This window comes from Leopardus geoffroyi, chromosome A2 (assembly GCF_018350155.1).
Source record: "Leopardus geoffroyi isolate Oge1 chromosome A2, O.geoffroyi_Oge1_pat1.0, whole genome shotgun sequence".
NCBI lineage: Eukaryota > Metazoa > Chordata > Mammalia > Carnivora > Felidae > Leopardus > Leopardus geoffroyi.
In genome coordinates, this window is record NC_059331.1 from 81,415,904 (window position 1) to 82,393,763 (window position 977,860).

The 977,860-nt window shown below is 39.2% G+C and overlaps 13 protein-coding genes and 2 long non-coding RNA genes across 35 annotated transcripts in view; 6 read left to right on the forward strand and 9 right to left on the reverse strand.

Annotated features, from left to right (window-relative positions):
* The window catches only part of RELN (reelin), a 531,804-nt gene extending 420,893 nt beyond the window's left edge, over window positions 1-110,911 (forward strand). Inside the window, exons 28-66 of one of the 3 annotated variants that reach the window (XM_045494541.1) lie at window positions 33-265; window positions 9,631-9,788; window positions 11,047-11,254; window positions 12,590-12,666; window positions 19,006-19,164; window positions 19,351-19,539; window positions 20,048-20,321; window positions 22,809-22,949; window positions 23,055-23,232; window positions 26,849-26,933; window positions 27,776-27,958; window positions 30,915-31,086; window positions 31,185-31,287; window positions 33,920-34,149; window positions 40,005-40,225; window positions 42,582-42,729; window positions 45,000-45,258; window positions 46,124-46,373; window positions 50,327-50,495; window positions 63,343-63,483; window positions 64,995-65,172; window positions 68,361-68,554; window positions 72,801-73,057; window positions 76,600-76,754; window positions 77,842-78,056; window positions 80,190-80,367; window positions 83,471-83,646; window positions 83,795-83,901; window positions 84,990-85,232; window positions 85,809-85,984; window positions 92,165-92,238; window positions 93,527-93,688; window positions 94,440-94,597; window positions 96,817-97,036; window positions 98,871-99,068; window positions 99,699-99,797; window positions 100,504-100,593; window positions 104,706-104,711; window positions 109,800-110,911. In XM_045494541.1, the coding sequence (XP_045350497.1) occupies window positions 33-265; window positions 9,631-9,788; window positions 11,047-11,254; window positions 12,590-12,666; window positions 19,006-19,164; window positions 19,351-19,539; window positions 20,048-20,321; window positions 22,809-22,949; window positions 23,055-23,232; window positions 26,849-26,933; window positions 27,776-27,958; window positions 30,915-31,086; window positions 31,185-31,287; window positions 33,920-34,149; window positions 40,005-40,225; window positions 42,582-42,729; window positions 45,000-45,258; window positions 46,124-46,373; window positions 50,327-50,495; window positions 63,343-63,483; window positions 64,995-65,172; window positions 68,361-68,554; window positions 72,801-73,057; window positions 76,600-76,754; window positions 77,842-78,056; window positions 80,190-80,367; window positions 83,471-83,646; window positions 83,795-83,901; window positions 84,990-85,232; window positions 85,809-85,984; window positions 92,165-92,238; window positions 93,527-93,688; window positions 94,440-94,597; window positions 96,817-97,036; window positions 98,871-99,068; window positions 99,699-99,797; window positions 100,504-100,593; window positions 104,706-104,711; window positions 109,800-109,896 (6,561 nt within the window). In that variant the 3' untranslated portion in view covers window positions 109,897-110,911. The remainder of the gene's footprint in view (window positions 1-32; window positions 266-9,630; window positions 9,789-11,046; window positions 11,255-12,589; window positions 12,667-19,005; window positions 19,165-19,350; window positions 19,540-20,047; window positions 20,322-22,808; window positions 22,950-23,054; window positions 23,233-26,848; window positions 26,934-27,775; window positions 27,959-30,914; window positions 31,087-31,184; window positions 31,288-33,919; window positions 34,150-40,004; window positions 40,226-42,581; window positions 42,730-44,999; window positions 45,259-46,123; window positions 46,374-50,326; window positions 50,496-63,342; window positions 63,484-64,994; window positions 65,173-68,360; window positions 68,555-72,800; window positions 73,058-76,599; window positions 76,755-77,841; window positions 78,057-80,189; window positions 80,368-83,470; window positions 83,647-83,794; window positions 83,902-84,989; window positions 85,233-85,808; window positions 85,985-92,164; window positions 92,239-93,526; window positions 93,689-94,439; window positions 94,598-96,816; window positions 97,037-98,870; window positions 99,069-99,698; window positions 99,798-100,503; window positions 100,594-104,705; window positions 104,712-109,799) is intronic. The other 2 variants (XM_045494542.1, XM_045494543.1) reach the window with 2 other exon arrangements.
* Window positions 110,912-125,035: 14,124 nt separating this feature from the next.
* Window positions 125,036-178,393, forward strand: SLC26A5 (solute carrier family 26 member 5). Of its 2 annotated transcripts, XM_045494545.1 has the most exons (21): window positions 125,036-125,085; window positions 128,982-129,104; window positions 147,314-147,381; window positions 147,794-147,998; window positions 150,015-150,154; window positions 156,803-156,913; window positions 157,996-158,162; window positions 158,711-158,875; window positions 160,804-160,956; window positions 162,284-162,366; window positions 166,751-166,898; window positions 167,929-168,042; window positions 169,302-169,379; window positions 170,071-170,166; window positions 170,375-170,481; window positions 171,568-171,637; window positions 172,158-172,250; window positions 173,173-173,280; window positions 173,943-174,143; window positions 174,753-174,807; window positions 176,113-178,393. In XM_045494545.1, exons 4-21 carry the CDS (start codon window positions 147,847-147,849, stop codon window positions 176,295-176,297), a joined length of 2,226 nt encoding a protein of 741 aa, XP_045350501.1. In that variant the 5' UTR covers window positions 125,036-125,085; window positions 128,982-129,104; window positions 147,314-147,381; window positions 147,794-147,846; the 3' UTR covers window positions 176,298-178,393. The 2 variants fall into 2 exon arrangements, with proteins under 2 accessions (XP_045350501.1, XP_045350502.1); XM_045494546.1 differs by lacking the exon at window positions 174,753-174,807 and having other exon boundaries at window positions 176,113-176,244.
* Window positions 178,394-181,801: 3,408 nt separating this feature from the next.
* On the reverse strand, window positions 181,802-194,972 carry PSMC2 (proteasome 26S subunit, ATPase 2). The gene is made up of 12 exons (XM_045494551.1): window positions 194,814-194,972; window positions 192,961-192,998; window positions 192,307-192,388; window positions 191,489-191,588; window positions 187,739-187,870; window positions 187,264-187,336; window positions 186,785-186,880; window positions 185,788-185,952; window positions 184,130-184,217; window positions 182,340-182,542; window positions 182,154-182,250; window positions 181,802-182,065 (listed from the first exon to the last, which is right to left on the reverse strand). The coding sequence occupies exons 1-12, from the start codon at window positions 194,881-194,883 to the stop codon at window positions 181,908-181,910; spliced, it is 1,302 nt and encodes a 433-aa protein (XP_045350507.1). The 5' UTR covers window positions 194,884-194,972; the 3' UTR covers window positions 181,802-181,907.
* A 3,138-nt stretch (window positions 194,973-198,110) lies between these two features.
* On the forward strand, window positions 198,111-236,089 carry DNAJC2 (DnaJ heat shock protein family (Hsp40) member C2). Of its 2 annotated transcripts, XM_045494548.1 has the most exons (17): window positions 198,111-198,427; window positions 200,642-200,832; window positions 205,136-205,211; window positions 222,019-222,117; window positions 223,343-223,484; window positions 225,469-225,549; window positions 226,665-226,730; window positions 227,174-227,265; window positions 227,551-227,672; window positions 228,091-228,240; window positions 230,744-230,832; window positions 230,906-230,975; window positions 232,402-232,586; window positions 233,359-233,459; window positions 233,574-233,681; window positions 235,552-235,706; window positions 235,956-236,089. In XM_045494548.1, the coding sequence occupies exons 1-17, from the start codon at window positions 198,364-198,366 to the stop codon at window positions 236,028-236,030; spliced, it is 1,866 nt and encodes a 621-aa protein (XP_045350504.1). In that variant the 5' UTR covers window positions 198,111-198,363; the 3' UTR covers window positions 236,031-236,089. The 2 variants fall into 2 exon arrangements, with proteins under 2 accessions (XP_045350504.1, XP_045350505.1); XM_045494549.1 differs by lacking the exon at window positions 200,642-200,832 and having other exon boundaries at window positions 198,382-198,427.
* Window positions 236,043-251,126, reverse strand: PMPCB (peptidase, mitochondrial processing subunit beta). Its single transcript, XM_045494550.1, has 13 exons — window positions 250,996-251,126; window positions 249,896-250,036; window positions 248,911-248,997; window positions 248,448-248,577; window positions 243,796-243,994; window positions 243,344-243,423; window positions 240,712-240,824; window positions 239,311-239,454; window positions 238,340-238,500; window positions 236,866-236,951; window positions 236,696-236,784; window positions 236,460-236,535; window positions 236,043-236,365 (listed from the first exon to the last, which is right to left on the reverse strand). Exons 1-13 carry the CDS (start codon window positions 251,092-251,094, stop codon window positions 236,301-236,303), a joined length of 1,470 nt encoding a protein of 489 aa, XP_045350506.1. The 5' UTR covers window positions 251,095-251,126; the 3' UTR covers window positions 236,043-236,300.
* Window positions 251,127-298,527: 47,401 nt separating this feature from the next.
* On the forward strand, window positions 298,528-345,149 carry NAPEPLD (N-acyl phosphatidylethanolamine phospholipase D). Of its 5 annotated transcripts, XM_045494553.1 has the most exons (6): window positions 298,528-298,890; window positions 320,470-320,776; window positions 335,155-335,801; window positions 338,570-338,684; window positions 341,867-342,025; window positions 343,481-345,149. In XM_045494553.1, the coding sequence occupies exons 1-5, from the start codon at window positions 298,679-298,681 to the stop codon at window positions 341,993-341,995; spliced, it is 1,410 nt and encodes a 469-aa protein (XP_045350509.1). In that variant the 5' UTR covers window positions 298,528-298,678; the 3' UTR covers window positions 341,996-342,025; window positions 343,481-345,149. The 5 variants fall into 5 exon arrangements, with proteins under 5 accessions (XP_045350509.1, XP_045350508.1, XP_045350513.1 ...); XM_045494552.1 differs by having other exon boundaries at window positions 341,867-345,149; XM_045494557.1 differs by lacking the exon at window positions 298,528-298,890 and adding an exon at window positions 298,935-299,188 and having other exon boundaries at window positions 341,867-345,149.
* On the reverse strand, window positions 345,150-364,322 carry ARMC10 (armadillo repeat containing 10). The gene is made up of 6 exons (XM_045494559.1): window positions 364,043-364,322; window positions 358,393-358,541; window positions 355,001-355,135; window positions 351,794-351,970; window positions 347,097-347,168; window positions 345,150-346,206 (listed from the first exon to the last, which is right to left on the reverse strand). The coding sequence occupies exons 1-6, from the start codon at window positions 364,179-364,181 to the stop codon at window positions 345,955-345,957; spliced, it is 924 nt and encodes a 307-aa protein (XP_045350515.1). The 5' UTR covers window positions 364,182-364,322; the 3' UTR covers window positions 345,150-345,954.
* Window positions 364,323-364,443: 121 nt separating this feature from the next.
* FBXL13 (F-box and leucine rich repeat protein 13) lies at window positions 364,444-575,730 on the forward strand. Its single transcript, XM_045494560.1, has 21 exons — window positions 364,444-364,772; window positions 380,396-380,499; window positions 381,188-381,278; window positions 400,838-400,905; window positions 401,947-402,101; window positions 403,403-403,512; window positions 406,197-406,364; window positions 450,930-451,025; window positions 453,427-453,559; window positions 482,836-482,888; window positions 486,785-486,885; window positions 496,220-496,349; window positions 514,794-514,892; window positions 515,431-515,548; window positions 515,648-515,810; window positions 521,495-521,614; window positions 522,630-522,756; window positions 545,811-545,894; window positions 560,202-560,336; window positions 565,508-565,671; window positions 575,379-575,730. Exons 1-21 carry the CDS (start codon window positions 364,698-364,700, stop codon window positions 575,563-575,565), a joined length of 2,481 nt encoding a protein of 826 aa, XP_045350516.1. The 5' UTR covers window positions 364,444-364,697; the 3' UTR covers window positions 575,566-575,730.
* Window positions 382,002-499,002, reverse strand: LRRC17 (leucine rich repeat containing 17). 2 transcript variants are annotated; one of them, XR_006716240.1, is made up of 6 exons: window positions 496,290-499,002; window positions 479,148-480,054; window positions 469,712-469,867; window positions 453,115-453,240; window positions 428,705-428,872; window positions 382,002-382,111 (listed from the first exon to the last, which is right to left on the reverse strand). XR_006716240.1 is itself a non-coding variant. In XM_045494558.1 (4 exons), exons 2-4 carry the CDS (start codon window positions 479,917-479,919, stop codon window positions 464,814-464,816), a joined length of 1,326 nt encoding a protein of 441 aa, XP_045350514.1. In that variant the 5' UTR covers window positions 479,920-480,054; window positions 496,290-498,996; the 3' UTR covers window positions 464,482-464,813. The 2 variants fall into 2 exon arrangements, 1 of the variants encoding a protein (XP_045350514.1); XM_045494558.1 differs by lacking the exons at window positions 382,002-382,111; window positions 428,705-428,872; window positions 453,115-453,240 and adding an exon at window positions 464,482-465,211 and having other exon boundaries at window positions 496,290-498,996.
* Window positions 547,798-574,999, reverse strand: LOC123606352. Its single transcript, XR_006716241.1, has 6 exons — window positions 574,745-574,999; window positions 566,627-566,702; window positions 565,553-565,683; window positions 559,136-559,191; window positions 551,009-551,109; window positions 547,798-548,011 (listed from the first exon to the last, which is right to left on the reverse strand). It is a non-coding gene; the product is annotated as an uncharacterized LOC123606352 (long non-coding RNA).
* Window positions 575,731-580,278: 4,548 nt separating the features above from the next.
* Window positions 580,279-656,910, reverse strand: FAM185A (family with sequence similarity 185 member A). Of its 2 annotated transcripts, XR_006716242.1 has the most exons (9): window positions 656,200-656,910; window positions 653,631-653,740; window positions 640,528-640,620; window positions 635,769-635,907; window positions 617,307-617,348; window positions 603,732-603,827; window positions 598,484-598,618; window positions 585,112-585,245; window positions 581,105-581,207 (listed from the first exon to the last, which is right to left on the reverse strand). XR_006716242.1 is itself a non-coding variant. In XM_045494568.1 (8 exons), exons 1-8 carry the CDS (start codon window positions 656,648-656,650, stop codon window positions 581,095-581,097), a joined length of 1,179 nt encoding a protein of 392 aa, XP_045350524.1. In that variant the 5' UTR covers window positions 656,651-656,906; the 3' UTR covers window positions 580,279-581,094. The 2 variants fall into 2 exon arrangements, 1 of the variants encoding a protein (XP_045350524.1); XM_045494568.1 differs by lacking the exon at window positions 585,112-585,245 and having other exon boundaries at window positions 580,279-581,207; window positions 656,200-656,906.
* Window positions 656,911-657,012: 102 nt separating this feature from the next.
* CCDC146 (coiled-coil domain containing 146) lies at window positions 657,013-772,365 on the forward strand. 5 transcript variants are annotated; one of them, XM_045494561.1, is made up of 19 exons: window positions 657,019-657,291; window positions 673,271-673,440; window positions 732,168-732,250; window positions 735,414-735,623; window positions 741,515-741,572; window positions 743,721-743,897; window positions 745,712-745,785; window positions 746,721-746,948; window positions 747,799-747,985; window positions 754,149-754,244; window positions 754,856-755,026; window positions 756,242-756,330; window positions 756,420-756,584; window positions 758,695-758,919; window positions 760,711-760,939; window positions 766,176-766,304; window positions 767,084-767,221; window positions 770,208-770,456; window positions 771,812-772,365. In XM_045494561.1, the coding sequence occupies exons 2-19, from the start codon at window positions 673,282-673,284 to the stop codon at window positions 772,013-772,015; spliced, it is 2,871 nt and encodes a 956-aa protein (XP_045350517.1). In that variant the 5' UTR covers window positions 657,019-657,291; window positions 673,271-673,281; the 3' UTR covers window positions 772,016-772,365. The 5 variants fall into 5 exon arrangements, with proteins under 5 accessions (XP_045350522.1, XP_045350517.1, XP_045350521.1 ...); XM_045494565.1 differs by lacking the exon at window positions 657,019-657,291 and adding an exon at window positions 666,814-666,931; XM_045494564.1 differs by lacking the exon at window positions 657,019-657,291 and adding an exon at window positions 667,012-667,241.
* On the reverse strand, window positions 691,912-698,835 carry FGL2 (fibrinogen like 2). The gene is made up of 2 exons (XM_045494567.1): window positions 698,089-698,835; window positions 691,912-695,597 (listed from the first exon to the last, which is right to left on the reverse strand). Exons 1-2 carry the CDS (start codon window positions 698,702-698,704, stop codon window positions 694,891-694,893), a joined length of 1,323 nt encoding a protein of 440 aa, XP_045350523.1. The 5' UTR covers window positions 698,705-698,835; the 3' UTR covers window positions 691,912-694,890.
* A 2,139-nt stretch (window positions 772,366-774,504) lies between the features above and the next one.
* On the reverse strand, window positions 774,505-864,983 carry LOC123606357 (gamma-secretase activating protein). 7 transcript variants are annotated; one of them, XM_045494569.1, is made up of 31 exons: window positions 864,744-864,966; window positions 854,366-854,442; window positions 853,220-853,276; window positions 850,973-851,042; window positions 850,597-850,650; window positions 843,998-844,086; window positions 839,882-839,951; window positions 838,643-838,692; window positions 828,756-828,860; window positions 828,450-828,509; window positions 827,450-827,493; window positions 824,921-825,006; window positions 817,118-817,222; window positions 816,366-816,443; window positions 812,798-812,890; window positions 812,447-812,664; window positions 810,200-810,269; window positions 809,561-809,643; window positions 806,288-806,341; window positions 795,301-795,429; window positions 794,407-794,465; window positions 793,704-793,735; window positions 791,340-791,401; window positions 787,779-787,874; window positions 785,191-785,261; window positions 784,402-784,496; window positions 779,022-779,141; window positions 778,110-778,171; window positions 775,950-776,051; window positions 775,690-775,789; window positions 774,505-775,261 (listed from the first exon to the last, which is right to left on the reverse strand). In XM_045494569.1, the coding sequence occupies exons 1-31, from the start codon at window positions 864,850-864,852 to the stop codon at window positions 775,170-775,172; spliced, it is 2,592 nt and encodes an 863-aa protein (XP_045350525.1). In that variant the 5' UTR covers window positions 864,853-864,966; the 3' UTR covers window positions 774,505-775,169. The 7 variants fall into 7 exon arrangements, 5 of the variants coding, with proteins under 5 accessions (XP_045350525.1, XP_045350526.1, XP_045350528.1 ...); XM_045494570.1 differs by having other exon boundaries at window positions 817,118-817,195; window positions 864,744-864,965; XM_045494572.1 differs by lacking the exon at window positions 779,022-779,141 and having other exon boundaries at window positions 864,744-864,969.
* Window positions 864,984-887,630: 22,647 nt separating this feature from the next.
* LOC123606358 lies at window positions 887,631-916,639 on the reverse strand. Its single transcript, XR_006716246.1, has 3 exons — window positions 910,322-916,639; window positions 906,646-906,840; window positions 887,631-887,674 (listed from the first exon to the last, which is right to left on the reverse strand). It is a non-coding gene; the product is annotated as an uncharacterized LOC123606358 (long non-coding RNA).
* Between the last annotated feature and the right edge of the window lie 61,221 nt (window positions 916,640-977,860).

The window sequence follows — 977,860 nt, forward strand, 5'->3', positions numbered from 1 at the left end:
ACCTTTTATAATTCTGTCTTTCCTTTGGACAGCTAAACATAGGATGTGCCAATCAATTCAGCAGTGCTGCTCCAGTTCTTCTTCAGTATTCTCATGATGCTGGAATGTCCTGGTTTCTGGTGAAAGAAGGCTGTTACCCAGCATCTGTGGGCAAAGGATGTGAAGGAAACTCCCGAGAACTAAGTGAGCCCACCGTGTATCACACAGGGGACTTTGAGGAATGGACGAGAATCACCATTGTTATTCCCAGGTCTCTTGCATCCAGGTACAGTGACCATTCTTATTATGTGCCCTAGGTGTTATTTCTTGGAAGCATATATTTATCTCAATATCATCATTTCAATAACCTACAAGAATTCATATAGTCTAGCCATATCTGTTCACAAAATAAGGAAAAGAGCCCTGGGGCAAAGTTCCCAAAGCCCAGGTGTGTGTTGAGGTGCACATGTACCCATGCATGCTTGTGAAACAGATTTACTCACTCATTCATTCATTCATTCATTCATTCATTCATTTATCCAACAAATATTTATTGAGCACCATTCTGGGCACTGGGACAGCAGTGAACAAAAGATGTTTAAAGTCCAAGGGAGTCATAAGGCATTATTATATCAGACTTTGACTTTATATAGATTTTTGGTAATTTAATACCTACCTGTGTGGGCAATTTGAGATATCTTGTAATATAAAAGATCCCTTTAGGGGCTCCTGGGTGGCTCAGTCAGTTAAGCATCCTACTTCAGCTCAGGTCATGATCTCATGGTCCGTGAGTTCGAGCCCTGTGTCAGGCTCTGTGCTGACAGCTCAGAGCCTGGAGCCTGCTTCGGATTCTGTGTGTCTCTCTCTCTTCCCTTCCCCTGATCACACACTGTCTCTCTGTCTCTCTCAAAAATAAATACATATTAAAAAAGATTTTTAAAAATTCCTTTAAATAACTATAAAAATAATATGAAGATTAAATATCAATTGACAGAGAAATGAGATAAATGGATTAAAAGAACTTGAAGGAATTAGTTTCATTAATAGGGCAATAAATTTAACTCTTAGTTTGCTGGCAGCTAGGACAAAGGGGAAAAATATATAGTCATTTAGTTCTCATGTTTGGATAAAAAGAAAAAATTCATTCTGATTTTTAAGAAAAGGATAACATTTTTTCCATGCTTAGTATTCTAAAATAGATTTATAGCATGTATATGTATCCTTATGCCAGGTAAAGTAGATATCAGTATTTTTAACTCTATCATTTTATGAAAGATAAACATTCTTCAAGCAGACACGTCTTAATTGAATCCCAGGATGTAGCATTAAATCGTGACTAAGTCAAGGCATTTCTGCAGAGCTGAGATGATATACATCTATCTACTCGTATAGCTTTCTGGTTGTGACTTCATATACACTTGGAATATTCATTAGTGCCATTCAGCAATATTTCCAGCTTGCTTGCTTCCTTCCTAGAATATGGTAGGATTATATTTTCCCCGCATCTTTAAAAGTTTGATGCGGTCTAATAAAATGTGAATGGAAATCAAATGTGTGGTTTTTAAGAGCCCATGTGGATTTTGTAATGTTCTATGCTTTATGAAAGCATGTTTTGAGATGTAGTTTTCATCAGGCTGGGTCCCTTAATGTCTACAACAAGCAGACTTCCTTGCCAGCCTACACTGGGCATACAGCAGAAGCAAGAAATAACTTTTGTTGAGTTAAGCCACTGAGATTGGGGATTGTTGGTCACCACAACATAGCTTACCTGCTCCAGACTGATAACAGTGGTAAAAGCATAACAGTCGATAGGAGTGGTCTATTCATAAAGTTCTTGGAGACCATTCTGTCTGTGACAACTTGCACCTAATTGATCACCAAACTTATTGTTCCTCATCTAGCTAGAGAAGCTGGTTATGTTCTTCTGCCTCCGTCAGTACTTAGGTATGCATCTTAAAAAATTATACCACAGACTTTGGTAGACAATCTTCCTAGGTAGGGAAACAATTTTAGTCAAGGATGTACAAGTTTCTGGGTTAATCTCTTAAACTTTGAAGCATAATCTTTAAACCAACTTTCCCAAGAAAGTTTGTCAGTCAGTGTATCTAAGTCAACTAATAATTTTTTTGCCTTTATGCCAGTGTTCTTTGTAGTATATTAAAGAGAGAAGATTTGATGTATAGGTAACAAAGTTGATGAGTTGGCCTTCTTCAGCAAAATTTAAGAATTTGACTTACATTCTGTTTTAGTTAGGCTACAGGCCCAGCTACTGTAACAGAAGAACAAATACAAATGCTTTACAAGGCTTAAACAAGGTAGAAGTCCATTCTTTCTCATATAGCAGTCCAAAGGTGATCAGTTCAAAGCTGACAGGGTGGTTCTGCCATTCTGAGCACAAGACTTTCATCTCCAGATCCAAGGCAGCTGTTCCAGATCTTGTCATCTCTTAACCAGTAGAAGGAAAAAGGAGTCAAGGATGCATGGATACATTACTTTCTTATTTTTTTTTAATGTTTATTTTTGAGACAGAGAGAGACAGAGCATGAGCAGAGGAGAAGTAGAGAGAGGGGGGCACAGAATCCAAAGCAGCCTCCAGGCTCTGAGATGTCAGCATGGGGCTCGAACTCACAAGCTGTCAGATCATGACCTGAGCCGAAGTCGGGAGCTTAACCTACTGAGCCACCCAGGTGCCCCATACATTACTTTCTTAAAAAAACCATCCTACTCCTTGTTTATATTCTTGAGTATAGCCTAAGATAATATATGTACAGTTATCTGTCACAATGCAACCTGTCTCTCCAAAACTTAGTAGCTTAAAGCAACAATGATTTACTTCCTCATGGTTTTGTAGGATTATCTGGATAGTTCTACTGCTCTCTCTGGGCTCCATCATGTAGCTGCATTTGATTGGTGAGTTGGTTAGTGTTTGGGCTCAGCAAGACCTTTCTCTCTATGTCGTCTTCATCCCAGTGTTTTTTACAGTTAGGTGGTTCCAGAGTTCCAAGAGAACGAAAGTAAAAACTGCAGGACTATCTTATTTGCCACATCCAATTGATCAGCGCAAGTTACAAGGCCAGTCTAGATTCAGAATGTGGGAAAACAGACTCCTCTTTCTGATAGCAAGTGCAGAAAAGTCACTTTATAGTGGAACATGTACACAAGGAAGTGTGATTCATTGGGGGTGTTATTGTAACAATCTACCATAGTGTGTTACTAGTCCCAGTGACTCACATCTCTTCCAACAGCCAAATGTATTCACTCTCCTCCCAAGACCCCCCAAATATCATTCCATCACAGTATCAGTCACTAGTTGCTGATCTTGTGATCTCTATCAGGTCAGGGTATGGCCATGGATCCCCGTAAATGGCTCCTCTCGATCTAGAGACCTGTGAACTAAAAAGACAGTTATCAGCATCCAACATACAATGGCGAGACACTGACAGGATAACTACAATAGACACTTCCACTCAAAAAAATAATAATAATCATAAGGAAGGAATGGGAATCACATAGCAGCCACTGGCCAATAGGAATTCTGAAATCCAGCAAGATACTTGTTATTAGGACTCCCTCCTCCATAAGCAAGGTCTAGGACAAGAAAGTGGCCTTGATTAAGTTCTGTTCCTTAGGAGTCATTCCTTAACCTATTGTTCTTCTCAGCTGTTGGTTCTACTCTGTAGGCTTCAACCTCTGAGGTATCTTTCCTTTGACATGAAAATTTATCTGTGTTTGTATCTTAATAGCCATCTCATCCTGCTTTCTGCCCATCAGAAGTTGGGCATGTAACAGTGTAGCCCTGTAGTGCTCACTACCAGCTGCCTGCCTCCCCCCCCTCCCCAGCTATCCTTTTCTGAAACATTGGCTCAACCACAGCTCTTCCAAATATATAGTGTAGCATGCTGTGAAGCTGGGGAACATCGAGTGGTGTATATTTGCTGCAGGGACTAGCAAGCGTATCCAGGTGTTGTAAGACATCACTATGAAAGCGGTGGTAAAGCCACATATGAGAAATAAAAGGAGGTTTTCCTCAATATCACAAAGTGAGCCAATATTTTGAAGCTCCCAACATACCAATATTTTTTTTGGACCTCAGCTGTTGGAAGAAGAAATATTCTTCATTAGAGTCCAGCTTCCTGGCTAATTTGAATACCATCCAGCTTGCTGGTTGATGGCATGTTGGTGACAAAGAGCTCTCTACTGAAGAATAGTAAATATATTTCCACTTTAAGAGCTGTTGTTTCTTCTGCAATATGTTAAACTCTGCTATCTCCAAATGCAATGTTGGAAAGCTGAGAATTTGAAGTGTGAAAATTGTTAAAATTGGGAGCTATTTTGCCACGAGGCAACATGCTTATAATAGTTACTAGAACATTGCTCTTTCACAAATAATCGTAACCTGATTTTCTCAAAGGAGCATTTTGTCTTCATATTCACTCTCTTGGTTCTTGCCTACAAAGGAGACATGTTGGTGACAGTAGCTACATGCCGGTATATCCCTGACCCACGGCAGTGTCCCCAACCATACAGTCTGTCATGTCACGCAGCCTTCTGTAGGTTCCCTATGCAGAATGCAAAATGTTAATATTTCGGGGGCGGGAAGAGGTGCCAGAAACACAATTGCCTACTATTCTGCAGAATGTCTCCTCCACTGCCACCATCACCTGTGAACCTCTGCACATGACCAGCAGATGCACAGGAAGCTTCTTGGTTTGAAAGGCTGATGTACATCTGAAATGTGGTGGCAGAAGAGGGTGGTATAGAAATTGATTCTCCTGTTCACCCAGGTATCCTCTGAACAAAAGTAATTGGGAAAGGAGACAGAGATAGAGTCTTCTGTTTCCTTATCTGCAAAAGCAAAACCTCTGGAAGGTTTTGTTCAAGATTTGAATGGTCAAGCCACACTATGGTTTATTTCTAGTAAAGTGACATAAAACTGAACTGTGTCAGGGGCGCCTGGGTGGTTCAGTCAGTTGAGCATCCGACTTCAGCTCAGGTTATGATCTCACAGTTTGTGGGTTCGAGCTCCGCATCAGGCTCTGTGCTGACAGCTTGCTGAGAGCCTGCAGCCTGCTTCAGATTCTGTGTCTCCTTCTCTCTCTCTCTGCCCCTCCACCACTCATGCTCTGTCTCTCTCTGTCTCTCAAAAATAAATAAATGTTAAAAAAAAATTAAAAAAAAAACTGAACTCTGTCATTTCCTCAATCATCATGTCCTCCAATTCTTCCCAGACCTTCCTGACTATCAGATCAAAGATGCTCTTCTAGCTCTATGTCCTTCTCAATAGTAGTAGTAATCAGCATTGCACATTTACATTACTTTATTTAGGGTTCCATTGAGGTATTTCCTCATTTGACTATGGGCTGCATGATGGCAGGAACCTTGTTGGGTTTTTGTTTCCCATTGTATACATAACCCTAGCACTATGTCTGGCATATTGGAGGCCCTTGGTAAATCCCGGTTGAATGAATGGATATTGAATGAGGAATAAGGACCAACAGTAGGTGATTAGCTACAATGAAGATGCCTCCCTTTTTAAAATATATTTTCCAGGGGCGCCTAGGTGGCTCAGTCAGTTAAGGGTCTGACTTCAGCTCAGGTCATGATATCACGGTTCATTGAGTTCGAGCCCCGCATCGGGCTCTGTGCTGACAGCTTGGAGCCTGGAGCTGCTTCGGATTCTGTGTCTCCCTCTCTCTCTACCTCTCCCCCGCTCTCACTCTGTCTCTCAAAAATAAATAAACATTAAAAACAACTTTAAAAAAATAAAATGTTTTCCAAAATAAATTCCATGCTGTTCAGAAAAATCATTATTCTGCCTTCTGCTGTGTCTCCCTGAAAAGGCACAGATAGCTCATTCCCACATGTGCACACACACATTAAGAGCATGAATAATTTCAAGACTATATCTCCACTACTTTAAAAAAGATAAACTATGTGGAATCTAGACATGCTTATTAGCTTAACTTTGGCCTACTTCTTTTTGTTGTTGTTGTTGTAGCTATAGCTTTAAAACTATAATTTATTTCATATTTAAGAAGCTTAAATAAAAGTAAGATATACTTGTGGTCTGGTTCTGCATACAAGAATGGGTAACAGTCTCGTTCTGGTTCCTGCAATAAATTCAATTGGAAATTTATTCTGTAGGTGGACAGCATAATACTTTGTCTTTGACTAACCTTCTCCATTGTTCCACCATAATATTCATATGAGTAGTATCAGTACCCAGAGAAGAACTAGTCCAAGGATGAAAGTTATCCAGTCTTCAGTTGACAAAGCCATTCCAATAGTGAGCAGTGAATATCCTAACGTAGAGAGAGGGATGAATTCATGGTGCCACATCAAGAAATTCCTGGGACACCTGAGTGGGTCAGTCGGTTAAGCAGCTGACTCTTGATTTCAGCTTAGATCATGATCTCATGGGTCATGAGTTTGAGCCCCACATTGGCCTCCGTGCTGATTGCGCAAAGCCAGCTTGGGATTCTCTCTCTCTCCCTCTCGCTGCCTCTCTCTGGCTCTGTCTGAATGAATGAATGAATGAATGAATGAATGAATGAATAAATAAATAAATAAGTAAATAAATTAACTAACTTAAAAAATTCTCTGCATACCAAATCTCTTATAACATGGTAGAAGCATGTGGGATCCCAGGTATGGTAGGTTTTTGCTGGTATAAAAAGAGGTTTTCAAGTAAAGATTCAGAAACAGTTTGATGAACAAGTATCCTATTATAAGAAAACCGCTCTTAGGCAAAGAATTAGAAGGCATTTCAAGAAACAGACAAGATAACTTTTAACTGTCAGAAACCACCTATTTCTTCAGAGAAGAAATGAAACAGCCACCTCACTTTGGCCTATTTCTTTCTTTCCTTCTTCTGATGGTCTCTCCATGACGACAGTTTTTTTGTTTTTAAAACGTTTATTCTGGCTTGAGAGACAGACAGCAACAGAGAATGAGCAGGGGAAGAGCAGAGAGAGAAGGAGACACAGGATCTGAAGGAGGCTTCAGGCTCTGAGCTGTCAGCACAGAGCCTGATGCAGGGCTGGAACCCACAAGCCATGAGATCGTGGCCCGAGCCAAAGTCGGACGCTTAACTGACTGAGCCACCCAGGCGCCCCCATGACGACAGTTTTTTAGTTAATTTCTTAGTAGTCCTTCTTTTTATTCCAGCAACCCTGAGGTTGCTAATTTCTTGTGCTCAGTTCCCAGACTGTGCAGTGGAGAGTAGGACAGAGCAGCAGTAGGCATCGGGAACCAGGCACAACTTGGAAAAATTTAAATGAAGCAAAACTTGGCTGATGTCATGAATGGTGAAAACTTTCTTGCTTTGGTTTACACCTGCCAACTAAAAGCCATCCAGCAAAGATAAAGAGAAGGAAAAGAGGTACAATGTCTTGCCCTATTTCTTTGAAATATGGGCTCCCAGCTAGGACTCTTAGCTATGATTCATCATGTCCTGGACTCACCCTATTAACCAAATAATTCATCATTTTTTTTTGTTTTGTTTTCTCTTTATTTAAATATGGATTCCTTAATTCTGAGCTCCTGAGGTCTTGTACCTTCTCAAATATCTAACAGTGCACTCTGCTTCTTGGGTCAATAGGAGTCTTAGACCTAGGGGTGCCTCCTCTCTCTGGCCAGACCAGACCCTCGTTCTCTTATTGTTATGAAAATAATAGGGACTCCCAGGAAACAGATGGGTGAAAGTGTTTCACTTGCCCTTCATTCATTATCAAATTACCCAAGCATCTAGATCTACCCAACAGTGGGAATCTTCAACCTTCTAAATGCTTCTGGGCCTCAACCTGAGCCTGCTTCTTCCATGAAGTAGGGCAGTCAATAGAGATGCCCTGATCTTGCCCAAATAGGAGGACTTAGAGTAGAGGAAACTTATTCTTACCTCTTTCTTACTTTCCATGGGATAGAAGTTGTGCATCTATTGTTTCTCTGTATTATAGAAATAGAAAAGGAAGAGATAAGAATGACTTTTAATCAAAGAGGACTTGTATCAGAGAATTGGCATGTTTTCCTTTTTATCAAAAGATACACCTGTCTTTTGAGAGGAGCACAGGAGCCTTGCCATTTTCCTTAAAGGCAGCAATTGGCAAAAGCTGCTGATCATTAATTCCATTTACTTCCTTTGAGAGGAAAAACATCTGCACAACCTAAATAACATTACAACCCCAAACAGAGGAATTTTCCCCAGGTCCATGACACACCACTGTTTTTTCTTTTTTCTCTTTCTTTCTTTTTCTTTCTTTTTTTTTTTTTTTTTTGCTTTGTCTTTTGTCTTAAAAAATAAAACCAACATATTTTGAATTAGCTTCAAAGGAAATAAAAGATGTTTACCTACCTCTTAACACACTGAAGAATGTGTGCTAAGACTTGCAGTAATAGGTGATTAATCTCTGAACACTTACCTAGTAAACAACATTTTTGGTTACATACTGCAGATTTGCCAAGAGTACGTAACTTAAAATAATGAAGAAAAAAATCCAGGTTGATGGTTCTGTGTTGCCAAATAATCAAAGCTATGAAGAGCTAGAAAGAAATGAATTCTGACACTACTGTATTATTTCCACAATAGTGGAGAGGACAAGGAACCAACTTTGTCTATAGTTATCCTTGACAATCTTCATTAATCTTTAAGATTCTTTACCCTTATTTACTAAGAAACTGGATTCACTCACAAGTCTATAAATATTGGCAGCAAAATTAATTGGACTCCGGGTAACCTAATCCATCTTCCTTCTCTGATGTCAGTAGAACTGAGAAGGAAGAGGTGTTTTCCTGGTGTGATATTATAGATGTGGATGGGTTTCCATATATTTGAAAAGAGAGATGTCCTGAAGGGATTGCAAAGGCTGGGAAGCAACTGGGACAAGTGTTCATTTGGCAGTGTCCAGAATGTTGTGGAGGAGGAAGCACTGGGCAACAGCCCAGCCCACTGGTGTTCCAGGATTTTGAAGCACTGGAACCAGGTCTCTCTTTTGTTCATTGGCAGAAACCAGTGGCCACTGGCAGCCCAGCTGGTTGCTAAGAGTCCACAGAATGAGTGTCTTAGAGATTTGAAGTTGAGAGATGAAGAGGGAGCCAACAGGTAGGAGTAGCATTGTTAGTATGAACTTAACTCTTTCCTGTCAGAATCACATCAGTGGCAAATAGCTAGAGTCCCCCTTATATGTCTTAACAAAGAGCATTCTATTTGATTGTCTCAAAAATTCCTAAATGGCCTCTTCTGAAAATACCCATAAAATTAGTGCAATGGAAGGGAGAAATACTAATTAAGTGAAAGGAATACCTTTCTGGTTTCTGTTACTAAAAGAGTATGAGATGGAAAATATACAAGTAAAAACCTATATTACATTTCTGGCCATCAAAAATCTTCTGTACTTGATAATCCTCCTGGTATTGAAACATTTAGGCTGAAGAAGAAATAAACAGGCTGAGAAAGAAAACAGGCTGAAGAAGAAAAATAGGCTGAGAAAGCTGTGAGAGAGACACCTTATTATGGAGGTCAAGTGTCCAATCAAGAAGACATGACTTTCAAATAAACATTAATCTTTTGTTAATTTTTCTGAACTGCTCTGTATTTCAGTGCTTTTGTATGCAATGTTGGTACAAGAAACACATGTGTTTGTTTTTTCCTGACAGTAAAACCAGATTCCGATGGATTCAGGAGAGCAGCTCACAGAAGAACGTGCCTCCCTTTGGTTTGGATGGAGTGTACATATCCGAGCCTTGTCCCAGCTACTGCAGTGGCCATGGGGACTGTGTTTCAGGGGTGTGTTTCTGTGACCTGGGCTACACCGGTAAGGCCACAGACATGCATCTGGTGGTTTGTTTGTAAAATATTAATCTCTGGTTACTGTATGCCATGTTACTTCTTCCAAGGAAACAGATTCTGAGATGATTCTTCTTTAAGTCCTAATTGTAGGAATTTGCCACCCAGGCCCTTGAAGTGCTAAGATATTCTGTAGTTTTGAGCTGCCTAAGGAAAAAAACCATGGTAATGCCAATTTCACTCCCTAAAGGAGATTTATTTATTAGTAAACTGATAGTAGTTAACATTGCTTTAGGCTCTGCTTTATGAGGCACTATAGTAAGTGCTTTTCATTTCATCTCACTGAATTCTAACAAAAACCCTATGCCATTGTACATACTATTATTGTCCTTGTTTATATTTGAGGAAACCAAGACAGAGAGGCTTAGTATCTCTCCCGAGGTCACCCAGCTAGGAATTGCTGTAGCTAGGCTTCAAACTTTAGCAAGTCATTCTCTAGAACTCAAACCTAAGCTCTTCCTTGACCACTTGGCTGCAAGGGGCTCTCTGTGTTCTTTACATTGCTTTTTATATGGCATGTAATTTTATACACGCAAACTAAAAATCAGTGTAAGAAATGATAAATCCAGGGCTGCCAAAAGAGGACTTTACAAGAGAAATATTTCTGACCATGGTCACCGTTGGCTGTTGCTACAAGGAAAAATAAAAAGGGAGCTGAGATTAAAGAGTAAAATTGGAGAAAATGTGACAAGCTTCAAAAATCTTTTTGTAGAGTTTTTCCTGGATGCAACTTCAAAAGGATTCCTCCCAGATTTTCAGTGCTCTGCCCTTCTTCTGGCGCATGACCAAAGATGAACATATGTTGTTGCAGGCCTTCTGTGGAGTGCCCAGCCACTCCTGGTTTCAAGGGTGTGTTTTTTTTAATCTGAGATTAACTCTCCTTATTGATCCTCTGATAGAAGGACAGCAAAGGAACACATTTTATTGTGGACAAAATCTATTTGTCAGTTTGCACAAATCCTCTGAGTAGCAAGAACCATGGAAATGTGTGGTTCCCAGTGTCTCTCTACTAAGGAATAAAAAATGATAGAGGTGGAATAGTGTTTTGTAACGATAGTAGTGATGGCTGTACTTCAGACAGACAATTGTGAGATACAGATTTTCCATGTGGCTTCTTTCCCCTAACACCTGTGGAAATGCTTCTTTAGCCCGGGCTCTGAATGTACCTTCTAATGTTTCATGATTTCAACAAAGCCTCTCTCCATCTGTATTTCTTTTCTTGGAAGCCGCACAAGGAACCTGTGTGTCTAATGTCCCTAATCACAGTGAGATGTTCGATAGGTTTGAGGGGAAGCTCAGCCCTCTGTGGTATAAGATAACTGGAGGCCAGGTTGGAACTGGCTGTGGAACACTGAATGATGGCAAATCTCTCTACTTCAATGGCCCCGGGAAAAGGGAAGCAAGGACTGTCCCTCTGGACACCAGGAGTATCAGGTGAATAGTTTATTGGTACACTTCTCCATGAAGATTCACCATACCTTGTGGTCAAACCTAAAACACTCTGTTATCCTATTGAGGACTTACATAATAAGGTTTCTCTCTATATATTTTGATATTTAAAAATGAAGTATAACTTCAACTCCATAATAAAATAGTTTCTGCAAAATGTATACCACAACTCATTAACCAGCCTACAGACATCACCAAAGTCTGTGTGTCTAATGAATGTCAGCTTGGTTGTCTAAAGTTAATTGTTACTATGAAGACTATTTGATATTATTTTCATATATGCCAGGTGAAACAAGGATTTTTTTTCAACTTTAAATTCTGTGTCTGAAAATGATACATTCTATTTATCGAAGTGTATTTGTATTCACTTATTAAAAACTGTCCCAGGGGCACCTGACCGGCTTAGTCGGTAGAGCATCCGACTCTTGATCTCAGGTTGTGAGGTCAAGCCCCATATTGGGTGTGGAGCCCTCTAAAAATAATAATAATAATAAAATAAAAATAAAAACTGCTCCTGAAATTTAAAATACCTACACTGACACCTACTGGTCAAATAAAGAACTGCTTAGTTTTAAGGTCAAATGAAATAGTAGCACACCTAAAATAAAACTGTGCTTTTTGTATTATTATCAATTAAATTATTTGAGAATCGTAAGAAGGGAAGCAGAAGAAATATTTTAAGCTTATAGGCCTTGTCCTCACTAAAATCTGGGGTTCTGTGTCACGTTTTTTCTGCCTTCAGTCTCATTCCCTTTCTTTCTAAGTTGTCACAGTGGGCTCCTGTCATGTATGTAGGCCCTCTCTGTTGGTTTACTATGGATGGAGGGCTAATTTACATCACACTGAGTGAGTGTCAACTGTGAAAAATTAAACCATCCAAGTCTAAGTCAGCAATATAAGTAATTATGTGGCCCTAAACTAATGCAGCATTTGGCTTCTTAATGTTAGTTTTTTCTTCATCCTGAATTTCCAAGAATAGTATGATCTCAATCTAAGGAATGACCATTTCAGTGATTTCACTAAATTATGCCAGACTGTCACAATGAAGTGAAGTTCAACTGTTTCCTTTTGTTTAAATCATTGTTGCAGAATAAAATTAATGGTTGTTAGGAAACTTTTTAAAATGCTTATAGAATTAACTTGCTACATAATCTATGCAGCTTCTGATTTTCATATGCCCTTTGTGTTTAAAAGTAACATTTCAGAATTACAGAATTTTTTTTTAATTTTCTGTGTCAAAACACAGAAGGTTAAATCTCTTCTGAACTTACCTATTTATGAATAAACTGAAGTTTGGGTTTTTGGGGTTTTTTTCACCAGACTCGTTCAGTTTTATATACAAATTGGAAGCAAAACTTCAGGGATTACCTGCATCAAACCAAGAGCTAGAAATGAAGGTAAGCTGCTATATTTCTATAGAAATTATAGTTACTATTGGCACATTAGTGTTTTTTCTTCCCAAAGTTTGGCCAGGATTTTGCAAACTGAGACACTTTCTTTCTCTTCTGTTTTGCATCATTAAATGGCTAGCTGCATGGAGCCATGATGTCTTAGGTTCCTCATCTAGATCCTTAAGCCTGAAAAGCTCATGGATCCTATCAGAGTCTATTTGTTTTAAGGAATGCAATTCCTTTATAACTGTCAATAGGAAGAAAAAGAGACTTTTACATTTAGTGCGGGGCTAGAAGTTTTTGCATAGGGTGTTATTTACTGAATGCAGATCAGACCCTGGCCATAAACGTTCTGGGGGTACTAGCATCCTTTGGTAGAAGGAGCAGTTCTTGGTAAGGATAAACATTAACTTTTCCTGAGCACCTGATATATGCAAGGCACTATTCCAAGTGTTTTATCTGTTAATTCATTTAATCTCCATCATACCTCTTTGCCATAGGTACTATTAGTCCAATTTTACAGATAGAGAAACTGAGACACAAGCAGGTCAAGCAACTTACCCAAGATCATGCAGTCAGTAAGTGAATGAGCAGGGATTCAAACCACTGATACACATTCCAGAATGGATGTCTTAACCTCCTGCATACTGCTTCTCTCCTTGCCCAGAACTCCACTTCTCTAGGCATCCATACCATCTCCTGCCTCAGTGGTTCAGTTCTGAAAAAAATGCAAAAGGCCTGTAACATATATAAGTGGCCTCCAGGAGCTCTGCGAGTAGGATGGGATCCTTAAGGAACCCAAATATGAGTTTCCCTAATACAAAATCTGTGGGCTTCTCAGAAGGGTCCTCCTACAAACTTTGATCTCATAAAAGGCACATAAAGAGTTTTGTAGTATGTAAGTTTATTATCTCAGGCATGACTGTATAAAACATATTGGCTTAGGGGCACCTGGGTGGCTCAGTCGGTTGAGCATCTGACTTCGGCTCAGGTCATGATCTCATGGTTTGTGAGTTCAAGCCCTGCATTGGGCTCTGTGCTGACAGCATGGAGCCTGGAGCCTGCTTCGGGTTCTGTGTCTCCTTCTGTCTCTGCCCCTTTCCCACTCATGCTCTGTCTCTCTCTGTCTCTCAAAAATGAATAAATGTTAAAAAAAAAACATAAAATAAAAAACATGTTGGCTTAAACTGTACTGTGAGTCCATGGAGCTAGTGATAGCTCTAATGGTCAATCCTAAATGTCCTTGGCCATGTCATCACTAACTGAAACGTTTCATGACTTTTTCTGAATATCTCAGTACTTTTAGTCTAGTAATTATCCAGATTGTATATTTACTGAAACATCTGTAGATGTTTCTGTAAAAGTTTCTGTAGAGGTAAAAGTTTCTTTAAAAGTTTATAACGTTATACAGACCATTTTGCATTCCCTAATCTCTTCAACAAAGATTTATTCAAGAATCTGCTCTAAGCCACGCCCATTCTAGGCTGTGGATACAGTGTCTCCAATCATGTGACACGTTATTCAAGATGTGCTAGGTTATGGTGCAATAAGGAACAACCCTTTAAATCTCAGTGGGTTAAAACAGTAAGATTTCTCCTTAGTGCTACATTTTCATTGAGGCTCATCTGAGGTCCTCATTCCAGCATGCAGGACAAGCTGCTGCTGGATAGATTCTAGGTGTTGCCAACCATGTGGCAGAGAGAAAGAGACAGTGTGGTGAAGGGGACCCCAAGTCCAAACCACCAAGTGCCAGAAGCGGAAGAAGCCCTGACCAGAGCAGACAAAAGCCCCATCCATAGGGGCACTTCCATTTTAGTGAGAAGAATCAGAAAATAGACAATAAAGAAAAGAAATAAGTAAGATGTTAAATTGACAGGCTGGACAGAAATAAATCACCTGAAGAAATGGCCAGTTGTTGATGGGGAGATTTGATTTAGATAGAGTGATCTGGGAGGGGGCTCACTGAGGAAGTGACATTTAAACTGAAATCTAAAGGATGAAAAGGAGGCAGCACAGGATGAGCTCAGGGCAAGTTTTCCAAGTCAGAAGAAACAACAAAGGCCAGTAGAAAAGAATTCTGATGTTGGAGAACAGAAAGAAGGCTAGTGTGGGGGTGACTGGGTGTCTCAGTTGAACATCCGATTTCGGCTCAGGTCATAATCTCATGGTTCATGAATTCGAGCCCACGTTGGGCTCCCTGCTGTCAGCACAGAGCTCGCTTCAGATCCTCTGTCCCCCCATCTCTCTACCCCTCCCCCACTTGTGCACGGTCTGTCAAAAATAAATAAAACATTAAAAAAATAGTTTAAGAGGAAGAAAGAAAGGGAGGGAGGGAGGGAGAAAGAGATGAAGGAAGGAAGGAAGGAAGGAAGGAAGGAAGGAAGGGAGGAAGGGAGGAAGGGAGGAAGGGAGGAAGGAAGGAAGGAAGGAAGGAAGGAAGAAGGAAGGAAGGAGGGAGGCTAGTGTGGCTTGGAACTCCTGGAGATGAGGGGCAGAAGTCCCGTTATGCAGAGAGCCTTGCTAGCCACGGTAAGGAGATGGGATCTGAATCCATGCATCTTGGACACCAGCTGAGGGCTCTTAGCCCAGGCAACGACATAATCTTATGTAAATTTTTACAAGATCGCCCTACAGAAATAACAAGTAGTTCAAAACACGTGACTATTTATGGAACACGTTCTCTGCCCCCAGGGCACAGGCAGGAGCTTTGAGGGCTACAGAGGAAGACAGGGTCCTGTCCTCAAGACCTTATTTCCTGATTGGAGAGATAGAGCTTTTTAACATTTTCTTTAATCTTGGTAATAAAATGACTGCAAAATACTTGGTGGTTGGAACAGTGTAGCAATTGTGTGTATGACTCTTCTGAAAATCACAGATCCGTATCCCTATGTGCATATGAACTTTAAAGAAGAGAACTGACCAGAGTATTCTGGGAAGCATCCGCTTGTCATAGACATGAAAGTTCTGCTCTACACTTAGCCTCTGACCACGAGTGCTGTTGCCTCAGGGCAGATTCCCTTAAGATCCTTTTAGCAACAAGCAACTTTTCTCAACTTGCTCTTGAGCCATTTTCTTAAACTCATTGCTAGCCTTGTAATTGACACCCCACAGGCGTTTCTAGGCCTTGTCTGGAAAACGGGTTGTTAAAATGTAAATCTGCCTAAATCCTTGAACAAATCTCTTCCAGTTGATGAAAGTAAAGATTTTTTACTTACTCAAGCTGAAGCATTAATTTACATATTTGGAATTAAAATCAAAATTAGGCTATTTTCAAAAAGACTGGGCAGAACGCAGATGGAGTTGTAATTTAAAAAGAGAAATGTTGTACATGCCGAAAACACTCAGTAGATGAGCTAAAATGGCTTGGGTTTTTTTTCAGATGTGCCATGTGTCAGATGACACAGCCAATGGGGCTCAACAATTTACATAAAGTATAGATACTGCTATTTCCCTTTCTTGCATTCCTTCATTCTTTCATACTTCTCTGGAAGGTACTCCTTTATTGTCCTTTGGGATTGGGCCCTAATCCTAGACTTTCTTGTGACCCTCCTAAAAAAGCAAATGAGGAGAAGGATTGTAAGCAGAAACCAAATGGAATATGGACCCCTTGAGTCATGCTTCTCATTGGTACCTGAATCCTCTAGGAAGCTTCAAAATGTAGGTTCTGATTCAGCAGAACTGGGTTGATATAAATTTCTCCAAGACTGAGTGGCTTAGAGCAACAAACATTAGTTATCTTCTCATTTCTGTGAGTTGGGAATTCAGGAACAGCTTCGCTGGGTGGCTCTGGCTCAGGATCTCCCATAAAGTTGCATACAAGATAAAAGCCAGGAGGGGGGCAGTCATCTAAAGACCCAACCAGGGTTGGAGGATCTATTTCCAAGATGCTCATTTACATGGCTGTTTGGCAAGCGGCCTCAGTTTCTCACTGTGTGAACCTGTCCCTTGGCTGTTTGAGTGTCCCCTATTACCCGTCAGCTAGCTTTCCTCAGAGCAAGAGATCCATGAGAGAGAGCAAGGAAGAAAGCACAATGCTTTTTATGGCCTAGTATCAAAAGTCAGGCACTGTCATTCCTACGATATTCTGCTTATTACATGTAAGTTACTAAGTCCAATGGCACACACACAAAAAAAGGAGAATTAAGCTCCACTCTTTGAAGGGAAGAGTGTCAAAGAATTTGTGGACATGTTTTAAACCACCACAGGTAAAGCCTGTTCCCAGCTGATACAGGTGCTGGTCCTGAGACCATACTTTGAGTAGAGGGTATTAGAAAGGACCAGCCAGTGAGATTTTATTCTCATGACGCTTCCTTTCTGGTACTGTAATCTACCTTCTGAATAGGTAACCCCCCCAGACAGATGACTGTCTAAATTATTCTCTCTCTCCCTCTCTCTCTCATCTAATTAAATGTAAACCCTGTCAACACAAATTAATAACCACAAGAAAAACTAAATTTTGAAGTGTCCGCTCTTTCACCCAAAATCACATTAAAAGCCAATAGGACGTATTTTGAGCAAACATCAAGGGTTAGGGGCGAGAGTTTTGTCAGCCATTCCTCAACTTAACTAGAATAAAGACCAGAAACAGACTACCTGCCATTTTCTTCATGAACTTTAGTTGACTCTCTTCCTCCAATACATGCATCTACAGCCACCCACTGAAGCTCTAACTGCCAATCTAACTACACCCGTATACATCACGCTCTCTCCCCAAAGATTTCCTCTTCTTTGTGCTATTTTTATGCTCTCATTAAAAATGATGATATCTATTTTAAATATGGTAAGATTAATTTTCCCGAGATTTCTCATTTTTTGCATGTTAGTCATTGTTGTTCCTGGCATCATTCCCTTGTCAGATGTGGTGACAATAAATCCATGTGCAATCAATTAGCCTTAAAAGGCTTTCTTCTGGTTCTATATTTTATCCTAATAGTTCCTGAAACTTAGTTTTAGTAAACTCTTAGTTGTTCAGCATGATAAAAGGATTAAGAAATTCCTATCAGTCAATAATGTAGAAATTAAAAAGTTATTGTATGTACCATTAATGATTTAAAATTTTCTAGGGCTCCTGGGTGGCTCAGTCTGTTAAGTGTCCGACTCTTGGTTTTGTCTCAGTTCACACAATTCGTGGGTTCAATCCCCACATCGGGCTCTGCATTGACGATGCAGAGCCTACTCGGATTCTCTCTCTCCCTCTCTCTCTCTGCCCCTCCCCCACTCATGCACATGTGTGTGTGCATTCTCTCTCAAAATAAGTAAACTTTAAAACTTTCCAAAAAGGTTAAGGTATTACAAAATTAGTATAACAAATACAACTTTACCAAACATAATTTCTATGAATACCCAGAAAGTACTTTGGTATCCCCCATCATAATTATAAATATGCAGTCTTAGGAACAGTTATGGGATAGACAATTAGATAGATGCAGGGAAGCCATCTGCCCTTTCCATCAATAACAATGGATGGATAGACCGATGGATGGATAGATAGATAGATACCCTGTTGATTCCTGCCATTTCATCATTAGCAATTTTTTTTTTTTTTGCATCCAACCTTACCCTTTCCCCATGTCCTCTTTTAAAATAGAAAAGTTTCCAGAAGAGGTGGCAGGGGCAGCACATGTCGTCCGTAACTTTAATGAGCAGGTCCATAGATCATGTCACTTTGGCAACAGGTGAAGGGGTGTTGGGTAGATGGAGTGGATGAAGAGGGGAAGGGTGACTCAGAAAGGAAGACAGAACTAACATTGGAGGGGAGTGAATTTTCTGCTTTGCTATTTAGTAAATGACTTCATTTCAGCTTCAGCAACTAAAGTCTGACAAAGTATGAAGTGCCAGTAAAAGGATCTTTCTGTTGAATAGAATTTCAGATTGGGCCATGCTTACTTACTGTCTGTGCTTCGGCAGAAAAAAACACTACTTGATTTTGTGCCGAGGAGATTGAGATGTTTCTTCTGAGTGTATAATAATGATATGAGACTTGGTAATGTTCAGGACAGAATCTAAAATTCAAATGCATGATCTGGAGTGGATTTTTACAACCCCCTTACCAACCTACTCATCACTCATACAGAGCTGAGTAGTCTTTTAAAAAGCTTATGGTTTTGTTTTTTGGGTTTTTTTCTCTCTATTTCCTGGGAGTTGGTGCATTAGAAACTGTCAAGGAATTGATGAGCCTTCAGGTCTACTAATTCATTCCTTGGAAGTTAGATGAATGTGCGCTCATTCTATGAGATGCAATTTGAAGTTTCTGCTGCAGTCTTGCCATTTAAAAAATACTGTTCCTTGCCTTTTTTGCCTCTGGGAAAGCTGTCCAAGTAACTGGATTTATGTCTTTTAACTCAGGGCTTGTTGTTCAGTATTCAAATGACAACGGCATACTCTGGCATTTGCTTCGAGAGTTGGACTTCATGTCATTTCTGGAACCACAGATCATTTCCATTGACCTGCCACGGGAGGCGAAGACCTCCGCTACAGCTTTTCGATGGTGGCAACCCCAACATGGCAAGTTACTACTCACCCCACCCTCCCTGGTAGCATTGAGAGCTCACAGTTAAAGCTGCATTGTGCTATATGCTTCTTAATTTGCTTTCAGTTTCTAGACAATATGATTTAAAATCACAATCATAAAGGTATTCATATTGCTCTGTAATAAACCTTCTCTAACTGCCTTTATTCATCTGATTGCAGGCAAGCATTCAGCCCAGTGGGCCTTGGATGATGTCCTTATAGGAATGAATGACAGCTCTCAAACTGGGTTTCAGGACAAATTTGATGGCTCCATAGATTTGCAAGCCAGCTGGTACCGAATACAAGGAGGTCAAGTCGGCATTGACTGTCTCTCTATGGATACTGCTCTGATATTCACTGAAAACATAGGTATATATTTTCACCAGATAAGGGGAGAATATTTAATTAACTAGAGGACTAAATGAGCTAAAACCCAAGAGGAGCCTGTCTAATGCAAAACTGTGTACATAACTGCCTGTGCTGGGGGAGACCCTTGAGGACAAAAGGAGTTGGATTGACCTCTACTACAACTCAGTGCATTCAATGGCAGCCTGCGTTAGAACCGTCCTTCATGTGTGATCTAAGGTTTCTTGAAAGCAGAGCAAAACATCTCTTCTGAAGACATTCCCATGTTTCATAATTTGCAGAATTGCAGATGTAAGACTCTTCAAGGTGGTAACGCTTTTCAAATTAGCAGCCTGCCATATGTCCAAGTCTAGGCTAACCCAAATAACAACAGTTAATTGGGAGATAAGAAGTCACTTCAGATAAGACATGGTTTTCATTTGCTATTGAAAGTGTTCATTACAAGCACAGATGCCAAATAAGCAAAGAGAGAACAATTATGTGCTACCATTAAACTCTTCCTTTTTTGTAGGAAAACCTCGTTATGCTGAGACCTGGGACTTCCACGTGTCAGCATCGACCTTCTTGCAGTTTGAAATGAGCATGGGGTGTAGCAAGCCCTTCAGCGACGCCCACAGTGTGCAGCTCCAGTATTCTCTAAACAATGGCAGGGACTGGCATCTCGTCACTGAAGAGTGTGTTCCTCCAACCATTGGCTGTCTGCACTACACAGAAAGTTCCGTTTACACCTCAGAAAGATTCCAGAACTGGAAGCGAATCACTGTCTACCTTCCCCTCGCCACCATGTGAGAATTGTTGTTTGGCTTCATGTCAGAACTTTAGATTCCTGTCACCTAATTTGAAAATAATTGCAATTCTACTTGGCAATTCTATTACTCTCTCATGATAATTATGCGTGGGGTATGCCAGGGGAGGAAAAACAAGTAAAGGTACAAGGTGCTATGGGTTGAGATTTTTTTTTTTTTAAATGTAGTGAATGAGTTCCAAAAGTTTTACAGGTCTCAACTTTTCCTTGGGAACATGAAGTCTGCCCACCAGATTGACTTGTAAAAATGGGTTCTGTGCTGCTGTAAAAATAAGTATCTACCCAATAGCCCCAGAGTGATACTTGTTCACGTCAAGCAGTATGTAAAGTCACATACATATGGAAGAGTACCCTTAGTTTCTTTCTTTTCATTCTCAATACCACAGTAGGAATAAAAAATTGGTTCCTTTGGAACACTCTTATGTTTTTTATCTTTCTTCCCCTCCCTGGCATATTTCAGATCACTGTCAGGAGTTGTATGAGGGCTTACAGCAGGCTTCCACTTTGGGGGTTTAGGCATTTGGGTGATTTGGGGATCTTTCTAGGAACCAGTGTGCACTGTGGTGGCTGGTTAGAGATTGTGCCATCCTGGGACTGCTTCCCTTGGATTCCTGCCTCTCCCCGCCACTACTACATTCTGAATGACAGGCAAGTTGGCCTCTGCAGGCTGCATTTGCCAGCTTCCTGCATCGGCTGGCTTCCTGATAGATGTAATGGCAGACACTGGCAGGATAATCAGAGCAGAAAGAGAGATAAACCAGGACATTCCTCCCCCTTCCCTTTCCGTGTCAAGTGCATCTTGGCCAACTTCAGTGGCTCCAGCTCCCTGGAGATAGCCCTCCATGTAACCCTGGCCTCTGGGCACCAGCAACCATGTCTGCTCCCTCTGCCCCTCCAGCTTGGACTGGTAGTGGCCTCCTGACTTTGCTCAACTCTGGTTTCCTCACCCACCCCTGTTGGCTTCTCAGCTCTGGCACTAACTATGCCTCCAGTTCCCTGTGTTAAATTCTGTCTATATCAAATACTTATAGTGGTTCCCATTTAGCTGATTCAATTTTGATTCAGAGATGCACAACCAAGTGGAGGAAAAAAATGCAGGAAACCAAAGGATTTCATTGTTTAACCTAAAATTGTTTCCTCTGGATCCTCAGAGCTTTAACAAGTGCTTACCTGTAACTCATTTATTCACTTTATTTTTATTCCACAAACATATATTGAATATCTGTTATGTTTTAGAACACTGATACAGAATGAATAAGCCGACGCCAGGATCCAAATATATTATTTAGGATAACATACATCTAAGCAGTTGTTTATGATATAAAATGGTGACCATGATAATAGGGATTTTATTGAAACACAGTGGGGTACTACCTAAGTGAGTTTTGGGGGAGTTGAGAGAGATTCCTGGAGGAGCCAGTGTGTGAACTGAATAAGCGAGTAGAGCTTGTGCAGGTGAAAAGGGTTCATGGAAAGGCATTTATGCTTTGTAAGCCAAAACAAAATCCCAAAGACCAGAAAAAGCTTGAGCTGATGGGGAAATTCAAGGATTCGGTATTGCTGGAGTATAATTATGAGGCAAGAAACAGGGAAAGATAAGACAAGGGAAGAGGTCAGATGATGAAGGGGCCACGTATATGGGCCTAAGCCAGTTGGCTTTAACATTGTTCAAGCCACCATGCTGGCAGCCATGTTGCATTGAGGGAGTACTTGTGTAGGGGAAACAATAGCCCTTAAAACGTTACTATTGAAATTGTTCTTCAAGTAGACTGTGTTCCACATTCCAAATAACTAACAAAATTCTGTGCGATCTGTTCCTAAATAAGGGTCTGTGACTGCTGTTTGTTAAAGCTGCATATCTTTCTAGATAAGGTGATCTTCTGACAGTCTATTCCAAGTTGCATATTGCAAATATAAAAGAAAATACGGGAACACCTCACATCATTCTCACCCTCAACTTTAGGGAGCTAGAACCCCAGGCACCAAAATGGAGGCAAAATATCCATGGGGCTTCCATTTTAGTGTCTCAGAAACCGTTTAGGGACAGTAGAACAGGGACCTCAAGGCAAGAACTTTATGAGATTCCAACTTTTCTCATGTGTATCATCTTTCATCTCTTTTCCCATCCTGAACGACAGTAAATGCCTGAAAGCAAAAATCAAAATCGGACACGCTGTTCGAACACAGAATAAATCGATAGTTTGAAATAACTTTCCCGTCCCAGGTGCATTCAGAGACACTTGCATGGAAGAAAGGGTGAAATATTTAAAAAACACGTTTTCTTCTACTCTCTTGCTGGTGGGTTCAGCAGGCAAGGGCACCCAGTACTTGGTATGAGAAGGGAGTATTTTGAAGTAAAGGAAATTGGAATGGGGAGGAGGGCTCTTCGAAGTGAAAGGAGAGTTAAAATAAATGTTCTCCTACTGTCAGGGTTGCTTGTCGAACCAAGTGTGTTTTCTTTGGTTAGATCTCCCAGGACCCGGTTCAGGTGGATTCAGTCCAACTACACCATGGGGGCAGACTCCTGGGCTATTGACAATGTTGTGCTGGCTTCAGGGTGCCCCTGGATGTGCTCAGGAAGAGGGATTTGCGATGCTGGACGCTGTGTGTAAGTCAATAAAACTGGCAGTTTCTTTCTTTACCCTGCAAAAATAAAAATGGCTTTTGAACTCATGACAAAGAATGCCTTTCCACCACTCCTTTTTTTTCTTAGGTGTGACCGGGGCTTTGGGGGAGCCTACTGTGTGCCCATGGTCCCCCTGCCCTCGATTCTTAAGGATGATTTCAACGGAAACCTACATCCCGACCTTTGGCCTGAAGTGTATGGTGCGGAGAGGGGGAATCTGAATGGCGAAACCATCAAATCTGGAACATCACTCATCTTTAAAGGGGTTAGATAAGATTCTGCTCCTCTACACTGCTACCAGAATTCCTTCCTCACACACTGCTCCACACAAATGCATTCCTGAATCTTCTCAGATGATGCATAATTTTATACCTAGCTGTTGTCTGCTAGCCCGGACCATGTTTCCTCCTCTGTTCAGCACAGTCATTCTTTAGGATTAATTAGGCATAAAATCTTTCCTCTACTTTGATAATCAGACCTCCGTTACTTTCTGCTGGAATTATACACACACACACACACACACACACACACACACACACACACACACAAATTATGCATATGCAGTTTCTAGAGTCTTGACTTGTAGAATGTAGCGGTTTATGTGGTGTTAAATATATAACTTGTAGAATTGTAGAAACTGATTTTACAAAAGGTCTTTGCCATTTCCTTTCTTTTTCCCCCCTTTTCCTCCTGTTAATGGAGCCCTTTCATGACTTCAAGAAAGCCAAACTTGTGAGTCAAGTGACCTAGCATTCTCGGACATTGTTAGTATGTGTTTGTATTTCAACCTAGATGTCTGGTGAGAGAGACGTTAAGCAATTATGTGAAGCACTGTACCGGTTGGCACATCTTCCTGTGTGAATATATGCTTTATTGCATCTCCCAGCATGGGGAAATCAGCTGATCTAGATGTGCAAATGAAATCTTTAACAATAATCTGCATGGGTTTCTGTACAACCCTAATGATGAACACCTAATACTTAGAAAATTGGACACTCTGGAACTTTTTCAATTATAGCTGATAGATACTGCTTATCACCCTTGTTTGAATCCTGAACTCTTTTCAAGCTTGGATGAGAGAGAAAAAACCCTTAGGGGTTTGAGAGATTTATAAGTCCCTAAGAGCTATGAGAGGCCAAAGAAATGGAGGTGGGACCCTTCAGGATGGAAACTACTAGTTTTTCTGTGTGTGTGTGTGTGTGTGTGTGTGTGTGTGTGTGTGTGCGTGCATGTTTGTGTGTTTTCAGTCTTGTCTGAGGCATTAGCTCTCATGACCACTGGCTCACTTCCCATCTGTTTGCAACAGGGACAAGACCAAAAAAGTGGAAGCCCTGAGACTTTCCATGATTTAAATATCTTTACCTGATAAATTTTTAAGTAATGGAATTAACCTGGTCCCTAGATCCTATAAAGGAGGAAGACACACGGTGTTTTCTATTTTCCCTTTAGCCATCCAAATGCAAAAGCAGCCAAGCATTATACGTGTTAGACATATTATCTATCAGCCCTGCAAGATGGAGAGAGGGCTCAGCATGTGCCATTCAGTAGCCTGCAGTTTGACCTAGAAAGGCATTCTTTTGTAAAAAAGGAAATGATAGTACCTCTTTAATGTTTATAGATTCAGTAGCACTATCAGCTATTCAAATAGCTTGTTGGATAGCAAAGAACTCCCACACTTAGCCCAAATGGATTAATGAATCCAGAAAAAGGATGAGAAAAGAAACCTATCTATGGGAGCTAGAATATACACAGGAGCAGGGCCTACAAGTTCCATCATGTAATTAATATCAAGGGCCGAACTATAAGCCGATACTGCAAACGTGAAACATACTTTCATGTAGGTCATGCCCACTTTCTACACAGTCTTTCCTACAAGATGCAACATGAAATGGTCGTTTTATGGCTAATCTGTATTTGCCCACGGGAACCACTTTATCCTTAAATTCCATAATCAAGGGGGCAGAGTCATCATATTCTTCTAACTTACTGTTAGTAAGGGATCTTTATTAGCTGGATCTATTAACTACCCACCTCAGAGCTTTTTCATGGCAAGTTGAAGAAGTCACCATTCCTCATAACCTCCACCTCTACATGGCACCAAGCTGTGAGACCCTTCAAGGCTTTGTGCTTATCAGAGTATGAGGGAGGGAGGAGAGACAGTAAGACATGAAGAATAGGTATTGATTAGATGCCACAGACTGATCAGGGCAGTGAGTTATTAGGATAAAAGAAAAACGAAGATTGGGAATAGAAGGATTTTCAAATGCAACCTTCAATCCTAGAAGCTTGAATCTATGCGTTATAAAGTTCAGGGATACGTATGCATGCGGTTACTTTTTCATTACAGTATTAAGTCATTCTCAAATTCTAAATTTAGCATTATCTGGCTTTCTTCTCCCCACAGCCAAAGATGATTTAATAAACCAAACACTGGTGTCCCGTAAAGGGTGGAAGATAAGTTTCACAGTCTGACATATCTGGGTTTGAATTCTATCACTACTGCTTTTAAACTGTACAATCTTGAGCAAGTTACTTTCTCCGAGTACCAGTTTCCTTCTGTGCATCAGAAAGATAATAATTTCTTGCCCTTACAAGTTTATGTGTTTTAAAGAAGTGTCTATTTTAGAACCCAGCATGTTATAGACATTCAGTAATATGGTTGCCATGACAAAATTAGTTCTATTTAAAATTTTTCAGTTGTTGAGCATTGTGCTTTCTAGTAAATATTAAGAAAAAGAGGAAGAGTTTACTTTCTCTAGCTAAAATTACATTGGGTGTTTGTTAGTTGAAAATTAAGAAATCCAGTGTCCATTCAGTATCACATAGCCCTATGTCGCCAGAGTCACTTCATTCAGAAGTCGTAGCTAAGTAAGAAACTAAATAGTAATGCCTATTTGTACCTTAGGACATGTGCATAGAGAAATTCTATTTTCCTGGCTGTCACTGCAGTGCTTTAAACACACGGAGAAAACAAGCTACGGAGCTGTCAATCCCAGGCAACCAGAAATAGTTAATTAGCAGAAAAAATTACCAAAGCTAATGTGATCGCTTTCTTTCTTCTTTGGCTTCTCTGCATGAACAGTTACAGCCGAAGCATGGGGACTTGCTTAGTTATGCCTTATTTAACTTGACCAACTGGAGGGTGTTGTGTCAGCCTGAATGAGAGCCTCCCAGGGCTGTCAGCATGCACAAAGGAGTAGTAAGTTCCTGAGACTCCTTGGAACACTGTAAAAGTTACCTATTAATTCCCAACTTCCAGCAGGCTCACTTGGCAGAGAATTTCCGTCTGATTCCTCATTACTCCTCTCATGGCATGCTGTGGTCAAAGGAGGCAACTTTTTTAAAAAGGCCTGTAGATATGTAATGCTATCATTTTTGCACTGCTTTTCATAAAAGTCACAGCATAGCGTGGATATAGAGTTGAGACAATGAAATTGTGTTATGCAATCATAGGACATGAGAGCCTCAAGAAAGGGAAAATCATCAATTTTTCCTTTTGAACTGGACCAAACATTGCTTCTTGATCATTACTTATATGTATCTATTACTTCGTTAATACAAGTTAAGTGTTTAAAAGTCAAAGGTAGGGGCGCCTGGGTGGCGCAGTCGGTTAAGCGTCCGACTTCAGCCAGGTCACGATCTCGTGGTCCGTGAGTTCGAGCCCCGCGTCAGGCTCTGGGCTGATGGCTCAGAGCCTGGAGCCTGTTTCCGATTCTGTGTCTCCCTCTCTCTCTGCCCCTCCCCCGTTCATGCTCTGTCTCTCTCTGTCCCAAAAATAAATAAACGTTGAAAAAAAAAATTTAAAAAAAAAAAAAAAAGTCAAAGGGAAATAATTTTGCAGATAAAATAAAGTTGCTTAACGGATATGTTGTTGTTTTCAGGAAGGACTGAGGATGTTTATTTCAAGAGATCTCGACTGTACCAATACTATGTATGTCCAGTTTTCACTTAGATTTATAGCAAAAGGTAAGCTATTTCAATGGGTAGAATTCATTATTTCCCTTCAGAAGAACTCCCTCTTACCTTGCACAATTACTCCCCCACAAAGAAAAAATGGATTTGAGGCCCATAGATTCTCTTACATGGAAGAACTAACATAAACTTGAGTAAATAAACATTCACAAATGTGCTTCTATAATCTAAGTTCGTCTTAATGTAAGGGTAAGGTAACTACTGATTTTGCAATAATTTCGTATAGGTGTAGTAAGTAATCATGCTAGTTCTATGGTAAATTTATCATCATGTCCCTGAGTCTTTTTTCCACCACCACTTCCTAGGTGTAAGGATTTTGTGTTTTAAAATTTTAACTTATGGAAATTTTGGATTTTCTTTGACAGATGTGAACCCAAAAGAGACAGCTCTTTGCCACTATGACCTTTCATATTAATACTAAACCATTTTCTCGACAAATAATGCCATTTGGATATAATAAACTTTCAAGTTGATTTTTGCTTGTATCCTAAGATTTAAACATTTGACCTTTTGTAAAATTGCGATGCCTGTAGAATCAAAATTTTCTGATGTAATATTTCCTAACTGAAATATAGAAAGATATGTGTTCATATCTGAGAAAGAGAGAGATACTGTCATGTGAAAATCTAAGATCTGGTGTGCATTTTGAGATACATTCATACAGAAAGCCCCACCTGTCATAGCTTTAAGCTGCCTCCCAAGCATTTGGACTATAAAGCCTCTATGCAAATACAGGTCAGCTTATGCATCAATGCCCGAAGAATAGTCTCTTAGAACATACCACTTCCCCATTTTTATCACAATATGTTTTATGCCTGTGGTTATCTTCTTTTTAGGTACCCCAGAGAGGTCTCACTCTATTCTATTACAATTCTCCATCAATGGGGGAATCACTTGGCTCCTAATGGATGAATTTTACTTCCCTCAAACAACAAACATACTTTTCATTAATGTCCCCTTGCCATATACTGCCCAAACCAACGCTACAAGATTCAGACTCTGGCAGCCTTATAATAATGGTAAGAATGCCCGTGTTCTCCTATGATCAAAACTGACTGTGACCTTTTAACGTGTGTTTCTAAGATGTGGAGGGAGTGTTTGTCAACGAGTGGTTTAGTTGTCTGTAACACACATTTTGCATGCTTCCCTTTTGAGGAGTCTCAATGAATATTTAACTTTATATATCTTTATCACCTGTTTGTACTTGACTCATAAGTTCTCTTGCTAATGTAAATATAGCAAAAGCCTCTTACAGAGCTAAGGTTTTTAAAAAATAATTCAGCATTATCATTAGCCACTCATCAACTATAACTACATTCTTGCTAAATTCATTTAGGAATACATAGTTCTTCTGAATGTGGCATTTCAGTAGTGAGATAGAACAACATTGTAGCAAAATACCATGACAAAAACAGAGGGACTTACACCAAGCAGATAGTGGCTTAGATAAAATATTCTTATCACATACACTCGCTTCAGTGATAAGTTAAAGCGAATGTATAATTTAATAGCATTTTCAAATGGTTACAGAAAATGATTTTACAAATTTGTAATGTTTTATTGCTTCCAATATTTCTATTAACTGCTGATTATAAAGGACCAGACTCTACCAAATCATGCATTTAATGGCCTGAGTAAGCATGGAGATATCACATTAAGCAGATTCTTTGCAGAGGTAACACAGAAATGGATAAGAAAACTGTACTGCTGTCTCTAAAATTTAACCTGAATATTTACTTTATAACTCATAAACCAAAGAAAAATGTAACTTATTATGAACAGTAAAAATAATCTTTTAAAATCACCAAATAAAAGTGGAAAGAAAGAAAGAAAGAAAGGAAGGAAGGAAGGAAGGAAGGAAGGAAGGAAGGAAGAAAGAAAGAAAGAAAGAAAGAAAGAAAGAAAGAAAGAAAGAAAGAAAGAAAGAAAGAAAAAAAAAAAAAAAGAAAAGAAAAAGAAAAAAATGTGGGAGTTTCACAGTCCAAAGGATCATTGTCTTCACGGTATGATTAGAATGCTTACCTGATTATTATTTTTATTTTTTAAACTTATTTTCAAGTTAGTTAACATACAGTGTAGTCTTGGCTTCAGGAATAGAACCCAGTGATTCATCTCTTAAGTGTGACACCCACTGCTCATCCTGAAAAGTGCCTTCCTTAATGCTTGTCACCCATTTAAGCCACACCCCCCCCAACCTGCCCCTCCAGCAACCTTCAGTTTGTTCTCTGTATTTAAGTCTCTCATTACCTGATTTTTCTTCACTGTTTCACCAAATGCTTCCAAAACAAGAAAAGAGAAGACTACTTGAATTAGAACAGTGATAGATTTAGAGAGACGCATGTGACTTCATTTAAAACTACAGGCTCCTATTTCTAGATTCTTTGTTTTTATGGATTTTTTAAACTTTTTATTTATTTTTGAGAGACAGAGGGAGACAGAGCATGAGCCAGGGAAGGGCAGAGAGAGAGGGGGACACAGAATCTGAAGCAGGCTCCAGGCTCTGAGCTGTCGGCACAGAGCCTGATGCCGGGCTCAAACTCATGAACTGTGAGATCATGACCTGAGCCGAAGTCAGACGCTTAATTGACTGAGCCACCGAGGTGCCCCTCTAGATGCTTTTATTTTATTTTATTTTATTTTATTTTATTTTATTTTTAAGAACTGTAGTAAAAGTAAAAATCAGTGAGGAAGCAACCTTGGGGAATCCTGATGTTTCTGTTTGGCATGGTCTTATCTCCTTGTTTCCTTCAGTCCAAACTGCTTTGCAAAAGCAGCCTGGGTTTGCCCTTCTTATCTACTCAGTAATATCTTTAAACACCCAGCCTATGCTGCTGAATCAAATTCTATGACAGCCTAAGTAGTGATTTTACTGGTTTTCTGTACATTCCCATGTCACTTCAAATAAACATAAAACTTTTGAAAAGTGTTAAGAAAAAAAATGTATATAACACAGGGTATTTTCTTCTTTGTCGTTTTTTTTTGTTTTTTTTTTTTTAATTTTTATTTGAGAGAGAGCGCACGGGAGAGGGTTGGAAGGAGAGAGGGAATCTCAAGCAGGCTCTACGCTCTGCAGTGCAGAGCCCAACATGGGGCTCGATCCCACAACTCTGGGATCGTGACCTGAGCCAAAATCAAGAGGCAGACAATCAACCAGCTGAGCCACATAGGCGCCCCTCTTCTGTGTAGTTTTTAACAATTAAATAAAATTATGCATTAGGCCAATGTTTTAGTGACCACAGTCCTTTGACCTGACCAAAGCATGATGCTAAGTCATGGGTTGACTCTAAAAGCTCATTAGTTGGGGCACTTGAGTGGCTCAGTCAGTTGAGCGACTGACTTTGGCTCAGGTCATGATCTCACAGTTCATGAGTTCGAGCCCCACATCGGGCTCACTGCTGTCAGAGCAGAGCCTACTTGGGATTCTCTCTCTCTCCCTCTCTCTCTGCCCCTCCCCTGTTGGCACTCTCTATCTCAAAAATAAGTAAACATTTAAAAAATAAAATAAATAAATAAATAAAATAAAAGGTCATGAGTTTCTCCTTGGATAGACTAGTGTACCTCAGTTTACAATCCACAGGCTTGATCACCCATCTTCACAGATTTAGATATCTTACAGATTCCACTAAACCGTGAAAACATAACTCAAATCCCATTCTTGGGGGTTGGGTGGGGGGGTCGTTAGCACCACTGTAACTGGAAGGCAGCGCACTTTCACAAACTGTTTGTCTCAGCTTCCTGAAATCAGTGAGGCTGTTCCATGCTATGTCAATTTAATATGACTGAAAACTTAATTTTTTCTCCTACTTGAACCACTGTAGGTACACTGTTATATAGTTTCTGTTTCTTTTTCTGGAAGGCCTATGTCCAACCTGTTGTCACTGATTGCCTTCTATCCTTTACTTTCTTTCCTTGAGCAAAAATATGTCTCTGATTTGTACCATTGGAAAACCTTTTTTTAACCCCAAAATGCCTTAGGTAAAAAAGAAGAAATCTGGATTGTTGACGACTTCATTATTGATGGGAATAATCTAAACAACCCTCTGATGCTTCTGGATACATTTGACTTTGGACCCAGAGAAGACAATTGGTTTTTCTATCCCGGTGGTAACATTGGTCTTTATTGCCCATATTCTTCGAAAGGAGCCCCGTAAGTCTTTAATTGAGATGCTAAAAATAAAACCACTGCTGTACACAAATCATGATGAACTTTTGCCCTAATGGATTTCTGGTTTTCTTACATAACAGTGAGGAAGATTCAGCTATGGTATTTGTTTCAAATGAAGTTGGTGAGCATTCCATTACCACTCGTGACCTGGATGTGAATGAGAACACCATCATCCAATTTGAGGTACTTGACTCTGTTCTATCAGAAATGCTTTCAGTTGTATCTTGAACAAAAGCCAGGAAAGCAAAGGAAAATCTCAGATAATTTCATGCATTATAACTTCCCATTTTTGTGCAAGGACCAAAAAAGATTTTACATCACAATTCATTTTTATTAGCAGAACCAATTGTCCTACTAAGGCTTACTTCTGAATTTTTGTCCTTTATGTATTACGTAGTCTCCCACCTACTACAATGGGAAGTTGTTGAAATAAATTATTTTAAACATTTTAAAAATGAAAAGAGCCATGCTAATCTTGTGTTGTTGTTTTCACGGTTTTTATGCGTTTAAGAACCAGTCAACATAATGACCATTATACCCTGCCAGCACATTTCTGTGATGTGTATCATGGTGCCGTGAATTTTAACACCACACTATTTTTATAATTTTTGTGTATTTCATTAATATTCATGGACCCCTTATAATTTTGAGGAGAGCAAATTAATAATGTATAAAAGAAAACTTTTATGTGTTTTGAAGACTTAGATAAAATCAGCAGAAGCAAGGGTGTGCTGTGCCAGCATTCAATATCATTAACTTTCAGAGGTGCTTGTTTCGTAGCTGAGGTCTATATCAACCTTTGGGAAGGCATAAAATAGTGCCTAATTGCATTAACAAAATTGTGAATATTTGTTTTATTTTTTATTTTTTTTCAGATGGGTCTTTAAATTTTTTTATTTTTTTTATTTTATTTTTTATTTTTTTTAATTTACATCCAAATTAGTTAGCATATAGTGCACCAATGATTTCAGGAGTAGATTCCTTAGTGCCTCTTACCCATTTAGCCCATCCCCCCTCCCACAGCCCCTCCAGTAACCCTCAGTTTGCTCTCCATATGTATGAGTCTCTTCTGTTTTGTCCCCCTCCCTGTTTTTATATTATTTTTGTTTCCCTTCCCTTATGTTCATCTGTTTTTCCTCTTAAAGTCCTCATATGAGTGAAGTCATATGATTTTTGTCCCTCTCTGACTGACTCATTTCACTTAGCATAATACCCTCCAGTTCCATGCACATATTTGCAAATGGCCAGATTCATTCTTTTTGATTGCCGAGTAATACTCCATTGTATATATATACCACATCTTCTTTATCCATTCATCCATCGATGGACATTGGGGCTCTTTCCATACTTTGGCTATTGTTGATAGTGCTACTATAAACATGGGGGTGCATGTGTCCCTTCGAAACAGCACACCTGTATCCCGTGGATAAATGCCTAGTAGTGCTATCGCTGGGTCGTAGGGTAGTTCTATGTTTAGTTTTTTGAGGAACCTCCATACTTTTTCCAGAGTGGCTGCACCAGCTTGCATTCCCGTTGAACATTTGTTTTAGATTAACTATCTGTAGCCTCTAAATTAGACTTCTCTTTTGCCTCTCAAAAGTTCAGAGACCAAATGATGCCTTCGTGGAGAAATTATTCTGTATCTATTTTAAACTTTGTTTTATTTTCTAATTCTATTTTAAGTTACTTAAATAACTATTATATTTTGTAAATTGATGCTTACATGTTAATAAAAAGTAGTGCCTGTGGCCCTGTTCTGTTATCAAAAGGATCTAGGTAGAAACAAATGCCTGTAGTTGAAGTTTATCAAATGTTGATAGTTTACTCATCAAAAGGCACAAGGAGTAAGTTCAACAACAAAAATTATAAATATATCCAGTTGCTACAACAGCAAGAAAATATTAATCTCAATTGCAGAAGGGAAAATTTCATAGAAAGAATTATATGCATTTATTTAATTAAGTTTTAGTTTATTTACTTGAAAGCGTGGAAAAAGGAATGAAGTGGTTATTTACCTAATGATTAAGAGGATCTTTCTGAGAAACACTCTCCCTGTGCCAGGGAAATGGTGACAGTAATTATATTTTCTTTTGTTTTAATATTGAATACATATTAAAGTTTCTTCACATGCAAAACTTGGGGGGTTATTTGTAAGGCATCACAAGAAGGAAAACAGAAGCTCTTCCAGGTCTCCTGGATGGTTCAGTTGGTTGAGCATCCGACTTCGGCTCAGGACATGATCTCGCAGTTTGTGAGCTGAAGCCCTGCATCAGGCTCTGTGCTGACAGCACAGAGCCTGGATCCTGCTTCAGATTCTGTGTCTCCCTCTCTCTCTGCCCGTCCCCTGCTCATGCTCTGTCTCTCTCTGTCAAAAATAAATAAACATTAAAAAAATTTTTTTTAAAAGAAGCTCTTCCTATTTAGCAGACTGAAAAAAAAAATAAACAAACAGCTAGTGGTTAGAAATAAGGAAATGGTCTTTTCATTACGACTTGCTTGGCTTGACTATGAAAGTAGGCCAGAGGTAAAATTTGGACTCTTTGCCAGACTTTGCCTTCCCCACTTCCTAGCTTTTTATAAAATGAGGGAAAATAAAATTTTTATGAGGTCCTTTGAGGTTCTTTATGAAAAAATTATTATTTGAAGGTAATATATGATATTACTCAGTTAGGCAAAACAGAATTTTAGAGTGTTAAATATTTCAGCAAGACAGTTCACAGGAAAATGGACTCTCGAGAAAATAATGAAGTGGTGAATCATTTCAAGGCTTGTTGCTCCGAAGTAATTTGTATGATTTTTTTTCTTCTTCCCCAAGATCAATGTTGGCTGCTCCACTGATAGCTCATCTGCTGATCCGGTCAGACTGGAATTTTCAAGGGACTTTGGGGCCACCTGGCACCTGCTACTCCCCCTGTGCTACCACAGCAGCAGCCATGTCAGCTCCCTGTGCTCCACCGAGCACCACCCGAGCAGCACCTACTACGCGGGGACCACCCAGGGCTGGAGGAGGGAGGTTGTGCACTTCGGGAAGCTGCACCTTTGTGGGTGAGGACACCGCACTTTTCTCACTGGACGGTTTTCTCGCTGATGTCATCCTTGACTTGCCACTTCGTCAGGGGCATCTTCCAGCTTACGTTTCTTCCTCATTCTCCGCTTCAGCAGATCACTGGATGTTCAAAACATAGGACACTGAGCTGACTCTACTCACTTATAGTTTGAGGATAGATTTAAAAGAGCGCTCCATGGACTCCACCCTGTAGTGGTTTGTATCCCCATGGGTCTTTATTAGATCACTTAAGAAGCAACAGAAATACGATTCTCTCCTAATGTAGTTCTCCCCCCTCCTGCCCCACCTCCCAATATAAATGCAGTTAGAATTTTATGACTTTCAGGGCGCCAGGGTGGCTCAGTCGGTTAAGCGTGTGACTTCAACTCAGGTCATCATTTCAGAGTTCACGAGTTCAAGCCCCGCATCAGGCTCTGTGCCAACAGCTGAGCCTGCTTTGGATTCTGTGTCTCCCTCTCTCTGTGCCCATGCCCAGCTTGTGCTCTGTCTCTCTCTGTCTCTCTCTCTCTCAAAAATTAATAAACGTTTGAAAAAAAAGAATTTTATGACTTTCAGACATCTACCTGTGTCCCTTGTGTAGGGAGAGGGCACAGCTGGAGGATGGAACCCCACAGAAAATCTAGATGTCTCATTAAAAAAAAAATTGCTCCACTCTCTCCCCCACCCCCCGCCCCAGGCATTTCTGCTTTTTCAACCTCTCTCAGCATTCTTGTTACATATATTTGACTCTTCTGTTGAAAGCTATTTGGAGATAAAGGACTTCAATTCTAATAGAAATGAAATGAAAAGTATGGTTCAAAATATAAAACTAATAATACAAGTGAACAAAGAGAGGAAGTCAACAAAGCAGGCTGCCTCAGAATTTGTCTTTTCTCTCAGAAGAAAGAACTCATTCTTTCAGGGGATGTCAAGAAAAGAAGAAAGTACTAATATACTTTCAAGATGGAAATAGATTTACATTCCCAATGTGAAACTCAGCGTAATTAGAAGGCTTGGGTCTTCAAGCAAAACTACTAATACCTAGTACTTTTCCAAAAGGGTGAAAGTGAATTTTCATGTCTGCATTCTCTTTGAACATAAATCCATTTGCTTCTCATCATATCATCAGCATAATTTTTATAATTTGACTGCTAAGGACTTGAATATTTTGTGCTTTCAAGTACATCATTTGGTAATTCTTGCTATTACACCAGATATCATCCCAATGGAAAATCCCAACTGTTAAAAAAAAAAAAAAAAAAAGCATTACTAAGCAAAATGTCCTCAAGAAGATAGAGCTAACAGTTCGGCCAGCACAACCAGAAAGCTGCCATTGTGGACGGTGGGAGGATTGTGTGTAGAAGAATAGGGCAGGGAGAAATAGCTCAGGAAAAACTTTTCAGCCAAAACCAGTTGTATTATTTAAGATTATATGTTGCAGGAAATATAAAGAAGCTTACCAAAAAGTAGAAGAGCTTACTGGAAGCATACTGGGGAAGTCGCATGGACCCCACCTAGAAAGTGTGAGGACCTCAGCAAAAGGAGTGTGTGACCCCCATTTTTATCATGCCGACTTTACTCTCACTCAGCAAATCATAGTTCTCATGTGCTGGAACTCTTAATTCCATTTTTCTGGAAAAGAAAATCTGAGTCACTCATCTACAGCCAGAAAGCTAAGCTATGGAACAGAAGCCTAGCTGTCAAAACTCCATGTAGTTAGCATAGGCAGGGAAAAGGCCTACTGGCCAATCACACAGACACCTATGACCAAAACCTTAACCATTATGGTATTGTTGACAGCCCCAAGCTTTCTCTCTCTCTCTCTCTCTCTCTCTCTTTTTTAAGTTCGTTATTTTGAGAGAGAGAGAGCGCGCATGCACACAAGCGGAGAAGGGGCAGAGAGAGAAGGAAGAGAGAAAATGCCATGAGAATCTCCTCACTGACAGCATGGAGCCCTACGTGGGGCTCAAACTTACAAACTGTGAGATCATGACCTGAGCCAAAATCAAGAGTTGGACGCTTAACCAACTGAGCCAATCACGCACCCCACCGGGCTTTCTCATTAATGGACCTCTAATTTCCTCCTGTCCTCAGCTAAGAATTGGATTAACTAGGAAACAATGCTAAAGATAAGTTGTAGGCCGTGAGCTAAATTTTTTTAACAACTGAGACTTGTTTCAGCAAGTTCCCACATGAAAATAATCCTCTTTAAAGAAGTATGCAGTAAAGTCACAGGACAGTGCTCCAGTGTCATGGAAATCACCAAACTTACCATTGGTAATGTCCATTGGGCTGTGTTGATGCATAGGGAAATACAATTTGGAAATCTGAGCAAGAGAAATTACAAGACAATATAATTTGAACAAGAGAAATGTATATACTTTCACCTATTGGTTTGGGGTGTCAGTTTAAAACATACCTCCTCCAATTTTAAAGGTACAGAACTTAGACCATCATGCTATTTGTACTCCGTGTCATTTTTATTTCCATAAAAAAAAAGTATATCTGTTGAAGAGGCCTGCCCACTCTCATAATGGTTTAAACCTACCTTTCAAATTGCCTTCAACCATTTCTTGCAAAGAGAAGATTTTGCCTTCATAGTGTTGTCTAGTCCATGTTTCAGTAAAAGAATTAGCACCCTTCTTAAAACCCACACAGGCATGAATTGCTGGAAGGCAAAAGTTAAATTTTCTCCAACTCAGTGAACCATTCCTTGGTTTGTATTCAACATGGTACATAGGGACAGCACAAGCTAGATGCTAAAATATATATTTATAACCCATATTTAAATGACCCCTTTCTGTGCACCTTACTAGGCACCAGGTACCCAAAAAGTATATGAAATGTTTTCAGGTGCAGAAATGACCATTTTTGCCTCCACATACAGTCCGTTCACATTTGAAGCATGAAGTATTGAGCTTTCATCGAGTTTTATTCACATCACCTTTGTGTCCTTTTTGTCTAGAATCTTTTTGTGGTTAAAACTTCCTAATTGCTTTTGCTGTACACACTTTCATAATGAGTCAACCAAAACCCCCGTTTAATGAAAGCACTGTTGTGTGCTTGCAATTTTAAGTTTACATTTAAAAAACAGGTCCTTTTGAATACCACTGGCTTGGGAGAACAGATGCTGACATTCATCAGGGAGGGTGGCAGTGAGAAATTTTCAAAATAAGATTTCAGCAGAAGGGAACCACAGTGGAACCAGACCCTTCAGCCCATTTATCATAGTGCTTGCAGTTTCCGTGTCAAGGCAGGTGAACAATAATAAATATCCAACCAAGGTGGTTCATTTGTATTCAGAACATTTGAATAAATAAGAAGTTCAAAAAAATCCATGTAGGCTTTTGTTCAAAGGAAAACTCTAGCCATTTCCCTCAGCTCAGCAGTCTGAAAGTTCAAAGGGTAGAAAGTGCTTCTTGCCAAGACTAAACTCTGACAAGTATTTTAAAATAAAATGTAATTATGAACTGGCATTTTGGGAGCAGCTCCATATAGTGGGAGTCTTGATATAAACAATGAAATTAGGGTTAAAATTATATGTGGGAACTTGACTCCATCTGCTTTACTATCTACTAAACTTTAGAAGCCTTATAAATACTTCTAAAATTGACTTCTAATTTCTGTTTCTCCTTATTTAATTCTGAATTTGGTTTCTATGATAACTGGAAATGGGACAAATTCACAGGGTACAAAAATGAGTGTGTATGCCATGTCTATAGCCATGCCCTCAAAAGCAAACCCGTCTTCTTTGAACTGAGTTTTGTGTATAATAAAATACTAAACTACTTCTTGACTGCTACCTAAATATGTAGGTTATTTCCAAGAAGCTAACTTATCATCAACAATGTGATAGCACAATTTACTTACAAATAAAAGAGAAAATTATCTTTGATTTAAAAAGAAATTAAGATGGGGCACCTGGGTGGCTCAGTTGGTTAAGCATCTGACTTCAGCTCAGATCATGATCTCAAGGTTTGTGAGTTCAGGCCCACATTGGGCTTTCTGCGGTCAGCAGAGAGCCTGCTTTGAATCCCTCTGTCCCTCTCTCTCTGCCCCTCCCCTGTTCATTCTCTCTCTCTCTCTGCTCCTCTGCTCACTCTCTCTCTCAAAAATAAATAAAGGGGTGCCTGGGTGGCTTAGTCAGTTGAGCGTCTGACTTCGGCTCAGGTCATGATCTTACAGCTTGTGGGTTCGAGACCCACATTGGGCTCTGTGTTGACAGCTCAGAGCCTGGAGCCTACTTCGGGTTCTGTTTCTCCCTCTCTCTCTCTGCCCCTTCCCCACTCACACTCTGTCTCTCTCTCTCTCAAAAAATTAAAAAAATTAAAAAAAAATTCTTTAATATATAAACATTTTAAAAAATAAAAAAGAAAATCTTTAAAATAATAATAAAAAAAGTAATTAAGAAATAAGAGGCATCTAACCAAACAAATTTGATTTTGTCACTCCTCTCTTTAAAATAATCTTGTGCGGGGCACCTGGGTGGCTCAGTCAGTTAAGCATCCAACTATAGCTCAGGTCATGATCTCACAGTTTGTGAGTTCAAGCCCCACATCAGCTGTGCTGCCAGCTCAGAGCCTGGAGATTGCTTCAGATTCTGTGTCTCCCTCTCTCCCTGCCCCTCCCCTGCTCGCACTCTGTCTCTCTTTCTCAAAAATAAATAAACATTTAAAAAATTAAAAATTAAATAATCTTATGCAGTTCTCTGTTACCAATAGGATAAAATCCAAAAACCTCAGTCTGGCTCTTAAGGCTCTTCACAACAAATGACAAACAACATATAGTGTATATGAAACACTGTACTGGGCACCACAAAAGAGTCAAAGAAGAAAGAGGCATAGGCATTGGCCTCTAGGAGCTCAAAATCAATAGGGGAAATAGGTACACTTTTAAATATCTCCAGCTGGGATAACTATAGTAATGGAAATTCTGTCAAAAATATGGCAGAGAGAGAAAGTAAAGGACTAGTTATTTCCCATATGACCCAGCAATTCTATCATTCTACCCAAAAGAATTGAAAACAGGTATTCGAGCAAATGCTTGTACACAAATGTTCATAGAAGCACAGTTCACAATAGCCAAAAGGTAGAAACAAACAGATGTCCATCAGCTGATGAATGGACAAAGAAAGCTGGTATACCCATACAATGGAATATTATTCGGCCATGAAAAGGAATGAAATCTGATTCTTGCTACAACCTGGGTGAACTTCAGAAACATTATGCTATAAGAACAAAGCCAGACACTAGAGGTCACATATTGTACGATTTCATTTATGTGAGATATCTAGTATAGGTAAATCCATATGGAGAAAAAGGAGATTAATGGTTGTCAGGAGCTGGGAGTAGGGTGGTATGGACAGTGACTACTGAATAGGCATAGGGTTTCCTTTTGGGGTGATGAAAATGTCTTGGAACTCCATAGAGGTGGTGGTTAGCTCACACTGTGCATGTGCTGTTACCAGGTTATACGCTTAAAATGGCTAATGGTTACTTTTATATTATATGAATTTTACCTCAGTTTACTAAAAAAAATTTGTTATGCAGAGTGTAGACAGATAGGGTGGAGACAGCTTCACCAAAGAAGTCAATATTGAAAAAGGTAGAAGGTCAGTTGGAATTTGACCCAGTGATAGGATTGGGAAGGGCTTACAGGAAATAGGAACATAATTGGCAAAATCCTGGAGATTGAGGAATAGAGTTTGTGTTCTTGAAATGTCAACTCGTTTTTTCTACTTCTTGATTGTGGTGCAGAGGTGGTAACTGCCCACTACTCATTGATCAGATGTACTTACTTTGAAAGTGTATTGTTCTGTTCATTCCATTTTAAAAGACTTGTACCTCTTTTCCAGATCTGTGCGTTTCAGATGGTACCAAGGATTTTACCCTGCTGGCTCTCAGCCCGTGACATGGGCCATTGACAATGTCTATATTGGTCCCCAATGTGAAGAGATGTGTAACGGACATGGGAGTTGTATCAATGGAACCAAGTGTATATGTGATCCCGGCTACTCAGGTCCAACTTGTAAAATAAGCACCAAAAATCCTGATTTTCTCAAAGATGATTTTGAAGGTAATCCCTTAAAATAAGTTCTATGTAGCTTTGGAAAAGAACTTACATATTAAATGCAGGTAATTAAAAGAAGTGACCATTGAGGCACCGGGGTGGCTCAGTGGGTTAAGCATCCAACTCTTGATCTCAGCTCAGGTCTTGATCTCATGGTTGTGAGTTCAAGCCCTGCATTGGGCCCCACACTGGGCATGAAGCCTACTTAAAAACAAAAAAAGTAATCATTAAGTTCCACTTTAATATTTCATTATTTATCCTTACAATTGAGACCACCCATGCCTTCAGTTAGTTCTGAATTGTATAAGGTTCTTTTTTTTGAAACAATGGTCAGTGAGAATGAACAAGACCATGATTGAGAAAACTAAAGCTATTTTCACCACTTTTTCTATCACGTGTAATTTATGATTAATGATAATTTTAGAAAATGTTTCCCCACTGGATGTTATATGTAAGCGATGAACCACGAGAATCTACCCCAAAAACCAAGAGCACACTTTACGCACTGTATGTTAACCAATTTGACCATAAATTATATATTTAAAAAAAAAAAGAAAAAGAAAGAAAAAATGTCTCTAGAGGGTTAATCTTGGGTAGAGGGAACAAGTTTCCAGAAATGTAAATTCCTGTCATTGTTTGTCATCAACTCAATAAGCAGCCTCTCATTGCTTTCTGTACCTTGGCTTTATACCTAGAATCTAATGTCATTATGTATGATGGTAATGTTATAACGTAGAAAAAAAGGATATAACATGATGATAATGTTATACTCATATAACGATTGAAATTATTCACAATTAATTATATCCATTGGAGATATACTCTGATAAAACAATGGAAAAATATTCTAAGAGAACGTCTTGAACTAATGTCATGGCTATGTGTTTTAGGGTAGTGAGATTAAAAGCTTTTTTTTTCTTTTCCCCAAGTTGCTTATAAAATTGTTATAATTATGGTTTTAAAGTACATTTTAATATTAGGTATATTAGGTATATCAATACAATGAAGTGTGATGCAGCCATAAAAAGGAATGAAACACTGATGGATGCTACGACATGGATGAACCTTGAAAACATTATGCCAAGTGAAAGAAGTCAGACACAAAAGGCCACAAATCATATGACTTCATTAATGTGAAACCTCCAGGATAGTCAAATCCATAGAGAAAAAAGGCAGATTAGTGATTGGCAAGGGCTGGATGAAGGGGAGGTGGGGAATGACTGCTTAATGGGTATAAGGTTTTCTTTATGGGTGATGAAAAAGTTCTGGAGCTAGGTAGTGGTGATGGTTGCACAATGTGAATGTGAATGTACTAAATGCCACTGAGTTGTTTGCTTTTAAAATGTTGGAGGGAAGCCTGGGTGTCTCAGTGGGTTAAGTATCCAACTTCAAGCTCAGGTCATGATCTCATGATTTGTGGGTTTGAGCCCCGCATCAGGCTCTGTGCTGACAGCTCAGAGCCTGGAGCCTGCTTAGGATTCTGTGTCTCCCTTTCTCTCTGCCCCTCCCCCACTTATGCTCTGTCTTTCTCTCTCTCTCTCTCTCTCAAAAATAAATAAACATTAAAATTAATAATAATAAGGGGGCCTGGGTGTCTCAATCAGTTAAGGTCATGATCTCATGGTCTGTGAGTTTGAGCCCTGCATTGGTCTCTGTGCTGACAGCTCAGAGCCTGGAGCCTATTTCAGATTCTGTGTCTCTGTCTCTCTGTCTCTCTCTCTGCCCCTCCCCACTCATGCTTTGTCTCTCTCTCTCTCTCTTAAAAAAACATTAAAAATTTTTAAATAATAATGAAATATTGGAAGAGATAAATTTTGTGTTGTGTGCATTTTACCACAATCAAAAAATTCTCTAGATCTAAGGTAAGTATCCAAAGAGATTTATAAGGACAGTATTTAGAAAATATTAAGTTACTCTGTAATGTCTCCCATTAAAACTGTGTGTTTTAAAAATATTTTATAACACCTGCCTGATACTGTCCTCAGAGTAGCAAAGATACAATCAAAAAGCCAGTGGAAAAGCTACATTATGCTCTTACTTTTGGCCAGAAACACTCTCTGACCAGCCAGTGTCATTTTCTGCAGCATAGAAGAGCAGAAAGAAAGGACCCATCTGGCTAGACCATAGATACTCAGAAAAAGCCTTCTTCCCCCTTCTATCATGTGGACCCTTAAATTATCCAGCTAAGTTTAAACAATTCACACAAGCTAAACTGTTGAAGAGACCTCTTATCCCAAAATCTATGACTTCGATATTTATGACTTTGTATTTCAAAACTACATAAGGCCCTTGTCCTTTAAAAAAGAATATGCCTATATTTGCGGTCATAGGTAAATCACATTTACTGCTTTTTTTTTTTCAGGTCAGCTAGAATCTGATAGATTCTTATTAATGAGTGGTGGAAAGCCATCTCGGAAGTGTGGAATCCTTTCCAGTGGAAACAACCTCTTTTTCAATGAAGATGGCTTGCGCATGTTGACAACACGAGATCTGGATTTATCACATGCTAGGTAAACATGTTGGGATGCTATTGAGAAACCACATTGTGATAGACAGTAACAGAACATAAGTACATCAGAAAGAAGCAGACATGTGAAGGGCAAGGCTATCCATGGGACATGCTGAGCTGCTGTCTTATCTAAGACTCCATTAAGACATGATGTACATAATTTCTATTCTAAAACAGAGAGCTTTGCAAAATAAACTAGATCAGAAATGAAACATAGCTAAACAATCAAAAGTTAATATCAAGACAGTGATGGTTATAAGACAGTGACTAGGAAATGACAATGTTTAACTTCCTTTCACTTCCAGAAAATAATGTTGCATCTTTTTTATCCACCTTCTAGAGAATACTTTTCATGAGCTCTTGGACTACGTGGAAAATTATCTACACCATGCTTAGTAAAAGCTTAACTGAAATACCATGCATCCTCCAATTATTCACAATTGATTTTATATCCATTAGCAGTTTAAGTAAAAAATATTTGAAGTGTAGCCTTATTCTTTGTAAGCCTTTCTTTCCAATGATTTGCTCCTGCTTTCTAGGTACTCATTTTCTGACTTGAGCACAGCCACTGAGAAACAAACATTTTAAACTGGCTCAGAGGATTATGTCCTGTCAAGATGTATATCCCTTGATCACTTGACGAGCCAAAAACTTAGCCAGGAAAATAAAGAAGACAACTTAACATGTGTAAAATGGAACTCTGACCTATTTTTTGCAAGTGAACAAAGAAGTCGTGTTTTTGTTTTTCAGAACATTTCAGAGAATCTTAAAATGTATCTCAACATATTTATCCTTCTCTTTCACCTAAATCTTTTATTTTATTGAATTATAAATTTGAGCATGCCTCATAAAAATACAATTCTGTGAGATAATCTTACTATTATAGAAAGCAAGATTTTATTTATCTTCATCCTATTTTAATGCATATGGTTTAATTTGATGCTTTTTATTTCAGATTTATCATTAGCAGCCAAGTTCTCTAATTTAGAAATTATTAGATCTTTCCAAAATAATTCTGACATAGATTTGTCCATAACTAAATTAATATAAACATTCCCCAATACAATAGACAATAGGCTAAAAGGCTTCTTTCTGTAAATGGTTATTGTTTTTATAGTTCTAAACGTCACTAGGCACTATGTATTTTTTTTTCATTAATCCAGTGTTAAAAAGCTCCATTATTTATCTCATCTCAGTAGCATGCTGTGTGGGATTTGCATATATTGACCTCAAAATGCTCCATGTAAAATCCCAGTTTTCTTGGGGTTATGAGATAAATGAGTGCCCAGTTAATGGAGATGGGGGAGGGGAGGAACCCATGAAGAATGCATGGTTTTATATATGGAACTGATAACTTTCATTATGAGCCCCAATATGCTGCCTGTGTTTGACATGCATACATAATTGGGTGTATGTGTTGGGTTACACACGAAATTTATTCTGCATTACCAGCTAGCATAGCGGCCAGACCAGGCACCAGCCGCTTGCCTGCCAAAGATAACATGTGAGCTAGTTTTCCTTGGCACCCCAGCTGGTTGCTGCCACTCTGTCCACCTCCCTGCCAGTTGGAAAGGCTGCCACTGGCTGGCCGCCATGATTCTCGATGGCCAGTCTCATCCATCCCAGACCCAGCAATAGTCAGAGGCTGGCACAGCCCACTATTACCACCACCCCACACTCGCTTTCCTGCCCCTGGCACAAAAGACAGAAAAGAGGCCCAGGCTCGACACACCTCTTCCAAAAGATGCCTGGTCTTTCACAAAGAGGTACTACAACTGCTGAATTTAAATGTGTCTCCCCAAAACCAATAACATGAGATCTGAAAAACTGGTAAGACCTGAAAATGGATGATTTCGCCAATTAACGGCATAAACTACATTCATAGCATTCTTCCAGCTTCAGATACTAAGGACAAATTTGTCTTAAATAGATAGCAATACACACTCCCAAACTTGAAGAGGCTTTGGACCCCTCCCATCTTCTTATAGAGTAGCAACAGGATTGGGGAATGCTCAGTTCCCTCAGACTCCCTCTGTGGAAGGGTACAAAATATAAACTTGAGTACAGAATTGCCTTTTTTTCATTTCATTAACTCTCTTGCATTAACAAGGAAAATTGGGATTTGAAATGATTGCTTTAGACACTTGTTAAATCATCATATTCTTTAAAACCGTGCACTTTCCCCGTATTACCCTGTGTGCTTGTCTTATGTTAATAGTGTGCATTTCTCACTGAAGTGAAAAAATCTACAGTAAACTTTACTCATGTCAGATTCGTGCAGTTCTTCATGAGGCTGGGATGTGGTAAAGGTGTTCCTGACCCCAGGAGCCAACCCGTGCTTCTACAGTATTCACTCAATGGCGGCCTCTCATGGAGCCTCCTTCAAGAGTTCCTTTTCAGCAACTCCAGCAACGTGGGCAGGTACATTGCCCTGGAGATACCCTTGAAGGCCCGTTCCACTTCTACTCGCCTCCGCTGGTGGCAACCATCTGAAAATGGGCACTTCTACAGTCCCTGGGTTATCGACCAGGTCAGTCCACTCAGGATTAACTATTGTAATGTTTGGCACTTGAGCTGCATGTGGCCTACAAAGCATCCAGTCCGGGCCCCTCGCTCAGTAGAGGAAGCCCAAGCCCAGGACCAACAATTGAATGACTTGCCCAAGGGCATACAGCTAGATTAGATATGGCAGTTAGCTTCCTTTCCTTCTCTTTTCCTTCAATTGCCTGAGCCTATAAAAACCAGCAACACAACAGAAGGCCCAGGTCCTGCTCATAGAGAATTCTGCCATATGGATAGAGGGACTTTATCAAGTGTGATGTGAGGTTATAATTCTCTGAAAAGGAAAATGTGCAAATTAGCACTGGTACCACATGCAGTAGTTTACAAATCCTCGTTCCTAGCCTTTGAAGAAGAAATAAGTAAATATTCCTAACAGCCTCATGGACACTTCTAAACGATCTTCATACATAATAAAATGCATATCAAATAGATCTCAAAGAACCTGTTAACAAATGATAGAATCCATGCAAAAAATTGGAACTGAAATGCTTTAGGATACAACTGTCCTTAAATAGAAATTTCACATGGAAAATAATCACATGTAAGCCAACTTTTGCTTTCCCAGCTTGGGTGCATGTAGTTTCCAAAGGCACAATTTGGCCCATGAAGGCTGTGAATGGTTTTGTCAATACTTCAATTTGTTTTCTGTAGCTTCTTGCCAGATGGGCAAGCAGACCACATAAACAAAAGCATTCTGAAAGGCCCCAAACAGTATGCTTGCTGTATGATGCCAGTTTTGAGCAATCTGACAGATAAAAACAAACAAAAAGACTGAACTCTTCTCGTCTCTTGAAACCATATTAAAAATTTGTTTTCTTGAAAATACATTTCAGATTCTTATTGGAGGAAATATTTCTGGTAATACAGTCTTGGAGGATGATTTCACAACCCTGGATAGTAGGAAATGGCTGCTTCACCCAGGAGGCACCAAGATGCCTGTGTGTGGCTCTACCGGAGATGCCCTAGTCTTCATTGAAAAGGCCAGCACCCGCTATGTGGTCACCACAGACATTGCTGTGAATGAGGATTCATTCCTGCAGATAGATTTCGCTGCCTCCTGCTCAGTCACAGACTCCTGTTACGGTAAAAATTCCATTTCCGGGTAGAGGAACATTACCCCATTTCCAGGTAGAGATAGATAGATAGATAGATATAATAACCCCTAATTTATCTCTTGTTGGAAAATCCAGAATTTTCTTGTACGATCAGATTTGCAGAATTAGAACTCTCATCACATAGAGAATGCCAGAATAAGCCATAGGATTTACACATAAATTTGCATTTGCATAGGTTTTAATTCATAGGGCTTTAGATTAGTCTGGTTACTGTCTTCTTTCCAACTCCCCAGGAATCATGACATTTTGTTGTTCCCATTTTGCCTTATACTTTTCGCCATTCTAGGTCATAGCATATTCTAGGCCACCCTCATTGTGAGCAGTTTGCATCCTCAAGGTTGTATACACACACACTCCTACTCACACATGACTTGCACACACACACACACACACACACACACACGCACACGCACACACCTATCCTAGGAGATATAAAAACTGACATCATTGCATACTTGGAGCCTTCACTGGAATGCAAACCTGTTGGGATTCTGGTAGTCTTCCAGCCTTTTACCACCCCTTATCATTCTTCCTCCAAGAGATACAAACTAGAATGTTCACAAGGACCTTGTTCTGTTTTAGATTCTGGGGGGCCAACATCTGACAAATTTGGTTACTTCCAAGGTCTTACAAAATCCAGATTTTTCATATTTCTGCTAGTTTGAACTTAGTGGACATATCTTAAGGGGACTCCCAGAAGTGCAGCTTCTACCTCAGGATCGATTAGTCAGCACTAACCTAGTCAGCAGGGGTGGAACTTGGAAAAGTATAAGGTACCCATCTGTCTTCAATAGGTCTAGTTGAGGGGATACTTCCAAAAGTTAGAGTGCAATAAATGACAAAGTCAAGTGATCTGTGGATTGGTACTGATGCCAAATGTGATGAGAGCTCAAAGGAGAGTGAGATGACCAATGGATGGCCAATCCAAGGAGTTTGGGAAGATTTCACAAAGAATCTGTCTCAAGTGGGCATTGATGGTTGCAGTGGATTTGAAGAGTGAATAGAGAAGAAAGGACACCCCAAGCTAGGCTGGCAGCATAAGCAAAGAGACAGAGGTGGGGGTCCTCCTAGTCCATGCCAAAAGCCATGAGCAGACCTGCCTGAACAGGCAATATTTGCATCTAGTGGAGGAGAGGAAAGTGCTGATTTTGAAAATGGAAAAGGGTGGTAAGGTTCTAGATGCCTACTCCCTCAGTAGCATAAGAAATGGATGGGAACCCAAGGAGGTAAGCTATGACACAATAGGCCTGTACTAGCACCAGGACTGACACTCTACCCTCCTGTGTACTTTCTACTATAGGCTGGCACAGCCTCTTGAGAAAGGTTGAACTGAATGACAAAATCAAAGAGGAAAGCAGAGATGGATAAGCAGAGTTGCCAACTAAGAAGAGCCTTACAAGGCACATACAAGAATTTGTAGGGGCACCTGGGTGGCTCAGTTGGTTGGGCATCTGACTTTGGCTCAGGTCATGATCTCACCGTTTGTGGGTTCAAGCCCCACGTCGGGCTCTGTGCTGACAGCTCAGAGCCTGGAGCCTGCTTCCGATTCTGTGTCTCCCTCTCTCTCTCTCTCTGCCCCTCCCCACTCATGTTCTCTCTCAAAAATAAACATTAAAAAAAGATTTGAAAAATGTTTTAAAAAGTTTAAAAAAAAAGAATTTGTACCTGACAAGGATATGAATAAAAGGACTCAAGTGCAGAGAAGCGTCATGGTGTGTTTCTGGGAGATGAGCCCAAAAGCTGATGAAGGTGGGTAGGCAAGAATCCCAATAAGGAAGCCTCAGTGGTAATCTCCAGAGGAGGTGGCATGAAGAGAAATAGGATGGATAATATTGATGTGAGACAATGCAAACAAAAAGGAAAGAAGCAGAAAATCTCACAACCAGCTGACAGTTTGAACACAGAGGGTAAAGAAGAGAGAAGAGTAAAATTTCTAAAATAATTTATAAATTTTGAACCCAGAAAACAAGTGCAAAAGCATTGCCATTGATAGAATTTAGTAGTTAAGAGGGGCACCTGAATAGCTTAGTCAGTTAAGTGTCTGACTCTTAATTTTGTTTCAGATCATGATCTCAGAGTTCATGGGATCAAGCCCTGCATCAGGCTCTGCACTAACAGTGCAGAGCCTGCTTGGGATTCTCTCTCTCTCTCTCTCTCTCTCTCTCTCTATCTGCCCCTCCCCTGCTTGTGCAATCTCTCTCTCTCTCTCTCTCTCTCTCTCTCAAAATAAATAAATAAACATTTAAAAGAAAAGAATTTAGTAGTGAAGAAAAGATGTTTATTTATTAGGGAAAATGGGTAGAAGTCGTTTTATTTATTTATTTTTTTGTTTGCTTCAAGTTACTTACATTCTAGTTAGTTAACATATAGTGTAATATTGGTAGTAGAATTTAAGGATTCATCACATATAACACCCGGTGCTCATCACAACAAGTCCTAGAAGTAATTTTTAGTGGAGATCCCCTGAGTGAAGAGGACTTACAATATGGAAAGCAGGAACTTTTTCTATACTGTGCACCCCCAATAGGTCAGCATCCGGTGCAATGCCAGGCTGAGCAAACATTTATTGAATTAATGAAATTGCTTGGAGACATAAAATTGGCAAATCTGGGCACACAGGTCATAGTTGAAGCCCAAGGAGTATACACATAAAACAGAAGACCAGAAATGGAGTCTGGAAGAATGCCCACAGCTGGGCTAGTTAGCACGGGAGTCACAGGAAAGTAAGAGAGGAGATTCAGAATAATGTCCTCCAAAAGAAAAGAAAGTTTCAAGAATTGGGGAATAATCAATAACATCCAACGCTGTAGGAAGAACAAGAACAATGAAGACTGAGATGAACCACTGTATTTAACTAGAAAAGGTTGCTAGGAACCTCCCTGAAGTGAGTGGTCCCACACTGGCTGTGCATGACAATCACCTGGGGAGCTTTAAATCTCCTGATACCTTGGCTGTGCCCCAGAAGAGTGAAATCACAATCCCTGGGGGTGGGACCCTGGCATTAGTGGTTTCTAATGGTACCCAGGTGATTTCAGTGTGCAGCCAAGATTGAGAATCACGGCCTTAGAGGAAGCAATTTCAATAGGGAGGTTGGGCCTGAAGCAGTTTCTAAAGACTTAAAGAGAAATACAAAACATAGAACATAAGTTGAATTTTTCAGAAGAAGAAAAAGAAAAGTATCTTTTCATAGACCCACAGCCTGACTGCCTTCTTTGGCACAAATTACATGTCCTTCAGGTCCCTCCTGATACTTCTCTTATTTCCCAGTATATTCCACAACACAGCAGAGCAGGATAAGAGCAAAAGAGATTTTGCAACTTGTAAGAAGTTTCACCTGTATCAGGAGCAAAACTGGCATTATTGGTCAGGATCCCTATTGAATGGTCAAATTTAGGGAAAGTTGCTCAGTTTTTTAAAACTTTTTAAAAAGTAATCATTAAAATATATGGTTACTATGTTTGTATTTGTATGTTAACTATTAAATAGATACCATTGAGTTGCAGTACCTCAAATTATATATAGTTTGTATAATTTTATAATATATTGTAACTATGAGATTAAACAATAAATATATATATAACTATCATTACTGTTGCTTTAACTACATATAACTACATATAAATGTTTTGTTATGCTTGTTCTGAAAGTTTCTCACTATAAGGAGTGATTTAGGAAAATTTATGTTTCACTTGATCATACCCCCTTAAAAGAAAATTTATTTTAATCTGGAAAGTGAAAAATAATAACTAGTATTGCATGGAAGGAAAAATCAAACCGGGAAACATTTCAAAATAGGAAACATAAATACGGAGGAAAAATCAAATTGACATCTGAGTGAAATTAAAACATAAGATATAAGTATTTACTGTTCCTGGGTCTACATACATGTATTTCTATTCAGAATGGTGTTTCCTGTTTCAGCTATTGAATTGGAATACTCAGTAGACCTTGGATTATCATGGCACCCATTGGTAAGGGATTGTCTACCTACCAATGTTGAATGCAGTCGCTATCACCTGCAGCGGATCCTGGTATCAGACACTTTCAACAAATGGACCAGAATCACTCTGCCTCTCCCTCCCTATACCAGGTATGGATGCTTCTGCATGTAGTGAACCCAAATCTGATATAATTTGGCATATCAGCTGTTAGGACAACAAGTTTAAATGAGATACATGCAATTTTGCTATTGATTGATGGTATTGCCAGCCATGAATGAACAAGGTGATCTTAGTAAGCAAAATAAGAGCACCTGGCTGGTTCAGTCAGTAGAGCATGTGACTCTTGATCTCAGGGTTGCGAGTTTGAGCTCCACACAAAGCACGGAGTTTACTTTTAAAAATAAGCAAAATAGGGGGCACCTGGCTGGCTCAGTCAGTGAAGCATGCAACTCTTGATCTTGGGCTCTTGTGTTCAAACCCCATGCTGGGTGTAGAGCTTACTTTAAAAAAAGGAGGAATAAAAAAAAAAAGCAAAATAGAAGCCAGTTTTTGTGGTGACATTGTTCTGTTTTTTTTTTGTTTTTTTTTTTCCCAAAAGCCGGACCTATACTGACTTTTATTTCTAACATTTTTAAAGAATGGCATATTCAAGAAAACAGTATATGGATCGGTGAGAGTCTCCGACTTGATTCACTTAAATTTAAAACAGGCACATTGCATACAGAATAGGTTTAAATGGAGTCTGTTGTTAGACTACTGTAGGTATAGCAGTGAGTGGTGTCATATCAATAGATAGAGGAAATAAGTGTGTATTAAAATTATTGTCTGCTTTTGAAATTTTATTTTAAACAGTATCTCGAGAATTACCACCTGGAGCATTCTTTTATATGAAAAACAATTATGAATGTGTCATTCATTGAGTCCATAAGAAATGGTGGTGGCTTAATAAAATTGCCTGGAAAGTGCTTTATTTGAGTTACACAGAGAATTCACCTTGCCTACTGGATGGTGTTCCCTGACCTTCTCTCTTTTCACTATCCAAGGAGGTGCTAATCATAGGAAAGCTTTAAAATCTTGATGGGAAATTCTGTTCCCTCCCCCCCCCCAAAAATGGTAATCAGTTGTTGCCGTTAAGACAGAAGCAAAGCAACCAGTGCAATTATGTGGAACGGGAGTTACAGTTTGGGCTCATTATTGGTCCCTCGCTTCCCCACAAATGAAGAATGAATAAATCTTCCTAGCAAATGATCATAAAATTCAACTATTCATCTAGGACATAACTTTTCTTGGGATTATCATAAATGAGATGGTTTCAGTTACTAACAGCCTAAGGCCCCTCTACAATTGCTGGCTCAGAGCTACGAGACTATATTAACTGTCAGTAGAGTTGCCAAGTTTAAATGAGATACGTGAGATTTTGTTGCTCGTTAAAGGTATTGCCATGCATGAATTATTAAGGTGATCTTAATAAGTAAAATAGAAAAAAAAACTCCATTAAGGCAACAGTCTTTTAAGGCTTTATGAATTCTGTGAATTATTACCCAGCTACTTGGTAGCATTTTGCAAATAAAAGACATTCTAAGATTTACTCCAGCTAGTGATTATACCCTTGACTTTTCTACTCAAGAAAGGTAATTATTCCTCCTCTTTTAATATATCTTTTAATTGTCTTTTGCACCTACCCATAAGAATTTGGCCCTTTCAAATGATAAGTTGAGAAGTCTGATGAGCATCCCTTTCCTCTTGTTACCATATAGAAAATATGCACTGCTTATTGTACTACCCTCAAAGCCCCTGTTATACAGTGGTCTTAAAGGTGGTCCTGCCTTGTAATAAGGCCTTGTAGATAATTCAGAAAGAAATGCACATGGATGGAGCCCAAGCCAGACCTACTTCTTATTGTGCTCTGCCCTATGCCAGAGATGAGGAGAACAGTGTGCCAGACTCAGAACACTTTGTCTCAAACACAACTTAGCATAGCTATACTCTATCTGCTCTTATATCCAGCTACTTTTTAAATGTGGTACTTCCTTGTCTTGAGTTCAACTTACTGCCTCCACATTTGCAAAGTATTGCGACACCTACGTTTACTTTGCTCTCTAGAATTGAGAATTTCAGCTCGAAGCTCTTCACTATAAACAAACATGATGCTGATGACTTAAAGCCATCTGCTCAGTAGGGGTGAGGAGTGACAATGTGCCGGTGGTAGATTTGTCCACCTGTTCGCTTATCATAGGACCACAAGGCTAGGGTTCCAGTATTGTTGGCACAGTGGTAGTTAAGAGTCACCTGAGGTTGGTTATCCACAGATTGACATAAAATCATTACCCAAACTAAAATGGCCGGTAGTTACTAGTAGCAATTATTCATTCACTTATTCATTAAACAAATATTTTTTGAAGTGTTTAATTGGATGCTAGGTCTGTGTGAGGGGGATGAACTTACCCCTGCCTCAACAAATTTTCAGTCCAGTGGGAAAAAGAACTATTAACCAGAAACCAGCAGTAATCACAGAAGTAAATAAAAAATTCAACTGTGGTAACTGATGAAGGACAGTTGCATGATGCTGAGAGAGGATATGTCCCAGGGAGATTTGCCTTTATCAGGAGAGTCAAGGAACACTTTCTGGAGGAAAGCATAATTGAAGTAATAGATAAAGGGTGGATAGGAATTGACTAGGGGAACAGTAGGAGGAGGTGTTTCGGGCAAGGAAAACAACCTGTGACAGGAAGTAGCAGGCATATGTGAGACACTGAAAGAATGTATCAGATCTAGAGAGACAGCGGAGTGAGATGGAGTGAGACCACGAAGAGCATTGGAGGTCTTACTGAAGATCTGGGGATGGTTACATAGGTGCTTAAAAGCCTGCTGAAGTGCCCCAGGAATAGGGGGACATGCTCAGATTTGCATCAGAAAAGCGTATTCTAACTGGAAAACAAATGGGGGAGAGTACGAGTAGCTGAGTAGCTGTAAGGAGACTCTTCTAGAGGCAGTAAGTGCTGGAAGCTTGGAGTAAGGTGCAGGAGACATGAAGACAAGTGGAGAAATTCAAGAGAAATAGAAGTGATAAAATTAAGTTTAATGATGAAATGGACGTGAGAAGGTGAGGGGAGGGGCAATGTTGAAGATGACTGTGGTTTCTGAGTTGAACTGAATGGATGCTGCTACATTTCACTGGGAAGGGGGCCCTGAGAGTAAACACAAGAGACATTACACTCTGCTCCAGACATTTCTATGTTAAAACCTAAATAAGCTGCTATAGATCGAATCATAGTTTCTATTACTCCCATATACACTGCTTAAGTTAGATCTTACTACAGAGAAATAAATGAGTGGAAAGCATTGTGTTTTAGTGGAGAGTTCCAGCTTTTCAGCCCTGTGAGCTTTTAAGGTAGTCATTCCATGTCCCAGAGTTGCAGGGTCTTCATGTGAAAAATGAGACTTTTTGCTGTATAAAAATCTAATAAATGGGGCTGCCAGGGTGGCTCAGTGGTTACGCATTCTGATTCTTGATTTCGACTCAGGTCACGGTTTGTGAAATCGAGCCCCATGTCAGGCTCTGCACTGACAGCACAGAGCCTGCTTAGGGTGCTCTCTGTCCCTCTCTCTCTGCCCCTTCCTTGCTCTCACACTCTCTCAAAATAAATAAACTTTTAAGAAATCTAATCAATGTGCATGGATGAGTTTGGGACATTGTAAGTATTTATAAAATGTAAATCATTTTTACATCTATGAGTTAACAACATAATCATACTTGTTAAGCATAGCACAAGTTTATTATCAGACTTTACCTTCAGTCAGACTAAGAAGTCTTCCTAAGCTCACTTAACAAGAGCAAACCCATGGTAATGGTAGGACACTGTCTTAAGTTCCTGCCCTGGAGGGGGTTACCATCTCATTGGAGAAAAATAGACAACTTAAAAATAAAACACGCTGTATATAATTGAGAGCTTCAATGAGGAATGGGCTAGAAATCGGAGACAATGTTGAATGCGGGAGTTAGAGAGGGTTTCATGGAAGAGATGGGTCGTGGCCTAAAGGATGGCTAGGAATTAGGTGGGTAAGGAGAAGGACATTTCTAAATTAGGGAAACAATGTGAACAGGGCTCATGAGCCTGGCAAGAGCCCAGGAGTTGCTGGTGAAGGCAGCGGGCTCATATCTGGATGCTCTGGAAAGTTGTTAGTGGAGTTGGCTTAACTCTCACAGGCACTGAAGAAAGGTAGAGGAGTTTAGACTTGTTGGAAAAATGAACTATGGTGGATTTCGAGCTGAGAATATTCTTCCAAGAAAAAAACAGTTGGGAGAACAGAGAGGCAAGTAAGAGAAAGTGGCAAAGGCATTGTGATAACGACTTCCATGAAGTCACAAGGGTCTGGGCTACAGCTAACAAGCATGGGATGGGACGGATATCACAGGACATTTCAAAGAAAGAATTGATAAAACTCACTAGATTTTTCTCCCTTGCACCCATCCGGAGACGACTGTAAAGTTTGAAGCCCTTGAGAGTGGTGAGAAGTGGGGAGGAAGCAAAAGTTGATCCCAGGAGGGACGATGTGGCAAATTCAACCCAATGATGCTGAATTAAATGTGGTGACTAGAAATACAAATGGAAACATCCATTTGACAGAAATATGAAGTTCAGAGCCCAGGGAAAGATAATAAACTTTGGAGGCATGAGCATAGAGGTGATAGGCAAAGCTGTAAAACTGGAGCAGTTCAACTTGGGAGAGCATTCAAAAGGAAAAGAAAGGATCCTTAAATTTAGTAGCAGATTGAGTGGAAATAGTTCTTAAAGGGACCATGAGGATATACTCAGGGGAGTTTAAGAAGAATCAGAAGAACATAGTATCCAAGAGCAAGTAAGAATAGAATATCAAGTAGGAAGAGGTGGCCATCAGTGACACACGCTATAGAGTAACGAAAAAAAAGTTTCACAATAAATTTGCTAGATTTTTCCATAAGGAGATAGTCAGTGACCTTCAAAAGAAAAGTTTCAGTAAGATACAGGAAATAAATAAAGCTTGTCTGGCCCCAGAGCCCATGGGCTTAACCAGTATATTAGTTCTACATTAAAAAAAAATTTTTTTAATGTTTATTTATTTGTGAGAGAGAGACACACACAGAGCGTGAGTAGGGGAGGGGCAGAGAGAGAGGGCGACACAGAATCCAAAGCAGGCTCCAGGCTCTGAGCTGTCGGCACAGAGCCTGATGCGGGGCTCAAACCCACAGACTGTGGATCATGACTTGAGCCAAGTCGGCGCTTAACCGACTGAGCCAGCCAGGCGCCCCTATTAGTTCTACATTTTTATTGCTTGCCTAAGAGATACAGCCCTCGAAGAAATAGGGAGAGAGAATGCAGAAGTTCTTGACAGAGGCTGAAAAGGAGAGGAAGATACCAAAATCATTTTCATAGCCCCTAATTTGAATCTGCCTCCTCCTGTTTACTAACCCCAGATCTAAAAATAACAGGTGGCTCAAGTAGCATGGGTTCTTGAAATGTCACCTGAGAAGGAGGGTAGGTCAACAGAAGGGCAGGTAACTCAAATCCACTGAGAAAAGAGCAGGGGGTGGGTGCTGCCACTGGAAGGCTCAGGTGTGACTTGGCTATTTTAAGTCACAGTTTGAAGATGATCCATTCCCTCCTACCAGCCCTAATGACCTAGCAATACCACTGTCTTTAAAGATTAAATGCAACACTTTGGAAGCCTGATGGTTTTAGCCACAGCATGGACACTACTTAATGTTTGTGGGAAGTTTACAGGAAAAGTGATAAGCACGAGAAAGGGCAAAAAGATTGTGGAAGGATTGGGATAATGGAATGGGGTTAGAGGAGTCTCTACCTGTTTGCAGGTAAACAGCTTTAGGGAGGGAGGATATTTTCAATGATAATCCCAACTATAACTTCAGAGAAAAGATATTTTGCTAAGAAAACCAAATAACTAAAGATAGTATTCTGGGGGTTTGTCTTGGAGAAGTATTCAAGGGAATTTACAAGTTCATTTTATTAAAGGAGGGATTTTTTTTTTTTAACTTGCCTTGGTATTATTTATCTCCATTGTTACTTTCAGTTTTCTAGTAAGTTCTGAAAGACTTTTTACAGACATTTGTTTTACTGAACATCATGCTAAAATTTTTCAGTCAGGTCAAGGAAACCTTAGACTTCTCTTATGTCACCATTTTCTCATGCGTCATTTTGATACTTTGAACATCATTGCTGTTGCTTTACCAAATTTCTGTTGGTGTTTCAGGACAACAGAACATAAAATAATTTCTTCTGGGGCACCTGGGTGACTCAGTTGGTTGAGCGTCTGACTTCAGCTCAGGTCATGATCTCACAGTTCATGGGTTCGAGCCCCTTGTCAGCCTCTGTGCTGACAGCTCAGAGCCTGAAGCCTGCTTCAGATTCTCTGTCTCCCTCTCTCTGCCCCTTCCCTGCTTGTGCTCTCTCTCTCTCTCTCTCTCTCTCACAAAAATAAATTAATAAATTTAAAAAAATAATTTTGTTGGATGTAAACTATGGTACTATTGATTTTCACATACTGAATATGTTAATATTTGCACATTAAGACAATAAAATCTATTTCCAATCTATTTCCATTTCCACTACAACAGAGAATAAAACTGTTTACAGAAATTCTGCATTCCAACTAAGGTTTCTCTGTTGTCAATCTTGTTGCCAAAATTTTATTAGAGAATTTGAGACTTGGCTGTACTTCACCCATATTGCTATCTATGGATTCTTAAGATTGCTTTAACAATTAAATAGAAGTCATTCTCCTTTGAGAAGGTGTTTTAAAAATTATAGGAAATTCCTTTTATTTGAAGGATGGTCCAAAGTCTGTAATGCTGTCAGTAGGCCTACTCAGAACACTGTAGTTGTTAGTATCATTACTAATTATGATTCTCAGCAAAAATAATAAATCCTTATTTTACCAAAAAATAGGATAACCATTTTCTTTTCTTTGTAATCCTCAAATCAAAATTTTACTATGAATTTGAAGGGACCACAGATTATTTTTGGTTCACATTTATCTATTTAAAACATAACAAAATTTAAGAAAATAGCAAACTATACTTCAATAGAGTCATCACCCAGCTTCAACTATCATTCAACTATTATTGACTTATGAGCAACCTTATTTTTCAATAGCACCACTCACTCCTGCCCCCTCCCCCAATTTTGAAGGAATTCCCAGACATATCATTTCAACTGTAAATATTTTAGTATTTATCTCTAAAAGAGAACTTTAAAAAATGTAACTATGATATCATTATCACACCTAAAAATTAATGACAGCTTCTTATTCAATATTTACTTAGTACTCAGTATTCAAATGTCCCTGTTTGTCTCATGAAACATATTATCATTTTTTTTTTCAAATTAGGATACAAATCGACATAATTGGCTGGCACCTCTCTTAAGTATTCTTTAACCTTGAGGTCTCCCTGTTTACCTTTTAAGATGAGGACTAAGACACAGAAAAGTTACATGATTTTCCCCACAGACACACTGTGGCTGAACCAGGATTGTACCGAAATTTTCCATTTGTTCTCTGTCAAGGAAGAAATAAAGGCCATGTGGGGTGGCTTGTTGAAATTCTTCTATTACTAACTCTGTAATGTGCTTTCCACCCTAGTTCCAGAGCAGTATCATGAAGGATCTAGGTCACCTTATAAGGATACCTTACCTTTATCACGTTTGTTTGGGGTCAGAACCTGTGGTCTAAACACCTTATCCTCTCGTTCAGACCCCAGTGTATTATAAGAAAATTAGAAGAAAAGAACATTAAATGACAGTATACATTCTTCATGGACACATTAATGTTACCCAAAAATCCCAAAATGTTATAGTCATTTAGCATCCTACAGTTTCCTAGTGTTAATTATTACCACCGAGGGGATTTTCTACTAAAAGATCTGGGATGCCTAAATCAAGTGCCCCCAGCTAGCTGCCAAATCAGTGGTCTTCCGGCCTTTGCCTGCCATTCAAGACAACCAGGGTTCTCAGTAACACCTCAGCTCCAGCAGGAGATGATGGTTCTAGGTCCAGTTCTAAATGCAGTCCTTACACCTATGAAATGCGTCAGTTGTACAAAACAGTTTCTAAGAGTCAACCTCTCATTTCCACCCCCAAAATTCAACTTCCTTCTTTCAGTCATAGTTCAGTGTCTTCTTCATGAGGATCTCCCCCAGAGCAGGGTCTTCATGTCTCCTGGGAGATGGCCCACCCCTTGAGAGCCCCTCACCATACGTAACTCATTCACATTCCTGGTACCAAAGTTCAGACCTCCTTTCTAGAGCCTGCTTTTTCTCTAACTCTTATCTGTAGGTCATGGGCTGTGACCCATGGGTGCTCTCTGTTCAGTTGAGCTGATCTATGCTTCCTCCCAGGTATATACCTACAAGTGGAATTGGTAGGTCATATGCTGACTCCATGTTCAACATTTTGAGAAATGGACATGTTTTCCACAGCATCCACATCATTTTACATTCCCACCAACAGTGTATGAAGGTTCAGATTTCTCCACATCCCTGCCAACACTTGTTATTGCTGTCTTTTTTTTTTTTTTATCATAGCTATCCTCGGGGGTATGAAGTTGTATTTCATTTTGGTTTTGATTTTCACTTCTCTAGTGACTAGTGATGTTGAACATCTTTTCATACACTTATCAGCCATTCATATATCTCCCCTGGAATATTCTCTACTTTTATCTAACACAGAAAAATAGGATAACAGAGGAATTTTTTTTTCCACCATAAAGACAGGGCCTTGGCTACCAAGGGAAATATAGGACACATTTTGAAATGGGCATTGCAAAACTTCTAGCTAAACACAGAAAGCCATGGGCTTCAGCTATGTCATTAACTTGCAGAAGTTAAGATAAATAGACTTGTGTGTACATACAGCAACAATACACACAGCCTTCCATAGCTTGAAACGGCTGTTCATATTTAGGGGTAATGGTAGGGACAGGATTATCTTGTATAGGTTGAGATGGTTTTGAAAGGTTTCCTCACTGAGAATACATTGTAATAGTGAACCAAAAGATTCTTGCCCTCTCTCGGTTTTGTGAGTGCATCAATGTGACCTAGTGCAACTGGGCTTTGACTTCCTGATTGGTAGGATAAGACGGTTGGCTATATTTACTTGTCCTAAATATTTTATGTACCTCTGAGAGTAAAGGAAACATCAACCAGGAGTGAAAAGGTTTTTTTAAAAATCCTGTATAGTTCATATCAAAGGGCTTTTTCTCCCGATGATGACGATGATGATAATGAGAATGTCATCGGTAGAGTAATCTTAAGGAAAAGAGCAGATACAAAGACTCTTGAATGTGTATAGAAAACTATTAAAAGGTGTGGAGACAATGTGGGGAAAGGTTCCTGGGGAGAGAAATGATGGAAACCATACTATTGACAGTAACATTTTTTAACTTCATAGCAGTGGATGTTCAATTATTAAACAACACTTATGGAGCACTTACTATGTGCTGTACATGGAGAGAAAATGCTATAAATTCAGAAAAGAAGCAAGGGGAGACATTTCAAGGGTATGGAAAAGGAGAAATATGCTCTGGGGCCATTTTCCCTCCAACTCCAAGCAGCAGCAGCTGGTAGTGGCCGTCATTATAAGGAAGCTTCAGGAAAATGATGACACTGCCGAGGGATTTCACCAAGACACTCACAGGTCTTGGTAAACACGAGCTAATTAATTTTCACAACACCCTTGTGAGGTGGGAAGTAGCATTTTCCTAGTTTTACAGATGGGGAAGTGTCAGCACATAAACGTAAATGATCTGGCCCCTTTACATAGTGAAGTTGTGACAGGGCTGGGAATAAGAAGTCCTGGAAATTCAACTTCCAGACCTTCATTTTTAACTTCTATTCCAATTCATCCCCTTAGTGAAAGTGTTTCCTTTTCCTGTAAAATAATATTGGATAAAGTATTGACACTAGCCTTTATGGATACATAATTACTTAGTGTAGTTATTCCCAAGAATATAAAATCATCACACTGGAGACTCGTGGTGGCCAACTTCAGTTTTAGTACATTCTACACGTGGGCTCCCACTGTTTCCTTTTCTGTGGAATGCCACAGAGTTGTACAAACTAAACATGTCATGGTTGGAAGTCCCCATAAAAGCTATCAACCCCAACAATGCCTTTGCCTCCTAAATCTTCTGTACAGTCTCTCCATTAAGTGGCTGCCCAGACTGTGATTAAACACAACCAACGTTCAGACAGCCAAAACCTGCTAGGCAGCTCATGCCACCTCTCAGCTGCCCAGAGTTCCTCTCCCCATTTGACAGCCATCAGATCACTGCCCCTTCCGCAGCTGATCCCCAGTCCCTACCTACCCACCCTACAAGATGTCTCTTATTTGATTCTTCCTGGCCATATCAATTGCTATCAACTTACTATTCTTTCAGTAAACATTTATGAAGCCCACCATCTATAGGCGTCACCAACCATAAAAAGATAAATAAGGAGAACAAGCCAACAGAGGAAACTATACATAAATAAACCCTCTTTTAAAAAAATTTTTAATGTTTATTTTTGAGAGAGAGAGAGAGAGAGAGAGAGAGAGAGATACAGAGGGCTGGTAGGGGAGAGACAGAGAGAGAGGGAGACACAGAATCCAAAGCAAGCTTCAGGCTCCGAGATGTCAGCACAGAGCCCGATGTGGAAGTTTAACTCATCATGACCTGAGCTGAAGTCGAACACTTAACTGACTGAGCCACCCAGGCGCCCCCCCATAAATAAACACCCTTAATAAAAAGTGATAAAGGCTTTGATGGAGCGTTATAAAACATTAGCAGAACAAACATTACTTGCCTACCCTCTATGAGCACTAGAGATACGAAACAATATAGAGATTATTTCCTGCCCTTCAGAAGTTTATAGTCTGAAAGAAAGGAGAAGAATGTAAGTGTTGACTCGTTATTAGAATCCAAGTAAGGATGGGGTGCCTGGGTGGCTCAGTCGATTGAGCATCTGACTCTTGATTTCAGCTCAGGTCATAATCTCACGGTTTGTGAGTTTGAGCCTGATGTTAGGCTCTGTGCTGGTGGTGCAGAACCTGCTTGGGATTCTCTCTCTCCCCTTCTCTCTGCCCCTCCCCTGCTTGTGCTCTCTCTCTGCCCCTCTCAAAACTAAATAAACTTAAAAAAAATATTTTTAAAGAATCCAAGTAATGATGTGCTATGGAAATATGATATTCCACTGTACTATTTGTAAGATGCTGCCACATGTGATCTGTTAGTAATTTTCATCATTAAGCATTAACTAAACTAAACGGCACAGCCACTGACTTGCACAACCCTGGGTGGGGCATCTTCCCACTGCTTCCTGTCAAAACAGTAGCCCCTGGATACCAACTCTCTGCACCTACTAAGTGCTAGGCACTGGGCACTGAGGGGATAATGTTGAAAAAAAAGGAATAATGCTGCTCCCTGGTAACTTACACTTTTGAGGAGGAGACAGACATTCAAGAAATACATATGCAAATAAATATATGACTATAATTGTGATAATAAATGCTATAAAAGTAAAAGAACAGCTTGCTGTTCTTGGAATAAACATGATTTTTAAAGGGATCCGAAAGAAAATTTCTCTGTGAGGACCTGACACAGCATCCAAGGCCTAAAGGACACATAAAGGGGAACCAGGCAGAGAGACGAAGAATGTGCAGGCGGAAGGTGGGACAAAGTGTCATGAGCTCTGGGAACTGAGAGAAGGAGCAGCGCTCCAGAGTGGGTAGCCAGGATGCAGGGCTGGAGGATGCCCCCCCCTCCCCGCTCAGACAGCACCTTATGGACCAAGGTGGAGTTTGCGGTGGAAAGTTAAATGTCATAGGAAGCGATAGGAGGATGTTAGGTAGTCTGCTGGGAGCTGAGGAGCAAGAGATGTAATGGAAAAATCAGTTAGTGTGTAGATGCTCGGTAAGCAAATATCAAATATCAAACCCTATGCATTTTCAGAATGGAGATTTTAGTGCTGGTCCGTGTCTTCTCTGTTTTCTCAACTTAATGTATGTGTTTTCAATTAGAAAATACACAGTCCTTGCTGGTGTTTGGTCTTTTGTCCTGCTCAAAACAAATAGCTCTCAGTCATGTGAGTAACGGTCTCTTAATGATAAAAGTGTATGAATTCATAAAACAAAACTTGCTTTGGCAAAGTGTTTCATCTCCCGGTCTCTGAATGTTCAGTCTCTTGAGCCTAGGGCACTGTTTGGATTTACCGCCATCTAGTGTCTCTGAAAACATATGTTTATTTGTGCTTCGGAAGAAGACACTCCCCAAAACCGTGCAACTGAGCAAATGTATTTCTGCTTCTGGATCGGGAGCATCTCTGTTTTGGTTTTATTTATGCTGCATTTGAATGAATATAAAATAAGTCTGGTCTCACTAGCCTCTCTCTTTTCTCTATCCAGTTATCTAGGGTTTCATTGCTCTCCCTGATTTACACTCTGTCTTCTTAAGACTTTTGTTGTTGAGAATTCCTCACAAATGCGGTATGAAGTAGACCAGTAGGCCCACTGCACAAAAGTGTCTGACTGTAGGGCACACATAGGAGTTGAAGTCGAGCCCATATGCTGCTTTCCAAGTCAAATATTGAGGGGTAGGGAGCAAATATAACTTAGCAACAGCCCTGGTATCACTCCACAATGGTTTCCATACAAAATTCAGGGCTTGCTGTCCCTCCTGAGGCTACTGGTTAGGATTAGTTTTAGTTTCTGTTTTAGTCTGTTTTTACAAGACGCAGAAAGATCCTCAGCCCAAAATATACTCTCAAGCTATTACAGTTCATTGCGGTCTGGTGTTGTTAATCAGAGTTTTGCAGAGACTGTTGCAATAATGAACGCTTTTTCTGAGAATACAAGTTAGGGATGTACCTGTATTTTTGTTACACCCTTCCATGCACTTGCTCAAATACACCAGGACACATTTTCTTTTCCACCACAGCCTTCATTATAATTCTCTTTTTCTTCAAAGGTCTCAAGCCACTCGTTTCCGTTGGCATCAACCAGCTCCTTTTGACAAGCAGCAGACATGGGCGATAGATAATGTCTATATCGGGGACGGCTGTGTAGATATGTGCAGTGGCCATGGAAGGTGCATCCAAGGAAACTGTGTGTAAGTAGGCTTTGTTTTTCCTTCCTTGCATAGGAAGTTCCTGATTCACATTCCAGCCAGGAGATTTTGCCAAAACTGGATTTTTAATCACTCCGAAGCTGCCTTGGTTTACACATTTTTCTTGAAATCTGATACTGAGCTAACTATGGAGTCTGTGGACATTGTATCTATATCCTTGCTTAGAGATTAGGAACTGAACAACAGCTATCTTGTCCAGAGAAACATGAATTATAATTGACTATGTTTTATTTCCTTCTGTGTTCCTGTGACACACCTGAGACCTGAAAAGGACAGGAGAGGTTCGGGAACTCAGTGTATTCTGACTGAAAATAATACGCCATAAGTATTTTTCTCACTTAGGTCTAAGCATATGTAATGATGTGCATGACTTGTGGTTGGATTGTATTCTCACATTGTTTGCATAAGAAGATTTTTAAATGCCTGTTTGATGGAGAGGCCTAGTATTTTACTTAGAGAGACTTAGCATCCTTGGAAGGATCTAAATAAAGTGTGTGTGTATGTGTATGTGTGTGTGTGAGAGAGAGAGAGAGAGAGAGAGAGTGTGTGTGTGTGTGTGTGAGAGAGAGAGAGAGAGAGAGTGTGTGTGTATGTGTGAGAGAGTGTGTGTGTGTATGTGTGAGAGAGAGAGTGTGTGTGTGTGTATGTGTGAGAGAGTGTGTGTGTGTGTGTATATGTGTGTGAGAGAGAGAGAGAGAGAGTGTGTGTATGTGTGAGAGAGTGTGTGTGTGTATGTGTGAGAGAGTGTGTGTGTGTGTATGTGTGAGAGTGTGTGTGTGTGTGTGTGTGTGTGTGAGAGAGAGAGAGAAAGTGTGTGTGTGTGTGTGTGTGTGTGTGTGTGTGTGTGTGTTATGTACTGTATGTTTGGTTTTCAAAGATTTTGCTATGTGATGGGGTAGTAGACATGAAGATGTGAGTAGAGAATTTATACCCCCTTCTCCATTAACCCGCATGCCTGGGAGGTCTTTCCATCAATTAATGATTCCCCAGAGCCTCCAGCCCTATATTCATATTCCTTCCCCATTGAACAGGGAGGTCAGTCCTTTGGGCAGAGATGACAGATGCTACCCAAAGTACCCTCTGCTGTTTGGAACATGGCATCTTGGATTCCTAATTGGCCCAAAGCCTCTTTACAAAGACCAATTTCGTAAGTTATTAGGAGGTACCAGTTCAGGTTGGCAGCCACAATTATTTATCAGCTTTTTTAGAGCTGTGTCATGTAGAGACAGGACTTTAGTAAATTCCTTGAAGTTGCTTCTTTCCTTGTAAACCCAAGTCATTACTTTAGGTATGCCTAGAGGCAGTTAATTCACAGATTATTTCTAACCTAATGCACTGTTCAGGAGAGCGGGTAAATTCTGGGCAGTTCTGTGAAGATAAGTAAGCTTTCATCGTCCTGGACTAGGAATAGCAGTTAGCCTCACTAATTTGAGAACACAACTGTGGTGGTTTTGCTTCATGTTGACTTTTCCTTTGTCTTTCTCCACACCCAGCTGTGACGAGCAATGGGGTGGCCTGTACTGTGATGAGCCCGAGACCTCTCTTCCAACCCAGCTCAAAGACAACTTCAATCGAGCTCCTTCCACCCAGAACTGGTTGACTGTGAATGGAGGGAAACTAAGTACCGTGTGTGGTGCCGTGGCTTCGGGAATGGCTCTCCATTTCAGCGGGGTGAGCATTTGGCAACCATTTATTCATTTCTGCATCCTCTGAGTTTTCCCCAAAAGAACTGAGTGTCTTTCTGAAGTTTTATTGGCAAATCACGATCCAGCATTAGACCCTCTCAATGCACAACAACCCTGATGTGAACTTGCAACTTTGCACAAATCAGAAAATACTATTTCCAACATTTTCCTATCACAAATCAACAGAGACCATTTAATTATGCAGGTAGTGTCAGCACAAGGCATATTTAAGTACACATTAGAAAAAGACTTCAATGTGGGAATGCAAGCTGGTGCAGCCACTCTGGAAAACAGTATGGAGGTTCCTCAAAAAACTAAACATAGAACTACCCTACGACCCAGCAATTGCACTACTAGGCAGTTATCCACGGGATACAGGTGTGCTGTTTTGAAGGGATACATGCACCCCCATGTTTATAGTAGCACTATCAACAATAGCCAAAGTATGGAAAGAGCCCCAATGTCCCTCAATGGATGAATGGATAAAGAAGACATATATATATATATACACACACACACACACACACACACATACATACAATGGAGTATTACTTGGCAGTCAAAAAGAATGAAATCTTGCCATTTGCAACTACGTGGATGGAACTGGAGGGTATTATGCTAAGTGAAATTAGTCAGTCAGAGAAAGACAAAAATCATATGACTTCACTCGTATGAGGACTTTAAGAGACAAAACCGATGAACATAAGGGAAGGGAAACAAAAATAATATAAAAACAGGGAGAAGGACAAAACAGAAGAGACTCATAAATATGGAGAACAAACTGAGGGTTACTGGAGGAGTTGTTGGGGGGGGGGGGAATGGGCTAAATGGGTAGGGGGCATTAAGGAATCTACTCCTGAAATCATTGTTGCACTATATGCTACCTAATTTGAATGTGAATTTAAAAAAATTAAAAATAAAATTAAAAAATAAATAAAAATTAAAAGTTAAAAGGGAAAAAATTCAATGAATTTTCATCCTGGGAGAGAATGCTTGTATAAAATGTGAGGGTGGTCCATCTGGGTGATGCTCTAATTGAAAACTCCTCAGCTTGCAACAGATTTGGGATTTAAGGAGCCAAAACTCAGGAAGATGAACCTCAGCATTTCCTGAATTTATTAGCAAAAATTAATTCTTTCTATAAATTAGCCAAGGAAGACTAATTGTCAGTAATGATTAGACATTTTTGTTTACAGCAGATTATATTGTGAATGACAACAGCAATGTTAGAAAATCTCTTTGAGAAATTTTATAGTCATTCTACCTTGCTGCCAGAGATAACTTGTATAAAAATAGAATTTCTTTAATATGATGATTAAAAAACGCTTCATAAGCAATTTAATTTATTTATTTATTTTTTTATTTTTTTTAATTTACACCAAATTAGTTAGCATATAGTGCAACAATGATTTCAGGAGTAGATTCCTTAGTGCCCCTTACCTATTTAGCCCATCCCCCCTCCCGCAACCCCTCCACTAACCCTCAGTTTCTTCTCCATATTTATGAATCTCTTCTGTTTTGTCCCCCTCCCTGTTTTTATATTATTTTTGTTTCCCTTCCCTTATGTTCATTTGTTTTGTCTCTTAAAGTCCTCATATGAGTGAAGTCATGATTTTTGTCTTTCTCTGGCTAATTTCACTTAGCATAATACCCTCCAGTTCCATCCACGTAGTTACAAATGGTAAGATTTCATTCTTTTTGATTGCCAAGTAATACTTCATTGTATATATATATACCACATCTTCTTTATCCATTCATCCATCGAGGGACATTTGGTCTCTTTCCATACTTTGACTATGGTTGATAGTGCTGCTATAAACATGGGGTGCATGTGTCCCTTCGAAACAGCACACCTGTATCCCGTGGATAAATGCCTAGTAGTGCAATTGCTGGGTCGTAGGGCAGTTCTACTTTTAGTTTTTTGAGGAACCTCCATACTATTTTCCAGAGTGGCGGCACCAGCTTGCATTCCCAAGCAATTTAATTTTTAAAAATTACAAATTCACTGTCAGGTCTTTATTTCCCTACAATTTCCTACCTTAGAATTTGCATTTGTGCCAATGAAGTATATCATTTATATTCAGTGTGGTTTTTTTTAACGTTTATTTTTGAGAGCAAGAGTGTGCACTAGCAGAGGAGGGGCAGGGAGAAAGGGAGACACAGAATCCGAAACAGGCTCCAGGCCCTGAGGTGTCAGCACAGAGCCCAACGTGGAGCTTGAATCCACGAACGATGAGATCATGACCTGAGCCAACGTCAGGAGCTTAACCGACTGAGCCCTTATAATCAGTGTTTTAGCCAAGAGCACCAATATAGAGTCTCTGTGATCCTCAACACTGACTAAGAATGCTGTGTTGATAATACTCTTCTTGGCTTAAATACAACTCCAAGAGGCCTAGTTTTCCTCATGTGTTCAACTAAGAGACATCTACCTATCTACATGAATAAATTAATGTAGATGACACTGAAATCAGCCAGAAAAGTTTAAATAAAAATAATTACAACTATTATCTCTAATTATAATTAAATTATATTAAATTCTTCAATGTAGTTATTGTTAAATTTCATATTAAAGTAATCATCTGAACAATGTTATTTTATTGGGGGGCCTGGGTGGTTCAGTTGGTTAAGTGTCCAACTCTTGATTTTGGCTCAGGTCATGATCTCACAGTTCATGGGATCCAGCCCATGTCCAGTTCTGCACTGAGTGCAGAGCCTGCTTGTGCTCTCTCTCTCTCTCTCTCTCTGCCCCTCCCCTGCTCATGTTCTCTCTCTCTCTCTCAAAATAAATAAATAAACATTTTTAAGTGCTAATTTATTAATAGCTGCTACCTTTTGAAAAACCTAAAATTGCCTATGAATACCTGGAAATGGTTTAATAAAGACAGAATAGTTACTTTAATTTCAACTCTTGTATTGCTTACGAGAAAATACCCTTTGTAAGTAAGTTCTGATCCTGAAATTTCAAAGTTTAGCAAGTATTTGCTGAGTACCTACTGTGTGCCACAGGCCATGCTGGGAGCTAGGGTAACAGGAGAAATGACACAAAAATTAGTATTACTATGCCATGCAACTTGTATTACAAAAGAAATATAAAACTGATGCAAGCCAGAGAAAACCTTAAGCTGCAGTTACGATTCTTTATCATTGTTGGATTCTGCTTTTCACCCTTAGGGTTGTAGTCGACTGTTAGTCACCGTGGATCTAAACCTCACTAATGCCGAGTTTATCCAGTTTTACTTCATGTACGGATGCCTGATTACACCAAATAACCGTAACCAAGGTGTTCTCCTGGAATATTCTGTCAATGGAGGCATTACCTGGAACCTGCTAATGGAGATTTTCTATGACCAATACAGTAAACCTGGGTTTGTATTCTATTTTATCTTTAATAACTAGTATATCGAGCAATGATGCTTGTTAAGGCCTGCCAGCAGTCAGTCAGCAGGGGCTTCAGGGGACCTGGACCATACTCACTGGTAGAAGATGCTTCTGTGAGGCACCTGGTGGCTTATTCGGTTAAGTGCCTGACTCTTGGTGTCAGCTCAGGTCATGATCTCACGGTTCATGAGTTGGAGCCCAACATCAGGCTCTGTGCTGACAGTGCGGAGCCTGCCTGGGATTCTCTCTCTCACCCTCTGTCTCTGCATCTTCCCTGCTCACATACTCTCTCTCTCTCAAAATAAATAAATAAACTTAAAAAAACTAAAAAAAAAAAAAAAAAAAAAAGATGCTTTGAAACTGACATGAAGATAAGATTTCTGAGCTGATAAATAGCTGGTTTGGGTTTTTATTTTAAGAATGACTAGTTTTAGGGGCACCTGGGTGGCTCAGTTAGTTAAGTGTCTGACTTTGGCTCAGGTCATGATCTCACAGCTCGTGAGTTCAAGCCCCACGTGGGGCTCTGTGCTAACAGATCAGAGCCTGGAGCCTGCCTCAGATTCTGTGTCTCCCTCTCTCTCTGGCCCTCCCCTACTCACGCTCTGTCTCTCTTACTCTTTCTCTCTCTCTCTCTCTCAAAAATATAAACATTAAAAAAAATAATCATAAAGAAATAAAATAACAGAAGACCATGGGGGAGGGGAAGGGAAAAAAAAGAGGGAGGGGGCCAAACCATAAGAGACTCTTAAAAACTGAGAATAAACTAAGGGTTGATGGGGGGTCGGAGGGAGGGGAGGGTGGGTGATGGGTATTGAGGAGGGCACCTGTTGGGATGAGCACTGGGTGTTGTATGGAAACCAATTTGACAATAAATTTCATATTAAAAAAATAAAAAATAAAATAAAATAAAACCCTCACAATGGGCTTAATAAATGCAATGTAGGAATCATTTAAAAGATATATATTCTGGAAAGGCAAAAAGCAATTGGTGTGACCAATGAGAAAAGTCAAAAGAGTTTTTAAAAGTAAAAGAGCATTATCTATTAAGGTGGAAGGAAGAGAAGAGAGAGAGAAAGAAGGTTGGAGGAGAGGAGAGAGCAGAGTAGAGGTTAGGGGAGGAAAGGGGAAAGGAGAAATATAGAATAATTAAACCCAGAAACGTAGAAGAATTAAAAGCACCAAAAAAGGAAGACAAAACATAGATAATCCCTCAGTGTATGGCAAACCAGGTATAGGCTAAAAATTAGGTAAAATAAAAACAATTAAAGAATCTTATAAATGATCATTTAAATTCAGTGTGTCCATTAACAATAGGTTCAGCTATGAATGACAGAAAACCCCAAGTAACTTATAAGGTTTTTTTTTTTTCTTTCTCTCATATAAATTAGATCTGGAAGAAAATAGCCAAGGGCGGCTACAGTGGTTCCATAAGTACCAGAGACCCAGGTTCTTTCTACCTTATGTTTTTGCCACACTCAACACATGACCTCCATCTAGTGGTCCAAAATGGCAACCCCAGCTCCTCCACCTTCCCACCAGCAGGAGGGAGGATGGGCAAGAAGGGTGTGCTGTCTCTCTTCCTAACAGGTGCCCATACTTCCATTCACATTCCAGTAGCCAGAACTTAGTCACAGAAACACACCCAGATGCAAGGGAGTCTGGACATACTGTCTTTATTCTGGACAACTATTCACCTCACTATAAAGATGGGCTCCTATTATGAAGGAAGAAGGGGAAAATGGCAATTGAGGAAATGTCAGCCACAAACAAAAGTTTTAAATCCTGCACTTACCTTAAAGTTGGACAATAGTAAAGGAATTCAAATAGAAGCTAAGAGGAACACAGTGTAATAGCACACAAAAACGTGCTCATCTGTTAGTTAGAAGATAACAGATAGCCAAGTAAACTATTTCCTTAGTCTTTTTGGAGAAAGGTATAAAGACTCTCAGGTATGAGTTCCTGAACATTTAGCATAATATGCAGGGAGAATGAAGTTAAGATAAAAGCATAACTGTCTGATCTACTTTAGTTCTCTGAAGGAGAAACAAATTGACTGAAGTAGTAACAGTGGTCATAATTTATTTAAACTTTCAACAGCCTTAGATAAATTTCTACTCCAAGGGTTTTTAAAACATGGTCAAGGATTTATCAGAGAAAGGAAACTACATTAGAAATAGGAAAGAAAAAGGGTGCCTGGGTGGCTAAGACGGTTGAGCGTTGGACTTTGGCTCATGATCTCGCGGTCCATGAGTTCAAGCCCCACATCGGTCTCTGTGCTGACAGCTCAGAGCCTGGAGCCTGCTTCAGATTCTGTGTCCCCTCTCTCTCTGCCTCACCCCTGCTTGTGCTCTGTCTTGCTCTGTCTTTCAAAAATGAATAAACAAAAAAAAATTGGAAAGGAAAAAAAAAGGTAAAGATCGTTGCTCTGGGTAAATAAGTATGATTGTATGTCTCTCTAGGAACAGACACATTTCTGATATTATTTAATACACTTTAAAATGTTAAACATGCCAAATCAAAGCAGATAAGCTATAGGAAGATCATACAAGGTGAGGATACAAAAAGAGGGCAAGGAGAGGACAGATGAGCTTTGAAAGTGAGATGCATGAGGAAATAAACTTTGGAAAAGATTGTCTGCCTAAGCATGGATGGTCTCCAAACTGCCAGTAACTATACAAGCAAGGATCTAGGATTCACGGTCTATATTTTCCTTCCCTAAGACCAAGATCCACTAAGCTGTCTTGGCCCAAAGGGTACACAAAATGACGGACATAGTCAAAAAAGTATTTAAAATTCAAGTACTGAAAATCCAACCATGGATCTTAATGCGTCCTCATCTGGAATACTGCCTACTATTCTGGTCCTAATCTCTCAACAAAGACATAAAAGAGAAAGGAGGAAGGAAAATAAAGTCAACAAGGAAATAGTGTATAAATACAAACAAAACGGTGAACCCTCTTCAGTGTGAAAGACAAAAACTAAAGGGGCCACCATGAAAGTCCTTAACTTAAGGGTTCTTCACAGGATGGATTTGGGCTTATTGGCCTATCTTGGAACACTAACACTAAGAGGCAGCCCTTAAATATAAAGGGAGGTAGATTAGTATGGATAGAAAGATGGGAATTTATGCAGAGGAAAGTAAACCTCAGGAAATTATTTTCCCCAACAGACTTTATGGTTGTGAGTATAAGCTCAAAAGTGTTTGATATATTCTTGGACTTTAAATGCGTAATTGTGATCACGTCTAGCTGGTTATGGTTCATATTGGAGCATGTAGTCATATTTGTCCATGTCTGTTCTTGGTGACTGTGTTGGGGAAAGCATGCTGGGCTTGTTACCCTATGGTTCTTACTCAGCATTTCTTAGTATAATGTCTTCAATAAAACATAAAGACAGTATTAAACCACATAAAGTAATTACATACAACCTGGTACCCTCAAGCTGAGAACCCAAATGTCCTGCCACATGTGTCTAAATTCAGTGTCTGAATTCTAAGCAATTTGCTGATACTCACAGGAGTAGAATGAAATCAAGGCACCAGGGGAAGGAAACTGATGAAACCAACCTCTAGGAGACAGAAAACAAAAGTTAGTATTGGCTTATGTCTACCAAAGTGCATATCTCTACGCTTATAGATCCAGAGAGGCCCCTAGGCAAGCAGAAAATTGTAAAGTCCCTTTAAGGCCTGCCCAGGGACAATTAGAATAAGTAGATAGTTCCAGAATCCTTGAATTTGTTCACATTCTGTTTCCCCAATTTAGGGACTCCTGAACCTTCATAAGCTCAAACCAGTTTGTCGTGGTTTATAAAAATTACATTTTAAAAATTATTTTTAAAAATTAAAATAAATTTTGGGGCACCTGGGTGCCTCAGTTGGTTAAGCTCAGGTTGTGATCTCACCACTCATAGGTTGGAGCCCCGCGTTGGGCTCTGGGCTGACAGCTCAGAGCCTGGAGTCTACTTTGGATTCTGTGTCTCCTTCTCTCTCTGGCCCTCCCCTGCACACACTCTCTCTCTTTCTCTGCCTCTCATTCTCTCTCAAAAATAAGTAAACGTTAAAAAAATTAAAATAAACATTTAAATCAACTCTTTAAATTAAGTTTTTAAATTTTATCTCCTGTCCTTCCCTCACCACCGCGTGACGTGTAATATCTTACCTCTTGTTGTGAATCTTTTACTCGCATGAGACATTTGACAAGTTTGTTACCCCCCACTGCCATCATTTTCGTACAGATTCGTGAATATCCTTCTCCCTCCTGATGCTAAAGAGATTGCCACTCGCTTCCGCTGGTGGCAGCCAAGACATGACGGCCTGGATCAGAATGACTGGGCCATCGACAATGTCCTCATCTCGGGCTCTGCGGACCAGAGGACGGTCATGCTGGATACCTTCAGCAGTGCCCCTGTGCCCCAGCACGAGCGCTCCCCCGCAGACGCCGGCCCCGTCGGGAGAATTGCTTTTGACATGTTTATGGAGGATAAAACTGCAGGTACATTTATCACTAATGCTACATACGAATCCAGCAGAAATGTAGCGTGGATTTGGGTCTTTTCAAAAAAAGTAGAATGTGAAGCTCTTACAGATTCTCAAATGGTATAGAAACAGTGAAAATGGTTTCACCCTTTTGTTTCTCTCAAGATTCCTGATCTACACTGGAACTAAATCTTCTTCCATTTAAGCAGCAAGTATGTTTTAATAAATAGCATCCTATAATAATTCCTTTTTTTAAGAGATTATTTGTTTCTTTGTTTCCTTGTTTCTCCTTTGGGTAGAAAGCCAGTATTTCCTAGCCATTTATTTTAATATCCAAAGACAAGTGTCTTGTTTTGCTACATGTTAGTTGCATTTGTGATGACATTTCATGTTTTAGAGAGTGTCTCAGGTCTTGCTTGTCACTGTTTATTCTCAATAGTAGTAGAGCAGTGATCCTGGTGACATAGAAAAAAAGATCTCTCCGTGCTAGGCTCATTTTTAATGTCTTGTTTTCTTTTCATTTCATAAAACTACTCTGGTATTTATTTATTTATTTATTTATTTATTTATTTATTTATTTAGAGGGTACAACTGAGCAAGAGGCAGAGAGAGAGAGAGAGAGAATCTCATGAGGGGCAGAGAGAGAGAGAGGGAGAGAAAGAGAAGCAGGGCTCGCCTAAGCAGGGCTCCTGCTCACCCCAAGCAGGTCTCAAGCTCACCCCATGTGGGACTGGAACTCACAACCTGTCTGATGATGACCTGAACCGAAGTCAGATGCTTAACGGCTGAGCCACCTAGACGCCCTGTTCTGGTCATCTTTTTAAAAAATGGTGACTTATATCAAGTTTGTGGCTTTGTCATGCCACATCCTTGGTAATACTACATAAAACATGGTATCTTCTGGTCAAGTAGTGATGTTTAATTATACGGCTCATACCAACACTGCAAGTGTTATCTGAACAGTGAAAATAATTATCTGAAGAAGGTTATTGAAAAGATTTACTTACACAGATCTGGTTCAGAACCTTGCTAAATTATTCTTTTATTTTTTCCCTGTGAAGTGATTTACATAAGTGAGTTTATGGCCAGAAAATAATTTAAACACTGCTTCTGTATGAACAAAAGCAAATACAGATTATTTTTTCAAGTACCTAAAACACCAATTTGCACTTCAGGCTTGATTGGTGATGTACAATTGAAGAATTGCAAAAATAGTTTTTTAGAAACTATAATATCTAATTACAGAAGTAGCTTCTGATATTTCAAAAGATATTGATGAAGTAGTGGATTAATGTAAAAACCTGCTTTCATCAGGATTGCAGAGTTCTAGCATAAACTATGTGCCCTAGAATAAACTGGAACTCAAATTTCTGTGCTCTTTGGCTCTGGAGTACTAGATACACGATTAAATGTAGCTGCAAAATCCCATGAATTGGGATGGAATTTGGAATGAAAATTCACAGATAATGGCATTGTGGTAGCCATTTGAATCCCAGACATAAAATGCTTGTTCTGTACACATATGTTAATGCTCAGACAAACTCAAAAGGACACAGCATAGATGAAGGCTGAATTCCAATTGTTTGGTCTCTCCTCTGACTCCTCTGAGACCATCCAACTCTGTTACTTGCACAATAGCCCCAAGCCTATGATTGTACCCATTCGTCTCCAATGAAAATGCTGGAGCTAGGGGCGCCTGGGTGGCGCAGTCGGTTAAGTGTCCGACTTCAGCCAGGTCACGATCTCGCGGTCCGTGAGTTCGAGCCCCGCGTCAGGCTCTGGGCTGATGGCTCAGAGCCTGGAGCCTGTTTCCGATTCTGTGTCTCCCTCTCTCTCTGCCCCTCCCCCATTCATGCTCTGTCTCTCTCTGTCCCAAAAATAAATAAAACGTTGAAAAAAAAATATTAAAAAAAAAAAAAAAAGAAAATGCTGGAGCTAAACAGGAAACTTTCAGAGAAACGCTGGGCCTATAAAATCAAAGTGTATCATGAATTAAATGCAATTTATGGATATGTTCCTTCTTAAACTGTCTGGAATAAAATCATAATGTTAAAAATGCCTCTTCCAGGGGCACCTGGGTGGCTCAGTCAGTTGGGCATCCAACTCTTGGTTTTGACTCAGGCCATGATCTCACAGCTGGTGGGTTCGAGCCTCCATCCAGCTCCACCCTGATGGTGCAGAACCTGCTTGGGATTCTCTCTCTCCCTCTCTGTCTACCCCTCCTCTGCTTGTGCTCTCTCTGACTCAAAAATAAATTAATAAACTTTTTTTAAAAATACCCCTTCCTGAGAGCCTGGGTGGCTCAGTTGGTTAAGCGTCCAACTTTGGCTCAGGTCATGATCTCACAGTCTGTGGTTTCGAGCCCCGCTTCGGGCTCTGTGCTGACGGCTCGGAGCCTGGAGCCTGCTTCGGATTCTGTGTCTCCCTCTCTCTCTGCCCCTCCTCTGCTCGTGCTCTGTCTCTTTCTGTCTCAAAAATAAATAAAACATTAAAAAAACAAAAACCCTTCCAGAAAAGAAAGGACATTGTGGACAGTTTGTGTGTGTGTGTGTGTGTGTGTGTGTGTGTGTGATTGAGAAAGAGAGGGAGAGACAACAAGATGTACTCAGCACTAATCAAGTCATAGTCTTGTTGCCTAAGTTTTCCTTAGACATAAGCTTGTTTTTAGTCACTTCATTGAGGTATAATTGACATATAAAAAGCTGTTGATTTTAATGTATACAACTTGATGAGTTTGGAGATAATTATACACCACATCACCACAATCATGGCCATAAATTTATCAATCACCTCCTAACATTTCCTCTCACAGAACCCCCTCCTTTTTGTTTAACCTTCTTAGCAAGTTTTTAAGTGTACCGTATATTATTGGTAACTATAGGCCCTCTGTTGCACAATAGATCTCCGGAACTTATTTGCCTTGTATTCCTGAAACTTCATACCCCTTGACGGACATGTCTCCATTTCTCCTTCTCTTCAGCCCCTACTAACCACTATTCTACCCTCTGGTTCTATGAATTTGACTATCATAATTTTTTAATTACCCAGATGACACTGCCAGAATTTGATTAGAAGTAGCTAGCTCACTTCCCTCTTGTGTTACTAGAAATTCTTTGTCCTTCTTTAGAACCTACCTAAAAGTTAAGTATCTATCAGAAAAGAATCAGTGTAGGGGTACTTGGATGACTCAGTCAGAAAAGCATGTGACTCTTGATCTTGGGGCCATAAGTTCAAGCCCACGTTGGGTGTAGAGATTACTAAAAAATAAATAAACTTTAAAAAAAGAATCAATACACATTTCCCTTTGCTTTTCATTTATAACACATACAATACACTTTTTTTCTAAATGTAGACTTACCAGTATTGGACAGTAGGTATATCTCAACCTCCTGGGATCCATGTTCCTAAAATGATATGCTTACATTAGTGTTTTGCCTGTGGATTGTATGTAAGATAAGAGAGATTTCTACTGAAAAGAGTACAAGATCTTGCTTAATGTGTAAATTTGCTTCAAGTAATTTTGTCATAAATTTGTCATAAAATTTATATTTTTTTAAGTGAATGAGCATTGGCTATTCCATGATGATTGCACAGTAGAAAGATTCTGTGACTCCCCTGATGGTGTCATGATTTGTGGCAGCCATGATGGAAGAGAAGTGTATGCAGTGACCCACGATCTGACTCCCACTGAAGGCTGGATCATGCAATTCAAGGTGAAAATGTTATGGTCTCAATTACATAAATACCTATACACTAGCAATATAAAAATGAAAAAAAATTTTTGAGGCAAAGATCATACAACATTTCATTGATTTAATATACACTTTGAAAAATAAAATGTAATGTTTAGGTAATATACATCTCTACTGTATATAACTTAATGATTAAAAGTGATTTAAATTATTTTATTTCTGAATTATGCCAACGTAAAACTTTCATAAGAGTAAATGCGTTTCTGTCCAGGAATAAACAGAGCAAAATAGCGCAAAATAGTGATAATAAAAATGTAGGACGCTGAGTTAAGTTATCATATTTTAAATCATTATATGACTTAGCCACCTTCTTCCTTTAAGAGAAGATTAAAGCTATTATGGTTATAAATACCTTTTTTGTTTTGTTTTCACAAGACTATTGTAATGTTTCTGGAGAAAGAAAATTCTAGAAAACAAAGGCATGATTAGCATTAATGCCAGCATCGATTTTGGCCAAGATGTTGTGTCAACCAATTTATTTTATGTCATCCAATTTATTGTCTACCTCACTCCCACTGTATTAGCAACAAATGTTCCAGTATGCCTGTCTGGGGCAACAAAAGGTGCTGTGCCTTATTAAAAGTACCTTCTGTTATCACTTCATTGCATCTTACTTGTATTTGAAAGTGATGTATGGAGAGTCATAAATTGTACAACAAAACAGTAAACTTGGAAAAGCTGTTAGCAATCCTTCTTGGTCGAGCACCCTGCCAAATAGAAGTGCCAGACCATTAGCACAACAAACAACAATTTGTAAGAGTGGGCCCAGGCCTTCCAAGGCAATCAGCCAGCCATGGCAGAGCGCAGCTTTCAGCTTCTCTCCAAACTCCCTGCACAATATATTTGGCACTTTCTATAATTTGTCATCTTGGGCAACCACGTCAACTACCCTGTCCATCAGCAGAATAAGTAATGATCCTGAAAATACAGAGTGGATGTGGTGTAACACCTATCAAGTGATCAGCACCTTTCTTGCTGCCAAGTCCTTAGAGCAGAAATATGTAATCTGGTTTTAATATTTTTCCAATCTTTCTTTTCTGTTCATTAGATTTCTGTTGGATGTAAAGTGTCTGAAAAAGTTGCCCAGAATCAAATTCATGTGCAGTATTCTACCGACTTTGGTGTGAGCTGGAATTATCTGGTCCCTCAGTGCTTACCTGCAGACCCAAAATGCTCTGGAAGTGTTTCTCAGCCATCAGTATTCTTTCCAACCAAAGGGTGGAAAAGGATCACCTACCCACTTCCTGAAAGCTTAGTGGGGAAGTAAGTAGAAAATTCAAATAAAGCATGGTTCCAAGCATCCATAAATCTATGAGGGACACTTGTCGAGCCTGAAATTATGTGTAATTGTGGGTAAAATGCTCTTACCCCCTAATTCTAAAAGTTCTCTAATCAATGACCTGCATGATGAACTGACTTGAGGAGACCTCAAGTTTAAATCCTCAGGCTTCTCAAGAAGGGCCTTGGCAAGCCCTTCCACTTTCCATATTAATCTCTGAACATGGAGACACAGCAATAGCAATAGTCCTAGAGCCAGATGAAAAGGTATAGGCTACCTTATGGGTCTTGTAGACTGTGGTCCACCATGCATCACATGCTTTCCATTTTACTGCCTGTCAATCCATTGATGAAGACACGAGCAAGTCCTAAGCGGTGATGCTATTTGTACAAAACCTAATTCTTCATGCTGTCTGTACAAGTGTGGTTTGTAGATCTCATTTTTCTGTTACATTCTGCACCTGCTGTGAAAAGTAATTAGCCTAGAGCAGTAGTGAGCCAAGATGATTAAACTATTCCCTGAAAAGTCTGTAGATAAGTTAATTTAAGCAATTCTCAAAGCTTTTCCTTTGACTGTAAAATTAGGAAAAAAGATATATTGAAGAAAATGACAGGTGTACCTCCACCATATGAATCATAGAGACTGGCTAAATGAAAAACCTTCTTATGAAACAGAATTACGATATATGTCCAGCACATATAGAGCCTTTGAATAAGGTGCTTGCACTCAGCTTTTCCAGTGGCCCATAAATATCATCTACTACATGATCACTCACTGTTTCCTGGAACATATCTAAAGGTTTTAGTCTATTAATGTGCTAGGAGATTAGATCAGGATACTTTCAGCCACAGGTAACAGAAAACCCAATGCAAATGGACTCAATTAAAAGTGAAATGTATTATATCTGTAATGAAACAATCCAAAGTAACTGGATTCTAGGATTGATTCACATGCTCAAAAATGTCTTCAAGGACATTATTACTTACTACTCTTACAATGACTCTTTCTTTGCTCCTCCGTTCACACATTGGTGTAATATTCAGGCCTCATGACCATAGATGGCTTCCAGAAAACTGCAGCAGAATGCATCCTTACCTATGTCCAATGGAAGAGAAACAGAGTTGCTTTTCTTTCAGAGCTGGAGTTACTACCTTCTTGTGTCCCATTGGCACAAATTAGCTCAAGAATGCCCGTTCCTGAGTCAGTGAATAGCTAGGGGAGTTCCATTACTCCTATGACTCACCAAGGGTGAAATGTGTGCTGGGGAGGCCCATGATATCACTGCCTCGTTTTACCCCTCTATTCCTCTCTCTTTTTTAATAATGATGTAAAACTTAAATTCAGTAAGATGCACACATCTTAGTAGTTTGGCACAATGAGTTCTTACCAATGTGTATCCTGTGGAACCACGCCATAAAACAAGATACAGAACATTTACATCACCCCAGAAAGTCTCCTCGTGTACTTTGAACTCTTTACACCAAAATAGTGCAGCACATTCTGATATAAGGTTAATTGTGAGGTTTGTATTTTCCCCCAAAGACAGAGAAGAGCAATGATTAAATCAAAATCTTGGGGAAATTGCCCTTTCACATAACCCTTTCAAAATCGTTTTCTAATTAGCACAGCTGTTCTGAGAATATCGATTGCCTTTGGGGATTCAGAAGTTGCTGTTTCCTGACCACCTGAGGGCTGTGTGTCTGCTGACGAGTCTCTGTGAAAGGCTTCACTCACCTTGTGTACAATTTCAGAAATGCAGTTAATGGGTCTAAATTGCGACACAACCACTGGACTCCAGTTCATAAGCAGCCTCATTTATGATAGTTACAAATTTGTATTTTAAAATGTTCCTATCGCTTGAAATAGAGATTCCACTGCATTTTCATTTTGTTGTACGAGTTTGCTCACATACTATAAAATTTTAATGAAACTGGCTTTAAAGTTCCATTACAGAAATAGATAATGGCGGTCAGAAAACGTTTTTTATTAACCCATTTCATAATGCCAGTGTCTTAAGTGTTTTTTTTTCCTCTTCTGTACTGAACATACACATAGGAAAATGGACTTAAGTAAAGTTAACTTTTGTTCTCACTCCTTTGCTTCTGTGTTATCAATAGTCCAGTAAGATTGAGATTCTATCAGAAGTACTCAGATATGCAGTGGGCAATCGATAATTTCTACCTGGGCCCTGGATGCTTGGACAACTGCAGGGGCCATGGAGATTGCTTAAAGGAACAGTGCATCTGTGATCCGGGATACTCTGGGCCCAACTGCTACTTGACTCACACTCTGAAGGTAATGTTAGTGCCCCAGAAGAAAGCATTTACTCACACCACAGGTCGTACCTGAAGAACCATTGTTAAGTGGGGGTCTAGTAAGTTATAACAGCCGTCTTTGGGTGCCCCAGTAAATAAATCCTTTGGCTGGCAACTGAAAATATCTCTTAGGTTTCTTAGATACAGAATATCAAGACCAAGCTCTACTACAATTTACTCAATTTATGAAATAAACCAGACTGTATTGATTAAAGAGCATAAATACTCTGCTTTTTTTTTTTAAAGACTCTTAATTTGAAACCAGCATTAAGTCTTCTTTACTTCACTTATTCGGTACGGTAGATGTGCCCTTTGAAGGAAGAAGATGTTGATGTTATGAAGCAAATAACATAGACTCATTATCACAAAGAAACAAATTTTCAAAAATGACTAAACAGTAGCTGAATTGTTTTATTGAATTATAATTGACATACAATGTTATTTTAGTTTCAAGCGTGCAACATAGCGACTGGACAATTCTGACATGACTCAGTGCTTACCACAATAAGTGTGCTCATCATTATGTCACCATACAGCATTATTACAGTATTCTCATTACCTGCATTTTTGTTCAGAAAACTCAGTGTTCCAATTTGCTGACTGCTAAAATGTGGTTGTGTATTAAGAATAGAGAGGTCAGGGGCGCCTGGGTGGCGCAGTAGGTTAAGCGTCCGACTTCAGCCAGGTCACGATCTCACGGTCCGTGAGTTTGAGCCCCGCGTCAGGCTCTGGGCTGATGGCTCAGAGCCTGGAGCCTGTTTCCGATTCTGTGTCTCCCTCTCTCTCTGCCCCTCCCCCGTTCATGCTCTGTCTCTCTCTGTCCCAAAAATAAATAAAACGTTGAAAAAAAAAATTTTTAAAAAAAAGAATAGAGAGGTCATTTTGGAAACTTTTGCTGTTACACTATTACTTAATATGCAAAGTAAATACAATTGCCCAACACAGTTCCCATATATGTGTTCTATTTCTGTGAACAAATACAGTACATTCATTGCTGCAATAACAGAAAAATGACTAAACCAAAAAAGCACAAGTGACTGAAATCAAACATGGAAGTGGCAAAAAAAATGTAAACAAAACCTGTTCTGTCATTTTTTTTCTATAATACACCAACTTTGGAATTAATAAATTAATTGGAGCAATGCTCACTTGTATCTGAAACTGTTGGTCAACAAATGAGATTATAACATGAGGAACCCAGCCATAGGTAATGAATGAAGTTTAAAAAAATTAGTTTCTTTCATGAACATTCAAATTTCATTAGTATTCCTCAGTTGGATAAGAAATTAATAAGTTTATATTACAAAATAATAAGTCTATATTATGAACTCTGGTCAAACCTTTCTAATAAGAGTTTACATGGTTAACAGTGCATGTCTTCTGACTCTTGTGTTCTTACCTGTAAACCTCCATTTTTAAAATTGTATTTATTTGCTGACATCAGTGAGGTGAAGTAGGACTGACACGTGATGTACTTGTCTTTAACTATAGAGATGATTATGTTCTGAGTCATTTAAATCGTTTAAACTACGTAGTAAGTACCAACTAGACAACTCCTCTAAAGAAATGAAAAAGTAGTTTTTCTGTATACAGTTACTGCCATTGCAACTGTAACAAATTGTTTCCACGATATATTTCTATCATGTAAAAAACCAAAAAACAAAAGAATTGTGCCTCAACCCAGTGCAAGACTATATTATGGACAAAATTAATAGAAACATCAAGATTTTTCATCATAGTTCACTATGATGTGAGGGCATGAAATAATTTTGCATAAAAAATAGCCATAATGAACCCTAATATTTTATTTATCTACTCTTTTTGAAAAAATAGACTATTCCTACAAATATCATATAGCTTCACTCATATGTGGAATTTAAGATACAAAACATGAACATAAGGGAAGGGAAGCAAAAATAAGATAAAAACAGGGAGGGGAACAAACCATAAGAGACTCTTAAATAGAACAAACTGAGGGTTGCTGGAGGGGTTTTGGATGGGGGGGATGGGCTAAATGGGCAAGGGGCATTAAGGAGGGCACTTCTTGTGATGAGCACTGAATGTTATATGTATACAGGTGATGAATCACTGGATTCTACTCCTGAAAACGTTATTGCACTATATGTTAAATAACGTGGATGTAAACTTTTTAAAATTAATAAATTGAAAAGAAAAAAAGAAAAATAGACTATTCCTGGTTGTTGGTCATCCTTAATTAGGAGGATAAACTGGAGACCAAGGGCAAATATTTTGTTCTGGATTTTGAATACTTCTCGTCATCATCCTGAATCTTGACCCTGCTAAACGTAAAAACTGACTTCCAAGGTTGATTTTCTTTTGACCTCACACAAAAAACGTTGGTTTCAAATGCCCCTCCTTAACCATATAGACATTCCAAGTTCATACCATCATGGAAGCTCAAGGGTTCTGGTTGCTTAAAGCAGTCTCCAGAGTGTGGGACACATACTCCTGGAGGAAAACAAGACAATCCATTGAAAAATGTTAGGAGGGGCACCTGGGTGGCTCAGTCAGTTAACTCTCTGACTGGATCTCAGCTCAGGTCTTGATCTCAGGGTCTTGAGTTCAAGCCCCACATTGGGCTCTGTGCTGGGCATGAAGCCTACTTAAAGAAAAAAAAATGTTAGGGAAAAAAATGCTAGAACGTGTGCTTTGTTTTATATTAGTCCTTTAAATTTTCATTTTTTTGTGCATGTTTCATAATCCATAATACCATAATTGTACTTTTATATGCAATATAAACAAATACACATATTCGGAGAGTATATGCTTAAGTAACTTCTCAAATAGGAGTGTTACTATAGTCAACTTGCGATTATTTTATTTTAAGATTCTTTCTAGACTTTAAGTCCCAATGATCAAACATTATTTAAGCACTTTAAGTGTGCTTAATGTATGATGCAAAAGAACATTGTAGACAGATCTTGTTTTTTGTAAATGCTTCAGAAAAGCATTAGAAATCAGCGCTTTTTTTAAGTCCAAGATGAAATTATATTGTCTAAACCATTCCATAGTTATTGTCTGAAAATGTTATTTGTAACCACATCCCACTTATGTTTTTCCAGACGTTCCTGAAGGAACGCTTTGACAGTGAAGAAATCAAGCCTGATTTATGGATGTCCTTAGAAGGTGGAAGTACTTGCACTGAGTGTGGCATTCTTGCTGAGGACACTGCGCTCTATTTTGGGGGATCCACTGTGAGACAAGCTATTACTCAAGATTTGGATCTCAGAGGGGCAAAGTAAGTCATTTTTTGTTATTTTTATAACAGCATAGCAAATTGGCCCCAAAATAAGGAACACACTTATGGAAGAAGTTATTACCCAGGACTTAAGTAGACTCTTTGTTCTAATTAACCATACTGATGGATAATATGTGCTTGCATTCAGATTCCTGCAATACTGGGGGCGCATCGGTAGTGAGAACAACATGACCTCCTGCCATCGGCCCATCTGCCGGAAGGAAGGCGTGCTGTTGGACTACTCTACCGATGGAGGCACGTTTCAGGGGTGAAAGCCACACCTTGGAGCAGATTCCCAAATTACATCCAATGCCCCTCAGAATAGTTTCTGCAAAGCTTTGCTGACTTTGCAGTGAAAATAGTGAAAGTCACAAAGAGAAAGCTACAGATCTTAGTCACATTACACTTTCATACATGTGACTTGTGTGTTACACAAAACCTACCCATAAGGGTGTAAGAGAGAAGTCACATTAAAAATTTAAAAACAAAAATAGATGAAAATAATAATTTTTTTAAAAAGCTCCAAACTTTATGAATAAAGAAAAACTTCTGTGTGTAACTGAAACTTGATTATAAATGATACAATTAGGAAATAAATTTTGTATGGTTTTCTAAGTAAGATCACTTTTAAAAACATTTTAAAGCATTTTAAAAGCTTTTGTGTGAACAAGCATGTAATAAGTCTACAAAAAACCTACCGTGAAAGATGACAGTCTGAATTCATGAGGCTGTCAGAGGATATTTTAATAAAATTCTGTTTCATTATTTTGAAATAGCTGAAACCAGACCAAAAATAACATGAAGTCCTTAGAAAATCAGTTTTAGCAGAGAGGTATCATTTTTATAACTAGCAGAGAGATAGATGGCCTTAAAGTATTTTAGTGTACTCAAAGGTGTTTCCTTAAGTAATTTAAACATCCCACCTACAATCTTATCAATTGATAAGAGGAAAACTTATTAGTCCACAAAATAAAAATTGCCCAGAATTAAAATAGCTAAGTTAAAATTTTAAATTACCAGGTGTTCCTCTCCAGAAACATGCAAAACATGGATGTAGCTCATTATTTATGAAAAATAACACACATAGCAATGTACAAAAAAATTTTAAGAGCAGAAAATACATAATTTTTACTTCAGCATGTCTCTTTTTGGCCAGATATTTCTAAATACCCTTCCCCTCATACATTTGGAAACAGTGGTAACGCTTATCTTAAAGTCAGTGAAATCAATTCTCATTTCCTGGTTGAAGATTTCTTTGGGAAGCTTATGGTAGCTGCAGTATACTGTCACTTTGTGGAGGTTTTCCCAGATATGTTACTATGTTGGTGTATTTGTTACTATAGGAATAACTTGGACTTTGCTCCACGAGATGGATTACCAGAAATACATTTCTGTTAGACACGACTACATACTTCTTCCCGAGGACGCCCTTACCAACACAACTCGACTTCGCTGGTGGCAGCCTTTTGTGATCAGCAATGGCCTTGTAGTCTCTGGAGTGGAGCGTGCACAGTGGGCACTAGACAACATACTGATTGGCGGAGCAGAAATCAATCCCAGTCAACTGGTCGACACGTTTGATGATGGTAAGAAACCAGACATTTGAAAGTCTTTTTTGTGAGCCCTTTTGTCTGCTGTGTCTTTAGATGAGTTACTCCATAAAAAGCATTCAGAAGAGTACCTAGAACATATTCACTGCTTAACAAATGTTAGCTAGTATTTTACCCAGTGGCTTATGAATCTTCAAGATTATCTGTTTGTTGAAATGTCAACTGACGATTTAAAAAATTCTGTTAAAGACAAAATATCTAGCTCTGAATATAATTTGAAATTTCAATATCCAAAATAATTCTAGTTTCTTTAGGAATTTCTGTACCACAGAGATGCACATTGCCTTGTTTTAAAAGTGTACCAAAAATTTTGTAATGGTGCAAGTCAGGCTAGCAATTACATTTTTTTAAGTTGGGTAATCATTATGCTGGCATTTAATAATATTTTCTCAATTTGATTAAATATCTTGGATTTATACATTATACCAATTAAATAAAAATCAATCTTAAAGGGTAAGCAAAAAGGCAGAGACAGACATTTCAGTAACTTGACAATAAACCGATCCGTGCAAGAGAGTAATATGCCATATTGCTTCCAATTTACCTTAACAGAAGGCACTTCCCATGAAGAAAACTGGAGTTTTTACCCTAATGCAGTAAGGACAGCAGGATTCTGTGGCAACCCATCCTTCCACCTCTACTGGCCGAATAAAAAGAAGGACAAAACTCACAATGCTCTCTCCTCCAGAGAACTCATTATACAGCCAGGATATATGATGCAGTTTAAAGTAAGGGGAAGTGGCTCTTCAGAACAGAATATGGCATTACATATTTGGGGATGGAGGGCGGGAAGAATGCTTAGTTGTACAACTACAAGGAAATGATATTGTATTCATTAAAAGAGCCTTTATCTTATGAGTAAAAGAAGTGATTTTTAGCACAGGCCTTTATCAGATAGGATTATTTGAGCATCAATAAAATCAATTAGTATATTGGGACATAGCAAGAAATGTAACTGTATTATATTTCATATATGGAATCTTGAGTTGTTCCCAAGATCTTGGAAATGAAAAGCTCATATAGGTGCCTCTGCCTATATTTTGGCATATATATGTATGTATGTATATGTATATACATATATCTCCTTCTCCCTCTTCCCACTCTCCCCACAGTTTCTGTCCCTCTTTTCTCTTAATCTACACCGATTTCATATACCAAGCCACTTTGCTTCTTTATCTATCCTTTTCCATCATGTCTTTCTATTTTCTTTTTGTCTCTGACTTCCAAACACAAACATGTACTGTAGCCCAGCTGGAATGCCCCAAATCCTTAGATGTAAAAAGGACTCTCAAATCTTTTACATTGCATATTTTACTCATAAAGAAATGTAGAAGGGAAGTCATAGAAGATAATTAATAGCCAGATAATCAGAGAGAAAGATAAAGCAATATCGATTAATGTCTCTCTCATTACCAAACACATTTAAAAAAATAATAAAAAGGGTATTACAGGGGCACCAAGGTGGTTCTGTTGGTTAAGCATCCGACTTTGGCCCAGGTCATAATCTCATGGTTCACGGGTTCAAGCCCCGCATAAGCTATTTGCTGTCAGCACGGAGCCTGCTTCAGATCCTCTGTCCCCCATCTCTCTGCCCCTGCCCCACTCATGTGCCCTTTCTCCCTCAAAAATAAATAAAATATTTTTAAAAAGGGTATTGCAGAAATACACTTTGTTGCTAGATCATTTTAAAGACAAACATTGGTTGCTTATTTAAAACATTTAAATAAATGTTTTAAAAAGGTATCATTTAAAAAGATGCCCTGCAATGATGGTTAATAGTAAGAGTCCTTTCTAGCAGAAATAAAAATGTATTCAGAGCCAGTAGGAGAGAGAAATGGAGAGTTATTGTTTAATGAGTGTAGAGCTTCAGGTTTACAATATTTAGAAGTTCAGATCTGTTGCAAAAAGAGGGGCATAGAGATATTCACTGTGTTCCTCAGTTTTATGTTGAACTTTCCCTCAGAGACTGAAGGGTGAGGCAGTCTCCCCAAATGCTATCACTCCCTTAGGACTATCCCTACATTAGTGGCATGAAGGATGCTCAAATTTAAGTTGTACAGCACGTTGGTTTGATACATATGTATAGTGCATATAGTACACATACATACAAACATCAAATACATATATACATCAAATCAACATGTTGATATATATACATATATATACTGTATGTATTTTATATATATGTAGTAATATGATTGCCATTATAGTGATAGTTAGCACCTCTGTCATGTCGCCATTTCTTTCTTGTGGTTGGAATAATTCACATCTTCCACTTCTGATGAATTATTTTCTAATCCACTTAATCAAATATAATCTCTCCTTCCTCTGAAGCACCACAGCATTTTAGTTGTATCTTTTATGATTTCTATTTCCATTATTGGAATATGCTTCTTATTTTCTCTCTCAGGCCAGGGCTGTTTTATTCATGAGTGTACGGCCTGAAATTTTTAGCACTAACCTTCCCCAGTATCAGCACTAAAAAAAAGGACATGTTGATTAAGTAGATGATTAGGACTTAAATTTAAATCACCAAGGTTTTATAGCATTTATGCATTATTAATGACTCAAACATTTAATTGCATATAATATGGAAAGCTTTAATTCATATGGAAGTGTAAAAACCACAAGAATGAATATTAAGTAGTCAGAAATTGCTATTTTTAATTATAAATAGAAATTCACTAGTAGCATCAGGAAGTTAGAGTATCAGTGAAAATGTTTTGAACCAGTGATACTTTGAGTTTCTTTCCATTAATTCTCCAAATGTTACTTTACTTTTGGCGAAATTATCTGTCCCAGATTTATGATTAATATGTTATTATATTAAGTAAATAGAAATAGTACTTTTGTTTATTTGTTTGTTTTACTACTTAGCCATGGATATCATTCTGTTTGCAGCCAGCTCTGAATGGTATGGAATGCCTTTTTCTTTTGGAGAGGCGTCTGACTCTCAGTCTTACCAGAACTGCCAACTTGGCAGGTAGAAAACTTGGAAAACAATAGCATAATCCAGAAATATTAAAATTAGATAGATAGATGATTGATAGATAGATGGATAGATAGATAGATAGATAGATAGATAGATAGATAGATAGACAGACAGATAGACAGATAGATAGGAAGAAATGGGCCTGGTCATTTCTTGTACAGAATATTTTATGTCTTTGAGAAAACACTTTTCTCAAAGGTTAAGAGCTTACTCTTTTTGTTATTGAAGTATAATTGACATACAATGTTATATTCGTTTCAGGTGTACAACCTAACTGATATGACATTCTATACGTTACTCCGTGCTCACCACAATTAGAGTACTCATTATCTGTCACCTTAAAATGTTATTACAGTATTTTCACCTATTTCATCCATTCCTTCCACCCCTCTGGCAATCACCAGTTTGTTCTCTGTATTTATGAGTTTATTTCTATTTATTCATTTGTTTTGTTTTTTAGATTACACAAATAAGTGAACTCATATGGTTATTGTCTTTCTGTGTCTGACCTTCACTTAGCATAATACCCAGTAGGTCCACCATGTTTTAACAAATGGCAAGATCTTATTCATTTTTATGGCTGAGTAATATCCCATTGTGTATATACCCCCTGTCTTTATCCATTCATCTATTTATGGATACTTGGGTTGCTTCTATATCTTGGCTATCATAAATAATGCTGCAATAAACATAGGGGTGCATATATCTTTTTGAGTTAATATTTTCATTTTCTTTGGTAAATTCTTAGCAGAGGAATTACTGGATCGTTGGTGTTCCAATTTTTTATTTTTTTCGGGAACCTCCATATTGTTTTCCAGAGTGGCTATACCGATTTACATTCTCACCAACTGTGCATAAGGGTTGCTTTTTCTCTACATCCTCACCAACACTTGCTATTTCTTATCTTTTTGATACTAGCTCTTCTGACTTCTGTGACATGATATCTGTCTCATTATGGTTTTATCTGTATTTCCCTAATGATTAGCAAATTAGAGCATCTTTTCATGTGTCTCTTGGCCATCATGTGTCTGTTCAGGTCCTCTGCCCATTTTTAAACTTTTTTTTTTTTTTGCTTTTGAGTTGCATAAGTTCTTTATATATCTTGGGTGTTAACCCCTTTATCAGATATATCATTTGCAAATATCTTCTCCCATTTAGTAGATTGCCTTTTTGTTATATTGATGATTTCCTTGATTGTAAAAAAGCTTTTTATTTTAGTGTAGTCTCGATAATTTATTTATTTTTACTTTTTCCCTTGCCTGAGGATATATATCCATAAATATGTCCTTAAGGCTGATGTCCAAGAGATTACTGCTTATGTTTTCTTTTAATGGTTCAGTCTCACATTTAGGTCTTTAATCCATTTGAATTTATTTTTTTGTATATGGTATAAGAAAGTGGTCCAGTTTCATTATTTGCATTTAGCTGTCCAGTTTTCCCAGCATCATTTGTTGAAGAGACTGTTTTTCCCCATTGTGTATTCTTGTCTCCTTTGTCATAGATTAATTGACCATATTAAGTGTGGGTTTATTTCTGGGCTCTCTGTACTAGTCCACTGATCTTTGTGTCTATTTCTATGCCAGTACCATACTATTCTGATTACTATAGCTTTGTAGTATATTTTGGAATATGGAATTGTGATACCTCTAGCTTTGTGTTTCTTTCTCAAGAGTGCTTTGGTCTTGGGGTGTTTGGTAATTCCATACAAATTTTAGGATTTTTTTGTTCTAGTTCTGTGAAAAAATGCTATTGGTATTTTGATACAGATTACATTCAATTTATAGATTGCTTTGAGTAGTATGAACATTTTTAACAATGCTAATTCTTCTAGCCCATGAGCATGGTACATCTTTCCATTTGTTTACTTTATCTTCAGTTTCTTCCATCAGCATCTTATAGTTTTAAGAGTATAGGTTTTTCACCTCCTTGATTAAATTTATTCCTGGGTATTGTTTTTTGTTGGTATAATTGTAAAGGGAATTGTCTCCCTCATTTCTCTTTCTGCTACTTTGCTATTAGTGTATAGAAATGCAACATATGGCTGCATATTAAATTTATACGCTGCAACTTTACTGAATTCATTTATCAGTTCTAATAGTTTTTCGGTGGAGTCTAGGGTTTTCTATTCATACTATCATGTCATCTGCAAAGAGTGACAGCTTTACTTTTCTTTCCCAATTTGGATGCCTTTTATTTTTTGTTCTTGTATGATTGCTACAGCTAGAACCTCCAATACTATGTTGAATAAGTGGTGAGAGAGGACATGCTTGTCTTGTTCCCAATCTTAGATGAAAAGCTCTCAGTTTTTCACCATTAAGTATGATGTTAGCTGTGAGTTTTTCACATATGGCCTTCATTATGTTGAGGTATGTTCCCTTTAAACCCACTTTGTTGAGAGTTTTTATCATGAACGGATGTTTAATTTTGTCAGATGCTTTTTCTGCATCTATTGAGATGATCATATGGTTCTATCATTTCTCTTGTTGATACTATGTATCACATTGATTTGCAAATATTGAACTATCCTTGCATTTCTGGAACAAATTCCACTTGATCATGTTGAATGATTCTTTTAATGTATTCCTGAATTCAGTTTGCTAATATTTTGTTGAGGATTTCTGCATCTATGTTCATCCTGGCTGGCTCAGTCAGTGGAGCATACAACTCTTGATCTCAGGGTTTTGAGTTCGAGCGCCACATTGAGTGTAGCTTTCTTTTTCTGAATGGCCTTGTAGAATAAATTTGGAAGTTTTCCTTCCTCTTTTATTTTTTGGAATAGTTTGAGAAGAATAGGTATTAATTCTTTAAATATTTGGTATAATTCACCTATAAAGCCATTTCGGGGGACTTTTGTTTGTTGGGAGTTTTTTGATTACTGATTCAATTTTGTTACTAGTAATCAGTCTGTTCAAATTTCATCTTTCTTCCTGATTCAGTTTTGGAAGACTGTATGTTTCTAGGAATTTATTCATTTCTTCCAGGTTGTCCAATTTGTTGGCATCTAATTTTTCGTAGTATTATAATCTTTGTATTTCTGTGCTGTCGCTTGTTATTTCTCCCTTTTCATTTCTGATTTTATTTATTTGAGTCCTCTGTCTTTTTTCTTGATGACACTAACTGAAGGTTTATAGATTTTATTTATCTTTTCAAGCAACTAGCTCTTGGTTAGAAATAGTACTTTTTGGGCACCTGGGTGGCTCAGTCATTAAGCTTCTGACTTCGGCTCAGGTCATGATCTCACAGTTGGTGACTTTGAGCCCCACTTCGGGTGAGCTTGAGCCCAGCTTTGGCTAAACAAGAGCCCCAGGTGAGCCCCACCTCTGTCTCTCTCTCCCCCCCCCCTTCCTCTCCCTCTCCCTCTTCCTCTCTCTCTTACTCCCCCTCCTGGGATTCTCTCTGCCCCTACTCACTTTCTCCCTCTCTCTCTCTAAAAGAAAGGAAAAAAAAAAAAAAGAAGAAAGAAGCAGTACTTTTTTAAACCTTAATTCCCGGGGCGCCTGGGTGGCTCAGTCGGTTGAGCGTCCGACTTCGGCTCAGGTCATGATCTAGTGGTCCGTGGGTTTGAGCCCCGTGTCGGTCTCTGTGCTGACAGCTCAGAGCCTGGAGCCTGTTTCAGGTTCTGTGTCTCCCTCTTTCTCTGACCCTCCCCTGTTCATGCTCTCTCTCTCTCTGTCTCAAAAATAAATAAAACGTTAAAAAAAATTTAAACCTTAATTCTCATCTTCACACAGAGTTGCATGTTTTTAACAGAACTCAAAAAATTGTATTGCTGGTGTTCAGTCAGGCTGCTCTGTAAAAGCTTCTCTGAATATTTGTTGATTATTTATTAGAGTTACAATTTAGAGAGAGGGAATTTCTAATTAATGATAGGTGCTTAATCTTCCCTGTACATATTTGTTGTTTATGCTTGTTTTAGATTGTGGTGGGTTGTGAAGCTACTTCTTGTGGCGATCTTCATTCTGTGATGTTGGAGTACACTAAGGATGCAAGGTTTGTGAAATACTTTTTTACATTCCTCCAAACTTGAATACCACTTCAAATGGTTGTGTATTTTTAAAGCAACTATCTACAGAGGAGCAACCTTTTATATTAAAAGTATGGTTCATGGGTGCACCCGGGTGGTTCAGTCAGTTAAGCATCCGACTTCGGCTCAGGTCACGGGCTCAAGACTTGTGGGTTCAATTCCTGTGCTACTAGCACAGAGCCTGTTTCTGAACCTCTGTCTCCCTCTCTCTGCTCCTCTCCCACTTGGACTCTCTGTCTCTCTCTCTTTTTCACTCTCAAAAAATAAGTGAACATTTTTTTAAAAGGAAGAAATAATTACATTCCAAAAAAAGTGTACTTTATGTTTATTTCCCATCTATTAATTTCATTTATATAAAATTTACATGTGTGTCTTATTTTCAAATTTTTCCTTCAAACCAAGAAAAACCGTTTTTCATACTAGGTTGGCTGCAAGCCAACAAACTTTTTTTATTTTAAAATAAGTAAGATAATACATTTGTCCTCAAGTAGAATTCTCTTTTATTCGTGTTGCTCATTTTTAACCCACCTTAATGAGAATTTGAGTCAATAAAAGATCTAAATATGCTTCAACCAGAATCATGTGTCTTAAAGCATAGTGAAAGTCTGACACTGTGCAATTACCTTATTAGGGTGTTGATAACCCTGTCTCACACCATCACTCTTGAAAATGAATTATGCAGGGTTAAGTTTGAGTAGACAGAGAATTTTGTCAGTCAACTCCGGGTATATTTCCAGTAATATACCAGAAGCCACTAGAATGCAGCACGATGCACGCTATTATTTTATTCTATTATCTGTGAATATATTCTTGTGCTTGTAAAGAATTAGAATATATATTATATGAAATTATTTTTAATTTGCCTTTTCATTGTCTATATAAATATATACAGGAAGTACAGAACTTACATAAAAAATATCTCAATCTAAAGGCATCTGGTTGGTTCAGTCGGTTAAGTGTCCGACTCTTGATTTTGGCTCAGGTCGTGATCTCACAGTTGGTGGGTTCAAGCCCCTCGTTGGGCTCTGTACTAACAATATGGAGGCTGCTTGAGATTCTCTGTCTCCATCTCTGTTTGCCCCTCCCCACTCACCTGCTCGCGCTCTCGCTTTCTCTCTCTCAAAATAAATGAATAAACTTAAAAAAAAAAAAAAAAACCTAAATTTAACCCAGCCCCAAAGTGTTACATTGACATTAGATAGGTCATACATTTCTCTTCCGAGTTGTCTAACACAGCGTCTGTGGTCTCTTCAGGTCTGATTCCTGGCAGCTCGTGCAGAGCCAGTGCCTTCCTTCCTCTTCCAACAGCATTGGCTGCTCCCCCTTCCAGTTCCATGAAGCCACCATCTACAATGCTGTCAACAGCTCAAGCTGGAAGAGAGTCACCATTCAGCTGCCTGACCATGTCTCCTCCAGGTAAGTTGCATCCTAAGGTAAACTTTGTGGAATTATCTGGCAGTGTAACTATCTATAGAGCTCATGCAGTGACCTGAAAACAACTGAGGCCAGAGATCTCATTACAGCTGTAGTAACCTCTCCCTCCTTTCACCAACCTATGTCCCAAAATGGCAGTTGCATGCCCCAAGAACTAGGAAGAGATAGGATCTTTTTTGTAAATGGTACAGATCTCAAATTTTCTTTTGATGAAATAGCACAGCACATGCCAAACTCAGTCACAGGCCCCAAATCACAGACGCTCACACAAAGATGTGGAGTTGGCACCATATCTTCGCCAGTGTTCTGTGATGCCAAGAGGCTGCACTGTTCATCCCATATACAGATACTGTCTGGGGTGTGCAGGGCTGGTCAAGCTACACAAAGCCACAGGATAAACATAACAGGGTGCCATCTTCCTAGAACAGTATTCATTTTACTCAAAGATCTGGAATGCAATATACCTCTCTAGGAAAAATGGACACAAATTTGTTAGGCAATAGAATAGGAAATTCACATAACACTTTCAGGGAAGGTACAAGCTCCCACAATGGCACTCTGGGGTATATTCACAGAGTCCGAGGATTACAAGTTCATTCACCTCTACTTGGGTGCTTCAAGGAGAAGTCTGGGGAAGTCCTTTTCTCAGAAGTAGTCCCAGGGCTGGAGGCTGCACACTGCTAGGGAGAATAACAGCCGACTGAATCCCTTCTGCTCTCTGTGGGACTTTCAGTGCAACACAGTTCCGCTGGATCCAGAAGGGGGAAGAAGCTGAGAAGCAGAGCTGGGCGATTGACCACGTGTACATCGGAGAGGCTTGCCCCAAGCTCTGCAGTGGGCATGGGTACTGCACCACGGGTGCCGTCTGCATCTGCGATGAAAGCTTCCAAGGTCTGCATCCCAGCCTGTCATTTTTAACACGGGAGATGGTGAGGTTCTCCTCATCTCAGCATGTACCCAGAGGTCACTAGGAAATTGGTGAAAATGCCAGCCTGAGAGATTTGGGATGGGTGATACACTCTTTGATCACAGATATACTGATCTTTGGAACGAAGTATCAAGGATAATTTTCTGCTATGTTCCTTGAAATATTTTATTTTTTTTTACATTTATTTATTTTTGAGAGACAGAGCATGAGTGGGCAGAGAGAGAGGGAGACACAGAATCCAAAGCAGGTTTCAGGCTCTGAGCTGTCAGCACAGAGCCCGATGCAGGGCTCGAACTCATGAACCACGAGATCATGACCTGAGCTGAAGTCGGACGCTTAGCCGACTGAGCCACCCAGGTGCCTCGCTCCTTGAAGTATTTTTTTTAATGCAGAATTCTATAGCACCTCACATTCACCATCCTCCATATAACTCCCTGCCCCAACCACCACCCCCAACACCTTATTTCCACTTCTGAGCCTCTCTCCTTCCTGGCCTAGCTGCCCATCCCTGGATACTTTGCCAATACTCTTTCTTTCTCAGTCTCTCCAACAGCAGCTGTCATAGTCCTCCCAAGATGTAGCTGATGAGTCAAGGTATTCTCTTTTCCAGGTCACTCTGTCACACACACACACACACACACAAAACCCATGACTCAAAAAAATACATTTTTATTGCTCGAGCTTCTAAAACCTGAGTTTACAGTTTGGGACAGAGTATCTACTCAACCCCTAACATCTTAGGAAATTGCCCTCTTGGCCTCATAGAAGGCATACAGCCTTCTTTCCTCTGATGCAATGTTTCCAACAGGTTTCTACTGTTACAAAGTTTACATAATTACCATTATATTCTCAGAGCCTACTGCTTGGCCTATAGCAACACTCAGTAAATCTTTTTTGAATGAATTCTTACATTGCCTTACATTTTACTGTTTACACAATGTCCACCAATTTATTCAGCAAAGTCATTTAGTACTTATAAGATCCCCATAAGTCAGCTATGTTTATATCATTATTCCCACTTTATAGGTAAAGAAACTGAGACTCAGAGAACTTAAGTGACTTGCCTAAGGTAACACAGCTAGTCAGTATCAGAAAGAAGACCATTACTCAGGTTGTTCTTTCCAGTCTCATAACTGAGAGATTTAGCCAACAAGGAGCAGAATTATCCATCTTCCCCAAGGGTACAATGTAAAAATCCATAGATCTGACTTCTGGAGTAGAATATATTTAGATTTCTTGGTTGATTCTATTTCCTTGCCTCCAAATGAAATGAGTATGATTTATGTAGACTGCTGCACATCTCTCACGTTAGAAATTATTTCACGGTCATCTTTTTCCTCTATTCTCATTACCAGCTCATTTCTCTATTCTCTGAGACCAGCTGGATCTGCCCATGCATTAGCTGGGGAATTTGAACTTTAGGCAAATGAACAAATCAGGTGTCTCACAAGCAGTCCTAGATGTCTGGAATTTGCCTGCTCCCCTGATCCAGTAGAGCTATGACCTTTTAATTTGGAACTATTGCAGATGTTTAGGAAAGTTGTGCTGTTCAAATCAAGGGCAAATGCAAGCACACGCACATTTGCTAATGTACTGTCTCGAATGCCGGTATTTCAGCATAGTGGTCTCATACTTGCAGTCTATTCGCTATTCATTTATTTATTTCATCTTGTTATTGCATATCGTATATGGGCTTGTGTGAGCTGCTAGAATCCAACAATGAATAAAATGCAGACTCTGCTCTCAAGAATCAAGTATAGAGCTAGAAGAACAAGAATATGACTTATCCTATTTTCTGCTCCAGAGTTATACTAGGGAGAAAGAAATTAGGTTGGCCTCTCATGCCGGGGTGAGAACTCCCTAGCAAGACCCATCATTGGTAAACACGCAGGCGCGGCCAGATGCTGTTGGTATTTAAACAATAGATTTACGTGAACAATAAGTATATAAGCACCTACATAACTCAGTAAATTGACTCAAAGGTAATGGGATTTTTTTTTCAAGAACACAAGCCAATAATTGATAAAATAAAAGAGAAACATTTATTTCGAGGAGTCTATATCTTCTTGGTATTTTGTCATTCTTACAGGAGCAAGAATGGATGAAACCTGAAACTGAATACTTGATCTTTAATGATTCTGCTTTCCATAGCTGATGTTTGCAATTATTCCCTTCCCTCTAGGTGATGATTGCTCTGTTTTCAGTCATGATCTTCCCAGTTATATTAAAGATAATTTCGAGTCAGCAAGAGTCACTGAGGCAAACTGGGAGACCATTCAAGGTGGAGGGATAGGAAGTGGCTGTGGGCAGCTGGCACCCTATGCCCATGGAGACTCACTGTATTTTAACGGCTGTCAGATAAGGCAAGCTGCCACCAAGCCTCTGGACCTCACTCGAGCAAGGTAACAAAACTCCTGTGTTCTGCTTCAGATATAGAATTGGTCACAAGACTGGCCACTTTCCACTGCCTGTTAGATTGAATCATGAACTTCATGGCACAGGTGTCACAAAATGGTGGAAGCCAAAATGTCATTTGAATTTGGGATGAGGAAGCATTATGTGTTTCTACAACTCAGAATTCTGCTTTGCTTAAATTTATTGCAGAATTACCTTGTCTTTCTTCACATGCACTGGCCGAGTGGTGGTGACATAGGCATTAGCCAGAAGAAATGGCCAAATATAAAAAATTGATAAGTATATCAAATCAACATGTCGTATACCTTAAACCCACACAATATTTGACGTCAATTATGTCTCAATAAAATTGGAAAAATAACTAAAAACTGTTAAATTGGCTGACAATCTACATAGATAATTTAATGTGGACTGTTTGCAAGTATGTAAATATAAATGTGTGTGCAAAGTAGATTTTGTAGTCAGGCAAACACATACCTGTAGTTAGCTTACGTAGGTTACATAAATAGAAGTGGAGGCCCAATGGATGGATTATGGGGACTTTAAACGTTCACATGCTCCAAGAGCTGCTTATTAATGCAAAATAGAGTGCTCAGACACTGTGCAAATCAACCAGGAAAGTGACAGAGAAAAAGAGACCCCAGGAAGGTTGGATCTACTTCTCCACCTGGCCTCCACAGCTGTGCCACTTCCGCCAGTACAAACATGGCTTTTTGTCTGTGTAATTCAAAAAACAAAACAAAAAAGAAGATTCCAAGGCTTTATGAAGATTGCAAAGTATTAGACTAGAGTATTCACAGAATGCTGGAAAGCGTTCAGTAGCTACAAATATATTGGAAAACTGGGTGTTTAGTTATTAACCAAATGTAGATTTTACTTAAGACTTTTCACTTTGGAAAACATTAGTAATGTATTTTCAGAGGCAGAAAGGTAAGTTTAGGTTCTTTTACTATGATAAACAATGAAAATTTAATTATTTTGGTAATCATGGAGATACCAAAATTTTGTTCACCCATCCCATTCTTTCCTACCAAAAAGATGTACTTAATCTGGGGACAACCTGATATTTTCCTTGACCCCATCTACAGCTACAACTAGCTGCTTAATTAACAATTGCACACCATGTTGTACAAGCAAGTTTAATTCATGCCATTTATAAGTTTTGAGCCCACTGCTTTATTTCACCAGCTCCCCTAAGTGGGACTACTGTATTAATTGCTAGGACTCTGATTAGATATAGATTAGATATTAAACATAGATTTCCTCTGTTTAAAAACTGTATCTTCTAAGGGTAGGGATGCCTGTGAACTTGAAACAGAATAGCAGACATGGTCCTGAGCCGTGGACCATGTCTAACTCAGTTTTCCCTCCACTCTGATCTCCAGACATCTGTCCTAAAATAGACATGATGATTTATCCTTGCGCAGATGCTATTCAGCTTGGAGCTATTTGTAAAAAAATAACAAAAGTATAAATATTGTGGTTTTAGTCCTTGTCCTCTCTGTGTCCTCATGCCTACTTGGCCCCTATTACCTTTCAGAGAATAGAAGATATTTTAGGTGACACAGAGCTTTGAAAGTCAAAATTGTTTTCTTTGCGTAGAACACCAGCCTTCTAAGATTATCTCTCATATGTATGATGTAAAAGATAATATAAATACATTTTATTGCTAATATGATTCAGTCATAAGACTGGATGCTTCTCTTTCTACTCTGTGACCTCAGAAATTATGGACTTTAGGATCAAGAAAGGTAAAAGAAAAAAAATAAGAAAGTATAAAACTTTGAATACCACCTGACGCTTGTTTCCCTGTGTTTTCAGCAAAATCATGTTTGTTTTGCAAATTGGGAGCACGTCACAGACAGACAGCTGCAACAGTGACCTGAGTGGCCCCCACGCCGTGGACAAGGCCGTGCTGCTACAGTACAGTGTCAACAATGGGGTCACCTGGCACGTCATCGCACAGCACCAGCCCAAGGACTTCACACAGGCTCAGCGAGTGTCTTACAATGTCCCTCTGTAAGTGGCCTGAATGGAAAGGCATGGTCTCATGCGTGATCCCTGAGAATCACGGGGTCTGAGCTGGAAGTTTGGTGAAGTTACTGGAACAACAGCACAGAAGCAGGTGGTGGCACAGCCAAGACTAACCCAGACCCCCCGAAGTTGTGTCACGGTTTTCTGTTAGGCAAGGAACCAGGTGCAACAGGGAATAGAGAATAACAACTAAATGCAAAGGCGCTTCTTGCGTATTTCCCTTTCTCTAACCAGTATTTCTAGTCCTTTAGAAAGAAACATTGTTAATTTTCTAGGCTCATTTGAAAGTTTTCTGAGGGTAGGCAACCATGTCACTTTTGCTTAGCATTGTACCCCCAGCCTTTAGCACAGTGTCTGTCACACAGAAGCCATGTCACATTTGTTGACCGAAAACAGTGCTTTTCCAGGTACCAGTGGGGCACGGGGAAGCAGGGAGGGAGTTGTAAAAGAATTACAAATCCTTGAGGAGCCAAATCCTAGGACCTAAGTAAATCTGAATTCCATACCCTAAGTTTTGTTGATTTAGGCTAGCCTATTCTGTTTGAAGTCTGCAAGTCACATACTAAGGAAGTTTTGTTTTCTAGCATTTAACCTCTTTGTCCGTCTGTGACCCAGGGAGGCCCGGATGAAAGGAGTTTTATTGCGCTGGTGGCAACCACGCCACAATGGAACAGGTCATGATCAGTGGGCTTTGGACCATGTGGAGGTCGTCCTGTGAGTATCTGATGCATAGCATCCCATGTCCCTTTCAGGAAGGTTTGAAATTCCTTTGATGTGGCATACTCCTTAATTCAGTAACAACCGCTCCTAATGAGAAGCCCCCACAAGACTTTGGCCTACACTCTTCAGCAACTGCAATCTGTAGCTTAGGTCAACCTGAAATAGCCAAGTCCCAAATGCAGTTTAATGTACCTTAGACAACTTCAGTGAGCAAAAGATTTATGTGTGCATTTGACAACATTCGTCAAATGGGATGAAACAAAAGCCTCAAGGTAAATGGGAAACAGTGTCTTTGCCACATCTAGGTTGCCCTATAAAATGGCATGACGTCCCTCAGAAGGGAAGGGATCTGTACTGGTCAGTGTGCAGAGTGTTTCTGGCTGACGTGCCCAGTTACAAACACCTGTCCGAGCCACCGATGCCTGAGGCAGCCTTCAGTTTAGTGACGTGGTTGCGATTAGAACAAGGCATTTGTGGTTTCAGATTCCTCCCGCCCCATCCCAGCCCCTTGCAAGCTGAGGGTGTCCCCCTGTGGCTTCTTCCATAGAATAGCTGAGGGTGTCCCCCTGTGGCTTCTTCCATAGAATAGCTGAGGGTGTCCCCCTGTGGCTTCTCCCATAGAATAAAGCTGGCGCCGCTGTCCCCTTAGCCGGGTTGACTGTTGTGCAGAGAGATGATTGCTTTTTCTCTAACGATCTAGTTCCTGTAGAACTGGAACGGGAAAGCTTATGTCTCGACGTGTTCGGACTGATGGCTCCAAGTGGTTGGCAAGGAGAGGCGAATCTTCTCGGTAGATAGGTTCAAATGTTCATTCTGTTTACCAGATCAAAAATGAAATCAGCCCTTTGGCTGATTTCAGTCATTTTGAAAGCAAACGTAAATGATTAATTGGTAGGAAAACTACCAGATCTGTTTTCTTTCAATCATAGCCATGAGCTGAATTTTTCAGTCTTGACTTAGCCCTCGTCTTAGTTTTCACTGAGGCACCTGCTTGCATGGCATCCATATCAACCCCCAAATCCAAGAGCAACCCAGTCCCTACACAAGTCCCCACTGTGCGCTCTGCTGCTTTGGACAACTTGCTGGGCTCTGCCTCCACAAGACAAAGTCGAAGTTTAAAACCACAGTCCATATTCATCTGGATCTATATATGAGGCTGATGTTTTACTTAGATATTGATTTCCTCAGACTACAGTATTCCAGGAGAATAGAACAAAACCTGGGCTCTAAAATGAACACATGTATATGGTAAGGCCAGAGAGAGATGTCCAAATAGACCAAGAACCAATCCTAGAGCCTTTCTGCCCTAAATACTCTCCTTTCAGAGCAGCGTTTCTCAATCTGATTGAACATCAGAATCACTCAGGAGCTTTTGGAAGAAGCATCCCTCCGGATGGTTTGATTGAAATTGATCTGCAGTGGGACCTGAGCATCAGTCTTTTTAAAAGGCACCCCGAGTGATTCTAATAAACTGGTTGAGAATCCAATTTAGAGTCTTAATAAACACTTTGTATCTTTCAAGTCTCTTGCCAAGACGGTTTACATTAATAGGGCTTGTGTGCCTGACAAAGCATTATCAACTCCGATGGAAACTTAAAAACTTGACAGTCCTCAAAAGAAAGCAGCGAATACTGCCCTTGGGGTAGTCATGACAATCCTTAACATGTCATGTATGTGAGTAGATTAGAGATTTCTTCTCCTGCCACCCAACCAAACAATTTCAGTTATCAGTTTTGGATTTCCGAGACATATCATCACCACAATACCCTCCCTTGAACAAAATTAAAGAGCAGGTGGGGTCAGCTGTGCAAATATACTCCCGTGGTGGGAAACAGCCCCTTTGCAACTTTGAAGCAGACTCTGTCCTTCCTTCCCTGTTGAACTGCTTCCTCAGAGTCTCTCAGAGCATCAGCAGGAAGCCTCACCACATAGCTCCCAAGGGACCCTCTTGAATACCTGGTGTTGGTGTAAATTTTTATAAGCAGCCGCCGGCATCATGCTGTTACTACAAGAATCAAGTTTGGATTATAGGAAATCTATCATATCGATCATTTTTCTGGAGAAAGAATCTGTGTGTAATGACTTCACTTTTATTCCATCTCCAGAATTTTAGTCCTCTGAAGAATTTATCACTTACCAGGCACCTGTCTGCTCTTACTCTGCATTATTCTTGCAGACTTTCCAGACACTAAAACATTTTGAATGAGTAAAGAGCATTTCCACATATGCACAGTGTTGCATGATTTGGACTTCATTCAGTGTCTTCTTTCAGTGAATGATTTAAAAATTATAATTCACACATATCACCAAATAATTTTATTTTTTTTATATCACACAATTTTAAAAGGAAATGCTAGCTCTTTAATGACATTTCAAAATTTTGTTAAAAATAAAGGATATACTTTGCTTTCTTTCCTTTCTTTTTTTTGGAGAAAGAAACAGAAATTATATTTTCAGAACCATCTTTTTGATATTTTGCTCTTGTGTTAGGATTTAACATTTCTATACCACTGTCCCCTTCCATAGCACTTCTTTTCAGAAGAGTCAAAGGTTTTAAGGCATTCACTAACTAATATGCCCTTGATAGCTCTACAAAATAATCACTTTAAGTCATTCATTTGATGAGTTTAAAATAAAAAATAAAGTTCCGGAGAATTCAGAAAAATAAAACACAATAATTCTCCAAAGGGTCTTTCAACCAAATGAAGCACCAAGAAGCTAGCCAAGATTTGCTTCATGATTCACAAATATTACTAATTATAATTTTGCTACAGCAGATATATACTTAGAAATAGAGAGGTAGAGGGGCGCCTGGGTGGCTCAGTCGGTTAAGTGTCCGACTTCAACTCGGGTCATGATCTCACGGTTCGTGGGTTCGAGCCCTGAGTCGGGCACTGTGCTGACAGCCTAGAGCCTGGAGCCTGCTTTGGATTCTGTGTCTCCCTCTCTCTCTGCAACTCCCCCGCTCATGCTCTTTCTCCCTCTCTCTCAAAATTTGGATAATAAAACATTTAAAATTTTTTAAAAAAAAGAAATAGGGAGGTAGAATACTCCCATAAATCACTATTAATTCGAAATATCCTCGAATTCACTATACTTTTATATGATAACATTTAGTGATATAAACTAGCATTGCTAACTCCTCAAATGTGGAAGAGAGAGGAGACTGGGGTGCAAATCTAAAGAGATACAAGCCCTACTTAACTGATGACTCCAAATATGGCTGCTAATATGTTTTTGCAACTAATGGTTGGAAAACCATTACATTTTTAGAACGTATTTTCTTTTCTGAGTGAACACTGGCCTTAATCTAACTTTATTACCATAGTTTTGCTTCTGTGCATGTGCACTAAGGACACATGCTAAAAATCCCTAGAAAGAAAAATTCCAGTCACGCATGGTATCTTGAAAATAACCTCAGCACTGCCCATATTAACTACAAAGGTACATAAATGAGTGTGATGAGAACAAATTCAGCACTTTTGAAAATATTTCAAGGTTTAGGAATGCATCCTAAATTGACAACATACATAACAAATGTTTAACCTAATGGGTTAATTCTAAAATACTCCATGTGGAAGGATTTGCGTTTCATAAATATAGATGTACAGAATGACAAGCCCCACATCATAAAAGAGTAAAAGCACCATTTAGCACTTAACAAGCAAAGTCACTTATGCTTTATGCTTGTTTGAGAGTGAAATCTTTTCATCCTGGTGATGTTTTTCAGTAAAACCTGCCCATGAAAAGCTCTTCATGAGAATTGGCCACTGCTATTCTGGCATAAAACAGATGTACTAAATTGACAGATGACTTTTTCCCAGCCTCACTAGCTTACCAAAAGGCCTTATTCCGTAAAGTCTGAGCAATATAGCAGAACACAGTCACTGGCAACCATGTCAGAAACCTAATGTCTCTGAATTCACTTGCTAATAGAGAACGTTCATTTTGCAGTAAATGTTTGTGAACACCCTTGGGCAGACCCCTCACAAGATCCATGCTGGTGGGGTTCTTCTTAGGATAAAAGAGAAATCTTGGTCTTAATCGTTTTTGTGGGGCACTCATCCTTTTATCCTAAGAATCTCCCTCACCCAACTCCGCATCTCATTCACACATCACATTTTTTTTGTGTACGTGTCTAAGTCACAACCTGTCATGTGTATAATGAAGTGGGCCAATTTTTGCATGTGTACCTTGAAAGCAAATGGCTCGGTAAAGAGCCTTTGTGAATTGACTTACTAAAGAGTGAATAATTACCACATTTACTGGGGATGAAAACCAATATGTTGCTAACTATGGTCTTAAACGCATTTATCAGATTTCAATAATATGAATACCATCATGACCCATCCCCTCATGCTATCCATTATCAAAATACTATCACATTTTTGGCACAAATGATTTTTGGAGATGAGCATAGTACATTTGTTGCAAAGCATATTTATCCTTTACTAATTTGACTGTGTTATCTGATGTAGAGGACTTCTGTATTTTTTAAAGCCCATTCCTTAATATATTCAGGAAATAAGTATTTTCTAAAATGTAAATAACTGAAAAAAACAGACAATAAATTAAGGTTAGTTATTAACTACTACTTTCCTATTTATACTTTATACACAACATTTATGCCAAATGTAGTACTAAGCTACATGTACCTTGACATATGGTTATGAGCAAATATTGCATGTTGCATTACATTAAAAAGTTAAATATATGTATATATCAGGTGTAGGAGAATAAGAAATAACTTCTTTAATTTTTATTTTCAAAAGAGATGAAAAATCCTATATTGCATCTAAACCTGATCAGACTTTTATGACTAATCACAGTGCTGCATGCATTGAAAGGCATTTTTTAACTTGTGTTATATTTCATTATTTGCTGTCATTGGTTTTCCACTAGAGTAAGGTAAGTCCTCTTACTAATTCTGGGTAATTGTTGCCTAATAGTCTCATCAATGTTACCTGCATTAACAAAAGTCTTGTCGAAGACCTTTGCAATTAAAAAAAGATCTGTGAAAACAAAGTTATGTATGATATTGGGATATACTGGGACATTTGGAACCTAGATCATGTAAAGTCAGAGTTCAGCAAAATTGTGGTAATTCTTTAGTGTACGTGCAATATTGGGCACAACAGCATAGACAGAGTGCTAATCAGCATAGCTTTATTGAGTAACAAATTTCACTCTGTGCCTGAGACTGTATTAGAGAAATTAAAAACTAGAGATGAGTGTCAAAGACCTAGGGGCTCTGATTAAATGTAATGTCTCTCAAAAGATCTGTTGTGCTGGAGATGCGTGCGGGTACCTTGACTTTTTAATTCTGTTTTAAATTAATAAGTGAATTGGCAGGGGTGCCTGGGTGGTTCAGTCAATTGAGTGTCTGACTCTTGGTTTGAGCTCAGGTCATGATCTCATAGTTCACAAGTTTGAGCCCCATGATAGGCTCCATGCTAGCAGTGTGAGACTTGCTTGGGATTCTCTCTCTCCCTCTCTCTCTCTGCCCCTCCCCTGCACGCTCTCTCTCTCTCTCTCTCTCTCTCTCTCTCTCTCAAAATAAAACAATAAACATTAAAAAATATTTTTAAAAAATAAGTGAATTGGCAGAAAGTAGTGGACCTATTCTTAATATTTGTGAGTTCTGGATCCTATCCTTAGGTAAGATTTGCCTTCTTTAATATGTAGTTACATTTGTCCTCCAGTGGTGATATTTTAAAACTTAGGAAAGAAGTTAAAATGGTTTTATCATTTATTAATCATCTGCATGTTATGCTAGGGGTTTTCACTTAATCCTTACAACTCCCTGAGGTACACATTATTAGATATTATTCTTCTTCCCTCTTAGCAGAGAAAATAAATACGAGATTTTCCACATTTGTGAGATATCTGAGCCTACACTTATCTATATGTAGCCTTCCTAAAAATGCAGGGTGTTGAAAATAAAATGTCTGGCATCCTCTACTCAGGGGAGTTTCATTGATTAGTTTGAACAGCGGCATCTCATCTTGTACTCACCAGTATTTCTCTAAAAGATGTGACAGTCCCCTGGATTCTTACTTCTGCATTCATATAAGGTGTTAATTATTGTATCATATGTTTTGATAATGAATAAATAAATGACTGATCAGTAAAAAAGCCTACATTTCTAGGATCTCAAATTACTTCTGCCAAGGCTCTATCTTCCCCATTTCTGTTGGAAAATCCATTAAAAATCAATTGAAATTTTTTTCATAATAATTGATGACCTAACATAGCGGCTCCAGTGAAGAGTAACAGTTCAAAATAGCATAGAGTCTTTCTTGAAAGTTCTTACAAGATCCATATTTCCTATGCAGAAACAGAGAAGCGTCTTATATTTCCATCTAAGTCTCTAAAGTCACTCGGTGATAGTGGAAATTTAAGTTAGCGTTTCCAACATGCCACTGACATTCAGTCTCCCTTCTTTCAATGACTTACAAAGGAGAATTTAAAAATGGACCAAGTTCTGTGCACAGCCAAAGCAAATCAATATGCCAAGTAGCCTAGTTGATATACCTTAGGATGAATATTACCTGCTTTCATTGTACTTAAAAATTTTTTAAATTACTTTCCCCTGTAATTGCAGTGGAAAAATAAATCTTTAAAATTCCATCACACCAGTAATTATTTTGGTAATAAGGTTATCTACAGCTATATATCTACATATATCAGAAACAAAAATAGGGGGTGCCTGGGTGGCTCAGTAGGTTAAGCATCCGACTCTTGATTTCACCTCAGGTCATGATCTCAGATTGGTGAAGTCAAGCCCCACGTCAGGCTCTGCACTGAAGCCTGCTTGGGATTCTGTCTCTCCCCCCCACCTCTCTCTGTCCCTCCCTCACTCTGTCTCTCTACCCCTACCCTGTTATATAGAAAAGTTGCTTTAAAGCCATTAAACGTACACCTCAACTTTCATTAAAACTTTAATGTTCCTTTGTTCCCATATATTGAGGTCACTTTCATGTCAATCTAGATTGCATTGAGATAACTAAATATCTTGAGTGTTCTGAGTTTTCTTTTCCTATGTAAAATATCTTAACTATTTTAAATTATCTTTGAGTACCTTGTATCTTTAAACATGTTTACAACAGAATAATTTTCATTGCTTTAACTTTGCAGTTATTCTTTATAGTTAAAGAGTAATGATTTACAACAGGAATCCAATCAGTAAGTCACCAAAAGTTCAACAAACATGCCTTGACCACCCACGGGTGAGGCAGGAGTCTCAGTGCTGTGGTGTGGGGGTGGGAGGGAATGGGGGGCAAGCCACGACACTGACAGAACACAGTTAATCTCCATTCAAAGCAGAAAATGAGCACGATGAGGGTTCAAAGTAGGGGGGACATCCCTTCAGGGAGCAATAAATAAAATGTGATACTTGGAAAAAATGTAGAAACACAAGAAGTGATGTAGGGGATTGGTCAGTGAGGCAGATGGAAGAGGTTCAGGGTGGCTCTGACTAGAGCAGTCTGTATGGGAACGTAGTGGAAGAAAGGACTTAAACAACAGAGTAAGATTAAACCTGCAGAGAACTTGAAGTATCGGGCTAGGTTGGCTTAGATGTGGCTCCATAGACAAGAGGATTGCGAATGGCTTGTTCCAAGGTAGAGTCAGCATTTGAGGGAAAGTTTACAGAGTCTGGTGTGCAAAACACGCTGTATGTATGTGGAAAGATAGGCACAATGTATCAATGATATTTTCTCAGGATCTCGTGGTTTCTTTTCAGTGGTGTTTTTTCCATAAAGGGAGAGAGTGAGAAGACTAGGTTAGGAGGCCACCGTGATACCCAGGGAAAAGGCCACAAGATGACCTACTGTGCTGGGAGGAAGATGACCAGTGTCAGTCCTGGTATTTTTGTGACTAAAGAGGCGACAGTCAGGATTTTTTCTCCTGACACTTGACTAGTTCAAGACATTAACTCATTGTCCTCTTTTTGTAACTGGACTTTACATAGGTAGCAATTAGTACTTATAGCAGATAATAAATAATAAAGTTAATAATATTTAATTATTATAAAATTATTAAAAAACATAATAATATGTAATAATAAATTCACTTCATCCTTCAACCATGACATTGAAACTGGTCAACTTAGTTGATATATGTAACACTGTCACATCAGGGGAGAAAGGAAGGGTGGTAAAGTTACTGAAGATAAACCTCTTTTTGTGTGTGTTTTTCTCTACAGTGGCTTCAGAGTGTATTCTAGCTTCCACTCTATAGTGTCTAGCAGTTTGGTAATACAGAAACCCAGAGTAGAAAGTTATTAGCACCTCAATACAAAATATACATATCAATGTGATGTCTATTTTTTTATCAGGTTTTCAGCACAGGTATTATTGCTTTTTGATTAAACATATCTGATGATACTGACTTTATGTATTTTCCTTTGAGACATTTTATTATAAATATTTTCTAATGATCAAACAACTATAAAATCATCATTTTAAAGGTTTCTGTATGTTACAAATGTTAATATGATATTACTTAATTGTAATATCTAGTATAATATACTAGGTAAAAAAGTATCATTTTACACCCTGCCTGGTATAGTGATCATTAATAACCCAGAACATGCCACTGAGTGCAAAATTGCCCCTTCCCTTCTCTTTACCCTAATTCAAGTTCATGTCATGTTGACCTTCGTGGTGGAATCAGATCACACATGACATTATCCCACTCCAGATACATTTTATGTTTCCCTGAAATTAAGGAGGAAAAAACTTGGTGTCCACACAGTTTTTAAGAGACTCAGTAAATTTGAAAAATATCAATATGCTCGCATTTAAAAACCACATTTTGGGGGGTGCCTGGGTAGCTCAGTCAGTTAAGCGTCAGATTCCGGAGCAGGTCATGATCTCACAGTTCTGGGTTCAAGCCCCGCATCGGACTCTGTGCTGACAGACAGCTCAGAGCCTGGAGCCTGCTTTGGATTCTGTGTCTCCCTCTCTCTCTGCCCCTCCCCTGCTCCCACTCTGTCTGTCTCTCAAAAATAAATAAACATTTAAAAAAAATTTTAAAGCCACCTTTTGATGCCACCTATGGATATGTTGTCACTCAGGTCAGCATGTGAAAGAAGAATGGTTCTTTTTAGTGATGTCGTAGATAACGATCCTTTTGAAAGCATATTTTCCGTTCCAAAACTTTTAACCGCTGTCTCTACCAATATTGCACAATTTCCTACCGACTCCCAAAATCCATTTTCCGTACTTTTAGCAGCTTCACGTATAATATGTATGTACGCATATGTGTACGTACATACGTGGAGGAAATATATGACCCCTACACAATTACACATTTAATTACACCTTCTTGGTATTTATGATCTTTTTTCCAGTCAAGCGTCTTTCTTTTCCATAAGACCATGTTTATAGAGCCCAAATGCTTATTGTTTGCAGAAGACCATGAAATCCAACTTCCTGAGAAAAATTTGCTTTCTTTTGCCCCTGAGTCTAATCAAATAAGAAGTTCAAGCTGTTTCAGCTAAGAACTTTGTTTTTCCTGTTTGTTTTTGCGTTTTAAGCTTTAAATGAGAATGTTCGCTAAAGGAATCAAATTCTGTTTCCTACTTGTTAAAGATGTGTTTAAATAAGGTAGGGGGTACAGCACACACTTCCTCTCTAATGAAATCCACCCAAGTAGACAGTTTCAGAAAAAAGTCCAAGAATAAAATTCAAAAGCCAGAACAGTTTCATTCCACTTTCACTGTGAATCAAGAGAATTTACCATATTTTCCGGTTTGGAGCTCACTAGTGAACAGAAGGGGCTTTCTTCAAGGCCAAAGACAGTGAATACAGGCGTCAACCTTTAGTTATTCTGTCTTGGGGGAGTAATGTCAGCATGACCTATTAACCATGAGCATTTTCAAATAAGTATCAGGCTAACATAGAACATAGACTAGATTGCGCTTTCAGTGATGGGACTTACGTGCTCTTTCTCCTTTCCCTCCCTGCCTCTATCCTTTCTGACGTTAAACAGCACTCGCAAACAAAATTACATGATGAATTTTTCACGACAACACGGGCTCAGGCACTTCTACAACAGAAGACGAAGGTCACTTAGACGATACCCATGAAGAATCAAAAAGTTTATTTTCCTTCCAACATGTGACGTGTTGCTTTCCCATTCTTTTAAAATCTCGCACTGCATCTGATATCAGGAAAATTCTGTGAAGGACTCGGTGATTAACGGAAAGCCCTTCTCAAGACCGAGTGCACACCACCTCCCCACACTGTGAACTAATGACAAGTGACTTATTTTCTCATAAGTAAATGTCTTCATGTTGCTGTGTCCGTGAAAATTGTGATCTGTTGTAATATCAGTTACAGTGGCAGTATTGAAAATAAGAAATAGTTTAACAGAAAAAAAAAGTTTAAGCACAAAAATTTAAGAGATTTTATGTTTAAAATGGCATTTAGTACAGAATTTAACATTCTTGGTCACAAAGCTATTTAAGTGGACTGTATTTCAGCTATGTATCATGTTTTATATGATTAAATTATCATTGTTTGTTTTATGTATTATCTTCTACAGTATAACACATTGACACTGTATTTACTTGTTTTGTTGCAATATTTTGCTGCTGAATTTCAGGCTACTTATACTCTGCAGAAAATTCATTGAAATACCTACTCAAGAAGATAGTTGTAAAGATATTGTATCTCCTTTAATATACTCCTTAAAATGTATGTTGGTTTAGCGTTGTTTTGTGGATAAGAAAAATGCTTGACCTTGAAATATTTTCTACTTAAAAATTGTGGATGAAAACCCTATCTCCCACAAAGTTCCCAGCTCCTTGTCTAAAGATTTTTTTAAAGTGTTCTGTGGCTGATTTACTAACAGTGACTGCCATTTTGTGTCTGTGGTAACAAGAGTGATTTGTAAAACAGTGGATGTTTTCATTGTGTTCTCTTCGTGGATTGTTCTTCCTGCGGGTCATTCTCATACCTTCTGATGAAGTTGTACCAACACCAGCAACATTGTGATGGCCCTGTAGCCCTGAACTCTCGATTAACCTAACTGAAAGGTTGTACTCTAGGGTGAACCAAGCTAAAAGCCCATACTTAAATAAAAATTATGTCCATAAGCCACTTGAGGCTCATTTGTCTTTATTCATTTTTTTAATTAAATTTTGTGTCAGATTTGGAGAGCTGATCGATTTTGGAAAAAACAGTGTCAGATGTATTTACTGGTGTTTGGTTTCATCACTGGTAATAACAATTATGAAGCCACACTTTCAATTCAACCATGTTTCTCTTATTCTATTTCTATTAATCACTCTGTTTCTATTAATCACTCTGTAATTACAGTAAGAAAAGTCAATAGAGAATTCTGAAAATTATTGAATTCCTGAGAAATGTTGTTAGCTGCTACATAAATACCTGGCTCATAATGAGCCCTCATGCATTCATTCAGCAGATATTTGTGGAATGCTTGCTATGTGGTAGGCACTTTGCTAAGTGTTGAGGATAAAAATGGTGATTGGGGCATTTTCCCTGCTTGTAATGTCTACCAAATAAAAAGCATGTTGGTACTGTTGAATTTGTTGATTTCCCAGAGGATTAAAAAATATCTAAGTAATAGAGTAATAAGCGGCAACAGTATTTCTCACTGAACAGGGGAATGATAAAGGATGATCTCTCTGAGAAGCTTAGCTAAACTTTATTTTAAGCCTAATGTCAAATCCATTGTGAATCATTGCCTTGAGATACAGGTCTTCTTTTTTCTGCCAACCTAATTTAATATATGACTTATTTTACACTTTGGTGCACTATTTGACCCATGATTGTCTGTAACTGTTGTATCTTAATTGTTGACTTCTCCTTTCTTGATTCACAAATTGTCTGCTGCTGGTTCCCCATTTGATGGCATTTTTGGTTCGTTTTCTCATTGGTAGAAGGGGTTGAATTTTTCCCAAAGCTTTGTCTTTCCATGCCTTGCGTGTCTGCCATAGACCTACTAGGGGAGCAGGGCTAAGCTATTGTATAGCACTCCCAGTCACCTGTCTTCCTACCGTGAGAACAGGGCTGGCATCCCTTTCAGTCCATCGCCTCAAAGTTTTAATAGTGTACGTGGGGACTTGCATGTAATTGGCTTATTTAATTTGAAAATGTAGTCAGAGTAGGACTTCAAGTATTGTTGGTTCAACTGACTTACCTTCCTAAAAGAAACAAAGTTTAATAATACCAGAGATTTAAAAATATTTGCATGGCCAAGTTTCCATGGTTTCTATACAGTTATCTCTTATTCACCATACGTTCTAATGTAAATTATACTCAATATCTGAATCTTAGGGGCGCCTGGGTGTCTCAGTGGGTTAGGCGGCCGATTTTGGCTCAGGTCATGATCTCACAGTTTGTGAGTTCAAGTCCCGCGTCTGGCTGTCTGCTGTTGGCACTGATCCCACTTCAGATCCTCTTTTCCCCTCTCTCTCTCTCTCTCTACCCCTCCCCCATTCACATTCTATCTCTGTCTCTCAAAAATAAACGTTAAAAAAAATTTTAAATATATCTGATCTTAAATATAGTCAGTATCACAGATATCTTACCCTTTATCTAAGAAAGAACATGATATGTATATTACTTGGGAAATTCCCCAAATTGAGATGGTCACTCTTGTCCTTACATTTCAAGGTTAAAAAAAGTATAGGCAATCACTAAAATGTGTACCCATTCATTTTAATGTTTGCCAATTGAAATTTTTTGACAACAACTTGTAGTGCCTTTTTGAACTTTATCTTTTCAACTTTCCTATACATGGCAATTGCCACTTTTTAAATTTTTTTTAATGTTTTTATTTTATTTTTGAGAGAAAAAGAGCGTGAGTGGGGGAGGGGCAGAGAGCAAGAGAGAGACGCAGAATCCAAAGCAGACTCCAGGCTCTGAGCTGTCAGCACAGAGCCTGATGCAGGGCTCAAACCCACGAACCGTGAGATCATGACCTGAACCGAAGTCGGAGACTTAACTGACTAAGCCACCCAGGCACCCCAGGAGTTGCCACTTTTAACACTAAATAATATGCCTTTTTCCTAGCTTACTTTTATAAAAAGATGTGCACTATTTACTTGAGATGGGCATTTAGGATGTGTTTCAAATAAAATTTGTTTTTCAAATATGTTTATTGGTTGGGGATAGGGTATCTAGATATCTTGGGATCAGGTTTCTATCATCCAGACAGAACACTGAAGCATTCCTCTCTTGAAAAAAAAAAACCTATAAACTGAAATTTGAGGAATTCTATAATGAACCAGCCAGAACACCTTGCTCACACAAGTAGCTTCCAATCAACTTTTTTTTACTCATGGTAGCTTTGTTATTCAGAAGTGGAGAAAGGATGGACTAGCCAACAAGTGGTACTAAGACAATTTGTTATTCAAGTGAAAAAACAGAACTAGATCCCTAGACATATTACACAAAAACAAACCCCAGGTAGATCAAAGACATATATGGCAGAAGTAAAACTTTACAACCTTTAGAAGAAAATATCATTATGGGATCACGGGAAGAAAGGATTTCTTGAACATTACATAAAACACACCATAAGAAAAGGAGTATAGGATTATGGTTTGACTAGATTCAGTTGTAAAACTTCTGCATAACAGAAGAGACCACAAAGTTTAAAAACCAGCCACTGAATGAGAGCAGATAGAGGCACAATTTACAGTCAGTAAAGGATTAGACTCTAGAAAATGTAGAGAACTCATGCAAATAGATAATAGAAGGTAATAATGTGATTTGGGGGGGGGGGGCGCCTGGCCGGCTCAGTCAGTGGAGCGTGTGACTCTTGATCCCAGGGTTCTAAGTTCGAATCCCACATTGGGTGTAGAGAACATGGGATGGAGACCAAACAAATACAGTATTGTACTATTTTTTTAAAAATAAAGTCTTTTAAAAGTAATAACGTAATTTTCTTTAAATTGAACATTTAAATCAAAAATTTACTGAAGGAAAAACTGGAATGACAGAAGATTAAAGCGTTCAACCTCACCAATAATCAGAAAAACATCATTTAAAACAAGAATGATGTCATACCTAATCAGGGAGGCAAAAATCATAATCCGAATATAGGGGTATTGAAAAGAAGAACTCTCATACACCGCTGGTTATGTTGGGACAGCCTTGTTTTAAAATGTAGGCTTTATTATCCAGGTCTGGTGAGACCAGCAGGTCAGGATACAATTGCCATTGAGAAGACAGTTTGTTTTGGACAGCGCCCAGGAAGAAGGAGCATCCATACCACACAAGGGTCACATGGGGAGCATCAGGGTTGATGAAGAGGCAGAAGGAATGAGGGAAAGCATGGCCTGAGCCTTTGCTGTGGTCTCCCTGGGAAAGGCAAGGCAGGGTAAGCAGGCTTAGAACTGGCTAGGTTGAATGACTTCTGCAGGCTCTGTGTTTTAGGGACTGTTTCTAAGGCCCTGGAATGATCAGGGCAGAGTAATATTGCCTCCTGGAGCATAATTGCCAGAAAGAGGAGGCAGTTCAAGGAAGGGTGGTCCCTTTGTTAGTTTGCATGTGAAAGGGGTAATCCTTGGAGAGTTGTTTACTATCTCTAAGAATTGGCTAGCCCTAAGAGAGGAAGTCTCTCCTCTCTGTCAGGAAGGTCCCAGAGGTGAGGGCATCAAGAATACAGAAAATAGGGGTGCCTGGGTGACTCAGTCAAGTTAAGCATCCAACTTTGGCTCACATCATGATATCATGGTTCATGAGTGTGAGCCCCACATCAGGCTGTCTGCTGTCAGCACAGAACCTGCTTCAGATCCTCTGTCCCCCCTCTCTCTTTCTGCCCGCCCCCCCCACCGCCCTTCCCCTGCTCACACTCTCCGTCAAAAATTAAACAAAAGGAATACAGACATTAAGAAAATACAGTTAACACATCTGTTTTGTTTCTTAAATTCTCCATATGACTGAAGTTATATATCTTTCTCTCACTGACTTATTTCACTTAGCATAAAACGCTCTAGTTCCATCCGCGTTGTTGCAAATGGCAAGGTTTCATTCTTTTTGATGGCCGAGTAATATTCCATTGTGTATTTATACCACATCTTCTTTATCCATTCATCAGTCAATGGCCATTTAGGCTCTTTCCATAATTTGGCTATTGTTGATAGCGCTGCTATAAACATTGGGGTGCATGTGGGATTTAAGAAACAAAACAGATGAACATAAGGGAAGGAAAAATAAGATGAAAACAGAGGGAGGCAAACCATAAGAGACTCTTAAATACAGAGAACAATAAGGGTTGCTGGAGGGGAGATGGATGGGGTGGGAGGATGGGCTAAATGGGTGACGGGCATTAAGGAGGGCACTTGTGGGGATGAGCACTGGCTGTTATATGTAAGTAATGAATCACTAAATTGTACTCCTGGAACCATTATTACACTATATGTTAACTAACTTGAATTTAAATAGGTTAAAAAAATTTTTTTAATTTTTAAAAATACAGCTAATACATCCCTGTAGAGAGCAGTGCAATATCAATAACATTGAATATGTTCACAATATCAGTAAGGTTGAATATGTACATACAACAGGACCCAGCTACTTGTAGGTATTTATCATAGAGAAACTCCCACATGTACACACAGAGAGATGTGTGCAAGAATGTTCATAAGTGCATTGCTTGTCATTGCAAATAATCAGAAACAGTCCGAGTGTCCATCCATAAGAAAAATGGATAAATGGTGGTTTATTTATAAATACTCTCTGGTGTTAAAAAGAACATGCCTATTAACAATAACAACAAAATAGTTGCAAGATTATATGCCATGATGCCATTTATCAGGTTTTAAATCTTGCAAACAAATAGAGTTGACTCTTGAACAACATGGGTTTGAACTGCATGGGTCCACTTAAATATAGATTATTTTCGGATAAATACAGTAAGGTACTTTAAGTGTATCTTGCCTTCCTTATGATTTTCTCTCTCTTTTTTTTTTTTTTTTTTAGAGAGAGAGAGAGCGAGCAGGGGAGAGGTGCAGAGGAGAGAGAGAGAATCTCAAGCAGGCTCCATGCTCAGTGCAGAGCCCAACATAGGGTTCAGTCCCATGACCCTGGGATCATAACCTAAGTGGAAACCAAGAGTCAAACACTCAACCGAATGAGCCACCCTGGCACCCCTCCTTATGATTTTCTAAATAACATTTCCCCCCTCTGGCTTACTTTATCGTAAGAATACAGTATATAAGATAAACAACATACAAAATATGTATTAATCAACTGTTAATGTTACAAGTAAGACATCTGGTCCACACGAGGCTATTAGTAGTTTGGTTTGGGGGGAACCAAAAGTTATACTCAGTTTTTCAACTGCACTGAGGTCGGTGCTTCTCACCCCCATGCTGTCCAAGGGTCAGCTGTACTATATGTTGCTTATGTATATGTAGCAAAAATATAAAAATGTATGGGAATAGTAAATAAAAATTCATGACAGTGGTTTCTGCAGGCAGCGGAATAAGATCAGAGAGGAGTGTGTAGAAGATATCAACTCTACCTAAAATGTTTTTTTTTCTATTTTAAAAGTCAAAACAAGGGGCGCCTGGGTGAGTCAGTCGGTTATACATTCAGTCTGACTTCGGCTCAGATCATGATCTCATGGTTCATGGGTTCGAGCCCTGTCTTGGGCTCTGTGCGGACAGCTCAGAGCTTGGAGCCTGCTTTGGATTCTGTGTCTCCCTCTCTCTCTGCCCCTCCCCAGCTCGCTCGTGTGCTCGCTCTCTTTCTCTCTCTCAAAAATAAACATTAAAAAATAGTCAAGTAAGACACAGTAAAGTGTTCAGTTTTGAATGAGTCATGTGTATACAAAAGTGTGTTTTTATTATTTACTATTTTCATGTGAAGATCTAAATGTTATAGCAAGAAAAGAAAAGAATAAACGGGATTTCTCAGGCAGATTCATTGGGGAGACACATTAGGGAATGAGAAATATGTGTAAAGACACAAAGGCAGGAACTAGCCTAGCTCCTTACGGGGGGTGGGGGGTGTCTCAGATCTTTTGAATTTGAGGAAGCGTTCACTGGGAGTAGCCCAGAGAGATGTAGGAGGGCTAGTCAGGAACGAGGGAGAGGAGGCAATTTCTCACACGGACAAAATTCAACTTTAACTAGGAGGCACCACGAAGCAGATGACCTTGGATCGGTCCATTCAACCAAGAGATGGGGAGTGGTTGGAGTCAATTGAGGAAGGAAGCTGGGACACTGGAATTAAGGGGTAAACCCGGGACAACAGCCAAGCTATAATTTTTAATTGTCTGAAAAGAATTTTACTAAGGATTCGTGCTTCCTTCTCCAGAGTACCTACAAACTGCTGCACATACAAAATAAAGTAGTGAATACAAAAAGCAACTATGCATTTATTTATTGTGCAGAAAAAGAAAAAAACAAAACCCAGCCGTTATTAAAAGAATGCCAGTCAGAGGTGAGCAGGTTTTGTCATTCATACTACATCTCCCATTCAGTCCTTCGGGTGCTTATTAGAAATGAATTTCTACAGGTTTTTTGTTTTTAATCCAACATGATGGAAATTGATGCTCTCTTTATAGACATGGGAGACCACACAGTGACGGTGGAAATGTCTGCCACTCTCCAGTGGCCTTATTACCTCATTTCAGTGTCTGGACCCACTGTCTAGAAATCATGCCACTACAGCAGAGAAAGAGAAGTTCAGTCGGAAAACATAACTTTTTACGGACAGAGGACTACTGGCGGAATAATATATGGATATGTATGTGAATAACAAAAAGGCACAGAACTGTGCATAAGAAATATTGCTTCAATAAATCTGGAGACAGTAAACTTACTCCAAAGGTAGTACTGGAATCCTTAATGTTACCATCCATCCACGGAAAGCAGACATATTGTGATAAGTTAGACACTTTTAAACACCTCTACACCTCAATAAAATCTAAACAAATTCTGTTTAAGAATCACTTTAACAGAAACTGGGACGCCTGGGTGGCTCATTCGATTAAGCATCCGACCACAGCTCAGGTCACAATCTGGTGGTTCGTGCGTTGCACTCTGTCTCCATCTATCTCAAAAAAATGAATAAACATTTTAAAAAGTTTTTAAGGGGCGCCTGGGTGGCGCAGTCGGTTAAGCGTCCGACTTCAGCCAGGTCACGATCTCGCGGTCCGTGAGTTCGAGCCTGCATCAGGCTCTGGGCTGATGGCTCAGAGCCTGGAACCTGTTTCCGATTCTGTGTCTCCCTCTCTCTCTGCCCCTCCCCCGTTCATGCTCTGTCTCCCTCTGTCCCCAAAATAAATAAACGTTGAAAAAAAAAAATTTTTTTTTAAATAAAAAGTTTTTAAAAGAATCATTTTATTTTTTTTTTAACGTTTATTTATTTTTGAGACAGAGAAAAACAGAGCATGAACGGGGGAGGGTCAGAAAGAGGGAGACACAGAATCCGAAACAGACTCCAGGCTCTGAGCTGTCAGCACAGAGCCCGACGCGGGGCTCGAACTCACGGATCGTGAGATCGTGACCTGAGCCGAAGTCGGCCACTCAACCGACTGAGCCACCCAGGCTCCCCTAAAAGAATCATTTTAAAAGAAACTAAACAACGGTCTTAAAGGCTAAAGAGGAAAACCAATCACTCCTGATTCTGATGTAGTTTCTCTCACATTCATATTTTAGATGATGTGAAGTTGATTCTTTGGTCCACCCCTAAAATTTCTGACTGCAACATTTATGTTCTAGCACGTTCCATGTTTGGAGTTTGGCAAAACCGCAAAGGAGGTTGCTGTCTTTGGCGTCTCTCCCTAAGACACACCCCACACACCAGAATCTGGCCACACCCCCGCAACATAGAAAACCATCTTGGGTCCTAGTCCTACAGATGTTAACCAATTCTCACAAGGGAGAGCCAGAAAGGGCAACTCAGCTTTACTAAATGTCAGACACTGTGGTAGGCTTTGGTCTATCCGTCTCACAAAAATTGTTACTATAGACTAAACTATAACTTTCCCCAAGGGATTTGTATTTTATTTATTATTTTTTTTAATGTTTATTTACTTTTGAGAGAGGGACAGACAGACCATGAGTAGGAGAGGAGCAGAAAGAGAGGGAGACACAGAATCTGCAGCAGGCTCCAGGCTCTGAGCTGTCCGCACAGAGCCTGACATGGGACTCAAACCCATTAACCATGAGGTCATGACTTGAGCCAAAGTCGGATCACATAACTGACTGAGCCACCCAGGCGCCCTGGGATTTATATTTTAATAAGTAGTGTTAAACATCCAGAAATGCTTCAAGATCCAAAAGAATGAGTGTTTTAATGGTGAAATTTCAGGCCTTTGTTTAGGTTGATTGAGGTAGATATTTTGGCAAAAATGCCATTAAAGTCTTCCACTTTGATAGGTCAGACAGCCTGTAAAACTGGACCTACAGATTAGTCTGCTGGACCTGTTTCAAACCCTGAGTTCATACAGATGCTCAGTCTTTGATATTTTAAGTACCTACAGTGGCATATCTTCCTGGTCTTGCCTTTTACTGCCTTGGTAAGTGAGCCTTTATATTCAAGAAAATAGACCTGATTCTCAGCTGAAAGAGACAGGGACTGTCTAAGCCAGAAATAAGCAATTACATGTATATATTATGCCCATTCTTTGGATGGCACTTTCTTCTCAAGGCCTTATTACCTCCATGCTGCTTGTGACCCGAGCAGGGCAGGTTTTGCAGTCCTAAGGCTCACAATTTGGTGGACTCCTTTAAGAAAAAGAACTCAAAATTTGAAATGCAAAATTAGGTACCAATGTGAATATTTATTTAGAAAAGGAAAATAAATCACAACACGTTACAAACATACAAATTTTTAAAAGCTGAGAAATATCATAAACATGATCTGGAACTGCCAGACTTCATCCAGAAAAGACAGATCAGAAACAGCAAGCTGTCATCTCATACACTAAGGTACAGAAACCGGGCAACTTTACACAGAGATGAACTCTCTATCGATACAAAGAACTAATAACTAAAATTGTTCTAAATTTGATGAAATCTATAAGCCATAGATCCCAAAGGCTCAGCAAACTTGAAGCAGAATAAACACAGAGAAAACCACTCCACTATACATCATAATTAAGTGGATAAAAACTGCTGATGAAGAGAAAAATCTCAACAATTCTTCCATTCTCGATCTAATACAAATTGTCCCACGCTGCTCTGAGTTCAATCTCTTCTGGCCTCGTTCAAAAACTCACTGGCAGGAACAGTGAAGAGCCTGAGGCTTTACCCTGCTCCTCACTAGCTCCCAGGTGAGCCTGCCACTGTTTCACAGATGCTGCTAGAAAACACAAGACTCCAGAGAGGCAATAATCTCTCTAATTCTTATAAAATCTAGCGATGGTCTTGCCCTTTCCGTCTTCTTACTGCTTCCTCTTACTGTTCTGTTGGTGGTGTTCGGGCGTCTTCACATACTCTGCCTCTTCTACTTGAATTGCTACAATAGCCCGCCTCTGGTTCTCCTCTGCATCCACTCTGGTCCTTCGCAATCCATTCTTCAAGCAGCCACTAGATTGATCTTTTCAGCATGCAGATATGTTCACGACACCTCCTGCTCACAACTCCTCAAAGAGCTCACCCGACTCTTGGAACAGAACCAAAATTCATAATACGACCCACGAGGGCTTCTGTGATCTGGCCCTGCCTTTCCCTCCAGCTTCATTTTATGCCTCCCTACTCTGTGCGCCCCACCCACGTGGCCCCCTCCAGCCCCCTTCTGTGCCCCAAGAGCCTTGCTGCTTGCAGGGACAGGGCTGTTGCGCATACAGGCCCCTCTCCACGTCACCTCCGCCTCTTTTTGTTGACGCTCCACTCTATCCCCATCTGAATTGGTTTTTTGTATTTAATTAAATGTGTTTATACATCTGGATTTTGTTGTGTTTGCCTTGAGAGCATTTATCCAAGTTTGCAGTTATACTATTATGAATGTGATTAACCAAACTCTGTCTTCCCCCCTCATTAGCCTATAAATTCCATGAGAGGACTTTACCATTGTATTCTCATTATCTGCCTCAGAGTGTTTAAAAACTGACCATTGTTGGGGCGCCTGGGTGACTCGTCAGTTAAACATCCAACTTCAGGTCATGATCTCACGGCTCATGAGTTCAAGCCCCGCAATGGTCAGCTGTGCTGACAGCTCAGGACCTGGAGCCTGCTTCCGATTCTGTCTCTCCTCCTCCCCTGCTCACACTCTCTCTCTCTCTCTCTCAAATATAAAAAACATTTTAAAAACTATTTTTAGGGGCGCCTGGGTGGCGCAGTCGGTTAAGCGTCCGACTTCAGCCAGGTCACGATCTCGCGGTCCGTGAGTTCGAGCCCCGCGTCGGGCTCTGGGCTGATGGCTCAGAGCCTGGAGCCTGTTTCCGATTCTGTGTCTCCCTCTCTCTCTGCCCCTCCCCCGTTCATGCTCTGTCTCTCTCTGTCCCAAAAATAAATAAACGTTGAAAAAAAAAAAAAAATTAAAAAAAAAAAAAAAAAAAAAAACTATTTTTAAAACACTGACCATTGTTAAAATAAATGAGTGCATAAGTACTTCTAAACATATTAAACTCTTTATTAGCCTTATGTCACTGGGCAAGTCACTTAATATTAGTCTGTTCATCTGTGATATGAGAGAAATAATACCTACTTATGAAACTACTGTGGGAATTAAATACATTTATGACATGTATAGCATATGATATATAGCTTTTAAAGTTATCACAGTTCTTCCTATCAACAAACACAATTCTTTCAAGTCAAAATACAAATGAGAAATTGAGAGAATATATCTGTAACATACATCACAGATAAAGAACTAATATCCCTACTATTAAACATATGAAAAGATGTTCAGCTTCACTCATTACAAGAAAAATTGTAAAGAAATCTCACTGAGATACCATTTCTCACCTACCAAAATGGCAAAATTCGTTAGCTGGACAATGCAAGCTTGGAAAGACTTTGGAACACAAGGTTTCTCATACATTGCTGGTGGGAATGCAAACTGACATAACCTTCAAGGAGAGGACAATGGCAGTAGTTCAGAAAACCACACGTGCATTTACCTACTTGACCCAGGGCACAATGACCCCACTTCTAAGAATTTACTCTGAAGATAGAGCTGCAAAAATATATATGAAAATGTATATGCACAAGGTTCTTCATTACAACATCATTTGTGACTGCAAAATATTAGAAAGTAATAAATGCCCTAACATAGGTGATTGTTTGAACAGCGTGGTGCATACACACAATAGACTACTATGTGTCTGTGAAAAAGGATAGAGAATAGCTCTGTGAAGTGATGTGGAGTGACTTCCATAAGATATTGTGAAGTGAACAAAGCTAAATACAAAAGAGCATATACAACTGCCATTTGTGTAAGAAAGAAGTGAAGGCAGGAACACACACATATATATGGGTCAGTTTTACACGAGAAACACGGAAAGGATAAGCCAGGAAAACATGAAGTTGATTACTCCCAGGAGATTGGAGGGAACGGTGGCACAAAGGAGGGAAGACACTTCTCTGAGTTTACCGATTGTGTGGCTCTCTCCTTAGGGGTCATGTTAATGATCTGCAAGTTCAAAAACTTAAATCGCCACCAAGGATAGAAAAGGGGGGGTGGGGGAGATAAAACTGAAAGTAAACTCATCTCTAAACTAGAAATGAGCAGCATCTAACTGACAAAGTTGTTATGACAGGAGTTAATATCTAGAAAGTGCTTAGAACAGCGCCTAGCCTTTATAAACACTGGACAAGTGTTAATCAGTGTTCTGATACAATTGTTATAGCAGACACCCGGTGCTATTCCCAAAAGTACATCAGCACCACCTAGGGGCTTATGTCAGCCCCTAGTAAGGTGTATCTCACCCCATTCCAGACCTACTGAATTAGAATCTGCATTCTTAAGTCAATCAGAGAAGACGGATATCACGTGATTTCACTCATAGGTGGAATTTGAGAAGCTTAACAGAGGATCATAGGGGAAGGGAAGGAAAAAGAAGATAAAAACAGGGAGGCAAACCCTAAGAGACTCTCCAATACAGAGAACAAACTGAGGGTTGATGGGGGTGGAGGGTGGGGATATGGGGAGGTGAGGTAAATGAGATGAGCACTGCGTGTCACATCAAGAGATGAGTCACTAGGTTCTACTCCTGAAACCAAGACTACACTGTATGTTAACTTGTAACTTGAGAATAAATTTTTTTTTAAAAAAAGCTAATTGGTAAGACTACTATAAATGAAATTTGCCAAAATTCTTAAAGTAGAAAATAAATACTTTTAAAAGTTGAAAAAAACCTGCCTTTTTAACAAGATCCCCAGGTGATTCATATCTGCCTTCTAGTTGAAGTACTGGGCTCGCAGACACGCATGTGACTAGGTAATCTCATACAATGGCAATGGCCAAGTGTCAAATGTGTAATGCCAGAAATGCATGTCACAGGAACCCAGTTCCTCCTTAGTATGTCATTCTGTTAGGATTTATTCAGAGGTATTCAAAGCCTGAAGAAAAGCAAAATTGGTTTTCCACATATGCCCAGATATTAGTGATTCCTCAGCACAGGACTCTTGTGCCCTTGAAGACAGCGCCCTCACGTGGAGTAGAGAGGACATTTCCAGTTCTTCCCCAGATGCCTGAAGAACAGCATCAGTCCTCTAAGGGGGATGCCTGGCCTCTGCTCTGGAGGTGGCTTCTGGCTGTCAGACACCAGTGGTGTCCCCAGGCACACTTTTCATCTTTTAAGACTGGCTGCCAGATAGCTAGCCCATCACTTGTGTCACCACACCATGCACCTGCAGAAATGAGCCTGGTGAACCAACTGTAACCCTTGCTATGACATAAAACCAGAGAAATCTTTTTATATGGAAATCATGTCTATCTCTCCCCTTCTAGGATTAGGCACTCGGGCTGTGGCGCTCTCTGGCATCTCAGTTGTTAGAAACTAAACACTTCCCCTCCTTTCTTCCCCCCTCCCTCTGTTCCTTCCTTCTTCTTTTATTCCTCTTTCACTCCCTTCCTTCTTCGTATCCATTCTACGTTTTCCACCCATGTATATTCCTTTCATCTAAATAGCATGTTTTTGGGGCAGCTGGGTGGCAGTCAGTTAAGTGTCGGACTTCTGCCCAGGTCATGATCTCACGATTAGTGGGTAGTGGGTTTGAGCCCCATATCAGGCTCTGTGCTGCCAGGTTGGAGCCTGGAGCTGCTTCGGATTCTGTGTCCCCCTCTCTCTCTGCCCCTCCCCTGCTGGCACTCTCTCTTTCTCAAAAATAAAACATTAAAAAAAACTAAATAGCATGGTTTTTTTTTTGGGTTTTTTTGGGTTTTTTTTTTTTTTTGCTTTATTTTTTAGACGGTGTTTTGTTGGGGTGCCTGGGTGGCTCAGTCGGTTAAGCTCAGGTCATGATCTCACAGATTGTGAGTTCGAGCCCCGCATCGGGCTCTGTGCTGCCAGCTCGGAGCCTGGAGCCTGCTTCGATTCTGTGTCTCCCTCTCTGTCTGCCCCTACCCTGTTCGTGCTCTCTGTCTCTCATAAATGCATACATGTTTTTAAAAAAATAAAGTAAAAGGTGTTTTGTAAATTCTAACTCGAATTCCTAAGAATCTGTCACGCAGGGCCTTGTTGCACCAGTCAGTATTTGCAAATAAAGTGTTAATCGAAGGCAGCTCACCAAAGCAGTTTTTTTTTTTTTTTTTAAAAAAGACGGTCATTCTGCATTTCAATGTTCCGTGTCAGCCTGAGTCTCCATAATCGTTGTATTTGAGGCTATATGTTAGGATGTTTTCATTTAAAAAATAATAAGCAATGTTTGAATACTATATGGGTGCTTACTTCAGCCTCGACCCTCGGATTTTGTCTCTTATCCTAACTCTAAGCTACATGAATCCCCTCTTGAGGAGCTCGTGGGCAGTGGGACGGGAAAGTGGGGTGTCAGTTCCGGGGGGGGTGTCAGTTCTGTAACTTTTGTGGGCCGGTTGAGCAGGGCATTCATCGCCAAGCGCGCCCCAAAAGTTCTAGACGTTTGAGAGGAGCCCCCGGACTCGCGGGGTGCCCCCGGACTCGCGGGGTCCCCCCGGCGGAGGACCGCACGGGGCGGGGCGGGGCGGGGCGGGCTCGGGTTGCGGGCGGCGCGCCGGGCGCCGCGGCCCCACAGCGGGGCGGCACCTCCCTCCGAGAGCCGCGCGGGGAAGCAGCGGCACGGCGTCCAGGCGGCAGCGGCTCCGGAGCGCGGCGGGGCGGCGGCTCGGCCCTGGGCAGCGCGGGGAAGCGCCGGCCGGTGAGTGCGCGCGAGCGGGCGCGGGGCCGGAAGGAGAGGCGGCGGGCGCGGGGTCCGGGCGCTGCGGTGCGGGGCCAGGAAAGGCGGACGCGGGGGTCCGGGCGCTCCGGTGCGGGACCAGGAAGGGAGGGCGCAGGGTCCGGGCGCTCGGCCGCGGGGCGTGGAGGAGAGGCGCGGGAGCGCACAGAGCGCTGACGGCAGAGCCACAGGCCGACCCCCGCTGGGGCTCTCGGTGTCGCCGCCCCGCTGGCCGTAGTCTCCGCTGTCTCTCCGGCTTGCCTCTCTGTGTCTTTTTGGCTCTCACTGCTTCCTGAAACTAGCAGACATCAAATGAGACTTGCCCACACCTTGGCGGTCTCCAAGCCCTGACAGCATAAAATGTGAAGACGCGCTTTCCTTTGCAAACGTCTCCCTGAATCTTCCCGCGCTGCCTCGGCAGCACAGGCTTCTTCCTAGACATTTGCGTCCCGTTGGTTGTAGCCCAACCCTTGGCTCTTCACACCTTCCCGAGCGCGCTCCCATTGCTCTCCAGACACTCTCAGCCCCGCCGAGGCCAGCGTCAAGACGCCTTCTCGGGTCTAGCCTGTTTGTGTCCCCGTCGATTTTTAAATCTCAGTGTTTCCTTTCGCCTTCTCGCCGGAGACCCGGTGCCGTCTGCGGTGAGGCGCGGTGGGGGCTGCCCCGTTCGGCCGCCCGGGTGCCCTGCGAGCGGAGCTGGGGTTTCGGGGGGGCCGGGCCTCCCTTCAGCACCCGGCAAAGCCTGGCCCCTCTCCGCAGCTCCGTTGAAGGAATGCGCCCTACTGCTCTAAAATTTGGTAGTGGTGGTCTCCTGCCTAAAACTCGCTCCTGAACACCTGCCGTGGTGGGCGCACTGCCTTAATAGCGGGCCTGATATTTCGGTCCCTTCAGACTCCTGCCTTCTATTTAGGAAAGACCGTCGATCAGGAAATCGGTTTACTGCAAGTGACTGCCTCACGGAATGAGCTGTCCGGGCCAGGCGGGCGGGGGAAGCGTGCAGGGCCTTGTCGGTGGAGAGAGCTCGCCAGGGTCTGCCCGCTCTGAACGGAGCTGGCAAAGATTCTTTTCCTCACCGTGACAACTGTGTTATCAGCCTGGGGTCTAGAGTTGTTAAATCACGAATGAAAACTTAACAAAAATGGCAGTTTGGTGTAGGGGGGACACGGGGATTCAGCTTTTTCTTATCTGAGAACTGAATGTATTAGCTATAAAATGCGTAGTCTAAGGTAAACTTGGAAATAAAAGGGCAAGTTGGAGTACGAAATAGGAAGAGCAAGCCTCTTTGAAATGAAATTTGGAATAAGGTTTTGCTAGGCAATCTTTCTAATGACTGTAGTATTTCTTTGTATCTGTAGACTTTCAGGTGGGGGACCAGAGGCTGGAGAGAGACCTTCAAACTAATTTGCATGAGAAAAAAGCTTAGTGTGAGGAATTCGTAGGTAAGGTTGCTATGGCTGATACCTTAAGTGCCCTGCTGGAAAGCATTCTGGTCTGTTAGGTAACACCTGAAGCCCCAGTCTTGTTGCGTAGCATTTCTTTTTTTTTTTTTTTTTTTCTCACTTTAACTACTCTGAAACTATACAGAGTTACAAGTTCCTCATTAATTTATGAGCGATACCAAAGAATTGACTCAATCCAGCAAATGACTTCTTCCCTGTAGGAGGCACTTTGCTAAGAGCTGCTGAAGAATGGAAGATAGAGGAATTTTCCAGTGAAAGCCCCAGCAACAACAGTGGGCTGACTTGGCAGGTGTAGATGCAGGTTTGCGGTGCCTATTCAATTTAAATCAAAACCAGCTGAGTTTTCTAAGGCTGATGTCAGAGAGATGACTGCCTGTGTTTTCTTCTAGGAGTTTTATAGTTTCAGGTCTCACATTGAGGTCTTTGACCGATTTTGAGTGTATTGTGTGTGGTGTCACGCATGCTTCAGTTTCATTCTTTTGCATGTAGTTTTCCCAACACCATTTGTTGAAGAGACTGTCTTTTCCCCTTTGTACATTCTTGCCTTCTCTGTTGTAGGTTGGCCACATAAGCGTAGGTTTATTTCTGGGCTCTCTACTGTGTTCCATTGATCTATATGTCTGTTTTTGTGCCAGTACCACACTGTTTTGATCCCTACAGCTTTATAGTATATCTTGAAACCTAGGAAAATCGGTTGAGTTTTCATCTTATTCTCTTTTTTTGATTTTTTTTTTAATGTTTATTTTTGAGAGAGAGGGAGGGGCAGAGAGAGTCGGAGACACAGAATGCAGAACAGGCTCCAGGCTCTAATCGTGACCTGAGCCAAACTGGGACCCTTAACCGACTGAGCCACCCGGGTGCCCTTCATCTTTTTTTTTTTAATTTTTTTTAATGTGTATTTATTTTTGAGACAGAGAGAGACAGAGCATGAATGGGGGAGGGGCAGAGAGAGAGGGAGACACAGAATCGGAAGCAGGCTCCAGGCTCTGAGCCATCAGCCCAGAGCCCGACGCGGGGCTCGAACTCACGAACCGTGAGATCGTGCGTGACCTGAGCTGAAGTCGGACGCTTAACCGACTGAGCCACCCAGGCGCCCCCCTTTCATCTTATTCTTAATGCCATATTTGTCCCCCGATAGCCCAATGATTTAGTAGTTTTTCTACCAATGCAGGAAGAAAATAAAAATCAATTAATTTATTGAATAAATGCAGGAAGAAAATAAATTAATGTATCAATGTCAAATAAAAGATTTTCCAGGAAATATAACTAAAAAGATATGTCCATTTTCCCCTAGTGTTTGCATTATCATTGAGTTAATAAACTTACAACCAACAACAGAAATGAGGAGATGATGATTTCCCTTTCCTTTGGTTTCAAACTAGTGAAATTGTGTACCAAAGAAGACAAAGTCAGTATGGATAAATATAGTTCTCTGGTGCTTCCCAAACTGTATTTCACTTAAGTTCATACTTTTGGAGAATAGATCCAATTTCATGAAATCCTTCAATTCTTCTTTTTGAAAGACCGTTCCAGAGGCCAGTTTCATAAAATCTTTCATTGTAGAGACCAGAAGTCATCAACTGTATCATCTTTTCTTCATCTTCACCCTTGTAAACAACTGTATTCTCAGGAGGACTTTGAGGGGGTGACAGGTCTTTTTAAAAATCTGGCCAAAACTAAGGACTGTATCCCATAAAAAACACACGCCATTCAAAACGTTGCATGTATTTCAGAGGAATAAGCCCTCATTTTAGAATAGGGGCACTGAATTAGAGGGTAGGCAGAGGGGGATGGAAATGAAGCAAGGATAGGGGTCAGTCCACAAACTGAGTGGGTATAATTTAATTTACTTTGGAATGGAATAAATACCTGGCCTTTTTGAGTAAGTGTTCTGAAAGTAGGAAGTAATAATTGTATTATTTGTAAAAGACTAAAGACAGAGTAGTCCTCTTAATTTTTTAGTTGATCATCATCAGCTTTTATCTTGAACGTTATGAATCTCATTTTTTAAAGTTTTTTTCTCATTCGTCTCAAGGAAAGTACTTCTGAAATTTTTCTCCCGGTACTGATGCCCCCATCCAGGGAAGATTCTCACATACCAACTTTTGTAAACATGAATTGATGAGGATGGGAATGGTTGAGTTCAAAGTTTGAACTTGCTTTCTCACACACACATACTAGTGTTCACCTTTGGGAAGGAGATGTGTGTGTGTGTGTGTGTGTGTGTGTGTGTGTGTGTGTGTGTGTGTGTTTGTGTTTGCATTGCATAATTACCATATTCAGTATAAACCACTGTGATAGCAGGAGTTGTGTCTTGAGAGAGAGTTGGCTGGTATCAGGAATGTAATGGACAGCATTAAGAAACATTTTGGAACAAACCAGCAACTGCTGGATTAACTTTCCTTTCTTCTGTCCTAGGGCCGAGGAGCGAGCTCTCCCTTCTCCAGCTCGCAGCCCTACTAACCAAGGTTTCATTGAACTGCACCAGACCTCTCATCTGGGGACCCTGCCCCTGCCCTTCCCGCTGCACGTTGGATTTGGGTAGGTAGAGGGCCACCTGGAACTAGTAAAATGGGAAAGTGGGTCATAGGTAGTGTTGGACTTTACGTAGAGCACAGGACTTCGTAACATTTCCAGAGGCCTGAATTGTGCACCACTATTTGGAAGAAAGGGTAAGACAGATAATGCCAGGACCAGCACTGCTTACTCTGTCCTTTTAACTTGGATCAGGACTGGCCTAACTGATCCTTAGATAGGAATTCAGCAGCCTTGACCTCCCTTATTCTTGAGTGACAGCTGGGTGGTTGGTCACAACCCTGGAATGCCATCGATAGACCTTAATTGGCTGAGTAAATTGGTGGAGATCATGGTTTTAATCCAGGCTCTGCTCTTAACTAGGTGTGTGATCTTGGGCAAGTTAGCAAGTAAATGAAATTCTTCAGACATTAATTTTTTTCTGTGTCATATAGGATCAGTGATTCTCAACTACTAAGGTGTAATTCTATGCATTTGAATCACAGGGAGAGTTTATACATACACATACACACAAATACTGGATCAGAGATTCAGTTGAGTATGGATAAATGTAGTTCTCCAGTGCTTCCCAAACTGTATTTCACTTAAGTTCACCCTTTTGGAGAATAGTTCCAGTTTCATGAAGTCCTTCAATTCTTCTTTTTGAAAGACAGTTCCAGAGGCCAGTTTGGACTGGGTCAGGCCCAGATACCTCTCTTTCTTAAAAGTCCCCCCAACCCCCTACCAGGGAACACTAATGTCCAGTCAAGATTGAGAATCACTGGATTAAATAATTGCCAAGAATTGATTCTAAGATTGGGTTGCCTTAAGATAGAAAGCAGGCCCTCGAAATCCTTTTTATCCATGGCCTGCCCCGGTATTACATACTCTCAGTGATAACCAAGCCTAAACATGCCTTCCTAAGAAGCAGTCCACATCAGGCGATTTCAGTCTATTCAGGGAAGGTGCTGTGCCTAGGCACTAGGTCAGTGTTCCCACAATGCTTTGCGAGTCCTTAGCACCCGGTACATTTTGATGGACTGAACGAGGTGTAACTCTGCCTATCCAAGATGAGTAGCTGTGCCTACAGGTCCCCAGAGACGATTATCTCTCTTCTCTGGATATCCATGCCAGTGTTCAATAGCCTATTGTAATTTTTTCCTAGAGGTGACTGTGACTGTAGGGGTATGGGAGAAAAGTGTCAGCAAGGGATAAAGATGATGACCTTGATCGTTGCTGAAATGTGAGCTTTCTGTGTCCAAACTGAGATAAAAAAGTGATCCTCACACCTTCTCAGGTAGTTGTAGACTATCAAGTTACCAGAACTGGGGTAGGAAAAAAAGAGCATATTGTTTACCTTAAGCATTTGTGGGACCCAGTCTTGTTGCCATTACATTGGCAGTTCTGTAGGTGTTCACACTTTGCAAATTATTCTTAGAGTTAAAGGAACAACTCATTAAATTGTAATCCATGAAATTTATTTCTATTTATCCTACTCTTTGTTTCCTCCTCCTGCGCTTCACATCCCAAAACACCTAGAAGAAGAAAAATACAGTGTGTACGTGTGACTGTCAGATCAGCGAAAGAGAAATGGACATGAGTTGGCAAAAGATGGAAAGGCATTAAGGAGGAAATATAGAACAGGGTAAGAAGGCCCACAGATTGCAAGGAGCAACACTTAATTTCTTTCTTTTCTCTTTGCTATTGGACTTCTAGTGGCTCCACGTTTATTCTCAAGCTTTCTAAAACTTAGGAAAATCATTGTATTTCAACTGCTATGTGTTGGAAAATATGAGCTTGTGGCACATGATTCCAGAACGATCCCTGCCATCTTCCAAACATAGCAGATAGAAGGGTGCCTCCATAGGTGAATTGGCAGCCTGGACATACTTGGTCTAATCCATCACTGGCCAATCCCAAGGACTGAGTTAATTCAAACTAATGTCTTAGTTGGGGAATATATTTTTTTTTTCTGGAGTGGAAAGCTACCAGCACCAGAGTTCTTTACCTTTGTGTTGTAGAAGAACTGCCCTTACCAGGTGTCAAAAATCGAATGCAGACCTCCAGAACCAGCTCGGCCCCCACCTCTCCATCTACCTACAGCTGGGTGCATCACTGCCATTAAAAAGAAAAAAAAAAAAAAACTTCTAGTATTAGAGTCATTTTTACATGTTTATTGCTGATTGTTATTCTCAAATATTTAATAATGGGCACATGCTATTTCATTATTTCATAACTTATTCTTTACCTACATCTTAAATAACTTAAGATAGGAGTATATGTGGGCCACCTGACTGGCTCAGTTAGTGGAGCATGTGACTTTTTTTTTTTTTAACTTTTTTTTAACCTTTATTTATTTTTGAGACAGAGAGAGAGAGAGCATGAACAGGGGAGGGTCAGAGAAAGAGTGAGACACAGAATCGGAAACAGGCTCCAGGCTCCAAGCTGTCAGCACAGAGCCCGACGCGGGGCTCGAACCCACAGACTGTGAGATCATGACCTGAGCTGAAGTCGGCCGCTTAACCGACTGAACCACCCAGGCGCCCCAGCATGTGACTTCTTGATCTTGAGGTTTATGAATGCACGCCCCATGTTGGGTGTAGAGATTACTTAAAAATAAAATCTTAAGGGGTGCCTGGGTGGCTCAGTCGGTTATGCATCTGACTCTTGATTTTGGCTCAGGCCGTGATCTCAGGGTTTGTGAGATCGAGCCCCATGTGGGGCTCTGAGCTGATGGCACAGGGTCTGCTTGGGATTCTCTCTCTCGCTCTCTCCCTCTCTCTCAAAATAAATAAACATTTAAAAAAAAAATAAAATAAAATCTTTAAAAAGATTGGAGTAAATGTACTAGAAAAAGATGGGTTTTGTCCTCATAACTTAAAACTTTAAGTAAAAAATTATTACTAAACTCAAATGCCCAGTTATATGTTTAAGCATTTTTCCTCCCACAAACCTATATTTTTAAATTTTATTTATTGGTTTTGACAGAGAAAGAGAGTGAACACAAGTGGGGAAGAGGCAGAGAGAGAGGGAGAGAGAGAATCCCAAGCAGGCTCTGCACAGTCAGCTCAGAGCCTGACGCAGGACTCAAACTCATGAACCATGAGATCATGACCTAAGCCGAAATCACAAATTGGATGTTTAACCGACTGAGCCACCCAGGTGCCCTACACAAACCTAATTTTTGAAGTTAGCACTGTTAGGGTTGTTCTGGTCTTTAGGATTATCTTTATCTTGCTCTTTAAATCCGTACTCCCTGAAAACAATTAAATGTCGCAAGATAATTAGAAATGATAAAATTTTCTTAACTAGTCCCTGCTTGAACACTTTTAACAACAATCTCCAAAACTAGAAGGGATTTTTATTTCTTCCTTCCTTCCTTGAGTCATTCATTCAACGAATGTCCAATGAATTCCTGTTACATACCTGTCCTCATGTGACTTTCATTCTCATGAAGGAAAAAGGGAAGACCGACAATGAAGTAAGGTACAGTGTCGGTCAGATGGTGATGAATGCTGTGCGTAAAAATAAAGCTGGGAAGAAGGTAGTGGAGAAGTTGGTGGGGCAGCTTTAAAGATAGGGTAGTTAGGAGAAAAAGCTTCACCTGAGAAAATGATGTTGCTCACAGACCTGAAGGTGGTGAAGGAGAAAGTTCTGAGCTCCCCAGGACAGGACCGTCCTAGCCAGCATCAAGGCCTTGAAGCAGGGATGTGCCTGGCACACAAGATAGCAGGGAGGTCCAAGTGGCCAGAGCAGAGTGACAAGGTGGGGAGTAGAAGGAAATGAAATCACAGAAAGCAGCGGTAGTGGGGCAGGAGCGTGGGAGAATGCTGAAGATCATAGGGGATACTTACGGGGTGATCTGAAGGTGAGGTGTTTTACTCTTTGGTGAAACTCACAGCAGCCCTGTGATCTGTTTCTTCTTTATTACACCCGCTGGGTATTCTCCAGTTTTCCTTTCCTCACCAAATCAGCCCCTGCCCATTCCTTCCTTCATGATCCCTTTCTCCCCAAGGCTGGCTGTGGAGTGGAATTCAGCCTCCCGTTCTCCTTGCTTCTTGCTCGGTACCCTGCAGGTAAGGCTTTGCCTTCCTTGTTAAGGAACGACCTACTAGTTGCTGATGAATAAAAACTGCCAGGTAGTACCAAAACCAACAATCATGAGAGTAATCAATGAATTCATACAAAATATATTGTGGTTTAGACTGTAGACCAGGCAGGAAGTGGTTGCACTGCTGGGAGGCTGAATTTAGCCTGCGTGTTTTGTTGGGCGTGCACATTGTTCTATAAATATTTGTGTTGGCTTTCTAACATTTAAAACTTGATAAAGCTTTGTTAAGATGTAGTTTCAAGTTCTCTTAAAAATTGGATATTCTATTTATATGGAGTTGGAAAATAGGCCAAACTAATCTGTGGTGATTTCACAAGTATCGCAGGGATTGACTAGGTAGGAGTGCGAGGAAAATTTCTGGGTGACGAAAAGGTTGTATTCATGGGGAGTATGGGTGGCTCAGTCAGTTAAGTGTCTGGTGCTTGGTTTCAGCTCAGGTCATGAGTTCAAGCCCTGCATCGGCTCCTCGCTGCGAGTACAGAGCCTGCTTGGGTTTTTTTTTCTCTCTCTCTCTCCTTCTCTCTCTGCCCTTCCTTGCTTATGCACTTTCTGTCTCTCAAAATAAATAAATAAAACTAAAAATGCATATATATTACTGCGGCGCCTGGATGGCTCAATCGGTTGAGCATCTGACTCTTGGTTTTGGCTCAGGTATGATCTCACAGTTCATGGGTTTGGGCCCCACATCGGACTCTCTGCTGATAGTGCGGAGGCTGATTGGGATTCTCTCCCTCTCTCTCTCTCTCTCTCTGCCCCTCCCCTGCTCGTGAGCTTGCTCACTCGCTCGCTCTCTCAAAATAAATAAATTTATATATATATGTTGTCAAATAAAAAGGTTCTATTCATATTAGTCTGAAGTGCATGGTAGAACTCATTAAGCCATACGGCTCAAACTGTATGTGATTTGAACCTAAATATAAAGAAATTTTTTTACTGGAAGCCAGTCTTGAGCAAGAGCTGAGTAAGGGCTGACCACTTTGGGTCGGCACGTGCTCTCTAGATCGGCACAGCCTCACTTGGTTCATTTCAGTCCTTGCCATGACCTACCTGACCCCTCGTGTGTGATTCCCACAGCAGACTCCTGGCAGTTTTGGTTTCAGCTATCAATGGGGAGCACATCTGTAGGGGGCCTGGTATGTTTAATTGACAGTGGAGAAAATGTGAAGCATGTAGTAAAAACAAACCTGATAGCTTATATCAGTCAAGCAACGTATCCACATCCATCTCTCAATTAGTGGTATTTTCAAACCTAGGGTTCTTAGCGGTCTCTGAACATGACTGTCACTTTTCCTTTAAATGCCAAAGGTCTCCTGTGTTTGCAAGATGCCTTCTCTGAGAAGATAACAGAAAGTCCCCTTTACTCCCATTATGAGCACTTAGGACTAGCTTTTATGACATTTGCTACAAAAATAATAGTGTATACTGTGTACATATGTGTGTACCATGTATCTATGCATTTTATGTTAAAATTTAATAGTGTGTGGTATTTTTCCTAGAAGGTACAGATAAAAATAAAATTACCCATAATTTCACCATTTAAACATAATCTCTATTTACAGTTTTGTGGTAAATACTTTTAAATCCTTCTCCATATGTCTGTGCATTTTATATTAAAAAAATGTGTTTGATTGGAGGTGCCTGGGTGGCTCAGTCAGTTACGCATCCAACTCTTGATTTTAGCTTAGGTCATGATCCCAGGATTGTGGGATCGTGCCCTGCAGTGGTCTGAGAATGGAGCCTGCTTAAGATTCTCTCTCCCTCTGTCTCTCCCCCCACCCCCAAAAAAAAAAAAAAAAGTCTGATAAAATTTAACACACATCTGCTCATTTTGCAAAATGAAAAAAAAAGGCTGTAAAATTGTACAAAGAATAGGAAGAACTCTGAAGAGAATGAGATAGATGTTTGGAGGCAGGTGATCGATGAAACAGAACTAAGGATCACTGCCAGAACCACCATGGGAACAAGAGTGACCTTTTGGGAAAGAGCTCAGGGCATGGGGTCAATAAGGACACAGCAGGCAGCAGCAGGGGGCCTTATTGCAGGAGATGAATGGAAATTCTTATGCATTCGTTAAAATGAGCCTGTGCTTCTAATATGAGTTTAGTGTTATAGATAAATCCTTTCTCTTCCTAGCACTTGGAAAGATGGGCCTTAGCCTGCAGGCCAGCTCTTACCTCCTCACCCTAACGTCAGCTGAGCAGTGAGTAAAGCCGACTGTGGTACACAAAGGCTCCTGATCACCATTTTGTTCAGGGGATGGTCCTGTGCTGGAAGCACTGGATATGTGATGGTGGATCAAACCCAGGAAAGTCAATCAAGTCTTTAATTTACAAATATAAACGTAAATGTAAAACTAAGAATAACCTCACATACGAAGGAGCATTAAAAAAAAAAGTTATTAATGCCAGGGGTGAGATCATTCATTTAAAATAGCTTTTTAAGGGGCGCCTGGGTGGCGCAGTCGGTTAAGCGTCCAACTTCAGCCAGGTCACGATCTCGCGGTCCGTGAGTTCGAGCCCCGCGTCGGGCTCTGGGCTGATGGCTCAGAGCCTGGAGCCTGTTTCCGATTCTGTGTCTCCCTCTCTCTCTGCCCCTCCCCCGTTCATGCTCTGTCTCTCTCTGTCCCAAAAATAAATAAACGTTGAAAAAAAAAAAATTAAAAAAAAAAATAGCTTTTTAAAAATCTGAGTACCCTCAGAGTGATTAAAAAGATATTGTTTCCGTATAACAAAAACAGAATTCTTTTAAGAGGGAGCAATCAGAAAACAGACAAAGATCTCAAAAATTTTTTAAATGATTATAAAAAAAAACTTATTAGAAGGACTAATAGATAAAGCTTAAGAAACCTAATAACACTGTATGTTAACTATACTGGAATTAAAAAAAAAAATGTTGGGGCGCCTGGGTGGCGCAGTCGGTTAAGCGTCCGACTTCAGCCAGGTCACGATCTCGCGGTCCGGGAGTTCGAGCCCCGCGTCGGGCTCTGGGCTGATGGCTCAGAGCCTGGAGCCTGTTTCCGATTCTGTGTCTCCCTCTCTCTCTGCCCCTCCCCCATTCATGCTCTGTCTCTCTCTGTCCCAAAAATAAATAAACGTTGAAAAAAAAAAATTAAAAAAAAAAATGTTTAAGAGGCGCCTGGGTGGCTCAGTTGGTTGAGCGTCCGACTTTGGCTCAGATCATGATCTTGTGGTCTGTGGGTTCGAGCTCCGTGTCGGACTCTGTGCGGACAGCTCAGAGCCTGGAACCTGCTTAGGATTCTGTGTCTTTCTCTCTCTCTCTGACCCTCCAGCACTCATGCTCTCTCTCTTTCTCAAAAATAAATAAAAAACATTAAAAATTAAAAAGTTTAAGAAACAATGCACAAAATGCACAACCAAATGTCAAAGAATACAGAATACAAATGCTAGAAAAGATGAAAAAACATAGAGGAACAGTCCAGTAAGTACAATATCAGTCTATTGGAGCTCTAGAAAGAAAAACAAAAAAATGGAGGGAAAGAAATTGACAAATACCAGGAAAAAATTCCTGAGTTGAGGAAAAGTATGAGATAAAAAGGATCCATCAAGTGAATGGAAAAAAATACCTATACAAACATACAATCATAAAATTTCAGAGTCAAGGATATAGAAAGGCTCCTAAAACTTTCTAAAAATAAACATGAAGTCACTTAAGATTGACATAAAGCTTCTCATCAGTGAACAGGATACTAGAATGTAATGAAGCAATGCCTTTAAAATGAGGGAAAATGATTTTGGACTTAAAGTTCTCTTGCCAAGGAAATTATCAGTTAAGTATGAGGATGATATGAAGACATTTTCAGACATTGAAAGACTCAGGCTTTTTACTTCCAAGTACACTATCTGAATCAATTACCTAAGGATGTGCTCCATCAAAATGAGAGTAAAAAGTGAGTAGAAGGAAAATGTGGAATAGGAAAGAGTGTAACTCCCTAAGTGCAATTAAAATAAATACTAGGCTGGCCGATGTGTACCAGGCTTAGAAAGAAATTAATACAGATTAGGTCAAGTAGTAAGCTCCAAGAAGAATAACTTTAAGAAGAACTAGGTAATTCCATTTAATAGATAGAACCAGTAATGAACAATTTTCGCATAGTTATAATGGACTTCTAGCAACATGAAGAACTAAGCTGACTCATACAGACTTCCCTTCAGTACAAACACACAAAAATAAAGGGTAAAACACAATTAAATGTTTAAACAGTAAACTTAAAGACTACCAGAAGAATGCATAAAAATGTTTTAATTTTTAAAAATTGTTATAAGTTTACTTATTTATTTTTGAGAGAGCACAAGAGTGTGAGAGCATGCAGGAGAGGGGCAGAGAGAGAGAATCCCAAGGAGGCTCCACATGGAGCCCGATGCAGGGCTCGAACTCACAAACTGTGAGATCATGACCTGAGCCAAAACCAAGAGTCAGACATTTAACTGACTGAGCCACCAGGTGCTCCAGAGAAAAATGTTTTAAAACAGCAGTAAGTGCAGGCTCATACTCAGCACAACCAATCGGAGAGTCTCTGTGGGATATAGACCCCTGGGTGTAGGCATGGGGTTGTACATTCAAACCTTGAAAGAAGACATGGCCTCAGGCCTAAAGAAGTAGGGAACCACCCCTTCCCCCATTTAATATGAGCTCACTATTTTAAAAACCTCCTAACAACCCTAAGGGAGTATCACCAAACAAATGGAAGAATCTGCCTGGTAAACCAGTAGATTCTTCTTCCATTGTTACTTAAAGTTCAGAACTTCTTTTAAATTAAAATACGTGTGGCTCAAGCCTAAGCACCAGTTGGAATTACTGAGCTTTTTTACTCCAAAGAAGATTCTTGTGAGCATTAAGGATCTTTCAAGTATCTCAGTTGGAAAATAAATCTTACAGTTTATCAATTTATGGAGTCACAGCAGTTTAGTGCTAGAGAGAATTTGGTTGTTTAATGGAATTGAATAATTTTTCCATGGCAGAGTGGTTTTGATCAGTATTTCTACATCGAATAAAGTAGGATGGGAATAGAGTTCAATAACCGGAGGATGTGGACTCCTAATGGAGCCTAGAGCCTGCCCTTTGCGGTTCTATGACACCTGGTTCTTATTAACCTCTCCAGTTTCATCTTCGGTAACCACTCAGAATACAATTTCTGTGAACATTCTGTGTTAAATTTTTACCTTTCACTTCTCTGTGCAGAATCACCTGCCCTTGCTTTTGCCTTCTACCCATTATTCAAGAGCTGCTTCAAATCCAGTCTCCTCTCTGAAGCCTTCCTTGACCCTACTCTTGCTTTTTATGTGGTTAAAACCACCAGGCTTCATATGCAGCAAATCACAAGTGGGAATGCATGCCTATAGTTAGTATATTTTAGGTAAAATTAGATAAACATTTTGACATGATTAATCTAACAGTCAATGAGGCAGCATTGCATAAGTGCATGGTTTCTGAAATCAGGAGACCTGAATGAATCCTATCCTGGCTCTTCTTACCTCATCAGAATCCCAAATACATCATCTGAAAAAGGTGGATAATTCTTACCTCATGTGGATGCTATAATTTTTTAACCTCACAGTCTCAGTGTTAACTGCTGTAGTCATGCCCAGCTATTTTTGTGTATAAATAAGAGGCTGACATAAATATCTACCATTTGTGTTATTTTAAGTCAACTAGTGGTTTTTATATACTCACTTTGTAAGTTACCCAGTACTTAAAATGAGCATTAACGTTGTTTAAAGGTGAACTTTTTTTTATTACCATCACACACAAACTCACACAGATCAAAGACAAAATCTCACTTGTAATAGCCAAAATTTGGGAGTAGCCAAAGCATCTAATAATAAGGAAGACTGTTAGCTAAATCATTGCATGTATTAGAAAATATTATGTAGCCGTTAGAAATTATGCTTCTGGAGTTTATTGACCTGGCAAAACGTTTATGATCATCATGTTAAGTATAAAAATTTTAATGCAAAACTATTAAGACCATATCCAGCCATGTAAATATACATTATACATGTACAAATATATGCATTTATGGTATACATTTAATATGTACTATTCATGAGAAAAATGGAAAATTTCCCAATTTCCACTGTGCTCCTACATTTTATAATGAAAAAAACACAAGATTTCTATTGTTCTCATTTCCTAAATGTTGGTATTTCCTTGCCGACAATCTCTTGCTCCCATTCCCAGAACTTTCTGTGTTCCCCTATATGCTCTATCATTTCATATGCTTCTGCCCACCTGTAGGAAATCCTTAAAAGGATATAAAATGCTGCAGAGACATTAGATGACAAGGTTCCTGAGGGCATGTACCATAGCTTATTGATCTCTAAGAGCAGCCAACTTGGATATGACAGCCAAACATGGAGGTAGACCATAGAATCATAATGAATGAATAGATGGAGACTCAAGGCATTGAGAAATGGAGCCGGTAAAAGGAAATAAGTGTAACATTGATTAAAAAGGTAATAAGTATCTTCTGAATACCTTATTCTAAGTGCTTTATAATTCTTACATTAATCCTTAGTGCATCGCTGTTAGGATTGGCTGGACAAATGATACAATATCCATATAATGGCATATTATGCAGCTGTTCAAATAACAAAATAAAGGGACACCTGGGTGGCTTAGTTGGTTGAGCATCAAACTCTTGATTTCCTTCGTTTCTGCTGAGGTCATGATCCCAGGGTTGTGGGATTGAGTTCTGCATCAGACTCCACCCTCAAGATTCATTCTCTCCCTCCCTCCCTCTCCCTCCCTCCCTCCCTCCCTCTTTCTCTCTCTCTCTCTCCCCCCCCTCTCTTTCTCTCTCTCCCCCCTCTCTCCCTCCCTCCCTCTCCCTCCTCTCTCCCTCCCTCCCTCTCCCTCTGCCCCCTCACCCACACATGCGCTTGTGTTCTCCCTAAAACAAAACAGTGAGGAAGCTATTATATACTAATATAGAAAGATCACTAAGAGATGTTGTTAGTGGAAAAAGCTAGGTATGAAACAGCGTTAAGCATGCTACCGATCATGAGAAGACTGTTTTTCATGTCTGCCTGTGTAAGATATTTCTGGAAAGACACAGGAAACTAGACACTGTGGTTGCTTCTGAGCAATGGAAGTGAGACAGCACTTCAATTTTTTTAATACATGACTTTTTGAGCCATGTGACTAGATTAGTGATTCAATAAGTAAATATAGAGGAAAATCATAATCCCCATTTACAAATAAGTAACCTAAAATTGAAGGAAATTAGGTACCCTGTCCACAGTAGTCATCATAACAGTCGTACTTGGGGCACCTGGGTGGCTCGTTTGGTTGAGCAACTGACTCTTGATTTTGGCTCAGGTCGTGATCCCTGGGGTTGTGGCATTGCGTTGGACGCTATGCTGAGCATGGAGCCTGCTTAAGATTCTGTCTTTGCCCCTCTGATCCTCCCCCATGCATGCGTGCATGCTCTCTCTCAGTGTCTCTCAAATAAGATAAAATAATAGTAGTCATACTTATTGAACACTTACTATATGCCAGGCACCATGATAAGTGCTTTAGAAACATTTTCTAATTTATTCCTCTCAGATCTCTATTGAAGTTTTATTCTTTCAATGTTATAGCTGAAGAATCTGAAGGAAACAGAATTTATTTTCCAACCCAGGACAATTTTGGAAGTAATAATTACTCTGGGACAATAAGCATAAGCCAGGACATATGGTCACTCGACTTAGAGAAGTCAGATAACGTGCCAGATGTTCTATCATAATGGCAGAATCAGAACAGGAACAGTGGTCTGTGTGACTCCACAGCTTGTCCTCCTACCTGCCATTTACAGATAAGCAAATGAAGGCACAGAAAACTTATGTACCTCCCTCCCAAAAAAACACACAGCTAAGTGCCACTTCCAGCCTCCAAACACAGTCCTTCTGAATCCAAAGCCTACCAGATGCTGCGTCTCTGGATAGAAATCTAATAATCTTTTGACAGAGGAATTTAAGAGGAGTGGGTAAAAATAAAAGAAGAGGAAAAGGAGGGGCAGAGCCCCAAGCTAAATACTCTGGCGACTTTGGCCCCCACCACTCAAGTACACCGGAGAGCAGTCAACAAACGTCTGGGAGCCTGCTGCATCCTGGGGTATATGCTACATGTTTCAGAGACAGTGGTCCTGGCCTCACAGAGCTCACAGTCTACATTCAGGACCAGCTTGCATAGATTTTAGGGTCTTTGGCTCTCCTTACATGCTGGCCACTGCAGTGAGTCAATGATTGTTAAGGAGGAAAAACAGATACTATATACTGGTCCCAGAAGTATAGAGAAAAGGAAGCAACTTTTTCAAATTGCTTTCAGGAAAAGTCTGATAAAGTCATAGGTGAACATTTTTCTTCTGGACTGTAAGTCACAAAATATTTTTTATATGCTATGTCCATTATAGAAAAGTTTATGCCCTGGGAAGTATAGAAATTTTTCATAATAAGTAACATTTATTTTTGTTGGTTATTCATGCTGATGCCCATAGAGAAATTATGTTGAAAGATATGGTGAGTTTGGGTATGTGGTTGCATACTTAGAATGAAAAGGGCAACTATAAGCATTAGAACTAATTAGATTATGTCATTAATTATATAGAGTTATGTAAGTTGATTATTTTGAATAGATGGATACCCTGAGACTGTCTCTCTTCTGATGCCTCCAATCCACAGTGAAGAATAGTCATTCACTTTCATACTTAAAGAAAAGCATTATTGAGCTGGTGTGGGGGAGGGGTGGAGTGGGGGGGTTATCTTAGTTTCAGACAACTGAATCCATTCTAGCTAAATCCACAGAGATTTGATTGGCATTTTGAACAAACTTGCCAAATACGGTTCTCAGAATGTTGTCACTGGAAATATTATTTAAGGATGAGGACACTAAGACTCAGAGAGGCAAATTGTTTTTCTATATTCATTTAACAAGCATTTTTGAGCCCTAAGTAGCCATCACTGAACGGAAATCAACAGTGTTGGGTTTCTGCTTACAGTCTAGTTTCCCACCAAGTTCACCAATCTCCCTCCATGAGTTCGAAACAATACACATTCCAGAATTGCTAAAGCACAGTCTCTAAAGGACCTAGAAGTCTGTGGTTTCAAGCTCCCTAGGTGATTCAGACATACTTCCAAGTGTGGAAACTCCTGATCTAGTTGGTCCTGTCATAACAGTATTGAATGGCTCAGACGCTCGAAATGCAGAACTAGGGCTGCATGTTGTTATAGTTTGTATTATAAACATCTGTGCCTTTTAAATTTGGTGATGACTTTGAACAGGGAACAAGGTTTGTGTTTTGAGAGAGGTTTTGGAGAGGTTACCCCAACGTGAGTATGGATGGGTCTGTTTTCTCACCTACAAAAGGAAGGAGTTAAATTGGATCATCTTCAAGACTACTTTCAGATCTGGAAATCTATGATGAAAGATATTCAAAACTATTTTTAAATCCCTTCTTTCACAGTTGTGGAAAATGGGATTTGAACCCCTAGGTCATTTTGCTTTTCTGCAATGAGTATTTTTGTTTGGAGGACCTACCAGAAGGTTTGTCCCTTTAGACCATCTTATTTTTTTTTAATTTTTTTAATGTTTATTTATTTTTGACAGAGAGAGAGAGACAGAGCATTAGCGGGGGAGGGGTAGAGAGAGAGAAGGAGACACAGAATCAGAAGCAGGCCCCAGGCTCTGAGCTGTCAGTACAGAGCCCGACGTGGGTCTCGAACTCACAGACTGAGATCATGACCTGAGCTGAAGTCGGATGCTTAACCGACTGAGCCACCCAGGCACCCTCTTTAGACCATCTTAGAAGTGACTTTTCTCATGTAAGGGTTTGGGTAGTTTTACAGCTTGGTGATTTATATTGCAATCAGCACACTGGAAGCTCATTATCTGTCAGATAAGGGTCTGGTCATTTGATCTGCTCATGCGGGTTCCTTGGTTTCTTTGCCACTCTTCTTCTGATAAGGGGGCTATCGATAGCCTTCATGGCTTTAATTATTTAATCGTTATTGATGAGCATTAAAAGTTCCCCAAAAGGACAGCCTCTCTTTATAATACCCTCTTCTCCTGTCCTTACCCTTCCCGGAACTCCTTTCCTTTCCCAGGTAAGAAAAAACTGCCAAACAGATATCGCTAGGAGACCTGCACTCTAGCCAGGGTCCTAACACCTCAAAAATACTTGAGAAACCCCTCTTGTCACTGTCTCTTCCTAACCTACAGAGTGTTACAGTTGCCACATTTAGCAAAGAAAATAAAAGATACCCAGTCAAAGTTGACATAAAGAATAAAAGTGTAATATAAATATGCTCTATGCAATATTTGGAACATACACTAAAAAAATTTGTTGCTTGCTTGACATTGAAATTTAACTAGGTATCTTATATTTTATTTGGTAAACCTATAGAAAGTCATACCCTAATACTTTCCTAAATCCATCTAATGTTTTGAGATCTAACTTCCTTGGAGATTTGCTCCTAATTTAAACCCTGAATGAAATGCTTATAACAAATAAGACTGCATTTGCATGAAGTTTAGCAGGTGTTTCACGGCCTGCCCACACAAAACTCCCTCTTGTTTTGAGAATAGAAGAATAGAAAAACCTATATAATAGGTTTGTAATTTTTTATTGAATATTTCAAAGACACCCATGAGCAAAGACAGTAAGAGAATGTCTTGCACACAATTTATGTACACCTTGTTCAGTTTTTTCCTTTTTTGTTTGGGTGTGTGTATGTCTATTGCCATGCCATAAGTGGGTAGTTTTGAACTTCAGCTGTGCATTAGAGTCACATGGAGAGCTTTTAAAATCCTCAGTCCCTGCCTGCCTCCCAGACCAAATAAATCAGAATGCCTGGTGGTAGAGTCAGATCAGACATCAATAGCCACCCAGGTGATTCCAGTGAGCAGTCAGGAATTGAGAACCAATTCCCTAACTGAAAATGGCAAATTCAAGGAAGTATTTTTCCTGCTACATCATGTCCTAATATTTCAAACTCAACTCCAAAATTATTTGGTACATTTTTCAGTAAGTATATTATATTATACTATGTTATATTTATTATGTTATGTTGGATATTAAGGCATAGCATACATTGTATTATAAAGATTACTTCTGAAAACATTTCATCTGGCTTTAATTATATCACTGATTCATTATTAATTATTAATGCATAGTCCTTAAAGTGTATAATTGGCTTTTGTGTCCAAATATTTCTTCGTGGTTTTCTTATGTCTTTTTCATATGTATTTCTCTGTCCCTCTCAGATTTTAAACCAGTGGTTCTTTACTCATTAAAATAATGTAAGGATGCTTTTTTTTTTTTTTTTTTTTTTAATGCCTCAGCCCCCTTCCTAGAGGCTCTGCTCTAATTGGTCTTGTATAGAGCCCAGGATTTCTTTTCTGTTTTAAAAGCACCTGAGGAGATTTTGAGTTTAGGCAGAGTTGAAAGCCAATATTTTTTCATATGTCAAATACCCACCTACCCAATCATCTGAGTCTCCTGGGGAGCTTTTAAAACACACCGTAATTGCCCTGATTGATAAAGTAGAAGGAATTTTGAGATTCCAGGACCAGGAGAAATGAGGCATTAACAAATGGCCTTCAGAGTAATGGGTGTAAATGAGGAATCCTGTCAGGGATAGCCAAAGGACTTTGGAGAATAAGGATAAGAAGATCTAATATTTTAGAAATATTTTATTTCATCTTCTGTGTTTCAGTGTAAAGCTATTCTGTTTCTCTGAAGTCTCAGAGAAGGCCATCACACATGGGTACAGCAAGGCATGACCACACTCACACATACTGAATGCCCATCGTCCAGGCCCCACCCCTGGAAATCCTAACTCAGGAGATTCAGAGGGAGGCCCTGACATCAGTACTTTCAGCCTTCCCCAGACCCTTGTGGTGAGTGGGTACATTTGGTCCCACTAAGTGTACATGATGCAACAGCCTTAGACATTATCATCAACAGTTCATCCCATTGACATCTGGGCAAATTGATCTTGGGAACAGTAAAATCAATGGTAAAACTGGGTTTTTGCAATAGGGAGAAAAAGAGAGCCTGATTCTTATTAGACCTCCCTCAGATCTACCTGGTCTTTTTCTCTTTGAGTGGCTCTATGAAGGAAGATATAACCTTTCTGAAATAGGAGAGAAGATGAGCAAGGAGGAGGTGTACAGAAAAATTAATAATAATAATAATACATTTTAAAGCAGGCTTCATCTTCTATAATATGAAATAACAGGAAGCATGACCTATATTATCAACAGTCATGAACACCAATCCAAAGATCTTCCTCATTCATCAAATACTGAGCACCTGCTAAGACAGGGACTGAGCTAGACCCTTGACTTTCAAGGTATGGTCTTGGGAATTACAATTTAGAAGAGACCAATAATTATAATCAGCGGGAGAAAAGTGGAAAATTACACAAAGTAGTGAGTATTGACCCAGTCTTAGGGGAAACTTCAGACAAGCAGAGGACAAAACGAGGCTTTTGAAAGCTACAATGATTAGGGTTTAGGGAAAATGGGAAGAGAGTGAGGGGGAGAAAACAGCATTTTCCAGAGTGAATGGAACTCTGCAGGGGCACAAAGGCTTAACGCAGCGCGGTGCGTTGTGTGAATTCCAGATGGTTCTACAAACTGTCCTGTCATGTTCTGGAGGAGTTGGGGCATGTGGAAGGCAGAATGGTTGCACTGATCTAGAACAGACTCCACTCATACACATCAACCCAGTTGTTCTGGGTGGGATATTATGAGTTCCTAGAGTCGCCATAAAAAATTAGATGGCCAACCAGCCTTGCTAGCCTAAAGCAAAAAACATATGATCTTTATTTGTCAGATTCTGCTGCAAAATGCTCTTTCTCCAGACTAATCTGTTCATGTCATCCTTATTGGTACTTGGTTGCATTTGCTGTTAGATTTCCTTTTTATTCTAGACTCTGGAATTTTTAACCTCCTTGGACACAGGCATTTGTTTTTGGATGATGTTTTGTGGGTGATCACATGAACCTGAGTTCAGTGTGAATTGTAATTTCAGTTTGGTGAAAAACTGCATCACGCAGGAATTGTATTGACCCACGTCAGTAATTGCCCCACTCTCCTGTTATCACATAGACACCTGACTGTTAACTCATGCCAACTCCCGTCTCCTCTGCTGTTAACTTCCTTCAGTTGGGAACATTGGCTTCCGTTGTTTTGTTGTTCACTTGATTTTCCATTATAAGGTGTACAATTGAAATATATAGACAAATACAAAGAATCATGTAACAAACACCCATTTACATATTGCAAGACTTAATCAAATCTAAATGTTTTGCTCTATTTGCACCAATTCTTTTTACAAACTGAAACATTATAGATACAGTTAAAGTTCTGTCTCTTCTGAGTCTGACTCCCCTTCTCTCCAAAGGAAACACCATCCTGATCTTAGTGTTTATCATTGTCATTCATGGTTTTATACATTTTCTACATACATGTGTCTATAAACAGCATATAGTATTGCTTTCTACTTTTTATTTTTTTAATTTTCTTTAACGTTTTTGTTTATTTTTTAGACAGAGAGAGACAGAGCATGAATGGGGGAGGGTAAGAGAGAGAGGGAGACATAGAATCCGAAACAGGCTCCAGGCTCTGAGCTGTCAGCACAGAGCCCGACGCGGGGCTCGAGCCACAGACTGTGAGATCATGACCTGAGCTGAGGTCAGACCCTTAACTGACTGAGCCACCCAGGCGCCTCGCTTTATACTTCTTAAAATTTTGTTTATATTACTGTACCCCTGAGGTATCTATCTGTGCCTTGCATTTTTATTGAAAATTAAGTTTTTGAGATTTATTGATGATGACACAAATAGATTTCACTTTTTAAAACTACTTTATAGCATTCAATATATGACTATACCAAAATTTATTTTTTATTGCATACCGGTAGACATTTGCATTTTTTTCCAATTTTTCAATATCATAAAGCTGCAGTGGACATCCTTGCACATGTTTCCATGCACACAAATATATTGGGTTTTTTATATATATATAAATCAACCATCGTAATTGTCTCACACGTGACAACATAATCATGTGTGAGTATTATACCATTGCACTGATGTTTTCAACTTGTAACTTTTCACAGGAATTTCCCTCATGGAGATGTATAAGCTTCAGTTCTGAACCATAGGATAATTTAAGGAGTAATCAAATGTGAGTACAGAATTGGAGAGGAGGATAATATGCCTTCAAGAAACTTGGGTTCAATTTAAGGACTGATCTTGCCCCTTTTTCTGTTTCCTTGACATGTAAATGGGTCACTCTCCCCCTCATATGGGCTGAGAGCCGACTGAAGTATTTAGCCACTGAATTTAATGCGAGCTTTTGTTAGAAGTACACACATTACCAGTTATTGCCTTGGGAGGAAATAAGTCTCATATGTTTTCATAGTGATTTTAACTTCATTCATTTATTTGCGGTTGCTAGGTACTCATCCATGTGTTAGGTGCTCTGGGTTGTCCAAAGATGAAGTCGTCAAAAGAATTTACAATCCCACGAGGAAGAGATGCTTAGGAACACAATCAGTAGGATTGTGGCATCTGAAATAGACTATTTTCTCCCTTAGTGACACTCAGGAAATGCTTGTCTCCTGCTGTTGATGAATAATTTCGGAGTACTATGGATCATGCTGAAGAAAATGAAATCCTTGCAGCAAGCCAGAGGTACTATGTGGAAAGGCCTATCTTCAGCCATCTGGTCCTCCAGGAAAGACTTCACAAGAAGGACAAGATTTCAGATTCCATCGGGGATAAGCTGAAACAGGCATTCACGTATGTTGTGTTTTAACTTTTTCCTTTATTCTGTCATTATGAGAGAAGCAAGGTCAAATGTATAAAGAAAATCTGGTGCAGTGGAGAAAAAACAAAAAGTGAGCACTCAGGATTTGCAGAACTGTCCACATGGTTCATTCAGGGATAGTATTTGATCGAACCCAGGCTTCATTATGTATTTCACCCTATTTATTAAATTCTGATTATGCTTGCATCTGTTTAATGGTTTATTTAAACACCCGGCTTTCCCATACTCCAGCACCTTCCACACATCCGCCTTTTGCCTTCGTCTCTCAGGAATGTTCCAGACTCTCTTTTTTTCCACTCTGATTTCTCCATGTGGCAACATCCTGAATCTAAGTCCCAACCTAGGCTGTCAAAGACAGCATCCTATGACTCTTTGTTTTGGAGACGCTTTCACAGCCATGTTGCAGGCCTGGGAACAGTAATACATGTGTGCCTGACATGTGTGCCTCTCAATAGCTCCCAAGCTTCAAAACCAAACCATTCTAGACCCTTGGGACCACACCTCTGTGCTCTGTGTTCATGTTAGCTTCACAGAGACGCTCCGCTCTAAGTATGACCATCAGGAGAGGTTTAAAACGTATACCCTGGAGTCAGACTCTCCAAGTTTTAATCCTAGTCCTAACCACCTACCAGCTGTGTGCTTCAGTTTCCTGCTCTGTAAAATGGGGATAATAATAGGACTTACATCATAGAGTTACTAGGGATTAAAATCCATTAAGATATGCAAAGTGCAAGGCACGTGGCAAGCAGTATATAAGCACAGCTATTGTTAATACCTTAATGTTCTAAACAAAGAGTGTGGCATCTAATCTAATTTGTTTCACTCAAACTCATGACTCTTGCCACAGTTGCCCCACATTTGCTTCCAGTATCTTCCTAAGCCTGATAATCGGATGCTTTGACCACTAAAGACATTATTATATAAAGTACCGTGTGTGCTGTAATACCGTGTGTGCTGTAAGAGTACATTGTCCTTTGAATGGAATAAATTGCTTCCTTGTCACCAGGAGGACTTGGGGCTGCCAGAGTGAGGGAACTCATCTGTCCATGCTCTTAATTCAGTGATGTCTTTGATGATGGACATAGAGTGGGAAAAGGACTGACCGTGGCCCAGAGCATATTCATGTATCAAAATTAATTGAACTACGTAGGGACTAAATGCAAAGCCTTGGTTTTATCCACCTAATCAAGACAACCAGACACAGAATCCACTACTATACTCCAGTGACAAATGGTGTTTTGAGTTTTCCTAATCAAAGATACTAAAGCACTTCAAATACATATTCATAAAGCTCATAACACATAAATGTCCTTCGTTTTATAAGGAAGGGGGAAACTAAATGGGTGGGCCTGCTGGTCAATGGCTCCACCTTCAAAAATTGACCGAAGCAGTAAGTAATTCCCCTACTTTGATTTACACCAACACAGAAAGTACATTTAGGATGTCATCTATTAAAATAATAGCTTCCAGGGTATCCCCATTATTTCAAAACTAAGTTTTTCTTATTTCTCATGGTAAGTTGTAGAGCATTATCATGGAGCCAATTCAGATGTTTCCATTAAAAAAAAAAAAAAAAAAAAAAGATGGGGCGCCTGGGTGGCGCAGTCGGTTAAGCGTCCAACTTCAGCCAGGTCACAATCTCGCGGTCCGTGAGTTCGAGCCCCGCGTCGGGCTCTGGGCTGATGGCTCAGAGCCTGGAGCCTGTTTCCGATTCTGTGTCTCCCTCTCTCTCTGCCCCTCCCCCGTTCATGCTCTGTCTCTCTCTGTCCCAAAAATAAATAAACGTTGAAAAAAAAAAATTAAAAAAAAAAAAAAAGAAAGAAAAGGTTGCAAGAAGCTCTTGTTGTTTCTGATCTCCCCCAAGTGGCAAGGTCGTTCTTAGCACCTAATGTGAATTTGTCCTTATTGCGCCAGAATATGAGGAAGGGAAGACACCGTGGTGTGAATTTGGTGGAAATGTTGGTCTTTTTTTTTTTTGGTCCTCCCAGATGTACTCCTAAGAAGATACGAAATATCATTTATATGTTCCTGCCCATAACTAAATGGTTGCCTGCGTACAAATTCAAAGAGTATGTGTTGGGTGACTTGGTCTCAGGCATAAGCACAGGGGTACTTCAGCTTCCTCAAGGTCAGTAGGTATATTTATTTCTTTTTGTTGTTTCCCTTGCTGTTATCTCTTCAAACAATTGTTGACCCGTTTTCTGTTTAATTTCATTATGATTGCAAATTCATACTTTTATCATATCATTCTAAAGGAATTTCTCGGGGGTGCCTGGATGGCTCAGTCAGTTGAGTGTCCAGCTTCACCTCAGGTCATGGTCTCACAGTTTGAGTTAGGCCCTGCGTATCGCTGTCACTGCTATCAGTGCAAAGCCCGCTTTGGATCCTCTGTACTCCTTTCTCGCTGTCCCTCCCCACCGCTCATGGTCTCTCTCTCTCAAAAAGGAATAAACATTAAAAATAATAATAAAATAAAGGATTTTTTCAGAAATAATTAACCCTTTAAAAGCCCAGAGATAGTAGTTGTAGAATGTAGTGATACTACTTTGTAGATCAGGACCGTTCGGAACTGACTGCACATGGCCTACTTCTTGCTAGGTTAATCAGTTATTCATTGAACACGTTGTTGGGGTTTTCTTTTTTAAGGTTCTTGACCTATAAATCCATATTCTAATTACAAGGGACTGGGATAGACTGAGTTCCTCTACGTTTGTGTGATTTTATACGTGATATAAGAATTTCAGAAAATGCTCATTTATTCATCTATTCACATGTTTATCAAGCATCTGCCTGACCCTCCTTTTCCTTATGAACTAACCATTTGATCAGGCAGAAAGACATCAAACAAATAAAAGCACATAAAAATTTGGGAGGTGCCTGAGTGGCTCAGTCATTTGAGTGTCCAACTTTTAATTTCGGCTCAGGTCATGATCCCAGGGTCATGGGATCGAGCCCTGCATCAGCATGGAGCCTGCTTAGGATTTTCTCTCTCTCCCTTTGCCCCTCTCCCTGCTCATGTTCTTTCTGTCTCTAAAATTAAAATAAAAAAAAAATTAAAAGCGCATATAATTTTTTAATTACAAATGATGTTAAACACTCTGAAGGAAAATACAGAGTGCTGGAAGATAATAATAGGGGAACCTAACTTGAGTAGCTAAATCACAAAAAGTTCTTTAAGAGAGAGAGAGTTGAGCTGGGTCCTGAAGGATACTTGGGAGGCAGGTAAAGAATGAGAGGAAGTGCATTTGAGGCAGAAGGGATAGTATGTGTGAAGACACTTAGGAAAAGAATGGAGTATTTGAAGAAGCAACTGAAAAGCAGCTTGCTAGGGGTGTGGTGGGCTAGGGGACGGTGGCCAGCGAGGTGAGCAGCGGCAGGTCTACAGATCCTTGTTGACCACTTTTTGTATTTCACTCTGAGGGCACTGAAAGCTATCACCATGCTTTCACTTGGGGTTTATTTCTAAGAGATCACTAAGACTGCTTTGGGGGGGGTGGATTTGGTTGGTGAGAGGAGCATCAGAAGGAAAGTAGGGAGACCAATAGAGGTGATAGTGACTCATTGTAGACGAAAGGTGATAAAGGCTTGAACAGCTTCTAGGTCAGTTGCCAAGAATCTATTCCCTTCTTCAGTTTCACAAAAATTAATTAGCAAATGATCAATTGGTCAAAAGAAAAAAAATCACGTCCCCTAATGATCATTCAGCTGAATTTTTAATTTTCCAAGTGATTGATTTACCAAATCTTTTAAGCAAAAGCCTTAAACCAGTTTTAGGACATTTTTTCTCATCCATTTTGGCACCAGCACCCCAAAGACAGAGAAGGGGACAGGTTCAAAGGCAGAGGTGGGAGCAGGGAGGGGAACATCCAGGGGCTCAGCAGCATTTGAAACAAGTGAAACTGACCTTTGGTCAATTTGGACAGATAAGGCCACAGGAGGTGATGCAATGAACCCATGTAAACTAACTCTTTGGAGAAATCCTCAGGATTGTGCCAGAAATTTATCTTTGACCTCTTACCCTTCTTCCATTTTGATCTAGGGTGGTGGCTATAAAAATGGAAAGAATTATAAATATATGTGCTATATATTGTGGTAAAATTCAGCCAGATGGGCTGTTGGATTGATTTGGGGGAGAATAGGGAAACAAGGCATGTCAAGAATTACTTTAAGATTTCTGGGCTGACGCTCTGGAGACCAGTGTGGAGGTTCCTCAGAAAATTAAAAATAGACCTACCCTATGACCCAGCAATAGCACTGCTAGGAATTTATCCAAGGGATACAGGAGTACTGATACATAGGGGCACTTGTACCCCAATGTTTATAGCAGCACTCTCAACAATAGCCAAATTATGGAAAGAGCCTAAATGTCCATCAACTGATGAATGGATAAAGAAATTGTGGTTTATATACACAATGGAATACTACGTGGCAATGAGAAAAAATGAAATATGGCCTTTTGTAGCAACGTGGATGGAACTGGAGAGTGTGATGCTAAGTGAAATAAGCCATACAGAGGAAGACAGATACCATATGGTTTCCCTCTTATGTGGATCCTGAGAAACTTAACAGAAACCCATGGGGGAGGGGAAGGAAAAAAAAAAAAGAGGTTAGAGTGGGAGAGAGTCAAAGCCTAAGAGACTGTTAAAAACTGAGAACAAACTGAGGGTTTATGGGGGGTGGGAGGGAGGGGAGGGTGGGTGATGGGTATTGAGGAGGGCACCTTTTGGGATGAGCACTGGGTGTTGTATGGAAACCATTCTGACAATAAATTTCATATATTAAAAAAAAAAAAAGATTTCTGGGCTGAAGAGTTAGATTGGATGTGAGAACAGTGAGGAAGAAGGATGGTCAAGAATGTCTGAGATTTCTGGTTCCAGCATCTGAGGGCTGGAGGTGCCAATTGCAGACATAATAAAGGCTGCAGGAGGAATGGATTTGAAGGATAAGTTTGAACATGTTAAATTTGAAACACTTGGGAGATAGAGACATGGACAGTGCATGTTAATATTTAAAATACGGGCTCAAAAGAGAGGTGTGGGCTCATATGTCAGTCTGGGGATCTTTGACATATGGGGAACATTTAAACCATGGCAGTAGACAAGGCCACCCAAGAAGAGAATGTGGAACAAAAGAGGAGGGAGCCAAGATCAAGCTTTGTCCAATATTGAAAACCAAATAAAGAAGGAGGAACCAGCAAAAGAGACTGAAAAAGCATCTGGAAAGGAGAAAGGAGAACCAGGAGACTGTGGTATTGCAGAAAGGATGAAATAATTTCAAAACAAGGAATTATCCAGTAGGTCAAACACTAAGAGGTGTAAGTCATCCCACAATCAACTTTGTATGGAAAAGATATTTTTCTGCCCATCACTAGTCAATGAAGATGGATAAATATGAAAAACAAAATGTAGCACAGATAGAAATCCAAGAGATACTAAGTTAATTGCTTGTGGTTGATACATTATTAGTAAAAGGATTTTGTTAAGCATTGAATTAATTGATTCATTAATTTATCTCTAATTTATTTAAAGTCCCTCTGGGAGCGCCCAGATGGCTCAGTCAGTTAAGCATCTGACTGTAGAGCTGGGCTCAGGTCATGATTTCGCGGTTCCTGAGATCGAGCCCCATGATGGAGTCTGTGCTGACAGATTGGGATTTTGTCTCTCCCTCTCCCTCCCTCCCTCCCTCCCTCCCTCCCTCTCTCTCTCTCTCTCTCCCCCTCTCCCCCTCCCTCCTTCCCTCCCTCTCTCTCTCCCAAAATGAATAAACATTAAATAAATAAAGTCCCTCTAAAATGATGGTAAAGGAGAGGGAAATGGTGTAAACTAGCAAGGACAAAGAAAATGGGAGAGGAGACACTGTGGAGCAGGAAAAAAAAAGATGGCTAGTGATGGACAAGGGACAACGGAATTATCATTGGAAGAAGCTGGTATTTCGGTGTGTGCCTTGTAGAACATTGGGAAATTGGCAGTGCTGAGTATTGTCTAAGGTGAGAGGCAGATGGCTAGAAGCAAGAGGATGGGTTGAAAGTCTGTATAATAATTAGCACACACATAGAGACCCAGGTGCCCACATCGGCACCATGCTGTGGATGGAAGGGTGAAAACCATGAAAGATGGTCAGGGGGAATTAAGTCTACACACTGAGCTGTGCGCTAGTGAGGGTTCTTCCTTGCCCTGTGCACCTCAGAAGAGCCTCCAAGATCTTGCAGCCCAAAGTAAATGATGAGCTGCCCCCAGAGATAGTGACAATTGGGCGTTCCCCAACCAAGATGCCTACGGTTCATCCAATGGCACAGTGAAGCCCATCAATAAATGAACTGGCCAATGCACATGAGGCTTCAAGGAAGAAAACAAACAGAAAGAAGACCATTGGGTACATAATTAGTGGAGAAGGCAAAATAAAACATTTGTTCTGTAATATCCTCAGCAAGATGTAAAAACAGATCGAATCCATGAGATAAGAACAGGATGTGATTTTAGAAAGGGCCTTCAGAGAACAACAAAGAGCTCATAGAAATTAACAACATAACTAGAATAAAATAGTCAAGAGCTGGAAGATAGAGGAAATCTCCTGGAAATAGAAGTAAACTATGAATACGTGAGCAGTAAGAAAGACAAGAACACCAGGGGATCAGGCCTGGTATTCCATCATCTACTGGCAGTTCCAGAAAGAAGAGGTTAAACATAAGAGACTATCGAAGAGTATTTTCAAAGTTGAAGTACATGAGTTTTCTGACTGAGAGAAACCACCCAGTACCCAGCAGAATAAATAAAAAATAAAATTAGACACACCATAATAAAATATCAGAAGACTGGAATAAATAGAAGATCTCAAAACTTTTTAAAAAGGAAAAAAAGTCACATAATAGTGATATAACAAAGAGGCTGAAAAAACAGAACAGAAAGCCTATAGTTTACATCTGAAACTGATAAATTAAGAATAACATGGGGTGCCTGGGTGGCTCAGTCAGTTGAGCGTCCAACTCTTGGTTTTGGCTCAGGTCATGATCCCAGAGTTGTGGGAGCAAGCCCCACATTGGGCTTCATGCTGAGCGTGGAGCCTGCTTGGGACTCTGTTTCTGTCTCCCTCTGCCCCTCTCCCTCTCTCACTGTTGCTCTTTCTAAAATTAAAACAAACCACAACAATGCCAACACATGATTTACAGTAAGGTTTCTCAACCCCGCACCATACTGGTAGCAGCCCCCCACCCTCAGTCAGTCATGATAATAAAAAAAAAAATGTCTCCTGACATTGCCAGATGTCCCTTGGGGGGAAAAATCCTCTCAGTTAAGACCTGCTGATTTAGAGAGATGAGATAAATGGTAGAAAAACAGCTTGGGGCACCTGGGTGGCTCAGGCAGTTAAGCGTCCGACTTTGGCTCAGGTCATCGTCTCGCGGTTCGTGAGTTCAAGCCCCACGTTGGGCTCTATGCTGACAGCTCAGAGCCTGGAACCTACTTTAGATTCTGTGTGTGTCTCTCTCTGCCCCTCCACCACTCACACTCTGTCTCTCTCTTTCAAAAATAAATGTTTAAAAAAAAAGAAAGGCAAAAAGAAAAACAGCTGAGCAACTTGGAAGCGAGTGCCTCTGGGTAGCAGAACCTGGAGGCAAGGCAGAAGAGACTCGACTTTTCTTCAGAGCCATTTAGTACTGCTTGGGTTTTTAAACTATGGACATGTGTTCTTTTGAAATAAAAATTAGAGCATAGAAATTTGGTTTTTTAAAAAAGACAACATTAAAATGACCATATTGTTACATGTGGAGGAGGGATGCTTCCCCAACTCTTCTCTTGCTAAAATTTTTTCTCCACAACATGACAATGCATGAAGTGAATTTTCTAGTTGTCCAGGATGTTTGGGTAAGGTCCCTGAGCTGAGAACAAAGGGTGTTTATTGTCTCCACATTCTGGATACCAGACTATCTATGCCAAACTGTGAGTGAATGACACCAAACTGTCTCTTTAGTGCATCACTTCAATAGGATATATGAGGGGACCAGGTATTATGATAATCGATTTGGAATGAGAATTTTCTAGGGAGAGGTGAAAGCACTATCTGTTTCTCCTCCACTGAAAGTCGAGGAAGGAGGGACTGCAAGAGAACCACTCAGAGCACGGGACACATGTCCCCTCAAGTTTTGGGGGGTTGTTGCTAATTATTGCAAGAAAACAAAATCTACAGGTAAAAGGGTATAAACCTGCCATGTAGGCAGAATGGAGAGCCGGTGGTCATGGCCTGCACTTCCAAAGTTTCTTGGGGTACAGGTGTCAGGCTTTCCCATTGGATAAGTGGGTGCCCCGGAAGGTCACCTGGCTTGGCTCATTTGGAAGGTACCTGCCCAAGACGACTGCCTACAGAGGAGCATATGGCAGCAGAGACAACCTGGAAAAGGTGTAAGAACTGGAAGCTGGGAGTTCCTTATTGAAAAGGGATTCCCCCCCCCCCCCCCAGAAAACACAAAAATACCCCATTAGAGAAGCAGCCAGCATTTGGCCATCAACACAGATTATAGCTACACCGGTCAAGTAAGACTATCTGCCCTCATCTGGATTGGGAAAGAACAAAACAGAAAAGATCCACCCCCTGCCAAAGAGATGACGAGGAAAATTGTCTCAGCCCAGGAGGAGGATTGGGATGGAATGATGGACAGGTGAAGACACATCTGCTTAAGTTAACATGGCTTTCACCTCTTCATCATACACAACGGAGAGAAAAGTGCCTATAGCCCTCTGATTTCTAATGATCTCCCCATTTCTGTGTGGTTTTAATCCCACAGGGTTAGCCTTTGCAATGCTGGCTGCCGTGCCTCCGGTGTTTGGCCTGTACTCTTCATTTTATCCTGTTATCATGTATTGTTTTTTTGGAACCTCCAGACATGTATCCATAGGTAAGAGCTTAGCGTTGCTATTTTAGTACCGTTCTGTTTGGATCTCCGAGCTCTGCAGTGTGCCAAAGAAATAGTGTGTTTGTTACCAGAACCTCTGCTTAATAATAACTTTTGTTACTGCATACTGCCTTAGAAGAATACACTGCCCCCCCTCCAGATTTCTAGAACTAATAGCTTTCTTACGATCTTGGTGTAAAGGAAAAAGGCAATTTTCTTGTGTAAAAAGAGCAAATTGTTGAAATTTGTGAGATCTTTAGCTCATAATACAATATGCTTGTATCTGATTTTTCTTTTTGTTTATTAGTGGCATTGCATGTTCCCAATTTCTATGCACATATTGCATTTTCATCCTATTTTAGGCTCTGGATTGTACATGATTTTTCCCAGTATATTTAGGATAAGATTTATACAGATTTTGTTAAGTGTTGTTGCTGCATGAGGCTGCCACCAGCAACACATACACGATATTTCCAGTGGCTGGTGCCAGGTAAAAAATAGCCCCCACACCACCCTGAATTTAGCAGCTTAAAATACTTGTTTCATTATCTTGCACAGTTCCCATAGGTCAAGACTTGGGAAGTGCTCATCTGGGCAGTTCTGGCTCAGGGTCTGTGGTGCAGATTCAGAGGGGAAGCTTCTCTCCACGTGGTTTCCTAATTGAGCTCTCGCACACTCAGGGCCCCAGCACGCGCAACTATTACAGCCGTCAGCTGCATCACTGCATCACCGCATGTTCCCTGGCCTCAGAAGCCACACAGTATCACTTGGCCGCATTCTTTTCGCAACTAGCATGTCTCAAGTCCATCCAGATTCAAGGAGAGAGGAATTAGCCTACCTCTTAATGGGCAAATGTCCAGGTTCTAGAAGAGTCCATGGGATGGAAGATATCATCATGGTCATGTTTAGAGAATACGATCTGTACATACACAGCTTACACATAAACCAGGAGCAGAGGCTTAAGGAGAGCAGGGCAGTTTTATGTCAGTGATGAGTTAGTGACCTCACCTGTGTCTCCTTGCGTACCGGCCACAGCCATGTGAGATATGCTCAGCATGATTTCCCTAATGCTTCATCATTTTCAGGTCCGTTCGCTGTTATTAGCCTGATGATTGGTGGTGTGGCTGTTCGATTAGTACCAGATGATATAGTTATTCCAGGAGGGGTAAATGCAACCAATGGTACGGAAGCAAGAGATGCCTTGAGAGTGAAAGTCGCCATGTCTGTGACCTTACTTTCAGGAATCATCCAGGTAGTATTCACTGATAGAGAAATGGGCTGTCATTTGTTCATTTGATACTTTCGAGCCCTTGTGGCTGGTCTACGTGGTGGGCAAGGTCAGCCAGCCAAGGTCCTGAGATCAGGGTTTAAGCGTTCAGGAACACCACTCCCCTGCATGCCTTCCTTAAGGTGGTATGTGTTAGGAACTAGCAAGCTTCAGTTGCATACTTTAAAGATTCCAAAAAGCAAGAAAAGTTTAAAGCAGGACTGATTAGTAATTAATAATCTCTTATATGCTTGAAAGAAGCAGGAGGTGACCTTGACCAAACATGCCCCCAGTTCTGAAGAGCAGGGAAAATATGAGTGTGCCCTCTGCTCTGTGGGGCTGCAAGCCACTGCAAACCTTCCCTTGTTTTCTGCATAACCACTGATTTGCGAACCACTTAACTGCTACAGATGCAAGGTTGCAGTGTTAGAAAATGGTCCAGAAAGAACTTGTGTATGTTTTCTGTTGGTTTTAACTTCCTGATCTATCACATGATTTATTTGTTTCTTTGTCATTAAAAAAAAAAAAAAAAGTTTTGCCTAGGTGTCTGTAGGTTTGGATTTGTGGCCATATATCTTACGGAGCCCCTGGTCCGTGGGTTTACCACCGCGGCTGCTGTGCACGTCTTCACCTCCATGTTAAAATACCTGTTTGGAGTTAAAACAAAGCGGTACAGTGGGATCTTTTCAGTGGTGTATGTAAGTAAGCTACTTCCTGACTTACTGCTACTTCTTTTTCCCCTCTGTATTTGCCCCTTCTCTTTTGTATCTCTTTTCCTTTCAAGGCTCACTTTTCTTTTTTCCAAGAATTAAAATAAAATGGAAAAGATTTCATTATTCTAAGACTTTTCTGAGAACCCTACAAGGGGAATTAAATCTTAAAGTCCCATTTTATTAACATGTGATACCTCACAAGGAGTTTTTTATCAGATCTTTACTTGGTGACTGCCCCTTCACCTTAATTAGCTGAAGAGACCACTTTTTCCTAGAACCAAATTGTGTTCTCTTTGGGAACTAACATGATTTAAAGGCATTATGCAAGAACACATCTCTTTGAAACTGCTTACTCTAGCAGGCAAAAAATAAATAAGTAAATCTATAAAAGATTTAACACAATTACCCATGTAATCTAATAAAATATATGTAGACCCTTGCACCCAACTCAGAGAAAATATGAATTATTTGCAAGCACATAGGGAACAATGGTGAGAACTGATCATGTTGAAACTGATCACAAACTCTAAAAAGTCAATTATTTTTTTCACACAGTGCAATATAATTAGCAACCAATAACTAAATACAGCTTTAAAACCCCCATACATTTGGGAACTAAAAATCCTGCTTCTAAATATTCCCTGAATAAGGAAGAAATTATGAAATATTTAAAACCAAATGACAGTTAAGATACTACATATCAGAAGTTCTGAGATGCTGCTAAAGCTAGTCTTGCCCAGAAGGACCAATGGCCTTTGTGTAGGTATTTCTGTGCCTGTCAACATGCTGAGCATGGCAGTGGGTGAACAGAGATGGCCCTTGCCCTCTTAAAGCCCACAGTCCAAAGAGAAGACGGATAGTAAACCATTAATTGCATCAATATGTAATTAATTACAAATTGTGTTAAGTGTTACGGAAGTTGAATAGGGAGTCCAAGAAAGTCATTTTGAGAAAGTGATGTTTAAATTGATTCCTTGATTGATTAGGAATGGAATCAAGCTTTAAGAACATTCCCTGAATAACTAAAATCTTCGTTTCCCACAGTAGCTGATAACATGCTTCCTACTCTGAGATTTCTCTCAATGCCTCATCACAAAAGAAATAGAGCAGATAAGCACTGAGCGTGCCCTAGACATTGACAGGCAAAGTGTGGAGCCTGGACTCAGTGTAACCTACTCTCCCAGAGTCCGAGCATATTGGGGTGCTGAGGCTGCAACCCTCGGAGAAAATTAAGTGACTTTTCTAAGTCTCTGGGCTTCTTCCAAACTTCAGCACTCTCTTGCCTTCGAAGTGCACCTGATCCCTCTTTCATCTGCTAACGTGACTTCTTTCTCCCTCTTTCACCTCCAAAAGTCCTTTCTATGTATTTACCTTTGCATTATTTTGCTGATATCAACCCCTAATCCCTTCTGAATGCTCAGGACTCAGCTTAAGGGGTACTTTACTAAGTATGATAATACTACATTAAGCCAGAACCAAATCAAAAAAAACACCAACTATAAGATTGTTGGAAGGGCACCTGAGTGGTTCAGGCAGTTGAGCATCCGACTCTTGATTTTGGCCTGGGTTGTGATCCCAAGGTCAGGGGATCGAGCCCTGTGTCAGGCTCCGCACTGAGCATGGAGCCTGCTTAAGATTCTCTCTTTCTCTGCCCCTCTTCCCCACTCGTGCTCTCTCTCTCTCTCTCTAAAAAATAAAAGCTAAATAAGATTGTTGGATAAGAATTACAACCATAAAGCTGTACGACTGGGTAAAAATGCCTCCTAATTGGTGAGAGAGAGACATTTCAGTCTGAGAACTTTTAACTAGAAATGCTCAATAAGGGGATGGCTGGTGTGAATTCGTGCACTAGTGTCTCTGTCTATTCAGGGGCCATTGCCTGATGTAAACATCCAGTGTTCGCTGTGTTACAGAGTACAGTTGCTGTGTTGCAGAATGTTAAAAACCTCAACGTGTGTTCCCTAGGCGTCGGGCTGATGGTTTTTGGTTTGCTGTTGGGTGGCAAGGAGTTTAATGAGAGATTTAAGGAGAAATTACCGGCACCTATTCCTTTAGAGTTCTTTGCGGTAAGTCAACTTTGGCCACAGGTGCCTAGCCATTTGGGTGAGGGATTGGGACAGGGGAGGAGCAAGGAAATTCTACCTTTTTTTTCTCCCGGTTCTGCCAAGAGAAGGTTAGAATTTGTCAAGGGGAACTTTTACAAATATATGGACAACAAAGAAAATCTATTAGAGTATAGACAGGGATGATTTTTAAAATACAGATGAAAGCCATCCCTAAAAATTTTAATATGAATTACCTCGGAGTGATGAGATGATGGGAGATTTTTCTTCCTCAAAATTTTTATTGTCTGCTTATTTTATAATGAACACACATAACTTTAATCACCTGAAAAAATTAAGCTGTTTCTATTTTGAAAAGAGCAAGAGACCAAGCTTCCCATACTTTCTTGGTTCCTGGCACTCCTAGGCCAAAAGAAATACTGAGCAGTTCCATTTATTAAGTGGTTAGGTCCAAACAACTTAATACGTATTTACATCTAACAACTTGGGAACTATTGTAAAAATAATGCACATGTATTGAAATACTATATATTCTATTACATTCTTAAATGACCACAGTTGTTTATTAATAATGTTACCTTACTGTTGGTTCCCTGCAGCAGCCACCACTGTGAGGGATGGCTGCCCGCCCTGGCCAGCCCTAATTCTCAACTGAATGACCCACCCAGAACGTTCTATAGCAACAGTTCTTCAAGATGAAGAAAATTGCTTTCTGTCCTTCTTTTATTTTTCTGTTGCACTTCAGTAAGGGTTGTATTTTACACACCGATTAAATCTATGTCCTGACCATCCAGGAAGGGCTCATGCACAGAGGCTCTGTGACCCTGGCTGTAACTGAGATGGGAGAAGACCACTGCGGGGGGCTGGTGGACACCTCTAACCACAGTCAGTGCTGCCGATGTGGAAACAGGGTCAGCAGAAGGATTGTGGATCCAAACATCCATTTTGTAATGACACCCTGTCAGTATACTACCCTCATATACACTTTTCAGCATCCCTAGTTCATGCCATGTTAGCCAGAAACTCCTTTCAACTACAAAAGGCAAAGCCAGCTCCTGAAACGTTTTATGGCTCTTTCTGTTCACAGTCAACTAGCCGAAGCAAAATAGAAAAGAACTCCAGACCACAAGGAAACTGTAGAGTCCATTTTAATTTTGTGGAGAAGAGCCATTAGGAGAAGTTAGAAATGCTGGAAGCTAACTATAATTCTTTTTAAACTGAAAGCTGAAAGGGGGAATAGATTTTGGCTTGGCTAACAACCTGAAACTCACTTTGGCAGGGGTTGAATTTTCATCTATAAAAGGCGCCTTTGGATTTATGTCTGTTTTAGGTGGTGATGGGAACTGGCATTTCAGCTGGGTTTAACTTGCAAGAATCGTACAATGTGGATGTCGTCGGGACACTTCCTCTGGGGTAGGAGAACAGTTTTAAGTAACAGTGTGGCTTGAGTTATCAACAGATCTGTTATTGTTTCTAACTCTTACTATACTATTCTTACAATCAAAAATATCTCTTTTTTTCTACATACCAAATATCTGAAATTTTGGAGTGTTTTCCTTTGTAGTGTGTATGTGGGGTTTTTTTTTAATCATGGTAAACACACCAGAAAATTTATCATTTTTGTCATTTTGAAGTATATAGTTTAGTATGTTAAGTATATTCACATTGTCGTGAAACAGATATCTCTATCTATATCACATTTTGTTTATTCATTCATCCAACAATGGACATGGGTGTGCAAATATGTCTTCAAGACCCTGCTTGCAGTTCTTTTGTATAAATACCCGGAGATGGGATTGCTGGATCATATGATGGTTCTGTTTTTAACTTTTTGAGGAACTTCCATGCTATTTTCCATAGTGGTTACACCATTTTACAATCCCACGACAATGGGATGCAGTGTTTTCTTTTGTTTCCTATTGTTTAGCACTTCCTGGTTTTTAAAATCTCTCCTTAGGCGGCATAAGAACTAAGAGCAAAAAGACCTAAATCTAGCCTGACACTTACTAGCTGTGTGACCTTGGGCAAGTTGCGTCTCCTCTCATAGCCCCGGTCTCCTCCAGGTTAGCACAGCAATCAATGGCTGTCTTGAGGGTAACTGTGAAGCTACAGGAGCTAGTGCACATAAAACACCTGGAGCGCACCTGGAAAGTATTTAAGACATGTTAACTGGAAGTTCTGTGGCTCTTTATTTCAACAAATTTTCTAGTTTCAAATGATATATGCTTTGCTTCATTAATATTCTTTTGTCTAACTCTATATTTAAAAATGTGTACTATTCTTGGGGCGCCTGGGTGGCTCAGTAGGTTGAGCGTCCAATTCTTTGCTTCGGCTCAGGTCATGATCTCGCGGTTCGTGAGATCGAGTCCCATATCGGGCTCTGTGCTAACTGTGCTAATCCTGCTTGGGACTGTGTCTCCCTCTCTCTATTCCTCTGCTGCTCACTTGTTCTCTCTTTCTGTCCCTCTAAATAAATAAATAAACACTCAACATTTTTTTACTATTCTCTTTATATTTGAAGACACTAGAGTAACTATAAGCTTCTCCTCACCTCACCCGGTTCCTCTCTGACATGCTCTGGCTATCTCTGCATCTCTCTGTGTGTCTCTGTCTGTCTCTTGTACTGTCTCTTTCCCTTGCCACCTCGTTTCCAGATGAGCAGAGTCAGATGCCCAGGTGCTGGGCATTGATGAACCTGGCCTTGCCTCTGGTACCATCTAAGAATCTCCTGGGAGGCACAGGGGTAGAGGCTGCTCTTCAAACCAGAGTTCACCCCCAACACCCAGAGCAAGTGTTGAAGGAGGTAGCACGCATTGCACTTCAGAACAAGGGATTGCGGTCATGAACATGTCACTTACGATTCCCTGTAAAGGTATAACCCAGTAGCAACACTTGGTTTTCCATTTGGACTTATAACTTATAAAATACTTTAATACCCACCACCTCCGCTGGTGCCCACAATAACACTATTGACATATGTCCCCTCCCCATTTTATAAGGTAAGAAAGTTCACTGATTTAGCATCTGTTTATTGAGTGCCTAGTATGTGCCAGGGACACAGCCATTAAAAACAAAAGTAGCCACACAAGCAAAAAAGTGTCTGCCCTCATGGAGCTTATATTATCCAGGGGAACAGGGGAAAGGGATACAGAGAATAAACAGTGAGAAGTGCTGTGAAGACAAGAGAGGCCAGGTAAGGGATGGGAGGGGCTCAGGTGACTGTGTGAGGTAGGCTATCAGAGAAGGCAACATTTGAGAGACACTGGTGAGTCCTAGCCTGGACCCCGAATGCTGTCATCCAGTACTCAGTTGTTGGCCGTTTCTGTTACCTCACACCTGGGTCTCTAACATAATTAGTCATGTGATAAACATTAGTCTTCGACTAGATCCAATACATAATTCTATTCAGTAACTAATCAAATAATTGATTACATGTGAATTCTACCCAAGACATTCCTTTCCCTATTGCATTGTACCCAAATGTGTTGCTTTTCCTCCATGTGTGAGAGCCATATTTTAAAGGAAGAACAGGTTTTACCTTTTCTAAAACTTGGCCACCCTTTCTGGAACTTCGCCCAAAACCAAGCAGAAAACAAAGAATGCTTCTCTAACTATGTATCTACATATCCTAGTACTGTTTCAGTTATCTGTGAGTCTTACTGCTGGATAATACTCTGAAACGAAGTCTTAAAACAACATCCGGTTATTTGCTCACAATTCACAACCTAGGTAGGGCAGCTGGGTGGCTCTGCTCGGGGCCTGTCATGCAGCTGCAGATGTCTGAAGGTGTGCCTGGTGCCAGAGCCTCCACGAGGGCTTCACTCACGTTCTGATACCTCAGGTGGAGGGCTGCCGTGGCGGACAGCTGGCTGCCATCTTCTCCCCACGTGGTGACTCCGGCAGGGTAGCCAGAGCCTTTCACATGGTGGCTCAGGGAAACAAGACAGAAAAGCAGGAGGTGCCAAGTTGCTAAACGCACTCATATAGCGTCACTGGAACCACATCCAGTTGGTCGAAACCAATCACAAATCCAGCCCAGATTGACCAGAAGAGAAACAGATTCCTCCTCTACATGGGGGGACCAGCTCCCACAAGTTTGGGAGGAATGGTTGGTGGCCATATTTGAAAGCAAACTACCACATTTATCTATACACACACAGTACAGTGTCCAGAAAGTGACAGTTCACTCTTTTTGCTTTTTTAATGTTTATTTTTGAGAGAGAGAATGAGCAGGGGAGGGGCAGAAAGAGAAGGGGACAAAGGATCCAAAGCAGGCTCCATGCTGACAACAGAGAACCCGACGTGGGGCTCGAATTCACAAACCATGAGATCATGACCTGAGCTGAAGTTGGACGCTTAACCGACTGAACCACCCAGGCACCCCAACAGTTGACTCTTAAAGATCCCAGCCATGGCAATGTATCCTGTTTCTTGGTTTACTTTCCTTAACTCATTCCAGAATATGTTCTTTTCTCATATTCTTATTCTGCAATCCCAAATCTGCTACAAGGTCTTCCCTCTTGGCTAATGCTTCTATAGCAAAGTATAAGGGAAAGACAGTAAGTTTTATAGTCAGAGCTCCTGGGTTTGACTCCCTCCTCCATCTTGGGCAAATTATTTAACATCTGCAAGGATCCATTTCTTTTCACCTATAAATTAGGATAATAATGGCATCTATCTAACAGGATTGTTGTAAGGACAGATAACATAGGTCAAGTATATGGCACGTAACATAGGCTTAGTATACATTCATTTTTTTTTCCTTCTCTCCCTTCCTTTCCCTCCCAGAACCTGAGACACCACCCCCTTCATCACTAGGATATGACACAATAAGAGAAATAGTTGCAGGGAGGCAGGTTCCCATGGTTTTTGTGGTACTTGGTGGATGAGCCATTTGACCTTGGACAAGTTGCTTAGTTTCACTATGCCTCATTTTCTTCATCTGTAAATGGGGAATATAGTGGTGCCTAGCTCACAGGGCTAGCAGAGATAAATAAGCACAGAACTTGCCAGAGAGGCAGCACCTAAAAAAAATCATGGCTATTGTAAAAAAAAAATAATAATAATAATATAGTACATGAATTAATTGTTATTTAGACCAATGCCTTGAATTGGATCAGGTGCCTCTGAAAACCTCTGTCGCCCCTCCCCCCATTCCATTCTGGGGAATCCCTATTCTGTTCCTTTATGACAAGGGTTCCAAACTGTAAGAATGGACCACAAAAACCGGGTTCTCCACTGGCCCCTCCAATTACCCAGGACTCCCAGGTGAGTCCCAAGGAGTATAATCTTCTGTTGCTCTTTTTTCATGTTAGAGACTCACCTGAAGGGGGCCTAGAAAGCAGAGTCCTTACTTGAAATAACAAGGGGGAACAGTCTGGATAGTCGTTCTCCTCTCAGATGGCCCTTGTTGAGCACCCTCCCTGAGCTCAGACTTGGGTTCAAATGTCTTGTGCCATCTGAGCACTTCGCTGACCCTCTCTTCCTGTTCCATGTCTTACTTACACCTGCCATACAGGGTGTCATGAGGTATGAGGTTACTCCTTTTCTAAATAAAACGGCATCTGATGTCTCCTGATAACCCATTCAGGTAGAAAGCTGGTACTCTAGGGTTGGGGCCTAAAAAGAACCTGTGTGTGTCAAAGAGGGCGCTCCTTTTTGCCAAAGCAGAGCAAACAAATATCCAAGCATTGATCGCCTCATTTGCAGATGATGCCCTTTTGAAATGCTCCCCTCTAGTTGCATGTTTTTTCCCAGTGGTCACAACGCTCAGGTTAAAGTCAGCTTGACCTTTCAGGCTACTACCTCCAGCCAACCCGGACACCAGCCTCTTCCACCTCGTGTACGTGGATGCCATCGCCATAGCCATTGTTGGATTTTCAGTGACCATCTCAATGGCCAAGACCTTGGCAAATAAACATGGCTACCAGGTGGATGGCAATCAGGTAAAGATCATTAATTCCCTGCAGATACTTCATTGTGGTATAATCATCCTGCTATGCTACATAAGGCAAATGAATTGGATTTCTCTCTCTTGATAGAAAAACTTCTAGTTTGATGATGTATTTATTCAACACTACATTTTTTTTTCATTATTTATGTGCATTAGATCATCAGAACACTGAGGTACAGAGTCCTACCTCATGTTACAGCTAGGGGTCTTGTTAGGAAGATGAAATCTCTGATCGGAGGCTCTCAGTTTGCCACACTCTGACAGACGTTGGCCCTGTTTTTAAAGCTCACAGCCTGAGAAGCAAATGTTGTTCTAGAACCATTCTACTCTACAGGAAGACTTCTCTTTGTTCATTAAACTTGGAACATATGATTCATCACTCAAACTCCACATTATATTCTTTGCCACCTCCTTTTATAACTATCTACTGACTCACTATCTACAGATAAGGTATTTAATCTGAATACCATAAGCCATAATTTTGGCATGACAATGACTATTTTAACACACCATACATTTCTAAGAGAAGATTATATGCTCCGCGTTCACACAAGATACAGTGATCCAACTAGGAAGACAGGACGTATCCCTGAGAGCAGGACTCACTCACTGGTCCTAGGAGGACACTGTGGCATGTGTCAAAGAGCAAGAGGTCGAGCATTTAAAAGATGCCAATGGTTCTATACACCAGTAAATTACTCATAACAAAAATATTTTGTCCCTTGCTGCAGTTTTCTTAAAAAAAAAACAAACCATTTTTAGTGTAGGAGAGTGTGTTTGGCAAAGAGGGGACTAGGTAGTGACTGCAGCTTTTATCTCTGACAGAACAAGAACTCTGTTTTTCTCCCACCTTAACTTATTCAATAATCCCTATTTTAAACTCATACCCAACAAACTCTTGTATCTAGAAAAAGAATGAAGAGACAGCTTCTACTATTGAAAATGTGTATTAAATGGGCCATCATGCCTTTTTTCCTGAAGAATGACTGACCTCGTGTGTGCTTTGTTTCCCCCTGGAAAAGGAGCTCATTGCCCTGGGACTGTGCAATTCCATTGGCTCACTCTTCCAGACTTTCTCAATTTCATGCTCCTTATCTCGAAGCCTTGTTCAAGAGGGGACTGGAGGGAAGACACAGGTGTGTATGCAACTGGCCTCTGAGGACTAGTGATTTGGGGTGGTAAACTTTAAAATTTTTTTAAGTTTATTTACTTTGAAAGAAAGTGAGAGAGCTGGGCAAGGGTGGAGGGAGGGAGAGAGAGAGAGAGGGAGAGAATTCCAAGCAGACTCCACACTGCCAGCATGCAGCCCACCACGGGGCCCAATCCCAGGAACCATGAGATCATGACCTTAGCCAAAATCCAGAGTTGGACACTTAACCCACTAAGCCACCTAGGCGCCCCTGGGATGATAAACTTTAATCCCTTGATCCTATTCTGAACCCCAGCAAAGCTTCTCTGTCTGAAGATTGATGCTCCAGTGAGCTGTGTAGTGAATCAGAGAAAGGCATGAATGATTGAAGCAAATCCCAGGAACTGAATCTGTAGGAAAGAGGTATATTCTCCGGTTAAATTGAAAATTCTACAACACTACTAGCTGCTACCAGTAAACCTCAGAGTTCACACATAGGATGTTGTCATGAAAGCCTGGGACTGGGTATGGTCAGGATGCCAGCACCGTCCAATAGAACCTTCTGTAGTGACAGGAGTGTCCACTGTTTTGCACCATCCAATATGACAGCCACGAACCACCTGTGGCCCTTGAGCACTTGATATGTGAGAAATGCAACCAAGACCTGAATTTTTTAATTGTACCTCATTTTTATTTTAAAAACGTAATAGCTGCATGTGGTTGGTGGCTACTACATTGGGCAGGAGAGTCTCATTTGACTGTTGTGGGTCCATGGACCCACATGGTCCAAGGACCATTATCTCCTTTCCCTCGCCCCTGGCAAGGGCATTTTTACCAGAGTATTTAATCATTTCAGCCTCTGTATAGAAGCTCTAAGAGAGGGGCACCTGGGTGGCTCAGTTGGTTGAGTGTTTTGACTCTTTATTTCGGCTCAGGTCATGATTTCACAGTCATGGGACCACTGAGTGTGGAGCTTGGGATTCTCTCTCCCTCCCTCCCTCCCTCCCTCCCTCTGCCCCTCTTTCCTGCTCGTGCTCTCTCTCTTAAAAAAAAAAAAAGTAAATAAAAAATAAAAGCTATAAGAGAAACCGAACTTCAGAAAGGGAATGGGAAGGAATATTGGTGTATGTAATGGTTTTGATGACTTGTTTGAACCCATATTTTCTTGATCTTCCTGCAGTGATTATCAAAACACTAAGATCACCTCTGCCCCACCTCTTACTCATGTCTCCTAAAAGCCCCTTCTGTGTGTCTTCTCTCGTTCAGCTTGCAGGTTGTTTGGCCTCACTAATGATTCTTCTGGTCATATTAGCCACCGGGTTCCTCTTCGAATCATTGCCCCAGGTGTGTAGCTTAGATGTGGGGTGATCTTTTTCCATGTGTAGGGATTTTTCTATTTTATTTGTTTGCATTTCTGTGACTGTCTCGTGGGTTTTTACCGTAACCCTAGCAGGGTGGTGTGAGAAAGGCCAAGGCTGGGGCCAGGATCCTGCTCCACAGTCTACAGTTCTGCCCCACAATCTGGGATCTTGGGAAAGCCATCTCAACATCTCTGGGTGTCCGTTTCCTTATCTGCAAAGTGGGGGTTTGGACTGATTAATCTCCAAGGTCCCTTCTCTCTTTGATCTTCTGTGACCTTATACTTCCATTAAAAATCTGAGATGGCCTTCACTCCTAAGACATTTGTTTGCTGATCTATTTAATCTAGTAGAGATCAGGAATGATACAGAGTGGAGAAAATCATAACCTAGGAAGACCAGGAGTGAACTAATTCCTTGAGTACCAAGTTTAATTCTGAACCTCTTGACCACCATGCAGGTTTGCTACTAGGATATATGCCTGGTTTTCCAAGGCCCATTTTAGCTAACCAAGTCCTGAAAATCCAGGTGTTCCTGGCTCCAAACGTACCATCACTGCTGCATGGGAAGTGAGTGGGGAGAGGATGTGGGGAGGGCAGCAGGAGGACAGTGAGGAGCCAGCAAAGGGGGCTCTGTGGACACAAGAAGAGAGGCACACATCATGTGCTCTGTTTCAGGCTGTGCTGTCGGCCATTGTGATTGTCAACCTGAAAGGAATGTTCATGCAATTCTCAGATCTCCCCTTTTTCTGGAGAACGAGCAAAATAGAACTGGTAAGTAACACAGGTGATTGTTAGGTTAATATGTCATACAACATGTGGATGATGCTGATAAAAATGTGAGAAAGCTACGTTAGTGAAGTTATTGTATGTAGTATCAAGTTAGGCAAGGTTAGGTACTATGTGTGTGTGTGAGGGGAGAGAGAGACACTTAGGAAATTTTTACCATGATTCTACATAAATCTTTCTGTCTTTGGTTTAGACCATTTGGCTGACCACTTTTGTTTCCTCCTTGTTCCTGGGATTGGACTATGGTTTGATCACAGCTGTGATCATCGCTCTGCTGACTGTGATTTACAGAACCCAGAGGTGAGTGTACAAATTGGGATGGATGTGGTTGTCCTGCCTGAAATTGTGGTGTTGACTTTAAATATATCCTGTTTGTCGACAGATGCCATTAGACTGTAAGTATCTTGATTGTGGAGGTGATGTTCCTGGAGTCCAGTATCAGGCGTATAGGGTGTATTCTCTGCAAGCCTGTTGAGGGAATCCACCCAGAAAAACAGCTAACATTTGTGTTATGTATTCTGACTCACACAGTATTTGTGCATACCTGCTAAGAACACCAGAGTATTGTAGCAAGACCATGGAGTGTCAAATCAAAGACCTTGAGCCATATTCTGGCTTTGCCAATCCCTCTGACATTGAACAACTCACTCCACTAGGCCTCAATTTCTCATCCACACGACAGTGGAAATAAGCCTCATACATTGGATATAATAAGGTAATATGAGGTACTCAAATAGTATCTGTCATCATTACAGTACCCAATTTGAGCCACCTTGTCCTATAAAAAGAGGAGGACTCTCCAAAAATAATGTTTAAAATCTATTCAAACCAAACTGAAGAAAAGTTCTAGGCTAATTTGAGATTTTACATTTTCTCCCCGCACCTTCAGCTGACTACCACCCCCATGGGTCAGAGCCTTTTACGGGAGACAAAAAGAAAAACTCCTCCCCTACTTAAGAATAAGAGTAGGAAGATAGTTGTGTCTACTCGGTGGATGAGAATTTGAGTTGCACATTCCCTGGCATAGCTTGAACTTTGCACAGTTCACTTTTGCCCCCATCTTTAAATGCCCAAGTCTTTTGTCCTAACCCGATGGTGGGGTGTGTGTGGGGGGGGGAGGGGGTGTGTGTGTACGGTCTGTGTAGTGTGAGGTATATGTGCTGTGTATGTGTGTGTTGTGTACGTTCAGGGCAGGGTGTGAGGGCCTGGATGGCACTGGGATTGTGATACGTATGAACCCTCTGCAAAGGTAACATACAAGGATCAAGTGCCCCTGAGTTCACTAGCAAGTCCCTACATGACATGTAAACATGCCAAACCTCATGGTTGAACCACATACGGGGGCCTCAACACACTAGTATTTTAATACACTTTCTCTCTCTTCAGTCCCAGCTACAAAGTGCTTGGACAGCTTCCTGACACTGACGTGTATATTGATATAGATGCATATGAGGAGGTAGGACATTTTTCTGTCATTTTAAATGGTTGTAAGTATGTCATGTGATCAGCTGACTATTATTTTTATGTAGGGCGAAAAGTTGGGGGCTGGAAAAGAAGGAAGTGTAGTGGTCAGAGCGAAAAGCTTGCACTGCAGGGCACCTGTTTGACTCAGTCGCTTTGGCATCCGACTCTTGGTTTTGGCTCAGGTGATGATCTCACAGTTCATGGGACCGAGCCTCCGTCAGGTTCTGCACTGACAGCACAGAACCTACTGGCGATTCTCTCTCTCCCTCCCTCTCTCTCTCAAAATAAATAAATATTTTTAATGTGATCAAAGAAATATGACAATGTGTATTTTCAAGGCTTTCTTCTCAGAAAGAGAAGTATTACGTGGGGTAGTGACAGAATTTTATCTGAACACTGTAAGAGGGCCTTTTGTGACTTTTGTGTTGATTTTCAGGTTGGAGGAGGGAGTAGGTGCAGTTTGACTCTGAAATATTTCCATGTGTTAAATTTGCTCACATTTTCTTTCTCAGGTGAAAGAAATTCCTGGAATAAAAATATTCCAAATCAATGCCCCAATTTATTATGCAAATAGCGACTTATATAGCAATGCTTTAAAAAGAAAGGTGAGTCATGAGAAATGGATTATTTTTGAGGGGACCTGTGGATTGACAGGGGTGTGAGCGACACTCAAATGTCTTCATATGCCTTTTATACTATAACATTCTCTCCCTTTCTCTCTTTATTGTGGTAGAATACCCAGAAAATTTACCATTTTTGGTAAATTTACCATTCAGCACATGGAATTGAGTACATTCACACTGTTGTGTACCCAACACCACCAGTCATTCTTGTTTATCATATACATATACTACCTTCTCAAAAAAAATTTAAGAAAAAGAGTGAAAAAATAATTTTAGGTTTCCTACTCTTCAGATCATGTGGGTTCCTCTGGTCATGGTTAGAACTTCACTCCACACTGCCCAATATACAGAATATCTCCCCGTCAACCCACATAGTCTCTTAAATATAAGAATCTGAGAGTAAGTTTGAAAAATGTTACTTTATGGGGCGCCTGGGTGGCGCAGTCAGTTAAGCGTCCGACTTCAGCCAGGTCATGATCTCGCGGTCCGTGAGTTCGAGCCCCGCGTCAGGCTCTGGGCTGATGGCTCAGAGCCTGGAGCCTGTTTCCGATTCTGTGTCTCCCTCTCTCTCTGACCCTCCCCCGTTCATGCTCTATCTCTCTCTGTCCCAAAAATAAATAAACGTTGAAAAAAAAATTTTTTTGAAAAATGTTACTTTAAACATTCTCTTCAATACTTTGGTGTACTCACTGCTGCATCCTGCTAAATATACACAGGAATAAGGAAAGTTACTCATGCTCCTTTAATGAGAGTGACTCAGTTCACAATGTCTGAGGGAAAGGTAGAGGTGAGGGGGATTACTTGGCATAGAAAACAGTCAGATGGGGAGATCTGAAGATTAATTGCATTTGGTGGGTTCCTGGGAGCTGAGACATGATTTCGCATATATTGTTCTTCTGTAAAGACTGGAGTGAACCCAGCGCTCATAATGGGAGCAAGAAGAAAGGCCATGAAGAAGTATGCTAAGGAAGTTGGAAATGCAAATATGGCCAATGCAACTGCTGTCAAAGTGGTGAGTGGTCTCTTTATTGTAATTCTCCCTCCTCTTAATCTGCACCACCCCCCACCTTTATTCACGATGGAAGCCTTAACACAGCAGGAAGCCCCTAAAATAGGAAAGCTTAGAAAGAATCTAAGTATCCTCTATATTATTAAAGATACGTAATAAAGTCAGCCATGAGAACACTTCTGAAAAAAGTAGGGATATGAGCCCTGGAAAACATTTGTTTAAATTAAGATCACACAGTACCTTAATAAATTTTTACCATGGGTGCTTCATATAGATTTATTCAGCTGACAATAAACAAACAAACAAACAAACAAAACCCACACACCTCAAAGGCTGGATTTTGCTGCTCAAGCCTTATGGTAACTCATGGTCATGCTGCTGAAGTTCATGGAACTATTTTAGAAGTGGGGAGAAAATGGCTATGATGACAAAGGAGAGTGGATTTCATTGGACAGAAACAAGAGGAGGAAGAGACGAAAAGAAACTGAACTAACACTGAATGTTATGTACACATCCTTTTTCTGTCACATTGCAAGGCTGGGATGTGGCAGTCATTTTAGACAAGGTTTGGTAGAGTCAGTAGCTTGACAATATAGGGACTCATTTTCCCCTATAAATGAATGTGAGCTGTTCATAGACTTCTGGTTTGGTGTAACTGTTCACAGGATGCAGAAGTAGATGGAGAAGATGCCACAAAGCCTGAAGAAGAGGATGACGAAGTAAAATACCCCCCAATAGTCATCAAGAGCACATTTCCTGAAGAAATGCAAAGATTTATGCCCCCAGTGGATAACATCCACACCATCATTCTGGATTTTACACAAGTCAATTTTATTGACTCTGTTGGTGTAAAAACTCTGGCCGGGGTAAGCATCATCTTAAATGAGTGGTTTTTGTATCTCTGTTGCCATCAGTAAAATGAGAGTTGAACTAGGGTCCCTTTTCAACTCTTAAAATTCTTCTTTGTTGTTGCTTTTTTCCACTTTTGATGGTGGAAAATTTCAGAACTATACAAAAGTAAGGAGCATAGTGTAACGAAGCCCCATGTAACTATCACTCAGCTTCGACAGTTCATCAGTTAATGGTCAGTCGTGTTTCATTCAGCCCACACCCGCTTTCTGCTGCTTTTACATTAAAGCACATCCCAGTCATCAGTCACCTCTTGGTGAATATTTCAGGATACGGCTCTACGGAGGATTCTTCTAAAAATCAGTACCTTTATTCCACCTACATAAAATTTAACAAGAGTTCCTTGAGAGCCCTCATGATCACTGTCCATGTAAAAATTATATACAAAATTAGTTTTAAATGATTAGCTCAAAAATGCATAATTTTTTAAAATGCATAATTACTGAGGCCCAGTAGCTCAAGCGAATGAACTAGTGTCTTGTATCAGGAGATACATATTGGTAGAAAGAGACTTGCATCTGGCACGGAGTCAAGAGAAACTAAACTTTATTTCAACATTATTACAGATTGTAAAAGAATATGGAGATGTCGGTATTTATGTGTATTTAGCAGGATGCAGCGGTGAGTACATTTCTAGAATGGGGAGAAGCTTTAACACTTTAGTTTTGTTTCTCTTTTTTTAATAGCATTTTAAAAGTTTGGAAAGATTGGGGCACCTGGGTGGCTCAGTTGGTTAAGCGACCAACTTCGGCTCAGGTCATGATCTCACGGCTTGTGAGTTCAAGCCCCGTGTCGGGCTCTGTGCTGACAGCTCAGAGCCTGGAGCCTGCTTCAGATTCTGTGTCTCCCTTTCTCTCTTTCTCTCTCTCTCTCTGCCTCCCTTGCTTGCTCTCTGTCTCTCTCTCAAAAATAAACAATAAAAAAAAAAAGTTGGGGAAGGTTTTCCCTTAATTTTTGTTTTTGGCAAAAATGAAAATTATTCTGAAAATCACTCTAAAGCTAGCTTTGAAATTAGCCACTTCCGGGCACCCCTTTCACTGGGCCATTGTGGCAGGCCTCCTGACCTGGATGTGGAAGGAAGGAGCTTATAAACCACTGTTCTGGGCTGGTACATTTAATGATTATTTAAAGGCTGCCTTAAACATAGTTCTATAAAATCATTTAGGTTTTTCCATACAATGCCTGCTATTTTTGCTTTATATTAAATTTTGGTTGAAACCAAAAAGTGCTTGAAAATGAAATCTACATAGACATCGCTTTTCACCTGCCAGATGGGCAAAAAGGAAAAATGTCTGCAAACATGCTCTGTAGGCACCCTGTGGGACAACAAGTGCTCATAGACACTACTGCCAGGAGTGCAAAATGGAACAGCCTCTGTGGAGGGCAGGGCGGCATGATCTTTCCCAACTACAAATGCACTTAACCTTTAACCCAGCACATCCAGCAATGTGCTGCATGTATTCAAAATGACACATGTACGTGATCAACTGTGAGCAGTTGTAGAAACTGGTTACTGTCTATAGAATAAAGGACTGGAAAAACCTTAAGCATCAAAGAAAAGGACCAGTTCAATAAACTAGGGTATATCCACATGATAGAGTATCATGTAGTGGTTAAAAAAAAAAAAAAAGTAAAAAATATCCAGAATAATCTATATATAATGTTAAAAAGATACTGTGGGGTAAGAAAAAGGGGAAAATAAGAATATATATATTTATATTTACTTATATCTGCATAAAGAAATACTGAAAGAAAATGCGAGAAAGTAGTTTCCTGCAACTGGGGTGTGATATCACGGGGACAGGGATTGGAGTGACACTTTTTACTCTATCACTGTAGTATTTAAACTACCTAAGAGTGTTAATGTTTTTAACGTTAGACACCGATACCCAAAGTGTGGGCTAATTTTCCTTTCTTCTTTTATAGCACAAGTTGTGAATGACCTCACTCAAAATCGATTCTTTGAAAATCCTGCCTTGAAGGAGCTGCTGTTCTACAGCATTCATGATGCAGTTTTAGGCAGCCAGCTTCGGGAGGCGCTTGCCGAGCAAGAAGCCACCGCTGCCCCTCCGCAGGAGGACTCAGAACCCAACGCCACTCCAGAAGCTTAGAGGAGGAACCCAGCTGGGATGGGGTACGAGCCTCTGGGAAATTACTCACTTACACATTTTAAGTACTAGACACTAGACGTCCCCCCGCTAAGGGTAAATGCTAGTAGTCAAGGCTTGATTTGGAGGGTGAATAACGCACATAGCAAGATGTATCTTACTTGTGTTTTTTTTTTAATTGAATTATTTCAAAGATAAATTGTCCCTCTTGCCTGCATTTACTGTGCAGTGACATTCCTGTTACCCTTTAGTGTTACCTTTATAAGCCGAGCGTTCCAGAAGTTATTTCCTTTAAGTGCTTTAGGTACCAGTCATATATGCTTTCACCAGATGGGTAGCATCCTTACTTTGGTACTTGCTGGTGTACAGACTTTCTGTAATCAGAGCTAACTAACAGAAGGGGCACACCCTCAGTTTTCTAGAAGTCCTTTAAAAATAACCTTTTATTACTAAAGAAGCATTATGAGTGCAATAAAAAAGAATAGAAAAAATAAACAAAAGAAAATAAAAACATTATATTGCTACCATTCAAAGATTATCACTAACACCTTAAGGCATATCCTTCCAGATCTTTTTCTGTGCATATATACTTACATTTTTTAACCAGAGTAAGATCATATTCTACATAGTGCTCTGTAAGTCATTTTTCAGTCAACAATCCTTGTTTCCTCATCTGGAATACTTTTACCTCAGATCATATTCAGGTTTCCCCAGTTGTCCTCAAATTTATACTTGGTCTGTCCAGACTAGTATCCATTCTGTGACCTACCACTACAACTGGTCATGTCCCTTCAAGTCCCTTAAGTCTATCTTAATCCAGTACAGTCCCTTTTATGACATTGAGTTGTTGAAGAGAGACTGGGGCAGTTGTCCTGTAGAATCCCCATTTTGTTCTTTCAAGGTGTTATATCACTTGTCCCTTTATTTCCTGAATTACCTGTAATCTAAAAGTTTTATCTAAAAGCTTCATGGATTTGAATAAAACATTTTTTTTTTTTTGCTGGAATATATCCTAGATGAGACACATGCTTTAAATCTCATCACATCAGAAAACACATAATATCTAGTTGACCTACCACTAAATGATGCTGATAGCCTCATCCCCCACTTACGTTTTCTCCATTGTGACTTATGAGTTTTCTGTCTGGTTTTCCTTTGGCATTGAATGAATGCCCAGTTCCCTCCCATTAGCCATTCAGCCAGGGGTTTTAACAGTGATAATCCTTGCCTAAATCAATAATTTTATTAAGACTTGAGATTTTTTTTTTCCATTTCTCTCATTTCTTCAGCATTTATTAGTTGGTGTTTCTTTGTAAACTACAGCTATCCCTCCTCAACCTGAGCTATTTGGTCATCCTTAAATACAATCCTTTCTTACTGGAAAGGCAGGTTAAATGCTTTATTTTTTCCATTTAATTATCAACTTCAAAGTAAGGAGTTGGTTTAACGGGCAATGACATAGTAGGCTCTTTTACATTTCTCTTTTTTTCGGTGTAATCATAGGCTCGTGTATTTTTACAGTTTTAATGTTCCTCAGTCCATTATAATAATTCTTTTTGGTGCTCATTTGTCACTACTGTGACCAGTAGGCGCCCCTAGAACTTCTGTTGCTGCTAATAGTAAAGTAACCTTAAAAACCATGTATTTAAGAAAGCTAATTTCTTGGTATAAGTTAGTATCTTCCTTGGAAGTCCATAATAGTTATCAGTTAATTCTTATCAGACCCAGGGGGGGTAAGCCTATGAATGAGTAAAATGCCTATTTCAGGCACTCTTCATAGTTGTTCAAGTGGGGGGAGAACTTTAAGCCAATTCGTCATCAAAAAGGTCTTGCTCTTGTAGTTCTAAGTACTACCTCACTCCAAATCAAAGCACAAGTATTAGCCAACCTTCCTAAAGCCTCCTCTGCTGAGATTTCCTGCTAACAGTCTGTTTTTCAAGTATGTTTTCTTACTGACTTCTTTTTAGTTTTCATAAAGAAAACACTGCCAGGAGAAAAGTGGGCAGATCCCAGGAAAGAGTCGTGTTAGCATGGGTCTAACTCCATCCAAACCCTATGGTTTGTTTGCTTTAACTCTCAGATTTTGCAGTGACTTTACTAATTTAAAGTGGACCCCCTCCTTTCTAATCAGTACTTAATGGAGATCTAGAAGGAAATGAGATTTTCACCCAGCTACTTCCTTTGCAATCATCACACGCAAGATCACATACATCTGCATTCTGATACAGACTGCCTTCTGAAGGAGCATGTAGTTGTAGCACCTCAGCTTTAGTGGAAGCTTTTGTAAGAGGGCCTGCACCATTTCCGCCACTAATGCAGAACTTAAAGATTCTAAACAATGTTATAAAATACTTCATTGCATTGACTTTAGCACCGGTCTTCATCAAATGCTTTACATACAAAAATTCACATCCTAGCTGTTGATAGATTGAAAGTAGGGTACAAAAAATAGTATTTATCTGTATTTACAGATTTGTATTTAACTTTTCTGTTCCTTAATTTTCAACCTATTTTGAATAGATTTTTACCATGTACATAAAAAGCACTGAAGTCTTAAGGAAAGTTTTTTGTTTGTTTCAGTGAGCCTCTGAGGATGTAAGAATGCATTTCAAAATGTTTTATCTATATGTAAATATGTTGGAATGTTTTACTTAAAATTATTTAATATAGTAGAAAATTTCCTGACCTTTTTTACTTTAAGTTTGCCTCTTTGTTCTTCTTTCTGGAGCTCAATAGCCAGTAGCATGTGCTTCCTATGTGTCTCAAACCCTGGTTCAAATTCAGTCTCACTGCCCTATCAAAATGAGCATAATCCACAATGATAGATCTAGGGACTTGGTTGGTCTTATTTTATGGCAATATGGGAGAGCCCTGTCTTCAGGAAGGTCCCATATAGAGAAGTTGTCTTTCTAAAATCCTACATGATAGGATAGTGGTTGATTTCTGCCTCATGGATGGATGGAATATGTAAACAATTGTGAACCAGGGCCCAGAAAATTAATTCATGTCATAGATATGGACTCAATGGCAGCTTATAGTGGGATCCCATTTGCCAGTCCCATCTGCAGTGGGACTCAGAGAAACAAGGATATGAATCCTCTGCAAGCCCTGGGAGTTCACTTTATAGTTTTCAGGTAACCCCTAAAACCCCTATAGTTTTCAGGTAACTCCGTGTGGTTTGATCCTGTATTCTTACCTATTTAACAGAGAAAGGAGGTACCTGCCTCCAAAGGTACATTTTGAGAAAATGAGTCTTCCCTGGTGTGTGCGTGGAGTGGGTAACAAACCCAAAGAATCTGCCCTGGAATGGGTAGGTGTGTTTTTCTGTTTTGGGGGATGTGGGGATGGGGTGGCGTATGCCCTTGCGGAGGCTGAGGGAGAGGGAAGGGAGTATGTAATGTGGTAGGGAAGGCTTGATCTGTTACGTCTGCCCCTTTAAAGATAGTAATCAACTTAAAATTATCAGATCACACAAAACTTCCTTGGTGTGAGCCTGTGCGCTTTGAGTGTAAAAAAATGCTGTTGGTCCTTTTTAGTGTACCTTTCAGGAATGCTTTTAGGAGTCCATATATTTAGATTTGTGATAATATGGTTTGAGTGTAGATAAAAGTTGGGTTGAGAAGTGACAGAAGTACCTACCTTAATTCTCCAAATAGCCAGCCAAAATGCATGGGAGGGTTTTGAAACCGCTCAAATCCCAACAGAATGTTCAAGAGCTTAGCATTGTAGCAGGTAACCTGCCTGCTTATGGACTTGGATTTAATGAAGCCTGAGCATCTCAAAAATTTATCTGCCTTTGAAAAAAAAGGCACACCAGGCTCTTCATTTCACTTTATGTAACAGATGAACCTGAGCTTTGTGGAAATTACATTTTTACAAATCCATCACATTTTTACAGTATTTTTTAAAAGTATTTTCTAAAGAGCACTACAGCATTTTTCTAGAGTCATCAACTCTTTGTGTTTTATCAGCACTGATTTATGTATGACATACACGTGTGCCCATACACACGCATATACACATGTATACGTACACACACGTATTTTAGGTGGAGGGGGTTACCAACGAGTGTGTATTTTATCTTTTAAAATGGGATACAAAGATGCTAATCTAGATACGGTTGGGCAGAAACACCCAAATTTTTCAAATAATTGTCGGTTTGATGTGTGGTCAGATAGAGATTTTCAGCATGTAACTGAGATGTCAAGATTCTCCAGAGTCTAGAATATGTTAGGCCTGAGTGAGTTCAAGACATCCTCCAGTGTGAGTCATCTCAAATTGGTGCAAAGAAGTATGGGGCTACGTGAAAACATGGTAAGACTTCAAACAGCGCGATCTAAATGCTTGTTTCTCAAAATATTACAAAAACATCCATCTTCAGTTATTTACCTGAGTATTTTATTATATGCATAACACCTAGAAAGGGTTCATCCTATTTCATACCTCCCGAGAGACCAGGGCAGGCTTGGAAAAATTTTTCTGATCAATTTCGCAAAAAAGAAAAATGGAAGACAGAAAAGAATGCTGGTTGGATTTTATGAACGAAGAGCTTTCATTTTTCTCTTTGAAATGTTCATATTTTAAATACTTCAACTCAATACTCAAAGCATTATGTTGTCCACCTTTTCTTTGAATTAAAATGTATCCAGCTCTTGCTATTTTGCATAACTCATGAACATTGAACTGCAATAAAAACAGTCTTTATGGTGCCTGGGTCTCAGTATTTGGGCGGGGAGGATAACTGTGGTGCAAGACAAGAGGGGATTTGGTGGCGGCTGAACAAGAAAGAATTTTAAAGGGATGTGCTGAGGATCCTAATTCGATTTTATTTTTAGAAATACCTCACTTCACCAGAAGTCTAATAGGAATTTTACTGACATTTTAAACCATTAATTTACAAGATGAAGTATTTCTCTTTATGAAACCAATGGTGTATATATTTTTCTTTCTGCTTTACTGCTTCACTGGCCATTAAAATCACTAATTCTTGATGAAATTGAAATTGAAATCAACTCAAATGGCAAAGCAAAACCTAAGACATCAGATGCTTCTTCCACTTTAAAAAAAGTTTGGCCAAAGTGTTATTATTTATTCGATGTGGTAGGAAAAAAACAACAACATGTAAACACATGTGGTCCTGTGCCTAGATGGGCTATTGTGATGAGGGGCAGAAGAGCAGGAAGGTGAGGAACACAGGCGACAGAGCCGACGCACCTGGATGTTCAATCCCAGCTCCAAGTCAATCAGGTAGGAAAGCTTTGCAGGCATTACATCAACATGCATGAGACCCGCCTCACCGCGTGGGAGGATACAATCGGCACCCATACGGCCCACAGGCCAGCATATGCCAAGAACATACGTGGTCTAAGCAAGCACTTGAGGAGATGGGACCCTTAAATGGTAGCACTTCAAAAACAGTCAACAGACACTGTAATAAGCATTTCTGCCAAATGACATCAGATATCACCTTTCAGTGTACTACAGAAAAAAGACATCTGAAAAAAGCATACAATTTTGAAATGCTTTATTTTTACGTGTTTAATGGTTATTAACAAGTCTATTTAATAAGGTTAGGATTCCAATGAAAAGTGTTTTCGTGAAAGTCTTCAGGGGTCAGTTGTATGTCATATAGCGGGGAGTAGCACTGAATTTGGCATAAGACTTAATGACCTTATTTACAGCCTCCAGGAAATCCTTCTCAGTAGCAATTTTTCGCCGTGCTCTGATAGCAAACATACCAGCTTCTGTGCATACACTTCTAATCTCAGCACCTTTCGAACAAAAAGAAAACAACAGGCTTATTAAAGCAGCCTGAACACACAGACCGGCAAGTACAGTAAGCAAGACCTTTTCACCTACCAGTGCTATTTGGACACAGTCGTGCTAACAGTTCAAATCTGATATCTCTTTCCACACTCATTGAGCGAGCGTGGATCTTAAAAATATGAGTCCGACCCTAAAAATAGGGGAATTAATAAATATTAAAATGGAAAGACATCACGGAATTTCAAGAATCCCTTCTCTAAAACAAAATGATTTTCTTACCTCTAGATCAGGTAAGCTAAATTCAATCTTTCTGTCCAATCTCCCTGGCCTCATCAGTGCTGGATCCAAAGTGTCAGGTCTGTTAGTGGCCATCAGCACTTTAATGTTACCTCGAGGATCAAAACCGTCCAGTTGATTGATCAGTTCCAGCATCGTTCTCTGCACTTCGTTGTCTCCTCCAGCACCATCATCAAAACGAGCCCCTGGGAAGACGAAAAATAAGCTCTTCGTGTCCACTCAGGACAGCACTATGCGTAACCCAGAAGTAATACAGATCTCAAGTCAGGTACTCCAGCTCAAGTGAACGTCTCACTTTTAAGCATATTCTATAAGAACAGCCTACTTTACAGGAAAACTAAATTAGAAGGTGAATCTTTGAAAAAGACTCCTCATAGATATTTAAAAGGGGCTCCTTTCAAGTATTTTTTAAGTCCTCTTTGAGGAATTTTGTTTTTTAAATCACTCAAGAACACCTCCATTTCTAACACCATATACATCTGGATAAGGCAACAGAATCCATGCAAACTTTAGCACTCCAATGGTGTCTGACTGTATGTAAGAAACTGTCATACTCTAAGTTTCTCCAAACAGTCCTTAAAAATACAGCTACATCCATAATACAGTAGAACTGTACAGCTTACATCACGCTGATTTAGATGTGTTAGAGTACTCTAGATTGTCAATCTCTCATTTCAGCCAACATAGCAAAAAAAAAAAAAAAAAAGGCCTCCAAATATATATTTTCCTTTTTAAGTTGTATAAATACATATTGTTGTATTAAGGTATTATGTACACTATATAAAACAAAAAAATTGGAAAACTTTTAAATGAGATTAAAAGTATGAAGAAAAATTCTAGATTTTCTTCCTGCACACTAATACTATTTGATACACAGTCTACTTTGGACACTACCTCTTCAGAGCATCCTGACATCATCATAAGGCTTATTCCAAAAATACTATAAAGGAAACTTCAGAGTCACAACACTAAATCGATACACTGTGGTCACATTATGGCTGGCCCTTGAAGACATTAACCACAGAAGCATCCAAACTCAACAACACTCATCTGTCTAAAAACAAGACCCGGGGTAACTTAACTGCAGTCCCCAAACAGCATTACAGGGTGTAACTATATTTTCAAGTCATTTTTGTCACTAAGTTCATTAACTGAACATATGCGAAGTCCTCCAGCTATTAAGAATGATTACTCTCAAAGACTATTGTAACAGTTCAGGCCTCCAGAAGAGTAGCTTTCAAGGTCTGTCTCATTTATCACTTACTTCAAACCAAACACCCATAAAATTAACAAGGTATGAATTATCATTCCCTTTATAAAGCAAGTGAACAGAGTCTCAGAATAACCTGTCCAGATCCCACGGCTAATATTTTATTTCATCAAATCGACGAAGCCAACAAGAACATTCTTTTAGGTATACTTCATGAAAAACCACCACCAATTAAATTATGCCCCAAAGCTTTCTGATCACATTAAGTGAAGCTGTATCCTAAGTTAAGAGTTGTTCAAGTGTGAAAACAAGGGTCATGTGAATGAAATTAGGAAAAGTACAAAGATAAAGACTTGGAGAAATAGCAATGCTCTGTTTCTTTTTTCCTACTAATGTATCTCTACTGGTTATCAGATCTGTAGCTCCGACACGCCAGAGCTCATACAAGAGCTGGAATTAAAATTTTGTACAAGATTAACGTATCAAGAGAACTCTACACATATTACTTTAAAACACTCACGAAACCCAATCCTAAAGTAGTACTCTAAAATACTGCTCATACCTCCAATAGCATCAATTTCATCAAAGAAGATAAGGCAGGCTTTTTTTGTTCTGGCCATTTCAAAGAGCTCCCGAACCATTCGAGCCCCCTAATGAGAAAAATAATTTAATTCAGAGTTGGTTTAAAAAAACTTTTAAGTACAGTAAGAAATTATGCTTCAAACCTTTCAATATTCCTAACAGTGTTCTCAACTATTATTACCAAAAGCTTTTTCAAAAAAAAAAAAAAAAAATGAAACTTGTTACCTATTCCATCATATTAATCTCATTAGCTTCAAAACAGTATTAATTTCATGATTCTTTACCTATTAAATAGCCAATAACTTCCAGACTTGAAGAGATCAAATTAACAGTTAAATGCACCATTTCAATCAGTTAAACTTGAGGAAATAAAAAATGGCATCTGATTTATCACCTGGCATTTCTGATCACCAATTTTAATTTGTAAGTTTTGATCAAGGAATAAAATTATACCTTAACTAATACAGCTCCTTTACTAATTCTTATTCTAAGTATATGAGTTGTTAATGCTTCAGATGCAATATATACAGCCCTAGACTTCCTCTCTAATGAGAACATATATACACATGTATACGTATGTGTGTGTCACACATATACAGACAACTGTGTTCTTAGTAGAATATGAAACGTTGCCTCTGAAATAAAAGTACACTTTTAAATGCACAATTCACCACGTTTCTGGGGTCTTACACACCAAATCTGTAGAAAAGGTCCCAGCATACTGATTAAAAATTTTAAGCAGTTGTTTAGTTCCAGTGACCACAAGGAAAGGCTGGTGGCTTCTGAACTACTAATTACAAACCATCAACCAAAAAAATTTCAAGTCTCAGTCCTTCAATGTGGAATTGATGAGGGAGTGCGGGGCAAGCTGAGGGCAGAGTATAGGCTAACAGCAACCCCACCTCCCGGTGGACTATGTGTAATAACCCTAGGACACTCCTCGCTACCCAAGAACAAAGGAAAAGGGTTTAAGTGCTTGCCACTTAACAGCTTTTAAAGGTATTTCTCCTTAACGCTTGCCATGGTAATGTGGGAAACGAAAGCAAATGAAAAATTAAATTCCCTTACTGCCTACAGCCCATAGACAAGTCCTTGAAACCAGAAGAGTGACCTCCCTCTAGGAGCTCAGCTGCCTAGATGTACTTTGCTAGGAGCAAAAGTGAATCTTGGCTTAACAATATCCCAACCTCAAGGATCCTGTAAGTCTACTTCCTTTATCTCAACTGCCCCAAGATATATAATGGCAATCATACTTCAAGCTTATGGCCCCCCGTTATACATTTGAAGGGTCTCATGACTGAGGTATTATTAAACAGTAATAAATGGTGTTTCCCTAACAACAGCTAACCTCTCATGGTCTTGGAAACCTTATTTCCAAAATGCCAGAGACTTACTCTATCCCTGACCCCCCCCCAACCTGAGGGTATATAATGAGTTACCCATCACAACCCCAGTGCAGCTCTTCCTGCCCACGGGTCTTGTCCCCCCCTTTCTGCACCAAAGATGTCTTCAAGAATTCTTTCTTGGTCGTCGGCTCTGGACCCCACGAACCCCATCACCCCAAAACTTCATCAGAACGGCTATTCCATATTATAAATCTTTCATGGGGCTACATATTTTTTGATCAATTTACTTTACCTCACCAACGTACTTCTGTACAAGTTCAGATCCAATAACTCGAATGAAGCAAGCATCTGTCCTGTTAGCAACTGCCCGAGCACAGAGTGTCTTGCCTGTACCCGGTGGGCCAAAGAGCAGCACACCCTTGGGAGGCTCAATGCCAAGGTTAACAAACCTCTCCGGCTGTGAGGGAGACAGGATTTTTACATTTATTACTTAGGTATGATAAAAACAAAACTACTTCTATATCATATTTAAATCAAAATTATTGACTCGACTCCATAATCAATATACTTAATGAGAATTTTACTTATTCTAAGACATAAGATCTAAACTAGACTCATATCAATACATAATGCTGAACAGCTTTTAAAGGTATTTCTCCTTAACAATATATTTTTCCCTCTAATTTAAAAAAAAGTACTGTTTTAAAAAACAAAAGAATTGGGGTGCCTGGGTGGCGCAGTCAGTTAAGCGTCCGACTTCAGCCAGGTCACGATCTTGCGGTCCGTGAGTTCGAGCCCCGCGTCAGGCTCTGGGCTGCTGGCTCAGAGCCTGGAGCCTGTTTCCAATTCTGTGTCTCCCTCTCTCTCTGCCCCTCCCCCGTTCATGCTCTGTCTCTCTCTGTCCCAAAAATAAATAAACGTTGAAAAAAATAAATAAATAAATAAATAAATAAATAAATAACAAAAGAATTATGGTATTTAATATTTTAGTTTTCCATTATCCTCCTCAGCTTAATTTGATTCAATTTCCTCTTGGTATCATTAAAACACATGGTTCCTTCTACAATAACTTATATTTAACATCTTGCTAAAGGTTACACCTCAAACTCCTGTCACTCAAAATAGCAGATCTTTCTGCTTAGAGTAGGCCTGACCACTTGATTTGCTTTCTCTCCTGGGACATACTAACTCACCACACCTCTATCTTCTACCCCATCACTAAGGAAAATATAAAATTTTTAAAGCTATCTAATGACAGGCAATTTAAGTGCACAGACTCAGCCACTTACATGAAGTAATGGGGTTTCAACTACTTCTCGAAGTTTCTCAATCTGTTCCTTACAGCCACCCACGTCACTGTATGTGACATCAGGTTTTTCCTCCACCTAAGGATGAAAATGTAGAACAAAGCCACAGGCTTTTGAATACTAGTTCAAATGTTCTATCCAGTAGAGCAGACCCAATACCCTAAAAGGAAAATCAGACTCCTAACAAGTAAGAATTTTAATAAAAATGGAATACATTGTCCAGTGTCCTAGAACCACTTGCTGTTATTACTTGCTATGATAACCAGTAAAAGAGACAAACCAGAAAAAGAAAGACTAATAAAGACTTTCTCATCTGAAAAACTGCTTAAAACATTTTCACAGCTTTTCAGTATATGCCCACATATTGACAGGTTTCTAGTCAATATTTCTAGTCAACCTTTGAGATGGATGCAACTGTATTCAAAGTCATGTCATTCCTTTTCCCTCCCGCATTTTCTTACCTGCATCATGGTAACTGTTGGGTCAATCTTGGGAGGCAGTGGAATGTGAATTTGATACTTATTTCTGTCCACACTAAAGAGATAAAAAATATCCTCACTCAATACATTCAAAAAATTTACTAAGTTAATTACATGTATCGTATATAACTTCCTTAATCCTAACTATCCTAGAGCAAGTTCTTCCTCTCCTTACACCATGTTACCTTCAACAGACTGGTAAACTCAACTCTAAAATCCTGCACTTCTTTGAGTATGACATTTAAAGCCATTCACAAAAAGCCCCAGTGGGGGTGGGAGAAAGGAGGTGGGTGGGAGGTCAGGAAGCTGATGCAGAAGAAAGGATGTCCAACTGTAGTACTCTACTGCACAGTATCCCTGTATTCCGTGGCACCCAGCCCATTCATTCAAAAGAAAGCCAAGGATGTGAATGTGACGTGGTATCTTTAACGAAAGCAGAGTATAAGTAGAATCTTACCCAACCCTCATCCCTTCTTCAATGTCAGTAGGTGCCACCTGATCACTAAGGTCCACCACAAACTTGGCAAACTGCTTCACGTTGATAATGTACTTTGGGTCCTCCGAATCAGCATTGATGATCTTTGTACACCTAACAGAGCAAAAGGCTTGATTAAAGAACCTAAACCACTAATAATGAATTCAAGTAACTAGATTCTGTCCTGGGCAAGCAGTAAACTGATGAGCAGGTGTAAATGAGAACTGCAGAAATTAGGCCACTTTTAAGATCTTTTTCTATGGAGTATGCGCAACCCCAAGGGTCCACTCCACTTTAGCTAAACTGGAAAATTTTCAAAAGATAAACTGCCCTAGAAAAGTAAACCCAAATATTTCAACATTAAGAAGTTCTCTATGGGCGCCTAGGTGGATCAGTCGATTAAGCATCCAACTTCGGCTCAGGTCATGATCTCAGTTTGTGAGTTCGGGCCCTGCATCGGGCTCTGTGCTGACAGCTCGGAGCCTAGAGCCTGCTTCAGATTCTGTGTCTTCCTTTCTCTCTCTGCCCCTCCCCTGCTCACGCTCTTTCTCTCTCTCTCAAAAATAAAGTTTAATTAAAACAGTTTTTTTTTTAAAGTTCTCTAGTTTTTTTTAAAGTTTATTTATTTATTTTGTGAAAGAGAGAGAGAGCAAGTGGGGAAGGAATAGAAAGAAAGAGAGAATCTCAAGCAGGCTCCACACCACCAGTGCAGAGCCCACTGCGGGCCCGAACTCACAAATCACCTGATCATGACCTGAGCCAAAGTCGGACGCTTAACTGACTGAGCCACCCAGGTGCCCCAATAAGTTCACTAATTTCGTTTTCTTAACTATGTTTGTTTATTTGTAATACTCTTCTATATCTTAAGTTACTCTCCATTTTATTTTCCCATTGGAAAGACAGTCATTTTAAATCAAGTTAAGTAATGTGTTTTCATTCTTTCCTGAGTTTATACTTCAAATCCATTTTTATCATTGTTGCTATCTTTAACTTAAATGTATTTTAATTTCTTTTTCTGTGTGACATGGTGAAGGCAAATCTGTAATACCATGTACATAATAATAGCAAGTAGTCTAGGGCGCCTGGGTGGCTCAGTTGGTTAAGAGTCTGACTCTTGATTTCAGCTCAGGTCATGATCTCAGAGTTGTGAGATCGAGACCGGTATCAGGCTCTGCACTGTACATGGAGCCTGCTTGAGATTCTCTCTCCCTTTTCCCTTACACATGCAGGTGCTCTCTCTCTCCCTCTTTCTCAAAAAAAAAAAAAAAAAAAAAAAAAAGACTCAAAGATAAAGTTAAGAAAATCTCACAAAAGTAAAGCAAAAAGACCAAAAACAAACAAACAAATAAACAAAACAAAAAACCAAAAAAAAGCAGGAGAGAAAGATTAGCATATTAGTGGAGATATCCAGGAGGCCCAATTTCCAAAGAATAGAAGTCTGAAGTCTGGAACAGAGGACCAAGAACATGGGAAATCAGTAAGCAATAATTTCAAGAAAAACCACCACCGTGAAGGCCAGGAGAGCCCAGCACCGTGGATGAAATGGACCAGTACTGAGGCACGTAGTCATGAAAGTTCAGAACCACGAGAACAAGGAGACCCTATGACTTTCAGATGAAAAACAGGTCACATGTACGGGACTGGGAATCAGAGCAGCTTCAGACCAACAATACCAGGAGCTGGAGGACAATGGAATGCTGCCTTCAAAATTCTGAAGAAGGAACTTTATATCAGCCAAGACCTTTTCAGACATACGTAGTCTCCAAATATGACATCCCAACTGACCTCTTTCAGGAAGCTACCAGAGAACAGAGCCCACCTAATGCGGGTCTAAGTAAACCAAAAAGACAAACTCATGGTACATAAACAACAGGAGAGAGGCAAAGGGAACCTGCAGGGAAAGAGGTCACAGGATGGTTGTGATTTCATAGGTGGAAAGGGCCACCAGTAGTGCACTAAAGCAGGTTGGCAAGTGCTGGGAAAGACTTCTTCAGGAAAATGGACCAGAGAGAATCCTGGTGCAGAGGACACACCCGAGGCATATGTGAGAAAAAAACTGATGGACTTAACACCTCTGAAGATCAATTTAGTTGAGTATTTATATACATAGAAAACCAGGCAAATAAGAAAATGAGATGGTTATGACAAGAAAAATAAAAACTGGTACAGGAAAGAAAAAGCAATCAGTTTATTTACTACTTGCCTCTTTATAAATAGCACTACTTAGCCACAGTTGTGAAATCAATGTATACTGATCTAACCAAATTTTTAATGTAATTAAGGATGTAGGATAGGAAAAGTATCCTATCCTATTGGGATGATGACAGAGGAAACAAAATGAAATCCTCAGGCCAAGAGATGATATCTAAAGCTAAAAAAAATAATCAAGATGTAATCTACAATACATAAGATTTTGCATTGTCCATAAGAATCATGAAGGTACAAATCAAAATAACCAGCTAAAATTTTTGAAAATAGGTGTCTCTAAGGAAGAGGAATTGGGAAAGACAACTATTGTTATAGAACTATTTAACTCCTTAAAACCATGATAAAACTGAAAAATAAACCAAAATAAATGGGAAAGACAGAAAAAGGGAGTAAGGGATAAAGGAAAAGAGGAAAGGAAAAATAACCTTTACCATAGTAAAGAGATAAAATGAAAATAAAATTTCCAGTGATTAGAATAAAACACAGAAGAATACAATCTTGAATTGGGCTAAGGCTTCTTGAGCAACATTCAAACCCAAAAGGTGTAATGAAAATGTTTACATATTTTATTTGCCTCCTAAAAACTTTAAACATTAGTACAACAAAAGGTAGCAACAAGTTAAAAGTCAAGCGACAGAATGGGAAAAAAATATTTGTAGCGTATTAAAGAAAAGATAAATACGTACAATATGTAAAGTGCTCCTAAAAATTCACAAGAAACAAACCAATAGAACACAATATGAATGGACAGAGAAATACAAATGTTTAATAAGTATAAGAAGCAGCTATCACACCAGTAATCAGCACAATGCAAATTAAGATATTTTCCCCCACATGGCAAAAGTGTAAAAATTGATGATCATGTATCTTATATTGATCAGGCAAACAGGCATTTGCCTCAAAACCTCATGTTAAGGAGTATGAACTGGTCAAATCACCTTTTTCCAGACTTTCAAAACTGTAAATGCCTTTGACCTCTAATTCCACTAATAAGCTATACTAAGAAATAAATGCACACACATAGAGAAATATTTAACATGAACATTCAATGTAGCACCATGAAGAATAACAGAAATTGTAAACAGACCAACATCTACAGAATATTACATAATTTTTAGAAACCAAGAGAAACCAGAAATAGAGGTACTAAAAAAAAAAAAAAATCAGGATATGTTTCTTTGCATGGAAATATATACATGAAGACATAGGACGACTAAGAGGACCAAACTATTTTCAGTTGTAGCTGAAGAAGGGGCAGTGGGACAGTGAAGATGGGAAGGGAGGTTCTCATGTCTTCATCTGATCTTTCTGTATCATTTGAATCTTTTATATGATTATGTCTTTACCTACTTCTTGAATAATTACTGAAGGCATAAAATTTAATCCCACATACTTCTGGAGAAAGCTTTATTTATGCAGAATGTGGAATAAAAAACTTTTATGAACTATTGCATTATACCCCGGATTCTAAAAAGTGCTTGAGCGTACAGATAAGAATAAATTTCTAAGGAGTGCTATGCATACCTCGCAACCTGCAAAGGCTGTTCACTCTGCAGTGTTTGCTTATCTGCAGCCAAATCCCAGAGTGCTGGTGGGGCCAGGCCAGTATCAGATTCTTTGATACCTACATAAAGAAGGATAACAAGGTTCACTGAAATGTAATGCATCACCTTGAAGCAAGCTTCCGCAGCCTCAGCACCAATGACATTTTGGACTGAATACGTGGCAGTGGGAGTATCCTGTGTGTTACAGTTGGCAGCATCCCTGGCCTCTAGCCACTGGATGCCACCAGCACCACCTCCCCTTCAAGTCACGAGAATCAAGAGTATCTCCAGTCACTGCCAAATGTCCTGGGGGAAGGGGATGCTGGGGCAAAATCACCCCAGTTGAAAACCACTGCCCTAAAGTAGTCACAAGCCAAAATCCAACACCATATTTGACAAATACTATGAAACTTCACCACTCAAGTTTCCAACTCATGAGCAGAAAAGTTTCCAACTACTGGGCAATAGCCCACTCACTTAAGCAATACCATGTGAGACCACATTTTTATTCGCTAAGAAATTTTTACTTGTTTATTAGAGTTTACTGAACTTGTCTCTGACCAATAGAAACATTACTTGCTTAAAGGATGATGTTGTTGCTTAACTGCTTAAGCATTATATTTGGTTGTAAAAGGTAGTGAAAGATTACTAAAGGAGATCCAATTTCTTAACAGACAGGAAGGATAGTAATTTTTTTTGTCTATAATTCACGAAGGAATAACATCTGTATTTAAACTCCTTAGATGTAATTAACACATTACATTTAAAGATAAGAGACAAGAATAATGAAATACACACCAGTAAGCTCATTGATCTTCTTGAGAAGTTGTTGAATGTCATCTTCAACCTGCTTTATCTGCCTAGAGTAAGTGCTCTGACCCTAGGAGATAAAAATCACTGTAATTAGAATATCAAGACATCAACAATTTACTACGAAACTGCAGACAGAAGCTTTTAACAGTTACAGTCTCAATAGCTATTATTGTCCCAATGCTTGTGATGTGGAAGTAGAGAGAGTATATCATTTTCAGAAGTATTCCCAAACTAATATTTTTGCCCAAAGACACAATGCACTATTATGCAAGGTAACAAATGAAAATCATGCCTGAAATTAACCCAACTACAAGCCCTAAACATTGAAACTTTCCATTTCAGATCTAATTCAGGTACATACATTTTAAATATAGTAAACATTTGTCTAAGTTATTTCAAGTATCTTTCAATATAGCACCACACTTAATTACAAATAGTTTTAAAAATGTATGCGCTTTGACATGCTAAATATTTGCTCTCTGATCTAATCTGGAGAGAAACTGTGGTATGTAACTTTTTTCAGTGAGGATTACTATAAACTGCCAGACATTCTCTTCTAATTATTTTGGGAGGCTAGTACCAACAATAGTTCTTTCAACATAAAACATCTATACTTGGTAGACATTGAAAACGACTTACGTAAGTTTTCAGCAAGGCAATATCCCCCTCATCCAGAGCTAAAATAAGAGAGAATACATGAGATTCAAAAAGAGGAAAGTAGAGCTAACAATTCTCTTCTGTTCAATTTACATTCAATAACTGAGTGAGAAAAACTATGCAAAGTTGTAATGATATAAATACAACCAACAACTAGTTCTTGGCCTCCAGGAACTTTTAAATAATTGGGTGAAGGCAGAATTTTACAAAGTATATAACACAGCTGCTGAAGAGTCTCAAAGGGATGTGACACAAAAACAGGAAGCCCAAAGAACAGAGTTTGAGAATCAAAACGAACTGGGTGCTAGCAAAGTCCCAGCAACGTCATGCAATTGCCAGGTAATGTTGGAAAACCCACCTTAAGCATCAGTTTTGTCATCTTTGAGAAACAGAGATAATAATTTTACCCTCACAATGTTGCTTTAAAGGTCAGATAAGATATGGATGAAGAAGCACCTAAAACTCTATACACGTTAATCATAATTATATGCAAGGAATAAATCTAGTAATACATTTACAGAATGATGGCATACCCAGAGAAATGCACAGATGAGATATTAAACCTCTGTGACTCAGTTTTCCACCAGGTGCCTGAGTAGCTCTGAGGTCTGCAGTATCCTAAAACACTTTCAAGGCAAACAGTAGAGTGTGGGATGAAAGTAAAGAGAAAATCTCTTTGGTGGGGGAGAGGTGGAAAAGAAGAAAAAAAAGTGCTAGGAGAGGTTGAAGTTGTTTAGGAAGGGAAGAGAGAAAAAGGGAAAAACAACAACAACAACAAAAACACTGCAAGAATATTTTTTAAATAGCCTGTCAGGAACAAAAGAAGAAAAGAGCATGAAGATGGAACTAAAAGGGGAAGAAATCCTGTGAGCTCCGTGTGCGTTATCACCTGCACTGTGAGGAGAAGTGTCAAGTGGCGGTGTTCTCTACAGAGAGTAATTTCACGTTTTCAAAATTACAATTCCACTTGCAACATTCACCCTCCCGCTTGTGTTTGTGCCTGTGTCTGTGGTAAGGTACACGAACAAGGTTATTCACTGCTCTAGAATGGCCACCAGATTGAAAGACACCTATATGTGCATCACTAAGGATTAATTATATGTATTACTACTCACCCAAAAAAGTGGGATACTATGCAGATGCAGACAGGCAGACAGCACTGACGCCTTACATATAACGATATGAACTTATCCCTAAGACACATTAAAATCCGAAAATGTATATATACAATGAGCTACATTTTATGTAAAGAACAAACCCTTGATATGCACAGAAAATGTCTAGAAAGATAACGCAAAATGGCAACACTAGTTGCCTCGGCGGATCATGCATGCACGCCTGGGGCCAAGGACCACTTTTTCAATGTGTCTTTTTTTATGCATTTAGTGTTTTGAACCATATTAATAAATTACGTAGTCAAAGGAATGTTTTTTTTTTTTTTTAAAGAAAATTACTTCTCAGGATCCTGACTACACAGTGACAGCACCAAGCCATCCCACTTGAGGGGGAGGAGGGGCAGAAAGGATACAGGTGACCAAGCACCACCAGGCAGGGAAACTTTTCAAGGCCTGCAAGACCAAGCAGGGTGAGTAACTTCATCGGTACCTGAGCTGAATATGAATAAAAATGTCGATCAGCGAGAGATGAATACAGAACTTGGAGTAGCATGAGGGACACAGAAGAGGCAGCCAGGGTAAGCCGGCTACCGCCCCCGACGAAATCATCGGGGGGCACAAAAGGGACACAGGGCCGAGTGGCGAGCGGGAATCCAGCCTCTCCTCCCGGGCCAAGCCTGGCCCTGCTCCGGCCCGGAGCTCCTGCCTATGTCAACTGACCTCGGATGGGCTTGTCGTCCTTCTCATCCTCTTTGGTTTTCCGCTGATCGGCACCGAGGTAATCCGGCATTTTAGGAGCTCCAAAGGCCTCAGCTCTTAGGTGATTACACAGCACCTCTCTCGCTTCCGGTGGTGCCGCTCTTTCCTTTCCTCACCGGAAGTAGGCTGAGCTCTACGGATCCTTTTACTCTGCGCACGAGAACCGGAAGGGAGCCCTGGGGGAGGCGGGCTCGTGTCCTGCTCCCGGTTGTGTGGTCTAGGAAGAATTCCCTGTGGGAGGGGAACGCGGATGGTCCCTGGCCCCTCACCATGGGGAGATTCCCTGAGCGACGGCCTTTTAAGACCAACCGTGGCTCAGTCCTGACTTTAAATCCCGATTTAGTCATTCATTTACTGTTCACTCTTGGGTAACTTCGTTACTCTCTCTGCTTTAATTTTTCCTTTGCCTCGCAGCATTGTGGAGGCTTTAAACAACTAGTGTTTTCAAAGTATCTGGCATATTAGATACGCATTAAGTAGTGGCTAGATCTACGAATACAGTGAAGAGATATGGAAGTTGTTCCTTAATTTGATGTTAGCATGGGATGAGGAGGTGAAGAGTTTCAATTTTTGAGCCTCCTGCCAAAGAAGAGTGGTGCCTCAGATACAGGGAAGTCCGGGAAAAGAGCAGGTTTTGAAATAAATTCGTTTAGGAGGTAAACAGGAATTGATAAATAACTGTAGAATTTGGAAATGAAAAGTCTGACCCTTCTTTGCGTTAAAGGACTCAGTGCATAGTGGAGAGACAACCTACTGGATGGGGAAAGTATTTGCACGTCATATATCTGGTAAGGGATTAATATCCTGAGTATATGAAGAACTATCAATCAACAAGAAAGCAACCCCATTTTATTTTTTCAACGTTTATTTTTAAGAGAGAGAGAGTGTGAGCAGGTGAGGGGCAGAGAGAGAGAGAGAGAGAGAGAGAGAGAGAGAGAATCTGAAGCAGGCTCCAGGCTCTGTGCTGTCAACGCAGAGTCTGATAAGTGGCTCAAGCTCACAAACCATGAAATCATTACCTGAGCTCGAAGTGGGAGGCTTAACCGGTTGAGCCACCCAGGCGCCCCAGAAAACAGCCCCATTTTAAAAATAGGGAATGGACTTGAGTAGAAATCTCTCCAAAGAAGATATTCAAATGGCCAGCAAGCGTATAAAAAAAGATGCTCAACACCACTAGCCATTTGCATTTCAAAACCATGAAATACTGCCTTAGACCCATTAGAATGGCTATTATCAAAAAGCGGGGGTGAGGAGAAAGAAACTGTTGGTGAGGATGTGAAGAAAAGGAAACCTATACTGTTGGTGGGAATATAAAATCGTGTAACCTCTATGAAAAATAGTATGGCTGTTCCTCAAAAAATTAAAGGTAGAATTACCATATGATCCAGCAAATTCAGTTCTGGATATACTCAGAAGAATGGAAAGCCAGGTCTCAAAAAAATTTATATCCCCGTGGTCATAGCAGCATTAGCCACAATAGCCAAAAGATGGAAGCAACCCCATTGGCAGACGAATGGATAAATAAAATGTGCATACAATGGAGTATTATTCAGCCTTAAAAAGGAAAGAAATTCTGACACATTAGAATTGTGAAGACACTATGCTAAGTAATTAGCCTGTCCCCAAAAGGCAAATAGTGTATGATTCCACTTATATGAGGTACCTAAAGTAGTCAAATTTATAAAGACAGAAATTAGAATGGTGATTTCCAGAGACTGAGGAGAGGTAGAAATGGAGGCTTGTTACTTAATGGGTATAGGGTTTCAATTTTGCAAGATTAAGAGTTTTGAAAATGGTATTTCAACAAAACAAACGTATTTAACACTACTGAACTGCACACTAAAAAATGGTTAGTATGTGAATTTCATGTTAAGTGTATTTTATTACAATCAAAAAAAAAAAAAAAAAAAACAAACCTATGACCTAACAGGTCATTATAAGACCAGATGGGGTAGGTGAGGGGGAGGGGTGCGGAGAATGGATGAGGCAGGTGTGAGAATAAAATTAAGAAAGTGGAGTCAGGTTACTTTGAGCCTTAGAGCCTGTTTTAACAAGTGGTTGCATTAATAAAGAAAGGGGTTGGGAAACCTGGGTGGCTTAGTTGGTGAAGCAACCCACCTGGGCTGAAGTCATGATCTCACAGTTTGTGATTTTGAGCCCTGTATCAGGTGGGCTCTCTCCTGTCAGGGCTCTAGCCCAGAGTCTGCTTTGGATCCTTTGCGTCCCTCTCTCTCTCTACCCCTCCCCTGCTCTCTCTCAAATATATATATATACATATAAATATATATATTTATACATATAAATTTATATATATATATTTATAAATATATATAAATATGTGTATTTATTTATTATTTATATATATATATTTTTTAAGCAAGGGGTCAGGGATAGCTTTAGAGGGAGTTGATTATCTTAGTTTTTGAAATGTCAATTGTGAAGTGACAATTTTGTCATGGGGTAGATAACGGGACAAATCAATGGATTTAACTGAAAATGTAATTCATAGAGAATAATTCTCTAACTTCCGGTGCTCTTTCCCAAACGGTAGCACATCAAGTCTTTTATTTTGTGCAGCCTATTCCAGATACTGGGGACGGGGTGGGGGGGGGGGGGGGAAGCTTAGTGTGGAGGGGATGTATGTGAATCTTCATCGACTGGTTTTCTTTTGCTAGTTCTTGCTTTTGACCGTAAGAAGGAATCATAATAAGCGTACAGTGGATTTTATTATACATTAAAAAATTAAGTTCCAGAGTTCTGTAATTGGTAATATCTTAGAAAAAAAAAAACAAAACAAAAAAAACTTCATGCTTTTAGAACAGGGTAAAAAGATTGCCGGCCTTCCAGTAGAAGCTAACACTGAGGATGTGTTCTTTGCCAAACGTTACAAGGATTAAACGAGACAACGCAGGTAAATTACTGAGTAATATCGCAACAAATACAGGCTGCCATTATTATTTATATAAGTGCAAATATATTGTAGGTATATGTACAAAATTCTCTATAGATGTATATAGACTACAATAATTGTTCCCAATATTAATGCATAGATATCTTTTCATTTTTTATTTATATAAGTAGAGCTACTTGAGAAGTTAGTGGTTAGTCTCGGGCAAATAGTGATTTAAAAATAAAAATAGCATAGTAGGAACTGCTTCAGAAAATTATGCTCCACGTATCGCACCTAGGGGAATAAAGTAATCCTTTTCGCCGCGGAACTGAGGAGTCTAGGAACCTTTCTTTTGTGAGTCTTGGTCCCCAGCCGGATCCGAGTCATTAGAGTAACTAGGCTGCCGCACACGTTGGCGCGGTGTGTGCGGGTGGAATTGGCCTCCGCACCGCGAAAGATCCATCCCGGAAGTAGTTGTTGGTCGTCTCCATGCGCCGGTTCCTGGGCGTCGTAGAGCCAAGGCGCGAGGCTCGGACCCAGAGGTAGAGCCGGAGGGGACGCTAAGCGCCCCCGGCCCAGGACGCTAACCGCTGCGCCTGCGGGGCCGGCCCCGGCGCCATCATGCTGCTCCTGCCGAGCGCTGCGGACGGCCAGGGCACCGCCATCACCCACGCTCTGACCTCTGGTACGTGCCCACTCAACCCCGGCTCGTCCCCTCCTAGCCGCCCCTGCCTCCGCCCTTCACCTGCGCGACCCCGAAATCTCTCCCTTCTTGTCCCCGATGCCTGGCACCCGGACGCGTGGGCCATGACGAGTGACTTTTTGCTCCAGGCAAAAGAAATCCTTCTCCAGACTGGAAGAAGGGAGGGGGCGTCTTCTTTCTGCCCCGACAGTTCTTCCTCCTTTCGCCGCTGCTGACTCATGGATCGGGCGGAGCAGTTCGGGGCCGAACCGTCTAGTAGCCTAAAAAGGTTCTTGTAAGCATCTCCTTGCCTAGGTCAAGAGATTGCCCGCAGCGAGCTCCCACGTGCCTCGCGTCGTACAAAGCCTTGCTGCTGGTGCTCTGTTAAACATCTTTCTCCCTCTCTGTGTTAGTACCTTCTTTGATTTTTAAATGTCAAAGCTTAGAGACTGCTCCTCATACTCAAAACCTCAGTATGAAAAGACCTTTGCCGGTGATGCTAAGATTTGTGTAGACAGACTTTGAAAGAGTCATTGAGAGTTGACTGCTTCTGTAGTTTCTTAAATTTATAGCCCAGGACAGTCGTGGGTATGGTAAACTTAGTCTCTAGTTTCAGCCATCCACGTTAATTACCATAGCCACTTATACAGACAGTTGTTGGATTTTGATCCTATCTCATGGCACGTGTTGTGTTCTGCTTGCGGAAGTCTCTGTGATCTTAAACTAAAAGGAAAGGCTTGAAAGGTGATGTTCTTAAAAGCCACACCCATACCACACAGCTAGTACTTCTTGAACATAGTGTTTGAATCCTCTCCTGTGTATGGTACAGGAAATCTTAATTTCCCAAACCAACTAAAGCATGAAAAATAAGTTATTTTTAGAAAATTGTGGCCGTTAGGTACAATGGGAAACAACATTTGAGTTACTTATTGCTGGACAGGGCAAAGTCTTTTGCTTTTGCGTGGACTATGAAGTTAAAGTGTTCAGGGTTTTTTTCCCCTGACTCAGATGACCTTTTTTGAGTCGTTAATGTACAAATGTGCAGTGATTTATCTTCGTAAAACCTTAGTTTGATTCAAGAGGTTGTAATTTTCAAAGTGGTTTCAAATACGGTTTTTCATTCAGTCTTCCAAGGAGCCATAGAAGATAAATATTGTTCCCATATTACGGTTGAAGACATCTCTGACTCATCGCACGTAGTTGCTAATTGTCAGACTTAGACTAAATCCAGAGCTTTTGATATCAGATCCAGAGCTTTTACCCTATAGCATAGCTGTGTTAGTTAAACCTCTTTAGCTGCTTGGAGAATTGTCTTCCAGAATCATTGCTAGTGAGTTCTTAAAATTTTTAAAAGCTGAATTCAAGGTTTTAGTTAAAATATTTTGAGTTGTTTTTAGAAAAATTTTTTGATGAGGTTAGTATTTTGGAGACAGTTTATCATTTATTGTTTTATTACAGTTATTGGTCTAACAGTAAAGCAGTTGGCAGCAGTTCTCCCTGTTCCTCACCTTCCTCTCATACCTTCAGAAAAGTATTGATTTATTGTTGACGTTGCTGAATGCTTTGTCAGATAACTGAAAGAGGTGGATTGAATACTCTGAATACTAGGAAATGATTATTGCTAACCCTCATGTTAACTGGATTGCAGGCATACCTTGTTTTATGGCATTTTACTTTATTGTGCTTCAGTGATACTGCATTTTTTACAAATTGAAGGTTTATGGTAACCCTGTGTTGAGCAAATCCATCAGCACAATTTCTCCAGCAGTATTTGCTTACTTTGGGTCTCTGTCACATTTTGGTAATACAGTATTTCAGACTTTTTCATTGTTGTTTGTCATAGTGATCTGTGATCCATGATTATGACTAGCTGACAGCCTGGATGATGGTTACCATTTTTGGGCAATAAAGTATTTTTCAATTAAGGTATGTCCATTGTTTCTTAGACGTTAGCATAGCGTAAACAGAACTTTTATATGCATTGAGGAACCAAAAAACATATTTGATTCACTTTTTTGCAGTATTTTTGCTTTATTGTGGTGGTCTGGAACCAAACCTGCCCTATCTCCCAAGTATCCCTGTACTGCAATTATTTCCTTAGTTGATGGTTTTAAAATTACATTCTGATGCTATCGCTGTTTTGATCTTATTTATTGCCTTGAAATAGATTTATTCCATGCAATACATTGAAGCCTCTCTTAACGCTTTCAATCACAGCCTCAACACTCTGTCAAGTTGAACCTGTGGGAAGATGGTTTGAAGCTTTTGTTAAGAGGAGAAACAGGAATGCTTCTGCCTCTTTTCAGGAACTGGAGGATAAGAAAGAGTTATCAGAGGAATCGGAAGATGAAGAATTGCAGTTAGAAGAGTTTCCCATGTTGAAAACACTTGATCCCAAAGACTGGAAGGTACTTAATATCTGAATCTTTTGTTCAGTCAGATGCTTTGTTAGGCACAGGCAGTTTTCCCACAAGTTTTCTGTCAGTAAACCGTTTTAAGATGCTTCTGCAAGAGAACAATAATTGAGCACCTGTCTGTTGTTAAGCTCTGAGTGAGATGGCCATAGGATACTGTCTCTGCTGGAAAAATCCAGGAAGTTTTCACAGAAAACATAATGTTTGAACTGGCCTTAAAAGAATGAGTAGCAGTTTGTGAAGCAGAGAAGGGAACAAAAGGTGATCTGGGCAGAAGGAATAGATCTGCAAAGACACAAAGGAGTAAAGAAGTACACTGCCTCTTCATGGATTAGTGAAGAGTAGAGTAGGATGCTTGAAGGTTTGGTGGTGAGAATTTAGTCCTGAAACAGTCTAGACCAGATTCTTTTGTAGCGTCCTTTTTATGCCATGCTAAGGAAGGAACTCAGATTTTATTTTCAGGGCAGTAGGAAATCATCAAAAGTTTCTGAGCTAATTTTAGCAAAGTAATTCTCTTGGCAGTACAGAAAATTATTTGAAGAGGGAGGACAGGGCTGGAGGGGAAGTGAATGGTTTGCTATTGTAGGGCAAGTGCAATAATCCAAGCCTGCAGATGCATACTTGAGCTAAATTTGTGGCCAAGCTTTGAGGAAGAGGGGCCACTGGCTTTTTTTTTTTGGAGGTAGACTTGGTAGAGCTTGGTGACCTTGGCTGTGCTGTATAAGAGACGGAGATGTACTCAGAAGACCTCTGAGCATTCCAGGTTGAATGACCTGCCAGTGTCTGATATCAGTCACTAACACTGGGATGCAGGAAAAAGGAAGTTTGTGAGGGAATGTGGTGTTTGTGTTCAAGTTTGGCTATGTCATAATTGAGGTTCTACTAATATACTGGTGAAGTCTTCTAGTAGATGGTTAGAAATTGGTCTGTGACTCTGAAAGAGAATAGAGCCAACAACTTTTGCAAGTTGTTGGCAAGTCTTAGGTGGTAGTTGAAGCTGTGGGGAATTGAATGACATCAGTCAAAGAGAAGAATATAGACAAATAGGTATCATAAAGCCCTATTAAGTAGAGAACTAGTATAATATTTAAATATATATATATATACTATGGAATTAGAGTGCCAGAATTCAAATCTGGCTCTGCCCATTTAGTGTGGTGGGACCTTGGGAAAGTTACTTGAGAAGTCTGTTTCCTATGGTGAGATTGCTAACACCTCAAAGGAGTTTAGTGAGGATTAACGCAATGATGCGTGTAAAACACTTAACTTATCGCTTGACATAGGATAAATAATAGTGGATAATTTCTCTCTCCTCGCTTGTAGGATTAAATAAGATAAAGAGTATGTGTAAAGCACTTAGAAAAGTAAGTGCTGAGAATGTTAGCTGATTCACATATTGTCATTATTGATTAAAAAAAAAAAAAAGGACTGAACATTGTTCATATTGTTAAATATTCTCCTGAATATTTAAGGTGTGGGCAGAGGAGGAGAAGCAGCAAAGGATACTAAGAAGGGTGAAAGACGTAGAAAGAAAACAAAAAGACATTTGTTCCACAAAGGTTTATTAAACATCAGGCACTAGTCTTCCAGAAACTAAGAGAGGAAGAAGTCTCAAGAAGAAAACCACAGTCACCAGTGTCACTGCTTTGGAGGTCATCCCATAACATGAATAATGATAAAAACCTACTGGGTTTGGCAAATGAAGCTTAGGAGACCACACTGAAAGCCATTCCAATAAAAAGGTTGGGATGGCGAGCAGTTATAGTTGGGTTGTAGGAGACCACAGTGCAAAATACTCTTTTTCATAGCTGAGTTGTAAAGAAAATAAGAGAAAATAGTAACTTGAGGGAAAAGCAGGGTCAGGAGAAGATAGAACTGGGGACCGTTGAGGTCTACAAGAGAGAAAAGAAAGAATGAAGAAAGTCTTTGGTATAGAAAAGAATAGATGATATGACAACAGGTAGCAGGGTTCATACATTTTGTTCAGTTGGTTGTTTCTTTTCAACAAACAGGATCAGGCATCTTCTATGTGTCAGACCCTGTTCTGGGTGCTGAGAAGTCAACTGAACAAGACAGTATCACTGCTCCCACATAGCTTGTATTCTAATGAGACAGGCAATAAGTAAACAACCAAAGATGTGGCCACCAAATGCTGGGCAAAGAAGTAGAACAGGATGATGTGATAGAGTGTCCATATGACTGCTTTAGAGTGAGTAGGTGGGGAAGGCCTGTGCAGTTGACATTTAAGATAAAACCTGAATGACACATAAAGATCCGCAAGAATGCCATTCCAGGCAGAGATCTTGTGTGGGGGCAGAAAGAAGTTCGAAGTGCCAGGAACTAAAGGAGGCAAATAGGTGGTACAGAATGGATAGGGGGTGTGAGGAGGTAAGGAGCAATAGTCACTGGAAAGCCAGTAGAGAGTTTGAAGCAATGACAATTTTTAAATACTTCAGAGGGAACAAGAAGGAGCAGAGATGGGCAGAGAAGGTTGTCTGTTTTAAATAAGGTGATAACATTTAAACTGAGGCTGAAGGATGAGAAGACAGCAGCCACATGAAGAAGGGGGAATGTGCCAGGCTGGGGGGAGGAAGAGCTCGGTATCTGCAGTGAACTGCAGCACCAGTCTTGTATTTGGAAGTGAGTGATCGAGGTAGAGAGAGAGACAAGCCAGGAATAGTGAGAAATGGAGGTGCTCAGTGCATCTGGAGCTCAGAAGAGATGTCTGTGCTCCAGTGAACTGGGGAGTCATAAGTGTATTCTAGCCCTGGCACTGAATCGAATCACTTTGAACTGAAATGTAGAGAGAGACAAAAGAAACCCCAGAACTGAGCTTTGCAGGTCATAGAGAAGCCAGTAAAAGTGGCTGAAAAAAGTTACTGGAAGGTGGGAAGAAAACAGAGTGAATGCACGGAAACACTAAAGAAAGATAATATTTTAAGGAATGAGTCAGCTGTGCTGCCACTGGGAGCTGAAGTCAAGTGAGGGCAGATGAGTGGTCTTGGATTTTGTACCTGGAAATTGATACTGAAGAGAGCAGCCTCGTTGTGCCGGGGGTGGGAGTGGGTGGAACAGAACCAAACTGGAGTGGTTTGAAAATGAATGCGAAAGGAGGTAAAACGTGTGGACACCTTTTTCAAGAAGTTTAATGTTGACGGACAGCAGAGAGATGGAGAGAGTGGTAACTGGAAAGGGGGTCATGGATGTGTTTTTAAGGATGAGAACTAACAGCATCTTTTTATACAGATGAAGATAATCCACTTGAAGCTTGGGAGATCCCTGAAAGATACTAGTATTTGAGGAGACGTAGAGAAGACAGTGCTCAGAACCAAGAGGAGGGGTGGAGTAGTTTGTCTCAGAAGGACAGACTTCTTCAGTTGTGAATGGAGGAAAAGGGGAAAGATGTATGGTTGCAGGTAGGGTAGTACAAAGATTGAGTAGGAATTTGAGTAGGATAATTTACATCTTATAGTTAACTGGGAGGCAGGGCTGTTGATAAGAGGGTGGAGAAGGATCTGTGAGGGTTGAGGAGAGACTAGAGAAATAGTAACCTTAGGGAGTGGAAAGGTAAACCAGTTGGAATGATGGCCAGGCGTAATGAAAAAGCCCATCCACATGAACTTTGTAATCCTGAATTTGAAGGGAAACCAGTCAGCTCTATTTAACTTTTTTCTCCTGTGTTTCATGCCCCCAACTCCCTTTTCCCCCCATTCAGTTCTCCAGTACTAGACTCACCCTTTGAGTTCTGTAGGGAACCTTCACTCCAGTTGCTGCTTCAACTTGTCAGTTTGCAAGGATGTTAACGACAGCAGGTACTTCCTCTCCAGAGAAGCCTCATCTCTCAGTTTCTCAAAATTTCCATCCAGCCTACCTTTGCTCTGCACAACTCCTGGTCCTATCCTTTCATTGCCCTGGCCCAACCCTGTGGGGCTGTGATAGTGCTTCCCTCAGTTCTGAAATCTCTTGATATAAGGATGGCCATAGGATATTACTAGGTGTTAGGAGAAAAATGGGCTCAGTGGTCATGTAAGTTAAGAAAATGCTGGGTTTTGCAGGTTTCTGTTTGGTTGGTTTTTTTTAATTGCAAGACTTCTCAGAGCCTTTGATTTATATGCATACCAATCATCAAGAAGGCTGTATCACAATCCACATTTCCCAGACTTACGTACCACAGAATCCATTATATATAGAATGTCTCCTATTATGGGATTCTCACTTTGGGAAGCACTAAAATGGGTGCCAGCACAAGGGATATCAGCTCCATTTCACACTTGACTTCCTTTTGTGTCTTTATCAGAACCAAGATCATTATGCAGTACTTGGACTTGGCCATGTAAGATACAAAGCTACACAGAGACAGATCAAAGCAGCTCGTAAGTACCTAGTTCTTTTGAAATAATCCCATATCTGGTATAGGAAATGTTAATCCTTTTGAAAAGATCTGCGTGATCATATTTTGTAGCCATAAATCTAGATTCAACAGCATTTGTCATATGGTCATAACAATGTATAACCCATAGTCTTCCTTTACCTTCAGAACCAGAAAGCAATCAATCGCATGCATGGACAGAGGGTGGGTGGGTGTGTTTGTGACCAAGATAAAGAACATTCTTCTAAAAGCAACCTTTTAAAAATTAATATTTCACTTCCTTTCAGTAATACAGCCAGCTGTATTTAGTGGAAACTGCCTTGTTAGTTAGGTTTTCTGATATTATTTTGTGGTTTTGGGTTACATTTTTGTTGATCCCACCTGTCTTTTCTGTCCAAAAAAGAATTATCTGATGTTTCACTGTTTTTTTTCATTGACAAGATGAAAAATTTCAGGGAATTGTAGGAGCCTAGTCTTCATGTGCCTTATAAAACACCATCCCGGGGCGCCTGAGTGGCTCAGTTGGTTAGGCGACCGACTTGGGCGCAGGTCATGATCTCATGGTTTGTGGGTTCGAGCCCCGTGTTGTGCTCTGTGCTGACCACTCAGAGCCTGGAGCCTGATTCAGATTCTGTGTCTCCCCCTCTCCCTGCCCCTCCCCTGCTCACGCTCTCTCTGTCTCTCAATAATAACGTTAAAAAAAAAAATTTAAAAACACCATCCCATAGTGCCCTACACACCATTCGGTTCTCTTGGTTAGTAAAGTTTGATGAAAGAGGTGAAGGTGATTAGTTTTCTGTGTTCTATCTTAGGAGAATGTTCTGCCCTCCACTCTAGAGAATGGATATTAAGGTCAGAGGAGGTAAGATGCGGCCATATGGGAAAGGAGTTAGGGAGTCAAGGCCAGTCAAGAGGAGAAAGTATTACACTTGGAGGAAGGTCGCTGAATGAGACCCATCTCAATTTGAAAAATACTAGTTGAGACTAGGTATAGTTGATAAACTTAAAATTTTCCCCATTGTTACGGTTAGGAAAATCACAAGAAACATTTTTAACAAGGTGAAGGAATTTATGAGATTATTTCAGATCTGTTATTCGGTTTCTTAAAGAACTGGCATGGTTTTAGACTAAGCATATGTTAATGCATATGAATAGTCATTGCAGTATACATAAATGCCAGGGAAGTTCATTTGCCATGGAAAAATATTTGCAGAGTCTTGGTATATGAAAGAACAGCCTACAAATACCAAATGAGTCTTGATACATATAAATATGTGAAAGAATTAGAAGTGATTTAGAACTGTGAAAATAATTGATATTGTAAGGTGAAGGAATTGGTTTTTTTTTTCAACGTTTTATTTATTTTTGGGACAGAGAGAGACAGAGCATGAACGGGGGAGGGGCAGAGAGAGAGGGAGACACAGAATCGGAAACAGGCTCCAGGCTCCGAGCCATCAGCCCAGAGCCCGACGCGGGGCTCGAACTCACGGACCGCGAGATCGTGACCTGGCTGAAGTCGGACGCTCAACCGACTGCACCACCCAGGCGCCCCAAAGGAATTGTTTTTTTTCTGTAAAGATAAAAAATGTACAACTAACTATGGGCTGTGTGGGTGGCTCAGTTGGTTAAGCGTCCAACTTTGGCTCATGTCATGATCTCATGGTTCATGATTTCGAGCCCCACGTTGGGCTCTGTGCTGAAAGCTCAGAGCCTGTAGCCTGCTTTGGATTCTGTGTTTCCCTCTCTGTCCCACCCCTGCTCACACTCTATCCCAAAAATAAATAAACATTAAAAAAAAGTTTTTTAATGTACAATAAACTGTAAAAAAAACATTCCTTTGTTTCTAAGCCCATTCTTTTTATTGGCATAATAGAAATGAATTTTTGAATACTCTGTAGCCTGAAATTTTGCAACCCCAGTGAACAGATTGTTAACATTAAGTATAATTATAATTCACTCTCTGCCACTGTGTTGAATATTCTCAGTATTTATTCAAAAGGAAACTCGTTCTCTTACCTCTGTCATTATAAAATAGACAGCGACTGCTTTACTGCTTTCTGAAATCTAGTCCAAAGGTAAAAATGCAGAGTTAGTGGTTACAAATATATAATTATTAGGACAGACAAACCTCATAAAAATATAAGTTTTAATGCATTTGGGATCCTTAGAGTTCTTACATCCTATTACACACACATAAAAGTTTTATTTTTGTTTAATGTATTTTGAATTGCTAAAATGAAAATTAAGTCAGTTAAGGGTCAATAAAGTGAGTCTTTTTTTCTTTCTGTGCATTATCTGAAAAGAATAAATCACTTCAAAAGTTGAACGATGGGTTAAGAGGAAGTATTTGAATACTAAAAGTGGTGTTTCAATTGCTTGCATAATTTTGTTTTGAAGTAAAATTGCCATACTGGCCTGTAGGTTTGATATTCTTTGCATGGAAATGGTCTTTGGTGATTTGTATTTTTCAACTCTAATACTTCTGGTTCAAAATATTTCTGATATTTTAAACTGAAGCTGTTCTATCTTATGCTTCTTAAAGATTAAAAATCCTATTCGGAGATATTTATAATGATAGCAGTATGAGTGTATAATGAAAAACCTTTTTGCAGTGTACCCTCAAAACATCCTAGAAACTGTCTTCTTCAGTGGGAGAAGGGGGGTGTATCTTTGAAATTTCAGTAAACAACTGCTGCTTCCAAATTACCCTTGTTTGTATTTTAGACCATGTTATTTGGCCTCCTAGTTTTAAAATTGAGTAACATCTTTTGCTCCCTCCACAAGACAGTATAGGACAATCTTGGGACTCCCTACTGCACATGGATTATTAGGCAGAAAGCTCCATGAAGAAAAAAACTACCGCAACATAAGAGGAGACTGTCCAACAGAAAATTGAGATATCACCTCTCTTAGACTGTATCATAAGATTCAAAAGGAAACAAGTATCTACTACATGTTGTCAGTAAGATATGAAGACACTGCTTTTGTGTGTGTGTGTGTGTGGGGGGGTGTAGGCATTGAAGAAAGAGACTAGGGGAAGATAAGCAGAATTGCCTGGAAACTGAAAACATGAGAGCAGAATTCAGAATTAGAAAGACTGACATACAATTAGACAAACAGTAAAGCAGAGGACAACCTTGAGGAATGTTCCCAAGATTCAGAGGGGAAGAATAAAGAGATGCCTGATTTCTAAAGTCAGAATAAATGTAACAGAAACCATAATTGCAAATAGAGAAGGAAACTTACCCTTTTTATAAAAAGATACATCTTGGGGTTGAGAGTGTTTGCAGGCATGTGACTTAGGTTTCACTGCTCAGCACATTTCCTTTGAAATTCAAGTATGAGTTAGGCTGTGCTGCACAGAATCCATTTTGCCAGCAAACGTGGAAGAGCACTGCAAAGCTTGGGGCTTTCGCCCTACACCCCGGCTGTGGAAGTAGCCTGTGCTGTTTTCCTAGTGCCCCACAGTTGTGGATCATCACACCTCTGAACTGTCCGTTATGATTTGATCATAATTCCTAGCTACATAACTTCCAAGCCCGAGTCTGACTCTTAACAGATTTTGTGAGCTGTCTAATAACTTTTAATAACTTTTCTGCTTAAACCGGCTAGAAGACAAAAATGCCTCTTCTGGAGTATTAGTGGAGAAATTGATAATATACTTGACTATAAAAAAAATCTTGGAGTTCAAAAAAACAAAAATGTATTTGTCAGTTTTTGAAGCCCTGCTGTATATGTAGAAATCACTAAGTGTATTATGCCCAAAGAAAGATTTGTTTTAAAGTGTTTATAGCAACCTTACTCACAATATCCAAAAACTGGAAACCACTCAAATGTTCACCAAGCAGGATCATGGATAAGCAAACTGCTGTATATTCATAGAGTAAATTAGTACTCAGTAGTTAAAAAAAAAAAAAAAAAAGAACAGATTACTAGGATATGCAAGAATGGTGATGAATCTCAAAACATTGGTTGAGCGGAAGTCAGATACAAAGATCTATTCTGTGATTCCACTTACATGAAGTTCAAGAACATGCAAAAGTAGTCTATGGTGAAGGAAATTAAGTAGCAGGGCATGAGAGTTAGCTGGAAAAGGGTACAGGGAACTCTGGGTGATAGAAATGGTCTGTATTTTCTTTGGTGGTAGTTACAGGGTAGATACAATCGTCAAAACTCATTGAATACTTAAAATCTGAGCATTTTATTCTATGTAAATTTTATTTTAATTCCATAAAAGATGTGATTTAACAAAACAAAAAAGGTCAGTCACTTGGGAAATCAGATATACTCTTTGGGGCCTAAAGAGGGAAAAATAAAATAGGCATTCAGTTCAAGGGTTTAAAAGACTAGCACTGGGGCGCCTGGGTGGCGCAGTCGGTTAAGCGTCCGACTTCAGCCAGGTCACGATCTCCCGGTCCGGGAGTTCGAGCCCCGCGTCAGGCTCTGGGCTGATGGCTCAGAGCCTGGAGCCTGTTTCCGATTCTGTGTCTCCCTCTCTCTCTGCCCCTCCCCCGTTCATGCTCTGTCTCTCTCTGTCCCAAAAATAAATAAACGTTGGAAAAAAAAAAAAAAAGACTAGCACTAAGGAACATGGAGGAAAAAATGGATTTATAAGAAGAAAAAAGGAAAATAAAGAAAACCATTACAGAAGATATTTTTAATTGAGACCACTATTAAATAGATTCAAAATTTTTTGATAAAATGAACTTTTCTGAAATTGAAGGAAAAAATTTTAAAAAGTATGAAAGAAATACCTCCTGGACACTAGGGTGGCTCAGTCAGTTGAGCCTCCAACTCTTTCTTGATTTCAGCTTAGGTGATGATCGCAGGGTCGTGGGATCAAGCCTTGCATCAGGCTCCATGCTGAGTGTGGAGCCTGCTTAAGATTCTCTCTCTCCTTCTGCCTTTATCCCCTGCTTGCTCTTTCTCTCTCTAAAAAAAAAAAAAAAAAAAAAAAAAGAGAGAGAGGAAGGAAGGGAGACTCCTAAAAAATGTTTTTAGGAGTATCTGGCTGGCTCAGTTAGAAGAGCATACAACTCGATCTCAGGGCCGTGAGTTTGAGGCCCCATATTATGTTGTAGAGATTACTGAAAAAATAAAAACACGTTTTAGACCCAGGTAATTTTTCAGATGAATTATTCCAAATGTTTAAGGAATTAAAAACTGTCATGATGAATTAAAAACTGTTTTGGAACAGTTACTTTGTGAAGTTAACGTAATCCTGGTATGAAAACCTGGCATAAAAAGACAATTATGTAGACAGTAAAAAAAATCGTGGTTGCCTGCGGTTGGGAGAGTAGGGAGGGATGAATAGGGCAAGCACAGGATTTTTTTTTTTTTTTTTTAATTTTTTTTTCAACGTTTATTTATTTTTGGGACAGAGAGAGACAAAGCATGAATGGGGGAGGGGCAGAGAGAGAGGGAGACACAGAATCGGAAACAGGCTCCAGGCTCTGAGCCATCAGCCCATAGCCTGACGCGGGGCTCGAACTCACGGACCGCGAGATCGTGACCTGGCTGAAGTCGGACGCTTAACCGACTGCGCCACCCAGGCGCCCCAAGCACAGGATTTTTAGGGCAGTGGAAATTCTATAAAATATTGCAGTGATGGATACATGTTATGGTACATTTGCCCAAACCCATAGAATGTACACCACCAGGAGTGAACAGCAATGTAAACTACGAACTTTGGGTGATTATGATGTATCATTGTAGGTTCATCAGTTGTAACAGTTCGTCACCTCTGATGCCTGATGGTGGTAACAGAGGAGGGGTAGGCTATGCCTGTAGAGAGACAGGGCATGTAAGAAGTCTCTGTGCCATTCTCTCACTTGTACTGTAAAGCTAAAACTGCTCTTAAAAATTGCCTTAAAAATAGTAAATAAAATTTTAATACCTGACAAGGAGAGACTTAATAAAATTACAGACAGATCTCATCCATGAATGTAATATAAAACCAAAAAATGCCAGTTAAAATAATAGCTAATTGAACTCAACAGCGCATTAAAAGAATAATACCCATGTAGAGGTAGGATTTCCCTTAGGAATCCAACTTAGGAAATATATTAATATAGTTAAATCTATTTATGGTTTAGATAATATGTGATTTCCTCTAGGGAAAATGTATAAAACACAATAACCATTCCTTTTTGATAAATAGAACTTCGCAAAGAAATACAGCTAATTTTCTGTTTTGGTAAATATTTCACACCCACAGCTAACAAACTTAACCATGTGGTTTTGGTGATATTACTAGTAAAATCCCTGGGAGAAACTAACCTGCCTATTATTTTTTTATGCTATTAGGAGTACGGTTTAGTGAGTTAAGATTAAATAAGAGGGCTATTTGAAAGAAGAAAAGAAATATTTATAGGTAATACAGGATCTACCTAGAAAACCAAAAGGGGGTTGCGTCAGGTGGCTAGATGTAGGAGAAATATGCAGAAATAATATAATTTTTTGGACGTTACCATCAAATATATAGAAGGGTATAGTCATTTTAAAGATGATCCCAGGGCAAGAATAGGTAACCAGAAACAAACCCTGGTAAAATTTACCATGATAAAGGAGATATCATACATCACTGGAGAAGGGAAGGATTATTCAATGTAATTAGGACTTCAAAAACATGAATGGTTTAGATATTAACTTGAATATATTAAAATTATAATTAAAAAAAGAATTTAAAAATGTTCTAACTGTAGAAAATATTAATGAAACTGGAAAATACATTAAAATTGTTGAGAATGAAGTGCCTTCTAAGTTTATAAGTACTCAGAAAAAATTATAAAAGAAATGATCAGTAAATACAAATGAAAATGACTGATCTGTATATTGTACATACATAAATTATATGTAAGTATACATATATATAACATGTACACATGTTCTTTTTATTTATGTAAAACTTCTATTTTGAGGATTCCACCCCCCCCCCCCTTTTAAGGTTCTCGTTAGGTTAGTTGGCAGTGAAAGTCTCCCATCTCAAGAAGTAGAAGTTGTACATATACATAAATCATGTGTGTGTGTCATAAACATACACATGTATACATAGGTGTGATTTATATGTATTATATATATCACAGAAACAATAAGTTATATTAAAAAATAAATATAGGGGCGCCTGGGTGGCTCAGTTGGTTGGGCGGCCGGCTTCAGCTCAGGTCATGATCTCACGGTCCGTGAGTTCGAGCCCTGCGTCGGGCTCTGTGCTGACAGCTCAGAGCCTGGAGCCTGTTTCAGATTCTGTGTCTCCCTCTCTCTGACCCTCCCCCATTCATGCTCTGTCTCTCTCTGTCTCAAAAATAAATAAACGTTAAAAAAAAAATTAAAAAAAAATAATAAAAAATAAAAAATAAAAATAAATGAATATAAAAAATGTATATCACAGACACAATGACAACAGTATTTATAGAAAAGCATTTTAGAAGCAAATATAGTAGGCAATCACTTTTTAATTTAAAGCTGAGGTATTACATTAAGAAAATTGAGCTTTGGGGCGCCTGGGTGGCGCAGTCGGTTAAGCGTCCGACTTCAGCCAGGTCATGATCTCGCGGTCCGTGAGTTCGAGCCCCGCATCAGGCTCTGGGCTGATGGCTCAGAGCCTGGAGCCTGTTTCCGATTCTGTGTCTCCCTCTCTCTCTGCCCCTCCCCCATTCATGCTTTGTCTCTGTCCCAAAAATAAAATAAAACGTTGAAAAAAAAAAAAATTAAAAAAAAAAAAAAAGAAAATTGAGCTTTGCTGAACAGGAATAGAACAGGAGGGAATTTGGGGGGGTGGGGCTCAGGTTTTTGTTGTAAAATTTAAAATGTAGGAAACACTTCAGACAAAATTATTTTTAAAGAATTTTATTGATCACTCTTAAAGCATTCTTCTCTATTAATAACTGAGCACTTTCCATTATAAACAGAAGTTATGAGTTTAAGGGAAATGAACACTTGTTTTAAAACACTCTTTTGTTTTAAATCCTATATTTTTTTAAACCTTTATCTGATGTAACACTAAGTAATAGGTAGCTTGTGATGCTCATGGGGGATGTACAGAGAGGAAACTTTCCCCCCCAAAAAGACTTTTTAAAACATGAGTGTAGGGGCACCTGGGTGCTCAGTTGGTTAAGTGTCCGACTTTGGCTCAGGGACTTGATCTCACGGTTTGTGAGTTCGAGCCCCGCGTCGGGCTCTATGCTGACAGCACGGAGACTGGAGCCTGCTTTGGATTCTGTGTCTCCCTCTCTCTGCTCCACCCCTGCTCATGCTCGCTTGCTTGCTGTCTCTCAGAAATAAACATTAAAAAAATAAAAAATAAAAAGCAAGTGTAATAACAGCAGTTGGAAAAAGCATTTGCATCAAGCATTGGACAGAAGCCTGATTTGCTGGGGACTTTTGGATGGGTTGAAAGAGTCATGGTTACTTAACCTCTCTTTGCCTCAATTTCCTCTTCCATAAAATGGAGAAAATAACAGCACTTTCTTCATTGGGTTATTAGGAAGATTAACTGATGAATAGTGCTAGTATATATTAAGTGTTCAACAGATGTTAACAGCTAGCCATAACCTAGTAAAGTGAATCAAACAAAGAAGAGAAACTGGAACAACCTCTCCTTCCTCTATAGATGAAGGATGAAAGATAGAACCAAAAATATTGTTGAGCCCAGTAATAATCGTAGGTTTAAATAATTAATACCCATTGCTGGCGAGGCTGTGGTGAAATATATGTTCACATAAGAGTATGAAGTGGCCTAACATTTAGAAAGGAACTTGTTCCTACGTTTTCACTCACTAATGTCATCTCTGTAAATACATCCTCAGAAGAAAGAATCCTGAATATGTACAAATACATCTCTACAAAATGATTAAAATTGGCATTACTTATAATAGTGAAAAATTGGAAGCAATTTAAATATCCAGCAATAGAGAAATAAATTATGATAAATCTATTTGAAATACTTTACTGAGCAGTCATTAAAATTTTTTTGAAGGGGCACCTGGCTGGCTAAGTTGGTAGAACATCTGACTCTTGATCTCAGGGTCGTGAGGTCAAGCCCCACGTTGGGCATGGAGCCCACTTTAAAAAACGAAAATTGGGGCGCCTGGGTGGCTCAGTCAGTCAGGTATCCAACTTCAGCTCAGGTCATGATCTCACAGTTCACAGGTTCGAGCTCCGCATCGGGTTCTGTGCTGACAGCTCGGAGCCTGGAGCCTGCTTTGGATTCTGTGACTCCCTTTCTCTCTCTGCCCCTCCCCTGCTCATGCTCTGTCTCTCTCTGTCTCTCAAAAAATAAATAAACGTTAAAAAGTAAAAAAAAAAAAAATTGTTTTTTTGAAGTTTGTAACAACAGAAAATGCAAATGTGTAATGTTAATTTGAAAAAAATCAGACTGTAAATTGGTATATATGTTACAATTATACCTAGTTTTTTTTAAACATGTTTAAGGAAAAAAGATCTGCGTGAAAATATGTCAAAAATGTTAGCAGTAATTGTCTTTGGGTGTTGGCATTTTGGCCAGTCCTTAAAATAATTCCTTCTTTTTCTATGATTTCCACATGTAACAAGTTTATATTTTACCATAGCATAAAATATTTTAAAATTGATATTATGATTTTACAAATGGCTCTGTGTAGCTCATGTTTTTTTGTTTTTTATTTTTTTATTGAAGTATAGTTGACGTACAGCATTATATTAGTTTCAGGTGTACAGCATGCACCTGACTGGTTCAGCATTTATATACATTACAAAATGCTTACCATAAGTGTACTTACACTGTGTTACCATACAAACTTAATGCAATATTTTGACTCTGTCCCCTGTGCTGTACATTTCATCTCAACGACTTATTTATTTTATAACTGGAAATTTGTACCTCTTAATTCTCTTTTTTAAAATTTTTTTTTCAACGTTCATTTATTTTTGGGACAGAGAGAGACAGAGCATGAACGGGGGAGGGGCAGAGAGAGAGAGGGAGACACAGAATCGGAAACAGGCTCCAGGCTCTGAGCCATCAGCCCAGAGCCCGACGCGGGGCTCGAACTCACGGACCGCAAGATCGTGACCTGGCTGAAGTCGGACGCTTAACCGACTGCGCCACCCAGGCGCCCCTATACCTCTTAATTCTCTTTACCTATTTCACCAATTACCCAACCCTCTGACCCTCCCTTTTAACAATCACCAGTTCACTATACTTATGAGTCTTTGGGTGGGGGAAGGTTTGTTTGTCCCTCTGTTTTGTTTTTTAGAGTCCACATATAAGTGAAACCATATGGTATTTATTTTTGTCTCACTTAGTGTCACTTAGCATGATACCTGGAGGTCTGTCTATGTTGTTGCAAATGGCAAGATCTCATTCTTTGTTACGGCTGAGTGATATTCCATTATATATATGTTCCACATCTTCTTTATTCAATCATCTATAGATGGACACTTAGGTTGCTTCCATATCTTGCTATTATAAATAATGCTGCAGTGAACATAGGGGCACATATATCTTTTTGAATGAATGTGTTTGTTTTGGTTTGGGTTGTTTTGTTTTGTTTTGTTTTTTCAAATAAATATCCAGAAATGGAATTGCTGGGTCATGTGATATTTCTGTTTTAATTTTTTTAAGAACCTCCATACTATTTTTCGTAGTCGCTAACACCCTATTATATTTATAACCCCAATACCCTATTATATTTATAAGCCCAACTTATAACCCTACCAACAGTGCGTGAAGATTCCCTTTTCTCCATATTCTCGCCAAAGCTTAGTTCTTGTCTTTTTGATAGTAGCCATTCTGACTGGTGTGAGCTGGTGTCTCATTGTGGTTTTGATTTGCATTTCCCTGATGATTAGTGATGCTGAGCATCATTTCAAGTGTCTGTTGGCCATCTGTATATCCTTTTTAGAAAGATGTCTGTTCAGGTCCTCTGCCCATTTTTTAATCAAATTATTTGGATTTTTTGCTATTGAGTTGTATGAGTTCTTTGTGTTTTGAATATTAACCCCTTATCAGACATGTCATTTGCAAATATGTTCTGTTCAGCAGGTTGCCTGTTTGTTTTCTTGGTTGTTTCCTTCACTGAGCAGAAGGATTTTATTTTGGTGTAAGTTACAAGTGTTTATTTTTGCTTTTATTATCCTTGCCTAGGGAGGCACATCCAGAAAAATATTGCTAAGGCCAATGTCCAAGACATTACTCTTAGGTATTTTATGGTTTCACATCTCATACTTCAGTTTTTAATCCGTTTTGAGTTTATTTTTGTGTATGGTGTAAGAAAGTGACCCACTTTTATTCTTTAACATGTAGCTGTTCACTTGTCGTAACACCATTTATTGAAGAGGCTGTCTTTTCCAATGTGTATGCTTGCCTCCTTTGTCATATGTTAATTGACCTTATATATGTGGATTTATCTCTGGGCTCTCTGTTCCATTGATCTATGTGTCTGTTTATGTGCCAGTACCATACTGTTTTCAGTACTAAAGCTTTGTAGTATAGTTTGAAATCTGGGATTGTGATACCTCCAGGTATCAAAAGAACCAAAGATTTGCTTTGGTTCTTCAGAATCTTTTTTTGGTTGCGTACAAATTTTAGGATTATTCTAGTTCTGTGAAAAACACTATTGATAGGGATGATAGGGATTGATAGGGATTGCATTGAATCTGCAGATTTCTTTGGGTAGTTATGCACATTTTTTTTTTTTTTAATTTTTTTTTTTTTTCAACATTTATTTATTTTTGGGACAGAGAGAGACAGAGTATGAACGGGGGAGGGGCAGAGAGAGAGGGAGACACAGAATCGGAAACAGGCTCCAGGCTCTGAGCCATCAGCCCAGAGCCCGACGCGGGGCTCGAACTCCCGGACCGCGAGATCGTGACCTGGCTGAAGTCGGACGCTTAACCGACTGCGCCACCCAGGCGCCCTATTTATGCACATTTTTAACAATTGTTCTCCCAATCTTTGAGTATGCTATATTTTTACATTTATTTGTGTCATCTTAAGTTTCTTTCATCAGTGTCTTACATTTTTAAGAGTACAGGTCTTGCAACTCCTTGGTTAAATTTGTTCCTAGGTGTTTCACCTACAGTTGTAAATGAGATTGTTTTATTAATTTTTCTTTCTGCTAGTTATTATATAGACATGCAATTGATTTCTGTGTATTGATTTTTGTATCCTGCAACTTCACTGAATTCATTCATTCTAATTTCTTGGGGGTGGTGTCTTTAGGGTTTTCTATGTATATTATCGTGTCATCTGCAAATAGTGACAGTTTTACTACTTTCTAATTTGAATGGCTTTTATTTCTTTTTCTTGCCCAATTGTGTGACTAGGACTTCCAGTACAATGTTGAGAGTAAAAGAGGCAAGAAATAGGCATCCTCACCTTGTCCTGATCTTAGAGAAAACGCTTTTAGCTTTTCACCATTGAGTATGATGTTAGGTGTGGGTTTGTCATATATGGCCTTTATAAAGTTGAGGTATGTTCTTTCTGTACCTACTTTATTGAGAGTTCTTATCATTAATAGATGTTGAATTTTGTCAAATGTTTTTTCCACATGTATTGAGGTGATCATATGATTTTTATCCTTCATTGTTAATATGGTGTATCATGTTGATTGATTTGCAGTTATTGAACCATTGTTACATTCCTTGACTAAATCTCATTTGATCATGGTGTATGATCCTTTGAATATATTGCTGAATTTGGTTTCTTAATATTTATTGAAGATTTTTGGCGTCTGTATTCATTAGGGATATTGGTTTGTAATTTTGGTTTTTTTGTAGTGTCTTTGGTTTTGGTATTGGGGTAATGCTGGCCTCATAGAATGAATTTGGAACCATTCCTTCCTCTTCTGTTTTTGACAAAGATAGGTATTAACTCTTTTTCAAGTGTTTGATAGAATTCTCCTATGAAGCCATCTGATCCTCAGCTTTTGTTTGTTAGGGGTTTTTTGGTTACTGATTCAGTTTCATTACTAGTAATCAGTCTGTTCAGACTTTTTTCTTTTTTCTGATTGAGTCTTGGAAGATTGTATGTTTCTAGGGATTTATCCATTTCTTCCAGGTTATCCAATTTGTTGGTGTATAATTTTTCATTCCTTTGTATTTTTGTGATGTCAGTTGTAGCTTATCCGTTTTCATTTCAAGTTTTATTCATTGGAATATTCTTTGTCTTAATGACCGTAGTAAAGGTTCATCAATTTTATCAAAGAACCATCTCTTAGTTTCATTGATTTTTTTTTTTTTTTTTTAGTCTCGCTATTTCAGTATTTTCACTCTGATCTTTATTATTTCCTTCCTTCTAGTAACTTCAGGTTTTGTTTGTTCTTTTGCTAGTTCTTTTTCTTTCAGGTATAAGGTTAGATTGTTTGAGTTTTTTTTTTTTCTTTCTTGAGGTACACCTGTATTGCTGTAAACTTCCCTCTTAGAACTGCTTTTGCCATGTCCCAGAGTTTTTAGACCATTGCATTTTCATTTTTATTTGTCTCAAGGTAATGTTTTGACCCGCTGATTTAGTAGCATGTTGTTTAGCTTCCATATGTTTGCTTTTTCCTGTTTTTTTCCCCTGTGATTCTAGTTTCATAATGTTGTGGTTGTAATAGATGCTTGTATGATTACTATGTTCTTAAATTTATTGAGACTTGTTTTATGGCCTAACATGAAATCTATCCTAGAGAATGTTTCATGTGCACTTGAGAAGAATGTGTATTCTGCTGTTGGATGCAGTGTTCTGTTTGTATCTGTTAAGTACATCTGGTCTAATGTGTTGTCAAAGCCACTGTTTCCTTACTAATTTTCTATTGGATATTCTATCCTTTGATGTAAGTGGGGTGTTAAAGGCTACTATGATTATTGTGTATTACAGTCCATTTTTTTATAACCATTAATTTTTCTATATATTTAGGTGCTTCTCTGTTAGATGTATAGATAATTACAATTGGTATAGCCTCTCATGGATTGATCTCTTTATCATTAAGTAATGCTTTGTTTTGTTTCTAGTTACAGCCTATTTTAAAGTCTGTTTCATCTGGTAGAGTATTGCTACTCCAACTTTTTTTTCCTGCTTCCATTTGCATGGACTATCTTTTTCCATCACTTCACTTTTAGTCTGTATATGTCTTTATGTCTGAAGTGAGTCTCTTGTAGACATCATGTTCTTACATAGAGGGGTCTTGTTTTATCCATTCAGTCACTCTGTCTTTTTTGGCATATTTAGACCATTTACATTTTAAGCAATTATTTTTTTTTAATGTTTATTTATTTTGAGAGAGAGAGAGAGAGAGCGAGCGAGCATGAGTGGGTCAGGGCAGAGAGAGAGAGAGAACCCCAAGCAGGCTCTGTGCTATTAGCATGGAACCTGATGCAGGGCTCGATCCCACGAAAAGTGAGATCATGACCTGAGCCAAAATCAGGAGTCAGATGCTTAACTGACTGAGGCACCCCCATTTTAAGCAATTATTAATAGGTATGTACTTATTGCCATTTTGCCAGTTGCTTGCTGGGTTTTGTTTTGTTTGGGGGTTTTTTTGTAGCTTTTGTCCTTTTTTTTATTCTTCTCATGCTCTCTACCCTCATGATGTGATGACTTTCTTTAGAGCTATGCTTGGATTCCTTTTTTTTTTTTGTGCCTATTAAAGTTTTATGGTGTGTGGTTACCATGAAGTTCATATATAACATCAGTCTATATTAAGTTGATAGTTGCTTAAGTTCAAGTACTTTTTACATTTTTTTGTTTTGTGTATCTGTTGACTGATATTTGTAGATAGTTGATTTTACTACTTTTGTCTTTTTACCTCCTTACTAGCATTATAAGTGATTGAACTACTATCTTCACTGTATGTTTGCTTTTACCAGTGAAGTGTTCCTCTCACCATGTTCTTCTCTTATTCTTTTCACTTAAAGAATTCCCTTTAACATTTCTTGTACAGCTGCTTGAGTGGTCAAGTCCTTCAACTTTTGTTTGTCTTGCAAACTCTTTCTCTCTCCTTCCATTCTGAATGATAACCTTGCTGGGTACAGTTCTCTTGGTTATAGGTTTTGTTGTTGTTGTTTTCCCCTCAGCAATGTGAATGTGTCACCACTCGCTTCTGGTCTGCAAAATTTCTGCTGAAAAGTCAGCCTTATAGGGTTCCCCTTGTATGTAGCTGTTTGCTTTTTCTCTTACTGCTTTTAAGATTCTCTGTTCATCTTTAATTTTTACCATTTTAATTACTGTGTGTTGGGATGGACCTCCTGGGTTTCATCTTGTTTGGGGCTCTCCTTATGTCCTAGAGCTGGTCTCTATTTCCTTACAGGTTGGGGAAGTTTGCAGCCATTATTTCTTCAAATAAGTTTTCTGCCCATCTCCCCTTTCCTGTGACCCCTATAATATAGATGTTCTTATACTTGATGTTGTTACAGAAGTCCCTTAACATATCCTCATTTTTTAAGTTCTTTTTTTCTTTTTGCTGTTGAGCTTGGTTGCTTTCCATTACCCTGTCTTCTCGATCACTGATCTGTTCTGCATCCTCTAATCAGGCATTGATTCCCTCGAGCTTGTTTTTCATATTTTCTGTCTCTTTGTTGAAGTACTCACATTATCATTCACTCTTCCCTCCAATCTTTATGGCTATTACTTGGAGCCTTTAATCAGGTTGAATGCTTATTTCCATTTTGTTTAGCTCTTTTTCTTGGATTTTGTCTTGATCTTTCATTTGGATCATATTCCTGTCTCCTGATTTTGTCTAACTCTGTGTTTGTGTCTGTGTGTTAGGTAGGTCAGCTCCTTCTCCTGCTCTTGAGAGTAGTGGCTTTATATAAAAGGTGTCCTGTGGTGCCCAGTAGTGCGATTCCCACCTGGTCACCAGAACCAGTCCCTCCAGGAATGATTTCTGTGGGGGTTGTGTGCACTCTCCCGTTGTGACTGGTCCAGCACTACTGTGGGTGTGGTGCATTGGCAGGCAAGGCTTCCTCCAACATAGCTGGCTTAAGGGTCAGGCTACAAACTGTGGCAGGTGTGTTGATGAATAGGGCTGCCCCCCTCTTCTGTCCATAGTTGCTTTTGAGAGGCACTAGTTCTAACCAGGGCTGCCCACCAAGTATGGTGGGATGGCCGCCACATTGGATGGGTGCCTTTGGGTGGGGTGTTTCTGCAGGGAACATGAGGTGGGACAAGAGTGTTAGCAAGGCAGATGGAGAGTGTCACAACTGGCTCCCACCAGCATCGGGACAGCTAGGCTGAAGGAGGGAAGGAAAATGGCACCTGCCAGCACTTTTCGTTCTGGCACACACTGTATAATTAGTAAATCTGTGTCACATATAAATAACCCAGGCAATTTCAAACTGCTGCCTCTGTGCTGGGTCTTAGGGCAAGTGATATGGCGTGTTTGCCCTTTAAAAGAAGAGTCTCAGGATAGCCTTCCAGCTCCTGGAGTGAAGTAAGCCCTGCTGACTTTCAAAGCCAGATGTTAATGGGGGCTTCTCTTCCCTGTGTAGAGAACCTCAGGGCAAGGGTGCCCAGTGGGGACTTGATCCCTTTACTCCCCAGGGAGGACCTCTGCACCTGTGAATTCCTTCCTGCTTAAGGGTTGCCACCCCAGGGATTTGGTTCCCAGCCGCACCTCTTCCCCCCTTATCAACGTGGCTTTCTCTTTACATCTTTAGCTATGGAAAAGCTGTTCTGTTAGTCTTCAGGTCCTTTTCAGAGTGAGTTGCACTGTGTGCAGTTGCAGCCTTGATGGGTTCGTGGGAGAAGATGAGCTCAGGATCCTCCTACGCCGCCATCTTCCCAAGCTCCTCATCTTTATTTTTAGTTTTGATGCATAAAGTGACAAACTGTCTAAATCTGGCTTGTTTTGTAGATAAAGCAATGGTTTTAAAACATCACCCAGACAAACGGAAAGCAGCTGGTGAACCAATCAAAGAAGGAGATAATGACTACTTCACTTGCATAACTAAAGGTAAGAAAATACCTTAGAGTCAGGAATTTGTAATGGTGGTGATCATTAAGTGCTAGGATTGGATTTCTAGTGTATATACTGTAGTTAATTTAAGTATACCATGACATTTAAAAACACTTTCGGTTATATCTGGTTGTTTCTGATAACCCACCCCAGAGCCTTACTCCCAAAGCAAGGTTCTCTCAACCAGTAGCATCAGCAGCACCTGGCAGCTTATCAGGAATACGGCAACCAGGTCCCCACCCCAGGTCCGCTGGCAGTCCGTGTGTTAACGAGATCTTCTGGGGATTCTTATATGAGAAACTCATCCTGCAGTCATTTCATCCTAAGTGTTCTCTAACAAGAATGCTAAGTTATTTCTCCGTTTCAGATACTTTGTAGGACTAAATTGTCCTCAGATGTTTTGCTAATTTCAATCCAAAAGTTGATTGTATCCTGCTGTGGGACTGAAGATGACGTTTATTGCTGTTTACATAGCCATATCTTCGTTAAGCAAATTAATATAGATTGTTACCATATCTAAGTGTGTGTTGTTAGGTGTGATTTTACATTTTGATGATAGCTTTTTAAAATCGCGTACACCCCTTTCAGACTTATCTTTTGGGCCTACTCTTATGTAGTGCTCAAGATGCTAGATGCTAAAGGTTCTTTGTTGGGTTTTTTTTTGTTTGTTTTTTTTGTTTGTTTTTTTTACAACCTTGGACTCTAACAGTTAATTTTCTAGCTATTTCTATTTCCTTGGAGTCATGCATTCTTAAGGGATGAGTATTTAACCACTGTTTTGTCACTTGCCTTCCAGAAGAGGTACTGAAAGAAGTTATGAAGTCAGATTCTATCCAGTAGCACTAGTGGTATCATTACCTGCATTCAATATTTTCCTTCCCACAAACACACAAAATTTTTAAATATGAAAAATAACCTTTTTAAAAAAATGTTTATTATTGAGAGACACAGAGACACAGAGTGTGAGCAGGGGAGGGGTAGAGAGAGGGGGAGACACAGAATCCAAAGCAGGCTCCAGGCTCTGAGCTGTCAGCACAGAGCCCAAGGCGGGACTCGAACTCACGAACTGTGAGATCGTGACCTGAGCCAAAGTTGGTCAGCTAACCGACTGAGCCACCCAGGCACCCCGAAAAATAACTTTTTTTTTAAAGGAAGGGGATTTTTTTCTCACAGAGAAAAAATGTAGCATCATAGTAATGTGACCTTACCATTTTTTCCTCAGCTTATGAAATGTTATCTGATCCAGTGAAAAGACGGGCATTCAACAGTGTAGATCCTACTTTTGATAACTCAGTTCCTTCTAAAAGTGAAGCAAAGGACAATTTCTTCGAAGTGTTTTCCCCAGTGTTTGAACGGAATTCTAGGTGAGTTAAGGGATCCCCTTGTGATCAGAATGCTATATTGGCCCGCTTCATGTAATCTTCCAGGTTTCTGCATTTTTCCCCTGATAAAAGTTTTGTTCCCTTTGTCCTTCTTCTGTACATTATTGAGCCCCTCTGGTGAATGTACTGCTCTCATTTATTTTGCTCTCTGAACAGAAGTTCTGCCTTTTTTTTTTTTTTTTAATGTTTATTTATTTTTGAGACAGGAGTGACAGAGCATGAGCAGGGGAGGAGGGGCAGAGAGAGAGGGAGACAGAGTTAGAAGCAGGCTCCAGGTTCTGAGCTTTTAGTACAGAGCCTGATGCGGGCCTCGAACTCACAAGCTGTGAGATCATGACCTGGGCTAAAGTCAGACACTCAGCCAACTGAGCCACCCAGGCACCCCAGAAGTTCTGCCTTTTGATGGTGAAATTCCTTTACACCTCATAGGATATTTTTCTTTTTGATTTCCTTTGTGGGAAAGAACAGTAGCTGACTTTATGTAGTGTGATATTTTACCTAGGTGATAGTAATTTCCCATTCTTTTGCTTCCCTTTTACTGATGGGTACATACTCTTTCTGGCCCCTTATCATCTGATAAAGCTTTTGTTCTTTTGGAACTGTATTCTTGGAGCATTTCATTATCATAAAGTTCTCTGACAAAGGATGAGATATCTTTTTTTTTTCTCTCTTTTGGTGTTTTTTTTTTTTTAATGTTTGTTTATTTTTGAGAGAGAGACAGAGCACAAGCAGGGGAGGGGCAGAGAGAGGGGGAGACACAGAATCCGAAACAGGCTCGAAGCTCTGAGCTGTCAGCACAGAGCCCAATGCAGGGCTCGAACTCACGAGCTGTGAGGTCATGACCTGAGCTGAAGTCAGACACTGAGCCACCCAGGTGCCCCAAGGATGAGATATCTTTAATGTTACTGTATATGTAATTTATTTCATCGAGGTCCGTTTTTAAATGGTGTATATCAATATTCTGTGTTTTTTGGTTTCATCTGCACTGGAGGGTTTCCTTAGAGCACAGTGTGGCTGCATGTTGGAATCACCTGGAGAGGCTAAAAAACTCCTGATGGCTGTGTTCCACTTGGAGAAATTTTAATTTAACTGTGATTTCAGTTTAATTAGCTTGGAATGCCTGTAGGGTATTTAAATACTCCCTGGTGATTCTAATGTGCAGCCAGGCTTAAGACCCACTTCATCGGCTTAGTGCAACTTAAATATTTTCTCCATCCACTCTCCTCATTTTTTTATAATAGTGTTGAAGGTGGTAAAAACAAAATGGTGTAATACATTTTGTTGTGGAATGGTTTCATAGAGTAGAAAACATGGGTCAGTAACAGCCACAGAATCCTTTCCGAGATGATGGATGAGCTGCTTTAGAAGTCCTGACTCTGTGGGGATGGTCATGGCAATGAGAAGGTGGGAATCTTCCCTCTATATTAACATTTTTAAAAATCTGGGGGGCGCACAGGTGGCTCATTTGGTTGAGTGCTTGACTCTTGATTTTGGCTCAGGTCATGATGCCACAGTCCTGAGTTGGGCTCCCTATTGAGTGTGGAGCCTGCTTAAGATTCTCTCTCCCTCTGCCCCTCTCCCCCGCTCACACTCTTACTCTCTAAGAAAAAAAAATGTGAGCCTGCAGGTTGCTTCTGTGCTGCCTGTTTAGAGGCAGGAGTATGTGAGCTTGGGAAAGGGGGCACTGCCTGTTTTTCCTAGCTAGTACGGCAGCTGCCACAAGCCTGTAATTTGTAGAACTGAAGACAACCTGATGGTGAGAACATCGTTCCATTGTTTTCCCCAACCCCATCTACCCTTGTCCTCTCTCCCTGCTCCTGTATTGTTCGACACCTCACTGCTGATCTTCCAGCCCCATTTCTTAGTCACAGGGGATGTAGAGGATTTATAAAAAATGTTTTTTAATAGTTTGTCTGTTGACCTTTGTACAGATTTTGAATTGAATTTTTGTCTTTTATTATTTCAGATGGTCAAATAAAAAAAATGTTCCTAAACTTGGTGATATGAATTCATCATTTGAAGATGTAGATGCATTTTATTCTTTCTGGTAAGTGAATACACTGTTCCTATGATGCTGTCATTTTTTAAAAGGGTAAGTATGCAATAAATACTTGATTTTTCATAAATTTATTGAAAAATAGAATCACAGAACAAAAGCACTCTATTCAGAAATAATCATAATAGTTTTCACATACTGCTGTAATCTCCTACGTGATATTTAGGCTTCTATGATTTTTAAAATCTGTTTTCTAATCATCACATTTCTAGATATCAAGCATACTATTAAGGAGCCATTTGATTTCAGTAAAAATGAAAATACTTTCATTTGTCTTGCTATTAAAAATACTTGAATAGGGGCGCCTGGGTGGCGCAGTCGGTTGAGCGTCCGACTTCAGCCAGGTCACGATCTCGCGGTCCGGGAGTTCGAGCCCCGCGTCGGGCTCTGAGCTGATGGCTCAGAGCCTGGAGCCTGTTTCCGATTCTGTGTCTCCCTCTCTCTCTGCCCCTCCCCTGTTCCTGCTCTGTCTCTCTCTGTCCCAAAAATAAATAAACGTTGAAAAAAAAAAAAAAATTATAAAAAAAAAAAAAAAAAAAAATACTTGAATACACAAGGAAGGCAGTGCTTTTTTGTCTCTGATTCACTAATGTTTAATGAACACAATACTCATGGCCAATTTGTATTACATTTGCTATATTTTCTGATTAAGTATCTGGTAAATGAAAACATGAAATTATTGTGAAACAAAAATAACCAAATTTAGCTCTACCAGTTGTAGTTGCTTTTCCCTTCAGAGGATACAAATCAGAGATACAATAGCCACTATGAGGGCTGCCTTAAGGCGTGACAGACTAGGAAAGGAGAAAGTAGGGAGAACTTAAACGTTCCAGGCAAGAGAAAAAGCTAATGGAGAGATGGCAGGGAGGCGTGATTTTAGTTTAGGGGTGAGGAGTATACTTTTAGATTTTCATACCAAATCAGTGTCATTTAACAAAGAGGAAGAAGACGACTTGAGCATAGTGTTAGTTCCACCATATGAGGGGCGCTGTCTGCAAGACAACCTTGCCTTTAATGTTTCTTAGCACTATATGCACCTAACTTAATCTTACAAGGCAGATTTTTTTTATTTGTTAGCTTGACTTTTTTTTTAATTTCTATTTTAGGTATAATTTTGATTCTTGGAGAGAATTTTCTTATTTAGATGAAGAAGAAAAAGAAAAAGCAGAATGGTATGTATGTAAGTCACTAATAAAGGAAGATGGTTATTTGTGATGATGTAAAAATATACTACATATATTTTTTTGTATAAATTTTCTCTTTGTGTATCATTTTTTGAGTTGAGTGTTTTGAGATCCCATCTCACAAGTTAAACTAGATGGGGCCAAATGGTTAGGGTATGTTAACAAATGACCAACGAATATAATTGTCACAAAAGCTCAATTCAGCAAATTAATTTTCTTCTGTTTGCATAACTGGTTTAATTTTAGTTTTCTTTGTGTGTGTAGGGAAATACCTTCGACATGAATATTCTAAAAAAGTCAACAAAAATTAATACTAAGTAGAATCCCCCTTTAATGTTAATATCAGACATTATTTACACATAAATTTATAAAATATTACATTTTCCAGTCATACCATCTATAACCAATACTTTGTTTCCAATATTTTATAGTCGTGATGAGAGGAGATGGATTGAAAAGCAGAACAGAGCAACAAGGGCACAAAGAAAAAAAGAAGAAATGAATAGGATAAGAACATTAGTTGGTAAGTATAATTAGTATTTTTAAAAAGGTTCTTTGGGGGTGCCTGCCTGGGTGGCTCAGTCAGTTGATTCTGGGTCAGGTCATGATCCAGGGTCGTGGACCAAGCCCTGTGTCACACTCCGGGCTGAGCATGAAGCCTGCTTAAGAGTCTCTCTTTCCCTCTGACCCTGTTCCCTGCTCACAGGTGTGCACTCTCCCAAAATCAGTCAGTTAATTTAAAAGGATCTTTAGTTAAATGTTAGAAATTGAATTAGAAATTGAAAAAATTAACTTTTTTTTCTGGTAGACAATGCATATAGCTGTGATCCAAGGATAAAAAAATTTAAGGAAGAAGAAAAAGCCAAGAAAGAAGCAGAAAAGAAAGCAAAAGCAGAAGCAAAACGGAAGGAGCAAGAAGCTAAAGAAAAAGTAAGGTGACATTTGATGAAGCTAGACTTCAAATTGTTCATAAAATCTTTAATCTTCAGATGTCTTTTAAAAACTATAACCTTGAAGTAGAGAATTAGGTGCGACTGTGCGTAAATCTTGGTAAGTTGGTACCATTGATAATTACAGGGATATTCTTTACCAGCAAATTCTTACTAAGCAAAAACATGTCGTATACATTCCTTTAATACTATGCTTATTTCTAATGTTTCTATTTTATATTTTTAATAATGTAGAAAGAACTTTACCAGCTGCTTTTCTCAGTTTAACCTTCCATCTTCAATAAGTTGACATGTCACATTTTTTCCTAATTTATTAAAAGATTGAATTTGTAAAACAAGGTTACAGACATTTAGAAATCCTAATTTTCTTATTAAAATAATTTTATTTTCCATTAAAGCAAAGACAAGCTGAATTGGAAGCTGCTCGGTTAGCTAAAGAGAAAGAAGAGGAGGAAGTTAGACAACAAGCATTATTGGCAAAGAAGGAAAAAGATATCCAGAAAAAAGCCATTAAGAAGGAAAGGCAAAAACTTCGAAACTCATGCAAGGTGCGTCAGACTGTGATTGAACCAACACTAGGTAACAAGTAAATCCAATTGCTAATTAAATTTAAGAATATTTCTTTTTTATATTATGTAAATATAATTAAACTGGTGTACACATTTTATCTCATTTAAACATCTCTTAAATCCTTAAAATGCTTTTAAATTCATGTTGTTTTCTTTTTTTAATTTCACATGCAACTGTGATCAAGGCTTTTTTTTTAACATAGCCATCATGCTATTTTCAGACCCCCAAAAGACTTGTTTAATATTCTAATAGTCCATATTCATATCTTTTTGATTATCCCAACGATGTCTTTGTATAGTTGGTTTATTCAAATTAGGATCCAAATAAGACCATTTCAAAGGCTTTAGTGTATGTCTCCTATTGTGTCTGTAACAGGTCCCCATATATTTTAATATATGCCATTCTGAATCTTCAGTTGATAACATAATTGAAATGACTCTGCCCTGTCAGCAGGCTGTGAAAAAGGTTTAACCAGAATACAAACACAGGTGGTCTTTTCAGGCTTTTGGTTGGTGAGAGGAAAGTCTAAATAGGAAAAAATGAAATGTTTTCCTCGGATTTCACCAAGAAAATTGTTTTGAGAAGGATGCAGTGTATCATGTTGGTAAAGGGTATGGGCTGAGAGCAAGTTGCCTCGCTTTGAAGTCATTCTTCACTTAACACTATGGGCCCTCAGGAGGTTATGTCAGCCCCTTTGTGCCTTAGTTTCCTCATCTACGCATTAGCTGAATTGGTACCTAGTAATAGTGTTATGATGTTTAAATGAGAACATTCCCATCCAGTATGTAGCATATTTGGCATATAATGAGAAATCAGTAAAAAATTTAAAGAGGCCAATTAGAAAATAGAAAGCTTGAATAGTTCTTCGAGATGATGCATAAACGAGGGTTAAAGTTCTGGCATTACATGACTTTGTTTTTATTGCTCCTTTCCAGGAGTTCATGTATTCATTCATCATATATCTGGTGAGCGCTTACTATGTGCAAGCAGTCATAATTGATGTAGATCTAATGATCATACAGTCCTTGCCTTCCAGAAATCTGGTTAATGGTGGAGAATGACAAGGGAACAGGCATTTCAAACATTTTATCTTACTAGGATGAGGAAGGACCAAAAAACAGGTAGTCAGGGGAGGTTTTCTGGATCTAGTAGGATTCATCCAGGTGAAGTAGTATGTGTATGGGGTCAGAGATGAGAGAGGTCAGGGAGCACTGAGAGAAAGCAGAGATCCATGAAGTGCGGTTTAATGAAGCAAAGGCCACCGAAGAGGTAAAGAGCCAGGTCTTGAAGGATGTTCTGTGTCTTGCTAGTTCGTATCTGCTCCTGAGTTGGTTTCGGTCAGGATGCTGAGGGAAGGCTTGAGGCAGAAACAGTTGGGAGTCTTTTGCTATAATCCAGGTGAGAATATTGTGCCTTTCAGAGAGGGTGGGAATAGAATAAGGTGAATGAAACGAGCCAGTATTTGGGAGGCAGGACAGGCTGCTGCCTAGGTGATACTGATTGTGTGCTGGAGGGAGGTAGTGTTAGTACAGGAGTATTTACATGTGTTCCGGTGTCTTGCATGGAACCCTGGGTGGATGCTGGTATAATTCAATGAAACAGAAAATAAAGGAGGAAAAAGCTGAAAGGAAATGAAGAGTTCAGTTTATAGCCCTTTCCACCTCTGCCAGTTGACTTCAGTTTAGGGCATGTTGAGCGCACGGAGATGCTCAAATGGAAATTCTTGAGTGGGTGGTTGGGTGTACAAGTCTGGAGTTCTGGGATCACGGTCTTCTCTATCTCAGTGGCACTAGGAGCCGTGTGAGTAGATCACCCAGAGAGAGGGCTGAGAGGGAGGAGGGTGGGGGATGCAAACACCCAAATTTAGGTACTGAAAGAGGAAGAAGAGCCCGAGGAGTGACGCAGACAGGTAGGGAGAAAATCAGTAGTGCTTTTTGGATGCTAGGGAAGGGTCAGCAGTAAAAGCATTGGGACCTTAGTGAGAGCCAGACTGCGTGCATTAAGGAAGCAAGGAGAAGTAAGGAATGGGAGACATTGGGCATAATCCTTAATCATAATTTTTCTAATATCTCCTGTTCCTTAACACATTACATTATCTTTTTAATTTCACATTTAAAATTTCTAGCAAACGTTACACTTGAGCACACAGAAGATAGAACAGGCAGCCTAACAAAGAGAACATTGAGTACTCATACAGAATTTGATTCGTAGATGGTTCCGAGGAATCTTTCTTTTATAACATCCAGAGATCTTCCACACCATCACCTTTTTTCTGTTTTGCTTCTCCATCGTCTTGGTAAAAGCATTTTTACTGCTAGCTGGTCAGGGGAGAGCCCTGGGAGTGTGGTTGTTAATGTTCAGAAGGCCATACGTTCACTTGAGGTATCTCTTGAGAACTTAATGCTCTGCTTATTGTGTTTATGGACATATCGTTCAGTGTCAGTAGATAAAAGATGAAAATGTTTGTGTTTGTGCTTCTAGACCTGGAATCACTTCTCTGACAATGAGGCAGAGCGGGTTAAAATGATGGAAGAAGTGGAAAAACTTTGTGATCGGCTTGAACTAGCAAGGTATAACCATAGGAGGGCTGTTGCAGTCTTTTCTTGGGCTTTGGATAAAGTTTCATCCCTTTTTTTCCTTTAGCTTACAGTGCTTGAATGAAACACTCACATCATCTACAAAAGAAGTAGGAAAGGCTGCTCTGGAAAAACAGGTAATAGAAGAACGCGTCCCTTCTACCTGTATTTAGCGTTTAGTTCTGCTTACAATATTGCTTTCACCTCAGGATTTCCCCACCTTACATAGAAGTTACTAATAAAGGCAAAGAATCTCATTTCTCTTTGTGTCCCTCAGTATGTGTTACTTCTAGTAAGTGCTTTTGTTATTTTAAATTGGACTTTGTATAGTTGTTACCATGTATAGTGCTTGATTTGTGTATCTAGCACGTTAATAATTGTTTGACTATTCCTTGAGCATTTTTGTAGGACATTAACATTTAGAACCAAAAGAGATGTTTGTTCTGTCTAGTGTATACCTTTTATGGTACAGATGAGGAAACAGGCCCAGAAATCCAATTTAATGCAGTATTAGTACCTACAATATACAGCACTATGCCTAAGTAGTTTGGAGAAATGCTTAATGCTGTTGCTGCCACAAAGGAGTTCAGGAAACTACACTGAGGAAAAAAGGCCTGAGGACCAAAAGATGGAGGATCTGCAGTAGGTGCTGTAGGTTAAATAGGAAGTGCCCAGTACAGGGCAGAGTGGTCAGGGAAGGTTCAGTGAAGGGTTTGAGCCAGCCTTGGAAGATGGACAGGGTGAAGATGAAAGTCAGAGGAACGCATGAAAAACCATATCACATGGGGGAGACATGGGAGATGGTTAGAAAAAGTAGAGCCAAATTAAGCAGGTTTGTAATACCATGATGCCTGGTTTCCATTACTGCAGAGGTCTGAGTAGCAAAGAGTTAACATACTATTAGTCTGGCGTTTGTAGGCAGGATTTGCCACATAAGTGTGACTAGTTACAGGACTGGCGCCAGAAGGACTTGGGACTGTGAGGGATGATGGGAGTCACTGGAATCGCTGGCACTGGGGTGAATGGTTCTAAGGGGTGGAAGGAGGGAAATGAGTTACAGATGACCGACCCCAAAAGAGCCGTTAACAGATCAAGAAGGCCACGTAAAGGTTTTCTTTTTTGTCTGTGCATGTCTAAAGGTAGACTGGAAGGAACGTTGTTAAGGGTGGAACTTGAAGATAACAGGCCACTTTCTATGCCTTTATCTCCTTGTAGAGAATAAAGGATACTCTCTTCTGAAAAGAGTGGGGATGAGCTTGAAGAGAGGTGTGAAATGGCTTGTGGGTGAAATAACCCAGTGTCCTTAGACTCGACAAGTAGTGCCCAAAGCAAACAGAAGTCACACAGTATGAATACAGGGCAGGGCAGGCTGTGCTTTGTTCTTGACTCCTCAAGCAGAGCTCTGCAGCCCAGAAGCCGGAGTGAGGCAGAGCCAGAGTGAAAAGCTGATGGCTGGTTTTGGGGTTGGCTCGGGAGGTGTTGTCGGTCATTGTCAGGATAGTGAGATGTGAGAATTGCAGGGAGAGTAGCTAGATGCTTTAAGTCTTTGACTTATTTGTGTAGATAGAAGAAATAAATGAGCAAATCAGAAAAGAGAAAGAGGAAGCTGAGGCTCGAATGCGACAAGCATCTAAGAATGCAGAGAAATCAACTGGTGGGAGTGGAAATGGCAGTAAAAACTGGTCAGAAGATGATCTGCAATTACTAATTAAAGCTGTGAACCTCTTCCCTGCTGGAACAAATTCAAGGTACTGGTTTTAATGAAACTTGTCTTGAGCATGTATACTGGGGCCTGGGGAGAATGCAGACAAGCACCCAGAGAGCACTGGTTAGAGCAGAAACTTCCAGGGAATGCTGGAGTCTAAATTTTGTGCCACAGTACAAAGTGTGAAAAGCAGGGTGTATTTTGAACCTGCTGGTTTTTTTCAGTTCACACCAACTCACATACATGTATGGATGCCATACAGTGGACGCTTCACCAATTTTTCAAGAACTTAAAGATCGTGAGACATAAACCGTGACTCTCATGTTGGCTTATTCCACTGTGGCTAGTACTAGGGACTAGGTTTTTGCATTCTGAAGTTTTCTCTTACAGCCTTAATCCTTCTTTCTGGCTTCCCACCTCAAACCAGAACTTACTGCAGAGTCTGAGTTTAGAACTCAAAAGAAGACTTATAGATCCAGCCTCCTTCTTTCTATAGTTGAGGAAACTAAAGCTGTTGGCAGAGAATGATTTATTTCTACGCGTCCAAATGGCAGTATACACAAATGTGTGATTTTCTCTTGGTTTGTACACAGAATCTGTAAGGTTTTATACAGACTTGAAGCCAAGATTATATACAGTTGGTTTAAACATATGAAAAGCAAAAGGTATAATCCAGGTAATAGTAAGGAGACTACCAGTTTAGAGTGAATTCTGTAGATATTATAGCTAACTTGTATACATTACAAACATATGGATCATTCTGGCTTTTATTTGGGGGTTTTTCCCTCTTAAATTTATTACATTGGTGTCTCTAGATGGGAGGTTATTGCTAATTACATGAACATCCATTCTTCTTCTGGAGTCAAGAGAACCGCCAAAGATGTTATTGGCAAAGCAAAGAGTCTTCAGAAACTTGGTGAGTTAGTTTTGCAAAATCAATACGTTTGCTACCTCAAATGCATTTTTCAAAAATCTGTGCAATTTAATGACTGAATGAGATGACCTGCAATAAGTTTTTTTCATTTCTCAGACCCTCATCAAAAAGATGACATAAACAAAAAGGCATTTGATAAATTTAAAAAAGAACATGGAGTGGTGCCTCAAGCAGACAACGCAACACCTTCGGAACGGTTTGAAGGTAAATTTCGTTTTTCTCTAAGTAGAAAATGCTAGCCCTGTACCCACACTATGTGAAGATAGACAAAATGTAGGGGTCTGTGTTCAGAATAATTAGAAAATAAAATGGTTAGCAGACTAGAAGATGGACAGCAAGCATTTTCAGGACATTCATATAACTGAAAATTACAGTTCTTCCATTTCAGAGGCCATTAGGGAAGGAGCTGGGTTTCTTTTGTTTACCAGATTTTACAAAGCAGTATTAAAGGATGTGGGGACAGCTGAAATTTGAATAAGCTCTATGGACTAGGTAATAGTATTTTATCAAGGTTAATTTCCTGATTTGGGAAAATACACTATAATTATGAGAGAAAATGTCGTTTGTAAGGAAAAAGCTAAGAAGTAAAGGGGCATCATGTCTGCAACTTACGTGGTTCAGAATAAATTATGTCTGATATGTACAGAGAAAATGCAGGCATGGTGAAAATGTTTACATTTGGGGAATCTCGGTGGCATATACAGGGATTCTTTGTTCTTCTGAAATCATTTCAAAATATTAAAACATATTAGGGTGCTGACATTGTCTTAGGTGTTCTACCTAATTTGATTAACCTGGACCAGTGTTTCAAACTCCAAATTGCGACTCCCTAAGTGGGTCATGAATAGAAAATATCAGAGAGCATTACACCTCTTACATAAGTGTAAACAAAGTTGTGAAACTTTTGTTCATGTATATACATTTGGGATGTGACTTGTTTTCTTATGGTGAGTGGCTGACAAAGTTGGAAAAAGTTCTGTTTCACTTCGTGCATTTTTGAGCCACTAATCTTGAATATGCTTTCCGGATCACAGTTCCAAATGCATGTTTTGGGATTAATAACTCAATGTGATAACCTACCTCTGTCCTCTAACAGTCCCACTTTTACTAATCTGGTATATTATCCCAAAATTTCAGTTTGAAAATACTAGAAGAGGCTTATCACACTGTGTTATAAAAATCAGAGGTGATTTTTTTTGGGGGGTGGTCTAGGCCGGGCATTATTTTTTTTTTTTTTTAAGTAACAAAAGCAAGTTACAAAACACTTGGAAGGCACTTCTAAAGGGGTTTATTCTCCTCCTTTTATGCCCTCCATCTTTTTTCCAAGAGAGAAATCCATGGTGTTAAATGTGGGCCTCAGACCAATGAAAGGAAATTCCACTGAGGGCTTCCCTGGAATTTGAAAGCGGACTACATCCAGGTTTTTAACTATTTAACATTTTCCTACAAATGGGATGTGTAATACTTACAGTCTTAGACCTATATTTGTTTCTGATACATGTTGAGAGGTCTTGTCAAGCATAAAGGGGTTAGTTTAGTAGAGGTTCTTATTAGCATTGGTTCTGCAAGAAATGTGTTGAAAATGCCACACTGGAACACAGAATCTAATGTCACCTTGCCTCTACACTGAAACTTTGGGCACTTGGCTTAATTTTCCTAGGCTCTTTCTTCCAGTGTAAACTGAAAATGTTTTTCAGGGTCTCATCGGCCTAAAAGTTTAACTGTCAGGCAGCTTCCTTATGAGTTATCATTTACACTTGTGTTTTTGAACCAGTCTGGTAAGATTATTATTAGGTTGGAAGAGATCAGCATTATAATAGGTATTTCCGATTTACTTAAAAAAAAAAAAAAAGCCTTGAGAGATTTTTGGGGATGTGAGCTAGATCTCCGAGTTTTTTTCTCTTATTTGAGAGGCTTTTATGTGTGTCATCTCTAAAAATCTGTTCAAAATTACCACAGATCTGAATGGCCACTTACCAAGATACCTGTGCACCAAAAGATTTATCTGGAAAGGTGTTGCAACAGAATTTTCTATCAGGATGAGATTTATCAAATAAAAATTTTTCTTAAACAGGTCCATGCACAGATTTTACCCCTTGGACGACAGAAGAACAGAAACTTCTGGAGCAGGCTTTGAAAACGTACCCAGTAAATACCCCTGAAAGATGGGAGAAAATAGCAGAAGCAGTGCCTGGCAGGACAAAGAAGGACTGCATGAAGCGATATAAGGTAGTATTTAGTGTTTATAAATTCCGTTACCATCTATTTGTGTGTGTGTGATGTCACCACCACAGTAGTTGTGAGGGTCAGTCTTACAAGAAAGCTTTCCAACTCTGGCGGCTAGTAAAATCAGCCTTTTTGGTGGTAATCATAATATACAGATTTACCTAATTTCAATGTTTTACATACTTCTGCCAAACTAAACACCAGAAAAGTATGCAAATTCTGACAATTTCTAACACCTTTCTCCCTTCCTAGGAACTCGTCGAGATGGTAAAAGCAAAGAAAGCTGCCCAAGAGCAAGTGCTGAATGCAAGTAGAGCCAAGAAATGACTTCTGACAATCTTTGTTGTGTGTGCATTTTTATAATAAAACTGAAAATATTGTACAAATTTTCATTCTTAAAATTCTATTTCAAGTGATAATTTCAAAGCGTGCTATCTACCATTCGCTGTGGTGGTCTTATAGCCTTTCAAAGTCTGATGCAGTATTTCATTCAAATTTTCAAGTATATTTTTTTTCTCGAGGGACTGGTAGCTTAAAACTTGCAGATCTGTTAGCTGTATAAATATATATGGTCGAAATATGTTGATTAGGAGCATTTTAATCATGAAGCCAGCACATGTTACTGCGAATCTGGTTAAAGTCTGGCAGTTGCTCAATGGGACCTAAGGATTAAAAGACAAACAGTTAAAACTGAATAAAAGACAAGTACTTAGGCATTAGGCACCCTGTACTTCAAAGAAAAGGAGCCAGGCTTACCAACAGCAGCAAGAGCTGGACTCTTATCATAAATATATTTGGTGCACACTTCTTGGATTATCTCTGCATTTACAGCCTGAAATAGAGAAGATAACTAGCATTCGGAGCTTTTCATAGTAAAGACACATTCTGTACCTGGAACTTTTTAGAACTAAAGCAGGAATTTAGGACACCTATTTTCAGCTTTGTCACAAGGAACTTTTGTACAAGCCTCACAGTGTCTAAACACTACTTACATCAATTCTTGCTTCAAGCTCAGGGATGGGAATTCTTCTGTTATAGCATAACATTTGCCTGCCAATATCTTCACAGATTGGAGTGGAACCTGTTTACAAGAGGAGGAAACACTTAGGTACTGGAATATTGATCAACCATATGAAAATAGAACTTAGGTCTTTATTCTTACCATCAAGTTGCAACAACATGTTTGTTTTCAGAAGATTTTTGGCTCGTGCAACTTCGCTTTCTGTTACACTTGTGCAGAGTCGCATCCTAAAACCAAATCAAAATGTGAAGTAGTTTGAAAATGACTTTTTGAGTTAATGACTTAAAGACACTATACATATTATTCCACACCATACACATAATTATGATTTCAACTTAGTGAAAAGTTATTAATGATCCCAATAGGTACACAAAAGCTAAAATACTGATGCTTTTCACTTTTTTTTTTTAAATGTTTGTTTATTTTTGAGATAGCGTGAGCAGGGGATGGGTAGAGAGAGGGAGACACAGAATCCGAAGCAGGCTCCAGGCTCTGAGCTTTCAGCACAGAGCCCCACGCGGGGCTTGAACTCACGAACTGCGAGATCATGACCAGAGTCAAAATTGGAGGCTTAACTGACTGAGCCACCCAGCACCCCTGAAATAATACTGATTCTTATCCTGGTATTAATTTTTCTTAACCATAGTATGATTGCAGACAGAGGTTCGATACAACACAAAGGTAGGCTGACCACATTTTGAGACATGCTACCATCACTTTGAGACTTCACTAATCCTCATACTAGGATCTGATCTGCTAGAAGAGAGAGGTTAGTGGACCACTAGGTTCTCACAAGAATCCAGCTGACTTATACCTACTGATTAACAATTACACCCCATTGAGGAGCTTTAGAGACATACAAGCCATTTAAGAATGGTGGAGGAGAGGAACTTCCTGCTTCAAGGGCAGTGGTTCTGAGTAAAACAATACATTTTTCTTTAGCAATGGCAACTTCAGATTTGCATAACACCACCATTCAAACCAGGTAACTTGCAAAACTTTAGGAACTTCTTTCTGAAGTAACCTTCTTAAAGATTAAGAATTTTCTCTAAGTCAACTTCACATGAGACTTAAACATCTGTGATCTTTAAAAACATGGCAACCAGCTATTTAGTTAATTTTTTTTTTTAATGTTTTTTGAGACCGAGGCAGAGCATGAATGGGAGAGGGTCAGAGAGAGACGGAGACACAGAATCCGAAACAGGCTCCAGGCTCTGAGCCATCAGCCCAGAGCCCGACGCAGGGCTCGAACTCACAGACTGCGAGATCGTGACCTGAGTTGAAGTCGGATGCTTAACCGACTGAGCCACCCAGGCGCCCCTATTTAGTCTTCTCTTGACTAAATGCTAGTTATCACCATCAAAACTAGTCAACAGTGTAAAAACATGAATTCTAGGGATGCCTGGGTGCCCTAGTTGGTCACGTGTCCAACTCTTGATTTCAGCACAGGTCATGATCTCATGGTTTGTGAGACAGCCCTGTGTTGGGCTCTGTGCTGACATTGTGCCTGCTTGGATTCTTTCCCTCTTTCTGCCTCTCCCCTGCTCGCTCTCTCTCAAAATAAATACGTAAACTTAAAAACAGTGTGAATTCTAAACAAGATTTATTTTCTCACCATTCTTTCTGAACAACATGTAGCATATCTGCAATGGTGGCCGGTTCACAAACCATATAGATGCCCCATAATCCTGTATCTGTGTAGGACGTGTTGAAAGACTGGAAGCTATGACAGAGGTTGCCGTGACAGGTGAGCTGGGCCAGCTTACTAGATAGATTCTGTAACGAAAAAAATTGTCCAGGAGAACCGTAGGTATACGTGCCCAAATTACCAGAAAGCAAAATGAGTTCTGTGGCAAATAGTGAATGCCCTGAGAAACTGTGTCTCCGTTTTATCTAGCGGCATCTCAGTATGAAGTTAAAATTCAATGAGACTAAGAACAATACTTCTCTCACCAGCCCAGCGTACCCCCAGAGAAATTCACAACGTAAAAGCAATGAATCCTTGTAATTAACATAGCAGCTGCACCAATTCTAAAATAATTCATTCCCGTTACCAACCCAATTTGTAGGACTCCTCGCTGTGTATGCTTAAAGATTTCAAATTCTATTGCATGTGAAGCCTACGATGTTTATATGAAGTATATTTTGTTGAAATCCTTGAGTACAAACATCCTTTATATTTTGAAGTAATTTCAGACAGAAAAGGTACAAAAACAGTATGAGGAATTCCTTTATCCAAATTCTCTAACAACTGTTATTTTACCATGTTTGCTTTATCCTCCTCTTTAACATATTTTTTCAACTGTTTAAGAGATGTGATGTTTTGTGTACACTTCTAAAACCCAAGGAGATTAACATCAAAACAATTATTAAAACTAGAATATTAACACTGATAATGGTACTATTAGTGAATTCTATCCTTCTTCAAATTTTGCTAATTATCCAACTTACATACTTAGGACACACACAAAAATCTTTCCCAGCCCAGGATGCACTCCAGGATCAGTCTGTATTTTAAAAGTCCATTCACAAGACAGAGTTCTGCCTTGACATTTATTATGGAAAATTATTCTTAAAATCACTTACCATTCCTCCTCCAAAAGAGCGATCCCAGTTGCCAATCAGTGTGTTTGCAACCATGAGACATATTGTATCTGGATGTGCCCAACCAACAGCCTCAACAGCTATTGCAAGATGTGCCAAAGGCATCTTGTCATCCCTCACTCGAATCTAGTTAAAACAAAGAAAGCACAACTCTAGTGAAGACTGCCTGTGTATAGGGGGTGCCTGGATGCCTCAGTCATTTAAGCGTTCGACTCTTGGTTTCAGCCCAGGTCATGATCTCAGTTTGGGAGATTGAGCCCCGCGTCAGGCTCTGTGCTGACAGTGCGGAGCCTGCTTGGGATTCCCTCCCCCTCTCTGCCCCTGCCCTGCTAATTATAATTACACCCTCTCTTTCTCAAAATAAACGGGGGGGGGGGGGGGGGGGGGGGGGGGGGGAGACTGCCACTGTGTAACAGGCTTAACAGGAAAGAAACACATCATGCCTCATTACATTGAACAGTCTAATCCAGAAAGATTTCTTGAGTTCTGGAAAGAAAACTTCACCAAAAGATCTGCAATTGAAATACTACAGGGGCACCTGGGTGGCTTAGTCAGTTGAGTGTCTGACTCTTGACTTTGACTCAGGTGATCATCTCACAGTTTGTGCATTCTGCATTCTCTCTCTCCTCTCTGCCCACCCCCCCCCCCACCCCACATGTGTATGTTTGCTCTCAAACACTTAAAAACAAAACAAACAAAAAAAAACTACATACATAGCCACCAGATGGTTACCTGGTCAAAAAGGACTGCATTATTTCACTGGCAGAAATCAGGAACATTCTAATTTCTAATCGTGACACAACTGTCTATTTTCTAACAGGGACACAAAGCTTATTTTTGTCCTACCAATGCTACAGTTCTATGCATTTGCCAACATCAGACCACTTTTGATAGATTTCCTTCGAGCACCATCCCTAATGTGGCAAACTAGGCCTCCGAACGAGACTTATGGCTACAGCTGACAAGTAGCAGATTCTCTGCAAGTTCTGGCTCTAACAGCTACTCCCAGAAGTGTACTGTGGGCAGAACTTAATGAAGAATAAACCTGATGTGAAAATCAAAATTTGGGGAGTTTTAAAAATAGAAACACTTTTATAGCTCACAATACATAACTGGGCACAGTGTCAAAGAAAAAGCACAAGAAGACCAAATTATCACATTCCCCTCAAAACCTTGTTTCCTTATCAGAAAAGTTTAAGTGGTTAAATAATATGGACTATAAGCAAATGAATCCATCCTTTTCCCTTTTTCTATGTTTCAATTTAAGCCTCTGGTTTCTTTCATTTTACTCCTGTTAAAAATAAGCACATTTTGTACACTCATTCATAAATACAACCCAAGAAACCCAAAGGGCTAAATACTAGCTAAGGAGGCTTGCCCTACCTCACTTCCTGTGAATTTGCAGGGAGGCAGAGCTGGTATTTCTCCTTTGTGTGTGGACAAAGAGTCACCAAAATGAAACTTGGCTAACTCAAGCAGTTCATCATGGGAAACTCCTAAATTGAAGGAAAATATTTCATACATCTAGTAGCAGTACAATCTACAGCAGACCAATAACTGCCAAACTTTACAATAAGCTCAAGGTGGTATCATGTGATCAAAGTTACACAAGATCTACTCGCACTCACTGAAAGCCACTTCAGAGTGAGCTGACAGCATACTTGCCCTGCTGTTACAGGCTTGGGGTTGCACAGCTCAGTCTGTAGAACAATTAACATACCAACAAATTCACAGCTGAGGATAAGAAAACAGCTGGAAAATACATTCTATATAAAATCCTGTTACATTAAGTTACTCAAGGTCCTAGAATGCAAACTAGCAAAAAGCCCCTTTTCAGTAATTTTTTTAAAGTAAAAAGAATATGAACATGAGCTCTAATTTAAAGAAGGCTGGGTACATAAATATGCTTTGTTCTCTGAGCTCTGCTATCAGAATGCAGCAGTCAAAATTCAAAAGAATTTCATCTAAATTTCTGAATAAATCCAGAGCTATCCAAATATTCACTGCTGGCCATCCAAAACTTAAGGATTACTTAGATTCTAGGGGCACCTGGGTGGCTCAGTTGGTTAAGCATCTGACTTCGGCTCAGATCATAATCTCACAGGTGGTGGGTTTGAGCCCCACCTCAGATGAACGCTGCTTCTCTCTCTCTCTCTCTCTGTCCCCCCTCCCCATCATGGGATTCTCTCTTTCCCTCTTCTCTCTCCGCCCCTCACTCACTTGGATCCTCTACCTCGCTCAAAAAAACAAAAAAACACGTTACTAATCCAAACTCATGACCCAAACAGATTCAGTCAATGAAGGATTCTTAAACACAAGGATAAACTTAGGAAACAAACTTAGACATGTGCAAGTGCTTTTACAAATACTGTCATGTTATTTATATGAAACATTCCTTTAGAATGTAAAAGCACAACTTACACCCATTATTTTCCAAACAAATCTGTGGTATAAAACAAGACCGTGTGTTTTCAGAAGCACTGTCTAGGAGAGCCACCTCGGATACCAATCCAGACAGTAACAAAACAACGGGAAACCCTGGTGGTCCAAGAATGACAACCAGAGAGAGAAAAACCATGAACACGCACACAGTTCTCAGCACCTGGTAACACCAACTTCCACTGCTTTAACAACTTCACCTACTGCCCTCCTGATTAGACATTCCAGATAGCTCCTGCTCCCACACCTTTACTTCTCCTCATGCAGAAGGCAGGGGAGCCAGTAAATTTTTTAATGAAGCTAGGTCTGGTCTTTTTCATTGATTTTAAGATGCCATTGTTTGTAACGCTCATCATAACTTATGTACTAAAAAGACAAAATACTAATTAATACAGGACAAGCCATTAACTGTACTTCAGCAAGGTCGAAATGAACCTATGAATTACAAAAAAAAAAAAAAAAAAAACAACAACCCCGTTGTGTCCATGTGCCAACGACCATGGCGGAGACCTCCCAGTGTGGTCATTGAGGCCTAAGTCTTCCTGTTCTGAGGCAGTTTCAAATGTGGACCCCCAGTCGGCACCATCCATTTTAGAAACACTGTTACACAAGAGAATTTCAGAGTGCACTGACGCTATTACAAAGGTAATATGATTTAGCTTGAGAGCCTAATGAATAAACTGTTAAAGGTATTTAACCCTCATATTCATTTTCTCCATCATTCCCAAGTAATTAGTTCACAAGTCTAACTAGGGCAACTAGAATTTTAATTTATTGTCATTTCTAAAGACAAAAATTAAATTTACACAAAAGAAAACTCCATCTATCGTTGTTTTGCCCTAAAAAGACAAAGTGAAAACAAAACTGGAAACCAATAAAATGTACTGTTTGCCTAAATTCAGACTGCCATGAAATCCAGCAGAATCTAACGTAAATTTTCTTTCACTGGCTTCAAACATCCCCAAGGAAGCCTTGCCCTGAAGCCACTCACATAGTTGGATTCCCTTTAAACACTCTCAGCTCCCTGCACAGTTCCCCTTCTCAGTAATTAGTAGAGCTACTGAATGAACAAATCAAAGAATGAACAATGTAACATATCCAATTCATGCCTGACCGAAGATGAAGTTGGTTCTCAAGAAATAATTTAAAATCTCAAGAGATTCCCATACTCTAGTACACTATCTTTCAAATGTCATTATCTCCCAGTTCGCTCATGTGCCCTTGCAAGTTATGTGTGTACACTCACATCTGTAAGTTTTTCTGTTTTTTTAATGGGTTTTTTTAACCTCCGCTTCTACTGAAGAGGAGAAAGTCTATTTCCAGTGCTCCACATTCCCTTTAAATAGCATACTCAACAATTTGCTCTTTAAATAAAAAACCCCAGGACCTCTCCCAACAGGATCAAACTAGTAAGTGCATCATTCTATGACTGTGTTTAAAACAGTTACAGAAATTTATTTACTTATTTTTTATTTAGATTCAAGTTAGTTAACATATATATATATAGTGTAGTATTGGTTTCAGAAGCAGAATTTTGTGATTCATCATTCAGTTACAGAAATGTAAATCGACTAACCTCCAGCAGCAGCAAGTACTATTCTTGGCCCCTTATAATGTGTGGTTATGTAATCCACCAAGTCCTTACGATTTATAGATCTGTAATGGAGAAAGAAAAGCGATATAAAAGGAAACTAAAAAGCACAGATCTTTATATAATATACCTGAAATTAAATTGGACGTTAAAAATACTCTAAGTTAAATGCAGTCAGAAATAGGATACAGACAACAAGTATCAACAAAAGATGAAGAATTTCACCTATCCTGTATCAAGAACAAAGAGCCGATACCGTCACTTGTTATTTCAGTACTATCCAAGAGCCCAGACACCTGGGAGTTAGATGGGGCCAAAATATAGCTAACTACAATTTCATTCAGATTATCAGGGAGGAAACATTATGTTTTGAAATATTTCTGAATTTTCAAAACTCATCATTTTTTCTCCAAAAAAATCTTGAGAATTATACCTACTTGATGTTTTCAGTTGGACCCAAAATAGTCCGTCCAAGTGCAGTATTTTGATAAGCTGTGGCATGAAGATAATCAAAAACAACTTCCTGTAAATTGGTTTCAACTTCCTGCATCTCCCTAAGGATGACTCCACGTTCACGTTCAATCTCTGCTTCTCCCAATGTACTGTTTTGTATTATATCAGCAAGAATTTCTACAGCTAATTAAAAATAAAACAAGAAACACGAAGAGTCTTAATTTTCAATATTAAGATCTATTAAACTAGCATCAGAAACCATGATACTGACCATCATTCAATTTTGACTAAATGATTAAGCCAGGAAGAAACAAATTTACTCCCATTAAAATTAAAAATATAAAATATAAACCCCTGTGGTAAAGAACTTGGGGAAAATTCCTAAATTTAACCGAGGTCTCCACAACACTTGTAATGACTTTACCACTTCAAACATGACCCAAGTGTATAGTGTTCTGTATGAAAATTTTAAAAAGCAGAAAATTTTCTATATAAAAACATCTAGGTAGGTACAAAGGATCCACAGTGCCCAAATATTTGCTACCCTAGTCCCCACAGCAATGATGCTGCTATACAAACAAGCCAGTACATGCCATAATCTAACAGAGATGGAAAGTTAACATGTGAAGAAAAGGATAGGTATCCCAAAAAAGATACCTATTGCTATCAAAGGATTAAAAGTGTCCCTTGGGAAAAAGTGATTAAGCCCTCAAATTATTTATACAAGAATGACCCTAATTTGCGAAAAGCCCAAAGTGAACTCAAGGATGCTATATGATGCTATAAAATTACATACTTCTCCAAAAAGGATAAACCTAACCTATTTGTACAGGGGCAGGGTGCCTGGGTGGCTCAGTCGGTTAAGTGTCCGACTTCGGCTCAGGTCATGATCTCGCGGTTCATAAGTACGAGCCCCTTGTCGGGTTCTGCGCTGACAGCTCAGAACCTGGAGCCTGCCTCGTATTCTTGTCTCCCTCTCTTTCTGCCCCTCTCCTGCTCACGCTCTTTCAAAAATAAACATTAGGGGCGCCTGGGTGGCGCAGTCGGTTAAGCGTCCGACTTCAGCCAGGTCACGATCTCGCGGTCCGTGAGTTCGAGCCCCGCGTCGGGCTCTGGACTGATGGCTCAGAGCCTGGAGCCTGTTTCCGATTCTGTGTCTCCCTCTCTCTCTGCCCCTCCCCCGTTCATGCTCTGTCTCTCTCTGTCCCAAAAATAAATAAACGTTGAAAAAAAAAAAAAATTTTTAAAAATAAATAAATAAATAAAAATAAAAATAAACATTAAAAAAAATAGCAATAATTAAAAAAAAAAGAATTCATACAGGGGCATCTGGGTGGTTCAGTTGGTCAAGTGTCCAATTCTTGGTTTCAGCTCAGGTCATGATCTTAAAGTTTATAGGTTCAAGCCGCACATCTGGTTCAGTGGTATCAGTGGGGAGCCTACTTGGGAATCTCTCTTTCCCTGTCTCCGACCCTCCCCTTCTCACGTGCTCTCAATAGTAAATAAATTAAAAAAAAAAAAAAAAAAGAACTAGTACATAGTTGCAATCACAATCTAAATTTTAACAAATATAAAACATGAATAATCTTTAGTTTTTTTTTACTCTACTGCAAACTTTTGTTCCTTGTTTAGATTCGCTTTAAGCGGCCTTGTCTCCAAAGCAATTATGTTTGAGTATCAATGACCTCCTATAATTAACTACCTGTAGATTGCCCAACATGCTGAAACAGATTGCTAGACCAAAGCAAGCCGGTTGCAGAGATCATGACCAAAGGGAAAAACTATAAAACCAAATAAAAAACTCTGTCCACATAAGAACCAAAAGCCATGACGGGTGATGAAAAGGCCAAAGACAGATAGAAGGATAAGGAATCCCGTGTGAAGACTCTCTTGTAATACGGGATTGGTAGTCTAGACAGTATTTGCTCAAGTGGAAGTTCGTATTTCCTGGAGTTTATGTTTTAATTAGAATCTTTCTTTTTAATGTATATTTAATATTATGTGTATTAACGGGCGCCTGGGTGGCTCAGTCAGTTAAGCATCCAACTTTGGCTCAGGTCATAATCTCCCGGTTCATTAGTTCAAGACCTGCATTAGCGTCTGTGCTGACAGCTCAGAGCCTAGAGCCTAGAGCCTGGAGCCTGCTTCACATTCTGTGTCTCCCTCTCTCTCTCTGCCCCTCCCCCACTCACACTCATTCGCACTCCCTCTCAAAAATAGACATTTAAAAAAAATCTTGTTAATATATTATGTGTATTAGTATTCCAATACATGTATTCAATTTGTAATACAGTGGGGCACCTGGATGGCTCAGTTCGTAAATCACCTGACTCTTGGTTTTGGCCCAGGTTATGATTTCATGGTTCATGAGTTCAAACTCCGAGTCAGGCTCCATGCTGCTGGTACAGAGACTGCTTGGGATTCTCATTCTCATTCTCTCTCACTCTCTCTCTCTCCCTCTCTCCCCCTCCCCTAGCCATGCTCCAATTCTCTCTCTCAAAATAAATAAACTTAAAAAAATTTGTAATACACCTATATTGATGTATAATCAAGGGGCACCTGGGTGGTTCAGTTGGTTAAATGTCCAACTCTTGATTTCGGCTCAGGTCATGATCCCACGGTTCATGAGTTGAGCCCTGAGCTTGGGATTCTCTCTCTCTGCCCCTCCCCTACTCATAATCACACATTCTTGCTCTCAAAATAAACTTAAAAAAAAAAAAAAAAACAAAAAACACTTAAAACAAAATGGGAAGGTATCAATAAACATTTTTCCAAAGATGACAGATGGCCAAAAAGCACAAGAAAAGATGCTCAACATCATTCATCATCAGGGAAACGCCAATCAAAACCACAATGAGATAACACCTGACACCTATCAGAATCACTATTAACAAAAAAGACAAAGTAACAAGTACTGACAAGGATATGAAGAAAGGGAAACCTTTGTGTACTGTTGGTGGGACTGTAAATTGGTGCAATTACTTTGTAAAAGTACAGAGATTCCTTAAAAAAAACTAAAAATAAAAGATACTAGAAGACCCAGCAATTCCACTTCTAGGTATTTATCCAAAGAAAATGAAAACACTAACTCAGAAAGATCTATGCACCCCCATGTTTACTGCAGCATATTATTTATAATAGCCAAGATATGGAAACAACCTCTGTGTCCATCAGTGGAAGAATGGATAAAGAAACTGTGGAATGCAATATTCTATAATGGACTATTATTCAACCACAAAAAAAGAATGAAATCTTGTCATCTGCTACAACAAGGATGGACTTACAGGGCATCATGCAAAATGAAGTGAGACAGAAAAAGACAAATACCTCAGACAAAAAGACAAATCTTCTGCATGTGGAATCCAAACAAAACAGAACAAGTTCAGATACAGAGAACACATCAGTGGGTGCCAGATGCAACCAGGAGAAATGTGTGAACTGTTTTCTTAGGTGTTTTCTAATTCTAAGTTGAATTTTTAAAAAATTAATAGAAAGGAAAATAACAAAGAAGTGTACTCCAAGATGAAGAACTAAAATGTGCAAATGCAGTAAAGATAAGAGAGTTTTGTTTAAAAAAAAAAAAAAAAGCCCAGTAGGAATGCCTGTGTGGCTCAGTTGGTTAAGCGTCCAGCTTTGGCTCAGGTCATGATCTCAGGGTTCAGGAGTTCAAACCCCATGTTGGACTCTGTGCTGACAGCTCAGAGCCTGGAGCCTGCTTCAGATTCTGTGTCTCCCTCTCTCTCTACCCCTCCCCCACTCGCACTCTCTCTCCCCTTCAAAAATAAACATTTAAAAAAATAAAAATTTTAAAAAGCCCAGTAGTCCACAGTGATAAAGTGAGAGGGAAAAAAGTAGGCAGTAAACTGGATATAACTAAAAATATTTCCCTACACAGGAATGGCTCTGGAGAAAAACTTTTTTTTTTTTTTGAGAGAAAAAGCACAAGAAGAAAGGACAGAGGGGGAGTGGGGAAAAAAGAGGGAAAGATATAGAGTGAGGTAGAGGGAGAGGGATTTTTAGCCCCTTATGTTACTACAGCCAATTAACAACTATAATATACAGAACATCAGAGACTGTCAGAGGGAGGGAGGGAGAAGGAGGGGGAGGGAGGGAGAAGGAGGGGGAGGGAGGGGGGAGAGGGAGGGAGGGGGGAGAAGGAGGGAGGGGGGAGAGGGAGGGAGGGGGAGAGGGGGAGAGGGAGGGAGGGGGAGAGGGGGAGAGGGAAGGAGGGAGAGAGGGGGAGAGGGGGGGAGGGAGGGAGGAGAGGGGGGGGAGGGAGGGAGGAGAGGGAGGGGGGAGGGAGGGAGAGAGAATGAGAATCCTAAGCGGGCTCCATACCAAGCATGAAGCCCAATATGAGATTCAATCCCATAACCCTGAGATCATGACCTGAGCCAAAAACAAAAGTCAGACATTCAACTGACTAAGCCAGGTCGGCACAAGTCTCGCAGCCTACAACTGTTTGATATCATTTGTCATATTTGGAGGAAAAAATAGGTACCCACCTCCCCCACATAGTTTGGTTCATTTTTTTCACATTTCTGGGGGTTTCACAACAGACATAATAAAACCAGTACTAGGTTATTTTTGAACTCTTGTGAAAATTACCTATCTGCAGTGTACATAATAACAATACCTCTTGGCAAATCTTTAGAGAATGCTTTGGCATAATATACAGTCTGCTCTCTGGAGGTATAGGCATTGAGATGAGCACCCATGTTTTCAATCTCAAGTTCCAGATCTAACTGGGATCTCTTTTTGGTGCCCTGAAACAGAAAAGAAAATTATGATACCTTCCTTTATCTCTCATCTATTCTAAGGACTTCAGGCAATGAATATGAGGACAAAAGCCATGTCAGTTTCATGCAAGGACCAAATCTGATTCCTAAAGTGCATCAGTGGTGTATACTTTCAGATGACCCTGACATCAACTCTACAGAACAACTGTCAGTATTTCAGGTAATTATTCTGGAAAGAAGAAAAGATTAAAATAAATAAATTATACTATACTACTGAAGTAGTTCTCCTTCCCTTAGAATGAGATATTGTACTTAATGGCTCTTAAAGAAAATGCTTTTTTATAAAGTCTTACAACTTGCCTTGAAAGCCATATGCTCCAAAAAGTGAGCTGTGCCATTATTCTTCTCATTTTCATACCGACTTCCGGCATCAATCCAGAGCCCAACCTGAATACAATCAAGAAAAAATTAAATAAAACATCACTTTCTTTCTTCTGGGGGGACAGAGGTATACAGGGAGCAGTCTCCTTCCTTTTTTTTTTTTTTTTTTTTAAACAAATGCTTTCCAGTCTTAGCACTAAAGTTTTCTTGACTTGAGTGGATTGACAACACATTCCTAAGAACTAGGAGATTTAAAAATGTTGATGATCAGTCTACCGGTGAGTGCTAAAATACTACTTGCCAGTTTCATGGAGGACCCAGATTTTAAGCCCCTTGTTACTACAGCCAATTAACAACTATAATATACAGAAGAACATCAGAGACTGTCAGAAAAATCTAGGTTCAAATCCTGGCTCTGTCATGTATTAGCTGTGTGACTTGAACAAAACCATTTAACTTCTCTGAACTTGACCCTTAATTGTAAAATGGGTGTGCTGGTGCCTACTACAAAGAACTATTTTAAAAATCAAATAGAGGACACCTGGCTGGCTCAGTCAGTGGAGCATCTGACTACTGATCTTGGGGTTGTAAGTTTGAGCCCCACGTTGGATGTAGCAATTACTTTAAAAAAAAAAAAGTTTAAAAATTAAAGATCACATAAGACAATATATGCAAAAACAGCTGGCACAGAGTAGCCTAGAGAAGGTACTTCTTTCATTATCAACACTACTAACAAACAACACAACTGGCTGCAGGAACCAGATGCAGACCCTTAAACAAAGTACATATAGATCCAGTATGGAAGTATCACTGGAAGAAAGATTCACAAATGAGAGTCACCTGTCAAGGCCAAAGAACTGCCCCTATTTTTCAACCACCATCCAACAAAAAGCTTAGATTAAAATAAACATCTGCCCTTTCCTAAGTGCCTAACAATTAAACAGTGGTTGCTGGAATCACTTACGGTGCATGTTGAGAGCCCAGAGTCTTCAGAGGCCACTCTGAGTCCGTTGTCCAAACGCGTTACTCGCGTTTCAGGAACATTCAGAACAACCTGTGTAGCAGCCTGTGTATTTCTCCATCTGTTCCCTCCAAAATATAATGACTGGTTGGGGGTGAAGGAGTGGGAGAGAGGAAGCAAAACATCACTATTCTGATTTTAACTTTTGTTCCAATGAGACCCACCCCTTTGCTTGGCTTAGGAACTTTCCTTAACCACTCTCCTAAAGCCCGCAACAAGCCTGCAAACATGCCTTCACCTTAGGGAAAACAAGCAGTTATTATCATTACACAGAGAGAAACTGTTTTTACTTCAGTACCTCTCCTAGAAAAGCTTAATATTCATTATAGAGGAAATAGGGGATGGGGGAGACAATGAAGGGAGAGAAAAATGTAAAAATATGTATACACTATAAAGGAATGAGATTTAGGTTTTCACTGTTCAAGAAAAGCAATACGTTTTGGAAAAGGTAGAAAAACAGAAGATAGGAAGAAGGGCAGATGCTCAAGATCTACCCTGGCTGAAAGATTTGTTGACTACGGACCATTCGCCTGTCGGCAATTTTTCTTTTCCTTTAAACACACGTTAAAGTCCCTCCCATATACCTTGGAGAAAGCTAGAGGTTATCATGAGAAAAATATATACACAGACAAAACTTTCCTTTGGCTACTCCGGGGTTCGCAGGAAGCACAGCTGAGGATGAAACTCGGCCTTAGACAAAAAGAACTCTCGTCTCACTTTTTAATTTCTCCCCATTTGCAACCACTGTGCTTTTAGTAATCAACACGCACTCTTTACGACTCCTGGGCAACTGCCGGGAAAGGCGCCAGCAACCAGTGTCATCCCACGCTTCACTAGCAGGTCACGCGCGGCGGGTGACCAAGGCCAGCTCATCCCCAGCGGGCATTCAGCATCCCCTGCCCCCTGGTTCCCCACGCGCCGTGGGAGTGTGGGGCGCCGACTCCGCCGCTGGGCCGGCGGCCCGTGACTCAGCTCCGCCGCGCGGGGTCCGGCGGCAAAGGCCGTGTCTCAAGCGACACCCAGACAAGTGGAAAGAAGCTCACCCTCCTGGCAGCGCCTCCAACCAGAAGCCTCTCCGTGAAACCCCAAAGCCGCCGCCGGGCCGCAGGCAACAGCACCCACCTGGCCGCCGCTGCCGCCATCTCGGTTGGGGACGGGGAGGATATGCTTCCGGGGTCGTGACCTGATGTCCCAAAGTAGGTGGGCTCCACCTTGTGGCCAAGATGGAAATGACACTCTTCGAAGCGGTCACGGAAGAAACAGAGCGGGGCCTTGTGCTGAGCTGTAAGCCCCTGATAACACGAATTAGGGAGTCTGTAGGAGTTCCTGTATTATCAGTTACTTAGATCGCCTACGGAGTGCGAGACACAAATGTGGAGGCGTTAAAGGTAACCTGGTGAGACCTATTATCCCATTGATGGCTGCAATTGATTGGATAAAGTGGAATAGGATCCAGAACTCACTGTCCTTAAGGAAGCATCTATTGGGAGAGACCAGCGTACTGAGAGGAGGGAAGGATGTGCCATTGTTGACCCTTAGTCCCTCTTTTTTTTTTTTTTCCTCTGTCTATGCTTTTTTTTTTTTTTTTTTTTTTTTTAACTTACATCCAAATTACTTAGCATATAGTGCAATACTGATTTCAGGAGTAGATTCCTTAGTGCCCTTACCCATTTAGCCCATCCCCCCTCCCACAACCCCTCCAGTAACCCTCTGTTTGTTCTCCATATTTATGAGTCTCTTCTGTTTTGTCCCCCTCCCTGTTTTTATATTATTTTTGTTTCCCTTCCCTTATGTTCATCTGTTTTGTCTCTTAAAATCCTCATATGAGTGAAGTCATATGATTTTTGTCTTTCTCTGACTGACTCATTTCACTTAGCGTAATACCCTCCAGTTCCATCCACATAGCTGCAAATGGCAAGATTTCATTTTTTTCATGGCCGAGTAATACTCCATTGCATATATATACCACATCTTCTTTGTCCATTCATCCATCGAGGGACATTTGGTCTCTTTCCATACTTTGGCTATTGTTGATAGTGCTGCTATAAACATGGGGGTGCATGTGTCCCTTCGAAACAGCACACCTGTATCCCGTGGATAAATGCCTAGTAGTGCAATTGCTGGGTCATAGGGTAGTTCTATTTTTAGTTTTTTGAGGAACCTCCATATTGTTTTCCAGAGTGGCTGCACCAGCTTGCATTCCCGCCAACAATGCAAAAAAGATCCTCTTTCTCCTCATCCTCGTCAACATCTGTTGTTGCCTGAGTTGTTAATGTTGGCCATTCTGACAGGTGTCAGGTGGTATATCATTGTGGTTTTGATTTGTATTTCCCTGATGATGAGTGATGTTGAGCATTTTTTCATGTGTCTGTTGGCCATCTGGATGTCTTCTTTGGAGAAGTGTCTATTCATGTCTTTTGCCCATTTCTTTACTGGATTATTTGTTTTTTGGGTGTTGAGTTTGATAAGTTCTTTATAGATTTTGGATACTAACCCTTTATCTGATACATCATTTGCAAATATCTTCTCCCATTCTGTCGGTTGCCTTTTAGTTTTGCTAATTGTTTTCTTCTCTGTGCAGAAGCTTTTTATTTTTGATGAGGTACCAGTAGTTCATTTTTGCTTTTGTTTCCCTTGCCTCTGGAGACGTGTTGAGTAAGAAGTTGCTGTGGCCAAGATCACAGAGGTTTTGCCTGCTTTCTCCTCGAGGATTTTGATGGCTTCCCGTCTTACATTTAGGTCTTTCATCCATTTTGAGTTTATTTTTGTGTCTGGTGTAAGAAAGTGGTCCAGGTTCATTCTTCTGCATGTTGCTGTCCAATTTTCCCAGCACCACTTGCTGAAAGACTGTCTTTATTCCATTGGATATTCTTTCCTGCTTTGTCAAAGATTAGTTGGCCATATATTGTGGGTCCATTTCTGGGTTCTCTATTCTGTTCCATTGATCTGAGTGTCTGTTCTTGTGCCAGTACCATACTGTCTTGATGATTTCAGCTTTGTAGTATAGCTTGAAGTCTGGGATTGTGATGCTTCCTGCTTTGGCTTTCTTTTTCAAGATTGCTTTGGCTATTCAGGGTCTTTTCTAGTTCCATACAAATTTTAGGATTATGTGTTCTAGCTCTGTGAAGAATGCTGGTGTTACTTTGATAGGGATTGCATTGAATATGTAGATTGCTTTGGGTAGTATCAACATTTTAACAATATTTGTTCTTCCTATCCAGGAGCATGGAATCTTTTTCCATTTGTTTGTGTCTTCTTCGATTTCTTTCATAAGCTTTCTGTAGTTTTCAGTGTATAGATTTTTCACCTCTTTGGTTAGATTTATTCCTAGGTATTTTATGGGTTTTGGTGCAACTGTAAATGGGATCGATTCCTTGATTTTTCTTTCTGTCACTTCATTGTTCTTAAACACTTCACTGTCTGGTTCATTTCATTCCATAGAGATCGTTCTTGGTGAAGCCACTAATTGCTTAAAGACAGGTGCGTCTCAGACCTTATCTTACAGAATCTTGCAGAATTTGACATGGTAGATCTCTTTGAAATTTTCTTATTGTATCTTAGAGGCCTTCCTCCTTTTCCTACTACTTTCCTCTTTACTTTCTTGGACAACTCTTTATTCACAGATCTCTTAATGAGACTAAAAGTAATAAGCACTGTTCTAACTGTGCTATTCTTATGCTCATTTTACATCTGTAAAATGTAGAAATTGTGGTAAAATAACTTGCCTGAGGTCACCATGCTAACAAGAGGCTGCCTGGCTCCAAAGCCTGTGTTCTTTAGAAAAAAGTTTTAGTGTTTATTTATTCCAGAGAGAGACATAAAGACAGAGCATGAGCGGTGGTGGCAGGGGTGGGTGTACACAGAGAGAGAGAGAGAGAGAGAGAGAGAGAGAGAGAGAGAATCCAAAGCAGGCTCCAGGTTGCTGTCAGTACAGAGCCTGACATGGTTCTCGAACCCATGAACTACGAGATCATGACCTGAGCTGAAGTCGGATACTTAACCAACTGAGCCACCCAAGTGCCCCCGCCCCCCCGCAAAGCTGGTGTTCTTAAATACCACAATATTTTGTCCGAAAAGTTGGTATTCCCCATGGTTGTGGACGTGGACCCTTTCTACTGCACACTCTCCCTAATGGTTTTACTTCTTCATAAGGACTTCCCTGTCTAGCCACCCGCGACTTTCTCTTGAGCTCCAGGCCCTCTTAACCATTCAATGACTAGAAAACTATAATTGAATATTCTATTGACATTTCAATATCAACTTGTCCAAAATACAATTCACTGTCTTGCCCTAAGTCTTTTCCTGTATATCCAATGCAAAACAGCCAAGGAGACCTCCAATCACCTAGACATCCAAACCAGAAACCTGAATTTCATCATCAGCTCCTCTCTTTTTTCCACCCTCTACATCCAACTGATGTACTCCGATCCTGCGTCTTGAATTTGTTCTAGCCCCATTGTCACAGTTTTTCACATTGTTGTCCAATGGATCTTCTTAAAATGCAACTGTTAACATGACTATCCCATTATGAAAAATCCTCCAGTAACTCCATGGTCAGGATAAAGTGAAGGCTCCTTAGCATGGCAGATAGGACCCTTCAGGATCTGACTCCCACTTATCTTTCTAGACTCATTTCTGCCATCTACCCTCTCTGCTAGGATTCACAGCTTCAACCCACAGGCTCTATTACATAATAAGGACAACCAAGGTTATTTCTTCATATTTCCAAAACAAACGTGTGGTAACGTTAATAAAGAAATACAAACATGCATGTATATATACAAAAATATTTAGGCATAATCACAGGAAACACCTGGGAAATGTTAGCACATTTTAACTTAAAATTAATTTGGAATTTCAGGGAAAATGACAGAATAAAGGCCTCCAAAGTTTTCCTCTTTTTCTTATAAAAGAAATGAGAAAACTCATTTAAAAAATTGTCGGAAACAACATTTTCAGAACTCTAGAAAGTAAACAAAGGCTTGACATAATCTGGGGAGCTTTTATTTCATGAAAACAGCTAAACTTCAAGAAGAGTGAGCTTTATAGTATTTTAACTTGTTTTATCCTGAACCGCTTCCCCATATCTTCACGGTAATCTTGGAAAGCCACATCCCACAACCACGATGAAAATCAGCAGCCTGGCATGGCAGAATTGGATTCAAGCTCCTTTGAGGCCCCGAACCCAGAGAATTGGAATTATTTGACCTATCCTGTGGTTCCTTGGAAGATCTCACTTGCAAGTTTGTCTTTGTTTGACTTAGAGCAAAAAGTCTTTTTCTGGGGGTATTGTCAAAAATATCTAGAGGTAGTTGTTTCACTTTGTGGCTGCCTGGAGGTGGTAGATAACAGCAGGGGCAAACAATAGCTAAAACAAAAAGCTTAAAAGGAAAAGCTAAGGCCTGAGATGTCTATAGACGCTTTGAAAAGCTCAGACATATCCCTGGGAACTTTCCAAGGCCATACACATGTGTACAACTGTGTACATACCTGGAGATGTACACCTGCCCAGGAAAGACCTGAAAAGGACTTAAACCCTCCTCTCTGACCTTGAGGCTCTGTATGAGCAGGAAGTGAAGACTAAGGCATAGATGTCAACCGTCTAGCTAAACATTGATGGTATGCCCCACACAGAGCTCCTCAACAAAGTCAGAGGGGATGCCTGGCTCGTGCGTTTGAGCCCACGTTCGATGCAGAGATTACTAAAATAAATAACCTTTAAAAATAAATAAAAATATAAACAAACAAACACAAAACTGGGAAAGTCATTGTTTCTAGGCTTTTAATGAAGTATCTGTCCAATCATTACCTGACCGTTAAGCTAACCAGGCAGACTTCAGCCGTCACACATGACTTTAAGTAATTCATTCAGAAAACAAACAAAAGCAAACAGCAACAACAAAGCCTGGGACGGGAGTAGAATCAGATATTCACAATTGACACTATATTATTTAAAAAGTCCGGTTATCAGGGGTGCCTGGGTGGCTCAGTCGGTTGGGCGTCCAACTTCAGCTCAGGTCATGATCTCCCAGTTGATGTGTTCGAGCCCGCACCAGGCTCTGTGCTGACAGCTCAGAGCCTGGAGCCTGTTTTAAATATTGTGTCTCCTCCTCTCTCTGCCCCTCCCATGCTCATGCTCTGTCTCACTCTGTCTCTCAACAATAAATAAATGTTAAAAAAATTTTTTTAATACAAAAAAAAAAAGTTGAGTTATCAACCAAAAACTATAAGATAAGAAAATAGGGTCATACTCAGAGGGAAAAAATCAATAGACAGTGTCCCCACAGCAGGGGGCAGTGGGGGACCTGGGTGGCTCCATTGGTTGAGCATCAGGTCATGATCTCATGGTTCATGGGTTCAAGCCCCTATCAGTCTCTGTGCTGACAGCTCAGAAGCTGGAGGTTGCTTCAGATTCTGTGTCTCCTTCTCTCTCTGCCCTTCACCCACTTGTGCTCTCTCTCTCTCTCTCTCTGTCTCAAAAATAAAGAAACATTTAAAAAAAGGTAAAAAAGAAAAGAAAAGAAAAGAGAAGGTCCCCATGGAAGGCTAGACATTGGACTTGACAAAGGTTTTTAAAATAAGCCATTTAGGGGCGCCTGGGTGGCTCAGTCGGTTGAGCATCCAACTTTGGCTGAGGTCATGATCTCGCAGTCTGTGAGTTCGAGCCCCGCATCAGGCTCTGTGCTGATGGCTCAGAGCCTGGAGCCTGCTTTGGATTCTGTGTCTCCCTTTCTTTCTGACCCTCCCCCGCTCATGCTCTGTCTCTCTCTCTCTCTGTCAAAAATAAATAAAACATTAAAAAAAAAAAATAAGCCATTTAAAAATGTTCTCAGAACTAAGGGAAACAATGCCAATAAATAAATAAATTAGGATGATGGCTCACCAAATACAGAATATCAATAAAAAGACAGAAATCATTATTTTTTTTTAAAAAAATCACAAATCTGGAATTGAAAAATGCATTAACTGAAATGAAAAAATTCACTAGAGGGGTTCAAAAGCAGACACAAACTGGTAGGAAGAAAGAATCAGAGGACTGAGGATAGGTCAACTGAGATGATCAGTCTGAAGAATTAAAAAAGAATGAAGTAAAATGAACACAGCCTCAAAATCCTGTGGATACCCTCAACCATACCAATGTACACATGTCCGCGAGTCCCAGAGACAGAGGACAGAGAGAAAGGGGCAGAAAGAACCTTTGAAGAAATCAAAGGTTTGATACTGTTTGATGAAAAACAGTGATCTATGTGTCCAAAGAGCTCAACAAATTCCAAGTAAGATAAGCTCAAAGAGACTCATACCTAGAAAGACAAAGGAAACCTCAAAAGCAGCAAAAGAAAAGCAATTTATCACATATACTTGATCTTCAGTAAGATTAGTAGCTGATTTCCCATCAGAAACCACAGAGGCCAGAAGGCAGTGATATAACATACTCCAAGTGCTGAAAGGAAAAGATTGGGCCAAGAATTCTATATCCAGTGAAATGATCTTCCAAAAATAAAGGAAAGTAATCTGAAAATGAAATTAAGAAAATAATTCCTTATTTATTTAAGAGAGAGAGAGAGAGAGAGAGAGAGAGAGAGAGTGACCACACACAAGCTGGGGAGAGGGGCAGGAGGAGAGAGAGAATCCCAAGCAGGGTCCATGCCCAGAATGGAGTCCAATACAGGACTCCATTTGATCCCACGACCCTGCAACCATGACCTGAGCTGAAATCAAGAGTCAGATAGTCCAACTGAGCTACCCAAGTGCCCCAATAATTCCATTTTTTTAAGAGAAACAAGGAATATAATACTTAGGGGAAAAGTTAGCAAAGGAGTATAAACTTATACTCTGAAAACTATAGAACATTATTGAAAGAAACTAAAGAGGATCTATATAAATGAAAAGACATCTTATGTTCATGTATCAGAAGACTTAATATTGTGAAGATGGCAGTATTCCCCCAAGTGGATCTATAGATTCAGTGAGATCCAGATCAGAATCTCAGCTAGATTCTCTGTGTAACTTTACAAGCTGGTCCTCAAATTCATATGAAAATTCAAAGGACCCTGGATAGCCAAAACAATCTTGAAAAAAGAGGAATGAAGTTCAAGGATTCCCACACATCCAAGTTTTAAAACATACTACAAAGCAACAATAATCAAGTAGTGTGGTATTAGCATAAGAACAGACAGTGGAATAGAATTAGGAATCTAGAAATAAACCCTCATGTTTACGGGCAATTTATTTTTGACAAGGGTGCCCAAACAACTCAAAAGAAAAACAATAGTCCTTTCAACAAATAGTGATGAGTCAATTAGAAACCCACATGCAGAATGAAGTTGGACCTCCCATCTCATACCATATATAAAAATTAACTCAAAATGGATCAAAGATGTAAGTCAAAAAGACAAAACTATAAAACTCTTAGAAGAAAACACAGGTATAAATCTTCATGACCTTAGATTTGGCATTGAATTTTTTAAATTTTTTTAATTTATAAAATTTTTTTTATATTTATTTATTTTTGAGAGACAGAGCGCAAGCAGGGGAGGGCCAGAGAGAGAAAGAGACACAGAATCTGAAGCAGCCTCCAGGCTCTGAGCAGTTGGTCAGCACAGAGCCTGATGGGAGCTCGAACCCACGAGTCATGAGATCATGACCTGAGCCGAAGTTGGGCACTCGACCAACTGAGCCATCCAGGTGCCCCGGCATTGAATTTTTTAGATATGACACCTACAGTATAAGCAACCAAGGAATAAACATAAATTGGACTTCATCAAGTTAAAAATTTTTGTGCTTCACAGAATCAATGGAGTGGAGATTCAAGCTCTGAAGCTCTGAAAGTGAGCAGGATCCAAAGAAGGACCAGGATGTCAAGGGCACCTGCCACCACTGGGAGCTTGGTGTTTGCAATACTCTTAAGCTCTCCAATGGCCACTTCTGCTGCATGTGTTTTCTTTACTACCCCTACTCTCCCTCAAAAATCAAAGTCAAAGTCAAAACCCTAAGGACCACTTTACCTCCACTAGGATGCTTAAATAAAAGACAATAAAAAGTGTTGGTGAGGATGTGGAGAAATTAGAACCCTCATGCACTGCTGATGGGAATGTAAAATGGTACAGCCACTTTTGAAAACAATCTGGTAGTTCCTCAAAAAGTTAAACATAGAGCTACCATTTAACCCAGCGATTCTACTCCAAGATATATACCCAAGAGAAATGAAAGCATGTCCACTTGTATACTAATACCCATAGCAGAATGAGTCATCATAGCTGAACAGTGGAAACAACCCACATGTTCTTCCATTAATGAAATATTAAATAAAACTTGGTATATCCATACAACAGAATATTATTCAGCAGTAAAATGAATGAAGGACTGATCCAGGCTACCACATGGATGAACCTTGAAAACACTATGTTAAGTGAAAGCAGCCATTCCATTTACATGAAATGCCTATAGAGAAACAAAGTACATTAATGGCTGTCTAGGCTTGGGGTTAATGGGAGGATTGGAGGTTGGCAACTAATGGGTAGGGGGTTTATTTTATTTTTTTTTAATTTTTTTTTTCAACGTTTATTTATTTTTGGGACAGAGAGAGACAGAGCATGAACGGGGGAGGGGCAGAGAGAGAGGGAGACACAGAATCGGAAACAGGCTCCAGGCTCTGAGCCATCAGCCCAGAGCCTGACGCGGGGCTCGAACTCACGGACCGCGAGATCGTGACCTGGCTGAAGTCGGACGCTTAACCGACTGCGCCACCCAGGCGCCCCGGGGGTTTATTTTTTGAGGTGATTAAAATATTCTGGGACTAGTGGTGACTGTGGCACAACTTTATGAATATACTGAAAACCATTCAACTGTATACTTTAAGTGGATGAATTCTATGGCATATGAAATTCTATCTCAATAAATCCATTACCAAAAATTGGACAACGGATTTGAACAGATATTTTTCCCAAAAGCAGATATACAAACAGCCAATAAGCACATGAAGATGCTCAATATTATGAGCCATCAGGAAAATGTAAGTCAAAGCTATAATAAGGTACTATTTCACACATGCCAAAATGGCTACAATGAAAAAGACAGTAACAAGTGTTGATGAAGTTATGGAAAAATCGCACCCCTCAACATTGCTGATGGGAATGTAAAATGGTACAACCATTGAGGAAAACAGTTGATGAGTTCTTCAAAAGGTAAAACATAGAATTACCACTTGACCCAGCAATTCCACTACTAGGTATATATTAGCTGTATATACCCCAGAAATGAAAAAATAGGTCCACACAAAAAATTATACAGAAATGTTCATAATGGCATTATTCGTAGTAGCCTAAAAGTGAAAATGATCCAAATGTCCACTAACTGATGAATGGATCAACAAAATGCGGCATACCTGTACAATGGAATATTGTTCAGTGACAAAAAGGAATTAAGTATTGGGGTGCCTGGCTGGGTCAGTCAGTAGAGCATGTGACTCTTTATCTCAGGGCTGTGAGTTCAAGCCCCATGTTGAGCACAGAGCTTACTTTAAAAAAATGAAGTGCTGATACATGTTACAATGGGGATGTTTGAAAACTTTACGCTATGAGAGAAGCTAGCCACAAAAGGCCACATATTATATGTTCCATTTATATGAAACATCCAGAACAGGAAATCCAAAGAAACAGAAAGTAGATTAGTGTTTACTAGGGGCTGAGGGCAGGGAGGAATAGGGAATGACTGCTAATAGTTACGGGTTTCATTAGGGATGATAAACATTTTCTGGAAATAGTGGTGATGGTTGTGTGACAGTATACTAAAATCCATTTAATGTTACATTTTAAAAAGATAAATTCTATTGTATATAAATTATATCTCAATTTTCTTAAATACCCCAAATCCCACTATCCAAAAATTATCACCATTAACATTAGGATAACATTTCAGATACCTTTTTAATGTGTATATGTACCTAGAAAGGTAGGATGGATGGATAGATGGAAGAATGGATCCGCACATAGCTATGGTGACCGAATACTCAATCTTTAAGAGAATGGGATAATACAACAAATGCTATATTTATTAACAGTGTCTGGATATCTTCCCTTTGTCCCCACTCCCCATCCTTTCCCACTCTATTCTGTGCTTTAGGGAGCTGCCCTGCAGATAGCTTGATTCCTCCGGTTTTTAGCTGGGTTTAGCCAATGAGAGTCACAGCAGGATACACAAGCCTGGAGAAGCGAGGGAGGTGCCTTCATCTCTCAGCTTCTTCCCTGGGACCTGATGCATCTCTCTGCCAAGGGCATGGCCCCTTATACAGCTATCCTCTGGGTTCTAGTGGCCTCTCCTTCCTCTTCTACCTTCAAGGCTAAGTGGGGACAGATCTCTGCAGTTGCTAGTTCTGGAATGCTGCATTTCCCCTTGTTGATTTCTCTATACCCTGCCCCTACATTTGTAAATAGACCCCTTATTAAATTCTCTTCAAATCACCCCATTTGAATAAGTCAGAAAGTAGACTGATAGCAAGTTTTAAATGTGTGCTAATCAGTATTAGGATAAATGAGCAGTACAATTGGTATTTATTATATTGTATTAGGATGTCAGATGATTTCATAGTATTATTGTCAGTATTTAATTTTACTTTTGAGAGAGTATGTGCCCATGCATACGCATGAACAGGGAAGGGACAGAGAGAGAAGAAGAGAGAATCTCAAGCCCAAGCAGCAATCTCTTCACTGACAGCCCACGGTCCATTGCGGGGCTCAATCTCATGACTCTGGGATCATGATCTGAACTGAAATCAAGAGTTGGAGGCTTAACCACATGAGCCACCCAGGTGCCCCAGTTGTTGCTATTTTGATTGTTTTGAAACTTTCATCGTGGATGTCCTGTTCCTTTCATTCTTTTATGTGTGAAAATGTCCACTTTTGCCTTTACACTTGAATAATTTATCTGGGCCTAATATTCTTGGGTAACATTTTCATTTTCTCAGAATTTATATACATAGCTCCATTATTTTCTTGAGTTGAATATTGCCTCGGAGAAGTCTGAGGCTAACCAGATTTTTTACCACCCTTAAATATGGCTTGCTTTGTCTGTTTGAATACCTAAAAAATTATTTTATTCTTGAAGCTTAACAACTGAACTAGAGTATGTCTTAATGTTGAGTAATTTTTGTGTTGAGTGATTTTTATCAAAATTTCAAGAAACACAATATGTTCTTTCAATCTGTGGATTTAGTTCTTCCCTCATTTTAGGAAAATTCTCTTTCAATATACCTGGCATTCCATTCAGTGGGTTCTTTATTCAGGGATAGAAGTTATCCCTATGCTGAATTACTTCAACCGGCTTCCATATTTGTTGGCATCTCTCTAATTTCCTGAAGCTTTGTCATTTTTTCTTTATCTTTTGTGATTATCTCACACCAGAAACAGACCCACATCCATCTGCCCAACTAATTTTTTGCATAGACACATAAGGAATTCAATGGTCAAAAGATAGCCTTCTCCACAAATGGTTCTGGAGCAACTGGATATTCCTAGGCCTAAGCCTCACACCCTCTGTAAAAATTAATTCAAAATGGGTCATAGACTTAAATGTAAAACTATATATTTTTTTAGAAAAACGCATAGGATAAAATCTTTGGGATGGAAGGCTAGAGAAAGAGATTATAGCCTTGACACCAGAAGCATAATCCATACAAGAAAAAAGGCATAAACTGAACTTCATCAAAATAAAAACTTTTGCTCTGCAAAAGACACTGCTAGAGGATGGAAAGACAAGATTTAGAGCAAACATTTGCAAGCCATACATGCAACAAACAACTGGGGTCTACAATATATAAATGACTCTCAAAATAGTGAAAACAAACAAAAACAATTAAAAATGGGCAAGAGACATGAACAGATACTTCAATGAAGATGAAATACAAATGGCAAAAAAGCACATGAAAAGATCAACATCATTAGCCATGGGAGAAAGGTAAATTAAAATCATGACATATCACTACACATGTAGCAGAAAGGCTGAAGTAAAAACTAGCATAACACTATATGTTGGTGAGGATGCAGAGAAACAAGATTTCTCATACATTGTGGATGGAAATGTAAAATTCAAGAGTGGTACAGTCACTATGGAAAATAGCTCAGCAGGTTGTTTTTTTTTTCAAATAAAATTAAATATATGCTTACCCTACAACCCAGCAATTGCAATCTTGGGCATTTATCTCAGGGAGATGAAAACAACCACATGGTTATTAATAGCAGCTTTATTCGTGATAGCCCCAAACTGGAAACAACCTAGATTTCCTTCAACAGATAAATGGTTAAACAATTAAATGGTTAAACAGAAGTACATCCATACTGTGGAATATTACTCAGTACTAAAAAGAAATGAACTCTTAATAAATGTAATGACATGCACAGATGTCAAAAGAATTATGCCAGTCTTAAAAGTTCCATACTATTTTATTCCATTTATAGATGTTCTTCTTTTTTAATGTTTATTTATTTTGAGAGACAGCAAGCGTGAGATGGGGGAGGGGCAGAGAGAGAGAGAGAGAGGAGAGACTCTCAGTCGGCGGAGAGAGTATCTAAATCAGGCTCAGTGCTGAGGGCGGACTCAGGGTTCGATCTCACAAACCATGAGATCATGACCTGAGCCAAAATCAAGAGTCGGACGCTCAAATGACTGAGCCACCCAGACGCTCCTGATTTCTTACAACTGAATGTGAATCTACAGTCATCTCAAAATAAAAGTGTGAATTAAAAAAAAAAGTGAAATTATATTGCCAAAAGAATTTTTTTTTATTATGAGAGAGGAACAGTGTGGGAAGAGTACTGCTTTCTGTTTATTGATCATCATGTATCACAGTCACACACATGTGTGCGCACACACATGCACACACACCAGTCACAGATTCTTATACAAATTGAAATGGGAAGAGAAATTCAGAATTGTTCATCTGGCCATAACTAATAAAGTAATAAAAGGAACTGCAAATGAATTGGAGCAAAAAAAAAAAAAAAAAAAATCTTGGCATGTTTCACGAAGCTTTCCTGATCTGGCCTTTTCTACAATGGTCCCCTGGTGACGAGGGAGCGATTTGTGTGCTATGAGATGTGTAATGTGACAATTTGAGTGGCTCCCTGCATCTGGCTGTGGGGCTGGCAGCCTTTGTGCCCAGTCTGGACTCATTGAAGTGTTTCAGTTTTATTTCTTTTTGTCTCTTGCCTCTTAATGAGGCTGTAGTGAGTGAGAAGTAGGCCCTGAGTTGAATATATAATCGCCATGGGAATTGAGGCCACAATCAGTCCCTGGGAATGTGGCTCATAGCCCCCACATGTCTATTGTCAAAGTCCTTTTCTATGTTCCGAATGTTTCTGAGTTTGAGTGAGCGTGTGTATGTGTGCCTGTGCATGTAATGCTTATAGGTTAGCTGATTTGTCCTTGAGGGCAGAAGCAGAAGAAAATGTAGGGCACTGTACACAAGCAACTTTACATCCTTCAAACTTCTGGTTAGTGCTTATTAGCTAGGAATCAATGATAATCAAGTAGAGGAGAAGAAAAGTAGTTTCTGAAAAATCTGAACTCCCATTTACCTCCATACAGCCCACCATATCTCTAAGTCCCGCAGTTTTGACACTAGCAAGATCTGATTTTGTCTTCTTCTCCTTAATTTCCTCTTGACCTAGAGGACCCCAAATTGTGAGGATTTTTCCGCACCCATGGGTCTTTCTAGGATCCTTAAAATCATTAATTTGCCTCTGCATTTTGTTCTTCTCTTTGTCCCCCCCTCCTGTGCTCCTTGATTCATACCAGATTGATGTATACTGAACATTTCTGCCCCTGGTTTCTATTCATTCCACAAACCTTCCTGAAGACTCTGTGTTTCCCTTAGTGGAGACCAATGGTAACTTCTAGACAAATGTTTTCTCTAGATGTCTCCAATGGTACCCTTAGGATAGACTTACACTCATTAAATCTTTAAGAGAAGAGTCCAAGGGGTTTGGTAAAGAGGGGAAGAGAAAGGTAGAGTCTAGATTCGAATTTAATGTGGGAAGAGATTCAATAATGATCTCAAAACAAATTTGCAAGAATACCAAATATCAAAATCACCTTTGTCCCAAGATGCTCTTCTTCAGATATTGGTATAAGATTCTTACAAAAGTAGACTGACCCTATTTACATTTACTCGGTTTTCTGGTATCTGAGAAAAGCACAGATTCAGAAGTTTAGGGATGATGATTTCCCAGTTAACTTAGATTTCCAGGAAGAGAATATAGTTTGATGACCTATCTACCTGAATCTCCTGTATGCACCCCTCCCTTCTTACCCCTGGCTGATTTCCCCAAATTTGGGTAGAGATCCTGAAGTAGAAATTTAATGATAAAGGTAGTTTTAAAAATTCCTACAAATCCATAAGCTGCAGTTAAACTTAACTGATCTTCTGTAATTGATCTCTTTTTAGTTTCAGTTTGTGGTAGGTGGAATTCTAAGATGACCCCCTAACGACCCGGGCCCCGGTATAATCCCTTCCCCATGGAATCTCATTCCTGTGATTAGGTTTTCTCAAATGGCCTCAGTGAAGGGATCTTTCATGTGGAATTAAGTACCTGGTCAGTTGAGCTTAAATTCATCAAATAGTCCTGAGAGGACTTTACTTAGTCAGGTGAGCCCTTTAAAAGGGTCTAGAAGTAAGAGATTCTCTGGCAGGCTCTGAAGCAGCAAGCCACCAAAAGGTCTATAGTCTCAAGGAAATGAAGTCTTCCAACAACTGTGGGGTCTTGGAAGAAGCCCCCGAACCTCACGATGAAACCCCAGCCTTGACTGTGGAGACAGCCTTGTGAGACCCTGGAGTAGAGAGCTCAGGTAAGCCAGCTCAGGTTCCTCACCCACGGAAGCCGAGATAACATATGCATGATGTAAGCACTGTGCTTGTGTGTTTTGCAGCAGTATTAAATGAACATGCCATTTAATCTCCAGAGGTTGGGCTGGCTGCTCAGAGTGGCTGTTTTGTTCTCTTCCATCACTGTCAGTTTTTTTTTCGGTATGCCTTGCCAACTAACACAAATAGGAAAAAAAAAAAAAAAGTACCCTTAACACCAGGCCCTAAGTCTATATTTTGCACATTACAAACAAAAAGAGGGGAAATAGCATAACTAAAACTTCTTACCTCTATCTCCAGTCAAGATATAAAACTTTAGGGACACCTGGGTGGATTAAGCATCCAACTTCAGCTCCGGTCATGATCTCACAGTTTGTGGGTTCGATCCCTGCATTGGGGTCTGTGCTGACAACTCAGAGCCTAGAGCCTACTTCAGATTCTGTCTTCCTCTTTCTCTGACCTCCCTCATTCGCACTCTCTCTTTCTCTCTCAAAGATAAACATTCAAACACGTTAAAAACAAAAGATGGGGGCGCCTGGGTGGCTCAGTCGGTTAGGTGGCCGACTTCGGCTCAGGTCATGATCTCGTAGTCATGCGAGTCACTCTCGCAGTGAGTTCAAGCCCCGCGTTGGGCTCTGTGCTGACAGCTCAGAGCCCGGAGCCTGTTTCAGATTCTGTGTCTCCCTCTCTCTGACCCTCCCCCATTCATGCTCTGTCTCTTTCTGTCTCAAAAATAAAATAAACGTTAAAAAAAATCTAAAAACAAAAGATGTAAAACTTTGCCCATCACAGGCCATTCATTACCAAATTCTGTTGATCCTTCCTCCAAAATCTATCCCGAGCCCATCTTTTTCTTTCAGTCCCTATTCCACCCTCCTCTACACCACCATCACTGCAGCCCAGACAGCTACCATCTGGCCTCCATGTGGGTCCCAGCATCTTCCCTTTCCTTCTTCTACACACTCTCTGCCAGGCCCAAGTGATAATAAAATATGGGTGAGGATTGTGTCCCTTCGCTTCTTAAAATGCTTCAGTAGTTTACTGTTGTCTTTAGGACAAATTCCAAAAGCATCTAGACTCTCCCCCAAGTAATATTGATCGACTTTTCCTCACAATTCTCCCAGCCCTGTTGATCTTCTTTTCCTTCATGCACACATGGTCGGTGGAACCTGGAATCCCTTATTTGGCTAACTCGTACGCCTCTATTAATTCTTAGCTTAGAAGGGACTTCAGAGAAGCCTCCCCAGACACTCTATAGCAGAGACTATTGATGCTCTGTTTACATCACCTGCACCCAAGTAGTGCACCCAACCCTTAGCCTCTGCAGGTGTGGCAGCTGCTAACTGCTCACACCTGCCCCCGCTCCAGAGCACTGCATTCGGCCCACGAACACTGCCCTGCTGAAAGATGCCTGGGTGGTTATTCTGTCCCCAGAGAGCAACCTTCACTAACCATCAGCTGATGTGGGGTAAGACCATTCAGCCCCCTTGCCTGTGAGTGGGACAAATTTGGCCCTGCAGTTAATGCTCCAGAGCTCTCGGCGAGACCAGACTGCGGCTAGAGTTCTCCTGAAACCCCAAATTTCCCAGATTTCCCCCTCTCCCTGTTTCAGTCCCTTACAGGTTTGTCCTGAGCACACTCCCTCAATGAAGGATTTGTGCAAGCATCCTTTCTTTAGGCTCTGCTTCCAGAGAACCTGCACTAGGACGCCCACAATAGAAATGACCTTCCCCATTACTGCCGCACATAGACCCTCTTTGCCTTCATTGCACGATAGCAATTTTATATTTGTGGGTTTATTTATTTTGTTTCCCTATTAGCCATGAGCTCTGTGAGGGTGGGGACCATGCCTGTTTCATCCACCCTGTATCCCCAGCAGTAGTACCCTGTACCATGCCCTGTACCATGGTTGGGGGGGGGGGTGCTAATAAGTTGCTGAATGGATGAACGAATGTGTGACTTTGGCGTCCTTCTCTCAAGATAAGCACAGCTGGCAGTGGATGTAATGCTTACATTGTGTCTTGGACTGTGACTTGCAAGTTGTGTGGGGCTCCTTTATATGTTTTTAAGTGGAAGCGTTTGGAAAACCAATCTCCATTAACTTAGATTCTTCCTCATGTGAAGAATGAGTAGAAGGAGGGAAAAAAAGGAGAAAATCGTTTGGTCAAGTGGTGGTGTTTCCTTATTCACCTTGGAGTATTGAGACACTGAGGTTTGGGGCAAGAGCCACTTGCTCGGGGCACAAAACAAGTGAAAGTCTTAATTATGAACTGAATCGAAGGCTCTAACACCTGTGTTTCTTTCCTCCTACTTATTTCCTTTCCCTCTCAAGCTACTGATTAAATCATCTTGCGCTACACAGAAGTAAAAGGTTTGCTCAACTTCTTTGCTTGAGTCAATGTCAAAACTAGGTATAAGCCTTAGAATGTGTTAGTCTTTTGAAATACCATTTTATTGGAATATTTATTTGAAATACTATTTTATTGGAAATCTATGATGTGTTGAGCATTGATCTCACCATGACTAAAAAGGAGATTAACTGGAGATTTTGTTTCATTGTTTTTGATTGTTATTGAATGCCGAGTAAGGCAGGGCTCAGGAGCTCCCTTAAACTGTTTTGTGTCTGGGACAGTCATCAGTGGATTTTTATTAATGACAAACTTATTTCCTGCTTTATTTTTCTTTCTTTTATGTTTTAAGTTTATTTATTTTGAGACAGCAAGAGAACATGAGCTGGGGAGGGGCAGAGAGAGAGGTGAGAGAGAATCCCAAGCAGGTTCCTTGCTGGCATGCAGAGCCCTACGTAGGGCTCCATGTCACGAACTGTGAGATCAGGACCTGAGCAGAGATCAAGAGTTGGATGCTCAACCAACTGAGCCACCCAGATGCCCCTCACTGAAGCACATTCACATACACTATTTCAGTTACTTCTTGCAACATACCTGTGTATTAGTGAGATAGTATAAATACCCCCATTTCATGGATGTGGAATCCAGATTTCTAAGTGTTTGCCCAAGCTCATATAAGTAGTGAGGAAGAGGTCTGTGACAAGAAACTAAAGCTGTAAGCTTATTTTTTTTTCAATGTTTATTTATTTTGAGAGCAAGCATAAGAAGGGGAGGGGCAGAGAGAGAGAGAGAGAGAGAGAGAGAGAATCCCAAGTAGGCTCCATGCTATCAGTGAACCATGAGATCATGACCTGAGCCAAAATCAAGATCAAATAAATGCTTAACTGATCTGCTCAGATGTCCCTACAGCTTTAATCTCAGGGATCCTCTACTTCTACATGGACTGGGTAGAGGGTGGGAGGTTTGCTCTGGGGGCAGATGGTCCTTCCTCCAGCAACTGCTGAGTCAGTCAGGTTTGGTGGCACAGGAGCTGTGGGTTGGATGAGAGCTGTGGTTCTCACCCTGTGCCCCTCAGAAAAGTAGTCTGGTGTTAACAAGGTGCGCTGCCCCTGACATCAATGTGTCTTTGCTGATCCTGATAGTAAGCTATTTGATAGAATGTTCTCCGTTTCCAGTTTTCTCCAGGAACTCTCTTCTGAAACCTGTCAAAATGCATGAACCAACAGCAAGCACAGATGATAGTTTAATAGCAAAAAAAAAAAAAAAAAAAAAAAAATGTTCTTAGGCAATGGTCTCCTGTTGATTTGTATCAAATCCTTGGATCTCCTGCTGGCCCAGATTTACATTCAGCTGATGGGATTAGATGTACGTGTGTTTCAAGGACTACAACTTCATCCTCTCCATCTCCCTCAAACTCCCCCTTGGCCCCAGAGTTTACAGTGACTTTTCACCTTCAGGAGGAAATCCCACCTTGATAGCAGGGGCCACAGGGCTCCCACCACTGTCCCCTCTCCTGTCCCCTCTCCTGTGCCTTCCCACTTCACTTTTTTGGGTCTTCATTTTCTTTAGTCCTGCAGTACATGGATTTGCACAGTCCATGGCACACAGCCCACCTCAGACCTCTGTCTTTGCTTAAACCGTCCCTGCTGCCTCAGTCCTTCCTCTCCAATCTGTGCCCTTCCTTCAAGGTGAAGTTCGGGGCTCAGGCTGGGCTACAGACCCCTCTTGTGGGCTCTGTACACCCTGTGCTGCTACCTACCGTATTATGCTGAGTTAAAAAAAATTTTTTTGATGTCAGCAGTGTTTTTCCTTGCTTTTTATTTTTTTTAAATTTTATTTTAGAGACTGAATACATGAATGCATGGGGGAGAGGGGCAGAGGGAGAGAGAGGATCTTTTTTTTTTTTAATTTTTACTTTTATTTATTCATTTTTAAATTTATATCCAAATTAGTTAGCATATAGTGCAACAATGATTTCAGGAGTAGATTCTTAGTGCCCCTCACCCATTTAGCCCATCCCCCCTCCCACAACCCCTCCAGTAACCCTGTTTGTTCTCCATATTTATGAGTCTCTTCTGTTTTGTCCCCCTCCCTGTTTTTATATTATTTTTGTTTCCCTTCCCTTATGTTCATCTGTTTTGTCTCTTAAAGTCCTCATATGAGTGAAGTCATGATTTTTGTCTTTCTCTAATTTCACTTAGCATAACACCCTCCAGTTCCATCCACGTAGTTGCAAATGGCAAGGTTTCATTCTTTTTGCCGAGTAATAGTCCATTGTATATATACACCACATCTTCTTTATCCATTCATCCATCGAGGGACATTTGGGGTCTTTCCATACTTTGGCTCTTGTTGATAGTGCTGCTATAAACATGGGGGTGCATGTGTCCCTTCGAAACAACATACCTGTATCCCTTGGATAAATACCTAATAGTGTAATTGCTGGGTCGTGGGGTAGTTCTATTTTTAGTGTTCTGAGGAACCTCCATACTGTTTTCCACAGTGCCTGCACCAGCTTGCATTCCCACTAAGTTAAAAATTTTAATTTTCATTTGTTTTATTTTTTAATTTGCAATACATACATGTGGTCCAAAATTCTAAAGAAAGTAAATCCTATGCCTCCTCTTTACCCTGTCCCCTGGCCACACCTCTCCTTTCTACAGAGGCCACCTAAGGCCTTTGAGAACTTGACCAGTATACGAAAACAAACATATATACTGATCTTCTCTCTTTCTTCCTCCCTTCTTTCTTGCACAAATCTCAGCATATTATATACAACTTTGAGATCCTGTGTTGTTTTTCTTTTTTTAATACTTATTTATGGTCTTCTACAGAGGCCACCTATGGCCTTTGAGAATTTGACCAATATATGAAAAAAAACATATATACTGATCTTTCTCTCTTTCTTTCCCCCTCTTTCTTGCACAAATCTCAGCATATTATATACAACTTTGAGCTCCTGTGTTTTTTTTAATACTTAATTATGAATGAACTAATGATTTTACTTTTTAAGTAATCTCTACACCCAATGTTGTGAACTTACAACCCTGAGATAAAGAGTCTCCTGCTTTAACAACTGAGACAGTCAGGTGCCCCTTCAGCTCCCATGTTTTTTAAACAGCTTAGCTCTGTGATTGTCCTATAGCACTATATAAATATATTCCTTTTAAGTGTACAAGTACAGGGGCACCTGAGTGGTTCAGTCCGTTGAGTGTCTGACTTGAGATTTTTGGCCCAGGTCATGATATTGGGGTTTGTGGGATCATGCCCCCTTGTCAGGCTCTGTGCTGACTTAAGTAAGGAGCCTGCTTGGGATTCTCTCTGCCTTTCTCTCTGCCTTTCCACCCCCCTCAAAATAAATAAATTTAGGGGTGCCTAGATGGCTCAGTCAGTTAGGCATCTGATTTCAGCTCAGGTCATGATCTTGGGGTTCTTGAATTCAAGCCCTGTGTTAGGCTCTGTGGTGACAGCTCAGAGCCCGGAGCCTGCTTCAGATTCTGTGTCTCCCTCTCTCTGACCCTCTCTGGCTCACACTCTGTCTCTCGCTGTCTCAAAAATAAACACTAAAATAAATTAATTAAATAATAAACTAAAATAAATCTACAATGACAGAGGATTCCACTGAATTGGTATCCCATTTATTTAACTCCTACCTAACTGATGGAAGATTTATTTCTACTTTCATGCTGTTGCAAACAAGCCTACGGTAGATGACTGCAAGTAAACATCCATTTTTATGTACCATGTTACACAAGCATTATCTCCTTGCCAGTCTGTCCTAGCTTAGGCTCCAGGTTCTTCTGGGACAGGGATTAATGCTCTATGCATTTCTGAATTTACCTGCTTTTAGCAGGGCCTAGCACGTGGTAGGCATGCAGTTACAGTTGGTGGGACTGAAGGTACTGTACCAGGAATAAGCTGGTCTATGTATGCTTTGCCACCTGCACAGGTCTAAGGACCACTAGACATGCAGGCCTTTAAGGGTCTGTTGGGTTAGTCTCTTTGTTCTCGTGCTCCCCTCTTCCATTCTCCATCCCTGTCTACCCTGATCTGTTTACCTGGGAGCTGAGCCTTAGCAACAGCATCCCTGCCACTGGCTTCCCATGGGGTTCATCCAGCAGGAGGTACTGCCAAGGGGGTAGAGAGTGGGAGAAAGAGAAGATGGAGGTCCTTTCCTGCTCAGCAGCTATGTTTCCAGCAGTGGCTGTGTCTTCCTCCAGAGGCGAGGGAGGGGGGATGGTGGTGGGCTACAGCTCCCTCCATGGCTCCATCTCTCCCACCACCCACAACTATCTACTGCTCTCTCCCTTCAAGGCCAGGGTAGTAAGAGCCCTACCATGAGCCCCGGGTGCTTCCTCCTCCCTTTTTGGATCCCTTAACCCTGCCCACATCCCTCTAAATCGCCTTGCCATGACATGATCTTCAGGTACAACCTGGCAGAACGCTGTTTTCTGCCAGTACCTTCACCGAGAAAGGGCCCCTTCTGAACTTGAGATTTAACCATTCTAAGCCTTGATGGAGAATTTTCCAACTGCTTTTTGAAATAAAATAAAATGAGCTGGCTACATAGGCAGTCAAACCATAACTGATCCCCTAAAGCTTCATAACAATTGTAATAAAGAAGGGTTGAAAAGACAAAAGCAGGTGCACACACACACACACACACACACACACACACAAACATACACACCTCCCTTGTTCTGTGATTCCTTGGCCAGCATCAGCATTTGTGATTCAGCCTTGGAATGTTTGATAAAAATATGCACAGGGTTTAAAGAATGTTTCAATGGCTTCTGCCTAGAGGTTCTTTTCACTTATTGAAGCAGCAGATAGGAACTGAAAAAAAATAGAGCAAGCAAATAAGACCAGCAAGATTTTGTGTGAATTTTGTCTTCTGCATTATACATTCCTTATAACGTATATAAATAGTGTTTTCAACGTGTGCATTTCTTGAATAGCTGTTCATTAGTGGCTATGAATTGCGTTTTTTATATCTATGGGTTGGCCTCCAACCAATTAAGTTGAAAATAGGGTTTTTTTCCCCATGATTAATCACTGCCTGAAGAATCTTCAGGGCATTGAGATTGATTCTTTGCACTTGGAGTTGTACGGATATCTGGTTTCAAGCAAAACATAATGGCTGCAGATTGCAGCGTTGCTCGTTAGCAAAGCTCATGCTTTTGAAATTGGTGATTAGGATTTTCCTTCAGGGAGAATCAGGCTGCAAAGTCTTCACACACAGATTTTGCTTGCAGACATTAGCTACCAAGCGTTTGAAGAGACCCACAAAAAGTCGGCCTGTCATTTTGTCTCTGGTCAGCCTGCTTCTAAGCTAGCTGGAACTTTCTCAGGCATAAAAAATTAGTTTATATGATGCATGAAATCCTTTCCTAACCTGAAAAATAAAGGGATGAGAGGAATGACAAAATGACTCATTTATTTGCTTCAAATAAATGAAAATTCCTTTGGGAAAACAGGCTATGCACGTGTGCATTTGCACATACATACATAGGGAGTACAGGTGCTTGGTCATCAACTCTATGTAGAGACTTTTCCTTTAAAGCTAGTAGTCACATGGGATTATATTTAATATGTTTGTTTTTAGACTATTTTCTTGTGCTTATCTCACATCAAATCTTATATGTATATTCTTAGTGTTTTCATTTAGAATAGCATTTACATAGCAACAATATAATGCCTTTAATTTTAATCAGATGGGGACACAATTCATGCATTATACTGATATACTCCTTTCTGGTTGACTAGAGACAGGACATTTTCCTAGAAAAATATGCCAATATTATGGTTTTAAACCTCACCTGGTCACTTGGTCATCTTCTATATTGGTGTTTTGGGGCCCCTAACACTTAAGTATGTTGAGCTTTATCGGGTGTCTATGACCAACTTGCTGCCTATGGTAATATGGGAATATGGTTGTGTTTCTATGGAGAACTAGGCCAGGTTATTGTTATTGTAAAACTGATATTTTTGTATGCACAACTAAGAGTTACTCCGTTCATGTGGGAGTTGGCCGTTTCCCACAAAATGTTAGTCTCTACAATAAGGTGGTGAGCAGCTAATTCGATCACAGCCAGTTTACGGATGTGGAAATTGAGGCTCTGAGAAGTTCACATAGCTTGTAAGAAATCAAGATGAGATGCTAAAAAGAACCCAGAGCTCTGACCAAATTATGTACTTTATGGACCACCCCCATCCTAAGTCTTCACTTTCATGAGCTATCTAAGGAATTTCTCCAAACAAGCTCAGTCTTGACTGTTATGGTGACGAAGGCATCTCTTTATTTAAAATAATGAAGAAAAACTTGTTTAGGGAGATTCTCCATAAGCTATCTTTCTGCTTCTGCATTAGAAGCTCAGTATAGAGGGGTGCCTGGGTGGCTCAGTCAGCTGAGTGTCTGACTTCAGCTTAGGTCATGATCTCATGGTTCATGAGTTTGAGCCCTGCAACAGGCTCACTGCTTTCAGTGCGGAGCCTGCTTCGGATCCTCTGGCCTCCTCTCTTTCTGCCCCTCCCCTGCTTGTTCATATTCTCTCTCTCAAAAATGAATAAACATTCATATATTAAAAAATCAGCATGGAAGTGGGAATAAATAACCTTTAGTAGCATAGCACAAGTTACTTGACATGCTAGTCCTCAAGAAAAACCAACGTTATTTAAATCACGGACATTTTCAACAACCTCTAAGTGGTCTTTACTAAGTATATGCCCCACTATCTCCCTTCCTTGAATTATGTTAATACAAGAATCTTCTGAGGAAGATAACATTGGCCTCGTTTTACAGATGCATGTAAACCGATGTCACTGGGTAAAGGTAAGAAAACCCAGTCTTTGTGACAAGTCCTGTTAGTGAGGACTTGCAGAAGTCTGAGAGCGGTAGAGGGCAAGAGAAATGTCAAGATAGCAGTCAGGACTCCAGAAGGAAGAACTAGAATAGTTTTTCTCAATACTGATTAGAACCAGCAGCAAAGCTCCCTGATGGTGAAATGGTCAGTTTGCAGTCTGTGACTTAACTCTGCTGGCTGAATCCAAGCCATCAGGAAGCCCAATAGCATATGGACTATTTGTGGATATGGCTCTAAAACCCCGTAACACCACCATTCCTTGAGGCTCCATCCCACAGAGCTGAAGCCCTCTCTGTGGAATCGGTTTTCTGTTCTCTGTAGGAATAATAAAAATCAGCTTAGTGCTCACTGTTTACTACTGTTTTTCCCCTTAATGCTGTCGTTAACTTAGCCCGTTAATTACCCAGATTACTTTTTGTAATTTTTTTAGGTTTGTTTTTATTTTTGACAGAGAGAGAGAGAGAGCGAGCGAGAGAGAGCTAGGGAGGGGCAGAGAGAGAGGGAGACACAGAATCCGAAGCAGGCTCCAGGCTCTGAGCTGTCAGCACAGAGCCTGATGCGGGGCTTGAACTCACGAACCACGAGATCATGACCTGGGCCAAAGTAACTGACTGAGCCACCTGGACAACTTACTTTAAAAAACAGCAACTAGTAAACTTTCCAGTCACATTTTTGTTTTTAGTCAATCACTTATTTAAAAAAAAATTTTTTTTACTGTTTATTTTTTGAGAGAGAGAGATGGACAGAGAGAGAGGGAGACAGAAGATTGGAAGTGGGCTCCACACTGACAGCAGAAAGCTCAATGTGGGGCTTGAACTCAAGAACTGTGAGATCATAACCTGGGCCAAAGTGAGATGCTCAACCAACTGAGCCACCCAGGTGCCCCTGTTTTTTTGTTTGTTTTTTTTTTCAACGTTTATTTATTTTTGGGACAGAGAGAGACAGAGCATGAACGGGGGAGGGGCAGAGAGAGAGGGAGACACAGAATCGGAAACAGGCTCCAGGCTCTGAGCCATCAGCCCAGAGCCTGACGCGGGCTCGAACTCACGGACTGCGAGATCGTGACCTGGCTGAAGTCGGACGCTTAACCGACTGCGCCACCCAGGCGCCCCTTGTTTTTTTTTTTTAAGTAATCTCTGTACCCAACGTGGGACTCAAAGTCCCAACCCTGGGATCAAGAGTCTCATGCTCTACCGACTGAACCAGCCAGGCACCCCTCAGTTACTCATTTTTTGGATGTCTACTGTATGCCAGGGGCTTTGCTAGATTCCCTTGGGATCCCTTGTTGATATGGAGCCTGTTTTCATGGAGTTCACACTCCAGTCAGGGAGACACATATTCTCAAGTGGCCAAGCACACAAATGTAAAACTGGAATTGTGTCACATGCTGGGAAGGAGAGGTGGACAGTGCCTTAAGTCCCTGCTGAATGGAAACTTGGCATATTCAGGTGGGTCGGGAAAGTCTCCTCTGAGGAATGGGCCTCTGAGCCCAGGAAGGAGAAGCAGCCTGTGGACTGTGATGTCAGCTAAGGTCATAACATAGGCTGTGTTGGAAGGGAGAAGGACTAGGAGTCCGAGGGGGCCACAGCAGCCAGTATGAGGCTCACAGGGTCTAGTGGGCCAGGTAAGGAGCTTGTCATTGTAAGAGATAGCAGGCCCGAATTTGTGTTTTTACAAAACACAAATGTATGTTTGTGCTCTATGTATAAAGTGGATGGGAGCATGTCAGAGTGGGTGCTGGTAGACCAGCAAGGTGACTATCGCACTAGTCCACGGAAGGGCTAATTGTGTTCAGAAGAGGCTAATTTTAAACTGGGAGCTGGAAAGCTTGTCTCGGGGGTCTCCTACCCCAGCTTGTTCGGGCACTGTTCTCTGTCTTCCTTTATTTCTCTCTTCTCCCAGACTTTTCCCCCAGGTCACTCCCAGCACAATAGATCGAATGCATTAAGGAATAAAGGAATGGACACAAGTTTAGCTATGGTGTTATTCCGCCTATAGCCGAACATGTTAAACTGTGGAGCAGTGCCATATGAACAGAACTAGTACAGGTTACCAGTGTTGATGGCTTTGTATTTGATATTGCTCCTGTTCCATAAACCACCAGATAATACATTTTCTGATGAATTACAAAATTCGTTTCTTGAGATGTACCCTGTTAAAATGGTCCTCTGAGTCCTAGGAATATTAGTAGCCCCTCTTTCTCCTTTGTGTGTATATTGGGTAGGAGACATGGTCCAGACAGGTTGCCTGGTTTGAAACTGCTTTTGTTTACCTCACAAGCATCCCTCACAGGGCTGTTAGGAGAATTAAATAGGCTAATATGCACTAAAGCTCTTAGTATAGAGTCTGGTATGTAAGAAGTGCTCAGTCATTTCTATTTTCTCCTCCAAACATTGTTTCCTATAAACACCTGTGTTCTCTTTAAGCTACAAGTATTAAAGTGTACAAATGTTAGCAGTGCATATCTCTTTTTTTTTTTTAATTTTTTTAAATGTTTATTTATTTTTGACAGAGACAGAGACAGAAGGCAAGTGGGTTAGGGGCAGAGAGAGAGGGAGACACAGAAGCAGAAGCAGGCTCCAGGCTCTGAGCTGTCAGCACAGAGCCCGACTTGGGGCTCAAACTCACGAGCTGTGAGATCATGACCTGAGATGAAGTCGGACGCTCAACCGACTGAGCCACCCAGGTGCCCCTAGCGGTGCGTATTTCTTGATGCTGGGATAGATGATGATTTTATCTGCTTCTTTATGCCTCACTGTATTTTTCTCAGTTTCTAAAGTGAACATGAATTATTTTTATCATAAAATATTTTTTCTTGGGGTGCCTTGATTTTTGGCTCAGGTCGTGATCCCAGGGTCGTGGGATGAAGTCCCACATTGGGCTCTGTACTGAGTGTGGAGCCTGCTTGGGATTCTCCCTCCCTCCCTCCCTCTCTCTTTCTCTCTCTTTCTCTCTCTTTCCCCCTCTGCCCCTCTCCCCTGACTATGCTCTCTTAAAACAACATCAACAACAAAAAACTTTCTTGTCTTCCTTGTAACTTACATTATCGCCAATGGCAGTTAGAAAAGTTAGAGACACCATTCTTTATAACGACACACAGTGCTGGAAGCCTCCCCAGATGCCTTATCAAGAAGAGAGGGTGACCAAATCCAGTGATTTGCTGGGTCAGAACCAGGCACACCTCTGGGGCAGTGTTGACAAAACAGCACCAGCCATGCCCGCTTATTACTTTTCAGCTCCTAATATAGTCAACAACCAACTGACAGCTGTGTGGTGTTTTGTTTTGTTTCTAAAGAATTTGTGCTATTACAACACTAATCTACCATCTAAACTGAAGCTGTCTTCAGTGAACCGATTAATGTGAAGAGTAGCCACTCTCCAGCTCTTTGATACATGAACATTTGAGATGAACTCAGAGCTCCACAGAAGTGGTAACTTGCCAGCATCCTAACATCTGCAGGCTCCATTTGCAAGGACAAAAGGTCGAAGGCTAACTAGATCTGACACACTCCACAGAACCCTTAGTTAAAGGCTTTGATACAATAGTTTCACTGTCCTGGTGTATTTACCACTATGAATAGGCCGGAGGAATGAACCACATTTAGGAGGTGGGCCCGATAACTGGGCTGGGCCATCCATGAGTTGCAAGAACATATGTTGGGTAAAAGGAGGATCTGGAAGGCAGGACACGCTATCCAGGCCAGGTGAAGGAAGGTCGAGCTGCAAGTAAGATGTTGGACTATCCCAAGGCCTGGGAGTCACAACAGGTGGTACTTGCAAATCCAGGCGGTGGGGAGGCTTGTTAGCTGGTGGTAGGACCACATCGTGGGAGCAGCCCAGTGAGCAGTGCTGTTGTCTTTGATCCTCCCTGTGGAGGAGGGGCTGTGGGGGCTGGGAGTCTGACAGGAGGGTTCCCAAGAGACAGACTTGGTACTGGGTGGAGCACCAAAGCTCAGGCCCACAGGAGCAGGGCATAGGTCTACATCGCAAAGTAGAAGGGGTGAGGGGGTGTGCACAGGAAAACTAGCCCCTGGAAAGGGTTGACATCGAGGTCTGGATTGGCATAAACACTGGCCCAGAGTTGAGCCGTTTGGTGGGAAGCAGGGGCTGGAGTAAGTGTGGGGTGGCCTCAGACTTGAGTGAGGGGAGGGATTACATAGTTGGTGACCAGACAGGACCTAATAGTCCTAAAAACAGCAACTGCATGCTGAGTACCTACTGTGTGTCAGATACTGCACTGAGATTTTGCATACATTATTACTAACCTCAAAACACTTCTGGGAGGTAGGTGTAATTATTTCTATTTTATAAATGAGGAAATTGGGGCTCAGAGGACACATAATAGCTCAAGGTCACAGCATTAAGAAGAGGCAAGCTGAGGTCTACCTAAGGCCAAACCCACAATCCTTCTACCCCATGAATAAACTTATTGGAGTTGGCTCCAATTTTTTTGCTCTTAGGGGCAACATTATATAAGCAACCTATGACTAATGTTAAAACAGTGACTTTTTTTAAACTTTATTTATTTTGAGAGACCAAGAAAACGTAAGCAGGGGAGGGGCAGAGAGAGAGAGGGAGAGAAGAAGAATCCCAAGCAGGCTCTGCATGGTCAGTGAGGAGCCTGATGCAGAGCTCGAACTCACAAACCATGAGATCATGACCTGAGCTGAAATCAAGAGTCAGATGCTTAATCAACTGAGACACCCAGGTGCCCCTGTGATTTTTTTTTTTTTTTAATTCCTGGAAAAGTCCAAGCATCAAGCTGGTAGTATCAATAGCCTGTAATTTCATATTGAAGTAACCAGGAATTGTCATTATGCTGAGAAAACATGAACACTTTTTTTTTTAAGTTTGTATATTTATTTTGAGAGTGAGAATCCAAAGTAGGCTCTGCAGAGCCCGACACGGGGCTTGATCCCACCAACTGTGAGATCGTGACCAAAATCAAGAGTCGATGCTCAATCAACTGAGCCACCCAGGTGCCCCAGAAAACATGAACACTTCTAGAATGACAGGACCTTGTAGTAGCTTTGACATTCTTGCTGACCTTTTTGCTAATTCTGTGGAAACCCTGCAAATTAACATCAGGTGGTAGCCATTGGAGCCCTTACACAAAATTAGAGTAGTTCAGAAAGAAAGATTAAACCTCAGATGTTAAAGCAAATTGTCAACAGGAACAGGAATCCTGGTGGGAGGGTTTCTGGTCAAAGGCTGCTGAGCTATTGAGGCCCTGCCCTACTCCTTCCCACCAAAAAACTAGTCATATCATTGCCTACTCTAGTCAAACGCACAAAGATGAGCAATGAGCAGTAAAAGGCTCTCTATCAATTATAATTCCGAATTCCAGTAACTGTTTCAGAATTGTAGCACTACCTCGTCGCAACTTTATTTCCCCAGCACTAGAGGGAATGAAGCAGGGAGAGGACAGTGAGGCCTCATGGCATTTAAATCACCTGGCCCAAACCTGTGGTCTGGCCAAATCAGGTTGATTGACTTCATGTAGGCAGGGGAGACCTCAAAGAAGAGGGGAGAAGGAAGCCTTTTGTAAGGTTTAGCTTCCTTCTGAAGGATTCCAAGGAGTAAGGGAAGCTCACATCCGCTCTGTATTGGGTGCCACTTCTGCGGTGGTTTTAAGAAAAGCAAGAGTATCCTATGTGCCCACTCCTACGTGGAACATGGAAACTTAATGGAGGACCATGCGGGAAGGGAAGGGGAAAAAATAGTTTCAAACAGAGAGGGAGGCAAACCATAAGAGACTCTTGAATGCGGAGAACAAGCTGAGGGTTGATGGGGGAGGGGGGAAATGGGTGATGGGCACTGAGGAGGGCACTTGTTGGGATGACCACTGGGTGTTGTATGTAAGCGATGAATCATGGGAATCTCCTGAAACCAAGAGCATACTGTATATACTGTATGTTGGCTAACTTGATAATAAATTATATATATATGCATATATATATATAATATAAAACCTGTTTAAAGTATTAAAAAATACAAAGTCTGATAAAAAATGAAGAATCAGCGTGTTTGGAAAAAAAATATAAAAGCAGGAGTAAACCAGGTGTTGGGTGCTGCCCTGAGGGGAGGTGGTTTAACAATTGGGAATCCCTACTAAGAGATGGGAATAATCAAATGGGATGGGGCATCATTGGAAAGAAAGCAGTAACCATTCAAAGTTGGTGGGGAAGGGTGGGTTGTGGCATTTTACATCTGCTTCAGTGCTTCCTATTGACTTTGCAGATGTCTTCATCTGTGTTCATCCTCCCAGCCTGATTTACAGCAGAGCCCGGGGCACCTGTGGCTCAGTGGGTTAGACGTCCAATTTCAGCTCAGGTCATGATGTCACGGTTTGTGGGTTCGGGCCCCACATCGGGCTCTGTGCTGACAGCTCAGAGCCTGGCTCAGATTCTGTGTCTCCCTCTTTCTCTGCCCCTCCCCCCACCTCTTTATCTCTCTCAAAAATAAACATTAAAAATAGATATCCATTAATGTTTTTTTTTATTTTTTTTTTATTTTTTTTTTTAATTTTTTTTTTCAACGTTTATTTATTTTTGGGACAGAGAGAGACAGAGCATGAACGGGGGAGGGGCAGAGAGAGAGGGAGACACAGAATCGGAAACAGGCTCCAGGCTCTGAGCCATCAGCCCAGAGCCCGACGCGGGGCTCGAACTCACGGACCGCGAGATCGTGACCTGGCTGAAGTCGGACGCTTAACCGACTGCGCCACCCAGGCGCCCCTCCATTAATGTTTTAAAGAAAACAGGCTGCATTTTTTTTTTTTCAGTTGGAGCCGATTTTTCATCTTTTAATTCTAGACAGGTTCTTAGTCTTTCAATAGGATGGGAGGAGAACATGAGGAACGTTGAGTGGATCCCTTAGCCCTCCAGCTGGCCCTCCTGCATTCTGTGACCTGGTTTTGGATCTTTGATCATCATTGATGCCTGTGACCCTCAGGTGCTCCCTCTGAGCAGCTGGAGTGTTCTATGTATAACTAATAAATTGCCTCTTCAGCATCGTCCTGACAACAGTGTTCGTGGGCAATAGTTAGAATCCCTGCCCAAAAGCTTGCTGAAGCTGCTCCTGCAGCCTGCTGCCTTTGCACAGAGACCTAATGTATGAGTGTGCTGAGAGCGTCCTTTTTCTCCCCCCCCCCCCACTCCCCCTCCTCTTAGTGTGGTTTTTCTTCCTCTGTATCTCAAGGTGCTGGTGTCTCAAGGATTTTAGTTATGTATTTATTTTTATTTTAATGTTTGTTTTTTGAGAGAGAGAGAGAGAGAGAGAGAGCGAGCGAGCATGCGAGTGGAGGAGGATCAGAGAAAGGGAGACACAGAATCCGAAGCAGGCTCCAAGCTCTGAGCTGTCCACACAGAGCCTGACATGGGGCTTGAACTCATGGACTGCGAGATCATGACCTGATTGGATGTTCAACCAACTGAGCCACCCAGGCTCAGTCTCTCCCTTCAAAGGATTTTTTATTTTTTATTTTAATATAATTTTAATATAATTTTTAATTTATTTTTCATTTTAATATAATGTATTGTCAAGTTGGCTAACATACAGTGTATACAGTGTGCTCTGGGTTTTGGGGGTAGATTCCCGTGATTCATTGCTTAATACAACACCCAGTGCTCATCCCAACAAATGCCTTCCTCAATGCCCATCACCCATTTTCCTCTCTCCCCCACCCTCAACCCATCAACCCTCAGTTTGTCCTCTGTATTTAAGAGTCTCTTATGGTTTGCCTCCCTCTCTGTTTGAAACTATTTTTTTCCCCTGCCCTTCCCCCATGGTCTTCTGTTAAATTTCTCAAGTTCCACATATGAGTGAAAACATGATATCTGTCCTTCTCTGACTGACTTATTTTACTTGGCATAATACCTTCCAGTTCCATCCACGTTGCTGCAAATGGCAGGATTTCATTCTCATTGCCAGGTAGTATTCTATTGTATATATAAACCACATCTTCTTTATCCATTCATCAGTTGATGGGCATTTGGGCTCTTTCCATAATTTGTCTATTGTTAAAAGCGCTGCTATAAACATTGGGGTACATGCACCCCTATGAATCAGCACTCCTGTGTCCTTTGGATAAACTTCAAAGGATTTTGTAAATTGAACAGCTGACAAACAATATTATACTAGTTTCAGGTGTGCAACAGTGATTCGCTATTTAGATCTGTTACAAAGCGGGACGGGTCGCAGTAAGTCTGGTTACCATCTGTTGCCGTACAAAGTGTTACAATATTATTGACTCTTCCCAGTGCTGTGCATTACATCCCCATGATAAACTTTGTCACTTGAATTTATCTGCTGATTCAGGCAACCCTTCCCCCTCAAATTCATACCTGATTCCTATAGAAAGGGTATGGGAGTAAAATAGCTAAACAGCAATTTTAGCAAAACACTTCCAGACTTTGGGGTCTAAGCAACATGTCCTTGGTGCAGGAGCAGAAATCCAGCTTGGGAAAGCAGGCATGAGGGGAGGATTCGCTACATATCTTCCCATGTTTGGGAGTGATTGGGAAATGGAAAGGAAAGAATATTGGTAAGGTGACCACTCTTCATCCATCTCTTCAAAACTATGTCCAATACTTCTGCATTTTTTACCTCCTTTGATTTCCACAGCTATTGTTGCTTCCATTTTCACAAATGAGAAAAATGAGGCTTGGAGAGTGTCAAGAATGTGCTGAAGTGATAGGTGGTCGATCTGGGGATCGTGGCGCAAATCCAGTGCTGTGCTGGTGAGAGGTTTAACTACTGGATCTCTGGAGAAATAGAATCCCTGGTTTGTAGCATTTGCTGATTTCTCTGGTGTCAATGCTCCGATCAGGGTGGATTCCAAGCTACCAACATGATGCTCTTAAACACAGAGTTGAGAAGAGGTGTGTATAACTTGCAAGTTATAGGAGCCAATCCAGTATACCACTTTATTACTCCCGATACACACTCTATCTGCATTCCAGGATCAGACTTAGTCTCCACAGAGCAGAGGATGCTAATGACTAGATATTTAAAACCCAGGCTGTCCTCAGGTGGTGGACTCCCAACCCTAGCTCAGAGGCTCTGAGGTAGCAGGTTGTAAGAGAAGGAGATTCCTACACTCATTGAGGGCTTCCAAGGCTTACTGCACATCAGAATCACTAGAAAACTCGTTAATGTACAGATTATTGAGAACATAGCATAGAGGTTAACAGCGCAGACTCTGGAGCCAGGCAGCTTATATTCAGGTCTGGCTCTGTCCCTGACTAGCTGGGTGACCTTGAGCAAATTCCTTAACCTCTCTTTGCCTCAGTTTCTTCACTGATAAATGGTGATGATAACAATATTTACCTCACAGGGTTGTTGAGCAGGTTAAATGAGTATATATTTGTCAAGTGCTTGCAAGAGTGCCCAGAACACAGTAAATGCTACTGTGTAAGGTATTAGTTGTTATTATTACTGACACTTATGCTGGGTGAGGCTCATCTGCCTGTATTTTAAAAATACTTGCCAATGATTTTTATGCAGTCTTGTGGGCTTGTTTATAGACATCAGGGAAACCACTGAAGTCTATTATTCTTGCCCTTGAGGAGTCGAGTAGCTTCTTTTAGGAGCCAAGACTAGGCCAAGAGTGAATCTGACTCTTCTTTCAAATCTTGAACAATCCATAAACCCTAAATTCACTGTGCTTGCCTTCGAAATCCTCTCATAGTCTCTATCCTTCCATAAAAGATCCAGTTTGCAGGATATTATACAGATGGTGTTTACTTAAATAATCCTAATTCACAATGGATTTCATTGTAACAATGGCACAGAACATGACAGAGGCTGTGAGTTAATGTGAATTTCCAGAAAGCATTCTAATTTCTACTAATGTTTCCCTCAATGTACATTTACACGTACATGGTAAACCTAGATTTCATTTTTGGCCTAGATCCATGTGGAGAGTCCTTGGGGCTCTAACTCTGCTCTCTCTAACTTTAAGAATTAAAACAGGGGCTCCAGGGTGGCACAGTTAAGCTTTTGACTCTTGAATTCGGCTCAGGTCCTGATCTTGTGGTTCATGAGATCAAGCCCCACGTCAGGTTCTGTGCTAATGCCATTAGCACAGAGCCTGCTTGGTATTCTCTCTCTCCCTCTCTCTCTGCCCCTCCGCCACTCACGCACACACTCTCTTTCTCTAAATAAAAATTAAACATTTAAAAGCTTAAAAAAAAAACCCAGTAGTATAAGAGGGTTAACCATCAGCCCTTAATGCCAGAAAACTGCACGTAGATAGTACATAGCGCTATGCACCTAGATGATAAATACATATTACATGATGACAGTGCCTCTGCTTTTCTACAATGGAAATTATAGAAATCTTGAATTTTGGAAACAAGAATTACATTTTTTCATTACCCCCAAAGGCTATTGTTAGTTGCTGAGTAGTACTTATTAACCAATATAATGTCACATTAGCATTATAAAAAGCAGGCAAGAAGATAGTCTAATGATTAGATCCCTCCATCTAACAGAAATGGGCCTGATTCTTGCTTCCACATCTTATTAGCCTTGTGCCTTCAGGAAAGTTAGTCTCTCTACCTGTAAACTTTCCTCCTCTCTAAGAAGAGTGTAATAATGCCTAGTGTCTGAGTTTGTTATGAAGATCAAATGAGAAATAGAATGTACTTAGCATAATATCTGGCACATGGAAAATGTACAAAATTGTACCTTAAAACAGCTGAGCCTGAAATGTGAAATTCTAAACAAGCATAGATATACAGTTAACAAAAAATAGCAAAGGAGGGGCGCCTGGGTGGCTCAGTCGGTTGGGCAGCCGACTCCAGCTCAGGTCATGATCTCGCGGTCTGTGAGTTTGAGCCCCACATCGGGCTCTGTGCTGAGAGCTCTCTGCTTCTGATTCTGTGTCTCCCTCTCTCTGCCCCTTCCCTGCTTGCTCTCTGTGTCTCTCTCAAAAATAATAAACACTAAAAAAAATAGCAAAGGAATACACAGAGATGATTACATAGTAAAGAGTGCTGCATGATCAAAGACACATTGTAAATTAACAGCAGTCTCTATGAGAAGTCTAATTCCATGGTTTTTCGAGGTGTGTGGAAATGACAACCTCATTTCCATTTCAAGGAGGTTTTCGGAGTGGGTTTGGCTTTTGTGCTTTGTGCATCAGGAAAATGCACGATCTACCTGGAGCATTCAAGGGGTTGGGGAGGGTATTTTTTAATGTCTAAGAAGGAAAAATGAGTGTGGACAGTTTTGAGTTGTTATCCAGAATGGTCTGTGAGGACAGGGTTGTTAACTAGCTACCATGAAATTCTAAAGTTGGAGCCTCTGCCGAGAGGCACGCAAGGACGAAGAGCTGACAAATCGTGTGTGGCTGCCTGCCATCCGCCCCAGTTAAGAGCTTCTAATCAGCAGACTGCTGTGCAAGGTAGCTCGTACTGTTAACTCCACTCAGAAACTGACTTTGAAGCAAGGTCGAGAGAGATGCCAAATTGCATGTACAATGAGCATCTGAGGATAGCCTTGAATTAAATCATCACACAAATCAGCCTCCTCTTTTTCTCCAGGGCTCTGGATGTCTTGCTGAAACATGAGTTCCCTGTCCTCTTGTACTTTACCTCCATCCCTCTCCACTTCCCACCCCACGCCCAGCCCCAAGAAGGCTCTTCAGAATTCAGGGAATAATCAATTTCTATTTTATCTAGTCTACAGATATAATAGGAGTGTGGGCTGTATGCCAACCACAGAAATAGGTGCTAGAGGTATAAATATGGATCGGAGTATGTGTAAAGGAGTAGCCCACATTCTGGTTTCTAGGAGACAGAAATGGAAACAAACAGTCGCACTATAATAATGGCTTTCATGGTTCTCCGAAAGCACTAAGGTCAGAGACAACCATTCTGCTTTGGGAAGGTGGGAGATTTTCTCAAAGGTGGTGATTCTTGATTTGAGTGTTGAGGGATAAGCCTGAGGGCTCAGAGTGTGAGGCTGGGAAGACCATTCCCAGCAGAAGTAGTAACGCGTGTGCAAGCTCGTGTGTGTGTGCATGTGTGTGCACTTGCCTTGGAGAACATGTGGACCAGAAGCCTGGAGTGAGATTGTGATAGCAGGAATGTGTGAATGTGAAGTTCAAAGGTAAGACATGTTTGGCTCCAGCTCCGATTTTTAGATCTGAAGGGATCTTTGTGATCATGGTGGCTCAGGGTGGTCAGTGACTTGATCGTGGCAGGACCAGAAGCAATCTCTCCCAACACTAGGTCTCTGCTCCTTTCTCCAACCATGTCCCTAGCTCCAGCCAGGCAAATTATTCCTATAAAGCTCAGAAATTGGGTCTCTCGGGCACCTGGGTGGCTCAGTCAGTTGGGTGTCCGACTTCGGCTCAGGTCATGACCTCACAGTTAGTGAGTTTGAGCCCCGCGTCGGGCTCTGTGCTGACAGCTCAGAACCTGCTTCAGATTCTGTGTCTCCCTCTTGCTCTGCCCATTCCCTGCTCGTGCTCTGTCTCTCAAAAATAAATATTAAAAAAAAATTAATTGGGTCTCAGAGTTCAATCTGGAAGTCACAATATAGGGTTTAGATATATGTGTCTACTCATTTGTCAGGTTAGTAGATCATCAATATTGTATAGACATTGTTATCAGACTTTCAGAGACTGTTTAAAGAAGACTGTGTTAGTTTTCCATGGCTGCTGTAACAAATGACCATAAACTTGGTGGTGTGTACAAATTTATTTTCTTCTAGTTCTGGGGGCCAAAAGCCAAAATCCGTTTCACTGGGCTAAGGTGAAGGTTTCACAGGACTGGTTCCTTCTAGAGTCTGCCTGCATTCCTTGGCTCTGGCTATGTCACTCCTATCTCTGCTGCTGTTGTCACGTTGCTGCCTTCTTTCTTTGAGCTTCTTGCTTCCCTCTTATAAGGGAAGGGCCCTTACAATTATGTTTAGGGCCCACCTAGATAATCTGGCTAACCTCCCAATCTTAGATCCTTAATTGAATCACCTCTATAAAGTCTCTTTTGCCACATAAGGTAGCACTCACAGATTCTGGGGATTTGGAGGCAGATTTTTTAGGGAGAAGAGAGGATTGTTCACTTTACTACAGATAGTATTCTTCATCCCTGAATTGGAAGCATGCAGACAATACATACCTGTCTGCAGCTGGGGACTTGGGAATTGAGGGGTAGGTGGGAAGGGCTGGGACAAGGAACCCTTATTGGGTTACTGAGTCCATGGAGAATCAGATACCAGAGGGATTGGTCTAATCTTTGTGGGGAAGAAGGCAATAGTTTTTCTCCCTCTGTCCATAATAAATGCCATCCAAGTTGGATGACCCTTGTACTGGAAATATGTTGGGCAATTTAAAAAGGATTAGAAAACTGAAATTCTTGTTTGCTGAGTCACTGATGGCAGAGCCACATGACTGGCTGAGCACTGGGAATAAACTGTGGAAATACTGAAGGATCAGTTTCTTCTTCTTTTTTTTTTTTTTATGCTTGCTTTTGAGAGAGAGAGAGAGAGCATGTGCATGGGGAAGGGGCAGAGAGAGGCAGTCAGAAGACCTGAAGTGGGGTCCCCACTGACAGCAGATAGCCCGATGTGGGGCTTGAAATAACAAACCACGAGATCATGACCCAAGCTGAAGTTGGATGCTTAACCAACTGAGCCACCCAGACACCCCTGAAGGTTCATTGTTTCTGATGCTGGATTGGCACATGCTGTAGTCTGAGAGCATAACTATCCGTAGACGCCGGTCAGGGGTGGAGGGACCCTGCATGTGAGAGCCCACGCTGGCTCCTTTTGCTGCATTTCTCTCCAAGTGTTCCATGGAGACATGTGCTCTTGGAGCCCAATCTCCATCCTTGACCACTCTCCAGGCACCCAGGAATTGGAGTCCTGCCAAAATGGTCTCAAGCCTGCCTTCAGGGCCAGCACCAACCTCTCCCCCATGTCTGTCCTCATGAGGTCAGGCAGCACACTATTGTGTGCACCCCAAAGCCTGGGGGTGGCTCTCTGTTGGTCATGGATGGGACTCAGACATGGGGAAGGGTCCACATGGATAAGCTGCAGGCCATCACAGTACAGGACAAAAGCTTGAAGCCAATGTCTTGAACCAGTTGCCAACTCTCCCCGAGTGTGCTCCCGGGTCTAGCAGAGAGTTCTGAAGAAGCAAAGAACTCTAAAGAACCCGGGCTTCCTCATCCTTATGAAGGTGTATTTTGTTAAGGTAGGAGGATTGAATATCTTTTACTTAACAGTTTGTCAGTCTGATGTATAACCTTTTTTTTTTTTTAACGTTTATTTATTTATTTTGAGAGCCAATGTGAGTGAGCTGGGGAGGGGCAGAGACAGAGGGACAGGGAGAGAGAGAATCCCAAGCAGGCTCTGCACTGTCCTTGCAGAGTCCAACGCAGGGAATGAACCCATGCACAACAAGATCGTGACCTGTGCCAAAATCAAGAGTTGTATTCTTAATCCACTGAGCCACCCAGGCACCTCTGATGTATAACTTTTCAATAATAAGATATGTAGGATGTGTGCCTTGTTAATACTCTTGCCTTGGGCTCTGCACATATTAGGGGCAGGGCTGGCCAGACCTATGCTCACTGCTACCAGTAGCAATGTGGAAGTGAGAGGTGTGCCCACATAGCACAAAGCAGCACAAGGAAAGCACCATGATAGGAAGTAATCATGTCAAGTTCTCTGGGCACTCAAGGGAATGTAAAAAGTTCAATGAATCCCTCAAGTCATTAGGAAAGTATCTATTTCAGGGCCTCAACCTTCAAAAGATAGGGTGTTTAGTTAGCTGGGGTGAGGGAGATAAATAAGATTTAATGCCTCCTGTGTTAACTGTCAGGTTTTGGTGTTTAGATTTTGGAATATGTTTGATTCTTTATTCTGAGTTATAATCTTTTGTTGTAACTGTGTAATTCAGCTCCATGGGAACTAAAAATAATGTTAACAAAAAACCTAAACCAAAAAAATAAGTGATTTTTTCATAACCAGTGTGCCCCCATGAAGACTTCACTCAGGGGATCTGGGTGGCTCAGTCGGTTAACTGTCTGACTCTTGATTTTGGCTGGAGTCCTAGTCTCAAGGGTCATGAGTTCGAGTCCTGAATCAGGCTCCATGCTGAGAGGTTGGAGTTTGCTTGGGACTCTCTCTCTTCCTCTTTCTTTGCCCCTCCCCTACTCATGTTTCTCTCTCTCTCTCTCTCTCTCTCATTCTCAAAATAAATAAACTTAAAAAATTAAAAAGACTTCAGTCAAATAATATTCTATGAACCACTTAGGTATGAAGGGATTCTTTTTCACTGAAGAAAACCATAGTGGGTTTCCCAATTTCTTGTTATCAGGGATTTCTCCCAACCTAATTAACGTGAGGATTAAAAACTGTTAAAATCAGTTATTCAACACTGATACCATTTTAAAAGTTAAAACTAGTGTTTTAAATGAAGAACAAATTCAAGTATAAAAGCTCAAAAAACCCTCTGAAATCAAATTCTTCTTAAGCACAAAATACATAATGATTGCATAATGATTGCTTTGGTTCCTTTTTTTTTTTTTTTTTTTTTTTTTTAAAGTAATCTCTATGCTCAACATGAGGTTTGAATTCATGGCCCTGAGATTGGGTCACATGCTGTGCCTACTGATTCAGTCAGGCCCACCTCACCTGTTGCTGTTTTTTTTTAATCTCTAGTTTCATGATTTTTTTATTAAAAAAAAATTTTTTTTAATGTTTATTTACTTGAGAGAGAGAGAGAGAGAGAGAGAGAGAGAGAGAGACAGCGGTGTGAGTGGGGGAGGGGCAGAGAGAGGGAGGCACAGAATCCAAAGCAGGCTCCAGGCTCTGAGCTGTCAGCACACAGCCCAACGCAGGGCCAAGCTCACGGACTGTGAGATCATGACCTGAGCTGAAGCCAGACGCTTAACCGACTGAGTCACCCAAGTGCCCCTCATGATTTTTTTTTAAATGTTTGTTTATTTTTGAGAGAGAGAGAGAAAGAACAAGTGGGAGAGGGGCAGAGAGAAAGGGAGACACAGAATCTGAAACAGGCTCCAGGCTCCAAGCTGTCAAGGCAGAGCCCAATGTGGGGCTCAAACTCACAAATCATGACCTGAGCTGAAGTTGGACACTTAACCTACTGAGCCACCCAGGTGCCCCAAATTTCATGATTAAAAGTAGCATGCTAACTTGTACTATCTTAGCGCTATTCTTGGAGGCACAGAATTTTCCAGGTGGAATAGATCGTAATAATGGTGGCAGACTAACCCCTCTGCTCTTGGAGTTCTCCCCTGTATTTTTTTGTGGTGCTAATCCACAGAAAATGCTATTTCTCAGAAGAATTTAGTTTACTTGGGGCTTAGATTTTACATTTTGACGATCATACTCTGAATCTTTCAGATAAAAAATAAATAAATAAACTGGCCAGCTACCAGTAAGAGGGATGTTACTTTGCACACAACTAAAATACCATAATATCTGGGTAGTCTCTTTTCTAGTGGGATAAATGCTAAATCAAATCCAAAGTATGATCTCATAACTATAGTGTGTGAACTTACTTGTAAGAAGGCAAAGAAGCTAAATTTTTAGTGATTGCTTTGGATCAGCTGCCTTCTCCAGTTGCCACTATCACCCTCTAATTGAGAGACCTGCAGTGGTCTCCAATTTTTATTGTGAATGCCAAACAAAAATCTCATGTGTATTTTATAATGTGCTTCTGTACGGATACATATTCATTATGAAACTCAAGATCAGAAAGCAGAAAAGATGAGATTTAAAAACCTAAGAAGTTCTTTTTTCTTGCATACTCACTGGGCTGGGGCAACCCACTTTGGAAGCTGTTGCTGTAAGTTGACATCATTTGACTCAAAGAATTTCCTCTAGGCTGCTATTTCTGCTTTTAAAAAGAAGAAATGTTTGGAGAATTTTTACTTAACTGTCCCTTCCCTTTAGGTAGAACATAGCCTTGACTCTACCTTGTTTGTTTGTTTATTTTGACACAGAGCATGAGCAAGGGAGGGTCAGAGAGAGAGAATCCCAAGCAGGCTCCATGCTGCCAGTGTGCAGTCCAACGTGGGAATCAATCCCACCAACTGCCAGATCATGACCTGAGCCAAAATCCAAGAGTCAGACGCCTAACCCACTGAGCCACCCAGGTTCCCCTTGCCTTTTTTTCTTCTAGACCATCTCAGGTACTAAGAGACTAGGGGCAGAAAAGAAAAGTAACATAGAGGTCAGCAAACTTTTTGGGTGAAGGATCAGATAATAACTATTTTAGGCTTAGTGGGTCCAATGTCTCTGGCACAAGTACTCAGCTCTGCCCTTGTAGTGCAAAAGCAGTTAGACAATATGTAAATGAATGAATGTTGTTGTGGAAAAATAAAACTTTATGGGCACTGCAATTCAAATTTTACATAATTTTCAGATGTCACAAAGTATTTTTCTTTAAAAAAATTTTTTTTATGTTTGCCCCTCCCTCCCCCCCCCCCCCCCCCCCAAACAGGGAGAGAGGGACTCACAGAATCTGAAACAGGCTCCAGGCTCCTAGCTGTCAGCACGAAGCCCGATGTGGGGCTTGAACCCATGCACCATGAAATCATGACCTGAGCCAAAGTCAGACGCTTAACTGACTGAGCCACCCAGGCGCCCCAAATATTTTTCTTTTGATTCCCAACTCCCTCTGCCCACCATGTAACCATTCTTAGCTCACAGGCCATATGAAAATAGGTGCAACCTCAAACTGTAAAACTGCAGGAAGAAAACAGGACCTTGGACTTGGCAGTAGTTTCTTAGATAGGACACCAAAAGCACAGGCAACAAAAGCAAAAAGACAAATGAGACTATCTCAAACTTGTGCATCAATGACAGAGAGTGAAAGGGCAATCTATAGAATGGAAGAAAGTATTTGCAAGTCATACGTCTGATAAGGGGTTAATAATCAAGACTACATGACGAATCCTATCTCTCAACAATGAAAAATAAAATAATTAAAATTGGGCAAAGGAATTGAATAGATATTTCCCCAAAGAGGGTATACAAATGGCCAAGTATACAAACAAGATGTTTGGCATTCCTAATCATCAGAAAACTGTTAATAAAAACCACAATGAGCTATCACATCAAACCCATTAGGATGGCTACTACCCACCAGAAAATCACAAATGTTGGTGAGGACGTGGAGATATTGGAACCCTCGTGCGGCATTGGTGCGGTTGTAAAATGACGCAGCCACTACAGGAACAGTATGGAGGATCCTCAAAATATTAAAAATAGGACTGCCAGATCATATGGCATTACTGCTTCTGGGTACATATCTAAAAGAATGATAGCAGGGTTTGAAGAGACATTTGAGCATCCATGTTTACAGCATCACTATTCACAATTACCAAGAGGGCAACCCAAGTGTCCATGAGTGGATGAATGGATAAATAAGATGTGGTAAATAAATACAATGGGATATTATTCAGTCTTAAAAAGGAAGAAAATCCCATCACACACTACAACATGGATAAACCTTGAGGACATTATGCCAAGTGAAATAAGCCAGTCACAAAAAAGATCATTACTGGATGATTCCACTTATGTGAGTTATTTAAATAGTCAAATACACATAAACAGAAAGGAGAATACTAGTTTTCAGGGCCTAGGGATAGGGGGAAAGGGGAGCATTGTTTAATGGGTTTCAGAGTTTCAGAGTTTCAGAGTTTAATGGGTTTACAGAGTTTCAGATATGCAAGATGAAAAAGTTCCGGAGATCTCTTTGCCCAATAATGTGAATACACTTAACACTACTGAACTATGCCCTTAACATAAAAATGGTTAAGACACTAAATGTTAAGGGTATTTTTTTTTAAATTTTTTTTTTTTTTAACATTTATTTATTTGTGAGACAGAGAGAGGCAGAGCATGAACGGGGAAGGGGCAGAGAGAGAGGGAGACACAGAATCGGAAGCAGGCTCCAGGCTCTGAGCCATCAGCCCAGAGCCTGACGCGGGGCTCGAACTCACAGACCGTGAGATCGTGACCTGAGCCGAAGTCGGACGCTCAACCGACTGAGCCACCCAGGCGCCCCGGTATTTTTTTACTGTAATAGAAAAAGAGAAAACCAAGGGCGTCTGGGTGGCTCAGTTGGTTGGACGTCCAACTTCAGCTCAGGTCACGATCTTATGAGTTCCAGCCCCACACCCAGCTCGCTGCTGTCAGTGCAGAGCCCACTTCAGATCTTCTGTCCGCCCCCCCTCTCTAAAATGTTTTTAAAAAATATCTTGATACTGTGATTCCTTCTTCATTAAAAAAAAAAAAAAAAAAGCAAGAGAAAACCTAATGCTATAATATAATGAATGTTGAGAATTTTGCATTCTGAAAAACAGTTTGAATCGAAAATAAAACATCTGGCCTTCAGGCCAAATTTTGCTGACCCTTGGCCTAAACACATTTCAACTCCCCCTATAGGCACCCTGTCCTGTCTTCATGCATTTTTCCTTGAAGCTATGTATGTACGTATGTATATATGCTTATTTTTGAGAGAGAGAAAGAGAGCATGAGAGGGAAGGGACAGAGAAAGAGGGAGACACAGAATCCAAAGCAGGCTCCAGGTCTGAGCTGTCAGCACAGAGCTCGTGGCAGGGCTCGAACCCACGAACCGTGAGATCATGACCTGAGCTCAAGCAGGACGCTTAAGTGACTGAGCCACCCAGGTGCCCCTCAAAGCTTTTTTAAATAAAATCTTCAAATATTATAATGCAAGTGGCCGTACAGCCTCAGAGTAGGGAGTCTGGGGAGGTAAGATGGGTAGTTTCCAAGAACAAAGAGTTCATGGCAGAGTGTCCGTTAGAATTTAGTTACCCAACGTCTTTCTTGCTATTTGGAGTTATCTATGGATTTTTTTTTTTTTAATGTTTTGAGAGAGAGTGCAAGTAGGGGAGGGGCAGAGGGAGGAGGATAGAGGACCCATAGCAGGCTCTGCGTTGACAGCCTGATGTGGAGCTTGAACTCACGAACTGTGAGATCATGGCCTGAGCCAAAGTCAGAGGCTCAAGCAATTGAGCCCCCAGGTGCCCTGAGTATCTATAGGTTCTTAATGATCATGAAAACAGTCTTTAGTTTGACTGGAGGTGAACACAGGTGTTAAATGGATTCCACAGATGCTGCTATAAATATGTACTGAATTAAAGTCTTTTAGTAACTAGTTCTTTAGTGCTCCGAGCATTTAGGCCTGGAGCAAGGAGGCCCCACTTAAAAAAAAAAAATTTTTTTTTTAATGTTTATTTTTGAGAGCGAGAAAGACAAAGTGTAAGCAGGGGAAGGGCAGAGAGAGAAGGAGACACAGAATCCGAAGCAGGCTCCAGACTCTGAGCTGTCAGCACAGAGCCTGACATGCAGCTCAAACTCACAAACCAAGATATCATGACCTGCGCCGAAGTCATGCTCAACCAGCTGAGCCACCCAGGAGCCCTAAGGAGGCCTCACTTTAAAGATGAAAGAGCTATTATGCTGAAATTGTTTTATATGTGACTTTTTCAAAGTAAGTAGCACCTAACGTTTTGTAAAGTATTAAAATAATTAGTAGCAGTCTCCAGAAAAGTTATATTGGCCATTAGCCATGCATAGAGAACTGTTTCCTAATTTTTTTTTTACAGCTTTAATTAACCTTCAAAAATTAAGTAATTTTTTTAAAGACTTTATTTTCAAGTAATCTCTACAACCAATGAAGGGCTAGAAACTACAACACAGAAATCAAGAGTCGCATGCTCTACTGGCTGAGCCAGCCAGGTGCCCCTAAAAATTAAGTAATGTTTAAAATCAAAATTCAACTGAGTAGATTTTAAAGATCTTATTGGCTTTATTCAGTGAATCATGAATTGGGCAGCATCACATCTAGCTGATAGAAAGGACTTCTGAGGGGCTGTACAAAATGAAAGACTTTTAAGGGCAGGAGGTGTTGTTAAAATCCGACTTCTGTGCTCTGGAGCTGAAATATAACTCGAAGACAGAGTTTGGGGATAAGGAGCACCAATGGTTTTATTACTTTGCCAGGCAAAGGAGGCTGCTGTAGGCTAACGCCTTCAACACTGCAGACCCGCCTGGGGTAAAAGACTGAGGGGTTTCAAAGTGAAATATAGCATCTAGATGGTTTCCATAGGTATCTGGTATGAGCCTCCAGCCATGCTCATTGTATTCTAGCTAGCATCAAACCAGCACTGGCCACCGGAGCCACTCCTTACTAAGTATACCTCGAGGTTAGCAAGATGTCAACACCTTTACTGAGTTCCTGGAACAAAGGATTCTACAGAAAAACAAGTGAAGGGGAGGGAGAGGGTTCAAGAATAAGGAAGAGAGAAACACGTACAGTTTAAAGTCAAGCCTTGCTGAAGCATTAGTGTGACCGTCTTAATTTCCATTCGTCTTTATGTGTCTGTAGGGGTTTCAAAGAAGTTACACAAGGAAAAAGTGGATCGGTGTGTCAAGGTCCCTTTCCTTTAGGTGATGGCAGGTTCTATTAAGGTGGATGATCTTAATAGTGCTGACCAGGTGATTCCTGGTTGGTTTAAGATCCCATTTCTGAGAGGCAATGTGAAGCTTAGCATGAGTGACTCCATCTGGGGCCTGATGTCTTGTTGTTAACAGTAACAATTTAGAAGACAAATAGTTATCATTATGTGCAAAGTGCCTGACTTCCTAGGGGCGGCATAAGAGGGAAGGACAAATAAAACTCGTTCAGCAAGTCAAGATCTAAAATTAAGCCATGAGTTAAAATGCAGAGGGTGCAGTGTTCATTTTGCCCTATCCCGGGAAGCAGGGCTAACGAGAAATTTTGCCTGGAGTAATATAAATTGTTACACTAATCAGCTTCTTTTCATGGTCTAGAAAAAAATCCAACCATTAAGCTTTAGAAGTTGAGCTGACAGAGACTGCAACACAATCCATAAAGTTTATGTAGTATTCCAGGAGTTAAGCAAGCATTAACACTACTCCTTAATTAATACAGCTTCAATTACTATTTCAATGTTGTGGTAAAAGACTGTTCGTTCCTCTTAGATTCCACTGATTTACAGAGAGGTGCTTACCTGTCCTCAAGGAAAAACACCTTGTGAACATTTGTCTCTTCATAGTATCTCTAAGTATATGTAGAGAAGAGTTAGCAAGTGAACGTTTCCAATTGCTTCTTAAGCATAGTAAGCAAATGCAGCACATGAGCCTAGACAGTATCCTAGTTGGGGGGGGGGGGGGAAGGGGTTTATAAAGACATTCTTGGGACAATCCTAGAAACTTGAATATGGACTGAATATTGAATGGCATCAAGGAATTGTTTTCTCAGGTGTGCTAATTGTATTCTAATTCTGGAGCAAATGTCCTTACCCTTAGCAGAGGCAGGCTGAAGTATTTAGGGGTGACAAGTTTTGATGTCTGCAACTTATTCAAATGGGTATAACAAAAAGGCATATCTATTTTCTGTATATTTGGACATCTTCATAAAAAAATGTGAGGGGAACAACGAGCTTCTTTTTACGTTCCTTAGCCAGAAGCACTGTGAAGAACCTCGGAGCATAACTTTAATTCACAATTTTGGTTTGTAGCTCTGTTCCTTTCCTTTCGCACCTCAGGTACCAGCTTCTGAGTGCAGTCTGAGCTCCACCCAGGCACAACCAGCTCTAAATCACACTTCAGGCAGTAACATTTGGGAAATGTGCAAGCTCGGTTGAGGGGATAAAAGTCCACACTGACATTATCCGTGTATTCCTACAGCATTACAGGTGCACTTTCACTTGCAAATAGTAAAGTAATTTGGTTTGCATTTTCCAGCAGTCCTATCTGCATTTGGGCCCTGTGTGGTGTTTCTTCCCCAACATGACATGCCACCCCACCCCACCCGTCAAGTCCCGGAGGACCATGGACACAAACAGAAGACTCTGAATGAAGCAATCTTTTTGCCCAACCACCTGCTGTTGAATTGTTTCAACCTGATTTCAACCTGCTTATAAATTACTTCTTGAAACAGCTAATATCATCCTGCAGTTTAAATAGAAAATCCTGGGAGAAACTCAGAATCACAGTTTCATGCTCTTTAGTCATCATCTTGAGGGTGTAAAAAAAAAAAAAAAAAAAAAAAAGACAAGAACTGTGTGTACCAGTAGGCTGTGACATCGCTTTAAAAAGTAATGAGCACACCGTGACCAGGCAGTACTGCCATTAATATTCAACACCTCTTGTACACACTTCAAATTAGTTTCTTCGCTTCCAGGCTCATGGCACCATCGGTTGTAAGTATGCTGCTACCAAGTGCTTGTCTACTACAATTGCAACGGCTGTGAGATGCCACCTAAATCCCATTTAGTCTCAGCAATTAGGGCCGGTGTCTAGGAACGTGTTCATGCATCTGAAAGTTAGCTATTGATTTAGGCCAGGGTAACCAATCCTGTATAAAAAAAGGCTTCTGCAGAGTGCTCGAGAGGTGCGGGCCGGCCGAGGGGGTGCTAAGCCCGGGCCCCGCGGCGCCTCCTTTACCAAGATGGCCTCGGCACTGGGGTCCACGGGCGCGGCCATCTTGTAAAGGCCAGAGCGGCGGCCCGTAGGGGGCTACCGCTGGCAGAGCTGCCAGATTCGAAGGTCACAACCAGTGAGTGAGCAGCCCACGTGGAGCGAACTTCGCCTCGGCCTGTGGGTACAGCTCGCCCCCGGGATGGCGAGGCGACGAGCGCTGAGGCGCTGCCTGCAGCTGTTGGCGCCCTCGGCGGAGCCGGCGCGCCGGGGCCGGGGGCGGCGGAACCCGGGCGCCGGCCGCCGCGGCCCCTCCCTCCGCGCGGGGGTGCTGTGCCCGGGGGCGCTGTGGCCCGCAGTCCTGGAGCAGCGGCAGCGGCGGCGGCGCGCGCGCCCAGCCGCCCCCCGCGCCAGGTGAGCCCGCCCCCCTGCCGCCTCGAGCTGTAGCTCCCGGAGCTCCGCGCTCTCGCTCGCTCTCCCGCCCGCGTATCTTTTTCGCGGCTCGCTTCCCCCTCGGCCTCTGGGTGGGGCAGCCAGCACACCCCGGCCTGGGGCCGTTTGGACTGCTCGGCGAAGTGGAGCGCGCAGTGGGTGGGATTACCGGGGCCGAGCCCTGCCTCGTCCTGGAGATGCTGTACTTGTGAGCGGCAGGCATTCGTTTGAATTTCTGCACCTCTAGAGTTGCGGAGCCCGAGTCTCTCAAGCTGCCTGGGTGAAGAGCCACATTATTATTATTTTTTTTCTCTTGGGAAAGTAGCCGTCTCTGGGACTTGTTTTAGATCCCATCTTCTCTTCAAATCACCAGGTCACATCTTCGCTGATCGAAATACATGTGGGTGTATTTTCTGTGGCTGTATGTAAATGAATGGGTCGACAGCATTCTTAGAGCAACTTATTTCTGCCTCATATAGGGTATTTATCTTTGAAAACTTCATTCCAGCAGGTTTCTTTGCTTTTGTCTTGAAAATGAACCACGAATGGAATAGCAGAAGAAAGGAGCAAGGTGGGGTGGGGTGGTGGAAGCTGGTGCTTTCTGAGTTTTGTGTTCTGTGGTTGTTTCTTAAGTTGGGTATTATTGCGGACGGTCCTCCCCCCCCCCCCCCCCCCCCGCCCCGGGATAGAACTCGCTGGGGCGCTGATAGTTGAGATAAATATGCTTCCTCGGGCTACGATCTGATATCAACACGGCAACCGAACCTGGAGAATATTAAGAGAATGAGAAAAGTTAACCTTTAAAAAGTCATTTAGTTCTTGTCCTTGCCTTTCCTGTTATAATATGACTCACCTCCTTTACTTGGGCTGAGCATGAAGTGTTTGCTATTTGATAATTCTGAGTAATTTATTGAGAGAGTCAGTCACTCCTGAGATACAACTCTCTGAAAATTAAACAGTTTCAATCTCTTTAAAAGTGGATATCTAGCATTTCTATTTCTATTTTAGTGTTTTTGATTTAGCCTCGGACATCAATACCATTTAGGAAGAAATTATGTAATCTTTAAAAGGAAAAGATTACCCATATCCCACAATAGTTTGATGTTGCAAGAAAACATCAGGTCTGTGAGAGAAATTAGGGCAAGTGTATTTAAGAGAGATTGACTTCACTTAAGATTGTTTTGGGTTACCTGAAAATATAGTCCCAATTTTCAGAAATTTTTTGTTAGATTCTGCAGGCTTTCCTGCTGCAAGAATTTCGGTAAGTCTCCAAAAGAGGAAAAATACTTAATGTATTTCTCATACCTTGTTTTCACTCACAATTCCAAGTTAAGTTGTACCGATTTCATATTGCAAAACTTAATTTTTAAAGTAGTCCGAGGATAATTGTATGAAGGACCTTTTAATGTAAGCATTCCATCGTAGGGTTTTGGTTATGTTTTAGTTGATAGAGTCATCCTCATGTTTGAAAACGGTATTATTTATGTTCCTTTGGTGTTTGTGAGTTTGGGAAGCTGAGGGGGAACATTTTGTCTCTGTTGGGAAAAATACTATTTGCCTTTGATTTTGGTGTTTCATTCTGCTTTTTCTTTGTAGTGGTAGATGGCTGTGGATGTGGTGGGTTTTTCCATGCCATTCTACTCTTTATGTAAATAAGATATGGCTATAGCTGGGAGGCTGTGTTGATCTGGCATTTTAGATTGAAAAGCACACAAGTAAAAAGTGTTAGCATTGAAGAAGTATTTGGGAGCCATATTCGCACATAAGTAATGGTTAATGAGCGAGCATCTTTATGCTGAAGGCCTGTGAGAGCATGTATAAAATTGGCATTAAAGAAAAATCCCTCGTGATTTCTAGCATAAGGCCCAAGTAATAAACCATTCTAACTGCTATAATACTGAAGAATTCTACCTATCTCTGCCTGCCTATCTCTTTATAGTTAGTGCTTTGCTGGACTTGTCTTTTGAATTTACAACTATTTGTTGTGTATTTAAATATTTTATTAACAGACTTTTGTGATAGATTATGTATGAACTCCTATGACCCCAGGGTTGGTTTGGTTATGTCAGAAATAGTCTTTTGCCAACTCAGGTGGTTAAATAATGTATTATAAGTATTATAACTATGACTTACAAAGTCCTTTCATGTATTTATGTATTTTTAGTTTAACTTAATAGACCTACAGTGTGTGAAATTATTAACGTCGTTCTACGGATGATGCAAACAGGAAACTGAGAGCTGGGAAGTTTTAGTGGTTTCCCAAGGTCCCTTAGCACAGCAGCTCTGGCCTTCTGTAGTAGTATCCACTGCTGCCTCTTGTCAGAAAGGTGTGCTAATGAAGCCAAGGTAGAGTGGTGTTGCTCAGCAAGCTCTGGTCAGCGTCACAGCCACAGATTGTACCCCTAAACCTATTGTTTGTGAATGGTCAGTATCACTGGTTAAAGAGGCCCAGGACTGGCTTATAGATGGATCAGCATAAATTCACAAGTGTGATTGAGAAATAACTCAGTATGTACCTGTTACCTAAAACAATCCATTTTTTTCCTTGAAGGCAGATTTTCATGTTTATCTTATTTGGGGGTCTTCCCGGATTAAGGAATAGTAACACGTTGACCGAAAGGAAGTGCCCGTACACCTCTATGCTCTTCTGAAATCTCTCTTATTTCTGAAAGTAAAGTTGTCAGAATAAAGAAACACCAAACTTCCTGATTGTTCCTGGCACTCCTTACCCTGGTCAGATGCTTGTTTGCTTTGCTTACAAGACTCTGATGCTAGGACATCTGGACAACACGCAGTAATTGGTTTGGAAAGTTTTCTGTAGTTCTTCAAACTACAAAGATGTTTGTTCTCTTTTTAAGTTACTGTGTTCATTCCTTTGGCTTGTTTGGAGAGTTTGTGAAAAGAAGTACTGTGCGTTTATTCAGAATATGGTGCTATTATATGGTTGAAGTAACTAAGGACAGTTAAAAAGTTTCTAGACTCCCTTTTTAAAAAACTTAAGGCCCATTTATCTGTTTATGAGCTAAACTAAGTAAAATATCCTGCATGAGGTGAAATGTGTCCTTTATCTTTTTATTCTGATCATTGCTCTTCTGATCCAAGTGTTGTTAAATATAATTACGATGAGAGCATGGCTCATAAGTGGTCCAGGTTCTATCACCAGGCAGAGCTGGAGCCTCTGAATGTCATGTAACTCTCCAGCCTGACTCGCTTCACCTGTAAAGTAAAGGGGTTCACACAGTGATGAACTTGAGTCATGGAATGTTCAAGTTAGAAAGGACTGAAGTGTGTACCTCGTGTTTAATTTACAGATTTCCTGTTTCTACTCTTGCAAGAGTTTTTAGCCAATCATGATAACCACAAAGTCAAAACTTCAAAATTAGGCTTCACCATTTCACAGAGATGAGGTACTTTAACATTCTTGGATGGAAGTTGATTCCTCTGTCATTCTTTGCCCATATAGTGTCTCAGTTTTATGTGTAGATGAACTGTTCGTTGTATACACATGTGCTGTTCTCAGCTTGTTTTTTTTAACTGGCAAATATGAATGCTGGTAGACATGTTTGAATAAATCACAGTGAAGAGTTTGACAACCTTTTGATGTTGTCAGTAATATTCTCTTGGTTAAGCATGAATATGTAGACCTTTGTAATTCCTTTTTGCTTAGCTGCCTAAATATCTTAAAATCATATTTTATAATGGTCATCTCCAATTTACTATAAACTGGTCACATTTTAGTTTTATTTATTTTTGATAGAGACAGAGCACAAGTGGGAGGGGCAGAGAGAGAAGGAGACACAGAATCCAAAGCAGGCTCCAGGCTCCGAGCTGTCAGCACAGAGCCCGACGCCAGGCTCGAACTCAGAAACCGCGAGATCATGACCTGAGCTGAAGTTGGACGCTTAACCGACTGAGCCACCCAGGCGCCCCAACTGCTCACATTTTAGCAAGTCTTATTGAAGACCTAACTATGCATTTATATGGTACCCCGAGGCCGTAGAGTGACCATTCCTCCAGGTTTTCCTGGGACTGAGGAAGTTCAGGATGTAGGACTCTCCGTGCTGAAACTGGGAAAGCCCTGAGCACACTAGATACATTGATCCCCATGCCTGAAGGTGTCTTCATGGAACTTGATTAACAATTCTTCTTGGTTGGAAGGGTAAGATGCTAGGTGGTTATATGCTGGATGGACTCAAAGACATCTTTTCAAGGCAAGGAAAAGCTCTTCAAGGCCTCATGTGCAGTTTCTGTTTATATGGCTGAAGTATAGAACTATATAAAAAGAATTCATTTGTTGTTGGTTCTTCACAGTGTAACTTTATATATTTAAAAAATATATATATTTTTTTTAATTTTTTTTTTTTCAATGTTTATTTATTTTTGGGACAGAGAGAGACAGAGCATGAACGGGGGAGGGGCAGAGAGAGAGGGAGACACAGAATCGGAAACAGGCTCCAGGCTCTGAGCCATCAGCCCAGAGCCCGACGCGGGGCTCGAACTCACGGACCGCGAGATCGTGACCTGGCTGAAGTCGGACGCTTAACCGACTGCGCCACCCAGGCGCCCCTAAAAAATATTTTTTAATGTTTGTTCATTTTGAGGGGGGGAGGGGCAGAGAGAGAGGGAGACACAGAATCCCAAGCAGGCTCCAGGCTCTGAGCTATCAGCACAGAGCCCGACATGGGGCTCTAACCCAAAAGCTGTGAGATCATGACCTCAGCCGAAGTCAGACGGTTAACTGACTGAGCCACCCAGGTGCCCACACAGTGTAACTTTAAATGAGAACAGTTCAGTAATTAAATGGGTCACATCAATTGAAATCGTCTCCCTGTAAAATTAAAAGGGCAGTTATATTTATAAGGGAACTTATCAGGGAACTACTAAGTGCTTTTGACTTTGAAAGGGACAAAAAAGGACAATGTTGAAAGCAAAAAAAGGCTAGCCTATCTGTGAGCCTTTAACTGTTAGCTATAGGTTGCTAACTTTGAAACTGGTATCTGTTCTAGATAAATTTATTGGATTTTCCTTGCAGATCCAGCATGATGAGTGGAAAGAGCATGGACTTTGGAATCTGATTCAACTTGGGTTGGATCTCCAGGTCTAGCTGTTAACCAGCTTTTTCACTTTATGCAAACTGTTAAACTCTGTAAACCTTTTGTGACATCACCTTTAACATAAGGATAATATCTGCCTCCTGGGAATGTTGTGAGGATCGAACATGATAATGAATACATTTAAAGTGGCACATAATAAGTGCACATAGTAAGTAAGGCGATAAACAGTAGCAGTCATGTCTGCTGCTCGGGGTATCCACATTTGGATTAGGAAGGCTGTATTATGAAGGATTGTGTTTTCATAGCTTCCCTGAACTTTGCAGCTATGGTTATTGTCTCAGTTGGGATTCGTTTGGGGAGGCCTAGAGTTGGAAAGTCCAGACTTGTTATGGGGGGCCCCCGAAGTCGTTTTAGACCTCTGTGCCATTCCCAGGAATCGCCCTCATATTCATGGCTCACAGTGGCTCCAGCCAGCAAGATGCAGGAAGAATCAAAAAAAATGTCTCCCTTTCCCTTAAGGAGACTCCCAGAACATCATGTGAGACTTGTTTTTGCTTGAATCACAAAATGTCGTCAATATGGCTTGATCCCTAGTTGGAAAGGTGGGAAAGGTAGTCATTTAGGTGGCGCAGAGCTAGTAACCATAAGTGAAACCGAGGCTCTGTTACTGAAGAGAAAGGGGGGAAGGGGACTAGATTTTATGGTAGGCATCTTCTAGTCTTTACCACTGGGTCACAACTTTACCAGCATAGAACTCAAGACCTCAGGAATTTCCTGGGATTTTTCAGTTTTTCTTTCTCTAATTAGTAGTGGGAATGCCCTCTATTGGCTTTTTGTCACACTGTCCTTTGGTTACTTTTGCTTCTCCTATAATTTTGATTTTATAATTTTGTTTTCAAAAACAATTAACTCTGTCCTAGTGAAGAGTAATTAGGCAATTAAACTCTGGTTCTTCATTTATTCATTCAATAAATATTGGGCACTCCTTATGTGTAGGCTACTTTGGGTTACAATAGGCAATGTGAATCACCACTGACTGTGTTTCCTTTTCTTTTGGTTTGGCCTCCTGGGAGCACAGAGTCAAATTTGTGACCCAGCTGGACTGAATACAACTCTGTGACCTATCAACCTTTGTCCTTAGCATTGTGGTCTTCCCTGTCCTCGTGCTGTGTGGTCATCTTGGGGATTATGCGCCCCCCCCCCCCCCCCCCGCAACTTGTAGTGTGGGACAGGGAGGAAGAGTAGGCTTTATTGTTGGCAGTTGCTAGGCCAGCATAAATTCAGGGGTGTCAGAAAGTCCCTTTGGTCCTTCTTAGATGCCTGTCCTACCTCTATGCCAATGACTAATTCAAAGCAGCAGTTCTTAACCCTGCCTATATTGGAATCACACACAGAGTTTTTAAAAACTATCTGGGGAACTCCCACCTGACATTTTGATTCAGTAGCTTCAAGTATCGTTTAAATTTTTTTTAAATGTTTATTTATATTTAAGAGAGAGAGCACAAGTGGGGGAGGGGCAGAGAGAGAGGGAGACAGAATCCGAAGCAGGCTCCAGGCTCCAAGCTGTCAGCACAGAGCCCAACGTGGGGCTCAAATTCATGAGCTGTGAGATCATGACCAGAGCCAAAGTCGGATGGCCAGCTGACTGAGCCACCTAGGTGCCCCAACTCAGGTATAGTTTAACAGCCTTCATAGGTAATTCTGATGTGTAGCCAGCCTTAAGAATCCCAGGGTGAAGGCTTTGTACTCAGGTGGCTTGGAAATACTTAGGTAACAACGTGGGACTCCTCTCTATCGTTATACTGGGGATCACATCCTTTCTTAATAACCTGTTTTGACCACCAGAAGGGGACGTGGCAGAGCACTGAGATTAGTCATCACTTGGGTAAGAGATACAAGACGCTGAATTGCTTTGGGGGACATTTAGCCAAAGTTGGCCATGCTTGCTTATTTTACGGGTTCCTATGGTGGGAAGTCCTTTGAGCCAAAGAATTCTTGTAAATGGGGCTCAAGCTCTGGGGAAGGTGCTGATTGTAGATGTGGCCACTGTTAGTATTATGAGTTTGCGCATTTTTCTCCCTGGGGGCAGGAAAGAGAGATAAGGAGGGTGAGGGTGGAGAGGATTATTATTTTCAGAGCTAGGACACTATTCAAGGTTTATGAAAAGTCTGGTAAATCCAGAGAGTTGCTGAGGCCATAAGGGGCTATGGGATTGCATAGGAATCCTTTGGAGAACCATGGTTTCATTTTTGTTCTGAGTTGTATGAATTCCAGGAAGACCGGGACTTATTTTTACTCAAATATAAGAACAAAAACACATTCCAGAGTTTCATTTCAGTTTATTCATGCCATTACTCTCTGCTGTCATATCTTATAAGTGCAGAAATTTAAAAATCGAATACGTATTCCACTAAAGTGCTTAGAATATAATAAGATAGTGGCTTACCGTTATTGAGGGCTTATTGTGTGCCAGACACTAGGCTACGGTTTATGTACATTTTGTCCAGTATCACAGTGGATGGGCACCAGACAAGGAAACTGTAAGACTCAGAGATGACAAACTAGGAAGTATTTATTTTAAAATGTTTTAAATTTTTTATGTTCCTTTTCCTAGTAATGTGGTTTTTCCTGGTTACTGATGCACGTATATTTAATTTAAAACATTTTTTTTAATGTTTATTTTTGAGAGAGCGAGAGAGACAGAGCATGAGCGGAGGAGGGGCAGAGAGAGAGGGAGACACAGAATCCAAAGCAGGCTCCAGGCTCTGAGCTGTCAGCACAGAGCCCGACGCGGGGCTCGAACCCACGAGCTGTGAGATCATGACTGAGCCGAAGTTGGATGCTTAACCGACTGAGCCACCCAGGCACCCCAAGTATATTTTAATTATATCCATTTTTTATGTGCTTTTATAATTTACTACCTACTTACTAGTATTCTGAAAATATACTGGGTTGAACTTACAGAATTTCAAAGTTCCTTTGAACTTGATTCTGTTAGTTGACCTCTTGGGGATGTCATAGGATGCCACTGTGAACCTGATGTTATACTGTCAGGAGATGGGGCTGAACAGGGTCTGACCTCAGTAGTGCCCTGGGCCTTGCCTCCTTGTAAAAACCCCCACTAGTGGTTTGGTTTTTGTCATTAACCTTTTTATCTGCGTCTTTGGCATCCCTGATCCTGGGGTCACAGAACTTCCTGTGTGAACCACGTGGCGTATAGGGAAAAGTATTCCTTACCAGTTGAATTTGGGCCAGTTCTTATGGAAATGCCTTATACTAAAAACTACAGTTTTTGGTATTCATAGCTGACACTTCTGTAAACCTGTTTCTCCAAAATCTATATGGTTGCTTATGATGTTTTTTACCCCCTAAAGGATTCTGAATGCTTGGAGGTCAGAGGATTGTATTGTCCACCATACCTGGAAAGCTAGAATTTAGACATAGTAGACATTCACACCATGTTTGGTAAATGACTCTAAGAATGATTTAAGTATATAGGCCCTTACAAATTATATCTGAAATCTTATTATAAGGTTGGAAATCTAATGGCTGTTTGATTATCAGATTTGTTGTGAAATCTCTCCTGAAAGATTTTAAGCTCTAAATAATTTGGTCTGCTTGATAAACCCATGAAACTACACTTTCTCCAAGGAGCTAACCTTGCTGTTCTCAGATGAAAAATGCTGTGCTTATTCCTTGTTGACCCAGCCTGGGAAGGTGGCTGCATCTGAGCTAACTTTAGAGGGGAACCTCCTACCAGGGAGGAGAACTTGGGAGGGGCACGTGGCTTGGGAGTAGCCACGCTAGAGGGGACAGCTCTTTTGTGGCTTTGAGCAGGCTCTCTGGTGCAGCCACCGGCTGTTAGAATCAGGGAGGTGGAAGGGGCCTTACAGGTGTGGCCCAGGCCTCTCATTTTACAGATGGAGAAAGTGAATCTCAATGATAGTGACTTTTTAAGTGTTAAAGAATTCAGGGGTGCCTGGGTGGCTCGGCCAGTTAAACGTCTGACTGTTGATCTTGGCTCAGGTCATGATCTGGTTCGTGAGTTTGAGCCCTGAGTTGGGGCTCCTCTCTGGTGTCATGGAGCCTGCTTGGGATTTTCTCTCTCCTTCTCTCTGCTCCTCCTCCTCTCTGCTCCTCCTCTGCTCTCTCTCACTTGCTCTCTCAGAATAAATAAACTTTAAAAAAGAAAAAATAAATGTTACGCAATTCAGTGCAGTCTCGACTTACTATGGTTTGACTTTTGGTTTTTCAACTTGATGTGATGCAAAAGCCATACATATTCAGTAGAAACCACACTTTGAATTTTGAACTGTTCCAAGGTAATGTTCATGGTATGATCCTGGCAGTACCCAGGCTCCCAGTCAGGCCTATGATCACAAGGGTGGACAGTCGACACACTTAGAGCCATTCTGTCCCCACACGACCATTCTGTTTTCAGTTTAAGTAGTCAATAAATACATGAGCTGTTCAGCCCTTTATTCCAAAACCGGCTTTGTGTTACATGATGTAGCCCAGCTGTGGACTAAGTGTTCTGAGCACATGCAAGGTAGGCCTGTGATGTTGGGTAGGTTAGGTGTGTTGGATGCATTTTTGATCTGAGTTAGTTCCAGCTTCAGGATGGGTTTATTGGGATTCACCCTGTTGTAAGTCAAGAAAGCTCAGTACCGTAAAAGCTGGAACCAGAACTGAAGTCAGAAGTAAAAGAGAGTGCTTTCCCCCTCAGTCCCCTTCCTTTCTATCCAGGAGCTATGAAGACCAGTTTCTCCATTCCTGTTCTTTATGGGTTATACTTTAAAAAACAAAAAGCTTTCTTTTTGCATAATTGATGGAGAGAGAGACAGGAGAGAGAGAGGCCACATTTGAAAGAATATTTTTGTTCAAATCTTGGCTTAAGGAACAGTAAATGAGCACTTAAGGTCATATAACAGATTTAGGATATACTTCTTAGTTTCTTAACCATCAAGTTAGTCTTTCCTCCCCACCAGCCCCAACCTTTTCAATTAAGTAATTATATCATATAGGTGTTACTGGCTATAACAGATGACTGCACTTATTTGCGTTGTTTTTAAGAAATTGAGGTGAGGAGCGCCTGGGTGGCGCAGTCGGTTAAGCGTCCGACTTCAGCCAGGTCACGATCTCGCGGTCCGTGAGTTCGAGCCCCGCGTTGGGCTCTGGGCTGATGGCTCAGAGCCTGGAGCCTGTTTCTGATTCTGTGTCTCCCTCTCTCTCTGCCCCTCCCCCGTTCATGCTCTGTCTCTCTCTGTCCCAAAAATAAAATAAAACGTTGAAAAAAAAAAAAAAAGAAATTGAGGTGATAACCGTGTCGTTTCATTAAATATACCTCTTTATGCATGCTTTCTCAATTTGCCATAACATGCTGTTTTAGTATGATTATCCTAAGGATTCCAGTTGTATTACTGTAGGTGGTATTTTAATTTTTTTTTAATGTTTATTTATTTTTGAAGGAGAGACAGACAGAGTGTGAGCAGGGGAGGGGGGGAGAGAGAGAAGACAGAATCTGAAGCAGGCTCCAGGCTCTGAGCTGTCTGCACAGAGCCCGACACGGGGCTCTAACTCAACAGCTGTGAGATCATGACCTGAGACGAAGTCAGACTCCCAACTGACTGAGCCACCCAGGCGCCCCTGTAGGTGGTATTTTAAAATGGGCTTATAGTCTTGGGGTGCCCGGGTGGCTCAGTCTGTTAAGCGTCCGACTTCAGCTCAGGTCATGCTCTCATGGCTCGAGCCCTGCATCAGACTCTATGCTGTCAGCGTGGAGCCTGCTTGGGATCCTCTGTCCCCCTTTATCTCTGCCCCTCCCCCCCCCCACACTCTCTGTCTCTCTTGCTCTCTCTCTCTCTCACAAAAATAAACGTTAAAAAAAATAAAATGGGCTTTGGTCTTAAGCTGCCTTGTTTATTGTTTCTAATTCTCACCTTGTTTATTGTTTCTAATTCTAATCAAAGCTTTGCTTTCTAATACATTTTTTTAAGTTTATTTTGAGAGAGAGCATGTGAGCGAGTGTCTTTTTCTCTTTTTAAAATATTTATTTATTAGAGGGGTGCCTGGGTGCTTCTGTTGGTTAAGCGTCCCACTCTTTATTTGGCTCAGGTCATGATCTCACAGTTCATGGGATTGAGCCCTGCGTTGGGCTTCGTGCTGAAATCGTGGAGCCTACTTGGGGTTCTCTCTCTCCCTCACTCTCTCTCAAAATAAATAAACATTAAAAAACCGTTTGCTTTCTTATTTACATATTGGAAAACATTTCTTGTAGAGGAGGCACCTATAGTGTGCATATTTTAGTGACTTAAAATCTTTTAATAGCTTGTGAAATGACTTTTAGTTCAGTATTTTGAATTGTCTCAAATAGCAAAGATTTTCAGAGCCTTTGGTGTTCTGTGATCAAGAACATTTGTTGTCCTTGACTGGTTTTGAAGGGAGAACATGTTCTCTACTTTGTACCCCAGAGAGTCAGGTGTGTTCCACACTCATTCGTCTCAAAATTGTTTGTTCTGAGTCTCGGTGCTTTTGTTAAGGTAGAATTTCTTCGTGAATTACTTGTGTCAAATGACAAAAATAACACAGTTTCATAACAAATTCAATGTCTTTATTTTTGGGAAGAAAAAATCCATGGATCTGGGGAGTACAGTGCTTCAGGAGTCGTGGAGCACTCTTTCTGAGACATTTTTTGCAGTAGTCCATTTTATAGGGCACAGAAGAGGTGATGTGGAAACAGTGAGTGATTGGGAAGGAGGTCGGGATTTTCTTACAAGGCTAGCAGGTCCTGTTTTTAGGGTAAGGTAAGCTAGCTAAGCTGAGTTGGAGGATTGTGGCTGATGTGTGTTAGGATTCCCTGATGGGTTTCCTGTAAGTGCAGGCTGACTTGAGTTTAGATTTGTGGGCCTGGCCACCTGGGCAGCCTCCATTCTGTGGATCCTGATGTGTGAATTAACTTTATCATTTGTTGAAGTATTGAAGTAACTTTTCTGTCTATAATCAGATGAACACTTTATAAGACAGATTTGAAGTTTTTTTTTTTTAAACACAATACTTTGATTATTATAAAGGGTAAGGAAACTTAGACTTTTTATAAAAATACTTTTTTTTTTTTTTTAAGGTAGTTTCCATGCCCAGCATAGAGCCCGTCTGGGGGCTTGAACGCGCAACCCTGAGATCAAGACCTGAGCTGAGATCAAGGGTTGGATGCCTAACTGACTTAACCATCCAGGTGCCCCCCAAATACTTTTTTTTTAACATAAAGTTTTTTTTTTTTTTAATTTTTTTTTTTTTCAACATTTATTTATTTTTGGGACAGAGAGAGAGCATGAACGGGGGAGGGGCAGAGAGAGAGGGAGACACAGAATCGGAAACAGGCTCCAGGCTCCGAGCCATCAGCCCAGAGCCCGACGCGGGGCTCGAACTCACGGACCGCGAGATCGTGACCTGGCTGAAGTCGGACGCCCAACCGACTGCGCCACCCAGGCGCCCCTAACATAAAGTTTTTAAGGAAAGAAAAATTTTAGGACTCTTTTTAAATCTATCTAGAATTCTGAAGTGTTATTTTTCATTTTGAAAAACAACTCAATTGGATCAAAAGTTTCTAGTTATCACATGATTTATTTTTCTACTGAACGTAACAATTTGTATTTGGATAGTGGTTGGAGATACTGCTCCATGACGTCATTGCTTCTCATTACTGTCCTTCAAGGGGATATTTAGGAGTTCTCTTTAATAGGTGCTGAAGCCCACGTTTAGAGAGGTTAGGTTACTTTACCTGTGCTAATATCTCTGTAGTTAGTGGTAAAACTGGAGTCCTTTTACACTCCCAACTAATGTTCTTTTCACTTGTGTGAAGGTAAACTATTTGGTGTGATATATAGATTTATCCTATATATACATCTATCTAAATGGACACATGTATGCACATACATATTCTGTTATTAAAAGTTGTCATAACTTGTTTTAGTGTGCTCCCAGGTATTGTATATTAAGTTATTTGCTTTGCTTTCTTAGCTTTTTAGTGAAACTGGTTAAGTCAACAAAGTGAGTAAAAGAAAGTCCTAGAAAACAAACAATGTGGTAATTTCTTTGTTAATGTATGTGGTGCACATACCTCCCACAGAACATTCTCCCTTTCATTAGCCAGTGTACTCTCACTCTTGGACATATCTATCCTCCCACCAGACTCCGATAGGCATGTGGGGGTTAATACCAGTCTCAAGGGAAGCCTGTATTGCATGTGAAGGATGGAAACAGTTTAATTTAATCTATGGAAGCCCTTTGCAGACATTTCAGTGAATTTAAATAGTTTCATTAGCTATGTTATCTAGCATTGCACTAAAAGGACCCTTTTCTTCACTATAGATAGGACCACAGATAGAAAATTGTGAATTTCCTGTTATTTTTAGATATCTGAAAATACAGTTCTGAATGTTTTCCAGATTTAATGTCAGCATCTTTGTTGGTATGTAATGGATAGTCACTCAATTAGTATTTATTAAATGTCACCTTTAGGAATAATGATTTGCAATGTCATGATTTAGGAGTATGTTGAAATCCCAAACGTACATTGTGCTAATGTAATTTTTTTCTTCAGTTTTTAAAATGATAATGCATTCACTTCTAGGCAGCTGGCAAATCTTAAATGTCAAAGAAAGAAAGGGTAAAACATTTGCTTTTGAAATAGAGAGTTCTTGTTTTTTGAAAGCGTTTTACCCATGTGTGCAGTTATTGAAATAAAATATTTGTACTTGGCACACTTGTCTTCACCAAATGTCACAGTTCAGATCTCTCTTTGGTTAGAGACATTGGGGTAAGTTCCTCTCCTGTTAAGTAGGCACTTAATCTTCAGAGAAATGTGGAGAATGTAGTTGATAATTACTAGATAGAATTTATGTTGTCCTTTTTGTAACACATTATTCTTTACTATGAAGCCGTGGAGGCCTCTTTTTTTTTTTTTTAATATTTATTTTTGAGAGAGAGTAAGGACAGAGTACGAGTGGGGCAGGGACAGAAAGAGGTTGACCCCAGAATCTGAAGTAGGCTCCAGGCTCTGAGCTGTCCACACAGAGCCTGACATGGGGCTTGAACTCATGCACTGCAAGATCGTGACCTTGAAAGATCGTGACCTTGAGCCGAAGTCGGATGCTCAACCGACTAGCCACCCAGGCTCCCCACAAATTGTTCTTTAAAGAAGAGCATTTATATTAAAAAAAATTTTTTTTAACGTTTATTTATTTTCGGGACAGAGAGAGACAGAGCACAAACGGGGGAGGGGCAGAGAGAGAGGGAGACACAGAATCGGAAACAGGCTCCAGGCTCTGAGCCGTCAGCCCAGAGCCCGACGCGGGGCTCGAACTCACGGACTGCGAGATCGTGACCTGAGCTGAAGTCGGACGCTCAACCGACTGAGCCACCCAGGCGCCCCAAAGAGCATTTATATTTTATATTAGTTGTCATAGGGCTTTGTTTAAATTTGCTTCTGGATTCTAGCTTTTTAGTCCAAATTTAGCTATTGGTCACAAAGTTAGCTGTTCACAGAGGAAAGGAGGGTCCACAAATTAATTGTGTTTCTGATTGTATTTAATTACCAAGGTTAATGTTTTTGCTCCTCTTCCAGAATGTATATTTCCATATAAAAACTGGTGTATTTCATCAATGTGAAGACAGACATTTTATGCACATTTGAACACCACTGATAGCAGGTTATATCATGATGTGTGACATTATAATTGATATTGTTACTTTCTTAGTGGCACATAAAATAACAGTGTACCTTACCATTCATTCATGGTGCCTAAAATTGGATGAAAATTAGCATAATGTAAATAATGCTGATGATGTAAACTTCACCCAGTTTTGAACTCATGAGTTCACACATCTCCTTTCACTTACTGTTGGCCAGAGATCAAGGCTGAATTTTTACTTACATTGTTAAATTTGGAGAGAGATCTATAACCAGAAATAATGAGGAGATTTGCTATGTTTAATTAAGGAAACTCCAGCCTGGATATGTTAAGGGGTTTGTCTGAGTTTGCAAAGCTGAGGGCTAGTGACTGGCAGGGCCATACGTAGAACCTGCTCATCTTCAGTCCTAGTTTTCCCATCATTTTGTCTTTGGTGTTTAGAGATGACCGTTGTGAGATTGTCACCATCCACTACATAGTGACCAGAAGACAGATTTGATGAGGAGCCTTCTCACGTGACCCAGCTCTCAGGCAGGCTCCATACATCTCCACTGGCCGAGGCTCACTTTGTCACTGGGGCACCTGTTGATAGACCTTGTCACTTTGCATGTTCACTGAATGGACTGCCAGTACTTTTCCTCCAGATGAACAAGTCCAGATTGTGATGGTTCAGGTTGCCACGTCCTGGTTTTTTCTTATCGTTTCACACTCACAGTGCATAGTGTGAAATGGGACAACATAGCACCAACATTTTGTGTTGCTTGAACACTTTCACGGTAGTACATAATCCTGGGGATATATCTGAGTACTCAGTATTTTAAAAATCATGCTCAAAGGCCCTGTGATAGCAATAGGTGGCCCGAGGTAGGAACATGATGCTTTTGAGAAAGATTGAGGCTTGTGTTTGAAGTAGGGGAGAGTGTGGGCAGGGCTAGAAACACCTTCATAGACCATCTTCCCGACCTTTGCCCTCATTCTGAGAACCAAGGCAATCTTCTGGAGGTTTTTCCTGTTTTGTTCGTTTTATCAGATTTGCTATTAAAAATATCATTTCTGAAGACTGGATTTTGTGTGCGTTGGGGTGAAGGGCGTGTTGAGAGAGGATGGCTTTTTGCTAGAAAACTATTAACAGAATTGATTGGGGTGAGAGCCTGAGTGGATGGGAGGAAAGAAAATGGGGACACATGAAAAGACAACTTTGAGAAAATTTGTTGTTCAGGTTTAAGCAGATCAGTGAACCCATTTTTCACTTTCATTTTACTCCCGGCTCCCTGAAAACCTCTCTGTTCTCTTACCTGCACTTTTATCACCCCCAAAGCAACCTGGGTCCCAGGGTCATCATTTCCATTTGGTGTCCGTGAGCACTTCTGCTTGGATTCTTTCCTGTTGTCTCAAACCCTTTCGCAAGCTCACTGGGTCATAATTCCACCTTCTCTTCTGTACTCCAAACACTAGCTTTCCCCTAATTCCTTTACTCAGTTATTGGTGCTGTCGTTTCTGGATCCTGCCCCCCCCCCTCTTTTTTTTTTTTTTTTTTTTTTTTTTTACCTATCCCCCACCCTGCCTTACAAATGGTCTGAAGTTCAGGACCATTCAGAGACTCAGGTCTTTCTGATTCATCCTCTTATCTCTTGGATTTATTTGGTTCTTTCTCTTCTCACTGTCACTGCCTTCTCATCTTTTGAGTGGGCTGCTCTCTACCTCTTGGTGTTTCAGTTAGAAATGGGGATTATCCTACCTATCTTGAAATTTTGCCAGGAGCATTAATTTAAATGAAATGTGCCAAACATGTAACAGCGTGCTTTGCTACTACTGGTTTTTCTGGGCTGCCCATTCCTACTCACAAGTTTATCTACCTGGCTCCAGTGTTTAGCCACAGCCTTTTGTTTTTATCCTGCTGTGGGTTATCTCCTTTTTAAGCTCCTTCAATTTTCTTTTTCCTTCTTTTTTTTTTTTTTTAATTTTAGTTTATTTATTTTGAGAGAGCAAGCAGGGTAGAGGGAGAGAGAGAGGGGAGAGAGAGAATCCCAAGCAGCCTCCACACTGTTAGCTCAGAGCCTGACGTGGGCTCAGTCCCACAAATCTGAGATCATGATCTGAGCCGAAATCAAGAGTCAGATGCTTAACTGACTGAGCCACCCAGACGCCGCCCCTCCTTCAGTTTTTCTTCATTGCCTACAGTGTAGCCAGACCTCCTTAACGTCTCAGGCCAGGCCCCAGATCTTTTTTTTTTTTTTTCCCAATATATGAAACTTATTGTCAAATTGGTTTCCATACAACACCCAGTGCTCATCCCAAAAGGTGCCCTCCTCAATACCCATCCCCCACCCTCCCCTCCCTCCCACCCCCCATCAACCCTCAATTTGTTCTCAGTTTTGAAGAGTCTCTTATGCTTTGGCTCTCTCCCACTCTAACCTCTTTTTTTTTTTTTTTTTCCCTTCCCCTCCCCCATGGGTTTCTGTTAAGTTTCTCAGGATCCACATAAGAGGGAAACCATATGGTATCTGTCTTTCTCTGTATGGCTTATTTCACTTAGCATCACACTCTCCAGTTCCATCCACGTTGCTACAAAGGGCCATATTTCGTTCTTTCTCATTGCCATGTAGTACTCCATTGTGTATATAAACCACAATTTCTTTATCCATTCATCAGTGGATGGACATTTAGGCTCTTTCCATAATTTGGCTGTTGTTGAGAGTGCTGCTATAAACATTGGGGTACAAGTGCCCCTATGCATCATTACTCCTGTATCCCTTGGGTAAATTCCTAGCAATGCTATTGCTGGGTCATAGGGTAGGTCTATTTTTAATTTTCTGAGGAACCTCCACACTGTTTTCCAGAGCGACTGCACCCAGTTTGCATTCCCACCAACAGTGCAAGAGGGTTCCCATTTCTCCACATCCTCTCCAGCATCTATAGTCTCCTGATTTGTTCATTTTGGCCACTCTGACTGGTGTGAGGTGATATCTGAGTGTGGTTTTGATTTGTATTTCCCTGATGAGGAGCAACGTTGAGCATCTTTTCATGTGCCTGTTGGCCATCTGGATGTCTTCTTTAGAGAAGTGTCTATTCATGTTTTCTGCCCATTTCTTCACTGGGTTATTTGTTTTTCGGGTGTGGAGTTTGGTGAGCTCTTTATAGATTTTGGATACTAGCCCTTTGTCCAATAAGTCATTTGCAAATATCTTTTCCCATTCCGTTGGTTGCCTTTTAGTTTTGTTGGTTGTTTCCTTTGCTGTGCAGAAGCTTTTTATCTTCATAAGGTCCCAGTAGTTCATTTTTGCTTTTAATTCCGTTGCCTTTGGGGATGTGTCGAGTAAGAAATTGCTACGGCTGAGGTCAGAGAGGTCTTTTCCTGCTTTCTCCTCTAGGGTTTTGATGGTTTCCTGTCTCCCATTCAGGTCCTTTATCCATTTTGAGTTTATTTTTGTGAATGGTGTGAGAAAGTGGTCTAGTTTCAACCTTCTGCATGTTGCTGTCCAGTTCTCCCAGCACCATTTGTTAAAGAGACTGTCTTTTTTCCATTGGATGGTCTTTCCTGCTTTGTCAAAGATGAGTTGGCCATACGTTTGTGGGTCTAGTTCTGGGGTTTCTATTCTATTCCATTGATCTATGTGTCTGTTTTTGTGCCAATACCATGCTGTCTTGATGATTACAGCTTTGTAGTAGAGGCTAAAGTCTGGGATTATGATGCCTCCTACTTTGGTCTTCTTCTTCAAAATTACTTTGGCTATTCGGGGGGCCAGGCCCAGATCTAATCCCATCCTTCACACCTTTACTGTTGGCTCTCACAAGCCTCCCTTACTTCTTACATCCACATTGGATGGCTGGATGTTGTCCCAAAACCCCGTTTTGGCTTTGCTTTTGTGGTTTTTGAGTCAGAGGGCCCATTTCTCCTTTCTCCTTATCCTCTAATTGTTTAAAACAATGAGCCAAAATGGGCACTTGGGTGGCTAAGTCAGTTAAGCTTCTGACTTTGGCTCAGGTCATGATCTGAGCTCGTGAGTTTGAGCCCCGTGTCGGGCTCTGTGCTGACAGCTCAGAGCCTGGAGCCTGCTTCAGATTCTGTGTCTCACTCTCTCTCTCTGCCCCTCCCCCACTCATGCTCTGTCGCTGTCTCTCAAAAATAAATAAACATTAAAAATAAAACATTGGGCCAAAAATTTATTACATAGTTGGTAGCAATATTATGTATGTATTTATATGTACATGTATATATACACGTATGTGTAAATGTGTTTATATAAATATGCACATATCTCACAAGCCGATTTTCATCACAAAGGGCAGGTGGCATCAGGTCAGCTCTGCCATCTCTTAGACATACTACTCTGTTGGGGAAATAAAAGTCTCCCAACTTGGTGTGTTTGCGTCTGTTAAATGTACTGGAGTTCAAATGGACTGTATTTGCCCTAGTGCTTTGTAAAGTCCTGGGCCTGAACTTAATTATGACCCAGGTAGAGCACTTCTTTGAGAAGAACTGAGATAACTCACCCAGATTCTTTGCTTTCAGATGGAATTTAAGGAATTTAGGTATATGGCCAGTTAGCAGGATTAGGGAAAAAAGAATTATCATTTGGTGGGTGGCAGTCCCTTTATGTACATTATGTCATTTGATCCTTTGAACCCCCATGAGATAAGTAGGTATTTTACAGGCGAGAATATTGAGGACTAGAGAGAGGTGGGTGGTTGCCCCAGATATAAAGCTTGTTAGGCTCTCCTAGCAGTCGGGCTCTGCAGCAGACAGCGGGTGGCTGAGCAACCAACCGTGTGTGCTTCAGCTTTTGTCAGCCCTGGTTTCTTTTCTTAACACCCATTATTGTCCAGGCCAGAGACTATTTTACTGTAGATGGTTTGGGAAAAAGTTTTAGTTCAGCATACGTGTTCATCCTAGTGTTTATGTTCTTTCCCTTTCTCTCCTGGATGGTATTTCTGTGTAAACATCATTGTGGCCATAAAAATATTTGGCTTTCTGTTGTGCTTATTTTCTCAGGGGTTATGAAGTGTATTATGTGTATGCAGTACATTTAAACTAGACAGAAAGCAAATGTTTGTTTAGTGGAATAGGAAAGAAATGAAATTCATGGCATATATGTGCATATTCTTTTTTTTTTTTTAAGTTTATTTATTTTGAGAGAAAGAGTGTGTGAGTGGGGGAGGAGCAGAGAGGGAGAGAGGGAGGGAGGGAGGGAGAGGGAATCCCAAACAGGCTCCACACTGTCAGTGCAGAGCCCAACATGGGGCTCGAACTCATGAACTGTGAGATCATAACCTGAGCCAAAATCGAGAGTTGGAAGCTTAACTGACTGAGCCACCCAGCTGCCCCAATAAATGCTTATTCTTTAAAAAAAATTTTTTTATGTTTATTTTGAGAGAGAGAACAAGTGAGCAGAGGGAGGGGCAGAGAGAGATGGAGAGAGGGAGGATCACAAGCAGGCTCCACACGTCAATGCCCAGCCTCACGCGGGGCTCAAACTCATGTGAGGTCATGAGCTCAGCTGAAATCAAGAGCCGGATGCTTAACCGACTGAGCCACTCAGGCGCCCCTGAATGCATATTCTTAATATATTATCACTTCTATGTATCTGGAGTCCTATATAGATCAAAATCAAGGATTTCGCTTCCTTGAGTCTGGGGGCAGTGGTGGTGGTAGTGGGAATAAGGTCAGCTGCAACAGCTAGCATTTGTAGAGCTGTTACCATGTATGTATATGTGTTACATTTGTTATATACATGTTACATGCATGTTTCTAAGGGCTTCCCTTGTATTAGCTTTTTAAAACCTCTCCATAAACCTGAGAGGTGGTGGTATTATCTCCATTTTATAAATGAGGAAATCAAAGCACAGAGAGGGTAGGAAACTTACCTAAGGTCACACAGCTAGGATACATACTACACTGTCTTGGCAGTTCTCAATCTGAGTTAATTCAAATTTGTATTGTTAACCACTTAAATACATGACTGAAATGTTTCTCCATTACTATTATTGTTTCCTTTCCTGCGGCTTGAACTCAGTGTGCTTTTTTAGGGGCATTGGTAATTATTTTCAAAGTAAAATTATTTTTTTAAGATTTTTTTTAAGATTATTTTCAAAGTAGGGGCGCCTGGGTGGCGCAGTCGGTTAAGCATCCGACTTCAGCCAGGTCACGATCTCGCGGTCCGTGAGTTCGAGCCCCGCGTTGGGCTCTGGGCTGATGGCTCAGAGCCTGGACCCTGTTTCCGATTCTGTGTCTCCCTCTCTCTCTGCCCCTCCCCCTTCATGCTCTGTCTCTCTCTGTCCCAAAAATAAATAAACGTTGAAAAAAAAAATTAAAAAAAAAAAAAAGATTATTTTCAAAGTAAAAATGACCAGGCCTAGCGGAGTTCTATATAAATCATTGGAATTACTGAGTTATACTCAAGGCACTAAGCAGTCCTTCTCACTATGTATTATTAACAATAGTATTTTTAAAATTCAGGTATGAAAATGTTACACATTCAGGAAGGTGCTTTAATTCTGTAAGATATTGAAATGGAAAAATTTGTGTGTTTAAATGCTGGCTGGTGGAGTACTGCTTTCAGTTACAGTAGATATGGAATATCTAAGTGGTTTGGCAAGAAAAGATAAAGCAAACATTTTTTCCTATTTAGCAAGCAGTAATTCTGGATTCAGAAGTGGTATTTTGCAGGAAGAAAGTTTGCGTTGACAGAGACAGAATGTTCTTGTAAGTTTGAGAAAATTTTTATTAGCTAAGAAATACTGTGGATGCTGTGTAATGAGTCTTAATGCCTTTATGTTAAAGTCAGTATTCCCTCCCCCCCCCCTTTTTTGTTTTTTAGCTCTGAAAAGGACATGGATGAAAATGAAAGCAACCAATCTCTGATGACAAGCAGCCAGTATCCTAAAGAAGCAGTAAGAAAACGCCAAAATTCAGCACGGAGTTCTGTAGGAAGTGATTCTTCTAGGTTTTCCAGGAAAAGTTTCAAATTGGATTACAGACTAGAAGAAGATGTAACTAAATCAAAGAAAGGAAAGGATGGCAGATTTGTCAACCCTTGGCCAACTTGGAAAAATCTCTCTATTCCAAATGTTCTTAGATGGCTGATAATGGAGAAAGATCACAGCAGTGTTCCGTGTTCCAAAGAGGTAGCGTTTGGTTTTTCTGGGGGGCTGCATATTTTGGGGGGCTCTTATTATCACTTGATTTTGCTGTGAATTGTATCATGACACTCAAGTTAGTTAATTGAGCTCCTTTTATATGATAAGGCATAGGGCTAAGTTCTGAGAAGAAAAAGTGAATAAGGTGTCCTCAAGTTCATAACTTAGCAACAAAGTAGGTATATGAATAACCACTCTGCTCTGGTGGCAATTGGGGTAGGAATAGAGTGCTTTAGAAGTACAGGATGAATGGATAAATAAGATGTGATATACATACATAACACATACAGTCAGTGGAATACTACTCAGCAGTGGAAAAGAATGAAATCTTGCCATTTGCAACAACGTGGATGGAACTGGAGGGTATTATGCGAAGTGAAATAAGTCAGTCAGAGAAAGACAGGTATCATATGTGCTCACTCATGTGGAATTTGAGAAACTTAACAGAAGACCATGGGAGAAGGGAAGAAAAAAAATAGTTACAAACTGAGAGGGAGGCAAACCATAAGAGATTCTTAAATACAAAGAACAAACTGAGGGTTGATGGGGGAGGGAAGGGGGGAATGGGCATTGAGGAGGGCACTTGTTGGGATGAGCACTGGGTGTTGTATGTAAGCGATAAGTCAAGGGAATCTACTCCCAAAGCCAAGAGCACACTGTATACTCTGTATGTTAGCCAACTTGACAATTAAAAAAGGACAGGAAAGGAAGCGGTGGATCCGAGCTGGTAGGGCTGGAGATGGCTTCTCAGAGGAGGCAATTTGATATTTGAGCCGGGCCTAAAAAGATAAAAAGTATTTTGGCAGTGGTTTTCAGGTGGATGATGGCATGAACAAGGTCATGGAGGTGAGAATGTGCATGGCATGTCCCATCAAGTAGTAACCTGATGTGTGTTTGCCCAGAGTGCTTGGCTTTTCGTCCTTGGACACGGCTGCTAAAACTGTGAAAGGAATCTTCGGATAACCTTTCCAGACCTTAAACAATTGGCAGTAGGTCACGGACCTTTAAATAAATGATATTTACCTAGGGTGAAACTTTATTTTCTTTTAAGTTTAGTTTCTTATTTTGAGAGAGAGAGCATTCATGTGCAGGGGAGGGGCAGAGAGAGAGAGGGGAGAAAGAGAATCCCAAGTAGACTCCGTGCTGTCAGCACAGAGCCTGATGCGGGGCTTGAACTCACAAACTGTGAGGTCATGACCTGAGCCGAGATCAAGAGTGGGAGGCTTAACCGACTGAGCCACCCAGGAGCCCCTTTAGGATGAAACTAATTAACATTTGGCATACAGTTTATTAGATAAGTGTGATTACATTTGGCAGGGAGTGGGTGGCTCCCAATTGCAGGAGCCGTTTCTTGCCCCCTTTTTTTCTTATTTTCTTGCTTCTCTCTACCACCTGTCTCCTTTGGCTTCTCGTTTCTACCAACCCCTGTCCTATAAGGCTTTGGAGGAAGTAGAGAGAGAGAGAGAACTTGACGTTGGGAGTGGGGGACAAGATGCAAAGAGTGGGGGCATCCTTGAAGGCTTGATCTGCAGTGGGAAAGACAACAGGGGGAGTGGCTGCTTGTGGTAGATCCTTGGGTAAGCGTGTCTTTTTCTTTTTAAGGACATGGGATTTAAAAGCGGGATTAACACTTTGATGCTAAGGAGTGTTCACAGTATTAATCCTAGTTAACAGAGTTGATTAATATGATTAATGCTTTTCTAACACCTTGTTAGAATGAGGCAGGCAGGGCATTAATAGATAAAACTGTATTACGTGTTTCAGCTTTGAGGCCGGGAGGAACAAGAAGCCTCCCCCGCCTTGTTTTTTTCCTTCTGAAGAGCAACATGGAAGGGTGTTGTGAAGAGGAGGGGTAGGGCAGGGGGCTCCCTGTTTGGGGTAAATTTCCTACTGGTTTTGAGCCCCAGCTTCTAAAACTGCAGAGGCAAGCAGTGGTAATTTTAGATTTGTTTCATTTCATACGGGAAGTGAGCGATCACACGAAGGCAGAAATACATCTGTGTGTTCTAAGGATTTGGAGATATTCTAGAAACTGGGTTGAATGAGAACTTGCCAGGCTAGTGGTTCTGAAGCTCTTTTCAATCCTGGCCCCTTTTGAATGTCTGATGAAAGCTGTAGACCTTATGTGGACATAAACACATTGCCTTTTACTGTAATTTCAGTGAGTTCATGGGTTCTCTCAAGCCCTTCCTCATTCATTCACTCATCCATTCATTTAGTTACTACTTATTTTTTTAACATTTTTTTAATGTTTATTTTTGAGAGAGAATGAGAGACTGAGCATAAGTGGGGGAGGGGCAGAGAGAGAGAGAGGGAGATACAGAATCCGAAGCTGTCAGCACAGAGCCTGACACAGGGCTCAAACCCAGGGACTGTGAGATCGTGACCTGAGCCGAAGTTGGACGCTTAACCGACTGGGCCACCTAGGCGCCCCTCATTTAGTTACTATTTATTGAGCACCTGCTGTGTGAGCACACAGTTCTAGGCAGTAGAGGGAGACCCTTGAACAAAGCAGAAAGACACTGTGGCATTCTTGGACCTTGGGTTCAGTGGAAAAGAGAAATAGTAAACAAATGGGTAAAATATGTATTAAAATATGACTAGTGCTTTGAAGAATAACAAAGAGAAAGGAATTAGGGTGGAGGTGGGAACTACATTCTTTAATGAAGTGTAAACTTTTTTTTTTAAAGGCAGAATTGTTTAATTGAAGTATGGTTGACATATAATATTTGAAATGTGTGACACAGTGATCTGACAGTTATATACATTACTTAGCGCTCACCATGATAAGTGTAGTTACCCTCTGTTACAGTACAAAATTATTACAGAGGGCGCCTGGTGGCTCAGTTGGTTAAGCGTCTGACATCAGCTCAGCTCATGATCTCACGGTGCCTGAGTTCGAGCCCCACGTCATGCTCTGTGTGGACAGCTCGGAGCCTGGAGCCTGCTTCAGATTCTGTGTCTCCCTCTCTCTCTGCCCCTCCTCTGCTCATGCTCTCTCTCTCTAAAATAAACATTAAAAAACTTTAAAAAAATTATTATGATATTATTGACAGTATTCCCTATGTTGTACTTTTCATTTCTGTGACTTAGTTTATTTTATAACTGGAAGTTTGTACCTCTCAATCCCCTTCACCCATTTCACCCAGTACCCTACACACACCCCTTCGTCATGACAACTGCCAGTTTGTTCTCTGTGTGTAGGAGTCTTTCTTTTTTAAATTTACTTGTTTGTTACGTTTTTTAGATTCCACATAAGGTGAAATCATACGGTGTTTGTCTTTCTCTGTCTAACTTATTTCACATAACATCGTGCCCTCAAGTTATCATTCTTTTTATGTTATCATTCTTTTTTATGGAGGAGCGATATTCCATGGTGTATATATAACACATCTTCTTTAACCATTCATCCATTTTTTTTAAGCCAGGGTTTATTCTTACTTAAAACTAAGAGTCTTTAAAATACCCAAAGCCAGAAGAATTTCCAGGTTTGAGATGGTATCACAGTCAGGTGATGGCTGCTGCTTCCTCTTTTTCTAAAGCCTCAGAAGGATCCTGGGCAATTTTTCTCGAAAATGTTTCTGGTCTGAAAGCTGATGCCTAGTTTGCTTCATACATCAATCCAGTGAGGAAGAAAAGCACAGTGCCAGTAACAGTCGTCATTGCGAGAGAAACACATCTAGGTTCCCCCTCGTTTCCACATACAGCTAAGAACTAGATCAGATGCATGTTGACTTTTCTTATTTTCATATGTAACTAAAGCTCCATGTTTAATCCCTTTACATTGGCAAAATTACTAACTTTTACCAACTTTTAAATATGATAGTCTTCCACATTTTCCAGAAAACCACCCCCCAAACATGAAGAATACCTGCTTCAGATGATTGGGTCCATTCAGAATGTAATCAGATTCTGGAAATTGTTTTTGTTAGACATTGAGGGGCTAAAGTTTAGTGAAATAAAACTTCAAATTATTGTTTTGGAAGGAGACAGGATAATATACACATAGGGTTATAATTACTATATATTAGGCAGTTTATATCATTATAACATATATCATTATAACATATGTTAATATGTTATAATGATATAACCTGTAATTTACAGGTCTAAGTAAAATGAAAATTGGTCATTAACAAAGCTAAACCATTTAGTTGGCTAGTCAGAAAATCATTTCTTTAACTTGGACCATTTCTGATACTTGCCTTTTCTGGGCAGCATGCCAGTTCACAGGCTTCACGCTGTTGAGATGCTGTCATTGCTTTGGGTTGTTGGAAAGCTCAGTGACTTTGGTTATTGTTGATTATAGTTACCAGAGTCCAGGGTGGGGGAGGGGGAAGAGACAGTTGGAGAATTTCAAAGAAGGAGGGAGGCAGAATGTCCTGAGGTTCACTGGTTGGGGGAGGCTGTCCTTACCAGTCACTACTATAGAAGTGACTAAGGGATGGTCACATTGGAGTATGAGACAGACATGGAACTGAGAAAACGCATCCTGGACTGGTAGGAAAAGTGGGATACCCGGAGTCCAGAAACCAGGCTCAGGTTCAGGATACCTCACTGAGTACTTGACTTTATTTCTATCACAGATCCTCAAGGCACTTTTTTTTTGCCGGGGGGGGGGGGGGCTTGTTTTGTTTTGTTTTGTTGTCCATAAGGTTAGGATAAGACAGTTTAGTCCCTAGGATTTTGAGGTTCACATGACACATGAAAGTACTTTGAAAATATAATACACTCTTTAGATGTAAAATATGGAAGAATAGAGTGGTGCTCTTTGAAAAAAATGAAAAACATCAATTCTATTTCTGCTGTAGTATGCTAACATGTTGCTTTTTTATCTTTATAAAAATTACATGTATACAGAGTTTCTAAGAAGTCATGGTGCTGAAAGGCTTATTAGACAAATACCGTTCCTCCAGCCAGCCCCTGTAACCTGTCCCCCCTCTCTGGAGGCAACAAGCTTACAGACCTTTAAGTTGTTTCCTTGGGAGCTTACCTTCATCTTGTATTTATTTTAACTTTATTGTAGTAAGAACACTTAACACGAGATCTACCCTCTTAATTTTTTTTTGAAAATAGTTATTTTTGAGAGAGAGCGGGGGAGGGGCAGAGAATTTCAAGCAGGCTCTGCACTGTCAGCATAGGGGCCAATGTGGGGCTCAATACTACGAACCGTGAGATCGTGACTTGAGCCAAAATCAAGAGCAGACTCTCAACTGAGTCCTCCCAGACGCCCTACCCTCTTGAATTTTTAAGTGTGCAAAACATTATTGGTGACTGTAGGCACAGTGTTGTAACAAGCAAGTCTCTAGGGGCTTATTCATCGTGCTCAACTGAAACTTTAGGCCTGGCAATAGAAACTGCACATTTCCCTCTCGTCCCAGCCTCTGGTAACCATCATTCCACTTTTTGATTCTGTGAATTTAACTACTTAGATATTAACGTGTGGAACCAAGCAGTGTTTCTGTGTTCCTTCATGTTTAGTGTCAAATTTAACTCCCTCTGTACCCCTCCCCGTCTCTCTCCCACACGCCTGCTTGACCTCTTTATACGCTATGGTGACTGTATCACTGTGATGAACCCAGTCATGGACCGTAGCCATGTCTCCTTTCTTAATACGCTCTTTCCCCCCGAGGTTAGCAATGCCTCATTTTTCACCTGCTTAACTTTGTATGTATTTATGACTGATTATTTCCCTCCTTCTCATTCCTTCTCAACAGCTTTCCTGAGGAGAGACTGTAAGCTGGTTTCTTAGCACTGGGTTCTTTCTGGGCTGACAGCCCTCCCGCTTCTCTGCAAGCTTCCATTCTGGAGTCTCCCTTCACCACCATCCTGGACCCCACTGCCTCTTCAGTGCTGGCTCTGTCTCCTGCACCCCACTTGTTCCTCTTTCTTGAACAGGTTCTCATTTTGGTGGAGCACCTTCTTTTTTTTTTTTTTTTAATGTTTGTTTATTCTGGGGACAGAGAGCTCATGGGTGGGGAAGGGGCAGAGAGGGAGGGAGACAGAGGGTCCAAAGCAGGCTCCATGCTGACACGGAAAGCCCAGTGCCGGCCTCCAACTGACGAACTGTGAGATTGCAACCTGAGCTGAAGTTGGACACTTAACAAACTGAGCCGCCCAGGCACCCTGGTGGAGCATATTCTTAATCAGTTTCCTGAGAAAAGGGTGCATGGAAAGTCAGGTTTTTGAGAACTTGATTGTCTGAAGTATCTTTATTATAATTTTTTTTTTTTTGCCATTTTTAAGTTGTAGTTGACACACAATGTTTATTAGTTCCAGGTGTACAATACAGTGATTTGACAACTCTATATGTTATGCTGTGCTCCCATATCATTGACTGTAATACCTTACATTACACCTTGTGTTCCTGTGATTTATTCCATAACTGGAAGCCTGAATCTCCCTTTCTCCTTTACCCATTTTGCCCATCCTCCCAACCCTCTCCCCTCTGGAAACCACCAGTTTGTTCTCTGTATTTATGGGTCTGTTACTGCTTTTTGTTTGTTTATTCATTTGTTTTTTAGATTCTACATATAAAGAAATCATGTGATAGATGGCTTTCTCTGACTTACTTAGCATAATACCCTCTGGGTTCATCCATGTTGTAAATGGCAAGATCTCTTTCTTTTCTAAGGTTGATTAATAATCCATTATATATATACCTAATATATATATGTATTATATATATGTACATGTATATATATAAATATGTATTCTACATTTTCATTGTCTGTTTATCGACACTTAGGTTGCTTCCATTTCTTGGCTATTGTAAATACTGCAGTAAACATAGGGGTGCATATATCTTTACAAATTCATGTTTTCATTTTCTTTGGGTATATACCCAGTAGTGGTGTTACTGGATTGTATGATATTTCTATTTTTAATTTTTTAAACAACCTCCACACTGTTTTCCACAGTGCATCAATTTACATTGCCACCAACAGTGTATGAGCATTCTCTTTTTTCCAAATCCTTGCCAGTGTTTTTTATTTTTTCTTTCTTTTTCTTTTTCTTTTTTAAGTAATCTCTACAGTATGGGGCTCAAACCTACAACCCGGAGATCAAAAGTCACATGCTCCCCTGACTGAGCCAATCAGGCGCCTCTTGTTATTTCTTGTCTTTTTCACTTTAACCGTTCTCACAGATGTGAGGTGATATCTCATTGTGATTTGATTTGTATTTCCCTGACAATTAGTGATGTTGAGCATCTTTTCATGTGTCTGCTGGTATCTGTATGTCTTTGGAAAAATGTCTATTCAGATTCTCAGCCCATTTTTATTTATTTATTTAAAAAAAAATTTTTTTTTTTTCGACGTTTATTTATTTTTGGGACAGAGAGAGACAGAGCATGAACGGGGGAGGGGCAGAGAGAGAGGGAGACACAGAATCGGAAACAGGCTCCAGGCTCTGAGCCATCAGCCCAGAGCCCGACGCGGGGCTCGAACTCATGGACCGCGAGATCGTGACCTGGCTGAAGTCGGACGCTTAACCGACTGCGCCACCCAGGCGCCCCTCAGCCCATTTTTAAATTGAATTATTTTCTTGGCGTTGAGCTGTATTCTTATATATTTTGGATATTAACCCTTTGTCAGACATATCATTTGCAAATATCTCTTCCCATTCAATAGGTTGCCTTTTCATTTTGTTGATGGTTTTCTTCACTGTGGAAAAGCTTTGTTATTTTGGTTTAGTCCCAGTAGTGTATTTTTACTCTTCTTACCCTTGCCTGAGGAGACACATTTAGAAAAATGTTGCTAAGGCAGATGTCCAAGAGATTACTGCCTATATTTTCTTCTAGGAGTTTTATGATTTCAGGTCTCACATTTAGGTCTTTAATCCATTTTGAATTTATTTTTGTGTCTGGTGGAAGAAAGTGGTCCAGTTTCTTTCTTTTCCATGTAGCTGTCCAGTTTTTCCAACACCATTTGTTGAAGAGACTTTCTTTTCTGCATTGTATATTTTTGTCTCCTTGGTCATACATTAATTGACCATATAAGTGTGGATTTATTTCTTGGCTCTGCTATTCTGTTCTCTTGCTCTGTGTGTCTGTTTAGTGCCAGTGCTATACCGTTGTGATGCTGCAGCTTTGTAGTTTATCTTGAAAGCTGTTCCCATCTGTGCTGTCAAGGTGGAGGGCAAATGTTAACCGGGGGGGCTCACTTGCCTCTCAGACCCAGAACATTCCGGTATTTACCCACTGTTTGGCCAGAGTAGTTAGGGACTGGCTCCTTTAAATTCTAGTTGTCCTTTTCACCCTGTTTCTGTGCCCCATGCTCCCCTCCCTCAGTACCATCCCTCCCTCCCACTGCAGTCCACAGTGAGCAGGGTGGGAGTTCCCTTCATGACTGTGTCTCCCTCTCTCTTGCTGTTCTCTGTGTGGTCCCTCTTTCATTGTGCAGAAGCTGTTGGGTCAGCCCTCAGTTCTTTGGGAGGAATTGCTCTAAAAATAGGTGTAGATTTGGGATGGCCCTGGAGGAGGTAACCATTCTTGGACCAGAACTGTGTTTCTGTTCTCATTCTTATTGGTAGTATGGGTGTAGAATTTTTGTTTGGAAACCGTTTTCTCTCAGAATTTCAAAGTATTACCTCCATGACATTCTTTGTAGTATTGCTGTAGAGAAGTTCAGTGCCAGTCTTGAACCTTTGTATGCCCTGTATTTCCCCTGTAGAAACTTTGAGGATCATCTCTTTTTTGAAACTTCTCCCAAGTTGTGTTTTACTTATTGATCATGCTCGATGCCTCGTGATGTGAACTTTCAGATGTGAAAGTTTGTTTCTTTCAGTTCTAGGAAAAGTTGAGTATTCTTTGAAAATTTCCTTTCCTCATCCTTTTAATTTATGAAACAACTACTAATTAGGTTGTGGATCACCTAGATGAGTCCTCTGTAGTTTTCTTTTTCTTTTTTCTGTATTTCATCATTTTTTTTTTGCATTCTCACAGATTTCCTGACAATAAATTCATTTTTAAATACTTTAGTATGTGTTTCAGAGTTTTAAGAGGTAGTGACAATGTCAAAATTTGAGATTCTTTAAAAAAAAAAAAAAGAAAATACAAATACCTTATGATCTTAACTATGCATAGAAATAGGACTGTGTCTAAAGATAGCATAATGTTAACAGTGGTTATAATCTCTGCAAACGGATGTATGGATGGCTACTCTTCTTTATATTTTACTGGATTTTCCAAACATTTTATGAAAGGCATTTTCTTTTATAATCAAGGAGAAGTTTAAAAATATTAAGCCATTCTGATGGATCTAGTACGCCTGCTACACATAGCATGGCAAAAATATAAAACATTACCATTAATAATTGAGGTATTTTGGTAACATCCATCTCTGTTCCGTGTTAACATAATATCAGCAAAATAAATGTGGAAAAGAAAAATAGTTTTTATTTAAATCAGAGTTGCAAAGCAAAACTGTGAATTTCCTCAGTAAAAAGATACTTTCAGTCGGAAGAAAAGGCTTAACTAAATTCTTTAAACGTAATTATTTTTAAAAACATTTTAGCAGATTTGCATCAGATCTCTCATGCGCACACATATTCTTAAAATAATTATATTATTAAGAATATGGGTTTCATTGTTTGAAAGTTAATGAGTAAAAGTTATGCCATGGAGAAAGCTATGGTTTAATGAAAAGGTAGGGTCTTTAGAGCCAGGAAGACCTCAGTTCCACTCCTGAGTGAGTGTGCATGCGCTTGCTGTGTGCCCTGGGCCACCTTCTTAGTGACCCCTCCCCCTCTGTTTGGGTATCTGTAAAATGGCAGTGACATCTCCTTCATTAGAGTTAGATGACAGAACCCACCTATGGCATCTAGCAAAGAATAGTGCTTGAATGAATGTTAGGATTTTTCCCTTTCCCAAAGAAAAGTAAATATTAACTAGTATCCTGGTTAATTATGGGCCTAGGGATTTTCCCAGTTGCAGCTTTAAAAAGCAAGGCCAGCCAAGAAAGTCCTAACCTAGTAAAGAAAATGCCAAGCGAGTGCTTGGTTTCTTCAAATAAGAATTTTCCTACCCCCATCTACGTGCTTTTTTTTTTAACTTTAATAAAATCTTAAATAATAATAAAGTAATCTCTATACCCAACATGGGGCTCAAACTTAAAACCCTGAAATCAGTATTCACATGCCCTACCAACTGAGCCAACCAAGTGCCCCTCTAACTGCTTTTTCAAACTCTGATTATCAGGGGTGCCTGGCTGGCTCATGCCAGGCGGTAGAACATGTGACTCTTGATCTCAGGGTCATGAGTTCAAGCCCCATGTTGGACATGGAGCCTGCTTAAAAAAAATTATAAAAACACCAACTCTCATTAGGACAAAGTTATTTTTTCTTTTTTTTGAATCTCAGTTGTTGACTGATTATTATGGGACATAGTGTTAGAGATCAGATTCTTTAAGGTGCTCTTTTGTGATGGGCTGAGAAACCATATGGCGTGCAGAAACATGGTGTGATTGCTTAATTCAGATGTCTTGTCAGTACTTTGCTTTTTAAAAAAAAAAAACAGCTTAGGTGAGCTATAATTCACATACTCTACAGCTGACCTGTTTTAAATGTACAGTTCAGTGGTTTTCAGTACACTCCGAGTTGTGCAACCATTCCCACATTTAATACATTTTCATTACCCCAAAAAGAAACCTCATGTCCTTACTCAGCAGCTCCTAGTTCTCTTGCCCTCCTGCATCCCCTGGAAGTCACGCATCTATCTTCTGTCTCTACGGACTTGCCTCTTGTGGACATTTCATATAAATAGGATCATACAGTCTGTGGTCTTTGGTGATTGGCTTCTTTCAGCACTTTACCTGTTAATCTTCTGTTTGGAGAGCAAGGTGAGGCGGCCAGAGGTGCTCTGCTAAAGGTTTAGTCAGAAGATACCGTGGCTTTTAAAACTTAGAGCAAAGGGGCACCTGAGTGGCTCAGTTGGTTAGGCATTTGACTTCGGCTCAGGTCATGATCTTGTGGTTCGGGAGTTTGAGCCCACATATCGGGCTCTGTGCTGACAGCTCAGAGCCTGGAGCCTGCTCTGGATTGTATGTCTCCCTCTCTCTCTGCCCCTCCCCTGCTTGCATGCACGCTCGCTCTCCAAAAATAAGCATAAAAAAAATTTTTTTTAATTAATAAAAAAAAATTTAGAGCAAAAAAGAGGTGCAGCTGTTCTCAGGGAATTTTATTACAGATATTTTGATGCACTATTTAAACATGATGCTGCTTAAGATTTTTTAAATGGTTTTAATAACAATTCAAGTTCCACATATTGAAAAAATGCAATTGAATAAGTTTTGACTTGTTTATATATTCATGAAAAGATCACAGGATGACGTACATCCTGTCATCTCCAATAGTTGCCTTGTATCCCTAGTAATCCATCTCTTATCCCTGGGCTGGTACTTGTGGCTTTTTTTTTTTTTTTTTTTTAATATGTATTAAATGAGAAAATTAGGACTGACTTAGGAGTCCGTGGTGGGAGATAGTATGTGTGGAGGCCAGCGGGCTGACCTTGTGTGACTGTCATCACTATTTGTTTTCTCCTCTGTAAAGTAGCATTAGTTAACAGGAGCTGCCTGCAGTCCTAAATTAAACATTTTTAATTAAGTAGTTAGTATGGTGACTAACACTCCATAAATGGTAGCTCTTGTTAGTGTTATTTTGTGTTATACTAAAGTACTTGACATATTGGATGATTCATCACCATCACTGCTATGTGCCTAGTGTGACGCCTAATACACGGTAGGTACTCAGTTTATATTAATTCTCTCCCTTTTCCCTCATTGTTGATAAGTATACCACATGACATTTGTTATTGTTCAGTAGCCCTAACTCCTACCAACTTTGAGAACAGATCTGAAAAATTTCCACTCATTCATCCAACAGATTTTGTCGAGCACATGATATGTGTTTGTCCCTGCACTGTGCATTGCGCCCCGTGGATGGTTCCAAGTTGAGTAAGACGTGAGATACATCCTGTATACGCCCATCCAGGGTTTGGGCAGAATATCCATGGATGGTGCATGAACAGAGTGGGGTGGAAGTTGAGTGGCTGGAGTGATTGTCCCGGTCTGTGGAGACTTGGTGTTGGCCCCGTGAAGGGTATGTCGTTAAAGGTCTCAAAGGGATCAGAGGGAAGGCATTTTAACCTGAGAAATGGGGTCAGTATTGTGCAGGGCTCCCGAGCTCTGTCTGGGAGCAGGAATCAGTCCCAGTGTTGGTGGGACACAGCCCTGCAGGAGTTGGGTGAGACACAGCTGGAGAGGAAGACTGGGGGACTCCACCGCAGGCTTCCTCCTGGGCCGAGGAGGGGAGTCGTGTTTTGTCAGTCAGTAGAGAGCCTGTAAAGATGTTCCAGAAAGGGAGACAGTTGTATGGTAAGTAGACTATTTTTGAGGTGGCTCTGGTGTATGGATTGAGTTTGACAGTAAAACAGTTTAGTGATCAAGGAAACGGGTAAAAATACAGAGTTGGTGCCTGATTGTTTGTCCGGGTTGTAGTTTCTTTCCCCTTCCGGAATACTTGCAGAGTGTTTACGGTGTGCCAGCTGCTCCTGATGTGGTTGGTCCCCACCACAATGAAGTGTAGGTAAAATTATACTCCTTTTTCAGATGGGGAAACTAAGGGTTAGGGTGGCTTAGAGGGTGTTTGCATTGCCCTCCACCTCTGCTGCTCCTTCTCTTCCCCTGTCGGGACCCTTTTCCCATTCAGACCGTCTCTGTGACCTCAGCTTTCCTTCCCTGGCATCTCCCCCCATTCCCTCTCTTGCCTCCACCTCCCTGCGGTCCCCTTTGTTCAGTCTTCATCTGTCATGGCAGCTGTTGTGACCACACTCCAGGTCGTCATTTGCATTCCAGAATGTTTTCTCTAAACATAAATTGGGACAAATCTTTTTTTTTTTTTTTTTTTAAGATGCTTCCTGTCTCTGGCATTCAAGGCTTTTATTGTGTTCTCATCCTTCATAGATTGTCGCCTGTCCCCAAATGCCACTTTTGTTCCTGTTTGGCTCTTTGCCTTTTTGCTTGGGCATTTTCTCCACCTAAAATGACCTCCTTCCTTTTCTCTGCATCATGAACTTCTTGTCAATTGGTCAGGAAACTCACACAGATTACTGTGTCGCCTTAGGCGACTGGACTCTTTATTCCTTTTTATTGGGCTGTAGTGTGTCTTGTATTTTACGTAATTATCCAATACCAGACTTGTTAAAACTGATTTGCTACAACTTACAAAAATCCACGTAGCGGTAAAAAACAGATGAACAGAGAAGAGCAAAAGGACTCTTAGGGTAGAGAAATAAAGCCAAGTATAAAGTTAGTATAGAAACATGTGCTGTCATCCCCTGCACAATGTTGGAAGTAGCTTTTTCCCAACTTCCTGGTGCAAAGAGGGAAGCATGAACTGTTACGAGTTTTCCCAGTGGCCAGATGAATAAGGCCAGTTGCTCTGGTGAAGAGCTTTTCCTGATATTGAGGATTGAGAGAAATGTTTCTGGGGTGAGTGAGAAGGTGGGGAAGGAGGTTGGAGATATACTGAGTCTTAAATTTAGACCTCTCTCCAGTACATACACGGCCAGGTTCATGAGGCATCTTCCTGTAAATGACCTTGATACAGCAGTAGAGCATAATACTAAAGCACAACTTAGAAAACAGTTTTATAAAAGCCAGGACTGTGACCCTACAACAGAGCTTCTGTAAGGATAAAATGGAGAATAACCAAAGAAGTAATGCTTCTGTTTTGTTCTGGTTACTGTTTTACATCTATTTACCCCCAAAAGCAGTCACCTTCTCATAGGCAGGGACCATGTTCTGCTTTGGTTTGATCCGAAGGAGAAAACCTTACGGGTGAGGAATGAGGAGAGCCGTCCGTGATTGGGGTTTGCTCAGTGCTCTGCTTCGAGTTCTGTGTGCTCAGATTCATATCTGAGATACAAGGTCTACCAATAAATGACTGTAAGTTTTCTTTACTCTGTCCAGGAGACCGCCCACCTGTTTCTGACACCATTTTTAGCAGCAAATGCACCAGCCAAGTAAAGGGGCAGAGTGACTGCAGCTAGGCTACAGTTTTGCTTCCAGTACTTACAGAAGAGAGCTTCTAAAATTTTAAATAAATTCAGCAATGCTTGAAGTTGCACATTTAATTTTCCCTTTGTGTACTGCATCTGGAACTAAGACGACCTGATACTGTCATGATTACTGAGTCAGATTTGGAAAGAGGTATGCATTTTCATGCAAAAGGCAAAAATAGCAAATTTATTGAATGAGGTCATTTCTCCCCAAATAACCCTTCTCTCTATAATCAGAGTCCAAATATGTTGTGATACCTTTTATCCCCCCCACTAACAGCTGCTTTTCTCCCTTTCTTTATGTGCATAGGAACTTGATAAAGAGCTTCCAGTGCTGAGGCCGTATTTTATCGATGACCCCGAAGAAGCTGGGGTGCGGGAAGCTGGCCTCAGAGTCACATGGCTGGGACATGCGACAGTCATGGTGGAAATGGACGAGCTCATATTTCTCACAGACCCCGTCTTTAGCTCCCGTGCGTCACCATCGCAGCACATGGGTCCGAAGCGGTTCCGTCGTCCCCCGTGCACCATAGGTGAACTCCCCCCGATAGATGCTGTCCTTATCAGTCACAACCACTATGACCACCTGGACTACAATTCTGTCATCGCTCTGAATGAACGATTTGGTCAGGAGTTGCGATGGTTTGTGCCTTTGGGTCTCCTCGACTGGATGCAAAAGTGCGGCTGTGAGAATGTGATTGAGCTGGACTGGTGGGAGGAGAATTGTGTCCCCGGACACGATAAGGTCACGTTTGTCTTTACGCCTTCCCAGCACTGGTGCAAAAGGACTCTCGTGGATGACAACAAGGTTCTGTGGGGCAGCTGGTCTGTCTTGGGGCCTTGGAGCCGATTTTTTTTTGCAGGAGACACTGGCTATTGCCCTGCCTTTGAAGAGATAGGAAAAAGGTTTGGACCTTTTGACCTTGCAGCTATTCCCATCGGAGCGTATGAACCAAGGTATGTACACTTCCCAGGATGGCAGCCCTGCTACGTAATAAGTGGCCTCAACTCTGAAGTAGTTGAGTTTGTGGTCATTTGTGATCTCCTTTCTGATTTTGCTGGTGGACTTTTGGTGGTGGTGGCTGTTATTGGGGGGTGGTGGGTCAGATTCAATTAAATTTCTTTTGAAAGCGTTTCAATCATACCATTAAGTAATTACTCAGAATCAGAAATTATATCACCCAGAAAGATGGACCAAGGTTTAAAGAATTGCCATAACCTAGCCAACAAGTTGGCATTCAGTTCTGACTTAAGTTGAACCTACCAGCCAGTAATCAAACCTAGCTCACGTTCTTCACATGGAGGACATGCTACATAACTACCTTTCACTTCACATCTGGTGAGCACCTGTCCCCAGCCTGTAGCCCTCCTGTGTTTGGCAGAGAAAAGGTGAGGAAAGCTAGCAATCAGTCCCTTGCAATGGTGTTACTTCAGTCTGTACTGAAGTTAATGTGGCAGTGACCCCAAGGCATGCCCCTCGCCCACAGTCAGAGCAGTTTAAAGGTCACACTCGCACTGGAGACCGAGGAGACGCAGCCCTGCCTGTGTTGTTTCATCTTGTCTAAGGAAAAGAGAAGCGACTTCAAAGAATTCAGTTAGATTTCAGCTAACTGGGTGACAGGAACAAGTTAAACACTAAAGTACATGCACAGATACAGAATTGTATGTATGATGGCATTTTATTTCAGCAATCCTACAAGCAGTGAAACACTAGTTCAAAAATGAATTGAGCAAATCCGATGATTAGTTTCCATCTGATTTTGTTACATGTATTTAACTTTTAAGGTTCACTAAAAACCATTTCTTCACTATCTTTATGAATGCTTGCTTCTTTCTCCCTCTTTTTTTTCTAGTTTAAGAGGCTGGACACTTTTACCTTATTTTAAAATATTATGAATCTGTAGTAGTGCTTGAACTACATTTTCCCACTATAATTCTAATGAAATCTCTCAAAACATCCTGTTTTCAAACCAATTTCATATAGTATTGATCTTTCCTCAGTATATGTTCCTACTGTATTAGAATATCTCATTTGTAATTATGAAAACTCTTCCTGTGTCACAGTATATAAAGATCATATATATGGGATGGTAGAATGTGTACGGATTAACTACGCAAATTCACTCACAGAATTCCCTCTTCCTGCTGCACTGTAGCTGTCTTAAGATGGGTGAAAACCAGGAGGGCAGGATTTGCTCTAAGAGAATTAAAGTGTGGTAGCCTCTACTGTGTAATCCATTGCTCTGGTCAGTACTGACAGGTTTAGAAATAAGGTTACCAACAACTTCAGAGTACTCTCTAAATGTGAAATGATTACACCAAAACGGCTTTCAGTAGTAGACCTGTAACGTTCATACTTACATTATAGTATGGTCTACGTATTCCATCCAGGTCGGTTAGGAAGTTTTGTGTGTTTTGTTTCGTTTTGCTTTCAAGTAGACTTCACACCCAGAGGAGAGTCCAATGCAGGGCTTGAATTCACGACTCTGAGATCATGACCTGAGCTGATTCAAGAGTCAGATGCCTAATTCACTAAGCCAGCCAGGCACACCACCACCCCGTTTTTTTTTTTTTTTTTTTAAAGTAAGCTCTACACCCAATGTGGGGCTTGAACTCATGACCCTGATGTGAAGAATTGCATGCTGAGCCAGCCAGGTGCCCCGGATGTTTTTATTGTAACTTTCACACCAAAATAAAAACTTTACATTTATTTCAGGTAGACATGAAGGTGGAAAGCAAATCCCTTTGATTTGTTGTAGGAATTAAAAAAAAAAAAAACAACAGAAACACCAAAAACTGTTTTGATCCTGCCCCAAATTCCAAGTGTCAGGAAATAGGGCAGAATAGTACTTCTCTAGTCTGCTGTTGAGGAGAACACAGTGGCTTTGTTCCTAGGCTCCCAGGAGGCCCAGCAGCTCCTAACAGTAAATAACAGCCCTTTAGCTGTTGGAGATGGATAGCTTTTCCATGCTGTGTTGTCTAAAATCCAGAAGCACCTGTGTCAAATCCATGCCCATGAGTCTTAACTGCAGCAGAGCTGGCAGTAGCAGAGCTGAGATCCACATTCCCAGCAGCTGGTCGAGCTGGGAGGGGTCCCCGTGCAGGCCGCTGCCTCCTGAGCCCCACTCTTTCACAGGCATTCGGCAGCCTTACACTGTTTCCACACTCTCTTTGTTCAGTCCCCAGCATGTACCCTGTGCTTGCTCAATCCTACGCCTCACTGTTCAGCTGTAGGATGCTCATATAAAATCCTTGAATGGTAATTGGGTTTTTTTTGCTCCCAGTTTTTCAATTTTATACCCTAATTTTTGCTTTTTGCTTCATGTGTTAAAAACGGTTTCAGCGATTTAGGTTCTTTTGAATTGCACTTTTGGTTTCTAGTCATTTATCCATTATCCAGTTTCTTTGATTCATATCGAGATTGCAAAATACCTTTTTAACGATTAAGACCTACCTTTAGAATAAATCATCAGTAAAATCAAATACACATGAAACAACATCTTACGTTTCAAAGGGGAGTTTTGCTTGAGACTTAGCTGTGGCGTCACTAGGTTTGTGCAAGTAAGATTTTTGCTTTTTTTCCAGCAGGAAAGCGGGCTCAAAACAGATGTTTTTGCCCAATGTCTTACTCCTGTGCATAACCTTAAAGGTTGATTAGATGAAGCAGTAATTATAACTTAGTGCACATTTCAAAGGCCGGAATTAATAAATTGCTGTTTTATCAGGTGGTTTATGAAATACCAGCATATAGACCCAGAAGAAGCTGTAAGGATTCACATCGATGTTCAGACAAAGAAATCTGTGGCAATTCACTGGGGAACTTTTGCCTTAGCAAATGAGGTGAGTTTGTGATAAAAGTAACTTTCGTTATGTGTTTGACCTGAGAGGATCCTGGGATCAGCACACCTTGCAGTGTGTTCAGAGATCAGACAAGAATGAGAACCTGCACAGTCCTCAAATGAATTAAGGGAGTAAACCACATTAGTAAAACCATGTTTATATACAGTGAAAAAAAAAAAAACAACCTCATTACACGCTGTTCTTTTGGAAGCATGGGTTTATATAACTAAAACAGGTATAATCTTGGAAAATAGAAAAATGAATCATGTCTTCCCTCTCAACGGGGCTTTTGTTACAGCAGAAGATGTAAGCTGTGTACATAACTCTAAAATGTGTTGAAAGGACTGACTGCTTCATGGTGAAATAAAGTGCTCTCAAGAGTCACATGTTTGATTTGGAGGGATCAGGCAGGGCTTTATGGGAGAGGTGACATCTGAATGTGGCTGTGAGAAGGCATTTCAAGAGGACTAAGGGGCAGAGCATAGACTTAGAGGCAGCAAGTGAGGGGAACAGTGAGTGTATGGATGTGATGTGGAGGACAACGGGGGAAGTGAGGCTGGACAGCCTGGAATTTTCAGGAATGTTATTCATCCAGTAAACAGTGAGTGCTCTGTGCCAGGCAATGGATAAATGGTGGCTTTATTCCTAGACTGATTTTTTTTCCTCAGCAAAAAACATTTTCTCTTTTCTTGGATCTGTCCTAAGTAAAAATTTAGAAGTGGATGGGCAAGGGGCACCTGGTTAGCTCAGTCGATTAAGCATCCAACTCTTGATTTCGGCTCAGGGCATGATCCCAGGGTTGTGAGATTGAGCCCCACGTTGGGCTCTGTGCTGTGTGGAGGCTGCTTAGGATTCTCTCTCCCATCTTCCCCCCACCCTGCCTTTCTTCCCCGCTCTCCGCTTGCAAACACTTTTTCTCTCTCAAAAGAAAAAAAAAAGTTGAACTTGGCTTCTCCTACTTTGCTTTGTGTGGCCTCTTCCACATCCCAGGGCCTCTCTGCAGGAACCCTGTGATTTCAGGCTGTTCTAGGCACTCCCTCTGCCTGATTTCTGGCCTGCCGTCTCCCTAAGTTGTATCTTTTTCTGTAGGTACACTGCCTGCCCACCCCTACTGCCCCCAGTTAGGATTCCCGTCCCATGATGCAGCAACCCCGAGCCACGCTAGGGGGAGATGGAATGGAGCAAATAAATAAATGACCACAGGGCCAGGGGAGGATGAAGGGGAACAGGAGTATGTGTGTGTATTTGAAAAGGAAATTGGATCCTGCTTCCCAGTGGCATACCATACTATTCGGTGGCAATTTCTTATTCTATGTGTATATAACTGTGTATGTTCATTTCATACCCATAGATATGTATTCCATATATGACATACACAGAGCCTTAGATGAAGTAATAGTATTTTTTCAAACCCATTCAAAAAGAGGAATCATGGATGACTCCCTAGGTTTTTAACTTAACGGGGAAGATGCTCATGCTCTTTACTGAGATAGGGAAGATAAGGAAAAGGTAGAAAACCTCAGACTTCATTAGTTATTCAGCTTTCAAGAATTATTCCTGTTATAAATCTAACCTCCATCTTCATTTCTTAATGAAACCTACAGCTCCGTAAGTCCTAGCAATTTAGAATGTGTTCACATTCTGACATGAGTTGCATAAACCTGACAACTATGAATTTGTTAAATTACAAAGACCACAGAATTTTTGGATGTTTACCTTGTGAGTAAACACTTTAAAATGATTTGCATAAAAGTAGTTATAATAGCTGCTTACTATAAGCTGACCAAGGATGTCCTTAACCTGGCAACACTTAAAAAAAATTGTGTACATATAGCAACATCTAATTATCTAGGGAATTATGAGTCAATTTCCTACATGATGTTATGTAAGTACTAAACGCACTCGTTCTGGTGGAAACATTTCAGGCATTACATAAGATATGCTACCTTTTAACCTATTGGAGATCATAAAACAGTGACCCTTTAAAAGGGAATTAGAGTTGTCTCAGCTGGTTGCCTAGCCCTTAATGGAATCAGAGTGTTGGGTGCTTCTTCCACCACTTAACTCTGACCTCTGATCTGCTGTCTTGCTTGATTCATAGTTGTTGTATGGCTGTGGGGCATTTTTACCTCCCTTGTGGGACTAAAGTGTTAGCATGAGCCACTTAGAAGGGTTTTTTTTTTTGTTTTGTTTTGTTTTTGTTTTATTGAGAGAGTGAGCCAGCATGGAAGGGACAGAGAGGGAGAGAGAGCGTCCTAACCAGACTCAACGCTGTCAGTGCAGAGCCTGACTCGGGGCTCAATCCCACAAACCCTGAGATCATGACCTGAGCTGAAATCAAGTCAGATGCTTAACCGACTGAGCCATCCAAGTGCCCCACAGCTTTTCTAATTGAAATTGAGAAAAAAAGAATCTTTGAATAAAGGAAAAAAATAGGAAACAAGGGGAAATGGGGGAAATGCTACCAGATTTTGTTCTCTGGGTCCCTCTTATACTCTGTAGACTACAGTGTCGATATTTGCCTAGGGATTTGAGGATGACAACCTTCCAGGAGCCAAAAATCTTTCTCCAGCATTTGCTTACACTCTTATAACCTAAGCTTCCATATTCTTTATTAAAAAAACCTTTTTTTAATGTTATTTTTGAGAGCGTGAGCGAGTGTGAGCGGAGGAGGGGCAGAGAGGGAGACACAGAATCTGAAGCAGGCTCCAGGATCTGAGCTGTCAGCACAGACCCTGGCGTGGGGCTCAGAGTCACAGACTGTGAGATTATGACCTCAGCCAGTTGGACGCTTAACCAACTGAGCCACCCAGGTGCTCCCTAAACTTCCATATTCTTAAAAAATGTTGGTAATATCTAATTCTGTAATACTATCTTTGGCATTGATTCCATTTAGACTGGAATTTCATGTAGTGAAAGGGTCATCAGGTTTCATGCAATCTAGTGATGTTCAATCTAAGTTGGCACCAAATTTGACATTCATGGTATTTGGACAGATAATATATTTCTGTTAATGACTATATTAGAAAATGTGATTGGCTCATTTGCTAATGCTTGAATGAAAAGACATTATTTTAAGTAGGCATATGTTGGTTATTTTAGTTTCAACTCTCATTTGAAATAACCCCCCAATATATGCAAGGTTAATCCTTTTCCATTGTATTCTGTGTGCCCTCTGCCAGCATTACTTAGAGCCCCCAGTGAAACTGAATGAGGCTCTAGGAAGATACGGACTTAAGACTGAAGATTTTTTTGTCTTGAAGCATGGAGAATCCAGATACCTCCATACTGACGATGAAAACTCTGAATGAATGTGAGCACGTGAGCTTTTAGTGAAAAAGGTATCCTCTAAGCTTCTAGGAAAGACTAAGAAATTCATGAATATTAGGATGTTTTACATTTGGAAACCACTTCTATAAGTTTGTGTTTTATGTTTTGTGTGACGGCTTGCTTGCTACTCCAAATGCCAGTTCATATAAAGAAGAGTTCAGAGGTGGGTCATTTAAATACTGAATTGGCAGAGGGGAATTTGAATCCTGTCTCAATGGTAGAAGCATTGAAATGGAATTTTTTTTAAAGGATTATGCTTTAGTGGTAGAATTTGGAAGTTAGGAAAACTGATTTTAAAGTCTTCTTTCTGTTCTTCTGGTGAAGGGCCTTCTACAGGTTAAGTCTATCTACCTAGATGGTTTGAGGCTGCACATCTAAACTCCTAATTCACATTAGAGTAAGTGATGGAATGGACACCTACCTGCTTACAGCATTTCTTGTTGTTCTGTCCACATTAGCTTATATGCCAAATGTTGAATGATTTATTTTTTTAAGTATAAAACCACAGGAGATTGGGCTAAGTTACCATTTTTAAAGACATCATTGTTTCAAAGAGGAATAATATATTCTGTTGCACATCCCCAGTCCCCAAATCAGAAGCTGCCTGAGTTGGGCAGAGGAAGGGAGAGTGTGGTTATGAGGACATGATTGATGACATTTTCTATTTTTAATCTACAAGTCAGACCTGCTGAGTACAAAGATCACTGCAAGGAAATAGTATTTTACAAAGATAAATGCAGATCTTAAAATGTTAACAATTCCTTCTATATTCTCTTTTCTCTCCACCTACTCATCCCCCCCCCCCCCCGTTTCTTAGCTCCAACCCTCGATGTATCAATAAGATTTATAAATAATTTATGTTTTACATGATTCAGAGGTCTTATATTTTTATATTAAATGACCCATACGCACAATTCTCCTTTTACTAAGCTAGCACGGAATACTAGCAGTTTAAAAGTAGTTCTGGGAATTAGGTGACCTGAGTTTAGTCCCGTAAGGGCCCTGGGATTGCTTGATTGCTCTGAACATTCCTCAGAGCCAGTGAGGTACATTAGAGGCCCATCCCATCTTCCTGCTCCCCAGTCTCAGTGAAATAAATTTCATTCGCAGAATAATCAAAGTAGGTTTTTTACAGCATATGCTACACGGGCACTATTCTATTTATTTTCACATACACATCTATGCACGCCACCTGTTAGCCACTTAATTGGAATTTTAATCCTGCTTCCACCACGGTTTTCTGTATATCCTGCCACAAGTCACCTACACTCACTGTGCCTCAGTTTCCTCATGTGCAACAAGAGGATAATTTTGACCTACCTCCAAAAAAATGTGAATAGTGGTTTTTTAAAAAGCACTTTGAAAATATAAGGGAGAAAATTATTTCTTAAGACCTCACTGCCTACTAGAGATCTGAAAGCTAAAACTAGGCTCATGCTTTTGGTCGCGTATCGTTCCCATTGCAGATTCAAGCATCTGTACCTAGGACATGAAACACTGAGGATTAACAACTTCAGCTCATTTTGTAAATTTGGGGAGTAATAGCCAAAATAAATGTAAATGATCTTCATCAAAATTTAGCATTTTTTATCTTACAAAGATGCAAATCTGTCAGGGGGAAATGTGTATATAATGTGTGTGAATGTATGTGATTTGGAGGCACTAAAGCACAAAAAATTTCCCCGTAAGATAACCTTCAGGAAAACAAAAACTGAACCACCGTAAACCTTTCACTCCGAAGGAACATTCTAGCAAGCAGATGGGAATGGAGAAGTTAGGTTGATGGTGGATTAGCTTTGGGGCCTGGTGCCCTGACACTGGCTGTGTTCACGCAGTCGCCCTCCTTCTGTTGCACGCTGCATTCAACGCGCATCTCTTGCCTCTGCTCTCTGAAGCAGACCAAGCTCATCTTAATTTGCTCCATGAATGGCCTTAACATCATTTCTGTATTCATGTGCACTGTGTAACCGCGGGGCTCTGAGCACTTTAAATTATGTTCTAGTTCCACTGAATTAGGCCTGCCTCCTCATAAGCTTTAATTTTTATTACCATTCACATTCTTTCTGTGTTGACATTTTGTTAAGTACATCAAGCTTCAGGTCTCCTTGTACAGTCTCGTTCTATTGAGTGATTTCCATTGTCTCACTTAGCTACATTTGTACGTTTATGTACAAAACAAAACCAAATTTTGAAAAGCCAGATGCACTCTTTAGCCTCTATTCATTCTAACCTCTGCGGTAATACCTTTTACTCGATCTTATTTGATCAGTTTTATTTTGCTCTTTGGCACCCATTCGAACATGTGAGATTTGATTGAGGATTCCTTCTCCTGGGGAACCCCTTGATGTTCCTCCCTGCCTGGAGGGTGGGATCACCCAGTGGGAGGCAATCCTGAGAAAAGCCAAGATATGCCATGATCTGCACCAACCTAGGTCCGTTTGTGTATTTTCATATTTCAGACCTAATGCTCTGATCTCCAGGAAATGGGATGATCTATTCAAACTAAAAACAGAGGAAAGAAGATGCGGGGTTTTAGAATCCAGTGCTACCAAAGCACATTAAAGCCAAATCCTAGTTTTTATCATGTGCACACCTTGATTTTCACTAACGAAGGCAGATTTTTAAAAAATTCGTTATAAAGAAATGTGCCTTTCAGGGAATTAGTACTTTTATTCATCAGTGATGCAAACGTAAGTAGTGTTCTTAGCATATACAGCATATACACATTACTGCTATAGCCACCTGGGAACTTCCATGTTTTCACCTTAATACTGAATCCTTTTTCTACTATAAAAGTAATTCTTCCAAGTTTGATTTCTATATTGGGATAAGCCTGAAAATACACATTTTTCTGTTTGAGGATCTGTGACTTCCTATGGAAATCCACATATTTACGAATGAACTTAAAGTACTCGTACGGCTTTGCCTTAACTACCTGGAGTAGGAAAACTTCTGCTTGCATACTGGTTTACTTAATACTAAGCATGGTGATGGTTATGAACTTGAACATTATAAAACCTGGCTGAATGGAAATCTATTAATAAGTTGTTACAATAGCTTATGGAATAAAAATTTACAATATGTGAAAATCTCTAAAATATGGATGAAAATTAATAAAGTACTATCAAGAGAAAATGTGTATGAACTCTTTTCCTTTTTATTTAAAAAATTATAAAACTTATGCTCATAGTAAAATTCAGACAATTGAAGGGTAAACATAGAAAAGACCTTTCCTCAGTCCCATCTTGGTATCATTCTAGAAAATATTCTCTCTGGATGGAAGCATAAATTGTTCATTTAAAAAACACATGCCTATTTCATGGATGCCTTTCCACATGAGCACATTCAGACTTGCTTATTTCTTCTAAGATTAGGTAAGTGACTTAACCAGTTGCCTGTGGATGGACATTTGATTATACACGGCATCTTCACAGGCTGGTGTCCTGAGTGGGAGTGGTAAGGACGGGGAGAGTTTTCACCAACTCAGACTAAACTCTAATGCTGGGAACAGACTTCTGGAAGCATGTGGTATGGCTGGGCTGGGGGGTGGCCTCAAAGGCTCAGGAACTCTACCACGAGAACAAGGTCATTCCTGCGGCAGCCCCGACAAACTAATTAATCACACACTAATGGGGTCTCAGACAAGTAACTGCACATCACTTCTAAGAGCAGGTTAGCTTACACGTAAAAAAGAAAACTGTCATGTCACGTAGAGGAAATAACTGAAGTAAACTCCACAAACGGCAAAATAAAAAGACATGCTTTCAGAACAAGCTCTTCATTTGGTATCAATAAAATGGTTCAAAATAAACCAGAAGACCATGGCAAGTTATGTTGTGTTAATGTTCAAATGTTGTGTTAATGAGGAAATTACCATTTAAATTCAGCAGGTGAAAAGAATTTCCGCTCCCTTGGTAAGGAAGATGAAAAATAGGACCAATTAGAATTTTGGTAATACTGTTACCTTTTCCTTCACGTCTGCATCATGGTGATCAACTAAAGCTCTCATTTTCTGGGCACATTCTTCTCCGTATAACAGGAAAAACAGTGAACCTTTAGGGAAAGTAGGCTGCATAGCCGAACAGCCTTCTTTTTTGCAGCAGTTATTTATATTCTGAAATAGCGTAAGAACCCGAAGAAGGATCTCCTTTGCCACATGGCCGTCATAAAGGGAAAGAAATGATGAATCCACCTGAAATAGGAAACAATGACTATTATTTTTTAAATTTTTGAAAATATTTTTCATGTATATTTTCCCACTTGAAAACTACACTGAATACATTTAAAAAAATCTTGTCATAGAAAATTATCCCTAAAATCATCTAACATAAATGTAAAATCTTAATGCACCCCTATACTGTATACCAATGGAAAAAAAGAGGCTTCATAGTTTTAGCTGAAAAATTCTGTTTTCTTAGAGTCCTAGATTGTAGTCATTTGGAAAAACGCCCATATCCTTTTTAAGGTCCAAGTTTCCTCACGGGAGCTCATCAACTCCCCAGACATTTGCTGCCCACTGCACACTGTGGGCATGGGCATGGGGCACATGGATGAGGTCACTGTCACAGGTTCCCTCCTTTACAGGAGTTGACGCCTGTTTGCTATCAGTACTGCCTTCGCTTTCTTCAGAACACTTATCACAGCTTTTAGTGATCTTGTTTTGCTACATATTTTTGTCTCTTCTCACAAGCTCCACAAGGACAGGCACCATGCCACGTGCGCCCACTGGTGTGTCCTGGCACTCAGCCCGGCATCTGGCACATCCTGGGCACTAGGTGAAGACTAGTGTTTCAGTGGATGTGAAGATACATGCGAACACAAGTAGGTCAAGTATAGGAGACGTGACGACATACTGGTACCCCAAAATGGACAGGCAGAATGATTATAATTTATTATTGTCAGGGAGAACTTTTCCAAAATGATTTTTAAAAGGAAAATATGTTCATTACAGAAAATTTAGGAAATTCATATATAGGCAAAAGGAACCAAAAAAAAAAAAATCTGTTAACATGTTGAGATAAATCTGTCTAGGCCAAATCTATATATTTGTATACTTACAAAACAAATATGTAAACTACTTACTTGGGCACCAAGTAGTCCTTCTGCCATGGCTGGATTTTCAGATAAATTCACAAGCAGCTTCAAAACTTGAACCTGAAATAAGAATAATACTGGTTTGTTTCAGACCAGTGAGCATGGATTTTCCCTTCCCGACAATACTGCCCTCTCACTGCGGTCACATTCTAAAGTCCTGCCCGGGCTTCCGGGTCTGGCTCAAATCCTTTGCCCCACAGAGCCCTCTCTGCGTGCATCTTGTGAGGGCCTCTCTCCTCTTCCATACCTGGCGCACTCCGGGAGCACTTCTCACACAGCAGGCTTATTTAAACCTTACTTTTTCAAGTACATCGTCAGGGAAGAGATCCTGAATGTCTCATTGCCTACCCAACCCCCAACCCATGGTAATAAACTTAACATCTGTTACATAAATGAGCTTTATTATGATTACTGGTAAGTGAAATACGATCTTTGGAACAAAAAAAGAATCTCTCAAAGCTTGGTTTATTTCTATTTAAAGTATGAAAATCTTGGAGCAGTTCAGTTACCAAGACTAGATAAAAATATGGCCCTTTTCTTTTTTAGTAGGTTACTATGAACCTTTGAGCTTATCTTTTTTTTATATGAAAAATATGTTAAAATCTTTCAAATAGGCAGTGATAAAAATAATCAGCAAACAAATGTTAACTTCTAGCAGACTAGCTAGAATATCGGCATTCCCATCACTTATAACTGGTCAGAATAGTAGACCCCCTATCTGCAGGGGATACATTCCAAGACCCCCAGCACATGCCTAAAATCATGGACAGTATCAAACCCTATATATACTACGTTTTTTCCTACACATACATACCTAGGATAGTTTAATTTACAAATTAGGCAAAGTAATAGATTATCAATAGTTAATAATAGAATTCCAGTAAAGTGCTATAACAAGTGAATGTGATCTCTCAACATATTGTTCGAATTTTAGTGTTTGTGAAGTGAGCACTCTGAGTATATTGTTCTGTGCTCATCCTTATTTTTTTAATGTTTATTTTTGAGAGAGAGAGAGAGAGAAAGAGAGCAAGCGCAAGTGGGGAAGGAGCAGAGGGAGAGGGAGAATCCCACTGACAGTGCAGAGCCTGATGTGGGGCTTGAACTCACGAACCATGAGATCATGACCTGAGCCAAAGTCAAGAGTCGGATGCTTAACTGAGCGAGCCACCCAGGTGCCCCTCACCCTTCTTATGAGGTAAGGTGATAAAATGCCTACGTGACAAAATGAAGTGAGGTGAATGACACAGGCATTGTGATTATTTGGCTACTAGTGACGTTCTGATGGTAAATCAGAAGGATCATCCACGTCCCAAATGTGGTTGACAGCAGAGAACGAACTACGGAAAGTGAAACCACAGGTAAGGGGGGACTACTGTAAAAACATCATCAAATACAATTCCTATTTACAAACAACAGTCATATAAAGCTATACTTTGTAAAAGACACTTGAAATTACAGAAAGTGAGGAGTGGGGAGTGGCGAAGGTGCTCCCCACCAGACCTGGGAGGGAACCTATATCTTTATTTGAGAAGACTTTGTTTTTTTTTTTTTTTTTTTTTTTTTTTTGAGAGCACAAGCCAGGGAGGGGCAGAGCGAGGGGGACAGAGGATCTGAAGTGGGCTCTGTGCTGACAACAGCGAGCCAGATGTGGGGCCTAAACTCATGAACCATGAGAGATCAACACCTGAGCTGAAATCGGAAGCTCAACCAACTGAGCCACCCAGGAGCCCAGGAGACTTTTTTTTTTTTTTTTTTTTTTACATAGGCACTCTGTGTTTCTATAGAACATTTTGAAAAAGTGACAGAAAAGCACAAAGGAAAAGGAAATTCACCCATATTTCCGTGACTAGAAACAATCACTATTAAGTTTTGGTATTTTCTTTCTGGTCTTTTTATATACCTATCCTATGTATGCACATATTCCTTTGATCATGTTGTACATACTAATTTGTTAAAGAGGATAAAAGGGTTTGCTTAATTTTATTTATCAACTATTTAAAAAATTTTTAAATGTTTATTTTGAAAGAGAGAGAGAGAATCCCAAGCAGGCTCCATGCTCAGCGTGGAGCCTGATCCCCCAACTGCAGACGACTGAGGCACCCAGGCACCCCCACCACTGTGCTTTTATAAAAGACCTACATAATTAGTACCTGTTTCTCTATCCAAAAGAAATCCAAAGAGGATTTTCGCTTTTCCAAAAAAAAAAGGCAAAAAATGAAAACAGGGTTGGGTGCTTGTTTTGCAGCCAGCATTAGTGGGGGCATCATGCACCCCGGGAGCTCCTCTCGGCATCTCAGCATCAAGCAGCCATAGCTTTGAACTGTGCCTGTGAGCATCTGCGCTTTATCTTGATTTATTTTGTGCATCTGTGAGCAAGATATGTTCCACGCTATCAGAAAAGCCTGAGAGAGGTTTTTTCTTGGGTCTGGGACCACTCAAAACTTTTTCCATATAAATTAATGCTAAGTGCTGCTTCGCGTCATGCCATTTTGGCTTACGAAAAGATTTACAGGAATGCCCTACTTTCAGATAGCAGGGGAGACCTGTGTTTGTATTTTGGTTTGAACCATGTTAAGCTCTTTCTCTTATCACATGTGCCCTCTTGTGGTGACTCCATGACATTTCTTTCAAGCCATTAGTTCTTTGCTCCCACTGGAGATTTAACAAACACAGGGTTTATTTATGTTAATCTCCCATTACTTATATTTGGTTAGGAATCACTGCTGTGCCCAAAAGATTATTATAGGATGGTCAGATCTCTTATTAAAAATAAGATTTCTAGGGGCGCCTGGGTGGCTTAAGTGGAGCAGCACTCTTGATCTTGGCTCAGGTCATGCCCTGCATTAGGCTCCATGCTGAGAGTGTGGAGCCTGCTTAAGATTCTCTCTGTCTCCCCACCCCTCTCCCCCACTCATGTGCTCTCTCTAAAAAATAAATGAGAAAAAAATTAAGTAAAAGATTTCTAAAAATAAGTTTTCATTTTGGTGGTTATTTACTAAGAAAATACCTAAAATGGGTACATTTTCTCACAAGTGGATTATTGTCCATTAGCAGCTCATTTGTAAGTTGGAACTTTGCATTCACTTTTTATGGAAAAATGATGTTATAATTGGGGTCAGGTTCCCAGACAGACCAAAAAAGCAAATTTTCTATCCCAGAAATGCTGTACTAGGCAATGGAATGGAAAAACAAAACAAAAATAGAACATACTATTGTGGTGTGAGTCACCTTCTAAAAAAGTCATAACATATATTAAAACACAGACCATGTCTGAGACAGATCCATACAGCCCCAAGGCCAGACTCGCCTGGCTCAAAACTCAGCGTTTCTCCTGAGGTTTTGGGTAAAGCAGCTGCAGACTGGGGAGAGGAGAGATCTGTCCTATATTTGTGATGCTACTGGGAACAGGGAAGGGTTTCCATGGTGCCTCAGAGGCTGGAAGTTACCTTGCTCCCCTGGGGAAAGAGATGTCTATGGGTGCTTGTGTTTTGGAAACTGCGTATGAATGGAGCATACTGCAAAAATACTGCTAATAAGATTATTACATTTAATGTTCAGTGCCTTTGGGTAAATCTTAGACCAGATCCAAATAAGTCTGGCTACTGGCAAAGTGGAAAGTCTGGAACAGATTTTAAAAGGACTGTAGTGAGGCTCTCCTCATCACATTTGATTACCTCAGACATAAGGGTTATGATGATGTTGAATATTTGAGGTATGGCTTCAGTGATGTTGAATATTTGGGGTATGGCTTCACGTTTAGTCCTTCTAAAATGCTCATGTTTTTCTTTCAACCATGCCAGAGAACACTGACCAATATAGTAAAACGCTGATGAATGACCAACCCAACTAATTGGAACCTTTGATTAGTCTACCTTCTGTTTTTATGCTGTTTCTCAAAGAATGGCACTTGAGAAAAATGCCCACTAATATGAGGGGTTTACCCAAGTTACTTTCATGGGGTGTTTCCTGAGATCCTACTTAATTCAGGTTAGTCTCTGTTACCTCCTACCATCTACACAACTGGTCAAAATCAAGCACCAAGACATCTATTACTAATTTAAAAGTGGTTTTCAAAAGAGTTTTCAGCAAATAATGTCTAAATCAAAAAAATGTTTCTAACCCCAGGCTAAGCAAAAATTCAATTAACCAGCATTAACTCAGAGACTCATTTTACTCAATTATGTATAATTATACCTGGTGGTGGGGGGAGCCACCCATGTCACCTCAGTAAAAGGCAAACTGGTTTTCAGAAAATCAAACAAATGTCAATCTATGGATAAGTGAAATAACAGATTTTCACAAATTAATTTTAAAATTGAATATTTGGGGATAAACATAATTAACTTTCTTGGGTCCATGAAAAGCCTTTTAATAAACTTTCAATTCCAGGGATGCCTGGGTGGCTCAGTCAGTTCAGTGTCTGACTTCATCTCAGGTCATGATCTCACAGCTCATGGGTTCAAGCCCCGCATTGGGCTCTGTGCTGACAGCTCAGAGCCTGGAGCCTGCTTTGGATTCTGTGTCTCCCTCTCTCTCTGCCTCTCCCCCGCTTGCACTCTGTCTCTCTCTCAAAATTAAACAAACATTAAAAAATAAATAAATAAATAAAAAACTTTCAATTCCAGTCTTAATAAACTTGATGCAATAGTTCCTTGCACTTCAAGTCATAACCGTTTCATTCGTACCTTGGTACTTCCGTTTCCTGTAAGCAACACATGGAACAGGTCTGTAATGTAATTGTGAAGCATGTGCTGGTGGTCGTTTGTAACTGTCATGTTTGTTAACAATCTCAGTCCAGCCAGCTGCACAGCAGAGTCCAGGGGACCAGAGAGGACGTCCTTACAAACTTGATTGATGTATACCTAGGGGGAAAGAAGTGAGCATCTTAATTCTCCAAAAGTCTGTCTGTTAAATAGTAACTTTTCTGCCCAGTGGAGCAGGGCAGTTGTTCAGGATGAGACTGGCTCCTCAGAAAAGACATTTCTATCCAGCCTTTGAACTTGGGCAACTTTTTTGATTTTAAAGCTACCTTTGGGTAGCTTTTCTGTTAATGCCAGGCAATGTGCGAGCATTTTACAAATATACCTGACTTAATCCAGAAGAGGATGGCCATTTTACAGATAAGGACAAGTCCTCAAGAAACTTGGATCCCCAGCCCAATATCAAGCCAGCTGGTAGGGGAGCAATGTCCAATTCCAGAGACCATGCTCTCAACACCAGTGGTCTCACAATTATTGGGGGCCTCCCAACTCAGTCTACCTTTCTGTGTTAACTGGTCTAGGCACACTAGGACCAAGGAGGAAGACATGTCTGGCCATTTGGCATCAAGGTAAGTATCTTAACAATAGGACCCTATCCTTACGAAGTAAAGAATAGAGGAAACAGTGAAAGAATTTTTCTCTAGGGTTAGTTCTATCAAAAGGAGAGGGAAAACTCTTTGGCCCAGTTTTCTTATTTACCTAGTTTATGCATACGAATTCCTCCTTCCTGATACTGTTAACTGCCACTGGCAAAACAAAATGCAAACAGTACAGGAGTACTATTTCACACATGACAGAATTGAACCCACTGGTGATGGAAAGTTTTCTGAAACCGTTTTCTATTTCTGGCCAGGATCTTTCCAGCTTGGAAAAACTAGGTCTCACAGATAATTACTATTCACCTAACTAAAAACTCCACCAGAAGTTCTAACTGCTAAAGAAAAAAAAATTCCTAATATGAAACGCTAAGAAATTACCAATTGTCCCATAAGCCAATTCTAAGTTTTTAAAAAAACCGAAGGTATCCATGGTACCATAGAAACTAGAGTAATGGCAGTAAAGTAAAGAGAGACTAGATTTTTAGTCTTGTTTCAGATCTGATATAAGTCACCTGGCTCTCTTTGGCCAGAATTTCATCACATACCTACCCATCCTTAGAAAAAAAAAGGGGGGGGGGCATTTCTTTAGCTCTTTATAAATCATATATCTTCATAAGAGGCTGATGTCTTTCAAAGCATTTCTTAAAATGCATTGAGCATTTTTCTTTTTTTTAATGTTTATTTATTTTTGAGAGAGTGCACAAGCAGGGAAGGGGCAGAGAGAGAGACAAGGAATCTGAAGTAGGCTCCAGGCTCTGAACTATCAGCATAGAGCCTGACCTGGGGCTCAAACTTGTGAACCACAAGACCATGACCTCACCCGAAGTCAGATGCTTAACCAACTGAGCCACCCAGTTACCCCAATATTATTTTCTCCGAGTCTTTTCACCGGTTCAATTTTAGCAACAAGATCACCAGATGGGCCACCTTGGTTATTCCTGGAGCTGCGCCCACCTCCTCTTGCTCCTTTTTCTTGGAATTCCCTCCCTCCCCAACTCTGCTTCTAGAAACCAGACATTCTTCAGAGCCAGGTTGTACTCTACCTTTTACAAAACTTTTGGATGAGATCTCGTCCTTCTATGTACTCAACAATGTTTTACTTACATTTTTCCTTTAAGTACTTCATGTTCTGCCCTGCATCATGCCTGTTTATGGAGTTGCCTTCTCTCTCCTAGCTTTCTTAAAACAAGAGTTAATTGTGTTCATTTCTAAACTCTGTACCACAAAGTAGGAGCTCAATGAATGCTGAAAAAACAGAAGTTCCTAATTTATTTTATCTTTCTGCTGATATTACCAGACTCTGACCAGTTTCCTTTACCACACTTGGATTAAAACGAACCCCAGGAGCACCTGGGTGGCCCAGCTGGTTGAGCGTCTGACTTCAGCTCAGGTCGTGATCTCACGGCTCGTGAGTTCAAGCCCCACGTCGGGCTCTGGTGCTGACAGCTCGGAGCCTGGAGCCTGCTTCAGATTCTGTGTCTCCCTCTCTCTCTGCCCCTAATGCACTAGCATTCTGTCTCTCAAAAATAAACAAACATTAAAAAAAAAAACGAACCCCAAACTCAAAAGCATAAGGCACCTCTTACTGCCTCGTTCAGATTCCTCCTTCCTCTGCCTTATTCTCCGTAAAAAATGGGCAGAGGACCCGAATACATTTTTCCAAAAGATACACATATGGTCAATAGATAAATGAAAAGATGCTCAATATCACTAATCTTCTGGGAAATCACTAATCTTCTGGGAAATACAAATCAAAACCACAGTGAGGTCATATCTCATACCCAGAATGGCTACTGTCAAAAAAAAAAAAAAAAAAAAAAAAGTCTTGGCAAGATGTGGAGAAAAGGGAATCCTGTGCACTGCTGGTGGGAATGCAAATGGTACAGCCACTATGTAACGCAGTATGGAGAGTCCTCCAAATATTAAATATACAACCACCATACGATCTAGCAATTCCAGTTCTGGGCATTTATCTGAAAACGGCAAAAATAATAATTTGAAAAGACATATGTACCCACTATGTTCACTGCAGCATTATTCTTAACAGCCAAGACACAGAAATAACCTGTGGTGACAGGTGTATGAATAAAGCACATGTGGTCTATATACAATCGAATATTATTCAGCCATAAAAAGGAAGGAAATCCTGCCATTAGCAACCAATGGATAGACCTTGAGAACATTATGCTAAGTGACATGACAGAAAAAGACAAATACTGAAGGGATCTTTTATATGTGGAATCTAAAAAAGCTGAACTCACAGAATTAGAGTAGCATGGTGGTTGCCAGGGGCTAAGGGATGAAGGAAATGGGGAGATTTTGGTCAAAAGGCACAAGCTTCTAGATATAAGATGAGTAAGTTCTGGGAGCTGATGGATAACAGGGTGACTATATTATATACTTGAAAGGTGCTGAGAGAGTAGATCTTAAATGTTCTCACCACACACACACACAAAAGGTAATTATGTGAGGTGATGGAGGTCCTAGGTAACACCATAGAAGACTCACACATTTGTGATTTCAGCTAACTTACCTTTATCTTCACTTGATTTTCAACATTCACACTCAGGTTATTCAGTGCATTTAAAGCCTTCTCTTTAATACTGTGGTTGGGATTGTTGATTTTGCTTCCAATGATTGGAATACCACCCAATTCACGAATAATGACCTAAGAGGAAAAAAAACGAGGACCATCACTTCAATATGCACCCCCTTCATCAAACTTTTTGCATCTACAAATACACATAAAAATTAATGACTCTTTGGGAATACCTTTCCTATGTACAATCTGTATTTCTTATTTTACTTATGTATTTATTGTTGAGAGAGAGTGAGACAGTCAGAGGGTCCAAAGCAGGCTCTGTGCTGAGAGCGGAGAGCCCAGTGCAGGGCTCAAACCCACGAACCGCGAGATCACAACCTGAGCTGAAGTCAGAATCTTAACTGACTGAACCACCCAGGTACCCTTGTAATTCTTATTTAAAAAAAAAATTATTAAATTTTATTAAAATTAAATTTCCATAATTTTATAGGTAAGAAAATAGATTGGAAATAAATTACGATACATAGTTATTTAAAAACTAGAGTTGGGGGCGCCTGGGTGGCGCAGTCGGTTAAGCGTCCGACTTCAGCCAGGTCACGATCTCGCGGTCCGTGAGTTCGAGCCCCGCGTCGGGCTCTGGGCTGATGGCTCAGAGCCTGGAGCCTGTTTCCGATTCTGTGTCTCCCTCTCTCTCTGCCCCTCCCCCGTTCATGCTTTGTCTCTCTCTGTCCCAAAAATAAAATAAACGTTAAAAAAAAAACAAACAAAAACTAGAGTTGGAGATATACAATGAAGATTTGCAGAGCTACTTAAATGATCTCAAAGCAATTTACAAATGATTTTCCTCTGAAATAAGTTCTGGGACTTTCCTATTATAGGCAAATTTGGAAAAGTGTTATGCTTTGCTAAACTGTATTCTTTGGAACACAAATCCCTCAAGATATTAATAGATGTTCCATTAAGAAAAAAAAAGGTTTAGGGGCGCCTGGGTGGCTCAGTCGGTTAAACGTCCGACGTCAGCTCAGGTCACGATCTCACGTTCTGTGAGTTCGAGCCCCGCGTCGGGCTCTGGGCTGATGGCTCAGAGCCTGGAGCCTGCTTCCGGTTCTGTGTCTCCCTCTCTCTCTGCCCCTCCCCCGTTCATGCTCTGTCTCTGTCTCAAAATAAATAAATGTTAAAAAAAAATTAAAAAAAAGAAAAAAAAAGGTTTCATGGTTAATTTTGAGAAACTCTGTGTATATTAAGTGCAAACATTTCTTTATTGTGAAGCATTCATATATTCATCATGTGCACCAGGAATCTCCAAGAGGGGACCATTCAATATAGCATTTCCATGAACTGTACACAAAATAGAGGGAAGAGTGGGGTCAGAGGAAACACCTGTCAACACCTGGAAGACTTGGGAGTTCCACACAATTTAGGAAATGATACCCAAATTTCTGAAGAAATAATAATCTGGGGGATTTCTCACCATCAGTTGCAACACTATGCTACTACTATGTGCCTTTGTCCTCAACATTAAAAGATGCATTAACTGCTTCTATTCTTACAAGAAAAGTAAGCTGAACATTACTCCTGTTGGACCAAAACATGCCCTTCTATGAGAAAAAGAACAAAAGAGTACCTTGCCATCATCCATTTTTTACCAACAGCCCCAAGCCCTACTCTACTCTCCAGAGTGGGCTCAGCACTGGGAGAAAAAGAAACCCCCTGTGCAATCCAGGTTCTTCCCAAAGAACTGCGATTACTAGAAAACAGATTTTTGTTTGTTTGTTTTAACTATTCTACTAAAGTAGATGAAGGCACTGTAATTTACGACCAGGGGCACCAACTTCCATTAGCCAAGAAAACACTCGTTCAAGCAGTGGCTACAGACACACTCTTCAAGCTACAGTTTGTTTCAGAGAGATATGAAACAATGGCATCAGAAACAGCACTATATAGGCATGCTAATGGTCACCATCTGTTGTTTTTGTTTGTGTGACGCTCCCCCTGCCCGGGGGGGAAGACAGAGTACCTCTTTTCTCCCATTTATTCTCCGATGGGACAGCTGGGCGAACGTGCTCACACCCACCACATCCATCCCCTGCTGTCTGGCCGTGAGATGCTCACGTGAGTCAAGCCTTGCTACCCATGGCCCGGGGAGCCTTATTAGCACAGCACCTGACCCTGGCTGAGCAATTCCATCTTTCAGGGATGGAGGCTTGGGTGGACAGTGGCTTTCTTTCCATCCTGTGAAGAAAACTTTTTTTGTGGCCAAAGAGGTAAAAAACCAATATACAAAAAGAAGCAGGGATAAGCACAGCCAAAAGATGGAGGGAGGGAGAGCTCTGATAATGCATTCCGGAACCTTAAACGTTTCCACTTGTGCCTGAAGCCAGTGCTATTCTTGGATGTCCAAGTTAACTGAGCTCAGTATTTTCCTTTTTGGTTTAAAATAATTTAAGCTGGGGGCGCCTGGGTGGCTCAGTCATTTGAACGTCCCACTTTGGCTCAGGTCATGATCTCACGGTTTGTGGGCTTGAGCCCTGTGTCAGGCTCTGTGCTAACAACTCAGCCTGGAACCTGCTTCGGATTCTGTGTCTCCCTCTCTCTCTGTCCCTCCCCCACTCATGCTGTCTCAGTCTCTCTCTCTCTCAAAAGTAAATAAATATTAAATTTTTTTTAATAATTTAAGCTGGGTTCTATCACTTGCAACTGAAGGAATATGAGTAATCAACAAATATTTTTTATATCTCCCTATAAATCTCAAAAGTTTTACAGTAAACCTTACCATGCTGGAAAAAACTTGACTGAAATAGAGTGTAAATTCAACATAGTTTTCATGACAAAGTTAATGAAAGGCATTAGTTAAAAACCATTCCAATTTTTTTTTTTTTTTACTTTTTCTCCGTAGGAGTAATAGAAGGTAACATTCAAATTGAGCTAGAGAGACTTAGTGTTACCAAGTCGCTATTGGTAGAAGGTAACAGTGGTTAGTGGTTGTTAGCAATCAAGGGCCCACCTGCATCAGAACCACCCCCACGAGACTTACATATAATAGAAGGCATGTACTTCAATGTTAGATGCTTTCACTTTTCAACTACAACAAGGTTGAGTTTCAAATAATTAAAAAAGCCATGCAATACTAAATGTGGTGTAGATAACATTTACCTACTAACCAACGTGATGCCTGTGATGAACTTCAAGGGGACCTCAAATCCCAGTAACACTATGTCACTATCAGGATGTGCTTTTCAGGAGCAAACATTATGCTGTAGGGATACATCCCCACACCGTATATATGAGGAAAGTGAGGCTCTGGGATTAAGTACCTTATCAGGGTCACAATTACTGCTAGGGTGTAAGAATGGGAGGCACCCATTCTGAGACTAGATACTTACTTGGTTAGCTGAAAAGGCTGCATTGTTACCCAGAGTGACCAAAGCTCTTTCGATAATTATAGGATCATCAGTGGACTCAAGCAGGTAGAGGAGTTTCTGAAGCTGGTCAACATTTAGTATATCATCGTATGAACCATCAGTTAAATCTTCTGCAGAAGAACAAAGTTATTTAAAACTCTTTAAAATCAATAGGAGATTAAAGGATTTTTATTTTTATTGTTTTGAGAAAGAAGAAAGTGAGGGGAGGGACGGAGGGAGAGAATCTTAAGCAGGCTCCACGCCCAGTGTGGAGCCTGACATGGGGCTCAATCCCACAACCCTGGGATCATGATCCGAGACAAAATCAAGAGTCAGATGCCTAACCGACTGAAACTCCCCCACCAAGTGCCCCTAGATAATATTTTTAAACAATATTGAATGCATACTCTGATGCCAGGCACAGATTTAAGCGTGTCATCTACTTTATCTCATTTAATGTTCCAGTAACCTTTGGAAGAAGATACCATTATGATTCTCAATTTACAGATGATAAACTGAGGCTTACAGACATTAAGAAATTAGCCAATGGTCACTTGGTATTTCTTTCTTAGTAAGGCACTGCATGCTGAAACATTTTCTATCTCTTTTAAAAATCAGGTACACCTGTCCAATGGAACACTTGCCTAGAGGCATAAATTATTGAAGGAAAAGGGTTTGCATTAAGCAGATGTTTTCTGATCACAATTTTAAGAATACCTCAGGCTGGAGACAAAGTTATGGGAGTAAGCCAATCATGCTGCTAGTGCGGCATTTTTGTTTGGTTGGGATTCTAGATGCTAGAATAACAGTCTTGCTGGGGGCAAGGACAAAAGCAAAGCTCTTGTTTTAAGTAGAGCTAGAGCAGCTGAATACTGGATCTGGTCAGTGACTTTTAGAATTTATAGCTCTATCTTAAAAAAAAAACCCACAACTATATTTACAGAAATTACCACAGGAAGAATAGAAACCATTTTATAACACCATCATTGTGTGTTCGTTCCTGAAAAATGAAACCATGATTACAGGTTAGACAGTAGACATGTCCACAATTCACTGCCAGGGGAGGGGCAGCCTACAATAGTTGCTATATGATGTCATATCTGTGCCTTTATTTATTTTTTTTTTTTTTTTTTTTTTTTTTTTTTTTTTAATTTTTTTTTTTCAACGTTTATTTATTTTTGGGACAGAGAGAGACAGAGCATGAACGGGGGAGGTGCAGAGAGAGAGGGAGACACAGAATCGGAAACAGGCTCCAGGCTCCGAGCCATCAGCCCAGAGCCCGACGCGGGGCTCGAACTCACGGACCGCGAGATCGCGACCTGGCTGAAGTCGGACGCTCAACCGACTGCGCCACCCAGGCGCCCCCATATCTGTGCCTTTAAAAAAATATATTTATTTTGAAAGAGAAAGAGAGGGAGACAGAGGATCCAAAGCAGCCTCTATGCTGATTGGACAGAGCCTGATGCGGGGCTTGAACTCATGAATTATGAGATCATGACCGGAGCAGAAGTTGGAAGCTTAACTGAGCCACCCAGAAGCCCCTGTGCCTTTTCGTTTTTAAAATATATACCAAATTATTAAAGGTGGTTATCATTGGGTGTTGGATTTTGAATGACTTGTTTTCTATCCTGTGCTTAGGAATACTTTTTTTTCTTTTTCGCAATAAATATGTATCACTCCTGTAATGAAAATTAAGTACAGTAAAACCTTGGATTGCAAGCAACTTGTTCTGAGAGTGTTCTGCAAGATGAGCAAACATTTCTAATACATTCTAACTTGATAAAAGAGCAATGTCTTGCAATGCAAGCAGTATGTGATGCCAAATGTCACATGATCACAACTGAGCCAATGGTGTTCTCCCTCTCTCACTGCAGGATTGTGGGTGATCATCTCCCATGTTCAGATGCTCAGCCTCTGGCTGCGGTGTTTGGCAGAAATCAGTGAATTTTCAGAACACTGGAAGGTGCTCACAACTGGCACTAGTGTATTTTTTGTCGCTTCAAAGCACCTGTGGACAGTCCTTCACTTTTCCGTATTAAGAGTAAGCTTAGGAATGCTTGCTTCATTCTAGGTCAGGCTGCCTGCAGATATAGACCCTGTCCTCTGCTGCCTTACATTGCCGGTTACATTAAATACAGTATATGACCAGAGTTTATTAATACTGTACTATAGTCAACATCCATGCGAGCGTATACAATGGCCCCATGCAGAAAAAGGTCGGAAAAAAGGTGGTAAAGAGATGATTACTTTTGAAGAAGGAAATCTCACACTGAGAAGTATGAATGAGGTGTGCAAGTGGCCAAAATTCAAGAAGTCAAAATTCAAGAGGTGGCCGAGATTTTATAAGAAGTCGATGTCTGCATCTCGTCTGCAGAGGAGGAAGAGGAGAAAGAGGCAGAGGAATCCCTCACTTCAAATGAAATTAGGGAGATATGTCAAATGTGGGAAACTGCAAAATTTTGTAGAAAATCACCAACCCAAATAAGGCTGTAGCAGTGTGAGCAATGAATCTGTTTAACGACAATGCAATGTCACATATCCGCGAAATCCTCAAAAGGAGGCAAAAGCAAGTGTCATTGGCTAGGTTCCTTGTTAAAGTTGCATGAAAAAAAGATTCTACAGAGCCAATAGACAGCAGTGACTCCGTTAGTGATCGTGAAAGTCATTCTCCACAGTAATCCTCCTCTCATCTCCCTCACACCAGCCACGAAGGTTGTCAAAGGTAAGTGCAGGTTAATTAATTTATTTTTCTTTATATTTTGTATTTTATTATTTTGCATTATATTACAGTATTGTAATCATTTTTATATGAATATTTTTCGGTTGTGGAATGAATCATCTGAGTTTCCATTACTCCTTACGGGCAAATTCTCTTTGATATACAAATGCTTTGGATAAAAGCATGTTTCCAGAACGAATTATGCTCTCAAACCAAGGTTTTATATACTGTATAATGTCACATATATAGAATCTAAAAACAAACAAAAAATGAGTTAATCAATAGAGATTGGGGTTGCTGGGGGCAGGCGAAGGGGGAGTGTAAAATGGATGAAGGTGGTCAGAGTACAAACTGAGTTTAAGATAAATCAGTCTTAGGCATGTAATGTACAGCTTGGTGACTACAGTTAGCAATACTGTATCGTATACTTGAAAGTTGCTAAGAGAGTACATCTTAAAAGTTCTCATCTCAACAAAACTGTAACTTTCTGAGGTGAGAGATGTTAACTAAACTTACTGTGATTGTTCGGCAATATGTACAAATACATAAATCAAATACATCAAATTGAATCAAATATATATACCATATATTTGATATCAAATACATACATATCAAATCATTATACTGTATACCTATCACTAGTACAAAGTTACATGTGAATTATATCTCAATTAAAACAAAAAAGGCCATCTTCTGAAATCTAAGGTTGATGCTAAAAAAATGGGTACTTCTCAAGTCTTCTTCAAAAATAAAGGTGAGTAGTTTCAGGAAGAAGGGGCCATGAGCAACTTATTTTGTAAATTGCCTGACCTAAGGTAATGGTGACTTTGGAAACTGGTAAAATTAAGTTTAAAAGTAACACTATCCACGTTACCAGGTAAAGAAGGTATCTGAAGTCCAGGCCACCAGACCAATTACCTATATGGAAATCTCTCAAGGACAACAAATTAGGCTGTAAGTAAAGGTAAATAAAGATCTTTAAAAAAAATTGTTTTCCTTTGTGCCAAAAGGAAATACACTTTCCCTCTACTCTGTTTTCTTTTTTTTTTTTTTAATTTTTTTTTTTTCAACGTTTATTTATTTTTGGGACAGAGAGAGACAGAGCATGAACGGGGGAGGGGCAGAGAGAGAGGGAGACACAGCATTGGAAACAGGCTCCAGGCTCTGAGCCATCAGCCCAGAGCCCGACGCGGGGCTCGAACTCACGGACCGCGAGATCGTGACCTGGCTGAAGTCGGACGCTTAACCGACTGCGCCACCCAGGCGCCCCTCTACTCTGTCTTCTTAAGAGTGTTTCCTTGAGCAAAGTGGTAAAGCTGACCCTGGAACAAGGCAGGCGCTAGAAATGCCAATGCCTGAGAAGTTGAAAATCCATGTATAACTTTGGACTCCCCAAAACCTAACTACTAACAACCTGCCATTAACTGGAAGCCTTACCGAAAACAGTCATTTAACATATATTCTGTATGCTCTAGGTCTTATATGCTGTATTCTCATAATAAAATAAAGAAAATCATAAGAAAAATACATTTTCAGAATTGTACATATATTTACTGAAGAAAATCTGCTTGTAAGTAAACCTGCACAGTTCAAACCCTGGTTGTTCAAGAGTCAGCTATAACTGTAAATCCTCTGTCTCTTTGACATAAATGAACATCTTTTTAAAGGCTAAGTAACCCTCTTGTCAGTTTACAATGCAACAAAGTGTTTCTTAGAGGATTTGGGACTGTTTGAAATGTAAGCATCAAGAAAGATGAAGCCCTGATCTCTGAGTTTAGCCTTGGCACCTGGCTCCCTGTTGTCACCTCCTGTTTATCCTAAAGATACTGAGAAGTCTTATTTTTCCTCTGGATAAAGGCAATTAGCTAACACAAATAGCCACCCCAATTACTAGTGAATATACGATGAACTATGTGTAGCAAATGGTGTTGTCAAGTCCGCTTAAGGACATGTTAATCTTGCGAACAGGCAGGTAATATGAAATAGATTTTTATCTGCCTGGGTACATAAAAGAGTGAGCACTCTTTTTCAATCCCATTAGCAGATGGCCTGTGACGACTCGGCAATCTAGTTCAATGCTTATTCAACAATAAAACTCTTTAGTTCTTTTGTCTATTTGTAGAGAGGAATTTCTTAGTTGGTAGTTTTACTTTTAATTATTTCTGTAACAGCGTCCATGACCTGAAATATTCCTCCAGAACATTCAGCAAATCCTCAGAATCCCGAATGCACCAATCAACTTTTGGATGGCAATTTAACCACACACTTGCTCACCAGGAGGGTACCCTCCCATGCAGACAACTGTTTCAACTGATGTATACACCTGTGTCTGTACTTCCAGGATCTCTCTGCAACTTTGTGTATGAACCAGTGACATCAAGGTACCTCCCCTCTGAGGCTGGGCCGAATGCAGGCAGAGCTAATCCTCAAGGGTTCCTTCTTCCAGGGCAAGTCCAAGCCCAATTTCATCATCTACCGCTCCAAGGCCAGCAAAACCCGGGCCACAGTAGGGACAATCCCTTTGGTAACACAGAGTCCGGGAGCAAGCTTTAACGTGAGGAATAATCGACATGCTTTTGAGAAACCTAATCAACCCTCCGCTGTGACGCCGCACTCAGGCAGGAAAATCGGGGCAACTTTTCATCCCACGATTTTGAACCAAATGGAGGCAAGGGGCGGTTCAGAACCCTACCCGCACCCAGTCAAGCGGACGATCCGCCCTCTGCACCTGTGGTTCTCGACCTTGTACTTCTCACGAATCTCCCTCCCGCTCTCCCTCCTCCAGCTCGGCTCCTTTCTCTGCAAGCACGGGAGAGCCACGAGCGCCAGCAGTCTTCAACCCGCACCCTCGGGATAACACCGAGGCCCCGCCGGCCGTCCCCGTCCACCTGCTGGGCACCCCTGCGGCCTCACCTGCGGAGCGCGAGGGGCGCAGCCTAAGCCCGCGGTCGCCTTGCCGCTGGCCCCGCGTGAGCTTGTAAATGCAGTAGCAGGCGCCGGCCCCGAGGACCAGGCCCGCCGCCACCCAGCCCACGTGCCGGGAGCGGCCCATGCTACAGCTGGGGCTGAGGCGCAGCGCTGGGCCTGGCGCGGGAGGCTCCGAAGCAAGCGGGCCCCGCCGCCACCCCAGCGTCAGCCGAAGGGCGAGAAAGGAAATGGGGCTTGAGCTCCGCCTCCCGGAAACGGCCCTGCTAAAATAGTAAAACCGCCCACTCCGGCCCCCAAGCGTCCAGGCCGCTCGGCAGAGGCGGGGCGGGGGGCAGGGCTATGTGAAGGGCCGCAAGGACTGCGCGTCCCCCAGGGGGCGCACTGGGTTCCACCGCTGTCCGGAGGCGGGCTTGCCCTCGCTTCGGCCCGGGCCCCGCCCCACCAGGGCCGAAGCCCGCCTGCCTCCCGGCTGCCCCGGGCGGTAGGGGCGTGGAACTTCGGGTGCAGCCCCGGCCCCTCCCCCCGACCTCTTACGCGGTTGCCGGGGCAACGCCGGGACGCGCTAGGCCTAAGCTCGGGCTCCGCGCCTGGTACGCGGGGCGCGGAAAGCAGGCGGGGAGTTTCAGTAGGGCCTGTGGTCATGGCCTCGCTACGCACTGCCAACTTCCGGCTGAGGAACTACTTCAAAGAGAACTACATTCCTCAGGTCTGCGAGGTACTGGAGCCACGTGGCGGCGGAGTTACCAGAGGGGAGAAACCGAAGATATCTGGAAGGAGCTGGGGTTTAGCCGGAGAGGGAGCGGAGGGATTCTGGGGCGGAATGGGCCAGGGTGAGGTTAACCTTGAGCAGGCTGGCGATCTGGGCTGAAGATACAGATCAGAAAGGAGAGGACAGAGGGAGGTGATGGTGGCTGAAAGGGGGGAATGGGTGACCTAACTTGGGGAGAAAGAGTACAGGGTCCCGGGGCAGAAACCCCAAACTCCAAACTTTAAGGTTTGGGCGCATGGGGCGCGAGAGGGGCCTGAGGACAAGAGAAGTGCGAAAGCAGTGCCCTAGAAACAGAGGAGGAACATCCGAAGAGTGTGGCTTTATGAAGAGAGAGGGCAATAGTGCCACCTAAGGTGAGGTATAGTGGATTTGGCACACGGTGAGCCTGGGGGGTTTCAATGGAGTGGTGAAGGCAGAAGATAGAGACCTCTCGACGGAAGGCCCTTTGTGAGGGGGAAGACCCCACCACCGGGATTGCCTTAAACAGCAAGACTGTTCCCTACCCCCCACCATTATAACAGGAAGGGAGGAAGGAGGACAGGAGAGGGGTGGATAGGTTTTGTAGTTTTGGGGGTAGGAAGCCAAGAAAGTTCTCTGGTGACTTCCATTTTCTGTACAAATATTTGGTAAGATATTTGCTAAGAATTATATGTTTGGGTGGAGTTGGAGGCTGCAGAAGGGGTTTTGAGCAGAAATAAAGTATGTGGAGAATGATGGGGAGAGAGGTCTAGCTAGGGAAGGAAAGAACCAGGCAGTATTGAGAGCCCCGCTTGGGATAATAACTCCTATACAGTTGGGAGTGCAATTTGGTACAGCCTTTTTGGATGGTAATCTAGACATATTGTTGATCAAACATTTCATTTCTAGGGATCCACTCTAGAGGTATACTTTCACATGTACCCAGAAAGCTGTCCAAGGATATTCATTATAGTGAAAATCATAAAGAACTTATATATGAATGAGAGAATGGGCTAGTATATAAAGTATATGTGTACCTTTTCAAAAGAAAAGCCCTCCAAGACACATTTAAAAAGAAGGGGAAAAAAATGCAAGTTGTCCCAGAAGTGTCTACAATGGACTCTACTCATATATTTATGTGTTCATATCTATCTACAGTTAAAACAATAACGCATGCATAGAACATATTGCAACACTATTGACAGCAAATGTTTGTTTTAGGAGAGAACCCTAATTTTTTGTTCTATATAGATCTGTATTGTTTTAGTTATTTTCTGATGAGTTTGATTCATGTTTTACTTCAATTATATTTAAAAATATCTGGAGAGCATGGTACTCATCTTCCCCACTGTGTGATTTTTCTTAAGCAGCAGTCAGTAAACCACATGTAGATACAGAAATAAGAGTTGATTTCAACCAGGATAGGTGTTTGCCAGGCATATAGTATGGAAGGGCAATGGCAAAGGAACTAAGCTTTTCAGAGTGCCTGATGGGCCAAGGAACTGGGTGGGAAATGAGAGTAGGATGTGAGATTGATCTATGGGCAGAAAGTGAAGGTTCCTAAGGAGTGAAGAGGTGTAAAGGGAGTAATTGAGTGAGGGAACTGGAAAAGTAGGAGGTAGGGATCAGGAAGTGGAATATTTGTATTTAAGATTTAGGGCAGAGTGATGACTCAGTCCAGGTTGGCTGTGGAGTAGGTAGCAGAAGTGGACTTGAGTTGAGGGTCAGGGAACATCAGGGAAGTGATAGCCTCTCCTCATCTTGCTCTCCACTTTCCATAACACTCAGAAGCTGCCAGAGTAATCCCTGGCTCCTCCTTTGGGTGAAAGCATCCTTTGCTCACCAGCCTACCAGGTTGCTTTGCTCCCAGAAGAAAGAGGCCCTCAGAAGTGCCCTTGGCCTAAGGTGACATTCTCATGACTCTCAGGAGTCCTTCACTCACTTCTGCTACCATGTTACCAATAGGTGCAAGAGAGCAGTTTTCTGGGGGCTCACACTCCCACCTTAACCTGGTTAACCCACTAACCCCAGGAGACTATCAGGATAAATCTCATTGTGCCTTATATTCCTGCACAGCTATTCATCTAATCCAATTTGCCAGGACTGGCTATTTTCCAAAACCCATCTTCTACAAGCTTTGGAATGTGTGTGTGTATACACACACACACACACACACACACACACACATACATACACACACATATTATCATGGATTCTCTGTATTTAACCTCTTCTGAACTTCACCTACCTATCCTAAATAAAACCTGGATATCATTTCCCTGAAAACCCTCGCATGGAGGCTGATTTAAAACAAACAAAACAAACAAAACAAAACAAAACAACACCCCTGCTTCACTTACTGGGCTACTGATTCTAATTGATGACGGTTTTCATCAGTTTTAGAAAATTGTGGATCATTTCAAACAATGCTTCTACCCAATTCTCTCTACTCCTTCTGGGACTCCAATCATAAATATGTTAGGTTTGTTTTTTTTGTTCTGTTTTGTTTTTTCCCTATTTTTCTCTTTGTACTTGTTTGGATATTTTTCACTGTGATTTTTCACTTATGCTGTGTCCAGTCTACTGTTAAATATATCAAATGAGTTTTTAATTTCAAACAGTGTGTTTTCCAGTTTTAGAATGTCAGTCTTTTTTTTATACATTCCAATCAAAATTCTGCATCTTTTCATCCATTTTGTCTACCATTTCCTGCTTTCATTAATATGTTGTTATTTTAAAATCATTGTTGGGGCGCCTGGGTGGCGCAGTCGGTTAAGCGTCCGACTTCAGCCAGGTCACGATCTCGCGGTCCGTGAGTTCGAGCCCCGCGTCAGGCTCTGGGCTGATGGCTCAGAGCCTGGAGCCTGTTTCCGATTCTGTGTCTCCCTCTCTCTCTGCCCCTCCCCCGTTCATGCTCTGTCTCTCTCTGTCCCAAAAATAAATAAACGTTGAAAAAAAAAATAAACTTCATTAAAAAAAAAAAATCATTGTTAACATGAACAACTTTGAAGTCTCACGGAATGGGGTGATGGTTGAAACTGGGTTATGGGTACACAGGGGTTCATTATACTCTTGTTTACTTTCTCTGTGTTTGAAGTTTTCTATAATAAGAAGTTACAAGAGAGTAATGGCTGGGTGTTTTTTCTCATAATGTATATAGCTAGGGATGGATGGAATAATAGGTTTCATTTGGCTGTATAGTCATATTCTATTTGCTGTATCAATTATCCATTGCTATGTAATACAACTATAAAACTTAGTGACTTAAAACACCATGAATCATTTTGTTTGCTCAAAAATCTGAATTCTGATAAGGTTTTTCCGTTTTTCTCTGCTCCATGTGGTACCATCTGGGGTGATGGACAGGGGTTAAAGGTCCACTTTTATTTTTTAATTTAATTTAATTTAATTTAATTTAATTTAATTTAGTGTGTGTGTGTGTGTGTGTGTGTGTGTGTGTGTTTGCCACTGTGCAGACTGTCCCCAGCAAGCCCATGGGCATAGAGACTTTCTCTGAGTACCTGCCTCCAAGCCACTATTGCTGTGGGACATGAGACAATGATGGCCCTTGAAGTTATCAAGGCCGTAGATAAGAAGTCATCCCCTGCCAGCAAGGTCCCAAGTCAATGGTATTGAAGCATGTCCTCTAAGATCCACTTTTAAGATGGTTTGCTCACATGCCTGGCCAGCTGGTGCTGGGTGTTGGCTGGGAGTTCAGCCACGTCTGTGAGCCGGGAGGCTTGGTTTCTCCATATGGGCCTCTTCATGAGCTGCTTGGACGCCCACACAGTATGGTGGCTCAGTTCTAAGAGCAAATGTTTCTAAAGAGAACCAGGTATGTTCAATTCAAGTTAGTTAGGTAACTTATTTTTTTTGAGCAACAGATTAGGCTCTTGACACCAGCCAGCCTTTTTTTCTTAGGGGATGGTAAGTGTGGTAAGCTAAGGAGGGTACATTAGACCATTCCATCAGCAAATATTTGCTGGGCATCTACCATGTGTTAGTAGAAAATACCTCAATGGCTTTAGCCACTTGCAGCTGTGAATTTGAAGCTGTTTCTAGCCCAAACTTTTTTTCCTGCATTCTCTGTGCATTTGTCTATTTGGGTGTCCTATAAATACATACATTAAAGACGTAAAAATAAATAGGTGAAGTTAATTTAAAAAATTGTTAATGCTTATTTATTTATTTATTTATTTTTTTAAATTTTTTTTTTCAACGTTTATTCATTTTTGGGACAGAGAGAGACAGAGCGTGAACGGGGGAGGGGCAGAGAGAGAGAGACACAGAATCGGAAACAGGCTCCAGGCTCTGAGCCATCAGCCCAGAGCCTGACGCGGGGCTCAAACTCACAGACGGCGAGATCGTGACCTGGCTGAAGTCGGACGCTTAACCGACTGCGCCACCCAGGCGCCCCAATGCTTATTTATTTTTGAGAGAGATTGTGAGTGGAAGAGGTGCAGAGAGAGCTGGGAAAGAGGATCTGAAGCAAGCTCCGCCCTGACAGCAGAGAGCCTGATGCAGGGCTCGACCCACAAACTGTGGGATCCTGACCTGCACTGAAGTCAGACACTCAGCTGACTGAGCTAGCCCCGGTGAAGTTAATTTTAATATATTTGAGAAAAACAATCTGTCCAGAATATCATCATTTCAACATGGACTCAATGTGAAATCACATTATGTCTTAGAATTGGATGTGTATTTTACACTTACGTCCCATCTCAATTTGGACCACCATGTCTGAAGTACTCAATAGCCATGTGTAAATAGTAGCTACTATATTGGACAATGCAAGTCTAGAATATATTTACATATTTAATAAATCAAGGAAAATTACCCCTGACCCAGAAGTGATCACTGTGTCTCTAAGAAGTTTGTTCTTTTCAAGAGCACAAAGCTTCTGGAACTTCAGGGAGAGTCTGAGTGGCACAGTGAGGGTAGAGGGGCTATAATGGCCAGTCAGCTTGGTGACTTACAACGATCAGTGGGGTCACACATAGGACAGCTATTCTCACATACACCAAAGGAAATTGATGTCTAGGTTCAAATCTTCAAGAATCACCATAATTAGATTTTATTGTGAAAATGAAAGAAGTGATGAGAGCATTCTATCAACTGAATGTTGGGTCTCCCCAAATTCATCTGTTGAAACCTAATGTTCCATGTGATAGTATTTGGAGGTGGGGACTTTGTCGGTGATTAAGTCATGAGGCAGAGCCCTCATGAGTGGGATCAGTTCCCTTATAACAGAGGCCCCACAGAAATCCCTGGCCCACCTATGATGTGAGGGCGCTATGAGAAGATGGCCGTCTATGAACCAGGAATCAGCTCTCACCAGCTCTAATTCTATTACAATTAGAAATAAATTGTAAGTCACCCAATCTATGGTGTTGTATTACAGAAGCCCGAATGGACTAGGAGACTAGGTCATGGACTAACTGTTGAAATGATTTATTTGTTTTAAATCACAAAACGCTCTATACCTGTAGCTGAGAAGATCTCTAGAGGAGACTGGGGGACATGAATGGAGATTCAACAAGTGGCCTTGCTTCTGTCTTTTTGAATTTATCATTCCTCTGGGGTTCTCTCTTTGGACACTGATATATCTGCCTCCCTAATCCTATTTTCAATGAAGTCTGTCCCAATAAAGGACAAGTAAAGTGTATGCAAAATCAGAGATGGCTAGTGTCTTTGTCTGCTTGGGCTGCCATAACAATGTACCATTACACTGGGTGGCTTAAACCACAGAACTTTGTTTTCTCACAGTTTTGGAGGCTGAAAGTCTGAGACCAGTGTGCCAGCATGGTGAGGTTCTGGTGATGGCCTTCATCCTGGCTTGCAGGTGGCTGTCTTCTCACTGTGTCTTCACATGGCAGAGACAGAGAGCAAGTTGTCTGGTGTCTCTTTTTATAACAGTGCTAATCCCATCATGAGGACCCAACTCTCACAACCTTATCTAACCCTAATTACCACCCAAAGGCCCCATCTCCAAATATCATCACAACGAAGACATGAATTTTGAGGGAACACGATTAGCCCATAGTGGCTAGTAAATGTAAGAAAATTAACCCCACTGACAAAAACAAAATGTAGATGAAATGAATTACTGTTTTCCACCTGTCAAATCACAAATTTTATTATTCTCAGTGTTGGCAAGGTAAAATGGACACTCACATTGGCTGTTAATAAGAGTGTAAATTGATAAGACGTTTTTAGAAAGCAGTTTTGAGATATGTATGAAGAGCTTCAAGACGCACCTTCTGATTCTATATTCTTCTAGAAATCTATCCTGAAAAAATAGAGATGAAGATATGTACATTTCATCATTATTAATAAAAATTAATATTATATCCTATAATTTTTAATACTGGGAAAAAGTTAGAAATAACCCAAACGGCCAACCATTTAGAAATTATTAAACATTTATGGTACTACTTTTTTTCTTCTTTTTTAAATTTTTTTTTTTTAACGTTTGTTTTTTATTTTTGAGACAGAGAGAGACAGAGCATGAACGGGGGAGGGGCAGAGAGAGAGGGAGACACAGAATCGGAAACAGGCTCCAGGCTCTGAGCCATCAGCCCAGAGCCTGACGCGGGGCTCGAACTCACGGACCGCGAGATCGTGACCTGGCTGAAGTCGGACGCTTAACCGACTGCGCCACCCAGGCGCCCCTTTTTCTTCTTCTTTTAAAAAAAATTTTTTTTATCTTTATTTTTGAGAGAGAGAGAGAGACATAGAATCTGAACCAGGCTCCAGGCTCTGAGCTGTCAGCACAGAGCCCGATTCAAGGCTCAAACTCACAGATCGTGAGATCATGACCTGAGCCGAAGTCAGACATTTAACCAACAGAGCCACCCAGGCACCCCTGTACTATTTTTTGCAATAGATTATCAACCAACCTCAGTACATGATGGCTTGAGAATTTTGGGGAGACATGGAAAAATGTTCACAACATAATGACCAGCCAAGGAAAAAAAAAAGATATATATATATACATATATATATATATATATATGTATATAAAGAATATACAACAATATATAATCCTGATTTTAATTTGTACAATTATCATTTTAAAATTTAATTTGTTAAAAATATATGCACTGAAGAAAGAAACTAAAATTTTTCTTAGAGGTTATTTTTGGTTGGCAGGATGATGGTTGAGTTTTATTTTATTCTTTGTATTTTCTCTGAATTTTCCAAATTGCATAGATCACATGTTATTTTTATAGTCAGAAAAAAATGTTCATATATTAACTGAAATGCTGGTCTAACTGTAGTAAAAATGCCCCTTTTTTGCTTTCCCATACTATTAGCAAATAAACTAGAAAGCAATAAAGAAAACACAGGGAGCATAAAAGCGTTTATTACTGGGAAGCGCTGGTTTCTCATCCCAGCTACAGCTGGTTGGCCTGTTGCAGACCTGTGTCTGGTCTCCCTGGATTGAGCGCCCTTTTGCCTCTGGCCACGTACATGAGGTCACCTGGACACCCCATTTCCTAGATGGGCCAGTCTCTGTCCCAGCTAGCACTGTCATAAAACCCTCTTCCTCAGGTTCGGTTTCCAGATAGCCCTGTGTGTGCCTAATTGCATACTGACAGATTTCCAAAGGTTTGGTTTTGTTTTCTGTTAGCAGAATCCCAGGGTTCTAACGACTCCTACAAGGAACGCTGTATAGCTGGAGAAAGGGCATCGGGAAGAAGAGAGCTCGTCTTCTTCCCCTTATACACTCCCCCTACAACATCAAAGAGCAGCTCTGCTTTTATCTGGATATATTTTGGGATTCCCATGAGGTTGTTTTTTTTTTTAAGATTTTTTTTTTTCTGACTAAAAAAAAAATGTATTTGAAATCACTGTGACCAATCACCATAATTCTGTCAGGAAAATGATCTCTTCCTTCATGGTTCATGTTCTCATGTTGCAGCAAGCTCGTCTTTTCTTTCCCTCATGGGCAACCAGTATCTAATATGGCTTCCACGCAAACCTACATGTATTGTTTGTGCAAGAGGTACAAACATCGAGATACAGAATGGCTGTGGGTTTTGTTTTTTTAGACCATGGAGTCAAGTACTTTGTAAACTTTAATTTTAGGTTTGAAGTAAATGAACTAATTGATCAAATACTTGGAAATCTGTGCAATAAGAGATTTACTTGCTATATACTATTTTAAATTCAGGAAAAATATGTTTTAGAAATTCCACGTTTTTAGGGGCGCCTGGGTGGCTCAGTGGATTAAGCTGCCGACTTCAGCCAGGTCACGATCTCGCGATCTGTGAGTTCAAGCCCCGCGTCGGGCTCTGTGCTGACCTCTCAGAGCCTGGAGCCTCTTTCAGAGTCTGTGTCTCCCTCTCTCTCTGACCCTCCCCTGTTCATGCTCTGTCTCTCTCTGTCTCAAAAATAAATAAACGTTAAAAAAAAAAATTAAAAAAAAAATTCCACGTTTTTAAAAAACATCTGCATGTGGACACTCAGAGCCTGCACCTAGATAGAATTGTGGGAAAACTGAGTATTGTCTTCTGATTTCTCACTCACTAGATTCTCTCTCTGAGATAGTTCTTAGAATTCTGAAATACTTCATCCTACTACTGTTGGAATCTCCTTCCTTGGAAATATTCCTTATAAAAGACATTTGTATTTTAAAAGGTATTAAGATAGCAATACACAATGAAGCCTTATTATTTTTGAGAGAGCGAGAGAGAGAGCACAAGCGGGGAAGGAAAGAAAGGGAGGGAGACACAGAACCAGAACACAGGTTCTGAGCTGTCAGTACAGAACCCGATGCGGGGCTCGAACCCACAGACTGTGAGGTCATGACGTGAGTCGAAGTCAGATACTCAACTGACTGAGCCACCCAGGGGCCCCAACATTGTCAATAATATTTAGAAATCCATTTCTTCTTCAATTTTCTACTAGGCAGAAGTCAGCATGGTCCCAGGATGGGTGAGATACTATGGGTATAGTGTCTACCAAATTATTAAACAGCTGTACATAGCAATTGTCTCTGAGAGCAGAAAAGTGCTCTTCAAATTGTTAGCTCAGATTTCGGTTTAACATTTAGTTTGCAAAACTAGATATTCCCAGCAGAGGGCGTATTTAAGTTACAAATCATAATTTTTTTTGCAAAGTTTTCTATTTTTAGAAATAAGTGTTTTTTTATTTTTATGATTTTTATTCATCTTTTATGCTTTATATTTCTTTCATGATAGCTTCCAATTTGTATTTTGAAAATATTGCATTTATTTCTAAATTACATAGATTCTGTTACTGGGGATTTTTTTTTTTTTTTTTTTTTTTTTAGTTTATTTTTGAGAGATAGAGACAGAGTGTGAACAGGGGAGGAGCAGAGAGAGAGGGAGACACAGAACTCAAAGCAGTCTCAGGCTCTAAGCTGTCAGCACAGAGCCTGATGCGGGGCTGGAACTCACGAACTGTGAGATCATGACCTGAGCTGAAGTCGGATGCTCAACTGACTGAGCCACCCAGGCGCCCCTGGGGATTTTTTTTTAGGAACTAATTGCTGCAAATATTTACTAGAGATGCAAGAATCAGGAATTATTGAATATGGAGCAAGAGACCGCCAGCCAATGCAGGAGAGAAGGAACTGATATATTAACTCATTTTACTGGACCTTGGGGATAGACGTTGTATCTTCTGAGGACAGTTGTTTGCTGAGTTCCCTTAGCCCAGTCAGCCAACTCACAGATGCAGTTCCAGAGGCAAATTTGTGGAACACTTAAATAACCAAAAAGTATACAATGATTATTTCTCTAGTAACAGTTTACTTATTTAGGGATTAAACAGCTGGTGACCACCTGGCTGTGGGCCAGGCACAATCCAGCAGGTATCAGAATCCATTGTCTTGCTCTCACCTCACGGAGACTGGGTCTCCTCACATGTCCCACCTGCCTTAAAACCCCTCAAGTTCTAGTGTTGAGGGACATCTTCTCTCGCTGATGTTCCTCCTGAATGGCTGAAGCCAGCTGACCCTTTTAAATAATCTTCAGTATACTTTGAGTTATAGAGTTTCTAAAATAAAAAATTGACACCTTCTATTTAAATCTCAAGAAGACACAAAAACTCTTTTGTTCTCAAATTGTTAACTTAGTAACTTCTGTAGAAACCGATTAAGAGTTCCCCTGCAATGACACAATAGCATGCCAACCTCATTTCTACCATAATGGGACGGCAAGCATTTGTGAGATGTCACTTGGAGCTTGTTTGCAAGGGGAGGGAGCTAGAAGCGACTTTGAACAGAGACTTAAACCTTATTCCTAAGAAAAGGGGTTTCTGTAACTGTGTGATTCTGACATTGCATTTTTATTTATTTTTTATTTTTTTATTTTTTAATGTTTATTTTAGAGACAGAGAGAGAGAGAAAATGGGGGATGGGCAGAGAGAGAGGGAGACAGATTTGAAGCAGGCTCTGCGCTGACAGCAGAGAGCCTGATGTGGGGCTCAGACCCACAAACTGCGAGATTGTGACCTGAGCCAAAGTCCGACGCTCAACTGACTGAGTCACCCAGGTGCCCCTGACATTGCATTTTTAAAAGCAATCTCATCTTGGGGTGCCTGAGTGACTCAGTTGGTTGAATGTCAGTCTCTAGATTTTGGCTCAGGTCATGATCCCAGGGTCGTGGGATCAAGCCTCATGTGGGGGTCCCCACTGGACATGGAGTCTGCTTAAGATTCTCCCTCCCAATCTCTCTCTCCCTCTCTCTCTCTCTCTCCCTCTGCCCTTTCCCCACTCATGTACACACATGCTCTCTCTCTCTTTCTCTAAAAATTAAATGAAAAATTAAAAATAAAAAAATAAAAAAAATAAAAGCAATCTCATCTAAAACAAATAAGGTGAAAACTATATGTTGATTTTCTACCATTAATTTAAAAGAAGAATGTCTTTCTAGTTTGCATAAAAATAAAATATTTCAAGGGGAGCATGGATGGCTCAGTCAGTTTAAGGGTCTGACTCTTGATTTCGGCTCAGGTTATGATCCCAGAGTCGTGGGATGGAGCCCCATGTGGGACTATGCGCTGGGTGTAGAGCCTGCTTAAGATTCTCTCTCTCTCTCTCTCTCTCTCTCTCTTTTCTCTCCCCCTCCCTTCCCTGAACATGTTCTCAGCATGCACTCTCTCTTTAAAATAAAAAAAAAAAATGAATAAGGGAACAACCAAATAATAAATGAATGAAGGAATGAATGAATGAATAAATAAATAAATATTTCCAGATAGATAACGTGAAAAAACCCCTCGAGTTCTGGAGGAAGATATACATGCAAACAATTTTGCATGAGTGCAATGCTATGGGCCTGGGAGGAGCCCTGAGTTTGTAGTTTAAAAACCTTCTCACTTTATGTACCACCTGGCCCTACTTTGCCTCATCTGTGAAATCCAGAAATAAGAACATACCCTCTAAAAGTCAAGGTCAACTCCCTCTAAAAGTCAAGTGGGATCTTGGGAAGCAAAATGAACTGTGACTCTCTGGATGTTTGGCTGTCTGCGACATTTGGCCATGTGACTGGTCTTGCTGGGGTTTGCTTCTGAATGGCCTCGAGGAATCTAGAGGAGGGAGGAAGACCCTATCCCAGGTCCCAGTATAAAATTCTGGCTATGTCTGCTTCTCTCTCATCAGAACCCTTTACTCCAGCCAAACTGGTCTCTGCCCCTGAGGTGTTGCTCTTGCCAAGAGAAAGACCCTATTTGCAAACCACCTGCTCAGTACTTGCTACCTGGAAGTTTCTCCCACTGCCCAGGGCCTCACAAGGCTTTTGTAATCACTTTATCTCTGTACTCAGGAAGCAATTGATTTTTGCATTGCTACTTAGGCCCTTAGTATATTTTACTATATTTATCTGCAATATCTGAAAAGCCAAATAAGTCTTGCTCCCTTGAGTATCTAAGTGTCTCATAGATAGTTACTACTTTGCTATTTATTTTTAAACTATTGTTCTATCAAGTTCTCTCTCCTAATCCTTTCCCCCAAATGCATTTGTTCTAATCTCTTCCATCAGGCTTGGTATAAAGTCAATCTCTCTGTCATCGCACTGGCCTCTGAATGGTACAAGGGAATAGTTTTGAATTTCTTTTCTCTTTGTTCAAGTCTTTGGCTCTACAGGAGGTGATGATTATCAGTGAATGGCTTGTTACCATGATCATCTATGGAGTGTTTATTTTATACTAGAAACTATTCAAAATACTTTTCATATATTAGCTCATTTAATTCTCATGATAGACCTATGATATGTGTACCTTTATGATATGTATGGGGAAGGAAATAAGAACAGAGAAGTAATTGTCAGAGCTTCCCCACTGGGAGGTTGCAGATCCAGAGTTTACAGCTAGTGGAACCCAAGCACTGCATTATCTTGCTCCTGAAAAGATGGATGGTAGTTGAAAGGAGTAGAAACAATGGTCCTGGATAAACCCATGTTTGTCGTCAGTCCCCATACATCTTTCAGAATATTTGAGAAAGACTGGGGACTGAGTTAGAGAGACAGAGCCAAAAGCAAGTGGAAGATTGCACAATTATTTTGTGAAAATACAAGCTTCAGAAAGCCAATTTAGATCTTTTTAAGTCATGGTGTTTTTTGTCCTTGATTGTGTAAGTTTTTACTTAGAAACCTAGCAATAATAATTGGTAATTAATAATAATTAATGTGGTTTTTTGACAGCCAAACATTCATCTTGTGGGAATTTTGCATAATTTTGCCTCTGCAAAACTAATGGTTTTGCAATTTTTGTTTTCATTGGGCGGAAAAAAAGCTAGTGATTCACTAATTATGTTTTCTTATTGGCAGATAGCTATACGCTGTTTACACATTAATATATAAAGCCTTGGCCTATTTTACTTTGCCCAGTGGGAAACTGAACAATGAGATATCTTGTGCAAAAAGTGAACATTTGAACTATGCTAGTTCCATATGCCTTTATTATCATTCCAGAGACTTTTCCTCTCAACTTGATTTGACTTCTGCAAGATAACTTTTCAGGAGAAGTAGTTTCCTAATCTGTGGAACTTAGAAATATAAAGAAGTAATTTCTTGTATTCATTAATCAGATCCCAACTTTCTTAAAAATCACCTCAAGGCACCAATCCTCAGACTTCGGTGTGTAGAGGAATCACCTGGGGAGCTCATCAAAATGCAGCTTCCCAGGCCCCATCTTCAGAGACCAATTCACTCCCCAGGTGATTCCGATGCAGATATCCTCAGGGTGCCAGAATGGAATGCAGGATGTGGTAAGTGGGGAATGGAGAAACTCAGCACTCTGGGGACTCAGGCACAGCAGTGCCAGAAAGCAGATGGGCCTTTCATGGGACTATTCAGGGAGCTGTCTGAAGTCTGGCTTCCAGGTAATAGAAGACTTCCGCCCTTGGGTAACAGAATGCTATTCATATCCATCTTGCAACTGTGGTGAGAATCACTGACCTCCTGTGCAATTATATTCTGTAGGTCTAGGGGAGAAAGAAGTCAGTCAGCAGATGGCTAAGTGCTCACTGTGAACATCTGGGATGGGGCTCGGTCAGGAAGCAGAGCTGGAGAAGGAGAGACATGTAGGGCCAACCACTTTGCCGTAGTCTTGAGGGCTGGGTTCTCAGCCTGCAGCCTGCACACTAAAAGGGGGACATGGAGCTAATTGCAAAGGGAGAACTATGTTGTGCAGGGTCCAGTCAGGGGAAATTATCCAATTTCTTCCCCCTGGAAGAACACTATGAGAACTGCTAAGAGACTAAGGCAGGACTTCCAGGCCTGGATCTGCTGACACTTGGTCCATGGAGGTGGGAAGATCCCTGCATGACCCAGTGGGTGAAATTACTTTGTTCACAAGTGAGTGAGCAGGAAAAAAGCCAGTGAGAATAGGCCCTCTGTAAAAGAACGGCCTCTCCACCTCCACCCCCAGTCCTGCCCCATGCACACTAGACCCTGCCTGCAGGCAGTGAACCAAAATGGCAAAGAGAAATGTCTAAGGAGGATTCCAGGTGGTTTCTGTGGGATGTGTGCTGTAAACTGTTTTCTCTGCCTCAAATGGAGAAATATTCTCCATTTTGGGAAAACTCAATGTGGAAAGTAAGATGGCAACAGCTTTCTGAGTTCATATACGTACTTTAATTTTTTTTTTAATGTTTATTTATTTTGGAGAGAGAGAGAGACAGAGTGCGAGTACGGAAGGTGCAGAGAGAAAGGGAGACACAGAATCCGAAGCAGGCTGCAGGCTCTGAGCTGTCAGCACAGAACCCGACGTGGGTTCAAACCCACAAACCCAAGATCATGACCTGAGCCAAAGTCGGACGCTTAACCGACTGAGCCACACAGGCGCCCCTCATATATATACTTTAAATATCCAGAACCAGTAAGCCATTTTTTTCCCACCTTTGTGAACTATGCTACAAGCTTGCTTGCTTTCTTCTTTCTTTCTTTTTCTTTCTTTCTTTCTTTCTTTCTTTCTTTCTTTCTTTCTTTCTTTCTTCTTTCTTTCTTTTCTTTCTTTCTTTCTTTCTTTTTTTTTCTTTCTCTCTCTCTCTCTCTCTCTGTCTCTCTCTCTTTCTTTCTAAGTTTTAATTATTTAAGTAATCTCTACACCCAATGTGGGGCTTGAACTCGGGGCTTGAACTCACAACTCCAAGATCAAGAATCACATGCTCTTCCAAATGAGCCAGCCAGGGGCCCCATAAGCTATAATTTTTCAAATGTATGTTCTGTAGATGTTGTGAATGATAAAATACAATTTTTTTAAAAAGACTCCTTGAATTTGTAATAGATTTTGAGGGTGGATTTTCTCAATAACTTTTGTGGTTGAGTCTGAGGAGATTTTTGACGTTAAAAAGGAGGACTTCATACTAAAAAGGGGTAGACACCACTGATCAAAATATCACAACTGTGTCTTCAATTGGACTCCAAAATACTGCCCATTGAATGTAAAACACTGAGCAGCAACTCCATTGTGTCATTTACAATGGATTTTTTTTTTAAGTAGTAAAGGTGAAACTTCATTTTAGTTAGACTTTAACAAAATATGAACACTGGATAAATAAAGGAATGTCTATAAGGTACGCTTACTTAAAAAACTGTCACATTGGGGTGCCTAGGTGGCTCAGTTGGTTGAGCATTTCACTTCAGCTCAGGTCATGATCTCATGGTTTGTGAGTTTGACCCTCACATCTGGCTCTCTACTGGTAGAAAAGAGTCCGCTTTGGTCCTCTGTCCCCTTCTCTCTCTACCCCTTCCCTCCTCTTGCTCTCTTTCTCAAAAATAAATAAAAATATATTTAAAAAAAAAAACCTATCACGTTATTTGATTCTGTAATTGTAGGAGAGAAACCTATTTGTTGCTTAGTAAGAACACGCACATCCAGGGGCGCCTGGGGGGCTCAGTTGATTAAGTGTCCAACTTTGACTTAGGTCATGGTCTCACAGTTTGTTGGTTCGAGCCCCACATCGAGCTCTGTGCTGATGGCTCAGAGCCTGGAGCTTGGTTTAGATTCTGTGTCTCCCCCACCCCTCTCTGCCCCTCCGCACTAGTGCTCTGTCTCTGTCTTTCAAAATAAATAAATGTTAAAAAAAAAAAAAAAAACAACATGCACATCCAGAAAGAGTGATTCTGTTTCATTTTCCCTAGGCTCTGTTATGTGGCCTACTTACTACATGTCCTGAGGATCCGCTGAAATATTTACAGAAAATGATCATTACTATAATGGAAAATGGTCTCGAAAGTCTTCTCTGGTGAGTATTGTTTTGCTTTATGGTAGGGAGATATTTTATTCTGAATGTAAAACACTCACTATAGAGTACCAAAAGAAGTCTTCTAATCTCAGGATGGTTAAGGAATCCCTCCATAGGCTTTTTTAAAATGTTTATTTCTTTTTGAGAGAGAGAGAGAGACAGAGTGCGAGTGGGGCAGGGGAAGAGAGAGAGAGACACACAGAATCCAAAGCAGCTCCAGGCTCTGAGCTGTCAGCACAGAGCCTGACGTGGGCCTCAAACCCACAGACCATAAGATCATGACCTAAGGCCAAGTCAGACACTTAGCTGACTGAGGCACCCAGATGCCCCCTTTCATAGGCTTTTAAGTCTGAAAGACTTCAATAGGAACAGTTTCCCCACTGGTTCTTAACTTGAGAAATATAGCCCTCTCTCATCAATAATGTGCTCGTAGGGCAGTTATTTCAAGTTGGGGATGAGGAAAAAGAGGCATACTCTCTTGGGGGGCACAGCAAAATCTGGAGGAGGGGGTGGTTGACAAAGTCCTGCAGTAGGTTTTGATATACTTCTCCCAAGGGGAGGTGTCTCCTCCTTCCCCTCCCTTCAACTACACCCATAGATAGAATCATGGATTCAAATCACTGATTTAATTATGGAACTAACTACTATGAAATGAAATGTTTGACTGTGTTTTATGATTTTATCAAAGGGATATGTGCATTGATCCATCAATGAGGCCAAAAATTCGGAGGTTGTCTGAAACTTACATGGAACAACTTTTTGGACTGGATGATCAACTGGTCAGTATTAGTAATCAGACATTCTAAAATATACATCCCAAGTTTTGATGGAAGTTCTCAAATAGATTTTAGATTTTATAAGATGTATGAGGTCAAACTGTTTTTGAATTGGGGACACTCAGAGAAGTGAAGGAATATCACCCCCCCCCAACACCCCGCACACAGCCACATTCATAGTAAACTTCCCAAATTTCCAGAAGCATTTAACAGACATTTATTCTTCCTTTTCTGATAAAATCTTTCTATTATATTTTTCCCATTCCTCTTTCTCCTTCTCCTCTCCTCTTGCATCTTTATAATGATAAAACCAACATTATGGAAAGCTTTAAATGAGGATATTGTCCTTCCTTTCTAATCTACTTCCTTCTGTATTCTATCCCTTCTCCATTCTCTTTGCCATCTGCCCAGGGATTATGCTCATAAAGATATGGCCAAACAACGAGAGCTAACTTAAAAGCCAGACCGATTGTTAAAGAAAGGAACAACCAGCTCTAACAGCTGGTTTTGATCCTGTACAGAAGGCAAGGAAGTAATTCAGGACACGGAGACTTTTAGAACAAAGACTGTGTATCTGAGAGAAGCTAAAATAGCAAAAGGCATGTGGGGAGAGAAATGCCAACACAAATTACATATGTGTGGGGCCTTGTGTGATACCTCCAGATCCCAGGCTGGTGTCTTGGTAAACGCAGGCAGGGCTTGGGAGCTGCTGGTGAACTTGGGCGTTGAAAAGTGAAATCGAAGCCTGGGTCAAGGTGGATGCTGAGAGCCAGGATCAATCTGAAGCATAATTTGGAAGGCTGGGTGGAGGGTCACACTGGATCCTACTCAGTGGTCTGCATCAGAGAGACAGAAATAGAGGGACAGGATATTTCTGTCAAGACTGGGATGATTCTGAGTACCAATACAATGGGAAGAACCCACATGTCCAATCCTAGCTGATCTGTGTTGTGGTGTCTGGGTGTCTTAATGACTTCACTTTATCAGCCATAGAACTTTATCTACTATGAAGTGCAGGTGTCTGCAAACTGTTCTCGGAGATGTTTGGGGGCCACCTCAGGAGCTGAGGGGGAGATCCAGGGGGTGGGGATTCAGGGTCTTTCACCCCCACCTTACACTCTAGAACAATTCCACTTTGAATATAATGTCATATGAAAAAAGCTTAAACATCATTGCTAAAAGATACTAAAATTATTAAAAACCACTGACATAGAGGGGTGAACCTCGTCAATATTTTGAAAGTGATTTTGTAAAATACAATCAGATTATGTTCCATATCTAGCTAGAAGCCTAGAGAGAATCTTTTAAAGAATTGCACAGAATTCTGAGACACCATAGCAACTTTAAGCCTAAAGTTTTATTAGAAAAAGAATTCTCAGAGATATTTCATGATGTTGAAAGTGCAAAGGATAAAATACAGGAAGCTCATGCACATTTAGAAAGGAGGATGATAATTCATATGTATAGAAAAGATGTCTGCTTCATTTTATAAAGTAGGAAAAGTAGAAACTAGATGTGATTTCACAAAAGGTAAATCTCTAGATGCCTATGATTGCTTTGCTAGAGGGCTCAGCCAAGATTGAATATGGATTAATTCATTTCTCCTTCACCCTCAGAGGAAAATGAAAAATTATTATTTTTTTTTACAAAGGATAAGACACTTTAATCCTTAAAGTTTCCAGTATTTTATTTTATTTTATTTATTTATGTTTTTTAACATTTATTTATTTTTGAGACAGAGAGAGACAGAGCATGAACAGGGGAGGGGCAGAGAGAGAGGGAGACACAGAATCTGAAACAGGCTCTAGGCTTTGAGCTGTCAGCACAGAGCCCAACGCGGGGTTCGAACTCACGGACCGTGAGATCATGACCTGAGCCACCCAGGCGCCCCAAGTTTCCAGTATTTTAAATTATAGTATACTAAATAAATATCAGCTTTGCTTTTTTCCCCCATTTTTCTTTCCTATAGTTTCATATACAGCTATAATCACTGATGAGCGTTTTTAATGTTTTGACAAAACATTTAAAATATACATATTTTTTAATGTTTATTTATTTTTGAGAGAAAGAGAAACAGAGTGTGAGTGGGGGAGGGGCAGAGATTGAGGGAGACACACAATCCGAAGCAGCCTCCAGGCTCTGAGCTGTCAGGACAGAGCCTGATGTGGGGTTCGAACCCACAAACTGTGAGATTATAACCTGAGCCCAAATCGGATGCTTAACCGACTGAGCCACCCAGGGGCCCTGACAAAACATTTTAAAGATCACAAACAATTGTAATCTTTCCCATTATTAAGATTGCTTTGTAGGGGGACCTGGGTGGCTCAGTGATTAAAACAGCCGACTTTGGCTCAAATCATGATTTCCCGTTAGTGAGTTGGAGCCTCGCTTGCATCAGACTCTGAGCTGCTCAGAGTCTGGAGCCTGCTTTGGATTCTGTGTCTCCCTCTCTCTCTAACCCTCCCCTACTCATGCTCTGTCTCTCTTTGTCTCAAAAATAAATAATAAACATTAAAAATTTTTTAAAAAAAGATTGCTTTGTATTGTCTCAGCATGCTTCTGTCTCCACACTGTTCTGCCTATTTATAACAAAGTATTTGCTTCTATTTGTGCAAACAGAGAAAATTGAATACAGGAAACTGTGAGCAAGCCACATTGTTAGAGAAAAAGTAGGAACTGCTCTCATAATAGTAAATAGAAAGACAGTTTAACTATGTGTTCCAAGATGAAAGAATCAACCATTGTCAGGAGAAAACTAACTTCACAGACTTGATTCTCATTTCTTAGGAAATGAAATCTCCAGATGGGTACTGATTACAAGAAGAAAAGACTTCTATAATATTAAAAAAAATCTTTTTATCATGGAAAAATTTAAACATAACACACAAGCAGAACACCATAATGATTCCTCATCATCCAGCTTAAATGACAGTCAACATTTTGCCAATCTTGTTAATTATCTCCCCTTGTCCTTTTTTTTGCTGAAGTATTGGAAAGCAAATCCCAGGAGTTATATTATTTTACCAGTAAGTACATCAGTGTGCATCTCTAACAAAAAATGACATTTTTAGGGAACATAGCACAGTGCCATTATCTATGTAATGAAATTAGCAGTAATTTCTGAACATCGCATAGTGCAGATTATATTCAGATATATATATTCCATATTCAGTCCATATTTGAGTTTCCCAAATTGTCTCAAAAATACCTTTTTAAACATGACTCTGTCAAATCAAAATCCATATGGAGTTCACATTGCACTTGGGTATCATATATTTAATACTTCTTGTAATAAACTTTCTTATTTCCCATGCCACTCATTTACTGAGGAAAACATCATTTGTCTTGTAAAATGTCCCACATTCTCATTGTTTCCTCTGGCATCATTTCATTTGTTCTGTTTCTTGTATTTCCTTCAAGTTTGTAGTTAGATCCACAAACTTGATATTCAGGTTCTTTTTTCCCCCCTTTTTTTCTCTTGGGGCCAAGAATAACTACATGGGGAGGGGTGGTTCTTCCTAGTGCATCACATGGGGGTGCACCCAGAAGTGTGGCAGACCCACTTTTTATCAATCTTGATTCTTCTAGACATTAACATAATTGCTTATTAGTTTCATCTTACAATACACGCGTAATGGTTTTGGAATAACAATACTACAAGATCACTAACAATAACACTACTGAATGTAGTTTACGAAAAGTATGCAATTCAAAAGAGTTATGCAATTCTTTTTGCCTTTAAAATGTATATATCCTACCAAATATTTTCAGTAAAAATACTTTTTTTTGTTACCCCAGATACTTATTTTTTTTTTGTGCCGATGGCCATCTTTTTTTCTCTTTGATATAATTATGCTTTTCCAATTATGTATAACATTACTTGGCAATAAAAACAATAAATGATACAACAAAATGAGTGTTCAAAGAATCAAAACAATAAAATGAGTGTTCAGAGAAGTATTGCTTCTATTCCTGCCTTTTTCTCCTCCCTATTCCATCCCTGTTTCTAAGTATCCAATGTTAGTAGGTTTTGGTTTATTTATTTAGTTTTTCCATTGTTTCTTTTTGAAAATTATGAGCACATACATTGTATTCTTCTCCCATCAACTTCTTACATTGAAGTAGCAGACTGTGTGTCCCTTTTTCTCACTTAATGTGTCCTAGAGATCACTCCCTTTTAAAATGATGCTATGGCTTTTAAAATGATGGTATCATAGGGAGCACTGTGTAACAAAATCCTAAAATCTAAATGAAAGATGTGGACTTAAAAATCTTACTGATGTAACAAAGTTTAACTATGAAAAGGAGACTTAACCTTATGACCCCAGTGGCTAGGTTTTAACCTTTTGGGAGAGGCCAGCAGATCCTATGCCTCAAACAAGAATCAACTGGTCGATAACCACACCCTCTACCCTTCCTGGTTTGCAAAAGTATCCTTTTCCTTTTAAAATTTGGTAGATTACTCTTCCCTGAGAAGGCATCAAACTAAGTATTACAGTAACCTGGAAGGAATAGAAATAATGAAGATATGAACTGGATTCATGTTGTTTACTTTAGGATAAATTTAAGTGTAAGGTAAGTAATAATAGTTAATGATAGAGCATTTCTGTATGTTTGTCCACTATGTGTGGCATCTGAGAGTTCTAAAGAACATTTTTATAAGTTTAAATTGTTTCAGGGGCGCCTGGGTGGCTCAGTCGGTTAAGCGTCCGACTTCAGCGTGGGTCATGATCTCACAGTCCATGAGTTCGAACCCCGCATCGGGCTCCACACTGACAGCTTGAAGCCTGGAGTCTGCTTTAGATTCTGTGTCTTTCTCTCTCTCTCTATGCCCCTCCCCTGCCTGCACTCTGTCTCTCTCTCTCAAAAATAAAATAAAAACATAAAAAAATAAAAAATAAAAAAAAATGTTTCAGGGACTTTTTAAAATTTGTAATAAACATTTACATGTTTAAGAAAAACTGATTTTTCAAAGTTGTATTTATTTAAATGTGTTTATTAACACTTAGAGCCCTAAAATACAAGTATCAATCAGTGTCTGTCTCCAGGCACAAGAGCCCAGTGGGCATTAAAGAATCTTTCAATAATTTGCAGAAGATAAAAATAATAAGAAAATTACTCATCATGAAAAATCCAACACTTTACCCACATCATGGTACTGTTATAGACACTACTCACTTTTGCATTAAAGACATGGTTTCATTTTAGTATTTTTGTTATTACTATTAACTTTTCCAGCCCATGAATAATAAAAATATCAGAACTGGGAGGGATTTGAAGTAATGCCTTCAACGCATATTTATAAACCCTGTTCGGGATGTCATAACAAGATTCTACAGGCTGGGTTGTGGTTATCAACAACAGAAGTCTGTTTCTCCCAGTTCTAGAGGCTGGGAGGTCCCAGACGAAGGTGCTGGCAGATTTCATGTCTACTGAGAAACCAGTTCCTAGTTCATAAACTGTCATCTTCTTGCTGTTACTTCATATGGCAGAAGGGGTGAAGGAACTCCCTGGAGTCTCTTTTATAAAGGCACTAATCCAGGGTGCCTGGGTGGCTCAGTTGGTTAAGCGTCCAACTCTTGATTTTGGGTCAGGTCAAGATCTCATGGTTGGTGAGGCTGGCAGTATGGAGCCTGCTTGGGATTCTCTCTCTCTCTCTCTCTCTCCCTCTCTCTGTCCCTCTCCTGCTCATGTTCTGTCTCTCAAAATAAATGAATAAACTTAAAAAGAAAAAGAAAATATAAAGGTACTAACCCCATTCATAAGGGCTCTACCCTCAGGAGCTGGTCTCCAAAAGGCCCTACCTCCAAATATCACACTGCAGATTAGGTTTCAACATATGAATTTTAAGAGACACAAACATTCAATCTATAGCAAATCCCGTACTATTTTGTTAGCATTCTACAATGATGCTATGTGGGATATTAATGAATTCATGAATGAAGTAAAGAAATGTACTTTAAAATATGATGAGGGCACCTGGGTGGCTCAGTTGGTTAAGCATCTAACTTCGGCTCAGGTCATGATCTCACAGTTCGTGAGTTCCAGCCCCACGTCAGGCTCTGTGCTGACAGCTCAGAGCCTGGAGCCTGCTTTGGATTCTGTGTCTCCCTCCCTCTTTCTGCCCTCCCCAACTTGTGCTCTGTCTCTCTCTCTCTCAAAAATAAACATTAAAAAATTTTTAAAAAGTATGATGACATGTTATGATAATTTAATATATAATTCCTTGATTCTTGGATTAACTGAGCAAAAAATGGAATTGTTTACCAGAAGAAAAATTTTGTTATACTAAAAACCAAAAATTATAATATGAAGTTAATGATTTACCTTTATTTTTTGTTTGGTTCTTATCAGAGTCCTAATATTATATTAGGTATTTCAAATATCACAGAAGTAAAACTTTTTTTTTCCTATTGGCATTATTTGAATGCATTAGTTTTCTCATATATCATAAATAGATAGTATCTAACAAAGTTAAAAATTAATGGGGACCAATTACTACTAACACTAAAGAGCCATAAATTGATTGAGTATGTTTGTAAGTTAGCATTCATGGTTTGTAATGGTATTTCTTTTTTTTTTTTTTTTTCATTACAAAGTTTTCCAGGTCTCACCAGCCTGGGGTACAAGTAGAGAAGTGTTGATAGTAACATTCCAAATTTCACTGCCTCTAGTCCCTAGCTCACAATTGCAGGAGGTTGGTTTCCCTCAAAATTCCAACCAGTTCTATCTGGGAATCCCAAAGCTGTCCCGTGTGAATTCAAGAATTCGTCTTAAGGTCTCTGTCTCAAGCCTGTTGGGCTGCCTGAAGGTGAAGCCGTAGTGTGGGTGCTCTTGACCTGAGAGCTCTGAAGTCTAACTGAGGTGGAGCTCTAGTCTTTTTCCTCCACAAATCCTTAAAATGCCAAAACAGTGCTCCTTTCTCTGTTGCTCTACTCAGACCATACCTAGAGGTCACACTGTTTGAAAGAGATGCTTTTATAAAGACCTCGAATAAGTCAAGCTTGCACTTTAAGACTCATTCCACAAGCGTTTTACCTGCCAAAATGGTACCACCATGTGCCAAGAACTTAAAACTTCCATGCTCCCACTAGCTTGAGAATGAAATGCTTCTTGATAAAATTTTAAGTGGAGGGATTGCATTATTTCAAAATGCAATTTTAAATTGGCATCATGTAAGATGTTTGTAACATTTTTATCACATTATTTCAGATTTTCAACACTTAAAGTTACACAAAATCAGATGCCACTGTGCTGTGGGTGCCACACGGAAGTGGAGGAAATGCCTTCTCTCATTTTGTCTTGTACAGAAGTGCCTCAGAGGAGCAGTTTGTTTGGGTTTTGCCTCCAGTCTCTTCTTCCTTAAAGCTCAGACCTCCAATCCATGGGGCTGTGACAGGAGCTATGCAGCGCCCTGTCCCCACTCCCCCCTTCTATCATTCTTCCAGATGATAGAAGAAAACTCCCATCAAAACAAATTCACAACAAAAATATTTGAATTGACTTCTAGAACTTTCTCTGTAAAAATACATTAAAGATACCCAGAAAACTGAATTCATCAGATTTAGCCAGAGACTATGCCTTATTTGCCCTTCATAGTCATTAAATGTTGAAAAATATGTAAAAGGAGAATGAAGAAAAAAGTTTCATATAAAGTTTCATGAAGAGTTTCATATAAACCGAGTCCTCAGTGCTAACACATGACCCTAGTTTAGACCCTAGTTAGACCCTAGTTTGAACAAACTAACTATTTAAGATGTTTGAGGGAATAATTCCAGAGATTTGGATATGGAGTGGGTATTAGATGATATTAAGCAATTATTGTTAATTGTCCAAGGTGGGATAATGGAATTGTGGTTGTGAAGAAAATGTGACTACACTTTAGAAATAGACACTAAAATTTTTGGTTTATATACTTTATATACTACAAAGAGAAAAGGCAAGTATGGCAAAATGTTGACAATGTTAAATGTAGACTAGGGGGTGGTAGGTATTTATTCTAATTCTCTGTACATTTGAATTTTTTTACATAAAATATTTTTAAGACTATTTAAAATTTTTTAAATAAAAAATTAAAAATTTTTTAAATAAAATTTTTAAATAAAAAAACTAACATTTTTTTAAAATGTTTATTTATTTTTGAGAGAGAGAGAGAGAGAGAGAGAGAGCAAGCAGGGGAGGGGTAGAGAGAGGGAGACACAGAATCCAAAGCAGGCTCCAGGTTCTTAGCTGTCAGCATAGAGCCTGATGTGGGGCTTGAACTCGCAAATCACTAGATCATGACCTGAGCTGAAGTATGACATTTAACTGACTGAACCATCGAAGCGCCCCTTTTTAAAACTATTTTTAAGACTTGAGTTGTATTATGCTATATGCAGTATCTTTTTAAAAAGAGATCAGTATTCTATTTTACTTCTTTTATTTTTCTTCCAAGCTATACAAAATGTTTCCTTGAAACTAGTGTGTTAAGTTGAATGTACTTTCATTGAATCATATTGTATTTCATTGGAACTCAGTTTAAAACAGCGAGCCTTAACATGAGGGATAAGACATATTCTCAGTAGTAATAGTGACTCGTCATAGGAATAATTCCTATGGAGGTGGGGAGTGAGCATGAGTATTTTACAAAATTTCATAGGAGATTCTAACATTCCACCCTTTAACTTTCAAAACCATCTCTCATGGCAGAATTTTTTCTTTTATTTCCAGACTCAAAGCTAATCTTATAACTGGACTCTTAGAAATTGTGTGGCGGTCTACCTTTTTTCTCTCCTCCTTCTCTTCTGTTATCACTCGAAAGTCTGTGTGTAGAGGACCTTGTGGGAAATTGGTGGACGTGGTCTGTGAGGGCCTGGAAACAGAGCTCTCACTCTGAGGCCCTCTATACCAATGTCAATTACTTTTTTCCAGCAACTTCCCCACAGTCATTGCTTGAATCCTTTACTCTCCATTTTTAGAAGCCAGATGGCAGGGAATTGGCAGTTTTCCAAGGAAGTAGGTTAGTCCATATAATATTTGTTGAGCTCCTACTCTGTGCAATCCTATCAGCTGGAATTAAAAAAAAAAGTGAGAGAAAGACTATTTTCTAGTCACTAGCAGCTAACCAAGATATGACAGCTATGCAGAATAGAAAGCAGTGGGGAAGATGGTGGAGTAGCAGGGCCCTGAGCTCACTGAGTCAACAGTTACATGAATTGCAACTGACTTTGAAAGTGACCTGAAGACTGGCAGAACAGATCTTCTACAGCTATTTGCAGAGAGAAGTCTGCAAAAAAGGATAGGAGGGGTAGAGATGTGGTTGGGAACCAAACCCCTGGTGTCACTAACTACAAATGGGAGGGACACCACAAGCACAGAGGAGTGATGGGATCAGACCCCACACTAGGGCATCCCTGGCCCTGGGGACCCACATTGGGAAGATGAGTCCTTATAGCATCTGGCTTTGAAAATCAGTGGGACTTCACTCTGAGAGCTTGAAAAATCAGCAGGGCTTGGGCTGCCGAAGTGGCTCAGTCACTTAAGTGTCTGACTCTTGATTTCAACTCAGGCTATGATTCACAGTTCATGAGTTTGAGTCCCGCATCAGGCTATTTGCTGACAACATGGAACCTGTTTGGGATTTTCTCGCTCCTTCTCTCTCTGCCCTTCCACAGCTCGTGCTCGCTCTCTCTTTCTCAAAATAAATAAACTAAAAAAAAAAAAAAAAAAAATCACCAGGGCTTAACTCTCGAAAGCTGGATGGCAATAGCAAGCCAAGCCTCTGCCCTTAAAGAGCCAGGATACTAAGTGACTCTCTGGAGACACAGCCCCGAAGCAGCAATTTGAAAAGTTCCTGGGCAGCACCTGGGTGTCTCAGTCGGTTAAGCCTCTGACTTCAAGCCCTGCATCAGGCTCTGTACTGACAGCTCAGAGCCTGGAGCCTGCTTCAGATTCTGTGTCCCGCTCTCTCTCTGCCCCTCCCTTGTTCATGCTCTGTCTCTCTCTCAAGAATAAATAAAACATGGGGCGCCTGGGTGGCGCAGTCGGTTAAGCGTCCGACTTCAGCCAGGTCACGATCTCGCGGTCCGTGAGTTCGAGCCCCGTGTCGGGCTCTGGGCTGATGGCTCAGAGCCTGGAGCCTGTTTCCGATTCTGTGTCTCCCTCTCTCTCTGCCCCTCCCCCGTTCATGCTCTGTCTCTCTCTGTCCCAAAAATAAATAAACGTTGAAAAAAAATTAAAAAAAAAAGAATAAATAAAACATTAAAAAATAAATAAATTAAAATAAATAAATGAACATTTAAAAAATCTTTCTAATAAAAAATACAAAATAAAAGTGCTTGGGGTATACATGAAGAAGATTTATTGACTAATTTGATGTCATGTGTTGGAAGAGCAGAGATCTGCAGGAGAGTTCTTTGGGAGAAAAAGTTCTTTTTCTTGTCCTTCCTCAGCCTAGATAGTTGCATGCTTGTGGGAGTCAGTCCTAACACTCACCAGCCAGCCCTGGAATTTCTTTCAGCCCTGCCCCATCCAACTCACCTGCCTTGGCAGGTGTCCCACCACACCTGGCAGGAAGCCCTGGCTAGAACCAGCACCTCTCCAAAGTGACTCCTGCCCTGCAGAGGTGGGGAGATGACCCCACACATGACCCCATCTGCAGTTTTTGCACAGGAAACAAGTCTTGCCCATCAGTACACCCACAGCTGTCACAGCAACTAATTGCAGATAGCCAGGCTGAGGGCCAGTCCCACCGACCAGCATGCCCACAGCAATCAAGACTCAGCCACAATAGGAGGACACATGTAGCCCACACAGCAGTCACCCTAGAGCACTTGGTTCTGGTAACCAAGGGGGGACTGAACTACAATGCACCACAGGACCCCATCTACACAACGTCATTACTTTCAAGACCATTAGCCATAGCTGACCTACCTAATACATAGAAACAGACACAGAGAGACAAAATGGGGGGACAGAAGAATAAGTCCTAATTGATAGAATAAGACAGGGATGCCTGGGTGGCTCAGTCGGTTAAGTGTCTGACTCTTGGTTTTGGCTCAGGTCATGATCTCACAGTTCGTGAATTTGAGCCCCACATTGGGCTCCATGCTGTCAGCACGGAGCCTGCCTGAGATTTTCTCTCTCTCTGCTCCTCCTCTGCTCTCTCTGTCTCTCAAAATAAATAAACAAACAAACAAAAAAAAAGAATCAGACAAAACCACAGAAAAAGAGCTAAACAAAATGGAGGTAGACAATATACTTAATAAAGACCAAAGCAATGATCATTAGATACTCATGGATACTCATTAGAGAGAGGAGTGGATAGACTCAATGAGAACTTCAACAGATATAGAAAATATAAAAAACAGCCAGTCAGAGCTGAATTAGACAATAGTTGAGATGAAAAATACACTAGAGGGAATCAACAGCAGGTTAGGTGATGCAGAAGAATGGATCAGCAACCCAATCAGCTAAATAGCAAAAGAGAAAAGAATAATAAAAATGGGAATAGGTTAAGGGACACCTGTGACATCATCAAATATAGTTACATTTGGATTATAGGGATCTCACAAGAAAAAGAAGAGAGAGAGAAGGGGGCAGAAAATTTATTTGAATCATAGCTGAAAACTTACCTAACCTGGGGAAGGAAACAGACATCTAGGTCTGGGAGGCAAAGAAAGCCCCAAATAAGATGAACCCAAGGAAGCCCACACCAAGACAAAAAATATATCTTAAAGCAGCAAGAAAAAGCAAACAGTTACATGCCAGAAAAAAAGCCCCACAAGGCTATCAGGTGATTTTTCAGCAGAAACTTTGCAAACCAGAAGGGAATAGCATGATATATTCAAAATGCTGAAAGGAAAAAAACCCTACAATCAAGAATACTAATGTTATCATTAATTGAAAGAGAGATATAAGGTACCCAGACAAACAAAAGTTAAAGGAGTTCATCACCACTAAACCAGCTTACAAAAAATGTTAAAAGGAATGTTTTACTTGGAAAGAAAAGACCATACCTAGAATTAAGAAAATTAGGAAGGGAAAAAATTTCACTGGTAAAGGCAAACATACAGTAAAGACAGTAGATTAATCACTTATAAAGCCAATATAGAAGTTAAAACACAAAAGTAGTAAAATCAATTATATCTACAACAATTAGGGGATATACAAAATAAAAAGATATAGACTATAATATGACATACATAAAACATGAAGGGCAAGTAAAAATTTAGTGCTTTTAGAATGTGTTCAAACTTAAGTGTCCATCTACTTTACATAGACTGCTATATACATAGGATGTTATATATGAACCCCATGGTGACCACAATCCAAAAACCTGTAGTAGATGCAAAAGAAATAAAGAGAAAAGAATCCAAGCATAACACTAAAGAAAGCCATTGAGCCACAAGGAAAGAGAGCAAGAGAAGAGAGGAATAAAGAATAACTATAAAAACAACCAGAAAACAATGAACAAAATGGCAATAAGTACATATCTACTACTAATTACTTTAAATGTAAATGGACTAAATGATCCAATAAAAAAGCGTAGGGTATGGATGGATGGATAAAAAATGGATAAAATGGATAAAACAGAACGGATGAAAAAAAAAAGCAAAAAACAAAACAAGACCCATCAATATGCTGCCAACAAGAGACTCACTTTAGACCTAAAGATACATATACACTAAAAGTAAAGGGATGGAAAAAGCTATTCCATGCAAATGGAAGTGGAAAAAAAAAAGCCAGGATAGCAATATTTATACAGACAAAATGGACTTTAAAACAAAGCCCGCAACATCAAAAAGAAGGGTATCATATAATGATAAAGGGATCAATCCAACAAGAGAATGCAATTGCAAATATCTATGCACACAACATAGGAGCACCTAAATACATAAAGCAAATATTAACAAACATAAAAGGAGGCTGATAGTAATACAATAACAATAGGGGAATTTAACACCCCATTTTTATCAATTAACAGAGCATCCAGATAGGAAATAGGAAACAGTGGCTTTAAACAATACATTAGGCCAGATGAACTTAAGAGATATACACAGAACATTCCATCCAAAACCAGCAGAATATGCACTCTTTTCAAATATACACAGAATGTTCCCTAGGATAGATAACATGGTGGGCCATAAGACAAGTGTCAATAAGTTTAAGAACACTGAAATCATATTAAGCATGTTTTCCAACCACAATGGCATGAAACTAGAAATCCATTACAAGAAAAAAAAAAACTGGAAAAATACAAACACATGGAGGCTAAACAATAGACCACTAAACAACCAACAGGGCAAAGAAGAAATCAAACTGGAAATCAAAAAAATTGACAGAAACAAATAAAAATGGAAACAGTGGTGCAAAATCTTTGGGACACAGCAAAAGTAGTTTAAGAGAAAAGTTTATATAATGTAGGCCTACCTCAAGAAACAAACAAACAAAATTCAAATAATTTAACCTTATACTGAAAAGAACTAAAAAAAAAAAAAAAAAAAAAAAAAAAAAAAAAAAAAGAACGAACAAACCAAAGTTAGTAGACAGAAGGAAATAATAAAGATTAGAGTGGAAATGAATGAGGTGTGCCCAGATGGCTCAGTCAGTTGAGCATCTGACTCTTGATTTTGGCTTAGCTTATGATCACAGGGTCATGGGATTGAGCTCCACATCAGGGCTCTACACTGAGTGTGAAGTCTGCTTAGGATTCTCTCTCTCCCTCTGCCACCCCCCTCCCCTACTCATGTGTGCTCTCTCTCTTTCTCAAAAAAAAAAAGAGTGGAAATAAATGACAGATACTAAAAAATAATAGGAAAGATCAATGAAGCCAAGAGCTGGTTCTTTGAAATGATAAACAAAATTGATAAATCTTTAGTCAGACTTATCAAGAAAAAGAGGATGTAAATAAATATTTTTTTTTTTAGAAATGAAAGAAGAGAAAGAACAACAAACACAGAAATACAAAAGATTATAAGGGAATACTATAAAAATTATATGCTAACAAATTGGACAGCCTAGAAGAAATGAGTTAATTCCTAGAAACATACAATCTTCCAAAACTGAATCAGGAAAAAAATAGAAATTTTGAACAGACCAATTACTAGTAATAAAATTGAATCAGTAATATAAAACCAAGACCAAAACCAAAACCAAACCAAAACAAAACAAAAAATCTCCCAACAAACAAAAGTCCAGGACTAGATGGCTTTACAGGCAAATTCTACCAAACATTTTAAGAAGAGTTAATACCTATCCTTCTTAAAGTATTCTAAAGAATAGAAAATGAAGGAATGCTTTAAATTCATTCTGTGAGTCCAGCATTACCCTGATACCAAAACCAGACACAGACGCTACAAAAAGAGAAAATTACAGGCCAATATTCCTGGTGAACATACATGCAAAAATCCTTAACAGAATATTAGCAAACCAAATACTACATCAAAGGGATCAGTCACCACAATCAAGTGGGATTTATTCCAGGGATGCAATCTTTGCAAATCAATCAAAATGATACATCACATTAACAAGAAGGATTAAAACCCACATGATTATCTCAATAGACGCAGAAGTATTTGACAAAATACACATCTATGCATGATAAAACTCTCAACAAAGTGAGTATACCGGAAACATACCTCAACATAATAAAGGCCATATATGAAAAACCCCCAGCTAACATCATACTCAATGGTGAAAACTGAAGGCCTTTCCTCTAAGACAAGGCAGAAGACAAGGATGTCCACTTTCACTATTTTTTTTCAACAGAGTATTGGAAGTCCTAGCCATGGCAATCAGACAACAAGAAGAAATAAAAGGCATCCAGATTGGTGAGGAAGGAGTAAAATTGTCATTGTTTGCAGATGACAAGATACTATATACAGAAAACCCCAACATTCCACCAAAAAACTATCAGGACTAATAAATGAATACACCAAAGTTGCAGCATAGAAAATTAATATACAGAAACTTGTTGCATTTTTATACACTAATAACAATGTAGCAGAAAGAAATTTAAAAAAAACACAACTTCACTTACAATTGCATCAAAAGAATACATTACCTAGGAATAAACTTAACCAAGGAGGCGAAAGACCTATACTCTGAAAACTACAAGACATTGATGAAAGAAATTAAAGATGACATACATGGAAGGACATACTACGCTTATGGATTGGAAGACTTAATGTTGTTAAAATATCCATAATACCTAAAGCAATCTACAGATTCAATGCAATCTCTGTTAAAATACAAATAGCATTTTTTACAAAACTAGAATAATACTAAAATTTGTATGGAGCCGCAAAAGACCCTGGATAGCCAAAGCAATCTTGGGAAAGAACGAAGCTAGAGGTATCACAATCTCAAATTGCAAATCAATCAAAAGCAATCTTGGGAAAGAACAAAGCTAGAGGTATCACAATCTCAAATTGCAAATCAATCAAAAGCAATCTTGGGAAAGAACAAAGCTAGAGGTATCACGATCTCAGATTTTAGGATATACTACAAAGCTATTATAACCAAAATAGTATGGTACTTGCACAAAAATAGACACATAGATCAAGGGACTAGGATAGAGATCCCAGAAATAAACCCACACTTACATTGTCAATTAATCTATGACAAAGTAGGCAGGAATATACAATGGGGAAAAGACAGTCTCTTCAACAAATGGCGTTAGGACACCAAATACTTACAGCTAAAAGAATGCTACTGAACAACTTTCCTACACCATTCACAAAAATAAACTCAAAATTGATTAAAATCCTTAATGTGAGACTTCAAATCATAAAATCCTAAGAGAAAACCTAGGCAATGATCTCTCAGACATCAGCCTTAGCAACGTATGTATGGATATGTCTCCTCAAGCAAGAAAAATAAAAGCAAAAATAAATTATTAGGAGTATACCAAAATAAAAAGGTTTTGCACAACAAAGGGAACTAACAACAAGATGAAAAGACCACTACTGAATGGGAGAAGGTATTTGCAAATGATATATCTGATAAGGGCTTAATATCTAAAATATACAAAGAACTTATATAACTCAATACCAAAACCCCACAAATAACCTAATTAAAATGGGCAGAGAACCTGAATAGACATTTTTCTAAACAAGACATATAGATGGCCAGCAGACGTTTGAAAAGATGCTCAACATCACTCATTATCAGGGAAATACAAATCAAAACCACAATGAGATCACCTCATCAATCAGAATGGCCAGCTAGGAAAGCAAGAAAGAAAGAAGAAAAAAGAAAGAGGAAGAAAGAAAGAAAGAAAGAAAGAAAGAAAGAAAGATAACAAGTATTGGTGAGGATGTGAAGAAAAAGGATTCCTTGTGTACTGTTGGTGAGAATGTGAACTGGTACAACTAATATGGAAAACAGTATGAAGTTTCCTCAAAAAATTAAAAATAGAAACCCCATATAACCTATTAATTCCACTTTTGGTATTTGTTTGAAGAAAATGAAAACACAAATTGAAAAAGATATGTGTACCCCTGTGTTTACTGCAGCATTTTTTACAATAGCCAAGATATGGGAGCAACCCAAGTGTCCATCAATAGATAAATGGATAAAGAAAAGGTGGTATACAACGGTATATTATCCAGCCATTAGAAAGAATGAAATCTTACCATTTGCAAAAACATAGATGGTATGATGTTAAGTGAAACAAGTTAGACAGAGAAAGACAGATGCCATATGATTTCACTTACATGTGGACTCTGAAAAACAAATGAACGAACAAAAAAACGGAAACAGACTCATACATACAGAGGACAAACTGATGGTTACCAGAGATGAGGTGGGTGGGAAATACATGAAATGGCAGAGGGGATTAAGAGATACAAAGTTTTAGTTAAAAAATCAATAAGTCATGGAGAGGAGAAGTATAGCATCGGGAATCTAGTCAATAATATTGTAAAAAAAATTGTATGATGACAGATGTTTACTAAACTAGTTGTGGTAACCATTGAGTAATGTACAGAATTTTAAAATCACTTTGTTATATACCTGAAACTAATATAACAGTGTATGCCAACTATATTTCAACAATAATAATAAATAAATAATACATAAAAATATTTCAACCCACTGCCCCCCAGAAAGTAGAAAGCAAGTTGCTAAAGCAACAGTGAAAACGTTGAGCAGTGGAAGCAGAATCATGTGACCAAACATATGGGCACAGGCCAGAGGTGCCGCAGTGGAGTAAAGCCGTGCCCAACCCCGCGTGGGGGATGGGGCATTACTGGGCTTGAGTCTTTGCTGAGGCCAGTACCTCAGAGCGATCTCTTAAAGCTATTTTCCCTGTGGAGAAAACAGGAGGATGCCAACAATGAGGAAAAATCATAGCTATTTTCATTTTATTAGTGTTTTTGTGTGTTTTGTTTTTAGTCAGAACAGTATCTGTGAAATGAAAATAAGAATTCAGGGCAAGAAACTCTTTAAAAAGGAATATGAGGATGACAGACTCTTCCAGCATACTAAGTCATGAATTAATGAGGACTTCAACTTCTTTCAACAATAGAATAGAAAGAACTAGAAAGAACACTTTTATGCTGGTTTAAAGAGTGGATCATTAGAAAGGAAACCCGGGGCACCTGGGTGGCTCAGTCGGTTGGGCGTCTGACTTCAGCTCAGGTTATGATCTCACAGTCCGTGAGTTTGGCCCCGCGTTGGGCTCTGTGCTGACAGATCAGAGCCTGGAGCCTGCTTTGGATTCTGTGTCTCCCTCTCTCTCTATCCCTCTCCTGCTCATGCTCTTTCTCTCTCTGTCTCAAAAATAAATAAAAACATTAAAAAAAATATAAAAAAAAAAAGGAAACTCAAATTCAAGTCTTACTGGCTGAATTATAATTCAGTCATGTAATATACTCATTTTTTAATGAATAATGCCATTTATTGTAGATATTTATATATTACCTCCCAGGTTATATCTTCTAAAGAAAAGTTTAATCTTAGTAAATTTAGGGGCTAACAGCAGAACAGAAAGATTGTATTGTAGATGAAATTTGTCTTTTCTTCTGTCACCTCATTCCTTTCCTGGTTTTATCCACCCTGCTGTGATATCCCCAATACTCTTACTTTACTCATCTGAATTCCTTTCCCTTATGAAAATCAGAATTTAGTAAAGAATGATTCCAATGATTTATGTTCCCCCTCACCACAAGCAAAATTTGCACATAATCTCCATCAGACTGAGGGTTTCCAAATGTTTTTGAACATCAAGCAGAATATTGGCCAGGAGGGGGGCGGGGGCAAGGGGCCTTTGTTGTATGCCTAAAATAAATCCATGATTGAGGAGAAGAACATTTGTCTTTGAAAAGTGGAATTAAGAATTCTGGGCAGTTTGCATAGATTTGAACCAAGCTTATCTCTATACCAAACAGACGTGGCCACATGTTTATTTATATGGCAAACAAGGTGGCGATAACATGAGAAAAAATAACCCCATTTGCACTTCATAGTAGCCATGTACATATAACAAATGTGTTAATATAATATTATCTTTGCTCATTAAAGAAGATACAGAAAGTACAGATAATTTCAGGAATCCTCACATAGGTGTTCAACACACATGTCAGTCAATGTGTGTTATTGTGAATAGTTGCAAGTAATAAATTTGCATCTCTTTTGGTATATTCCGAAATCTTAATTTATATGGTTTTCTTATGCCTGTTTGGTGAGGCATTCTGATAAGCTTTTTATTTTTTTATTTATTTTTTTTTTCCAACGTTTATTTATTTTTGGGACAGAGAGAGACAGAGCATGAACAGGGGAGGGGCAGAGAGAGAGAGGGAGACACAGAATCGGAAACAGGCTCCAGACTCTGAGCCATCAGCCCAGAGCCCGACGCGGGGCTCGAACTCACGGACCGCGAGATCGTGACCTGGCTGAAGTCGGACGCTTAACCGACTGCGCCACCCAGGCGCCCCAAGCTTTTTATTTTTTCTTTCTTTCTTTTTTTTTTTTAAAGAAAATTTCATTTTATATTCTTGAGAAGGCAAAATCATTCAGTTTAATAGTGACCCACAACTCTATACTATTATCAATACAGCTGACAATAATACCTTAGACTTACTTAAAAATGCTTTAATGCTTTAAAAAATGTTTATTTTTGAGACAGAGACAGAGCATGAGGGGGGGGGGAGGGGCTGAGAGAGGGAGACAGAATCTGAAGGAGGCTCCAGGCACTGAGCTGTCAGCACAGAACCCAATGCGGGGCTCGAACTCATGAACCGTGAGACCATGACCTGAGCTGAAGTTGGAAACTTAAACAACTGAGCCACCCAGGCACCCCTTAAAATGCTTTAAAGTAAACACAATATAATGGGAAAATTTTAAGCTGCAATTTTAACTTAAAAAAATAGATAATATGATAACATTCCAAAAAGTGTATATGGTATATAGTTCTTCCAGTCCATTCCTGTCTCCTTACTGCCCAAGGCAACCATTGCTCTCATTTTCTCGTGTAACTTCTGGAGTTAGCCTTTGGATTCCATTCATTTCTAATATTTGTTGTTTCATTCATTCTTTTATTTATTTATTTATTTATTTATTTATTTATTTATTTATTTTAGATGACTCCAGAATTGATGATAAAAGCATGTACTTTTTATACTGGACGTTTAGTAAAGACACACTTTTGGTAAGAATGTGATTTTTACATACTATTTCTTTGTGTTTTTATTTTTTAATACTCTCCATATGAAGAACAACTCATTTTTAGCCAGTTGTTCTGATTTTATCTATTTAATCATGTCTCCACCATTTTGTATTATATATTTAATTTATTTTCACTTGGCTTTTACTTAGTTAAAATATGTTCTTTACTTCTTCATGGTATTACTTTGTTGTGTGTGTGTGTTTTTTAATGTTTTATTTTATATTTGAGAGAGAGAGCATGAGCAGGGGAGGGGCAGAGAGATGGAGACAGAATCTGAAGCAGGCTCCAGGCTCTGAGCTGTTAGCACAAAGCCTGATGTGGGGCTCGAACTCACAGACCGTGAGATCGTGACCTGAGTCAAAGCTGGACGTTCAACTGACTGAGCCATCCAGGTGCCCCTGTGGTGTTTTGTTTTTTTTTTTTAAATAAAAACTTCAAAATTGAAAGTATAAGGTCTATAATCCCTTCATTTGAAACCCTTGGAGATATGTTTTGAAATTTATATTCCTTTCCTTAAAAATTTTTACAAAGGTGATTTCTGCACATTGTATGTATTATATAACATCTTCAGTGGTGTCTGAGACAGCATGCTGGAACCAAACGTATTCAAACATATTAGTATTTCTACTATGTATATATTATATATGTATGTAATAAAATGAAATGTATATACATGAAATGAAATGAAAAAAGACTATGAACAATTATGTGTCAATTCCAGGGAGGTTCTAATGCAAAATTACTTTAGATCAGGTCTAGTTTTGCCTCTAAATAGGTTATGGAAAAACTTCCGGATTCCAGATCTTTCTGGGTTTTAGAAATGTAGCAAAGGGAAGTGCAAGCTCAAAGGAAATGCAAGGACCAGCTAGAAATAAAACAATAACAATAATTGAACAATTTCTTTCTATGCTGTGGTTTTTGAGGAGCTAAAGGAGGTGGCATTACTCCTTCTCCCTCTCCATTTATTTAGTAATGTATTGCCATAACATCAAAATACTATTTCTCTATATTTTCTGCCTCTAGCTCTTGGAGAGACATAGCAATACCTCTTACAAATGAAGATGATGAGCTGGCTGAGAAAATAGAAAGAGCAATGAAATATAATAATTTCAGACTTCAAAAATATGTATTTCATCTCTGGCACTCTTATGTAAAAGGTCAAAAAAACCAACTTACAGGTAAATGCTTACATAGTATTGATTTGTTTTTATATTCAGGTATTCAAAGAATCAACACACTTAATGGCTAAGCAGTTTGTACTAGAGAATTTATTATGTCTAGAGAGCTGTCATGAAATGTAAAGCCCCTAATTTAAAATATTTAATGAGATTTGTGTCAAAGGGTTTCATCGTAACAGAAAACAGTCATGTTTAAAAGAAACTTCTGTATGTATTTGTGTGAAATAGGGATCTCCTATCAGCTTTTTTACTAATAGACCCCTGGTATATCACAGTTGGGTACCAAAATTGATTATTTCTTGGTAGAGAGTTTTCCATTCATGACAGGTATTTCATTTGAAATGGGTACATGAGGAAACAAAGAAAATGAATTTTCTTTTCCTTAAACCTTTGATGAGCAGGCAGTGCAAGTACGTGATCTTAGGAGCAGGGATAGAGGACTCCAGCCTTTTTATTTTTTATTTTTTATTTTTTTAATGTTTTTTTAATCTACTTTTGAGAGACAGAGAGAGACAGAGAAGGGGAGGGGCAGAGAGAGAGGAAGACACAGAATCCAAAGCAGGTTCCAGGCTGAGCTGTCAGCACAGAGCCCAAAGTGTGGCTCAAACCCATGAACCGTGAGATCATGACCTGAGCTGAAATAGGTTGCTTAAAGGGGACTGAGTCACCCAGACACCCCTGGGGACTCCAGCCTTTTGTTCAGATTTTAGCCACTTCACCAAATATTGGTTTATCGTTGCTGCAAATTAGAGAATTATTTCCTCTTGATCCATTCCTGTTGGTCTCTCAGTCACAGTGAACCCTCTGAAGGTTTTGACATAAGACTGATGGACTTCTAATTCTGGGAGGAAACAATTGGTCGCAGTGAGGAAGCCACTGCCTTCTGTCAGTGGTATCAGGGGGCCTGCCTTAGTCATCCTTCTTCCCGGCCCCACCCCTGTATTTGAGCTTTGGACCCTTGGTGAAAACATAAAATGGAGCAAATTCTTTAATCATAATGCATTTAACTAAATTAGAATACTATCACATGATTCTATTTCTATGAATAAGTTTGGAAATTCTGGTTTTATAAAGATGTGCTATCACATCTATTACATCTTAATTTATAAGGGCAAAGGTGATGTTTACAGGTTAATAAAGTCTCGGGAGTAGAAATCTACTGCTATCCGTAATAATTAATTTTAGAAGAAATTAAAATCAAACAAAAACTGTCAGATGCAATATTGGTTCATATTGTAAACACTTTGGGTTTTGGGGAAATATCTTTAAATATATACAATAATCTAATAACTTTTCTTTAGATACACTATCGCAGGTACAAAAGATGTTGCACTGTTACAAGCTGACAGCTATCCTAACTAAATGGAGGGATAAAGCAAGACTTAAGTATAAAAAGAGAGAAGATGAGCTGGTACGGTATCTTGGAAACTTAGTATTTTTAGAAATTTAATTTTGGTGTTACATTGATGTGGCTTCAGATAATGATGCTATGTGTGGAAAGTACTAAAATCCTGAATATTACATACTTTTGGTGGGGTCTTTATTCTTGTAATTTAATAATTTAAATTTCACTTCAGCTACCAAGACTATTTTCTAATAAATTCTGTTGTTTCAACTATGAACACTGAGAAAAATCATTTCAACATTTTGTTTAAAGTTATTGATAAAGACTAAGAATTTTGCTCAAGCAAGTGGTTAGATGGGTATAGATGTCTAAAATGGAAGAGAAACTATTTGTTGTGATAAAGACTGAATAGTTTTTTTCTAGGTAAGATTAAATTGTTATTTATTCTTTTTCAACATTTAATGTAATAAATTATAATTTTAGTATCAAATAATTTTAAAAATTACTAAATTGCTAAAATTAAAGGATCATTCTTAACTGGGACACCTCCTCCCCCCCCCCCCCCAGCAATTAATTAATTTTTAAAAATATTTATTTATTTTTGAGAGAGAGAGAAACAGAGTGCGAATGAAGAAGGAAGGAGGGGCAGAGAGAGAGGGAGACACAGAATCTGAAGCAGGCTCCAGGCTCTGAGCTGTCAGTACAGAGCCTGACGCAGGGTTCAAACCCAGGAAGTGAGATCATAACCTGAGCCAAAGTCAGACGCCCACCTGAATGAGCCACCCAGGTGCCCCCAGGAATTAAAACAATTAAAATAGAAGATCCAAGGAAATTCCTCCAAACCTGAAAATATCTCTAGTTTGCTTAAGCTATTAGTAAATTACTATTTAATATTGTTTTAGTAAGCACAGTAACTATTAGGATCAGACAGAAAAATGCTGAAATTTTTTTAGGTATTTTATTCAGTAGGTAATATTTTATCAATAGTCTTTGAAATACAAAGTTGGAATAAATAGGAAAGAGAAAAATAAGAAGTTAAACTCCCTGTTTTGTCATTGCCTGGTGGAGGGCAGGATCAATGCTTCCCACCGCTAACTAGTTCAGATGTTGAGACTGATGATACTACATACGTCCCGAGAAGGCATGAAAAGATTTATTGCTTACATAATCCTTGAAACAGTGCTAGAGCCTGCAAAGGATACTGACATGCATAAAGCATATTCTTGCTCTCTGGAAGTTTATTATCTGCTGGTATTGAACAGGTGTTCTTATAGGATGTCCTCTAGAATTTTGTGGAGTTCATTTTCCATGTTGCCAGTTAAACAGTTATACTTCAGGTTCCACTGTTTTAATCTGCTTGTTCAGTGTTTTTCAACACTGTGTACTAAGCTAGTACTTTGACCTTGGCTGCCCCCATGCCTGATCAGTGATTGTCCAATGGTGCAATAAATAACTGTACGTGACTAGTCTGCTCCTTTCACATCCCTCTAAAACTGAACATCCTTGAGGCAAAATCGTTCTCTTAATCATACACATACATTGAGTATAATGTTTTGCATGTAGTAGTTGACACAATTAATACATATAATAATGTATATTATACGTAATATATATTATCCTTAATATAGATGTATATTATATAGTTAATTGAGTGTTTAGAGAAAATATTTGCTTCTAGCTATGTGATTTCTTGGCCTAATAATCACTCACTTAGGAGGATGAAGTGATGGAGGCAGGTATATATAATAATATATACATATACTATATATAATATATACTATATCATAATATGTAATAATTATATATTATATATAACTAATAATAATCAAAATTGTGTGTAACATTTGTTTGCCCTTATGGCTTTTTCTTGATTATGCAGTTTTAAGGAATGTATTGAAAGTTAAAATGGGGACTTCTTGTAACAATAAATCAGGCAAGTCCCCAGATGCTTTCTTCCGTCTCTCCTTTTTTTTTTTAAATTTCTGTGCTAACCACCTCCTTTCCATGCCCCAAATATCAGTTCTATCATTACCAGAACCTCGACTCTGTGGGTTTCAGCTTCCTCATCTGAAGGAGGAGCTGGACCACATCTTCAAGGTTGTTGCCTGTGCCAATGTTGTCTTACAACTAATGGAAATGATCTCTAGTGCCTTGGTGGTCCAGAGAATATTAAACATGCTATTGACAAGACAGTTTATATAACAATGATAGTAACAATAAATAGTGCTTAATTGGTGCTATCATGGTGTTGAGCACTGTGCTTTTTTTTTTTTTTTTTTAATTTTTTTTTCAACGTTTATTTATTTTTGGGACAGAGAGAGACAGAGCATGAACGGGGGAGGGGCAGAGAGAGAGGGAGACACAGAATCGGAAACAGGCTCCAGGCTCTGAGCCATCAGCCCAGAGCCCGACGCAGGGCTCGAACTCACGGACCGCGAGATCCTGACCTGGCTGAAGTCGGATGCTTAACCGACTGCGCCACCCAGGCGCCCCAAGCACTGTGCTTTTTTTAAAAAAGTTTATTTTGAAGGAGTGAGAGAGCACATGCGCATATACAAGCCAGGGAAGGGCAGGGTGAGAGGGAGAGAGAATGGGCCCAATCCCATGAACATTTGAAATCATGACCTGAGCTGAAATTGAGTCAGAAGCTTAACCAACTGAGCCAGGTGCCCCACACTATGCTTGATATATATCATCTCATTTAACCTTTACAACAATTCCATGGAATTTATCAATTATTTTCATGGCAGATATTAAAACATGAACTTCAATTGCTAAAATGGAGAAACAACCTAAAACTCAAAGTAGCTGCTAACGAAGAATCCATTTTTCCTGAACCAAGTCTGTCTAAAGTCTCTCTTGAAGGCAATATTCCTGAATGTGACATTTCACTGTTACCCCAAAGAGCGGTCTCACAGGTTTGTATGAATTCATGTACCGTAACTAGTCATTTTCACAATGCTTATTTAAAGAGTGGTTTTATAAACCTTACATGGATGATGGAGATTTTATTTCAAAGATATACGTGTTTTTTTACAAGTACATTTGGGTTAAGCTAATTTTTTTAGAGGCCATCCTTTTGGATGGCTGTAAGAAGAATCTAACAGTCAAAAGTGGGGAAAGTAAAGCTGTAGGAAATGTTTTTCTTTCCTTCCTCCTTCAAGTACATGTTGTCATTTAAGGTGGAACAGATTTTAGATACTCCAGTGCTCACTTTTTAATCTCCAATCCCTCCCTAATCTTTTTAGTCTTAACATTATTCTTCTATTCGGGGATGTAAATGGTCTTGTCTTATTGCAACTTTCAGTTAGTTAAAATATTTATACTATCTTTCTTCCTTAGATTGTGAATTCATAAAAAGAATCATGTAGTTACATCTTACAATTCATTGAATTGATCTCTGAAAAATAAACCATAATTCCAACTACTGGTTATATTCTCTCCTATTTTGATAGAAAAGTAACTTCTACTTTGTGAGGCTACCTGATAAGTGGTAGAAAAAGTGTAAAATATCACCTCATTCTGATTGATGGCAGCTTCACATTATAAAATCCCATGTATTAAATATACCCCTCTAAATGCACAGAATCAAGCTCAAGTTATATTTGGGAACAGGTATCTATGTATCTACACCTAATCTTGCATTTTATATAAAAATTAAAAAAAATTTTTTTTTACATTTATTTATTTTTGATAGACAGAAAGAGACAGCACAAGTGGGGGAGGGGCAGGGAAAGAAGGAGACACAGAATCCAAAGCAGGCTCCAGGCTCCGAGCTGTCAGCACAGAGCCCGAAGCAGGGCTCGAACTCACAAACCGCAAGATCATGACCTGAGCTGAAGTCGGACGCTTAACTGACTGAGCCATACAGGCACCCCATTTTTTATTTTATATTATTATTATTATTAATTTTTTTTGCATTTTATATAGAGCATAGAATTAGGATAAGGATAGTTTTGCCCATAATTTCCTCTTTATAAATTGCCTCTGGTTTGTTTTTAAATTGGAATTCCTATAATTTTTTTTACTGGTTTGTAATAGCCCTTTATATATTGGTAGTATCAACCCTTTGCCTAGAATATATTAGAGATTTCCACCCCTCCATGCTTGATGTTTGCTTTCAATTTTGTCTGTAGAGTCCTTCAATGTGAAAAATTTTAGAGCTTTCTGTAACGAAGTCTGTCATTCTTTCCCTAATTACTTTTCCTTTTGTGCCATATTAATATGTCATTCTTAGCTGTTTTCCTAAGCTATGTCACATTCTTTCTTACAGTTTATACAGCTGTTTTTTGTCTTTGAACTCCTAAGCTGTTCACTGCTAATGTTTCTCTGTTTACTTTATCAGTGGCTGTTCTAGGGTTTATGATATGCCTTTTCAATTTATCACAGATTACACCTTCACAAAATTTTCTACCACTTTATGTATAATGCTAAAACCTAAGAGTAAGCTTTTGTTTTCCTTCTCCTGTGCTTCATGCTAGTATTGCCATACATTATATTCTTAGGTATTTATAAACCGTACAATGCAATTTATTATTTTTACTTTAATAGTCAATTATATTCTCTTTCTCAAATATAAATAATCTCAAAAAATATTTTTAAAAAAGGGGCGCCTGGGTGGTTCAGTCACCCAGTCAGTTGAGCATTTGACTTCAGTTCAGGTCATGATCTCATGGTTTGTGGGTTCAAGAGCCTGGAGCCTGCTTCGATTCTCTATCTCTGTCTCTCTCTCTGCCCCTCCCCCACTTGTGTGTGCTCTCTCTCTCAAAAATAAACTTAAAATTATTTACAAAATAGTCAATTTTATTTTACCCAGCATTTATTTACTTATTTATGTATTTATTTATTATGAGTAAAGGGCAGGGAGACCTGCCCCTAATTTGCTTTATTATTTTTTTTCTAAGTTTTTATTTAAATTCTAGTTAGTTAACATGTAGTGTAATATTGGTTTCAGGAGTAGAATTCAGTGATTCTTCACTTACATATAACACCCAGTGCTCATCCAAACAAGTATCCTCCTCAATGCCCATCACCCATTTAACCTATCCCCCACCCACCTCCCTCCATCCACCCTGTTTGTTTTCTATCATTAAGAGTCTCTTGGGGCACCTGAGTGGCTCAGTTGGTTAAGCATCCAACTTTAGCTCAGGTCATGATCTTACTGCTTGTAAGTTCGAGCCCTGCATTGAGCTCTGTGCTGACAGCTTGGAGCCTGGAGCCTGCTTCAGATTCTGACTCTGTCTCTCTGGCTCTCCCTCACTCATGCTCTCTCTCTCTCTCTCTCAAATATAAATAAGAAACACTAAAAAAAATTTTTTTAAGTGTCTTATGCTTTGCTTCTCTCTTCTTTTTTTCCTCTCTTCTTATATGTTTATCTGTTTGTTTCCTAAATGCCACACATGAGTGAAATCATATGGTGTTTATCTTTCTCTGATTTACTTCACTTAGCATAATACTCTCTAGCTTCATCCACATTGTTGCAAATGGCAACATTTCATTTTCATTTCATATACCACATTTTCTTTACCCATTTGTCACTTGATGGACACTTGAGCTCTTTTCATAGTTTAGCTATTGTTGATATAGAATATATTTATTATTTTGTTGTTTTCTTATTGAAGTATAATTAGTGTACAGTGTTATATTAGTTTCAGGTGTATAATATGATGATTCAATGGTTCTATACATTACTCAGTGCTCATCACAATAAGTGTGCTCTTAACCTGCTTTATTTCACCCACCCCTCCACTCATCTCTCCTCTGGCAGTCATTAGCTTGTTTTTTTTGTTTTGGTTGTCTTTTTTTTCTTTGTTGATTTGCTTTGTTTCTTAAATTCCACATGAGTGAAATCATAATGATATTTGCATTTCTATAACTTATTTCACTTGGCATCATACCCCCTAAGTCTATCCATTTGTTGCAAATATCAAGATCCATTCTTCTTTATGGCTGAGTAATATTCCATTGTGTATATATATGTGTGTGTGTGTGTGTGTGTGTGTGTGTGTGTGTGTGTGTATGTATATATATATATACACACACACACACACACACTACCTCTTCTTTGGGTTTTTTCCCATATCTTGGTTGTTGTAAATAAAGCTAAAATAAACACAGGGATGCATATATCCCTTTGAATTAGTGTTTTAATTTTCTTTGGGTAAATACCCAGTAGTGAAATTACCAGATCATACAGTAATTCTATTTTTAATTTTTTAAGGAACTCCGTACTGTTTTCCACAGTGGGTGTACCAGTTTGCATTCCTACCAACAGTGCATGAGGGTTCCAAGATTTGTTGTTTCTTGTGTTTTTTATTTTAGCCATTTTGACATGTGTGAAGTGATATCTTATTGTGGTTTTGATTTGCATTTTCCTGATGATTAGTGATGCTGAACATCTTTTCATGTGTCTGTTGGCTATCTGGATGTCTTCTTTGGAGAAATGTCTGTTCATGTCTCTGTCCATTTTTAAATCAGATTATTTGTGTTTTTGATGTTGAGTTGTATAAATTCTTATACTTTGGATATTAACCCCTTATTGGATATGCCATTTGTAAATATCTTCTCCCATTGAATAGGTTGCCTTGCCATTTTTTTTTTTTATTTAAAAAAAAATTTTTTTTTCAACGTTTATTTATTTTTGGGACAGAGAGAGACAGAGCATGAACGGGGGAGGGGCAGAGAGAGAGGGAGACACAGAATCGGAAACAGGCTCCAGGCTCTGAGCCATCAGCCCAGAGCCCGACGCGGGGCTCGAACTCACAGACCGCGAGATCGTGACCTGGCCGAAGTCGGAAGCTTAACCGACTGCGTCACCCAGGCGCCCCGCCTTGCCATTTTATTGATGGTTTCCTTCACTGTGGAAAAAGCTTTTTATTTTAGTATATTCCAATAGTTTAATTTTGTTTTTGTTTTCCTTGTCTGAGAAGACATATCTAGAAAAATGCTTCCTTGGCCAATGTCAAAGAAATTAATGCCTATGTTTTCTTCTAGGAGTTTTATAGTTTCAGGTCTCACATTTAGGTCTTTAATCCATTTTGAATTTATTTTTGTCTATGGTGTAAGAAAGTGGTCCAGTTTCATTCTTTGGGTATAGCTGTCAGTTTTCCCAATACCATTTGTAGAAGAGACTGTCTTTTGCCCATTGTATACCCTTCTGTCCTTTATGGTAGATTAATTGACCATATAAGTGTGGATTTATTTCTGGACTCTGTATTCTGTTTCCTTGATCTATGTGTCTATTTTTGTGCCAGTATCATACTGTTTTATTACTATAGCCATACAATATATCTTGAAATTTAGGATTGTGATATCTCTAAGTTTGTTCTTTTTCAAGTCTGCTTTGGCTATTTGGCACCTTTTGTAGTTCCATACAGATTTTAGGGTTACTTGTTCCAGTTCTGTGAAAAATGCTCTTGGTGTTCTGACAGTGATTGCATTAAATCTTTAGATTGTTTTAGGTAGTATGGACATTTTAACAATATTGGTTCTTCCAATCCATGAGCATGGAATATCTTTCTATTTGTTTGTGTAATCATCAACTTCTTTCATCAGTGTTTTATAGTTTTTGGAGTAGAGGTCTTTGACTTTGTTGATTTATTCCTAGGTATTTTATTCTTTTTGATGCAACTGTAAATGGGATTGTTTTTAAAATTTTCTTTCTGCTATTTCATTAATGTATAGGAATGCAGATTTCTGTATATTAATTTTGCATCTTGTGACTTTATTGAATTCGTTTACTAGTACTAGTAGTTTTTAGGTGGAATCTCGGGTTTTCTGTATATAGTATCATGTCATGTAGAAGGAAAGAAATAATAAAGATTAGAGAAGAAATAAATGAAATTGAGACTAAAAAAAAAAAAGCAATAGAAAAGATCAATAAAAATAAGAGCCGATTCTTTGAAGGGATAAACCTTTCACCAGACTTGTCAAGAAAAGACAGAGGACTAAAATAAAATCAGAAATGAAGGAGGAGAGGTAATGACCAACACCACAGAAGTAAGAGAACATTGTGAAAAATTGTATGTCAACAAATTGGACAACCTATAAGAAGAGGATAAATTCCTAGGCATATATAACCTTCCAAAACTGAAACAGGAAAAAAATATAGAAAATTTGAACAGACTGGTTATGAGCAATGAAATAGAACCAGCAATTTAAAACTTCCAATAAACAAAGTCTAGGACCAGATGGCTTCAGAGGTGAGTTCTACCTAACATTTAAAAAAGTATTAATGCCCACACTGAGATACCACCTCATGTGGGTCAGAGTGGCTAAAATGAACAAATAAGAAGAATATAGATGCTGGAGAGGATGTGGAGAAGCAGGAACCCTCTTGCACTGTTGGTGGGAATGCAAACTGGTGCAGCCGCTCTGGAAAACGGTGTGGAGGTTCCTCAAAAAATTAAAAATAGATCTACTCTGTGACCCAGCAATACCACTGGTAGGCATATACCCAAGGGATACAGGGGTGCTGATGCATAGGGGCACTTGTACCCCAATGTTTATAGCAGCACTTTCAACAACAGCCAAATTATGGAAAGAGCCTAAATATCCATCAACTGAAGAATGGATAAAGAAGATGTGGTTTATATGTACAATGGAATACTACTTGGCAACGAGAAAGAATGAAATCTGGCCATTTGTAGCAACATGGATGCAACTGGAGAGTGTTATGCTAAGTGAAATAAGTCAGGCAGAGAAAGACAGATACCATATGTTTTCACTCATATGTGGATCCTGAGAAACTCAACAGAAGACCAGGGGGGAGGGGGAGGCGGGGGAAAAAAAGTTACAGAGAGGGAAGGAGGCAAACCATAGGAGACTCTTAAATACTGAGAACAAACTGAAGGTTGATGGGGGCTGGGGGAAGGGGAAAGTGGGTGATGGGCATTGAGGAGAGCACCTGTTGGGATGAGCACTGGATGTTGTATGGAAACCAATTTGACAATAAATTTCATATAAATAAATAAATAAATAAATAAATAAATAAATAAATAAATAAATGTTAATGCTTGTTCTCAAACTATTTCAAAAAACACAAGAGAGGTGCCTGGGTGGCTCAGGTGGTTAAACATCCAATTCTTGATTTTGGCTCAGGTTATGATCTCACAGTTTGTGAGACTGAGTTCCATGTTGGACTTCACACTGATAACATTGAACCTGCTTGGGATTCTCTCCCTCTCTCTCTGCCCCTCTCCCACTCATGCTCTCTTTCTCTCTCTCTCTCAAAATAAATAAATAAACATTAAAACAAAGTAGTAGAGGAAGGAAAGCTTCCAAATTCATCCTACAAGGCCAGCATTACCCTGATAACAAAACCAGACAAAGACACTACAAAAAAAGAAAACTATAGGCCAATATCTCTGATAAATATAGATACAAAAATCCTCAATAAAATATTAGCAAACCAAATCCAACAATACATTAAAAAACATTCTCCATTATCAACTGGAATTTATTCCAGGATGCATGGGTGGTTCAATATTTACAATCAATCAACATGACACATCACATCAACAAAAGAAAGGATAGGGGGCACCTGGGTGGCTCAGTCAGTTAAGCATCTGACTTTGGCTCAGGTCATGACCTCACAGTTTGTGGGTTTGAGCCCCACATTGGGTTCTCTGTTGTCAGTGCAGGGCCTGCTTCACATCCTCTGTCCCCTCTCTCTCTGCCCTTCCCCTGCTCTCTCTCTCTTTTAAAAATGAAAACACATTTAAAAAAAGGATAAAAACCATATGATCATTGCAATAATTGCAGAAAAAGCATTTGACAACAACATCCATTCATGATAAAAACCCTTAACAAAGTCGATTTAGAAGGAATATACCTCAATCTAATAAAGACCATCTATGAAAAGCCCACAGCAAACATCATATTCGATGGTTAGAAACTACGCACTTTTCTTCTAAGCTCAAGAACAAGACGAGGATGTCAATTCTTACCACCTTTATTCAACGTACTACTGGAAGTCCTAGCTACAGCAATCAGACAAAAGAAATAAAAGGCCTCCAGATTGGTAAGGAAGAAGTCAAGTCTTTTCAATACATTTTTTACTTTAATAATCTGAAGCTTACAGAAAAGTTGCCAGTACTATACAAAGAACTCTTTTTCCTAAACAGTTCGAAAGTAAGTTGCTGACATGATACTTCATCACCCCTGACTACTGTTGGTTTATTTCCTGTAAACAAGATCATTTACTTATAGTCAGTTATCAAAATCCTCAAACCCAATTCAGGTTTCTTCCATTGTCTCATTAATGCAAAAGGATCTACTGTAGCAACTGGTTGCCACATCTCCTTACCCTCCTTACCCTCCGAGGGGTTGCAACTGCCCCTTGGTCTTTCTTTAATTTTCATGACCTTGACATGAAGATTAGGTCGGTTTTATTGTGGAATACCTCTTAATTTGAGCTTGTTTTATGTTTCCTCAAGAATACATTCAGGTTATTCGTTTTCATTAGAAATACCACTGGGGTGCCTGTGTGGCTCAGTTGGTTAAGCGTCTGACTTCAGCTCAGGTCATGATCTCACGGTCCGTGAGTTCGAGCCCCACGTCGGGCTCTGTGCTGATAGCTCAGAGCCTGGAGCCTGCTTCAGATTCTGTGTCTCCCTCTCTCTCTGACCCTCCCCCATTCATGCTCTGTCTCTCTCTGTCTCAAAAATAAATAAACATTAAATAAAATTAGAAATACCACAGACATCGTGCTGTGCTCTTCTCATTGTATCATATCAGTGACAGGATTTGGATTTGTCTATGACATTCACTTTGGTCACTTGGTTAAAAAGTGGTGTCTATCAGGGGCACCTGGGTGGCTTAATTAGTTAAGTGTCTGACTTCCTCTTTGGTCATGATCTCATGGTTTGTGAGTTTGAGCCCCACATCGGGCTCTGCACAGTCAGACATTTATTACCTTCCAAAACTGAATTAGGAAAAAAAAATAGAAAATTTGCTTTGGATTCTCTGCCTCTCCCTCTCTCTCTCCCCCTCCCCCACTTGCTCTCTCTCAAAATAAACAAATAAACTTAAAAAAAAAAGTGGTGTCTATCAGGCTTCTCCACTTCAATCACACCCTTTGTGATTGATATGCATTTTGTGGGTAATTACTTTAAAGTTATATAAATATTCCTGTTTGTTTATTGATAGCAGTATGGACTCATGGTGCTCTGTTTTAGTCACGGGTTATAATCCATTACTATCCCTATTTATTTTGGTGCTCAAATTGTCCTAGATTCAGACGAATTCAAGTTGGCTTCCATGTCCTTTTGACATATAACCAGCTCCTTCGGTATACTTTCTTACTTTATAACACAGCATGATGTCCCAGGCTCATCTCACACTTTCCCTGCCCCACCTCAGATGAGTTATTTCTCCATGAGTCCCTAAATCCTTCTTAATGGAAATTGTACATAGAAACCAAGATTAGAGCACTACGTGTATTCTTTGCCATTGCTGTGTCACTTCTCCCATGTCTTCTCAGTAGACAGAGTGGGAGACTATAATAGGTACATGCAAATACACATTTATTTCCATGCCAACATACTTCTATATACCCAAACTTATTGCACATGGATACTTCCAGTTTTAATTTTGCACCACAGAGCTCATTCTAGTTCTTCTTCCATATTTGCAATGTCCTTCTCCACCAGTGAGAATCCTTGCCTTCATTATTTTTTATTTTTCTTTTTTTTTAAACTACTTATTTATTTTTGAGAGAGAGAGCATGAGCGAGGGAGGGGCAGAAAGAGAGGGGAACAGAGGATCTGAGGTGGGCTCTGCCCTGACCGCACAGAGCCCACCACGGGGCTCGAATTCACAAACCTTGGGATCATGACCTGACGCTCAACCCACTGAGCCACTCAGGCGCCCCCTAGCTTTCATTATTCTTAACATATTTACTTCTTTCATCACTCCCCCTGTGTGTAACCATTCACACAGGTTGCTGCCACCATTACCTCCCTTCTTCATCCTGCTTAGGCTTTGACATCCCTTGCCAGGCCACCCTCTTATGAAGAGGCCCTCCTCACACAGCTTGGGCTCTGACACCATGTGTCAGTTGCCTTTCTCCCTGTGTAGTTTCCTCACTAACTTTGTTTGGGCTGACACACATTATCCTGAGTGCCTTCCTATGTAGATGCCCTCCTTATCCTACTCAGGTTCTGACAATGCACGTGTAGGCTGCCCTTTTTGGGTATGCCCTCCTTACACTGCATAGGTCCTGTCACCCCATGCCATCCCTCCACACATAGGCATGCTCCACATTGCACTTGGCCTCCGGTGTTTTACACTAGGTTTTCCTTCCTTGGTTCGCCTTCCTTGACTTACGCAGGCTCTGACATCCCACCCTAGCTTCTTCTCATTAGGAACACCATCCCCATCCCTCTTAGACTTCAACATTCTGGGATATCCTTCCACATGGATGGAGGCCCTTCTCACCCTGCTTATTCTCTGACTGTCTGCACTGGGCAGATGTCCCCTCATTGAGCTTCATCTCCCTTGGGCTGCAACATCATAGAGTGAGCCATGCTTCCTCACTTTTGCCTTCCCTTTTCCACTTGGGCTCGAACATTCCACTCTGAGCCATTCTTTCTTAAGAACACCCTCCTCACCTCACTTGGGGTCCCTAACCCTGTGCAAGGTTGTCCACTGAGTGGATACTCTCCTTTATGTACCCTAGTTCTGATACCCTGCTTTGGGCCAAAAGAGTTCCTCTGCACCCTCACTCTGGCATGGATGTCTACTTTGCTTAGGCAACTTTAATGTTTTCCTGCAGGTCATTGAATTCCTATTCCTATTTTACTTTATTTTATTTTATTTTATTTTATTTTATTTTTTATTTTTTATTTTTTAAATGAAATTTATTGTCAAATTGGTTTCCATACAACACCCAGTGCTCATCCCAACAGGTGCCCTCCTCAGTACCCATCACCCACTTTCCCCTCCCCCCACCCCCCATCAACCCTCAGTTTATTCTCAGCATTTAAGAGTCTTTTATGGTTTGCCTCCTTCCTTCTCTGGAACATTTTTTTCCCCCTTCTCCTCCCCCCTGGTCTTCTGTTGAGTTTCTCAGGATCCACATATGAGTGAAACCATATGGTATCTGTCTTTCTCTGCCTGACTTATTTCACTTAGCATAACACTCTCCAGTTCCATCCACATTGCAACAAATGGCCAGAGTTCATTCTTTCTTATCGTATTCATTTTTTAAATTTAAGTTTCTGTTGTTTAGGCCACCCAGTGTATAATATTTTGCTATAGCAGTCTGAGCAAACTAATACAATTCTTTCCATTTTTCTTATTATAAATCCCCCACTTCGTTGCCCCTCACCTCACTTTCTGTCCTTCTTCAATGAGAAAAATATATATGCCCTCAGGTAGGATGGCATAATTCCTGACCAAGTTCCTCAGTCCTGTTTTCCTGACCTATTTGCCCTTTTTCAAATATACCATGCACCTTTGTTTCCTTTTCTGTTCTCAGGGGTGTTGCCTATGTCATGTACAGTATTTATTTCAGATGCTTTTCTTTAATTTCTGCCAGAGGTGATGATGCAATCTCATTTTCAAATCATTATCAATATCAGTTTTGAGTCAATGAGGAGTAGTTGACAGAAAGCTGCATAATTAACTTCAAATACAAGACAGTTTCTCAACATAATTTCTGTTGCCTCCTAACCAAGGCACTCAATGGTCCATCCAAACTGAATCTTTCTTGACATCTAGGACTATGTTTATTCATGTTTCCTGATTTATAAGCATCCAGAAATATTTATCAAGTGAATGAATTTATCATTTAAGAAATTATCATATGCTGGGGCACCTGGGTGGCTCAGTTGGCTGAGCCCCCGACTTTGGCTCAGGTCATAATCTCACGGTCTGAGTTCGAGCCCTGCATCAGGCCCTGTGCTGACAGCTCAGAGCTGGAGCCAGCTCAGAGCCTGGAGATTCTGTGTCTCCCTCTCTCTCTGCCCCTTCCCTGCTTGTACTCTCTCTCTCTCAAAAAATAAATAAACATTGAAAAAAATTAAGAAATTATCATATGCTGTCCCAATTCAAGGTTAAGAAAGAAGGTACAGATCTATAACAAAAGCACCAATATTTTCCCCAGGCCATTTCTTTTGTCTGTGAAAGTCAATTCTCCAAACAATTATTGACGAGTAGGCATAAAAGGTAAACTTTTAATAACTACAGAAATATCGTTGATTGAAACAGTACAGAAAGGAGATCAAGTTTTGAAATACCTTTAGGCTCCACATTTTTCAAGAATGCACCATCTTTTTATGGGCCTCCATGTAGACAATTTAAGGCAAGAATAAAAAATGTTAACGCTATAGTTTCGGAAGCTTATTGATTGGTTGCAGAGTCTTCAGGAGACTTCCAAGTAGCTATTTTTTTTTTTTTCAACCTTTATTTATTTTTGGGACAGAGAGAGACAGAGCATGAACGGGGGAGGGGCAGAGAGAGAGGGAGACACAGAATCGGAAACAGGCTCCAGGCTCTGAGCCATCCGCCCAGAGCCTGACGCGGGGCTCGAACTCACGGACCGCGAGATCGTGACCTGGCTGAAGTCGGACGCTTAACCGACTGCGCCACCCAGGCGCCCCCCAAGTAGCTATTTTAAACAAGGTATTCAGGTTTAGTAATTATTTAAACTATGAGCTAGTACTGCCTTCACCTACCAATATAAGAAAGCATGGCAGATGGTGGGGCTTAAAGAAATAAGGTCTTATTTGTTTCCTATAACAGAGAGTCCGGAGGAAGGCAATCCAGGTGTGGTCTTCCACAATGCCAATAAAAATGGAATCTTTCTATCATTTCATTCCACAATCCTTAGCATCTTCTTGCTTACTGTCTCATGGTTGCAATATGGCTACTCCATCTCCAACCATGTCTTTACTTATCAGGTCTGAAGAAGGAGGAAAATCATAGTGCTAGCAGGGGAAAACGTTGGCCTATTTCTTTTTAGTAGGAAAGCAAAGTTTCCCCAAGACCCCACAGTTAAGACCTTCACTGGTGTATTTTAGGCTAGAACTTTGTCACTAGGCCATGTTTAACTGCAAGATTGCTAGTCAGGAGGGGACTTTGAGTGGGGATTGGGTGAGTTACAACAGATAAGAAGCAAGCAAATCTTTAAGAAGTCAGTATATGATTGCTGCAAAGGAATTCTGGTTTAATGCTCTTCCCTCTCCCAACTCAAAGAGGCCCAAAATGCCAACTGATAAAGAACCACAGCACCTGGTGTTAGCAAACCATCTCATAAAGTGATCCAGGGCCTAACAGAGACTTGTACCTGGAAATTTCAACACTTATGATGAGCTATGAACTTGTATGTTTTCTCATAAAAGTGTTTTGGTTTGATAATACAGTGGTTACAAGTTCAGGCTCAGGACTCAGGAGAACTGGGCTCCTATCTTTCCTCATCAATTACTAGCAACACGACCCTAGGCAATATCAGCCCTCTTGGCCCTTGATCTCTAAAACTTCCCTGCTGTCATCTCTCCAACTAAATTCTGAATTTATGGAAAAGAGTTCACGTTGGGTTAATCGAAGTTTTAGGACAATGGGAGCCATTGCCAGTTTTTGCATTTAACAGGTTACTTTCTGGTATCATGTCACAGGTTGTGATCAGGCTTGCTATCCGTTCTTCCACCCTGATTCCCACCCCTACTCCCATGTGGAATGATGGAGAGCCTTTGGGAATCAGAGTTATGAAGTCTGCCAGAGTACTCAAACCATAGCATGATCTAGAAAAAAGAATGTAGAGATTTCTCTGTTGAGCTTTTATGTTTTTCAGGACCCGCGGACCTAAGAAATTAAATGACATCCCCAAAGCCAGACAACTACAAAACTGAGATCAGAATCTGATTTTGCTAATTCTTGTCTAAAATTATAACCTCTATTCTGTTTTTTCTTCTTGGAGAATTCTAAAGAAACGTAATATGTTTATTTTACTTATGAGACAAAAAAAAAAAGGAATGGAATTTACCATTTACCTCTGTTTAGTTACATTCCCCTTAAAAATATATGAGTAATATTTTTCTTTTCCAAATGACTAAATCTTCATACAACACAAAAGTACAGAATTATTCTTGGTTATTCTCAAATTTTTTCCCAATCAAATAAATTGTCAAGAATGTCTATTAAAAGTGCAAAGGCATTAAATGAGTGAATTTATATAATAGTGGAAAACTGGAAATTAATGATTCTAAGACTCATGTTTTGAACAGGTGGGTTTAAGCTTATTAATGCTACAGATTTGCAAAGCTAATGTTTTACATCATAGTTTAAAACGCCATCTAATTTGGTGACTAATTTGGTCAGCCAATTCTCAGGGACTTGAGGAGCAAAGATGTAAAAACATGAAAAGGTAATGTGAGTTGGATCTAACTTTATTTAAAGCCTTTGAAAGTGTTGGTTTTTAAAATAAGTTGACATTTGTACAATTTAGCTTGCCTAATGTTTTGAAGGAATAATTGAAAACAGCAATCTGGAATGACATACAATTTGAACTTACTTGGAAAATACACTTATACTGCAGGCCTGCCTTTTAGGTTCAGTTAAATCAACCCATGAAAACAGGTCAGGTTCTGTTTTATAACAATTTTCCTTAGTATCATTTACCCACTGGGAAAGTCTGCTTACAGATGGTAGGGATCATATACTATCACTCAAATTCAGATCTAGTGGGAGGGTTGGCTCAGACCATTTTCCATGAAAATATAAGGTTTTTCTTTTTCTCCCCCCCCCCCCCCTTTTTGGTATGTGTGTAGTTTGGCAAGCAATACAGAGAAAAGCCTTATACTTGATGAATTTGGAAAGTCTAAATAATATATAGTTAGGCAATGCATTTGTCTTAAAATATAAAATTGCTTGATTAGTTTAACAATATAAATGGTGTCTTGGGGCTACCTTTCATTTTAAATAACTATTTTTGTTTGTTTGTAAAAGATAATAGCATGTGGACTTGCAGAGTTTTAAAATCACCTTCAGTGTTATGACTCATCTTCTCACTTGGAGAAAGAAAACACAAAACGTGGATAACTATTAAAACTTGTACCATGTTGCAGGAGACAAAGCAGATGGTTCAGGGCCATTGGATTCAGTTACTTAGAATTATAAAACAGAATTCTCAATGACTTTTTGAATTCCGTGTTTTCATAACCTCAGGGGTCAGTCTGACCTCAATTCACCAAAGCAGAGAGTGATTCCAGGTTTCATACGCATGTACTGTGGGAACTTCAGATAAGAGAAAGTTCCAGAACCTTGCTCTATCAAGGAACTATGTGTGCATTGGCTCAACTTGTGGAGTGGGTGAAAAAGCAGATGGAACAAAACATCTAAAAATTGTTTTAGCATCAGCTTATTTTTGGTGAAAGCCTGCTCTGCCCATAGACCTCGATTTCATTGCTTCAGTCCTAATCAGTAATACTAAGTTAAGCAGTTTTACAAATGATTTCACTATAAAGCTTTAATGACAAATTGTAGAAGATGTCACATTAATTTTAGCAGGAATGACCTTTGCAAAATGAAACATCATCCCTAGGATGGAAAACTACAGCACAGAAAGAGGCAGCCACTTGGAAACTGAGTGTGTACTCTGGAATGTGGGTGGCCAGTTCTGTCACTAGCTGTGTGACTGTGGGCATGTTGCTTAATCTTTTTATTTCTAAGTTGTCTCTAAGTAATGAGAGGATAATTTAAAAATATCTCCTGCGTTTGCTATTATGAGGATTAAATGAGTTAATACATATGAAGCACTTAGAACAATGCCTAGCGTGTATAATAATTTCTCTGTGGAAGTTACTATTATTATTATTTTACTTTATTTCAGAGAGAGAGACAGAGAGAGCATGAGCAGGGGAGGGGCAAAGGGAGAGGGAGAGGGAAAGAGAATCTTAGTGCGGAGCCAGACATGGGGCTCGATCTCATGACCCTGGAATCATGACCTGAGCCGAAATCAAGAGTGAGACACTCAATTGACTGAGCCACCCAAGTGCCCAGCAGAGTTACTATTATTGATATGTTGAATGTGGATGTCTGAATGACGAATAAACAACTGAATAGGAAGTACAGAAGACCGGATTCTACATGGTTCTACACGTAGTCAGTAGCGCTGTCAGGCTGCTGACCTCCCACAGGGCATCTAACCTATCTCAGCCTCAGTTTAAAGACTTTGAAAATCTCTAGCAGAGTATGTACTTGCAGAGTATGTACTTGCAGTAAAACGAGAGGATGGACTAGATGGCCTCTTGGATCGCTTCTAGCTTTAAACATCTATGAATCATGGATGCAAACAAACATCCCAGTAGAGGAGATATCAGGAGTGAATGCAGAAAATCCTGGAGAGGGCTTTGCCCAGGTTCATGCCTGTGTTCCAAATGCTTCTCCACCCCACTACTAGCCTGATTAGCTCTTTCTCTTACTTTACGTCTCAGCTTAAATGGCGTCCATCAGACAGACCTCTCCTGACAATCCAATCTAAAAAAATTTTTTTTAAACGTTTATGTATTTTTGAGACAGAGAGAGACAAAGCATGAACGGGGGAGGGTCAGAGAGAGAGGGAGACACAGAATCCAAAACAGGCTCCAGGCTCCGAGCTGTCAGCACAGAGCCCGACGCGGGGCTCGAACTCACGGACCGCGAGATCGTGACCTGAGCCGAAGTCGGCCGCTCAACTGACTAAGCCACCCAGGCACCCAATGACAATCCAATCTAAAAGCAATCACTGCTCTAAGGCCTTGTTCTTTTCCCTCAGAGCACTTTTCATTCTAAATAGCTATTAACTTTCAATAGCTTACTATTTTTTTAATGTCTCTCTCACTGAAGTATATGCTTTTTAGGTTCAGATATTATACCTGTTTTGATTATTTCTTTAAAATTTTTTTAATGTTTATTTATTTTTGAGACAGAGAGAGACAGAGCATGAATGGGGGAGGGTCAGAGAGAGGGAGACACAGAATCTGAAACAGGCTCCAGGCTCTGAGCTGTCAGCACAGAGCCTAACGCGGGGCTCGAACTCACGGACTGCAAGATCATGACCTGAGCTGGTCGGACATTTAACTGACTGCGCCACCCAGGCACCCCGTGTTTTGATTATTCCTTTACCCTGAGCATCTAAGAGATTGTCACAAGCAGGCACTCAATGAAGATTTTATTTTGTTTGTTTAACAACTATATTGGATTCTTACAATGTACGAAGGTTTTGGGGCTTATATTTTCATGTGAAGAAACAGTGAAGAAGTAAACAAGTGTGCAAGAACATGTCACACAGAATGAAATGCTATGAAGAAAAAGAAGTCAGGATAAAGGATGAACACCTTTACCAAAAGAAACACCAAAAGCAGAGGTAGCAAAAGCTGATGGAACTCCATCAAACTAAAAAGCTCTGCACAGTAAAGGAAACCATCAACAACACGAAAAGATTACCCACTGAATGGAAGAAAATATTTGCTAACTATATATCTGATAAGAGGTTAATATCCCAAATCAAAATATCCAAGGGCCAAGTCTCTTGAACAACACCGAGTTTAGGAGCACCAACCCCCAAGTACTTGAAAATCCATTAGAACTTTTGATTTCTCTAAAAAACATAACTATTAATAGCCTATTGTTGACCAAAGCCTTACCAATAACAAAAAGTCAATTAACACATATTTTGTATGTATTATGTACCATATTATTATAATAAAGTAATCTAGAGAAAAGAAAATATTAAGAAATCATAAGGACGAGAAAATATATTTATAGCACTGTACTATATTGAAAAAATATCTGCACATAAATGGACCTGCACAGTTCAAACTCATGCTGTTGGAGGGTCAACTGTACATAAGGAACTTATACAACTCAATAGCAAAAATTAAAAAAAAAAACAATTAAAAAATGGGCAGAGGATCTGATAGACATTTTTCCAAAGAAGATATAAAGATGGCCAACACATGTGAGAAGATGCTCAATATCACTAATCATCAAGGAAATGCAAATCAAAACTCTAACACCTCACACACCTGTTAGAATGGTTAGTATCAAAAAGACAAGAAATAACAAGTGTTGGAGAAAATGTGGAGAAAAGGAAATCCTTGTGTACTGTTGGTAGCAATGTAAATTGGCACAACTTCTATAGAAAACAGTGTGGAGCTTTCTCAAAGTATTAAAAGTAGAAAAGCCACCTGACCCAGCAATTTTATGTCTGGGTATTTGTCTGAAAGAAACAAAATCACTAACTTGAAAAGATATAGGTACTCCATGTTCATTGCAGCAATATTCACACTAGGCAAGACATGAAAACAACCCAAAGGTCCATCAACAGATGAATGGAAAGAGAAAATATGGTAATATACATACACTAGAATGTTATTCAGTCATTTAAAAGAAGGAAATCATGTCATGTGCAACAACATGGATGGACCCTGAGGGGATTATGCTACATGAAAAAAGTCAGAGAAAGACAGAAAAATACTATATAATCTCACTTATATGTGAAATCTAAAACAAAAAGAGAGAGAGAGAGAGAGAGAACTGAACTCATGGATACAGAAGACAGATAGGTGGTTTCCAGAGGGTAGGGTCGGGGGTGAGCAAAATGGGTAAAGGTAGTCAAAAGGTAAAAACTTCCAGTTATAAAATAAATGTCATGGGAATATAATGTAGCATAGTGACTATGGTTAATAATGCTGTACTATATATTTGAAAGTTGCTGAGAGAGCAGATCTTAAAAGTTCTCATCACAAGAAAAAAATTGTAACTATATGTGGTGATAGATGTTAACTAGATTTATTGTGGTGATCATTTTGCAATATATACAAAAACTGAATCACTATGCTGTATACCTGAAATGAATATAATGTTGTATGTCAATTATATCTCACTTAAAAATAAGAATGACGGGGGTGTACTGCTCTAGTTGTCGGGGGAGGCTTCTCTCTGCAGCGTATTTGTTGAAAGAATTAAAAGAAAAATAACACTAAGAAAATGGGAGAAACATTTCAGCAGTGGTCGAATAAGGTTGGCTTGGCTGGAATGAAGAATTTATGTTGGGGGCAGCAAGATATACAGTTGGAAGGGCTGGGGCTATATTGTTGAGGTCTTGAGTGTCCACTCAGAAGTTGGGCTTAAATAAGTGGGCAATGACATAATGGTAGACTTAGAAAGTGGTTCTCTTTCCCCTTCATCTGTCTCTCCCTCCTCTTCCTACTGCTCTAGTTAGGTCGTGAGGGTTGGGTGAAGTCTGAAGGCAGGAAGGGGTTTCTCTAAGAATGAGCAGTAGGGGGTAACCTGGATGGCTCATTTGGTTAAGTGTCTGACTTTGGCTCAGGTCATCATCTCATGGCTTGTGAGTTTAAGACCCTTGTGAGTTTGAGCCCCGTGTAAGGGCTCCGCATTGGCAGTGCAGTGCCTGCTTGATATTCTCCCTCTCTCCTCTCTCTCTGTCCCTCCCCTGCTTGCACTTTTTCTTTCTCTCTCTCTCAAAATAAACAACTAACTTAAAAATGAGAAAAAGAAGGAGCACTAGGATAGCATTGGTGGGAGTGATACATAGACTCTAAAAGACAAAATAGGGGCGCCTGGGTGGCTCAGTCAGTTAAGCGTCCGACTTTGGCTCATGTCATGATCTCAGTCTGTGGGTTCAAGCCCCGCATCAGGCTCTGTGCTGACAGCTCAGAGCCTGGAGCCTGCTTCCGATTCTGTGTCTCCCTCTCTCTCTGCCCCTCCCCTGCTCATGCTCTGTCTCTGTCGCAAAAATAAATAAAAACATTAAAAAAATAAATAAAAGACAAATGAATAAACAAAGTAAAACAGAAACAGACACATAGATACAGAGAACAATCTAGTGGCTGCCAGAGGGGAGGAGAGGGTGGAGGGATGGGAGAAATAGAGAGAGGGGATTAAAAGGGACAAACTTCCCTTTATAAAATAAGTAAGGCACAGGGATACAATGTACAGCGTAGGGAATAGAGTTAATACTATGTAACCACATTGTATAGTGACAGTCAGTAGCTAGACATATTGTGATGATCACTTCCTCTGTCATGTATATAAATGTTGAAACACTGTGTTGTACACCTGAAACTAATATAACATTGTATATCAACTACACTTCAATAAAAAAATTTGAAAAAATAAAAACTTGCCAGCGCGCGCGCGCGCGCGCGCGCACACACACACACACACACACACACACACACACACACACGAAAGAGAAGGAGAGAAGGAAAGGACCCATGTGGGAAGCAAAGTCTTAACACAGTTCTGGGACCAGCAGTACATGGAGTGAAAGAATGAGTGAGGAGGCTGATAGGATCATCACTGAGCCTGACTGATTAGAGGGGTGGGAAGCTCAGAAGTAATAAAGTCAGGAGTAGAGCCAGGTTTTCACTGAGTTTAAATGCGTGACTCATAATACCACTCAACACTTTTTCCTGACTCATGCTTCCTGTCTTGCCAAGTGTTTTTCTTTCCATACCATACAATGTTCCATTGAAATGGTGGAGTCTAATTCATTTTAGCAGTTTGCCGTCTGTTTTGGATGGCTTGTGATCTGCACTGAAGCAATTTACTAATTAACTCAAGAGTGTGTGTTTTATGTTCAGAAGACAACTCTCCTCTTATTGCACCACAAGGTAAAATTAAATCGGAGAGAACGGCTCCCCTGCTCCTTCCCTGTGCCTTCCCTGGCCCCATCATCTTCAGTTGGTTTCTCTTTGATGACTTATTCCCTGATGTCTATAAACGTATTCAACTCACTCCTTTAAAAACATGTCTCAATCATCCTTCTCTCTTGAGTTAAAATTCTATTTTCCTCCTTATACGTGTTGTCAAACTTGACTGTACCTCCCACCTGCCCTTTTGAGACACTCAGAAACTGCTTTTAAACAGTCTCCACCTGGGTGTTCCAAAGGCACAAACCAACTTATCATTTCCAAAATAGAACTCATCATTTCTTTCCTCCAACCCTCTCTTTCTTCTGTATTATTTCCAAAGGAATGGCATCATCATCGACTTAATTGGCCTAGGTAGAATTTGGGAATTATCTTCGATTTCTTTCCTTTACACCCAACTGTGTATTCTTTCTGTTTTTTTTTTTAAATGTTTATTTTTTTTGGGAGAGAGAGAGAGAGAGAGAGAGAGAGAGAGATGAGGGGCAGGGTCAGAGAGAGGGAGAGAGAATCCCAAGCAGGCTCCATGCTGTTAGCACAGAGACTGACAGGGGGCTCAATTCCATGGTTCATGAGATCATGACCCAAGCTGAAATTGAGATTCGGATGCTCAACCGACTGAGGCACCCAGGCACCCCTCCCTTAAAAAAAAATTGTTTTTTTAGAGAGTGGGGAGTGGCAGAGGAAGAAACAGAAAGAATACCACACAGGTTCCAAGCCCAGCAGTGTAGAGCCCAAAGCAGGGCTTGATTTCGTGGCCCTAGGATCATGACCTAGGACCCATGAACTCAACAGATTGAGCCACCCAGGCACACCTCGTTCCCTTTTAAATGTGTAATCTCTCTTATTGTTTCCTCTCCATTCTCTCTGCCTCTCATTTTACCTATCAGTGACATTATTGTCAGAGCCACTTAATTGGGTCTTCTTGGCATCTACTTTTGACCTTGACCTCCCACCAGGTCAAATGAAAAAAACTTTTTCACTTGCCCGCCAGAGCTGTATTTCTAAATTCACATTTATCCATGTTGCTTTCTTGCTTAAAATCTCTCCCTGACTTACCATCGGCTTGAACATACCCCACAGGGCCCTTCATGTTCTAGGCCTTCATGCCTGTGAGCTTCATTCTCCACCATCCCCCCACAGGAATCCTTGGCTCTAGCCATGCTCAGTTACTCTCATTACCCAAGAGCAAGGCACTCCCTCCAGCCAACAGGCCCCTTTCTATGTAAGCCCCCTTCTCATCTTCTTTGGTTCATTTCTGCTCGGGCACAACTTAGATGTCATCTTTCTCAGAAAGACCACCTTTGCTTTTCTGTCCTCTCCCTTTATCTTGGTTAGTTGCCCATCATATATGTTCCCAGAGCCCTTGAGGCACTACTTCTTATTGTCTGTTATAATTATTTATTTTCTGTTTTTCTCTTGGACGGCAAGTGCCTTGAGGACAGGGATAGTGTCTCACATGTTCTGAATTCTCAGCCACCAGATGCTCAGTAAATGTTGGCTGAATGATTGAATGAAAAATGACTTTTTGCCCATTCAGCTCTATCACTACAAGCTTGTTCTCCCTCCAGGAATTCCTTAATTTTCACATCTCATCTTCCTTGCTCTTTCTGTAACATTTGACTACCCTTCTTTCTTGAAATACTCTTTTTTTTTTTTTGGCTCCCATGGCATGACATTTCCCAGTTATTGTCTTCTGGGAATTATTTCTTTATCCTCATGATGGGTTTCTTGCTCTCCCCCACCCTCTGGCTCTCTGCCAGCACCTTTGAATGTTGACTTTGGCCCTCTCTCCTTTCTCTACACTTTCACTAAATCTTGGCAATCACAGGTGGGCTTTTGACCACCACTCGCTGATGTTGGTATTGATTTGCAATTATGATAGGGACATTTGCAACTTCCTTACCATTTGGGAACTTTAGTCTTTAAAAATTTTTTTTTTTACATTTTTTATTTATTTTTGATAGAGAGAGAGCACAAGTGGGGGAGGAGCAGAGAGAGAGGGAGACACAGAATCTGAAGCAGGCTCCAGGCTCCGAGCTGTCAGCACAGAGCCCGACGCGGGGCTCGAACTCACAAACCGCAAGATCATGACCTGAGCTGAAGTCAGATGCTTAACCGACTGAGCCACCCAGGCGCCCCGGGAACTTTAATCTTTTAAATCTGAATGAAATGTGAGGCCAGTTGTACCTCTTGATGTGCGGCAGTGTGGGGTGTGTTGGGAGCCTGAGCTGGTTTGGGGGGGAAAGAAATTTAATTTTAGATCCATTGTACTTGGAATGTCAGTGAGGCATTAAGTTAGAAGGTCCAAGAAGTATCTGAAGAGTCATAAAGTCATAGAATCCTACATATAGAACAACTATAGAACATTTAGAGTTATGTGGTCCAAACTTTTTCCTAGGACAATAGTCCTCATAGATAAACTTGAGGTTTCAGGGGCAATATCATAACATCTCTTCCTTGTCTGGATTTGCAACCAATTGAAAAGTTAATAGATGGAGATCAAAACAGTAATCTGATATAGCTGATAAGAAACTTTGGATTAAGATCCTTGACCAAGGTGGCTTACTAGGTACGTTCACCTCCGGATCAGATAAACTCACCATCAGTCACTGCACAGCTGGACAACTGCAGACTTTCCTCAGGTTACTGAGAGCAGCCAGGTACAGGCATTCAGGTCGGGGTAGAGTAGAGCAGGAGCTGAGTTGCAGGCCTGGTTCTTTCTCCCAAACTCCTCAGTCAGTTTGTCTCTCCTCTTCTCCTGAGGAGGCCTGAGGGTTGGAGAGAGAGGCCTGGGGTGTTACCGAAATGCTTCCAGATGGAAACATGGGGCCAAGGGAATGAAACATCTCCATTAACAGTAATGTTTATCTTGCCTCTGGCTTAACGCTTTCTGTGTTAGGGAGGCTGTTGACTTTGAGGTTATTCTGTTCCATTTGGAGAAGGACTGAATGATCAGAAAGTTGTTCCTCCCATCAGAGACAGTAGCTTGACCAGTACCTTCTGTCCCTAGGACAGAAATTTCTGCATCCACAAGGAATAAGACCAAATTTGCCAATTGTTTAAACACCACTATAATTTTATTTTGTAGTCCTTTTATGGTTACAAATTTCCAGTTCAGACAATCACTTATTCTTCTATGACTGTTTCTAGTCTCAGCCCTGCCATCCCCACTTCTGAGACTTTCCTGGTTGCCATCTTTTGAGAACTCTCTTTCAGTCTGTTCCTCATAGAGTGGGCCTGTGTTCTCCCACTTTGAAGGGCAGGGGATCTCCCCAGGTATAGGTTGCCTACATCACTTCATACCCTTATCCTCACCTACCTCCTTATCCCAGTCCTGCGGCTTTCCTTCAAGTAGCAGTGTAAGAGAAACCTACCACAAGACATTGAATATTCACTCACATGATTTATTACTTAACCCTGAGTCAAATAAGAATCAGTAGGAGAAGCAGCAGCCCAAAATGTGTCTTGAGCACCTAGGTTCAAGCTAATCCTTCTACATGGAAAGCTCTCTCTTCCAGATGGAGACACCCAGATCATTCAAGGCTCTGCACCATTTATGTTTTCCTTTGTAGCTTGTGGATAGCCTCATAATGCTGTTTGCTCCTGGGGTCCTTTGGCAAAACAATTGGGAGTGGAGAATACACTGTTCTCAGACCCTTAACCTCATGGGAGCCGATTCCCACTGTGTTCCTGGCTACTGTCACTCTTGTCCTTAAAATAATGTAAATCACCACATTGCTGCCTGTGCCTTTTCGTTTTGCCTTTCTCATTTCCCCACAATATGACTTATCTATTTGGTTTCCCCTGAATTCTCTAATTTATCTTCTATTGCCACTACCTAATCTTGACACCTGCCTGCTTTTCCTGTGCAATGACTTCCTCCTCCAATCACTTAATAGTGCGTAGAGTTGGAAAAAATATTGAAAATGTGACTCAATTTGCACAGCATCCAGTACAAGTATTACCTTCCTTGAAGTGGACGTGTCTGTGGTGCATCTTTGGTCCCACTTTTTCATATCATACTCTCTCATCTTTGGATGAAAATAAACACCATATTTATTTATTCTTCTACATCAGGTCAATTTGCTACCTGTCCTCACTCATTTGGCAGCCAGTAAAATCAATCTCCATCATGAAACTTAACCCTAACCACTCCCCCCCACCCCCCTCCTGGCCCCTGCTCCTTAGTTGCACAAGAATCTTAGAGGTCTCTTACAGCCCACGTGCCCAAGAAGAGTACTAGACTTGAGCCCACACTGGCCACCATACTTGTGCTTCCTGCCTGAACTAACTCAGTCCCTTAAAGGCAGGAGGCTGCAAAGTTTCTGAGCCAAGTCTGGGCACAGTGATCTTTACTGCGGTGCTCAGTGCAGGTTTCTTAGTGGTCAGTTGTGGTGGCCTTCTAGTGGCCCTGTCACCTCTTAAGAGCATCTGCATGAGAATGTAGCACAGGTGTCTGCTATGTGCCCCAATTCTTCCTCTAAGTCTCAGGAACATACTCAACTGGCAATTCTTTTCACTGATTAAATCCAGTTCCTCTGAGGCTAGGTGTCTTGTGGGGCTTCTTTGGCTTCTGGTGGTTGGCAACTTCTGTTTTTGGCCCTGCCGCGTAAATGCCATTAAAGGGCTCAAATATTAGCACACACACCTGCCTTCCCGTTTCTTCTGGCAAAACAAAAATTCATATTTCAATAGATTATCTTCCAAGTGCTATGACACGCTTAATGTATGTTATCTTGTCAGTCCTCTCAATTTAGTGAGTTTGGTATTGCACCTGTTTTACAATGAGGAGAGAGACACTTGGGTTGCAGGAATTCGGTAGTGAAATCAGGAACTGAAAAAAGATTTGTTTGAATCTATGGCTTATTTTTTTTCCCTCTACTACATAATATCCATCCTTGAACTTGGGTTGAACCAAAATGCTGAGGTCTTCTTTATCTGAACTGCTGGCCAGCAATTCAACCTTATGTCACTGCTATTCTCAATCTAGACACAGCAGTTCCTGTTATTCTTGTTCAAGTTGATCTTGTTGATTTTGGTTCTGATTCCAAAAGTCAGCAAGTTAGCTATGTCGTCCAGTCTTGTGGAATTTACTGATTTGATAAACATGATATTTACAGCTTTATCCACATTCAAAAAAATGTTGAACACAAATCCTATCTACACCCCTTTCTTGGGCTCATTCTGCTGCTCTGAGCTGTGACATGCCTCTGTAGGTCTGCTTTTTGTCAGTTAATCTATCTACATTTTCCTCCTTCCCATGAGACCTTGTATTATACGGAAGGTGGGAGTGGTTTGTATGCTGGTGGGAAACTCCATCAGGAGCCAAGGTGGTGTAATTCCTGGGTGGAGTGAGGGGCAAACTGTTTCATAGTTGCTTAGTGTAAGAAATAGTCTTCAGGGGATTTGACCAAAAGGCCACAGTCAGCCCAGGTGGTGAGCATGGAAGGGTTCCAACCTGGTGAGATTCCTGTAGGTGGGCAGAACACAGTGACGAGGGTATAGAAGTTGTCGGCATGTGGTGACACTGGTGATGGGCTGGTGATCAGGGACAAGTGGTCAGGCAGGCACTGAGGGTCTGTATGCAGGGCTAAAGGAGAGGGGGAGCCAGTGCAAGCAATGAAGAACCCCAGTTCAGGTGAGGGTTTCCAGAATTAGCAAATAAAAATACAAGGGGCTTAGTTAAATTTGAATTTCAGATAAAGTTCTCTTTTCTTTTTTTAGTATAAGTTTGTCCTATGTGGTACATACTTACACTAAAAATGTATTCATTGTTTATAGAAAATTCAAATTTAATTGGGCATCTTATAATTAAATCCAGGTAGAACTGAAAAATGGTGTGGAGTTAAGTGCCTCCCTCTTTAAACCAGGATAACACAGGGCATGTAATGGGATTCTTGTAAGACTTAAAATGAAATGCCCAGCACAGGAGAAAGGCACAATAAATAAAAATTCCCTTTCTTCCTCCACACAACCTTCTTTCCCATATTACAGCATTAAAATTTTTGTTTAGATAGTTGTAATCAATAAAATGTCACATAAGCCCCCAGAATGAATGAACTCTTTGAGGAAGATATTTTTTTTTTTAATTTGCTGGTGCCAAAAGGTGAGTCTTGGGGAATACCCATGATGTGAGAAAAGGCAGGGAAGCCAACTGGGGACAGTTATGGCTAATTTTATGTCACCTTGAACAGGCCATAGGGTGCCCTGATACTTGGTAAGACACTATTTCTGGTGTATGTCTGTGAGGATGTTTCTGAATGAGATTAACTTTTGAGATAGTAGACTGAGTAAAGCAGTTATCCCCCACCCCTAGTGGGCTCAGGCATCATCTAATCCACTAGACTAGAATAAAAAACCGAGTAAGAAAGAATTATCTCTATATTTGACTGCCTTTGAGCTGGGGCATCAGTCTTCTCCTGCAATTGACTCAGACTAGCACTGGAATTTATACCATTCATTGCCTTTCCTGGTTCTCAGGTCCTCAGACTCACACAAGATCTACACCACTGGCTCTCTTGGGACTCCAGCTTGCTTACTGCAGACCTTGGATTTCTTAGTCTCCATAATTGTGGGATTCAATTTCTTATAGTAAAATATACCACACAGGGGCACCTGGGTGGCTCAGTCGGTTAAGCGACTAACTTCAGCTCAGGTCATGATCTCGCAGTTCATGAGTTTGAGACCCACGTGGGCTCTGTGCTGACAGCTCGGAGCCTGGAGCCTGGAGCCTGCTTTGGATTTTGTGTCTCTGTCTGTCTCTGTCTGTCTCTGCTCTTCTCCTCCTGTGCTCTGTCTCTCTCTCTCTCTCTCTCTCTCAAAAATAAACATTAAAATTTTTTTTTTAAAAATACACCACACACACACAGATCTTCCTCAGCTTATGATAGGGCTATGTCCCAATAAACCCATCATAAGTTGAAAATATCATAAGTCAAAAATGCATTTAATACACCTAACCTATAGAACAGCACAGCTTAGCCTAGCCTACCTTAAACATCCTCAGAACACTCACATTAGCCCACAGTTGGTCAAAACCATCCAAAACAAAGCCTATTTTAGTTTATTTTAGTTAATTAATTTATTTATTTTGAGAGAGAGAAAGTGAGAACAAGCAGGGGAGGGGCAGAGAGAGAGGGACAGAGAGAATCTCAAGCAGGTTCCGCTTTGTCAGCACAGAGCCAGATGTGGGGCTCAATCTCATGAACTGTGAGACTATGACCTGAGCTGAGATCAAGAGTGAGATGGTTAGCAGACTGAGCCACCCAGGTGCCCCCACAAGGCCCCATTTTGTAATAAAGTTTTAAATATATCATGCAATGTCTTGAATTCTGTATTGAAAGTGAAAAACAGAATGGTTGTATGGGTACAGAATAAGTGTATTAGTTGTTTACCCTTGTGATTATATGGCTGACTAGGAGTTGTTGGCTTGCATCCAGGATCATACCGCATACTGCTGGCCTGGGGAAAAAGCCCAAATTCAAAATTTGAGTATAGTTTCTACTGAATGCATATGGCTTTTGACCATTGTAATGCTGCAAAATCTTAAATTGGACCATCTGTCATAAAAATATATCAATATATCTGAATTGATATATCTCCTATTGGTTCTTTTTCTCTAGACTAATATAGGGACAAATGGAGGGAGCAGAGAACCAGGAGTCAGGGAGAGGGGAGGGACTAGTATGGGTAACTGGCATCCTGGAAGCTGGGAGATAAAGAGTTTTCATTAAAAAAGCCAAAACAAACAAAAAACATAACAAGGTCCACAGTAAATGGTTAATGTCATTGTCTTTCTGAGGATAAAAGAAGGTCCTAAAGAAAAGTTTCTGACTAGTTTCTAAAAGGGTAATACTTGTGAAATTGATTTAATGGATATATGCTTGCTGTAAATTTCTTTCTTTCTTTAGATGCTTAAATGCTTCATAATGTTTTATTTCATTTTGATCAGATTTTCCCACACTTATTTGGCTGTGCAATCATTTTTTCCCTACAAAGTATTTTTTAATAATTTAAGGAACATTTATAGAAAGAATTGGTTTATATGTCCCTGGAATCCAATGCTTGTATGCTGGACTATAACCACCATGGCTCAGACCTAAATGGAACTTATTAATTAATCCAAAATAGTATTCTGACTTGTAATGGCATTTGGGAAACACAGTAGAATTGTTTTTAGAATACCATCTTCTAGAGATCATATATCTTTTTTGACAATAAGTTTAAATTAGGGGAACAAAGAAGAAAAATACAGAATGAAAAACTTAGATATTAATTTAGTATTTTTCTCTTAAGATCTATATACATGAAAAGAATTTTTAGAATATCTACCATTTATGCATCATAAATACTGAATTAAAAAAATAACTTTGTGGGCCACCTGGGTGGCTCAGTTGGTTAGCAGCCGACTCTTGATCTTGATCTCACAGTTTGTGCGTTTGAGTCCCCGTGTCAGGCTCTGTGCTGACAGCATGGAGCCTGCATAGGATTCTCTCTCTCCCTCTCTTTCTGCCCCTTCCTTCCTTTCCCTCTTTCTCTCTCTCAAAATAAATAAATAAACTTTAGAACCCCCCCCCCCCCCCAAAAAAAAAAACCTTTTATAAAATGTCCTGCTTTGGGTAAGCAGAACAAGATAGTTGCTAAGAATAGTTCAGGTGTTGTATTATTATTTAAAAATTTTAAAGAGTAAGTTAAACAGAACATGCAATTTAGCCATGGAAGCAGATTGTTTGATTGTTAAGTGTTTTACTCTTGGGAGTTCTATTTCTAATGGGATGTGGTTAAATTTTCCTCTAAGTATTTAGAAGTGAAAGTGTTGTTATATTTTTTTGACATTAGATGTTGTGCAAAAAGGAATGGTTAGTTTAAACAAGGAACAAAAAACTTGACCTTGTACTGGTCAAAGTTCCAGTTTTATTTTGGGTGAAGTGAATGACTTCATTATACAACTGAGGTTTACTTTTGAGCAAATTTTGTCTTCAAACAGATGGGTGTTTGCAGAATTTTGACATGAGTATCTCTTAGGAAAATTTGTCAGCAAAATTAAGAAAATCATCATTACATACTGTCAAGTAGTTTATGATTGGAAAATGTCCAATAATTATGCGCCTTTGGGAAAATGTTCAAAATACAGTTTATATGGTGAAGATTGAATTTTATGCTGAAAGGTGTTTTACCAATAAATAAATTCATTCTATTCTTGGCCGGATGGCAGTTAGGCAGCAACAATCTGCTATTCTAGAATGGTGTGAATTATAGAAATTGTGTAGGGAAATGAATCCTGTATATAGAAAACCAGAGTATGAATTCCAGCTCTGGATAACTGTGTGTTATGGGCTCAATGTTTGTACCCCTACCAAATTAATATGTTGAAGCACGGGGACACCTGCTTGGCTCAGTCAGTTAAGCATCCGACTCTTGATCTCTGCTCAGGTTATGATCTTGTGGTTTGTGAGTTCGAGCCCCATGTCCGGCTCTGCGCTGGCAGCGAGGGGCCTACTTGGGATTCTGTCTCTCTCCCTCTCTGCCCCTCCCCCACACATGTGCACTTTCTTGCTCTCAAAATAAATAAACTTAAAAATTTTTTAAAAAAATATGTTGATGCATTAGCTCTCAATGAGATAGTTTTAGGAATTGGGGCCTTGGGGAGGTAATTAGGTTTAGATGAAGTCATGAGGGTTGGGTCCCCATAGTGGAATTACTGCCCTTGGAAGAAGAGGAAGAGACACCAGAGCTTCCTGTTATCAGCCATGTGAGGACACAGAAAGAAGGCAGCTGTGGAGAGCCAGGAAGAGAGCCCTTACTAAGAACCTGTCAGTACCTTGATCTTGGACTTCCTTGTTTTCAGAACTGTAACAAATAAATATCTGTTGTTTAAGTCACCCAGTCTATGGTATTTTGTTGTAGCAGCCCAAGCTGACTGAGACACTGTGTAATCTACGGCATGTAATTTAATCTCTCTGATCTTCCTGATTTGTATAATGCGGATAGAGTTGATACAAGCTATAATGTTTGTGAATAGGCCTACCAATACTAAACATGACTAAAGCAGTACCAAACCAATACTAAACCCTCCCATTGGTATACAGTCAATGCTGGAATGGACCCAAGAGGCTTACTCTGACATTTAAAAACACTTATGTCCAAAATGCCTACAGTGACCTAAATTACTAGTGAATGTTTACATACATTTGCATTCTAACAGAACTCTACTTTTTTTTTTAGTGTTTATTTAGTTTTGAGAGAGACAGAGAGAGAGCGAGTGGGGGAAGGACAGAGAGAGGGAGAGACAGAATCCCAAGCAGGCTCTGCACTGCCAGCGTGGAGCCCGATGCTGGGCTCAAACTCACAAACCGAGAGTTCATGACCTGAGCCAATATCAAGAGCTGGACATTTGATCGACTGAGGCACCCAGGTACCCCCAGAATTCTACTTTTAATCTCTGGGAATTGTGAAAACTGGCCCTTTTGATGCAAATGCAGTGTTGCCAAAAAGATCTTTTGGGGGTTTTCATTTTTTGTCTCTAAATGTGGCTCTATTTGTTCAGATGAAATAAGTGTTTTAGGACACAGGGTGCCCTCAGGACAGGGATGACAAGAAGTGAGTAAGGTTAAGAGTTTGGCTTGCCCCAAGGATTCTTGCAGGTGCCATAGATCTAGCTGAATAAGAATCTGGAAAGCCACCAAGCTGGGCCCACCACAGGCATTCTGGGGATGGGTGTGGTCCACAGCAGAGTTGGCAAACTACGGCCTGAGGGGAGGCTGTTTTTGTATTGACCTTGAACTAAGAATAGTTTTTTACATTTTCAAATATAAAATGTAACAAAAAACCCCACAAAAAACCCAAAACAAAAACAAAAAACAAAAAACAAAAAAACCCACCATTAACTTTTGGTGAACAGTTGCTCAAAGAGTTTATAACCTTGCCCTGAGCTCCACAAAGCCTAAAATATTTACTGTTTGGTTCTTTTCAGAAAAAGTTTGCTGACTCTTAGTCTAGAGGGTCACCATAGGTTACTACAGGTTAGTGGGTAACATCCAGGAAGTCAAAGTATTGGTGAAAGCATCCTGGAGCCCAAAGTGTTTTCTCCCTACTCTGATGATCTATTGGGCAGTGGCTGGCAGGATGTTGGCTACTTACTTAAGTCAATCCCTCCCCTCTTTCTTGCAAACAGAACCTTGTTTGGTTCAAGAATTCAATCTCCATGAGCTTCGAGGGAGGGTTTTCCCACTCTTGGCCTCATCTATCTATCCAGTTGTATACATTGAAACCCACAATTTCCTACTGATATCCCAGTTCCAATATAACATTACAAAATTATAGTTTTCTTCCTTTCCCCACTTGTAACATCCTTGTCCTAGAGTGAGAACCTAGCTCCCAGTTTGCTAATATTTTTACTTATTTGATATATTTATCTCCTCCCTGTATATACTAACCTCCCATTAGCATGGCCTCCTTTCCCATGCAAATAACCCCCTTAAGCGCTTTTAATTTTTGACATTCCACACAGGCCACCCCCTTATCTCATGAGCAGATGAGCTTCTTATACTACCAAATTCAACCTCCGCCGCCTAGTGTGACCACCTGCTTTATCTCCCCTGGGGTCACCACTCATTGACTAGACCACTTTCCCATGCACTTGGGTTCCAACCCCAGTGCCAAACTGGTCTTCTCACATTCTACTCTTGGGGTTCCCACATTCCACATCATGCCCCTTCTGCCCTGCCCAGCCCAAACCCCTCTCTCCTGCCTCACTTGGATGCCTGCCTCTTTTAATGGAATATGGATGGACATCAGCACTGGAGAGCCCTCCTAAGTGGAATCCCTCCTCTAGGAGAGGCTATTACCCACGTTCCATGTAGATGCCTACTTTGTTAGCCCTACTTATGGCTTTAGAAAGAGGAAGGGATCCATGTTCTCCTACTCTTCCATCATTCTTTTTTGTTCCTAGCCAGAAGACCAGACCTACCTGAAGGTTGTGATATAAGCTTTGGCACACATTACGTTTAGTGGACCAAAACTGAACTTTTGTTTTTTATTATATCTTATTTTCCACCAAGAAGAAAGGATCTTTTCCATTTCTCCAACTTTAAGGCATGGTCTCTCAGTTACACAACTCACTAACAGAGTCCTTGCAGAATGACGTGGCTAGTATGTGCGTAAAAGCATTTTGTAAACTAAGTGCTATCCAGTTGCTAAGAAGATATTGCTGTCATTTGATGGTGCACACTGTCAAATAATTATGTGATGTACAAACTGTGTCAAATTTAGAAGATTTATACTGTAACTTTTTTTCCTCCTGTGCCAATAGTGTCTGGATTTATTTTTGTTTGGTTTCCACTATTCTTACAGCAAGACTCCCACATGAAATGCATTACCATCCAGGCAATCTAACAAATACGTACTATGTATTGGTCTTACTGGGGAACAGATTTAGTCCTCACAAAGTTTCTTTCTTTCTTTCTTTCTTTCTTTCTTTCTTTCTTTTCTTTTCTTTTTCTTTCTTTCTTCCTTCCTTCCTTTCTTTCTTTTTTTCTTTCTTTCTCTCTTTGAGAGCTGGCTGGCTTGTCTTAGAGGAAATGAATTACAAAATCTTGGGATTTTTGTGCTAGAAGGAAGTTCATCTCTTCCAACAGGCTTCTCCATCCCAAATCTGTGTCCTCTCAGTAATACACCCCATGTTCTATCATAGTCTGTGAATTGGCACCCTTCCTAGTCAGTCCTCTCCATTTTAGCTCTCCCTTAATCCTTCCCCCTGCTCTTGCGTGGAACACATGTGCTGATACCAATCAATCTAACACCAGGGGCTTATAGAATATATTTAGTGCTCACAACAAACACTGTAAATTCTTTTCCTTTGGAACTTGCTTGTTTTGGAGAGCAGAGAATGACAAAATCTTAAAGTCATGGAGTCTTTGTGCAAGCCAGGGACTAGCCTAGAGGTCTTTGCTTACATAAAGCTGAAAACTGTTTGCTGTTGATTTCCTTCCAGGGATCCTAGTTCTATCACTTGAGGTCAAAATGAAAATGTGCTCTTGGTGCTTCAGTGTGTGGTCAACATGTCATGGTCACCCCACCCCAAGAGCCATCCCTGGTCTCTTCCAAGGGGGTCAGCGATTCCCATATGAGTCAGGAGGAGTGAGAAGTGGGCAGGAAGTGTGAAAAGTCTCAGACTCCAGGATGACTCTTCTTTTTTTTTTTTTTTTCAATATATGAAGTTTATTGTCAAGTTGGTTTCCATACAACACCCAGTGCTCACCCCAACAGGTGCCCTCCTCAATACCCATCACCCACCCTCCCCTCCCTCCCACCCCCCATAAACCCTCAGTTTGTTCTCAGTTTTTAACAGTCTCTTATGCTTTGGCTGTCTTCCACTCTAACCTCTTTTTTTTTTTTTTTCCTTCCCCTCCCCCATGGGTTTCTGTTAAGTTTCTCAGGATCCACATAAGAGTGAAACCATATGGTATCTGTCTTTCTCTGTATGGCTTATTTCACTTAGCATCACACTCTCCAGTTCCATCCACGTTGCTACAAAGGGCCATATTTCGTTCTTTCTCATTGCCACGTAGTACTCCATTGTGTATATAAACCACAATTTCTTTATCCATTCATCAGTTGATGGACATTTAGGCTCTTTCCATAATTTGGCTATTGTTGAGAGTGCTGCTATAAACATTGGGGTACAAGTGCCCCTCTGCATCAGTACTCCTGTATCCCTTGGGTAAATTCCTAGCAGTGATAGTGCTGGGTCATAGGGTAGGTCTATTTTTAATTTTTTGAGGAACCTCCACACTGTTTTAGGATGACTCTTCTTGTAGCTGCCTTTATATTCCTTAGCTGGGATCAGATACTATCAGGACCTGTTTCAACCCCTTAGGGGCAGCAGGGGTTCCTTGCATTTGTGAATTCTTTTTGTTTTGTTCTCTCCCTATTAGGGGTGAAAGTTCTTCTCTCCTTTTTTATCCTCTTTACTACATGCCTCCATTTCTCTTGTGATGTGGGCTTTCATTCCTCTTGCTCACTTCACTATTTGTTCCCAGTCTACTAGATGTTCTTTCTTCTCCTAAAGATCCAAATTCCCCCTGGCACAATGGCAACTGTGGAAACAGTGGAAACTGATACATATTGAATAGGGTGATTGAGTAGCCTCATACTTCATAATTATGTGCAGTTTCAGTGGTATACAGTTTTCTTAAAACGTCCCCTTTTCTTTTGTATCACCTATTACCGTGTTTTTTTTTTGTTTTTTTGTTTTTTTGTTTTTGTTTTTTTTGTTTTTTTTTGTTTTGTTTTTTTTTTTTTTTTTTTTTGGTTAGAATGTCTTGCATAGAATAACCATGTAATTATGTATGGAATTGAATTAGGAATCCACACGCACTTGCCCTGATGTTCTTCCCAGGTTTCCATGTTGGCGACAGCCCGTGCTCCCTGTGGAATTAGGTTCTAGTTTTTCCAAGTGCAAATACATATGAAGGTTTTTAAACTCTCAATATATATTATGTAACAATGACATGACTCCTTAGGAGAAAGTATAGGTTCATGGTAATTGCACTTAAATTCTTTGCAAAAGATTATTCCTCACTGAGATGTGGAACACCTGCCTTATAAATATTTCTGGGAAAAGTTCCATGGAATTAGTGAGTACGATTATCATAGAGTAGGTGCTCAAGAACGAGTATTAAATGCACTTGTGAATAAATTAATGACTCCCTACATTTTGGAAAGGAATTATGTGGTCTTCTTCAAATAGCTCCTTTCTTCTCTACAATATAAGAATGTAGGTATGCCTTTCAGATGAAAGTGCGTCTCCACTTATGCAAGGATTTGCAGATAGATGATGGGTACAATCCAATTAGGTGTAGACTTTTTTTGATTATATATAATATACTGTTAAAATTCATAGCTGAAAATAATTTAATCACATGATGGGAAAAAATAAACCTTTTAAATGTGACGTTAAAGATTACACAGTGACAATACAATTAGGAGGCTAGTTTTGACTATCTCGCCACAAATCATAAAAGTAACACAAAATTTTCAATATTGAATAGAACTTGAGAGACTACCTCAACAAAGAACTTCATTTTGCAGATGAAGAAACAGATTCAGAGGAGTTAGGTAACTGTACTGGGTTGAGTAGCATCCCCTCAAAATTCATGTCCAACCAGAAACTCAGAATATAATCTTATCTGGAATTGGATATAATTAGCTATGATAAGGTCACACTGGATTAGAATGGGTCCTAAATCTAATGACTGACATCTTCATAAGAGAAAGGAGAAGGAGGGGCACCTGGGTGGCTCAGTTGGTTAAGCATCCGACTTTGGCTCAGGTCATGATCTCACGGTCCGTGAGTTCGAGCCCCATGTCGGGCTCTGTGCTGACAGCTCAGAGCCTGGAGCCTGTTTCAGATTCTGTGTCTCCCTCTCTCTCTGTCCCTCCCCTGTTCATGCTCTGTCTCTCTCTGTCTCAAAAATAAATAAACGTTAAAAAAAATTTTTTTTTAAAAAAAGAGAAAGGAGAAGGAGATTCAGAAACACAGATTCACATAAGAGGGAAGCCCACGTGATGACAGAGGCAAAGATTGGAGTGATGTAACTATAAGCCAAAGAATGCTGGTAACCACCAGAAGCTAGGGAGAGGCAAGGAAAGATCCTCCCCTTGAGACTCCAAAGGGAGCATGGCTCTGCTGACACTGATTTCACACTTCCAGCCTCCAGAACTATGACAGAATACATTTCTGTTTTTTTAAGCCACCCAGTTTGTGCTAATTTGTTACAGCAGCCTGAGGAAACTAAGACAGTAACCTTCCAAGGAGTGGTGGTGACTCAGGAATAAAGGCCCAGTGAATAAAGTCTCAGTCCACACTCTGAGCAGCTGTGCTCTTGTGTCCACTGCCTGCATCTTGGGGGTACTTAGAGGTGCTCCCTTTATTGACCTCATGTATTCATGAGTTCTATACAGTTTGCTGTCTTTCGGGCTTTACTTCCCATCCTCGTCCCTCTTTGAAGTTGTTCTTATACAACTCTTGCACAAGTCATCTGTTCTCACATCTCTTATACTCTCAGAAATCTGGTCCTCTGCTTCTACTGCCATTCTGTGCTGCTACCTCTCTTTTCTAGGTTGCTTTTACCTCTGGGCATACGCCCTGTCATGATGCTTCTTCTCTCTTAAAAAACAGTACAAGTGTAGTACATGTATAAAATTGTGTAAGTATAGTTTTCAGGCCATCTGATCTACCATAGTACCTTTCCAACACTTCCTGACCATTTCAATAACTGACTTGGCATATTTTTTCCTTTGTGGTACATACAGACAAAAGGTAAAGTTTTTGCTTTCTTGATAAAGTCCTTTGATGCACAAAGGTATTAAATTTTGATGAAATATAATTTATTTTTTCCTACATTGATCACACTTTTGGTGTGGTATCTTTAACAGATTTTTTTTAAGTTTATTTGTTTTGAGAGAGAGAAAACACGAGCAGGGGAGGGGCAGAGAGAGAGGGAGAGAGAGAATCCTAAGCAGGCTCCACACTGTCAGCACGGAGCTCTACGGGGGCTCAAACTCACAAACTGTGAGATGGAACTCTGAGCTGAAACCAAGTGTTGGATGCTTAACCGACTGAGTCACCCAGGCGGCCCAGTTTTTTGTGTCATATCTAAGAATCCTTTGCCAAACCCAAGGTTATAAAGATTTACCCCTATGTTTTCTTCTAAGAGTTTTATAGTTTTTAGCTCTTATATTGAGGTTGTAGATCCATTTTGAGTTTACTTAACATATGGTATGAGATAAGTATCTAAATTCATTGTTTTGTATTTGTATATCCACTTGTCCCAGCATCATTTGTTGAAGAGACTGTCCTTGCCCCATTGAATGATCTTGGCATCCTTGTCAAAAATCAATTGGCCATAGATGTATAGGTTTACTTCTGGATCCTCAATTTGATTACATTTGTCTTTGTGTCTATCCTTATTCCAGTACCATGCTATTTTGATTATTGTAGTTTTGTGGTAAGATTTAAAATTGTGAAGTGTGGGTCCTCCAACGTTATTTTTCTTTTTGAAAACTGTTTAGCTATTTGGGACCCTTAGCAATTCCATATGAATCTGAATATTGGTTTTTCCATTTCTGAAAAAAAGAACGATTGGCATTTTCATAGGGTTGCATTGAATCTACAGATCACTTTGGGTTGTATGATATCTTAATATTCCTTAGTAAGCATTACATATTCCTTGGATATTTGATAGAATACTCTCATAAAATACTTTGGTATTTATTTGTTCATGGGCAGACTTCAAATTCTGATTTAATTCCATTTGTTGTTATATGTTATTTGTATTATGTCTTCTAGTCTATGAATATGGGATGTCTTTCCATTTAGTTAGGTCTTCTTTAATTTCTTTTAGTAATGTTTTGTAGTGTTCAGTGTACTAGTCTTTCACCGTGAAAGAATTTAGTGAAATTATTCCATGTATTTTATTCAAAAATGAGGTTATTAAAATATTTTAGGTATGCAAAGAAATATAATGAGCACTTGTGTAATCACTATACAGTTTAAGAAATAAAGTTTAACAAATACAATTAAAGCCTCACTGCATTGTCTTCCCTTGCTCAGAAGTAACTGCTCTCGTAAATTCAGTGTTTATGTTTCCTTACATAGTGTGGGAGGCAGAATAATAGCCCACAAAGATATCCATGTCCTAATCCTCAGAATCTGTGAATATGTTATCTTTATGGCAAAAAGAGTCTTTGTGGATGTGGTTAAGACTGGAAATGGTGAGTTATCCTTGAGTATCCGGGTGGGTTCAGTATAATCACATAGGTCCTTGTAAGTAAAACAGGGAGACAGGACCTCTTATAAATATGTCTCTCCAAGGGCTAGATAAGCCCCAGTGTCTCTAGCTTTTATGACCTAGAGATATCTTCAAGGTCCTGCCTGGGACACATATCTCCTTTATATGTAAATTACTAGGGATCTTCCTGGCATCTTGGAAGCTTGATCTAAAGGAGGAGGCCAAACTATAATCATATGACCTTCTTGGGGAAACAAGAGAAGAGCTACTACCTTTTGGATCAGAGAAATAAACTAGAAAAGTGGACAAATGGTTATAGATCTAATCCCCATGGTAATGGAAAGAAAAACATAGAGGAAGTGAAGGCAAAACATTACCTTTATATCATACAGATTTCTGTGCCTCCAGAGGTTAAAGGTTTTTGTAGAAGCATTGAGAAATTCAGGGAAGATTTATTTCCTCACATTGATTTATCAGTAATTGAGATCTTTCATATAACTTTTTATCATGACTGTGGATTTGTCAATTTCTCCTTGTATCTTGGTGGCTATGTTATTGGAGGCTTACACATTTAGAATTGTTATAAATCTTTAGTGCATAGTTTGAATTATTTCCTTCATTTATGATATAGTGACTCTCTTTGTCAGACAAGCTTTAAAAATCCTCCTGAAATAAATTAATCCAACAAGAGGATATAACAATTGTAAATATCTATGTACCAAACATTAAAGCACCTAAATACATAAAGTAAATATTAACTGACATAAAGGAGGAAATTGATGGTAACACAATAATAATAGGGGACTTTAACACACCACTTATATCAATGGATAAATCATCCAGGGAGAAAATCAATACTAAAATAGTGCTTTTGAATGACACATTAGACTAGATCAACTTAACAGATATCTGCAGTACATTCTGTCAAAAACAGCAGAATACACATTGTTTTCAAGTGCACATAGAACATTCTCCAGGATAGATCATGTCTTAGGCCACAAAATAAGTCTTAGTAAATTTAAGAAGATTGAAATCATACCATGCATATTTTCCAACACAAAAGTATGAAACTAGAAATCATTTACAAGAAAAAAAATTGGAAAATACATAAATACATGGGAATAAACAACATGCTATTAAACAATCAATAGGTCAATAAAGAAATCAAAGAAGAAATTAAAAAAACACATGGAAACAAATTAAAATGAAAACACAATGGTCCAAAATCTTCTGGATGTGGAGAAGGCAGTTCCAAGAGGGAAATGTATAGATATACAAGAAAAATCTCAAATATACAATCGAACTTTATATCTAAAGAAACTAGAAAAAGAACAAACCACAAAGTTAGTGGAAGGAAGGAAATAATAAAGATCAGAACAGAAATAAATAAAACAGAGACTAAAAAACAATAGAAAAGATGAATGAAACCAAGAGCTCATTCTTTGAAAAGATAAACAAAATGGATAAACTGTTAGCCAGACTCATCAAGAAAAAAAAGAGAGAACTGAAATAAATAAAATCAGAAATGAAAGAGGAAAAGTAGTAGCTGACAACACAGAAATACAAAGGTTTAAGAGATTACTACAAAAAAAAAAATACATGCCAACAAATTAGACAGCTTAGAAGAAATGGGTAAATTTCTGGAAATATACAATCTTCTAAAACTGAATCAGGAAGAAATAGAGAATTTGAACAGACCAATTACTGGTAACAAAATTGAATCTGGTAACAAAGAAACTCCCAACAAACACAAGTCCAGGACCAGATGTCTTCCTATGTGAATCCTACCAAACATTTAAAGAAGAGATAATATCTATTCTCAAACTATTCCAAAAATAGTAGGTGAAGGAAAGCTTTCAATACATTCCACAAGGCCAGCATTACTCTGATATAAAATCAAAGGGAAAAAAAGAGAAAAGAAAACTACAGGCCAATATTCTTGAAGAACATAGATCCAAAAAAAAAAAAAAAAAAGAAAACCCCTCAATATATTAGCAAACCAAATTCAACAACACACTAAAAGGATATTCAACACAATCAAATAGGATTTATTCTGGGGAATAAATAAGGATGGTTTAATATTTGATATCAATGAATGTGTATACCACATCAACGAAATGAAAGAAAAAATCATATGATCATCTGAATAGATGTAGAAAAAGCATTTGACAAAATTCAACACCTGTTCATGATAAAAAGTCAACAAAGTGGGTTTAGAGGGAAACTACCTCAACACAACAAAGTGGGTTTAGAGGGAAACTACCTCAACATAACAAAGGCCATATATAACAAACTCATAGCTAACATCATACTCAATGGTGAAAAACTGAGAGTTTTCCTCTAAAATTAGGAAAAAGACAAAGATATACACTCTTACCACTTTTATTCAACATAGTACTGGAAGTCATAGTCGTAGCAATCAGACAAGAAAAAGAAATAAAAGCCATCTAAATTGGTAAGGAAGAAGTTAAGCTGTCACTATTTGCAGATGACATGATACTATACATAGAAAACCCTAAAGACTTCCACCAAGAAACTGTTAGAAGTAATAAATGAATAAGTTGCAGGGTACAAAATTAATACACAGAAACCTGTTGTATTTCTATATACTGATAACAAAGTAGCAGAAAAAAAATTAAGCAAACAATTCCATTTACCATTGCACCAAAGAGAATGTATTACCTAGGAATAAACTTAACCAAAGAGGTGAAAGACCTGTACTCCAAAAGCTATAAAACACTGATGAAAGAAATTAAAGATGACACAAACAAATGGAAAGACATACCATGCTCATAGAATGAAAAGATTAATATTGTTGAAGTGTCCACACTACTCAAAGCAATCTACAGATTCAATTCAATCTCTATGAAAATATCAATAATACTTTTCACAAAACTAAAACAAATAACCTTAAATTTGTATAGGACTACCAAAGACCCTAAATAGCCAAGGCAATCTTGAGAAAGAAGAATAAAGCTGGAAGTACCACAACTTCAGATTTTAAGATATATGACAGATCTATAATAATCAAAACAGTATGGTACTGTCACTAAAACAGACACCTATATCAATAGAACACAAAAGAAAGCCCAGAAATAAATCCGTGCTTATATAGCCAATTAATCTACAACAAAGGAAGCAGAAAATACTATAGGGAGAACACAGTTTCTTGAATAAATGGCTCTGGGAAAACTGGACAGCCACATGCAAAATAATGAAACTGGATTACTTTCTTAAAGCATACACAAAAATAAATTCAAAATGGATTAAAGGCCTAGATATGATACCTGAAACCATAAATCTTCTAGAAGAAAACATAGCAGTCATTTCTTGGACATCAGTCCTGGCAGCATATTATGGATAGTTCTCCTCAGCCAAGAGAAATAAAAGCAAAAATAAACTACTGGGACTACACTAAAATAAAAAAGCTTTTGCACAGCAAAGGAAACCATCAATAATATGACAAGGCAATTTACTGAATGGGAGAAGATATTTGCAAATGATATATCCAATAATAGGTTAGTATCCAAATACAACGACAAAAAAGAATAACCCAATTTAAAAATGGGCAGAGGACCTGAACAAATATTTTTTCCAAAGGAGACATCCAGATGGCCAAGAGACACATGCAAAGATGCTCCACATCACTAATCATAAGGGAAATACAAAACTGCAATGATATATCATCTATACCAGTCAGAATTGCTAAAATCAAAAAGACAAGAAATAACAAATGTTGGTAAAGATGTGAAGGAAAAGGAACATACTATTGGTAGGAATGTAAATTGATGCAGCCACTGTGGAAAACAGTATGGAGGCTCCTCAAAAATTAAAAATAGAAATACCAAATGATCTAGTAATTTCACTACTGGGTATTTACCAACAAAAAAACTGATTCAAAAATATATATGAACCCCTATGCTTACTGCAGTATTATTTACAATAGCCAAGATATGGAAGCAACCTCCATGTTACTGATAGATGAAGGGATAAAGAAGATGTGGTATATATAAACAATGGAATATTATTTGGCCATAAAAAAGAATGAGATCTTGCCATGTGGGACAACGTAGATTGGCCTAGAGGGTATTATGCTGAGAGAAAGAAGTAATACAGAGAAAGACAAATACCATATAATTTCACTTAAATGTAGAATCTAAACAACAAAACAAACAAAAGGCAGAAACTTGCTCATAAATACAGAACACTGATGGTTGACAGAGGGGAGGGCATGGGAGAATGGGCAAAATGGATGAAGGGGAGTGGGAAGTATTGGCTTCCAGTTTCGGAATGAGTAAGTGACAGGAATGAAAGGTACAGAATAGAAAATATAGTCAATGGTATTGTAATAGCGTACATGGTGACAGATGGTAGCTACACTTGTGGTGAGCACAGCATAATGTATAGAGTTGTCAAATTGCCATTGAACACCTGAAACTAATGTATCATTGTGTGTCAACTATACTTCAATCAAAAAAACAAATTAATTAAAAAAAATGGACCTGAATTCCTGCTCTGTCACATCAGTCTACATGTCATATAGAGGGGTTCTTACAGTCTTTCACCCTCAGTTTTCTCATTACAATGGGAATAAATATTATCTAATATTTAAAAAATCTATCTAAAATACAACTCTGAACAAGATGAACACAAAATGATGAAAGTTTATAGCTCTGGTAGTATCAGAGGGAAAACATTTAAGCAAAAATATCATTAGGAATAATATTTGTTTTCTAACTAATGGATTTTTAAAAATTTATTGTTTCTAGATATAACTGGATTAATATTTCTCTTCTACTACTATACCATTATCCTCTTTTTTATATGCTTCTTTTCTCCTTTCCTGCCTTTTTTTTGAATTTAAAAAATCTATCCCCTTTTTCCCATTTTCATACTTTAAAAGATATGCATTCTATTTCTACTATATCAGTGGTTTCTCTGAAATACTTTTAACATGTGAATTTACCTTAATAAAGCCTAAAGTAAACTATGACCCATACTTTCTTCCTCATAATCACTACAATTTAAAACACTTAAACTCTGGTTACTCTCTCTTCAATCTTAGAATATTAGTACTATCTAGTGTTTTTATTCCACCTTGTTTTTGTATCCCACATTAGTCATGACCATTACATGCTTTTTAAGGTTAATGGTTTTATTTTCATACTTAGTTTCTTTGCCCATCATTACTATTTCCATCTCACTCCTTTCTTCTGATTCCATTGTCCTTTGGAAGTTCTTTTGTGAAGGCTCTATTGTAGGCAAACTCCATTTTTTTCCCTCATACGTTTTGTAATTTTTATTGAAAGCTCATCTTTAGGGGGGATTAATCTGTAGGAATCCTAAAAGGCATGGTTTGAAGATGTCTTCATAGAAATGGTATTTATTTCTGCCAAATATCCCAGAGTTACCACCAAGTTGGCGGCTCTTTGCATGTTAATGTATCAAATCCAATTACAAAGGTAATAAACTTAAACTGGACCCCACAAATAATAAAATTCCAATCCATATGATATCTAGTATTTGGTTTTAAATTCTCTGTTTTTTTTTTTTTTTTTTAATCCCAGGCTAGGTACCTTAGTTTTTTCCTCACCAAATAGGTTGTTGTTGTTGTTGTTGTTTAATCCTGTCTGTTTAATAATGTTAGATTTCTCTCTTTCTTTTTCCTCTTTTCTGACTCTGTTCCTCTTAATCTCTCTGACTCAGTTAGGACTCCCAGCTTTGTACAAGCTTGGTAACTTTTTCTGTCCCTGCATGACCAGTAAAATCTGAATCTATTTATTATGCAAAGCAGCAACCATCTCCACTGTTCCCTTATGTAGAGCAACTATACTGAACACCTTCTTATGAGTCTGGGTTTACAAAGACTTTGGGCCTGGATATTTTCCTTACTTTCTTAAAAACCCAGGTATGTTAAAAAAAAAAAAAAAATGTTTGTTTTAGAGAGTAAAAAAGTGGTTGTCTGAGGCTATAACTTTCAGCTATAGGATGTATAAAGTCTGAGGATCTGACATAAAACATGGTGATTTTAATTGATAACACTGTTGTATAATTGAAATTTGCTAAGAGAGTAAAACTTAAATGTTATCATCAAAAAGAAAAAAGATAAATATATGAGGTGATGGATATGTTAATTAACTGTCTGCGGGAGGGGGATCCTTTCACTATGTATATGTACCTCAAATCACCACAATGTGTACTTAAAATATCTTGAATTTTATATGTCAGTTATAGCTCAATGAAGCTGGCATTTAAAAAAATATTTAAAGAAATATTTTTTAAAAGGTTTGTTTTATCATTTACTTATATTTTGTGTCGGGAGGACTTGCAGATTTTCTAGTCTACTGTTTTTCCAGAAATAGAAGGCAAGATGGGTTTATTGATCTTTCCTAGGATTCTTTTTTTTTTTTAATGTTTTTTAAAATTTATTTTTGAGAGAGAGGGAGAGACAGAGCATGAGCAGGGGAGGGGCAGAGAGAGAGAGAGACACAGAATCTGAAGCAGGCTCCAGGCTCTGAGCTGTCAGCGCAGAGCCCAGCATGGGTCTCAAACTCACTAACCATGAGGTCATGATCTGAGCCAAAGTCTGCCGCTTAACTGACTGAGCCACCCTGGATCCACTTGGGTGCCCTTCCTAGGAATTCTTTAACTTTAAAAAGAATCCAGTTGAGTTCAGCAAGCAATCATTGAATGTCTTCTATGTACCATCTTCTATGTACCATCTATTTAGAAAAATCACTCATTTTGTAGCAGAAAGCCACTGTCATTCAGAAAATAAATCTGCATATCTTCTTCCCTATCCTTCTGTGACTATCAGTTGTAAAGATCACATTATATCAAAGGCATCATCAGATAAGTTCCAGTGCTTTAGATAAAATTCCTATCATCAGATAAAATTCCAGCACTTAAACCCCTGCTACTACAATATGGATTATATTATCATGATTAACAACAGCAACAAAAGGTAAGTGGAAGAGTTATATCCAAATTCACACAGTTTTAAAAATTGTGTATTTCTCTTCTTTGTGTTTAGATTTTCTTCTACCTCAGCTTAAAAGATAAAATAATATGTAGTCATGTTTGTCACTCCTGGATGTCGATGACACAAGCAAGCTCGTTGTGGAGTGGTGTAAGTAGACACTACCTGAACTATGACTTGATCCTAGTTCTTAAAGGAGAACCGATCCCCATAAAAGCCAACTGTACTAGGGACTACTTTTTCCCCTGCTCCCCCCACGGGGCCACAAACAGTAGGTGCATTTGTTTCTCTTTTGCCCAGGCACAAGGCCAAAGGAAAAGACAGAAAGATAATAATGTTATTTTAAGAGATAGACTATAAGTATTTTCTAAGTTGAATGGTAGATATAAATCAAATATTATTTTTAAATTGAAACAAAGCTCCGTTAGATCTGCATTAGACTTAACATTGCCTCACTCAGGATGCTGCAGAGATAAGCTGAGGAAATGCAAGTGAAGTGCTTCCTATAAAGACTGGCATGTGGGCAGCTCTCAATAAATATCAGCCCCTATTATTGGTTTAAAAAACATAACAAAATAGCACAAAATATAAAGGGGAAAAAAAACTAACAAGAAATAGGGCTAAAATATACGACATGTAAACAAAACTTGTTTGATATTCTTAGTGTGTTTGCATGCACACAGACACATATATACTCAGGTGTTTTCTAATATAGACTTCTAGGCAGGTACTTCTATACTATCCTTGTCATTGTACTATTTTTATACTATTCTCGTAACCTAGAACATGCTTGTGTTTCTTATTCCAATGAGACACTGGGGAGGGGTCTCAGCCAACAACAAAAAATAAGCATAAATTGCCCCTGCTGACTTCTTTCTTTCCTTGGATGATACTTTAATCTCTGTAATAATTTATGCTGTCAACTAGTGTTATAGTGGCAACATCTTCCCTGTCATCTAATGTCCAGTTAGTAGATGACTTTACCAGCCCTCCTTAACTGCTAATGATCAGAGGACTTATAACATCATGTGCTCAGACCGACCTATGAATAGGTGGCTGGAACCATTCCACATAAATTCTAAACCTTAAACGAAGAAACTAAGAGGGGCTGACAGGTACCACTCCTAAATCAAGTCAACCTCTTGACATTCCATTCTTGGCTTCACTTGGCTTCCCCTCTCACCTTGTGCAACAATGGCAAGAAGAAAATGTGCTTCTGTCTCGGCTAACTCATCTTAGCTACCAAATTTAATATTCCTGCCTTAGGTTTATTTTTAGTTTAAGGCAGTGATGCTCAAACTTCAGAATGCATCAGAATTATCTGAAGGGATTGTTAAAACAGATTGCTGGTTGTCAACCCAGAGTTTCTAACTCAGTAGGTCTGGGGTGGGGCTTGAGAATTAGTATTTCCAAGTTCAAGGGTGATGCTGATGCTGTTGGTCCCAGGACCATACTTTGAGAATCAATGGTTTAAAGTAATAAATCTCTTTCTTATGTGACAGATTGGGGATGTTACTTTTTTCTTTGGAAAACCTGTAAAGAATTAGGAAAAAAAAAAAAAAGAATCCAAATGATTGGAAAGAGAAAGAATATATATGACATTAAGATCAGGACAAATCCTGCAGAAGCCTGGCAGAAAAAGCTAACATTTCTGCCCTGGCAGAAAAAACTAGCACTTCTCAATAGGTTAAGTCAGAGAAAATCTGAGCACATGTCAGTGAAGAACAAAGCCTGGGTAGGAAGGCTTTATGTTCAGCACATTTCTCTTTCCGCAATTCTACGTTTGCCTTCATCTTCTATTAGTTTTGCCTTCATTTTGGAGTGCTCAAATGTGGCACAGCTAAAACAAACATTTTAGCACAAAGAATAGCTGTGTTCAGAAGGCAGTGAGAAATTGGAAGTTCATAAACTTAATCTTGTAGCTAAAAGACATTATTAATACTATGATATCAATGTTATTGTCAACAAGCCCCTGTCACTCAGCACTCGCATAAACCTCTGTGCTCTTCAATTTTACATGCAATCAGCCAGGTACAGTCAGTCCTCTTTCCTTCTCTCCAGACCTCCCTCCTCCAAATTATGAGTTATGAAAAGGCCACTATAAATCTCTCACTCTGAATTGTCTTTTCCATAGTCAAGAACTTAACACATAGTCTGTGCTCATGAATAAAGAAGCAGGCATACATTAATAATGAACCCAGGATGAGTTCATTGACACTGAAGCAGCCTTGGGGCTCACCTGGGGTGATGGGGGGCTATCCAGGTCACTCCAAGACAATCAACTCTGTTGTGGGGTAGATGTGAGACTCTTGTCCTCCCAGCTGTCGACCTGGACTGGACATTTGGAATCTGTTTGCAATTAAACCTGGGAATGACCATGAACAAAAAAAAATGTGTTTGTAATTAAACTCCAGAATGACCATGAAAACAAAGAAATGAAAAAATGAGAGATGTGGTGAAGAAATGTTGCTTGGTGCTTTAAAAATATTAAAAATTTTTACATGCAAAAGATCTTTCTCACTTCTTAACGTCTTTTGTTTATCCTTTTTAGATTGATTTTTCCACAGTAAAAAACATCATCACAGATAAATATATAGTGTCTACTTTGCAAAGGTGGCGTCTAAACGTGCTGCGTTTGAATTTTCGTGGTTGTATTCTCCGCTTGAAAACCTTGAGATCTGTCAGTGAGTATGTTCATTACAACTCTTTGTCTTGCTTTTATGTTTTTTAATTAAACAAATATAAATAAAAATATAAAATAAAATGGACACTTCAGTTTTGGTCTTAGGCCATAAGGATGCCAATTAAAAACTTTTAAAATGCGTATAATATAGTCAACTCTTAATGGATTGTATGATCTGGGAGTTGGTCCTTTGTCCATTCTTATTTTTTTAAGTTTATTTATTTTGAGAGAGATGGAGGCAATGTGAGCAGGGTAGGAGCAGAGAGAGAGAGAGAGAGGGAGAGAGAGAATCTCAAGCAGGCTCCATGCTGCCAGCACAAGAGCCCAACATGGGGCTCGAACTCACAACATAATGAAATCATGACCTGAACTGAAACCAAGAGTCAGACACTTAACTGACTGAGCCACCCAGGTGCTCTGGTCCTTTGTCCATTCTTACTGACCACTTTCTTTTGGTCTAGCATTTGTCTATCTATGTATCTTCAATCCATCTACTAAAAAAAAAAATACAATATAAGAATATATTATCAATTTAAAAATTCTAACAATAGACAGTAAAAAGCAAAAAACCTTCCTGTATCTCCCTCAAACCCATTAACTTACTCAAAGGTATTCAATGGTATTAGTTTTCTGTTCTTTTTTTAAATTTTTAAAAATGTTTTTATTTTATTTTTGAGAGAGACAGAGCACAAGTGGGGGAGGGGCAGAGAGAGACGGGGCACAGAATCTGAAGCAGGCTCCAGGCTCCCAGCTGCAAGCACAGAGCCCAATGTGGACCCACAAACCACAAGATCATATCCTGAGCTGAAGCTGGGTGCTTAACCAACTGAACCACCCAGGCACCCCTAGTTTTCTGTTTTTCTAAAATACATTTACATATATGTGATTAAAAATACACAATTAAAAATTTTAATATGAAATGGATCATATTGTCTTATATTTTCCTTTATATCCTGAAAATCTTTCCATGTCAGTCTATATAGAACTACTAAATTATTTTTAAATCGTTAAACTCATTTTCCATACCGTGGATGTAGCATAATTTAACTTTCTTTCTCTTGACGGATATTGAGGTTATTTCCAATTTTCTCCCAGCTGCTTTGTACTTTCACTGTGACATGTGTATTTAATTGCCTTAGTCAGTTTGAGCTGTCATAATAAAGTCTCGTAGACACCAGAAACTTATTTCCCACAGTCTGGAAGCTGGATGTCCAAGATCAGGTCTAGAGAGGGCCCTCTTCTAGGTCATAGATGGTTGTCATCTTTTTGTGTCCTCACATGGCAGAGAGAAGGAGAGAGAGATCTCTGGGGTTCCTTGTATAAAGGCACTAATCCTATTCATGAAAGCTCTACCCTAATTATGTCCTGAAGGCCCTACCTCCTAATACCATCACACAGGGGGCTAGGATTTCAACATATGAATTTGGCCAAGGGACACATTCAGTCCATTGCATTAACATATATATTTATTTATTTTGAAAGAGAGAGAGTATGTGAGTGGGGGAGGGGCAGACAGAAAGGGAGAGAGAATACCCAGCAAACTCTGTGCTAACGGCATGAACCCACAAACCATGAGATTATGACCTGAGCTGAAAACAAGAGTCAGACACTCAATGACTAAGCCACTCAGGCACGCCAACCCATTTGTTTTTTAAGGTGCATTTCAGCTTCCTTATATATTTCTGGAAATGAGAGAAAAAACATATTTAGAAAAGTGTACATTCATACTGATTTCAGATAATGAGAAAGAAAGCCATAAACATGTAAATACCAACATGGATGAGTCTAGAGATATATGAGGGAAAGCAAGTTGCAGAATGACATATATAATCTAATACCATTTGCATACAAGTTTTCAATGTGCAAAATAATATATACTTTACCTTTTGAAATAATTTCAATAATACATATTTAAGGAAAATGTAAAAAGCATGCATGGGAAGGAAAACTCCAAATGCAAGATAGTGGTTATCTCTTGAGGTGGACAGAGCTGAATCAAATGGGGAAAAGGTTCACAAAGAGTTTCAAGTGTATCTGTAATTTTTTTTAAATAGAAAAATAAATAAAATATACCAAATGGGATAATTCTGACTGGTTGCTGATACTGAAAAAAGCTATAGTTTTTATGTTATTGTATTTGATTACATATTAAAGTGTCTTCTTGGTTTTAACAGTTTGTCAGTTGATTCTTTTGGGTTTTACAGGCAGATCATTTATTTCCATTCATTCATAGTCTTATATCTTTTATTTCCCCCTTTTTTTTTTTCTCCCAGTAGCAGGGATATGGAGCCATATTGTCTTATTCTTGACTCCTTTTTCATATTTTTAATGAGAATAGTGTTATTATTATTATATCTTTTATTTCTGGGATACACTCTTTATAGAGATATAATGCTGTTCCTTTTTTTTACAGCAGCTATGTTCTGTTTGTTCCTCATTCAGTCTGGTCATGTCTGCCTTTGGAATTTTAGGAACTATTAATTTCTGATCCACCAATACCATTCCTGTTTTGTTTTCCAGAGATATTACAGATTTTTGAAAAAAAAAATCATTTCTCAGAATTTGGGTAGGAGAGGAAAGCTGAAATATGGGCTTAGTCTGCTATCTTGAATGAATTTATTACTTTTATAGTAATAAAGAGTTAACAAAATAATTGTAAGCCTTAATGTGCTAGCCATCCAGTTTATAGCATTATCTACCATAGCCAAATTATGGAAAAACCTAAGTGTCCATCGACTGATGAATGGACAAAGAAGTAGTATGTATACAATGGAATATTATTCAACCATAAAAGAGAATGAAATCTTTCCTTTTGCAACGACATGGTCGGAACCAGAGAGTACTATGCTAAGTGAAAGAAGTCACAGAAAGATAAATACCTTATGATTTCACTCATGTGGAATTCAAGAAACAAAACAAACAAGCAAAGAAAAAAAAAGAAAGAAAGAAAGAGGTACACTAAGAATAGACTCTTAACTATAGAGAACAAACTGGTGGTTACCAGAAGGGAGGTAAGTGGAGGGATTGTGTTAAACAGGTGATGGGAATTAAGGAGTGCACTTGTTGTGATGAGCACTGGGCATTGCGTGGAATTGTTGAATCACTGTATTATACACCTGAATCTAATATCATGCTGTATGTTAACTGGAATTTAAATAAAACTTAAAAAGTGTGCTAGCCACCCAAACTCACTCTCTGTCTCCAGAAAAATGTACTATTAAATAAATCTCTTTTTTGAAGGAAGAAAATGGACTCAAGATGCAACATTTAAGGTTTTGGTTTGACCTAAGATTTTCATGTTGGCAATGGTGGTTGAACACTGGGGTGAATTTCTGACAAATGGCAGGGCACATATCTCTGGAAGCTTTCATTCCAAGTCTTTTTTTTTTTTTTTAATTATAAAAGGGTGTTGAGTTTTGTCAAATGCTTTTTCACCGAGATTTTTTCTTCATTCTATTAATATGTTGCTATCACATTGATTGATTTTTATATGTTGAACCACCTTCACTTTCCTGGGACCAATCTCACTTATTCATGGTGTATAATCCTTTCACAATGCTGCTGTATTTTCTTTCCTAATACTTTGTTGAGGATTTTCACATCTATATTTAAAAGGAATATTGGCCTATAGTTTCCCTTTCTTGTGACGTCTTTGCCTGGCTTTGTTATTGGGGTAATACTGGCTTCGCAGAATGAGTTAGGAGCTATTTTCTCCTTTTCCACATCTTCAAAGAGTATGAGAAGGATTGGTGTTAATTATTCTTTAAATGTTTGGTGGAATTTTCCACTGAAGCCATCTGGCCCTAGGTTTTTCTCCGTTGGAGGTGTTTTGATTGCTGATTTAATATCCTTATTTGTTAGAGATGTATTCAGATTTTATGTTTCTTCCTGAGTCAAATTTGATAGCTTGTGTGTTCCTAGGAATTTGCCAATTCCATGTAGGTAACCCAATCTGTTGAGGCATAATTGTGCATAGAATTCTCTTATAATCCTTTTTATACCTGTGAAGTAAGCAGTAATGCATCATTTTCATTTGCAATTTTAGAAATTTTCGTCTTCCCTCTTGTTTTTCTTGGTCAGTCTAGCTACAGGTTTGTTAATTTTGTTGATCATTTCAAATAACCAACTTTTAGTTCTTTTTTTGTTGTAGCAAAATATACTTAACATAAAAGTTGCCATTTTAACCATTTTAAGTGTACAGTTCTGTGCCTTCATATTGTTGTGGAACCATCATCACCATCCACCTCCCAAACTTTTCCAAGTTTTTTTTTTCAGTTGCAAAACTGAAATTCTGAACCATGAAATATGAACTCCCCATTTCTCCTTACTACCAACCCATGACAAGCACCATTATACTTTATTTCTCTATGGATTTGGCTACCTCATATAAGTAGAATCATACAATATCTGCTCTTTTGAGCCTGGTTTCTTTCACTTAGCATCATGTCTGCAAGTTTCACCCATGTGGAGGCTCACATTTGAATCTCTCTCTTTTTTAAGAGCGAAAAATACTCTATTAGGATAAAGGACCTGAATGTGAGACAGGGAACCATCAAAACCCTAGAGGAGAAAGCAGGAAAAGACCTCTCTGACCTCAGCTGCAGCAATTTCTTACTTGAGACATCTCCAAAGGAAAGGGAATTAAAAGCAAAATGAACTATCAGAACCTCATGAAGGTAAAAAGCTTCTGCATTGCAAAGGAAACAATCAACAAAACTAAAAGGCAACCAACGGAATGGGAAAAGATATTTACAAATGACATATCGGACAAAGGGCTGGTATCCAAAATCTATAAAGAGCTCACCAAACTCCACACCCGAAAAACAAATAATCCAGTGAAGAAATGGGCAGAAAACATGAATAGACACTTCTCTAAAGAAGACATCCGGATGGCCAAAAGGCACATGAAAAGATGCTCAACGTCGCTCCTCATCAGGGAAATACAAATCAAAACCACACTCAGATATCACCTCATGCCAGTCAGAGTGGCCAAAATGAACAAAACAGGAGACTATAGATGCTGGCAAGGATGTGGAGAAACGGGAACCCTCTTGCACTGTTGGCGGGAATGCAAACTGGTGCAGCTGCTCTGGAAAACAGTGTGGAGGTTCCTCAAAAAATTAAAACTAGACCTACCCTATGACCCAGCAGTAGCACTGCTAGGAATTTACCCAAGGGATACAGGAGTACTGATGCAGAGGGGCACTTGTACCCCAATGTTTATAGCAGCACTCTCAACAATAGCCAAATTATGGAAAGAGCCTAAATGTCCATCACTGACGAATGGATAAAGAAATTGTGGTTTATATACACAATGGAATACTACATGGCAATGAGAAAGAATGAAATATGGCCTCTTGTAGCAACGTGGATGGAACTGGAGAGTGTTATGCTAAGTGAAATAAGTCATATAGAGAAGGACAGATTCCATGTTTTCACTCCTATGTGGATCCTGAGAAACTTAACAGAAGACCATGGGGGAGGGGAAGGAAAAAAAAATGGTTAGAGAGGGAGGGAGCCAAAACATAAGAGACTCCTAAAAACTGAGAACGAACTGAGGGTTTATGGGGGGTGGGAGGGAGTGGAGGGTGGGTGATGGGTATTGAGGAAGACACCTGTTGGGATGAGCACTGGGTGTTGTATGGAAACCAATTTCACAATAAATTTCATATTAAAAAAAAAAAGAAAGAAAAATACTCCATTAGATGTTCTTAACCACATTTTGTTTGTCTACTCATCCATCAGTAGACACAGGTTCCTTCCGCTTTTTGGCTATTGTGAAATAATGCTGCTATGAACGTGATTTTTAAACATCAACTTTGATTTTTATTGATTCTATTGGTTTTCTATTTTCTATTTTATCCCCGCTCCAATCTTTATTATCCTGCTTGCATTGGGTTTTGCTTGCTCTTCTTTTTTAGTGTCTTAAGGTGGAAGGTTAAGCTTATTGATTTGAGGTTTATATTCTTTTAAAATGTTGGCATATATGGCTATAATCTTCCCTGGATTTTTTTTTAACATGTTTCCACATAAACACTTTTCCTGATGCCTATGCACAAAGTCCACTGGGAAGTTTGGGATGGTGATGAAATGGGCAACATGAAATTGCAACTTGTGTGGAAAATACAGAGAGGGCCAAAAAATGAAAATTCTGTACTGTACAATGGGCATATGTTCATTACATCAGATAACAATGTCTTCTATATGTCATATGTATTTCATTTATTGTATCATATATATAGATACGTGGACCTTAGTTTATATTTTACCTGAGGTCTAAGAGAGCCAAAAATATTGTCTTAAGGGTTTTTTTTTAAGTTAGTTTATTTGTGAGAGAAAGAGAGAGAGACAAAGAGAGAGAGAGAAAGAGAGAGCGAGAGGGAGAGCAAGTGAGTAGGGGAGGGGCAGAGAGAGAGAATCCCAAGCAGGCTCCGTGCTGTCAGCACAGAGGCAATGTGAAGCTCGATCTCATGAAAAGTGAGATCATGACCTGAGCTGAAATCAAGAGATGCCTAACTGACTGAGCCACCCTGGGCCCCTGTCTCAAGTTTTTTGATATTTTGTTGTCTACTTAAAAATATTTAGTATTAAGGGGTGCCTGGGTGGCTCAGTCAGTTAAGCATCTGACTTCGGCTCAGGTCATGATCTCACAGTTTGTGAGTTTGAGCCCCACAACAGGCTCTGTGCTGACAGCTCGAAACCTGGAGCCTGCTTTGGATTCTCTCTCTCTCTCTCTCTCTCTCTCTCTCTCTGTCCCTCCCCAACTTGTGCTCTGTCTCTCAAAAATAAATAAATGTAAAAAAAAAAATTAGAAAAAAATTTAGTATTAAGGCACCTGAGTGGCTCAGTCAGTTAAGTGGCAGACTCTTGATTTTGGCTCAGGTCATGATCTCACTTTTTGTGAGATAAAGTCCCACATTGGGTTCTGTGCTGGCAGTGCGCAGAGCCTGCTTCTGATTCTCCCTGTCTCTCTGCCCCTCCCAGCTCATGCTTGCTCACTCTCGAAATAAAGAAATAAACTTAAAATTTTTTTTTAATTTAGTATTTATCTGGAAGTGTAATTCTTGCTAAAATGCCTTTATCATGGAAAAAATTAAACATGAAAGCCTGAGTAGACCTTAATTTTCTAAGGGAGTAAATGTAATTCTTATCTCATCTTTGTGATATTTTCAATTTGCTAAGGATTACTTAATAAAATCAGTTTTAATTCCAGCTACCTCGAGTGTATCAAAGATTAAATAAAACCCAATCTCAGAGATGTTTCAGCTTTTCAATTTTTCCCCCCAGCTAAGGTTAGTCTGTTGGTGTGTCTAGAATTACACACATTTTTGGCAAGAAGTTTGACTTTCTGACTGTTACACTGAAGATAAATACTGGCTGATTATTTGAGCTGTTTGGCTGAATGGCCACACGAGTTGTACAAAATCCTGGTCTGCAAAAACTCTATAATAAAATTAGCTTTAAATTGTTATCTTAAAATGTTTAAAAGGCAGATGAAGGCAGGGGAGAAAATGCTTGCTCTAATATTGTGACAATCAAGTGTGCAGAGTATATGCTAAAACACTTTAGCAAATGTTTGGCAAGGGTACACAAGTGATTTTTTTTTAGTGTTTATTTATTTTTGAGACAGAGAGAGACACAACACTAGCAGGGGAGGGGCAGAGAGAGAGGGAGACACAGAATCTGAAGCAGGCTCCAGGCTCTGAGCGGTCAGCACAGAGCCCGATGTGGGGCTTGGACTCGTGAGCCCGCCAGATCATGACCTGAGCCGAAGTCGGACACTTAACCAACTGAGCCACCCAGGCGCCCCCACAAGTGATTTTTAAGTTCAGCAGTTGTGTTGTTGTGCTGGAGTAAAACAGATATATTAGGGATGAGGAGTCATCCCTAATTTTTCTACACTCACTCAATAACCACAAGATTAGAGCAGTCCGGAAGAAGCTTTGACTTGTGGATGCCCTTGGAGTTGCATGTTTATGCTTCTAGAATTTATGAGATACAATATTGACATTTTTTTGAACAGGATTATGAAGTAATTTTCCAGTCTGCCTGCCACATTCGTGTTGTTCTTATTCATTCTAGCATTGATACGGATTTGTTAGTCACATATTACATCTTCTTGTACACACCAATACCCCACACCTCCTGAAGAAAGGAGCCTCGATGTCTCATAGAATTTAGGCAAGTAGATTCTTGGTACTGAATTGCTTCTATTTGCCAGAGCAGGAGAAACAGATTTTTCAGAAACAGATATTAGTTGATATAGGGCATAAAGCTCCAGAGGATGAATGATTAGTAAATGAAAACTCTGAACTGGTTAATGTTAAATATCTTTCCCAAATAACCAGGCAGTAGGCCTGAGCTGACTCAGACTTAGGATTCAAGAGACCTCAGCTTGAAGTGAATCTTACTTACTTCAGAAAAATTAGGGAATTTCAGGATTAGCAGGAAAGTTAAAACAAACAAAACAAAACTTGAGTATTTTATCCAAATACTCAAGTAACATTTGGATAAATAGCCAAGTGACATTTAAACATGTATGTTCAAATATGTAGTTCTCAGGATTATTATATTTTTGACTGCCACAAAATATACTTATTTTTTTAAATCTCCTGACCCTCATCATCTATTGAACAGAAGGCAGTTTCAAAGGCAAGTTATTAAACTATCAAGAAATTGGCAGAAGGGGATGTACCTAATTGTTCATTCCATCATTGATCAACTATACTTCCCTGAGAAGTATAAACTCTGATACAGAGAAAGGGCAAATCCTAAGCTTTCAAAAATGTACTTCAATTTCAGTCCTGGGAGATACTAACAACTCTAACTTACTTTTGGATGGTCTGGATCAATTTCTATGCATTGCTAGCGCTTTATTTCCAATTAGACCTGGAGGGTGACACTGTCGATAAAAATCAACCAATCAAATCACCAACTAGCCTCCAAAAATTGAACCAGAGAGTAACTTGGGCCCTTTGTCTGAATCGGATTTAATCTCTTTTTTTTTTTTTCCTCGCAGAACCCTTGTGTCCCTACCACGTGACTTGGTCTCCTAGTGAGGTCCCACTCAGGCTTTTTCCACCGTCACATCTTGGCTGTTTCAGGTCTTGTGTCCTTACTATTCTGAGTGTTCATGAACGTTCACACTCTGGTAACAGATTGAACAGTAAGGTGAAGATTTGCATTGAGACCCAAGTATGCCTAAGTCTCTCCCCCTAATTCCAACCACTGGTAAAAGGGGCAGAGTGGTTAGAACCTCATCATCTAGGGTCCTTCCCTGAACCACTAGCTCCAGCAATTCTTCCAGCATCCCATTCTCTTGGTTTCAGGTATGTACTAAATGACTTGGGCCAAAGACTCTCTCCTGCCAGCTGCCCTCACGGGTGTTTCTGGACAAAAAGGCTTAACTTTCCTGGTACCTATTCCTCTTCTGGGGTCTGATTCTGCAAGTTCTGATGTGAGGCAGCCGTGGCCAACAGTGACTGTGAGAGTGCTCTGCACACCTGCCCGGCAGCTAGGGCTTAGATGGACCTGAATGCTGGCTCTGTCACCCGCCAGCTCTGTGACGTTATCCAAGTTACCTAAACTCCAAGCTTTGGATTCCTCATCTAGAAAAGACAGATAGTATTACCTCCCTCAGAGGGATCTTGTTGAGAATTAGAAATAGAATATGTGAACCTTTTAGCACAGTGTATGGCATCTAGTAGGTGCTTAAGAAACTATTTGTATATGAAAGAAACTATTTGTCATATACTATCTTCTATGCTTTGTGCAAGGATCAAATGAGACCAGTTGCTAAACTTTGTAGGAATACCTTGGTAGAAGAATGAAAATGTATTCAACTCAGAGTGAAAGGGAAATGTCTATAGAAAGGAAAAAGTTGTTAAAAAAATTTTTTTTAAGTTTACTTATTTTGAGAGAGAGAGAGAGAGAGAGAGAGAGAGAGAGAGAGAGAGAGAAAGAGTGGGTCAGGGTCAGGGACAGAGACCGAATCCCAAGCAGGCTCTGCACTGTCAGTGCAGAGCCCACCGTGGGCTCGAACCCATGAACTGTGAGATCACGACCTGAGCTGAGATTAAGAGTTGCTCAACTGACTGGGCCAGCCAGGTATCCCGAAAAAAGTGGTATTGTAAAGGATATGTATATATTTCTTTTCATTTTATTTTTGTAATAGTACAGCTAACTATCAAAACACAAGCTGATGGGGTTTGTCTCCAGGCATTTCCTCTTTTTGTGCTGATCTGCTTCTCTGGGTGAGTGATTTCTAACCTGCAAACCCATATCATGGGGCTTCTCCTGGACACTGCCTCCTTACTCAGTTGCTATTGATATCACTGCCTCCTGTTTGCTTCTACCTCATCCCAAATCCTGACCCTGATTTCTAATTTCATCCTTTGTTTATGCTTGACACATTAGCTTAGCAGGAAGGGCTCAGGCATTTCCCACTGGCAGGTGGCTCCCCAGTCTGAATTCTTTCAAAAATCAGCACTATTTCCACATTCACTAGTGTTTATACCTCTTCGTTGCTTATGATTCACACCATCTACAACTTCTTCTGAGTCCCATCTTCTGACCAGTCTCCAATATAATCTCAGATTCTCTATTTATTGTTTGTGACAATTCTCCTTCAGGTCTAGCTGGACAGTTTTTTGTTTTGTTTTGTTTTGTTTTGTTTTGTTTTGTTTTTTGCAAGAATCAGTGAAGAGCACTTGAAAATTTGGGTTTGCCAGGATCACATTTTGGAATGCACAGGAATCAGAAATGGAATTTTATTCTATGTATAAGCTGACTTGCTGGAAAAAAAAGTGGAAGGGGGCAGAGGGGAGAGAATGATATTTTACTATTCTTAAGGGCTCATATATTTTCACTTTGATCATCTTTAGGTGTGTACAAGCAGCTCTCACAAGGCATATAAAAATGGACCAAGTTTTTTAAAATTTTATTTTCAAAAGGCAGTAAAAACATATATACAGGATGTTATGAAATTCCAATGCCATCATTAGGACCCAACTCCCGCAGTTTACCAGTGTGGAACCGTCACCAAAGGCTGGTCTGCAAACAGGCAGGCAAGCGGGATGGAAGTATTCCCTAGGTTGCTAGAATTTCTCACAATAAAAATAATAATTAAGGGAACCTTCCTGTAACTGGATAACCCTGCATAAATAGGCAACACAGTTAATCAAAATGTAAACATATGGTTTTCTGACACCGGTATAGCAAATTCAAAACCAGTTGTAACGAAAACAATTCCTAAGTTATCCCACTATAGTGATTCTTACACTTTGCTTCTTGGCTGTGTGATCCCTATGAATCTTCTCCCATTCATCATCTTCCGGATCCTGATCAAATGTCTCAGGGTAGGCTGGTAATTTGTCTTTGGGGCATTCTTCAAAGTAACTGCGAACATATTTTCCCACAAACCACCCTTTGTATTCTTCAGGCATCTTGCATTCCAGGCCGTTATAGTGGACGTTGTAGTGGTGCTTTAACCAGTAGTAGAGGTAGTGGATATTGTAGTCACATCTCCAAGGGTTATCTCTGAGCCACAAGAGTTTCAAAAAATACAAGTCTTCTAATACGCCATAGTCAAAGTTTTGTAGACTGTTGTTTGATAAATCTAACTCTTCTAAATGTGTGAGTCCTAAAAAAGCAGCTAGAAACAGAAAGTAGTTATTAACGCAATGAGTAGCTGTGTTACATGCAACTGTATGGCGTATTATAAGGACATATACACAAAAATGAGAGACCTAATTCTCCTTGTTGAAAAAAAAAAATTCCCTCCTCTCCTTTTTCTCAGAGTTTTACTTTAGAAAACTTGTAATTTTAAGTAGTTTATCCTCTCTTTGAAATGTATACAGGGGCGCCTGGGTGGCGCAGTCGGTTAAGCGTCCGACTTCAGCCAGGTCACGATCTTGCGGTCTGTGAGTTCGAGCCCCGCGTCAGGCTCTGGGCTGATGGCTCAGAGCCTGGAGCCTGTTTCCGATTCTGTGTCTCCCTCTCTCTCTCTGCCCCTCCCCGGTTCATGCTCTGTCTCTCTCTGTCCCAAAAATAAATAAACGTTGAAAAAAAAAATTAAAAAAAAAAAAAAAAAAGAAATGTATAAAATGTATACATATCCTTTAGAAGCCTAACCAGGGATTCTGTCAACTTTATGAGCCAGGAATGTCTTCCTCAAGGACCTGAGAGCCATCTCTTTGAAATGTAAACGTCAGGGGAGCCAGTACCCCTATCTCCCAGTTTCTGAGGGAGGGTAGGGGCCTTGCTCCTTAGTCACGAAGATGGAATTTGTTTTCCTCTGGGTAAAGCCAATTAGCTAACATAACTGGCCACCTCAATTACCAGATAGAGTGAAGATGCCCCATGTATGACAAAGAATGCTGTCAAGCCCTCTCACTTGAGGACGAGTTACTTATCCTGAAAACATGTAAGTATTGCGTTTTCAGCTTTTCAATCGCTTAGAAGATTGCCTGTGATGTGCGTCACATCTTGGTTTAATGCTTATTCAATAATAAATGTTTTCTTTTTTCCTCAACTACCTTTGTGGAGAGAATTTCCGTGTTGGAGGATTTTGGTCTTAATTATATTTTCCTAACGGTAACGTGTCTCAATGCAAAATTCCGGAGTATGTTTTTGCTCACACAAAGCTTTTCCCTTGATTTAATTGACTACAATATTTTATTTCAAAAATCACTTTTATGTTAGCTTTCTAAAAATGGTTTCTGGGCTCATGTGCATTTTTTAAATACTCACTGGAAAGATGCCACAAAAAAAAAAAAAGGCATGAATTAGGAAAATATTTCAAATGTAAGACATAAGTGCATAAAAAATGAAAAAATGTGTATGGTGATGATCTGACAGTTCCCTGGGACAACAGCAAACTCTGAAAATGCCTAGGAAGAAGCTTTTCCCTTTTTAGGGGGAGGGAATGATATTCCTGTAGAGTCTAAAACTAAACAATTTTTATCAACATTTTGAAAACATCTGGTTGTGTTTTGGCAAGCTGTGGTAGCTATCAGTTCTGAATCCATATGTATTTAATTCTGCTGGAGGGTGGGTAATTAGCAAATATCAAATATGTAACACGAAATAAGACAACAAAACTCTTTTTCCCCCTCCAGGAGTAAAAAGGAAATCTAAACATAGATTTTAGTTGATGTGGACTAACCCTAGAATTCACTGGTCAACTTTGATTTCAAACATTTTGCTGCTATTTCAAACATTTTCTCATTACGGTTTTTTGTTTGTCTATTTATTTATTTATTTTTGAGGGAGGGAGGGAAGGAGGAAGAGAGACAGAGAGAGAGAGTCTTAAGTAGGCTCCACACCCAGCACAGAGCCCAACATGGGGCTCCATCTCATAGCCAAGAGATCATGACCTGAGCTGAAATCAAGAGTTGGATGCTTAACCCAACTGAGCCACCCAGAACCCCTTGATACTGTTTTAAAATACTTAGGGTATATAATGTCCGTATTTTGGATTTGGAAAATGTGCTCTAACACCAATATCATGAACCATTTTCATATCATTTGTTCTCAGACAAAATGCATAATTTCCCCTAAAAAGAATTCTTTCTACTTTGGTGCAAAAGCAATGGCCTGGGTGGGAGTGTTGGGAGAGGGCAGGGGCTGGGGAGGAGCAAAATGTCAGCCAGTATAATGACAGCTTTGAAGACACTGCATTTTCCCCCTATTTGCCAACACTCTGTAAGTCAATGATCTCACAATTTACTTTCCTTGAAACAAGTCAGCCCTTTGGACTGAAAGCATGTGAAAACATTCCTAGATTTTATTTTGAAAGTGCTATAGTTTTTACTTAAACCATATGTATTCAGGCATTTGGGAAAGCTGGTTTTCATTTGTTTCTCAAAGGAGATAAATCCTTAATAGGGTGTCTTCTTTCTCTCTTTTGCAATAAAGTCTGGCATTTTATGAGATTGTTGTTTCATGCCTTTTAAAACCAGTAAATCACCAGGTGGCTCAGTTGGTTAAGTACCCAACTCTTGATATCGGCTTTGAGTGTGGAACCTGCTTGGGGTTATCTCTCTCCCTCTCTCTCTTTCTGCCTTTCCCCTGCTTGCTCCCTCTCAAAATAAATAAACATTAAAAGACCCCAGTAAATCTCATTGCATTTGTATACCTGCTAACATAAGTAGTTAACAGAGTTTACTTTGACACTGTTTCATCTCATAGGTCCTGAAATATAGAAGGTCTTTTATTTTAGAAACTTCTTTAGGCTATTTTGACTTATTGAAGTGTGGAGATTTTTTTGTTGTTGTTCCAGAAGACATACCAAGAAAGTGGCTGGCATTTGGCAGGTGCTCAACACATATTTGTTAATGTAGAAAATACCTTCCTGGGACTGAATTGAACAAAGGAGAAAACAAGAAAACTATTGCTGGTAACAAGAGTTCACCTTGCGAGTCAGCAAGGAAAACACATTGGGTAAACAAGTTCAGGAGGCTTCAGGAGATCTCAAGGATGGTAAAGGAATCCTTGCAATTATGGGAACTTCATAGTTGATGAGGGAAAAATATCACTCGAAGTAAAACAAACCCACGTTGCATTATTATCTATCTCTACACTGTTTTTTCATTTTACTCTAGTTTTCTTTATACACTGGTTCCGTTACAATTAAAATATTGTTGTACCATTACTCACTACTTTAATAAATTTAACTTAGGCCATTAGAATAACAAACATTTCAGTCTCTTTTAGAGACAACTCTAAAACTCGATTGCACTGATACTCTGGATACGTGAAAGCCCAGGGACCTGTGACAAGGCATGCTTGTCTTGCAATTCTTTGGTTCTCTTGCAGCAAGAGAGGGTCTCCATCTCCAGATTCTTCACCCTGTGGCCTGGCTTTGTGGAGACTGGCTATCAGTCACTGACCTCCGCACTAACATGATGATCACTTCATTTGGGAGAAGGATATCTCTGTTGTATTCTTATTCACTGTGAAATGAAAATGGCTTTTGACCTCATGATTTAAAGACACCCCCAAGTCTATACAGGCTAAGGTATAAGTGTAGCATAATGCTGTTCCTTTGGGAAATTTTTAAATTATGATTTTTTTTTTTTTGAGAATGCAAGTGTGAGCTGGGAACAGATAGAGAGAGGGAGAGAGAATAATCTCAAGCAGTCTCCAAGCTCAGTGCAGAGCCTGATGCAGGGCTCGATCCCACAACCCTGGAATCATGACCTGAGCCAAAATCAAGTGTTGGATGCTCAACCGAATGAGTCACCCAGACACCCCTTAAATTATGATTTCTCAATATTTTAAAAGATGTTACAAATACTAAAGTATGCCTTTGCAGCTCCAGAACATTCATTCTCAATTTGTACTTCTACAATGTTAAAATTCTACTGCTCTATTAATGGCATTAAATTATCATTAAGCAAAGCAGAAGTAACAACTGAATTGAAAACATTTATAACATTAACATTATATTATTAATAGTATCAATAATCATTTTTATAGACTGGAGTTTTCATATTGAAGCAGCACTATGAAGGCATGTGTGTTATGTATGTTCCAAATCTGATCAATATTGCAGTAATTCTCAGTTCTTTCCAAATCCAGTGTGTTTACTTAACATGCTCATTTTCGCCAGAGACTTTATTATTAGCAAATGGAGAAGAGATTTGAGGGATGGAAAAGAAAATTAATCTGGATCTGGGATTAGATAAAATACATCTGGCTCTGGCTTGAACACATTTTATATGAATTTATGAGCTTGGTACTTAGCAGATTGTTTCAAGTTTACTTTAAACAAATTGGAACTTCATGAATAGTGAAGAAAATGCCAAATCTGAATTTCCCTTTAAAAGTCACTACATGTTTAACATATTATTGACCACATATTCTTATTTTTAAAATCCATTCTACAAAACACTTATTTGGACCAACTGAATAACTGTTGCTTAGTAATATACAGTATTGTATCCTTCATAAAGCAACATTTTGGTAAATATTTCTCTGAGTGCCAAACAAATTCTGATTTAAGCATCATGTTTAATTTAAAATTTTCATTATATAGGTTTTTCAAAACTAAATTGTACTTACCATACATGTTGCCATAAAGGGGAAAAAAAAAAAAAAAAACCCAGAGAATACTCATCACCCATTTAAAGGGCTACTCTGTGGAACTCACCAGGATCTATGAATTCAATGCCATTGCTGCTGAGGTTTAATTTTTTTAGCTCATGAACATCTTCAAACTCCTTGGGTCGAAGCTGGTTGATTTTATTGTATGACAAGTCAAGTTTAACAATGTCTGGAGGGATGTTGTTTGGAACTTTCTTCAGCTCTGGAAAAATTAATAACATTCTGGTTATCGAGGTTTCCTCTCGTGCCATCTTCTTAGTTACAGTTCCACCTGTGGTTGAAGGGTCAACTCTTAAAGATAAAGGGGAAAGGGATCATCTAAAGCTAAAGAACATTGGTATGAATGAGACATAGAATGTGCTAACTCCAACAAAGCCTCCTGGACCAGGTGCGTCAGGCTTAGAGGAATGGATATCACTCCTTGCTGAGCTGTTCAGAGAAATGTCCTAGACGTGGCGGTGGGGCTCACTCCTGGCTGTCCGTTAGAAGCACCTGGGAAGCTTTAGGGGGAAAAAAAGCTAAAAGGAAGTGAAATCAATCAAACCACTCTATGTGTGTCCCTTCCAATCCTTTCCCATCTGCTTAAGGAAAGAATTTTCACTATTAACTGCTGCCCCTGGGTTGTGTTTTCATTTCATTCCTCTCCTTCGATTTTTTCTGCCAACAAAAAGTGCTCAGGTCTCTCTACCCTTAAAAATTTAACGAAAAGCTCTTGACCTCGATCTTATGGCTCCTTTCCCTGGATGCTAAAATTTGAGGAAGCGTAGTCCTGACCTGCTGCCCCCTGCTTCTTGCTCAGCATGTATTCCCTGAATCCTTGGGACTTAGTTTATATTCCAGCACTCCTAGACTCCCAGACATCTCAGGAACAACAACACTATTACTGTTACTACTACTAGAGAAAAAGCCTCTGGAAGAGGAGTCCAGGTTATCTTTCACAGGTTAATAGGAAATCAAGGTTCACCTAATTTGTCTCTATTTACATTTCTCTTTAAATTATGCTTTAAAAAATATAGTGTTATTTTAAAAAATATTTTAATGTTTATTTATTTTGGGGGGATGGGAGAGAGAGAGAGAGAGAGAGAGAGAGAGAGAGAGAGAGAGAGAACGTGAGCAGAAGAGGGGCAGAAGAAGAGGGAGACAGAATCCAAAGCAGGTTCCAGGTTTTGAGCTGTCAGCAGAGTCTGACACAGGGCTCAAACCCATGAACCTGGAGATCATGACCTGAGCCAAAGTTGGACACTTAATCGACTGAGCCACTCAGGAGTTCCTAAAAAATATAGTGGTATTTTATATTTTAGTGTAATATTTGCCCTCTTAATCATTGGCAAAATAGTCTAAGGAGGTTTTATTTAATTTTAAGTAGGGCAAGTGAGAACTGTGAAGAGACACAAGCCTGTTTCCACAAAAGAAAACTAGAAGTAATAAAATGTCCAGATTAACTGATAACTGAGAAATAGCATGACCCAAAGGCTTTGTGAATAAAATTTGTTGAATTGGGTACAGAAAATAAGCTTATAAAAGGTGGTATCCATTTATCCATGATAATATTTTTGGAACAGGATAATTGCTGATAATTTCTTCAAAATACTAAAAAAAAAAAAACCCAAAAACCCAAAACTCTGGTATTTATGACTTCTTAGCCCATAGTATATTTATTTTCATAAAGATTCAGGTTTATTTTTTCCCCTTTAAAACCCCAAATCCATGGTCTTAAATGGAATGGAATTGGTAAATCCTTCTTTAGTATCCCTGTTACTGTTAAATTTGCTTTCTCGTCTCGATGGGTTCTTAGTATCTTGGTATCTATGTGCAGGAAGTGTTCTGTATGTTCTAACAAGTATTAAGTGACAAGAACCCTATGGGCTAAGTATGATTATTCTCATTTTACAGATGAGGAAGCTGAGGCACAATTTGCCTGTAGTTATAGTCCTAGGATTTAAATACACATGCTAGCTTCAGAATATATGCTTCTAACCACTCTGCTCCTGGTACTTTTCTGTTTCTTTCATGCTGTTCCATCTGCCTTTGAATCCTCAAGCCTGGCACAGGGTAAAGTTGGAGTGGGGGAGGAACTGAGGTGGAGTCAATACACTGGGTGGCCATGAGACCTTCCTAGCTCTGTATTTAAAATGATGTCTCCTGTTTTCAGTTTAGCAATAACAAATACTCCCTGCTTTTCCTCAATGGTAAGTTATCACCATCAGATGTAGTATACATTTTACCGATTGTTTTCATTTTTGTTCCCTCCCCACCATAGAAGCTTCATGGTGGAGGCTTAGGATGATGCCTAATATATCCTGAACAAATGATATGTATCAGACAGCTTCTGAAAAGGCACTCCATGTTCTTCTCTACTAATATGTATGCTCTTGTGTAAACACCTCCTTTGAATATGGCCTGAACCCATGACTTGCTTCCAAAAATAGAATGCAGCAAATGTCAGTGGATACCACTTCCACAATCAGGTTACAAGAGATTATGACTTTTATTTTGCCAGCAGGTTCTCTTCTGCTCACTTTGATAAAGTAAGCTGTCATATTGGAGAGGCCCACGTGGCAAGGAATGTAGCCTCTGGCAAATAGCCAGCAAAGAACTCAGGTCCCCAGTCCAACAACCCTTGAGGAACTGAATTCTGCCAATGGCCACATGAGCTTGGAAGAGGAGCCTTTCCCAGTTGAGTCTTCAGATGAGACCACAGACGTGAGTCCTGGTGAACACACTGATTGCAGCCTTGTGAAGGATCTGCAAGCAGAGGACTCAGCTGAGCCGTGTCTGGTTTCCTGACCCACAGAAACTGTGAGATAATGAATGTGTGTTGTATCAAGCCACTAAGTATTGGGGTAGTTTATCACAGATAATACATTGTAAATAAGAGCTCATGAAACATTGAGTTTGATGATTTCAGGATACTGAGCACTTTTGTAATAAAAATCCTTTTAAAATATGGAGCGATCAGGGCACCTGGGTGGATCAGTCGATTAAGTGTCCGACTTCAGCTCAGGTCATGATCTCGTGGTCTGAGTTTGAGCCCTGCATTGGGCTCTGTGCTGACAGCTCAGAGCCTGGAGCCTGCTTCGGATTCTGTGTCTCCCTCTCTCTGCCCCTCTCCTGCTCATGCCTCTGTCTCTCTCTTTCTCCCCAAAGTAAATAAATGTTAAAAGAAATTTTTTTAATAAAAATAAAAAAATATGGAGTGATCTTATTTTTGTATTTTGGTAAGGCACTATTCTGTTTGACTTAGAATTATGTCTGCCAATATAATTGAAAGGTGAAAGATTTTAAGTCTTGAACTTATAATGTTCCAACAGTGAGGTATTCCTCCCTTTAGGATCATCAAGACCCCAAGTGAAGAGCTATATTCTCTCTGGGGTCCTACATTTTTTTTTTTTTTTTTAAATTTTTTTTTTTTAAATTTTTTCAATGTTTATTTATTTTTGGGACAGAGAGAGACAGAGCATGAACGGGGGAGGGGCAGAGAGAGAGGGAGACACAGAATAGGAAACAGGCTCCAGGCTCTGAGCCATCAGCCCAGAGCCCGACGCGGGGCTCAAACTCACGGACCGCGAGATCGTGACCTGGCTGAAGTCGGACGCTCAACCGACTGCGCCACCCAGGCGCCCCTGGGGTCCTACATTTAAACAAGTAAATGGAGATCCCAGCAATAATTAAAAACCATGGAGACAATGGAGGACAAATCAAAGAAATAATTTGTGGACATTATAGCGTTTGGAATTATTGAAAATGGCTGTGGCATCTTCTTAGCAAGATTTTAAAAGCAGAATAGAGTTTTATTTCAAAATACCCAAGATCCTACCTCTTCTCAGTTCCTCCATTGCTACCACATTGGTCTAAGTCAACATCAGCTCTTGTCTGGATTATCCCCAAAGTGTCCTAAGCCCATGTTAAACTGTCAAAACATAAATACGACCATGTCAATTCCCCAGATGGCTTCTAATCCACCAGATGTTCCCATCTTACTATGAATAAAAGCTCAAGTCCTCATTAAGGTCCTATAAGGCCATTAAGAACTGTAGATCTTTATTGCCACCACAGGCAGTATCTCCTAGGTTTTGGAAAGCAGGCTGTTTATCAGGATTTGCTTGCTGAATCCACATCTGTTGGGTTGGACATGGGGTGGATGACAGAGACCTCCCAAGCAACCACTGTGGGACAAGCTGAAGTGGGTAAACCACAAATAAATGGGTAGAAAAAATAGTTTATGAGAACTCCCTGAAACTCAGTGTAAGCAGTATGACAGGGCCTGTGGAACATGCTGGAAAAGGACTATGAATTGCAGAACCAACTTTGGCATTGTCAGCAGTAAAAATAGGGTAAAAATAGGATCCACAAGTAAACCAGGATATACAACCCAAAGCCTTTGCTAGTATGGCTTAGAAAAACCATGGAAAAATCTTATTTGTTGTACTGACGAGTAAAAACAATTCTTTAGTTCTTTTATCTTAAACTTGAATGAAAATTACAAATAGTGATGTAAAATGATGTAAAATGTAAAGTGATAAAGATTATAGCCACAAGTCAAATTTGGTCAATGTCCCTATTTCTAGACCAGGCACCACATTGTTATTTGCTGCTACCTAAAATTCTTGGTAAACACTCAAAACATACCTCATCTACTCTATCGTCACCCTTGACAAACCTTACCATTCCCCAACCAAAATTTGCTGAGTCTGAGGAGTGAACTGGGAAAATTTCTCCATGTAATTTCCCATTTAGTGGGCTATCTTTTCTTAATTAATTAATTAGAGAAAGAGAGAGCACGCACAAGTTGGGGAGGGACAGAGAGAGAGAGGGAGAGATAGAATTCCAAGCAGGCTCCACACTGTCAGTGTGGAGTCTGATTTGGAGTTCAAACCCACGAACTGTGAGATCATGACCTGAGCTGAAATCGAGAGTTGGTCACCCAACTGACTATGCTCCCAGGCGCCCCTTAGTGGGATTGCAATATCTTAGTTGTCAGTAATATCAGAACTACTCTGAAGGCTCGGTGGTAGTAGGCAAAGAGGCATAAATAACCCTGATTTTGCAAATAAAAAATTATTAATCATCGTTAAACTAGCGATGAAATTAACTTCAAAGGCAGCTGAGAGTACTTTACCTGCATAATTCCCCCCAGTCCAAATCTCAGAAGTAAAATGAATCCTTAGAAATTGTAAATGATTCTGGTAAACATAAAGCTAAAAATGCAGTTTTCAATTCTTTCATGTCTTTTTGGCAAATACATTTACCTCAATGTGGCATAAACATGCCTTTCAACTAATTTCACATTTATTCCCTTTGGAAGACTACATTTTGTTGGCAAAGTGCCTGTCCCCCAGTGAATAAAGCTATTATTTCTTTTTTGTGCTGTCCAACGTTTAAAGCAAAATTAGTGATTTTTGAGGTCTGTGTGGTCAAACTGGCACATATTAGGTGCCCTATGCACACCATCTGACTCATCATCTGTCAGCTGGGAAAGGCACAACTTCTGAGTTAGGGTAATCTGTATTTGGGTTTTCTGTGTGTGCTCATGTACACGGTATATCATACAGAGCCTAAGAGGAGAATCAGTAGGGGTGCCTGGGTGGCTCAGTTGCTTGAGTGTCTGACTTCGGCTCAGGTCATGATCTCACGGTGTGTGGGTTTGAGCCCCACGTCGGGCTGTGTGCTGACAGCTCAGAGCCTGAAGCCTGCTTCAGATTCTGTCTCCCTCTCTCTCTGCCCCTCCCCCACTCTCACTCTGTCTCTCTCAAAAATAAACATTTTTTAAAAATTAAAAAAAAAAAAAAAAGGAGAATCAGTACTGGGAGAAAGCACCCAGAAAGTTTTATACATTTTTCTTGGTTGATGTACCTGGAATCATGAAGGAAGAGATGACATTGCATGGTGGTCAATGGCTTGGGACTGCCTGCGGGAACTTAGAAGGGCAACTTACCTTCTCTACACCTCAGGTTCCTCCTTTGTGAGGGTAGTAATAGTGCTCTTTGAAGGCTGAATAGTAAATTACATAATGCATGTAAACCGCTATGTCTTAGGCACACAGAGCCTTTAGCAGACAGCTTTTATTCACTAACACCACTGCTGGTTCCACCTCGGACAGCATGTTTTGGGCTTCTTTAGATTCTACATAGTATCTAACACGTAGAGCATAAGCAAAAGTATTACTACTCTTTGGCAGGGAACTAGAGATGAATTGCTGAACATTCTTAGTATTTGACATTTGTTATCTATTTATAGAATGGAAATAGGAAAATTACAGATTAAATACAGATTGTCATACTTGAATTCTAGCCATGATTTTTAATTCTATGTATTTTTATTTTTAAAGGTTGCTTAAATTACTGCCTTTGCAAGAGCAAAGAAGGCAGCACAGTTATTATCATCAGTCTAAAGCACATAGCCCTGTTCCAGGCAGTACCTGAGAGTACAGGGGGTGTCAGAGACAAGACCATGGCTTTTACAAAAAATAAACTATCAACTGATTCATAAATTTATATCAATAATAGTGAAGGCAATTTATGTGTATGATATTAAAAGACAAAATTGCCCTTCATTTTGTAATATAAATGGCATATGCTCTCCTTTGTGTAGTTATTAACGTTTGGAGGAACTTGAATTGTCCTTTCATGTATGAGTCAGTATCATTATATATATAGTGTGTATTATTTCCAGTAAATAGGTGTATTTTAACACAAGGGGGATGAGTTTACGGGGCATTTCTGGAAGGTCGTGTTTAGACAACAATAAGTTGAGGAAAGAAAACAGAAAATACTTCTGTTTTTATAAGTTGACGTTTGCCAAAAGAAAATGAGACAAAAATATCATGGGAAAAAAGACAAAGGCAGAAATAGGCTCATTGTGGAGGGGTTGAATGGCCCAAGAGCAGTAAAGCAGTAGAAATGGCAGATATTTCCTAACACGTTATCTATTCTTAAATTACAGTGCAGTCTAGCTGTAGAAGTCTTTGATTTTGTGTCGATGGCATTTTTCTCAGATAATCAATGAACTTAACTGTGCAAACGTAACTTTATCACCTGATGCAACAAGTGCAAATTATCTTTAGCTTGAGGGGAGAGCCTCAGCTTTATCAAGTAATTTTTCTAACCCAAGTCTAGGATTAGTAGCTTTGTGTTAGTTTTTTAAATATGTAATTTAAGTTTTTAAAAAAAAATTTAATGCTTTTTTAGTTTTGAGAGAGAGAGAGAGACAGAGCACGAGCAGGGGAGGGGCAGAAAGAGGGAGACACAGAATCCGAAGCAGGCTCCAGGCTCCAAACTCTCAGCACACAGCCTGACACAGGGATCAAACTCATGAATTGTGAGATCATAACCTGAGCTGAAGTCAGAAGCTTAACTGACTGAGCCATCTAGGGGCCCCAGGTCTATTTTTTTTAATGATTATTAAAGAGAGAGAGAGAGAAAGAAAGAGAGAGAGAGAGAGAGAGAGAGAGAGAGAGAGAGAGAGAGAGAGAAACCCAAGCAGGCTCCATGCTGTCAGCACAGAGCCTGACCCGGGGATCGAAGTCACAAACCTTGAGATCATGACCTGAGCCGAAGTCAGACGCTCTACCGACTGAGCCACCCAGGCACCCCTGTAATTTAAGTTTTTAATCTAAGCATCACAAAGGCATTGCTAATAAGACATGTTCTTCAGCATGAAACACTAAGTAGTCACTGTAACAAGGTCAGGGAAGTTTCACTCAATCTGGCTGCAGAGAAACTGCATATACTGACTTTTCTAGAATTCTTTAATCTTTCCATTGGTGAGGCAGCTGTTTGCTTGAATGTGATCAAAGAAGATGGCATGATCAGGCAGACCAACTTTCAAACCTTGGCTTTGCTGCTTACCTGTGAGACCTCAACCAAGTCACTGAACCTCGCTAAGCTTCATTTTTCCCAGCTGTAAATGGGGATAGTGCTACCTTACTGGAAGCTATGCAGAACATGTGTGCGGAGTGCCTGGAGAATAGGTTTTCAATTAATGCACAGTTGCTCTCCAGTTCAGAGGATCCTGGCATGGCATCTCCCTGGTCATGACACTGTAATTGTTCTACTATGGCACCAAATTAGACACGTCTCACAGGGTGTTGTAGTAAGCAAAACTTTCCATGTCACACGGCTGTGCTTTGCTCTCACCAGGTGCCACTTATGGAGTCTGGGACAGAGAGGCAAGGCTTGTGCACTTCTTGGCTGATAAATGAACAAATTTTCTCCTGGTTCAGGTTGCCTGCCTCTTCAGTGTCAACACATTCCTGCTTCTGGTTCCCTGGAAAGGAGTCAGGGTCTCTATGTTGCTTTTAACCGTCTCTTTCTGTTCTTAAAGAAACAAAACAAAGCAAAACCTCCTAAAATAAGTGGAAGGAATGACATCCTGCTTTAATGTGACCCTGATCCTGTGACATCTAGCTTTAATTGAATTTTGCCAATAAGTCATTAATCCATGCCAGAAATGAAACAGACACTGTCCTGTGGCTGGTTATCCTTGGGTAGACTAGCAGTTCCCAGACCACACTTTGAGAATGTCTTCACTAACCTGTCAAGAGCATTACTAAAGTTTCCCACTTTCTTATTTCATGAATTAATCCTGTATGTGCCCTATGCAGCACCACACCAAAACTGTGTGGGATGTAAAACTCAGCAGTGATTTTTCAGGAAGTCGGTAATATTCTGGAAAGCTTTTCTTAGCTTCATACTTCTCGGATTAAATATTTTCAGCTTAGTTCTTTCAATACTTTTAGGTTTTATTTTGGGGAACTTGGGAACAATGAAGATATAGGATGTTAGCAAGCATTTAGCAAGCATTGAGACCAGGGGTGCTTGGGTGGCTCAGTCAGTTGAGTATCTGACTCCTTGATTATGGCTCAGGTTATGATCCCTGGGTCATGGAATTGAGCTCCACATTGGGCTCTGCACTGAGTATGGAACCTGCTTGGGATTCTCTCTTTCTCGCTCTCAAAACAAACAAAAAAACCTTGAGGCCAAATTCTGAGAAGTACAGACGCGCCATTACATCCCACATAGCCTCCCTCTCACAGTGTTCTCACCTGTTCCCTTCCACACATGATTTTCCTGGAGGTAATTTCCCCACAGACGCACACTATGTTTTCGCTTTAAGTCACATTATATAGACAGCATTTGGACTTGTCTTTATACCCACTGGTCTGCCTAAATTATACCACATTGTGATTTAAGATAAAGGGGATTCTTGACAGCCACAGGTTTTATTAGCAAACAAGAGTAGCGCCCAACTGGATGCTCTTCCTGAGCATACCTCCTACCCTCCTCTACTGTCCCCCAAAACCCCAACCGTGTTGAGTCCGAACCCTAGAAAAGCTTGCAGTAAATTCCATTGTCACCGGGAAAAGATTTCTGGTGGAAGTGACACCAGAAATCCCAAGGCACGGTGGAGTGTAGGGAGGGTGATAAGATTCAAAGAGCATTTTTAATCGTCCACGAAAATGAAAAACTAAGAAACTTACAAACCTTTCCGTTTGCAGTCCAGCGTTTGTATGGGAAACACGTAATTGTAGCAAAGAGTCGAGTCCACCTCGGGCTTGATGACTGGGGGTCTCCCTGACACTTGGGGTTTCGGGTCTAATTGTTCCCTTTCTTCTTCATTGCATAACTGTTCAGATTTTATCTGCCGCAGCTTTTTGTTTTTTAGATCTTGTGGCCTTTCGCACTTGGCATAGTTCCCCAAATTCCGGTTTCTTGGAATCTGCAACATTGAAATAAGCGTTTCCATCTCACAAGTACAGTGCCAGGGGTTGTCATAGAGACGCAGGTAGCTCAGGAGAGGCGTATAAATGAACACTTCCTCTGTCAAGACTTTGATTTGGTTGTGCTGCAGGAGGAGAGTAGTAAGTTTATTTAAACCAAAGAAAGCCTCACTCTCAATTTTGGAGATCTCATTCTGCTGCAGATCCAGGCTTTTCAGCCTCTTAAACTTGGAGAACATCTTGTTCTTCAGTATGCGGATCTTGTTCCTTGCTAACAGCATATGCAGCAAATCCTGAGGCCAGTCAGGCAGCACGTAAACTAGTTTTCTTTCTTGACAATCTAAGTACTTCTCGTGAAGATACGTGTACACTTCGCAGGGGAGGCCTGGCGCGTAGCGTTTGACGGGGTTGGAGCCTCTCCTGCTCCCACCCGCCCGGCCATGATTCATTCGGCTTCTCGAGCCCCCAGGGCTGGCCTTGCGGAGCTCCGCGGCTTTACAAAAGAAGAGCAGAATTACCACCGTAACCACGCGCATCCTGACATCCAGCTGGCCCCAATTACTTGGGGTGACAGAGGGATCGATGAAAGTATTCCTTTGAAATGCAAGCTTGGGTAATCTTAACTAATGCAATTCGGAACGATGAGACCCAGCTGAGGTTCGATGCAGTCCCTAGGTTGCAAGAGAAAAACATCTCTGAAGAACCACTGTGAACATTGTGTTATTAACAGATAGTAGCAGCTTTTTAAAAAAAACATTCATTTTCTTTATATATATATTTTTATTGCGGTATAAATGACATATAACATTATATTTGTTTCAGGTGTGTGACATAATGACTCAATATTTGTATATATTGTGAAATGATCACCACAATAAGTTTTTTGTTTTTCTCTTAAGCAAAGACATTGCAGTTAATAAAGGAACATCCTGAACAGTGGTGAGTGCACCCTCCCACTTGTCTGGTTTAGTGGCCAAGGGTTTGGCCCCTGAGTTTCAATGAAGACTCTCCTGCTTGCTTAACTATATGACGTCAGGCTAGTTATTTAACCTCAACTTCAGAATCTGTAAAATGGGGCTGATGTAGGGTGCCTGGGTGGTGCAGTCAGTTACACCTCTGTTGATTTTGGCTCAGGTCATGATCTCATGGTTCGTGAGTTCGAGCCCCACATCGAGCTTTTCACTGCTGACGGTGTGGAGACTGCTTGGGATTCTCTCTCTGCCCCTCCCCTGCTCACACTCTCTATCTCAAAATAAATAAATAAATAAACTTAAAAAAAAAATGGGGCTGAGGATACCTCGTCGTATTGCTAGGAGAATGAAATGGGCTCATGCACGTAAGACACTTCACAGTACCTGGTCCAGGAGAAGTACTCTACTGTTCAGGGCTTAGCATTATGAAAACTGAAGCACATAATGTATCAGCACATCAGATTCAAGAAATGAAAGGGATACTTCCAACAGCCTTGAGATGGGCAAAAAAAAAAAGTAGGTCCCCAACAGCTGTTCTCCTGAGCTTGTTTTTTTCTTTCCTGTACTGTCTCCCAATCACCAACCATATTGAATGTGAGATACAGAAATGCTCAAAGTAAATGGCACTGTCCTTGGCAAGTCTTGCACATCTTGGTTCAAATGTCACCTGAGCAAAGCCTTCTATGACCACTCTGTGTCAAGTGGCATCTCTTCCCACTTGCTGGCCACTCTCTATGTTCTTTTTTTGTTTTATTTTTCTCCACAGCACTAATCACCACCTGTCAAAGTAGATATTTTACTCCTTGTGTTTACTGTCAGTCTCCTCCAGTGAGGATGTGAACTCCCTAAAGGCAGGGACCTTTGTCTGTTTTGTTCACTTGCTGTACTTGTAGCACCTGTAGAGTTTCTGGCATATAACAGGTTCTTTGTTTTTTCTTAATTTTTTAAAATGTTTTATTTTATTTTTGAGAGAGAGGGAGAGACAGAGTGTGAGTGGGGGAGGGGAAGGTGCATGGAGAGAGGGAGACACAGAATCCAAAGTAGGTTCCAGGCTCTGAGTTGTCAGCACAGAGCCCAAGCGGGGCTCGAACCCACAAACCAGGAGATCATGACCTGAGCCCAAGTCGGTCACTTAACTGACTGAGACACCCAGGTGCCCCCACGTAACAGGTTCTTGATAAGTATTTGTTAAATGCATGACTTACTCTCAGGTAAGTATTCTCTAAAAATATTAATATCATAAATTTAGTTATTGCATTGTTTGGGGAATCTATTTTCTTCCTTAACGAGTATTACTGATGACTTCCAAGAGCTGTACATTTTAAAGAATTGTTTTCACTTTTAAATTCTGAAAGTGGTTTTGGTTTGCATTTATTACTTAGGACACAGTCCATTCTTGGCAAAGGAAGAAATGTTCAAAATCGATTTATAATTAATAACATTTCTGTTGTTATTATTGTGGGGCTAAGTGGTTATGAGCAGCAGATGTGTTTTCTATTCATTGTAGCAGTGTGGATGCCAGGATGTTTGGAGTTTTCCTGTTCGATGGGGGTCTCCTCCACCTAGAACGACTTTCCCCTCTTTGCCTCAAGTGTTCCTCTCCTTTACTGTTTTGTGTCCTCTCCCCTAGATGCTTGTTTTCTGTCTCAGATTTGGAGTTGTACTTTCTGTCGGTCTAGCCCCAGAGTGCTGATTGTAGAACACTTTGCTACCCAGCTCTTTGTGGACATGTGTCCTCTTCCCTGTGACACCGTAAGCTGTACAGTTGCCCCTGGTCCTAGAGCAAATCAGACACTTGGCCTTTCTGGTCCTCCATTTCTCTGCAATTCATTATAAATTGTATGTAGATCTAATCTAAACAAATCCTAAACATTTTATTAATTATTATGCATGCTGAATTATTTACAATATGCATACTGAGGTAGGAGGGGGATGTGTCCTTATGCCTATAGCTTCCTTCAAAATGCATAAAAATAAGATGGATTGAAAGATAGAAAGATGGATATGTAGGTGAAGAAGTGATAACGCAAATATCGTGCAATAGAAATAGAATCTTGGTAATGGGTATATTCATTGTACAAATCTTCAAGTCTTTCCACTTTTCTGTGTTTGAAAAATTTTACAATAAAATAATAAAAGAAAACAAAATCCCCAAAATGAGCAAAAAGCCATGCCACAAAATAAGCAGGTTGGTTTTCTTCAAAGCTCTAAGTATATACTGTTTTTCCCAGAGTAGTACTTTTCTTTTTTCCCCTTCCTTCTGTAATCCTCAAGCAATAATAAACATGTGTATATATTTTAATTTTAAAGCCAGAAGGAATCGGTTTTCTGGGAAAAGGAACCATATACTTAGAACAAGTTACATGCCAAGATTTTTGTTTGTTTTCTAATGAATACATCGCATCGAATGTAGGATGGAAAAATTTTAAGTTTAAACATTTGTACTATGTTGTTTAGTAATGTTTAACTTGTTTGATTTAGGCCTCTGTAGAAATTTGCAAGAGCTGAATGTCTCTGACTGCCCAACACTCACAGTGAGTATATGAAGTTTATTTTACTGTTATTTATATAGATTCAGACTTGCTATATTGGAGTGCCAATACACAGAGATTTTGCCAAAATGCATGCCTGTCTGCTCATTTAGGATCAAATGTGTAAAAAAAGCAAACTATGTTAAACATTGGCAAGAAATGTTATCCCATTTGTATAATGCTATTTATTATTCATCCTGTAGCTATATGCCCAAGGTTGGAGTCTCTGGAAAGTGGAAACTATTCCACAAAAATGAACTATATTTATATTTAAGGCCATGTGTGTCTGAGGCAGTAAAAACTGGGTCCCAGTAGAGACAATAGGCTCATTTTAGTGGTCTTCACAGCTATCAGGTGTGTGCCAAAGAAGACAGAAATGAACATGTAACCCAGGGCAGCTCCTTCCTGGCCTTCTTTCCAAGCTTTTCTTTCACTTGCAATCTGTCTTCCACCCTGTGAGCACATACACTTTCTAAAAGGAAGATCTGATTATTTCACTCCCATTTTCCGTAATTTATACACACATTCGTCACCTACACTGTTGATAAAGTCAAAGCTCTTTAACAAGCTCTACCTCAAACACCCTCTGTACTCTTGGCTTTGCCTCCTTTTCCAGCCTCATCTTGCTCCAATCCCTGCATTTACATTAAGCTGCAGCAACCATGCACTGCTATGCTTTCTTTGCTGCATGAGCCAAGCTGCTCTTTGCTGTTTCACTTTTGCTCAGCCTGTGCTCTTGGCATGGAATGCCCTTTCGCTTTGTCCTCAGGTGTTGTTATCCTCTTCGTCAGGCTTGAAGGCTTACTTTTGGTACTGCTTGCTTTATCAAGACATCACTGACTCCCAGGGCTGGGTTTGTTGCAGCTCCTCTGGGTCCCTCTAATAAGTAGCCCTAATCACAGTGTTTCTGCCTCCTCCAGTAGCCTACGGGGCCCAAAGCACAGGAGATGTGTCTTATTTTTTGTGGTAGTCATAGCACATAGCACAGATCTCGGCATGGTAAACACTCTATACATTTGTTTAATGAATGGAGTTGTATGGAGACATCTAGCAGGTAATGGACAACATGGCACAGAACTTGAGATTCCATCTTGGGTTGACATGTTTGTATGCTTAGTTAACATCACAAAAGTGAATATGGTCAGCCTAGAGAGAGAAAGAAGGCATGAGAAGACGATTTAGGAGTGAAACTTGGGGCATTGCTGACTTTTAGAAGTAGACAGAGAAGAAATAGCAAAGAATCTCCAGAAAGAACAGTGGGAGAAGCAGGGTGAAAACAGAGGAGTCTGGCTGTGTCATGCTTCATTAAGCAGCAACTCCAGAGTGACATCCACACCCCTGACTCCTCCTTGCTACCTCCCAGCATCATCATTATTGTCCTTTCTTTCAAATTTCTGTTTCATTCGGTGGATATTTTTAGTACCTACTACATTAAAGATGTATTTATTTTTATATATAAAGATATACAGGGAGTTTATACGCTATAAAATACAGGTGTTAGAGGGAACTTAAAATGAATCAAGTTTCAGTTCCTGTCCTCAGGGAGCTTCAGTTCTGCACTTGAATAACAGATCACAGTCTTGAAATATGGCTTTGTAATAGGAAAGTCAAAACAATGCCATCCGGATTGAATTTGTGAACATCAAAGTCTTTCCCAGTTTTGGAGTCTAATACTATACAGGGCTGATAATTTTATCCAGCTACATTTTACTATTGTTTTTCGCTTTGAGACATAGACTGGGGAGACAGGTTTACATTTAAGGAGCCATGTAACATCCTTTCAGAAAACTTTATTTTTAAGAAACTTGACTTATGAATATATTACACTCAGAAAGATTTGAGTGCATTGTGGACAAATTCAGAAACCATTTTGCAATAAGGATACTCAGTTTTTGAGTTTATGTACTCAAGTGTTTGGGGATTGAAACTTGAGTTCTTTTAAACACTGAGAATAGGATTCATCTGAAATTTTTTGGATATCCAAGCTCTGCCAGACAGGAAAATCCAATAAATGGTTTGCCTCCATATCTTAAAGGAAAAATCAGATTCCTCTATGGTGCAGAAGACATACTTTATCTTGCTCTTCCTGGCCCCACATTTTCATCTTTTCTGTGGTGACCTCTCTAAGGGTGGGTGTAGAAACCAGCTTTCTATCCTCTCCTTGCCCAACTCATTTGCATTTTTGCCAGAGACTTTCAACAGGTGTACAATCACTTTGATATTTGATTGGTACCATGAACATTTTTGAAGATAGATTTTATTTATATTAAAGTACAATGCCGCTCGTTATGGTTATTCTCTCCATACCTCTGGGAAACTTGTACGGCATACTTTTTTTAAAATCAATCCATGTATATCTAAATCATACATTTTAGTTTGGAGTGTCTAGGAAAATCACTGGCAGCTTGAATGCAGTGGCAAGAATACAGTGCCCTTGTAGTCATGCCATGTACTTGTACCTTTCCCTACAGCAGAACTACAGCTTTTACAACTGCATGATTTTGTTATTTTAATATCCTTGACTCTGGGAAATAGCTATGAATACAATGTTAAACACTGATGATCCCACTGAAAATAAGCCTTTGCCATCCTTAGTGGTATTGGAGGTGGCCATACTGAACATGCAGAATTCTTTCCCAAACCACATCCCCTAGTCAAGTGACGATTTACCTCTTCCTGCAATGGCCTATTCTTTCCAGCACTGATGTGCCACAAATATTTAAAATGAGCTGACCTTGTCGGTGTCCCTAGGGAGACTCATCAACCATAATTAAATAAATAAAACCATGCTGCTACTTACTCATACTAAAGCATTTTATAAGTAGTTACCCATATGGGAAGGAGTTCATTGCAATGAAAGCTTGCAAGTGATCTGGTCTTGTAAATGCCAAGATAGGGCTCATGCTTGAAATCACTATTTGTTTTGCTGTCTCATTCATGTCATAGTGGAATTGTACCCTGGTACCCCAGTTTCAGCTCTCTGGGGGAGGGTTTCTTGAATCTTTGAGAGTGTTGCCCACAATACCCTCAACACTGAACTTCACGTTCAACATGGATGTAGCCTATATTTTACTTCAGGCCATCTCAAACTTACCATAAATTTGGTGAGAATCTATTTAGCTGTTTTAATAATTCAGTAATAGAACCACAAAAACTTAATTATACACACACACACACACACACACACACACACACACACATTTCTTTATATGTGTAAATATGGAGTCACTTTTAATGAAGTCCAGTTGAGAACATTTACTATTCCTGTCTTTCAGAATTATTTTAGTGAGCTTAAAAATAGATCAGGTTTTAATCACTTTCATGCATCTGAAGAGTCAGGAGGGTTTGACACTCTGACACTTAAGCTCAAATTTCCTGTCAGAGTTGAACTTGCAAGGGTTCAAATTTTAACAAAGTCACTGTGATCAAATGGGACTTGATTTCCAAAGAAGGGGAAGGGGAGAGAGTAATGAAGCTTCAGACAAAACCATCACCTTCTATTTAATTTGACTTACAACCAATATCAAAGAATTGAAGAGACCAAGCCTTGCATGGTATTTTTGGAGCAGGGAGATAGATAGTAGAGAGATCGTGGGGAAATAACAGAGCCTGTTAGACTTTTTAAAAAAATTTTTTAAAATGTTTATTTATTTTTGAGAGAGAGAGAGAGAGATTGAGAGACAAACAGAGAACTAGTGGGGAAGAGGCAGAGAGAGAGGGAGACACAGAATCTGAAACATGCTCCAGGCTCCAAGCTGTCAGCACAGAGCCCCATGCGGGGCTCGAACCCATGAACCGTGAGATCATGACCTGAGCCAAAGTTGGATGCTTCACCGACTGAGTCATTCAGGCATCCCCTGTTAGACTTTGATAAGATTCTTCCCTCCGTTTTTATGCAGGATGAATCAATGAGATACATCTCTGAAGGCTGTCCTGGAGTCCTGTACCTCAATCTATCTAACACAATTATCACCAACAGGACCATGAGACTGCTGCCAAGGTAATGTTTGTGTTATAGGTGTTAAAATAGTGATGCTCCTCCAGGTTCTGGCTTGTTCCAGCACTCCCCACCATCTAACCATCTAGCACCCCACCATCATGGCACCACTAATCTAGTAACAGGACTGCTGGTTTCAAGTCCCCAACCTGGTGCCTATTCTCCCTCCTGGGCAGGCCCAGATTAAATAACTGGTCCTCTGCTTGGCCAACATTTCTGTGTCACTCTTATAGCAATGTGCCCAGTAGCTTGAGTTAGGCTCTGCCAGTCTCTTTCTGGTCCTCCTTCCTGGGCAATGGAGCCTGGCTTCTAAATTCCAGTCCCATGTCTGGACTTCTTGACAACAGAACACCAGTGCCCTCCTTTCTTTGACCTTGAACACTGTGATCCCATATTCCCTGTTGCCATGCTCTGGTTACCTGTTGGGACCTCCACCACCTCCAGGAAATCTGATACGAGTTGTTTTTTGATCTATGGGCTGAATACAAATGTCGCATCTCCTCAGCTAGTGCTTTGTTGGAAGAGAAGGGACAGAAGACTACAAGACATCACCAAAAGTTGACAGGATATTCAAATTTTATGTCATTCAATTATTTATTTTCACCAAGGAAATACTAATCAGGAAGAGAAGATAATCATATTGGGAGACATTCAAAGCATTTTTTCAAACTATTGCGAAAGAATAAATTATTTTTGAGAATATAACTTTTTGAGATTCTTTGAAAAATAACAGCAAAGCATTTGAAAAAGCTAGAGAAAATTCCAGGTGGTTATTTTCCTTATCTTCTGTCTCCGATCATTTTCTAGAAATGTGTAAGCCTAAAAAAAGTGGTAACATATTTTCTGTTTATCCCATTAATTGAGTTTCCACATTTTTGTCAAGTCTGTTTAGTCAAATCTATCAAATTTTTCCTTTGAAATTTCTTCTGGTACTTTTAAACTTTTAAATAAAGGTTTTCTTCCTTCCAGGCATTTGATGTCATTTATTATTTTTTTCTTGTATGATTTGTTTTTACTTAAATCTATAATCAATCTAGAATTTATTTTGGTAGATAAATGAGGCAACAATGTAATAGGGTTCAGCAAACTATGACTCGTGTGGTCCAAAGCCTGACTTAATGTAGTCCATGAGCTAAGAATATTTTTTACACTTTCAGAGTTGTTAAGGGGTGCCTGGATGGCTCATTTGGTTAAGCTTCTGACTCTTGGTTTTAATTAAATTTTAATTTTAATTTCTCATTATATTTTCCAAATGGTCATTTTTGGACTTGGGTACAAGGTACAAGTGTCCTTTTAATGTTTTCATTTGTAAGATTTAATTGATTTCTTTCATTTGTAAGATTTAATATGAAATTACCTCTGAATAAGAATATAGGCAAAGCTTGTAAGATTTAATAAGTATTGGGGCGCCTGGGTGGCGCAGTCGGTTAAGCATCCGACTTCAGCCAGGTCACGATCTCGCGGTCCGTGAGTTCGAGCCCCGCGTCAGGCTCTGGGCGGATGGCTCAGAGCCTGGAGCCTGTTTCCGATTCTGTGTCTCCCTCTCTCTCTGCCCCTCCCCCGTTCATGCTCTGTCTCTCTCTGTCCCAAAAATAAATAAACGTTGAAAAAAAAAAAAATTAAAAAAAAAAAAAAGATTTAATAAGTATTGTTCTCATTTTGTAAACTGTTGCACATTTGTTTTCATCTTTGACCCAATAATTATTTAGAAGAGAATTTTTGGTCCCAAGTAGTTGAAGTTTCTTTGATTAGGCTTCTGGTTTTAATTTCTAATTTTGTACACTGTGGTCAAGAAATGTGGGCTGAATTATTTCTACCTTTTGGAATTTATTGAGATTTCTTGGTGGACCAGTTTATATAATTAATTTTAGTAAATCATCCATGAATGCTTAAAACAAGAGAGTTTCTTTTAGAGAACAAAATTTCTACGTGTGTGTATATATGTATGAATTCTTGATATTTCATAGTATAATAGTGATACATTGGTTGTCTTTTAGAATCAAGCTTCTTTATTTTGATATTTTTATTTTATATATAAAGATTAATAAGTAGCAGGTTTCAATATAGATTATAGCATTTATTCACATAAAATTACATTCTTTATTCTGGTTGATGTTTCTTTGCCTCAGATTCTTTTTTATCTGTTATTAATATAGTCATCTTTATTTTCTTTTGCTTATGGTTTTTTGGAATAACTTTATGTATCCCTGTATTTTTAATCTTTATGCTGGTGTATTTTAGGTTTGCCTTTTATATGAAGCACATAGCTAACTTCTATTTTAAAATTTTTCATTCTGCCTTTTTAAGAGGATAGTTTATGAGTAATATTTCCTTTCAAAATTGAGTGTATGGTTTTATTTTTATGATCTTGCTTTGTTTTTGATTTTTTATGTTACTGTACTGTATTCATTGTTTCTGCCTTTTGCTATGTAAACTATATTGTTTACTTTTATAATCTTAATGTATTTCAGAGGTATGTGCACATTCTGTTCTGTATTCTAACTAGTGGCTATGTGTATGTTTTTTTTTAAAAACATGCTTTTAATATGCATTTCTTCAGTTATCAAAGTTGTGATGAAACAATGATGTTGGTTAGAGATCTAATACTCTTTCATTCTCTCTTGAACTTGATGCTTCTCTACTTCCACCCCCTTGTCCATAAACACATATTATTTGTGATTTTTGGTAATCATCTAACTTACTTTTAATATTGATTTTTCATGTTTGTGCTCAATATTGTGATGATATTTATGATTATGGAGTCCTACCTCTAAGTTTGCCATTCATTGATGGTCCATTTGTTCCACAATTTCCTTAATCTTTATTTCTGACTTTGATTCATCTCATGATGACTGGACATATAGTTTTAAAATCTCTTTATTGAGAAAGATAAACAAGTGTTAGATTTTTAGCCATTGCTTTCTGAAAATGACTTTCTTTTGTCTTGAAGGGTGAACAACAACCTCTCTTGGTGTATAGCTCTTGAATTATGTCCCTTACTTTATTCTTAAAAACCTACAAATATTGCCATATAATCTTTGGTATTTCAGGTTAAAGAGAAGTGTAAAGCTACCTTGATTTTTTTTTTTTTTGTTTCTTTGTTGGAAACCTATGTTTCTGCCAATATGCTTGCAAGAATTTCCTTTTTACTGAGAAATTAAAAACATTATCCGAGCTTAATTGTATTCTTTCAATTAACTTTTCCTGGAACATAGTAAACCTTTTGAATATTAAAACTTAGATCTTTTCTCAGGCAAGGAAGGCATTTTCCTTTTTAATGCTTCTATTCCATTTGTTCAGGTTTTGTCTTAAGAATCCTGTTTTATTCTCAGATAGAATTTTTATTCCTGTCCTTCAAAGCTGTCATCTTCTCTCTCATCATTTTTATCTCTGTATACATTTCCTCAACATACTGCATTCTCCATATCAGTAGTTCTCAAAGTGTGTTCCAAGGATAGCTGGGTTCCAATAAATGTTTAATAACTAGTTTGGGTAGGGGTTAAGGGGATGTTCTGATTTGTAAGATTTACTGATTTCCGTGGTGTAAATACTACCACCATGATCAATTTTAAGCTACCAACATGATGTCACTAAATGTGGAGTTGGAAAGAAATGCTAATAGTTGGCTCTCATGGGCTGGTGCAAGCCAGCTCCAGTGATGCTACTGTGGAGGATCCTAACCCTTTCAGGAATTCTAAAAGGTGCTCTAGTCCTGCAATATAGAGTATCACTCAATACTTTTCTTTAGGAATTCCATAGGGAGATGTATATGCATATGTATATATGTACATGTATGAGTGTGTGTGTGTGTATATGTATATATATACAGAGAGAGATAACATATATGCTTGTGTGTGTGTGTGTGTGTGTGTACAGAAAGAGAGAGAATATATTACAAAATCCATTAAATCCCTATGTGAAAAACAGAATTTATGAAGTAGATGATTTGGGATATCATACTTTGAGATAATTTTTTCTCTTAGGAAAATTAAGATAATACTACAACCGTGCATAGTTTCTTAGGAACACCTATTTTGCAAATGAAGCTTTACCTTTAGTGGGCAACAGATAAAAAAAAAATAGGTAGGACCCAAAATGAGAATTTTGTTTTGATTTTAACTGTAGTTCTTGTGACTGGGAGAACAATCACGAAAAATATACTTGATATTGATGATTTTTGTCATATAAAAAAATGTACACTGACTTTCTTATCTATGATAAAAATACATTTCATTATGATTCCCTAATTTTGTTCTGTTTTTCCATTGTTTCAAATATATTTGGGAATGCAAAAGTGTTCTTTAAACTATAAATAACCAGAGAAATGTTGTGTGCTGTTGTCATTCTCTCCCCAGTTGTCTTTAGTATTTCTTTCCAAAGAAATCATTTGCCAGAAGAAAAATATAATTTGTTTGCCCTTCTTGACAACATTGATTTGCCAGCTTTTTATTTGAATATTTTTCCTCACTTCTTTGGGGACCTGCTCCATTTTCTGAAGTTGAAAATGAGGGCTGCTCATAGCTCATGCCCATTCCAGGACATTTTTGCTTCTAAGTATTTCCTGAATCGAACCCTTTCCATTTACTCCTATTGCCACCACCTAGGTGGCACTCTCAGCGCCTCATCTGGCCTAGCATCCCTACGGTTCACCCTTGGTCTCTCTTCCCTTCAATCTGTTTTTTTCTTACGCTGTAAGAGGCATCATCCTGAAATGATAGTCTTATCATGTCTTTGACATGCTGAAGGTCTAGACTCTTCCCTTAATGTCCTTTAACATTGATCAAACTTCTCCTGTATAGGTCCTTAACATTATGTGATGAAACCTATCTGCCCTGGTTTTCCAAGGGAAGCCCTTAACTCTGGCCATCTGGATTGCTGCAAGCTTCTCTTTCTCTATAGATGGAATTCCTTTCTCCTCCTCTCTGCTAAGCCATAGCCTTTATACCTCGAGTCATACCATCTACCACAATTCCACAATGATCTCTCCTTTCCCTCAATCCTAACAGCAACATTCATTCACTTTTTTTTTTTTTTTTTTTTTTACCATGCATTGATCAACTACTGTGTGCGGGACATTCTGGGCATATAGTAGTGAGTAAAGCTATTATGATCTTTGCTCTTTAATGGAGTGTCATGTGCTGTAGTGGCATGGTGTTTAATTATTTTTCACATAGTCCCTTCAAATGGCTTGGAAATTTCTTTACACATAGGTGCTCTCAGGTTATATGGTCTTACCCATCTGAGTGGGGAAGAAAGAGTAAGCTGTTTCCTTGACTGTACATCCTCAAGGTCTAGTCTATGAATAAGGTCAAAACACTGCATTTGGATTTCTGCAGGGATCCTATTATGCAAAACTGCCTCTGTGAAACTAAAGAGCCCAGCACTAAATCAAAAGAGACTACCTGCAAATCTTCTCTTTTACAAACTAGACCTTGTCTTGGTGATTTTTTCAGAGAAATAATTGTTTCAATACAGAATTCTACATTCCTTCCAACAGTAATGCCCTCAGGTATTGGTGATCTAATACAGAAGACCTCGATTCTTTAATGGAAAAAAGCCAACAGAAAAATGTGAATCTCTGTAGTTTCTGTAAGAATTGTGATTTTTAAAAATTTTTACAAATATTTTAAATGTTTTATTTATTTTTGAGAGAGAGAGAAGGAGACAGAGGATCCGAAGCAGGCTCCACGCTGTGAGCACAGAACCAGATGTGGGGCTCAAACCCACGAACCATGAGATCATGACCTGAGCTGAAATCAAGAGTCGGCCACTTAGCTGACTGAGCCACCCACGCACCCCAAGAATTGTTATTTCTTAAAGATTATAGTAGCAGTAGAAAAATAAATCACAAAGAGAACCTCAAACTAATTATTTGTTAGTTATCAAATAATTAGGAAAAGATAAACACAGGCTGCAAACACAGCTTCAAAGTGGAATTAGAAATACCAAGTTGTCTCTGGGTTGAGAACATGATGAGCCAGATCTTACTCACGTAAGGGATGTATTTCATTGCCAAAATTCAGAATAAAAAGTTGCAGTATTGCATAAAATTTGCCAAGTGATTTCACTGTCAACTGATTGTTTTCCCATTCCCAGAAGCTCTGAGTCTGCAGCACTGTAAATCCCTGGAAAGGCCACAGGGCCACTCAAGATTCCTCCTATGCTAGGTTTTCAAACTGATGGTTCCCATGAGGTTCCACTTTGAGGACAGCCACCTAGAGACTTTCAGTCTGGGAGTCATTTAGTCCAATGAACAACTTCTTTTGCCAAATCTGAGGTTCTTAACATGGGGTCAGTGGATCCCCCAAGGAACAAGGATGAAATTCAGAGGTTCCATAAGTTTTGATGGGGGGAAAAATCATCCCCGTTTTTGCTAAGCTCTAACTGAAATGTAAGTGAAAAATCAGAATAGCACTACCAGTTCCTGGGACTCTTTTACCCATAAAAATCTGAAATATTTTCTTACTATAGTTGTTATAGTTATCTCAAAGTATCACTGACATTCATCGCCCCCTCAAAACCCTGGGTAGTTATTAGCCCTGCCACTAGATTTGTTATTTAATATTAACATATGATATCATATGTTACATAACAAATATATATATATATATATATATATATATATATATATAATATAAACATGTTAAAAATAAAGAAGCACATATATTATTATTCTACTCATTTGATCCTTAAAAATTTTTGATAATAATATCTTTCAATATAATGAGCTGCTTTTGTAATTTTAAGTATTTTATTCTACGTATTAAAAACATTATGCTGATAAAGGGTCCATAGACCCAGAGGTATCTGTTACACACAAAAAAGTTAAGAACTCCTCAGTCAATTCCTACTTACAGTATTTGTTAACTGCTCACGAGGAGTTAAAAAAAAATCAAACAACAGCTTTCTACTAGATTTGAATATATTTGAATATGCATGATTTTGTCAGTAACAGTTACATTATTATAATTAAAGACAGATGAATTGACATAGGGGTTAAAAATGGGTTAAGAACAGTCTGAAAATGTGCAACACATGAAGGGAATAAAAACTACGTCAAAGGCTATCAATCTCACTGGAGTTCAAATGGATTAAATAGGGCTTTAAACCTTGACCAAACTGAGGGTGTAGATGTCATAGGAAATTCCCCCAAACCCTTGGAATTAGTTGTGTGCACCACCTTGTCAGATGAGTACCCATTCCATTACATGAAAGAAGACCCAACAAACTTCATAAGAACAATTAATATGTAATCATTTGAATTAGTAATAACAATAATACATATTTTTATTTTTGAAATTTATTTTATTTTTTAAGTTTATTTATTTTGAGAGAGAGAGAGAGAGAGAGAGAGAGAGCACAAGTAGGGGCAGAGAGAGGAGATAGAATTCCAAGCAGACTCCACACTGTCAGCACAGAGCCCGACACAGGGCTCGAACTCATGAACCATGAGCTGAGATCAAGAGTCAGATGCTTAATCGACTGAGCCACCCAGGCACCCCATATATTTTAAAGCTTCTACCTCCTGATTTTAATCATCAAAAGTCATCCTTAATATATACTCTTACATCTATGTTCTCATAGAATTGTCATACTTCTAAGAGGAAATAGCAGGTAGAATTACATCCATGTTACAGATGAGAAAACTGAGGTTCAGGAAAGCTGGACACAGTTGGTCAGGGTTTAGAAAGAAAAGACATCATATTATAATCCCCACTTAAGAGATGCAGAAACAATCTCTGAGAGGTTAGGGAAGTTGCAATAAGTGTCAGAGCTGAAATTTGAAACCAGTTTTTTCCGATTCCAAAACTGTGTGTGTTTTCCATTGTGTTGTGCTGTGTGCCACAGGCTCCCTCCTCCAAATTAGAGAGCTTAAGTGTTGTTAGAAATGACAATCCTCCCTGCACCCTCCACACACCCCAAGAAAGCTGTTCTTGAATCACAAGGGTACCCTTCCAGGGAGAGGAAGATCAAGCATTTTCAAAACTTTGGCATACATCTTCGTTAACTCAAGGGCCCCAGGAGAGGGGACGTGTCCTTGGGATGTTAGTACTGCTTTCTGCTCCATGGCCCTGCCCACAGCCACTGGGGAATCCAGATGGCGTCCCTCTTTGTTCTGTTGAATCTCATGGACACAGCCATTGCCAGAGGGGAATGTGTGTTCTGCATCAAATAAATCACTATGCAATGGGAATCCTTATATCATATAGATGAGTTTTTCAAACTTTAGTAATCAATCTGATTAACTGTCAATGCTCACATATCTTATTTCCCAATTTTATGTGAAGGTAAATTTCACTTGTCATTTGTGGGCTTTTGAGGGACAGAGAGGCATCTTCTTCCACTTTTTTGTTCTTGTTTTCCAACTTGGTGTTAAACTGGTGCGGATCACAAACCAAGAGCATGTTGTTAATTCCATTACAAGACTCGGCAACAGTGGGAGTTCTTGCAACTTTTAAAAAATGCCAGGCTTAGGAAGGCTTGGAAAATTGTCCACAGAAGGTCCTCAAACTGTAAGCCCTTGCCGGGTAGTACAGGCTCATCTTAATTACCCTCTTTTTTTTTTTTTTTTTTTTTTTTTCCTGGAAGCGATTATTTTGGTCATGGTGGTAATGCCACATTTAATCTGTTTGAACTCCAGTGAGACAGATAGCCTCTGATGTAGTGTTTATTCCCCTCATGTGTTGCCCAACTCATTTGCAGACTGTTCTTTTTAACCCATTTTTAAGCTCTATCAATTAGTCTTTCTTTAACTATAAATATGAAACTGCTACTTATGAAATCATGCATATTCAAATGTCTATTTCAAATAGTTTGCTAATCATGTCCATTTTAAGAGCCTGTGATGTTTAACTTTGCCTCCTTTCTGCCCCCAGTCCTCACTGTCATGTAACAGTTAATCGCCATTTAAATGTTTACAAAGGGTTTGTCCTTCTAGACATTTTGCACATTGTTTTGGTGCTCCAAAGATAAAACCTAAATGCAACAATAATGCAAACTCTGTAACTTTGGTTTTGAACACAAACTAACGTCCAAAAATATGAATGCACAAATCTCCCCCACCCCCAAAGCTTTATCCCAACTAGCTTTCTTAAAAATCGAGGCAAATCTTTATTTTCATCTAAAATGTAATTATGCATTATCTGACATACTACTACAATCTCCTTTACATAACAGGAAGAGAATTAACAATGAAGTCCAACTGTTGAATAGCTGCAAGGAGAAAAGATTAATTTAGAGTTTTACTTCTCTTTGTCATAGTGGCTTAAGAAAGATGTGGAAAACGACTCAAGTTTAATCCCCTTCCTTCCTCTCTTTTCTCGTCCTGTCTTTTCAGGCACTTCCACAACTTACAGAATCTCAGCTTGGCTTACTGCAAAAAGTTCACAGACAAAGGATTACGGTACCTGAATTTAGGGGATGGATGCCACAAGCTCATCTATTTGGACCTTTCCGGCTGCACCCAGGTTTGTCTTTCAATCTTCTCTTTCCTGCAGCGGGCAAGGAAGTCCTCCGGAGGACGGGCTACATCCAGCCCTCATGTTATACTAATGCTGTGCACGGACTGCAGCACACTTTTCAGAGGTTTTGAATTACACAGCCACAGCTGCTTAAATTTTCCCCAGGATCGCTACTATAGGCTCTTGGCTTCCTTCCACTGGAATGTCACATCCACACACAGGCCGAGCTCAGGGGATGATGAAACAGACCATTTCTGTGTAGATACTTCAAGCACAATTATAATACCAGAGTTCCAAATGTTGAAAACTGTAGAATTGCTACCAGATACAAACACAGGAGAAACCTTTTTGGGGGAGGATTGGCAAAGAACTTCCTGGAAAGTCCATTAGTTCCTACATGGGCTTTCAAAAAATAAATGGGTATTGGGTCAAATGCTGCGAGTTCTAAATGTAAGAAAGGAAATACAACAAAGGTTGTAATTTCTAAAACTGCATTGTATCCTTGGGCTAAATAACATGGAGATTTGAGATGTACATAGGGAAATACTTTAGTTTGAGGGAACAAGGTAAAGGAAAATTGGGTAGAAAATCGGTGGAGTTGAGGAGGGTAGGTCATGGCACTTTGCAAACAGTTACTGCCTCACTGGTAGTTTCTTCTTGATTTTGGCAGATTTAAGTCATTATTCTTTTAACTTCTTTTCTTTCACCTCTCTAGGTATTTTGTTAATGTATGTTCCTCCTTCTACAGAAATAATACAATTACACAGATGAGAACTGGCTGAAACCTTGATAGTTACTGTTTATTGAGTTGTTACTATATGCCAGGCACCATATTGAGTGCCTCACATAGACCAGATTCACTACAAATGCTGTGTAGTTGGTATTTATTGTGCCCATTTAGGAATGCAGAGGCTAGGCTCCCAAGGTTGCCCAGCTGGTGAAAGCACAGGGTACTGGGGCAGTTGTAAGCACCTGTTGGTACCTACATAGGCAGGCAGAGTCCCCTGGAGGGCATTTAGGCATACAATGGGCTTCTCCTCTAAGGGCTTAAATGGATAGAACTTAGTCACCGTCACTGGCATCCCATGGTACCCTGGTACACTAGGCAGTAGGGAGGATGTGGGGGCAAGGAGGGGAGGGCTCTGAGCTAGAGTTGAAACATCTAGAATTTACATTTATTTCTGACCTACTGGTGTGTAGCTTGCTAAACATCAACAAGAGACGGACTTACCATTCTCTCCAGCTTCCCTCGACTTCAGACCGGCTTCTTCCTGACTCTAGGTCCCTGACCTCCCTTTTCTTAGAGCATTTCTTTTAGAAAACTTGAAACTGGTCATTCTTTCTTTGCTCTCCTTGAGATAGATAGAAACTTCTTTAAAAGCTTCTTGCCAGTGTTACAACCCAGGAACGCCTCCCTCAAGGACCTGGGAGCCATCCTTTGATACATAATCATTAACGGTAGTAGCACATGTATCTTCCAGTCTCTCTGGGAGGGTAGGTGTCTACTTTCGATATGGGTGTACGCATCCTATTAATTGCTCTCCCCTCTAAAGATACATCCTCCACTATTTTCCACCAGCTAACCAAGTCCTTAAAAACCCTCCCCACAGTGTGACTTACCTCCTTCTTCTCAGTTTCCACAAGGTAATGGCGACAACATACAGTTCATACACAAACACATGAACACACATGCACATGTCCCTAAGGATAAATATTCTCAGACACAGTAAAGTCAAAATGAGAAGTTTCCAATCAATGTGCCTCTACTCTAGCCAGATATACATGCAGAACTCACAGATACAGTTTATCTACTTTTAAATGTTGAGCCAGAATTTTAAATTCTGGAGTTTTCATAAAGAAATCTAGACTCCAAACTTCTCTTAAAAAACTGGAAAAACTAACGAAATTGGGCCTACATCGCCATATGGCAACAAAGGGCTGGAACTGAGTCAGCCTCGTCCCCTTGAAATGGCGTGTGCTGGCTTCTCCTCCACTCGGTAACGTCTACACATGCACACCTACCAATTAACTGCATGGCCTGCCTGTCCTCGGTGGATATTTAAGTTTGGTCTGAATGTATAAAGAATAGATTTTTTTCCCCGACTGGCCCTTAATTTGTATCCACATCTCAATCCACAGTGAAGTTAGTATCTCATAGTGCTATGCAAAGCAACGTTAATTTCTTTTGTTCATCTGTCTTTCACTTCCATTTGTTTATTTTATAATTCAACGGAGATTTAACTCCATGTGTCAGACACTGTTTCAGTCACTGGAAATTGTGCCATTTGAAACCGAGCCCCTTCAGGTTCACTGAGAGTAAGAAATGGGCTCATTAGTAAGCACAGATCTCCTATGAGCAGATAGAGCTGCTGCTCTAGCTTCAGAAAGAATGAGGAAAGCTTGGATGTTACTGCTTCCGAGGGATGTGTTGAATTCTTTGGGGAGGTTCTGTCTGCCTCCCCAGCTCTGGGTGTGAGGACAGTTTCACTCTCCCAGGCCTACTTGTATTGACTGGGCAGCACAAAAATGGTTTCAAAGCAGGAAAATCGATGATTCACAGATTTCCCAGGTTCTCTGCTTGGAAAATAAAATCTATTTTCTTTTTACAAGAATTTTGCACTATGAAGTCATGTGTTAGTATATCTGCCAAAGAAAAAAGGTCCTAATAAAACAAAAGACTTGAGAATAGAAGCTCACACCTACCTGCTTTTCGCTGGTGTTATCTGTGCCTGCTGCATGCTGGACACGCATGATGAATAAAACAGCATCCCTGTCTTTAAGGAGCTCTGGGTTAACGTAAGTGAAGTCTGTTAAGGGCTAAACTTTAATGCAGTCGTGGCTGCCCCCCAAAAAGGAAAGATGGATTTATACAATACTGTGGAAGTATTTTAACCATAGTTGTTGGAAAAAATACATAAATGGATAATGGAGAACTGCAAAGGAAAGTGAAAATCGATTACACATGTTTTAGAAATACTCTGAATGCTTTTGGGATTGGATAAACACTATAGGTGCGGTAAGTAATGCGACTGATTTCCTAACAAATACCAGCACTTGCATATACACTTGTGTGTGCTCATCTTTAATGTGACTGAGGGGACGCCTCTGTTCAGTTTCTTCTCAAAAAATCTCTGCTCACTTGGCCCTAAATCAGGATAAAGCTGTTCCAGTGAGCTCTTACACGATACATTGCGAACTTCTAACAATATACTTGTCACTTTGAATTTTATTTTTTCACTTTTTAAAAACCTTTGCTTTTTTTTCTTTTTACATGTTAAACACAAAAATATGAGAAATGAGCAAAAATTTAAATTATCTGAAAATTCGCCACCCAGAAATAATAAGGGTAAGGCTTTCTGGTCTTTTTCTATGCACATCTATACTTCTTTTAAACTAAAGTGGATTAGATAGTACACATATCTTTTATTTAATATTCCATAAATATCTTCTTTTATTTAACTATATATTATATTATATTTTATTATACTATATTGTGTTATATTTATAACCTACCATTTTTAAAAAGTTTTTTTAACGTTTATTTATTTTTGAGACGGAGAGAGACAGAGCATGAATGGGGGAGGGTCAGAGAGAGAGGGACACACATTTTCCGAAACAGTCTTCAGGCTCCGAGCTGTCAGCACAGAGCCTGACGCAGGGCTCGAACTCAGGGACCACAAGATCATGACCCGAGCCGAAGTCGGACGCTCAACCAGACACCCAGGCGCCCCTATAACCTACCATTTTTTTCTATCATCAGTAACCTGTGAGGAAAATTCTCATAGCCATATATTTCCATAAGTCTATGCAACATTTTGGTATGAATTTTTAGAAGTGAAACGGTCAGAGCATATAGTTATTTTTAAGGCTATCTATGCTCTACAAAGGTTGCCAATGTATGAATTGCCAAATGTAAAATAATGTTTGATATCTTCATAAGAATATTATCTAAAAAAAACTTTAGCCAATTTGACATCAAATATGATATTTTATATTTTTAATTTGTATTTCTCTGATCACTTGTAAGGTTAAATCATACCCAGGCACTTAATATTTGTTGAATAACAAAGATTCTTTTTTTTTTTTTTAAGTGTTTACTTTTGAGAGAGACAGAGAAAGAATGCATGTGGGTTAGGGGCAGAGAGAGAGGGAGATACAGAATCTGAAGCAGGCTCCAGGTTCCGTGCTGTCAGCACATAGCCCAACGCGGGGCTTGAACTCATGAGCTGTGAGATCATGATCTGAGCTGAAGTCGGTCCGCTCAACCGACTGAGCCACCCAGGTGCTCCTAATAACAAGGATTCTTATTTCAACCAGCTGCAATTGTTAAAATATTTTTCAAATTAATTAAAAGTTTTCTTTCAGAGCCTGAGTACAACATATTCTTTATAGTATTTTCAGAAGAAGAAGAACAAGAAAACCAATCTACATTCATTTAACAAAAAATTCTGGTAGAATCAGTTGAACAAATTTAATACGTCTGCTTCTATATTTACTATTTACTCAGTTATAATATAAAATTTAAGTTTATGCCGTAAAACAATTTTTTAGGGGTACCTGGGTGGTGGCTCAGTCAGTTAGGCGTCTGACCTTGGCTCAGGTCATGATCTCACGGTTTGTGAGTTCAAGCCCCACGCCGGGCTCTCTCCTGTCAGCACAGAGCCTGCTCTAACTTCTGTGTCTCACTCTCTCTCTGCCCCTCCTCCTCTCACACTCTGTCTCTGTGTCTGTCCTGTCTCTCTCTCTATCTCAAAAATAAAACAAACATAGGGGCGCCTAGGTGGCTTAGTAAGCTGAGCGTCCGATTTTGGCTCAGGTCATGATCTCACGGCATGTGGGTTCAAGCCCCGCGTCGGGCTCTGTGCTGACAGCTTAGAGCCTGGAGCCTGCTTCTGATTCTGAGTCTCCCTCTTTCTCTCTCTGCCCTCTCCCACTCATGCTGTCTCTCAAAAATAAACATTAAAAAAAAATTTTTTTTTAATAAAATAAACATTAAAAAACAAAAACAAAACCCCCCAAGTACCACAATATTTTTAAAACTATGCTTAAACACAATTTGGGGAGACTTTTTAGAGACAAAATAGTTTTATTGTGTAAAGAGGAGTACCCTTTTCTATGCTCCTTTATTATCTATGGTCAGGGAGACAACTGGTGGCAACAAATGGGTCCATCTTGTGCTCTGCTCTAAAGAATGGTGTGTGACCTAACTCACAGCAGACATTTATCAGATGTTTATTGAATATTTGGATTGATGTTTAGTTAGATAAATGAAACTGATGAGCTATTGCATGAAACACTGGTAGTTTTCCTCTGCACCTGGTACTTTGCTTCAGGAACCACTCCTCTCGTTTCCCTGTGACTTTGCAGAGCTGTGTCACCCTTGACGCCTTGAGAGCAATACATGGTAGTCATTGGGAGCATGGGTTCCGGAGCACTTGCTTTTTAATCCTGAATTTATCATTTACTAGTTATGGGACTGTGGCAGGTTACCTGAGGGTTCTCAGCTTCAATATCTATGAAATGGGGAAAGTACTAGGATCTACCTCATTAAGTGTGTTGTGTAAGTGAAATGATCTGATACATATAACATGCTTAGAACAGTGGCATCATAGAGTAAATGCTTAGTAATCATTAGAATTTTCCTATGGCCACTGGGTCATTTGACCCTGGCCTGGACAATCCTAAGTTCCATCTGCAGTGGCTGTGATTTTTCCAGGAGAGAGGCATGACCCTACCAGAACCATTCAGAATCCTTCTAAGTATTCAACACTGGGAAAAATAAATTCTGTTTTTCCTGAGGTTGCAGGGCCTGGAGAGTGTAAGTCTAGGCTGATTTGTGATTCTCTTAACGTTCATGTACTTATCCTTTGATGAAGACAGAAGATATTTTTTCTTTATAATTTTTTTTTAACGTTTATTTATTACTGAGAGACAGAGAGACAGAGAGACAGAGAGACAGAGAGACACAGGGGAGGGTCCAAGAGATGGAGAGACACAGAATCTTAAGCAGGCTCTAGGCTCTGAGCTGTCAGCACAGAGCCCGACGCAGGGCTCAAACACACAAACCGCAAGATCATGACCTGAGCCGAAGTCGGACACTCAACCGACTGAGCCACCCAGGCAGATATTTCTGCTCTATACACACGGAAGTTGAATGTCTGGGTTATGAAGTATATGTATGTTTGGTTGTTGTTAATACTGTTAGTTTCCTTAATCGGACGTGTCAATCCTAACGACAGTTTCATGATTTAGAAACCTCACATAGATACGATTTCTCTGAGAAAGCTGATGCCGTGGCTCTCCATACTCACTCCCTGTATTTAGCCACATAATTTATTTTCACAGCAGCACTGTTAGTAAAGTGCACTACAAGAGATATAGGAGAGCAACATTCAAACCAGGAATGGATTTCTATGCTGATAAGTATTCTTCCCCTCTCAGAAATTAGCAATAACTGTTTAAATCATCTTACGTTCACTTCCACATCAAGTAGATGTCATTAAACTTCCCTCTTTTCAAATATATTTAGCAAGCATTTAGAACCTTGGTGACCACTTTCACTAAGAGAAATGAAGAAGAGGGGTTTAAAAATACTGTTTTCTCTGCAGTACTGTGCAGGGGAGAAAAAGTGCTCAGGAAGAAATATACCCAGAGGTTTGATTTTTATTTCATATTAGATTTACTTTATTTTATTTTACCTATTTTGGAACTCGGGCACCAGGAACAGATTTAATCAGACTCCTCAGTTTATGGCACACTTTCATTGTAAGTCCATACAAGGCCACTCTCTCATTTTCTTTATTCCCTTTTATCCATATTTCCCACTCCTGTTCTCCCCACACACACACACACACAAACCCTCTAGCTTGTTTTATGTGGTTTCATGTAAGAATATATTCTTATAAATATACAGGTTTCCTCCATTATATGCATTATCTGAAAGTAGAGCGTTCTTCTGAAACCTTTCATTTTTTTAAGCTTATTTATTTATTTTAAGAGAGAGAGTGTGTGTGTGTGTGGGAGGGGCAGAGAGAGAGAAAGAGAGAGAATCCCAAGCTGGCTCTGCGCTATCAGCAAAGAGCTTGATGTGGGGTTTGAACTCATGAACCGTGAGATCATGACCTGAGCCAAAACCAAGAGTCAGATGCTTAACCAACTGAGCCACCCAGTTGCCTCACTATAAAACCTTTCTTAAGCAGGAATGGGATAAAGCCTTTGAGAAGGGCACCTGTTGGGATGAGCACTGGGTGTTGTATGGAAACCAATTTGACAATAAATTTCATTAAAAAAAAAAAAAAGAAAGAAATGGCATAAAGCAAGGAAGCAGTTACCATTAATTTATATGAAAATATTTTTGAGTGTTTTCAGACCCCCAAAATAATCTCTTAGGCTTTCTGATAACTTAGGGCACATCTTGCTAATGGATGCACAAATTTAATAGAGGTAAAACACAGACACTCTTAGACACAATTGAAACCTATGGCAGCTTGACACGGAGATGCTGACCTTAGTTCACAGGGAAGGTGTCATTCCTACTGTTTAGGGCACCCCCTATCTCTGTAGGAGCCTGATGCAAAATCTTCTTTAGATTTCTTTTGGTTAATGAAAACAGGTACTAATATAGGTCTCTTGTAAAAGTAAAGTGGCCTGATGTGGACTTACGAAAAGCAGGGGATACCTACATAAGAATGTAAGAATTTTGCGGTTTTGCGTGTATTTGAATTTCCCTAAGTGATATTGTGCTATGTATCTTGCTTTTTTTCTTCTGACAATATTTCTGAAGTTGACTCTCTAAGTCACCTCTTCTTATTTCCAAGCCCTTAATCACAGAGGGCCCTAGGGTTCAGTTCTTGGCCCATTTTTCTTCTCAGCCTACAGCTACTCCCTTGGTGATCTCACATAGATCATGGCTGTATATATCACCTACAATAATGAGCATTTATATATATATATATATATATATATATATATATATATATACACACACACACACACATATATATGCTCATTATATATATATGCTCATTATATATATATATATATATAGTTTGTTATATGTATATGTGTGTATGTACATATACATATATAAATGCTCACAAGCATATATACATACATATATATGTAATATATGTATATAAGAGCTTGTTTATACATGTATACAAACTTATACGTGTATATATGTTTATAGGAGCGTACATATGTATATAATATACATTCTACGTAATATAAGTAATATATGTACACAGAATTAATATATGTATATATATGATATATATAGACACATATATATGATATATACCTCCGACACAGACTTCCCTTTCAAATTTTAGGCTCATATATGTTTTTAAATTTTTTAAGTTTATTTAATTTGAGAGAGAGCGAGTGGAGTAGGAGCAGAGAGAGAAGGAGAGACATAGAATCCGAAGCAGGCTCCAGGCTCTGAGCCATCAGCTCAGAGCCTGATGGGGAGCTCAAACTCATGAACCACAAGATCATGACATGAACTGAAACCAAGAGTGGGAAGCTTAACCGACTAAGTCACACAGGTGCCCCTAGACTCATATCATTAAAAATTCTTGCTCTAAAAAATAACTCCTTGCTCCACCTTAAACCTTCCCCATGTCACTTAACAACAATTTCATGTTTACAGTTGCTTAGTCCAGAAGGCTTGGAGTCATCTGTTACATATTGAATTGTATTCTCCTCCCACCCCCAAATTCACATATTGAAGTCCCAATCCCTAGAACCTCCTTATTTGGAAATAGGGTTGTTCCAGATGTAATTAGCTAAGATGAAATCGTGAAGATTGGCCCTAATCCAATATGAATGATGTCCTTGATAAAAAGGGGACATTTAGACACAGACACCTGCATACAAGAGAGTGCCATGTTAACATGAAGATAGCCATCTGCAAGCCACGAGGAGAGACCTGGACCATATCCTTCCCTCATATTAAAGGCAGCGACCTCAGAAGGAACCAACCCTGTGGACACCTTGATCTTGAAATTTTAGTCTCCAGAACTGTAGGACAACACATTTCTGTTGTTTAAGCCCCTGAGTTTGTGGTGCTCTGTTAAAGCAGACCCAGCAAACTAGTGTGTTATCTTGGACTCTTCTCTCTCACCCCCACATGCACTCTGTCAGGAAGTCCAGCGACTGTTACTTCAGAACCACCTAGGATCTGACCACTCCTTGCTCCCTCCACAGCTGCCACCCCAGCCCAGGTCACCATCCTCTCTTGCTTGCATTATTGTGACGACCTCCTAATTGGTGTCTCTGCTTTCACTCCTGCCCCCCTGCAAGTCTTCTTTCACCCAGTATCTGTTTAAATTTTTTTTAACGTTTATTTATTTTTGAGACAGAGAGAGACAGAGCATGAACGGGGGAGGGGCAGAGAGAGAGGGAGACACAGAATTGGAAGCAGGCTCCAGGCTCTGAGCTATCAGCCCAGAGCCCAACACGGGGCTCGAACTCACGGACTGCGAGATCGTGACCTGAGCTGAAGTCGGACACCCAACCGACTGAGCAACCCAGGCGCCCCTCACCCAGTATCTAGAGTGTGGCTTTTCAAACCCAAATCAATGTCCTTCCTCTTCTCAAATACCTGGCGAGGCATCCTATTCATTCAATAAAAGAAACACCTTGGAAGGACTTTTAAGACCCTATGTAATCTGTCTTCTCCCCCAACTGCCCTTCAGGCATTAATTCCTACTGCTCTCCCACTTACCAAGTCTATTCTAGTCACACTGGTTTCCTTGCTGTTCTTTCAACACATGAGCTCTTGCCTTGGGGTGTCTGGCACTGGCCATTTTGGCACTGATTATGACGACCTCCTAATTGGTCTCTCTGCTTTCACTTCTGCCTCCTACAAGTCTACTCTCAACCCAGCATCTAGAGTGATCCTCATATTGTCCCTTTCTCCCATTCACCAGATTAGCTTTTATGCATCCTTTGAGGCTTTGTTCAATCACAACCTTCTTTCTCTAGGAAGCTCTCACTGACCCCCTCCTTTTCCCCCAACTCAAGCTAGGTTATGATCCTTCCTGTTTGTTCTTTTATTATTGTACTTCCACTAAGCATTCTCTACATATTCAGTGGTTTGCTTATTTGTCTGCTGTCCTCCCCATCATGGCCTCCTTGATGGCCAGGATGGTGCCTTATTTATCTGTGTATTTGTTATCCTCAGCACATAATACAGTAAGTACCTTGCATGTAGTAGGAGTAGGACTTTGATCAACATTTAATGAACAAGTGAATGAATGAACAAAATAAGTGGCAGCCAATTTCAGGGTGTGGCCAGCCAGATGCTTCAGGTGGAAGCTCAAGAAGTCTGTTAGGAAGCTGAGAAGTTAGCAACTTGCCAGAGCAAAGTCTGATAGTCTTTTCTTCGTAAGGGGGGAATTTCACATTGCTTTAGATTTAGGGGAAGAAAAGAGCTTAGGGAAATATGAAATACTACAGTGAAAGTATTTTTTCATCAATTATTTTTTAGTCACTACACCCAAGTCAACAAAAATGAAAAGGGACAGCATCCCAGAAATGTTCAAATGACTCAACACAATAATAATGGTTTATCAGTAGTTCTTGTACTGTTAAGTCTCTCTGGGACCCATGGATCTTAAAGGTAGGCTGTGCAAACTGCAAACAGGAAGATTCCAAGGTCATTTCAGTTCTCTCTAGGCTACATAAATTACAGACTCCCCTTCTAGAAAGGCAAAGATCATGGAAGGTTTTACTTGTTCACCTCTGGGGATTGTGGTGGAGGTGGGAGAAAGACACAGAGGCATGTCCAGGAATGAATGTACTGGCCAAATGGAAGGGAGATTGCATAAGCGAAGTAAGAGTGGAAAGGGATTTCTCTTTCTTTCTCTCTCTCTCCTGCAGCAGAAGGCAGTGGGATGGTGAAAGGAGCCCCAAGCTGGACTTGGGACACCTGGGATCTAGTCCTTGCTGTGCCACTACCCTCTTGTGCAACTCGGAATGGTTACTTAGCTTTTCTGCCTCAGTTCCTTCATCTGTAGAATGGCTAGTTTGGGCTGGATGATCTCTGAGATCCTTTTCAGCTTGAGAATTTTGTGTTTCTGTGTAGAAGTCTGGTCCTTGGCACAGAGCTGAGAGTGGAGGTACAGATTTGCTAGGTTACCAATAAGGGGCAATTGGAACAATAAGAGTTGTGTGACCAGCTAAACCAGTTATGAATAAGCAGACTATGTACCAAAATGAATTGTCAACAGTTAATTCAAAATTATGATTCATTTACATTTGTTTGGTTCCATTTTCCCTTATTCTGTATTTTAATGGATGGTGATAATAATTGCTATCATTTGTTTGGGTACCGACTTGGTGCTAGGTGTTGAGGTAAGTGTTTTACATTTATTATCTGATTTAATCTTTATACATAACTGTATGAGGTAGGTATCATTATTCCCATTTTAGAGATGTGAAAACTGAAAAATCATGTGCTGGTAAACATTTAACAACTGGCAGGAAGCAGAGAAAGCCCTGATTTGCAATGGTTGCTGATTTCCATGGTGTAAATACTCTCACCATGACCTATTTCAACTTGCCAATGAGAAGTCACTGAAGAAAGAGTTATGTAATGTTATGTAACTGTTATGTAACGCTTTCGCTGTATACATCCAATACACACAAATATCCTCAAGAGCATACGAAATGGTAACATGTAATAACATAATTAGGAATTGATGAGTTGGAATATTCACTACCTTTGTTAATAAAACTTATTTAATTTTAATTTTAAGTTTATATGACTTAATTTTTAATATGACTGTCTTTAACAATAGGCTTGCAGAGTTCCTACAAATTTAACAACTTGCACTTGCAAACTAGTATAAACTGGCCCCACACACTATTGAAAATGGTGCTAAGATAAAGTAACTTGCCTAAGGTCACACAAAAAGTGTCCGGGCCAAAATGATAACCTTGATCTGACTAATCCTGAATACCAGGCTCTATACAACTAGACTATCATTTGTAAAACTGTGAAGTGCTATATACTGCATACAGTAAAAAAGAGAAAAAAAGTTGCACTTTTTTCTATTTGAAAAAAATATTTTGTGGTCGTAAATGTCATTAATATGAAGGGGTTCTAGTGGAAAATCAGTCATGAATCAGAAAAACCACAGTGCAATTTCTGCTTTTCTCAGTCAGGTCTTGTGCCTCAGTTTCCCTGTTAAAGGAATGCTTTATGACCTTTCTGAATTATACTTTGAACTGTGTTGAACAGGAAAATCATTTTACATATCTTGTAGACAGGGCTCATCTAAATTTAAATGGTTGTTACGAGTTTGAATATAACTTTATGTTAGCCATATTGAAAATAAAAAATAAAGAAATATAACAAACATCTACTGTTAACATCCATAGCTTAATGCAATCTCTTTGTAGGCAAAATGTGTAAGGATGTTTATTACATTAAGCAGTAACAAATGAAACATCTGGCAACAATTTTTAGATCTTGAAGAATCAGATGATAAAATGATGAGTCTTAGGGGACTAAGATCATGTTTCGCACTCCTAAAAAAAGGTTTGGAAAAAACTTTAGGGCTTTCTGAAAAACCATCCTTCTTTCAGTTTCTTCTCTGCTCCCTCTCTTAGGATGTGACTTACATACAGAATTTCATCAACTCTTCACAAAACTCTACTTGGGTCTTTGGGCCCCTAGTGAAGCCTATGGTTACAATGGTAGCTATAAAGCCACCATCTAGCTCAATAAGTCTAGACAAATCAAGTAGCTCTGTGGATCATTGTGTTGTAATAAAAAGTATTATGGTTGTGATTCTCTTGGTTAAAAGGGAGATGAAGCTCCATTTATCGTATAGGAGTTGCTGTGAGCAATTTGGCCATCGGGTGAGGAAAAGAAGAAGATGGTGTACGCTAAACAAGAATGATGAAGTGTAAGAAGGGTCAAGCCTACTTCGGCAGGTCGCAGCTCACAGTCATTGTGCAGTGAGTGCACGGAGTTGGCATGCATGCCTTCCTGGCATCTGGAGGCTTCACTAATCTTGTATTCTAATTCCCCACTCACGTCGGAAAATGAAACTTTCTTTTTTATGTTTGGCATTTCAATGTTTTTAGATAAATACAGCAATCTTTAACAAATGACCATATTGATTATTACCCTTCCACCGCCTTAGAACTATTAATTCTCATTTACATTCTACAACAGTTTATTCAACAACGACTTGGTCTACTAACAAACAGTTGTAGTATCATACTCAGTGCCAAGCACTTGTGTGGTACTGTGAAGGGCATGGTGGAGAAAATTCTGTCTGTGTTCCTGGGCAGGAATGGTAAACATGTGTACACATAATTATTATACAAGAGAGAGGATACAAAATTCAAACTTAAGGCTATACTGTTTGGTGCTCTGAGATCCAAGAGGAAGAAACAGTTCTACCTGAAGTGGTCAGGGAGGGCTACCTAGGAGAAGCACATTAGCAAACGTAGAGGAGGGGATAGCCATGAAGAATATATAGACTGGAAAGTAAAGCATCATCTAAGCAGTTATAACGAGGCCTCTCTTCTTGTCATCACAGAGGACACAATATATGAAAGTCTGTCAAGCCCTTTTAGCACAGACCCTGGGAACTGTTGCTATTTTAGAAGTTTGTGGCACATTTGAATGGAATAAAACAAAGTGTTCCATGTTTTGGGCAAAAATCTTTGTCTTTCTCTCCAACAATTCATTCTACTTGCTAAGCCAGGTTTCTCTGAGGTCACCAGGAGGTCATGAAGGATATATGGATATGACTAAAGTCATTACATTGCCCATTAGTCATGGGATACAGTGTTGTTCAAATGAGAGAAACAGCTGGAAATGGTACAGGAACACAACTTGGGCAATGTCTACCTAAGATGGATATTTCTAGCTGTCATAGAGGCTCTGGCCCTACATACATCTCCTTTCTGTGTTGCTGAGCTAACTGGTTCAGTGTTTTAAAGAAGTGGAAAGTGGAAGCTTAGTAATATGTTATTCTCCCTGAGATAAGTTCCTTCCTTCTTTTTACCACCTTGCAGCAGCAAAGCGGGATGTGAGCTAGTCCTTGGTGCTCAACGCTTTGGTCTTCATTTCGTGTGGCTCACTGACAACTCATTTCCTCCTCAGACAGCTCTGTCCTGTCCTCCTCATGGGTTCAGACCCACCCAGAGGCAGCTGGAGAGGATTTCCTATGATCACCAAAGCTTCTCTGCCCCCATTAGCAGCAGTAGCTGTCTGCTGGGACTTGCGATTATGATGGCATTGGTGTGGCCAGCTCCCCCAATTTCCTAACCAACGGGGGTTTGACAGCAAAGAGCAGGGTAGCAGGGCTCCAGCTGGTATCAAAACTGAAGTCCAAATCACCTCCCAAGGAAACACAGTGAGATTAGATCCCAAGTTTTGTAAGAATATTAAACACACGATACACATGTATCAGCTGTGGCAAAGCCTGGTGTTTTAACATGGTAAAATATTTTTTTTTTTCCCCTTCGAGAGGGATTGTTACTTTCAGGCTTATATTCCCATTATTTCAGTGAAGAGAAAGGACAAGTTAATAGTTGGTTGGCCTAAAAGACTGTGGCGAGAATATTTGAGTCATAAAGTATTAGCCAAGCATCTTTTTGGACATTCTAAAATAAACTGTGTAGAGAACTAAGCATTTCATGCCAGGACAAAACTAAAAAGCTCTTCTTAGAGGTTTCCCCCACCCCTTTTCTGGACACAGTCTTATTGGTTGATAGCACCAAGCGTTTGGCTGTGCTGCAAGGAATCACTCAGCTGTGGCTGATTACTGCTATAATTTTTTCCCTTGTTCAGAAAATCTTGTCATAAATATGTTTCCAAGACAGCAAGAGAGAAAAGGTTTTTTTTAATTTTTTTATTTTTTTTATCTTGTGTTTTAGGGGAAGCCATTATTGGAAATAATAGTGCTAGGGTAATAGACCAGGGCTGAGAGAAAGGGGAGAAATTTAGAAGTGTTGTAAAAAACAACTATTCCCATAAGAGACTCTTAAAAACTGAGAACAAACTGAGAGCTGATGGGGGGTGGGAGGGAGGGGAGGGTGGGTGATGGGCACTGGGGAGGGCACCTGTTGGGATGAGCACTGGGTGTTGTATGGAAACCAATTTGACAATAAATTTCATATTAAAAAAACCCAACTGGGGCGCCTGGGTGGCGCAGTCGGTTAAGCGTCCGACTTCGGCCAGGTCACGATCTCGCGGTCCGTGAGTTCGAGCCCCGCGTCAGGCTCTGGGCGGATGGCTCAGAGCCTGGAGCCTGTTTCCGATTCTGTGTCTCCCTCTCTCTCTGCCCCTCCCCCGTTCATGCTCTGTCTCTCTCTGTCCCAAAAATAAATAAACGTTGAAAAAAAAAAATTAAAAAAAAAAAACCCAACTATTCCCATCCCTGGAATTGTGGGTCAGATGGGGAGAGGTAGCCTCTAGCCTTCGCTCTGCCATAGATGATGTGACTCAAGACCATTCATTCATTCATTCATTCCGCACTTATGGAGCACTCACTCTGTCTGACACTGTCCAGCACTGGGGACATTGGGGACATGAAGAACAGATAAAGAACCTGTTCTCAAATCACACTACTTCTCTGAATATTATTTCTTTATGTTTGCAATGTGAGGGATGCACTAGAATGATCTCTCAAGCTCCTCTATCTCTAGGTCACGAATCTGTACTTCTCTGTGGGAACACAATGCACCCAGAAGAACACTAATAAGAAAACTGGTATCTAGTATTTCATGCCAGACATTGTGCTAACTGACCACTTTTACATACACATTACCCCATTTTGTTTTCCCAAGTATCTCCTAAAACAGATGTTATTAATAATTATAATTAATGAACCATTACATTATCAATTACCATTATTATATCAATATTAATTAGAATTATTAATAATATACCCATATGATAATGCCCACTTTACAGATGGGAAGACTAGGTGTCAGAGAGGTTGAGTTGCCTTGTGTTACAAGTGACAAAGAAACAGAGCCGGATTCCAACCCAGCTCTGCTGATTCTAAGCCCAACATTCTTCCCTCCTCTGATCTCCAGATTTTTAATGTTCATTCATCTCCCCTGGACCTTTCTCTGGGAATACTTATGGAAACTTATTCAAGAATCCATGACAGTACAATACAAAATATCTCACTCTTGCCTTATGGGTCTTCCATTAGCTTTCCCTCCCTCCTTACCTTTTCCTATTCATCCCAGGGGTGACCTTGCCACTTCATCCAAGTCCAGTGCTCCCCCTGCTTTCCTTTCACTTTTGTGCTTTACCTTCGACTTGGAATTGTTTTTGGTTTTGTCTGTAGCCAAATTCTGTACTCTTTCCCAGACGTTATTTGTCTTACTCCTAAATTTAATTCATTTAGCCACAGATAGTTGTCCAACACAGTTAAGAAGTTAAAAAAGAGTGTAAGATCATCTCCTTGGGGGAATTAAGACATGCAGGTTATAGGAAAGAGTTATGGCTAAAATAAAGAGTTTTAGGCTTGTAAGGGAAAGAGAAGGAAAGTAGCTGGAGTCATTGGAACTTGAGACATAGTTAAGGCTTGAATAGATGAAAAGAGAAAGAGGCAAAGGGAGGTACAAGGTCAGACAAAGAACAGAGAGGTCCACTGAGTACTGGAGAAGTAAGATGTCTTTCTGGCTGGAGCAGCTAGGTCTAAAGAACTATGGCATGTGGGGTGGGACAGTTGAAATGGATGTTATTGTTGGAAGAAAGTTCATCAGAAGGAACATTGGATTAAGAGTTTGAACATGTGTTCTTGTTCTGTCAATTTGTAATCTGGAGAAAACTGATCAAGGAACCTGATACTTTGTTTCCTCATCTCCTGGAGGCTACCTCAGTCTATAGGAGAAGTCCAAGATCCTTATGATAGCCTGCCTCTTCTGCTGTTCCCACCTCCAGGCATTTTGTAATATGTCATCACATGTGAGGAGTCACTTATGAGCTGTGACTTCCATAACATGGTACAATCACATTCACTCTATGAGAACTCTAACAGGGCTGAAAACATTTTCTCACACAGCTACACAAGTTAAATAATACTCATTCACATGCATTTAAAAATGGAATGTTTCCCCTCCTAATTTAGTTATTTAACTTTAAGAAACTGAAATTCCTTTATTAAGTATTTTGGATCAGAACTTTAAGGGCTTGAGGGTTTCTGTTTTAACTTAGAAATGTGAAGCAACAATAAAATCTTAAAGCTTTCTTTTTAGTTATGCCTCGTTCAGGCACTTAGTGGTGCCAGATAGGGTGGATAATCTCAAAGATGCTGATATGGATAAAAATGTGGCCATGCATTGTGCCTGCGTGGCCCAGTTGGTTGAGCATCTGACTCTTGATTTTGGCTCAGGTCATGATCTCACGGTTTGTGAGTTCAAGCCCCATGTCGGCTCTGCACTGACAGCCCAGAGTCTGCTTGGGATTGTCTCTCCCTGCCCCTCCCTAACTTGTGCACTCTCTCTCTCAAAATAAATAAATAAAAACTTTAAAAAAAGAAAAACATGGGAAAATGAAAAATAATGTTGGCAAAGATGTGGAGAAGTGGGAACACTATTAGATGGCTGGTTGGAACGTAAAATGGTGCAATCACTGTAAAAAACATTTTGGTGGTTCCTTAAAACAGTTAAACAGAATTACCATAGGGTCCAGCAATTCCACTCCTACATATATACCCAAAAGAACTGAAAACTGGTACTCAAACAAATAGATGCACATATATGTTCATAGCAGCACTGTTCAAAATATCCAAAAGATGGAAACAGCTCAAATATCCATCAATAGATGGATGGATGAACAAAATGCCATATATTCATTCAATAGAATATTATTCAGCCATAAAAATGAATAACGTACTGATACATGCTACACCATGGATGAACCTCAAAAACATTACGCTAAGTGAAAGAGAGAAGACACAAAAGGCCATATACTATATGATTCTACTTCTGTGAAATATTTAGAATAGGTAAATCCACAGAGACAGAACCCAGATTAATGATTGCTGGGGGCTAGGAGAAGGGGAGTATAAGGAGCAACTGCTTAATAGATTCAGTTTCCTTTTAGGGTGATAAAAATATTTTGGAACCATATAGAGGTTGTGGTTGCATAAGATCATGAATGGTTAAGGGCCCATTTAAGTGATTAATTTCACGTTATGTGAATTTTGCTTCAATAAAACAATTAAACAATAAGTTAACTAGACCTATTGTGATGATCATTGCATAATATACATATAAGAAATTAAATAGTAAAGAAATCAAGACTAGATTCTTTACCTCTTATGTCTGTCATATTTTATGGTTCCAATTTTAAAATATAGTAGCAACATCATGACATACCTTTGCTTACGACTTCATTCGGGTTTTATTAGCTGCCATGCTAATGAGTTCTATCATCATTTTCACCTACTTTGTACGATTCAGATTTCAGTCCAAGGCTTCAGGAACATTGCAAACAGCTGCACTGGAATTATGCATCTGACCATCAACGACATGCCAACTCTGACGGACAACTGTATAAAAGTAGGTAGTTGCAAAGTACATTTTCTTCTCAGTCCCAATTAATGCACACATTTTCTAGTGGCCTGAATTGTTGAGAAATATGAATGGGATTTTCAAGTTAGCTGTTTTTAGGCTAAAAAAATCATCTTAAAATTTATACACGCACATACAGTTGAACATTTGAATCCATACATGCCCTAATACACTTTGTTTCACAATTGGGATATTTTTGTTTCAAAGATACTATAGCCTAAGCATAAATGTTGACTTTAGTGCTACATGTCAGACTTCTAAATGTAGTGATTTTTTTGTCAGCATTTCATTTTCTCATGTCTTCCCATACCTTTGTAACATGATTTAATTCTGATTCCTCTACAGTACTCAAATGTGGATGTACTAAAATATATTGAATACAAGTCCCATTGTCTTTGAAATTAGGAAAATGTAATGGTTAATATGTCTGCTTCTGAAAGTATGGAGAAAAACAAATAACCTCATTACTTTGCTAAGCTTGTTCTATACACTGTGGTAAATTTTATCATCTTTTCTTCTTCTAAAGGCTTTAGTTGAAAGGTGCCCTCGTATTACATCAATAGTTTTCATCGGCGCTCCACATATCTCTGATTGTGCTTTTAAAGCTCTTTCTACGTGTAACCTCAGAAAGATCCGATTTGAAGGTCTGTGATATTAAAAATGGGGTTCAGCATTAATGTTTACTTTTACTCTTGCGGCATTACAAATACAATACTTGTCTTCTGTTTTTTTTTTTTAAACAGGAAATAAAAGGATTACTGATGCGTGCTTCAAATTTATAGATAAGAATTATCCAAATATCAGCCACATTTACATGGCAGACTGCAAGAGATTAACAGATAGTAGCCTTAAGTCACTTTCACCTTTGAAGCAACTAACTGTGTTGAATTTGGCAAATTGTATAAGGTAATGAGTCATTCAGTTAAATGTTGTTTAAGAAATACTGATTACTAGAATGTGCGAGACTCTCTCCTCAAGGTGCTCATTGGTTAGTAGAATGAACATGAAAGGCAGGAGTCCAAGTGCAGGGAAGTACAGAGTTCTGTGGTAACACAATTAAGGGGCACCGACCCCAGGCTGGTTATACGGAAAGGCAAGGAGACTGTCAGGATAATTGGAATCATGGTCCCTTATAAGATTAAATGAATTCACGGGAACACTTATGGGCTATTTTTCCTAGTGAGGATTCTCATGGCTAGTTCATTTAACAGGTCTTTTCCCAAATGGAGTTCGTTAGTTGCTTAGGAGGAACCAACCTTACTGAAGGGTTTCTTCTTGAGTACTGGTGAGATTTCTCCTCTGTGTGGATCCCCTAACATATGGACAGAAGAAGACAAGTTCTTAACGAAACCCTTTCTTCAGTTGGGCATTGGGCTTCTCCCTCGGTATTCTCAGGTGGGCAAGGGTCCAATTCTTGTTGGAACCTCTTCCCTAGTGGATCTCAGGCTTTTGTCTGTGTACATTTTTTGTGATCTTATAGGGCCACGGGCTGGCAAAACGGTAGTTGACTAGGAAGTCGGTTAATATTTGGGAGAACATAGGACTACTCAGAGTAATAAGTTAAACTACAAAAATCTTGACCCATGATCCCTATTATTAAAATGGGAAGTCACCATGGGTGAGGGAAGGAACTGGATTTGAAATGGGGAAAAATGTGGATTAGGAAATCCAGGTGTCTAGTGAATAGCCCAGCAAGGAACTGAGGCCTCCTGCCAACAGCCACGTGAGTGAGCTTGGATAGACCTTCCAGCTTTAGTCAAGCCTTCAAATGACTGAATTCCCAGTGGAATCTTTATTGCAAGCTCATGAAAGACCCTAGGATAGAACCATACAGCTAGTCTACTCCCAAATTCCCAAGACCCAGAAACTGGGAGAGAATAAATGTTTAAGGCACAAAGTTTGGGTTTATTAGGTACATAGTGATACAGAACACACACACACACACACAGTATCCTATCTGTATTAATATGTGAAATGAAATTGAGTTTTATCCTCATACTTCACTCAGGCTTCTGCAGGTTAACTACTTTTAAAATAAATGGAGGTTTTCTACTTCTAGCAGTATAGTTAACAAAACATTTCAAAGGACTCTTTGCCACAATTTAGATCCTTGATGAGACATACTTTAAATACACTGCTGAGAGTAAGAGAAAGATCCAATATCCAATATCCTGATTCTGTACCATCCTCTCAATGAACGCTGTCTTGGGATTCATTGCTGCTCTGAGCATAAATGTTTATGTCAATGCCTCACTGAGAGAATCAGCTCTGACCAAGACTCAAGGTAGGGAAGCAGAACCTGAGACTTCCACAGGGGCTAGACCTGGACCTCTTTAAGGCGGACAAAATGGTTTTAGGTAGGTAGCACCCAGGGTCCTGCAAAGAAGTTAGCTCGAAGCTTCTCTGGAGGAAAGTATTTTCTATTTAGGCCTCCAGGACTCCTATAGATTAAGAATAAAATATAGGTGCTCACGATTAAAGATTGTTAGATGTACGAAGATATGAGTCACCAGAAACAGCAAAATAAATTTGACCTTCAAATAATTCAGATTATTGGGGTTATCAGACATAGGATATAAGAAATATGTATAAAATGTTTGAGGAAATTAATGAAATCAGAAATATGATCAGGGAAAATACATAATAATAATAACTAGATTTATTTAAGAAAATAAAACTTTTAGGAATAAAAAGTATAGTGCAGTTATTGAAATAAAGAAACTAAATGGATTGCCAATCAGCAGGTTAGAACTCACAGAGGAGAGAAGTACAGAGACAGAAGATAATCTCTTCCATGACAGCAGAGTGAAAAAAAAAAAGATGAAAAATATGAAAGAGTGTATCATGGGGTGAAGATACCAGAGTTTCACAGTAGATTTTTAAAACTTCATCTATAAGAGATAAGCCTAAAAACAGTCAATTTGAGAGTCAGAGAATATACATTTTCCTCAACCACACAACCCTCCTTTTTAAAATGGACTGTGCATGAAGTTTTAAGACAAATTTCGACGATTTTCAAATTATTGGTATCAACAAATTACATTTTCTCACTACAATGCTATTAAATTAGAAATCACTAATGGAAAGATAAATACATAAAAACATATATAGGATTTAAAAATAAAAATTCCAGGGTATCAGAATCACCTGAGGAGCTGAATAAAACTACACATGCCTAAGCCCTACCACAGAGCTACTAAACCTGAATGTTTAGGAATGGAACCCAGCTTGTGCTGCTTTTGATGCACAGCCAGGTTTGGGACTAAATACATTAACCAATTAACTTGTACCATTACCTGTATAATCCTTTTCTGTTGATTTTTGATGCCTCCTGGATTATAATAGAAAATTATATATACATATATACATACATATACACATACTTACACATATATACGTACATACACACATATATGAGTTGATATAGATAGGTGCGCACAGATTAAAAAAAATCCTTCTCACAAAGATGTACCTCACAAATTTAAGAAAAAAATAAAATGGTGTTTTTAAAACTGAAAAAAAAAGATAGGTGTGTATCTGTATATGTTTTCAGACTACCTTTTCTGTTCCATTCATTTATCCATCCTCTATCTAATCTTGCACGGTATTTTATCTATAAAATAGGGCAAATAACAGTATATACTCAAGATTGTTGTAAGGATCAAATATGTTAACTCACGTAATATGTTTAGAATAGTGTCTGGCATATAATATGCATTCAATAAATGTTATCTGTTATTATTGCTTTATAATATGTTTTAATGTCTAAGGGAATTAGACTTTCCTTATTAAGTTAATTTGATTTAACATATGGATTGTTTTCCTATTTTAAAAGCTTTTATATATCTGTGGTTATTGCTGTTCTAATGTATTTTTCTCTCTTTTTCAAGAATCCTCTTTATTTAAAGATTGAATCCTAGTTCTCTGTTTTCAATCTTATTTATTTCTAATTCTTTATCCTTCTGCATTTCAAAGGAACTTTTCAAATATGCCTTCTACTTATTAATTTCATTTTCTAAAAGGGTCAATTTTGGTTTTGATGACTTAAATTAGGTTATTGAATTTTTAGTTTTTACCAGCTGTTTTTCTTTTGTTTGTTAATTTGAGTATAGTTGACATACAATATTACATTAGTTTCAGGTATACAACTTAATAATTTGACACGTTTATACATTATGCTATGTTCACTATCTGTATGAAACTATCATCTGTCCCAATATATCACTATTACAATATCATTAACTGTATTCCTTATGCTGTACCTTTCATTCCTGTGACTGATTTATTCCATAACTGGAAGCCTGTATCTCCTACACCTCTTTACCTGTTCTGCTTATCCTCCTACCCCTCTACCCTCTGGAGACCATGAGTATATTCTCTGTTTTCATAGGTCTGATTCATCTTTTTGCTTTTTATTCATTTTTTAAAAAGATTTCACTATGATCTGAATCCTATGGTTTTGGAATTTCTCAGTCTGACTTGTTTCACCTAGCATAATACCCTCTAGGTCCATCCATGTTGTCTCAAATGGCATGATCTCATCTTTTTTCATCTAATGATGGACCTTTATATTGCTTCCATATCTTGGCTATTGTCAATAATGCTGCAATAAACATGGGGTAGATATATTTTTTTGAATTAGTGTTTTCATTTTCTTTGGGTAAATATCCAGTAGTGGAATTGATGGATCTTACGGTAGTTCTAGTTTTAATTTTTTGAGGAACCTCCATACTGTTTTCCACAGTAGTTGCACCAATTTACATTCCCACCAACAGTGCACAAATGTCCCCTTTTCTCTACATCCTCACCAATACTCATTATTTCTTGTCTTTTTGATACTAGACATTCTGACTAGTGTGGGGGTGATATCTCATTGTGGTTTTGATTTGCATTTCTCTGATGATTAGTGATTTTGAGCATCTTTTCATGTATCTGTTGGCCAACAGTATGTCTTGTTTGGAAAAGTATCTATTCAGTTCCTCTGCCCATTCTTTAATCAGACTATTTTTTTTGGTGTTGACTTGTATAAGTTCTTTATATATTTTGGATATTAACTCCTTATCAGATATATAATTTGCAAATATCTTCTCCCATTCAGTAAGTTTGCTTTTTTGTTTTGTTGGCTACTTTTGCTGTGCTAAACCTTTTCATTTCAATGTAGTCCCCTAGTAGTTTATTTTTGCTTTTGTTTCACTTGCCTTAGAAGAGATATCTAGAAAAACACTGCTATGTTTGCCATCTGTTCTTATCTCAGGTGGCCACCTTTTCATCTCAGATTGCATTTTAGAATATCTTTATTTTGGCTACAGTCAGGTCACCCTTATTAATTCCTACCGCTTCTTTACACTGCTTAATTTGTTCTAATGTTTTTGTATCTTCTTTTTCAAATCATTTTCAGAGATATGCTTTCTTAAGTCTTACAAATCCCATGATGAATTTGTTTTCTTGTTAGTAAAAATATCTCTCAATGAATACTCCAGCCCTGGTGTTTGCCAACAGATAAGTTGATCAGTTGTGTTTGCACTGATCCCATCCCCTCCCATTCCCCCATCCACCCACTCACTCACCAGGCCCTTTACTGCATTCCCAGGTGCTGCCACAGTCTCCCTTTGATATTATAGATGGAAGGTGAGTTTATGGGCACAGGAAGCACTTAATGTGGCCCATTCAACTCAAACAGGCCCATTCACCTTCTGCCTGTACTGCTCAGTTTTTTTATAAATCTGTTCAAATAGAGGGTATGAAAGATGTCAGCAGTCCACATATATTGCTTCCAAGGCTTTTCCCATCTGTACACCCACCTGTAGGATTGTTGCATGTGAAAGCTACCTCTTAGGATGCAATGTGCAATTTCCTGTTGTATTTATTTACTGGAATGCTTTTTAGAAGAAACCGGTGGTCTCCAAATGGAATCATAAATAAAGCTCCCAATGGAAGACAGGGAACGGATGGGTCAAATAGACTTCCAGCCATTTATAAAGCATGGTTCGGGGAGGGGGCAGGGAATGGCAGGGACACAAAGGCATCTCTGATTAGGGATAGACAATGTAGGAAGACTGAGGTCAAGGTCTTCTTCTAGGTTTTCTGTACTTCAGCAGAAAAAATCCAAAGGTCACTTGTTGGCTTTCCAGTCCAACTAACCTGACATTGTATTTAGTGAAAATTCCTCTAAGATTCTGGCAGTAGCTTGACTGTTAGTCTTGGTTCTACTCTCCTAAGTTTTGGTGTTTTTCTTGTGCAGGAGTTTGCATTGGGACCGCTTAACTCAATCACATTTTAAACCAAGAAAAAGATTTCAAGAACCATCTGTCTTATTCATAATTACAATTATGTCACCTAATTAAATGAAAAATGAGCAGGAAGAGCATTTTTATTTATGCTTCTCCCATTACTATCATTTATACCTTTTCTATTAGACTAAAAGTTGTATTCTCAAATTTGGTTTTAAAACACTGGCACAATCAATACCAATATAAGGATATTACAATGTTATTTTAGAATGCATTGAATGTAGTAACTATTACCTAAGTAGTATTCTATATATTTACATATAAAATCATATGTAAAGCTTTTCTTACTCTTTCCTACAGAATTGGTGATATGGGAGTAAAGCAATTTCTTGATGGTCCTGTGAGCATAAGGATAAGAGAGCTAAATTTAAGTAACTGTATCCACCTGGGTGATGTCTCTATTATGAAACTATCAGAGTGGTATGATAAAACAATAATATTTTACATCATATCATTAGTAATTGTATATTTGCTAATAGGAGAGCTCAGAGATAGACCTTCAGAGCCATTTGGGAAATATCAAGAGGCCAAGAAGCTGGTCCAATACTCAGTGAAATAAAAGAAAAGACACTGGAGTCATAGATTAAACTAGTTTTTTGATCATATATGAGTGGTTTCTTATTAATTTCATATTAGAGAAAGTTTCAGATGGAATCATTAATGAAATTATTACTATCTAGACATGAGTGACTTCTCTGTGCTTTTCAAGGATATTACCTCTGTGTAAACCTTTGCTCCAGGCTTTGGAAATGCTCCAGCATTTTCCAAGAGATGTTCTAGATGGTGGGTTTATTCTTGATTCTCCCTACTTGTCAGAGACCTGTGTACTTGAAAGGGTCGAGCCCAATTCCTGTGGCGAACTTGTAAGGGATAAATGAGAAACTTAACCTTGCATTTTAGGGGTCATTCATCATACTTACATGACAATTTTTTGCATGCAAGTGATATGTTTTTTTCTCACTAGAAATTACAGTATAAAATGAAACCACAGAAAGACTGTCTTATATAATAACCCACCTCCCTCTCATCCTATTTTGTAATGCCAAATTATTTTCCACTTTTAAACCTACTTCTATTTTTTTTTTAATTTTTTAATGTTTATTTATTTTTGAGAAAGAGAGACAGAGTGAGAGCGGGGAAGGGACAGAGAGAAAGGGAGACACAGAATCTGAAGCAGGCTCCAGGCTCTGAGCTGTCAGCACAGAGCCCGATGCAGGGCTCAAACTCACAAACTGTGAGATCATGACCTGAGCCGAAGTCGGACGCTTAACTGAGTGAGCCACCCAGGTGCTTCTTAAGCCTATTTTGATTTTGAGAAAAAGAAAGTCCTTGGTTCAATACCATTTGCTTTCCTTAGACAGTTTTGATATAAAGAAATGGCTACCAATACTGTGATTAAAAGCTAAAATTAATTCTTCATGCTGTTTTCTTCCAGCTGCCCTAATTTAAACTACTTGAGTTTGAGAAATTGTGAACATTTGACTGACCTAGCAATTGAATATGTTGTAAACATCTTTTCCTTGGTATCAGTAGATCTCTCTGGAACAAACATCTCTAATGAGGTAAAGAAAATTTTCAAAATAGTTCAATGGCTTTTATTGTTTTCAGTAGTATAACAATGGAGAGAACATCAATTATTTTTATTTCCTAAGTTATTAGATTATAAAAGGCCAGTTTAGGAATACTGTTTCTGTAATAGTGATAGATGAAGTTATTTATAAACTAAGGGTCTTGTTTCTCTGCTTACAAAATGGAAAATTCAGTATTTTGAGCAAAGTCCTGACAGATCGGAATGTTAAACGACAGATCTGAAATCTGTTTCATTATAGAAATGTGGCAATGTGGATGTAATATATTCCAGTTGGCTTATATATGTTTTTCTGGTGGACTGAACATTCTGTAAAACTATGTGAATGCCTTGAAACCTCACTCTTTACTTCAAAACTGAAATCTAGAAACGGCCTCATCAAATATACAAAAGAATACATTTTAAGGAACTCATTTCCTGCAAGAGGCTGATGCTACTCCTCAGAGTTGAAACTCAGTTCACACTTATATCTTATCTATCACTGCCTCACTTACTAATCAAAAGGAAGATAAACTTGGAGAGATTGCCATGTTTCTGAAAGACTTCAATGGGCTGTAGTTAGATAAGAAATGCATTGGCTTCTCTTGACAATCAGTGCATTGGGAGGGATATAGGAAGACAACAGAGTTGAGTATCTCTACCCCATCTGCTTGCTAAATCCCTGTTCATCCCTCATGCTCATCAAATCACCTAGGAGTCCTTCTCTGAAAAGCCCTACCTTACAGGCAAGTACAGGAACTACTTCTCTATGTGGATCTCTTGCCCCAGTACATCCTTTAACATGACCCATTTCTCTCCATTTCTTACTGCATTAGTGATATCTGTGTTGTGTCCATTCTTCCCCAACATTTAGTGGGCTCTGTTTATTGGTCTATGGTCTTTCCTTTCTTTATCTAAGAGTGAATTTAGATTCAGCCTCCATCCTGCTAGACGGTCTCCTCTCCCCTTCCTTGGTAGTGTCATCTATGTGTGGTACGAGAGGGGTAGGGGCAGTTACATGTAGTCAACTCATTTTGGTGGTGGCAAGCCTGATTTTTACAACGTTGTCTTCTGTCCAAGCTGGAATCCACTGGGATGTCCGTAGGCTCATTTGGTTTTTGGTTTCCTGTTTAGTTAGATCCCTGATGTGTCTTCCTTGGTCAGCTCCAAAGCCCCTTTAGGTCTGCAGGCTCCTTTGTCATGTGTGCCTTCCTCTGGACGCCTCTGGGTCATGCTGGGGCATGGGGACTCTGTGAGGCTGTCTTAGGTCCATAGTCCTAGACATCCCCTGCAGACATTTTCCTGTTCTCACATCTGGGTGTATTTGCCGCAGACCCATGCCTCACCCTTCTCTCACTCTGCTGCAGTGGCTGACTCATGCCCACCAGTTTCCAGTTGGGTTTGGTGCTTGTCAGGCATTTGCGAGCAACTGGAGGGTAAGAAGAGGGAAAAGACCAGAGTTTTCCTCCACCTTTCTTTGCATCATCAGCAGAAGCTGCATTTCCTTCATGATCTTCTCCCTCCAGTGAGATCTTCTGTGGTCCCAGCTTCCCTGGGTGACCTTGGCTCCAGCCTCCAATAACACCGTTTCTTCTCATTGGCCTTCCAGCACAGGGGGAGTAGTGGCTTCCTGCTCCTGCTCACATCTCTAGATTGTGTCATTATCCCATTTCACTTCTCAGTTTCTTTACCACATATCTAGCCAGTTCCCTATCACAATTAAATTTCCTCAGTTTTTCAACGTTTATTTATTTTTGGGACAGAGAGAGACAGAGCATGAACGGGGGAGGGGCAGAGAAAGAGGGAGACACAGAATCGGAAACAGGCTCCAGGCTCTGAGCCATCAGCCCAGAGCCTGACGCGGGGCTCGAACTCACGGACCGCGAGATCGTGACCTGGCTGAAGTCGGACGCTTAACCGACTGCGCCACCCAGGCGCCCCTAAATTTCCTCAGTTTTAAATACAGTTTCTGTTTTCTTCTTTATTTGTTTTTTTTTTTAATTTTTTTTAATGTTTATTTATTTTTGAGACAGAGAGACAGAGCATGAACAGGGGAGGGTCAGAGAGAAAGGGAGACACAGAATCCGAAGCAGGCTCCAGGCTCTGACCTGTCGGCACAGAGCCCGACGCGGGGCTCGAACTCACGGACCGTGAGATCATGACCTGAGCCGAAGTCGGACGCTTAACTGACTGAGCCACCCAGGCGCCCCTCTGTTTTCTTCTTTAGATCGTAGCTGACACAACAAGCAGCCCAGGAAAAACTCGGATGCCTTGTTGCTTTTCACAACCCTTCCAGGGAAAGGTGGGATGGGTTCCCATTTGCTTAGATCCCCAAACCTATCAGGTTGGGGGTTCCAACCTTCTCTCCAACTGAATAGAGTCCAGGGAGGTCTAGAACAGTGCCCTGTGTGGGGCATCCCCCAGCACTCATTCTTTGCTTCCCTCTAGCTCCCCCTTCCCCTGCTCTTCCCCTCCTCCTCTCCTTTCCTCTCCCTTCCTCTGCCTTGTTCTCTCCCTTGTTCTCTTTCTTTTTAGCTCTTCTTCTTTTCTCTTGACATAGACTATCTAATTTGGGGATGGGAAAAAAATGTTCCAACTCCATTACATGGTTTGAAAAATATTATGTCTCAAGTCTTTCATGGTTTATGTAAAGCTTAAAGGCCTGGCATATCTTTTTTCCTCCTGTGTTCTTCTGTGAAAACCTTTCCCTGACACATACAAGTAGAATGCCCAGCTGCTGTTAGAAGGGTCACAAGGTAACAAAAGGTGGAGGATCAAAGCACATTACGAAACACATCACGATATCGTTCCACCACAGCACTCCTTGCAAGCCTGAATGATGAACATTTGTTGAACAAAAGCAGTGAAGCTTGGAAGGTTTATCCTAGTTTTTAGCATTTGGGGAAAACTCAGTTTTTATTTTCAAAGACCATATATTGAAGTTCTATCTGCTGAGGACAAGTTAAAACCTTAAGAATATAGCCTCAAGTCCCATTCACTGTTGTTGTTTTGCTTGTAAGGAAGGTATACAATATGAGAGAGCTGTAAATGGATATCTGTGGGGGAGAATGCTAGTTATATTCTGCTAAAACATTTAAAAAGAAGTCTTCTGAAGGTTGTTGCTTTCTTCCTCCAAATTGGTTAAACTCTGATCTAGAAGGTGAATGATTAAAAAAATAATAAAAATAAAAAATATGATGACTAACTCGAATATAAATTTTAAAAAATAAAAAATAAATAAAAGGCAAATGGTCAACACTGTAGTACTACAACAGCTGTGGTAGCTAATCTCAAATAGTAAAAATAAAATGAGTCAGCCCAGATGTCAGTTTGGGCAGCTAAACACCAGTCTGGATTGTAGGTCTGATGAAGTGCAAATACGACTAGAAACTTAACATTTAGGATTTAAACTCTGGAATGTTACAGATATTCACCAGAGATCAAATGTGACCAATTATACCTTTTGAAAAAAAAAAAGAAAGCTTCTTACATTTTCTAATAATTCTGTTCACTCTCAATTTTTTTTCAATAATGAGTTTTCAGTTAGAATCGCACCACTCATTTAGTTAACAAATCTTTATTCTGAGTACTTTGTAGTCAGTATTGGGATGCTGGAATGAACGAGACAAACATGGCTCCTCAGGCATGGGACAAGTGGTTATAAACTGTGATGGGTATGGGAGACAACCTCCCTCAGAAAGTCAGAGAAGACCTTTTCTAAGAGAGAAAGAAGGGGTATGTGCTGAGCCAAAGAAACAGCCTGAACGAAGACACAGAGGTTTAAAAGTATGGTGGCATCAAGGATATCTGCACATTGGGTATGACTTGACCATGAGGAGAGTGATAAGAGATGATGCCTAGGAGACAGGCAAGGACCAGGTCACGAGGGGCCCAGAAGCCATACTGAGGAATTTGTTCTTTGCCCTTTTGGCAATGGAAAGATATTTAGGACTGTCAATTAGACTGTAACAAGGTCAGACGGACATGGTTTAAAGATGACTGTACCTGCTGGATAGACAAGGGAATAATAGATGAACGAGAGACTAATTATAAAGCAGTAATCCAGTTATGAGTGTCTGCATTAAGGCTAGAGCTAGGGGAGATGACAGTAGGGCTGGAGCAAAATCTGCAGATTTGAGAGACACTGAGGAAAATGAATCATCAGGAAATAGAAACAGACTGAGTATGGGGGTAAAGAAGGAAGGGAGGCAATCAGGGATGATGCCAGATTTTTGGCTTGAGCATCTGTTTAAATGGTGGCATCCCTTACTGAGGTGTGTCCTTTCCACAGTGCAAGGAGCAGGGCTGCTGTTTGGTTTGAGTCACCTGGAAGACAGCTTTAGAGAAATGTAGAGCTCAGGAAATAAGCAGAGAAATCGCTGAAATTCACTCCTTAGAGACAGAAGAGCTTTTTAGGTTTGCAAAGTGTGAAGGCGTGTTGCACTCTGAAAGTCATGGAAACTCGTGAGGAAGTTAATCAGCGAAAGCAAAAGTAGAGATATTTAGAAATTTAGAAATATGCTTAAGTGAGAGAGCTAACTTAAATGGGGGAAGCAAAGAGGAGAACACAGCTATTTAAAGCTGTATACATTTCTTATAATAATTAGAAAATAGTGAAAAATGTATCATCCAGGAATAAAAGCTTGTATAACAAGTTATCTAGTAAGCACATTTTAGAGAATGAGGAAATACGTCAATTTTCTTCTTTTAATATAAAGGGGACAGGGTTCACAAGTGAGGGAAATAGCTCACTAATGTGATGGTATCTTAAAGTATCATTAAAAGTCTTTTAATCTCTTATACAGCTTTTCTTAATGTCTCACTAAATGGGATGTTATTCATTCCCTTCCTACCTCAGAGGATTGTTTGAATATGAGGTTATATCTTCATGTATGTGGGGAAAATGTTTTCCTCTAGTTGGGAGAATTATCACTTACTGAAGACCATAGTACCTACAGTTAGGGAAGTTCAATCCATTGCTTAAGTTGCTTTAGTCACTGCCATATTTGCTGTTTAAAGGAGAAATGAGTCAGAGCAATGGTCCAGACAGTGTGCTTAGACAGTGGTTTAATTAAGGCTCTTTCATTTGCCTGATTTTTGAAATTTTTATTTTTTAAAAATTTTAAAGAAAGTCTTATTTTTTTAAATTTATTTTGAGAGAAAGAGAGCACAGAGGGGGCAGAGAGAGAGGGAAAAAGAAAATCCCAAGCAGGCTCTTCATTGTTAGCATGGAGCCCGACATGGGGCTCAAACTCATGAACTGTGAGATCATGACCTGAGCTGAAATCAAGAGTGAGACCTTAACTGACTGAGTCACCCAGGGGCCCCTGATTTTTGAAATTTTTAATTATGAGTACCATATCTTGAGTGCCTATCATGTACACTATTTCCCAGAGTCCCCTTACTAGGATGTGAGATCCAAGAAGACTGAGACTTTGTTTTGCTCACTGCTGCTTTCCCAGAACCTTGGGGGGTAATAGACACTTGATAAATACTCACTGAATGAAGGAACAAATGCTGAGCTCTAGAGTTACCAAATGGGAATAAGATCTGTTCTCTGCAGTCCAATGTGGAAGGGTAAGTATGAGTAATTTAAACATGGTGTGGCAGGTGTAGTGTTGGAAGAAGAGAGGAAGGGATCTCTTAACTCAGCCTGCTCAACATGCAAGCATGCAAATGCATGCTTGTTCAAGGAACTTTATGCAGCTTCACACTACTAAAATGTACTGTGAAAAGGAGATGTCACTGAGGAATTCCATCCTAGGCCAAGGAGCTTGGACTTGAACCAATGGATGAGGAGACAACACTTAGCAGGGAAGTCAGAGTCATAATAGCCTCCCATTTTAGATACATTATTTGTGTTGTTCTCTGGAGGACAGATTGGAGGGGAGAAAGACTAAAGGCAAGGAGTGGAAATAAGATGAATCCATAAAGGGGACTAAAGAAAGAAGGTGAGAAAGGTTGTAAGAGAACCAGGGGAGTGTAACCATGTGTGGAGCATTAAGGGAATATCCAACAGTGTTTAATAAAACACAGAAGGTAAACCAGGAAAGGACCAAAATTTGAAAGAATATTTACTATTAAACAGATCCCTGCCTGTTCTCCCAATATCACCTCATGCCCCTGCTCCCCTCATTTCCTTTCCTCCAGCTCCACTGCCTTTTTTTTCCACTCCTCAAACAAGTCAAAAATCTTTCCTACCTCAGGACCTTTATACATGCTGTAACGTCTGCCTGGGATGCTCCTCCTATTTTTCATGTGCCTGGATAGGTAGATGCTGAGAAAATTATCAATGAGGATCATAACAATAGCTAATGCATCTTGGCAAATGGTACCTTTCAAGATTTTTTGAAATAATTTTATAATAAACATTGGTCATATTCTCCATAATTAGCAGAAAATCACACTTCCCAGTCCAGATCATTCCAAGGAAATATCAATGGGTTTTATATTACTGATGCATTCTCTCTTTAAGAAAACATAAATCACATGGTGACATTAATGTCTCTAGGTGTTTTTCCTAAATAAGCATTCTCTAGTTCCTAATATCCTGTATCTTATTTCTGTCACATTACAGCATAGTTCTCCAGAGAGGTGTTATCTATTTAGATGGCCTCCCAGTAATAATACCTCTTGAATTATTGGTACCACACAAATTATTTTCATTGAACTTCAAAAAAAAATTGATTGAATAGTGGCATGCACATTCCATGTTAATTTTAATTGTATATGTTATAAAGTTTAAATTGTATTATGATATAAATACTTCTTATGTCTATCCCTTTGCCTCCTCTCCATCTCTGCTGCCACTGCCGTAGTTCAAGCACTATTTCTCCTTACTAACCTCTCTTGTCTTAAATATCACTGTTTTCAAATCTGTTCTCCACTCGACTGCAGTGTGATCCTTCAGCATGCAAATTGGAGCCTAATGCTTCCTGGAGCATATTCTGCAGGAGTTCCATACTGCTTACAGTTTAAAGTCTAAACAATTAGTGTAAAGGTCCAAACTCTTCCTGAGATTGTTGCTGCCCACCTCTACCATTTCACTTCCCCCAGATTCCCACTTTTCATCTTCGGCTCCACAGACACAGAGCTGACTCTCCTATAGCTCCTTGAACGTGTCACGCTCCCCTTGCCTTCCCATCTCTGCAAGTTATTCCTTGTGTCTGAAATACCCTCTCCCCTTGTCCACCTAGTAAATTCCTGCTTATCCCTCAAGTTTCAACTGTGTGAAGCTCTCCTGGAACTCCTAAGCAGACTTAGGATTTCTCTGTCTTGTTTCTACCATATTTCACAATGGCCCCAGTAAAGCCATTAACTCATTATACTTTAACATTTGTTGCACACTTGTCTCCCTACAACACTGTAAACTTCTTGATGGTAAGGCCTGGATCATCCCATCTTTGGGAAGCCTAGCATAATGCCTAGTTCATAAGAGGCACATAAAATATTTGATTTGTGAGTCAGGGAGTGAGCGAATGAATGAATCTCATACCATTTCCTTCCTTTCAACCAAATGCTTACGGCTTCTTCAATTTCCACATTTTCTCAGCTATTCTCTGAGCTGGAGTAGGAGTGCTTACAGCTGAATGTCTTCATCTGACGATACACTTTGAGGAGACCACCCATCTGCATGGAACACACACATAAATAAGGCCTGAGGCTCAGTGAAGCAAAACCTCTAAAGCAGGAAACACATGAAATCGCTTGGGATTCGATAAATAGAAAGAATGGGAGTTAAAAGGAAGCAGGGAAACTCAGAGGCAGATGCGTTTGCCTTGGATTTTCAAAGGCACATAACAAGAATTTTGCCCTGGTTATACTCTTCCATATGGAGCTGGACCTCTTTTAAGTCCTTTCCAGGCCCATCTCCTAGCTACTGGCTTTATAGGAATCTGTTGCTACCACCAGTAGCAATAGTGGCTTTCCTTACAGAGGTTACAGGCATTTGTCTCCTGTATCTGGCAAAATGCCTACTAGAAAAATTGCAAAGAGAAGTGAACAATTTAAGTTTGTCACTTCCCTCAAGGAGAGTCGTTGGTGCCAGAACTCTCCTCTTGACCTCCACCAGGTAGGAGGCAAGGAGTCTCAAGGCCAGTTGCTCTATTTCTAGGTAACATAGATGCTGATTTTCTTTCTCTCCATAAACATATAGAGGACCTATTTCTGTGTGTTGACCAAAGCCTGTTTTCCTTTAGACCTGTAGGTCAGTAAATTAGATCAGAGTGGTTACTACATTAAAAAATATGATAACAAAATTCATACTAACAATCAAGTAAGTAGAAATAAATAAAAATCATTGAAAAAAAGAAAGTTTTAACTGCATAAAAATTTAACTGCTAACTGTAGTATAAAAGGGAAAATCACTTGTGAGGTTAAAATACATTCTGAAGGACTTTGTACAAGATAGTGTTTTCAGTGATTTCAGAAAGAGGATGTGTGCTGACAGCTCAGAGCCTGGAGGCTGCTTGGGATTCTGTGTCTCCCTCTCTCTGCCCCTTCCTGCTTGTGCTCTGTCACTCTCTGTCAAAAATAAACATAGAAAAAGAAAGAAAGAAAGAAAGAAAGAAAGAAAGAAAGAAAGAAAGAAAGAGGATATGGTGGTAATTAAGATAAAACATATTTCCAAGTATAAGTTTTGTCCTTCATTTCTAAAAGAATGTGGTAAGCAATACCAAACACAGCAAATTGTTCAGAAAGGAACATATGAAATATAAACACTAACTCACATAATTACTAAGGGAAATAGATTCTATCCAAGAATCCTGAGAATATGCCACAACATAGGAGAAAATCGGCTCCATAAAAACAGATAATTTTACAGACTACTCATCCATTCACAGATATTTATTCATTGTCAACTGTGTGTTAAATATTATGTGAGGTACTGGGAGTACTAAATTTACAGCCATAGTTCTGGGCTCAAGGTATAGTCTAGTGGCAAAACAATAACAGTAAGAGTAACAACACTACTTGGTTGAAAGTTACCAAAAGCCTAAGTCCAGAGTGTGGGTTCACATCTCGTCTGGTGCCATCACACTAAGAGACCTTGGGTAAGTTACTTAACTTCTCTGTGCCATTTCCCTCTCTTTATTTTATTTTATTGTTTTAAATGTTTGTTTTTGAGAGAGAGCGAGCAGGGGAGGGTCAGAGAGAAAGAGGATCTGAAGTGGGCTCTGTGCTGACAGCAGAGAGCTGAACGTGGGACTTGAACTCACGGACCATGAGATCATGACCTGAGCCAAAGTCAGATACTTAACCAACAGAGCCACCCAGATGCCCCAATTTCCCTCTCTTTAAAACAGTGTTTAAAATATACTTTCCTCATAGTGTTGTGAGGACTAAATAAGATAATAAATGTAAAGTGCTTAACATAGTGCCTGGCATATGGTAAACAGTCAATACATCTTAGCAATGATTTATTCAAATTATGACATATGAGGTATATTTGTTGTGACGAAGATACATACATCTGGGTACATGTGCTGTATCTTGGCAGCATGGATGAGTTGAAAAGTGAGTGCTTATGTTTCTGTTGTCCATTTATAGAGGAGTCGGGGGACACTTCTCAGCTTCTGAGGTGTAGCTGAAAGCTTCAGTAGATGTTTGCAAGGAAAAGATGGACATTCTTGGTGGAGGAAGAAACAGGTGGGAAGGCATGGAGACATGAAAGAGGGTTTGTATTGGGAGATCCACAGGTGACTTTGTATTGTCCAAGCATGGCCCAAGAAGATAGGGGATGAGGCTGGAGAAAGAGGTAGAGGACAGAACGTGACTGGCTTTGGGTGCTCTGCAAAGAGATTCAGACTCATGCTATATGCAGTGGGAGCCACTGAAGAACTCTGAGTAGAACTCATACAGCGAGAAATGAGGTTTAGATAGTGGTGACAGAAGGGACATGTATGAGAGATATTTAGGAAGTATATAGGTAGGGAGGGCCTGGTGATTGGTTGGATATGGAGAGCAGAGGGGATAGGAGGAGACATAAAAAATTCCCAAGTTTTTACTTGGTCAACTGCAGACATGGTGGTACCAGAACCCAGAAAAAGAACCTCAGAGAGAGATTAGGACTTGTAAATAAGATGCCAAATTCCATTTTAGACATGTTTAATTCCAGTACTAGGACACATCTCTCTACACTATGGGCCCCTTCAATCCTGAGTGACGAAAAGAATACATAGCCATTTGACTTTTGGAATCACCATTTTTGTTTTGTTTTGTTCCTCAATATGTCTGGCAAGAAATAATAGTAACTAGGTATATTCCAATTCAACCATTACTGAAAGCAGAAAATTTACACAAAGATTTTCAACAACCTCCAAGTTCTATCCCCTCTATTACAACTAACATCTCATTTTTATCCTTAAAAAAAAAAAAGGCAGTATAAAAGGAAGCTTTTTATGTCTGCTGTCAGGGACCTTTTTTCCTTTCTAGATTTCTCGTGATCTGAATGCCCAATAGTTACATCAGAGTTCTCAGTTATTCTAGACTCCTGGGCACTCACTGCATCTTATTTGATAGAATGTGATTTTTAATATCCTGTATTCAAACATCAAATATGCTAAGTTGCACAGGTTATATTTATAGGTTTCCCAGCCAGGGAAATCTAGGACCTATAAAGAGAATCATAAAAGTTGCAAAGTTCAGAGAAAAGAGCAAGGTACTTAGAGAAGTCCATCATGAGCCATTCACCAGACTCCTTCCTGAAGCTAGCAGAAAGAGTAGGAAAAACTGAAGTACTAGGCCTCTGAAAGTAGCAATTCTGAGTTTGAGGTGCTTATGGCACATTAATGTGTCTAATTATCAATCAGGAAAGATCTGTTGCTCAGGAAGGGGATCTGAGCTAGATGTAGAGATGGTTGACATGATGGAAGTCACAGATGAGAGACAGAAGGTGAAAAGAGGTCAAGTTCAAGACTCCATGAAATGGTGGATTTGGAAGGTGAACCCACAAAGGAAACTGAAAATTAACATCCAGAGAGGCAGGTGAGGAAAGAGTTCAGACTGATATCAAGGGAACCAAGTGAGGTGGTATTTCCAAAAGCAAGAGATTGTCAGCAAGGTCAAATTTCACAGGTGGCTCAAGTACTGTGAAAACAGAAGCATCAATTTTTGTAAAATAAAATTGCTCATCTATGTATATACTTGTACATGGCAACATTCACAGCTTAGTATTTTGCTTGAATGTTGGTGCTGTGTGCTGTTTCAGTTTGTCTGGGATAGACAGTAAACTGCCCAGTACTGTTATGGGTCTGTGTAAAGGAATTAAGCATGGTGTTAATGTTTTGTATAATTTTTTGTTGATGTACAAAAAGACTTAATGATGGGCACAGGTGTTGTTTTTTCCAAATTATTGTAAATTATTTTTCACAAACATTGAGGAATTTCACATATTTATTGATTCATTCTTTTCTTTGTTATTTTCTTCTTTCGTTTGATACAGAATAAGCTAAGTCCTACAATATTTAGAGCAGCAATTCTAGGTTTCAGTGTAAAACCAAGAATAAGACAAGCAGCTTGCCTTAAAGTTGTTATAAACTTTTCCCCCATCAATTTTTCTCTTCTTTTGAACAGGACATTTTGTTGTTTTGGCAATTTGCTTTCCCTATAGGTTGTAGCGATCTTTATTGCCATCTGCAGTAAAACAACTATGGTAGACTTATACTCATTCATCAAGATTACCTGTTATAACTTCGCAAAAATCTCTAGGAATTAGAACTTTATTGTTATTTGAATTTGCATTTTAAAAAATTCTAGGTGTACCTTAGTGGCTCAGTTGATTAAGCATCTTGATATCGACTCAGGTCATGATCTCACAGTTTGTGGGATCGAGCCCCACATTGGGCCCTGTGCTGACAATGTGGAGCCTGCTTGGGATTCTCTCTCACCTGTCTCTCTCTGCCTTCTCCTGCTCGTGCTCTCTTTCTCTCTCTCTCAAATAAACTTAAAAAAATCTAGTAATATCAATAATTTTGTCCTATATCTGCTGCTTTTCATTGCAATTATATTTCACCTTCTATGAATTTTCTGTTGACATTGGGGTATCAATACTTCTGCCAATTTGTATGAACTGTTTATAACAACATAGTTATTAATCATTTGTCATATTTTCTCCATATCCTTACAACAGCTTATCTCACTACTGTGGGAAAGAGATTAGTTTTAGTATTTTAATTGGAAAGCCCACAAGTTACTGCTTGTAAAAAAAAGAAAAGAATCAAAAGTTGAACTATGTAATCTTATGTCATTTTATGTAGATTTTTTCCAAAAAATTATTTCTTTAACCATATGCAAGACAGATTATAAAGTTTATTTATGCTTATTTACTATTCTGGTATGTCTGTATTAAAGTGTTGACAGTTTCCAAACTGAAACATACTATAAATAAGGATGATTTGTAGGTATGTGGCTGTTAGATAAATTACATTATATTTTATTCTAATATTACTATTCCTAGACCATCTTTCCAGACTTTTTCTACAAACACAGTGTCTCAGAAAAAAATCCATGTGCAAGTTTTAAAGAATAAATTTACTTTAGGAACGTTAAGCTTTGTTTAATAAGGTTTCACCCACTTCAATTTCATTTACAAAACATGTTTGTTTTTAAATTGTAACCAAATGTTCAGTCTTACAACAAGGCAAAGTATTGGTGTTTTTGTTTTCCTCAGTGTGTCATCTTTTGCCAACGAGTAACATAATCACACCAACCAAAACAGTAACTTCATTTTGTAAATGTGGTCAACAGGGATTTGGGAAAATTTGAAGATTGTTAAGGTAACACAAAAAATTAACTGCAATAGTTGTTACGTCTAAAATAATCTTATTCAAAACACCTCCTAAAATATTCAGCAAAACTGAAGAGAAAGGGTGACAGAAAAGCTAGAAATGAGCTAAAAAATATACAAGAAAGGATAGAATTAGAAAAATCAGCATTTTGCAACTCCTAATGGAAAAAGTGATTTAGGCAAGGATCACCAATTAATCTGAAGTCTAACTTGGTTAAAAGGTTTCTGAGAAACATAGTATTTTTGTGGTCTCAAAGAATTACCCCACAGATTATTTATTAAATCAAAAGTAAAAATACATGCTATTGAAGAGATCTATAGTTACCACCTACGTCAAGTGAGTAAGCAGCATCACCAACAGTGGGGTGTCTCATATATGTGCCCCTAAAGGGTTGCAACAGCACCTAGGTAGTATTCTTGCAGAAAATTTTTACCTAGAATCTAATCAGTAGGAACAATCTGACAAATCCAGAATGAGAGACATTCTATGTAATGATTGGCCTGAGATCTTTAAAAGTCAAAGGCTTAAAAGACAAAATTTAAAGAAAAAAAAAAAAAAAGAGCTAAAGAGACATGACAACTAAATGCAATGCATGAACTCTGAGTCCTGAATAAAAAACAAATATTGGTTTTCTGTTAAATAGTATGGTATCACTATTAATTTTAAGTATTATAATACTATATATACTATACTATATATATGGGAAAATGTCTTAAAATTTTTTTTTAATGTTTATTTTTGAGTGAGAGAGAGTAAGCAGGGTAGGGGCAGAGAGAGAGGGAGACACAGAATCCGAAGCAGGCTCCAGCATGGGGCTCAAACTTATGAACTGTGAGATCATGACCTGAGCCAAAGTCGGACGCTTAACTGACTGAGCCACCCAGGTGCCCCTAAAATGTCTTTATTCCTAGAGAGATACGTATAGAATATTCAGAGGTAAAGTATCATGATATCTGAAACTTATTTTCAAATGGTTCAGGTAAATTTATAACATATGTAATATGAAATATATAACAATTGCAAATGTCGATGCATTCAACATGGAGCACCCAAATACATAAAGCTAAACAGACATAAAGGAAGGAACTGACAGTAATACAATAATAGTAGGGGACTTTATGTCAGTGGATAGATCATCCAGACAGAAAATCAACAAGGAAACAATGGCTGTGAATAAGACTAGATGGATTTAACAGATAATACAGAACATTCGACCCCAAAACCGCAGAATACACATTCTTTTCAACTGCACATAGAACATTCTTCAGGATAGATCACATGTTAGGCCACAAAAGAAGTCTCAATAAATTTAAGAAGATTTAATTCACATCAAGCATCTTTTCTGAACACAATGGTATGAAACTAGAAATCAATTACAAGAAAAAAAAACTAAAGAGAAAAAAATAACCCGCGAACACACGGAGGCTAAACAACATGCTACTAAACAACCAATAGGTCAATGAGGAGGGGAAAATTTAAAATACATGGAGGCAAATGAAGATGAAAACACAACAGTCCAAAATCATTGGGGTGTAACAAAAGTAGTTCTAAGAGGAAAGTTTGTAGTGATACAGGCCTATCTCAATACAAGAAAAATCTCAAATAAACAATCCACACTTACACCTAAAGGAATTTGGCAAAGAAGAACAACCAAAGCCCAAAGTTAGTAAACAGAAGGAAATAAGAAAGATTAGAGTGGAAATAAACGAAATAGAGACCAAAAAAAAAAAAAAAAAAAAAAAAAAAAAAAAAAGATGAATGAAACCAAGAGCTGGTTCTTTGAAAAGATAAACAAAGTTGGCAAACCTTTAGTCAGGCACATCAAAAAAGAAAGAGAGAGGACTAAAATATTTTCAGAAATGAAAGAGAAGAAATAACAACCAACAACACAGATATAAGAGAATACTATTGAAAATTATATGCCAACATATTGGTCAACTTAGAAGAAATGGATAAATTCCCCCAAAATTACAGTCTTCCAAAAGCAAATGAGGATGAATTAGAAGTTTTTAACAGACTGGTTATGAGTAATAAAATTGAATTTGTAATAAAAAAAACTCCTAACAAATCCATGGTCATGGGTTAGAAGAATTAAAATTTTCAAAATGTCCATATTACCCAAAGCAATGTATAGATTCAGTGCAATCCCTATCAAGATACCAATAGTAGTTTTCAAAGAACTAGAACAAATAATCCTACAATTTGTATGGAACGAACAAAAGACCCCGAATAGCCAAAGCAATCTTGAGAAAGAACAAAGCTGCAGTTATCACACTCCCAGATTTCAAGATATACCACCAAGTTATAGTAAGCAAAAGAGTATGGTTCTGGCACAAAAACAGACACAGTGATTAATAGTAGATAGATAGCCCACAAATAAACTCATGCTTATATGGCCAATTAATTCATGACAAAGAAGGCAAGAATGTACAATGGGGAAAAGACGGTCTTTTCAATAAGTGGTGCTGGGAAAGCTGAACAGCTACAAAAGAAGGCAAAAGAGTGAAATTGGACCCCTTCCTTATACCAGATACAAAAATAAACTCAAAATGGATTAAAGACCTAAGTGTGAGACCTGAAACCATAAAACTTCTGAAAGAAAACATAGGCAGTAATTTCTTGGATATCAGCTTTAGAAACATATTTACGAATAGGTTTCCTCAGGTCAGAGAAGCAAAAGCAAAAATAAACTATCGGAACTACACCAAAATAAAAGTTTTTGCAGAGCAAAGGAAACCATGAACAAAACAAAAAGGACACCTAGTGAATGAAAGAAGATAATTGCAAATGATATATCTTATAAGGGGTTAATATCCAAAATATATAAAGAACTTATACAACCCAACACCTAAAAAAAACAAAAAAATCCGGTGGAAAAATGGGCATATGTGAATAGGCATTTTTCCAAAGAAGACATACAGATGGCTATCAGACACATGAAAAGATACTCAACATTGCTAATCACCAGGGAAGTCCAAATCATCATGTGAACCAGATGATATCACCAGGGAGATATCATCTCACACCTATCAGAAAAGAAAAGAAATAAGAAGTATTGGCAAGAATGTGGAGAAAAGAGAACTCTTCTGTACTGTTTGTGGGAATGTAAATTGATGCAGCCACTATTGAAAAGTGTGGACGTTCCTCAAAAAATTAAAACTAGGAATACCATATTATCCAGCAATTTTGCTACTGGATATTTACGCAAAGAAAATGAAAACACCAATTTGGAAAGATATATGCAGCCCTGTATTTGCTGCAGCATTATTTACAAAAGCCAAGATATGGAAGCAACCCAAGTGTCCATCAGTAGATGAATAGGTAAAGAGGAGGGGTGTGTGTGTGTGTGTGTGTGTGTGTGTGTGTGTGTGTGTGTTTATATACACAAACATTACTCACCTATAAAAAACAATGAGCTATTGCCATTTGTGACAACATGGATGGGCCCAGAAGGTCTTATGCTAAGTGAAATAAGTCAGATAAAGACAGACAAATATCATATGATTTCAATTATATGTGGAATTTAAAAAAAGGAACATACAAAAAACATAGACACGAATATAGAGAACAAATTGGTGATTGTCAGAGGGGAAGGAGGTGGGGGGATGGGCAAATTAGGTGAAGGGGATTTAGAGATACAAACTTCCAGTTTAAAAAACTGCATCAAGAAAACTTGTATATATATGTATGTATAGGCAGACTTAAAAATATATACTATGTATATATGTGTATATATAAAACTATATTCATACAGATATATTAATGAAACTGTATATTTATACACACACACTCATTAATTAAGCAAATACAGCAAAATGTTTACAATTGGTGAATTTAGGTAAGGAGCATACAGGTGTTTGACTTAGCTGTATACTAAGTACACACACACATACCATTCCAACATTTGGTAACTAGTTCATTGCTGATGTCTATATACATCAGCTAACCAATTCCAGATGTTAAATTGGGGGTGGGGAGAATTGTTTTTAAGAATTTGCTCTGAAATGACTTGTGTACATGTAGCTATTCCTGGCAGTGTTCAGCATCCCCTCCCACTTCTTCCAGTGACCCCAGACTGAACTACTTCCCAAACAATTCACACAATCCTTATGAAGTCTTTGTTCATGTCATTTCCTCAGCCTGAAACACTATTCTTATTATTTTGCTTATCAAAATCTTACTTAGCCTTTAAGGCTTAATTCAAATTCCCCTTCCTCCATGAAAATCTTTTCTAGACAGCCACCTCCCATTCTGTGGTCCCTGTACCTTTCTTGAAACACATGCTCGTTCTTTTTTGCATTATGGCTACTTATGTATCAACTCCTATTTTTCAAGAGGGAAAGTTTTGTTTTACTCTGTTGCACACAATGAGGCCCAAATTCCTTAGAATGACGTACAAGACTCTTGGGACTTGGTGCCTGCTTTCGAGTGTTATGTCTTGACGCTTCCTTCATTGGACCTGATACCAGAGCTATAATATAAACCAATTACTAGGAATTCTTAAGTTCCTCAGATCCAGATCCCTCAGTTCCATGGCCTATGAAGGAGGAAACTGCTCCTTAGGATTTGTGTGAATTCCTGGGACCTTGCACTCACATACCACCTATGTATGTATGTATAGGCAGACTTAAAAATATATACTATGTATATGATGTGTGTATATATAAAACTATATTCATACAGATATATTAATGAAACTATGTTTCATTAATAATGAATAATAATCAATAATAATGAATAATAATGAAACTATACCACCTGCAATCTTGGCTACCACACGAGTAACTTTCCTCTGTGCTTCACTTGATTACAATTTATTCCCTTCCTATACTTTGGGAAAATAAGCCAAAACTTTTCCTGCAAAACATTCATGAGTTTGGCTGACTTTTGAAGGACATTAAGGAGGATTTACATTTTCACGGTTACAACTTCCCTGAAAAGTAAGCGTCCACCTGCCCTTTACCCAAGGGAGGCCCAGTCACTCCCTTTTGTTGATTCCTCATTCCTCCTTCTTTTTGTTTTCCCACTCTCCTCTTTCCAACCCCCCTAGAAGTAAAGTCCCTAGGACTTTCATCCCAAGCACTTAACAAGTGTTTCAGAGAACACCTAATTTGGAGCATTTATGAACCTCACGGTGCCAAGCAGAACATTTTACCTAGCTGGCTCTGATGTTCTTTAGGTCATTTATCTGAAAACCTTCTGAGTCAAAAAGCGGTTAAAAATTAATCCTGTTGACTGGAATCATGTATTTCACTTGTACTGAGAAGCTGTCATCCCATACAAGCACAAGGCAGTTTTCAGCGGAGGCCTTATCTCCTCCAGCTGGCTCAGATTTGCTGCTGCTCAGTTGCAAAGTTGTGTTTACAACAGCAAGACCTTTGGTAACTTGTCCAGCACATTAGATGATGGCATCTCTCGCTCCCTGTCTTGCTAAGAGATTGGCCGTCCAGATCTGAGAACTTTCTGTGTTCATCTTGGACTGAAGGGTGCTGTAGGAATATTTCTACTCTGTATTTAGCTATATGGTTATTATGCCAATCAATCTCAGTTTTTACAAACATCTTTATTGAGAAATGATTTAAATACTGTAAAATTCTATGATTCAAAGTGTACGATTTAGTGGTTTTTAACATATTGATGGAGTTATGCAACCATCACCACAGTCTAATTCCAGAACATTTTCATCACCTCAAAAAGTCACCATAAACAGTGACTCCCTAGACTGGACCCACCCTCTACCCCACCCTAGGCAACCACTAATCTACTTTCTGGTTTTATATATTTACCTATTCTGGACTTTTGAAATCAGTGGAATCATATAACATATGGCCTTTAGGGTTTGGTTTCTTCTACTCAGCATAATGTTTTACATGTTTATCTATATGGTCGTATGCATCATACTTTTTTATTGCTAAATAATATTCTGTAATAAGGATATAACACATTTTATTTATCCTTTTACCGGTTGATGGCCATTTGGCTTGTTTCACTGTTTTTCTATTATGAATAATGCTGCTAAGGAACATTCGAGTCCAGTTTTTTGTGTTGACATATATTTTCATTTCTTTTGGGTATATACTAAGGAGTGAATTGCTGGGTCATATAGTAACTTTACGTTTAGTATTTCGAAGAAATGCCAGACTATTTTCCAGAGTGACTGGACCATTTTACATTCCCATCAGCAGTGAATAAGGATTTTAATTTCTTCACATCCTCACAAACATTTTTATTATCTTTTTAAGTATAGCCATCATTGTAGGTATGTAGTGATATCTCATTGTGGTTTTGATGTGAATTTACCTAATGGCTAATTATCCTAATTAAATTTTGAGGCCATATATTTTAATGAACAATTATAGTGATGAAACATAGCATTCTATTTTAATATTACCACATAGTGTTTTTGAATAAAGTGGTAAAGAGAATATAGGCTGTCAAATGTTATACTTTGCAATGTACTTCGTTTCCAGTTCATCTTAAAAAATTCTAACTCAGGGGCGCCTGGGTGGCTTGGTCAGTTAAGCGTCGAACTTCGGCTCAGGTCATGATCTCACGGTCCGTGAGTTCGAGCCCTGCGTCGGGCTCTGTGCTGACAGCTCAGAGCCTGGAGCCTGTTTCAGATTCTGTGTCTCCCTCTCTCTCTGCTCCTCCCGTGTTCATGCTCTGTCTCTCTCTGTCTCAAAAATGAATAAACGTTAAAAAAAAAATTAAAAAAAAATTCTAACTCGGCTACATAAAAGTAAAAACAAAAGTGAAAACTCCAGAGATAGTTTCATAGGACAAATTCCCCATAGGATAATAACACATACTTAGCTATTATCAAGTACAGGGCAATGAGACAAACCTTGTATCTCTTACTTATTACTTTTGTTTGAACAATTTGGTTTCTGCTGGGGGAATATCTAAGCTCCAGTTCTTCTAACATGAATAAAAAAAAATAGCATCCACATCTGGAACCGAGACCACATGTGCTGGCTCCACAGGGTTTAGTAATTTTTTTGTTTTGAAACAAGGAGGCAGAAAACATAATGTGTTCCTACCCAAAGAGTCCACATTTGCAATAAAATTTTAAACATGAATGGAGTGATTTTATTTTTGGATGATATACAAAACTGTTAAATGAAATTAGAAATTGCAGTTTAAACAGTGGCATCAATTAAGAAGATTTTCTGGGAACACAATCTGGTGCAGCCACTCTGGAAAACAGTGTGGAGGTTACTCAAAAAGTTAAAAATAGAACTACCCTACGACCCAGCAATTGCACTACTAGGTTATTTATCCAAGGGATACAGGTATGCTGTTTTGAAGGGACACATGCACCCCCATGTTTATAGCAGCACTATCAACAATAGCCAAAGTATGGAAAGAGCCCAAATATGTCCATCGATGGATGAATGGATAAAGAAGATGTGGTATATATATATATATATATATATATATATATATATATATATACACACACACACACACATACACACACACACACACACACACAATGGAGTATTACTCAGCAATCAAAAAGAATGAAATCTTGTCATTTGCAACTATGTGGATGGAACCCGAGGGTATTATGCTAAGTGAAATTAGTCAGAGAAAGACAAAAATCATATGACTTCACTCATATGAGGACTTTAAGAGACAAAACAGATGAACATAAGGGAGGGGAAACGAAAATAACATAAAAACATGGAGGAGGACAAAACAGAAGAGACTCTTAAATATGGAGAACAAACAGAGGGTTATGGGAGGGGGTGTGGGAGGGGGGATGGGCTAAATGCGTAGGGGGCATTAAGGAATCTACTCCTGAAGTCATTGTTTTACAATCTGCTAACTAATTTGGATGTAAATTAAAAAAAATAAAATTAATAAAAAAAGATTATTAAAAGAAAAAAAAGATTTTCAAGCACTTCTTTCCTTGACCTGGATATCATTTTATTTTTTAAACAAAAGGGCCTAATATGTACATCAGTGAAACAACTGGATATAATATTTGCATAACCCATTTTAAATTATGATCCAAATGCTGTATTTAAGCTCAATAAAATATAAACCAATCCTGTAAATAAAATTTAAAAAGGACAAATCCATATACCATTTCTGGTATTTTCCCTGCCAGTCAGCTCTGGGACCACAGAATGAGAGGAAACTGCTCTTGTCCACCTTTTATAGGAAGCATAATAAACCAGGAAAATGGCATCTAAAAGGCACATTAATCAGTTTCCCCAGTTTAATGGCGAAAGTACTGAGAAATGAAACAGCAGAACCACACATTAAAAAAATTTAAGAACTAAAAAGTGTAATCAATGTTTTTTTTAACTAAAAAGAAACAAAGCTTTTAAATCTTTTTAAAAGTTTATTTATTTATTTATTGAGAGAGAGAGAAACAGAGCACATGAGCGTGGGAGGGGCAGAGAGACAGAGAATCCCAAACAGGTTCCTTGCTGTCAGCACAGAGCATGATGTAGGGCTCAAACTCATGAACTGTGAAATCATCACCTGAGCTTAAGTCAAGAGCCGGACACTTACTCAACCGACTGAGCACCCAGGCACCCCAAGAAACAAAGCTTTTAAACTGAAAGAGAGAGCTATTATTGATGAATGATTGTCTGTCTGTAGGCCTTTATATAAAGATCTGTTCCCTCTCCAAGCAATTAAACATAGTAAAATGAGCTAAAGATTTCACATTTTTAGGCTGGGCACAAGTAAGAATTTACTGACAAATAGATTAAATAGCCACATGAAGTGTCTTCAAAATAATTGACTTAGATAATATTTACCTAAACACAGGTAACAAGGAAATTTCTGGCTTTGGGATTCTGTCACACTTTTTTTCCCTCTTCCTATGCTAGATCCGGGGCAAGAGGAGGAGAAATGAAAGAGTGGCCAATGCCCTCTTTTTATTTTTTAATTTAATGTTAATTTTTATTATTGAAAAAATTTTAATTCCAGTATAGTTAACACGCAGTGTTATATTAGTTTCAGGTGTACAACACAGTGACTCAACGATTTCATTCATTGCTCAGTGTTCATTGTAAGTGCACTCTTCCTCCCCTTCCCCTATTTCACCCATGCCCCACCCACTTCCCCTCTGGTAATCATCAGTTTGTTTTCTATGGTTAAAGAGTCTGTCTCTTTGTCTCTCTCTCTCTCTCTCTCTTTTCCTTTGCTCATTTGTTTTGTTTCTTACATTGTACATGAGTGATATCATATAGTATTTATCTTTCTCTGAATTATTTCACTTAGCATAATACTCTACAGATCCATCAACGTTGTTGTAAATGGCAAGATTTCAATATTTTTATGGCTGAATAATATTCCATTCATATGGGTCACATGGTAACTTTATATATACACAATGGAATACTATATACATATATATATATATATATATATATATATATATATATATATCTCCATTCATCTATCAATGGACACTTGGGCTGCTTCCATTATTTGGCTATAGTAAATAATGCCACTATATACATAGGGGTGCATGTATTCCTTTTAATTAGCATTTTTGTATTCTTTGGGTAAATGCTCAGTAGTACATTTGCTGGATCATAGTAATTTTAATTTTAACTTTTGGAGGAACCTCCATGCTGTTTTCCACAGTGGCTACATCAGTTTGTATTCCCACAAACATAAGAGGGTTCCTTTTTCTCCACATCCTCACCAACACTTATTTCTTATGTTTTTGATTTTAGTCATTTTGACAGGTGTGAGGTGATATCTCATTGTAATTTTGCTTTGCATTTCCTTGATGACGAGTTATGATGAGCATCTTTTCATGTCTGTTGTCCATCTGGGTATCTTCTTTGGAGAAATGTTTATTCATGTCTTCTGCTCATTTTTTAATTGGATTACTCATTTATTAAGTGTTAAGTTCTTTTTATATTTTGGATACGAACCCTTTATCATATATATCATTTGCAAATATCTTTCCCCATTCAGTGAGTTGCCTTTTAGTATTGTTGATTATTTGCTGTGTAGAAGTTTTCTTTATTTTGATGTAGTTCCAATAGCTTATTTTTGCTTTTATTTCCCTTGCCTCAGGAGGACTCTATCATACTTTTTATAAAACATTAGAGACAACCTGAAATTTTTATTTAAAATGTTGCCTAATGAAAGTAATTTTACAAGTGTAAAGAAATATAAGACAGAAGCTAAACTATTTTGCATAAAAGGTTGTTATTTTACTAGACATATACTGTTTGTACTAAATTATAATCACAAAATGATCTTTATATTATTTATATTTTAGGGTTTGATGACACTTTCCAGACATAAAAAATTAAAGGAACTTTCTCTATCTGAGTGTTATAAAATCACCGATGTTGGAATTCAGGTAAGATAATTAAGGTCTTCTCTTAAAGAATTATGGTTAAAATTTAAGCACAAACTGAACAAACTTTATAGGTCAGAGTAGAAAAAATAAGTGGATTATAAATATCCTGATGGAGACAAGGTAAACTGGACTTTAGACAGGTCTCCATAGCCTAAGGTGACTAAGGGAATTTATTTTCTCGTTTTTCCTCTCTACTCTCTCTCTTCCCAGTGTTAGACTCATGGGATAAATAAGGACTAACAACTTCCATATAGGACAAGGTTTTAACAAAAGGGGTTACAAAACATTTAGATGCCTGTAATCTACTAAGAGAAAAAGCCAAAAGGTTTTTCTAAGGTTAAACAATGATTTACCCTACTACAGTTCATTTAAAAGTTAAATGTACATTTACATAAAACTTTATCCATGAATACGATAAAGTCAGGCTCTTGAAAGGTCTTTGACAAGGTGACAGAACAAAGGTTATTAAAATAAAACAGTTAAATATTAACATTTCTAATACTGGGCTATCTATATATATATTTAAATATATGAAATTTATTGTCAAATTGGTTTCCATACAACACCCAGTGCTCATCCCAAAAGATGCCCTCTTCAATACCCATCACCCACCCTCCCCTCCCTGGGCTATTATATTTTTTATATGGTGATCAATTACACTGGAAACCTAGCATGGTGATGACATGGACTCTTAACATACACCAATTACTAACTAATTTTTAAAATATTCCATGGGTCCGACTTCAGCCAGGTCACGATCTCACGGTCCATGAATTCGAGCCCCGCGTCAGGCTCTGGGCTGATGGCTCAGAGCCTGGAGCCTGTTTCCGATTCTGTGTCTCCCTCTCTCTCTGCCCCTCCCCCGTTCATGCTCTGTCTCTCTCTGTCCCAAAAATAAATAAACGTTGAAAAAAAAAAATTAAAAATAAATAAATAAATAAATAAATGAACGTTAAAATATTCCATGGGATGAGAAAGTGCTGATCAAAATATGAGACTAGGGGCACCTGGGTGGCTCAGTCAGTTAAGCATCCAACTCTTGGTTTCAGCTTATGATGAGTGGTTCATGAGATCGAGCCCTGCATCTGACACTTTGCTGACAGTTCAGAGCCTGCTTGAGATTCTGTCTCCCTCTCTCTCTGCCCCTCCCCTGCTTGTGCTCTCTCTCTCAAAAATAAATAAGTAAACATTAAAACAAACAAAACAAAATACGAGGCTAAGTATTAGGAAGCCAGAGCTTTTTGCCATTTCTCTTTGACTCTATGGGTTCCAGGCATTTTTATTTTCGGTCCTTGAAACCTGAAAATTACACTATTTTTAGACACTCTTAGACTTTAAATAAAAGCCTTCTTCCATATGCTAACTACATGATCATTCAGATGAGTGGAAAAAAATGTAATTTTTTAAAACATTGGCGTGTATTTTTTCAGTGATCTAGAAGAGAAAATAAAAAAAGGGAATACAGGAGCACGGAAATACAGAATTATTTAATTATTAGTTACATAAGATCAGCTCTTCTATTCAAGTTCACAAAAACTTTTTTTTCTCTTTCTCCTGCTTTTGGTGTGTATATGTATGTTGTGGCTGTTAATCAGTTTTACCTTTCTAAGGTTCCCAGTATACTCATACTTCTGGGCATATGACAATCTTTCTCCTCTGTGCCTCCTCCAGCCCAAGTATTAAGTCCCCAAAGAGAGGAGACAAAGAAGGTGAGAAGAGAAAATGACACAGAAACCTATTTCACAACTCCTTATTTGGATTTACAAAAGAGAGGGGAAGGGAGTAAAATAAGGTGATTATATTGAGATATTTACATTATCCACAATTTATCAGGAATTTGCTTTCTTGTTACTTATAAAAGGTAACTATGGGAGATTCTCTTTTTAGCACAAGACATTGAAACTTACATTCAACATCATGATTTAATGAAAAAAATGAGATAAACATTTTTACCCTGGTTAGGTTTTGCAAGAGGCATGAACATAGTCAGAATAAAAAATTACCTCATTTTAGTGTTTAACTGGAAACCGCAGCACATGCAGATTAAGTGTCTGGAGTCTCAGATGTACTGACTTAGGATCTGGTTTTAATTACTTCTTCCAGCTTCAGTCTTTTGTCTGAGAACATTAGACATTTAGTGATCATGTTAGACTCAGATTATTTGGTGCTCTTCAAAGGCACACGCATTTTGGAAAAGATGTTTGATGCAGTCATAACTGAGCATTTCTCAGGAAAATTTCTCCTTGAACATTTTATGAATTTAATTAAATAACAAACTGTCAAGTTTGGCAAAATAATTGGTTTAATTGGGATGTTGCAATATAGAGAAAATGGAAGTTGTCTTGTTACTTGGATAGAACCAACGGAACAAATGTAATTATTTACTCTAGTTGCTTTTATTTTTCTCTAGTTGCTTTTTCTACTCCCCTTTATCTCGTTTATATTTCTCATTCCCTGTTTTTGGAATGAAGTATGCTGTAAATGCATTTTTGTAATGGTCATATATACGACCATATGTAGGTCCTTTGCAGCTAGACAAAATTTTTTATTATTTCCGTGTTTGTAAGTTGAGGTAGCTGATTAAGAAAGGGCATTGGAGAGGAAAAAATCAAGGTTAGTTATGACTTACCACAAGGGCTTACACATGTATATGCAGGGAAAAGTGTGCGTACATATGTGCTTACATGTAGATATGTATGTAAATGTATACCTATGTATAGTATATGTGTGCAAATTAAATGTGTATACGTTTTAGCATATGTTAGATTGCATGTTTACATGCAACTATGTGTATATCTGCATGTCTGGTATATGTGTGTAAATTAAATATGTGTACACATTTTAGTGTATGTTAGATTACACACATATAGAGATGCTGTAAGATTATATATTTCTAGGCTAAGACCAGATAGTTAGTGATCAATATTCAAAGCAAATCATAAAAATTAGTCTGTTAAATAATTATCTTTTTGTTTATATTTTAATTTTAAAAATTAAATATCCATGTAAATTAAAAGGATTTTTTCTTACAAAAGTGTATAGACTAGCTCTCTGATAGCAAAGGCAATGGATATAATATTGGCAACGTGGGCCTAGCTATCCAAAATCCTTATTTTTATCCTGATTCTGCCTCTTACATAGCTACATAATCTTATGCACACAATTCACTTAGTTCTAAAACAATTCATTGCTCCCATAGTGGTTATAATTGTGAGGCAGACAGGAACTAGCACCCTAGAACAGGAGTCATCTTTTTGTATAACCTTTCTGTAACATTTTCCTGTAAGGGTCAGATAGTTTACATTTTAGGCTTTGTAGGCCATACAGTTTTTGGTCACAACTGCTCAACTTTGCTACTGTAGAGTAAAAAACAGCCATAGACAACACATAAATAAATGACAGTGACTGTGTTCCAATAAAACTTTACGGACAAACTTGAATTTTATATAATTTTCACATGGCATGAGATATTATTCTTCTTTTGATTTTTTTCAACCACTTAAAAATGTAAAGGCCATTCTCAGAGTGAAGGCCATATAAAAAACAGTGACAGACAAGATTTGTCCTGCAAGTAAAAATTTGGCAGTTTGCCAACGTCTGCTCTAGAGTCAGACAGAAGTTTACAGTTTTAGTCTGTTAAGATGTGTGACTTTGGACAAGTTAGTTTCCTCCTCTGGGCCTTGGATTCTTCACTTGTAAAAATGGGTGTAATAATAAAACAGTCTCCCTGTTGTGAGGATTAAATGATATAAAACATCTGAGTACTTAGCATGGTTTCTGACAGAATGCATGATGAATATTGCCTATTACTATGATTATTATTTTACTTAGTGAAATAGAAACTAATATATACTAGTAAATAAAAAATAAACATATTTGGCATAATAGTTTGATAATTTGTTTACCTTAGTTAACCAGAGTCAGAAAGCAGGTAATCGTGACAGCCAAACTACTCTAATGCTAAGGAGATAGTTTAGAGTATGTTCTTGGAAGAAACAGCTTATTAGTTTTTACTTCTATGAATGAATCATGTATTTTTCAGAGGCACTCAAATATAAATGACTAAATAAATTTACATATGTAAAAGCATTTAAAAAATCTAGAACACTACATAAATACAATTGCTATTTTCTTGAAAATAGAATAAGAGAACAAACCAGTTAAAAAGAAATTGGATTGCTGTTTTTCACTGGGATTATGATATTAAACATATTTTTTCAATATGCATAAATTTTCTCTTGAGACTTCTTTGACCCATGTTTATTTAGAAATGTGTTGCTCAACTTCTGAATATTTTAGGATTTTCTAGCTGTCTGTGTGATTTCTAGTTTATTTACTTTTTTTTAAAAAAATATTTATTTACTTATTTATTTAGTGATTTCTAGTTTAATTCCATCTTACCCTGAGAGCATATTTTGTCTGATTTCTAATCTTTTTTGTTAAGGTGTTATTATGCAGGAACACTATTTGTGTGGTAGTTAGATGTGTTGTGGGAGGTCTCATTCTATATTCATATGATTAAGTTTTGGTCTTCAAATGGGCCTGTGTCCCAGGACAGTGATCTTTACAAGTGCTTCCAACCCCTCTCCCTACCTCTGCTACACTGAGGTAAGACAATAAGGTGAGAGGGGCTGGATTTGGGTATTTCCCTGACCCTTTGCTGGATTGGCTCTCATAAAACCCGTGTTGGGTAGGTTCTGGTAAAACAGTATCCCTTGAGGTCAAGCTTTTGTTAATGAGAACAGATGCTCTGGAGGTATCTTACAATGATTACTTTCCCTCTCCCCATGTAGGAAACATGAGGGCATTTTTCTCTGATCTTCATCCTGAGAACTTGGTGGGTCTCCTGGATAAGCTCATGAAAGCATGGGGGCTCAGCTAAGGCTGGGCCCCAGAAACTTTTCTCTCAAACTAATCTACTCTCAGTTTCTGGCAGTTAGTCAATAGCCCTTTAAATGTTCCAGCTGATACTGGCTTCAGCCACCGGCTTCTGCTCCTAGTAAGCCCTGATTCTCTGTATTCACCTGTCTTTCCAGTTTTCAGAGTGTGGTTTGCTTTGTGACCACAATTATCTGACAGATCTAAGAAGAGTTGTTGATTTTCAGTTCACTCACCTTTTTTCTTCTTTTGAGGATAGAAGTGATAAGTTCCAAACTCTCAGGACAGACTGGAAACTGGAAGTCTGGAACATTGCTTCTGGATTCATGGATGCTGGCTGAATCAATAACAACCAAAAGGGATGATAAATGTAAATTAGGCCTGAAACAGACCTTTAGAGTCCAGGAATGAAGTCAGGAACTGGAGGGCTCAGGAGCCAAGAGCAGAAAGCTATTGGCGAGCTGGGCAGGTAGGCAGCCATCGGTGCTGAGCACTGCCCTTGGCGTCGGGAGCTTGCTCTCTTTGAACTCCCTGCAGTGTGCAGCCTGGTGAGCTAGCTGTGCTCATACAGACAGAGCCTACGGCTGCCCCGAAGTTCAGGTACTTTGGTCGTGTCCATTCATAAAGATTCTTAAGTTTCCTTAGTACAACCCCAGGATTTGCAATCACTGAGTTGGCAAAAACTGAAATGATTAAATTCAACGTAGATGAATAACTCCATGCCTTCATGGAAGAAAATATTCAAATTGTCTCATTCAGATTTATTTTGTGAAAATCTTGCTCAGTGATTGAACTAAGAACATGTGAACTGGATTTTCTATGCAGTGGACACTGAGGTAATCTGTCAGTTTTTTGAAAACAAAAATCATTCTAAAAATTTTTTTAATAAGTCAAGGCCTAGTCAAATAGGTAGGCTTATAAAAAGAAAAATCCAATACCATGTGCTGATTGTTGGCTAATGTTAATTTAGCATGTACTATATGCAAGGCACTGTTCTAAGTATTTCCTGTGTATTAATTAAGTACCTTATGAAGTAGGTAATACTTTTAATTCGATTTTATAGATAAGGAAATCGAGGTTCAAAGAGGCTAAGAATTTTGCCCAAAGTCATGAAACAAATAAACACATGAGCTAGGGTATAATGTCTAATTCCAAAGTGATAATTCTAGCTATTATACTGTAATAAAGAAATCTCCAGAAGGATTCAGTTGTGGTACTTAATTCAGCGTGGGAATGCCAGGGAAAGCTTACCCACTGGAAGATCACTTTAAGAAGAAATGTGGAATTTAGACTGAAGGGTAGAGGGGAGAGAGGACAGCTCTCAAGATTTATAGAAAGAATATAAGGTAAGAGGATTTTATTATAGTCCAGGAGAGAGAGAGTGGCAGGCCTACAAGGACAGTAACAGTGAGACTAGAGAGAAGGGAATGGATTGGAGAACATTTAAGTAGTAAAATCCATGGAACTGTTGAGTTTCAGTAGGCTTGAAAGTGAAGACATGGTTACGGATGACATCCATCCATCTGACTTGGCTGCCTGGGAGATTTATGGTACCCTCGTTTTCAAGCTCTTTCCCATAGCTAAGTCATGTAGCCAGTGCTATGAACTACCAAGTCCTATTCAGTATTTTGACGTTTAGTTTTGCACTTTCTCTTCTTTGTGAGTGATTCTGTCTGTGCTTCCTCTCTAAGCTCTCTTTACCCTTATACTCTTAGGACAGAGTCCCCTTTCCCACTCTCTCAATCCATAGGCTTGTAGTGGCTGCAGGCAGGCTAAGGGAGCTCCGTTGGAATATGTTTTTACTCTACTTACAGGTAATTCGAAGGTTGTAGTTGTTCTCTGTCTTCTAATAGGGAGAATATGGGTACTGTGTAGTTTTGTTTGTTCCCTCTATAGATTTTATGGTTTGGGGAGGAGGAGAAGATTCAGACTTAGATAAATATCACTGTTCTTCAAACCCAAACATGGTCTCCTCTTACCTTTTATTATGTGTATATATATACATATCTCAAAAGACTCTCTAATAGAGATGGATATCTGTGTTTTAAAGCCCTGCAGCCAGAATGCAGTGGGTGTATTTATAACTACATAAGAAAAATAAGAGGCATGTGGTAGTGGTTCAGCCTTATCTACTCTCTAGTGTCTTTTCTGCCTGATTTGTTGCATATATCCTTCTCAAGCAGTTTACTGACATCTCCCAAATGGCACCACTGATGAATTTTAAAAACCTAGTTGTAGCCTAGGATAATGTCATATTCTCTGATGATCACAAAAATATTTGACAACTTTTGTTTATGGGGTATAAGCAGTGGTAGAGATGCTAGAACATCCACTTCTCTCACTGTTCTCTTACAGTCTTTCTTTTTTGAGACCCTTAATCTTGACCTAAGTGCTTGGACACTTGAGATTACGAGTTCCTTTTGTCTTTTAACCTTTAACATCTTTTATCCATTCTCTTGTTACAAACTTTTGATTTTATTTTTTATTTGACCTTTACTTTGTAACTGATTTATCTTGATTTATAAATAGAGATGTAGAGAAGAGGGATCAAGGAATAAGGACTGGGAAGGGTGGCTGCATGGGTGAATCAAGAGCTACTCTATGGCTGGGAGAGCAGCAGACTAAGATCCATTACTATTCAATTGGTTTTCAGCCCAATCCAGGACTGTTCAGCAAGTCAAGGGGTTCTGTAGATGTGAGGCTGCTCCAGGCTGAGTCCAAGTGGGGACCGAGGGGTCAGGGTTCTCTGTCCTGTATCCTGCATTACCTGTGCTAGAGAACTGAAACTCTTATAACTGAGGAGCATACATGGATACTCAAGTCAAAAAGGCCTAGGAGTACCTGCAACATTCAGCAACATTTCTGAGTCCTCCTCTCCAAGAATGGCCCATTGACAGTCTCTTCTGGACATTTCTCTATAAATTGTAAGAAGAACTGGGTTCATGTCTTGACCTAACATCCGCGTCGGGTTCATTCTTACCTAGGAGCAAGTGGATTATGCTCCAGAGACTCTTTTCTGATCTCAAACTCTTACTTTGAATCACTAAACTTTCTGACTAGTTATAAAATGTTGCTCATGCAAGATTTTCATCAATCATTCTCATCAGTTGAAAGACTCCACCCCCTTGGTGGTTTAGAGGTTTTAGTGGCCTTTGACATGTACTGACTTATAATGCCAAAGATGGATTAGATGTGTTGGTTCCACATAGCAACAATTTTTTAAAAAACCAACATTGATTTCTATTTGGTTTCTAAGATTAAATCATTCAAAAACTGTCAAAGTATGAGATTTCAATAACTCCACCTCTTCTCCAGGGATATAGTTATGTTTATGGGTTGTGAGGGAAGCAACAAACAGAGGATCCTTTTCCAAAATGGCTTTACTCTTTGGCCTTTGATACAGTGGAAGCTCTGAAATCTTCTGTGTGGGGAGATAGGACATTCAGACATCTGGACACTGTCTCTTGGCCATACTGCTCATTAAAATTCTTTGCCTCCTCCAATATTCCAGGTTACTATTAGGAAATAAGTGACTAAACTCTCTGTGATGAAGATCCCAGAAGGTCCCAGGTGTAGAATCATTTTACAGGGTTTGGGGAGAGGAAACTATGGAATTCCTGTGGTAGAATTAAGAGGAAGGTATCTGCTACCTTGTGGAAAAAGCAACTCCAACAAAACCTAGAGCAACTAAGATCTTTGTTACAGAAATCTGTGCTTCATAGATATCCATACCAAGAACTGTCTCCTAGAATCTATAATAGAACAACATAACCAACACACCTAAGACACTTGGAATTAACAGAGAGTCACAAGGTCCCAGAAGACACTTAGGCATTATTCTCTCTACCTAAGGCTGTGAGCAAAAGAAATAAGCTCAGTATTCTCTGTTGTTCCTCAACCTAGTGTGTTCCCAATTGTGGAGGCAATTCAATAGAATTAGAAATTTGCAAGACTTCAAAGGATGTGGGATTTGACAGCTTGTTGTTTTCCCACAGTCTGTAAGGTTCCAAGGGATACTGGAGTCATGGGTACCATGTTTCTTTGGCTGATGAATAGCCGAAACTGAGAATACCCAACACCAATCCTGGCTTCTTGCCCTCTCCCACTGGGGAGAACTATTTTTGGACAAGTGAAACAGATAGACTTGCTAAATGAAAGCACACATCTGTTATTTTCATGTTGAGCATCCACAGAGAAGAACTATAAGAGAATATGTCAAAAGGAAGATAATCCTTTGGAGGACTCTCCCAACATGTAAGCTGTCCCTGGAACAAGAGTTTATCCTGTGTAAGATGAAACTTGCCAAAAGTTAAATAAAAACTGTCAGATTGTATGAAGGTAAAAAAAAAAGGGGGGGGGGCACAAAAAATAAACATAAAAATTCCACTTTCCCACAAGAGTATGAGTTTATGCTTCTTTTGCTTCTTAAATATAAGTGGCCAATCTGTGTTTGATCTTTCTGTCATGTAGCGTGCCTAGGCCTTGCTTACTAAGTCTCACCTGACATGAACTGAGTACCTGTGGCATATCTCACACAAGCTATGATTTTTCCATATTATGTCTTCTAATTGTCCTCTCTCTTAGCTTCCAGTTAAATTTAGCACATGACATTTCCTCATCTGAAAGCCTTCAACATATGGAAGATAGTGAGGATGTGCTCTCAGGGGTCTTAAACGGCAGACAATATTGTTCTAAGACCTCTCTGGTTCCACTGCTGAGAGGCAAAAACCAAGATTTGTAAAGGGTGCTATGTCTGTCAAGTACTTTTGGAGTACATTATCTTCCAATAAGCCTGTGAGATAGGTTAACGGTTGTTTCCATTTGCTTATAGATGAGACAACTTGAGGTTAAGTAACTTTCTGAAGATCACAAACCCAACTTCAGGCCCCTTAAGTTTTCTGCTGAACCAGTAACCTCCCTTGATTACATCATCTCTTAGTTCATTACCACCCCCCCCCCCCCCAAATGGGAGATCAAAGCAGCACCAGTGGCTCATGAACTCATTATTTCCTAGAGATCTTTAAATGGAAGAGGTCACAGGAGGACAGTATGACTTAGCCCTCGGAGTGAAAGTTCTGAGTTGCCATTTTCTTGGGAAAGAATGAGAAAGAGAACAAGTGGAGTGGCTGGCTGTGTAAACAGAAACCTATCAATTCTTTCAGGCTGATTAGTATAGCTTAGATAATTTCCCTGCCCTTCTTATCTCAAAGAAACCCCTGGGGAAGTGCCAGGTAACTGGGCCACTGGGCACCCATTTAATTTTACTTATCTTAGAAAAATGGAAAAAGTGTAGGTTATCTTACAGTCCAAAAGAGAAATGCCTGATTGATCTTTGAGTAGCCCAATCCAGGCTTATTTTTATTTTGGAGATACAGTCTAAAACCTGAAACTGTTCTGGAAATTTCTCCCCACAAATTCTAACTCAAGGGTATTTTTTTGTTATGCTTTTCCAGGTCTTCTTTCCGATATACGTTCTCTTTGAGTGCTTACCCTTTCTGTTGTTTAATTTCCCCACATTTGATCTCTTTTTATGACTACTATTTACTGACTGCTTACTATGTGCCAGCTACTGTTCAGTTGCTGTATTCATATTAACTCACTTAATCCTCCCTACAAATCCATGAAGTAGGTGTCATATTAAGGTACCATGTTATTCTCCTGTTGCAGATGAGATCATTGAGAAATTGAGAGGTAGGGTAATTTATCCAGAGACACAGACTTCTAAGTGGCAGGATATGAACTTAGGCTGGTGGACCCCAGACTCTGTGCTCTTAGCCACCTTCAGAACTGCAGTTATTAAACAGGGTGTGAGGAAGGACTGGACTTAGTGTCCTAAGAGCAATCTATGGGAGCTCATTTTCCTTACTCCTGTGCTAAGCAGCATTTTCCATTCCCTTTGGACACTCTCTCATCTTGAACCTCTTTTGCATGCTAGCTGTTGGGGCCGCAAGAGTTAAATTAGACATGGATTCTGCTCTCAAGAAGCTGCAGTCAATGCAGGAGATAAATTATGTAAATAGCTATAATACAAGTAGAAAGTGAGAAAGACAAAAAAGTTAAAAGCTATAGGGATTTGGAAGAGGCATTTCTTCCAGAGGAAGGAACTGGGGAAAAGTTTGTGGAGTTAGCCACATTTGAGCTGGCTTGAATGACAGCTTATCTCCCAAATCACCATATAATTAGGTAACAAATTGCATCATGAAAGCATCTTTGGAAACGCCTCTTTTGGGTTTTGGCCTTTGCCCTTTAAGAAGCCCCTCCATATTTACTAAGCATACTAAGAAGTATGCTGAGCCTTTCTCAGTCTGGTTTCCCTGGCAGGGAGAGTGGGAATACAGGAGAGGCATTTTGCTAGCAATGAGGCGTTGGGCTCTGTAGAGTTTAGTTCTGGTGGCAATGCCCAGATTTCCCAGCTCAGTGTACCCTGGCCACATCTACATCCATCTGCTCTAATGCCTAGTGAAAGCAAGTCTATGTTTGGTAGGATATAGGAGGCCCAAGAAACTGAAGTTTTGAATTCAGTTTATAACTTAAAATTGTAGACGTTGTACTTTAGCTTTTGAAGCAGCCAAAAATAGTCTTCATTACAGAAAATGGCTTTTGACATGACAAGATTCTCCCAAGATTTTTAATTGGGAAAAAGAAAAAATGAAGCAAATAGTCCAAAAATGGGTATGCACCACGAGGGGGAGCTTTTTTGAGACCGAGAGCTGCCACCTGTTGAGGTGGCTTAAATCAGGATTTTGGCAGAAGCACATTATTGTGACAATCAATAAATGTTAGTGGAACTCAGTCTCCTCTACATACCCAGTTTAGGAATGTAGTCAGTAAGCCTTCCCACACTATGACTCAGCTGCGAAGATAGACAGAAGAAATGATTTAAAGACATTTGGAAGTTTTCTTCGAGATTGTTAACCCACAGCAAAACTGGTTGATATGTGGGATGGGAGCCAAACTTGATAACTTTTGTATTTTCTCCCCATTTTCACTGTAAAATATTTCATCTTAGAAGAAGCTTAGTCTGACATTTTCTAAGAAAAGAAAATCAACAGCATTGATAAATATATATGAATCTGTATCACTGGAGCCAGAAAAGCATAAAATAATCTTATCGGTAGGGGAGAAATGGAATTTCATGAGTGGTTATGTTGAAACATGCCTGCAGACTTAATTTACTTATGACTTATATGTGTCTTAAGGAAAATGTGAATTACAAAGAGAGGAGAGGGTCTGACTGACTTCTCAGATCTGCACTGACTTATGCCAAGCATAAAGCCTGAGACCAGTCTTTATGCCTCAGATTTTCCATGGATGAAAATGCTACCATGAGTGTATCATAGACCTTCTAATATGTTTTTATGTTATTCTTTAATTTTAAAACCTCTGAGAAAGTTCAACTTCAAAGACTATTAGAGGTTTGTTTTTTTTTTTAAGACTTAAAGCAGAACTGATTCAAGCAGTGCAAGACATTGACAGATGTTACTGAAAGGGTTTTCAGACACTAAGTGCCTTGAATCTCCCTTCAAATTTTGTTTCATCTTTTAATAAATTATTCTTAGTTTAAATATTCCTTCCCGCCTTAAATTTTCTATGGTTCCCTGAACTCTGTCCATTTTCTAAGTAGAAAACAATGTTACCCTACTCCTTGTGACATAAGAATTCCTGTATCATTAAAACAGAATTCTTTATATTCTCGAAGATGCTTATAAAGGTTGGATCAACCAACTAGTATTTATTGAGAACCTACTGCATCCTAAATATGATGCTTGTGAAAGAGGGTATAAAAAAGCTAGCAGAATTCCACACAATACCTCTGAGAGACTTACTGCATTCTCATTGAAAAAGCTGTTGAATCTCCAAGCTGAGATTTAAGACCAATCATTCCAGTCCTTCAAAGTCAGATTCCCCTTGCACCACTACTGGGCATTCTCTCTATGCTTGATTATCTCCAATGACAGCGACCTCACTATCTCATGACAAGGTGCCCCTTCCAATTTTTGTCATCACTTAGTTGCTAAAGAAGACTGATCTCCATACGAAGTTAGCCACAATACAGGAGTAAATCAAATACTGTAACTGCTGAATCAATTGAAGAAGACAAATTCTGCATGAGGTCAGAGGAAAAAGGAATCACTGTTGGCTATTCTGGTCAGGAAAAGATCATGATTGAGGGTTAAATCACCAATATCTTTTAGTACTATTTTTTACTTCCTATGCTAAACTGCCTCTCATGGAAATTTTGCCTCTTTTATAACTTGCTAAAGAAAATAGTGGGCTGACTAGTTCTTTCCAGTCTTCCTTAGGGCTAAAATGATGGGAAACTGGCATAGTCAAGTGGGAGGGAGGCCCACTGGTTGTCTTACCTCTGGAGTCATCCTGATGGCATCATGATCCAACAGCCCAGGTCCTTCCCTCAGTTCTGAAAGGAAAATGACATGTAGTCCAATGTACATCCATTTTTACATACAAATAAGCAATGCCTTATTAGTAAGTCACTAGTTACTAAAATCTAATATTAATGGTAAATTATCATTTACTGAAGTCTCTAATTTAGTACTTTAAGAATTTGAGCTGTTTTCCAATAAGGAAAAACCTCTAAAGTGACTGAGCACATGTTGATAATTTCTAATTTTTATAATTTGGGGGAGGGACTTTTGTTAAGTACAATATCTGGAATTGGTCATGGTTTCTAATTCCTATTCATCTTAGTATATTTTTACAACTGCAATTTTACTTTTGTGGATCATTTTGTTTTTGTATAACTGCTTGGTTGTAAACTTTTTCCTCATGGATTCTTCTCATCACTCAGTTCTTGTCTTTATTTAACTGAAAAGTGAGAATGAAAATTAATAACTACTAAGGTAAAGGGAAGAATTTCCAATGATTTCCAGGATTTTTCTAGCCCTAGAAATTTTAGATGAACATTTTGGTATCTCAGAACAATGCTAGAGGGTGGATATTATTTTCCCTGATTTAAAAAAGAAGAAACTAAGGCTCAGAAAGATGGAGTTGCTAAGGTCTGCCTGATTCCAAAGACCGTGGTCTCCCCCCTACATTACCCCACAGTGTCTGCCATCTAATTCTCCCCTCTAGATTCTTTTCCTCCACTCATTTGGCTGAATATAACTTTAATAATTACTAACCATATGGGTAAAATCTCAGCGCTAATGTCAGGAATACCAAATTCCGCTAACAGGAATTTGTATACTACTAAGCTGTTAGGCTGGTGTGTGAATATCTTTTGTTTAAAAAAAAATGGATGTAATAGCTTTTTCTTCCTTTTTTTTTTTTCAACAAGATGTAACACATCTATACTTCAGGGACTGACATGCATACTAAGCAAGCTGCTGTGGGTAAGATGGCTCTAGATGAATAAAGACTAAGAGAAAAAAAAGAAAAAAAAATCTTTGACTTTGAAATTTCTTGCAGGCGTTCTGCAAAGGCTCACTGATCTTAGAACACTTGGATGTCTCTTATTGCTCCCAGCTGTCAAATGAGATTATTAAAGCACTGGCCATTTATTGCATTTCCCTCACATCTCTCAGCATTGCTGGCTGTCCAAAGGTAAGTGCAGGAGTCAGAGCTCAGATGTGTCCAGTTGAAACACAGACAAGGAACCCAGGCAGGGTAGCAGTCAGGGGTCAGTGTCATCATAGAATTTGTTTTCTTTGCTATGCCTGAGGTATTCATTACATTTTTTTTTCTCTTTCCTCAACTGGGAAATGGCTTTATGACTTCATTTGTGTTAAAGTAGAATTTTCAAAAAGTTAAAAACAATTCCCACTCAAATATAAAAACGTGTCAAGATTTATGAATTCATTAATGAGAGGACCAGCAAAATGGTAAAACCAGTTCATACAGCATTTGATCAAACTGGATACTTATAGGAACTGAAGAAAAAGAATGTTGGAGTATGATTTTTAGGTTAGATCCAAAGTTGGTTAATGTCCTATAAGGTAATAAATCCATAACCTTGGATTTATAGTTTCTACCAGAAAGAAATAATTTTCATCTCCCCTGGTCAAAAATATAACAAGTTATAACATGTAACTTCATCGACTTGAGGCCCTAACTGGTACTAATTAATATGCCAAACAAAGACATAATTCCTTATAGAATTCCTCTGGTGAGCCTGTTAAAGACGTTCCAGTATGACACTGAAAATACATGTAATCATCTTCATTCTTATTTCTAGTGTTTGATAATTTTTTTGACATCTGTTTATAAAAGAAATATGCACTTATTGTAAAATCTCTGGACTACATATAAAAACAAAAAGGAGAAACTAAAAATCTGTTGTCATACCACCATCCAGACATAACCAGTGTTGGCATTTTATACTTATCTTCTAGAACTGTTTCTATGTACACAGAGATTAGAAATAGTTATAGAAGGTTTGTTTTTGTCTTTTTTTTTTTTTTTAAGAATAGAATCATACTTTCCAAAAGACATTGTAGCCTACTTTCTTTTTCTTTATACACTATGGACATATTTCCATGTCAAAAAATAGAGATCTCTGATTCTGGATTAATACGGCAGATTGAATATACACATATAATTTTGTTCCCTCTTAAAACCTTATAGACCTACAGAAGAACTGTTGGTAGGGAAAACAGAAGAGACAAGATCAAGAAAGTTTTGGAAGCTTGAAACCAGATCGACCAATAGAATTTAGCAGACAGAGGCAGTTTTGAATCCTAAGCCAGCAACAGAGAAAACTGTGGGGGAAAAGATTGATTTATACCATGATCTTCAAACTTGGTGGCACTGTTTACCTTTGGAACTGGGTGGAGAGGGTGGCTAAAATAAGGAAGACTGGGTTAAGAGTTCTTGAGAAGTAGACAGATCCTAGATCTCCTCCTCTACCTCACACCTCTGGGCAACTGCCCTTCTCTACCTTCACCAAAAGACTGGATACTTATTTCCTAAATTTCCCAGATTTCTCAACCCTGGCATTATTGATATTTTGGATGAGATAATTCTTTTGTAGTGGGGGGGTTATTCTGTACATGACCCTGTAGAATGTTTAACAGCATTCTTTTTTTTAATATGAAATTTATTGTCAAATTGGTTTCCATCCAACACCCAGTGCTCATCCCAAAAGGTGCCCCTCCTCAGTACCCATCACCCAGCCTCCCCTCCCTCCCATCCCCCATCAACCCTCAGTTTGTTCTCAGTTTTTAAGAGTCTCTTATGATTTGGCTCTCTCAACAGCATTCTTATTCTCTACCCACTATATGCCAGTAGCACCAGGTCCCCCCCACCCCCTTATTGTGACAATAAAAAATGTCTCCAGATAATGCCAAATGTCCTCTGGGGGGCAAAATTGCTCTATTATTTGTTCTACCGATAGTAAAATAGTGGCTTGCTGGGCTGGGAGATACCATGCAAATTCAGAGTTTGAGTACAACAGTGAAAACAGGAATTCAGTGACTGAATGCCAAATGCAGAGACACTCAACAGCTATTCCAACATAGCATCCAGAATGTGGCTGCCAGACCTTTCCCTCCAGGCAGGAGACTGAAAGCCTGTTCTCTGGAGACTCTGACTAGCACAAGATGAAAGACAGAAAAATATTGACATTTGGAGGTTTACCAACTAATAATCCATAGAACCACTGAAGCTTTAGGTAGAGAAGGCCCACATCATACACTTAACCCTTCCAATCAGTGTGTAACCCTTCTGCTATTAATAAATAGCAGACAGCCAAGGATTACCAGACATAATAGAAAAGCCTCTAAAGTGGAAGATAAAGACCAAAACAAATTAATAGGAAAAACTTGGGGGAAACAAAATATGCAGAGGGAAGAAAACTAAAAAGTCTTTTTAAAAAATCCTCAGAAACTATATGACCATTAACAACCTGTTGTCTTCTGTTGTGCACACTGATGGGCTTCTTTTTAGTAAAGCACCACCCGAAATCTCAAGATATCCTGCATTCTAGCTCATCTAAAAAGTCAGCTTCTGTGTGGTTAGTGGGTTAACTGAAGGATGCTAGAAACTCCTAATTCCTCCATAGTTAACTGTGCTGGAGTAAGGAGGAGAAGGCAGTGGGGGGGAAAGATGTGGTAAATCATGACAAAATTAATCTAGAAAGTTCACAACAAAATTCTTGTTTAATAATGTACTTGTTTAGAACTAGAGAAACCAAATGCCTTATTGGTCAGCATCATCTGGCTCTAGAAGTAGGTCAAGGAACTAAGCATACTTAGCCACACTGACCATGGACCCTCTGCAGTGTTCTTGTTTTCATTGCACACAGACACGTGGACACATGGGCAACACATGGCTCACTGTGAACTGCCCTGGCCACAAAGCAGATGCAGATGGGGGCTGGGCCTCTTAGTGGCTCTATTAATTAGAGGGGAAAGTAGGAGAATAAGAGAAGTAAAGACTCTGGTGACAATAGGAATTGGGCAGAGGGTTTTTTGTTTGTTTGTTTTGTTTTTGCTTTTTGGTAAGGAGAAGCTGAGGGAATTTCTTCTATACACTGTGCAGTGGATACCGTCTTGCAGCCTAGAAACTAAGGAGGATGTTACACAAATAAGATATTATAAAACAAATCACCCTATATCAAAGATCTAGCGTGAAAAAAAGGAAAGGGAGTAAATTATTCTAGAACCTCAATGTAAGAGAGAAGAAGGGTTTAGCTTTACTACCACTGTGAGTCAAATAAGTATCTTCATTCAGAAGATGTGGTGACCATAATTTGGGCCAATAGGAATACTCCTCATTGAGAAATCATAAAGCTATGGTCCAGTCTAATATATTCTACCTACATTGGTTTTTTAAATTAAATTCAATTAATTTTTAAATTCCAGTATAGTTGACATACAGTGTTATATTTCCACCTACATTGCTTTTGATGAGCTATAAAACACATCAGTGTCTGGCTCATCATCCTCGACTAGGTTTCTCAAAAGCCCATGGGTCAATCTTGCATGGTCACTTATCCATCTCCTGGAAGGCCAGCTTTTTCTTGCAACCAGCCAACCTCCAAGGTTGGTAAGTAGTACTGTGACCCCACCCTTCCCAGTGCTAAAATGGGAATAATAGAATCTCTGCTCAGTAGGACTGAGATCAGGGCTGGGAGCTAAGAATTTACCCAGTCACCTCCACCTCTAGTTCCCAGCCCTATAAGTCCCAACAACATCTGTTCAGTCATTAAACATCTTGAGCTTCTGATCTACAGGAAATGTCAGGCTCCTTTTTCACTCCTTCAGAGTCAATAAAACGTAGTGCTCTGAGCTCTACCTGTCCTGGACTTTTCTATCACCTCATTGTCTTGCCTATAATTCTGAGGGCTTTTTTTCCCCCCAATGACATCAGATCCTCAGAGACCAAGATAGTATGGCAGGACTGTATGGAGGTATTTTTGTGAGAATCAGGCACAATGTTAAACCTTGGTCCTGAACGTGTTCTGAAAACAGGTCATGCTTAGACAATGACAACATCTATTTTCCAAACTTGGAAAGTGTACATTTCAAACTGAAGAGTTTTCTACATAATTTCCTCAACTTTATATTAAGAACAAGAGCCAAGCCTCATGGCATGTTTTTTAGAATGTTCAAACATTTAAAATAAGAAATTAAATCCAGTTGGAAAAAAAATTCCTTTGAGGAAAGTAATCTCACTGATTTCACAGCAAGTCTTAGTACAGCTATGAATTCAAAAGCTAGACCTTGAGTAAATGAAATAATCTAAGAATGAGAGTTGAATTATCTCTGTATAACATCTGGGCAAACTCTCAAGATATTGGAACCCTCAGCAGAATTTCTCAGAGTCAGATTCATGCAGTGTCTGTGGCTTCTGCTCTTTCTTCCCCTGCCTACAAACATCTGTTTCATCTACTTGTCCTCTTCCAGAACCATTTTACTCTACACACAAACCATCAGAGATGTCCAGATCCCTTCTCATGGCAATTTGACCTTGTCTGTGGTTTAACTTCAGGGAATATATATATTTTATAGCTTTGCAACATGTTATATTATTAAACTTAGTTTTCTAAATTGATGATGCCTTAGAGTGGATTTCAAGTTTAAAGCCAAATTCCATTACTGCGGCATTTCATAAATTGTTCATATTGGTGTGACGGGTATTACTAAGGAAATTTTGATGAAGTTACCCATCCAAAATAGAGAACTCTAAATATGAAAGTTATAACAGCAAGATCACAAAGTCTATTGCTGCCACCTGAAACATAATTTTAGTGTTCTGGAAATAGTTAAATCACTAACATGCGTTATAGGCCCATCATGTGACAAGCTGGGAAGGGTTGTGATTCTGTTTGTTATGGACTCAATTTTTGTCTCCCTCCCTCCTGCCCCCCACATTCATATGTTGAAACCCTCATTCTCAGTGTGACAGCATTAGGAAGTAAGGCTTTGGGGAACTAATTAGGCTTAGACTGAGGTCATGAGTGTGGAGCCACCATGATGCAACTACTGTGTTTATAAGAATGGGAAGAAATTAGAGCTGTCTCTCTGCCTTGTGAAGATACAGCATGAAAGTAACCATCTGCAAACCAGCGAGAGGGTCCTCACCAGACCCTCAATCTGTGGGCAATCTCATCTTAGACTTCTCAGACTCCATAACTGTGAGAAACAAATGTCTGTTGTTTAAATTACCCAGTCTGTGGTATTTTGTTACAGCAGCCCAAACTGACTAGTTCACTGTTCTTCCCTGGGATGGAGTTCATGGGAATAATCAGTACTTCACTTTGGCTGTGTGTTCAGATTACTGACTCAGCGATGGAGATGTTATCGGCAAAATGCCATTACCTGCACATTTTGGATATTTCTGGTTGTGTCCTGCTTACTGACCAAATGCTCGAGGACCTTCAGATAGGCTGCAAACAACTCCGGATTCTTAAGATGCAATACTGCAGACGTATTTCCATGTAAGTATGAACCTGAAACATGAAAAGCTTTGAGAACTACTTTCTGAGAAAACAGAATACATGACTATGGCATTCGTAATACATAGTGGCTCTCAGAGTTACAAAGTTTCATTTTAGTTTTTGCCTAATTGAAGCCAACATTTTGAGTTGAAGCAGGGAAAGCTCTCTTCTAAAACTGTCTTTGTAGTTTTGTATCCCTTTCCCACTGGCCCTTCTACTTCAAGGACTTCTCCTTCCTTGACCATGCAGGTATTCAAAACCTTAACTCTGCTCTTATAGAACTGTCACTATTCTTTCTTTACTCATCTCTCAAAATACTTCCAGTCAGTCAGTCTCCCCTAGGGGTTAAAAATAATTAGATTAAACCAGTTCACAATTAACTATAAATTACTAACAGTTAACCCTAAGCCACATCTCTCTCAAAGCTATTTGCCTGATGGTTGTTACTCATTTAGGGATTTCCCTTAGGAGCGAGGTCAGAGTAAAGCATTCTGGCTTGACTGCTACAGCCCAAGTGCTGGTTCCCTCAATCTGCAAAATGTTTCCACTGAAATAAAAGTTGGGGAAATGAGCAATATACACAGGTAGAAGTTCTCAGGTGTCTATCCCGTGAGTTTTTTTTTTTTAAGTTTTTTTTCTAAGTTTTTTTTTTTTAAGGTTTATTCATTTTTCAGAGACAGAGAGACAGAGCATGAGTGGGAGAGGGGCAGAGAGAGAGGGAGACACAGAATCCGAAACAGGCTCTAGGCTTCGAGCTGTCAGCACAGAGCCCAACGCAGGGCCCAAACTCACGGATGGTGAGATCACGACCTGAGCTGAAGTCGGACGCTTAACCGACTGAGCCACCCAGGCGCCCTATCCCATGAGTTTTTAAATATAAAGCAGTTATTTGCTACATTGTGTAGTTATTTTCCTATTGACTGAGAGTAAAAATGTGCAAGTAGTTTTAACTGACCTGATGAAGTTACCTGTAAAGTCTTCAAAATGAAAATTCTTGACCAATTCTTGAAGGTCTGGTTCTTTTCTGCAGGCTGGAAAAGTGAATACTAAGAATTAATATTATCAATTATCTAAACACATATATTTCGCAGAGGAACTTGCTTAATTAAGTAGCCCTGGCATGAGCAGAACCATGAGATCTGGTCACTTGAAGCCTGAGGAAGACAATGGTTCCTGATCCAAGGCTGTGTATGTTAAATTAAAATGAAAAAAAAAAAAAGGACACAAAAATTATTACTTGTAAAATAGGCACTGCCACTGGGACCAGTGGGCCCACAGGGAGGAAGGCAGCCAACTGAAGCGGGGTCAGAAATAAAGAAGCAGGTCTTTGAAAATTTTTGAAGAGGAGTGGAGACCCAACCCTCCCTAATAAGTCTGGAGATGACTGATATGGGTGTGATTAACTTCATTGAAAGAGGCTATCATGAAATACGGTCCTAGGAGTCCCTGCCGGCCTTGTCATATCATTAAACAGTGAACTTTGGGTAGATGGCAATGAATGAATAACATATTACACGAAGGAGTCTGGCTTCTAATCTTTTGATTGCATTTTGATAATCACTAGTTTGGGGAGATAATATCACTGAACTTCTAATAAGTGGGATTTTAAGTAAGAATGAATGGAGCCTTTCTGGCACAGGTCTCTCTGAACCTAATTATGGTATGGATGTTAAAGTGTGATAAATAATGGTGTTTGGTTAAGGAGACCCAAGATATCTAGTAATATCCTAATGTTGCCTGTGACGGGCTCACTCTCCTCTTGCAAGGTGACTAGGTAAAAAAAATATGTGAAGAAAACCAAACAAGGCAAAGTAAGATTTTACTAGTAGCTAGGCTTAACCACTAAAACTCAATGCGAAACTCTAGTTAACTAGTTGGATCTATGAAAAATTCCTTTACCCAAACTAGGACAGTGAAGGCATCTTTTGTTTTCTACCACCATGCCTGGCTGTCCCTACCAGCAAGAAGCAGAGAGATGGTCCTAATGCTTAGAAGGTAACTGGCTTGTCTGTCCATCTCAACGTCTAAAAAGGCCAAACTACTTCAGTCTCCCTCATAGCCCCACCCCTGCTAAGCTCCAGCAGGAAAGAGGCCTAGAATGCTCTGATTCTATCTTTGTCTAGCAATAAAGAAGGGCAGTCCCCACAGCAGAGTGGTTTGGAGAGTCCCAGCATTTGGACTAGTAAGGCTCCAAGAGTGCTTGTCTTGACTCCCAACTTCTAGGACAGGGTACTGTTTTTTAGCCAAGGAGCTCCCAAGATACCTGGTCCTGAAAACTTTGATTAGAGAAGTGGTAAGGCCTGGCCACTTGCAGCTGTTTGGAGTCAGCTCTGAGGACTTTAAAGCAGCTTCCTTCTCCGCTCAAATCCTTGGTGGAATTGGAAACGCTACACAAAATATGTGGCCCCTTCAAGACTCAAGTTCATGATGTTGTTTAATCCTTTGCTTATCTATGTTCACTCTAAAAAAGCATAGTTGTTTGCTCTTACCAGGGCTAATGTGGCTCCCTCAACTGCAGTGGCTATTTTGTCTGGGTGAAATGGAATATTTGGTAGTTGAAATAGAGGAAATTGTTCATACTTGGGAAGACGTTCAATGACTTTGAATCACAAAGTGTTGAACTTCCACACATTTGATTCCATTTGAACATGAAAATATTGTATGATATGGCTCTTAAAATCCAATTACTGCCATCAGAAGAAATATTTCTACGTACAAATCACCCCATACTCAATGGAATCTAAAAATATTGCACAAGCTTTGCAAATCAAAGACGTCTGTCCCACTGAACTGGGGGAGTAGCAAACTTTTGGTCAATGAGAAAATTAGCTACAGCTCTTTTGCAAGAGAGCTTCCAGCATAAGATATGCTATCATTCTACTAACCCCAGAGCCTGAAGGGATCCCAAGAAGTGGTTCCAGAGCATCATGCTGAGATACAATTTAGGCTCCTTTAACTCAAGGAGAAATAAGTAGCAACTATAATCATGAACATGAAAAGAATATCTAGTTGTTTATATTTGAAACAATTGTGTACAACCAGCATTTCAACGTATGGCCCTTTGTGGGAAAAACAAGAAAGGCAATACAAAGGAAGAAAAGTATAGTGGGAGAGAGGGAACAAGACCCAAACAATGGTCTCCACAACCCAATAGAGTTTGAACCACAAAGAGGTAAAAGAAACATTAAGTCTATACTTAGCAAAGAATAAAGGGACCTTTCTGACATTTTTGTGTCTGGAGTCTAAAACTTTCAACTCTAAAGAGATGAGTAGAGTCTTAGTGGCCTGGAGAGCCCAAACAGCAATACAGAGATTTCTTGAAGGCCTCTGTAGCAGTTGCTGGCAGCATGGATTATTACACAGGCACCCTGAGAGATCTCTGTTGCTAGGAAATAAAACCCTTATCAGAGTTCTCTTCCCCAGCTCATGGAAAAATCTTTGGGGAAAGACCTTTGTGATCGGGAGCTGTGTTAGTATGAAAAAATATATTGCTTAATAATTATTTTTTGCCATGTATTGTGTTAATCCTATTTTATGTTGACTCTCTCATCTAATCCTCATAAATACCTCATTACTATAAAAATGAATAAGGAAATTGGTTTAAACAGTGTAAATAAGACCCAAGGTCAAACAAATAAAAGGCAGAGCTATACTTTGTACCTAAGCATTACTATGTTGCTCTTTTGCCTTTAGCGATTCTCAAGCTTTTTTTTTAAAGTTCAGACATTCAAGGGACTTGATCACTAAGGGGAGACATGTGTCCTATTGTACCCAATCTACTCACTGATGCATAAATTAGAGAGGCTGCTGATTACCAGCATTCTTTGTGTTGTCTCCAACATTCCCCCCTTTTTTTTGCCTACTCAAGAAACTAGAAGGAAATGTGCATGAGGGCAAGCAATATTTTTATAAGAATAACCTTGAATCCCCTATAATATATAAAAACCAAAAATCACCTACAAACTTCAGTACCTTATTATTATTAAACATCTAATGTTTCACAACTGTTTGTGGCATAACATTTTGAAAATCATATCCTAAATTAAAAAAAATTTCTTTAATGTTTATTTTTGAGCAAGTGACAGAGTGCAAGCAGGGGAGGGGCAGAGAGAGAAGGAGACACAGAATCCAAAGCAGGCTCTAGGCTTTGAGCTGTTAGCACAGAGCTGGACATGGGGCTCGAGCCCACAAACCATAAGATCATGACCTGAGCCAAAGTTGGACGTTTAACTGACTAAGCCATCCAGGTGCCCCTGAAAATCATGTTCTATATTGATCCAGAGAAACCTGTTTCACTAGGTTAAATGAGTAATGACGACTACCACTGCAGCATACTGGATTCAGTTCCCAAATCATCTCCTACAAGGTCCAAGGACCTGGGACTCACTTAGGTCCAGCCAGAGTGGAAGGTAGTCAAAGGATTCCATATGTACTCTAAGAAATTTAGAGTACACAGTAATTCCTAACTATACATTTTCTTTTCAATATTTCCTAGCTCCCATATATTGACCATACCAGATACCAAACTATTTTAAGAGAGAGAGAGAGAGAAAGAGAGAGACAGAGACAGAGTGAGTTCTTTTTGGCAGGAATATTCAGTTTCTAGATTTTCAAGTTCCTTGATACTTTTCAAAAGTGCGTATGTGCAAACACACAGTAACACAGGATGTGTAAAAAGAGTTCAGAGATATTTGCTGCCAGTCAGCATGCTGGTCTGTTCTCTTGGCCAGGTCCTCAGCCTTAGGAGTCAGTTCATAGGAGGATGCCAAAGGTCTGAGTAAGGTGGTAAGGATAGCTAGTTCATGGGCTAAAGATTTTGTAAAAAAATTTTTTTAATGTTTATTTTTTGAGAGAGAGAGAGAGAGAGACAGAGTGTGAGCAGGGGAGGGGTGGAGAGAGAGAGGGAGACACAGAATCTGAAGCAGGCTCCAGGCTCCGAGCTGTCAGCACAGAGCCCAACAAGGGGCTTGAACTCACAAGCTGTGAGATCATGACCTGAGCCGAAGTCAGATGCTCAACTGACTGAGCCATCCAGGCTCCCCAATGCGCTAAGGATTTTCTAAAGAGTGGAGAGGATGTGGATTTCAGAATAGTCTATACTGGCATTCAAATCCTAATAATAATCCCAGATTTGTTCCAGGTCAAATTCAGATTTTCAGTTTTTCCCCAGGACTACTTTTGCTGTGAAAGCATACATGCTTTAAGATAGGCCCTAGAAACACTCTAGACCACAGAAAGCCTTAACCTCCTGACATTTGAGACTAGGGGAAGAAGGGAAGGGAAGGAGGGTTTGAGACCCGATCCTTTGTTCCTCTCTGGTCTGTGAGCATCACCTCCAAAGATCAGGGGACCCTTGGATGTTTAAGTCTCAGTGCAGCTGACTACGGGTAGAACAAAGAGCGTTGCTTACCACTAAGAGCTAAGGTAAGGGTGGCAGGGAGCCAAGAAATAAGGGGTCGGCACTTCTAACCCTTATGTTGTTCAAGGGTCAACTGTATTTCAACAAGGGAGGACATTTTTCATAAGAACTTTATCTCCCGTGTTTCAGAAAAGGAAGATCCCTCCCTGCCCCAGCAACAATGCTCTGACCACTACTTGTAACCAATGAGAAACTGCCACAACCTCAAACTCTTGTTCTTTTCCAATAAACTTTTGTTGAAAACAGCCCTCCCCAATTTCCTCCTGAAACCTAATAAAAGCTGACCTTCCCTTTGTCTTTTTGGACTTGGCTATGGTTTACCATAGCGTGCTTGTCCCGAATTGCAATTCCTCTGCTATACCCAAATAAGCTGGTTTTTTTTTTTTTTTTTATCTTAAATAAAATTGCTCTTCGCTCTCCTTAAAGTTAACAGCTTAAGGTAAAATTGGGCACTTCCCTCATAGCTAGTGCTCAATATGCAGCTCATTTTGATCTTGTCCCATCACATTGCATTTAATGAGTACTCTTCCCTATGCATTCCCTACTTTTTTTTGTCTATACTGAGGATTCAGTATCCCCAGGTTTCTTGTTATTTTCTCAAACTCCCATTATTTGCCCTAATTATCATCTAATTTACTGTGGCTTGTAGCTGACTAAGGAACTGTATGACCCAATATTTATATGTTACCAAGTTTAGCATTAAGAGTATTTATCCTCTTACCAGTTATCTAGAACTCTCAGAAATTATTGCTCTTCTGAGGCCAAAGGTTACATATACTTTGGTCAATTACTTACAAATCTTTTACTCCCCAAACTCATCCTTTTCCTAAAGGTCAAGACCATTGTTGCCTATAGTTGTAGTTGCCTTATCATCTGTAGCATTGAATCATTATCAACAACTGTTAACTACAGTATGTATGTCCAGAACGATGCAGTTTGGCAGGCAGAGGGCAAGTGGGTGTTGGAAATAGCAACCTAAGAATGCTTCAAACCTGCAGAAGATAAGAGACCTAAAGGGCTTCCTTGTTGGGATAAACTGCTGAAAGTGTCTTGTTTTGGCTGTCCTTTAAGATACAAAGAAATGGAATACACCCTTAAATAACTTAATACCTTATTAAACAAAAGGAAAACAATAACGTTTATAATTATAAACAATTAATGCCATGAATTTATGTATTGTAAAGAAATTAATTCTATGATCAACTATTTATTTATTTTTAATATAATTTATTGTCAAATTGGCTTACATATAGCACCCAGTGCTCATCCCAACAAGTGCCCTCCTCAAAGCCCATCACCCATTTTCCCCTCTATGATCAACTTTTTATAGAAGTTCGGAGGAGGAAGAGATTGGGTTTGGGTCTTTACAAGAGGTTGGATTGGTTTGAAGATTTGAAAGATGCATCAAGTTTAAATGGGCAGAGATGGGGTGAAGGGTAAGTAACAGTGAGGCTCTGTTGCCTAGGGTACTGCTTTACATTTGAAACTGATGGTGCCAATACTTTATGCTTCAGATTCCCTTAACATTTGGGATTATGCTACAGTAAGTACTTAAGGGAAAACAATCTCATGGAAAACACCTTTGTAGACATGTCAATCTCAACTCCACAGAATTGGAAAGGGAGAATAATCTTCAGAAGAAAGTGGGGACAGCTAAAGATAGAACACTATTATTACTGCATAATGAAGTCCTACTTATATAAAGATTATACAAGAAGTTTCAAATGTAGGACCACACTTAAAAAAAATTAAAACATCAACAGAATGCAAAACTTCATCTTTGATCATAAAGTTATCATTTTCAAATTTGAGAATAAGTATTTCTCTAAAGAGAAGACACTTGTTTGCCAAGTTTTAGTCCATAGGATTGTTGGCTTAGAAGTAGAAATTAGTATAACTTGCTTTTACTCACACTTGTTCTTTTAAACTTGTGTGGTTTGTTTTTAGTTGTTTTTTTTTTTTTTTTTGCTTTTAGTATTTTGTTTTGTTTAATTTTGTTTTTTGTTTAGTTTTGTTTTATGTGAGTGCAAATATAGAAACCAAAAAGTAATGTGGTAAGAGATGTTAGTGCAAATATAGAAATCAAAAGTAATGTGGTTAAGAGATGGAATTAGCAATGCTTTGGTTGTCTCCCTGTTGAGTTTCGGTATAATTATTTTAAGACATCTAAAATTTGGTTCAAATGAAACAGCATTTTAAACAACTGATGTATCTCAGCCTTTTACCAATGTCATTGTCCTGCCTGAACTCCTATAGCCACTGAGCACAAATTTAACTCAAAGCATATGGGTAATACCAGCTTCTTTATGTTTCAAGACTTTTGCAAGTAATAACTCAATGTAATATTTGGTAATAGTGGGCAAAGTATCCCCTTCATGGGCAACTATCATTACTCATTTCTGATCCTATAGAAGTTGCCAATTACTCATTTTTTTTAAAGCATTGGTCTCATTGTTCTACCCTCAAAAAGACATGTTTTCAAGTTAGATTTATTTATTTTTCTGATGCTGTAATATTATGATTTATGAGAAATATATTTTGGTCATTTAGATACCAATATATATTTGGTCTTCCTTCATGGTTCCTGGCTCACAGCTCCCAAAACCCTTGGAATTTCCTGGGCAATAAGGGCAATGGAAACATCTTTTGTCATAATATTTGGTCTCATCCTCAGTTCCTGAAATTAGTTCAGAGACATAAAGATGAAAATAGGTGTCATGTTATTGATAACAAACTCCTTTCCACCACAACTGGGTTTGTGTTAATGAGGTGACTTTTGGAAAGCAGCTTAGGATGGAAGCTGGTTGCTAGGGGAACGAACCAACAACGAGCATGGGGGTGCAAATTTCAGACCCATCCCCTGATTTCTTGGGGAGGGAGAGAGGATGGAGATTAAATCAGTCATCAATGGCCAATGATTTCATCAAGCATGCCTACATAATGAAGTCTCCATAAAATCCTAAAAGGGTTTGGAGAGTTTCTGGGTCAGTGAATGTGTGTAGATTTGGGGAGTGTGCACCTGGAGAGGACATGGAAGCTCCTCACCCTTTCTCCACACCATGTCCTATATATCTCTTCCATATGGCTACTCCTGAGTTATACCCTTTTATAATAAACCAGTGACCCAGTAACCAACATGGTTCTCTGAGTTCTGTGAGCAACTTTAGCAAATTAATCCAATCCAAGAAAGGGGTATGTTGGAACTTCTGATCTATAGCTGGTCAGTCAGAAGCCCAGATGACAACCTGGACTTGTAACTGGGATCTAAAGTGGAGGGCAGTCTAGTGAGCCTGAGCCTTGAACCTGTGGAATCTGATGCTATCTCTGGGTAGACAGTGTCAGAACTGGGTTGCATTGTAGGGCACCCAGCTGCTGTCTAAGAATTGCTTGGTGGTGGGGATGCCTGGGTGGCTCAGTCGGTTAAGTGTCCAACTTTGGCTCAGGTCATGATCTCTTGGTTTGTGAGTTCGAGCCCCAGGTTGGGCTCTGTGCTGACAGCTCAGAGCCTGGAGTCTGCTTTGGATTCTGTGTCTCCCCATCTCTCGGTCCCTCCCATGCTCACGCTCTCTCTTTCTCTCTCTCAAAAATAAATAAATGTAAAAAAAAAAAAAAGGAAAAAAAAAGAATTGCTTGGTGGTGGAAACCCACACTCACCCAATTTAAAATTGGGGTGCAGAACAACCTTTAGATGCCTTCTTTGCTTTCTTCCTTATTTCTTCCTAAGAAAGGCAGAAATGGTATTTTTAATCATTTTGGTCACTGACACCTTTTGAGAGTTTGATGAGTCACAAACCCTCTCCTCAGAAAAATGTATATTAGACACAAAACTGCATGAATTTTCAGGGAATTCATGGACCTCCCTGAAGTTCACCCACATATCCAACAGGGATCTGGGGACTCTGGGTTATGAGCTCCTGCATGGTGGACCTTTGCAGGTTGGCTGGTTAGGATACTCCCTCATCAAAGAAACTGGAAATAAGAGGCAGAGGACTCAAGAACACTAGAGAGTGCCCTCAGTGTTCCTACTCTATGACCATGCAGTTTCCTTACCCATTCACTGTATCTGTTAGTCTCTGAACTGGCTGAACCAGAGAGCTATGAGCTACTCAAGCTTTGGGATCCTGAATATTCACATAATTACCCATACCCTCCCTCTCAGTAAGGCAAGATAGCTGTGAAATTCATTCAACTTGTGACAGTTCTTTTAACTCCAAATTTGCTCTAGTTTGAAAATTCTACACCAGTAATTACTTCTGCAACTGGCTAATGCTAATCATTGTTATTGCAGGGAGGCAGCAAAGAGAATGTCATCTATAGTTCAGCAGCAGGAATATAACCCTGGTGACCCTCCACTTTGGTTTGGCTATGATTATGAAGGCAAGCCCCTTACAAGACAACATGAGATTCCTCCACCTAAAAATGTAGAATGGACAGTGACAGAGTCAACACACAGTAGTCAAGAGGAAGTAGTATGACCTTCAGCCTCAAGCAAGAAGAACAAAAAAATCTAGAACTTGGTAACTTCATTTGATGCAAGTATTTTCACTAGCTGGATCTCAACAGTGTGAACAACCAGCAAATCATCTCCTGATTTTTGTTCCAAATACAAATATTTCTAAATACATCATTAGTTCTTCTAATTGGTTTAATTGTGGCTTTTTAAAAGCCAAATGAAGTATTGCTACACTGTAAATTTTCCACTTAAATTTACCTTAATCAAACTGATGGTTTTGATGAGATTATCAAATCTAAGGTTACAGTCATATAAAACAACCCTGAGAGATGTGATGTTTTTGACAACCATTTAAAAGCTTTTCTTTACAAAAGAAAGCAGAGATAGCCATAGGAGTCAGAGTAGGAGTTTGAGCCAGGGCAATGGCTTTAAGGGTCTGTGATGATATATTATAAAAAATATGGGCATACATTTTTAAAGGAAACCAGGCTTTCTTGTTATTTCTAGACATTTAACAATAAGAACTAAATGCCACTTGACCCTGGACCCATCTCAACATTTGACTTAACAGTCAGGGACAAATTAAATAGAAACATGAACTATTTGTGAATAGAAAGGATGTCTCTGCAATGTTTCAGAAAGATCTCTTTTTAATCACATCTGCACTATAGAGGAATTTTAAAATATGCTATGCCAAAAAAGATGCTCTCCCTATTTTATGCTAGGAGATATGGGTTATTAATTGTGTACCTCCTCCTTATTACTAATTTTTAATTTTTTTGAGAGGGAAAGAGTGCATGCCCACAAGTGGGGAAGGGACAGAAGGAGAGGGAAGGAGAGACTCTTAAGCAGGCTCCATGCTCAGTGCAAAGCCCAATGCAGGGCTCCATCTCACAACTGTGAGATCCTCACCTGAGCCAAAATCAAGAGTTGGTTGCCCAACCAACCGAGCCACCACATGCCCACTCCTTATTAGTGTTAATAAGCTTTCATCTATGGATTTTTACCACTCTGGTAAAAGATAATAACTACAGAATTCAAGTGATCACACGGTGGTATATCATTATTTGATATTATGTGACACTCGATAGAGTCCAGGAGCAAGCACAACTCTGTTCTGACTGCCATGAACAAGCTGTGTTGGCAATACTGGATCAGTCTTTTAACCTATTTCCTCTATTACATACCTTTTTTTTTTCCCCCAGTGTAGAAAATATAGTGTTATATTGGTTTTGGGTGTACAATATAGTGATTCAACAATTCCTTACATTAGTCAGTGCTCATCATGACAAGCATGCTCTTAATTCCCTTCTCCTATTTCACCCATCCCCCCAAGCCACTCGCCCTCTGGTAACCATCAGTTTGTTCTCTCTAGTTAAGAGGCTGTTTTTATGTTCACCTCTTTTTTCCTCTGTTCATTTGTTTCTTAAATTCTACATATGAGTGAAATCATGTTGTCTTTCTCTGACTTATTTTGTTTAGCATTATGTTCTCTAGATCTATGTTGTTACAAATGGCAAGATTTCATTCTTTTTATGGCTGAATAATATTCCATTGTATATATCTACCACTTCTTTTTTTTTTTAATTCTTTTTAAAGCTCATTTATTTTTGGGAAAGAGAGATGGTGCGATCTGGGGAGAGACAGAGAGAGAGGGAGGGATAGAATCCAAAGCAGGGTCCAGGCTTCAAGCTGTCAGCACAGAGCCTGACACAGGGTTCAAACTCACAAACTGCAAGATCATGATCTGAGCTGAAGTCGGTCGCTTAACTGACTGCGCCACCCAGGCGCCCCTACCACATCTTCTTTATCCATCCATCAATGGACATTTGGGTTGCTTCCATAATTTGGCTATTATAAATAATGCTACAACAAACAAAGGGATGTATATATCCTTTAGAATTAGTGTTTTCATATTCTTTGGGTAGATACCCAGTAGTACGATTACTGGATTGTAGGGTAGTTCTATTTCTAATTTTTTGAGGAACCTCTGCACTGTTTTCCAGTGCCTGCACCAGTTTGTAAGAGAGTTCCCACTAATAGTGCAAGAGAGTTCCTTTTTCTCTATTTCCTCACCACTGCTTGTAGTTTCTTGTGTTTTTGATGTTAGCCATTCTGACAGGTACAAGGTAATAATTCTCATTGTGGTTTTGATTTGCTTTTCCCCGATAATGAGTGATGTGGAGCACTTTTCATGTGCCCGTTGGCCACCTAGATGTCTTGTTTGGAGAAGTGTCTGTTCATATCTTCTGTCCATTTTTTAATTGAATTATTTGTGTTTTTTCAGTGTTGTGTAAGTTCTTTATGTATTTTGGATACTAACCCTTTATTGGATATGTCATTTACAAATACCTTCTCCCATTTAGTAGGTTGACTTTTAGTTTTGTTGGTTATTTCCTTTGTTGTGCAGAGCTTTTTGTTTTTGATGAGGTCCCAATAGTTTTTGTTTTTGTTTCCATTGCCTCAGGAGATATATCTAGAAAGGTGCTGTTATTGCCAATGTCAAGGAAATTACTGCCTGTGCTCTCTTCTAGGATTTTTATGGTTTCAGGTCTCACATTTAGGTCCTTAATCTATTATGAATTTATTTTTGTGTATGGTATAAGAAAGTGGTCCAGTTTCATTCTTTTGCATGCAGCTGTCCAGTTTTCCCAGTACCGTTTGTTGAAGACACTCTTTTTCCCATTTCCAATTGCCTCCTTTGTCAAAGATTGACCATATAATCGTGGGTTTATTTCAGGTCTTTCTATTCTGTTCCACTGATCTGTGTCTGTTTTTGTCCCAGTAACATACTGTTTTGATTATATTACAGCTTCATAATATAATTTGAAATCTGGAATTGTGATACTTCCAGTTTTGTTTTTCTTTTTCAAGATTGCTTTAGCTATTCAGGGTCTTTGGTGGTTCCATACAAATTATAGGATTGTTTGTTCTAGTTCTGTGGAAAATGCTGTTGGTTCTTTATCTCTTAAATGAAGTTAATCATGGTCTCTTTGTACCCCCAAAATCGGAAGCAAGGATAAAACTTAAGATAAAGAATATGAAAATTATTTTGAAAAATTAAAATGGGCTGCACAAAGTATGATTATAATACCTTGTATTACCTAAATGTTTTTAATAATTCTCCCCTTTTTAAGGTTGATTTTGAAAGAGTTTCTGAAATAGGATAGTATCGTTTAGCTTATAGAATTGTTCCTAGAAGTGGACTGCAAGGGAATCAGCTGAGTAGGAAGCTTTCTGAAATGAGCCAAGAGATTTAAGATGACTTAAGAGGGTAATTTTTAAATCTAGAGATTTTTGGCAGCTGCAGAAAAATTTGCTTCTGATCCCTAAGTGTCTGCTCCCTAAGTATTTCAAGCACACAACTGGAGAGACCTATAAAAGAGGCAAGTGCTTTTTAAAGGAATAAAACCTGCATGGGGAAGATCAGAATAAGGAGAAAGACACCCTGTTATATTCTCTAGAAACCAAGTAGGGTGTTTGGTATTTAACTGTCAAAGCTCGCTCTAAAACTCTTTTGAGTAAGATCTTTTAAACAAAACAGGAGACACATTTGGAAAGACACATTTTATAACCACACAAATGAAAAAAAAAAGGGGGGGCAGGTGTTAGAAAATGTGGGCTATAAAGAAGTACCAAGAAGCAGAAGGAACAGGTGGTGAAATCTTCAAGTACTCAGTGCAAAGTACTCAAAATATCCAAAATATTACCTAGGTCTTCAACTCTTAGGCATTTGCCATAGATAGGTGACTGGTCAAGAGAGCAAAATATGGCAGCTTTTCCTTTCTGTTTGGACTTAACTATGTGGTTCATATATGCACAATCCCTTTAAGAATTTTAAGTACAGTTTACTGCTTGTTATGCTCATGACCTTTCCAGCTGTTGTTGACTAATTTCATAAACTTTATTTTTAATCATGAAAATATTTATATAATTGCATGAGGGTGAAAAGAGATTATAAAAAATTGCCTCATTGCCTCACAGTTTCCTCTACTTAATAATCTAACACACACACACACACACACACACACACACACAGACATCACATCAAACATACTAACATGAGTACTGTCCCAATTTCTTTAATAAATTTTGATTTCATGAAGATTGAACTAAAAGGAGACTTTGAGATATTCCACAAAGTTCACTTTTTGTTTCATAAATATGAAGTTAAAAATAGACAGGACTCTAAACAAATATTAAGGGACTACTATAAGTCATAATATTTTAAAAGGTTTATCATAGGCGCACCTAGGTGGCTCAGTCGTTTAAGTGTCTGACTTCGGCTCAGGTCATGATCTCGCAGTTTGTGAGTTTGAGCCCTGCATCGGGCTCACTACTGTCAGCATGGAACCTGCTTCGGACCCTTTATCCCTCTCTCTTTCTGCCCCTCCCCTGCTTGTGCTGTCTCTCTCAAAATAAATACATAAACTTAAAAAAGAAAGAAAGAAAAGGTTTATTATAAACCATTGTTTAAGAGCTGATTTATCCTAACCATAAAAGACATAATCTGAAAGATAGGTCTATTCAGTCTTATGTAAATTAAATGTCCCAGGAGTAGACAGGTAAGCTTGAAAGAAAGAGAATTTATAAAATAACTTTATACAGTACACCATTGTAAAAATAAAAATCAATCTTCATACAGCAGGCTGTAAAACAGTTGAATGTTTCTCCTCTTCCCAATGCATTGTATCTTAGATTATGCAAAAAGAATTAAGAATCAGTAGCAAATGCGTCATTTTTATGATGTATTTTATTGACAGCTTACATTTACATTGATGTCATAAGAAATACTAACATGTTACAAGAGAGCTAAAGTGAAAGAAATGCTTCTTTACAAGATAACTGCCGCCCATGACCTATGCTTTTGTATAATCTTCTCTTCTTGAGTATAAATGGAAATTGTAAATATGATGAGCGAGCACGCCCATGATTATGTTACATCACAGAGCAAAACAAAGATTATTCTGGGAAGGCCTGATCTAATCAAGCAAACCCTTTAAAAGCAGTTTCTCCAGCTGGTTGCAGAAGAGGTCAGATATTCAGTGCACGAGAAGCAAGTGCTGGCTTTAAGATGGAGAGGGCCACATGAGAAGGAATGCAAGTGGCCTCTAGAAGCTTAGAGTGATTACCGATGGACAGCAAGAAAAGAGAGACCTCAGTCATAGTCACAAGGAAATGGATTTTGCCAACAATATGAATAAGCTTGAAAGTAGATTTTTTTCCCCCCAGAGGATCTAGATGAGAACTTGAGTCCAGCCTTGTGCACCTTGAGCAGAGAGCCTAGCTATGCAGAGCTCTTGACCTACAGAACTGTGAGCTAGTAAGTAAATGCTATTTTAAGTTGGTTACATTTATGGTAATTTATTGCAGGGCAACAAAAAATGAATACAAGAGCTAAGTACAAATTTTGAAAAGGTCTCCACAAGACAATTCACTAGTATTCATTCTAAATTGTTTTCAACATGTATATGAACTGTGGTATTTGCATTTTTGTAGTCTTAGATCTGCTGATCATTGTTAAAAATTATAAATAAAATTCAAACCATTCTTAGTCCTGCAGTTTCAGGGACTGAAACCAGCTTTGACTTCTAAAATTTATAGTGCCTTTTGGGGCATCGGCCTTAATCCATTTTTCATGTTTGCTTGCTTGATTCATGAGCCCTGAAACACAAAATTGCATAAAGTTATATCTTCATTGACAAGAACAATATCTGGCTATGACATAGATCCTAACAACACATCTCTAAAACTGAAAAACACTTTGGGACAGCAAAAATCTTAGTAAAGACAGTGTGAGTCGGGAAAGAGTTGCAGTTACCTGGGCTTATTCCCTCCTTTCATTTTCTCAGAACAACTGAAAGGGAAGCTACTCTTTTTTTATCTGTATTTTTTTGTGTGTGCAGGTTTTAAAAAGAGGTTTATTTAAGTACAATTGATAAAAGACATATGCAATACAGTAAACTTTGGAATATGTAAAAATCTGTGGAGCCATCTCTTAAATCAAAATAATGAATATATCTATCACTCGTAAAAGTTGACTTTTGCTCCTCTGTCATCTTCTTGTCCCTTCTCTGTCACCTCCAGACACGCCCCCATGAAACCCCCAACACTGATCTACCCCCCATCACTGGTCTACTTTGTGTCACTATGGATTAGTTGCATTTTCTAAAATTTTAATAAATGGAATCATACAGTATGCATTTCATTCTTTTTTAAAAATCTAGGCTCTTTCACTCAGCATAATCATTTTGAAGTTCATTCACACTGTACTAGGGATGAGGTCATTTCCTGACATGTATGAATGCTCATGGGCACCCTGTGCAGATCCCTCCTCTCTGGAATTCTTTCTTCTGAAATCTAGCAGCCCTGGTCTCCCGAGATGCTCAGCTCAGTCTCCACTTCAGGAGTCTGCTGGGCTCTGTGTTACTGCTCCCTGCCCTCAAAGTCATATGCTGTAGCAGTGATACAGCTCACCTGGTTTATTTCTCATCTCTGTTCTTTTAGTTCTAGGTTTTTTTCTCTTTCAATCAAGGTAATGAAGGTGGTATACCTCGTCTAAAGCTCCAGTGCAACTCTGAATTTAAGAGACCAATCAAAACTGTACTGAGGAGGACTGGCTGCCCCACATCAACACGCCCTGTTCGCGGTTGACCCACCCAGGAGTCAAAGTGGTTGGAAGCCTTTATGGCTGAAAGGAATGCCAGAAAGTGTGTGAGTGCAGCCACTGGGACATTTTATTCTGTTTTCCAGATCCTGGGGTCTGGAGGCCGTGACGTATGCTCTGGGGTAGGGACTACCGGTGTGACAAAGGGTTTCTGAATGTCTTCCAACGTTGACAGTTTCTCTTCACAATTCCCAGGAGTGTTTTGGGGCACATCTTTCTGTGAGAGTTTCGAGAAGGAAGGGAGCCGTTGGCTACGCCACTGGGTCAAGTGATTGACACCCGGGTGGGCTGCCTGGGCCACCACAGCTTAGGCCCGAGTGGGGACAGGGCTCAACTGGCAATTGAGAGAAGGACTAAATAAATTAGTTTTGAGAGCGTTGGTCATTTTAAAATTAATGACTTTCAGATTCTTCTCTCTGCACATGGTTCAGTTTACTCTCTGTGCGAGTTATGCATATGCTGATTTTCCTAAGAGCAGCTCTAACCAAGAAGTGGAAATTATTTGAAGCAAAGCCTGGGTAGTCTTATGGTTGAAGGTTGCTGAGGCCCAGGAAGACTCATTAAGTTACTTGCTCAAGGTCACAGGCTCTTTGTACTAGCCAGTAGCACAACCTTCAGAATTTCAGTCTCCTCCCCACATGAAGAAATACTACCAACTTAGACCCACGGGGAAACTAGAAGAAATTAAGTGATTAAGATATTAAGCTCCTCCAAATCCTCACCCAATTCTCTGATCTTAGGGCCCTGTTTTATCATGAGAAAACATGAAATACTTTAAAATCGTTGGCACCATTTCTTATCTCTGAGTTGTAATTTTATAATGCTCTTTTCCAACTTCAGTGATGAAATGTATTAGTAAGTAAGTATCACTAATACTAGTGATTATGAGTTGAGGTCTTATTATCCCCATTGCAACAGAAATCCAATTGTGACATTTCCATCTCCAAGTCCTGGTAGCAAGATAAAAAACATTTTAATATCGACCTCATACAGAGTTCTGAAGCCATTTAATATGAAAGTAAGCTTTTTAGTGTTTCAAACTACTGTTTATATTATAAAACCTCAGTCAATTCAGTTAGGATTGATGGGCCTAAGGAGGTGTTAACGTTCATCCCAAATTACCTTAAAATGGTAGGCCTCTAAGGGAGAGGACTTGCTCAAGCCCTCACTCTTGGCCACCTGCCTCCTAGGGAGGAGGAACTGCTATGGATGTGTGAGAACACACTAGACTGTGTTCTAGGTGTCACTGTGCTATGAAAGATTGTACCAGTGAGTTTGGTTCTCCTCTCGTACTTCTCTTGCAAGTTGCCTAAGTGTAAGGGCGATTTCCTATTCTCTCTTCTTTGCCTTTAGACAGGTATAATATCTACCCATTCTGAACATATACATAAATAGCTCTTCTCAACTCACTTCTATACTCTGGCTTCTAGGTAGTGCTCAACCAAGCCAAATACCAGCCTTAGGGGGCAAAAATCTCTTGCCACCTACCTCTGTGATAACATACCCTTTGGTGCTGACACTTTTTGTGTGTGAAGCTTTTTAGGCTTAGTTTAGGGAAATGTGTATCAGCTGTTTGAGTCAAATCTAACAGAACCCAATAAATAATAATATTGCACTGCCAAAAAAAAAAAAAAAACAACAACAAAACTGTACTGAGGAGAGTTGTGAATACACTGTCTCAATTCCTTATATACATTTTCTTTGCTGAATCCAAACACACCAATCAGGAAACAATTTTTCTTTAGCATAGTTTTTCCCTTGTTAGTACCATATGATATTCCTAGCTGATGAAAAGGTGCTTTACACCATCCAATCTTTGTGTCGAGTGCTTTTCTGATACAAATTCTTCTCTCAATTCTTGCCTCCCCTTTAATCTGAGCCATAATCTTATCTATCAGTGTTTTAGAGTTCATTGCATCTTTCAAGTTCCTCTGGAGTTTTTCCTTCCACTTCTCTTGCTATATTTCTTTTTTATTTTTTTAAATGTTTGTTTGTTTAGTTTTAAGAGAGGGAGAGAGACAGAGCATGAGCAGGGGAGGGGCAGAGAAAGAGGGAGACACAGAATCTGAAGCAGGCTTCAGGCTCTGAGCTGTTAGCACAGAGCCCAAGGTGGGGCTTGAATCCATGAACTGCAAGATCATGACCTGAGCTGAAGTTGGAACGCTTAACTGACTGAGCCACCAGGCACCCCTTAATGTGTGTGTGTGGGGCGGGGGGGGGGGGGGGCAGGGGAGGGAATCCCAAGCAGGCTCCACACTCAGCACACAGTCTGACGCAGGGCTTGGTCCTGGGAACCCATGAGATCATGACCTGAGCTGAAATCAAAGAGTCGGACACTTAACTGACTGAGCCACCCAGGTACCCCTCTCTTGCTAGATTTCAATATCATCATGACTCTACTTCTCATTAAACTGATTAAATCTCATTCCATTTGGTAAATCCCTGTGTTAGATGTGTTAAAAACAAAACAAAACAAAACAAAACAAAACAAAACAAAACAAAACAAAACACCACAGGCCCAAATGGTGTCTCTTAGACCAAGTTCCCAAACAGATGCTTAATACATAATCTAATTGCAGTTTCAAACTCCCACAGAAACGTAGTCTTCGCTGGTCAGTCAGGAATTTTTAGTCAGTGGCAACGAGACTCTGCCACATGGGACCTCTTCATTCCCCAGAGAATAATGAGGTTCTTTGCATGGGAAGACCCCCTTTCCCCCCCCCCTAGAAAGGGCCTAGCCTGGAATAATCCTTTTCTTTTGCTAACAACTTTCTTGGTCCCATCCTCCTTCTGGAAAAACCTTCCATTTTGTACAACACCTCGGTGTGCCCCTCTACTTGCTAGGTGAGGTGCTGCCCAAATCATTAATTGTTTAATAAAGCCAATTAGGTCTTCAAATACCTGGCTGAATTTTGTTATTTCACAGAAGCTTCTGTTTTTCCTCCAACTTGTCATTAAGGAGTTCAGCTATGTCAATTTTAATGTTCTTCTTTTTGTGCCTGTGCTGCATTTGGTAGGTCAGGATTTTGAGGTACCTGCACGAAATAGGTTTTCTATAATACATAATTTTTTTCCTAGTAATTCAAATAAATATAGAGGAAAGAATTGGAAATCTTGAACATTGGTTGCTCTAAGTTTATTATTTTCTTACACTCTTTGGCATCAATAGTAAATGATAGTAAGGTTTTCCCAAATACCTAAGGTCTTTTCCTTAATATGTTATGTGTCACCTCCCCAATTACGCTTTTCTTGCTTATGGAAAGAGAAGCCAATCTACTCATTTTCTTTTGCAACAGTAGAAGAGGCTACTGTCGGGGAGAAAGGCCTTCCTCTGCCTTATGGTCCTTTTAACTGGACTTAGAATCAAACTGACATGAGACATCTACAGGAGAAAATCAAATTTAGTATGTGTGCATATGGAGAATCCCCACATACATGAAATTCCAAAGACAGTGAGGCAACTTGAAGCTTATACGAGCTAAGGAGAGGGGTGGGGCCTGAAGATACAAAGGGGAGAAGCTCATTAGCAGGAAAGTGAAAGGAGATGCTTTGAAAAACAAAAGTTGCCCTATTATGCAGGTAAGTTTCTTAGGTAAAGGGGAGTCTCTGTTAATAGCTCTCTTGCTGGCACAGGCTTTCCTTTCCAAAGTAAATTTATGCAGTTGAGGGAGAGGCAGACAGCTTTTACTGCATCTGCTGTGTTTTGATTACTTATAACTTGAAATCATCTTTATGCCAAAGTGGCCTTTCCTGGGGCAGCCTGCCCTTGGCCCTCATACTGCACACAGTGCTACTGCTACTAACAAAATGAACACACAGCAATTTTAGGCTAGAGACAATACTCAAAAAACAAGACAGTTTATATTTATACAATTCCACTTGGGTTGCTTGAAAATAGCTTTCTCTATCTTGCCTATAAGTAATTTATTGAAAGCTTTTCATACTCTGGCCTGAATCTGTGGAGACTCCATTCTAATTTGTAAAGTTTATAAATTCCTTCCTACAAAAATCTTGCAACACACACTGGAACTTGTGGTTGCAGAAAACTTGTTCCTTATTTAATTCCCCTTGCCAATGATAATCAGTGTTTTATTGGCCAAAAAAAGGGAAATGACTACCCTATCCCTATGTAGTTTGGCTTCCATTAACTAAATGGGGGGAAGAGTTTCTTCTAAGGACGTTTTTAAACTACAGTGTTTGCTCTCTAAATCCACCCTGTCCAAATCTACCCAAATATATGAATCTCCAAGTTCTTTTATTTCCCCCCAAATACTTAGTTGAGAAGCATTAGTCATTATTTAACCCAAAATACACCTGATCTAATCAGCACTCTCTGTGGATAAAGATAGGGCTCTAAGTAGTAATTTGCAGAATTTAATTCTCTTGTTTAAAATTAGGCTTAAAAAGCTTCTTCACTAAGGTGAGCTTCTCCCTTCCCCTCCCCTGTTCCTGACCTCCACCTCCCTTTCCCAACCCTAGGACAGACTTTATTTACATTTGATTCAGAAGGATAATTCTGGTGCTGCCTTATTAGCATATTTAACTTCAATGATTCATAGTTGGAAGATTCCCTCTTTTACATTATAAACACTACTGACCACCTATTATGGGAAGCACCATGCTAAAGTAGTTTACATCTTTATATTCAGAAGATGTACAAAGACATACTAATATGCTCAAAAAGTTTACCAACTGGCTAGGAAAGTAAATCATAAACTTATGAAACAACATGAAAATACTCTGAAATTTTATTATTTTTACTGCATATATTTCACAAATAAAACCTCTAACCATATACAATTCTATAACCAAATATTTCAATGTTGTCAACATTCTACAAGTATTTACAGCCTGCCCTTAACAACAATGCAGCCCCAGGCATCTTAACAAATTATTACCGACAAGAAAATATTTTTGAACTAGTGTTTAAAAAAAATTGTTTTTAAATGCTTATTTGTTTTTAAGAGAGGGAGAGAGACAGAGCACGACCAGGGAAGGAGCAGAGAAGGAGTGAGACACAGAATCCAAAGCAGGCTCTAGGCTCTGACCTGTCAACACAGAGCCCGATGCAGGCTCAAACCCACGAACCAGGAGATCATGACTTGAGCCAAAGTCAGCTGCTTAACTGACTGAGCCGACTTTGGCTCAGGTCATGATCTGGCCCCATTTTTAAACTAGTTTTAATGGTTTCCATCATTACATTTTCTCTCAATTACCTGGAATAATAACAAAGTCAACAGACCTCTAGACTTCGAGCAAGTAGACAGTTTTGCCCAAGAAGTATTCTCAAAAAGGCTCATTGTTCTTCAAATTTTTTATGTTTAATCCCATCCACTGTATTCTTCATCTCAGACATTGTAGTTTCCATTTCTAGGAATCCAATTTTGGTCTTTTTTACATCTTCCATGTCTTAACTTTATTCTATATTCTAATATGTGGAATGCAGTTTTGATAACTTCTTATTTTCCTTCTCTGTTAATTCTGACATCCATATCTGTTCTAGGTGGGTTTCAACTGACATTCTCTTTATTATGGGTCATGTTTTCTTGCCTTTTTGCATGTCTGTTAATCTTTGCTTGGATGCTAGACATTGTAAATTTTATTTTTTTCGGTGCTCGATGATTTTGTATTCCTATAAATCTTGAGCCTGGTTCAGAAATGCAGTTACTTGGAAACAGTTTAAGCATTTCATCTCTTGCTTTTATGATTTGTTAGGCAGTTCTGGGGAAATGTTCATTCTAGGGATAATTGTTTCTAACAACTACATGGTCTACCCAGTGCCCCATGAGTTACGATTTTTTCTAGTCTGGCAGGTGGCACAGGCGTTATTCCTGGACCCGTGTGAACACAAGGCCATCTTTCCTCTGGTACTTCGTCCTATGAACTCTCACTGTCTTGGTCTGTGTGGACCCTCATCATGGTCTCCTCAAATCAGAGAGTCTGCTGGGCTCCACAATGGGTTCCTCTCTCTCTCTGTACTACAGACTGGAGACTTTTTCAAGACAGTAAGCAGGGCTCATTTTGTTTGTTTTGCATCTCTCAGTGATCACTTTCTTTCATTGCTTGATGTATAATGTCTTAGAAACTGTTTATTCATTGATTTTTCTTATTTACAAAATTTTATTATTGTTGTTTTAGATAAAAGGATAAAATGAGTCCATTTTACTCCACCTCTTGCCTGGAAGCCTTCATTGTTTCTTTCTTCTCTTTCTCCCTCTCCCCATCTACCCCCACCCCCCCATTCCCTTTACTATGCTCTCTAACATCTTATTTTGAAATAATAAAGACTTGCAAGAATCCAGTTGCAAAAATAGTACACAGAGGTCCTATGCACCCATTAACCCAGTTCTCCCAATGGTGACCGAACTATAGTGCATTATCAAAACCAAGTAATTGGTTGGCGAAGTACAATTAATTAGACTATAGACCTTACTCAGGTTTCACCATTTTTTGCATGCACTCACCTTTTTACATTTTTGTGTACACTGATATGACATTTTACCACATGTATAGATTTATAACCATCAATATAATCAAGATATAAAACTGTTGTATCACCACAAAATAAGTCTCTTGTGACATCTTTATAGTCTATCCTGTCTCTTCCCTAACCTTTAGCAACCACTTGTCTATTCTCCATTTCTATAATTTTGTCATTCCAAAAATATTATAATAATGGAATCATACAGTGTGTAAAATTTTGAGACTGGCTTTTTTCACTCAGCATGCTGCCCTCAAGGTCTATCCAAGTTGTGTGTATCAATAAAAATTCCTTTTTATTGTTGAATTGTATTCATTGCACAGACATACTACAATTTGTATAACAATTTACTGATAGATATTTTCATCATTTCCAATTTTGGGGTATCACAAATAAAGCTATACTTTTTGTGTACAGGTTTTTATGTGAACTCTAAGTTTCATTTCTTCAAGACAAATGCCCAGGAGTATAATTGCTGGATCATATGGTAGTTTCATGTTTAGTTTTTTAACAAACTGCCAGACTGAATTTTAGAGTGGATATATCATTTTACACTCTTAACGGCAATGTAAGAGAGATCCAATCTCTCCACATCCTTACCAGCATTTAGTATTAGCAGTATTTTTTATTTTATGTATTCTAAGAGGTAATATCTCATTCTGGTTTTAATTTGCACTTCACTAATGGCTAGTGATACTGAATGTTTTTGTGTTTTTATTTGCCATTGTATATCTTCTATGGTTGCACTGTTTCTTAAATCTTATGCAATCACACTTTTATGGACACAAATCATTTTTCTTCATTACTGGGAAGAGTACATTCAGGGTAAGATTTGACTGTGATTCAGTATTTCTTAAATGACCAAAATAAATACAAATACAAAAACAAACAAAAATCCCCAGGCATTACAAACAGAATTCACATGCTCTAAGACTGGGACCTGCACTTTGATCTCTAGGTTAGGGGTAAGCAAATTATAGCCCATGGGCCAAATCTGGCCTGAGGCCTGTTTTTATGGCCTAAGAGCTAAGAATGACTTTTACATTTTTAAGGGGTTATATTAAAAATAAAAAGACAATGCAACAGAAACCGTATGTAGCCTGCAAAGTCTAACATATTTACTATCTAGTCTTACACATAAAGTTTGCATATGAAAAGAAACAAAGCCTGGTCTTTTTTTGGTAAACATTAACAAATAAAGTTCATGTCTAATTATCTATGACATTCCCAGAACTTTTTTTTTTTTTTTTTTTCAATGTTTATTTATTTTTGGGACAGAGAGAGACAGAGCATGAACGGGGGAGGGGCAGAGAGAGAGGGAGACACAGAATCGGAAACAGGCTCCAGGCTCTGAGCCATCAGCCCAGAGCCCGACGCGGGGCTCGAACTCACGGACCACGAGATCGTGACCTGGCTGAAGTCGGACGCTTAACCGACTGCACCACCCAGGCGCCCCTGACATTCCCAGAACTTTAACAAAATGATGGGGAAACAAAAACACATTAAAAGCACAATCTGGGGCACCTGGGTGGCTCAGTCGGTTAGGTGTCCTACTCATGATCTTGGCTCAGGTCATGATCTCATGGCTTGTGAGTTCGAGGCCAAAGCTGGGCTCTGCACTGATGACATGGAGCCTGCCTGGGATTCTGTCTCTGTGACCCTCACCTGCTTCTGCTCTCTTTCACTCTCAAAATAAATAAACTTTAAAAGCACAAAAAATCTAAAGGCAGTTTTTCTACATTAACTCCCTGTTAAAAGTATTTTTTAACAATGTTTATTCATTTTTGAGAGAGTCAGAAAGAGAGAGACAGAGACAGAGCGTGAGTGGGAGAGGGGCAGAGAGAGGGAGACCCAGAACTCGAAGCAGGTTCCAGGCTCTGAGCTGTCAGCACAGAGCCCAATGTGGGGCTCAAACCCATGAACCATGCCGTCGTGACCTGAACCAAAGTCGGACATTCGCTTAACTGACTGAGCCACCCAGGTGCCCCCCTGTTAAAGTATTTTTAAGCAGACAGCCATAAGTCTATAGCATTCTTCATTCTCTTACTGAATTTCTTCCATGTCATCCTAAAACACATCTACATGACTGATAAATCCATGTGCTATAAGCTTGGAGAAAACTCAAACTTCAGAGTATTCTAAAAAAAAGAATTATTTTGGGGCGCCTGGGTGGCTCAGTCGGTTAAGCGGCCGACTTCGGCTCAGGTCATGATCTCACAGTCCGTGAGTTCGAGCCCCGCGTCCAGCTCTGTGCTGACAGCCCAGAGCCTGGAGCCTGTTTCAGATTCTGTGTCTCCCTCTCTCTGACCCTCCCCCGTTCATGCTCTGTCTGTCTCTGTCTCAAAAATAAATAAACCTCAAAAAAAAAAATTTAAAAAAAAAAAGAATTATTTCTATGAGTCATAATAAAACACTAGATTTTTTCCCCCCATTTGGAGGTAAAGCACTGTCTCTAGATCTAAAAGTGGCATTCTGTGGGCTTAGTCCCATTTCAACTTCTTTTCCAACTCATGAATCAGTTTTCCATTATAAATCACAATACCATTCAATGTATAACTCTCTGGCCTGAAAACAAGCTGAGAATTCTATTTTGGCTTGGTGGCCGGATCCCAAATGAATTTATTTTTTATATGCTTTACATTTCTAGTTTTACTAAAATAAAATTAACCCAGTAGTATCACCTTCTATACTAAGCAGATGAGGACACGCATCATTTGGCTGGCAACACGCTTTATCTCTAATACTTTCTAACATCTAAACTGGGGCTTTTAAGATAGAAAGACTTTGTACCACATGCAGTTTTGGGCTCAGAGAATGTTATTATATACCACAGTGAGGTTTTATATCTAAGTTGATGAACCAAGGCTAAAAGCTAATGGAGAAGTCAATTTCTTACAAGAAATATCTTACCTAAGCCATTCACCACCTGTTGAATTTGCTATATATGGGTAGAGCACAAAACTTGGAACCAAGGATCTTAAAAGGATTAAAAAATGCACTCCAAAGAATACATGCTGCACACAGCTTTTAAAGTAGGTAAATGTTTCAGCCTGAGCTTTCTTTTGACCTCAGAATAGCATATAATACTTGTAAGTCATTTTAAGAATTGTGCAATGTACAGTTATTAGTGACAGCAACAGCAAGGGAAATCATGAAGCAGGAAATCAAATAAAATTACAAGGCTGACACATCAAACCCTGTGGGAAGCCTGAGCCCTAGGGACTAATTTTTACTGGCATGCTTCTTGCAGAAATCATGCTACAGATACAATCCAGACCTCTTAGCAGTGAGGGTATTTCTGTTTCTATGCCTCATAGGCTCTGTCAGGAAGGCCCAGATGAGCTGAGCTCAGCTGCCTATAATAACAACTCACATATAAAACTGCTCATTATTTCCAAAACTGGGTTTCAGATTAGAAATCTCCACAAAAAAAGCAATCTGCCCTGATTTTCTAGGCCTCTTAAATTATTCCATCCATCTGATAAATAAGGTCTGTGGCCTTCTGGGCACCAAACAGTTTTAGAATCAAAATGAAACATGAAAGTTTCTGTAAACTCAGTCACTTGTTCATACGGCTCTCTCCAAAAGGGACTGCCCTGTCTCTATGTGAGGTCTCTCTGCACAATTACTCTAATGGATTTAACCTACTATCAGAGACAATCTAGGGATACATCTGGGGCTTGTAGTAGGTCATGTGGGACTCTACAAAGAAATTCTGCTGATCAGTACCTAGATTCTTGTGTTGTGAGCAGGAAATAAACTTTGTTCTGCAATGTAGGCCTTTCTGGTTTAGGAAGGAGGGGCTAGAGTACAAGACATAATAACAAATTACACACAAAAAGAATAGGCTGAGGAGCTTCATAAATACCAATGGGGTAAGCATGTATCTTCTTCATAGCACCCATTTATCTATTTCTTCAAGCAAAATTTGTTGAAGGCTTATTTATTTTTCTGTTGAGTTTAAGAGAGATTACTATGGAGTCCAGGCCACAGAAGGAGCTCTTCCGAATTACTGCAGTAGCCTGCTAGTTAGCTTTTCCTTCATTCACCATTGTCCTTTCCAATCTTTCTCCACTCAACATTCAGTGAACTTTAAAAAAAAATTTTTTTTTTAATGTTTATTTATTTTTGAGAGAGAGAGAGAGAGTGCTGGGGAGGGGCAGAGAGAGACAGAGACACAGAATCAGAAGCGGATGCCAGGCTCCGAGCTGTCGGCACAGAGCCTGACATGGGTCTTGAATCCATGAACTGTGAGATCATGACCTGAGTCGAAGTCAGACACTTAACTGACAGAGCTACCTAGGCGCCCCAACATTCAGTGAACTTTTTTTTTAAGTTTATTTATTTATCTTGAGAGAGAGAGAGAGTCCCAGTGTGGGGCCTAAACTCATGAACTATGTGAGATAATGACCTGAGCCAAAACCAAGAGTTGGACACTTAACCAACTTGAGCCACTCAGGCACCACTCAGTGAACTTTTTTTTTTTTTCCCCCAACGTTTATTTATTTTTTTGGGGACAGAGAGAGACAGAGCATGAACGGGGGAGGGGCAGAGAGAGAGGGAGACACAGAATCGGAAACAGGCTCCAGGCTCTGAGCCATAAGCCCAGAGCCCGACCCGGGGCTCGAACTCACGGACCGCGAGATCGTGACCTGGCTGAAGTCAGACGCTTAACCGACTGCGCCACCCAGGCGCCCCAACAGTGAACTTTTTAAAAAAAGTTTTTTTAATGTTTATTTTTTTGAGAGACAGCGAGACAGAGAGCAAGCAGGGGAGGGGCAGAGAGAGAGGGAGACACAGAATCTGAAGCAGCTCCAGGCTCCAAGCTGTCAGCACAGAGCCTGACACAGGGCTTGAACCCACGGACCACGAGATCATGACCCGAGCTGAAGTCAGACGCTTAACTGACTGAGCCATCAAGGTGCTCCCCACTCAGCGAACTTTTTAATGCATAGATTTGATTGTGTAAACCCAGATGAAACCTTTTGGCGCCTTTGCATGCACTTAGTTTAAAATCCAAATCAGCCCTATATGATCTGACCCCTTCCAAAGTCTCTAGCCTTCTTTTATGCCACATTCCCCCTACTCTCTATATTCTAGCTATATTGTGCTTCTCTCACCTCTTCAAACTCACAATGGTAGTCTAATTTAGATAGGTCACATACATGCTTTCACTGTACCATATACATATCTTTACTACAACATTTATTCCACTTCATTGTGTTCACTGATTTGTCTTGCCTTACTAGGATGTAAGCTTCCCAGATGACAGAGAGGCCATACTCTATTATCGTTCATTCCTAGTTTCTAGCAGTGCCTGACTCAAAAGTTTGTTGAGTGAATGACTTACCAAATAAAGGAAAACACAGAAGATAGGAGGAGGAGGAGATAGGCAAGGGAAGGTAACATTTGTTTTAAAATATATTATGCTTGAGGTGGTACTGGTTTAGTGGAATAGAAATGGGCAAGAAAAAAGAGATCAGGTCTGCAGATAGTGATTTTATCCACTAGTAAGTGGATAGTAGACAGGACTAGTAAGTGTTCCTAAATAATTTAATGAGGTCTTTTTTAATGGCTAAAGTGTTGAGAATAGGGTTTTAAAACTGAATTAAAATGAAATCTAAATTTCATGATTCTATGAGTAACAATAGAAAATGACAAAGTAACTTTAATTTGTAATTTAAACATTAATATATGTAAAATAATTTGATTATGCTATCATGCAGATGCTATCATGCAGAACATTATTAAACAAATTTATATTATTGCTTTAGACTACTGGGGCCAAAAAAGTTAACTCTATTGTCTCCTTATTAAACTCAAGAGATTGGATCATAAGAAGTTGATTCTTACTACATTAAATACAGTTAAATTTTCATCAAACTTTTACTATGTCACTAAGAGTCTGCCCATTAGGCACTGAGTTAGATCTGAGGGTGGGTGTACAGGTCTTATTTTTATTCTTGTTATGCTTTTTGTTAAGATTCTATGATTTTTAACAGATTGTTTAATTTTATGATATAGAAAACAAATAAAGGCATACCTTGCTTTATTGTACTTTGCTTTATTGTGCTTTGTAGACATTGTATTTTTTTACAAATTGAAGGTCTGTGGTAACCCTGCACTGAGCAAGTCTACTGGCCCCTTCATTTGCTACTTTGTCTGTCACATTTTGGCAATTGTCACAATATTTTAAACTTTTTCATTATTTTTACATTTGTTACGGTGGGTGATCTACGATCAGTGATCTTTGATGTAACTACTGTGACTGCTTTGAAGCACCACAGATGGCACCCATGTAAGACTGCAAACTTAATTGATAAATGTGTATGTTCTGACTACCCCATGGACTGGTCAGTCCCCCGTCTCTCGCTCTCCTCACACCTCCATAGTTGCTGAGACACAACAATATTGTGCCAACAACATCAGCCCAGTTAACAACCCTACACTAGCCTGCAAGTATTCAAGTGAAATGAAGAGTCACACATCTCTCACTTGAAATCAAAAGCTAGAAATGATAAAGCTTAGTGAGGGAGCCTTGTCCAAAGCCAAGATAGGCTGAAAGCTTGGCCTCTTGTGCCAAATGGTTAGCCAGATTGTGAATGCAAAGTAAGGTTCTTGGAGGAAAATTAAAAGTGTGACTCTAGTGAACACATGAATGATAAGAAAGTGAAACAGCCTTACTGCTGACATGGAGATAGTTTTTGCAGTCTGGATAGAGGATCAAACCAGCCACAATATTCCCTTAAGCCAAAACCTAATCCAGAGCAGGGGCCTAACACTCTTTAAATCTATGAAGGTTTAGGTGAGAAAGCTGCAAGAAAAAGGTTTGAAGCTAGCAGAGGTTAGTTCATAAGGTTTAAGGAAAGAAGCAGTAACGTAACGTAACGTAACGTAACGTAACGTAACGTAACGTAACGGTGCTCCATAACATAAAAGTGCTAACGTAGAAGCTGCAGCAAATTATCCAGAAGATCTAGCTAAGATCATTAATGAAGGTAGCTACACTAAAAACAACAGATTTTCAATGTATACAAACAGTGCTATATAGGAAGAAAATGCTACTTAGGACTTTCATAGCTAGAGAAGAGAAGTCAACGCCTGGCTTCAAAACTTCAAAGGATAGACTGACCCTCTCGGCACAGGCTAAGGCTGCTGCTGACTTTAAGTTGAAGCCAATGCTCATTTACCATTCTGAAAATCCTAGGGACCTTAAAAATTATGCAAGGGGCGTCTGGGTGGCTCAGTCGATTGAATGCCTGTCTGACTTCTGGTTTTGGCTCAGGTCATGATCTCGCGGTTTCAGGGTTTGAGCCCCGCATCAGGCTCTGTGGTAGCAGCATGAAGCCTGCTTGGGATTCTCTCTCTCCCGCTCTCTCTGCCCTTCTCTGTCTCTGTCTCTCTCAAATAAATAAATAAAAGTTTTAAAAAAACCTTAAAAATACTAGGCTAAATCTATTCTGCCTGCGCTCAATCAATGGAACAACAAAGCCTGGATGATAGTACATCTGTTTACAACATGACTTACTAAGTACTTTAAGTCCACTGTTGAGGCCTATTTTCAGAAAAAAAGATTCCTTCCAAAATATGACTGTTCATTAACAATGCAGTGGTCAGTCACTCAAGAGCTCTGATGGAAAGGTATAATGGGATTAATGTTCTCATGCCTGCTAACACAACATCCATTCTGCAGCTTATGGATCAAAGAGCAATTTCAACTTTCTATTGTTATTATTGAAGAAATACATTTCATAAAGCTATAGCTGTCATAGACAGGGATTCCTCCTATGGATCTGGGCAAAGTCAATTGAAAACCTTCTGAAAAGGATTCATTCTAGATGCCATTAAGAACATTCAAGATTCATGGGAAGAGGTTAAAATTTCAACATTAGTAGGAATTTGGAAAAAGTTGATTCCATCCCTCATGGACGGCTTTGAGAGGGTCAAGGCTTCAGTGTAGGAAGTAACTGCAAATGTGGTGGAAAGAGGAAAAGAACTAGAAGTACAGCCTGAGGATGTGACTGAATTGCTGCAATCTCAAGATAAAATTTGAATGTATCAAAAGGTACTTTTTATGGATGAACAAATAAAGTGGTTTTTTGAGATGGATCTATTCCTGGTGAAGACACTGTGAAGACTGTTGGAATGACAACAAAGAATTTAGAATATTTAGAATATTCCATAAACTCAGTTGATAAAGTAGCAGCAGAAGTGGAGAGGATGGATTCTAATTTTGAAAGAAGGTCCACTGTGCGTAAAATGCTATCAAACAACATTGCATGCTACAGAGATATCATTTGTAAAAGGAAGAATCAATGCTGCAAACTTCCCTGTCATCTTTTAAAGAAACTGCCACAGCCACCTCGACCTTCAACCTTCAGCAACCACTACCCTTACAGTCAGCAGCAGCCATTGACATCAAGGCAAGAAGATTATACGACTCATTGAAAGCTCAGATGATGGTTACCATTTTTCAGCAATAAAACATTTTTAATTAAGGTACCTGCATTGTTTTTTAGACATAACGCTATTGCACACTTAACAGACTGCAGTATAGTATAAACATAGCTTTTATATGCACTGGGAAACCAAAAATATTCATTTGAATTGCTTTATTGCAGTGGTCTGGAACAGAGTATCTCTGAGGTATGCCTGTATTTAAAACTGAAACCTGATTTCATGAAGACACTCCACTGCCACCACTGCCACACACATTTTTCCAATGCCGTTCTGGTAAGATTTTAAGGAAAACTTTACCAGCATTAATTCTTTTTTTTTTTTTTTTTTTTTTTTTATCGTTTACATGTATTTATTATGTACATGTATACAATAAATATTTTAAAAAGTAGTATCAGCCATCAATGCAGCCAAAGGTAATTTAAAAAAACGTGCAAAAGCCATTCACATTTCTGGGACTAAGAAATTGTTATATTAAAAGAGCAAGTTTACAATGTGCCTAATACCAAACCAAATGTGTGTTTATTCCAAACATATAAAGGTAACCTTAAATCTTGCATTCTATGTATTTAGATGATATTTAAGGCTAACAGTTAGAAAGAAGCTTTACCAGCAAAAAAAAAAAAAAAGGTTAAAAAAATTTTTTTAATTGTGGTAAAAAAATGCATAACATAAAAGTTACCATCTCAATCATTTTTAAGTTTACAGTTTAGTAGTGTTAAGTATATTCACACTGTTGTGAAACAGATCCTCAGAACTTTTTCTTGCAAAATTCAAACTCTATACTCATGGAAGAAGTCCCCATTTTCCCCTTCCCCTACCTTCTGTTTCTATGAACTTGAGTACTATAGATATCACATGTAAGAGGAATCATACAGTATTTGTCTTTTTGTGACCAGTTTATTTTACTTAGCATAATGTCTTCAAGGCTTATGCATGTAGCATGTGACAGGATTTCCTTCCTTTTCAAGGCTAAATAATATTCCATTGTCTATATAAGCCACACTTCACTTAACCATTCATCTACCAATAGACATTTAGGTTGCTTTCACCTTTTGGCTACTGTGATAGCGCTGCTGTGAATATGAGTGTGCAAATATCTCTTGGAGATAGAAAAATATTTTAAATGGTTTTTATCCAATGACAGGTTAGTGAATAGTTCAAATTAAATGTCTGCATTGTGCTACCGATAAGCAGTTGGAAGAAAAGAGTGTCAAAACACCAAAATGTGACAGTGTAAAGGAATAAAAGACTAAAACTGCAGTTATGTATACCATATTTCTACTCATGTACAGATGACTATTCACCTTACATAGTAAAACGCAGCACCCTTACCAGTAATTATTACACCATCATCTTTATGAGCTTCAGCCATTTCTTGAACATGGACTTCTGAGTTCACGTCAACCTCTTTCCCTGATAACTCTAAACGAGCTTGAAGAGAAGATGCGACCTTGACAAGAATAGAGCCTGTAATAAATTTAAATGAGTTTATTAATACAAAGAAATCAAAAGTACCAAGGGCTATTTGGAAAATGATTGAAAGGGCAGCATTGCTCCTAGAACCCTGTCTTTACTCCTTGGCATATTTTATTTAAACAGCAGTGCCTTTTCCTTACTCCCAAGGCATTCACAGTAATTCTTGTCAAGGGTATGGGTCATTAGAACATTATGAACTCCTTCTGCCAAGAGCTCTATCTCGTCAGCTTACCCAATATCAGAAAAGTGTAGTGTACTACACATGTAGTTTGTAAACAGTATTTACCATTAATTGAGCATTTGCTGAGAGCAAAACAGCTTAATTAGGTTATCTCTTCTAATCTACATATCAATTTTATAAGTTATTATTGTAATCCCAATTTTACTTGCTCAAGTTCCCAATAGCACTAGTGTTGCAAACTAGATTCACTTCAATGACAACAGGGCCCATGCTCATAACCACTGTGGTATTGCACATACTGCTACCTCATCATATTTTAGGACTTCGGTTTTCACTGATCACTATGACACAACTAGAATCCTAAACTCTTGTGTTTTCAGTTGTAACCTGTGTGTGTATGTTGGGGTGGGGGGTGGGGTGGAATGGGGGAAATAACAATAATAAAAAAGGGAACATTTGAATTTCAACTGACTCATGTTTCTTTTCAATGGATATCAGTCTTTTTGTGTATGAGACAAGACATTCAACTTTATTTCCACTACAATCTTACAGTAATTTAAGCTTTTAAGGGAGGAAATAAGAAAAAGTACTCTGTTAGCTAAGTAATAATTTTCCAAAACAATTACATCTGTTGGGGTTGCAGTGCAAATTCATTAACACACTCCTGCTTCAGAAGTTTTTCTTTCTCTGTTTCTCATAAGTCAAATAAAATAAGTAAGAGACCCCTGCCATAAAGCATTAGGTCCATTTCCTCTGTGGACAAAAGTGGTCAGGACGACTTTCACTGTGAATGTTGCAAAGATTCCTTTTAAAATGCACTTATTTATGGGTCACTGTTTGTCTTTTAGTTTGGTTAGCATCAGATTAAGTTTCCCTAATTTCATATCTTCTCAGCATTCCTAACTGAAGCTGGAAAGTCTGAGCTAAAACTGATAAACTCTCATAATCATCTCTCAAAAAGGGGGGAAATAAGGTATATCACTACAACTGGGTTATATTATTTAAAAAACAAATTGCTTTTCAAGATTTAAATGTAAACTACTGACCAGAGATTCCCCATAACAACAGATATGAGGTATTTAAGTAACAAAAAGTAGATTTTTAAAACCTTTTTCTAGGACTTTTTATCTCTAAACAAATCAAATGTGGTAATTTTATGAACACTTTTTTCTGTTTTTAAATGAAAAAGCGATGTTAAATATGTGAGAGCTTTAAAAATGTTAAGCAAAATAGGGGCGCCTGGGTGGCTCAGTTGGTTAAGCGTCTGACTCTTAGTTTCAGCTCAGGTCATGATCTCACAGTTCATGAATTAGAGGACCACAATGGGCTCTGAACTGACAGAACAGAGCCTGCTTGGGATTTTTCTTTTCCTCTCTCTCTCTCTCCCTCAAAAAATAAATATATGAACACAATTTCTTAAAAAATTAAAACAAATGTTAAGCAATGCAACTAGCTCTATCCTTATCTTTCTCCACATTCTTAAAAACAAAAATCATCACTACCAAAACTCCATTACTGTCTGTGAAAGGATTCTCATGACTTGAAAAATTTTCCAACTCTCCCATCTTTAACACTATATTGTTTAGAAAAGAGAACTCTTGCTATATCTTCAACCTCTTTCACTTCATAAACTATTTTCATGGTTATAGACATCAATCCACACTGGTTGTGGAGCCTACTTAAATAAAGTTTAAGCCAACTCGGGGCTTGAACTCATGACCCTGAGATTGAGACCTGAGCTGTGATCAAGAGTCGGACGCTTAACCAACTAAGCCACCCATGTACCCCTCAATACCATTTTTTAAAATTAAAAGGTGAACTAATACTAATTGTACCATTTATTGAAGACATACTATATTAAGAACAGTGGTTTTATCAAGGACAAATTTTATTTTATTTATTTAATTTTTTTTTTAAATTTTTTTTTCAACGTTTATTTATTTTTGGGATAGAGAGAGATAGAGCATGAACGGGGGAGGGGCAGAGAGAGAGGGAGACACAGAATCGGAAACAGGCTACAGGCTCTGAGCCATCAGCCCAGAGCCCGACGCGGGGCTCGAACTCCCGGACCGCGAGATCGTGACCTGGCTGAAGTCGGACGCTTAACCGACTGCGCCACCCAGGCGCCCCTATCAAGGACAAATTTTAAATGGAAAAGTAAGTACTGAGATGCAGGTCTGACTCTTAAGCCTATTAAACATGGCCTCTTTGAAAGAATTAATAAGGTCATCATGTTAACTCATAGGAAGAGAAAACAAGCATGCAACATTCTTTTTCGCATGGCAAAATGAAGAACATCTAAGAGACTCAAGGGGTTGGCTCCCGAACCCTGCAGCAAGATAGCAGCAGAGTTGGAAAGGATTCTAGATGTCTTCACTAACCATTAAGCAACAGAATCCTGAATAATTTTCTATTACTCTAAAAAGTTACTGTTCCCAAGTGTAATTAAAAGACCTGACAGAAATTTTTGTTTCCAGTTATCTTTAAGCTTCATGCCATTTCCAATAGGAAAAAACACGAAGTTATAATCCTAATCAAATTTTGTTACATCATATGCTATTTCAATAGGTTACTGGAATAACATTCCAAATAATGCTCAAGAGTATTTTAAGTGAAGATTAACAATGTTTTTGTTTATTTTATCTTTTTGCCCATCCATACACAAAACAGGAAATAACTTTCATATAAGAGCTACTTATTCAAAACTCTGTTTTTACTCTGTTACTAGTTACATTAAATTAGCAATGGTTTACATTTTTCTCTTTGGGCCTTCATAATAAGAGAATGCATTATATGACTTAAAAAAATTTTTTTTAATGTTTTTATTTATTTTTGAGACAGAGAGAGACAGAGCATAAGCAGGGGAGGGGCAGAGAGAGAGGGGGACACAGAATCTGAAGCAGGCTCCAGGCTCTGTGCTGACAGCACAGAGCCCGACGCGGGACTCGAACTCCCGGACCATGATATCATGACCTGAGCTGAAGTCGGACGCTTAACTGACTGAGCCACCCAGGCACCCCTATATGACTTTTATAGCACTTACAAAATACCCTGAATGGCATTACTGAAGATCTCAGAAATTTAGAGAGAACACAATATTATCCTATTTTAAAGGAAAAAAAATGTGATCTTGCAAAATCAAATCACACCTGTGTGTCAGCAAAAAACCTTCTGTTTCAGGCCTCTGTGTTTGTAGTTTTATTTTGACACTCTGAAAAGAGAGCCTGTTGCACAAAAAAGTATTAAACCAACATGACCAAAAATATTGCTAACATCAGGAATAACTGGTTTCTGTAAGGAAGTATTTTCCTTGTTATACATATAGCTCTGTTCTGGCCAATATGCAAGATCTTTTAGACTTTATTAAAAAAAATTTTTTTTTAAATGTTTAATTACTTTTGAGAGAGACAGAGAGAGAGTGAGAGACAGACAGACAGACAGTGCATGATCAGGGGAGGGGCAGAGAGAGAGGGAGACACAAAATCTGAAGTAGGCTCCAGGCTCTGAGCTGCCTGGGCAGCCAATGCAGGGCTTGAACTCATGAACCACAAGATCATGACCTGAGCCCAAGCTGGATGTTTAACTGACTGAATCACCCAGGCGCCCCTACTTAAAACAATTTTTAAACAGAGCTATGTTTTTCAGGGCAGCTGGGCTCAGTCAGCTAAGCATCTGACTGTTGATTTTGGATCAGGTCATTATCTCAAGGTTCATGAGATCCAGCCCTGCATCAGGCTCCACGCTGATGGTGTAGAGCCTGCTTGGATTTCTCTCTCCCTCTCTCTGCCCCTCTGCTGCTTGTTCTCTCTCTCTCAAAATAAATAAATGAAACTTTAAAACAAAAAACAAAAACAAACAAAAGCAAACAAACAAATAATAAACAGAGCTATGTTTTTGAACTTTCTGTACCCAGGCCACTTCAGCCCCTATGGGCAAGCTATTTCAAGTATCTGAGCCACTTGGCACCATGTACACAAAGACTTGTATTCAGTCTTCACGTGACTAAAAAATGTATTTTTAATGAAATACTTGGATTCTTAGAAAAGTTATTTGTAACAGAAATATATACAAAGAGACATGTCATACTAGTCTTAATACTAAGTCAACAATCACGTTAGAGGAACTTCCTGGTGAAACCTTTATTTTGGGATCATACTTTGCAAAGATTTCTCTTTCAAGAGAAATCTTCTCTTTCAAGAGAAATTCTTGTCTTCAAGAAGGTCCTCTTACATGAGGGTAGAAAAGCTTCCAAAAGAATGTATGGGAGCATTTTCACTCAAAAGGATATTCTATTTCAGACATAAAACCAAATCGAAAAACCCAAACACTAACAATTCCACAGTAACAGTCAATATATTGTAACATTAAAAAAAAAATTTTTTTTTAATATTTATCTTTATTTTTGAGACAGAGAGAGAGCATGAGCAGGGGAGAGGCAGAGAGAGAGGGAGACACAGAATCCGAATCAGGCTCCAGGCTCTGAGCTGTAGCACAGAGCCCGACGTGGGGCTCAAACTTGTCAACTGTGAGATCATGACCTGAGCTGAAGTCAGACGCTCAACCAAATGATCCACCCAGGCGCCCCTATTGTAACATTTTTGTTTGCACTACAAAGGGAATGATAGTATTTATGGCCATCTGTTTCAAATCAGTCTTTATTTTTTTTTCTTTTTAGAGATTTTATTTTTAAGCAATTTCTATATCCAACGTAGGGCTAGAACTCACAACCCTGAGATCAAGAGTCGCATGCTCCACTGACTGAGCCAGCCAGTACCCCCTCCAGTCAATCTTTAAATCAAGTTCTATCAGAAGAAATCTTGAGCTCACGATGTCAATACAGATAATCTGACCATCTGTTTCCTAGATGTTACATAAAACCTTCCGTACACCATATGTCAAAATAAAACATTCCACTTGGCTAACCTTCATGAGATTTTAACTCCACTTTCCCTAGTTGGCTGATGTAAACATCTATTGCACCCAGATGAGTTGAGGCCTTTAGACATCCAGAGGATGAATCTAGGAAAAAAGAAAAAAAAAAAAAACATAATCATTCTTATTGTAGTAACTGAAATGAAAAATTTGAAATAAAAGGCTCTGCTTCAGCATTAGGATAAGGCACTAAGAGTCTTGCAAGGTTCTGTATTTTCCTCATAATTATGCCATCTTTCACTTAAAAATGAAAACAATATCAGAAATCTACAAATCTATACCTAGATAACTAACAAAAAATCCCTATCTATAGTAACCTGCATAACTTATTGATAAACATATTTATTCTGCAACCTAATATATAGTAAGGACAGTATGCAAGCAGTAGATCCTTGACAGCCAAGACTATTAAGCACCATTGATATATTTAGTTTATTCTCAACTTTCAATATTTACTAAAGAATTTTATCTCATGTACAGACACGTAGAAGTGGTAGCTAAGTTAACAAAAATAAAAACTTCTGATGTTTTCTCCTTTTAACAAATTTGCTAGGGCTAAAAAAGTACTGTAACAGTGAAAGATTACTTTAGATAAGACTTTATTGCATTTCTTAGGGGGCAGAAATGGAGGAAAAGGGAGTCACTTAAAGGATGGGTGAAGCTTGTTTATATCTAAATATTTCTTTTCAAGTATTTGGAATTAAACAGATATTATTAAGTCAGGAGAAGAAAATCAGAATTCAGTGGTTCTGATTTGACACTCAAATTTCTCAGTCATCATTGACCCCAGTTTTCAAAAAACCAACATTTCAAGTTGAAGAAAAAGCTGATAAAGTTAAAGAAGTGAAAGATGTTGAAGAGTCAGCACTAAGTAGCTTCTCTTTCCTCCTCAACTATAGCAACTGAACCTTTTAATTTACCTGCCCTGAGAAAGGCCAAAGCATATTTGTTTTAGAAAGGCCTCTTAAAAAGCTTATTTTATCAGGAACTTTTATTAGGAACTTTACTACTTCAAAGTGAAAACAAAATAGGGAGTGTGGTGAAAATAATGCCAAAAATTATATTATATTTTTAATAAAATGTGGAGAAAAAACATTCATATACTAAACATTTTTCTTTCAAGTTTTAAAGGACCCCAAATAAAGAAAACAACTTGGGAATAAGCTGGTTAAAATCTGACCCCAAGATAATTTATAATAATTATCTGTAATCTATACTGAAAATTGCCCTTTATCAGACCAATTTATTTAAGTTTTAAGTATAAAAAGTAAACACTGATGCTGGGAAATTAAGTCACTAGTGATAAATGACATAGAATAGTTGGGCAAAGAGGAATATCTCTCTCCTCAGTTACCAACAGAAATTCCTTTTTTATAACCTCTTACTGCATCCTAAAAGAAGCCAAGTAAAAATATACTGTGGTTAAAAAAATGTGGACTACACAATGTGTGTATTATCCCAGGTTGAATGAAGTAAAATATTTGAAACATTAGTTTGATTTCTTGCTTTCTCTAGGGGGCTAAAAACACAAGATTTTCATGAGGCTAATAAATAGTACTTTTCACTTCTCCCCCCATCCCAAAGGGAAATAAACAAGAGCTAAATAATTTTCTCATAAGCCACTGAGTAATTACATCCTCATGTTATCAGTCTTGAGCTCTGATAATGGCCAATTCCTTGGAGACTGTTTAAAAAAAATTAAAACTCAAGATATGTTTTCAAAAGAGAAAGCAAAAGTGATATTTAAAAAGCTATGGAGCAAAACAAACACTAATTTTCTTTTGTTTTCTATAATACACATGACTGGAACTAAAAATTAATTCTCAAGAATCAAATTAAGGCTTTCTCTAAAAAATTTCATTTTTGTTTTGGAAATTCACATAATGGGTAAATTCTATAAGTCTTGGAAGAAGCCTTAAGGGAAATATACATTAGAGGGTGGGTGATTAAGAAGTGAACAGAAATCATTAATCTAGGTAATGTTTGCAATAAGTAGACTCTCACAGAGAGTCTTCTATCATCCCAATTTTGGATAAAGATCTTGTTTGATTTGAGTTTTCCCAGAAAATTACAGATACAATCAGGAAAAAATGATGTCAACTACCAGTTAATCACTACATACAACCAAAAAAAAAAAAAAAAAAAAAAAAGAAGCTATTTGTAATATACATTTAGCTAACAGCAAAGAATAATAACTACTTGAAAGGCTAAAATTCCAAATTTTGCCATTTTCTTTCAGATAATGGGAGAATTCTCTCAAAATGGGTCAAACACGTTCAGAAAGATTTTCTGAATTTTTTTTTTTTATCACTTTACCTTAAGTTTCAACATGTAGATACTAAGGAACAGCAACACAAAAGGTATTTTTTCATTTCTGCAACTTAATTCCTACACTTCCAAAGATACACTAATTGCACGAACAAGGAACAAATTTCATATATTGGACATAAAGGATTTGCAAAGGCAGAATTTTAAGGTCACTTCATGTAAAGCTTTCTAAATTAGTGCCCTGCTTGTTATTCTGTAGGGAGGGAACATACAGGAGGCTGGGCTTAAAGGAACAGACAAGGCAAACCACCCCACTCATGAACATATTTCTTTTTTTAAAGATAAAATTACTAGTACATGGCTTCTGGCAGTGCCTTCCAAAAAAGGCAACACATATAAATTAAAAAGAAAAGGAGGTGTCTGGGTGGCTCAGTCCAAGGAGTGTCCAATTCTTGATTTTGGCTCAGGTCAGGATCCCAGGGTCATTGCACTGAGCCCCACATCAGGCTCCAAACTGAGCATGGGGCCTGCTTGGGATTCTCTCTCTCTCTCTACCTCTGCCCCTCTCCCCCACTCGCACTCTTTCTCTCTCTCTCCCTAAAATTAAAAAAAAAAAAAAAAGGGCAACATAAGGCAAAGAAAGTAAAGCGAGGTGAACAACTATATTATACTTCTATCTTACTGTTATCTATTATCAAGCTTTGCCTTGTACTGTTGACTCACTTTAAATAGAAGATGATCTGGTGTTCCAGAAAAAAGGCATTTTTTTAAAAAATATGAATCCAAGGAAAACCCTGGTTCTGATATACATAATCAAAATTTTTATATCACTTCAGCTTCTGAGAGAGATCGGTGTTACGGAAACTAGGAAGTACAGGGTTTTGGGAGGTGAGTGATAATGTGTATACAAAATCCAAATGACTGATGAGATCACTTAAGAATCTGATCAATTATATTGTCTAAACTCCTTTGACCTGAATTACAAATATTCTCTAAATAAAGGAATCATGGGAAAAATACTTCATCTATTATCCTGAAATCAGGATAATACTTAAATAATCTGAAGTCTCCTAATATTCCAACTTGATAATACTATATAACTTTATAATATATGTAGATGTAAGACAACCTATATTGCAAAGGACAGGAGTGGATAAATGAATCTATTTGACATAATACAAAATGGCATAATATTAATTCTAAATAGACTGTGAAAAGTTAAGTTTCTATATTGAAATTACTAGAAACTCTGCTAAAATGTCATGTAAAGAGGCATAAATAAAAAGTCAAAAGGAAAATTAAAATGCAATTCTGAAATATATCAAATTAATTGATAAAGGCAAAAAGCAAAAAATAGAAAATACAAAATAAAATAAAATGGTAGACACATATCCAACCATATCAATAATTATATTAAATGTTAATGGACTATATCCTCCAATTAAAAGACAGTTTGCAAAATGAACTTTAAAAAGTGCCAACTACGCTGTCTATGAAAGAGGATTTTTAAACAGATAGACTGAAAGTAAATGAATAGAAAAATATATACCATGCTAACATTAAGCATAAGAAGGCAAGAGTGCCTTTATTATTACTAATATTAAGCATAAGAAGTGAAGAGTGTTTTCATCATTAGATGAAGAAAATTCGAGACACAAAATATTACCTGAGATAAAGCAGGGCAGTTTGTAATGATAAAAGGGTTAGTTCAACATACAGCCATAACAATCATGAATATGAATATCATAAATAACAGATTCAAAAACCAAATGTAAAGCTGACAGAATTCATTGAAAAATTTAACAACCCCCTCTCAGCAACTTATAGAACAGCTAAGACCCCCCAAGAATGTATTATACCGTATGCTCATTTCAATGGCATGTGATACAAAAATTCACAAGATAGAACCATATGCTGCTGAATGATAAAATAAACTGCAATAAATGTAAAACAACAACAACAACACTGAAATCACATAAAGAATTTTCTCTGACCAGAATGGAATTTAGTTAGAAACCAATAAAATAAGAGATCTATAAAAATCTTAAATATACAAAAATTTAAAAATAGACTTCTAAAGATCAAAGAAGAAATCAAAAGCACAATTAAAAATCTTCTAAAGGATGATTTTTAAAATGCAACATTTCACAGAACTAGAACAAATGATCCTAAAATTTGTATGGAACCACAAAAGACCTTGAGTAGCCAAAGCAATCTTGAAAAAGAAAAGCAAAGCTTCAGATATCACAATTCCAGCCTTCAAGTTATATTACATAGCTACAGTATCAAAATAGTATAGTACTAATGCAAAAACAGACACATAGAGGGGCGCCTGGGTGGCGCAGTCGGTTAAGCGTCCGACTTCAGCCAGGTCACGATCTCGCGGTCCGTGAGTTCGAGCCCCGCGTCGGGCTCTGGGCTGATGGCTCAGAGCCTGGAGCCTGTTTCCGATTCTGTGTCTCCCTCTCTCTCTGCCCCTCCCCCGTTCATGCTCTGTCTCTCTCTGTCCCAAAAATAAATAAACATTGAAAAAAAAAAAAAAAACAGACACATAGATCAATGGAACAGATTAGAAAAACCAGAAATAAACCCATAATTATATGGTCAATTAATCTTTGAAAAAGGAGGAAAGACAGTTTCTTCAATAAATTTCAGTTGGGAAAACTGGACAACTGCATGCAAAAGAATGAAACTAGACCACTTTCTTACACTATACACAAAAATAAATTCAAAATGAATTATAGACCTAAATGTAAGACTTGAAACCATGAAAATCCTAGAAAAGAGCACAGGCATTTATTTCTCTCACATAAGCCATAGCAACATTTTCCTAGATATGTCTCCTGAGGCAAGGGAAATAAAAGCAAAAATAAGCTATTGGGACTACATCAAAATAAAAGCATTCTGTACAGTAAAGGAAATAATCAACAAAACTAAAAGGCAACCTATACGGGAGAAGATATTTGCAAATGACTTATCTGATAAAGGGTTAGTATCCAAAATACATGAAGAACTTACACATGTCAACACCAAAAAGCCAAATAATCCAATTAAAAAATGGGCAGGAGAGGGGTGCCTGGGTGGCGCAGTCGGTTAAGCGTCCGACTTCAGCCAGGTCACGATCTCGCGGTCCGTGAGTTCGAGCCCCGCGTCGGGCTCTGGGCTGATGGCTCAGAGCCTGGAGCCTGTTTCCGATTCTGTGTCTCCCTCTCTCTCTGCCCCTCCCCCGTTCATGCTCTGTCTCTCTCTGTTCCAAAAATAAATAAACGTTGAAAAAAAAATTAAAAAAAAAAAAATGGGCAGGAGACATGAAAAGAAATTTATAGAAAGAAGACATCCAGATGGCCAACAGACACTTGAAAGGTGCTCATCATCATTCATCATTGGGGAAATGTAAACCAAAACTACAATGAGATGTAAACCAAAACTACCTCACACCTGTCAGATGGCTAACATCAAAAACACAAGAAACAACAGGTGTTGGTGAAGATGCGGAGAAAAAGGAACCTTCTTGCACTGTTGGTGGGAATGCAAACTGGTGTAGCCACTGTGGAAACCAGTATGGACGTGCCTCAAAAAGTTAAAAATGGAACTACCCTATGATCCAGTAATCACACTACTGGGTATCTACCCCCAAAATACAAAAAAATACTAATTTAAAGGGATATATGTACCTTTATGTTTATAGCAGCATTATTTACAATAGCCAAATTATGGAAGCAGCCCAGTGTCCACTGATAGATGAATGGATAAAGAAGATGTGGTGTACATATATAAATAAAGGAATATTACTCAGCCATGAAAAAGAATGAATTCTTGCCATTTGCAACAATAGGGATGGAGCTAGAGTACAATGCTAAGCTAAATAAGTCAGTCAAATGATACTCTATACGGAAAACCCAAAATATTCCACCAAAATACTGCTAGAATTGATTCCTGAATTCAGCAAAGTTGCAGGATATAAAATCAACACACAGAAATCAGTTGCATTCCTATACACCAACAATGAAGCAACAGAAAGAGAAATCAAGGAATCGATCCCATTTACAATTGCACCAAAAACCATAAAATACCTAGGAATAAATCTAACCAAAGAGGTGAAAAATCTGTACACTGAAAACTACAGAAAGCTTATGAAAGAAATCAAAGAAGACACAAAAAAATGGAAAAAGATTCCATGCTCCTGGATAGGAAGAACAAATATTGTTAAAATGTTGATATTACCCAAAGCAATCTACATATTCAATGCAATCCCTATCAAAATAACACCAGCATTCTTCACAGAGCTAGAACAAATAATCCTAAAATTTGTATGGAACCAGAAAAGACCCCGAATAGCCAAAGCAATCTTGAAAAAGAAAACCAAAGCAGGAGGCATCACAATCCCAGACTTCAAGCTATACTACAAAGCTGTAACCATCAAGATGGTATGGTACTGGCACAAGAACAGACACTCAGATCAATGGAACAGAATAGAGAACCCAGAAATGGACCCACAGTGTATGGCCAACTAATCTTTGACAAAGCAGGAAAGAATATCCAATGGAATAAAGACAAATAAACTCAAAATGGATGAAAGACCTCAATGTAAGACAGGAAGCCATTAAAATCCTCGAGGAAAAAGCAGGCAAAAACCACTTTGACCTCGCCTGTAGCAACTTCTTACTCAACACGTCTCCGGAAGCAGGGGAAACAAAAGCAAAAATGAATTACTGGGACCTCATCAAAATAAAAAGCTTCTGCACAGTGAAGGAAACAATCAACAAAACTAAAAGGCAACCGACAGAATGGGAGAAGATATTTGCAAATGACATATCAGATAAAGGATTAGTATCCAAAATCTATAAAGAACTTCTCAAACTCAACACCAAATAACCCAGTGAAGAAATGGGCAAAAGACATGAATAGACACTTCTCCAAAGAAGACATCCAGATGGCCAACTGAAAAATGAAAAAATGAAAAAATGCTCAACATCACTCATCATCAGGGAAATACAAATCAAAACCACAATGAGATACCACCTTATACCTGTCAGAATGGCTAACTTTAACAACTCAAGCAACAACAGATGTTGTCAAGGATGCGGAGAAAGAGGATCTCTTTTGCATTGTTGGTGGGAATGCAAGCTGGTGCAGCCACTCTGGAAAAAAGTATGGAGGTTCCTCAAAAAACTAAAAACAGAACTACCCTATGACCCAGCAATTGCACTACTAGGCATTTATCCACGGGATACAGGTGTGCTGTTTCGAAGGGACACATGCACCCCCATGTTTATAGCAGCACTATTAACAATAGCCAAAGTATGGAAAGAGCCCAAATGTCCATCGATAGATGAATGGACAAAGAAGATGTGGTGTATATATACAATGGAGTATTACTCGGCAGCCAAAAAGAATGGAATCTTGCCATTTGCAACTATGTGGATGGAACTGGAGGGTATTATGCTAAGTGAAATGAGTCAGTCAGCGAAAGACAAAAATCATATGACCTCATTCATATGAGGACTTTAAGAGACAAAACAGATGAACATAAGGGAAGGGAAACAAAAATAATATAAAAACAGGGAGGGGGACAAAACAGAAGAGACTCATAAACATGGAGAACAAACAGAGGGTTACTGGAGGGGTTGTGGGAGGGGGGATGGGCTAAATGGGTAAGGGCACTAAGGAATCTACTCCTGAAATCATCGTTGCACTATATGCTAACTAATTTGGATGTAAATTTAAAAAAATAAAAAATAAAATTAAAAAAAATAAAAAAATAAAATAAGTCAGTCAGAAAAAGACAAATACCATACAATTTCACTCATATGTGGAATTTAAGAAGCAAGACAAATGAGCAAAGAAAAAAAAAAGAGCGAGAGAGACAAACCAAGACACAGACTCTTAATTATAGAGAACATATTGATGGTTACCAAAGAGGAGGTGTGTAGAAGGATGAGAGAAATAGGTGATGGGAATTAAGAAGTGCACTTGTGATGAGCACTAGGTGATGTATGAAATTGTTGTATCAGTATTTTGTACAGCTGAAACTAATATAACACTGTATATTAACTATACCAGAATTAAAATAAAAACTTAATTAAAAACATTAACTCAAGGGCATACATGTACCCTGATGTTTACTGTAGCATTATTTACAAAAGCCAAATTATAGAAGAAAAAAATGCAACATTGCAAAATGTGGGGAATACACTGCCTTTAACAGACTTATAATTTAAATGCTAATATTAACAAAAATTCTAAAAAAAAAAACTGTCTAAAATCACTGACCTAATGTTTTATCTGAGGAAGCTAGAAAAAGAGGAGCAAGGAAACTCCAAGTTAATAAAAGAAAGAACATAATAAATAAAGAGCAGAAATCAATTAATACATCAGAAAACAAACAATAAAGATACTAACAAAGTGAAAAGTTGGTTCTTTGAAAATAAAGTCTACCCTCATTAATCAAGAAAAAGAGAATACATATATCAATATCAGCAATGAAGAGGAAAGAAATACCACTACAGATCCTATAGGCATAAACAGGAATATAAGGGAATACTCTGCACAGCATTACGTGAACAAATTTGACAATGCGATAAAATACACAAATTCCTTGAAAAGTACCACTTACTGAATGTAAAGTCAGACAAAACAGAAAATAGAATAATAAAATATCTATTAACTTATACAGTAATTTCATTCTAGACAAACATGCTGAAGTAATACATTGGAGAAAGAAAGTTTTGTCAACAAATGATGATGTAACAATAACATCCAGATGGGAAAAAATAAATCTGGATTTCCTGACTCAGATTAAACACAAAAATTAGAGATTGATCAAAGGTAAAAGCAAAAATTTGAAAGCTTCTAGAGGAAAACATAGGACAGCTTCATGATTGAAGGCAGACAAAGATTTCTCAGGACACAGAAATCAATAGCCATAAAAATAATTGGTAAATTAGACTTCATCAAAATGGAAATCTTCTCATCCAAATACACCATTAAGAAAATGAACAGACAGGGGCACCTGGGTGGGTCAGTTGGTTGGTTAAGTGTCCAACTCTTGATTTTGGCTCAGGTCATGTTTTCAGTTGTGAGATTGAGCCCCGTGTCAGGTTGACTGTGGAGCCTGCTTTAAGATTCTCTCTCTCCCACTCCTTCTGCCCACACTCTCTCAGTCGAAAGAAAGAAAAGAAAAAAGAGAAGAGAAGAGAAAAGGAAAAGAAAAAAGAAAAGAAAAGAAAAGAAAAAAAAAGAAAGGAAAAGAAAAGAAAACAGAATGACTGACCAGGCAAGCCACAGGCTGAGGGAAAATACAGAAAAACAAGGTTACAAAGGATTGTTCCCAGAATATATAAAGAACTCCTCCAACTCAGTAACAAAAAAACAATCCAACTGAAAAATAAATGAGCAAAAGACCTGAACAAAATTTCACAAAGATATACTAATAAGCAGTAAGCGCATGAAAAGTACTGAACATCATTAGTCATCAGGGAAATGTAAAATAATACCAGAAGGATACCACTGCACACAAGTAAAATTAGAAGACTGACAGGGGCACCTGGGTGCCAGGTGGTTGGGTGGCTGACTCTGGATTTCAGCTCAGGTTATGATCTCACGGTTTGTGAGTTCGAACCCTCTGTTTGGTTCTATGCTGACAGCATGGAGCCTACTTGGGATTCTCTCTCTGCCTTTCTCCTGTATGCACACACAGGCATTCTCTTTCTCTCTCAAACAAATAAATAAACATTAAAAAAAATAAAAGACTGACAAAAATGTTGGTGAGGATGTGGAACAACTAGAATTGTCATATGTTGTAGAAAGGAGTGTAAAAGGGAACTTTGGGGGAAAAGTCTGGAAGTTTATCATACCTACTCAAATCAGTGATTCTATTCCTAGGTATTTACCCAAGAAGGGGAAAAAAATATATATCATCCATATATGTCTTCATAAAATGACTTGTCTAAGAACGTTCATACCAGTTTTATTTATAAATGCCAAAAATTAGACATAGCCAAGGTATCCAACAACAGGAGAATGGATAAACAAATTAAGCTTTCTGGTTACCTGCTTCCACTTTTGCACTCTCTGGTACATTACAAAACAACAGCTAGGTTGCTCTTTAAAAAAAATTAAATATTACTTGCCCGCTAACACCTGTTGTAGCTGAAATTAAGTCCCAACTCTCGCAATGTCTATAAAGGCCCTATGATCTAGCCCTCACGTACCTTATCTCCCACAACTCTCCACGAGTTCTGCTTCTGTATCTGTATCTTGAAAATGATAGATCCATTCCATTTTCAGGGCTTGCGCTAGCTACTCCTCTATCTGGGGAGCTCTGCATCCAAAATTTTATGAGCCTCTTTCCCATTATTCTGGCTTGAGTTCAAGTGTCCCTTCTTCAGACCCTCCCTGATTACTAACTGAAGTAACTTTGTTTTCCCCATTCTCTATCCTATTACCCTCTCTTATTTATTCATTGCACAATCTGAAGTTATCTTTGGTTATTTGCATGCTTATTGTCTTTCTTCTCAGGCTGAAGGTAAGCATGGAGACTATGTTTTTGTTGACCAATATTATGGTCAGTACCTAAAAGAGTTCCTGAGATACAACAGGCACTCAATAAATACATGTTGACTAGTTACTGCCATACTCAAGGTTGTCTTCAAATGTTAACAGAATCTTGAGAGCAGTAAATAAAGATATAATTTATACCTTTCTTCCAAAGTATTAACATAGATATTGAAAGAAATAAAGGAATTTATGAAATGAATACTTCCTTAATAATTAAGTTTAAAACATAGTGACTTGTTCTATATTATAGATAATAAACTGGAAGAGGAGAAAGAGAGGGATAATTTATTGAATAACTACCATGCATTGCGATGTATTTTATATACTGTTGACCCTTGAACAACATGGGTTTGAACTGTGTGGGGCCACTCAAAAGTGGATTTTTTTCTATAAATATACAGTACAGTACTGTAAATGTATTTTCTCTTCCTAATGATTTTCTTAACATTTTCTTTTCCCTTGCTTACTGTATTGTAAGAATACAATATATAATGCATATAGCATACACAATACGTGTTAAATGACTGTGTTATCGGTAAGGCTTTCAGTCTACAGTAGGCTATTAGTACTACTTTAATTATTATCTCAACAACCTTGTGCTATGTAAATGGCATCTATTTTATGTAAAAAAAAATGCAAACTCAGAGACTTGGTAATTTGAGAAAGTCACACAGCTAATATATGGTAGGACCAAAATTTACCACCAAATCTATTTCTAAAGTCTATACTTTTCCACACTACCAGAGATCAAAATATGATAACTTAACAAATGTAAAACTTTTTTTCTTATTGTAAGAGATTCTTCCAAAATAAAACTCAAAGTTTATCAATGATATTTACAAAATAAGAATTCAAGCTTTATTTACCTTCATATATTTGTGGATTTTTAAGAACAACCTAAAGCCATGGGCACAATTTATATTTTGATAAAGAAAATTATAAATTATAGTTCTTAACACTGTACTCAGGTCATTTTCTTTGAGTGGACAGAGATTTATCAAAGAAAAAGAAAACATTTCATCTTAAAATCCCTCTAGTACTTAACAGTGAGAAAAAGTTCATATGAAAAATTAACAAGAATTCATAATGTTAATCATTTGTACAGTTTGAAACCATCTTCAGAGATGTAAATTGCTGCTCATTTCATCCTTGCTACTACTATTCTTTTCCAGTATGGATAAATAACCATTTATTTCCACTTTTAGAGAGAAGGGTTTTTCATTTATGTTTCACATTTCCATCCAAGAATAATACTAGCATGATCATATCATATTGTATTATAAATAGTCCTCAAATTCATATCTGCCTAAAAGTCCTTCTAGTTGGTAATGAAATTCTCTGTGCCTCATTTTGCAACATTCTTCTTCTTTCCCCACTTGCCTTAATGCTACAAATGCCACCCATGTCTAGCATTTTCTCTCCCCAGCTGGCTCAGCTTCTTACCAGCATACCTTTTTGTTCACACTAGAAACTTCCTTTACTATACTTAGGTGTGCCCTCTGATGAAATGGCATGAATAGTTAACAGTAAATCTCAATTTTCCACTGGAACACAGGTAAATCTTTCTGTCTTGTCTTAGTTAAAATGATTTACAACTATCATGAAAGAAGCCTTTATTTTCAACTTAGTCCCTCATTGAACATAAAAGTTATAATCTCTGGAAAATTATTTAAAAAGATATGTACTTTAAGTCAGAAAATCTAGGAGTGATAGTGCAAAGGACTAATGGACATGTTCACTATTAAAATCAGTACAAAGAAAGGAAAAATTTAAACCATCGAAAAGGACAAAGCCAAGAGGCCCTGGGCATTCATCCTGGCAATAAGCCACAGCCTCCCCTCAAAGGTCCTCATTTTCCATCCATACTCCCAACCCTCTAAGGCCTAAAAACAACCACCACTCTATGCCTTTGCCTATAGGTAAGCAGGTGCTCCTTGGGATAGAGAAAAACTCTATCTAAACTATCTGGAAAGCTGAACTTTTCTCCCACAGGCACAGCATCACATGTAGTGAAGAGGTCTTAAGTACCATTAGCCACTATTAGTTCTGGCCTGGGATTGGAACAATAATTAAAATGACAATTATTTATTGAATTTTTACCATATGTCAGACACCATGCTAAAGTACTTTATATATATGATCTCACTTCTTACAATAACCCTCTACAATAGGTACTTATTATAATTTCTATTTTTTTCAGATGTGCAAATTGAAGCACAGAGAAGTTAGGTAATTAGCCCATGTATAGAAAGTGGTGAAATCAGGAGCACCTGGGTGAATCAGTCAGTTAAGTGTCCCAACTTTTGATTTTGCTCAGGTCATGATCTCGTAGTTTCACGAATTCAAGCCCCATAGGGCTCTGCACTGGCAATGCAGAGCTTGCTTGGGATTCTCTCTCTCTCTCTCTCTCTCTCTCTCTCTCTGCCCTTCACCCACTCTCCCTGTCTCTGTCTCCCTCAAATAAATAAACTTTAAAAAAAGAAAGTGGTGAAATCAGAATTCTAACTTTATTCTTATTGATACCAAATCTATAATTATATAATATATACAGGATGATGAGTCAATGAATTTTCAGAAACAATTTTACATATTCATACATTGGGTCTGCCTATATTTGACTTGCATATCAGGAACATATCAGATTCATGAGCTAAACTTCAGATTTTATTTATAAAATATCACAAATATAACTATTTTTAAAAGCATGCAAAATTTACCAACTAGCAGCTTAGCACATACCTACTGTGATGTTGCCCATGTTGCTGTGTAATGTTATATTGCCTGTAAAAGAGAGAGAAAAAAAGACAATTTTATATATTAGGGAAAGTCTAAAAATGAACTATTATAATATATGGTTTTCTATAACATGGTTGGATATTCACAATATTATTTAATAACACTGTTATTGTTGTTGGCAATTCTTCTCAGTAGTACAAAGCTAATAAGAGAATTAGCTGAAACTCTGAAATAACTAGCTTTAGTCATCTATACAAACTCTCTTCCAATATTCCACCTTAATGCTCTCTAGCATAACTACAAAACAAACCACCATACTCTCTGGGAAATGTGGATGAAAAATAATGATACTTCTATAATCCATAAATGAAAAAGTTGCTTAAACATACTATGTATTTTTAACATAAACATTGCTGTATTTATCAGACCACTCAAAGCCAAGTTTTAAGCCAACTAAAATAACACTGAAATAATCTGTGGAAAAAAGTTATTACTGTTATTTTTCAGGCCGTGATGCCATGTCTGTTAGATTAAAATAGTTTCTGTGCCAAGAGTCAAAGAGTTTGGGGCAGGAATAATGAACACATTGAAGTATGACTAACAAAGAAAAAGGTTTCAGAAGTCTTTTGATGAAAACATATTTTCCAGGAAAAGTATAGGATACTGGAACTGCTCTTCCCAGCCCCCTTTCCCCCAATACCAAAATTCATAGGATTTTTCTTCATATGTGTGTTTATAGACTTATTCCTAGACCCATACGACCTATGTTTAGTGTACTGAAAATGTAATCAAGGTTACCTCTTCTGTCAGAATTCCAAAACTACTAAAAGAGTAAAGGAATAAATTGTATCTCACAAATAATCTAGGGTAAATGAACTCATTTATTTAATTTCTTACATCCTGTAAACACCGACATGTATCATCAGCACCTGAGAAAAAGCAAACAAATCACTTGATTCATTTGTCAACAGTCAGATGTATTTTGATTGAAAAAATCAAAGAGTCTTATATTCCTTCATGTGAGGATATGAACAAGGAGTACATTTGTGTAGAAATAAAACTTGGTTTGTGTGGAGAAATTAAGCTCCTAAAATTATTTTCAAGTCTCAGTAAGTTACAAAGTTATAAAATCCTTTTAAATGTGTTATGTAAATATTATTTCATCAGTGTGTTCTAGACACTCTCTTCCAATTTTCAAACCCAGTAAATGCAGATTCACCATCACATGCATACAGTGGCCAAAGATCATATAGCTTCTAAGGTGGCTTTCAAAGATCCCTGACTCCTGGTATTCAAGCCCTTATATAATCTCTTCCCTTCATGCATAGGTTGGACCTAATAATTTAACACAGAAAATAAGGCAAAAGTGATGGGATGTTGTTTCCAAGATTAGGTTACAAAGGGATTCTGGTTTCTGTCTTGGTAGCCCTTTTCTGCTCTGATGGAAGCCATCAGCCAACTGCCCAAGAAGCACACTAGGAAGGAATCAATAGAGGCCTCTAATGAACAGGATCTGAACTCAAATCCTGCCAGCAACCACGAGTGAGCTAGGAAGCAGACTGTCCCTTAGTGGAAACTTTAAATGACCCCACAGCCCCAACTGACAGCTTCGTAACAACATCATAAGAGGTCTTGAGGCAGAGGATCCAGTTAAGCCACACCAAGATTCCTGACTCATCCAACTGTAAGATAATAAGTGTTTGTTGCTTTCAGCTGCTAAGTTTTGAGGTAATTTGTTACACAGGAAGAGGTAACTAGTACAGATGTTGAAAGCTAAAAGGGGGTGCTGCCATAATAAATACTTAAAAATGTAGGAGTAGCTTTGGAACTTGGCAGTGAAGCAGAGACTGGAAGGATTTTCAAGAGCATGTTAGAGAAAGCCTAAATTGCCTTGAACAGACTGTTAGTAGAAAGCTGAGTATGCTTTCCACAAGGACTCAGATGAAGTGAGGAAAATGTATTTAGAAATTGGAAGAAGGAGGGGCACCTGGGTGGCTCAGTCGGTTTAGCATCCGGCTTCAGCTCAGGTCATGATCCCAACAGTCTGTGGGTTCGAGCCCCACGTCAGGCTCTGTGCTGACAGCTCAGAGCCTGGAGCCTGCTTCAGATTCTGTATCTCCCTCTCTTTCTGCCCCTCCCTGACTCATCTCTGTCTCTATCTCTCTCAAAAATAAATAAACATTAAAAAATATTTTTTTAAATAAAAAAAAAGAAATTGGAAGGAGGATCCTTGATAAGTAGTTGTAGAAACTTAGCAATACCATCACCTTCAGTAATGTGCATGCAAAGTAAGAAATGTGCCTTAATGAACTGAGGGATTTAAGATTTCTAAGCAGGTTAAAGTATTGTAAGTGCTACTTTTTTTTTTTCTTCACTTACTGTAAAATGCAAGAGAATAAAGATAAACTAATCTAAAGAAAGGACTGTTAAACAAACAAGACCAGGGCACAAATAGTTTTGAAAATTCTTAGCCACTCCAAACCATAAGAGACTCTTAACTATAGAGAACAAAACTAAGGGTTGCTGGAGGGGAGGTGGGTGGGGATGGCCTAGATGGGTGATGGGCATTAAGAAGGGCACTTGTGATGAGCACTGGATGTTATATATAAGTGACAAATCACTAAATTCTACTCCTGAAACCAATACTACACTATACATTAACTAACTTGAATTTAAATAAAATCTTGGAAGAATAAAAATTCAAAAAAGAAAAAAAAGAAAAAGAAAATTCTCAGCCCCCCCAGATGACAAAAGATGTTAAAGGTGGGAATAGCTTTCAAACAAAGTTTGAATCCAAGAGCATTGGCAGAACATGGCCTAAAAATGAAGCTGAGAGGTGACTGCAAAGACCACAGAAAGATCAACAGTGGTACCTTATAATAATAATAATAATAATCAATTATACAAACAATCCTTTAAAAAGATTAAAAGTATGTTTCACAGATCCTCTCAATCAACAGTCAATACTTCAGAAAGCTTGAGTGCATTTTACCTCAGTATCTCTGTGGAAGCCTACATTTTGAAGAGATTCTTGGATGTGGCTTTTATCTAATGGAATAAACCCCAATGTGATTCACAGGAGGCTGACAAAATTTTTGAGAGAATAATAACAGCAAGCACACCGCTAAACTGAACTGAAAGGAACAATGACAGTACAAGGTAAAAAGAGACCACTGGACCCCCAAAATTCTGTCAGGCAGCCGACTGAGAAAATCACTCACATGCAAACATACTTCACGAAAAAGGAAGGATGACTCAGAGGAAGGAACAAAAGCAGAGAGGGCAAAGCATGAAATGCTAAATAATTACTCCCAGGCCTTGAGATATAAATCAAGGAAACTCCAATATTTGCCCACCCAAATTTTAAAATCACTATGGAGCAGTGACCTCTTTATGCCTCTCATTTTCCTCCTTTTGAACAGTAAGGTCTATACCAATTATCCTATACCTGTCCCATGATTGTATGCTGGGTGTGCAGGTAGGTTGTGGGGGAGGGGTGGTAAAGTGGCAGGGGAGGCGGCTAGATAACATCTCTTTAGTTCACAGGTCTTCAGATTCAGAGAAACTGTTCTTGATGAGTTGTACTTAAGCAACTACACCTGAGGAGTCTCATCAGGTGATGAGACTGATTTTGATGTAGAGATTCTGGACTCTGATGCGGTGCATAATGGGATGAAACTTTTAGGAAACTTGGAAGAAAGGAAGTGTATTTTGCATGTGAGAGGGACATTTGGGGGAAGGGCTGGAAGACAGACTGGCCATCCAAAGCCTTACGGGATATCTGGGAAGATATACACATAAAAAATTAAAAATCAGTATTTATTAATAATTATAAGTGACAGTTCTAAGTTAACAATATGTATTAGGTGCCACGGCCACTCAGAGGAAAGAGACTAAAATGACCAGGCACAGACAACGAGAATGGTCATATTGGAGATACAACTAGAGCTGAGATTTTTTTTTTTTTTTAATTTTTTAACGTTCATTTATTTTTGAGACAGAGAGAGACAGAGCATGAACCAGGGAGGGTCAGAAAGAGAGGGAGACACAGAATCTGAAAACAGGCTCCAGGCTCTGAGCTGTCAGCACAGAGTCCGACGCGGGGCTCGAACTCACAGACTGTGAGATCATGACCTGAGCCGAAGTCGACCGCTTAACCGACTGAGCCACCCAGGTGCCCCGAGCTGAGATTTTAAACATGGATAAACTTGAATATCCTGAGGAGAAAAATTTTTCTTGGAAGAAGAATAACATAAGCAAAGGTAAAAAAAAAAAAAAAGTAGAACTACACATGCTATGTTGAAATCATGCAAATCAGTTAAGCACAAGCAATTAGGCAAGTCTATGAGGACGGAGATCATGTCTTTCTTATTTAGCATTATATCCTGAAAGGTTAGTACAGTGCCCACTACATAGTAAACATTATCATTTTTTAAACAAATGTTCAAATTAAGTTTGGAAAAACATGTGAAGAGCAATCTGTAGAAGAGCCATAGAGTGCTAGTCTTCTACTGACTTTATCCTAAATTGATGAAGTCAGTGAAGAATTTCAAGATGGATAACAATAAGAAAACCATGCTTTAGGGAGACTAACCTAGTGTGAGACAGTGAAGACATTCACTCAGAATTCTCTTTATTGCTTCCACCTCCTGAACACTTCAAATATAAGATAAAGTAGACCACTGATTTTTCTGATTATAACTGTTAGTAAAGAACTGTAATAGTTTTATAGTCAGTCCTTTAACAAGCGAGTCCAGTTGCCCACTCAGGAAGGCAAAAGAGCTTTATTATCTTACACTAGTCTTCAATTAAAGCTATAAAAATTTGCTATTTTTTTTAACATTTATTTATTTTTGAGAGAGAGAGAGAGAGAGAGAGAGAGAGAGAGATATTGTGTCAGCAGGGAGGCGCAGAGAGAAAGGGAGACACAGAAACCGAAGCAGGCTCCAGGTTCTGAGCTGTCAGCACAGAGCCCAACATGGGGCTCGAACTCATGAACCGTGAGATCATGACCTGGGCTGAAGTCAGACATTCAACCAACTGAGCCACCCCGGTGCCCCCCAAAATCTGCTATTTTTTAATGAAAATATGTTCTTTCTCAAAAAGCCTATCATTAGCGCTCATCATGAAAGTAAATTGACCTCAAAGAAAGTTATGGTTCTTACAGCCATAAAACAGAAGTTTTAGATCAATTAAAGAATGAAGGACTAGTTCATATTATAGTGGGACCTTAGAGTCTCAGACTACATCTTTCTTGAATGTTAAAGAGTTCTGTGCAATAAAAGCATAGTGGAAGGAAAAAACTATGGAAATAAGGAATATTTGTAAATATAAAGAATATTTCAAAATATCTTTGTCAATGCTAAGGATTTTAAGTTTATTTTTATTTATTCTGAGAGAGAGAAAAAGAGAGAGAGCAAGTGGGGGAGGGGCAGAAAGAGAGGGAGAGAGAGAATCCCAAGCAGGCTCAGTGCTGTTAGCACAGAGCCCAATGTGGGGCTTGAACTCACGAACCGCGAGGCCATAACCTAAGCTGAAGTCATGAGTCGGATGCTTAACTGACTGAGCTACCCAGGTGCCCCATGTCAATACTAAAGGATTTTTAAAGCAATAAATAAAAAATGTATTTTTAACTCTTATCAAAATATTTAGGAAACTCTACCCTAAACAGAAATATTCCAAAGTCATGAGAATATACAAAATGGACCTTTTACCTCAAATACTTTGTGGAATTAGGTAGAATATTTAAAAGGTGATAACTAAGTGAGCATCACTAGCACAGTTTTCTATATTTTGGTTCCACCTATTTCATCTCCAACCACTAAAAACAATAAACAAAGCAACTATTTTAGAGGGGTGGATCTATGTAAAAGGCTTCTTTGTAATAAAGGAGACACCACATGGTTTGTACGATGTGTGTGTATTCTTCTTTCAAGTTATGTTAACTTCTCCACAAACCCCAGTGTTTGAGAAAATATATCGCTTTTTTCAGCCAGTAATTCTTCATTCTAGTATGGTCAGAAGGAAAAATAAACTATCAATTAGAGATAAACATTAGTTTATTTTTCTTCACTAAAATAAATGTGATTATGGTTTAAAAAGCACATATCCTCAGTTTCCCAAGGGAATTTTACTTTTTTTTTTTTTTTTGAGAGAGCACGTGCATGCAAGTTGGAAAGGGACAGAGGGAGACGGAGAGAGAGAATCTTAAGCAGGCTCCATACCCAGCATGGAGCCTGATGCGGGCTCAATCCTACAATGTGAGATTGTGACCTGAGCCAAAATCAAGAATCAGATGCTTAAACAACTAAGCCAGCCAGGCCAAACATTTAAAGAATAGTTAATACTTACTCTTCTTAAACTGTTCCAAAAAATAGAAATGGAAGGAAAACTTCCAAACTCATTCTATGAGGCCAGCATTACCTTGATTCCAAAACCAAAGACCCCACAAAAAGGAGAATTATAAGCCAATATCCCTGATGAATATGGATGCAAAAATTCTCAACAAGATACCAGTAAATTAAATCCAACAGTACTTTAGAAGATTACTCACCACGATCAAGTGGGGTTTATTCTTGGGCTGCAAAGGCAGTTTAATATTTGCAAATTAAGTAATGTGATACACTAAATTAATACAAGAAAGGATATGAACTGTATGATCCTCTCAACAGATGCACAAAAAGTATTTGACAAAGTACAGCATCCATTCTTGATAAAAACCATCAACAAAGTGAGCATAGAAGGAACTTGCCTTAACATCATAAAGGCTATAATATATATGAAAGACCCATAGCTAATATCATACTCAATGAGGAAAAACTGACAGCTTTTCCTCTACAGTCAGGAACAAGACATTCTCATCATTATTTAATGTAGTACTGGAATGTACTAGCCTCAGCAATCAGACAAAAAAGAAATAAGTGATCCCAATTGGCAAGGAAGACGTCAAACCTTCACTATTCACAGGTGACATGATACTCTATGTAGAAAACCTGAAACACTCCACCAAAAAATTGTTAGAACTAATACATGAATTCATTAAAAGTTGCAAGACACAAAATCAACATACAGAAATCTGTTACATTTCGATACACCAATAATAAAGCAGCAGAAAGAGAAATCAAGGAATGGATCCCATTTACAATTGCACCAAAAACCACAGGATACCTAGGAATTAACCTAACCAAAGAGGTAAAAGATCTGTACTCTGAAAATTAAAGAACACTTACAAAAGAACTTGAAGAGGACACAAAGAAATGAAAAAACATTCCATGCTCATGGATTGGAAGAACAAATATTGTTAAAATGTCTATACTACCCAAAGCAATCTACACATTTAATGCAATCCCTATCAAAATACCACCAGCACTTTTCATAGAGTTAGAACAAATAATCTTAAAATTTGTTTGGAACCACAAAAGACCCTGAATAGCTCAAGCCATCCTGAAAAAGAAAAACAAAGCTGGAGGCATCACAATTCCGGAGTCCAAGTTATATTACAAAGCTGTAGTCATCAAGACAGTATGGTAATGGCACAAAAACAGACACATATATCAGTGGAACAGTATAGAAAGTCCAGAAACGGACCGACAACTATATGGTTAACTAATCTTCGACAAAGCAAGAAAGAACATCCAATGGAAAAAAGACAGTCTCTTCAACAAATAGTGTTGGAAAAACTGGACAGCAATATGCAGAAGAATGAAAGTGGACTACTTTCTTACACCATACACAAAAATAAATTCAAAATGGATGAAAGACCTTAAATGTGAGAAAGGGAACCATCAAAATCCTAGAGGAGGGGTGCCTGTGTAGAGTATATTATGCTAAGCAAAATAAGTCAGTCAGAGAAAGACAAATCACATACAATATCACTGATATGTGGAATTTAAGACACAAAACAGATGAACATAGGGGAAGTAAGAAAAAAAAGAGGGAGACAAACCTTAAGAGACTCTTAACTATTGAGAACAAACAGGGTTAGTGGAGAAGAGGTGGACAAAGTATGGGCTAAATGGGTGATGGGTACTGAGGAGGGCACTTGTGATGAGCCCTGGGTGTTATATGTAAGTGATAAATCACTAAATTCTACCCCTGAAACCAGTATTCCATTACATGTGAACTAACTAGAATTTAAAATAAAAACTTGAAACAAAAAATAAAATAAAATAAAATAAAATAAAATAAATAAAAAGCACATAACATCAATAATCCAAACGGAGCAAGCAAATATCCTTAAAGGTTAAATTCTTTTTGTATTTTGAGGAGGTGGGGGGAGGGTGAGAAGTAAGGGAGGCACTTCCCATTTGCAAGCCACAGTTCTAAACGCTAAGAATATAGAGATGAATAAAACATGATCCTTTCTATTGAGGAATTTATAATTAGGCAAGAATGTACAGATCAATGGAAGGCCAGAGATGAGGAGCAGATGCTTTCAATGAGTACTGAAAAATTACTAAAAGTCAATGAGGTAAAGAAAGGTGGGAAAAGCATTTGAAGACTATCAACAGAATGATCAGTAGGTCTAAGACTCTAATCAAGGACTCAGGAATATAAAACAGGTAAGAATATATTCAGATAAGTAAGAGATTATGTAATTCCGGAAGGCACAGGGTCCAAACAGAAAGTTAGGCCAATCATCCAGGCAATCGGAAAGGTTTGAATAAGAGAATGCCATGTTGAATGTGTATTTCTAATAAACAACCATAGGCTACAGTAAGGAGGATGGAGTTGATGAAAGAAAGACTGGAAGCCAAGGTATTGCTGAGTTAAGGCAAGAGATGACAAGAGTCTGAAATAGAACAGTAGAAATTAGAAAGAGATGAGATAGAATGAGGAAATATTTAGCTAATAAAACCCATCTAAATTTGGTGATTAATTAGATGATTGGGAGGTGAGAGAGAGAGGAATCTAGGATTACTTCAATCTTTCTAGCTTGGGGGGTTTGGTACATGGTAATATCAGAAACTGAAAATAGAAATAAAGGAGGAAAAACACATTATGGATAAGGTTTGTCAGGGGGAGGGGAAAATAAGAAAAAAAAAGTTAGAAATGTTGAGTTTGAGATGCCTGTAAAGATCCAATTAGCTATATCAACCAAACAGATGGATGTATAAGTCAGAAGTCAGGGCTAGAGATACAGATTTGAATTACCAGAATACAAGAGTAGTTAAGACTCAAAAGCATGTAAGATGCCCAAGGAAAAGAAAGAAGCAAAACAACAATAAAACAGGATGAAATCTTGGAGAACACCAAGGGAATGGGAAAAGGAGGAGCTCATAGAAGTTTGAGAAAGATCAATTATAAATATAAGACATGAAAAAGAATGCCAGTGCCCACTAATATTTGTGGCTTTTCTCCTGCCTTAGAACACTGCTAAACTCTCAATCTCAGCCTCTTGCAGTTCGATAAAGTCATTTAAAATATTCTGGCTAGGGAGAAAAGATGAAACAAAACAAAAAAGACCAAAAGACTAGAAAGTACCAGAGAACAGCACCAGAAACTCTGGCAACACAATGGCAATAAGTTTCTATCTTTCAGTACTCACTCTAAATGTCAATGGACTAAATGCTCCAATAAAAAGACATAGGGTAACAGAAAGGATAAGAAAACAATATACACCTAACTGATGTTTACAAGAGAACCATTTTAGACCTAAAGACACCTTCAGATTGAAAGTAAGGGGATGGAGAACCATCTATGATGGTAATGGTTGCCAAAAGAAAGCCAGAGTAGCCATACTTATATCAGACAATCTAGATTTTAAAATAAAGACTGTAACAAGAGATGACGAAGGGCATTATTACATAATTAACAGGTCTATCCACCAAGAAGATCTAGCAATTGTACACACTTATGCCCCCAACATGAAATTACCCAAATATATAAATCAATTAATCACAAACATAAAGAACCTTATTGGTAATAATACCATAATAGTAGGGGATTTCAACACCTCACTTACAGCAATGGACAAATCATCTAAACAGAATATCAACAAGGAAACAATGGCTTTGAATGACACACTGGATCAGATGGACCTAATTGATACATTCAGAACATTTCATCCTATAACAGTGGAATATACATTCTTCTTGAGTGTACACAGAACATTCTCCAGAATAGATTTGTGTACTGGGACACAAATGAGCCCTCAACAAGTACAAAAAGATTGAGATCATACCGTGCATATCTTCAGACCACAACGCCATGAAACTCAAAATCAACCACAAGAAAAAATTTGGAAAGACAGCAAATATTTGAAGACTAAATAACATCCTACTAAAGAATGAATGAGTTAACCAAGAAGTTAAAGAGAAAATTAAAAAGTTCATGGAAGCCAGTTTAAATAACACCACAGCCCAAAACTTCTAGGATGCAGCAAAGGCAGTCATAGGAAGGAAGTATATAGTAATCCAGGCCTTTCTAAAGAAGAAAGGTCTCAGATACACAACCTAACCTTACACCTTAAAAGAACTGGAAAAAGAACACAAAATAAAACCCCAAACCAGCAGAAGATGGGAAATAATAAAGATTAGAGCAGAAATCAATGCTATTTAAATTAAAAAAAAAAACAACAATAGATCAAATTGATGAAACCAGGAGCTGGTTCTTTGAAAGAATTAACAAAATCGATAAACCCCTAGCCAGTATGATCAAAAAGAAAAAAGGACCCACTAAATAAAATCAAGAATTAAAGAGGAGAGATCACAACCAACACTACAGAAATACAAACAAAAATAAGAGAATACTATGAGCAATTATATGCCAATAAATTGGCCAATTTGGAAGAAATGGACAAATTCCTAGAAACATATTAACTACCAAAACTGAAACAGGAAGAAAGAAAAAATTTGAAGAGACCCATAACCAGTAAAGAAATTGAGTTATTAATAAAAAATTTCCCCAAAAAACAAAAGTCCAGGGTTGGATGGCTTTCCAGGGGAATTCCACCAAACATTTAAAGAAGAGTTAACACCTACTCTTGTGAAGCTGTTCCAAAAAATAGAAGTGGAAGGAAAACATCCAAACTCATTCTATGAGGCCATCATTACCGTGATTCCAAAATTATACAAAGACCCCACTAAAAAGGAGAACTACAGACCAGTTTCTCTGATGAACATGGATGTAAAAATTCTCAACGAGATATTAGCCAACTGGATTAAACAATACGTTAAAAGAATTATTCGCCACAATCAAGTAGGCTTAATACCTGGGATGCAAGTCTGGTTCAATATCCACAAATCCATCAATGTGACACATCAATAATAAAAGAAAAGATAAGAACCACATGATCCTCTCAACAGATGCAGAGAAAGCATTTGAAAAAACATGGCATCCTTTCTTGATTAAAACTCTCAAGAAAGTAGGGATAGAAAGATCATACCTCAAAAGCATAAAAGCCATAAAGAAGAGACCCACCGCTAATATCATCCTCAACAGGGAAAAACTGAAAGCTTTCCCCCTAAGGTTAGGAACATGATAGGGATGTCCACTCTCGCCACTATTATTCAACATAATACTGGAAGTCCTAGCCTCAGCAATCAGACAACACAAAGGAATAAAAGGCATCCAAATCAGCAAGGAGGAAGTCAAACTTTCACTCTTCACAGACGACAAGATACTCTACATGGAAAACCCAATAGATTCCACCAAAAAACTGCTAGAAGTGATCCATGAATTCAGCAAAGTGGCAGGATTTAAAATCAATACACAGAAATTCATTGCATTTCTATACACCAATAATAAAGCAACAGAAAGAGGAATGAAGGAATCAATCCCATTTACAGTTGTACCAAAAACCATAAAATACCTAGGAATAAACCTAACGAAAGAGGTGAAAAATCTATACACTGAAATCTACAGAAAGCTTATGAAAGAAATTGAAGAGGACACACACAAAAAAGGAAAAACATTCCATGCTAATGGATTAGAAGAACAAATATTGTTAAACAATCCTAAAATTTGTATGGAACCAGAAAAAAAACCGAATTGCCAAAGCAATCCTGAAAAAGAAAACCAAAGCTGGAGGCATCACAATCCTGGACTTCAAGATATATTACAAAGATGTGATCATCAGGACAGTATGGCACTGGCAGAAAAATAAACACTTAGATCAATGGAACAAAATAGAGAACCTAGAAATGGACCCACAAACATATGGCCAACTAATCTCTGACAAAGCAGGAAAGAATATCCAATGGAATAAAGACAGTCTCTTCAGCAAATGGTGCTGGGAAAACTGGACAGCAACATGCAGAAGAATAAACCTGGACCACTTGCTTACACCATACACAAAAATAAACTCAAAATGGATGAAAGACTTAAAACATAAGACAGGAAGCCATCAAATCCTAGAGGAGAAAGCAGGCAAAAACCTCTGACCTCACCTGTAGCAACTTCTTACTCAACACATTTCCGGAGGAAATGGAAACAAAAGCAAAAATGAACTATTGGAACCTCATCAAGATAAAAAGCTTCTGCACAGTGAAGGAAACAATCAGCAAAACTAAAAGGTAACTGACAGAATGGGAGAAGATAATTGCAAATGACATGTCAGACAAAGGGTTAGTATCTAAAATCTATAAAGAACTTATCAAACTTAACACCTCAAAAACAAAAAAATCCAGTGAAGAAATGGGCAAAAGACATGAACAGACACTTCTCCAAAGAAGTCATCCATATGGCTAACACGCATATGAAAAAATGTTCAACATTACTGATCATTAGGGAAATACAAATGAAAACCACAATGAGATACCACCTCACACCATTCAGAATGACTAAAATTAACAACTCAGGCAACAACAGATGTTGGCGAGGATGTGAAGAAAGAGGAACTCTTTTGCACTGCTGGTGGGAATGCAAACTGGTGGAGCCACTCTGGAAAACAGTATGGAAGTTCCTCAAAAATTTAAAAATAAAACTACCCTATGGCCCAGCAATTGCACTACTAGGTATTTATCCAAAGAATACAGGCGTGCTGTTTCAAAGGGATACATGCACCCCAATGTTTACAGCAGTGCTATCAATAGCCAAGGTATGGAAAGAGCCCAAATGCCCAAATATCCATCGACAGATGAAGGGATAAAGAAGATGTGGTGTACACACACACACACACACACACACACACACACACACACAATGGAGTATTACTCGGCAATCAAAAAAAAAATGAAATCTTGCCATTTACAACAACATGGATGGAAATAGAGGGTGTTATGCTAAGCAAAATTAGAGAAAGACAAATATGATATGACTTCACTCATATGTGGAATTCGGGATGCAAAACAAATGAACGTAGGTGAAGGGAAGCAGGAAAAATATAAAAACAGGGAGGGGGACAAAACATAAGAAACTTAAATATAGGGGCGCCTGGGTGGCGCAGTCGGTTAAGCGTCCGACTTCAGCCAGGTCACGATCTCACAGTCCGTGAGTTCGAGCCCCGCGTCGGGCTCTGGGCTGATGGCTCAGAGCCTGGAGCCTGTTTCCGATTCTGTGTCTCCCTCTCTCTCTCTCTGACCCTCCCCCGTTCATGCTCTGTCTCTCTGTCCCAAAAATAAATAAACGTTGAAAAAAAAAAAAAAAAAGAAACTTAAATATAGAGAACAAACAGGGTTGCTGGAGGGGTTGTGGGTGGGGAGAAGGCTAAATGGGCAAGGAACATTAAGGAAGACACTTGTCGGGATGAGCACTGGGTGTTAATACGTAGGGGATGAATCACTGGATTCGACTCCTGAAATCATTATTGCAGTATATGCTAGCTAAGTTGGATGTAAATTAAACAATAAAAGTAAATAATAAAAATAAATTAATTAAATAAAATGAAATATTCTGGCTAAAAACATATGGCAGAAGCAATATATATACTTTTAGGTTTGGTTTCTGAAATTTTTTGCATGAACCTCTAATCGCTCTTCCTTTCGTGGAAGCTTGGAAACCACACACTGAAGATGGCAGCATCACTTTTACAGAGAGAGTCAAGTCCATCTAAGGAACTGAGTCCAAATACAGCATGTATCACATTGTCTAAATCCCCCCCAAAATTTATGCTGACTGTACCACAAAGCAAGCAATTCCTTTCTAGTATTTATATTAAAAAGTTTTAAGTGTCCAGAGTCAACATTAACATAACATTGTCATATGTCAAAATGAAAATCAAACCAAAACTTTACAAAAGACTTTAAATAATAAATCCTAGAATTTAAACAAAGCATGTTCATGAACTTCATGAAAAGTTCTATTTTATCCAATAAAAGCTTGTCTTTTGAAATTTTGTATTGTTTCTGTCTTTCTAAATTCACAAGACAGATTAACAAATTTACCAGTGACTAAAAATCATTTCTTAAAGCAAATTCAGACATTTCTTTATGAAATTCTGAGTGATATCAAAGTTATCAACTGTGCTTGTATAGCTAATGGAACTTTTACTTCTGGGAGTTTCTAAAATCCAAAGTAGTTGAGTAGAGAGAAAATTAGAGAACTAATGCTCAGTAATTTATTTATCTATGTATATTCCCAAAGAACCTAAAATAAGACCCTAAATTACATGGGGAAGCTAAATATTTAAAGTATACTTTTATTCATTGATAACTTATTCCAAGTAATAACATAAGTTAAATATAAAATGCTAAAACAATTGTCATGAGTTTGTCTACATATTTATTTTATTTTTAGTGTTCGTTTATTTATTGAGAGAGAGAGAGAGAGAGAGAGAGACCAAGAGCAGGGGAGGGGCAGAGAGACAGGGAGAGAGAGAATCTCAAGCAGGCTCTGTGCTGAGCACAGAGCCCAACACAGGGCTTAATCTCACCAACTGTGTGATCATGACCTGAGCTGAAATTAAGAGTCAGACATCTAACCAACTGAACCACTCAGGTGCCCTGAGTATGCCTACATATTAAACTCTCATTAATTGTTTAAATTATGTTATAAATAAAAACCAACCCCAGCAAACCATTTCAAGGAAGCTTCTGTTTCTCTTTAGAGTCAGGAGATTATATATATTTATATTTTAAAAACATATTTAGTAGAATACTAAATATAAAAATATGTTTATATCTTATACATACATGTAGAGGACTTTTTAAAATAATAAACATTCAAATAGCAGAATATAATAAAACATAATTCACATAGTATCTAATGTTTTTGATAATTTAGAAGGAAATCAAGAGAGTAAACTGTCCCAAAATTTTATACCTAAGTACAAACTATCCAACTACTTATTCTCCTAGATTGCTAGTGCCAAGAGAGTAGGGAATATTTGTTGAATCAACAAATAAACTAGTTTCTTTTATATTAGAAGACATACATACCTAATATATATGATTCAACCAACCTTACAAATAGTGAATATCATTAGTCAATTAACTTACTCATTTTCTTATCTAGAATATATAGTTAACTATACCTAATAATGCCATTTGGAAAACCATTAGGATAGATTTTTCTTCTTCTCTACATCTAGGAGTCAACTTGCAAGGCCAGAAAAGACATATTACTGCTTTCAATATCCCTTTTCTCATTACTGGGCATCCTCTAAGTACTTAACACTGTGTTGGGTATTGGTTTGCCATCAGGTTATATGAACAAACAGAAAATATATACAAGAAATAAATTTCATGCTCTCTCTTCCTTTATGGAAGCCTTAGAAACCATACACTGAAGAGAGCACTTTTATGGAATAAACTGAATTCCTAAATATCTCCATGAGACTAAGTTGAACCGAAACATTGTACAGAACATCCACATTTTTTCCAGACGTCTTAAGGCATCACAAATGTTACTGAAACTGGAGTTTACGATATAGAACATAGCTGAAACAGTCCATCTGTGTGGTAGTGCTGTTTGTCTAGAGGAAACATCTCCAGAGCATGCCAGGAATCCCTCAGGGCAATGATGGCATTTGGGTTCACCATGGCTATTACACAGATTTGTTTGAACACTGTTTACAAATATCTCCTAGAAGGTCAAGAAACCTGGATTAAATCCTTGCTCTTCCATTAATTAACTTGTAATGGAGAGAAAACAATTAGACATTTCTAAGTTTTGTTTTCATTTGTAAACAGCCAAATGTCCATTAAGTGAAAGGCGCTGGTCCACTTTGGCACTCAATACATGTTTCTTTTCAATTTGCTTTCAAACCATCCACCCGCCCACTGACACCAAGACCTCCAAACTAATATTTCTTGGTAAATCTATCAAAAAAGACAACTAGACAGCTACTGACATTGTATTTGTGGTAAAAATGGCTTTTTTATAACATCTGTATGTTGGGTTGCTAAAAATCTACTAAAAAAAAAAAAAAAAATCAGTTTAAGCCTTGTTAAAGGAAAAGGAAGCCAAACTAAATAAATCCTAGATAGGCAGGTCTTAGAATGAATCCCAAATTTGTTTTCTGTAAGCCAGACATTTAGAATTAGCAACACATTTTCCCATAAAAACAAGTTTTAAGATTCCCAAGCCAGCTTGTTTAAATATAGCCAAAATATAATTTGTGTTATATGACCATCCCCATTGAGAAGAACAAAGAATTCACTGCAATATATACTCAGAATTCCAGCTTGGGATGATCTTCAGAAGATATTCCTCCTTACTAAAATCTTAGTAGCTAGAACATAGGGACTTCCTTTCACTAGCCACGACTCTGATCTTCTCACCAACTAGGATGTAGGCCTAGAACATTGCCTGTTCTTCCATACCCATCCCACCTCCAAACTCCAAACTCCAGTAGCACATTCACATACTGACAAGGATGTCCTTTAGGACAAGGATGGAAATAAGGGTAGCATGAGAGAGGCAAGAAACGTAGGCTTGTCTGAAAGGTGATTAAAAAGTAGGCAGACACTGGTGTGACTAATAGGAGGGTTTCTTTCTTATTTCTTTCTCTTTTACATACTTACTATCACTGAAAAACCAAAGCAGATTGTGGGCCAAGGACCAGATGGAGGAAAGCAGGATTGTATAACATGTAAGCTTTTCTACAGTGGCAAATTGATCAAATTTTCCCTTCCCTTACTTCTTCTCACTGATGTACCAGTATTACAAATAAAGAAGATGACATTCAATCCTTTGATTACACCACTAGTTCTTTAAGGATAGGCATCATCTCCTGCCCAACTATGTACCCTTGGTGTCTGAAAGTATGGCACACAATAGGTGGTCAATATGTGTACTGAATGAATCAATAAATATAACTTCAATGAATGCTATGATTTGTCATCCAGAACCCCTTTACACCCGAGGGCTTATTTTCCTAACTGATGGGAGTACTGCTGGCAGACAGCCCTCAGCTGTCAGCCCTCTTAGGGTATTATCTCAGCTGAAAAGAGCCATCTTGGCCCAAAATCATACTCCTTCCTGGGGCATCTTGCATCTAATGATTGGGGATCTAAAGGTCTAGTTTCCCTCACCTCAACTTGAGACAATTCTGAGGACCACCCCAGCTTTAGAGCTCCCCCTTGGGACTGCTGTGGCTGCATCAGGTCCACCTTCTCCAGTAGAAATTGGGCTTCCTTCGTTTGCACAGCATTGGTTCCAAGACGCCTCCTTAGTAAATGTGCTGCACTCGAATTTCCATCTCAGTGCCTGCTTTCAAGAAACCCAACCTGAGGACAACAGCCCAAGAGAGGATCCAGATCTGACTCAGATTTAAACCACGCAAGGAAAGGTATCTGACTTCATATTAAAGGTCAGTAAATATAAAAGGCTTTACAAAACTTAAGGAACAAATTATTTTATCCTTAGCAATTTGTTTCCATTTCAGCACTTTAAGTAATCAATAATCAAGAGACTTAAGAGTTTTTTTGAGGACTTCCTCAAAAAAAGCGCCTCTGTTTACTCTCATGTAAGCTATTAATGGCAAACTGTATTAATGGCAAATGTAAGCTATTAATGGCAAAATTCAATTTTATCTAAGTTAAAAGAAAAGAAATTAAACATTAATGGATTTAATGTAAATATGGTAAAAAGCACTGCAAAGATCAGTGCTGTTCTAATCACGGGTGTTAGTCAACATCTGACTTAATAAAGAACTGCTTTTCTACTAAAAGCTACTCAATATATTAAGTACAGTACTTTTCACTGCCATTACCAGAAATGCAATACTACATAAAAGTCATTATTAAAAAATGAAGAGTTACAAATTACTAGAACTATTCAAGGCACAGCTGAGCAAAAAATAAATGAAAAAATAAGTAACAAAAGGAAATGCATTAAAAACCAGAATTACTATTACCTTCAAATATAACAGCATAATATTCAATATCTTGCCAAAATAAAATATAATAGTTTATGAGTCATTTTATTTTATGTTGTTTAAAAAGATGATGAGTTTGCCATTAATTATTTAGAAGGCCAGCTTCCTAATGGCAGATCCTTCTTCAACTAAAGAGAAATAAGAGTCACCTCTTAAAAATTTATGTTATATGGAGTCTGAGATGTATTAGGCCTTTGTCATCTTACCATGAACACTTCCTAATGTAATATCCCCAGCAGCAGAAGACAGAAATGATGATTCTGTATAAAGATACTTGGCTTCCAGCAAACCATCTTCAGTAGATATATTAACTGTACTTCCCTGCAGTTTATCTATGGTCACAGTCTATCAAAAGAAAAACTCAAAATCAGTTCATTATAAAACAAAGACTGGTAAAAAGTCAAAATGGTACCCTCAGATTTAAATGGGCAACTAGATAAAAAGATACTACCTAGTACACAATCACTTTATTTACGTTGATTCTCTAGCTCTAATTACAATATTGTGAGCAACAATGTATTCTCTGTGGAATGTGGAATAGACCCATTAAATTCCTTCACTTATTTAGATCTTTAATTTCTCTTAATGATGTTTTATATTTTCTTTGTAGAGTTCTTCAGCTTTTGTTAAATTTATTCCTATTTGGTATTTTCTAAGTGTTATTATAAATCTTTTTTTAAACTTCATTTTATCCTAATTGGCTTTTGTATGTGATCTTAAATCCAACAACTTCACTAAACTCACTAATTCTAATAATTTTCCTGATTTTTAAGAAAATTTTTCTACATGCATATTTACATTATCTGCAAGTGATAGTTTCTTTACTTCCTTTCCAATCCTTATATTAATGCATTTTTCCTGCTCTTTCCTGCCTAATTATCTGGCTCAGGTCTCCAACTCAACAGTGAACAAAAGCAAGGAGATAGCAAGCATCCTAAACTTATGTCTCTTCTCAGAGGGAAAACTTACAATATAGCACCATCATTGAGTAAGATGTTTGCTCTAGATATCCTTTGGATCCTTTGTATCAGATTCCAACTATTTCAAATTTGTTTAAATTATAAATAGGCTTTTAATTTTAGCACATATTTTATCTGATTTTATTGTACTATCATGATTTTCTCATGTCATCTGTTAATTATCAATTCTACACTATCAATTCTACAGTTTTTCCAGTTTACATCTAATAACAAAGTAGCTTTCTATTAAACAAAATGAAAAGAATTTTGTATCTATCCCTAAGCTTCCCTAACAAAATTTAGTATGAATTTATGTTTCAAATATTGAACACAATATAAAATGAAGATATCCAGTAATAATTTCTAATCATCTCTATCAAAGTTCAAACAAATGTTTTATAAGCGTCAAGTGAGTATTAATTATGTCTGAGTGTTAATTACTTTTATGTTGACATAGAAACAGAATCACCAGGAAGGCATGCTACAATTTTGCCTGGCATCAAATTCAAGTATTACACTGGGGTGTTTAAAGAAAGATCGATTTTCAACACATCATCACCACACTAGTGTCATCCACTCCTAATACGTTTTTCAAAAACTGATAAAAAATGAAAATATTATATAGGAAGAACTGAGTTTCAAGAATACTAAAATTTGTAAGTACAAAAAAGAGAAAGAAAAGCACTCAGAGGTTCCACCAGGAAGCAAATTAGAATTACTTCACCCTCTGGATTTGAGATATATAACTTCCTTTTTTAACTTTCAGTAAGTATATAATATGCACCTGATTGCTTCTTATCTACAGTTTCTTTTAAGCTAATTATAGATTCATAGGAATTTTCACTTTAAATCTAGTTTCAATAAATCAGTCAAAAAAAGATATTTTACCTACAATTCATTCAAATTTGCGAGAATATAGATATTCCACATTCCTCAGTGTTATAGCATAGGTGTAAAATTCCTGAAAAAATCTGTCCTTTACCTACAAAGTTTCTTCATGAAAAGCTGCTTTATGCATGGCTTCAAACTCTCCAAGTATTTCCATAAAGCAGACAAGGAGGAACACTCTAGCTTTTTATAGATGGTGAGGCTGGTTTAGGCAATAACAAAAGATAAATACTGAAAGAATATTTGAAACTTAATTAAATTAGCAAAGGAGCACTTTTGATTAGACTCTCCCCACAACCAAATAAAGCCTTTATGAGACTCCTTATGAGTATTTGGAAATGCTCAAGGATTTACTTTGTTCATTAAACTCTAAATATTTTATTTTGTAGAAAACTAGAAAAATATCCTCCCCTGCTGTACCAAAGCAAATGAAAGCATGTGAAAGTACCACACCTTCCCCACTACAATAATATAGTTATTTTAACCAATCATTCCACAAAATTAACTTCAAAGAAATTCAAAATTCACTGAGGGCCACATATGATGCACTATATCAGATACAAACTAGAACAATTAAAGATAGGACACCATAGTTTATAGCAAAATGTTGAGGTTCTGATTTATAGTTATTTAATGCTAAGGGAACATACAGACTCTTTGGATTAAACTGTATAGCTTGCTTATTAACAGAAGCAGCTGTTTAAAGAAAGAACAAAAAGTAGATCCAAAAATTAATACCTTCTTGACAGAGATATTGCTATAAATTAATTTTCTTTTCCATACAAGAAGGAAAGTTTTTCATAAGTTTAGTTATTATAAATCAACATATATAATAAAAATCAAACTTTAAGAAAGTACTGTGGCTTTGTAGCTCAGACTAAGAGAGGTCAAGTGACACCATGTCATGAATTCATCCAACCATCAGAGGGAATGTATTTCTAGTTTCTCAGTACCAAACTTAGGATACTAAAATTAATGATACTATTTAGAAATAGACACTCCATTTAAAACAACATATTAAAAATACTGTTAAGTGTTTACAGTACTCATTTTATTCTCACAATCTTGTGAATAGGAAAAACAAATAATACCATCTCTATTTTATGAATAATGGAACGAGACTCCATAAAGTTAACTGGTAGATCTAGGACTAGTCATCTTTCCTGTGTTTTCACTTATCTTTACCATCATCATTATAGTAAATACCATATTAGAGATAACTATGTGCCAGACATTGTTTTAAGTACTTTATCTATATTAACTGATTTAATCCTCATTATAACCCTCTGAGTTAAGTCCATTACTATTATTCCATTTTTCAGAAAACCAAGACACAGAGGTTAAGTAACTTGTCTGAAGTTACAGAGCTTAGTAAGTGGCTGAGCCTGGAGTTAAACCCAAGTAGTCTGGTTCTCAATTCTGTTCTATTAACCAATTCAATATGCTGCCTCTCAAATATCTATAGCACATCTCTGTGAAAGTTATATATTAAGAGTAAATATATAAGCATTTATTTTATATAAAAACCCATAAACTTAGAAATATACTTTAAATATGAACACTATACACAATATAAAGAAAATATCTACATTAACACAACACAAAACTCAATCAGGCAAGAAACAAAATAGTATAATACAAAGTAGGAATAAATGAATATTTAATAAACCATGAAAGTTGGAACAAATAAATAACTAATGAGTGGGAACAGCAGCTAATAATTAAGAAATGATTTTAATTTTTCTTTGATACCTTTATTTGAATATCAATATGTAATATTCTGGTAACTTAAATCATTTCAATTCACATAAGCCATCATTTAAAGGACAGATCTAAAGGAGCTGCAAAGTTGGTACAATTTCGCTTTTGCACTTCCAAGCCCACAGCAATCCAAGGGGTGAAACTAAATGCCATCTCAAAAAAGCTGCCACGTAAGGCCAGGCAGTATCTTTCAATACTTTCCTAGTTTAATTTAAAGGATAAATTCAAATGTTTGGGTTTAAACAATGTCCTAAAGGTTCTAAGACACAGGTGATGGAAAATAAAAGTGATAATAGAAACAGTTACTGTTAAAATCTACATTGTTTAATTATGCCAACAATAATTTACCTACAAGATATATTTATAACTTGTCCTCACCAATTATCTCAGAAAAAAGCTGAGTAGAGAATTTAAATTTACAAAGAAAGATTCTCGCAAATTGTATAAGTGTAAAATAAAAGGTGACCAAGATCTTTCTCAAAGATTTAAAACATTATCCATAATGTTAAGAAAACTGTGATAATTTATATTTCAAAATTACATCTATATTCTTAATAGTAGGCTAAATCACAGAAAGCAACAAAAGTTAACTTAAAAATACAAGCTATTTTAGAACAACCAAAAAATCCCTATAGGTAATAAAAGCTTTTGGAGAACAGTAATGCTATCTAATGGTGCCATCTTGTGGAAAATGCTGAAGAAAGTTGTTTTGAAATTCAACCTTTACTAGTCTAAAGGAAAAGTAAACAGGTCTTAGAAAAATGCTCAAATAGGGGCGCCTGGGTGGCGCAGTCGCCAGGTCACGATCTCGCGGTCTGTGAGTTCGAGCCCCGCATCAGGCTCTGGGCTGATGGCTCAGAGCCTGGAGCCTGTTTCTGATTCTGTGTCTCCCTCTCTCTCTGCCCCTCCCCCGTTCATGCTCTGTCTCTCTCTGTCCCAAAAATAAATAAACGTTGAAAAAAAAAATTAAAAAAAAAAAAAAGAAAAGAAAAGAAAATGCTCAAATAAATCTAACACACACAAAAAATTAATCCTGATCATGGCAGTATAACTTAATGATCAATTTTAATCCATGTTCATAAACATCCCTTTAGAACTTGGATTAAACATTTATTATTTAAAGATGTTATTGATTCCAAATAAAGAACTAAAGAACTGTCAAAAGTATTAAGTCACAAGCTAAAATTTAAGTTGTATAATACTTGATCAGTTAAATTTCAAATTTTAATTTACTAATGAACTAAAATGCATTCAAAAGAGGGAATGTTATGCCACAAAGTTTGTAGAACCTACCTACAAGTTGTGTGGTACAAAACTGTAATTGCTAAAAAAAAAAAAAAAAAAGTTTCAATCTTACACTTTTATCTGATGCATGAATATTTATATTTCCATAAACTGTTCCCAGACAGATCACTTTGCCTCCTTTTGTTTGAACATGTAATTTTTGACTCTGAAAGACAAATACAAAAATATAGAGGAGAAAATAAATTTGATTGAGACTCATAAAAACATTTCCAACATTTTATACATTTCTTCTTAAATAATAATAAAGCAGAAAAAGGAACCAGGAATAAAACAGAAATGCACTGTTTGGAATAATAACATCAACTAGGAAAGAGAGTCAACTGCTATTAAAGGGGTTAAATAAGTCATCTGTACTCATTAGAGAATAAGAAGAGATATTTGCGTGTTCCAGTAACTTCACTGAAGAAGCGTTTGGGAATATAAGATCACCATAACTGGCTAACTAAACATAAATGATGAAGAAGATGATAATACTGTTATTGCTCATCATTATTAATACTTATCATTTTTAATAACAATAGTTATCACTACTTGGCATTTTCTTTGTACCAAATACAATGTTAACTACTTTATATGATCTATGATTTTAATCTTCACAACTCAGAAATAAGTGTTATATTTTTTCCCATTTACAGAGGAAGAAATCCAAGAATCAGAAAGGTACAGGACAGTTAGAAAACAACAAAATATAAATTAACAGAATCAAGCTCTGTATGATTTCAAAACCCACACTCTATGGCTGGAGTCTTTTGAAGAAGGATATAGTCACACTTAGGGCAACAGCCTAAGTTGCCCATGATAAGGCAACAGAAGAATTGAAGGACTTGCCTAGAATGGTAGTTCTCAACTAAACATGATTTTGTCCCCCAGAGAACATTTGACAATGTCCAGAGATACTTTTCATTGTCATAATGTGTGCTATTTGCATTTAGTAGGTAGAGGCCAGGGATGCTTCTAAACATGCTACAGGGCACAGTTCAGCCCATGATAACAGGAAATTATCTGGCCTAAAATATCAATAGTGCCAAAGTTGAGAAACCATTTTTTGTTTTATGCCACAATGGCAGGAGGAAGAAAAGTGACAAAAAAGATATCTTAGTATTATCAAATGAATCAAAAGATAAATGCCAAAAGAAAAAAAGAGAGAGAAATGCAAAGAAACTGACAGCAGCATAGTAGCTTCTGATTTAAAAAAAATTAAATCTGCAGACTCTTAATTGTGATTATTTTGAGTATCTTTATACTTGAACAGTGCCTACAGAAGTCACCATCAATTTTTTTAATGGTAATATACTTTTTATTAAGTTATGAATTTTAATTCCAGTATAGTTAACATATAGTGTTATATTAGTTCCAGATGTATAGTATAGTAATTCAACAATTCAGTGCTCATCATGGTAAGTGTAATCCCTATCATCTATTTCCTCTATCCCCCACTGACCTCCCTTCTGGTAACCATCAGTTTGTTCTCTACAGTTAAGAGTCTATTTCTTTCTTTGTCTTCCTCTCTCTGCTTTTTTGTTTTGTTTTCCTCGGCTTGTTTGTTTTGTTTCTTAAATTCCACATGAGTGCAGTCATATGGTATTTGTCTTTTCTCTGACTTACTTTGCAGCGTAACACCCTCTAAGTCCATCCATGTTATCACAAATTGCAGGATCTCACTCTTTTTTATGTCTGAGTAATATTCCTGTGTGTGCATGCGTGTGTGAGCATGTACATGTACATGTGTGTATATGTATACAGACACCACATCTTATTTATTCATGCATGTACTGATGGACACTTGGGTTGCTTCCATATCTTGGCTATTGTAAATAATGTTGCAATCTTTCTAAATTAGTGTTTTTGTTTTCTTTGGGTAAATACCCAGTAATGCAATTACGGGATCATATGATATTTCTATTTTTAATTTTTCAAGGAACCTCCATACTGTTTTTTACAGTGGTACACCAATGTACCCAAGCACATGAGGGCTTCATTTTTTCCACATCCTCACCACTTGTTATTTCTTATCTTTTTTGATACTAGCCATTCTGACTAGTGTGAGGTGATACCTCATTATGGTTTTGATTTGCATTTCCCTGATAATTAGTGATGTTGAACACCTTTCCGTTTATCTGTTGGCTATCTATGTGTTTTATTTGGAAAAATGTCTATTCAGGTCTACTGCCCATTTTTCCAATGGATTTTCTGGTTTTTAGGTGTTAAGTTGTGCTAAGTTCTCTGTATATTTTGGATATTAACCCCTTATCATATATATCATCACAAATATCTTCTCCCATTCACTAGAACGGTAACAAGGGTGAGAAGCAACCTCCTGAACTTCCTGTCCTGGACAAAACCAAGTTTCTTGTGTCTGATCATGTCAACGTGGGTGAGCCCATCAAGATAATTAGAAGGTGCTTACAGCTGAACACTAATCAAGTCTTCTTCCTGTTAGTGAATGGACACAGCACAGTGAGTGTGTCCACACCGATTTCTCAAGTATATGAAAGTGAGAAGGACAAAAATGGATTCCTGTATATGGTATATGCCTCTTAGGAGACATTTAGAATGAGATTGTCTGTATAAGACTAGAAAAATATGTCTGTTCTAGAATTTTTTAAACCTTTATCAAGGGGGGAAAAAAAAAGGATGTTACCAACTGAGATTGGTCAGTTCATCCAATCACAGATAACCAAACAGTAGTGTTCCTGCATAGGAATTTTAGGAAGTTATTTTCTTACTGCAAGCCAGAAAAACTGAGCTCCAAATGAGCATATTCAGCTTTGGAAAACTGCATTATTTAACCTAGGCTGTTTTGTTTTCAAATTTAGAAGTTCAAAAACAAAATACTTTGCATTCTAAAAAAAATATTTTGTTCATAATTTTCTTTGCTGTGTAAAACTTTTTCATTTTGTAATTCTGAGTTTTTTGTTTTTGTTTTGTTTTTTGCTTTTGCTTCCCTTTCCTGAGGAGACATATCCATAAATATATTGCTAGGGCTGATGCCCAAGAGATTACTTCCTATGTTTCCTTCTAGGAGTTTTATGGTTTTAGGTCTCATATTTAGGTCTTTAATCCATTTTGAGTTTGTTTTTGTGTATGATGTAAGAAAGTAGTCCACTTTCATTCTTTTGCCAAGTAGTTGTCCAGTTTTCCCAACACCATTTATTGAAAAAAAATGTTTTTTCTCCATTGCATATTCTTGTCTCCTTTGTCACCAATTAATTGCCTATATAGGTGTGGGTTTATTTCTGGGCTCACTACCCTGTTCCACTGATCTATGCATCTATTTTTGTGCCACTACCATACTGTTTTGATTACTATAGCTTTGTAGTATATTTTGAAATCTGGGATTGTGACACCTCATTCTTCTTTCTCAAGACTGCTTTGGCTATTCAGGGTCTTTCATGGTTCCATACAAATCTTAGGATTATTTGATCTAGTTCTGTGACATGCTATTGGCATTTTGGCAGGGATTGGACTGAATCTGTAGATTGCTTGGGTAGTAAGGATACTTTAACAATATTAATTTTTACAATCCGTGAGCATGGAATATCTTTCCATTTGTTTGTGTCATATAGCTTCTAATTTTGATTATGAAACTGAAAGTATATGATACTGAGTTTCCAGAAGACAATATTCTAAATGCACATTCTAAAACTCAAGCACTGATGAGTGAACAATATAAAAGAAACTATGAATATTCTCATCCAATTAGTCATTCAACATGAAGATTTCATTGTGTTATCTTTTACAATAAGAACCCAAACCATATCATTTTGCTAAAAGGACATATGATAGGATTCTTTAATCTTTTATGACATTTGTACAATTAAATTTATTTGAAATGGTTCACATGTGAACAGATACTAAAGGAAGGTTGTGGGAGATGTAGGAGAGAAGCATCAAAGGAAAAGACTTCAAAAGGGAAGGGCTGGAGAAGGTGCAAGGCCTTAGGACATGTTTACACAGCTGAACACTGCTGAGGCTCATAAGGAACGCCTAGAGCCATGAACATTGTCAAAGTCCGGATCCTCCTTCACACCTGACCCTTCCTAGTGATATAGAAACCAGTTAACTCGAAATTCAACATTGAAAAGCTAAACCATTAGATTGATTAACACACTTGCTTAGCTGACTTTATGCACATAGCCTTTAGCAATTATCCTAATAAAAAGAAGCTTCATTCTGGAGTCAGGACCTCATTCTGACTAGAGTATGAGGACCTTCACTAACTGCACTTTGCAGACTCATCTTTTGCGACTCTGGAACAATTGGTGGAGTCGGCAGGACTCAGTGCGGCAAACAGTCTTGGACTACTTCGGTTTACAGTCACAGGGGACCAAAGCGGAGCGGTAGGACAGGTAAGTCCCCGCTTTGGGATAGTGAAGTATGGGAAACTCCCAGTCTCAGGATTATGAAGCTTACTCTAACATACTTCGTACTTTATTGCGAAGTTCAAGAGTAAAAGTGAAAAGGGGAACTTTTGATGAGCTCTGGTACTTGGTTAAAAAACACTGCTATTGGTTTAATCCTTCTGGAAAAAATCTTTTAAACCTTAAACAATGGAGATTAATTATGAAAACACACATGCTCATCAAAATGGAGATATCATTTCTTTAAAAGTTTGGTCTTTTATGCTCTTTGAGATGGCTTTACAGCCTTTACAGTCTGACTCAGAACAAAATATAATTTCACCTAAATTAAAAACTCATCAAGAAGAAGGAAATGAATTGGATTTTACATCTGATAGTTTTGAGGATGAATCTTCTTCCAAAGGAATCAAAGCTGTATAGCACCTGAGGAAAATACTTGACCAGAATGGCCTCCACCGCCACCCACAAGCGATGATTAGAGCCAATTGTCTCTGGCTAGTCTACCTCAGGATAGAGATTTTAAGGAATATTCCCAAGCAGCTGCCAAAACTCCTTTTGTTTCGGGGAACTTTCCTGTCTTCTCTGGCCCAACATAGACTGCCTAATTCCACTAAAGGAAAACAAAAACAAACCAAACAAATAATACAAAACAAAACAAAAATCGGTATCTGCTCGTCTATCTGAGCTGACAGACTTTAGAACCATGTGAACTCTTTTCTTTGCCCTCTGCGCCTCTGTCTGCCTTCAGGAAGATGTATGCTGTCAAAAGGCAAAGAAAACACTTCCTTAAACTTTAAATTTCCTCACTGGTTCCACGGGAAAAAATTAACAATGATAAACTTTTAAGAAAACACAGATAAAATATTAAGATAGACATGTCTTTTAACTTTATTCTACCAAGGTTGAGATAAATGGAATTTTTAAAATATACTGGTGTAAGGTTAAAATTCTGCTTTTCTCTCTGTTCAAAAAACAGAGCTTTCTTTGACTGTTCTGCTCTTGATAAGACAATGTAAACAAAGATTTTTTCTTTTCTCTTTGCCAAAAACACCAAAGCTTTAGGTTTCATCTTTATCAAGTCTTTGATTGCTTAGGTAAAACTTCTCAATATTAAAGGAACTAAGTTTTGCTAACAACTATATAATGCTATACATTCGCCTTTAGGATCTTTTATTGACACGTTACTTAAATAAATAAAATTTTAAGATTTATAATAATTTACAATCCTATTTACGATATGCTTTATAATAACATCCTAAGGTTATAACAAACTTCCCAGGATTTAAATGTTAAATAAAACATATTTAATATTTAAACTAATTTATATTTGTTGGATTTGTCTTTCAAATTATCAACTTTAAATATAAAACTTTATTCTACTAAGGTTTATTAAAGGTCAAATAAACTCATGTTATCTCTGTTCCAATCTGTTAACAAAAGAATGACTTAAAGTAATGGTTAACTTTGTTTGCCTCATAGTTTTCATGGGTAATTGTTAAGATAGCTTTCAGAGTCTTTGGTAACCTAAAACATTTAAGTTTTGTTTGCATGATAAATTGAGATAAATTCATTGGATATCTAATGAGGTAAAAAGCTAAGGCACTAATTACTAAATATGGGCCTTTAGAAAAAAGGCACAATAGGCCTTATTTTTGAATGGAATAGTCTTACACTTAAAGGTATTCATATGCATCCTGGTGTTATTGACTATGATTATGAAAATGACATTCAAGTTATGATATCAGCCAATAACCCTTATACTATTCAACCAGGAGATAAAATTGCTCAATTACTTATTCTTCCTTACACAGAGGGCCACAGCAATCCTGTTATCAGAACTGGAGGTTTTGGCAATACTGGAAAACAATTATATTGGCAAACTTTTTTGAAAGATCCTCGTCCCAAAATACATCTTAAAATTAATAATAAATCTTTAATAGGATTAGTAGACACTGGAGCTGAGGTTACCATCATATCTGAAAAGTTTTGGCCTTCATCTTGGCCTGTTAAGAACATACCTGTAATTTTTACAGGACTTGGCTTCTTGGAATAAAAAGAAGTCAACAGATTATGAGATGTGAAGGACCTGAGGATCAGATAGTAACTCTTAAACCCTATGTGGCTAACATTGCCATTAATCTGTGGGGTAGAGATTTACTTCAACAATGGGGTGCATATATTAATATCCCGTCTATATCTACTCAAAATAAAAATATAATATGTGCCATGGGATATGACCCACTGAAGGGATTAGATAAAAATCAACAAGGCATTAAAACACCCCTCGATATTTTCCCAAACACAAAGCCACAAGGCTAGGATATCCAAATTTATCTTAGTGGCCACTTCCAAAGAACAAAAATATGCGCTGCCTTTAAATGGCTTAATGATGAGCCCATATGGATAGAGCAGTGGCCGCTTTCTCAAGAAAAACTGGCAGCTTTAAAATGTTTAGTTTCTGAACAATAAGAAGCGGGACATATTGAACCTTAAATTAGTCTCCGGAAATCTCTGGTTTTTGTCATAAAAAAGAAATCGGGAAAATGGAGAATGCTGACTGATCTCTGAGCCCTAAATAAAAGCCTACAACCTATGGGGGTTCTACAGCCTGGCCTTCCGAGTACAACCTGCTGCTATCCCTCAAGATTGGAAAATTATAATTATTGATCTTAAGGATTGTTTTTTCTCCATTCCCTTAAACCCTAAAGATTCGGAGAGATTTGCGTTCGTTCTCCATTCCTGTAATTAATCATGAGGAGCCCATAAACAGATTTCAATGAAAAGTTTTAACTCAAGGAATGTTAAATAGTCCTACTCTTTGTCAGCTTTTTGTTGCAGAACCTCTCCGATATTTATGATCTCAGTTTCCTCATGCTAAGATCATCCATTACATGGATGACATCCTTTTAGCTTTACCCTAACGACATGATTGACATGCACTCTTTTTAGCAGCTCAGGCAACCCTCTCAAAATATGGCCTCATTATTTCAGAAGACAAAATTCAATTTGAAGATCCCTTGTTCTATTTAGGTCAAAAATTAGTACAAAATTCAATAATGCCTCAAAATGTTCAAGTTCGTAGAGATACCTTGCATACTTTGAATGATTTCCAGAAGTTATTAGGAGACATTAACTGGTTACGTCCTACTCTAGGTATACCTACTTATCAACTGACTCATCTTTTTGATGTACATAAAGGGGATTCCAATTTAAATAGCCCTAGAAAATTAACTCTGGAAGCATCCCAAGAATTACAACGGATCGAACAAAAAATTGCTTCCAGTCGGCTTACTCGAATTGACCCCTCACTACCTGTTTCCTTGTTAATTTTACCATCACCTCATTCTCCTACGGGAGTACTTTGGCAGGCTAATGGAATCACAGAATGGAAATTTCTTTCCACCAAAGCCTTTAAAAAATTATCTACATATTTAGACAAAATAGGAATGTTAGATTTTAAGGGTTGGGAGAAACTTAAGGAAATAACAGCCCAAGACCCTGAGACAATTATAGTACCTCTCTGTCTCATGCACAAATATCCATGGCATATCGGCAATGCATTTCATGGCAACTTGGAGTTGCAGATTATATAGGTCACATAGACAACCATTATCCTAAATCCAAATTAACTGAATTTATCAAAACCACCTCCTTTATCATGCCTCGAATTGTACAATCAGTACCTGTAAATGGACCTAATTATTTTACAGATGCCAACAAATCCAGTTATTCTGCATATTATGGTCCTACTTCTAAATATGTAAAATCCCCATATGCTTCAGTACAAAAGGCTGAACTCTACTCTTTGCCATATTTTTATTACTTAAGGATGTATCCTCCTCCATCAATATCTTAACAGATTCAGCCTATTCTAAACAAATGATTGAAAATTTGGAAACCATTAATATTTATTCAGATGGCTCAGAATGGTCTTATTTTTTTGAATACAATATTGTCTCCAACACCAATCCCATCCTATATACATTACTCACAAATGATCTCATTCTGGCCTCCCTGACCCCTTGACAGAAGGAAATGCTACAGCGGATTCCTTATTGGCAGCTCCCATTATTACAACACAAGATTTTCACAATCTGACTCATCTTAATGCTAAAGGCTTAAGTAAACACTTTTCTATTTCCCTTAAACTAGAGAAATTATCACACACTGCCCCACTTGTGGGCCTATTGTCATTCCTCCATACTCTCAGGGGGTTAATCCCAGAGGTCAACAACCTAATGATTTATGACAAATGGATGTTACTTATGTTCTGCAATTTGGTCGCCTTGCATATGTACGTGTATCAGTAGATACATATTCTGGTTTTGTATGGACTACACCTTTGTCAGGAGGAAAAACCGCCCGTGTTATTCAGCACCTTTTAGAAGCATTTGCCACAATGGGACTCCCCCAGAATCTTAAAACTGACAATGGCCCTGCTTATACTTCTCACACTTTTCTTATATTTTGCCAAAAATGGGGGATTTATCATACTACAGGCATTCCTTTACAATCGACAAGATCAAGCTATTATTGAACATACTAATCATACATTAAAAACCATGTCACAAAAACAAAAACTTGGGGATATGACCTTGAATCCAAAGAATCAATTAATGAAAGCATTATTTACACTTAATTTTTTGGATTTAAGAGGTGAACAAAAGCTCACTGCAGCTGAAAAACATCACACAGTCTCTAATACCAGACCCTTTTTACAACCAATACTTTGGGAAAATGATAATAACCAATGGTGCCCTGGGTATGTTAAATTGTGAGGTCGAGGATTTGCTCTTATATCCACAAATGACGGGGCTATCTGGCTCCCAGCCCGGCAATTAAAACCACGATATGAACAGATGGGCGAATAGAAAAAGAGTTGACAATTTTCGACCACTTGACCTGGAGCAAGAGATTACAAAAACAAAACAAAACAAAGCCAAACCTCCGACATGGGGTCAGATGAAGAAGATGACTCTAGAAGCAGAACAGATCCTCCAAAAAACAGGAACACCTAAGCCTCTACTACTCTGTTCATTGCCGTGATGTCGGTTCTTACCCTAATCGTGAGCACTAAAGAGAATCACACATATTGGGCTTATATTCTAAATCCACCTCTTAATAGATTAATTACATGGGATGATCCCTCTTTCCCAGTTTATGTAAATCATTCAGTCTGGTTGCCTGGACCTTATGATAATAGAGGCCCATTTAAACCAGAAGAAGAAGGAAAATAATCCCTGAATATTCTGTAGGTGCAGATGGGCCACCTATATGCTTTGGAACAGGTGAACACTGTGTTACAGTTCGTTCACAGGCATGGATAACAAAAATACCCAATGGGACTAATGTCTCTATATTGTACTTATTACAAGGAGTCTCCATGAGAAGTCAAAGAATTACATAGGATCACCCTCCTAAATTGCCTCGATGTCAATTAAGAAAGATTATAAATCCTGAGGAATGGGTTAATTGGGAGCTCTGTAGAGGAGAGATTAATAAAGTTCTTCTTAATACTTCCAAAGGAAGCATCATGAATTGGGCCTCTGTAGGCTCTGTTTGGACCAAATACTCCAAAAGAGAGCTCCGATGGCATCGATATCAAGACGACATCATTTCAGATGTAACATCTGAACCCACTGTATGGCATGAAGGAGGGATGGCTCCCCCCAGCCCACATTTACCTGATGGGCCAGTTCATTCAGAACTTTGGAAAATTGGTACTAGATTATTAGGCATGGCCACTTGGAAAGGCCACTTAATGAATATTTCAAATAAATTCTCCATCTCTTTTAGATTAAATGAGACTCATAAAATCCAAGCATGTGTCAGACTTCCTTCTCTGTTTATATTAGGCATGCCTCATTGGGACCCTGATAACAATCTTCTTACTTGCCATAATTGTTCTTTTGATACTTGTCTTAATTTTACTATTTCTTTTAACCAGGAAAAACAAAGCTTATATAACCTTAAGGCACATAATGGGGTTTGGATGCCTGTAATCATGGATCAGCTTTGGCAACACTCCCCTGAAATGTTACTCATAGATAAAATATTGAAACATGTCTTACACCGCAGCCTATGGTTTGTAGCTTTACTGGTAACTGCTGTACTTGGGATTATAGCTATTACAGCTACAGCAGCAACAGCCGGTTTTGTGCTACATCAGACTGTACAAACCACCCACTTTGTACAAAACTGACATCAAGATTCAGAAAGGCTGTCGAACAGCCAACGGATGATCGATAGCCGAATAGAGAGCCAATTATCTGACTTGCAACAAGCTGTTCTTTTTCTAGGAGATCAATTGATTAGTTTACAACAACAGATAAAGCTTCAGTGTGATTGGAACATAACCACCTTTTGTGTCACCCCCATGTATATAATCAATCTAAGATATCATGGGACCTGGTGCGTCGACACCTTCTTAATCAAGGCAATACCTCTGCTGATATAGCTCAATTACAAAAGGACATTTATGAAACATTCAAAAATAAACTTGAGATGATTTCTGGTGCTCCTTCTCTATCTGAGATAACTAATAGAATTTCGGGATTGAATCCAATGAATTATATAAAACCCTTAAGCTTTTCTGCGATTGGTATTTTTATATTAATCTTTGTCTTATTACTTTGCATATACCTAGTCTGGAGAAGAGGACAGCAATGAAGTGGCGAATAGGCTCTTTGCAAGAGCCTCTGTCTTTGCTTTCCAGCTTTGCCAAATGAAAGAAAAGGGGAGATGTGGGAGATGCAGGAGAGAAGCATCAAAGGAAAAGACTTCAAAAGGGAAGGGCTGGAGAAGGTGCAAGGCCTTAGGACATGTTTACACAGCTGAACACTGCTGAGGCTCATAAGGAACGCCTAGAGCCATTAACATTGTCAAAGTCCGGATCCTCCTTCACACCTGACCCTTCCTAGTGATATAGAAACCAGTTAACTCGAAATTCAACATTGAAAAGCTAAACCATTAGATTGATTAACACACTTGTTTAGCTGACTTTATGCACATAGCCTTTAGCAATTATCCTAATAAAAAGAAGCTTCATTCTGGAGTCAGGGCCTCATTCCCACTAGAGTATGAGGACCTTCACTTAACTGCACTTTGTTTGCAGACTCATCTTTTGCGACTCCGGCCATACTCCCTGCAACAGAAGGTATGCAAATAAAAGTGGCTGCAAAAAACAAATGATGTAAAAATTTTTAAATGCATCAAATTAAACATTCTAGTTAGTGTTTATGAATCCAAAAATGAAAATGTTTTGCAATTATGAAGCAAAGGTGACTGACTTCTCTTCAACAAAGTTATATGCCATCAAAGTTCACAAAAGTACTTGACAATGCAAGTGTAAGAAGTAGCAGTAGAAATGAAAAGCTAGCGCCTATCAGAGATGTAGTTGAAATCATTTAGAGCTGAGACCAATCTAATTTTAAGAAAACTAAATAAAAAAGTGTTATTACAGGAAGCCTGGATGGCTCAGGCGGTTAAGCGTCTGACTTCAGCTCAGGTCATGATCTCACGGTTCGTGAGTTCGAGTCTCGAGTCAGGCTCTGTGCTGACAGCTCAGAGCCTGGAGTCTGCTTCAGATTCTATGTCTCCCTCTCTCTCTGCCCCTCCCGCCCCTCACTCTTTCTCCCTCTTTCTCTCTCTCTCTCTCTCTCTTAAAAATAAACATTAACAAAAATTTTTTAAAAGTGTTATTACAAAACAAGATGAATCCTTTGTTGTTTAGCACAAATACCTACTTAATCCTTAAATAATGAGCTACTTGATACATTAAAAATGTGACTACTATTTTAAGCATATTTTTATTTTTTTAATTTATTTTTATTTTTAATTTATTTTTCTTTTTTAAATTTAAATCCAACTTAGTTAACAAAGTGTTATAATGATTTCAGGAATAGAATTTATTGATTCATCACTTACATATAACATCCAGTGTTCATCCCAACCAGTGCCCTCCTTAATGCCCATTGCCCATTTAGCCAATCTTCCCACCCAACATGCTTCCAGCAACCGCAGTTTGTTCTCTGTATTTAAGAGTCTTTTATAGTTTGTCTCCCTCTCTGTTTTTATCTTATTTTTTCCTTCCCTTCCCCTATGTTCATCTGTTCTGTTTCTTAAATTCCACATATGAGCGAAATCATATATTTATCTTTCTCTAACTTATTTCATTAAGCATATTTTTAGTGCTTGAGGCCCTTTCCTTACTCTTTAATAAGCAGAATAAAACCGTTTGTTAAAACGAAAATTTCTTTAACTTAATAAGATCTCAGAATACTAAGAATGTATCATTAGTTTCACTGTACACTTTAAAATGAAATTTAAAAGAAAAATGAGGATGGGCCACATGGGTGGCTCAGTCTGTTAAGCAACTGACTTCAGCCTTAGGTCACAATCCCACAGTCCCTGAGTTCAAGCCCCGCATCAGGCTCTCTGCTGTGAGCCCAGAGCCCACTTTGGATCCTCTGTCTCCCTCTCTCTCTCTGCCTCTCCACTGCTCTCGTATGCACACTCATGCTCTCAAAAGTAAATAAACATTAAAAAAATTTTTTTAATTAAAAAAATAAAGAAAAATGAGGAAAACCATCAGAGTTGATACAACCTCTGGACTTTCAGAACAGAACTGATTTCAAGGTAAAATTTCTGCCAGAAATGTCTGAAAGATGAATAAATAATACTTAACATTCTCAACATGATACTCAGAATAATAGCTTTATTTTGATACTGCAGCTCAAAGTTTAAGGTTTTTTAAAACAGTAATATCGAAACACAATTAGAAAAATTTTCATACCTTAACAGACTGTAAGATGCCAGTCCCCTGCTCAGTTTCAATTTTGCAATTATCACACTCAATATTTTGGACTTTTACACAGCCAGACCCTGATGACTTGATATTCAAATCTAGAAATAAAATAAAAAAAAAAGAAAAAGCAAATTACTACTATGGCTAATGAGCTCCAAAGCATTTTAGTAACCCCTAGAAATCCAGCTCCTGAGTTATGTTCATAATATTACTGAACTCTGGAGAGAGCACAGTTGTCAGCACCTAAGGGGTCCCCACCACAGCAACAGGACCAGATGTAGTGCCCTTTTCTGCTTGTTTTAAGAAATAAAGCAGTGATTTCTGTTGACCTGTATCACCTAAAGAGAAAGTAAGTAATATAGGAGACAAGTCAGGGAGGTCATCAGAGACTCTAGTTATTATAGACATTTCCTGGGAAAGATCATAGAAGCCTCTTCCCCACTGAGACAACACATACACACAGACACACACACACAGGTTCGAATAAGAATATAGCAAGTTAAAAAGCCATTATGAGGGGCACCTGGGTGGCTTAGTTGGTTAAGCATCCGACTTTGGCTCAGGTCATGATCTCACAGTTTGTGGGTGGGTTTGAGCCCCACATCGGGCTCTGTGCTGACAGCTCAGAGCCTGGAGTTTGTTTCGGCTTCTGTGACTCCCTCTCTCCATCCCTCCCCTGCTCACGCTCGGTCTCTGTCTCTGTCTCTCAGAAAATAAATAAATGTTAAAGAAAAAAAAAATTTAAGTCATTATGGTAAACTGAATATGCCAGTTAGCCTCTTCTCATATTCATGAAGATTTAAAGATTTGTTCTCAAATCTCCTACAAATTAAAAGCATGTACAGGAATAGTATGTATCTGTGTTGGTTGCCCCACACACAAACTACTTGGGTTTAATATCACAATGTTAATAGTTATGGCATAAAAAAATTTTCTACAGTTTTGTATATAGCAGTCTCTATAAAGGTTTAATAAACAGCAATACTAGAATAATCTAAATTATACAAACCAACAGTTTTACCCCATCTTTACATGGAAACAAATGTAACTAAGAAGCGTGTACCCAGTTAAGTAGTGTTGCAACATAGCCTTCATCCAAGGCAGTGTTGATAGCCATGGAGAGAAAGAAACATACTCTAAATACACTCTACCCCACCCCCCCACCCCCCACTAGGTAGGTAGAGAAGTTAAGGCCAGGCACTGAGTGGTAATAATGCTACTCTTATCTACTCACAGAAACAGGTATAAACAAACTGGAGGAACAAGTAAGTATGAAGAAAACTGAATTATGTTGATTTAAGGAGCTCGTGTATAGACATGTAGAAAATGGTAAACTGGAAATGGGATTCTGGCTCTAAAAAGAGGAATCTACAAAAAAAAATGAGGTTAAGGATCATCAATATGGATGGTTTCACTTTTATCTGCGCTACCATAAAAATTTTGCTTAACTCTATTTCGATACTTAGTCCATTTTTTATTATGATAATATAACGGGAAATCTTTCTCCCCAACCCAGAGGGTTCTATTTTGAGGTTAGGGTCTCTTATTCATCTAAACTAGTTTAAAGAAGTTGAGAAGCAGTAAAGCATAGTGGTTGAGCAGACAGCAGTCAATTCCCGTTCCAGCTCCACCACTTTATATCTGAGAGATATCTGATCTATCCCCATGAGAACAGAAGTTTCACGAAGGCATGGATTTTTTCTATTTTGTCACCCACAATAAACACTTGATGAAACTTGCTATCTCTCCCACTTCCTTTGGTGAAACAGTGCCAATAACAGTATCTACTCTATAGCGCAATTGTAAGGGTTAGAAAAGACTATCTTAGAAGTGTTAGCTGCTGTTATGATCATCATTAGTATCATCCTTCAGTCAGGAAGGAGAGCCTGGGGAGACTTCCCTAGAACAATGCGTACACACTGACTTGCATTTGAGAAATATCATGGAGCCCAAATACTTAGAAACATTGCAGGCATTATCAACTGAAGTTTCCCAGGCAGTTTTACTGTGTGTGCGTGCGTGTGTGTGTTTTCAAAGACTGCTACTCATGGAAAATTTACAATGGAGACGTATCAGTAAAAGGCTGGGTGCCTATTTGAAAGCGAACACTTGGTCCAGGTTAGATATGGAACATCCTATAGACAGAGCTGTTTTGGAACAGACCCCAGGCTGTGAGCACTGAATGGATTATCAAGAAACTACAACCCTGAAAAATTAACTACTTTGCTACTGACAAAGTGCAGTGACAGAAAAATTAGGAACTAAGTGCCAAAGGAGAATATAAGGGTTCCACAAACAATATTTGACTTAGATTATTCCATATGAGGTTTCCAATGTCTTTAACTGCAACCCTGATGTCTAACTTTCACCAGGAAACCCAAAGTAGAGCAAGAAAAAACAAACAAAAAGAAAAGGGGGGAGCAGGTTCCGAGGGGGGACAATAGTAAATTAGGTTGGTAAGTCAAAGGAACCAATGAAAAGTGCACGTCTGCCCAATTTCAGAAGGTCGCCGGCTGTGCCCTGGGACCCACCCCCGTTTTCACTTCACTTCACTTGCCAAACTTCAGGGGCGCGTTCACCTCCACGGACGCCTGGGGGTCGATGGTGTCAGACACGATGGTTACCTCCTTCAGCGCCTCGTCGTATTTCACCTGCAGGCCGGCCAGGCCCCGCGCCCCGCCTTCCGCTGATCTCACCGCGACCAGCACGCGGTCACCGTCGGGGTAGGTGAGGGGGTCCAGGGGCCTCACGGCCAAATGACACGGAAGCCGCGCCCGCAGCCGACCGAACGGGCTCACTAGCAGCGCCCACTCCTTCAGAGCCTGGCGCGCAAGCCCTGGCCGAGAGACTGTGGGCTCGGATCCAGGCTGGCGCTGGCCCCCACCTGAGCCGTACTCCCGGGCCGAACCAGCCCGACACGCCCAGCTACCCGCAGCTCTGCCGGCCCCAACTCGGAGCTGGCTGAGCCGGAGGCGGCCGAACCCCCAGCCCGAGCAGGGGGCGAACATGGCGCGCCCCTCTCGTGCTCCCTCTAATCCCCTCAACCACAGGCCGGTCTCGCCACCAGCCAGTCAACTTGACCACTACGCCTACTCAAGTCAAAGGGGGGTCGTTTGAGAGAATTTGTTGAAGCAACAGCAAGACTGACCACTTTCTCAGGCAATTTAAACCTCAACCGCACACGCCTCACCGGCAAGTTGAAATTTCAAAGCTCTAAGTATCTACTCTGACTTGGACTCCTCGCCTGCGCCCTCCCCTTTCGCAAAGGTGCATGGGATAGGTAGTTTCAAAGGGGACGATAGGTCCGAAGGGCTTTGAGCAGCTTAGAAACTACATATCCCAGGAGGCAATGCGCAGGATAGAAAGGGTAGTAAGACCACGTGTTAGACCCGCCTCCGAAGGCGTGCGCTGCTGGCCTGAAGCCCATTAGCCATTGGAGGAATAGGAAAAAAAAAAAAAAAATCTACTTGGGAATCCAACTGGCCAATGGAAAGCGCGGAAGAAACAAGGTGGGCAGGACTGCGTGGTTTCCTTGGATACCCGGGACGCGACTACTTTGATAGAGGGTGGAGCTCTGGAGTGAGACCCTGGAGGCCCTAATCCACGGAGAAATATAGGAACTAAATAAGGATCAGGACCAAGTTAAGGGGTAAGAAACTGCGCTTTTAAAAAGTGAGAACTAGATGCAAACTAAAGTACCCTCGGTGGGTGGTTAGATCCAAACTTCACTAAACTAGTGGGGGTTACCCTGAGATGGAGAATCTCTGGGCAAGAGGGTAAAGAGCCAGATTGGTGTTTTTAGATGAACTCCCTCTTTTGATAACAAATTTAGGAATAGCATTAGAGCCCTGCCTTCTTCCTGATCCTAAGTGATCTTAAGCCAGTCATTGAACGTCTCTGGGTTTTAATTGCTTGTCCTTAAAACGAGGTCAATAATACTTTCCTTGTCTTTCCTCAGAGTTTTTGTAAGGATCAAATGATATAAATGGATGTGAACATGAGGCACAGGCTACAAAATTGCCGTGTAAATTACTGTATTTTTATTTTAGGGATAGCACTGATTCTTAGTAACAAAGAAATATCTGAGAGATCGGGACTTGTGTTGACAGCAGCATTGATCTCTTTGACTACAAATGCTACTACAAAGAAAAATCAGTCAGCATAGTGCAATGAGAAGAGCATGGGACTATTTCCTGGCTCTGTCACCTGGCTCTTTATCTGCGTCTCCTGGATCTCTTTCTTCAGCTTTAAGATGAAGAAGGATTGTACTAAATGACTCTGTAAGGCATTTTTATCTTCTATAATTCTGTGGGCGATTTTAAAAATGGAAAAAAAAAAAAACCCACGAGATTTATTTCCTGCTTGCCGACATATCTCTCCCTTTCTGTGCCCCTTCCTCCTCCTTCCAGTTATTCCCTAAGTTCTTTAGTAAAGACAAACTGCAAGCAATGATGTTTAATAAAATGCAAGGGATGAAACCAAATGTCTTAGAAAACTGAAGCCCTTGGCCAAGTGCAAATTACTGGGAGGTATAGTGATAGACTAGCTAAGTCCTAATGAACTTAGCTAAAGTCCTCATGGTCCCAGGTCACAGGGTTCTCTGCCAGCCATTACCTTTTTAAAAATTCAGTGTTTTCTTAGGTTATCATTTGCTCTTTTCTGTCCTCCTAGTTCTTTCTCCCTCCTTATTCTCCCTCCTACTGAAGACTTATGATAGATGCTTAGCTTTTAGGTTCACCAAGTGCCTGCTGTATACTAGTTCTGTCCTTGGCTTTGTGTTTCATTTGGTCATAATTATTCAAACTGCTCTTCAAACTGTCTTTTTAATGAAAACCCACAGGGGTAACTTTGAAAATCAATTTGAAAAAGGCATTGGTTTAAGCAAGTTAAGAATGCACTCACATCTGTTGTGCACATGCCAAATATTTTTAGATTAACTAGGAATACCTACCAGATTATTTTGTTTCTATGGTAATATTTCCTTGTGAGAACAGCCAAGTTAATGGAATTGGCAAATGAACCATAGTTGTCTATGTGGCAAAATCATTGTTTGATTATTTTCAAATAAAGCTAAAGAAAAGTGACTGAAAAACTGCTTTTCTGATTATAGGAGTGATCTCATGTGATCTCACAGTTTGTGACTTTGAGGCCTACATTGGGCTCTGTGCTGACACCTGAGAGCTGGGTACCTGCTTCAGATTCTGTGTCTCCCTCTCTCTCTTCCCCTCTCCCACTCACGTTCTGTCTCTCTCTCAAAAATAAACATTAAAAAAAAAATTTTTTTTAATGTGTATGCATGACCTGGAAATTATACTTCTGGGGATTTAATGTAAGCATAAAACTATGGATGTTCAAAAAACTTACAGTCAAAAAATTTTGTTTTATAGAGTTACTTATGATAATGAAGAAGTGAAGCAATTTAAATGTCCAGAAATAGTCGTAGTTACATAAATCAGTATATATCTGGAATATTCTGCAACAATTTAAAATTATATTCTGAAGAATATTCAATGATATGGGAACACTTCCATAATATAATTGGAAAGGAAAAACCTCCAGTTCTCTTTCTGTGTGTTTCTCCATTACTCTCACACTACTACCACACTCACAACACTTCTGCTGATACTCTGGGTGTTCTACAGTTTAATTCAATTCTAACACTATCTACCTGTAAATAGTGTCAGATCCCACAGGTTAAGGGCTCAGTTCCACAAGACTGCTCTCACCTACTTGATATGCCAGTTACATGTAGTGGTCCCTGGGTTACCCACAACTTCTGTCTGATTTGGCTACAAATCAGAGGTTCCCACAACCCCTTCTCAGTTTTTATTATTATTTTTTAATGTTTATTATTGAGAGAGAGAGGGCAAGCGGGGGAGGGGCAGAGAGAGAGGGAGACAGAGAATCTGAAGCAGGCTCCACGCTGTCAGAACAAAGCCCAATGTGGGGCTCAAACTCACAAACTGTGAGATCATGACCTGAGCCAAAGTCAGATGCTCAACTGACTGAGCCACCCAGGCACCCCAACCCCCTTCTCAGTTTTGATGAACTTGCTAGAGTGGTTCTTAGAACTCAGGAAAACATGTTTACCAGTTTATTAAAAGATATGATGAAGGATACACGTGAACAGCCTGATGAAGAGATACATAGGGTGAGGTCTGGGAGGGTCCCTAAAACAGGAATTTCTGTCTCCCTGGGGTTGGGGTGTGTCTCCTTCCTTGTGTGGATTTGTCTGCCTACATGGAAGATCTACATACCCCATACTATTGGGATTTTTATGGAGGCTTCATCAAGTAGGCATGATCAATCATTAATCCCATTTTCAGCCCTTCTTTCTTCTTAGGAGAATGGAGGCAGAGCTGAAAATTCCAAACTTCTAATCATGGTTTGTGCTCTCCAAACCCTCATCCAGGAGCCATCCAGGAGCCCACCCAAAGTCACCTCATTAGAACGAAAGGTAATCCTATCACACCCAGAAATTACAAGGGTTTCAGGAACCCTGTGCCAGGAACCAAGGAGAGATCAATATATATTTTTTCTATTATCTCACAGTAATATTAAGTGAAAAGAATGGAATGCCAAATTGTACGTTTAGTATGATCTCAATTCTATAATAATAATAGTAGTAATTTTAAAATAAAATTGTATTTAAAATATATTCCATTGAAACAATTCCAACTTGATAACAATGGTTATCTCTAAGTAGTGAGATAATTAATTTTTCATTTTTTGTGTATAAACATATATTACATCTATAATTTTAAAATATTAAAAGCATTCTTAAAATACATTGTTTCCTAAGACTAACTCAAATAATGAAATAGGTGGAGAATTTCTTACTATCTAAATTTAAGTGCCCATTAAGATTTTATTTAATAATTGTTAATAGATGGACAGCAGAGGGCATGAGAGAGTTTTCAGAAAAATGTAACTTAAAGAATTCTGGAATTCTTCAGTGAGGGAAGCCCTAGGAATTTGCTAACTTTCTCCATTATAAACTTTTAAAATAAATATATCTTATGGCTTTTTTTCTTCTTGTGAAATCTTAATAAATCAATAATATAAACTAATAACTGACAGTACTAAGAAGTATTTAATGAACACATAGGTAGCCTCATTTGAAATCTACATGTTATTTCCATGCAGATGATGTACCGGAAAAAGTTTGTTATTTCATGCAAATTCCCCCACTTTAAACACCTTGAGAAGTTGCCTATGTTACAAATATTCTCAAGTACTTTGTATGCTAAAACAATATGTATTTGTGTGTATATGTGTGTGTATATGTGTGTATTTGTGTGTCTAAGATAATATTTTATTGCAACCAAAGTTTACTCATAATAGAAAAAATTTTTTTTTTTTTTTTTTTTTATTTTTTTTTTTTTTTAAATTTTTTTTTTCAACGTTTATTTATTTTTGGGACAGAGAGAGACAGAGCATGAACGGGGGAGGGGCAGAGAGAGAGGGAGACACAGAATCGGAAACAGGCTCCAGGCTCTGAGCCATCAGCCCAGAGCCTGACGCGGGGCTCGAACTCACGGACCGCGAGATCGTGACCTGGCTGAAGTCGGACGCTTAACCGACTGCGCCACCCAGGCGCCCCAATAGAAAAATTTTTAAAGCTAACTTAGGCAAGAGTTCTTGTATGTGCTAACACTTAACGCCATTTCTACAAGATAGCAATAGTGTTTCAACCATTCACACAGTGGTAGCACTGAGTAGAAATATCACTTACATTTTATATATTTTGAGACAATGCTGTTAGTTATGTATGGGTTCAAGATTCATATTGCTTCTTGATAAATTTTCTTTTTTGTTATTAAGTAATGACCCTCTTTATCTCTAGTATTGCTTTCTGTCTTTTTAAAGTTTATTTTTATTTATTTTGAGAGAAAGATAGAGAGCAAGCAGGGGAGAGGCAGAGAGAGGGAGACAGAATCCCAAGCAGGCTCTGCACCCTCAGCACAGAGCCCCATGAGGGGCTTAAACTCACAAACCATGACATCATGACCTGAGCCAAAGTCAAGAGTCAGATGCTCAACTGACTGAGCCACTCAGGCGCCCCACTTTCTGTCTTGATACATATTTTTACCTAAAAATATTTTCATTCTTTTACTTCAAACCTGTGACCTTATAATTGGGGCTTGTGTCTTATAAACAGAATACAGCAGGATATTTTAAAACCAATTTGAGAATCTGTCTCAATAGGTAAATTAATCCACTTACATTTTTTGTAATTACTCTTTCATTTGTATGTATTCTTACCATCTTATTTTGTGTTTTCTATTAATCTTTCTTTTTTGCTTTTTTCAGGGTGGGGTCCTCTTTTTTTTCTATTCATTTAGTCTATATATTTTTCTTTATTCACCTGTTTCCTCTAATCAATCAATACCTTCATCCTCCTTTTGAACAATGGAATTCTTTAACATCAGTTTTTTCTTTTCCATCTTTCATGTCATACTGCCTTGTATATTTTAGTTTCACTTTGTTTTTTGAGGCCACACAAGTAGTTGTTATTGTTTTTTATATTTTGTGCTTGTTTGAATTTAGCAACATTTACCAATTTATTTGCTCACCTCTTTCCTTCTAGATTTAGTTTTGTTTTTACTGAAGTATATTTTTATATTTATTCAATGGATCTCTGAGTAATTTCTTCAGACTTTGTCTGAAAATGTCTTTATTTTGTCCTTTTAAATAATAGGTTAGTTGACAGTTACCGTTTCTCAGTACTTTGAAGAAGTACAGTTTTTGCTAATGACAAGTCTTCTATCTGTCTAACTTAGTTCTTTTGTAGAGACAAAAGAACTTGGTTGCTTTTAGAATTTTTTTTCTTTGTTTAGATGGTCTACAGTTTTAGCACTTTGTGTAAGTTCATTTCTTTTGTTTGCTTTTCTTGGTTTTATTTTTGTTTTAAAAAAAATTTTTTTTAACGTTTATTTATTTTTGAGACAGAAAGAGACAGAGCATGAACGGGGGAGGGTCAGAGAGAGAGAGGGAGACACAGAATCTGAAACAGGCTCCAGGTTCCAAGCTGTCAGCACAGAGCCCAACGCAGGGCTTGAACTCACGAACCACGAGATCATGACCTGAGCCGAAGTCGGACGCTTAACCGACTGAGCCACCCAGGCGCCCCTGCTTTTCTTGGTTTTAAAGAAAAACAGTAAAATTCATTTTTTAGGTGGACAGCTCTATTAATTCTGGCAAATGTATACTGTGACATGACCACCATGACAATCAAGATGTAGAACTTTTCCATCATTGCCAAAAGCTCCCTCATGCCACTTTATAGTCACTCTATCTCCCCCAACACCCAGTCCGTGGCAAACACTGATCTATCCTTATACTTTTGCCTTTGCCAGAAACTCATATAAATGGAATCATATAATACATAGCCTTTTGACTTAATATAATATATTTGAGATTCACCCATGTTGTTGAATATAGCAGTAGTTTATTCTTTTTTATTTCTGAGTTGAATTCCATTGTATGAACAGTATGAAAACAATCTGTTTCCAGTTTGGGGCATTTCCCATTTGGGGTGAATATTAATAAAGCCAATATAAACATTTGTGTACAGCTTTTGAATAGATGCGTATCCTCATTTCCTTTGAATAAGTACATATGAATGAATGGCTGGGTCATTTGATAAATGTATGTTTAGCTTTACAAGAAATAAGTAAAGTTTTCCAAAGAAGCTATACAGTTTTGTATTCTCATTAGCAGTACGTGAGAGTTCCAGTTGCTCCACGTCCTCACCAACATTTGGTATTGTCACTTTTTTTAAAACAGTCTAATAAGTGTAATTATATCCCATTGTGATTTTTATTTGCATTTCCCCAATTACTAATGAAGTGAGCATATTTTCACATTCTTATTTGCCATTTGTATATCTTCTTAGGTTAAGTATGTGTTCGAATCTTTTGCCCATTTTTAAAATTGGTCTGTTTGATTTCCTGTTATTGAGTGATGAGATTTCTTTGTATTTCTCAATACCAGTCTTTTATCAGATACATTGTTTGCATATATTTTCTTCCTATCTGTGACTTGTTTTCAGTTTCCCAATACCGTCTTCTGAAGAGCAGATCTCCTAGATTGTGAAAAATTCCAAAATATCTTTTTACCTTTATGATTTATAAAAATCTCGGGGAAAAAAAACTTTCTCCAAACCAAGGTTGTGAATATTTTCTCTTATGTTTTCTTTTGAACATTTTTTACTGTAGATTTTACATTTAGGTATGTATCTCATTTCAGTTTACATAAGGATGTCCAGTTGTTCCAGCATAATTTGTTGAAAAATATGATCATCTCAATGCATTAACAAAAATTAGCCAAATTCATTACCCATTCCTGTTAAAAACTCTCCATAAACTTGGAGTAGGAGGAAACTTCCTCCACCTCACAGGCAGCTTTGAAAACTTACACTTGATACCATACTTAACTATAAAAGACTGAATGCTTTCCCTGTTAAGATGTGGAAGAAAGAGAGAATGTTCACTCTCACTATTTTTGTTCTGCATTGTACTGGAGATCCTACATTGTGGAATAAGGCAATACAAAAAATTAAAGGAATTTTCGTTGGAAATGAAGAAGTAAAATTGTGTTTTTTGCAGAAAGCACAATCATGTCAGTAGAAAGTTCCAAGGTATATTATGCAAAGCTACTGAATTAATAAAAATGTTTCACAAGGTTATAAGGCACAAGGTCAATGACAAAACCAGTTGTATTTCTAAGGACTAACAATGGCATTTGGAAATTGAAATTTAAAAATAATACAATAGCATACAAAATGTGAAATACTTAGGGATACATTTAACAAAACATATACAAGACCTATCTTCTGAAAGCCATAAGACATTGCTGAAGAAACTGAAGATGATCTAAATAAGTGGGGAGAATGTTCAAGGAACAATAAGACTCAACATTAAGATGGCATATCACCCTACACTAATGTATTGATTCATTGCTCAGTCAAAATTGCAGTAAGCTTTTTAAAAAAATAGAAATTGACAAGTGGCTTTTAAAATATATATGGGAGGGACGCCAGGGTGGCTCAGTCAGTTAAACATCCGACTTTGGCTCAGGTCATGATCTCACAGCTCATGAGTTCAAGCCCTGTATGGGTCTCTGTGCTGACAGCTCAGAACCTGGAGCCTGCTTTTAATTCAGTGTCTCCCTCTCTCTCTGCCCCTCCCCCACTCACACTCTGCCTCTCTCTCTCTCTCTCTCTCTCTCTTTCTCTCAAAATTAAAATAAACATTAAAAAAAATTTATATATGGGAACAAAAGTACATAGTATAGCTAAAACATTTTTGAAAAAAGAACTAAGTTTGAGGACATATTCTACCTCCTTTTAAGACTTACTACAGAGCTATGATAATTAATACAATGTTGTATTGGTGTAAGAATAGACATAAATCAATGAGACAAAAGAGAGAACATAGAAATAGACTGATTTAATTTTTGAGAAAGATGCCATGATAATTCAATGGCAAAGATACTTTTCCTAACAAATGGTGCTGGAACAACTGGATATCCATACGACCCTCCTCTCCAAAAGAATATCAACACTTCACACCACACACAAAAACTTGAAATAGACAAAAAATGCAAGTAGACGAGCTAAACCTCTCAAAGATCCAGAAGAAAATATAGGGGAAAATCTTGTGATATTGAGTTTGGCAAAGATTTTATTTTTAACTTCCTCTTCCAATGTAAGGTAGAAAAATTGGCTTGGTAAATATTCTTCTAACCCTATAATGAATATAAGAACCTTTGCTTTTACAGGAAGGAAAGAAATTGAGTAAGGGATGCTGCCCAAGGGGAGGAAGACTGAAGTGGAGTTCCGCCCAGGGCCAGGGGAAGCCTGAGAACAGGAAGTACTTATGCAATGAAAAGGAGGCTCTGAAATTTCTAGACATGGGAGAAGGAACATTGCCTACTTATGGTCTAAAGCTGGGCCTGCCCTAAGAGTTGACACATATTCTTTCAAGGACTTTAAAGGTTTTTTTTGTTTGCTCCCCTTCGCCCCCCACCACCCCCACCCTGCTGCAATACTCAGTATCCTACATAGTCTTTCTTTTCCTACATTAAAACATCTCATAGTGGGATTTGAAGGTTAGGCTTACCAGGACTCTTACAGCAAATCTTAAGAAGTATTCTGGGACAAATTCATGCTAGAGAAGACCCAGATCACCTTGTCCAACCTATAGATTCCTAAACTATTTGATCCAGTCCTAGGCTGACCTCTGTTTATTTGATCCCTGTCAAAATAATTTAAGGCACATTACACATGAAAGCAGAAGAACCCAACAGTGGTGGGAGGGAGCTAACATGTATTGAGGAAAGCACAAACCATGATTAGAAGTTTGGAATTTTCAGCCCTGCTTCCATTCTCCTAAGAAGAAAGAAGGGCTGAAAATGGAATTAATGACTGATCATGCTGGGTCTGGGCTGAGATTTTTTTCCATTTAATCTTCACAACAACCCTTAAATCATCTTGCAGTAAAGGAAATATCCACTTAGAGGATGAATATCTTGCCCAAGCTCACACAGGAAAGGGAAGAATGAAATTCAACCCTGAATTGATGAACTTCAGGCTATTCATTTCCATTACTCCATGTTGTCATCCTGGTAGACTAAGTTAAAGCCACTAATCCCAGTCTTTGATGAAATAACAGGAGGAGAAGGAAGAGGAGGAGGAGGAGGAGGAGGACAAGAAGGAAGGGAGGAGCCAGGGCTGTTGCAGATAGGAAGCAGGGATAGCCCATACTAAATGAAGTTCTTTGCTAAGGAGAAAGACCCATCTAGATTCACAGTTCCTACAGACTAGGGTATGGGGGAGAGGAAAGGGGTAAATTAAAACAGCATGGTTTGCAAGGCAATGGCCTAATTAGATAGGACATATTGACTGGTATTGTTATGAATGTGCTTTCAGATATGCTTCTAAAAATTCAAACAAAGGTGGAAGTAGATTTGAAAAACATGGACATTTTTATAGCAAAAGTAAGGAATGGCCTGCAATGTGAAGATTCTAGATCACACACAAATGTACAATCTCTGCTTCACAGACCTTCTGAAACACTGTCAACTTCAGACCTACTTAAACATTCTAAACCTCCCACAGGATTTGGAGCTCAGTTTCTACTCACTACCAAATTATTTGGAAACCATTAAGGGAACTGTGGGGTCCTCTCAGGCATCTTTGAATTTCTGAAGCCTGACTGGACTTGCAGAATGACTATAAATTATTGCAGATATAAGACCAGTGTTTCTTGCCACACTTTGTAGAGGTGAAAGCTTTCCTTTGGTTTGTAACTATAGCAACAAGTTCTATAGCTCATTGTTTTGCACAGCTCAGTCTTACCACCTCATGGACTGCCTAGTAACCACTGCTCTACAAGAACTAAGTTGTCTTTAATTGACTTACCTTATATTGGCCTGCTGTTTGCTAAAGGGGTTTTAGCTTATACCTTTACAGGGATAGAAGTCAAATTGCATTAGCCAGTCTGATCCTTGATGCTGTTTTACATTACTGGAGGCCAAGAGGAAAGGGCTTTACCAAGTCCATGGCAAGAGGCCTATATGGTATAACAGAAAAGGGTAAGGGATTTGGAGCCAGTGGACATGAGTTTGAATAAATACTGCCATTTATGGCTGTGTGATCTTGGGCATATCACTTATATTCTGTGACCTTCAGTTTCCTCTTCTATAAAATGGAGATAATAATAGTTACGAACATGGTTGTCATAAGAATAAAGTGAAGTAATATGAAGGAAAGCTTTGCTTAAACTGTCAAGGGCTATATAAATGCTGTTATTAGTAAGTGCACAGGTGAGTGACCACCCAGCAGCAGTGCCCGCATGCTGGTGAGGGCAACCAGGAGCATATGATAGAGACAAGAATCATGTCTGTTTCTATGACAGTCTCCACGTGGGTGGTGCTTCCCATCCTGACCCACTCAGAAATGAGTACTATGGAGCTTATCTTGACTGTGTGGGTTTCTGAGAAAAAGAAGAGAAAATGTAAGAAGTTTTAAAAAGAGGGTGAATAACTTTCCTTGGGTCTGTGTTTGGTGTTGGAGGGTTCAAAGGAAGGCAAAAGGACTAAGTGAAATGAGTTGGGAGAAGGCCTAGCGCTCTCAGCTTCCTTAACCTATAACAGAGTCTTTGGTTCTCTGTGCTCATGGGCAGTGAACAGGTTCCTCACTGGTTGCACATGCGTATAATTTAAGATTTAACTATCTAATACTGTGAGCATGTACTTTAAAGCCTCAATAGGGCCTCCTGAGTGGAGCGTCCCACTTTGGCTCAGGTCATGATTTCGCTGTTGTGAGTTTGAGCCCGCATTGGGCTCTGTGCTGACAGTTCAGAGCCTGGAGCCTGCTTCAGATTCTGTGTCTCCCTCTCTCTCCACCCCTCCCCCTGCTCACATTCTTTTTCTTTCTCTCTCTCTCTCAAAAATAAATAAACATTAAAAAATCTTAAAGCCTCAATATGCACTTGGAGCTTCCTCTCAAGAGTTTTCTTTTATGTGTATGTATGTTTTTAACCTACTTTGTTGCTTTGACACTTCAGTTATGAGGTAGATTTTATCTGTACATACTGATCTGCAGTGGTTTTATTTTTTTCTGTGCCAGATTGGGGTTTTTTGCAAAGTTTTTTTTTCTTTTCCTTTTTTTTAGGAACAGAAAGAAGTTGTGGTTTGATTCGTTGGGCCTTTGAATGACAAAGCTTTTCTACCCCCCTTTTTAAAAACATGATCTGAAATCTGTCTATCTTTAAAAAAATGTTTCAAGTCGCATTTGTCTTTCTCTAATAATAATGTGCATTGTATAATTGTACATGAATAAAAGAGCTAGACGTGAATATGTGCAATAATTTTATCTGTTGCGTTTAGGACTCCCAAGCTGGTGGTGTCCTGTGGTGATGTTGTTGTTGGATTAAATGGATCTGAGTGAACTGGAGGACACATATGGGACTGGCTGCCCCATGTTCTGAGCCTGTCATATGTGGACCAGTGGCCTCTCACAAAGGACCTTCAGTGTTGACTTTTAGCCTTATCTCTAAAAGGGAATATGCATACAATCACAGAGAAACACTGATACAGCTTTAAATATACCACAATTTTTGTAACCCCATTTTACCATGTCTATGTTTTTAAATAAGTATAGTAAACTGAAACAAGCAAACAAAATAGGCATCCCAGACATCTCCCTTCCTCCAACAGGTATGGCTCTAAGTCACTGCAGAAACTGTCCTGTAACTCACCTCTAGCAATGCCCTGCTGGGGAAAGGAGCATGTGATCCTGTTTCCAGGGTGGACAGAAGAACTAAATTATGAAAAAGAATGTTCAGGTTCAGTGTAGGACCATATCGTTTTGGACTTTGCATTATATCCTGCTATTCTAAAATGAGAAAATCTTGTGCTGGTTCAGTGGTAAATAATATCAAACGCCAGTGTGGTTTCCTGCTGTATCTTTCTAGAAGTAAGCATTGCCCTTTTACCTTTTACACATCCTTGGTGTATCCTACCCCATTCCCTTGTGCATGTAATGTTTTTTGGCATGTGCTCCTTGTAACTGTCAAGAAAACTGTCCTTAAGAGTTCAAAATCAAAACACAAAATGATGATCACTTCTTTAGCTTTAGAGAAGAGGAAGCAGTGCTGTGTCTTACAAAACAAGGCATATCCTGCAATATTCATTACTTAATTACTCTTTGTGAAGCTTCCTATTTTGGCTTTATCTTTTAACCCTGAGACAAAGTGTGAATTATACAGGAGCTCAGTGTTCACTAGTCTTTTGCTTTTCTGTGTCAAAGATCAGTACCTGTCTTCTCCCTTCTAGAAACACCCACAAAACCACGTCCTCTCCTCCTCTTCAGACTCCTACGGCATAGCATGGTATTGCCTCGGCTTGGGTTCTCAGCATCTAACCTTCCAATCAGGCTTCCTCCCTGCACCATTTTGCCATTTTTCAGGAAATGGCGCCTGCTGGAAATGTGCAGCACATGGTTACCTTGCTTCTGCAGTCCATGCTTGCATAGCACCTGTTTCAGTTATATTTATTTTTACATTTATCTCTGATTCTCTGGTTATTTTCTATCTTTCTCACCAGGCGCTGAGTGCCCCTGAGGCTAGACACCTGGTCTGGTTAAAGCTCACCAATGAATCTATCCCCTGCCCATAGCAAAGGGAGCTAACTCATAGCCACTAAATTGTCTCCTTGCCTTCAAATTCACACCCTGTTTAAAACATTCCTCTTATTGTAGGGGCGCCTGGGTGGCTCAGTCAGTTAAGCTTCCGACTTCGGCTCAGGTCATGATCTCACTGTTCATGAGTTTGAGCCGCACCTTGGGCTCTGTGCTGACAGCTTGCAGCCTGGAGCCTGCTTCAGACTCTGTGTCTCCCTCTCTCTCTCCCCCTCTCCCACTTGCACTCTGTCTCCCTCTCTCTCAAAAATAAATAAACATTAAAAAATTAAAAAAAAATTCCTCTTATTGTCACCAACATCTTTACAAACTCAGATAACTCCTCGATGCAAAAAAAAAAAAAAAAAAAAAAAAAAAATGTAATGGTTTTCCAACAACTATAGATTAAAATCTAAATTTCAGGCTTCAAGTTGCCTTTAAAGCCATATCTACCTTCCTACCAACATTGCTTTTTCTTTAGGCTTATTTTACCTTCCCTTGTATGATACAGAGCTAGCTACTCCCTTCTCTCTGTATTGTAAATTACTTGCCTTTTTGTAAATTCTTGATCTTCATAAAACAACTCAGTAAATATTTGCTTAATTGACTTATGTATTAGGGAGATATACATCTCTAGAATTACTATACTGGATAGCTACGTTCCTCATACACCAGGAATTTAAGATGTTTTATAAATGTTCTCTTGGTTATATCTTGTAGTCTGAGAATGTATTTTATTCTATTGTTTGATTTATGGCTGTCAATCATATTGCCAACAGCATGGTAATATTAATGTAATGGGCTTTGCAATCCTACATTAATGAATCCTTGAATATTTGTTTTCTCCGTTAAACTTTGCTATCTACTTAAGCCCTTTCCAACCTGTTATTTAATTAGATTAATTAGTGTTTTAGGTTTAAATTCATATGAGACTTTTGTATTTGTCTCTGCTGTGTTTTCTTACTTCCCTACTCACTCTCCCTTTTCTTTTCTAAAGGTCAAAGTTTGTCTGATAATGTGTATCAGAACTCTGTTATAGTGTCTTTTAGTTGCTTCCCTCTGTTTAATGTTTTACCTGCTTTAAAATATTTGGAATGTTTTCAAGATAATAGAGACTGAAAACTTCAGGAGACTGAGAAATCTGTACAAATTCAGCATAGTGCCCTTCTCTTGTTGCCTAGGTAAGCTTTACCATATTTAAAGTGCAGTGGCTTTGAGAAGATTGCCTGAAATTAAGTTCAAATATATAATGTTTATTTTTGACAGAGAGAAAGAGAGTGCATGAGCTGGGGAGGGGCAGAAAGAGAGGGAGATAAAGGGTCTGAAGTGGGCTCTGTGCTGAAAGTGGAGAACCCAAGGTGGGCCTTGACCTCATGAACCATGAGATCATGACCTGAGCTGAAGTAGACACTTAATTGACTGAGCCACCCAGGCACCCCTGAAATTAAGTTGTGTTGTTTTTTTTTAACTTTTTTAATGTTCATTTTTGAGAGATAGAGACAGAGTGCAAGGGTGGGAGGGGCAGAGAGAGAGAGACAGAGACACAGAATCTGAAGCAGGCCCCAGGATCTGAGCTGTCAGCACAGAGCTCACTGCGGGGCTGGAACTCAGAATGGCGAGATCATGACCTATACTGAAGTCAGACACTTAACCGACTAGCCGGATGCTTAACTGACTGAACCACCCAGGCAACCCTGAAATTAAGTTTTTAAAGTCAATGCCATCTTGATTATGAAAATTCCAAGAGCTTTTAAATATATATTTTAAACAAATATATGCACTACACTGTGCAAAAAAAACTATGATAGCAGAAAACTGGAAACATCCCCTGTTTTTATAATGTGGGAATGATTTGAATAACTATGGCACATCTTTGCAAAGTGTGCTGGGCAGCTCTGCAGTGGCCTGAGGGCTGTCTCTGCATGTTGTTATGGAGTTCTTTGGCTATATTATTAAGTCTAAGGGTCTAGGTTTTGCTTCAAAATAATATGGAGAGTGGAGGGGTAAGTGGACGGGTTTGGATAAAACAAAAATTGCTCAGGATTCGATATGTATTGAAGCTGATTGATGGGCACTTGAGGATTCATTATACTGTTTGTGGTTTGAAATATTGTTACTTTCATTTTTATTTGAAATAAAGCTAAAATTCACAGGTATGGTCTAATTCTCTGAAGGAGATACTTTTCTGGGATAGTCATTAACATTTTTCATCCGTGAAATGATTGAATGTACATATTTTTACTTATAAACATAAACACATCTAGATTATATAATCAAACCTTTTCAGCTCCTTGAAGATTTAAACAATAAACTGTAATTAATTGCCAAAATCAAAGCATTGTGATGCCTCAATAACAACAGGTTCTTTTAAAACACTGCTTTATGGCACTGAAAAAAAGTATGTGTGTATTAAAGGGCCCTGAACTTGGTTTAATGCCCTAGTGTCACCACCTTAATATCCTTAATTTTATTCTTGAGCTTCTGTTTTGTAAGTGAAGCCTGATGGGACAGTTGAGCACACAAGTAGCAGCAGAGATAGTCAAGGTGGTGGGGAATCGGCCCAAGCTGTGGCCATAGCAGGCAGTTCAGGTATTGAGCAATTAGCCTGTTGCGCAGGTGCACAGGTGTGTGCCTCAGGCAGTGTGGACCACCACAGTGTGTTGGCATTTATTTCCCCAAAACTAATTTGAATTAACTTTTTGTTATATTTTAAGAGTGGAAGTTACAGGTATTTACCCAATCAATGAATAGTGATTGAGTGCCAACTCAAATAAAATTAAGTCTCTGCTGTCATGGAACTTACATTCTATTCATATCATTTTTCTCCAAGTAATGCAACAATAGCCTGCTTTTAAAAATTAGAATTATTGGGGCGCCTGGGTGGCTCAGTTGGTTAAGCGTCCGACTTCGGCTCAGGTCACAATCTCACAGTTCGTGGGTTCGAGCCCCGCGTCGGGCTCTGTACTGACAGCTCAGAGACTGGAGCTTGTTTCGGATTCTGTGTCTCCCTCTCTCTCTGCCCCTCCCCTGTTCACACTCTGTCCCTGTCTCAAAAATAAATAAACATTAAAAAAAATTAGAATTATTGATCTGAGATGCACCTGGGTAGCCAGAGCCTGGAGCCTGTTTCAGATTCTATGTCTCCCTCTCTCTATGCCCCTCCCCTGCTCACACTCTGTCTTTCTCTCTCTCTCAAAATAAATAAACACTTTTTTAATTAAAAAAAAAAAAGAATTCTTGATTTGAATGTAGCAATGGAGTGTATCTTTACAACAAAATAGTCTTTATAATAATTTATCCATAGCCGACTTTCCTGACCTATAATTTCATTGGAGGCTAGCTTACTTCAGTTGACTTTTGCTTGCTTTTATTATTTTCCACCCATTTTACTTTATAAGCGATGACATCCCGAAATAGCTGAAAATGGAATGATTTATTTTAGAATTGTGAAAAATGGAAGACAGTACCACAGACACAGAACCAGAAGAGGAAGAGGAAAAAGATGAAAAGGATCAAGAGGACCCTGTTTATGCCATAGCACCCACAATTAACATCCAAGATGAACGGTTGGTTGATTTATCTACAACTCCAGCTTTCATTTGTCTGCACGAGGTATGTTTCTCTTTACGTATTACTATACTAAGACCTGAATCATTATCTACTTAAAATTCAGGTGAAGCTAATATTATTATCAAAATGGTTTATTACATGTAACCTGTAGGCAATATGTATCGTTTGAAGCACTTGAAAATAAAATAATCCCCACCCTCTCTTCCAAAGTCTTATCCTACAATCCTGGATGAACACAGTGGTGTAGGTTCTGACATTTTTATAGCATAATAAATATTTGCATATATGCGCTCAGTTAAGTACATTCCATAGGTTTGTAAATGAAATAAAAGGGGAAATTTCTTTCATTATTGAATACACTACATTTACTTCCATAAAATGAAGATAAAAGATCTTGACATCCAATGATAGAAAAATACGCATTTACCTAACTAAATGTAGCTAGAGCAGTAGGGCATTAAAATCCACTCTTTCCTATTAGCAGAGAAGCAAAAAGGGAAATAGGATTTTTGTCTGATTTTTGTCTGATTTTCTAATAAAAAAAAAACCAAGCTGAACATTTAGGAAATGCCTATATACAAGGAGAGGGTTTTTTTTTTTTTTAAATAGTAACTGACTATATATGCAACTGTTACCTTGTCATGCTTGAGATCTCTACTTTAGAAAGTATTTTACAGAACATCTGAATTCTGGACATTAACTTTATGTGGATATAACTGAATAAAACATCTAAGTAAGTTGATAGTCGTAATAGAAATAAGCTTAGAAAGTCTTAGAACAAAATCAGAATTTATTCAAAACCAAGAAGCAAAACTAAATCCCACCCAAATATTTTGTAGGTGTAAATATTTCAAATAGCTGCCACCACTGTTGAGATTTTATTTTATATATACAAATGTCCTATCAGGAACACACAATGTCAACTTGTCCCATTATTGGTGGTATTAATTTGATCACTTGGTTAAGGTGGTGACTTCCATCAGTTTTCTCCTCAGTAAAGGTGTTGTTTTTCTGTTTGAAATTAGTTAGTACCTATGGGGAGATACTCTGAGTCTATTTAAGTATCCTACTCCTCCTAAAATCTTCACCTACTAGTTATATATTTCTTGATGATACTTGCCCAAATCAGTTGTTATTATGATAGTTGCCAAATGATGACTGTCTACTTCCGTTATTCCTTCTACATTTATTAGTTGGCTTCCAACTGTAAGGAAGAACCTTCTCTTCTTTCTATCTACCTTTTCCCCATCTATCTCTATCTCTCTATCCATCTATCTATCTTTCTAGACCTATGAGTTCTTTTTCTTTTCAGTGGGTTATAATCCATTACTATCATTATTCATTTTGACATTTCAGTTGTCCTAGATTTGGCCAGTATACATCTCTTCAAGAAGGCTCACTTGTCCTTTTGACATGACCCTATGATTCTTTGTGTAGTTCTTTACTTTCTGTTATAAGAATATGTTCCAGGCTCATCTTGTATTTTCTTTGCTCTAACCCTGGAATCAGCCATTTCTCAAAGATCCCTGGTTCCTTTTAGTGGAGAAAGATATATTTGCAAACTAAGATCTCAATGCTGGGTATGTCCATTGCTACTGGTCTGTCACTGCTTCTAAGTCTTCTCAGCAGACAGAGCTAGGCAATGGATGCATGAATATATTTATCTACAAACATATCTATTTCTATATCTATATTTACATATTTAAAACCATGAATCCACATCTCTAGTCTCAATATTTTTAAGTGACCAGGGTTCTCTGTTTCTGCTAAAATCCATCATATGTCCAACTTTTTGCAATAGAATTTGTACTTTTATACCACTACCCTTAAAAATTCTATCAAATAAAATATAAGGCTAAACTAGAGTTTATTTCTACCAAAAGTTATGCTAATAATAAAAATTATGGTCAAGTTTTTTAAGGCACAGATAAATAATCATGAAAGATTTCTTTTGTACAGTCAAAGGAGAACTCAGGACAACCTCTCCTGCATGTTAGTCTGCAATATAACAATTAAATATCTCAATCTCTCAGCATACATGTATGCATAAATTATAGTTCTTAAACATTGGATATGACCAGCCCCTGATAAGGTGAATACCTTACATTATAATGTCAAAGAACTGTCTTACCTACCCTTTTGAGTGGTGAAAAATTATATCAGTAATTAAATCAGTAATTTCATTGCATGACAACTGTTCCTCAAGCCAGCACAACCTTGCAGAATGGTTATTGGTTTCAAACAACCATTTCCATAAGAAGCACCACTAAAACTGTTCCTCTTGGCATCTATAGCTTTATTTGCTAATCATTTCAACACTCCTCTAAGATTTATGAGTCTCAACAAAAATTTTAACCTACTTTATATAAGCTTCCCTTCTTCGGTTATCTAAACAGAAGCCTTCTCTGCAGAATAGCAAGAGTTCAGATTGCAACTGAAAGAAAGCAGGCAGAAATTCACTTCCAAAGGTCCAGATGCTTGGCATCACATTGAAAGAACCAGAAGCTGCTTACAGTATTTATTGTTATTAATGCTAGTCACACAACTGGCCCACACTACTGAAATACACTGGGGTCATCATCTCGGTTAACATTGCCTGCAGAATACATTCAGGATGGTTTTCATGGCACTGAGTGATGTGGGCCCAAACTACTTGTGCAATCTAATAACTCACTTAGACTCTCATGATCTTCTGTTTATGCTGCACTCCTTCATAGGGACTCTCCCACATTCAGATGCCTAGGAAACTGGCACATATTCACAAAGCATGATGTAAGGTTACGGCTGTCCAGAAATATGCCTAGTCACATTATCTCTTGAAAGATTGTGCCATTCAAACGAAAAGAAATCAAATCAAATACTTGCATAGGCTGTACTTTGCAACCCCTGTATCTGTTCCTACCTTTTAGGACCTTCTAGCTTAATGCCCATGTCCTTGGAGAAACTTTGCCAGCATTTTCTACAAACTCTCAACTATTACAGCATTTGTAGGCTACATCTGTCATGTGTTACTAGGTCTTTAACATATTTATTGAATATCTTCTCATCATGTAATATTTTGCATGGAAAATTTAGAATTCTCCACTGACATTGTCATTATATTAATCAATAAGACCTAACAGGGCAGGAACTACACTGTGTTAATTCAGATTTGGGGATGAAGATTCCAAGTGGTTCTTGGGAATTAAGCCACATGATTTCTGTCAGTAGACTGTGCGGGTTAATGCTAGACATCTGCTTCCCAACTCTGCCATCCCTGCCTATGTATGAGGCCTGACACTCCACAGACTTTCCTTGTCTTATCGAAAATTTGATGCTGCTCTATTTTACTTTTATTTTAAACATTTTTGTTATCCAAAAATATTTTTGTTATCATATACCATACATACAGTGATGCTCACAAATATTCAGTTTACAGCTTGGTTGAATGTTTACATAGTCCTATAACCAATGTGTTCAGAACCAAATTCATCATTCTTCGCCCAATCCTAATTCTCCTCCTGTATTCTCTTTGTCAGTTTGAGAGTTAAATACCTCTCTCAATATCTCTTGGATTTATCTGTTCTTCATTCTTGCCATGTTCCCACTCAGATCAAGATCAATGTTTCCTGCAACCGGGGGGCAGGGGGTGTCCCTTGAGCCTCTTGCCAGTCACCCTAGACGCCATAGGCATTCACAGGCATAAAGCATATCAAAGGTTACTATTCTGTAGAAGCTTAATTTGGGGGGGGGGAGTTGAAATATTAAATATCAACAAAAAGCAACATATCATTGTGAAACTGGAAGGTGCAATTAGAGTTACTAGAATTGAATGGAAGGAATAACCATTGTGGGAATGAGATGATCTGGAAAAAGCTTTTTGGAGGAGTAGGACATGAGAGGGGACATTTCTGCCATATCCATGGTGTTCACTATGAACCCACTTTTCTGTCCTTGGGCTTTGCCCACACCCATACGTGCACGTACTGGGAATATCTTTCCCAGATGACCCCAAGACACCTTGAGCTAAACATGCTCGGAAATAAATTCATTATTCTTCTCCCAAACCTAGTTTTCTTCCTGTATTCTATCAATTGGTTCTCTCAAACATCTATTAAATTTGTCTCTGTTCCATTCCTGCCATATCACCAATTAGAATGGCATTTCAGTGATCATGATAAGATGTAAGGAGACACTGAATCAAGGCAGGGGCAGTGGGGAAAAGGACAGAATATATATAGGAGAGATATTAAAGAAGTAGAAAATGCTGGACTTAGTGTCTAAATAGATGGCGGGAGTGGAGTGAGAAAGAAGAAAAAGTCTGAACTGATGCTTGGATTTCCGATTTAGGAAAGTGGCTGGAATATGACATTCTAAGTGACAGAGAATTCAGAAGAAACAGGCCTGAAAGGAATGTCCAATATGTGGGTCATGAACTTCCCAGGGAAGTCCTTGGGCTGGATATCTAGACATAACAGGTTCTCAATAGTATTCAGATTGCCTTCTGAAAAAATTGCACATTACCTTTTATGTATATTTAACGGCACCTTTTACCATGGCCATCATTTAATTCCCTAGTCACATGTTCAAAAGATACTTTCTCATTTGTTATACATTTTGTTCTCCTAAGACTAGTAACAGATTAAATAATCCTAGGAATTTTTAATAAAAAATTTTCTAGTAGTTACTGAAAACATTGATTTTCTGATGCTACCAAAGCTTCCTTCATTTTCTAGGCTTGACCCCCTATCGGTACCAAGGAGTTTCCTGAGATAATCTGTAATGAAATTTAAAATTTTTTCACGAATGAAAATGATCGCTATTTCTTTCATACATGAATTAATCAAGTAACTGCTTACAAAGATGAAAACATAAGATCCCCACACTCAAGGAACTTAGTCAACATAGTTTTAAGTGTGTAATTTAATTCTCATAGGGATTCTATAAGGAGTAGGAATTTTAAGATATTATTTTTATCTTAAAGTTCTAAAAATGTTGACACTTGCTTGGTTGCACGACCAGACAGATGCAGAACCACAGAAGGAACGCTATCTCCTGTGTCCTACCTTAGCACACATCTCATCTGATGACATTCTTCACTTGACATTCATACATTTAAACACTACTCTTTTAGGATTTTACAAATTGACTTTTCAAGTAAACTGTATATTAAAAGAAAAAATAAAGATAAATATTTAATGTTCTATTTAAATATTTCTCCTTAGCTTCCTTCTCCTTTTCTTAGTTATCACACTTTATTAATAGCTGTACACAGAGGAAATGCATTAAAAACTATTAAATTTCTTTTTTACATCTTTCTACAAGTCTTGCTATTGTTGGCCTGTGTTCACTTTTCCTTTAGATATCCAGGCAGCCTTGCAAGAATAATTTTTCAAGATCTTTTTTTGGCTGTCAAGAAACTTTAAACAGACTGATAATTTATTAAATAATACAGATAGGTTCATGTTTCCCATAAAGTTTTTGGTTTTTGTTTTAGTCTGACAGTCAGGTGGAAATTTTAAAATCTTTCCAGTATGGAAAAAGACTTTGGGAGGTGCCTGGAATGCACTTAAACATTTGGGATATTGACATGGCTGATACCTATTTACAAAGATTAAAGGTTTATATGAGGATGGTAAGAATACAAGCCACATTCCACTTTGCAAAGTAGATTAACATCCTTAAATTCAATCAGCAAAATCGCACACTGCAGGAGTCCAGGGACACAGAAAAGAAAGTTCCATGTTAGGGGATCCTTATACTTGGCACTTTTATTAATTTTTTTATTAAATTTTTTTAATGTGTATTTTACTTTTGAGAGAGAGAGAGACAGAGTGTGAGCGGGTGAGGGGCAGAGAGAGAGGGAGACACAGAATCAGAAGCAGACTCCAGACTCTAAGCTGTCAACACAGAGACCGACGCAGGGCTCGAACCCACCAACTGCAAAATCATGACCTGAAGTCGGAAGTTTAACCAACCAAGCCACCCAGGTGCCTCATCCTTGGCACTTTTAAAAATGAAAAACATGAAGATTGATTCTGGCCAGGAATCTGAGGTATTGTTGGAAAACTCTGCCATCTGAACAGGCTGTGATCAGTAGCAAGTGAGAGTCAGAAAAGAGTTGAAAATCGGGGACAAAAAAAAATTGGTAGCTCCTCTGCCTCCTTTTGGAGATTATTTTCCTTTACTCATTCTGAAAATCTTTACTGAGCATGGAGCACAGGCTAGACTTAGGGCTGGGAACCCTAAGAGGAAAATGCCACAGCGGCCTTGCCCCAAGCAGCTCATCTGACCCTTCATCTGTGTGGTTAATTGTCCTTAATTTCCCTTTCTCTTTTTTGATTCTTTTACAGACGTAATGAGGACCTAGCTTGTGTATGTGTGCCTGCTTGTGTTTATTTTTCATTATATGTTTAATAAAATTTGAATTACCTCTGTATGTTTCTTTGATTCTTTAGCTAAACTGTTGTAGCAAAGCGATTAAATATTAGAAATAATAATCTATATTCAGATGCTTGTTTTTTTTAGTTGTCACTGCAAATGGATGTTGCTTTCTATTTTTTTAATATATTTATGTATTTTTGAGAGAGAGAGAGAGAGAGAGAGAGAGAGAGAGAGAGAGCACAAGCAAGGGAGGGACAGGGAGAGAGGGAGACACAGAATCTGAAGCAGGCTCCAGGCTCTGAGCTGTCAGCACAGAGCCCGATGCGGGGCTCGAACTCACGAACTGTGAGGTCATGACCTGAGCCAAAGTCAGACACTTAACTGACTGAGCCACCCAGGTGCCCCAGATGTTGCTTTTTAAAATAAGGATTAGGAAGAAATACTTAATGGTATAGTTTTCTCCTTTGAGAAAGTTCTTGAGAGATAAAGTAAGTTGGCTTTTGAAAGCTTGTGGCTCTCAGTAGAGAATGTGCATCTTGTGAAACAGTACCTTCAGAAACCCAAGAACTATTTGAATATACATTTGACTTTGAACAACATGGGGATCAGGGGTGCCAATCCTCCTGCACAGTTGAAAATCTACATATAGCTTGGCTCCCCCAAAATTTAACTACTAATAGCCTACTGCTGGCCTTACTAATGACATAGTTGATGAACACAGATTTTGCATTATATGTATTATACACTGTATTCTTACAATAAAGTAAGTTAAAGAAAAAGAATGTTATTAAGAAAATCATAAGGAAGAGAAAATACATTACAAGCACCTTACTGTGTTTATTGAAAAACTCCATGTGTAAGTGGACCCACGCAGTTCAAACTGATATTACAGCATGTGACAGGATTTCTTTCCATTTTGAGACTCAATAATATTCCATTGTATGTATATACCACATTTTGTGTATCCATTCATCTGTCTATGGACACTTGGGTGATTTCCACCTCTTGGCTATTGTGAATAATGTTGCTATCAACAGGTGTACAAATATCTCTTCAAGATCCTTGCTTTCAATTCTTTTGAAGATATACCTACAAGTAGGATTGTCAGATCACGAATCCTGTGTTTTCTGATCTTGTTATCATTGCTAAAGTGCTCTCCATAGAGGCTGTAATAATTTATATTTCCAGAAACAATAAATGAATGTGTCTTTACTCACACCAGCACTGTGTGCTATCTAACTTTTTGACCTTTGTCACTCTGAGGCTGTCCCTAGTTATTTGGTACTTGGCATGGGGCAGGGGTAGGAGTGTGGGGGTGTAGTGATAAGGGAAAGTGTATAGTGGCCTGAATGTGAGAACCTAATAAGGAGCTGGTTGAGAGTGTGGACTCTGGATTGGCTGGTTTGCATTTAAAAGTATACCTCTGGAAGGAGGATTCCTCTCAAAGCGGGGGAGGGGGACAATAAGGGAGGCAGGAGGCCAAGGCAAGGTGACTCAGGCATATTACCAGGTTGTCTAGAACAAGGTGTATCCGGCCAGCATAGTCACATAGTGCAAATGTCAAAGCGGCAACTCTACAGAAGCTAGAAGCATGGATACTACAAAGACCCATTTGTACTTCTTTTTTTGTGAATTCTATTCACATTTTCTTTCCATTTTTCTGTTGTGTAGTTTTTTTTTCTTATAGATTCATAGAAACTCTTTATACATTTAGAAAACAGGCCTTTGTGTGTAATATGCATTGCTAAAGTCTTTCAGTTTGTTGGGTTTCTTTTGAGTTAGCTTAAGGTGGTTTTTCTTTATGTGGAAATTTATTTATTTGGGCGGGAATTTATTTCTTAATGTGCTTTTCTTTTACAGCTTCAGATACCATGTCATACTTTAAGAAGACCTTTGTTCCTCTGAGATGATAAATTTGTTTCCTGTGTTTTCTCCTAGCATGTTGATAGTTTGAGTCATCATATTTTAACCTTTGTTCCATCGGGCATTTATGGTGCCGTAAAGGCAAACAGAAAGGATATGCCAGCAGCACGCTTAGAATCTAATGCCACGTCCAATGTCTTCTGAGGCAAAAGTTCTTTACATATCCCCAGCCCATCCATACCCAGAGGACGCAAACAGGTATACCAGGGTGCATCAGAGATACGAAACCAGGAGGTATAAGAATTACCTGACATCAAACCTTAGATTAAATGGAGACTAGGGGCACGTGGGTGGCTCAGTTGGTTAAGTGTCTGCCTTCAGCTCAGGTCATGATCTCATGGTTCCTGAGTTTGAGCCCTGCATTGGGCTAGTTGCTGTCAGTGCAGAGCTCCTGCTTTGGATGCTCTGCCTCCCTCTCTTTCTCTGCCCCTTCCCTGCTGGTTCTCTCTCTCTCTCTCCCTCTCAAAAATAAATAAAAACATTTTTTAAAAAATTAAAAAAAAAGAGAGACTACGCCATCTGAAAAGACTATGTCTAAGAATCAACAGGCTCAAAATATCTTAAATCTTAATGGCTTGGAAAAGAAAATCTCTGATCGGTGAGGGTGGGGGAATGGTTCCATAAAAACGGGTCTTTGTTCTAGCTGTGCATGTCCTAGCCATGCAACCTTGAGCAATTCAATCTGGTTCTCTGAGTCTCATTTTACACTAATAGTACATTTCTCAGCATATTAGCCTTCAGGGGTACCTCAGTGTCTACCCTGGTGGTAGACAGTTTTTTAAGCTGCTTCTGTCACTCATTTCTAGTGGAATCCTTACACAGAAGCACACTATGTAAAGCAGATTTGGATGTAGGGATGCAGAGGGGAAGGATGCAGAGGGGAAGGTCCCTTTCACATCTCCTGTCACCACCGGCATCACTGGGGAAACCCCATGCTCTGTACAGATAGTTTGTGAGCCGAAAAAAACTGAGCTCTTTCCCACCTTAAAATCCATCTCAGCACAGCCTAAAGGAAACACAGATCTGCCTCCAGAAAGCCTTGGAAAGCACTCTGATTGTACGGAACGCTCCTTGGAGAACAGAGGAGAGAGTTCCACGGCATGTCATGCAGCAAAACCTCCTAAAATTCCTCGTCACAGCACATGCCTCTCCCACACGCCTCTAAGCCCCTCTTTAAAAACTTCCCTAGAAATTGTTTCCCTACCCGCAAGCTGTTTTTTTTTTCCTCCCTATCTCCACCCATCCTCTCCTTGATATCTTTGGTCATTTCATTATTTTGTAAAACAGTCTTCAGGGTTCCTTCCAATTTTCCTTCTCACCCCGTATCCCATTATCACCTCACAGACTCAGACACAGAACTGAGCAATCCGGAGGTGGCAGGGGAGATAGTAGGTACTGTACTTAAATTTGAATTTTTCCTTCCCTTAGATTTTCTTGCCTAAGATTAAGTGTCACATCCTTGACCATACAGGAAAATTCCTTTACAGTCTCCACCGTTCCTTTCTTCTTTTTGTTACTGTCCCCGGTCACAGACCACATGCTCCAGCCAAGTTAGACACATGATTGTTTTCTGAACTAGCTCCTGATTTTCCATCCTGCTGATTGATGCTTTGCTCATCCCATACCCAGCCCAGAAGTGGTCTCCTTCACATTTCTGGGCTTCATTGTTCTCATCTTTCAAGGAAAGCTCAGATCCTATCTTTTTCTTCAAGCATCCCTCTTCCTGACAAAGTGTCATCACTTTTGCTGCTGTCAGTTCCCTGGATGGTGCCTGTACCTTATCCCACTTACCATTTTCTTTCCTGTGTTTTAAACTAGTAGCCTTAGGGGCGCCTGGGTGGCTCAGTCGGTTGGGCGGCCAACTTCGGCTCAGGTCATGATCTCGCGGTCCGTGAGTTCGAGCCCCGCGTCGGGCTCTGTGCTGACAGCTCAGAGCCTGGAGCCTGTTTCAGATTCTGTGTCTCCCTCTCGCTGACCCTCCCCTGTTCATGCTCTGTCTCTCTCTGTCTCAAAAATAAATAAGACGTTAAAAAAAAATTAAAAAAAAAAACTAGTAGCCTTAGGAACATTGAAAGCAGGAAGCCTATGCTGTTTGTCTTGATATTCCTAGCAAACCCTTAATTAGCTTACCATCTTGTGTGTAGCCAAGTCATTTTCAAAGAATGAATATTCATAGTAACTAGTTAGAGCCTTCTACTAAAAAAAACCTCACAAAACACACACACACACTACTGAATCACTATTTTACAAAGCAAACTTAAAGAGGAAATGTCTTCCAACTTTCTGAATGCATTTAACCACATCGAGTCTACCTAAAACTTCAGAGATTTAAATGTCTAAAGTTAGAAATACCATGCCAGGTTAGAATCGTCATGCATCTATATGAATTTTATTTTTGCTGGCTGAGCCCCCAAACAGATATGTAGTGGGGAGGCAATGATTTTCAAATATTTTTTTGAAAACAAACCTGTCCTTTAAGTGAAATTTAAGGTGGACCCCCAAGATAATGAAATTCAATCAGAACTATTTACTAGGCGAGCAGTGTTTCATACATCACACACTCTCCTGGCTTCTTCCTACCCTTGTTTTTTTTGGCATTCATGAACTATGTCTGCAGAACCTTAGGGACACAGTTTGAGAAGCTCTACTCTAGTTGTTCAACATGTTAAACACCAACTCCGTATTCATCATACAAATGTCAGTCTTCCTGTCCATCTTGCATAGCTACCCATGCTATGAGAGCCTCTGTAGATTTGCAATCGTTGACTTGATCAGATAAAGAGAAAATTTTTACTTGAATATAGAACAGAAATAGAAAGTCACCATCACTAACACCATTCATTCGTAAGTGATGTTTACATTTTTAAAGAATTATTTTATGTAACAAATGAAAATAAGAACTTTGGCATTTACATGAGAGATCTTTTGGCTTCCAAAGAACTTACAAAGTGCTTTGTACTTAAGCAGAATGTTTTCATCAGTGAATTCTGCCATGTAACCATGGAAGTAAAATAGTGTTTGGAGAGCATAGAATATTTGTTTGGCCTTTTCTGTCAGAGTTGTTATAAATTCTGACTTTGCTGCAGGAAGAAAATAAATTTTAGCTGCTAGGTTAAGTAGGGACATTAACACCCTTGAAAATGTATTAATTTTTAAAATATCTCCTGTCACCAGAATATTATGTAATTGTGTTGTTAAGATACAAAAAAAATATGCCTCACTTTAAATTGAGATTTAATTGGAATCATTTTCCACTTGAAAAATTCACATAGAAAGTCAGAGCAGGGGTGATACTGAAATTTACTTATGAGTGTACTTTACCATGGAATCACCGTAGGTAATTTGTCATGGAAAATTAGCCCATTTCATGAGAAATATACCAAGAAAGCCAGGAAAGCTGAAAATAGGTAATGGTCTACAGATGATCAACAAGTTTTAGGGAACAGAGGTTGGTTTAATTGTTGGGCTTTTTTTTTCAGGGAAGACTTTAGTTAAGTGTAAAACATTACCTCCCTATTGCAACATTACTCACAGCAGAGAAAACATTGGAAATGCTCCAAGGAAAGTGTCCAGCACAAGACGCACTCAGCATGTGACAGCTGCTTATCATTATTAGAATTCAGAAGGAAGAATCTCTAAACAAAAATTAAAAAAGGTTACTTAATTAACTGGTAAAAATTTGATACTACAGTTACTGAATGGGAAATAAATGTAAGCAAACAGTTTCGAGGACCCGTTTGTACATGAGCACAAACTATTTGCTTCTTGCAGGAAATGAGAAAGCCAATTTCCAGAGATAGAAACTGAACGAGTTTTCAAATTCTGCATGATTCCCAAATAAGATGAACCTTTGTATAAGGCCTTTTGTAAGAGAGAAGCAATTTGTCTTAAATGGCATCATCCTTAATTACTTGAGAAAACTTTGAATGCTAGAGATTAGACTCAGATTTTGAGAGTTTATACAATTATTATTTAGAAAAAGTCTCATTCAAAATACTTTGATAAACATATAGCATCATGCTATACACATAGTAGGCAAATAATAAATATTTCTATTGGCATTAAATATTTCTATTTGGCATTAATAAACATAAATGTAATATCAAGTATTTTAAGAGGCTAAGACAAAAAGGCTACTTATTTTTAAATATGATTTTTTGGAAGAATTTATATTCTGAGAGGTATAGTGTGGGTTTCCTTCTGAAAATCGCTAATAAAATAATGCAGATCTTTTTGAGATATCTTGTGATGTCTAGGAAGATGCTGATCACAAGTTAGCTAGATCATAGTTTTCGTTTTGGTTTACCCCTGAGACTTTAGGTGAGCAAAAGTGCAGAGGCAGAATTGAATATGGACATGGGAACAGCAGGCTGCTGACCTGACAGCAGTTGTCAAGGAGTAAAAGGAGCAAAGGAGAAGGAGCCAGGCTATGGGCTTGTGGAGGAAAAGAGAGACAGGAAAGAAATATTCCAGTTCAAGGAATAACAGCAGCATGAATCCATAGAATTTGTTACAGGGGATTTAAAGAAAACTATCTGAAGTTCTTTTATGTCAGTCTATTTTATTTTTTTAAGTTTATTTATTTATTTTTAGAGAGCTCAAGCGAGAGCAGGGGCAGGGAAGAGAAAGAGGGAGAGAGAAAGAATCCCAAGCAGGCTCTGTACTGTCAGTGCAGAGCCTGATGTGAGGCTCAAACTGATGAACCATGAGATCATGACCTGAGCTGAAATCAAGAGTCAGATGCTTAACTGAATGAGCCTCCCAGGCATCCCAATGTCAGTCTGTTTTAAATAGCATTGTTCAGGGGTGCCTGGGTGGCTCAGTCATTTAAGCATCCGACTTCAGCTCAGGTCATGATCTCACGGTTTGTGGGTTCGAGCCCTGTGTCAGGCTCTGTGCTGACTGCTCAGAGCCTGCAGCCTGCTTCAGATTCTGTCTCTGGCTCTCTCTGCCCCTCCCCCACTTGTGCTCTGTCTCTCTGTCTCTAAAATAAACGTTAAAAAAATTAAAATAAATAAATAAATAAATAGCATTGTTCAAAATATGGTAGCTATTGGCTCATGGTGATTTTTTTTTTGTATTGACTTTTGACTCTATGAGCTGCATATCTATTTTATTTCAGTGGGCAGGTTTCCTTGCATATTATAGCATGTGTTACAAATAGCATACATAAGCCTGCATGTGTATCATACATTTTCATCGGTGTGTGTATGTGTGCAAACACACACAAGGGGAACCTACCCATATACAGAGGACTACACTCATTTCCAGCTTGACCCAACATTAAGTAAAAATTGCCTGTCAGATTCATTTATAGCCAGTCTAGTGTTAACACTTTGAAAGCCATTAGAAATAGAAGATTTTGGTTATTGCTAACTGGGATAACTTTTGGAAAATGTTTTTGAAAGAAACAAGCCTTGAAATCATTAATGTCTCTAAAATAAAGAGTAAGGATACCTGAGTAAGGTGGCTCAGTCAGTTAAGTGTCTGACTTTGGCTCAGGTCATGATCTCACGATTCATGGGCTTCGAGCCCTGCATCAGGCTCTGTGCTGACAGCTCAGAGCCTGGAGCCTGCTTTGGATTCTGTGTCTCCCTCTCTTTTTGCCCCTCCTCTGCTCATGCTCTGCCCCTCTCTCTCTCAAAAGTAAATAATGAAAAAACAATTTTTAAATAAAGAGTAAAACCAGTCTCTGCTTAACTAAAGGTTTATAATCATAGCAAACTAGTACCCTAATGATTTAAAATGACCATACGTGATTACTCAGAGTTCAGCATTACACTGTTGACAAAGAACATTTTTGGTCTGTGGGCTAGTTCATAATTCTCTTGCTATATATATATATATATACACACACACATAAACACACCGTATCCTACATCACAGCACTCCAACTTCACAAGGTGCTGTGTCCCAGAAGATGCAGTATCTGAGACTTCAATAGGTGACCCTCCTCCCTTCTCTGTGAAGTGACAGCCTAAGTCACAAGCAATGATTTATAGAATACCATTTACAGAATACAGTATTCGCTTATAAGACATGTAGTAATTTGGGGCATATGGGTAGCTCAGTCAGTTAAGCGTTTGACTCTTGATTTCAGCTCAGGTTATGATCTCACAGTTTGTGACTTTGAGCCCCTTGTCAGGCTCTGTGCTGACAGTGCAGAGCCTGCTTGGCACTCTCTCTCTCCCAATCTCTCTGCCCCTCCCTTGCTCTCTCTCTCTCTCTCTCTCTCTCTCAAAATAAAAAAATAATAAACATTAAAAAAAAAGACATCTAGTTTCTCAACAAAATACTGTTGCTGACAGAAGCAAGAAAAAACACATCTAAATCTAAAATAGTCTAGAGAAAGTTGTGATTCCGGTGGGAATAAATCTCTGCCCTCTCCATAAGGCAGCAGCCCTGTGACCTCTGAAAATGACCTAGTTCTAGGGTGGGCAGGGTGGGGGGAATGCAGCTGTGCTGGTTCCTCCTTATCTCCAACTTTTCTTCTGTGAAAGTCTTTGCTCCATGTACACTTACTAGGTTATCTCATTGAGGCCCATGATTGCCTTACCATCTACATTCTCATATTTCTAAATATAGACCTGCATTTCTGAACCCTAGATGTCTTCTCCGTGCATCATGCTCTCAAAATGCCATCCGCTGGGATGGATTATCGATCTCTGAGCTTAGAATGTTCAAAACTGCTGATCGCCACCCCTCACCCCATGCCAGCTACCAGACACGCTCTCCCTGCAGCCTTCCCCACCTCAGTGAACAGCAGCTCCGTCCCTCACAGTTGCTCAGGCCAAAGTCCTGTCATTTTCTGTGATCCCTCTGATCTTTTCACCATCCACCCCCCCACCCCCTCTCACCGCCCCCCCCACCCCCGCCCCACCGATCTCTGGTCAGCAAATTCTGTCAGCTTTGCCTGCAGGACTTACTTCCCTGCAACCACCGTGGTGCACATCTCTCTCCAAGATCATTGCCAACACTGTCAGATGACTGTGATTCAGTCGTATTCTCCACTTAACAACCAGAGTGGCCCTTTTCAAAGTGGGTGAGATCGTGTTCCTCCTCTAGTCAAAACCCTTAGGGCTTTTACCTATGTGGAGGAAAAGGCAGAATTCTTACCATGACTTTTAAGGTCTAGATGGTCTGGCAGCTGCCACGCCACCCCAGCTCCCAGCTCCTCTGATCTCATCTTCCAACCCCCCTCCGTCTTAGACTGTCTGCTTTTCCTACACTGGCCTCCTGGCGGACCCTAAAACAGGCCAAGCACCTTTGCACCTGATGTTCCTTTGGCCTGGATATCTTCTCCCAGCTATCTGTCTGGCTCATTCTCTCATATCTTTAAGACTGTTCAAATGTCACCTCTTCAGGGAGGTCTCCCCAAACTGCCTATGTAAAATAGAATCCTTCCTGTCATACTCCTTATATCCCTTATCCTGTTTAATTTTTATGGCATTTTAATATATTGTTTATTTATTCATCTCCTCTGATAAGATATAAACTCCCTGACTACAGGGTTTTTGGTAACTGATGTATCTCTGACTTCCTAAAACACATGGTATACACTCAGTAAATGCTTTTTTTTTTTTTTTTTAACGTTTATGTATTTTTGAGACAGAGAGAGACAGAGCACGAACAGGGGAGGGGCAGAGAGAGAGGGAGACACAGAATCGGAAGCAGGCTCCAGGCTCTGAGCCATCAGCCCAGAGCCCGACGCAGGGCTCCAACTCACAGACCGTGAGATCGTGACCTGAGCTGAAGTCGGATGCTTAACCGACTAAGCCACCCAGGCGCCCCAGTAAATGCTTTTTTGAATGAATTACACCTGAATCCACTTCAACATTTCTATCTCCACAAGGCTTTACGTTCCAAGACATTTCTGGCTTCTTTTTTTAGTTAGCGTGAGCTGCTGTCGAAACTAGGTTTTCGTTAACTAATCAAATGAACTATTAGAAGCAAACACCTCTGCTCAAGCTAGCCCACAGAATCCAGAACTTCTGGTAAATATACCCATATCAATAGATCCGGTCTCATCTGAAATTCTGTTTTTTGCTTCCTTAGTCTCGCAACCTCAAAATCTGTCCCCACATGTATTCCCCAGCTTTCTGCTGATAAAAATTCGCAAATTTGTATAAAGGCTTCTCCTCAAATTTGGCATCATAATTTACATGAGAGCATGCCCTGGTTACAGGTCTGGAGAGGCTGAGGAGTGGGATGAAGGAGTCTCAAGGAGACTAAGATCTCTCCCTCAGAAGAGAAAGCAACACTCTTGCAACAGGATGAGCCTCCTCAGTTGGGGAGAGGGGCCACTTCAAGGAGCAAAGGTGGCTCATTCACATTTGGGAATTCAGGGGAGTGAGTTCTCCAAGTATACCCAATTTCCCTCATTTCTATTCTCACTTCCAACTCTTCCCAATCAGTAAACAAAAGAAACCTGGCATAAATACGATTCAGTAGACATTGCATTTTGGCAAGACACAGGATGAAATTAGTTGGGATTCAGCCAACTCTCTTGTCACCTCTGGGGAGAGGGAGGAGATTGGAATTAAAGGTGGTCTAGAAAGGGGTCTTTGGTCTCATTGTAATTTTTTAAAATTAAACCATTCATGAATTTGGTATGATTAAAATTAATTTCAAAATTATAATATGGTATAAGAAGTATGAAAAAAACACTTTTTTTTCTTTAGGAACACGGGTAGAACAATCACGGTCTGTTCTGGTACTGCCATGCGTGGTATGGACCCAGAGGCATGGTCCCAGAACCCCTTCTAAATTAGAGGTTTGCCAGTGTATGTATGTACCCAGCCTATAGTATATCTGATTCTCTCTTGCCAAATTTCCCCCTGGCTTCAACCACTTCTCACCTGTGTTGACAATCTCCCAAATCCTCAGATTTGACAGTATCTGCTCCTTCCCCAGTTATAACTCCAGCTTCCTCAGACTACAGCTCTCTTTGGTAACATATTTATGAACCACTTTGAATAACAACACTGTCACAAGTTGGCTTTACATCCTAGCCAAACAGATTGATTTCAAGGTAGAACCCAGACAATTGTTGAATAATGTACATATAATAAGGAATATATAGGATGGTACAGGACCGAAGAAGAGGGGTACCAACCCCCTCCTAATGTTACCAGAACAGAATGCCCAAAAGAGATAACTATTTAGGAGAAGGGAGAGGAGGATGGGGAGAAGGTGATACATATAATATGTTCTAGGTGCTTCGTATGTTATCCTCTCAATAACTCTATTGGGCAGATTCTACTGTTATCCATTTAAAAATTTTGTTTATTAAATGTTTTTATTTATTTTTGAGAGAGAGAGAGAGAGAGAGAGAGAGAACAGTGGGGGAGGGGCAGAGAGAGAGGGAGATGCAGAGTCTGAAGCAGGCTCCAGGCTCCAAGCTGTCAGCACAGAACTCAACACGGGGCTCGAACTCACCAACTGGGACATCATGACCTGAGCCGAGGTCAGATGCTTAACAACGGACTGAGCCACACAGGTGCCCGTACCGTTATCATTTTATAACTGAAAGAACCAAAGGACTGTGAGATTAAGTGACTGTGTTGGTGATCCCACAGCTTGCAGATGGTAGAGCTGAAATTCAAACCAAACAAGTCCAGCTTCTGAGTCCCTGCTCTAGATCACGAGCAGTAAGAAGACAAAACTCTGGTAGAGGATGGCCTTCTATCTAGACCAAGGGAACAGTATACACAGAATAATGAAAACTTCAGGGAATGTGGAGATTGTGCAAGAACAGGGGGTTTATTTGCTGGATTTATCATGTAGGAAATGAGCAGTTGTTGGAAGGTTTTAAGCAGGGCAATAATATGATAACAACTGTATTTTTAAATAGTCTCTCTGACAGTGAAATGGAGGGTGGGTTGGAATAGATGGAAACTGGATTCATGGGTTACTCTGAGAAAGCATTGGCGTTATCCAAAGGAGTTGATGAGGGCTGAGCCAGCAGGAATGTTAATGATGGAAAAAGATGGAGCTAAATGCTGCAAAACAAAACGGAAACTTTTGTATTTCAAAGGTGTCAACAGTATGCTGGAGGGAAGTGAGATAATGGTCTTCCTGTAAATGAAATAGAACCCATTAAAGTCTTCGAAAAGAGTCAAAGGTAAAGTCTAGTTAGGTAAACATTATGCAACTTTTCAGACAAGAGTAAATATATAAATATTATTTTACTAACAATATTTAATGTTTCCATATTGCAGAAATAAATAGATGTGAAGATTAAATCTTTTATTTTATAGGGTGGTTAAAAGACATGAGACATAAACTTATTTATACACAAAAGAAAAGAAGAACTCTAAATAAAAGCTTATCATGATGACATTACCCATCACTTTTACTTTTAAAACCTTTCCCTGGGTAGCCACTCAAAAATAAGGACCAGCAAATTTTGTTACTAGAGTATCTTTTATACTTTGTATATTTAAGCTCTTTATTGGACAGATGTGTCACTCATTCATTTGAAGCGTTACTGCCTATTGAAAAATTTGATTTTTCTTCTTAGCAATGAGTGGATCAGTTTCACTTGGAATTTCTTTTCTTTTTTTTTGAAGGACTTCTATTTTCACTTATATATTCTTTTTTTTTTAAGGTTTATGTATTTTTGAGAGAGAGAGAGAGAGAGCACAAGCAGGGGAGGGGCAGAGACAGAAAGGGAGACACAGAATCCAAAGCAGGTTCCAGGCTCTGAGCTGTCAGCACAGAGCCTGACACCGGGGCTTGAACTCACAGACCAGGAGATCATGACCTGAGTGGAAGTCGGAGGCTCAACCGACTGAGCCACTGAGGTGCCCCTCAGTTGGAATTTCTAAGGACTAGTTTTAGTCAACATTTTCAAAGAATGATAAAGTTTAGAAATAAAGTCTTATTAAGATAACAAATATTAGCCTTTAAAATGGAACCAATTTGTTAATAATCCACATTTGTGAACATTAGCACATATTAGTGAGTAACTATGTTAAAGCAAAACGCTCTTTCAGATATAATCTATTTCCATTAACATGTTAAAGATTAGCAAAGTACAAAATATATTTTATAAATGACATGAAATGATAAAGTATAAAATATATTTTATAAATGACATGAAATGATTTCAAGAAGGAATTTCTATGTCACAGAATTTTTTATTGGAAGTGTCATAAAAGTATAATAGAAAATAAAATTTGATCCTTTGAAATAAGTGGACAGATAAAAGGCAGCTTTTGAGTATTTACATGGATTAATGGATTATTTGGCAAATCTTCTGAAATGATAATCTCATTCCCATTATATCAGTGGATACTCGCTTTATGAGCTATTTTTCTTTAGAACTGTATTTTGCGAAGAGTCCGTTTATTTTCCTTTTTTCAGTGTGAGAAACAGAAGTTTGAGAGGATCAGATCCTGCTTCATGAGTCCATTTTTGATCATGGAAATTGACTTAAACTTATGCATATATCAACAATTACAGATAGTAAATGAAAATTCTCTTATGTGAAATAAATACATTGTATAAAATAAAAATCTTCTTAATCTTTTTTAAAAAAACAAAAAATAAAAGTGTAAGTCAGTTACATTTACATCTGTTATACTATTGAGTAGATATGAAGCTTTTGAAATCTACCATGATATTTTGTAGTTTGGCTGTCACAATTCTCTTTGCATTTCTCTTGCCTTAATACTTTAATAGTATTCATAATAACTTAATTTTCATCATGTGTACCTGAAAACTTTGTATGTCATACTATTTTTAAGAGTATCTTGCTTCTTTTTGGTTAGAATTTTCTATAAAGGGCAATATTTGAAAAAGTTACTTTGTTTCCTAAAGCTACTATCCTTCTTAATTATTTTCAAATTATGAGTAAAGTTGCATCTTTTTTAGTATATTTTGAGTTACTGTGGTAGAAACAAACTAGAAATTAAAGATTGAATAAATTTCTATGACTCACATACAGTATAGTGTATTGTTTCAAATTTTATTCTAGAGTATATTTTAAATGTTCAACAGAATACCACTGTTCTCTCTGAAATGATCCCTTTTTTACAATGATTAAATTTAACACACTATTTTTTTAATAATCTTTAAAAAATGGTCTGCACTCCAGAATTAGTGAATTATAAAAGCTTCATATATTTTAGTTTGGTTAAAAAAAATAAACACCTGTATTTAAATTTTCTGATAAAAATATAAGCAATACACCAGTTAGGGTTGAGATATATATAATATTTGAACTCCTATTCTATATATATCAAAATACATATGTCTTATAAAACTTAGCTTTCTATGAAGTGAATCACTTAATGAAAATATTGCTTTGGATATAAATGCTTTGGCCCTCAGAGTAATCTAGTCTATAAATAAATGCTTCATTCCCCACCCACACCTACCCTTCCAAAAGAAAGCCTACCAGTAGTCATGCACAGTAATGAGCAATCTTAAATTAAAAACTGTTGTGCAATCAAAGCAAAGGAAGCTAATTTTTATAGTAAAGCAGTTTTAACCATCCAACACCTCAAGAGTTATCAACTGTGAATTAATAACCTTTAAATCATGGTCTTTAAGGTTGAATTAATTTTCTGAATGCTTTTAGGAGTGACATTATGCTACCACCAAAATATTTTAAATGACAAATATTTTACATTTCACAAATAGTACATTAACAGGTTTAGTTACATGTATTTCCCTTTGTCTGGAAGCTAAAATGCTGTAGGGTCTTCCTGACCCAAAAGAAATGCCATAAATTGAGAAAGTTTATCTCAGAACGAGGATTAAGGTATTTAGAGACATAAATAGCCAATAACTGACTATAGCCTGAAAAAAAGGTATTTAAGTCACAATCAAAATACAGATTACTTGTGTAAAAATCCAGCCTGCTAAATAAACAATGATTTCATGATTATAGCAAGTAACATAAGTAAATAGAAAATCTTTCAATTAATAGAAATTAAGGGAATCATAAATCTAATGTGTAATTCTCAACATTCCCAATTGCTTTGCAAATATTCATCTGGATAGCAGTATAACAGCAACAAAAGACGCCTATAAAATGTGTGCTTTTTCAGCTTTATTTCAAATGCTGTGTAGCATAAGAACCTATTCCTAGAGATAAATTTTTAGTCATAGTAAAGGAGTATAAAACATATTCCAAAGTGCTCAAGGAATTAATTGCCCTATTAGGTAATAAATACCCAGAGGAATGAGTTTAGTGATTTATGGCTTAAAGTGCTTGGGTCTCATCATCATTTTAGCCTCTTTGAAGGAGGACTTGTAGCCACCAGGGTGTGCCTCAGTTATACCAGGCCAGGTGCCCCAGAAAATCCCATTACGGACACCTCTATATTTTTGGTGATAATATTTGCCATTTAAGTTTGCAGAAAGACATGCATCAAACCACCAGCCTGAACTGTAATAGAGCCCACAGTTCCCAGAGGGATACCGATCATTGTCTCTATCTGGGGTGGTGAAATACTTCAGATCATGGTTGTAATGTTTACTGAAATGTAAGGCATCTCCAGCTGTGCCGTTATAATTACCGACGTGCAAACGGTATTTGAGAAACTCGTTGGCCACGTAAAATTGATCATACAAGGCATAGAGTTTGACACCATTAAAGTCTTCAAGATCAATTCTTAGAATCATTTCTTTACTTTTGGTCAAGAGATGAATTTTATCGTTCCCCAGCCAAAATTCTCTTCTGAGGTTCCCAAAGCCTACTTTGTAGTCTTGCCATGTTCTGGTGAAGTTGGTACTTCCATCAAGACGTGCCTGCAGCACTGTCCAACCTCCCCCCATGGTCTCCATGTCACAATAAACTTCGAAGCTACTATTTTTGGGATCCGGCGTGACTCTGTAGGTCTCACTGCTTCTTTTGCCTATTGTGTAGTAGTCAGAGCAATCTTTATATATTAGATGTTGAACTGAAGGGGGAAGAAGAGAAAGACATTGGATTTTGTTACTAAAAATGATGCATATGAAGAATTCTTTATATGTACAAAAGCAGTTTGATAATTTAGTCAGCGGTGTTCATGAAACCTTGCTCTGCAAAATTTACTTGAACCTGTTTAGCAAACGTTTATTAAAGCCTCAGAATAAGAACTTGGTGCTATAAAGCAGACAAGGCTCTCCAACATACTCTTGGTTGGTAATAATAGTAACAATGTTCACAAAAAACAACAACGAAGTCAATAAAATAGTTTTGGTAATTTAGTAATACTTAGTGAGTGCTACTTATGTGTTCTAGGCATTCTGCCAAAGACTTGATAACATTTTCACACTTAGTCTGCACGTTGACCTTATGATGTAGGTATTATTTCCAATCTGCAGGTGAGGATACTTAGTTAGGGTCAAAGAGAACCAGTGGCTTGGTCAACTTCACAGAAGCATTAAGTGGTAGAGCCAAGACATGTACTGAGATCTGGCTGGCTGTAAAGCTTGTTCTTATAACTACTACATTCCTTGGTCCTAAAGGTCAGATGCTTCCAACCCTTCTAGAACTGCATTCCATGTTTACAGAAGAAGCAGAGTTTCTATTTCCTTTCACCTAACGGGGCTGATATCCTCTTTTGCCAGAAAGTTTTATAGGATATGTTCCAAATTATGTATTAAAATTCTAATGTACAGACTTGATCATAAATTCATATTTATTTTACTTTCTTGACAACTAAATTAAGAAGCTCAAGTAAAAAAAAGATTTTTTTCAATAATATACCAATATCCTTTTTTTTAATGCTTCCACACATACGTTTGCAAACACTTTTCTCTTTCCAATATTTTATTTAAATTCAAGTTAGTTAATGTATAGTGTAGTTTTGGTTTCTGCAGAATTTAGTGAGTCATCGCTTACACACAACACCCAGTGCTCATCACAACATGTACCCTCCTTAATGCCCAGCACTCATTTAGCCCATCTCCCCACCTCCCCTCCAGCAACCCTCAGTTTGTTCTCTGCAGTTAAGAGAGAACTTATGGTTTGCCTCCCTCTCTCTTTTTGCTTTATTTTATTTTTCCTTCCATTCCCCTATGTTCATCTGTTTGTTGCTTAAATTCTACATATAAGTGAGATCATATGGTATTTGTCTTTATTTGACTAATTTATTTCACTTAGCATCATACTCTCTATACCAACATTCTTATTCTGAATTTATTATCTGGAACGTATTTAGCCAGTGTTTCACATGTTTGGTTTCTAGAAAAGAACAACAGGTGGTTATGTTCAGGATGGTTCTGTAGGAATCAAATACAGGTATTTACTCTTAGATAATTTTTATAAGGATTTGGGCCAGATAAAGTAAGTTACTACTCAAATCAAAACAAAATCTGTTCATGTGTATTTAGAACTCAAAGTATTTCAACATTTCCCCTAAACTCTTAGTATAAAAATAGACGGTAGAATTTTGTTCATATCATTACAAGCTGCCATGCAGCAGCAAATCTAGTATGCACTCTGGGATGTCACCTAAGATGTGAACTTCTGCCTTGCCATTCAGGGTATGTTCAGATACGGGCTGGCAGGAGTATTAGCAACAGTGGTCCTTGAAAGCCCCACCTTCAGATCCCTAGCAGATTCCTTGGGGATGGAGCACACATGAGGTGCTTGTTCCAAATGAATGTGATCTCCATCCCAGGCACCATATCCCTTCAACCTTACATGCATGGTAAGTGGAGGTCCTAATGCAGAGATGGCTTTCCAAAGTGTAACAAGACCATCAGCAGCAGTGAATCAGGTGGAAAGCCAGCACTTGGAGGAACCAGTGCCACAGCTAGAAGTTTGTGGGCACAGTAGGTAACTAAGTTTGTGGTCTTCTGTCATGCCAAAACTCTCCCCTTAAAATGTTTTTGTGCCACTCAAAGCAAAAAGTTTTGCACACACATGAAGCCATATAGCTGCTTTTATTCCATTTATAAAATCTCCTGTTTTCACTAGATATTTAGGATTAGGATTGGCAGATAAGTTAAAATCTTGCAAAGATTTCCTGTGGCCACATGAGAGGAGCAGTCAGCCAACCACAGGAAACTGACTTCCAATGAACAAAGCACAGCTGGAAATACTGCCTTATCTGTGTTGTCTTCAAACACTTCAATGAGGAGATAGATAAGTGAAATGCAGTAAAATATTAAGAAATAATATCTGTCTACTTTGGTTTGTGTGTAGCTCTGGCATTAACAAACAAGATCTTTGAAACTGAAAGTGCTTTCTAATGGATACAGAATTATGATTTTTGTAATTAAGCCTTGTTTCTGTGGTCACATTTGCAAAGATATTAGTTTTTCCTGTACTACCTTGATGAATAAAAGGCTTAATTTCTTTCATCTGTCCTTTGTCTAACTTCTTTGCAGAAGTTAATGATTATAGATCCTGTCTAGCTATATAATTTTCATGAACAGATGGTAAGAAGACATTATACATACCTGGACGTGACTGTATTTCTTCTTGATTGGGACACTTAGATGAACACTTGCCATCCAAACTATTGACTACAAATGTTAGATTTGCCACTTTGCTGTCAACATAATTTTCTATGTTGTTCATATTTACAAGGTTGAGCTTCTCCAGGCGACCCTGAAGCACATCGATCTCCTCCTTTGCATTCTTTAGGTCAGAGGACAGCTTGTTAACCTCACTCTCTAATTCTCGAACTCTGTTGTCATCGGCTTCTCCTAGCACTCCTGGGCTAGGTAACAGCCTTCCATTTCTGCCTGGGTCTCGGCTGTCGTCAGCTTGCAGTTTGCAGTCTTGGCAAGATTTCTTGAGGCTATTTACCATTTCCTTGAGGTTCTGGACTTCCTTGAACACCTCCTCGATCCTGCCGAACTGCTTCGGGAGCTGAATGGTCAGTGGCGGCAGGCTCACCTGGTAGGGGCATTCGCTCCCCTCCTCGCATTTCCCTCTGCTTTCTAGTCTCACCGGGCAGGCATCCTTGGCCATTTCATCTTTAATTTCCTCCGTTTCATTGTTTGCCACAACCAAAACGCCATAAGCCGCAAGGACAGCCGAGCTCAGCCCCCACCAGTTGGCTAGCTTCATCGTTGCTCGGCGGCGGCGGTGGCCCTCACCCCAGCAGGGACGCGTGCGGGCCGGCGCTGTTTTAATAGCCGCAGCTGCCTGCCTGAGTCAGGTTTTCTGTGTTCTCAGAAAAGGGCGGGAGCGCTTGCATCACCAGTTTCAGAATCACAGAGGAAGAGGAGACTGTCCTCTTTACACGCAGCTTGCCAAAACCTGTTATTTATTCTCAAAATAATACGCATCAGAATTATTGTGGTTGCCTGGGTGTAGATTCCTCAAGTTTCACTTTTACCATTTAGTTTATGAAGCACCAGAAAAATCTTGGATTTCAAAATAATTATGCTTGAAATAAATTGTACTTAACGCCCCTGGAAAAACTAGCTTTTAAAGATAAAAAAAAATTAATGTGCTAGTTACCCAGACTGAAGAACAGAAAGTTTACAAAAATGGAAATGGTCTTTTTTTCCTTTGTAGAATGGGGTGAGTCATTGGGGATTCTGTATATTCTTCATGTTGGAGTTTCAGGTGAAATGCTAAGCACTTAAATTTTTTTGTTAATATGGCAAAAAGTGCAGCTTTCAGACTCATGCCATGCACTTTTGTTTCATCTATTTGAAAAACAGAAGAAAACTGGTAGAAAGGGGTTACTTTCTATTCCTTTGGCCGTAGCCTAGCATAGTAGAAATGTCTACATGACAAAAGGTACATCATTGCCTTTCATCAAAACCAGCAGCCTCCTGCTTTCCTTCACCACGTTTGTGATTATACTCTACAGTTGCCCACGTGTGAATCTTTGAACTTTTCTTGGCTCTGTTCAGATTCTCCCTCTGTCCCCGGCATCTCTGCCTCCTCTTCCCATTGACAACCATGCCTCTGTGCTCTCTTCCTCCCACGGTGGGTTCCTCCACCTGGTCTCTATGCCACTTGCTCTAGCACTGCCCTGCCCACTTGTCAGACTTATGCCTTTTCAGACTTTCCTTGGTTTAAACCTTTTATCAATTTTCAACCTTTTCTCCTCAGAGGCTGAGAGGCAGGAAGGAGGGAACAGTTTCAATGGGAGAAACCACCTCCTTTTTAGTTGTTTTGCATATTGGCATCTCATATAAGGTTTCTTACTTTAAAAAGGATATTTTTTGCTTTAAAAATAATTTCAAAAATAACTGACATGGATAAAAATCTAGATTCTTTATTGTGTTTTAAGGTACTCTGTAATCTATCTCATAGTTATTTCCTTAATTTGATTTCCTATGACTTTTCTATATATCCCCTTCATTCCAGCCAGATACCCTAGTCACCCTAACTCTTTATGTTCTCTAAATGTGTCAGGCTCACTTTACACTTTGGCGATTGTGTTTATTCCTGAATACTTGGAAGACATGGATTCTAGCCCTGGATCTACCTGCTCTTGAATATACAGATCATTAACTTCACTGAGATTTGGTTCCTGTGCTGTGAAGGAGATATTTGGCTATTATTCCCTCATACAAGAATGATAGTTATAAAAACTTTGAGTGAAATGTTAAGGGAAAAGAATGCATTTAAGCATAACATTCTTTCCAGACAAATTTATCAAACACGTTTTATACACCTTATGCCTCATTTTTCCCCATCTTCTTCCAGGTTTTTAAAAAAAAATTAAGTTTGTTTTCTCTTCATTCCATTCAACATAGTCAAACCAATTTAGGCAAAATTTTTTAACCTTCTGACTAAGAACATCTAATTAATCTCTTAATTTCATTTTTCTCTCCTCACCTGCTTTTAAGCTCTGACACTCCCATGTTGTGAGGGGAGAAATAAATGAATGAATAGATAATTTTAAAAGAAAGAGAATAATGGTAATATAGATAATATATAAAAATATTTTATAAATTAGAAATATATAGGAATAATATTTAGTTTAAGGTACATTATTTTTTATAAATGCCCTTATCTGGTTAGGGATACAATTGATATATTTAGCCAATTACTTATTAAGGATCTTCTATATATTCAGTGCTCTACTAGATTGTATATAAAATGCATGCCATGGCCTCATCCATTCAATCATTTATTCATTCATCCACCACCCACCCATTCATCCAACTATTCATTCATCCCTCCATCCATCCCTCCCTCCATCCCTTGCTCCATCCATTCATCCCTCCATCCATCCCTCCATCCTTCCCTCCATCCCTCCATCATATTAGCTGAGCATCCTCTACATGCAAGACACCATTTGAGGCACTTAGACTATGCTAGTGATCAAATCAAACAAAAATTCATTTTTCCTTCTTAGGCAGGGGTGTTGAGGAGCTTGTATTTTCTTCATGTTGGACTTTGAAGTAAATCATAAGCACTTTTAAAAGTTTCTGGGAGGCCTGAACGGCCCAGTTGGTTAAGCGTCCAACTCTTGATTTCTGCTCAGGTCATGATCTCATGCTTCGTAAGACCAAGCCCCACATTGGGCTCTGCACTGACAGCATGGAGCTTGCTTGAGATTGTCTCTCTCCCTCTCTCTCTACCCCTCCCCTGCTCACACACTTGCATGTTCTCTCTCTCTCTCTTTCTCTCAGAATAAATAAACTTTCAAAAAAAAAGTTTCTGAATCTAATAAAAGTGCAGCTTTCTGACTCTTGCAGTGGGCTTTTGTTTCATCTGTTTGAATTGGAGATTTGCTTTTCAAGCATCGCTGCTGATTCTGGGGCCCTGCGCCCCACCCCCACCCCAGCCAAGCGCCAGTGGCACATTCCACCTAAAAAGCTTGGGCGTTCTGTGGGAACTGGCTCCTTCAGGACCCATAAAAAAATTCCCCAAATAGAGGTACTGATTTACTGATCAGTTCTCATTGACACTGGCAGGTGATCCTCTGCATTCTCAGTTTAAAACATCACTGGTCACTTACTGCAGGAAGACACTAGGTGACTACAACATGACAGAGGTTCAACCTGCCTAGTGAGTCTATAACCCATGGGGCCAGAGAGTATGAGCTACAATTACGCGAGAACGTTCACTAATACTATCTCGCTGCCTCCTCCCATCTCTGCAGTTACTAAGTGCACTTGCAGATGAGCAAAGAAAGGACTCAAAGCCTGTTTTATAGTTTTTAAGAACCTGGAGCTTACTCCAAAGTTCATGTGTTTTCTCCTATGCCACACTGCCATGTAGGGGGAAAGGATAACACTGGGAGGTACATTAGTACCACATTGTGGGAACCTGGTGCTTCATCACTGCTTAGATCAATGGGGAGCCACTGAAGGTTTCTGAGCAAGGGAATACTGTAATGAGTTAAGTACTTTAGAGAAATTAATCTATCAGTGAAATACTCGATGCACTGGAAAGGGAAAGTTTAGGCAAGGAGAGCAGTTTAGAGGCCATTTTTATAGTTCAAGCCATTGTTTCCCAAAGTGTGTTTTCTGGAACGTGAATACGAATGGAATGGAATGGAATATGAATAGAGCCTCAGGACAAGCGGTTCTGAGAAATATCAGTCATACACTAAAGTGTATTATGGCTGGTCAAGAGAAAAGTGATGTATGCTGCATTTGTCAAATGTTAGTTAACAGTAGGAAACTTACCCCCTCCCCAGGTCCATTCTTTAGGAATGAATCTTCGACTAGAAACCAGTAGGAAATGGGAGTTCTAGATGAGAGGTATTAGTGTGATGGCAGGAGGGGTGGTCAAGGCATTGCAGACATTATTTCCAAGCAGCGATAGAAGCCATGAGAGCTTATAACTGATCAGAAGTTGGGGGGAGAAGGAGAACTATGAAATACGACTCTGGTTGAAGTTAAGTAATGTGGCAATGACAACTGGAAGGGAGCAGTAGATTGGGGAGAGTGTAGAAGTATTACTTCTGTTTGGAATACATTGACAAGCCATTAATTAGAGACATCTACCAAACAGTTGGACATCTAGGTATGAAATCATCACAGAATAAATGTGGGTATCAGTTTGAAACCACACATACCGAAAGGATGGTCAAAGAAACAGGACAGGAACCAGAAGAGTGCGGTGTCGTGAAGACCAGGAGAAAGGCTTTCAAGAAGGCAGCTAGCTATCAGATAATCAAAAGCTTGAAAAACTTTTGTCCAATCCTATGGAATTCCCACCATCTGACCTTGACCTTTTGCCTCCTCCCTTTTGCTGGAAAGTCTTCCTGGATTTTCTCATGCCCAGTCTGCCCCGACTCGAATATCACCTCTCATTCTCCACAGCAGCATCAGAATCTTCCCTCCAACCCCACATCTGTCCTCAACCCAGAAATGACAGATGATGCCCATTTAGAGATTTGTTTTTCAAATCTAAACAAATTATTTAGCACCGACATATGGTGGGGTTTCTATTCAGACTTCTTTAGTGTTGTCTTATTCAAAGTATATTCAAGGGAGGATCTGCATTTACTGTATTTGGATCAGATTTCAAAAGTCAATTTCCATTTCCTATAATATGGTTTTTGTTAAGGGAACACTTTGTCATTATATTCCTTTGGTACAAATAGAGTCAATCATTATTTATAGCATTGAGATATTTTCACTGATACTACATGTATTAACATATTTGTAGTTTCTTATGTATTAAATTCAAGAGCCTTTGATTATTCTTTAGGGAATACATGTTTTTATGATAAGAAATGTTTAAACATTCACTTTTGAAAGTACTTGATTTGAAATGTCAACAGTAAATAATGTTTATTTTAATATTCTTTTGGGGTCTTAGTCCTTGTTCATTATAAATTTCACAGAACTTTAAAACAAAGCCCTGATTTCAGCAACCCATAGAGAGATCAAGAATTGCCTGATTTTGGTTAAAACTAGAATAAGAGTTGATAGTTTCTTTGGTCTGTCTTGCAAGTACCTCACTAGCATAGATGCAGACTAGAAATCCCTCTAGTACAGACCTACCATGAAAGATCCATTATGTGAATTCTTAAGGGTTCTGGTTCAAAAGAAATATAGGGCATAAACAAACAAGGGTCCACTCTTTAGAAGACTACAGAATATATACAGTTATCTGATGTGCTAATGGCCCAGATCTTCAGTGGGGTATTCAGGGCTCCTCAGGCTAGAATTTTATGAAACTATAATATTCCATGGAAGTCTTGAGATATCCATCAGTTGTCATCTATCAACAGTATCTCTTTTTACCATATACCACCCACCAAGCCAGGGATCATAAAGGATTGAAGAGATCCATGGGGCATGACATCTAGTTTTGCTGTCATCTAATTTCCAGACACTTAGGAAACTTCATATAACCAATTATGGAGAAACAAAATGTATTTATTTATATTTCTATATTGAAAATACATCTTGTTTCTTTTCATATTCCTGAAACAAAACAAACAATAAAAGCATGGTAAAGAAATCATGAAAATCAAATTATGTCTCCCTCCTCCCCCAGTTGTGGCTTTCTGCATCTTCTCTTTGTCTCCCATTATTTCTGGTAGTTATGTCCTACAAAGTCACTGTTCCCAGGGGACATACTAGGTTAGGTTTCTGTGAACCTCTAGTCATGGTACTTTTGTCAAGCCATCAATACGTAACCTTTTTTTAAACATGTTTCTGTTTAAAAACATCTTCTTTCATATTGTTGATTTATTAACATGGAACTCATGACCAACAGAACTATAATTCACACCTGAAGGAATCTTATCTAACACATGTATTTTCTCCGTAAGACATATCACAACCTTCTTGTACTTAAGAACACTAGGCAGCACTTCAGCACTAAGCTTAGGAGCACAAAAGTGTGAAAAAACATGACACTTAGGGGTGGGTGCCTGGGTGGCTCACTTAAGCATCCAACTTCGGCTCAGGTCATGATCTCGCCATTTGTGAGTTTGAGCCCCACATCGGGCTCTGGGCTGACAGCTCAGAGCCTGGAGCCTGCTTTGGATTCTGTGTGCATGTGTGTGTGTGTGTACGTGTGTGTGTGTGTGTGTCTCAAAAAATAAACATTAAAAAAAATTAAAAAACGAAAACAAGAAACAAAACAAAAGGTGACACTTAGACCACCGAAAGGATTCTGTTTACTCCATGAGAGCTGAAGCAAGACAGCAGAGCTTCACCATTCTAGGGATGTCTGCAAATGATCCCCCAAACCCACATGTATTATCTGGGGGTTACAAACAAATTTTAATGAGTAGGTGAATTTGCAAATACACTATCCATGAATAATGAGGACTGACTGTATATTGCTACAAAATCCAGAGCTTTAAATCCTTGGAAATGTCTGTACATTCATTCTAAGCTGAGAAGGTTAATTTGGTATTACCTGTTTCAGGTATTACCTTGCTCCCCTTCGGTTATTGTTTTTTGTCTTTATTTGGCATTTAAAAATAATATTTAAATTTTTATATAACATATTACATGTACAAACATACATCACATGTATGTGTTGTGTTATATATATATATATATATATATATATATATCATGTTATTAGATAATGTATATAAATATAAGTTGAATCATAAAATTTAGTTTAAAGATTTATTTTATTTAGTTTTTAATGTTTTTATTTGTTTTTGAGAGAGAGAGACACCACAAACAGGGGAGGGGCAGAGAGAGACAGAGACACAGAATTCGAAGCAGGCTCCAGGTTCTGAGCCATCAGCACAGAGCCTGATGTGGGGCACGAACTAATGAGTTGCGAGATTGTGACCTGAGCTCAAGACAGATGCTTAACTGGCTAAGCCACCTAGGCGCCCCAAGGATTTAGTTTAATATTTTAGTTCATTCATCAGAATAGTGTGCATCTTAAATAATTAAATCATTATGGAAAAATGAAGATATTAAACTAATTCCACACTAACTGAATAATTTCATGCTGAATACATGTCTTTTAAATGTCTACCTTTACTCTGAGACTCATTTTTGAAAGAACTCAAGTTTATCTTATGAAATATATGACAACACATGAACTCTCTCAATAAAGGTTAACCTAAAGGTGTCTTGTATGGTGCTGGTAAGTAAAGAAAATTTATGAAATGGATTAAAGGTTGTATATAGTACATATTGAAACACACGGACAGTTCATCCAAGTCCTCTGGAAATCTTTTTATGCATTTAAAATACAGCATTCTGAGGTACAGCATTATGTTATTTAGTTTATTTCTTTTTCTGCTTCTAGTTTGATAATATCTGTGATTTGAGTCATTTCCTGTTCTTTTCAGTGAAAATCTTTCAGGGTAGAAGAAACTACTTCTAGATCATTATCAACAGATGTAAAATTGCTTGTCCCTTATTTTGTTTATTTTTCAGTATCCACTATTTTTTATCACAGCTTTCCTTTGCTTGTGTATTTAATACAAAGTTGTTTTGACTATGTTTGTATGCACAAAAGATAGGCATGTGTTTTGACAACTGATACAAAGTTTAGCTGCAACAATTGCTTATACACAAAAAGATGACAAAACAGGCACAAAAGTTGTCAGTCACATATAAATTTAAACTAAATTTTCATTCGTTACTGTGATCATCTCAAAAATAGCATGTCATGATACAGTGAAAAGAACCTTAGGATGGTAGTTATGGAACTCTATTCTTAGGGAGGAAGCTTCTGCTTTCTTGTCACTTAAGTAGGCTTTTATTTCCACGTCTGTAATATGAGAAAGTCAAGTTAGAGATCACTAAGGCCCTTTTCAGCTGTAATAGTTTATGATTCTAAATGTTGTTCATTAGAAGCCATATAATAGGAAAGCAAATCATTAAAATATAAACCTAAGTACAGAGCATCCTTTAATTAAATCATTAATTACAATGGAAAACTATGAAGATCTGTTTCGTTTTAGCTATTCATCCAATGAATACTTATTTTGCATTTATGGAACCATGCTCTGTACTGGGCCCTAGGGATAATAAGGGTGAAAAAACAGACACTTCCTTACTTGGTAGAGCTTTAACCTGAAGAATATGTTCCAAGCCAGAGCCAGCCTTGGACAGAGGCAATGTGTTTGGCCTTAGAACATACTTGCCTTTTCTGAATCCCGCCCCCCCCACCCCAATCCCTCTCACTATGCCATAGCACTGGCCTCTCCTTTTGCTACTCCTGAGATGGCCATTTTTCAAGTCATTTTTTCCAAATTAGACCACAAAGGTTGTATAGTATCTGTAAATAACCACTGCTACCTTGGATATATGCTGTCTAGGTAGAGAAAAGAGCTTCCTGTTTGTCCCCTTTATTAGGCTTATTTCTTTGCTTCTTAACCCATCTCCCTAACTACCACCACTCCAAAATCTTCTGTGTACCAAGCAGAAAAAGTGTTTAGAACAAAGGGGGTTTTAGAAAGAAAACCATACCCCATGCAAATAGCACATGTAGCTTCCCTAGGTCTAAAACTTATTTAATGACTGTAGGGTTTATCAATTCAATAAATTATAAATTCTGCAGAATGCACAGAATAGATATAACCGTAGCACTGAAAATATAAAAGCACAAGAGGTAAATATATTAAAACTTTCTGCTTTTTACATTTGCTCCTCTCCTATTTTTTCCCCTCCTTTTTATATCTTTGCTTCTGTAGTGTGAAGCAGTGGGGGTAAGAAGGGGGAAACAGCATATGGATTGGGGGATTTGACTTTTCTCCTTTCTAGGGCAGGCACCAGAAGAGGAGCCTGGCCTGACTTGGAGAATCTTGGCCAAGTTTAAGTTGCTCTTCCTCCCTGCTCCACAAATAGCTAACATCTGCTGCTTATTATGTGCTCATCTTCTATAATTTTCCCCTCTAATTCCCACCCAAACATAGAAGACAGAAATATAGTGTCGTGGAATAAAGTGGAGCTCTGAGAGATGGAGGTGGTGGGATAAAGATGACAGAGACAAAGAAACACAGAAAAAAAGACTAGAGTGGGGGATGAAGAGAGAGAAATTGCATCATGGTGGGATCTTTTGTTTATGTATCACAATATTTCGTTCAATGAAGATTATTAAATCCACATGTAAAGCTAATTTTACAGGATTTTCCTTTCTGGAGTGGATACTAAGAGAACAAATAGGATACGGTTGGAATCAGAGCATTAGGGCCTCATGATTGAGCACCTCCTCCATCATTTTGACAGTGGGCAGGTGTGTCAGTAGTTGCTCCAGATTACATTGTTATGATGACCATCCGTAAAGTTAAATAAACTTTTAAGACATACGAGTTCCAAACAGCTTAACCTAACAAACAGTGTGAGCTTTTAGTCAGCATATCCAACTTCCAAATGTTTAAAGGAGTTTTGTTGTGGAAGTGTTTGCTTTCATAACAACTTAATTCCTTGTAATTTCTTGAGTTTTTCCTATTTTGGAACGCCTGTACTACAGCAAATAGCAAAATAGCATTGTCAGGGGGAAGGTGCATATACTAAATATATACTCCATCAATTGATATAGAATATTTAGAACAAATAGTGTTTAGTGTTTACTAGAGGAACTTTAATAATAAACTGCTGTTGCAAGCTTTTCACCGTGCCACAAAACCTCAGGAAATGACGTTTCATGTTATCAAGACCAACGCCTTCATTTTACAGATGAGTGAACAGGTCTAGGAAAAGCTAAATGATCTGTCCAAACCTGACCAAGGCTGCTCATGTCTTCCAATTTCCCAACTAGCTATTCCAGCAAATTCTGGATTGATGTGTATAGTACTCTTAATTTGTCATTAGATTATAGAAAAATGCCACCAAAATATAGTTTACCCATATTAAAACTTTCCTAGTACAGGGGTGCCTGGGTGGCGCAGTTGGTTAAGCGTCCGACTTCAGCCAGGTCACGATCTCGCGGTCCGTGAGTTCGAGCCCCGCGTCGGGCTCTGGGCTGATGGCTCAGAGCCTGGAGCCTGTTTCCGATTCTGTGTCTCCCTCTCTCTCTGCCCCTCCCCCGTTCATGCTCTGTCTCTCTCTGTCCCAAAAATAAATAAACATTGAAAAAAAAAAAACAAAACTTTCCTAGTACAATGCTGCTGGGATTTTAGAAAGCAATACGGTTTCTTCAGGTCTTTCAAAAGAATTGGGAATTCCCATATGTGCTATTCACATGCCTTGCTGGGCATGAAAATGATTCAGACAATTTCTCCAACATATACAAATCTGTATCCATAATTTTTTTCCCACTTGTCTTTCTGTCTATGCTTGTTTGTATTGTCTGGCTTTAGAGTATAAATTCTTAAGATAATTATTTTTTGAAAACATCTTGTGCCCCGATCAAAGAGAATGAAATCTTGCCATTTGCAATAATGTGGATGGAACTAGAGTGTATTATGCTGAGTGAAATAAGTCAGGCAGAGAAAGACAAATAGCATACGATTTCACTCATATGTAGAATTGAAGAAACAAAACAGATGAACATAGGGAAGGGAAGGAAAAGTAAGATAAAAACAGAGAGGGAGGCAAACCATAAGAGACTCTTAAATACAGAGAACAAACCGAGGGTTGCTGGAAGGCTGGTGGGTGGGAGAATGGGCTAAATGGGTGATACACATTAAGGAGGGCACCTGTTGTGATAAGCACTAGGTGTTAAACGTAAGTGATGAATCACTAAATTCTACTGAAACCATTATTACACTATATATTAACTAACTTGGATGTAAGTAAAATAAAAGAAAAAGAAAAAAAACAACCACAAAAAAACCATCTTGTGCCCGACCCTGCCCAGAGCTGCATTCTAGAAGGCACGTGACCAGTTTTTTTTAAATCCCTTTTCTGAAAACTTTTTTTCTGATTACAAATAAAATATTTGCTTACTGTAAAAAAGATTAGAAAATATAGAAATGCATATGAAAATTATAATCCTACTTCTTTATTACCATGGTAAAATAACCATAACACTAAATGTACCATTTGAACCATTTTTAAATGTACATTCGGTGGTATTAAGTACATTCACTGTTGTGCAACCATCCACCTCCAGAGCTTTTTCATCACCCCATACTGAAATTCCATACCCATTACACAGTAAATCCTCACTCCTCGCTGTCCCACTCCTGGTAATCACTGTCCTACTTTCTGTCTCCATGGACGTGACTGTTCGAGGTATCTCAAGTAAGTGGAGTCATACAATATTTGTACTTTTGTACCTGGCCTATTTCACTTAGGATAATGTCTACAAGGTCCGTTCATGTTGTAGCGTGTATCAGAAAGAATATCATTTCTTTTTAAGGCTGAATGATATTCCATTGTACATGTATATCACATTTTGTTTATCTACTGCTCTGTTGATGGACATTTGAGTTGTTTCCACCTTTTGGCTTTAATGAATCATGAGGCTACAAAAATGGGTGTACAGATATCTGTTCAATACTAGCCATCTGAATGAGTGTGAAGTGATATCTCACTGTGACTTTGATTTGTATTTCCTAGTGATTAGTGATGTTGAGCATCTTTTAATGTGCCTATTGCCATTTATATTCTTTGGAGAAAGGAATTTTCAGGTCCTTTATTCATTTTTGAATTGGGCTGTTTGGGTTTTTTGTTGTTAAGTGTAATAATACTTCTGTTAACATTTTGGACTATTTCAAATAATTTTTCTGAATGTGTAATTTTATAAAAAAAATAGACCATCTTCTACATAGTTTTTAATCTTTTAAAATTTTGAAGCGTAATACACCTATGTTAAAGTGTCTAAAATATAAAGGTATAAGTTAAATCAAATACTCAACCACTACCCAGGTCAAAAAATAAAATGTTGCCAGCTCCCAGAAATTCCCTTTATAGCCTATCACTCTACCTGTAGTAGCTACTGTGACTTTTATAATCCTTTTTAATTGTTCATAGTTTTATCACTTAAGCATGAATCCCTGAACACCATACTTTTTATTTTACCTATATTTTAAATTTGATGTAATTAGAATCGTACAAAATGTATTTTTGTGTTTGACTTCTTTCACTCTGTTATATTTGTGAGAACTATTCATATTTTTGCATGTATTTTTCTATTGTATTTTTATGCCAATATTACTTATCCATTATATTGCCTATGGAAATTGGGGGTGTTTCCAGTTTTTATCAATTGCTAATAATGGTAGTTGAATGTTCTTTTTTTTTTTTTAATTTTTTTTTTTAACGTTTTTATTTATTTTTGAGACAGGGAGAGACAGAGCATGAACAGGGGAGGGTCAGAGAGAGGGAGACACAGAATCTGAAACAGGCTCCAGGCTCTGAGCTGTCAGCACAGAGCCCGACGTGGGGCTCGAACTCACGGACCGCAAGATCATGACCTGAGCTGAAGTCGGCCGCTCAACCGACTGAGCCACCCAGGCGCCACAGTAGTTGAATGTTCTTGTATGTTTCTTGGGGTACTCATGCATACACCTGAATGGGCACTTACCAAGAAATAGAATTGCTTTGAGAAAGGGATTGTTAGGCAATTTTTCATGTAATTATCAGTCATTTGGTCTTATATTTAGTGACATGTTTTTATGATCACTAGTCATTTTGTGGTGGTTTTCTTTTTGACCTCTAAAACTTTTTTTATATATAAAGTTGTGTTATTAACCCTTTGTATATCAAGTGTTTGCACACTGTTTTCAAGTTTGACACTTGATTTTTAAGTGTGTATGTAGATATGTGGAAGTCTTTAGATGTTGTGTGCTTATATTAGTTGTTTCCCTTTGATTCCTTCACAACACTACAATCATATAAAATATCTATGTGTATTTTGTTCTTATTTTTATAGTTTCATTTTTTGTTTTGATTTTAAAACTTTACAATATATTTTTAAGTAAAATATGAGATAGGGGCCTGGCTTTATTCTTTCCCCAAATGTTTAATTTTGTTCTTTCAATACACTGTGTTGATGAATTCCATCTTTTCCTTGCAGTGACTTGAACTTGTATATTAAGTTATGCATAAACAAGCTACTTTCTGGTTACAATGATAAAGCAGCACTCTATTCTGGTGCTACTGTCATACTGTTTAAATCTCATAGGTTTATAATACATCTTCAGTCTGAAAGGGAGATTTCACACTTAACAGTCTTCCTTTTATAAAATTTATTGTTTCAACTGTACTTTATAATCATCTTTTATGCTCTAAAATTCTATTGATTAATTCAGAGGTAAATGGCCTCTTTTAAAGTATTTTTGTCATCCTAGGACATTTGTTCAAATCTGCTTTTACATTTCCCTATGTATTAGTAGTTTTCTATATATATATTTTCACATTCTTAATGATTATTTCCAGATTTTTTTATCTTTCCCATTGCTATTACAAATGGGATCGTTTCTTCAATATGTTTTCAAACTTCTTATTAAGAAAGCTATATTTTGGGTGTGCTCAGTCAGTTGAGCATCCGACTTTGGCTCAGGTCTCAAGCTCACAGTTCATGAGTTTGAGCCCAGTGTCGGGCTCTGTGCTGACAGCTCAGAGCCTGGAGCCTGTTTCAGATTCTGTGTCTCCCTCTCTCACTCTGCCCCTCCTCCGCTTGCACTTTATCTCTCTCAAAAAAAATTTTTTTTAATTTAAAAAAGAAAGCTATATTTTTTTAAATTTGTTTTATAAATGGTCACCTAATTTCACTATAACATTATTTTGGTTTTTCATGTAGGCATTTCTATCAGATGTAAATAATGATCATTTGTTTCTTCTTTCTCACATATACACACATCATTTTCTTGTTTAAATGCCTTGGCACGCATTTTCTGAATCATATTCAATGACCATGCTTTTATCGGGTACCCTTCCTTACCTTATTTCTGACTTTAATGGGAATGCCTCCAGTGTTCTATAATTAAATGTGATGCTGGCTATTTGTTTGAAATTTGCATTTTTAAAGATAATAAATTATCACTAGTTATTATTAGGCCTGTCAGTGTTGTGTCTGATTCTAGCCAACATGGCAGGAGGCAGAGCAGCAGAGTGAAAAGAGGAAGGACTCTGGAGTCACAGGAAATGTGAACCCTCGTTTCTCTCCTTAGAGCATAGCCTCTCTGCGACATACCTCTCTCATAGGATTATTAGAAGAATTAAATGAGAGAGCATATTCAAGTCCCCCAGTACATTTTTCTGGCATATATTATTATGCATATGTTAACTCTTAAACTGAAACCTCATCTAAGCACTATAGTTTAGACTGTTCACATTTTCCCATAAGTTTGTGTGTAAGACTAATATTCTATTCATGTCTGCAATAACCCATTTATAAATCCATGATAGTTTGCAATGCACTGATAATTACACCATCTGTTTTTCAATGCTCAGGATAAGGATACCCTCAGTGAAAACCTTTGATGTGATACTAATTATTGCTAACACTCTCTTGTCTTCTGTGGAATAAGGTGTTGTCTCTAATGAGAAATTCAGAACCATATTCAAAGTATCAAAATGTGGATTTTATTCCTTTATGCTTTCTTTTTAAACTAGTTGACATAGTCTATTCTAATTCTTTGGCATGTTCTTTTCATCACCTCTATAGCTGGCAAGTATTCATTCTCTGAGGATAGATTTGGGTTTCAAGGAGAGTGAAAGTCCTCTTAGCTCACTGTAGAGCTAAGTTTGGTGTTTAAGACAGGAAATCAAGCCAATTGATAGGGATTTTGTTTCAAAGCAAAGTTGTCTATTCTGATGATTAAGTATAATAATGATTATTATAATATATAATTATATATAGACACAACATAAAGTTCTTGGATTAAGTTGATAGCCTTTAAAGTATTTTAGGTCAACACTCACTTGGATATCTAAACTCTGGTACTTTTGGTTATCAAGAAATGTATAACCCTTTAATGAAAATTTTCAAACCTATACAAAAATAAAGAAAATCATATAATGAACCCGAATGCCCATAACCGAGCTTCAATTTATGGCCAATCTTGAGTCAGCCCCCACTCATTTTCTACACCACCCAATTCCAGATTATTGTGAAGCAAATCCCTAAATTATCCAAGAATTTTATTTATAAACATTTCCATATGTATCTCTAAAAGGCAAGAACTCCCTTAAACTGTAGCCACAATGCCATCATTATTCTCCCCCAACTAACAAAAATTCCTTAATATCATCAGATATCCAGTCAGTATTCATATTTCTCTAATTGTCCTATATGATTTTATGATTACACAGTTATGCACCAACATAGTTACGTTTGATCGATTTGTTTTCAATTTTTAGAATTGCTTTTCAATTTAATTTTATAGTTAAGGTACTGTTCTACACCATCTCTCCAAAACAAAGTATATTCAAAGAATTCTAACTTTTATCCCCAGGCCCTCCACCCTGATCCCTGTCTCTTCCTATAATATAATTCTATTTCTAAAGGATCTTTCCTTTATATTTGCATATATCTGTTTTTATTCATAACATAGCTTCTGGAATTTAGGAAGATCTGTGCTTTTGTTATAATGTTATCTTTATATTCATATTATTATATCATACCCTTTTCCCTCTTTTTAAAAAAATGTTTTATTTATTTTTGAGAGAGAGTGTGTGTGAGTGGAGGAGGGGCAGAGAGAGAGGGAGACAGAGGATCCAAAGTGGACTCTGCACTGAAACAGCAGCAAGCCCAATACAGGGCTCGAACTCAGGAATGGTGAGATCATGACCTGAGCCCAAGTCAGACGCTCAACCGACTGAGCCACCCAGGTGCCCCTCCCTCTTTCTTATAATTAGTTTTGACTACTGTCTCTTGGTTTCCCACTATAAGTGATATCAAAATTAACTAGTATGTCTTCTTCCCCCCATCCCTCCTCACCATCCCTCCTCACAGCATCAATTTGACACAGTACCCTTTCATGGATATCATCCACCTCTTCATGGTATTTCATATCTGCCAATCTATATTACCTTAAGTTCTCTAAATGTTTCACATTGTCTCCATGCCATCAGCAAGGCTATGCTACTCATTTCTGAGTTTCCTTAATTCACAAAAATGACTGACAGAATAGGACTGTGGCCAAATCCCTGGAAAGCTTCTCACCAGCTGTGACCTTGGTCAAGTTTCTCAACCACCTCGAGTTTTGTTGCTGTTGTTGTTGTTAAAATAAAAGCTTTATTTTTTTTTTAATAAATTTTTAAAAATATATTTGTTAAAATTTGGATTATAATACTTATTTCATGAGGTAATTGTGAGGACTAAATGAGATAATATACATAAAACACATAACATATAGCAATCTTTCAATAAATAAATAAATAAATAAATGTATGTTAAGCATTATTTTTTTAAAGTTTTTATGTAAATTTCAGTTAGTTACCATACATGTAAAACTGGTTTCAGGTGTACAAAAGACTGATTCAACACTTCCATACAATACCCGGTTCTCATCACAACAAGTGCACTCTTTAATCCCCATCACTGGTGTACATTGGTGATATAGTGGTGAGCATAGCTGCCTTCCCATCACCTATTTAACCCATCCATCTCCACCCAACGCTCTCTGGTAACCATCAGTTTGTTCTCTATAGTTAAGGGTCCGTTTCTTGGTTTGCCTCTTTTTTTCCCCTTTTACTAGTTTGTTTTGTTTCTTAAATTCCACATATGAGTGAAATCACAGGGTATTTCTCTTTCTCTTCCTCTGTCTCATTCATTTCGGTTAGCGTACTACTCTTTAGCTCCATCCACATCATTTCAAATGGCAAGATATCATTCTTTTTGATGGCTGAGTGATATTCCACACAAGCATCTTTATCCATTCATCAGTCCATGGGCATTTGGGCTCTTTCCATAATTGGGCTATTGTTGATAATGCTGCTATGAACATTAGGATGCATGTACCCCTTTGAATTAGCATTTTTGTATCCTTTGGATAAATACCTAGTAGTTCAATTGCTGGATCACAGAGTAGTTCTATTTTGAACTTTTTGAGGAACATTCATACTGTTTTCCACAGTGGCTGCACCAGTTTGCATTCCCACCAACAGTGCATGAGGGTTCCTTCCTCTCTGCATCCTCACCAACACCTGTTGTTTCCTGTGTTGTTAATTTTCTCCATTCTGACAGATGTGAGGTGATATCCCATTGTAATTTTGATTTTCATTTCCCTGATGCTGAGTGATGTTGAGCATCTTTTCATGTGCCTGTTAGCCATCTGTATGTCTTCTTTTGAAAAATGTCTATTCATGTCTTTTGCCCATTTTTTAACTGGATTATTTGATTTTTGGGGTGTTAAGTTTGGCAAATTCTTTATAGATTTTGGATATTGACTCTTTATCAGATATGTCATTTACAAATATCTTCTCCCATTCCATCAATTGCCTTTTAGTTTTGTTGATTTTTTTCCTTCACTGTGCAGAAACTTTTTATGAAGTCACAATAGTTTATTTTTGCTTTTGTTTCCCAAGTATTACTTTCAATAAGAGATAAAAGAAGAATGATTAATTTGTACTTTGTGTATTAATTCACTTGGTAAATATTTATTGAATCAATTCATTTCAGGAATTGCTCATTTATTTAGTAAATATTTATTGAAAGACTACTATTTGCTAAGCAGTCACATGTGTTATTTCTTTCACTTACTCAAGTATTTGTGAGTTCCACATGGGGCAGACCTTGGAGATATAGTGATGGGAGAAATGGACCTGGTCCCTACCTTAATGGAACTTCCAGTCTTCCATCCTACCACAAGTCATAAATTATGCTATTTCTGAATAAATTCTTTTTGTCCTTATAAATCCCCTCTTGGAATCCCTAGTGTGCTGGTGCCTGACTTGCCTGGAAATAATTTTCTCATTTGACTGCATTACTGGATGTTCACTTCCTATTTGGCCCAAACTTCCACTAAAATGATAACTATTGGAGTAAGTTGTTTGGAATTTATTATCTGCACTTCCCTTACAAATTATAATTTTTTTTATCAAGTCCTAAAGTACAGGACCAAAGGGATAATTAACTGCAAGGATAATATTTGTAGATTTTTTAAAAATCCTCTATGTTAATTAAAAAGTAAATAACAACAACAAAAACAACAACAACAATAATAATAAAAGACTTTCCTGAATAAGAAAGCAAAATCTTGGGGAAAAAAAAAAGAGGCTTTGTTCTCTTTACCCTTTCTGCTGCTTCTTGACTTTCCACAGGGATAGCAGTCATTTTGTGACTATGAAGACAAGGAGGCAGGCACAGAGAAGCCTGGTTCCTTGATGAAGGTAACCTCAGCTAGCCTGAGGTAGCTGTACCAATCCTGGGTCTTATTATGAACTGAATGAATGAATGAAATAAAAAATACAAGTCCTTTATGTTAACTGAATGTTTCCTGTTTTTTTGGCCCCAACAAAATTTACTGACTGATACATTTTTTCACAGTGTCTTCATAATCTTTTTAGCTTATTTTTGTCCCATGGTGTTTTATTGAAATGAAAACACATTTCAACATCCAAATAATAAACTATTTCATTTTAAGTGAATTTTAAGTATCTCAATTAGTTAAAAAATTGTCAGATTCAAGTTTATTTGATAAAATTATCAGGAGTTGAAATGGAAAAACAGCAAAAAAAAAATCTCAAATTTTAAAGTGTTAAGTACTAAATCTCAGATAATGCAGTCAGACACCCTTGTGCTCTGGTAGTTACACGGATAGGCAAAAGAGACAGATACAACCCCAAGGAATATGACATTCCAAAAAGTTTGTGCAAGAGTTTTATAAATAGAGCCATTCTCTTAATCAATTGACTATTTTCTACCTTGAGATATAGATAGGTAGATAGATAGATCTCATATAAATATATAACATAAAATGTGTACAGAGCCCCAATCTCAAATGCCTATAAGGTCCATAAAAGTAACATAAATGTTTGGAACAGCCTAGGTATTAGTACATGGGCCATGCATTGCATGGGTGGGGCAAACTGTTCTTTTTTAAAAAGGGCAGCCTCTTTTAGTATCTCTGAAAGTCAGCCTGTGCTAAGTGCCAATTGATTGTTGCAATATTGGAATATGAATCCAGTGTCATCAAATCTAGTAATTTTTCAAGAAGCTGAAAATTCCATTTTTATATAAAATCTACCAATTTTTAAATGTTGCCAACTAATTCTCTAATTTTATTTTTAAATTGTGCATACTAAAAACATCTGCAGAGTGTATTTATACTATTGGCTACTAGTTTGCTCTTGTGAAATATGCTGTTATGATATGGATTAAGGTCTATCTGATATATATTTAAAGAGTAGGTAGCGTCTTACCTTCTTTTCCTGATATAGAAACCTGTAGAAATGAAAAAAAAAATCTGTAGAAATGGTTGCATATCCTTAAACTGTTACAAGCTATCAGAAATAATTGGAAATGTGGCATTTCCATGAAATGAGGCTATTTGTGTTTGCCAGAAGGCACATTAAAATATTTTGTAATAGTTGACTTAGTGAACTGGAAACAGCTGTGTTTGGCAAAATGTTTGTTACAATCTATTTTTCAACTTTTTTGTTTTTCATTTCTTTTTACTTTTCTTTGCTTGGTATCAAAATTGGTATCAAGTGAAGAAAGTTAAAGTTATACTTGGTGGTATTATATGGTTTTCTTTCCTTTGTCCAAAACGAAGACAAGCTAACAAACTGTCTCCGAATATCATAAAAACCAGATTTCTTGGAAAACTATGTTAATTTCTGAATATTCCACCCTTTTCTGAGGAAATTCCAGGATAATTTGTTATATAATTGCCATGGGTAATAGCTATCCATCTGTTACCATTCAATTACAGTATTTCAGAAAATTTATAAGGTGACTAAGTGGTTCACATTAGTACATAAACTAAGAAGATTCTTAGGATCTAACCTTATGTTTAAATGTAACACTTTATGATATCCATTTAGTTATTAAAAAATTCTATTATCTTGCCCTTTAAAGAGTTTTTGTTAGGATTCAAATATTCATGTATTAGATTTTCTGCTTTATTTATGCATTTGAATCTCTCTGGTACTTAAATTTGGCCCACTAATCTACTGAAGTTATTAATATCAACTATGGGCAGAGTGATCCATCCTCAGAGATAGAGCATGTTGAATTTAAGACTTGTCCTAGGTGGCAAGCTGTCAGGAGAAAATGTGTGACAAATGTTCTCTTCAAAGGTGCTCACTATTCCATTCCAACCTGTACACACGAAGGGTATGCCACATACAGTCAACCAATCCATAAATCTCCCACAGTCAATATCAGGTTTATGTCATCTTACCTTTACACACATGTGCACACACGCACACACACACACACACACACACACACACACACACAAACACCCTTCAGGCTGCTGGTATTCCTTCTAGACTTACTTCTTTATATTCTTGTGGTGATGCCCTTGATGATCATTTTAGCCCAATTCACACATGTATGTGGAGAGGGAAAGTTATATACTGAAATTTCCTTTTGTGGTATGTTCAACCCTTCAGGTCACACCCTCACTCTGCTAGATACTGATAGGTTCTTCAGACATGTACTATACAAGGTTCTTGGGGAACTAGAATGATCCCGGCCTTCAGAGAGCTTTTCATCTGGTGGACAGACATGTGAGAAAGACTTCAACGCTGACAAGATATGTATTCTAATTGAGGAATGTGTGAGATATAATGGCCTCACTTATTAAATATTTTTGTGCACTTCAGTGTCAGTTTATTCTAGATGCTCAGGATACATCAAGTGAACAAGGGGTCAAAGATATTCTGCCCTAACTTAAACATTTGTACAACACGTAAAAAGGCTGACACCAGAGTAATGAGGATTGGCCCCTATTTTCATGGTTAATAGTTTTAGTGGACAAAATTGAATGGCTTCTGCACACTAGCAACAAACAATTTAAAATTATATTGCAAAACAATTCCATTTACAATAGAACCAAAAAGAATAAAATACTTGGGGTAAATTTAATAAACATTAAATGGTTTGTCTAAATATCCTGCTATGATTTAAAGCCCCCTACCAGTGAATCAACAAGAGCAGAACTCACCTACGAGAGACTCATTTGAGACCTAAAGACACATGCAGATTGAAAGCAAGGGGATAGAGAAATATAATGCAAATGGATGTCAAAGGAAAGCTGGACCAGCAATACTTATATCAGATGAACTAGACTTTTTTGTTCTTGTATTGTTTTTATCCTGTTTTGGTATCAGGGTAATACTGGCCTCATTGAATGATTTTTTAATGTGTTCCCTCTCTTCCATTATTTGTAAGAATTTGATTGTCATTATTATTTTTTTTTAATGTTTGATAGAAGTCACCGATAAAACCATGTGGTCTTGGGCTTTTATGTGCTGGAAGATTTTTGATTCCTAATTGAACTTTCACTCTTGTTACTGGTCTAAGAAGCTTTCCTACTTGTTGGATTCAAGACTTATGTTTCAATCTTGGTAACCTGTGTGTTTTTGGAATTATCTGGGTTTTTTTTTCTAAGTTATTTGATTTCTTAGTATATAATTGTTTATAGTGATCTATTATCACACTATGTATTTCTGTGGTATCTGTTTTTTCTTCCATTTCTCACTTTGGCTTTTGAGTGTTCTCTCTTTCTTTCCTGGTTTATGTAGTTAAAGCATTGGCAATTTTGTTTATTTTTTTGGAAAAACTGGTCATTGCTTTCAATGTTATGTTATTATTTATTCTGGTCTCTATTTCATTTATTTGTGATATGTCTTTGTTATTTCCTTCCTCTACTAAATTTCAGCAAAGTTTCTTCTTTTTTTAGTTCCTGGTGGTATAATATTAAGTTGTTTATTTGAACTTTTTTTCTTAATACAAGCATTTATAGCATAAATTTCACTCTAACATTATGCTTTTTCTGCATCCCATAGATTTTGGAATATTGTGTTTTTCTTTTGTTTAGAGACATATTTTGATTTGCTCTTTGATTTCTTATTTGGACCATTGCTGGTGTAGTAGTGTGTTGTTTAATATTTACATGTTAAATATTTAATATTTACATTGTAGATTTTCCAGCTTTGTTTTATTGCTAATCTTTAGTTTTGTACCATTGTGGTTGGAAAATATACCTGGTATGATTTCAGTTTTCTCAAATTTGTAATATTTGTTATATTTCTTTTTATGTGATTTAACCAGGGGATTCTTCTGTGTGTACTTGAGGAGAATGTGTATTCTGTTTTTCTTGGATGAAATGTTTTATACATATCTTTTAGCACCATGTGTTCTAAAGTATGCTTCAAGTAAAAAATGTTCTTGTTGGGAAAAAAAAAGGAAAAAAACAAGAGTGGAACTCAAACAACCCCATATTCTGCTCCCAAGTTTCCATTTTATGGTATCAATGGGGAAATTCAAGCTGCAACTTTGGGTTTTTGTTCTTTTTTAAAGAACACTTCTGCAATCAACAGTGAAAGGCTTTATTGTCCATCACAATCTGCCCGCTAGAAAGGGAAGTGGAGGGTGCTGCTGGTGCCGGTGGCTTCCTGGATGCGTCTACACTAAATAAATTGTTACTTATGAATACTGGCAAGAGCACTGTGGGGCAGAAGCATCTTCAAAACAGGAAGGCGGGCACCAGAAGTCCCAAGTTTCTTTGTTGTGGGGAGAGGTTATGTCCCTTACCTGTAACCTTACGGTCCAGAGCTGGGGATCCCTGGCCTGCAGCCAGCTGACAGGGGTGGTGCTGTCAGCAGACCAGAGAAGGTCTGAAGGGTGGGTGACCACACCTACCCAGCAGCAGAGAGAGCAGCCAGGCCTGGGATCCAACTCACATTCGCAATGACAGACCCCTACGGCAGGGTCTGAGCAGCGGCTCTGGTCTGTGAACTACAAAGTGAGATGAACAATTGACCAGCTGTGGACATGACCTTCATACATTCACAAATTTTGTGTGAGAAATACCCTGGCTTTTGAGGGCCCCAGCTTTGTTTCGGGGTTCTCACTGCCTAAACCAACTCAAGATCTATAAAGGTGCACTAGAGGTGGGACCTCTGGATGTGAAAGACTGAAAGCTGATTGGTCAGAATCAGCCAGCAACACAATCCTTTCTGGGGTTCATGCCACCACTGCCCCCAATGCCTACTCCTCTGGTTCCTATTTTGTGACGTTCATCATTCACTGGTTTTAACCTGGCTCTTTTTCTTGACTCCAGTTATGTTCTGCCTCTCATGTCTCTGGCCCAGTTAGGTTCTTTGCTCTCAATCATTAGTTCACCCTTTGAAGCTCTTGAAGAGGCATCTGGGTTTTAATCTGGCTCATTTCCTGTCTCCCAGGTTCACAGCCACTCCAACCTGCTATCATTTCTCCTCATGATCTTTGGAAGAGAAGGGGAAAATTTTTAAACAAGGGAAAACTGTAATCGTAGTTTCAGGGGGACAAATGTGAGTGTTTTTTTTTTTTTTTTTTTTTTTTTTTTTTTTTTTTTTTTTTTTTTTTTTTTAAATTTTTTTTTTTTTTTTCAACGTTTATTTATTTTTGGGACAGAGAGAGACAGAGCATGAACGGGGGAGGGGCAGAGAGAGAGGGAGACACAGAATCAGAAACAGGCTCCAGGCTCTGAGCCATCAGCCCAGAGCCTGATGCGGGGCTCGAACTCACGGACCGCGAGATCGTGACCTGGCTGAAGTCGGACGCTTAACCGACTGCGCCACCCAGGCGCCCCAATGTGAGTGTTTTAAAGGAATGCCACCCTTCAGCATGTATGTGTTTAGGCCTGCTTTTTATTTATTTGGCTGCACATGTTATCTTAAAACTATTATAACTTAACTTTGAAGTCTTACATATAGCTAAGCAGTTGCAGTACTCATCCACAGTGTCCACTGCACTTAATGCCTTAACTCTTGGGAGGCCCTGTTTGCCACTTGTAGCCTCCCCCTCGCATTCCTATGATGGGCCACCAGAGGAGGAACAAGACAGCTGTGAGAGAACAGTCCCTGGCCTCTTTGCTCATCCTGTGCGCCCTGCCAGCCACACAGAAGGGAGGAGAGAAGCTGTGGGTGAGGCAGCTGGTTTTGTACAGAACATTCTCTGCTCTTTCCAGTCTATGTTCAGGCCAAGTTACCTTGCTCTGTTCCTCTTTTATGCCCACCTTCTCTAATGGGGAGGTTGGAATGGAAGGAAGTGAATGAACAAGAGTTCTTCCAACTGCATCATTTGTTTTAAGATAAGGTGAAATCAACAACAGTTTAGTGAACACTATCGAGCACTTACAAGATACCAAGCCATGTGCTAGGGCTCGAAGATGAATAAAGGGGTAGGGATTCCATCATCAAAGAGTACACAGCCTGGTGGGAAGAAACATGTTTAATCATTATTTCGTTAATAGTGTATAATGAGTACAATAGCAAATGCATCTAAAAAGACAGAAAAAGAATTCTGCCTGGCAGTGTCTCTGGTGGTGACCACTGAGATGTTTCAAAGGTAGAGTAAGAGCTCTCCAAGTGGACAAGAGAGAGAAGAAACTGAAGATAAGGGAATATAACATGCAAGGCATGGTATGGTTGGGAACTGTATTCTTTTTCTACTGCTCTCTTAACCAATTACCACAAACGCAGTGGCCTAAACAACACACGTTTATTATCTTCTAATTCTGTAGGTCAGAAGTCCAACACAGACCTCAGTGGACTAAAATCAAAGTTTAGGTGGGACCACATTCTTTTTGGGAGTCTCTACTAGAATTTCTGGTTCTTTTCCTTTTCTAGTTTCTTGAGGCTACACAGAGTCCTTGTCCTATGACCCCCTTCCTCTGGCAGGTCAAGTCCTTCTCACACTTCCAATCTTTCCTCCTCATTCCATTTCATCTCCCTAACCCAGCCAGGAAAGTTCCTCTAGTTTTAAGAACTTTTAAGGACTCCTGTGAGTAGCTGCAGCCTGGCCAGATAATCTATAATAACCTCCGTATCTCAGGGTCCACACTCTTAATCACATCTGCAAGATCCCTTTTGCCCTGTAAGGTAAAATATCTCTAGAAATGTCCCAGTGATCAGGATGTGCACATCTTTGGGGGCGAAGGGTAAAGACATCATTCTGCCATTCACAGGAGATGACCCAGAAGTGAAATGGTCACGGGAGATTTAGAAAGGGAGGAGATAGGTTTGGAGAGGGTGGCAACTGCCAGATAATGAAAGCCCTTGAACAGCATGTTAATGGACCTAGAGTTAATCCTGAAGGTGATGGGATCCTTTAAAGTGTTTAAAGCAAGGTGAAAACTGTGTTTTTAAATTGTGTTTTGCTGGCAGCATGGAGGACATATTCAAGGGAGAAAAGACTTGAAGTCAGAGGAAGTGGTTATCTATTGCCACATGCTCCGCAAAGAGTTACAGATTCTGTTTATTCTATAAAACTATCGGACAATATCTGGTTCAACAAAATCTATAGACAAAATGCCACATGATAATACATTTCTCTCTAAAAAAAAATGGTCACAATACCTGAATGTCGATATTGTGTTAAGGAAACAATTTCATGTATTCCAGGTGTTAGACAAAGAAGACATTTATTATTCTTTCACCATAACTCCCATAGTCTTAACAAGGCCCTTGAACAAATCAAGTTCTAACTAGACCAGTAACAGCCTGTAGACTCCCCTGTATGGGGACCATCAGCATGTAGGCGGTAGTTCACACTATGGGAATAAATAAGAGGCCCTGGGGAAAGTAAGTAATTTAAAAAGAGGAAAAAGATAAGGACCAAATCCTGGAGGACACCAGCTTTGAAAGGGAGGACTGGAGAAGAACACAGAAGAGTAAGAGAACCATGAGATGATATAGTACAGTAACTGGAAGAGGAGAGAGTTCCAGGAATGATAAGTCAATAGTAATAAATGGCATAAAATCATCAAGTAACCTAAGGACAGAGGAATGTCATTTGAATACAATAATTAAGAGGTCATTGGGGCTCCATTTCCAACTAATATGGAGTAACAGGAACCAGATATACCCTCCTACCTTAAACAACTAAGATCAAATCAAATTAGATGAAATGATGGTTTTCAGACTTTGGACAACAAATAGCACAGGACAGTAATCTCTCAGGGGAGGGGGTAGGTAAATAAATTAAGAACTATCATCGCCCCATCTCACTACTCAGTGTTTCCAAGTAATGATAGCTTAGGGAGGGGGACCCCAAGCAGAACTAAGTGATCCTGCTGATTTGTGGAGACAGAGTTTGGGATTCATGGAGGCCAAGTTGGCTAAAATACATAGGTGAGGAGAGGGCAGAGTTTCACAGAGAGGAAGCTCCAGAGAACTGCAGAGGAATATTGGTCAGTGCGTGCTTGTAAGGATACTGCTGAGGCTGGAGAAAGAACTCCCAGAGAGGAAGGTGTTGAACCACACCTGGAACTCACATAGAGCCAAATCAGGACAGAAAGACCTCCTGACATACGGGCACTGATTCGGTAGTGGGGCCAAATTAGCCTTAAACAAAAGATCATTCTGAACTTCCTTAACAAAGATTACAAGTAAGCCTTGAAAGGATCAAACTGTTTCCAAGTAACTCAACTGTGACTCACAATGCCCAAAAATATTTAAAGGAATATAAAAAAAATCCATTTCCCAAAAGCGTAAAATTCACAATGTCCGGCACGCAAAGAAGCAGGAAAATATGACCTATACTGACAGGAAAAATCAAACAATGGAGTAGACACGGAAATAGAATTAATTGACAAGGACACCAGAACAGATATTATACATATTTTAATATTGGGTAAAAGGTGGAAGGAAGCATAAACATAATGAGAGAAGAGAAAGTTATACAAAGACTTGAATTAAACTTCTAAAGATGAAACACATAGTATCTGACATGAAAAATTCACTGGATGGGATTAATAGCAGATTGGACACTAAAGAAAAAAAGATTGGTAGGTTTTGGTAACAATCAACACTATTCAAAATGAAACAAAGAAAAAGGAGTATAAGATAAAAAAGAGAACATCAGTGATCTGTGGACATCAAGTGGCCAAATATATGAATAATTAATCACAGAAAGAAGGAGAGGGGGACAGAAAAAATATTTGAAAAACCAACATCTAAAATTTTTCTAAATTTCATGAAAACTATAAGCTCACAGATCCAAAATTGTGAACAAATCTCAGGCCAAACAAAACCACATCAAGATATATCATAAACAAATTACTGGAAAACAGTGGTTAAGAGAAAAATATCAAAATCTGCCAGAGAAATTAGTCATACATCCATTTATTAGTTTGGTTAAGTGCTGGCAAGCCGGTGACTACAACTCCCTGAGTGCCCGGAAGGTAAGGGGGTGGAGACACAGAACAGAGACTCCTCTCCTGAAGAAAGCTGAAGTGAGAGTGAAAGAGAGAGAGAGAAAGGAGCACAGCATCCAGCGTAGATTTTGTGTTGTTAGGGGTTTTGTGTGTGTGTGTTTTGTGGTTTTTTGTTTTTTTTTAGAGACAGAGAGAGCGGGGAGAGAGGCAGACGGGGAGAGGGAAGGCAAGAGAGAGAGACAAAGAGAGCATCTTAAGGAGGTTCCATGCTCGGTCCAGAGCCCTATGTGAAGCTCGATCCCAGAACCCTGGGATTCATGATCTGAGCCGAAATCAAGAGTCTGAGGCTCAACTGACTGAACTACCCTGGCACCCCTGTGTTGTTTGTTTTTTAAATGAGAAAGACATTCATAGGTTGAGGATAATGTCAATAATTATAATAATAAAATTACTGCCATTGATTAAGCCCTTGGTCCTAGATACTACACCAAATACCTCATATGTAATTATTAATGTAGTTTTCACTATGGATTTATGAAATGGGGACTACTTCTGTCTTCTTGTCTTTCACAAACTATAAAAACTGAAGCACAGCTTGATTAAATATTACTCCAAGTTACAAGGTCAAAAAGTAATAGAGCTGAACAAAACAAAGACAGAAAAAAAAAAGAGACAAACAAAAACACAGACTCAAATAAGAGAACTGATAGTTACCAGAGGGAACCAAGGGAATGGGGGAAATAAATGACGGAATAAGAACACTAATGATGAACACTGAGTAATATTTAGGATTGCTGAGTTGTTATATTGTACACCTGAATATAATAGAACTTATACTGGAATTTAATTATACTGGAATTAAAAAAAAGTGGTAGAGCTGGAATTCAAATCAAAGTCCACTTGTGATGTACTTGACTACAATACTACGCTGAGCCAGTTAAGAGGGAGAAATAGAGATTATAAAGGAGAGGGAGGTATAACTGTTGCTTTAATGCCTAGGAAGAAATAGGAGAGTATATATTTGAAAACACAGATGGATAGGCTTGCCTTAACCAAGAGGAAAGGAAGACTTCATTTTTGAAATTTGGGGGAAGAAGTTAAGGGTGGCTGTGGCTATAAATAAATAGATCTTTTGGTGTAGATGAGTTCAGGTGGCCTAATTTTGTTTGGTGAATGAGTTACCTATAAGGGAAAGCTGACGCTTGATATAACAACCAAGGCGGAAAGTCAAACAAAAGGAGTAAGGAAGCATTGTTGAGAGCTCAACTGCATTTGGAAACTGCTTCAAATGGCTAGATTGTTTATTTCTAGTAGAGAAAGGGAGTAGGTGAGTGGCAGATAAGGATCCTAAGGATATTTATGCTTTCAAGTTTATGCTACCCCGACAAAGCCAACTATTCATGAGGATAAGATCAAACCAATAAATAGGTAATGTCAAAGAGGCAACAAGAATAGAGTAGGTTAAAAACCATGGTCACTGTGGTTGCCCTGTAGACGCCCACACAAACACCTAATTGTTTCCTCATGCTGACCCCCTTCCAGATCAGTTCACTTGGTGAAAGTTCTTACTTTCCTTGGAATGTCTTAGAATTTCCATTTTTGAAATTTTTTCCATATCATTACATGCTATCCATGAATCATGAACTCTTGTTAAACTTTCAGCTCTAGAGTAAATGTTTCCTTCCAGTCTCAATTACCAACAAGGCAATTCAGTAACACAAGTACCTATTGTGCAATCATATTTATGAACTTAATGACATACTATCTAACCTTTCCTTATGTATACTCTTTGACAATTTGAATTGGGTCTTATGCACTATTTCTTAGATCCTGCATTTTTAAAACATGACAAACTTGTTTTCTGTGCCCATTTGTATCATGCAGTGTGAAAATGCAACCATTTTTTCCATGTTTATAAGTGAAACATTTTATCTATTAGAATTAAGTCTCAAGTTTCCAACCAGAGATAGACCTGCTTAAGGAGACAGCTTACAATTTCACAGAAAGTCACTGTTTGATGAGTATTACATCTAGATTATGAATTTTACTTTTAAGGAGGCTAAAATCCATTCTTTACAGTTTGGTCTTTTTCTTTTTAAGACAGATTTGTTTTTAGGAGAGTAGACCAAATAAAAGATAGCTTATCAATCCTCTTTCTAAACGTCTATGACTTAACTTTTTCCAATTTATATAGAAACTATAAAAACATATCAGATGTTTTGCCCTGCCAGCTTTCTTGACAGATTTGTAGGCATCAAAGGCAGTATGGCTTCTGGAGTGTTGGAAACAAGTAGGAAAGGAAACCTCTCTAGCCGTCCTGCTTTTTCTGTGGCCATAAAACCCACCAACACGCACCCCTGGCCACCTACCACCAGGCTTCCATTAACTGGTATTTTAGAAGAGACTTAACTTAGGGAAAACACAGCTGAGTTTTCACTACCTTTGACCTAGAATCTGTCTGCATATGCCAGTTGGATCTGATCATGGCACACTTTAGTTTGAAATTTTGCTCTGAATCTCTGTTGTTTACAGCAATAGTTTTCAAGCATGTTTTAATAACCTCTTATTATTAAAAGCAATACATATGTGTTGGAGAAAATTAGAAGATACAGATAAGCAAACATACATAAGACAAAAACCATACATTCTTACTGACCAAAGAACATCATTTAACATATTAGTTCTTATTCTTCTACCTTATTGATATTTGCTATCTGATGAACTATCATTACAGTCTCCTTTAATTCTTTAAATGTGGTTTCCTTTCATTGTTGGGACATATTTATAATAGCTGCTTTGAAGTCTTGGTTAAGTCCAAAACCTGCTACCCACCTAAAGAGTTTTTGCCGTTTTTCCCCCTATTTCTTTGAAGGGCTCATAATTTTTTGTTGATAATTGGACATTTTAGATAATATATTGTAACAACTCTGGTTTCTGAATCTTCCCAGGCTTCTTGTTGTTGCTGTTACGTTTTTGTTAGCATTGTTCATTTGCTTATTTGTTTAGTGACTTGGCTGGACTAATTCTGTGAAGTGTATCTCCCCGGAAGTGTGCAGTCTCTGATGTCTCTGATGTAGGTATTCTTGCCTTTCTATTTTTAACCTTGCCCCACCCACCTGAATAGGTCTTTAACAATAGGAAGGTGGGGGAGATGGGCTCTTTACTGGCTGCCAAGCCTGCCTGGAATAGTTCTTCCACAACATGGACCTCAGGGCAATGGAGGCAGTTCATGGTTGATGTGCCACAGTCTCCCACCGTTCTTACTGAGTTTCAGATTTTATTAAATACATACATCTAAAGTTTTTGCATGCCCTTAGGTCAGTTTCCAGGGACTTTAAATGGCTGTGTTAGATAATTCTGGTGAGTTTAATTAATGTTTCTTTGAGGTAGAAGATTCATCAAGCTCTTCAAGTGACCATTCTGGAAGTTACATCCCCTGGAAGTGGTCTGTAATTTGTAATTTTACTTATTTGCTTTAACTTACAATGTCAAGGAAATGATCCCAAAATACCAAATGCAGTTATTTACTAACAATAAAACTACTGAGCATAGTGTAAGTGTTATATAGTTTCTTTTGTGTCTATCTTCTCAAACTGTGAGCTACTTTAGGACAGGACCCATGTCATATTTACTTCTGCTTCCATCATGCAGGACCATGGGTGAGACAAAAAATCTTTTCAGCTTGAAAACAAAACTATAAATACTCTATTTGTTTCTAAACAAAGGAGTCCATAATTACCAATGGCTTACCTAGTTGACTAATTACAAGACTGGTCTCCACATGGTCTTCATATCACACACATACACATGCAAACACACATTCACGCACTTAACCTTTTCATAACTTTTTCCCCAGTAATTTTTCTCCTTTAAGAGTGCCCTGATGCAAAGTTGTTTTTTTTTTTTTTAACATATTAGACCTTGAAGGCACAGTGCCTATGTCCTATACTGTTTTTAGGAACCAATGAAAATGCTTGCGATCTGAAGTAAATTACATATTAGCTCAAAAATACAGAAAGAAAACTGAAAAACCAGAATGTGTTTAATTAAATATCTATAAAATGTAACATTAGGTCAACCTACCAACAGCAACTCAACACTTAAAAAGTTACATGTAAATTATATTTAAGGCGGCATATAAATACATTTTAAGATATTTGATATAGCAAGAAGTAGAACCTTCTCACAGGGCTTAAAAATCTTGTTTACCCAGGATGGAGCTTCCTCAGAAAGTTAAAAATGGAACCACCCTGGATCCAGCAATTGCACTATTAGGTATTTACCTAAAGGATACAAAATTACAAATTCAAAGAGACACATGCACCCCGATGTTTACAGCAGCCCTATGGACAATAGCCAAATTATGCAAAGAGCCTAAATGTCCATCAACTGGTGAATGGATAAAGGAGATATGATGTATATATACACACACGTACATACCGTGGAATGTTACTCAGCCATAAAAAATGAAATCTTGCCATTTGCACCAATGTGGAAGGAGCTAGAAAGTATTATGCTAAGCAAAATAAGTCAGTCAGAGAAAGACAAATACCATATGATTTCATTCATATGTGGAATTTAAGAAACAAAGCAAATGAACAAAGGGAAAAGAGAGATAGGAAAACCAAGAAACAGACTCTCAACTACAGAGAACAAACTGATGGTCACCAGAGGGGGATAAGTTTGAAAGGTGATGGGGATTAAGAAGGGCACTTGTGTTGAGCACAGGGTGTTGTATGGAAGTGTTGACTCACTAAATTGTACACCTGAAATTAATATTACACTGTATGTTAACTAACTAGAATTTAAATAAAAACTTAAAAAAATCTTGTTTACATATCTACCCATATACAGAAAATGAGGGTTGTGAGGATTGGAACCCAGGTCTGGTACCAGCTTGTAGGTGACTCTCAAAAGATCCCAAACACTTTCACAAAAGGGTTTCGTAGTGGATTTAACACTGTTTTTTCTACCCTGATTTGGGTAGAGAGACCATGAAACCTTACTGTGGAGACTCAGACCATCACATTTTATCAGCCACACTCATTCACTCATGCAGCACATGTTTGCCAAGTACCTGCACCAGGTCTGGGGTTCTGCTGGCTTGAGGATACGGTGAAGAACAGAGTAGCCCAGGTCCTTTCTTCATGGTGCTTATACATGAGTTGGGGAGTAACATTTCTTTAGTCACATTTCTTTATTACTGCAGATTGTAATATGGCATCTGTTATTAAGTACAGCATTCTTTCGAGGTGAGTGGTGTGTGTATCTATCTTAATTTAGAAGTCAGAGAAGGCCTGATTACAAATTGATATTTAAGCTGAGGTGTGAAGAAAGAACAGGGGTGAAGTCAAGGAAAAGTGAGGAATTCTATTCCACTTGAGTTCTGAACACCCAGCATAGCAAAACCTTGTTTGATTTTTTAAAAGCTCTCCCTGAAAGTAGACAGACAAGGGCCTTGAGTGGACACAGGGAAGGCTAGGGGGACAGTGGAGGTTTCGTTATTGTGGGATGTCACTTAGACTAGCCAGGGATGTCACAGAGAAAGGAGAGGGAAACAGATGGATTCAGGAGATATTTTGGAGGTAAGAACCACAGGGCATTGATGAACACAAATCTTTCCTTTAGCTCCATTTTTTGATACTATGTCAGTAGCAGCTCAGGTAAAGTCAAACCTAACACAAATGCTCACTGCATTATGGTAAAACTTCAGTGTTTTGTGTCGCACTGTGATGTCTATTACTACTTATCATCTAGTTCTGAGAGTAAAAGTTCTTTTACCCAAAATGAAAAAGAAACAAATAATAGCACTTTACGTACCAAACAAACTCTCATGTTTCTTTGACAGTAGAGGCAGAGAGATTGTGGTATAGGGGAGTGGTCGTGGATTTTTAGAGCTGGACCACTTGGGTTTACATCCTGACACACCGCCTTTAACTAGCTCTGTAACTTTGACACAAATCACTTAACTTTCCAAACCTTAGTTTAAAATGGCGATTCATCCCTACTTCACAAAACATCTTTGAAATAACTGAAATATAACACTCGCTTGTAATAGATGCTCAGCTATTACTAATAAATAATTTATTAGTTCTCTCAACTCACAAATTGTTGTAAGTTTTTAACTTAACATCTATACTATTCAGGCTGTTTGCTAAAACTAGAAATATGTTTTCTTAGAATTGGAAGAACTTAACTCAATTCCTTCCCTCAATTTACAGATGGAGAAATCATAGTCTAGAGAGGTAAGAGCCTTGCTCAGGAACGTAGAGCTTACTGGAGGCAGAATAGAACTAGAATTATTTTCTCCAAACACCCAGCATTTTTGTAATATACCATCCTGTCTGGTGTGTTTCCTCTCTAATGTTGACTGGAAAGATCTTATAAGATATCCATATATCCATTTTATCTCTGCTTTAAGCATAAGGAGTGTGATGTCTAATTGTGGTCTTGTGTTCTCTTTGTTAGTTACATGCTATGGGAAAACTTCCTGGAACCAGAATGGCAGAGTTAAAAGCGAAGTACACCTTGCTACATGATACCGTGATAAGGTATGCTATTTGCGGACGTGGAGACATCTTTTATCATATTTACATTTCTTTTTTTGTGATGGGATCTATCTTGTTTTTTATTCTCCCAAAAGCAGGCCTTGAGGCAAAGATTTGAGTTCAAGTAGTTTGAGAAGTGATACCGGAAATTATCGTGGGAGAATGGGGAAGTGAGATGGGGAAGAGAGGAATCCAGCCAGGGTGTGTTAATGTGCAGGTTAACACTGTGGCCAACTGGTGCTCAGTCTCACTGAGGACCCTCTGAGTGTGTAGAACACACCTCGGAACTCTCCCACCAAAGGGTAAGGAAACTGGGATATTTGTCCACTAATTTCTATCCATCGTTGATCAAAGGTTACTCCTAGGGAGAGGAGCCCCCCGCACTTCTAGCATGCCTTTTGAGAAGCCAAGTAAGTTGCTATGGCTAGACAAAGCTCTCAGGCAGAAGCACACAGGTCTGTCAGGATGTACGGTAACTGTCCACCAAAGCTACAGGTGACCCCATAGTGGGCCAAGGGGATTTGGTGGGGCACTGACATTATCTACTACAGGACACTCCTACAGCGTTCCGTGCTCCCCACCTCCCTTCACGCACTAGCACAACCCCAGGCTACATCTGCTGAGGCTTCAGTTTTCTCACCTCTTCCTTCTACCCTAGGCTACTCTCCTAATCTTGGTCACAATCAACAGCATGTAAGAATATGCTTCCACAGGACAATTCCACAAAGTTTCCTAAGCACCTGCTATCAGCCAGTGGGAATCAAGAGGGAAGGAGAGTGAAGAAAGAAGGGAAATCCTGTTCTGCTGCTACTCCTTACTACTCCCCAGCCTCGTTCTTCCTTTTCTCCATAACCTCCTGCCTCATAACCTGGCATAGGGTCTTCATCAAAAGCCAAGGAGAGGCAGCAATGGATAGAAACTCCCTCCTGTCATTCCCCATCCATCCTGTCCCCCAATCTGCAAACATTAGCTCTACTTCTTTTCCTGCCCAAAGTCATTTGACTACTTTCAGGAAGGGAGCATGAGGGAAAAGTGAAGCAGCAGGAGAAGAGCAGAGCTCCGTCTCTATGCACCCTTCACTTTCACTCCATCCAGGTTCCTAACAACCCCCCAGCTCTGGCTTCTCCTCCTCCTCCTCCTCCTCTGTGCCAGCCTCAAGCTAACTCTTCACCCTTATCCCGTCATTTCCCACAATTGGCCCCAACTGGCAGTGTAGACACATAATTCTCAAGATACACGAACTTGGAGGATTTAGATGGAAAGTCTGGGTAATCTTTTTCAACATACTTCACACTGCTTAAGTGGGGGGGGGGGGATCCATGCAGCTCTCAGAACATCCCTTCAAGACTCTTTGCCAATACGAGTCCTACAGCAACACTTCTCACCCTCCAGATAGCTCTAGTCTAGAGCCCAGCCCAGAGAGCCTTGTGGGGTGCTGATTCAGCTTCCTCCTTGCCCGGGCCCCAGTGACAGACGGCCATGTAGGACCAAGACTATGGCCTTGGTTATTTCTTCCTAGTTCCAGGTTGTGTTGCAAAACCATTACTTCCCTTCTGCTACCCACATTTTACCTCCTCTTGACCCTTTAGTTCCCTCTCTTGTGATTACAAACACCCACCACCCTCTCCCACTCCTCCCGCCTGGGGGGCGAGAAAAGCACGAAGACGCCAACTCTCCACTCTTGCTGCTGGGGCTGTGACAGGGCATATAAAGCCTGGAAATGCTGAACTGAAGCTGAATGAATTTTGCATAGGAACCACGTTATAAAAGTTGTTCAGTTCTCTTATGCTGGCGCATAGTCTAAGTCCATGTAGGCGAATTACCATTTGTGTTCTGGCTGGAACCCTAACCACCTTGTCCACTTTCTTTCTGGGGGAAATCAGGCACCGTGGCACAAGCCAACAACCATTCACAATTCCACGGTTGAAGATCAGGCCACTTTGGATTTACCAAGTATATTAACATGCAAGGAAACCAAATTGTAAGAAAAAACTCCAACTTCTGTTAACAGAAATCATATGTGTTACCACCATAGCTGTGTTGGTATTTGGCACCTAACATAGTGCCTGGGGCATAGTATGTCCCAGTAAATGTCTCACTGGATGTTATTGAGCAAATGACATATTAACACTAGGGGAAATGGGTGGAGCAGACAACTTCAGTTGAGACAGCCTTTGTCAAGTCATTGGGCATCTCTGCAAAAGAGGAGAAACCTGAAGATTTCTCCCGGCAAGGGTCCTTGCTGGGGTGTTCACCAAAGAGGCGTGCTGACTTTAAAACCGGAAATGGCACCAGCCCTGTCTTGCTTCCAAACAGGAGAGGTAGCTAATGTGAGGCAGTTGGGTTTTTGGGAAACGTGAATCAAGTCTGCTGGTAAGGCTACAGCTGGGGCTAGCTTGCAGCACAGATGAATGAGTTTTAGAAGCTTTCACCAAGTCCAGTTTCTGTGTCCATTCAAATCTGCTTCTTGCCAGATATTTAACCTTTTTTCCTATATAGCAACAAGACCTAGATAGGGGATCCCCCTCAACTGTGACATTTAAATCTGGCTCTAGCCAGACATTGAAGATAGGATCAGAAACCTGTAAGGGAGTTTATGTCCATAATTTTATAGGAAAATTTTTCTTCCCAGTTTCTTAGTAAAGTGTCATTAGAAAACTTTATTGTTTCTTAGTTCATTAAGGAGGAAAAAATTTCCCTACAGTCAGGTCAGGAGAATTCAAGAATTAGAGCCAGCATTGCTGAGGCAGTTAAAGGGAGGACCCACTCTCTTGTTATCAACCCCACCCCCACCCCCTGCCAGTCTGGGAAGTCATGATTGTTCTTCAAAGCCCAATAAAAATACCATATTCCCATCCAACTCAGTGTTTTCTCTGTCTCTCCCACCATTTTGATCTACACAATAGTGGTAGTACTTGTCAGCTGGTACTCCAGCTTCCTATTCCATCTGTTCCCCTTCCTAGATTGTGAGTTCCATTCACCTCTAGTACCTACTGTAATACTTGGCACAAACTTATCACTGAATTGAATTGTACAGAGGAACGGAAGGAACCAGGAGCTGTGTGGACACGCTCCCTCCTCTCCTTGCTAGATCTCTACAGGAGTTCCTATGGATGTTAAAAGTACACCTTTCTCATTATTTCAATCTCTGTTTCATGGCTCCCAGCACACAGGAGTCAGAGGTCCAGCTGCTCCAGGATGCCAAACGTTTCACCAAGCAAATACAACAGCAGCAATTTCACCTGCAGCAAGCTGATAATTTTCCTGAGGCATTCACCACTGAGGTCTCTAAAATGAGAGAACAACTTCTCAAGTATCAAAATGAATATAATGCAGTGAAGGAAAGAGAGTTCCATAATCAGTACAGATTAAATAGGTAAGTGCACAATTCTCTCAAGCACACTGAAGACACGCTTGAGGAAAGCTCTTTCCACATAAATAAAATGATAAAAATTAAACTAAATTATGAAGGAACTTTAGGCACACTGAGTGTAAGATGGCAATGTTAAGATGATTACAAGCCTAACTCTTTCCTTGATTGCCTAGAACGGGCCATCCCTGAACAAGAAGGTAACACAACGTATAGAAAAAGGCTCAAGTGACAGGGAGACGTGTTCATGGAGGAGATCTCTACTGTGTTTTCTTGTGTCCGGAAAGTCATAAGCTTTGGAAGTTGCAGCCAAAGAGCACACTACATGGAACAAAGACCTGGCACACACTCTCGCCCTCTCTGGCCCTGATGGTAGCCCAGTATCATTTCGGCAGGACCAGACCACACGGCTGCACGGCGGATGCCCCACATGTACTTTGCAGACAAACCTGTGTGAGCTGAGGGTTACATCTAGCTCACTATATTTTTCTAATACATGAACACAGACCACTTGTTCAACCTTGTTCTCCTGAACTATCCCTCAGGATCAAGAAAGACAGTACTATCCTTTTGGAAGACACATTTACTTATCCAGATCTACAGTATGTCATTCAGTGAACTAACGTAGAAAGGTACTGATAGAAAGGCAAATAGTATTTCCAAAATCTCTAACATTCCTCCTGTGGAGGGAGTAGCAAGTCAGTGGAAGAATTTGTTCAGCAAATCACACTATTTAGATTGAATTTCAAAATGAGTACAGTCCACGCTTTGTGCTGTGGTATGCTGGATGCTGTGCCTGGGCACTGAAGAGAAAGCCAAATAATCGCTCCTAGGATTTGTTACTTTTAAGGTGGCAGAACTTTCCTCTGGCTAATTTCAAGAATCTCAGTAGATCTCTGACAGAGCGAATATAATTCATTGCTACCGAGAGTTAAGCAAATTATTTAAGTGACTTTCTGAGGACTCTGTAAGCCCTGGGTTTTGAAATCTTCTCTTTGGGTCCTATCTTTTCAACTGGGGGGCTGAAGAAGGCTAGCTTCATCAGGAGAATTACATTCAGGGCAAAAAAAAAAAAAATCTGAGTTCTCTTTTGTCTTTCAATCTAAACTTGTTTCAGGCTCACACTGAGATCTATAAAAAGAAAGGCTAGCTATTTCTGTGCTCTGTAAGCACTCTTTCAGTTGAGAAAATAATGAAATTAAAACAATTGGTGGTTGTTCATTAGTATTGAAAATAAGAATGCTTGACATTTCCATGAAAGGGTAAAGGGAACATAAGTCAGTTGATATTTAAATTGTTTAAAATTTCCAAGTATTCCTGCCAAGGAAAAAACCCAGCAACAACCAGAACTCTTGCCTTTTAGGTATAGATAGGCAAATTGTTCACTGAGTTGCCTGGGATAGGGAGGGAACCGTGCATAGTGACCTACAGTGAACAAGAATATTCAGGACTCACATTTGCAGAAATGTTTAGTGTGTATTGTTTTCGGATTTGCAATGCATAATACTTTGAGCTTGAGCAGACTTCCTCACATCTCAAGTTATTAACAAACTTATTTTCATAAAAATAATGGTGATTCCCAAAGGAATACCAGGAAAGAATTATATAGGCTGCGTATTTCATTGGCTTTAACATATTTCATATCACACTGTATAGAAACAAATTCACTCAACACTCTCTCCCCAGGAAAAAAGTAGATATTTTCATCCCCACCTAAAAATAAAGAAACTAAGCCAGTGAGAGAAAACCATTCATTCAAATACACAGATGATATTTTTCAGATCAGTACAACAAACTCATTTTATTCAGGGTCTAAATAATAGAAGCTCTAATAAGTAACACCCCTCCACCCCAATATCTTTAGGAACTTCTGAATCACTGGCAGCTATGAAGAATAATTTATTGTTCAAATGCTCTAGAGAATAAAATTTTACTCTATAATTTGGTTGACTTTTCTTATGCTGTCACATAATATAAACTCTATTTAATAAATGCTAATGGTAAGTTACAATTAAATCTATTACCATAGTTTCAGTTATGAGATTAATACTCATTGACCTCTTGAATATGCAGTTTAGGAAAGAATTTGCAACCCCTGGAGCACCTGGGTGGCTCGGTTGGTTGAGCATCTGACTTCAGTTCAGGTCATGATCTCACAATTCGTGGGTTTGAGCCCCATGTCGGGCTCTGTGCTGACAGGATGGAGCCTGGAGCCTGCTTCTGATTCTGTGTCTCCCTCTTTCTCTGCCCCTCCCCCACTTGTGTTCTCTCAAAAATAAATAAATATTTTTTTTAAAAAAGGATATGTAACCTTAAGTAAGCTCAATTAATATTATAAATAATGAAGGTTTTTTTTTTAAATTTTTTTTTTCAACGTTTATTTATTTTTGGGACAGAGAGAGACAGAGCATGAACGGGGGAGGGGCAGAGAGAGAGGGAGACACAGAATCGGAAACAGGCTCCAGGCTCCGAGCCATCAGCCCAGAGCCTGACGCGGGGCTCGAACTCACGGACCGTGAGATCGTGACCTGGCTGAAGTCGGACGCTTAACCAACTGCGCCACCCAGGCGCCCCAATAATGAAGTTTTTAAATACTATTGAGAACTCACAAATTTTTTTAAGTATATATTTATTTATTTTGAGAGAGAGAGAGAGTGTACACATGTGGGGGAGGGGCAGAGAGACTGGGATTGAGAATCCCAAACAGGCTCCAGGCTGCCTGCAATGCAATGCTGAGCCAGGCTCAGGGTTCAATCCCACCAAGTGTGAGATCATGAATGTGAGAGTCAGACTGACGCTTAACTGACTGAGCCACCCAGGCACCCTGAGAACTTGTGTTGAAACAGAGTAGAAGTCATTATCTTTCTAAAAACAGCCTCTGAAAAGATTTTCCAATATCCTTTTCAACCATTTCCTTGCCTTCACTTTGTTACCTTTTGGGGCTTCCCTGCTTTCTTTTTTTTTTTTTTTTTTTTTCTTTTTCTCAACGTTTATTTATTTTTGGGACAGAGAGAGACAGAGCATGAACAGGGGAGGGGCAGAGAGAGAGGGAGACACAGAATCGGAAACAGGCTCCAGGCTTTGAGCCGTCAGCCCAGAGCCTGACGCGGGGCTCGAACTCACGGACCGTGAGATCGTGAATGGCTCAAGTCGGACGCTTAACCGACTGCGCCACCCAAGCGCCCCAGGGGCTTCCCTGCTTTCTAATAACTCCTCAGATTTGGACAGCAAGTAAATTGTGTCTCTGATACTAAATCTGATGCATTCTGACAAGTCTTGGCCAGGTGGGGAAACAAGGCCATGGCGAGTTATTGCTGTCTGTCACAGGTAGGGACATGGAGAGTGGGGGCACTCATGCTGTTCACGTGCAGGGCTATCCCAATGTGACCCTGGCCTTAGTGACTGCTCATTATTCCAAGCTGGTCCCTGCCATCCCTGTGGTGTAATCCGGGCTTGGTAGCCGTTTGCCATTCTTAGTCCAATAGTAACAGCAAAGTTGGAACCAAGAAACAAACAGATGCAGCAAGAAAGGAACAGAGGGATTATTTTAGCAAAGCATCTGGAATTCTGGAATGTTAGCTATGACACAGGGGCACACAGGTCATCAGGATTAGTAGTAAGGAAAAATTCACCGATGGAATAGATTTCACTTCCTAAACACTTTTTAAATCTTTCCTGCTCTCCTTGTGGCAACCAAGAGCAGAATGAGCTTAGAACAGGTTTTGCAGGGTGTGGTCTTCATATCTAAAAGAGAAGGACCTGAGAAACTTGGTTGAAAGGCAGATCCAACCTTAAAACTAATGATTCCAAGCCTTCTCACCCAAGGCAGCATTTGCAGTTTTTACAAGATCCCAGCATACTTCTGAGAAATGTCAGAGTTTTAAGAACTGTTGGCTCTGAAAGTAGTTCTCAGCCCTGACTACAAGGTTAGAATCCACCCGAGTCTTCTGTCAGTGATCACCAGTCTGTGCTTAAACACCTTCTGACGGGAGCGCACAGCCTCCCACAGCAGCCCGTTCCAATTTTGGACAGCCTGATTTTTAGATGTTTATGGTTTGTATTAGTTCAAAAATCTACCTCTTGCAACTTCCACTGATTCAGACTGGTTCTACTACTGATAGTGAAAGATATCTCTTGCACATAGCCACACACAGGGTTTCCTGCATTGTCTCTTCACTCCCAAGTCCTTAAAATTAAAAACCTTTGAGGACATGGTTTCAGTTAGGACTCTCTTGCTGCAGAAAAGAAATAAATCTTGAGTAGCTTTGACACTGAAGCACCCCTTAGTCAGGAAAGCTGAAAATGTCAGACAAATTTAAAGTTTGATGTCAGTTTAAAAGGTTAGAAGTTGATATATATCAAGAGGCACAAAAGTATTTTTTCTTTATCTCAGTAATGCCATGCAAAAAGGTGAATCCAGAGGAGGGGAAAAAAGACATTAATGCACAAGAATATTTATTACATGATTACTTTTAAGAGTAAAAAACTGAAAGCAATCTAAATTCTAAAAATAGTGGAATATTTAAATAATAATGTGTTCCATAGGCAGGCAGCTTGATACTGAAAAGCACCGTGGAGTCAGAGCTCAATTTCTAGGTTTGAATGTCAGTTTAGTTTTGATTGTGTGACTTTGGAAAAGGTGCTTAACTCCTCAGTTTTCTTCATTTGTACAATGAAGATAATACCTATGTAGTAAGTTCTGAAGTTTAGAAATGCATGTAAATTACCTGATATAAGTTCAGTAAAAGATAGACAATGTTTGGGATTGTTTTATTATGCTACACTCACCCACTAGGAAACCTTGAAACTAACTATTAAATTACTAATTACAAAGACTGTTTTGCAGTTGGGAAGCTACTTTAATTACATGTTGGGTAAAAATGGATTCAATCATATATACACATTTTATATAATTTAATTAAAAGATACAAGGAAAATGAAAATGATCAACTGTGATGGGATGGGATTATGAATGATAGACTTCTTTATAAATAGAAAAATACGCATCTCTTCAAGGGAAAGTCAGTTTTTCTTAATAAAAAACACATGATAGAGACGTAATTAGTTTAAAATGTCCTAAAGAATTAGCCATCTTATGTTTCTTTAAAAAATATATTATTTTATATTTACTTAAAGGAAAGACTGTGAGTCTTATCTTGTGGGAGAGCTTCAAGTCACCATTTTTCCAATTCAGGGACGCTAAGGCGGCCTTTACAATCAAAATATGACAGCACACTACCACCCCCTAGTGGCAGCCTGCGTGAGGTGTAGGATCAATAGGTTGGAAGTTAAATATTGTCAATGTGTATGCAAGCTCTAACAGCAAAGGCCTAAGTATTCAAAACTCTGAAAGTTCAACCTCAACTTGTGTCCCAGCTAACCTACATTAAATTCCATGTGGTACGTACTTATTACACTAACCTTAATTTACATTATTGCAAATAAAAATTCATAAAAATAAAAGCCGGTGTGGATGTTTTGCTCCAACTTCCCAGATCTACTGGCTCGTGAGATCTGCTTATTTGATGGAGCTTGTGGAAGTTACTGCAGTAATCCAGGCAGGCACTGGTTCGTTGCCAGTAGTATAAAAAAAAAAAAAAGAAAAGATAAGACCCAGAGCCTGCCTGGAAGGAGTCAGAGTCTAGTGGGGAAGGGCCTGCTACCAAGTAGCTATAATGCGATAATATAACTGTTCTAATGGGTTGGTATACACAGTGTTGTGGGAGGACTGGGGAGGAAGCACCTAACCGGGAGTCACTGAAGCCATCGTAAAGAACGGACACCAGGTTCCCTGGCAAACAAACACAGGAAGTGCGTTCTAAGAGAAAATAGAAAGTTATTACTGAAGAAATAGCTTACTCTTTTGTACTTTGTCAAATTTGTTTTTGTTTTAACAGCTTAACAGAAGAAAAAAACCTCATAATAAAGGAATTTGAGAAGATACCTAAGCCAGGAGTAAGTCTTAGATGGTCTACAGTTTGTTAATACAACTGGATTCAAATATCCCTTTTGATAAATATTAATGTTTATCACAACAACCATACCCTGGGACATTTGAAAGATCCAAAAGTCTTAACTATGGACAATGCTGAAAGGAATAACTTCTGGAATAAACATAGTGATGCCTATTACAGGCTTAGCTATTTGGCATCTAATATAGGCTGTGTTTAGTTGGACAATATCTGCTTTGTTTTTAGAAAAAAAAAAGGGGGGGTGTCTGTGGTTAGCACTTAAAAACATTATTTTTGCATAGTTATTACCCTCAGAGCTTCTTGAACATCTCAAGCTTACTATAAGACATTTTTATAAAGGAGATGTACCACGTATCCATTCCTGCATAACAAACTGCCCCAAAACTTAGTGGCCTAAACAGCCAACATTTCTTATTTTACACAGAGGTTTCCTGGTCTGAGCTGGTTCAGTTGGGGCTGGGTGGTCCAAGATGGCTTCCTTCATCTGTCAGCCAGTTGGCAGGCTAGCTGGTCTAATATCACGTGTCACCAGTCACATAGTAGTGGAAGGGTTTCCGGCCTCAAAAAAAAAAAAAAAACAGCCTCAAGTGATGGCAGACCCCCAAAGCATAAGACCTTTCAAGCCTCTGCTTTTGTAATCCATCATTGGTCAAAGCAAGTCACATGGCTAAGTCTAGAATCAAGGGATAGAGAAACGGGCTCTACTTTTTTTTTTTTTTTTTTTTTAATGTTTATTTATTTTTGAGGGAAAGACAGTAAGAGCCAGAGAGAGAGAGAGAAAGGAAGAATCCTCAACAGGCTCCGGGCCCTGAGCTGTCAGCACACAGCCTGAGCAGGGCTCCAACTCACTAACCATGAGATCATGACCTGAGCTGAAGTTGGATGCTTATATGACTGAGCCCCCCAGGCTCCTCTGAGCTCTACTTCTTGAGAAGAATGACAAATATCTATAGGAACAGGAGGAATTGGGAGTCCATTTTTGTGAGATCACATTTTTTGTGATCACACAAAGTAAAGAGAAATGTCACTACATTCTGCACTGTTACCCCCTTCTGAATGGTTATATTTCAGAAGCATGTTGTTGGTGTTTTCATTCCAAGGCAAAAAAACCTGTTTGTCATAGAGTAAAATACTACTTTTTTATACGTGTGTGTATATGTATGAGTATAGATATGTACATATACATATATAGCATATAAAATATACATTATTATATAAGTACCTACCTACCATTTACCACACAGATTTTATGGGAAAAAGAATTTTGGATTTTAGTTCCAGACCATAGGATCACCAATTTTACCCTCTCTCATCAGCATTGGAGGGTGGAGATATGTAGAAAACCCAGAGCAGGCTAAATGGATCCATTCGCTCAGTCATTAATAATGTGTATATTTTCTGAGTACAAGGCTTCTCTCCCATAAGTCAAACACTCCCCAAATAATCAGGCAAGGGAACAAAGATGTGTTGAGTCTGGAGTGGAGGGCCTTTGGGGAGAATATGAATGGGTTAGAAAGAGGGGGATTAAGGAGCACAAAGGGTTGGGTTTTCCAAATATGAACTCCTGTCTTTAATTCTCATGTGGGATTCAGGTGAACCAGAAGCCCAATAGTCAAAGATGGTTTGCATCTGATGTTAAATCACAAAGCTACTAGAAAATGGGCTGGAAATTTTCACTCATGCTTCTTTGGTATGAAATAAAAATTAACTCAGGAAAAGGACACATTGAAAATATAGGACAGAGGGGCACCAGACTAGCTCAGTTGGAAGAGCATGTGACTCTTTTTATCTGGGGGTTGTGAGTTTGAGTCCCTGTTGGGTGTAGAGATTAAAATAAAATCTTAAAAAAAATAAATAAAATAAAATACAGGATAGAAAGGAGCCACTAGTAAAAAAAAAAAAAAAAAGAGTTTGAATCTAATGTAAAGTGTTTAATACATGAAGTACAACTGTCATGCCTTGATTGAAGATGTCAGAAGTCATTTTTGTATCTAACTTTGGAAGAAGTCATTTGTGAAACTCAAAACAAATATAATCAAAATGGTGAGTAAAATTATTTTTAATTTGATTTTTAGGTAGACAGATACTTGCTCAGGCTCTATATAACCTGATAATTTTCCTGACTTTTAAGGAAATGGAGAAGAAGATGAGAATATTGAGAGAAAGCACTGAAGAATTACGTAAGGAAACAATGCAGAAGAAATTAGAAATTAAAAATTTACGGGAAGACTTGGCATCTAAGCAAAAGCAATTACTGAAGGAGCAGAAGGAACTAGAAGAACTGTTGGAATATCAGGTCAACCTAAAGGTGTGTTAGTTACATAAATATTTAAACATTGTTCCTCTGTGGACATAAAAATGCATGGTTATCAAGATTAACTACACAGGTTTGACAAAGAGGGGTAGCATCACACAAACTGAAATATTCAGCATTGTGACTGATCTAATCAAACTAAACCTGGGCCCTGGGAATTCACAAAAAATTTTAAGAGTGTTTGACAGGATCTCTCCAACCTGGAGCCCTGGCCCAGGGAAAAGACCTCACTAAGAATTTTTTTCTACATTAGAATTGGATGTCACAAACACAGTGACTTCTTTGAAGAGCAACTTTCTCCTCCCCATGAAAGTGACTAAGACTTTGTTTATGCATTTATGTTTTAGGAAATAATTAAAATTCATTTTATTTTGAAAAATACATAACTCTCAAAACAATTTAAATAACCTAGGATTATTTTACCTTTTTAACAGTTTATTTATTTTTGAGAGAGAGAGCATGCGTGAGTGGGGGAGGGGCAGAAAGAGAGGGAAGAAGAGAGAATCCCAAGCAGGCTTGGCGCTGCCAGTGCAAAGCCCAATGTGGGGCTTGATCCCATGAATGGTGAGATCATGACCTGAGTCAAAATCAAGAGTGAGACACTTAACCTACTGAGACATCCAGACACCCCTAGAGTTGGTTTAGAAACAACATCTGAGACTCATTGGCTTAAATGACAATTATGATTCACTTTGACTACTTTTTCCTTGAGGGTCTTAGAGCAGTCAAACACGACGTGCCCAGCTGCTACCTGGAACATAGTACCTCAGCAGAGACAGATTTACGAGGAGCCTAACAAAGCTAAAGCTTCAGGCCCCTCACTTGCATGAACCTCTTCCAAGACCCTGTACCTATTTAGCATTTATAATTCTTTACTCTTTATCTTAGAGAGGTCCCCTGACAAATCATAAGAGTCTTAGCCTTACAAAATTTGGACCTGCCCCTGGACTGAGTGAGATCCCCGGGATAAATTCACTTCACTGCCATGATGTGTTCAACCTCCATGCATGTATTACCCCAGGCACCAAAGTCCAGTGTGATCCTTGGGCAGGAAGGGCTGTTTCATAATGCCTGCCCTGTACATAAGTGGCTTGAGGCTAAAATTGAACCTTCTGTGAATCCACAGGGCATAGTGAAAAGTGGTACTAGCCAAAATTAGCTTTTGATCTCGGCCTTACCACTTCCTAGCTGCGTGACTTTGGGGAAATTATTTAAGCTTTCTTAGCACAAGTCTTAGGGTTCCCTAGAAGCAGAGTTTCTAGTATTCAGACAAATACTCATTGAGGGAGGTCTCTAAGGGGAATCTGATAGGAATGTCAGGAAAGTTGGGGAAGAAACTAGGCCAAAATGTGTTTTCAGGAAAATACTGGTCTCAACCTGATCCTGTGGGAATCTCTAGACCGTGAATTCCACCCAGAGGCAGGGGGGATGGGGCGTGGTATCACCACATCAATTAGTCATTGGTCACAGAGAGCTGCCCCCTTCCCTGCATTCCCTATCCCTTGAGAAGACAGGTCTGCTGAGCCAGTGGCGATCCTATGGAGAGGAAAACAGGCATGAGCCAACCCCCGCAAACACGGAAAGATGGGTGGACATCCATAAAGGGAACAGACAGTATTCGTTACACTCAGCTACCTCCTCTTTAAACTGGTTACAAACCATGTCTTATAAGGTCACTGTGAGTATTAAATGAAATAATTAAAGCACCCTAGACAGTAGAGGGAAGATAAGAATTCTACACATTGTACTTCTTTTCTATTTAACTCTGGTCTAAAATTACATAATGTAACATTCCTTTTCTTTACTAGGATGAAGTGGTCCACCATCAAGCTGTTCCTGTAAATATTGGAAAAGAGATAGAAAAAACAACACGCAAAAAAGTGTATGACTTAATATTATTTTTTAAGCCCTCCCAGCCCTAAGTTAGTGTATGCTCACTAAAACGAGAATATTAGCCATTGAACACATCAAATTACTATTACAACCTTTGAAATATCTGCATTTAGCCTTGCCTCAGTTGTGTGTATCAAGTTCATTAAAAGAAAGTAAGGCAGCATATTACTAACATTCATAACATTTATTTATGTCTCTTTCCAATTTATAAATTGAATCTGTATGGAGTGTCCCTACAGATGCTAACAGAGCTGTGCAAAAGATAAATTATTGGAATTTTAATGTGTAGAATTTTATGGTGTGTCAGCCAGCCAGAAGCCTAAAGCCCAGATGACAGTAACTCTACTTTGTCATCTAATCACCTGGGGAACACCCCCAAACATTCAGAGCAATTTTGGAGGCAGAAATCATGGAGGAAGTTCTTAAGGTTTAGAGGAGCTCAAAAAAAAATAAAGATAAATGAAGAAACAAAAATTCTGGAGAAACCATTTGATTGCTCTGGTAAGGAGAAAGAAAAAAGCAGGCATTAGTAACAGTTCTAAAAGCCACCTTGTCACGACCACCAAAATTGAGAGATTCAGGTCAGTTCAAGAAGGCTGGTCAGGGAGAGGGTAGACCCCAGAAGGTGGTGCAGTGGGGAGCCAAGGAGGAAGTGAGGAGGCTGGACAAATCACTGTCCTCACTGGCACTCAGTGGAGACACCCCTAAGTCCCGCTCATCTGTGATCTTCATCCCACTTCTGAGTTCACCACTAGCTCTTCTATCGCCTCTTCAGGTAATAAAAATAGGCAGAGACAGCATGAGCTCGAAATAAGGCAAACGTGTGTGTGTGTGTGTGTGTGTGTGTGTGTGTGTATACACACATATGCACGTATGTATGTAACTGTATGTATGTATGTATCTGTATGTATGTATCGCCCACAGAGAAATGGAAAAGAAAAAAATTGTCTTAGAATATGAACTCGAAGAGCTAAATGACTTCCTAAAGAAAGTTGAAACCAAAATTAATTCCCTAATGGAAGAGAAGGAGGATGTAATAAAGGAAGTTGAAGGCAAACGAGCCTTACTTGAAATAAAAGAACGAGAATATAACCAATTGGTCAAGCTGTCGGAATTGACCAGAGAGAATGAAGCAACTTCACTGACTGAAAGGTTATATTTTTGTGTGTCTGTCATCTAAATTTATCTTCAGTTTCTACTTAAGGATTCAAAACATAATCTCAAACACATTTATGTTGATTCAATAAATAGTTTATAGAATTTTGAATAGATTTTTACCTTTATTAAAAAATAAAGTATTTCCCAGTATTTTTCCCCTTTGTTTACTCATCATTTTCCTCAATTTCTTGTGACCAAATCTCAAGGACACAATGTTTATATTATTGTAAGTTTTTGAAATGTGCCTCTGAAAAGTATATCACTGGAGTATGCTATAGTTGTGGGATCTTTCCTACATATGAATGGTATTCCTCAGGTAGTCATGACTTTTTCCTAATGGGAATAATTTTGTGGTCCATGCAATTCCTTGGGAAGGTGTTAATTCCTATTTGTAAATAAAATTTTAGGGAAACTGGGAACCTCTGTCTCTGCTGAGCTGCTATTTTTAAAAATATTTTTATGTTTATTTATTTTTGAGAGAGAGTAAGTGGGGTAGGGGCAGAGAGAGAGGGAGACAGAATCCGAAGCAGGCTCCAGTCTCTGAGCTGTCAGCACAGAGCCCGAAGTTGTTGGGGCTCGAACTCCCGAACCATGAGATCATGACCTGAGTTGAAGTCAGACGCTTAGTGGGGTGCCACCCGGGTTCCCTCCATTTGGGTTTTTTTTAATTAGCCTGGGACTCTAAATGATACCAACTTACAAATAAAGTTGCTTTTAGCATGATTTAACATTGGATTCTCATACGAGGATAGTTCTGTATGAATATGCTGAGTATGCTGTCTTGAGAAGCATGAAGGGCAGTTGATGACAAATCACTTTCATTTTCTCTCTTTTCCTGGAACAGAGGAATCTTGGATCTCAATTTACGAAACTGTCTCATTGACAAGCAGAACTACCATGATGAACTTTCTCGTAAGCAAAGAGAAAAAGAACGAGATTTTCGAAATTTAAGAAAGATGGAGCTACTCTTGAAAGTGTCCTGCGATGCACTCACTCAAACTCAAGCGCTACATCAAAGGCTTCTATTAGAGGTGGGTGCTGTGCACCACTTTTTGATTTTTCAAGATCCGTGCCATCTTTTTGAAGTAAAGATATCTTAAAAAGTTGTTTTTGCTACCAATAAAGAAATGGAAAACAGAGAATGCTAATTTTAAAACTGCATCAAACCTATCATAGAGGCTCTGTCTTAACATTTTTCGATCTCTTTTTGCTAACCCAAGGTTAGAGACGTGTCTTATTTGAATCAGGCATCAGCTTGGCCAGGGGAAGCAGTGAGGCCATCCAGGTCTGGAAGAGCTCAAGGCTTCACTACAGAGTAGGACCAAGTGGACCACTGTCTATACCAGTTGAAAGAGTCAGATCCAGCGTGGTGTCACTGCAGACTGCAATAGTCAGGGACTAGATCAAAGTTTGTCAGTCAGCCTGCACCTCCAACTAGCCAGGGTCCAACAGAACCCAGTGGCAGGCTACCTGGCTACTTCTGAGCAGTACCAATGATGTACTCCAGTCAGAGGATGCTCAGGATAGCTGGTATCTTCTCACTATCTCTGTGCTCCCAAGTGAGGGTGTTTGGTCTTGTTGTCGCTGCACTCTCCTCCATCAGCAGCCTCTACTAATTGAACAAGCACTTCTGAAAGGCAGTAGGTCCTTGAGCAGGATGCATCCTTTGGTGGAAAAGAGAGCAGTCTCTGAGGTGAAGCAGCCGGGTGTATAAAAACCATACCCATTCTTTTCAGTATTGTCATGCTCTGTGACCATAAGGAGGTTCATGACCTCAGAAATTTAAACAGGAGTTTCCAACTCTGCTAGACACTACTGATCCTAAGCTATACCTAATTCTCCTCTCCTTCTGGGCATGTGGGAAGTATATACTTCCCTGCAGTTGAACAGAGTCACATGACTAGTTCTGGCCAATAGATTGTGGATGGAAGGGACACATGTCACTTCCAGCCCGGAATATCTGATTGCCTGTGTGAGACCCTCTAGCTTTTTTCCTCTCCTACAGCAGTTGTGGAAGTACATGATGATACATAAGTGCTGTAAAATGGAAGCAGTCCAAAGGCTCAGCCAATAGTGGTCTTGGACTCAGGTGCCTGGGTGGCTCAGTCAGTTAAGCGTCCGACTTCAGCTCAGGTCATGATCTTGCAGTTTGTGGGTTTGAGCCCCACACTGGGCTCTGTGCTGGCAGCTTGGAGCCTGGAGCCTCCTTTGGGTTCTGTGACTCTCTCTCTCTCTCTCTCTCTCTGCCCCTTCCCTGCTCATGCTCTGTCTCTCTCTCTCTCTCTCTCTCTCTCTCTCTCTCAAAAATAAACATTAAATTTTTTTTTAAAAAATTGTGGTCTTGAACAATCATCTTGACTGTCCGTAGGCTTTGTCAGAGCAAAAAATAAGACTTCATGGTTTGGAGCCATGATAGTTGGGGGTTGTTTATTTCTGTAGCATAACCTAACTTATTCTGACTGAAACGCTAATCTTTAGCAAGGTGTGGACAAAACTGGTTAGGGTTAGGAGTGTTACAAAATGGCATTCACAAACCTTTTTTTTTTTTTTTTTCCTATCTCAGTGGGGCAAAATATGCTTTTTACACTTTTGCAAAACAAAGAGAACAGTTATTTATGTTTCTCATATACTTTTTTTTAAATTGTTTAATTTTTTTATTGTTTCTCATATACTTCTAATATTTTTATTACAGTTCTAGCAAGTAGATTAATTCTTTTTATCACTGTGAAATCTCTTTAGAAATGCTTTTTGCCTTTGAAATTAGGACATTATAAGTTATAATAGCTTTTTTTTGGTTAGATTTTGCCTGTTATTTCCTTTTCCATCCATTTACTCTTACTCTTTCTGTGTCCTTGTTTAGATGTCCTTTATATGCAGCACATACTTTTTAATATCTGGTCTGAAAATTTTTACCTTTTAGTTCTTGTATTCAGTCCAAAAACATTTCATGTAAGTATGGATCTACTTGGGCTTTTGCCCACCATATTACTATTGCTTTCTCTTTGTCCCATTTCTTTTATGTTCCATTTTCCCTCCTATATATCTTTCTTTTGGATGAATCAAAAAAAAAAATGAGCTGTTCTACTTCTACTTTCAATTGTCCTATTTCCCCATTTTAGATATGCTTTAGTTAGTTCTGCATTCTCTTCCCATCATTAGCCTAAAGATTACAACATTCTTCCTTGATTTTAATTAGAGTCCATATAAAGTAATAATTTGCTACTTTCCAGACAGTGCTAGGTAGAACCTTTGAAGACTTTAACTCTGTTTGCCTTTGCAACTCTTAACACCTTCAAACATATTTTTTTAATCCAACTTTTCAAGTTATTCTTGTTAGGAGCATTGGTCTACTACAAGCTATTCCATCTTAGCCCAGGTCCTAGCACATTATGATGGTTAAGTTGGAACTTTGGGCAAACACAGACCCTGTGCTATCTCCTTATATTTAAGAGTAAGGCACAATAAAGCTAGTTGGGAGCTATTTCTGATGAAAAGGCTTGCCACTACAGGTTAATCTGGCTGGACACAAATATATATAAGGAATGGCCTTGACCAAAGAGGAGATTGCAATAGAATGCTCACACATTGTTCATATTTTAATAAATAAAAGCTTTTTATAGTAGGACACCTCTAGCTATTAAATTCACAAAATAGCACCCACTGAATATAAAATGAACAGAAATTTTAAAATCCTCTTGGGGCGCCTGGGTGGCTCAGTTGGTTAAGTGTCCGACTTCAGCTCGGTACACAATCTCATGGTCCCTGAGTTCGAGCCCCACGTTGGGCTCTATGCTGACAGCTCAGAGCCTGGAGCATGCTTTGGCTTCTGTGTCTTCCTCTCTCTCTGCCCCTCTGTTGCTCTCACTTGGTCTCTCTCTTTCTCTCTTAAAAATAAACATTAAAAAATAAAATAAAGTCTTCTTCCTTCATTGGTTTTGAGAAAAATCTGGTTTGGCCCTAGCGCAGTTTGTTTCCATGAGAGACTATGTTCCTCTTTGACCTCATGGCTTATAATTAGCCTGGCCACAGTCCTACGCTGGCTGGCAGCACTTGAAAATAGTCACTCCCAGACTGAGTGAACATTTCAGCCTTGCACACAGTCCAAAAAGGAAGGAGATAAAAGGTAAGTATGAAGAGTTCCCGCTACTCTTCAGACTTCATTTTCCCCCTAGAGAGAGTTGTTTGATTCTCCTATTGCTTTTGACTGTAGAGACTCCAGAAATTCAAGTCACAAACCTCGTGAAAGTTTGAAATATTTTAGGAAAATATCAAAGCTTTAAAGAAACTGAGGTTCTTTTGATATCAAATAATTGGGATGTTTACTGCAACAGAATCATGTCTAACTTCTTCACTTTTATGAAGGTTACTGATGTTTGTTCATGCACTGAAAATGTCTGGAAGAACGGACACTAAACTATTAACCATGACTTGTGGGGAGTAGTATTTGAAGGAAAAGTAGGGAGCAGGTGTTTAATTTCTTACTTTAAACACTTTGTTCTGTTTGGTTACAATGAACACATTTTTTTTCTAAGTGTGAAATGCTACTCTATAAAAACCCAAACATAGAACTAAAATAAATAAGCTTACAAAACCTGCTGATATATGCAATCTGAGGCCCAAATGTAGTGGTAAATATCTCAAGTCACCCCAGTATTAGTACATAACTAGAATATAGCTAGAATCAATTTGGCTGCCAGAAGTAACAGAAACTCAATTATAGTGACTTAACTAAATAAGGGATTGTTTTATTCACATAATAAAAAGTCCAGAGGTAGGCCCAAGATCCTCTTAGTTCTTTTTTCTGTCACCCTTAATGTGTATATTTTGTTTTGAAGGTCACAAGACAGCCATTCCACCTTTAGGCATAAGATCAAACAAACATGGGGAAGGGCAGAGAATAAAAGGCATATGGCAGCTCGCTTGGTTGAGGTGGTGTTTTTAGCAGGACAACAATCACTGTCCCAGGGGTCCCATCCAGCAGACTTCCATTTACATTTCACTGGCATATCCTGGTCACCCGCAGCTACAAAAGAGTCTAAGGAATCCAGGATACATTGCAGCTATGAACAAAACTGGGGTTTTATTAGTAAGGTCAAAGAAGAGGGTGGATATTGGCTAAGCTACCAATGGCCCACCCTGATACTTCTCCCACAAACCAAGCATCCTTAATTCCTGTCTCAAACTTGAGGGTTAGGTTTATGGAGACTTAAGAAAAGTATCAGAGAAGCAGCTAGCCAGAATCCAAAAATAAATACAATTCATTGCAGTATTGTTTGTAATTCAAAACACTCAGACATTTGTAACCTAAATGTCTGAGACCTGAAACCAAGAAAGTTTTTTAGGGGCTTTAATTGACAAGAGAAGCTAGTGAGTGTGCCCTCATCATATCTTCTGAAAAGACCTTGTAAGGTTTCTTCATCCCAGCTAGCATTCATACACAGATTTGTCTACGCTTGGGAGCCAAGCATTTGGAGTAGCCTGCTTCTGGGCACCTGTGGCAGAGAAGTACACAGGAACTGGGACACTTGCTGGCCTTCCTCTGAAAGAAATAACTCTACTTTCCAGAAGGAGAAATGAAACTCTTTCCATCTGACTTTTTAACTCGTCCATAAAATCTTCCCTGATTATTCAAGTCTACTTTGAGCTGTCCCTTTCCTGACCTGATATAGCATTTACCTGCTCCTCAAAACCACAAATTCTGTGTATTGTTATATGGATTTCACAAGACCATGTCTCGTCTTTCTAATCCAGGGTGTGCTCCTCAGTAGCTAGCGCTCCATGGTAGGATGGAAGCAGGACATCTTGGGCATTGGGGGGTACAGAAGGTGCTACTGAAGATACACAGGTTCATGGATTTGGGGACATCCAAAGACTTAGTTATTTTAAGAGAGCAACACAAATCTCAGAAAGACACTGTTAAATCATTAAACAGCATGATCTTTCCTTCTTGGTACAGATTTTAGCCAATATTCCACCTTAGTGCCTAGAAGTGTGAGCTGTCACATAGGAAATAAACTATCAGGTTGGAGTCATGTGTTTTTGGTATAAAAGTCTGACTCTAAACCTGCTCTAACTCAAGTATGCTGTCAGCACCTGAAGATAACCCTTCCTGTCTTTCGATGGTGTTTCCCCGGAAGCTGTTGTGTGTCCCCCTTCTCCTCTCTGCTTTCTTCTCCATCATAAAGAATCTGACAATTTCATTCCTAAAAGGCAGCAAAAACTGATGGAATGAACTGTTACTTTCTCCTGAAATTCTTTAGCAGAGGACAAAAGCACAAGCCAATACAAGAGAAATGTAATGGTGGAATTTCAGGTATCAACAAAAAAATGTAAGAACTTTTTTCCAGCTACTCATCAAATCACTACATATTGAGTAGCCAAGTATTCTTACTAGATTAATAAATGGTTCCTATTTTCTTTTAAGTTTATTTATTTAGAGAGAGAGTGCATGTGCACGAGCAGGGGAGGAACAGGAAGAGAGGGAGAGAGAAAATCCCAAGCAGGCTCCACACTATCAGCACAGAGCCTAACATGGGGCTCGATCCCACAAACCACAAGATTGGGACCTGAGCTAAAATCAAAAGTCGTACACTTAACCGGCTGAGACACCCAGGTGCCCCTAAATGGCTCCAATTTTTTTAATCTATAAGATTTCATAAACACATTTATATTTTATAAGTATGATAAATATCACTTGAACATGCCTGTTTCCAAAGTGCTGAGTTATGAGTTAGTGAAGCAGTAAAATACAGTGTTAGATTCATGGACTCTGAGTCTATCCTCCTGGGTTTGCACCTGTATCACTGAGGCAAGTTGCTTAAATGTCTTTGTTCCTCCTTCTCTACATCTGTACAATTAGAGAGAATAATATTATCTACCTCATAGGGTTTATTGTGAGGATTAAATATGACCAGACACATAAGCACTTAGAACCTCTCCTGACACATTGTCAATGGTCTATAATTGTTAGCAGCTATTATTAGCAAGATTTATTTCCAAATGAAGGAGAAATATTTGCAATTCATGAATTATAGATTTTTGGCAGGTTTTCATATTTTAGTTTACCGTGAATTCATAAAGAATATTCAGCATAATAATTTGCCCACCATTTGCAAAAGGTACACGGTGGAGTTGACTACATGACATTGAAGTTTCTTTCTTGTGTAAATAGTGGTTTTAAATTTTTATTTCCAGATTGAAGCTATCCCTAAAGATGATTCTACATTATCTGAGAGAAGGAGAGAACTCCACAAGGAAGTTGAAGTGGCTAAGAGGAATTTGGCTCAACAGGTCAATATCGACTCTTATCTAAGCTTCTATCTAAGGGTGATTAATATGAAGTTGTGGTGTTTTTAACTGTGCTCCACAAAACTTCATCAATAGGAGAGTCATCAAATATAGTATGATCCTATTTAACATGGGTCTGTTTCTTCATCTCAGGGTCTACTTGAACCCCACGTTAAATAGGAGAAAAAGGATGTGTTTGAACAAACAAAATTATACAAATGCATGAGATTTTAAAATAAAAGGGCTACTGATTATATAATCGGATTAAAAATAAGCAATAAATGTTTTATTTCAACAATGTCTAATTTTAAATTTTCAAATTTTGTTTATTCAATCCACTGTTAAAGTATTTTAAAACATGATTTTATGTCTCTTCTTTTTCTTCAAGTTACTTGAAAACAAAGTCTGATTAAGAAAAACTTCTATCACATTAAAATGCTAATACTTGCGCATTCTTTCCTAAGATAAAATACTTGGAGCTAAAGCAGTCAAGTTACTTTGTTTTATGTTCTAGCAAACTAACTTCTACGTAGGAAATTAAAAAAATGTTAAGATACTGGCCCTAGTGTGTTTCTTCAAACAAATAAGTTATAATATATGGTGTTTTTCAAAAGAAAATCCTATCAGAAGCTGAGTCCAAGTTAGTGGAACAGCAACTTGCAGAAGAAAACAAGCTTTTAAAGGAGCAGGAAAACATGCGAGAACTTGCCTTCAACCTTGTCCGTATGACTCAAATCAAAATTGATGAGAAGGAGCAAAAATCCAAGGATTTCCTGAAAGCTCAGGTAATTGCATTTTTGTAACCATCCATTAATTACTATACAAGTTCAGGATAACCTCAATTTCACATACTGTTCATTAGAAAGCTGTAATTGTCTCCTTGAGTTTGACTATAGAGTTTCCCCAAACAAGACTCAATCACGTACTGAAAAATAGTTTCAGGATTTAATAAGCAGTAGTCAGCAATCTAGAGGAAAAATGAACTGCGTCAGTGGCAATGAGCAGAGGATTCGAGCACATGACGATTTCAGTAAGAAAAAGGTGGGTGCCTCCGGGGGACAGGGCTGACATAGTGGGCAGATCTCTGTGATTCCCCACCATCTCACATGGTGAGATGTGTCCAAGAACAAGTCAACAGCGGTAGCATTAAACTGCTCCCCACCCCCCAACCCGTGCCTCCCAGGTTCACCAAGCCAGCGTTGTTTAAACCAATGCGAGGACTCCCTTAGTTACTACTCCACCCCATGACTTTCCTGGGCTCCCAACAAACTAGCAGAGCTGACCCAGTGCAACATCGCCAACAAAAGAGCAATGAAACCAATGACAAAAACAACTCTCCTGTCATGCTAGCTAACACTCTAACATGACAATCATTGTATTCCACAAAGGGATTATGTTCAGAGGTTTCCTGTTAAAAACGAATATGATATGACACATTACAAAAAGAGAATACCTGAATTTACCATGTGACCCAGATGTTGGCTGTTTCTGAGGGCAACCTTCATTGTGAGCAAGCATTGACACGGGGTGGCATTCTCCTTGGAAAAGCGCCTGAAAATCATGGCTTCTGTTTCTCACAAAATACCACAAGGGGTTCCATTTCTAACATGTGTCAAAACTGACTACAAATCATCTTCCTTCAACTATCTTCCACAAACTCTTCACTTACCAGCCCGGCTGTGACGTCCATATTCACTCCCGCGCTCTCTTAAAATTTTCCCAAACTTTTCCTCAAAGACAACTCCTATAGGCTTTTTTCTTGCTCCATTCTCTCCTTCTTTCTTGTCCTTAATTAATTCAGTTCAGCTTGCCAGGCAATTTTCAGATCTCTCCCTTACAGTTCCCCTTCCCCCATCCCAAACTGCACAACCCAGCTGGCTAAGATAGAATTCTCCTTAATGGACAGGAATGAGATCAGGTGCAGCTGGGAGTATTCATGTTAGTGGTGCTGAGCTTTTTTTTTTTTTTTCTTAATTTCACACATAATTTTCATATTTCAGCAAAAATATACCAATATTGTTAAGGAGATCAAAGCAAAGGATCTTGAAATCAGGATACACAAGAAGAAAAAACGTGAAATTCATCGGAGGTAAAAGAATTACATGACGATTTATCTTGTTAGGTGGGCAAAAAATGAATTTTATTTCATGAGTTTCAAAAACACTTGTGTTTCCACAGACTCAGAGAGTTTGCTAAACTGTATGACACTGTTCGAAATGAGAGAAACAAATTTGTTAACTTACTTCACAAAGCTCACCAGAAAGTAAATGAAATAAAAGAAAGGCATAAAATGTCATTAAATGAACTGGAAATTTTAAGAAATAGTGCAGTTACTCAAGAAAGGTAAGTGTAATAATAACTATTGTCTTTTCAAAAGTTTCTCTTCTGATTCATTGAACTCTAAAATACCCTGTGGATAATAAAGTAGATAATAAAGTAGAATAAAGTAAAAAGTAGAAGATAATAGTCTTACAAAGCTGTAAGAGCCCTTGCTCAAAGATGCTTTACAGATGACATTCTAAGCATCTGAATGTGATTCGTTATGCTTCAACTGTCTGATAACCATATTTTTAAGTGAATAAAACACTATGTTTACACTATTTATCTTCATTTACCAAATTAGAAAGAAAAACACAAATTTGATCATTTGCATTCAAATTTGGAAGACAATCAAATGTTCATCAACCAGCATTCCCTGGTTATAGATTTGAAGCATCTAATGTGCTTGGAGAAGGCAGTATAGTGGAGTGATTAAGACAGATAGCTTTCTCCATAATTTGGCTTTTGCAGCAACGTGAATGGAACTGGAGAGTGTTATGCTAAGTGAAGTAAGTCATACAGAGAAAGACAGATACCATATGTTTTCACTCTTACATGGATCCTGAGAAACTTAACAGAAGACCGTGGAGGAGGGGAAGGAAAAAAAAAAGGCTAGAGAGGGAGGGAGCCAAACCATAAGAGACTCTTAAAAACTGAGAATAAACTGAGGGTTGATGGGGGGGGTGGGTGATGGGTACTGAGGAGGGCACCTGTTGGAATGAGCACTGGGTGTTGTATGGAAACCAATTTGACAATAAATTTCATATTAAAAAATAAAAAAGATAGCTTTCTAGATGCAACAGAGCATTAAATGAATTCCTTTAGTCTTTTGATTTGGCAAAGTGGGGCAGCAGAGGCTTGGGGCACAAAAGAAAAGATGTCTTAATCCAAGGTGGGAGGGAGGAACTATAGAAACTCCTGAAGAGTATCATATAATGAATATCATTATTACTACAGTAATAATAATTATAGTAGTAAACATTATTACTACCAGAGTAGTTCCCCTTTATCCTTGAATGACACATTCCAAACCCCCAGTGGAGGTCTGAAACTACAGATAGTACTGAACCCTATATATTTTGTGTTTTTTTCCTATATTTACATGCCTTTGATAAAGTTTAACTTATAAATTAGGCACAGTAAGAGATGAGTATAATTACTAATAAAATAGAACAATTGTAGCAATATACAGTTGACCCTTGAACAACACAGGTTGGGGCGGGGGGCACCCCCTGCACAGTTGAAAATCTGCATATAACTTTTAACTCCCCCCCCCCCAAACTTAACTACTAAGAGCCTACTGTTGACTGGACACCTTAGCAGTAACATTTGATTAACAAATATTATGTATGGTACATGTATTATATACTGTATTCTTACAATAAAGTAAGCTGGAGAAAAGAAAATGTTAAGGAAATCATAAAAAAGGGGCACCTGGGTGGCTCAGTCGGTTAAGCGTCTGACTTCGGCTCAGGTCATGATTTGGGGGAGAGGGGGTTTCCAGCCCCCTTAGGGCTCTGTGCTGACAGCTCAGAGCCTGGAGCCTGCTTCGGATTCTGTGTCTCCTTCTCTCTCTGCCCTCCCCCACTCATGCTCTCTTTCTGTCTCTCAAAAAGAAACGTTAAAAAAATTTTTTTAAATCATAAAAAAGAGAAAATACATTTACAGTACTGTGCTGTATTTTTTTTTAAGTCACGTATAAGTGGACCCATGCAGTTCAAACCTGTTTTGTTCAAGCGTCGGCTGTACTGTAATAAATTATGTAAATGTGGTCTCTCTCCCTCTGTTATTGTTATTGTACTGTACTCACCCTTCTCGTGAGGACGTGAGGTGACAAAACGCCTGTCTGATGACGTGACGCGAGGCGAATGACGCAGACGTTGCGACGTAGCGTTAGGCCGCTATTGACCTCCTGAAGAGTCAGAAGGAGGATCATTTACTTCCGGACCACGGATGACCGCGGGTAAATGAAGCTGCAGAAAGCCAGACGGTGGATAGGGGGGACTACGGTACCACTATTGTCGTTTCAATGGACATACTGAAAGCAAGAGCTATGTTACTAGTTTCAGAAGTCTTCATTGCTTTTAAAGTAAAGAAAATTATGATCTCACCCATTTTCCCATTGTTTTTAAAGAAAGTTACAAAATTCCATGCTGAAACTTGCCAACAATGTTACCATCAGAGAAAGCATGCAAAATGACGTGTGCAAAATCGTAGCAAAACTTCAGGCAATGAAGGAGAAGAAGGAAGTCCAGTTAAATAACATCGACAGACTTGCCAATATGATCACAGTGATTGAAGAGGAGATGGTGCAACTTCGCAAGAGATACGAAAAAGCCATTCAGCATCGAAATGAAAGGTAAAAACCAGGAACCTAGTGTGAAAAACGAAACACCCAGAGATCCTACTTAGAAATGTTGCCCCTTTTGGGGGCACCTGGGTGGTTCAGTCGGTTGACTGGCTTGAGCTTGGGTCATGATTTCACGGTTCTGGTTTGTGAGTTCGAGCCCCACACGGGGCTCGTGGCTGTCAGCACTGAGCCCACTACAGACCCTCTGTCCCCTACTCCCTCTACCCTTTCCTCACTTGCGCTCTCTCTCTCTCAAAAATAAAAATAAACATTAAAAAATGCTTAAAAAAAAACAAATATTGCCCCTTTTTCTATCTGGATTTGACAGTGGGTAGTGAGGGGCATGTGACATTTAGGTTTCATTAGCCTTTTGTGGGGGCAGGGTAGGGGGTCAGCTGTGTGTTTTGCCTGAAAATAAGAAACTCTGTTCTTGTAAGCGAGACAGGCAAGTCTAGGGTTTGAGAAGTTGCCCGCTTAAAGATCAAAGTTCTTTCCCAGGCTACCATTCAGGATACCATCAAGTTATTTCAGTATAATTGACATAAGTAAGTCTTTGGATCTCGTATCCACTTTTGTGACAGGCTTGGTCTTAGTAGGAAATTTATTAAGCCATTTTCCCAGCTCATTTTCTCAGCAAGTAAGACGTTTCAGAACAGCATTATTTCTTCTAGACTACAATTATGTCATTAATCAATTGCTACTGTAACTGTGCTTGTGCTAGAGAAATGTGGTATGTGAGATTGTAGAGCTCTGTAGTAATTACATCTGGTATCAGATCTTCTGTTCATTGTGGCTTGACTGTGGGCTGCTCCATGTGAAGTTATGTGCTAAGTGCTGGACCCTGAAAGTACAAACAGGTGGTATGGCATTGCTCCTGGCTTCTTGTGTCAAGAGAAGTAAGAGGATCCTGAGGAGCCAATGAATGGCAAATGAGACAAAACAAAGAGCTAAGATTAAGCAAATACAACGATGTGTATACATGTTTTAAGGGAGGGGAGAGAGACAGATAAAGGCAATTAAAGATGAACTCTGGGATAATGGATATGCAGAGTGTGGGAAGAACTTCAGGGTGTGAAGAACACTACTTTTTCAAACAGCTGGCAGGTGTTTTCTCTGGGAAAAAAGAAAGAAAAAAAAAGTCCTCTTATTTGGCTCCTGGCACAAAACAAAGTAGTTAGGCAGTGTGTTCCCAGGCCCTGACCAGACCTGTAGGGCTGGAATTAGAAAATTCTTACTTTGTTTCTTTCCCACATTCTCCTCACATGGAGGGGTCTTTCCCCTGGCATGATTACAAAGGACAGGACTTTGCCTATTTATGGGGCAATTTGCATCAGAAATATTCAACTTTCAAAGAACCTAATAGGCCTGGCAAGTTACACAGAATTGCTGCAGAAACACATTTGCTGGCCCCCTGCCTGGGTACTTCTGGCCCAGAGCTCAGTTGGCAAGTCTGGCCCAAGAAAGGGGTCTGCAGAAAATCAGATTATGAGATTACTTTGTTCATGCATGGGGAATGACATTTTTTTCCCACCCCAGGAAAACCTTTGGGATTTGCAGAGATACCGTGACCAGCCAACTGCACGGTTAGCTCAGAGTCAAGATGCTAAACAGTCCTCCCTTTCCCATCCCCAGGAAAATTAAAAGTGTGGAGTTTAACTAGAAAGCCAACAGTGAATATCTTTTGCCTTCTGGAATTATATAATGTCGATGTGTATTTGGTGCCCACATCCAGGGGGAACCACCATGACTAAGTGACCTCAACATCCTCTTAGCCTCCTCTGCCTCTCCTTTTGGCCATAGTGGCGTTCAGCTGATAGAACGGGAAGAGGAAGTGTGCATCTTCTATGAAAAAATAAACATCCAAGAAAAGATGAAGCTAAATGGAGAAATTGAAATACATGTCCTGGAAGAAAAGATCCGATTCCTGAAACTGAAGATTGCCGAGAAGCAAAGACAGATTCATGTGACCCAGAAATTACTGCCAACCAAGAAGGCCCTGGATGCCGACTTAGCAGTGCTCCAGATTCAGGTGGGGAAAATAATTCATCAGACATTTCCAGGGCCATTTGCTTCCCCTCCCCCGCCTCTTCTTTAGAGGTTTGTAGATCATATTGAGCTCTCACATGTAAATTAAGCTATGCCCTTCCTAGTATCTGTACGAACCCATGAGTTATAAGTCTTCTTTAAAAATGCCCCTGCTCCAGGGTGGAATCAGGCATCCACGCTACAGATTGTCTTTTTTTTCCCCGTGAAACATTTTCTCCCTTCCATGGAATTTAGACCCTCCCAAATCTCAACTCTTGCTCAGCTTCCTCATAGCTCAAAATTTAAGTAAGCCAGGTTTTCACTGCCACCAGCATAACTATGTTTTTGATGCTTGCTGGAAAGATCCTGAAGACCATCTTGCTCTCATTTTTAGAACTCCTGTCCTCCAAAGCCGAGATTTTTGTTTATTAATTGGCAATCACATATAAATGGACTCCTTATTAATCCCTGTAGTTTCCCTGTAATATAATAGCCTGATCTCTGACATAGAGATGGAATAAAGCCACACACTTTAAACATGAAATAAATACCTACATATATACATAAATAATGAATATAAAGCTACTTTCTTCACATGTAATAACTGTACTTTTTCTTCTATTTTTAAAGAATAGAGATCTTTTTTCCATTTACTCAATGCAGCAGGAACAAATTTTAACTTATAATAAGGCGCCTGTGTGGCTCAATTCTGAGTTTCGGCTCACATCATAACCTTGTGGCTTCCGTGGGTTTGAGCCCTGGTCGGGTCTCCAAGAGATTTTTCTCTCTCTCCCTCTCTCTCTCTCTGCCCCTCCCTGACTTGTGCTGTCTCTATCCCTCTCAAAATAAACAAACTTAAAAAAAAATTTTTAACCTATAATATGGTTTCTAAAATGTCAGGTTTATTTTCAGGTTTTTTTCTGATTATAAAATTAAAACATGTTCAGTTAATTAAGTTTTGAAAAAATACAAAAATTAAAAAAAAAAATCCAGGGGCACCTGGGTTGCTCAGTTGGTTAAGCTTCTGACCTCAGCTCAAATCATGATCCCACAGTTCATGGGTTTGAGCCCCGCATCGGGCTCTGTGCTAACAGCTCAGAGCCCAGAGCCTGCTTCTGTCTCCCTCACTCTCTGCCCTCTCCTGCTTCTGCTTGCTCTCTCTCAAAAATAAGAATAAACATTAAAAAAAAAAACTAAAAAAATTAAATTCCATCCCCAATATATAATCACTATTAAAATTATCAAAAATCTGGAAGAGATCCTTCTGGTCTTCTTCAAGATGTACAAGTAAATAGTTTTCATTAGCTCATGCTATAGACAGTTGTGGATCCTGGGTCTGTGTTTTGTTTTGTTTTGTTTTCATTTAATCATGTCATGCGATTCACGTGACTTTGTGAAACTAGATGATGGGTCCACTTCCATGTTTTATGCCATTTGAATGAATGAATGCTATATCAATGATAGGATTCCAGTGTTTATTTTTTGAGCCATAAATTCTCCTATTCATTTCCTCCATAAGTGTAGCCCAATTTAGATGGATTGGTTGAAACACCCCTAGGCATCCCTCAGGTCTCCAAGGTAGCCTCCCCAGGATTCCTATGGCTCTGACTCCTGCTACCAATGAGTGGTTCATTTGGGGGATCCCCTCGTCAGCTCACACACAACAGTGCCTGGTTCACTTCCGTGCCATGTCAGTGCAAAACTCAGGAGTCACTCCTTCTTCAGCTTACTGACACAAAATCATTCATGCAAGATCTTTGTCTATGAACTGATTGGAGATTTGGGGCAACAGTATGATGGGATACCTTACAGAAATGTAAAGAACTTATAAATTCCATATCAGCTATCCATGCCCTACAGAGCTCTGTGGGGCACCCCCATCACTGGTAACAGTCCCCAAGTGTGTTAGCCCATGCAGCACCCTGGCCTAGCTCCATTTCACTGGCTTGTCTTTCCAACTTTCATCCCCTTTGCCTCTCCACATCACCCCCACCCCAGATTGCCCTCCAGGCACTCCATACTTGTCCCACTTGATTTTTACAGAATAATTTGCCTTTCTCTAGCTCCTTCCCAAAACACAGCTTCAGGGCCATCTTTGTCCATACCAAACTATCAAGATGCCCAGCAGAACAAAAGGACTTTAAATTCAGTAAGATCCACAACAGAAAAGTTCTCTATTGTGTAAGCATTTTATTTGTGTTAATTGCAAATCAATACTTCTAGTCAATGGATAAAATTCATTGTTCTTAAAATATACACACTTGGCATTTCATTATACAGTTATCTGGTGTAAAATACAAATTCAGTTTACCCAAGAGGAAAATATTTATGCATTTATGCCTGATATGAGCCTTTTCCATTCTGACTGCAAATGAATTGAGACAATATGGACTATGTATTACCATCAGTTACCTGTTTTGCCAGGTTATTCTAAGCTTAAGGACTATTGAATAGGGCACCTGGGTGTCTCACTCAGTTAAGTGTCCGGCTCTTGATTTTGGCTCAGGTCATGATCTCAGGGGCCTGCGATCTAGCCTTGAGATGGGCACCAATCTAGGCATGGAGACCGCTTGACATTCTCTCACTCTCCTTCTGCCCCTCCCACCCCTGCTCACTCTCTCTCTCTAAAACAAAACAAAACAAAACAAAACAAAACAAAATTATTGAATAGAAAGTTTCCCCTTAGTCTTCAAACTGCACTTAATTATTTGTCTACTTAGCACTAATCACATGGGTCCTTTGAAGGCCATGATATGAAATTTAAAGCTTTAGGCAAGTCATTTTTGTACTCTGCCTTGCTGTGTCAGATCCCTGTCACATCCTGTTACTTGTTACAGCTGCAATGTTTTTGGGTTTTTTTTGTAAAGTCTTCCCATTTTTGCATCATTTCCAGAATTCTCTTAAGGTTTGCATTTTCTCAGTTGTTTGAAACATTTTTTAATTGTCCAACAGTCTAATCCAAGGATTATCATGAGTCATATTTTCCCGGTGCTTATAATAATGGCTCCTATTCAGGGATCTTGGAAATCATGTGAACTATTTTAGAGCACAACACTATTTTATATCAATAAAGTAAACATGGGGATTAAGGAGGGCACTTGCTGTGATGAGTCTAGGGTGTTGTATTGAAGTGTTGCATCACCAGATTCTACACCTGAAACTAACACTGTGTTGTATGTTAACTAACTGGAATTTATATAAAAACTTAAAAAAAAAAGTAAACAGTTTTTCCTCAAAGACCCATGGGGAAACCAGAGCAATCAAGGTACTGCTTTGATAAACAAGCACCATATTTTTGTTCCTTAATTTCTTAATTAAGAAACAGAAATATCAATTGTTGTTAATAATACATACAATAATTGGGAATGCAAGCTAGTGCAGCCACTCTGAAAAACAGTATGGCGGTTCCTCAAAAAACTAAAAATAGAACTACCCGACGACCCAGCAATTGCACTACTAGGCATTTATCCAAGGGATACAGGTGTGCTGTTTCAAAGGGACACATGCATCCCCATGTTTATAGCAGCACTATCAACAATAACCAAAGTATGGAAAGAGCCCAAATGTCCATCGATGGATGAATGGATAAAGAAGAGGTGGTATATATACAATGGAGTATTACTCAGCAATAAAAAAGAATGAAATCTTGCCGTTTGCAACTATGTGGATGGAACTGGAGGGTATTATGCTAAGTGAAATGAGTCAGTCAGAGAGAGACAAAAATAACGTTACTCATATGAGGACTTTAAGAGACAAAACAGATGAACATAAGGGAAGGGAAACAAAAATAATATAAAAACAGGGAGGGGGACAAAAACAGACTCATAAATATGGAGAACAAACTGAGGGTTACTGGAGGGGTTGAGGGAGGGGGGATGGGCTAAATGGGATGGGCACTAAGGAATCTACTCCTGAAATCATTGTTTCGCTATATGCTAGTTAATTTGGATGTAAATTTACAAAAATAAAAAATAAGTTAAAATAAAAAAATACAATAATGTATTTATGCTTAATTATGTGTAGATGTATACTTTAACTCCATATTAAGGGCAATTAAGGAGTGTGGAGAGAGAGGAAGAAAAAGGAAAAAAAATAAATTATTTATGTCACCACTTATAATTCTTTTTGTCAGGAGGAGGAGCATACATAAATTAAAATTTAAATACTACCTATATCACTCTGGGACACGTTGTAAAGTGTGTAAAGTATAAATACCACTTGGAATGTGGTATCTCATTTAAGTAATCAACCCCATTAGGTTGGGCCTTATCTTCCCATTTGACAGTTTAGGAAACTAAAGTTTAGAGAAGATAAATGATTTGCCCAAGATTCTACAGGTTTTCAGTAGGTTGAAAATGATAACTCTTGGTTTTCAATGTGTTCCACATCTCTCCGTATAAAAACTATGTGTGAACTGCTATTTTCTTCACCTCCAAAGTCTCCTTGACTCAATAAATATAGTTGATATATAAAGCATTGTATTAGGTGGTTAGCAAAAAAGATATAAATGGTTCAGGCTATACCTCACAGACTGTACATTGTATTGACCTAGTTAAGAACTTCATTCTTTGCAACACCATTAAACCTATTGCCAACAAAGGGTTTTAAACTGGAGTCCAGGATGTTGTCTGCTTTGTATGTTGTCTACTTTGGCCTCTAGAACAATCTTCCATAAAAAGCTCTGCTCTGCAACCATGCAGCATCCCATGGGTATAACACAAAATGGTAAATAGTCAAAGGACTGGTTGTAAGATCAGGTTTTTCTTTAATGGCTCCGAACTCGCAGTCTTGCTTCAGAGGGTCAGTTACAGGCATCATCCTCATGGCACCATGGGTGGGCAGACACATTGTTCAACCCCAGGTCCCAGCTGATGGGATGTTAAGAGTTCTCTGGGGGCACCTGGTTGGCTCAGTCAGTTGAGTGACCGACTTTGGCTCGGGTCATGATCTCATGGTTTGTGAGTTCGAGCCCCGCATTGGGCTCTGTGCTGACAGCTCAGAGCCTGGAGCTTTCTTCTGATTCTGTGTCTCCCTCTTTCTCTGCCCCTCCCCCATTCATGCTCTGTCTCTCTCTATCTCAGAAATAAACATTAAAAAAAAATTAAAAAAAAAAAGTTCTCTTGCCCCTTTCCCTGGGTTGATCCCACTGGAAGACTTTAAAGACCATGGGCCATGTGATTTTAAAATTTATGGAGCAAGACGGTTAGTTTTGAAGTTAATGTTTCTTTCTTGTTTAATAGTTTTCACAGTGCACAGACAGAATAAGAGACCTGGAGAAACAGCTTATAAATCCTGAGGGTGAGAACAGAACCCGCTTCATTCTAGGGAAAGATATGACCCAAGAAGAAATGATCAAAAAATTAGATTCGGTAAGCATTCCTCTGACAGTAGTACCTACTAGCCCCTTGTTGATCAGTGTCACAGATATCGGTGGTGCTATTTCCATCTTATGCAGACAGATTTATCCCTCACAATTCTGGCCACTAACAATTGTGTCATTGTAATCCCTTAACAAAACCTAAGCTTGTTTCAAATGCTTGCCAAAAAGAAGTAAAACCTGTGTGGTTTCGAGATGCCCACTTTTGTCTCATAGCCCAAAGGAACAATTTTGGCATCTTTAGTGGATTAATTTGTCTTCCTGAAGGGAGAGTATCAGAGGAATGACAACAGGAAGCTAAATGGAGCTGAGAGGGCTGCCCCCTACCTTGGGAAGGAAGAACTCCCAGAGCTGCCTGCAGAGGGCTGGGAGCAAGGAGAGTCTTGACTTAGACCAGTGCTAAAGACTTTTCCAGAGCTATCTTGGCAACTATATAAAAGCAATCTGTTTTCATTAAGGGGAAAAAAATAGGGCTCTAATTAAGAAAGAATATTTTTGGGTGCCTGGGTGGCTCAGTAAGTTAAGTGGCCTACTTCGGCTCAGGTCATGATTTCACAGTTCATGAGTTCAAGCCCTGCATCAGGCTCAGAGCCTGGAGCCTGCTTCTGATTCTGTGTCTCCCTCTCCCTCTTCCCCTCCCCAGCTTGTGCTCTGTCTCTGGGTCTCTCAAAAATAAACAAAAATTTAAAAAATTTTTTTTAAAAAAGAAAGAAGAATTTGAATTACATGACTTTGTTTTTTCCTTTTTACTGAAATTGTTTTCAACCATAGCTGGAACTACAGCTGGCCAAGAAGGAGGAGAAGTTACTGGAGAAGGACTTCATCTATGAACAGGTCTCCCGGCTCACAGACAGGCTCTGCAGCAAAACTCAGGCCTGCAAACAGGACACTCTGCTCTTAGCCAAGAAGGTCTGCCTGAGACCCTGCCTTCTCCCTCCTGCCCTTACTCCTTTATTACCTGTCATTTTGCACAGTCTGCTTTATTTATCGAGAGCAGCACTGAAGAGATTTGGCTTTATGACTAGAGAAACATAAAGATATAAAATTAAAAAGGTAAAGAGGACTCTTAGAGAATTGTCCAAAATGGGTTTCAATCTTGTCCCCTGAATGAATTGTTTTGTACTGGGAAAACTTAAGCTTTTTGATGACAGTTTACACGTTTCCCTGAACAGGCCACCTACTCCAACTACGACAATTATACCTTTATATTTCATGTGCCAACTTAAATCCTTTCTAGTTCCTTGTGATTAGAGGGCCTCACTTACCAGCAGTCTGCAGGAAAACAGCCCTAATCCAGAACCCAGCCAGAACCCAGAAATGGACGGGATCATTAAAGAGAACAGCAGTCAGTCACACAACACCCATGCCTGTTAGTCCTTGGGATGAAGCCACTACAGGGCCACACTAGTGAGGAAAGACCAGTCATGTGGAGCTTCCTGATTTCTTAAGTTTCAAATATGAGGACTGCTGATTCAAAGCTCCAGGGTCAGACTGGGACTGCTAGAGCTGCGCTGAAAGGGGCCACCAGCAGGAGGGAGGCTGGTGAGTTAGGTGAGGCAGGACCTGGCACCGTAGGACAGTCAGAGGAGCTGCTGCTCACCCGACCTCTGGGCCCCTTGGAGCATCTGCTGTGACAGCCCAGGGATTTTAGTTACTGAACCTGCTGCGTGCTCCCTTGATGCCAGGTGTGAGGGCAGGAACAAAGAGGAGTGGACACATTGTCCACACCTAGTGCTGGCAGACAGGTAAACAGCCCATGACGGTGGGCTCCTGAGTGCAGTGGCTGTTCCTCGTCCTTAATTTCCCCAATGGCCAGCGTGTACGAAACTCGAGAGAAAAAAATTATTGAATAAGTGAAGTCAGTCCCATTCTAGAAAGTTCTTGCTCACCAAAGAAACAGAAAATCACTGTAAACCTCAAGCCTCCTTTGCCATTTTTATTTGGCATTTACACACCTGCTCTGATGACTTTCACTAACAGACTTCCACATCAGACCCATGGCTCATGGGCAATTCACGACTTTACCTCATCAAATAAGAAATGCTAAGACTCTTTTAGGCTCATGAACTTTGCCTGAATTAGCATGCCCGATGTTTCTTTAAATGTTGCCTTCCTTCCTTTTGCAAAATGAATTTCCCTTTCTTTAGGGGAAGTCCAGTCGTCACTGAGGGCTGGCTTGTCAAATCTGTTGGCAGTCCGGAAGTCAGCTGTAATGCTAGAGAAATGCAAATGGTGACAACTGCTACCCGGGATCCAGCAAGCGAGTCCTAGCCTACTGCTTTATCTTCCCGCACCTTTCCCCACCTTCAGTGCTATCTACTTGGCTTTTTCTCTTTTTATTTAAAATTAGGATTTCCTTATAGTAGGCAGAACTAGAAGGTAGAAAGGTTCAGACCCCAGATCTGTGATTTACCAATACTAGGGAGTGACCCTGAGAAAGATACATAAATGATCTTAAAATGAAGTTTCTTGATCTGTGAAATGGGTGTTGATATCAGCTTAAGTTGTTGCAAGCATTGGGTAGTTGAGAAGTGGTCTAGCTCCTTGCAGGAACTCAACGAGAATGCACATCTCAAATCTCTCACCTTTCCCAGGTAGCTTATGGCTCCACTTGCAAATTTCCCAAATGAACAGAAAATGGGAAATCCCAAACAAAGACTTAGAGCAACCCGGAATAATACCATCCTTTTTTGGAGGAGATAAGGAGGTTGGCTAGCTTTACACACATACACACAACATTCAAGTGTACCATAACTGATTAATGAAATTTAAGATGACTCACCATTGAAGCTTTAAAAAGTAGTTGCTTTTATTCACTGTATGCTTCTTAAAATATAGAACAGTTTTTAAAATGTATATTCCCTATTCCTTTAAAGAGAAAAAATGTGTATATAACAATTAGACATTATATTTTCAGAGGAAGGCAAATCACAAACAGCAACATTTCTCTAAGCAAATGTACAGATAGATCAGTGTCCGGTCTATTAGGAGAATAAAGTATTTCAAGGTCCAGTGTAGATTTTGGAAGCTCATATTCAGGTCCCAGGGTACCTTTATTCAAAGGACTGAAGGATTAAAATAGAATAGAATAGAATTTATTAATTCCTTCATTCAGCAAAATTTCAGTTTTAATTTTGTTGGGTGCCTATGTTGGGTGCCTATGTTCCACTTAGTCCTATCTTTTAATTCTTTGGTGGTAACTAGCTGATGTGAAATGGTAAACATACCCATAGAACAAGAAACATTTCATTTCAAATTATTGACCAGATTTTCCCCAGTTCAACTCATGCTTGCTTATGACCTAATAATGATGCATCCCAGGAATTATGATCAATAATGCAACCACATTGAGGTATGATATTTTCCATTAAAAATCATTTCAGAATACAGGACCTCTGCTGATTATCTCGTATAATTAAAGAGTAATTTTTTAATGTAGTTTTTTTTTCTACCAGATTTTTTTCCACTGGATAGGTGACAAATTAAAGACATGGCAAAATTAGGCCAGAACTTACACATCAAGAATACCCTTTCCCTTCTCCTTATCACCTCTTAAAAATAAAGGGACTATTTCCCTCCATGCTATCCACTTGGAACTCCAGTAAGTAGATGAACAGACTGGTTTCTTTTCCCTCCTGTCTTTATTTACTCAGGGCCAGGCTCTCTCCAGGTGTGGAGGTGAGTGTGTGTGCCTGTGTGTGAGAGGAGGGCCTTATTTACACAGCCAGGGAATTGGGCTCAATCTCTGAGATCTCTTCCAATTCTTATTTTCTCTGAATTCCCACTTAAACTCTCTGTCCTCCAGCCAAGACTGCCCCCCACCATTCTAGACAGCCAGCAGCCTGCCATTTTCTTAATGTATACATAGTCTAAACCTTGGGCTCTTTCATTCTAGATGAACGGCTACCAGAAAAAGATCAAAGATGCCACGGAAAAAATGATGGCACTTGTTGCTGAGCTTTCCATGAAACAAGCTGTGGCCATTGAACTCCAAAAGGAAGTCATGGATAAAGAAGATTTCATCTTCTCCTGCAATTCCAGGATAGAAAAGGGTCTGCCACTCAATAAAGACATTGAAAGAGAATGGCTGAAGGTACTTCGAGATGAAGAAATGTATACTTTGGCCATCGCTGAAAAATCTCAGGTAAGCTTTGTCTTCTATATCGCATTTGTCCAGTGTGGCAGGAAGGGCTATTTTCAGGGATTTCAGTCTTCCCAAAATACATAAAAAACCTCCCACTCTAGCACACACCTAGTTCCAACAAGCAGTAGAAAGGAGTTTTGTTTTTATTAAGATATGATGTAGGGGACAAGTCAAAATAACATCCCAAGCGCGGTAATATTCTCCAGAAAACATTCATCAAGCACCAAGCCCACCCCCCTCCCCAGTCTTACATCCTGGGCTAGTGTGGCTGAACACCATAGATTCCCACTGGCAGGACAGTGGCCAGGCTGGCACTGGTTTTATCCATAGGGCTTTATGTCCTTGCACCCCTGCTCAGGCTACACCTTACTTTCCCATGTCTGGCCACTGGGGCCACCAAGGTAGATTGGGAATGTTGTCACGGCCTTCTGCAGACTATGCACTTGGTGGCATCAAAGGCCTCAAGGCCACAGCTTTCTTCTCCAACCACTGACCTAAATCTAGGTCTATCACTGGACCTACACATCGGGTGCCGAGTTCTGCCTACTCCCATGACCTTCTAATATTCTTAAAATGACATTAAGGATCTCTTTTTAAGAAGACTACATTCTGGGGACCTACAGCTCACTCTCAGACTGGCAAGTAGATATCCCCCAAAGGATCACTATTCACTCCCTATCCCAAGAAGCCATGCCTTCCAAACACACACTAGAAATGCCTGAAAATAGGGTCAGATTTGTAATTTCCACACTGCCTGGGACTCTATTTTTTAGGGCATTCATTTTTATCTATGACGTCCCAGCTGTCATTTACCTGTCTCCATTATTTAGAGTTCTTTTTTAATGCTGTAAGAAATTCCTCTATTCTTCAGAAGCACAGGCAGAATCTTGAGGACCCTGAGGTTCAAAGCAAGGTGCTGACCACTTCTGTCCTCTGGTTCTACTTCACTCCTTATTTCCCTCTTTGTTAACATTTGCTCACCAATGACTTACTCCAGCCTTTTTCAAAACCATGGAAATAGTGTGTAATGAAAGCTATTAAAGCTGGAATATAGTGAATTTAAAACCCACTAACCAGTTTATGATAAACCCTAAACCCCAGCAACAGAGTGATACTTGGGTAACATGGGTCATTCCAATTAGATGCTGTGTGTGTGTGTGTGTGTGTGTGTGTGTGTGTGTGTGTGTGTGTGTGTGTTTAGCGACTCTACCCTCATACCCATCTGTCCCTTTGGGGGGGTATCAGTCAACACAGCCTAAGACTGCTCAGACCCAGCTGTGTCTGCTGGGCCCTGAGGATGAACTGGCTTCACTATAGTTTTCAGGAAACTCAAAAGGAAAAATCATTCTTTGCAGGAGTTCTTGGCGGCAGATATTCGCCAGCTACCCAACGGTGTTTACACAACTGCAGAGCCACGTCCAAATGCCTATATCCCAGAGGCAGAGGCCGCTCTTCCCTTGCCAAAACCATATGGCGCTTTGGCTCCTTTTAAGCCCAGTGAACCTGGGGCCAATATGAGGCACATAAGAAAACCTGTTATAAAGCCAATTGAAATCTGAGTATGTGAACCAATCCAGGCTTCTCAACGAGAGACACTTGAATCAGGTTTCCTCATATCCACAGCTGGAAAATATCAGCATAAGAGTTCTAACGTACAAATTATTGCAAAATATTGCAATTGACCACCAGTGGAGAACAACATGGCTTCCTTTTACACTCATCAACTACTATTTTTTACATGATGTTAAGTAGGACACAGAATTGTCCTACAGTTATGGCAAGGCATATATCTGTAGTGTTTATTTTTTTTTCTTTTTCACTCTATATATTGACTACCTTTCAGAAATGTATAGTCCAGGGGCTATAAAAATGCAAGAAAAATAAATCAAATTTCAGTGACGTACAGAAATTGGCAGAGTGGTCTCTGTTTATTAAAGAAGAAGAAAATGGGGTGCCAGGGTGGCTCAGTAGGTTAAGCATCTGACTTTCGGTTCAAGTCATGATCTTGCAGTTCATGGGTTCGAGCCCCGCGTTGGCTCTGTGCTGATAGCTCAGAGCCTGGAGCCCGCTTCAGATTCTGTGACTCCCTTGCTCTCTACCCCTCCCCTACATGTACTCTGTCTCTGTCTCTCTCTCTCAAAAACAGACATTTAAAAAAATTTAAAGAAGAAAAACACAAATACTATTCAATATATTCACTTGAAAGGGAAAGACAGAATGATTGTTTAAAAAGGAAAACATCCCAAGTAACACAGGGGTATAATTCACTTTGTTAAATAGTTTTATTTGAAATTATTATGGTAAATGTAAATCAAATAAAAAGCAGTAAGGAGGCTTGTCCTTTTTAAAGTATATTATGGTAATTCTTTTTACAAATAAAGAATCCTTTTGCTATAAAAATTTATCTTATAAATCTAGATTTTTTACAATGTTATATATAAATAAACCTGTGATTATTTTAAGTTCTGACTCCAGATTTTTAAAAATTCCAATGAAAACATTTATAGCTTTGCATGTGACAGAATTGAAAATGAGGCCAATTCCACTTATTTCATTACTCTAATTTTATTGCATTTCACCCACGTATATTTTCCTAATTCCGTTTTTATATTTTCTCATGTATGAAAATACACAAGTAAATTTGAAAACTGATTTCACTTCATATATTCAAGCTGTATTTCATATTGGTATCAGGTATGGATTTTGTGTCATAATTCTGGGAGTAAGAAATACCACTTTTTCCTCTCCTCCCCTCTCCCCACCTCTCCTCTCCTCTTCCTTCCTTCCTTCCTTCCTTCCTTCCTTCCTTCCTTCCTTCCTTCCTTCCTTCTTCCTTCCTTCCTTCTTCCTTTCTCTCTCTACCCCCCTCCCTCCCTCCTTCCATCCCTCCTTCCTTCATTTGATTTTTGCTAAATCAAACAAAATATTTTGCAAACCCACATCCTGCCAGACCGGAAGGAAATTTAATCTCATTCTCAGCCTACAAGTCAGTCCTGAATCTAACTGGATGGTTTGGAAAGTTATTAAGAAGTAAAGTGTCTATGATAAGTAACACTGTGTGGTTAACACAAAGAAATACTGTATACTTAAACACAAATCCTGTGTTGTAGGAATTAGTAATTGCATTAGGGATCCAAAAAATATACATGTAGGAACAATATAAGAATGGAAACATAATTTGTAACACAAAGGGATGGATGTTTAAATATTACAGGTGTGCTACTGGCTAAGAGGGGGAGGGTGCCACTGTGTGTTGGAATGGCCAGGGATCACAGTCAGATGGAACTTTTTATCTGGCCCTTAAGCATAATTAAGATTTTAATAAGTGAGGAGGGGATTTCAAGTGGGGGGAAAAGCCTAAGCAAAGTTTGGAAGTAAGAAGACAAAAGCTGAATTCAAGGCCCAGCGAACTGGCCCGGCTAGAACAGCATGTTCACGTTGGGGAATTGTGTAAGAGCCACAAGGAGTTTGGATCCTATCCTGTAATGAATGGCAAATCATTGAAAGGCTAGGAGCAGGACCAGTTTCAGTGTAAGTCTGAGGAATCAGACTTTAGAAAGACACCAAAACGCAAGTGTGAAAAAGAAAAGGGTAGGGAGTGAAAACCAATGACCTTCTCAAGAGAAAAAAAAGTCTAACATGCTGACAAGGCTCCCAGATTTGCAGCCTCTGTGATGATTAAATATGTGACCAAAAAGGGAAATTCTGTAGTGGAGGACAATATTTGGAACACAACTATGATTTCAGAAAAGAAGTTGAATTATGACACCAGCCAGTGATAATTATAATCGTTAAAATTTCACAAGATCACTGCAGGAAACAGGGTGAAGAGAAAAAAAGCAAAGGGTAGACTGACCCTGGGCAAGCAACTACCATTATAGATCAGAATGTAGTCACTGTAAGAGAGAGAGGGAAGAAAAAAGAAAAATAGGAGAACTAGGAGAACTAGTTAGGTGTCATGGAGGCCTCTGAGGGAACATACTCACAGACTCATGATTCCTGGCTGGGATAAAAAGGCCATGTTGAGAAAATGAAAGAGGCCAAAACCTTCAGTGTTTCTTATTTTAATGGCAAGATATTACTAAATCAAACTTTTATAAATACAAAAAAAAAAAAAAGAACTTTAACATATACATACAGTTCCATCTGAACCATTATAAAAACAAATCCTACTCTAAATACTGGATGTACATACTGCCGTATGTTACAAATTATTCTATTCTAGAAATAGCAGATTTGACCTGGTCCAAATTCAGCTCTTTAAAAAGTATCCTCTTTCCAAATACAGTTCTTATGTAACATTTAATTTTTCTGCTTGTCCTATGTTGTTTTCAACGACACATCTAGTTTCTGTTTTTCTACACACTGTTCCCTACATTTTTTTAAAGCATATTTTATTTCAGAGTGCAACAGAAACTAGCTTTTGGCCTAGGAAGCCATTAGGAAGGTAAGCCACTAGGGAAGAGCATCAGTGATGATACTGCGTGCCTCCTGGGACTGTCGGTCACTGACCTCTTGTCTGCTGTCCAAAACTGGGATGAGGCACAGCAGTTTGATTCTGTCTCAACAAGTACCAGACTGAAAGTCAGACGGCTTGACAATGCATTCTGACTTTGGTTACCAATTTTAAATATTGGTCAAGGATTCCTGACAGAGGTCAAGCTAATGAGCAAGATTAAACTATTGGAGGCGGGTAAAATTGCATTCTCTCTTTTACAAGCCTAAAAGCATCATGGTGTGTTTCAGAGCTGCTTCCTCTACAAATTTTGCATCCACATTGTCATGTCCTTCAAAAGCATACAGGGCTGGGAAAAAAACAAAAAGAGAGAGAGAGAAAGAGAGAGAGGAGAAAAGAGTTACTATGAAGCCATGGAACTTCTATAACATTGTGCTCGCAGCTCGTTGAAATTGTAATTCTTTTATATTTTGGTAATACACATTATTCTGAAAATGTGTGGTTAAAATTTATCAAACCTCAGCCCTAAGCAAGGTCATTTGCATTAACCAAATGGGTTTTGAATCTCTTAAATCCTTTTAAAACCTCAAAGGTGATTATCCCTTTGGTAATTTACTCTAAGAACTAAATTGTACATTACAAACTAAGACCAACTGCAGAAAGGACTAAGTTGTAAATAAGGGGTATTCTGGAAAAAAAAGGCTACACAGAAATGAATAGGGACCGATGTGTCAAGAGAACAGCAGGGAAATGCTAAGAGTGGAGGAGTGAAATTACCTTGATTGGAGGATTCTATGTCTGTCAGTATTTCAACGAAGTAGTTCAGAGGCAGAAATTCCACACTGAATGATGACTTGTGAATCACGGAACTTGGGGGCTAAAAGAGAAACCACTTCTGGTATCAGTTGAATCTCCCCAACATGCACAAACTTACAAAAAGGGCACAGAATGACAATTGCTGCCTATATGGATACACTGAAGTGGGCAGACAGGCTCCAAAGAACATTTAGTGGGGTTGTGCTTTCCCACGGACTCACCTTTTTCTTATAGTTCTGCAGCAGTCTCTTCACGTGGTTCCGGGAAATAATGTTAGAGCTCATAGGATGATCCCAAAGTCGACAGATCTTCTGACCAATAAGCTTTTATGCAAATTGAAAAATATGTACAGGGGGAGTTTTAGGGCAGTGGAAACACTGTATGATACTATAATGATGAACCCATTGCATCATACACTTGTCCAAACTCACAGAATGAACAACACCAAGAGTGAACCCTAATGTTAACTATGGACTTTGGGTGATTGTGATGTGTCAGTTAGGTTCATCAGTTGTGACAAATGGACCCCTCTGGTGGGGGATGTTGATAATGAGGGAGGCTATGCGCATGTAGGGGCAGGGGGCATATGGTGAATCTCTGCACCTTCCACTCAATTTTCCTGTGAACCTAAAACTACTCTAAAAAAATTAAGTCAATAATAACAATAAAAGAATGGAAAAAATATAGAGAGGAGAATATAGCTTACAGTGCATTAAGTAAATGTACCTTGTATCTATTTATAATTTTAAAAGAATGGGGGCGCCTGGGTGGCTCAGTCGGTTAAGCGGCCGACTTCGGCTCAGGTCATGATCTCGCGGTCCGTGAGTTCGAGCCCTGCGTTGGGCTCTGTGCTGACAGCTCAGAGCCTGGAGCCTGTTTCAGATTCTGTGTCTCCCTCTCTCTGACCCTCCCCCGTTCATGCTTTGTCTCTCTCTGTCTCAAAAATAAATAAACGTTAAAAAAATTTTTTTTAAATAATAATTTAAAAAGAATTATTCAAAAGTAGCTAGTCTCGGGTGCCTGGGTGGCTTAGTCGGTTAAGCATCCAACTTCAGCTCAGGTCATGATCTTGCAGTTTGTGGGTTTGAGCCCCACATAAGGCTCTGTGCTGACAGCTCAGAGCCTGGAGCCTGCTTCGGATTCTGTGTCTCCCTCTCTCTCTGCCCCTCCCCCACTCACACTCTGTCTCTCTCTCTCTCTCTCTCTCTCTCTCTCAAAAATAAACATTAAAAAAAATGAAAAAAATTTAAAGACAAGTAACTAGTCTAAAAGAGAGGCCCTTTATGGTTAATGGCCCTTGAAGAAAGGCCATTTCCTATGAGCTGTGCTTCTGAATTTTGAATAAATACTCCCTTAAATGCAACCCTCAGGAAAGTAGCTTATACACTGATGTTGCCAAATTCTTTTTCTGAAATGGAGTTCATCTGCTACTCTTCAAAATCGGGTACCTGCAACTCTAAGTGATACCTTGATAGGAAACAAAAGTCTGTAGCCATGTTTCTCTGCCAATGTCTTGCCCAGAAAATTATAATTCCCTAAGAGTTTGAGGCAAAAAAAAAAAAAAAAAAAAAAATTAGAGACCGAACTAAATGTTCAGAGACCTTCCCCAGAGAGATATAGCCATGGAAAGTATGCTTTGTTTTCTACCCTCGCCTTTGCTTCACTAAGCTGTGAGGAGGAGAGGGTGTTACAAAGGAAGATGATTAGGTCCAGAAAGGCAACGGACATCCCTTTGTGGGAGGACTGTGCCAGAGATACGAGTGTTCAAGGTATGCAAACAGAGCAGAGAGCTGGCCGAGGCTCTCAGGGTCAGGAAGTTTGTGGAGTCCGAGGCTCTGAAGACCTTGCTGTGGAATTTCATATTTTCTTAGTATTTCTGACTCAGAGCGCTAATATCCTCCATAAAAAAAAGGAGTGTCTGGATAACCCTTTCTCTCACGTTCCTCATTCTTCCTTCGACCTGGGAATGTTTTCCTGCTGTGGTGGAAATGACAGTGGGAGGAAATGCAGTTTCAGAACCTTCTGACCTCACCTGTATTTAAATTTCTTATCAGTTTAAATGCCAAAAGCACATGTTTCCCTTGTCCCTCCCCTCAGACTCACAGACGTAAATATTAGCGTGGTTTCCTAAGAGGGGAAAATGGCTCAGTGCTTCAGGCAGGCTGTGCCAGGCAGTACAAAGCCAGAGGAACAAGCCCTTTGTGGGCGCAGCAGGGAACGGCCGACGGGTGGGGATGGATGGGATTTCTTGGAAAGGACTGAAAAGTGAAACAATTCAGTTGACTTTAGCCCGAAACAAGTAAATGCTCCCTTTACAAGAAGAAACTGAAGGACGTTCATACCAAGGCTTATGGAGAGAATAAAATATAATTCAGGATTACCGGGGGAAGCCGCACAATGATGCTGAATTTTAGTTTTTCATTTTTCTCTGTATTGTCCAGATCTACAAGAAAGGTAGATTGGCAAATAAAACAAACCTCCACTTTAATATCTGAGCAAGCCAAATACTACTTTAGTGGTTCATTCTGATAACACACATCCCAACCTTGTATTCTCATGTTAAGTCTAACAATACCTTGAAAATTTTAGTTTGTGTCTCTGAATAAAAGGGCTTTGTTTTTATTGAAGCTGTTTCTATATGGCATGGAACATGGCTGCCAGCCACAGAACAATTTTACTAACTTAAAACAGAAGGCACCTTGAGGAATGGCAAATACTTTAACACACATTAACAAAACTCATCTATAAAATACCACAATGAGTAATTTCAGCAAGTGATTATACTAGGGGCTGTCGAGTGCAAATTCATGTAAGCCCTGCATCTCTTAACTTTTCTTGCATTTCAAGCCTAAGTCTGAGATGACAGAGTTAATCAGCTGAAAGTAAGCCATTTCATGACATTTTCTTGAGAAACAAGCCTTCAGAGTCTCGTATCCTCAAGTGCCCCCGTGTACAGAGAAGGAATGTAATAGCTGTGTGTGGACTGAGAAGCCCTTTGGGGCCTCTTGAAGGTCTAAGGCACTTTAAATGAGCCCAAAGGCTGGTGACAGGAAATGAACAGGACCAACTGCATATTACGTGGAATCCATTGCAAAAGGCCAATGAGGATCCCCTTGTTCCGCTACTAAGAATTTCAAGATTTAACGCAGAGCATTCAACAGGGCACTGGGCACTCCTGAGTGCAGCGGGGCCCCGTGTGATCCCACAGGGTCACACCCACGAAGCCAGCCTGATGGTGCTCAGCCTGGAGCACTCTGGCAGTCTGGCACTCTGGCAGACTCAGAGCCTCGTACCTTTCATGAGCCTTGTGACAGCTGTTTCCGTGAGAAGCAACACTCCGCTATCAATGTAATGCAGCAGGTTGTGCAAAGGGAGACAGTGGACACCCAGGATCGTGTGCAGAGTGTGAAAACCTAGCAGAGAGATCAGGAGGGTAAACACAGTCGGCCAGCATCCCAGCCTTCCAGAGGAAAGGAATTCGGTGATGTAGATAAAGCGCTTAGCTTGGTCCCTTGGCACCTAGAGTCAAATAAACGCTGCTAGAAGACAAGGTCCAAGTTTCCTTCTTTGTGTTATCACGACCAAGTAGTGCTCTGGGTACATAGTAAGTTCCCAACAAGAATGTACTGCCTTCACCTCATGTCCCTTCCTAGGCAAACAGACAAAATGCAAGGCCTGCCCAATGAAAAACAGTTTTACAGTTTAATAGGTTTGTGATTCCACAGTAAGATGGCAAAAGAGAACAATTAACAAGAATTTCAAACCCCATATGGCCAGGCCAAAAGGCTGATAGATGGGGACCACGTTGTTGAAGAGGAAACATTTTGGACCAGAAGAGGACAGTCTATATGCCTGATCTCTGGGTATGCCCTAAAGAAAGGCTTTGGGGGTCTACTTGAAGTAAATTATAAAAAAGAAAAATGTAAATAATATGGTCAGATAGCATATCTATAGGAATTCAACAGAGAGGATGGCCCACCCTCATACCTAAGTCCTGTGGGGAGGGTTACTCAAACACTCAGAAACCTAGAGTTCTAAGTACACTGTTAGCAACACACAATGAAAACAGGGGCGCCTGATGGCTCAGTCGATTAAGCGTCTGACTCTTGGTTTCAGCTCAGGTCATGATCTCACGGTTTGGGAGTTCGAGCCCCGCATGGGGCTCTGCGCTGACAGCACTGGAGCCTTTTCAGGATCCTCTCTCTTTCCTGTCTCTGCCTCTCTCAAAATAAATAAATAAACTTTAATAATAATAATAATAATAATATAATAATAATAATAACAATAATAATAATGATAATAATAATAATAAATAAAAACAACATCCATGGGAGAGGAAGATAGCACTCCAGCAGATAATCAGAAAAGCCCTCTTGGAAAAGACAGCATAGAAGGGGACCTTTGAAGGGTAAATGCGATTCCTGTGTGTGGAAATGAGGCCAGAGAACATACAGAGTGGAGACAGTTTAAAAAAAAAAAAAAAAGCCAGGCTTGTCATGAGCAGACCAAAGCTAGAATCCTGCCGTGTTGCTTACTCACCATAGGTAACTAAGCCCCTATGATCCTGTTTCTTCATCCCTAAAATGGAGCCACCAGTACGGTTCCCACAGTTCTAGTTTGAGAACTAGAGCAAAGTCTCTGAAGCGCAGAGCACGTGGTAGAACAACAGTGACAAATAACAAACACGTATTGAGGCCTTCAGTCTAGGCACCGGCCAACTTGATCCTCATACAACACTATTAGGTGGGAACTACCTGATTCCCATTTTATAAATGGGGAAACCAAGATCCACAGGCACTAAGAAGGTTGCCCAGAATCATACCATTAGTAAGTGGCAGAGCTAAATCTGAAGGCGGGCTATGGAATTTTAGCCTATAACATTACCCTGCACCAATAACTGGTAGCTGGGTTAACGGGACAACAGGAACAGAGGCCCAAAAGTGAGAAAGTACAGGGCATGTTCAGAAAGCATTAAATGACCCAGCTGAGTTGGAATCAGGTGTATGAGAGGAATGGTAGGAGGTAAGGCTGGAATGGTTAGTTTATTTAACAAATCAGACGCCTTCCAGACACCAGGCAAGGAGCTGGGTGCACGATAATGAGCAAAACAGACATCACTGCTGCCCCCATCCACCTTCCGGTCTGATGGGAAGACAATCAGATAGTCACAAAATATACATTCTTAAAAATGTGATCAGTTCCATGAAGGAAAAGTGCAGGGTGCCCTGAGTATTGGCAGGGACTAAATGCTGAATGATGGCAAGGAATATCTTATTTATTAGACTCTGGAGAGGGATACTGAAAGTTTCTGAGCAAGATGGAAAAAGGATTTCAGTTTTACTCTTGGAATATTAAAATGGCAACAGGCAAAGAATGGACTGGAGTATCAACACTTTGCTACAAGAGGTATGGAGACTTACAGGAGGCTACTGCATGAACCTGCAACAGAGGTGATGAGGGCATTGACCCTGAAAGAGGAAGGGAGGGATTGGGGGAGACACGTGGCAACAGGTACAGAATTGAGGGGGTGTGGATAGGGAATAACAAAGGATCACAGCCTAATCTTAGGAATTTACATGACAAGGAAATGATGCCCAAAGAGCAGGAACTTGAATTCAGAGCCATCATGGAGTTTTCTGTCTCTGAGCCCATTAATCATGAGCAATGAGGGACTGAGTCCGAAGTTCTGGCCACATCAAGGGTCAGATAAAGTGCGGACTCTGCCCACAAACAGATGTTAATGGGCTGACAGCTGGAGGAGTCCACTGGCTTCTCTGAATCCAAAAAAAAAAAAAAAGTGACTTTTACTAACTAATCAACAACATGAGATTTTTCACATGGATTTGGACATTCTTCCTAAGATTAAAATTAGTTCTGAAGAAAAGTTTACCTAAGTGTCCTATAGGTTTCCTCGATTCAAAATCCCTTCTCCAGCCCTGTGTCTGTGTCCTGGAAACCCCTGATGACGCTTCATTCTCTATCCCTAGGGCACAGCCCCACATCCAACAGTCCTTTCTTGGCTGCCTCCACACATCAGCTCCAAGTAACGCAGCCAACTGGCTCCAAGTAGGCATCAGTTCCAAGGCAGAGCTTTTGCAGCCCCTGTCCGCATCCTCCGAGGCTCCTGGCCTCACGTAGCCAGTGAGGGGAACCCAGGCTCCCTTCAAACTGCAAATGCTCCAGCTATGGTTAAACCGTGACTTCCTTTTCAGGGTCCTTGTTGCCTCTTCCTCTTTAACCAAATGGATTACAAGTTTCTGACCCTTGGAACTCAAACAGTTCTCACTAATCCAGGAGGCTTGGAAAGCAAGCACACAAACACAAGGACATGGGAAGACACCGGTGTTTACACACACATACACATGCACACCCACGTGATCCAACCTCACTTCACCTCTATTTCCACGTCAAATGAGGGAAACAAAGATTTAAAAGAAGAGGAGAGAGGGATACTGCTCTTACTTGACCCATGGACACAAACCATTAAGTGTACTCCTAATTATTCTCAGCCACTATGGATAACACTTTTCCACCATGTTTCCCCTCCTTACACATGCCTGTGGAAGAATGTGATGTTCCACAGAAAGTAAAGTCTTCTGATCTCCCAAGTATAATGTTTTCCCCATGAGTCACGTTCATTTATTTACAAAAGAGGCTTGAACATCCACGGTGAACAAATCTGGAAGTGTCACTCATTCCTGTAACAAGTCTTTTGTGTTCATGACAAATAATTAAGAGCTTAAGGCAGAGAGCTATAATATAGTTTTCATGAAATCCCTTTAGTCTTTCTAGAGGGCATCTTGCAATTCAGATTCCATCAGGATCATTTAAAGCCATCTATAATGTTCATGAATGGTCACTTTCAGATCCCTACAAAATCAAAAGAAACTCTTTTTGTACCTCCACTACAAGCAGCTCTTATAAGATAAGGTGTATGGATAGAGAAAGCATGAAGGATTCCAAAGCATGAAGGATGTATCACAAATGCTGACAAGCCAAGACTGCTGTGGGGATTCCTGGGCCCATAAATAGTCAATGTTTCAGCATCAACTAATTCAAATGGAATATAAAATTCAAGAGACAGCACAGAATAGTAGCTAAAAGCACAGATTCTGGAGCCAGACTGCCTGGATTTGAATACTGGCTCTGTTGCTTAATAGCTGTGTGACTTTTAGGCAAGTTGCTTAGCCTTTCTGTGCTTCAATTTCATCATCATAAAAGGGGAAGAATCATAAGTGGAACCCTATGAAAGTGCCATTTTTGTTGGTCAAAAACTGGTTGGATATTGACAATTTAATGTGGTTCAATTTAAGTTCCTACCATTTAGGACTGGTATGAAGATTAAATGTGTTTATTTATATAAAGTACTTAGAACAATAATGGGCATAAAATGGGCACCATACTCATACTGGTTTAAATTTTTTTTGTGTGTTTATTTTTTTTGAAAGAGAGACAGACAGAATGTGAGCAGGGGAGGAGCAGAGTCAGAGAGGGAGACACAGAATCTGAAGCAGGCTCCAGGCTCTGAGCAGTCAGCACAGAACCTGACTCAGGGCTCAAACCCCTGGACTGTGAGATCATGACCTGAGCCAAAGTCAGACACTTAACCTACTGAGCCACCTAGGCTCCCCGATCCTGGTTTAAAATGAATAAATAGAAGAATGGGGCGCCTGGGTGGCGCAGTCGGTTAAGCGTCCGACTTCAGCCAGGTCACGATCTCGCGGTCCGTGAGTTCGAGCCCCGCGTCGGGCTCTGGGCTGATGGCTCAGAGTCTGGAGCCTGTTTCCGATTCTGTGTCTCCCTCTCTCTCTGCCCCTCCCCCGTTCACGCTCTGTCTCTCTCTGTCCCAAAAATAAATAAACGTTGAAAAAAAAAAATTAAAAAAAAAAAAAAAAAGAAGAATGAATTACTGGTATATTATTGGATAGATGTATGTGTATAAATAAACAAAACTGGCTGATAAACATTATGTAGTGATAGTTATCATAAAGCTTAACACTTGTCAGAACTTAGATGTAATGAACACAAAGCCGATGGGAGCTTATTTGTTTCGTATAAAGGATACTGATTTATATACACCTGTTCCCAACTGGACTTCTGTTAATTTTTGTAACTGCTCTAATTTCTAGCACAGTACATGGAATGGAATTTAAAAAATCAACAAATTGTTTACTGAATGAACAAATGACCAATTAAATGAATGACTGCATACGCACATGCCAAGGTTGTTTTGAGGCCTGACTTGCTCCTGTTTCAAAGTCCTAAGGGCAATTTTTAGTTTCCAAGCACATAAGAATCAGCTCAAGTTCTGACACCCAGCCAGACCCACTTCCTTCTGAGTGTTAACTTTCTCAACCAGATAAACTAAGCCTGGAGACATCAGAGAAAGATCTCCATGAATCATCTTCACTGGTTCAAAGTATCTTAGCAAGCTGCATGGGGACCAGCCTAGGCTCCCTAAAGTTAGTGACAAGGCATAGCATAGTTTAATAATTGGAGAGATCTGGTCTGCAGAGAACCAATGTCAGGTCCATCTCTCACGGTGATGCCAGATACCCAATTTCTCAGACACAGGAGATCACATCCTTAAACTCATAATGTGCCAAGACTGGGACCACATGAAGAAGAAAAAACAAATTTCTTACAACAAAAGACAAAAGAGCCAAGACTTACCAGGAGGCAGCGGTAAAAACAAACTCTTGGTAGCTTCCAGAATCCTGGTCATGATGTGAAAGACTTTAAATTCAGCTGCACTGGCCCTCCCACTGCTGGGTAAAACAACACAGCCACAGTCAGCCAAGGGTTAATCTCTAAAACCCTGTTTGTAGGGGCACCTGGGTGACTCAGTCAGTTAAGCCTCTGACGCTTGATTTTGGCTCAGGTCATGACCTCACGGTTCGTGAGATCGAGCCCCGTGGGGCTCTGTGCTGACAGTGTGGAGCCTGCTTGGGATTCTATCCTTCCCTTTCTCTCTGCCCGTGCTCCACTCATGTGCACTCTCGCTCTCTCAAAATAAACAAACATACATTAAAAAAAAATCTGTTTTTCTAAGCAGTGGCTCTGAGTACCTAACAGAGATGGAATTCATGCTAATGGTGAAAGGCTAGGCCCTGCTGAAAGCCTCATAAGTATGATGGCGACCATCAGTCTAAAGCCTAGAATCTAACCAGACAGAAGGCACATAAATGATAAATGGTATTAATTGAAATTCCCCTTCCTAGCAGTCCTGAGCTCACACGTCCCTCCCTCCTCATCAACCACATGTCAGGGAAAGAGGATGGGTGAAGTAACAGGGCGATTCCCTAAATACTGAGTATAGAATTAAGATAGACAGTGTCAGGGCTGGTGACAACTGCTGTCAACTGTTAACTTCCAAAAAAGCTTTGCCCAAACAGGCAGCAATTAGGGTTGTTTTAACTCTTTGCACACCTTGATAAAAGAGAGCAAGAGATACTTGCGTACAAGTGGGGAACACAGGGGTGAAGACTGTGTTTTCTCCAACTGGTTTCCATTATCTGGCAGACGAGATCCAGCTGGAGGATAAAGATAGCCTGTTAGCCTTTGCCCATACCCTCTCCCTCAGGGGTCCCTATAGCTAGCCCTCCGCAGGCCTGATGGGCACGCTCAGGGCAGCTGGCATGTGGCCTGTGCCCAGACACAGAACCAGCCTTTCTGCAGTCCATTCTGAGGCACTGGAATCCAAAATGGAAAGACTGAAAATGCACACCAGAGTCTAACAGAGACCCTTCTGTCTATGCAGGCAGTGCCCCAACTGAGCTTCCCCAGCCTGGTTAACAGGCCCTCAATCATAGGCCCTCTGCCATCAGCGAAGGTCAAGTCCAACTGGATTTGTTCTAGGCCTGGTACATGACAAAGGTCAGCGGCTGACAGTGAGAAGAAAGGAGACACAGAAGAGAATGGAGGTCCTGAGTGTCGACTGTGGAGTAAGGCTGCTTTCAAGTCCAGGTCATACATTTGACTAGTTTGTCAGCAACAGAGCAGTCTCCATGGGGCTGTTGCCAGCCATGAATTCATGCACTACACGTGTAGGCTTAAGGACGGGGGGCACAGGGGGCAAATCAGAAAGGATCTCCATACAGGCACAGGCATAAGAGTTTATTCTCAGTGACAGAGATTCTCAGTTTCTCTTTGGCTGAAATCAGGTAAGATAACTCATAAGCAATATAGTCTGGTTCTGCAGCAACTTCCTCCATTTGTTTTAGAAAGCCTGTTTAGCCACCCTCCCGAGAGGATTGGGAGACAAGGCTGTTTGCTGCTGGGCAGGAGCAAGTGGATTTGGCCTCCATCAGTGGCAGCCAAGTCTAGTCACGGGTATTGAGTTTTCTGAGGCTACAGCTCTACCACTTCTGGTCCTATTAGTTCTGGTGGTTGTTAACACAAACTGCTGTTAAAAGTTTTATGTGGGGGCGCCTGGGTGGCTCAGTCAGTTGAGCGTCCGACTGCAGCTCAGGTCACGATCTCATGATCTGTGGGTTCGAGCCCCATGTCGGGCTCTATGCTGATGGCTCAGAGCCTGGAGCCTGCTTCCGATCCTGTGTCTCCCTCTTCTCTGCCCCTCCTCCACTCTCACTTTGTCTTACCCTGTCTCTCAAAAATAAATAAATGTAAAAAAAAATTAAAAAAAAGTTGTATGTGATTAACTGCAAAGAAGCATGACGCCTGAACAAAAATCCTTTAACACATTGGAAGGTGAAATTTAAAGTCAACAGAAGGAATGATGACAGATGGACATGTTAAATAATTGTGTTATTAAAGGACAAAGAAAGCAAGTTAATGTCAGCATGGGAAGATCAAGAACACGTTCATAAATTGAGTTCCTCGGTATAGTTTTACTACAAAGAATTATTATTATTTAAGAAAGTTTCAATGCCGGAGAGCCAGAGCTACTCAGTCGGTTAAGCGTCTGATTCTTGATTCCTGATTTCAGCTCAGGTCATGACCTCACGGTTCATGAGTTTGAGCCCTGCATCGGGCTTTGTGCTGTGTGGAGCCTGCTTGGGATTCTCTCTCTCTCTCTCTCTCTCTCTCTCTCTCTTTCTCTCTCTCCACCCACCTTCCCCCCCCCACACACACACCACAGATTCTGTGTCTCCCTCTCTCTCTCTGCCCCTCCCCTGTTCATGCTCTGTCTCTCTCTGTCTCAAAAATAAATAAAACATTTAAAAAAATTAAAAAAAAAAAGACACTGGTGATTGTAATAAAGGCAGAAAACTATAAAAGGTAATAAAATTAAACAAGAAATTCAATCAGGGCTATACCTAATACATATATGCAAACATATATGTTCACACACTGGTCGTTTGCATACTGTTCTTACCCAAACTTGGAGAAATGGAGTGTTCTTTCTTTTTATGTGAATTTAAATACTTCAAGAAACTGGTCTACCACACTATTTCTAGGTTCTTAGTAGGGTCACACCTGAACTCCATACACTTTCTGAGAGACTCAAGACTGCCTCAAAATTCAAACTGGTCACACCACTTCTATTTACACATGGACTGGTGTTATTAATTTGGATCACACAACTTCAGTGAGTGACTACTGGCTACTGAGTAGATAAGCTACCAACCCCACCAGCAGATTCTAATGTGGGAGTATTTATACAACTGAGCTAGAATCTGGCCTAATTGGGCTGTTAGGCACTCATTAAGAATTTAAGTTCAAGTTCTCTCATGTCTTCATAAACCTCCATGTACACAAATCATTACCTATGGTTTAATAAGGAGTTAGAAGATGCCAAGATGACATATGACATATGAACATTTGGCAACCATGCCAAGTTCATTACTGTTCTATCCTTCCATGAACATAAAAATCACCATTTGAAGGAACTTCAATAAACTACTTTCATAACATTGCTTTTTTGGTTCTTTTTTCCCTTTATTCAATCTCCAGCACCAAATATACTGGTTTGAGGACAGGAAATCTGTAAAAAACCTAATCTGAAAAACTGAACCATATACTGGGAGCTACATACTGGGAGACCAGGGTGGAAGGAGCATGATAGAGAACAAAAAAGCAAAACTAACCAGTTTTGAAACATAGTCCAGAACCATCTGTTCAATTTTCTTCTTTTCTACACCCTGTAGGTGTCTCAGAAGATGGTCTTTTAGCTCAGACACCATCTGAAAACAGGATACAGATTAGATAAGTCACAACCTGCCCACTCACACCTGCTACTGGTTTAAACTAGATCCATTTATTAACACTCTTTACCAATATGAAAAATACTGGGTCTGAAGGTCCCACCAGCAGAAATGTACAAACCCATAGTGTTACTTCAATAGGCATAAGTCAAGGGCACCAACGTTCTCCTCAAGAGGAACTACTGATGATTCCCTCAGTGAGCAGCCAAGAATCAGATTCCCAGCCTTAATTAGAATTCTCCAGAGAAGCTGGGCAAAACCATTAACTTAGAAGTCTTTGGGATGTACCAGATGGTTGAAGTCTAGGGCTCCCAGCCCTGGAGAACTAAAAGGAACTACTCTAATCATAGAACAACTGGGAGTTGGAGGGGGGGAGGCATGGTGTGGGGCCTTTGGAAGGACACAGGCAGGAGTAAAAAGGAAATGCATCAGATACCTCCCTCTGCGCAGTGGTTACAGACACTGAATAAAGCCCCTACATGGAAAAGTAATGAACTTATTGATTCTATTGCCTCCAAACAGGCTTGTATACCTACTCTGTTCTTGGAGCTCACCAATCAGTGTGGCATCCCAGCCCTCCCCACCTTTTGTTTTTCTGTCTCCTTCCTTTCTTTTCCCCTCCCCTTTGCCTAGATGCCCTACTCAGCTAGATGCCCTCCTGGCTAGAGAGATTTTTGCATGAATAAACACCATGAGAATCGTACAATTGACATTATATGTGCACATAGCTTCTATTTTAGCAGATTTGCATGTATAACATCCTAAGCAAAACTTAGCCTGTGGCATTCTGGGCCATGTGTTCATCAATTAGGCTTAAAATTTTTTGATTTATGACTACTGCATGCTTTTTTGTGCTTTTCAATTTTTCTATAATAGCCATAAAGATGAAAATTTAAGTCACCCATAATCCTATCATCTATGTTAACATTTTGAATTTTTTATTTTCCTTTTCTCTAGTGTGCACATTCATTCTAATGTTTCCTAATTTGTTTTTTTTTTTTTTTTCATGTAATAGTTTATGTCACTAAATATTCTTAACCACACAGGTTGTGATGGCTGCACAGTATTCAATTTTAGGAAAGTACTAGAATTATTTATTCCCTTCTTACACATTATGAGATGCTTCTTATGCAAGTGTTAATAGTACTAAAAAAATCCTTATACAATATTTGTTTGCCATATCCCCAATTATTTTCTCAGGCTAAATTCCTAGAAATGGAATTTGTTGGGTCACGTACTTAAGGTTTGTAGAGACACTACCGAAAGACACAGAGACACTGTGGTTATACTAATTTTTAGCCACATCACATGAGACTGACCAATTTCCTGTATGCTGAACTTCGTAATTTTTAAATTTTTGACAATTTGATACACACATACATAAATTTTTTATATTAGATTCTTTAATCTATCTAATATTTTTGTTGGTTTATGCTATAAAGTAGTGGTATTTGGGATAGGGGGACTTCAATTGTCTTTTCCAAATAGCCAGTCATTGATTGAAAATTCTTTCTTTCCATGGTGATTTTTAAATGCCTCATTTATCATACACTGAACATTCAGATTAAAACTAGAGTCTCCGGACGGTCTATTTTGTACAAGCACCACATTGTTTCAATTATCGTAGCTCAACAACACACTTAGCTATCTGGCAATGCTAGTTCCAGTCCTCTTTGTCAAGTGAGTCACTTGGTCAACTGTCAGCGAAATTTCATTGGCTTGTTAGTTGTAATTTTATTAAACCTAGAAGCTAAGGATTTGGAAATGGAATAATGTTTTTCATTTACTTTTCTAACTGGTTAATCCTAATAAAAAAGAAAATAAATTTAGAATCACCAGCTTATTAACTTTTTCCTTATCATTTCCCATTTCCCCAGTCGATTATTTTATTTGTTTGTTGCACTGGACAATCATAGCATCTTCTTTTACTTTTGTTTCTTATTGCACTGTATAGAATTGCTAGAACAATATAAAATTTTAGTGAAAATAGCAAGGATCCTTAACTTCCTTCTGATTTTAACAGGAATGCCCCCAACATTCCATTAAGAAGGGTGTTAACCATTAGTATTAGAATATCTTTTTGCCTAATTGATGTATTCCAGGAGTGGGATTTTACTTTTATCAATTTTAAGCACCTATAAAGATGATCTTTTTTTTTTTCCCCTCTTTGAACTAGTGATATGATGAATTACATTAATGTATTTGTTAATATTAAGCCTTCCTAGAAAAAAGCCCACCTGACCATGCCATATTTTTCAAATGGACAACTGGAAAATATTTTAATTAAGGTTGTGGTATCTATGTTTATATGTAAAAGTGGTCATTGTTAGATTTTGGTTTTAAGGTTATGCTAGCTTTCTAAAGTGACTGAGAAGCTTCCCATTTTTTTTTTCCCAAAAAAATAATTTACATAGCATGGGGATGATCTAGATCCTTAAGATCTAGATCCTTAAGCCAGTTTGAAAGAACTGACTCATTAAATAATTTGGTGACTTTTTTGGAGATAATTTTTTCAAATTATTTATGGTTATTGTGCTTTCAAGGACTTCTATTTCTTCTTGGCTCAAGTTTGGTATTTCTCTTTATTAAAGAAGATTTAACTGGAATTTTCAAATGTGTTTTTCTCATATTTTAAAATTTTCCGTAATTTAACGTAATGGATTACCCCATTCCTAAGCCTGTACAGTATTAAAAATATTTTATTAAACTTGTCAGATGTCTCTTTAATCATTTTTTAAAACATATTTTGGATTTATTTACCAATTCCGCTCTTACAGTAATTTATATAACTCTCTTTGGTCTTCCTACAGTAGGACTTCTTGAGAAAGAATACTTTATTCTGTTGTGTTTTAAACCCCAAATACAAATGCCACAGAGACATTGTTCTTCCCTCGTTTCAAAAACTCAGTGGAGTACATTTCCTTATGATGTTCCGTAATCATATATTTTGGGGGGTGGCTGATTTATGTATGTCTCTCCCACTAAACTATAAATTCTAAAAGTGCAGGGGTGCCTAGGTGGCTCAGTTGGTTAAACGTCTGACTCCAGATTTCAGCTTCAGGACCTCATGGTTCATGAGCCCAGCGTTAGGCTCTGTGCTGACAGTGTGGATCCTACTTGGAATTCTCTCTCTCTCTCTCTCTCTGCACCCCCCGCCACTTGCACGTGCTCTCTCTCTCTCTCTCTCAAAATAAATAATTAAACCTTAAAAAAAATTCTAAAAGTGCAGAAATCTTATCTGTGTTGCTTAACCACTGACCACACAGGGCCTACAGGGCTGATAACAGCTATATGTTAAAAGAATGAATGAATGAATGAATGAATGAATGTGAATGAAAAGAATGAATGAAAGATAAGGTTAGCATGAGAAGTACAATCTAGCCCTTTCCCCTTTTCTTGAAGCCTATCATTTTCCAGCACCCAAATGGCCCACAGACCGCTTACCAGACCCATAAGCAGTCTCTGGTGGTTGTCCTCCTCCTGGAAGAGGGGTGTTAATCTTGGCTCTGAAATTAAACAGAGCACGAGTCAAGCAGAGTGGTTTTCAGAAAATGGGCTAGAAGAAGAGAAATCAGCCTGGGTTTCCCTTCTCTGACTTATTGGGAAAACTGAACACTTTGTTGATAGGATGAAATTTTTCATTACATGTGTGACCTATTCCTACAAGCTGAACTTATCACTCAGGTGATACGCAGCTCTATTCTAACAGAGGTAGAGACTAGGAAAGAAAGAAAATGAGGAACACATTTCCCAACACCAATAGGATCTGGCTTTGATTCCTCTTCAACATGAAAACTCACCACTAAGAACCTCTGCTTCACTGGTGTCAGGGAGACTTGTGTCCTCTCTTACTGCCAAGGAGGGCATAACTCAGGGACAGGGACTCAGGATTGCATGACTCCCTTCTTTGTGACCCCCTGTAGTTTAGTGACCTTGAGAGTCACAGAACTGAGGGGACCTGTCAATTCCTGCATCAAATAATACTAACTGAAACAAGTTATCCAACTAAAAGGTAACTAGATCAAGATGGGAAAGTGACAGGGAAGGGGCAGGCAAGCACAGTCTCACTAGATGTGCCCTCACACTCCTCTAACAGCACCTGGGTGCCCTGCTCCTCCTCTCCTGCAGCACCTGAGCCACAGCACCTGTCAAGAGAGCAGAACTTCCCTGCTCAGCAGGCTGGTGACCCTATGTGGGATGGCACAGAGGCCTCTTGACCCCTTTGGATAAATTCTACTGGATCCTACACAACCTTCCTGATTTAGATGAAGTCATTCCAAACTTGACTCCACCAGTCCTGAATTTCACACAGATTGTTCTGTTTCTGTTAGCAATGACGTTCTTCCTAGGAAACTAGTACAAACTAAGCACGTGAGAGGAAGGGACAAGTCCCTAATGTGCCCTCAAAAAGGATACTGGTCACAGGATGCAAACTGGCCAAAAGTACAGGGGCAGGAGTGACAGACACAACAAAATCCTGGACAACCAGCAACACTTCCCAGATTGCAACATTCCCAGCAGTACGTGGAGGGTGAGCATGAATCAGACACATTCACACCCTGGCCGCTGGGCAGGACTCTGGCTAGTGGCAGAACCCCCTGGCTTCAGGCATGGATGGCCTGGTAACACAGGCTGAGGATGGTTCCCTTGGGGCTGCTCAGTGAGCACAGGCTCTGTCGGCCTGGGCTGGATGACAAGTTCACTATCATGGTTCACATGGGCTGTGCACACAGCTGCAGGATGTACCCCAACATACTATATAAAATAATTTGTTAGGGTCACCCAATATGTACCTAAACACCCGAGCCTATAAAACAACAGTGGGATATAAAAATAACAGCTTTTCAAATGGAGGCTGGCCTCTATGAGGCATGAAAGGGTTCCAGGGGCAAAACCACAGAAAACTTGTACCTGGGTATGCTTAACATTCTCTTCCCCCAGTTTTACCTGGACAAACACCCTGTTCATCAAGACTTACCTCAGACGTTGCTCCCTCTGGGAAGGCTTTTCTAACCTCGCTCTCTTCCCCAATCACCCCCACTCCTGACCCACTCCCTCCCCCACTATGGTTCTATAACACCCGTCACCTGGTTTAGAAACCATGTGTTAGCACCTCTTCCTCACACATTCATGACAAAGCAGCCACCTCAGGTATCCCCTGCACCAAGCGCTGTGCTGTATGAGACACTATAAACATCAGCCCATTCACACTCATTTTCTCCTCACCTTGCCCTGAAAAGGATAGCGCACTAAATGAATAGACGGCTTGCCCAGGAGCACACTGAGAGCACTGTGGACAAACTGGAAGTCAAGCCAAGTTCTGTCCAGGTCCAAGCCTGTGCTCTTCCCCCATAACCACACAGCTCACCCAGAGACTCCTCATCTTTGTACCCCTATGGCCTAGCCTAGTGTGTGCCCAAGTGTTAACCAAGTCACAGACTCTCGCATGATCAGCCCACTGGAAAGAAATCAGCTCTAGGCCAGGGGAACTGCCCAAGTGCATCCTGTGGGTACAGCCACAGAGCATGGTAATTAGATCAAGTCCATGAAGGAAAATAATGAAACCCACAAGGCTAACACTGAAGGACTGGCCCAGCAAAAGTACATTCAGCAGCTGCCCCTGCAGGTCCTGGTGCCAAGACAGACAGGGAAGGAGCTGGGTGGTCCCTCTAACAGGAAGATATTCAAGGGTACTGCCTTCATTACACTATTGGATGTGATTTTCTTGCCAACTCACAGTGGTAGGAAAGACAGTGTTACAAACCAAACACTGACATCCAGAAGGCTTTATTATAGGTCTTTTCTTACCCAAATTCCTTGCTTCTAGGTTAGAAATCACCCTACAAAGAAATTAGCCAATGTTATTCACATATAAAAATTAAAAAAAAAAAAAAAAGCCACAATACAATACAAAGACATCCTCCATAAAAACCGCTGCAGAAACTGTTCTCAGGTCGCTGAAAACCTCAAACACTTTAATCAACTTGGCAAAAGCCACATTAGGCAATTATAAGATCTCAAAACCCTTTAGTGCAAACAATGACAATAATTCAGAACAATCGCAGCTCTCAGTTATTGGAAATAATGGGAACAGAAAATAGAACAGGGCTGGAATGGGGCCTACACTTGTAGCACTCTGAGATGACTCATCTATCCAGAAAATGTGCTTTCAAAATAAGAGCCAGTTCGTCAGTCCACTGACACTTTTTAAATGAACCTACTGTCTCTACCCACCTTAAAGTGCTCAGTTAGTAAGAGCTTTATCACTTATAATTCATCCATCCTCTCGATGAAAGTCTACAAGGTTTAACACATACAATTTTCCCACTAGAAACTCCAGCACTGAACTCAAGAATAGGGCCCAGGTGGCTGCATTCATTTAAGTTGACAGCATCATCTGAGGGTACTGAGGGTACTCAACAAAAGTAAGCTACTTCCATGAAAGTTACCCAAAAAAGGAATCGCAAAAGATAGCCATCTTATAGGAACACCAATCCCTAATTTTACTTACTTCGTTGCATTATCAAGAATATTCTTCACATACACCATGGACCTTCTTCTTCCTGTTTTCTAGAAGGGAGAACATGTCAGAGGTGTGGAAGGTAGAGGTTTTGTGGGTGACATTTTTCACCCTAAGGACATAATGCAATATAGGAAAGAAGTATAGTTCTAGCAAAAAAGAAATATACTTTCCAAGTAACCAAAATACCTAGGTTCTTAAAAATTAGTTTAGAAAACATTGTAGTCTGAAATTATTAGATTTATAGGAAGGTGCAAGTCAACTATACACTGTTGTGTTATACACAACAAAACTACAATTATATACAATGCTGAAGAGAGATTTCATGTACTCTCCACCCGGTCTCCCCCAGTGTCTCCATCTTCTATAAACAACTATAGTACAATATCAAAATCGGGAAATGGATGTTGGTAAGATGAGGGTATAGTTCGATGTCATTTCATCATATATGCAGATTCATGTACCATAGCGCACCACCTCGATCAAGTTACGCAACTGTTCCATCTTTCCAAAGATCTCCCTTGTGCTGCCCGCTTTGTAGTCAGTCCCAGCCACTCTTTTTTCAACTATCCCCAATCCCTAGCAACCACTAATTTGGGAACACCTAGATTTTTAAATCAAATTTTAACTATACAAGTACTGCAAGAACCCATGTTAAGACCTGGAGGTTAATCCCATGTGTGTCCCTTAACCTCTGTGCACTTGATTTTCCTCCTCAAGAGAACAGAGAGCAGAGAAGCACTTTGGTCTTCTTGCAACAATGCAAAAGGACCTGGCAACTGGAGAGACCTGCAAATTTAAGCCAGCCTCAAGACTTAAGGGCATCACCTCATCAAATGTACTATGCTTTTGCTTTTTGCTTTATTCTTATGAATCCACACAAACCTCTTCTGAGATCAGGCTGTGCCATTCTCTCCTGACCATGCTGTTGTTATAGTGCAAGTGTGGCTTGGAGTACTTAACATATTCCAGGTTGGAGTTCAGTTTTTCCCAGTAACCCTTAAAACTATGCACCTGTAGGAGACAAAAACATTGGTGAGCTTGAGAAGCAGGGCCTGTGGCCCAAACTACCCGGTAAGGATCACTGGAGCCTTGCTGCAAAGCTGGGCTTGCTTTACTTCCTCAGCTCTCATAGGGTAGCATTTATGAGTGAATTCTTCCCACGAAAGATGGCATTTCCCTCCTGAAAGGAATTCTAAATTGGAGAGACTTGGGGTGCCTGGGTGGCTCAGTCGATTAAGCATCTGACTCTTGATTTTGGCTCAGGTAATAGTAATACATTTTTTTAATGTTGAAGGATATATTGACACAAATTGCTTTTAAAGTTTTAAATTTTAAATTTAAGTATAATTAACATACAGTGCTATATTAGCTTCGGGAGTGCAACACAATGATTCAAGACTTCTATATATGAATCAGTGCTCACCATGGTAAGTGTAGTCAGCATCTGTCATCAAACAACATTATTACAATCTTATTGACTAGATTTCCTATGCTGTAGTGTTCATCCGTGACTTATTTCATAACTGGAAGTTTCTACCTCTTAATCCCCTTTATCTAATTCACCCATCTGCCCCCCACCCCAGATGCCCTCTGGCAACCACTAGTTTGTTCTCCGTATTTAAGAGTCTGGTTTTTTTGTCTATTTTTGTTTTGTTTCTTAAATTTCACATAAGTGAAATCATAAGGTATTTGCCTTTCTCTGTCTGACTTATTTCACTTAACATTATATCCACTAGGCCTATCCATGTTGTTGCAAATGGCAAGATCTCATTCTTTTTTTAAAACTGAGTAATATTCCATTGTATATATATACCACTTCTTTATCCATTCATCTATGGATGGACACTTGGGTTGCTTCCATATCTTGGCTATTGTAAATAATGCTGCAATAAACACAGCGGTGCATATATCTTTTCAAATTAGTATTTCACTTTCTTTGAGTAAATACCCTGTAGTAGAATTATTGAATCATATGGTAATTCTATTTTTCATTTTTTTGAGGAACCTCCTTACTGTCTTTTTACAGTGGATGCACCAATTTGCATTCTCACCAAAAGAACATGGAGGTTTCCTTTTTCTCCACACTCTTGCCAATACTTGTTATTTCTTGTCTTTTTGATTCTAGCCACTCTGACGGGTGTGACGTGATATCTCATTGTGGTTTTGATATGCATTTCCCTGATGATTAGTGATGTTGAGCATCTTCCCATGTGTCTGTTGGTCATCCGGATGTCTTCTTTGGAGAAATGTCTATTCAGATCCTCTGTCCATTTTTTAATTGGATTATTTGGTTTCTTGGTGTTGAGCTATAGAAGTTCTTTATATATTTTGAATATTAACCTCTTATTGGACATATTCAGTAGATCGCCTTTGTGTTTTGTTGGTTTCTTTTGCTGTGCAAAAGCTTTTTATTTTTATATTGTTCTAATAGTTTATTTTTGCTTTTGTTTCCCTTGCCTAAGGAGACATATCTGGAAAAATGTTTCTGTGGCTGAGGTCAAAGTATATACTGACACAAACTGTTTTCTTAAATCAATGAAGATAGATTTATGAGACACTTTCTTGCCAAAATATACGTGTTTATAAAAGATAGGACTGGAGCCAAAGGTGCAATGTGTAGCCATAAAACAAAGTGAGCTAATGCCTAGTGTGGTGACAGACTTGGCTGCATTGCAAGAAAAAAAAAGAAAATTTATACAAAATATGTCTCAACCAAGAAAAATGCCCTTACGTTAAATAATAGCACATTATCCAAATTCTTATTGGAAGTCCATTGGTTCAAAATGAATTTTGGAGTATCAGTAAATTACATAATAATATTAGCTTACTGTTTTAGAAGGCTGAAAGGCCCATCCAGCCAACATCCCTTCTCACAGAGACAAGAAAAACTATGTTCAAGAAAAGGGCATTTCTAGGGGAAACCGGCACACTGGTCAAGTCACACCACCAACTTGACCTACCTACCTCACCTTTTCTTCCCCTTTCAATTTATTTAAAATTAATATACTTTTATCCACCCTTTGGTCTTCCTTCTATTGAAAAAAATAATAATGAAAGCAAATACTGCCAACATTTGGCAGTATTCAGTCCCTGACAGGAAGTCAGTACAGCTTTCTTGCTATTCTACCCCTGGGTTCAGGCACGCTAGGGCCAAAGCCCAAAAACTAATTGGTGTTGTGGTGACACCTAGTGGTCAGTTAAAATACTAGCTCTGCCTGCTTTGCCACCACAGTCCCACCCCTCTGATCTTGTGAGGAACACGGATGCCCTTTTATCTGTCATGGGGCCTCTTCCCCTCAAGCCAAACACCACTGTCCTGTCTGAAGACCCCACTCACACACTGTAACTCCTAAGACAAGATCTCTCCCAAGCTACCTTCCTTCTCCTTCCTCCCCCATTAAAAAAATCCCTGTTCTCAGCTGAGAATAAACAGATAAAACAAGTCCATAGATAGGTTTCCAAGAGGGTTATGAACCCACTGATTGTATGTAAAATGGAGTGACTTGTAGGAGCAATTTTCTGGGGACAAGGTCTACAGCCTGCACCAGATGTTCAAAGGAATTCATAACCTAAAATAGTACAAAACCACTGGGTTAGAAGGAGAAGGATCTAAGTTTTAAAAATAAACAAACAAAAAACACTTTAAATAAGAAACAACTGTTAATCAAAAGTCCCAGAAATATTTTACTTAAACCGGTGGGTCTTTCAAGAATGTCACCGGGCTGCATGCCATAACATAAGTGAAAACAATTAGTGGCTGATGTCGCTACATGGTATCTACAAGGTAAGTGATGTAATTTTTTAAGTTATGAAAATTCTCAGGGATCACTGTAATTGGAAAGTCTATTTGGAGGCCTATGTAATAGATAAGACCCAGAGTTTGAAAATAGATTTGAGTATGTAAAAGACAAGGGGAGGATGTTCCAGATGGGGCATGTAGGGAGGGAGCAAAGACTGAATGAAAGACTGGAGTGATCCAGGGTTTAGATCAGAGAACATTAGAGAAAGCAGAGAAAGCAAACAATAATACTTGGTTCTCTGTGGCAAAGATTGCTGCCTCCAGCACGTCACTCCCAACCTCAGTAAACACCTGGCTTGCATCCCCTAGACATTTAACTGGTGTGGGGTGTGACCTGAGCTTCCTGAGTTTTAGAAGTTCCCTGGGCAACCCCAATGCTCAGCCAGGGCAGAGAACCCTGCTTAAGCATACCTGCCCAGGTAATCCCAGTCTCCCACCCAGCCTCGCATATTTGCCTCATCTACACCCCTGGTTTACAGGCTGATGAAGAACCAGCTGTCTGAAGACTCATGATTGTGTTGTTAAATAGTAGGAGAAAGGATCAAAGAGAAGGTCAGCCAATCTAGGACAGATCTCGAATGTCAATGAAAAACAAGCATACTCATTAACCCAGAGAATTCAAGCAGCTCCAAGATAAAATTTTAGATGCTTTAACACAGAAAGAGGGGGGAAGAGGGAGTGAAAGCTACACAGTCACATCCTAACAGTCAACCTGGGAGCACAGAAAACCACTCCTGTGTTGCTCAATTAGCACTTATGGAACTAGTTGTGAACTCAACATGGTGTTCATCAGAAACAACAGCATCAACACAAAGTAAAAGCCACAACAGCCCAGAAAGAACATTGCAGGCTACTTCAGAAGAGCTCAAAACTTTAAAATACACAAAAATACTTTATAAAAAAATATTGATGAATTTAGCTACTTCTGGGAGATGCTAGTGTTAGAAGCCATCAGATCCTCAGGGAAGCCCCAGAAGTATTTTCTTGCACAAGAAGGAGTTTTAAAGTTTGATTCTGAAAGAAGGCAAATTATCCCAGGTCTCCTCTTGAAAAATAATCTCCTTTTATCTCTTAGGAGGACATGAAATAATTATTAAAGGAAGCCCATCAAAACTATTAATTGAACCAAAGGACCAAAGAATTACATTAAGGGACTGTTCCCCATTAATGATTTGGGTTGCCAGTTGATTTTAGGAGGGAAAAAAATCCCTGTGGTACTGGCTCATCTGCAAATTACTGCCAGGAAAAACAAAAAACAAAACAAAACAAAATCTGCCTTTTATTTCTAAAAGTCCCTCTGGCTTTGGTTCTACATCTGATTAACCATCATCTTCTTAGAGGAGAAGAAGCCAACTCAGAGACCTTTACTCTTCACGCCAGGGCTCAACTAGCAGAACTAAAGCATCAATCCAATTTGTTCAGTAGATACCATCTCAGTATCAACTTCTATTTGCAGCCCAGAGAAACACAGTGACCCACTACCTCTAGTGCAGATAGAACATAGAAACACCTGTGTGTCCAGAAACCCAGCAAAGCACTATATTAAGCCAAAATGCTGTAAACAGATCATTAGATCCATACAGAGGACCAGTGACTAGATCTCCTGAAGCTTCCCACAAAGGGGACTGCATGTTGTAAGTGCCAGTTCTCCTACTTATAAATTGACTTCCTCTTTCTTCTCAACACCTAGGAAAAAACAATCTCTCTTCTTTGCCCAGCCAGGTGGCTCCCTTAGCCATTTTTAATGGGCTGCATTTTAATGTAATCACTAAATATGACTCTAAACTATTCCATTTCACATTTCACAATCAGCATATACCCTGAAGAAGCCAATGCTATTTCCCTCCTTTCAACCTTAAGCATTCAACAGAACATCTCCAACCAAACCTATGAATAACAGCAGCACAGCCTAGTGACTCAGTCTGTTCCTCAGTTTCATCATCTGAGATATAAACTGAAGATACCCCCATCTCTGTAGATATAATAGAAATGAATATACCAGCCTAGTGCTCCATTTCTAATAGGTAGTATTTCTTTGTAGCATCATAAAATTATGTTTGACAATATTCACTGAACTTGTCATAACTCACTGCCCCAGAAAATATGTTGTACAGGAAAAACTTTTCTACAACAGCCTGTTCACAGAAGACTTCACTTCTGCTGTCACTGTGTGAGCTCCACCCCTGCCCCCATCCATTAATTCTCCAACACCACCTGGGTGTCCTATAGTTTAACTCAGTTCTGACACTACCTGAAGACAGCATCAAATCCCACAGGCTGCCTATAAAACTGGAGGTTCCCAACACCCCCTGGGGTTTGATAATTCACTGGAGTAACCCACAGAAGTAAAAAAAAAAAAAACAGTTTACTTATTATATATTGGTTTATTGTAAAAGGATACAACTAAGGAAAACCAGGGGCACTTGGGTGGCTCAGTCGGTTAAGAGTCCAACTCTCGATTTCAGCATAAGTCAAGATTTCACGGTTCTGACATTGAGCCCCTTGTTGGGCTCCCCACCAAGCATGGAGCCTGTTTGGGATTCTCTCACTCTCTCACTGCCCCTCCCAAGCTCACTCATACACAGTGCCCATGTCCTCATTCCCTCTCTCCCTCTCAAAATAAAGAAACATTAGTGGTACCTGGGTGGTTCAGTTGGTTAAGTGACTGACTTTGGCTCAGGCCACAATCTCATGGATAGTGGGTTTGAGCCCTGCATGAGGCTCTGCGTTGACAGCTCAGAGCCTGGAGCCTGCTTCGGATTCTGTGTCTCCCTCTCTCTCTGCCCCTACCCCCCCCCCCCCACACACACACACAGTCTCTCTCTCTCTCTCTCTCTCTCAAAAATAAACTTAAACAAATAAATAAACAAACATTTAAAAAAAAACAACAACAACTAAGGAACCACCAGATGGAAGAGATAAATAAGACAAGGCATGGGGGAAAGGGCTGAGTTTCCATGCATTCTTCAGGAACACCACTCTCCTACAACTTCACCTGTTCATCCATCTCAGAAACTCTTCAAACTCCTTCAGTAAAGGTTCTTTATGGAGGCTCCATTACATAGGCAGGATTGATTAAATCATTGGTCATTGGGGACTGAACTCAATCTCCGGCTACTCTCTCTTACCTCTGGAAGTGAGGAGGGAATGGGCTTAAATTTCCAACTTTCTAATCACGTGTTTGGTTCTTTAGATAACCAGCTCCTAGTCTTACGTGCTTTCGAAAAATCACCTTATTAACATAACTTGGTTGTAGCTGAAAGGAGCTTGCTATGAATAAAAAAAAAGACATTCTTTACACCTTTGTGCCCTCGGGTGATTTCAGGCACTGGGAACAAACACTAAATATAACACAAGATGTCCCTGTAGCTCTTACCACTTAAGAAATTATAAGGAACTCTCTGTCAGGAATCATGGATGAAGACCAAAAGTGTATTTCTAGTTTTACCATAGTATCACATATATACAGACTGATCTTTGGAAAAATCACTATTTGTCACATAACCAATTGACATTTCTGGTAATGCTACATTGTTATCAAAGCAACAATCCTCATTTTTAAAATTGTAAGCTATTACATTGTAATTTTATTGCTACTTCGGATCTCTAAGCAACCTCTTATTTAAATGATGGTGGTTGTCTGTACTGGGAGGGTCAAGGGAAAAAGTGTTGTATTTCACCAAGCACTTAATGACACCCGTGCTCTACCCAATTAAAACAGTATTCTTAAAACACTTTTTAAGTGAAGAAGCATAATTAAATAAACAAGCCTCTACACGGAGAAGAGCCCAGGTGCCAATAATTGTTTTCCCAATTGCTCAGGGGTACTGAGACCCCAAATAGGCATTTGACATAACACCCTCACTTCTGAGTGGAAGTAAGTGGGAAGGGGATTTAAGTCTCTGACTTTCCCAGTCTCTGGGTCAGATAGTTAATCTCTAATCAAATGACAAAAAGGTTTCCTTACTTTATAAAATGAAAATAGAGATGTCTGGCTTAAAAAATACTTTGGTAGGGGCGCCTGGGTGGCTTAGTCAGTTGGGCGTCTGACTTTGACTCAGGTCATGATCTCATCATGGTTGGTGGGTTCGAGCCCCGCGTTGGCTCTGTGCTGACAGCTCAGAGCCCGGAGCCTGCTTGGATCCTGTGTCTCCCCCTCTCTCAAAAAATGAACAAAATGTTAAAAAAACAAAACAAAACCCCAAAAAAACCTTTGGTAAAAATTCCCCATTTCTCCATCTGTGATATGCTTGTTCACCTTTTATCTTTATATTCAAGTAGGTGGTTTATATATTTTAATCCTTAGGTGCTCTTGTGGTTGGACAGTTTTAGTTTTTTTTGTTTTTTTTTTAATTTTGTTTTTTTTTTCAACGTTTATTTATTTTTGGGACAGAGAGAGACAGAGCATGAATGGGGGAGGGGCAGAGAGAGAGGGAGACACAGAATCAGAAACAGGCTCCAGGCTCTGAGCCATCAGCACAGAGCCCGATGCAGGGCTCGAACCCACGGACCGCGAGATCGTGACCTGGCCGAAGTCGGACGCTTAACCGACTGCGCCACCCAGGCGCCCCTGGACAGTTTTAATAGTTTCTCTTCTCACCATAAAATCAAAGGTAATTTTGGGGCGCCTGGGTGACTCAGTCAGTTGAGCGTCCGACTTTGGCTCAGGTCATGATCTCTCAGTTCGTGAGCAGCCCCGCGTCAGGCTCTGTGCAGACAGCTCAGGGCCTGGAGCCTGCTTCGGATTCTGTGTCTCTCTCTCTCTGCTCCTCCCCTGCTCACACTCTGTCTCTGTCTCAAAAATAAATAAAGATTAAAAAAAATTTTTTTAATCAAGGGTAATTTTAAACCTTTCACAAAAATGGCCACTTCCCCAGAAAAAAAACCATGTTTTATGAAGGGGTAAAATCATTCATAGGAAGGTCACTCTTGATAACACTGCTTTTAAGGCAAGGACCTCGTTCCAATATACTTGTTGTTTAATTGTTTAAAATCTTTTGGAAACCATTTTATAAAGCAAGAAAGCCACTTGTCTTTCAGGTGATAAACTTCTAATGTAACTGGTTTATGCTAGTTAAATTACATATTCATATGTTAAACGTTTGTAAAGTACTCCACAGGAGAATTATTTTCAGAGAGAGCAGGAAGAAAGTGCTTATCTAGTTTCACTTTGCCTTTCCCTCTCCTGACTCCTTATCAGGGCAGTCATCTACCAAGGAGAATGGAAGCAAGTGTGGTCAGAGTAAATAGGGGTCCCTTGGGTCTCATGGAAATTCCGGCAGCAAGCATGCATTCAAAAGGTAACTTGTGATTCAGGTCATAGGTACTCAGAGCCAAGTCCTGTAGCTGAATAAGCATGGCAAGAACAGTCATATAACTGGGACCAGGGAGGGAGGAGCGGGATGGGGGTGGTGGGGGTTGAGCCACTGCAAGCAGGTCCATCGCAATATAATTAAGCTGGGACTTGGGGTAGAAGAAGTAGGTCAAAGGCAGCGGCTTATAGTGAGGGGTATTGTGCAAGCAGAAATGAGGAAACGTGAGACAGATCAGAGCCAGGTGTCCTGTGAGCTGGGAGGTTCTGATTAGGGTCTCCCATGCTGAGTGATCGGGGTGGGGGCTGGGGAGCTGGTGGAACCAAATTTAGTACCATCTCCTCCTGAGCCCAAAGCCCATCCCAGCAGTGTACCTTCAACTTCCCAGACAGATCTTGTCTGTGAGGACAAGGTCAGGTCGTGAAGAGATCTATAGTTGGAACCTGTGCTATTGTAACCCTTCCTGCCAGCGTGTAGATACATGTAGAGCAGTGGGAGAGCTCCTCAGCAGGTTTGGAAGACAGCTGTCTGCAAGGCCAAATGCTAAAGATAATTAGGGGAGAGGAGAAATTAGTGAGAAGGCAGAGGGAATATCAAGGGAGAGAAAACACGAACAAGATAAAAACGCATCATTTTACACACAAATAAGCAAATAGAAAAAAGAAGAAAGAAAAAGTGCAAAAACAAGCCACTTTGTTCCTGAGCAAAGCAAATCATATTCTTAGCATTAAGCCAACGGGTAAAAAATGAAGAGAACCTTCACATCACTCTTTTATACTTAATTTTATAAATGAAAATATACAACAGTGATAAGGTTATAGTAAAACTGATGAACTCGTACATTCCTTGTAAGTTAATCACAACTTTTTTTTAAAAATTTATTCATTTTGAGAGAGAGAACGAGAGGTGGAGAGTCAGAGAGAGAGGGAAAGAGATCATCCCAAACAGGCTCCATGCTGTATGCACTCAGCCCGACACAGGGCTTGAACCCACAAACTGTGAGATCACTTACCTGAGCGGAAATCAAGAGTCAGATGCTCAACCGACTGAGCCACCCAGGCTCACCTGCAACTTCTTTTTAAAATACCAATTTGGCAATAAGAATCAAAAGCTATCAAAACTGTCAGTCTTTCACCCAGTAATACTCCTGGACATTTAACCTTGGGGGGAATAAATCAAAGGAAAAACTGTCTATATAAAAATATTCACTGAGATGTTATTTTTAATAGCAATTTTTTAAAACGGGGGCTGAAGACAAAGTAAATATTTCAAAACAGAAAAATGATTAATGAGGACACAACAACCCAGTAGAATTCTATGGAGCCATTAGAGATCATAATCATGACATCATGTGGCAGCATGAAAACTGCTTGATATGATTTGCCATCTTTATTCAGTATCTCTAGATGGCCACTACTACTAGGTAATAAATGCATACCAAGGACAGAGACCAGGAGGAAGTGGGGGGGGGGGGTTAGGGGGACCAACAGTTGATATGTTAGGACCTGTAGAATTGTGGGTGACACTGGTTTCTCTTTAAAATTTTCCATTGTGTGGTTTATTGTGTGTCCACTAAACACATTATGGGTTTGGTAGGACTAGTGATAAAAGCAGAAAAAAAATGAAAGGAGAGAGGGTCTTAAGAACCTTTTAAGCTATTAATCAAACCTTTCTTTCCCCTCCATCTTCCTCCCTTTGTCGAGCTTCCCAGTGGTCTCAGGCTGTGGCCGAGAACCATCACTTGTTGGTCTCCTTGAAGGACCCTTCTTAAAACCAAAACCCAGAACCACTACACCTGCCCCCATTGGCCCTCTCTCACTCACAGGGCATCACCGTAACCTCAGACCTCATGGCTTTCACCCCAGCTGCCCAGGCCTGGCCTGCCCTTCATGAACCCACAAGAATCAAGTGTAAATGAAAGGGCACAGCACAGTGAGCTGCCTGCTGGCAAAACTTGAGATTTCCCACTACACACCAAACTACAATTAACAGGAAGCAATGCCAAAAACAACAAAAGAGCTTCAAGAATACTGCTAAAATACTCTCCAGTTTTTAACCTCATACACATTCTTTTCTGTTCACCCCACCCCATTCTCCCTATTGTACTCAGAAACTCTTCTGAAACCACCAAACTGCAGAAAGACACTAATAGCTACCACTTCGTGGCAGGAAGGGGGTGTGCAGAAGCTTCACAGAGACCACACACAGAGCCACTACAGATCACTTTTGAGAAACAGAGAAGCGGTTCTTAGAACCAGAAGGAAAGTAGATAATCCCAGTCCAGGTTACTTAATGGGTGTGTGTGTGTATGTGTGTGTGTGTGTGTGTGTGTGTGTGTACGTGTGCACATATGACGAGGAGGTGGGAGCACAAATGAAGTAAAGAAACAGCTACCAGGTCCTCCAAGGACAGTTTACAAGAAAGAACTCCTCCAGTGTGAACTGATTTGAGGTGCGGTGGAAAGGACCAGTTCTATATGGTTTCCTTTGAGCCCTGTAATTCTCTATCTTCAGAAAACTGCCCTCTCCGAAGAGTATTCTTAAGAATTGCCATAATATCACTATCAGTGACTACTAACCCCTTAGAATGGATTTTCTAGAGAACTAACCCCTACCCACATCCTCCCCCAACAGCTTACAAGCCCCCCTGGGAACCACCTTAATACTTGGGGCAGCAGGGACGGGACTCCAGTTGGGCGTAGAGACCAGCAAGGAAGCCGTGCACAGCCATGGTCTCGCCTCTGCCTATAAGGACTTACCTTCATGAAAGGCAACGCGATCTCTTCTGTCACAAGGGTTATTCCAGGAATTTCCTATCATGGGGAAAAAACATACACACAACTGCTAAACCTATCAACCACCACAAGCTTGAGGCTTCAGGAAGTGTTTTCTGCACAGACAGAAGCTGAGGGCAGCTCCCAGTTTGCTAACCTCTACTTTAAATAAACCTTGGGGTTTATAAATAACAGTGAACACAGCCCATCTTTTGCCTCGGGAAGGGAAATGTTCTTCAAAGTTATGATTACAATAGATGACAGGGTTTCTGAAGGAAAGGAGAAGACTATTAGGAATACAGAGCAAATAGTTTAATATTTACACATTTCCATTTAAGAACAAATTAGGCAAATTACATTTGCACCATGAAGTGTAATAATCAGGGGGACACGTTCCTTCTTTTTTTTATTGCTTCTTCGTCCCTCTTCTTCTCTTTTGCTTAAATGTATTACATTATAGTTAGCCCCTGCCTCACTAGGAGGAACCAAGATTAATGGGGTTCTTTTTTGACTTTAGCAGAAGATTTTTCTTTACCTCATTCTCCACCATAATTTAAGAAATAAAAAAATCTCCATGAAGAGTTTATACAGCAGTATCACCATGACAAATATGAAAGATGTACAATTCACATCTGGAAGACCAAATTATAACATTCTGCTACCTAGTGAGCATTAAAACAAAAATTTCAGGGCACCTGGGTGGCTCAGTTGGTTAAGTATCTGACTTTGGCTCAGGTCATGATCTCACAGTTTGTGAGTTCAAGCCCCGTGTCGGGCTCTGTGTTGACAGCTTGAAGCCTGCTTGGAATTCTCTGTCTCCCCCTCTCTCTGCCCCTTCCCAGCTCATGCTTTGTCTCTCTCAATCTCTCTCTCAAAAATAAACATTAAAAAAATTAAACAAAAATTTCAATAAAAATTATAAACTTCCAAGATTGCCTTTCATTCAGTTATTTTGGAAGTGTGTTTCTATAATAATTATGTAGGTTAGACTCTCAACTAGTGAATTCACCTTTTATTTTCTAAAAAAAAAAATATGATATACTAGAAATTAATTTAGAAAGTGTTATGTAGAAATAAAATCTGGTATTTATTTAAACTTAAATGTCCTGGATTTTTACTGACCTACAACATTCCTGTGGAAAGGGGCATCATAGCAATGGAGAAATAAATTTCCAGAATATTCAAGCAACTGAGTTGTCTGCTATGACCACTGAAAACCAGTGATAAAAATATATTTTGTGTTTCACTTATCACTACTCAGTAGAGAAGACACTTTAAAAAAGCATTAAAATTTTACTACAGGTTTAGGTTATAAATGGCATCTTAAAATAGGTAGAACAAGGATAATTGTTTGCAAAGCACAATTCAGGATTATCTATGTGTAAGAGCATCGTATGTTCTAGTAACTTAAATACAATTCAGTTATTTACAGAAATAATCTGTCTCCATACAGATGCATGAAATTAATATCTCCTACTGTGGCAACTGTTTATTAAGGTGTAGGATTAAGAGCATTTGCAGATTAGAAAAAGCAAAAGTAAATGATTTACATCAGTGCTAAAGATATGCATACACTCAGAAATTTAGGATTAGAAGAGACCTTTAAGGCAACCTACTCTAACCACTGGAAGTTTAGGGCAATGTGGAAAACGCTAAAACAAGCTCAGTAGATGGTGATTACAACTGGGAGTTTTTTACACTGTACTGCTCACAGGACTTGCTGCCACCATTCTATGTGTCTACAAGAGCTCCTCTGCCCCCACAAAGTCATGAGAAATGCAAAGGTGAAGAATTGCCTGTCAAGATGAGCCTGTCATGGGTCATCCAATGAACACATGCTCCATCCTTAAACACAACTCTGGGAATTAGAGGGGTTCCCGGTCCCCACCTGTCAGACACTGAACACAAGAGGATGACAGGGTTGGGTGGTGGGGAAAGGAGGCAGAGACGTGTGTTTCCTGACTCCCTGTGGTTTAACCTGCAAACTTCCTGCTGCATCACTTACAGTCTGCATGTCTATTCACAAGGGTTCTCAAAGGAAACAGTGAGGGCCTGGTGAAGGAACAAGCTCATCTTTTCCTTGTTTTTCTACAGCGAAGCAGGAAAATTTAATAACTCTTTACAGTAAAAGATGGAAGGGCCTTTAGGAAAACACTACCACTGTGCATACAGAAAATTTAGGAATGAATCAAACACACCTGATTATATTTAGATAGTCTAAATACAAAATGGGCAAGTATCACAATTTATGCCAGTACTTATTTTCCTATGTCTGTGTTACCTAAAGTAAATTTATTTTTCTAAATGCCTTTTTGATACAAACCACTGCCTTGAGACTAAGCATATAGTTCTAACATCTAAATACGAAAGAAGAAACCTTTTTCAGGGGCAGCCTATACATGGTTTTTGCTTTAAAAAAAATGTTCACTTATTTTTGAGAGAGAGAGACAGAGAGAGACAGAGCACGAGCCAGGGAGGGGCAGAGAGAGAGGGAGGGGGACACAGAATCCAAACAAGGCTCCAGGCTCTGAGCTGTCAGCACAGAGTCCCATGTGGGGCTCGAATTCATGGACCGTGAGATCATGACCTGAGACGAAGTCGAAGTCAGACACTTAACCGACTGAGCCATCCAGGCACCCCATGGTTTTTGCTTTCTGATCCAACAAAAACTCAGTTTACTGCCCCATGTTTAGGGGAAAAGAAACAATATTTTATCTCAGCACTTCCCAACTGAAAAGTAGAGAGGAAGGACCAAGAGGAAGAAAAGGTTGAATGGAGTGAATTTGCTCAGGATTACTAACTTCTACTGATCTTGAAGCTCTACACTTATTACAGATTTTCCTTATGAGGCTGGGAAGAGGTCTTAGTAAATCTACTTAGTAAACAGAGCAGCTTACAAACAATAGCATTGGCCCAGCCCTTCCTCATTAATAAAAACCTAAGAAATATTTTAATCCACCCTAGTTGCTAAAAAAAATTAAAATACCATTTGAAGATGACAGATGAGGCTTAATTCTTAGTCGTAAGAAGAGTAACACATATTCTAAACCTTCACCTTCAATTCCATTTTATATAAATACTTTGGCTCACAGCAAGTATTTACTATTATTTTTCTGCCAGAAAACTCCAACTCAGATCCTTATCAGTCAAAAGACAAATGAAATCACAGCCATGGTTACTGTGACAGGGATGTCCTACAAATGACCCATGACGGTGAATGAATTTTAATTACATAAAGAACACAAAGGGTTAACTTACTGTATTCCAAGTGAGCACTGAGGAATATGGCAAAAGTTTATCCATGTTACTGGTCTCTGGACATATGCTCCAATATGAAGAAGCTGAACAGATTTGTGAAAGGAAAGGAAAAAAAAAAAAAAAGACATGGTTTAATAAGAATAAGGCAGTAGACACTGTCATTCACCACAACAAGCAAACCCAAAAGTGTTTTTATTGCCTTATCCTTACCCTGGAAAGCCTAGCTATTATGGTTTCACTTTCACTAAATGTTCAGGTTCTGCTCTTTACAAGGAGAATAATAATAATAAAACTTATTTGGTACTTCTATCTATCCCAGTGATGTTATACCACTTCACATGGAACTGGCCAACACAAAACTGAACTAAGAAAGTTACATCTCACAGGGGAGAAAAAATCACTAATAAGGTTATAGAATGAAGATCATATATCCTATCAGTCTCTGAATGGCCGCAACTTCTCACAGACCATGAGAGAATGAAATTTAATTAGCTGCTGACTGAAATAGAGTTAAAAAAAAAAAAAAAAAAAAAGCTCCTAACCAACATTTTGACAGATTGAGCCATTATCAATTTACTGTTCTCCCTCCAGTAAAAGGGTCAAGGATTCAACTTAATATGCACCATCAGCAACACCTACCAATTATAAATTCCTGAATGAGGTCAAATGAATGGCAGGCAGAGATATTCTCAGAAATCCACTGAATAATCTTTAAGAAGTGAGAAGACAATTCTGTTAGTATTTACATCTGCACCCTGCCCCCACCACCAAAGAAGTACAAAATATATGCAAATCTTTGGGGTGCCTGGGTGGCTCAGCCACTTTGGCTCAGGTCATGATCTCGTGGTTCATGAGTTTGAGCCCCGCATCAGGCTCTCTGCTATCAGCACAGAGCCTGCTTCAGATCCTCTGTTTCCCTCTCTCTGCCCCTCCCTTGCTTGCTCTCTCTCAAAAATAAACATTAAAAAAGGATATATATATATATATATATATATATATATATATATATATGTATACACACACATATGCATATACATACATATATACATACATATATATACATACATATATATACATACATATATATGAATCTTTTAAAATTCTCTATTTTGCTACTGCCAAAGAACACACTCACTTCTACGTTCTCTTCAAGACACATAATGGAAGACTGTAGCTTAAGTAATATTATAAATCAGGTCCATTTTACACATCTTTTTTACTAAATGTCCTTGGTTGGAATCCAAGTAAGTCTTCTTCGACCCCATGTTTGTTTTTGCTAGGGTACATCTCGTTACAGCAAAATACGACTGTGAAGGGCTGTGAGATACAGGAGAAAATCAAACCAAACCACACCACTAAGCTTGGAGGCAGCAGACCTGGGTTTGAATCCAGCTAAGCCATGAGTGTGAACATTGTCACACCATCTAACCTTTGTGAGCATCACTGTATGGTCCTCCCAAGGGCATGCTGTATCAACAACTCCCTCAGCCTCCACAACCATCCTTTCCTGCTGGAGGACTGAAACTTCTTGTTCCCAGCCTTCCCATGAAATGATACTATCAGGCTTACCTAGCCACAGAGCACCCTCACGTTTCTGCTCCTACCAATAAGTTGCTGTTTTTATTTCCAAACACATTCATACTAGTTACACTTATTTTCACAATTAGGTAATTTAATAAAATATTACCATAGATGAGTGAAATATGGATGCAAAAAGAGTGTTGTTTGATCAATAAGAGTTGAATGCTTTGTGGGTTTTTTTTTTTAATGTTTATTTATTTTGAGAGAGAGACAGCGAGAGAGAGCGAGCATGCATGCATGAACAAACAGGGGAGGAGCAGAGAGAAGGGGAGAGAGAGAATCCCAAGCAAGGTCCACGCCCTGTGCAGAGCCCCATGCAGGGCTCCATCTCATGACCTTGAGACCATGACCTGAGCCAAAATCAAGAGTCAGATGCTCAACGGACTGAGCCTCCCACGCCATCCCAAAAGTTGAATGCTTTGGAAAGACTCAAAGGCATGTCTAAAACACTTACTAAAAAAAAATTAGGTATGAGATAACTAGAAAGGATTAGAAAAAAATGGCCCAATATACACAGATTGTTTTGAAAGATCTTCAAAAACTTGCTCTCCTTAGATTAAAAAAAGAATAAGAAAGTAAGGTTAAAAAAAAAGGAAAAAAAAAAAAGCAAGAAGTAACAGGAAGTCAGAGACAACACATTACTAGTGGTTTTATGTAAGAAAAATAATTGTGAACTCTAACCACTAATATACAAAGAAAGGGTCTTAGTCTACCTCAAAAGACAGGTGAATAAGTGCACATTTTTTTGGTTTAGGTTAAAATGTTTCAGACATCTTTTCTTCAATTACCCAACAACCTGCTGGTCCCAATCAAGTCTAAATGGGCAGGGGGGGGTTCTCCCAACTTCAAAGGATAGCTGTACAATTAAATGACAAAGTGTGTGAAAGTGCTTCTTCAATTATATCATGCAGTGTAAATAAATGCTATCTTTATTAAAATATAATAAATATATGCCATCAGATTTAGTTGTTTTGACACTATATATCATATAGAGACCAGGAGGAAAAGTAGATATTTGAGAAACTATTTACTGTTCACTGAGCACTTTCTTGGAATGTTACTGATATAGCTACCATTTTTCACAGTATGGAAAAGACAGTAGTCAAAAGAACAGACATGCTCACAGTCTGAGGTGTAGTTGGGGGGGTCTATAAAAAAGCACAAGAAAAATATTCAAGTTAGGATGGAGACCATAAACTTCAATTAATTATTACAAACAAAAATGACTTCCATCCATTTCAACCACAAATATATACAGTTGGTGTTGTCCATTTGCCAGTTTTTAAACTTAAGCTACATAACCACCTTGGCTTCCAGGAACCGGCGGTCTCCACCACAGGAGAGCACACAGTGCAACACGGCCATCTTCTCACAGTCTAGCCGAGTGTTCCATAGGAACTGTAATAAATATGACTGGTTGAGGAGTGCCCTATAGAGCTTTCCAGAACACCAATCCAGTACCAGGGACCCTGACAGTGACTGTAAAGGACTATGAGGTAGCATATCAACAACTTCACTGTTTCCTGGTCAAAAAACAAAAAACAAAAATTACATCAGCAAATAAAAGAAACTCTTCTCACCCAAATATAAATGTTGCCAAGACAAACCCAAATGGATCATGTTCATGAATGAAAAATTACAGCCATATCACCATACCTGTCAGAAACAAACTGTGGCAGATTAGATCTGGATGTTGAATGTTAAGTAGATGAAAAAAATGACCAGGTAAGTAAACAGCCAAGTAATACTCTGTAGAAGAGAAAGATTTATGTTATCTGCATGTGGCAAGAGCTACATAGGCAAAGATAAAGCTGAGAACTTCACAGTAGCCCTCTTTGTGCCTCTTAAAAACACAAACGTTTTGACCAGTATAATAATAAGCTGTCTTATATCAGTACATTTCATCTCACTAGCCAGATCTCATTTATTTCTACCTGTGGCTAATTTTCTTCATACATTTAGTCACGGTTATCTTAATTGACATCTGTAATTCCGTTTCTAAGTGAATTGTGGCTTTATATGAACCTAAATGACCTCTGAAAACAAATTAGAAAAAAAAATCAAGCAAGATGAATTCTTCCTATATCGGATAGTCTGGGAACAGCTTAAAATGGGAATTTCCTTCCTAGTTTCTGCCAGCTTGGGGATGCTCTAAAATTTAGTTTCCTGTGTTTGCCCACTCATTGTCATCATCACTATCATTATCATCATTTTGTTTAGAGAACCTTTAAATTGATATTCATCAAAACAATCTCTGCAGGCATTCTGATGCTTTGTGAAATATTAATACATTTCCTTGCATAGCTAACTGCTGAGAATTCACACCTTCACAGTCCCTGCATTAGATAATTTTGTACCAAGAACATTTGTACACAGATTGAAGCAAGGTATAAAAATAGGTTTCTGGGGAATGGGAAGGTGGAAGTAGCCCTTGCCAATAATTTTTCTAGGACCTTAGAAAAACAGAAAAATGCATGCAATAGCAGTGAATTTCACATAGAAGACACATTTAGATTTTAAGTGAGCCAGCTGGACTCTTTTTTTTTTTCCCTAAGAAGCAAAAAAAAAAAAAAAAAATCATTTGCATAGAAGGCATTCAGTGGAAAGGAAGGGAAAGAGGATGTAAAACTTGAATGATTTGACTTAGAAATGCCCTCTCAGTCACAGGGGATTAAGTGATGTTCAAGTCTATAGCACAAATGGTTGCAATAATGTTCTTATTATGGTAACATTTAAGTAGAAAGACACAAATAATGATATAGTAGCATACAGTGGAAAGGGTCTAGGCATCAAATGATCTAAGTTAACTCCTAGTTGTAGCATTTAACCAGTTAATTAGGGTGGTAATTTTGCCCCTGGGAGACTAGGCATTTGGAAATATGTCAGGGTGTTTTGAGTTGTCCCAGTCATTGGCGTGGTAGGGAGTAAAGGTTATTAAATCCCTCTATGTGCAGGACACTCTAAGACAAAAAGTATTGTTTCATCAAAAATGTCAACAGTACCTGTGGTAGGCCAAATGTTGACCCCCAAAGATGTTCAGGTGCTAATCCCAGAGCCTGTGAATATGTTACCTTAAGTGATAAAAAGCACCTTGCAGATGGGATCAAGGATCTTGAAATGGGGAGAGTATACTGGAACATCCAAGTGGACCCAATGGAACCACAAATGTGTTCACAGGAGGGAGGCAGAGGGAGACTAGACTACAGAGAAAATCATGTGAGGATGAAAGAGATGGGAGTCATGTCGGTCACAAGTCAAGAAATGCTGGCCTCAAGATGCTGCGGGAGGCCAAGGATGAATTCTTCTCCAGAATCTCCAGAAGGAACCATTTCTACCTACACTTTGGCTTAGCCCCTCAAGACTCCAGATTTTAGAATTCTGACTTCCGGATCCCTAAGACAACATTTATGTTGTTTTAAGCCCTAACTTTGTGATAATTTGTTATAGCAGCCATAAGAAACTAACACAGTGCCCCTGACATGAGACACTAAAAGAAGACTGGGTACACATCTCAGCCTTTCTGAGCCTCACTTTCATTATCTGTAAAATGGGGATAACATCACCAAACAGAATTGTTTTAAGGATCAAGATAATTTAAATAACAAACTTAGCATATAGTATTCATTTTTCAAAATGATAGCTTTTTATTTACCAATGTATCTTTCTTATATAGAGGTGTTTGGGATTTATAGAAAACATCCCCAAAGCCCAATCCTTTAGTATTTTAATCAATATAAGCCCCCTTTTAATAGGGTAGCAATCAGGAAAATTGCATGCAATTTATAGGAAAAAATAATCACTCACAAAGCAATACTGTTGTCATAAAAATTACTCCTGGAATAGTTTTAATCCTGGGTATAATTTTGTGCCTATGAGATAAAATGTGTTTAAGAAGGAAAGATAACTTATGTAAGATAGCCTATTTTTACAAAGCTCTAGTATTTCTGCTGGCTCCACGGTCTGAAGACCATAGATTAAATCATGCCTGCCCTTTTTTAAAGTCACTCTCTGGGGAAAAAAAGGAAGGCTACCTTTGACCTCACAAAATGCTAAGGTTATTTTTAGTGGAAAGTTTCCCCTATCACTCTTAGATGGGATGTTGATGTAGCATTCGCTACTTGATAATAATCAAGTCTCAGACCCAGGAAACCTTATATTTATCTCTCTTACCACAGGAAGCAGTAGAATCAGCCCTCTCTAAAGTAATTTCCCACAGGTTCAAAGCTCATGTTAACATTTGCCACATACTAGCCCACTCAGCCTTAGATACCTCACCAATAGTATCATTCAAAAGAAAAATCTTTTTATGTACTTTCTTATCATTTTCATTCTCATTTTGCCAAGTTCCTTCACATCACACCTTCCTAAGCCTTTGTCATGATAGTAGAAGGACTGGGGAACAGGAATAGGGGAATACATCAAAGAATCATGTGCTCCAAAGCTGAAGCTTTTCTTTTTAAATATTGTCATGTCCCTTGGGTAGGCAAGCAATACTTCTGTTATTTAGTTCTGTGCTAACCTGTTTGTGACCCTCACCCCAAATGACATGCAAAAGCAGCTTTCAGGAGGTTGGTACAACAAACTCCTTCTTTATTTTCTTCATTATAGATTCCATTAATATGTTTCAACCTAACACTCAAGTTCCCTTACCATATTTACTCAATGAAAATCAACACATTCAAGCTGATCCGTAAATCATTTACAGGACTTGGAAGGCTCTAGCAACAGGAAATGGACGATTTTTCAAAGACCTTTGTCCTCTCTACAATCAGTAATGAAACTGAGGCTCAGAAGGGCTGAGATGTGTGCCCAGGCTTCTTTCCTACTAAAAACATAGGAAAGCTCACAGCCTATGTTCTCTAAAAAGGGAGATGCATCCCCCCCCAAAAGGCTGATCTGGATGGGGGGACACAAATATGTCTATTAGGGTTGGTCTATAAGCCTTGAAAAAGACATAGGTCAGGAAAAAATATATTATAAAAATATTAACTAACTTAATACAGTTGACTATTGAACAACAGACAAATTACGGGTGCTAATGTGTCCAGAGAAAACCTTCGCCTATCAGGTTTCAGAGAGGTCAGTGATTGTCCTCACAATCCGAGTCCTGAAGAGGTAGGAGAAAATGGGGTGCACAGATGAGAAAATGAGATATAAAAGGCTGAGTATCACATGTACTAGAAAGGAGTGTCAGAGCAGAGAGACCCATCTCCCTGTCACTCACCAAGGTTGAGAAAAGTAAGGCCCTTTGTCACATGTGAGTCAACACTCCCAAGAGCAGCAGTGAAGGTCTTGCTGTGCCCTGTGGGTAGAGAACAGGAAGCCAAGAAAAGAATGGTAAGAAACAAAGAGCCGGAATCCCACCCAAGGCTATTACTCTATGTGATACTCTCAACATTTAGGAGCTGTGAAACTGACAAAGCATGTGTCTGACTTCTGGATTTCGTGGTTCCCCATCATTCTCCAAAAACCAGCAGAGAAAATGGATCACAAGTGCAATCACCATCTAGTACTTGTTCTGGGCTTGGAGTATAATATTAGACTTTATAAGATGGGTTGTGCTCAGATAGAAGGATCTGAAGCATTTTGTTGTAATGTTTATCACTTAACATTTATCATAAACAGTCAACACATATGTTATGTGTATTCTACATTGTACTCTAACAGCAAAGAAAAAATATTAAGAAAAATTGTAAGGAAGAGAAAATACATTTATAGAACTCTACTGTGTTTATCGAAAAAGCCCTGCATATAAGTGGATCTGTGCACTTCAAATCTACATTGTTCAAGGGTTAACTGTATTCATCATTAATGAATTTATTCAGGAAACATGTATTATATAGGTATAAAGGTATAGAATGTACTGATAAAATTCATTACAAGGTAATAAATCTTTAAAATTTATCTAACTTGCTACCATTTGGAAAAAGTGATTATGTACAAGTAAAAAAAAAAATAAGAATAAATGGCATGTACCTTTATGAAAGTAAAACACTGAATATGTGAATTTTTCCCAAGAGTCAAACTTCGGACTGTAACACATACATAAACTTCCTAGAAGTAAGAAGGCATTTAGTAGAACTGAAAAGAATAGGAGACAAATAAAAAGTTTCCTAAGTCACTTAACCTGACTTCTATTCCTTTAGACGTTCTGCCTCAACTTAATAGATTATTCCCCAAATCTAGAAATGGTCTATCAATAAGTTAACAAGTTGCTAATTCCACAGTTACTCAGCACACACATAAGCAATGTATTGTGATGAGCTACTAAAGAATAGGAAAATGAATAGAGATACACTCCTACATATGAAGTCATGAGTGTCTAGAGAAATTTACAAAGCTTCATAAGATCCCCCTAATGTACATATACTGCCCTGCTCTCTTATTTAGCTTGCCTCCCAGGCCATTACTAATAGCTATAGACCCCAGTTTAACAAAAATGTACCTCTTCTTTACAGAAAGTTTCCAGTCTTCTTTGTTATCTGGAATGGAAGGCAAACTGGGCCAATAAAAGCAAATGTGTGTTGGACCATACCCACACATATTTGGGTCACCAAGAGCCTTGGTCCAAGGGCAAAGAAGAGTTCGTGGCACAAAGCAGTCCTCCCAGAATGAGCCCTGACTGCCTTTACTTACCCCATCACTCCAGAATACCCTCAGCCTTCACTCCTCCTTCAGTGTGTAATATGTCCATCATCTCTAGCAGCTGTTGCTATGTGGATAGACTAGATATTCTCATCAAAGACCTACCATTGAGGGCATTATACAGAAACTGATACTTCCAATGCTAATGTTTATGTGATTACCCAAAATAGGAGATTTCCAGGTGGAAAGGAACTTAACAAGGAATCTGGAAACCTGGGTTCTGGTCCCAGAACTACAATTAGCTAGCCATGTAAATTCAATCATTACTTCAGTGAATAGCAGTATTTCCTCTGTTATACTTCACTAGGTCCTTTGTCAAAGAATCAGGGTGGCCAAAAAAAAAAAAAAAAAAGCGCCAATTTTCTCTAAGAAGGCTATTCAAAGACATATATGAGAATTTTGTTATAATATTTATCATTTGTGACTATTTTTAATGACATTTAAAACTGCACCATATTGTTAGAAGTACATTTTATTGCAATATCTTAAGTACAAAAGGATTTAAAAGAGTAATTTTATCAGATAAAAATAGTAACAATTCTACTAGATGTAAAATTACTGTTATGGCTACTGAGTATACAATAATAACTTTTCTTTAAAATTACAGCAGACTAAGAAACCAAGTAACACTATACTAAAGCTTAAACAAAAATAGTAATTATAACAGTTAAAAAAGTTCTATGTACCACTTGGACTATTTTTATAAAGTAAAGATACTACCAGCAAAAAACTACTGGTTTACCCTGTCCTTTTATGTTCTATGATCACAAGGAGAAAGAAATTTTCAGCAAACATAATTAAAAATTTAGCCTCTCTAGTAATTACAAAATAAAATCTTTTCTAAGGCACCATATTTTTTCTTTCAAATTAGCAAAGTTTTTAAAATGATAATCAATTCTGTCATGGGAGCAGTAGGAAAAACATTCTCAAATAAGAAGGAAGTTGCTACAACCTCTCTGAAACACAGTTTGGCAGAGGATTAAATATATTCACACCTGTCGACCCAAATTCTTCTTGTAGGAATCTATCGTGTAGCATGAACATGAAATGTCCACAATAAAGAAGATGATATCCCCCCCCTTCTAGCAAAATCCTCCACACCATCCTTTAGAGAATGGAGGTCATCATTTTTCTTGTTTTGCAGAAAGTTGAAGTGAGATGTAAAATAAATGTACCCAATTACATTCATCAGGAGCCATCTGCAGATCTCATAAGCAAACGTTTCCAAATAGTTACTAGGTTGTGGCTTAGTTACCCTTCCCTAGACCAAAGGTGGGAAAAATAATAAAGACACAGCAAGGTGACACGGGTGTGCACAGACTCTGTGAAGCTTGTCCCATGGATAGAACTTTCTTTGATAATGGAAATGCTTTATATCTGTTGTCCAAATTGGTTGCCACTAGCCACATGTGGCTATCGAGCACTTAAAATGTACCTACATAAAAACAAGGATATCAGAAAATTTTTGGATGGTATCTATGTTTCTGAAAAAGGAACAGTTCAGCAGGCTGATGAATAAAATCGAACTTGTCTAGCTACAGAAATACCAAGATGCCAGATGATTTATCAGACTTGTTTGTGAATTTTAAAGATGCAATAAAAGCTGTATTGATTTGGGGAAATTTTTTTTTTTAAATAAAATGTAGCTACTGTGACTCTTTTCTGTTTAACTTTAATAAATGTAAATAGCCACATGTGGCTAGTGGCTGCCATACTGGACAACATAGCAATGGAGCACTGGTTCTCAACCTGGAAAGCATATTAAACTCACCTGGGGCTTACAGATTCTCAAACCTCCCCTTCAATCAACTAAAAAGAATCTCTGAAGGTGAGACCCAGGCATCAGTATTTTTAAAATGTGCCTGGGGCACATTAAGTTCTCTAAACCTCAGTTTCCTCATCTATAAAAGAAAATATAGAACCTACTTCATATAGTTCTTACATAGGAATTAAATGAGATGTATGTATAAAGCTCTGCCAAAGAAGTTATGTCTGGCTATAAAGCTTAGCTGCGATTATGATTATTCCAGAATGATTCTGCTGCTATTTACAAGTTGGGGGAACTCACTTGGGGGAAGTCAGAGTTTCAAAAAAAAAAAAAAAACAAAGCATGCTCTTAATGGTGTATCCAGAAAGAGATGTTTAATAAATATTCATCAATGATGAAGATAAAATCTCAGAGTTGGCTAGCCTTTGGGAAACTATTTGGACAATGAAAGCTATTATGGGCAAAGTTTTCCAAGGGAAATTATCTCATTGTAAAAGGCTCTATAAAATGCTAAAACACAAGACTAATTCTGGGAACTTGTGAAGGGCAACTCTTGCAATTATATGAACAGGAAAAGAGAATTTACACTTTTCACCCCTCACTACCTCCCAGTAGGTGGTGCACAAGAAAGAATACAGCCACTGACTGAAGTACAGCTATAGAGTGGACTATTAGGAAAAGAATATTTTCCTTCCTTCACTGCTTTAGGAAGTCTCTGATTTACCCTCCTGCTATAAACTATCTTTAAAAATCTGCATTAATTATGGGGTGCCTGGGTGGCTCAGTCGGTTGAACATCCAACTTTGGCTCAGGTCATGATCTCACAGTTTTGAGTTCAAGCCCCACCTCAGGCTCTGTGCTGATAGTTTGTGCCTGGAGCCTGTTTCAGATTCTGTGTCTCCCTCTGTCTCTGCCCCTACCTTGCTTGCACTCTGTTTCTCAAAAATAAACAAACATTAAAAACATTTTAAAAAAATCTGCATGAACTCAATCTTAATACATAAGTGGCAGCACTTTTGCCCACCATCACCGCTCATGAGCACCCCCATCATCCAGATTTTCAGCTCTAATTCCTTGGAAGGTAGTGGATTTCATTTCTTAGGGCAGGAAAATTCAGGACATAGATGCTTTTGAGCATGTAACAAGCAATGCTGAAAGGACAGAGTAGCTCTTAATGACCAATATGGGACAAATGAACACCAAACATTATTATGGCATCAGTGATGTAAGATTGGGTTTGTTTACAACCCTGAGTCTGATCAGCATTCACTTTCATGAACCCTGTTCTCTGGTTTCCACACCCAAGGAAATTTAAGCTCTCTGGTACAGAGGGAGCCATATAGGGATTAGACTATCTGTTCCCTTCTCCATTCCTACTTCACTGAACTAGGCTTTTGTTTGGTAACTACAAAGGTGAAAAATCATTTTTATAAGAGCAATTTGGGAAATACATGAGGTGACAGCTTGAGTTAAAAACCAAAAGGATGCTTCCTGGCTTGTTTGCATCTTACATCAGGACGTATCCCATTTGAAACAGGCTTATTTGTATTTCGAAGCTGACTGTGAAGAACAAGACTCATTTTCTACTGTCCTAGACATTGCTGGGAAAGGAAAAAAAGCAGACTCTTCCCCTTCTGGTGCAGATAAACCCAACATTTTGTTGAATAAGATACATCATAGATCACCCATCTGTAAGTTATAGCTGCTATTGTTCGTGAGAAATTCCTATGGGAATAAAATGAAAAGGAATAAAAGCTTCAAAGAATGAAAGCCTAAAATGATTGTTTATATTTGGCAGATTTAAAATAAAGCACCAGGGAAGAGCCTACCCAGGTCCCTCCACACGAGCTCAGGATCCCGTTACCTCCCACCTTCCGAGCAAATTCGTTGTACCAGTGATTCCTCTCTGCTGTGTGTTGTCATCTTTTCTCTTGCCACTAAATACCATGTAAGCATTCAAGCATACTGGAGTCTCTACCATCCTCAAAAATAATACTCCCTAAATCTTGCTACCCCTTCTAGCTGCTGCCCCTCTCTTGTCTATACCTGCTATGATTTTTTTTCACCTCCCATGTGCCACTACCCAGCACAACCAGGATTTCACTGCAATCACCCACAGTAACCTCCATGCTGCCAGACCACACGGACTCCACCGCTCACTGCCTAGTAACAGTTAGCCAATTTCCCTTTGTAAAACCCCCCTCTGCCTTTGGCTGCTACAGTAAAACAACTGCTTTTCCCCTTCTCTCTCCAGACCTTCTTTTTCCTTTTTCTTTGGATATTCCACCCAATCTTTATATATTTTGCTTCTCAGATCTTATTCCTAAGCTTCTTCCCTTTTGACCCTATACCCCTCCCATGACTTCAAATGCCAACTGCAGACTTAATGACTTCCACATTTATTCATGTCCAGTCCCGACCTCTCTTCTAAGTCCCAGATCTCTTAGTTAACATGTCCAAAACAACACTCACAATCTCTCTTTCTAAGCCTGACCTCTTAGCCACTATACCTCAGTAAATGGCACCACAGTTCACCCATGTGAGAAACCTGAGAACTATTCCTTTCCAGCTAATTGATAGCAAGTCTTCTCAGTTCCATCTCCAAATGCATCTCAAACCCACCAAATTACCACCTCTGCCATCCTAGTTCAAGCCATCCTCCTCCCAAATGTACAACCATAACCTCATCCTAACTGCTCATCTCCCTACTTTTTCTCTTGCCTCCTCCTATCCATTCTTCACACAGCAGCAAGCGATCTTTTAAAAATACATATCTGATCACATCACTGCCCGCTTAAAACACTTCAGTGAAGGGGCACCTAAGTGGCTCAGTCGGTTATGTGTCCAACTTTGGCTTAGGTCCTGATCTCATGGTATGTGAGTTCAGGCCCCACGTTGGGCTGACAGTGCAGAACCTGCTTGGAATTCTCTCTTTCTCTCTCTCTCTCTCTCTTAAAATAAATAAATAAAAACTTAAAAACCACAACATTCAGTGAAGGAGCATCAAGGAGTGCCAAGTAAAAAGCTGTTGGGGACTAAGGCAGTCACATGATACTACAATAGCTCACAGGTTACTCCTGCAAAGATTAAAATGTACCTTTTAAGGGAGACAGGCAGTGGTTACCACGTGACCAAATGACCAAACTTAGCATCACAAGTAGTAGGACATCCTGACATTATGTGCCTCCCCATCTGGTGCGAGTAAATTTCACAATATTACCCATGAAGTATTCTTATGAAAAAATTTTAACTTACGTAACGATGCCTTTCAGTCTAATTATCAACATACAGAGAATGTGGAAGACAGAGGAAGACGTTAAATACTTCCACAAGGAAACAGACAAATCCAGAATGCAGGGTAACTGGCCTGGACACTTCAAAATATCAATGTTGTAGGGGAAAAAAAATACAAAAAAACAGGGGGCGGGGACAGAGGATAGGAGGAGGGGAGTGGTCTACATTAAAAGAGACTACAAAGACATAACCAAATATAATAACAAATCTTGATGGGATCCTGACTTTAAAAATGATGCACACCACATATATTCATTTTTATACATACACACAAATATATAACACATATACAAACATATATAGAAATCTAAACACATATAGGACTTTTCTGAAATAATTATGGAAATTTGAATATGAAATTATTACTGATTAGTGTAATTCATTTTTTTCAGTGATAATGGAACTGAGGTTATGTTAAAGAGTGTCCTTAACCTAAGGAGATACATGCTAAATAATGTAAAGTGTCAGGGTGTCGGGGCGCCTGGGTGGCGCAGTCGGTTGAGCGTCCGACTTCAGCCAGGTCACGATCTCGCGGCCCGTGAGTTCGAGCCCCGCATCGGGCTCTGGGCTGATGGCTCAGAGCCTGGAGCCTGTTTCCGATTCTGTGTCTCCCTCTCTCTCTGCCCCTCCCCCGTTCATGCTGTGTCTCTCTCTGTCCCAAAAATAAATAAACGTTGAAAAAAAAAATTAAAAAAAATAAAAAAAAAAAAAAAAAAAAAAAAGTGTCAGGGTGTCTGCAACTTACTTTTGAATGGCTTAGTCAAAAGGAAGAAAATGGTACCTGTGTTTGGGGAGAGTGATCAAGCAACTACTGTAAATGATACAATTAAGTAAAAGGTACATGAATGTTCATTCTGTCCTTGAGACTTTCTGTAATGTTTGGGCATTCTCAAAATAAAATGTCAAAAGAAGAAAAAAAGACCTTTAATGACTTTAGACTCAGGATAAAAATATAAAGTCGTTCATGGTCTGCAAGGCCCTACGTAACCTGGCTCAAGCCACCTCTCCGCCACAGTTCTCTCCCCCTTGCTCCCTCTACTTCAGTCACACTGTTCTTAGCTCATTTACACCCTCCAAGTCTCACGTGAAATATCCCTGCCTTCCTAAACTCTCAAGACTGGTTTATGGAGGGACTTTGTGCCTGAGAGAGACCTGGGATGAACAGGAAAAACTGGGAGAGGCTAAGAAAGAGTGAGGTGGGAAAGCAGACACTTTTCAGGACTAAGACAGAACGTGCTGGAGGGTAAGAGCACAGGGACAGACTAGCTGAACTAGAACATATTTGAAGATATTAGTACCTTCTATCATACACTCTCATGACTTCCTAATTCCTACAGTTTATCAAGATTCTATTGAAATACTCTGTGTGCACTTATTTAATGTCTAAAATTCAAATAGTGGATTTTACTAATGAAAATTAGGTCATTTTTTTCTCATCATCATTTCTCCAATACCTAGCATACGGTAAGTCTCCATAAACATTGGCTTAGTGAATACCACATAATCTGGTTTTAAAGGAATACAGTTTTATTCCAAGTGCTACTTAACTCAGTGGTAACTGTCTACTCAAGCTAGGGTATTAAAAATGGCTATCAAATTTAGTTATTAGTGTTGACTTTGTAGAGGCTTACAGTACACTAATAACTTTATGTCAAGCTTTGATTGCTAGCTCAGTAAGTTCTAGAATGGCTCTTAAAGCAGCCTGGTACATAGGTTTAGAGTCCAAATATATTAGTAGGCCTGACACAAAAAGCATCCTCATAATTGTATGACATTTGTTAAAAGACGGAACAGGTGAGAAAATGTAGATTGATTACATACGAATCCATCCCCTCTATTAAAAAGCACAAAAAAATAACCCTGCTGACTGTGGCTTCCTTTATGCAGACAACAGATGTATAAAATTGGAGTGGAGAAGACAATTTGATACACTGGATAAGTATCCATAGGATCACTTATGTAAGATTGTGGCTCTATTATATTTTAAGGATCCATATATCTAAACAATGACTAAATTTTTTGTAGAACTCAAGTATAATTGAATAAATTGATAAATATAATCCTGGTTCTACCTGTATGGTTGGTAAAAACGCACAGGGTCAGGTGTTTCGATAAGTTCTCTTGGTCTTGAAGATCATCACATCCAAAGTTTACAAGTCTAAAAACATAAAGCATAAGAAACTGTGAATGCCTTTAAAAATTAGTTCTCTTGGGGTGCCTGGGTGGCTCAGTTGGTTTTGGCTCTCTTGGTTTTGGCTCAGGTCATGATCTCAGTTTGTGAGTTCAAGCCCCATGTTAGGCTCTGTAGTTGGCAGTGTGGAACCTGTGTGGGATTCTCTCCCTCTCTTCTCCGCCCTTCCCCTGCTCTCTCTCTCTCCCTCAAAATAAATAAATAAACTTAAAAAAAAAACTAGTTTCCTCTTTCACTTAACGCAGGGAGCATTGAATAATGGACTATGTTGTAAACTTGAAACTAACATAACATTGTGTGTCAACTACACTTGAATAAGAATCTTTTCATTGCTTTATATTTATTTGCTTCCTTATTTATTTATTTATTTATTTATTTATTTATTTATTTATTTATTTATGAGAGAGAGAGGAAGGAAGAAGGGAGGGAGAGATGGGCAAAGAGAGTTAGAGAATCCCCAGCAGGCTCTACACTGTCAGCACAGAGCCTGATGCAAGGCTTGATCCCACAAACCATGATATTGTGACCTGAGCTGAAATCAAGAGTTGATGCTTAACTGACTGAGCCACCCAGACACCCTTAATAGGAAGAATTTTTTAAAAATAAAAAATAAAGTTCCCTCATAAAGGATAGTAACTGCTATAACATACCCACCAAGGTAGAGACTTGTTCCTGAGAAATTTAAGTAGATAATGTGGGCCTTTTTGTTTAAAAGTTCTATAAAACTGGGAATGCAAGCTGGTGCAGCCACTCTGGAAAACAGTATGGAAGTTCCTCCAAAAATTAAAAATAGAACTACCTTACGACCCAGCAATTGCACTGCCAGGTATTTATCCAAGGGATACAGGTGTGCTGTTTCCAAGGGGCACATGCATCCCCATGTTTATAGCAGCACTATCGACAATAGCCAAAGTTTGGGAAGAGCCCAAATGTCCATCGATGGATGAATGGATAAAGAAGATGTGATACATATATACAACGGAGTATTACTCAGCAATCGAAAAGAATGAAATCTTGCCATTTGCAACTACGTGGATGGAACTGGGGGGTATTATGCTAAGTAAAATTTGTCAGTCAGTGAAAGACAAATATCATATGACTTCACTCATATGAGGACTTTAAGAGACAAAACAGATGAACATGAGGGAAGGGAAACAAAAATGATATAAAAACAGGGAGGGGGACAAAACAGAAGAGACTCATAAATATGGAGAACAAACAGGGTTACTGGAGGGGTTGTGGGAGGGGGGATGGGCTAAATGGGTAAGGGGCACTAAGGAATCTACTCCTGAAATCATTATTGCACTATATGCTAGTTAATTTGGATGTAAATTTACAAAAATAAAAAATAAAATTAAAAGAAAAAAAAGTTCTTTAAAAACATGATTAAAAAAAAAAACAAAAAAACAACCAACCAAACAAAGAAACCCAGGAGGCACCTGGGTGGGTCAGTTAAGTGTCCGACTTCAGCTCATGTCATGATCTCACAGTTCCTGGGTTCAAATGCCTCATCAGGCTCTGTGCTGATAAGATTCTGTGTCTTCGGACCAGACATCGGATTCTGTGTCTCCCTCTCTCTCTCTGCCCCTCCCCCACTCACGCTCTGCCTCTCTCTCAAAAATAAAGAAACATTTAAAAAAGAAAAAAAAAAAACCTACCATACAGAAATGGCATGGTCCTGGCAATAGAGAAAAAAATACATAAAAACAGAAGTTGAAAGTGATGTAACTTTTTTTCTAATGAGAGTGCTGCATACACTGTTTCAAAATAAGTACAACTGAGTGTTCCTATGTGATGAAATAAAGCTACTGAAATATAGAACAGTTTAGGCTTATCAGTAGTGTAATTCAAGACAACTTTCATTTCTTCTGTGCACTAGTGGGCTTCTGCCTATTTTTTCAAAAGTGTTCATGTTTTTACTATGTGTAAAATAGTCTGGGGGGGGAAAAGCTCACCTTTTGTGTAAAAAGGAAAACAAATAGCAATGCAACAGATAAAACTAAGCTACAATCCTCTTTGATGGCAACAAGGAAAGGGTTTTGATGTTGGATTCTAAATGCAGCCCTCCCTGATTCATCAAATCCTTTTATTGAATCACAGGGAGAAGAGCACTTCCACAGATCAAAATAAATGGAAACATCCTACAGAAATAAGTGGCTACAAAAAATCAATATGATTGACTTTACATGAAAAACCCTGTGTTTGTGCTTGATAAAGTCGTTTATGTTCCCTATAGAGGACAGAAATCTAAAAAATCACACACACACACACACACACACACACACACACACACACACACACACGGAATACTGAACTGTCCTTTTATCTGTATACCACAGATTAAATATAAGTATAAACATTCTGCCCACAAGTGTCTATAAAAATTAGTTGTAAACTATGAATAACTTACTTAAATCCTGAGTCACTTAATGTTATATCCAAGGGTGCTTCAAACTGTCAAAAAAATCATGAGAAAATAAACCAAAAAACAACATTAAGCGTTGATAGTTCTGAGCCCAGAGCAAGTCTGACAATGCTGTGCTTGCCTTTTGATGAAGAACCTATTTATTTAACCATCATTATCTTCAGAGATTATCTCCTAAATCCACAGCACAGGAAGTCCACTGGAAATATTCTGGCGTTTACATACAATCACAAGCTTGGTGTATATTTATTTCTTAAAGGGCTAATACTTGGCAAACTTTGCCTCGGATCTGAGTATCATAAATAGGTTATATAATAAGCCAGTCAGTAGGGGTAGACTTTTACAAGACACAGATGACCATGTACAGAGGGAAAGACTGGGTGTCTTTAGAAGGAGAATGAGTTTAAAAAAAAAAAAAGGCAGGTGGAGTAAATGAAATTCTTGTAACAGTATGATATCAATCTATATTAGACACCAATATTAATCCTAGGGAAGAAGAATAACATTCTATCCATCACAGGTAAAAGATACTTATTAATTCCTCCTCATGAGACTAGCATTCCAAATGGCTTTGCCAAGAGTGATGCTAGATTTTTACTAATCAGACTATACACTCTCACTGACATTTTACTCCATACTCAAATTCACTATCCTCACAAGTCTTTTTGGGTCAAATGACTTGTAATTATTTAAAGCTATCTACTATAGATAATTCCTATTACCCTCTACTAGACCTCACTTATATACTTGTTCCTTTAATGAGAGACATTCAGTTAGCAGAAATTTCCTATGTGCTCTTCTCATCACCTATATTAATTGTATATATTATAGAGTTGAAGCCTTAAGAGGCAAGAAATGTGCTACTTGCTCATACAAGTGACTAATGCAACAAGAAGTCTAAGATGCTCTTTCTGATAACAGCTCTCTTTAAAAGGAGGCCATGCGTTATAAAATTTCCTATAGTCCAATCATTCTCTAGACTTACCATTAAGTTAAACTTCTCATCAGCAGAAAACTGGAGGCATTTAAAAATACTCCTTGATTTCTAGAAGAAAAAACAGGATAAATGACAAATCACAATTTAAAAAAACAATAAAAACACTAGTAAAAAAAAAGAAAGAGAGGGAGAGTGAAAAGGAAGCAACCAAGAAGCAAACAGTGATGAAAACCTTTTCACGTTTTTAATAAACCTTCGTTGACTTCCCCATTAATGAAAATGCAGTAATTATAACAATGATAATGTCAAAATTAAATTGTTCCTGTGAAAGGAGGCCAGTGGACTCATTTTTACCTTTAGGTCAATGTAGTATAATCTCTGCTCTGACATATCCCATTGAGCCCAAACAAAATCCTCAGCTACTCTCTCTCTCGGGAGATGACCAGAGTCTTTAATTACCTAAAGAGGCAAAGAGATTTTAGAAATAAGTAACTATTTTAAAGGAGACTATATCTGGATTTCATTATTATTCTGCATATTCTATCTTTATAATACATACAGATATTGCCACGGTTTATTTTTCGCAGTCCCTGATCCCCAACACATATACATGGAAAGCCTTTCCAGAAAAGATTTAAGGCATTATTTCATTACTTACTCTTTCCAACCATTTTATAATAAGCAATATTATTCTTATCCCTAGTTTGCCAGATAGGCCAGGGCTGTTGAAGGCAAGGCCACACCTACCACAAATCAATACCTAGGCTAACAGAAGGTTCAGAGTTTCCCATTCTGCACCTAATCCACTCAGGTATCTGCAGACAAAAGGACTACTACCAAAGGCAGTAGCTGTGAGGCCAAGGAAAGAACTCAGGCCTAGGGGTGAGGGGTATTGGGCAACAATCCCAGATTGGCCATAAAGTATTCATGCCATGCTTCTTACCTTTATCTCTTCCACAGTGAGTATGGTGATACTGCCCATCCTTCAAGCAATACTTTACTACACATCCTTCAAGGCCTAACTTAGGCACTGCCTCCTGTACAAAGCCCTCCTTCACCTGTCCCCAAAACCAAGGCAAAAGTCACTACCTCTGTATTTCTATGGTACTCTGGCATATTTCTTTTTTTTTTTTAATTTTTAATTTTCAAGTTAGTTAACGTAGAGTGTGGTCTTGGCTTCAGGAGTACAATCCAGTGATTCATTCCTTTCATACAACACCCAGTGCTCATCCCAACAAGTGCCCTCCTTAATGCCCATCACTCATTTTCTCCACCCCCATCAACCCTCAATTTGTTCTCTGTATTTAAGAGTCTCCTATGGTTTGCCTCCCTCTGTGTTTTTATCTTATTTTTCCTACCTTCCCCTATCTGTTAAGTTCCTCAGATTCCACATGAGTGAAACCACGTGATATCTGTCTTTCTCTGCCTTATTTTGCTTAGCATAATACCCTCCAGTTCCATCCACATTGTTGCAAATGGCAAGATTTCATTCTTTTTCATCACCAAATTGTATTCCTGTGTGCGTGTATATGTGTATGTATACACGCCACATCTTCTTAATCCATTCATCAGTTGATGGACTTCTGGGCTCTTTCCATAATTTGGCGATTATTGATAGCACTGCTGTAAACATTGGGGTGCATGTGCCCCTTCGAATCAGCACTCCTGTATCCCTTGGGTAAATTCCTAGCAGTGCTACTGCTGGGTCATAGGGTAGGTCTATTTTTAATTTTTTGAGGAACCTCCACACTGTTTTCCAGAGTGGCTGCACCAGTTTGCATTCCACCAACAGTGCAAGACAGTTCTCCTTTCTCCACATCCTCGTACTTTGGCATATTTCTATTACAGTTACATTTAACTAATCCTATAAGTCTACCCCAATGAGTATGCACTCCCCTTCAACACCTTCATACTTTCAACAAAATTCTTAACTTGGGGGAGCCCATCTTATTTCCATTTTTTCTGAAATTTGTTAAATTAGGAGAGATTTGGGGACTCACAGAGGAATATACTGGCAAGAAAATGATCATCAGAGTGTGGCAACCCAAGTTCACATCTCAATTTTGCCCCTCTCTGGAGTTACCTCACCTCTGTGAGCCTTGGCTGTATTCTCTGTAAACATGGGGATAATTACAACACTGCCTACCTATTGCAGGATGTGATGAATGCATGGAACTGCACACTGCCTTAAGAAGCTGTCATCCAACCCTTTAAAGAATAAGGGCAATGATGCTTCACAGAAGGGCACAAAAGGATGGAGTGCTGAGGCCACACTGTGTTGGCTGCTGACAGAGGCCCTCACTCTGCAGTGTCTCTCGTGGTTCTCAGCCTCTCTTCTAACCAGCCAGTCCTCTGTCTATACCCACTTCTAGTCTTGTTTATTTCACTGACCTGGAAATCCTAGAGGATGCTCTTCTCTAAACTCACATTGCTGGCTTTCAGATTCTACCTTCACCTTTCCTCTCTGGTCTCTTTTCTAACCACTCTAGCCCTGTCCATGTCCTGTCATCCATGCCACTGGTGGCCCAGAGCTCCAACCACTTTCTATGGTTGTCTCTGACTACTTTCTAGTCATTTTCCAGCCAGCCTCTTGAGTTGAGATTTCAATCATAGATACATAATTAATAAATGACATTTTTCATTTCAATGTTGTTCATATAACTTTAAAATTAAAATCTTCAGAGAAGATTATTTTGATGAAGACTATTTAAATATTGAAGGAAATAATTTCTAATACCAATAATACATTATTATGTTACATTAATTGTCAAGAAAAACACAACTCAATAAAAAAACAGACAAGGATATAATTAGGCAATTTTCAGAAAAACAAATTCACATAGCCAGTAACATTAAGGGAAATACAAATTAAAATAATGATATCAACTTAAACCCATTAAATTGGAAAAAATTTTTTAAATCTTTATTTATTTTTGACACAGTGCAACAGGGGAGGGGCATAGAGAGAGGGACAGAAGATTTGAAGTGGGCTCTGTGCTGACAGGCTGACAGCAGCAAGCCTGATGTGGGGTTCGAACTAATGAACCACAAGATCATGACCTAAGCAGAAGTCTGATGCTCAACCAACTGAGCCACCCAGGTACCCCTGGAAATTTTTTTTAAAAGGCAAATGCAGGTGCACCTGGGTGGCTCAGTTGGTTAGCCATCTGATCTTGATTTCAGCTCAGGTCACGATCTCCTGGTTCCTGGGCTCGGGCCCCACATCAGGCTCTGCCCTATCAGCATGGAGCCTGCTTGGGATCCTCTCTCTCCCTCTCTCTCTGCCCCTTGCCTGCTTGCACTCTCTCTCTCAAAATAAACGTAAAAAAAATAAAAATAATAAATAAAAGGCAAATGTGGCTATGATTGGTATGGGTAGAGGGAAAGCATTCTCTTACACATTGCTTGTAAAACTGTGAATTGTTACAAGGTGTTTTGGAAAGCAATCTTAGCAAAATCTGTTGAAATATATTAAATGCATACATCCATCAACCCAATTATCCCTCCCTGAGGATTTAACCCAAAGAAATACGTGTACCATATATATATAGGTATGAAAAACATTTGAGATGATTTATAAAACAGATTTAAAAAAAATTTTTTTTAACATATATTTATTTTTGAGACAGGGAGAGACAGAGCATGAACAGGGAAGGGTCAGAGAGAGGGAGACACAGAATCTGAAACAGGCTCCAGGCTCTGAGCTGTCAGCACAGAGCCTGACGCAGGGCTCGAACTCACAGACCATGAGATCATTACCTGAGCCGAAGTAAGCCGCTTAACCGACTGAGCCACCCAGGCGCCCCTAAAACAGAGTTTTAAAAAGTGGCCGTCCGACAGAGCTCAGTTTGGCGGGGAACAAAGGCGCTCACCAGCGCCATCTCCCTCGCCCATCCCCCAGCCAAAATCCCAAAGGGAATCAGTTCCTGCCAGGGAACTTGCTTGCTCCACGCAAACACCCAACGCTGTGCTTCTGTGGAGCCACCCCTCCGGCAGCAGGTCTGACTCCCTCCCGCTGCCACAGGGCCCCTCCTGCAGTGGATCACCGGAAGGAGAAGCGAGCTAAGCCTGCCCCTCCTGCCCCTGTGCACCTTGCCTACCCACCCCAGCTAATACGCCAGATCCCTAGCATCACAAGCCTGGCAGTGTGCAAGTAGCCCAGACGGGCCACGCCACCCCACAGTGAATCCCGCCCCTAGGAGAGGGGAAGAGAAGGCACACACCAGTCTAACTGTGGCCCCAGCGGTGGGCTGGGGGCAGACATCAGGTCTGACTGCGGCCACGCCCACCAACTACAGTTATACACCACAGCACAGGGGAAGTGCCCTGCAGGTCCGCACCACTCCAGGGACTATCCAAAATGACCAAACGGAAGAATTCCCCTCAAAAGAATCTCCAGGAAATAACAGCTAATGAACTGATCAAAAAGGATTTAAATAATATAACAGAAAGTGAATTTAGAATAATAGTCATAAAATTAATCGCTGGGCTTTAAAACAGTATAGAGGACAGCAGAGAATCTATTGCTACAGAGATCAAGGGACTAAGGAATAGTCAGGAGGAGCTGAAAAACGCTATAAACGATATGCAAAATAAAATGGAAACGACCACTGCTCGGATTGAAGAGGCAGAGGAGAGAATAGGTGAACTAGAAGATAAAATTATGGAAAAAGAGGAAGCTGAGAAAAAGAGAGATAAAAAAATCCAGAAGTATGAGGGGAAAATTAGAGAACTAAGTGATGCACTAAAAAGAAATAATATACGTGTAATTGGTATCCCAGAGGAGGAAGAGAGAGGGAAAGGTGCTGAAGGTATACTTGAAGAAATAATAGCTGAGAACTTCCCTGAACTGCGGAAGGAAAAAGGCGTTGAAATCCAAGAGGCACAGAGAACTCCCTTCAGACGTAACTTGAATCAATCTTCTGCACGACATATCATAGTGAAACTGGCAAAATACAAGGATAAAGAGAAAATTCTGAAAGCAGCAAGGGATAAACGTGCCCTAACATATAAAGGGAGACCTATAAGACTCGTGACTGATCTCTCTTTTGAAACTTGGCAGGCCAGAAAGGTATGGCAGGAGATCTTCAATGTGATGAACAGAAAAAATATGCAGCTGAGAATCCTTTATCCAGCAAGTCTGTCATTTAGAATAGAAGGAGAGATAAAGGTCTTCCCAAACAAACAAAAACTGAAGGAATTTGCCACCACTAAACCAGCCCTACAAGAGATCCTAAGGGGGGTCCTGTGAGACAAAGTACCAGAGACATCGCTACAAGCATAAAACATACAGACATCACAATGACTCTAAACCCGTATCTTTCTATAATAACACTGAATGTAAATGGATTAAATGCGCCAACCAAAAGACATAGGGTATCAGAATGGATAAAAAAACAAGACCCATCTATTTGCTGTCTACAAGAGACTCATTTTAGACCTGAGGACACCTTCAGATTGAGAGTGAGGGGATGGAGAACTATTTATCATGCTACTGAAAGCCAAAAGAAAGCTGGAGTAGCCATACTTATATCAGACAAACTAGACTTTAAATTAAAGGCTGTAACAAGAGATGAAGAAGGGCATTATATAATAATCACAGGGTCTATCCATCAGGAAGAGCTAACAATTATAAATGTCTATGTGCCGAATACAGGAGCCCCTAAATATATAAAACAATTACTCATAAACATAAGCAACCTTATTGATAAGAATGTGGTAATTGCAGGGGACTTTAACACTCCACTTACAGAAATGGATAGATCATCTAGACACACGGTCAATAAAGAAACAAGGGCCCTGAATGATACATTGGATCAGATGAACTTGACAGATATATTTAGAACTCTGCATCCCAAAGCAACAGAATATACTTTCTTCTCGAGTGCACATGGAACATTCTCCAAGATAGATCATATACTGGGTCACAAAACAGCCCTTCATAAGTATACAAGAATTGAAATTATACCATGCATACTTTCAGACCACAATGCTATGAAGCTTGAAATCAACCACAGGAAAAAGTCTGGAAAACCTCCAAAAGCATGGAGGTTAAAGAACACCCTACTAAAGAATGAGTGGGTCAACCAGGCAATTAGAGAAGAAATTAAAAAATATGTGGAAACAAACAAAAATGAAAATACAACAATCCAAACGCTTTGGGATGCAGCGGAGGCAGTCCTAAGAGGAAAATACATTGCAATCCAGGCCTATCTCAAGAAACAAGAAAAATCTCAAATACAAAATCTAACAGCACACCTAAAGGAAATAGAAGCAGAGCAGCAAAGGCAGCCTAAACCCAGCAGAAGAAGAGAAATAATAAAGATCAGAGCAGAAATAAACAATATAGAATCTAAAAAAAAACTGTAGAGCAGATCAACGAAACCAAGAGTTGGTTTTTTGAAAAAATAAACAAAATTGACAAACCTCTAGCCAGGCTTCTCAAAAAGAAAAGGGAGATGACCCAAATAGATAAAATCATGAATGAAAATGGAATTATTACAACCAATCCCTCAGAGATACAAACAATTATCAGGGAATACTATGAAAAATTATATGCCAACAAATTAGACAACCTGGAAGAAATGGACAAATTCCTAAACACCCACACTCTTCCAAAACTCAATCAGGAGGAAATAGAAAGCTTGAAAAGACCCATAACCAGCGAATAAATTGAATCAAAAATCTCCCACCAAATAAGAGTCCAGGACCAGATGGCTTCCCAAGGGAGTTCTACCAGACGTTTAAAGCAGAGATAATACCTATCCTTCTCAAGCTATTCCAAGAAATAGAAAGGGAAGGAAAACTTCCAGACTCATTCTATGAAGCCAGTATTACTTTGATTCCTAAACCAGACAGAGACCCAGTAAAAAAAGAGAACTACAGGCCAATATCCCTGATGAATATGGATGCAAAAATTCTCAATAAGATACTAGCAAATCGAATTCAACGGCATATAAAAAGAATTATTCACCATGATCAAGTGGGATTCATTCCTGGGATGCAGGGCTGGTTCAATATTCTCAAATCAATCAACGTGATACATCACATTAATAAAAGAAAAGATAAGAACCATATGATCCTTTCAATCGATGCAGAAAAGGCCTTTGACAAAATTCAGCACCCTTTCTTAATAAAAACCCTTCAGAAAGTTGGGATAGAAGAAACATACTTAAACATCATAAAAGCCATTTATGAAAAGCCCACAGCTAATATCATCCTCAATGGGGAAAAACTGAGAGCTTTTTCCCTGAGATCAGGAACACGACAGGGATGCCCACTCTCACCGCTGTTGTTTAACATAGTGTTGGAAGTTCTAGCATCAGCAATCAGACAACAAAAGGAAATCAAAGGCATCAAAATTGGCAAAGATGAAGTCAAGCTTTCACTTTTTGCAGATGACATGATACTATACATGGAAAATCCGATAGACTCCACCAAAAGTCTGCTAGAACTGATACATGAATTCAGCAAAGTTGCAGGATACAAAATCAATGTACAGAAATCAGTTGCATTCTTATACACTAACAATGAAGCAACAGAAAGACAAATAAAGAAACTGATCCCATTCACAATTGCACCAAGAAGCATAAAAATACCTAGGAATAAATCTAACCAAAGATGTAAAAGATGTGTATGCTGAAAGCTATAGAAAGCTTATGAAGGTAATTGAAGAAGATATAAAGAAATGGAAAGACATTCCCTGCTCATGGGAATAAATGAGAAAGAGAAAATAGAAATGAGAAAGAGAAATACATTTCTTATTGGAAGAATAAATATTGTTAAAATGTCAATACCACCCAAAACTATCTACACATTCAATGCAATCCCAATCAAAATTGCACCAGCATTCTTCTCGAAACTATAACAAGCAATCCTAAAATTCATATGGAACCACAAAAGGCCCTGAATAGCCAAAGTAATTTTGAAGAAGACCAAAGCAGGAGGCATCACAATCCCAGACTTTAGCCTCTACTACAAAGCTGTAACCATCAAGACAGCATGGTATTGGCACAAAAACAGACACATAGACCAATGGAATAGAATAGAAACCCCAGAACTAAACCCACAAATGTATGGCCAACTAATCTTTGACAAAGCAGGAAAGAACATCCAATGGAAAAAAGACAGTCTCTTTAACAAATGGTGCTGGGAGAACTGGACGGCAACATGCAGAAGGTTGAAACTAGACCACTTTCTCATACCATTCACAAAAATAAACTCAAAATGGATAAAGGACCTGGATATGAGACAGGAAACCATCAAAACCCTAGAGGAGAAAGCAGGAAAAGACCTCTCTGACCTCAGCCGTAGCAATCTCTTACTCGACACATCCCCAAAGGCATGGAATTAAAAGCAAAAATGAATTACTGGGACCTTATGAAGATAAAAAGCTTCTGCACAGCAAAGGAACAACCAACAAAACTAAAAGGCACCCAACGGAATGGGAAAAGATATTTGCAAATGACATATCAGACAAAGGGCTAGTATCCAAAATCTATAAAGAGCTCACCAAACTCCACACCCGAAAAACAAATAACCCAGTGAAGAAATGGGCAGAAAAATGAATAGACACTTCTCTAAAGAAGACATCTGGATGGCCAACAGGCACATGAAAAGATGCTCAATGTCGCTCCCTATCAGGGAAATACAAATCAAACCCACACTCAGATACCACCTCACGCCAGTCAGAGTGGCCAAAATGAACAAATCAGGAGACTATAGATGCTGGCGAGGATGTGGAGAAACGGGAACCCTCTTGCACTGTTGGTGGGAATGCAAATCGGTGTAGCCGCTCTGGAAAATAGTGTGGAGGTTCCTCAGAAAATTAAAAATAGACCTACCCTATGACCCAGCAATAGCACTGCTAGGAATTTACCCAAGGGATACAGGAGTACTGATGCATAGGGGCACTTGTACCCCAATGTTCATAGCAGCACTCTCAACAATAGCCAAATTATGGAAAGAGCCTAAATGTCCATCAACTGATGAATGGAGAAAGAAATTGTGGTTTATATACACAATGGAGTACTACATGGCAATGAGAAAGAACGAAATATGGCCATTTGTAGCAACGTGGATGGAACTGGAGAGTGTGATGCTAAGTGAAATAAGCCATACTGAGAAAGACAGATACCATATGTTTTCACTCTTATGTGGATCCTGAGAAACTTAACAGAAACCCATGAGGGAGGGGAAGGAAAAAAAAAAAAGAGGTTAGAGTGGGAGAGAGCCAAAGCATTAGAGACTCTTAAAAACGGAGAACAAATTGAGGGTTGATGGGGGGTGGGAGGGAGGGGAGGGTGGGGGATGGGTATTGAGGAGGGCACCTTTTGGGATGAGCACTGGGTATTGTATGGAAACCAATTTGACAATAAATTTCATATATTTAAAAAATAAATAAATAAAAGATATTTATTTACTCAAAAAAAAAAAAAAAGTGGCCATCCATGGGAGAATGATTGAAGTTGCGTACATCCATGCCGGGGACTATTATGTGTTTCTAAAAAGAATGAATTGACATATTCAGGTTGACTTGTAGGTAATGCCACAAAGTTGTAGAAGGAAGGAGTGGATAATAAACAAACCTCTGGGTGTGTCAGGGGTGGGGATAAGATATATACACATATGAAGAACAGCATGAAAGGACACATAATAGGTTGTAGACAAAAGTTAGAGGAGAAAACACAAGGGAGAAGTAGCATACAAGCAAAAAAAAAAAAAAAAAAGAAAAAGAAAAAGAAAAAGAAAAAAGGAAAAAAAAATTTGAACTGTATTATCCCCCAGCATATATGTTATGATCCCATTTATTCTCTGTATGCATAAAAATTAGTGGAAAAGGTTACATTCCTAATTAAAAACCTACGGGGATAGCCCTGATATACTAAGTAAAAAGCAAAAACAAAAATGGCAAATTAATAGATTCTCTTTTGGTAAAAACAACTGAATTCCTGCATATGTGTATGTTTGTATGAGCAAGGTAAAGGTGTGGGAAGAGTCACACAGGCTGTCATGAGTTATCTCAGGAGACTGAGATTGGACAGTGAGGTCAAGATAAAGGAGATAATTAACTCCTTCATAGATCTCACATTATTTCACATGTTACAACAGCAAGTCTGTAATCTGAAAGATGTCGAATAAAGAAAATGGTGTGTGTCTGTAACATTACTCTACCCTTAACAGTCTAGAAATGTCACTCTGTGGGAAAAAACTGTGAAGCAAGAGAAATTTCAAATATTTACCACTCTACTTCCATCTTCTTGGATGACTTGGATATGAAACTTTTCGATATCTTTAAAAAGATAAACAAAAGAAAGACAGTTTAACCTTTATGAAAATTATGAGCACCTTTTTACACCTAACAGTGGTGACCGTTTATTTATAAAAGCAATGCAGATGAATCAACTGGCTGGAAAAATAGTATTATCACAGAGAGCAATTTCATAATATAAGTGCAAAACAAAACCCACCTTTCTCCAGCCTCTCTCCATAGTCTATTGCAAATCTAGCATTTACTCTGCTCCTCAATGTCAACAATGGATGAGACATTTAACCCTTCTGCTCCCCTGGGTTCCCTCAAATGTTGGCCTCCCCTGCACCATCAGTCTTATTTGGAGCTAACAGGGGTTCCTTTGGCAGGGTTTATCTCCAATTTCCAAATATCATATGAAAATATCATATGAAAATAATGGGGAGAAAACTCATTATACAAGATATTGGGGAGTATTTTTACAGGGATCAGTTTCACAATAAGAGAACTCTCAGCAATTTAGGTAGATTTGTGGATGGTCCCTTTCTCTCAGGAAGCAATCTAGAATTAGCCATACTTAACCTTCTGCCAGACTAGGTACAAAAATGGGAGATAGATAATTGGTCAAGAGCATAGAAAATGAACATGAACCTAACACCCCCAGGCCTGTTCTTCCCATTATCAATCAGCAATTTCATTTTATAACATGAAAGATGGCTTACTAGGTAAGATCCACGAGTGGATTTTGTCCCTTCTCTGCTACCCTCCCCATCCAAAGTGAAAAAAACTTCATTAGAGGATGTCCCAATCTTATTTCAGGTAGAATGTGACCAAGTATGTGTCCTCAAATTCTACTATCAAATTCTACTGGCTTCTAATACCTTCCTCCTTCTCCATCCAAGGTGACAGATACCCTGAAGAAGGATGAACTAAAGAAGGTAAAAGTGACCTCCACAACTGTTCTACACTCTACCATGTGACAAACATGGAAATCCATGCACATAGGAGCCCATCATTCCTGGGATGGGAAACAGAGCAGAGCCTAAGGGGACAAGTGGGGCGAAAAGGAAAAGCCCTTCCACAGGAGTGCTAGATCTGAAATGAACATCAAAGGTCAGTTGGACCTTCAGCACTGGTGAGTGAACATCTAGAAGATTCAGTCAAGTCCCATACTTCACTAGGAGATGTGCCCTTCATGAAGTTAGTATATATCATCTAAAGATACACTTACATTTCTCTTCTGAAACCAGTAACAGATGGTTCTCTGGAAGGGGGTGACTTTCCACATGGGGGTAGAGAAACTATAAAAAGGAAATGAACCAAAATCATAAGCAAAGACTACCTTGCTTACACAAATATTCCAAAAGTGTTTGATCACTGTACTACTACACAGCCTAGAAGGTACTGGGAACCACCGAATAATTTACAGACACACATTACAAATGGAAGCAAGGAGGAGCTTTCAGGAGATCAGTTTTCCAGGGGGAAATTGATGGCAGGCCAACATAATTCATTTAAACAGTAAGGCTAAAGTATAAGCTTATTTCTAGAGATGGTGCTTCCTATTTTGGAATGTGATTCTGAAGCTAATCAGAAACAATATAAACATCAGTACAGAAAGTTCTGTTTTGCAAGCACACAAAAAAGGGGTCAATACACCTGTTGTGCAATTAAATGTAGTATTTAATTTGACAACCAAGTAAATGTAGGCTCTCCTACAACTTTCAAAGTCCCACATCCAAAAGACAAAGCACAACGTAACACGGGACTTTCCAATGCAGAAGAGTGAGTCACGATGTGGCATGTGGTGGAGGATTTGCAAGCCTCAAATAATAGAATGACTGCCGTTGGGAAGAAAAGGCTCCATCCACCCTACTCCTCCTTCTCTATGCTCTCCCATACGGGTCAGCCCACAGGACAAAGCAGCCAGCCAGAAACAGCCTGATGTCATCAGCAGTGATAATGAGGGAAGAGGGGCCCTGGGATGACTCCAGTGACTTAATTCTTTCATCATCAAAAGGGTGACTATAAATCAGCAGTTTCATTTTGTAACATGAAAAACAGCTTACTAGATAGGATCCACCCGTGAATTTTGTTGTTTCCCTCCACAGTTCAAAGCATTATGAAAGAACATAACCTTTTTATGTCCTTATTTTATAATTGGCAGCCTTTCTAAAGACTAGGAACATTTTTGACAAAATGTATTACCTGGTGTTCTAACTTTTCATGATGACAAAATGAAAATAGAACTGGCAATTTTTTTTTAAGTTTATTTGTTTACTTTTGAGAGAAAGAGCACAAGCAGAGGAGGGTCAGGGAGAGAGAGGAAGACACAGAATCTGAAGCAGGCTCCAGGCTCCGAGCTCTCAGCTGAGAGTTCGATGCGGGGCTGGAACTCACCAAAGGTGAGATCATGACCTGAGCCGAAGTCGGACACCTAATCAACTGAGCCACCCAGGCACCCCTAGAACTAGCAAAAATTTTTTAATTGCCCATAGTCAAGTTTCCTTTTTAGAATTGAAAAACAGAACATTAACGATACACCATTTTTCATGGCAAATTTCAAAATTATAAAATAGTACTGTAGAATTCAGCTATGAAAATAATGTAGAACTTACTATGCCCTGATTTGTGAAATTGTGCACCTCAAACAGGAAACTGCCTGTCCTGGGGTTGAGGAGAAGCAAAGCTGAGTGACACCATACAGATAGTGGAAGAGCCAACACTCGGTGCCTCAAAACAAGGAAATATTCCTAGAGAAAATGATTCGGCCTCCCTTGGGACTACAGAGGTGGCCAAGGCATACTTGCCTAGGGCTGTGACCTGGAGTATGATGCTGACAAGTTCTAAGCCTTTGCCTGGTGTTTGTGCAGCAATCAGTGAGAACATGATTTTAAAAGTTCCATTTAGGTGGTGGTGGTTTTCCTTTCTATTATGAGGCAGCCTTAGAGCAAGGCCTAGAAATGAGAATATAAATAGACTTCAGGGCACCTGGGAGTGGTCAGTCAGTTGAGCATCTGCCTCTTGATTTCAGCTCAGGTCATGACTTCACAGTCTGAGACTGAGCTCCTGTGTCAGGCTCTGTGCTGGGCACGGAGCCTGCTTGAGATTCTCTCTCTCCCTCTTCCTCTGCCCCTCCCCTGCTTGCATGTGTGCTCATTCTCAAAAATAAAAAGAGACAGACAGACAGGTTTTAGACACAGCTCTACAAAAGCATGCAAGGTTTTTGTTTTCTTGCAGTTTGAGTAGAGATCTATATAGATTACATCGTATTAGGGAAATATTTATCTTCACAGATATGGAGCTAGACTCTGATTATTAATACTCAGTTGGAAGATATGCACTATAGGTGGATATCTGGAGCCATTTGGAAGATGCAGGTCATGCTGGTAGGCGATTCTCCAAAGGTACCGGGTTGGGATCCAAACCCTGACCACTACTGTCCTGCTCAAGTTTCTCTGTGAAGGAGGTCAAGGCTGCACATACAGACTTGGGGAAATGTACTATCAGAGATCACCATGAATGTTTTGGTAAGGAAAGGGAGCCAGATTTCAGGGCAAGACCAAATTCAGTGGACAATGAATGGCATTTCTCTAAAGGGGAGAAGGAGGGAGAAAGGGAGGTGGGGGGGTTGTCCTGGATGGAGGTTTGAAGGATTTTCTCCTTCTAGAAGCATAAGAATGAGGAGCAGGGAGCAGGGCTAGGCACAGAGATGGGTCCTCAAGACAAGTACGGGTTTTACCTCATTTGGGTGGGGACTTCCCCTTTGGCCTATGGATGCAGTCATGCATCATGTACTATTAATTGCTTTTAATGAAGATAAAATTTGCATAACAGAAAAATCACCTTTTTAACTGTTTTAAAGTATACAGTTCAGTAGTTGTTAATACATTCACAATGCTGTGCAACTACATACTTATAAAAATCCTTTCCCTCCTGTGCTGTAATTCCCTTTAGCTGCCCTAATCCTTCATTAGTACCTCCATTGCCTACTCAGCCCTGAGTGGACATGCTAAGGAAGCCAAGAACAGACCAAAAAAGGGAACTGTGGTCTGCCCCATAGTCACCCCTGTACTGATGACAGTGTAAACATAGCAGCTTCCTGACAGAGGAGGAATACAGCCTAAGAGCTGGAAGCAGGCAGTGGCCCCCAGTGAAGGACCTGGGGGGGTGGGGATGGGAGAGAGGTCCCTCTCCTGACACATTGCAAGAGGGAGACCCACTGGCTTGAGGCTGGGAGTAGGCGGGGGTGGGGGGGGGGAGCAATGAGAAGCAGAGAGTTCAGGTTACACGAGGAAGTTATGCTATAGCACTGCATGAACATGTACAGTCCTCTGTCATCTGTGGTAGTCAGATCGCATGGAGTCACCACAAACACCATATACTGAATGCTGAACCATTACTCCTAGGGGACATACAAGGACAGGCTCCTGCCTGGTCACAACATTTCTGTCAACGAATTAATATATAATTTTGTTTCGTGTGTATTCCTGTTTTTATAAAACACATCTTATTTAATATATATTGTTGATCCATTAGCATTAAACTCATGGTCAACAGCACTCATGCCCTAACTAAGCTAACCTAACCCACATATTCTCTCTATAAAGCATATGGCAGCCTTCTTGAGCTTAGGGACAGTAGCCAGCACTTTAGCACTATGCATGGGGGACATTTGAAACAGTGAAATCACCAACAAAAAGCTCAAAAATGTGAAAATCATGGCGCTAAGTAGATCATAAAAATGACATTCATTTATAGGATAAGAACTCAATCAAGAAGGCAGTTTCACGTTGTTCAACCTCAGCTGAGTGACAAATTTTTCACCACTTTGCACATGTCTGTAGATAACTGTGACGGCACCAAGAGTATTGACTTCGATGTCACAAATAGATTTTAGTGAGTAGGACAAGTCACAAATTCAGAATGTGCTTGTAATGAATGTTGACTAGATCTGGTCCATCCACACTGTACCTACAGTGCTTCTGTACCATTTCATGGAGCTGACAAATTCAGTGATTTAGCCATTTAATCATGTGTACTCTGTCAACTATATGAATACATGAAACAAACTTTTCTTTAAACTTACCTTAAATGTGTGTTGAGAGTATTTTATCATGTGAAAACATTACAAACCATGACATAACAGAGACAGAGGAACTAGGTTTGAGTTTCGATTTCCGTGTTTGCAAAAGGTGAGCTGATAATTCCAACCATACCCATCTACCAGATTGCTTTGAGGATTGAATGTGATAATGGGTGTGAAAACACTTCTTAAGCACCACTGCCTCTAGGTTTCACGCCTTCTGATTAGTGAGATGAGTGATAAATGGACATGCTCGCTTACCTGCACCCAAATATAGCTATCCACAGCTTTTAGAACCTTCACATTGTTAACAGGATGGATTTCAACCAACAAAGTTAAACACTTTGATCCTACAAAGGAAAGGAGGCTTTTAGTAAGAAGATGAGAATGTCATTCATGATCTTCTCCATGTACGTCTGAACTTGGAAAATGTAAACACGTTACCTGTTGTATTAGCTATTCAACCAGGAAAAGTAATTTTCTTAAAATTTACATTGACAGTTCTTAAAACCCACAACAGATAAAGAAAACCTCATGAAAGAGAAAGCAATACGCGTTCATGAACAAGTGAGGAACAAGTTCTTGCCCACTCCTCAGCCACTTGCCACAGCTTCATAGGCCCTCTGAGTTTCTAAGTCTAAGCAAACACAACTCAATTCTCTATAACTCCAATTCTGCAGCACACTGGCAAATACTGCTTGTGTATGAAAATGTAAAGATATTTCTGAAGCATGAACATGTTACAGTTGAGAGTGCCTATTAAGAGGACAGGGGCTTGGCTTCCCTTGGGAAAGGTACTGGAACTGCCCTGATAAAGACCCACTTACTTCCTCAGTGTCACATTGTAGCAAATGTCCTAAAAGATAGCAATTAAAAGGGAAGTCCTTGGACACAGGCTACAATGGGATTACCACAGATATCTACATTTAGGCCAAAAGTTCCCCTCCCCTAAGACTAAACCTCAGAGAAGGAGTTGTCTTATATCTGAGTTCTTATAAAGACTTAACTATTCTCTGATGCCTTTTCAATAACTTTATTTTGAAAAATAATATACAATTTGGAGACAGCACAGCAACCTGGAATTGAATCAGTGCCAGTTTTCACTATTTAAGTAACTAACCTGATAGCATTGCTTAGGAAAAACAACAACAACAAAAACAAAACAAACAAACAAACAAAAAACCCCAAAACCCAAAAAGTCTCAGGTAGGGCGCCTGGGTGGCTCAGTTGGCTAGGTTAAGTGTCTGACTCTTGATTTCGGTTCAGGTCATGATCTCACGGTTCCTGGGGATCAAGCCCCGTGACGGGCTCTGCACTGACAGCCCAGGGCCTGCTTGGAATTTTCTCTCACCCTCTCTCTCTCTGCCCCTCTCCCACTCCCGCTCTTTCTGTCTCAAAAATAAATAAGTAAACATTTTTTTTTTTAAGGCAAAGAATGTAAAACAATTCCTGGGATATGGCCTCACAATTGCAAGGACTGGATATCTCTGTAAACATGCTTTTTAAAGATTACTGAGAAAGCAAGACAGTGAGTTATTATGTGGGATCTGAAATATACAAGGACAGAACAAATGAAAATCAAATACTGTTTGGTCAATGGTACTTACAGCTTGGGATAAAAATTCCAGTGACACTGCGGCACCTGGGTGGCTTAGTCGGTTGGGCGTCCAACTGCGGCTCAGGTCATGATCTCATGGCTCGTGGGTTCGAACCCCACATTGGGCTCTGTGCAGCACAGAGCCTGAAGCCTGCTTCAGATTCTGTGTCTCCCTCTCTCTCTGCCCCTCCCCTGCTCGCACTCTCTCACTCAAGAATAAATAAATATATAAAAAACAAAACAAACAAAAATCCCAGTGAGACGATCATACACCAGTTCGAAAGAACTATACTTCTAATAACTGGGACAAAGGTAAAGGTCAGGAGCTTTGGGAATCTGCTTGATCACTCAAAAAGGAAAAAAAAAAGGGGTTCTAGGAATAAGAAAAACATTGGTGCCAACGATACTTAAGAAAAATAGAAATGTTTTGTGAAATGTGACAATGAGAAAAAAAACTATTTTCCTTATTATTTTATACGAAGTATGTATAACTAAGTAAATAAAGTAGTATAAGTTGACATTTGGCTATTTTATCTCTTGTCCTAAAAGTCTATATATTCCAATTTGGGGAACAAAAAAAACCCCACCTTTTAAGGGGACATGTAGAGGATCCACCTCATTGCAAAAGTAAAGAATCACCTCACATTTGGATTTTTTGGCAGTGAATTTGATAACCAGCTATCAGCTAAATTCACTTGATTTTAAAATGGGAGGATTTTCAAGGACAGAAACTATCTTCCTACACGAATCTTTCCCTTCTTTAGGGCAGCCCAGACGCTTAACTAATATAATCAGCATAATCATAAGAGTAATCGTGGAAAAGGAATTTCTCTCAATAACACACCATGTGCTTTCATGGTGTGATATGATGCACTCTGGATCAAGATTCTAGAGACATCAGCTCTAGTGTCAACTAGAAAGGATGAAGCTTTCCAAGGCTTTAGTGTCTTGCTATTAAAAAAACAAACAAACTACAGAATCAGATCATTTCCACAATCACTTTCAGTCATGAAATCCCATGATTCCATGAAGTACTTACAGTTGTCTTAAGAAGTTAGAGAATACTGATCTCAGGGGAGACTGGGAGGGCATCACTGAAGGGCAAGACGGATCCAGGCAGGATGTAGATATCACAGAAAGTAGAGACAGCAAGATCAAAAGTGACAACTTGGATGGACCTTGAGGGCGTTGTGTTAAGTGAAATCAGTCAGAAAAAGACACTGTATGGTATCTGTTATGTGTGGACTCTTGGAAAGAGAGAAAAAGAAACATGCGCATAGATACAGAGAACAAATTAGCAGTTACAAGAGGTGGGGGGTTGGGGTGGAGAATGGGAGAAATAAGTGAACTGTTCTTTTTAGCTTAAATAAATTGAACAAAAATTGAAAAAAAAATAAAAGCATAGGGATAGGCATGGCATGGGGAGGATAGAGTGGGCAAAAGAACCTGGTGAAGACACATGCTGTGAAAATTCTAGTATTTTTAAAGATGTGATCATTTAACTTCACTAGAGGTGCACCAAACTTTAAAGACTGACAAGGTTGGTAAAGGCCAGTAGGGCATGGTTCTGAAGCAGCTCTGGTTACTGGAGCTCTTGAACCAAAGCACAGCTCCAGGGAACATCCACAGCACTCAATTATCTATAATGACGCAGGGGACCCCAGGAGAGTCTCAGTGGCCAACACATGTGGATACCCCAATAGCTGCCCAGGGGGAATCTACTGTGCCTTGGGGCAAATGCAATTCCACAGGGGAGGGTGAAGGGGGGAGCTAGGCCCTTTAATTCTTTTCTTTCCCTAAATCTTTTTTATTTATTATTTTTTTAATGTTTGTTTATTTTTGAGAGAGACACACACAGAGTGTGAGTGGGGAAGGGGCAGAGAAAGAGAAAGAGAGAGAGAGAGAGACAGAATCCGAAGCAAGCTCCAGGCTCTGAGCTGATGGCACAAAGCCCGATGCGGGGCTCAAACCCATGAACGGTGAGATCATGACCTGAGCCAAAGTCAGAAGCTCAACCACCTGAGCCACTCAGGCTCCCTATCTTCTTCTTCTTCTTCTTTTTTTTTTTTTTAAGTAAGCTTGACCTAACATGGGCCTTGAATTCATGACCCTGAGATCAGAAGTCACATGTTCTACTGACTGCCAGGCATCTCTTTTTTTCCCTCTTCTCCAAACAAAACATTAACTCTGCCATGGCCACAGCCAACAAAGAAACACTATTGATAAAAACTGTGCTGTAAAATATGTGGACCAAAGAACCCTGTATTGTTCATAGGAAAGACGTGACAGTTTGTCTCACTTACAATGGAAAAATCCCATAAGCAACAGAGTATTAAACAACACCTCTAGGCAAACCACATTTTATAATTGAATGGCTTACCAGGTCATTCATGGACAAATAAGGCTTTCCAAAATAACTGTTCAAAGGGCAAAACATTATAATAGATTCTACAGTGCTTTCTGGTCACATCATTTCTAAACTCTTAACTGAACGAAGATCTCATAAGGGTCTCCATGATCTGTCTGTACTTTGGCCCCGTTTTCCTCTGGCCTTAGTTCCTACTGATTTGCCCCTTTTCATTCAGCCTCACTGACCTCACTATCCTTTTTTTTTTTTTTTTTTTCTCCCCTTTTAACCTCCTCACTGTCCTTGATCAGCAAATCCATCAAGTACACTCTGGCCTCAGGACCTTTGTGCTGGCTGTGGTCACAGCCAGAAATGTGCTTTCCCCACACCATGTGCTTGCTCCCTCCCTTCTTTCAGATCTCCGCTTAAATACTCTTCTAATAGTATTTCCTAGCATCATCCCTCAATTTCATTCAAATACTTGCCTCAGACTCTACTTTGTGGGGAAAACCCAAACCAAGACAAGAAATAATCTCAGGGGCCAGGATCACTTTAGCCCTGAGGGCTGGCCTGAGGGAGTGGGCAGCATGAAACAGGAAGAAGAGTCTACCACTGTAAGGAACCCAATCCAATTTGTGACCACTGTGGGATTTGAGCTGCATGCAGCGTGCCCTCAGAATGATCCACTTAAGGGATGGAAAAAAGAGTATTTATCCTTCAGCTCCTCGGTCCCTGGTTGGTCATGGCTTATGCTACTGGGAATCCTTTCCAGCCATGCTTCCAGGTGGCACGCATGTAGGTAGCAAAGGGGTAGCATGTGCCAAGGGCTCTGGGCACAAAGCAAGAAGCAGGTAGAGCAGCAGAGTTAAGGCACTGTCTGTCAAATTACGTTTGCAGGGAGCTGGTTCTTACCATGGCAGCTGGCATGAAAGGTGAGCTGAGAAGATATAAAGCATGAGGTAGCCAATATGATAACTAACAACGTTCATTTTAGTATTTTTAAAGATGCAATCAGATGATCTCACCAGAAGTGCACCAAACTTTAAGAGTAAGCATATCTGAATAGGATTTAATTTAATAAAATTTACAGTAAAGTTGGTCTGAAGGTGCATTTTGTAATGTACATAATCGCCACTGTTCTGCATGACAATCAAGCACAGATGGTAAACATCAGGTGAAGAATATAGGTTCTACTGGTTTACCAGCATAATAAAGAATTCCAGAGGCAAATAGGAATAGGGACCAAAAAGAACAGGGAGGCACAGGGAGCTAATCCAAGGATGTGTAGAGATGCCCAGGCTTGTGATTGGGAGAAGCACAAGAGATGAGGCCTTTCTCTTCTTAAGTAAAGGAGATTGAGGTCATATGCCCTTGTTTTAGGGTCAGGACACCAATGTCTTAGATCCTATTTCACTTAAACTAGTCCAGTTCCATCAGTTCTGAAGTGAGCATTGCACTTCATTCTAAGAGGAGCAGAGGATGTGAAGAGGGGGACATGGCACTCAAGAGGGAAGGTGGCTGTTGTGGTTCTCCCTGTAACACGGCAGGAGGGAAGGTAAGGATGGCATAGATCATCATATAGATGATGAGGTTTCCAGGTGAGCCTCCTGCCCAGCAGCATCTCCCATAATCTCTGTGCCAAGGTCCCTGAGAAGATCCCATCCAGACTTGACTCTGCTTCCCTTGACCCTCTAAGCTGACTCTGTGGGAACCCAGGACTGCCTCATAAGCCCCACGGGAAAGGAAGGTGCAAGAAGTTTTTCCATCACATACAACCACAGAAGAATACATCTGAGTGGGAACTATGCTAACAAAAGGAGCTTAAGCCCCAAATAAACACAACAGATGGGAAGTGCTGCAGGATGGGAATAGTAAGGGACTGAAATGAGAACTTGACCAGAGATTGAAAAATGGTGGTAGTCCATGGGCTACATCAGCCACAGGTGGTTATCACTGCTTGAGCAGAATTTTTAAAAAATATTTGAGCCAAAATTTAAAATAAAATTTTAGGGGCACCTGGGTGGCTCAGTCAGTTAAATGTTCAACTTTGGCTCAGGTCACGATCTCACGGTTCATGAATTGGAGTCCTGCGTCTGGCTCTGTGCTGACAGCTCAGAGCCTGAAGCCTGCTTCAGGTTCTGTGTCTCCCTCTCTCTCTGCCCCTCCCCTGTTCATGCTCTGTCTCTCAAACATGAATAAATGTTAAAATTTTTTTGATTAAATTAAAATTTTACATAAAGGTCCATACTTCTCTTGATAAATTGAAAAGCTGCTCCCACAGGGATTACTGCTGTCCTTTGAAGATGAGACCCATGCCCCAGGGGGCACTCCACCCACCATTAGTCTCTATAGCTCACCATGTTGGCAATTGCCACACCTCTCTTGCATAACATTGCATTCCCAGCATCAAACACAGTGCCTGACCCACTGCAGGCACTTCTTTGAGTTCTGGACAGATGGATGACACATAATGTTAAAAAGACGGGGGGAGTATCACATAGATAATAAACTACAAAGTGACCTTGGCAAATGGGAATTTTTATTTAGAATTGGTGGACTACTCATAGTGTATTATGTACTGCTCAATAGTTCACCAGATGTTAAGAACAAAAATGCATTCTTGAAGGAATATCAACCCTTTAAAAGCCCAGCCATTTACACCAGCTTCTGAACCATAGGATTCTAGTGTGTCCTCAGTGTTTATTTAGTCTGCAGGTACTAAATGCCTTTTTAATACTTCTACTATTCACTGTTACATTATTTTCTGTACTTTCTTGTTCTCTTGAAAAAAATAAAAAAACATTTTCATGACCTTTGCCTTTTCATTCCAAGATAAAGCTATTTGTAAAGATGTTTGAAATTTGACTTAGTTAATAAATCTTCATCTTTCAATAGACACTAAAAACTATGTCATACCTGGTTGAAGCTCATTCTTTCTTCCTTCTTTAGTAGAATGAACTAAACTCGCAGCTAATGGAAAAAGAAAAAAATAATCCATTAGCCAGTGATCCATGCAGTGGCTGGTTAAAGTTTACCATTTAGACCTGAAATAAGTGAAGGGTCAAAAAATCTGTCAGTGGATGATAAAGGTAATGCAGAATGAAGTCTTTTTTTTTCTTTTTTTTGTAGGTGGATTCCACAGATTTTTTATTTCAAAATTAATCTCCCAGGAGCATCTCCTCCCAGAAAATCATTGTTAGAGAATAGTCAAATATAGCAAAAGTTCAGTACTTTGAAACTCAGCAAATGTAGTTTCGTTCTTGACATGTAGCAATAAAAGAGTCCAACTTACCAAGCAAAGTTCTATCACTATTGACAGAACAGCTGACAACGTGCAAGTCTTTTTCAAACGTATAGAGATGCTGTTAAAACAAAATTATTTTTTAATTTGGAGTTTTGTGTTAAATAACAATTATAGAATTCAAATTCCCATTTAGCTCTGAAGCAGGTATCATGGTGGCAAGACCTTTTATTAAAGAACCATCAATGAACCAGTTTATCCATACTGAGAAGCTTCAGATTATTTTTTTTTAACTTTTTATTTATTTTTGAGAGACAGAGAGGGACAGAGTGAGAGAGGGGGAAAGGTAGGGAGTGAGAGAGACACAGAATCACAGGCAGGCTCTAGGCTCTGAGCAGTCAGCACAGAGCCTGATGCAGGGCTCAAACTCACAGACCGCGAGATCACGACCTGAGACAAAGTCGGACGCTTAACTGACTGAGCCACCCAGGTGCCCCTCAGATTATTTTTTAAGAAAAAGTCTGCAATCATAGACCAGAGTTGGCACTGAAGCTTAACCATGAGGCAACATGGCCAAGTGGTTAAGAGTTTAAACCTTGGAGCCAGGTTAAACACAGGATCAAATTCTGACTGGGCCACTTACTAGCTGTGTGACTTTGGACAATCTCTATCAGTAAAATAAAAATCATAATACCTATTTCATGAAATCCTTAGAAGGATCAAGTGAGATGATCCATTCAAAGCACTTATTATGATGTCTGCCACCCATAATAAGCATTCAGATGTCAGCTCTTATAATTATTGAGACAAGTAAAGTTTTAACCAAATTGCCTATGATATCATTAACTATGGCTAAGACACAATCACAAGTGCATCTCCTCTAAGACTCTCATATTCAGAGCCTTGGCAAAGTAATCTTCTGTTTTTATTTAATCTTTATTTTTTTAAAAAATTTTCTTGCTGTTTGAACAAGCAAGATTCCATTTCCTTATTAAATATTAAAGAAAATGAAAATGGTCATACAGGAGGAAGATATGACATGCAGATTTAGGAAATAAAGACAATTGTAGTTATATTAGGCAAACTCTCTTACAATACACTGAGAAGGTAAGAAAAGATCAAGAGTCTTAGACCTCAGGAGAGAACAGGCTAAGAGAAACAACACATGGCAGGAGTACTAGGAAAGTAATTAGTACCTATAGATACAAAAAGTACCAAGAATACACTAAAATCCTATGGCCAGAAGTTGAAAAATGTTGAGAAGTCACTAAACACTTGATTAGAAAAAGTGGACTTTGAGTGAATAAGAAGGCTCTCAATTCATTTCAGACATTTTGGTCTCTTTTGACTCTTGCTCTGAGGGATTCTAAGTTATAAGTAAGAAGAATTATGGTTGTACACACTTAATTTTTAGTGTTTTACCTTTTTAATTATAAAATAACACGAGTATAGTCTCAGTGTTTAAAACACACAGACACCATCAAATAAAAAGTCAAAGCTCCCTGCTATGCTCACCCAGTACGAACTACCTTCCAAAAGGAAACATGTTTTTATTTACTCGCTAGGCTTGCAGATCTTTTTAAATGAATATATGTTTATGCATATGTATTGCATACTTTCTTGAAAGTTTTTTTAAACATAAATGAAATGTATTATTCTGGCAATTTGCTTTTTTCAGGTAATAGTATGTTTAGAGAACCTTCTGTGCCAGGGTACATTTCTAGACTTCCTGGTCCCTTAATATTTGTAAGTTGCTTTTACATAGGCACAAAGGGACCCCATTGTATTTACACCGAGAGTTAGGTAAGCCTGTCACGTCAACCATTGCTCTAGGTGGGGGGTTTGGGGAAAAATTAAGAAAAGGAGGCTGCGTTCTATACCTGGATGTTTAAGAAGTAAGAGAAGTGAAGGTTAAGGAGAAGAACACAGAGCCAGAGGTCAATATGAGATCCTAAACTTGTGAGAGCACACACACAAATCTCAGGAAGGCATTGGACTTCCTACATTCCTATGGAATATTGGATAATTGATTTGAGCCAATTTTGCTTAAATCTCAAAGGACTAAGAAACCTCAGGTAATGTTTTGGTCCAGGAGTTCTTGCACTTCATTCATTCATTCATTCATTCATTCATTTTTCAAGATAATGGTCCAAGAGATGGTAAAAGGGAGGAGGCAAAAAATTTTTTTAGAAAATGAAATGAGAATATGTATCTAGAAAAAGGAGGCAGAAAGAAGTAAAAATCTCTAAAAACAATAAAGTAACTAATGAGTTATCTATGAATTGTAGTAATTTTTACCTCATTTTGTCTGGTCTGGCAGTCATATAATCCAAAGAAGACATTTCCCTTATTGTCCTTAAAAAAATTAACCAGATATTTATTATATACCATTGTTCAGGAAGTTAGGATGTTGTTAGTCTTAAACCTGCAATAATTCAATCAATATTAGCAATTAGCACTCTAAAGGTAGCATGTCAGAAAGGGACCAAACCTGTTTCAACTAGTAATAGGGGCTCAAAGAGTGAAATGAATGAAGAGTGTACAGTTTGGTGAGTCTGGGGGACCCAGACTGGGGGGACCCTGGCTAGTAGGACAGAGCATAGTAAAGGAGTGAATCTTTTTATACTTCCTTTTATTTAATATAATATATATGATAGAGATTGGGAGTGGCTAAAACAAGTCTATGATATTCCTATAAATAAAACTTTTTGAATCATACAGTTTCCTTAAATGCAGCATACTTATAGACACAACTTAAAATAACTATTTTTTTTAAAGATTTTATTTTTAAGTAGTCTCTACACCCAACATGGGGCTCAAATTCACAACCCTGAGATCAAGAGTTGCATGCTCCACTGACTGGGTCAGTCAGGTGCCCCAACTTAAAATAACTTTTAAGCAAAAAAAAACAAAACAAAAAGCAAGCAAACAAAAAACAGTAATACATCTACGCAAAGCAAACTGGCCAGTAAAATTATTCTTTCACGTTTCCCTACTGTAGTAATCAGTAAAGTTAAATTTTCATTCCTGATAACACTGAACATTGAAAACATGTTAAATAATGCCTCAAAACAGATGATACCTAAACAGATTATGTAATCATATTTAATATGTTTCAAAGATCAAAACTTTACATATTAATTAGGTTTAAACGTCTTTCACTTAGCATTGTTCCTCTGAAGAATAGAACTTGATTTATTCAAAAAATTTGAGTGCTGGGTCAGATATTGTGTGTAATTTTTGTTTAAAAAAATATTTCCTAAGACTCAATTTCAATTAGTTTGTTTAATCTCATAAAATAAAAGTCATGTTAAAAGTTAAATGCCAGCACTTATTCTTACCCCTCAGTAAGACATAGCATAAAATTCTGTGAAAAAACAGAAATGGTTAAAATAGTAAATTCTATGTCATGCATATCATACCACAATAAAAAAGCATACATACCTTATAGGTATAAATAACATTTCCATTTCTTTCAACATTTAGTATACGTAAGCTCTCATAATTATTTTCTAAAACACCTAAAATGATAATAATAGCAAGTTAATATTTAACAGGGAATGTTTAAAAACATATCTAACAAATATTAGTGAAAAGCCAAACACAAAAGAGTACATACTGATGATTCTGTTATATAGAGTTTAAAAATTGGCAAAACTAATCTACTTAGTGACCTTTAGGGAAGAGGAAAGGTCTAGTGATTGGGAGGTATCTTAAGGGAGCCTTCTGAGGTGCTGGTAATGCAATATGTGTTGGGTATACTGATATACTTGCTTAGCAATAACTCACTGAGCTGTACACTCTTAACCTAAATACTTTTCTGTATGTTATACTTCAATACATTTTAAGTAGCTATTAGTTTGTGCTTTATGTATTTTGAAACTATGTTATTAGAGGTATAAAAATTTAGTGCTGTTATAGCTTCCTGGTGGAGTAACATTTAGGAACTCAGCAGAGTTATCAGATGAAAGCAACAAGATAAAAAGCAAGTAATAGTCAAGTCTTTTCTCACTGGCTATGATAGTATAAGGAAGAGTCTATACCAGAGAAAGCATCAACTTCTCAGTTTATTTTCTCCCATGGAATGACATGTGGTGGAGGGTCAGGTAGATCAGTAGAGAGGTGGGGAATCTCTCACTGCTGAAGGAGCCCTCAACAAAAGGCTGTTTGCCCAGGGTTCTCAGGGCAGAGAGAGAGAGAAGAGCTAACATGGACAAGTACTGAGTCAGTGTGGAGAAAGAGTATCTTCAAGGTTCCCCTCCTTTTCCTGGGGTGGTTTCAGCACAGGTACCTAAAGAAGGTCTGTGTTGATAGCTCCTGATAAAGAGGCCTCTGAATGAAGGCACCCCAGCTGAGAACGCAGCTATGGATAAGATGATGGCCACCCAGAGGGGGCCTGAGTCGACTGCAACTCCCTTGGAGAACTGCAGTGCACTGGCTATGCACCAAGTCTGGTTGGGGGGTGGGGGCAGCTTTCCCCCCACGAGGGCTGCCAGGTAAAGCTTCTTTATTTATTTGGGGGGGGGGCAGGGTGAGAAACACAGAGAGAGAGAGAGGGAGAGGGAGAGAGGGAGAGGGAGAGAGGGAGAGAGGGAGAGAGGGAGAGAGAGAATTCCAAGCAGGCTCTGCGCTATCAGCACACAGCCCGATGCTGAAATCCAGAATTGGATGCTTAACCAACGGAGCCACCCAGGCATCCCTAAGCTTTTGCAATTGCATACGGTTGTGCCTGAAAAATCACACATAGCTTTTTAACCAGGAACTGGACTAGTTAATCCCTTTTTTCACCATAAAATGCCCTTTATCATGAATACATTCTTTTTGCTTTTAAAGTTTACTTTGATTACAGTATAGCAACATCAGTTGTGTTCTGATTAGTGCTTACATAACATTTTTTATCCTTTTATTATGAATCTTCCTGTGTCCTTACACCTAAGATATGTCTTACAAGCGACATCCTTTAGAGTATGTGGTCCATTTACATTTAATCACTGATATATTGGGTTTGTATCAACGATATTACTATTTATTTTCTATACGACTCAATTGTTTTTTCTTGCCTTCTTCTGGATTAATCAAAAAACTTATTTCATTCTCCTACTTATTAATTTGTTATACAATCTTTTAGTATTACTACTTATCCTAAAGATTACAATACTAGTCCTTAACTAATTATGTTTTCATATTACGGGATGGCAAGAAATGTGAAGCAAGTGAAATGTCATACACTGCTAACAGGAATATATATTGGAAAACTGGCAGTAGCTACTGAAGCCGAACATACATGGCTCAGCAACTGTACTTGTACATATATCGCAATGGAAATATGCACTTATTTCAGCAAATGACACATGTAATTTCTATAACACTATGGTTCATAACAGCCCAAGCTGGAAACCCAAAATATCCATCAGGCAAAGAATGAATAAATTGTAGGATACCCAAACAATGGCCTATTGTACAATAGTCATAATAACTTGCTATGATGTACAACATAAATAACTGAGCAAAAGAAGCCAAGATCCTGCCCCCTCCCAAGAAAGGTTCAAACTATATGATTTAATTTATACACAAGTTTCGAAAACAGGCAAAATGAACGTATGGTGCTAGTTGAGTGATTGCTGGAAAGGAGCATGTGAGACCTTTGTGGTTCTATTAACGTTCTCTTTCCTGCTTTGAGTGCTAGTTACAAGGGTCTGTTTCATTTTGTGAATATTAACTGAGCTGTACACTTATGATCTGTGTACTTTTCTGCATGAAAGCCATATTTTGATGAAAGATAGAAAGGTCCTTTATACAAAACATTTAACTTGTAACTTAACTGACCATCATATTTTGGTCAAAATTTTAGAATATTCCTCTCAATTCTACAATTAAGGGATTAAAAAAATTTTTTTAATGTTTATTTATTTTTTTGAGAGAGAGAGAGAGACAGGGTGTGAGCAGGGGAGGGCAGAGAGAGAGAGAGGCAAATCCAAAGCAGGCTCCAGGCTCTGAGCTGTCAGTACAGAGCCTAAATGAACTGTGAGATCATGACCTGAGCCGAAGGAGGACACTTAACCGACTGAGCCACCCAGGCGCCCCTACAATTAAGGGATTTAAACATTAGTAGATACAGCTTTGATAATTATCATTAATTGGAGAGAAATACATATTTCCCTAATTTCCACAAAATTGCTTCAACTTGACTCATTTTCCCCACACATGAATAGTGTTTTAGATGTTAAATTATGTTGATCATGACAAGTTTCAATATTCAGACAAGACATATGACAAATATTCTCCAACTCAGAGCAAATTTCAGTTGGTATTCCTGATTTAAAAAGAAAAACAAAACAAAACAGGATAATTGGTGACCTGGAGCCCTGTACTCGAACTGGAGGTGGGAAACATTTCAAAAGACAAAGAGCAGGTTTTGTAGAAAATGTAGGAATCATCCTGGCATCTCTCTTCCCCATCCCTCACAGGAAGAAGCTGCCTGGATCTTCTAAGAGCAAGGTAAAGGCAGGGGGCGAAGTGCTGTTTTTGTTTTAACGTGGGCACATCCATTTTTCAATGTCTAATGAGCTGTCAGACTCACTTCCCACTGATTTAAAAATAAGGATAATCACCTAGTCTTCTTAGGAGAATAGTATGATTCAATAGCTCACCGATAAATAGCACTTTACAATTTACTGAGTTATTTTTAGCTCATCCACACTGTGTCAGCTTTTACAGGCCCACTGTACTAATGAATGAGGTTCAGATACTTGGCCAATGTATCAAAAAAGTGGCACAGACTAATCTCACACTCAGAAAAAAGGTAAACAGAATAAACTAAGTTTCCTGTATCATGCTTACAATAGGCAAATGAATAATTACCAAAAAAATCCTTTAAGGTAGATTTTGTAGACATCTAAAGAGAATTTCAGGGAGTTTTTTTTTTTTTTTTTTTCATCCTGCACATGACTCAAAACTTCTGGAATGTAATGTGTCAATATTTTGAGAAGTCCTTTTTTTCTTTCAAGATTATAAGGATGCTGGGAGAGACCCTCTCCAAAGTACACTTAAAAGGTTTCAGCTAAGATAAGAAACTCCTTTACAAGAAATCTCGCTAAGAAAATTCAATTTACTTGCAAAAGCACATCTATTTTCAAAACACTAAACAATTTTTAAAAATCCCCATACAGATTACAACAAATGATATATGCTTGTTCCATTAAATTGGTGGTTCTCAACTCTGGTTTTGGGTTAGAATGATTAGGGGAGCTTTTATTTTTTTATTAAAAATAATTTTTTAAATGTTTATTTATTTTTGAGTGACAGAAAGATAGAGCATGAGCACGGGAAGGGCAGAGAGAGAGAGAAAGACAAAGAATCTGAGCTGTCAGCACAGAGCCTGACGTAGAGCCCGAAACCACAGACCACGAAATCCTGATCTGGGCTGAAATCAGAAGCTTAACCAACTGAACCACCCAGGTGCCCCTGATTAGGGGAGCTTTTAAAAGAACATGGATGCCCAAGCCCTACCCGAACTATCCTGACTTTATTGGGCTGGTGAGGAGCCCAGTCTCTGGTGTGTGTGTGTGTTTAAACTCCCCATCTGATTCTAATGTGCAGCCAGGGTTGAGAATCACTGAATCACATATTTGTATTATATATTAAACAATATTCATTAAATAACATAACTAGGACCAACTTATAATGTAATCATGATAGAGTTGAAAAATAATAAAAATAATGCCTTTGTGGATCTGTTACGTAGTAATAACTGCAGTCTTAAAATAATCCTGTAGTTAATAAGTTCACGGTTCTCATCTCAAAAACATCTGAATTAGACAAATATGGCAATGTTGGAAATCCAGACACCAGTGTCTCACCATACACTATTAACCCATCCTCCCCGGATTAGTTGCTCATGGTTTAGACACACCCTTTTAAAAAAGTAGTCAATAGCTTCTTTGCTTATTCATTCTGACTCTTCTCCCAGTAGTTCATCACTGGAAAGTCCAGAAGAGGAAGTTTAGCAATTCAAATGAGGAAATGTGGTTTAATTTTACAGTTCAATGTCCTCAGAGTTCATGAAGCAAAAATGTAGATACTTGCATAAGTAAACCTACTGAAGAAAAGGAGAGTACCTCCACACTAAAGTGTTGGCAAGGCACAGTTCACGTGAAATCAAAGCTGGTTTGTCAGATACTCTCGTGCGTTGCAAGCTCTTCTTTGCCAAACACAAGTGATTTCCTTTTATAGGAAGATGTTTGCCAAATGTGTAAATTTTGTTCCCAGCTGCATTCAGACAAAAATCAGATGAAAGTATTTGTCTTCCAACGAGGTTTCTCACAGTGTTACACAAAAATTTGAATTGCTCATATATAGATCAGGAGGTGCTAAGATAGGATTATACCTACAACACGTGTATGCTGTAAATAATTCATATAAGTATTTGTCTCAACGTGCCGAGATATTATAATTCCTAAACTTATAAAGTAAACATCATTATGTGGTTTATACCCATATTCTGAATGAAATGAAAAAGAAAAAAAAAGGATGGGGTGCTTTAGTTAAGAAGCAATAAGAAAAGTATGACAATTAGAAAAGGAGGCTAGGAAGGTAGGGGAAGGAAAAGCGAAAAGGACAGTATCAATACTGGTGTGCAGCGCTGGTGGTATAGTGGTGAGCACAGCTGCCTTCCAAGAGAATACTGGAACAATGAAAAAAAACAATGTGGCTAAGCCAGACCTCCGGCCCCCAAATCTGTCTGGGGGTATATAGGAGGCAACAAAAAGACATTACTCTTGAATCAGTCATCTGGTAAAATATATCACTTCTCTGGTAAAGATGAAAAAGATGAATCAATCTGTGTATCAGATCTAAGAATATCAAAGAAGGCAAGAATATATACGCAAAGAAGCCTACATTCTTTCTGGTCTTAAATATAGATGACATTTAAACCTTCAGAAATATGCATACCATATACACTTTCTTAGTTTCTTGAAAGTGATACATGGCAAGAGGGGATTAAGCATTGGATAAAAAATTAATAACCTAAGATCTGTTGTATTGCAATATACCAATAGGTAGAACATGTGATTTTTAAGTGTGCCATTTATGGAAGCAACATAAAATAACAACCTAGAAATAAATCTAGCAAAAAGTGTGCAGAACTTCCATGAAGAAAATTTTAAGACTTATTAAGATCATAAAGAGAATCTAAATAAATAGGAAATTATACTTGGTTCATAGTTGGAGGATTTAATATTGTAAAGATGCCAATTCTCCCAAAGCTGATGTACAGATTCAATGCAACTCAAATCAGAATTCCAACAGACGTTTTGGTGAAATCTGGTAAGCGGATTCCAAATTATATATATATAAGGTATCAAAGGACTTTGAATAGCCCAGATGGTCCTTAAGACTGCCGAGGTGAGGGGGCTTACTCCACCAGGTATCAAGACTTATCATAAAGACAGTTATTAACACGTCTTCATCTTAAGTTGACAGAAGGAACAAAATTAAGAAGCCAGGAAGGGAGACCCATACATATGTGGAAACTTGATATGTCACGGAAGTGGCTTTGCTGTCAATGAGAAGAGGTAGGTTTATTTGGTTAGTGTCACTAGAACGATTAATACAGAAAACCAAGACAATTTACAAAAGAACATTTTAACACATGTAAGCTATAAATAAAACCAAACCATTTACCCACCACCCAGCTTAAAAATAGAACATTATCAAGACTTTTGAAGGCTCTTGTGTCCCCTCGTCAGATTCCTACATTGTATCATGTACAAAAATAAATTCCAGATGGATTAGAAAACAAAATGCAAAGAGCAAAACCCTGAGAATTTAAAAATGTCTTCGTAACTTCTAAATAGGAGAGGATTTCTTTACAATATCCAAAAAGGCACAAACCAAAAAGGAAAAGACTCATAAATTAGACTACATTAAAACTAAAAACTCTCAATTATCAATGGCACCCCACAGTAAACTGAAAAAGACAGGATGAGAGAAAATATTTGCAACAGATGATGATGAACCAAGGATTGGAAACCAGAATAAAGAACTCTTAAAAGTATGAAAAAAAAAACACGATAGAAAAATGGACAGGATGAACAGACATCTCATAAAAGGGAAACTTGAATCGTCAATAAATAGAGAAAGATGCTCAACTTCAGACCACAATGACATAATGTTTAGACTCACCCATTTGACAAAAAATTACAAATCTGGAAATACCAAGAGTACCAAAAACATTTCTACACCACAAATGGGGTTGTTAATAAGAACAACTACTTTGGAAAACAATTTGGCACTACCCAGGAAAAATGAAGAGGTACATAGCCTGTGACTCAGCAACTCCAGTTAGATATCCACCTTGGAGAAACCTGTGCATGCCTGCACCAGGAGACGTGCATAAGAAAGTGAGTAAAAGCACTGATTGTAATAGCAAACCCCAGAAACTTCCCAAATGTCACCAATAGAAAAAGCATAAGCAAAGCTAGGAAGCACCCTGAATGGATTAGTATCCATGATACTTACCAGTGAGTGTTCAGGGATGTGGGATTAACACCCATAGGAGGAAGGGGAAGGAAGGAGGTCCACAAAGTGGGGAGAAGACAAGCTACCATAGCCTCAGGTGATCTCAGAATCCCCTATTGGAGAAGCTCTCAAACTGAAATGGATTGTCAAAGCTGTCCTCTGTTGAGTCAAAATGGTCAGGACTTTATATCCCACTTTAGTCCCTAACTAAAAGTGGGCCACACCCAACATGTCCTGACTTTGGGTGAGGAAGGAAACCTTCTGTGGAGGCAATCCCTGAAGGGGCTGACAGCAGAAGATTATCTGCTAACTACCCTCAGCACCTGGGACAAGCCCTTCCTTGAAAGGAAGATCTAAGCAGGGCACCTCCATGTCCACCATAGCATTGTGTATTCCCACAATGGAACACTATACAGCGGTGAAAAATAATGACCTATAGTAATGTGAATATAAGAAGAAGAAAAAAAAGCAAGAAATACATATAATATTCTTTCATTTAAAGTTCACAAACAAGCAAAATGAAATGATATTTTGCATAGGGAGATCTATTCCTATCTATATAGCTTAAAACTACAAATAAGATCAAAGTTTAAGTACTTGTTACCTCCAAGAGGTGAAGGATAGAGAAATAGGATCAGATAGAGAGACACAAGAGCCTTCCAAAGTCTTGATATTATCCTATTTTTAAGGTGGGTACATGGTTTTTGTTATGTATAGCTTATATGTGTTAAAATATTTTGTATAATTGTTTTAATTTTTAAAAGAAACATTTTTTCTATTTATTTCAGGAAAGACCGTTTTCCCAAATTCAACCCAGAACCAGGAGCGTATGTAGTAACCAAATCTGATCTCCCTACTCTGTAACCCCTGGTTGACTAAAATACTATCACACAGGCACTTAATTTCCATGGCTAACTTAGTCCAGCTCCCTGGCTATTTTGTCAGGAATATGTCATACTTAGAGAGTATTACTTAGCACCACTAAGAAATCTTTAATTGTATTTGTTGATGTAAAAATATTAAGGCTTCAAATCTAGGAAGCAAGTGTGTAGAGAAGAGACATTACAATGGTATAATTACTTATAATTAACATTTGAAAAGCCGAGACTTTGAAAGGAAAATAATTTGTCAAATGTGTGGAGTAATAACCATGCTAGAAATAAATCAGAATCCCAGATTCCCTTGCCAGTGCTACAAATTATGGAAGAGGAATTAACTGTGTGGTTTTTTTTTTTAGCTACCGCCCACTGGTGATACTTAGGAGTAACAATTCTGGGGGCGCCTGAGTGGCTCAGTCGGTTAAGTGTCTGACTTCAGCTCAGGTTATGATCTCATGGCTTGTGGGTTCGAGCCCCGCATTGGGCTCTGTGCTGACAGCTCGGAACCTGGAGCCTGCTTGGGATTCTGTGTCTCCCTCTCTCTCTGCCCCTCCCCTGTACACACTCCATCTCTCTCTCCTTCAAAAATAAATAAACATTTAAAAAAAAAAGGAGTAAAAATTCTGTTAGCATAACAGGGCTACTAATCTTGCCAAGGTGCTCTGCAAGAGGGAAATACTACCGATATCAGAAAAAGCTGGTATTTCTAGTAGGTTTACCTTCTGAGAACCCAAGTGCATCTGTTTAGCGGAATGTCAATACACAAGTTTATATTTCTTCACAGATGAGTGAAAGGCACAGGAAGCTAAAGCTGAACTGGCTCACATAGAGCTTTTCAATCACAACACACATTACTGAAACACAAGACTGGCATTTCACACTTCGCGTAACTTCTCATTTGCAGACACCTGCCATTTAGCTACAGGAGGTGAAGGCTCAGAGAAAAAACTACTTTGTGGTGGAAAGCAGACTTGGGGCTGCCTATTGTATTTTAAAAAGTTAAAGCTTCCAAAACTCTTTAGGAGACAAATTTTTTTTTCCAAAAAAAGCTAAACGTTACTAATAATGACACTACAACAAACTCAAGCGTTAAGCTACAGGAAGATGACGCCTTATTTGGAACTAACAACCAACAGGCCAAGACAAGCTACCCTACAAATAATTCTGTTAAAGACATAGGATGGTGTGAAGACAGAAGGCAGGGAGAGAAAACTTTCACCAGAGTTAAGGAGAAAGAAATTGTAGATACGAGATAACCCTTCCAAAACAACACCCTCCAGCAGTCTATAGCGTGTAAGGAAAAACAAGGGCAAGGGCAAACACACTGAAAAGCTCCTGTGAACAAGATGGGATCCAGGGTAGCATAGCTTTTGAAGCTGAAGTTAAGCCTTGAGAATGGATCATTATTTGCAGCAAGTTTCTTAAAAAGAAAAAAAAATCTGAGAAATCAGAGTTCCCCTTTTTTTAAAGTTTTGACTGATTAATACTGGAAAGGCTCAAAACTCACTTTTCTCTCCCTCATCAAAACCAAAACAAAAGATTTTTGCGACAGATGAAAACCAAAGCCTCAACTGTGAAGGAAGTGTTCTCATTCACCCTGAGGAAGTAGAACAGCAAACCTGTCACTGTCTCACACTCCTCTCGCTAGCCCGCACAGGCTAGTGTTCTGGGCTGGTGGCGATGGGCTTGGAGCTTCTTTGGAAAACCGGAGGCTTGAGTTCACTGCTCACATCCTGCAAGCAGACCCCTGCCCTCTCGCGCTTCACATCTGAAGAGGTACGTCCACTTCGCTCAGAAACACACCTCACCAATGTGAGGACAAACTGTGCAACTGTTAAGTATTTTTATGGTGGCCTTCTTGGTGGCCTTGATTCATCTTTTCTCATAACGCAAAAACTTCCAGGAGCCCCCAGTCTTGGCAGAGCCCTTACAAGGGTGATGAACCTTCCCAGGCAGGTGAGATGCCAATGAAGCACGCAGAAGACCCTGTCCCACTCCCTGCAGCCTTGGACCGGAGGATCGTGCTCCTCCACGCCCTGCCCTGATGAGGTGATGCTGAGGTATCACTAGTGTCCTCGGCCTTTCTATTAAAGGTGACTGACTAGGCAACAAGTGAACCAGAAGCTGGAGGACTCGCTAGAATAAGCAGTGCAGTACAGCCGCGACCTTGCCCAGGGCTTGCCCCTCCGACCTGCACCAGTGCCCGGGGGTGAGGGTGGCAAAGCCCAGACTCCAAAGAGGGAAGCTCACCCCTTCCGCACCAACCTTCTCAGGTTGGCGGGGGCTGCAGGCAGCTCCCCCTCTGGTCAACGCCCCCTACCCCCTCCGGTCCTGGGAACCCCCTCCGCAGGAACCACTCAGACTCCACCCCTCGCCGGCCCGCACTTGCCCCCCGCCCCGGCCCGGACGCGCGCCTCCAGCACCTGGGCCGCCGCCTCGGGACCCGGCGGCCGCTGACACCACCCGCTGCGCCCGCAGCCACGGTAGCACGTCCTTCCGGAGGTCGAAATCGGAGACCAGACGGAGAGCCATCGCCCGGACGCGGCCAGCGGGCGGCTCGGGCCCCGCGCCGCGGGCATTCCCGGCCCTCCGCTCCGCGCGCCACCTCGCCCTTCTCCCCTGCGGCGCCCGCCCCTCCTTCCTCTCCCCCGCCTCCCCGCGCCGGCCGCTTTCGGTTCTGCTGCGGTCCGGCCCGGGGAGCCCGGGGCGCCGCCTCCTGCAGGCCTGCGCCGAGCCCGGAGCCTCGAACTCGGCACCGCGGACTAGGAGGAAAGGGGACTGGGGCACGGCGACCAAGCCCACCGGGCGCGAACCCTCCACGTGCGCCCTTCGGGCTGAGGGCAGATGAGTGGAGGGATTTAAGGGCCATGGAGATGTCGCTGAACCGATGGTTTAATTTAAACTATGCTGCGCGTTAGAGGAGGCTCTACGCTTATTTTTCTTTTCTTTTTAAATCCTCAGGTGCTCCCTCTGCAGCAAAGTTGGAAACCACTTGACAAGAGAGAGAGGTATTTTAGCGGGATCACCTGAGAAAGTTCTAGTTCATCGCGGGGCTCGAAGCCTGCAGTATCCCGGGCCTACTGACCCAGCTGCAGGGAGATAAGGTTTCATTGGCAGTATTTAGGTAGCATCGGGGAGCTTGTGAAGATAGTTCTATTTTGAGGGAGATACTGAGACCCTGGAAAGGGTTAACGACCTTAACAGAAACAGGTCCTCTGCCAGCTCAAGAGGTTCCCTTTTTACAAAGGGAATTGTTTAGGATTTTATGAACTGGCTTTTACAAAGCTGAATTGTTGACTTGTTTAGGATTCCCGCTGCGACTAAGTGCTCTCATTCTTCTATCCTGGGCAGGACACCTTCTCATCCCCACCCCTACAAATAAATCTGGTGTTTTCTTAGTCTCACCACTTTCCTTTTTTTTTTTTTTTTCCAACGTTTATTTATTTTTGGGACAGAGAGAGACAGAGCATGAACGGGGGAGGGGCAGAGAGAGAGGGAGACACAGAATCGGAAACAGGCTCCAGGCTCTGAGCCATCAGCCCAGAGCCTGACGCGGGGCTCGAACTCACGGACCGCGAGATCGTGACCTGGCTGAAGTGGGACGCTTAACCGACTGCGCCACCCAGGTGCCCCACCACTTTGCTTTTTATATATACATATTATATATATATATATAGTGTGTGTGTGTGATCTGATTTTTTAACTTCATTTACCCATTTTGAGGGAGAGTGCACGTGAGAGTGGGCGGGGCAGAGGGAGAGAGAGAATCCCAGGCAGATTCCATGCTGCCAGCACTGAGCCCAACACGGGGCTCTATCCCACCAACCCAGATATCATGACCTGAGTGGAAATCAAGAATCAGACTCTAAACCGACTGAGCCACCCAGGTGCCCCTGGCTTTCTTCTGTTTCCCATGAATGCACTCTCAGTAAGTTTAATGGGTGTTGTGCCTTTGGCACTGACAGATTCAATCCTGAACATCAACACCCAGTTATTACTCCCTAAAACAAGGCTACCCTCATGTCCCTAGGCAGAAGACCTTGAGTAACAGCTGATTGCCCTAGGATAAAGTGCCTACACTTTAAGGGACTTTCCAGCCTTTGCACCTAGAACTTCAGCTCCAGACTGATCTAATTTCCAGAAGCTGATTCCTCTGAAAAACAAACAAACAAAAAAAAAAAAAAAAAAAAAAAAAAGAAAAGAAAACAAAAATCCAGTCCTTCCAATCTGGATCCACAAAACCTTCTCACAGCTTCAGCCCACAGCAATCTTCCCAACCCTGAACTTCTAGAGAGAGACTGCCAGTGTGCCTCATTTCATAGTCATATACTGCCTCAAGACATGAATACCGAATCTCGAGTCTTGGCACATCCTTCTGCCCTTTTGCCTCCTATCAGGGGCACCTACCAGAGCACCTGAAAAGTGCTCAACAGTTATTGAAGAATAAAGAAATACAGTAATAGATGGAAGAAAGCCTTATCAGATGTTTCTCAAAGTTAGGCTCTGAAAACTGCCTGCCATGCAATCATCTAGGAAGTTGTTTTACAATTCTTAGGCTCTAGTATAGACCTGGGTGAGGCTCAGAAATGAGCATTTTAGCCAGAACCTCAGGTGATTCTTAGGCTAAGGTTTGAAAATTATCCTAAATCAAGGTAAAGGAAGCTATTGATTTTGCCCTAGAGACATGTGTCTCCACCTGAGGTAGTGGATGATATCAGGTAGAACCCCACTACTTCCCACCACATATCTGGGAAAACCTTCCCACCTGTAAAGTGCATGCAGGTTTAACAGAAATGTTTAAGGAGGCTACTGATAATGCTGCTGCACAAAAGGAAGACCAATGAAGTCATGGGAAGCTACTACAACAAATGCTTCATACCAAATGAAGCTTGTTGCTTTTGTCATAAAGTCTTTCCTTGTCTATTTTAAAATTCAGTTACATTTCTGGTTTTTCCCCCCATAGTTAACCTCTATTTTTGCCAAGCAAGACTGATATTATCCTCATACATAATCCTCATCAAGCAGTGATTATATAAAAATTCTCTTCAAAATTAAGTAAAAAGGAACATAGAGAACATAAGAACCAAGATAGCAGAAAGATGAGGCCCAAACTATGGAGGAGTACATGAATGGCTGAGCTCTGAAGATCATTTGCTAGAGAAAAAAGACTGGTGAATGGTGACTTACTGGTTTAAGATTTGTGAAGGGTTAATAGAAGAATCCTAGCGGATTATCCTTCAACTCTAGAGAAGACAGAACTGGAGACAGTACTATCCTCTTTATTTAAAAGCTGCCTCATTGATGGATGTGTTGACTTGATTATGGTTCTCATTTTGCAATGTATATGTGTATTAAGTCATACTGTACACTTTATATATAATTTCATTTGCCATTTATACATCAGTAAAGCTGGAAACAAAAGAAAGCTGCCTTACATAATCATTAGGCACTGGAATTGACTTTTGGGGAGAGAAGAAATATTTCTGCTTCTTGAGGATTTTAGAAATAAGCCACTGTCTTCCTTAAAATCAGCACATAGCACAGAATTGGAGACTTAAAGATCTTGTAATCAAGGCCTTTATTTTATAGAAGAAGAAACTGAGGCTCAAAAAGGTGAAGTGAGTGTCTGGTATAAAACAGCAAAGTTAATTAAGCACAAAGTTGGGGGCTCAGAACAAGTCTCCTGCTACTGGTGTTTGTGTTAATACATCCAGTGAACTGAACTAAAGTACTCTTACCTTACAGCCTGACGATTTCTAGTCATCCAAATACCACACCCTGACTGGGGGTGGAATTCTCAGACCACAATGAGAAATTGCAGAGCTTACAATCGGTTACACTTCTGGCTCTTTTGATTTTGGCTCGGGTCATGATTTTGAGGTTCGTGGGATCAAGCCCCACGTGGGGCTCTGCAGTCAGTGCAAAGACAGTTTGGGATTCTCTCTCCCTCTCTTCCTGCCCCTCCCTTGCTTGCACGCCATGTGCTCTCTCTCAAAATCAATAAATAAACTTAAAAAAAAGTAAAAGTGAATCAGCTCAAAACCAAACCCTGCATTTTAGAGGCTAATCCTTTGAAAGCACAGCTGAGAATTTTTTCATGAAAATGAATAGAAGTTACCAGAATGTCCATTAGAATCTAAATGAGAAGGTAAAGTTCCTCTGCCTTTCACAGGAAATAATCATTAAAGTTCAGTAACTAAGATGCTCACTCACAACAAGGTAGATATATGTAGATATTGAGAAGGCTGCTTCCCTATAATAATTTATTTTTTAATGGAAATATTTAATATGTACTTAAGTAAATAAATATTTAATGTGGTGATCACTTGACTTCCCCCAAATCCACTTGCCCCCAGTCAGGTGGTAACATATCCTCTGGCCGGTGATTGATTTGGGAATGGGCAAGTGCATCAGTCAGGATTAAGTTCACCGGAGGTTAATGAAAACCTAAATTAAAAGTGAATCAAACATACAAGCTTTTATTTTCTTACATAACTGGAGGTGGGCAGTACAATACTTGTGAGGGCAAGTCCCTAAAGTTATCAGGGAGCCAGGCTTCTTCCAGCTTTTTGTTCTACCAGCTCTTTGAGTGTATCCTCATCCTCATGATCTAAGATGACCGTAAAAGCTTCAACCTTTTTTGTTTGCGTTCCAGAAATCAGAATGGAAGACAGATAAAAGAGGATGCTGCTTCTCTTTTTAAGGGTACTTCCTGGAAGTTCTACCTAACATTTTTATTACATTTAATTGACTAAAACTTTGTTATATGGCCAAATATAGATGCAAGGGAAGCAAGGGAATCTAGTCTTTAGCTGGCGAGCCATATGTCCACATAAAATCAGAATAATATTACTGAAGAGAGTAGAGAGAATGGATGCTCACAAGTAATTAGAGGTCTCTATCATGGGCCTGAAATCTAATCCTAGACAATGGGCTGTAAGGAAACCTATGCGATGTTATTTCTGGGAAAGATTTATCTACTCCTTAAAAAGGAGACATGGGAAAAGGTCTTTTTCAGCCTTTATGTATTTGAAGGCCTGCATATGATTCCTGGAACTTAACCAGTCTAGCTCTGGTCTGAAGACGGAATCCACGGATGGAATTGGGCAGAGCCCAGAGAAGTGCAAAGAAAGGGAGCCCTGGCATGTCATTCTTGGCACCCGCCCTACCTTTGGCCTTTCTGAGATTAAAGATAACCAACTTTCTATTGTTTAACAAGATTGAGTCAGGCTTTTATTTTACTTGCAGCCAAGGGTCTCAGCTTTAAAGAGCTATCATTTCAAAGTTCTGGTAGCTTCCACCAAAGAGTGGTATGATCATAACAAGTTTTTTATTTGAACAGTTACATTGTCCTGTATCTTTGTATTATTCTTATTAACATAAAACGAAATAATGTGAATGGGGTCGGCATGGAGGGAAAAAAGCCCAGATAAGCAAAAAGAGTTCCAGAGCCCTAAAGACTTAAGAACCCCTGGATCTGATCACCCTTGAAACTCATTCTATCAGCACATTTTTCAATTACAGGAGCCACAGATTTCCTTTATTGTGTTAAGCCAGTTTGAATTGGTTTTTCAGTTACTTTTGCTAACCGCACGTCAAATCAGGGATTCTCAAACTTGAATAAGCATGCAAATCACCTGAGGATCTTGTTAAACTGTAGATTCTGAGTGGGCAGTCTGGGTTCTACACTTTGTTTTTTTTTTTTTTTTAAAGAGAAGTTTTTTCAACGTTTATTTATTTTTGGGACAGAGAGAGACAGAGCATGAACGGGGGAGGGGCAGAGAGAGAGGGAGACACAGAATCGGAAACAGGCTCCAGGCTCTGAGCCATCAGCCCAGAGCCTGACGCGGGGCTCGAACTCACAGACCGCGAGATCGTGACCTGGCTGAAGTCGGACGCCCAACCGACTGCGCCACCCAGGCGCCCCTGGGTTCTACACTTTAACAACCTCCCAGGTGATGCTGCCACTGCCGGTCCAAAGATGACACCATGAATTGTAAAGCTCTGCTGCTTATTGCAATGATCTTTCCACCTGTGTATTCCTACTTTCCTTTCACCCCAAGGAGGGCCCGGTGAGGATAGGCTGGGATGTGCTAGGTGTGGAGACACCCCAGAGTCCAGAGAGAAGTCTAACATGGGAACAGATTATGTAAACTAGAACCAGGCCATGGGCCACCAGTTCCAGTGGCAGACCACAGAAAATCAGGAACTGAAGGTAGGATGGTTTAGAAAAAAGGAAAAGGCTGGTAGTCCAGGACTTCCAGAAAGTACAGCCTGGTAAAAATTAAAGTGCCAACACTTTTTAGGGGAGGTGCAAACACAAGGCAAGAAAGAGGTGAAGCAAGGCAGTGAATCAGAGTCTGCATTTTATCTTTTTTAATGTTTACTTATTTTGAAAGAAAGAGAGAGACAGAGAGCAAGCAAGTTGGGGAGTGGCAGAGAGAGAGGGAATACCAAGCAGATTCCATGCCATCAGTGCAGAGCCTGATGTGGGGCTGGAACTCACAAACCGTGAGATCGTGACCTGAGCCAATATCAAGAGTTGGATGTTCAACCAGCTGAGCCACCCAGGTGCCCCAAAGTCTGCATTTTAACAGATTCCTGGATGATTCATGTGCACATTAAAGTTTGAGAAGAACAGTTCTAATACCATATATGAAAAAAAAAAAGACTTGTCTTCTTCCTTTTCTGTTTGTTTGTGTCTGAATTATTGGTTTCAAACCTGTTTTGATATGGTGCAGAGCAGAAACCTCACTCCAAGATCCATGAGTACAAGAGTCCTTCAAAAAAATAGCCTGCTCTGTGCACATCAGAACACAGTGATCCTAATAAAATAAATGGACATCTAAGTCAATAAAATAAATGGACATCTAAGACAACATTTACCTATGTTCAGACTTCTCAGTGTTTTATTTAATGTAACTCTAGTAACAGTATTAGAGATCTAAACAACTGGAGATGGAAAAAATATGACATCTTTCTAGAGAATTTTTTAAAACCTACAAAATGTTCAAGGTGGGTAATCCATATGTCCCTAATCACCAATTCCAAGTTCTGTTATGATAAGGATGTTTTTACAGTCATTTTTTAGTATTTTTAAATTCTGTCCTAAACATTAAAATGAATCACATAACATCCCACACACTTTCTTCATCTAAGAAAGGAATCATACTTAGATATGCTTAAAAATAGAAGATATAGTCCTATTTCTTACCAGCTACAAATGGAAGTCCAAAGACTGTCTCAGCTGTTAACAATAGTTATCTCTGAGAAATGTAATTATGTGAAGTTTTTTAAACCTTTTTTTAATTTTGAAAATAGCTATATATATATATACACACACACATCTTCACTCTGATTTTGATAATAACAGTATTGTTCAAGTTTTAAGGAACCATGTTTGTGCCAATTTTTGCCCCGTGTTGTGGAGATGGCTGAATGCTAAGGGATATCATATATTTTTTTAATGTTTATTTATTTTTGAGAGAGACTGGGACAGAATATGAGTGGGTTAGGGGCAGAGAGAGAGGGAGACACAGAATCCGAAGCAGGCTCCAGGTTCCGAGCTGTCAGCACAGAGCCCGACGCAGGGCTCTAACTTACGAGCTGTGAGATCATGGCCTGAGCCAAAGTCAGACGCTCAACCGACTGAGCCACCCAGGCGCCCATCATATGTTGTTTTTACATGTTTCCATAGAGAGCTGACACCGTATTTAGCAGTGACTGATCGAATAACTTTAAATCTGCTTACTTATCATTTGTGATGTTAGTATGAGACCCTCTCCCTGTAATTTGTTGAAAAGAAGACTGACGTAGATCTTTTAAGAAAATGTTATAAAGAATGATAGCCTTATGATTTTGAGGGAAACAAAGCATTGACCTTGAACAAGATGGGCCAGACAACAGTCTGAATCCATTCTAAAGGAATTATGTCTGATTTAATCATGGGATAGGGAAGAAGTGGGATGAAACAGAAAGGGTACTGAACATTTCTGGCAGCAAGAATGCTTCACCAAGTTCCTGGGAAATTTACTGATGAGTAAATACTAAAACTGGGTGGAATTACTGTATCTCAAATAGGAAGAACAATAGATATACAAAATATGAAAAGATCATCCACAAAACATATAATCATGTGAAAGTTGGGCTGCCACCTGTAATACATGGATTTTGTCAAGACGAGGAAAAAAAATATTACATTCTATGTCAGAAAGCACTCCATTTCTAAGTGCTTCTTAGATTCTTTGTATTTAAACCATATCACGTTAACAAAAACTTAATCTGCTTACTTGTGATCTATTTCAACATAAGTGTTGTTCTTTCTCCTTCCTTGTTCTCCTTCCTCTTTTTTTTTTTTTTGCTCCTAATTCCCTATACTCCCTTTCCTCTTCTGTTTCTAAACAATTACATCCTTAAGCCATCAGATGGGGCAAAGGCAGGTAAGCATCTACACAGTGGGGTTGAGGGCAGGGTGTCTGCCAAAATTTGGATTTCAGAGCCCAAGAAGGGTGGATAAAGTGTTTGTGGGGTGGGAGGAGTCACCCAGTAGGAGGTATCAGAATCCAGTCCAATACAAACATTGCAGGCATCCATGTAGGTAGCAGAGGGGTGGGGGTTGTCCAGCATGGGGTATCACATTTCAAATGGCTTGGGAGGGCATCTGTAGGAGGATGAGAATGGCAGCTGAGATGAGAGTTTGGCTACTTACAGGAGGATTGACAGTTAAGTAAATATATTAAGAAAAATGTAAGTTGTGTTACTCACTGTTAGGCCAGGGTGTCACAAAAAAAGAGAAAAAAAAAGCTAAAATAAACTACATAGTGTTGGATTGGAATAGGAGGTACTGGTGTAAACCTATAGTTTCCACTAGACAGAGAGATGATGATGACAGAGATAGACAGAAATGTAGATGTAACATAAATGTGTATATGGGTAAATGCATATACATATATATTCCCTAGTTCTGTCCACTGAAAGCCTGGGAACAGCAATACCTCCAATATCAGTTAACACACCTGGCACAAGAAAAAAACAAGATGCACATGAAACATCTCACAGTGCCAGAAAGCAAGAACATTATTCAAGTATGATTAAGACATGTCAGGACACAGAAGTCAGTGTGAAGGGGCTCCCAAATGGCCAAATCTGGAATAATCTGAGTATCAAAATAAACAATTACAACAATGGATTATGAATTTAAAAAAAAATAGGTATATTAAAATTTAACATTTTATTTGAACAAAAATCCATTTGAAACCAGGCAGCACCAAACTGGAAATGGTTAGAAGTGCTCTTCTGGGGGAAAATTTTTATAGAGAAAAGGAGAAAGCAGAGTAAGGAAATTACTGATTGGCTATAGCTTAAAGCTTGGTTGACTGTGATTGGTTTTCGTTGGGTTTGATTTCGTAACATTGAGTCATTTATAAACCTAGATTTTGATTTGCTTACAAAAGCCACCATGGCATTAGAGCCACTTCGGTCTAATGGCCTCCTTGTTAAATTGAATTAATTTAACAAACATGTTAAATAAAAAAGAAAACTGTAGGAACACACACACACACACACACACACACACACACACACACACAATCCGATGTGGAACAGGATATCTAGATAATTTCCAAGTACTATCCCACAAAATACTTATTAAGCTTGGTATACATCACCTAAATCAAGGGATCAAAGTAAACAACATCAGTAATGGAACAAATGGAAATTATAGTATATAATCACTCCCCAAAATGATAACCTTAATCTAATCATGAGGAAACATCAGACAAACCCAAGTGAAGAATATTCTACAAAATTATTGGACTGTTATTTTTGAAAGTGTCAAGGTCATGAAAGCCACTGAAAGACAAAGTATTTCAGACAGAAGGAGACTGAAGAAACATGGCAGTTAAATTCTCCCCATGATCACGACCTGGATATTTTGCTATAAAATTCATCTTTAGGTCAACTGAATAAACTTGAATGGGTCTGAGGGCTAGGTGGTAATGATGTTTTGAGGTTAGTTTCCCGATTTTGATTGTTCTACTGTGTTTATGTAAGAGAATGTTCTCGCTTGTAGAAAATATATACTAAAGTTTTAGAGGATATTGGAACATCAGATTGGCAGTTACTCTCAAATGGTTCAGAAAAAAAGTTATTTATAGGATACTTCCAACTCTTCTGTAAGCTTGTGATTGTTTCAAGATGTGAAAAATATTTTTAAAACAAAAATATTTTCATGGGGTGTCTGGGTTGCTTGGTCGGTTGAGCGTCTGACTCTTGATTTCGGCTCAGGTCATGATCTTGAGGTTCATGGGATCTGTGCTAACAGTGTAGACAGAGCCTGCTTGGGGTTATCTCGCTCACTCTCTGCCCCTCCCCAGCCATCTCTCTCTCAAAATAAATAGATACATGTAAAAAAAATGTGTAAACAAAAATAAAAAATAAAAACAAAAAGATTTTCAAAATTACTGGTGTTTCAGAAGCTTTATAAAGTATTCTTTTTTCATTGAGGTCCCTGGGTGGCTCAGTCAGTTAAGTGGCTGACTGGACTCTTGATTTCAGCTCAGGCCATGATCTCATGGTTCGTGAGACCCAGCCGTGTGTCAGGCTCTGCACTGACTGCTCTAGCCTGTTTGGGACTTTTTTCTCTCTCTCTCTGTCCTCTCTCTCTGCCTCTCTGCCTCTCTGCCCAATTCCCCCCACCCCGCTCTCTCTCAAAATAAATAAATAAACTTTTATTTTTTTCCCATGGAAAAAACTATTATTTTTGTGTTAAGAGCAAACTTTAAATAATGACATGGGTGGGTGGATTTAAAACATCAAATTATCAGAAGATGTAAAGGCTTTAAATTAGATTACATTTAAAGAAATGCAAAGAAAGTTTCTGAACTTATTAACCTTGTGCTTTAAGAAGTATATTCTCCCTTAGGGCCCCTGGGTGGCTCAGTTGGTTGAGCATCCAACTTTGGCTCAGGTCATAACCTCTACTGTTCCTGACTTTGGGCCCCATAATGGGCGGGCTTTCCACAGTCAGCACAGAGCCTGTTTGGGATCCTCTGTCCTCCTCTTTCTGCCCTTCCCCTGCTTGCGCTTTCTCAAAAATAAATAAACATTAAAAAAAAAAAAGAAGTGAATACTCCCAAACTGACTGAAAATAAGCCATAGTCGAATAAAAGCAGAAGCATGATGGAACACTGTATTTTTTCACCTCTTCAATGACTTTTTTCCCTAATAGGAATCTTCCATTAACTGGCCTCAGGAAAAAAAAAAATTACTAAAATGAAACATTTTTTTTCAGAGCCATCATATGACTTTATTTCATAGGGAAATAGATGGAAAAAGATTAAATAATACCTATTACAGAAACACTTTCATTAAAAAATGTACACATTTTTTAAATGGCACTTAGCCATTTAAAAAGAAATATGTAACAGGTATTTGTGTGTGCAGCAACTTCTATGTCCAACTGCCATGTGTTTTGTATGCAGATTTATTATTTTTCTTTCAGATTTCTGAACACAGTGGAAGCCATGAGAGAGAATATCTGAAGCAATTCATTAAAATCTTGGCAGCCTGACCCTGAGCTCCTGCTTTCCCTGAAAGCTGCCTTTACTGAAGCTGAACGCTCTCCCAGCAGTCCCCTCCACAGAAGACCTATTGTCAGGGCCTTTGGAGGGGCAATTCCTGGAGGAACCACATCAGTCAATCTAGGTCGTGAATAAACAAAACCTACATAAATAAATTACCATCCCGAAAGCGGTGGGTTAGTGTGTGCTTTCAATCCTCCTAGGAAAATACATTCAATTAAAATTAAATATTTTGTTGTAAGATGTAATGCTCCGATGCAGAAGATACTGGTGTCCCTCCAGTGAGTGTCAGCTGTTGGGGGAGGGGGGAATGACAGGCTGTCCTTCAGCTGTTGAATCAAATGAACCTCTTTTCTTGGGCAAGACTGTACACTGAAAATATGTAGGTAATCTAAAATAAAAGGTGTTTCTCCTTGCTAAGAATTGCATTTTTCACCTGTTTGTGGTTCCGAATTTTTTCCAGCTGCTCTCCCCTGCACTTGGCTTTGGTTATTAGGGCTGGGAATTTCCTGATTCCAGTGTTGCATGGTAGCCTTTTCACTCCCTCCAGTTTCCTCCCAGTGGCCCTATCTCTTTGGTGTCTTTGTTCTCAGCACAAAATAGTCCCTGCAAGCACTGATCAAAGTTCTATGAATACACACTGACTCATTAGCTACTTAAAGATCTTCCTTAAGTAGCTTCTTTTCAAATTTCAGTGGTGGTTTATTTATCTTACCATGAATCACCATATACAAAGGGAACATGAATTGACCTGAAGTATTAAAAAAAAATCTGTATCATAGAAAATCTTTTTGAAAAAGATTTTACCGTGCCAAAAAAAGAAAGAAAAAAAAAACCCAAAAACATAAACCTCTGAACCTTTCTCTAGGTGCATGATAATACAGACTACTTCAGAGAAATAACTAGCTCAGTGCATTTCAAGAGGATCCAAGCGGTTAGTAGCCAAAATGACTATGCATTTGTAGGTGATTTTTTTCAAGTTTAATTGAGGATTCCATTAATGCTCCCCCTTCAGTTCATTTAATTTTTGGAAATATATTAAATTTAAACCCTCCTCATTCTCAAAAATCCAAGATATTTATGTTAATTAAGACTGGTCTCTGGGTCTGTTGAAAGAATGGAAGAGGAATCAGATCTCTTGCTTTTAAAGAGAAATCAGAATACCATCAGGACACTTAGTCCTAATGGCAGCCTAAAGCCTGTAATGTGTCACCTTTCTCTCCAGCTTTCCAAATGTTCATCTAATCTGTGTCTACCCTTGGGAGCGGTTCCCCATGTAGGTGTTCTTTGATAGTATCAAATCCTCCTTGCTTAAGAAAAAGCCTGATATTCACACCATACTGGCAAAATGCTCCAGGAATCTCAAGAAGGTAAAGAATTTCAGGTATTAAAACAAACAAACAAACAAACAAACAAACACAAACTAGCAAAGTAACAGGGTGATGTACTCAGTCCTTGACTGTGAGTTAAGAAGTTTGAATTCTTGGGGTGACTGGCTGGCTCAGTCTATAGAGCATGCAACTCTTGATCTTGAGGTTGTGAGTTCAAACCCCACATTGGGCACAGCACTTACTTTAAAAAAAGAAGAAAAAAAAAAAAAAAGGCCAGAATTCTTGTCTCAGCTCTAGCATCTAGTTCTGTGACCTTGGGCAAGTCACTCAAACTTTCTGGACTTGGTTTCCTTGTTTGTAAGATAACAGAAGTTGGACTATAATCTTCGAAGTCCCTTTTAGTTATAAACAGCTCTATGATTCTGAACAGTAAGTTCTGTCAGTAAGTTCATATGTCAATAGAGGCTTCGGAGAAAAATTGCAACTCTAGTAACCAAAGAAACACCAGAATTTTAACAAAGATACCCTATATAGATATGCTGTACAAAGAAACCCAGAAAAATGGAATTGAGGATTAAGGAATATTAGGGACTTTTTAAAAACACCAATTTACTTCTAACCCTCAATTCCCCCCCTCCCCCCGCCTCAAAAAACAAACTGTAGGTTTATCCACAGTCCACTGGATAAATGCCTGATAGTTCTTTGGGGATAGTTAAACCCCTCTAGTTAATCTAAGATTCAAGCAATGTTGCTAATATTTGCTTTAAAATGACTTAGTTGGGGTTTTTTCAGTGTTAGACAAATCTATCTCCTTGCATATGGATTATATGGAACCCAGATAAACCAACCCTTCTGTCTTCTGTCCTTCGGTCACTAGTTTCTTTCAATGTATGTAGCTGAGTAGTCATCTTGCAAAAAAATTGATTTTGAAATAAAGACTCAGATGTCTAGTGACTGAGTCCACTCAGTTTCCCCTCTTTCATATATTTACATATTAATTTCAAACCATAAGTAAAAATTAAAGACTGCTCTCTCCCAGTCTCTTTGATGATGCAAAGATCAAAAATTTCCAAAAGGAAATCTTTCTTGCTGGGAATACTGATTCCAAGCATGACTGGTCCCTAAATCTGACTACTGAGACTGTGTGCGGAGGAGTGACAAGCTCTGTGCCCCTCAGGAAGTTGGGAAGCAGTCAGGCACTCTCAGCCAAGGACTAGTGTAGGGATGGGCTGGCCTTCCTATTGAGGGCTGGGTCACCAACAGCTGACATTGGAATGTACATCAGAGTTACATCCTGTTGAAGTGAAAGACAAGTTCTATTTCCAGGAATTGCTTTCCGCAACCCCCCCTCCAAAAAAAAAGCAGAAGGAAGTGGGGTTGAATACTGTTATAGCTCTGGTTAGTGAAGGTGCAATTTGCCCTTGGAATCAGAATCTTGTTGGTTAAAGGGTGAGGCAGGGACTGGCCTGGGGCATCCTCCCTCTCTACACCATCTCTAGTACATAGCTCCCCTTCACTGTTTCAGCTCTCCCAAAATTCACTGGAGAGCATGCCGGACCCAGGGAGGTCAAGAGGCAAATGGGGAAAGAGTTGTGGGACAGGGTAGTGGAAAGGAGACATGGTAATGGTAGGGATCAAATCTTTTTCAGGCTCTCTTGTCCCCTTTCCCTCCTTCTTAGGTCCCTCCTCCTGCTCCATAAGCGAATGTCATGACAGCAATAGAGAACAGCTTTGTTTTCCCGGCACACAGTATTAACCACAAATTGGAATATCTCCCATTTGAGCATTTTATCTGGAATGAGATCTGACTCCCAGAGAAGAATGATTCTCCTCCCCAAATGCAAGTCCTGAGGTGGCGAGAGGTGCACCCCCTAAGGAGTCAGAGGAATGAGCTCTGTGCTCAGCCACTACCCCATGCTGCCCACAGGATGCCCAGCCCAGCCCAGTCCCCACCTCACCATTACCCAGTGAAATTCCAGTTCTAAATGACACCTTTAATATGTATGGGAATCTCCTGGAGGGCTTGTTAAAACACGGATTGCTGGGCTCCAATCCCAAAGCTTCCTATTTGAATTTCTAACAAACTCTCAGGTGATGCTGATGTCACTAGTCTAGGAAAACGACTATTCCCACACATAGCAGGCATTTAACAAACATTTGTTGTTCATTTTCATAATGGGAGATCAGGGTTGAGTGCTGTGGAACATAAAAAAAAACAGGAATCAGTTCATTTGCATTTGGGAGTTTATAGCTATTTGTTGTACTTTTCCTCACTCTGTTTCCCATGCTGTTGATGCAATTTTAGCAATTTTCAGGAAACAGCTGTTACTCACCTCCTTGAAAGACAATGAAAATTTAATAATAGGTAAATTGATATTTTTGGAAGAAACTAGTGTTTCCTATATATCTGTGATAGCTATGCCTCTAACATAATTGACAATTGAAATTTTAGGGGTGATGTCAATTGACATTAAAAAAATTAAAGTATACGTGTCAACTGACTTTTCAAATCTTTAGGAAAACTTATTATTTAAAAAGGTCCAGGTGTAGGGCGCCTGGGTGGCTCAGTCAGTTGAGCGTCTGACTTGGGCTCAGGTCATGATCTCGTGGTCTGTGAGTTCGAACCCCGCGTAGGCTCTGTGCTGACCGCTCAGAGCCTGGAGCCTGCTTCAGATTCTGTGTCTCCCCCTCTCTCTGCCCCTCCCCCACTCATGCTCTGTCTCTCTGTCAAAAATAAATAAACATTAAAAAAAAATTTTTAAGAAGGTTCAGGTGAATTTAAGATACAAAACAGATGAACATAAGGGAAGGGAAACAAAAATAATATAAAAGCAAGGAGGGGGACAAAACATAAGAGCCCCTTAAATACAGAGAACAAACTGAGGGTTGCTGGAGGGGTTGTGGGTGGGGGGGGAATGGGCTAAATGGGTAAGGGGCATTAAGGAAGACACTTGTTTGGATGAACAATGGGTGTTATACATAGGGGATGAATCACCAGAATTTACTCCTGAAATCATTATTGCAATATATGCTAAGTTGGATGTAAATTAAAAAATAAACAAATAGAAAATAAAATAAAATAAAAAATTACAAAAAAATAAGAAGCTTCTGCACAGCAAAGGAAACAATCAACAAAATTAAAAGGCAATCTACAGAATGGGAGAAAATATTTGCAAATGACATATCTGATAAAGGATTAGTATCCAAAATATATAAAGAACTTACAAAACTCAACACCACCAAACCAAATAATCCAATTAAAAAATAGGCAGAAGACATGAACAGACATTTCTCTGAAGAGGACTTTTAGATGGCCAACAGATGCATAAAGAGATATTCAATATCACTCATCATCAGGGAAATACAAATCAAAACTACAATGAGATATCACCTCAGACCTGTCAGAATGGCTAAAATCAAAAACTGAAGAAACAAGTGTTGACAAGGATGTGGAGAAAAGGGAACACTCACACATTGTTAGTGGGAATGCAAACTGGTGCAGCCACTCTAGAAAGAGAGAGAGGGAGAGAGAGAAACCAAGAAACAGACTCTTAACTATAGAGAACTGAGGGTTACCAGAGTAGAGTTGGGTCGGGGATGGGGTTGGGGATAGGTGATGGGGATTAAAGGATACACTTATGATGAGCACTGAGTAATGTATATAATTGTTGAATCACTATATTGTATACCTGAAACTAATAAGACACTGTATGTTAACTATACTGGAATTAAAATAAAAAACTTAATTAAAAAATTAAAAATAAAAATAAAAAAATAAATAAGGTCCAGATGAATTAAGAGTACGCTTACCATGAGAAGCAGTGAGTAATGTATAGAATTGTTGAATCACTATTTGTACACCTAAAACTAATGTAACACTGTTAACTATATTAGAATTGAAATAAAAACTTAATAAAAAAAGGTCCAGGTGATTTGCAAAGATTTACACCAGAACTTAGACAAAACAAAACAAAACAAAACAAAAAAACAGAAAGAAGCATTTCTGACCTGAAGAAATCTTTTCTGACTCAGATGGTCATTTTTTATTATAGGCCAGAAAAATATTAGAGTCTGCACAGTGCAGCTGAGGATTGCTGGGTTTTTTTTTTCATGTCATTTCTTTGGCTCATCTCCTTTAGCTTCAAGCCTGAACACAGTTAGTTAAAAGAAAGTGGATTATTTAAAACTTACCTTTGTGGCCGATGATCTGTTCTTCAAACTCTCTCAGACATACACACCTTGGGAAAAAACACAGAGTATGTGAAAAATGTGTATTCCTCTCTACATTGATGACTGAAATCACTTTCAGTGATTCAGATTAAGTGATTTCAGATATTTGTCAGGACCACTGACGTAACAATATATTTTTTTAAAACTCTTTCGTGCTCAAAAAACTTTAGACTTTTTAAATGAATCTTTGTACCATCCCTCTGAGGCAAATGAGGAACAGGTGTAATTATCCCCTCTTCACAGATGGATAGGCAGACACAAAGGAAGGGACTGAAATCCAGCCCAGAAGGAAATCCAGCTAAGGGCCCAAACAATTCTAATACAATCTGCCTCTCCTATCAATGCCATTTTCTTTGATTCATGAAAATGTGTTGTGGGAAACTCTGAAGGCATTATTTTTCCATTCTTCAGTGATGTCCCAAACTCTGTAGGGACATCTGAAGAGAGGAAATGATGACAGTGGTAAATGTGGGCAGCAGCAGTGTGAGTCTATGAAACTAAAATTTAACCTTCCTGAATAATATGATCAAGGTCTATGCTGCATTCCATCAGTACCTGATCAGCCCGCAACCATGCTGTTATTTGCATAAAAGCAGACAGGGTGTAGGGTGCGGGCGGGGTAGTATTAAACTAATAGTCATAATTGCACAGCTGCAAACCTCTAAAAGTACCCAACATTTGGGAAGTACTAAGGTACCGGGAATTTTTCTGAATGACAACAGCTTTCAGTGCAACAGGCTTAGAAAATATGCTGTCCCTGACCAGAAGCCAGACTGCTGACATGAAAGTGGAGAGGAGAATACAAGGGCCTCAAACCCTGCACTATGCAACGTCTTTCACATGGTACTGTTTTCTTAAGAGATTCCTACTGGGGCACCTGGGTGGCTCAGTCAGTTAAGTATCTGACTCTTGATTTCGACGCAAGTCATGATCTCATGATTTGTGAGATCAAGCACTGCGTCGGGGTCTGTGCTGACACTGTGGAGCCTGCTTGCAATTCTCTTTCCCTCTCTGTCTGCCCTGCCCCACCTCCCAAAATAAATAAATAACTTTAAAAAAAAAGAGAAGAGATTCCTATTACAAAAACTGCGACTTCAGGAATTACTGGTTTTAATAATCTCACCGTCTAAGCAATGGACACTATGACAGGAAGTCTCCAGACTGTCAGCTTCCACAAGGCCCTCCGTCACATATCCTTAGCATCTGAGGTCTTCCAGAAGCAGCAGCCCATCCCAGCATCCCAGTTCCCCCAATCTCATCCCTGCCCTTCATACCTGCCAACCTCCCTGGAGGCTCTCCTCCCCAGAAGCTCCCTCCCAGTGAACCTGAGACTGTAGGGAATGAAGGGTGACGGAGCCCTCAGAGGGTGGAGCTCTCAAAGGACAAAACTTCAGGGTTTCCCTGGGTTTCCCTTCCTGTAAGTGCTGTTCTTCACCAAGTGGAGTAACTTTTGAAGTGTGGAATTCTATTCAAGAAGGGGATGGAGCGGAAAAGAACAAAATTCTCAAAAGATACAGACTATAAAGTGGGTGACTTACTGATCCAACAGGGGTTTGCCTGAAATTTCAGAAAATAAGAATAAAGAAAGATCTTATCTATGCACTGTTCCTTCTAATATTTTAAAATCGAGAAGGTAACATGCTCATACATGACAACCTACGAAGATGGCATATATAAAGATATAAATAGGTATTTAGAGGGAGAGGGAGGCAAGTTACTGTTCTAATCAAGTTAAAACTTACAGCTTACTTAATCGGACACATTTGATGTTATACCTAATTGTGCAGCAAGATAATAAGATACAACAGTAAGGAGATCATTGAAAAGAAAAGTAATTGGTACTACTTGACACAGCTTGACCAACATTTTCGGTTTATTTTTTTAACTTTGATAGTTTAGTATAATTTGCCACCATCGATCTTTCCATAATGCCATGAGTGCTTTTGATTATCAGCATTCACACAGATATATTCATACTGGGAAAAGAAAAAAGAGTGTGTGGGCACCTGGCTGGCTCAGTCAGTAGAGCATGTGACTCTTGATCATGGGGTCATGAGTTTGAGCCTCATTTTGGGGGTAAAGTTTACTAAAAACAACCCCAAAAAACGTATAAAAAACCCTCAGAAACAAAAAAAAACCAAACTGTTAAAAAAAAAAGACGATTAAAAAAAAACCCTGCTGAATCAAATTCCTTTTCACTCAGAAAGGTCTCTGTCCCTCCCCACAAACTTATGTCCCTATTCCTCATGAGTTTTCATCCTCCCTATCCCTGCTACATTGACGGTTTTTATTCAAGTTATCAAATCAAATGAAAAGAATTACCTAAAGCATAAGAAAAAAAAATCAGGCCCACTCAATCAGTCTTGAGGGGAAGAGCTGAGGAAATCTGTATTTAACAAGCAGCAAGGTAATTCTTCTTTTTTTTTAATCTTTATTTATTTTTGAGAGAGAGAGAGAGAGACGGAGCATAAGCAGGGGAGGGACAGAGAGAGAGGGAGACACAGAATCCAAAGCAGGCTCCAGGCTCTGAGCTGTCAACACAGAGCCCAACACGGGGCTCGAACTCACAGACTGCAAGATCATGACCTGAGCCGAAGTTGGATGCTTAACCAACTGAGCCACCCAGGTGCCCCAGCAGCAATTCTTACCAGGCAAGTTCAGGAAATACTGGACTATGGGGTCCCTATTTTCCAAGTCAAAACCAGAGCTCACAGATTTTTTTTACTTGTTAGTGAATTTATTTACAACACATGTTTTATTAATATATACTTACTTACCTCAAATACTTTTATAAATAAAGTGGAATACAAATTAATGGTTTAAAGATATAGATAATCAATTGCACATTGACATCTTTTAATAAAATTCCCTTTTGGTTTTTCCAGAGATGACTCTACGTGAAATGAGAACCATCCAAAACATATGGCTGCTGGCTGGCTAGGTAGGAGTTCTGCCCTGAGAGGGGTGAAGATCAGGGGTGTGAATGGGGAAGGGCAGACAAGAGCGTTGGCACAGAAAAAGGAGAGGCGAATGAGAACAGACCGGATCTGAGGCTGGGAAGCAAAAGGAGAGAGTGTTTTGGAATCAAGGGGCCAGGACTGTGTGGGTGGTGGGGCAATCACTACTATCAGCATCTTCCACATAATAACCCTGAGCATCTGCAGGTATGGCTACTGCTGTATCCAATATACCCTTTGGATACAGAATAAGGTCAGAGAAGACAAACACTAGGACGTCAGTTTCTTAAATAGCTCCCATAAAAAACAACATAGCTGATTTACCTTCAGAGCCACTCAAGTTAGAACTGGATTTCAACAGAAAGATAGACTGTCCCCCAAAAAATATATATTCCTTTAGGAACGAAGGGAAAAGATCATCTATCATGAGCTTGCTCTGTATTAAGTACTGTGGAAGTAGCTCTGGCGTGTGGGTCCAATATTCATTCAACAACTCCTTCTTCAGTGTCTGTCAAGGCTAATCACTGGGTTAGGTGTTAAGAATACACAACACAAAAGAAATGGTCTGTGCCCTCATGAAACTTTAAAAAAAAATTTTTTTTTAACGTTTATTTTTGAGACAGAGAGAGACAGAGCATGAACGGGGAAGGGTCAGAGAGAGGGAGACACAGAATCCGAAACAGGCTCCAGGCTCTGAGCTGTCAGCACAGAGCCTGACGCGGGGCTCGAACTCATGGACCGCGAGATCATGACCTGAGCCGAAGTTGGTTGCTTAACCGACTGAGCCACCCAGGCGCCCCTCATGAAACTTTTAATACAGTGCAGATAGACAGTTAAAAATAAACACATAAATGTGGGTTGTGTAGTGAGTTTAAAATTTATAGTCACAGCCCAGATGTGCTGGAATGTGCCTTTATCTTTTTCTGATGGAATTCAAACTTAGCTCTTGAGTCCCCTTTCTGCTGATGGAAGGAAAATGAGCTCAGTCTTGCCACTTGAAGATAACTCAGTATCTTTCCATTTAAAACTAGTAAATATTCATTCTGATTCAAAGTTTTCCTTCCCCTTCTGTTTCCCTTTTTTTTGAGGATTAGCAACTTCCCCAGGAACCCTAACTACCCTGCAGCATCGGTGCATGAGGGGCCTCTGTAGTGTGGTTGTCCACATGGTCGTTGGTGGGTCACATACATGAGCTGAGGTACAGTTTATCAAGTGGTATATGGCATCCACTGGTGGTGTCCATGGTCCCCACCATTGCTTCCAGCCTCAAGGTTCACACACAAAGTCTCCCCTGGTTGCATGGGCAATTTGCCACCACTCTCAAATCCTTCAGGGGCTTAAAACCTCTCAGCAATTTCCTCACACCACTCTGACATGTGCAGTGTTCTAGAATGCTGCCCTCACTCAGACCATCTGCCAGAACTTACTCAGTCCTTGTTACCCAGGCGTCCTATTGGCTGGGTGCTATTCCAAACTTGAGATTCATCTAAGTAAATCCAGATATTGCAATGACCTCCCTTGGTTTTGCCCCATAGGGGACAGGGTGCCGGTGCTTCTCCTTGGCACCCGTTGGCATCTGTGCTCCACTCTTGGCTCCTCTCAATCTCCTCTCCTTGTCTGTTTGGAGGATAGATGGGGCACAAAGATTTTACAGATCTGTGAAATCAGGATGAATGCAAAACGAAGACATAGCCTCAGCCTCTCAGTTACAGGTGAGGGCTGAGTAAAGAACCGCATATATACAGGATGACCTTGGCCCAGGAGCTTTGTCCTCCCCAGGGAGAAAAGAAGGGGAAGAAAAAGTAAATGTAACTTGGTGTTTAGTCACAAGAGACAAAGTTCCAATGTGGAAATGATTATCACAAACTGTCAAGTCTGTGTCATCCCGTTCCTAGCTGGAAACCATGGTTTACGTGTTCTTTAGAATTCAAAGTCACATTCATGCACTCCTGACTTTTCGGAATATAAACTGGGGAAGCCCACTACATTTACAAATTGTTACCCGCTCCTTGAAGGAAAAGTAGAGGATGGTCTGATACTGTATCTGTAACAAGAGGCCCAATGGAGTTTAGAGAGCAGGAAGGGCCTGGGGCAGGAGACAAGCTTTCTCAGCCTGACAAGCACACCTCAGCCAGTCACAGGGTGCTTACAGCCAGCTGGGATCCACCAGCAAGGCCGCCTCCCCTGACCTCTAGCTGTTATCACCAGGGCCCAAAATAATACCACCACATTGGGTGAAACCTGACCATAATGTGCATGAACACTTTCTTTAATATTTAGGAGGCCAATGCCTTATCCATTAGGCTACCGGGGCCGGCACTTCCTTTAATATTTAAATCTGACTTGCAACTACGCTCCAGCAATGTAAGCAGCAGAATCCAGACTATGAGGAAAGCTACAGGTCAAAAATAATCTGTCTTCTTAAATCTGAATAAAGAGAAAAGTAATATACAGATTGAAGGAGAAATAATCACAATGTGAGAGGATTAGATCCCGATTCAAAAAAGGAACTAAAAAAGCTGATGTATACACAGCAACAGGAAAATTGAATACCAGCTGCCTATTTAATTATATTAACGAATTTTAGGTGTGATGATCCGGTGATTATTTTATGAAATGTTTGTTTCTTCTAGGGAAATATGCTTCAGGTACCTAAAGATGACATGATATGATATAATGTGCTTCAAAGTAATACAAAAGGGGGAGTGAATGAGGGAAAGAATAGAATAGGACTGGCTTTAGGTTAATGGACATTGGGACTGAGTGATGGGTACATAAGGATTCATTGTACTATTCTCTCTATTCTGTGTATATTTACAAATTTCCATAGCAAAAGTAAAAAACAAACAAAAAAACTACTTAGAACCTGTCTTGCAACTCTACCCTTCATATATAACTGTGTGTGACTACACAGGTACTACTAGGTAAACCGTGCCAGGGAACTTTTTTAAGAACACATTTGCAATGTATTCTTCACACACAGAAAGTGAAATGCAACTGGATTCTATTAAGAATAGAATAGAATATATTATTAAGAATATAAGAATATTCTATTCTATTCTATTAAGAAGAATAATATTGTTGGGGCACCTGGGTGGCTCAGTCGGTTAAGCATCTGACTTCATCTCAGGTCATGATCTCACTGTTTGTGAGTTCGAGCCCCGCGTCGGGCTCTGTGTTGGTGGTTCAGAGCCTGGAGCCTGCTTCAGATTCTGTGTCTCCCTCTCTCTCTGCCCATTCCTCACTCATGTTCTCTCTGTCAAAAATAAACATTAAAAAATATTTTTAATAAAATAAAATATTTTAGTTGGTGCACCTCGTTTCTCTTTCTCTTCCTAAATCTTTTCTGTTATAGAAAAATTGACATATACACAAAAAATAGGGTGAATATTTGTAATGAAATCCCATGTACATATCTCCTGGCTTCAACAATGACCGATTCATGACCAGTTTTGTTTCATCTATATGCCTCACTTCTCTCTCATTTGTGAAACTAAACACAAATTTCATCTTGTTTCACATGTAAATATTTCCATTTGTATTGCTAATAAAAAAGGCCTAAAAAACTCCCCAATACTGTATCTCACTTAAGTAATAAGTTATTTCTTGTTAGCATTAAATAATCCAGTTAGTAAACAAGTTTCTCCCATTTTAAAAAACAATTCGTTTGTTCAAATCAAGATCCAAACACTACAGTTTAGACATATCTCTTAATTTTTTTAAGTTTGTTTATTTTGAGAGAGAGAGCTGGGAAGGGGCAGAGGAGAAAGAGGGAGAGAGAGAATTTTAAGCAGGCTCCACACTGTCATGCAGAGGCCAATGCGGGGCTTGATCCCATGAACTGTGAGATCATGACCTGACCCAAAGTAACTCTGGGAGCTTTGTATTAAAGATGGCAGAGCCTTGGGGCACCTGGGTGGCTCAGTTGGGAAAGCGTCCCACTCTTGATCTCTGCTCAAGTCTGGGTCTCAGGTTGTGAGTTCAAGCCCCACGTTGAATAAAATATGAATGAATTAAAAAAAGAACGAATAAAATAAAAAAAAAACTAAAAATACATAAATAAAGAGAGCAGAGGCTCCATCACCCTTCGCTCCTAAATGGCTGTAACAAGCATAGTGTTCCCATCACCACCATCAACCATACACAAATACTTACAATACACAAATACACTATCATCACTGAACAAGAAGTTTACTTTTATGATGTTAAGCCACTGAGATTTGGGGTTTTATCTCTCATGGAGGCTAGTACACAGGTCAATTGCTAGGTGGGATGTTGCAGTGTACATTCATGGATGAGAAATCATTGCAGTTGTGAAATTAGAAAATGTTTCATGGGGAAGGCGGATGGAGCTTGAGCTGTATTTTGAACTATGAGTTGTATGTCAGTGACTAACTGGAGAGAAGGGGTGGGAGTGGGAGTTACCAGAATAGGAGACTAACAAAGGAACCACAAGAGGAGTTCATGTGCAGCCAGGGAATGGGGAGACCACCTGATGAGCAGGTGCAGGTTGGGGAGAATGGGAAATAAGGATGAAGAGAAGAGTGAGAGTAGGGTATGAAAGATCCTTGAGAATTTAGGACCTGATTCAACAGCAGCCACTGAAGTTTCTGAAGAGTGCCTGTCGAAAGGTCTATATTAGGAAAGTCAGTGAGACAAAAGAGTGCAGGATGGACCTGAAGGAAATAGATTAAATCTGAGTGACAATCCAGTTTAGATAACATTAGAGATTATATTGGTAAAGGCAGTAGAAAAGAAGGGGTAAATGCAAGTGTCATCTTAAAGCAAAAACCCATAGGGCTGGACAACAGAAGAAAAAACATGAAACTAAAAGATTATTCAATAAGTAGATCTATGTCTAGTCCTATATATAATAGTAACTCCTCAAACTGTTCAAAGTTCTATTGTTTGAGACATAATATTTAATATCTGTAAAATGAAGGGATAGAACCAGATGATCCCAAAGTTATTTCCATCTATAGAGCCCTTTGGTTATGAAATCATAAAGGAAAACATAAAACAACACAGGTGACACATCTAGTAGGAGGTAGAGAAGGGGTAAGTGTTCCACTGGATGGCTGAAACAGTTTGTTTGAATTGTTGCCAATCTTTTGTATTACAATGTAGCAATGCATGATGCAAAAGTACTTACAGTCTCCAAGATTTTCACTAACATCTTGCCTTTTTTTTAAAGTTTATTTATTTATTTAGAGAGTTTGAGCACGTGTGAGCAGGGGAGGGGCAGAGGGAGAGAGAGAGAGAGGGAGAGAGAGAATCCCAAGCAGTTTCCACACTGTCAGCGCAGAGCTCACTGCGGAACTCGTGAACTGTAAGATCATGACCTGAGTTGAAGTCAGATGCTTAAACCACTGAGCACCCAGGCACTGCTGGAAGTTTGTACCTTTTAATCCCTCTTATCTATTTCTCCCACCCATCTCTCACCACCTCCCCTCTAGCAACCACCAGTTTTGTTTTGGTTTTTTTCTGTATTTAAGAGTCTGTTTCTTTGTTTCTTTGTTTCCTTGTTTTGGCTCTTAGATTCCACATATAAGTGAAATCACATGGTATTCGTCTTTCTCTTTCCCTTAGCATAATATCCTCTAGGTCTATTCATGTCGCTGCAAATAGCAAGATCTCATTCTTTTTGATGGCAAAGCAACGTTCCGTTATATGCATGTGTGCCACTTCTTCATGCATTCATCTATTGATAGGCACTTGAGTTGCTTCCATATCTAGGTTATTGTAAATAATGCTCCAGTAAACATAGGGGTGCATATATCTTTTCAATTTAGTGGGTTTTTTTTTCCCTTTGGGTAAACACCCAGTAGTGGAATTACTGGATCATAGAGTATTTCTACTTTTAATTTTCTGAGCAACCTCCATACTGTTTTCTTCAGTGGTTGCCATAAATTTACATCTCACCAACAATGCATGAGTGTTCGCTTTTCTCCACATCCCCACCAACACCTGTTATTTCTTGTCTTTTTGATACTGGCTTCTGACAGGTGTGAAGTGGTACCTCATTGTTATTTTGATTTGTATTTCCCTGATGATTAGTGATGTTAAGCATCTTTTCATGTGTGTTGGTCATTTGTATGTCTTTTTTGGAAAAATGTCTATTGAGGTCCTCTGCCCATTTTTTCATTGGATTGCTTATTATTATTATTATTATTTTTTTTTTTGGTGTTGACATGTGTAAGTTCCTTATATATTTTGAATGATAACCCCTAATCGGATATATCACTTGCAAATATCTTCTCTCATTTATTAGGTTGCTTTTTGTTTTGTTGATGGTTTCCTCTGCTATGGGGGGAAAAAAGCAAAAAAAAAAACCAAAAAAAAACAAAAACAACTTTTATTTTGGTGTAGTCCCAATAGTTTATTTTTGGTTTTGTTTCTCTTCCCTGAGGAGACATATCCATAAACATGTTTCTAAGGATAATGTGTCTTTTCTTTCTTTTAGGAGTTTAATGGTTTCAGGTCTCACATTTAGATTTATCATCCATTTTGAGTTTATTATTGTGTATGGTGTAAGAAAGTGGTCTAGTTTCATTCTTTTGTATGTAGCTGTACAATTTTCCCAGCAGCATTTATTAAATATTCTTTTTCCCATTGAATATTCTTGCCTCCATTGTCATAGATTAATTGACCATATATGAGTGGGTTTATTTTTGGGCTCTCTATCCTGTTCCATTGCTGTTTTGTTTTCTTAGATTTATATTATTCATAGATTTGTTTCATTTTGTATCACTTTATAAATAGGAAGGTTACTAGATGAAACTATTTTTTATTTTTTTTTATTTCTTTAAATAATCTTCACTTTCTATATGGGGCTCAAACTCATGACCCCAAGATTAAGAGTCACATGCTCTTCCAACTGAGCCAGCCAGGCGCCCCTGAAACTATTTTTCAAAGTAAACTAAGAAAGTGCTAATTTCCATCCTGAAAATAAGCCACTGAAGGGCAAATAGAAAAACTAGTTCCTGACGTTCAACAGTTTTCAGGAGTCCACCATTGCCTTCCTATGGCATTAAAGAAAAATATAGCAGGTATTTATTTTAAAAACTTATAAGGGTCTTGGACAAGCTATGGAGACAATATACCGGTTCAATTATGCTACAGCATGGACACCAAGATGGATGAAATCAAAGAAGAAATGGGTTCACAAACATATACAACAAAAGACTGGTATCCAGGTTACACACAGAACTACGGCTCAAAAATAAATAAATAAATAAACCACCTAATTAAAAAGCGGACAAAAATTTAAACAGACATTTCACAAAGATAGGGCTATAAATGGCCAGTAAGCATGTCAAAAGTACTGAACGTCATTAGTCATCAGGAAATGCCAATGAATACCACAATGGGTTCATTGTGTACCCACCAAAATAGGTAAAATTCTTAAGACTGACAACACTAAATGTTGGCAAGAACGTGGAGCAACCAAACCTCATACGTTGCTGACAGAAGTGTGAAATGGCACAATTTTAGAAACGAGTCTGGTAGTTGCTTACAATATTAAGTATACACCTATGGCTCAGCAACTACATTCCTAAATACTTACCCAGGGCAAAGAAAAATAATATTCACAACACTTGTACAAAAGTGCTCATAGCAGCTTTATTCATCATGGCCAAATGTGAAAAACACTCAGGTTTCATCAATAGAAGAACGGATAAACCAACTGGTACAATCATATAGCAGAATACCATTCAGCAGTAAAAAGGAACTAATTATTGGTTCACACAATAATTAAAAAATGGGTGAATCTCAACACTATGTTGAGTAAAAGAAGTCTTGCCCATAAAGGCATATACTTTATAATTCCATCTATATGAAGTTCTAAAACAGGTTAAACTAATTTGTGGTGGTAAAATATTAGCACAGTGGTTGCCTGGGGGAAGGGGCAAGGTGAGTGAGGATCACCTGGAAAGAAGCATGAGGAAATTTTCTGGAGTGACAGTAATGTTCTCTGTTTCAATAGGGGTTTAGGTTACACAGGTATCTACATTTGTCCAAATGCAGCAAATGGCAACCTAATATTTGTACATCTCATTACATGGACATACCGCTTGAAAAAAAAAATTGTAAACGAATATAGAACTCTAGTTAATGATATGCAGGCTGAAGTACACTGGTATCTGTAATTTACTTCATCAAAAACTTAAGATGGACTGATGGACAGATGTATGGAAAAATGGATCAAATGCACAGCTGGGTGGTAAAGCAAATATAGTAAAATATTCATAATAGAATATGTATATGTGGGCATATGGATATTCACTATACAATTATTTCAACCTTTCTGTCTGTTTGAAGTTTATCCAAATAAGATGTTGGGTGGTGAAAGAAAAAAATGAAAGAAAAAATCATATTTCTTATCATGATGCTTGATCAAAAGATAATAATTATTGATAAAATAAATGTTAGAGCAACAGGAAAAGAGGGATTTAGACATAAAATGAGGCTAAGTGAACATTTAGTAAGCTCCTGATTCCCTAAGGTGTGCCTGGGTTTTTATGAAAGATATTAGATTTAATAAAAGTGTTAAAACTGTGGACACGGATGTCAGTATCCATCATTGAAAGGATTTGCAGAAAGAAAATCAGTGTGGGGAAGAGGGAGACTACAAAGAACAAAGGAAATAAAACTGAATTAAATAGAATTAGGGAAAACTGAATGAACAGAACAAAATGTACATTTTCATTTTGACCAATTTCGTAAGAAAACAAAATGGCCAGTTTTGAACTCTACAGAATCATGGTAGTGGCTTTTGTACACACATTTTTAGGTTCTGAATTAAATGCTTCAGTGAGATTTTACATACTATTTGAATACTTATTATTCAAAATGGTTGCAACAGAAAAATAGGCACATTGATCTTGGTTTTAGTATCTGTCAAAGCAGTAATTAAAGTAAATGTGACTGGAGTCCCCACTTCAAAAACCAAGGGGAAGGGCAGAAAAATTCAGCTGACAAATTGAGGTTGGTGGGGCAAAGAAGTGTTAATACCCTAACAGAGAGATGATGCTTCCAGAACTGAAGATAAAAGGTATTGTCATTAAGGGGATACAAATCTGTCCATAATGAAGTATATGACTCATGTCTTTCTCAAAATAGATTTTCCTTGAGACTTAAACCCTGAACTGTGCTGTGTCCCTGAAGATATCACAAAATGGCCTATTTTCACTTGTTAATCCCAGACCTAAATACTAATCTTTTACCTCGCCTATTAGAGGATAGTTTAAATTAGCTTTATTGATCGCAGAACTAGACACCCATTACAATGTCTTTTATAGTTCCTGACCTAGCAGAGCATGAGAAGTATTTGAAGTATGAAATAAACACAGAGTGGTGTTGGTAGGGAGTTATATTTTAAATTGCAAGCACAACACTGATTTAGTTTCTGTTTTGTAGATTCTTTTAATTCTACAGAGAAGAAAATTACTTGCAATATTGAACCACAATTGTCTGTAGGAGGTAAACATAAAGAATCTTAAATCAATTGACTTAATCAGTTTAGCATGTTTCATGTCTCTTCCAAGATAGAATAGAAATTAAATATCTTGCCACTACAAGAACCTTGACTGTAGTCTTGACACACTGGTTACAATGTTTTAGAAAATAATACTAGAATTTCACCTAGTTAACCTCACTTTAATGTAAGAACTTTAAAAACCTGTTTATTTAAGGATTAAATAATTTGTTTTGCTGTTATTAAACACTGTCAAGCTATATTTATGAAATCAGATTCTGCAAAATAATTATTAATCCAGAAAAGTCTTAGACTTGAAGGCATTTTGAAAAGTGATTTTACTTGCCACTTAAAGCATGAATATAACTTGCCTTCTGCAGTTTTGCTGGGGTGATTTGGTCATGCACGGTGACTCTGAGCCTGGGGAGCTATAGGGTACCTGGTTTGGCTAGTGGGCGGCTCACAGGTCCTGTGCACACATGCACATGTAGGCTTATGGAGAGGCACTTCCACGGATGTGCAGTAGTGACAGCCAGTGGACCAGAGACTTCAAATACTCAGGAGCAGAGCATATGGCTTCCTCCCAATGCCTCTATCCTTAGAATCTGCCTTAAAATTACTGAGCCAGTTGGTGTGGGCCACATAGGAGGTGCAGTACAAGGAAGTAAGAACCATCAGGAAGGGCTCTGTCATATATGTACAGATACAAAGAGATAAATATAGAGAGAGAGGCAGATATCTCACTTAATCCTCACAAACAGTTGAATGAAATAGTTACTATTATTACCTCTTTTGCACAGATAAGGAAATTAAATGTCAGAGAAATTAAGCAATTTGTCTAGAACCACAAGGTGGTCAGGAATGGAACCTGCACTCAAACTCAGGACTCCAAGACCCTGCATTTAACCACTGCACTACAGAAACAGACCTGAGCCTCACTGCCTAGGGTAGCTTCCCAGACAAATAAGAAGAGGAGATGGGCAATACAGATTGCAGGGATTGGATAAATGGAAAAGGAGAGGCCTTTCTAGGATGGGGAGAGCAGAAGCAAAAAGACAGATATGAGAATGCCTATTGATGGAACAGGCCTGACTGGGTTAAGGGATTCTTTTTTTGTGAATAAAATCATAGTATTTTACTACTTTAAAGCACATTCATACCCATCTAAAGGGTCCTTGAAATAATTCTTTTAGTAAAGGAGAAGGTATTATAATCCATCTCTGCATATATACAGAAATTAAAGACCAAGAGGGTTATACCTCCATCACATGCCCTACCCATCACAGGGCTTTTGTACATGTTGCTCCTTCTGCCTGGAGAGCAATTCTTCTTCTCTTCACCTTGGTAACTATTACCCATCCATCAGTTTAGTTCAACACTGACCTCCTAAGAAAGGCTTAGCTGACTTCCCCTGCCTTGGTCAAGTCCCTCCTTACTGTATGCACTCACTGAGCCAAGCACTTCACCCTGTTAGGATGTATCATACTTACTCTACTTACTGGTGGGAACAAATGCAAAAAAGAGGAAGTAACTGAATAAAAACAAATCAAGAGCGCCCAGGTCTGCCTAGGCTGGTTGCTCATACATTTTTCACTTTAGTACACTATTTATAAAAGGTCCAATTGGAAGATCTGAGGCTATTTTACCTGGCAAAGAGGATTTAGGGGAGAGGATCTGACAGCTGTCTTCAAATGTCTGAAGAACTATCATGTTGAAGGAGGATCAGACATATTCTGCATAGCTCCAGAGGGCAAAACAAAGACAAATGAGGTGAAAGACCAGGGAGGCATATTTCATTACACTATGAGGAAGTTAAATATGTAACAATGAGATTTGTCCAAATATGAAGCAGGCTATCTGTGAAGGAGGTGAGTATTCAAACAAAGGCTGGAGGAACGCATGTCAGGGCTGTTGCAGTAGAAATTTCTGGTAGGGAAATTTTTAGCCGCTTAGGCTTTTCTGAGACTAATGTGCTTCTACAGGTCTGGGAGGGACTTGAAGGCAAAACTGAACTTGATTTAAACTGACCTCAAGCAGGGAGAGTTGCAATGAGTTCTTATGATGCCAGACTAATACTGGGCTCTGTAAGTAATACATCTGCGTTTGTGGGTGGCACTTAGGTGCCACTGACGTCTTTGAGAGCCAGCATTCCAACCGTAGCTAGGGCCTTGCAGCTGCCACTGTGACTGAACAGCAGGGAACACTCCAGTGTACAAGGGACTGATTCCAGGGTCACCCCTCCTCCTCTGAGTAGAATATGTCTCTCTTCCTTTTCCACCCCCACCTGCAATCCACATATACACAAATACATTTCTACAGTGGAAGCTGTCACGGGATGCTGACAGGTCTCTTCCAAATACTCTTGGAAGATGTTCTTTTTCCCAACTTCTTAAGGCCACCTCTAATGCTGAGCACACTTTGACAGTAATGCTTTTCTCTCCTCATGCAAACACTCCAATAATGAAAGAGCCCCTGAGAGAAAATAAACTAAAAATCATCTTTTTAAGGCACCATTTCTATCTTAATTTCACAACAACAAAGGCCTCAAAAACTATGTGGAGGCTAAAAACTAGGAACCCTGATCTGGAAACTGAGGTCTAAGGACACCAATATTCGGAATGGAGGTGAACGGATCTCTAATTGTTATTCTTGGCAGATGCAGGCCTGGACCAACGATGACAGCTTTTCTATAGAGAAATGTAATCTGTCAAATAACCAGTTTGCAGATTCTGGAGCTCAACTCATTTGGGAACAATCAAATTCAATACACTGTAATGTTAGAATTTCAGGATAAATGATCATTTATAAATCAAACCACAGTGTCTATTTTGCTGTGTGACAAGACATTTGGTAATCCAGTCATGAAATATTTATTGAGCCCTGTTACCTGCCAGGTAGTGTGCCAGGCACTGGCTCTGGAGAGGTAAACAAAATGGACGTGATCTGTGATGTTACAGGGTTTATTCTCTAATTTAGACTATAAAATAATAAGCACCAAATCAATTCATAACTACAAACTGATAATGTATATGAAGGGAAAGGGTCAGCAGACTCCTAAAGCCACAGTAGGCTTTCCTGAGGAAGAGAACTTTCAGTGAGAAATTAAGAATAAACGAGAATTAACTGTGTGAGAGGTAAGGGAAATGACATTCCTGGCAAAGGGCGCACCCCAAAGCCCTAGGGTATGAAAGAATGTGGCTTCTTTAAGAAATGGGGAGAAAGCCAATATAAGCAAGGGGGAAAAGCCTGGAGACGACACCAAGGAAGAATGCAGGGGCAGATCCTGTAGTGTCTCAGCAGCAACTAAGTGCATTCAGAAGCCCCACAAGAGGAGAGTGATGCAATTTATATTTTTAAAATGATTATTCAAAAGGTCAGACATGTGGAGAATGGATTAAGTGAAGGGAAGAACCGTGTCTCTTTTTACATAAACTCTCCATTCACAAAAATGACAACTTCCGATTTATAGCCATATTAATGTAGCATATTTAGAGTCACTTCTTTTAAGTGATTATAAGAGCCTAACATCCCACACATTTTTTTTTTGTTTACTAGGCAACTCTCTCCCAAGGAAACATACTATTGCTAAATGGATGAAAATTGAAATATTTTTTATTCAGGCATTATAAATTCTAACTCACATTGAGATGAAGACAAATTACTGTCTCCGTGCAGAGGAGGGAGTAAAAATAAATGTGTTTTTATGTAATGTTGCATTTAGAATTTATCTCTATTTTATAATCAAGGGAAACTATGCACACTGAGGATGCTGGGATAGAAACAGAGCCAGAATTAGACATTGTCTATTCTTGACTATTTCTCTCTGTTTTTGTTGCCTGGTACTATTTCTTTCTGTGAAGCACTGTAGGAGTAGGCAGCTGGTCCTCTTCATCATTCTCATCAAATTTAAGTGTAGACTGGGGCGCCTGGGTGGCTCAGTTGACTAAGCATCCGACTTTGGCTCAGGTCGTGATCTCACGGTTCATGAGTTCGAGCCCTGCATCAGGCTCTGTGCTGACAGCTCAGAGCCTGGAGCCTGCTTCGGATCCTGTCTCCCTCTCTCTCTGCTCCTCCCCAACTCACCCTCTGTCTATCTAAAAAATAAAATAAACACTAAAATTTTTTTTTTAAAAAATGTAAGTGTAGACTTCTAACAAAATGAATAGATGTAATTGGGTGATACAATACTGTGGAAAATGTGCTCTTCTCTTCCTGGTCTGAAAACAGTATCCTTGGCAGAATCCATTAGTCAGATCCATCAGGAAAAGGGCTGGAAATTAGTATTATATTAAAGGAATGCAAAGACAAAATAGTTTCTGGCATTCAAAATAGGATCATGCAGCAATCCAGGCTATTTTCCAAATACCTATTATTCCCTCTCCTCTCCCCAACAAAGCCCAAAGGACCCATTCTTTTTTTTTTTTTTTAAGTTTATTTATTTATTTTGAGAGAGAGAAAGAGCACCAGTGGGGTAGGGACAGAGAGAGATGGAGAGAGAATTCCAGGCAGGCTCTGCGCTGCCAGCACAGAGTCCCATGTGGGGCTCGAACTCATGAACTGCGAGATCATGACTTGAGCCGAGATCAAGAGTCTGATGCTTAACAGACTGAGCCAACCAGGTGCCTCCAAAGGGCCCATTCTTATGGTTTGGTTAGTTTAGTTTGTTAGTTGCTTGTTTTCTTAAGTGAGGTTGATATGAAAGTGGATGCTTTATCAAAGTAGGATATTAGGAGAAGTAAATGAAAGTTCACTGTTTTTTAGTCCCAGGGAATTATGGAAGGAATAGAGAAAGAAACCAAGAGAGAAAGAGAATCAGTCAATTAAATATGTATTCTGACACCTCCTTTTAGTGAGTTGCATTAAATCCATGGTTCACCAACTTAACATGCCTCAAATCACCTAGAAGGCTTGTTCAAACATAGTTGTGGGGCTCCACCCCCAGAGTTTCTGATTCAGTAGGTCAGAGGTAGGACTTGAGAGTTTGCGCAAGTTCCTAGGTGATGGTGATACTGCTGATCCAGCGACTACACTTTGAGAACCAGTGTTGAATAAATAAATGAAAGTAATACCAATGGCATCAAAGTTTGTCCTTGATTTTCATGTAGTGCCCTGGAAAGATCATTTCTGTGGCTGACCCTTGCTGAATGCTGGTGTGCAGCCAAACCTTTCTAATTCACCCCAATAGGGAAACAATAAACCACATCCCTCTTCCCATTATAACAGGGCATCTCCTTAAGAAGAGAAACAGAACAGGTGGGGGTACCCCAGAGATTGACCAGTTTTTCCTAGAGAGACAGAATATTACCTAAGGGACATAATGCTACCTAAATTTCCAAATCAATCTTCTCTTAAATCATACTGGACACATGGTCAGGTTCCTTTCTCCTTCATTTCCCTTTCTAATAATCATTTCAGGCTTCGTAAGACCATCTGGTTCCCCCTTTCCTTTTCCCACTGGATAGAATGTGGGCCCAGTTGGGATGGTGGTGAACCATCTTCTGCAGTGTGAATGATAAAAGCAACATCTTCAAGGATGGCCAAGCCACAAGACAGAAGGAGCCTTGGTCCTAGACACTGAGAAGCCACCTTATAGACTCTGGATTTTCCTTGTTTAACTCATTATATGTTGGGCCCCTTTGATACAGCGGTCTATCTAATCCGCATCCCAACCAATACAAATGGAATGAGAGGTAGGAGTTTGTGTGGGAATACACACATTAATTCCAACACGGTGCTTAAATTGTGCAAACATGTTGTTCCTATGCCCCACTCTTCCCCTTGATTGTCAGTGACTCATCCAGGGCTACAGTTAGATCAGTCCTTCAATGCTTCACTCTTCTCATTTCCAGTTTTCCCTCTCCTTGACTGTTCTTTGTCTATCATCATTGCATTTATTCAAGTCTAGCAATCTATGTAATTACACCTCATGCTTTATTAGTATTTCTTCCATAGCTGCTTTAAAGTTGTTATAAATGTCTCAGGCATTTTTAAACTTCAAAAGAACTTGTGAGTATCTGAGTAAGTAAATAAATACCCAAAAGAATATAAGTGTTTTAGGTTGTCATTATCAACCTTTCACTTTTTTTAAACAAAATTTTTTAATGTTTATTTATTTTTGAGAGAGAGACAGAGTGTGAGTGGGGGAGGGGCAGAGAGAGAGGGAGACACAGAATCTGAAGCAGGCTCTAGGCTGCTGTGAAAATTATATCCAGCTGAAACTTAGCACAATATACCTAAGAATATATATATATATATATATATATATATATATATAGTCATGATTTACTTATATGTACATATTCATTTACATATATTTACATAAATATCCCCCTGGACTTTGATTTATATATAACACATAGATAGTTTCTATTGAATAAAAAAATCCTATAAAATACACCAAATCCGTGTTCACTTAGTAGTCAAATAGTTTAATCAAGTTTGTCTCTTTGTAAATTCAACAGGTATTCATATAATGTTAAATATTTTTGAATTTGTTTTTCCCCCCAAATAATGAATTATTTGTTAAAAAAGAAAAAAGACTTCCCATTATATTGGCACTCAGACAGTAGGGCATATATCAATGCTAAGGTCCTATTCCTTAAGTCCTGATTGTATACCAATTTTGAAATATGTTGGTATTTACAGAAGTCACAATTCTTCAGAATCAATTGCTCAAAGCAGCCAGTAAGTACTCTTTGAATTCCTTTCTGAACTGTCACTTCACTGACCTGGTTTGGCCAAGATTAAACAATGGAAAAGCAAATATACATTACAGTTCATCTTCCTCTTGGGCTGACTAATATAACACTGTTTTGTACCTCCCTCCATTCAAAGCATCAACAGTTAAGCAGTCCTCTTTCCAAAGAAACAAACAAAATAGAACTGTAAATAGTATAATAAGTACTCAGAGCATTATCAATACAAAATTATGGCAAATTTTATTTAAAACATTTTAGAGTACTTTTAAATATAGTTTCCTAAGAAGGGAATTAAGTGTATATATGCTATAGCTCTAATGCCTCAGGAAACTATTTTTTCACCTGAGCCAGCTACTGATCACAGATAGAGATGGGGTTAGAAGCCATGATTAAGAGACTGAGACATTGAACATTTGTGACCAGGCGCAGGAATACAGCAAACCCAGAGACAGACGCATCACCTGGGAATCAGTGCTTAAGACAGAGCCCATAGTCACATGTCTGGAGAGCCACTGGGAGTTAAGGAGCATATATACGCAGGGTTTAAAGCAAGTCTTGAATCACATAGAAAACAAAGGCCAAAGCAAGGCAGAGAATCAAGAATCAAAACAAGAATTGAGAATTATATACATGGAACATCACACTGTTCTGTCCATTGGTCGTTTGAGTGGATCTAGTCACAACAAGAATTGTGTGTGTGGTTGCTACAGGTAAAGCAGTTCCAGCCATTTCTTCCACCACAGTGGCCTCCCAGAGACTGCTAACCATGCCATTCGTTTCACCACTATCCATCAGTTGGGGCTTCAGAAAAGCCAGACTGGTTATAGACTAAATAAAGAACTTATATTTTCTCTTTGTGTCTGGGTTGTAGTGTGAGTTAAATTTCCACCCTGCCACATTAGCTATTGGCTGGACTTCAGGCAGAATCAAAGGGTAAAATGAGTTTGAAATTAGGCATGGGAACGTCCAGCTAGCCACAGAAGTACAAGAAGACAAAATTAAATGAAAAACACACAAAACCCCTTTTCTCTTTCTTTTTTTAAAAAATTTATTTATTTATTTTGAGACACAGGGCGTGCATGAGTGGGGAAAGGGCAGAGAGAGAGAGAGAGACAGAGAGAGAGAGAAAGAGAGAATCCTAAGCAGGTTCTGTGCGATCAGCACAGAGCTCGATGTGGGGCTCGATCTCTGGACTGTGAGATCATAACCTGCGCTGAAATCAAGAGTCGGACGCTTAACTGACAGAGCCACCCAAATGCCCCCCTCTTTTATTTTTTTTCAGCTTTACTGACATAAAATTCACATACAATATAATTTGCCCATTTAAAGTGTATGACCCAACAGCATTTAGTATGTTCACAGACTTATACATCCATTACCACAATCTATTTTAGTACACGTTCATTACCCCAAAGAGAACACCCACACCCCTACCCTCTGCCATCACTCTAGGCAACCACTAATCTACTTTCTCTCAGAACAGATTTGCCTATTTAGAAATCTCATATAAATAGAATCATAAATATATGGTCCTTTATGACTGTTTTCTCTCACTTAGCATGTTTTTAATATTCATCCATGTTGTAGCATGTATCAGTACTTCATTTCTTTTAACTGATAAACAATATTCCATTTAATGGACTTACCACATTTTATTTATCCATTCACCAGCTAATGGACATTTAGGCTGTTTCTATTCTTTGGCTGTTATGATTAATGCTGCATGAACATTCATGTACCAGCTCCTGTGTGGACATATCTTTTCATTTTTCTTGGGTATACCTAAAAGTGGAATTGCTGAATCATATGGCAACTCTATGTTTGACTATTTGAAGAAATGCCAGACTGTCTTCCAAAGTGGCTACACCATTTTCCATTCCCATCAACAGTGTATGAGGGTTCCAATTTCTCCACATTCTTACCATTTAGTTGCTATTATCTTTTTCATTATAACCTCCCACCCCCTATTTAAAAATCTCAAACAGATCTTCTGGATCTTTGGATCTGGAAAACTGAACTAGTTCCCTGGTTAGCAAAGAAAGGCAAAATTCTGAGCACACACATGCCTAATGAGCAAGCAGGAAGAAAAGACCAAAGATGTCTGGATGTCTGGGGGGTCATGAGGGAGCCAGGGCATCCAGTCCCTTCAGACTGTAAACAAAAGGAGGCCTGGATTGAGATTGCTTCTACCTGCACTTGTTTGAGGCATGACTAGGGCATGATATGTAGGTAAGAGAAGATGAGTAAGGGTTGTAATTTCACTTGAAAATTAACTGGAGAGAGGAATACGGAGCCAGTGCTAAAGTGAAACTATTATCTTCTCTCCTCCATTCCTACTTGGTATTTTTCCACCAGAGTACATACTGAAAACCTTGGGGATATCCTCTACCTTTAAAGTTCTATGATTCCATGACTTTCTTCCTGTAAGTGCAATTTAAATTGATCGTGCAACTCATCATCAGGGAAATACAAATCAAAACCACAATGAGATACCACCTCACACCTGTCAGAATGGCTAAAATTAACAACTCAGGAAACAACAGATGCTGGTGAGGATGCAGAGAAAGCGGAACACTTTTGCACTGCTGGTGGGAGTGAAAACTGGTGTAGTCACTCTGGAAAACAGTATGGAGGTTCCTCAAAAAATTAAAAATAGAGGGGCGCCTGGGTGGCGCAGTCGGTTAAGCGTCCGACTTCAGCCAGGTCACGATCTCGCGGTCCGTGAGTTCGAGCCCCACGTCAGGCTCTGGGCTGATGGCTCAGAGCCTGGAGCCTGTTTCCGATTCTGTGTCTCCCTCTCTCTCTGCCCCTCCCCCGTTCATGCTCTGTCTCTCTCTGTCCCAAAAATAAATAAACGTTGAAAAAAAAAAAATTAAAAATAGAACTACCCTACGACCCAGAAATTGTACTACTAGGTATTTATACAAAAATGCTGATTCAAAGGGGCACAAGCACCCCAATGTTTATAGCAGCACTATCAACAATAGCCAAATTACGCAAAGAGCCCAAATGTCCACCAACTGATGAATGAATAAGGAAGATGCAGTGTATATGTATATATATGTATATATATACACACACAATGGAATATTACTCAGCGATCGAAAAGAAAAACATTTTGCCATTTGCAACAACATGGATGGAAAAAGAATGTGTCATGCTAAGCTAAATAAGTCAGTCTGAGAAAGGCAAATATCATAGGATTTCACTCATATGTGGAATTTAAGAAACAAAACAGATGAACATAGGGGAAGGGAATAAAAAATAAGATAAAAACAGAGAAGGAGGCAAACCATAGGAGACTCTTAAATACAGAGAACAAACTGAGGATTGCTGGAGGGGAGGTTAGGGGGGATGGGCTAAATGGGTGATGGGCATTAAGGAGGAGGGCACTTTTTGGCATGAACACTGGGTGTTATGTAAGTGTTGAATCACTAAATTCTACTCCTAAACCATTATCATACTATATGTTAACTAACGTGGACTTAAATTAAAAAAAAAAAAATTGATTGTTCAATGTTATCTTTTATAAATACAGGCTTTATCTTTTTTTTTTTTTTTTTGCCAACGTTTATTTATTTTTGGGACAGAGAGAGACAGAGCATGAACGGGGCAGGGGCAGAGAGAGAGGGAGACACAGAATGGGAAGCAGGCTCCAGGCTCTGAGCCATCAGCCCAGAGCCCGACGCGGGGCTCGAACCCACAGACTGCGAGATCGTGACCTGGCTGAAGTCGGACGCTTAACCGACTGCGCCACCCAGGCGCCCCTGAGGCTTTATCTTAATAAGATTCAGTTTAAGTGTTTTTAATGGTTTTAAAAAATATTTTTACTTTTTGTAAACCTGAAACTAACATAATATTGTATGTCAACTACACTTTAATTAAAGAAAATTCTACTTTTAATGTTTCCTGAAGCTTGTTGAAATATAACTCTATCTATAGCATTAGTGCTTCCTGGAAGTCACTAAAAGTTCCTAAAAGTCTACCTAAGAAAAAAGATGAATATAGTTAAGAGGAAAAAAAGTACATTTATTCCTTGGAAAGTACACTTACTATACAGCTAGTTAGAGAATTGTGTTCTTTCACCCTTGAGAACTGTTCCATGGAATAAATTAATTTCTTTGAACTGAAATATAACTACCACATCTGAAAATAGGAAAAAATGAATTAAAAGGAGGGAGGATTCAAAATAAGAAGGGCCAATGCCAAACAAAATACCAACCAAGCAAATTAGAAGACATTACACGTACTCTTCCTTACTTAACATGGAAGGAAATTGCAATTATTATTTGGTTAATAAGGCACTTCCTGGGCCTGAAAGTTACTAGCTCTTCCCTTCAACATATATTTGCTGTGCAACTGCTGTGAGCCGGAAACCTTGTTAGCTTTGTTAACTGCCAAAATAAATAAGAGAGTCTCTGCTGGCAAAGAGCAGCAGAGGGCCTGGCCTCTGCCAGGCAGATGCAAACTCATTATCCAGCTGCAATCCATTCTACGGCTATGATAGGCAGGAAGCAGAGTGGAGATGGTGAAGAGGAGTTATTTACAGTTACCTAAACTGGGGTAAGAAGGGGAAGAGGAATGTGATGGCAAAGGAATAGAGGGGTAGGGGATGACCAGTGAACCTGGCTTCATAAGGAAAGGGAAGGATTTCACCAAGCAGAGAGAGACCAAGACATTTGTGAAAACATTCTAGTGGGAAAGCAAATGTTTTGGAGATTTATAAAGTTTAACCATATGAAAATGTCAACGGTCAACCATTTTTGGCCGATAAAAATAGCACATTCATACAGTTTCAACTCATACAAAACAAAATAATCCCCAGGATGTGTAGGGTGAATTCTTAGGACTTATAGGAGAATTAGATAGACAAGAAGTTGGGGTCAGAGTAGAAAGAACCTAGAATTGCCTTCTAAGGTTTCAACTTTATCCCATAGGTGATGGAACAGTCAATTCACAAAAGAACTTTTGACAAATGACCAACACATATATTTTTAAATGTTTAAAGAAGTTCAGGCCTAAATGAAAACTGTCTATCATTTTCAATATCACAAAGAAAAAAACTTTAATGACAATATTCAATGCTATTAACGCCTGAGGGAAACAGGATGCTCCCTCACACTACTGTGTGTATAAACTGGAATAATCTTTCTGGAAAGCAATCAGAATACCCTTTGACTAAGCATTCTACTTTTAGGACTTTATCCCAAGGAGAGTCATGGCTATTTAAAAAAAAACAAAAACAAAAACAAAAACAGTTTATGGGTGCCTGGGTGGCTCAATCAGTTAAGCATCTGACTTCGGCTCAGGTCATGATCACACGGTTGGTGAGCACGAGCCCCATTTTGGGTAAGCCCCACTTCTCTCTCCCCTCCCTCTCTCTCTCTGCCTCTTGTGGGATTCTCTGTCTTTCTGTCCCTCACTCACTTGTACCCTCTCTCTCTCCCAAACAAACAAAAAGTTTAGGCGACAGGATATTCTTAATGTCCAAAAATAGCAAGTTAAACAAATCAGGAATCATCCTTATAATTGAACACTATGCAGCTACATTAAATATTTAGATGAATATTTAATAACATGGCAATGCTCATGAAATTTTGTCTTATGAAAAAATCAGGTTATGAAACAGTACATGTATCAGATAGGGCTCTTAAGAACTAGGTCAGACTGACCAGATTTGAATTTCAAGACCATTTAAAGTCCTGCGACCTTGAGCAAGTAACTTAAACTCTTTATGGCTCAGTATCATCATCTGTAAAATGGGGATAATGCTAGTACATACACAATGAGTTGCTATAAATATTAAATGAATTAATATACATAAAGCATACTTTACATGTAAATATACTTTGAAATTTGCCTGGCACATAATTAGCACTAAGAGTTAGTTATTGTTAATATCATTAGTTTGTGTTGCCAGTAAATTAAGTCAACTTTTAAGCTAATTTAAGAAGTAAAGGTGGAAAGATAAACCACTGGGCAAGAACCACACCCAAAGCGCTCTGAAAAACTGGTTTTGTGAAGTCATTACCACAGCTGCCAAGCACCGACCTCGTAATTTGCAATGCCAAGTCCTTGGATGCTGGACACTGCACACTGCCACAGAACAGCTGTCTCTCCCGCCACTGGAAACCGGATGCAGCTGCCATTGCTGCTATGCCTTGGCCAGAACGGATTCTGCGTCATCCCTGCTGCTTTGAGTCACCAGTTCTTGAATCAAAGTCTAGAGAGGATGCATCTGCTTGGCTGCACCAAGTCCCGAGTTCCCAAATGTAAGAGAGGTCAAGAAACAGAGCAGTGAGCATTTTATCACATAGAGAAGGCAGATTCTACTTTTTAAGACAGGGGATTCAACACGCTTAGCATATTTACACATTGGGCAACTAAAGGAAGAATGATTCCTCTATGGTTTTAAAAATATAAATATAACTTAAATATATTTATAGACAAAGAAATAAAGGACTAAAAGGATATATCTAAGTGTTAATGATTAATTGTGAACTGACCTTTATGGCTGATTTGAATTTTTTACCTTCTGTCTCTGTAATTTTCTAAATCTTCTATGACATAGAAAAGACATTTTCTCTTTTAAAGCAAGACCAGGCAATATCAGATCTCTATTTGTGAAAGAGAATTAAGTATTTCTTAGATATGGCCATGGACCAGGAAATGAAAGACTGTGTTCAAACGGCCACTGTTAACCTATAGCAGGCCTTTGTTACTCCAAGTGTGGTGAACAGACCAAAAACCAGTTTGACTCAGAAGCATATTAGAAATGCCGAATCTCAGGCCACATTCCTGACCTACTTAAAGCAAAGAAGAGGATGAATCAGGAAATATTCTAGAGATATAAGCAAGAAGGGTTGACAACTGACAACAAGGAAAAAGTCATAAACGATTACAAACCTTGGAAACATTTCCAAACTTGGAAAAAGACAAAGTTATTAACAGAAATGGACTCCTGAACAGGAGCCAGTTTTAAAGGAAAAAGATAAATGTGGTTTTAGATATGTAAGGTTTGAGAACTTGAAAGGTGGCCAGATGGATATGGTCAGTCTGGGACATGCAGAACTGAGAGCCAATAAGAAATATCAAGATTGGGTTTACAAATTAAGAGTCATCTAAGAAAAGGAGATGATAGAAGCCAGAAAAGTGGTTAAGAATACACAAAGCAAGAGAAGAAATCCAAGCAAGATCCTCTGGTGGTGCCTGTATTTTGGAAACATGGGAGAAAGAGAAGTCAGAAAATGGGTTGCCAAAACTAAGATCATCATTAGTTTTGATGGGCACCTGGGTCGCTCAGTCAGTTAAGTGTCTGACTGGCTTGGGTCATGATCTCGCAGTTTGTGGGTTCGAGCCCTACATCGGGCTCTGTGCTGGCAGCTCAGAATCTAGAGCCTGCTTCAGATTCTGTCTCCCTCCCTGTCTGCCCTTCCCTGGCTCATGCTCTGTATCTCTCTCAAAAATGAATAAACGTTAAAAAAATTTTTTTAAACAAAGCTAAGATCATCAGAATATAGTGTCAAAAAAAGCAAAGGACAGATATTTCATTACTATTCAATTCTCTCCTTTCATGACAAACTGGGAGTGATTTATACAATTACACTTAGATTAAACAGGACAGTGATGGATTAATGGAGATCTTAATTTTTGAGACATAAAACGGCCAAAGCATTTGGAGGGGGTAGAAGAGGAGAACACATATACCTTAGATTTCTCATCACCAGAAACCATCCAAAGTTATCTGGCTTTTGAAAAAAGTTTTGATGAAAATTTTATAATTTTTACATGTTGCAAATCAAACAAGACCATGACTTGTCTTTGTTTTATTCATTCATTTATTCATTCAGCAAACATTTTTTGAGAACTTAACTATGAGCCAGGCATTGAGGATACAGCAGATAACAAAACAAACAAAACCCTTTGACCTCATGGTGCTTACATTCTGAATGGGAGACAGATAATAAACAGAAGAAATAAATAAACATATTGTATGTTAGACGGTGATAAGCATTATGGAAGGAAGGGATGAAGGAGTGGGGTGAAAGTTGAAATTTTAGAAGAGGCGAAAGAGAAGATCCCACTGAGAAGATGAAGAGACCTGAAGGAGGTCAGGCAGCCACTCCTGGAGATTTCTGAGGGAAGCACTTTCCAGAGCAAAGCTGTACTGGACCTTGTGTGGTCAAGGAGGCCAGTGTGGCTGGCCGGACAGTGAGGGGGTGGGTAGGAAAAGAGGACTGGGTAGGAAAGGTCATTGGAGGTTTTTGAGCATATAAATGACATTACTGGGGCACCCAGATGGCTCAGTTGGTTGAGCCTGACTTAGGCTTAGGTCAAGATCTCATGGTTCGTGAGTTTGAGCCCTACATCGGGCTCTCTGCTGCCAGCTCGGGGCCTGCTTTGGATCCTCTGTCTCCCTCTCCCTCTGCCTCTCCCCCATACTCTCTCTCTCTCTAAGATAAATAAACATTAAAAAATAAATAAAATGATATTATCTGACTTGGATTTTAACAGAATCGTCCTGGCTGCTATTTTAAGGACATACTGAAGTAGAAAAACCAGATGGGTAGCTACTGTAAATATCTAAGCAAGAATAATGGCGACTTGGGCCAGGTACCTTTGACAGTTTTATCTCTCTTCAGATAACTACCTTTTATATCCTTCTACTGTATCATACTGAAGTGGGTGGGAGGGAGGAGAGACTATGTATGTAGCAGAGAAAGGAGCACAAAACTCTCAACCCTTCTATTTCTATAAATCTATGTATTTTCACATTTATCTTCAGCTACACAGAACAAAATGTGTAAGCAATTTAAATACTTAAATTTTATGTAAATATTTAATATGTTTAAATAGTATGTTTGAATCTTCTACATTATTACAGCCTCAAAGAAATGTTTTAAAAACCACTAAAAACCATTATCATCACCATGTCAATAAATTTATATTTAGGCCAAGGTAACAATAAAAGAACCTGATAATTTATTTTAAAGACATGAGCAATATTTTTGAAACACAGAGTCAGTGAATAATGACTAGTTCTGAGAGGTGTAATTTTAAACCTTCTACTCTTTCAATGCTATAATTAAAACAAAAATGAAAGTGAGATCAGAGAGTACACACACAGACCTGGGTCACACTGGGACATGTAATTTGCTTTTTCTATGGCTATGAGACCAAAGGCTCCATTTATTTGCTAAAGATTAAAAGGATAAACTGATTATTTCTTATTTTAACATACAAAAGATACTAAGTCAAGTTAAATATTGATTGAGAGAAAAAGTTGTCAACATTGTATTAATATTACCCTACATCTGCAGAGGTTTACTGTTTACAAAGCACTTTCACTAGCATTACTAGTTTGAGCCTCACAATAGACCCATTAATATCATCGTTCTTAATTTACAGAGCGCTTAAGGGATTTATCCAAAGGCACTCAACTATCTAGCAAGTGCCAGAGCTGGGAAGAGAACCCTAACATCCTGGACCACTATTCTTTATACTATACCAAACCGTATTCTTTTCCAGATACAGATTTGGGGCATGTTTTTCTCATGCAGGGACCATCTGGGTCAGCAGGACCACAGGTGGAGAGCGGCACCTATGGAAAGGTGCCACGGTAAATGGTGTTATCCCCATTTAATGTTAGAAAAACCAAGAAACAGAAGTTTGTTAAGTCAAACTCTGGCTCTGCAATTACTCAACGGCTGGTGTCATTTGCACTTACCCTGGTCTTTTTCACAACTTCTAGTTCCCTTATGGCTTGCTTGATCTCCAGGCCTGCTCTTTAACACCTCCACCAGAGGGCAGGCAGGGCAGGAAGAAGAGCATTGGTAACTGGTTTGCTCAAAAAGTTGGAAGAAGAACACTTAGGACATTATCTTAATTTAGATTTTTAGAGGCTTTCTAGATTTCATTATTAATGCAAAATTTGCCACCATTCTTCTATGTAGACCTAGAATAAATAATGCAGTAAAATGATTTCAGAACTAGAGAATAGAGTTTTGTTATACATCTTCATATTTCCACTGCTGATTTTTCTGAATGATAAATATAAAATGTTAGATCTTTAAAAATATAACACTTGGGAAATAGATGGGCAATGAACAAGAACAATTCACAAAGAAGAAATTCAACTGGCAGTGAACATGGAAAAATGTTCCACTTCACAGGCAATTAAAGAGATAACATTTCAAACAAGAAACTGCCATGCTTCATCTGTCAAATTAATAAACATTATAAATGAGAATTACTGGTGAGGGTGTGGTGATATGGGCACTTTTATATATTTTTAGTGGAAATGTAAATTGCTACCTTCTTTCTGGAGAGAAATCTAACCCTTTAGACAGATGAATTCTGACAGAAGAAAATGGGAGTAATTTCCTACTACCTAAGTTGGAACTAAAATCTGGTTCTTTTTTCTCCAATCAAGAGAGCCCTTACACAGAGAACATGGATGTATGACACATGACAGAAAGAAACACAAGCTTTATGCCACCTCCTGCCCTCCGCAGACTCGCTGAGATGGAAAGATGAGGGTCCCTAACTCCAGGAGAGAGTAAGGGCTATAACTCCCACCACTCCAGGGAAGAGGCAGAGTGTACTGGCAATGGAGAGAAATGGGAGTATCTGAAAGCCTGTGGGTCTCCCAAGATCACAGGGTCTGCTTCATAACCACAGGAGAGAAAAGTAATGCTTTCTGCAGGTTCCAGCAGGTGTAACACATCACAGTAACCAACAACTTACTATGCCAGGTTGTCTGAGAGAGAGAGAGAGAGAGAGACAGACAGACAGACAGACAGACAGACAGACAAGGAGAGAGTCAGAGGGCTCTAACGTTTATGGGATTATTCAGATATATATGTGCGTCTTTTCAGTAAAGGTCAGGCTTGCCTGCTCTGGACCACCCATGCACCCTCAATTACACTCCTATCAGTCTTACAGGTCAAATACATTTGCCCCTAAATTCAAACTACTGGACTATGGATAGAGTTGCTTGATCTTGCTTATAACTTAACAACTACTAGCTTCAGCTAATTTAAAAGACAGTCTAGTGGTGAAGAGTCTCACTGTAACAGGAATTTGTTTGGAAGGCCCAGGCCCCCACAGAAAGAGAGACTCCCCTGTGTTCTAACTATGAACTCATCACAATTTATAATAGGGAGAAACTGGAAACAACCTAAACGTCCAATCAAGAGTGTGGTATGCACCCATTAACTGTTTCATCAAATGGAAAATGCTTATTCTACGATAAGAAGTTAAGATACAGAATACAGAGGTTCCATTTCGACGTAAGCTGACTCTATCCTGTCCCACCCACTGAATGCAGACATAAAAGGGGCAGAATACATGAGTACTCTAAAATGAAATGGTAGCAGGCAGATAGGGAAAGAAGAAAATTGAAGTCCTGCTGAACCAGAAGGGAGTTTCCCATTTTCTTTTCTCTCCAGGGTCTCCTAGCCGGGACTCAGGATAGCCCAAAACCAGAAGTGGAAACCAGGCCTAGACAGAGAGAATTCCAGAAGAAGGCTCTAGTTCTGGTCCAATGAGCAAGAAAGGAGATCTCTAATGCTCCTAGAAAACAGAAAAAAAATCACTTAGGTTTTTTTGTTGTTGTTTTTAATCTTTTTTTTTTCCCCCTTTTCTTATTTTTTCATCCTCCACACTCCAGGCAGCCACAGTAATGAGAGGAGGGGGGCCGCGGTACCTAAAACTCTAAGGGAAGGGACATTTATTGAGAAGGGAAACCAGTGTGAGGTTCTGGGAGGGGAATTACAGCATCAGAATTGGAACAGCAGACATGGTTGGGCAAACTGCCTGTCAGAGATGCCATGTGGACTTGTGTCAGGTAGGTGGAAATGTACATCTAGAACGCAGAGGAGAGGTCTGGGTGAAAACTTTAAGTTTGTGAATCATCTGCAGTCAGAAGTTATTTAAAGCTAAATACTCTAGATGTTTTCTCCCTATTACTGAGTAACAGCTAATTACTGAGATTTTCTTACAGCTTTTTTTTTTTAACCACTGAAGAAGGAAATAAAGTGATTATTATAATTCTAAAGATGGAGTCTATATTACCACTGGGAAAAATAGATTTGATTCAGTCCTAGGCCCTGGCTCCTAAATCAGTTGTCGTTAGGCTCTGCTTCTATGCTCCCTAAAATAATTTCGGAAAACTTTATAGTCCCTCACACATTTTAAAATTTGCACCTAAACTTTTTCATCATAAATTTAAATAGTGGCAAAGGATGTGTACCATAACTATTGACATTATTATATAATTATATATCTGGTGTATTATAACTATTGACATATTGTTTAAAAAACTATTATGTGATTCTTAAATATAATCCAGGAATGTAAACACCAGAGATGTTTAATTCCCACATCATTAAAAAAATATATAGGAACAAATTCTTTTATGTCAGAAATTTCACATCATGTTTCTCCTTAACTCGTATTTCCATTCCATTTTCCCCACAAAATTTTATTCTAATATGGCATATTTTTGATGCTTGAAATCCATGATTGGTCATTCTATCATAATTCTTTCCAATAAAAATACACATACAAATCGAAATGTTCTCTGGTTCTATAATGCTGGCATTTCTTTCTTCTGTCATTACCATTATAGTTATTTAATGACAACACTGATCAACCACCACGAATGACACATTTACATAAATGTTAAATATAGGTTAACATTTTACTGTCAGCATATGTTTTAATGAGATAACGGGGCCTTTTTTTCAATGAGCTTTTGTATCTGTGGGTTAATATTACTTATGCTAGAATTAGACTTACATGTAACTTTCTTTTTTAATGTTCAAGTGCCGAAAAACTTAGTCACATACATAAGAACACGAGACTGAAAGTTTTATTACAGCAATGACCTACAATTATTTGAACCCCTTCAGAGTTATATAATTGAAATCACATAGTAATGAATCATAAAAATTATTTTTTAATGAATCACCAGCTGACCGCTCAATTAGTTTCCCCTTTAATTCTGTTCAAAGTAAAGAACTGAAAACCTCCTGAGTTTCAAAAGGATTATTATAATTATTCCCCCCTCTCACCATCCAAGCCAATAATTTGAATTGTCTTCTTGTCTGCCACTTTAGAGGTTCTTCCACCCCAGGGCAATGGGCTGCAGTAACCTCTCCAGGGGGAGGGAGGCCCTTTCATAATGAGGGAGGTGGAGGGGAGGGGGATTATGCAAGAGGCAGTGACAAAGGAAACAGCACCACACCTCAAGGATATCTTCAGGCAGATCAGTTTTAAGGACAGTGAAGGAAGCTGAAGATCCAGAAACTGGATTCCATCCAGGAAATCTTTCTTTAGGCCCTTGTGCTTTATAGAAATCTTGTGCACCCTCAGTGGGTTTAAACTAACTAGCATTTCCTCTTGCATCATGCCCTATTTGGGGGGGGGGGGGGGTTGGAGGGAAGGAGACGTAAGAAAGAAAAACAAGTCCAAGAGTATTTTCTGAGGGGTAGGAAGAGTCAGTATGATTCCTAAGGATAAGTTAAATTCCTCAGGGAAAGGGATCTGGGGGTGGAGGGAGGAGAAAGGAGTAGTAGGTGTCCATAGTTAGAGTAATTCAGGGAATGTACCTACCCTCTATCCCCAAAAAGTGGTAGAACCTTGAGGTAAGGCCTCTCCTTCCTGAATCAGCACCCTGGGACTGCACTTCATTTATTCAACAAACATTTGCTAGGCACTTTCTCTGTTAGCCTCTGCACCAGGGCCCAGGGACACAAAGACCTTTATAGTCCTGGTCTGCAAGGAGCTCACACAAGTTGATTAGGATTCAGGCTCTTGACTGAGGTGCCCCAGCCCAGACAGCCACCCTCCCTGCTTCCTGCCACATGCTCTCTGCATCCTGGGATTTCTCCCCATAACCCTGTTCCCTATTCCACCACCACCGAAAGCCATGTTCATTTCATTTCCTCCACGCTTTCAGGTAGAGTGGGCCATACCATAGTGGGTGATGCAAATGCATTATGGTGAGTTACAGGGATATCCGAGATAGCTCTTCAGCTCCTTAATGAGTCAGGGTGGGCCGGGGTAGGAGAGGGGATGAGACCTAGGCATTAGGAGGTCACAGCTCAGATATCTCCAGGCAACAAGAAGCTCCTTTCAGTGTGCTGTACGAATGTTATCATATCTTTATGTGTGCTCTGGTTTCAAATATGTTGGGAAGCACTGTAAATTAATTTATCAAACTATGGACCAATAGGTCTGAGCAGAAAAGTCTAGATACACTCCCCGGAAGCTACATTTGTCCTACAGATATCTTTGGTGTGGCAGATACAGTGCTTCCCAATTAAAAACTAATTTACTTCCAACATCAAAAAATTTCACACAAAAATCTAGATATCTGGCTTCTCATGAAAAGTTGCTATGAGCTATGCAGCAGTCAGCTGGCAATGAGTACCCTGTGAGATAGGGTTTGCCCTTCCACTGTACCTGCTTTTTCTCATCCACACTCTTTGTATGCCCTCCCCAATTTCATCATCACTTAAGCTTATTTCTACTGCCTAGAATACAGTCGGCCCTCATGCTACCTTCACACTCAGCACGGGTGCACATGAGCAGACACACATACTTCTGTCTCAGTAATAATACCCTCAAAAGTAGAATACAGAAATGCAATTTAATTATTTTTATTCTAGAAATGATAATGTGTATTAAAGAAAATTTAGAAAATCACAAAAATGAAAGGCGAAATTTTTAAATCATCAGAGATCCTGCTGCTCTGAAATAACTAATGTTACACCTTAGAATGCATTTTTTCTGATTTTTTTGTATTGTTACATACATAAGGCTGCACAGATATGTATGAAGTTCCAAGTGGGCTTATATTTTCGTGTACTTCGAACCCATTATTATTTTCCTATGTGTTTAAAACCACGGGATTTGTTTCATGGTCATGATTTCCTATTGATAAAAATCACCCACTTCTCACGATATTGTTCAGCATATCACATACACTGAACCTTATATATTATTTTAATTATATAGATGTAGAACACTATATAATTGATGTAGAACTCATTATACCCATTGACCTTACATAACATTTTAAACTTATCTGAAATTGCTTTGAGCTTCTCAGAGCTTAGTTAATAAAATCTATCACTTGGTTCTGGTGGAGAGCAGTATGCTATCACTTTTGTTTTCACGAGCTCAGATGTCTACAATAGCCAATGGGGTACAGCCTGTAATTTTACCATGTCACTGGTTTCATGTGTGTGTTGAGATGTAGCTGGTTAAAGGATGACACTAAGGACCAAAGACCCCTTCTCCCTGCCCCTCTGATGCCCAGAAACTAAATCAGTCCCTAGACTTCAAGAAGCAAAGAGAAGTCCAAATTGAGCGTAAGTTTCTGTCACCTCTCATTCTGGCCTTCCTACTTGGCCTGATATAGAAATTAACTCTATAACAGGCACATAGAAAAGTGAGGACGTACTTCCTGGTCACCCAAGCTTATGGAGATTTACCCTTGTTTCACCTGTTGCTTCTCCCTATGAAAGCACACTATTTGGGGGCTTGCATTTTTTACAGAATTACATTGTGAACATATAAATAAAATTTCTAATAACTTTACAGAAGTGGTTGAAGAGTTACAATTAATAGTTACCTCTTCTGTTTTAATTGGAATAAATGAAGTTTCAGAGATTTTAAATGCCACTGATAACTATAGCTTGAGAGAAGGGAAATCATGAATTTATGAAATTATGATGAGGGGAGAAGGCTTCCTTTTCTTTTCAAGTAAAATAAAAAAGTATCAGGAAAGATCGTTGATGTTTTAATGTTCTTTTTAGTCAAGTAGAAAATAATGTTTACTGTGAGTTTTTTGTACTGTTTTGGGCCACTTTCCTGTTGTATATCGTAGCAGCTTCAATAGTATTAAAAATAATGTGAATCAGTGTCCTAATTAATCCCATTTTAAAGTGGCTCCATGTTCAGGGGCGCCTGGGTGGCTCAGTCGGTTAAGCATCCAACTCTGGCTCAGGTCATGATCTCGCAGTTCGTGGGTTCGAGCATCACTTTGAGCTCTGTGCTGACAGTAAGGAGATTGCTTCAGATCCTCTATCCCCCCACCCCCCACCCCACCGGTCTCTGCCCCACTCATGCTTTCTCTGTGTCTCAAAATAAATAAGCTTAAATAAATACAGTTGCTCCATGTTGAACTTTTCCTTCCTGGATTATTTATGCATTGGTTATTTTAACATACATTTATAGAATGCCTGCTCTGTGCCAGACACTATATTAAGTGTTGAGAGAAAAGAACGAACAAGGTAGTCCTTCCCTTCCAGAGTCTCAGTGTAGGGCGATGGACAATTGCATTACGGTGCAGTGATGAAGTGCCATTTAGAGTAGAATGAAGCATGCGATTGGGCATGCATGGGAACACACTGGTGTAACACCGACCTGAAAGAGTGATTAAAGATGAAAAAAGGGAACGGTGGTGGAGTCATAAAGGATGAGCAAGAGTTTCCCAGATGAAGACATGGGGAAGGTCCTTCCAAGCAAGAGGGGCAGTATGTGCAGAGAAGTGTGGTGAGAAAGCAAGGTGAATTAAGGGAACTAAAATCTGTTTCAGCACGACCAAGAAATTAAGTTGGAGAGAGGAAGACTTTATTGGCAGGTGAAGCTAAACAGAAGGGCAGACCATAATGAATCTTTTATGTCATGCTGAAGGTTTGCATTTTATTCTCAAGGAAATGGGAATTTGCTGATGGCTTTTTAACAGTGGAGGGCCAGACTCACGTTTGGGAAGGTCAGGGATTGTTGACAGAATGGAGAATTAATGTTGGGAACAGGGAGCTGGTGCAGTTGTCGGGTAAGACAGGATAATGGCAGGAGCCTACGTAGTGATGATGAAGACACAGAGAAGAGGAGGCAACTGAAGATATTTAGGACATAAAGTCAGGGACACCTGATAACTTCCCAGATGTGTGAAATGAAGGACTTCCTGGTCAGAGACATTAAAAATGCTTGTGGAAATGTTTAATCTCCTTTATGGATCCATATTCAGATGAAAAGAAATAATACTTGTTTTTGAGTCCTGAAGTTTTACGTTAAAACCTTTTCATCCTCTTGAACAAAAAAGACTCTGATGGTCTCGTTTCAACATTCAGTACATCTTTTTTCGAATCATAAAACCACCATTTGCTGAGAAGGTGACAGAGAAAATGGGGATGTGGTTCTTTAGAATAGCCAGCAATTTCACATCTCTGTCACCACAATCTACTACACCTGTTCATACACCCACCTCATGTCATTATTAATAGCCTTTTGCTTTCTTCATTTTCCATTCAAACCTAATATTTAAAAAAACAGGTTGATTACCAAATTGGGTGAGTCACTTTTAAAGTCATTCTTATGGTTAGTGGAGTTTCGGTTCTCAAATTTGTTTTAAATAATGAGAGTTATCCTAAATGTCCAAAAATGTGGTCGAGTAATATCAATGTATCTTAAATGTATCAGAAGAAGGCATTAGAATTGAAATCCAATATGAACTTAAATTTAGGACTCGAGTCATGAACTCTAGGTGTGATTTGAAAAAAAAAATGTAATCACTAATGTGAACATGCATAAATTTGAATCAAAGGGGAAACGCACTGCTTAATGGACTTTATAGATACAAGTTGTAAAACATAATACTGCATTAGTTAGAAACTTTGCAAGCTTTTGAATAAGCTCATTATCATATGAGATATATTAGTATGCTTTTTACGTGAACTACTTTCTCTCCCTATGCCCTTGAATTTAAATTGCTGTCGTTATAATAAAATATTTAGAATTCTACTACCAGTGACACTTAATAGTAGAACTAAGGAATTATGGGAAACAGAATTTGGGAAATTTCTGACTCTACTAATAATTATATAAGAAACTCAGAATGTCCAAGACAGAAATTTGGGCCTTGGTTTACACAACAGATGAGTTCCTGTAACTTGAATTTACAGAAAAAACTATGGAGATTATCTTGCTTAACCCCCTGATATTAAGGAACTGAGCACCAGAGGATTATTTGATACAAAAAATGAGACAAAACTGGTTGGTAATGGCCCTAGAACCTAGACCAGAGCTCTCCCCAAGCATCTCTGCCTGTCTTTTCCATTACCTTATCACTGACTTAGATGAAGCAGAGAATTTCCAACTAGAAAAGGAAATCTTTCTCATAAAGTTAATAATCAGCCTCTAAATTACACTATATTTTATTTAAGTTCTGATTTTCATATCTGTATTCAGTATGATGAAAGGGAAAAATAATTCAAATAATTATAGATGTCAAATTTGAAGTAGAAGAGGATGGAGATTGTGCGGAAACACAGCCTAAATTAATGAAAAGAATAAAGTTTTTTTTAATTCAGAAAAAAAATTTTTCTTTGGAGAAAAAAATAGCAGTAAGTCTAAACTGACTATGTCTTGCTCACAGAGATTAATTAGAAAGTCTGTTTTAATAACTAGATATGGATGATAGGTGATCAGTATTTGACAAGTCTAAGCTGAGTTGTTCCACACAACCCTACATTAACGGGGTCTAAAGCCCAGCCAACTTTTTTTTTCTTTTTAAAAAGTTTATTTATTTATTTGGAGAGAGAGAAAAAGAGAGAGAGAGAGAGAGCGCACGAGCATGCGCACACACAAGTTGGGGAGGGGCAGAGAGAGAGAACCCCAAGTAGGCTCCACACTGTCAGTACAGAGCCCAACTCAGCGCTCTATCCCACAAACTGTGAGATCATTACCTGAGCTGAAATTAAGAGTCAAGATGCTTAACCGACTGAGCTACCCAGGCACCCCAAGCCCAGTCAGCTTTTATTTAATTTGTGATTTTCAGACCTTCTAATGATGATGTAACTGTAATTGTGAAAAATCTCCAGCAAAGAGAAAGTGGACGCCTGGCAAGAAACTGCATCAGAGGCTTTCGATGGAGCCCCAAACAGGTACATTCTCTTTCTACCTCCTTGCTTCTTCCTATCATCATGGACTACCAAAAACAAAAACAAAAACAAAAAACAAAAAAAAAAATGAGAGAGAGAGTCATGCTAAGGACATGACAAGTAAGAGTCCTGGGATGTACTAGGAATCCTGGTCTTCCTATGCAATATTCAGTTGTAGTTATTTGATTTTTGGCAATTAAATTCTTTTTACAAATTTGTGTTGAGAGTGCTAACAATTGAGGAACACTAGGCTGCTCAGTGGTATTCATTTTCACATGGGTTGGGTGGGGCCCTGGGCCAAAGGAAGTTCAAAGCAATAAAACAATTACTCAAGCCCTTGTGGCTGAGCCATTGTTATCCAAGAATAAGGCTATCCATTAGAGAACTTACCTCCCGACTCCATACGGAGTCACACTGACCACTCCTTTCATAAAGTGGTGGCTACTCCTAGTCAGTAAGGAAAGGGGGCTGACATTTGATCACCTGCAATGTTTTACATGTTTCCGCATTCTCAACAGCCCTGTAAGAAATGTATTACCCCATTTCACAAATAAGGGAACAAATTCTGAGAAACGAAGAAAGTTACTCAAGGCCACAGAACCAGGCGACTGGTCTGTTTAAACTCAAAGTTCAAGTCTACTCCATCATGCTCTGCTTTGTCCCTGGTCTAAGAAGAGGTGCAAGGTCCCTGAATCTCCATTCAGAGCAAAAATATATTGTAAAATCCAATGTCCTGTGTAAATGAAGAGAGTTGGCCTTGTTGGGACACCATATATACACCTCTGTGCGTTTTATCCGAAAAATCTGCTGGCTCTCTTTCACTTCAGATAGCCAGAATGTATCTCTATGATTAACTCTAGGGTGGGTGTTTATGAGATGCAATTTGATGATGACTGTGGGAACATTTGCTTCACAGCCATCAAATCAGACCTAGTCCTGGCTTCAGTGCATGGAGACTGTAGGTGCCAAAACAAGCGATGACAGGGGGCCATGGCAGAGGTTATAACCAATTAACAAGGGAGACTGTAGGCCAGGAAAGAGTCTTTAAAGTGTTTGAAGCATACGCTGAAGTATACTTTCAAGTCATCTAACATCGCTGACTGAAAGAGGCTGTCAGAAAAGTAACACGATTTTGACTGAAAGAGCCATAGAGACAAGACAGCTGAGCTCCCAGCAGGATCTGGTTTTGTCATCAGTAGCTTCACTGCTGCCTAGCTAAGCATTTGGGCTGGCTTTCACATGCAGTGGGATGGTGTAAGAAGGAACATGAGGTCATGGCCAGTTTGTCAGAGCCAGTCAAGTGTGTTCTAATTTAGAGAAGAGAAAGAATTTCTGGGCCTCAGCCCCTTTAAAAGGCCATGGGAGAACCTAGTGTCAATCAGAACAACCAGGTCTTGGTTTTACTTACCTTAAACACACACATGGAAACTAACCGTAGCACCATTTAGGCCTCATTTTTATGTTATTCAACTTGAAAAAGTATCAGTAGCAGAGTATTTTCATCATATTGACAAAGGTGAATATTAAAGACCTGCCTAATTCTTTCAACTCACATGCATTAGGGTACATTTCATCAGTGCAAATTATCTCCCAAATATGCTGGTCACGAAATACAATGGTGTACTGAAGGGGCCAAAGAATATATGTGTTAAAATATAAATATGTAAAAACGAAAGGGTTTTTACCAAAAACCAAAGGACATGCAAACAGCATTTTAAAATGTGAAAAAGAAGGGGCACCTGTGTGGCTCAGTTGGTTGAGTGTCCGACTCTTGATTTTGGCTCAGGTCAGGATGCCAGGGTCGTGGGATTGAGCCCTACATTGGGCTCCATGCTGAGCGTGGATCCCGATTGAGATTCTCTTTCTCTTTCCATTTGCCCCTCCCCCCAACTTGTGTTTTCTCTCTGGAATGAAAGAAAGAAAGAAAGAAAGAAAGAAAGAAAGAAAGAAAGAAAGAAAGAAAGAAAAGGAAAGAGAAAGAAAGAAATGAAAGTATTCTTTTAAAAAAGATAAACAAAAAATAAAATGTGAAAAAATGTTTACCATCACAGATAACCATCGATGTGCAAAATAAAATTGCAATGAGTTTACTTTTTTGTCTTTAGTATTAAAAAAATTACAATATTCAATGCAATAAAGGGTACAGTTAGATGGGCTTTGTTATACTCATCTGATAAAAATATAAATTGCTATGAGCTCTCTGAAAAGCAATTTACCAGTATATTTCAAGAGCTGTAAAATATTCATATGCTGCTGAAAGTACAGTGATATCAGAAATTCTGGGGGTAGGGCCAAGCAATCTGTGTTTTAACAAGCTATCCAAGTGATTCTGATGCAAATTTCAGTTTGAGAACCACTACCCTATGGACTCTCCTCCACTCCTATAGTGAACAACCATCTATAGGCAGATGAGACCTACAACTACATCTGTATCCCAGATGTCTTTTCTGAATTCCAGGCCCATATGACCAACTACCCACTTGCCATTTCCTATTGATATCTCATAGATACTTCAAAATAAACAAGTTAAACATTAGGTTTAGATATTTCTCCCTAAAATGTTCTCTACCTCCAGTGAGCCCAATCTCCATAAGTAGCACCATTATTTCTAAGTTCATCCTTGACTCCCCTACCCTCTTCCACCTCATCCTCACATTAAATCAAGGACTATTTCCTAAAGATATAATATATTGCTACAGACTGCACTGTGTTCCCTAAATTCAAATACTGACGCCCTAACCTACAGTGTGATATAACTGGAAACGGGGCTTTAGGAAGTAATTAAAGTTAAATGAAGTCATTTACAAGAAGAGGAAGACAGAAAGAGATCCCTCTCTGTCATGTGAAGACACAATGCAAGCCATCTGCAAGCTAGGCTGAGAAATCACCAGAAACCAACGCTGGTAGACCTTGATCTGGGACGACTAGCCTCCACAACTGTGAGAAAATAAATTTCTGCTGTTTAAGCTCTAGTCTTTATTATACATTTTATTATATGGCAGCCTGAGCAGATTAAGATATCAATAAACTGTCCATTTCCTATTATCTCCACTGCTACTGTCCTTATCATCTCTTGCCTAGATAGACTACTGCAATATCCTTCTATCAGTTTTCCCTTGAAATCAGTTTCATATACTTCAAACCATTCTCTGTACCCAGCTAGAGGGATATCATCAAGTCAGGTTTCCATTTAAAATCCCTCAGTGGCTTTCTACTACCTTTCAAATAATGCCCAAGACTTAACATAGATATCTCAGGATGATAAAAGAAATATTAACTTATGGACTCCAACCCACCCCAAGGTACTAATCCCTTGTGCCTCCCCCACTAAACATTCGCTGCTCTCAGTGTTTGCATTGCCTCACAAGCAACTTCCTGGTCAGCCTACCTTTTAGTGTGACTTTCTGGTCACACTGGAAAATATTGGTCTGCTCCCCACAGCCCACTGGGGATCACGTTTATCTGTGAGGCTGTGCTCAGGTTCTTTTCTCAGGTACCGTATGCAGGCCCTATACTATATTCCACCTCAGCAAGCATATTGCCCCATTTTTTTCTAATGCCCAGCCTGTTATTTTTTTGGTTTAGACTTAGCAAAAAAATTAAAAATTTTTAATGTTTATTTTATTATTTTTGAGAGAGAGAGAGACAGCATGAGAGGGGTAAGGGCAGAGAGAGAGACAGACAGACAGACAGAATCTGAAACAGGCTCTAGGCTCTGAGCTGTCAGCACAGAGCCTGATGTGGGGCCTGAACTTGGGAACTGTGAGATCATGATCTGAGCCCAAGTCAGATGCTCAACCAACTGAACCACCCAGGCACTCCCCCCGCCTTAAAATTTTTTTTAAATGTTTATTTTATTATTTTTGAGAGAGAGACAGAACATAAGTGGGGGAAGGGCAGAGAGAGAGAGAGAAAGAGAGAGAGAGAGGGAGACAGAATCTGAAACAAGACTTGAAACAAGACTTAGCAAAAAATTTAAAGTTTCTGTTATTGGTTTTCTTTGTGGCACTCCGTCCACCTCTTGGGAGAATAACTCTTGGCTTACAGCCCAAGTGATGGAGGGTTTAAGGTTAATAATAATACCAGCATTGAAAACCATCAATTAATACCTTACAAATTACCCCAATGCATTGGCTAGAAAGTCTTATACTATTTGGTTTCTTTTTTTTAATTTTTTTTTTTCAACGTTTATTTATTTTTGGGACAGAGAGACAGAGCATGAACGGGGGAGGGGCAGAGAGAGAGGGAGACACAGAATCGGAAACAGGCTCCAGGCTCTGAGCCATCAGCCCAGAGCCTGATGCGGGGCTCGAACTCATGGACCGCGAGATCGTGACCTGGCTGAAGTCGGACGCTTAACCGACTGCGCCACCCAGGCGCCCCTACTATTTGGTTTCTATCAATAGCTCACTAGTCAGTCTCTCCAGCTCTGTGGGGGAAAAGCCATACTGACTTTCAGTTTCTCAAATAGCTCATGCCCTCTCCCACCTTTGGGCCTTTGCACGTAGTGGCCCATCAACCTGGAACATTTTTTTTTTTTTTTGCCCTTCCCTTTGCCTATTCACCTTTTATGTCTCAATTTAACATCATTCCCTTAGAAAGAACATCCTTGACCACTTTTACACAAGGTAAGGTCTCCTGTCATACATTCCTGGCATACTTAGAATTTTTTCAACTTGTAAATTATGCACTTGTAAATTACTTACAATTTTTTTTTTTTTTTTTTTTTTAGGGTCTACTTTCCCTGCTAGGCCATAAATTCCAGGTGTCTGATCTCTCTAATACAACCTCAGCATATCTAGAACATACTAAGTGTTCAATGAATATTTATGACTGACCCACTGACAAAGTTAAATAATTACAGGGTAGATCTCAGAACTAGGGCTCTGGTACCGTGTCAGTTTACTTATAATATGCCACAATTGCAAAAACGTGTTGGTGTTTTTAAAATTTTTTTTTTTTCAACGTTTATTTATTTTTGGGACAGAGAGAGACAGAGCATGAACGGGGGAGAGGCAGAGAGAGAGAGGGAGACACAGAATCAGAAACAGGCTCCAGGCTCTGAGCCATCAGCCCAGAGCCCAACGCGGGGCTCGAACTCATGGACCGCGAGATCGTGACCTGGCTGAAGTCGGACGCTTAACCGACTGCGCCACCCAGGCGCCCCGTGTTGGTGTTTTTAAAGTGTTCATTTGCAATTACTTTTCTGAATTAATCAGGATTTTATCAGTATAAATCTGGAAAGAAATTTGTTTGCTTACATACAACCACTGTCCACGTGCCCTAGCCTTTGAACTTTTATCTCCACCAAAATACCCTCATTGTTCTCATAGAACCTCAGCTACAATTTTAGAATGAATGAATGGTATATATTTGAACTTAATCAAGTACAGTTACATCTCTGAAATCCTTTTTCTGTATAAAATTTCACTTGAAGAGAACTTGTAAACCACTCCTAAACAACTGGTAAGTCCTAGAGAAGAAACAGAACTTTTACAACAGGCTGGAAGACAACTCAAGAATTCTCCTTTACACAAAGACCCTGAGACATTTACATGTATAATAATACCTGTAGTTTTGTTTTTTATTCTTTTCTTTTACGTTTATCCTACATAATCTTTCCTTCCCCAATTTACATACCTAATGTATATTGGTCAGTAGGCTGGAGGAAAGGGAAGGAAGGACTGAGGGAGAGAAGGGGAGATCTAAGGGAAAGAGCTGGACCTTAGGCATCTCCCAGGAAACTCTAACATGGTTATCCTACCATGAATCTTCTCACTTTTCCTCTTACACAGTTCAGCAAAAAATACAAAATATATTTGATTCCATGTCATACTGAGAAAGACACCGATAGATGTATGTCATCTTCAGGACAATCATGGATGTACCACATTAAAGAAATAATTTAGCTACAACAGTGATTCTCTGAAGTCCACACAACAGAGAATCCATCCCACTAATCATAACCTCCAGACCTGAGTCATCAATCCATTACAAGCTGCCAACAATATATCATCTCCATTTGGATGTCAAACCCAGCATGTCTCAAATGGAACTCACTATCTCCTCCACAAACTGGTTTCCCTTCTTATTTTCCCTGTTTGAACCAGTGCTATAATCGTAATCCTAATCATCCAAGTTTACAACCTAGGTGCTATCTTTATCCTCTCTCTTTTCTCATCCTTCACAGTACAGGGAAAAAGGAAGGAGTTAGGACCCACTCTCTGTCCTAATCACTAAAGTGGTTTACACACTGACATCACAGAGTTGTTAAGGTTTAGTACAAGGCCCAAGTGGGTCAGAATGCCCTGTTGCAGTTGTTAAAAATGTATTCTTCCAGGTATACCTCAGACCTAATGTCAGGGTTGAGTTGGGGAATCTGCATTTTAAATGAATTCTTCAGAGGACTTCTGAGGCCAAATATACAGAATCAATGCTCTAAAGGAAATGACCCAATTATAGAAAGACACACTGTGGAGGAGCAGCTAGGTGGGTAAGACACCCTGTCCAAAGGACAAAGAAGGGAGTAATGGGGTCCCAAGCAGGTGAACGGAACACAGAGGCAGAAAAACAGAATGTAAGCGTTCAACACTTCTGAAGCCACCATTTAGATCTGTTTATGAATAGTCTTCACCAGGGTAGGGCATTAGAGACTCCAGTTCAACAAAAAGAGGACCTATCAGAATATGCCAGAGACTAGTTCTGAAAATTAAAGCACACAGAGGAGAAACAGTAGCAACTAAAGTAGTAATGTACCATTCCAGGGTCATCACTGGCCCAGAGAATAACAACTGTTTGAAAATAAAAGAGACGTAGGGAATAACAAGTGGCTGGTTAGGAGGCTCGTAGGAATGATGGCCTTCATCTGTATTAGCCAGGATTTGGTTTTCAATAAAAAAAAGCCATTCTAGCTAATTTAAATTCAAAAGGATTTAACATAATGAATTAAATGTTTACAAAATGATTAGAAAGTCTGGAGAAACAGGCTCCAGGATGAGCTTCTAGGAGCAATCACCAGACGTGCCAGCCAGAGTACCTCGCCTGTGCCATGGTCAGAGAATAGGGGAATGACCAGAAAGTTGAGGAATAAGGAAATGGCAGCCTCAACTCCTGGCTCCAGGCATGCTGCCTCAGTGTAGACCCATGCCATTAAAATAGATGTCCCTGGCACCCACAGAAATAGGTACCAGACACCGGGGCCCCTGCTACATTGCCATAGAAAAACCAGAGCTTCCGTATCCTTGCTTGTTAGTGGAAACAGCAGAAGAACCACCTCTGTCTCACTTCTGTCTTCCAAATATAACATTCATATGTCTGCTTTGGCAAAAGCTGGGTCACATATGGAATCTGAGGAAGTCTGGGAAATGGAAGCCTTAGCTCCCTGTCCTCTAGCATGTTAGAAGGGAAGAGAGGATATATATGGGCCATATATATCTCTCTTGGCATCATACTTAGCTGTAAGCTTCTCTACTAAACTGGAAGCTATCAGAGGCTAGGAACCTGATGTTAACTGTTTAAGAAGTCACAGCACTTAGCAGAATATCTGATGAACAGGAGGAGAAGGAAGGAAGGAAGGAAGGAAGGAAGGAAGGAAGGAAGGAAGGAAGGAAGGAAGAAAGGGAGGAGGGAAGGGAGGGAAAGTGGGTAGCAAGGAACTCAAGACCAAATCTATCTGTCTACAGATAGAAAATATCAGAAAATTCTGTTTTGACAGTATTTAAAATTTAAGATGAAATGAAGACCAACATGAATAATTCTTATTTCTTAGCAGCTTTTGATTTCAGTCTGCTTCTCTTCATTTCCATGACTATGAACTTAATACAGTTCAAATGCATTACATCTGGAAAAAATCAATTGTCTCCTAACTGGTGCCCTGCCCAATTTCTCCCCATTCCTCCCCATTCTACACACTGATCTCTGACTGGGTTTCTTAAAATAGTGGTCTTGAAACTTTTTACTTGCAAACACTTCCAAAATAATTTTGTAAAGCTTTGTATCCTCTTGTACATTATTAAGCTGACATCTAAAACTTTTCATCCCATGTTAAAATACTTGCAAAGGATGTCACTTCCAGTGCACTATAAATACTATCATTAATATATATATAATATCATTAATATATATATAATATCATTAATATATATATAATATCATTAATATATATAATCATTTATTATATATTATATTATATTATATTATATATAATAGAATCTAAATACCACATCATCTGTTTTCAAAAAAAAACATTAACAAGTTGTTCTTTAATAATCAGAGATTTTGCATCTTTATTTCTTCTTGAACTCATATTTCTATTCTGCTTCTACCAAAAAATTTCAACCTAATATAACATATTTTTATTCTTCTAAGACTTTGGTCAATTATCTTACCACAACAAAAGGCATATATGTTGAAATGATATATTTTTTTATTTCCGGTAACTATGAAGTTGTGTTTAAAAATTATTCTGATTGACTTTGGGGCGCTTGGGTGGCTCAGTTGGTTGGGCATCTGACTTCAGCTCATGATCTCACAGTCCATGAGTTTGAGACCCGTGTCGGGCTCTGTGCTGACAGCTCAGAGCCTGGAGCCTGTTTGAGATTCTGTGTCTCCCTCTCTCTCTGCCCCTCCCCGACTCATGTTGTCTCTGTCTCTCTCACAAATAAACATTAAAAAAAAATTAAAACAAATTATTCTGGTTGACTTATTTCAATTACTATCAGCATACTATTGATGAAAACAACATGGATTATAAATTTTGCTAAGTAATTAGAAGGAAAATTCCAATTTTTATTTTACATGTATCTTAATGAGGTGGATGGAGACTGGCTGGTTTTGCTAAAATTAGGCCGAGTATCTAATTTTTGCTAAAATTGGGTCAGGTATCAATTTAGCCATAATTACTTATTACTTGTGGCTAAATTAAGACAAGGTTCAACTTCAGTTTTATCTCCCCAACCTTTTTGCGTTTTGAAAATGTTGAGAAAAAAAAAACTGTTTATGTAAATAAGTAGATGGGAACAGAAGTTTTGTTACAGCAATGCCCTCAGTTCTTTGCACTTTCAGTCATACGCCAAAATTATGGGGAAACCAAGCACCAAAATTTGTTTTCAATAATCTATCAGTTGACAACTGATTGTAGATCTTCCTGCAATTGTACTGAAAGCAAAGTAGGAAACCATCTAATTGCAAAAGAACTTGTTACTCATTTGTTAGTGTAACTCCCTTTCTCAACACCCATACCAATACCTAGACTATGTTTCTAATTATATCAGTGGGCTACAGAGGTTTTTCTACTGCAGGAAAATAAGCTATAGAAAGATTGCCGTGAGAAGGGGGCCTTTCTTCTTTAAATATGAGATAATAGGGAAGGGATGGGTGGAAGAAGAGCTGGAAATATATCCTCAGGCTGATCAGGCTTTTTAAAATTATTTTTTCCAGCTTTATTGGTGTATAATTAACAAATTAAATTACTAGATATTTAAAGTGTACAAGGCGATGATTGGATGTATTATATACACTGTTAAAGGATTCACCCCACTGAATTAATTAACACATCCATCATGTTACTTTTTGTGTGTGACAGAATATTTAAGTTCTTGTCTAAGCAAGTCTCAATTATACAATGCAGTTATCAACCACAGTCATCATATTATACATTAGATCCTCAGACCTTATTCATCTTTTAACTGAAAGTTTGTGCCCTTTTACCAACTTCTTCCTGCTTCCCTCACCTCCCACACATTGTAAACCACTTTTCTACTTTCTGTTTCTATGAATTTACCTTATTTTTTTAAATCCCACATGTAAGTGTTGCCAGGCAGTATTTCCTTTCTCTGTCTGGCTTATGTCACTTAGCATAATGCCCTCCAGTTTCATCTACACTGTTGTATATGACAGGATTTCCTTCTTTTTCAACGTTTATTTATTTTTGGGACAGAGAGAGACAGAGCATGAACGGGGGAGGGGCAGAGAGAGAGAGGGAGACACAGAATTGGAAATAGGCTCCAGGCTCTGAGCCATCAGCCCAGAGCCTGACGCGGGGCTCGAACTCACGGACCGCGAGATCGTGACCTGGCTGAAGTCGGACGCTTAACCGACTGCGCCACCCAGGCACCCCAGGATTTCCTTCTTTTTAAAGGCCGAATAATAATCCACTGTATACATATCCCACATTTTCTTTTCTTTTTTTAAATATAATTGTCAAATTGGCTTATATACAATACCCAGTGCTCATTCCAACAAGTGCCCTCCTCAATGTCCATCACCCACTACCTCACCTTTTCTTGATGCATTCACCCAATGATGGACACTTAGACTGTTTCCACACCTTGGCTATTGTAAGTAATGCTGCAATAAACATGGGAGTACACATATCTGTTCAAAACAGTTATTTCCTTTCCTTCTGATATATACCCAGAAGTGGAACTGTTGGATCAGATGGTAGTTCTACCTTTAATGTTTTGAGAAATCTCCATATTTTCCACAGTGACTACATCAATTTCCATTTCCACCACCAATGCACAAGCATTAAGCATTCCCTTTTCTCCACATCCTCACCAACACTTGTTACCTCTTCTCTTTCAGACGACAGCCATTATGACAGGTGTGAGGTGATATCTCAATATGGTTTTGATTTCCATTTCCCTGATGATTAGTGATGTGGAGTACCTTTTCAGGTACATGGTAGCCATCTCTATTCTGTTTTTCTTCCTTGGAAAAATATGTATTCAGGTCTTTTACCTACTTTTTAATTGGGTTATTTCCTTTGCTTACTATTAAGTTGTATGAATGTCTTGTTTATTTTGCATATTAACCCTTTACTGGGTATGTGGTTTGCAAATATTTTCTCCCACTCCATAGGTAGTCTTTTCATTTTGTTGATGGTTTCCTTTGCTGTGTAGAAGCTTTTTAGTTTGATGTAGTCTCAGTTGTTTATTTTTGCTTTTGTTGTCAAATTTAAAAAATCATTGCCAGGGCCCCTGGGTGGCTCAATTGGTTAAGCATCTGACTTTTAGTTTCTGCTCAGGTCATGAACTCATGGTTCATGAGTTGGAGCTCCACATTGGGCTCTGTGCTGACAGCTGTGGAGCCTGCTGGAGATTCTCTGTTTTCCTCTCTCTCTGCTCCTCCTCCACTCACTCTCTACCTCTCTCTCGAAATAAATAAACAAATAAACATTAAAAAAAATCATTGCCAAGGACGGTTTGAAAGAGCTTACCCCTCTGAGTTTTCTTCCAGGAGTTTTACAGTTTCAGGCCTTAGATCCAAGTCTTTAACCCACTTTGAGGCAGTTTTGTGTATGATGTAAGACAGGGGTCTAGTTTCATTCTTTTGCATGCAGCTGGCAAGTTTTCCCAACACCATTTACTGATGATGCTATTTTTTTTGGCTATGGTCTTGTGGGTCTTGTGCATGCAAGCTCCAATGGCTTTCAAAGCTAGGTGTTTTGGGGGCCAGTGGGTCAAGTGGGACACTCGATGGGGCACTAAATGTGGGGTCCAAACCCTTTGTTCCTCAGGGAGAAGCTGGGAATTAGGAATGCTGTTTGGTGGTGGGGGGGGGAGGTTTATGGCAAGAGTGTGGGTCTCAGACTTTCCTATCTGATGTATTTTCTTTTTTAAAAATATTTATTTATTGAGAAAGAGAGAGTGTGTGTGAGAGAGCACATGCAAGTGTGTGGGGGGGGGGAGGGGGCAGAGAGAGAGAGGGGGAAGAGAATCCCAAGCAGGTTCCTCACTGTCAACCAAGAGCCCAATGCACATATCAATCTCACACACCGTGAAATCATGACCTGAGCTGAAATTAAGAGTTGGATGCTTGGGGCGCCTGGATGGCTCAGTCTGTTAGCGACCAATTTCGGCTCAGGTCATGATCTTGCAGTCTGTGGGTTCAAGCCCTGCATCAGGCTCTGTGTTGGCAGCTCAGAGCCTGGAGCCTGCTTCACAGTCTGTCTGTCTGTCTTTCTCTCTCTCTGCCTCTTCCCTGCTCATGCTCTGTCCCTCTCAAGAATAAACATTAAGGGGCGCCTGGGTGGCGCAGTCGGTTAAGCGTCCGACTTCAGCCAGGTCATGACCTCGCGGTCCGTGAGTTCGAGCCCCGCGTCAGGCTCTGGGCTGATGGCTCAGAGCCTGGAGCCTGTTTCTGATTCTGTGTCTCCCTCTCTCTCTCTGCCCCTCCCCCGTTCATGCTCTGTCTCTCTCTGTCCCAAAAATAAATAAACATTGAAAAAAAATTTAAAATTAAAAAAAAAAAGAATAAACATTAAAAAAAATTAAAAAAAAGAAAAGAGTTGGGTGCTTAACCCACTGAGCCACCCAGGGGCCCCTGATATGAGTATTTTCTTATTCAACCTATATGTAGAGTTGCTTGGCTAGGTTCTGGGTTTCTTTCAGTGAGAATCATTTGAGGGGCAGCTGCACTTTCATGTGTCCACGGGACAAGGGGAGCTGAAGGGCCTCCTATGTCACCATCTTGGTCATCTCTCCAGTAAGTATTTTTTAGATCAATTTTAAGGAGTGGAAAGGGAAGTGGAATATCCAGAATCTCGATTCCCTTGAAGTTCTCCTGACCTTTATATCTCTTGTAATATCTTCCTACACCATAGTATAGGTATAGGTATAGGTATAATTTGAAGACTGCTACCCTAAAACAACTTGCCTAAGTAGTATCTCCTCATTGGCATAAAATACAATTTGAAAAAAAAAAAACATAAAAGGATGAGAATGACTAACCATTTAAATCTGTATTTTAAAAGAGCTTACTATTAAGTGACCTGACAACTAGTAAACGTATCTGCAATGTTATTGTTCTTAGAACTGATGGATATTTTTGCATTTAATATTTCTAAAATTTTGGCAAAAATGTAGGATTTTTTTTTTTTTGCACCAGAAGCTGTTGTTAAATCAACAGTGCATTTTACAACTTGAGGTAATACACTTAATTTTTTATTTTTATTTTTTTAGAGGAAGAGAAGGGGCAGAGGGAGTGGGAGAGAGAATCTCAACGTGGGGCTTGATCCCATGACCCTGGAATCATGACCTTAGCCAAAATCAAGAGTCAGATGCTAAACCGACTGAGTCACACAGATGCCCCCGAAAATATACTTCTAAAGAAGGTGGTGGGCAGGAGTGGAGTGGTGGTTTATTGTTTTTGGTCCTACTATCCCATAGCCAAATGGAAACTTCCTCTAAAGCTTAGTTGTCACTGTTACCATTACTGGAGCCCTGTGCCCCTGCCTTGCCTCCAGTGATTTGCTCTAGAACGTCTGTGGTGGGGGACAGCACTCCAAGCATTCCAAGCAATTTGGGTGTGACTGAACCTTTGTCACACTTTGGGAGACTTTCACCTAAAGGGAAAGTGTCCTAGAAAATGTATACATTGAAATTTATAGAGGTGATTTATGAAATGAAAAAGGTAAGAACTAGGGGTGTGTTAACTAAAGTGAATCTGGAACAAGGAGACCACTACAAACTGCATGTATTATAAGTTCAGGATTGATTTGAATAGGAAGAGCACGACCTTGCCTTAACTGTTCATCTTCAGTGGCTCTCTGCGGTCAGCAGGTGAGCTCAGACTGGGGAGCTCACTCTGTGCTCTGGAGCCTGTCCGCTCTCCCAGGGAAGAAGAGTACCTAATGAGTCTCCATACCATTCCTGTAAGCAAACATTCTACATGCTGGAGAGGGCCTGAAGACATCCCACTGTATAAGCTACTTTACAGGCTCAACAATTTGAATTAAAGAGAGACCTGACTTCCACAAGATCTTTATTGTCCAAGAATGCCTGGAGTTCTTAAAAATTTTTTTCAATAGGTGGAGGTGGGCAGTATAAAGAGGACAAATAACATTGCTGTAACTTGATACATTGTAACAGAGAGAAAAATACCTCTACATTTACATTTGACAATATTTATTCATTAGTGTTCCTAGTACAGAGGTGGTACAAAATAAAAAAAATGACAAGCTAAAATTAGAAGTCTGGCATTCTTTGGGTTAAAAGGTAGAATTTTTAGTATATGTTAATTTGTTAGTTTTATAGTATACATTTAGCTGCCTACTTAGTTATCTTCAGAAATACTAAAAGATTATTTATCTACATATGAATATATATATTAAAATTCTTTTTTAAACTTTTTAAAAAAGTTTGCTTATTTTGAGACAGAGATAGTACAGGTTGGGGAGGGGCAGAGAGAGGGGGAGAGGGCGAGAATCTCACGCAGGCTCTGCACTGTCAGCACAGAGCCCAACGTGAGACTCAAACCTATAAAACCATGAGATCATGACCTTAGCCGAAAACCAGGAGTCAGATGCTCAACTGACTGAGCCATCCAGGCACCCCTATATTAAAATTCTTTATAGCAGGTGCGCCTGGGTGGCTCATTCAGTTGAGCACCTGACTTCAGCTCAGGTTATGATCTCACGGTTCGTGGGTTCAAGTCCCGCATAGGGCTTGCTGCTGTCGCCTGGGATCCTCTGTCTTCCTCTCTCTGCCCCTTTCGCACTGGTGTGCTCTCTCTCCAAAATAAACATTTAAAATTCCTTATAGGAAAAGGTATTAGAGGTCCTTATAAAGAACTCAGACTCTCTCAATATATGGAGAGGGTAATGAACTGATGACATTGAAGTAAACATGGATCTTCATATTTGTGAAAATGATTATTCTTTCCTACCTACAAGCACAAGATGAAGGGTGACTATAATGTGACTTAAAAAAAAAAAACTTTTTATTATTGAAACTTTCAAACATGTACAAAGAAACATGTGCAAGACCAAGTACAATAACCCTTATATAGCTATCCACTAATTCAGCTGTACTCCCCACACTGCCTGCCCTCTCCTCCCACCACTGAATTATTTTAAAGCAAATCTCATAACATTTCACCTTATTATTTCAGTATGTATCTCTAAAAAGTGACTTTTTTAAAGATACAACCACAATATCATTTTCACACCTAAAAATGAACAATATGTGACTATTTTAAAATATACTATAATTTGCATATCCAAAGGAGTGTTCTTCTGAGAATCACCTTAAAAGGCTATAAAGTGATGCCAGCACTTTTCAAAACATTTTTGGAATATTTCTCAGGATTATTTTCAGAATGTGCAACATATTCCTTAATTATCCTAAATGATGACAAATCTTTACTCTTCAAGGATAGACTTGACTTGAAAATAGTCAAAAGTCTTTGGGAACAAACCCCAATAAACAGGAGGAGTAATCAGACCAGGCAAGATTGGTGTTGTTAGAGAGTAATATACACACAGAGGCACAAGGTGTGGCCCTTTCATGAAAGGAGTCTGACGCTCATAAACTAGAAATTGCCTACCCGGTGGCCAGAGATGCTGGGTGAGAAAAAGAGCGCTGTTGTACTGGGGGCTGAAGCAGGAATGAAACTAAGAGGAGAATGTGAGAGGCAGCTGAGAGCAAGCCAACTGGTGAAAGGAAGTTATGCTTAATCTTTGTACCCTAAATTCCAGTGATTCCAGGCCACTTTCAGGATTTATCTTGCATTTCAGGCCTCTGTGCTTTTGCAAACAATGTTCCCTGTGATTGGAATGCCTACTCCCACTGGGTGAACCCACTGAGTGAATCTCTAGTCATCCTTTAAGACCTCGATCAAATATTACCACATTCCTTGACTCTCTCTGGCACAATTAGTGGTTCCATTGTCTGGTCTTAGTTGTACTTTGTAAGTATTTCCTTAACACCTCTGTGACTACTTCATAATTATTTAGATATATATAAATTTCGCAATTAAAGTGTGAGCATCATTATTGTATCTTGGGCACACAACAGTGACTGGCACATAGTAAGCTCTTGGTAATCATTTGTTTAGAACATAGGCACAATTAATAACCTGTGCATCTTTACACGGTTTAGACCCTGAAATGTCCTCAGAATGCAGTAAAGTAGTTGCAGGCCCAAAACATTATAAAATAAAGCAAAGAAGAAAAACCTCATGCAAGAGCAGTTTTTGTAACTAACCCTGGAAGTTTCAGATGTCGGCAGTGGAAAGTTACAACACAGAACTGCCCAAAGAAATGTTAGCAATTTCTTTTCTTCTTTTTTAGAAATAAAATTTCCAAATCCAGTTTTTGGGGGCTCATAATTATTGTATTTTTTTTTCTCCAGGGATTAATACCTGAGGAGTTAACAAATTAAGTACCAGTTAAAATTGAGTTCAAACTTAGCTGATCCACATTTTTTCTCAAAATAAATTTGGAAGGCAGAACACAAAGCATAAAAAATGAATCATCTACTTCAAAGAAAATAGATGACTGACTCTTAAGGTCATCATGTAAAAACTAAAGAAATTTGGAATGACTGAAACTAGGACTTAATATGTTCTCTTGTCAGGACAATTCATACGCTCCTCTGGCTTTCTCTCCTCCTTTCTGCCCCAGAACAAGAACAAACCCATCCATTTCTATACCAGTGACTTGGTGTTGGGCCTGGGTGGGAAGAAGGAGCATCTCTTCCAGTATTATGCCAATGGCAGTGCCACACCTACCCCACCTGTGGTATAGTTCTAGGATGAGAAATAAAGAGTTTGCGCATAGCCCAGGTGGGTAGAAAGAAGAAAGGGAGAACCACCCATAAAGAACAATTGCATCTGATGTCACCTGTTCTTGGTTGAACCTGAATTCTACACAGACATTGTTTCTTCAGAGTGCCTTCCAAGCCCCAGTGGGCTCATGGCATACTTTCAAACTATTTTTTTTTAATCCACTAAGTCCAAAGAAATTTTTACAACCCTTCTTGTCTAGTGGTAAATATCCTATTGAACCACGTTTGTATGGGAATAACCTGATTTGGATACAGAAGAAACAGGATTGAAGTAGTTGAACAGGTTTGCTTGGTTTTGATGGTTACATTGCACAACCAGGGCAAGGCATCCCATGATATCAAAGGTTGTTCTAGCTCAACCCGGAAATCCGGCCAGACTACCCAGGGACTCAAAAAAATCCTGGAGCTCCACAACACAGAAACGATTTCACTGACCTCATGACACATGGACTCTTGCAATTCTGTGACCATTCTCAACTGGAGAACATATTAAATAAATCAGCACTTCCTTTTTTGCTAGTTTTATAAAGAAAATGTATGTTTTTAAATAGAAATGGAATCCAAAGTTATACTCTAAAATGAATTCACACAAAGTTGAAAATATACATATGATGCAAATCCAAAAAACAGTATTATTTTCATGCTGTTGAAAACAGCATATTTTGATGGTTACCTATAAAGAATCTCAGAATCCTAATAAGGAGGGAAAAAGTGAAATATTTGACACCCCCTTTTATCCTTTGAAATACCAAAAAGTAAGATTTAATCTTGTTTCTAGATTTCAGAGAGAGTTATATTAGCAATACTTTCTTAAATTCTAAGAGAAAATAAATCTAAAATATTTCAAATGATTTTTCAAAATGTACATATAAACAGTTTTCTCTGAAGATTAACATGCTGAATTGAGATTTTTCCTAAAGAAGGCTTAATTTTTATGTGGTTGATACAACTTTTATATATGGAAGTTCAAAACCATTCACTGTAACTATTGCTTTCTAGTTAACCATCAATTCAGTTCCCATCAATAATGCAAACTTTTACACGCAGATCTATACATGACATTGTACTTGCCCAGAGGAACCACATAATAAAATTATGGCAGAGAGTTCATCACTCTCATTACTTCTTTTAAGCACATTCATGAGAATAAGGCATCAATTATGGTAAATAAATCTCAATAGGCTGCCAGAGCAGACTTGGGCCTGATTTAAGCTTATAAAACCTTTCCTCACTAAATTCTACTTAAAAAGTCAACTAGCTGCATCAAAAAAATCAGTTGTTCTCTATAAAACAAGATAAATTCATTCTGAACTTTTTATTTTAAAATAATTTCAAACTTACAAAAGAACTGCACTAGGACATGGAATTTCTGGATATTCCTCACCCAGATTCACCAACTGTTAAGAGTTTGTCACATTTGCTTTAGTGCTTGCTTTGTCTCTGTTTCTCTCTGCTTATCTATCTATACATGTGTGTATGTATGTATTTATATTTACAGACATTCTCTTACATAATCAGAAATTTAAATTATATTTTTATTTTATTTTTTTTAAAGTAGGCTCTACACCCTACACGGGGCTTGAACTCAGGACCCTGAGATGAAGACCTGAGATCAAGAGTCATGTGCTCCACTGAGTCACCCAGGTGCCCCAGAAATTTAAACTTTAATACAATATTATATTATTATCTACTATACTGTCCTTATTCAAACTTCACGTATATCTCAATATTGATCTTTATGGCAAATTTCCCCCTAATGCAGGATCCAATCCAGGATAACCCATCTCCTTTAATCTGGCAAGTTCCCCTGGCTTCTTCTGTCTTTTGTGACACTGACATTTTTTTTATAGCATACCATCCATTTGTGTTTTTTAAAGTTTATTTATTTAAAGAGACAGAGAGAGAGAGAGGCAGACAGAGAGGGAGAGAAAGAACCCCAAGCAGGCTCCATGTTGTCAGTACAGAGCCTGATGCGGGGCTTGATCTCATGAATTGTGAGATCATGACCTGAGCCAAAATCAAGAGTTGGGCGCTTAACTGACTAAGCCACCCAGGTGTCCCCAGTCTATTTGCTTTTATGGAATATCCTCCAATTTGGATTTCTCTGAGGTCTCCTCATAATTATATCAATATATATATTTTTGGCAAGAATGCTTAATAAGTGATGTGGTGTCTTCTTCAGTGCATCCCTTCAGGGGGCACATGATGAAGAGTTTTTCTCACTAGTGACATTACCTTGGTCACTAGGTTAAGGTAGTGCCCATTAGCAAAACAAGATTACTGGTTGCATTAAAGAAATAATTAGGGGCTCCTGAGTGGCTCAGTTGGTTAAATGTCTGACTCTTTATTTCTGCTCATGTCATGATCTCAAGTTTGTGAGTTTGAACCCCACATCCAGCTCCATGCTGCCAGTGTAGAGCCGGCTTGGGATTCTTTCTCTCCCTCTCTGTTCCTCCTTTACTTGCTTTCTCTCTCTCTCTCTCTCAAAATAAATTAAAAAAACTAAAAAAAAAAAAAAAAAAGAATTAGATGACACTTTAGAGTTCATTTGTGTAGGTTATTTTTAGAATATTAAAATTTCATATTTAATGACAAAATACTAAGCACACAAAATAAGAAAATACACAGGCCTGCTATTAAATGAAATGCCAGGGAACAAGGCAAGAAATATTACTTATATCAATGACTAATTGGACTGTATGATCTAATAAAAATAGGTTTGACTTGTTTTATGCATACTACCTGCAAAACATTTTATGTACATGATTTCTAACCTTTATTACAGGTCTGAAAGTCTTTAATTTCAGTTCCATTTTACAGATGAGGAAACTCAGGCAAGAGAATTCAGTGATTCTTTGGGGTTGGTTAACAAGAAAAGATAATGTTTGAATTCAAATCTACCTGGATCTCAAACCCCTGCTTGTTCCATAGCATATCATGTTGCAATTCTCTTAAATGAAAAATCTCTTTCCATATGTTAGTCAAAACCAAAAAGAAATGTTATTAATTTTTCTCCATATAAAAAGCTGACCTTTTGAAGAGAATTTTTTTAAATGGTAATGGTAAATTTAAAGAATTATCTTAAGAGTATATTTTAAAATAGGCACTAGAAATAATGGACAGCTGGTGTGGCAGCTTTAAGCAAGACTTGCTGTACATGTTAAACTTCTGCTTACTTATCCACTTACTGAACTTTATTTATCATATGTATCTCTGTTGCAGACTTGTTTTCCTTTTTCATGTTCTCCCATTTAGCCTTATTACTCATCTGTATCTTTCTTTCTGAATATTTGGATCTCTAGGTCTCTCTCATCCTGCCCTCTTTCCTTTCCACATATTTCTCCATCTTTTCAATGTTTCCTTCTTTCCGATATACCACAGCTAATTAGGACTTGGGCACTGAAGATTGCCTTACAGGATCAGTCCTGAACCCTGTGCCACGTTGCACTTCCATTAATAATTTGAATGATGGGGCGCCTGGGTGGCGCAGTCGGTTAAGCGTCCGACTTCAGCCAGGTCACGATCTCGCGGTCCGTGAGTTCGAGCCCCGCGTCGGGCTCTGGGCTGATGGCTCAGAGCCTGGAGCCTGTTTCCGATTCTGTGTCTCCCTCTCTCTCTGCTCCTCCCCCATTCATGCTCTGTCTCTCTCTGTCCCAAAAAATAAATAAACGTTGAAAAAAAAATAATAATTTGAATGATGATAATTAAGAGTAATTCCAAAGCGGCTGGCATGGGTACAACCTAGGAAAAGTGCATTAAAACTAAAATTTCTAGCAAAACAGGAAAACACATGGGTAAGACCAGAAGATGCTTTGCAGGGTACCAGTAGCATACTTTTTTTTTTTTTTTTTAATGTTTACTTATTTTTGAGAGAGAGAGAGCCTGCGTGCAAGAGCAGGGGCAGGGCAGAAAGTGAGGGGGAGAGAGATCTGAAGTGGGCTTTGTGGTAAAATAATCTGCTTAAGCACAAGGTGGTATAAGATGGGTTTTATGTATATCAGGAGAGAACAGAGAAGAATAGAGAATTAGAGTGATTCTCATTCTAAATAGGAGTCAGGAAAGGAGCATATTTGAAAATATGCCTGATATCATTATGTATGAACAATATTACAAGATCTACTACCACGAGGTTATCCTTCCCTGGTTCTCAACATTGTTTAGGTCTTAGTGGCAATAGTGTTTCTATTTTGGCTGCTCACATTTTAAAATGTATGCACCTTACAGACATTTTGGAAAAGTAGATATTTATAGATATATTATAATGAGAGATTCTAAGGAAAAATAACTAAAAGCTTTAAAGGATATACAATCAGACCTATAAGGACAAATTTAAGAAACTGAGCTTATTAGTCAACTCTAATTAAAAATTATTAATATGGACTGTATTAAAGCAGCAAACTCTTCAGCTAAGGCCATAGAAATATTATTTATAGGATCAAAGACTATTTGGACTATAGGATCTAATAATAGTAGACACTATTTGCTGTATGGGTATAATCTACTAAGCACTTTATTATTATTATTTCTAAACTTTAAACATGCCTGAGAGGAAGTAATATTAGCTCCAACTTCTAAATATCTTTCAGTGATAAGCATTTTATTCCTTTTTTTGTTTGTTTGTTTATTTATTTTTGAGAGCATGAGAGTGAGCGGGGGAGGGACAGAGAGAGAGAGAGACAGAAGATCCAAAACGGGCTGTGTGCTGATGATTAACCAATTGAGCCACCCAGGTGCCCCTATTCCTTAGTCAATAGGTGCTTGCTTTAAAAAATAAATACCTGCTGGAGAAAAAAAAGTCTTTTCAATGATTCATATTTAAATGAAAAATACTTCATCAGGTAATACTTTGCTCTACTCAATACCTATTAAATAGCTGTTTTGAAGGGGGAAGGGAGAGAGACAGAATAATATAGGGATACTGAGACTTACTGCGGCAGCCAGTTTGAGCTGAGCATCAGACTAGGATTACTGTCACTCACGGTCATGGTGGGCACATTGTAATTTGTTCTACATCTCCCTAGCCAACAACCATTCCTTCCTGCGTTCTCTGCCTGAGAGTTTGAGAATGCTCCCCGGTGAGTATATTTCTGTCCAGCTTGCTGCCATTGGCACAGAAGGCAGAGCCAGACAAAGTTGCGGGAGGAAACATATATGGTAGATGTAGTAAAGATGAACTTCCTGACTCTAAGGATGAGTAAACACTGGAGCCAGCTACCCAGAGAGAGTGAATTTGAGGAATCTCCATCCCCAAAGAAGCAGATATGTCATGGGAAAAGTTCTCTAAAGGAAAGAAGCTCTCTGGACAACACACCCCTGACTAGACATGATAGGAGATACTGAGGGAGGACAAAGCCTTGTTTTGAATGAGAGGCAAAGGAGTTGTTGTGGTTTTAAAAATTCAATGCCATGAGTAAAGTATTCTGTCCAAAGCAAAAATAGATACTTATCACATCACACAATAAAATTTTTATTCTGCAAAAAATCTAGTAAATAGACCATCTGGAGAACTTTAGGTTCAGGCTTTCAGAACTGATTTTGTATTTTTATTTTTAAATAAACCACCAGTCCTAATTTTTTTAGATAATGGAAATGCTTTCAATTAGAAACTGGTAGAGGGTAAGCTAATTTGGGAGAACCTCTTACACCTAAAATATGCTCTTATGATTTCGCTAAACTCCCATGTTCCCCCAAATTTATGAGCATGTGACAGGAAAACAGGGGGTAAGCAAGGGGAGGGACTGGTGGGGAGCACAGAAAACTCAAGCACTGGATTTTGTTCACTGAGTTCACTGAGTTTGTTCTCCTGCCAACCACATCCTTCTCTCCACAAAAAGTTAACAATCATCACAGTGTCCTCTTGTTTACTTACAAAAAGTGCCTATGATGTATTAGGAAAGAATTAAACTGGTCCCATAATTTCATGCCTTATTCTGCCACTTCCTTAATGTGGGACTTTGGGTAGGTTACCCAATCCCCTTTGGAGCAAGCCTCCTCACATTATTGCCATCGTTACAATCCTCACTTGGTGCATTTTGTTCGTCAAGTTACTCAACCCAACTCTGTTCTCTCATGTACGAGATGCCAAGGACAGGATCTGAGAACACAGAATACCTATAAAAGATGCCTAGCATAATGCCTTACAATGTCTCTCTCATGGGAGAGCCTCAGTGAAGTTAATCCTATCCTTTCTGCTATCTTTGGAAAGGCTCTTCACCCATGTCAAACTAATGTCACACATAATTTCCCACGAAAACCAAGGACAGAAGTAGAGAAAATTGTTAACTTTATGCTTTGGAGTTTTGACACAGGGTTTGCATTTCAATATTTTATCACCCATTATGATCAAAATCATCTGGCATGTATATTAGCTGTCTGTGTTCCCAAAGCCGAGGCTCAAAATAAATACATATAGGAGAACTTGACCAGAAACACATGATTTTTATCAGAAATACAAATGGCTAGATCAAATAGCCAAATAAAAGTTGGAGGGTCTGAAACTTCTGGTTATTTTTAATCCCTTGCCTATTATTATTTTAATTGTTTGTATTGTTAATTGATTGTTAATACAATTGATTGTATTGTTAATAATTTTAAACATTCTGTCCAAACTAGATCCATGGAATGAATGATTTTCTTGAAATTCTTTCCATTTACTGTGGGTAAAAATTAACTATCTATAGATCTCACGAAAACAGAAATTGAATATAACCTTTAATATGTATATACCTCAGAGACTGAGCTGACAGTAAGTACAATGTTTCCTTAGAACCAAGTGGATGGGGGCGCCTGGGTGGCGCAGTCGGTTAAGCGTCCGACTTCAGCCAGGTCACGATCTCGCGGTCCGGGAGTTCGAGCCCCGCGTCAGGCTCTGGGCTGATGGCTCAGAGCCTGGAGCCTGTTTCCGATTCTGTGTCTCCCACTCTCTCTCTGTCCCTCCCCCGTTCATGCTCTGTCTCTCTCTGTCCCCAAAATAAATAAACGTTAAAAAAAAATTAAAAAAAAAAAAAGAACCAAGTGGATGTACACATCATATATACATACTTAAGGACCATCTAATGATGAGATATTCATGAACATTCTAGAGCATATACAGAACAAGCACATATGTAGTGACATCAATAAATACGTACTGAATTAGTGAAAATAAAAGATCTCAGAAGGTTTGTGAGTCTTGAAACGTGTTTTCTTCAATATGGTTCATGCAGTGGACATTCTAAGAGGCATAGTAATTATTGAGTCTATACTTGTTCGTGTTACAATTACCCCCCAAATTACAAAATTAATCTATATTTCTTCAGCTTTCATAGAAACGTATGTAACATTACATTCTTGGACTTCTGCCAAAAGCCTACACTGAAACAACCACCTAAGGACTATTTTGACATCTTTCATAAAATTGTAATTTGATGACACTTTTGTTTGTCCTCCATATAATAAGATCTGTGTGGACAATTTTTCTTGGAGTTTAATGCTCGGCAATATTTGTTTCTTTTGATCAACTAGTATGTTTCATTTTGGTTGCGACTTATATTTCCCTTTTTACCAAGAAGTGCAGAGTTAAGTTTTCTACTTGATTTTAACATCTACTCATTCTTTTCAGATTAATTATTCACCATCCCTACACCTTCTACTCCTACCACCCTGTTGTAAAGTGACTTTTGTTCTTTTACTCTTGGGTTTTTTTAATGCCTCTGAACTTCATTACATGTTACTTCAAATATTTTTAGAAAGAATCAGATAAATAATTATATACTGTCAAATTAAACATAATTTTTTCATAATTTAGCAATTATTTTGATTAAAGCTAACATTATGTCTGGGTACATAATGTTAAAGGTTAAATTTGACTCTTGATAAGTGATATCGTTCACAAGAGCCAAATGCTAGGGATGCGTGTTTATTTGGATGTAATCTACTGACACACTGTAGCAGCAGATGTGGTTACCTCCAAACATGTCAAACAGTTCCAAATAGATTTATTACATTATTAATGTAATGCCAGGTCTTCAAAATACTCTAAAAACTTCCTTTAATTAATAGTATTAATCATCTGGCTTTATATATTAGTTTTTATTTATTTTTATTTTTTATTTATTTTTTTTTAATTTTTTTTTTCAATGTTTATTTATTTTTGGGACAGAGAGAGACAGAGCATGAACGGGGGAGGGGCAGAGAGAGAGGGAGACACAGAATCGGAAACAGGCTCCAGGCTCTGAGCCATCAGCCCAGAGCCTGACGCGGGGCTCGAACTCCCGGACCGCGAGATCATGACCTGGCTGAAGTCGGACGCTTAACCGACTGTGCCACCCAGGCGCCCCTATATATTAGTTTTTAAAACATCTCAATCATTCCCTGGATTTATAGTCCCAAAAGAAACATGTCTGACATATTTCCAGATGTGGTCTCTAAAATTTTTACTCCCTTTGACTTAGCTGAATATTTGAGGTCATCTTGAAACGTGAACCTTGCCGGTCCAGGAGCTATGTACATTTTATACGTGTCCTTGAGAAGAAGCTAATGAAGATCCCTGTATTAGAGCATTGTCCTAGACTTAGCCTGGTGATATGCATGCATCAGAAAGGCTGAGCTGTGGAACCACTGTATAAGAACTGGACACCCACGAATCAACATACTGACATTTTGATAGTACTCTTTGGTTCTAATAAAATTAGGGATCAAGCCTTCTTCTAGTCACCATCATGTACGAACTCTGAATTGGCTACCTACGAGTAAGAGAACATCAACACTAATATCAGTGGTGGGAGGTGCCAATAGAAGAACAAAAATGAGGAGGGAGTGCTTCCTGGATGTTTCCACCAGGTCATTTTTGGCCTCTGTGTAACAAGCTAGGCGTCTTCTGAATGAGTTCCAAGTGTACCCTGGAAGAAGACTGGCTAGCTTTGAAATCAATATTCTACTGATTATTGATCATTTCATGAAAACTGAGAAGGAAAGTATTACTTTCTCTCCCTTTTTGGCCTCTTTTTCAGGAATGCCTGTCATTTAAGCAACTCTATTCTTGCAAGAGGAAGCTGATCATAACAACTCCAACTCACAACAACAACAAGAAACTAGAATATATGTGTAAAAAGAAGCACATTCATGGAGATTATCTGAGGGTATGAAATCAGTTCATTCCTCTAGATAACCATCCACAAAATAAGATCAATTTATCTCACAGAAATACTTTCTCTGGCCCAAACTGTATCTTCAAAAATTTAAGCCGACATTGAAAAATTGTGAGATTTCAAATATAGAAGGACTGGCAACACTGTACTAGTGTCCCCACATGGCAACATCTGCTGGAGCTGAGAAAGGGCAGCTGTGTTCCTTTTAATCAGGGCAGGGGCTCTCCAGGTGGTCACAGTCCACACATATCTGCATTTGCAAAGCCTACAAATATTCTAAAATCAGTGAGACCAACAGAGAACTGAATGCTAGGATTATATCACACATTGCCGTTTTAGAGTCAGTATTGCTTTTACTGATTTTAATTTTGGTGGCTGTCATCAGCCTACATTTAGGGATTCTATAAAACAGCCTTAGAAACTGTATTCAGCTATAGTCAAGAGTATGGCTTCCATGTTCTTTACAAAGTGGAATCTTCTGTGAGGACCTTTAGGAGAGACTTTCTTCTGCCTCTATTAAGAGGTCTACGTATGCTTATCCTAAGCAGTTGGTTCACTTTCTTCTCATATTGTATCTTTTGTATCTCACCAGCTTATTCTCTTATTGGTTACTATAAAGTCTAAAGACAAATATGTAGCCCATTCTTGACAACAATATAGGGTCCAAAGGTATATGTGCACTCTTACTGCTTCTTACAATTATCTTGTCTTTGGCCTCAGTCTTCATTCTCATTTCACATAAAAAGTAATACTTATTATATTTTAATAGAGGAAAATAAAAAGGGCATAGCAAAAGTGGAATACATAGAGAACGCCTCTTGATACTGGTTTTTAAACAAAATATATAGTCACAGTTAGAAAATTCAAATAGTATAGAGAATAAGTTAAAAAATCTCCTGGGGTGCTTGGCTGGCTCAGTTGGTGGAGCATGTGACTCTTGATCTCAGGGTTGTGAGTTCAAGCCTCACATTGTATGTGGAGCTTATTAAAAAAAAAAAAATCTCCCTCCTCACCTCCATCCACAGACACATACATATATTTAAATATCAGGGTAAAGATATATCATCAAGGTGGCAGGAAGAAGTTTCCTTTCTTCCTTTCAGATACTTATTTTTTTATGGGAAATAGTTTAGATGTCATTTTTAAAGAATTCTTGGGGCACCCGGGTGGTTCAGTCGTTGGGCATCAGGCTCTTGATTTCGGCTCAGGTCATGACCTCATGATTCGTAGGTTCAGGCCTTAAGTCAGGTTCTACACTGGCAGTATGGAGCCTGCTTGGGATTCTCTCTCTCCTTCTTTCTCTGCTCTTCTCGTGCTCATGCACTGTTTCTTTCTCTCTCAAAATAAAAAGTAAACTTTAAAAATAAAAGAATATGACTTTCTTGCTCTGAATACTGTAATTATTTTATTTTTTTAATATTTATTTATTTTCAAGAGAGAAACAGAGTGTGGGGGGGGGAGGGGCAGAGAGAGAGGGAGACACAGAATCTGAAGCAGGCTCCAGGCTCTGAGCTGTCAGCACAGAGCCCAATGTGGGGCTTGAACTCACAAACCATGAGATCATGACCTGAGCTGAAGTCAGATGCTCAACCAACTGAGCCACCCAGGTGTCCCTGTAATTCTTTTACAATAATTTATAGTACTAGATTTTTTTCAAGTAAAAAAATATTATTTATAGGACAACTAGGAAAAGAAAAATATTAACTGGATAGCTGATGATACTAAAAAGTTACCATTGTTTTTGGATCTCTAATAGCAATTTTGTGATTATATTTAAATGGTAGAGTTATTACTTTTAGATAGGTGTACTAAATATTTACAAATATTTACAAAATACACTTAGGATGTCAAATAATTTGGGGTATAGTAGAAAACAAAATTGGGGAGGTGCCTGGGTGGCTCAGTTAGTTAAGCATCTGACTTCAGCTCAGGTTGTGATCTTGCAGTTCATGGGTTCAAGCCCTGTGTTGGGCTCTGTAATGACAGCTTGGAACCTGGAGCCTGCTTTGGATTCTGTGTCTCCTCTCTCTCTCTCTCTGCCCCTCCCCTGCTCGCGCTCTGTCTCTCTTTCTCTTAAAAGTAAGTAAACACTAAAAAACATTTAAAAAAAAAGAAAACAAAATTGGTGAGTTGATAATTGTTAAAACTGGATCATGGGTATATGGACTTAATAATACTGTGTTATTATTATATATATTTAAAATTTTCTATAGTACAAAGCTTAAACATTTCATAAGTACTATTATATTTATTTAAAATGTTACAAAACTGAGTTTTAAAAATACCACCTAATACCTCTTCGAATGTTTTTTAACATTACCCAAGAAAAATATAAAGTTCCTTAAATTATCGAGGGCATTACTTTACAGTTTCAGCATACAAGTATTTTTTATCACAGTAATTTATTGAAATATAATTCACATACCATAAAATGCACCCTTTTAAGGTATATCCTTCAGTGACTTTTCATATTTTCACAAAGTTGTGCAACTATCATCACTAATTTTAGAGCATTTTTATCACCCCCCCAAAAGAAACCCTATGCTGTTAGCAATCCAGCATGAGACCTGATTGCAGACTCACCCCACTTATTATCAGAGATAAGAAAATTCCTGCTTAGAAACACACAAAGGCAACAGACATGGGGATAAGAACAATGCTTCAGAAACTAAGAGAAAAATCCTTGCCTTGGTCAGAAAGTGAATTTTCCTGAAGCCCGTGACTGTGCCAGGTACTATAGATGGTTCCTAAATGGGACAGGAGAGGTATCTCTAACAACTGTTGTCAGTGAGCAAGAATGAAAAAACAGTATCTTCTTAAAATGTTGTTTAAAGGAAATGGGCTAATTTTAAAATAAAGGCTTCAATTACTCTAATTATGGGATCATATTCAGAATTCATATGAGAAAACAGATATTTACAGAATGAAAAAATACACTGAGATTGATTTGTCATAAAGTTCATTTAAGAACTGAACCCTCTTTGTAAATGTGACATACTGTTCCATTTAAAAAAGCTCATTTTACACACAGCTACTTGGGACAGTTATTGTATATACAAACTGAGGTGGCCTCAGTGGCATATGTCCTTATACACAGGGATTCCATTTTAGTTTGGGGCTGGCTTTCATTTGGTTAAAATGTCAACCTTAATTTTACTTGTGAATGTGGCTATCTATAGGCGGCAGCCTGTTTATTTAGTTGCTTGATTCTTTGTGTGTGTGTGGGGGGGGGGGGATGGGGAGTGGAGAGGGGGATGCTGTAGGGGGATGGGTGTTTGTTCTGCTTTTCTCATTGAAAATGGAGGAAGTCATGTTTTTATCCTGGTTCTACTTCCTGTTTATAGGCTAAAGATGGAATTGTCATTACGCTGTGGAAACACCTTATATATTCTTTTCCTCCCACTCTTTTATGAACAGGATATAACACGGAGGAATTCTTCCTTAGTCCTGGGATGTTCAAATGTTTATGTATAAACTATGACCAAAAATTAATTTCAGGGTAAATTGGTATAGCTTTGGGAAAGGCAATTTTGTGGTACCTTTAATTTAAAAAACTTTTTAAAAAATGCTTATTTTTGAGAGAGAGGGACAGAGAGAGAGAACGAGAGAGGGAGGGAGGGGCAGAGAGAGAGGGAGACAGAGGATCTGAAGCAGGCTCCATGCTGACAGCAGAGAGCCCAATGTGGGGCTTGAACTCAGGAGCCATGAAATCATGACCTGAGTCAAAGTTGGATGTTTAACCAACTGAGCCACTCAGGCACCCCCCTAAATTTTTTTTTTTTTTAAGTAGGCTCCATATCCAATGTGGGGCTTGAACTCATAACCCTGAGATAAAGAGTCGCATGCTGTACCAACTGACCCAGCCAGGCGCCCCTTAGTGGTACCTTAAAAAAAAAAAAAAACCAACACATATCCTTTAGGATAACAAATTATAGATTTTATCCTATAGAAACACTTTTACATATATTCAAAGATCTTTAAAGAAGGATGATCTAAATGAAAAGAGAAAAGATCTAAATGTCTTTCCATAAGAGTATGATTAAATAAGTTATAGTACATTCATACCGTGAAATACCGTGCAGCCTTTAAATAGTATGAGGCAGTCTTCCAGTTAAAGATGACGCACCGATTATACAAAATCTCATTTAAGTGATAGGAAAGGAATAAAACAGCATATAAACCCCTAATGACAAAGACAATAGAAAATGAGAAGCAGCAGCAAGACATTTTAACAAATTTCTAAAGAAGATGGAGAGGGAACCAGTGTCTCAGCTCATGAGCCATCTTGAGGCCCCGCCCCCAGTCCACCCTGCAGACCAGGCTGAGTGCTTATCTGCAACCTCACAAGACCTTGAGCCAGAATCGCCCAGTTATGCCACTCTCAAAGTACTAACCCACAGAAACCATGAAATAATAAATGTGTGTTGTCTTAAGCCTTTAAGTTTTTGAGTAATTTGTTACACAGTAATAGATAACTAATACAAAGTCTTAAACTAATCAATTAAGAAATAGCATTATAAGCATGTTGAAGTGATTTTAGTATTTAAAATTTTTTTTAAAAGACGTAGATTTATATATGTTGAAAAAATTTTAAACTGTATATATTTACACACACACAGATGTGTGCATATGTATCTGTACACATATGTACATGTATAGATATATACAGATACATATAAATGCACATATATGTATAACACTTATAAATGTATCTTTGAAAATAGACTGAACGGTATTGGCAAAAATCCAATCAGAACAGAACTGGAGGCAAAGTTAAGGGAGATTTTCACTGGAGAAAGGCAAATATCATAAGATTTCACTCTTTTGTGGAAATTAAGAAACAAAACAGATGAACCTAGGGGAAGGGAAGGAAAAATAAGATAAAAAACATACAGGGGCGCCTGGGTGGCGCAGTCGGTTAAGCGTCCGACTTCAGCCAGGTCACGATCTCGCGGTCCGTGAGTTCGAGCCCCGCGTCGGGCTCTGGGCTGATGGCTCGGAGCCTGGAGCCTGTTTCCGATTCTGTGTCTCCCTCTCTCTCTGCCCCTCCCCCGTTCATGCTCTGTCTCTCTCTGTCCCCAAAATAAATAAACGTTGAAAAAAAAAAATTAAAAAAAAAAAAAAAACATAGAAGGAGGCAAACCATAAGAGACTCTTAAGTACAGAGAACAAACTTAGGGTTGCTGGCGGGGTGTTGGGTGGGGGGATGGGCTTTTGGGTGATGGGCATTAAGGAGAGAACTTGTTGGGATGAGCACTGGGTGTCATAAGTAAGTAATGAATCACTAAATCCTACTCCTGAAACCATTATTACACTATATGTTAGCTAACTTAGATTTAAATTAAAAAATAATAAAGATGAGGGAAAAGAACAACAAAACTACAAAAAAGATTTTCATTTTCTATACATTTTATTTTATTTCATTAAATTTTTTTTTTTTTAATTTTAGAGAGAGAGAGGGAGAGTGTGTGAGTGGGGGAGAAGGGCAGAGGGAGAGAAAGAATCCTAAGCAGACTCCATGTTCAATGCAGAGCCCGACATGGGGCTTGATCCCATGAGGCAAAGTCAAGAGTTGGACACTCAACTGACTGAGCCACCCAGCACCCCATGTTTAAGTTATTTTAAAACGAGTATATTTTACTTTCGCTATTTTGTTAACTGAAAATGTATGTAGAAATGTATGACTAGTGGCATAATCCAAAAGGGTTAACAGCACTAATAAAGAAGAACTCTTTTGCCTAAAACAAAAGAGTTAATTATGGGGGTGACTGGGTAGCCAACACTTCACGGTAATTAAGAGCATGAACTTTCCTTTCAGGTAGCTGAACTTACTTTGTATAAATTATTTAAGTTCCTTGAGGGGTGCCTGGGTGGCTCAGTCTGTTAAGCATCGGACTTCAGCTCAGGTCATGATCTTGCAGTTTGTGAGTTCGAACCCCATGTCGGGCTCTGTGCTGACAGCTCAGAGCCTGGAGCCTGCTTCAGATTCTGTGTCTCCCTCTCTCTCTCTGTCCCTCCCCTTCTTGCACTCTCTGTCTCTGTCTCTCTCTCAAGAAGAAAAAACATTAAAAAAAAAAAGCTCTTTGAACCTGTTTCCCCATCTATAAAATGGAAAATAAAAAAATAGTATCTACTTTATAGTAGGTGTGTGAGGGTTAAATGAGATAATACAAGTAAAGCACACAGTACGGTGCCTAGCATATCGTAGTTGCTCGAAACAGTTGACTTCATTCCTTTTTTGCCTTCAAATACCATATTTACTCAACCCTTTGCTTACTTTCAAATAATATGCCAGTATATTATTTATTATGTTATAACTGGAGGCATCACAGACTTGTGGTTAAGAGTTCAGATTCTAAAATTTAAATGCCTGTGTTTAAATGCCAACTCTGCCAATTATATGCTGTGTAACTTTAAGAATCTGTAAAATTAAAATAAAAGATAATTCATAGTGTTGTTTGGAGGCTAAAATGAATTAGTATATTAAGGATCAAAAATTGTTAGCTACTATTATTATTCACAAAGCTATAGACATCAATCATCTAACATTGTATTTAGTGGTGGGCCAACACTGTGGAAGAGGCAATGTTCCCTTCCTACTTTGTCATTGCCCCTGCCTTATTTCAGTCTGCAAGAAATCAGAAGGTGAAGAATACCTTCATTAGGCCATGGGATTCTTTCTTTGAAGGGACTTTAACAAGGGTCTTCGAAGAAACATCTATGAAGCTAACTTTATTACAATAACTTTTTGTTTGTTTAAGCAATGACCCCACAGATATTTGTTTTGCTGCTTAAAAAAAAATCTAGGGGTGCCTGGGTGGCTCAGTCGTTAACCATCCGACTTCGGCTCAGGTCATGATCTTGCGGTTTGTGAGTTCGAGCCCCGCATCAGGCTCTGTGCTGATAGCTTGGAGCTTGGAGCCTGCTTCGGATTCTGTGTCTCTCCATCTCTCGGCCCCTCCCCTGCTCATGCTCTGTGTCTCTCTGTCTCTCAATAACAAATAAACGTTAAAATTTTTAAAAAATCTAATATGTTTACCTGCAGCAAATGGAAACACAAAGAACTAGCCAAAGGATGCCAAAAGTAACTTCTAAACAGGAAAATCTTTATTACTATTTATTTTTTGTTTTTTTAAAGTAAGCTCTATGCCCAACGGGGGGCTTGAACTCATGACCCCAAGATCACGAGTCACATGCTCTTCCAACTAAGCCAACCCAGTGCCCCATCAACAGGAAAATCATGACAACACTAATACCAACTGCCTTCATTACTCCAATTTTATTATCACATTGGCAACATGTTTTTCCCCCCACAAATGATGACCTTTATTATATCCAATACAAGAAAATCCATTCATTTATTATTGTTGCCCTAAAACTTGTACTGTTAGCAGACTCCTTCCCATTCTTCATAGTGCAGCTAAAATATTACCTCCTCTGTGAGGCCGGCACTGAGATTTCTCCTATTTCCCAGACAAAAGCAATCTTTCCTTCCATTTTTGCTTCCAGAGTACCTTGGAGTTAGCAGTAGCCAACATTTATTTATCATCAACAATCACAATTTTTTATTACTTTGTTTTTCTCCTGTTAGAACAGAGCTTACAAAGGATGTCTTATTCTGCAGTGTGCTCTTTGAATTTGGTTTGGGTCCAGCTGATTTCTATTTTGTACTTGGCTTGCTCTCCTTTGTGGAGTCTGCTTTTCTCACCTGAGACATCTTTCCCTTTTTTTTGAAAGAGACTGAGACTACAACTTGGCTTCTTTGCCTCATGCCAATTATATGGCTTACTTATTTTCTGAAGGCATCTTCTTGCTTCTTAGCACACATTTATTTTGGGCAGTCACATTAGAAAAGCCTTTAGGCTTTCTTAAGTTTAGAGACTGTGCAAAAGACAGTTAGCTGGTCCCTATATGTATTCTCCCTCCTTTCTATGACAATAGAGACCCCAATTTACACGGAGTACATGGTGGCCCAAAGAAAAGACTACACTTCTCAGCAACCCCCACAACTGAGTGTGGTCCTATAACTAATTTATTGCAAATGACAGGTGTCCATAACCTTCATCCAAAGACCACAGAAATAAGCCAGTAGTTGAAGAAGTTGGGTTTATTGCTTGTTGCGATGAGGGAGAATGCAAACCATCGGGAACCTAGGTGTCTCACTCAGTGAGAAGGTGTTACACTTTAGTACAGAATTCGGCTTATATTAGGCCATTTTAGGGAAGGATGAAGAATGCAGGGCTTTGCTCTGGAATGCATGCTATCGGGAAGCAGGGGCAATTCTATAATTAGGTGTCTTAAAATATTATCAGGAGGAATGACACACGACCAAAGCTGTAACTGGTAACAAAGCAGCAGTCGTTTATATTAGGCAGAATAAGGAGAGGTTTGGTCACTTTGCAGTTTAGACAATGTTCATTATTTTTGTCTGTGTTCAGGCATAATTATGGAGTTTTGTTTCTATGGCCTGATGTTGGTGTTCTTTGAAATTGCCATGTGCTTAACAGAATACCAAGGCCCTGCTGTGAGTGCCAGAGAAGCTCTGGATGTCAGGGGCTGCTTTTCTCTTTCTTAGAGGTGAGCGCAATGTGGCACTGAAACCTTCTCTAAAAGATAGCTGGCATGTATCCTTTGCCCCTGATTCTTTCTTCCTCCTCCAGATTGGAATGTGGTTGTGATGGCTGAGTAGCCCAGTTAGAACATGAAGTGTTCTGGGAATAAAGCTACAACAGCCCTGGACCACCTTAGCTCCAGACTTTTATATGGGAAAGAAACAAAAGACTGTCTTATTTAAGCCATTGTCATTTGGTGTCTTTTACTCACACCTAAAGTTATTCCGAACAGATACAGGGATGGAATGATTAGGTCTCTTTCCAGTGTTTCAGGTTGTTTTCACTTCCTTAAGTTGTAGAAATTGACATGTCAGAAGTGATTTAAGAACCAGAACTAATTACTTTTGTACAAATGGAAAAACATTATAAATCTGTACCGTTGTGAGTTGAAATACTATGATAGAAGTCTCCCAAGCTAGTGTACCGAGCCCTGGTTTATCTCAAATTTACCTTTACCACAAAGGTGTATTGTTTTTGAGTTTCACCTAACTGTGTGAGTCCATATTGCCTACTGACTCTGCTGTGTGGGCCAAGCACTTTGATTTCTGTGCCCTTGGCCCCATAAGGCTATCAAAATGAAAGCTGAAATTTGCTAGAGATCAGCAAGTGTTTTTAGCAAACGGCTTCTGTGCTCACCAATCTGAGTTTGTTTTCCCATACCTTCAATGCTTTAAAACTATTTATATTTTTTCTAGCATTTTTAGTGACTTTTATCAGGAAGATTGGTCCAAATAACCTAGGCTACCATTGCTAGTCAAATTATTTACTTTATAATATTAGAACTCATTACTAATTAGAACTCATTTGCTTATTTTTACATAAGTTTTCTGCATGCACATGTATGACTTCTGGGATAAGAAAAAATACAAGTTACTATAAAAGCTATAATGCTAAAAACAATAATTTGCTTTATATCTTTAAAATCTATGATCTGTAATTGATAAAAGACTTTAATGTGAGCAATATTTGACTTTCTTATGAACTGCTGACTTTTTGGTCTAGAATTTGGTAATACAGGGGTGCCTGGGTGGCTCAGTCGGTTGGGTGTCCGACTTTGGCTCAGGTCATGATCTCACAGTTTGTGGGTTCAAGCCCTACATCAGGCTCTGTGCTGACAGCTCAGAGCCTGGAACCTGTTTTGGATTCTGTGTCTCCCTCTCTCTCTGCCCCTCCCCTGCTCATGCTCTGTCTCTATCTCTATTTGTCAAAAAATGAACATTAAAAAAATTAAAATATTTTATGCAAGTGATGAATCACAGGAATCTACCTCCAAAAACTAAGAGCACACTGTATGCACTGAATGTTAGCCAACTTAACAGTAAATTATATTCAAAAAAATTAAAATAGAATTTGGTAATACAGTATTTTATTTATTTAAAAAAACTTAGACTACCTTCCATTGTCATTACTTGAATGTCATGAGCATATTATTGTACTGACTAGTAAAGTTTCCTGAGTATTAGCATGTTATTTGCTGTAAATAGCCTAAGTCCCTGTTACTGACAAATCCTATTTGGGCCCCTTTCATTAAAAAAAAATATGACTTCCTTATCATTTGTACTATTTGTCATGTTTTTTGTAAAGTGTGTACTTATCATTAGAAGTATTTGTTTGACAACATATAGTAGCTTATGTTATTATTTTTCCATAAATGTGTCTTATTGCCTCTGTTAAACTCCAGGAAGAAATCATGTCTTATACATTTTTGCATTCTATGTAGTTAACTCACTATTTTTGGTAGGTTTATTGTGTTTTGAAAATTTGTGATGTAATTACTTCTAATGTAAAATGAGGTTTAACCAAAGTTATAAAATTATAATATACTAACATGTACGGAATAACAGGGATACATTGCTGCAGTGTGGTTTTCCTTTTTATATCTACCTTGTACTTTGAGTGCTAGACACTTTATAGATTATGGAAGAGATTTCTGTGGATTTAAGATTCCTCAGTACCTGAGTATCCAGTTTGAAGATTTACTCATGTCTTTCCTGCTTCCTGTGTTTTAGACATTATATTTCTCATTAACATCTCCAGTGAATGTGAGCTAGAGAAAAAGAGAGGAAAGTCAAGTAAGCTGATGGGGTTGGCTACCCATTTATAGCTGTAGGGAAAAGTATGATAGAAAGGAGTTTTAAGTTATTTGAGATGAGAATAAGGAAATACAGTAGTCCTCCCTTATCCACAGGGGATAAGACCCTTAATGAATGCCTGAAAATGCAGGTGGTACTGAGCCTTACATATACATATATATATATGTATATACATATATATATATATATGTATATACATATATATATATGTATATATGTATATATATATGCTGTTAATATAATACTATATTATATATATGTTTTTTATACATACCTATGATTAATCTGTAAATTTGGCATAGTAAGAGGTAATAATAAAGTAGAGCAATTATAACAATATACTATAACAAAAGTTATGTGAATGTGGTCTCTCTCACTCAAAATATCTTCTCATCCTGTAACTTGCCCTTCATCTTGTGATATGAGATGATAAAATGCCTACAGGATGAGATGAAGAGACGTGAATGATGCAGGCGTTGTGACGTAGTATTAGGTCACTACTGACCTTCTGACAACAGGATCATATGCTTCTGGAGTGTAGTTTGCCTTGGGTAACTGAAACCACAAATGGGGGAGGGGGCGACTGTAGCTGAAGACTGACTAGCTGTACTTAAGACATGATCATTTAAACATGCATATTCTAATGGTGGTCAATATTTTCATTAACTGAGAACTTTGACCAAGAGGAAGCCCGAATGAGACAACAAAGTAATTCTTATATACAGTGACCACAGGTCCCAGATTTTTTCAGAACAGTTCCCATTTTTCAACATTGTGTCTCATTGTTACAACTGATACATACCAACATGTCCTACATGTATCCTGATTGGTGGCATAAATATGTCACAATATTTACAGGCACATTTAATATACTTCTGAAAAGCCTCCTGGTAAATTTCATCTAGGTATTCCTGTTGTTCATTATATGGACTCTTCCCACGTGCTCCAGAACACTTTTATGACTTTATATAATGTATAGAGTAAGACCTGTTTTCTCCATTTGGGGAAAATGGCACCATGCTTCATCTAGTGGGAGCCTAGGAATCATGACTCTTCCCTGTCCCCAGGCTCCCTGGGTCTCTTAATCTTGCACTGCATGTCACCCCTTACCATGTGGCCTCACTGTTCATCCTCCACAGTAAAGACAGACCAAAATGGAGCAAATGCATTCATGTTATCTCTGCCTTAAAATACCCTCGGCTAACTCCCCATTGCTATAGCAAAAGAAATGGGGGCACCTGGGTGGCGCAGTCGGTTAAGCGTCCGACTTCAGCCAGGTCACGATCTCGCGGCCCGTGAGTTCGAGCCCCGCGTCAGGCTCTGGGCTGATGGCTCAGAGCCTGGAGCCTGTTTCCGATTCTGTGTCTCCCTCTCTCTCTGCCCCTCCCCCGTTCATGCTCTGTCTCTCTCTATCCCAAAAATAAATAAACGTTGAAAAAAAAAAAAAAAAAAAAAGAAATGAACTCAAATGTCTGCAGGGATAGATAGGAAACCTAACTATGTGATTAGTTGGGTCAAATATAATATGAAGAGGTGGCCCCGGGTAGACAGGAAACTGGAGGATGGCCTGCTGAAAGGCATTCAAACTAAAAAACAACCCCCCCTCCCCCCAAAAAACCCTACACCAAACAAAGAATATCTGTAGACAAGATTCTAGCTGTGAGGTGAGAGTCTTAATCCTTCTAATTTGTTTGTGTGGCATAACAAACCTCTTTGTTATCTCGTTTACAAGCATCCGCTGTGCTTTTCAATTATTCTCAACTATGTGGTTGCTTAACCAAATGAAATTGTCTGATTCAGTATTTTAGAAGTGCAGTGTTAAAATTTTCAAGTGCACAGAGTAGGTCTGCCTGTCAGAAATGTTTTTTTTTTTTTAATTTAATGTTTATTTATTTATTTATTATTATTTTTTTTTTTTAATGTTTATTTATTTTTGAGAGAGAGAGAGAGAGAGAGAAAGAGAGACAGTGTGAGCATAGGAGGGGCAGAGAGAGAGCGAGACACAGGATCTGAAGCAGGCTCCAGGCTCTGAGTTGTCGGCACAGAGCCGGACATGGGGCTCGAACCCACGAACTATGAGACCATGACGTGAGCCGAAGTCAGATGCTTAACTGACTGAGCCACTCAGGCGCTCCCAGAAATGTTTTAATAAACAGATAAATATTAGCTCCGATTGGCATACTCGTTTATGTGAACAAATGACATCAAAGGGGAGCATCCTTAGATCCACCCTCTCCCGTCCTCACCAAAAAACTGCATGGTAATGGTCAAAAGCCTGAACTCTAAACCTGAGACTCCTGTTTGTAAAATGAGTGGAACTAATAGTGTTTCTTTCATAGCTTACTGTAAAGATTCAGTGAGATAAAATATCTAAACCATTGAGTATGGTGTCTGGTACATATAAGCACTCAACACATATTGATAACTGTAGTAGCATATATTTTGAGATATCTACCTATGATTTTTCTTCCCTCCATTTTCCTCTTCCCTTCTGCACGGCCCCAAATTTAAAGTGATAGCTATGTGTTCACTGTCTCAGGGAAGGGGTTACAACATGGTAGAAAAGTTAATCCAGAAAGTGCTTTGACTTTTATTTCCAAAAGTCCTGGAAATGATGAGAAGATTGAAGAACAAGATACTATGGCCATAAAGGTGGGTAAGGATTCCTTGAAGACAGAAACAAAATGTCCCCGGCTGTGAATGAAGAACGGGGGCTCCGCAAATAGGTCTGTGTTTCAAGGAAAAGGGGGAACTTGGGCCTTGTTTCCTGAGCAGAGAAACTAGGAAGGTACAATCCCAGTGAAAGAATAATTACATGGTGTGTTGGGACAAACAGGGCCATAGACAACCCCACAATAATTTCCATACTCCAAGCACCTCATGAAAAAGCAGGAGAATTCCTATGTTCCTGGGGTGTCATGTAAGCAAAAGACAACGTTAATATCTGAATGAGCCATGCTGTATTAGGTAGGTGGTGTTGTATAGCAAATTACCTCTCCAAAACTTTGTGGGTTAAAAGAACAACAAACATTTGTCTTACATAGTTTCTGTGGGTGGGGAATTCAGCAACGGCTTAGCTGGGTGCTTCTGGCTCAGGGTCTCCCATGAGGTTGTAGTCAAAATATCAGCCGTGGCTGCGGTCATCTAAAGACTTGACTAGGGCTAGAGAATCCACTTCCAAAACGGCTCAATTCATGGCCGGTAAGTTGATGCTGGCTGCTGGCAGGCAGCCTGGTCTTCACCATATGGATCTCTCCCAAGGCTGCCTGAGTATTCTTGGGTCATGGTGGCTAGCTTCACCCAGAATAAGACATCCAAGAGGGGTAGTCAGAGGTAGCCATGTCTCCTTTTTGACCTAATCTCACAAGTCACAGGCTATCATTACCCCTATATTCTTAAATTTTTTTTTTTCCAACGTTTATTTTATTTTTGGGACAGAGAGAGACAGAGCATGAACAGGGGAGGGGCAGAGAGAGAGGGAGACACAGAATTGGAAACAGGCTCCAGGCTCTGAGCCATCAGCCCAGAGCCTGACGCGGCGCTCGAGCTCACGGACCGCGAGATCGTGACCTGGCTGAAGTCGGACGCTTAACCGACTGCGCCACCCAGGCGCCCCAATTACCCCTATATTCTATTTGCCACACAGACCAACCCTGATATGATGGGGCAGGGGGGCGTAAGTCAGGAGGTAAGAATCACTGGAAGCTGGCTACCACATGGACAACCGGGGTGGTAACTGTGTCAGCAGCAAGCTGCACTGCTTCATTACCCGATCAAGATGCCAATACCTGACAACCTGACAATGTGTAAGATACCAGGACCTAGCAAAATTGGGGGATGAGGAGGGCTTAAAGGATTGCTCTTATATTTTCTGTCAGCCTAAGAGACTCTTAAAAACTGAGAACAAACTGAGGGTTGATGAAGGGGTGGGAGGGAGGGAAGGGTAGGTGATGGGCATTGAAGAGGGCATCTTTTGGGATGAGCACTGGGTGTTGTATGGAAACCAATTTGACAATAAATTTCATATATTAAAAAAAAATTTCTGGGGCGCCTGGGTGGCGCAGTCGGTTAAGTGTCCGACTTCAGCCAGGTCACGATCTCGCGGTCCGTGAGTTCGAGCCCCGCGTCAGGCTCTGGGCTAATGGCTCAGAGCCTGGAGCCTGTTTCCGATTCTGTGTCTCCCTCTCTCTCTCTGCCCCTCCCCCGTTCATGCTCTGTCTCTCTCTGTCCCAAAAATAAATAAACGTTGAAAAAAAAAATTAAAAAAAAAAAATTCTGTCAGCCTATTGGGATTGGAGGCACAAAAGTGAATTTAGACTATTATAGAAGGTAAAAAAATGTATTTTTCTTCTACAATTTATGAATAATAATAGCAATCGCCATTATTGTAAATATGGGAATAACTGTACTTTTGTATCTTTTTCCCCAAGCAGTTCAAGGTGACTCCAGTTCCACAAGGTCACTAATTCTCAAATTTAGAAATCAACTGTGTAATCAACTGGGAAGTTTTAAGAAAATACCTGCCCATAGATGTCCTGATTTAATGGATCTGGAGTAGAGCTAGGGCAACAGTATTTTTAAAAGCCCCTCAGATGATTCTAATATGTAACTAGAGTGGAGACCCAATGGCTTATGCAAATCTCAGGCCTTACTGCTATTTCAAACATCTATGATTCTATCAGAAGGTCACCATCTAGGAAGTTGGCTAATTCTTCCTGCTAATGGCCTATGGCAGTTTCTTCAGAAACACCAGAATAACTTCTCTATAATATTCTACTGGAGAGAAGAGCAAAGGCTAATGTTTGCTAAAATCAAAACAGGACCAAGAGGATCTCAGTTGGCATTGTATTCTCAAAAACAGTCAATGCAACTCTGCTTGTTATGTCTATCATCTTCAGCAATTGGTCAAAATTTAATCCTCATTCATCAACTATAACCTCTCTCTCTCTCTCTCTCTCTCTCTCTCACACACACAATCTTATTTGAGTACTTCAAGAAATTTAACACTTTTAAAATATATTCAACTGTCTGATCTTGAGGGACATAATTGATCTCCAGTTCTTTTCACACTTCTGTGACAATTTCCTCTTCTTGTCTTTTGCTAGCTGCCTTTCTTCACCTGCCTCTTAAATGACAGTGTTCTCTAAGATTCTATTCTTGGCTCCCTTTTCATCTCATTTATACACTGTTTTCCATAAGCAAATCCACTTCCTTCAGGAGTTTCACCCACCTTCTATTTACCTACATTTAACTCCCAGGTCTTTATTTTCCAGTTCCAGCTTTTGTGTTTCAGACCTGCATTCAGTTGAGGCACCTCAAACTTGAATGTTCAAAATGTAATCCTCATTACATTTATGTCTTCCCCACATCACCTCCCAGGCTGCTTTTCTTCCTCCCTTTCCTATCTTACTGAATGGCGCCATACTTTTCTACTCATTCAAAATGAAAAACAGGAGTCATTCTGAAGAGAGGCTGCAACCTATCTGCTTATGTGTTGAAGTTGATTTTATTTGGTTCAGACAGAACTTTAGAAAACTTTGAACCAACATTTCAGATTTGGGACATTTCACATAAAAATAGAGATACAGCTTCTCTTTAAAAATCAGAAGAGGAGGGGCGCCTGGGTGGCGCAGTCGGTTAAGCATCCGACTTCAGCCAGGTCACGATCTCGCAGTCCGTGAGTTCGAGCCCCGCGTCAGGCTCTGGGCTGATGGCTCAGAGCCTGGAGCCTGTTTCCAATTCTGTGTCTCCCTCTCTCTCTGCCCCTCCCCCGTTCATGCTCTGTCTCTCTCTGTCCCAAAAATAAATAAACGTTGAAAAAAAAATTAAAAAAAAAAATCAGAAGAGGAGGCAACATCAGCCTCTATCTACATGGAACAATCAGCTAGAGCTGAGTAACAGATGTCCCATTTAGACTCAGATAAGCTCCTAGGTCATGCAGTAATTTTAATGGCAACAATGGATGCTGAAGCTCCTTTTATTCATCTGTATCATCTGTCTGGCTCTCAAGGCATCTGAGATTGTAACTCTTGTCCTAAATCCTTCCTCTCCCCATTCCTCTCCAATCAATCATCAAGTCCTATCGATTCCAGCATTTCTCCAATCTGTCTCCCTTCCCTTCATCTTGATTACTACATTCTTACTTCAGGATCTCAATCATTGCTTACCTGGACTACCATAACAGTTTAACCACTCCTAACTCCACCTGTCTAATCCATTGCTGACACATCAGTGAAATAAGCTGATGTTATTATACTACTGAAAGGACTTCACTGGCTCTCCACTACCTACAAGATAAAGTTCAAATTCCTTTAGTCCATGGTACCAGGCCATCCATGCCTTGACCTCCACCCACCACTCCAGCTTTACCTCACTTTACTCCCTCAGGAGTAGTATATGCTCTAAACCTGCCAGACAATTCTGCTAACCAGGTAGATTTTTGCAAACCTCTGGATCATGCTGCTCTTTATGCCTAGAATAGCTTCATCTCATCCATTCAGTCCACACAACCACATTCTTCACTCCAGAGAGTCAGTTCAAGCACTATCTTCATTTTGAAGACTTTTCTGCCTCATTCCCAGTACTGCAATTAGCTGTGACCACCGCACTCCCACCTCTATCACTTTCTGTCCTCCATCAGACTGCTATCTTGGCAACTGTGATATTTTATTGTACCTCTTTGTTTACTTGCTTGTATTCTCATCTATTTACAATATCAGTTCCTTAAAAGCTGGGATTCTACCTTATTTGTCCTTATATTTCCAGACCCATGCTTGGTCCAGTAATTGTAATGTGGAGTTGCTTAATAAATACTGGCTGAATGAATAAATGATTACTTGAAATGATTACTTACAAGTAAGGTTGTTCTCTTAAATAGGTTGATCAGTTTCCTATAATTGTCCTTAAACCACTGATTTGCTTTTGTTCAGGGGTTAGGCAAGGGTTAAAAATGTTAGCTCAGTTCAAGCAAATTAACTCAATATCTGAAACAGTAGGGGCCCAAATCAATGAGGTATATTTGTATTAACAATGTTTCCCCAGTTTTATTCTTAAGACACCATATATTGCCTCTGACACCTGGGGGCAAATGATTGATAAGTAATTTATGAGTCAGGTTAATTATACCATATGTAGGACACACTTCAATGTGCCTATGGGTATAGCTTATAAATAACATTAGGTTATAGCTGTCAATCCTCTTAACGAGGAAAAGAATACAATAGGACCTCTAAAGAACCAATTATGCATCAACCAACTTTTACAGCACAAGGGAGTGTAAATGGCAGTTCTCCAGGTAATATACTTTGTGTTGCTCTCTAGAAACGCATATTAATATAAAAGTAAAAATATTTAAATCTTCAAACTTTAAGATAAAATCATACAAAAACACTCCTCAGATTTCTAAAGACATTCATTCATTCAGGAAATATTTATCAAGGACCTACTATGTGCTGGGTACCATTCTAAACTCCAGGAACACTGTTGCCTTTATAAAACAGGAATAAGGGATGGGGGAAGCCAGTATAATATGCCAGGCTGCAAGATAAGAAGGGAGCCCCAGGCTGACTATGTAATATATCAAAACAAATGCCACTTTCCTGGGGAACTGAATACTTTTTTTTCACCAGTACCAACCTACATTTTGTAGCTGGTCCTAATGAAGTTTATATTTTAGTGTGGTGGAGGAGGGGGGAAGACAAAAAATAAGTAAAATATAAAGTCTGTCCAGAGACTAGTAAGTTCTACAAGAGAAATACAGCAGGGAAGAAACATGAGGCATACTGGACGGTAGAAGTACAATTTTAAATGGAATGGTCAGGGGAAGCCTTACTGAGAAGGTGGCATTGAAGCAAAGAGCTAAACGTAAGGGAGGGAATGAATCATGTGGATACCTGTAGAAGAGCATTCCAGCAGAGGAAAGAAGCAGCAAATGCAGACAGAGGCTCAGGGGTGGCCATGTGCCTCGGGCTTCCATGGAACAGCAGGGAAGCCAGTGGCCAGTGTGGCTGCAGCAAGGGGGCACAGAGAACAAACAGTGAATAAATTTCATTGGAGGTATTCCAGGGGAGGGAAGGGACAGGATGAGAATACACAGGCCCAATGCTCTCCTTCTATAACAAACATTTTTTACCCTTCTTTTACTATCCTGAAATTGACCTCACGGATGATACAACCTACCTAAACACCTAACTTACAAAGGAACCAATATAAATGAGAAATAAATGAAAAAAACTATAATATAAATGAGAAGTAAATGAAAGTAACTTAAAATAATATATTTCAATATGCAAATGTTCACACACAAACACTATAAAAGATATAATGAAATATGTCACCTTTATGTAGAATCACTATAAATGTGACAGCTACAAAAGCAGACTGACAGAGGAGTGTATTCTTGGGAAACTCAAAGGCCACAACTGGTGGCGCTGATGCAGTTTCTAATGTGGTTTTGCCAAAATGGCAAACCTCTGGTAAAATTCTGAACAGAGTATCATCATCCCTCAATTTACATGATAGCTGCATTTCTAGAAAAGCAAGTGCACACTAAAACCATGCAAAAAATATTTTGTAGTTATATATACGTGGAGTTAGGTTCCAGGCTCAGATCATTATAAACAGGTTTTTTTTTACCTTCAGAAATGTCCAGAGGACATCTGGAATTCATGCAGAAGACACAAGAGGGGACTTTCTGTGGTGATGGGAATGTTTTATACCTTGATTGTTGCGGTGGTCACCTGTGTGTATATATTTATCAAACTGTACACTCCAAATGGTGTCTTTTATACTGTCGTACCTCAAAAATTATATTTCTAAATTGTATCTCAAAAACTGATTTTAAAAAATGTCATGCACGATTGAAGAAAATTATTTAAAGTTAGGGAATCTGTGGGCTGGACCAGCAGCCTAGGAGCCCCCACACTAAATGCCACTCAATCATGGTTATATCCAAAAACATTTGCCACAGATTTCCAAAATATACCCTACTGAGCAATACCAGCCCCACTGTGAATATTTCCTGCTGTCTCTTAGTGGGATGGGAAGACACTAGAGGTTTTGAGCAGAGGAGGGATGTGACCTGACACTTCTGAAAAGGATTGTTCTAAACTTTGGGGCAGAGGTAGGCAAAGATCATAAAAGGCAGGTCAGAGATGACGGCGGCTTGGCCAAGGACAGTACCAAAGTGGGAATATGAGATGTACCAGGAAAGCCCTTCATAAGTTTCAGAGTACCTAAAGGGCATGTAAATAAAGAAAGAACTCAAAAGATGTTTGTTAGATTAAAAGAAGTAAAGAGTAGTAATTTTCAATATTCTTAACAATACTCATATCACATTACTTCATTATTTGATGCAACTAAAAAACACCCTGCGGTTTTAGCTGTGTCATTTTATATCTAAATACAATGACACATTATTTTCTGTTGAAATAAGATACAACAAAAAGGTTTTTTTTTAAGTTTTTTTTTTAAACTGCCACAAAAAACATATTTCTTGCTTAAGTAAAATATTTTATCTTGGCTACTTCTTTGATAATTTAGTTTTCAATACCTTAAGTTCAGTGTAGTGAATATCAGTCTGTCATATGAGTTTTGCTAAGTGTGGAAATTCATTAGATTATGCTGGAATTGTTTTAAGACTAGAATCTACTAAGTTGAATAGTTTAAACTCTGAGATTGCAGATAATTTCTTATGATTTGTCGTGTTCTCTTAAAACTGAGGAAAAACTAATTGAAGATTCTGTTTGGTTGACCACAGGCACACCGGTTTTATATTTAATGTCGCAATTTTTCCCTTGAAAATGCAGAAAAGTATTTATGAATGAAATGACTTTTGAAGTTTGCTTTAAAATAATCCTGTAGGGAGAGGGAATTAAGGGGATTCAGTGAAACAAGACTAGCCCTATGTTGATAACTGTCAAAGCTGGTTAATTAAGAATGGTGATTCATTTCACTATTCTCTTTACTGTTGTATAAAATTATAATTTCTCACAATAAAAAGTTTTTAAAATCCAGGGCCTAATAATTCATTTAATATTTGTTGAATAACTGCTATGGGCCAGACTTTTACTAGGAACTTGGGAAAGATTTATTAGCTATGAGGCTAACACATGTTAAGGAGTTCATATCTACATATATAAACAAACAATTATAAAGCAATGTAAGGGTTATAATATTGGGTTAAATGCATAAAGTGCTGTAAGAGCTATGAAGGAGTGATTGATTCTGCCTGGTGAAATCACAGAATCTTCTCAGAGGACTGCTGTTCAGATTGGGTCCTGTAGGTTAAATAGGCTTTTTCTGTAACAAAATGAAGGTGGGAAGCCTCCACAGAGAAGGCAACATAACTACAGAAAATCATCATATTCAGGCATTAAGAGGAATACAGAAGACAGTGAAAGAAATAAAAAGGTGTCAGATAGTAAATATTTGTATTTTTTACTGCCAGTATGTAAAACAGTGACTAACAATATACTGGGAGATCAAAATTTTCCTCCTGAATAAAGTTAATGTTTGAAAAAGCATTAAGAGGAAAACAGCAGAGAGTAGTGTTTTAAAACCCCAAAGGAGACGGCCTATAGAATGGGAAAAAATATCTACAAATCATATAATTGGTAAGGGTTTAGTATCTAGAATATATAAAGAACTCTTGCAACTCAACAATAAAAAGACAAAGAACTCAACTAAAACTTGTCAAAGAATTTGAATACACATTTCTCCAAAAAAGATACACAAATGGCCAACAGTTGTACAAAAAGATGCTCAACATCATAGTCATTTGGAAAACGCAATTCAAAACCACTATGAGGTACCACTCAACACCCACAAAGATGACTAAAAATTAAGGATATGAAGAAATTAGGACTCTTACTAGGAAGAATGTAAAATAGTGCAGACCACTTTGGAAAACAGTGTGATGGTTCCTTAAAAAGTTAAACATAGAATTACCATACGACCTACTGCTCCAAATACATGTACATGTATGTTCATAGCAGCACTACTGACAAAGCCAAAAGATGGAAACAATGTCCATCAATGAAAAATGGACGTGGTTGAGGGAAAAATGGAGGAGTAATTGCTTAATGGACACAGGGTTTCATGTTTCCCATAAAACATGAAAATGTTTTATAACTAGAGGTGGCAGTTACACAATATTGTGAATATACCTTGAGGATATTATGCTAAGCGAAATAAGCCAGTGGAAAAAAAGACAAACACTGTATGATTCCACTTACATGAGGTACCTAAAGCAATCAGATGCATAGATACAGAGAGTAGAATGGTGATTCTCTGGGGCCGGGGGTAAGGGGAAAAGGTGAGTTGTTATTTAATGGATATAGTTTTTCAATTTCTCAAGATTAAAACGTTCTGGATATCTGTTTCACCAAAATGTGAATATACTCAGCACTACTGAACTGTACATTTTTAAATAGTGAAGATAATAAATTCTGTGTTATATTTTTTACTATAATTATTTTATTAAGACATTTTTTAAGTTTATTTATTTTGACAGAGAGAGAGAGAGAGCAGAAGGGGCAGAGAGAGGGAGAGAGAGAGAACCCCAGGCAGGCTCCACCACTGTCCGCGTAGAGCTCAATGTGAGGCTCGAACTCATGAACTGTGAGATCATGACCCGAGCTGAAGTCAGATGCTTAACCAACTGAGCCACCTAGGTGTCCTGTACCATAATTTTTTTAAAAGTCAAGACACCACTCAATGTAACACTGAACATTGGAACAATAAAAATTCTAAATCTGAGACAATAATTATTTCTGGGGAAGGAGGAAAGGGAAGGGCTAAAAAGAGATCTCAGTTCTATCTGTCATGTTTAAATCTGAAGCAAATATGACAAAACATTAGAATTTAAGATAAGCAAAAAATTCCACTAAATGAAAGACACCAGGCACAAGGAGTCACATATTATATGGTCCCCTTTGTATGAAATACCAAGAGTAACAAGTAGAGACAGATGAGAGATTGGTGGCTGCCAGGGGTTGACAGAAAAATGGAGGAGTAGGAAGTAATTGCTTAACGGGCACAGGGTTTCATTTTAGGTCATGAAAATGTCTTGGAAATAAACAAAGGTGGCAGTTACACAACACTGTGAATATACTAAATGCCACTGAATTGTTCACTTAAAAGTGTTCAATTTTATGCTATGTCAATGTCATATCACATTAAAAATAACACTAAGTAAGGGGAGAAATTCAAGGAAGGAAGGATACTTATTGAAAAGGGTCAGATGCCCCAGATGAGTGGAAGAGGATGTACACTAAGAGGTCATTAGACCTGGCAAGTAGGAAGTCCATTTAGGAGAAGTGTGCTAGTAGTCAGATTGTTGGGGTTGCAATAGATGGGCCAGTGTAGTAGTTCATGGGAATCTTGAGGATTTTGTAGAATAAGGGGAGTCAGTGGAGAGGGAAAGATTGGAGACAGATAAAAGGGATATTTGTACAGCACAACTAGGAAGAGATAAAAGAAGGCAGAGAAGGTTTAACAGGGAGAGAGGTTAGCCTTGGAAAGGACTAAGAATCCTAATAATGGAGAGAAACAAGTAAGTATGAGGTAAATTTATGATTTCCAAATTTTACTTGGAAAGCAGAGAGAGGGAATGGGTTTAAACTTGGTAATTCCTACTTTTTCTAGGAATGAGGAAGCAGAGTATAGGGCTTGGGGAGCCACGGGGATACCAAGAATGAATAAGAAGACTGCCTTTATTTCCTTAAAAAATTTTTTTAGTGTTTATTTATTTTTGAGAAAGACAGAGAGAGAGAGAGAGAGCACGAGTAGGGGAGGCACAGAGAAATAGGGAGACACAGAATCTGAAGCAGGCTCTAGGCTCTGGGCTGTCAGCACACAGCAATGTGGGGCTCGAACTCATGAACCTTGAGACCATGACCTGAACCGAAGTTGGACGCTTAACCAACTGAACCATGCAGGAGCCCCAGAGGACTGCCTTTCAAGAAGAGTTAATACATATTTTTCTCAAGCTATTACAAAAAATAGAAAAGGAAGGAAAACTTTCAGATTCATTTTATGAGGCTAGCATTACCCTGATACCAAAACTAAATAAAGACACCATAAAAAAAGAGAACTGCAGGCCAATATCTCCAATGAACATAGATACAAAAATCCTCAACAAAATACTAGCAAATCAAATCCAACAATACCTTAAAATAATAATTCACAGGGAGCCTGGCTGGCTCAGTCAGAGGAGCATGCAACTCTTGATGGTGGAGTTGGGGTCGAGCCCCATGTTGCATGTGGAGATTACTTAAAAAATAAAGAAAGAAAGAAAGTTCTTAAAAAAAAAATCATTCACCATGATCAAGTGGGATTTATTCCTGGGTTGGAAGTGCTGTTCATGACATCGATGAGAGAAAGGATAAGAACCATATGATCATTTCAATAGATGCAGAAAAAGCATTTGACAAAGTACAGCATCCTTCACCATACACAAAAGTAAACTCAAAATGGATTAAAGGCCTAAATGTAAGACCTGAAATCACAAAATCCCTAGAAGAGAGCACAGGCAGTAATATCTCTGACATCAGCCATAGCAACATTTTTCTAGACAGGTCCCCTGGGACAAGAGAAACAAAAGCAAAAATAAACTATTGGGACACATCAAAATAAAAAGCTTCTGCACAGCAAAAGAAACAATGAACAAAACTAAAAGACAAACTACTGAATTGGAGAAGATATTTGCAAGTGACATATCCAATAAAGGGATAGTATCCAAAATGCATAAAGAACTAATACAACTCAACACCTCCAAAAACAAATAATCCAATTAAAAAATAAGAAGTCATGAACAGATATTTCTCCAAAGACATCCAGATGGCTAACAGACATGTGGAAGATGCTCAACATCACTAATCATCAGGGAAATTCAAATCAATACTACTAAGAGATATCATCTCGTACCTGTCAGAATGGCTAAAATAAAAAACATGAGAAACAAGTGTTGGTGAGGATGTAGAGAAAAAGGAACCCCTGTGCACTATTGATGGGAATGCGAACTGGTGCAGCTACTCTGGAAAACAGTATGGAGATTCCTCAAAAAGTTAAAAATAGAGCTACCGTACAATCCAGGAATCACACTACTGGGTATCTACACCCAAAATACAAAAACACTAATTCACCAGGATACATACACCCCTATGCTTCCAGCAGCATTATTCACAACAGCCAAGATATGGAGGCAGCCCAAGTGTCCATCAAATGATGAATGGATAAAGAAGAAGAAATATATACACATACACAATGGAATGTTACTTAGCCATAAAAAAGAATGAAATCTTGCCATTTGCAACAACATGGATGGATCTAAAGAGTATAATGTTAAGTGAAATAAGTCAGAGAAAGACAAATACTACATGATTTCACAAGTATGTGGAATTTAAGAAATAAACAAGCAACAGAAAAAAAAAAGAGAGAGACACACACAAACCAAGAAAAAAACTCTTAACTATGGAGAACAAATTGATGGTCACCAAAGAGCAGCTGGGGGAGGGGTGGGTAAAATGGGTGATGAGGATTAAGGAGTGGACTTGTGATGAGCACCAGATAATTAAAATAAAAACTTAAAAACAGATAAAGAGATAGATAAATAAATGACTGGGCAGCTTTTAGGGCTTTGGTGGAAATCATAAATATCTTGTATATACACATACACGCAGACACATAAATCCACAATTAAAAACTTTAACTGTTAAAAGCATTGCATAATTAATATTATACCTCATAAATTGCTCATCAGAAATAAAACCACTATACTGTACCATCTGTATGACGTTATTGGATTTGTGACATATTATACATATACTTAAAAGTAGTCTTTACGTAACATGCAAGAGAAAGATCAGTCAAGAATAAACTGAGAGAGCAAATTGGTATCTACTGAAGCAACATCACATGTCAAACATTCAACTAGGAAAAGGAAATGAAAGATCTCTAGGGGACAAGTTACGATTAAAGAAAGATACAAATATCTCACTAAAATTTTGAAATGAGACTACTTAACTATTGACAAGGAGAGGGTAGATAATAATTGCTTTGATAAATTACATAGCTCATTTCTTTGAAATGAAAGAAATACATACCTTAAAGTTTAAAATAAACGATTTTTAAGGTTTGTTTTTCAAACAAAAGTAACTGGCAGAACATAATACAAGAAAATTTTACAATTATTTTAATGCACTGAATGCTTATAGTTCAAAGTTAAGAAAAATGAGCTATCTATGAACAGTAAGTGCCTTTAAACAACTTTTAAACTAGTAGATGAACTTGAATATGGCTACAAAATGGGCAGCTTGAAATGTGATAGTCACTGATGAGGCAAGGTAATCATCTAATGATTTCACTGAAAGAAACATAATATGCATGTAAGGTGCCTTGTGGAATTCCATGGGCATTAAAATTTTTTACAGTGTTATGATACGTTCTGGAAATGAAATTTCCCTCTATAGAGTTTAGGGTTTAGGTTTAGAGTTTAGAAATTTCCCTCTATAGAGTTGAATAGCTCCCTAACAACACCAATTATGTATGTTTGACTACAGGCTGAATAACCGAGAAGCTCAAAGAAATCTCAGCTTTAACAGTGGTCTACACAGAAACATGAAATGAAAAATTTTTCACAGAATAATGAAAGTTATAGATAAAAAGAGAAAATCACATTGGTACTTTTTAAAAAAGATTCTGAGCCACCCAGGTACCCCTTAAGGATTTTATTTATTTATTTTTTTTAATTTTTTTTTTCAACGTTTATTTATTTATTTTGGGACAGAGAGAGACAGAGCATGAACGGGGGAGGGGCAGAGAGAGAGGGAGACACAGAATCGGAAACAGGCTCCAGGCTCTGAGCCATCAGCCCAGAGCCTGACGCGGGGCTCGAACTCACGGACCGTGAGATCGTGACCTGGCTGAAGTCGGACGCTTAACCGACTGCGCCACCCAGGCGCCCCAAGGATTTTATTTTTAAGGAATCTCTACACCCAATGTGGGTCTTGGAACTTACAACCCCAAAAGCAAGAGTCACATGCTCCACTAACTGAGCCTGCCAGGTGTCTCCACATTGGTACATTAAACAAAATTTACTTTTTACTGTGGCAAAACATACCTAACATAAAATTTACTATTTTAAGGTTTTTAAAGTATATGGTTCAAGCAATGAAACTGAATTAGTTATCAAAAATTCCCAACAAACAAAAGTCCAGGACCAGACAGCTTCACAGGTGAATTAAAGAAGAGTTAATATCTATTTTTCTCAAATTATTCCAAAAACTAGAAGAGGGAGGAAAGTTTCCTGATTCATTCTATGAGGCCAAAACCAGATAAAGACACCACAGAAAAAGAGAACTACAGGCCAATATTTCTAGTGAACACAGATGCAAAAAATCTTCAACAAAATATTAGCGAACAAAATCCAGCAATATATTAAAAAATATCATTCACCATAACCAAGCGGGATTTAGTCCCAGGATGCAAAGATAACTCAATATTTGCAAATCAATTAACATAAAAAAATCACATCAACAAGAGAAAGGACAAAACCCTATGATCATTTCAATAGATGCAGAAAAAGAATTTGACAAAGTACACCATCCATTCATGATAAAAACCCTCAACAAAGTACATACCTCAACATAATAAAGGCCATATATGAAAAACCGACAGGTAACATCATCTTTTCAATGGTAAAAAACTGAGAGCCTTTCCCCTAAGGTCAGGAACAAGACAAAGATATCCACTCTCACCACTTTTATTCAACACAGTACTGGAAATCCTAGCCACAGCAATAACAAAAAGAAATAAAAGGCATCCAAATTGGTAAAACTTTAAATATTTGCAGATGACATGATATTCTATATAGAAAATCCTAAAGATTTTACCAAAAAAACTACTAGAACTGTTAATGAATTCAGTAAAGTCACAGGATACAAATTGAAGATACAGAAATCCATGACATTTCTATAGAGTAATAATGAAGTAGCAGAAAGAGAAATTAAGAAAACAGTCCCATTTACAAATGCACCCAAAATAATAAAATACCTAGGAATAAATTTAACCAAGAAGGTGAAAGATTTGTACTCTGAAAACTATAAAACACTGATTAAAAAAAATGAAGATGACATAAGGAGATGGGAAGATATTCCAGACTCATAGATTGGAAGAACAAATGCTGTTAAAATGTCCATACTACCCAAATTAATCTACAGATTTAATGCAATCCCTATCAAAACACCAACTGCATTTTTTGCAGAACTAGAATAAATAATGCTAAAGTTTGTATGGAACTGCAAAAAGACCCTAGCCAAAATAATATTAAAAAAGAAAAATAAGGGCCATCTGGGTGCTCTGGCAGTTAAGCATCTGACTCTTGATTTCGGCTTAGGTCATGATCTCGTGGTTGTTGAGTTTGAGCCCTGCGTCATGTCAGAGCTCGCTACTAGCAGTGAGGAGCCTGCTTGATATTCTGTCTTTCTCCTTTTCTCTCTCTCTCTCTCTCTCTCTCTCTCTTTCTCTCTGCTCCTCCCCAGCTTGGGCTCTCTCTCTCTCAAAATAAATAAATAAACTAAAAAAAAAAAAAAAAAAAAAAAAAAAAAAAGAAAAAAGGAGAAACAAAACTGGAGATATCACAATCCCAGATTTCAAGATATACTACAAAGCTGTAGTGAAGAAAACATGTAGTACTGGCACAAAAATAGACACATAGATCAACATAATGAATTAGAAAATCCAGAAATAAACCTATGATTATAAGGTCAATTAATCTTCGACAAAGGAAGCAAGAATACACATTTGGAAAGAGTCTCCTCAACAAATGATGTTGGGAAGAAGAGACAGTTACATGTCTAAGAATGAAACTGGACCACTTTCTTATACCATACACAAAAATAAATTCAATATGGATTAAGGACCTAAGTGTGAGACCTGAAACCATAAAACTCCTAGAAGGGAGCACGGGCAGTAATTTCTCTGACATGGGACACAGCAACATTTTTCTAGGTATGGCTCCTGAGGCAAGGGACACAAAAGCTAAACTGTTGGCACTGTACCTAAATAAAAAGTGTCTTCATAGCAAAGGAAACAACGAACAAAAATTCTCTGAAAGACAACCTACTGAATGGGAGAAGATATTTGCAAGTTACATATCCAATAAAGGTTTAGTATCCAAAATATATAAAGAAGTGATACAACTCAACACCCAAAAAACAAATAATTAAAATAGTTAAAATTAAAATAGTTAAAAAATGGGCAGAAGACATGAAGAGATATTCTCCAAAGAAGACATCCAGATGGCCAAAAGACATATGAAAAAATGTTCAACGTCACTTATCATCAGGGAAATGCAAATCAAAACCACACACCTGTCAGAATGGCTAAATTCAAAAACATGAGAAACAACAAGTGTTGGCAAGGATGTAGAGAAAAAGGAACCCTCACGCACTGTTGGTGGGAATGCAAACTGGTGCAGCCACTATGTAAAAACAGTATGGAGGTTCCCCAAAAAATTAAAAATACCATATGATGCAGTAATTCCACTACCTGGTATTTACCCAAAGAATATGAAAACACTAATCTGAAAAGATACACACCCCCAAGTTTATAGCAGCATTATTTGCAATAGCCAAATTATGGTAGCAGCCTAAGTGTCCACAGATTGATAAATGGATAAAAGGTGATATGTATATACACGTATATACGTGTATATATACGTGTATATATATATATATATATATACACTGTATATGTGTGTATATATACGTGTATATATATGTATATATACGTGTATATATATGTATATATACGTGTATATATATGTATATATACGTGTATATATATGTATATATACTATACACACGTATATACGTGTATATATGTGTGTGTGTGTGTATACACACATGTATATATACACACACATGTCATTAAAAAGAATGAAATCTTGCCAAATAAGTCAGTCAGAGAAAGACAAATACCAAATGATTTCAGTCATATGTGGAAATAAGAAACAAAACAAATGATCAAGGGAAAAAAAGAGGCTAACCAAAAAACAGACTCTGAACTATAGAGAACAAACTCGAGGTTACCAGAGGGGGAGGTAGGAGAACAGATGGGTGAAATAGGTGAAGGGGATTAAGAGTACACTTTTCATGATGAGCACTGACTAATGTGTAGAACTGTTGCATCACTGTATTGTACACCTGGAACTAATATAAACTACACTGGAATTAAAAAAACAAAAAAAAGGAAAAAAAAAAAAGATCCACAACTGCTGTATTCCCCCTACCCTCAGTCCCTGGTAAATACCAATATACTTAATGTTTCTATGAATTTGAATGCTTTAGATACCTCATATAAGTGGAATCACAATTTATTTTTTTCTAATTTTATTGAGAAATAATTGACATGCATCACTGTGTAAGTTTAATGCATACATCATGATGTTCTGACTTATATATATTGTGAAATGATTACCACAATTGGTTCACCTAATCTCCATTATCTCGTATAAAAGAAGGAAAAAAAAAACTTTCTCTTTGTGATGTGAACTCTTAGGATTTACTCTCTTAACAACTTTCCTATACATTATATAGCAGTGTTAACTATAATCATCATGTTGCATATTACATCCCCAGTACTTAATCTTATTAAGTGGAAGTTTGTACTTTTTGACCATCTTCCTCCAAATCCTCCTCTCCTCCACCGTTTACTGCTAGTAACCAAAAGTCTGATCTCTTTTTTTATGAGCGTGGTTTATTTTTTTCTTTTTTAGATTCTACATATAAGTGAGACCATTCAGCATTTTTCTCTGTCTACAATTTATTTTTAATCCAAAATATTAGCAGTCACTGAATGAAAGGGATTTTTCCTTGTTTTATTTTGGGGCTTTCTGTTGCTAATTGGTCCTGAGCCCAGTAAATACACTGGATGGATTTTATATGGTACAATCATATTTCACAGCCCCTGCTAATGATCCATTCCTGAATATAGAAATTAAATGTCATTATGTTGAAAGATCACTAATTAGATACTAAGGTAGTCTTGACTTTGAAGTTATTTATAAAATTTTAATTTTTCTTTGGATGTTAAATGAAATGGATGTTTTAACATCTTTGGAAGTTAAAAGAAAAGTTAGAGGGTAGATTTAATTACTGCATTCACCTGCAGTTAGTATTTATTACTATACTCTTTAACCTTTGTTATACAACACTGGGAAATTTTCATTGAGTGGAGAATTGCCTGGGTTTTGGTTCCAGTTCTGCCATCTATATGACCTTGGGCAAATCATTTAATTCCTTTAAGCTTAGGCATTATTATCCCCAGTAGTATTCTACTCCATAAAGATGGATGGAGATAATCATACTTGGCTTACCTACCTTGGGGTAGAGTTATGGGAATAAATGGAGAGTATTATGTCAAAAAGCTCTGAAATATTAGCTTTGGAAATACATATTAAGGATTAAAGAAACCTCATCCTTTCCCAAACTTCTCTCCATTTTTATACGCCTTTTTCTAAAAATGTTATGCCATACTAGACTAAAAAGTTACGCTGCTTTTTCCCCAGTTCCCTATCTATTGGACTATATGCTTCAAAAGTAAACTCACATTAAAAATGGTCAACAGCTTTACAGCTTTTTTTTTGTGGTGACTAGGTCTAGGAATAAGGGAGTAAGGGATACCAGAAATAAATTAGAGAAGAATTCCCCTCTCTTCTTCCTTATTCACTCTCCTGTAACTTCCTAGTTAGGAGACCTTTAGTTTGAAAGTGTAGACACGACTAAGGGGTGTTTATACATGACAAGTGAATATTACAAGTGCTACTTTGGGGGAATCTCAGGAATGGTTTGAATCCTCATCTGCAGTTTCACTTAAATTACACCAGATATTAAAGCATTGTGACTCAGTGGTTTGTGCAACAAGCTGGAAACTCAGGACCTGTGGGTTCTGGCCATGCGTCTGACATTTGTATTTTACAAGTGAGCTAGTCATGCCCACTCCCATGTTTTATTTAGTTTTCATCTATTAATGAGGGCAATGATACGAAATTACATCCCAGAGTTGTTAAAAAAGAACAAAGAACAACTTGCAAAGAGTTACAATGCCATGAAAGCCATAACAAAGGTAGTTTTCATGAGAGAATATACATAAAAATACTCCAAAAGTTAAAATTTCTATACAGATATAAAGCATTACCTGAGTGAGGGGGGAAGGGTACACTGTGAATATGAAACAGGTAGGTAATCCTGAAACCCATTTTGAATTATTGGTTTCAAACTCCACCCCCTCCCCCAACCTTCACAAAAGTAGTAAGAAGATAAATTTTGAAAGTGGTATTTTGGTTTTCCTTTCATCCCTCATGTCTTTACCCAGAGTGAAGGTGGCGAGTGAGTAGGGCAAGAGCCCAAAGAAGGGCTGTTTTACAGGAGGTAAAAAAGTAAAAGGTTCAGAAATCATTCACTGTTTGTTTTTTTAACCAGTTTCTTATTTTGTGTTTTTGGTGAGTGAGGGTAATGTGTAGCACACTAATTCCGAAACATACCTCCTAGAAGACGAAACCACGGCTTAGAGAGCTTAAGTGACACCCTGGGTAAGAAATGGAGTGGGCGTTTGAAACTTCATCTCTCTCACTTCGCACACAGCCCATGCTCTTTCTTGTTGCCCTGTTCTGTTTCAGGAAAAGCAGAATTTCTTTTTGGAATAAATGCCAAACAGACCTGTCCTGAAAAGTTATTAAGTCAAGTTGTTCCAGGGATTCTCCCCACCTCTCTCATGGCCACATGGGTTGTATCGTGACGTCTCTACACATCTCTATATGGCTGCTTAATGTTTCTTTCTTGACTAACTGGATTCTTTATAATTTCTATTCTTACAAGGCCTGCCCTAATTGTACCCCATGGCATTCAG

Coding starts and splice junctions, on each gene's coding strand:
- SLC26A5 (XM_045494545.1), top strand. CDS start 147,847: ATGGATCATGCTGAAGAAAATGAAATCCTTGCAGCAAGCCAGAGGTAC. Junction 147,999..150,014: donor AAGCTGAAACAGGCATTCAC/GTATGTTGTGTT, acceptor TGGTCCTCCCAG/ATGTACTCCTAAGAAGATAC. Junction 158,163..158,710: donor TACTTTCAGGAATCATCCAG/GTAGTATTCACT, acceptor AAAAAAAAAAAG/TTTTGCCTAGGTGTCTGTAG.
- PSMC2 (XM_045494551.1), bottom strand. CDS start 194,883: ATGCCGGATTACCTCGGTGCCGATCAGCGGAAAACCAAAGAGGATGAG. Junction 191,589..192,306: donor GAAGATCAATGAGCTTACTG/GTGTGTATTTCA, acceptor TTCTTTATGTAG/GTATCAAAGAATCTGATACT. Junction 182,543..184,129: donor TGAAATTGATGCTATTGGAG/GTATGAGCAGTA, acceptor TCGTCTTCCCAG/GGGCTCGTTTTGATGATGGT.
- DNAJC2 (XM_045494548.1), top strand. CDS start 198,364: ATGCTGCTCCTGCCGAGCGCTGCGGACGGCCAGGGCACCGCCATCACC. Junction 205,212..222,018: donor GAGACAGATCAAAGCAGCTC/GTAAGTACCTAG, acceptor CTTGTTTTGTAG/ATAAAGCAATGGTTTTAAAA. Junction 233,460..233,573: donor AAAGAGTCTTCAGAAACTTG/GTGAGTTAGTTT, acceptor TTCATTTCTCAG/ACCCTCATCAAAAAGATGAC.
- PMPCB (XM_045494550.1), bottom strand. CDS start 251,094: ATGGCGGCAGCGGCGGCCAGGTGGGTGCTGTTGCCTGCGGCCCGGCGG. Junction 248,998..249,895: donor CTGGGCTCTCAACATGCACC/GTAAGTGATTCC, acceptor GATTGTATTCAG/GTTGGGCTCTGGATTGATGC. Junction 236,785..236,865: donor CATGTTGTTGCAACTTGATG/GTAAGAATAAAG, acceptor TCTTGTAAACAG/GTTCCACTCCAATCTGTGAA.
- NAPEPLD (XM_045494552.1), top strand. CDS start 298,679: ATGGCGAGGCGACGAGCGCTGAGGCGCTGCCTGCAGCTGTTGGCGCCC. Junction 320,777..335,154: donor GTGTTCCGTGTTCCAAAGAG/GTAGCGTTTGGT, acceptor TTATGTGCATAG/GAACTTGATAAAGAGCTTCC. Junction 335,802..338,569: donor ATCGGAGCGTATGAACCAAG/GTATGTACACTT, acceptor CTGTTTTATCAG/GTGGTTTATGAAATACCAGC.
- ARMC10 (XM_045494559.1), bottom strand. CDS start 364,181: ATGGGCCGCTCCCGGCACGTGGGCTGGGTGGCGGCGGGCCTGGTCCTC. Junction 355,136..358,392: donor CAGCCTTTTCAGCTAACCAA/GTAAGTATCTAG, acceptor TTTTCCTCTTAG/GTCATTATTCGTGAATTGGG. Junction 346,207..347,096: donor AAGGACTACTTGGTGCCCAA/GTAAGTAGTTTA, acceptor TTCCTATTTCAG/GTGGATTCATCATTTCTTTC.
- FBXL13 (XM_045494560.1), top strand. CDS start 364,698: ATGGCCTCGCTACGCACTGCCAACTTCCGGCTGAGGAACTACTTCAAA. Junction 381,279..400,837: donor TTGGACTGGATGATCAACTG/GTCAGTATTAGT, acceptor TATTTATTTTAG/ATGACTCCAGAATTGATGAT. Junction 522,757..545,810: donor GAACAAACATCTCTAATGAG/GTAAAGAAAATT, acceptor TTTATATTTTAG/GGTTTGATGACACTTTCCAG.
- LRRC17 (XM_045494558.1), bottom strand. CDS start 479,919: ATGCGCGTGGTTACGGTGGTAATTCTGCTCTTCTTTTGTAAAGCCGCG. Junction 469,868..479,147: donor GCTGGACTGCAAACGGAAAG/GTTTGTAAGTTT, acceptor TAATTTTTCCAG/AGCTGAAGAAAGTTCCAAAC. Junction 465,212..469,711: donor CATTGAATTCATAGATCCTG/GTGAGTTCCACA, acceptor TTCTGTTTCTAG/CTGCTTTTTTAGGACTCACA.
- FAM185A (XM_045494568.1), bottom strand. CDS start 656,650: ATGTTCGCCCCCTGCTCGGGCTGGGGGTTCGGCCGCCTCCGGCTCAGC. Junction 640,621..653,630: donor GCATCTTACAGTCTGTTAAG/GTATGAAAATTT, acceptor TTTGTCTTTCAG/AGTCAAAAATTACATGTTCA. Junction 603,828..617,306: donor CATGGGCAACATCACAGTAG/GTATGTGCTAAG, acceptor CTTTTTTCCTAG/ATTCATCCTCTGGATGTCTA.
- CCDC146 (XM_045494561.1), top strand. CDS start 673,282: ATGGAAGACAGTACCACAGACACAGAACCAGAAGAGGAAGAGGAAAAA. Junction 732,251..735,413: donor CTACATGATACCGTGATAAG/GTATGCTATTTG, acceptor CATGGCTCCCAG/CACACAGGAGTCAGAGGTCC. Junction 747,986..754,148: donor ATCAAAGGCTTCTATTAGAG/GTGGGTGCTGTG, acceptor TTTTATTTCCAG/ATTGAAGCTATCCCTAAAGA.
- FGL2 (XM_045494567.1), bottom strand. CDS start 698,704: ATGAAGCTAGCCAACTGGTGGGGGCTGAGCTCGGCTGTCCTTGCGGCT. Junction 695,598..698,088: donor AGAAATACAGTCACGTCCAG/GTATGTATAATG, acceptor TTCCCCCTTCAG/TTCAACATCTAATATATAAA.
- LOC123606357 (XM_045494569.1), bottom strand. CDS start 864,852: ATGGCTCTCCGTCTGGTCTCCGATTTCGACCTCCGGAAGGACGTGCTA. Junction 853,277..854,365: donor ATGTTATTTATACCTATAAG/GTATGTATGCTT, acceptor AATTTTTTTAAG/GACAATAAGGGAAATGTCTT. Junction 812,665..812,797: donor CCACAGTTTGTTTCTGACAG/GTATGGTGATAT, acceptor TTTTTTGACCAG/GAAACAGTGAAGTTGTTGAT.